Source organism: Phasianus colchicus, chromosome 5 (genome assembly GCF_987193195.1).
Source record: "Phasianus colchicus chromosome 5, bPhaCol1.hap1.1, whole genome shotgun sequence".
In the NCBI taxonomy this organism is placed as follows: domain Eukaryota; kingdom Metazoa; phylum Chordata; class Aves; order Galliformes; family Phasianidae; genus Phasianus; species Phasianus colchicus.
The window spans coordinates 26601860-27721884 of record NC_143440.1 but is presented as its reverse complement, the minus strand read 5'-3'; the positions used below and the strand labels follow the sequence as shown (position 1 = coordinate 27721884).

Sequence of the window (1120025 nt, the reverse complement as noted above, 5' to 3'; positions counted from 1 at the left end):
ATTCCTGGGCAAAGATGTCTTTGACAAATTCCATCTCTTCTTATGTTAACAAGTTGCCTGCAAGTAGATTGCAGTATCTCCAAGATTTATTCACTATTTGAGTATGACTTGCCAAATATTTACTTGCCAGAGAGTTATTCCTGGAGAAATTCTCTGTCTGGCTCATTTGCAAAGCTGTTGATACTGGCATTGGACAGCTGAAATTCAAGGAGCTTTGCTTAGTGGTGCTTGGACGTGCAGGTCAGCTGCTAGAGTCCTGCCACCCAAAAACATGAGTACCACTGTTACTGTCAGGTTTGCTCAGCCTTTCTCCAATATTTGTTTTAATTTGACTGTTTCTATAAACATTCCTCTAAGTAAGTAAAATTCTAACTAACCCACACTATTCCTGAAAAGAAAAGGGGTGTGAACACGGTCTAATTGCTGAAAATGCTGTGGTGCCATTCACCATCCTGTGGACACAAGATGTGTGTGGGGTGGTATCCAGCAGCAGGCGGATGCTTGCAGCGTTTGTGCAGCCGAAGTACGCATGAAAGCCGCTAGAGTTCCCTTGTTTGGGCAAAACCAGGCAGCCTGCATTCTAACTTAGCCACCCAGGTGGTTTTCCATTCAGACAGATAATAATTGTATCTTAAGGCAACTGGAAATAAACAATCCATAATTAAAAAGCTACTGTTTTTAACGTCCATATAAAAGGTGTACCACTCACCTTAAAAGCGTGCAATAAATCCAACTGCATTTCCTTGCCCTTGGCCAGTATTTTATTTCTTTGGGAGCTGGCAACACTCCAGGACTCAATTTTTAGGAGGCAAAGAGCAATTGTTGGTCCTCCGGACTCTGGGGGAAGTGTGGTTGATTATTTCTGAAAAACAGCTCTTTCAGTCAAAAGAAAAAGAAAAAAAAAAAAAAAAAAAAGCAACCTGCCAGTGATTCCAATCATTTCTTTTGTCTTATTCCATCCTCTGCTCTCAAACTTGATACAGGCACTTGGGGAAAAAAAGGACCACTTTTCAGAATGTCTTGACCAAAAGCATGTTTTTTTCTTTATGTTTCTTTAGCATTATTAACCCATGTTTGTGCCTTAATGCACACATGGCTCAAGCTGTGTATCAGCGTGAACCTCCGTGCGAGTACTGCTCGTGTTTTACCAGAGCAAACCAACTTCTGATATGCAATAAATGTCTGGCCCCATTTGTTACACTGTTAATTAAAAAGATACAGTTTTAATTAGGGTTGTGCTGAATCAGCACTTGAGCTCTTGGTGTTGCGATGAGGTTAAGTTTCAAATGCCAAGGCTGAGATCCATAGCCCTGCCTTGGCAGGTCTTCTGCTGGCTGACCTCCTGCCTGGTTTCCAGAAGGACATGGGAAAGCATTCAGTTATTCAGCCCTACAACCCCGTTCCACTCCACTCACCTGCAGTCCTTTCTCCTCCCCATTATTAGGAACGGATGTGTCCTTTGTGTTAAAAGGCACATGTGGGCTGTGAACTGGGAGGACTTCTGCAGAGAGCTCACCAGAAGGCCACCAGGCTTCACGGCAGTCCTGTGGTGGGGCTGTAAATGGGAAGAGGTGGGGGATACAGCCCTTCATACAGCCTCACTGGTTGGGAAAACAGTAGCTGCAGAGCCAGTGAACCTAGAGTGACGAGTTCCCTCAAATGGAAGATAGGCAGACCCCTCTCATTTTCCTGCTTGGAGTCTGAGGGACTCAGATTTAGAGAGCTCCTTTCAATAAATGATGCAAATTTTTGAAGAGGCTCAGAGCTCAATTAAATCCTAAAGAAAAGTCCTGTCAGCGGCACTGCTTATGCAGTAACAAATTGTGCCAAATCTCACCACCTTTCGCAGCCCCTCTCCAAATCACAGACACAAGCTGGCAAACCCTGGGAGAGGCTGTGCAGGGAAAAGTGACACTTGGAGGGTGGGCCAGATGGTGCCTGTTCGGAGGGGACACACGGATGTGCACAGAGCCCAGTGTGCCCTGAGGCATGAAGGGCAGCCATGCAACTCGTGTCACGCAGCTCAGTGGGCTGCAGGCTGAGATCTACTTAAATGAGGAGCCAGCGTGATCCCAAACCGAGATCTATCATTTCTGTACAAGCCCAGTGCATTATTTAGGGATGAGTTTCCTGCGAGAAGATCCAGGTCACCCCGGGGAAACTGGAGAACTCTCTTCAGTCCAGGAGCCCACCCCAATGGGCCTCTGCTCACCTAACTGCTCTGCCAATATGTCATACGCCCATGAGCGACAAAATAGGGATGCTAGCATTTCTGTAAGAGGAAAGGTAAGAATCTGCTCCCTATTTTTCCTTAGTTTTATGCATGCTTTTCATTGGAACAGTTACAAGTGGCTTTTTATTGAGTAAAATAATAATAATGAAGTCTCTGTTTCTACACTGTGTTTTTCCAGCACCAAACCTCAGCAGATTTCCTGCACCTTCTGCTGTAGCACCACAAATCTATCAAATGCCAATGGGGCGTCTGCAGGGATGTGGCAGATCACATACTTCTACAAGGAATTTTTTAGAGGCTCCCAAGAACCACGCAGCAAATGATTTTTTCCACGTGAGGGTGGGAATATTTTCTTCTGGGGGAGATTTCACAGGATACTAGAAAATATATCCAATTATCTGATCTGCTCACTGAAAAATTTATCTTTATTTACTCTATTGGCAAAGATCTGGACTGCTTTTCTTCTTTTAAGAAAGCATTTTTATAAAAGATGTTACATCTTTGCATGTGTATAGATTATCTGTAGCAATAGTTTCTTGGTATGAGGGGAAGGGGGGAAAAAAAGAAATATTGCTTCCAGAAAATACAATAGATCATTGAAAAACTACATAAACCCCTGAACCAGCTTCACTGTAATGCTGGTGGTGTTCTTCCTGACAGGAAAAAAAATTGTGAAGCTGGTCTTGACTACAATACCAATAATATACATATTAAGCCTCATTTTACTGGGTCAAGCAAAGGGGATTTTTGGTATATAAGACATGTAAGGGTTGATTTCTGCCTTTGCTTCTCAGTTGCAGCCTTTCCACTGCCCAGCCATGATCCAATGCTGGAAAATGGTGAGTGTGGTTGGAGGGTGCCAATGCTCAGAGACTCAGCCTCCCGAATAACTGTCCTCCACCAGCAGAAAGTCGCTTCTGCTCTGAGTTACCCTCCTTGTGCTTCCTCACATGGCCCATCATGTCTGAGCATCTAACTCAGGATCTAGGAGGAAAAGGCATTCAAGTTGGGACAGTTGGGATTTTCTAAGTGCCATTTTTCTCTCACCCATCAGGCTCCATTGGAACAAGGGAGATCTTCCAGTGGGTTGGAAAAAGCACCACCCTCCACCTCAGCAGGAGAAAGAAGTTCAGTCAGGGAAGGCATGGCTCATTATCTGTTGAAGAAATATTCATTTAGCTGAGGAGTTGAAGGGTCTCAGTAAATTACCAAATAGAAAAATCATCCACTCCTATTCCAGTCCCCACTATGGCTCACCCAATCCTTCCTCTCTGCTGAGACTGGTTAATTCAGTTCATAGTCACTCATGACTGAGCAATGATAGAAAAATGTAGTATGTAATGGGAATGGTGAACTGTCACCTCACATGGGCTGGTACCAAGGAGGCTCCTAATTATAGCCTGACATGTACATCCTCCTTGAGGGTGACTGTACTTATTTGAACAAGTACAATATTAATTAAATACTTTGATTATTTCTGAAACAGGCTTTGGGATGGAGGGGGAGAGAGGTTCAAGGGAACTAATCTTTCCATTGCTGAGAGTAAAGACTTTTTCCTAGAAATTGCAGCAGAAGGCTAAATACAAGATTTCCTCTTCATTTCCCCTTTCCTCCTGTCTCTGACATGCTCCCATGCAGTCTCCCATCATGGTCTGCTGGCCCTTAGATTCCCCTGGTTCTGCGGCCATGCCAAGTCCCCAGGATCACACCATCTGCCTCCCCAGGCAGGCAGAAGCCCAGCAGGGAGGCAAGAAGGCTCTAGTCTAAGAGCAGGATCTGTGGCTGTGTGACCTTCTGTGCTTGCAGTATTCCCAGTGGTACCTGCCTGCAGAAAACCCGGGAACAGCCAGTTTCCAGCTCTTGCACTGGGTTTCCAGCAGCTTCTTCCAAGACCCAACACAAAGCAGCAACACTGCACACGAGAGGCACAAAGATCAGGAGGTGCAGAGAAAACAAGGGAAATGTCACATGATTAATTCTTCAAACCACGACAGATCTTCAGTTCACACAAGGCACAAAGCTTTGCTCAGGCTCTGCTGCAGGCTCTCCAGGAGTGATGAATGTTTCACGGAGGTCCTGGGTTTGCAGGGAGCCTGGGGCTGCCATACAAGCAAGGCAGCTCGGTGGAGGCAGGCTGCAGAAGGCCCTGGGCTGAGTGCTAGGGGCAAAGCTGGTTTCTCAGCCTGGAGCAACCTTCCAAGGAAGCCTCAGGCCCCGCTTCAGGTGAGCTCCTTGTTACTTCTTGAACGAACCTAAACCAGGTGCTGAGCTGTGAAGTCCTGCAGTATTTCTTAGCAACTCTGGGAACAGTGTTTCCCAGCAAGACTTCATTTAAAAGGAGCCAAAGCTTTGTTTGAAGGAATCCTCTACCACAGTGTATGGCTGTAGAACAGTCACTTTTGTGCCATTTTGGTGGAAACTAAACCTGCTGTTCTTGCACCATGCCTCATAGCCATCCTGTGCCTCAGTTTCTCTTTGTCCCAGCACCTTCTGAGCAGTATTCTCTGCCTGGCACCACACAAGAAGGCAGCATGGAGCAGCTGACTCTTGTACTTACTGGGGATTTTCTGTCCTTGTGGAAGTCCTGTACATCTGCAGGGGTCCAAACAGGCAACCAGCACTCTTCTGGCAGTACCAAAACCAGTTGTCCTGATTGCTATCAGCATACCTGAAGTGCTGCTGCATCAGCGCCTCTGCAGGGGACATTACGACTGTGCATTCCCCAGGTCACGGGAGAATACAAGCCTGTTCTCTCCCACATCTTTTCATTATGATCTGTAGGGCTAGAATGTTTGGTGTCTCATCTTGAATAGATTAGTAAGGGATGGCTGTGGGTCAGGACTGCCACTGATGCACTCTGAAGGACTCAGTGCAGCTGCACAGCTCTGTCTTGAGGATGCAAGGGAAGTACAATAGGTATTTCTACTCCCAGTAATGCAGAAGATGTTAAATCAACATAATGAGAGCTGATGAGAAACAATAGAGGCATCAGGACAGTACAGAGAAAGGAAGAGGTATGAGACCTGGATGCTGTGGGCTTAAGAGACATGGAGACGTGCATGCTAATTTATCCTTGTACCAACACCTCTACAGGCCACTGAGTGCTGCTGGGCAATAAAATTGGTGCTGTGCTAATAATCCCAATCTCCCCCTGCTGGGAACCAGAGGCCCAAAGGCAAACCCTGGGTGACAAGGGTCCAGAAGGCTCCAGAAGCTCTCAATGGGGATGGCAGCTCTGCAAAGAGCCAGGTAAAGAGCACGAAAGCACTCACAGCACTGCGTGGAAGGGCTCTGCTCCTGCTCCAGCCACTTTCCCCAGGGCATATTTCCTATTTGCACTCTCACCAGCCCCTCTGAGGTGCTGAGGACATGCAGATTCCTCATGCTCTGCATATGAGCAAAAATGGGATAAAGGACAGGAAAGCAACAGAGGCCAAAGACAAAAGCCTGGGCTCAGAAGGAGGTGAAGAAACAATGAGATCACCAGGCATAAGCTCAGGGACGCTGGGAATGCAGGAATCTGAAATGCAGGAGACCAGGAGGTGGAGGGGAGGAGAGGTTGCTCCGTGCAGCCCTTTTTCAAGAACCATCAGACAAGATTTGAAAGGCCCAACCTGAAGTATTGGGCCACAGCTTCACAAGGAGGCAATTGAAAACACAAATTGATCAAAGCTGCCATTCAGGGACACTTACTGCTCCTCATTCCAATTGGCTTGCTGTGTAACCACCATCGGCAGCTTCCCTCACTGAAAGATCCACTGCATGGATTTTTCCTTTCCGATTGCATTTCCAGGGACGATAGGAAAGTTGCAGCATAAATTAAACAAGGTGCCTGGGGACTCCGATTCAAAAATAATGTAGATGAATTCCTGAGTGAGAGGGGAAGAAAGAGCGGAGCTAAATGCATTGCCTGCCTGATGGCTTCTCCCTGGCCATGTTCACACCAATTAGCTGTAGCTGCACGGATAGGGCGGCCAGGAAAGCACCTTTGTGCACAGATGCTAATTTACTCGCTGGCTGCAGCGCACAATTAATAAAAGCACTGCTCCACACATTCCTGAAAACAAAGAGCTAATGCCACAACATCTAGAGGCACAGAACCCGAAAGGAGTGCACACACAAAAGCAAGCTTGAGCTTTGGGGAACTCTGCAGTGCTCAGCCAGCTCCAGGCAGTTAGAATCACCAGGCAAGCATAGGGCCCTGCTCTGCCATCCGAAACTTTGTGCTGCCAGTGCCACGCAAACTGAGGGGAGAATGAACTCCTAAAGGCAGGAGGGAAAAGTGCCTCTCCCCCCTCCTTGCTCTTTCCTTGTTATTAGCTTAAATGTTGGGTTTTTGAAGGGACAGAGGAAGCAGAAATTAAATGCTCACTCTCCAAATGAAGCTGACATGAGCCTCTGGCTTTGAGGATGGATTAGTTTTGAAGGCATACTACGCACAAAATGAGGCCGGGGAGGGCTGGCAGTGGAATTCCCAATAGGGACAGGTTCCTTTAAAACACAGATTAAACAGGGAGGAAATGCACAGCATATGAATATGAATTGATGCTGGGCTTAGCCTGGTCTCACTTCATTTGATAAAGCACATTTCCTCATTGCATGTCAATTATTTACAGTATTTAAATATGTATCATCAGATGCACATGCCAGCCTCAAAACAGATACACAGATGCACAGAGAAACTCACACGCGCACCGCAGCATCGGGATAGGATGCACACACAAGTCCATTGGGCAGATAGCTGGAGGACAGGGCCACAGCCAGCAAGCAGTGAGCCACAAAACCTCCTTTGACGAGGTCCCAGTGCATCCATGGCGCTGCCCCTGCAAAAGGGCCACTTCTCTTCAGGATACTTTGGATGTGGGCTCTGCTCAGCACTGCAGGAACATCAGCACCCGACAGGATCTGCACGCCTTCTTGGTGCCACTGCTGATCTCCAGTACGTGGAATTGCTCATCTGTTGGAGAGTTACTATTCTGCTTCTCTTCTGCACAAGTTCACAGCAAAGAAACACAGGAGTGCTAGTTACATTGGATAAAAGCCCTGTGCCCAGCAATTCTCCAAAGTTAGTGTTATTAGTAAAGATGTTAATATTGCAATGTTCTGGCCTCTACCATCATATAAAAACCCTACTCTGATTTCTCCTGAAACCAAATTATTTTCCTTATGTGATTCGCACTCTTATTTCTGTCCTTGGTTTCTACTGCAGGTATACAGAGGTTCTGGCATGGCACAGACCACCTCTGGAAACACTGAAGGCTCAGGAATGGACAAGCTGTGGATATTTGCAGAGGCCCAAGAGAAAACAGGACCTACCTGAGCTCCCTCTGCCCCAGACTCTTCCCATCTCCAAGAAAGTCCAGGATGACAGAAATGATCCTTGGTTTTAGCTGCAGTAAAAAGTTCCAGAAAGCACAAGGGATGGCCTGGTGCTACAGGTAACACTACCAATGCCTTACACTTTTATTAGCAGCACTTCAGTAGGAAAATAATTCTCTGGTCAGCTTCCTGCCCTCTCTGGGGACTGAAAAATAAAATTGAAAGAAGAGATAAACATTTTTCTGAGCACAAATGTGATGGCTCAGATTCTTGGCAGGTGTAAAACTGCAGATTTAATGGAGGTACTCCAATCTGAATCAGCTGAGTGCTTACCAGAGGAGCTGACCAAGGTAATTACACTTACCCTCCTGTGCTCTTGGCCTCATGCTGTCCTCCGTGAAATTTCCAGAAGACATTTTTATCCTTCAACCATAGCATGAGAGTTGATGTGCCATGAACAGCAGATGAAATGGAGCATTTTTTCTATGGCTTTCTATCGCTTACTGGGATTCTCCAGTGCCTTTAAGTCGCAGACTCTGATTGCAAATTTCCATTCAGCTGGGGCAATCATAATCTTTCTCTCTCATTCCCTAGTGTTTAATATGTTGTAATGTCATGCTGTGTCCTTTCATTCAGAAGGGACTAACAAGACATTTCTTATTCCATCTCCCCACTCTGCTCATCATGTGTTTTCATAAAATTATAAGAACTTAACAACCACATGGTTTCATTGTACTTGGCCAAAAGGACCAAGGAGTTTAGAAAACATTAGTAGGAAGCAGATGATTTCATGGTTGCACTTGCTCTTCTTCCCTTAGGAAGCTGGGCTAAAAACAGACAGAAAGTGGAAGAGAAGTTATTAAATAACACTGTTAAGACAGACAGATGGCCCCTAACTACCACTATATTTGATTCCAGAGATAGGGACCTCCATTTTAGCCTGCTACAGCAGCCTGAAAATGACATGTTAGAAGGCCAGTCTTTTGACTCCAGTTCTTCACCAGACAAAGCCTACTTTCCTCCTCTTAATTTTCTTTTTTAATTCCACAGACACAGCAAGGTGGTTCTGTTTGCATCTGAGTTTGGGTGCGGACAGCCGATACTGTCAGCACAGCTCTGGGAAGGACACTGTTTTCTTCAGCACTGGCAGTAGCAGCAGCATGGGGGGCAGCCAACCCCCCTCTATCACCACAACAAAACCAAGAAAACATTGCACAGTGGGTGCGTGTTATTTGCATAATACAAATCAGCATCCCACTATACAAAGCATTTCCCTGCAGTCAGGTAATCTTCCATCCCCATCCTGCACTCTTTTCTCTCCCACTTTCAACTGTGTATGGCTTCCTCCCACTCAGCCATTACCACCCTCATTCCCAGCCATGCCCTCAGCTTCACACCAGGAACCCAGTACCTCCATGGAGTCTCTCCATCCCTCTGCTCTTTCAGCCACCTACCTACTGCTCCCACCAGCAAAAAGATCTGTGGAAAGGGAGGACATTTAACTAGCTAACATGAAAAGGAAGGAAAAAATGTCAGCCATCTGAGCAGCCTACCAGGACACCCCAAAAAATAGCAGAAAAATAACAGCTGCTGGAAAAACTTACCCAGAAGCTGAAGCCATTGGTTTCAGAGATGGCAAGATGACAATCACACGTGTGTCTGTATCTGTTAACATACATCTCTGTTGGAGCTCAGAGCCTGCAAGCAGCTGGGATGTGCCCATGTGTTGCATTGGCATCTGCCCACAGCAACCACCTTCAGCTGGAAAAGCTCTGCTCTCGTTCATAAATAATTGCCGGACCAGCTGCTGCCAGCCTGAGGAAAAGGACTCGGAAAGGTCACAAAAAGAGCAAACGCAGAGCCCGTCCTTGAAGCTCTCACTGCTTGAGTTATGCGGAATCCTCTGGGCTTCTCGCTGGGGGCACTGCCTGGATGGTAACGGCTGCCATTGGCTCACCTCTCCCATTCCTTGCATAGAGAATGGAGGTAGGGTGGGACCATCAGCTTTGTTCGTGGCAGTGTTGCAGGAAGGTGACCCAGAAGCCTCCTGTCCTGTGTTTGAACAAACAACGCTCCCAAATAGCAGGCGGGCTTTTCCACACAAAACATGGCTGACACCTGACTCTGCCTGGCTTCTCCCAAGAGGACATTTTAATGAGGCCCACAGCTGTAATATCACACAGAGAACATTAACAATGCTAATTATCTAAAGTTTAGCCCATGAATACTCAACCAACTGTACCTCAGAGACGAATTGTTTGGACCCAAATGAAGCACCCAGGATGGCTCGCACAGGGCTGTGGGAGAGCAGGCACCGGGCACTGAGCAGGCACAGGAGGGCTGTTAAACAGGAGAGGACCTGGGCACAGAGCAGAGCTGAGATTGCTAAGAGAAACTGTCTTTAGGTGGCTGGATCTCTCTTGATAAAATATGGAAGGTGTTGATAGGTCTTTCAGCATCACCTCATACGGGGTTCTGTGCGGAGCACAAGGCTGGGGGCGAGGGAGGGGGTCTGTAGAGGCTCTGTGCCAGGCGGCCGCAGCTGGCGCTGGCTGAGCGTGCACTGTGCCGGGAGCAGCCAGCAGCCGCACAGACGTGCTGTGCGCAAGTGAGCGCTCGCCTGGAAGAGGTCCAGGGCCTCTGCTTCACGCCATATGCACAGTCATTCTGCAGCCCAAGGTCACCGCGGCGGTGCCGAGGGCACACCAGGATGGCTGCTCTGAGCTGAACGCTCAAGCTGCCCGTGCTAGAGCTCACGTTGCCGAGCAGCAAAGAAAGCAGCATGTACTTCGCCACACGAAGCTTCTCTGTCGCTTCTTCCTTCAGCTCCTTATCGTGAATGCCGCGGGGCAGTGATGTGCGAGGAGGGCCACTGTGCATCCAAAGAGGAGATTTGGTCCACCCAGGTGTCTCTCAGAGGGAGACGTGAATTTTTAGCAGTCTGTGTTGCTCGGCTCTAATTGAGCACAAAAACATCACATGGCAGGCAATAGCCCATTAGCAACACTATGTGCTGAGGGGCCTTTTAATTATTTTTGTGTTCCCAGAGGACTTGAGAATGCTCTCCACAAGCATGGCGCAGGAATGCCAATTAGGTGGCCTCCAGCCCCGCTAGACAAGGTCTGGTCACATCACCTTGCGTCACTGGCTGAACCCTGCCCTCCATTTTCTCCCCAAGTCTGCGGCTCTCTGCCGTGAAATATTTATTAAAGGGAGCTGCTGCCTGTCGCGAATGTCGAGTCCCCGGTCTCCTTGCCAAGGTCAGGCTGCCGGGGAGGTACTTCTGCTCTCTGTAGCTCCTCGTTGAGACTGACAGGGCTTTCTGCTACTCAGCGCCAGGCAGGCAGCCCCAGGGAGGAGGCTGCTTCCCTTCCTGAGGATTCTTTTTTCCCAGGAATAAGGTGAGCACACAAAGAAATTACTGATGCAGAGATGGCAAGGCTGTGAGCTATTGCACTATCAACACACATAGTCACGCTAGGGCCTTTTGGGAACACAAAATATAAAGCCATTAAATAAATTTTTACTGTTGTGAAAGGTCTGCTTCAGTCTTTGCCATCACCCTCATAACTTCCTGGGAAACTCCCACACGTAGTGATAAACCCAGTCCTACACAAGGGGATGTGAGTTTCACCCTTGGCTTATGAGTTTTCCACCCCCTGAACTTAGCTGTGGTTTGCTGAGTTTGACCCTATCGTTTCCTACAGTTTTGGTGCCAGACTAGTGCTGAAAGCTTCAACTTCGAACCATTTGATAACACTTGATCAGCTTTGCCGTATTAAATATGCTGTCATAGCATCACTTGATCAAGTACAGTGAAAGTCTTGCAAAGATCTTCCTCTGTATGGGCACAAAATAAAGAGGTAGGAAAGATATCCAGGGATGGAAACAGCTCTGTCAATATAAGTGGTGAGAATCAGAGTAATGCTGCATTTCACTGGGATTCACTTTCCCTAACCATAACCTCTAAAAGGGTCTTGGAGGCAAAAAAAACATGTGAAGGAAGGTGATTGAGAGCACATACCTCATTGCTGGGTTGTGTGCATTCAGCCTGGTGCTCCTGGGCCCAGCCGTGCAGCTGGTTGTGGTGGTTGGCTCCTGGCAAACCTGCAGACCTGGCTCTCCTGCTTTGTCATCTCACAGCCTGCCAGGAGTCCCGCTGCATATTCTCTCCTCATATGGAAGCTGTCCCACAGCTCCAAGGCTTCCTGCTGGTCCCCTCTTAGCTCTCCTAAAGGCTTTTTGGATTTGTATGTGCTGGGCTGTGTGGATGGGAGGGTAGGGCCATGGAGGAGGAACCAGTGCTGCAGGCAACTTCCTAGAGCAGGACCGCACCCTAGATTTATGCAGGGCTATAACATTTTCTGTTTCCTCCTTTTCCTTCTCCCCTCCCAGTAATTCCTAATATTTTACTTGCTTTTTTGACACCTGCTCAGACTTGACCTGTCATTTTCTCAGAATTAGCGATGCTGCTGAGATCATTTTCCTGTGCAGTGATGGCTGATCTAGAGCCCCTCATTATGCATGTATAATTAGGGTAGGTTTTTTTCCCCCAGAAGCATTACTGTGCATTTATCAACAGTGGATTTCATCTGCCATTTTACAACCCATTCATTCATTAGCATGAAAAACTTCTTCAACCCTTCATAGCCAATTCCTGTTTTGACTGCCCAGAACAGTTTTTCATTCTCAGTAAACTTCTCACCTCGCTCTTCATCCTCTTGTTCCAAACCATTTCTAAATAGCTTTAAAAGAAAACCTATCTGGGACACTTTCCTCATTTGTGAAAACATATTGTTTATTTACACCTTTATACTTCACTGCTGCAACTACTCCATGCCTTTTATTGGAAATATCATTATAGTGCCCATTAATTACACTGCTATTCAAAATAGCTGCACTGGAAAAAGTTTTAAGTGTAGACAGACAGCACAGAAATACAGACAGCACGAATCCCATTTTTAGGACTTAGCAGACAAGACACATTTGCTTCGATCAGTTTTTCTACACTATCTTTGAAATTCCACTAAATTCAGTTTCTCATATGCAAAACATCTTTTTTTCTATATGTATCACTGCTTCAGAGTTCATTAAGCCATTCCAGAGCCAATTGCTGATAAAATCCTCATCTGGATTCAAGATATTAACGAAGTCTAACTCCTCAAGTCTCTGGCACCAAGGCAATGTGTTGTCATAAATCCATAGGAAACCAGCTTTCATTAGTGCCCTTGGCCATGGAACTAATTGTTTGCTCTGCACTGGGCACCTGCTCATGGCTGTGGGCAGCAGGAAAGTCATCAGCATTTTAACGTTCGTCCTTTGCTGTTCTTGGTTTTTGTCTCAGGATTATGAGATGCCAGGGAGGTAAAACAGCGACTCGGGAGAAAACAGCTGCCAGAAGCACGGGCTCCTGTTTCTTTCTTTGAGCCGTGTGTACCACGTAGAGTTAAAAAATAGTGCTTATAATAATGTAAAGCAGAAATCTGTTGCGTTCCTTTAGAATTACCCGAGCTTGCTTTAATAGATGCTGGATTAATTGTGTGCTGTCTGAGAGCTTTTGTTCCCCTCCAGAGTGGCTGTGGTCTGTGCCACAGAGGTGAATGCTACTCTACTGTATAGCAAATTTGACATTGAAGGGCTCTTTGTAGAAATAGGACTGCCATTCTCCCCCATTGTTCCTTTGATTAAACAGTGCCAGCAAAAGAGACAGTTTTGATGGTTGTTTTCGTATTATGGGCATCTGGCTACTAAGAACTGGGCTGAGATCACCACATCACAAGCCGCTGTAGAGATCTGTTTGTGCACTCTGATCCCAGAGTGATGTGATCCAGATGACTATTTGGATACACACGTTTCATAAGGGAGAAAGACAAACAGTTTCTGGGATGCAGTGAGTTGTGCACAGCCATTTGCTGACACCACTCTTCCAATGCTCTGACCCACAGCTCCCCAGTACTTCTGAAACAACTCAGGAAAGAACACTTTTCCTCCTTTTACATCACCATACTTCACAGTGGACTCATTCATTAACTCTCCCCAGTCACCAGCTTTTTTGTAGCTCCTCACTCGATGAATCACCACTTAGCAATGGCTCGGCATTCCCTCTGACACCTGGGGCTTGCCCAGCCTGGCCCTCACCCTCAGGCACCGCATTAGTCCATAACAGATACCAAACTAGGTGACAGACGTCTGCTTTGCTGAATAAACTTCAACATGCAGTGCCCCTCTACAGAGTTTGACCACCTCATTTGCACCAAAGCAAGAGGGGAGGATCTCAGAAAGAGCGCTCTCCCTTCTCTTTCACACATCTGTTTGAGCACACAGCAAAGGATACAGGAACGTTTTTCCTTGAACTTTTAATTGAAGTGCTTTAATATAAAAAAAAAAAAAAAAAAAAAAAGAAAGAAAGAAAAAAAGAAAAAAAAAGTACATACAAGTTCTAAACTCCTGTTTTCTGCAATCGTTTACACTTTTTCTAAATTTCAACAGAATATTAGTTAGGTAGGTAGTCAACACAGCTAACAAACTACAGTACAAGTTACTAATAACAGTACAAGATGCTTGGAATACATTCTTGCAAATGTGTGTGAATACCAAAGAAATCCTGCAGAGCTGAGAGGTTCCTGCAGATGTTGCCCTCTCCTCTCCAACACCCATAGAATTTCCCTCATGGGTTTCCTAACAGCCAAAACACAAAAGGGCTGATCCTTGGCAGGTGCAACGTCATTAGCCACAGAGCATCATCAGTTGTATGTGTGAAGGGTGGGACTCACTCTGTGCTCAAATAGACACCTTCAGACTGGGGAGAAACACCATGCACATCTCTGTGCATGACAAAGTGATGGACCTCCTTGGTTACAGCATTGAGCAACATATTTTTCTGAGGGTTTCAAAACCGATCTGTTTCTGCTGGAAGAAATCAGATCAGGACAGCTTAAGAACAATCGAGAGCACTCTGCATTCTCAGCCGTTCTGTGCAAAGCTGTGCAAATCTTCCTCAAAAAGCATCAATTCTGAAGAGTAAGAGCCCACCCACCACCTCTCCTCCCCCACAAAAGGCTTGCAAAGCTATCAAGCACTTAAGAAAACGGAGTGTGAGATAAAAGGAGCAAAGGTCCTCCACACAAGCCATATCAAAACAAATCTCTACATACACACATTGTAACAATACAGTCACTTCAGATTTCAAAAGAAAGGTTCACACTTTACAAAGGAGGGAAAGAGAAAAATAACACAAGAAGCTGTCCTTATGATTATGTACTGGTTCCTAAACCTGTAACCTTAGCCTGTGGCCACCAAAAATGAATACCAAGTAGCATAGCATAAACCCCAATGAGGCCTCAGTGGGGTAGCAGCAGGTGACCTGGAGGTAGTGTACTTAGCTGAAAAGCAAGCTGAACAAAATGACAAGCATTTTTATCCTATTCTTGTACATTTACATGATTGAAGACGCATCGTGACAAATGTGCTATGGTGACATGCCTCTCTAGCCCTACGAGCCCACCTCCTTGCCACCCCAGCATCAGTCACAGAAGGCTTTTTTTTCCTCAAAAGCAAGAGTGATATTTGGAGCATTTGTCAGACAGAAAGCCTTATTTTCTCACTCGTTCTTTCTGGCTTGCATCTGTGCTTACTGTGTGACAAACAGGACAACCAGCTTCATCTGAGACTGCCAGATTTTTCTCACAAGCATTGATATAAAATCTCCTTGTCACTATTGCCCTGAAGACTGATACTTCAGTGGCATGCTTCGGTCAGCAGCATCCCAGAACCCCTCCCATCTATTTGCTGACTGGTATTAGATTATTCTGGTGGGAAGCTATGGAAATTGGCAAGCCCTTGTCAAGACTGGCTTCTCAATTCATCAGCACATTACAAAAAGACTGAACACCAGTGACTCCAGCTTGGAGCAAAGACACCGAAGTCAATTTCTTTTATGCAGCAAAAAGGACAAAGATCTATTCAGGGGACACAGAGATGGCATATCGAGAAGACATGATCGTGGCTCAGAGTTAGAAAACTTCCTCGGCTGTACTGCCTTTTCACTAACTGATTTTCTATTCATATCAAGTGAAGTATTCCTAGTTTTCTCCAGCCATGTCATCTTGACACCACAGTCAATGCGTTACAAAAGTCACTATGATGTAGTCATTCAACGTACATGTGTGTCATACATGTCATTTATGGGTAGGGGTATGTACAGCCAGGAGGCAGAGCAGGTTCCAGCCCCCACCTTGTTCTTTCCATAATATTTAAAAGAAGGCTTTGAATATACTAACAGATAAAAACCTCAAAAACTAAACAGCAGGAATGAACGTTAATAGAACAGCTCCTGCTTTGCAGCCAACTAACTCAGGTGCTCTAAAATGTGTCTCAGCTTAAATCATTTTATCTCGCAGACTGTGCAGAAGAAAGAGGTGCTGTGTCTGCAGGGAATCATTGTGCACTCTCAAAATTGCCTAGAAGTTACCTGGTCTGCCTGCTCTTCCCTCGCCCACTCTCTTTATAACAACAGCTCTTTTGCTTCAATGGCTAGCTGGTTAGACAAGACTATTTAATTACGAACAAACTCCAAGGTCAAGGTATTAGAAGACTGAAAATAGATACCCTGCTACTTCTCAAACAAACAATGCATTGTACACTTAGTGCTTCTCTGAATCGTCCCTCCACAGAGCATAGCATCACGAGGGCAAGATTTCCATCAATCCTGAGCTGGCACCACCAGCTCTAAGAATTAAAATGTAAATCAGGCCTCCTTCCACAGCCTTTCACTCCCCTGCTAAAATCGCTCCCTGCTGCCCAGAGAAGCCAGTTCTTTCTGAACATTTGTGTGAGACATTTCTGTGCAAGAACCCCCAGAGTATTCAATCGCTCTCACACTGGTAACACACCAGCCATCAGGAATATTTTTTGACTACTTTGTGTATTTATTTCTTAAATTACACGTAAACTAAAATAGATTGTATCCCATAGCCAAACTTAACTATTAGACTAAGGACAATAGGAATGTTGTACTTACTTCCTCAGGAACTCTTCAGAAATCAATTTGGGATCTTCTCATGTTGCAGGATGATTTTTTAACTTCATTCTGCATTAAGCTTTAGACCACAGCTGTTGTGCATGTCACTGAACCTTTGCTGAAAGGGATTCGTACAGGAAACAAACCTTGATGATTTCATCACCACAGTACTGAGAATGGATAGGAGTCACTTCCACTTGGTAAATCTATGGCATACCCCACAAATGGGGTACCATTTGTGACCAATGACCATACCCATGGTCATGGGTAAGAGGATCCCTGAAGACTGGAAGAGCCTCTCAGGAACATTTTTCGGACAACCCGATCTTCAGGTCACTTTGGACCTCCAGTGACCTTCCTAAAACACCTTCAGGTTTTGCAGAGGGCTTTGAGGAACACAGATAAAAATGGGTCATACAGTGTCCTAATACAGATCATGACTCCACTCACTATGACAAGAAGCAGGATGGGAAGAGCCCAGCTGGACACCAGAGCTCAAAGCTAGACATTCTATAGATACCTTTTTCCTGAGGAGATTTGATAGCAAAAATCAATAAAATATCACACACAAAAAAAACAAAACAAAGCAAAACAAAAAAAAAAACCTCCAGTTATTTCTTGAAGCCATTTTTAAGGATAAACCAGAACCAGATAGAGGAGCAAGTCTTTCAAGTCAGAACACAGTTCTTGGATGTTTTGCCCCCAAATTGAATTAATCTTAAAAGAAGGGAAGTAACGTAAAAGCCCTTAACAGTTTATTTTTAAATGAGAGGATGTTATTCATTTAATTCTTGATAACACAATAATTTGAAAATAACTGAGGAAAGCATGTAATCCCAGATGGTCTGTGCTCTGTGTGCTCTTGTGAAGCTGCTATGACTCCACTGCATTAAAAAAAGACATACATTATTCTGTAGCAATTGTCCGTGACACTGAGGCTTACAACATAAATACTGCAATACCTCACCCAATTTCTGTATGACACACCATGTTTTATTGCAGTAATGTCTCATAACAGATGAAGGTGCTGCAGGATCCTGTTTGGCCAATTGCTATAGGACCCCGGAGTGCACTTCCATAAAGAGGGAATATCTCCCATAGGAAGGGAGTTAAGATAAGGTCTGGATGTCAGGAGAACAGACTAAAGGCTTCACACGCAATGCTGGGCAAATCCTTCCTGTGGCTTTTTCCTCCCAGCCCCTCCAAGAAAGGGAGGTTCATTCCCTCTTTGCAGATAGCACTGGATGCAAGGTAATGGAGCACAGCCCTGCTACACACAGCAGAATGCCTCTAAATCAAGAAGCCAGTGTTTTTCACCGACGTGACAGATTGAAAAATGCTTCTGGTACTTCCATGAGTAGGTTACTAAGCAACACTTTGGCTTCCAGGGAGTAGCCGTGCTGGATGTGATCTCATGTGCCGACAGCCTGACCGCATCCCCAGCTGGAGCAGTGGGGAAAGCGGGCACGTGTGCTGGCAGTGAGGCAGTGTGGCTCCCACAGCTGCCAAATAAGCTCCCTCCAGACCTGCAGTGGCCACAAAGGTGCTACAGACCGCTCATGGAGTGGCTAAAAACAAGGACCATGCCACGATGTACAGCCAGGAGGGAAGTCATGTTTAGGAGGTTATGTCCCACTTGGTAAATCTATGGCATGTCCTAGTCATGCCAACTCCCCTGCAGCCTCAGGGCAAACAGCTGAAGAGGACAGGCTCCAGGGACAGATGCTAACAACATGGGCTGGACAAGACTTCCACGTGAGGAGAGAGAGAGAACAAAAAGACTGGAACAGATTAGAAATGGGGCAGGGAGGTGAGCTCAGAGCTAAGTAAAGTGAGGTTTGATGATAGAAAAACACGTACTGCAGGAAGAAGTTGTTTACAGAAAATCAAAACATAGTACACTGGAAACTGAACACCGAAGTCCAAACTCCATCAAGTCAGGGAGAAATTCAGGCTGGTTGCTGACTGCTCTGTAATGTCAGCTGAGATGTCTCACTTAACTTTGACATCTATGACACGGCATCACCAGAACCAGACCAGACTCAACTGGGGCTGAAACACCTATTTTCTTGCATGTGTTGGGTGTACTCAACTAGTAAGAACTGCACATTTTTAAGCAAAAACTAAGGACTCATACTACTTAGGCTGAGCCTTCTGAAGACACCTGGCCAGCTTCTAGGCTTGAAGTTAATCAAAGAATTGACTGAGAGCAGCTGAGAAATTGGTCTATCTTTTAGTGAATTTATACCTTTCCTTGCGTCAATAAATCATGGTCCATATATGACAGTGATTATACTGTAAGGGCTAATTTTTGCCTTATTTTGTTAGAATGCTGACACACCTTCGGCATTTCTCCCTCCTCCTTCTATTTCAAGGTCAGTAACACCTATTATAGGACCTTGGATCAATTCCTGGTAGGTGAGCCATATTTACAGTAAATAACATAAGTATGATGCACAAATACGATTCCAATATATACAAGTTAAAATCTCCTTATAATTAAAATTAAATAACATAGCATCATACAGCAAGGCTCTATCAATGTATTCATGTAGTTGCCACTATTTTGAGATAATTTCTTGAGTATTTCAAAGGTGCATTAAAAAGCTGATAATATCATTTTATCTGAGAGACACATTATGATGTCACAGATTTATCCTCCTCCCTTCCCCTCTTATGATTAATGGGGACAATGTTGTCCCACTGTCAAATAGAAGTTCAACAGCAAAGATCCTAATTCATCCACTTCTCACTGACGTTTCTCTTTGCAACCACTTCTAGTGGAAAAAAAAAACAATAATACAGTGCCTGAAATGGCAGATAAGGAACAGGTATTACTTTAACTTGTACAGAAACTTCTGATTCATAGGTGATCTGACTATCAGCGCAGATGACAACTTACCTGAATGCTTTTGAGTCTCCCCTACATCCGCAATTCAATGAGACAGATTATTCCTGGACCTGTCCCCATTTACTGCTGACCCAGGCTGTGGTGCTGGAAGAAAGTCAGAGTAAACTGGAGGGAGGGCTGTTGATCTCTGCTGCAGCACAAAAAGGCGATGCCATCAAGGTAAAGATGGAACATTTCTTCCTGCATTTTTAAAGAACATTCTATGACTACAAAAGAGTCTAACAGAATGATTGTGTGACCTTAATGCAGAATTGAGATTCAGTCAGCATGTGAGTTTGATTCCCTGCAATGATCAAGGGTTTGCTGAACACTTCTAAAGGGAGAGGTGAAAGTTGGTGGTTCAGCCTGAACCTCTCTCTATTTCTGAGTCGTTCTAGACCCTTCAGATCAGCTTTGGTACACACTTTCTCTGAAATCCAGGGATAAATTTAGGAGAAGAAAAACACAAAGATGAACAATGAAGGATATTCCATAATGAAGGCCAAAGGAGAGAACATGGAAATTCCTCATGCACTTATAACCTCCCCAGAAGGATGCAAGGGCACATCCCTTGTGTTATATTCCTAAGAAGTCTAGGAAATAAGGATATATTGGGCACAACATCCACATCTTTTCCCTTGATTTTGAGTAGCTACTTCCCAATTAAGGTTGCTGGCAAAATCTGCACTGCCAGCACGTAGTGGATATCAAAATGCAGCCATTTCCTGACACCTGGGTTGTGACTCGATACATGTGCTCCAGCACAATTCTTGAGGTGGTGGTGATGCTCTGCCTTTCTGACATGCATCCCTTTAAAATCGTGAGGAATTTAAGGAATTCCTTATCCTGATTTTAAACATTTTAAGCATATAGTTCTCTGATGAGAATTAGCACTTTGAAAGATTGATAGAGCAACAGCTGGAAGAGTCCTTTCCAAGAAGACAAAACCCCAGACTAAGATATCTCATGCACAGATGAGACAGATGCTAGCAAAGACCCTTCTAGGCTGCCAAAGGAGGAGCTCTCTCCCAGCCAACCAGGCCATTTCTTCAAGATGTGAAGAGGACATGACCATGAAATTGACTTGTTGTACTTTATAACTCAGAATATGAAGATTCAAAGCTGCTCTTCCTTGCCTTGGCTCCTGAGAAATGGGGAGAGGGGGAATGTTTCCTGATGCACTGTGGAAGTTAAATTTATGGTCTGAAAAGAAAATATCAGTACCTGAAAAATCAGCATGAAGGGCTTCATTGTTAACTTTATGCATGCACAAAGGGTAAGATGATCTGGAAACTGTAGTTTCCTCATTTCAAAATAACAGTAACAATGTTTGTTCTAAATGCACAGGTGAATGCTGTAATAGTACTTGGCATTTTCACTCTCTGTGGCAGAAATGTATTGCAAACATTAACAAGCTATTGGCTTGAGTCCCCATCAGCAAAACACCTGATGTTCTTGCTAACATTTATGAAAGAAAGGAGTAAAGCCCACCAAGTCCCTCCTCTCCCTCTCCCCACAGTGTAGCTGCTGTTTGCCATTCCTGCGGACACTCTGCTGAGTGCTTTGATGCGGGTGAAGGTAGGACTCCCCAATCTCTCCAGCAGTGCAGATGGAAGGCAGGACTTTCAGCCCCACTCCTCCACTCAGAGGAGTGCTGCAAACCCTTTTCTATATGGAAACAAGCCCCACACTTCCCAACTCCACCTAGAGACGCCAGGTCCACACTAATGACAGCCCTGCCTGCTGGTCACATTCATTCTGAAAGATTCAAATTTTCTGATATTCCTGCCCTCCCTCTCCCCCTCCGCATCCCCTCCCCCCTTTTTTTTGTATGAAATTATATGCCAGATTACCTATGAATATATGAACAATTCTGTTTCCCCCAAAAGAAATCTTTTTTTTTTTTTTTTTTTAATAAATTTATACTACACAGAAAAAGCACACCCAGCTCTACCTGGAATTTTCTTGTGCACAATGCATATGACCCCTCCAGCCATGACAAGTTTAATTAATATTCCTTTCTGCCCCTACGCTCTCCCTTCCCCCCAGCAACCCCTGACAGACCACGTGTGTAGGTGTGCGAAACACGCAACAGCCCCACAATGCAGAATGGTATAGGAGGTTCTTCCTTTGAGGCAGAATTTACTGAGCCTCTTTTAAAGAAAGGTGAGGAATACAATTTCAAAGTTATTTAAAGTAACGTCAGCTTCAGAACACACTTAACAGTGGCTTTCCTAGCTCAAGGACTGGCCTAAGGTGTGCTTTTACTCAGATGCTGCAGATTCAATCCAAAGATGGTGACCATTTCTCTGTCTGCTGGCTTCAGAGCCACCACTGCAGCCTCAAAGCAGCTCCACTCCCCAGCCACCATGAGCACACATGGGGCAGTCCTGCACAAATAGCTATGGGGGAAAGCCAGAACCAAGTGGCAGTTTCACACAATGCAGTCTGAATTGTTCATTCCCTGGAAAAGCCTGTCATAGCTGGCACCAACACAGCTGCCACTGTGGCCATGACAGATGTACTGCACCCATAAAGTTGATTTTCTGTAAGTGACTTTTTTTTGTCACCCAAAATGGGTTAAAATGAGAAGCATTCCATGAATATGCTAAACTAACATATTTTAAGTCAGTTATCCAGAGACAACTTTATTTAAATACATCCCCTTGACCAGTAAACATCTGTTTTCATAATAAGGACAGGAAGAACAATTACATCATCTAGTCTAGCTTCCTCTACAGCACAAACCTTCTTCAGTCTGACATTCCTGTGTTTAACTAAAATTGTGTTTAATTAAAATAAGTCTCGTGGGAACAGTCCCAGTCTTGATTTGAAGACGTTGAGGGATGCAGAATCTAACACCGTCTGTCCTACTTTGAGCTAATATACAGCTTGCCTTGCCTACACAGAGAGCTTCAAAACATGTCAGAGTTTGATCACCTGAAGGGCTGGCAACAAATTCTCACCCGGAATGTGAATCCCACCATGCAGGAGAGCAGGTACATGGACAAATTACCAAATCCATCACTGGTTAAAAACCAAACAAGCAAAAAAGAAAAATTCCTGTTGTCTCCAGAGTGCATAAGGGGCACAGTACCTTGAATTTTGTCTCAATTCAGATTGTCTGTTTAAATGGAAACCCAACATGCTTTTGTCTAGCAGCTCTCCCTGCCCACTTGGCTTTGTTAGCTCTCAGGTGACATGTCCCCTTGCTGCCCTGCCCACCGCACCACAAACATTTACCTAATGAACTGGTTCATTTTATAAAGCTGAAAGGAACCATTTGCCTATGAATAACCCACCACACTCTGCCACTGTCAGCAACAGGCATTTGCTCTGTGGGCAGCATTGCACATCCTGCCTCAAGAAGAAAGAGAAGCTCAGACTGCTTGCTGCCTACATCACATCAGTCACATGCTAGTTCAAGATATGTCTGGTTTTGCCAAAGCAGTTCACCCCAATGACGATATAGAAATGGTACTCTGATGGCAGGGAAGTGATTCTCTGAGGTTCTGAACTTCTTGACTGTGCTATCACCTCCCCACATCTTGGTAAAGCAGGTACAGCATCAAACACTTGGGAGCTTGATTAGTATTTCAGAAGTGCAGCAAGATGTACAGTTCTGAATGCAAGCTAACAATGTCCCTGGGAGGAATGTACCAGCCTCTTTCCTAGGAGGGAGCTCAAGAAGTAGGGAGTGTGCAGCTGTAGGATGCCCTCAGCATGGGACAGCTGGCATTTCATTTGCTCCTGAGAGTTACCTGATGCTTCCTGGCTATGTTACAGCATGGAGCTGAAGAGATTACCATGAATAAGTTCCCTCTTTCGCTGAGCTCTGACAATATTTTACTGCAGAAGATCTAGCAATCCATCCTTCCATCATACCTTGTTAGTGGTGAAACTTCAGCAATGTCACTGAGAAATATTTACAAACATGAAAGATAGTATTCACTGTGGTGTGGGAGAAAAAAATGGTCCATGGTATGGATCAAAATGGTACAACAGGAGAGCAGGTGTGCATGAAAAGCACAGCTCGTCCGTCAGTGTCTCCATTTCAGGGACAGAATGCTGACTTTCTGTACCAGTCACTCCCACCAACATCATACAAAGGACTACCAGGTGCTTAGATACAAAGCCACTGCTGTCTGCCTAAATGTAGGCTAAAGCAATAAGTATTTTTCTACTTCAGTCCCAAGGTCGACACAAATACTAGCAAATGTGAAGGCAACAACTCACTATAATGGAGCTCACTAAGCCCAGCATCCCAGGCAGCTGAGCACCAACTTGAACACCAGAAGCTACCTCTGCTGCTCTCATCATCAGCTCCATCACAGACTTTCCATCCAGCACTCACACTCCCAGTTCCTGTCTCTCTTGCCACTACTCTTTCATATGACGAAGTCAAACAGCGTCTCTGCCAAGCATATACTTGCCCTCCTAGTCAGAGCAGCAGCACAAACTGTGCAGTGGTCCCAAAGTGTCAGATCAGCAGATCAGATAGGTGCCAAAGCTCCTGCAGAGCAGCTGTGGCCCTCAGCTGCTCCCAGGCTTGGGGCAGATCCCCCAGTACATGGCTCACTCCATGCTGCCCTGCATTCAGGATCACGCACTACCACCAAGACATGTCCTCGGGGCCAGCCATCAGACTGGGTGACAGCAGCTCAGCAGTGAGAACGGGACCACAGGAGTTGGCAGTTCCTTGGACAGGGAGAAAGAAGCTTCATTTGACATGTGCTTTACAGCTTTGTCCAGAGAGGCACCAGACACCTCATGCAGAGAGATCCTACATCTGATGCTCAAATATCTTTATACTCTTGGCTCACCCAAAACTGTCAGACAGAAAGATAATGTATTAAATGAATGTCGTGGGTGGCCACTCCTGGAGGAATTTGGTCCAATACAACTAGGATAAACACTTCCTAAACCCCTTTTCTAACAGGTTAAAGTACTCCCACTGCAGTCTGAGACGATGTTGTGAGAGCACATGGGAGAATCCAACAGCTGGCACGACTACTGTAAGCTGAACAAAACACTAAAGGTGAACAAACTATCTAAATAATGAGGAAAAGTGCGTTAGGTCAGTATAGTTCATTCTAACTAAGTGTAATTAGCAGGAGAAAAAAAGAAAAATTAGTTCACTGCTACTCTTTCACAGTGTCCTTTCAGGGACATTTCATTTTGCAGAAAAGTTTCAACCAGAATAAATATCCCAAATATAACTTTCAGTGCTCTTACCTACTTGTACAGGCAACTCAAATCACGTGTTGCTTGGGACTCTCATAAACGTGTATCTTAAGTCCACTTTAATCTATGCATAGAAAGAAATGTAAATCACACCCACAAAATTGGTCATTCTGGGCTACTTGGCCATTTGGGGAGTTGCATGTTTTTAACCTTAAAAGATGCATCGGATAAAAATGTTTTAATGTACTCACTTGTCCTCCTGATGATGTCTTAAGTCAATCACAGGGACTCAACTGTGAAAATACTTTTTCAATTGATGCTCTCGCTTAATGCTTCTTCATTTCACATGCAGAGGTTTGTTTGCACAAAATACAAGTATTCCTATTTAAATTTTAAAATAACTATGAAAATCTTTCTTTTGATATTAGGTTCAAGTAAATGATTCCTTTGACCGGAGCTTGATAAGGCTTCTGCCAAAAATGTGGTTATAGAGAATTTGGGGGCAAAATGATTTGAAAATTCACAAATCTTGATAATCATTTTGATAAAAAACCAGTATAACTCTGGAAATGTGGGAAGTTCTGATTAGGCAATTCCTAAACTAAAATTTCAGCTTTCAATTGCAGAATATTCTAGTTTAGAAATCAGAAAAAAAAAAAAAAAATCAAAAGTGCTTCATGTGACCCTATGCCAATGTCGTTCCTATTTTCAGCTTACTTTAGATTGCTCAGAAAACTGGAACCTCTATTTTCTATGATCAAGTTAAAACGACAGTTTTCTTTCATTCAGTTTTCTGAGCTGGACAGCAAATCAGTTACATGCAGAACCACTCACAATTTTTTTTTCAGTAAAAATAAAATGATGCATCTGAACTGCATGATAGCACCGGAGTGGGATGGTGTGCCTGAATATCCAAAAATACCAAACGCAGCATTTAAGCATCTGTGTATGTTCATACTGGCAGTGCTCTTCCTTCAGAAACACTGAAACCAGATGTCTGAAGATCTGCCAAATCAAAGCATTTGATCCAAGAGAGAAAGTGTCACTCCCCCAGTTCTGATCAGTGCTTCTCTCGGTGACAACACATCATTCACAACATGGGAAGTATTGAACTAACGCAACGCAAAGCCACCCTAAGAATACAGAGCAGTTGCAGTAAAAGGGACTTCCAGGCAAGCTTTTGTGCAGTAACAACTGGTTCTGCTTCCCACCAAAGCACTTACCAACAAATCCTTGGGAGATTCCTTACTATGTCTCCTTCAGAAGAAAACTAAATAGAAAGCACAAGGCCACACAAAATTGACTTCTTCATATCGATATAACAACCCTCCCCCTCCTATAATCCATGTGAGCCCATAACGGTAAGCAGCAACCATGCATAGCAGGGAAGAGATTTCATCCGGAGCATCAGGAAAGTACGTGATTCTTCTAGTAGAGCCCAGGAGGTTCTGCATCAGTGACAGTGAATACCACAGATACCTCTTCCTGTACTTGAGTGTCCATTCATTTTGATGTGGGTTGTGTCTTTGTGTTCTGGATGGGAATTGTGTGCTGGTATGACAACAACAGGAGCAAAGTGTTTCTTGATTGCTGGAGCTCCTCAGGCCTGGAAGCCAAAAGCTGATGCTCTCTCTCTGAGCAGCTCCCGGCACAAATGACAACTCCAACTCCCTGCAAATGAAGAAATCCTTCTTATGACAGCAAATCCAGATACTCAGACTTTATGCCAAGATGGCCTTGAATAGGATATCAGCTATTTCTGACATTGGAATTGCCTCTATGTGTCTGGAGCCGGCTCTGTTGTCCTTGATGGCATGCACGTAGGCTCTCTACACAAGTTACAACACAGCTGGGATGTGCATTTCTGATTATACGTATTTCATATTTTGGCACATCCAATACACTACCTCCCAGTCAAACAGCAGCCTTTACCTAATTATTACCATCATTTCAAAATTCTCCTCTCCTTAGCCTCCTATTTGTCAAAGTTACAAATATTTAGATGCTGCAGGTAGGATTGATTGTAATTATTCTTGTCTCATCCCTCATGTAAACTACAGCCATTGTGCTCAGATGTCTCCTTCTCCGTTTCTACTGCTCTCTGCAGATTTAAGTTAGAGAATCAGTAATGTTAAGGGACTAATCCTTCTGCTCCAAAACCAAGTAGCAAACTATAACCAGTAGTTGTAAATTCAGACTGAATCCTCATCAGAGGACAAAACTGCACACTGAATGCGGTATAGACCTTAAAACCCTCACCCTTCTAAGACAGAGATGGGTCAGAGAACGAAGGCTTTTTCTCCTAATCCAGTCTCCTGACAACACTCAGCTATTCCAGAGAGGACTTCTCATCTGGAGCTTTCTCTCTGGGATCTTGACTTCTTTGGAAGTCTGAAGTGACTGTTCACAGGAGCTTAACCTAGCTGCCTGAACTGAGGTGTCCAGTGCCATCTGGGGCATCCAAAGGTACCCAAGACCTGCAGAAGAGCCGTGTTTGGGAAGAGGAAGGAGAGATCAGACAAGATCGCAGAGGACATCTCAGATCACACCAGCCCACAAAGTCTACTCATTTGCTTTCTTCCCAGTACTGCTTGCTTTTCCTTTGCTACTTCTTCCTTAACCCTGCACGATCCTGGCCAACTTTCTGAATCTCTTTTCCACAAGGACTTCATTGTGATTTTCAAAGCAGACTTCTGACATATGTTACCTTCGGGGGGCTCAAAGACTGGTGGATTCAAGCAATACATGTGATAGCCACGGTCACAGTCATCACAGAAGAGCAGCTGGTCCTGAGGCAGGGTTGTTGGAGAGACAGAGGGGAAAAGGGAGAGAAGGAGAGGAGAAGAGAGAGAGAAAATGGTGTAAATTAGTCTCTTGCCAAGCTGAAGACATAAGCATGGTAACCAGCAGTGCTCAACTAGGAACACAGAGCTGCAACACAGAGACTAAGAGACCGTGGGGTAGGTAAAAGCCACCACGTTTGTGGGCCCAAGATCAAACATCATATTCCTGAGAGGCCACAAAGAGCCCTAACTCATCACAATGGCAGATCCACTTTTAATTGGAAAATCCTCCTGAGGGCCAGAGGGCTTCCTCTCCAAGGCAGCCTCACAATGTAGGACCAAAGGCTATTAGGTCAGTGATATGCTGCACTGAGAGGACTGGCATCCCCAGTCAGTGGGGTTAGTATGGCCAAGCTGGAGAAAGCTTTCTCATCAAAAGCTTGGACTTAGCCAGTTATCCAAAACTCAGCTGAGTACCAAATGGTTTGTGAAGTAGATGGGAATAATACAATCCTATCTCATGGCCTGCAGCTCTTTCACTCATATGGGGAGAAAAATGCTTCTCAGAAGTATCCTCTGACTCCTAACACAGAGTCCCTATTCTGAGATTTCCTCATTTACCACTAAAGCAAAATGAACTCTCAGGCTTCACATTCGTTTTGCTATATGGAATGTAGACTGAACTATTGCTTCTAAAATTCTTCAGCCACAGTCAATTCTCCAAGTTTCTCACAGACTACCAAGGATTCTTAGCATCGGGATAAAACAAAGAAAGAAAGAAAGAAAGAAAAAAAAAAACCACAGAAAGGATACTGTTCAGCTGCAGACCCCAGATCATTTGGAAATCCCTGGAATCAGTAGTTAGGTGTATAGACCCAAATGTTTCCATTCCCAAGTATTATAATTAAAATCTTAAAATTGAACGAAGAAAGTAAAATCAGAGACAGAAGAAAAATGCCCGCCATCTCTGGGGTTATCATCCATTTAGATCTACTCCTGATTACAGTATTGGGGATACTACTTTTTGGCAGCTCCCTGCCACAATGCTAATTTCTATTGAATAAGCATATCGGCATCTCAGGTGGCCCTATGTAATACCCATGATAAGTTCATCAGAGATGAGCAGCTGAACAGGTCACTGGGAAGAGCCCAGCTCTGCTCCCAGGGGTGGGCCATCCTAGGATATGTATGGAAGCAGCAGAAAAGCCAGGACCCACACTACTGCCACATGCTTCTCAAGGCGGACATGACAGCAGCTTGCAGTGACACTTATTGGCGTGAAAAGGTAAATCAACTCACATCATTCTCAGAGGTGCCACAAAGGCTGCAGGATTTGCACTCAATGCACTGCCACTGATAGGTTTTAACAGCCTCAGTCATGTTTGTGGTGAACTGCAGGCAGGTCGGGTGTCCTGAGGAAGATTGGAAACAACGGTCATGGTTAAGGCTTGCTTATGTATTCTCAATTAACCGTCATTAATTTGGGAACAAAACGCACATGGACGTGGACTGATCACAACATGGGCTGCAACTAACAGATACCAAAGAGAAAAGCAGGCATTAACCCTTTCGCTGCCGGGCACAAGAGAAAATCAGAGTCATTCCCACCCAATCCCCATTGGCAAAGCAGTTTTATTCAGAGCTCTTAAAAATAGTTTGGCTTTGTCTTCTTTTTTTTTTTTTGTTTTGGTGTTTTGTGTTTTTTTGTTTGGTTTTTTTGAAAGAAAAGAAGAGAAAGGATGAAATCAGAAACAAACCCAATTTCAGAAAGAGCCCATCCATCTCAAAAGAAATTGGACTACGGTTTCAATTACCTTTGTTTCAACTGGACTGAAGGACCTAGTGGAAATGAGGTTATTCTCCATTTCAGAGCTTCCCTTCCTGGTGTCCAAATGGGTGGAGCAGTTCTGTAAACGTGGCTTAATTGGAAGCAGTAGCATATAGAGAAGAAGTAAGACAAGATGGAGGGATACAGCTTTCAAGTTTTTTAAGAGCTCTGCCACTAAAGTTGATTGACACAGAAGAAACCAAATTGCACAGCTAACCTTCCAGGATCAAAACAAGAAACCAAAAGGAAAACACCCCAAGCCAACTCCCGCAATGAACTAAACCAAAGGAATAAAGAAGGGAAAGCTAGCAGAACAGTCACATCTAGAGGGGAAGGACAAACTGCCAGAGTCACAACCCCCGCCCCTACATGCGTGTGGACTCCAGCTTTGCAAAACAGCGGTATCACAGTAGCAGGGTCAGCAATGGGCTGTCTGGAGGGGAAAATACAAACAAACAAACAAACCAAAGGTAGGATCAGTGTTCCTTCTGCAAAACAAAACAAGAAAAATATGCCACTGAAATAAAGCACTGCACTCCCAAACCATCCCTATCCAGGTGAAGCAGTCTCTAATTCACCTGCAATACACTATTGCTTGTTTGGAAAGCCCTGCATTTAGTATCTCTCTCTGGCACATATAAGCACAAGGCAGTGTGCAGAATCAGTGGCAGGGAAAATGGGACAGGGTTCTCCAATTGCTCATCTATAGGCAGAGAAAGCCTAGAAATACAGCTACCACATCCGGCACTACCGCATGCTTCTTGTAGAAACTTACACCATTGAGTGTGCAGGCGGTTTTCACTACTAGCAGATCCATTGTTCTTAGACAACAGCCAATAGGTAGAAAAAATCTTTTCCACCTCCATGAGCTTGAGTGTCTCTTTTTAAGAGTGGAGAAAAAAAAAGAGCTGTTTCTCTGATAAGAAGAAAAGGAAGGCATGGGTAGTGGAGATGTGCACACTGATGCGCTGTCTTCATTACCAGATCCATCACTGGTATTTTGTCGTGCCGTCACATCACTCACAAGAATAAACACCATCTATATTTTCTAGTTAGCAAAGCAAACACTTGCTGGTTAACTGTAATGCGTGAGAAATATATTTCTTTTATGTGGCCAAGCTGTCATAAAATGGTGGAATAAGGATTTTGGTTCCCCAGCTTCATTCACATGGCAGAGATATGACCACTAAGCTCATTCAGCAATGAAATGTGTGTACATAAGTTATGAGGGGAGTTGAACATAAAGCAAAGAGGATATGTTCATATCATTCTTCTAAGCCTTTGAACAAAGAAGTGTGTACTGACGAATTAAGAAGATTGCTACCTCTTGGTTCCCTTGAAATGTCAGCAAAAAAATGAGTCACATTTTGCTGAGATTGACATAGGACCAAGTCCAAACTGAAATTCTGGGGACCCTGCAGTCACAACTGTCCAGAAAGAGATCCTGTGACATGACTCTTTTTCTTGTTGAGGGGACCTTGTATAATAGTAACAAAACCCAACATAACACTGAAATAATCCTCCAGATCTGATTTACAGCAAATGCAGAACCTCATTTCAGTGCCACTGAAGAGAACAAATGGGTCACACTACACAGCAGGGAGGAATTCATCCCAATGGCAGCAAGTCTGCATCAAGAAAGGTTGTGCAGTGCTGGAGTATATCAAAGAAAACAACTCATACGAGGCATGAATTAATCACAGAGTTAAATAGCTTCAGTCACATTTGAAAAGAAACAGAAAGAATGGAATCAAACTTACAGAAATAAATCAAAGTTAATTGCATACATGCATTTATGTGCTCACTTGCCTGCGTGCACACATTGCTCATTGCAGACTATAGCCAGAGACTCCCTTTCCCAAATGAAGGTCAGGTTCTGTTCACTGCTTTATTTCTGTCCCTTCACACTCATTCCTGTTCTCTTCTAGCTATCCATCTTGCCTGTCTAGTTCCTCACTCTCCTCAGAAATACCTCCGCAGGTTTCCTGCGCTGTGTCTGGTATCAATGGTGCTTCGTCCTTGAAGTGATCCATCCTATTTTGTAGAGCCTTTCTTAAGCACTGCACTCATCACAAGACTAAAAGAATGGGACTTCTGTGGGCTGAAGATCTCTTAGAAAACATTAAAGTAGAGTGAGGGCTGCTGTGACAACTTTTTAATAGCAAAGAAAGAATCTTTTGCAAAAAAACATCGACTTACTTACACCTTTGGCCTCTCTCTCCAAATGTTGTGATGATGAAGGAGTCCAACAAATGCCCACAGTGACATCTGCACAGCCATAGTCTACTCTCAAGATATGCCTGAGGCAGAAAGAAAGCCTCATGGACATCTCTTTCTGTCTCCAAGTCATATTCTCTTTCACATTAAACAACATGCCTTGTAGTTCCATGACCCAAACCTAATGTTGTTGGAATGATTATTTTGAATTATGCCAGTAGCTCAGTGAGGCACTGTAGCATATGGTAAGCATGCGAGTGGACACTCAAAACATGGAAATACTTTTCCCTGCTCTCTCTTCATCTCAATCTCTCTGTTTTCCACTTACTTTGGTTCAAAACTCAGTGTTTTTCATAACTCAAGAGGAAATTCATACACTCAAGACTTCTTGGCATTGCATTAGTAAACACCATCCATGTTTCACACCTTGGCATTTCTTCCACAGAAAATATATGAGGAGGAAGCCCTGAAGCTGCATTACAGCAGGTTACTGTCGATAGATCCGAATCCATTTGAAAAATACAAAGGTTAATTCAGCTCATGAACAATTTTCCTTTACACAAAGAGCATTTAAAACTGCAGTTCCAGTAACAGATACTATGGGAGTGCATGAGCCAGAGAGTAGGAAAGATTTTCTTGCTTAATTTCATCAGTTATGTGGTCAAGATGAAGAAATACTTCTATTTCGCTAATCTTGTGATAAACTGCATTTCCTATGGTTAAGGTGTGCAGCATCTGCAGCGGGAACTCGGTTATAATTCAGGCAGTGTCTCAGCCCGGCAGAAGTCCCGATCACTCTCACATGTCTGTATCAGCTCCGCGCATCTAACAGAAGAAGTAACACATATTTATTGTGCCACTGAAGTCAATAGACAGACCTCTAAAATATACCCAGGGAGCAGTTCTCTTGAAGGAGAAGGCAATATGTTAACATCGACAGTTTCTAATCTACCATAACTATTCTCTACCTAAACTTTTGCTATGCCGCAATAGCTATAAACAACAGAGACAATAAAATTTGCAGTGAGCGGGTCTCCAACAGCTCATCCCTTTGTCTTAGAGCAATATTTTAAAGTATAGATCAGCCCTGAATGCTCTCCCATCTATGTCAAAACTCTCATCTGGATCTGAACTCTGCGACCAAGATCATATTTTACAGTGACATCCGCGTTTCACATGCCGCTGGCTTTAATTGTACACTATGTCCGTTGAACACCTGAACTGAGGAATGGGGGGTGAAAGCATTTCAGCAACCATTTCATGACTCCCGCACTCAGTACAATTGCAGGCTGGTGGTAAGGAGAATTTAAATGGAAACACCCTTAAAAAAATCTAATATTCTCTTCTGCTTACACTGCCTGTGCAACACTAAAGACCAAAACTGACATTAAAGGGCAGCAGCAATCTGCTGCTCCCAGGCGCTCTGTGACCAGCCAAGGCCTGCAAACGGCTCATTAGTGCTTCTTCAATAATGGATTTTGCATCACAAGATTAATTGCAGCCATGTGCTCTGTCACACCCGCCACAGACTATTTAAGTTAACAATCCAATCAATAACCTTTTTCAAACAAAGGCAGAGATTATCTTGAGGAAAAAAATAAGCCAAGACTCCTATAAAAAATGTGAAATTATTTGTATGGAGTAAAAGGTATTTCTGCCCAGTTCCCAATTCTGTCCTTTATCTTTGCTGCGTAGTAGTGGGCTTTTTAATCAATAGTATAATGAAAACCCACAGGGCTCCTGGCTATAGCATGTCAGAATTTATTCCATGAACTATTCGAGTCTTTAAACAACCATAAATACATATTATAGATATAGTGACACAGAAAGCCCATCCAAACATGTACAAAAGCTGCAAGAATTCCTCTTACTAAGACTGAATAAGCATTGCTATGACCTCTACCTTCATTAGAGAGAATTATTACTGTTATTCGTAAAAAAAAGAAGGGAAAAGAAACTTGTAATTCTAATAAGGGATATGTTTTTATGGTTCTGATATAAAACGGTAGCCTTCCTTTGTCCATCTACAAGTGCAGTTTAGCATGCTTACAAAGAGCTGCTGTCAGCAGCTCCCACATTCAAAAGCTGCCAGCCAAGTTTACCTATCAGTGAATTATTAAAAGTATTTTTTGTTTACCTTTTAACTTCTGAGCCATTTTAGGGTTCCATCTTGAAAGGTCCCCAGGCAAACAGAGGGATTAGAAGTCCTTAAAAAAGCAGAGCCTCCAACCAAACCAAAAGGCTGCCAGAATCCCTGGGCTCCAGGAGCTGCAGTGCTAAGGAATAAACCTTACATTTCTAAGGAAGGAGGACATGGAGGTCGTGGGGTTTTCCTGGCCTTTTCCATCTAGCAACACCAAGGAGCTGTGGTGCAGGGACATACGCTGGCCTGCACAGAACAGCTCTCCCTGAGGCCACGGCAGGGGTGGGTGCTGGAGGCTGCAGATGAGGAGCTCCAGCTTCACCCTCTTCACAGCAGAGCCCTGGTGAACTCAGCTTTTTAAGAAAAACAAGCAAACAAACAAAAAAATGAAGCCCCATTTGAAGGCACCCCTGGGTTTTACTACTATCAGGAGAGAAACAGAGGAAATATCGCCAGTGTCAGTTTCTGCATCCCAATGGAAATGAGCAAACATGACTGCTTCTCCCAGTGCTGAAGGTTTTGTGTTTGCATGCTGCCACAACGGAAACAAGGCCTTGGTTCATAGACGCGTCAGCCTGATTTGATCTGAGACCAACTTTCCTCTAATCACAGAGTCAGAGAATAGAATCGTGAATTGTTTGGGTTGGAAGGGATCCATAAAGGCCATCTAGCCCAACTTGCCTGCAATGAAGAGGGACACCTACAGCGAGATCAGGATGCTAAGAGCCCTTCCAGCCTGACCTTGAGTGTCTCCAGGGACGGGGCATCCACCACCTCTCTGGATGCTGCAATATGCCAGTAACTGTGCAAGAATTAACCTCTCTAATAAGCTCTGAAACAATGCAGCTGTAGCAGAGCTATCATTTCACGTCATTTCATTTCCTGGCCCTGCAGTCTTCCTGCCCAGCATGGCCAGGGCTGGAAAGGAGCAGAACAAAGCACGGGGCTCCTCAGGGTAAAAACTACTGCAACAAAAACAGGCACACACATTACAGCCTGGCACTCAAGTATTCGGTAATGGTAGAAGAGAACTCACTTTAATCACTCACACAAGGGACAAATAAAAAACATGCTGGGCGGGGCCCAACCCCAGTTAGAGAGGTATAACTGGAGTCAATAGGAACACACATTAGAAGCCTTGAAAACCCATCAGCAAGGCAGTTTTTTGGCATGGTGCTGAGAGAGCCTTCTGTCTTGGGCTGGAAGGGGAGAAAAGCCATCTTGGCATTCTCCTGGCACACCAGAAGGCCAACCCCTCTGAGCACCCAGAACCTGTATCCACACCTCAAGTTCCAGCCGTGGGGACTAGAGATCCTGATGCAGGAGAAGGGCACAAAAATAGGGGCAGACCACAGGACCAGACCATGAGACCAGCACGGCTGCTTGCCAGACTCAGCTGAGGTGAGAACAGAAACAGACCCCAACCAAACATCGATAGAAATGCCACATGCCCGCAGTGTCCCATCCCACAGCTCAGCAGCACTCCACTCCCTCCTTCTCCAGGCTTGCCCCTATTAGGCATTGTTGGCTGCCAGACAAAATGGCTATTTCTTCCCTAAGAAACATAATGTGGAAGCACTCAAATAACCTCATAGCAAAGCATCAGCTTGTTAATGCACTGGTAAGTCATGCCAGCACTGAACGATTCCTGGGGGTGAATTAGGTCAGAGTGACCTCCAGAAAACCAGGCTGCATCACCGCACGGCTTTATGGGTAATGATCTGCTAATTACCAGGAGGCATTTGGGCTGCTTACCAACACCAACAGGAAGGAAATCTGCCTGCAGGCACTGCACGGACTCCATATGCCAGGGACACAGTTCCTAATAACAAGAATAAAGCCATTTATAAAGAGCGAATCAGTGGCAGACTGGCAGAGAATGCTAATGCCGCCCAGCAGGTACACCTTGTGGTGTGTGAGGCCTTCCCAGCGCAGAGCAGGTCCTGCGTTTGGTCTTAAAGAGAAGTACGGGTGGGGTGGACTGAGATGAAAACATGGGAGAGGGAGGATGGCTGCTTATCCATAGAAGATGAATCACCACAACCTGGAAAGCCAACATCCCCTTTGCCTGGGGGACGTTTTCGTTACCCTTCAACAAACTGCAGTGGAAAAAAACTCGGAGGCAGCGCCGACCTCGTCACTATGCGCTGCAGGCTCCCCAGCCCGGCCAGCTCACACACCACAGAGCTTTCAATCAACTGGCAGGCTCACTAAACCCTTTCAAAATGAGCAACCAAGCAAAAATACTTGGTCATAAACACTAAAAATAGGAGTGGAGGATTGGGTTTTGTTTTGCTTTTTAACTTGGTGAAGCCAGTTCTTCCTAGTGCATTAAATCCACCTCCCTGGCAGCCCATTTAGAACATCTCCTCCCCTCTGGGAGAGCCAAAATCTCCCACTATAATGAGAGCAGTGGGGTGATATTTAAAATGCTAGGGAAAGAGCAGTCTGAATAGCCTTCCACTCAAGCACTTCATGAAAACCACCATCAAACCCGCCATAAACCAAGATGGAAGCTCTGCTCCTCCTCCCCTTCACTACCCTGCTACTTGCACGAACCTTCAGTCCCAGCTGCTGCCTGGACATCTGGCCCTTACTCGCTGTTCCTGTTGGTCCAGCCTGAGAGCAGCATGTCCGCAGGGACAGCCAGTGCAGATGAGCACACCTCTAACCCAAGGCAGTGCCCAAATAGCAGCTCTCAACACAAACTGGTTAGATAATACAGAGGAGGGTCCCACAAATGCCAGTGGCTTGCTAGAATTTGGAAATAAACCACAAAGATGACTAAATTGTCTTAGAAGTTTCAGGCAATGAAACCAGCTCTCACCCTCACAGACGTCCAGCACGCCCACAGCTGTCCTGACCCCACTGCATTGCAGCCCATTGCACTGACAAGGACAGAACCGCAAAGCCCACAGAACAAACAGAACAAGCCCAAGCACTGACACTGTGAGGTTTTCCATGCTGACCTGATGCAGCATGCCTAACCCAAACTGGCAGAGGCTGTGGCTTTTCCCGAGGGCTTTCCCTCCTCAGGTTCTCCCTCCGCTTAGATTATGTCTAAGAGTGCAACAGAGGCAACGCATGGGGACGCGAGCATCTCTGTGCTGAAATCAGGCCTGTGTTCATCCAGCTCACCTGGAGAGCATTCGCACAACTGCTTCGTGCCACCGCAGACCTCCTCAAGCACCGAGGGTTCCGGGAGAACTTTGCTCAAGGACTGGTGGGACTGACCACCCAGGGAAATAGGGCAGGCTGGGTTAATGCAGGTGAACTGGAGAGGCTGGGAGAGGGGGAAAGTAGAGGATCACTGATATCTGGACAAAATTTCTAGAATGACTGAAAAATGACTCTGGATTAGTTCACTGACAGAACGGTTCCAGGATATTCAAATCCAATGGCAAACTCCAGAGAAATTATTTAAATGTCATCAATTTAATGTTAAATAACTTAACTATGAGAAAACACCATGCCATTGCATAGACAGTGACCTCATCATTGTTATGAGGGAATTATATACCACTCAAGTAAAGAAATTCAGCCCCATTGTTAGGTGGTTGATAACCTTTACAAACACACCATAAACACAAGCAGTCTGGCTTTCCCACACAAACATCACTTACTTTGCTGCTAATGTGTTGTATATTCAGACATAACCAGAACTGCCTCGCTCAGCTAAACACAATTCTGAGCAAGCTACTGCAGACACCCATTGATTTAAAGAAGCTCTTTCAGCTATGGAACAGGCACCACTCTTAACAAACTCTCCATTGTTTGTAATGCAGGATAGAAGCTGGAAAAATCCCATTGTCTTCTGATCTTTCCCTTCTCCATTAATTAGAACTAGGTTAGTTGGGAATTTTTAAGTGTCAATGGAGATTTTATCCACATGGCAAAGAGTCTACATTTCTCCATCAAAATCCCAGCAATGTCAACAGTCAAAGGGAAGCAGCAGCTCAGCGCACACTGCAGAGTATCAGTACACACTCAGAATAGGGCACTAAAAAGTACAAGTTTACTTTCTAAAAAATGCAATTTCACAGAGATTTAAGTATCAGAGTAAGTGGTGAATTTGAACAAAGTGCATTTTGCCAAAAGAAAGTGAGGGGAGCAGATAGGGTTAACAAACAGCAGAGGCAGAAACAGATTTTTCAGAAAGGGTGAGACGTTTTGTGCAGTATTTTACAAATAAAAGGGTTTACTTTCATTTTGCTTTAAATTGAGCTCCACTTAATTGTTTTTAAGAGAAGAAAAAAAACCTCACTAATGAAATGTTTCATTCAAGTCAGAGCCCACTTGACAGAGGGAAAGGGAAGGAAAGGGTCATTCCATTGAGAAAAATAGGACACGTTTCATTCTGAAGCAAATGAAATCATTTCTCCTCACCACGGTATCTTTCAGTTCCATCACATGAACAGCCCTTCTGAGTAACTCTGTAACAAAATGATGCCAGAGACACCAAAACAGCAGGATTTTTTGTTTTTGTTTGTTTTTCACTGGAAAAACGCCAGATTAAAATCCAGACCTTCCACACCAGATTAACCAAGTCTGGGTGTAGGACATTCTTTAACCTGTAACAAGTGAGCATCAATAATTTAACCTACACAGCCCATATTTCATAGCAGCTAGATATCATCACTTCAGATGAAACAAAAAATTAGCTAGTTCCACTGCAGTGGACACAAGTGTCCCTCATTAAACAGTTCACTAGCCCTGCTTCTTCTCAGCACCAGAGGAATTGCTTAACAGAGGCCATATGAAAGTAGAACATTATTCTATTTAATGCCAGTGAATGATCTTCACAGTACTACTGGGATCTGTTAAGCATTCTGACCCTGCTCTTAGTGGGACTGCTGCTCAGTGGCTCTGGCAATGACAAGGAGTCTGGGAAGTCCTCTCTTACACTGATGGTCTGACATGGTTCTGGGCACCTTATGAACCCTTTCAGAGACACAAACATAATCCTTGGTGTAGAAAGGCTCAAGAATAGCTGTGAACCTGTTCTTTAGGAATCCCAGGTACAGAGATCCCAGCAATAGATGAGATTTCTGAATCAAGGCCCTGTTGTAGAAGCCACTGCATGCTAAAATGAGTTGTTGAGCCTGAGGAAAGGGCTGGAAAGACTTTAGCGCTGTTTAACAGATTTAAGCCACTCCCAGCGGAGCACTGATGCAAAGCAGCTATGATTTGTGCTGACAATGGAAAGTAAATTTCTCAAACAAAACCACTCTATATAGTATAAACTCCACCGTGCAAAGTGCTACCTGAACAGGCAGGCTATGGCTTACACTGAAATAAAAGTACTCCTTCAGTAACAGTATAGCATTCAATTATTTCTCATACAAAGACTTCTCACCCCAGAAGCTGGCCTCAGTACTGACTCCTGAAATCAACATACGAGGAACGTAACGGTAGTTGGTACATAAAAGAAATCTAAATGAGTAAGCAACACCTTCAGCAATGCTTGACAAAACTCACTCCAGCATTACGTAAAATCTTGTCTGTTTCAAGAAAGGTGACTGTATCTAACAGGTTTGGTCATGTTCTTTCTCCTGCAATCCGCAACAAAGACACCAACATGAGGACACTAACAGCAAAGACTGAAGCTGCGTAGTAAGAAGGGGCTTCAGTTCAAGCAAAAAATGACACCTAACAACCATGCAACGCTGGAGATAAACAAGCTATCAGTGTTCAGTGTTTTCTCCATAGCAGTGTGATAGTTTGTAGCATTCAGAGCCACTACAGATATCTTAGGCTATGTCAAAACTGCTTCTAGTTATATCCTGGGTAGCAGTATTAGCAACAACACTGTACTTCAGAAATCTGTGCTTTTTAAAGGTAAATGCCATGCTTCTCCCATCCTGGCGCACACACTGTGGAAACACAAAGAACTAATGGCTACTGGAAAAAAAAAGTTCATCAGGTAACAGATAGAAGTCTCTAGATACACAAAAGAAACATTTGATGAAACAACAACAAAAAAAAATGCAGTCAGGTTTTAAAAAATAGACTTTGAAAATAAGATGCCACAGATGAGTGGCTCTCAGTTTAATCGTTAAAATGAAATGTAGGACTAAACTGTTGCAAGTGCCCTGCTTTAGTGTAGCAGACAAAATATAATTTTACAATAATTTCCAGGGAACAATGGAGATTATAACACATCAGGTCACAATCTAGACAAGCTCAACCAAACTTAAGGGGAATAATCAATGCTTATGTGCTCTCCTGTGTATATATTACATAGTGGAAGTCCTAAAGATCCATCTTCAACATTAGGAATAGGAGGGGTACAGAGAAGGCTCTACTACTGCTAATGAGTATTATGTATAAAAGCTTGGATCTACAGAGAAAAGTTTTGTCGGCTTTTTTCATGATTTAGAGGCTGAATGACTCCAAGTAGAAGGATTCTTTTCCCTGATACCAGGCAAAAGTTTGGAATAAATTTTAAGCAGGTGCAGCATACCAGCTTAAGACAAAGCAAAGAAGCTAATGGCTCTGTCACTGCACTCATAATCCAGGATTGCAGCTCACAACTTTGTTAACCTTCAACCACATCTCAGCCCAGGGAACAACAGCCATAGAGACCCCCAACAGCTGTAGCAATGCTGTCAAACACATTTACATGCAACTTCTATCACATCTGATTCTCACCAGCAAGGACTCTTCCCCACCTAGCCAGCATAACAAAGAAAATCTCCTCTGGGAGCTGAGTGAACTGTGGTATTTTCTCCAGACCAGATAATTTCTGCACAATTAAAAATTTCCTTTATAGCATTTATATTTCCAGGTCTGTGGCTTGAGGGAGGGGGGGGGGGAGGGAAAAAAAAAAAAAAAAAAGGAATAAAACAAAAAGCACAAAAACATTCAAGGTAAGACCTATGCAGAATTGTCCTCTGGAGACTTTACAGCCTGTAGCGATAGCTTTGTTGTGGTGGGAAGCATCCCATTCATCTAAACAGAGTGGAGACAGCCATCCATAAAGGTAAATTTCAACATACCTTTTCACTCCTGGTTAGCTTAACAGAAATATCTGTCTTTACTCTGTGTATCTGTCATAATGGGGACAATGACAGTGACAACTGAGTTCAGACCTATTGAACAAGAAAAGTGTACTGATGCCACAAGTAGATTCCTTCCTTCCTTCTTCCCTTCCACTTTCCTTTCTTTGATTTGTCACCACTCAGTTTTGCCCTTAGTCCAACCTCCATCTGGGTCTCTCTGTCCTACACAGCACACCAGGAAGCTCAAGAGGAGCTAGGAGAAGAGCAAAAGCAGCAATGACCAGGGGCTCAGGATCTGTCATCAAACATCTTCCATTCCAGCTCTGCTTTGGGGAAGGAAAAGATTACTTGCATCCCATGAAATCCTTCAGAAAAGTAGTATTATAGGCTTGAAATTCAGACTATGGTAAAATATCTGAGAGAAAATCACAGAGAGGGAATTGGAAAAGGAAAAGGCTTTAAAACCAACAACATCAGTAAGCGCTCTCAGGAAGGGATTGTAGTTGCCTTCTCAACACAGCTCAGTAATACAGCTAGCACCTCATCCCACCTCCACAGCTGTCTCTGGCCCCCAATATCCAAAACTTGCAAAGGAGGAAAAGATCTTTCCAGCTGCAGAACAGTTGAGGACAGGCCAGCCAGTAACCCACAGGCTGCTCAACCAGATCCTAAATAAGTTCCCAAGAACCACACTTACTGGGGACAGTAAGTGTAGCTGAAACCCTTTGGTTTCCTCCTTCCTCCAGTGAATCTGTCACAGGCCTCTTCAACGTAAGGTCTGAAGGTAAAAAGTGAAGCTTTCAAGTCATGCTTTGCCCAGCTGAATGGAGAAACAAAACACTGAAGGAAATTGAAATTATACATCTAAAAAATAAAACTTTACAGGAAATAGCTAATTCTCACATGCTCTGTCACATAGAAATGCTGAAAATCATGCAGGTAGGAGTTCACGTTGTACAATTATAATGGTTTTCTACAGACATATATTTTCTTTCTGGATTCATTTCTGATGTGCTCCTTAGGACATTTTATCCTAAGGATTTGTCATTTAATCTGCTGGGTTTTTTTCTCACTACTCTACAGACCTTGTATCCACATCAGAAGATTGCTTAAAAATTACGTCCCCTCCGCTATTCTTGTAAGCAACTGCCAAAATAAGAAGGTCCATGTATAGCCTCTGCTGGTAGTGGAGCAATTGATGACAAGGCAGAGAAAACACAGCAGAGCTTTGTAAAAACAAAAGCAGACCTATTAGGGAAGAGAAAACACAGCTTTTTGTTAAAAAATGACATCTAATCTGAAACAGCATTTTCTCTTTCCATTCTATACAACTGCAGTATTAATCTAACATGTAAAAAGGAAGGGGAGGTTTCATGTCTGCACTGTGAAATGCAGCAAAGGAAACCACAGATTTGGATGCGGCAGACAAGCACTCCAGAGGCAGGATTAGAAATGTTATAGGTAGGATCAGGTCTCCATAACACAAAAAATATCAAATAATTTAAACTCCACCTTTCAATCTAGAATACCTTACTGCAACTCTAATAATCTCATAGAAAAGGTTATTAAAACACAAACATACTTAGGAAGATCATCTACCACCACTACGTCACAGGAAATACTCTTAAAATGAGTCCTTCACATAAGCTGTGTTGTATTTCCTGCCTACCTTTACTAGAGCAAGCAACAGGACCAGTTTCTGCAGTCCGGCGAATGGGGTCAAAAGAAAGTAAAAGAGGAAAAGGAAGAAAAGTTTTTTGGTTATCTTCAAGCTTCATTAAGAGATACAAAACAAAATCCAGGAGCAAAAATCATAATTTACAAAACGGAAAAGAAAAACAAAATCAATAGAGGAGGAAGTTTTATTTTAAGCTTCAAAGAGAGTATTATAAACAATGGAGAGCTTAGAAAATTATATGTACAAGTATGTTATTCAACAATGTCTTTTTAAAAGATTACTTGCAGTAAAAAAGACCCTGCAGAATCGGTTTGATAATGTGATATTTACAGAGGAATATACAGTAGGGGCATTGGAAGCAGAACTTTTATTTGAGAGGAATATTACACAAACTGAATACAGACCCTACAGTTTGCAAATCTTCATTACGGTTGTGCGTTTCATTATATTTTGATTAAATAAAATCTGATTTCTTCTTTTTCTCTAGCGGCAGCTCACCAACGCAAGCGTACAAACAACAAAATTATCAAAGCAAACCCATCCTGGTAAAGAGCCTGATTATGACATAAATTTTGTCATTCAACTTAGTGAGAGCAGAACTCAGGTCTACCAGAGATTTAATATGGCTACTTTTGGCCCTATGTGTTAATCCAAAGGGAGAGGAAGAAGGGGGAGGGAGCACTGCGACGGACACAAGAAAACCTCTCAAAGAGGTGAGTTTAAGTTTTAGGTGTGCAAGAAATACAATGCAGGATGAGGCCTTCTGTCAGCTTCACCTATAGAGGATGCATTTTCGTAGACAATTTTTTCACTCAAAAAAACCAACATAAGTCACATTAACAAAACACTTTATTATCTATACACTGGGTCTATACCAATAGATACATCTGACTACAGAGGACAGCTAATCTCAGAGCCAAGTCCAATGCCCTTCTAACACACAAGGCTCGCATCCTTGCTAGCCTGCATCACACATGACAACAAACTATCCACTGTGAGCAGATTTGGCAGCCAACAAAATTTTCCAATGCTTTCATGAAGCAGAACTTATTTCATTGAGAAGATGGCTAACAACCCAGAATGAAGGCTGTGAATGTCCCTCACCGGACAATTTAGGATTGCAGCTGTGGGAACTCAAATTCTTCTCCTGCTGAGTATCCCCTGTTGCTTACTGCTGACATGGGGGTATACCTCTATACTTTTCAAAGTCCACTATTTCATAAAAAAGGGCAAATACAGAGGTTTCTACACAGGGCATCATCCTTGACTCCAGCAGGAAGCTCCATGCCAAGAGCATCCAAACAGAATAGATACTTTCCTTACAACCAACTCACAATCAGCTGAGGAATTATCAAAGGAAAAACAAAAAACAAAAAAAAAAGAAAAAGAAAAAAGAATAATACTAATGAGAAGAAACAAAACAAAACAAAAAACAACCTAATAGTTGCTTTCCTTTCTGTAAATCTCTCTTTTAGCAGAAGTATTTCACAGAGTTGCTCAAACGAAAACCTGTTTTACTGTGCAGAAGAGACACATCAATCCTACGGGGAGAAGACAGTCCTTTGAATTGGACACAACATCTGGTAACAAAAAAAATCCAGGCACTGAGCCTGGTCTTTGCTCTTTCAGCAGTTTTTGTTCAGATTTGTGCCTAACACAAGTAAAGCAAAGTAAGATTTAAGCATCTAACAGGATAATATTATTCAGGAGAAAGAAAACCAGAACAGTCTGCACTTACCACATCCAATTTGCAAAAAACAAAGATACCCAGCACATGTATGAATGGCTTCTTTAAAGTAAGAGAGAGAGCAGAGTTGATCTTTATTTTCATTATTTAAAAAAGTTTTTTTTTCTTAAAGTAAATATTCAGTCTTTATTTTACATTAAGTGCTTTTTTAAAATTCCACGTCTTCACAAAATTGCATTTAAAATTTGAAGTAAAACGTATTTCAAACAAAAATACTGTGCAACTTCAGCACTCCTTTTCTCTCTTAAATATTGAAATAAATAAAATAATTAAGTCTTTTTTTCAGTTTGTTTGTTTTTCAGTCAGTTCTACTGTAGATCAATTCCAGTTTGACCTGGGTTTATACACATGCTTAAAAGAAAGTGAAATCAAGGCTTTAAAAAAATTCTTTGTATTGCACCGGCTTAGGGCATCCCCAGAATTTCTCTGAACAGTTGGCAGCCAGCTTCCTACAGTCCAGGCTCCTGTGCCAGATGAAACACAGGGACAGAAGGGTCAGGGCAAGGAGAAGTTATCAGAAGTATCAAAGCATCCTGGCTTCTCTCGACCTTCTTCTGAAATGTCTTGCTTGAAGGATGCCGGAGTCCACGAGGGCAGGGCTGACTGCAGAGGGAAAGGCAATAAAAAGTAAAACTAAACAAACTCAAACAGACAACAAAAGCAAGTGTTCAGAATAAAGCAAAAAAAGCAGAAGTCAACCTTTCAACACTGTTTGCATTCTAGTTCTTTGAAAACATAGCTCGACAGATTCAGTTTCAACTGATGGTGGGAGCCATAAGTAAATACAAAGCAAACAAAAGAGATATGATGGAGCATATCCAAAAGAAAGGCACCAAAGGCTGTCAATTTTTCTTACTGTGAACATAATTAAATCACCTTCTTCATTCAGGTTATATAGCTCTCTTTTCTCTAGAGGTTAAGATTTTGTTTATGAAATCCTGCTCTGATTACATAGCTATATTACTAATTAGTTGTACAGAGCCACAAGCGTATGCAATACAGCACAAAAGATGTTTTCTGAAGTCTGAACCATGCAGATAGGAGCAGCAACAATATGATAACTTCAGAAAATAAGTGAAAAATTGCATTTTGCATTTTCATTTAATCTATGAATGGACTAAGTTGTATACTTCCAGGCTCCTGAGCTTAAAATGTTCATCTGTTTATTTCCACAAAAAAGGAATGCCTTCCCCTCACATCTTTCTCACACCTCATACCAGTTCTGGATGACATGATTCTGTGATTCCATGACATGAATATCCAAAATCTTAGGAGCTGACAGTGACAGAACAATTCAAAGATACAAACTGCCTGCATCCTCTTAACAGGGGTATCAGAACTTGTAACTGCAACATTAGCTTTTTTTTTCTCCCTTACATGTTATTATAACTTGCATTCTCTGAAGTTGGCAACTTTACACTTGTGGAATTACAACAGGAACACTAAAATGGTTTGACCCTAGTTTCATTACCCTATGGTATTTATACAGGTTGGGCTTTTTCAGCCCTGGTAAATATCTGGCAAACAGAACAAAGGTTGGTAGAGTTTATTGCAATGGCTCAATCAGCAAAAATTCATCCTGGCTTCATTCCTACACTGCAAGGGTTTGTCAAAACAACCCCATGCCAGCATGAACACATGTATATCCCTCATTCTTTACATATACTCACAGAGACCCATTTTAAATAAAAAGAAAAAAAATGGAGAAAAAGAAATGAGTGTTTATTGGAAACATCTACATATGCTGCAGCACAAAACACTGGGAAGATTCTGCAGATTATATAATAAGACAACTCCCAGTAGGGTCAGTACAGTGTTTGCTTGAGTAAAACTGCTTGCCATGTAAAAGAGGGAAATTGCATGAGGATCCCGGTTTTGAAAGCTCCACGGTTTGATGGCATTTGAATCATAATTTTAGGACCTGTCTCAAAACATCACTAAAAGAATTAACCAAAGAAAGGCAAAGCAGCCAGGAGAGAATGCAGCCTGGACTCAACCATTCTCTGGGAGCATTTCTGGTTGATCCATGCAAACCAATGTTCTGTCTTTAATCAAGAGCCTGAGCTGAGGACTGTAAAATGGCAAACTGGAACTCCAAATGAATAACTAATGTAAAAGCTTAAAGGCAAAACAATGTGGGGATGGGATTCTAACAACATATTCTTTTGAAACAAATGGCCATCTCAGGGCTTGTCTACACCACACCACAGTTAAGTGTATTAGCAAGGAGGTTTCATTCAATAAAAGCAATAGCTAAGAAAGCTCAGTGCTAATTCTTCTGAAGCCAGTGGCAAATTTCTCTTTGGATCCTGTTTCAGCAGCCCAGGCTCGTCATTCATGACCTTATCACATATGTGCATTGCTATTTCAAGCATACTACATATACAAGAAATACACATTCAACCCACAGGCCCACAAACCTGGAGGAAAGAGGTGCAAAGTGAAGTAAAACATATTTCAGCCTCCATCCTACTTTGCTACATGCCTCACAATCTCCCTTTATTTTACGTCATTTTCATAAAATTTATGTCATATTTTCTTAAAATTTTCCCACTAAATACTACCATGTTTAAATTTTAAAGCGTTTTCATGCAAGAGATGAGGTCTGCCCCTTCTTACACATCCTCTAAGTGCCACAGAAGGAAATATGTTAGAGATCAATGCACACTCCATATAGCCTTTGTTCTCACTACTCAGCTGCTCAAGCAGCACGTCACTTCCTTATTTCCACACTCTCCCATTTGTGAATCAGTTTGCAGAGAATGGCTCAGGAAATTCTGTGACTTTTCTAAGATCCTTTAGTAGTAGAAAGAGGCCTGAGAAGATAGCTAACATGATTAAATAAACAGAAAAGTCTGAATTTAGGATCTGAGATGAAACATTCCTTTATTCACATTTCTTATTGGAACAGTTTTATTTTGGTACATGATTTCTGTGGGAGCATATATGTTTCAGGAGAATCTCTGGATAGACTTGCGCTAACCTTTCTCTAATAAGGATGTCTTTGGAGGAGGACTGGAAGAGCAAGGCTTGTGATTAGTTGAAGGACTATGCCTTCAAAGATCTTCTTATAAAGCTCAGAACGGCAGGTTTCATTGAACTACTGAAATCACTGGGGAATACAGAGCATCACTGTTCTTCCTGATTTCAAAGATGACTTTACTTTTCAGGTACAACCCAGAATTCACACTGAAAACTCTTTTTATGCCTTCCTAGTTTGGTTTGGGACTTATGTGTCTTTGAGGATACATACAATTGGCACTGTGCAGTTCTCTAATTTCTGACCTGGCTATGCTGGTGTCAGGTTCCACTGCTCTGCCTGCTCAACTAAACAGTGAGATGTAGATTTTTCCTCAGGTTGATTATCTCCATCTAATAAAGACATTCTGAGCAATTCAAAGACTTCTCCACTCTCCATAACACAGAACCTATTTTCCCTTCTTTCCTTCCTCAGGACTAGTTGGAACAAGTGACCATCCATATACATAATGGTACAAATAATAGTGATGGGTGTTTTTTATATGCAGTCATCTGTAATAAATGTCAGCTGGCAGTCTCTGTGCACTGTGTGAGTTGTGGCTTTTTTCTGAGGGCACTGCACTACCCAGTTGTCACAAAAATGGGTGGTTAGGTTGCGAAAGGATTAAGACTGTATGCATTGTTATAGTAACTGCATTTGTGAAACTAAACCAAGATTTAATAAATTATGGGCATCTGATTATTGTTTGTATTCCAGAAAAGCCCAGAATGTGTTAGGCATGGTTCACAAAAGACAATGGTAAGGACTCCACTAGGAAAAATATGTAGTTAGAGTACGCTTATTTTGCAGTTAGTAAAGTGACTGGAGTTTTCAGAATGACATACCTGGATAGCTTTCAGCTAGCTAGCTGAGGTGCTACTAGGACACTGGTCAGTACAGAGCTCAGCAAGGGCTGCAAGAACATGCACCAAACTGGGTGACTAGAGCTAACTGCTGTAAACTTAAACTACTGTCATCACTGCACCAGCAGCCACATACAGCTGGTTGGTTCCAGCTATGTAAAGCATCCACCTCTCAGACAGCCAAAGGCAGCTAGAATGAACAAAACTCTTTTCCTGTCCTTCTCCATGACTGACATGGACACAAGAAGATAAAAAATGGATGCAAGAAATCATGCTGCTCTTTGGCTCTGAATATGGCACATTTCTGCTCCCTGTTGTTCACATGGCCATATCACAGAGCAGCAGAAGAAAAAGTTGTATTTTAAAATGAGAGAACGTAACCCTAATACCATAAATTGTAAGTGCAGGGATTGAAGGGCTGGAGAAACAGAAGCATCAATTTGAAGTTCATTTTTTTAATCTAAAAGATTTTTCACATTTATGGTATTTCCTTACAAACTGGGAACAACTGTACCTGCAGGCCAGATTCTGCTATGAGTTTTACGAACGTGCATTTAGTGGAAATGCACTGGACTTCACTGGTATGACTTTATAGTAAAGTCAGTATGGAACAAGTGAGCCTATGCCAGACTCATGGACTCATAATTAGGGAGTGTCTTCTATCTTTACTGTCATTGCTCTTCATTTTATTGTCTGTATTGTCTATGTCTATGCACATACATTTCTGGTCTATATTTACCTACACAAACACATAGGATGATACAGTAGTGCAAGCTAAATCCTATTGCTTTCTGGGATTTTGGAAGAGCAGATGCCTATATGCCTGTGCCTCATGTCTGGAAAAAAACTGAAGTTTGGGCTTTCAGTGAATGCAGAAGAGTGGCAAAATATTATAAATTTATCTGACATGTTCTCCCAGAGAGGAAAACAAACAAACAAACAAAAAAAAGACTAGTTTTGGAATGAATTAAATCAATTAAAGTATACTTCTCAATGCCAGTGTTAAGTCAAAATATCATTGTTTTGACACTTGGATGATTATAACACACCAGCAGGAACAGAATAGCAACAGGAAAAGATCATAAATATGGGAAAAGCTCAAACAAGGTTCCTTCCTTACAAGAGTGCATGGCTCTTGCATTCCGTGTTTCTACACTAGAAACACATGGAGCTATTTTGTAACATTTAGTAACATATCTAATTCTGGGGGCAGTTTATTAATGTAATCTAAACACCATGCTGGATTTACATTCAGGTATACATCCACGTATCCCTAACAGAAGAATCCGGCCACTGCTTATTTCATGCCAAAAATCAACAATAAAAACAACAAAAACAAAGACCTCTGTAAGCAGCATGAGTGGATTCTTTATGGAAAGGAAAAAAAAAAGGCTGAAAGAGCTCTCACAGACAGTACTGTGATAACCCATCAAAAGAAGCAAGAGAAATGGAATCCATCTGGACAGGCTTCATTCACGTACTAGAACAATATATATCCAAAGTCTTTATTACAAGGCTGAGATTTTTTATTCTGGCATCACATGCACACAGTTGAAGGACTAGGCACTGCCCAAATAAATTTCTATTTTATCTCTGATTTATTCTTAAAACAAAGATCAGTCAAGGGTCTCTTGAAAATCCAGAGAACAGTGATTTCACAATCAGTGAAAGATATTTCAGCCAGGACATACCTTTCAAATCCTGCTGCACGTTTCCTCCTTTCTGGGATAGTCGCTGGGAAGGGAGTCACTTTCTTCTCCATTGCCCTTGGAACTTTAATGAGTATTGCTTTGGTTTATTTCAAGAGAAGCAATTGCAAAGCAAACAAAGTGTCTCACAAGACACTACAGAGAGAAAAATCTGGGCAACACAGAAAAAATGCTGTGAAGTAAAATTTAAAAATGGAAAGAAAAGTATAGGTGAGGTATATTTCCATATAATTTCTTCCATGATTCTGCTGCTCCATCTGTTTCATCTTTGACATCTATGACTCGCAATTTATATTCCATCCCTATGCTTGGAAATTGCTATCCATGAAGTGAAGGTTAAAAAAAAAAAAAAAAGTAGAACTGAGCGAGGAAGAGATGAAGGGGTGCAGGTAGGAAGAGATCTATTGTAAAGGTGTCCAAAGGAGAGATGGAAATGTGTTCCCCAAGGTCATGGTCTTCCATGGAGCTGCTTGTGTCTTCAAGCTGTTAAATACAAGTGCAGCAGGTGTACAAGAAGAGCCAAATTCCACAATAAGTGCAAAATCTCAAATGCAGAAGCCATCACACCAAGGGTTTCCTTGTCCTCCAAGGAAGTTCATCCACAGTGGTTCTCTAGAAACAGTTCTATCATCAAGTAGACATCCATTGCTTTTTTTTTTTTTTGCTTTTTTTTTTTTTTTTGTATTTTTATTTAAAAAGTAACTTTTTCTAATAATATATAGATTATATAAATAATAATAATTAAAAAAAACTATTTGGGTTTGCTTTCATGTTCTCCAACCCATCTCTATTTTACGTGGTTTGCCAATATATATATTAAAAGAGAAGAAAATCAACTCTGCTCACTATTTAAAAAAATATTAAATCCACCTTTTATGTTTCCAGAGAGAAAGAGAAGGGGGGGAGGTGGGAGAAGAACAAATTAAAATGAAAAAAAAAAAAAAACAAGAAAAAAAAAAAACAGGAAAATCAAAACCTTCTGTCTCTTCAAAATGGTTGTCAAGAACTTTAAATGCTTGTGCTTTCAGTGTACACCCCACAGGAAAAACAACAAAAACAACATCAACAATAACAAAAAAAAAACAAAAACAAAAAACAAAAAAACCACCCAAGGACCTAAAATTAAAAAAAAAGATAATAATTCTAGTAGTAAAATGGACAGCAAATTGCTCAGAGTTTGTGTCTTTTTAGTTAATTTAGCAGCCGCCCTTTTTGTCTGCAGAGGGAGAGCTGCTACCACAGCCACCTCCTCGGCTCGAGAGAGGCTCTTCTGCATCATCCTCGTCAAAGCCATGAAAGGTCGAGGTGTCGCTTTCTGACGTGGAACCGAACAAGTCCTCCGTAGTGCGTGTTGGCGCTGCTTCGTCCCTCCTGCCTTCTCTTCCCAAATGAGCTGACATGTATGATGAATATATCAGCACATGGGTTAAGCAACAGGCATCATCATCATCATTTTTTAAGTATCATTACTATTAAACAATACAGACTATCAAGCTTATAGGTGTGTGTTTGCACGTGCCCGTGTACCTCAACAACATGCCTTGGTAGAACCGCAGCAAGAAAAATAAACAAGGATCAGTTTCTCTTTCAAAGAAAAAAAATCTACCAATAACACAGGTGCCCATAGCCATGGCAGCGAAAGGGTTAATCGTATTTTCCTCTCTTCAAAAACATTAACATATTTTCTCGTGATTACTTAGATCAGTTTTAAGAGATATTTATCACATATAAGTAATTAGACACCATTAGCTCTAAGCACAATGACTGTCCTTCAGACTGGCATCACCTTTTACAATTTTACTGCTATTGAAATGTGACCCATTAGACATCTCATCAGCCTCAAGACTTTTATCCCTGTCCTTCACCTGATCCCGAAGAGCCTCCTCTATAGACAAAATGACATACATTTTGAAGACTAAGCAAAAGTAAGCTAAACAAATACTTCTATTCTGATTTCATGGTATCTCCTTCAAAAATACCACCACCACCCCCAACAAACAACAATTCAACAACTAAATCAACTGAGAAGAGATCTATCATGGGAAATACTGAAAAGTGCAAGAGTATGTTAATCCAACTTTCAATATGGAACAGGTAATTCTCCACACAGAACATCAACAGCAATAACAACAATAGCAACAAAATGATTAATAGTAATAACGTTCAGAATCTCTCTCTAAGAAAGACAGAAAAAAAAAAGATGTCTCTTGTGCCCCAGCAAATGAGTGTCGGTTTGTAGGGGACAGCTGTTTTTTAACTCAGAAACACTAACATGACATTAAGTAACCGTTTGGTCTTCACTCCAGCTACAGGAATCAGCCATATAACTGCATGGTTAAGTAAACCGCTTTGCTTGAGAAACAAAGAATTAAATCCTGTTCACAAAACGAAAGTGGATGTAACAAAATAATTGGTAGATGAACCACCTTATAGAGATGTGATTTTAGTGGCTTTGAGAAGGGAAGAAACAAGATGATTTCCACAACCTCTCTTTCAGTATAATGAAAATGTTCCCCATTATCAAGAAAGAGGAAGATGGACACCAAAGACTTTTCATTGTTTTAGTTTACAGATTAGTGTGTGGTTGTACCTTAATCACTTCCATCACACATCAGTCACATCATTGCAGACCCTTATGAATGACCCAGGGTGGGTCAGAATTTGTACAAGGATAGCATTTAATGGAACTGATTTTGCACAATTTAGGTTACATGCGGATCTACTTGTTCCACCACACTAAGCCATCAAGGAAATTAATGTATTTGTATTTCATTCTGATATAATCACCATAGCAATGTTTAAATAGCAAAAAGTATGGATCTGTCTCACTGTGCAGTCTCAGGACAATGCAGAAATAAGTTATATTGAACTACAGCAATCAAGGGGAATGGAAATGATCTTCCAAGTTGGCACCACAGACCGCATGAGACTTTCCCTTTAAGTATTAAGAAGCAAACACGTATCACTAAAAGGTCCATGTTACTGTCTGTGCAGCATTCTTTGGGATGCCTCTGGAGAAAACCAAAAGGTTCGCCACTGGTCCCCTGGTGACCAGTCAGTATCACTTCAGAACATCTTCAAAGGTCACAACAACTGCAGAAGGCAATTTGCCAGTGAGAGTCTAATCCTGCTCCCACTGAATTTGACTAGAGGTTTACTATGAATTTCAGTGGGAGTATGAGCAGGCCATTCATTCAGTACAAGAACACTTCACTTTGCACTTCAGCCATCACAAAACAAACATCTTTCAGTGACCATAGTACAGAAATAGCAGCAATACTGAATTTCAAGATCTCTTTTGTTTCCACATTTACATTTGAAATTCTTATCACCATTAGTATCACCACTGCCCACAAATGACACAACTGGAAACTTGGGCCTAAGTTGGAATATGCAGTTATTAAAGGTCTTCCATTTCCTCTACCATTGCCACCACCTCTCACATGAGCTATAAATAACTGTTCAGCTGGGATAAAGTTTTTTTTAAAAAAAAGAAGAAAAAGAAAAAGAAAAAAAGAAAGGAAGGAAGAAAACAACAGTCCAGAAATAAAGACAATCCAGAATGGAAAAGACACAACTGCCTACATTTAAAAAGAGTGAAGGGAAGAAAATGGAGAAATAAAAATGTCTTTAAACAAAACTGATGATAGTCATCTTGTAAGAGGATAATTCTTGACAGCTACCCCCATTCCTACCCTGTAATTTCCTCCCTCTTTCTTTTTTGGATGAAAAAAATGCATGAAATGTGTAATCAATGGAAATGCTTGTCATGCAACTTTCATAAATCTTGTAAGTAATTTATAGTTGTAATTGCAGCATTTAAGACAGAGCCCATTCTTTAACATTGTTTTAGGGTCTTCTCCTTCTGTTAAAGGAAGAACTAGTACATGTACCAAAGTTTGTAGAAGTCAATAAATACATTAAAATTTTATTACTTCATAAGATCTCATTAGCTTAAAATTGTGAATCCAAAAATGTTTTTATGACAGAAAATTTCCCAACCATCCTTTGCCATAAACACAGACAAGAGGTAAGACCTTGTTTTCTATTCCCTCCCAAATGTGCTGGCTTTCTTCAAAATCTTCAGGAGCAAAAAAAACAGAATACAAACACACATTTATATAAGAAAGCTGCAAGAAGAAGTCACCTACCAGAGCGCCCACAGTCTGAGCACGACACAAGTTCCTCAGGCCGGCCACTTTTTTTGTTCATATTGGAGCCTCCAAGGCAGAAGTCACAGTAGTTATTGGGAATGATGACCCCATCTGGTCCTTTCTGGGCTGCAGTCAGGTTAGAAATCAGATTTACTTAAAGAGCATTCAGTTTGGATATTTCCCCCTTTTCTTTGATATGATGTTAAATTGGTGAGTTTGCAGGCCACACAAAACACTGTCAGTTAGAACAGAAAGTGAATTCTGTGAATCACCTCCATCTCAGGTACACCAACCGTATGCTTTAGCTATTTTGTCTGCACTTCACCATTTCCTTTACAATGCAGCTGGTCTGGTCCCTCACCAAGACCTGCTGCCAGAGATCCCTGAACAGTTCAGGGAATTCATAATACACACAAGTATATAAACAATCCCTAATGCAGAATCAGACCTGAGCTGTCAGTAAGCCAAGCCTGGCTTTTCAGACAGCAGCCATAAACGTAAACACACAAAGTACAATTTCAGAAAGGAAAAGCACATTCCCCAAAACTCCAAAACCCACAGCACAGAAACCTAACCGGGTTTATTTCTAAAGCTTTCTTTTTGAAGAGATTACATCTCAAAGCTGTGGAGTCTCCTCATTCAAAAAGTTCATAGTCGCAGTCACTTCTGGGTGATGGACCCAGGCTCACACTACCTGCAGTAGACTGTGCATGCCCAGGAGATGAGGGCAAGGCAGCAAGTCTGGCCCAAGTGAGCATCCAGCACAGGTGCAAAGAGTTGGCCAAGGGTGGAAGTCTAAGCTGCTGAGATAAAAACTTCAGCCAAGAAAAAAAGGAGGGAATCTGAGTTATTTTCCAGCTAGGGATAGCTATAAAGGAGAAAACATACAGTGGATCTTAAGTAGAGGGGAAGTCTGTTCCCCTAGAAAAAAGAGATAGGCAGACATATTTTGTATTCTCAGGTTGAACAAAACATCAGTGCTTTATTTCCTTCTTCACAGCTGCCATTTTCCTCCTTTACTCTCCAGAGAGAGAGAACTTATTGTTTCTGCCTAACCAGGAGCTTGGAAAGGTTTAGAGTGGAAGGAATGGTCAGCATGGTCTATGTTTTTCCTTTTTTTAACTTAAAAATTCTAGCAGTATATCTGACCTAACCCTACTCCATGTAGATTGCTACAAACCAGAAAAAATGAAGACCTTTAAACTGTGCCATCTATATTTAATTATCTTTTTAATGCATATTTTGTAACTTGCAGATTTTTAACAGATGTTCTGACAGCCTTTATTGATGGTCTTTTTGTCCACATTCAAATTTCCCCTGAAGAACAATGACATTTTAAAGGGCTTCTGGTAGCACTCCAAGACACACACTTAAAATTAAATTTTTCTCAGAGTTCAATCGGTTGTTGGATTGGGTGCATCTATTTATTCATTCACTTCCAGCTGTTGATTATCTGAGCTTTTTTGGAAATTGGTAGCTGAAAGACTGCAAGTAAGGTGAAAATAAGAAAAAAAATTTAAAAACATAACACTGCAAATACACCATTATCTTCCCACACAATCACCAAGTCCCTGATGTATTTACAAAACAATGGGTTTTACTCTGATATGGTGCTGTTAAGATCTTCAGTTCTCCCAAGAACAGACATAAGCTCCCACTCTTTGGTTAGCATTTTGCCATTTCGCAGAGAGGCATTTAAGACACGTGTGCAAGATAAGCAAAAAAGAACAGCAACCAGGTGGAAGCCTGGCACATCGATTCATTTTAAGAGCTGTAACAAAATGGTCATAAAGTTGCTGCTTGTACTCTTTTTTTTCTTTCTTTTTTTTTCCTTTTTTTTTTTTTTTGTTTAAATAGCAGATCTCCCTAACATTTATTTTTCCCACAGCAGCCCCGTCCTGTGAAAGTTAAGTAATTATTTCTTTATATTTTGTTCCATCTACAGTGGTTGTACACAACACAAACTCAGCAAGCCCAGCAGTCAGTGATTTTTTTGCTCCTTATTACCTCACTTCTCATGTGAATTCCTTAAAATTCCTTACAGATACTTAGAACCCAATATTAACCCTCAGTGAAGACAGAAGTTTTCTTTTTGCTGGGCCCTAATTAAACTTCATGTTGAAGAGGCACTGCTGGATTTTACAGCTGAAAAGCCTAGTAGAAACCAGCTTCCTCAAAAACACACAAGAATTCTGTGGTGAGGCCACAAATAAAAATAGTCATCAAAGGTGTCTGCCAGCACCATAATAAGAAAAGAGCTCTACTATCATGGTGCAGAATCATATAATTGATTTAACACTCAACATATGCTGACTTAAATTTTTCCAGTGCAGCTCATGAGCTTAAGATCTACCAACAGTCAATCTGGAAATAGGACAGGGGATCTCATGAAAATACGTGCACTGATCAATTTGTCTATGGTGCATTGCACAGGCGGAGGGTTTTCACTGCCTGTGATGCTATTGAGGAGGTTCTCCTAGACTACAGACAAGTGAATAAGTATGCTTTTTAATAACTTCTTTTTCCTTTTTTTTTCCTTTCCACTTTAATTTTTTATGTCTGTGTTTATGTGCTCATCTGTTGCTTGTCACTCACAAATATGGACACCATATATGAAAAGCTGTACACAGATTAGAAGTTCTGAAGTTACATCAATGTTGTCTTAAACATTGCATGCATCTTCATAGCCAAATAATTCAGTACGGGCAATGTTAGCCTCTCCAAAGCTTTTTCATCCTAACAGGTGCAACAACTGGAATGAAACTTACGTCAAGCTTGATCAGTACTGTTCAGTGAATTAAGCCCCAGGCTAAATCACAGAAGGTTTGAGAATGAAGAGACTTGCAGATGACAGTAAGCAACCTGAATTCTTACTTTCAAATGTTAGCTTTTTTTTTCCTTGGTTTTGTGTGTGTGTGTGTGTGTGTGTATGTATGTGTTCATGTCCTTGCAGTTTTAAGTTCTATTTTACTGCAATTCACAAATGAGGAAATTAAGAAACAAAGCGAAGATAGAAAGATATAATGTGCAATATTCATGAGAAGCATATCATACACCAAAAGTGCAGCCCTAATTCCACCTCTTAATCAATAAAACTACTCACAAAATAAGTAAGGGAATGGATGCATAAGTGAAAGCAATTAAATTACTGGAGACTAATGTGTTGCTACTTTTCATTTGAGACATTGTAATTAACTAGGAATACACTTTTCTCACACATAAATCACAAAGTAGAAGGTGTTAGCTTAAGCCACATGATGGCTCAGCTAATGAGAAGTAACTCACCTAGGTGTGCTAGCTCAATCATTTTGATTGTGCCACTATAACCAAGGATTTTGTCTAAAAATGCTCACACAGATTCAGAAACTGTTTTAAAGTAAAGCTTTGAAAAACAGCCATGGTTTTGTCCTAACTTACGCAAAACTCTTCTGATTTTCTTTTACATTACAAACTGCAAAAACAGATCAAAAGCTTTGTGGAGCTTTGAGGAGTACTGCCTGAGCTAAGGTGTTCTCATAGGGGGGTGTACTTAAATCAGTACCTCTTGCCATTTCAACTTGGTCTCACTTTCTTGTTTCATCAAAGGCCCTGTCTTTATCTACATCTGCTCTCAAATAAGGAGTATACTGCTTTTTAAAATACTTTTTAAAAATGCATTAGGGAAGATCTGCACAGGTCAGATGATGGTTTCACTGTACCTGAAAGCTGATTCAAGTGAAGATAGGAGTCTGAAAATGAAGCCACTATTTCCAAATAACTTTGGAATGCTTTTATGCTGAAATACATTCCTTCATCCTGGCCTAATCAAGTGAATTTCAAAGTATATCATGCAAAGCTGAATAAATTTCTTATTAAAATATAGTAACATTATTCACAGGAGTCCTCCTATAAAACAGGTACTGTAAATTAATTCTATAGGATATTACACAGTAACTTTGCTCTGTAGACAAAACCTAAAGAGCTAAACAAATTGACTGAATTTAAATGTTTAAGATAATCACATAATCATAGAATGGCTTAGGTTGGAGAGGACCTTAAAGATCATTCAGTTCCAACCCCCTACCGTGGGCTTCTATCCACCAGATAAGAGTACCTGGCTCTGAATGCCTCCAGAGACGAGGCATCTACAACATCTCTGGGCAGCCTGTGCCAGTGCCTCACCACCCTAAGTAAAAAATTTCTTCCTAACATCTAACCTAAATCTCCCCTCTTTTAGGTTAAAAAATCATTCTCGCTTGTCCTATCGCTATTCAGACCATGTGAAAAGTCGGTACCCCCTCCTGCTTGTAATCTTCTTTCAAGTACTGGGAGACTGCAGTGAGGTCTCCCTGAAGCCTTCTCTTCCCACAAGCTAAACAAATTCAGCTCCTCAACCTTTCATCATACGAGAGGTGCTCCAGCCCTCTGACCATCCTTATGGCCCTCCTCTGGACTTGCTCCAACTGCTCCACATCCTTCCTGTACTGGAGATTTCAGGCTTGGACACAGTACTCCAGATGGGGTCTCATAAGGGCAGAGTAGAAGAGGACAATCCCTTCCCTCTCCCTGCTGGCCACCCCTTTACTGATGCAGCCCAGGATATAGTTGGCCTTCTGGGCTGCAAGCTCATGTCAGCTTTTTGTCCATCAGGACCCTGAAGTCCTTCTCTGCAGAACCAGTTCCTCTCCCAGTCTACATTCATATCTGAGATTGTCTCAACCCAAGTGCAGCACCTTGAACTTGGCATTATTGAACTTCAATAAGTTCTCGTGGGCCCACTTTTCAAGTGTGTCCAGTTCCCTCTGGACAGCATCCCTCCCTTCTACTGTGTCAACAATAATTTCAAATAATATAACTTCCGTGCTTTCTTGATTTTGAAGGTAGGGGTTCTGAACAGAATTCTAGCTTCCCTTCTTCTCTCCCAAAGTAATCAAAGAAACTAGAAATTACATTCCCTCTTTAATAATTAAAAAGCTGCCTGTAGTGAAATAACGTCAAGAAATTAGGATTTTTCTTTTCAACATCATCTTCTGGAGCCTCAAAACACAGTAAGTGTCTCAGTTTCTACCTCTCATGGCTGAAGAGAATACTTAGAATGAAAGGCAAGTTCAAAAGAAACAATTATTGCCCCTGTTTTTTAACCCGAAAACTCAGAATACAAATATTTTATGTGACTTTCCTTTAAAATGTGACCCTTTCATACAAACAAACAAAAAAGTAAATGACTAGAACCCCGCATTTTCTCAAATTTCTGATTTCTAAGTGAAGTTATCTTAATGATCTGGATTACAATCCCTAAAACACTTAGAGGTGGAAATCACAGTCACAGATATTTCTTCAACCTACAGGTACTACAGCGTAATACTCAGCCATGATGTAAGCTGTGCATCTAGGTCTGCCAGCATTTTATCTGTTTTTTACCTTGTTCACAAGTCTGGAAAGGCAGCGGAGGAAGAGGACCAGAGCACGTCTCAGGGTTGGGGTGGGGGGGCTTGTGCATTGCTTATTTAAATGGTTATAGTGAGTTGGCTACAATCAGACATAAATGCACTCCCAAAAGGAATTTTCCTAACACATTTTGTCCAGCTCTTACTTTTTTCTTCTGGGCCTGATCCAAAACCAATAAGGTCCGTTAAAGGATTCAATTCAATTCGAAAGGCCATTTACTCTGTTTGCAACAGAAATTTCCAGAGCACAACAGAGACCATGGGAACCTGCGTGCAGGACTGAACCAAGTCAATGCACTTTGCAACAGAGAAAAAGGGGCGGGGATTTGCCTTTTTTTTTTTTTAAATGAATTCTACTAGACTCTTTGTCTGACGCTGGGTAGGGCCCAGTTCTCGTTTCCGACACCTCCCTTCATCTCAGTGCCAAGGTACAAGTCCACCATTTGGCCACCTGTGCAGCAAAATGCTGGCCAAGAGCCTGCACCTGCCTTCGCAGAGTCCCTTGGAGGACCTGGTGACAGAAAGTCCCAACCTATGGCATAAGTGGCCTCATGTGTTCAGCCTGCCTTCTTCCCACCGCTGACAGCACTCATTCCTCGCAGGTCTGGCCCGTTTCCATGGCGACTGCAGTGCCAGGCTGGGCCTGCCTGTGGTCTTGCCACCTGTTATTACTTCATCTCTCAAGTGTAAGGAATTTAGGCACAGTCCCTTAATTTGCTGCTCACAACGCATCTGCAGAGGATAGGCAGGTTCAAGCAAGGTATTACAACAAAGAAAAAAACAAAAACAAAAAAACAGGTATTTAGGAGAGAGGGAAGAAAAGCAGCACTCAGACCATGGCTTTTTTTAAGTATAGCTTCTGAGAGAAGAGCAGAACAACACCTGGCTAGAGCCGCAGCCACATGCTGGTGACACTGCTGTGCTGATGTAGCACAGTATTAAACTGCATAATTTCTGCTTGGAGTGAGCATGAACCTGGGTGTGTAGCATTGGGAACTGCTGCTGCTCTGTTCCCAGCACCAAGCTCACTCCTGCACAGCCCCACACTTTGCTACCCTGGGTTCTCCACACTGCCCTCCACTGCACAGCATGAACACAGCTTTTGCTGGCAGCCAGAGAAGCAGGCTGTGCTGCTGCAAGAGATGCTGCCAACCACTCACAGGAAATACGGCCAGTTCACCCTGGCAACTGCATTTGGTCTCCTTTTTTGGGTTAGTTGGTGCTGTGAAGAGAGAGAAACCTATCGCCTTCACACAGTTTTCAGCAACTCCAACGGGCTGCCTTTGCTACACCCTCTGTGCACGGAGAGAGACAGCCAAAGAGCACTACAAGCTGCAAGAAAGGAGCGCTACCAGAAGCAGGCATTCTGGAGGAGTCACAGAAAGCCTCTAAGTGCAGGGGAAGGAAGAGCCAATTGATCACATCTTTTACAGGAATTGATATGGCCTTACCTTGAACAATGAAGGAATGGGCTGGAAGGTGGGCAGCGGGGAGCAGAGCAAGGACATACGACATGAGTTATTGAGATCTTGTAGATCTGAGAGCTCAGTGCTCCTGCATCGTAAGGCATACTTCATACAAATGTCAGTGCAATGATCTCAGATAGTCTTATGCAGGAGCACCTAAAACAAGGGCCAAAATCCCATTGCTCACAGTGAATCATTGAGAATGGACCATGATCTAACTCTCCAGTGCCTCATGAGAACAAACAGTAGGAAATAAGAACAGTAATGCAGCCAAAAGAATCTGACATGTTAAAATATAGATCTTCTGATTTTGTGAGGTTCCTCTCCTGACATTGGCCTCTGGACATTGAAATATAGCATTCCTGTCAGCACAGGGAATACAAGGAGGGATCACAGTGACCAATATGGAGCCAAGACTAGCAGCAGCCCTCAGCATTCATACAACTGGAATATGTTGTAAGCTTTGGCTCTAGAAACTGCTAATTGGAGGAATATGAGAAGGCAGAGCACCTAAGCTCAAATTGTATAAAATCTTTTGGGTCTTTGTAGTAGGCGTGGCGAGGAGACGGTGTGTGACGGGGTCAGGTTCCCTATGCTCAGGGCTTGCCAGGTGCTGTCCCACGATAGGACAGCGTGAATGCAAGGGGTGTAGACAAAGCGGGACGAGAATATTTAAGTGCCTGCTACATTTTAATAAACGCCATTTTGCTTCACCTATACTTGGGGTCTGTGTGAGCATTTGGCCCCAACCTGGTATGGGGTCGGTTTCGCTGGCAAAGCAGCACCTTATGGGGTGGAAAACGAGTGTTGCAGAGAGAACGGCAACAGGTCTTACTTGCTTGGTTTGAAATCTATGCTGAGGACAAAAAAGCATGGAGATGGCAAGAAAAAAAGTGAATATATATATGTATAAACACATAAATAATATCATTCTGCCACAAGAACAGACAGTATTGGAGCAACACATGGTGTTCAATTAGTCAAATTGGAACTATTTTCCTACGAATTACTGACAGGTGATTCTCTGAGAGTTGGACATCTAAAACATTGCATGTTCTGTCCAAGGAGTACATGAAAATACAACACATACACACAAACAAAATAAGCACACACACACACACAAAAAAAAAAAGCCCTCCAGACAAGTCAACCAAAGACTCCCTATGGGTCCCTGTAGATAATCTGAGATTTTCCAGTATTCCAAAACTCTAAATATCTTAACATCTCATACATAGGCACTAAAAGTCTGAGAAATTTACAACTGCAAACAGAGTTTGAGTGGAAATCATTATTCATTTCCAGCTTCTTTTAGTATTCTTTTTTTCTTCATTAAAACTAGCCCTAGGAAAAAAAAAAAAAAAAGAGAGAGAGAGATTAAACTAATGAGAAGTCAAATCAAGGCAATGTACATGTTCTCACTGAAAAGGTACCTCCTGCTGCAGGGTATCTTGTCACAAGGTGGGCATTGATGCACCCTTGCATTCAGATGTGGTTCCTACCATGGCCCCAGCGAGAATAAGCACCGAGGCAGGGAAAAAGTAGGCCTGATGTAGCTTTTCAAATTGATGCTGCTTGTGGAGAGGAACAAACAGCTCATCTCCAACCGAGGGGCTGACTCTCGTCATTTATTCATGGCCAGCCCCCTGCCTGGATGGAAATAAAAATGTTTCAAAGATGACTGCGTGGGGGAGCTGGAGGACAGCTTGAAGGCAAACTGAGGTTAGCACATTAATTTTTTATCTCTGGAGACTGGGTATCCAATTATGCTTAGAGTACACAAACAACTTTAGCTGGTCTCTCCAGTAGCGATTTATCCACATCATAAAATCTGCAATGCAACTGGGCACAACAGGCCAATACCACAAAATAATATAAACAGGTGGTTTTACAGGTTAGATGCTCAAGTTTGCAGAGTGACAGGAGTGCACAGAACTGCATTCTTGTTAATTAAGCTTACTGCAGGTAAGACCCAACTTGCACGTGACAGCTAGGCCAGCAACAGTCAGCACAATGTGCTTTATTTAGAATCATCATTGGCCAAAGTGCTTGTGGGCATAAGTTCAGTTGCTGTTTACTATGCAGCTGCCTTTAACCAATGCTTCACACAGCAAAACACCACTGAAGATTCTTCTTCTTTAACTGGGAGGCAGTTTTTCTCCATGTAGACAGACCATCCTATTCTCTTGGGAATTAAGGAAGTGCATTTATACTAGCACACTCATTCACACATACATTTCAATAGATAGAAGTCTAATGTAATTCCTATATCAGAAGTGTCTCCAAATTTGTGAACACCAGCTGCCCCCAGAGCTGGCCTGTACCCATAGAGTGAGATGGATTAAAACAGCAGGTGTTTTGTGGCAGTCTTGGATGCACCCTGAGCTCACAAATCTCACGCTGTCAGTGCCAACATGTGGAGGAAAAGGCAGCAGAAAAAATGCTGAAAATGGTGTGGGGTTATTTCTTTTTATTGGTAGACTTGAAGAAAAGGGGAGTTGACTTTTTCAAAGGTTTTCTATAATCTCTTTTTCACAAGTCCATACTCATGCCAAAAATCAGAAAGCGTGTCAATGATAAATGGGTGTGTAGGTGAAGGCAAGACTAAGCACTGAGAAAAGACTATATATCTGTGTCAAAGGGCTAGATAAGACATACAAACAAAGCAGCCAAAGCTCAAACAAAGCTCAGGCCAAGGTGTTTCAGGAAAGGCAAAAGCAAGAGAGTACTACTGAACTGTCTTTCCCGATGCAAAGAATAATCTACAGAAAGGAGAACAGCTGAGTTGTAAATAAACATTCTGCACCTCCCAAGAACAGTGAGACATTCCAGAGAAGCGAGACTTGGGGTTTGGGTCAGTCCTCTTCTTTAATACACATCTCTTCAGTGGCTTTCATTTCCAGATAGGTTGTTCCTATCTAAATCTCCTTTCCAGTCCCTGGCTAATTTACTTAACTATCCAAATTGGTCTGTGCAGGAGGAGAAGAGTAAAGATGAACGGGTTCGGGTGTGCAAGAAGCCATTAGGTCTTGAGCTGGCTCCAGCCAAGGCATCAGTAACTGAATCTTGTAGGAGCTGAGCTCCAGAAACATCATTCCTGCATAAGCAAAGCTGCCATTACTGCAGGTACTGCAAGGAGCAGAGACTGCAGAAGCTACTGCAGACACTTAGGTACAAAGGAAGTTCACGCTGCAAATGCCTGCCTGCCTGAACTTCACTGACCCAATGCTCACCTCCTACAGCGTGACAAATTCCAAATGGCTGGTTTGAATTTGCCTTGCCATTGCTAAATCAGGCTGCTCATATCTCTCTGACACACTGCTAAGCAAATAACCAGATCCTGCTCTATACCATATCTCTGGTCCTCCCGTTCAGTAGGTTGCGGATTAACTGTTTGGATTAAAATCCCCCCTCCTCCCTCCCTTTTCCCCCAAGCCCATGCAGAGAGGATTCTTGAAGCCCAAGCCCTGCAATACTGCAAACCTGTCAAATCTAATTCATAACACATGCCTAGCAGTTCTTAGGGGAGAGGAAAGATCTGATGCTCTGGCTCCTCACCATCCTCCTGTACAAAGGGACCATTTAATGACTGCACATTAGCAATGTGGACAATTAGCATTCACATGGAAGATAAATGGCAGCATAAATTAAATATCACCAAGTGAAAGAGCAAAGATGCAAGATCTGAGCTCAAGGCTGTAAACAAATAAACAGGCAAAAAGGAACAAACAGCGACTGCGACAGCTAAACCATTTGGGAGAGTTACCTTCCAGCGTCTGGGACTTTCCCCAGGGGTGATCTTTACATTCGCATAGCTGTTGCCTGTACCTCACTGGCTCCTGTCTGGTTGTTAAGCAGATTCTTTCTGTTTGGGAATCTGGATGTCAGAGGATTTTACCCCATTGGTTTTGTACTTCTGCCTGTTTTGGGATTTGTGCTTTAGCAGATTTCCTCTGCTGCACATGCATTACACAGACGCTCTGGGGGAACACAAGCCTGAGTAGCTCCTGTTCTACCCCTTCCTATACGGCAGAACAAACCTTTCTTTCCATGGGCTAAGTCCTACTGCTGCTAACCTTCCCACAGCTTTTCTAGCTCCTCTTCCCGCTAACTGTAATAAATTCTTAAGTACCAGAAGGATAAGGACTGCGACTGTCCTTGACCTCTGTGATAAGCTGAAGGGTAAAATACACTACCCTTCTTTGTCTGAGCATCTGTGCAAAGCCATTATGAATATTAATTCAATAGAGACTTGTGACACACCTCTCAGGTACATAGCTATAACTAAATATTGCAGGCATTAAAAAAAAAAAAAGCCAACAATTACAAAACTCAGAGATAATGTAAATACTAAGTAAACAAAAGCTACTGGCTGAACACTGACCGTCTCCAGCCTGCCTAAGCTGCTCTTAGTGCACAGACAGCTCAAGTTTATCAACAGCTAGAGGAGTCAAAATTACCTTTACTGTGAACCTACCAAACACATGAATAACTGAAAAGCATAAAAGTGACAGAAATACTGAGATTGTCAAATGGGAGTGGCCCTTCAAGCTCACACAGCGGCTAGCAGCAGATGCTTTGGAGGACGAAAACCCCCTCCCTTCATCCCTGGGGACAATTATCAATTATCTGATTTGAAAGAAAATGTTTTCCTACTTCCATAAGTCTTCCACTTCTTCATAACACATTATAACATGTTTGTCTGGATATTTCTTCCCTTAAGCATTTTATAGCTTTATTTGCATTGTTCATTACTCTGAACTAAGATGACACAGTTCACACTGTGATTTAAAAGGATGTCTCAAAAGTGAACAAAGGTATCTTCACAAATCCTAAGGTAAAAGTAACTATCCCATAGTATTGCACACTGGCAAATTGAGAAACAGCAGCTTAGAGACTTGCCAGTTTTATGAAAAATTAGTTCATAGTACAGTCTCCTTAATCTCCTGTTCTGTGCCTAAGAAACAGAGGAAGGATAGACAAATATGTTCATTCAGGCATTACTTTTCTTTCAGCCTTGCAGTGGTGTCAGAAATCTAAGCATGTGACTCATCTCACGTTCCAGCACTCCTTGCAGAAGAGAACTGGTATTTTTTCATAGATTTTCCAAAACCATAACTAAGAAGCATCTTTTGGTAAAGTTGAGTGTGAGGCTTCTGAGGAAGAAATGCAAGCATAAGGAGGACAGAAGCTGTGAATTTCATATCAAAAAATCTGAGGAAGGGATAAAGGTATCTTACTCAAAGGCAAAACAAAGACAGCCCCCTGAAACAGAAAGTGCATTTCCTTGACATCCTCCTAACAGCCACTGGGAGGTTGCTTGACAATGGGTGGGTTGGGCAGCTCTTCTTTTCCCCCCTCTCCCTGACACCTCCTCCCCACAGGAGCAGTAATGGAAAAGTGACTTGCTGCAGAGATAATGCTGGGTTTGAAATGAATTCCTGACTAGCTGAGCCAGCACTGGTGTGAGCTGCGGCTGATTAGCTCCAAGCATGCAGGTACCAATCACTCACAACGGAGCCAGGCAATCAAGCCAGCCTCCACAAAGCAAAGAACAGATGAAGGCAACATCCCCAAAAAGGATCTCAAAGGCAAAGGGAAAATACTACTCACGTTTGTGGTTTTCATTTCTGTGGACAGGAGAAGAGCGGGTCTCCTGCTCCCGGGCCTCATCACCCTCTTCACTGGCAAGATGAGTGTGAGCATAGTGGTAGCTCAGCCCAGGCCTGTTCTTGTAACGCTTGCCGCAGACTGGGAGAAAAGGAAACAGGAGGGAGGAGAAGAGAGAATGGAAACATCAGGACAACCTGAAACAATGACAGCATTCTTCAAACAGCACCCCCACCTCTCCTGGCAGTAGCACCACACATTCCATGTTCCTGCCTGAAATACTCCCAGTGGGTGTCAGTAAAAGGTAACAGACACCAGCCCTGCTGCCCCACATCCCCAGATAAGCACTCTTCCCATGCTGCCAGCAGCCCTTCCTGCTTGCCCAGACAAATGAGCATCCAGTCTCTGCAGCTCATACAGCCCTAATCCTCTCCACTGAGATAACTAACAAGATTGCACATAAAATTAAATGAAATGCCCCAGCTCTGATGTTGATGCTAAACAATGCACAGCAAGGGGAACTGGACCAAGAAGAAAGGACATTATTTTCTTGATTATTGATCTCTGGTAAAAGAAAACAAAATTACAAAAGGCTTTATTTTAAAAAGCAATAAATAGCTTTGTTCATAATTCCCAGTCAAGACAAGAAGATGGAAGTCATCCACAGTTTCTTCCTTGAAGAATAGTAGTGATTCTTCCCCATCTAGGTTAACTTCACATTCAGAATCCTAATGAATAGAATAAAATGTGACATGGAATCCTCCTTCTGAATTTTTGTTTGTTTTAAGACTAAGTCAACAGGCATTAAGAGAACAAGAATAAACAATTCAGGCTGATGAAAGGTCTACAAAGTGTATAAGCTCAATGCAAGGGCAAACTTCATCATAAAATTCATTATATACAAATAGAGCTTCTATAAAGATTTTAATTTGCGTTATTGTTCCTAAATTTCTCTCTTTTTATCTTCAAAGCATTCTCTGAATGTCCATTTTCTTTTATGTAGATACTTCATCTATCAAATCGTATTTGATACTGCCACTTTAGAAGACTAGTAAACAAAGACAGAAGCTTAGTGGCCTTCCTGCAGACTTTTCCTCCTAGTTACGTATTCAGTCACTGTACAGCTTCATCAGTCTGAAGGATTTCACTCAGGAATAAGTGTTATGTCCAGTACTCTGCCCACATTGCATGCTAGGAAGGTGTACCAGAAGATAAAACAGAACTCAGTCTCTAATTCTCTATCTTTATGTTACGCCTCTTCAAAAGATCTCCAAGAGGGAAGTCTCCATCCAGTCCTAAAATCTTCACTCGATACCTGAAATAAATCCTGCAGTGCATACAGGTACTTCCCATTCCACAGACAACTAAGTAATTATATCAATGTCATTAAACTCTAAAAAGAAGCAAACAAACAAGAAAAAATCATAAAAAGACTCACTGCAATAATTCACATCTAAGTTAAAAACTCCATTATTTTACTTTTCTGCTGCTGCTCACAAAAAGCCAGTTGATGTTCCACAGTGTAGACCAAAGGATAGAAATTTGTAAATCAAAGCCTAGTATAACGGATTTAATTCTCTGTCTCTTCTAACATATTGTTATTATTGTTTCCTTAAGGAAAATACTTTCTTTATTATAAACGTGTGATACAACCCCACGATATGAATAAAATGACTGTATTGGAGGATTAGATACTTCTATCCCAGTTTTCTCCATTCTGCAAGATGGCGATCATGTGGTTACTCTAACAGAACAGTTTTTTTTCCAAATGCAATGCATCCTGAGCAGAGGGGTTTTAAGTCTTTGAATTCCCTTGATTTAGAAATAAAAATTCCTGCAGAAGAGAAGCTGAGAAGGATTAAAATGCCCAGATGCATATGTTCATCCATTCTTTCAAGCATCTGCCCTCATCTGTGCTGTAAACCTAACTGTACTGACAGATTTTTTGAACAATTAGATTGGTATTCAGTGCATGCTGTCGTCAAAACACAAGTTTGGTCTCCCTTCTTCTTCTAGTAGCAGTCACAGAATCATAGAATTACCAAAGTTGGAAAAGATTTCTAACAACATCCACGTCCAACCGTCTACCTATCACTAAAATTTCCCACTAAACCATGTCCCTCAGTATTTTTCTACTCCATTCTGGAGAGTAGAATTACCTACTGCTCATCTGAAGTCTTACAGAATAAAGGACAAGCAGTGAAACAGCTGCTGACAAGGAGTAAAACAATAAGAAGCCAACAGTTCTGTATAACTTAGCCTCCACTTTTTGAATATTTGGAAAAGTGAAACTCAGAAGTCATCATCAAACCAAAGACAACTACAAAATTCTCACTGTTTAAATTATTACAGAAGGATAACTCTCTCTAATTAAGCAACTGTAATAGCATTTATTAGAATGGAGAGAGAGAGATTAACATTCCTAGCAGATTATTGAAGCATTTCAGTAAGTATCCTGCTCTAACCACCTTATTTGTGTGTTTGAAGATGGAAGTTAAAAATCATATTTTTGCTAGGAATTACTAATACTGCTCAAAAACTTCCCTGTGTAACTTACATTCAGAGCACAGACAGATGATCAGTACTGTACTAACAAAGGAGAGGCACCTGGAATCAACTATGTGATATATACTATCCAGTTATATCTTGTTCTTAGTCTGCTTGATCCTGCATTACTACTAATCTAGCTGTAAGAACAGATAATATCTAAAACCCAGTCCAGTTTCCCATTTTCAATGTTGGTGTTTGTTTGTTTGTTTTAATTTTGAATAAAAAATATTAAATGTTTCTAAAAATTATACCAAACTTCATTCCATTTAGGCCTACATGAAGACTTACCTATGATTCTAACCCCAATGATTCTAGCAAGATAAGCTGTTATCTTGCAAAAGCAAAGCATCCTTTAATAAAAGTCTCATACAGCTTTCTCCCTCAATGCACAGAAGGAAACTTGCATTCCCTGAAGAAACTCCCAAGGCTGTGGCCTTATCTCCACTCCCAACAAGATCCAATAGGGATTTCAGTCACAGAGCTTAAGATGGTATAGGAAATCAGACGGGTTTTCAGATTTTCCCTTCTCAAGCAAAAAAAAAAAAAAATTATTTATTTATTTATTTATTTATATAAACCCAACAGGAAAAATCAGCAAGTATCAATATAAGGCTGTAATAATAGGCTGTAGTAATTCTGCAGTTGGGCCTTTCTCACTGGCAAAATTGTTTGAGATAGCTTTCAAGGGTGATAGCAAGCTGAGACGTTCCTAGCTAAAAAGGAATTTGGAGGAATTTATAACCAGTGCTGAGGTAAAGGAGTTCTGTTTACACAGTTTCAGCAGATCCTATGGAGGACCAAATATTTGCAGCTTCCAGCAGCCTTTTTTTCTGAATGTCTAGACTTTTTCTCCTTTCAAATTCATGTTCTGTCATGGAAAGATTCTAAAACATGAGTCAAAACTACAGGGATTTCCTTTTTCCCAAGCAAATTAGACTTCTGTAGGGGAAAAGTTATCATGATATTAGTTAGGTAAAGGAATCATTGGCTTTGGTGATAGTTTGAAACCTAAAATAAAAGCTAAGTCTGAGCTTCATGGTTTCTCCAACAGATTGGAATCTTCCCAAATTCTTTACCTTTTATTTTTCAGATAGAGCACATTTTATTAATCTACCGTATCACCACGCTAAGAAGCAGTTTCTATAAAAGGGTGATCATTAATGAACACTTAGCTCTTATATAACTCTTCCCACTACAAGACTGGCTTTTCAAACATTAATTAATCTTCTTCCACATTCCTGAGTGGGAAATACTCATTTCACTTCTAAAACAAGAGAACCAAAGGGGGGTTAAGTGGCTTGCCCACACAGTGATCTTTCGTCATTACCAGGATTAGAATTCATGAGTTCCACCACCCAGACCAATGCTCACATCACATCTTTCTCATTCTCTGAGCTGACAAAAGCATAATGGGAACTGGTTCCTCCAGTCAGAAATGTATGCTAGTGATTATGTTCTAACACTACACAGCTCATACATAGTAACTGAGAGTGTGCCTTTCATAAGCATTGCTGGGTGGCCTTGCCTTTCTTTCAGTGGCTCTGAATGTTTTGTCTTTAATTTTCCATGCTGCGTAGGCTCATCATCCTTGCATGTGGTGGATTTCATCCTGAATCTCAACACTGGGAAGTTGACTTCAGCTTTAATTAGGTAGCCAAGCCCAATGAAAACAGCAGGAGTGTGTAGAACATAACCCTCTCCAGTTCCTCTTGCATTCAGAGGATATATTTTCTACAACCTGATGTGAATGCCATCTTAGAAACAAGCTGAATAAGTAAGCACTAACATGGCAGTACAGATCAAACAGCACTGATGAGGAAGATTTTATTAGGTTACCAGACACTCTCCTATGAAAGACTTTACGTTCCTTCCAAGTCTGAAATGAAGAAATCACACAACTGTGTTATGAGGAAAAAAACATAATCTGCAGACAGCTTAATCACAAGCATTGAGTACTTTATAAAAGAGAGTTCTGTTCTAAGTTTTGGCCTGTAACAGCCTGTAACTCTCTGGATAAGCAAATTTTCTATCTGTTTATGCTTCTCTATGAGTAAAATTAATATAAAATATTTCCCCTGCTTTAAAAGGAGGTTTAAAATCTATGACTTAAAAGATTTCCTCATCAAATATTTAATAGCTGTGTTGCTGTCATTTTGAAATTGTTACACATTTGGTCCTTGGCAGGCTGTGAGCTATGTTCCAGCCAGCTCTCCACATACATTTTGCACAATCTGTCACCAGTATGACACAGAAGGAAACAATTCATGTTTTTAGTGGAAACAGGAAATTGAGGGAGTATGAGCGGGTTTTTTTCGTTTTTCTTTCTCTTTCTTTTTTTATTGAATCTAGCTCCTTCACTGTCTTTGCTTTTCTCCTTTGCCTCCTGTTCTTTATTCTCAACTGAGTTGTGTCAAATACTAAACTTAAGTCAACTGCTAGCAGGTAGCCATTCGTCAAAATTAGCTTCCTGTCCCACCATTCTCTCTGCTCCAAACAAAACCCATTCCTTCTTTTGCACTGGATTGGTGATATAATTTTCACTGTTACAGCTATGTCCGCTGTCTGCACATCTAGGGATCTCAGATGTTAACACAAGGTATCTTGATCTCCACCGACAGAAAGGCATTAGGTTTGTACCTCTTTGATCAGCACTGTCGTGCTACACACCTCTTCTACCAGAGCAGTTATTCAGGGGACTTTCTGAGGGTGTAAATAATCTTTGTTTCTGTGTCCCCAGAGGGACAAGTCCCAGAAACTATCTTCTGTATTAAGATCACAGATATGCTGAGCTCCAAAGCAATGAACATACAGGTCAACAACGCCTATATCAAGCACTATATATTTCCATGTTTCATAAATAAATTGCTAGCAGAAACAAAGCAAAAAGCAGATACACTATAGGAGCAGAATCAATTGTTACAGTCAATTCTATTCCCCTCTTCCCATATGTCCCACTCAAGACTTCTTTCCTGTCTGATGTTGGATTTTTTAGTGTTAATTTTGTCAATGAATGCTAAGTACAGCAGCTATGTTGGCAGAATTGCTTGCTGGGTTCATCTGAATAGCCATCTTATTCTAGATCTTACTGCTTATTAACTACTTAGAGATTCACTAGAAAGGATAATACCAAGAGATGATTTGGGGCTTACACTACTAAAGTTTAAAAGGGAGCTGAAGTCATGATGGAGATTTATAAGAAGCATGTAAAAGCATAATGCTAAAATCAAAGCATTTTCAAATAAGCTTGTCATCATGGTATTTAACTGAAGCTCTGTTCTAAGAACCAGCAGTAGTAGTGCTTGACTCATTCATAATATCAGTGAGAATTAAGACAACAGATTAAGTCTCAGAAAATATAAAATCAGCCTACATCATGATTTACCTTGCAAGTCTTTGGTATTCCCAGAGAATCAATGAGTTAATTTTTAAAAAGAGTACAGTAGAATCCAGTCCACTTCAAGGAGAGAAGAAAGAAGGCAAGTGAAGTTATTAAAGTAATTACTAGAGGAGTCACTTCGTGATCATATACAGGAAAATAGTTCCTAAAGAGTAGGCCTCAAAGAAATACATTTGGCAAGTACTGCTAGAACAACATAACAATTAACTTTTTAAAAGAACCTTAAAGAGAAAGATTCTTAATTCCCATTGAAACTCAGTAGAATTCCAGCATTTGTTGGCAGAATCTGTGATACGTTTAATGGAGAAAGGAAATGGAGAAGAAAAAAATAACCTTAAAGCTTGGAATTTCAATACCCTGCCAGCTGACGAACTTGCAGAAAAATCAGGGGACTGTTTCAAATTCTAATGATTTGAATGTACAGTCAAACATTTTCATAAACAAAAACATGTTCTGAATAATTATTATTAGCTCATCATCAAGTTCAAAGTGTTCACCAAGAGACCAAGCTTTATATGATCTACAGGCACAATACAAGCAGATAGGCACTTAGTGGTACATTTACAGAAAACATTTTAAGAGCCTACCTCTGGTGGAAATCAGCGAGAACTAGGAGCCTAATCTTTTGAAAACTTCACAAGCCATTTTCTGCATCTTCAAGTACCTGAAAGAGTCCATTTTGGGCCCAATGCTTGCCTCTATTTTTACAATTAATTTGCAGGGTGGAATAGAGAGTGAAAGAATCAAACATGCAGAGAACTGATTCTTGGAGAAAATCTTGGAATAGTAATTAAAAATATATCACTCAAGCTTTATCAATCAAAAATTCTTTCAAACAGTAAAATAATTAGTAAATATTAATATGACATCTAGTAAAACATCAGTAAAACATGGTATAAACAGGAGAGGGCAGTATAATGAGAAAACTAAAGATAACAGATATTCAGCCTCAGTTGGAATAGGTGGGTCAGCAAAGGAACAAGAAATTATAGCAACTGGTCTATTAAATACAAACTCATACAGTGGACATAAGTGAAAGCTCTGCCACTGAAACATGAAAGCATAGCACTGGAGATGAGTGTCCTGCACTGCAAATGGGTTTACTAAATAACCTAAAAGATCAGCCATCTCTGTACCTCTCATAGGTATCTAACAGAGCAACTGGCACAAATCCAAGTTCTATAGGTAAATATAAGTGACATATAAATGTATCAGTCATTTATCTTTCTTCTGAGCTGCCTCATACTCAGAACAGCACCTTCTACTTAGTTTTGGCCACTGCTATTTAAATAAGATCCTTTGAAGATATTTCAGAGAAAAGAAACAAGCTTATTAAAAGATCTGAAGAAAACACAGCTGAAAGAAGCCACAGTAACTGTTTTCAGACATAGAAAGGAGATAGCAGAGAAAATTCACTTTAAGTATCTAGAGAAACCTGAAACAAAAATGTTTTTGACAAAAGAACCAGCTTCGACAAAAGACTGTAGGGATCTGTGTTTCTAGATATGTCTAAGGTTGCATTAGTCACTGATCCAGCAGAGATCATAAGAAGATTTCGGTCAATTCTCATTTTTGGACAAGGAATGGACGTGAATACATATTGCAGCCTCAGAGGAACTATAAATAAAGATTATCACACAAACGTAAGTTGTTACTCTACAATTACAGTATGTACAGAAATAAAACTAAAAGGAGACAAGGATATATAGGTAAAAGGAACCAAAGAGAAAGAAGCAACGTCTTTTAGAGATGGACAGGGAAATTTTCCACAGAGTGAGAGAAAACAAAGGTGGAAGTAATTATGTGTGTCGGTAAGTCACAGTAGGGAAATGAGATGAAAACAGGAAAGGGAGAAAATGAGAAGAATGAAAGCAGGCAAATGAGGATGGGCAGCAGGAAAGTTGGTAACTTCTGGAGATTCAGCACAAAGAAAGTAGCATAGCTGAAGGAAGTAGACATCCAGAGTCCTGAAGTTCTAGTGCTACAACTGACTGCACCTTTTAAACCAGAAAACAAATTTCTAGATAGAACTTCAGATATGCTCGCTCCCCTCCCCCCCCCCAGAAAAAGAAAATACATAACACGCAATATGAAAATAGTAAAATGACTTTCTAAAACTAAAAGACTTGGCGAGATGATGGTTCCCCAGTATATCATTTGGCAACTACGCAAAATCAATTCTTGTTGCACATGTAGGTATGTAACATTCATTCAAGCTCTTCCTCCTTTAAAATCCTCTGCCCAGTTTATCTTGAACAGCTGTGATAGAGTATCTTCAGCATCTCTGAATTGACACCACAGATCTTGCTTTGTTCCTCAAGCCTGCTTTTCACTGTCCATTCAGGCATCTGCTCTGTCTTTTACCCAAGTATTCAGGCTACATTTGGGTCTGCTATGATACAACAGCTGATCATTCTGCAGTGGTACCATTTCCTGCCTATACCCATCTCACACCAGGTTTTCCTGCCACTTCTGTTATCCAAGCTTTTTTTCTTAAGATTGGTCAAGGCACAATGCTGACCAGTGCAGCTGGTGAAAATCTGGCTAACTAGTTTTCCACTTGCCATTTTAATAAGATAAAGAATTTCATGATTATGTTAGCAGCTTTGAATGACCAGATATTTCATTCTGAACTTCTGATACAGTAAATATTCAGTAAAATTAACTGAAGTTTAATTCCACAAAGCAAGCAAACAATTAAACAGAGGTTCCACCTTTTCTTAAGAACATCAGATGACATAAAATTTGAGAGCTTTGAAAAGATCACTCAGTATAGAGATTCCAAATTTCCAGTCAGCTTTAATACTGGGATATGTATTTATTTTTGTGTATTGCTGAATGCTTCTTCCAACAACAGTAGGCCACTTCAGAAATACTACTGCTGTCTTACACACAAAGGGCACTGTTAGCTGGATGCAGTTCTTGATGGCACTGCAATTGCAACAGTTCTGCTGGACAATCAGGTAAGGGTTCTGCTAATACATAACCCTATTCTCAGCTATCTACAGTGGAAAATGAAGTATTTACTGTGTAAAATCTGGATTCTGGAATTCCTTATGACTCACCCTCTGACTACATGTTTCTTAAAAATGAAAAGTATCAGCCAAACGAAATAGGAAAGTTTAAACTTCCAAAACCAAAGAGGAAATTTACGCTTCAAAATGTAAGCCAAGGCAAAATTCCGTCAGTACAATGATGTACCAAAACAGAGACTTCAGCTCAGATTTCAGCCACTTTTGGAATCTTAGATTTTTATCTACTTAGTGCAAATCACTACTACGCACGTCATGAGTTCTCTCCAAAAGCAGAACAAGATCAGACAGTAAAGAGACATTACGCTTGGAACAACTGCACTATTGACAAGTGTCCTTGGATTTAGAGGGATTTTCCAGAAAGGTGGTGAAAATGGTTCTGTGTATACCAGGAGAAGAAAGCTGTGGAAATCAACGAGATACAGAGTGGCCTCCTAGACAATCCTTTGGAGACAGACTGTAGTTCATCCAACAAACAAGAGCAGCTATTTAACTACAGTAGAAATCTCCCATTCCTTCAAACTGTAAAGAGCTCTTCCTCTTCAGTTCAGAAACTTCCATTTATGTGAAAGTCTCTCCACTTCTACTCATTCCCAGTAGCGCTAAGAATATTCACCTTGCTGAAGCAATATACCCAACATGTTCATCACTGCACTATGCAGTCACTCAGTCTCACTATGAAAGATTATTTGACCATATGGAATATAGGTTTCATTTACAATGCCTGTTCATGTTTCTTCATGTTTTTAAAATAAGCAGAAAATACTCAGAGACTGACATAGTAGTGGTTAGTCTTTTAAGGTCAGTATCACTGCAAGGTAGTTAAACAGCGGAGATAGGGGTGTTCTAATTTTTCTCAAAACCTTCAATCACTTTTAGGTCAAAAAAGTTAAGACTTCCTGTTATTCTCCTACTTCTATTAATTTTTGTTATGTTGCTGTTGCTTTGTATGATAGAACACACTAGTACAAATTTTTTACTGCACGTACACTCTTAGCAGGTCTTAAGATGAGAAATCTTGAAAGCACATGGTTAAGGCAAGTGCCCCTCCCAGACATGACATAGTGAAGCAAAAAAGAATGTAACAAAAAGAAAGGCATTGAGGACCAGATAATAATAAAAAAATATTGTGTACCAAATATTGGGCTCCTTCTTCATATATAGGACTCCAGTATATTTTTAAGTTTGGGCAATGCCTTAATTCACCTACAGTCCCACTGAAAGATGTCAAACAGCATGGTTACATTCAAAGGGAATATGTATCAAAACAGAGCATTCTAATTGTGTTTCTTTCTTAGGAGGGCTCAACTCCTGATGATGCCACTGGAGTCCTTTCTAAATAAGGGATGAAAATAAGACCTTCAAAATGTAGCCCAGTGAGATTTCCAAAGGACTGAAGGGAATCACCAAGTATGTAAAGTGATATAAGGGTGAGATACCTTTGTCAGAGATTTTTGAGTTATGCTTTTGTTTGTAACTACCTGGAACAGAGAAAGAAATAGAGGGTGAATCTTACACAGGGGGAAGGAAAAAAGCCTAGAAGTCAGAAAAAGAGAAGGAGAAAGAGAAAGAAAATAGAAGAGATGATTTATTACAGCACAAAGGGAAGTGGATTCTTGCTGAGGACTTTATTTCCTTTGTGCAAAAAAACAAAAAAACCCACACTAAGAGCAGCAGCAGTAGCTGGTGGCAAACATGCAAGTCAGAGAGCAGCAGAATACTTTGATAGAAAAGAAAAGATGAACCCAGAGTGCACCGAGCTGGCAGGACCAGGCTGGAAGCGGAGTCACTGTCTAGGTGCTACTTACTGTCACAAACATAGGGTTTGTCATGATCATCCTGGGAGGCAGCATCATTTCGTCTCCTGCCACCTCCAGATCCCCGAGCCTGCAAGAAGAAGAGGAATGTTAACATTATTCTCCTGCCCCTCAATTCTCCTGGTGCCCCTCACCCTCCTATGAAAAATGTGCAGCAAAAACTAAACAAACCCTCAGCTTCCGTAAAGGTTTATCAACGGTGGGTTTGACCCTTCAACTCCTAAGATATGCACTATGTTAATAGACCTTGTAATGCAGCAGAGATCATCTCCACAGATAACCCCAACTGTTCATCCTTAGCAGTAGGTCACTGTCAGAACATATTCAGATAAGCATCATTACGTTTCTATTTTTTAAAAAGTTCAAATAGCTTTCTTACTGAATATGAATTTATGAATAAATGAACTGGTGGTAAAGGATAAACATAACTTTCAAACTAACCAGAAAACAGGCCTCAAATAAAGCAGAGGTAAAATTACCTCCTTTAATATTTTCAGAGGTGGTGAGGAGTTGCTTTGTTTGGTTTCCTAGCTAAAAAGCACTGTTTCAAAAGGGCCTTCTAACTGGGACAAAGATACTGTGGCTAACTATAAAATTGAGTCAGTTAGTGGGAAAGATTAGGTAATATGGCTACCTGCAAGAGCAAAGAACTGGAATTACCCAGAAAGGTCTCTTTGCAGTTCTGTGTTCCTAAAACACAGCCAGTTGACAGCCTTGGAAACTGAAAACCTCTGTTTCTCCACAGCACACACTGCTCTGTCCTGAGCTCTAGGGTTAAGAATGGAATCCAGCATCAAAGCCACTTGTTCCTAACCCTTCTCAGCTGAGATGCCAACAAGGGGACAGTTCATATCTGTTCAATGGGAATAGTTTTGATGTGCAACTGGAAACTGAGACAAGCCCTTAATCGTTTAATGTTAATGTACTGTCTGCGGATAACAATAATTTAAGACTTGATCTTTGTGTGAAGAAGTGATCTGCAGGTGGATGGCTAGGTAGCCCTTTGGAAATACTGTCAGCCATTCTGTTCCTGGTTAAAAGCAACAAAATGGTTTTTGCTGCTCCTCTTATTAAATTGTTGATGTGTCTCATCCTAGACAAGGCCAGCTGATTCAAATCCTTCAAGCTTTTGCATGTGAAAACAAGAAAGCTTCATCAAGTAAAGCCAGAGAAGACGTAGAAATCCTGAGAATATTAGTTCCCTAGATACTAAGCAGTCATGTCCCTCTTCTATGGATTTGGGACTGACCTTGCACTATTTGAGAAGCACAAAGGAAGTTTTACAGTAGCCTTACCACAGTCTATCGAAACAGGGATTTAGAAAAACTTCACGTTATTTCCTTGGGATTTCTCAGGTCTCTTTACACAGTCCTGAAGGAAAAACACGGATTCGCAGGTCTCTGGATAGGGTATGTACTATTAGACATGACAAGTATAGCTCTGCCTTCTGCAAGGAACTGTGTGCAGATCAACACACGTGCAAAGTGAGATTTGAAAAGGTGAACTGAAAAGCAGTTTTGCCCTGGAAAAGGACTCAAACAACAATTGTTTGGTGGAAGCTACTTCATTGACCATATCACATTAAAAATCAGTTTACTAGCCTACAGTATTTTTCTCTTTGACTGTCAGCTCTGTAAATCCCCCCTGGGCTACGAAATCAATCCAAGGCAAGTTTCTTTCTTCAATCACTACTGCAAAACGTGCTGCAAGCTGAATTTAGGTGTCTGACAGCTCCTGTACAACCCTCAGCTCATCAGAGAGTCTTCACAGACACAACTGATTGTCTCTTAATAAATATTTCTTTTGGCACCTGGATTAGGATCCAATTTCCCTATCCTACCAGGCTGCACTGGCTTTTCAGAGCTGTGAATAAACTGTAAAGTCTTTTCTGTTGTTGTTATTAGTCAGTAGTTTTGATTCTATACGCTGAGAATAGGTCTGTTGAGTAAAGACATTTCATTTTTACATTGACACCTTTCAGAACAGGATGACAATTTAAGGTTTGTTGCTCAGAGTTTCACTAGTCCTGCAGCCAGCCATTCCCCTTCAAACAGTTCTCCACAGAAATGTATGGGTACAGCATTCATGTCATGACCGCACATCAGGTGTACTTTTTCATGCACTGAACACATTGGGAGATTTTTCAAGTCAATGACTTTCACTGGGAACTTGGTTCCTAAACACATTCAGTGTCTTTGAAAAAGTCTAGGGGATATTAAGCTGAGGAGCTTGCAGTCTCTAAAGGTGCAGTTGCATTCCTCTCCTGTCTCCTAGCAAAATGTCCTTCCTAGCTCCTACAACATTTTGCTTGTCTATCATAAAAAGCTCCTTCTCTAAATCCATTCCTTCAGCCTTTAGCGTCCTTCCTAACAGTCCTATGATGTCAGGGCCAGTTTTGAGGGGGTAGCAAACTTAACAGCTGCACCAGAGGCTCTCAACGGAGTGCCACGTGCTTGCTGTCAGCATTCTGGTCTGTTGAATTCAGTCACCCATGATTGCCTTCATTTTTCTGACAGGACAGAGCACAAGCAATGACACATGTGAGGCCTGGGAGCCATGGCACAGCAGCCTTGAAGCAGTCCTCAAACAGCCAGAGAGGGTAGCCAGAGGGACAGAGGGAGGAATAAAGGATTAAAAATAAAATCATGCTGTAGGAAAAGGAAGGGCCAATGGAATGTCCAAAGCAGCAGATCTGCCACATTAACCCTTTATCAATGCTGCAGCCCTCACTCCTCTGAATTCCCAAAGGCCACAATCTGCAGGATCTAGTTTCCTACAGACATCCTTCCCCTCTTCTATTCTCTAAAAATGCCCTGACCTCCTCCCTTCCCAGAAACAAAAGTGCTGCCCAAGTTTCATATCCCCTAATTTCAAATCCTCAGTCCCGATTCCCTACACTGGGTCAGGCTAACATTTGAAAAGGGTTGCTTGAAGAGCAACAAAATAGTCGTGAACAGATGTAATTCAGGCTTCAGTTCAGGCTTACCAGTTTTCAGCAGCTAGGAATCTGGTCCTAATTTTAAAATCCTAATTCATACCACATTTTACTTTGGCTATTGATGCCATCAAATAAAAACAAAAATTGCTCAAAGTATTTGGCACTCTTCAAACTTCTCTTTTTTGCACCAAGTGAAGCCAGGGCACTAGCAGAGCAGGAGTTAGCTAGCAACAGAAAAGAAAGGAGATTCTGCTGTTCCTGTTCTTAATAGGGGGCCAGTTCCAGGGCAGAAATAAGTTGTAAATATATGCTTTAAAATGAATAGGACACCTACTCTCCAACTCCTTTCTCTACTGCAGGAGAAAGAAAGGAACAGATATCCTCAATCAGTTTCCTGAACAGGGGAGTAGAACTTTGCACATAACAACTTCAGGACTGTGTTTGTGTAGGCCTGAAATATATGCATACAGTTAACTCCCTTCTCTTGAATAGGCTTTTATAGCTGTTTGCTCCCCTTCACTTACCCTAATCCGCATGCACAATTTATGTGAGAGCAGCTTATTAGAAAATACTTGTTAGCCTCGAATACTTGTTGATAGCTACAGTCAAGCTTGTGTGCGTGTATCAATTCTAACTCCTCATTTTGGTTACTGGTTCATACAAATTTTCTGAAACTTACATTTTTCTGGAAAATTTTTTTCCAGGTGGGGGTCTTTGGCTAAGAAAGAAAGAAAGAAAGAAACTGGTTCAGGTGATTTTGAGAATAAGGAAGGTGAAATATATACTTATCCAGTTAATAAAGTGCTTTGATCTTATATTAAAGAATTTAAGCTCCAAAATAAAGAGGAGCAGAAAACTGAAACAATACAACAACAGAAGAAACCAAAAGAGAGGGTTGATGCATAAGCACATTGTAAGCATTCAGTGTGGTTTCATGTCCCTCTCTTACTCAAAAGCTATTATATCCTGCTTATTTGGCCTAAAATGTGGCCCTTCTTGCTTGACTTCTGCAAACACATCAAAGGTACTTCTAGAGCTCCTGTGCCCCTGCAGCATCCACTGGAACCAAGGAGAGATGAAAATGCTTGAAACTTCTGAGAATTATGTTCATTTTTATTCAGATGCCTAGCTTCAGGGGCCACAATTAAAAATGCTGATTCCAAGTTTTAAAACATTAGCTTTATTACTTAACTGGCGCCCTGCTGAAATTGTGAAAAGATGTCTTAGGTAAGAGAAGGGACGCAGACTCCCCTAAGGATAATATTGCCCATTTTAAGCAAATGGAAGATTTGCCAAAGGGTTCAAGAGGGCCAAAATGTCAACCACAAAGCGCTACCTTGGAGAAAGCTTCAAAACATATGAATGCAGTTCAAGTTACTTTTATTAATAGTTTTTTGGTTGGTTTTTTTTTGCTGTCATGATTGAATGTATTATTTTTTTTGTAATTAGTAAGCGCTGTTTTAGAATAAGAGCATTGTAATAGCAGGATGTCACCATAATTATTATACATAAAAACTATAAATATGTTACCATAAATAATTCATCCCAAGTTTTTACTCTTAGTGTAGTCTCTTCACATTATAATTTGCAAAAAATAAAGTAAAAAAAAATATATCTGACTGTATCACTGAAAATTACCTACATGGATATACACTTTGCATATACAACACATGTTAAAAATATACACCAGAAAGCAGAAGCTTGCTTCCTTCCTTTCTATTTGATTGCACCTACCCGTCCTCTTGGCCTGTTCTTTCGTTTTGGAATATCTTCTTCCAAATCCTCTTCTTCATTCACTTCATCTGCGTTTTCATCATTTTCTAAAACCCTCTGTGGTTGAACAATAAATAGGAACAGTTAGAAGAAAAGATGACACGCACAAACAACTACTGCTCTTTACCTGTGAGACTGCAGGTTATTAAATTACACTTGATTAATGATATAATGCTAAATAAGATTCCAGAATCTCTATTTCTTTCTGCTAAAGCAAAATCTGCTTTTCCTTTCACCCTTAGATCTTCAAGGAGTTCTTATTAAAAACCGCCACTGGTATCAGTCAAGGAAGGAAAAAAGATCTCTAAAAAACAACACTGGCATCACTGAGCACTGATATCCCAAGACTACACGAGAAGAAGAGTGCTCAAATGCAGGCCCTCTCTGGGAAATTGTTTGCATGACTTTTCGAATTTGGTTTCTTGTGCCTTTGTTTTTCTCTAATGCTGAGAATGCACTTTAATGATATAAATCAGTTGTTGGGGATTTTTTTTCTTCTTAGAAGCAAAAACAGAGAAAATTCCTACATATATCCCGGCATCTTCAGTCAATCTAGAAAGCAACATCTTTCAGTTCTTACATTGTTGGCACAACTCTGAAATTTGGAGAAAGGGTTTTGCAACATGTGAATACTGAGGACGTGCAGACCTCACTGAAGCTGATGAGAACAATAGTTACTTCAATTAATTATTTAATAGGAATAATAATGAAAATTACAATAACAATTAATCATCTCACATAACAGTGTCAGGGAATTTCAACTTGACCTTTGGAAACATAAGCTCTACAGAATGAAAGCCAGGCCAAAACATGTATAAACTGGACACGGCACAGATGATGGCAAGATGAACCATCACAACACTAACGTGGAAAGCTGCTGCCTCTTCAACCTCTGAAATTCCAGTTGCAAATAAAGATAGGAGCTGGAGCTACTCTTGCCATTCATTATGTGGGTACTATGACACCATTCACCTAAACTACAATGTTTCCAGATTCAAATACGTGACTTTAAACTGATGGGATGGCTTTTATTTAACCTTTTACCATTTTTGTCACTTCCACATAATTTCTAGTTAACAGCTACTTGAGAGCCAACATACGGAGAACACGGAAGCACGTCACAGTGGCTTTGTTTTCTTCCTACACATCTCAAGCACTGAATTGTGAATTTGTGGGAAAGACTGTAAGAGAAACTTAAAGAAAAAGCCTGTGCGTGGAAGACCAGCTTTACAACTTCATACTTATTTTATCAGCTAAGTTATTATAGGACAGTGCCTTTTTTTAAATGACAAATAATTCTTTGAACACAGTAGAGGATTAACTCTTCATCTGGTTTCTTCTTTTACTTCTAAATCCCAGGAAGCTATTAATAAGATTAGACCATCATGAAATCTAACTTCCCATAATACTTGACTGCTAAACATTAGAAAGTGGAAGGGCTGAACAAGTTCCAGTTCTATATATATAAAATATTTCTTTAAAATTCATGCAATTACATATAACTTGGTCTTAGATAACTACAGCACTTGGAAAATGTTGTGCATGAAGAGACTAGTGCTATGTAAGAAAATATGCAAACTTACTGATACGAATCTGTATTTTCACTGTGCTTCATGTCTTAAATTATTTCAAAAATAAAAAAGACAAAACTGACTCTATATTGTATATAGGGCAAGAAGGAGCTAGCTTATACTAATAATACTATGCAGGCAAAGTTAAGAGGAATGCTACAAACCACTTTCTTCATTTTAAATTCCAGCATCAATTTAAGACATAGAGAGTAAGTAACCATGTGCAAATTTGACGACACTGCCAGGATAATCACTTGAATTCCCAGCAGAAAGAATTTAGCCTTTCTGATACATGGTCAGAAGGTTATTCTAAGTCTTCTCCAGCAAATGATAGAGACTCACATTCAATACTAATTTATGGCAAGACAAAATCCTCTACTCTGTTATGCACCAGCTGCACATAGGACGCTTCCTCTTTGATGGTGCTCCTTTATCTGTGTTACTGGGAGACCTAATTTTGCTGCCGTTACATGTTCAGTTGAACACTGGCAAATAGATCCATAGGACTGATCTCTACACAATATATATTTGAAGTCTGCACATTTCTGTTTTATTTGGCATGGGTCTGCCCACTCAAATTTTTACTAGTTTTAGGCATAGATGCAACATCTTGTATCTCAGCCAAAATGATAAAGATAGACATATTGCTAATGATTCTCCCTAAACATCACTAGAAGAGATTCAGAGCGCAATGGTGTTTTATCATCACCAAATATTTGCTGCTGTTCCCAAGGGAGAAGCCTGCTTTCCTAGCAATTTAAGATGTCTATGTGAAGGAAGAGATCCTTAAGAATCCTTTACATTAGCTGAATTCCTTCTGTGACAGACCAACAAATGTGTTTCTACTTTTTATACAGTTAAAGGATGAAATGGAATCTTGACAAATACTCCCACAAGTTTCCAATCATAATGCATGTAAAGAGGCAATATTTTTCATCACTAATAATAACTGAGATGATTAACATTAGATGTATTTAATTATTTATTTTGCTTAAATATTTCCAGAAGGATTCTCAGTACAACTGAAAACAGACAAAAGAACAGTATTTGTTTGTTTGTTTGTTTTTTAACAGTCAACTGCTGCAAATACAGCTTCAAACCCATGTTCAAACTCATTCTAAATCTGAGACACTAAAATTTGATTTATGGTTCGGACCCATCTCTACTTGTTCGTTCTGTATACAATTGTCTCCTACTGTTGTAAATTGCAACACATAAGCTGAGCAGAACACAGCCAAGTGACTGAGATATCTATAACAGAAGAAGAGAGTGAGATCCTCAGTTCATTTTGAGCATCACAGTGTAGCACAATGGTTTGATAACATTTTGACAGTAGAATGACACAACTATCAACAGATGAACTATTCTGCAACAGGACAAAATCTGCTATGCTTAGAGACAAATCATAAAAATTAGTACTACTGTCAGAGCACAAGCATCTCCTTTACCTGGATTTCTTGTATAGGGTCCTCCTCTTTAGTGTCCATCTTTTTCTCTATTCCCTCTCCACGCAGCAATGCTTCCAGTGTTGTACTTTCTGATGTGAAGCCATCTTTTTTGAGAGGCAGATCAACTTCTGAAAAACAAAAAACACCAGCTTCATGCATCTCCCCAGGCAGCTCACAAGTAGAGCCAACAAGAAGAAGACAAACAAACAAACCAGCTTGCTTCTATCTTGAAGGAGAGTCCTCCAGATCTCTAAGGATTCTCTTAAAGGATTTGTTTCTATCTTGCTGAAAATCTGCTATTTTTTTGAAATGCTGTGTTTGCTTACAGGACAAGAGGGCCAGACATAATACATCAAGAGGAAATAAAAGGAGGAAAAAAATTCTCTTCCCTAATGTAAACTCCCTATGTTTCAACTGAAGAACAAAACCAAGTCTTTCCAAGACACTGAAATAACAAATATGAAGATCTGATCTTTTGAAGTGGAGAAGTAGTTCCGTGCCATTTAGCATCTGGCAGAATTGAAATGGAACAGCTACAAGCAGCATTTTCTTACAGAAGGGTTTGTTCCCCACATGGGGAAGTGGAATATGTGGGGCTAATTCAAAAACAAACAAAACAACCAAATGGAATTTTTGCCTTGAATTTTCATTGAATATTGACTCCCATTTTTTACTAGATAGAATCTTCAGTTTGTTCTAAATGGGACTGTACAAAGAAGAACCACCAGCAAACAGTTACAAGCACAGAATCTAGCTCATGTAGCTGGATGATCCTCAGCCACGGCATTAAGAACTAACGGGTGGCTCAGGGGCAGGCCTGAGGCATGGGACTTCAAATGATAAAGATGGTTCATGAGGAAGCTTGATGCAACTTGCCATGCAAGTGAAGGTATAGAGCATGAATCCCCTTCGGAATTCTGTCACTAGATTATGAGACGGTGCAGCAGACAGGCAAATATAGCATGTTAATTTTAGCAAGATGTTAAAATACACCCAGGAAAGAATTACATTTTCCTTGCAGATCTTGGCCTCTACCCTACTTGCGTAGGTGTTCATTCAGAGCAGTCCTATGGCAGGAAGACATCCTGAATGTCTCTTTACCTGACAATGCCAAAGCATGGATTTCTCAAGTTCTCCCTCCCTTCTAAAATTAACTCCTTCCTCTTAGCCACTATATTTACCAAGCAATAATGTATAGAATTGATGCTTACAAAACAGCATCTGGTGTCCTGATTTCACAGTTCTGTTCACTTTTCATCTTATAGGACTGTATTGTGTTTCCTGATCTGCTTGAGGCTGGCCTGCCTTTCTATCACCACGAGTTGTAAACTCTGTAGGACATAAATTTATGTGTTTATAAAACTCCAAATCACTCCTGCAATCCAAATAATGAATGAACACTTCCACCTGAGACACTAAATTATAATCTGTTTCCTGGGGGCAATTGTGTCCCAGGAATATGCCTGCTCATTACGTAAAAACCTCTAATCCAGTAAACTACTCAGGGTCCCTCATCAGTGCTTCCAGAACATGCTTGCTCAAGTTTTCTGAAGTGAGAGAACACTGTTCAGCCAATAACCACAGAAAATCCAGCAAAAATTCCAGCAAAAGCTATTCTATTCATGGAGGGAGCGACTGAGTACAAACCATGCAGAAAATTCAAACCACTGGGATTTTCAGAGGAAACTCCCAGGACAGCCCACACAATGGGAGGGGATCAATAGAAATGACCCCCTCTCATCACGAGGAGGCCTATTTAATCAAGCCTCTGTTTTTAGCATGAAGCTCTGAACACCCTCCCTACTATGCCACCTTCTCCAACTTTTCCCTTATTTGGACTAGAGAAAAGACAAGTCAGTGGAGAATCATGAAGATCAAAATTCTCCTGCTACTTCCCTCTGGATGCTAAATCCAAACATTTCAATAGAAAGAAAGGACTTCAGGCTTGATTTACTTTGAACCTCAAGTCACTAAGGAACCTCCACAATCATCTCTGGCCATAGGCTAGGCTGGTTTCAAAGTTCTGCACTTAGGTGCAAAAAGGCACTTGTTTTGTATTGTGAACCTTCCAGGACTGCAAAATCCAATTGATAATCATATTTTCATCAAGTAAAGAAGCTTCAAGCAAGCTCAAGGGCAGCAGTAACAAACGTGTCTTCACTGTGACAAGCTATGCCTGTCTCTGATAAACCCAGAAAATAAACGCATTAGTAAAGGGAATGAGCAATAAAGAGAGGGGAGAAGTAAAACATTTATGAAAGTAAAATTACTTCCTATTAGTTCCAGAAATACTGAACATTCATGGGAAAAAAGTAGGCTTCAGGGTCAAAAAAGGGCAACTGCTTTTAAAAATGCATGTTTATTTAGTGTGGCTCTGCTACTTTCCAGCATTGTCACTCCAGGAAGATTTTCATCCAAAAGTCTCAGAGCATTTTCCAATTATTAAATTTAACATCCCATTGACAAGGTAGTGTAAGGTAATATTTTTATACCCAGTTTATTGATGAAGAGACTTGGTATCCAAGAACCAAGTAGCAAGGAGGAAATCTTGGGAAAAGAAACTCAGGACAGTTGCTTCCTACGTACCCATTGAGCTAACAGCTATTCAATTTCTTTTTATCTCCTTCTCTGCCAGTAGCTTCTACAGGCCATTTTCATTCCTAAGCAGCTCTAGAAAGTGGGAAATGGCAGACTGCCTTACCTGAAGTGTAAAGTTTACAGCTTAAGAACCTATGAAGGTCCACAGACATCTTTGTAATGAATTCTGTTTCTGTAATGAATTCAGTCTTTCCTGGAAGATGGCTAGTCTCTAAAGGGAGACAGTAATGAAGTCAGGAAAATATATTTCCAAAACATTTATTGAATCCTCAGAGATAAAAGTGTCCAAAAATCTAAAAGATGGTTCAGTTAACCTAGACAAATAGTTCAACACTATCTAATAGGTCTGACCTGAGGGATAAATGCAGTATCACTTCCAGTTATCCTACATCTAGCTCCTTTGGAAATACACAGAATAGCCCATCCTTTTCTGAATTTTGATGCACTTTTGTCTTCAATGCCTTCCTATGAGAGTGAGTTCAGCAACTGAACTACAGTTTGAAAGAAGGAGTATTTCACTTTATTTATTGTCTGTCCCTTTGTTCTTGCTATAAGATAGGGAAAAATAGAAGTTCCTGGCCAAACTTTTTTGCCATTTCTGTCCACTTCGCAGAATCACAGAAACATCAAGGTTGGAAAAGACCTACGAGATCATCCAGTCCAACCATCCACCTATCACCAATAGTTCTCACTAAATCATGTCCCTCAACATGTCCAAAGCATCCACTTCTTTCCTTTCAAAGACAGTCACAATCTTTTCTATTACCCTGTTGTGAGACTTTTTCTGTGCCTTTGTCATGTCAGAGCTTTCTGAACTTTCTCTCATTCTTCAAAAATCTCATCAAGATGGACCAATACCACATCTAACATATTCAGATGAAGCCACATCCTCTACTTAAACAAATGCATTGAACTGTTCTTTACAGTGTCCACAGCATTCTCTCCAAGGCAGTGTCCACTGCCTCAACAGTGTCCAGAGCTTCACAATAGGTAGAATTAGCAATCTTGTAACAGGGACAAGAACTTCCAGCAGGTGATACTTCGAATGCAAATTAAAATGTCCATCCCACTGCCCATTCACAAAGGACATTCTGATCCCCACTAAGAGGCCCTCACACACAATGCCTCCCCTGCCCACAATTGCTCCAGATAACTTTGTACTATGTGCAAATTTTTGTACCTAACTGCTCAATCTCTCTCTCCAAGTGTTTCATTTCTACATTACACAACACTGGAACAAAGACTAAACCTTGATGCACTGGTTGTTAGCTTTTTTCTTTTTCTTTTTTTTTTTGGTAAAATTCTTTGTTTCATATTTTATTCTAAAAGTTTTGATCCGAGACGATGCATTGTTTATTTTTGGAGAAGACCAAGGGTCTTCAGAAAGTCTAAGTAAATTGTCAACCTCCTTATCTCATAATCCTTTACATATCATGTGGAGAATTTTAAGAGTGGTGAGATATGATTTTCCTTTGGGAGGAAAAAAGTCAGTCAGAACCTCCTATATCATCATTTCCCAGGTGCTTCACTGCTTACACCTAATTACTGTTTCAATCAATTTCTCCAGTGTTCATGTAGAATTTATGGCTCTTTAAATTCTTGAATCACATCCAAATCCTGTTTAAATATAGGTAATAACATTTGCTGCTCACTAATTGTTCTAAATTCATTCTATTGTAACTCCTAGTTTTTATCACAAACTCTTTTTTCAGACATAGCACTTTCATAGAACATAATCTTTATAACAAGTAATAACTACTAGTAAAAGCCATATACCTAAAAGCTTACTCTTTTTTAATATAACAGTTTTAAGACAGTTTGTAGTTAAGTTCCCTTTTGATTAGTATTGCAAATGCAATAGCATCTGCTTAGTGTAGGAGATGCAGGGAATAGCATACATTGAAAGCCAGAACTAAGCAAAATAGAAGAGTAAATCAACAAAATTCATCAATGAAAACAAAAATGTCATTTAAAACTTCTCCTTGTTTAAATAAACCAAGGTATTATTGGTGTCACAGCTATATGTGCATATAGTACAATGCAAATATGCATGTCTACCGATAATTAAAATTTATGTTTCTTTTAACTTGGCAGAGTCCTTTCCACGGTGATTAAATTAACATAGTTATTTTTGCTTACCAGCCCAGTGCAACAACCTCTCTATTTATCAAGATCAATAGGCTGCAGTGGTAGAATCTGAGCAAGCACCCATGCCAGCATCATTCCAATATCTGTTTTCTATGGAGATGCCATGTCTAAAAGAATCACATTTCCACAAATCCTACGAAATGGTGGGCTTTTTCAAGTTTTGATTCACCAAAACAGCAGTACATGACTGTCTTTAAATGTGTTACATTTGGTTTAAGATGCATTAGAGCTAAGCAACTTTTCAGTGTCTCTTTGAAAAATAAATTAAAAACAATCATCCCTTTTTCTATACAGCATGTATTTGTTTTACAAAGGATCATTTCCATCTCCACAGTAGCAGCTGCCACCCAAGCCATCATCTCTGTGCACTCCTAAGCAGCTCCATTTCCAGTTCTAATTGGGAACAGAGATACTTATTGGGTGAGTTCCAGCATGATCTATCATGCCAGAGACAGCTACTATGCAAACCAAAGCAATCCGGCTTCCAAAAACCCTCTTAGACAAACACTGACTTTGCACATAGATTTTTCATATGTTTGTTTCTTGGTGCTGTTTTTTTGGAACACAAAATGTGCCAGAGGAAACAATATATTAGGAGTCCATGAAATGTTGTTTAAGATGGATAAATCCAAAGATATTACCTTAAGAACCACTGGCTCTTTAAAATCACATAGGTGGTCTAAAAAAACAGCTAATTCACAGCAAACAGAACTACTGCTGAGCAAATGCAGCCACTAAGCTCATTAAGAGGATGTGGCAGGATGTGTTTGAAAGTGCAGCGCAGTGGCTCAGCAAGCAATTAAATCCCATGACAGTTTAAAATGAGAATCTATCAGTGTCATAAGAGTGTGAAGCCTCAGCATCTCTGCTGTTCCCACCCCCAGCATTTTATTTATGATGGTGTAGTGGGAACATGGGAAGTCAAAAAGATTATAATGAAATATGCCATATAAAAACCAGATTAAGCCTGCTCTTCTTTTGGGAAATATGCAGAGAGAGAAGCTGTCTGTTAGCTGTCGAGTTTGCAAAAGATACCATCTTTTGGGATGGTGCTCTCTGCCAGCAGACAGAGTGCCCCAGGGGAAATGGTGGTGAAAAACCCAGACTAGCAGCATCCATCCATCCATCATATGTTCATCTCCACATCTCCAAGGCACAAATATAGCGTTAGAGTGCAAAGGGTGGGGGCAGGGAGGACAGAATCCCTTAAGAGAGAATGTGGAGACAATGCTTTACATTGAATAGCTGGATTTTGCAGCTTTTCTGTATGGGCACTACCAGACTGTCCTCAGCGTGTTTGCTTGCTTGCTTGTTACATTCATGGCCAGTACAGTGATTTGTTACTGTCCTTGGAATGGATGCTTTGAAAGCAGTGACCAGAACCAGGTACACATTAAAGATAGAGCTCTGCAAGCTTTGCCCTTAAGCATGCCTCTGCCAGCACAGCACAGTACTGATCTCCATTCCTCCTACAGATCTCCAAAACTCTACTTTCACTGCACCATTACCTGCTAGCAGATGCTCAATGCCAGTGCCTTTATGCCCTAATCCTGGTGTTTCACAATCCTTGCCATCTCAGCCTGTTCTCCCAGCATCACTGCACCCATCTGTAGCAAACTTTCCAGCGTCAGCTCTACACTTCCAGTTCTCTCCAACCACGACCCACAGGACCCCGAGCCACTCCAGCCTTTACTAAAACCAGACTGCTGCTGACACAGCTTCTCATGATGGGTCTCTAAAGCCAAACAAATGCCCATAGACACTTGCAAACATCAAATTTGCTTTATTTTTAATCCAAGACAGTTACAATACAGCCATGACTGGTCTAGAGATTTTAAGTCTGCTCCTTAAAATCCTTGGTCCTTTCAACTCTCCCTCCAACTCCACCTTCAAATCTCATGTGCGTTGTTGCAATCACAAGATAAACAGTGCCAGGGTGAGAATGAGAATCAGGTCAAGTAGAAAAATAAACATGTTTTAGAAGCAAGACCACTTCAAAACAAGTATCTGTTTTCTCATATATCAGTCATTTGGAGTGGAAACAATAGTTTGGAGGACTATCCTCCATTAAGTGAAAAATTCTCTTTAGGGGCAGAGCTCAGTACATCTCTGTACCCACATGGTGAAACATACTGAAACCATAGGATTCTATACTGCTTCAAAATGAATATTAACACTTGTTGTGAATTTTAGAGATTACTGTGATGTAACCTAGGGAACACTGGGAAAATGAAAAATCCACAGCACCTCTTATTTCAAAGCTGCTGCTCACAGGGTAAGGTTGGGGGACCGGGGCAGGGACAGAAAGAAAAGAGGTGGAAGAAGACAGAGGAAAATACGATATAGGGAGACCATACACTTTCTTCAGCCTCACCATAAATTGCAGAAAAATCAGAGGATAGCTTTGAATTTTAAAATCAGGATCCAATGGAAAAACTGTATCAATCCCCAGCTAAAATATGCCTCAGGGCACTTCAACACAACAGGAGGGAGAAATAAAACTGCAAAAAAGAGCAGAGGCCCTCAAACATAAGGTTAAATATTGTTTAGTTTAACCCATCATCAAAATGTGGACTTTACAAGCAGCTGTATTTCCTTGGCAGACTAGAATGCCTCTATAAAGTCTCACAATAAAATAAAAAACAGCCCTCTTGTTGGTTGTCTCTTAGAAGTTCTTTACAGATTTATTTCTCAGAAAACATATAAATCATTGTCACATTTAATATACTGTACCTGCTTTTCAAAGACTGCCAAATTATAATATCAGACTAAATGCTGGATCAAATAACTACCCTCAAGGTTCAACCCGTAAAAGAGTATCTCCTTTCGGTAACATTATTATAGCACTCACTTGTGTTCACAGTTGTTCTTGTGTTTGTGCTCTAGATAGGCTCAGACAAAGCCAGGACTTCAGCAGAATGAGAACAAGCAAACACTGTAGATAGTATCAAGTGACAGAGGCTGGATAACTGCTGCAATTTAGAGAAAGTTCCTGAGCATATAACCCATCCTACCAGGCTTTGCACCACCCTTACACAGCTTCTGGCCTCTTATGGAGTAACTGAACAACTTGGTCAACCTATCTGCAAGTAGCTGTATAGGTAGACTCAGAGGTAGATGGGTCTTTGGCCTTTTGACCTATCAGAAGAATCAGAACCTGTTCATTGTTCACTACCAAGAGAGCTACCAGTGACTCCCACAGCGTGTGCAGCCTGCAGGTACTAACAGCGAGTGGGCCTCTGCTGCAACCAACAGTACTATTTTGGTACGTGGCAGCACTGAATCTAGCCTCATACATAAACCATACATAAAAAAGCTATACCTTAACCTTGCTACAAATTCTGTGACATTTTGCATAGCGTCTCCTCTTCCTTATCAAGGATGGTGGAGAGGATACCTTTAGTAGCAGATAAATCTCTGTAATGCAGTTATCTCTCAACTGCAGTGCACATGCATCCCAATTAATTCAGACTGGGCCTAGCAGAGCCGGCATTAAGCCAGAGCTGATAAACCTGCCAAAGCCAATCTGAGTCCTGCAATATTCCTGGGAGCCTGCACTGCGATTTCTCCTACTTGGGATTGCAGGAGGTTATTTGCCTGAGTGCAGAGCTCAGCTCTACCTGAGTCCATATGCTCATGGGATGCTGCAGCTCAGTTAATGAGGCCCTTCTAAAGCCCAAAGTGCTAGGGAGCCGGCAGAGACACTCAAGAAGCTTGAAGGCATCAGCGTGGATGCAGCAGGGTTTATTAGTGCTGCTCAGCTAGACTACAAGTATCCTGGCCCTCGTACTGCATTTGTGCCAGCAGAGCTCGTTCAGCACCCACAGTTCACTAAGTGCCAAAACTGCATAAACACCACTGAAGAACAGAAAGGCTACAGCAAAGTGACCAATTATTTTAGCGAGGAATAGGAAACAACGATCTTAGACGATGCCCTTATGACAGCTGCTGTCCTCCTATGTGATCTCTAACAAACGTACCCTCTGTGTTACCATTATCTGTCAGGAGGAGACAGTTTTCATCTACCCTCTAGGATTTGGTAGACTTGTTTAATATTCACAGGCATTCAGACATTCAAATAAAATGCATCAAAAAGGCAAGGTGTTCTCCCAGGTTCTCACAAAACCAGGCTTAAACACATTTTTTCTAACCAAGAAAAACACTGAACTACTTCCACTCAGCGGCCAATTCATAGTTTCCAAAGAATGAGAACAGTATTTACTCATATGGTTAGATGCATCTGACAGATCAAGATATATAACTGAAAAATGTTACTATAAGAAGGAAGGCTTGCAATAGAAAAATAGCATGAGATTCTAGTAGGGATCCCTTCAGAAATGAAAAAGAACAAAGCAAATCATCTTCTGTGATGCTCAGATCTGTTGCCACAAAAAAGGCAAGGAATTCCAAGAGGCCTATAAAACGTTTAGACAAAAAGGTGAACTCTAGAATTAATAACAGAATGGTAAACAGGAAGATTAATGGCACCAGAGAAAATGCAGATGGTGAAGCCCAGCCTGCAGGCTCAGCAAGACTCTGAATAGGGAGGGGGAAAAGGCAAGGTGTAAACAAGGTGACCTTCAGAGCCACTGGAATGCCTGCCAAAAGGCCAGCCAGAGGGCATCCCGAGACACAAATGTGCCATCTGGGGTAGGCTGTCTCATGACAGCATGAACAAGATTTGTCTTTTTCAAAAATTGCAGGCAGGCAAAATGAGTAGCAGCAGAAAATCTGACCATTCGTTTGAAAGGAGTACAATTAAATTCACAAGTTAGAAAACGATGCCATTTGATTTGCAAAGAAAATAAGAAAGGCTGTGGGATTTCTCCGAATATCCCCACTCACAAAGGTCTTGTGCCCACTTATAAAGCCTACACAAGCAAGGACTGGGGGAGAGAAACTGGTTTTCACTAAATAAATGTCTTTCTTGAGAGTTCATGCTTCTCATTTAGAATTAAAAAAAAAAAAAAAAGGAAAAAAAGGAAAAAAACAACAAACTGCAAAGCAGTCCTTAAAACCCAGGATGGTATAAATTTTCCCCATCTTGGCATAAGCCTGTTCACTCCAGATGGCATATTTGGGTCAGAAGCAGGTAAAGACTCCTCAGACACATCTTTGTGTCCAATATCTGCTTTTACAGAGTTCCCTTGCTTGCTCTTAGTGCTTCATTGGGCCTTGAATCTCCTAATAAGCTTTGAGCACGCCTGGAAGATCTCAATTCTTTGCCTACAATAAAAGTAGGAGAGAGAAATCTACAACAACAGTTCTGCAGGGGAGCTGGGCTCTTTCAGACCTGATGCTTAAATCATTGAGATTAGTGAGGAAAATTAGAAGTAAATGTAATCACACATTTATTAAATACGTCAATCATACACCACACTGGATAGTGCTAACAGGAGTGATGCTATCTCCAAATCAGTTCTATAAAGCAAGCTAAATACATTCTGTTATGATATCCAGAGGCAGGAATTTTAGGGGAAAACAGAGTATGCAACCATGTTACAGCCCACCATAGGAAAAAACAAACAAACAAACAGACCTTAGCTCTGGGAATCCAGCACAGGCAGTGAATTCAAGGACCTCTTTCTTTTCAGACTGGTTCAAAGTAGATCACAGCTAAGCATTTCAGGAAAAAGTGGCCCATCTGAGTTCAGTACTAGAGTCAGTTGATTCAATGCTAAGTTTATAAGCAGACATATCTGAATGTTTTTGATTATGACAGGTCGCCTATCAACTGCAATGAAGATATTGTCATGACCTCTAGTTTCACAGCATGAACTACAGGTGCTGGATGAGCTTAGGCAGCTTGTGCAAAACTTACGCAGCCCCAGCACTGCTGTATCAGGCAGACTAGGCTCAAGTGAACTAGCGTTTGCTGACATAAGCTGCCAGCACGGCTGTTGGGCATATACTATGGTACATACTGTTTTCCAAATAGCCCCATAATGCGGCTCTTCCAATTGCTTTTTGAACAGAACAGGAGCGAAGAGATGAAACACACATCTGAAAACGCTAAAGGGCATTGAAGGAAGGAATCAGGAAGGGCAAGGGAAGAAAATAAGATGGAGGAAAGCTATTGTGTTCCTTGTCCTTGCCTACTGCAACTAAGCTATGGCAGACTTGTTCTGAAAACCATCACAGAAAACTCTGAAAAATGAAGGCTCTGGGCCTTGAATTATCCTTTTTCAAATATCTCTCTCCTTTCTCCATTCTGCTAACAAAAAAAATGCTGTAAGCTCCTAGATCCTAAAAACATACATTCTTGGCCATTTTCCACAGCTTACAAAATACAGCAAGAATAGATGATAATGGGGGAGAAGGAGAGAGAGCCATATCAAGGGAAAATAAAGTGAAATAGAGAATAGTTGCTCTCCTCTCCTTTCCCCTGCTCAGCTTTCATTTCCCTTTGTTCATCTAACATTGAGCCAAACTAAGCCAAAGGAGCTGCCGTGCTGGGCTACAAGATTGATGGCTGCAGGCAGACTCCACAGCGAAGAGACGGATGACTGGTCATTTCCCCGATGCTCTGAGAAACATCCATCCTTGCAGCCATGCTGAGCCCATTCGTGCTCCTTTTGAAAAGAGAGATAAACACAGGCAGCCAGAGGCATCTGAGTGTCCTTCTTCCTCAGAAGGACACAGTTATACTCCTTTGGGTTTCTGGAGAAGGTCGCTCTGTCCATCCCTGAACATCTGGCTGTGGGATTTGCTAACTCTCTCCCCCCCAGCAATCATCCATCTATTAGAGAACAGTGCAGGGTGGAAGAAAATGGTGAAGAGAATGGTGTGACAACCTCATCAATCTACAGCTACACACTTGGCTATTTAGTTTTCTTTACACTATTCCTAAAATGGGGGGTGAAGGGGGGGAGGACGGACTACTGGTATGAAAGAGTGAATTGTGGAAATGGCAACGTGGATTGGAGTAGGTCCTTATGACTATTAGAATGTTGTGCATGTACTAAAGCAGTAGGGAACTAATTAAGATTCAGGATTGAAAGGCAAAACAAAAAAGTTGGATGCACTCTGGTTCCATCTGTAGCACTTGCTGAGAGTTCAGATGTACTTGAGGCTTTATCTTCAGCAGAGGGCTTTTTTTTTTCCTCCCATTCAGACATTAAAAGAAAGCTCCCCAGAAGAATATACTGTAAGTATATTTATAATGCCATCCCTAGTATAGCAGCTTCAGAGGCACAAAGCGCTTAATCCTGACTCTATTTAGTTAATATCTTTGTTTGCTGATACCGTATTGGTCTATCGGATTGCTCACAGATACAGCCTCTGTGTTTCCAGTTCTCCTGCCATGCTGCTATCTCACTTAGGCATTGAGCATTACATGGCAGATGTACCCACAGCATCATTTACAAATGCAACATCACTGCAGAAATTCCTACAGCTAGGAACTTCACTCTGTCAGAGTAGCATATATCTGTAACCATCATTCACAGGCATTTCATAAAGCAAATCACAACAATATAAAGGCATTCAGCATCTCTTAAAAATACAAAGAAATGAGCCACTTGCTTAGTGCTTAAATGTAGTTTTAGTACTAACTGTATGCTACAGTTTTGAAAATTTGTTTTTTATTCCTTCATGCAACGCTTCTTTACTTTAGGCCAACAATAAAAGAATTTTCTCTACAGCTTTGTAGGACATGCATAGGTTCTTAATCATGGCCATATGTGTTCCTAAGAAATCCATCCCATACTTCCCGAGGGTAATTACACACATTCAGAAGTCCATCGTAAGTGAAGTTTTCATCTTTTCTCCTACATCAAGAACCACAGCTCTAGCTGATGTAATTGCCACTCGCTATAGACTTTAATGGAACTGTATTCACCTACAGCAGCTAAGGTCCTGGCCCTAAATCATCTTGTTAGTTTAAGGGGAAATCATGCTCCAAGTGCAACCTAAATGAGATCTCTGGTCTGGAAGATGTCACATAGAAAAGCCATATGCATCTGTTCTGCACTTTATTCCCCTCCAAACATGCACTGCATCAACTCTCTCTCTCCACCAAGGAGCTTATTGTTGGGAAAGGACTTCCTGGCAAATGCCAGTGGTGTCTGAATTCAAAAGCATAAAATATCTGTAGTTTATTAAGGCAATCAAATACAAAACAGAGGGAATACAGAAATGATTTGAAATCCACTAAAAACATGCTTAATACCTTGACAACTGCAAGGGTGCGAGATGTTTACCCCAGAGAATGGGAATGGCAGACAAAACATCCATCAGGGAAGGTGGTGGAAGGTGCAGGGATGAGGGAGGACACCACCACACTCTTTGTTCTACTCTCAGCGAATCTGTAAACGTTGGGTTGTAAGATCTAACACTGGACTTTATATTAACACTTACTGCTCTTCACCTTATGTATGCACCAGAAAGACATCACCTGCAAGATCTTTTATAATATTTCAGAGTACAAAACAATTTAATTTGCTATGTGCCAGGAGAACAACAAAATTGAAGAAACCTTTTTTAAAAGTCATATTTTGAATGCATTGACATTCTATGGTGTTTATTTTTAAGTATTTTTCCCACATTAAACAGTGCACACATTCTCTTAAGAGGTAAATCTGGTACTCCAGTGATCTTATGCGGCTCTATCTTGCAAGATGCTCAGTACCAAAGCTGCAACTCTGATCCAAACAATTCTTCTACACATAGATTTGATTTTAAGCATGTGACAAGTCCCATTAATTACAAAAAGATCACTCATTCTTAAAGATTCAGGTGCTTTCCTAAGATGCCAAGCTGTCTAACCCCAGATGAGAAGACTAAGCCGTGGGGACGTGATCCTATAAAGCACTGTTCACGTGATTACCAAAGAACTCCAAGGATTAGTCAAACAAACGCACAAAATAGATGCTATACATTCAATAGAGAATACACATTTCATAGGATCTCGTGTCCAGTACACATATCTGAACTATTCTTGTGTTTTGCAGAAGTCCTTTTGCCAACACAGCTTGTTGTTTTTAAGGAATTTGTACTGGCAAGAAAAGTGCCAGGAGGTTTGCTGGCAAAGCTGATCAGGTTCAGCTCTAGCTGCAAGCTTGCCACAGGACAGCTTCCCACTGCCCCTCCACTTTGATGGAGAGCAGCTGATTTGTGCCACGAGTGAAACAAAACCACTGGTACAGTAGTTCCCCACGTTCCTCCACCAGGGTCCTCACAGCCCTTTCTTCTGCAGGCTCAGAGGGGACCTGTTTTGGCAACCCATGTCTTGCCCCCAGCACCTGCTCTAAGAGTGCTGACACACTTTTTCAAAGCCACCTTTTCTCGCAGAAATAATATAATCTTATCCTAAGCTCACCTACAATTCCTCCTTATGAAGGTTAAAAGGTATTTATTTCAGAAATAAATAATTCTAATGGTTACTTAGAGACATCAGTGTTAAATTCATAGTAAGGGGATAAACCCCACAGCATTTTCCTCTCTCCAGTAGGAATAACATCTCCTAGAGACACTGCATTCACAGTCAGGCTTTGGCAGCTTAGAAAGCACACGCTGAAAAACCTCTTCACAAAGATGCTTCCTAGCAGCCCAATGTGGGTCAAACACAGAGTAGCCAAGAACAGTGGAAGAACAAAACAATGGACTGGATAATACAGAAAGGGGAATAGGACCACACGTAAGCACCTGCATAAGCAGTCTCAGGTATCTCAAGCCAATACCATCTCAGCTGCCTCCAAGCTTTCCACACACCAGTCACACTGCAGAGGCTCTGAGTTCATCACACAACTCGCTCCTTCAATTTAATGGCCTGCTACAGTAATCTAGTTGCCCCAAATCATTTTCAAAACAGCCTGACTCCAAAGTCACCTAACTCCATTTTCACAAATACATTAAACACGGCTGAGACTACACACCAGTGGAACAATCACCTTCAAGTGGCTGCCAGGCTTCTGAACTCACAACAGCCTTGTGTGGGGTCACCATGTGCAGTCTACATTCTCATTCTCAGGGACAAGACTCAGAAAGACAATGATTTAACAGTTTCCAAAATTCCTTTATCTCATTTAGTTGCTACTTCTGCCTTAGCCTAACCACTAACTGCTAGAGCCAGAGGGGTCTGGCTTCAATAGGCTTTTGATCAAAATCCAGAGAGGTTCCAAAGCCCAGTGGCTTTTGCAAGCAGCTTTCTCCTAATTATGCAAACTAGCTGAGCCACACCAGAACGAAGAGTAAACCCAGGTGATTCATGTGAGCAATCTTAGCTAATCAACACAGTTCTCACAATAAAACTGTGCATATAAAATACTTGTAGTGACCTGTTCCAGATCCTGGAACTGAAAGAGAAACTATTTACACAAAGTTAATCCTGTTAACTGTAGTAGTGTAACAGCAGAGCAGCAGCAATGTTTTTGTTTTCTTAACCGGACTATTTATAGAATATTACTTGGTTTTCTAGAAACGAGTCTGTTTTATACCTGCAAAATCATGAAATCCCATTTGAGGGGAATATACATTCAATTTCATCCTTAAACCTACTGAGCTAAATTAGACTAAGAGCTTGTACCTTAGTACAACATGACAATGTTCAGCAAGGACAATACATGAACTAAAGGAGAAGCTGGACATTACCTCAACCATGGTAGTCACACAAGGAGTACAGAAGGCCAAGTTGCCAGTGGCCAAAGGGAAGCAACAAGAGTCACCCGGCACAGAAATTGAGATAACTTTCTAAGGTTTAAGCTGCTCAGTTAGCCTTATGAAAACTGACTCAACAACTCGCCTACACTGAGTCTCTTTATTTGTATAAATGGGCGTATAACAAATTACTTGTCTTGGCCATCATAGTACACATATGCCCAGGTTTTGCACTGGCATTGGTACACTTTCATCACCAGCTTTGCAAGGCTACATGCTGATGGCCAAAACGCTTATTAATGGCACTTTAAAGGCCTGGCAAGTGGTAGACTTCATTCAGACATTCCTTTTTATTTAAAGATCTCCCCTACTCCTCCCAAACTCTCTAAAAAGATTTATCAGCTAACTGTTAGGCACTTCTCTAAAATAGACAAATCAGACAGATGTTTTTAGGACCTTGGTTTTAAACACTGAAAAACAGAGAGAAAATGAGATATGAAAGAGATATTCCACTGCCCTTTGCACAGTACGGAGTAGTGGCAATATAAGTATGGGGTCATGTGGCAGAACTTTAAATGAGGAGGTTGGCACCTCCAATGCAGACTGGCAATAGGACAAAGATATTTCATTGCAGGACTTCCTCATTGTGACTCCATGTCAGTGAATACATGCAAGAAGGGATAGGTTCTCTGGTTTTCTTAGTGCTACATCAGAAGAGGAAAGCAAACTTTATCTGGCCAGAGATTCAGACTGCCAAAAGTCCAAAATGTTGGAAGCATTAAAGGGTGGTTGATGAGATGGAATAGAGTCTGGTTATGTGTGTCCCACATTGATGTGTTTTGTCTTGGTGACAGAAAGTTATTTTTTCTAACCTTAATCATAGCTCAGTGTGTAAAGGTCACAGAGCAGCAGCTCTTTCCTGTGGTGCCATGTCCTGCTGTGAACAATCTGAAGGCAAGATTAGTGGAGAATTGGAGCCTACTGTTTTTATCTGTGGCATTGATGGACTCATCTGTAAGCTGCAGGCTTATCTGATGAATAAACACCTACTTAAATTGAGGACAATGCACAGGTACTTCGCTGGATAAGAAGCCAAAAAAAAAAAAAAAAAGGCCCGGCAGAAATCAATATTTACCTTGGTATAAGTAAAAACTAGAGGTGGTAAACAATGAATTTCCCCCACCATGTTTTCATGACAGGTTCCCAATTTGCTAAAGAAATGATCAGAAGAAAAGCTGGATTGTTAAGGAGGGATTCCTACAGTGCTGATATATGTTCCTTCTCACACGCTGAAGTTTATTATTTTAGCCCTAATTTAAAAATATACATATCATAATATAAATCTTCAGTTTGTCCTGAAGAGATAAGAACATAGGTATATTAATCCAACCTGAGGATTCAGCACAGCTACTGTGCAGATGTGCACTGTAACACCATGTGAGAACTGATGCTTATCCACTATCTCTGCCACAAAATATGTTTTGTTTTGGTTTATTTTACTTCTACATGGGGTACAAAAAACATTGATCGGAGTAGGTGAAAATGAGATCCACTCTATTTCTACCAAAAACTACAGGATAGCTGTGAGAATTGCACAGTAAAATTATTTGACATGAGTTATGCAGCATCTTCAAACATGAACCTTACCACTGTCCACAATCTGTGAGGTCCACCTATTTAACATCTCACTTAATTTTTGCCAAACACTTGACATAAACACACCACAGAACTGTTATTTTGGCACCCCCTACCAAAATCAAATCCCATTTCGAAAAAAAAAATAATGAGTTAAAAATAACCTATTCCTGCCAGAGAAGAAATGTGTTAAACGTTGACTCATGCAGTAGGCTCAGCCACTCTCCTACCCCAGTTTTACAAGCAGTGAGTTCCATTCATTTCTGCAGAGGTGACTCCTGACCTACTTCAGTGTTCGTGGACCAGAGTCAGGCCTTGTCCTTACAAAAAGCACACTATTCACTGCTCCCTCTGCTGGCCCTGCAGCACCACCTGCTTCTGCAGAAGCCTGAATAGAGAAGCAGATACATGCAGAGCCCATTTCCAATCCTATCACAATGAAATATCTAGCAGGTGTAATCAGGAATTACTAAGTGAAAAGAAAAAAAGAAAAATCCTAAACTCACAATATCTTAAAGTATTAAAGAGTACACTGTAAAAGATATGCAGGGTAACATTGAAAGCCAAAGTATATACTTGAATATAAAGCAAATTTCCAAATACAACTGAATCCCAAGAGTTTGAAGCAAAGACAGTAAAGGACACAGCATCTGGTAACAGGCAATGAAACTCTTCTTACATGAGGAAACTAGACCAAGTCACCAGAGAATAAAAGTTGCACCTATCTGCTGGCTGTTCATGTCACATCTGCCCTAAATTTTGATTTTATCACAGAAAATGTTTACAAATACTACAGAAAATAAATAATAGTAATATTTTAAAACAAAATAGAACTAAAACAGTTATCCACAGAAGTATCTTTGGTAAATTCAGATCTGCAGAAAGCTGTCCAAAGTCAGAGCAATTGTTCCTCTGATATTACGGCCCTTTCAGGAATATCTTCTCTAAATTTCACAGAAGTACTCTACTTTGGCACCGGAGTTATCCTGCCAGTTTTGATCCTAAGTTAATCTTCATGGATTTTAAAGAGGGCCCCATAAGTAGGGTTTAAAACACAAACAAATTTTATCTTTTAATCACAGAGAAGTTTCCATACATGTTACACAACAGCAAAACTTTTCAATAAAAAAGTGTGTTTCCATACAGAGCTGATAGGGAAACAATACTGCTGTCTGGCAATACTAAACAAGAACTAGCAAGTAATTGTGTAGAAAAGCACTGAAATTGAAAGTGAAACTGGTCAATATTAATTGGCCCATCTGAAAAAAAAATGCAAAAAGGAAATTCTCATTAGTGTTTCCAATTATTTTTAGGCTCTACTGTTTTTGAGGGGCACCGGACATATCAATAAGGGAAAGAGTATGGAACTGAAGAGAACTGAGTTATTTCCGTGTTCTTGGTTTTTATTAGAAACAGCTGTTCCACAAACCTCTGTTTAGATCTTCATACAAGTGATTTATTTTCTTTGTAGTTTATTTCTCCATTTTAGAATAGAAGGACTTTCTTTGTATATTTTATATTTGGACTGTATTAACTGCTACAGTGTGCAGATAGCATAAGACAACTTCAAAATGATTCCCAGGATAGTGGTCTAACAAGTTGCTTGAGTCTCTAGATGCTATCGTATAAATGATAGGAATGCTAATTCTGCCCTGTGCTTTTTAATTTCAGCTTAACATTATCTTAGTGAGTGCTCCACCTTAAAGAGCACTGATCTCCACGGATATGCTGAGCATCATTTGCAAGAGCTGAGGGCGCTTGGCACTTCCCAGGATAAACACAGTACCTTCTACTGTCAAGCACAGTCTCTACAAGGTAAGTTGAGATGTGTGGAAGAGATAGAAGCTTATCTGTAAGGAATCCATTCATTTGTTCACAATCACAGAGGTGTTTCCCAGACTACAACAGATGAGGCATTGTTTAAGGGCCATCTAAAATCTGGTCTTGATTGAACATGGTCCATCATAGCAAAAGAAAAATAATTTTGCTTATTTCTACTAGTTCAGAGCTGTTAATAGAAAAAAAATTGGCTACTTCTGCAGTTCAGCTGAATACTACACTACCCAGACGTAAGTAAGAGGATGAACCCTAACACAACTCAGTCTCATCAGAGCAGCAGCACACACAAACTATACTCCACAGTCACCAAATGGATGGGAATGCTGCCAGCTCTAAGATTTCTCTGTCACCTTTTGGAGTTAAAAATCAAAGCGCAGGAATAAACTGAGACAGGAACTTTCCAGCCATGTTCTCTATACTTGCATAGCATGTGAAACACTTAAAAAGTTCTGTGTGCGTGCATGTACGTACATATCTATATTTAGCCATCTTGTAAAACTGAAGTGGGACACTACCAATTTAAATTCCAGAGTTTGCGGCCATAGGCATCCTGTCTGTTCTCCTTTACATAGCTGCAAATCTTGTGTAATACTCAACTGTCAGCAGGGTTTACTGTGGGTAATACCGGTTTCACAATGTTGATACCTGACCCAACACAGAATCATGCTATCACCCAGTACCACAAAACCACTAAGCATGTTGGACAGAGAGCAATTAAGATTTCAAAGGTGCTTGGGTGTAATCAGGGCATAACCTTTCTACTATTTCAAAATCTCATCTTTCTAGCTGCTCTGATACTACTAAAGGCCAGAACTCTACTGCTTGCCTTTGTGGCACTTGCAATTCAAGGTGATGGTAGTAAAGTTGGAAATTCTCATCCCTTTCCTCTAAGATAACAGGCTGTGCAGCTCAGTCCAACTCTCTCTCTCCCATTCCCACACTTGCACACCAACCATACAGAGGATCTCTGCTCTGCTCCTCCTCTCTTACTAGGCAGGATAACAACCAGATAAGGAGCGTGTGGGGCAGCTTCCAGCCCTCTCACTGTTCCAATGCCATCCAAATACCACTGCCCAGTTTTGCAGGCAGCTAGGCTTGCCCATACTTGGTTGAACAGAATGAGGCAGAGACCTAGTTTCACGAACATCATGAACATATCAACACCTAATAACTTTAGCACTCTGTAACACCTCACATCCATTACAATGATGAAAACTTGGCTGCTCTTGAGGCATAATGTTTGGTTCCAATTATATCAATTGCTACTGAAATACAAAGACTAGTTCATGTGAAATTAAATGCCAGGAATACTTTGAGTTATTCATAAAGGTCTGATAATAATATTGACTGTATTGTCATTGAAGCAGTTATCATAAGTAAGCTTTGGCAATACTTTATTTCTACCACATATCTATTGGCTATTGGAGTAGGATGGAGGATGCTTAGAGTGTTAACTGCTACTTTACTAGGGCTATCCATGCACTTAATATAGAATACAGTGGCAGAGGAAAATGGACATATAAAGGCTGCATCAGCAACCTCTATTCCAGTGTTCTGATCTATACAGCTTTAGCTGTAACTATTCCTAAAATGGAACACTTCACAAATAAGAGCAGCAAATACAGACAGTAAAAGTACCATGTTCTATTAGGACGAAAGCAGGAACTGACCCCAAGAAAAATATTATAGTGCACCTGCATTTTACAAAAAAGAAAACAAAACAACGCAGAAAAAAACAGGATACTGTGTTGGAATACAATCTACGGGAAACAGCAAACACTGCAACATTTTCTTCATTAAATTTTGGTAATTCCAAATATGAAATTCTCACTCACTGAGCTGGACTGTGAACTACCATAGCTGCAAGGTACCAACACTGCAGAAGTGCATTGCAACTATAAAAACTGAATTAGTACTACATGACTTATTATACTCATAAGTTACTAACAAGACAATACTTCAAGCTATCTATTGACCAGCTGCTGACAAGTTATGACTTACCAAACAAAAATTCTAGGTCTTTCACCTCCCAGATTTTCTAGAACTCTTAAACTTCTGCACACAACTTATCTCTGTGATGAACCTCTCCAAAAGCCCGAACAAGCATTCATATCCTCTTCTGGTTCCTCTGACTGCTGGATTAGAAACTTTTGGAGCTAAGATTCTCTTCTGTAACTTTGTAGTGGCATTTTTTACTAAAAGTGCATCTGAAAAATAAATCTTAAATGTAAAAATGTTTTACAAACGTCAAACTTAAGAAAAATAAGGCCTAGCCCTAATCTGATGTTGTAGAATTGCATTGCTTGCATGTATTATAAAACACATAACCAACTCAACAGTCTCCTATCCTAAAAACTAGCTACTTCACATTAACCAAGCACAAGCAAGGCAAATAGTGATCTACTACTGAGAACAGCTCTAAGTCAAGATGAGGATGTCCAAGTCCAAGGTATGGTGAAACTGAAATATTTATATGAGATTCCTTCCAGATTCATTTTACATGTCCTATATCATCTCTATGCTTCTAAGGGATTATAAATCACCATATCTGCACCCCACACGGTCACCAAATGTTTAACTGAGAAATAAAGAGGTCAGCAGGAGGTAGATTCTTAGGTTCAGTGCTAGACTTTATCTCAGTGATCCCCTTCAAAAATGTACAGCATTTCTACAATTCATGTTGTAAATAAATTAAACAACCTTTTTTTCTAAAGTTGTCAAAAGTTACCTTTAAATGGAGTTCCAATGTTTTCTGTAGGTCACATACTTTCAAATTCAAGAAAGGAAAAATCCCATTTTGCCTAGTAAGACTACTCCAGATATGCACAGATGGATTGAAATTATTTCATGGTGTAACTGATAAAGAAAGTTAATCACTAGATAGAAATTGGTTGGAAAATAGATTTAAATGGCAGAGCAATATAACTTGCCTTATTTGGCTGCCACTGGCAATGCAACAACAGTAGCACTCTTGAGATGCAGAAGAAATGTTTATAGCAGGGAAAACAACACAGAAGCAGACATGCTGAGGTCTCTTTATCTGATAACTTTGTGGTAATTGCCTTTCATGCCCTGTGGCAAGTAGGATGCACTAATTTGGCATTCAGTGAGTACAGCACAGAAGCATAATGCAAACAAAGAAGCATCTAACTCCACACTATTGCTTTGCCTTACTAAATTACCAAGGCACAACAGCATTTGCAACATCAAAAAAAGAGTGAAGTAGAGATTTCTATGGGCCAACATCATCCTCTTCCTCAAGTTCAGTTTCACTGACATCTGAGTAACCTGACTAGAGTTAGTTCTTTTTGGCTGGCTTTGCCATGAGGTCTGGTGCTATCTACTGGCTGAGCTTTCATCCTTAGTCTGCATCCCAACAGAGCAGTTATAGACATTCCTTCCTTTTGTCCAACTGCCTGCTCGCATCAGCCAGCTTGAAGGTAGGAAGTCTTCAAACATCTGTTTCTACCAACGTCAACAAGAATTTTGCCTCTGATTTTACTGAGTTTATAACTTGTCCATTTACTGCTTCTTTCTTCCTTTTCATTCACCACTGCACAGAAGCAAAGTTACCAGTATTGCTGTGTACAGCTCAGTTCCCAGACACCTTTTTCTGTCAAATAGGTTTATTTTTAAACATTCTTAATTTACATTTTAGAGATTTCTTCTGTATTTTTTTAAACTGGCAGTGTCTCACCTCTTAAAAACCACATACAGCTGTGCACTCCCTCTTTCTCATAACAGCTGACCCAAAGACAGCAAACCTTTATTACTAACTGCAGGGAAGAATGCACAACACTACTTTCTTCCTGACAGCTGCAGCTCCTCCACATCTGCTTTACAGTCACTCGCTCAGCATCCAGATTCATCACTTCACACAGCTTAATTGTGTGGGAAGAGTACCAAGGACAATAACAATGAAAGAAGAATAGACTAAGGTACACATATAGGTATACACACATATACAAAAGTGGCATAATTTTCACCACATAATAATCTTTGCTAATTCTTATTTCCTGTTTCAGGAAATAGATTTCAGGTCACACCCCTGGTCCCTTTATGATAAATCTTTTCAGTGTAACATTTTTCACACACAGTGGTCTCCACAAAAACTAGCTGGCAGATGCCAGAGGAAGATTATGTATTAACAACACATTGAGGCAGTAAATAGCAAAAAATTGATCCTTCACATCGTTATACATTTATTTGTGGATACCCGGGATTCACTCCTGTGGAAGGTAAATTCAGCTCTCACTTCCTTCAGCACAAGCCGTCCACATTTCTGCTAGGCATGAGTTAAGTACAGACTTTAGTGGTTACTGTTACAGCAAACTGAGTTAAGGTGCAATAAATGCAAAGAGAAATGGATGGAGGGGGACAAAGATGGAGTCCAAGGTCTAAATGCCAGGTTTGCATGTATGCCAGCTGCTCTGCAGCACAGGAGAGAGAGGCAAACAAATACGTACCAGGTTTAATTTCCAGCAGCTTCAGCCTGGAATCCTCGGGAGGATGCAAACGCCTCTTTTTGCGCCAGCAACGTGCCGGGTATGTGTACAGCTGACCTGGGGCCAGGCCTGAAAATTAAAGGCAAGAAATAAAACAATCATATTTCGGTCTGTATACCACAAAGCACTGTCTCTAGCATCTTTTCCCTTGTCCTTTCAGCATCTCTTGTCAGAGGATTCAATCTTGCAAACTGTGAGGCAGAACTATGCACGCAAGGCATCCAGCACTCCGGAGGCTCTTTGGCACCTCTGGGGATCAGGCCTACAGAGAATCTAGGTCTCACTCATACACTTCACTCAGCTCACTGAAACCAGAGCTGCACATAAATAATTTGTGACTCCTTCAGGGTAAATAGAATTTCAGCCTCTCTTGGGTCACAGGGCGATGTCTCCTCCACAGGCAGAGAAAGTGCCTTGGGAGAGAAGAGATGAAGTTCCAACACACAAATCGTAAGGCCCCGATATGCAGACCAGCTCCGAAAACATGTCTTCTAAATGGAAGCAAACAAAAAATCCATGAGGTCTGGCTATTGGGACTTTATATTTTTGCTTGAATTCTGGACTTTTGTTTAAAAAGAGATCCTTTATTCTGGTTATTACCTTCCTCATGCCCACATCCTGAATGAGGGAGGAAATACAGCAGTAATGTTTATATTACTGCATGCTCCATTGATTCACATTTGGTGTTGCTGGCCTCTGAGCTGCCCTGGCTCTCATGATAGGCATCCCTTAGCCAATGCTCAAGCTATGCTTTGTTCTCTTGTATTCAGGACACAGCAGGGCCCTCTGAATGCACTGCTACTAAGAACACAGAAGCACACTGCCAAGTTACTGCCCCAGTTACTCTCGATACCCAAGAAGATCCAGAAATGCTGGAAGAATGTTGTTCTCACCCCTGCTTCCCTTGACCTCTCTGCCTGCCACTTCTGCTTTTATTCTTCTGCCTTCTGCTGTTAGTCTTGAAGGGGCTACAGAGCACAACTGAAGTTCCAACCCCACTGCCCTCAGAAAACAAATAAGACCACATAAGGGAGAGGACAGCAGTAATGTTACCATATCTGAAATAGTACCACCAGTAAACAGCTGGACATCATTAAGGCAGCATGAGTAAAGCAAAACAGCTCAAGAACAGCAGGATGGCTTGCTCTCTGCCATTCTCTCTGAAACAGCCCAGAGAGCATATCAGCTCAGGAACAAAGCTGATTCATTAAGCCAGATGCAGATAACACAAAAAAAAGACAATATACTGTCACTAGGAAAAAAAAAAAAAAAATAAGAGACACACACACACCAAATTTATTCACCTATACACCTTAAGGGAATGGGCTAATCATGTTCTGCAAGCTCTTGGCTTGAAATAGTTGAGCCGTTGGAGATGCCAGTTCAGACTTCAGTGATTTCCACCTGCTTCCTGGCCTTGGTGCATAAATGAAGCATCTACACCATACTGCCTAGGCTTGGCCAAATGATAGAATGTTCACATAGGTCCTGGCTGCCCAAGGTCACAGTGCAGGTGTAGGGCTTTGCACACCCTCTTTTGTCACTGCACAGATTCCTAGGCATTATGCCCAACACAAGAAGGCTGCATTTTGGTGAGCAGCATGTGTGACTGTTTTGAGAATAAAATGTGAATAACCAGTACTTCTGCAGTGCTTGACACGCTTCTACATGGCATTTTGCAAACATTAACCACTGCAAACAATTGCTATTATGGTGGGGTGGATTGTGCCTGCTCTGATGTGAGTCATTAAAGAGGTGGAGGCAAGATGCCTCACCCTTTCACAGTAGGTTTTGTTCAAAAAATTCACTCACAGCATTGAAAAGCGGGGTTGTTAGGCTAAGGAAATAGGACAGAGAATCAGCCTTCCATTGCACAGACCACCAGAGAGGAGTGATTTCAATGAAGTGGGCACCACTACTTTGAACATTTATCCCAGACAGAGGAAAGCAAGGATCCACTGTAGTTTTGAGGTAATATCCGTTAACGTGGGTTCAAGTATTGTGAACTCACATATGAATTGGCAATTCTGGATTCAGCCAAGACAGTGAATGCCAACTGCAAATGCTGAAAGGCCAATGAGAAACACAGCAGGTATCGTTGAATAGATGAAAGTGGAGAATTCTCTTCCCCCAGGGAAATGCAGCCCACTCCAGGTGGCAGATAGGCTCCTAAGTTCCTCCAACACCAATATCCACAGTTGTGGAGCTTTTTTTCCCCCCATTTGCCTTTAGACAGTATTTCAGGTCAGGGATACTAAATGAGAGGGAATCCAGCACACAAGACAGATACCAAGAAGGCTGGCAGAGAATTTCTGGAGATATCCAGGTCTCTCTATTCCTATTTGCAATATCCTTGCTCATTAACGCACAGCCATCCAGTAAAATAAGACAGATATCAAGCTTTATCTTAATTCAAACTGATCAGATATTATCTTCAGTCCTCTGCCCTGCAACCTATCTGTCTCCATACTGCCTCATGTGAAGCATGGGCCATCGACTGTTTACACAGAGGAGAAGCAATAAAAAAAAAGGGTCTGTTCTGAACAGAATCCAGCCCCTGCACAGCTGATCTTGCAGGGCATATAGAAATAACACTTATGCGTGTCTTACTGTCTTGTCTTCAGTCCTGGCTGAGCTGTCTCTCCCTCTGGGGCCTTATAGGGCAGCCAGAGAAGGTTCCAACCATTTGCTTATAGAGGAAATAGCAGAACCTGCAGTGAGTTATGTTGTTTATCTCATTAGTGTAGGAGAGCCATAACTCAAAGCTCCTGTGAAAGGCTGGGGGAGGAGGAGAGAAGAGGGAGGGAGTTATGTGCAGTATTGTGTGAAATTAACCCTGAACTGTTTATCATGAAATGCAGTTCTCTGACTCCCTTAACAAAGAGGACGGTGAGAAATCAGGTTAATACACTGAGATCCCCACTGTCCTCTGTTTTTCAAACTCTCTGTAAAAGAAAACAGTTCCTGGAGCTTTGCCATTTGTCTTTATACAGTTTTTCAGGTTACAGATAGTAAATGGCAGTGAACATAGCACACAGGATGGATACTATGGTGGCTGGCAAAGAATTTTTGGATATGTTCAGTATGAGCATAAGTACAATGTGTATAGCCTGAAAACAGGGACACTAAAACTAAACAAGGATGCTTTGACCCACCATAACGACACTACAAGAAATAGATGATGCAAAGAGACCCAAGGGAGCACTAAATGGGCTAATAAAAATCAAGAAAGAGTAGAGCAAATATGGGGGAGGAGGGCTGCTTCATTTTACACTCATTATTCTAATTTAAAATAACAAAAGCATCAGATTTGGTGGCTGAAACAAATGCAGAAAGCCTGATTCACTTAAGACTCTCTATGAGGAATGTTCCACCATTAGTTCCCACTGGAGCCACTGACTCTTTTGCAGGGGAAGCCACAGGAAAGTTCGGTATCAGAAGTGAGCAAAAAGATTTGCACAGTGAATTTACCAAAGGTCGTCCAGAGGGCTAGTGACAGAGCTCTTGGCTCCTCGTGTGATGCTGTAACTCTTCTAGGATGATTTCCTCTGTAAGTGCAGAGACACCAATGAGACCTATACAATACTATGTTTGCTTATCTTTGTAGCAAGTGCTCTTGCCAAAACATCAATTGTGTATATAGTGGATGTATATGTGTTTATTACTGAGTTCACAAGGATTAAAAAGCAGCACCTTACTCATAACCTGATGTTACAAGAGCAGAAATTGCATAGGCAAAGTGATTAACCAAAAAGAAAAAAAAGAAAGGAGGAAAAAAAAAAAAAAAGCTATCTTTGCAAAAGCATAATCTCTTAGGAATTAGGAGATTTTAGATTAAAAAAAAATTTAAATGTGGTCATAAACCACATTTAGCAGTGTCAGATTACTGGAGTAGTTTTGGCAGCTGAAATATTCTTAGGATATATTTAAAGCTGGTAAAACACCTGCTGTCTCCTGCAACAGAAGTGGCTGCATTTTGCTACTGTTTTCTGTTGGTACTGCAAGACTGTAGTACACCTACTTTGAGTATTTTAGGAATAGGAGCAGAGCAAAGATCTGTCCCTCTGTCCTACATATGTCCCTTCCTTCCTAGGGAGCATTTCACATAAGCACCCTTCAGAGGCATCAGTTGCTTTCCTAGTCTGCTCACAGGAGGGGAGGCAAATATCCTTTGTGTTCTTCCTGCTACAGCTGCTGCAAGTTAGCCAGTGGAGGAGGCAACAGCAGCCTGCATCTACCCACAGTTTCAGGTCTGGATTTTTTGTTTTCTTTTTTTTCCAGTATGGTTTACAGGAATTGACAAGGATATGTGCACATGGTCAGTGTCTTGTCTGTGCACACTTGTCCCCTTCCTACCTGGATTCCAGTATGCACTGGGGAAAAAAACCAAAAAAACCCACAAATCCACTCCTGTATTGTCAGAAAATCCATGCCTGTACTAACTGTGGCTCAGATACTCAGCCATACTCTAGCAAAATTTTCACTGGGTTTCAGGAGGTCTGTTTAAGTAACATCAAGCCTTTGAACCAGTGACTGTCCTCTGCTTTCAAAACAAGGATTTCAGATGGATTTACTCTAACAAAGGAAACACTGACCAAAGCCTGCTAAAATAATGGTGGCCTTCCCTCCTTTGGAAAGAAACTTAGCCAAAGGTCTTTGAGGATGTAAATTTTTTTTCTGAGCTGAAAAAACTGAGACTCCAGAGCTGATATCCAAACTTGTCCAAAACAGAACTAGAAGTTTACCTACATCTCTAATCATCAGAACAAAGTTCATTCCACTTGCTGGACTCTCCTGTATTTCACTTCCACTATACGTACTTCCTAATACATCCCCTTATTTTCAGCATTCACCTGAGACTTCCACCTCTGCTTCTCCACTCTGAACATAATTTCAATCCTGCTTAGAGCAGGGCATTGTGCCTTCTACAGGCTGGGATCAATAGCATTAGAAGAGCTACAATGATACAGTCTTAGAAACTACCATGTCAGGCACTTCTTCGGGTAGAGAGAGAATAATTAGGATCAGCTCTCTGCAGTTACCAAAGGAAATCCCCTGCAGGCACAGAGGTTTAGGCAGCTTCTCTTCTGTGTGGCCCGTAGCAGGTTTGAGTTTCTATTAATTAAATCCCATGGGGGCTCAGTGGCCAGACCTCCAGACATGCGCACGCACACACACTGCTACCAACCTGGTCCCCTGTGCCGCTTCTCCATCCAGATGTAGCAGTTGTTCTGAGCAACTCCAGTCTGCGAGTCCAGGAAGGGAAGGCGAACGCTCCGTTCAGCACACAGCCGAGAGTTGTAGCTGCGACAGTGCTCAATTGCTTCTTTGTAGAACTGGTCCCCAAGTCTGCCAAAAGAGACAGGGCGGAGATTAGAAAAGGTGGCTCTTCCCCTCAAACAAGACTAGGGAAAAGGGGGCGTGTGGTTGGTTTGTTCAAATAGACAACAAGAAAAACTTCCCCCGAACATGTGAAAAGCTGGCTGACACCATACACTACCAAAGCGGATCATGCAGAAACTGTCATCAAAGGATGATACCCTTAGAAAACAGACGCAGATCTTTTCAGCAGGCACAGCTACTGAACGAGCAAATGGTGCAACCACACTGGCCCCCGACCCAGGGCCAGGCACCATGTACACAGCAGTGACCTCATTCTATTGTCTCTCTTCCCCTGCAGTTTGTCCAGCCAAGTTAGCACACCAGACATGTCAATTCTGTCCTATAGCAACTCCTGCAGTATTGTGAACAACCAAAAAGCCAGACAGGTTTAGAAGAACTTAAATCCATCATTTCTTACTTCAAAGAACCTGGAAGAGCAGAAGACACAGTCCTCTTATTGTGTGTTTCTGAAGCATGAAAACACACCCGTTAACAGCTAGAGCCATGTCTGCAATGCTTACACTAGATGTTTTTTCTCCATCATTCCAGAATTTTCCACAGTCGGGTTTAAGGCACCAACAGCAATAGGCTACAATAGCAGCTGGTAAGATCCCACATGGCAAATCCTTTGTTCTGAAGCCCAGTGGGAAGAACCAAGCTAAAGACAATGTCACTTGTTTCATAAATATTGGTTCAAAAATTCTGTAGAATCTTCATATTCCCTTGAGTAAGGTTTAAAAACTCTGCCTGCTGGAGATTACCAAAATCCTCCCTCCAAATTGTTCTAAACAGGGAAAAGCATCAAAGTAGAGCTACCCTAAGGACACAAAGCAGCTGTCATGCTGGAGCACTGCAAAGTAGGTGGGCCATGCTGCTGAACCTCATTCTTGATCTATTGTCAAGGTGAAATTCAGTCGTGACGTGAATAGCTAGGAAAGCTACCCATCAGGGGTAAGTTCATTAGAAAATAGGAGCAGAATGAGATATAGCTTAACTTGCTCTGACTCCAATATTAATTAGTGTGCAAAAAGAGTATAACACACACAGCAAGGGAGCTGGAGGGATGCACACACAAAGATAAAAGAGGCTCCCTTTGCTGTTCTGTTGTTTATCCACTACTCCCCTTCCATAGGCCATTTTAAAAGTATACTCCTGCACACCTCTAAATGCCAAACTTGTGCAAATCACTATTTTGCTGTGTTTGACAGTCTGATACGCATTTTTTGTCGCTTGTCATTTTCACCTCATGACTTTCATGGGAGCAATACTCTTTCCCCATGGGCTGTACCAGTGTAGTATCTTCTTGTTGACAGGGGCTGATATCAGAGACTTACTGAAGAACAAAAAGACAGAGGCAGGCATCTCTGGCTCCTCCTTCTCATTTCTGATAACCAGTTCCCAAGTGTCAAGTTACCCAGTCGTGAATAACGTTAAAAGATTTGATGAATCTTTCTTCTGTGAATGTATTCAATTGATTTCAACCCACCTTTATTTGTCACACCTAAACCATGGTGGGGCAATGAGTTCCAAAGCCGAAATACTACTTGTGGGAAAAAGAGCATTTTCTTGTGTTTTAAGCCATATCTCAATTATTCACAATTACAAGTCCAAAAGTCCTCCACAAAGCTTCCACCAGGTCACTTCTCTAATGGACGCAGGCAGACCAGCATGCCAAAGCTCTAGGTGTGGAACAAGCACCACGGACTGGCACGGAGCCCATCTTGCTGATGTCTGCCATGTCCATTCATGATGCAATGATTTCAGCTGCTGTATTTCAGAATATCCAGAAGGGAGAAAATAGGACAGTCCCCAACAAGCAAGAATCACACCCAAGAGCCAGTGCACCTTTTGGCTGCATAGATTTTCCGAAGGCTGTTAAGCTGTTCCATACAGCATGTCTGTTTGAATTTAGCATCTTGCAGCCCTGTCCCTGACCAGTGACCACCAGTCCCAGGCAGCAACTGGTGTACAGGGGCTGGAAAAGAGAGCTCTGAGCTGTACAAGAGGACTGAGCTGTGGGAAGGGGCAGTACAAAGGGATGCCTCTGTGTGGTGAGGTTACAAGAACTGTGGCCCTCAGCTTTCGTCATAGGGCCACAGCTCTCATAACTTCACCACACCTCTGGCTGCAGAATCACCCACAATGACCTCAACCTCATTTTTCCATTAAGGACGGCAGAGGAAGGAAGGGGGGCAGAGGAAAGAAGAAAAGATAAGCTGCACTACTATACAAAGAATATGGCTAGGAAGAAATGAAACCTTATTAAAAGCTGTAATTAAAGTTGTACACTTGTGTAATCAAAATCAGTAACAAGGAGACTCCAGCTGATCAAAGATTAACAGCTCTTTCCACAAATGCTTCAGCTTCCATAGAGCTAAGTCAGATTCCCCTACATTAAGCCAGGGATGCTCACAAACTCCAAGGAGAAAGGAAGAGCACAGCTGCGTGACAACAAACTGTCACTGCTGCACAGGTTTCTTTATGCTAAAAATTACTCCATTCATTAGAATATAAACCTCACAAAGCACGCTTATTAAAAAAAACAATACATGTCAGCAACCCAGATTCAACATCTGGCCAGAGATGACCGCAGTTTCCACCTTCTAAAGCTGAAAGTAACTATAAATCTTTGAGTGATAAATATTTGGCTTTCAGTGACACCATCAAGTAGGGTGTAAGATTACATTTCAGATTTTTTAAGTGGGAGAAAAGGGGTTTTGAGAACCCAATGTGTTTAACGACCAGAGAAGCTGCCAAGTTAATGTGTCAAATTCATTCTTCACACAATTATGTACTCTTAACTGTTTCATCACATTTATTTTAAGGATTACAAATACACACCTTTTGCCTTAGAGAAAGATAACGATCTAGGAGAAGCATTTAGTCACCGCTGTACTTCAGGAAAGCTTGCCTTAGATCCACTACAATGAACACAATCAAGAACTTACTCCCTAACTATTCACTGGGAAAGCCAGTACTCAAGTACTGCACCACTGAGGGTTTGTCTTGAATTTAATTCTGAATGGAATTAAAATAGAAAGAACAAACAATCAAATACTGGAAAGCAAGGAAACTGTATTTCCCTATGACAGTCATATCCCTGTGGAAAACAGCTTCCCTGCAACTACTTCTGGATGTTTGGTTGTTTTGTTTTTTTTTTTCCCCACCATTAGTCGTCACTACAGTAAATCTCACTTATTCTAAACTTTAGTTTCCATTTTGAAGGAACTTTTAATTACTTTTTTCCTTGTTTTCAACCTGGTGTTACATATTCAAACAGAGTATATTCTATGCTATGCAGGAATAGTAGAAAGTGTTATTAGGAATGGGGCAGAAAAGGTCCTATTGCACTGGTCACTGTACAGTCACAGAAGTGGGATAAGACTCAGCTTCCTCCCAGATGATTTACAGTGGAAGTGGAGAACAGTCAAGGGTGGGGATAAGACTGGTGAGCACAAGAGTTCAAGTGGAACCCAAAAAGATCAGCTGAGTTTGAGTGAAACACATGAAGAGGAAAAAAAAAAAAAAAACACAACAGACATTAATAGGGAAAAGTGTATCATATGTCAGAAAGATTAATGATCTGATGTTACAATCTTCTTAGTTTTCCCAAGTTGTGTTGCCAAGGAAGATTTACATTTCATCTCCTGAAAAAAGTATCTGTAAAAACTATGGGGAATTTCTGCATTATTTTTATGAAAAGTATGTATGACTCAGTGCTGTGCTGTGACTGCCTGCAAGGGTCAATTCTTCCCTTTGGACATGGGAGAGACAGGTCACATTGACTTGTCTCGATTTATATTCACAATACAAAATCATCATCATACACATAGATTTCAACAATGTTGGGAGAAAATCAAGGAGCAGACAAATTACTGCTAGTCAAGGGATGCAAATCACACTGAATATAGCACAACTGGAAATACAAAATGAAGTTTTCAGCACACTGCAAAAAAGAACACAAGCGAAACCCTCCAGGTTTCTGCCAAGTGAAACCCTACATGGACCAATGGGACAGGTGACACTGCTGGGACACATGCAAGTTTTGCTTTTACAGTCCAGCCACAGGACACTGAAATAACCCAGTTCTCACTGACTAATAAAGCTGTCCCAAGTTGGAAAAGAACAGCCTATGCTGTTAAAATCTGCAAAACTGCATAAAAGTAGTCAATTTTCAAGAGGAGTCTTTCTCCAGTAGGAGACAGGGACTCTATTCTGGTGGAAAAGGGTGGTACCAGAATGAAACAGCTGGCTTGGAGCAGTAGAAGTGCAGTTGGAGAGAAGCAAACACTCAAAGAACTTGAAGCACCAGCAGCACTTGGGTGCTGGCACAGGAATGTGAGGTTGGTGCAGACCTGTGCAGCTTAGCAGGTAGTCTCCAGCAGAAGAGATATATTAGGATGGAGAAGCAGCCCCTGAGATTTTCATTAGGTCACTGTCCTTTTAAATGTTAAGAAACAGAGGTTTTCTAACAAGGAGTCAAGGCCACCTTACAACAAAGTCAGTGAAGAACCTTTTTCTCTCAACCTTTGTCTCTGCCTAGACTGTAGAATTTCTGAGCAGACTCTGACTTACTGCTTCTTTTTGTACAGTACCTAGTGACATCCTTCTGCATGCCTTAAACCATAACCAACAAGTACTGGCCTGGTCTATATGCCCATTCTATAACAATATGGACCAAGAACTACACTTTGGGACAACAGTTTCTCTCGAAGTTCCTTCTGCCTACGAGGGCCCTAAAAGAAGCAAAGCAGCTCTCCATCATCCTAGTCTGCAAAGCCCAGGCTACTTGAGCACATCACACCTTTTCAAAAAGCTGCAAAACAGGCAGCATCTAGTGCATCCTTCCTCCACTGCCTATCGCACTTTAGATTAGAATCTAGAAAAGAAGAGGATTCAGTAAAGACATGTAACCATACTTTTAGCCTCCAGTCTTACATTTAAAATCATTTAATATTGTGAGTGTAACTGTAAAAGACATTTTAAATCAGAAATTGTTCTTCAGGAACACAGCCACTCAGTTTCAAACTGGGCAAGATCCGGGAAGTATGGTGGGAAACAAGCAACGCAATGCTGAGTCAGAAGATAACCCAGACTCTCCTTCCACAGACGTTCATGAATTAGCCTGGAAACAAAGCACGGGTGCAGACTTGGCCTCCTCACAAGGATAAGCAGGGATAAGGGAGCCATGTAGACAGTACCCAAGCTATCAGCTGCCACTGACACAGCAGACCATGAGATACCACTGACCAACCACATGCCCTGGCAAGTGCTGCTGAGGCCCACACCATGCTGGCTGTATGCAAACCCTTCCAGCAGATCCCACAAGGCTGCTGTCAGGTCACTGCTGCTCTCCATAAGCCCTGAGATGAAGAATGCCACAGAATTAAATTATTCCAACACTTCTATTTAATACCTATGCAAAACCTCCAGAGAATAGGATGAAGTGATATGGACAGCAATGTAAGCCATATTATGTTGATGACACACAGCTTCATGCATCCTTTTTCCCTTATTCACTTAGCGCTCTTCCAAAACCTTTCAGCATTGAGAGCAAGGATATTGTGGTTGGCGCAGGTAGAAGCCATATGAGAGAGCAGCGAGGATGGCTGGAAGTGGTAAATGTTGCAAACTGTGAGCTAATAACACTTACTATTCAAAGACAGACTAACGTGGACAATCTAATAGACTCAATCATCAAAAGGGCCTCCCTTGCTCTCCCTCTCCAGTCAGCATAATTCTGTTTCCAGGTGGTGGTCTGGCTATGCTCACGTTTTCACATCCAGGCTGGGCTACTATTATTTTCTGCCTTAAGCCAGATGAGCAACAGACACAGCTAGTTGCAAAAGCATGGCCCTACCTCATCACAAAGCAAATCTAACAGATCAGTACTCCCCAGCCTGCACTCATCCATTTTCCTCACGCACTCAAGCACCGATGTTTTTTTTGTTTGTTTGTTTGTTTTGTGCAGTGGGCTAAACTCAAGCCATTTGAAAAATTGCTTCTTCTTTCTGGAGCAGGAACAGCATATACAACTGGAATTCTGTGCTTAGCAGGGCACAGCATCCACCAGTCTCCTGCAGTGCCTTCAGACAGCACAAGCTCACGGCCTGGAGCATCTTCCCAGAGGAAAGAACTGTGCTCACTGCTCATGCTCACATTACATTGCAAGATGGTAACACAGCCATCCAAAGAGAGAAGAGAAAATATGGCATATACAAAAAGTATCAGATCATTATTAAATATTAAACAGCACTGGCTGGGCCCAACCTCTGTGTGTATTCTGCATTTTCTAGTATATAAGCAGCACCTAAACTCTACAATCATATATTCTTCGCAATTTCAGAGAGGTAGGATAACAAGATACAACTGAAGAACAGAATGGCTTGAATAATGTTAGGTGAAGCATAAGAGATTGTTCAAAATCCTACCACAAACTCCAAGAGCAAGGCAGAAAGCACAGGACTGTGTGGATTCCATTTTCTCATAGTGGTCAGTCAACACATCTTCTAATGATGTAAAGGGTGTGAACGTGAGCAAAGGCAAAATAGGATTTCCAGATGAGACAGAGAATGACTCAGACTTTCCAGGCCTTCATATTTTAATGTGAACTTGACTGTTTTATGAAGACCCACGTACATGTACACCTGCCTGTCCTAAACTCTCCACAAGCCAGAGCTCATACATCTGTTTCATTCCTATACATATCAGACAATTGCACCTGATGCACATAAAGAGGTCTGTACAACCTTCCCAAGCATGGGAGTCAGAGAAAAAAAGCAGAATTGTTTAAGTAGCAGATAAAAAACACAAAATGGACCAAAAAGCAGGATACAGACTCAAGCATAAACAACGCTGCTCTACAGACAAACACACAGTAAGGTTTGTAAGAACAAGTAATGGCTTTCTATGGAAGAACTGATAAAGCCAGGTGAAAACAGAAAAGCTGTTGAGCAATTGTTCAAAAAGACTGTGCCAGGTGCACAGACTGTATATGGTGCAAGAGATCAGGAGCCATTAGACAGTCAACAACATGCTGTGAGCACTGGCACAGCCCAGTTGTTACATGAGTCAAAGAGATGCCCTGAGCCACAAGTCTAGGTTCAATCCTCGATCAGTGAAAAAACAAAGTGAGATTTTGCAGCATTCTTCCAAGCACCTTGCAGCAGTCCATTGCTGAGATGTAGAAGGAAAAGGAATCCTTTTTGTCTGGCATTTATCTGCAGACTTCCTCTTGATGGGGCAGAAATCCCTGGTGGCAAACTAGGGCCAGAATCTACATACTTCTCACTTATTGAATCATGGTGTGAAGCTGAATCATAACAGAGAGCCTGGCTTCACTGTGTGAGCTGAATTCACTGTAACTTATTCCAGTGTGAAACTATAGATATCACATGCAAAAATGAAAAAATCTGTCTCTGAATTAAGATGACAAAAGGTAGGCAGAGCTTACAGTTTAGGCGAAATTGATCTGCTTAAGTATTATGGAAGTACAACAGCTCTGGCAGCATTTCCATTTAAAGAAAAAGAAATATCAGTATAAGCTAACTCTGTCAAGAAGAGCATGGTACATCAGAAGGCTTCGCTCACAACAGCCTGCAGGCCACATCTGGCTTTAGAGTCATGGGCTTCTGCAATCTCTATTCAGGGAGGAGAATCAGAGCTGGAGCTGTTCATTTTTTCCTGCAGCTGCACACAGCCCCACACAAGACCTAAGGCAACGTTCTGCTCTCAGGGCCGAAAAGACTCAATCACTATGCCCAGCATTTAACGTGCACCGTTGTTGACTAGATATAACAGGTATGGTACAAGGCAAAGTGTGCTCAGATTACTTATTTCAGATGATAAATTCCTCAGCCCTATTCAAATATACAGGGCTCTGACTGACTGCAGTACGTTGCTTGTTGTAATTTGTCCACTTCTCTTAGTTTTCTTCCTTTTCCATAGAGAGATAATAGCAGCAGCTTCCATGTCATACAGCAAACCATCTAAGGTATTTCCAGAGTCAGACATTGCATACAACCTCTATTAGACTCAGCAGAGTGACCAATTAGGTTAATCTCAGAGGCAGACTCCTTGGGGATATCTCAGAGCAACTATTCTTTCTCAGGCCAAGGTTTCTGTTTTAAAGAGATGCGGCATCATCCAATTAAAAGAACAGCAGGTGAGAAAGGTAATAACCTAGACCTCTTTCTGTATCTGAGAACAGTAGTCAGAATTCAGCTTGGTCCCAACCTTCCCCAAAAGGTCACAAATTCTCTCCAATTACTAAAAGAATGAACTAATAAAAACTTCAGCAGTTATATTGGATTGGACATGACAACATCCAAGGGATTTTAAAAATATATTGTAAAGATCTCATGCTGCCGGCACTTGGGGCCACCAGACATCTGCTTAGCTTTGTGCATTCATGGTTTTAGAATCCAACATAGTCCAAGACAAAATCCATTCATTCAGATCTCCATTCCGATATCCCACACTTAGCCTGCCTTTTGCATTCGTACATCTAGTAGAAAGACAAATTAGCAAAGCCCACTATCTATTGCTTGGCCTGGCTCCTGAGAGCCAGGAAGTGAGCGTTCTGCAAATGACTATGCTTTGGCTCCCTTGGTAGCTTCAGTAGCTCACCTGCAAAACCGGGTAACGCCCAACACTTACCTCGCTAATAAATCCTTCAGATTGCTTTAGGTGATATCTGTACTAAAGGATTCTCAGACCACGAAGAGGCATCCTCTTCTGGTTCTAGCTGTGCTGGATAATTAAATATTGCCCCTTCCCACCTGCCCTGTTGCTTTTTCACTGCACATCTCCTACAGTTTACTAATGCTGCACCTTCTGCCAGTAGCAATAACTGTGCAAGTGCTCCCTGATCCGTTTCAGCATGGCCACTCCATCTCCGAGTAAACCCAGCTGGCATTGCCTGGGGAGGCCAAGAGCAAGCTCCCACAGCCCCAGTTGCCACCAGAGGAGGTCTCCAACAGTAAAGCCAGCTGAGTAAGGTTTCGAGCAGCACACTTGTTTGTAGTGGGAAGAAGCCCATCCACAGCAGCAGCAGCTGCTAGAGTTATGACACCCAGGCAGCACAGCCCTCCAGGGAGACACAGATATATAAAATGGAAGTTTTTCCCTACCACCACAATTACATCATCTGCCCAAATGTCACCAGCTAAGCTGACAAAATAGCATTCCTCTTCATGCATCTCCATGTAGATCATCTTTCATGAAATCATGTGTCTTCATCAGGCCTCCACAGGCAGAGATGCCAGGAAAGAGCAGGAGGGTCTGCATTTCTAGCTGCATCACACTTGTAACTGTCAAATCTCTAACATAAGGTGCTGCTCTGAAGGACCTTCATTAGCCCTCCTGGAAGTTTCCTGGCTGGGATTTCCGTCACATCTTGCACAGCAATTTAGAATATAAACACAGGTGCCATATTTAGGAAAATGACAGGCACAAGCAAGCTTCTCTACCACAGAAAACACTGAAATTACATTAACTTTCTAGCTGCTTTTTGCCTCTTGACTAGAAACAGCTACTGAGCTAATTCTTCTGTGGGAATCTTCTATCTCCTAATGCAAAGAAAACCCTGATACAGGAAACAAGCCATATTATTCAGGTGAAAACGATCACTTAAGTAGAAAGGAGACAGAGACTTATACAGATCAGGAATAAAACCACGTAATTACTAGAATCTACTTTGCTTGGGAAAAAAAATCTCAACAATAGTCAAGATTTAAATAGATTATGTTACTAAACTGGAATGGGTAGCACTTCCCATTCCTCAATCACAGTACGTACAACAAATAGAACACAAACATAACAAAATACAAAAATCTACTCTATCCAGTTAATAATCATTCATCACCTTTAAAATGCTTACAATAGAAAATCATATTTTCTGTCTCTAGATAATTAAGGTTATGTTTCTTTGAGTTATTATTTCTCTTGAAATCACAGGAACAATCATTCTCTTAGTTGTATAAACGTACAGCAGGGATGCACTTAACTCAGGTAATATAGTGTAATTCACAAGAGAACTGTAAATTGTATTTCCTTTTCTCACTTTCTTCCCCAATTCTACCTGCAAATGGAAGCAGGGCAGATTATGGGCATTCCACTGCTAAGGTATCATCCTTACTGCTCAGAAAGGAACAGAGAAAGTTAGAAGAGATGGAACAGATATGTTGAGTCCTCCAGCACATCCTCTCACAATTCCCTCAGCAAAAAGAAACATAGAATCACAGTACTGCTCAAGTTGGAAAAGACCTTAAAGATCATCACGTCCAACCATAACCTATTAAGAGCATACTTCAACTAACTGAATGGTTAAGTCACAACATCTTCTGCACTTGGAGCAGATTCCCATGGAAGCAGAAAAAAATCATTACAAAAGGCACACTGCTTTAACTTTGGAATAACATATTTCACACACTCGTGTCCTCATTTGTGTGGATACTTATGCAGCACCTAAGAGGAACAGCCCAATGTCAAAAAACAAAACAAACAAACAAAAAGGACTCACCACAAGAAACTTTCAAAGATTCAAGTATGTGATAGATGTTCTCCTATACACTGACTTTCCTTGTCTTCTTAAGACACCATTTGCTTATTGCATATCCCAGTCATGCTGGGACAGGAGATCTCCACGTGTGTTCTGAGACTCACCCTGCACATGACCAAGCATTGGATCCCAATTCAGCAAAGTGCTTCATTGAATGTGTAGGTCCACTTCAATTCAAAATCCTACAGATACTTGAATGCTTTGCTGAATAGAGTTGACAGCTGAGCAGACAGCACACGTATCATCGCACTCTTAGGATGAGGTTCTACAAGCATATGGGCAAGTTCAGGTCAGTTTGTAATGTCTTCCTATCTGGAACTAGCCAGAGCCACTGCTTTACTTTCATTTTCCTACTGGGATGTAATGCACTGGCATAGTTAAAGCTGTAGGTCACAGAAGTGTAATTGAGGCATCATGGGATAGTCATTAATCAACCGGTAGAAATACAAACTGGGTAGATATCAGTATCTCTGCATTACAGATGAGATACAGCCAGTTTACAAAATAAAGCCATAGGAAAACAGGTCCTTTTCTTATTTCCCAGTGTTGTTCCATCTTTTCTCCTGAAATTTGTTTTCTCACACTAAAAGATTTCCTTCTCCAACTGCAATCCGACAATCTTCTTCATTCAGAAGCAAAGCTGATTCTACAGCTATCATTCAGGGCTGATGAAGCTCTTCTACACCAAAATCTGGAAAAGACGGCTCACAAGAGCAAACTTTCTTTTTTCCAGACTTAGTATAAAACTTACTTGAACACAGCAGTAGCAATGACGAGCAAAGACAATGACTGAACAAGAATTTGGACATGGAAATAAACTGGACCAGGATGAGACTGGCAAGTAGCTGAAGGAAAAGAATTGAGGGAGTCAACTGTCAGAGCAAGGAGAGGTTACAGAAAAAGAGAAGACACAGAGGTTAGCCCGTTGCCCTGGAGTAATGGCTAGCCTTTAACACATGGCCTCTGCTCCTGTCAGTATTTCTTCTTAGACAGGTTATCTCAGGAATTTATGCTCTCCAATAATTACCTTTCAGAGGGCTCTCACTTATCTTATAAGAGGAATCCACCAGCAACCTGACCTGCATTGCTCATGCAATCATCATCCACCTCTTCTAGCCTTTCATCCCATCTCTCAAAGATGAAGAAAGTGGTTTTTCCTATACTTCTAGTGCCACATTAGCAAGAGGTGGTGAAGTTGATAAAAATAAACAAGTCTTAATGCTTAACGCTCCACAAACACTATGAGCTTGTGAGCAAAAGCAGTAAGATATTAGAGAAAGATACTTCCTGTAGGAGTGTTACGTTATCCAGAGCTGAAGGATGAACGTATGTCCTGCACCATCATGAGAAGTATTATTGTCTGCAAGTCAGTATTTGTTTTAATAAACTTTTGGAATTTGCAGGGCTAAGTCCTTTTCCTGTTACTCTCCCAAACTTTCTTCCATTATGTGATTTGCTTTTCTTCCCAAAGTACCAGTGCCAAAGAGAAGCTTTTACTTCCTGCACTCACTCCAGAGCCATTTCAGATGAACTAAAGTATGGGTTATTACACTCGGTAGGTTATCACACTCCCATTCATGCTCAGATCACAGCCCTCTTATGTTAGATTTTTCCTGTAAGGGACTCCATTACATCCTGTACAAGCTGACTGGCACTTAGTTATTCCTAGCTAGAACAGGGAGAAGAACTCTTATTTTCTCTGCCCTGGATGTAATGAGACATCTCTTCAGCCAGTCAGTAATCATAAAGAAACACTTCATCACAAAGATCTGACAGAACATCAGGCCTGATACGAGGCAAAAAAAAAGCCATATCTCTTCCTACGTAGGACCCTGTCACCAACCCAGAAACAGACAGTCACAGCATATGGACAATCAAATTTCTGTTGCAGCATGAATTTGCCTCAAAAGGGCTTTCAGCCACTTCTGACAGGTACCCAGAGGAATTCTTTTTCCTATACTGGCAGTACAACTAACTTTGCCCTGGGAGAATGTCTGTGCCTCACTCTTGCTGCACTAGTTTAAAGGAGCCGCAGCTTTGAGAGCTTTGGGCCAACGCACACACCCTAACTGACATTCCCACATCCTCATCAGAAACAGGACTCTACCACAAGAAAGAGTCTGATACAGAGAGAGCATAACATGGAAGGGCAAGAGAAAGCTGTTCTTCCTTCATTCAACTTCAATAGGACCTAGGCCCAGCAATGTTGCATTGTAGGTTTGGATTTATGTTCTCCAATTAACACATTGCACAGTATAAAGTATTCTTTCTGTTTTGAAGGGGGAAGAAGAGGAGAAAAAAATACATTCCAGGCATTTGGCACAGCAAACTTCCCCAGCTATCCTCTGGGAAGAAAAAGGAAAGAAAAAAAGACTTGTCACCACACAATTTAAAAAGACCCATTTTCGCTGGCTCCACGCTGTCTCAGGGGTAGATCCAAGATATGGTTCCCAGCCCTCAGGGCTGTTGCCTAAAGCACTTGGCATTCACTTCGAGAAGAAAAACAGCTCTACAGCAATGGAAGAGGAGAAGAGCCCATCCATTGAGAAGGGAAGAAAGAGGAATGATCCGCCAGGTCAAAATATATGGATGGTATGAAAGTCTCCCACTTCTGAGACATCAGGTACACCCTCTTGTTGCATACAGCAGTCAAGTGTTCTGATTCCTCTCCTCTACCCTTGTATGGGGGTTCTCAGTTATAGCTAGCTGAAGAACTGCTTACTTACAGTCATATTGTTGGCTCTAGCACACGTATAACAGAATAACCATCTCCTTTTTCTCCAAATGCACGCTCCCTGAGAGAACCAGAAGCCATATGCATTGAATACTAAAAAATCTCATCTTCCTTGAGAGTTATGAGAGAAAAGCCCTTCAGAGATTCTTTGTTCAGAGAAGTTTTTGTGTAACATACACAAGACCGTTACATGCCGAATTGTTCTCTGCATAAAGAGAATTATGAGAAAGCATTGTGTGATCCACTGAAATACAGGACATTTTCCCAGAAGTCAGAAAAAAAAATCTCATGTATTGCATAGCTCAGCAATGCTCTACTTGAGTTCCTTAAAACATCACATGTGGATTCTGGAAGAATCTCAGCCTCGTTTCTCAACTTACAAGAAGGCTTAGCCATTATTTCAGAGCACTTGGGGCAGTTCTTTACTCTTTGATGCAGCCAAAGAGAGAGAGGCAGAAAGGGAGGAAGATGAGAAACAACTTATTTTACCAGTAGTCAGAGTGGGTTAGGAAGAAAATACAATTGCAGAGTTCTACACACTAATCATCCTCATGCTACAACAACGATGAAACAACAAAGCACATCACAGCATAGCAGCAGGTTACCACACCTGAGTGATTATGTCACTTCTTCTGAGTCCATTCCAGAACCAAACTCTTCAGGTTTGACTGTCACTAATCTATAGTGATGTCTGTACATAGATTGATTGTACATATTTACAAGTGAATCACTGCTACATGGAAATTTTTGTTTATAAAGCTGCAGTGCAAGACTTGAAATTGAGCATTTTACTGTGGAGGAGCTATAGAAGTTTTTTGAATGCAAAGCATGCCTGCTTTATTTGTTTGACGTTTTTGTGACTAGATACAATCACTTACAGGACATTTTTGTTGTAGGGGCAATGAAGAGCTGGAGAATCCCTTGCCTTGCTTTTCATGTGACTTCTTGCCAAAAAGTAGTTCAAGTGAAAACATATGATATACTTACACGTATAGGAAGGCTACTTCAAAAGTAATGCCTCCTATCTTATTATGTTGGCCCACGATATGAGATGCAGATGGTGGTGACATGACAGTAGAGGCTGAACCTTCCCACCAATATCCCATTACATTTTGTTGCCATGCAACAGACAGCAGTAGAGGGGCAGACTGACCAAACGGCATCTGACATGGAAGTACATATGAAGCAAAGGTGTGCCAATTAACTCCTTCATGCAGAAAAAATGGCACCCACTGACACATTCACTGACATCTGCTGAACTTTTATGGAGATCAAACAGTGGATGCGAGCAGTGTGAGGTAGTGTGTGGTGCATTTTAGCAGTGGCAGCAGCAACGTGAAAGACAAGCCACATTCCAGTTGGCCATGCACACCTGTCACAACATGAAATGAAGAACATCTTGATCAGTTCATCTGTGCAAATTTGCTAATGATGGTAACTGTTGAAAAACAGTGTTTTGTAGCTCTATCAATCAGTGTTATCGCGCTCTTTGTATCTTTCGTTTTCATTTTATGGAAAAATAGCTGGAATTACTTTTGGAATGACCTACGCATGGCACTCACTTGTACTCCTTCTTCTGGTCTAAGAAGACAAAAGATTGAAGGAAGGAGGAGAAATGGAAGTACTAAGTATGCTAGAGGAAAAAGAACCTTTAGTCTGAAGCCAGCTGATAAACAGCTGGCATCTATGTCTTCAATCAGCATCATCTTGGATAAAATTCTGCCTGCTGCCACTTCAGTTGAGCAGCTTCTACTCCATTTTAACCTTCAAGCATTTATACGTCAGCTGATGAAGTTTCTCAGTTCTGCCTGGTGCATCCAAAGCTGGAAAAAGAGCTGGAAAGCGCTGCAGCACATGGTAAGAATCTGTGGCAAAAATTCCATGAGGATTTGAATGTTAAGATGTTGTTTTTAATATCCAAAATCTGACACTGTTCAGAATATTTGTGGTGCATGCATAAAAGAGAAAACTCTGATAAAATACTGGAGAACAGTCCTAGAACTTGCGGTCCTGCAGAAGGAAGATGACTCAGTTCTACCAATATCCACTTTTTAAGAGAGCGGTTTGTGTTCTGAAAACAGCAGAAACTACAGAGCTTTGTTTCCACACGGTTTCTTTCGGGATTACGTGTAACAGACACACCTGAAATACATGTTTACATTAAGTTCTCAAGGATCAAACTGGCTACCATAGTAATCTTTCCATGTGGTTACAACTGTCAATATGCCTGAGAACAACAACAACAACACAAAAAAAAAAGTGTAAGCAGAAAAAGTAAAACCTGACTTCTTAAACACTACAGCGTTTTTGATACTGCAGTTCAATAGTGAAGTGATAGGTAAATTAAGCCAAATTATGTTTTAACTGTAGGTTGGATTTAAGGCCTGAACATGAACGTCAGAAACATGAAGATCATGCATTTTCTTGGCATTCAAGTTTGCATGCACTGAGCACTCCATCCTAATTTCCACTAGTATTTTGCACTCTGTTCAGGACAAAGACTGCTTGAGGTGTAAGAAGCAGGAGGCCATAGCTTCAGTGTAAGAATTTGCCTACACATTGAGGGATTTGTATAAAACCTGATGGCTTGAAAAGACAGGTGCCAATCCAAATCAGTCCACTGTTGCTGTTAATAGCAGCACCCACTGAACAAAACAGCAGTACCACTGGGAATGAGGAATTTGAATATAGGAGGAAAGATGAAAACAAAGAATAAAAAGGGAGTGGTAAATGGAACAGCACACAGCAGGGACTATGAGACTTTGAACACTGTAGAACTGGAAATGACAAACTAAAAGACCCAGCAGCTCCAGAAAACAACATAAAAAACATTTATCACACAGAGATCCACAAAAAAAAATGAGCACAAATTTTCAGTATTCTAAAATTCAATAAGTAAATAAGTAAGAGCTATAAAAGATCAGGAATCTCAGGTACTGTAATCTGCTCCAGAAAGATAAAAAAGAAGGACAAGGATCTTACCCAGTGTTCTAGAGCATGCACAGTTCCAAAGGATTTGTGAGATAGATGTCCCAGGTAGTGATTCATCCCATGCTACAGGGAAATCCAAAAGAAGAGTCCAGGAAGGAAGCTGACCAGTATCCCTAGGGTTGTGAACTCCTCTTATATATATATATTTTTTTTTTCCCAGATCACTGTATACATGGGATGATTAGGCCTCAATACTGTATAAAAAAGGCACACTTAAATGCTACAGCTGAAACACCATTGTAGAGGAAGGCAGAATATTCAGGTCAGGCATGATTCCACATCTTCCTAGATCCTGGAGTTTCACAACTTAGCAACTGACTTAATCCTTTACAAATAGGTTCCAACTTAGAATTGAGATTCAGGCATATCTCATGTTTTAACTAGGAAAACAAGCAAGGGGATGAAGTTCAAGTTCAGGAAGCTTAATGCTGGATTTATTGTGGAGAAGTCTTTTATCCTAATATTCCCATCTTTCTTCCTGTATTCCACCTGCACTTGGCACTGCAGGTTTACAAATACCTATTACATTTCCTAACCAAACCACGTAAACAATTTTGAGTTAAGTCATGTTTCTGAACGGATAGATTATATCAGATCCTTAATTCTACAACCAGTAAAGACAAAAATTACTGCTAACAGAATGAAGTTTTCACGTAATTCCTGGCTTCTGTGAGCTGGACTTGGTAAGAAAGCAATATATTTTGAAAGCATTAACAAAAACCACTATCAAATTCTTAGAGAATTAATTTGGAACGATACTAGTGTACTAGTCCATAACACAGATCTCATAAAACCTGGCAATTTCAGCTCAGAGCACCCTTCCCCACCAGCCAGGTCTCCTTTAATCAAACAAATTCTAAAATACAGCCTGTTTTTCTTTTGCAAAAAAAAGTGATGTTCTAGAATAGGGCTGACTTTGTTCCCGCATTCTTCAAAGTACTTTTGTCCTCCATCAGTGCAAGAGGGAGAACAATACAAAGTGTCCTGATTCTCCTACAGCTTTGTAACAGCAGAAGGCATTTTAGAGGGACTGACAGGACTTAAAAGGAACATACTGAAGGAGACAGTTTAGACTACTAAAATTAAAGTAATTAATCAATCCAAAGGTGATTCTCATCATTTAGCCTGTGTTGAGTGTTTTTCCTTTTTGGATTTCACTATGAAATTTAACAGTTTGCAATCCGCTGCAGTCTCTGGAGCTTGGTTCTGCTTTCAATAAACCAAACCATCATCAGAGACTGACACAGCATTAGGAATCCCTCCTGACCCCACTTTCATACAGGCAGTAGGCTCCAAAACTGGCTGATTAAATGGAAGTGTCAGGACACAACAGAAGTCGCATCCCAGCATACCATCAATTATTTCTTCCATAGCTAGAATGAAGATTGAAAACAAAAATGGCTGCCCTATTTGAACAAAAACAGCTACTAAACTTAAAAGAAAACCACGCTTGATTTGTTTTCTCCCTTTCTTGAAATCAGTAAGGAAGAGGGTCTGAAAATATGAGTTGCTCTTCACTGTAAATCTAGATTTTCCCAGTTCCACCCCAATGAAAACCACAGGACTAAAACAAGGATGGACCTTGTCCTACCTTTCTGCTACAGACAGCATTTTACTGTCACTAAGGGAATAAAATAATCATAAGAGCATAATGATAGCATGTGTTTTGTTAGCCACTGTTCTTCATGTGGGGCAATCAGTGGCAATTCTCAGATTTAATCTCTCTCCTTCCCCAACCATGCAGTTGATTACCTCTCTCATTCCCAGTTAAAAATCTTTGATCAGAGTAAGGCGCATAAAGGAGCCTCTGACCCCAGCTAAGGGAACAACAAGAGATGACATTTGGCTCTTTGAGAGAGCAGTAGATAAAAAGCAAAAACGACAGCTGGAGTCAGGAGGAGCTAGTTAGTGGATTGCAGACCCAGGAGGGTGCGGGGTGGGGGCCTATAGAAGAGAAACAACAAGAGGCTACAGCCAGTCTGCTCCCTCTTCTTCTCTTGGTGTCCTTTTTGAGCCAGCAAGAATGACTGCAGCAGATGTCAGGACCCATGGGGATCACTTTTTTTTTAAATAGGTTACCTAGAAAATAGAAATATTAAAAGAGAAAAATGAACCAAAATCCATGCTTTCGTATGTGGGAACAAATACAAAGGTAAGCACCAACTTGTAATGACCTGTGGTATGTAAATATGCTTAAGCCAGAGGGTTGGATTTTTCTGAGTCCTGTCCAACAGTGCCAATCATTTACAGAATTTGACTGGGATTAACCTGTGATTTCCACTTCAAGATGCAAAGGAGAAATACAACAGGCAAGCAGAAAGCAAATTACAAGGAGCATCCTTACACTTCTCCAGCACACACACATCACATTCAGAGCTGGCTTGCAAATACACCAGTGCTGGGAATGTCCCCATAAAACAATCCAGGCACGTGCACGCATACTCACACATGTACATGCGTCTCAGCAGGTTGTACTGATGCACAAGATCTCACCCACTTCTAAAACATCAAGTCTCATTTGACATTACTCAAGACACTAGATACAAAACATTTTTTGTCAAAGGAATCTCAGGCAAAACTCACTGCCACTACTGTAATTCCCTTGAAGTCCATGGAGTTACACCAGGGAGAAAGGTTGGCTGCTTAATATTTGTGGCTTGCCAAATCATGCATCTGTGTTAGTTCTTTTGTTTTGGAGACACAGTTCTACAAGTTATCACTACGAAATAGATTAATTTTTGTTTTAAAAAAGCTCACATGCTATAGAGACACAGCAAAAAGTCCACTTTCATCCCCCAGTCCCTTTTTCTCCATACACATGGATAGACACTATGCTTTTTTCAGATTTGCAAATCCACAGAGATGTGTAAAGACATTGCAGATTTTAATACCTTCACAGAACAATCTAGCAAGGAGAATGTTGGATGAACCTGCCAGACTGTTTTGCAGAACTCATGCAAAGAATTTTAGAAGAAACATTCAAATTAAAGCTGTGTTTTGGCTTTGTGCATCGGGATAAAGAGGAAGCCCAAATTTTGCAGAAGAGAAGGGAAAGCTCTGACCTCTGAGCATGCTTTTGTCCTGTTTTCTAGGAGGAAAGTTGCACATATTTGAATCACACAGAATCCCAGAATCATAGAGGTTGGAAGGAACCTCTGGAGGTCATCTAGTCCAACCCCTCTGCTAAAGCAGGTTCCCTAGGGTAGGTTGCACACATACGCATCCAGGCAGGTCTTGAATATCTCGAGAGAAGGAGACTCTACAGACCCTCTAGGTATTTGTTCCACTGCTCTGTCACCCTCAAAGGAAAGAAGTTTTGTGTTTGTATGGAACCTCCTGGGCTCCAGTTTGTGCCTGTTGTCCCTTAGGCACCACTGAAAAGAGATTGGCCCCATCCATGTAACTCCTGCTCATCAGATATTTATAAGCATTGATAAGATCTCCTCTCAGTCTTCTCTTCTCTGGGCTGAACATCCCCAGATCTCTCAGCCTTTCCCCATAAGGGAGATGCTCCAGGTCCCTCATCGTGAAGGGATGTGAAGGGCTGTGAAGAAGTTCCATCTTTCTTGAACAAGCCCAGAACTGGACACAGTACTCCAGATATGTCCTCAGCAGGGCAGAGTAGAGCGGAAGGATCACCATACTCCACCTGGTGACTACACCCTTTTCAATATATTCCAAGATACCATGGGCCTTTTCTGCCACAAGGGCACTCTGCTTGTGGCTTGTGATCAACCTGATGTCTACCAGGATACCCAGGTCCTTCTCTGCAGCACTCATTCCAGCAGGTGCTTTGAGGAGGACTTAGGTACTCAAGGTACACTCACTGATAGCAGAGGCTTTGTAGTCCAAGTTTCTGAAGTCTGTAATTTCCTTTCTTATAACAAAATGCTTTTAGAATACTATAGTTTGGAGGTTTCCCATTTCATCATACTGGTAAAGCCACATTCAAAGAGGAGGAAGTTTTGTGAAGTCCTGAAAAGAAATGCCTCACTGCCGTTCTCTTTTGATGGACTAGTCAGGAACCGTCTCTCTAGACCACTCATTTGACTCAAAGGCAAAAAGCAGTTTTCAGTAAAATAAACAGCAGCTAATCAAGATGAACCTATTTGCTTATACAGTCTTGTTGGCTAAAACACAGCCCCAGCCCTGAGTATTATTTATCTTGGAGGCGGCAACAATAGAAACTGAGCAACTGATTACACAGCTTCTCAACCAATTATGATCCAACATTTATCTCCTGGGTACAACAGTGAAGATTTAACTAGCTCTCTTCAGTCTTTCCTTTATATTTTTCAAGCACCCAGTGATACACTCTGCATCCTGCCTAGCAAAAAAAAAAAAAAAAAAAAGCCCAGCATCAAGAACACTTTACAATACTCAACACCAGTCTCCCACACCTGCACCTGGAGGGCAAAGACAAATGCTGTTAAAGAGAAATGTGTGAGCACTCAGAGGCAGGGACTTTGTTGGTACTTGTTTGTGCACTGCCTTGTGCAGCAGGGCCTAAATGCAGAATGGAGGCTCTGGACTCAGCAAGAGTTTTTTCCTTTTTCTGAATCTAGGAAAAATCCTGCAAGATAATATAAGACACTCAACTGATAAGGTTTTGGAAAGAATAATCTGCCTGCTTTCTCTGCAAATACTGATAGCTCTTTACTTGAGCCTTCATGCTGTTTTCATCTAAAAGGCAAACCTGCCATCATATGAACAAACTCAGCTAAAACTGAAAAATAGCACTAATGTAACTGGAAAAAGAGACCAAGAGCAACTATTTGAGAAGGGAAAGTGCTCAGCATTCACTATAGGACAGAAAAAAAAAAGTAAAAACAAAAAAGGAAAGACAAGGAAGAACACAAATTAAAAGACAGTGTGGATGTAGGAGAACACACAAAGATCCCCCCCCACTCACCCCTGCCATCCATATGACAGTGCTGCTTTGTGGAACAGAACAATAGGTACATTATGCTAACCTATAATTACCCCGAGAAGAATGATAGCAAAGTCAAGGCATTACATGAACATTGGAATATTGGATACAATCCCATAAGAAGCAAGAGGTGGAGGAGGAGCTTTAAAAAGAGATTGAAACATTCCCAGCACAAAACATCAAAGAGGAAATTTCATGTTCTCTTCATGTCTGCATGGATTTTCCTTATCCTTGATTTGATGATTTAAACACAATTCCCCTTTTCATGCATTTCTTGGCTTTATGCTGTAATTAGTTCCAGCACTGAAACATCCTCTTTTGACAGCATGGTGGATGTGGTGCAAAGGAGCTCAGCCCAGAGCATACTGCACCACGTGTATAAGCAGAGAAACAGGAAAGGTAGATGGAGACATAGCCCCCATGCTGGACAAAGGACAGCAAAGGGCTGGCAACCCAGTGAATGTATAATCAAGTGTTCCCAAGCACACACAGGCACTCAATACCTGCAGCCTCATTCCAATCAGATAGCAGGTAGTGAAACACAGGAAGCAGTGAGGCACAACTCTACACCTGCTTAAAACATGCTGCTCTCATTTGTAGCATTGTGCAGTGTTGGGGGAATGCTGGAAGGAAGACTCAGAACTGGGGGTCTTGCTTTTTCTGTTTGTTTTTAAAAGATTCTGTGTTGCATTAGACACTTTGCTCTCATCCTAAAAGCAACAAAAAGGAGCGGAGCAGCCTATAAATCTGCAAAATCTGAAGGTTCCTTCTTGATTCTTTCTGTAAGCATAGGTAACTATGACAACCTAGTGTAAGCAACTGTGTCTCATCATCCACAGACTGCCCAGTAGGAGGCATGCAGACAGGCAGATGAACAGAGAAGCACCTTTTCATGTGTTCATCTAGGTGGACTCTGCTCCTACCTGTAAAAAAGAATGAGCCAGATTCCCTGCAGAGAATATGCCCACCCACTCCAGCACATTGTGTCTCCAAGTGATCGGCAAAGATTAAAACAACTAGCAAAATAACGATCAGCCACTGCAGGATCTTGCCATATCACCTGTGTACAGCTGTGCTCAATGCTGTGTTCCTCACAAAGCTTCTATGCCTGTAGCTTGGTCAGACACACGTCTTCTGAGCTGCAAGCTGGCTGTGCCCTACAGATAAGAAATGCCAATTTGAACAGTTATTCAAGTTACTCATGGCCCAGTAGTGTCAGACTACTGCAGGCCACTTGCTCCCTAATGGCTTCAGATCTCAACAAGCGTTGAAAGTCAGAAAGGGACTCAAGATGCCCCACTTTATACTGGTCAGGGTACCTCAGATCACGCAGCAGGCAGCATCTTACCCTTGTGAGGGAGCCCAAAGTGGTTGCTGAGCCCATGTGGGCCCAGAACACTCTACTATAGACAGAGGCAGAATGTTTCCTGATGAGTTCTCAGGTGGCACTGCTGAATGCAGGACAATTGGCAATGCCTTGCCTTTGTGAAGAAGGAAGCTAGGCTCCTGTTGAGCTCAAAAACCATGGGGAGCTAGAAGGGACTGCTTTGCACCTAGGAAAAAGTACAGTTTGCTCTGCTTGAGGGAGAAAAATCACAGGCTGGAAATAGATTGGAACTAGGCTGCTGGTTCTGAAGGAGAATACTGCCCACCAGCTGTGTGACCGCCAGCTCTGCCTTTGCAATGGTGCAGAAGCCTGAGCCAGCCCACTGTGAAGTCGTGCAAGGCAGGGGGTGAGGGGCTCTGCCCAAGTCCAGCTGGTGCTCAGAGAAGTTCTTACACAGCAAAAGCTGTCAGCATGGTAATTTAGGGGGGGGAAGGCAGAGGTACATGTTATTTCTGTGTTTATCAGCTCTGTCTGCAGCCACAGCCAAGAAGTCAGATCCCATGCTCAACCCGTGCTCAAGGAAAAAAAGGAGATTATTAAACAGTCCCCCACTCACTAGGCTAATGGGTCCCTAGTTCCCTCTCATTTTTGGCTGCCCCAAACCAGAAGGGAGAGAAACAGAAAGGATATGGCACATTCCTATGCTCCATTATGCCTTCTCACATCGAGGAGGAAAGAGAGGAACATCTGCAGGAGAGATAAGCAGCTGTCTGGCTCTGTTTAGCAGCATGGGGGCCTCTCTTCTTGTGCAAAGGTGTTAATTCAGATAGCAACCAAATCCTGCTTTAGTTGCACCAGGTTGCAGCCGAACACTATTAACTTGGGAAAAATTATTTCTGGTGTTGGACTCCTGCAGCTGAAAGCAGAATCTGGCATGCAGGCAATTACAGAAATAAGTTACAGGAGACAGAAATTATCCAAGACAGCCAAAACAACAGGCCATAAATAATGCTTGTTTACAGAATGCTGGATAGGGCAGTGCTGATCCTTTTTGTGCTCTAGAACAGATAAACCTAAATAATAAAAAAAAACATTTTTATTTGGACACTATGTAATAGAAAACCTACCCTTGCCATTTCACACTTCTCTCACCACAGACAGAGCTGATCTCATAACCCTCCTCCCTCTGCCACATCCATACACACACACACAGAGCTATCCTGTCCATGCAGCACAGCAACTCATATTTCATCCGTTCCATGGGCTTCATGAGTTTGTACTGCTGCCCACCGAGCACTGTCAAAAAGCCACCATCTGGAAAGGATGCTGGAATGAAATCTATGCAGCTCTGCGGCCTTCTGAGCGATCACAGCTATGACACTTAAACCCGCTAATGTGCTAAGCATTTTCTGGCAAAGCTGGTGAGTTACTATGGTATTTTGGGAGGGGGTGGGAGCTTTAGAAGATGTCTTCTCTGAGGAGGAGCAGAAGGAAGGAGACAAAATGTAACAAAGCAAATTCCTAAGCAGCCTGATACTCCACAAACTCCTCAAACTTGCCATAACAAGGGGTCATGTTTCAAAGATCCAAAAACAGCTTCTGAGGACAAAAATAAACTTGTATGTTCCTGCCAGGTGGATGCACAGGACCGCCTTTTGATGAATGTTTTTCTGATTTCCTAGAAATAAGAGCTTCCCTTCCTCTTGTCCCCATTCTGGCTTTGGCCAAAAGCAGTCTGGTAGTTTTATTCTTAGGCTTCCCAGTCTTTCAGAAGAAGTAATTCTGCCTCTATACATATACCATATATTATATATTTTATTTAGATGAGAATCAGAGGGAAAGCTGACCCAGGAGCACCACAGGCTTTGTATGGAAAGCTGTGTGTCTGCTGGTCAAAGTTCTGACCAAATCCTCAGCATTCCTACTAAGACAGGGGCCAGGCAGTTTTAGCTGAGAGCAGAGGAAGGCTTAGAGATTCCAGCAGCACTCAGGCTGACACCTGGTGCAAGATGTCCTGCATTTCTGCTTCCAGCTTCCTTTTCAGGGACTTCACTGTGTTTGCTTCCCAACTATCATTCCTGCACCAATGCAAAACTTGCTCATACAATGCCATTAGAGTAAGTGCTGTCAAGTGCTGTCAGGTTAACGAATTAGGGGTGAAAATACTAACATAAGTTTTTTCTCAGCTAAGGCCATCTTAAGAACTATTGTGAAATAGTGGTAACAAGTATACTAAGTGAGAACTATGACTTAAGGTTCATTTAAGAATCAGAACATTAAAGCACTAAAAATATAGTCAAAGAAAAAAAAAACAGAAGTAAAATACATATATGTGGTGTATTTTTACATCTCTTCTACTCACTATGGGTAATGCTGGAAGATGGAAACACCTCCAGAATGAAGGAGAGACAGATACAAAGGCACAGCTCTCTCAAGTTACACCAATGTGCAGGATATTTTTGTTCAGTGATACAACTTTGTGCTTAACACTATTGTTATTGTCACCTTGACCACAGAAAGGTAAATGCATTTGTTTTATGACTAGTAAAGAGGCATAGATGAAATCTTCCATGAGAAAGCTAGTTTATGACACTTAACATTATGCTCAAGAGCAGTTTTTGAAGTAATAGCATGTTAAAATAGTAAATAACACAGATCAGGAGCTTTGGAAATACCAGGAAGCAAAGTGAAGAATCAGCCTTCTTTTAAAAGATAGGCTTCTGCTTTTGTCTTAACTTGGCAAGTTCCAAGGGATGTAAAGGGGGCAATGAAAAAGAGCATTAACAGAAACAGATGTAAACAGAATTATTGCATGTGTGAACTTCTGACGGGTAAAACCTAGAGTAACCAGAAAGATGCTTCCCTGTAGCTCTGCTCAGCTGACAAATGAGAGGTAGGCCTCCTCCAGACTTCTGTGCACTTTCTTAATGTCATGGTAGCCCCCATTTAATACAAAATCAAACACCACACAACCACACACAACCCTCAATACCACAGAGGAATTTTCCTGCTATCACTGTGGTTTGTTCTTCCTCTTCTGGATGATAGATATGGCCTGAATATTCCAAAAGGATGTAATCGGGAACAATGAGGTAAGTAGAAGATTTCATTCCTAAAGACCTGTCACACTACACCCCGCTCTTGTTCTCCTAGCTGAGAGGCTGCTAGATCAATTGCTTCGTACAATCTCTCCTACGCATGTGCAGATGCTACCTGATATAATCTACTTATGTTAGAGTCAAACTGAAAGTCAGCACTCAGCAACATACACAGGTGCACATTTGCAACCAGCTGACATCACTGAGGACAAAATGCCACTTCTTTCCCTGCACACTCTGTATCCCTGAATGCATGCAGCCCTTGCCCTGGGATCCATCAGTAAGAACATGCAGCACGAGCCCCACATGACAAAGCCAGGATCCCTACTCCTGAAGGAAAAGGCCTGCACCGGGAAACTTGTGCAGCCCCAGACACGAGTAAATGCTGCCAGCTTTCTAGGTCAGCACAACCACCTGGTTACTATCTACAAACACTGCCTATCTCTATAAACCTCCTGAGGACTTCACTGAATCCAACCCTACAGGAGCCCCTTGAGGGAGTTATCTACACTTCTCCTGATTGAGAAGCTAAAAGCACAGGGAGGACACAAACCCTCTCCAAACAGGACCTGCTACATTTGCTCTAACACCTGCACTATTTTAAGCAGCCAGGCATGCTTTATCTTCTTCCCTGCCCACTACATGTCCACTCTGTGTCACAGTTCCACAGGCATTTTAAGCTAGCAGTAGTTAGCACTGGCCTTAAAATAAATGTCCTCTATCCTTCTCTTGCTACTGATCCCACTCTCGCACTGCTCTCCCCTTATGACAGTACAAGCTCTTGCATCATCACTAAATGTAAAGCAGTGATGTTAAAGGAAATGTTTAAGAATCATATTGGTTCTCTGGTCTGAACTATTCCATGGCTTGTACAAGGAAAGGCAGTGTCAGGACTGGGACACAAGGTCAGGGACAGCTGGAAGTCTAGACTGCAAGACTGCAGCACTGGCTTAAACCCATTACGGAACTATGCCATCAGCCAGCAAGTCCTGTACTTCTTTCACTGATTCAGTCATTTTTTCCCATATTTTGAAAGATACCAAAGCAAGGACATTGTAAGAATTGGCTGTTGTTTCAGCATATCTTAAGGGTGTACACCCTGACACTCAGAAGTCATTATCATGTCATTTCAGTCTCATTTTACTCTTAGCACTTTCAAAGTCACAACCATCCATGCTGCAAATTGTGATCACATGGACTCTGAAGAGGACCAGAAAGTTCTACCAGGAACAGACCACTCAATATCTTTATATCCATCATTCTAGGCTTTCCATGAGGCCACAAAGTGCAACTTTCCTGCTATTTCTTCTCGCAGCAGTGTTCATTTGCTCATCCTGCATTGCCAGCCATACATCCTTTAGTCCACACTATGTAGTTTCTGTGCTTGGAATGCAAACAAGTAGTTAATGTACTCATCGTACTGTGATGCTAAATATGATGGGAAGTACAGCAACAACAGCAGAGTAACACAATGCTAGGCTGAAGCAAATGAGAGCAAGCCCAAATGCAGCAGCCATGGATGCAGAAAAAAAGAAGAAAAAATGCTTACTTTTGGAAGGCCTCCAGTAGGCAGGGATCACCAGGAAGGTATCCTTGCTTCCACTATACTAACTCTTAAATGAGGTGTAGGAAGGGGAGGATCCTAGCTCTACCTCTTCTGGTCACTCAGGCACACTGCATGCAGCTGAGCTCCCCTGGGTTGGCCCTGCCTTCCCACCAGGTGCTCAATCACTGTTTCAAGCCGTGACTTTGCATTTCTGCTATAGTACTTTCACACATAAAGATAATAAAAAAGCAAGGATAGGTCTCATCATGAGACTATACTTGATGCAAGTCCAAATGTAGCTCCCTCTTCACGTAAATGATATTATAAAGGTGTCCCAACAGAAGAGCCTTCAAACAGGAAAAGGGATGGTGTTCAGTAAAACAGCACAGAAATTCCTTCCCAACGGATATTCTACTGCTCATTAGCCACTCTGTCAACAGGGACCAGTAACTCTTGTGCATCTGTCAACAAAACCTATCAGCCAAAAGGGCCTGTCTTTCAAAAAGGACAGTTCATAAACAGCAAGCATATCTCTGGTGGTATTATTCACATCAGATACACCATTGCAGAAAATAATGAACCTTCACTCTTCTTAGAAGCAGAAATGCATCCTCTTTGACTTTTTATCCCCTTTCTTCCCCTTTGATTTTATGGAATCCCACTATACTTTTTCACAGCGGTGATTCAGAAAGAAACTTGTATGAACACTGTATTCCATTGATGTAAAAGTCAGTGGAGACTACTTAAACAAAACAGGACTCAAGTAGAGAAATGTAAGGGAAATGCCTTTGTTACATGTCTTGACTGCCATCACAGCACAGGAGGGTCTGCTGACTCCTCTCCTGATTTCCAGTCTCCCAGCCAGAAGTCAACACATTGCAACCATTCCCTCACTTTTATCAATTGAAATAAACTCTAACAAAGAGAGCTGCTGGTTTGTTTTTTTTTTTTGGTTTGGTTTTTTAGCTAATTTTATTTATTTTTAAGGAGAGATCTAAAAAGAAGAGCTTAGCTAGCACACCAAAGGGACATTAACTTTCAGAAGAGAGGCAAAGACAAGCTGAGAGACACTGCACAACTGTAGCTCCAAGTATGTCCACATACTGCCTTGGCCTACAGCCACTCAGCATGAGGCAGATAACTATAGTCACATGTTAGGTTCAAGTGTAATGAGTCTGGCCTTTCATCAAGCTATGATATGTAAACAGTATGTCTATAAATAAATAAATATTCCTCTCCAATGCTCTTGGTAGCCTCAACAATCTTCTGTGATACATTAAAACAAACAGACAGGACCTTTGCTCCTTCTGGATCAGCTCATGCTGCATGGGATACAATCACTAACTGCCATTGGTGCTATCTCATGAATGGCACTGGTAGAAAGGGGTCTCAGAACAAGACCCTCACTACCAAAGCCCTACATCAGAATCTTCAGAAATGTACTGCAATTGTAAAAGATTTTTCATCAGTATGGTTATGGGTCCTCGGTATTTGCCCTCCTTACACCACTGACTGCGCATTCGTTGAACACATATTTCAAAGGAGAGCTGCGTTTCTCTGACTTAGTTTGAAACCTCAGGCAGTACAGAGTGCATAGCTGGTAGTTCCTGAAGCAATGCTTTGCCCTCAATGAGTCACTATTGAATTGAAGCCCAAACTTGATGTTAATGGAACAGTGCACGAGTGCCCAAATCAGCTCTGATGTGGAATCCCGACACAGAACGATTGCTGGAGATCCTATAGAATTTAACATTTGGGCAAAATATACATCAGGGACAGATCATACTCCACTACAACTCCGCAGAGAATTTGACCTCATGAAAACAGCAGAGCAACTTATTCCTGTAGGGAGTAGGAAGAGAATCGTGTGCTGATTTTGTAACACTTGTGCTTAGGCTGCAAGCTCTCCTGGGAAAGCATTCACTTTCTGTTCCGTCCACAAGGAAAACCTCACAGCACTGCCAGGTCTTTCTGTGGTGGGATGAGAAAGTTGAGGGTCTCTTATAGTAACTCTTTCTGTAAAAGGAATGTGATCAACTCCAGAGTCAGAGTCTTATCAGAAGGTTTTTTAACCTCCTGTTAACACAAGTAATACTGAAGTCACTTTAAAGAAGACATTAAGAGAAAAAAGAGCCAATGCTTCTGTTTGCTTACACTCCAATTTTGACTGTTCATTATCTTTGGACATACCTGTTTTTCACATCCCTCACACAGAACAGATGAGAAAAGCGTTTTTAATTTTTCCTGTTTTTCAAATACAAGTATAAGTCAAGTGTAATGTCAGTCTTCCACTGAATTCAAGTTTTGTGCTGGTAGTCCCTTTAATTCCTCCAACTCACAGTATTTTTCCATCTTCTTCCTCCAAAATTTGTGCAGCCAGAAAGAGACAGCATGTTTCCATGTTAAAATCATATAAATATTTCATAATGTACATATACTCTTGCTTGAATAAGCCCTATATAGGAAATCTATACTGAAATTTTACTCTATAGATAGTTCCATGAGTTAAGATAAACAGCTTCATTTCAAACATCTACATTTGGGGCAATTACACAAAGCTAGCTAATTGTTTCAGAACTCAGTTCTTTAGGAAACATCATTACAATTTTCTAGCCAACCACCTTGGAAATTCACTAGCAAATCAGTTTAGACACAAGCTGCCTGGTTTGGCACAGCCAAGCTAAGATTCTACTTGCACACAGTTCTCCTCTGGGACAGCAAGAAAGCCCCAGTAGACTCACTATTCCACCAGAGCTCTTTCACTATATTTTGGCTTTTCTGCTCCTTTTTGCAGGCTGGAATATGAAAGTGATAAAAAAGTGATAGAAATTTTTAGAAATCTATCATCCAGGTTGCTTCAATACTAGTAAAGGCTCAAGTTGCTTATTAATTCGGAGCTTGCTTATGTTATTCTTTCAAAGACTTTTTTTCTGATGTAGAGTGCATTAAGAATTTGTAACTGCTTCAGAATTTAACTTTTATTCTTTATACCAGTGGGATAAGTAAGGAGTGAAGATGGAGTCATACTTCGCCTGTTCAATGCTGGAGTACCATCAGCTGGTGCATGTTTATATGTTGATGGTTATATTTTCTCTACAAGATTCGTAGACAGCTACAATGATCCTCCCACAAAAAAAGAAGTCATGTCCTTGTGGACTATAAAAAGCCTCAATTCTGTGGCATTAAGATCTGTAGTGTGGTTTTCCGTCATACTTTGATATAAAGAGATGTGGAAGGAAGAACCAAAAGGAAATATTTTGAGAGAATTTCACTAAACTGGCATCTTAATATAGTGGCTTGGGAATCTAAATCCAGTCAACAGTGGTGAGACATTGATGCCATGAGCACCTGTGCCACAGTGAGCATATTTCAGGGCAAATGTGATCCTGAACTCTCCCGAAGAGCAGATCACAGAGGGAAATTAATACAATTATTGCTATGCACAGAAGTCCCCCTCTAGCTTCAGCTGGAATGGTTGCAGTACCACTGTAGCTGAGTTTACTTTCCAAGTCTTGTTGAAGAAGATTCCTAATTTGCATCAAGCAAGACAAGCTGTGTTAGCTTTAGTAGTCGAAATAGATGGTCAGAACTAAACCAACTGATTTCGCCTGAAATTAAAGCAGTTGCACACAAACTGCTCTGCCTGGGGTCTGAGGCAGCAGTAGTTTCTGGAAGTGGGGAAGGCATAAGCAGCTTATAATTGCAATGTCACTCAAAGGATACCCATTTCCAAACTCATTGCTTAAAACATGAACCTGTTTAATTCAGTCTCTTCCTGTATGGCTTTATTTTGCTTTAGATGAGTAATATGTTGATTTATCTTAAATCAGCTTCTTAACAATTTACTTCCTAACTGAAAGAATAAGGAGGATCCAGCTATCTCACACAATCAAGGACTGGTATTAGAGTAGATGGGTATTGCTTACATTCCTGCTGGCAGTGTCGGACAGGCATCAGACAGGAGATTTAAGTCAACATATCTGGAAATCCAGCACTATGAACTAAATTCAGAGAGAAGAAAACCTCCATGGCTACTATAAGCTTAATGTAAAGTGTGGTATCTCATTTATCCTAATGAAGACCTTGCTTTTGATGTGGAAAACATCTACAGAACTACAGGACATGGAAGATTCTAATTATAAATCTTTGATCTGTTATTTGGTTTTCAGTGACAAATTTGTTTCTGGCATAACTCCAGTGAAGTCAGAGTTATGCCAAAGATGAATTCTGTAGGAAAATATTGTTAGAAGACAAAATCACATTGAAGTAATAAAACAAGATTTCACACAACATAATTGTTAGGTATAATTTCTAAGAGGAAAAAAAGGGTTGTAGAGAAATTGAAGTGGCAGCTGACCTCACGAAGAAAATCATGTTACATGTTAAGACCTCAGCACTTGTTTTGCAGATTATCAAAGGTATTGTGCTTGTTATATTGGCCAGAAATAAGAAAGCACTGTAGCAGAGTTATGTATTTGACAACACGATTTCGTGGCTGTTGCAAAACAAAACACAACCAGAAAACAGTTAAAAGAATGACTACTCATTGTTCAAAAGTGACAGGAGGAAAAAAAAAAAAAAAAAAAAAAAAAATCAAGCCCATATTTCGCATCTGAGATCATTTCTGCAATAGCCATTCTCTTACCCCAGGCTCAAGCAAGTCCTGGAGTTTGTGACTTGCACCCACTAAAACTTCCACATAGCAGCACACCCTTGTTTGATTTAACTTTCTACTCCTGTGATACATTCTGTTCAGTGGAAGTCCTAAGACAGCAAGGGAAGCTGTTTCTCAGGTACAGGTGATCCTATAGCACAGAGGCTCATGAATTCCCTATCAACCATACAACGCTTTCACTAGTATCCTTAGAGGACAGTGCATGGTGGAGGGACTCACAGCTGTAGGTTTCTGCCTGCAGTCTCCCTTCCCCACTATTCTCATGAGCACTTGCTTCTGAGAGATCTGAGATTACTGCATGAATTGGTTTCCACCATCACTTCTCAGACTACAGCACAGTAAAAACTGAAGAACTGGTTTCTACTCCAAGGAACTTCTCTAGGAGTGGTACAAAGGAGGATTTCTAACACAGAAAATGCAGGACAGGAGGATAGCTGGAGAAATTAAGGACTGATTGGACTTCTCTGATATGCACCTTCATTGGCCTTAGCAAAAAATTGGAAAGCAGATTCTTTAAGGAATGCAAGACACTCACTGAGTGTTACTGTGTAAACACGAAACATTCTGCTTAAATACTTATTTTCTTGGTCAGCCTTGTCATCCAGGAAAACCATTCCTGGATGATATTCCTGTCCCAGTTTTTTTGGCTGTGGGTGGTTTTTGTTGTTGTTGTGGGTTTTTTTTGCTTGCTTTTTTTGCCTGGAGTGACAGGCTAATTAAGGAGCGGCAGAGACTAGTGCAGAAGTGCCCTGTTCAAATACCAAAGAAATAGACACAGTAAGACAGATAGACCTTCAGTGCTAGCTGATCTCAGAGTAGCTCTCTCCCACACCACACCACTGTTGGCTTTCCACATGACATGAAAGGGGCTGTTTTTCTTTTATCACCTCTCTAAACTAAGAGAACTGTGCAAGTTGTGAAGACTGAACCAGCAAAATTCAGGAGCAAGAGGAGAATCACATCTTAAAGAGAACATTAAGCAAAGAAAGAAAAAGGAAGGAGAAGAAAAAAGTAATCTCATACATAAAAAAGAATATTGACTTTGTTTAGCCAGTGACTTCAGTAATAATGAAATTAGTTTGTGATACCTGCAAAATAAAATTGAATCCATTATATCGTTGTTCATCAGGCACTATCAGAGTCTGATGCAACCTGAATGCACTGCTCCATATCTAACCAAGGACACGGGCACTTACTAGCTAGCAAGTGGTAGGCCCAGGATCACGGAGCTCCTCACAAAATGCAGCCAGCTTTGCTCCCCACCTCCAGCTCCAGCTGCACAGAGTGCATCTTGCCTATTTTATTTCGGACATAATCACCACTCAGCACATCATTAGAGCTGCCTGGACCAAGCCCAATGCTCTCTACAAAACAACAGCTGGGATAGTCTAGGCCTTAAGGGTTCACCTGAGAGGCTGATGGAATACAGGAGACTGTACATTGGACTATAAGGAAAAAAAAACACATGGAATCACTGTTCATTTTGCTTCATAATGCTCAGCTAGGGCAAGTATTTGCTGAAGACCCTGTGTAGGTCACCTCTATAGGTGTGCCTATTTTCAAAAGAAAACATCTGCCAATACAAAGGGTTTTAAGGATTTCCACCCCTCATCCTGGCAAAGATATAAAGTTGATGAATAAAACATTCTGCAGGGTTCTGTTCTGCTCCTTGCTGCAGCCACTGCATATCTGTTGTGTAGTGAAGCTATGACTTTCCACTCAGATTCTGACCATTGCTCGGGGGATTCCTGTTTGTTTCGACAAGAAAAGGGTGATTTTTTTTTAAGGCTTTCTTTTTATCACTTAAACTGGGCAAGGCTTTCAGAAGACTGCATCTTCTCCTAGAGTTACTACATACACACAACGCCATAGGTGGGCATGCCACACTAAGGAGAAATGAAACAGAAGAAGAACGCCTATGATATGAGGCGTTTACAATCTAAATTAGGCACAGCACAGTGAAGCTGACAAAAACAGTGGCACAGGAGGACACATACCACAATAGTGAGAGCTCACAGGATGTGTTCAGCGGGTGTAATGAGCTTAATGACTCTTTTTCTTGTGTCACTTCATTCCCCACTCCCCCCCCCCCCCCCCCCCCCCATTCATAATACTTAAGTCTTTAGACAGTGAATGCAGTCTTCATCTCACTGAGGCAAAATGGCAACATTTCAAATGACTTCAGTGGCGTCAGGATTTGGCTTCATATCTGGCATAAAAGACAAGGGTGGAGAACAGCAAAGGATGGCTAGCATAAAAGGAGTGGGATTTTTTGAGTGGCTTGGAAGAAGGTTGACTAGCACAGTGCAGGGCATCAGGGGAAACATCTTTATCTGATATAAGAAAATGCACAGAGACATCTATGGCAGGAGAATGATGGAGAAAAACAGTAAGCTGAATTAGGAGAGAAGCTGGCACAACTAATAAAGCAAAGGTAATCAAATACTGGAGGTGACATTCTTTTCCAGATTTCACCAATATAAAACCATTGACATTGTTTGCATAAAGAGCAAACAATATGGTCAGAAAAAAAAAAATCAAAAAAAAATCAAAAGGGTCAGAAATGACCAATTCAGTGCATTACAGACAGGGATGTGGTGTTTGAATCAGATAAGGAACCAAAAGCCAGCACAGGGAGAGGTGTGAGCAGCATACCCTGGTAGCCCAGTGGAAAGGAAGATAATTTTTAAACAAACATCCTGTTGTATAATAAAAGAGAGGGGGAGGCCTAAAGGCTAAGAAAAAGGGCACTAAAGAAGGTGCTAATAAGAAATCACAAATGGTGGTCTTTCAGCTCCTAAACTAAGAGGGAAAGCAAGAGTGATGCTTGTTATATGTGAACAGTCAGCATTTCTGCTTGAAAAAAAAAATCTAAATAAAATAAATATCTGTTTACAAAGGTAAACATATGGTGGGTGGGTATCTGTAGGAATTCAAAATAATACAATTAAGAGTAATGAAAGCAATTTTCCTGAAGTGGCAGGGAATTTCAGACTGAAGATCTCTGGGACAGATTAGAAGAGGTAGAAGAGAACAGCAAAAAAAAAAAAAAAAAAAAATCCTAATAGGATCTTAGAAGTCATAAACAAAAGATAACAATCAGCTGTGTGTTCTCTTCTCCAAAAAGACCATGGGGACTTTCCACAGCAGAGGCACCAGGAAAGAGACCTCAGCTGCACCAAGAGTCTCCACGGAAATCAGCACCATCTGCTCCACTCGGCAGGGAGAGAGGGGGAAGGGCACAAGGTGGGCAGTGCAACGAGACATGGTAACCCCACATCACTGCCATGCAAACTGCTCAAAGAAGGTCAGAAGCACCAGTAAGAAAACAGGCAAGCAAAGAATTTCCTCGAAGAAAGACCATCAGCTGCATATAAATACTAAAGAAAATATACACAATGGTGATAGGGAATAATGAAGGAGAATAATCCAAATTATTTCCTGGTGTATGCTGGCATGCCTCCAGCAAAGTCCATAAGGTGACCGAGATTTACAACAGTTCGAGGATCTGGTCCAATGAGCTAATTTTCTCATATTGCTGCATTGTAAGTTTGGCAAAATAAGTTCCCATTAAGGGTCCTGTCACCATGACTTTATTTGGAATCAGCAGCACTAAGGCAGAGATTCCCCAAACAGTGTAGATATCGTGTTTACACCAGAAAAGGAGAACCTGTAGAGGTCACGTTTTGTTTAATAGACTGAGGACAACTCTCCACACACAGAGCCAAATGTTAGTCTTGCTTAGTTGAATAGTTCCAGGATTTCTGATGAGAGCAAGGCACTCCAAAACCCTGGCATTGCTCACCTGAGCAGTCTCATTGGCTTTAATAGTATTAGTCACATAAGTAAAACGTGCAGTATTTGTTCCTTAAAGCTGATCAAGTTAGATGAACACACATTCAGCTTGATGAAGGTGTGTTCAGCCTTAAGTTAGTTACTCTGGATACTACTTATATACAAATAGCAAGTAAGTAATGATAATGGTTATTTATCCAATACAGAGTCCCAGCTACCACATGAGAGTTTTAAATGTTCTTCCCTATTGAAAACCCAGCAGCCAAATATTTTTGTCTGCAATTTTGAAGGGCTGCACTGGATTAGGAGCGTTCACATCTTGAACGAGACCAAGGAAAAGAAACTTGAAGTTATAAACCTGCAGAAGGATCTGAACATCTTTCTGCAATATCCAGTTAAGATGTACATCTTCCCCACCTATCTCAGGAGGCACAGTAGCCTGCACAGAACAGTCTGATTATGCTTAATGCAAGTTATGGTGAAGGTCCAGAAAAATCTAAGAAGTCAGGAAGAATTTTTTTTTTCCCCTCAAAGTTTGGTGGAACTGCACAAAATATCAGCCTGCTCATTCTTTGAATCTGAGACTAATCAAATACTAATTTTAACTAGATCTCAGTGTCAGAGAAGGCCTATATCCACAAAGACCAGATCCAAACAATACACATAAGCACCTAAGCATGCACATAAGCTGCACAGCATATGGAATCCAGAGTGGAATTTTCCAGCAGAGGAGCACCTTTAAGTCACCAACTTCCTATTCTAATTCCTGCCAATTATTCAGCTGGATTTGTAATCTTCCACCTCTTTTCTTCATTGGGAAAACACTTTTCCAAGGCACAGTTCTATACAAAAAATTCACAGCATTAACACGTTATCAGATCAAGGTAAATTCTAAGTACAACTCACCACCTTGCTCAAATAGCTAACATTGTAGAAAATCACATTTTCATGAAGATTTCCCCTCGTATTTGATCATTGCATGGGTTTATTACATAAAGGTAAAATCATGATTCTCTCCAATGCAGATAGCACCATATAATGCTGTAAAGTGTAATATGATGGAAAGTACAGCAATAGTAGCAGAGTAGCACAGTGCTAGGCTACAGCAAATACAGCAACCACAGATGCAGAAACAAAAGAAAAAAATTGCTTACCTTTGGAAGGCCTCAGGTAGGTAGGGATCTCCAGCAAGATACCCTTGCCTCCACTGCCAACCCTTAAATGAGGTCTGAGAAGGGGTGGATTAGGTCACTAGGTGTACTGCATGCAGCTGAGCTCCTCTGGGTTAACCCTACCTTCCCACCAGGTGCTCAATCATTTTTTCAGGCTGTGACTCAGCATTTCTGCTATATGTCATTACACAAAGGAGCAGAGTATGAAATATACTTAGACCAAACAATTTTATAAATCAAATAAATAAAAGTATATGTAAGCAATGGGCTTCAATGCATCTTCTTGTCATGTCTCTTCTCCATTATGAATTTGAAAAACATAATGCTGAGTGATTCTATCAAATTCTACAATTCTATCCAATTCTACAAGCCAGATTTTTGAATTCTAAATCCAACTACCACAGGAATGTGCAGAAGGATTGAAGAAAACATCATGGCCATAGGTCAAAGGAGTACTCTGAAACACCGTGGATTGCTGCGGGGAGAGCAGCAGAAGTCAAGGGTAGCAACAAGAAGTGTAATGAAGGTGGAGTGCTTGCTATGCCAGTCAGCGTGTCTACACAGAGATTGCTCCCATAGCCACAGACAGTGCTCTTAAGATTGAGTTTTCTCTCTGGCATTGAAACACGTATTCTCTGAGAGAAATACAACAGGATATAAATGTAAGATGTGCCGAAATCAGCCAAGGGATCTACAGAATGGTTCACATGCCAAAAAAACCTAATGCTAGAAACCAAGTTAACAAGGGAAGGCCCTGGGGCAGAGTCAGGAAATTGAAGCATACCAACTGTTTTTCTCTCTGCTACTTCATATCTTATACAAAACAAAGATCATCAACTTAAATGAAAAGAGAGGTGACACCAGTCATTTGACTAACCAGAGAACAAAACTGTGCCAGTAGTCAAGTTTGGGTTACTCCAAAACACTTCAAAAGCAGTTATGAAATCATGCTAAACTTAAAAAAATGCTAAAAGGAAACTTGGGGAAGGCCCCAGTTTTCAAGGCTGGCCCCAGTCTCTGCAGGAGGGAGAACCCAAGCACTTCTAAAGGAGCAAGATAGCAGTGCTACAATTCAAGGCTATCTTTAGCTCCAGCAAGCTGAGAACTATTTGCTGGTTATCAAAATAGTGCATGCATAAATGAGAGAAACAGGATGTGGCAAAACGACCAGAATCATTTAAATTTTATTCTGAATCAAGACTCTGCCAGACTCCGTACCGTATATGGAACATTTCCCCTGCAGGTGCAAGAAGTTTCTGTAGGATTTGCTCTTGCATGTAGCATCCCACAGACTAATATTTTAATAGATGCAACGGTTGATTAGTTGATTTTTTTCCGGTGTGGGGGGTAGGGAAGAGAGAAGGAAGAAGAAGTGGAGAAAAGATATGTGAACTGCAGGTTGGGGGGAAGGGATGTTCTTTCCCTCTCAGAGGCCCAGCTGTACAAACCATATGTGGTAATATAACAAACCACCTGGTCAAAACATAAGCAAGTTAAAGAATGTAAGGGAGAAAGGCATGAGTTATTTCACTGGGGAATAGTCTATTCTCAAAGAGAGAAGGGAGAATTGATTTTCATGACAGGAGATAAAACTCAGCAGATAAAACTGGATACTGCTTGATCTGCCAACAAAAAAACAAAAACAGCAACCAAGCTGAAGGATCAAGGGAGCAGGCCCTGACAGCCGCCAGGCAGGTGCCATTCCAACAGCAGTATGAAGAAGTCCAAATGGCCGCTGAGGTACACAGAAGTATTACTTGCTTGATATGAATAGTTACTTTTGCAGTCTCCACAGTGGGCCTCATCTTCAACAGCCGCTCTGAACTAAGTTGCATATAATGGAGCGTGTATGTTTCTAAGAGAACTTCTTCACTGGAAAAGGAGGTTAACAGTTTGTGTTCAAATAAGAAAGAGCTGCCTTGAAAACATTTATTGGTCCTTCCTCTGTCATTGAGGCACACCTACTTCTGAAAAGCTACCATGAGCCCAGACCACCTGATGAAGATTTAACTGATTCATTGATTCATAAATGATTTAGCTGAAGGCAGAACTCTGCCAACTAGAGCTTCTCTACAAAACCCTCATATATTCAGTTCTCAATCTAGTTTGGAAGTAGGCCTATCACAAATGTTATGAAATGTCCCATGGATTAATGCACCCATTCTGATGGCTTCTGAACAAAACATCAGAATCTAAGCAAGAGATCCCTAACTATAGAGAGGACTGGTTTGAATGGAATGAATGGGGAGAAGGAAGAAGAAGAGGATAAAAGCTGCTGTTCCTCATTTGCCTGACCATGAGTCAGAACAGTTTATAGTGTCAGACTCAGGCAAGCTGTCAATTCAGTGGATGACTGGATGACCTTTTGTTAGCCACTCATCCTCCTTGCATTTTTATTTACCCATCATAAAGTTGGGCAAAAGCAGGCACCTTTCCTGAAAAAAAAAACAAATAATAAACTAGCCTCCAAGCCAGGTGAATAAGTTATGGAAAGATAAAAACATTCTATCAAACAAAAAAATGCCTCACTTTGTTCCAGTTTGAGATAGCTTGTCATCATCACAGGAAATAAAAAAAAGTCCAGCTAATAAAGTCTGCATGAATCACATTCTCTTTGGAACTTAATGGAACTCTGTAAGCAAGAGTTCATTTCCATGCGCCTGCTGCATAGACAGCCAGTTGCACTGGGTCTGGTCCACAAGCAGGGACCTGAGACCATCATGGTTGTGTTGAGATTTTTAGAAGCTGCCACTGGTTCTCAACTCATTTGCAGTATCTTACCAGTTCTTTATGATTTGATTTTACATTTAGTGCAATGTGATGTTCTTCATCAAAGTTCCAATCCAGAGCCACATGATTTATACAGCTGTAGCCTTCATAGGTATGAAAGTGTTTCTAACTCTTGAATTTGCAGAGAATACTTTGGATTTGTACTGTATGGGCTATAAACCTAAAAGACAAACAGACATTCAAAAGGGAGCTATTAAAAAAAATTATATCACAATTTTTGACCTTCCTCTGAAGATGAAAAGCATCTGCCTATGACACAGTTTTCAAAATTAGCAATACTACAGCTAGAGTTAAAAGTTCCCCTATACGTGGGGCTAAGCAGCAGTAGTCATAGCCATGTAGTATAGGCTTCTGTTTTGTTCAGCCCAACAAACTAAATAAGAACTTCTTGGATTCCCATCTCTTATTAAATATTACTGGGAAATGATTTTCTCATTTATGGTGTTCTGGAAGAGAGTTGTTGTTATCTTCCACAACAGCACAAAAAACTTAAAATTTCAAAAATGTGCATAAGCTGACAATACATTAAAAAAAAATTGTCTTTAAAAGAGTACAGTGCTTCACTTTGATTTTAACCTTTGGGGTTTTTTGAATTAAGTCATTTTCATGTAAAAGGAAATAAACTAAAAACTACTGAAATTGAATAAAGCTACTTGTTCCATTGTTTTTCTGGAAAACACTATCAATTCTTTCATTGAGAAAATTAATCAAAAATCAACTGAGTTCTATGAACTGGATTGATCTTCATGATTTGGTATAGTTCACCCCAAAACAACTGGTAAAAAAATTCCCTGGTCTTCTCTAGTTTCCAAATCACTGCCTCAGAAACTCCATGCTGCCTCTACTCAACTCACAAGTTGTTCTCATAGCATTCTGCTTTTAAGCAACAACTTAAGCAAGGTTCAAAATAACTCTTCAATTAGGAGGGACTGCATTTATATGGATCTCAGACATTCTGATTACAGACACATGACTATCTAAAAATTACAGTTCAAAAATGTTCCATTGAGAGCTTGCATTTTCCCTTCAAGGTGTTAGAGTCAAGAAAATAAAGAACACACGGGAAATCCAGGGAAGGAAAAAGCTGCGCAACTAAAAGACTCCACCTTTAACCACACTTTTCAGTTCTTTTTACTTCTCATCTTTCTCTCCAGTAATACCAATGAACTGAAGCAAAGTCTATGCATCTTTGTTAAACATCTATCAAAAAGCTAGAGTCAAAATCCACCTTCACCTTTCTCCACACAGCTCTCCTTGACAGTCGTTTGCTCCTACATGTATGGTGTGGATGGCATTTGTGAAGTACTGGGGGGAAGCATTTCAAATCAGTTTCCTGTGAGCAAGCAGCTATGATGTTTGCAGAAAAGCCATAGGCTTAAAGGTGTTGTGGAGCACAAAGAAGCTTCTCACTCCTTTGAATGAATGATGGTTCTTTGATCTTTTTAGACAAGATGAGGGAGTCTTGTAAGATCTTGCCTGTAAACACACTGTAGAAAAAGGAAAACCTTGTAGCCACCAAAACAGAAGAAAGTGTGATTATTTTCTTCCTTCATCACCCACTCCTTGCCTAAATTTAATAGGTCAGTAAACAGCAAATCCCACTGATGCAAGTCATTTACCACTAGCAGAAGACTTCTCCTCCACCTCCTAAATCTAAAAACTAATTTTTAAATCCACTATAGGTGAGGTGCCCTCAGCAGACTGTACCTGAGTCAACTGCGTGCATACATGCTCATGCATAGAAGCAATCTCTAGTAATCATGATGCATACATGATAATTACAGTTTGTCCCAGTAAGTCCTTTTAAGGCTTTTTACAAGCACTCATCATGTAACCCTTAAAATGCTTCTTTAGTGCACGTAAGATTTATTGGTCTCCTTATATAGGAAATGACAAAGAGTTGCTGAGCAGTTAAACAACCTGTCCAAGGACGCTAAGGATACAACAAATAAATGTAGGGTGCTTTGACTCATTGTGCCTGAAATCTAACTGCCAGGCATGATTCTCATGCTTGTTTCTCCAGGCAGCTTGCAGAATTCATTAACGTTTTCAGGAAACACATGATCTGAGTTGTCAAAAGGATTTTCCTGCCCAACTTGACTAGACAGACAAGAGGAAGGAGGTTCTTCTTTTATGTGCTGATATCTCAGCCTCAATTTTCCTGTCCTAATGGTATTCTCAGAGTTCAAGAAGAAAGAAAGACAGGTTGCTAAGCTTTCTGGAGCCTCAGCCTAGCAAAGAAGTATCTTCTTACAGCTTCAGGTGTTCAGTGATAAGTGGAAAGTTTCACATTATCTACCTTTACCAAGTGTCAGGTGAGAGGGTCAGAGGTTATGTTTCAGTTTAAAAGCCTTGTCTTCACAGAAAATGAGAACAGTTAGGCAACATGTTCAACAAGTGACTTAGAGAAGGGTGAAGGGAGGTGTGGTAAAGGCTTCATTAAGCTCTTTTCAAATTAAGAGTTCCTGACAGAAATGCAACCATTATCGTTGCATTGCTACCTGCAGTGTGTCCAGCTCAACCACTATTGCTCTGTAGCTGTACCTTTCTTTCTGGTATTATGTTTTTCTTAGATTATTACTTTTTATTTCTCCATACAGTACAGTTTTTCCAAGAAAAAATGTTTCAGACTCAAGTCTCAGCACTTTGGAATAAATGATCAAAAATGAGAAATACAGCATTCTATCCCACACAAAACCTACCGCTTCCAGCATGCACTTAGAGTAGCTCTATTGACACAGCTTACTGCCAATAAATCCACAAAAGTGAAGTCTACAGTTCTGAGCAAAGAAAATCTAACGAAGTTAAACATACTGCATGCGTTCCTTATTCTAAGGAAAAGGGTGTTACATGATTAATACTAGTCTGTTCTGAAAACGTAAGACTTGCAAGAACTCCATTATTTTCTACTTAGCGTTCCCATTAAATCTCTCTCAAGAGTCTATTACAAATTCCCCAAACTAAACACATGTGGCATAGACAGCTTTCACTTACCATACTCAAAAGAACAGCTTAGGAAAGAAATTACCTCTTGAGAATGTGTGTTTCATACACCATAAGCCATGGTCACTGGAGGCAACTTGGGTTATAATAAACGCTGGTGTCCTCTAGAAAGGAATTATGAGGACTTTCCCTGACCTATGTCCACCACATCCATGAACTATAAGAGTCACACTTAGGCAACTCTTTCAATGGGAAGGAGAGAGAAGTGGCAAAGACTGAGCTAACTTCCTTTAATATTAGTAGGAATTACTCATGCCATGTGAAAGAGTTTCCTTATTTACAGCCATGGAGAGCTGAAGGAAGCCCTTCACATTGCTATTTCCAGGACATGTATGTCAGCAAGCCTTGCCATCAAGCTCTTGTGTTATTTAAATGTGTGCTGCAAAGAACCTGGCTCCATCCCCCTGATGATTTCTTCACAAGTATCAGAAGGCTTCTCTTCATTTTCCCCCAAAGCTGTCTCTCACCCAGGCTGAACATGTCCAGTTTTTTTCTCATCTAATGAGAATTAGAACATTAAAAACTGTTTTGAGAAACCAGTTTGAAGTTATTTTTATTTCTTCCATTCAGTATTATGTAAAAGAAACTGAAGAGATAAACCATCAGTGGTACCACTTTCAAACTACCGTAAGCTTCAGTATATCCCAGGTTACACGTGACAGGGGAGCAGCTGCCTGCAACAGAGAGCTGGAAGAAATTATGCAGGTAGATGTCGTGTACTGGGAACACATGAGCTCTTACAGGCCTGTATCTCCAAGAAGACTGACAGTTGTGAGGAACCGTAATAAACACACACAATATATATATATATATATTTATATATTAAAAAATAATAATATTATATAAATAATATCCAGACAGGTATGTTTTGTCATGCTTAACACAAGCACAAAAGCCAGCAACTCCTAAATGTTATTTAAATCTTTCTAAAATCCCAAGCTTGTGACTTCATCCTTCTCTCCCTTTCAGTTCTCTAATTTTAAAAATGGGAATAACATCACTTGGACCCATCACAGGAATTTCCTGTATTAGAACTGGTGGACTGCTTTGAAGATGTGAGCTGCTATTCTGTGTACCTTAATTCAAGGCACGGAGAGTGGACAGTGAGGTGTATCGTAATTGCACACCTTCCTGAGTATTTCTGCACTACACACACAGCCACACAGTAATGATTAAGCATGCAAAATCCTGACCAGCGTGCACTGGATTCAGTATAAAGCCTGGTAAGTCTCTTCACTGGCTCCAGAAAGTTCCTCAGCACAGTTATTTCAAATAGAATTCCTTTCATGAAACTTCTCTCCCACTCACAGCTTCAGTGCATGTCCTGAAACTCCCAGCAGTATTTAAGCTGAGGCTGTAAGACAGACAAGTCTGTAATGACCAGAAGCACATATAGAGCATGCTGTGGTTCCTTTCTTAAGGAGGTACGTTAGGCCAGGGACAGCAGAGGCAGGAATCTGCAGCAAAATGTCCAGTGCCAGTTTTGGAGCCCTCTCTAGAGCAAAGGACAGAACAAAACAGGGTGGTAAAATGAGCTGCAAGATTTCTGCAAGAAACTGTGTAGCGTTCTCTTGTATGCTTTTGGGGCAGAATAGACAAGCACCACTACAGTCTGTAACTGGATAGGTATGCCCTTATGACAGTGCAACACCTACAGCAAATGCTGACCTTCTATAAAAGTTTTCCTGCCAATGAACTACTTTTATTCTCCACCCTTGAAGGCGAACAGTGTGAGGCCCATGTTCTGCTTCTCTGCACTTGTGAATTCTGGGCTGGGCTTTTGTATTCCTTTGTCTCATATCTATGATGTGTAAGAAAAGAGTATGTTTGCTACTCACTGTTGCAAAAATGAGAAAGCAAGAATGAAACAGTCATTCAGGACAACACGAAGGGTTGATTCTTAAGCCTATATTTTATGTGCCAGTAGAGCCTGAGGCTAGTCTAAGCCCTCAGCACACCTTGTGGTGTTGTTAACACCTGATCAAAACATTTCAGGTTTCAAGCTGAAAGATTTTACATGCTTTCTTTGCGAGCAAACCACCACATAGCAAAAAACAACAGAGGTTGAGGCTCACTTAACAAGTCCTCATTTATACTGTTCAATTCAGAAAAGAAAAAAAAAAAAAAGAAAGAAAGAAAGAAAAGAAAAGAAAAAAAAGAAGAAACTACTCAAATTACTGTAGCACAGACGGACAGTAAAGGTGGGAAACTGCTGCATTTGGTGATGTTATACGTTGAGAGCTGTTGTGGAACAGTTATGACTAAGTCCTTTCAGGTCACGCAAAAGCTGCAAGAACTTCTCCTATAGTCTATCAGAGGAGAGCAAGGAGGGAGAAGAGGTGCTCAGGTCAGTTTAACCACTTGCACGTACACAGGCTCAGTGGGGTTTACTCTCACAGGCTTCTCCTGGGGGCCACATTGCCAAATACAGTGGGAGCAGAATCCATTCCGTACCCACAGGCAATGTATTCGCAAGTAATGGGATTACGTTTCTCAGACCCTACAGATTCCAAGAGAAGGCAGTAGGGGGGGAACAACATTGGAGAGGGAATCTCTTGGAAGCAAACAGCGCCTCTGATGGCAGTACTGGGTCTCTTCAGGCTGTGTGGTTGGGTTGTCCTGATAAAGTTTCCACTGTAGACTCTTAGAAGATGCAGAAAATCCATCTTTGAAAGATGTTGCCAGAATAGGATTCTGAATAAGGCAGATAAGAGGTCTGATCTGGCATGACAAATCCTGCTTAGCAAGCCAAGGGTTAAGTCTATGAGGCAGAGGAAAAGGATCCTTGCTTCTGCTTCCTCCCAGAACAGTAACCCACAAACTTCGAAGTGACAGTTGTGCAATTCTTTTTGCACTGCAACGCGCTGGTGTAGAGGCATCACTGACACTGCCTCCTGCCCTTTCCAGCAAGGCCACTGCCACCTCATTTCCCACCTGCATGCTGCAGTGGAAGGAGACTGGAGAGAAAGGGATTTCCATTAGCAGAGGGAGGAAGAGTTATTAAATCCCCAAAGTGGTGTAGCTTCTAAAAACCCAAACACAGCAAGGGGTCATAGTCTCACACCCCTCCTCCAGAACAGAAACACAACTGTCACCAGTTTTGGCATTTACAGCTGAGGCTGTATTTGCCTTCTCCTTGCCATGAGTGCCCTCTCTCTACAATTCTTCCCAAACTCCCCCATATCACTTTTTCACCTAGGGCTGGAAAGTAGGCCTTGCTGATTTCTTGCAGGCTTGAGTCCTCTCCTCAAGCAAACTCCCACCATGATGCCCAAGGATGTCACGTCAGGCCTCACAAGCTCCTCTCTCCTCCAAGGAGCTCCACAGGTAACCAGCTGCTCTCATAGGTTTCATTTGCCTTCAGGTGCCCGTCCTGCTGTTTAGCAGTGACAAGGACCAGCTGTAATTGACAGCTGCAAGCTCTTTGGGTCAGAGACTGCACAGTTAGTGCAATGAGTTGACAGTCTACTGGAAGCTACTTAGAATACTGATTTCCAGTTAATCCTAATTTTTACAAATACTCTAAGAAATGTCTTTCATTTCTGTTACAGTCTCTCTTTCCCTTTCTTCATTTCCCTTCTGCTCCATAAAAATCTCTCTTCCTACTTTACTACGCCTCTACCATGTTTCCTATTGATTCCCTATCATAATTACAGGGAAACTACAATTATAGCAAAGAAAGAAACTGCATACATCCTCTTCTGTCCCACAGGAATACAAGTTTCTTCAAAGTAAAATGCTACAAACCTTTAGGACCAGACACCTTTGTATCTGCATTCCTTTCCTCTGACTTGCTTTCAAAGTGAAACAACTTATACACACATATGCACACATTTACACATTTTCTTTACAATTCTCTCTAAATTCTGACCTCTTAATGTGGTCAGTGGTAACTCATCACTTCACTTTGTTAGGTGGCTTGCTTAGCATCCCCCATCTCACTTTGGCCTTTCCAGAAGTTAAAGAAATAGAATATCCTAACTATTTCTATTTTCTTCCACTAAAAATATGATCAATTCAGCAAAAATTGACATTGAGTTTGGATGACTGGCAAATCACTCTGGTAGAATGTCTCTGGGCCCCTTAAAAATAAGGATTAAACTGCAGTTAACACTTTGACAGTGTTATCAACTACCTCAAAACTGCCAGAAAACAGTTTAAAGATTTTCTAAACCTTTCAGGTGTACGTAGCTAAAACCAGAACCAAGATTACATACAGAGCATGGCACAAAATGAAACTGAAGTACAATACTCCCATATGCTGAAATACTGAACTGGAAATTTTCTATTTTAGTATAATATATTTACTACATTTTCACAGACACTCCAAGTTTTCAATACACCTCTCAGTACTTAGCTCAAAAAGTGTCATATTTTAAACTAGACTGGGTGCTTTCTTGTCCACATGGTAGTGTTTTTTAAATCAGTTACAGTACCTCAAAACTTGATACCTTTGGCTACTGGGCAGACAGAGAAGCAGTGCAGTGTACGCAGGTGACCAAAAGTAGCCAGGTTAAGAAGGAAAGCCTGTGACAGGACCACTGCTGAGCATCATCACTACAGCCCAAGCTGGGGTGAGTGCCCTTTGCCCAGAGTACCTGTTTGCACTGTATAGAATAACTGTTTGCTAAGCTGTGTTTAGGTATCACTTTACACTTATGCAAAGAACAAAAGGGCATGGTGGCCTTCACATGGAGCTTCAAGGTAAACTACGTATATAGAATCAAGACAGACAGCTGTTGTTCAAATAATTGTTTTTACCCAAATCAGAAAGTATCTATAACTAGCACACAAGAAGCTTAGAGTATCAGTGGAAACAAATTTCAAGATGAACTGCATGAATGAAATAAAACCTGTGGGAGAAGGCGTTGCACTAAATCTGGGAAGATTCCTGTTGCAGTTTTAGATGCGGAGCACTGGCAGAATTCACTTCAGCTTTATCTCCAGGCAGGCAGGGTTTACTGGGGGAAGAGAATGGCATTTAGGGGCTTCCAGTTAATACTGCTCCCTGTGGCATCAGCTCCATGCCACATGTCTTGGTGTGGCTCTGCAGATCACCCCTGCAGACAGTCCTGTCTGGTAGATGCCATTTCTCCTTCTATTACAAGCCTCTCCTCTCAGTCCACACATTTATTCCTAGCAGACACCTGCAGTTGTTCTGCAGACCTACCAAGAAGTATAGGAAAAACACAATAATATAATGAAGCAATCACATTGTTTTTGCCTTCACATTTAGGATGGAGACTTGCTTTCATATTGTGACTATTCTGATGCCCTACAGAATTATTCCACGTGTGAACACTGACCAGACATATTAACAGGAGCTGCTAATTTCTTTTACTGCAGTAAGGTTTTCCATAGGAAACACATAATACTAGCTATTTCATTTACTAGGAAATTTGTTAGTGAAACTCAGAGACAGCTTGCACAAAATTGTGTCCTCTTCCACACTTCCAGACTGATAACAGCTTTGAAGCGGGGAACTGATAAAATCCCAGCACCCAAATCCACATAGCAAAAGCAAACACGTAGGTCTTCTTGGTTGTGCTGCCAGACTTTGTGTTTTACCTCCAAAGAGTCCTCAAAAATGTGATTGATGTTCAGAGACTCAAATTATGATATACAAAAGCAGCACCCTGGAGCTTCCTGCTGACTATTGAGAGGTGTTTTAATACCTTGCTAAGGGACTAAGAAAGATGGATGTTTTCATTCCTTCTATTAAATGTATACTAGAAACACCTAGAGGTGCCTGATCAAGGGCCTAATATACAATTGTTCATCATTCTGTCAACCTAGAGCAGCAGTCACTTTTGCATAGACAGCTCTCCTGTGCAGAAACCCCAGTGGGAAGGAGAGGAGAAGGCTTTCTGCCCTAGAAGCGGGAAAGGCATAGGCCTAAGAGTTGGGAAAAGAAGGCAGAGATGGAATATCTACATGCCCCAGCTGTACGGGGCATAAGGACCATAGCAATCAGATCTAATAGCAGATAGAGCTGGGAACCAAAACATTTCCCAGAAATTCAGAAATCAAGTAGATTCCAGTCAGCTCCTTGCCAGAGTTTAGTCTGTTCAAAGGAGGAAAAAGCCTCACAGAATCCATTGCAGTTTTATAGTATGTGCAGAGAAGGTTAGGAAGAGTAATAGGGAGCACAGGCTACACACCTCCTCACTGAAACTCGGTTTAAGCAAGAAGCAGTTACCCAGGACACAAAAGCTGGATGCCAAGAATTTTTTCCATGTCTCTATGAAATCTGGTGCCACCTAGCTCAGCAGCAAGTGCCAAAGTGGGTATTAGGGCCTTTGATATATTTAAATTTGAACAGGAGCATCTCTTCATCATCTCATCAGGATTCAGGTATGCTACTGCAGAGCACGAGAAGAGGACAACAACCTTGTGTGAAAGTGCCATCAGCTGCCTTTCATTACAAATAATAACTTACATGACATGTCTGCAAATGGTCACAGGAGCAGAAAAAGCCACATGGAAGAGCAAAGGTCACCTATGACTGCAAATCTGAGACATGACTAGAAATTCATCCCATAAACAATGATGTAGTGGGAGCACCAAAACAAGAAAAAAGTGCAACAAGACAGGCAGGACAAAAAAGAATGCTTCTTCTCGACAAATTAGACTACTGAAGATTTCCCAGGTGTTAACCCTGACAATACGTATTCTTAAGGAAGTGAATAAATTGTAAATGTAGAATCAATTCAGAATTTTTCCTGTAGAACATAGTTTTCACTCCTTATCTGGTCTGAATTAGAGGCCTGTGAACAGCCAGGGAAGACAGTAAGTTCCTTAACTGCAGTGCCATTATGCAAATCAGCATCAAACAAACTTTGCATGCACACACAACTTTTAGCACTTACTTAGCACTTTACAACCATTAATCTCAAGCTGCTCTTCAATAAGAGATACAGAAGGTTTTATCTTTTTGCACAGGGACAAAAACGTACAGGACTTGGCTAGAATTATACAGAAAGTCAACGGTGTAGGCAGAAACCAAATGCAAGTCTCTGCATTACCAGTCAGGATCGTGCCATTTCCTCTGTATAGCAGCCAAAGTGTATGTTTAATAAACAGGTTGTCTCAGGTTGTTGCAAGACCTGGGTGAACTGGCACACAAATTTCCCCCTAGGGTTGACATGAAGGAGCAAATGTTGCAAAGAACAAAATAAAGCTCGTGTTATTTAACCAGTAATCATAATTCTGCCTTGCATTTATGGGTCTCTTATTTTGAAATTTCTCAAGGCCTTTCTTGCAACACTGCTAAGTACTATATGACTGCCAGAGCCCTTGAAACATAAGAATGGCCACACCAGGTCAGACCAAAAGTCCACCTAACCCAAGATCCTGTCTCAAACTTCAGCCAATAAGGAGTCCCTAAGGAAGTACACAAAATATGGACAGGATAGAGTAATATTCTGCAGAAAATATAGTGACACAGTCTCTCAACCTCCAGCAAAATGTGATTCAGACATCTGGTATTCAATAGCTCTTGAAGGCTTTTCCCTCTGTGAAACTGACACTTTTTGGACCTACGTTAACTGTAACACCCCATACATCCCATCGCAAAGAGTTCCACAGCTTTATTTAATATTTTGTGAAAAAGCAAACCTTTTAGTGCATCTTTTACCAGCCTCTTGTGACCTCATTTGATGTCCTAACTTCCAACTTCAAGAAAAATTGAACATTCATCCCATTTGCCTCTTCGATGATGCTTCTTTCATATAATCCTCAGAAATCTTTGAACAGACTGAAAAACCCAAATTAATTTAATAGCTCCTCATAGAGAAGTTGTTCCTTTTCATCGTCCTTGTTTTCTTCTAAGCACATCTTTGAGGTTTAGTATCCTTTTCAGTGCGAGGAGACCAAACTGCTCACACTATTTAACACCCAGCAAAACTTGGATTCATACAATATCATAATAATGATATTTTCGTTCTTGTAAATAATAACTCCTAACACTCAGACCGTCTTCCCTTATTTCTTCCTTTTTTTTCTTATTACCTTGTTATTTTCCCCAGCCATTGAGCACAAAGCTCATACACTGATGAAACTATCTATTGTAACTCCAAAACCTTTCATTTCAGTGTCAGTAACTAGTTCTGTCTCCACTGCTATGTATGTTAATTTGAGATTGTTTTTCCCCGCTTGCATTAATTTACATTTATCTAAACTGAACATGATCAGCCATTTTAATTAGTCCAATTTTTCAGGTTCTCGTGGTCCTTCCTCAGTACTTTGTAGAGACCTTATGTTTTTCCAACCTGGAATATAATTACTATAATTAGTATATATCATATATTACTATATATATAATATAATTAGCAATTAGCTGCTAAGTTTTCTGCCTCTCTGTCCACCCAGACCATTTGCAAATACCAGGCAGCACAGGCCCACTTGCTGACGCAGCTGGGCATCCACAGGTGACCTGAGAGAAATGACCAGTTGTTCCTAGCCTGCGTTTCCAGGTTTTTAACCAACTACTGTAGTACCAGAGGAATCTCCAGGGCAGTTTAGTTTCTTTAGAAGCTTCAAGAAAAGAACGTTATCAAAGGCATTTGGAAACCAGGCTGAGCATTAAGTTGGCTGCAGAGTACAAGCAGCTACTGTTGGAAGGGAGCTATGGTCCCCAAATGCAGGCACCATTTCCCCACTTCCTAACCCTCCCAGTAAAAAAAGGAGAAGCATACCTCATTCTCCCCCAGTTCTCCTTTCCTGCTCTTACTACTTCTCCCTTCCCCATAACCAGACTAGAACTGGTGTTGGCCTCTTACCCTTGGAGAGAGAGAGGCAAACGAAGAGTTACCCATACCACCAGGCAGCACCAAGTCTCTGCAGAGTGCAGGCACCGCTGCAACCAGAGCAGTGATACCCTTATTGCTATCTGAATGTGCTGCCAGCTTAAATCAGAAAAACAAATGTCTCACACAAGCACTGTAGAACTACAATTTTATTATGGAGTAACTTTCATCACTCTTCAAACAATCTCCAGCTAAACAAAGGTCTAACAACCCTAATAGTGTCTTGGAACAAATAAGGATTTTCATGCAATTTTATAAGCATGGGTCTGGTATCAGTCATGACAATCAAGTTCACTGTAGTATTATGTTCATAAATATGTAATAGGAAACACTGAGCAAAATTCCAAAAAGGCCTGTCAGAAAACAAAACCATTTCGTAGCTTATAGGTAAATGGCACTTCTTAGCTGCACTTTTGGCTTCTCTCTGTGTCTCCAAGCTTATCCCCCAGGATGTCCTCTCGAGTGTGACATTCCATCAATTGCCCACTCTGGGATCAGGTTCTAGTCTACATACAAACTCTTGCATATTGATTCACTCTTACCAACTTGATGCTTCTCCCCTATCCTTGAGAAACCATGACAGAAGTAAATACAGAGAACAATGACAACCTTCCTAAAATAAAATGTGATTTTATCTTAACAGTAGGAATGAGGCAGACTTCTAAAGGCTTTGAAATAAGATCTATATGTACCTACTCAAGCTGAATTCCAGCACTATGAGATGGTGCAGTAGCAAGTATATCCGTGTATCAGCCAGCTCTCTGCTAGTAAGTACCTCAGGGAGCACCATTTGATCTGGGGCAAGTTCTACCTTTTGTTAAACCAGAACCTGTTCAGCCTGATCCAAGTGAAGACTTCCACCTGTTGCCACATAGCACACCACTTACAGTGTTCATTTACAGATGGATGCTCTCATCCTTGGTTTGCCCCTGTGATTTTGTTTCTTTTTGAAAATCAAAAGCCCGCTATTAAACTGAAGTGAGAATTACACAATCAGCATTCATCACTGGCAGCAAATAACTAGAGAGAACACACAGCATCCAAAACATTGCAGAATAGCTCCAAGTCTCCCACTAGGAAGATGAAATTTTCTGAATAGCACCATCCTGAAATGGCTCAGTGAAGCTAAGTGGCTATAACAAACTTCTGCACAGGCAGCAGGGATCTTTCTTCAGCTGCTATCTTAAAACTGCTCTTTACCAACTCGAAGCACGGAGCTACCCGGGGTGAGCACAGCTTATCTGGCAGATACGGTCTCGCAGGTATCCCAGACTGGGAAGTAAATACCGTGTGTGGTTGTAGGGCATAGAGCATCATTTGAAAGCAGAGAGAATTAATGGTGCAGTTGGTATTAACATATGGACGAAACATTGCTTTAAAAGTTCAAACAGCAACTGTCAGCTGAACAAAGTTGGCACAGGGGTGGCAAATGGGTTTTGCAATTGTGCTATTTTTACTATGTAATACTGATAGTGTATAAAAGAACAAATGTTGTGTATATGTTCAATGCCAAACCTAAACCGTTGCTAACAGTGTTGTTATGATATGATTAAAATGTCACCATCATTACTTGCTGAAAAGGATTTTATTTTTCCCTCCAAGCAAGTGTTTTCATTACTGGAGTTTTACCAGACATGTTTGTGAGAAAGAAAGGTGAAGGAATAACCCAACTCAAATATTTAAAAGCATTTAACTGTTCTGGCTCATTGACAACTGTACTCTCTCCCTGTGATTTTTAAGAGCTGCTGATGCCTCATGGAAAAAACTTTGAAAAACAGTATTGAAAAACAATTTTGCCAATGTGTCATATTTTCTGTTTTATCCTTTCCCTTGCTTCTCACTAGTAAATGAATCTACGTGAAAACAGAACCTTGATTCTTTAGGTAGACAAAATTTGGATCTGAGCTCTGCCAAAGCATGTGGGTGTTTGGATCCTGTCCATTAAAGACATTTTACTTCAGATCCAGGTTCAATCTTGGAAGCTCACAAGAAGTGCTGAGCTCCAGGATTTTGTTCAGATCCATCCCCATTACTAAGAAGTCATTTGCTGCCTGTCCTGTGTGTTAAGCCATAGACTTCTGCTAAGGATCTCATAGGTGGCAGCTAATGTCAACATTTGCTCACACATTCTAAGCACAGGGTGTTGCTGAATATCCTACAGGGTGGGAAGATTCTGAGAAGTTAAAGGGAAAGGTAGCTAGGCTGTCTTGAAATAACACAAACTTGATTTATCTCTCATACTGGCACAACATTTTGGACTTCAGTGAATTCACACTGACTGAGTACAAACAAAACCCATAGTCTGTATGAAGCCAACGGGTTTTTTTCCACATTCAATGCCTTGAAACAACACATTCCACTCCAGCCAAAGAAGCTTCTGCTCTCTCATATGCACAAGAAAACAGAGGTTCACCCCAAATCTCCCACTGCAAATTACTACAAGTGGAAAGGGCAAACAAATCAACCTTCCTCAGTTCAAAAAGATGCCAAGCCAGACGTAACCACGAGGACAAAAAGAAAAAAAAAAAAAAGAATAAAAAAAGAGTCATATTTCAGCAAAGTCTTGGCTGCAGATTTAGCTTCAATGGGCAGAGCAATGGAAATATGGGGTAGGCACCTTCCTTGTGAACATGCAGGACAAACTTCTTACACGACCTTGCCCCTCTTTTATCACTGCTTCCATTACCTTCCCTGACATCTACCCCAAGGATGCTGAGGCAAAGCAAAAGACGACGACCAGCACACAGACAGCCTGTCTGTTCAAGTATAGTTTTTCATCAGCAGATTTGCCAATGGCTGGGGTAGCTGAGGAAGACTGACAGACTCATAAGAGACCAGGGTTTGTGTTTCACTGTTGCCAAGCCACAAGACAAAAACACAAATCTAACAGAGCACTGAAAAACTACAAGTTTGTGAGGGTGAGCTGACACCTACCAAATGCACTGAGAGGAAGAGGAAAACTGCAGTAGTACAAAAAGCAACCTCCAGATTTCCAAAGTGCCACCTATGTGATCCTCTCATACGGTGCAGTATCTCAGGAGAAGACAACCTGGCATACAGACTTCAGAGGCTCTTCAGTCTGAGCTGAGAGAGAGAGAACTCACTCCCAGAACACCACAGTGCTTTCTGCTGAAGAAGCGGAGACGAGCAGTAATTGCTAGATGAAATGGAAAAAAATAACCAGCAACAATTCCAGGCCCAGATCTCCTCTGTCTTGCACTTCATGTGGTCATTTACATCTGGGCAAAGTGAACATGAAACACTTCCAAACCACAGCAGCAGTAATTCACACTCGCTTCCATTGCATAAAGCATGAGATCGGAGAGTCAGGCCCTCCCTTACAAGCAAAACGTCCCAGACAATGAACGCCGAGTAAAATATAGGATGCGTAATTCCATTTGTTTTGGAAGACAGTCAATTTAGAAAGGTTACCACTCAACAGCAGCCAAAATCTGCTTCTGAACTCCCAACATTCTCAAGCCATAGCTTTGTCAATAACATACAGGGTGCACAAGATTATGACCAGCTCAGGCCGTTAGTTTCTTTTCTGGGCAGGAATCCCAGCATAACAGATACTTATGCATATTCTGTCCTCATTTTATCTAATTACAAATATCTCTCTAGGGATGGGGAGGGGAGAAGAGGTTTGATCACACGATTTTAGGTCACTTATGCAAGGGATTGCTGGGACATGCATTGATCCAAAGAGTGCTGTAATACTGTAAAAGTTCCCAAAGCCCTCCCTCATCAAATAAATAAAGATTTAAAAAATTATATTTATAAGTTTTTGAAAGTAATCAATAGAAAAGAGTTGAATCACATCCTGCTGTAAATTAGTAAATTAGTAAGAAGAATATGGAAATGCTTAAAATGCCAAGACACTGACTAACAAATAATACTGTTTTCCTAAACACCATCTGTAAACATATTCTTTCTTTTCCATACTATACACACATACAAAAATATAAATATATATTGCACAGACACCTTTTTCTCCAAATAAGATCAATAACATCAGGAAAAAAAATCGTACAAAGTAGTTTAAGATAAAATGACTTCATGTTGTTAATCCAGATTTTTACATAGTGGCTGCAACTCTGATGAAAGAAGCAGCGTGGTTTTACATTGCTGAATTCTTAAAAGCCACATCTAGGCACAAACTAATTAAGTGAAGTATCTTAATATTAAGCATAATTGCCCCTGCTTGCCCTAAATCAACACAGCTTCGACTTCTGTAGTCCAAAGCATAGGTACAAAATAGTACACTTCCCATCACCATCACAGAGTGCTCCAAACCTGTTTCTGAGTGCTTCAAACCTGCTCTTTGTGTGAGAGTAACAAAGCAGAACTTGGAGAATTTCTTTAAGACAAAAATGCAGAACTTTGTTTGGAACTGTTTTGGAAAGACTGGAGAAGTTATTGGCTGAATAATTACCTTGGAAAAGGACATGAGAATTAAGCAGACACACTTCAGGAACAGAAAACCGTAGTAATGCAAGAAAAAAGTGAATCTTAAAGGTCAGATGTAGAGTGATAAAGGGAGAAATGCCAAAGTCAAGAGCTGGAACTTGAGAAAGCTATTAAGAAACAGTAATATTCTTCAGACATCAAAACACAAGTGATTAAAGAAATTTCAGCTGTTTTGCAGTGAGAATGGTACGCAGATAAAGCATAATGTAGGAATAGGCCAAGAGCTAAAGAAACACTGTGCCTGAGGATGCCTCAGGTGGAATCCGTGGCTGTGCAGTGAAGGCACAAATACTGAATAAGTCTGGTTGAGAACTGCAATGTGAAACCACACATCTACTAGCAAGTTCTTTAAGCAGATACTGCAAATCATGGTTAGTACTATGCTGCTAAAGTATGGAAAGCAAAATAAAAGATTTTTACTCAAAACTTTGCAAATTATTGCAGTAAGGCTAACTGAGCCTGAGTTTGTTCACATCAAGTTTTTTTTTTTAATGAAAAACAAGGAACATGAAAGATTACCAAAAATAGGAAGACAAAGATTAGTACAAGAATGATGATATATGACTGAAGAACTAGAGAAAGAGGAGTGGACAGAGTTTATGTCCTACCAAAGACGGTAACTGGCTGAAGGAAAGTTACAGAGTTCCACAAAAAAAAAAAAAACTGGTCTGCAGACTGATCTTTTTCAGCGTTTCTGCTAATGACCTTGGCACAAGAAGCATGTGTGCTAATGACCCAAGCTAGAGGGCCATCGAGGAAGTTCAGAATATCAGGCAAGAATAAGGCAGAAGGAATATAGTAAAAAAAAAATTCACCAGACACCATGGAGATCATCTCCTCAACAACAACAGCTGAAAGAATACAGAAGAAACGTAAGAAAATCACAGGCTGACATTACACCTGTCACAGGATGATTATGAACAACCAGCATGAAACAATAACAAATACAGAATCAAAGTGTAGCCAGGAGAGGTAAAATTGAAGTTATTGTAGAGGGCAAAAGCTCATCTGGAAGAAACACTGACTACAGTTCTGTCTATTCATATTCAAGAAAGATAAGTGGAAGTAATCCAAGCTGAGTAGAGAAGGTAAAGGCAATAAATACTTCTGTGATTAAAGGGAAGTAAAAGATAGCATAGATAGTTTACTTCATCAGAAAAAAGATGAGAGGACTCATAACGGTGTCATACAAATTCCCGATAGTGGAGAGGAAGACGTGGATGGAGTAACACTATTTAGACTAACAACTCCATTCTGGCACCAGAACAAATGGGTATAAACTGGTCACAAGTAGGGCTAGGCTAGGGATTAAAATGCTATTTCCAGCCACCAGAGAAGTGGGTTCTGGAACCTTCCCAAGAGGAGTAATGGGAACAAACAGTCCAACTGGGGATTTAAGACAAGGATTTTTCAGTTTATGAAAGGGATTATCTGACATGGTACCAGGGGACTGGACATAAGACCTAGGAACCCTCTTTTAAACCTCCCCTTCTCTTAATTGAGCCTCTCTGGCCAATTTGGTCTTTGTCTTCTCATCTCAAAGTACCCACATAGGAACCAATTAGTGCCAAATCAGATGGCAGCTTTTATGATATATGAGGACTGTTCTGAAAGTTATGCCTCTTATTTTATTATGTTGGCTTACGACATCAGAGGTGGATGTTGGTGATGTAACAATAGATGTTGAACCTTCTCGCCAATATTCCATTACATTTTGTTGCCACATGACAGACAACAGCAGAGGGGCAGTCTGACATGGAAGTGCATATGAAGCAAGAGTGTGTCACTGAATTTATCCATGTGGAAAAAAATTGCACCCATTGACATTTGCTGAACTTTTATGGAGATCAGACAGTGGATATGAGTATAGTGAGGTGGTGGGTTTCAGCAGTGGCAACAGTGATGTGAAAGACAAGCCATGTAGAAGACAGCCATACACAGCTGTCACAGTGTGAAATAAAGAACATTTCGCCATCAGCTCATCTATGCAAATTGGCTAATGGTGTAGACTGCATTGAAAAACAGTGTTTTGCAGCTACAAATTTACTCTACCAAACAGTGTTATTGTGCTCTTTGTAGTCACTGTACTTTCCATGGAAATAAATGTGAGACATTACTTTCAGAACAACCTACATAGCTATCTATCCACTAACCAGGATCACCCATGCACTCAAGGCAGGATATTAAGCATAGAATCTTGTTTTAATAGACACTGTAGTCCAACTCAAGTTTTGATGGTAGTACAGTATGCGTGAAAATCATGTCCAAGCTACTGCTGTGGTCCCTTATGCATTTGCCAAGAGCTCACCAGTGCCAGTGCCAAGGCCACTCTTCTAGCTGCAGAGAGGAGCGCAGAATTCCCTCTGGAGGAAGCCTGCATCAGAGCTCATCAGTGAGTGCCTCCTAGACATCAGCTTGCAGAAACCTGCCACTCTCCTGTCCCATCTGCTAGCCAACTGCCCAAAGGAGAGCTCTAAACTATGGGTGATTCCTGCAGCCCAACACTGGAACTACTGGTCAACTTAATGAGTCCTTTCTGACAAGCAAAACCAAAACCCAAGGGAAACAAAATGTCAGAAAGCAAAAGAAATATCCAGGTTTACCAGAATCCCCTCAGACTAAGATGGAAATTTTCATGAACCCTTTGTATCAGTTTAAAGATGTAACATTCAGCATTTGAGCTGGCCCCTCTTGGAAAAAGTAGTATTTATAAAGACAACAGCAAAAGGTCAAAGTCCTGCAGTCCTGAAAACAGATGCATCGGCAGGAAAACCCTGACAGGTCCTAATTGATAACCACGCTTGAGGGAAGCTGCCAGAGAGGAAAACTGCTGCAGCAAAGGCTACGGGGAGCTACTGCTCCAAAACCCTGCTGCGGCAGAACAGGCACATGTGGCTGCTGGAGCAGGAGATGGACATGGTTAATTGACTGGTAAAGTTTAGCAGAGATGGAATTAATGCAAAGAGCTCAGAGCCCAGGCGTGCAATTCTGTTACCAGGGGAAGGAACCATTCGGCTGGAATTTCAATCCATTTTCAGGTCAGAGACTTTCCCAAAGGCAGAGCGCTCACTCCGCATCTGTTCCTCTTCTTCCCCTCCAAGGGGTGCAGAGAGAAGGTTGCTGGTGACAGCAGCCTGAGAAACAGGCTGCTTTGTAAGGGCCAGCGAGGCCTCGACTTCGTGGGCTGTGTGTGTTCAGCAGTGCAGAATTCAGAAGACATTCTCAGGAGAGCCAGCCTCTGATAGCCCTTGGGTTTTGTGGTTAGTTAGGGAAACAAAACTAGAAAGCTGATAATAGAGGAGAAGGGAATTTTCTTACAGTTCGGCTCAGCAAAATGAACACCTGAACCAAATACATTTGCAATCTAATCAGATAAGGAGTTAGTTACTGTGGAATCACAGCAACAGCATGGGAAAAATATACCCAAATAATTACTTGGTTAAATTAAAGTGTACTGCAGAGGAAGATAGGAAGAACATAAACACCAACCACAGACCAGATGACACATGTGATCTGATGAAGTGCTGCCCCACCAATTTTTTCATAAGCAACACCCAGCATCATATTCCTCTCAGCTAGAGTCTCAGAGACACTCTCCTCAGTAAGAGGACTAGATTTGGGAACTTCTCAACTTCTTTTACCATTTGGACAAACACTCTCTACAAACACACATACTTATAAGTAGCCTTGTAAAATAAACTGAGTCACTGTTCTCACATCAGTGTCTATGGATTCAATGCACAAATTATACTGAACAGGCTATCTGGTGGGCAGCATGGATATTTTTAAATTCAGGGAGGACATATTTTCAATCATTTACCACTTAGTGTAATTCGTTTCATTTTGGTGGTAAAATTTTTGCACCCCATCAGCTCTAAGCACCATCATTAAAGATTGTTTCATGGCATTCCTCAGTTAATTCTTCCTATCAGAAACAGGCAGACAGTCTTAGTTTACTTCCCCACTATTCCTGGTATCAACTGGACCAAGGACCTGCTAACCAGGAAGGATTTTCTTTTGCTTCATTCATATCATTCATATACTGCCTAACACTCAACGCTCAAAGCAAAGAAACAGGACTTCTAAACCTCCAAATGTCAGCAGCTGATGGTGCGACAATAACCAAGTCATTTAGTCATGTCACTCCTTCCATGAGAAGGACTGAGAAAAAAAATCCACAAAAGGGATTGTGATGTATAAGACCTTGAGTATGATTATAAAGTGTTTTCCTGCTCTAGAATGAAATTGCCACATTCTTAAGATTACAAATAACGTTTTCTCTAATTCGTAGAATCATAAAATCATTAAGGTCGGAAAAGACCACTAAGGTCATCTAGTCCAACTATTGATCAATCTCCACCATGCCTGCTAACCACATCCCTCAGTGCTACACTTACACATTTCTTGAACATCTCCAAGTAAGGTGACTCCACATCTCCCTGGACAGCCTGTGCCAGAGCGTGACCACTCTTCCTGAGAAGTTTTTCCAAATATCCAACCTGAACCCCCCCACTGCAACTTGAGGCCATTTCCTCTAGTCCTGTTGCTGTTACCTGGGAGAAGAGGCTGGCACCCACCTCACTACAACCTCCTTTCTGGTCACTGTATTCTATAGCATTAAGGTCTCCCCTGAGCCTCCTCCTCTCCATGTTAAACAATCCCTCAGTTCCCTCAGCACCTTCTCATAAGAAAATTATAGGTGGGAGAAGTTTTGTCTACCTGCTTTATGATCAGTCTGAAGAAATCTCACTTGGCAGAACTATTCATAGTCAGCAAAAAAAGTCTTTTGCTGGTAAATAAGGAATCTCCTTTTGACCTATATTCATGCACTGGAAGTTAACTATATTTTAGCAACAGGTCATTACATTAGCATGCACTTTACTCAGCCTGAGAGTCATACCTGACTGTGAGAATAAGCTCACAACTCCAACCATGAAAACCAGTGAGGAGTCAGGTTTAATTCAGCAGGCTCTCATCTGCCACACTGCCACAGAGGAACAAAGCTGCCACTCAGAGCTGTGCGGCACAGCTCTGGAGGGAGCCTTGCTCCAGGACAGCACCAAAATATATCACCTTCAACTCCCCACCCTCCTCCAAACACCACAGTTGGTCACAGAGAGCCATCCTCCCAGTTCAGAAGCCATTAAAAATACTCCGACTCACTCTATACGAGGGACCTGAAACAAACATTTCATTTTGGGAAATGGCTCAGGAAGAACACGTGAGGAAGCAGAGCAACAAACAACACCTAAGGTGGATATAAATCCAGATAAAATATTAAAATCATTAAAGGGTTGCTGCTCCCTGAAGGTTGGAAAAAACGAAGAGAGTTAATTAAAAGCAATCTCCACACAGTGCTGAGCTAGCCTGCCCTGATAAATCAACAGCTAGGACTCTGCTGTAGAGGTCAATGGGGGAAAGAGGTTGAGAGGCAGGGGAGAGGAAAGCTAAGGAAAGATAGAACATTTAGCTGAGCTTATCAACAACAATGAATCACAGCTGGTGATGTGAAATTGAGAAGGTTTTCCACATATTTCCCCATCAATATTCTTTTGTTAGATTTTGACGTCGTGAATGCCTGTTTGCTATCAGCATAAGACTGGCTAACTGCTGAAGCTCCTGTCCATTTGCATCAGTGGAGGAGAACAGAAAAAAGGGAGAAGTCTTTGGGGCCCCACTGTACCTGAAGGAGTGTTAACATCACATTCACCCACATTCACCACCAATTCAATCACTAGGGACTTCGTAACCACAGTTGACAGAGGATGTGTCCCTTTTTGGAGAAGCACTTCTGAAAGGTAATGTCTGGGCAACAGTTAGGTTTAGGAGGCAGTAAAAGTGCTGCAATTGAACCACGCCTGTGGAGAAAGAGCTGACCACAGAGTCTTCCCATCACCAGCACTCACCCAGCACGTCTCTCTTGGCTGCTAACCTGCATTAGGCCAGCTATGAAAAGTGCTGATCTCAGAGCCATGATCCCACTCTGTTCTCTATCTTACACCAACAGGTATATGTTAATGAACTGAAAGCTGCAAGCAGAAAGAGTCTGTAGAAAACAAAGAAACCTACAAGCTTCCAAATCCTTCTTTAAAAAAAAAACGTCACCAGGGTAAGCTTGTATATAGATCTAAGTGGGCTCTGATATCATTCTGATGTATATCTGATATATTTCTGATTCTGATATCACAAAACTCATAGAACAGTAACTTCAAGTATGATGCAGCTTTTATTCATGGTCAAGACCAAAGAAGATTAGCAGTAAAACAGCTTTCTGAACCTCTATTTCCATCATTCCTATCTGGAATACAGCTCCATTCATTTCAATTTTTCCCCCATCTCCGACTAATCACATGTTGAGCTGTGAAGACATGAGGCTACAAACACTACAGATTGCAAAATTACTAGAACCAGATCAAAAATTTCACAGCTGTATGACACAATGCACTGAACTGAAGCTCACTTACTCTTCCAAAACGTAAAAAATGCTCAAAATACTTTGAAGAGGTAATTTTATTCCAATAGGCATAATCTATCTTCCTGTGGCTAGCATGAAGCCAACTCCAAGCAGAAAAGCAGCATAAGCACTGTGCTTTGTGTTTTGGCAGGAGTAGCATGCCCGCATCTGATCAGATCACATCAGCGGTGCCAGCTGATGCGGTAGGGCAGGCTGGCATTAACCAGCTCGGAACACAGCCTTATTTCTCTGCTATGCACCTGATTTTCTTTGCACAGTCTGACAGATTTAGATTTTGAAACCCTACAAAGCAGAAACCATTAAGCCACATGTTTGTAGAGAATTCAGTCTTAACCAAAGAAAATTCAGGAGCCCAAATAACTTAATCATTGCCCCAACCAGAGCACTCTTTATAACACATAAGGGAGCCAAAATGATGAGGGGTCTGGCAAGAAACAAAGGGGAAGAAACTAAATTACGTGGAGATCCTTTCTTTCATGTATTTAGATTTAATATGCAAATTACATCATTACACTTGGCATTATATACTGATTTATTCGTATTAACAGAAAGCAAGGACAGTGTTATCAGATGTCAAAGCCTGATACGGTGCACTGTGTTGCATGAATGGAGAGGTGATCCTCAGCCAGGCTGGCTCCATTCTGCCTTAGGGGACTGCGACCCTAGGTGTCACTTCCAGCCTTCCTCCCCAGCAGAACAACATTGATAGAGTCAGCGTCCCCATCAGGATCTGAGCAGGGGACTCTCTCCCAGCTACAGCTCAGCAGAACGCCAAATTAATGACTCAGGGCTTGGCAAGCACACGCATGCTGATCACAGCCACCCCAGTGCACACTCATCGACACCCGTCCCTGCCCCGCTCACACTGCTCAGGTGGCTCCCAGCAGAGCCTCCCTCGAGAGCACTGAGGTGCCAGCAAAACCTTCCATGCGGCTGCAGCTCGAACCGCACCCAGCTGGGCAGGTAACTGAAAGCTGAGCCGCATGCTGACACAGCCTCACTGGTCCCATGCTGGAGGAGATGGGGGCGAGAAGGATATTGGCCAGCAGCCGCCAAGACACCGCATTATTCTTCTCTGAGACATCTGCTGGGAATCTGTGGTTAAAATGCGCTCTGCTGGGAAATAAACCATCTATAACAATGGGGGAAAGAAAGTATAGGAGGCTCGTACTTCTAATAGTTTAGGTCATTAAAGATAAATAAGAATTTTAAACATTCAGTATTGAAGCAGTTACTTAGGCTATTTGTTGCATGTAACTTGGTTTAGGCAGTAAAAATGCAGCAGAGAGTTTCCTTTCTTTTGAAAGAAAAATCACTTTCTTCATTTCACATACTGATCCAGTATATTAGGGCTTCTCCCACAAGCTGTACAGAAGTTTTTAAAGAGAAGAAAGAAGCTCTTCCCCTCAAAAAACATTAAGATGGGCATATTTATAGGTATGCTTTCTCCTAGATACAGCACTTTAAAACTGATCACCTTGAAAGAAACAAACCAAAGATAAAACCGGAACCTGCATGAAAGAAGTAATTCGTAAACCTCAGTCTCTGCCCAAGGCAAAAGCCAGCAGCGTCATGCACCCCAATGCAGCCCCAGTCTGGGCTGGAAACGGCACTGCCTCTGCCTGGGGCAATGTGCCACCTGAGCCTGGGGATCCCCAGGTCAGGGCTCTGTTCGGCCAAGGGAAAGAGCGTCAGCTCCCAGAGCGCGTTCATCCTACTCTGACAAGTCCTCAGGGATAAACAGTATAGGAATTGTTCTTACTCAAGGCAACATCACTCACAGACAGCACAAGGATGAGCCCAGAATGAATTCCTACATTGTAAAATTGAGCTACCAAGCAAAGAAACTCAGCTTCAATCTGAAAGAAAAAGCAGGGTGAGAAAACACCAGCCTCGGCACATGGTAATTCTAAGAATCTGGAATGTCTCTTTTCTAGACAGCAGAGGTACAGCCAATGAGATAGACAAAGCACCTCCAGGAAGCCATACTTCCAGTTTGAGGAAAGCAGAGGAAGAAGTGTATTTCCACAAGGCTACACATAGGGTGTGACCCATTACCTTCCCTGGAGTCCGCCAGCACTTGAAGACAGAACCCCATTTTGCCTCCTGGGCTGCCCCGCTGCACAGCCTGACACGCTGTTCCCATTCACCCCCTGGGGACTCAACCTGTTTAACACTGTGAACCCAGACCTTGGGACATATAGTTCAGTGTTACCATCAAGAAACACCTATCTTTGGAACCTTGAACTATCCCAGATAGTTCAGCATTGCTTTCACACATCACATATTTTTAAAATCTTTTTTTTCAGTGAGAGTTTTATGTCACAAGCTCCGTCCATTCTCAACAGCAGAACAAATTTACAAAAGCACTACAACAACTATTCACACACAAGTTACTCATGTGGCCAGACAAACACTGTAACTAGTAACACATTTATCTGGCTCTCCTCATTAAGAGCAGCATATCTTCAGATCTTCAGGATTTGGCTTCTCTCCTCCCCCTCTCACCCCCTACAACTTTGTTCTTATGCTCGTGTTTCCCGGCATAAATACAAAAACATTCATCCATCATTTTCCCTGAAGAGTGGTGCTGGGATACAGAAAAGAGAGTGTTCATGTGGGCAGCAGTATTGGCTTGAAATGTGTCATGCTGGGGCTCATTTATGTTTTTAAGAGACTTCAGAGCCACATTGTAGAGATTTTGGTATATGATTTAATGCATCCAACAACCCTGTTCTGTCAAGCAGAAGAACACTCCCTTCTGCAAAGCCACATTAAAATCACCTTCACATCACTTGCAAATGCTGAACTGGCAACCTAACTGTCCATCTATCTTGTTGCTTCCACCTGCTGGAAGAAGCACTGCACATCATATTTTGTTATTAAGAATTAGCAACCAGCTTCTTATGCAACAACATCCAGACAATCAATCAATCAATCAATACGTTGTTTCCATCAGCACTTAGTCACGCTGTAGGGTTGGTTCAGCAGTGGGTAAGAGGATATGGAAACTTCCAGTTCTGAGTCCCAAGCTTGAAGTTGAGTCCAAGCTAACACTTAGAAAATACTCCTGCCATACAGAGCCCAAAGACCTATGCTGGCCTGCTGCTGACATTAAGCAAGGAGGTGAGCACAGATCTTTTTGCACTGGTGCTGCATGCCATGGAGCCCATCATAACAGTGAAGGCCAGTGGTCTGCCAGAGCCGCCTGTCAGGGCAATTCTATCCAACGGGCACAGCAATTGGAAAACTGACCGCTGCCACGTGCTTGTGGCAGAGCAGCTACAGAGAAGGCCAGTAAGGTTAGCTCCAGCACTGCGCTCAGCAGGCTGCATCGAGCCAGTTCCCAACCACCTGGCTGGGAATAAACCTCCCCAAGCACATCAGAGCCGTCCACAGCACAGCCAGCCAAGGATGGGTTAGTCACTGTCCCATGGCCTGGCAGAGCCAAAGGAGGGAGGGCACCGCGCTGTGACACTGGGACACAGCCGGCAGCAGCTCCTCCTGCGCGCATTGGGGCAGAGCTGCAGCAGGGCGACCTCATGCCAAAAAGGCAGCAGCAGCTCAGCGAGTGCATTTAACTGACAGTCTGAAATAAAAGTCAGCTGAAGGAGTGCAGAAGGGGTGGGGGAAATCAGCTCCACTTCTAGATCGGGCTCTGTAAATGACAAGATCTTAATTACATTAAATACATTATGGTACCGTGTGCACATCGCTAGTAAGGCAGGGGTGGAGGAAATGTGGCTGGCTGCTAAGGCTGGAAGCTGCACTGCTGTGCTCTAGACTTGATCTTCAATTCAGAAAGTTTCTTAACAACTTTGTCCTAGTTTAGTCACCCACAAAACAAAGGCAATAATTCCTTCTTCACAGGGGTGATGAGAGGTTTAATTAATTAATGTTTACAAAGCCCACTGAGATTTCTGACTGACATTTTAAGTCATTCAGAACCACTTCATTGCACTTCTTTCTTCTGCTGCCCTGCTCAAGTGTCTCCACATTAAGATATCCAAAGAAGATGAAACAAAAAAATAGAGATATGTACACAACAATGAATCCAGCATTTCCAACCCACCGCTGCCCATCAGCACTCTGAGTGCTGCCTTTTCTGCAGGCAAAGAACTCTGTGTTTATCCAGACACCTGCTGCCCTTTCCTCACAGATCTGTTACACTCACTTCTCTGCCGTTTTTGCCCCGGAGCACCGTGTAGGTAAGCAGGGTGCTGGATGGCAGAAATAGCAGGCGGCTGCGTTGGGCTGACCAGACTGCCAGAGGCACCGAGGGGGAGAAGAGCGGAGGGATGAAAGCACCTGAGGAGAACCAGCAAGTGAGAAAAGAGGCAGAGAGAGAGGCGAGCTGAATGTGGGAGCGCCCATCACAGCCGGGGGGACTGCACGCACCGAGCTATGCCGTGCAGCGCGTTCTCAGGGACGCTCAGGTACACGGCAGCACGTTATCCCGAGAGCAGCGCAGCGTGAACGAGGCCACACGTGTGTCCAAGTGCCGGAGAGAAACAGAGCTCTGGGCACCGGCAGACGCGCGGCACAGCCCGGGCTGCCGACACCTGAGCCGGGATGTCTCCGTCCCTACATTGTCCCCGGCTCGGAGCGAAACCTTTGTGCGGGCAGTTTCTGTAGGGGGCGTTTGTGGGTTTTCAGATACAATCAAAACGCAGATAAATGCAAATGTCATTCGGCTCCCTTTCATTGTCAGGGAGGACACATGAGGATAAAACGTTGTGCGCTACGTCCTTTCCCCTATTATGCGTCCTACCGCTTTTGTCCTCATTTACCCCACGCATAATTTATTTACATGTGTATTGGTTCCCGATCAGCAACTTTAAAGAATGAGTGAAAATTATAAAATATTTTATTAAACAACTTCTCAATAAAAAATGCAGGTGGTGCCGGGCAGCCCGCGCCGGTCCCACTTCCCCCGCTCAGCACAGCACTTGGGCAGGCAGGGAGAGGAGCTGCCCATTGTTCGCGCTCTCCCACGCCGCGCGAGAGGAGCCGAGCCTGCCGCTGCCCTCCCGGCTCAGCCCGGCGGGGCCGGGGCCGGCCGCTCGCCCCCCCGAGGCTCCCGGGCAGCGCTGCCCGCGGAGAGCGGCTCCGGAAGCCGGGCGGGAGCTGCGAGCGGGACGGGAGCGCCCGGAGCGGCAGCGCGACAAGTTGCTCCTGGCGGCGCGGGTCCGGAGAGCGGCGGCGGCGAGTGCCGAGCCCCGGCCCCGGGATCCCCTTAAAGGAGCGTGGGGCACCTGCACTGCCGCTGTCCGCGGCCGTGTGGGCGCTGCGGAGCGCACGCGAAATGAAAGCGAAGGTTTTCTGCCAGGACGGTGCGGGAGAGCCGGCAAACGTGTCAGCGCGTCTCCGCTGCCCGAGCCTCTCCCTCCCTGCAGACAGCGGAGAGGCGGCGGCAGGAGCCCCCGAAACGACCTCCGAGTGGTTTTCCAACTCCAGCCGGAGGGACGCGAGTCAGAAACAAACAAACAAAAAGAAACAGAAGAAAAGAAAGCGGAGCCACTCCGCAGCCCTCACTTCGGCTCCGGACTCCGCTCCGCGCGGCCGCGGAGTGCGGGGAAGCGCCGCCGCCAGGTGCCCGCGCTGCGCTCCGTCCGCGGGAGCGCTGCCCCGGGAGGGAGAACTCTCCCGCAGGAGGTTACGCGGAGCCGGATCGCGCTCTCCCTAATGCCCCGGGATTAGCCGCGCGCGTCGCGACCGAAGGGAAACACGGGAGGAGAGCCGGGGGACGGCGAGCGGTCCCGCGTCCCTCGCAGGACCGGGACCCGGGTGGCGGCCGCAGCCGAGGCTCCCTCCCGCCCCCGGCGCCCGCTCCCGAGCTGCGAGAGGCACCAACTCTCCGGAGCTCGGAGCGACGGAGCCTTCCGCGCGCACGGCGGCCGCAGCGCCGCAGCCCCGCGCCGCACCCCGCTCCCTCGCGGCACGGAGCTCCCCGCTGCCCGCCCCGCCCCGGCCGCCGCCGGACCCCGCGGGACGCCGCCAGGTGCGCGCCGCCCGGGGCCGCAGGACGCGCCGCCCGCCCGGAGCCGCCGAGCCGGGGCCGCGCGCGGAGGCGGGGATCCGGGGCCGGGCGCGGCGGGCTGGCGCCCTTTCTCGTACCGGAACCACGCGGAGCGTGTGCGGTTCTGAGCCCTACTTACGCTTTCAGGGGGTTGTGAATGACAGTCGCCATTTTGCTACAATGTAACAGAATATTGTGTCTCGGAGTTCTAAAGGTTCGCTCAGGGGAAGCGGCCAGCCAATCGGCACGCGCCGTGCCGGCCCGCCGCCCAATCGGGCGTCGAGGGCGGAGCCAGAGCGCTGCTAGTTATTAGGGGAGCTGTCAAAGCCCAGAGGTCGCTCCCTGCCTGTGGAGCGGGCGGCGAGCGGCCCTTAAAGGGGCAGCGCCCGCGCGGGGCACGCGGCCGGGCGTCTCCTGCCAGCGGCCGCCCCCGGGGGCGCCGCCCCGCCCGGCGCCCCCCCCCCGCCGGGGCGGCACCGCCGCCCGCCCGTCCCCCGGGAGCCGCCGGCGCTCGGCAGAGCCGCTTCCCCCCCAGGAATTTCCCTCTCGCGTCGGGCGGCCGCGGCCCCGCGCCCTTACATAACGCCCGGCGGCACTGCCCGTCGCGCCCCGCCCCGTCCGCTCCCGGGACGGGCCGGCCATGGCAGCGAGGGACGGCGGCGGGGGCGAGTCCCGGGAGCCCGCGGCCACCTGCCGCTACTCCGAGCGGCTCGCGAGGAGTCGTGGAGCGCGGCCGAGCGACCGACGGAGGCTGCGGACGCGGAGGCAAATCGCCGGAGTGGATGCAGTTACACCGCGTGAAGCGGGCACGGTCCGAGCCAGGAGCTCTCGCCTCGCCCTGCGGCGGCCGTCTCTCCCGGAGGACTCCCTTCCTTTCGGGCACCTCTGTCCATCCAGAAACAACAACAACGCCTGCCTCTCTGCTCCTCGCATTCATATAACCGGAGGAAACTCAACTGCGGGCAGTTAAAGCATTCCCCCGTCACAAGAGCAAGATAGGCGCCTACAGAGCTAGCCTGACCCACAACTTAATGAAAGAACGGAAGTAAATGTTTGAGAGATGTTCAGGTGTAACAGAGAGAAAACAGCAATTGCTGGGCTCATGGGATGAGCATTGCAAGTGCGGAAAAATAAAATCTTTCCCAACTGTTTGTCAAAATAAAACTTTCTAATGTGTGGGCAGCAGAGAAAAGGATGAGAGATGGAGAACAGAGAGGTACAGAAATTATTACATACAGATAAGAAGGGGAAAGAGCAATGCATCGCTTTCCCATTCATGCAGGATTTGGCGGGTTTGCCAGAAGTTAAGCCTTCCTTAGCGTGCCTCGGGTTCTCCCTTCCCAAAGCACCACCTGCTCCAGCTCCGAGGCCAACCTGCCCTGTGTGCTCCCGGAGGAAACCATCTCCCTCCTCCGAGCCATTTGGTTACAGGAGAAATAAGCTTCCTGTCAGCTGGAGAGTTGCCAGACTGCCGAGATGCATCCTAACCACGGTTCTGGGAAGCAATCTTTAAGAACGTTTCCATCATCATATTACATTATATTATTTTGTCTGGTAGTGGTCCAGGTGACACTGACTGTAACTGCAGAAACCCCTGTTCAGTACTCACACTGTTCACAGGAAAAGCTAACCACAAACTGCCGAGTTCTCACAAGCACACATTGCTGTACATGCTGCACAGAAATGAATGGGTCTGCATGCACCTGAACTGGTGACCCTCGACCACTGACCTGAATCGCACCCCACTGCCACAAAGATTTCTGGTTTGATGCACTGTTGTGCTATTCACCCAGTGACAAAAATGATCCAAACGTTATCATTTACCCCCGGACGTCCAAATATCCAAGTGAAAGATAGCAACTCCTTTGCTTCATGTGACAAGAAAATCAGCCCAAAACCGCACAGTGCTGCAGAACTGGAGCGTTGGGCTGCTGAGGGAAGGCACCAACATCTGGCTGTGCTCTAGGAAGTCCTGAAATACCCTAATACAAAATGGTGACACTTTGAGAGAATTAAAACAAAACAAACCTGTTTGAGGTCATTTTCAGAAGTGTAACAAGCCCCTCGGACCCTTTTTGGATGGAGATAAAGGCCCATTCCTGCTCTGCAGGCATGGAGATCTTGGCACAGTCTGCGGGGAGTGCGGCTTTTTCCTCTCCTGCAACAGCTCTGCTTCCCTTGCTGCTCCTTCCATGTAGGCACTAGGCCTATATCAGCCACCAGCAGCACAGCAGGCAGCGATAACCACCACAGCTACCGGCTGGGGGAGCACGTCAGAGCCGCCCTGCTCAGAGGGGTCCCAGCAGGCCCAGTGCCGAGCGGCTGCATCAGGGCCCATTCCTGCCCCACCTCTGCAGATGGAGACATTCAATCTTGCTCACACCTAGCTTTCCTATAGCACGTTTCATGGAGAACTGAACAGCATTTACTTTACTGGTTTAGCTGTAAGGAAGACACAGAGCAGTGACTGACAGCACGCTCATAGCGACCTACGTAACTTATTCACTGATTTACTAGTTGAAAGTAAGAGAGCCGTTACAAAATGTTATTAATAAAACAAGCCATACCACAGAGAGCTCCATATTCACATACACACAGCACTCCATCATCAACTGATCATTCACAAACTAAGGTTTTAGATTCATTTGTCTTCTGGTTTTGGGCTACCGTAAGTCACTAATCAATACGGTTAATGCAGATCTAAACCACGCATGAGCATAAGTTCAAGTCCCACACATCTGAAATTCCTCACTTCCATACCCACTGAGTTCCAACTTCATGATTTTTACATTCCCATTTAACTTCTGATAGTTTGATTCAAACCTACCAAAAACGGTCCAAGGAGGCTTCAAGGAAATATATGCACTGTAAAAACATTTAGCATTAAAGGAAAATAAATAAGTTAATAAATAGGTTTATTTTTAATAAATGGTTGCCAACTGCTTAGACAGCCAACTCTCACCATTAAAAATGGAAGGTAGATTTTGACATAACACAGTAAAATCTCTGGCATTAGCATGATGCCTGAAGCATTCTGATCCCATGGGACTGGAGCAAGCAGAGCTTCAGAAGGCACAATCCACATCCTCACCTCCCGGCACACAGAACCAAGCAGGAGAAAAACAGAGTCTTTTCCACTGTGCTGGAAGTGTCACATCTTAGGGATCATATTGCGACCATCCTGAACTATCCCTATCTCAAACGTTTGGATTATGCAAATAGTAAAAACACGTTACTTTCTGCCAGGGGTCAAAAACATCCCTGCTCAGCCCACAAAGCCTTATTTTAGCTGAGGAACCTTTCACTGTGAAAATTTTACCCTCTGCTCATTGTCTCCTATTTTCCCTTTTATCTTAAGTTTTCATGTAGAGTTGTTCTTTTCTGGAGGGAGGCAAGGTTAGGCTCTTGCTTACACATTCCTCAACTCTTGTGAATTGGAAAGTGAAACAAACTAGATACTAACACTGAAAGCCACTAATCTAATTTTGCTATGCAGGGAAACAAAAGAAGCAGTTGGTAGCCTACCAGAAGCCACAGGGGTTTTTTTAGCTTTAATATTTCCAGATATGCCTAGTAATATACAACTGTGCTTTGCTCAAACTTATTCATATTCAAAGGACGGGATTCACAAAGATATAAGCATGATAGCATGCTCTGTGAGAGACTTTATTTGTTACAGCAAAACAGGGCCCCACATCCACAGATATCCTGCAACAGATTCGAAGTCTTAACTCCCTTTTATTTATTTAAAGCTTTGCAGGCATCTCATACACTGGTTCTTGTCAGCCCTCCTCCTCCTTTTCTTTGATCTTTCCCAATAGTTGAGTTAGCTGAAAGAGGAGAGGACAGTATCAGGGTGTCAATGTTACAGACTCAACAGCAGCCCTCTGCAGACACATCACCAGCAATCTGACACAGTCAGCATAACAAAGATAACTACGGAGCTACGCAGCATAAAAATCGGCGCCAATGATTCATTCTTTGCAACTTTGACAATCTCATTCTTAAAAGGTGGCCTCCACTTCTATTTTTTTTCTTGCTTTCTTAAAAGCAAAATTCCCCTCCATAGCTACAGCAACAGCTTTTTGAAACCTCAGGGCTAGAGGTTTTGCAGGCCTCATTCTGACTTCCCAAAGTTTTAATTCTGTGCTCCGTCTTCTTTCTTACAGGCACCGAGGACACACTATAATTATTATGGTTCTTAGACAGGTTTACCGTTTGGATCGAGCATAATGAATCATGGTGGGACTCTACCTGAAAAAAAAAAATTGACAACTCACAAAAAAACAAATTGCCAGATTTGTTCAAAGAGCTTTAACTTGGAATTTAGCTCTTGATTGGAAGAGCTTCACCTTTACTTCATTATTGATGGGACCACCTCAGAGAAAGGAATGAATATCTGACTGTGACTATCCGGTGACTCCACTGTGAAGGTTTTTTATATTTATTTAAACTGTAGGCAGAATTGAGCTGTGCAGACACAGCTTGAGAACAATAACCTGTTTTCTTTCAATATTTGGACTTATTTTGTTGGTTCGAAAATATATTTCAGATCTTACAGGGCTAAAGGAAGAGTTGCTATTGGAAGTCTGTTAAAACAGGTTACTTTTGCAGCACATAAAGCAGTTACATTACACTGGAAATTAAACTTAACCTGAAAATTTCTCACCTTACAACATTTTTATTAATATTTATCAGCTATTTATTGTCAGTATTTAACAAAACTTTCAGCGCTGTCAGCTCTTCTTCCATAGAAATACAAAAGAATTACTGTGTTGCAACTTCACTTTTTCTTTCCTTCCCTTCTTTTTTGTTCCCTTATTTCCAAAAGAATTTGTGTACAAAAGGAAGACTGAAATCTTGCCAACATATAACTCAAAATATCTTTCTCTGTGTAAAAGTTTAGGATAAGAAAAACAAAACTTGTTGTATTGGTGAAGGTGGAAAGGAAAACAATCCATGTAAACAGCAGTTTGGAATTAGTGAGGAGGTAAGAAGGCATTAAGCTCATTTTATTGCATTGATTGGCCAAACACCGGAGGAAAACACAAGTAAGGGGGAATAGGATGCTCATGGTTTAGTTATCTTTTAAAACCTGCTAAATAGAAGGAGCTTTAAAAGTGTCCTAAAATTGTTTCTATGCTTCCCATCCAACTTTATTCTGCTAGAGGAGGAAAAAACAGAAAAGCACTGACCAACATGTTTAAATACCAGTTTAGGTCAAGGCTGTCTTTAAAGCTGGCAGACTGTTGGAAATCTCAGTGGACACAAGGTGCTGGGATAACACAAAATAGATCCTAGAAATTTATTAAAGTAATAGCAGTTAAAGTCACAAAGCCATAGCAAAGCCAGTCCTGATTTTCCTTCCCCTAAGCCTCCTCAGCTTGTACCCATGGAGCTAATTTGATACATATTCCCCAAATCCAAACAGGCTCTCAGACCAGAAGTACCTCCTTCACAATTTTACTGATACTCCTACACAGAGGTAGCTGTTTTGGTAAAATCTCTTATTTAGAAACAGCTTCACTAAGTGTGGAGAGCTGTTTGTTGGGGGGTGCAACAGCTTCGGCGTCAAGGGCACCTGCTAATAGAGAGGCCCTCCTGCAACAGGAAGCTCTGCCTTGCAGCTCTTGCCCCATCCATTTCTGCAGCACATCTAAGCCAGTATGACATTTTTTCTACAAAAGCTCAGCTAGAGGTGACAGGCCTTTGTTGATGCTGTTATGGTGCTGCCTCAACACAGAGTAGCTAAGAATGTCAGATTATTATGAAATTCTAAGCAAAGAAAGTGGCTGATGGGATAGTACTTGGTGCAAGGCCCACATTTTTGCTACTACTGGTGCTGCTTGTTAGACTATTTCTAAGACTATCCTGTAGAGTCCTTGTGCAACTCCAACAAAGACCGTCTAGTGCAAGATTTCAACATTTACTTGTGTCTGTGTGTATGTATGGATGTATATACACTTATAATCCAGACTCTCATCCTCGTGTATACTGCATATATAGAACTACTAATTTCATCAGCATCATTGGTCCTTATTTATATCAATACCTACAAATGTAAGTTTAGACAAGCATCACCCCAAAAATCATAGTTAATAGCAGTTACCAGTGAGCTCAAGTAGGCTTTAGAGTCTCAAGCCTGTTACCTGGTATGCCTCTACATTGCTACAAGTAGTACTCACACACAATGTTATTTACTCCACCTCCAGATCTCAGGCAGGCAGGATAGAAAGGATTGCTACCCAAGTTTTGGGAGTCAAACAGAAATCTAAACAAATCATCAAACAAAGCTCACAAAGCCAGCTGTGCCACGTGCAGAAAATCCAAGTGCCATACCTTGCTATTTCTTCCACAATCTTTTTTTGTTTTAAAGGCCAACCAGCTAAGAGCATCAGCACCTAATTCTGAAAAAAACACCAGCACCTTCAACATCAGAGAGAGGGAGATAGAGAGAGAGAGAGGCCATCAGACATATCTGAAGGTATCTCAAAGATACCTCATAACATTTAACCTGTTTGGTATCTATCATTTTTGAGAGTAATTGAGCACTACCGTTTTTAAACAGAGCAGAACTTTGTAGAATTAGAAATAAGAATGGTCACCTACTAAGGTCAGTGTCTTCCATGTGCTGAATTCTGCACTTAACTGAAAAACCCAAAGGGTTTGTCCATCTCACATACAGAAAAATGTTCCTTCTCATTTGGTGTCTACAGCTAAAGCCCTCATGAAATACGATCTAAAGGCATTAGAAAATTCTCTCAGAGTAAAAACATTTACAAGGAACAATATTACAGCTGCTGCTGCAATGCTCCAGCTTGCACAAAGTAGAATACTTTACTAAATTATTTTCTTAGGGGAGATTCTCCCTGTCTGGCTCCTGCAAGCATCAGCATCTTGCTACCAAACACAAGCAGTGGGAATTCAGCTTCCAGGAACTAAGTGAAGCCAATGGCCACATAATAGAGCCCCAGGACTGATTCTTACCCTATGTACAATCCTTCAGAAATGGTACCAGCAAATACAACTATCCTCCATTCTTTGCCACTCCCCTTTGGCCCTGCAATAGCTTCTTACTCTCTTCTAGCCACTGGCTTGTTCTTCTCTGAGCTCTGTTTATTAAAGCATTTTCTCTCCCCACATAGCAATAATTCTTTTTTTAGCAATCACAATCATCCACTCTAGTCATCCTTCTAGACAGAGCCACTGGCAAAATCCCGTTAGGGAGAAGGAGAAAGACAGCACAGAATGGTCTGAAATACACTTGCATTCATTGTGGGTGAGAGGTGCTTATTGCTTAAGATCACTCTCGTATCAGACAAGCGATGGATTTCCTTACTCTATTTATACACTTGGAATAATTCACTAGCTAACGCTTTTCCCAGCTAAATAAATGCCCACCTCCTGAAATGGATTCAAACTTCTGGAGCACTGAGGTTACACAACAAGGGTCAGCGTGCAAAGCGCAGTGCCAGAGACATGCAGCTGTTTCCCTCACTCACACTCCCTCCTTCTGATTATTGAACATGAGAATCCCACTTGTATTCCAGATACAAACGTAAGCAAGCATGTTATATTCCAAAGCTGGGTGCTATCCCAGGCTGGAGAGCTGTGGACATTCAAGCCTGCCCCACTTGTTAGCATAGCACCAAGAATTCTGGGAAAATAGGCATTCATTTTGCAATTATTGCATATTTAAATTCCACCGCAGCCCATTCCCAAATATATAGATTCTCTAGCCCGCTGCAAAAGTTTAGTTGCCAGGCTGTGTCTTTATACAGGTACACTAACTCCTCTGCTTAAAGGTTTATGGAATATCTATGTGGTTTTCAGAAAAGTCATAACAAGAAAACCAGGCCCTGTTTCAGCAAGGAACTGCCACATCTGTCTGCACAGTCACTGAGATCTTTCATTTGCTAAAGGGGAGCTATTCTATTAAGTATCTTCCAGGAAAAAAAAAAAAAAACAACCAGGATGAGAAGCAACACAAACAGCATCCTGATAAAGCCATAGATGTCCCTGTTCACTGCAGAGGATGACATCTGATGTCCTTTCCAATTCAAAACAATTATATGATTCTAAGTATCAGATAATGTTGGGATGAAACAGGAATAGAGATTTAGGAAGCAATGGCTGATAAGATTTATTCAGCAGAAAGGATCTAGAATCAGAGTAAGAGCATATAGTCAGTGTGGAGTCACTAGAACTAAGAGCACATAACCATAGGACACCTCTAAAAACCAGAGTGAAGTATTTGTATGTGCTGCAATACAGCTGCACAAGCCAAAATGAACACAGCGTAAATGCTACCCAGGTCCCTATACCTGGTGCTTTGTATCAGGTAGCCTGGGGAGTCATTGCTTTGAGGGACCTAGTTTTAGTCTCCTGAATGTTGAGTGTTTAGGCTACAGACTTTAAAAACAAACAAAAGCTCTGCCACTCAGATTCTGTTTCCATTTGAAATACGCAATTCTAACCTTAAGTTTGTCACATTCAAAGCAGCTCATACTGCCACTCAGATTTGTTCTGCGTATGCAGCAGTGTGAAGTAAAGCAGAATCTCATCCACATGGAAGTTTCTGAAACGTATACATATCACGCTTGAAGTCTTCTGTGCAAAGACAGCCCAGAGAGAAACTGGTGCTGTCCAAAGCCAAGGCACAGATCTAGAAGTCCTGATCCCAAAAAGAATTGGCATTTATGCTCAAAAGCACAAGATCTGGCATTTATAATTATGAAAGCACGGCCTGAATGAAAAAAAATATTGAAAGAAACCAGCTAATAGCAACGTGCACGTACTTCTGTTACTATCACGTAACAGTCGCTCTACCTGCCTGCCGCCTCCCAGCCGCGCCCCAAGCGGGCGAGCAGCACCAAAGCCGGAGGAGAACGAGATCCCCGGGGGAAGCCCCGGCCCGCCCCGCGGCCGCGCTCACCTGGGCGGGCAGCGGCCAGCGCTGGCACTGTGGCGCCCCCTTGCGGCGGTCCGCGGCACCAGCAGAGGCAGCGCGACTAGGGGAGCCTTTCGCTGCGAGACTTCCAGCGAGGGACGCTTCAAAGGAAGCCCTCGCACAATAAAGCGCCCTTTCAACTGCTGCAGGTTCACCGTGCTTCGGCGTACGCAGGCAAAGCGATTACTTCGAGCTCGTCTGTTTATAAACAGATTTATTTATGCAATAATGCACACACACTCTCAGGAAACGTTCCCCCACGGTTGAACGTTACCTTCCCTAAGCTACGTGACACAGGCACACCAGGATCCTAAACAGCATCATCAGCACTGCCAGCTCTTCAGCTGCATAAGCTTCCTACTATTCAGTTCCTGAATTAGAAGGTTTCTTCCTTAGAAGAAACTTAGACAAGTTTGTGGCATTCAGGTTTGCTTTGGATTTGTTTTGTTTTTAAAAGGGGCAGGAGAGTGGAAGCAAAGCATAAAGTGCTTTTGAAGGTTCTGGAAACAGGCACTCTAAGCATTTTCAACAGCAAGGGCAATCAAGATGTCTTAGAAGAAAATTTAACAGCAAGTTTGAGTGGCTGTATGCCTGCACGGCTTTGAAATTCAGCACTCGGTGAATGCGGTAATACATGTGTGCCTTTACAAAGTTTGTGGAAAAAGCTCACCCCAACATACTAACATACTGCATACTAAGTTACTGAAAAGCACCAGCAGAAACCTGTCAGGATGTAGCAACCAGATTCCTCAGGAGTCCAGCTGATTTTGCAGTAATGGTTGCAGAAATCATTTCACCAGGTGGCAGGAAGGGCCAGCACTGTTTGGCTCTTCCCTCTCCTACTGTGCCATGGAACCAGGGTAGAGAGAGGGGGAGAAAGCACCCAGCTCTGCAACTGAAAGTTACATTATAATGCAAGCCCCATAAAGGAGCTGAATTACAACTCTGAAGAAAACTTTTAGTCTGGCTTCTTCTAATTTTTGAGGGCTTGAACTTGCAACCCATACTATTTGTATTTTTAAATATCATACACATACATGCATACAGTATATTGTACCTACAGCCAGCTGTGATGGACTGCTGTGTGCCATCCTGCTTTTCCAAGAACACTGGATATGTGGCTCTGTGCAAGGACAGAGAGGTTACATCCCAGGACTTTTATTTTGACCATTCTTTGTACACATGCAAACACACACAAACATGCAAACAGGCACAGTCCCTCTGCAGCACTTGGGCATGCACATGCAGGCATGAACACAGACCTACCGAGACTCATTTCACCTTTGAAGTCAGATTGGAAGCCTTGGGACAATGTCAAAATTACATCCAAAAACAACTTTAAAATAATGCTATATACACAGCATTCTTTGTCTGTCTTCTCAGTTTGCCTTATTAGTATAGAGATGCTTCTTGAAAGCCAATTTTTGAAGCGTTTTATCTGCTTTTGCTCTGCTCACTTGAAATCATAGTTCTGTTTGCAGGATTTTAATTATTCATGCAGCAGCCAACTTGGAATTTATAGGGATGATGATGATGCTTCAGGTGAAGAACAAAACAGAAGGATCAGAGGAACACCTACATAGAGGAATGCTTTCATGCCAAAATTTTTAGTCAGGAAAAAAAAAAAAATCAGGTGAAAGATGAGAAAACGCTCAAGAAGTTTAGTATTTCTTTGCCATACAATGATTCTTTAAGGAAGTACCTGAGGCCAGATTTACTGTGTGTGTCTGTCAAATAATATGAGACTTGTTAATCACAGCCTATAGAGCCAAAGAAGTAAATGAGACATTTACCTAAAGTCTTACATCACAAAGAAGCCACTTATAGTATTTAAATGTTTGTTTCATAATAATGAGAAAGAGTCACTAATCAGTTTGTTATACTCAAAAGAAGCCAAAAATCAACAATACCAGCCAATGGAAACAAACCTAAACTTTGGATTTCAGTATCAGACATTTCCTGCTCCAAGAGCACATGGCATCATTTCCATCTGTCAAAATTAAGTTTCAAGCTTATTATGGATAGGTCTTTCCTTAGAGCTAGAAAAAAAAAAATCAGACTACAAAAATATTTTCCTCTGAGGACAAAAGATAAACACAACTCTGTCTCCAGAAGAAAGTAGTTAGCAGCTCAGCATCTCAAAGCCTTCCACTTAGCCCAACTCTTGCTGAAATGGAAAGAGCTCAAAGGATTGCCCTGCGAAAAGGATGCAGTAGTGAAAAGATTTGTCGCCAGCATTTTGTGAATGCACCTGGCGTTACTCTCAAACATTTTGGAATTTGGGCAGGCCAGTAATGCTGTCACACACATACAGAGCTGATTCCCATTTTTCCACTCAACCCACCCAACCCATCACACCACAGATGAGTGACAGAATACAATTAAATAGCTTGAAAAAAAAAAATAGTGGCAGTAACTAATCTAGACTGTTGTTCACAGACTGTACACAAAGAGCTTCCTACAGGAAAGAAGGTACTGTGGCAGGCTGAAACAAAATGCAATGGAAAAGCCAAATAAGCAGTCTTATAATTTGTCCATTAACATCAGGAACATTAAAGGGCACAGCCAAGTTACTACACCCCAAATAACAAGACTGCACTTGAGTCATTCTTCAGATTAACTCAAGTAGTCACATCACACATCTGACCCATAATACTTCTAAATAACAAAAAACTGTAACATACATATTGTTGTGATATCTGAAGTCAATAGCTTTGTATTGACTCAGCAAGATGATCCAGAAGAGGTGCACTATGCATCCCTCTCAGGAAATTCCAAAGTTCTTGGGTAAAGAACTTTTAAATGCCTTTCCAGGGTTTAGCACCTAATCTAAATTCCATAAAAATAACTCTACAGACTTAAATAGGCTTTGCATCAGATCTGCCAGGGTGTGTCTTTATACTCCGCAGCCAGTCTTGCCTACCTGCTAGCTGTACCATGACGCAGTAAATCTGGAGCTGACCACAGCTCGTTTGAGTGAGTTGCACCAAATTGCCACAGCAAACGATACTGGCCAAGCGCCATGCTTAAAGTAAGCTTTACAGGTGAACAGGACTACACACAGACGGTACAAGAAAGGAGCTGCTGGGCCATCAAACAGGATTTATTGCCTCAGGCACTGCTCCATGCCAGTACAGCAGTATTGCTGCTTGTTCTGGAGCCAGAGCAGTTGGTGCTGACTTGCAGCCCCTCAACTGGCGCCATCATGCCAAAGCTTTCACACAAGCCCAGCATAAATGCTGGTCACAAATTTGAACATAGGAAATGAAGGAGGAAACAGATGGTTTTGTAAACCAATAATGTCAATAATGTTTTACAAAGTACTAAGGAGGCAACTTTATATTGGAACATTTATGAGTTCATTCACCCTAATGAGTAAGATAGATCTAATATGTTAAAGCTAGAACAGCTTAGATAAGAATCTCTTTATGGCCTTGCTTATATCCTCAGATTATATCTACTATAACACAACTAATAGGACCTATCTGTGGCACACATTCACCAAGCATTTGGAGATCAGTGTTTCTTCTATGCTACACCTTTTTACATTGCAGCTCAACACAGGCCAGCAGCACAGACCCCAGATTCCACAGCAATAGCTAAGCCTGAATAAATTATTTTTAACTGCAAGTCCCAAGCTCTTGCCCTCATTAGGCACAGCCACATCCTTTGTGGCTGTGCTGCATACAAAACTTTTAATAACATCATTTCCAGTTCCTGTAGCACTGCTTGTAACAACCAGCAACAGTGAGAAAGAAATCAGGGCCACTTAATAACCTCTTTCCCGTGAAACTCTTTCATTGCATCAAACCATCTTGCACTAATTCAGAAAGGCTGTACCCATTTAATATCAGACATCACATTTCTAGTGTATTCCACATCATTTCATCAGCACTAGAATTGGGAATTTAGAAGCACTGGATTTTTTCCCATGCTCTGCCCTAAAGCAAGGCCCCGCCAAATGAAAGGACATCGTAAGTTAAGTTTTTCAAGAAGGTCTCTGTGAGTGTTTCCACTTAACTCACAGAGAAGCTTGTTGAGAACTGAATGTTATTACTCCCACACAACTCAACTCAGCAGGAGCCATCTTTGCCCTTTTTAGTTTTGGAGGTTTTCAGCAATTTTTAGAAGACGATCTCTACAGGTCAGCAGCACTTCTCCGTTGGACACAGCATATAAGCAGACCTACACTGCATGAGGACATCCATTTGCTATTTTAATTTTATCCAGAGCCAACTGGAGCAGTTTTACTTAGCTGAATTACCATCATACAATACTTCCTCTCCTATAAGTTACTTTTTTTCCTCAGGAGTTCTCCTAGACCTTGACCTTACATACACACATAGTCTGTATTTTTCTTTTCTTTCAGACCTGGTATTCTGAACTGAAGTGACAAAATATGTTCAGTATTCAAGGTGAGGATGCTCTACCAGATGATATAACAGTACTGCCTGTTAGTTTTACAAAAGTGGGCACATTTTTTTTTTTAAGAAAGCAAGTAAGTGCTGAGTCAACCTACACCCAGTTACTATCCAGGCAGGGAAGGAAAAAAAACCAAACAATTACATCTTGCTGGATAATTAATACAGCTTAAAACACATGGTCTGGTAGCCTCTTAAAGCCCATGGAAGCTCTCCACCATTTTATACAAAGTGCTCTGTCATCCTTCTTATTTCCCACAAGGTTATAGTAGACAACTTGTACTGCTCTACAGCCAGTTACTTTGGCTATTCCTTCCTTGCGTCCCGCAGAGCTTTCCAGCTCCCAATTAGAAAATGCTTTGCTCAGGGAAATGATAGCTCAACCAAGCCTATAAAACATCTTCTATATCCTACCTCCTCTTTCAGTTTCTATCCAATTAAGCTGAGAGCTAAAGTTCCTTGATTGTTTTGTTGGCTTGTTTTGGGTTGGTCTTTTTTGTGGCTTCTTTGGAGTTTAAAGTGATAAATTACATCTTGTATGTGAAACAATTACTGCTTCAGTTCCATAAAGCAGACGTGTAGTTTCAGTTGCCTTTAGATTTTTGAAGACCTTCTTACAAAATACTGCTAAGAATAAGAGACTATCCCAATATGTAGTTTAATTCACTGATTTATCAAATATTCCTCCCTAGAAATAATTTGTTGTTATATGTCTTGGTCTACAATGCCTTTTTATTACAGGTTTTTCCACAGGCACAGTAGAGGTGATAGAGGCACAGAGAGTTGTGTTTTTTTAGTTTATAGATATGGGACAGATCCCACGCTGCCATTCCCAGGGGCAGTCTTCTGCAGTAGGCATATTCATCAAGGTCTACAGGCTGATGCCCACAGCACTAATTAGGACTGACTACAGCTCATTGTTCCTAGCTCCTATGCAGTGTTCAGAAGAAACACAGTCTACAGATCAGGAAAGGTATACTCTCCACAAAGCAGAGTGCTTATGGAGATGTATGAGACATGAAGCAAACTGAAGGCAACATGGAAGTCAGACACCAACGTATATGTGCAGTTAGGATGACCAAAGGCATAGCAATCTAAGAATAAAAGTAGAAGTACCCAGAATATTTAAAAGTATATAAATAGTAAACAAGACATGAGTAGAAGTTTTATACTACCATTATGAGACTAGGATTTGCAGATCAATCTTTTACTTCTCTCCAAACCCTTCTCCTTGCCACCAAACAAATCAAAGAACCCACAGATACCCTCTACAAAATGTTCTGACGTACAGATACAGAAATTGCTTACCTGTGGTAATCTTCCCTCCTCCCACCTTTCATCCTTCAGGATGTACTCCTGAATGACCTCAAAAGAAACTTACTCTTGATACTTTACACATGAGAAACAGGAAACCTCCCACACTAATCTGCATACACTGCACTGAGCTTCCTCCTCCTGCCCTGTTCCCCTTGAGGACTGCACGCAGGAATTCTTACCTAATAAAACTCTCATTACCCATTATTAGCTTTTCTTTAAAAAAAGGCAACTTGAAGCAAGAAATTCCACTACGTGTCTTCAAAAATAAGATAAGTGAGGTGGAGTGAGAGACAGAGCAAGTAGATCTTGCATCATTCAAACAGTACTTTTACAAGACGGTACATCTACAGTGTGGAATGTATTGAAGATAATTGAGCTAGCTCATGTTCCAAGACAGCACTGTTCATTTACTGCGCATTTCTAAGAACCACACTCATATGATTATAATGCTTCCTGTACACAAGTCTTACGAATTACCTTCCTTTGGATGCAAGCAGGATATAGACTCTGAGAAATGAAGTGTTAGCACCTTTGTGACACCACATTTTTAGTTAAGTTGCTATCAACTTCAAAGATTAAGCATTGCTTTCTGAATGTGAAGCAGGTTTCCACATCAACATTTTTGCAGAAGGTTTCTTTTTCTGCATTATCGGGGTCTCTACATCTGTCCAAAGCCTGTGTATTTAATATTTTTAAAAATTCCACTAAAAAGACTGTTCCTGTGGTTTGTGTCACCAATTTTTCCTTCAGTGGGAAATCAGCTGTCAGAGACCTGACATCCACTATCGATGCGTAAAGCAAAACAGTTCCCATCTCTTTGTGCAGTGTTACAATCTCATGTCCAAAGCAGACAAGGGAGAAAATGGAGCATCACACAAGATTTTGACACTCCCCTCCCCCTCCAAAAAAAGACAATACTTCCTTGCAGATTCTGACCAGTTCTTTTCAATGACATTTTTTAAATACAAAGCTAAAAATCAATCTTGTAATTGCAAGCACTTTGCATATTAGATACCAATGAACTGAACAAATGAGCCTGAAAGAAAAAATGAAAAAGCTGTTTGCTGCTACTACTCTAAAAATGGTATTATTTATACCATGAACATAACCTTCCAACACTGATTCCTAACTTGTCCCCTACAGATATGCAGGACAGCAGTATTCAAGATAAGTTTCTTCAAAGACCAGACTGTCAGGATACAATACTCTACAATATCTCCACAAGGAATAAAAGGTGCAGTGCCAGTTCTGTGTTCTGGCAGCATAAAGTTTTGTTACCATTTTTACTTGCTTGACAAACAATTTTACCATCTGCAAATGTGATCTTTCACCAAAACCACATTTTCAAAAAAAACGCCCACAAATTATTAACAAAGAGGCCAGTTATTGTTTTGAAGTAACAAACAGAAGACCTACATCACCGGAGGAAACAAGGCAGAGCAGGCACTTCTGCCCTGAAACCCAGTTCCTAGGTCTTCAAAGTAGTATTCTCTCTATGCATAGAAAAAAAGGGTGGTATAGAATTCTTGATTTTGTAGATTGAGATACATTCACATGTGCATACGCATATAATTTACACATACCTCCATCTCCTGCAGAAGAGGTGAACACTGCTACATCATTTAATAATTCTTGAATTGGACCCACAAAGAACAATGACAGACACAAAAACCAGCAAGGGACATTTTAAGATATTAGGTAACTGATCAAAATGCAGATAAACTATATTTAAGATATTTAGCTAAAACATCAGAAGTGGTGAAAAGGACTTTACAGATATCTAACACACTGCCATCTGATAGACAGCATACTATTCTGAAGAAAAAAAAACAGCACTAAGGCATAGCTATTTCTGCAACAGAGACTGACAAAAACTGGCTGATGCACAGAAGCCTGTGTTACATCACAGGAACAGTAAGTCTGAACCAAAACAACAAAGTAAACCCTTCTTTTGTCCAGAGAGAAAGAGTTTTTTTAACATCACTTTAGAATCAGAGTCAACAGGAGCAACTTGAAGATATACACAGTAATATAGACATATTTAGATACACACGTGTGATATTTAACGCCAGAGTCTTAATTACAGCTTAGCTTCCTAGGGAGATTTCAAACAAATCTATATATGCATAACAAAATGAGCAACTGTAATGGTAGAGACACTTATCTTTTGAATTCCTAAACTTAGATTTATTTTCACCCTAAAAATGAATTTGGTAGAAATATCACTCCGATCACTTGACTTTGACTAAGCAAAACAGTACCAATTTGTTTTAGTGGTGTAACAGCAAAGGGACCAGCACAGTAGGAGGATGTTACAAAAGAAAAAGTTCTCACCATCTCTGAAGATCTAGGCTCACAATAGAGACTCCATAAGAGAGGGATCTCCAGCCCGAGATCCTTCCCCAGTGGCAGTCAGCCCTTAAATGAGGTCTAAGACAGGTGCAGCCAGGCTCCTCCCCTTCTGGTCACACACCTGAACTGCCTTCACCTGTGCTCCCAGGGCTGACTGGGTCCTTTCCCCAGGTGCTCAATCAGTGGCTCAGGCCATGACTCAGCAGTTCCCATACAAGTGGCTTTCCGTAAAACTTTTTCCATAATATTATAGACCATGCTCATCCTGCAAAAACAGCTTTCATACGTAAGTACAGCATACCATACCATTTACCTTGCATTCTTGAGTTCTAATACCCATAGAAGCTACAGCAGTAAATTCTTGCACATGACAAAGTCTCCCTGAAACCATTCCTTTACAGGTCAAATAGAATTGGGGCAGGTATTAGGCTGTTGGGTATTTTTCCTCCCACCTTCTCTGAGCAGCAGCACAGCTCTGGGCTGAGCAGACACGCAAGTGATCTGCAGCTGCTGATGTAGCAAACAGCCCATTCGCTTGCGCTTCTCACAGGAGAAAGATGACAAGTGAAGATGACATCTCAGAGATGGGCTTTTACCAGAGAACATCTCCTGGAACATAGTTCCCATGATGTAGGCCAGCATAATACCACAGTTCAATTTCTGCCAACATAAATTGTTGGTAACTACTTATGCTTGCATAACTATAATAAATCACCTTGTTAAGCCAAATTCATGAAGTCCCTCCACAAAATTAATCAAAAGTATGAATAGAACCTAAGTGTCTTTCAATTAAACACTCCCAAGCACCTAGGTAATTCAAAAGTAGAACTTGATTATAAGTTTTACATAAAGTAACATTACAACTTTTTATTTCCTTTAACCCTGCAGGTGAAAAAAAAAAAAACACAAAGCTAAATTAATTAATCAACAGAATTCTCTACTCAGTAAAACATATCTGAACATTTCCAACAGCACCAAAGAGAAGGCAAGGTCTGATCAAAGTCTGCTAAGAATACCTGAAAGAAGAACACTGCAGATAGTCTCCGAGCGTAGTCTGAATTTGTATCACCTGGTAACTTAAAAAATAATCATATATACAGGTATGAAATACTAAGAGCTGATAGGCAGTTACCAGGAATCACTCATAGGCACAGAAGTACTCCTAGCCATACTAGCAGCCAAAGTATTGTATTTAAAAAAAAAAAACAGAAATAAACACTTAGCTAATTCAATGACAGACTGTGAAAGTCCACTTTCATTTGCCAATTTTTCAAGTTTTTTCACAACCTTTAGAGGCGACAAAGCTGATACCTCAGGAGAAAATTTCACTTTCTTACACGGAGAGAATTCAATCAAATAAGTAGTATCAGTACCTTGGACCTTAAGAATTATAAATGCAAATAAATACACCCTAAGCAGCATTGCGAAGGGACTTCCTGGTGTACTTTTGCTTCTTAAATTGATTATTATAGAAATTCGATACTTGCTACAAAAGAGATCTTAACGAAATCCCTTCAGAGCTGAGCGACAACAGTTTTGCCTAAGTGCACTGCTGCTCTCTGGTGGGCCTCATCAGATCTCCTTCCTTATTCATATGCCACCAAGCAGACCCTGGTGGAGCTGCACCTCAAAGATCATCAAGACTGCTTTGGGAGCCTGAAATCTAAAAATAAATGCAGCAAGCTATTGGTACTTATAAAAACTATAATAATTCATTACCTTAAAATCCTTGAATGGTGCAGCAGTTTGTTCCTTCCTCCACGACCCGATGCAGGAGATCCCAAAAATGATTTTCAGCACCAACAGCAGAGCGTCCCTGTGGGACAACAGAACATTCTGAGAACCAAAAAAAAAGTCAAGCAGTAACTTTTATAAGCAAAAACATCTAAAGCTCTGCATGGTGTCACTGCAGGGCTATTGCAGTTCCTAAGGTATGAAGCATATATATGAAGTTATATAGGATCTTAATATAACTGCTCTTATTTCACTGGAATTAAATTAAGGCTAAGTTGTACTGTTAGACACACTCCTGCTTTTGATTTCACTTTACAACCAGTTCATGGGGCCCTGTGCATATTCCAGTTACTGAAGCTTACTGAGTTGCTTTGTGTAAATTAAGTTCTAACTGGCAGAAAGCGCAGGATTTAGTGCACAAGAAGTACAAGATAAAACATACAGCTTAATCCTCAGCACGAAGTTTGCATAAAGTAATTACAGTTTTCACGTGTACCAAAATGGACACAAGTGCAGGTATTGCAGCTCAGCTGAGTGGCAGCACACTGACCTGCAGTAACCCTAACCCGGCGTCTGAAGCACAAATCCCTGCATTAACAAAGTGTGCTTGTTTTCTTTTGGCTGTTGCTGTGTTTTGTTGTTGTTGTTGTTGTTTTTTTTAATAATATTCTAATGGAATTTACAATTATATTTCAAATTTTACTAGCAAATAAACTAAGTATAGCCCTACATGCATGTGTTTAATAGACTACCCAGAAAATACAGCCACAGCAAATGAGGGACATAACTTGAGGGCAGACTGCATTCTGCAGTCCAGTCCAAGATCTGGCCTAAGAAGAGCAGCACTCAATGGCAACCAGCCCAAGCTCAGCCAATTATATCCATCCAAAATGGATACAACTGAACGTGCAGCAGTTCTCAAACTGAAATTCTCCCCATCCTTTTCAGTTACTAAGCTTCATGGAAGTTAACACTGTTGGACCACCATAAATGCAATTCATATACCTGAGTACAGCCTACAACACCCTCAGAACTAGGAAATCCTTAATAGTATGCCCAGGTTTTAGGAACACAGTTCAAGGGAACTTGTGTTCCCCACCATAAGGGTACAAAAGAGTAAGCAAGAATGATTGGACCTAGAAGTTGTCATCTGTAATACCTGAAAGAATTGGCATTTTTCAGCCACTGTTTAATCTAGAGACTTTAGTGAGACACCATCAACAATTTCCAAATATGTAATACGGTTGCAGAGATAAAGGAAATAAATTGTTGTCTATATCCCTGAAAGTCAGAGGAAAAAGCAGCAGCGATTCAAATTGCAGCAATAAGCATTCAGGTAACAGATCAGAAGAACGTTTTAGGCAATGATGTAATGAAAAAGAGGTCTTAATAACACAGACCAGACAAATGATTACTAAGGATCAATGGAAGTGTGGTATGTATACGTATCGAGGGAGTATTTTACTTTATATATTTTATTTACACACACATAGACACAGAGAGCAACCCAGTGACCTATGAAATCTCTTCCAGTCTATTCATGTGTACAAGCATCCATAAAAAGCTTGCAGTACAAGTGAAAAAACAGATCATTTAATGTATTTCTCCCCTGATGGAAATCTAACTTCAGTGGAGTCCAACTCACAGCTTACAAACAGCACATTGGTCACAGAACCTTCAGCATTGCTCACAGGCATCAGAAATTAAAGAGCTGAAACCAGGCCAACAGAACAAGCAGGTATAACAAACACTATTTGTAAAATGTTTGACATTCTGAATTACTACCTACCAGCCAGGAAACAATGGGGAGAATGGTATTCCCTAGCCTCTTGTTTACTGGTGTATCAAGCACCAAATTTACATCAAATATGAACACCACGTAAACCATACTGGATCCAGTCTTCACCAGCAACAGTATTAGTAACAGATTGGCTCACAGAGAGGGTTGCTCATGCAAATATCTATACATTCTTCTATTCTACTCCTGCTACTGCATGAAGTTCAGAATTATCTGAACTATTCAGAATTATCTTGTGAAAGCTGAAAATCAATATCACCACTATGAAAAACAGACATAACCAATGAAAAGATTGGTCTCAGAACCAGACTATGCTGGTCACCTGCCTTTTAAGGGCAAAGAAATAGTGCTCACAAACTATACAAGCTGCACATAAGCTTTCCACTTGCTCCCACCCTTAAAAGCATGCTTTCTTTGGCCACTTAAATCCATGCATTTTGGGAACTTAAACTTCAATTAACTTAGAACAGAGACCAGGTGAGTAAGGGACAGATTGAAAGAGCATCTCAAAATTACCCTCAGGACAAGTACACGCAGTAAGCTCGCACAAGGCCTAAACATTCAGAGGAAGAAATAAAACTGTCTCTCTCATTTACCCGGAATTGGATTTTACATATTTAAAATTTCAAAGTGACAAAAATAGAACACCGGGGGGTTGGAAAGGACCTCTGGAGATCCATCGCTCCAACTTCTGCTACAGCAGGTCGCACAGGAAAGCATCCAGGAGGGTGAGAGACTCCAGAGGAGACACCACAGCACGGCCTCTCAGGGCAGCCCATTCCCATGCTCAGCCACTCTCACGACAAATTAGTTTTTTTCTCACGTTCAGACGGAACGTTGCAGTTTGTGCCCATTGCTCCTTGTCCTGTTGCTGGGCACCACCAAAAAGAGCCCGGCCCCAATCTCCCTGCACCTGCCCATGAGGCATCTGTAAGCGTTGAGAAGCTCCCCTTTCAGTCTTGCCTTCTTCCCTGTACGAACAGCTCCAGAGCTCTCAGCCTTTAAAATCTACATATTTTTGTTCGGGAGAAGAACAGCCAGCACACTGTTTTTCCAGTTGTTCGGGGTATTTTTAGTTCGGTCGGTTTTTCACGTGAGGCGCGTTCTGCAGCACCAGCGGCCCTCCACTAGAGGGAGAACACTCGCACCACACGCTTTTTAGCGTTTCGCCGTACAGCGGCAGGGGGAAGAGGGTGGCCGCTACGCAAATCCAGCATTAAGAAAAGCTTTAGCAGAGATGTTTCCTTACAGCGAACGCGAAGCAACGGCAGCCACAACCGCAAGCCCCGCGGCCCTGAGCGGCGGAGGTGCTCAGAGCCCACCCTGCTGCTCTCTGCCCCTCACACTCGCTGCGTGCTTTCCTAGCTCTGATAACGCTGCTCAGATAAGCGCTTTCCGACTAGGAGAAAAGGGCTCAAAACCATATTTAAGAATTAAGAGGTCCCTAGAGAGCCATTTCGGGACCGGAGGCAGCACAAAACAAGCCGCTCCGCCACCTAAGAGCGACCCCTGCCCGCCCAGCAGCTTTTATCCGCTTTTCCCGCCCAACAGCCCTCGTCCCCGCCCCTCCGCGCGAGAGGCGCGTGCCACGCGGCGGCCTGAGCTTCTGCTATTCGGTGATGGAGCTGTCCATCAAACGACAGGTAACGCGGGAGGGCCAATCAGGCCCGCCTGTGGGCCGAGCTCTAGCGCTCGGGTGGGAGCGGTGAGGAGCGGTGTCGGTGAGGGGCGGGGGGGGGCGGTTGGCCGCGGTCCCGCTTCACAGCACGGCTCGCGGGACCCGGCCCTCGCGGCTCCGCGGGCGGATGCCTCGGCCCGCCGGCCGCCAGGAGATCCCACCGGCCGCGGCCCGGCGGAGCGGCGCGGGGCCCGGGCGAGAAGCGGCGGGCCGCCGGCGGCCCCCGCGTTCCGTCCCGTTCTCCCGAGCGCGTCGTGCGGGAGGGCTCGGAGCCGCGGCCGCGCAAGGCTAGCGGCGGTGGCCGTGCGGGGACGCAGCGGGAGGTGCGTCGCTGCTCGCAGGAGCGGTGCCGGCCGCAGCGCGCTCCCGTCTGGGCCCGCGGCGCTGCCCTGCCCGCTCGGAGGCGCGCCGCCGCCTGGGCCGCGTCAGCGCTTCTGTCCTCTGGCAGGAAGCGAGCGGGCTGCGGCCCGGCCCTGCCGAGCACGCGGCTCTGAAGTACGGACCGGCGTTTGGCTTACGGACAGAAATGGGGAGAAGCAAAGAGAAGCGAGGGTGGGGCTACCGCAGGCGCTGCCACCGCCCCCCTCGGCGCCGGAGAGCCAACGGCAGTCATTGCAGCCACAGGCGAGTGCGGGCCGGGCTGTCCTCATTTCTTTCTCGTTTACTTTAAGCTGTAAAGAGTTACCGTGCTTTCGAGATGGGCTTTTCCTTAAGCAAGGGTCATGGTAACACGTCCAGAATTCATCTTTTTCTGAAAAGAGGCGTGCAGGATCAGTAACTGTCTCTAATGTTTTAGCTATAGTTAAGTCTTATAAGATACTATTATCTCTAGTGTTTGTGAGAAGTTTTTAAGCTGAATACTTTTGCTGTTCCTTTTCCATTGGTTAGTGTATGGTGTTATGGTGTATGGTGTGCTTATCACAGACCTGAAAAATAGTGCTGTGTTAATATGGCTAACAAACTATTTTAAAGAGGCTTCGTGCAAGAGATGTGTAGGACAACTGTGAGCCTGTCTTGAAGGCAGTACTATTTTTTTAGGCCCGAAGAGGAGGAAGCACAAAGCCCGGTGAATCCAGGCCCCAGCTGTGGTGGAAATCCTTCTTCTTCCAGTTCAACACAGAACTCTGCAGTACCAGGTAAGAGATGCCATTTACAGGTCAAAAATCGGCATCTGTATGTTGACTGTATGAAAAACAGAGTAGTGCTAATAGTATGGTGTTAGAGGATGAATATAAGCAGGAAAGTTTGCAGAGAAGAATAATATCTGAAAAGGTGATTGAAAAAGATGTAATAAGTGAAAATCTGGAAAGCAGAACAAAATACATTTTTGGGCCCACAAATCCATCTTTTACATGAAAACTTGTGTGTTTAGCCAAGCTGATATAAACTGAAAAGAAATATTTCTTTCTCTTAAAATCAATGTTTGGGGAAGAATATACGTTTCTTTTGTATATACGTTGAAGATGTTATAAAATACATCTTCAATAGAAATACTTAATAAGCAAAGAAAATAAGACAGTATGTAACAAATATATAACGTAAATTGAATTATCCAGCCTTTTAAAAGACGTATTTATCTTCCACTTTGGGGGAAAAAAAACAAATGCATTTCTGTGCCTTCAGTATATTTGTCATCTGTAAGATGTAAGATCTGGTTAAACGACCTGTTCATTTACTATTAGGGAGTCAGCTGTCAGAATGAGATTTGATACAGTAGCAGTGCTCTGAAGATGATGCTCCATTTGCATTCTGGCTTTCTAACTCATTAAACATCCCCAGGAAAAGCTGAGCCTGTGGGAACTTGAGTATCTCCACAATAGAAGAGTCCTGAAACGCTGCTGGCTCTTAGCAACAGCCAAAGCCAGAGTGTAAGGCTATCTTTTTTGTATATCACCCTCTTCTGATCAAGAGTTTGTGAGCCTGTTAGGAAGTAGTACATATAATCTAAAACATGTATTGCTATGTGAGCTGATTCCGTGTACTAAAGCAGTGTGCTTTTGCCCACCTCACTGATAACAGTCACTATATATTTTTTTTTTTGAGGTAAATACAGCTTGGTTGTTTGTTGCTAAGCTGTAAGGGATGATGACAATGAGCTGAATTGCAAGTAACCTCAAACACAGTTTGTAGTAGTAGATAAAGGTTTAAATAAAAATTCATGAAGACATTAATGTTTACCTTTTCTGAAGTAAAATTCTTTGTGTTGAGAGAGCATACTGTTATTTTGCCTCTCTCCTCAGTTCCTCTTTGGGAGGAGCCCCTGTGTATTGTCTAATTGTACTCTTGCTTATATCAAGGTCTCTCCTTGGTGGTGAAGAAAAAATGGTTGGTTCTGGGCAGGGAATTGCTTTGTATTTGTTTGGGTGATACTTAGTTGCCTTGCTTGTTTGAGACTGCTTTAAGCAGCCATAACCTAGAGCATCCCCTTGTGATTGATTCATAAAGAAAGGTCATTTTTGTTACACAGCAAAACCTTTCTGCTTCTCTGAAGCGTGAAATCTGTGTGAAATTCACTTTGGTCAGTGGTAGCATCCCTTCTGTATCTGTGTAGCAGCGCTGCAGTTGCAAACTAGAAACTTTTTTCCTTTAAGGAGATGCCATCTGTTCCCAGTGGGCGTAGCAACCATGGCACCAACAGGGGGTGAGAACTCTGAGCTGTGTGACTGACATTTCCATGAAGATGTAGGATGTCAAAGAGTAATAAATACACTTGGTTGTCTGTCTGATTTTTCTTTTCTATTTTTTTATTTCTTTTTTCTTTTTTTTGCCACTTTCTTAAGAACTGCCAGGATTTTACTATGACCCAGAAAAAAACCGCTATTTTCGCCTACTGTCTGGACATAATAACTACAACCCACTCACCAAAGAGAGCATTCAGTACAAGGCTATGGAGAGTAAAAGACTGAAACTCCTAGAAGAGGAAGAACAACAAAAGAGGGTATGTTCTGAAAAAGACTGTAATTAGCTTTCAGCGTGCTCTATCTTGGGACAGATGACGAGCTGAAGTACTTCAGTTTTTTCCTATGGTACAATCCCTTAAGCTATGTGAAGAAACAAAAATTTCTTTTTGCTGAGAATTTATAGCTCTTGAATTCTCTTGCTTTGTTGTTCCACCAAGAAAGGAAAGCAAGTCACTAAGCAAACAAACAAAAAAGCTTGTAAAGAGATGAACTCTCAGAATAGCAGAATAGCAAGTTGTCTAACAGTTGCACTTGAGTCATGACATTGGGTTCAAATCCTTGCTTTGAATTGGCAAAGTGGGATTTCAGTTGTAGGTTTTCTGTACATTTGTATGCTTAAACCCTGAGGAAAAGATTTGTTCTTCTATAGCTCTACACAGCTCTCTGTCCTTTGCTTTCACTAGTATTTATGAGGTGTTCACATGAAATCTTAGAAAGGGATGAATGGAAAAGTTGTTTCACACTGCTGTAAGACATGCAGTTAATAGTAGCCCTGCAGTAATAGAGTTTTGCTGTGTAATCAAACTTAGTGTGTTAAAGTGATTTCACACCTCAAGGTGATACTGTTGATGGTATCAAGTAAAAACAAGAGCTATCTGTACTTCAGCAGACCAGGGAGATGGTGCTGGAATGTGCTTTGTAGACATGAAACATAATTATACATAGGCTAGAGGAAAAAGTTACCCAAATGTTCCAAACATCAAAGACCCATGGCCATGTTTGAATCATAAACAAGCCAAAAACTGAGTACATTTTCATCCTATTCTATTCCAGAAAACAACAAGGGCTGGACTGAACTCGTCTGTACTGTTACAGAAAAGGCAGCTAGGTTTGCTCAGCTCCACAAGTTATTGCAGGTACAATGATTTTATTTGAATTGTCTTCTGTTTGCTGTATCAAGTACTGCTGGCAGTAGAACCATTGCTGTCAGTTTTGTTTGTTTGCAATTCTCACTCTTCCACTAAGGACAGAGTAACATTATTTATACTGACAAAAAGGCAGTATTTTTTAATAATCAAATTTCTAAAGTGATGAGAATTCAAATGTGAAAGATGCTTCCCAGTCTCAGATGCCAGGGGTTTAAAACTTCCAATTTTTTTTTTAGTATTTGCTCTTTTGCTACATTGTTCTGTTTGAAGACAGTGTAGCATTTATTTGGATCAATGCCCTGGGCTGACATGGACATTTTCCTCTGGGTTAGAATCTGTGTTCAGATTCAATAACCATGCAGAAAGCAAGTTAGGGGCTTGATATATTCCTGCTACTGAAGGTGTGCGGAAGTTCGCAATGATGGGATGAAATACCATGAATGTGGAATGTGCTGTACAGTTTCGTGGGATATATAAATGAAATTGCAGCATGCTAGTTTTCAGGCATTTTATCTTCTGTGACTAAGAAGCAGTTCTGGCTATCTTATCCAGAATTCTTTTCATTGGCATTTAACTTAGGCTTACCCAAGTTCTTTTTCTCCTCCCTCGCCAACTGCTTCTACAGGCTGGTCCATGAACTAAAAGTGAACTGCATGCAGAGGAGGAAGATAGAAATTCACAGTCCAGATTCCTCAGTTGCTGGAACCAACAATTTTAAAATAATTGTGGTATGTTACAAGAACTGATACATCTTTAGGTTAAAAAGAGCTTGTCTTCAGTGAAAATTGAAAATCTTTTAATCAAACCTCATAAGTGAAATTTGCTTTCAAATCTGCATTGCCCCCATTGTGTCAGTTCTCAAAATATGAGCTAAGTAGTTTTCAACAGGTAGGAGGAGATTGTTCCTTTCCACAGTTGTGCAGTGTAGAAGAATTGCATATTCACTTTTTATAAGATTTCTTTCTTTCTTTAAGTTCTCTACTGATACCAGTCTGTGCTTAATAATTAACCAGAGCGAGTGTCTGGTATAATCGGAAAGACTGTGTATTGTTGGCTAAGGATGAAATATTTTCTTACTGTTATTTTTTCTATGCATTCATAAAAAGAGGTGTGACTGCTTTCTTCCTTTTAGACATAATGCAGCCACCTCGAGCCATCATTTTCAATCAGTTTCCAGTAAGTGCAATAATTCTTCTGTTTTACAGGCAGATGTTGCTTGTGAGCGGATATTTACTGTGAACGACGTAGAGCATGGAGGATGTAAATACGGTATCATCAACCTCAGTGGTTTGGGGAAGGAGTCTCTCACTGTGGAGATGTATGACAACCTCTACTTCACAAACCGCAAAGTACTGTGTTCTGTTCCTGCTTCCTTCAGTTGTCACATTCACAAACACTTATTGCTTGGGAGGCACAGGTGAAAAGCATGAGGGCTGGGAAAGGGTTTAGTAGGAGAGAATGGAAAAATCTAGCAGTGTGATATTTGGATAAACACAAAATTGCAGTAAACTTGTCTCTGATAGTCTGAGTACCAGCAGCAGTTCTCCAGAATGCTGTGCTACTATTGGAACACAAGACCACACTGAAGTACCACCTTCCAAAGATAGTGCTTGCTTCAGAGTTGTGTGTAGCCATAGCTGACAAAACTTGTTGAGAAAAACACAAATTTATATGCTTCTTTTTTAAAAATAATTTTGGAAAAATGTATTTATCCCTGAACATGAAGAATATTTAGAACAGGCTTTGGTAATCTCTTCATGCTCAGATCTTTTAAGGATGATCCTTTAAATAATAGGATGTGCTTGATGCCTCAGTCTGTATCTGGACGGACATCTCAATACTGCCGTCTCTCCTGTGCATCTAAGAGGAGTATAAGGCTAAAATGAAATAGCTGTATGTCACTGCTGTGCTTATTTCGTGGGCTATGGAAGTGTGCCCACTGCAGTTTCATGTCATCTTTGCATGGAAATACCCATTCATGAATTGAGTATGAGGTCTACAAAAATAGCATGTCTTCTTGTGTCTGAAGGTGAATTCTGTGTGCTGGGCATCATTGACTCATCCAGACTCTCATGTTTTATATCCTTTTAAAAAAGCAAAATTTCTGTTCTGTTTTGACTATTCTGCACAAAGCAGTTGGCTTTCAGGAAGACCTCTTATGTAGCAACTGTAAAACTATTGCTTTCTGGAAAACAGGGAAATTTTAAAGATTAGAAGTTGCTAGATGTTGTGAGACAGATGCATGGTGCTGTTACAGATGTATGTAGTATTGTTCCCATGCAGTAAAAGGTGAAAGACTACTTTGCCTGCCCTGGAGACTTGCCAGTCCATTAATAGTGCAAGTGCCAAATCAAAAATGGTCTAATGGTTAAAAATTGATTGGGCAACAACAAAAGAGATTTATGGCAACTAACTTTCTTTTCTAAGAAGTGAAACACTCTGAAGCAGGTTTGGTTGGTTTCTGTTGTAAATCATCCTTGTATTGATTGGGGGAAGATGAAAATGGCAGGACTTCATTGGCATTGTGCTCTGCAACTTTGAGAACATGTTCTGCAGATTTGTCTCAAAATAAAAAGAAGGGTGATGGTATAGTAGAGGAAGTGGCAATGGACAATGCAGAGTCACAGAAGAGAGGAACGAAAAGGGATTTAAAAGTGGGAGATGGCAGGCAACAGAAATGCTATTAAAGTGCCATGAAAAGTGGGCAGTAAAAGAGAAAATGAAAAAAAAAGCTTACACCTATGTCATGGCTTATGGGAAAAGCCACACAATTCAGAACTGGTCCAGAAGGTGGCAGGAATTCATCAGCTTGCTTAGAGATGGTTAGGAGTTGCAGACAGTTAGCTTATTCAGTGCTTTCCCCCAGTCACGTCACAGATTTAACCAACCATTTGAAAATCAACTTTCAAAATCATTTTATGCCTGCTATAAATTTTATGAAGTATTTAATGAAATCTAAATTGACTCTTGAATCCTTAATATGTGTACCATTTTCTCAAGCCCGTCTCATGCAGAACAGTTCTGTATCAGTGCAGTATTATAGCATGTAAAGATGAGAAGAATGATCCATGTAGGTCCTGCAGGTTTTTTCTATCTGTAGAAAGATGCCTTAGTATCTCTCTCAGCTTATCTTTCTGGTAGTGAAGGTACAAAATCTAAAATTGGAGATCTTTCTAGCTCATTCCTATGAAAGAAAGGAAGTGTCAAGACCTAATTGTAAAGTGTAAGGCACAATAATGTTCTTGGAAGATGTTACTAAAGGGAAAGTATTGAGAGTTACAGCTGTGTCAGAGCATCTTACCCTTCCCAGCTATAAATACTATGCAGCCTTTTCCATTTTAGGAAGAAATCTTTGTTTTCCTTAACTCACTCCAGCAAGCTGTGTCTCATGGGAATTGCAGAAACTCCAGGCTGTGCCAGTCTGCTTCCAGCGTCATTGTTCAGCAGCACTAATCCAGGTGGGGTGTTGGTTGTTTTTTTTCCCAATTTTGGATAACAGGATATGCAAAGAGTACAAATCACGTCCACACTTCAGTAGTTGATGGGACCGTTGTATTATCCTAAAAATGTAGCAAGTTTGGAGCAGAATAAGAAACAAACAGATTAAATAACTTACCTTGATAATTAATTAACAAGCAGTATTCAAAGCTCTAGTTTATTTTTAACTGCTGCTGATGTAGTACTTGACTTTGGCAAGAGAACACCTTACTTGAAAGTAAACATTTGAGATTATTCATTTGAGTAGTTTGGCCTTTAACTAACACACAGAACCTGCACACAAGAAATACTCAGATTTCCTTATAGACTATCCAGTGTCATTGCAGGATACTTTATCATAGTAGCTACTCAAATGTGCTCGGTAGATTTATCATAGATGGAAAGCTGGTAATAGTCTCACCCCATGGCTCCTTGTACAGTACTAAATATCATTCTTAGTTGTGTGTAAGCATGACTCATTTAGAGAACCCTATGTTTATTGAACATAATTATTATATGTTCTTCGGGGCAGCAGCTGTGCTGATACCTTCAGAACATACTGTACAGTTGTCTAACCTGGTGTCCTATTCAGACATGATCAGTTAAGTTTATACAGATTAGATCTGTGTCTGTGCTAGAAGAGTATGGACCCATTTTAAATGTTTAATGTTATGCTATTTATGGAGCCTCGGGGAAAAAAAAAAAAGAGGGATGGGGGAAATGATGCATAGAGTTAGTGTGAACTTGAAAAGTCACTAAAGGTGGATGGCTACTAGGCCAGTGTGCTCTGCAAAATATTTTAAAGCCTGCACCAGTCAGGTGCCCCTAGCTGTGCTGAAGTCCTTCTGTCTAGTATTTTCTGTTGACTGCTTTAGGTATTTCTAAGGGTCCTGCCTTACCGCAATCTCCTGAATTCTTGTTTTGAGGGAACATTTCTAAATAGATAGTGTGAGCAAAGTAGAACTTAACCCATCTGAAACATGGTTTTAGACGTGTCTCCTGTTCTGCCAGATATCTGTAAAATCGTGGTAGACATGCAATAAAGTAATAGAAAACTGAGCTCTTTGAGCATGTAAGTTAATAGACCTTGTGCAGGAACTACACAAAGCAACAATCAAATCTAAGTATCGTTACTTACTTAAACCTGCTTTAAAAACAGAGACAGCCCAGGATAATCAGTTGTAGAATCAATCAAAGAAAAAATTATACGAGTCTGTCTTTTTTTTTTTTTCTTTCCTGCATGGGTTTGGTTGGTTTTTCTTGTGGTTGGTTATTTTTCAATACTTCTGTCTTCAGTGTTTATAGAACTTATTATAGAACTTAAAAGTTAGGCTTTAGCTAGACTATAGCTTCTAAAATCTTCAAAAAATGGCTTACTTTGTGAAAGAGTTATTTTTCTCCTCTCTGTTTTTTTCCTGCTATGAAGACTTTAACAGTCTCTCAGATGTGTATATAGACAAATAGAGTGTAAGTCCTAAGCTTGCAATCATGAAATTCCACTTTTGTTTGCTACATCTTGAGTAGCGTAGGGATATTAACATTGTTTCTGCTTCTAATTATAATGTTCAAAGTAATGTCCACAGAGACTTTCTGTGTTATCCTGTCCTTACATTTTATGGATGTTCCATATGTTGTTAATTTCTTCTAGGAGATCGACCTGGAATGCTGTGCAGCTTCAAGATATCTACGGCATGGTCCTGTGCTTGGTGCCTGAATCCACAAGCGGACAACTGCTTCAGCACAGGTGATCTGCAAGGCTAGCAACCACTTTTATCTCTGGCAAAGACTTCTTGCATAAATCTCCCACCTGCTACTCAAATCATAACTAAACACATATAACATCTCCCTTAGGCCTGACACGACGAGTTCTTGTGACCAACGTAGTGACAGGGCATCGACAGACATTTGGAACCAGCAGCGATGTCTTGGCACAACAGTTTGCCACCCAGGTACAAAGAAACATACACCTTTTTTTTTTTTTTTCTTTTTCAGAGCACTGATATTAGTGGTCTTTCTGTACTGTCTGTGATAGGACTCGTCATGTTGTAGAGAAGGTTATGACTACAATTATTGTTCCTTAACAGAGGTGATATAGTCCTATGTTGGCACACAGTGTAATAGCGATGAAAAAAAATATCTGATTTCAGTCTGTGGCAGCAGGATAATTTTTGTTAAATATTCAGAGATAAAAAGGAAACGATGGAAGTAGAAAGTGCACAGCAATCACACACTTAGGATTGTTTTGTTTTTGCCAAATGACCTGATTTCATTAACACTCAGTTTATTGTCTTCATCAAGGAGAAGAAAACGGCTATAAAACTGACTGACTTGTAAACAAAGACTTAGGGGGAGGGGACAAATTAGAACACGAGAATTCCAGTTCCTATTCTGCTGTTATGTTAGACTAAGTTCCTGCTAACATTGCTGAACTTTTCCAAGAGGTAAATGACTGAGGTTTGAATGGAGCTAATGAGTTAGCTGAAAAATGCTGTACTAAAAATTCTAGTTCTTAATGCCTGCATTAATGACTTCACAAATGCACCAGAAAACTCAGAATCTTGACATAAGTGCTTTCTGCAGAACTTGTACATCCTTTCATGTGTTACATACACCTCTTTCTTTTGGATTCTTCCAGACCCCGATGCTGTACAATGGCTGCCGTTCAGGTGAAATTTTCAGCATTGATGTTCGTCAACGCAACCGAAAGGGCCAGAACTGGAAAGCAATTCGTCTCTTCCATGACTCAGCAGTTACATCTATTCGCCTTCTCAAGGCAGAACACTACCTTATGGCATCAGATATGGCTGGAAAGGTATGGTTTTATTATCTTTAGGGTATACTGTTCTTTTTAGTATCTGGGCAATAACTGAGTGCTTACCTCAGTCCTGAATATGAATGCTGGTTCTTTGCAGAGTAACGTGAAACTGGGTGGTAGTTCCCCGCTTGGGTCATCACTCCTCACCACTAAGATCCAGTTATTTGCCAACAGTTGAGTGATCTCTATTCTGTTAGCATGCTCTTTGGAACAATTTCTTTAACTTGCAGATAAAACTGTGGGATCTGAGAACAGCAAAGTGTGTGAAACAGTATGAAGGTCATCACAATGAATATGCTATTCTTCCATTGCATGTAAATGAGGAGGAAGGACTTCTTACAGCAGGTGCGTTGACTTTTTCTCCTCTACTTGTAAGTGCATGGCAGTGATTTTATTTTTTTTAATCCCAGAGAAGTGATTCTTATGTACAGATGTTGAAAGTTGTAAAGCTGGTAATTCTTTGAAATTCCGTAGAAATTTACCTTTAGATGTACTATAATCAAGTATGAAATCTAAAATAAGATGTTACAGATGCACACCTACTGTAATCATTCCTGTGGTGCTCTCAACTGCTTTATCCCTAACGTCCCTTTATCCTTTTCCCAGCGTGGTTTAAGAGTAGAGAAGAAAATACTTCAAAATGAAGGTCAAAGAAGCAATGCATTAACATAATACTTGAAGCAGTATTTTTATACAGAGACTAAAGACCATATATAGGTTTCTTTGACACTGAAGCGTGTCAATGGACAAAAGCTTGTAAGGAGAATTCCCTGTAAATTGTCTCTCACTTGGGCTTGTTATGAATATATGCAGCTGCAGTTCTAGACTTTTTTTTTTTTTTTCAAAAAAAGGAAGCATAACAATAAAAGAAACAAAATCCCTAAATACTTTTTTTCTTTCATACTTTGGCTAGATTTCTTAAGGTAACTTTAAACATGATCTATTCTTGATTTTTCAGTGAATGATGGAATAAAAAGAATAATTCAATAATTTTAACAAGTTGACTTTTTCTCCAGTTTGTTTTGCTCAGGAGCTTAATAGTAAGGAAAGCGCTCTTACCTTACCTTTTATTGCCTAATAGGAAATACATATTTTTTTCCTCTTTGCCTGTAAGATGTGTTGAAACAGTCAAGTTTTTTCTCCCCATACACTACATTCATCCACTGTGGTGAAAATCTTGCAGAGCCACAGAAATTATTTCTGGTGTGATGCTGACCACTGATATCCTTCCTTTCCAGTTGGTCAGGATTGCTACACCAGAATTTGGAGTCTTCAAGATGCCTCTCTGCTTAGAACCATTCCTTCTCCCCACCCATCCTCCAAAGATGCTATTCCCAGTGTGGTGTTTTCTTCAAGACTTGGAGGTAGACGAGGAGTTCCTGGCTTGCTCATGGCTGTCAAACAGGATCTTTACCACTTCTCCTATAACTGACACCACTGATACTCTCTTCTGAACCCGTATACAATGCTGCTAGCCTATACCTGACTTGGGAATGTTTACACACATCACCATGTTGTTGCATAACTACATGCCACGTTTGCATCTGCTTTACCTGAGAAATTCCAAATTTCTGTCAGCAGGTTTGTCAAATCTTGCTGTACACATCTCAGGCATTTAGTTAATAAAAGCTGAATGCTGATTAACATCTTGTTGGCTTTCTCTAGTGCTCTCTCAAATCCTTGCAAGCATATGGTCTAGCTGCATGCTAGAAGGAGGCCAGGAAAGCATCAAGTAGCAGAAACAGTTTTGAACAGAAGCAAGAAAGGGAGGACCTGCACCCTATGCACGTGCAGAGGTTAGGGATAGTGATAACTGTCATTACCCTAAAGAGCTACTGTTCTGCCACAGCAAGCTAAGCAGTCCTATTCCTGCACTCAAGGAAGATCTTTACCACTATCCTAAGTATGGTGTAATGGTATCTGGCTTTTGTGTTTCTTCACCTAAAGCTTTTAGCCAGAGGAACCTATTTAAGAAGGAACTGCACCCTACAACCTTCATCGTGATGGGCCATCACTTCCACTCCCCCTCACATTGGTGCATATACAGGGAAAGCTCTAACTGAGGAGAAAGAATACTTGCAGTTGAGCAAACTGTTCAGTCAAAAAAAAGATTTTTTCCCCAGTGGCTGCCTGTGTAAGCTGCAGTGTGAGCACAAGTATTCCTGACAGTTGTCAGGAATGAGGCACTGGCTTGTGGCATGAGCCTTCTAAGCATGCAGTGTAGTTGTAGCATTGCAGCCTAGTCCTCTTTATGCAATCCTGCTAGTGGCCTGAGCTCACTAAGCACACTTAACGAGCATCTCTGGCGTGGCTTTCTCCACAAAGGAACTGAGTTCAAGTGGCTCTGCAGTGCAAGCCCAACAGAAGAAGATTCCCTTCACAAGTGCTATGCAAACTTGAGCCTAGACTGAAGTTTTTAGGTTTTTTTGTTTGCTCACTGTTTTTCAGTGCACTTTCCCTTTCAAGTGGACTTGGATAAGGGAATTACACAGAGGTGCCACTAAGGGTTCTGCAGGGCTCCACATTCAATTCTCCCATCTTCACACGACTTCAGGCCTAAGCAATACACTATTCTGAGAAACTGTCTCTCAGCAGCTGCTGTTGCTCAATACACTTAATTTTTCTGCGGTTATCTCCTTCCCTTTATACTTCCTTACCCATTAGTCAATACAGAAGACAAAATGTTATAGCAGGAAAACTGGCCTCATGGGAGCAGCATGAATATATTCTACGAGAAATATGTGTTGCTAGGGTACTTAAGATGCAAGATAAATCCCAGCAAATGCTCAACACAGTTTCTTCCCTGAGTAAATGTTCAAAATCCTCTAAATTTTCCTTGTATTCCATTAACAGCCAGCTTCCCTTCTCTTGACAGCTCCCCTGATACACCTGGCTTTAGCATTTCTCTACAGAGCATTTTATTCTTTCCTCACAAAGTGGAGCAGATAATGCTTGCAGCCCACTGTGCTTCCACTTCTTTCTACAGAACACGTTTATAAAGCTAAGGGTCTCCTGCTCTCCTCAGATGATGAGTCTAACCTCACGCTGACTTGTGGGCTTTTCTCAGTTGTTCTGTTTTCAATAAGCAAGAGACCAGCTTGGCTAGTGTGGTCATCAATTCCTGGCTTGCCTTTCTTTTCAGTTTGAGAGCATATTCTGCAGCTTATCTTGTTATCTTGGGACATTTTCTGTTGCATGCACAGCAATCACTACATGCAGCACAAGTTCCAGAAGTATTTGCATTGGCTCTGTTAATAACATGCTGCAACTGAGCACCTGTTGAAAGAAGAAAACAGAACCGTAACTAATCCTGTCCCACTGCAAACTCCAGATGTTTGCATCTGACAGTCAAATCAGGGTTGGGCAGGAACATGCTCTATATTGATACTCTTGCTAGCAAATATATGGGGTTCAAACACTTGCAAGTGGCAAACCACAATAATCATGAACTCCCTTCAGAAAACTAATTCTAGAATGTCTAAATAGCATTTAAACCTTCAGTATGCTTAACACCAGAAGGGTCTGCTCTGCAAGAACAACATCCTGCAGTAATCATGTCCAGTTGCTGTGGGAAACACAAGCTAAGAACTGTGTCAGAGTTATGTAACTGAAGAGTTTATTTTCTTTGCTCCTTTTTCGCCAAAGCCAGCAAAACAAAAAGATACTCATTTGCTTTCTGTTGTTTCCAGGAACCAAATGTGAACATGTCCCTACAAACCCTTTTTTTTTTTTTTTTAACCCAACTAGTGCTTTTGCAGCCAGTGCTCCTAATGAAGCCTGCAAGAACAGCATGAAATGAAAGGGAAAGCAGAGTAAAAAGAGGGGAAGCAGAGTAAAAAGAGAGCTAATTTGGCTTCAGTAACGAACTGCAAGCAGCATGCAGGCACTGGTTGATGTATTAAAATCAACCATTTGTTATGCAGGGGTAGCTAGGCCCCTAAGGTACCTTAACAAAAATAAACCTGTGCCACCCTGTCTCCAGCTTCAGTATCAAAATATCCTATTTCTTTGCTTCAGGTTCTCTGCAAGCACTAGATCTAGTAAAAAGCTTTAGAGAGGCCAACCCTGCACTCCAAGCTAAGCTGTAGTATGTCTCATCCATCAAGCACAATTTGTTTGGTCCTTTTTGCTCACTGTAGCAAAGCTCAGAGCAGACAATCAGGCTCTCCTCATCTCTCCTCATAGACCACACTTAACTGACAGGTAATAGAGAAATACCTTCAGGGCCGACAAAGAACTGTACTGACATCCCTGAACACTGAGCATCTTTGTGCTTCTCCCACTGAAGCCCACAGCCACCAGGAGCTCTCAATGCAAATATGCTACATCTTAGAAAGAAGAAAAACTCTTCCTCTAGAAAACTTACCAAGAACAGCTATTGAAGAATGTTCATGTCCTGAACTAGCTACTGTTGCTTCATACATCCTAGTTACCTGTGTTCAGCCAAACACCAGATTGTTTATGCAGTTCAAGGGCTTAACACCATGCACGGTGAGGCTCCAGCAGGCTCCTACAGAAAATGCAAGGCCTTGTCACCTCCCTCAAGCCAAAGTACAGGGCATTATTGACTCTTTCCACAGCTGAGCTAACCTTTTACTTTCCATCTGTTGTGTTCAGCCCTTTACTGCAGTTCCTCTCTGGTGGGAACTCCCTCTCCAGTTTAAAGCAAGATGGGACACGGCTGCCTTGTCCCTCCTTTGTAAAAGAGCAGCAGGATTTTCCTTGTTTCCTCCTTCCAGAGAAAGAACAGCATTTTTTTCTGCTATTGGAAGACTCCCAGAATGTGAGAGATGAAGAGGAACTGGGCCACCTTTTTACATTAAGAGCAGAAGTATGACATGGACAACAGCTTTGCCGTGCCATTCCTTCCTGTTCCACTGCAGTAAAGTACTTTAATGATAAAAACTTGCAGATTGCCAGCCCCTCATCACCATGATTGTTTTGGAAGCCACAGACTTGTTATTCCATATAGCATGCTCCCATTGTCATGTATCTCCACCCTTTAAAAACCCTCTAGGTCATGTACAGTGAGCTTAGATCTAACAGGTAGAAACTTCCACTACCCTAAGTTCCCTAAGCGCCTAAAGGAGGGAGGGCATTCATTCACTTTTAGGTCTTCTGGGCAGAAGTAAGGGATTATCTTCCTGTTGTCCCCAGTTTACTGAAATACGTGGCTTCATGGCCATCCCTCCTCTACTACCCTGAAGAATGTTAAAATTAAGAGACTAAGCTAAGCCATTTATCAAAATTCCGCTCTGGCATTTTTACATTTTGAGCTCAACCATGACTTATTCTAATAGCACCAAAAAATAAAGCATTTCTTGAAAAGAGATGGGAATTTACACCACAACGTGTGCACAGTCTTTAGATGTCCTTCTATAGCTCCTTCCAGAAAAGTTATAATATGGTAGCAGACAAATCAGGTTGTGTCCCCAAACCTTGAATTGTTGGTAACTGATTCAGCTCAGAGAGAGTGCGTGCAGGCAAACAGTCAACATCAACCCAAAAGAACTTTCAAGACAGAGGATTCTGGAGAGAGCAGCTAGGAGTTGAAAGATGGTGGAGCAGATAGTTTAAAGCATTTTACAACTAGCTTCATGTTTCAAAAACGGAAGGCATGGCACAAAGCAGAGAAACCATCATAGGTGAAGTATGAAAATATAATCAAGATCACTTGGCCTTTTCTTGTCCAAGCAGCTTTCTTCCTATCTGCAGTTCTATCATTCTGATACCACATTAGCTTTCCGATTATCACAGCATACTGCTGATTTTGAAAGCCCTCATAGTAAGTTCTATTTATTTTGGCATTGCCACTGTTGATCTGCTTGCACTGTGAACAAAAATCTTCTATGACATACGCAGCTATGTGCTGTGCTGACAGAATATACGTGTTGACACTGCTTTACCGAGAAAAAGTGCTCAGCTAAAGCAATAGGGAACAAAAAAACAGACGGCTCGATCACTTGTCCAAATCACACTCTGTTCTCAAATTACTGGCAAAGGCATATCCGTTAGTGCCAAATTCTATTACAGCCATCAGTGATAAATTAAATGCAAGGATAAAGCCACAATATGTGACACTGTATCGACTGAAAACATCAGTTGACAACAAAATACAAAAGCAAGAGGCTGCAAAATCTAAGTAAGACAGTAGTACTTAAATCTGCTTATGGACGGTTATACTGGAAGCAAAAGGAGAAAAAGTTTATATCAGCAGGTGGGAAGCCAGAGTCCTGCAACATTCAAGCTCAGACTCCCCAGATCAACGAGGGGAACGTCTCAGCACAGCCACAGCAGATGGGCAGCCACAGCATAAATGCCAGGCAGACCTAATATCATGAGCGTTCATTTCAACAAAAACTATTGCTGACATCAAAAGGCAGTGATATCACCACATTTACCAGAACACAACCAAAAGTCCAGTTCCCAAGTGACACAACGGGGAGTGTGCTTGATACATTGGCAAACTTCAGCAAGTGCTACCTCACCTGCAAGGAACTGGGCAGGAAGATGAACGAGCAGGAAATACAACAGAAAATAATTATAAAAGGGTGAAAGACAAAGGTAATTCTTCTTGTGCAAGACCCCAATAGCAGCTACATATCACAGCTCTGTTATTCGGCCAGCTTCTTCCCTTGCTGCAAGTCTCAGGTATGCATGTACACCTGGTATGCATGAAGCCAGGTTTGCATCAAAGGTTTCAGGTAGATACTCTAACTGAAAACGTGCACATCTGTATGAAGCTTACATATCTGAGTCCCAAGAGACAGAAACACACCATTTGTTTGAAGGTGAATCTTTGAGCTGAATTGGAGTAGATAACTATAATAGAAACAAATCCATCAGAGCAATCGCATTAGACATTTCTCCCTCTAGAAACACTGTTTTTAGATCACCTGTTTTGTGGTATTTCATTAGTTTTTCACCTGCGTGTGCTTTCAAGAGTGTTTTGCACATCAGTTAATTCACATGATTCTTATTTTAATGTTTTTTCAGAGCATTTCCTAATCAGAGGAGGTGCAGATGATGTTTGATCTACCATAACCAATCTGACATCATTTTTCTGGCAAAAGATTTACAGACTGTCTAATAATTCTGTAACTCAGAACATGCTTTTATCATACCACATCCCAGACCAATTGAATTCATTATCTCCCCAGGACAGCATATTCATTTTAACTACTGACATAAGAACATTGCAGTGAACTCCATTTGATCCAAATGACACATTACCATCTTCTCTGATGGGTATTTAATGGTAAGTCATTAATTCATCTTTGGTGAGATACACAATGATCTTGTGGAAATTTCCTGGAAAACAACCCCTTCCTATCCCTGCTCTTGTAACTAAACAAGATCTTATCTTCCAGCATTAGAATTTCATTCCTCAGTTACATCTTGCTAAACCTAACCAGTAGTCTTTACGTCTCACACAGGAGTTACACTGAAGTATCAGACGTGTATCAGTAATGGCGTTATGAAACACTTTTTGTTTGGGCTTCTGCAGTGCCCCAGAAAGGCTGCTGTCAAGTGCAGACGTTTTGCAAAGACTCACTCTGGTTAGGTGCTCCCATACTTCCGCAAGCAAAGCCTCTCTCCCAGTAGTTCATGAATACAACTGTCACACGTTTCTACTGCTAGCATTAACTTTTGTCTTCAGGTAGCCCCACTCCAAAAAATGCTTCCCTGTTAAATACTTCAGTGGTCCCCACATCACCCCCAGATTTGTTGACTTTAAGTTTCCTGTGGAGCTTGCTGTCCAAAGACACCATTTAGAGCCCTTTTGCTTATAGAATCCTGATAATCCTAACGTGTTAATACCACATAGGGTTGGGCTCTACTAAAACATGCATCTATCCCCTTTAAATAGTTAATCCATTTGTTACCCATATTCTATGCTCTGTTTACTCATAGCACACAATAAAAGCAGAGCAGGAAAACTCTTATCCACAGAAATCTACAATTAGCTTAAATCTCACAGATATTTTTCTCCTCATTTTGAGAAACAAAGACCCAAAACAGTATTATCAATATTTCAGCCTGCTGCAAGTTAGCCACAGCAACAACAAAAAAAAATTGATTCAATGAGCAACGGTATAAAAGATTCAGCTTCAGGATAATTGATCAAAAATGTACTCTTCAGATTGCTAAATTGCTAAGGTAGCATATATACTAAAAACGTTTAGACAATATTTCCTCTTAGACTGAGCAGTAAATCTGTTTGTGACATGGAAAGACAAAATCAGACAGTGTTGAAACAGATGCCAACAATTTTATACAAGGAATGTCGTGGCTGCTTTCTTTGTGCATTAACATGATAGTAAAGGCTCATGCATAAACAGCACACAGGGCACAGCCTACAAACCAAGAACACATTGCTCGCCCATTAAAATAGTAAGACAACTTTGAAGCACACAATTATGCTGGATGTGCAGAATGTGTTTTAAAGAGAGGATTTCTACCTACTCATGCCCTCCGTTGGGCAACTGTCAGTTTATGGCAGACTTTGCTCATTAAAATGTTAGATAGTCCCCAGAAAACTTGGTCAGTACAGAACATGTCCTGGAAGTCTTCAAATCTACTTCCATGCGCAGGCTGGATGTAGTTGCGAAGGGGCAATCACTCTGTACATTCTTTCAGAGACAAGTGAGAACTACTCCTTACAAGGAAAAAGTCAGGATGCTTATTCAGAAGATAAAGTCTTTTATAGCAGTTAATTTAATAATACAGGCCTAAAACAGGGTGTTGGGCACTCATCTACACAAGAGCACATTTAATAAGCTGGGGAAAGAAATACCACAGTTTCAGGACATTGCATCAAACTCCAGCCACTCCAAGAAGAGACAAGTTTCCTGTGGTAGAAGTATTCTTGACTATATAAGCCAACAAAAAATAATTTTAGGCAGTTCAATCCACAATGGTCTCTTACTTCTTATAACTGGAACCACAAATCCACAGTGCAAGACAGTATTAATTAGGTTAAGTCGTGGTTTTGATAATAAAAATCAGTGAATTCAATGTGGTCCTTTAATAAAAGGATGAAGTCCAGTGAGTGCCAGTTGCTAGGAGCAAAGAAGAAAGGTTCCTGTTTTCCAGGTGGATTCGTAAGCTCATATTATTAGGAAAAAAAAAGTATGTCAAATCTGTGCATTTTCTATACAACCATATCTGAGAACCCAGAGGTTCCATAAAATCAGAGATCTTTTTCAAAAGTAGGAAAAAAAGAAAAATCACAACCCAAGCAAATCAAACTTCTTATCTCAGAATTGCCTACACAACTTGTTCTCTTGTTCTGCTCTGTACAAAACTTAATTGTGATAAGCTGGCAAACCTGAAAAAAAAAACCTGAGTATATGAGAACATTGCCAGGGAGAGCAAGACCCTGCTACCTTTTGATCTGGTATTGAAGTCAAAATGGCAAATTCAGAATGCTTTGCCTTGTGCCATATGATTTGCTTTACCCTTAAAAGCTCTACTGGTCTCTACCAGAGGGTCATTTCAACTTAATATCTCTTGCACTGCAAGACCACTGTTCATATCATAGTTCAAACAAACTTTCTAATGAACAGCCAGAAGCATCCAGATGTAGGGTTGCTTGAATTACCAGGTGTAATTCATACAATCAGCACTGGAGATGCCTGTGATTTCCTGGCAGCATGGAGTCCAGACCTTCCTCACATGGCATCCTGATCAGTAAGACATTCCAGAAGCAGAATCAGAAGGCTGTACTTCTGATTCAACATAGCAAGGAACACCGTCATCCATCATTTGAACTAGGAATACTCAAAGCTTCATTAGCCAACTGCATTCTTAATATGCTAAATTATACATATATATAGATGTATATTTATATATAGTTAAATTGGAATAAAATATACTGGAATTTTGGTTTGCTCATTTACAAGGGAGTTCCTTCCCTTCCCCAGTTAGTCTGAAATTAAAACCTAACAGCTGAACTGAAGTTCATTCCCAGCATTCCAAGATGGATATAATACATGAGAGGAGGCCAGAGACTGGAAACATGCACTCTGGCTGCAAAAAGAAGTGAAAGGGAGACCAAATATTTTCATTTGTAACCCTGAGAACATAAGGAATTGCAAAGATCTGGAGATGAGCCTGGGGTTAAAGGTCACCAGGCTTTTTATTGCAGTTAAAGCAGACTCGGACTGGGTGATCCCATCCACGAGAAGGAACCGCTCTGCGGTCATGTGAGCACTCATCACAGAATCCCTGGCCACAGGCCCGACAGTGGTGTTTGGAGAGCTTGATGCTGAATTCCTTCCGGCAGTTGTGGCAGTGCAGGATTTCATGGTCTGGTACCCAGTACGCAGGTCGGGCAGCATCTTTTACCAGACCTATGGAGAGGGAGTGGCAGGGGGAGAAAAATTGTGAAAATACGCATGTGAAGACCACCTCCAAACCTTCTCTGCCAAAGGTGGAAATCTTCACACACTGCACGTCATAATACTGCCATTACAGCGAATAAGATCTACTGACACTACTTCAGTGTAACAGATGGACAGAATAGCCTAAATGGGTAATTCCACCCCTCCTCAAAGGAACAGACTGTTTTTCCTTAAGCTCTGGCATCTTCCCTTACTCACAGTCTTTCAGAAGTTGAGACAGTTGCTTTTTCCTAACTTCAGTTTTGACTGTGGCCAAGAAAACAGTCATCCAGCCAAACATTCAGAAACACGTGTACTATCTAAACTGAGGAAGATATTTACTCTTCCTTTCATTGAGTTAGCCAACGAACAGCCCACACAGCTGATGGTGGGACACACTGTAGGCAAAATAACAAAGTGACAATACGGGCAGTGAGTAGGAGGAAATTCCAACGACAGAAGATTCAGATGAAAGGTGTTTGATGACATACCTGAACTGCTACCCAGCACATGAAAGAGCAGCAAACTCTCACTGTACTAAGGTAGTCACTAAAGATCACATTACTGATCACATTTCTATCATTACAAGCTTGCACAGCTCAATTCTCAACTCCGCCAGCCGAAGTACCAAATGACAACAGTTTCCATGAACACACTTGAAGGCACTCTGCATCTCTGGAATAAAACCAAGCCTGATAAAATGCTTCCTAATTGGCCATTCCTTAGGAAATTGACTGGTAGGTCACTGCAGAGATGCATCAGGGCAGCATGAATTATTTGCAGTTCACACACACAGGATGGAACTACAGGAAGAAAAGAGAAGGTACAGACCGCAGAAACAGCATGCTGAAAATCAAGGAGAAACATCAGCTCTCAACCAACTGTGGTATCATAGTGGAGGTGCAAGTGTGTCATACAGCATCTTAAAGTTTAGTCTGAGTTTTACCTTGTGAAATCAATTTGACATAAGATTTATCGAAAGAGAGCAGAGCTCACCTAAGGGAATGTCCATGGCTGTCACCACTGCTCCAAGAGTGTTCTGCACAGCTTCCCCCACCTTCCTGGCAATAAGCGTGCCCCCTTCTTCATCTGAAGGCAGCTCAGCCACATCTGCATGGCACAAGAATAAAGGGCTCAGTGTCTATTTCTAGCACAATTTCTGCCAAATTTTAGTTCATTTGCATTGCAAAAACCCAAAAGCAGCAAACCCAAGAGAGAGCTTGGGATCTCTCCTCAGTCTTTATCACCTAAATCCCCAATTTTTGAATGCAGTTTTCACTTTTATTTCAGAAAAAAGTACAAAACACAGACTACTGAACCAGCAGCATCCCTTCTCTGATGGTCAACTCTGCACCATCAACAGGCGTTAGAAAAAGGAAGCAAAGATCCAATTAGAAAGTAACTCTATCAGCGAGTAAAATATCTGGTAACTTGTTGCAAGGGTCCTCTTCCTGCCAAAAGTCAGCAAGCTCTTGGGCTTCGATACTAAAAACTCTAAGCCAAATCCAACTTGAACTATGCTGTTCACACCCAGTGAGAACTGTGATCCGATCCAGGAGCCAAAGATAAAGACTTCAGACCATTTCCCAGGGATAATTCTGTCACAGTCAACTCAAAATTACCTAACTGGATGCCCCTGTTTTCATAGCAGTTGTCACACACGCGCACTGGTGCTGGTCCCCAGCCTCGCTCAGGCACAGGACGGGTCTTGGAAGAACAGCCATCACAGAAGCCCTCTCCACAGGCCCGGCAGTGATGTTTAGTGTCATTATCTTTAAAAGGCGTGTTGCACTTATTACAACTCTGATCAGGATAATGTAGAAAGAAAAACTGTTAGCTTGATCTTCCATAAGGGTCTCATAGCAGAAAAATAAAGAGCAGAATCCCAGGATGGCATTACTCAGATTGAAATTGTGATAAATATAATTACACATAAGACTTGTGTAATATAAGCCCCATATCAAGGAAGTGACTCAGATAGGTGTATATACAGCAGATAAGCCAATAGGTTGCTATGATCCCTTCAGTCAGAACCACAAATAATTCCAGCCACATCATGTGGGGCTGAATGGTGGGTACTAGGTCTCAGTGGGTTGTAAGAATTCAGAAGGCTTTTATCACTGAGGTAGTTAACAGTTTCCTTTAAGACATAGAGAATCCCTTTCTAGTTCAATTGTTGGGTCCAGAACTGTGCAACTGGTATGAAACCAGAGTTAAATCTCTGCACTTATAAAAATAGCACTTTCAACCACAAAAGCAAGATTTAAGATATTGGTTCTTTGCTTCTAAGAGCAGGTTCATGCTAGCTAGAATATTTAATGGTGATTCTGCTGAGAGAAGAGGTAACAAGAAGAGAGAAAACTGTTTATATGGCAGGGCTGGGCAGAATCTCCGTTCGTTCTTCCTCTGGCTAAGACAAGAATGGGAAAAGTTGAAAGCAATTCAGTTTTTCCAAAACTGTAGGACAAGGGCTTGGTGCAGTAAAACAAGAAGTATTTGGAATATACAAAATGCAAAAAGATAAGGAAAAAACTTTAGCTATGCAAAGCTTTTCTCTACTGTATGGAAGTCAGCAGCTGCTCCTTACCAGGATCTGAGAGTTGGGTCTCCAGTAAGCTGGGGCAATCTGGTCTGTCAACCAAGAAGTCACAGCTTTTGTGGGTCCCAGGCTAAGTTCAGATACTGATTGTGCCATGAAATTCATCCCATCCAGTAAACGCTGGGCTGCATTGTTGTTGTCTTTCAGAAAGCCATCCGTCTGGAATAAAGCAGGCATTAATTTGAGAATAAAATTAGGGAAAGCTGATTTTTTCAAAGGCAGATGGCTCCACAACCCACTGCTGCCATTACAATGGGCAGCAGGCATGATAAAAATTTCACCAGCTCCACTCACACAGTTGTAATGGTGCAATATTCATACAAAGTACTCATGAAACGGTTGACGTGCCAGTTTTAGACAGCCAAAAAATGAGAGAAGTCCCTTGCAAAGATTCTTCTAAACAACAGAGACAAGAGACCTGCTCTAATGAGCTTTGAGCCATTTTTTCCAAAGTACAGAATAACCACCACATACGCTAGATACAGAATACCCAGCAACCGGACTTACCCCTGGCCAGACATGTTCAATTTCTGTCCTCACCACAGTATTGACAGGATCTTGGTTGCCAAACCAGTACTGTCGGCTGCGGTACACCACTCCACAGTTGGGGCACTCAATCACATATCTGCAGGAGAGTATTTAAAGGAAGACAGGTGATCTCAGTGAGATACTGAAAGTCCAGAGCACTAGGCAGAGTAGAAGCAACAGGCAGCACAGAGATCTTAGTACTCACCCTGACCAAGCATATTTAGCAAGGCCTAGCCACGGTGAGTCAGTGGAAGCAGAGGTTTTTGGCACCACACTAACCTCCATTCCTCGTTCATAGCAGGCCTATAACACAAAGGATCAGTTAAAACTGCATTATTTGGAATCCCAGACACTAGGTATTGCAGCTGTTTGGTTGCAAAAAGCATACAATTGGCTTACAGTGGTCTCCACAACAAAGAGGCCACTCATTAAAACCTATGAAAGAAACCACTATCAGTTATTACATCTGGTAAACATCTCTGCTTACTGAAAACCACGATGATGGCCAGAAATCTTTTTTATCCTGTGCACATCCCATAGAAAAGTTTCCTAATACCAAGCAATGGGCATAAGCAAGTAAAGACAATAACTGCATCCAGTGCATAGAAGGTTAATATCACCCACGTTTAGAGCAGGTGGGCTCTCAATTTAGCTAGTAAGGTGACAGTTACTTGTCATGGTGATAATCTTTAAGCAAAAAATACAAGTTCAACAGGAATTAATTTTCCTTGTCAAAGCCAGGGCAACTCTCCCATTTGAAGTAATGCAAGAAAACAGGCCCATGCCTGTGATGTTCCTCATTCATTGAGGCATCCTTTCCTTCTTTATTCTTCAGACTCTGTTGTTGTCTCTACTCACCTTGCAAGTATAGACTCTGTTGTCATACTGGTGAGAGTATCTGCATCGACTTTTGGATTCATGAGGGACTCCTTCCTTTGTGTGGTTCATGCTCTTCTTACAGCCACACCTGAGTATACAAGAGTAAGCCATGAGCTGATATTGTTAGATACTGAACAGATGTCACTAAGAGTTCCTTTATGTTACTATCTTACATTTGTATAGGTGTTCTAACCCCAACAACAGTACATAAAGCAACATTTTTACATACCTATCACTGAAAGGCAGGCTGTTTGGAAGGAGCTGTAGCAGCTGTTTTGCAGTACAAAGCAATATCACACAACAATTTAGTGCAGAAAATGATCACTGTAGCCAATTTAAATTTCACGGATAATTTTAAGTAGGACAAATCAAGCTTGGAAATTGGCCAGAACAGTGTTAATACTGCTGCCTTTCCACAGAGCTGCTAGGAATTCTCAAACAAACATAAAAGAGTACGAACATAGCACTACAGCATATTTGAGAGAGAACGCTTCTTCAGCCATAGTAGCATTGTACTGCTATAGTACTTTACAGACTCAAAAATACTTGCTGGCTCAGTCTCCAGGCTTTTTCCACAGGGCTACAAGCCAAGCTCTATTCAAACCTGGGGCTCCTCTTGGAAATAGTCGCAGTGTAGTCCTGTAATGATGTGTACTTTAATACTGTTTATTTAATAAAAAAAGAAATCATTGTAGAAGGTGTAAGGTCAGATTTTCTTAGGCATTCTTTCCTTCTAAGCCCCGTGTGCAGTTCTCAGTCAAGTTACTCATGAACCAGTTGTGGAAAGGATATGGGCAGAAGAGGTCTGTGCAGTTCACAAAAATAGAGTAGGCAAAGGCCACATATCATATGCAGCTGGGACACAGCAATAGCAGCCATCCAATTAACATGTGTCCAATCTCAGAAGAATTCTGTCTGGAAGTACTATCTGTTATCAGATATGTCAGTTGTCAAAACATCTACAGCAGAAGAATATAAAGTTCCTGTGACCAGAGCAGCATTATCTTCTAGAAGAACGAGGGTGCCTTTGTCATCCACTTACCCACAGCTGAGACACACAGAGGAACATGTGAAATATTCATCTGGAAAGAAAGAGCTATGAGCCATCTGGTCATCAGGGATTTCCCCACTAAACCGGTCACTTAGAGCCTGTGAAACAGAAGAATGGATGAAACTGGAATGGACTAAGAGCAATACAAACATTTTACAAAAATTTTTCCCCACAAAAGAATGGGTGATTCTTCTGGAAGTATAGGTAGAGAGAGGGCACACAGCTAACAAATTCTGTCTTGCTAACCTGGAAACTAAGACAAAAATTAGAAACCAAGCAAGAGAGACAATTTTGTGCTTGTATTGAAATAAGCTGAATGCTTCTAAAACACTCACTGGTTAAAACTGGGAGACACCTCCAGAGGCCATCCTATTAAACCCCTGATCAGGCAGGGCCATTCAGGACCGAGCCCAGGCAGCTTTTGAACATCTCCAAGTGGGAGACTCCACAGTCTCTGGGCAACCTGTACCACTACTCAGTAAACCTCACAGCAAAAAAGTGTTTCCTGATGTTCAGATGAAACCCTGCATTTCAGCTGTAGTCCACTCACTAAAAGGGGCCTGTATTGTGGAAACTTACAGGAGACTTTGAAGATCCATGTACACGTTAGAAAACAGAACATAAGGAAATGTTCTCTGTCCCTCAGCTCAAACTGCTCCCTTGAGTTTTCCTCTGGCTGTTTGAATAATTGTTCTTCTCTAGGCTCGTAAAACTACAAAAGCAAGACAAAGGGATTTGTCCCATTTCTTGGGAGCACCTTAACCTTGGCAGACAAAACTTTGTCAAGTTTTTTGGGTGTTATGACAAGAACAAGTACATATGTAGGCATTGACAAAGCAATTATTTTCTGATTTCACAAAACTTCAAGGAAATTATCATTAAGATCTCTTTCAAGGTTGACTAATACTGGCCAAAGGATTCAAAAGTTACAGGGGATGGACAAAGATGTCTAGCAAATCTTATGCCCTCAAGAAACAAAGCAAAAATGTTAATTTGTGTTCAGTAGCGATGTGAACACAGCAACCATCTTAACAAACATCAACTGAGGTATACTAGCAGCTGTATCTGATACTTCCTTCCTTGATTATTACAATTAGTTCTTAGAAATTCCAGTTTTATTAACCAGTCCAGCTGCTTTTCCCCTGTAGACTGTCTGCTCCCACACAAGGAACGGTATATATGCTACCCCAATACTTCCTTCTGCATTTCAGCTAACTCAAGCACCACACAGTTGGAATCATCTGTTTCAGTGGCCGGAAGGCCACCAACACTGTCACCTTCTGCAGATATGCTCCCAGTGACCCCATCCTTGGCTAACAGGGATGCTTTTCCAGGCCAATAAGAATACACTGCCAATCAGGCAGCCGTAGCAATACGGGGAAACCTGTAGGCCAAACTGCAAATTTTTAAGACCTGAAAATCCCTCCTTCACTCTGGCAAGGTGAGCCTTCGAAGAAAATTACCAGCTCCTCTCTCCACCAATTCCTTTTCACCAGCTTTCTGATCTGATGCTGCATTCTGAAACAGTACAACATTTGGCTTAATCCTGTCTGGTTTCCTAGCTACTAACACATCTCCTTCCTCCTTTTTGCCTTCTTGCCCTTGTGTTACACTATGCTCAATGTTATGTTTTGCAAACCATTAACTCCCTCTAAGTTATTTGCATTCTCTCCCCTTGTGCTGAAGAATTTCACCAAAAATTCCTTCTGGGCCTCCTGTTTGTAAATCACTGTCATTATATGCTCACCACTCACAGCATACGTTTGTTTTTTCTTCTCCAGTAAGTTTCTTCCCAGCTCACCTTTTTGCTTTTGCTTTGGTTTGCTCTTCAACTTTTCATGACACCACAGGGCCTCAGTTATGGTGGGTGGGTCTTGGTTTTTGATGGCTGTTTTTATTATTGTTGTTTGCTCTTGTGAAGTAAAAGCTACCTAACTTACATGGTTGTTACACAAAATCATTACCTTCAAAGACTTGCTTTATCTGCCATTCTATGGCACTGGTTCACTTACTCTAGCATTATTAGCTGCAACTAATAGTTACCAGCAATAGTGACAGGAATAAAGATCATAATGAACTGATCTCCAAACTAGATGACTTACCTTTAATGCTTTGTAGATAACACCAGGCTGTCTAGGTGACCGAGTTGTATTGTTCTCCAGCTGCTGCTCCACAGCTCGCCTAAGTCCAGAGAAATCTGTTGGAGGATTGTATGTCCTTGTTCCCTTGTAATGAATTGAACTGAAAGCTTCAGGAAAACAGCTTAGCTTCCGAAACCGATCTTGAATGAGCTTCTCAGGAACTTCCGAAGGATGATCTGTATTTAAAAGCATCAGAAAGTATATAAACAACCGATGGTTTAAAATACACATATTTAAATTGCACAGTATTTTCATATGCAACACTGCGCTAGCTCTCCTAATTAATTTTTCTAACACATCCGGAATGTAACTAGCATTACATTTTACAAGTAGAGAAAGAAAAACAAAAACTGTTTCCAAAAGCAGACTCTTTTCTGATATGCAGTTTTAGATTCCAAGACCAGGTTTCATAGAGACTGCAAATCCACAGGTAAAACTGGAACATCTAGATTTGGAAACACAGAATCAACTTATAACATGATATAACACAAGTCCATGTCAGCACACTTGCTATACTAAGTTACAGTCTGGTGAAAAGAGCTAGGAAGCCCTAGCACCTGATAAGTGGAGGACATTAACCTTATATGAGCAAGGAAGACTGAGTCTCCACCAACCCTTAGTACAAGGTGAAGCTCTTTATAACCTGCCACAACAGTTCGGATCTCATAGAACTGACCACTGTCTTCTGCTTGCTGTCAAGCACCTGCTGTATGTATCAGAATAACACAGATTTCTTCTCTGTCCTGAAACCATAAACACACTCATCTCGCAATTATCTGTCAGGATGGATGGTTGCAGCTTGTTGCAAACCCACATGTTACAAGTTTTCTTTCCTATTCCTACCATGATCAGAGTGATCATGAAAACTTTTTTTTTCCCACTCCTCTGACTTTTCACACAGGAGCAACGATCATTGTGAGTCACTGAATCTGACCTGATGAAATGTCCAACTTCAACAACTATATAAAATTCTCCATTGCTAATAAGCAAATTGCTACATAACAAAAGGAACTTCCATGGCAGATAAGTTAAAGATAATTAAAAAGGCACTCAGATAATCATCATATAGAATTTCAAGTTCTAATAGCTCAATATCTCACCAGTTAAAAAAGCCAAAATGAGAGTGTGGGCCAGCAGGGAGCTACTGTGGCATTACATAATAGAAGACTCCCAGATGTTCACAGGTGGCAGAACTGAGTCTTACTGTAAGCCAATTCATAAGGGCTTTTGCTCAAAGAATCAGAAATGGACAGAAGGAATGAAGAAAGGTTTCATCATATCTTTTGAAATATGGAAGAAATGAGCCCAGGAGAAGAAGCTTACATCCCTGCATAGTCAAAAAAAAAAAAATCTGCCTTCACACGTCTGAGTATATTTCACTCAGACACGCAAAGAAAACAAATAATTGAAATACACATATCCAGTAAAAAACAAGTTAAGTTGAAAGCATTGGTAAAGAACACTGAAAGTGATGGGAATAATACTGTGCCAGGCCCTGCTGCTTTGCCCATACCAAATATGCACGCAGAGAAAATGGTGTCAAACCATCAACTCTGCACTACCACAATCTCAGTCCCAACCTCATACTGGCCTCGTAATCACTCTGACTCACGGAATTTGAAAGAGTAGGTTGAAGGTACTGTATTGACACTCATCAGTTTTACTATTCTTTCTCTTCCTAGTATCTACATATATTCTGGCTTTTGCTTTTTGTATTGCCCCCCCTCCTTTTTTTTTTTTTTTTTTTTTTGCAACAGGATCCTCTATATCCCTGCCAAAATCCCAGGGTGTCAATTTTCACCTTTGCCTGACATATCACCCACACTCAGGATCGCGCATTATGACCCCTCCCCAAGGCTGGCAGAACTCCCATCATGACCAGCCAGTGCCAACGCCCAGCTGGCTAAGAGGATTATTCTAGCTGATCTAGGATAGTCCACCATTATGGAACGCCCTGCTGTTGCCACAGCCTGGCTTACAGACTGGAACTACTGAGAGCAAAACTCAAACCACATCTTCTACGTGGTAGTAAAGAGCACTGAATATTCAATGCAACCTGGTAATCTATAGCATCTCGCACATCAGTTAGTCACTTTTACTGCCTACTTACCAGAGCCCAGTAGCTTGGTGTACACAGTCTCATGGAAGATGATGACACCTGGACCCAAAGTTGACAGAGGAACATCTAGGCCACACCGGGCTGTGGTAGCTTTTAGCTCCTTGGTGAAATGTTTTAAATAAGCCTCTGAGGCATCACCAAGGAATTTGAAGAGATCATTGTGGAGCCTGTCAGCACGAGTACGGTAGATGATAAGGTCAGAGATGGCCAGGACCTTCAGCAGCAGCCGTGTTCTCTGGCTGAGGTTCACGGTGGCCCCCAGGAGGCCCTCTGTATCAATTACCACCACTTTGCGGACAGGGTCATAGGCTGCCCAGACTCCGACCGTGCAGGACTCTTGGGCTGGAGATGTCTTGAAGACTTCCCGGCCATAGAAGAAAGCGTGGTTAAGGGTGTGAGACTTGCCATCCCCTGTGTTCCCAAAGATGGACACTACCTTTAGATGCTGGTCAGGACTACAGTCCAGTTTCTTAATAAAGTCTTCCTCATTCCTTACCTTCAAAAGAAAACAAGAACATCAACAAAAAAGAAATACAGCTATGAAATTGGAGCAGACAACTCAGACAGCATAGCTGTTTCCAGGATTCCTAAGACTAACAAGTGATTACTTTGCGTTCAGATTGTCTGAAGTTTTTGAAGCACTGAGAATTCAAAAGCAAAATACTAGAAAGCAGTTTTGTAACATATACACATCAATGGGACGTAGGCCATTTCATCACATTGCTGCTTTGAAGGTGATGCCTCACTGTAACTATCTGCCTCTACTATAATGTCACCTAGCTCCCTGAGGTAGTCTCTTTTTAGAGATAAGAGCAAAAAACCTTCTGCCAAGCCTGCCACACCATCTACATGAAGCGTGACAGATGCCCCCAGTAGCACTAGTCTCCTGGCAAGCCTCTGAACTCAAATGTAGAGCAGGTAAATGCTTTTGTCACCTTATCTTGCACCATTCAGAGTCTGAGCACCCGTTCAAGGAAAAGAAGTTCTTTCCTTTGTTCAGCCATGCTGCATCCATCCCACAGCAGAAGGCTGTCAGACACTGCCTCCCCTGGCTTGCCAAGCACAGCCTCTTAGAGGCTCTCCAGCTGGCAAAGTCTTGTGGGACAAAAAGGAAAATGAAAGAAGCAGCAAAGCTGTGCCCTGAAGCCAGGTGACTGAAAAAGGTCAAACTGGCTTTTACAAGTGTGCCACAACAACTGCAATAATCCATTTCATAATTTACTGTATTGTTTTTTCACACAAAAAAAATAAAAAACATACAACAACAAAAACAACTCTCCCATGACAAGCACCATGGTATTTACAATAGAGAGTAGAACATTTTCTGTTCAGATACTAGAGCACCAGGAAACAGACAAACTCAGCAGTGAAACAACTTAGGGCTCTATATAGGAAACTCATGGTTTTCCTCACAGAGTCCTGCCTTGACTATCAAAGATTTCATGTTTCTAGTTATAGTTGCTTAGCAGTTGATTTTCCACCTTCCAACAAGTTTTTACTCCACATACTACGTGACGGGAAAAAATATGACAATCATTTTTTGAGAAGGATTTGAATGCATCTCCACCATCACAATCTTCATCTCAAGGAATCTGAGGCAGCCAGAAGGCACAGACTTCAGATTGCTTCAGTGGCTGGAGGCTCCGTGGCTACTTGTCCTCCACCCCCTCAGCAAGCGGTCTTGGCAAGTCTCATGATAGCAGAACCACACAGACCAAGAGGTAATGAATGGTTTCTTCCTATAAGTTTATTCTTGGATCACTAAATGAGTTTTAGGCTCATCCAGCCTCTGGTCAACTCCAGAGTCCAGACTTTGAAGGAAAACCACAAAACAGCCAGTACACCAGGCTGTGTTTGGGAATTGTGTTCAGAAAGAAAAACAGCAGATTGTGGGGACACAGTAGCTACTCACTGGCTCAAAGCATTCAAGGCGGTCTCACAGTGTAGAGAAGACAAGGAAATAAAGAAATGAAAATGCTTTCATTATAATCTTCTCTCGTATCTGTGGGAGGCCATGAGACACTCAAAATTTTCACACATAAGAGAGGGTCTGCTTTTTTGGTAGCTGTGATTATTGGCTTGTTATTACTGTGGTAGCTGAGATGACAGGTTCAGTTTCAATCAGCACCTCTGGAGATGCTTCTGTGGATAAAAGCAAGTTCTTGATTCATGAGATGGCTCCAAAAAACAATCACTGATGTGGCTATATAAAAATATCAATGTACATAAGCAAAGAAGAATATGATCAAAAGCAACATAATCTGGATCTCCTGCCTCCCAAACTTCTCAATAAAAGGGTGGCACGCTTTTTGCCAGAGTCAGTGTCTGATCAAACCTAATCACTCTGGTAATTCACTAAGCAGCACAAGGAAATGTCAGTCTTCTCCAAGCAGTTTAAACACAGGCAGAGCAACAGGTAAGGTAGTCCAGGCAGTACTGGTCATCACACAGGTACCAGCTTGAGAGAACATCTGCAAAAGGCTAAAACAGCAATTTCAAAAGATAGAATAATCATAGGGACCAGACCACAGGGATAAGGGTAATCTGCAAAGCATTCCCACCAGTAAGAAATGTGAGTCAGCTCGCACAAACTCCACCATATCTGAGACTGTCCCAGGCCAAGCCAATGCAAATCTTTACAACACCCATTGTTCAGTCTGCTTTAACAATGGACCCTGCCAGGGCAACTTAATGCAGGAAGAAGAGTTGGATTGCTGAGCCAGAGGGAGAGTTGATTCCAGGTCAATAATCAGCTGACTTCATCTCAGGACAGAACTCAGGAGCAGTTCAGACATCACCTAGAAGCACACGAATACACTGAAGTGCAGCTCGTACAATATTCTCATAGGTCTCTAATAGCCAAGAAAGAACTCAGATAAGAAAAGGGTGCTTTCCTGCACACTTTATCAGCTCTCAGGCCTTCCTGAGTAGTGGTTGCATCCGGATGCTCACATCTGACACAGAACCAGTAAGCCTATCCTATAGGGGCTGTCAAACCCCTTCGGAACCTCGGTGCAGTTTCATTAAGACCATTAAAGACAGGATGGATGCAATGTGTGTTGAAGCATTTGGGGCTCCAGTCCTATTTCTTCAGTTTTTTCCCCTCATCTCTAAAGAACTTTGTTTGATACCACCTTCTGCTGCATGTGCAAAGGACTCATGCTTCCACCGCTTGTATGCTCCCCTGCTGCTCAAGAGCTCCACATCTGACATGAACAGCAGTGTGTAAATATGAGAGCTTCCTTAAATTCCATAGCAATGACAAACCAGAGTGAAAACTTTGTACATCTACCTAAAATGAGTCATCTCTCTTCAATTCCTTTTCTACTTCCCTGAAGTATTTTGTCATTTCCAGTATCAGAGACTCATTTACACTTTTGTTATGGATCTCAGAAATAGATTAATTTTTAGAAAGAAAAGTTTCTACACCATCACAGGTTAGAATCTTGGTCAGCCTTATTTTCCAGCTTGGACCACATTTCTTTGACGATTGTCATTTGGCCAGAGTTGAGTCAAATTGAAAGTGAAGGCTTTCAGCAGGAAGAAATGAAAGCTTTAGAATCCTCTCTAAAGAGGATACAAAAACCTCACACCACATTGCTGTGGAATGCATTTAGATCTCAAGCCTCCTTGTCATCATACTCTAAGATGCATTATACCTAACAAAACACATTTCCTAGCTCCAAGCCATAATAAAATTAGAATTGTTTAAGAAAAGTCTAGAAACAAAAACTGATAAAATTACATTCCTGACCAGGAATTTCTTGGAAACAACACTATTCAAACAACAACAAATTAAAGCTTAGGAACAAAATGCATAAAGTAGATCAGAGTTTCCAAAGACCTGTACTCATACAACTTTAGCTCTGCCTCTGGGCAAAACACATTAGGTGAATCTGACATTTTTAACCAGTTTTCTCCACTTAAAACTATTTATGAAGCCTTAAGGTTGGCTGATATTCATGAAAGTGATGCACAAAACTACAGCTGTGCCACGATGACTTAGTAGTTGAAAACAAAAATCTAGGTGCATGCTTAGAGGTTGAGGTCTTGCATATTAATTATAATACAATATTATTTCACCCAGCAGACTCTTAAATATTGTTATCATTTTTACTTTCAGTAATCTCATTGATTGTCAAGAGAAGAGTGGGTATTAGCATTTTCAAGATCATAATCCTACAAAGCTTCAGGACCAAACCCTGGGTGACCCAACACTGGATGCAAAGAAGGAAAATCAAAGGTGGGGACTGACAAACCCTGAGGTTTTAAGGATTTAAGGTGAGGATTCCAACACTCCTCAGCTGCATACAGTTTTGGATCTCATTCTCTACACTGGTGCAGGTCCAGCTCCAATGTAAAAAGCACTTATGTCTGAATTCTAAGAAGAAATTTCTTTGGACCCACTGATTTTGCCTTGACTGCAGTACCAGCCATGAGTTCTTTTGAGATTTGTTCTGTTAGGCTCTGTACTCATCCATGAAAACACTGTCACCCAACTGAAAATCCTTTTCAGACAAAAACTATCCTGTTCCTTCCCTCTGGCACAAGAATAGGCAGTGACACGCATGGGTTTATTCAAAGACAAACAGAACAAGTTTCAACATGACCTACAAGGTCCCTGCAAAGGGCAGAGGTAGTCCCTTGGTGAAGCCCTCCTCTATCAGTTACAGGACTCTTATTTCTCTTTCAGGAAAGAGTTAAATCCTGCATATCAAACTTAACTGAGGAAATAGGCTATTTCAAGGGCTTTAAGGCAGGATACATTCTGGGAGGGGGGGGAGGGTGCAGGGAAGTGGGGAGGGAATAAAATAAAAACAACTACTATGAGTGGATGGGAAGTAATTTAATTTTATTGGGGCCCTCTCTAACCCAAGAGGGAATATTGACTGAAATATTGTTTTTAGCAGATAATCTACCCTTGTAAATAACAAATGAGTTGAAAAAACATCTGAAAGCAGATGACTATACAAAAGCCTGTAATCTGTTTGCTAGCTGAAAACCTACATTTTCCCCTCTTCCTTTTGGAAGATCTCAAAATTAATAGACTTCAAGCTAAATGCAACTGCAAAATAATGTTATTTCAAGAGTGTCATTGAACTTTTACAGAGAACTGTAAACAAAGCAGTAGAGATCATTATCCTGTTCTCTAAGTACTCTTTCAGTTCTGTCCAGATGTTCATTTGGTCACACAGTTACCAACCTCATGTGGTAGCTGTAGGAGCAGAGGCACATCCAGTTGGAGAGACATGCCCAAAAGACAGCAAGTCAGTGAGTTGCAGCCATAACAATTAGCTTTGCTAAATACTAAGCATAATTACCTGCATAGACACTGTGATACCACTGTCTCTGTTACAAGGGGAATTCAGAAACAAACTTACATTACAATTGCACTTTCCAGAAAATAATTTAGTTATTTTCCCAGCTGCAGGGTGTTTTGATAGACAGGTCAAGGGAACATGAACACCTGCCTTTATTTGAGCCCAAAGCAAGGCAATAATAACCCCAAAGAAAAGTAAAAGGTGCACTATAGTAATACCTGTGTCCCAGTGACTTGTACAAAGCAAGATGGTGCAGGAAATGGAAGTGGTTGAGAGGCTGGAGGAGAATACACTGCCAGATCCTTTGTCTTAAAGGAACTGCACATTTGTTGAACGAATGACTTTTCCTTTCTTCTAAAATAACTCTTCAAAATACTGGTGTATGTCTGGGGAAGAAAGGGCACTCCCAACCTCCTATTGCAAAGTAGTCATCCTACTGCTTTATTTTGGGGACAGAAAGCTAGTGCACTGAATTGTAGAAGATGGAACTGCAAAACTGGTAACACAGCAGGATGGGAGAAATCCCAAAAGCACTTTTGCAAGAAAAGCTCTCTGAAGTGCAAACAGGAGGAATTCATCAATAGTACAACAGGGCTCAGGAGCAGAAATTACAAGTTCTGATTCAAATAGATCACACTGACATAAAAAAAATACAGATCCTTCATCATTTCCTCTTCCTCCTTTGTATTCATGGTAAATACACCAGCTGTGACCAGCCATGTCCTGGCTACTGGACATGGACTAAAATCCCAAGAAACTCACAGGAGACAGTATTAAACAAAAAAAACCCACCAAGAACATTTTCCCAACAAAAACTAGCAGTATGTGTTAGACAAATGTTTGGGGGTTTTTTGTTCTGTTTGTTTTACAACAAAGGCAAGCAACAAAACTTAAATTTTGATCTTTTAGCAGAGAAGACATAAACCAGCTTGTACTAACCCACAACAAAACACTTATTAGAAAGCGTAGTTCCTAGTGACTCTCCATTGTCTCATCTCTAGGGGATGGCCAAACTCAAGTCAGGAGGTAATAAGGTAAAAAACAACAGTGCTTTCATCAAGTTTACAGCAGGTGCAACAGCAGCAAAGCAGGCAACGCCATGAGGAGCTATCATTCGCTACAGGCAACTTTCTAACAAGAGGTGACACAAAGAGTATGGGCTATCACACTGTTACAAGTCAGTTATTGTACAAAATGCTCCGTGTTTAAATAAAGGCTGTGGTTCATTTTGTCATCTAAACTATCTGCAGAGCAATAGATAGATCCTGCTCGGTATTTGCTGAGGGAAAGAGCCTAACCCTTCAAGTGTCTAACCCTGCTAGCCAGAATAAAAAGAACTCTGGAATGGGGCTGCATCTAGGAAATGCAGTTACCTATGCCCTGCTAACTAAAGAAACACAGATCAGTGGGGATATCACAATGCAGATCCAGAAATAAATGTATGGTCCTTTCTCCCATACAATTTATATTACTGGGGATGTTATAAAGACTTTCTTTACTCCCTGTCTCTTTGATAACAGGTTACAAAGTCAATTCATTTTGTTTTCTTTGAAACTCAGAGAACTGATAATTTCTTGTAGTAGAGAGTTTCTAGTCAAATATCAGTAACTCCAAGATAGACTAGTAACAACCAAGCATTTTCCCTGTCTGCTCTAGCCGACAAAAGACTTTTTGCCATTTGCATAAATGACACATCCTCAATTACAGATTTGGACACAGTGTTATAGCAGAAGCCACTGATGGCACAACAACAAAGTTCTGATCTTGTGGTAGCTCTTGACATCTGTCCCCCAAGATAAAGCTATCAAGTTGTTGCTATGCGTTGTTAAGGCATTTCTTCTGTCTTGCCTCAGAAGTAGCAAGAAAGAGCTCACAGTACAACCAACACACAACTCTCCACTCTATTGCAAACATGTTGTAAAAGACCAAGCAGAAATGGCTGCTGCTCCAGAAACGACATAAACATTAAGTACAAGGAAGAAACAAAGACCAGTGTAAAAGCTTGAGAGGCAGTGAGAAAGTATCATATCTCAAACTGAAGATTCCAACCTCAATCATGAATTCATTGTTGCATTTTGTTGTGTTGTTCCTTACCAATATAAGTGTAAATAACATTTTAAAGTGTGATCAAATAATTGATTCTCTAAGTTGTCTAAAGAAGTGCCTCCCACGTGCGGCTGCCCTAGCGATCATACAATGGAGCTTGTTTGAAAATTCAGCAAGTTTGAGGCAAGAGATGAAAGTGGACACCTCACCAGAACAGAAGATTCAGTTGGGAGATTTACACTTACTAGAAAAGTAGGCACAGATTTGGTATTTGTTCTAACATAACAAAAAAGGAGAGTGCTGACAAGATCAAAGCAATTGACTACGGAAACAGTTGCCACAATATCACTCTGAGTAGAGATAAACATGGAAAATAGAACGTGTCCAAAACAATTAACACATGGATGCTGCAGTTATCAAGAACAATTAGACTGAAGTGTCAGCTTCAGGTATATGACAGACAAGGTCAGAAAATGTAATATTGTGCAAAACAAAAAGGCAAAACTAATATAGCCTGAGGAAAAAGACCAAGAATGGGGTCCAAGCAGCAAAAGATGCCAGTTTGTAAAATATGGACAAGAGGGTTTGTTTTTTTTCTAGTTCTAGAAGAAGGAAAGGAAATACCAGTAGTATAAGCCAAGATGGCTGGGGACTCAGTCACAAGACACAGTGCTGTGTGGTGTGTAAGACAACAGCAGCTGGACTCCAGGAGGAACAGCCTCTCTCTGGTTCTTTCACAGACTTGCAGAATGAGCTTGGATTTAACCTTCAGAAGCACTTTCTTAACATGAGATAATAAATCTCTTTTTGAGGCGCTCAGATACAGTGCTGTGATATGAACATCACAAAGAAGCCTGCACTTCACAGGGATGAACTTAAGCTAATCAGTTCTCTCCAAACTTCTGCTGCACAATGGTTTAAAATGGGACCTTTCCCACCTTGAAGTGGATTTGAAACAAGCCCAAGAACTCCTCAGCTTTTTGAGCTTACAGTTATGTCTGCAAAGTGCAAAAAGCTCAAAGCTATCCTGAACAGGCTAGCACATCTATGCAACATGGCACAAAGACAATTATGCAGAACGATGATAGCTGAATCAGTTCTGTGCTGACATAAGGCTAAGAATCTCTACCTCTCAGCTAAACTAATTTACTCCTTATGGATGAAGTTACACCGCTTCTGGAATTGAAACTGTTGTTGCTGACACACTGTAAACATCGTCCAGTTTCAGAACCACCAGCTCCCAGAAGCCAAGAGGAACTATGAGATGGGACACAACTTCTTGAGCTGAAGAACTCCAAGTTTCACAAGGCAATAAAGAAATCTCTTTCTCCTATGTTTCCACATAACTATACTACTTTCAAGTAGTGTACACCAGCAAGTATCTTGATCTGTTGCACTTGCTCAGAAGCAGAACCTGTTCTGCCTAATTTTGTAGGACTGCTCACGAGCATTTGCACGTCCAATGTGCCATGAACAACAAATAAGCCGTTTCCTCTCCAATTTCCTAACAAACTTCAAGTTCCAAAGGTCAGAGAACAGACAGTTGAAGATAACTGGACTCCATAATTCTGATAAAGCCTTCTCCTGTCTGCCCAAGCTTATAAAGCTGCACACCCTCAAACTCTGAATCTCCACATTTCAGGTTATGTGGCTTTGGGTGGTTTTTTTTTTAGTTTTTGTTTGTTTGTTTGTTTTCTTTGGACAAAAAGTAGTTTTAAGAACTAAAGACTTCCTCCAAAGTAATCAGGAACCATCCTGCTAGCACAAAAAAAAAAAAACAAAAACACAAAAAAAACTGAAGATGACTTATCTATAGCTACATTGTCTGTTCAGTATTAAGAGCAAAAGATGCTACAGAACATGTCTTCAGAGCTAATCATTTGATAACTATCTCTGAATAAAGGTTCTCATGCTCACTAGCAGAAACACCACCATAATAGCAAGAACTCTAAGTTCCAGCTGCTAGAAAATATTTTAATTGAAAACTTACAAACTGCTTGGAGACTTGGCTGTGAGCTGTCACATAAGCAGTAAGCTGTGAGAAAGAGAACATCATTCAGGATGGAAGAATTGACTCAAGACCTCAATAAGAAGCAAGATCATTTTCAGAGAGCTTTTTCAACCCTGTTCTGATCAAGTTGTTAACATCTTATAAAGAACCACTACAGTTCCAATAAGGAAGTTGGCTTTATTGCCCATGACATTTAAATAGTAAAGCACTTGCTTGCAAGAGGCAGCCAAAGGTCTGCCCCAATAAGGCTTACAGATTCATGAGTATAAAAATAACTTAAAACAGTACAACCAGAAGCAACCACAGCTTGTGAGGAGTCTTCCAGAACAGCCCCGTTCTAAGGCATTTCAGAGCTTGCTCTAGAAGCTAGATGAAGACTAATGAAAAACCTGCATCTTGAAGAGATAATTGCATCTGCCACAAATTATATGAAAATTTATGTGTGCTTAGAGGAAGCACACATGTTTAGGATTGCTTCTACACCTGAAACTCAATCATCCAGTCCACAGTCACCATCATTCTTTCTCCCCTTAAGCCTCAGTACCCATTTTTTATGACTGGCAGCATTAACATGTTAAATTAAGGCACAGATACAGCCATCAGGTGAGTACACACTTCATTTCAGTGTCTCCTAAATGACATTTAACATGAAAGTTGCAAATCAAGCCAGAACACAAAACCAAATTTTTAGTTGGGTAATTAACCTGTTCACATGCTGCTGTTTTTACAGAGTGTTTTTACATTTGTAAAGTGCTTTTGCTTACCAAAAATAAAGACCAACAGAAAAATGAAGTAAATGCATGCACTGTCTGCTAGACCTTAAAATAAAGTCTCCTGAGAAGCTGTTCCTAGTTCTATTTCTATCATTACAAACCAGACCCATACCAAATGGATGGCCAAAGTCTAACATGGAACAACATCTATGACCAGCAACATTACTTAACCATGGCATCTGTAGGACTCGTCTGGTCCACAGTCATGATTCCTTACAGGACCCTTACTTCTACTTGATCCTGTTCCTAACAATCAGACGGATTTACTGGTGGTGAAAGAGGTAGTGGGGTGCTTTCATCTTCCCTCTAATGCTGCTTGGTACAGTGCCCACTCCTCATCATATGTCACATCTGCTGCCAGCACTCCCATTTGCACTCCCCATTTACAATCCTCTCCACACAATTTTGTTCAGGAATGATCAACACCTTGCACGTAGACTTCTTATTTTAGTTGTGTATGGCCCAGTACAGTCAATTCTCTCACCAGCTTCATTTGCCTAGTCTCAGAGGAGGCTCTTGCCACACAAAAGATCTTCATGAACTTGCCTTTCAAGAAACCAGTGAGCAAGGTCTTCTGCACTGGGTCTCTTTGGCCCAAGACACTCATCCCGAAACCAGCCACTCACAATTTGTTACTGTTGCTGCCAGTAACACTTCAAGCATTAATCACTCATCTCCCATACACATCAGAGGAAACTACAAACAAAGAAGGATCTCACCTGTCCAACAGGCTACAGTAACTCTTACCTGAATCTCCTCAGTTTCATCCACCAAGAGGAAACTCACAACTTTCTCAGCCATCTTCCTTCTCCTGGTCTCCTCATCCATCTCCTCCTCTTCCTGCTCCTGGGCTTTGCCAGCGTGGTACACGGTGACTGGGTGCTTCCTCCTGTTCCCCCCACTATGCGTTCTCTTCTGACATTCTAAGCAGAGGTTGATTTTGCACACCTGGCACCTCACCGCTGCTATCTGTCTTGATCCCGTCATACTGGCATGCATGATGTTCCCATTGGCACCTTTGCAGGAGTCACAGTAAGGGACATGGCCAGGCCTTATGCGGGTCCGTTCATGGTTCCGCAGCCTTTCTGGCTGGTGCAGCTCCTCTTCGCAGCGCTGGCACTGCAGGCTCCTGCACTCATCACACTCAAAGACTGCTTCATCTGTCCCACTGCAAACATAGCTCTCCTGGCAGAGCAGGGCCGTGTTCTGGCCCTTCTCTGCAGTCTGCGTGTGGGCGCTCATCTTCAGATTTCCTTGAAGCAGCAATCTTCCCTCCCGGTTGCGCTTTAAGTAACGATATGGGGGAAAGTCAGTTCCAAATTCACTATTTTTCACAGGGGAAACACAACAGGAATTCTGTCTGTACTTAATTCTAAGTTACTAAGAGACGTTTCTGTGAGATTCACACATCAACTTGCCTTCCTGGGAGCCCTCTTAGGCACAGGTGAAGTTCTTCTCCCACCTAAGCTGAAAGCATGCAGTTGGTTTAATTTGTTGTTATACCCAAATGCTGGCACCTGTTCTTTCACTCCATTATGTGCTTTCAGTGGTAGGACAAAACCAGCCAGGTGCCCCTGGCAGATAAGGGCAAGGATTTCCCTAAAGCAAAGAGCAGACAGAGACATTTGTAAGAAGAAGTAAAGGCATTAGAAATGCACAAGTACATATATATGTACACACGGGGTTGTGTCAGTACTAGAAAATTCTTTCACCCCGAACTAAGCTCCTCCTTCAGAGTTCACAGTATTTATTTATTCGCCGGGAATTTCCCGACGCGCTCCGCCAGCCCCAGCTCTCCGCGCACCCCGGCGGTGCCGAGCAGCCCCGGTCACAGGAGGCTACAGGAGGCTTCTCTCCCCCTCCCATCCCATCCCCCCCGCTGCCGCACGGCCCCCGGGGACGCGCCCGCCGCCTTTGTCTGTGCGCGCCGCGCTCCGTGGCCCGGTCTCTCCCTCTGCCCGCGGCTCCGGGGCGGCGCCGGCCGGGCGGTGCGGAGCCGGCGGCCCCGTTGCGTAACGGCGGTGCGCCCAGCACCTACCTCGGGCCGCTGCCGGGAGCCGCGCCGCCGAACAAAGGCGACCCCGAGCGGGGCGCCGCGGGCCGGGCTATTGTTTACAGTCCCGCGGCCGCCCGCCTTCCCCTTCCTCCCCCGGCACCCGGCGACCGAGGAGTCGGCTCCCGGCCGCCGCTTCCTCCGCCCCGCCTCGGCGGCCGCGGGGCGCCCGCTTCTCCTCCCCCGGCGGCAGGGGCGGGCCCCGAGCATGCAGGCGAGGCGCCCGGCGGGGCAGGGAGGGCAGGACCGGGGCGCCCGCCGCCACCGCCCAGTGCCCGCTCCGCTGTTGTCAGCGGGATCAGCTGATCGCGGGGATCCTCGGGCTTGTTGCTCACCGCGGAGACGGGAAGCGGCGGCGGGCACGCCGGGAGCTGTAGTCCGGCCTCACGGGGCGCGCCTCGGCGCGGCGCCTGCTGGGAGTCGTAGTGCCGGGCGGCCCGGCCCGCCATCTTGTCCGCGACGGGACGGCGACGCTGCCCTCGCGTTGTGTTTTGCGTTGTGTGCGTGGCCGAGGAAGGCTGAGTAGGAGCAGCGCTTGCTCTTCCTCCTCTCGGATAGATTTTGGCGGGCTGGCTGGCTGAAATGCCAATGGGTGCTCAATGGAGGTGGATCTGTGGCTTCACTTCAGCAAGCTGACACATCAGTATCCATAGAAAGGCAGCTAGAAATTGCTCTGCTACTTGATCCAGTGGTTTGGTTGGACACAAATTATTTATAGAAGGAGTTAATTACATTACTGGATATCTATGTTAATAGCAATGACAGCGACTGCACCTTTTGTAAGGTGAAGTACTGCCATTTCACAAAACTCACAGCACATCACCAGTGGTAGCCAAGAGCTTCCTCTGCCCTTCTGCATATAGAGTGGATCTATATGTCACTAGGCACTTAGACAGTGGATCTACTGCTCTTCTGTGCAGTTCAGTGATGATGAAGGCAGGAATGGGCTGCCTAGAGAGGTGATGCAGTCACTCTCTTTAGAGGAATTCAAGAAACACGTAGTGTGGCACTGAGGGACACGGTTGGTGGGGATGGAGATTGGTGGCCCTACTGTGGCGGGGGGGTTGGAGTTTCATGATCCTTGAGGTCCCTTCCAACCCTGGCCATTCTGTGATTCTGTGATGGATCGTGGTTGGACTTGGTATCTTTGGAGTTCTCTTCCAACCTGGATGATTCTATCATTCTAAGATTGACACAATGTTCATTTTCGCTAATCTCCCTCCTACTGTTACGGTGATACATTTATGATCAGTATTTTGCATAAAAGATTAATCAGAAAAATTAACTGAATAGTCTGATGTCTGTAGGAATAAACTGTCGTGTGCCAAACAACTTCAGAGTGAAAAATCTAAAGATTGTGTATATATTCAATACAAAGGAAATAGAAACTTAAATGTTGCAGCACTATGGAAAGCAGGGAGCCAAAACAGTGAGTTTGACATCTAAAGGATCTTCCTCAAAGTGTCTATGTTCAGACTGCATAGTCAGAGATTTAATGGTATGAGGAAGAGAAAAAAAAAAACCTTAATAATTAGCTTTGTGGTATTACTGAAAGTACAATTAGAGGCTACATTTATTTACAATACTAAAAAAAAAAAAAAAAGAAAGTTGCACAGAAAAACTTTCTGTATTTTTAACAGTATTTTAACACCTAGGCCGGTTTCTACATGGCACACTTGCTGGATAGAGCCTAAACTTTCTGTCCCCATTTTTTTTTTTTTTTCCTAATTCTCCCTTAGAAAAACTGCAGCACTACTCTCTGCCTGGAATAGGAAGCGTATGCAGTATTTCTGTACGTGGCCCAAGCTATATTCCTCTGCCACAGTCAGGTTGTTGGCTGTGCCTTAAACAGGCAGTAAGGATCCCAGATCCCAAAGCCTGTGCTCCTACAGTGCAATGGATCTTTTTTACCTGGTGATTTTGGAGTGGTGCACCCATAAAATATTTAAAACGTTGCACAGATGAAAAACGATCTTTTTACTCTGAGAAACCGCCTGGTATGTTTGGAGTGATTTCTCACACCTGAAATACAAAACAATCTGCAGACATAAATAGTTCCTATTTATTTTCAGTCTAAATCTTTGAAGGTCCGTACTGGACCTTTTTTGAATGACTTAAGTATAAAATTCTGAAGTCAGAATTGACTTAGGGAACCAATTGAACTGGGATCAGTAACTGGAGTATGGCATCTCGATTTCACAACTGAAAGGTAAAAAGATAGCACAGATAGACTTAAGTGGGAAATTCTGAAATTCGGGAGTAGAATGAATAGAGATCTGGAAGTAATTATTTTTATTGGATACTTTCTTGATTATGAAGGGTATTGGAGGCAAAAGTTGATGATTTGTATAAGTAAATGCACATTGGTGACTTTCTCCAGCTAAACAACAATGGATGATTATCTACATGATGAAAGCTATTGTCTCAGACTGAAAGTGTCTGAAATCTACTTGAATTTGGATTTCACATTTTTCATGTGGATAACAATTTCAATCTGAGACAACTGCATAGAAACTGGAAACGCAGAACGTTTTTTTTTCCCTCATTCTCCTCTAAGCTGCAAAATGAGTGTTTTTACCTACATTCCTATAAATATTTTTAAATTATTCAAAAGATTAATAGCAGTCAGTATTGACTAAATTCTATTAGTTGAATGAACACACGTAGGACATACATATGAGCTATACTTAATAGAGCAAAGACGCTATTCTCAAAGAGGAAGGAATTTCATTGAATCTTGAAGTACTTTGTAAAGCTGAAATCTCTACCCTTGCACATGAACGCCTCTAAAGCAAGGTAATGAGATGTACCTGTTTCAGCTCAGTTGTTGGCTGTTCAGTAGCAGGTATGAAATCAGTTGGGTCGATTTCATCTACTTGGTATTGAAGAAATCAGTAGTTTCTGTATTGTTTCCAGGTGGAGGGGATGGTTTGTTATTACATATTCCTTTGAGCATTTTTCTTTATATAGTATGTGTGAACAGTGGGAATGCATGGTATGGAGGGAACAGGACTTTCTCCTTAGCCAATCCAAATGTTCACACGGGCTTATGTTGTGGCCCACACTGTAATCACCTTCCAGACTGCCTTTCTTCCATTCACAGCTACTTGCTCTTTCCATGTGCAACCACCTGCTGTCGGCAGCTGTACGATCTGGAGGGGAGGTGTACAATTTTAAGTTTTCTAATGCAGTTTGGATGTTAGTTGTAGGTCGGGAAAATCCACCAGCAGTCCCCAGACAGGCCAAGTTGCCATACAGCACAGAGACTTTTTTTTTTCTTTTTATCGAGGATAAAGCATCCTAGAGCACCTGCTCTTTGTGCTCGTTATAAATCTTTTCAGGTGAAGTACAGACTTCCATGTATCTTTACGGCTACGGACGACGTAAGGCTGCTTTTCTTTGCAAGCCTCTAGCATTGGCTACACCATACGCACCAAAACGCACGTTCCCTCCCAGCCACGCCCACGGGGCCAGCCGGCACGACCGCCGGCACGCCTCGCTCACAGCCGACCGCGGCAGCTCGCAAATGGCGGCTCCCGCCGGCGGAAGCTCTCACGGCCTCGAAGCGCCGCTGCCTGACCTCAAGATGGCGGAGCTCCACGCTAGGTCAGGCCGCCGCGGTGCCGGCCCCGGCAAAGATGGCGACTGCACAGGCGCCGTTCCACTCACGCCGACCTTCTAGCCACTGCCTCTCTGTGGTTGGGCGCCTTGCTATCTAGGCGCGGATGGAGGGGGCGCTCTGGCGAGCCCGTCTCTATGGTGGGGAGGCGCGGTGCAGGTCGGGCCGCTGCCGGAAGGGGCGGGTCACATGACCCCGCGCAGCGCGGCGGAGGCGGCTCGGCGCGGTGTGTTCGCGGCCTAGCGGCGCCTCGGGCCCTCCAGCCCGGCCTCCGGCGGCCTAGCGGCTTCTCCCCGCGCCATCCCAGGCCCGCGCCTCTCGGAGGGGCCGCGGCGGCGCTCCGGACGCGGCTCCTGCCCCGCAGCGAGGGAGGGTGAGCGACACGGGGCCGCGGCGGCCGGAAGGGGGTGGGAAGGTGGCGGCGGCGCCTCGGCCGCCCGCTGAGAGGAGGCGCCTCTGGGGCCGGGCCGGGCTCGCGCCGCCGCGCTGCCCTACTGCTCTTCGGACCGCGGCCGCTCCTCGGCGGGAAGGTGGCGCGGGTCTGGCGCCGAGGTGGGGAACGAGAGCGGCCTCGGGGAGGCGCTCGCGGGGCGGCGGCGGCGGCGGCGGGGCCCTTCGTTTCCTCTCCCGCCCAGGAGGCGTGCGGGCCCTTTCGTCCCCCGCCGGCCCGGCACGGCGGAAGGCGAGCGGAGGCGAGGCCGAGAGGAGCGAGCCCTCGGCGGCGCCCGAAGCTGCCCCCGGCCTGCTCCTGGCCGCGCCGGCCCACTGCGGCTTCGTTCGTCGGTGCCGCTTCGTGCGAGGAAGCGCTTTTCGGCGGTGTCGCGGCACGGAGGGTAACGTCCCGAGCGCGGCCCGTGGCGGTCATCTCACCGCACGTGTCAGCCTGTGCTCGAGACAAGCGGGCTGAGTCCAGTGAGTACCGCCTGTGTTGTGCGGATAGGCACGTTCTTTCTCATGTCTTTTTTTTTTTCCTTAGTGGGGAAAGACCTTTTTCTGCCTCAAGTTTGACTGTTTTGTTCCTGTTCGTTTCTCTTTTTGGTTTATTAAAATACCGACTAGCGACATCCTGAACAGAACTAGGTTTTTTTTGTTCTGTTTTTTTGTTTTTGTTTTTATAATGACAACAGATCTGACGTGGCCTTTCAGGAAATGGAATCTTAAACTTGTGTCGCCCTTGGTCTGTTCTACTTAAAATGACCGCACACAGATCTTTATTTATTTATCTGTAAAATAGCAAGGCATTGCTACTGGTATTGCATCAGCATTTACCAAAGGTGGCCCAGAACAGCTTGAATAGGGAAGCACTGGCTGTTTTCTTCGTTCTCTTGAGGAGGAGCTGCTTTGCACAGTTTCACATTTCTCACTTCTGTCGCTTGACGTTCCCTTACATTTAGCAGTGTCCCAGCCTTGTTTGTCTTTTGGGAAGAGTCAATAGCAAAGTGAAGATAGATGGAAGGCCATGTATTTTACTGACAAGAGCTTAATACGAGCTTAGAATTAAAAATGAAATCCAAGGTGTTAAAAATTCTGGTGATGTGAATTCTGGTGATGTAGAGCTCTGGGTAAGGAGCTTTCAGACTGAGGCTTTGTTTCAGGTAAGTAAGTTGCTTTTTCAGTTTGTATTTTACAGTAATTTAGATTCCAACTTATGACAGTGATCTTTTTATATCATCTCCTGTGCACAGGCTTAAGCAAGTACTAGGTTTGTTTGGAAACAAATATTGAGAGAAAACAAATATAGTGATTTTCTAACTTGACATGTCTGTTATGTTTTCCACTGATGCATCACTTAGCTTCAAGGTAATTTTGGAGAAAACTGTAAAGCTTTATAAGAAAGTGCTGGGCATCATCACTTAAAGAATCTGATAGCTTGAAGGAAGAGAGCCTTCATTTTTAGGGACCTATGTACCTTTCTGAGATACAATAATATAGGCAGTATTTCCAATGATTGGCGAACTGTTAAAGTTCATTTTTATTTTGGAATTATTTTTATAATGGAGCGGCTTAAAAGGCCACGCACCGTGTGAAGACTGATGTTAGAAGCCTGTGTGGAAGTAGTGACTTCAGTAGGCTGGTTTGCTGAGTATGTTTTCTCTGGTTGTTTTTGAAAGTGTTTGTGCTGCTCAGCTCTACCTGTCCTGCCATAAAATGTGTAAAATACTTTGTTGTAAAATTACATGCAGGCAGCAGCACAGAGTAGACAATAGAAAAAAAAAAAAATTGTATAGGAATGTTACAGTGAAACATTGGGATCAAATCCCTTAGTGACTCAGGGTGTTACTACATAGCATGATGTTATGCAATAAGCATGGATTTTATCACTGCTCTCTTAATCATCTGAAAGTTAAGATTTTAATCAAAGCTGGATTTTGTTTAAATTTCTTTACACATGGTTTTTGTTTAGTACCCCCCCTATTTGAGGGATTAGGCTGTGCAACATCTTGGTAGGACTTGGTGTAAAGTCTTGAAGTGCATTCATTTTGTTTTTGCTTTACGACATCAGGATTTCTGTGGTTGATTTTAGCTTTGTTTAGTTGGTAGTTGAACAGTAAATGTTATAACTGTCTGTTTCATGAGGAGCAACTTCTCCTCATGAAACAATGAAAGCAATGAAAGCAATGAAAATATCTTACAGGTTTTTCAATGAAAGTGATGATGTGTTAACACAGTTATAAACACTAGGGAGATGAATTGTGTGCTGGGTGGAATTAAGATGCTGCTGAGCAGGTGGTACAGCTGCCACTTCTAAATACAGTGGTTGCCAGTGTCTTTCAATAAACTTGTGTTCAGCATATGACATATCTCCTCACCCCCTTACCAGAAGAAATAGAAGAAACCAAAAATATGTTAAAACAATGCTATATTTAAAAAAAAAAAAAAAAAAAGTTTGCAATGCTATCTACTTGTGGTTACTCTCCTCTTATCGGGAAATTTAGGAGTTACAGATAATGCGTAGGGCAGCAGTACCTGAATGATAGTGACTCTCATTTTATGGTACCTCTGAGCTCGGTGTGGCCCCGCACAGGAGCCCAGCATAACCCCAGTCCCCTGCCCTGGACATTCATTTCATTGCATGCCTCAGAGCAGGCATGTGGCTGCCTAGCAGAGCTCAGGCCTCATGGGCAGAACACTCAGAATTAATAACTCTCAGGGAGTTTTACCAAACCTTTGGGGGCCACGAGGGTATTTCTGCACTCCCTGTGTTTTAGAAGGTTGGTGCAGTGGACTGCAGTCAACATGTGGTTCCATCAGGACTTAGTAACTGGAAGAGCACTGAATGAAAGCAGCTGAACTCCTTTTGGAGCATTGTAGCTGTGTTTGTGCAGCGCCTGCCTTAGTTAAGGAACAAGGCAGGACTTTATCTGGGTCTGCTTAGAGTAAGCTCAGATGTTTTGCTGTCCACAGCATTGTTAATTTACAGCTTATAAAAATTGTCTAAGTGTAACACTATGCTGCTACATTACTTTGTTAACTGAGATCAGTAGTGTGCTGTTTGAATAAGACTCATAGTCATCCTCCCTTGGGAAGCCTTTTGTCGTATCACCTTATACCGTAGTAGTGAATGAACTGGATTCTTTCCATATGAAAACATATTGAAAACTTAAGTTTCACCTGCAGTTTCTTGGACCTCCTCAAAGTGTAGTGGGAGCTTTGAGGTCTCAGCTCCATCTAACCTAGCGGATCCCATGTTGTAGTGCCCTTCTTGCTGATGCAAGAGCATAACCTAAATTGGCTACATTTAGAGTCTGACATAGGTTCATCTTTCTGGATGATGATTTCAGAATTTTTAATACTATCGGGCCAGATACTTGCTCTTCTTACAGCTGCATCTTTTTGGCCACTGCTAAATTCATACAAATTGATGTCTCCCGTAAAGTGCTGCTGCTTCTTCCTAGTTGTTTTATACACCTTTACATGAGGTCATACTTCTGTAAGTCAGATAAGATTTTAAGGATTCCAAGACTTCAATTCCTTACTTGAGCATTTTAATATTTTAGAGGAAATACGAAGATCACCACAGAAAGTACACCAGACAGTGGTGTGCCTGTGGGGTTTAGGACAGTCTCTAAGAGAAATTAAAGGTATTGAGATTTCTACCAGTGCTCTCCCTGGATCTAGCGTGGAGTCTCATTCCATGCTCAAGCCATGGCTTGCAGTTCCTTATGCATGCAAGTCTCTTCTACGTGCTGGAGGAGAATATACAGCTCTTGTGCTCCAGCCATTTACAGCAGAAATATGCTTCTTGATTCCCTTCATTACAGCTTTTTGTCTGCTACAAGAATTAGGATACATCTTATTCTCACATCTGGATCTCTCGCGTCTTCAGTGAGTAGTTTAAGTCTTGGTTCCCATTGAGTCACAAAGTTTTTGTAATGGAATCTGAACTGAGCTGTTTTATCTGCTGATTTCACGTTAATAGTTACATACGGTAGCAGGAAAGGGACCAAGGTTTTCTCTGCTTCAGTGTCCGAGGCAGCAGAGGTGCTAGCAGTGGATCATGCAAGATTTAAGGCAGCAGCAGAGTGTCTTGCTAGCTGTTGTCAAAATAGCCATGCAGATATTGGGGGAAAAAGAGTGCTTCAAGTAAAATGAAACCCTGCAGACAACTGTATGTTTCGCATCCGTCTGACTAGACGCTGAAAGACTACGTTTGCTGCTGTTATTTTTGTGTAGTAATAATTATTTGTCTGATTTTTTGCTTTTTGATTTCAGTAGAAACTTGAAGAAAAAGTCCTCTGCCCGTGCACATGTGAGATGTCCATTAAGCTCAGTGTATTTCAGCACTTTTTAATTCAAAGAACTTTTTCACTTCTTATTCCCTAGGCTTTTTTTGTGCTTTCCTAAAATGGTGTCTTAAATAAAGTGCTTATTAGAGCAAGAAGAGGGACTGCACCTACTGGCAGCTTGGAAAATTCCTTTCCCAGTTATTTTTGTTTGTTTAACAGACCTCTCATTTATGTCCTGTGGACCTCAAATTGCATAACTCTACTGCAGCCACTCTGGAACGTCAGATCCGCAAGATAATTACTCTGGCATCCTGTCCCAAAGTCGCTTTGAGTTTTTGCCTAGTTCCCTATCAGCTGAAATATAGATAAGGACTAAGAGCCTTGAAGATCCTAATTTCATAGACTCTTGACAGATTTTGTTGTTTTATTTGCTGTTCTTGTTGAAACAGCATGGAGTAGTGATACAAAGATGAATAATATGGGAGTTCTAGACCGTTCCATATCATCCAAGCTTCACATTGTAGTGGAGAGTCCACTGGTGTGTAGACTCTTCAGTCTATAAACAACATTTTTACATTGTATGAAATAATCATTATAGAACCGGTGGAGGAAAGATTTGCTATCTTGTTTGTTACCTTCTTATACCATCTTAGAGACCTCGTGTGTAAAAGGAGTGTGTCTTTTCTCTTGGTGGATGAATGCTCTTTGGGGCCAATTAATGAATGCAGTCATCACAAACCTCTTGTGACTGATGCAATACGTCTTCAGGTAAATTATGCTATGGGGTCACACGTGTGCTCTTGTACTTGAATAAATTCTGCAGTTCCAAAGATATTAGCAACTACATCTGGGTTTCTCTCAAATCTTCTCCAGTAGGCTGTATGCACTTGTCCCTCACAGCTGTTTGTCAGCTCTTCAGGAATGTGGTTTTGCTACAGGGTGATCTTCTTTTTGAGCTCTTTTAATCGCATCTGCTATTATGGTAAAGTACTGATACTAGCTCTTACTTCTACTATTTAAGATTGTCATTAGGTATTTGCTCTTACACACCTGTGGAAGTCACATTTGTATCTAGCAAACTCATCTCCTGTTTTGTGTTCAGTGATAGGAAACTAGATATGCATCATCACATCTACAGATCAGTTTTAGTTATCAGCATTTTATTCATTGTAATGCTTGTTCTCAAGGCCTTCTGTCATGGTTTTGACTTGCATTTGCCTGTTTGGAAAACAAACTGCACTGCAGCCTACAGTACTGCTCAGTTTTTTAGGAGGCATAGATGTGTTCATGGGAGGCTCGCTGGGCTCTTGTTATCTCCTACTCTTCATGACTTCTATCTATATAATCCAGGGCGTTTGAAGTTTCAGTGCTTCCTCAGCATGGTATGGATGTACCTATGTGCTCGTGAGAAAATACAGGCATGGCAAGTTACTGCTGAGTAATCTAGTGTGTTTTAACAAGGGTAGCGACAAAGATTTAAACTGTATGACCAGCTGTGGGTGTCAGCAACCAGTGGTCCTTTTGGTCTTTAAGGAGTGAAAGCCAAGACTTAACTATGTAAGGTTGCTGGTTAGATACTGGAAGCAAGAACATTAGTTTTACTAAGAGTGATCTTGAGTCCTATTGGATGGTGTCTGGTGTAGAGTCAGTAATATCTGCATAACAATAACTGTCTGAGTAGAAAAATGATGTTAAATGTTCTATTCTGTGATAGCACGTTGACCCTCAGCTCCCAGGCTATCCTCCATGATGAACTCTAAAGGTCTGTGAGCTGGGAAGTTAAAAATAGATCAGAGGACCTTCTTCCAAGTGTTTAACTGTCTCCATTCTGGAGCCTGGGGTTTTCTCCAGTGTCTGTGTTGTTATCTTCAATTCCTGTCTTCAGTGCTGTACCTGAGGATTCCCCGGTTCTTTCTCTGAAGTTGTGCTATGTTTGTATTGTTGTATTGATCATTTCTTGTTCTGGAAAATTACTTGCCTTATTGAAGAGGGCATTCCAAGCTTGCTTCTACTTTCAGATACTGCAAAGAAAAAAAGCTTCATTTTGAAGAAACAGCATGCATGCCATTAAATGCTGTTTAGTTCACATTCTTTGTAAAACATTGGTATGAAGAGGCACATCATGGTTCTGGTGGTTTTTTTTCAGTGCTGTTTTTCGTTGGTTAGGAATGCTTGTATTACAGGAAACTTTTCCTCAGCTTATTGTTAAAAATTGTTTTAATTTGTAGGTGAATGTCCATATAAAGCTTGAAAGTCATTAGATATGTATCATTTGTACTGCTTTTGTGATTTATCTTTGGGAACTGACTAATCCAGTTTTCCTTTTCTATCTTTTTGACAGATTGCTTCTGTAAGAATGTCTTTCCCACCTCATTTGAATCGCCCTCCAATGGGAATCCCAACTCTTCCCCCCGGGATTCCACCTCCACAGTTTCCTGGCTTTCCTCCACCTGTGCCTCCTGGTAAGTTGGTAGTGTATGAAGCTGTTACAGAAAGAAATTCCTTTGTGTTACAAGCTGCTATTTTCCAGAAGTTACTGTGTTTAAGTGTATTTCAGTAACACTGATTTGTGTGCATTGCAATAGAGTCTCTAGTTTAGCTACACAACGTGACAGGTGCACAAACTCTGTTTGGTATGCCATTGTCTGCTTACTTTTGACCAGAAATTAATCTGTTAGACACAATACCAGTTTTACTGTCCCTTTGTTTAAACCTGAAGCTAGATTGTCATTTTCGTTAGTTATTTTAAGAGTCACTTCTTTGGCAGGGTGCAGGTTTTGATTACTTTCAAATAAGCCATTGTAATAGCTTTTGGAAACACTTGTCTACACCAAATATGCACAGTGTGAAAATATAGGAATAACTTTCAGAGAAGCTTCACATTCTTATGTTGTTTTCTGTATTTTTTTCTTAGAAATCCCTCTCAGAAATATTTCTCTGTATTTTCTTCTTACATACTTTCTTCCACACATCTTGCTATCTTAGTTCTGTTGCTCATTCCTTAGAATCTTCCTACAACTAATTCTATTTTTTCTTCTTCATCTTCACAGTCAGTTTTTCCTTTTTGTGAGTGTGTTTGTTGAAACTTCAATTTATGATCTGCGACCACCTTTTTTTTTCTTTTCCCCTGTATGTTGCCAGTATAAATAACAGTGCCTGGAGTCTGGACAGGGAGATGTAGGGAGGAATACTTCAGAGAATTATTCCTTTAAAATTCATGATGGAAGGGCTGCAGAAAATAATTTCTGTCTGTATAGTCTTGCTGTGTTGTGCACAAGTGTTTTCTAGACAATAAAGGCTTTCAAAAACTGGATGGCTGGATGCAGAAATGGTTTGTGCACACTCATTCATTGTGCTAGGCCGTACTAATGGGTTGGTTCTATTTTTTTGTTCTTCCTCCTATATCCATGAGATTCTGTTTTTTGCTAAAAGTAGAATTGTTGATTAGTCAACATTTTGCCATCAAAGACTTCAGGCTGAATTTTAAACCTGTACTTCTTATCTTTATTAGTTTTGATTTATGTAGTGTTGTATGGAAAAACAGATGCTTTTAAAAATAGCTTTCTGAAAAATATTTTACACTTCTGTTCTAAACACTTGCTTCTTAACATACACAATTTATGCTCAATTTTTGTGTGTTTGCTATTTGAATTTTTATAAAAATTATCTTGTTTTCAGTACTAATAATCCAAATAGTCTGTGAATTGGAGGAGCCTGGTTTTAGGAGGGAGCTTAATTTTTCTCTTTTCAGTAGAAGTATGACTTGCTTACCTTTTGAGTTAGCATCATAGAATCACAGAATGGCCTGGATTGAAAAGGACCACAATGATCATCAAGTTTCAACCCCCTGCTATATGCAGGGTTGCCAACCACCAGACCAGTCTGCTCAGAGCCACATCCAGCCTGGCCTTGAATGCCTCCAGGGATGGGGCATCCACAACCTCCTTGGGCAACCTGTTCCAGTGTGTCTGTGTGAAAAACTTTCGCCTAAACCTCTTCTGCCCCTTAAAAGATATGGGCTTAATTTCTCAGCCTAAGTGTATGAATAGAGTTGAAAATGCCACGGTGATCTTTTGGAAGTCTACTCTAAAGTTATTCCATGTGTAAAATTACAATTAAAATAGGTTTAACTAGGTGTTCAGCAAAAAAAAAAACAACAAAACTAATTATCCAACCTGTAAAAATAAGTCTGCTAGAACAGTGTGCTTGTGCAAAAATGAAGGCGGGAAGAGTGTTTGCTTTGCTTAAAAAGAAGACAGTTAGAAATAAGAACTCGCATTTCCATCCTGAAATGTGAAAGACTCAAAAGGGAGGTGATGTAGTATCTTTCATCTTCTGTGAAAATCAGATACAATTAAGTTACAAAGCTTAAATGTCGTTCCGTAGATAAGAAATGTTCTGTGGGGTCACATCAGCAGTCCACGTGGCCTGATATTTTGTCTGAGCTGTGGGAATGGATGATGATATTTAGGTGTATGCGTGCACCTGTCTGCTTTTCATGTCTGAAACTGAAGTTTCCACAACTGATAAATTGAGGATGTTAGAGTGTCATCTTTTTGCACTTCCTTTCTCTGCTTCTGGTCTCAACCATTCATGAGCATTTTTATGCTTTTTGAAAATGTTAATACTGTCTCAACTGTCACCTCTTGTTCCAAATTCCAACAGTTCATTACCAGCTATGTAAAAGTGCTACTTCCTTATTATGTCTGTTGTTAAACCCCCTATCCTTCTGAATTGCGATGTGAGCATTTGGCAAATGGCATTTTTTGGTCTTTTTCATCATGTTCCATGCAAGCATTTACATTTGGAGTATCTCAGAGTGTAAATTCTTTCCTTGCCAAGAAGCTGCTTCAGAACTCAAGTCAGGTATTTGCTCTTCCCCGAGCACTTGGTATGTAAAGATAAACAGCCTTTATTATGACTAGGTATTAGCTAACATGGTAGTGCTTAAAGTCATCAGTGAGTATTGTAGTGGGTAGAAGGATATTACATATAATTTCACCCTATTAAATAGTGGTGTTAATTAGAATTTAAGGACTTAAGCTCAACAATTAATAAGATAGTGTGCTTCTGAATTGTTTTTTTTTTTAAAACGCAACCTTTATTAAGCTATGTCATAAACAATAAAGAATGCCAGCAGGCTTCATGCTATTGAACCTCAGCCCTAAACAGTATGAAGATTATGTTGTTGGAACTGAGCAAGTAAGAAATGAAATTACCATCTTTTGGACTTAGGATGCTTTTTTGTCTGTAGAATTCTCACCTCGTTCATCTTCTAGAGCAATATGTGTTTTGAGTATGCTTTTAAAATATGTTTGTTTGTGAAGAACAAAGCCAAAATGAGAATGTGGTAAAAGTGGTCAGGACATTCATGTTCTGCAGGCATGCACAGGCTGTGCTTGAGTGCTTAAGGAATTACTGGTAATCGATACTCTAAAACTCTCATATCACCAAAATTGCTGTCTGGTTTAGTAATCATGACTGCAAGCAATTCATCTGTGTTTATCAGTAATCTTAACTGGACAGATTAATATTATGTCTTGTCTTTCTCAGGGACCCCCATGATTCCTGTGCCAATGGGCATTATGGCTCCTGCTCCAACTGTAAGTGTTACGTTAGGATGAGTTTTCATGTATAGATTGCAATGGTATTTTTGTCTTCTGAACTATTCCATTAAAAAGACATACTGCAGAAGGAGGTGTTTAATCTTTATTTCAATTATTATGCTAATTAAAGTATAAAAGCTATTTATTAATGTGTAGGTGAATTAGCATTTTAGTGGTTTTGCATAAGAAATCTCCCCAAAATACTGATCTATTTTTTTGATAGTTTGCATTATCTGTTAGAGAAAGATATGTTTGTGATAACCAGTGATGCTCAACAGAAAAATGCTGGAACAAATACATTGTTCACTTTCCTGGGACACATTTAGAAGGACTTTTGAGAGGAGAGGCTCAGTGCATATCTAGTCTTACTTTAGTGGAAGGAGATGTGCATGTGCAGCAGATAGAGACAGACACAAATGTCTGTTCCAGTACAGTTTATTCAGCAAGTAGTTGCTCCTTAACTGAAAGGGAACGGCTATGAGCTGTGAACTGATCAACTAAACAAGTAGTGTTTATTTGCTCTGAAAGCTTTTAAGACCTGTCATATGTCCACTGAAGCCTTTTGAGACTTTAATCAGAGTTACTGTTATGCTTGCAGCTTTTTTTTTTTTAAGCATCCAGCACACTGCTAGGTGCAGTGCTTTGACTTTCAATGACTCATATGTCACAAATGAGTAATTCGTAAAACAAATGATGTTTAATATTACTGTATGCTCACCGTGCATACAGTAACTTCCAGTAGCCATGTTCAGGTATAGCTTTTTTCTGTCTATCTTTATCAAAAAATGACATTCTCTTGATGCTGTATGAATATTGAAACATTAAATGTTTATTGTTTACTCAGTAAATTTAACCAAGTGCCATATAAAGAAAAAATATTCAAATTCGTGTCTATCCTATTTTGTTTTTAAAAATTTAAATAGGGGTTGGAGTTTGGGGAAACAATAGTAGTGCTTTATTTTATGTTCTCTCCTCCTCTTTCTAGGTATTAGTTCCTACCACAGTGTCTATGGTTGGAAAACACTTAGGAGTGAGGAAAGATCACCCTGGCTTAAAGAACAAAGAAAATGATGAAAACAGCGGTCCCACAACCACCGTTTTTGTAGGCAACATTTCTGAGAAGGCCTCGGACATGCTCATACGGCAGCTTCTGGCAGTAAGTGTAGTGGGCTGCCTGTTAACTTTAATCCCTGGCTAATAAATAAAGTAATGAAATTGAAACTAAATGCAGGGTTGGTGATACTCACTGGATTAGCAGTCCAGTGGGTTTGACCATATAGCTGGTAAATAAGGGAAGAATAATTTTTTTAGCTGTGTATGTCTGCAAATATAGACGTGGCTTGTTTTTAGTAGAGCTTATTCTTTTCACTTATCTTTGTGTTCACCAAGTGTTAACTTTTTTTAATGTTTCAAACAAAATACTCAAATGTTATTTATCTTTAATGCAGAAATGTGGCTTGGTTTTGAGTTGGAAGAGAGTGCAAGGGGCATCTGGAAAACTTCAAGGTAATGTTCACTCTTTTCAAAATCTCTGATCGAAGTAATTTTTTATTACTTGGCAGATTCTGAAATGTTTGACATGCTGTTATCTTAAAACATTAACTATTAAAATATTAAATACAATACTTAACTGTTACATGCTTCCTGATACAGAGTTAGTATTTTCTGTCCTTGAAATCAATGCAGAGAAAAAACCAAAATTGTGAAAGATGAAATGTAAAACTGCATTTGAGGGGACAAATGTTCACTTTTCTGAGACAAATCAGGTGTTTATAGACCATCTCTGAGAGAGAGTTATCAGGCTGCACTTAAATTCCAGGGGAGTGGATTTGCAGGTGCTATTAGTAGTCATTTCCATTACTGTGCATCATCCTTAACCTCCTTAACAGAAGGCCTTCCTTATTAGTAGTTTTTCATCCCTATCCCCAGATTGTACTGATTTTTTTTTCCTGTTATTTTTGTCCATTGGATGTATGAAACAATTAATGGCTATTCTTTGCTGTTAATGTTTTCCTATATTATTCTAATATTTCTTATAATTTAATATTCTGATAATATATAATAATTGTTTTTCATCTCTCATATATAATTATTTAATTTTTACAATGTTTTTTTCCCTCACAACTTTCTGTAACTGTTGTGAAATGCTCTAGATTAATGCTGTACTGTTGCATGATGTCCTTGATCTTCAGAGAGTTGCAAATTTGAGATGTCTCTTTGTATGGGCTCCATTTATTAGCTAAGATCATTTTAAATGCTTTACAGACTATAGTGTTGTGCATTGCTTTGACTTCATTCATGAGGCTATTCCTTATATCAAAAGTTAATGCAATTAATTATCTTTCTGTATCTTTGTTTTGTTTTAAATAGAGGAGTATCTACGTTCAAAGTTTGATTCAAAACATAATGTCTGTTTAAACAAAGCTAATCACCTATAGAGCTTTAACACATTTGCTTCTCATTTTAAACATCCATTTCAGCCTTTGGATTTTGTGAATACAAAGAACCAGAATCCACACTACGGGCCCTGAGACTACTCCATGACCTCCAGATAGGAGAGAAGAAACTACTAGTAAAAGTTGATGCAAAGACAAAGGCTCAGCTAGATGAATGGAAAGCAAAGAAAAAGGCCTCTAATGGGGTACGTATATCATATATGACTTGTATTATTTTGATAGGAGGGCAATGTAATGTGCTTTTTAGATCAGACTGTGAGCTGGCCTGCTAGTTTCTTTTCTTCTCTCTGCCACTGATTCACTTTAGGTTTTTGCCAGAATCGAATTAATGAGTCTGAAGATGAAATGAAAGGAAACGAAGTGGAAGTTCTTAATTCACAAGTACTCTTGAAAACTTATACTGTGTTTACAACAAATGATTGAATTAACCCACTTAGAGCTGTTTAAGATTTATTACCTCTTTTAGGTTAACTTACACAACATTGTAGATTAACACAGTCACAGTTATGTACAAGTTACCTTTGTTTCACTTTTACAGCCTAGAATCATAAAATAACCTGAGATAGAAGGGACCCATGAGGATTGAGTCCAACTCCTGACTCTGCACAGGGCAATCTAATAATTAAATTATATATCTACAAGCACTGCCCAAATGCTTCTTTGAGGCTGACAACTTTGGAGTCATGAATGCTTGCCCTGGGAGGTTGTTCCAGTGCCTTTTTCATCCTCTCAATATAAAAAAAATTCTTCCTTTCTTAAGATCCAGTCTAAATTTTCCCTCATGCTGCTTTAAACGATTCTCTTTGGTCCTGTCACCAATGCACAAATGAGCACCTCCCTCTATGTTCCCTCTCATGAGGAAAATACAGACAGCAATGAGGTCATCTGTTAGGCCTACTGTAAGTTGAAAAAAACAAATATCTTCAGTTGAGTCTCTTGGATGATGACCTGTAATTGTTTCATGACATTTGTTACCATCCTTTGGACGCACTATACTGTCTTTTAAACATCTTATGTGCAGTAGCTCAAAAGTACACACAGTACTCAAGGGAAGACTGCACCAATGCAGATTAAACTGGGACAGTCCCTACCTTTGAGCAGCTAGCTGTGCTGTCCCTGGTGCACCTCAGGATATGGTTGGTCCCTTTGGCTGCTAGGGCATACTGTTCATCACAGCTGAAGTCTAATCTGCTCATACTTATTTAAAAAATACAACTGAATCTATGGAATGAATTAAAAATTAATTCTCAAGTTCAGCTGTACCATATGATTCTGTTGCTTCAGTTTTATTTAGAAATTCTTAAGTTTATAAACTTGTTACTTTGCCAGAGTTTGCAAACTAACTGTCTGTTCTTTCCTTTTTATTGACCAATCTTGTGAAAGAAATTAATGAAAAGGAAAGAAATTCATAATTCAGTAGATGATGCAGGTATTAGACAGTGGGCAGTCATCTGTCAAGTTTGTGTGTTAAAATTAATCTTATCTATTTCTTAGCTAAAGTAATGCATCCTGTGTCACAGGTTGTTGAGCTTGCTCTGTAACTGTCTTAAAGTACCATAGATGCCTTAAGATATTCAGTATTTAAAATAATTACTTTCTGTAAAATGAAATTGAATAGGCTCTTGTTCAGGAAACTCAATCACATTAGAAAATCAATTTTTAGAAGGTTTAGGTTTGCTAATAAAGGTCTGTAAAGTGAATTGCAAACACAAATACTTTTAGTTCCTTTTAATGAGACTGTTCTTTTTTTATGAGAAGTAGATGCATAGTCATCACTTGAAACAGTTGATGTTTTTGACTACGTACCTAGCGTATAGTAATAAATGCAGTAAATGCTCAATAAAGCAGACTGCTAGCATAATGAGTTTTGAATGAAGTAATACATCAATGGTGAACCTAGATACAGATTTGTTTGCCCTTTTCCATTTAGACTTCCTTCTTTCCTCTTACCATCACTTGTAGTACTACTGGGTTTAAAACATCAGTGAAGCTTTTGTACAATTAATGAATTTTATTTTCCATGAGCTCTTGTGGGTTTGGGGACAGTTGATTTAATTAAGTAGAGAGTACTATTTGTGGCTTTGAAATTGTACTTTTATGATGAGTGGGTGCCAGTTTTTTGGGAATGTAGAATTAGTGATACTATCTCCAAACATCTTTTTCATGGTAGTGCTGCGAAGAAAGGCTGAGAATTGCCAAGGAATAAAGTGATAAAGTGTACTTTAATCATACTGCTTGAGGTTCTTTTCATACCATCACTGATGTGCAGGTGCTGCATCTTTTCTTCAAAATTTTAAAGATCAAGCATATACACTAACACAGAATTTCTTGAGGGCACATCAAACAAATCTTTATCTAGTTATCTTCTCTACTTGATCATTTCTGCTTTGACCTTTTTAATTCTACTCTTTGTTATTGCCTTCTGGCTCTTTTCAGTTTGCTCCTCCTTGGCCTGGCACTCTTAAATCCAAATGAATCCTCCCTTCCCCCCCTCCTCCTTAGCTGCTGCTCTGACCATTCTTTTCTCATTCCATTTACCCCCTATTGCTTATTGACACCCAATTGGATTCTTGCGTGAGATTCCTTGTTTTGAAAAAAAGACTGAAGGGATTGAGAGGTGAGCTGTCTTGCTCAGTGTCCAGATTGCTGTTTTACCTCATCGTATGGAATTTAGTTAAATGAACGTTGTGTTTGTTCCCTTTAGTCACTAAGGTGGAAAGGGGAAAATGCATGAGAGGAACTGTGTCAGTTCTTTGGAACTAGTTACCAGTGCTAAGAAAATGTTTGCTGTGCAAGAAATACTTTATATAACAATGTTTTTTCAGTATAATTCTCTGTTAAAAAGTTGCAACTTTAAAGTTACAGGGATTTATATTGCATGGCACCTCAGTAGGCATTGAGGAACTAATTGTGAAACAGCTTAAATGTTGTGAAGGAAACAGGGCAGAAGCTTTTAACCATGAGGGGAGCTATAATGATTGCCTTTCTATGTGTGTTCTTTTTCCTTAGTCACCCACTATCTGTTCTACTTTATTTTGCATTCCTACATCTGCTCTCAACTGTCATTCCACAAGTAAAACTGTGATCCCTTTATTACTGCTAGTGTGAGAAGATCTGAGTAAAAATAAAGCAGTTGGTTACTACTTGGAGCTTGCTTTAGTAAAAACTGTGTAAATTAATGTGATGACAAAAGGTGAACTTCTAAAGTAAAACTAATATTATTCTCAATTTGTTGATTCCTGTTACTTTGCCATTTTTCCTTAGAATTCCAGACCAGAGACTACAAATGATGATGATGAAGCACTGGATGAGGAAACGAAGAGAAGAGATCAGATAATTAAAGGGGCCATTGATGTCTTAATACGAGAATATTCCAGCGAGCTCAATGCCCCCTCCCAGGAATCTGACTCTCACCCCAGGAAGAAGAAAAAGGAAAAGAAGGAGGACGTATGTGTTTTGATTTTGGACAAAGCAGATTTTTCTTCAACTCACCTTTATATAATGGCCAAACCTTGTGCAAACGCTTTTAACCTAAGCTCATGATGAGAAACCAGATCAACAAGCATTGATGTCAGCAGCAGTTTCATGTTTTATGCTGAAAACTAGTCAGTTATAGAAACTATCCTTTCAGGATAGTTAAGGAATCTAAGCACCTAAGCTTCTTGGAACAACAGTTTTGAATCTGGGCAGGTTTGAATTGACCTTTCATCCCTCTGAAGGTGGAAATACTGAATTGAGTGCAGTTTAAACTGCATGTGTATGTAGGTTTTTCAGATGAGAACTTCAAAAACAACTGTAAAAACTTTCTGCATACTTTGCATTTCCATTGAATAATGCCAGGGCACTTTCATAATGTGCAGGGATTTGCTCTGGTAGTTTCTGACAAATTTCTCTCTTTCCTTGTAGTATGCATTCTTTCAGTGTACCTTGATCCAACCTGGTTGCAGCTGTTTCTCCACATGTGGATGAATTTCATTAGCTATATATATGTAATATCTGTGTGCCTCACAAATCTTGGAAGGATCCTTCAGGGATGAAAGGCATATTATAATCTTCCTACTTTACAAAATCACTTTTACACGCATGTGTCAATTTGGCTGGAATTTTTCAGCTGGTTTTACTATATTGTGTAATGCAAAGAAATTGTTAAGCAGGAATGAATGTTCTGGTTTAGACCTGCTTCTGTGAATGACCTTTTTGTGGTTTAAAACAAACTCTGGAGAAGAGGGATTAAGAATGAACAAACTCAGACTTAGCTTTCCCAGCCAAATTTCTAACCATGGGAAAATGGAGTCTTACACTTGCCATTCTGCACCTAATATGAAAGATTGGAGAATTGTTTGACCAAGATTTTTATGCATTTAAGTCTTTCGTAAAGTACCTATTCCAAAGTCAATAATGCAGTTTCAGATATTTATGGGGTTTAAGTGTGGTGCAAGAAGTAACATCTCCCTCAGGGAGTAAATGTATTTTCCCCATAACACTATTAGCCATGGCTAACCCAAGGCATAAGAGTGCTGAGCTGAGAATTTGTCTTTCTTTTCTCTCCCTTCCTTTGGGAGAAGATGCTTTCTTGGATGAGAATTAACAAATAAGTCACTGTCTAATGCTATCAGCTATGTTTTTTGTTAGATGCATTGTTAAAATGTAAATTGTCCTATGAGTACATTTATATGGCGATGAATAAGGACAGGTAGTTACATGCTGTAAGAAGGCATCAGTCTTGAAGAGATGAGTGCTGAGTATGTCACTGGGACAGAAAGACACTCTGCTAGTTTTCTGTGAAGTAAAATTTAACCAATCTGAGCTAGTCAAGTGGATAAAATATGCTCTTAGCATTTGTGGATTGAAATTTCACCCCATCATTCTTCCCGTATTGGGAAGAAGGAAAAGAAATTTAAAGTTGCCATCATTGGCCTGTGTGGATAGAGGTGGGAGTGAAGAGATGGTCCTAGCTCATTGTTCTCTTGGCCGTAAAAGAGAAGAGAGAGGAGAACTGTGGTCTGGTGGGAAAGGAAAGATTGATGTAGATATGTATGTGTGGGGAGTGGGGAAGTTTGCTAGCTTTGGGGCTTTTGTGCCCTGAAGGGCAGGGGGGCGAAGAAAACTCCCACTGATGTTAGAAACTGAGTCTGGTGTTAGTTCTTATGGATGAAGGCATGTTTGATATGGGGGAGTTGAAAATGTGTGTGGGGAACTGAGAGTGAGTGGAATCTGTTTTTCAATTTTGAGCACGGGGGAACCTCGCTAATTCGCACTACTAGTTAGTAGGTGCAACTTACCAAATTTTGCGAATTAGCGAGTAAATCAAGACTCGTGCACCACAAATATACTGACTGTATTGGCAAGTGTAGCTTAGTCTTGTTTATGATGTTTTCATAGCATACTAATATCCTGTAGTATACTTGATGATTCAGTGAAGTCTTAATAATATTAGACCTCACTGTCTATTGAAGTAGTTCAGAGAAGGGAGAATTAGCGAGGTTCTTCTGTAATTTTGTTGAATCAAGAAATAAGATCACAGCAATACAATATTGCTTTGTAGTACAAACATACAAAACATTGTTTTTCAGAGTAGTATGCAATCTATTTTTAAAAAAAAAAATCTCCGTGGATTTTTCCGCAGATTTTCCGCAGATTTCCAGTGGCCCCACTGATACCTTATCCACTCATCACCAAGGTTCGTTTACATTGTAGGCTTTGACAATGACTGTGTTTACTGCTAGTTGCCAGATTTGTGACTCTTGTCCATCTGATTTTTTTATTTTTATTTTTTTTCACTCATTAACATCAGACTGTCAGGTTTGGTACTGCAGAAGGACTTTATTTATCTCTTACAAGACTGGTTGAAAAATTCTAACCTTCAGCTTTTCTCTTGTTCTCCTATGTCTGTACAAACAGCTCTTAATGCTTCTCCTCCTGTCCCCCTTGTTTTTTAGGAGGATATAAATGCTATAGAAATGGAGGAAGACAAAAGAGACCTGATATCAAGAGAGATCAGTAAATTCAGAGACACACACAAGGTAGTATTCTTGTTTTTGCGCTTAATACAAATTAGAATTTTTCAAAATCCAAAAAGACACTATTATAAAATTTAGCAGTACATTGCAATATCACTTAAAATGATGCTTATATTAGGTTTAATATACATGTAACTCTTTACCAGTCAAAAAAAGACAATTACCACGTTAAAGTGGCCCTTGACATCTTAATGCTAAGGCTTTTGATTGCTACTGATTATTTTTCAGTCTTCTCACTTTAACATGAATAAAGGCAACTTAAGTTTCTTCACATACATTAAGTCAAGATATTTATAGCTAAAGGCTAAATGGGGCTGCAGTATAAGGCATACACTTGAGTGTGTTTCTGTAGGTAGATTTATAACATAATCCAAGATTTTATGAAGAGTTGAAAATTGAATTAAATTTAAGTCTTTTATTTTAATAGTTCTAAGTTAAGAGTGGGGGAAAGATTAAAAATAGGTCAGTGGTTACCAGACTTACCAAACTTTAGATGCATGGAAGAACTGTAAATTCCCATAAAGCTAATCTATTCATTGACCCCCACCATTATGATAGAGATCATATGGTGACTAATGCAAGATGAAACTCACAGCTTGGAAAGTAACATGGAATAGGATGTAAGTATGAGCTTCTGTTTTTTATTATACTTATGGATGCCCCCTCAGAAAAATATGCAAAGGGGTAACTGGCTTGGCAATGTTTGTGTACATTAAATCCCACCTTAGTTCTCACTTAAGGAAGTTTCCATTAATACTATCGCATCTGTGAATGTTTCTGCTTTGTAAAATGAAACTTGATATATCATAAAGCACAGCTATGCACATAATGTTCTTGTTTTAATGTTTAGCTTAAAGTTGATATTATGGAATGGCCCTTGGTGTAGGGAGATAGCAGTACACTCCTCTTTTGAGCCCATGCTCGTGTCTCAAAATATCCTCTAATCAACATTAATGAAAATGTTGAAGCTACATCAAGGTGGAGTACACCCACGTTACTCAGCTTTACCATGTGTAGTTTCTGAAGCTGGTACCATGTTTTCATGCAACTCAATCTATGTGAACGCAAGTGACTGCACACTGTTAGATGTATATGTTTTTCACTTGATCACAGTTGTTTGAGGTGAACATGTGGGGAACAATTTTAGAAGAAATCACCTGGAGAAGCTCAGCAATTCAGCATGAAACTGATTCACAGTGGAACTTCAGTAGAACTGTATTCAATTCCAAGCCCCAGCAAGCCACTGTTATTAAGATACAAACAAGTAATACGCTTCACAAAAACAAGAGCAAACAAACAAACAAACAAAAGTGTTTCGTTGTTCCAGATGCTTTTGGGCATATTCTGCCTTTAATCTTTATTACTGGGGGGCTATTCTTGTTACTTAACATCAAAGTCAAAATGAAAATAGTTGCTGTATATATTGGATACCTTTAAAAGGGGCTGTTGAATCTTTAGCAGCTGCTTAGTGAGCACAGTGAACCTTTGCATGTTTTTGGTATGAGTTTATAAAACAATAACCATAGACTGTCAGGGTATCAGGATTGCAGGGGGCGTCCATTTACAGCACGGACGAGTCTGAAGAGAGCTCAAGGTAAGATTTATAATTTTTCTACCTGTTCATTTCTGTTCATTACTTCAATATATCAGATACCGTTCCCATCCCATTACCCTTGAGATTCTCTTGTTTAGGCTGATAGAAGTTGAGGTCAGATTTAGATTGTGAAGTAGGCTGATTTATTTTTTTTCAATTGGATTTTAAGGAAGCGGACCTACATAATGGGTTTTCGTATGCAAAGCTGTGTGTTTGCACACATGTAAACATTATTTTTAAGTTTAAAAAAAAAAAGATAATTTTTTTCACCACAAAGTTTGAGTGGCAAAAAAGCAGTTCTACAAAAGAAATTTCTATTGGAACTTCTAAGATAACCTGTAAGTATCAACCACTTCAGTATATAAACTTTTTTAAAAGTATATGAAATTTGAGGTAAGTTGGATTTTTAGAAGTTGGCAGCCTAGTTTAGCATCTGACTAGACTGAGGTTTAATACTGTAAAGCTCCTGTAAAGTATGGTCCTTTGAAATTGATTTTCAGCCCCATGTATCTCGTAGAATCCAAGTTTTGTTTTTCATACCAGTTTTCTACCTATTTCCTACCATTTTTAGTCCCTTTTTCCTTTTGTGATTTTAATGTATCCAATATTGGTTTGCCTGTATTGTGCTATCGATGCAGAGTAGTTTCACTGGATACATTAATCACTAGTGAATTAGCTTTATTTCTGTAATCCTTTGTTGGTTCTCTGGTCCCCGTGCCTATGGCAGAAGAACATTTATCAGGTAAGATTGCTTTTTAAAGTTGTTTTACATGCTTTGTTTAAAAGAAAAGAAAAAAAAAACAGAATGCTGTTTGATTGTTCCAGTTTTTAATTTCATTTCAGTGATGGTAAACGTGGAGCCAAAGGGGATAAACATGTTTATTCTGCTCAATATTTTTCAAAAAAAATAAAAGAAAAAAGTGGTATTCTGGCATCTGTCAGGTTGAAATTTGGTATACTTGGTTGTTATTTGGTATATTTGTGAACCGTGTACTTGCTCTTCCTCCCAGAAACATAGCTTGTAGGCAAGGTTAATCCAGTGTTGGCGGTCCATGTCCTAGCACAGCATCTGTAAGTTAACACATAACAATTGCTTCCAAGGATGGATTTATCTATCATTCTGTTGATGTATTTTCTATTGTCTTATAGGAATTCTGGTCATAGGAACTGTTTCTAATTGAAATTTTAAAAATGGCAATTTTGCACAATTTTTAGTAAAACTGTAGCAGGTAACCCTTTAGTTTCTGTGTTTCAAAAGAGCTATTTCCAACCTTTTTTTTTTAACTCTCTCCATATTGCAGTGGTGGAAGTTAAAGATTCCATTCTGCAGAGTCCAATTTTTACCAATGAACTGTTAGATCTTTTTTTAGGGAGGTGAAAGGTTGCAGCTCTCTTCACTGTTAAACCACATGCACCATGTGTAAGTGGAAAAATTTCTTTACCCAACTTTTCATATAGGTTTGTTTCGGTCTGCCAAGACTTCTTGCAAAACAGTGTCCCAGTAAGCATTCCACTGAAATATATTCTTGTTGAACAGGATTAAATTTTGTCAGCTAGAAGTTCACTCTGCTTGTACCCAAGTGGCTTATAGGACCAATGGAATCTGTGGCCCGTTTGAATCATGACTGGCAATGCACTGTGTACGTGCAGTTTAGTCAGCTTATTGAGGCCAGCCCGGCTCTGCTAAGGTTGGAGATTGCTGGTCTGTGTAGATCTATGCTTTTGCACGAAATCTAGTCTTGTGATTGCTGCATTTTGATTTCATACTTATGAGTTCCAAAAAATACCCACCAAACCCTCTTTAATATTTTAAAATCAATGGCGGTTTTGGTATTTCCATTACCAGCCTTGTGTGTTGCGTCGGGAATATCCGGTTCCTATAACTACAAAATTAACTATGTAAGTTCTCTTGTTGGTTTTTAGAAACTGGAGGAGGAAAAAGGCAAAAAGGAGAAAGAAAGACAGGAAATTGAAAAAGAACGCAGAGAAAGAGAAAGGGAACGGGAGCGTGAACGAGAAAGGAGAGAGCGTGAAAGAGAAAGGGAACGGGAGCGTGAACGAGAGAAGGAAAAGGAACGGGAGCGTGAACGGGAGCGAGATAGGGATCGTGACCGAACTAAAGACCGAGACAGAGACCGAGAACGGGACAGAGATCGGGACAGAGATCGTGAAAGAAGTTCGGATCGCAACAAGGATCGGAGCAGATCAAGGTAGTACACTTAAGGTTGCTATCTGTTTCAGTTATTTCTGGTGTTGTTTGCTGAGTCTCTACTTCAGTCCAGAAGATGCTGTTCAAAATAAGAATGGCCCTTTTGGATGAATGAATGAAAAAAAGGAAATTGAAATTTTAGAGAAGATTCTATTTACACTAATCAGGAGTACTTGATTTCCTGCACAACGTGGGAACAAAAGGACTGTAGTAAGCAGCCGTCATCCAACCATGACTTAACTATACAGGTTTTTTCGAGAGTCTTCATTTTCTTCATGAGTAATTTTGTTTGTCCTTGAAGTGTTCTGATGTCTTCACCTTTCTTTGCCTTAAATATTTTCATCTTCCTTGCATATGTGGATGTTTGTTTTTTTTTCTTTAAGTAAGAGAATGACTTTTCCAGTCTTAAACTATGACTCATAATGTCAGCCTCTAGGTGCTACCATTTTCATCTTCACCATAGGGAAATAGCAGTTACACTTTATATTTTCTTGTAAGAGAGGCTTATATTATCTGTAAGCCGTGGAAATGTGAAGGACTTATTAAACATACCTTTTTGTGGCATTTTTAGCTGTCACTTGTTTATAGAGAACTACAAACGTAACCTAATAAATGAGTTGCTATGTGCTTACGCTTAATTTCTGTAGATATTCCTATTAAATAGTTGCAGTGCTCAAACAACTACTTACATATATTCAAGAACTATTTATCTCAAAGTCCTGATTTATGCCCACTGCTGTATTGGCTAATCATCCTGTATAATTGCACAAGAAAGACAACTTGCAAGATGGTGTAAGTAGTGCATTATACACTTAAAAGTACATCATTTCATTGAATGGACGAGAAGGGCTCTGTACCTAAAGTTGGATTTCTTGCTTCCTTCAGAGAAAAAAGCAGAGACAGGGAAAGAGAACGAGAGAGAGAACGAGAGCGGGAAAGGGAACGGGAAAGAGAACGGGAACGAGAACGGGAACGAGAACGAGAAAAGGATAAAAAGAGAGATAGAGAAGAAGATGAAGAAGATGCCTATGAACGCCGAAAGCTAGAGAGGAAACTGCGGGAAAAGGAAGCTGCGTATCAAGAGGTAAGTTGGAGTTTCTTAGATTCCTTAATTACTTCTGGGTCCTAGTAACTGTTTTTCTGCGAAATACAGTCTCTCCTTTTCTAAATATACTTTTAATCTTTTGATAGTGTGAATTGGGGCAGGGTATTTCAGTCAGTCAGAAGAATGTTGAATTCTTTGTTCTAGAGTCTTTAACTGATTTTGCTTAATTTTAATGTGTTTCTAAATAATAATATAGTTATTTTAAAAGTAGTTCTGCTTTTAATTTGCTTGAGTCTGGATTGTATGCTTTTCTTCTGTTGTAGCGTCTTAAAAACTGGGAAATCAGAGAGAGGAAGAAAAGTCGAGAATATGAAAAAGAGGCTGAAAGAGAAGAAGAAAGAAGGAGGGAAATGGTAAGGCTTAGTCTTACCTGTAATTTTTTTCCCCTTGTTCTTTGTGTCCTACTTAAAAAGGAATATTCTCTTGTGATCTTTATGCAGTGTTAGTGCTTTCATTTTGTATATGCATGTATACAAAAATTTGAGTTAATAGACTTGAGAAAGGTGTCGAATAGAAGCAGGATTACTATTGAGATCAAGTCACTGAGCAGTTCATCTTGCGAAGATAAGACAATGAGAAATAGGCAGCTGTAAAAGCACTGTGGTTTGACCATCATGCACAACTCTCTCTGTAACCTGTATTTTTCATCAGTTTTTTTTTTTTCAAAATCTATCTCCTCTATGTTACACCAGTGGAACTAGAGCAGCATTTTTGCTTCCAGCACTCTCACATGCCTGAACCTTATGTAATATCTAAATGCTGTTATATTTCTGTGGTTATTTCATAACTGATGAACTAAAACCAGTTACCAGTATAACACCTGGAACTGTAGTCAGAAATCATAGCTGTCTACAGTTTAATAGTTTCCTTGTTTAAAAAAAATATTTAAAATAATGATGTTCCTATTTCATAATTATCATAATTTTCCCAGAGAAGGAAAAAATACAAGAGTAGAAGTAGGTAGGAGATGGAGTGGGATTTGCTACAAAACAAACAGAAAATGAAAAGTGAGGAAAAATAAAAAAAAGTGAAAGACATTGTTCTACATGAAATTAAATCTCTCCCTTCTCCCCCCCCACTCTCCAAATAAGAAGTGGTTGAGAATTGTTGTTTTAACTCCAGTAGGCAGGTAAGTCCCACACAGCTTCTTCCTCCCTCCCAGTGGGATGGGGAGGAGAACTGGAAAAGTTAAGGTGAGAAAACTTTTGGGTTGAGGTTAAAACAGTTTAATAGGTAAAACAAAAGCTGCATGAAAGTTGCACAAGGAAGCAAAATAAGAAATTAATTTACAGGCTAATGTTTAGCATTTCCCAGGGAAACTGGGCCTCATCATGTGTAGCAGTTACTAGAGAAGACAAATGCTGTAACTCTGAAGGTTTCCTCTTTTTCCTTCTTTCCCCTGGCTTTTATTATGAACACAGTGTCATATGGTATTTCCATTTTCTGTGGAAAACTCTTTATTTGAAGCACTGACTTGCTAAAAATATTACTAGATTTTAAAGCAGAAATAATATTGTTTATGCTTTGATGTCTTGCAGGCAAAAGAAGCTAAACGGTTAAAAGAATTCTTAGAAGATTATGATGATGACAGAGATGATCCAAAATATTACAGGTATGTCTTTATGTTGATTCCAGGCAAGAAAATATTCACCAACCGTTTTAACGAAATTGTGGAGTCTGTTGGCAGAGATTTATGGAGTTTCACATTTGAATGATTAAGTGGTGATCTAAGGCTCATATAAGTATCCAAATTATTTCAGCATTACTTAAGTGCCGAAGGGAAAAGGCAAAGTCCTTAAGTGCTACTTACTGGTGACTGGGAGTAGCTATTCCTTCCTACTACTTAACTTTCAAGTCAGGCACAGCAGAGGTCAATGTAACTTCAAAATAAGGTTAGGGAAGGCAGGGAGACAGGATGAAGTTTATTTCTAAATAATTCACTACAAGGAAGCTGTAAATTGTATCAAGAACAAGCATATTAGGGATGAGATTCAGCTTGGGACTAACTGAAACTTGCATCAGACTAAGATATCAGAACTGATTCTTGTCGCGTACAGCTTTATAAAATTTGGTTATTTTTCTGGAGAGATCAGCAGTCTCATTCTCTGCTTAATGTGATGGGAGGCAAATTTTATACTGGAATGTAGGGATTTTTTTTTTCCTGTTTAAAAAAAAAAGTAGGGGATACAAGTTAAAGCATAAAAGGACGTTATTAAGTGCAGCACATCAATATCAGGTACTTCTTGAATTGTCATACAGGGTTATAATTGGAATGTTCTTTTAAAGTACAAATTTTGTGCCTTTTGTAGGGGTAGTGCTCTTCAGAAGAGACTCCGAGACCGAGAGAAAGAGATGGAAGCAGATGAACGGGATAGGAAGAGAGAAAAGGAAGAATTAGAAGAAATCAGGCAGCGCCTTCTGGCAGAAGGACACCCAGATCCAGATGCAGAACTTCAGAGGGTAAGTAGTTGTTAGTGTAGCTGTTAGTCCAACAGGAAGAAAAAAATCCATGATATTCTGCTCATCTTAAGTGATATTAAAATGTGTTTAGTAAGCTAAAGATTCACTTTTTCTTAAAAGTAAATAAATTCAAGCAAGCAGTAAAAGACTAGAAATGAAAAATTGCTTCAGATGCGTCTCTAGATGGAGTTCGAAAACTAGATTAGCCAGTAATTCTCAATAAAATGACAGTAGTTATATATATTCTTAACTAACATTTCTGGTTTTGAGCAATGCTGTTTTTAGAGAGCTTATTTGCTAATTCTCTTTCATTGTAGATGGAGCAGGAGGCTGAGCGCCGTAGGCAGCCACAAATCAAACAAGAGCCAGAATCTGAAGAAGAAGAGGAGGAAAAAGCAGAAAAAGAAGAAAAAAGAGAAGAACCAGAGGAAGAAGAGGAAGAGCCTGAACAGAAGCCCTGCCTTAAACCAACATTACGACCAATTAGTTCTGCCCCGTCTGTTTCTTCTGCTAGTGGAAATGCAACCCCTAACACACCTGGTGACGAATCTCCCTGTGGCATTATTATCCCACATGAAAATTCACCTGATCAGCAACAGCCGGAGGAGCATCGGCCCAAAATAGGACTTAGCCTCAAACTGGGTGAGTTTACAGTTTTCTGTTAATGTTCAAATGGGTTTGCAATGAAAAAAAAAAAAAGCAAGATGACAACATAGTTTTCCAAATGCATTGTACATGTTGATGTTTTTGTCAAATGTTATTATCCATATGCAGAGCATATGGAGTATATAGATTTTTCTTCTGAAATGTAGAGACATCTAGTTATCCTAAATGATTAGCTCTAAAATGAGATTAGTACTTTACTTTGAAGGTTTCTAAGCGTCTCTTGTAAAGATCTTTGTTAGTTTTCATTAATGTAAGTATATGTTAATTAAGTTTTAGATGCTTCCCATATTTATTTGCAGAGTCCCTTTCAAAACAAGGAAACTGGAAATGAGATTTTTTTTTCCCCTCTTCAAGTAGTACAATGAATTGATGACAGTTGCAGTTGGAGCATGATCATAGAGTTCCTTAGCTCTTTAGCAATTTCCTAGTGTTTAAAAAAAACAAAACATTTTTGTTCAGAGCAACAGAACTAATGATACTTGTTTTCAAGGTTTGTTCATCTATTATTTTGAACTATGCTAAGGCTGTAGTTTGAGCTCATACTAATGTTATAACATGAATGAAGGACAACTGAGTGCTATTAGTCTAACAGTTTTAATGTTTTTCCTACAATTGAATTCATAGTTAACTTCCACCTTCTTGCTTTGCCTCTGCCAAGGTTTGAACTCGTGTTACGGTCTCCCTCTCTCAGTAAGGGATGCTGATTGGTTTTAGGGTAATAAGGGAGGGAGAGCTGCCTGTTTTTCTGGAATCTTGAAGATGCTCAGTTTGAGCTAGACATTTAAATAACAGATTTTGAGATTTGACATTTATATAACACAAACTGATATTCATCAAAAAATGCGTGAAGAGCAAATTAGGTTTAGTTACTGTTCGTGAATATGTAATTCTGTCTTATGGGTTGTAGGTGCCTGCAATAGTCCTAATCAGCCCAATGCTGTAAAAAGGAAGAAGCTTGCTGTGGATAGTGTTTTCAATAAATTTGATGATGAAGACAGTGATGATGTGCCCCGGAAAAGGAAACTTGTCCCCCTGGATTATGGAGATGAAGATAAAAGCAACATCAAAGGCAGTGTCAATACAGAGGAAAAACGCAAACATATTAAGAGTCTCATTGAGAAGATTCCCACAGCAAAACCAGAGCTCTTTGCATATCCTCTTGACTGGTCAATTGTGGATTCGGTAAGTTAATTTCTTAACCATACTCAAAAAGCCTGATTTTTTCCAAACAACTTTGGAATTTGAATTGAGGTGTAGCATTCCTAGTACATCAGTGGATTGAAGCAGCACTATTAAATGGAATTGAACTTAAATATTATATTTCTTTTCCATGTTTAGTTCTTATTCTGAAGTATGACTGCTTATTTTTGTTTGGTCTCTTGAGTTGATAACACTCCTGAGTTGTCTAGTAAATATTATGAATGAGGAGAAAAAAGTCTTATTTAAAAAAAAAAAAAAGTTTCTGAATGGGTGTCAAATACTGATGCCCAAATCACTGTGTTCTCAGTTGATACCTAAATATTTGTAGGTTGCTCTGAGAGTAATGCCTCCTATTTATTTCTGTAGAAACTACAACAGATACAAAGAGCATAAAACACTATTTGATGTAACAAATTCTCAGCTACAAAACACTGTTCTTCAACATAGTCTTCACTATTGGATTTGCATTTTCACCAGTGATGAACAAGAGCCTGCATGATGCACTTAAAAATAAATAAATAAATAAATAAAATCTATACTAGCTGAGATAGTCTACATAAATGTTCAGCAAGTATCACTGGGTGCAATTTTTTCCTCATCAAGGGATTCAGTTCCACATCTTTGCATCGTATGTACTTCCATGTCCTATGCTATTTTGCCAGATTGCCCCTCTGCTGTCATCTGTTGCATGTCAGCAATATATAATGGAACACTGGTGGGAAGGTTAGACCTTTACTGCCATGCCACCAACATCCACCTCTGACACTGTGCACCAATAAAATACGAGACATTTATTTTTGGAACAGTCATCTTTCACTGAGCTGTTGTTTTGGGTCTTCTGGCTGCCTTTCTGGCAGTAATTTTTCAGGATAATAAAATTTATGGAAATAATGGTGTGATTTTTCTTTCAGACACTAATGGAACGTCGAATTAGACCATGGATCAACAAGAAAATAATAGAATATATTGGTGAAGAAGAAGCTACATTAGTTGACTTTGTTTGTTCTAAGGTTAGTATCTTCTAGTTCTTTTCAAAGTCTGGATTTTATCGCCAATTAAAGCTGCAGGAATAGTAGCAGTATCTGTTGTTTGAAGGCAGTCTGTTCTTACCTTCTCTATAATTTATAATATTGGTGAGCAGAGGTGATTGATGTACTTCAGGTTAGTATGCACACTGTTTTACAAGTTACCTCCTTGAATGCTTAAGTTCAATTTGTACATGCCAGATGCTGTTTACATTTGGCACTCTACTCCATAAGGGCATCTGAAGTGACCAGGTGACAAAAGCAGTCGTTGTACCTGATAATTGTACCATTTAATTTCAGATAAATATTTAATTTGCCATGAACATTTTTAAGTTTACAGAACAGGATGTGTGTGAATTCAGGGAAAGACAGTAGGCTGACATCATGTGAGTTCTAAATTTACTTTAAAAAAATCTTTATAGTTACAGGTTTTTTTAGTTACAGTTATTTCTTTGGTAGTAGACAAATATTAAGGTATTAGACCTAGCACTAGAAGACATTCTCCCATTCCTCTCAGTCATATGTGTCACTTGTTTAAACTAAACTCTGCTTAGATTATTCCATCAAATTAAATACTGCTTTCATGATATATTCATAAGGGCTTGCCTTAGTTTATGTTTTGCTGGCTGTGGGATCGAGTCCAGAGAGTGGTGGTCAATGTTTCAATGTCTGGATGGAGATTGGTGATGACTGGTGGGGCCGATACTCTTTAATAACTTCATTGGTGACATTGACTGGGGGGTTGAGTGCACCCTCAGCAAGTTTGCTGATTGCACCAAGCTGTGTGGTATAGTGGACACACTAGAGGGACCTAGATAGGCTTTTGAGCTTTTTGAATTGGGCCCAGGTGAACCTCATGAGATTCAACAGATCCAAATCCAAGATCTTGTTCTTGGGTCAAGGCAACCCCCATTACCAGTACAAGGTGGGGAGATGAAAGGATCGAGCGCAGCCCTGCTGAAAAAGATCTGGGGATACTGGTGGATGGGAAGCTGGACACGAGTCAGCAGTGTGCTCTCACAGCCCGGAAAGCCAACCATATCCTGGACTGTATCAAAAGTAGTATAGCCAGTAGGTCAAGGGAGGTGATCCTGCCCTTTACTCTGTGCTGGTGAGGCCTTGCCTGGAGTACTGCATCCAGATCTGGAGTCCTCATAGAGGAGAGATGTGGACCTGTTGGAGTGCATCCAGAAAAGGACCACAAAAATGATCTGTGGAATGGAACACATCTCCTGTAAGGACAGACTGAGAGAACTGGAGCTCTTTAGCCTGAAGAAGAGAGTGCTTGTGAGATGACCTCATAGCGGTCTTTCAGTATCTAAAGGGAAGCTACGGGAACAGAGGGATTGGACTCTTTAGCAGGGTCTGTGGTGACAGGACAAAGGGAAATTGTTTCAAATTCAAAGAGGGTAGATTAGATTTACATTAGATAGAAGAAAAAAGCCTTTTACAGTGAGGGTGGTAAGGCAGTGGAACAGACCGCCCAGTGATGTGGTTGATGCCCCCCACCCCTGGATATTTTAAAGATGAGGCTAGATAAGATCCTGTGCAGCCTGATCTAGCTGTGCATGTCCCTGTTCATTGCAGGGGGGGGGTGGTTGGATGAGGTGGCCTTCAGTGGTCCCTTCCAACTCTAAGGATTTTATGCTTAAGAGCTGCTGCATGAAGCAAATCGAGTGATTGTTTTGTGGCATGAGTGGTTAATATAAAGTGAAAAATAGAAAATATTTGTCAAGTTTAAATTATATTTAAAAGAATGTCATTTCCTAGTTTTGAAGAACAGCTTTATAATTCTAGAAAATTGAAATCCTTAAAATACTTCCAGACAGATGAAAAACTGCACTAGAGTGATGGAGCAAATTTTGCTTCGCTCTTCCTGCAGGAATTCACTGCTGAAGGAAGAGGAGTTTACCAAAGGTGCCAAATAACCAGCAAATAGAGACTGTGTTGAATCTATGGAGCTTTCTAGAACTTGTTCCTCAGTAACAAGCCATAAACTTGCACTCACTGTAATTAAATCTAATGAACTTTTAAATTTTGCCCTGGCTAATGCTAGAAACTAATGAATTGGAAACACTGTTGTCTGTGCAAAGTATTACAAATTCTTAGAAAGTAGCAGTCCCCTCCCATTCCTCCCCCTAAAGACATTCATATAGTTTGAGTTTTCAGACCAAAAATATTTCTTTCAGGTTATGGCTCACAGTTCACCACAGAGCATACTGGATGATGTTGCCATGGTAAGTAGAAATTGTCTAACCGATGTACCTTCTGTACTGCACAGAAGCTAGTAGACAATTGTGTGAATTAGTAGGAGTCTGTAACAGAAATATTTGGTGTTCATAGAATGTGCATAATGTAGTACATATGAAAGCTGTTTTGACTAAATAGCTTATGCTAACACAGACACGATATTCTAGTTACAGCCTCTAGGTAGAAAATAGTGATCTCTGCTGGGAAACTCTTTGTATTTGGAATTGTAGAACAAAGATTCTGTCCCTAGCAGTAGAGGTAAGACTTGACAATAGTAGAACTGTACCAGAAATGTGAATTTCTGTTTACTCTCTTGTAATTACATTTCCTGATTTGTTTTATGGAGAGTCTGTTCCTAATTAATGAGTATATACAAGAATGTAACAAAGGTCAAGTCAGATGATAAGTGCAGGACAGGCAAAACCCCTGGAAGTTTATCCAATCCTTCACTCAGAGTGTTAACTTTGATTATATTACCTCCACTGCATTGGAATTGGGTATTAAGTGATCTTTCTTCTGGCTGCAGATTGTGATATGTCTACTAGAATTGATCATCATTACTAGAATCCCTAACCTAAAAAATAATGTATAAAATGTGTGTTTCTTACAGGTACTAGATGAAGAAGCTGAAGTTTTCATAGTCAAAATGTGGAGGTTGTTGATATACGAGACAGAAGCCAAGAAGATTGGTCTAGTGAAATAAAGCACTCTCCTTGCTTCTAGGGTTCCATTTCAATTTTTGCTTTTTTTTCCGTATCATCCAAGGACTTCAGATCTTCTCTGTTCTCAGAGACTTGAGACCTGTATTTTTTTATGTAGAAAATGTGAATTTTTTTTGTCCTCTGCTCTGAGGCCCCTTTTACCCTTCTCAGTTATCTGAAATCCTGCATTTGGTTCTCTTTATAATTCACCAGGTACAATTACCGGTATGTTTTATAAGCTGCAGCTACTGTACACGCTCTCTGGTAATCTTATGTTACTTTGATTCTTGTAAATATTTAAAAAAAAAAAAAGCCCCTCTTTTGCAAAATATTTGCACTTAATATGGAACTATTCTCAGTTACAGATTTAAATTTAATTTAAACTAAGTGGTTAGAGGTGCTTTCACAGAACAGTTTTGTGTGTTTTCTGGTCTCCTTACATAATTCTGGAAAAGGAGTTTCCTCAGACTTCTGGTTCTGACATGAACCATTACTGGTCTTGGTATATCATTGCCCGTTTAGCTACCAATAAAGTTGGAAGTTGATTTTTTGCAGATTACTCTGCTTCTTTCCTAGGAAGTGCAAATTGCAGGAGGCTTTTAATTTGTTCTCTTAAAACAAGAAGAGGACCACAGTAAGTGCTATTTCTTTTTTAAACCTTGCATATCTTTTGCTCAATTTCATTTTTATCACTTCCCTATAGTCCCTTGTCTCCAAAATAAAGTAATTGATTTTTTTTTGTTGTTTTTAAGAAGTAATTTTTAAATCCTTTTTTTAGAATGTAAGGAGGAAAGAAAACACACGTGCTTGGGAAGCTTCAGAGTTGTAACTGAGTGTAGTAGTTGACAAAAACTAAACCGTAAGTTTTCAAACAAATCTGAAGTCTTGTTTTTATCCATCCTGTTAAAACTAGCCCTGACTTTGTTTTCTACTGTAAGCAGTCTATTGTCCACAAAAAGAGGGTTGTATTTTACTGCCTTGTTTGTATGGATTTTTATAAATAGGCTGATGTGATATAAATGATGAGATGTACTGTAAACTGCATTTTTTATCTCATACCCAGGTAAGAAGACAAATCAATAATGTGCTACGAACTGTTTTGATTGCAGGAGGACTGTGTTCCAGGGAGCAAACTATCTCAAAAACACTTAATTTTTAAATGAAATTCTTAATAGCAAACAAATTAAGTAAAGGTGTTCCAGCATCTCTATATTGTATTTAACTGAAGGATACAGGTTGACCTGTTCAGAAAACATAACTGTGACCTTGAGTTACTAGTTCTTTGTATCTGGAGAGGAGACTTGAAAACACTGTTCTTAACAAATGGGATCGTGTAAAGGTTCCACCATGTAAATATTTCAAATATTAAAAATGTATATATTTGATTTGAGGACTGACATTCTGAGTCTTGTGCAGCATGCAGTTTTTTTTAACTGTGCTTTCTGAATCGGTGAATCAGCATGTGTTCACAAATTAGGGAGTTGGGGTTTTCTAAACTTCCACCTCATTTCTGTGAGGTCCCTAGAATCCTGCAAATGCAGATGTGATCCCTATGACAGGGATGTGAAAGAACACACATTATACATTATGTGCTTTTCTTAACTTGAAGTATAATGCTCAGGTGTTACCATTATGTTGTGCTTAAATTTGTGTTACGTGCTCAATCTACTCCTTTCTCCCCTAGTTCTCCAAATTCTCAAGAAGTTCAAAATTTGCCCTGTTCCTAGTAAGTTTAGAGAAGAGGTGAACTTCATGGGCTCTTTTTGTTCTGCTAAGACAGCATTCTATCAGTAGTATTTAAACAAGCAAAGTATAACAAATTCCCCTTAATGCTACCATGAGACAGATCGCCTCATGTCCTTGTTGAGATTCTTAAATGAGACTTCTAGTTGTGAAATGTCAGCATATTTTCTTTTGGCCTACATTAAAGTTGAATATTCGTCTATTACATTATTTATGGAATGGATGTAAGCTTGTATACTCCCTAAAGAGACTGAAGGCAGCATCTGGGTGAGGAGGATCTAGAATTTAAACTGGAATGTTAACTATCCCGGTAATTGAGATTTACATCTGTAGTGGGAGGAAGTAGGAATGATTACTGTAATGGGTGCAATGTCATAGAATCATAGGAGGGTTTAGGTTGGCAGGGACCTTAAAGCCCACCCAGTCCCAACCTGGTGCTGTGAGCAGGGTTGCCACCCCTCACATCAGTGCCCAACCAACCTGGCCTTGATCCCCTACAGGGTTGGGGCATATATGGCTGCATATGCCATAATACATTACATGATCTAAATAAAGTATTTCAGCTTGTGTGTAGAGGAGGAGTAGCAGTGTATGCCTACCAGAGCTGGATGTACATGGCACTGATTTGGACTTCGCTGTGCAGCTGGGCTTTTCCACTTAACGTGCCTGCATCTTGTGAGAACCCCTTTAACTATTTGGAACATGTGAGTATATCATGTAATTGAGGTACTGTTTCCACTACAGTGCTTACTGTACTCTTAGAAAAGCATTGGATTTTATGCTTTTATTAAGGGAGGTGCTAGGTAGGTGGTATGCCAGGAGTTGGTTACGCTTAAAACTGGAATCTGTGCCACCAGCGTCACTTCAATATTCTGCACGTTTTCTTTGGCAGGAGCACAGGATGTCAAACTTGCACCCTGTGCAGCGCGGGTAAAATGTGGTTACGGGGCACTTCAGCACAGATCCAGGCAAACGGTGTCAGTATCGACAGGGAAGAGCCGCGTGCGGCTGAACGCAGCTCATCTGTGCTGCTGGAGGAAACCAAGCTCGCGCGCAGCAGCACGACTCCGGCCTCCGCGCCTCGCGCATCCGCGCCTCGCGCCCCCGCGCGCGGACGTTCCCGCCTCCTCCCGCCTCGCGCAGCGCTGAGGAGAGGCGGCCGGTCCCCTCCGGTCCCGAGCCGCCGGGACGCGAAGGCCGTGTTGCGGCCCCGCCGCCACCGTCGGAAGTGAGGTCGCGGCCCAGGCGGGGCCTGAGCCGGAAGCGAGCGAGGCCGTGTTGCGGGTGTTGAGCCGGTGGCCGAGCCCGCGGAGCGAGTCCGGGCAGGTCGGTGCGGGGGGCCGCGTGTGGGGCCGGGCTGGGGCAGCGCCAGGTGCGCCGCGCTCTGAGGGCGAGCCGGGGGGGGGGGTGGGGGCGGGTCCCATCGCCCCGCGGGCCGCTCCAGCCGGCGTGCGGGAAGCGGAGCGCTGCGGGCGCGCCGCGCGCACGGGGCCGAGCTGGGGTCGCCCCGCGGGGCCCCCAGGAGGTCGGCGTGGGGCCGCCGCGGACCGGACGGGGCGCCGGCGTTCGTGAGCGCCCTGCGCCATACAGCTGGGGCGGGGTCCCGGGCCGCTCCCCGGGCGGGGCGGGCGTGGGTGGGCTGCGCCCGCTGGGGCGCGACCGGGCTCCGGGAGCGCCGCTTTCTCGGCTCGGCTGCGCGGTGGGGCCGGGCCGGCGGCGCTCGGCCGGAGCGCTGCGGCGTCGGTCCGGGAGGGCTGCGGCCACCTGTTGCTGTGCGAGGCGCCGTGCGGGTTAACGGCCCCACCGCGCCGTGTTGGCTCCCCGTTCGCTTCGGGCTCGAGAAGAGGCTCTGAAGCCTCCCTGCACGTTGCGGCCCATTATTAGATGGCTGCAGATAATACGCAGAAGCTACGTTGTAGGAGAGGCAAAAGGAACGAGCAAGATTTGTTTTTAAGACAGGTGTTTATTAACAGTTTATTTAGAAAACTAAGTTTTGCTAAGTCCTTTTCAGGTTAAACAGGTAAAAGTGAAATTTGCTTCTGCTTGCACCCAATTTATTTCTAGATTTCATTCATTTGCAGTTAAGTTTCAAACTTTGGAGTGTTCATTTAGAAGAATAAAATTGTCTCTATGTCCTGAAGATGTTTTCAGGGTTCCTGAATTTTAAAAAGGAATTTCTCTAACAAAGCATGGCTTCTGGGGCTTCTTAGTGCCATTCGCTCTCTGCTATCACTTCTGACACCACCCCCTCCTGCCCTCGCTTTTTCTCTGCCCCTTAGTAGTTGGATCCATGTTTGGTGGATTTGAGGTGGTTTCTGTCTGTACTGGCCTTTATGTAGGACTCTGTGAGGGTGGTGGGCTGTTTTTTTCCCTATTTTTTTTTTTTAATTATTTCACCTAGTTTAGGAGTTTGACATGATGCTGTGTAAAAGCCTCGCTCCGATAATCCACGTTTGGAGATGAAAGCACGAGCATTTGTAGTGGCACTGAGGGTTTACAACAGCATTGTGTGTATTCTGTAGTCTCACTGAAGAATTAGAGCAAAGACTTTAAAAGTAAAAGCGATGCAACTATTTATTTTCATCTTACATTCATGCTTTTTAAGCAAGCCATGCTTTACCTTTAATTACAAGCACAGAATAGAAACCATTCTCCTGGTGGATGTTGTATTGGCTTTTCAAATGGCTTGATGTTCTCACTAGACTGCCAATTTGATGTTGCATTCTAATGGTCCTTCCATGTAAGCTGCATCCTTGCAGAAATCAGTAACCATTGTGAACTGGTCTTATGAGGTGCTGATTTATTTTGTATGTGGAGAAACACCTTCTGCATCTTTGCAGATATGAAACTAAACTGAATGTACATTTAAGTAAAGAGCTGTCTTGTGGCTTGCTGCTGCCAAAAGTGAGAGGCCTTGCTTTGTGCAGCTCCCAGATGTCATCTGTCTATAAATTTTTCTAAATTCCTCCAAACGCTGGCTGTAAATGTACTGTAATGGCAGAAAAATACTGTAGTTTTCTTTCCTTTTTTTTTTCCCGCAGTGAGTTAAACATACTGGAAAAAGACTGGAGAGCAAGAGTTGCTTGCAGTGAAAGCAGGAACTGGCATTTCACTGTTAGCAACAGTGGCTGTTAATTCTGTCCGCTGTTTTTTGCAACCAAACCTGTGGCTTATCCAAACCTACCTGCTGTATCTTAAAATTGTGTTTCTTCTGAAATCATTCTTCTACCATTTTCGTTACTATATTTGCTTATTTTCTTTTGTTATGGAGCTAATTTTAGTTTATTCATGTTTTCTTATTATAATATTAGCATGCAGTTGTTTTTTTTTTTAATGTAAGGATATACTAAGTTTTAAAAGCATAGGAAACTTTCAGGTACACTTAGCTCATACTTCAAACCTACCACTAGGGTTATGCAAGCGAGTTCTTGAGGCTCAGCTGAAATACTGTTTTGTGTGGCTCTTGGTTGCTTTTTAAATATTACAGTAGGAAATATGTCACATCCAGATTTTAAATGATTGATTTAAATTGGATCATCCTTGCTTGAAGTTTACTGATGATTGAGCTTAGTAGTAATCCAAAAATGAAGAAATGGGATCAGTTGTAGTCTGAGATGAAAACATGCAAATAACTCTTTGAGCAAGTATACAGTATTTCTCATTTATTGCACAAGACAGAATGGAGAACTGTTTGAATATTTAGTTTGTGGCTGACTTACTTCCGTGGTTGATGAACTAATTTGATAACACCCAGATACTCTTATTTTTGTTCTGGAAAATCCCTGTTATGACCAGTGTGAAAAGATGTGCTACAGTTTGGTATTGCTGTGAAGAGAGAAAATGGTTATCTGCGGTCTGTGTGTGAGAGTGTGAGCTCTAAGAATTGGGCTGGGGAGAGGATGGTGAATTTGGTGATAAAAGAAAGAAGGTTTCTCACACATCTTTTTCCTTTCAGCATCAAGATCCATTTTGCGTGGAAATAAGTGGTTCCCAGAGAACAGCCTCAATGACAGAACTGTCTGCGCATTTACCCCAGTTCCAGCATGGGCAGCTGACAGAAAACTTCCCTGACAACCACCTCAGCAACACCGTATGTAACAAACAATTTTATCACCTGGTAGCAATTACATTAGGAAGATTAATCAGTGTGGATGAACACACGATTCAGAACTGTGGAAATCTATTCATTGGGAGTTATTTTCTCCATCTGACTGTTGTGATCAGCAGTGCTGAAAGAAACATTCTGTGAAGTTTCTGACGTCCTGAACTCATTTTTATACACATATAGTCTTCTCCAAGTTTAAGTGATTCTGGAGTGACCAGACCCTCTAGAAAAATTAAAAAAAAAAAAAAATGAGATGGGATGTTTTCATAGCAAACTTTGACTTCCAGGTGGTGAGATGACTTGAACTCTGGATCTGATCTGCTCAATTCTGAGGTGTCAGTCATAATAGTTAATAGTTATAATAGTTAATTTTTTCAGACCTGGATTTTTTCCTACTACTCAGAACTGCTCACTACGCAGTACTCCTGTGCAGAAGGAACAGCGCTGTATTGGTTTAATTTTGAATAACTGTCAGGGCATTTTAGGAGTTCTTGAGGGTTGGGTAAAACCTCAAACCTTTAACTTTTAAATCATTTCTTTGAAAGATGTAATTGTGCAATAATTACCAAAACTATTGTATGGTAAAACCAAATCTTGATGATCTACTTGGGTGTGGTTTTCAGGCTCTGGGATTTGTCACACTCAGTTCTTTGTTCCTGCTGAGTATCTGTTTTCCTCATGATAAAGAAATGCTCTGCAATTAAGTCACTCCTACCCATGCTTATGGCAGTGATTTGAGACGACTGTATTTTGATCCTTGTTCTTATTTCTCTGTGCAATCCAACACATTAAGTAGAAATATCAAAAATGGTTGTATTTATTTCTCAGAGCAACACTGTGCTATGAACATGTAGAACCTTTGAAAATTCGTGTTGAAATTAAGAAATTAAGAAGTCACAATGACTTAAGACGTTGCTGATTGTAGAAACTGTTACTAAAAATAGGGAAGTGGAAACTGTCCTGTTGCATAGGTTGTGCTTGTACTTCAGAGAGAAGGAAAAAAATTATTTTCATCTTTGACAGGTGGGAGATTAACCTTTCTTGAGCATTTCTGGCACAGTGAAAAGGCAGAGCTCTGTCATTAGCTCTGGGCTTGCTGTCCTTGTAGAATGCTTCTTGGTCCTTCCCAGCAATGGGGACAGATATTTTTATTTACTTCTCACTGCCAGACTATACCAATCAATAGGTATTGCTTTTGCTTTTTTTTTTAAACAATATTTATTAAGTGTAACTGAAGGTGTAGCTTCAATACTTAGGTGTAGTGATTTTTTTCCCCTACATCAATCTGCACTGTTTTTGTATATGAGTGCAGAAATTATTTCTTCCCTAAGTATCCATACCTTCTATTGGCTAACAGTCAGTATGAAAAGCCTCCAAGTTAGCTTCTGCCATCCCCTTTTAGTTACACACTAGGAGTTCAGTCCAGGCTTCAGCATCTGTCGCTGTGTAACACCTTTAAACATAAACAGTGAATGTGAGAACTAACGAAGAAGTCTCTGCCTACTGGCAGACAAGAGGACCTGCTACCAACCTATAAATTTAGATTCAAGAAATAAAAATATTTTATCAAATATGCTAGCTTTCTACCTGTTGGTTCAGGGGCATTGATCTGGGTTTGCTATTAACTATTTTCCTGATAGGAAAGAAAGCCGATCATTTGCTTTTGATGTTGTTTATTCGCCTGAAAGCGCGTAGTTCATAACTTACGTTTGCTTACGGTATTACAACAGGTGTTACTGACTTTTTAGCTTCAGAATTTTCACTTTTAACTATGTCTGAGGAAAGTGAAGAGTCTGTTCCTTTGCTCGCACTTCAGCAGGAGTCCATGGCCTCTGCTCTGTTTAATACCGATCAGGTAGGATATGAGTGCACTTTGTTCTTTTAAGCAGAGGGGCACATGCATGTCACGTTTAGTAGCTTTTAGTTCAGTAGACAGAAAGTACAACTTTTCTCTAGTTTGAGTGAGACATTAGTTCAAATAATAACTTACAGTATCTGTTCTAATGCTGTTCAGATTTTTATGAACTATATTTTAATGTGTAAAGACATTTTGTGATTGCGTATTTGTTCCTTACTAGTAAAGGGAAGGGAATTTCTTCAGTTTTCCTTTGAGTTAAATTCTGATGTAGTGGTGTAGTAATGTGTAATTGATCAGGTTTTCCTTTTGGCGGTTTTTGAGTTTGCATTGCAAATTGTAGATTTTTATTTTAGTTTCTGTGTTTGCCTAAGACAGCACTAGGTACTGCCTCATGCAGAGCTGCTGTTACCACAGAGAAAGAGCAACATATTCTACAGGTATGCAGAAACCTAAATACTAATTCTGCTTTACTTGTGAAGTGTTCAAAATCTCTGATCCTCTCCAGTATAGAGTTACATCTTAGGCAGTTTATTTAGATTGGTAAACTTATTGTTTTCATGTTGTAGACTGAGGGAAATGAAGCATTTTCACAATGAAAGTGAAAAATGTTACATTCGAGCTATGATCAGTAGAGAAGGAGGCTCAGATGCAGGCAGTCTGCTGAACAGTAGAAGCTTCAGAATGGTTAAACATTACATTTCCTTGCGTTCTCAACTATTCCTGTTTCTAGCTGTACTAACTGTACATAAGGACCTCACAAAAAATATCAAGTTCTTTATAATGAATCTTTCAATTTAGTAAGAAATAATCTTGAATCTGCAATCTTTTTTAAGGTATGCATTAAGTTAATGATATGAAATTCAATTTAAGGCTAAAATCTGAGTTTAAAAAAATCTGGTTGCCCACTAATTTTACTTGCTTAATTCAGACAATTTTAGTTGTTTTGTTTTCTTATACTCAGTTTCCTCAAAAAAAAAAAAAAAAAAGAAAGAAAGAAAAGAAAAGAAAAGAAAAAGGCAGGCATTTGGTATGTACTCCTACTGTGTAAAGTTTTGTGAAAGTAACTTTTTCTTGAGTTAAGGAAGCTGTAAAGCTTCAACCAGGACTTTTGCTTTGTCAGTGTTTGCAATTCAAAGTCCAGGGACTTGTACTCCTTAATCACTGAAGTGGTTTTGAAAACCACACTATCAGTTCCTGACCACATGTTTAACATCATTTACAAGAGTGAAACTGAGACAGTTCTGTATAAAGAATCTCCAGGATAGCTGTTACTTTATCAAAAAGGCTTCAGTGAATGCTGTTAAGAAGTAGTAATGAAATTTAAACATTGTGTGTTTGAGGAAAAAAATTCCTTGTATTTCTATTTAAGAACTGTTATACATTAGGTTATATTCAGTGCCCTATCCTATGTCTAGACCAGTTTTACTTAGTTCTATTTTTAAGGCATTGCAAAATGTATCTCTCTTTAGTTTGTTGTACTTTTTTGATACTAAGTATCTCTAGTGCACTTGCTGACACTGAATTGTTTGTAAAGGAAGTAATTCTGAAGTTTTAAGATTTGTTTTTTGAGGAACCAAGTCTTCATATTACATCTTATTTATGAGAAGCCTCTTAAGAGGCAGAAATTGGAACAATACAGCATCAACTACAGATGATAACAGATGAGGTGGAAAAAAAGGCTAACATGTACAAACTGTTGCATTTTAGGGCTTTGTTTAGGTTGACTGGTAAACATTAAAAGATTCTCTGTAGTCCGGAACAGGTGAAATGTAGCTCTCTCTTCTACTGTGTTCTCTGTGTGCACGCAACATAAAATTCTAAATGTGTCCTTGTTAAAGGATACAGGCTTGATCATTTACTCATAGACAGTATTTTAACTCAAAATTCTTTACAAGTTGAGTTCCTGAATTTTTGCTTTTAGTTGATCTTAATTCCTCCAAGGGTGATGTGGAAAGTCTCTCTCCTTGCGTGTGAATCATAGCATAATCAGGAAGGCTTGGAGGCTCTTTTGTATTTGTTGACACAAGGGTGGTGGAATTTCTTCAATGCAAGCAAAGGGATTTGTGAGTAGTATCCTTGGGAAAGGAGAAGAATCTGCTCACTTAACTCATTGCGCTAAAACTTTCTGATCAAATCTCAGTATAAAGAGTAAGAATTATCTGAGTTCAATCACTGTTTCTGTGTTGTTCTTGCTAAGAATGCATGAACACAATACCTTGCAAAACTCGTTTGAATACGTTGTAGTTGGTGTACGGTAGTGAGAGCTACGTGACAAGGAAAGTAGAAATTTTCTTGGGAGTTTCATGGAATAATAAATGTCTCTGGCATTGTTGCTGAAAGCAGATATAATGAATTGTTGTCAGCTATAATCTGCAGTCACGCAACTTTGTATCAGCTGTAGTTTGGTCAAAAGGAAAAAGCTCTATTTTGTTTAGCGTTTCCTTCAATTTGAAGAAAAGACGTTATAGGCTATTAGATGCAGCCTGAATTACTATCAGCTGCTGTTGTTTTTTAGTATAAATGTGAAACAGTTAATTACTCTGGTTTACGCCTTGTTTTTGACAGCAAATGTCACCTTAGGCATTCTTCATCTTTAGCTTAACATATGGAAATGTGATTATGGATGGTTTCTGATAAAACTGTGCTTTATATGTTGTAGAATGATAACAGTGAAAGACGACGCCATGATAATAGTGAGCGCCGAAGAAATGACAATCCTGGGTCTGAGACCAATGGGCAGCCACAGAACAACATTCAGCAAGTGGTGGATCAGGATGAAGAAGAAGATGAGGAGCTGACACTGAAATATGGGGCAAAACATGTGATTATGTTGTTTGTACCTGTCACACTTTGCATGGTGGTCGTTGTTGCAACCATCAAGTCTGTCAGCTTTTATACACGCAAGGATGGACAGCTGTATGTATCAGTTTATTCTGTCTTTTCAGTGGGCCCTCTCAGATAACTTTCTTTAATTTCCATTTCTTCAGGACTGTAATTGCAACAGTGTGCTTCCTCTTGTCTCCATTTTCCTGTTCACCAGCCCAAAGATATTTTTACTTTATTTCTTCTAGAAACCAAACTCTCCATCATAGATTAACATTTGTTGGCTGGTGATCACTCAGGATGATATCTTGCTTCTTACTATTTGATTCAAATCTTGGTCCCTATTTTAAAACTGTGCTCTATTCATAAAATAAACTCAATCCCTAGCCAAAGCCATTTCAGCCATACTCTGCTAGAATACAAAGCATTTGGGAAGGAGGAAAACCAGTACTCAGTTAAGTGAAGTGTCTTATATGCCAAATACTGGTATGTCTGTAATGTTTGAGAAAGAAATTCAAATGTAAGAGGAAGATAAATTCTGAGGTTCACTTCTGTTGCAGTTCTGGAAACTTTCATGGAAGGTTTCCTGTGTATAATAATATTTTTGTCAAAATACTAATATTACCAAAAAAATAATACTTTCACTGAAAGATGGTTTAAGAGAAAGGAGGCAAAAGAAGAGCACTGAGCCTGTCAGAACCTGCAGCAAATCAATCTTAATGTTTCTCTGTAAAAATATTTAGACAAAATTATTCAGAGTTCATTTGGCTTTGAAATGTTTATACAAGAATGTCATAAAATGGTAGTGAAAAAGAATTTTGTCTTTTGTTGAGAGAAAGTTGTTGATCAAAATTGTTTTTCTTGTGATTTTAGTTATGGTAAGTATTTATTTATTTTTTCCTGTCAAGTAATTAAGTGTTTTTTTCTCCCCAGCTCGTTTCTGTAAGAGCTGAGTGCTCACGCACTTTTGTTGGAGTCATTGGGAGATACTTCATTGTAAATCCACTAGATGGTGTGCTTATAAAGGTCTAGCTGCACTAATAGTAATGATTCATAGCCTGTGAGTAATTTCATTAAGCAACATGGATTTCCGCTTTTTTTGTTGTTTGTTTTTACAAAGTTGAAAAGCTTTGTAGTAGTAGTCTAAGAAAATAAGAAAGGCAAGTCTTCTAAGGAAGAGTATACTACATTGCCTTTCAAATTTTGGCTGAGTAGAAAGTATTTGTACAGCTTTGAATTGAAAGATTACTGCAATTTCATTTCACATTGGCGTTGTGTATCAGAATCATCTGTGGACTATACAGTGGTATTTCAGTTGACTCTTTGTTGTTGTAGTATCTACACTCCCTTCACAGAAGAGACAGATACCATTGGACAGAGGGCCCTGAATTCAATTCTCAACGCTGCAATCATGATCAGTGTCATCATTGTCATGACCATACTCCTGGTTGTGCTTTACAAATATAGGTGCTACAAGGTGAGCATAACTGACTTGAGTAAATGTGTTGCTTTTATTAGTGCAGATTATCAAGGATGAAAAAAAATGAAAGGTTATCAAGGGTGAGTGAGGATAAGTAGAAGCAGTGAATTTCAGTGTTTCAAAATTTTGTGGCTTCTTTTTCTTTTACAGAATGAGGAGACAGCCACCCAATATTAGCACTGCTGGGTTGTTTTATCAGCTAGAATTAGGTTGGGAATTGTTTCTTATTCCCATTAAATGTACTGAAATCTTCCTGTGCTTAAGAACTACAAAGTACAGACCTGGTCCTGCAGCTTGGAAGCTGTTGAAGAATTCTGGGACTCTTTAAGGGATCTCCTCCATCCCACCTTGCCCTCGGTATTTAAGCCTCGCAAGAGGCTCTCAAGTGTGCATGGCTGTACATGTCAGGTGATATATCCTTATAGCAAATGCAAAGACTCAGAGGCTCTTCTGTGAAACACTTCAATCAAATAATGATGTGATTTGGCAAGTACAGGCTTAGCATAAATGGCTGCAATGTCACCTGCCTGAGAGGTGTTCATGAAAATTTGTGATTGTCTTTTGGTCTAATGACCCATTTGGGAAAACTTGACATCATAGAATTTCCCAGTATGCAATTAGTCTGTTTAAGAATTGTAAAACCGGCTATGGGATGTTTGCACTGGCGCACAACTTTGCTTCTATTTATTTTGCTTTCAAGGGGGAAAGGTTTGTGATCTTCATGGCTATAGGTGAAACCCCTTTACAAAGCGTGTAAGGAATGCCTCTGGCAGTGATTTGGGGTAGTCTTTTTTAAGGTATGGACTACCTCTCTTATCACAGTGTGGTGTTAACTCTGAATTGACCAAGTTTTCTTTATGAAAGGTCACTTTTGATTATTCTGAGGGAGTGCAATAACTAATGTGCTTCAGGTAGGTTCCTTAACTGCCCCTCATTTCTCTGCTGCTGATTTGTCCAGTTTGTTTTTACTAAGCTTTTCACACTTCACTTCCTTCTTGACCTTACAAAGCACTGGACATTCTCATTACAAAGTGTACTATTGTACTTAAAAATTAGACAGATTAGACAACAGAAGTTTTGTGTGTTTGTATTTTATACTAATTAAAATAGTCCGTTACATTTGTTTAAGTCGTTATATTTTTATTGTTAACAGTATTTCTGTGCTGCTATATGAGAAGGCTGTAAAATTGAGTTATCTGTGCAATTAATTTACCTGCAGTTCTGTATATAGAATGTATTGTATATTATAAGGAATTTAACTTGTAATGAAAGAATGTTAGGCCTCCAGCTGGTAGTGATAATTTGCTTATCTTCAAGACTTCATCTGAAAACTCCTTTGAAGAAAGGAGCTTTATTGCTGTTTGCATCCCTGTGTTTCTCTTCTACATGAAAAGTTAAGCATGATCCCAGTTAGAGTTCCTAAATCTAACAAGCAAACAATACCTTCTTCAGTGTTTGTATTTGATTAGCTTTAATTTTTAGCCCATTTTTATTATCTACATTCTACGCTGGTCTGCCTAACTATTATCTGGCTGTTGGAATTCTCCACATTTATCAATCCTTAATTTTCTTCAATTTTTAGCAGGCAGTTGGCTCTGTACCAACAACCACCAGTGTTGGAGCCATCGTCAAATGAAGAATGAAAATTCTTTAAAATACATAAAACTGTTGTGATATGCTGTTAGCAAAGCGGTAGCTGAAACATGTCTTAGGAAATACTTCATCCTCTTTTCATACAAGTGAATTTTCTTATGATTTAGAAAATGTGTGTGCACAAATGTGGTGCAAACTAAGAATGAAACAAACACCTGTACTTAAAATGCTGACCTAAATCAACTGTGATGGCTGTCTTCCTTAGTACCATTGATGGTAGTTATACAAAAGTGTATAAATGTTTGCTGAACTGTGGCCTTGGGGTTTGATATTTTTAGCATTTTACACTACTGGAATGAAATGTTCCTATTACAGTGTTTTCTTAGGTGGTGAGATAATTTAAGAGCTTGTATTGAAGAACTTCAGATAGAGATCAAATTAATAAAAGAAATGTCTCAGCTAGTTTTACTCTTTTTTCCCCAAATGTTTTCAACTAATTTTATGGAGATGTAAAGTTGCTGTCAGATGACTAGTTATATACATAGGTAACCTTACAAATAGTTAGAAAGCTGGATTCTGTTTCAGGTATCTGTCAGTCTTCAGCTTTCGTGTTCTGTGTCCCTTTGGGCTCATTGATCTTCATTTTTAAGTCGCACAATAATATACAAGACTGTTGCACTCTTTTTTCAGTGCAGAAGTCTGAGCTGATATTATTTGCAAGTTCAACTCTGTGTGCTTTTCCTCCAGTACAAAACAGAACTGTTATTGGTTTTTTTAATTGTTGGTTTTGTGTATCTGCTGCCATATCTTATTGAGAGGTTATGTGTACGGATAAGTGGTATAGAATATAAAAATCCTAATATAGTCATCATCAATGAAATTACAATTCTGGCAGATAAACACTGAAGGTTTTCCGTGTTTTAGCATTTAATTCTGTAGCTGAATTCTGAAAATGTCTCAGAGTGAGGGCAAGGTTTTTAATAGTGCAAAAATTAATCATTTTTTCCTATCTTTGTTAGTGTTGGACGTTTCTGCTCCGTTACAATGCTGTTGTTATCGAAGTAACCTTAACATATACAGGAAGTAGTTTGCATTGTATAGAACCTCTGCTAAAACATCACAAAATGCTTAAAATTAACAAATGTAAATTGAGACTCAGTTTTGTATATGGGATAAATGTAAAATCAAAGAGAGAGATGAATATTATTTTCCTGCTTTAATCAAATGGGAAAGTAGCATTAAAAGAATTTTTAAGTAGTCATTAATTTAAAAATACCCAACCTAAAAAAAAATTATTTTTCCAGGTGATCCACGGTTGGCTTATCATTTCTTCTCTTTTGCTGCTTTTCTTTTTTTCATTCATCTATCTGGGGTAAGTGAACAAAAGCATTGTGATGTATTATTTTTCATGTAGTATTTTCAAACTAGCCCCTGAATCTTGACAAGAATGACACCAAATTAGCTATTGCTAGTGAAGTAAAATTTTCAGTTTTAATATACAGCTTCATTGAGAGATTTATGGATTTTACTGCATCTTAAAATATACTGCTGTTGTCATACTGATTACCTAAGTAAGGTATATTCCTCAGATTAGCTTATACTGTTATAATTTATGGTTATTTGATTTCTCATAAGCATATGACTGAAGAGTAGCTCTTTGTGTAATGGCTTTGTAAGTAGGAGACAGGTAAGTAAGGACAGATTTGTTTTGTGTGCCTTTAGAGATTGATTATAACCTCACAAATCCCTATTTTTAGAAAATCACGAGCATGACTGTTTATTTAGTAATGTCCTCTCCTGTCCATTTCTGGTTTGACTGAAAAGTGTATGCAGATGAAAATTTGTGGAAGGGTGAAAAAAATTAAATTGAGTAAACACCGGTAAAACTGTCCCCTTTGTGAAGAGTAGTTTCTAATTAAGTACTAATTGGAGATACTATTTGACATTTGTGTTATTACATTGAGTAGGAAGGTGTTTAAAAAAAAAAAAAAAAAGGAAAAAAAAACCCAAAAAAAACGAAGACTTATTTCCATTGTTTTAAGCAAATGCAGTCTATAGGTTTTTTCCTTCCTTTTCTTTATCTTTTTAGTGAGGTTTTTAAGACGTATAACGTTGCCATGGACTACATTACGGTGGCACTCATAATCTGGAACTTTGGTGTTGTGGGAATGATTTGTATTCACTGGAAGGGCCCACTTCGGCTTCAGCAGGCATATCTCATTATGATAAGCGCTCTCATGGCACTGGTGTTCATTAAGTATCTTCCCGAATGGACTGCATGGCTTATCTTGGCTGTCATTTCAGTGTACGGTAAGAACTGGGGCAAGCCATTGTAACAGAAGCTATGGCGGGAATTTCTTCTATTTCCTAATTTATCATTTTCCACTTGTCTGACTAGGCCTTAAAAAAAGAACTGGGGGGAGGGGGATCATCCAGACTAATAGGTAAGGTGATTACAGACTACAGAAATAAAGTCATTATCTAAACCAAGATAAGTCCCCTGCAGCTAATGGCTTTGTGGCACTGTGATGCCATCTTCCTTCATGTCTTCTGAACTTCATACATTCTTTGGAGAGGAAGAAAGTTTAGAATGTAAGTAATTCAAGAAAGGAGTAGATAAGAGAACTGTATTGTCACATTGTTCTTTTCTATGAAAGTGGAGAGGTTTTCTGTTTCCCATTTTACACAGAATCCTTGGAAATGATTGTATATTCAAAGTTAAGGAGTTTCTAGTTTGGGAATAGTCCTACGTGGGTGTAGATCTGCCCAGCCTACAAATTATTCATGTTTACAGACGTAGGAACCATACTGTGATCCATATCTAATAAAATAATGAAAGAAGGATTCAAGCATTGCTCAAAGTCCTTTTACTTAGAGAAGAGTGTATTTTACAGTTTTCTAGATTTAAAAGTAAAAAGAAAATTAATTAGAATTATTGAACATTAAGCTTTTTCAGAATGGAGACTGGAAATAGTGATACTTTAATGTAGTTTTTTCACAAATCTTTAGAGGGCACTGGACACTGGAAAAAAGTTGTATTTTTTCCTCACAACATGTCCTTTGAATACCTCACAGCTTTTTCTTTCTGCAGAGCTTTGTAATCCTGTTTTTTCTTTTTCACGCTTGCACTTCTTTTCTTCTTTAAGTGAAAATAAATGAGCTATCACTTCTAATCCATAAAAAATATATATTTATCTGTTGTCTTAAAATTTCTTTTAGCGTTAAACTGGGGTTAAGAAAGAACTTCAGTAATAGAAAGCAAATCTGGGTATTTCAGAGGTGTTAACTTGAACCACAGTTTTTGAGAATTATTTGCTTTCAACTTGCAAAGCAGCGTAGATACACAGTAGCGTTTGCAGTTGCATGACATGTTAAATGAGAAATGTATTTTATAATTAATTCACATATTCCAATCATATGTAAAATAGGTTTTACAACTGAGAATATTAATAAACTGGTTTGATACCCTTAGTGTCAGTTTTTTCTAAACCTCTGATTAAAGTGATGAAATTGTGGGAATGGCTGTTGTATGCTTTCTTAAAGCTGGTAAACTATCTTAACTTTTGCAGAGAAAGTTCTTGTTAATCAAAAAATAAGCAGCATAAAAGTAATAGTTTTGAGTGTTACTTAAGATTTCTGAAGCCAATATTGTAAAATGTTATGTTCTTAGAAACTAAAATACTTGCTATTTTCTTTCAATGACTTTTCATCTGTAAACTTCCTGGAGGAGCAGTGAAGTTCCACCGTAAGGTGTTTTTAAATTTGTCCTAAGAACATTAGTTCACTGTTTTGTGGTCTGCTAAAGTTACAGCTTTGGGGAAAAAAAAAAAAAAAAAGAAAAAAAAATCCTCAGGCTTGTTTAATCTATCCAAGCTCATGGGGAATTGCAGGTGATGGAACATCAAACTAAATGTCTAGTACTGCTTCTAGGTTTCAGTTAGCCACAAAACTACTTACTACTTAGGGGAAAGATCAGCTACTTAAGAAATAGTCAACATGCCTAGAGGACATGAACAGGATCAATTAAATTTATTTACCACTCTAAATTTTATATGATGATTGTCTGACTGGTCTCCATGCATTACACGTGTGCGAGACGAGACGAGGAGCACGTTCTTACATTTGTAACACATTGCCATGCAGCTAGGAAGGGAGAAGCAGATGAAAAGAAAAATGAAATAGGGGTCTGAAAAATAACTGGAGGGCTGCAGTGACATATGTCTTTCTAAGTTACAGTTCAAGGCAAAACATTAACTTTTGGTGAGGTGCTGACCTGTGACTGGTTGCTACTTCTCTCAGAAGCCTGTGTTCATGGTGGCATTTTACCTTCTTACCAGTCTCTGTAATTGTTACAGTTAAAATAAAAATACTTCCTAAAAGTATGTCTGTGTTGATGTTAGATGTGTTTACTCTTCCTTCCAGATTTGGTTGCTGTCTTATGTCCTAAAGGTCCTCTTCGTATGCTAGTTGAAACAGCCCAGGAGAGAAATGAAACTCTCTTCCCAGCACTTATTTATTCCTGTAAGTATATGTAGGTCATTCCAAAAGTAATACCTCATTTTAATTTCCACAGGGACTACAACAGATACAAAAAGCACAATAACACTATTTGATAGAGCTAATTCTCAGCTACAGAATACTATTTTTCAGTATAGTCACCACTATTAGCTATGTATTTTCAATAGCAGTGAGCAAGAGTCTGTATGCCATGCTTGTTTAAAAAAAATAATAATAAAATTGCACCGGATGGAATGACCTGCTATTGCTATCACTACTGCTGAAATGCACCACCCTCTGCCTCGTTGTGCTCATATCCACTGTTTGGTTTCCATGCACATTCAACAAGTATCAGCGAATGTCAGTGAGCGCAGTTATTTCCGTATGGAGGAGTTCACTGATACACCTTTGCTTCATATGCACTTCCATGTCAGATGCCATGTGGTCAGACTGCCCCTCTGCTGCCTTCTGTAACACCAACAAAATGTATTGAAATATTGTTGGGAATGTTTAACCTCTATCGCCATGTCACCATCTGCTTCTGATGTTATAGGCCAACATAATAAAAATAGTAGGTATTACTTTCAGAGCAGCCCTTATATTTTATTAAATACTTCAAACTTAAAATCACGCACTGAAATAATTTTCTCTTTTTAATTTGTTTTAACAAATTGTTTACCAGCTGGAATTTCTAGTTAGTTCATCTGGGTCTCAGTTTTCCTTTTGCTTTTTACTCAAAAATATGAAACATCTTCTGGCTAAGATTTTCAGAATAAAAAACAGCATGCTTTATTCTTACAAAGCAGGAACAGGAAAAAAACAACAAAAAAAACAGTAATACACCAAAGTAGTATGTCATTGGGCTGTGAATCAAGCAATTAAAAAGGAGCACTTCTTCAGAAAGTATTTATCAACTTCATGTGCTTAAATATCCTATGTGTTGCTAAAAGAAAAGAGAAATTGACACAGAAATTCATTGACAAAAGTATTTTTTGCAAGGCTTGACTTTTTATTTATTGTTTCTACTATCAGTTGTGAAAAAACAATATGTGGGACACAAGTTGCTGTTATGACCTGAGTATCAGTCAGCAGATAATTTTGCTATCCACAAGAATAAAACTTGTATCTGGTACCAGTTGTGTTCCAGGTATTACTGTAACTTAATGAGAGTAAAACTGTCTCATATAATTAGTTATGTTGCATGTTTCTAGTTAGAATCATGTGGATAATAATGAAATGGGTTAATCATAAATCATTGGTGCTGAAAAAAGGTGCAGGAAGTCTGTTGTGTGGTAACCTTCACAGTGGATAATTAGGGAACGAGCATACAGTGGACAAAGGGGGAGGGACTTCTTTATCTCTTACTCTTGCTATGTTTTAATGGTAGTAATCATAGTTACATGTCTGTCTTTTTTGTGCGAGTGAAGGTTAATGATGAGAAACGGCATATAAAATATGCTTGGTATATAAAATGTACCATTAAAGTGTAACAGCATTTATTTCTCTCAAGACTAAAAAATTCTTTGTGGTGGAGGGGAACGCAGAATGATCAACTTTGTAGAGGCAGTTTCTGATTTCAAGTTACCTTTATACCAGTCCTTATAGAACTTTTCACTTGCAGTTGGAAGAACTGATTAATGGAAAAAAGTAAAGCAGTCATTGATTCAGACTTTCAGAGTGGACCTCATCTATAGAAGTAATTTTTTTCAACGTTTAGTAAGAATAAAACTTGTGTTCATCAAATTCTGTAAATGAATATTGTAGTTGGTACTGGCTGCATTCCAGATATTACTGTGATTTAATGAGAGTAAAATTGCCTGATGAAAAAGACAGCTATACCAAAATAATAGAAAAAATAATGGGTTGATGCCAACACCAGCTCAGAATTGGATGCATTACGAGATATCATTAGCTGTACTGTTTGCTTTTAACAGCAACAATGGTGTGGCTAGTGAACATGGCTGAGGAAGATCCAGAAGGGCAACGAAAAACTTCTAAAAACTCCACTTACGATAAACAAGGTGAGTTTTTCTTTGACAAGCCTTTATAGTTGTCATTGTATATGTGTTTATTGATACATGGTTTTTAGATTTTTAAGTATTTTGACTATTGTAGAAGAGTGGAAAAGCAGAAGTCTTATGAAGAATAATTAAGACTGAAGAAATTCCTCGCTTATTGTGCAATGAATGCTCTTGCAGTCATTATTCTGGAACACAGGATATTGGTGATGATATGACTCTCAGTAGACAACTATTTACTAAGCTCAATTGGTTGTCAAATTGGTTAATCTAGTATACGCTAATTCATGTTTATATTGGTATGAAAAAGAAATGCCATGCAACTAGTGTTTAAAAACAGACCTTGTTTACTCAAATATCTCAGAAGAATTTCTGAGTTTGATATATAGTATGTAATTTTCAGTTCTGTTTTCTATTTTACTGGAAAATTAAACTCTCAATTCTTTACTAACTAGAGGAGCTAGTATTAGATTGGAGTTAATTCTTTAAATTATGATTGTTGAATTAGGTCACCGCAGGACTTCCAGTCTGTTACATCAGAGTACTCTTGAATACTAGAACTTGGATGCAACTTGTAGATGCAGTATCTGCAGAGTGCATGTTGACTCCAAAGTGTTTAAAGTATTAAAATCACGAGAGTCTCTTGTAATGGTGTGTGTGAATATTAGATGTTGTTAAATCGTATGGAATATCTCTTTTTTCCCATCGCTCTTCTATGATGTTTTATGTGAAGAGAGCATTATGAGTTATAAGATGCATTAAAAAAAAAAAAAAAAAAAGAGAGATTTTAAATGTCTTTCTTCCTTTGAGCTCCGGCAAACCAGTCTCAGAATGGAGATGCTGAAGCAGATGATGGTGGCTTTAGTCAGGAGTGGCAGCAACAAAGAGACAATAGAATAGGACCCATTGAATCAACACCTGAATCACGAGCTGCTGTTCAGGCTCTACCTAGTAACTCTCAAACCAGTGAAGACCCTGAAGAACGTGAGTATGGAATACGGTCTCTGGAAGACTTAGTCAGTCTGAAGCTAGTTAATTTTAGTCATTGTGACTGCGCAGATACGGTATGCTGTGAGCTAATAGCAGGCTGAAGAGCTCTTCTTGCTTGTGATCAGTATTGTTGTGCTTTGTAGAAATAACGCTTTTGCTGCAGACGTGAGGTATATTGGCCAAACTGCTCTTCCATACGAGACACAGATTTAAAACTTCAACAGCATAATCTATGAAGTTGCTTTTAGACCACTGCACACTCCACTGCATTAGCTTCTGTCTTTCATGCAGTGTTCTGCCATGTATCACCTCTTTTGGATTTTAGGCCCTGTAAATACTGTCCTTTACTTTTTTTAAACCTTAAGATTAAATAACTATAATCTGCTCTGGACAAAGCAGTGTTTAAAAACCTAATTGCGGACTGGAATGAATTCAGATTGCAATGGGCTTGATCATTTCCTCTACCACTCTGATGAAGTGCAGTATCTTTGGAGAACTCAAATATCTGTTTTAACAGACTCGTGATTTTCAGTTGTAATTTAAGCTAGTATTAGAATTCCAAATATCTGAATAAATATAAGGGCCCATGTGCCTTCTCAGGTGATGGTGCTGTATTTAGCAGGTGCACCTGCTTTCTGTGATTCCCAGGTGCTCCTTTGTTTAAAAATACAGGCTTCTGTTTAAGAATGCTTCAGTACTTTATTCTAAAACTTCCAAACTCAAGTTCCAAAATCTTAAGAGTTGTGTTGTTTTAGTTAGTTACCTGAATATCTAAAATTCTTGTCTGGACATTCTTAATTTTCTTCTTCCTGTATTTCTACAGGGAATAATAATAACATGCAGTAATCCAATTAGACATATTAGTCAGCGTGAGTGTAATAGAAATTTGGAGAATTTGCTTGTGTGGAAGAACCTTTTCTAGCCGTTTCCTTTTTATATGCTGAAAGCAAGCATCCAAGTTTTGTCTCAGCAGTTACACGATGTTTTAATTTTTAACAGCTTTTTTTGTGAATGCACTGTTGTATTGTTTGCTTTCAGTGACTTTCAGTGCCTGCTGAAAGTAGCTTTTTTTTCCCCCCACCACTAAATGATCAAACAGACATAAACCTCTGTTTTGGTGCTCTGAGTTCTTTGCACAACTCTGAGGAGTAAGTTTAGTGCTGGACTGTAATCAGTGACAAAGCAACTCATAGGCCAAGCAAAAACAGCTGGTGAATGTTTGGCCTCACTGGCTTAATAACTTGGACTAAAAGCTCAGAAACTGAAGTGATGCTCAGAAAATTATCATTCTTTTATTTACAGATGTAATTGAATATTGTGCTTCCAGAGTTGTTGCTATGGTGGCAATTACAATTTAAAAATAAAACACATTAAGTCATCTTGGATTAAATATGTCCAGTTTTTGACTTTGATATGCTCTGCAATTATACACAAGTGCTTTGTAGAACCACCTTAGTAAGAAGTCTGTAGAAAAACTGACAAGGCAGCAGAATATTGTGCTGTACATAGATTTCTAACTGGCAACTAAAACAATCTGCAGGTTACTCAGTTGCTTTCCCCCTCTCGTGACCAGTTTTATTTTATTTAATTATGCTAACACATTCTGCTGAAAAACCATGACACAACAACCAAAAATGGGAAAAAGAATCCCAAAAACTATAATAAGATAATCTGAGTTTGTATATACTGCAATTGTATTTAGAGCAGACTAGGAATACAGAAAAAATATCATTACAAGATGAATTGACTAAGTATGATGTTCCTCAGCCACCTTGTTTCACTGGAGTTTTTCTTTATCACTTGATTCGAGTAGTACTGTTTTGGGGGAAAAAACAAACAAACAAACTCTTTTTAGTAAATCTTATTGATACTTAATGTAAATGTCTTATTCCCTGACAATTACAGATACTTGATACTAATAGACTGTCTCGTGCTCAATTCTGCCATATATTCACTTATATATTCACTTTTGCAGGAGGAGTAAAGCTAGGTCTAGGAGACTTCATTTTCTACAGTGTCCTGGTTGGCAAAGCCTCTGCAACGGCAAGCGGGGATTGGAATACAACGTTAGCATGTTTTGTAGCCATATTAATTGTAAGTATGATGTAGCAAGATGATAGTGATAGTTTCTTATTCTCATCAGGGACAAAGTCATAACTGTTGGTTGTTTTTTTTTTTTCAGTTGAAATTTATTTGATGACTTGACTGCTAACTAATGAGGAGTTTAGCTGTGATTTGCATTGATTGTACATCTGTCACTTAGACTTCTTAGTTTAGGAAGTTATGAAATTTGATTGTACTTCTGTGAGATTTTGTGTGTCAGAGTTCCCTAATCTCTCCCTGTCTTTTTTTTTCTTCTCCTCAGGGTCTGTGCCTTACACTTCTGCTTCTTGCCATCTTTAAGAAGGCCTTACCAGCTCTTCCAATCTCCATTACTTTTGGGCTAGTTTTTTACTTTGCTACAGATAACTTGGTGCAGCCCTTTATGGACCAGCTAGCATTCCATCAGTTTTATATCTAGCACACTTGTTGCTGATACTTTATGTATGTTTGTATTTGTAGCAAATCTGGGAGGAGAAGAAACATCTTTCCCTCAGTTCTCAAGTGAAACTGAAGTTTAATACTCAAGATTCTAAGCCTGAATCATTACAACTTCTTCCAGTTTTTTGTTGTTGTTTTTTTTTTTTTTCTGAGACAAGTGCTGCACTGGGCACCACATGAATTTTCCTGTGCAAAAGTGGTTTCTTCCTGATGGCTGGTCTATACCAGGTGTTATTTTATCAGAGGTTATCTGATAAACATATCTCTGGCAAGGACCACCTGTGTGTAAATGGCTAATGCTTCCACCAGCAATGTGATCTCTACCACAGGTTGATTATTTTCAAAGCATTAAGGGTGCTCAGGACTTCCTTCCTTTTGACAGAGGAAGCTGACAAATCACATGGAACTTGTCCCATAAGCCAACTCAAACTTCTTCGGCAGTGGTTCTTTGACAGCTGATTCTGACTCTGCTTTGTGTAAGGAGAGAATTTATTAGCAATTTAACAAAGGGAGAAAATACTGTTGCTTTCTAAGAGTGCTCCACCACTTCATAGCCTTTGTGCCCAGGTGTGCTTGGTTTAGTACATTTAAACTTTTTCCCCCCACACTGGAACTGGAGCCTATTCAAAGTTTTCTTTGTATTCTCAAGCATGGAGTGCACTTTCTGTGCCCTTCTTCAGTTTATGTAGCTATTTGGACTTGAATGGAATTATATGGCAGAAGGGTTCACAAAGTCCTAATTTGGATCTAAGATTCTAAAAGGTTGGTAAACTACACTGAAAGGCAATTTTAGGACTTAATGTTTGTGCTCTTCCAAATCATTTTGCTAGATCACTTCAAACTCTGTTGTTGAAAATAGCTACTAACAGCATAGACTGCGTTGTTGTTATATGTTCGTTCTATTGAGATTTTCATGAAATAAGTAGACATTCACAACAGTTCCAGATGGAGTTGAGCTTACCAGATCTAGAGGCCAAAGTGCTATCAGTAGCACTTGTAATGTTTCACTGAAACTTTTCTCTTAAAAAAAAATATATATATATATATGGCTTACAGTTCTGTTGACCTGAATGTTGGTCATTCAAAGATCTAAGACCAACGTTGAGTAAGGAATTTATTTTTTTCCTGAGGATACTTAAGTTATTTGAAACACTATTTAATGTTATGAAGGAACAAAATCTGTGGCACTCTTCAATTTAATTACCTCTCCTGTATGGAAAAGAAGATTGGACAAATGAAAGATGACTCAAAATCACTGAAAAGAAGATAGAAGATTTTGAACATCTTACAAAAGAAAGAATTGAACCTAACCTTCAAACTTCTAAACTCTATTTTGTTCATCATTTGAAACATCTCATGCATAATTGCTTGGAGATGAGATCTGTATGAGATTTTTTTTATTTTATTTTTTTTCTTTCTTTTTTTTTTCCCCTGTAGGCTCTAACTCTCTGACAGTCTTTTTTTTTTTTTTCCCCTGAGGGAAGCACAGGGAGTTGAATACTCTTGATGGTCATTCTGTTTAACTTGCATCTTGATACTGGAGTCCTTGCCAGGTAGTACAACTGTTAAAATCCCGACACAAACTCCTTTGCCCCTTTTTCTTGGGGCTTTGTGTCAGTGCCTATAGATTCAAAGGACTGAAACACCACAGATGCTCACCATTGCCCAAGTAAGGGAAGAAGGACTATGACACATAAGTCTACTTTAAAACCAAGAAAGATGTACTTTCTTTGATCATCTTTGGAAACATTTGTCTTTTCCAGTATGAGTTGCTAACTGCATTGTTAGCGTAAAACGTATTGTCTAAAGTACTTTTATTCATCTCATTTGTGTGCTGATTCATCTTGGATAGCATTAATAAAGTAACAATATGAAAATTCCTTACATTGACTTTTCAAGGCAAACTTGCTTGTGTTTTCTAGCTTAAGTCACTGTTCCATATTTTGCTGAAATTAAGCCTATCTTAAAACAGGCTTTTTTTCACTTGGAAGAATCGGAAAGGCTTTTTATATGATTGTAACTTGTTCTTTTCCTGAGCATTATATCTAAGAAAATTTCCCTTGTGTATTTTATTGGGGATCCTAACTATTGCTTTATTGTACAGAACAGGTTTGCTAAGAGTTGGCACCATTAGCATCTGTTTGCATATCTGAGCTGAGTCTCAGTTAAGAGCTGTTACTGAAAATCAGCAGTCATCCTTATTATTTGTTTTTACTATTTTAAATATATACTATTGGAGTACTGACTCCATTAAGAGATGCTTTAGAATCCATAGAAATACACAGAAGCCTTCCCATATACTGAATGGATTTTAGATGTACAGCCTGAGGAAGAGTGATAGATGTTCAATGCAAGGAATCTCTGAACACTAAATTCCAGTCTTACTCTTCCTAGAGCTGTTTCTGCTATTCTGAATTCTTAATTTCTGAGCTGGTCTGATGTTATAGTGCTGGAGACTGTAAAACATGTAATAACAGAAACTGTTGTTCAAGTTTATGCATTTGAATCTCAAATTCAGAAGGGAAATCTGATTTTCAAGCCTATTCCAATATATGTGTTACAGTACACTGCTTATTACTGAGCCTTACATACATTTTCATAAAAGAAATGTCAGAAACTATTTGAAATTTTCTGGATTGGTCCCCTTATGCTGAGGCATGGTACTTTGTGTTCCAAATGAGATTTGAAACTAAAGATCATCTCAGAACTTGCATCCATAGGGTGCAGTTAAGAAAAGTGTTTGTTCAAATTTGAGTTGTTTGAGTTGTTAGTGTGAAAGTTGTATCACTTTTCTCTCTTTTGTCTTAATGCATCTATCTAATTTGAAATTGGTTTAACTGAAAGAATTCTGATATTTAGTCTGCATTTTTGAAAGAGTTGTTTGCTACTATTAAATTAGTTGGGTAATTACAGCACATTAGACTGTAGTTCTGAAAGAACTATTGTTTAACCCCAGTAGCTAGATTCATCTGTTTTGTGCTTCAAGCAGACTAACTGGTAACTGCTGTGACTTTGAGTGTCTTGATAGTTTTCTCTTCCCTTTCAGCTTAAATTAATGATTAATCTCCTTCTTCAGCAAAGCTACTGCAAATAAATACATGAAAAAACATAGCACTGGCAAGTTACAGATTTGCCTAAAAAACAGCCACTTTCGTTTCTCTTTTTAGCACTGAGGATTTAATCTGGAGCAAAAAGATGAGAGATCCCCAAGAACTGTTATAGCAAAGGTATATGATGCTGTCGTGTCTATGGATGGCTATTAATATGACACTCAAATTCCCATGATGTATGTTAGGTGAGTCTGGAAGGTACACACTTGTATATATTGCAACACATTCAGAACAGTTCTTGACGGAGCAGATAATTATTATGATTTTAAGCCAGGTATTCAAGGGCTGTGCTCTACTAAAAATGGCACATCTCCTGAATGTGCAGTGTAGATTCTGGCTTTTTCAGGCATAGGAGAATGGTGCTTCTTGGGTATGTAAATATGTATCTGTACTTGTATGTACTCTGGACCTGTAGGTAACAACTGTTCTGCCATTACTGCAGTGAAGAATTAAATATGCTGGACAGTAAACATTGGGTGGATGGTACTGTATGAAGAAAATTCTCAAAATGCTTTATTTAAAAAAAAAAAGTATTACTTTTGGCAATTGTGCTATTCAGATGAATATAATGGACTGTGGAACATGTCTGCACTGTGATTGCATCTTGGTGGTAATTTGGTCATTGGAAACACTGAAACGAACTAGAATGGAGTTCTTTTACACTCAAAGCATTTGCTGTTTTCGTTTTTACAAACACTGGTTTATACATAATCTGAATTGAATGTGAATGTTTTTTAAACACCTTTCTGGTTCTTAATAAGATACATTTTTGATAGATTACTGCAAAATTTCCTGTATTTGTTTAATTATTAAAATAAAAATTGCATGGACCCTGACTTACCTTGTATTTTAAAGCCATCATTTAATGCTGTTAGAGGCCTAAACATGGTAGCTATTTAATGTAAGCAAGATTCTTTAGTACACATAAGTAGCTTATTTATTTCCCAAGCACAGTAACTTCTTAAAACTGATTTCCATAAAAATACTCCGTTCTAAATGCTATCTTTCAAATTAAGCAGTTGGTCAAAACCTGTTGCAAAAGCAACTCAAATTATATCGAAGGTTATAAAAGCTACATGAGGTTATATCCAAACACTACCTTTCACAATGAAGTTCAGTGTTACCTAGGAAAGAATATGTGGGTTATTCAGATAAAAAGCTTAGTGAACTGTATTGTTACTTTGGTTCTGAGTTCATGTAGATGTGATAGGACAAGGTCCTTTACCTTAGCAGTGTTTTTTGTTTTGTTTTGGAGAAGTTGTCACTACAAAGTTGTATTTGTCCTAGTGGATTGACTACTGTTGAAGATGTTTCTTTAGGGGAATACCTTGTTTCTGCATGGAAGGTTGGTATGGAAGACCACAAGACAGATCCACTCTGACATACAGAAAAATCAAGCACAGGCAGTAAGAGGCCTGCATGGAAGAGCAACTCATAACTGAACTCAGGCATCAAAAGGATGAGTATAGGAGGTGAAAGCAGAGGCAGATGACCCAGGAGGAGAACAGAATTACTGTCTGATCTTGCAGAAATAGGATTAAGAAAATCAAGGCAAATTGAGCTGAATATGGGAAGAAGTGGAAAGGGCAACAAGAAATGATTCTCCAACTATTTAACAGCAAAGGAAAGACTTGAAAAAGAGAGATACACACCAGGATGAAGGGGGCTGGAGAATTTGTGACAAATGATGTGGAGATAGCCATGTTGGTGCCCTATTTCCCTCAGTATTTATTGTTAAGGCTTGTCTTAAAGAATTTCATGCTAGTGAGACTAGAGGGATTACCTGGAGCAACATGGTGGAGGAGGACCAGATTACTGAAGACTGGACAGGTTGCACACGTGAATGCTAGCTGATGTCACCGCAAGATCATTCTCAGTTGTCTTTCAATTGTCTTGACAGCTGGAGACGGTTCCTGAAGACTGAAAGACAGCAGATATCTCTCATATCTTCAACAAGAGTGAGAAAGAATACTTTGGGAGCTACAGACCAGTCAGCCTCCCCTCAGTCCCTGGAAAGGTGATTGAGAAATCATTCTGGAAAGTGTTTCCAAACACATAAAGGGCAAGAAGTTGATAGGGATTAGTTAGCTTGGACTTCAAAGGGCAAATAATTGCCTTCTGCAATGAGGTAACTAGCTTGCTGGATGATTGGTTTGTGTAATTAACTTTGACTTTTTTGACAACTTTTGATGCTGTTTCCCAGAGCAGCAGCATCAGACAAACAGACAAAGTATGTTCTAGAGAAGTGGATAGTGAGATGGACTGAAAGTTGGCAGAAAATCCAGCTCCAGGAGGTTGTGATCAGCAGTACAAAGTCCAGTTGGAGACTAGTTGTGTACCTCAGAGCTCAATATCAGGATCAGTACTGGTAGATACCCTTTTTGTTGGTCTGGATGCTGGAGTGTACCCTCAGCACATGTGCAGATGATGCAAAACTGGGAGGAATGACTGGTTGAAGAGATGACTGCCATTTAGGGAGCTCTCAACTACCTGAAGAGATGGTCAGAAAGGGGTGTCACAGAGTTCATGGGGAAGTGGAAGGACCTGTATCTGAGAAGGAGTAACCTCAGACACGGGCACCTGCTAGGGCGTGACCAGCTGGAAAACAGCTTGAAGAGAGGGACCTTATGAGCCAACAGTGCACCTTTACAGCAAAGGATGCTAATGGTATTCTGGGGGTGGCACTGTGAGGACGTGTCAACAGGTCAATGGAGTTGATTTTTCCTGTCTGCCCAGCACTGGTTAGGTCAAATCTAGTGTAGCGTGTCCAGTCCTGAGCTCTTAAGTTACAAGGAAGACTTAATGGAGGAAATCCAACGTAGGGCCACAAAAGTGGTTAAGAGAGACTGAGTGCTGGAACCATTTAGTCTGGAGAAGAGAAGGCTCAGGGAAGATCTTACTGGTATATATAAGCTCCTGATGGGTGGGAGTGAAGACAAGAGAGCCAGACTTTTCTCACTAGCACTCACAGACAAGATGCAATAGTTACCAGGAAATTCAATCACAGGATACGAAAATACTTTTTTACTGGGAGTGTGAACAAATGCTGAAACACGTAACATATTGCTGTTGTGGGATCTCTGGAGGTGCTCACAACCTAAACAATTCTATGATTCTGCATGAACGTAAAATTTCCATTGTATGATAACAAGAACAAAACAAATAACTGTGATTAATCTATCATTAATGCAACTGTTACATCACAAATATGAAAAGGAAGCTTGAGATTTTTTCAAACAAAAATGAAGAAAAGTATTTAGTAAAAATCTGCACTTTGTAGATTGTTTCCTTAAGAAACAGAGTGAGCACTCAAAATGGAACAATTTGCTGCAGTAGCTGTCTTTGCTGAGTGCATTGCTTTAGCAAACAGATAAACCCTAAATTGAAGTTTTAAAAAAATTCATTGTTTTTAAGAGGCTTCTTTAGTTACTGTAAATTCTAAAAGTATAGGACTTGAAGGGTGCAGCTGCAGTTGATAGCAGTGCCAAAACATGTGGATTTATCTTAATAAAGTTCAATGCTGATGTTTGAGGTATGATTCCAGTTTTCTAATTTAATTACCGATTTGTTTTTTTACTCCATTATATTTTTAATGTAATCTTTTAGGCATAGGTAGATAAGTTTATGTGACTGATAGCATTAGCTTGCACAGAGAGTTAAGTTTGGTCTGAGTAGTCACTACCAAGTATTTTTTAATTACCTAGAAATTGCATTTGAAATATGCTTAAGGGCAAATTCTGGCCTGTAAAAGTCAGAAATTCATGAACTGCAGAGAGAAAAGAATCACCTTTTAGTGATTGGAGCTAACAACTCTTTTTTTACAATTAGGAAACAATCTATTGCTTCCTGAGTCTGAATTTGGTCCTCCTAAAAAAAAAAAAAAAAAAATTACTGCAGGAAGATGATTTCAGCTTGGCACCAGTGTAATTGGATTAGACTTTTTCTTTGTTTTAAAGTATGCTTTAATCTACACTGACTAGAGTAGTGAATCGGCTTGTGTGTTCATATTAATTTTCTGATTTCAGTAATTTCAGATAAGGGTTACGTGCTTTGATCTGTGTGCTGCTGTAATTGGAATTAAGCATTGTACTACTTACTATTTTTATTGTACAAGTCAGCATGAATGTGCTTGGAGAATGCCTCAGAGCTCAACTAAACATTCATAATATGCAGTTGCTGCATATCTGATTGAATCAATTGTTTATTTAGCCATACTCAACAATAAAATGCTAATTACTGATTGAATAGCATACTCAAATGGAGGCCATCCTGTTACCCTCAGGTTATCAGCAGAATTATGCCCTAGGCACAAACTGCAAATGATCAGATACTGTGTTCATTTGTTACCTCTGAGGAAGGAGCTAATTCCAAGTGAGATGCAGTGGAATACCTGTGGATGTCAAGGGGGTGATTTCTTAGATCAGAAACGGCTGGTGTCTGGCAGTACTGAGCATGTGGAATGGCTGGTCCCTGGTGCATTCTTTTTAGTAAGGGACTTGGTTACTGTCAGGATGAGAAAAACACAAAATACATGCTATGTTGGAGCAGAGGTGAGAGAGCAATGTCTGTCCTGGTATCTATAGCAATAATCGCTTCTAACACTGTAATCACAGCCATGTGGCAGCACAGTGCCTTTTGTACCGCTATTTTTAGTGCTCGTAACAAGAGATTAAAGAGCACGATAAAAGCACATGTTTAAAAATAGTAGGCTGTTATAAAATATGATTTCCTTTTGGAAGACTGCATTTAGTACACGATGAATCCTGAAGGGAGACATACACACTCCCAGACACTGCTAAGGTTTCAAAACTATTTTAAGAACCTGGTTGTTGTCATAGTAGCAGTAAACCTCTTAGTCCCACTTCCTCTGGAGATGAAGCTGTTTTGAACTTAATCTACTTAAAGACTGTCAAGGCTGTTTCTGTGACAGGGAACTAGGAATACAGCACTGACAGAGATGCTACTTGTTGTCACCAGAAAGTTTAATGTTTTTGTCCACTTTGATAGCATTCAATTATGATTTGCTGAGGGACAGATCTCATTACAAGTTAGTAGGAGTACCATCACCTGGAAAGCTCACCTCCATTTTTAGCAGTGTATTGACACTGTCAATTTGTTGGCGTGGTAAAATGAAACTGTTCCTAGGTCATCTGGGGCAAGAGCATGCCAATGTCATTGATCTCTCATAGTTTAAAAACATCCTTTTTGAAGAAGTCCTTTCATCCTGAATGCTTCCATTCCTTAGTGTTCCTGAGGCTTCATAAACAGTGCTGAGTCTTTTTTGAATACTGCTGTAAAGTCTGTAGTCCTTGAAAAGTTAGTGCAGTTAAAAATTCCTTGAAGTATTTGGGTAATATAAACTGACTTATTCTTAAATGTACAACTAGTAGTGATGTGAAGAGAAATGTATGGAAAACAGACAAATTCTTCAACTTTATCAGTTTAACTAGGTAGTGAGAATTTTAAATGTCAGATGAAAATAATCATTATAACAGAATTTTGCATTTGAAAGAAAGATGATGTAAGAGATTTTTTATATGTATCTAGAACATAGAGACCTTCCTTCTCACCAGATCAAATTTCTCAATAATTACTGAAAAATGCTCCGTTGCTAATTAAGTGTAGTCTGGCTACAGTACTGGATTACATAACCTCACCTCCTAAAATTAGAAGCACTACACTTGTTCTGTTTGTGCCAGTGTTTTGTTTCATACGTACCAAATAATGGCAGCAGTTTGAGGACTTTTGTTTGTTTCCCTGAAATCTACATGTTCTGACTAGGTGGACCATCAGTCTTTAGGACAAATTACATGGCTGAATAAATAAAAGAATATTTGCAAGTTTAGTTATTATTTGCCAATATAAGATAATACATATTTTCCCCTCTACAAAGTTTTGTTTGTGTGTAATAGATTTTTGCTCCTTCCCCTCCTTTTCAGCAGCCCCTAGTTCATCGTAACATGAAGAGATGTAATAGACAAACTATTGACTGCTACTCAGGTCTTTCTGTCAGTGGATGAATTGCTGGCATTAGAATGAGGCCAACCAGTTACTATGGACACTCTGCAATACTTGACTGAAATGCCACTGTAGTTACATCACTTTGGCATAAGCACATAACCATTTTGTGAGGTTTTTTGATGCCTGGTGCTGCCACTGAACCATTTGTTCAGGGTGCCTCACTCACTGAGGTACCTGAACCATAATTTGATTCCTTTGCAATCTGATCTCCCCTTGCAGGTTTTGCCTGGCCACCATCCACACTGAGGGATGAGGGAAGATGGTTCCTTCTTCTTTACCCTTCTTTTCACAGCATTGGCATCAGACACTATGGGGAGGGAGCAGTGACCACTTCCCAACTATGGCACAAGCTAAGGAGCATGGCAGGGAGTGAAATCCTCTCAGCTGGTCCTGAGTCGTCTCTTGCCCAAATCACCACTTGCAGACTCTGCAAAGCCCCATGAGCTCCTCAGTCTCTTCTTCCATGCCTGCTTCCCTGGCCTCCTCAGAGCTGGCTGAGCACAGTCACTGACAGTGTATTCTTTGGTTTGGTCTGTGGACTAGGGTAGTCAAAAGAGTGACTTGAGATAAGTTTTTGAGAGGTGCTGCGTATGCTTTCATCGTGAAGGTCTGAGGCATAGAGAGATCAGCACTGGCCTCCACAGAGATGATGCATGCTGAAGATTACAACTGGGTTTCATTTTCTTCATGAATAGGGCTTCTCCAAGGTGTTTGTAAGGCACCATATCCATATACCCCTCTCCAGTGGCTTTGCAGAGTCCGAGCAAGAAGGCTGGCTAGTGACCTCATTAGAAGATTCATGAGGTGGAATGGAGGATGTCTTCCCAGCAGAACTCTGTAGAGTGGCTTTGGAACCTTTCCAATTTGATGCTCTGAATAAGGTATTTATATTAAACAAGCTTTTATTTTAAGTCATTCTTAACATTTTTAAAACTAATAATTCAGATTTTATTTGACCTGAAGATTTCAACATTCTCACCCAATTGGAACTTTTTTACCCCCAAAAACTTAAGTAGTTTTTAGGCATGAGACAACATTTTCTTCCTCCTCTTAGGGTGATAAAAAGGCTAGTAGAGTAAGGTTCCCTTCAGTTTATAAAAACAATCTGTCACTGTTACGCTACCCAGCTGATTTCTCAGATGTGACAATTTGGGGATAACTCTGCTAAAGGTATCAGTTTTTCATTACTAAGCCATATGGAGCTAAATTAAACCTTAAATGCTTTGATCTGAGTGGTGATTGAATTGAAGAAGTATCTCTATATTCAGAAAGTCTTTTCCATATACACCTGTAATATTGAGGCATCCTATTTTTAATTTTTGTCAAGCATTTTGGTCAGAATTTTGTATGACTATCATTTTAGTGCAGTATTTTAAACTTAAACTTATAAATCATGTAATTTTACACCAAGTTAAACTCAACCTCTGCCAAGTAGTGTGAGATATGATAGTTGCTAAAGTTAATTTAATGCATTAATATGAGCAGATTTTATCAACAGTTTGTAAGCTCCATGGTGTGAGATCATTGTTATGTCAGTCTCACGCAGTGGAGTATTTTGACACTCATAGTGTTTTTCTTTTCTTGGAAACAAATTGAACAGCTAGATACAAATGTCTCCCATTCTCTCAGAGGAATGGTCAGTGCCTCTGGGTGCTATTTGGTCTTTAGTGTTGGTGGGTTTTTTTTTTCTTCAAATGGTTTTACTATAATTATAGAGATGAGAGCTCTTTATGCTTAATCTTGTAATGAGTTTGTTTGCGTAATGCATTTACCCAAATGGACTTCCTAGCTGGAAAAGCACAGAGCTTATGCATACTGCACTGGCTGTGAGAGACATTGCTGGGGATAAGCCAGGGATAAATGGAAAAGCTGCATGAGAAAACAGCACTGAGAGCTCTAACAACACTATCGCTAGAGCTAGATACACTGAATGTATTAATACAAACTGTTAAAATACTGATTATTACTAGCTGGGGATGATGAGCTTAAAACAGCTGCTATGAGACAGTACATTGTTGTCTCCTGCTGCAGTTCTCTGATGAAACTAGAAGCAGATAGCATATGCCTGAGAAGATGAGGCGTTGGTTTGTAGCTATACTTCTTATTCCTTGGGATTTATACTGGGTGGTTGTCTGTGTCAGCCCAAGCAGTAATTTAGAAGCCTTTACTGTTGGAGTTAGCAGTTTTTTAATTCCCATGTAAAAATCTAGGGTAGTGAATTGTCCTCCTTGTGTTGCTGAGAAAACCCTAGAGAGAGTGAGATAGGTAACTGATTTATTCCACAAATGTTCCCAGAACCTCTCTGAAATAATCTGGAAACTGGAATGTCTGCAGTCTGCTTTCAAACTGATATTTAAAGGATATGCTTTTTTTTGTGTCTTCTCCTGAGAGTCTCTCAGAGGTAGGCTCATGATAGAAAGCTGCATTTCTGGCTTGTGTGCGCCTCTGGGTAACAGGAATGATTGATTCTCTTTGGCCCAGAGACCTGTGAGGAAGACCTGTGTCACATGAACCATGTTCAGTTTGGCAACCTCCTACTCTCTGACATGCTTCTAGTGCTAAAATCAGCATAGTTGGGTATGGTATTGCAGTCAGATGTGATAGCTCCCAGTCCTTGTGGGAAAGCACCAGAAGTTTCATTTCCACCAGTGCTTTCTACAATTTTCCTACCATTCACAGTAGTAGGAGTGGGTATTCCCAATAGCTGATCCCTTGTTTTGTTCTTGATCATCTCTGCCTTTCCATCTTATTTATACCTCAAATCCATGTGCATGTGGGAATGATGGGAATAGGGAAAAAACATGCAAGGGAAGACAAACAGTTTTTAGGAATGTTGTTTCTAAGTTTAGTAGACTATGCTACAGTGAGAATTTGAGCAAGTTTTCCTGATTTCACATAACTCTGAAATAACTAGACTGGCACAATTTGCCTGAGTGCATAGAAATCATTGGTGTTTTGAGAGTGCTGAATACAGAGTCAGGCCCTTAATAATTATAGAAGCATCCTTCCAGCTGAGGTGTCTTCCCTAGAATATGAAAGGACCAGGGCATAACTGTCCTTGAAATATCTTGCCATTAGGTTTTTAGATCCTTTTCGCTAAACCTGCTTCCTAGATTCTACTAATTTCAACATCTTCTCTGGTCACTTGTCTCAATTTCAAACTTATTTTTAAACCCTAATACTAAGATGTCCAGATTGAAAACTTATTTTTGTTCTCCTGCAGGTACCTCAGACCTCTGTGGAGCAATTTTTCAATGTAGTAGAGCCTAACAGTGCTTAATTTTCCCCTGCTATGTTATATCATAAATTCCCATCTGCCAGTCTGGTTATTTTCCCTCTGCCCCTAGCTCTGCTGTTTGCTATGTGTCATTGTGCACTGAATTCTTGTGGTTTGAATTGTTTTTCCCAGGTATGCTGCTCTGCATTTCTGCATTCTTCCCAAATGAGTCCACTCTTGGTGATTATCTCTGCCTTCAGTTCTTCTACAAGACTAGAAGAGTGGAGTCCAGCATTGACAGAAGGTAAACAAACAAACAAACAAACAAAAAAAAAAACACCAACAAAAAAACCCCTACAGCTTGTGTTAGATTTTCATTATTGTTTTTTTCTAGCTTGATTTTTGCATCATTCTGCAATTACAATTTAAACAAGTACGTTTTTAGTTCCTACATTTTACTTCATCGAAGAAGATTTTGAATCAAACTAACCCTAATAATTCCCAGCTTTCTTTGTCAGAAACTTATGTCATGTTACTCCTTGTTTTGATGTTACATTGCTATTTTAGTAGCGTCTCTTACCCAATGCTCTTGCCAAGATTCTGTCTGTATCCAAGGCAACTTAAATAATTTTGAGAGCAATATAGTGAAAGGTGGCATATCAATTACTAATATCCAAGTGAGTTACCTCTGGCACTCCCTTTATGCATCATTGAAATTCTGCTTGATTTAAAATGCTTAGGTGCCTTGTGCACAGTTGTTTAGACAGGGAAGATTCCTCACTAATGAAGACCTGCTGTTTTGTAACGCTGCAACGTGTTCCAGCCTATTCCAGTGCCATGTGCATCACGTGGGATCTGGGCTGACAGCCAGTGCAAATGTTTCTTCAAGGACTTTAGGACATATTCTAATTATGTTTAGATTCTCCCACTCTTTTCATCTGAAGGATGTCACTCTTTCTACTCATTTCAAAGTGCAGTGCAAAATGCTCCATCTGCCAGCAGGAGAGGGGCCCACTGGTGCACTTGTGTGAGAGGCAGTATGATGGCTGGCTTTGTGAGTGACTCTTTAACCTCCAGCTGTGAGAAGTCCTAGGCCTTTGAACACTGTCAGAGCTGGCCACTGTCCAGCAGTGCTTTCATCCAGTGCTGAAGGAGATGTAAAATTCCCGGAAGAAAAAGCTTCATTTCTTTGAGCCTAGAAAGGGGAGAAGGGGGGAATGAATTGTGAGATGAAGTATCTAAAGCTCTTCGTAGTTGAAAAAATGAAATCTTTTGGTTAAAGGTCAAAAACTGGAGGAAAAAGATATTTCTAGGAGCTATGCATGTAAAATGTGTATTATCTCTCAATCCAGTATTGGATGTATGTGGTGGAGATACAGAATCTTACCTAGTGATCTTTTTTAAGGGAACTGGCTGCAGAACAGAGGCAGGAATAAAGGTCCTCATGCAATACTGTGCATTTAACTGTAACTCCTTTGAGGTAAGGGCAGATCCATGTCTATGTGTAATGTATGGCAAACAAGACCGCATTTCTATGGGTATGCAGGTTCAGCCTGGAGTTCCTGATGTGGGGAGGAAGGAGAGAGATACCCTTGTTTTTGGCCTTACTTTGCGAGTTATCCAAGGGCAAGCCACTTTTCTTGTCTTTGCTGTGATCTATGCCCTCTGACCATGCAATCAGTGTTTAATTGCATGGGTTTTTTTCTTGGAAAGCCACACACAATAACACCTTTTCAACTGTATTAATTTCTGCAAGAAAATATTGTCACATCAGATCTCTGAATGCATAAAAAAGCCTGCGTCAAACTTCAGAAAATCAGCCAGACTCTCTCAATCCTTTGTGACTGCTGGAATCATTCTGCTGCCTGGTGTGACCTGAGTAATCAGTGTATTGTCAGACTCATGCCTCAGTCCTGAGTCTCACAGGTTCCCAGTAGTGTTTAACAACAGTTTGAGACCTCTGAGGGTAGCATGTATGTTCAGGAAGAAATTTTTATGTTTTCAGGCAGCACCTGGCTATGATTTGGAAGCATCTTGGGAAGCCCTTTGGTGTAGGTCATGTGGTATGTCACCTCTGAGCCAGTGTCACAGGTAAAGTTTAAGTAATTTCGAGAGGAGTAGAGCCAGATTATAATCTCTAGCCTTTATGTTATTATCAGAACACAAGCCACTTTCAAGTAGTACATAGTCCAGCTCTTGATGATGATGATGGCAACTGTGGTAGCCACTGATTGTGATAACCAGGTGAATAAAGTTTGTGAACTCCTTCAATAAAAGATGGTGCACAGGCTGTTGTCAGGTTAGTTGCTGGATAGAGCTGCTTCTGGAGGAGAAAAAAAAAAAGATAAAGGATGATTGTTTTGTACCTTTCATCTGACCCAAACATTAGGATTAGGAGAGAGGCAAAGAAACTGACGTTAATTCTCTTCTTTGCCTACACTTGGCTTCTATTGCTGTAAGATTGCTTACCTCAATATATCTAAGATGAAAGACTGGCTCTACTCTTGGGACTGGATTTGCAGGACAGGAGTAGGTGTCTGACTTGAAGACTTTTCTTTGTACTTTAATGGGCTTCCCAAGAGAATTCTTCAGATGAAAGCTGATTTTCTATGGCAGACTGCATAGAGTCTCATTATTGCTCTGGCTTTTGCTGCACAGCACATGTTACTGTGAGATTGTCAGCCCTTCTACAGTGCAATAAAAATAAGTAGATTAACCAAGCAAAGAAGATTAAAGATACTTTAGGGAAGGAAAGAGAAGGGAGGAGGATGAGCAGGAGAGAGTATAAAAAGACCACAAGACTGTGAGTGCTAGGCTTCCTGGTGCATGTTACACAGGGTTGCTCTCTTTATCCCTTTCGGGTTTGGGTTAGGACAACTGAATAGAACGGATCCTGACACCATGTCAAAAGAGAAACTGGAGTCACTGGTCAAGAATATGGAGATCATGCTCTCTGAAGTAGAGCAGTTGAAGATCCACTGCACCAAGCAGACAGAGGAGGTAAACCAGGTGGTACAGGAGCTGCGCCGGGAGAACAAGGAGCTCACAGAAAAGTATGAGCACATCTGTCAGGACCTGAAGGAAGCCAAGGAGGCTATTGCCCAGTTGCAGGACACCAAGTTTGCATTTGAGGCAAAGGAGCGGCAAGCACAGAAGCTCAACCGGCAGCTGTGAAGCAGTAGGAAAAAGAAGGAACCTGCTCTAAGAATAGAGAGAAATCTTCAACTGCTGCAACCAAATATCCCTGGATCAGTATTTTAAAGCAACTCTTTCCCTTTCTCCTCAGACTAAACCTGTGTGCTGGAAAAAAAATTTCTTTGTGGAGGCAAGATCTCAGATGCAGCTGGAGTTCTGCCCCAGAAGGCTCTTTTGTTAACGACTAAATGCCTCGTTATGCTGGGAGGGAAATCTTATTCCAGAATCCCTTGTCAGAAATCTGAGCCACAGGCATACAGCAACGGCTGCCAGGATCTGGGCACCTTCTCATGCCCTGTGGGGATTGCACAAGGACAGAATCCAGGAAAAGAACTGTCTCTGCCTTGAGCCGCTGGAGAGAGTTGTGCTGTGAGACTTCATCGAGACAGAGGGGAAGGATCATCGTCTTGACAGCCCCTGTTGCTCTGTTTCATTGCTAGCTTTTTTCTGTGCGCAGCCAGGCTGTGATGCTGTCTTTAGATGAGTGTCAGCTTCCTTGCTGCCTGTCACTGAAGGGCGCCAATGAGAGCCAACATTGTGCCTCAAGCTTCCAAGTACTTACTATCAAGGGCATGTTGATCCAGAGGATCTTTTAATGCTGTTGCAGTCGATCTTGTCGTCTTATAATTCCAAAGTGAAGTAAAGAACTAGAAGGGTTTCTGTCTCAATTTCCATTTCAATAGAGAGCTAAATCTTAATGACTCCATGTTCACCATGCTAGAGTTAAATCTCTGCTGAATATAACACATTTTAACCTAAGGGCATGTTTTGGCACTGAAGTTACTTTTCTTAAGCAGAAGTAATGTGTATAAGTGGTCTGGAGGTTAGAAGGATAAATGTGTGTGCGGAATGGGGGTGGGAATTGCTTGTCAGAAGTTTTGCTTTCAACTTTTCTTTCTTCTGTCTCTCCTAAATGGCATTTGGTGTAGTTGGTGCCAAGTCCAGCTAAGAGCAGGTGACTTCTGACTGCACAGTGAATAGCAGGAGATCTCTGAGGGGAGTCTGGAGAGATTACTGAGAGAAAAAGCTTGGATGTGTAAACAGAGAAGAGCTGGAATAGTTCCAGGAGAATCTTTGTTCATATTGGCCCTGTTGTTGTCAGCTTCCTTCTTCCCTTCAGAGCTTTGCTATATTGTTATCACTGCCAGGCAAGCTCTCTCTTCTAACAACAGCTGAAATTTGTGAGAAACAGGGATGCTATTATCTGTTTCTGAGGGACTCAGGGTCTGTGTTTTGTCAGGAACATAGGCACGGTGTGCTGGGGTGGGGGAGACTAACCATACTGAGAGCAGGCAGTCATCACCAAGGAGAAAGTGAAGCCTGTCTGCTTTGGTTTTTCCAGAGAACTTCAGGCAAGAGCAAAACAGTTTAGCAAGACTTTTTAGGACTCAGTCCAGCACTAGTGAAAATAATTGTCATTTTGTTACTGAATATAAAACACAAAGATCAGGCCTATAATTAGCTAGTTATTGTTCTTTCTCTGCTCTGTCCTCTGCCACTTCAGTCTGGGCCTGATCCAAAGCCTTTGAAAATTAAAATCTTCAGATTAATTTGATGGAGCTGTGGTCCAGGCCTTCCAAGTAGAGGGCTGTTGTTTGTTTGGCAGTCAAAGTACAGGGACATCAATGGGAACAACTTTGTGAATCACTGTGAATCACTGTAAATAGGAACTGTGACAACATGCTTTATTACATTTGTGTGCTCTAAACTTTTATTTTTGCTTTTTTGGGTGGAGCAGATTGGAATATCTAGAAAACATTTGGGAGATTGGAGTCTGTCCTTTTTGTTTTCAAATCTAATCTGAATATAAATGACCAGCCTTTACTCTTTGCTACTTGTTTACCAGTAACAGCTTGGGAAGTAAAAAAATAATTAATCACTGTATTTGTTTGTATAAGAACTAAAAGTGTTTTCTCTGGGAATTAATTTTCTAGCCCAAATCTGCTTACCACCTGTGCTTTCTTCTACTTTTTATATATAATTAAAATGTAAAACCAACAATAAAAAGAAAACAAACAGCTGAGAGATCATCTGTTCTGGATAAGAAGTTGCCTCATTTAATGCATATATATGTTATTTCTGAGTGTGTGCACATGCTTGCTAAAAATAATTATTCTACTGTAAATCCTCTGCAGCAAGGAGTGGACTAATGGGGACCCTCCAGATCTCTCTGTGTTCTGAGGTTAATCTTTCTAAATGAGATTCTGTGTGTGGCTGCCAAATTCACTCTACGTAATATTTAAATCCATGATGCAGAAAAAGAAAATGGGATTGGAGGAGACTTATCTTAAGTTTCTTAATAATTACTATTCTAAGTGTCTAATTTTAAGGAAGGCTGTGATTCTATGTAAATATTCTAGGATTTGAGATAAGACTTTGGAAAAACTGGAAAAATAGATAAAAACATTATCCATTGCTAGAAAAAATAATACAGCTTCCTCTACCTTTCCAATAGATTCAGTTACGTCCTGATTTAGCTTACACTGGTTAAACTTGGGAATAGTTGGGCTGGTTTGAAATCAACCTAAGTCCTACTATACACCAGCTCTCTGTTTTCATATGCAAATATCTGTGTATCCAAGTAAGGTCTTAGCAGTGGATCAGTGCCTTTGCTTGGATCCTGAGATGCAGTATTTTGGAGTGCCTTTCAAAACAATGTTTTTCTGGAGTTAGTCACAGCACTTGGAAGTTGTTATTGCTTTTTGAACACCAGTACTATCAGTGCTTGCTATTATTCTTTAAATGGCCTAAGGATGAGGAGCTGAAGTGTGTGTGTGTGTGTGTGTAGCATCATCAATTTGTTCAGAAAGTTGGCGTGAATAGAAGTTTTGCCTGATTTGGATGACAATCAAGATAAATACAAAGTGACAGGCTTACCATTTCCTTCATCTTGGAAAGGGATGATGAGAGGTATCTAATTCTTTGAATACAAAAAGCCAAGTTATTTGAAGTCTGTCTTGGAGAGCACAGCACAGTAATTGGCTTGGTTGCCAAGAAGAGTCTAAGAGAAAGAGACCCAATTAGACTGTGTGTCTGTGAGTTGTTCTGTTCTTGAAACAGACTATAGCAAAATATTGATGACTTTTCACTCTTTTGGGCTGTATGAAATGGAAGTGCCCAAGAAGGGAGGCTCAATAGGAATGAAGCCTGTACTTTAATTACAGAAAGCCTCTTCTGACACTTAGCATGAGTGCACTTGGGTGAGTGGGAGGGAATTAAATGGTGCCCATGAGCACACAGGCTTATGGATAGGAATCCCTGGCTGTTAGCTCACACTCAACAAGAAACCATGTTGCTGAATTGCAAGCAATAGCTAGATGATTCCTGGGATTTTTAGGTGCATAAACAAAGAGGAGCACAAACTCACTGGGGAGTACTTGCTTACCTACCGAACCTTAGAGCAAGCAAAAGTGGACTGCTTCTGTCCACTGCAGCCAGGAAAACAGAAGGAAAACCTAGGAGTCACCTACAAGACTCCAAAATTTCATAAATCACAGCTGTAACACTCCATGAAAAAAGTGAAAGAACCCTATGTAATACTTATTTCCTTACATATCAGTGCTTCATGAAATTCTGCCTTAGGAAAGATCTCCAGATTTCAGAAATACAGTATCTCCTGAAGAACTTGTTGAGGTCAGCAGCTGCAGTTTAATTCTGCATTAAAAATCACAGGGAAATTTGAAGACAGTATAGAAGGTGACTCTCTCAGAAGTTTAGGTCTGTTTGTGTCCAGTTACCTGTTTGCAGTTCTCAAAGCCCTGGATTAGGGCATTCAGAGTTGGGAACCAATAACCCAATGAACACTGGAGCCTATTCTCCATATGTCTTATTACAATTTACTCTCATGTATTCTACTGGAACCCAACACTGGCAAACTACAAAAAAATAATCTCTACTAGTAACAGTGCCTATACAGAATATGTACTAGATCAGCTATTCTACAAAGTCTTGAAAGAGTTCCTGGATGGAGAAGGGAGAGAGGAGTGTGTGAGTTATTACAAGAGCACAGAAGACTTTTATGCAGTTATATTGTAAAGAGCTGATTGTTGTGCAGCCTTGCAACAGGCCTTCCAGCACAGGAAATCGAACCTCTTTTCCTGAGGGATTAAGAAAGGTTTTAATTCTATATACTGACAGGCTGTATTTCAGTGGGTTAAATGACATGCCTAACCTGTGATATTGAGTAGGAGTCTGAGAAGAGCTGAGTTATCAGTACTCTATTCAAATTTGAAGAAAAGTTCAGATTTAATCAAATTTTATTGTTCTGCCTTATCTTTAAAAAGAAAAAAAAAAAGTATGTCAAAAAATGTGCAGTTTTCAGACTGCTGCGCATCTGATAGAAGGAATGATGGGCTGTAGCATCCCTGATAGCAATGGACTTAGTTTGATATCCCAGAGGCCCTTATTTCTTTCCTATGTCATTCAGTCATCAGCATGCTTACCTGGAATGTCTGATTACAGTTCAGTGTTAACATGTGCTCAGAAGGATTTGAAGATGTGCCTGAATAATATGCCCTCAAGTACTAGGCTAAAGTATAGAAATGGCTGTTGATTTCCTTTACAAAGGCTACTGCAGTTATCTAAGAAATTGGGCATTAATGTAACTGGAAAAATGTTTTGCCCAGCAAGTCATGAAATACCTGAGAATGGAACCTAAATCTCTTGACTTGAAACCAAGTTGGTTTCTAGTTGGAGAAATTATGCTGCTTTCAAATGAAATTAAAAAAAAAAATCCAACGGCTGATACTATGGAAGTGTTAGACATCCTTAACTAGTTAGACTGGAGCTAGATCTGTAAAGTATGCAAATCTTTAGATATTTGAAAACATCCTCTGGCAGTAAGGAAACCTGTTGGCTTGTTTCTGTGAAAGGCACTTCCTGGAGCATAATAAAAGAGAAAGCTGAAGTCTTGCTGCAGACCTCTCTCCATATAACTGTTGAAATCCCAGCATTGCAGCCCCTGTAGAGAATGTCTACTTCTTAGCAAAAGCACTTAATTGATAACTTTAAAAGTGATATCTTGTTCAGCAGTATGCATTTAATATGTGCTCACCTCAGTTGTTGATGATCTCATATGTGACACCTAGATGCCATTGCCTCCAGGCCAGTCACTGTATAGAGCTGATGGCAAGAGTGAAATGCCTCAGGTTCTGAATGTATTCACTCTATAGTGAATTGTAGTTGTCTTATCAGGAGACAAGAATAGTCTTGAATAAGTGGATTATCATACTTTCACTAAATGGTAGGTGATGAAAATAATTGCAGCATAAAGATAATGTTATTTCTCACAGAGAAAAGCCACAAACACAAAACATTCTTTAGAACTGCAGGGCAAAGATTAGTTTACTCCATACTGCATTGTCCCTTTTCTGGCAAGGGCTGGCCTTCATTTTGAATCTCATGTTAATAGCTTCTGATTTTTGTCATGTCCCTACTGGAACTAGGCTTAATTTCTTTTGTTAATAAAAGGAGCTTCATCTGTGTTTCATGCTGCTTAGTTGTGGTAAAAGTCTAGTCACTTCTTGGTTTATTTTAACATATTAGCAGGTTATCTATTAAGGCTTTATGGGGTTAAAATAAATCTAGATGTGTTTACACAGCATCTGCTTTAATGCAGTAGGCACAGCTGTTTTTGGATGTACTCTGGTTAGATTCCAACACGGGCAGTCACATTTTCCCTGTTTCTGTACTCTTTTGTAGCTTAAAGTGTCAGCCAAGAACATGAGAACTGCAAATAGGCTTAGGATATAATCGTGACAGCTGGCAGGATGGCAATAGCCAGTGGCCAGTTGAAAGTATGAGGTAGGTAAAGAAAAAGGACAGGTTGAGGTAACATCCTTCTGAAAGAAAGACCTGCAGGTTGGCCCCAGAAGAATTTGATTCTAAAAGGGAACAGCAATTATCTCTGTATTTTTAATTAGACATTAACAGTATTCCATTATTGCTTCTTCTGACAAGGGGAATATAGATAGTCATGCATCAGCAGTGGGGTGTGTTGTATCTTTAAAACTTTGAGGTTCTCCTGCTTGTTGGTGGAGGTGATGACATTTTGTGTTGGTTTTCCTGTTCGTTTATCCTGTAGACTTTGTTTATTATGTTAGAATAGCTTGGACAGCAAAGTACAGGATTGTTTTTGCATGTGGAAAAGTTGTGACTTTTATTTGAACTGTCCCACATGGGATAACTGTAGAATTTGAGTACTATGTACCTTTTGTAGCTAGTTGCCAGACAGGAATTGACCAACAGGGATTAAAGCAGCCATAGCCTTTGAATAAAATTGCTTGCAGCAGTATTTGTGGTTCTGTGTCACCTGAAGCATTTATGACATTGTTAGAAGCTTGTGTTTGGAGCTATGTGCTGTCTAGGCTTGTCAACAATTGTCAAGATTGTCTCATTTTCTCAGGTAAGGCAGTAATGTGGCCAACAAGAGACCAGCAATGCCAGCTCTGGATATTTCATTGCATATCTTGATGTCTTCCTTGTAGATCCAGTATATGGAGTTACCTGAAGGCAGAAGTTTCAGCTTTCCTTTTGAAAGTAGGGTTCTGTTCCTCACAGTTTCAAATGAACAACTGATGAAAAACAACTCTCAAAATGGAAGGCAAACAAAAAGAAGAACCCAAACTTGTTTTAAAACTATTGTCATAATCTTGGAGATGTCTGTCATACTATTTTTTAAGTAGGGTGAAAATGCTGACAGCTGTTATAGTTGCTTATCCAGAATCTATTTTTATAGATCAGTGATCTTTGTATTTCAATATTTTATGCTTAGCAGGGGATAGAATCAATAGAAGGAAAAACAATGTGTTTTCTAGATAAAACAACAGCATCATTTAAGTTGTTATGCAATGACTTCTCCAGTATCCACATGATTAACAACACAAGTTTTCCTTGTAATGCATCCAACTATATTTGTGTTCCCTCAACAGCTTTTCTATTGCTTAACTGTTCCTTCTTGGGAATTTTAAGAGGGTACCTAAATTGCATGACATTTGTTCGAGGCAAAAATAGTGGAACCTGAGCTGCCATTGTATTTGGTTAAATTCATATCTGTATCCTAAGCATTTTCAAATCTTAGGGATCTGATTAACTCTGCTTATAGCCAGAACTAGCTGATAATTGTATGTAAGTTCAAACTTTCTTTGGTCAAAAAAATATCTCTGAACTGTGTTTCAAGCTTTAGTCCTAAAGGAAATAATTTTGGTTTAGAGTTAGGAGCTTACTAAAAGGGATACCAAAGTGATCTGTCTCACTTTTGATATGCTGCCTACAGCTAAAATACAACTACTTATAAAAGGCTCCACCCCTTCAGTAACTTAAGGCACAATTTAGAGCCAATGTGTGTGCTCGCACACAGACTACAGGAGCTAGAAACAATTCCAAGTTATGCATGTGCATGTGCATGCTTAGAACTCTGGCTTTCCTAAGCAAAAGAAAACTCTTGTGAAGAAACTTGGATGCTGAGGGGGTTAAATGAAACCCAACTCCTTTTCCTGTGTTGTAAGGCTTAGTAACCAAACAGAAGCTGGAGGGAAGAGCGGGTTAGGAGCCACTGTTTGAACCTGAACGATAGTAAAGTGATTTTTGCTGCTTGGCTACAGAGTGGCATCAGTGCCTCCAGCTTTTACGCTCACCTTTCACAGGTACACACAGAAGGTAAGAGTTGTTTTTGTGTCCTGGGCTGTCTCCTTATGCTTCCATCCGGACATCTAATTTCTTTCAGTGCTTATTTGTTTGTTTGTATTAAGTTACCTTTGATTTTCCACTATTGTTTTTCTTAAGTTCAACGAACACAGGAGAGAGGAGTTGCTGCATTGCATGCACTGCAAAATTGGATTTCCTGGTAGGAAGGGAAGAAAATATTTAATGTGGTTGGTGGACATTAATCCCTTTCCCTCACAGTTAATTACACTATAACTTAATGTAATCAAAACTGTTTCTGACACTGTGAGTGAGGAAAAACAAAAGGGTGGAAGAGTCAGACGCACGTACATCACCATGAAAAAAACACAGAAACCAAGATACATGTACCAAGGGTACTGACTGGAGAAACATGCTTTTTGCTGGTAGAAATAAAAAAAACCCTGCCCAGGTGTTAGGACTCTTAAATTTGCTAACCACTATCCCTGGAGTGCTCAGCTGCTTCTGTTAATGTTCTAGCGGGGGAGGGAGTGTCTCCTGATCAGTCTGCATTGCTTTCAGCTGTGTGAGGCAGGATCCATTTTGGAGTCTGATTCCAACTTGAACAATGGTGCTTGAATCAGCAAACCTGCTTCTGAAAGGGGTGGTTTGCAGGATGGGATCTCAATCTAGAGGAGGTCTGATATGTGAGAGAGGTCAAGAAGCTGCTTAAGGGAACTGCTGGTGAGGAGATGGTAACAGAATGGTGGCAACATGGTAGGGTAGTCTGATGTCTTGATGTTCCTTGTGGGTGGTTGGATGGAGGAATGTTTACTTAATAACTAAGTTTCAAATTTTTGATGAAGTTAACCACCTTGAATGGAGTTCCTATTGCTAGGAATAACTAAGCGTAGTACAAGAGATCAAGGAGATTTTAAGTTTCGTTAAGTCTGTCTGCAGGGACCCTAAAGAACACCTTATTTATTACTTTTGGAGGGGTCTTCACAAGGCTTAAGAGTTTCTCTTATGCCTTCTTTCTTGCACTTAAAATGGCCCTTTGCCGGCTTTTCTGCAAGCTTGCTTGTGACTTATACATTTTTTTCCTGGTCTCTTAAAGAAACACTATTATCTTCTGTAATGTCAGAGCCAGGGTCTGTAAATGGAGCAGCTGTGAAAAATCATTCTTTCTCAGGTGCACTTTGTTGATGAGCTGGTGTGCTGCACAGCCATGTCTGTTGGACAGCCTCACCCTTGGGCTTTTAGGATTAATGCTCTGCTGTTAAAAGGAGTGAAGAGAAGTGTGTGATGTGCAACAGAAGTAGGTAGGACTATATATCTTTGGCATGTCACTAGCTTGAACTAGTGTTTTTTGAGGTTAGTGAACAGAATGATTAATAAAATGTAAAAATTAAAATATAAAGTAAACTTGAGGTCTCCAGAAGTTTTTTGCTTTTAGTGTATTTTCTTTATCCTGTGTGAGATAATTTAGACTTCAAGTGTACTTCTGGGTTCTCACACACCAGAGAGCATCCTGGCACCTCAGAGGTGTTTTTGAAATATTTTTGTTTCATGAATGCAAACACTTGATGGTTTAGGGAAATGCTGCTCTGTAGTATGTGCATGTTCCAAATCTCTAGTGAAATGTCCGCTCTGAATGTAGCTTTGGAGAAAAGGATTTTGACGAATGACTTGAAGGGATGTTTGAGAAAAGTATAGGTTTTTCTTTGCTGTCCTCTCTCTCTTTATGATATTAAGAATAAAAATTAATTTGCTTTAATTTTAAGGGAAAGAAGCAATCATGGTTGTAGAATGAAATATCTTAAATGCTGATCTTTAATACGTGATGATCTTCTTCTGATGCAAATCCTGTATCTCTGTTTTGGGGATGGAGTTCTTCCTTGGTGAAATATCTTGTTACTTAAGGAATTACTTGCCTTACGAAGTTGGCACCAAGATTTGGTTGGCCTCAATGTGAAAGACTGTGCTGAAAGGATTTAGGAAATGGGAAAAGAGCTGTTCTGTTGGTACTACCAAGAAAAATGGTTGCAAGCTTAGTTATGAGCAAATCTTTTTTGAAAGAACACTTATGGTGTTTTGTTTTGTTTTTAGAAAATAGGGAAAAAAAAAAAAAAATATATATATATATATATATATGTCCAGTCTTGATTGAGATATCTATTGCAGTCAGAAGGACATATAAGACAAAAAAATGTTCTGAAACAGGTAGGGCTTAGGCTGCCAAAAGGCTTTCTCATTGTTCAGAGGAAGGTCTCAAATGCTAATAAAATGTTAATCATTTTATGATATCATATATGCACTTTATGACTAACCAGTACACAGGAAAAAAAAAAAAAGCTTTTTTTTTTTTCTTGTAAGAGGATGAGATATGCTATTTTTGTGTAAGAACAGCACCTAGAACACACTGGATGTAATTACAGGTGTTCTCATGATTGGTATTAGAGCTTTGTCCTTAGCTGATACAAGGAGGAATTGTTCTTCTGGTATACTGATGCTGAGTGAAGTACTGAAGAAATAAGCTGGTTGCCATTTAGATCTCTGAAGAGCATTAAAATTGATGATAAACTCCTTGGAGTACCCACCGTAGCTACAAAGACTGGACGTTTGGGTGGCTGACAGATGATTGCTCTGCTCTAGTACAGTCATTTGCAGTTATGCTCATGGTATGATGGACTTGTCAAAATAACTTATCTCACTGGAAATTATACTCTGCTGAATGCAGTTTCACTGTCTTATTTTTTAACCTTACTATTGGGTTTGAAATAGGATTTGTTGTGCTCCAATATCTTTTCTTGGATGATGACTAACAAAAGTTACTAGATGTGTGAGGAGAGACCTTAACATTAAAGATTTGATTGGTTAAGTAGTCGTATGCATAGTATCCATACAAAACTCTTGTTCATGCTTCCCTACACACTAACAAGCTCAAGTTTTGCTGACATACAGACACGATGTATGGAAATAAGTACTGTCAAAAGATTGTTTATTTCTCTGCTTAACTCTTAAAGAAGTAACTAAAGGTTTTGCTTTTGGCATCTGTGGGAGAAAACAGTTTTAGAGCAAGGAGCCAATCTATATTTAAATCCCACTGTTGTAAGTTTGCTGTGATCACACAGTTGAGCACGTGCTTCCTTTTAGATCTCTCCAGGCACTGCCATGCAATCACATTCTCCTAAGATCTTTTTTATGAAGTTAATTTTTGGTGACAGATGAAAGATGCTTGGCTGGTGTCCTTAGAGACTCTGGCCCTATTTCCACTAGATGAGGTTCTGCCTCCTAAGTTAGCTGAAAGTTGTGGTGTTTGATTTTTTATTCTTATTTTTTTAATTCTTATTTTTCCCTATCTTTTGTTTCTACTTAATTAGTTTGTGTTACATAGCAATGGAAATAAGCCCACTGATTTCTGTGAAAAATTTCCTGCTTCATGTCACCAAAGGTCTGTCAGCATCATAGTCTGCAAGGGTAGCTGCTTAAGGAATAGATGTACCCACACTAGTTGGTTGTGCTTGGCATGTTTGCACCTATATGTAGGTAAAACTTTTTTTTTTAAGTAATTATTTTAGATGTGGAGGTGCGGCAGTTGAAACCTGAGTGAGAGTCAAGGTAAATATTTTTGGTTTTCTACCAACGTTGTTGTTTGTCACCAAACAATTTAGATGTGATGTTAGCGTTTAGCAAGTACACTGTTGAATGTAGTGTTAATATCCTTTCAGAGATCTAGATCTTGCAAAGACACAGAACAATTTGTTTTTAAGTTTCCTTTTAAGATAGCACTCACTTTTGTATTTTTTTTAACCTTTTGCACAGATCAGAATTACCACATTTATGTTTAGGATGAAATGAAGTTAAATAAAATTGGAAGTTGTTCTCCAGCATCCCTTTTCTTACTAAAGGATTCTTCAAATTTTGAATCGGAAAGAGTTGATCTGAGCCAGCTGGCATGCTAGCAGTAGAGCTCAGTGTCAGGTAATATTTCAAATCAGGCTAAATAATTCATTTCAGTGAAGTCTGTGCTACTGAGGGCAGTAGTTGGCCTATAGAAGGTTGTTAGCCATTCCTCTATGATTGTTGATGTTTGGGACATTATATCCTTGTGCATTTTCCATATGCAGTGTGTGACTGCTTGTTGCAATATTTATCGTCTAAACTAGTCTGCATGCTCTTGTCTTTATCCCTACATGATCTCACACTTAATTAACAACTAAGGACAGTGAGACTACCAAGTAGAAAGCAGAATCCTATATTCTCATAATGAATTTCTAGCTGCAAACCCAATAGTGGAAGGCTGGACGCAGAAAATTGAATCTCATCTCATATTAATATGTTGAAAGAAAGCTGTCCTCTTGAAGCACTGTATAATCTTCTGCAATATGGAGATTGGGAAGGAAGCAAATCAACTTCTTCCCCAATAGGGTATGGTGTGATGTCTCCCTAGGCTTCCTGTGTGTTACACAGTCTAATCTTGCTCTTCCACCCAATGGTTTTTCAGCTTCTGTTTTGTGTGATTGCTGTATTGCGTATAGAACTGTATGAGATGGGCTGCTATAGCTTCCGCAGGTGGTGCTGAATTTGATGTTGCTATATGCTGGCAGTGTTTTTACAGAGGACTTCGGAGTCAGCAACGTTAAGCAGTGCCCCAGTTCAGGTTTTGTGTGTGCTATGAGTCAGGCAGAAGGCTGAGTTGAAAGACTGTTGATACAGCATTCTAGAAGAAGCTCATATGTTGCTATTAATCAGCTGGTGCTCTCTTGCTGTGTTTATTAGCATGTTTTTCTTTTTAACTTAACAACGTAAATTTTTAGAGTTATTCAGCTGAAAAATTAAAATGCATAATATTGCTGAAAGTACATCTCTGCAGGATTGCTTTTTTGATAAGGTTTCGTTACTCCTAGCATGCATGTAGAATGAATTAATAAATCTGTATCAGTGATAAAAGTACATCTGTAAAACATTTACTCAATTTGTGTTTTTTTTACCTTCTTCTCCCTCCCTTCTTTTCTCACTAAATGCTTTCAACGAGTCTTGTATTTAAATACACATTTATTAAATGTTTATCCACTGCTTTGTATACAAACGGTTCTTTATTAATGTGTCTTGTTGTGTGGTCAAGACAAAGGAAATTCAGCATCCTCTCACTTCAACAAGCATATGCACATGAATAGTCTCATCCACCCAAACCAAAGGGCATCTGGCCCCAATTTTTTTTGAAAAAAGAATAAAGTAAAAATAATTTGCTGTAGGCAGGGAAGAGAACATGTAGGCATGATATTAAGATGTATCTTGGATGTGACATTCTGTGTCCAAAGGAATATGATTATTGGTTGCTCTGGGCTTTGTGATGTGATCCTCATGCTTTTCCAATGCTGCACTCAGCATAAGTAAGAGGAGTTTTTTTCCCTGTAATTGATCCCTGTTCCATTACCTCCTGTCTTTCACCCTGCCCTTCTTACCACATCTGTATATTTTCCATTTTTAACTCACTGAAAACTTGAAAGATACTTGTCAGTAGACAAGGGTAACAAAACAAAGAAAGATGGAACATGAGAAAGGAAAGCAAAAATTCGTGGTGTCTTCAGAAAGATGCAATGACGTGAAAACATAGAGACTTCAATGAATGGCTAAGAAAACTGATGCCACTGGAAAACTGGACAATGTGGTAGTCTTTCTGACTCCCTACCTCCTTTATTGGGCTTTATATTTTATTTATTTATATTTATTTAATAATTGAGGAAGATATGATGTATAAAGATGTGGGAGTGGGGAATGGTAGTGGTACAAGTGGGGAGGAAAAGCTGAAAATGTGCAAGCAGTAAAATCACACTGACAACTTCTGCTTTTGTCAGATATGCTAAACTTTACGTTAAGCAATTTTGATCGGTATCGCACAGAGCAAATATGTATTGCAGTTGCTAACCTGTGGCTCAAGCTATGCAAAGGCAGCTTCTCTCAAGATGAAAACAATAGATCCACACTGAAAATTCAAATCACTGACAGGGATGTGAAATTAGCTGTAAGAGGCTGGTCAAGCTAGTACTGCTAGGTAGCTTTGGAACTTAACTGCAAGCCCAGCCTGGCTGTATCTTGTCTGGCAACAGAGAGGAGCCCACCCTGAAGGAGACATTTATCTCCTGCCTTTCAGAACAGTCTCTGACCAGCAAATGTGGTATATGCCTTTGCCCAAGGGGTGATTTAGAAATGTGATTTGCAGGCAAAAGAAGATTAGTCTGTCTTATTTGCTAAACAGAGAAGAGCCACGTACCACTAGAAGCACTGGAAGTAACAAAACTCATTTTCTTCTGATTTCTTGACTTGATTTTGTAGCATCTAAACAGTTTAAGCTATTGTTTAAACAAGGCTGAGTTACTCGTGACATCTCTTTCAAGTTTGGATTCCCTCCTGTTGAAGTCATTTTCTCTCCAACAGAAGTTAACTTAATGTTTTTGAAACCTTGAAATCAGTTTCAAAGTTACTTTTACACACACAAAGATGTATATCTGCAGTGTACGTCTTGTTTTCCTAGGAGTATGGATATTGAGAGGTGATTTGGAAAAGAGGTCAAGTTTATGTGGGTGACCATCACCAGTTTTTGTGCATTAGGAGGATTTATACACACAAAGAAAACACAGAAGTCATTACACTTATCCTTGATTCTCTTCAGTTTGTGTCCAAGAGTATTCCTGGTTCTAAGGCATAATTCACTGATCTTGTTAAGCCTTCATGGCCCTTGTAACTAAATAAAATATTTTAAAACCAGTTTACTGTTGGCTTCGCTATAAAGAAATTTCTGAGACTGCCTGCCTGACCTTTTATTTGTTAAAGCAAAAGCTTATTTGAGTAGATTCAGTGTTGAGCCCTGAAATAAGGATGCTTATCCAAAGTTACAGATGAGTTACATCTAGATGAGTTTAAAATATAGTATCTCTTCATCTCTGCCCTGTGTACTTTTTCCCTTCAAAGAAAGTTAGCTTTTCTACTTTTGAAACCTTGAAATCAACTGGCAGTTTCAAAGTAATTTTTATGTATATACACAGGCAATGTAGTTCTTGCTTCCTTGGGAGCATAAATGTTGAAAGATGAGTTATGTCCAGGCTTAGAAATGACAGCCACCACCTCTGTGACACTGTGCCTCCTGTCCACAGTGCCAGACAGAAGTCAGGACTGTGAATGCAGTTCAAAAAGGGGACCAGAATATGCTTTATGGGTATTGTCAAAAAGAAGTTTCTCAAGTTTCCACAAAATATTATTTGATTTTTACTGTTTTGGAATACAAGTAAATATTCTTAGTTGCTAAATTTAATTCCAAGGTTAAACTTCTCCAGTGTTAATCAGGCTTGGGTTGGCTCCTGTTGGAGAAAAGAGCTTCATAGTTCAGCTATGCCTTTTACTTATATAATCTGAGCAGTTAGTAGCAGATGCAGTTGGCTAGAAAACTTGAATCTCTTCTGCTATATTGAACGGAGGTTTCAGTTGGGCCTGTCTCTAGTTGTGGTTGTAGATCCTGCTTGCTCCTCACTTATTGTGAGTTGATTCTCATACTCCCTCTTTCTGATGTAACTTCAGATTTCAGCACTATGGCAGGAATTCTTACTTGTTAGTTTTCCAGCAGATGTTCCATATCTGGGGTGTATAGACACGATTTCCCCTCAGGCCTTGCTACTATTTCTGAATGAAAGGTGGGTGGAGATGCTGTTCTAACAGTGGGAAAATGTAGATGGGGAGAGTTGAAAAGAATTAAAGAAGGGCAGGAGGCACAGAGCGCAGCAGCTGCTGTTGTCACAAGTGAAAGCACTGCGAAACACTGTCCTTTTCTTTCCTTCCCCCGCACACTCAGGCTTTGGTGAGAATGGCAGAACAAACAGAATAACATATGTTGCCATATCCCAGGTCCTGTAAGGAGTGAAAGAGGCGTTAAATCCAGAAGCATAACTGCATAACTTGACCATTTTTTCTTGAAGGTTTCAGACAGATTCATGGGTCCCATCTGTGTAGTTTCCAGTTGGAATTAAGGCTAAAAGGATCAATGGTGAATACAACATCTTAGGAAGCTTTCAAAATAACAAGTTTGTTGAAGCTCAGAGAATTGGCCACAAGATTTGTTTTGGAGTGGAGCATTTAATGGTCTAAAAAAGTCCCTGCTCCTCCTTCTGACCATTTTTTCTGGAATCTTTTGACTAGTTTAATAGGGCTGCATGGCCTGAACATTTTAATGCTAAATTTGGGCCAGATGTTAGACATATGAAAGCAGTTTCCATGCTCATGCAATTGCACAAAGGCACAAGTGAGCATGAGAGCTATAACCTGTTGCTTTTTGCTAGGGATTGTCCCGTATATTTGATGCTGTTTCTGGTTGTCTCCTCATAGAATGTTTTTACCCTATCTGACTAAAACCCTCCAAGATGCTCTAACTACTAGAGGACTGGTAGCACTGCCAGCTGTGCTGAGCTGCTTCTTTAGCCTCCTCTCCAGGAGCATTGTGGTTTTGGCCCAGTTTCTTATCTACCTCTAGGTGCAGATTCGGGAGTGGGCAGTACATTAGCAGCAGTGCTAGGCTGCTGTAGCAATGGATGTGATTCCCACAGCTGCCCATGAGAACCTGAGAAGTGCCTGTAATGGAAGTTATGAAAGAGGAATGCTGGGGAAGAGATTTTTCTCTGGACAGTAAGAAAAGAAGCTGAGCAGTCTCAAATATCTATCTTTGTTTGACATCAATATCATTTAAAAAAAAAATGCTGTTCTTACAACGACCTTTGCTAGTGGTGTAAGGACATTGTAAACTGCTTCAAAAGAGTTTTGCTGTTTTCTGTGCATAACTTGTAGCAAAAGTATTGTTTTACCCCATCCCTAGCAAATGTTTAAGACTGAGTTAGATGGGGCCCTGGGCAACCTGAACCTAGTAGTTGACAATCCTGCCCAAAGCAGGGGATTGGAACTAGGTGATCTTTAAGGTCCTTTCCACCCAAAGCTATTTTATGATTCTATGATTTTTAAGTCTCTCACGGCTGTCCTACCTATCTGAAAATGTCACTGTTAGATAGGGCTATGACACAGATTTAGCTGTTGGCCTCAGCTGCACTGAGAGTGTATTTAACCTGTTATGGAGGGCAACTCTAGATGGTTTTTTCCTTTGATTTTAATTGAAAGAGAATTAATAACACATGTGTGCCGTAGAAGCTATGTAGTCTTTTCTCAGTTTCTTAAGAAGGCTAATCCAAAGTGAATGAAAGTCTATTCATATATAAAGCTCCAAAACCTTCATTTTCTTAGGAATCATATGATTGGCACTCAGAATATAGTGGCAGAAGCTTATTTTCTCATTACGTTTCCTTTGCATTTCCCTGTTATTTTGCACAAAGAATTTGGTCCAGCTGGGTTTTCAGCACTTAATTTCTGTACTCCAAAGGAAAAATACTAGAGAACAAGTTTTTCATCCTCACCGCTCTGATCGTTGGGAATGTAAAAATCCATGTTATGTATGGATTTATGGAGCTATAATGAGCAGAGTGGATTCAGTGAGGCATAGCACTACAAGAAAAATAGTTGGCCATCATAAAGTTACTTGAAAGACCCTTGAAATGCTCTATCAAGCATGTTTCATTTTATTTTTGATACGATGTTATGATTTTATGACAACACTAGAATTGTGATATCTGTTTACATTTTATCTGGATTTAATAGGTCAGGTTAAAGGAACAATACATGACTTTTTAATATTAGAAGGGGTGTCATTTTTGCTTTTTTTTTTTTAATGCGTTGTGAAAAGAAGGCTTTTTCTTTTCCCAAATTTGATAGAATCTAGATAAAAACGATGCTAGGAGTATCCAGTGTATCTCTTCTTTCTGGGCTTAGTCAACAGGTCATGAGAAAGGGGCCATAAGGAATAAGAAGTATCTAGTGACCAAAGTACCATTTTTCACAGCTGTAAACTGTGGTGGATGGTGGTTGGTGTGGGTTTGGTTTCTGCAACTTACAGGAGGAAGTATAAAGTAGCAAGAGGCCTCAGTATAATGCTGAGGTTCCAAATTAGCATAATACCTTGATTTATTGATTTATTTATTTATTTTTAAATTTGAAACAGTTGTATCCTGCCTTCATAGTTTCTGTGGCCCTTCTAGCTCTGCAGAGGGGCTGCAACTACAGTTGGTTAAATCAAGTTATAGCTGTCTATGACAAACTGTAGGATTTTAAACATGCAAGATCACATGAGATGTGAAGCTTCACCAAGCCACACAGGATGACTATAGGGCGCAGAAATGTTAACTGTGGAATTTCTTACCTTGGGTTGGTTGAAGTCGTTACAATCTTAGTGTTTTATCATGTGTATATGTAAAAGGGTGGGAGGGCAGGCAAGCAGCGGCATGCATCTTCCATTGTGCCTGGGGATGGTGTTCTCATAATACCAGAGGAAAGTTCAGGGAAATATTTGTGCTCAGTAATTACATTCTGCCTTTCTGTGCAAGGTAATTTCAGTCTTTGCAGTTGCCTTCATCTATCGAGGGAGCATAATGATAAAACTGCTTTTCTTCTATAATCTTGATTTTAGTTTCATATCATTTTTTTTCTGTATGTTATCTGAGCTTTGTCACCATACAAGCAGCAAAGAAGCAAGCAATTCTGATCAATAATTCTTGTGTTCCCACAGACACAGATGAAGAACTTGCTCCTTCTGTTCCTGCTAGCAGTGATGCTGCCTTTTGCATTTTCAGTAAGTAAAAGCTCTTCTGAATACCTTTGCAAGAAATTAAAGATACTTGTAGGAAGTATACCCAAAAGAACTAATGGGTTGAAGTCATCAGGCCTACTGTAGTACTTTAAGAAAAGTCTAATGTGGCAATTAAACAAGAAAATTCTGGTAGTGCCTTTGGCTTGAAAATTATCTGCAAAACAGTAATTGCTATAGTCTGCTTCAAAGCTTTAGAGAACTGACACTGGAAGTAAGACAAATGAATCTTTGGTTAGCTGATTTAAACCACTAAGGCTACACGAAAGAGAGAAGTTGTAGGGAGGTTTTAAGGGGGGATGTAATAATTATACTAAAGCAATTCAGTATTGTCAGAAACGGAGCATAGTTGTTAGAAACTCAGGTTCCTCTTCTTTTCTGGGGAAAAGTGGGACCTTTCTGAAGTAAATGAAGTTTGAGAGCAGTGCTTCTGAATTTGTCTTCAACTGTATTAATGAGTTGGACAGTCTGAGGTAAAGAGTGACCTGCTGAGTAGATGGGAAATCTTAGCAAAGGAAGAAGTGTTATGTTTATTAGATGTAAAGGAACAGAAGAGGGGGATGGGAAGAAGTAATTATCACCTGGAGTTGAGTCTTTAGTTGGAGTTGTGAGGAATTATATGCCGCTAAAATTAATGAGTCCATAACTTTTAATCTCTCAAGCAATTATGAAATTCTATTCCTATATTCAGTGTTTGCAAGTGCTTTGTAGGCCTCCTTTGAAGATAAGGGACAAGATGCCAGAAACCAAGCAGTTTTTTAGCTGTCATAGACTTCTTATCTTGAGTTGGAAATATGCTTAAATAAGATCTTTCTATCTCAGATCCTGAAGAAGATTATGCTTTATAGCAAAAGAACCACAAGCAGAATATACATTATTCAGTTCATCTGCACACCTGCCTATCTGCAGCCTGGTAATGTTTTGGAAGGGAAATGTCTGAAACACCCTATATGCAAATACAAATGCTGACATTTCTTTTTAGCATTAGACTGTCCCCTGTATGCAGTCAGTAGGTCCTCTTGAAGGCATGCTGAATGAAGGAAAAAGGTTTTGCTTGACCACCACTTTATTTCAGCTTCCCTAATGTGCTGGATCTGTCCAAGCTATGGGAAGATCCAACAGCACTGAGGCATTCTGCTGCGGTGATTCTCCATAGCGTACTGTGTAGAACCAAAGGTTTGTTTTGCCATATATTCTGATTCCAGCTGCATCATAAGCAGATGTCTAGAGAAATCTAATATGCATAATTTTCCTCAGTGTGCTTCCACTATCCAGTCACATGTGGTTCATGAACCCTTCAGGCTGGAGTCATCTCTGATTCTCTTCCCCAGACTTGTTCATTGCTTCCTTGAAGCAATCTAAACCTCTAATGGCACAACATTTCTGTCAAAACCAAGATTCTGCTCTTTAGTGATTAAATCATATGTCATCATTGTATTTGTTAGAATAGGATTTATCTTTTTTCCCTTTGCATCGCTTAATTTATGTACATGAAATCCCAATTTTCATTTTAGTGACCCGTCACTCATCCTATAGTGTCTTTCTGTAGTTCTTTGCAGTCTATCTCTAGTTCTCTGTCTTTAATTATTATGCTTATCATTCATCTTTGTTATTTCCTTGTTTATGGTGTAATTTGTGAATGTGTTGAGCGGTTCAGGTTCCTACAGAATTCTGCTGCTAATGTTAGTTTTTGCAGTGAATGGAGATTTCACTTCTACATTTGTTTTTGACTTCTGGCCACTTGTTTATTATCCATACAAGGATTTTCCTTCTGGCTTCTTAGCTTCCTTCAAAGCTTTAGGTGAAGGATTTTGTACAAATTTTGGAAATCTGAATGTATCAGACAGATTACCTTTGTTGGTATGTTTGCAAATATCTCAAAGAACTGCAACAGCCTTAGGAGGACTTGTCTTTAAAAAAGCCTAGTTGACTCTTCCCCAAATATATTTATGCAGGTATCTGCTAATTCTGTTCTCTGTTAGAGTTTCTATTAATTTATTTAGTAGATGCCAGTTTTGTAGTGTGTGGGTGTGTAATTCTTTGGGTTCTCCTGGGACCCATTTGTAAATTGGTGTCAGATTTTCCACTTCTCAATAATCACATACTGAAGCAGTTTTAGCTGAAAGTTGTCTGCCAGTATGTAATCATTTGTTTGTTTCAACCTTGAGTTCCTGTTAGGTCACTTGGATAAACAATTTCTAGTGACTTCATTCTGTTTGTTTTGACCACTTTTCCAAAATAAGTCTGTGGTCATAAAATGTTCTCACAATCCTCTTCTTTGTGGAACTTTCTTGAATGTCTCTTGTTTCTTCCTCAGGGATTTCAATAATTAATTTAACTTCTCTGCAGTGGCTGTGTCTTTTTAGCTTCTCTTATACTCTAGTCAGCTCCAGGCCACCCTGAGCCTCAGGAAGGCTTTCCATTTCTGAAAAGTAGCTATTACCTGCTCTGCCCACTAGCCAGTAAATTAGTCCTGAGGCAGCACCTACCTGGTTCTGCGGTAGGTGAGGCAGGTGCTACGCTCTGTCTAGCTGACAGAAAAGCAGGGGCTGCGGAAAGAGACAGCTATATTGTGCTAGAGCCCATAATGGGGTAGAAAGAGTGAGGTGTGCCAAGGGTGGTAAACATAGGGAATATAGGAATGGGTTGGGAACTATAAGGGAGTGGGTTAAGTACTCTAGGAGGAACCTAAAGTATCTGGGCTGAAGGGGGCTGAAGTTGTAGGGGAACAGATGGATTTTAGTGGGTTTGTTGGAGAGGATATGCTAACAAGCCAGGGTAGAGGGCAATGGAAGATGGACGCAGTGAGTTCAAACCTCAAGCCATTCAAACTGTTAAAACCTTGCTTTTTTCTTCTCTTTGAGAAACAGTTTATCTTAATAAGCTGCTCTCTTCTTCTGTATCATTTTGTGTTTCACTTCCTGCTGCCACCATCTTGTTCTCTCTTGTTCTTTTTTTTTTGCCCTAGGTTTGTTCAAATGCAATTCTTTGATTGCTTATTCATTATTCATAAAAATGGTACTTGGCATTCTTCACCTTCAGAGCTCTTTGCAAGCCTGCTGTGTCTGAGGCAAGATCAATGGTTAAGAGGGAATTATAAAAAATGCTTTGTTCATGTAGTTCTGATTCATTCGCCTATTTTTTGTTGCATTTTAGGCTAATAGCATAGCTGGTTACAGATGGATTTATCTTGAAAATGCATCTATTGGAATAATAGCATATAACTGCATTATAAATATCTGAGATATACTGAATGTTCTCAGCCTCCTGACAGTTAGGTGTGAACATTGAATGCCACATCTTGCTGTGTGGAAGTATTTTAAGTGGTCATCATTGCAGTACAAGACAGGTCTTCTGAACATAGAAAGGAGAAGGAAGTAGCTCACATCCTGAAGAGCATGTGGTTTTAGCATACATACCAGGTGTGTGTTTTTCAGTGCCTTGATGGCATTGCTAGGCTTTACTGGCCCTGACCAGCCTCCTTCCACCTTGTCCAGAGCCTGGGACACCATTTGAGCCCTCAGACCTGTCAGACCCACAGCAACAACACCATAATAGGGTCTGTTCCCAGCCCCATGGAGGTGCTTGATGCCATGAGACAGGCCTGGCTGTAAAGACAGCTAGGCTGTAAAGCCTAGCCTTGCTCTGCTGCCCCTGGGAGATCCTGCCACTGAACCCCAGCTCCCATGTCCTCCTGGCACCTTAACTGCTCTTTTTTTTTTTTTTTCAGTCTACCTCATTAATCTTTCTGTAAGAAGCTAACTCTTTCTAAGCAATTATTATTCAAACCAAGTAAAGCTCCACAAAGACTTCTATTAGCCCAATCTTTGGCAATTAAACCATTATGGAATAAATGGCTGTGGTGATAACTTTCTTCTGTAAAACATTTCGTTTTTACCTTTCTTTCATAGATGTTTCAACAGCAAGGCTAGAATTCAAGTTGTGTTAAGATAAGCCTTATTTCAGAAAACATAAACCCCAGAAAGTTGGTGTTTATCAAACAAGAGTAGTGCAATGTCATTTATTTGAGAAATACTGTGAAAGATTAAAGAGAAACACTCTGGTTTTAATTGTAGTTTTACACCAGAGAAGTGCCATATAAAATGAAAGTTACATCTGGGGAATCAACTTTGCGTTACTCAAGTTATCATTGGCAGCTGTATCTATATTCACTGGGTAACAATTGTACACAGACTTGTACTTCCAATGTAAAGAATTTCAAATGTAAACTTACAGTGTAAATTTCCCACCAGTCTCGGTGTTGGCACTGAGATGTTCCTGGGTCTGAATGGAATCTTTTAACTGCATGATGCAGTTTCAGAAGTCAAAATAACAACTTTTCAGCATCCAGAAGGATCCTCTAATTGCAGCTCAGTGGAATAAAGATATTGTGACCTGCTGAGCTAAAATTAAACAGTAGTCTTGTCCAAAACTGATCATGATTGTTGGAGCTGTATAATGCGGTATCTTATTGCTGCTTGTCTATTTGGAAAGGCAGCACAAAGTGTCATGGAACAATTAAGGTTGAGTAGGCCATCAAAGGTGCCCAATGAGTAGGGAAACACTAAATGTGGAAGATTGTGACTGGAATTTAGTTTGTTTGAGCCTGTGTTTGCAAATCTTCACTGCTCTCTCTGGACTGTGTAGTAAATGTATGTTTGCTTTCATAGCTTATTAGTAATTAGTGTCAAGGCTCTAGGGGAAAATACTTACATTGACTCATAATCCATATTAAGTTATATGAGCTTTGTAGATCATTGCATCTCTACAGTGCACATCTGGGATGCGCTCTCTGCCTGTGCATAGTTTCCTATCCATGTCATTGAACTGATTGAGAAGTGTTTCAGGGGCCCTCTTTAAGTTGTTCCTACATATTGCCTGCATTTTCAGGCTTTCTGAGTCAAGTACCACTCATAGCTTCTTTTCCAGTACATTTCCTATGTAAAAATATATATTTTATGATACATATTATACTATCTAGTGCCATTTTCCAGAGTTATCTTATTGCGTATGCCTGATACATACTGAAATTCTCTTTAAAGACAAAGACTCCAGCTGTAGTAATTCAGAGACATAGGTCCTCTATTTGCTTGCTTTGTCAGAATCAGTTGGCTTGATAAAGCAGGTGCTCCAACTACATCACTAACACATCTGTCAAGGAACTGATGAAAGGAATGCACTGTCCATAAAAATGAAATCACTGACCTTCTAAACTTTTGAACCACTGCAGCTTGCTTACCAATGAGCACTGAGAGCCTGTGGTTCCAGGGTCATGTTTTCTTCATCAATGTTGCTTGAAGATAAACATTTCCATTGCTTTAACAGGCAATAGAATGTGACAGAGCAGCTAGGCATTAACTGGCCATCCTTTCTGGAGTTTTCAGAAGTGAGATAGTTGTATACTTTCTCTGGCTTTTTCTGAAACATTAAAATATATACTTATTGCAGATAGAGGATCTACATTCTTGAATGCATGCTAAACTCAAGCAGGGGGAGAACATAGCCAATTGAATTAATAGCATTGATTAAGTTTTCAGGCCGTTAGTTCCAGCGTCCGGCAGGGCCTGGCATTTAGCAATTCTGGCTGACAATAGATAAAAGTATTCTGGAGTCAGAGCAGAGTATAAAGAGGCTTTGGGGACAGAAATTAGCTGATAGCATCTTAAAACATCTTGTTATCAGAATATGTGATAATAATTTCCTTATTTATTTTGTTGCTTTATATTTGTGCACGCATGCATACAGTCATGTCACTGACATATTGGGAGTTGTGTTCCTATTAAAATATTTCTAACACCATACAGTTTTGGAAGGATTCTTCTGTCCAATACTCCTTTTGGGTTGTACATAAATGGAGTAATACTGAGAAAATGATTGTTTCTGCACTCTGCAGATATATAAGGATTACAACAAAGAGTCCCTGCAGATTTTGCTCTCTGTAGAAGGAATAAAGAATGCTACTTCTGTAGGAGGGATATTGCAATATTTATCATGTTGGTGTGTGTGTCAGGGAAGGGTTTTTTGTCCTAATTGCCTTCCAGTAATCTGACTTTCAAATGCTCCTCCCTTGGACTTTTATGTACATGTTTTCTTCACCCTTATGTCGACTGAAAGATTCCTTGTTTCCAGGGTGAGCTAATACTGCTCCTAAATCAGTCAGCTGATATAGAGGAATAAGACTGCAGAGAATTAGAGCGGTAGCATGTTTCATTCTTTTGGGAGTAAGGGAGGAGGGATTACAGGGGGCAGAATTAGGTGCCTGAAAGAAACACTTGGGAAAATAAGACGCTTTTCTGAAAGCTAAAACTCTATTGATGGGATTACTCCCAGAAAGGCAAATGAGAATGCCAAAAGCAAACACTGAGCTGAATATTTGGAACAGAACAATGGTAGCTAGGTTTGGCAAGAGGTCAGAGAGACATTGACTTGGCAGACAGAAAATATGTGGAAGTGGCTGTAACCTGGGTAGTGCCATTGAGTGTGCAGAGTAAAGGTAAACAGAGTTAGTCTGAACTAGAAAACTTGTCCTGAAGCATTTTGCTTGCTGAGGTGTTAGAAAGAAATGCACAAAAACTTACATGAAGAAAATCAAATAGCATAGGCCAAGAAAAATGAGCTTCACACTAAAGCAGTGGAGGCAGGATGAAAATGGAGTGACTCTGGAGAATGATAGTTGTGGGTATGGTTGTAGCAACTGCATAAATATGGTAAGATATCTCTCTGTGTTGCCCCATCTGTAGCAGGGAATTACTTCTTAAAAGTGGCCGAGAGGAAGAAAAACAAGACTGTAACTCAAGAACTTGCAGTCAGGCAGGGAGTATGTGCAGAAAATTACAAAAACTGTTTATATGACAAGGAAGGATTAACTCATGCATCTTGCCCAAACTGAATTCATTGGATAATTTATAATTATAGGATAGTTCCTATTTCTAGAAGAGATTTGTATGTCTTATGTAAAAATGATTAACTGAAGTGAAAAATACGTTCAGAAAGCAAGGAGCTCCTGCCTTCTCTGTAGGCCCTGGAAAGCAACCGTGGTGGGTGCGAAGTGTGAATTGGGTGGGGTAATATCCCTGCAATAGTGAAATTCTACATCTCTAGCACGTTCCTCCACTCCAGTAGAAAACTCTTACAACGACACCAGCTGCCTGATCATCAGGGAGTAATTTACATGAGAATGCAGGAGGGATAACAGGAAGGGATGGTAACAGAACACAAGCAGGGAGATGTGGAGGGTGAAGCTGTGGGGTGAAGTAATCTAGTCACAAAAGGGGCTCTGTGAATCTAGAGGATAGGCTGGGAGCCAGACCCAGAGGTTATGTAGATTTGGAATACAGTATGGATGAAAGAAAATTGGACTATGTCCCTTTTTTTTTTTTTTTTTTTTTTTTACCTTTCATTTTCAATAATGGATTGTAATTACACACCAAAATAACAGCCTTACAGCCTTAATCTGAATTAGCAAGTTAGCCTTGGCCTGCATGAACCAGCAAGCATGAAACTGCACTGCAAATAGATAATGACATTATGAAATGATGCCTGCTTGCAATACTCAGCTCTCAGAAGGAGCTGCTTTTCATCGTGCAAGAGCAGCCTGGACCAACCGAAGATTGCTTGTCTCACTGCACGCAATTTAGATAGTCTCCTGATGTCTTTACAGCATGAATGATCTGCCACTAGATTATCACATGGGCTCTTGCTTGAAGTAATAGATGTAGATAGAAAATGTATTTTATTCACCTGTCTTCATAGTCCTTCTACCACAGCAGACATACAGCTTGTTGGAGTCTGTCTTGTGTTCCAGAATAATGGACTGCAGGCAGGAGTTGCTGTGGATCCTTGCATATTGCTGAATGAAATTGCAGATTATTAAGATGAGAGGGAAAAGGAAATGGAAATTGCAAAGATACAATTTCTGACTCCTTTTTGAGTCTTCCTCTGCCTTTTTTCTCCTCGTTAACTCAAATACCTAAATGCCCAAATGGTATGTATTATCTTACCATCTGTGTAATATGGATGTAAACTGCCTAAAAGGTGCAGTTGGTCAGCAAATCCTATCTTTACAGTCTCACTCCCTGAGCAATCTTTCATTTACTGTTTTTTTTTGCAGACGTTGCATTCTGCAATTATTTTTATTTTCAGGATGTTGATATTCTTCCCACTAAATCATAGTATCCTTGGAGTTAGAAGGGACCTCCAAAGGCCATCTAGTCCAACACCCCTGCAGTGAATAGCAACACCGTTTTCTGCTATATGCAGACCCTGTCAGCTGCAGCAGGCCTGCTTCCTGAAAATTTATTCTGTATGCTTCTACAACAATGTATTTTGTGTAATTCTATTGCAATTATAACATCTTATCCACGTTATCATGCTGATTTCTCTTAATGTAAGTATTCAGAATGACTTTCTAAAACAGAATGAGTTAAGGCTACTGCTAGTGATGGCCCATGCCTTAACATGTAAAATGTTGTGCAGGTGAAAAACATCCAAATACAGATATTCTTTTTTTTTTCTGCCATAAGATCTGTGTTCTAGGGGTTTACTTACTGCTTCCTTCATTTCTTCTAAGTATCTGGCTTGGAGCCAAAGATTTGGAGTTAAGGGGTTGTGTTTATCTGGTCTGGAGTGACAGTGCTCACAGCTCCTGAATTAATGGTTTGTGTCTACTGCCTTGCTGAGAAGGAGTTGTTAACTTTCAAATGATTATTCCAAAGTACTGAGATTATGAAGTTGGAGCTGCTGTATGTCTTCAAGAATATACTACTTCTTGTTACTAGAAGCTTGGCTTTTCTCATGTATTGCTCTCTGCCATGTTTCATACTAGGAATGCAAGGCAGCAACACAGTCTGTTTTGCAAGAGAACAAATAGGTGTTCTGCTTCATTTTCATTGTGTATGTTTGTTTGTCGTTTTCCTTATGTCTGTTTGATATGTTTGTGTTTTGTTTTATTTGCAGGGCCATAGGATGAGGCGGCAGGCTGGTCTTTGGGGAAGCTGGGGTGAATGGGGCAAGTGCAGTCGGAGCTGTGGTGGTGGAGTCAGTGTTCGGCAGCGGCGCTGCTATTTCCAAAGGTAAGGTCTGACCTCATTTTTCTTTCTTTAAATGTAGGAAAAAGTTATCTAAGTCCACTTTGACATAATCCTTTGCTTTAATCTCATCACTGCTCTTTTGAAGAAGACTGTCTTTAACATGTCTTTGCTTTGACTCCTTTGCTTGAATACAGTGATCTCTCTTTGAGATCTGAGGCTGTACAATGAGGTAACTGGTATGGCAGCACCTATTCAATCAGGTCTAGTGTGGGAGACCTGGGGGAGTTGGAGGAGAGGTCAGACCATTTGGTTGCTCTCTCAGGAGCCAGTGGCTATGCCAAGATTTTCTCAGACTTATGATTTCCAGGAAGATAAATTGCCCCAGTGAGTGGTGCAGGAGTGGAGTACGCTTAAGCAATGTTAATGCAGTGCCATATCATTTGTAGCTGATTAGTGATGACAATGACTAGAAGTGTACTTATTGGGAATTATGAACTTGAGAGATCCTGTTGTATAAAAAGCAAGAAAAGGAGGAAAAAAAAATAACCTTCAGCCTCAATAACATCAGAGGGGGAAAGAAACCACCTCACCCCGATATAAAGAAGGATTGTCTTTGAAGGCTGCCTGTCATGGTATACACTCATGTCTTGTTGCCTGATTGGAATTCCTGGGGACTTGTCTCTCCATTTTAGAAGTGCTGAGATGTTAGATTTTTGTTGACTTTTCAGATCAATATACTTCATGGCTGTTATTCCCCATAATTCTCAGCTGAAAACATTTGACTGGAACCAGTGTTGCACACTCTTCATGGGCATCTTTAGCTCTCCCTAGGAATGAGCTTAGAGTGCATATAAATAGCACAGTAAGTGATATGCATACCTATTCTGAATTAGCCACTGATGTCTTTCTTGGAATATGTGTCTGGATCTGGTAAGGATATGTCAGCTATATGCTAGCGGACAAAGGACAAAAAGTTCTGCTTCCATTACTTAGTGAAAATAGTGCTGAAGAGCTATCCTGTAATTGTTCTTGTTTTATGTTTCATTCATGACAGATCACAGTCTGTAGCAGAAAATAGCAATAGAAAATGCAGACTTGCATTAGTAAGAAAAAAGAAGTGCTTTTTCATTATTTTGCTGCTTCAGGAGACTGTGTAAATATTGTATGCTGTATGTGAAGGTTATTTGGGATATCTACCGTGAGATGATTTTTTTTCCTGGGTTCAGAGAGCTTAATGGGGTTTTTTTGGTGTTTCAGGACAGAAAGTGCTTCCAGTTGCATTGGACCAACTCAAAGCTATCGCTCATGCAATATTCAGGTAGAGTACAGTGTTTGTACTCTGTTGGGTTTTTTTGCTTTCTTGTTGCTCCTTTTCCCATTCATGTTTAGAAGTGATACGCTATTGTTAGATTCTCTTTCTCCGGCATTACTGATGAATGCTGTTCATCAATGGTATCTCTTCAAAAGAATATTGATCCCAAACAAGAATTTATCCTAAGATTTTACGTGTGAGAGAGAAGGGACAGTTTTTAGCTGCACACTTAGTTCTCCTCCTTTTCCTGATGGCCTGTTGAAAATGTTTTCTCCTCCAAACAGAGCTGTCCGGAAAGCTCCAGAGATTTCCGTGCGGAGCAGTGTGCAGAGTTTGATGGGACAGAATTTCAAGGAAAGAAATACAAGTGGCTTCCGTATTATGGAGGTAATAATAAGTCCTGCAAAGTAGAGTTGCTCTTCATCTCTGACTATCAACAGTATGTTTTAAAGTGACTATAATGTTACAGACTGTATTCTTACAGTAGATATTTCCCCAGCTGGAGTAGCAAGGAGGTTTGGGGCATGGAAATAATCTTTTTGTCAGCAGGAAAGCATTGCTGACATGAAGATGCTGGATACATGCGCAAAGAGACACCTACCACAGCAGCAGTTCAAAATTGTCTCTTGTAACAGCTGTTCTTTCAGGAACGTTGCTCAAGAAAGCTGGAACTCGCTGCAGCTGATCATAAAGTATTAAAGAAGCCACAGCTCTGCTGTATTTTACTGTATTTATGAAAGAATACTAGCAAGATGCATGAGAAATAAATGCATGTAACTAATAAGTCCTTTAGAAAACATGAGATATTTGCAATTGGCCCACACTTTCTTGAGAAACTGCTTCAGAAGGCAGATTTAGGAATGAGAGTTCCTCGTTCTGATCATTCCCCGTGGCTTGCTGTCTGTTAAAATAACAGCTTTCTTGTGTTCTATACCAACACTTACTCTCTTTCCAAAAAGCTTTGTACTCACTCCATGGAGCATAAGAAGAGTTCTATTAAGGAACAACCTAATATCCCCATGGGCCAACATGACCTCTCTAGCACCTGCCAATCAGGGTGCCTGAGGAAAAGGATGCATACAGTGAGGCTTTCCCAGTGTACTTTTCCATCATCCAGCAGTTTGTGACCCAGAAATCTGCTCGATACTTGCCACTTAATATTAGTTCACTCCTCTTTCTGCTTTTGTGATCTAAAACCAAGACTCTGATGCATTAGCAATCTATTAGCCATGGTACACACTATTTTTTTTCTCTCCTACCAGCACCTAATAAGTGTGAGTTAAACTGTATTCCAAAGGGAGAAAACTTCTACTACAGACACAAGGAAACTGTGATAGATGGAACTACTTGTGAACCTGGCAAGCGGGATATCTGTGTAGAGGGAGTTTGTCAAGTGAGTCATCCTGTTGCTTCCTTCCTCTGCCATTGCGTCTATTCGTCTTTCAGGTTCTTCTCTTTCTTCTACTTGGCCCTTTGTAATGATATCTAAAAAGTGGATTCATTCAGTTTCTGAGATGCTGAGGAGGATATCAACAGCATTTATCTACCTTTCTCTGGAAGTGAAAGGGAAGAGGTCAGCTCTGTCCTTCACTTGTCAACAGCTTTCCTACCTTCTGATTTCCCACGTTCCTTAGGTTCAGACTTTCCCATAAGAACAGTCCATCATTTAGCCATTTTGTCTTTCTTTCCCTTGTCATTATGGTTTATTCATATTGATGCGCCTGTGCCCTGACAGGCTGTTGGCTGTGATAACATACTAGAATCTACCAAGAAGGAGGACAAGTGCCTGCAGTGCGGAGGAGATAACAGCACCTGCTATGATGTGAAGGGCACTTTTGATGTGCGCAACCTCCCCAAAGGTACAGATGATCTGTATAGTTCAGGCAGGTGATAAGGGAAAGGTTAAAAGTAAACTAATGTGGCACTTTAGCGTCAGAAAAAGTATTGATTGCCTTACTCAGGGAATCATTTTCTCAGTCTCATAAGAGTCAAATGTACTTGAAATGCTCCTGGTGTCTCTCCCTGTTCAGTCTCTAACAGATGCTATAAATGTACCATGTGAATATAGCTCTATACCATTTTCATAAGAATATCCCTATACACAGTGTCTCAAAAACCCTACTAGAATTTCTGCAAGGCTATAAATGGAACTGAATCTTCTGCATTTGGCCAACTTTGAGTCATTTCAAGACAACTGTGCTGTGATCAAATCTCAGTCAAGACCTGATATGCCAGTTACTGAAATCCTAGATTTTAGAATATAAAAAAAATGACTTTGCACTAATACACATGCTTACTTTTCTGAGGTGTAGTTGAAACTGTATGCCCATGGATTGACATCTTGAGAGTTTTTGGTGAAGCTATTCAGAATACAGATAAAGTGACAACTGAAATGCGTTGAACCACCATCATAAAGCTCATCCAGTTGTTCAGATACAAATGAAATTGGAAGAGTCATTGATGCACAAATGTGACTGTACTATCAACAAATAGATATTGAATAATCCCCTTAATTTTTCTTCAGGGTACAATCAAATGTTCATCATCCCTGTGGGAGCCACCAGCATCCAAATCAAGGAGGTTATGCCAAGCAGGAACTTTATGGGTAAGACTGATATTGGAACATATATTTCAGTCTGTTTGGACTCCAGCCATTGCATTAAAATTTGGTTTTTAGGTACACTAGGATTTGTGAGGTTGGCCTTGATAGTTAGATCTGGCAGAGGGGAAAACTCTAAAAATCAGGTCTGAATACTGAGTATCTTTGAAGTATTAGTGATGCTCAACTCTGGGCTTCAGATTTACCTCATTTTCACTGAAGAAGGTAAAGTCAGGACAGGAATAAGCTGGAGGAATTTGGCTGTGCAGCATATAAGTGCTTTCTCTGCAGCAAAGCTGGCAAAAACTGAATGTACAGCAGCTTCTGGCAAGTAAGTGCTAGGCTAGTCCAGCATTTTTGGTGGATAATGTTCACCTTTATTTGCCCCACCTGTGATGCAGAATTTAGTGAAAATGGGAGCATGCCTGTTGAATTCTTATTGTTCATTTTTATATGTGAATTTTTGCAATGGTGATAGGTGCTGCCATATTAGATTGTCACTCCACTTAAGAGGATTGCAGTATTAATGCAAAGAGGTGGTGCTCAAATGATGACGCTGAGAGCTCTGTGAGCTGCCAGTACCTTGAAAGTCCAGAACAGGCACTGTCTTGCAGTAGTTAGAACCAGCTTTCAAGTCATAAATGTTAATTTATTGCCTTTTCTTCTCTGGCATGTGGGTTTATCCAGCTGTCAAGAATGTGCAAGGGGATTACTATCTGAATGGGCATTGGACAATTGACTTCAGCCGAACGCTACATATAGCTAGCACAGTTATGCACTATGATCGTGGCTCAGAAGGTGATCTTGCTCCAGAGCTCCTCCATGCCAGGGGTCCCACCACAGAGCCCTTAGTCATTGAGGTAAGTGGCTGTGCTTGCCCTCACCGATACAGTCTTGTTTTGCATAGCAGTCCTCACTTAGTGCAGTGGAAGTGCATTGGTGGAGATGAGATGGGAAATACTCTTGAAGGATAACTGGGCCTCCAGAAATCTTACAAAACTGTAGGCCCTTAATCTAGACCCTGCTGCTTTTCTTGCAGAAAACACACTGTTATGCTCTGGTTCTGAGGCCCTAAAAGGAGCAAAGCATGGCTTGATGTATTCCTCTGAGCTCTAACTTTGAGATGAGTCTGCACAGAATGGATTTGGTGCAGGGACAGGCTCTAGGGTACTGCATATTTTAATGTACCATAGGCCGTGTCAGGGTATTACTGTAACAGACCCAGTAGATCTTCTGCCTGTGAGAGAGATGGATACACCCTTTTCTGAAAAATGATACTCCCTAGATAATCAGAGAAAGCAAGGAGAAAATACAGCCTAGAGAAAAAGACCTCTTTGAACTGGAGGGACCAAGTCAGCTCAAACCCTCAGGCACAGTGGGGAAATGCTGTGAAGAGAAGTGCTGCTGCTATTTTCATGACTTTATCCCATGCTTTCATAGCTCATCAGTCAGGAACCAAACCCAGGAGTACAGTACGAATACTACCTGCCTACACACAGACATTCCACAGGTTACAGCTGGAGCTACAGTTCCTGGAGTGAGTGCAGCTCAGAGTGTGGAGGAGGTAAGGGGGCAAGACCTGGTCTCTGGCTACGTGGTTCAAGGTTTATATCCACACCATGAAGACGCTGTGTGCTGCCCTCTGCAGCTGCTTCTCAGCAGTCTCCTACTGGAAGACAACACAGATATCTGCTGGTGGCAGTTAAGGTTTTCTCAAGGGAGAGTCACATATGGAATCACAAGAGGATTGTGCTCCTTGCATTGTCCTGTCTAATTTTACATGTCTTAGACTTGTTAATTGGATCATGGATCATAGGGATGTGTTTGTTTTATTTTGTCCTGCCTCAGTTCTTAATGTCCTCTGCAGGCCTTTTCAAACACTTGAAACCACTTTCCAAGCTGAGCTGATCTACAAAACTGGGTTGTATCACACTGTTATACCTCTGCTATCACCTGTAAGATTCAATTTCTCTGAACAGGAAGATTGTCAGATTTCATGGGGTGTCACCACATGTTCAGTTTGCATCAGCAAAACTATTGATTTTAAACTAAAAAACAACAACCAAAAAATGCCCCAACAATCAAACCAAAAACCTCCATCTGACTGTGGAGTTTCTGTCTGCCTCTTCTTGTCTTGCTGATGGCCTTTTCAGTAGCTCTTGCCATACTGTGGTTGTGGGAGCTGATATTCTATACCTGTAAGAAACATGAAGAGTTACAACATCTAGTCTTCACAAGACTGACCTACTAGGTCTAACAGCACACACCAAGCGGGGTTCCTTGGTGAGCAATATATGCATATGACATCTCCCTTGTGACTCTTAACCCACTCAAACAAAAGGAAAAGTTCCCTCACCTATACAGAATTATTCTGTCTTTTTTATTTCCTGTGAACTTGTATACTGTAAGTAGGCATCATTCATAGATGTGGTGACAGACCAAGAGCTGCACCTGACTCTTCCAGGTTGGTGAGTTGCAGGTGTGGATTCAGTGCTGCTTTAGAATCTTGTCTTAGCAATGCTACTGCATTTCAAACACCAGTGCATTGTCCTGGGTGCCCTACATTGATCAGTATACTTTCTTGTTTGACCTTCAGGCTTCCAGTCCCGTTTGGTGTTTTGTACCATAGACAATGAAATTTATCCAGACTATATGTGCAGTAACAAACCACGACCAGACAATAACCGGACATGTGGCCATCAGACTTGTCCCCAAACAAAACGGTAAGATTTCCTTTCCACTTCTGAGCTCTGTCTTCCTCCTGAGGTGCTTTTGGAGCCAGGAGTGCTTGGCACTTTCCAAGGAAATGTTTCACTTCTTAGAGAAAGCCCAAGACAAAGCTGGGGATGATAACTATGTGACAAGTGTTTTTATGTGCACAAGAAATGGTCTTGATATGTCCTATGTTCATTTCATAGATCAGTTACATTTTCTTTCTAGCATAATTGTGGAAGTCTTCTAGCCCACAGGTGGGAAAGGTAGAATCTGTGGAAGAAGGTAGGGAATAGAATCTGTGGTTTTTTTTCTCTTCAAATGGAGCCTGCCAAAAAAGAGAAGTAGGTCTGAGCTGATCTAATTTTGTCATTTCTGCATTCTCAGTGTCCTTGCTCTTTGAAATAGATGAATCCTGGAATCTTCTCCTTTTCTATTATTTTCAGACCCACTTAATCAACCATTTCCCCCTTGTCCCTTGATTACACAGCCTTGATTACAATTTAAGCAATCGGCTTAAATTGGCTCTTAAAAGCATCCAGAACTGTAACCAGAGCGCGTTAACTGCACATCGCATTGTGTATCTGGTTGTTATAGTGGAGACCTGTTGTGGGCCAGGGAGCACATGGAAAACTGGGAACATTTCTGAATTCGTGTTAGCCCATAGCTACTTGCTTTAAGTTGTTTAAATTCTTTGTTCTGTGTGTAAAGGACTTCTTACATCTCTCCGCCACGAGCCTGGAGCCACAGTGGAGCATGGAGCTCTCAGATGAAGAGGTAACAATGAGGAGACAACGGGAAGGCAGCTGCTATCTTCTGCTCTCCACCTAGTTGCCCACTAGAGTCTATGGGGACTTTCCTTTGGCACTGATGGTAGCAGTGGGCCATGCTTTGCTTTTGATTCTTGCTGATGAAAATGATGGTGGAGGGTGCTGGCTGGCAGCTTTGCTTAGGTGGTTCTGAGTGCTGCTGGTAACTTGGTATGGAGTTAAGGAGGAGACAGATTCTTCATAGCTTTTGGCTTGATAATTGCTTGTTTTAGGCTAGCGTGGTGGAGGCATGTTTGTAAGATTTTTTGTTTGGTTGATCAAGATAAAAAACAGGAAAAGAGAACATGATGGACTAGGTCTATTGAGTCATTGACCAGGACTCCAGAGTGCCATAGCAAAAACCTCAAAGTTCCTCAAAAGCTCTTTCTTTGGCCTTGGTCCTTTATCAGGCAGAAAATTGCTTACGTACTGTGGTGAGTGCAAGGCAGTCACAGATACAATACTTAGAATGTCCACTGAGGTGTTAGAAGTAAAATAGAATAAAAGCAAAACAACTGTTCCCAGCAAACTGCTAATAGCATAGGACTTGCCTCTTAATGGTCCCATCGTTATAATTGGTCTTTCCATACAAAGGACATGAAACAAGTGTCAGAGATGTCTTGACTGCAGTTGAAGGAATCTGTATTTGAGTCCATCCAGTTGATACAACCTTTCTAAAACTGCACACTTTCTTCACAGGAGGCAAAATACTCCTGTTTTTATACCCTCTGGAACTTTTGTAAAAGCTCGATCAATTAATTTGTTTTGAGATCAGTAGCCACACTGCTCTAAGTGGCTTCTGTTTGCTGTAATTGTTCACTTTCCAAAGGAAATATCTTATTCTGTGGTAAATGGTATTCAGTTCTAGGCTATCTGCTTCTTTAATAGCAGAAAAAAAGTATCTTACGGAGATGAACATGTCTTCTCTTGGCTGAGTCTGCTGTGGAGTTTCTGATGGGATATGAATGTGAATTGAAAGTCACTGATGAGGGCAGACCAGGGGAAGCAACTGAAAAGGTTGGGGAGAAAATGTGAACTGTCTTTACTCCCTGGCTGGGGCTTATATGTCTGAAAGAGGGAGGTAGTAGATCACCATGATGCACCCCCTGCATCACCAGTGCCTTTTAACTGCTTCTACCCCATGCTGGAGTCTGAAATCCCTGGTCAGGCCATGCAAGCTGTGCTCCCAATTGTGTGGGCAGCACCGAGACACAGAAATGGACAGGGGAGGGATTCTACCATCCACTGTGACTGTTTTCTGCACGTTTGCACTTCTGCTAGCAAGGATGTAACATTTCCGTGACAGCTTCAGCAACCAAATGCAAAATCCGTTTGAAGTTTTTTTTTACTTTTGTTGTGTGCTTCTGTTAGATAATCTAGCCAATGAGAGGAATAAACCATCTTTCTATTGGTTTGTCAATTAAAAGTTTCTAAGTGCTTCTGGAAAGTTGAGCATAGTTTGCAGGCAGATTGAGATCCCAGTTTGGTGATGTCTTCTGCTTTGGATGGTGGCTGGAGCATGATGCATTGTTAAGCTTATGTGAGCTACTTTTCTTTCAGCTGATCTGGATTGTTGTTTTTTTTTGTTTATTTGTTTTTTCTTCCTCTTTGGTGTTGCATTCCAGGCATGGTATTTTTGCAAATGTTAGGAAACCAAAAGCCATGGAAATAATACTTCCCCTCAGGGAAAGCTCTGAATTTCCAGATTAACAAGTGTTTTGTAGCTGGGCAATTGCCTTTGGAGTGGGACTCATGCTTTGCATTGCCAATCAAGCTGGGCAGCACTTGGTGAAATAGGAACTTGTCTCTGACTCTGTTCTGCAAAGAAGACTTTTTCCTCGTCTGACTGCAACACAGACACGGCACTGACCTCTGTGCCATTTAGTTGGGCCATTATTTGTTTGCTTGATTCTGTGACCTGCAGGTGGAAAACAGGGGAGTGGGGACCCTGCTCAGCTACCTGTGGTGGAGGCACCCAGACTCGCTCTGTTTACTGTGTAGCATTTGATGGTCAGAACTCCCAAGGTGTTGTGGACAACGCTGAGTGTATGGCCTTTGCACAGCAGCCTCACAGCAGTCAGCCCTGCAACAGGAGACAGTGTGCAACCTGGAGCACAGGGCCCTGGTCAGAGGTGAGTTTGTGTGAGAAGCAACTGCCACGTGGCATCCAGGGTGAAAAGCCAGGCACCTTCTCTGAGGCTGTATAAGGTGGGTGTCCATGGCAGGGTGCAGACTGTCCCTGCAGTCTTCCAAAGAAGTTCTCCAAATGGCATCTATGCCTTTTGATAAACTTTTTTCTGTTCCTTTCACGACATGCTCTCTCCCCTGTATTTTTATCAGATCTACCAGACCTTGCCACTGTCAGTTTCTGATCCAGGCTTGGTGAAGGTTGGGGGGGCAGGCTGAGAGCTGCTGTCCTGCAGCTGATCTTGTGCAGTAACATTCCCCTCTGTAAAACAGGAGCTCATGGTTCTCACTTATGCTGCTTATTTCCATGCTTATTGCTGGCCCAGCATTACTAGCTCCTGAATGGCAGTATTAAATCACAGCAGTCAGTAAGGAAGATGCTATTGAACTACTGGTGACCTGCTGTTTACTGTAGGCTGTGTATCAGTGCAAGGCTTCTCTGGACAGCTGCAGTATGCATTTATCCTCCAAACTACATGTACTCAGCACTACCAGCCAGGCATTTAGAAGGCATCTTATGTTCAAAAGTCATAGAAAGCAAAGGTAGTAAATATCATTGAATTACATCTACTCAGTCCCTAAAACACAAGTGAATTTTCTTTTGAAAGAAGTGTGTTGCACGCTTGCAACATTTGATTTACAGTCTTGTGGTATTTTTTTGTTTAGTGATACAGCAGCATCATGAAATGCGACTTCGAGGCATGATAAGCAGGACTGTAAGGTTTTTTTTGTTGTTGTTGTTTTTGTACTCTCGTGAGATGTAGGGTGTGAATACTGAGTTGAATTCAGAGTTGTGGAATGAGAGCACTGTTTAGGAAAGGCACAAAGCACTAAGTGACCTGTTCTTGCAAATTGATTCCTAAGTGATTCATTCTGGGGTTACAGAAAAATGGCTGTTCTTCACCTATGTGTTTTTGGAGATAAAAGGTCTCTCTAGTAAATAAATAGCAGAAACTCTACTGGGAAACTCAAAGTAGTTTAGACAGCTCTCAGGTAATTTCCTATGTAGTAGACTTTGGCAATTCCTGGAGAACTGAGCTGGATTCCAGACAAAACCACTGTGAATTTAACAGAGAATTGCAAAAGGCCATTTACATGCATAGGAAGATGATGTCTCACAGCTTGACACCATAAAATGGAGCATGAGGTCTTCAGGAAAAAGACATGAAAAATGCAAGAAAAGAAATGTCTTTTTATCTTCCCCTGAATTCTTTACCTTGAGCTGGTTTTAATCAGGAGTAACATTAGTTTGCAGGTATCTCCTGCCATCTACAAACATCCTGTTCTGAATGTATTCTGTTGTACTGGTATTTTTTTCCAAAGTCATTCATTCTCTTTGTCTTTTTTGATAGAGAGCAAGAGAAGTTATGTAACTAAGCCAAAATCATCCAATGAGGTCCCAGATCCTATTCAACGTGCCATATTGTCTCTTCTACCGCACAGACAACTACTCTGCTCATTCCCATCCAAGAATATGGTTTTTAATGCTGGTTGCTTGTTTGAGACATTCTTAAAGTGGTACTCTGCCCTGATGTTGGGGACCACAGCCTGGAAATGCAAGTGTAAAGTAGGTGCTTCCTTTTCACTGTTGTGCTCTGTTCCACAGTGCTCAGCCAGCTGTGGGGAAGGTGTCCAGACCCGGAGCGTCACCTGCAGAACGCAGCAGGGCTCTCAGGCTCAGGACTTTGCTTGTTTAATGGAACCAAAGCCACCAGCTACCCAGCCCTGCCTTAAGGAGAAGTGCATCCAAGAAGTCGGCTGGCACGTTGGAGACTGGGGCCTGGTAAGCATCATGCTTTCATGCATCGGAAATAATTGATTATATTGCTGTGTTCCTTGCAAACAAGCTTTAATCAGTGCAGCCTGCAATTGGCTGAATTGGAAAGCATGTACTGCTTCATTACCAGTCCCTTGGCTCACAGTTGCATTGTAACTGGCGCTAGTAATGCTCCAGTTAATCTGTTGCCTGCTTTGTTTGCAGCTGCTATAAAAATAAATCCTTCTTGGAGAGGGAGACTATAGTTTCAGTGACAGTGGCAAAATGCAGCCAATAAACTGAAACTATCCACTCCTGCTGCGTATTCTCATTTATTTGCTCCATTACTGTGAATAGCAAAACAGCTCATGGGCTCAATATGGCTTAGAGCTTCAGGTTTCAGGACTGGTCATCATGTTTGGTGAAATGATTTAAACTATGTTTTTGTAATTGTTCAGATAAACTGTTCTTTAGCTGGATTAATCTTGTCTCCCTTGTGGAGGGAGACAGGCTGTTTTCAGCCTGGGAAACATACCAGGGGGAGGAGATGGGGGAGATTCAATCTACCACGTGACTTCCAAGCACACTTGTTTCACTTCCATGCTCGTGAAACCAGCTTGTTCTGAGTTTAAACATGTTACTTCTGGTTATTTGTGTGGTATAGCTGAGTTTTAATAACAGCTAAGAAAGCTGCATACCTTAATCTGATCTTTCCTGGCCTCAGACTTTCCAGTATCAGAGCTCCTACTTGTATCTGACTAAAAGAAAAGAATACTCTCCCAGTGTCTTAAAACTTTCTGTGAACAGGTTGGTTCTCATATTCTCCACTGTCCTCACTGCCCGGAGTTGCTGCTCGTTGCTTCCTTTTCACTCACAGCTTCCAGTGAAAGGAAATCCAGTTAGCTGCTTACAAGAAAGCTATCCATTTGCTTTCCTGTTGTAAAGTGCTGCCTGTTGTTTTTTGAATTCAGAGTTCAAAACTGACCCTTTAACAAGTGGTGGATCCTTGTAGTGCTGAGGTGCCTTCAGGTCAGGCTGGAACAGTTCACTCCTGCTGATTATTCCAGCTTCTTGTCACACCACTGTCCTTGGCAGAGCAGCAAATCTAGATGTTAGAGAGTAAGCATAGCTTGGAGCCTAGTGCTTCAGGGCTGGATGCAACATTTGGCAAAATGATTAAGAGTACCTCTGTTCAGATGAATCCAGCTGGGCTGTTGTTTGCCTTATCTTGGTGGAGGAAGCTGTGCTCAGCCTGCAGCTAATCACAACTGTTCCACACTCCTGGTCTGTGGTGTTTCTGCATTCTGACTCTGGTTCCTGCTCACTTGCCTTGTTCTCTGTACTCAAGTGTTCAAAGAGCTGCAGTTCAGGCATCCGGACACGCCAAGTTATCTGCGCTGATGGTGACTCCAAATTCTACAGTGCTGATAAATGCAAAGCCATCCAACCACAGAAGCCAGCCACCCTGGGTAGCTGCAACGTGCAGCCTTGCTACCTGCCACAGCGTGAGTTGATTTGATAGACACCCAACTTTTTTTAAGTTGCTTCTGCTTAGGAGTAGAAATTACCAAGTCTCTGCAAAAGCTCGTGCGCTCAGCTCCCTGCTTACCTGTCTCCATCCTGTGCTTTTGCAGCTACAACCATAGCATCTTCAGAGTCCCAGTGCCTGTGCTGTCTGAAACACATGTAATGGATTTGGGAGCAATATTGTTGTTTCTATTCTAAATTCAGTGTTTTGCTTTGTCTCTGTCCCAGTCTGTATTGCAGACTGACCATGACTCACAGAGCTAAGGACTAACACCCTGGACAGACTTAGTAGTTAGAAACTATAGCCAGCTCTCATCCCCTTGTGGATCAGCTGTAAACTGTTTGGAGATTTCACTTGCTGTCCATATTTAGTCTTTGTCATAGCTGAAATGGTGAATTCTGGCTGACTACCTGTTGCAAGTAGCTATCCTGACAATCCAATTGAGTCCAATTGCTGATCACCAGCTGTTCTAGGAGAAGAAACACATTTTTGTCAACCTTAGTCTACTGCTACTTTTCTGATGCATTTGCAATTATTTGAATATAGTTGGATTAGCTGCACTTATTTTGTATATGTCTCTTTTTGCAGAGGTCCCCAGTATGCAGGACACTACAGGATATGATATCAGTCGACAGTCTTTGCTGATGCGTTACAACCCAAATAGCCCTCCCACAGGTTCAGAATTTTGTTTGTTTGGGTTTTTGGTGATGGTGGGTTTGAAACAGGGTATGGTAGGGAGAAGGATCCTTCTTTTCTCCCTTTCTCTTGTTCTTTTCCTGGACTTCCAGAATTCTTGGAGTCAGGGATAAATTATAGATTCTTTACACCAATAGAGAACTACATGTGAGTTCATGCATGTAGCAGGCTGTAAAGACATCCCAGGTTCTGGCAGTATAACACAAGTGCTGGCTGAGAAAAATGCTGCCTAAAGGAGATTATAGATAGGAAAAAAGGTTCATGTGTCCTACTAGAAGGGGACAAAAGCAATGTGACAGGTGATTTCTTATGGGTTAGCAGTGTGAATGCTTAGGGCAATGAGCGGAAGAGGCTCAGAGCAACCAAATTCAGAAGGAAGAGCCAGAAGACACATATTCAGGTGAAACCTTGATACACAAAAGCTTGCCTTATAGCTCTGAGCAGGTAAAAGATAGCAGATGCTCACCTGCATGCTGTAAGGTGTTATTTCCACAGATTCTGGTGATGGAAGGTTGCTCCCTGGGAGTTCCACAGTTCACAGCAGCTCTGGGAATCACCAGATCAATTCCACTGAGGACCATGGCATCAACTTGTTGCCTGTTCGCTGGGAATCCCAGTCACAATCATCAAATTATCAGCTCAGCATCACTCAGTACCCCACTGCAAGAACTGGATCTCAGAACTGTTATCAGACCCCACATGGCTGCTGTCCAGATGGGCACACTCCAGCTTCAGGCCCTTCAGGGAGAGGTTGTTCCTTCAACACCTGTCACCAAAACAGGTAGCTGTGAGTAAATGGGCCTGAGCAGGGAGGCACTGCATTTCCTGGAGGCTTACTGGAATTTACAGTCTGTGTCTGTTGAACCAAGCAGGTCAGATATTGCTGCAGCCTTTCTGCCTTCTGCCTGTAGGTATGGATGCTGTCCTGATGGAGTATCAGCTGCCCAAGGTCCAAACAACATGGGATGCTCACAGCATGACAGTGATTTTCATATGAGAAGAAATCAGCCTGCTACAGCTGTTCCAACAGTAAGTACAAAAACCCTTTGGGTTTTAGCTGCCCATTACATGTGAAGATTCAATTTTGACCCTGATGACTCAGATTGTGTGTTTCTTTTGTACTTCATCTGTGCCAGTAATGTTGGATGACCAATATTCCATGTATGGCATGAAGCCCTTTGGCGTACTTCATTCCTGTTCAGTCTGGAGCATCTGCTTGTAATCCTCTGTAAGCAGGGCACAGAGAGAGTGGTTGGGAATTGTCTGAGAAGGAGAGAAGCATCCTGTGTAGAACTGGCTGAATAATCCTGAGTAATGAAATTTCTGTCAGTTGGAAACTTGCCATCCAATCTCTGGGAGAAAAAGAATACAGAAAAATATTGCCACTAACAATTGTCCTTGTTTGTCATCTCTGCAGGTTAATTGAGGATAAAATATTTAGGGAGGAAATTCCTCTCAAATAGCTTGGGGTGTCTGGTGGGGCCATTTGAAAAATCTGATCTCCTGCTAGGCTGGCTAGGTGTGTTTTGCAGAGAAGTGCAGCACTGGCTTCATGGCTAACAGCCAAGTTTCCCAGCCCTTGCCAGCATGAAAGCCTCTAGGAGGCAAACAAATGAGCAGTGATTCTTCTAGCAGCTGGCATTCTGCAGCCAACAGCTTGGACATGGTGCTTTGCATGTGCTACTGCCCTCATGTATGCATGATAACTTTTGGCTTTCAATTCCTGTCTCTAAGGCAAGCCAAGCCTTATCCCAGCAGCACCCTTCTGGCGAGTGCCGCAGTTCAGTGTACGGCTGCTGTTTTGACAGTGTCGCTTCGGCTTCAGGTCCTGAAGGGGAAGGATGTCTCAATAGGCCCAACTACCGTAAGTGATGTTTTGACTTGTTTGGTTAGAAACACAGGAACAATCACACTGAAATCAGTACCATCTGGAAACTTCCTGTGTAGAAGTTCTGACCTCTGGAAATTGTAGTGAATGGTCTCCTTGAAAACGAATTCTGCCTCATGGCTGGAATAGGGAAGGTTAAAGGGAATCATAGAATGGCCTGGGTTGAAAATGACCACAGTGATCATCTAGTTTCAGCCCCCCCCTGCTATGTGCAGGGTTGCCAACCATTAGACCAGGCTGCCCTGGTCCACATCCAGCCTGGCCTTGAATACCTCCAGGGATGGAGCATCCACAACCTCCTTGGGCAACCTGTTCCAGTGCATCACCACCCTCTGTGTGGAAAAACTTCCTCCTAATATCTAACCTAAACCTCCCCTGTCTTAGATTGTAACCATTCCCCTTGTCCTATCACTATCCACCCCTGTAAACAGTCATACCCCCTTCTGTTTATATGCTCCCTTCAAATACTGGAAGGCCACAATGAAATCTCCCCAGAGCCTTCTCTTTTCCAAGCTAAACAAGCCCAGTTTTCTTATCCTTTCCTCATAGGAGAGGTGCTCCAGCCTCTTATCATTGTAGTGGTCCTTCTCTGGACCTGTTCCAAGACCTCCATGTCTTTCTTGTGCTGAGAGCCCCAGGCCTGGATGCAGTACTCTGGATGGGGCCTCACAAGAGCTGAGTAGAGGAGGACAATCACCTCCCTCTCCCTGCTGGCCACCCCTTTTTTAATGCAGCCCAGAACACAGTTGGCCTTCCAGGCTGTAGGCACGCACTGCTGGCTTATGTCCAGCTTCTTGTCTACCAGGTTAGCTACCACAGAAGTTCTTATCTTCCTCTTTTGTTGTTTGAACAGAATTCTGTGTAATCTCTGTCAGTGTGTAGGGGCTGTTTCACCCTGGGAAGACAACCTGGTATAGCCTTGTTCTCCAAATTCATTACCTGAGTTTAGGTGAAGTAGGCCCTTCTCTGAGGAACTGGGGCCATGCTCTGCTTTCAGACAACCCCATTTGGGCAGGGTTGGAATAAGAACTACAGCTAAGGATGGAGCTGCTGTGTAGGGCTCTGTGGAGACATTTAACCAGCAGAGATCAGTGGGGGACAGTGCTTACTATACTACAAGGATGCTAGAGGTGCTAAGCAAAAGCATCTCCGCTCCTGTGGTTCCCAGCTGTATCCTCTGCAGGCAGGTTGCTGCTGCATTGCTTTCCCCTTTTGCTGCAGCATAGGGATTGCGTGGTCACCAGCCCTGTGAGACTGCCCTGGGGAAAGGGAAAGGTCTGCCTGTCCTCTCTGCTCTGCCACAGCTCAGCAAAGGGCCTCTCAGTCAGAGCCCTGCATCAGCATTTGTCAGATGTGACTCTGATATTTGTGACTCAGAGCACAGAAGAATGTTCGCAGACACCTTTTGGTCCTCTTTATTTGCAGGAGTATTCTGCAATGCATGGATCTTCACAACTGGGTCTAATCCACCTGCTCTGTGGGCTGAAAATGTGCATATGACGGCCATGTGCCCCTCATGGAAGAAGCCCCAAGACCAACCTTATAGCTGCAGGATTCCCTGGAAAGGCCATAACTATTTAGGCTCAGAAATGTCTCTGAGCTGAGTTCTCTTTCTGCTAGTGGGAAAACTAAGATGGAGGGAAACATCAGAGCAGCTGTCCTATTTCAGAACAGCTGGGTGCAAAACTCAGGCGTCCCACCTTTCTACCAACACTGCCTGCAAGGCCCATCATTTAGGCAGGTGGCTTGAAGCACTCAGACCTTTGTGTTTCATGACCCTCACATGCCCTTCTGTTCTGTTCTTTCTGGCAGCATATCCTGTCATGTGCCTGCTGCCCAGTGCTCACGGCCCCTGTGCGAACTGGACCACTCGCTGGTACTTTGTGACTGTTGTTGGCAAGTGCAACCGGTTTTGGTATGGCGGCTGCCACGGCAATAAAAACAGCTTTGCCTCAGAGGAGGAATGCATGAGAGTGTGTCATAGCTCTGTGGGGATTAGTCCCTTGGAGCACCAGCCCTCTTCTGGCACAGGCGCCCTGCGACAGCAGGATACTGGCTCTCGTTTTCATATGGGCACTGCTCAGGGTAAGCAGCAGCCCCTGCCAAGAGAGTCTTCAAGTCATGGCCAAGAAGGAAGATCCTACGGGGCTTCACACCCCACACAGGGCAGACATGGAGAGAACTACTGGAGAAGGCAGGTGCTGCCAGAAGCTTCACGAAGGTCTGGTGTGATGGAGAGCCAGCAATGGGGCGCCCAGCAAAGTAGATTGAAAAGCCTGAGCCAGCTGCACTTGACAAGGGAAACAGCAGTGCCTGGGCCCTCCCAAAAGCAGAGTAGCAGTGGCCAACAGGTGCTGCCACATGAAGGCAAGCAGTGGCATAAGGAGTCTGGAACAGATGCTTCTGTGATCGAAAGCTTTGGGCACCAGGTGTCTGCAGATTCCTTCCCAGCACAGAATCTGCACAGGTGATTTTATTTTATTTTTTGGTCATTTCAGTCTGCTCATTGTGAAGCATCAGTGCAGCTTCCTCTGCAGTGGAAACATAGGCCCAGCCCAGCTGACCCTGTGACAGATTGGCTATATATTGGCTTTGGTAGATCATATTATCCAGGCCTTGGAGTTAACTGGTTTCTCATTCCTTGCACTTTCATTATGCTGACAGCACTGGAAGAAGCATGAAAAGAATGCAGGATGCTGAGGCCCTCTTTTGAGAGGCATACTGTAAATGAAAATCCGTAGGTGGTTTGCTCATTCTGACCAGTAAATTTACCTGACTCTGGCTTCGCAGCATTTATCTCAGTGCTGCACAGAGAAGGAGTGAGTTGTTCTGGGAAAGTCTTTAAAATGCAGTTTGGGTCAGGATCTAGAGAGTGTCACAGTGAAAATCGAGGTTGTGTAGAGCTAGATATGTCTGGGTCTGTGTCTCTGTCAATCTGCTGAGCTGAGCCTAGTTCTCAGAAGAGAGAGTTACATAGCTATGGCTGTCTCCTTGACACCTGGTGGATTGCTTGTAGTGCTCAGTCTATCCAGACCAGCCTTTGCTGTGCAGGAGAAGACTTGCTGTATTGCATGCTGCCTCTGCTCAGAGCTAAATGGGCAGCTAGTCCTGCTTTACACTGTGGTTGTCTATAGTCACATTGGAAGATCCTAAGGAGAGAAGAGCAGCTGAGGGGTCTCTGGAATCCCTTTCTCTTTCAGAGCCATTCTGGAGGAAGCCAAGCCCTCTCTTGTGACAGCAGACAAGGGACAAAACATTCAACTGGTCTGCAAGGCAAGCATGTCCCCCTTCTCCAGGGTGGAGTGGCTGAAGGATGGCCGGCCAGTTTCCTCTGACAGGTAAGCTCGACTCCCTTCATTACAAAGCAGTTCATGGTCCTTGCTGAGCAGAGTGCCAATTATGCTTGTCCACTTTCTTTCTAATCTCATTGGTAACATTCTTTGGAGGGGATAAAAAGGATTAATAAATAAACAAGCCCATGTATTAAACTAGGAACACCCCTGAAAATGAGCTATCCACCTGATCTATAGACAGCAGAAACAGGTATACCCTACAACTGTATTGAGGCACCAGATAGTCTTACGGGTCAGAATGAGTGCTGCCCCAAATCGGTGGGAAAGAATGTTGGCTGTGTAGGATTTTGCCTGAAACACTACTTAACTAGTCCAGGATGAAGCCCGTGGCCAAGTATGTCAGGAGTTCCCCTGGCTAGAAGTTTCTGGCACTGCCATCTAAGATGTAATGCTTTTAAAATTATTTTTAAAGCCTATTTTTTCATGGGAAGTCTGTTTCCTGCAACAGTTTGGATCCAGAGAGTCAGTTTTTGTTACAAAAATTGCAGTTGTTGAGAAAAGCTCAGTTCTGCTTTTCTGTTTGCGAATGACTGCTGGGGCTCAGGCTCCTGCCTGGAAGGGCAGTTTGCCTTCTCATGGGAGAGGGTTGTTGAAAGCAGTTCCCTGTTTTCCCATTCCTCTCTGTTCCTGACCTCCTTTCTTTGTTGCGGTTATTTCCGCTGCCTGTGACCCTGCTGTGGTCAACAGGGTTTTGTTTTTTTCTAAGCTGGGGAGGGCACTTCATGGTGGTGGTTTACGTAACATCAGCAGGAAGGGCCACTCTGCCCCGGCCAGTTGCTGTCCTTGGCCAGGCAGAGGCAGTTGATTCCTACTCCTGTTGTAGGCACACCTACCAGTCTGACAGCTCTTTAGTTATCAGCCACGTCAAGCTGGAGGATGCTGGGACTTACACATGCTTCATTTCTGATGGGAGGACAGAGAGACGGCGGCAGATTCAGTTACAGATCATAGGTAATTCATCTTCCACTTACATCATATATCTTCTACTACCTCTTTTACAAAAGAGGTAGCTCAGCGCTGCTCATTAACTGATACTGACAACAGGGGCAAAATTCCTCTGCTGCCACACTGTGCAAGCAGCATTGCCTTTACCCCATGGCAGTGCTGTTCCTAGGGCAAGTTATAGCAGCAGATCTCCTCTGCAGTGCAGGAACCAAGAGAGTGTGGAGGTAATAGGGCTTCTTCTGGTGTTACATTATGATAAAGCCCTTACCCTAAAGCACTTCCCACCCGCAGTGCCACCTCGTACCTGGAATTATTGCCCATCTGTAACCTGTACCATTTCCAGCATAGCAAGCATGTTGTCCTCTCTGAGAGCCGTCAGCTGCCTTCTGGTCCCAGGCAGAAGGCTCCAGAGAAGGGGTTTCCTGTACCCTCAATCTCATAGTATGGTGTGACTGGATTACATAGCTGTTCATGTTTGTGTTTTGGCCAAATAAGACCACCTAGGTAACAAATTATTCCCTGTTTCAAAAAACATGCCATATTTAAGACGCAAATCCAGAAAAAATACAAAAGATCAGTCTAAAAAGATGGGCCAGCAAACCACTCTTGGTGGCCTCAAGTCTGTGAGATGTACCTTGTCACAGCAATGGCATGGGGGGCAGAAGGCAGCGTGGCCTAAGGAATACTGCAACATATTCAATAACGGAGGAGAGAAAAGAGTCTAAAATTGCTTGCCTGCAGGTCTGTGACTCTCATTAGTCGGCAGCACAGGCTTACTGCATCAGTCAGAAAACAGATGGCTGAAGGGTTCTTTGGCTCCAGTTCAGCGAGCTCTCCCAAGCTCACAGAAAGCCCTATGCAAGAGGTCACAGTAAGAACGGTCTTTTTATTCACATATGGCATTTTATTTTGAATAGAGTACCAGAGTGCTGTTCTGGCAGAGGGTGAGAGAGGTCAGGTCCTTCACAAGGAAAATCAGCAGCACCGAGAGCTACCCAGAGGCGGAAAGGTTGTACAGGCAGCCGGTTCCTCTGTGCATCAGCAATTCACATATAGGTAAGTTCATACAGCAACAGTTTGTCCACTATGCCCAGCTGATGAACCATATGGCATCTCTTCATGTAGAAAAACTGAAGATTGGAAAGGTCCTGGATCAGCTGTTCTGGGCATGGTTGGGAGGCGAGGAATACTGAACTGCTGACAATAGGAGCCGGCAAAAATCCCAGTTGCAAGCTGTCTGCTGTTCTCCCAAGGGTCCCTTGAAAGAGGCATATCCTTAGCAAATATGTCCAGGGAGGCTGACAACAAAGCATCCAGGTTCAGACAAATACAAAAATGCTGGGGGGACTGTCCTTAGCTGTTCAAGTTAGTGTAGTCAGAAAGAGAAACCCATTCTGGAAAAAAGCAAAGCAAGAGGGAACTGCTTAATTACTACAAAACAGACGTACGTATATATATTAAAAATAAATAAATAACAAAACAACCTGTAGGATATTTTAGCCTCTGACAGTGTATTTTAAGTATTTTGTGAACAAAACAGTTCGACTCCAAGCTATCTTTTCATGTACTGCTTGGCATACTCTGTAGTTTCTTGCATATTTCTCTGGTGCTTCTAGGCCTTGCAGAAATAAAAGGTTAAAAGTTATTTTCATTTTAAATGCAGAACACTGGGGCTCTAGACTAAACGGGATATGATCTGATCTCTCTTCTTTTGAGTTTGCAGCCTAAAATCCAGCCAATATGCTGAATCCCCGGCAACCCCCTTAGCTGCTTTTGCCTAAAAGCAGAAAGAAGTGTTTCATTGAATTATAAAAGCACTGAATTAAGGCTCTTTGGTTTTGTTTTTTGAGATCAAGAATTCAGGTCAGAGAATGGGGGTGGGGGAGATGATGTTTTCTTTGCCTCTGGGAACATCATGGTTTAGTTCCCTTCTGAAATGGTGTTTATCAGTAGTCAGAAGAAAGCAAAGAGCACAAGAGGATGGATGATGTGAGAGCCCATGCCCAGCCTTTCTGCAGTGTGCAGTGGATACCCTTGCATGCAGTCAGGCTGGTGATTCCAGTGGACTCTTCACACCCCAAAAAAGTATTTGCTATCTGCACCTTGAGAGAAGCTTACTTGGTGCCCCGTTCTCCAGGCCGTTTGCTGTGTATTTATGTTGCTGACACTTCCTTAGGGTTTTAGCCAGAGGGGTGTTATAAGTAACAGAGATGCTCTGAATTGCTGTCTCTGAAGGGTTAAGTTGTCTGGCAGGAGTGCAGCACCACGCTGTGCTGATCTGTAGCAGGATTTGATAAAGGCTGCTTTTTTTTCTGAGGAGAGTGAATGTTGTTAATGGCAAATTCTGATGGGAGCACGGAGACCGCCCTTTCCCATTGGAGGCAAAAAAGAAGGCTTGTGATTAAGAAGGCCTTGTGCTGAAGGTCAGATACTGAACAAGGAGGTTGCTGCATTGTTGTGCTTGTGGACTTTGCAGGTTGAGAATGGACAAGAGCGAGCCCTCAGTAGTGGAGGCCAAAGTTGGGGAGAGAGTCAGACTGCCCTGCACAGTGGAAGCATCTCCAACTCTCACCATTGAGTGGCAGAAAGATGGGCGGCCCATCTCCCCTCCCAGGTGAGCTCCCAGCTGGCTTTACTATTCCTGCAGCAGGCTGTGGGGAGGAGAGCCCCATTCTGAGGGAACATCGTTGCTGGCCAGTGCAGAGAGGGACTGTTGTGCTTTGTGCTCGGCGGTTTCATTTGTCAGGGCCAGACAATGCCGTCCTACTGCCCTAGTCACAGGTCAGAGCCTGGACTTCAAGCTCTCAGATAAAGAGCTGTGATCCAGAGTCTACAGACCAGAGGCTGTGTTGTGAATTGAACTGAGCTGCTGCCATACCTTTGCTTAGTGTTACTGCAAAGTTGTGTGTAAGACAGATTCATTTCTGGTGATTGGAATTGTATCATGGCTCAAACACAAGCTGAGGGGATTTGTGGTTTTGTCCATCAGACACAGACAGCAGTCAGACGGGGCCCTGGTGATCAGCCGGGTTAGCTCTGAGGACGCCGGCTTCTTTACCTGCATCGCCTCGAATGGACGTGACCAGGACCAGCGCCAGGTCCTGCTCCGACCTCTAGGTACCAGGCGGGTGGCCGTGTTGCATGTCTGTGCACACAAGTGTGAAACAGGAAGGGCTGGACGGAGTGGGTTTCTCCTCTGGCCATGCCTCTTAACTTCATACCTAACGTTTAACAGGCAGCTTGTGAGTAAGGGGAGACTGAGTCAGTTTTCCCAATGGTATTCTCATGTATCAGTAGGTCATGGTGCTCTAGACAGCTGAGGTGGGACTGCTAGTATGAGAGTGGCTCTTGGGCTTCATTTCTGGCATGGAACACGTATGGTAGTAGCAGGAGGCAATAAAGAGGCAGTTCTTCTTTGCCTATGATGTACTGTGTTTGTCTAATTGGAGGAAAAAATCTCTTTGAAATCTCCATTTCTTGCCCTGGCTTGGGCTAAAGCCCTTAGCTACTGCTACAGGGAATGTCATATATCCTACAGTAGTTCCAAACATGCTGGTTCAAGGCCTAGAAGCTTTTCCTTCCTGGGGCAGCATAGCACTGTATTCTTGCTGGTAACTGTTTACCTTCTGGTTTAGGAGGGTTGAGGATTACTGGTCTTCTGCCAAGCATCAAGGTATCTGAAGGAGAAACTGCTCAACTTCATTGTACAGTGACTGGCAACAATGTGAATATAAGGTGGTCAAGGTGAGCAAAAGCAAGATGAAACTTTTCTCTCGTCTCTTCTTGAACCTCATCACTTATCCTCCAAATCGTAATGCAGGATGCCTACTAGGCAAGGGAGAGAGCTGTGGTTCGCAGCTCCAGATGGCATCATCTAACCTTTCCTAATCCACCTAATGTCAACCAGAAATCTTCAGCAAAATCTCGATGGGCAGTGGTCACCGAGTTTGCATTTCAGTCAAATGAGTAGAGAGGCAAACTTTAAGGTAAGATTTCATAGAGCTCAGAGGAGCTCCATGCTAGCAAGCAAATGACAATAAAATACCAAAAATCAAAGTGAGTAACTGGAAGATGACTTATAATTGGTCTTTAGAAAACTCTCTGTGACTAACCCTAGCAAACATTTTAGCCTCTACAATAACAGCATCTATTCTCTCAGATTCGTGCTATGACAATTCTCTCCCTTTATTGCCAGATGGGAGTGAATGGCAATTCACACTGTTTTGGTAACAGTAAGAGAAGACTTGTCTTCTTCTCGTGATATTTTAATAGTTAAACCAAATTTGTCCAAGTATGTAGTGGATTTGGTGTGTTTTTGTTTTTTTTTCCCCCATTTGAAAATAATCAGTTCAATTTTGGAGCTTTCTTGCAAAAGATCCGTAAACATGGTTTGGCAATTGTTTCAATCCCTGTGATCCAAGGGGTTGGACTGAAGCGGGCCATCTCACAAAGAGAGCTATTCTTCCATATGAAAGTTTGGTATTTGAGTCAACAAAATGGTTGAAGTATCAGGCTATGAATGAAACTCTTTTCAGTGAACAAAGTTTACTTTCCTTGGTAACTAGAAGTTCATAATTCAGGCAGTTTTCTGGCCGTGCACAGAGTATTCCAGGAAGAACAGAATGGTTGCATTCTTGCTGATATTTTAACATTTTTTTAAACAGGCTTTTAAGGGAAAAAGGTTACATTGCTCACTACCCCATATGTTCATCAGGCAATGTGCGTAAGCTACTAATGCCAGCCAAACAAGGCTGCCAGACCACAACCTGGAGAGAGGAAAAGTCACTGTGGCTTTTCTTTTAGTTCCTCAAACCTCAAAAATGTGTCATACTGGAAAGGACAAAGACCATACACAGAGCACACAGCTAGCTACCTCCCACAGTGGCAGTAGACTAATGGATGTAGAATTGCTCAGGTTCATATTCCTACATAATTGTAGAGCCAGGCAAAATAAGACTTCTTGCTTTGTGCTGAGTTTGTACTAATTGACCCTTTTCACAGAGCATCGGTTTCCAAAGAGCACAAAGAGCTCCTTTAGTGACCAGGAGTGGGAGCAGTGATACAAAACACTTCTCGTTACAGAAATGGAGTCCCGGTGAGGGCAGATGGCCACCGTATCCACCTGTCCCAGGATGGAAGCCTGACTATAAGCAACGTCCAGTTGGCTGACGAGGGATCTTACACGTGCAGCGCCTACAGCAGCAGCAACTCTGTCAGTGCCAGCACAGAGGTGAAAGTGTTGAGGAGCAGGCCCAGCAGTGAGTACAACTTGTCCTCCCCACTTCTCCTGGCACAGAGCTGCCTCTTGGCCGTTACTGGAAGGCTGCCCATCGTGCGCCCATCCACCACCAGTCTTGGGCTTTGGGGAGCAGCAGGAGCCTCTGGGTGGGTGTGAGAGCAGGGTGGTGGAAACGGCCCCCCACCAAGGCACTGGGAATCAGTCCCAGAAACTGCCTTCTCTTTCTTTATCTAACCAGAGTTGTCAGTTTCTCTCTCTGGTCCTTGATTTGCCTGTAATAAAACAATCCTCCTTAGAATTGGAAGGATGGAGAAAACGGGAACCTGCTGTGGTTCTAGGGAGGGGAAGATAAACCTGGGAGCAAGCCCTGGCCGTGTTTTCAGCTGGCTTTACCTTTTACTTGGCTGCAGCAAGTGTGAATCACGTTGTGGACCTGAGCAGAGAATGCGTGGACCAGCCGCACCTCGCCAACTGTGGCCTGATCGTGCAGGCCCAGCTCTGCAGTAACGAGTACTATGCCAGCTTCTGCTGTGCCAGCTGCTCTCGCTACCAACCGCTCGCCAGCCCTCCTCATCGCAGTGGGTGACAGACACCACCAAGGCCGTGTGGAACAGCAGGTGACAAGACAAGAATTTTGAACTCTGTCCTTCTACTGCATGAAACTGTTCTGGGAGCTCAAGAGGGCGGATTTAATGGTGTAGGGTGTAATTGCCAGAAGGTGGGAGAACCACCATCCTCAGGTTTATTGCAAACTTCTTTCCTCTGACTCCTGTATGCCTTGCAATAGCTCATCCATCTCTCCATGTAATGGTAGTTGCTGCTTTTCGCAGAAGGAGGTAGCACTGGGAATACTCTCTCTAAATGATTTTAGAGAGGGCAGATAACCAGTATGAAAGATTCTTCATATAAGAAAAAGACAGTAGCTCAAAAAAGCACCATAGGCTGAAGTGTCTTAAGATGGGCCTGAACTATCTTAACAAAAGGACTAATGACTGAGGAACATTTATAATGCTGAGGAGCACGCTGCCTCTAAATGCAAAGGAATCTGACCATGACAAACAGCTTGGTGCGTTTAAAATCAGCATTCAGGTGCTGTAGGATTGCATCTAGAGATGCAGCTGTGATGTCACCTACTGCAGCTACGTACTGTAGCTGTTTTATTACAGTGCTCCTAAACAGAATTTATTTTTGGGTCAGTTTGGTTTCCACTTGAATGTATTCAGCTCTGGATTGAAATGCAGAAGCAACACTCCACAGAAAGCTTTGGACAAAATGGAAGAATATGTTTAGCCTTTTCTGAATGGTAGGGATCATTAACATAATAACACTATAGTATGTTCTGAGATGATGCAGATTAAATATCAATATCTCTGGCAAGTATTATGAAGTTAGTTTGGTTTTTTCCAGAGCCAGAATCGTGCTGTTGAATTTAATGCAAATATGGGCTTTTGGTAGCACTGTGCCGGGTATGAACTTGGAGAGGAGAGTAATATACATAAGTAAATAGGTGTAGGGATACTTGTCCTGCTAGAATAAATTTCCCAATGATCTGCTGTGTTGTCAGTAAGCTCCAGAAACACTCGGGTCTGCATGTGGCCTAGGCTGATTCTTGCTGTTATGTGCTAACAAATAGGGATTTCCAGATACAGAGGCAAAGCAGTTACAGTTGAAAAGCATCCCTCCTGTCTGAACTAAGACTGAACACAGAGTGGCAAATAGCATGCATGAGGCACTGGAAGAGAAATCCCCAGGAATTAAGATATGTGTGTGTGGAAGATGGTAAGTATAGGATGGTTTGTTGTCCCAGCAAAGGCACATGGCATCTTCAGTAACTCAAAACAGAATTAGACCTTCCAAGTAAAACCATTTTTTTTCTACAGCCTCAATATTCTTTCTCCATAGCACTCGCCCTAGAAGAAGCCTCATTCTGCACTACCTTCTGAGTCTTGGGTGGGTTGCTGGTATTAATTAGCACCATTTACTGGATGTATAGATGTAGCTATACTTCTTTGCTGGTACACTGATATGTAGTGCTGATGTTGATGTTTGCAGGTGGGTAGTAAGGGCTATTTTTTGCAACAGATTTTTTTTTTTTAGTGTGTTGTTTTTAGGTTGTGTTGTGTTTTTGTGTTTTTTTTTTTTTCCTACTTCTGCTTCTCTAATTTAAGGCTTCTATGGAAGGAAGCTAATTCTGGACTGTGATCACACCACTTTCCTCTCCTTCAGTCCAGAACCAGCACTCAGGGCAGCAGTAAAATGTGGGTGTAAATCCCCAGGCTTGGCAGCCTAAAGCTGGTCTGAACTCTAAATCCAGTAAATCAGTTCAGCTGCATCTAAAAATAAGAATTACCAACCTAATGATTGCCCTCTCTTAGCACAGGTGTGGCTTCAGTACTGCACTCAGTGCTTTAAGATCTGAACAAACTGAATAGTCTAAAAGCAGTCCAGTAAAGGAGCAAGAGGTTACAGACAGTTAAAAAGCTTTTTTTTTGTTTGTTTTTGTTTTTTGAGGTCAGTGATGGATTCTGCTTGCTAGGAAAGACAGCCTCATTTTGCAGCAAAAGACTCTTTAATTTGGTATTTAGGAAAAGCTTCCTCTGCTATAAGTCACAGAATGTTACAGTTAGAGATTATGAAGTTGCACTCATTGACTACATAAGGACCGAATGCCTGAGATAATCTAATTGTGTTTGTACATAAATTTGCAGAATGGCACATTTTTGTTTTTTGGTACAGGATATTTTACAATATGGTATGACTGCCTTTTGAGACCATGGACTGATGAGAGGCTGTGTAAATTCCAGTCCTGTGTGGCAGGCACAGAGGGCAGCAAGGGGCTCTGAGCCCCCTCAGGAAGGCGGTTCCAAGTGGATGGTGCCTGACGATGCCTTTCTCCCAGAATGAGCTGTTACTTCTGTAATATCCTCCCTTTCTTTGTTGCAGGGGCCTTGTTTTCTAATAATGCAGTCAGCTTTCATTTAGGCCATATGATTAGACACAGCACGGTCAGGGAGCTCTGTCTCCAACCTGGTGAGAGCTGTAGTGGGCACCTGTGTTCTGACTGACTGGACTTTAACACTGAAGGAACTTTCTTATTTTTTTTTCTCTCATTTATTACCTGACCTCCTTTCAGATGTGTTACCATGGTAATAAGGACGGGATCTGAAGACAGTTTGTTGCTTTAAATATGTGCCATGGCTCTAACAGTTAGTTAACTAAAGCAGTGCATTTGTATTTTCCTATTCAGCAAGGAGAGAATTTTTTTCTGTGTAGTATCACTTAACGTCCTAATCAAATGTTTATATTATTTGATTTGAGAATCAAGATAGTGGTTTTCTTCTCTAAACAAAGGTCATCTCTATCCCCTTTACCCTTATCTTCCAGTCAGAGGAAGGGTGTAGCTATTTCCATCTGATCTCTGGGTGCAGCTCTGACAGACTGAGGAACTAGTGGGAGAAACGAAAAAAAACCCACAAAAACCACAAACCAACCAATGTTAGATCTCTCAGCTTGTGCGACTAACTATTTGCTAGCTTTCTGAAAGTCAAATAAGCACAGATACCAACTCCAATACCATAGAGTATGCTGGGGATTACTGTTGGTGCTGTACTCCACAGGTATGCTTAAGGTAAGAAAGAACCAGTAAAGAAAAAAGCCCCCATTTTTTAGCCCACCTCTGTACTTGCCTGGAAATGGAAACTGCTGGCAAGCTCAAATGCTAGGGCCAATGCAAGGCAGCATTTCTCTCCTTTCAGGTTACAAAGTCTGACTTCTTGGTATTTTTCAATATGTCTAACACTACTTCATGTAAGTAAGCATGCAGTAAAAACCAACCACACTTGATAGGATGGGTATCAGCTTCCTAGGAGAACAGAAAGGAGTGAAAATATGGTGTCATCCTGGGCAGCTCTTAGGATCCTCACTCCTTTTTAATAGCAAAGGAAAAGAAAACCCAAGTGAGTATTCCTTTCACCTGTTTTTGAATGTTTGTGTTTTCATCTTTGTAAATGTTCAATGTTAGAAAATTCAGTGTTGCCAACCCAGAAACCAGTATTTTCCATAAAACTCCCCTTTGCAGAGCTTTAAATAGCTATGGGTCAAATGGATATTTGCAAGTTCAGTCTTAAAGTTCAAGGTAACATAATGTGGGGTACAAAATGAGAAGCATTAAAATACCTTGAGCCAGAAGGGCAAATTCTGAAAATCAAATGGGGAGAGGGGAAATAAAGCCTTTCACAGACAGTGCTTCTACCACCAACATTTATTTCTGTTAAAGCAGATTATAAATCATCAGTACAAATATATATAACTTACATTTGCTTGTAAGGCCAAAGTTTAAAAGTAAAGTTAAAATGAGATGGATTTCACAAGTCACCAGAGGCAGAACCTGGACCAGCTGCAGCCTTACCACAAGGTTTCACAAATCCATGGAAAAAATAAAAACAAAAGTTAAAAAAACCTCTAAGATCTATTGACAGACAAACAAAAAATGGGTTCCTAGGCAGCCCCAGGATGTTAGATATGGTTACAGTAAGTTTGTCACAGTAGTGTTAGAACCAATAGATTAAGACAAGAAAACTGCAGCAATACATGGAAGAAAAAAAAATGTACTATATATAATATGTAGCTTGATTCCAATAAAAAAACAGTTAATTTTCCCCATGGTTTTCAGACCATGACAATACTGTTCTTAAATTTTCATTATTTAAAACTACAATATAATGACTTATTGGTTGTGATTGTTGTTGCAATATGCTACTTACAATGAACAGATACAAGAACAAGCTAGGGCCCCTTTTTCCACCCCCCAACGTTACTTACAATAAGAATTGGAGATAAATCAATCTTATGTACAATTTCTTACATTCACCCCCCCCTTTTTTTTTTAAACCTTTGGCAAGATTACTTACAACTCATACATCTTTTAATATCCACTATTTAAAATATTCTAAATGCATAAAAATAAAGATTTTGGCTTTACTTTAGTCTTTACATATAATATTCACTTTTTTACTCAAAATGGAAGCCCAACTTTTTTCACAGACCTGGCTTCTGCTAAGCAGGTGACAACCTCCCTCCTTACTTCCCCCACCCCAACCCTGCTTCTTCCCTGGGGGGGAATGTCCAGGACTCACGGGGCCTTGGAAGGTCGCAGGTCTGAGGTCTCCCATCCTTTCTGAGATACATGATGCTTCTGCAGGACCGGGCGCCCAGCTCTGCTGTGTGACTTCCAGCTTTCCAAGTGAAGAGGGAATGCAGACCGAGGTGGCTCCAGGGTTCATTTTGAGAACTGCACGTGAAATTCTGTATACATTTATATCCTCCCCATCATTGCTCCCTCTTTCTAACCCATTTTCATTTGAAGGGACCTTTGGGATTATCAAAGCAAATGGATGAGAAACAGTCCCCTCTGCTCCCTTTATCCCTCTAGCCTAATGTACAAGTTATTCACCGCCTACGGGGCCGCTTAAAGTTCAATCTCAAATGTCTTCTGTAAATCACTCGAGAAGGGGTTGGTCGGGGAGGGATTCGTGCGCTGCTTTGCCTTGCTCTCCAGTGCTGCCCACTGTGCTTCAAACGGGTCTACCTGCGGGGCGGCCGCGGGAGGTTGGGGGTGCTTGTCCTCTGCAGCCCATTTGCCACCGTCAACGCCATTGAAAGCCGCAGAGCCGTTGTGCTGCGCAGGCGGGTTGAAGAAAGGGCTGGCCGTAGCGCTGCCGGCCTCGTACTGAGGGAACGTCTGCTGTTTGACGAGGCTGGGCGACTGGTGCGGATGGGCAGCCGGAGCGTGGCTCGCCGTGCCGAAGACGTTGGCTACCATCTGGGAAGGCGTGATTCCCACCACAGGTACGCTTGGGGCCGCCGCGTAGGTCATCCCATTTGCTACGGCGTAGGGCTGAGCTGGAATAAAGGGTGGCTGCATGGGCGGCACCACGCCAACCGGCACAGGCTGAGGCGCAATGAAGGTGCTCACGGGGTAGGCGGCTGCTGCCTGGGAAGCGGCCGGAGGGGGCTGCAGCGGCGGCTGTGCGGCTGGGGCTGGCTGCTGCTGGGCACGGACAGTCTTTGAGACCTCTTCCAACCAGCGGTCTGCCTCTGAGGGAGTACGTCTGTGATTTCCCTGGAAGAGACTTGGTGAGGCTGTGCCTGGGGTGCTGCTGTTCCATTCGGTGCCTGGGGAGGAAAGCACAGGGAAGTCATCAGTGGTTCCGCTCCTCACCCTTTTATCAGTGAGACAGACCGGAGGATGCACAACAGCAGCCAGGCCTCTTCCCTCCACAGCTGAGACACTACTAATAGCAGAAGCACCTTTTTGCATCCAGTGTACTGCTCTGTTTAAGGGAAGATAGATGTTGGTCAAGAAGGGATGGAAAAGTTTCATCGCTAAAGAGCAGATTTTTGTTTTGTGGGCATTTGATTTGTTTTCTTGTTTGTTTTTCAATGGCAGGCATTTGAGATATTAGGGCAGGCCGTTATTGCTCAGTGGCAATAATCTAGTCTCTAACTCTTCTAACATGGGAGTATCAGTTTCTGAACACACAGCTCAGGAATGGTGGATTGTTAGAACATTAATCTTTAAAAAACTGTTTTTAAGGTTTGTTTTCCTTATTTATTTCCTAAATTAAGGCTTTACCCTTTTATAGTACTGCCATGTAATGGTACAAGAAGTTCAAGGCAACATTCATTTTTCTGTCTCAAACTATAACTCAGGCTGATAACCCTTTCGAATTCTTGCAATCCTCAACTTCTAACAATTTAGAGTTTGCTGTTACAAATACAGCTCTATTTAAACTCATTTATCTTCAGTGAAAAAAAAAAAAGGCATAGTTTCCATTCCTCTCCCCCTTTCAAAGCCATCATCCATTAGCTGAATTAGTCTTCTTTCTCCCTGTGGTTTTAAACTCTCTTTCCCTCCTATAGGACCTCACCAACTCTTCAATGTAATGAGAAAAGCAGTTATTCAGTGTTTTGAGGAAGTGAACAACTGCTCAGTACTCTTCCTTTGGCCTGTCTCAACTAGTTAAAACTGTCAGTTCTCCGTTATTTTTACAGTGGTAAATTACTACCTCGCATTGGATATGAATGAAAGACAACTGGAGCGACAAACTAAAACTTATTAGACACAAGAAATCAATTTCTAAAGCTTTTAAGTACCAAACATAATCTCTGACTGGAAACAATGCACAAAAATCATTTGGCGGTCCATGTACAGATCCCTTCACCCTCAAGCACGTGCTATTTTAGTGAAAATAAGATAGCTTCCTTTTAAAGCATCAGCTTTTCTAAAGCCCTGCCAAAATAAGAAACCGTCTACCTGATAGACCCAGAACCTACGAGTTCATAGCTTCCCTCCATCCACTTGTGCAAAAGGCTACTACTTCCAGCTTTTGTTCCTGTTCCTTCCCCTTTTCATCAAGCGGCACACACAGGCGTCTCAGGAGCTCAATTATGCTTTTGATCCAAGCTCTCAAAGCAACAGGATCTACTTCCAGTCTTACCAGAGACCATGGCTGCAGCTCCAGTATTAGCAGCAGGAGCATGAGCCCAGGGATTGGTTTCACGAACTGGCATAGCTGTGGACACTACAGCAGCTTGGGATGGTTTAGCAGCAAGCACACAGAAGGCTGAGGCAGTGCCATTAACTAAAATGGGAGCAGACAACATCAGTGCAATTAATTCATGCAAGGCATGCACATGACTGGAGTATTAGTGGGCCATGTCATAACCATTAACATACAACAATTTTAAACACTTCCACATGACAGCAGTTTGCGTAAATTAGCCAAATTGGACTGACAGTTGATGAGGCACATAAATTCCATTTCACCAAGCCAACTCTTGTTAACATTTGTGGGATGGTGGATTTTTATTTAGTTGATGAGATCGTCAGCGCTGATAACTAAAGTTAAATTTGTTGGGTTTTTATAGCCAAGAGATATGGCTCACCAGAAGGAAGTTACAGAGTGATTAAATTTAGATTCCAAAGAACACCAGATTTTGGATGCAAAATAATCACTACATTTAACAAGGAGAGGTTCTTTTTCCACACTACTTGCATAAAACTGCATCGGTGGAATGAAGATTAGAGGCTACCAAGAGTGCTACAGTTTGCATCTCCACATCTTATTCAGGAGTTTGTGTGAAAAATGGTGATCAGGTGGCACAAAATCTCCCTTGCAGGATTTGGTTCCTGTGACACACCACTGTTCAGATTTTTGCAGCGGAGGTGGCAGACTGGCTAAAATAGCCATGACCTCAAAGCCAGTCCCATTTACAGGTAACTATCGTGTGGTAGGTGCGTGAACTTCTTGTTAAAAACAAAACCACATAAAAACTAAACAGACGGGATGAATAAAACAAGATGCATTACTCCAAAATACTGATACAAGACTTACACAAGAAATTAAGGCCATGTGTTACTGGAAAGCAACATTATGTGCACTCAAGCCTCATCCAGCACAACCACAGCAAGCAAAGAAATCACAGACCTTGAAAGGCAGGAGACTGTGGGGCAACCACTGTCACAGGTTTTGTCATGGGTGCTGAAGAGAAAGGGTCCTCCGACGGCGTGCTGAACGCACTGGTGATCTGTGAGCACAGGGCACTAATGCTGTCCACTTCCCCTTCCACCTCTGGGACTGCAATGCCAACAAAATTGGTTAAATGAAGCTTAAGGCATGGAGAAATTGAAATATAATTTATCTATCTCTTAGGTGTTCCTACTGCTGATGTGCATGACAGCTTTTATGGTTTGGTCTTTAAGTTGGGTGCTTAAGACCTGACAGTAAAAACAAATATAAAGCCATTAGTGCATTTTGTGACTTAGTCAAGAGTGTAAGAGATCAGTGTTCCAAATTTCAAGTTGGTTTTTGCTGCTTCTCTGTGTTAATGCAAGAGAACGTTTAGTTCAGAAAATAAAAGGTTTTTCTATAGCTTTAACAGAGTTCTAAATCTTTCTGTATTAAGTGCTAAAAATATGAAGGATTTGGCACTAATATTTGGCATTTTGAGAAATGAAAATACTTAGGCTGGGTTAAACTCTTCCAACAACATACTTTCACAGGAACCAGATGAAGGATAAACACGTTGCCAGCTCTACAGAGCAGCAAGTTAAGCCCGGAGTCAGAACGTTGCTAGCTGCAGGTCAGTGGCAGCTGAAAGCCCTAACTCCCGTGTTAAAATTATGAAAAACAGAGTGAAATGGACACCAGGCTGTAAGCCAAGTATCAGCACAGTGCACAGAAAGTACCGTCTGGAGTACGACTACTGACCGACCAGATGTTCTCGTTATTTCTAATAGCACTGCTCTTCAAAAACACTGATCATCAGTTCCTCTTTGCAGTGAACTGGCTTGGGCAGACATAATTAAGCAGTATACAGTATTAAAACCATAGGATGGCTGGATACAGCAAGGACAATATGGAAAATTTAAGGAGGGGACATTCCCAAAAATTGATTATTTGAGGAATATTCCAATACAGCACCTGCAGCATGACAGCAGGCTACACACCAACATGCAGCAAATGCTCTGAGTCAGGAAGAATTCAGACTGTTTGTGCTCAGCCAGCCGAACTCCAGTGAGCAGTGCACTGTTACTGTTAAACTGATAAACTCAGTGCTGGTCTTAACGCACCGGTCACTAAACAAGTATTCTAAGATCAATCAGATCAGGTATTTTTGTTGTTTTCTTCTTTGCCACAGAGATCTGAATTTTGAAACTCAGAATCCTAAAACTTGCTCTGCTGCCACGTGAGAGTACATCTGTCCTGCAGGATAACCTAGCTAAAGGGATTCTAGAATGATACTCAAGGTACTGATCATCCCAGATGTTTATTTTGGGATGACTACAAAACCACAACTCTGTCATCTGAAAACCATACCACTCATTACTGATACAGACAGTTGTACTGCCCAAACAGTAACGTTTCCTTTAACGAAAGGTGAAAAGTAGTTTCATTCCTCTCAAAGAGAAGAATTCAGAAGGGCAGAAGCGCAGACTGCAGAAAAATGTCAAGTGATCCCACAGCCTGCTGGTAACGCCTTGACTCTCTAGATGCCCTGGCATTAAGCAGAGAAATTGGATCAGTGACTCAGAAGGAAAAGCAGTACCCACTGTTACATGACCACTTGTTCCTGCACACTTCAAGCTCTGTTCCAGTATTTCAGAAAATTATTATAGCTGATTATCCTCTGCTTATGAATAGTGCATTTGAAATTCTTGCATATTCCAGAAGTAGAATTTACTATAAAATACTGTGTTATTGGAAGCCACAGACAAGAAAAGGAGAAAGATACAACTTAAGATAATGTTTCACCATTTGGTTTTACCTGAGTTTTTCATGGGGAAATCCGTCTTCCTTTGCACTGTTGAAGGCAGTTCATTTATTCGCAAGGACAGCTGGCGCTTAAAAGGAGACATCTTTTGACTAAGGGCGGGGAAGCCCCTGAAAGAGCCTTGCCTGGCAAGCTGTTCTATAGGGGCGTGCCTCCGTGGGATAGCGTGGGGGTTGCTCATTTCCTTCTCCACAGAGGCAGTGACTTCAGCAGTAGGAGAAGCTGGTGAGCCAGGAGAGGGGGCAGTAGTAGTTGGGGCAGCACCTGCTGCTGCTGTCTTCACTTCTGTTTCAGCTGTTGGAGAAAACAGGGTGAGGTTAGAAGACTAAAGCAACGTATTTTCAACTGCCTGCCCCTTACTCCTGTTTGTTCTGTAAAGAGAAGCTGCATAACCAGTACTATTCTGGCAAAAAGGTTTCTAATGCCATTTCAGAAAAATCTTCTCCTTTCATAGTCTTCACCACACACACCACTTTACATACACCCAACCCCCAAAGCACAGCTTGCGAAGGCCAGCTGCTTCCTAGAAATGATGGCCTTATGTATGTAGCTTTTCTCACAGTTTCTGAGAACACTGCTCTGGAAACACCCGCAATTCATTTATGATTAAGACTGAAAAGTGTACTGTGTGCGACCTTTATTTTCCTCCCATATAACTATAAAAACAGATCAAGGCCAAAATACTACTACTGACTGTTCTCAGTTAATGAGTGCAGTACAGTTGAGCAGCTGCAGGGAATAGAGCAGCTTTAGGACATTCTTTAAAAGTCCTTGTCCCCCCCCATCCCTGCAGAAGCAGCAGTGGCAGCCAAACAGCCCACACAAGCTCCAGCAGGCCAGAGTGAGAGCTTAATAGGTTAGGCAGCATTCAGCACTCAAACAGCAGCTCCCCAGCAACTCCAGGGAAAGCACTGCAGAGATGGAAGCGTGCTGCAAGGCAGAGCCAGACACTGAGCTGACAGGCCTTGCTGGGCACCAGCCGCATTCTGAAGACTTTCCAAACTTCATACAAAAAACAGTGACTATTTTTTGGTTGATGCATCAACAGAATAAGTAGAAGTCTGGAAAACGAAGAGTCACAGTAGGCATTTTGAAGGAGCTGGAACCGTCAGAGGAACTAATCATGTTATCTTGCAAGCTTCAGTACCCATGAGCTGCAGCTGCTCGTTCAAGTGAAACTTTTCTAATCAGTCTTCCTTGGAAAGGATTTCACACACCTTCATTGAGTCAAGACTTTGACTCATGCCCTCAAGTAACAAAGGCGTTGTGTTTAAGCTTCATTTAACACATTCTAAAACTAACGTATGGGAACAAGCAGATGGATGATGAAAACGAAGATTAAAGTTTTGCAAGAGTGGCAGAACAAAACTTGCTTTGGAACCCTCTGAAAGAAAAGTCCAACTGCACTGTAAAGAGAGCTATGGGTAATATTTATAACACTTATCTTTTTGCTAGTTGTACAATGCTATCTCTATCACTTAACAAAATCTGGGTAAGAAGTTCTACTTTCAACTGAATTTGAGAACACTTCCAAGTTTTAAACGACTAAGTAGTAAAACCCATTCCTCTCCAATCACCCAGTTACCATTTTTGAATGTAAGGTGGCTTCTGGTGGTTTGTGTTGTTTTTTCCATTTTTAGAAAGCACAGATTGCCCTCTTCTTCCCTCCTGCAACGTAACTAATGTAAACTCTGTAACCTGCCTTAAAAACCAAAATAAGATTACATTGCTTTTTAAAAAAATCACACAATTTTCTTTTTATTTACAATAATCTTAGACTACAGAAAGGACTGCTTAAAGTTTGGCAATCTGCTTACATTTTTAGTAACGTGTTTCTAATAAGGCCTTTCCTTTTAGTACAGTGCCCATGATGTTCTCTGCCATCAAGCAGACTGACACAACAGAGCAGGAGCAGCTCTGTCCAGCTGCTTTCACACATAAAGCCCCTTGCACCTTTTCTTATGGGAAGATTACCCTACAAGTGAATCTGGGAGCATTTTTCATCTTGTGAAATAACAGGCGTCTGGAAATATGATTTGTACATAACAAGGTTAAAGAGAGGGAATTTTGGATGGATGTTAAGCTGCAATCCCTGCTGGGGCTCCACGTCAATCCCAGTGCTGGTTCTGCTCACTGGGGACGACTGTGTAAGTTGCACCCCTTACCTTTAGCATCCGGCATCTGTCTCATAACTTCCTCTCTTTCTGCTTGTTCAGTAGCTGTAGTGACCCTGAATGACCCCTCTCTAGTGAATGTGGTTCTGCTGGCATCAAAGGTGGCAGTGACTCCACACTCCTTCTCTCGCTTCTGCTTTCGCTCCAGGCACGCTGCGAACGCACAGCCCACGGCATGACTCAACCTTTCCCCCTGCACAAGACAACACTGCATCATGTGGTGACTGGAACAGATGTACTTCAACACTGCAAACTGATCACACCTTTACAAGAGGACTCTAATTAAGACATTAAAAAGAACTACTGTAATTGGCCACCTTGTGTAGCTCTAAAACTACACCTGACGTATAAAGGGTCACAACTACCAGTGCACAAGCATGAAGGCTTCCCAGAAATGAAAGACTGTTTAGCTTAGCTGCTACTATGATAGCAGTGTGATAACGTACCTGCACTGATCCCTCCTCGCCTCTAGATGCGTTCTGCAGAAAAATAGTACTTGTGGAGCCATCTTAGCAGGTTTAAGTCCTGAGGGACAGATCAGTGCTATTCTCAAATGGAAGAGAACGTGCAGGAAGACAACACTGTTGTGTGCAAATGTGAAATTTAAAAGCAGAGCTGACCACTAATACCTCTTAATGGCTCTGACCAAACGCAAAAAATCAGTATTGAGTGCTTTCCAGAAGGCACTTCCACTATTAATGAGTGAGGTCAAAAGGATCCACTGCCCAATGACTGCAGTAAGGAAGTGAAATTCAAGTTGGAGGAAGTCTGGCACTCCAGCTGATCTGGAGGCTGCAGCTGAGTCACAAGTGCTATTACTACAGCAGCTCAACTCATCTGTTATAACTGGTAAATGAACTGACCTGCATACACAGCAGAACATAACTCTGACATTAGTGAGTTTAAATGGGAATGTTTAACTTCACTGTTTCTCTTTAAAGAAATGTGATAAATTAACAAACATAACTGCTTTCAACACATGGCTATGTGGAGTTATCTCAATGGATTTGCATGGGGTTTCAAGCCCTTGTGTAATACATGAGCAGGATTCAACAAAAAGCCACAAGAGGAGAAGGCTGGATCAGGGAGTTAGATAACTTAGGTCTACAAAGCAAAAGACTGATATTACAAACCTTCCACTGCAAAAATATCTTAACGTTTAGAAGCAAACAGGACCCTAATGTAATTCATTCTAGCTCCAGCCCTTAGCACTCAGATGACTTTCCATTCAAGACAGCATTTGCATACAAGAGACTACATTCATACCCAGCCTGCTATTCATACCCTATTCACTATGATCTTATCCTGGAAAAACTGTCACTGCTGTTCCAGTTTTTGGCTGTATACATTTTCAGATGAGAATATCTTCTGTCTATTTTTAGAAGAGCGGCTCCCTTCTGCTACCCATATCTGAGGCTGACTGCATTCCACTTACACACCATGCTGGGCACTGCTTCTCTGCACAAGCAGACAACACAGAGGGACGGCAAATAATTCAGATATAAAGAATTAGAGCTAAGATAATTTTTAAGGAAAAAGTAGTATTTTAGCTGAAGTTAAAATGCATTGCAGTGTTCCGTGTTCGTTTTGTCAGAGTAACTCCCAGCTGGAAGCAGAAGGAGCTGGGCACGCCTCGCAGTACACTCACCGTGTCCTTCACAGCCATGAAGCAGTGGCATATCCAGCGCCTGGTGGTGCCATCTCGGCAGATGTATGAGAACGCCCGGTCAAAGTTCCTGTCTGGCGCGCAGAAAGAAACCTTCTCTATTGTCTGATCAACTATCAGATCCTAAAGGGGAAAGAATCCATTCCAGCCCCACAAAAAAAGAAAAAGAAAAAAAAAAGATGTGAGGATACGTGGAGAAACAATTGCACCAATCATTTCCAGTGGTAACTGCAGGATGTATTTATATTACAAAGAAGATAAGCTGATTTGGTTGCAATTCTCTATCAAGTCAATTTGCTATTCAGAAACCATTCCCAGTGTGAAACGAAAAGGATGGCTGCCACCTTCCACCAGCCATCCCTGGTAGAAGCCAGACAAGGTGGCCAGTTGAGAATTCAGGGACATGAACGATTCCTAACATCTCTGCTCCAGACTATGGATCTAGCATGGTGAAAAAGGGAACATTGGTTTTATTTTTAATGCAGTCTAGCAATCAAAAGATCTTTCCTGTGAAGAAGTCTGCTTGTGTGAGAAGACTTAGCAGCTGCTGCACAAAAAGCAACAGCTCGTGTGGCACCAAGCGATGCAAGGATGGAATAGAAAAGCACCAGCAGAGCTGGCACTATCATACATCCCAATTTGTTTCCACAAACAGATGGGAGAGGTGTTTCTAAAAAGAAGGCAGTATAGTTTAATAACGATGCTGTCCTCATTCCTTTCTTTCCCCTGATGTTTTTCAGTGTATTTTTTGGTTGGTGTCTGTTCTTTGGCACCTGTGCTACTGTGTGCAACCACCAGGAGGCAATATCATATTCCCTTTTTAAGCACTATTCCTTTCATTACCTCTATGGTCTGCAAAAGTTATTAAAATTCATTTTTATGAATTCAATATATGTATGTATAATTTAATAATGCACACTGAATACATTTCTACATATGCACACATATACTTATTAGCCTTTTTAAGGCAATCAGCAGACTGAACTCACCTGCAGCTGTATGTTCATATTAAATACTGAATTCTTACAGACAGTAACTTCAGTGCTGCCAAAGCACACCCCAGCAACAGCCCTGGAGATGTTGATCCCCACAGCAGCTATTCATAACACTACCACACTGCAGAGGGACATTTTCTCTACCTGCTCCTCAGTGCTGGCATGCAGAAATCATTTTTTAGGTCATTAAGCTAAGCATTAAGTGACATGAATATAAAACAAATTCATTTTATACTAATTACAGTAAAAACTGTTACGCTAGCTGTGGCATCTTCTAAATGCTAGTAACACTATGGAGATAAGCATTAAGCTCTCCTTTCTAATTACCTGCATGAACACACAAATTGTTTGCTTTTACCTACACACTATGCTATCTCACAATAAAACATTGTAAAACAACCCAGAAGGAAGCCATGGATACACCTGCCTTCCATTTAAAACCAACAGCTTCCACTTAAAAATTAGAGAATTTGATATCCATTGAAGAAAATTTAAGATGTTTAAGGGAAATGACTTTATTTCATTTATTCCCTTCACCATGTTTTTGGAAGCCAGATTTTGTTCATTCAGACCTGTTGTGGGATTTGGATGCACTGGAAATTATACTGATCAACATCAGTTTTCTCATGTATTACACTCGCATCCCTCTGCAGTCATACAGGACAAAAGTCAAGGGACACTGCGAGTTCAACGTCAACAGAACTTGTTGGGAAAAGATGGCTCTTCTGGCAAATGCAACAAAGACAGCTCCTAATCTGTGCTACCTGCCTCATTTTATCAAGTACTGCGGCATTAATAAAGAAAAATAATAATAAGCATACATACATTTTCCAAGGAATAAATGATTAAACCAACTAGATGCTTAAATCTTTCTTTCAAACACCAACATTTACATAAAGATAGAGATTCGGGTCTAATTAAAGTTATGGCATGCGTGTTATTATAGAGAAACTCTGAACTTTTGTCAAGAGAAATCTAACCTTCGTTTTCTCATCTACAACTCGGAGTCCATCCGCCGATACCCACAGGACCGCTTTAACTGCCTTCTTCCCAGTCTTCAGAAAAGAAAAAAATAGGGAAAAAAAACAGCTTTCTGTTAACTACGTCAGACTGCACCCATTCCCCCTTTCCAAGAATCACAACAATAAGTGTAGATGAAGTCCACGTTCAGTAAGGTGCCCAAAGCCAGATAAATCAATCCAAGTTGCAAAACACTCAGAGAACCAAGCCAAAGCCAAAGTATTTCAGAGGGAGCATATCATGGGCATGGGGAGCGGGCATGGAACAGGTGGAGTCATAAATAGGGTGTACATCCATGTACAGTAAAGAATTCCAGACTGACCAAGTGGGTGAAGAATTCCACCAAAGAGTCAGATAACACTAATTCATAAGGAGTTACACCCCAGGTAGCTTCTCGAGCACAAGTTTAAATGCAGGAAAATTCTTACCTGGTATTTCCACCACCCCCACCCTCAGCCCCAATAGTTTCATGGCAGAATTGTGGCATCACCTTAAACCAGTGTTAAAAGTACCCAGAAGACATTGGTTGCAGTGTTACGGGCTTAATGCTGAGATCGACCATCTAAGCATGTTCTACAGATTTGCTAAGAGCAGAATGTCACATGCTGGAAGAGAGGTAGAAGAATGTGACATATTAACCATTTGATTGTAGCTTGACAAGCACTGTGCAGCAGAGTGCAGCAGCAGGGGAGTGCCGTGGCTTTCCTCCAAGATGTGACTGTGGGACCTTTCAGCTGCCACGAGCTGAGGGTGAGCAGAAGTGGGAAACATGGGAAGGCTTTGGGAGCCACGTCAACTGCAGGTTCTTTCTAAACTGTTTACTTTTTAAAGGAGGGTTGCAGAGAACAGCATAAACAGCACACATACAAGATGATATTCTTCTGAAATCAAACCAATCAAACAGAAAATAGGTGCAATGTCACCATAATTTTACGAGTACTACCACAAAACAACCCCTAACACTATTTTTAATGCGTTACTTAGATTCACAAGTCCTGTACTCTATTCTTTTGCCTTTGAGCCACCTCAGAAACTGTTCTCCCTACACCTTTCCAGAAGCACAGGGTTTACATACATACTTTGTGGCTGCTGTAGACAGCTGCCACAGACCACTGCAGGAAGAGAAGAGAACGACAAAACCAACAAAAGATGGGAGGGGAGTGGGGTGTATCAACTCATGGCTTTGTGCAAGGATTGCATTTCATTTTTAATAACTCAGTACAGATGTATATAATTTGTATTCCTATGGCAAGTATCTGAGCAAGGACACGTTCTGGCATAAGCTAATGCGTGTTCCAAATTAGCAACTCTGATTTTAACGTTGTAAGGATGAAGTGCATTTTTTATCTCGGACTGATAAGCCACCTGCTGTATCACATTGGTTTCACTCTCAGAGAAGACAGAAAGTGTGAAGAAAATCAGCCTGGCAGGACTTGTGCTGGTTTTGGGGGGAGGAACTATCTGTCCCAATTTCTGAAGCAGCGATGACAACCAAAGCGCTCTCAGAACACTTGGTGAGACCAGAGAACAGCACTGACTTGTACAGAACAGAGAGTAAAGGAGAGAAGAACAAAAATAAGCACAGTATGAAAACAAGCTACTGAAGTGCTGGCGGAAACAAGTTTGTAGGAGCCCATCCAGCCGGTTCAATATCCCAGAAGGACTGAAATAAAACCTTCAGATTCTGGAACGCCTAATGGAAAAGGTTCTTCACAAAGGAAGATAGACTCAAAGTTATTGTCATATGCATTAAAAAAATACTGCAGCATTTAAAAGCTGCCTCTAGTTCTCGGTCTTAAAAGGAAGTAAATATAAATGCACACGTATATGTATATATTCTCAATGTCCACTTAGCTTTCATAGCCTAAAAATCCCTATCAATCCCAAGAGATGGCATGTAGAGATTTGTCTCAAACATTTTGAAGGAGTGCCAATTTCTTAAAAGCCACTAGCAGTCTTAAAACCTTCAAGCAAATAAGGAAAATCAAGAGAAGACAATGCCTGTGGGTAACTGCTTGCTTTAGACTATCATTATAGAATCTAGGATGTTTCTTTTTCCAGCAAACCACAATATTGTTTCTGTAGAGTCAAATGCTGAGCAGTTCTTGAAGTTTGTATTAATCAACTTGGGTTTCACTCAGCAATCTCCAATGCAGGATCACAGTGTCTGACAGACAGATGTGACTTCAAACAAAAAAACGTTTAAATCAAATTGATGGCATCCATTGCAATAGCATGGTCTTAAATTCTACTACTTAGGCACTCCTCCAGACTTCTGCATCAGTAGCTTGTCTTCACATTCAAGAGTTCTAGGATGACGATACCGCTGGAGGGGAGCCACTCATGGCACCGACACCCGATTTGTCAGTGTGAATCAGCTGTGACAGAAAGCTCACTTCTTAGCATTTTCTAGGAGACTGGTAATCTGCTCTAGCACAAGACTTGTTCTCTCGACTCATTTCAGGGTCCTCAGAAGCCTCCTGGCGGGCAGGTGAGGCACCCCGCTGAACGGAAGGCAAGGCTGAAAACAAAGCACATGGGAAACCTCTCAGATGAGCAGGTACCCTCAACACAGGCATCACAGAAAAGAAAATGAAATTGATTAAAGCTGAAATGCATCTCTCCTGAGCAACAGCGCTGGGCCTGCTGACTGGGCCATTAGAAGCGATGGCAAGATGGAAATAGGTAGCACCTGTACTGTAAGGTGGAAAATAAAGGCTTAATGATAACCAAACAGAATGAACGTTGCATAATAATGCATTTTTAAATACTTCTGAATTGTTTCTAGTCTTTCAGTTGCTTACAGATTTCTCAGTATCTGCCTATTTTATTCTTTCCAAGGCCTTCAAAACAACTGTAAGATGCATCTGGAGCCTGAGATGTACAACAACAAAAATTTCTTCTCAGTTTCTGAACAAAACACTGCACACTGAGAAATACACATATTTGATAGAAGCAAAAGATGAGAAAGATCTGTACTACTATTCATTAACACACAGAAGGCTTACTTTTAAAATATGAAGACCTGCCCAAAAAGGCAGTTGATTCAGTTACATCTTGTAAACAAAATAAAACAGCAAAAGCCTAACCCAGAGCTAGCAACAGACATCTCATTTTTACTTGAAGTTGAAAATGAAGTATTTTCAATGTCAGGCTGTGACTAAGCACTAGAACGTTTCCTGACACAAATAAGTCAGATTTACCTTTCCAGGGGAATAAAAAACGGACAGGGAAAGAAGCAAATCTGCCTAGACAGACTTACTGAATACAAGTAGCAAGTTAAAACAGCTCTGGCTTGAAATATTACATTAATCCCAAAACAAGATATCCAGGGAGAAATTATAGACATTGCAGGGACATCTAAACACTATGGATTTCAGTACTCTCAGTGCTGGCTAATCTAACTTTGCTGGCTGAAGCAGAAGCAACTCTTTTTTCAGCAAAACATTATAATAAAAAAAAGCAAACGTACAAGGCTGAAACAAAGTATTGGAGTTCATTAAAAAGCAATGCAAATGTAATGAGGTAGCTGGTACATCATGGAATCTCAGAACGTCTTGAGTTGGAAGGAAACCACAAGGGTCACTGAATCCAACTCCCGGCTCCACACAGGACCGACCAAAATTCGAAGCATGTTTCTGAGAGTGCTGTCCAAACACTCCTTGAACTGCAGCAGCTCAGGGCCATGCCCACTGCCCTCAGGATCCTGTTCTATGCCTGACTACCCTCTGGTGCAGAACCTTTCCATAACCCCCAGCTGCCCCTCCCAACACAGCTCCATGCCATTCCCTCAGGCCCTGTAACTCCTCACCAGACCGCAGAGCTCAGCTCTGCAAGGAGCTGTAGGCTGCCATGAGGTCTCCCCTCAGCTTCTCTGTTCCGGGCAGAGCAAACCAAAGGACATCAACTACCTCTCACACAGCTTTCCCTCTAGACCCTTCACCATCTTTGGCTGCCAGGGCACACTACTGACTCATATTCTGGCCATCAGCCAGAACCCTCAGAATCCTTAGCGAAGGACCACTCTTCAGCCTCCAGTCTGCTGTCTTCTACACACAGCCAGGGTTGCACCTCATCCCAGGTGCAGAATCCAGCACTTGCTCTTGTTGTACTTCGTAAGGCTGGCGATTGCTCAGTACTCTAATTTGTCAAGATCTCTCTGCCCTTGAAGGAGCCACCAGCTCCCCTCAATTTAGCGCTATCTGCAAGCGCTAAATAGTATACCTTCAAACTCTATATCCAAAATCATTGATAAGAACATTAAAGAGAATTAGCCCTAAAATGGAGCCCTGAGGAACTCCACAACTGACTGGCTGACAGTCTGATGCAACAATAACCCTCTGAATCCAACTTGTCAGCCAATATTTCATCCACCGCATTATGTTTTGTCTAGCTGTCTAGCTGTATGCTGGACATTTTGTCCAGAATGATACTGTGAGAAACAAGAAGCTTTGCTGAAATCCAGAAAAATTACATCAACTAGCTTCCTTTAGTCAAGCGAGTGGGCACTGTTGTCATAAAAAGGAGATCAGAGTTCATTAAACAGAACTTTCCCTTCATGAATTCATGTCAGCTGTAACCAATGACTGCACTGTCCTCCAGGTGTGTTTCAGTAACTCCCCAAAGAATTATCTCCAACATTTTGCCAGGCACTCGAGTGAGACTGACAGGTCTCTAATTTCCAGGGTCTTTTCTTGCACTTTTTGAAACATGGGACAACTGTTTGTCAGTCTCCAGTTGACTTGGACCTCTCCAGATTCCCAAGACCATTGAAAAATAATTGAGACATCTCACAATGGCATCAGTCAGCTCTTTCAGTACTGGGGGATGTACCCCACCAGGCCCCACGGACTTATCTCCATCCAGTTAGAGCAGCAAATTCTACACAAGTATGGCATTCAGCCAGGAGTTTGTTGTTACCAGTCATAGTTCTCCAACTCAAGGCTCCAGGTGTCCCAGAGTCCATCATGGGTGTTGAAGACAAAAGCATTAAACATCCCTGCTTTGTCTGTATGGTGACAATCCTCATCAAGTAACAGACCAATGTTATCTCTGATCCTCCTTTTGCTGTTAACATATTTTAAAAATCCCTTTTTATTGTCCCCCACAGTACTGTCCACCTTCAGCTGTAATTCAGCTTTGACCACATAAATTTTCTCCCTACAACAGTGAACAGCATCTCTGTAGTCCTCCCATGTCACCAGACCTTGCTTCTAGTAGCCACATGCTTTTTTCCCCACCTAAGCTTTAGAAGATCTCTATTGATTGAGGCTGACCTTCTGCTTCATCTGCACGTCTTCTGACATTTTTTAACTACCTGATCCTGTGTTCTTAAAGAGGCTGTGTTTAAAAAGTGACCAGCTATGATGGACCATAATGCCTTCAAAAGCAGACCCCATGGAAACTAACAACCTAGCTCTCAGAACAGCCTGAAGTTTTACCCTTACCACTAAGTATTTCTGACTCAAGCACTTCATGGTCACTATGGCCAAGATAGCCACCAATCAGCATTTCACCAATGAGAACATCTCTGTTTACAAGCAACAACTATTCCATTTCTGAAATTGCCTGGCCTGTTTGTACCTGCTGTGTGATATATTTAGTTAATATCTGGCAAGTTGAAGTCATCCATAAGGAGAAGGGTGGCATATCTAGAGGTATCTCATAGCTTCTCAAACGATAAATCAGCGGTGTCATCATCTTGGCTGGATGGCCTACAGTAACTCTCACTGCAACACTAGCTTTATTTGCTTGCCTCTTCTCATCCTTACCCAGGGGCTCCCAACTGTGTCACTAGCAGCTGTGAGCTCTGCACAGGCCAGCCCCTCTCTCACTCACAGCACTCCACTCCACCTGTCCTGCCTATTCCTGCTGAGCCACCTAGAATTCTTCATTGTGATACATTATCTCAGGACCCTTCCCAACAGATTTTGCTTATGCCAATGATTGTGTAGTTCTGGGAATGACCGAAGGCTTCTAGCTTCTCTTGATTGTTCTTCATGCTGCATGCACTAGTGTAGAGATACTCCAAATGTGCCTCATTCTACCTGAGTGCACCTACTACAGGCACAGATGAATGCCAATAAGGAAAAAGAAAACTAACATTCATTTTGATCAGGTTGAGGTGCGTCTTTCGTGCTGGTTTTATATTCCAACAAATACTTAGCATATTATACAGTGAATAGCATGTTTTACTCCAACCTTTGTAGATTCCAGCCTTTAATTCATTTACAGATAGGAATGATTTGATTAATCTGGCAGATCCCCTACATACAGCATTTTGACTCTAAAAAAAAAAAAAAAGCTTCTTCACTATTACTACACTCACTTCACTGGTGAGCTTTCCCACATCTTCGGAAGAAAGGTGAACTGGAGAAATAGCAGCTCCTCTATGACATGCACTACCATGTGAGTGTGAAGTGACACAGGTGCAGCTGAAAAAGCTTTATTTACTCCTTAAGTAAAGCCAAGACAAACGTGTGATCAGAAAATCATCTGCTCTGAAAGATTCTGCGATGCAAGTTACAAACTTGTTAGTTTCTATTTAAACCAAGATTTAGCATGTAATAAGATCCCTGAAAAGCAACATTTAAATTTATTCCACAGGAAGTGTTTTACAAGAATTCTAAATGTAGAAGCAGTCAACAGATGGGAAGCAAAAGAGGTTTTTTTAGAGGTTGACCAACACTGTCTTACAGAGATGTAGACAGAATTTAAAAAAATAAAAATAACAAACCACCCCAATCCAGTCTGCAGCACATTCTTAGTAAGGACAAACAATTGCTTCCTTTTACAACACCGTCCTCAGGAAAACCAGAGCAACTGCAGGCAGCAAAGCTTTTTCCTATACAACAGAATTGCAATTAGGAAAACAAATAGCAGGTAAAGCCTGGTCTCCTCTTCATGTACCTCTGAATTTAGACCGTGCTCAAAAGAGAAAGGTTTAGGAGATGGTACATGTAGACTTGCTGCTTTCTCCCCACACTAACAGGTGGGCAAGCTCGTGGTGCTAGGCAGCCAATCCAGCAGTGTTTACAAGCACAGACTCCAACAGTTCCATAGGTGTTTGCCTAGGTGATATAGGCTGGCACAAGTTTAAGGGATTTCAAGGAAAAAAAAAGTCACATTTTTATTTCAGGAAGACCAAATCATTTCAGAACGCTGGATTTCTGATACAGTCCATATGGAGTTCAGTTTCTATTTCAAGTCACTTTTTTAACCATATTCTTTATTTGATCAATTTGATCAAGTCTGGGAAGGAATGGATTTTAGAAGTAAATCTTCTGAAATAGATTAAGGGATTCTCAACACCCTGATTTTACAGCAGTGCTATACCAGGGATGTAACTCCTTATAGTGCAAGCACAAATGAGGCATTAAACTTACTTTTCCAAAGAAGCCTTTGAAGAACTTCCTTTCCTGGAGGAACAGGGGGGACAAGTCGAGCGCTATTACTGAAGGTAGCTAAAATGTCCCAGGGTTTCAAACCAACAAGCACACACAAGAATAGGGTTTGGAGGGAAAGGAAGGGGTTTTTAGAGTTATCCACAAGAAGGTGCGACAGGCAAATGTGAAAATAATCCCATGAAAATGCAGATCAAAGGGCACACACAATTCTAATAAGCTACTGCCCTGAAATTGGTGGAAAGAAGAGAACCTTGGCCCCAATTTCATGCAAAGTGGTTACTTCATTGTCACTCTCCCTTGTTTAGTTCCCTTTAGTTAGGTTATAAACCAAACTTGGCAGCAGACGTGGTGGTCGAACAATTAAAATACCGTATGGGCATGAAATGCAAAGTTCTAACTTCAGAGTTATAGTCAAATTTTCTCTGTATTGACCGTTTTTTTCTGAAGCAAGTGCTCCATATGCTGGAGAACATACAGTGGCTGGCATAATGCAGGATTAAAAGCTGAAAAACATTTTTTGTGCTTCATTTTATTCTATTTATTTACTGTTTTGGTTTATGCGCTACTCTTACTCTGCATTTTATACAACCTTTTTTGGCCAGTAAGGAATTTTCTCTGACCTAAACTGAACCACAACTGAGACCTCTTCCTCCTCTTCCTCAGTCCACAACTGCTAAATATTCATTCTACAACTTCTGATTAATAGACTGAACAAGATCTGCTTTAAAGCCACCTCTGAGAGGGAGAAGTTAGACCAAGGCAGAGGCACAAAAAGCCGAACTACAAGTTCCTGAATGTCTTCAGTTTGGAAGTGATTATATTGATTGCTCAATTCACAATGACACTAAAGCAGAACACAATTTAAAGCAAAATGGCATGCCATTTTTACTGGCTTTGTTTTGTTACCAGATTGTTAAAAGAAAACTGCAAGATCTGCCTGATCTGATATGAGGATATTCCCCAGGCCCTGATGTCCTGCATGCACAGCTACACCTACTCAATACCTGAAGGAAGCTGGCACTGCAGCATATCCCTGCTTTCGCTATCTTTCCAAATGATTTAACTTGCAAGTAAACTGGTACAGCAGTAACAGGGAGATCATGGAGAATCCACATGAGACTAAGGAAGGGTTTCTGACAGCCGCTGACCCCAAATTACCATCACGTTGATAACAATGCTATATCAAAATATTATTACAAATATCCTGAGGCAGTGCCTTCAGAATTGACTGATATACAAGGTTATATTTAAAACAAAGCTTTGTTCTGACGCAAGCCAACAAAAGCCAGGAAACAAAGCTAAGAAGGGAGTGTCAATCTCAACTCTGCATTTCCTGACTTTTGCTACTGAGTGCTTCTCTCTGCCCGATGTCCTTCCACAGAGCTTTTCAACAAGTATCTGTAAGATATTTATGTCAACCCAGGCACTATACAAGAACATCTCTACGTGCAGACAGCTGAAAGGCTTAATAGCTTTTAGCAGCAAGAACGGTCATGTATTTGGACAAGATATGCTGAACACTGGGAGGGGAACTAATGGATTAATCACAGCGTTGTGCACATAATGAGAAGGGGCTGGATGCTGCTGCCAAGTTGAGCAATGACTTGCATTACACTAAATAACAGCCTTTTAAAGATAGCAAAAGCTAAAAGAGATTCACCAGAAGCTACCTCATTTTTAGGTGATGGTTAATTTTGCTCACAGCAAAATGCTTGTTAAACAAGATCTATGGTTTTTAATAAGCTAGAAATGTTAATGGAAAGGCATCATGCAAAATGGATTTTAAACAACACTAAGTTAATGTAGTTTAGAGATAACTAATGCATGTTTTAAAATATTAAATTATGTCTCTTTACCTGCTAAAACAAGAACATATATTAAAACAAATGCATCATTTAAAACAAGTAGTGGCAAGTTAGAAACCAATACTACACACTGAAGCTGATTTAAAAAATCAAAACATGATATGAGAGTGTAATTTTGTCTTTATACCATATCCCCATACCTGAGTTAAATAAGGTTACAAAGATACCTCATAGGGTCCTCAGAAAGCTGTTTTTCAGTCTGCACTAAATAATGCTAAATCATGGAAATGGCTTTGGAGAAGTCTTTCAATGCTTTGTATCCAAATCTGAGGATCCACAGTTAGTAATATATCCCTGCTAAGGGAAAAATGTATGCCCCTTTGGTAACACCTGAATAACAGATAGCGAGACTTGAACACACAGGTTTTATATCCATCAATGAAACTGCTGTGCCATATCATCAGACAGAAAATAGGGACATCAGTTTCTCTTCATTCATCACAAGAAAAATCGTAACCTGCACATTATAGTGTTGTTTGGGTTGGTATGCAGTCCCAGAGCTTGAAAACGGCTCTCTGCTAAAAATGGCTTCTTTTACTCAGCTGTCAATTGAACAGTCCCTGAACAAAAGATTTACCATCATCTGGTTTAAGTTCTGCAAGATGTGCTCAAAAATGATTGTGGCATATTCAACCAGAAGATAATAAAGGACCTGCAAAAATATTTCTCCACAATAAAAGGGAAAAGAATTTGACTGCATCTTTTCTTTCTAAAACAGAAATTAAGATATTCCTAAAATGAAGATCAAGTTTTGTATTTTTCTTGACAAATCTTAAAAGGTTTTAAAGTCCAATAGTCAACCCTAAAAAAAAAAAAGAACATATTTCAGTTCCCCAAATAAATAGCCAACTGTTGGAGAATAAGAATTAAGAACAAAACATGTCTATTGAAATAAGTAAAGACAGAGAGAACTCAGTTTTAGAAGTTACAAGTATGTCGACAATTCTGTCTCTAAGAGAACTGAACTGTTTCTCATAAACTGGATTCATAAGAACTATACAATGCCTGCAAAGAAAACAAAGATTAAAATGGTCATATACACTCGTATTTAGTTTAACTATATGAAAAATGAAGTTCAATTTTTGTAAGGCTGGTCTTTCCGTTTGAGCACCACACCTCAGACTTGAAGTTCTTTCAAGACCAAGAGAAAGCCCACTGAAATAACGAAGAACTGTAAAAGGAAAAGACTACCAAAGGAGCAAATTGCTTTCTTATCACATTCCCTGCATGCTGAAACAACACAGAGAGGTATGGCTTTTCCTTGTTAAGAGAATACACTGTACAGAAAAGAGCTCTCAAGCAATGGAAGAATCCTAAAGGAATGCTCCCAGTTTAAAACCGACACACGCAGGGTGGGGGTCTGAGAACGGGGGCACGGTTTGAATTGCAGTGAGCAGCTTCAGATGAAGCTTGGGTCTGATGAAGTCTAACAGCTCGAGTGCACAAAGCAGTTTCAGTAATCTGAATATTCCTCTTGGGGCCCAATGAGAATTCCACATCCGTTTCTCTACTTCCAGCACTGACAAACAAGACAATGCAAGCAGAAATCCTAAGACACACACCTGTGTCCTATTTGCACATAAACATTAAAAACTTCAAACAGCAAAAGAAATAAAAATCATCTGAATAAAAACACTGCATTTATGAGAATGGGCAATAAGTTGGTGCCATTCAGAATAATCATAAAGCACAGAACAGAGAAATCAAGATAGTTACTTCTAGGGAATGTGCTGTAAAAGTTAGATGTCTTACATCTGAATCAATAATTCAATGATGATGATCAAGAATCACAACCCTAACATTATCTGAATTCCAGAAGAAACTGGGTGCTATGTTTTTACCATGTCTTATTATTTATAAGCTTAGCTACACTTAATTGGTTTGTGGACTGAAAGTTTATAAAAAGACCTAGAAAGCAAATACTTCACAGCACAGCTCCCCGGAGAAGGAGATGAGAAAAGCTGCAAAAAGGAGATACTGGAATGTTATTCAGTGTACTAACAGAAAGTATCCTGATACAGTGAAAACCAGAAGAGGACAAAAATGGATGCAACTCATTATGTGGTCAGTACTTGCATTTTTAGCTACATAAACTAAATCCACAGAACAAAAACTAATTTACATTCTGTGTGGTCCTTTTTAATAAAAATCAGTCACCAATCACTGCTGGACTGAATGGGAACAGATGGGATGCGGCTTGAACAGGTTGCTAGACACTGGCTGAGAGAGAAAAGAATGAAAAGACTTGATTTTAATCAGAGCAGTAAAGCAATTCAGAAACTTTAAAACACAACAGAAGGAAGATAACCTATAGTCTTCTGTTTTGTGCTAAGAAGAACAGGTTTATTCAGAAGACATTTGAATTCTCACATTTGGCAAGGAGAAAAAAAGATATCTTTGCCTGGATATGATTTAAGTTAGCAAAGATGCAATACAAGTGTTTGATTTATTTCCAGTAATTTTGGCTGAGCTAGAAGGATACAAGAATTTCTTCTGGTAAAGGCATTACTGAAGACTCTATCTAGCTAGGACACAAGAGAAGCGATGAAAAGGACAGCAGTTCTCCATCTTCAATCAGACTTCAAATTCTAACATCCTCTCTTTCTCCTCTTCAGTGTTGTTCTAGCCTCAGATTCTTAATAAACTGACCACTGACTTCACTGACTTTCTACAGGGAAGAGATGACAAGACCTTGAAATGAGCTGTAGGAATACCAAGAGCTTTGAACGATTGCCATTTACGGGAGCAAACGTTCACAGAAGCCAAACTAAGAGCAGCCCACTTCATGACATACCAGAATTAGGCAGCCTTCAGGCAGGCCACTTCGAGCAGATGCAAGCCAGATTATTTCATGCATGACTACAATGTTGCAGTGCATTAGAAAAAAAAGCAGCCTAAATCAAATAATATTTTGTATAATAGAGGTGAATTAAGTCACTTTTGAAGTGGCAGGCAACAAAGGGAGAGGGAGAGAGAGAGAGGGAGAGAGAGAAAGAGAGAGAGGGAGAAAGACCTGTTAAAAAACAACGTTGAATCCCATATGGGTACCAACTTAGTCTGAAAGGTCACAGAGGATTTTTACACATTTGTTTTGCAAATAGTTTCTGCCAGTAGAAAGAACAGTTGTAACTCTCTCCCTCTCATCATCAGATTAGCACGTCCCCCTAACCACAGCAGTGCTCTCACACCAGCCAACTGTTCTCCTAAAGTGGGTCAAAAGTTCAGGCTTCAGCTGGAGCACTGCTGCCGAACGGACCTTTTAGACACTCACAACCCCAAAGCCAGCTTTTTCATGAAACAAGTATACATACAGATTTCAGTCTCTTCACAGCATCTTCGCAGATATGCATTCCTCTGGATTCATCCACTTCCACGTGTCCCAAGTACTGTAGGAACAAGAATAGGAATGTAAGAAGTGTAACAGCTTTAAAAACTACACATTTTCTGCATATTTATCATCACAGACTGCTTAAAACCACACCAAACAGAAACTGCAAGTTGCAAAGTTTTTTTAATTAACAAGATGACCCAGAATAACATTAGGCCACAGAGGAAGCAATCCAAAAAATACATCACTGTAGTGTGTCAGGAAACTGGATACTTGCATTTTATATAATGGAAAAATAGAAGTTCCTTGTGCTTTCCATTTCCACCCCTACCTTTCCCAGTCATGGTTCTTTTTGATAGAGGAAGGAAACGTTCTCTCAGAAACATTCATATCCTTACTCAAAGTACTTAATTCTTGAAGAAAGCCATAGAAACTATTAGATAAAAGCTCTCTGACTTCTACTTCTTACTACAAAACTTAAAAGAAATTTAGCCTGATTTGCATGACATTATAAGACTGCATGCAAGTTGCTATTCATATTGGAGTAATTAGAGAGGAAAGAAAGGGTCATAAAATATCAGAATCAATATTTGTGGCATAATGAAACAGTAAAGATTTAATTATCTCTGGAGATGTCTCATACTATCACAGAACATCCTCCTAGAATGTTTCAATAATTAGGATACCAAGCTTGATTAGCTCAACAAAGAAAGATTTAGTTCCGTACTGAAGTGCTCTACCGGAATAACAGCTTAATGGACACACTCAGATGGTTTCAAGATTTAATAGCAAATTGAAAGGCTTGTTATTATTTTGGTTTAAGGTGAGGGTTTTCAATGCAAGGCAAGATCTTGGAAAAGTCTGTCAACATACCAACATTCTTACTACAAACAGCTGAGACTTAAAAGACCTTAAATGATAGAGGGCTTTAACATTAAGTCTCACTATGGGACATTTTTAAAATTGAGTAACTCTGGATGGAACAATTCTTTAAAAATTTCACTTAACCCAGCCCGAACAGCCACAGAAGAGTTTGAAAAATACACTACATAGAAACTAGATGGTAAATAACGAAGATCCAACATCTTTCAGCTTTTCCAAAGTGAGCTCTGTGTGGCTGAACACCTAAGACTGAATACCAGAGTTGCCAAAACAATGACTGCATTCCATCAGCCAAACTTTCTGAACACTTGTACAAGATGTTCATTTCTCCATAACACAAAGGGGTGAATTAATCCTAATTTAATCCTGAAACTACACAAACAGTAACAATTGAGGATGCATTTACTATGAGTCCAGAAGCACACATTTGTATCCACACCCATCAGGGATTCATCTGCAGTTCTGCCATGTCTACACTGGAAGTTCCAGAGATGCATGCAGAAATATTATGAATCTAACATAAAATTTTGGTTTTAGGAGCCCAAGAAAGTTTGTCAACTGAAGGAAAAGGGTAATATAAACAGGAACAAGGCTGAGGTCTGGAGAAGATGGGTAAACAAAGATATACGTGTGAACGAGCCACCTAGCTTGCATTACTACTAAGTACAACTTCTCAATTTGCAAAGCTATCAGCACATCTCTTTTACCCAAGTGTAGGTAAAACACCCCCAACTGAAGATCCAAACCATTCAGCCCCTGTACTTGGCAACCTGCCTTTTGCTTGGAAAAGGGAGAAACAGAGCAGGGTAAATGTTGCCTCGTCACACTCCACACCAGACAACCGTTTCCCCGTGTGTTGGCAAACCTCTATTCAAGTCACATGCTCCAACTTTCAGCAATCAGTCATGCCACTGCTGCTAGAGACAGCAAGTTTAGCTGCAGTTTTCAATACTGCTTCCACTCCAATGAATGGGGACATTATTGTACGTATCAAGTGCATCTACCCACAGCAAAAGGGTACAATCCCCAGACCTCACTGAGCATCAATCAATTCTGAATTATAAAAGAAATTATGCTGCCACACAATACTACTTTATGATGAGTACAAAAGGTGCTTTGTTTGCATTTACACTTTACACTTAAAGCCCTTCATCAAAAAACTTATTCTTCCCAGTGCACCACTACTGCAGAAGCTAGCTACTCACAGCTATCAAGAACTGTGGCCTTGTACATTATACGGGCAGTTTCAGAAGTCTTCCTGAACATTGTTTGGACAGCTTTTTTATTTATTTTTTTTTTTTTTAGGTTCAAGTTCCCTCTATGTCCAAACATATTTAAGTTTCTTTCTATTAAAAATAACTGTCAGCTGCACAATGAGAACACTCCTCTCCTCTCTTTTTGCTACATCAACTTCAATCTCCCTTAAGCAGCAAGTCCTTTTCCAGGTCTTAGGTTTATTTCTGAAGTCCTTTCTCCCCCATCAGGCTCAGTGTAGATATACCTGCCTCTGTATTGAAGCAGTGCTACATAACTTCTACTTATCCATCCTTTAGCCGGTAGTAAACAAAGGCCCAAATATTTCTTCAAGATACTTGGCAACCAGCTCTGCTATAGACTGAAGCCTTCCCAGCTGCCTTACATTTTTAATGGGAAGCATTACATTGGAATTATATCACTGCCTAACCTTAAATTTGAAGCATCAGCTCTACTTGCTATTATCACAGCATATTATGAATGGCATTTCAACATTTAGTAGAATAAGAAAAATACAGCTGCTAGCTAGATTAAGAATTCTGGTGTTTAGCTTCTCTTCAACCAAAAACAAACCAAATTCTGCTGTTCTGCCATGTCAAAGAGATTGCATGGAAACCACCTTAAAAAGCAGATACATACACAACCCATGCTTCTACACACAATTTTTCAACATCTCAAAAGAAATTTCCCACTCAAACTAAAGGAGAAGAAACATAATGCAAAGCGCCTGGGCAGAGACAGGCCACATATAACATAAAACCTCTTACAAATCCATCAAGGCATAGCACCACAAAGAAATGCAGTGACTGGGACACAGAATAACAGTGACACAAAACTGCATAAGGCATACCGTGATGGCTGGAGACTTAGCAGAACACTCAGACTACCTGCAGAGAGAGATCCTCATCACAAGAGTCACACAACCTAACAGCCTGGAGAAAGCAAGCACATTTCCACCATGGAAGTGCAAATAATGGGAATGCAGTATTAATAATGAATGCCTTCCTACTTAATTTCCATAGCAACCATTTAGTGATAGCCACGACATCAGCAGTTCTCAACCATAAGATGTTCTGTGAAAGATTTAATCGCTATACCAGAAATCAGCCAACACTGCTTCTACAGAAAGTGAAAGATCCTTTAGGGCAGAGTCCACATAAAGACCATCACAAAATAAAAGTTGCAAATAGAATAAAATACCTTCAAGAGTTGTTGGGGAGCCCCTTAGCAAACATTTTCCAAGAAAGGTATTGCTTATTTTAGCATTTTCAGAAAAAAGATTATATGATGGTACAGCAGGTAATAAAAAAAACTTCTACCTCAAGGCAATGAACTTTTTTTTTTTCACAGGCAAAACACCTCCTCCTGAGGCATTCAGTATCACTCTTCAGTCACACACTACAAAGCAATCAACACAAGAAGAAGTCAAACTGGCACACAGCAAAATGCACATGGAACCTGAAGACCTTCATTCTTTTTCAGGATTTTATGCCTTTTCTAATTTCATCTAAAATCAGGCAATTTATCACCTAGTATGTTTGGTGAAGCTGTCCCACTGCCTTCCCAAGCATACACCTCTGAAAGTGTTCCTAGTAAAATACCATGAGCTGATGTTTTATGGCAGTAATATTGCTGAGCAGCAATGAAATTAGTCTACCATTTGTGTCCTAGTACAAGAAATACTACCTTGATCATCTTTGCTTTCTTTCGCAAATACTTGGCTATCTCTGTTTTTGAAGAAGCAGAGTTCAACAGCTTTGACTCAACAACCGCTGGCTCAAAGGAAGGACCTTACCCAGAACTCCTTCCATTATTTTCAGTTACTGGAACACAGTAATACGCTGTTACAGTCTCTCTTCCAAACAGAGGCAGATAAACAAATTACTGAAATTTTTTCTGTATCAGCAGATGTTCACTTGGACTGTTCTATTTGCAGTAACAGATCAGGCTTTGCAGATTACATTTTAAACTAGACAGACACAAGAAAAGAGCTTACCAGAAGTCTTGGCCAAGGTGCCCTGTGCTAGCAAGCTAACTGCCAGAGAGCAGGAAACCACCATTTCCTTGGATACTTTTCCTCGATGCAGTGACGTTCCCATTTTTCTGTGTGTAAATACTACTCTACTGCTATAAATAATACCCTGATTTGTAAGACTAGATACTCGGAATCTACATGTGTAGGTAGGCTTCTAGAAAAGGAACTGCTCAAGAATTAAAGCCTTAACTCCACAGCTTCAGGGTGAAACTGTCTTGTAACTAGACACAAGCTTAAATCCAAGAAGCCTGGATGTGCCTAAAAGCTAAGCCACATTTCCACTGACCTCTAAGATTTACATATTCAAATTTATGCTGCTGCTTTTTAATTTATTAGTTTGAAACAGATGTTTGCTTACAGCTGTATAAGCACAATGACAAAAACTCTATAATTAATCATCAGTAGACAAACTTAGTAAATTGTCCTTAATCAAAACTAGCGGTTAATTACGATGCTAGATATTTCTTTAGTGTCCAACTTCTTCCACTGCCCTAAATCACCAGAATAGAAAGATGTCTCATTGATTTGTTACCCTCTCCCCAAACACATGCTGTTACAGCATCCTGGTGTGACCACACATCACACCCATCTGTGAGCCACGCTCTGCATTTCACTTACTGATTCTCATATTGTATTTACTGGTGTGAAGAAAAACAACGCTGACGGAATAAAAAATCACTTTGGACTACTGAAGATAAAGAAAGAAAGTTCGGTGTGGATGTGGATACTTTACTCTTCGTAGTCTCACAAATCCTTAAAATGTGGTTGAGGAAGAACTCAGGTTACATAGGACACCACTTGCTTCAAGGCAGGATCTACTTCCACATCTACACCAGAGAAGTCAGCCCAGTACTACTACGCCATTTCTGCAACTGGAATTCAATAGGGTAACACTACCTATACTATAGCTTCTAACTGCCACACAGTTAGAAAGGGGGGGGGTTGATTTGCTGAGTTACTGTGAATGTCTATCCTAACTTTCCCTTGGTGACCCTACACTCCTTACTCTTGCTACTCCATCCAACCCCTTTACACCTTCATGCATGCTCTGTCAGACTTCAGTTTTCAGCTGTTTGCTCTGATGTGCGATTCCTTTGTGTGTGTGGAAAAAGAAAAAAAAGAATATCAAGTGTTGATAATAGTTTTATAAACACAGTGCACAGGAACACATTCTAACTTTTGTTCCAGTTCTGCAAAAAATTGTTTCCATTTATGACACTGGAAACCTTCTAGTTTAGGAAAAAAGTAAAGAGCGCAGAGCCAATTCATTTATTTATTTATTTTACTTCCAATACCTAAATTACATTTAAAAGATAAATTCCTACAAGGGCATCTAAATCATATTTATGGCTCTAGACATGAATGCTCGTATCCTTGCAACAACTTGAAGTTTATTAAACAATTTAACAATTTGACCTTCATCAAAGACAAGAGGGTTTTCAAACTAAGAAACTTAATTTAAAACTTCCTGTTTGCAAGCTATTCAGACAAAACTAGAAGGATCTTCAAAATGTAAAAATTTAAAGATTAGGGAATAAATTACACTCCTTTAGTCATGACAAAATAACATAGGACTTTATTTAAAGTAACCTTCTGCTATCCACACACCTTCTGTTATAATCACCGTCTGTCCTAATTGTTTTCTTCCTGTGATCTTAAATGCTGCAGGAGTTTCAAACTTTACATTTGCTTGATGCTGGGTTAGCATTCCATAGGAATGCTTACTGTGCATTGCTAACATTGATTTGTTCCTTAAGAGGTAGAGATTTGCAGTGTTTCATGTCTAAGGCTCTGCAACGTTTCAGAAAGCAGCAGATTTGCTACTTTAACATCTCAAAAATGCTTAACATAGTTCCCAAGGACTGTTCAAGCACCTCAAAATTTCACAGTCAAAAATATCACATGCCTAACTTAAGGGCCCTTCATCAACATGCTGCTAAAATCCTTCACAGCTATCATGATTTCAAACTAGAAGAACACTTAGTAACACAAAATAACAGCCATCACTTATGCTGACTACCAGTCTTTCTGATCTGGAAGAACAGAATGGCATGCAAATTACGTTTATAAACCAACTAAGAACAACCAGCACCACCACAAAAAGCAATTTATATATCGGACATTAAGTAATAAGGTGCATTATGTAAACTGCAAAACAAAAGAGGACAAGTGGGCTACTACAAATGGTGTGAGAACAGGCAGCAAAGGGATAGGCAGTGGCCTATTCTCTGGTGGGCCATGTATGTTACACGTGCCACTGCTTGGTCCCAGAGACATGAGCGACACTCACAGGTCCCAGTGGTGATATCCTACAAAGTTCAGAGGTAGTTACTCTCTTTTCTGCACTTTTTTTTTTAATTATAATTAATATATTAATTCACTCGCACAAAGCAATACATGGCCTTCCAAACACCTCCCATCAAAGCAAGGGAAAGAAATGAACCAGCTGAAGAGTGTTGATCTGAAATGTCAGTTCTTGTACATGACTGTACAACTGTATCCATATGGCTTTTATTTGTCAACACTACCAGAGAAAAATCAAGACTCAGTGGAAAAGCTAATTCACATATCATACATTCAGCAGCAAACCCTGGATCACAAATGTGGTATGTTACTCCTCCCCAAGGACTTCTTTCATTGATAACCTTGGTCTTCCATTTGGAATAAATGGCCTGAAATACACACACAAGTAGACTTGCCAGTGACAGGCAACATTTAAGACACAAAGTCAAAAGAGACAGACCGCCCCAAAAACTCAAGAGTGACAGAACAGAATTAATTCAATCACCCACATCTGTATCTAGTTGTTGCATCCTTCAGAAGCACGGGTAGGAGGAATCAGTTGTAGATGTTCTAACACGTCTGGTTGGTTAGAACAACCAAGAACTTGGAAAATGTTTTGTTTAATTCTGTTAAGTAGAGCGAAGTGACCTATTTTTTCTGATACAAATTTAACAGGCCAGTTACTCTACAGATTATCTGTGTGGACAAAAACTACTTACCCAGAGGACATCTGAAAAGGCATTTCAGACAAAAGAAGCCCTAGTGTCAAATATTTTAGTCATTAAAACATAGAACAGCTGCATGCTCTCTGTGAGGTAGTGTCTGCAGCAAGAACCCAAGTTTCAAAATGGGTGTGTCAGTGCACTTCATTTTTGACAATTATGATTTACAAAGACCGTATAAAAATAAATCATAGTACCAACAAGAGCAGCATTAATGTCTATGAGAATAATCTTCAGAATTGTTGTAAATACCTAAACCTAAATCCCTTATACATTGTATCTATCTCCCCCCCTTCAGAAGCTTCACTACTGAAACAAAGAAGTTACTTTTCCAGTTGCTAGGACAGGGGAAGATTATTGTCACCTCTGAAAATACATTTCTGTACAGATTTCTAAACAGTTTTTTAACAGTTCCACACTTAGTAAAGAGATGGCTCTGAGTACACCTATAAAAGATGCAGCGTATCATGTCTCCCCACAAGAGTCAGCACAGCCTTAAAATTACTGCCTAATGGGGTAGTAGAAGTCTGCAAGCTACCCCTGCAGCTAAATACAACTAAAACCGAAATACAACTCTAATACCCTTTTGTACCTTTGTTGATAGACATGCACCTGTCTCTCTGCTGATGTAGTGGAGTGCAGAAAGCCATTCATTTCACATTCTAGTACAAAGGCTCTTTTCTCAGTGCAACTTCAGCTGATTGAAAAGAGGACAGATGAAAGAGCAGAGCAGGCAGTTCACTAACTGCTCCAAGGCCCTGTTTTCAGTGTGTCAGATTACCTCCTCAGGTGTGGTTAGGTTCCAAATACAGACAAGGGCTAGCTGTAAGATCCTACACACACTTGGAAAACAGAAAATATATCAGCAGCTTGTTGCATGCAACACAGACATTTTGAAAACAGTGGATAAATACAGATTGTGAAAATGAGGTGTCAGTACCTAAAAACACCAGTACGACCCCAGGATTATCATAAACTCTAAACTTAAGAGCACAGCACTGAAGAAAATAAACTGTGCATCAAATCTACTTCCCTGAGTTTTAAGGCAACAACGGCACAGGAATTTTACCAACACTTTCCATGGAGCACCTTCTCTAACCAAAACACAGTTGTACAATAGGTGCATCAGAGTTGCTCAAAACCCACTGCCACACTTGCAGACTATAATTAACAGCCAGGATCAGCCATGAATGCAGCACAGGAAGAACTTCAAGAGCAGTACCAATGCAAAACAGCATAGTAACACTGAACTTGTTTGCAATACAGCATCCTTAAAGCACAATGAATGAACAGCTACTGGAGTCCTGTCCAACACTAACAGAACAGAGCCTGGAGGCAAGAAGAAATCCTATTTGCAATGTGACTTTCAAAGTGGTTCCACATACTCTCTAAAATCTAAAAAAGGATAAATCTGTGCTAGCACTCTACAAACACCCCAGGTCTGGGCCAAAAAAGTGCCTGAAGACAAGAAGTTAAACACACCAACTTAATGCTATTTTAAGAGAGTGATACATCTTTCTCACATCAAGCTTTCATGACCCCTTTTACAAGAGAAACTAAGAGCAAGCATTCCCCAGTTTGTTTGCACTAGTCTTCTCTCTCTCTCTCTCAAAAAAAAAAAAAAAAACCACACCAACAAACCTACCTAAATAAGTTAGCAAGCATCATAAGAAACAAAGCCCTGATCATGGCTTCTATTCCAAACTTTTCTGTACTTTTCTTTCATAGAGAAAACCTTAAAGACAACTACAGAATATCTGTTAACACTTCTTGGGTCTTCACCAGCTAAGATCTTAGACACTGCTTCAAAAGTCAGACTTTGATCTTGCTACTCAGCTACATTCCGAGTTTTTAGGAACTAGGGCAGATGATTTTTAGGGAGTGCAGGCAAGGCAGAACATAAAGAATAAGGATGGACTAATCCCCACAGACACACATTAAACTGTGGTTGAGAAGCTACAGGCAAATACAGCACCATTCTGGAATGCTAAATAGGGATTTACAAAAAAAAAAAAGGCAGCTTTCACTATATTTCAGAATGCACTCCTATTAGTTGACTATTCTTAGTAAGATATCTCATTTTACTTTGCTCCATTGAGGAACATCAGGAAGAAAAGACACTCCATCAGATATTTAAAGACATGGGCAACAGCCCACTTTTCCAGGAATACATATACTTCTGAATAATAACCAAGAACTGTGTAACAGGATACTCTCCTTCAATAGCACAAAGTTCCATTCTATTTGTGAGCAAAATGCAGTACCACCCACTAAACCTCTGACTCTACATCTGGTTTATCTTGTTCACTCACAATGCCATACTTCCTGTCTGTATCTACAAAACACCAGCTAACACCCACTTTGCATCTCAAACCCCATAAACACTTTCCACGACTGCCCTTCTCAAGTCTCTGAAGTTTGGAAGATACATTCAAACTGAATAAACAAAAGCACCTCAATGTCCACTGGTTCTGATTTTAAGCTTTCATCTAAATCAAAAATTGTCATATGTAAGTGGCAAATATTCTTACGGAATCAAGAAATACAAATAAAGATGTATTTACTTCAGAGTTGTTTTCCAACGACCTAATTAACTCAGTGAATTCTAATACAAAGCAGGCAAATGGGGCTAAACAAGTTCCAGCCTGAGGACAGGATGCAACAACTCATCCATCTCTATGCCTTTTCACCACTGAACGGTCCAAAACCTTTTTCAACTTTGGGTGCATGTGCCCAGAATAGATGAATGCTTCATTTAAATACAGGAAGCATTTGTCATTGTAAGTGCAATTCTTGACCAGGAGTTTAAAGAAGAAAACCAACACAAAAGTCAGTCTTTAAAGTGGTTTTCATCTTTTATCTTCAGTTAACGACTGAAAATACTTAGAGTTAAACTAACTGCCTAAATATTCAGAGTGTAATATTTTAGCTTTAGCACTTATGTCCAAGACTATAGTCTACTGTAAGACTATTAAAGTGATGATCTTCAAGCTCACAATTCTATTCCCTCCTATACAGCACTAACATTTTGAAAAGCCTAATCTAAGTTCAAGCTTTCACAAAGCAGTTACTCAATTTCAAAGCTCTGGCAAAATACCATCTCTCTTTAGTATTAGATTACAATTCCTTCATTCTAGCAGAAAACTAACGTAAGACAGAGATAAATGGGCAGGCAGGCAACCATAGCAAACTAGAAAGTTAGCTTGCGCATTGTCTATCCCAGAGAATACATTAAAAGCACACACAAGTAATTGTAACAAGATAAAATAGGACATGAACATGGTATCAAAATTATTCCACCTTTATGGAGCACCTGCACATACCCATAACTACAAAAATATTTAACAGCCAACTTCAGGAGTTCCATCTAGCAACATCACCTGTTTAATAATTGCACATAATTATTATACAGGTAATAAAAGGTTCTCAAGTGTCAGAACCACACATGGCATTTTCCTCAAGCATAGATATGGAAAACTAACAATTAACAGCTTAAATAAACGTTATCTGTTTACAATCTACTGTAGAAATAGCATTAGTATGTCTTCAGGAAGAGTTTTTGATTACAAGCTGAGCAGATGCAGCAAGACACCTTAAATTTCTTCCTTCTTCTTATTAACAATATTATAAAATAAACATTAAAAATGTGTTATTTCTTGGAAAAGGTGGGAGAATAAATGAAAAAACCTACTTATAGTACTGCGAATTTGGAATTGTTCAAGGAATTGATAAAGGCAATTTCAATTTCACACACATGAATAATCCGTAACACACACAAAAAAATAACAGAAGGCATTCAAAATTCATAATTGCTTATACCTCAAGCACTGGAAGAAAACCAGGGCATTTCTTTACAACATTTCCAATTATCCAAAGGGAGAGGTTATACTTTTCAAGTATAAGCCACCACTTATCTTATGAATAAAACCGTAACTATAACTTCATTTTAACTGATGGAATCTAGTACTTCTTCCATGCAATCCATGAGGTGTATCATTTCTGCTCTTCCAGAGAAATGAATTCTATTACTCTGCCTAGCTACGTGATTTATTTCAACTAAAAAATCATGTAGGATACATCAGACAATGACTTTCCAAGGCATTTGTTAAGATGATTCATCTGGCTTTAAAAAAAAAAAAAAGCCACATCCTTTGCAATGAAGGCTGACCATAAAATAGGTCAATGTGTAATGAAGCATACTTCTGGTTCCCGCTTGCCAAAAAACGCCAAATAATAATTCATGGCAAAAGTACCTCACGGATACCCAAAAGAAAGGCAGAAATTCCTACCTTAACAGGGAAGCTGCACTTGCCAGTACGAACACCTTCTTCATCGGTCTGCCACTGATGAGGCCTACTGGCCTCCGGCACATAAACATCTTTCTTTCTCCTAAAGCTTTGCCGTAATTTATTCATTTCTCAGATGTTGATGTCCTAGAAGAAGAAGAGAATTATTGCAAATGGGCACCAAACACATTTAGCTGCTTCCAGTTAACTAGCATCACTACAAACATCTGTGTGAAACTCCTGAGCTTCTACAATACGAACAGAGGTCCCTGTGTAAGGGAAATGCTTTGGACAAAGGTTCAGAGAAAGGGGGATAAATATTCAGTTCAAAGCAGAAGACAAATCCACATTACTTAACATCTTTCCACAGCAACTGAAGCATCAGACCCGGAAATAACTGTTACTCTGAGCATAAAATTACCTAAAATAGCTGACAGAGAAGTTCTGAAGAGCGATGGACTCAAAATCCTGCCTCCTTGAATTTATACACCTAGAGCAACCACACAAGAAACGAGCAGCATAAGTTTCTAAGGCACTCATACAAGACAAGTATTTGTACCCTTAAAACATCCAATACAATTAACTGCTTGTACTGTTCTTTAAGTATGAATGATAGGCTCACTGAGGGAGATGATGCCAGCTTTTATGCAGTAACCAAGCTAGCACTTCTGTTCCGACGAGAACTGGAATTCACTGCCCTTAGACTACACAAGACAAAGTGCCAGTTTCTACCAGGAGTGGACTGCTCAACAATCAAGGTACAGAGCTGGGAGCATCAATACCTCTGTCTACAAGCACCATGTGTCTGTGTGTATGTGCTAGGGAAGCCACCAACTCAAGAAACAATGACCCAGAAGCATAACAGTGACAAGTAGGGAGTGGTAGATTGGAGCCCAGGTCTTGAGGGGCATGTTCCAGGCCCAACTTAAGTGGAAGTTCTCATTAAAATAGAAGATACATTTGAGGAAAGCATTGAAAATCTCAAAACAATTACCCCTTCCAAAGGAGGAAGGTAGTTCTATAGTTACACTCCCAAAGACGCTCTAAAGATGTTTTTTCTATACACTATACACTTCTGTGTCAGTTTTTGTATACACTAAACTTTATAGACATGCTCACTTACCACATTGAAACTACAATTAGCAGGAAAGCTATCCAAGTAACAGCTAATAAATAATAACTAATAAAAAGATTCAATACTCAGCTACAGAAATAAAATGATATGACATACAATGTCAAAAATAAAGAAAATGTGCCAAGAGGCTTTTTGTGATATTACTCTTCTTTGCTGGAGAAAAAAAACTTTCTTACAAATACCATATCTCATTTTGGTACAACAAAGATGCTGCAGAATGCAAGGCAGCAAAAGCTAATTTGATTATATATGCTCATTTCCCATTACATTAACTAAGCTGCAGAATACAGAAGTTTATGGGTGACAATGGGTAGACTTGAAATGAAGGCAGCTTTAAAATCACTTTGAACACTAATTTTAAACCCTAAAAAGAACTGCAACACTTTCCAGTTAAAACTGCTTGATACAGGTGAGAAAAATCTGCATTCACATTCACAGTATCTGACATTTAAGAAGCTTAAACTCAAGATGAAACAACTTCAAAACTGAACACAAGCCAGAAATGAAAACCATTATAGAAAACCAATGCCTGCTGATCAGCTCAATTAAAGGCAGTCAGTTGTTTACACATCTCATTAAGCACTTAACTATTTCAAGTAACAAAAAGATAGGGGCACGGGTAAAGAACAGCACCGTATCGTTAAAATCAGGACATTTAACTGTGGCAAAATTTATATCTGAAGTTGTGATTAAGTGTGCTGCTTATGTTCAAGAGTTCAGTGACCAATGCTGCCTGGTCCTGCTGCGTTGTGGGACATCGTCCAGCACATGGAAAATTCACCACATATTTCTACATCAGTAAAAAGGCAAAGCAAACTTCAACTTTTGCAGCAACAACGTGTTTAGAGCTGCTTCTCCCACGTAGCCCATGAGACTGGGACACTATCATCCACTTATTCCTACCAGGAACCTCACTCCACAGTGAAGCCTGAGAATAAGAGCTCCTGAACTATATATACTTCCTATGATAAGCTGAAGTGGCATTCTGCCCAAAGTACTTCCTTTTTACTAAAAAACCAAACCCATTTTCCTGCTTGTTCTAATTTTGCAGCCACGCTGGCAACAAGCACTTCAAAAATAGCTTTCCTATTTAATAGAAGTGCTGACAAACGGCAAGATTAACTTCTGGTCAGGTGACCAGTGAGCTTTCTCCAGCCACCACACTCCTATTTCCTGAGACCTCAGAATGTTGAGAGTGGGTTGTGAAATACTTTGCCCCAAAACCAATTCTTTTGCTGGCAGCATGGACGTCATCCCAGTACAGCTGAATTTGTCACTTGATGCAAAAGCATTAAGTCACACAATTCACACAGGATGCACATTTAAGGATCCAGGAGAGAAGCACATGAATTGTTGCATTTGGATGCTGAAATCCTCACTAAATATTTCTGGAGCTCAAAGTCATTGCCCAGGATTTGCAGAAAACACCCAAATGAGCATTGTTTACTTCAGTTCTCTGCAGTGCACTCCATATTTTCAGAGAAATACAGCATGTCTGTGGGGGCAACGACAGATGCCAACGAAGCTGCAGTAAGCTAGCGGGGTATTTTCTGCTGAAGTGACAGCACTACTGACACTAAGTAGTATAGTATTCTGTCTCTGGATTACAAAGGCTGGAAAAAATCAGTGACAGAATTTGCAGGTTCAGAAATTCATTTTTGTCCTATTATTAAAAATACTTTAAAAATCCACAAGATACAATAAACAAAAACACTATGTTAAAAAACAACTTATTTCCTTTCCCTGTGTACAACCCAACATCCAGTTGGATCAAGAGAAAGGACAATGGATAAATAGAAACCGAAGACAAATCTGGCCAAAAAACAAGATGAGAAACTCAAAATCTATTTAAAATAAGAAGTAGTGCCTTACAGGAGTCTAACAAATCATGGCTGAAGACAGTGAAGTTCTGGAGAGACGAAGACACAGACCCACTTTGGTTTGAAGGCTGCCTTTACCAGAGGACTCGCTGTAGGCTGCCCAGCATTTGAATGGGCACAACCCTTATAAAACAACTTCCACCACTTATGCTATATAAGAGATTACAATGTGGGGCTAAACATTAGACCAATTCCCAAAGCACCATACAAGTATCTATACAGGCATGGAAAAATATATACATTCACACCCTTAGTTTTACATTTGTTGACAATTACTTCTAATTCAAATTGCTATATACTTAACATTCTGAAAACGCAGCTAAAAAGCTATTTTCTGTAGTAATAACATTTTGAGGAGAGCTTTGGCACTGCTGTACTTTCCACCAGCACCTGCAAAGGTCTAATTCCAGCCCATCTCAGTTCACTGACAACTAAGGCAGCACAGAGACAGAAACAGTGAGAAAAGTGCATGATGAAGCTTTCTTGGCTTCATGGCCTTGCGTACCACCAGGTAATGGCTACAGAACAAATTACTGCACGACAGACATGTTTATTCATGCCTTATTAGCTACTCCGCTTTACCAATGCATTTACTTTTATCCTTCAAGAACTGCAAGCCAATAATTTACTCTTCAGTGCAAGACGAGTACACTTGCACATTAACTGAAGCTGGATCACATGCAAGTTGCTGATGATGCAAATTGGAGCTTGGCTGGTGGTGTACAAGTTAACTCATGGAGCCATGCCTTCCGATAAGCACTTCATTTACATTCTGCATAAATGTTTCCCTGAGAGCAGTTACTGCTACAAGCTAATTCAAAGTACAGCATCCGCAGGCAAAACAACAATTCAGTACTGGTACCTGAGCTGCATTCACAAGATTAAATGGTTAGATTTTAGGGTAGTGACACTACCTAGTAAGATTTTCACACTTGAAGCAACCACTCAGTTTCAACACTGAGGAAAACAAAACCAATAGAAATCCATTTAATGTTCTTCTTAGCTCCAGCCTTAAGATTTTTTTAATCTGCACTTGTTAGATTGTGACTTTTGTTTGTGGTGGAATGGGATAAAAAACTGAGTTTAAGCAATTCCTCAGTTGAGCCAGGTGTGTTTGAAACCAGGCGGTTTGGGACCACTTGCTGTGTGCTCTGAGAATCAAGTACTGTTCTCTCTTTACTTTATCAAATAAAAAAAAGTCACAGGTCAAATAAGGGCAAAGCATTCCTGACAGTTTGCAACAAACAGAGTAGTCAAGGTTTGGGAGATATCAGCCCTGCAGTCTTCCTGCAAGCACAAAGCATGACAAGCAGACTGCATCTGCACATTTATAGAATTCCTGGATGTATACATTCCAAATAACAGAGAAAACTGGGCTTAAGAGCAATGCATTTAGCTATCATCCTAATGTTAAAAATAACTCATCGAGCTTCCTTATAAAATGAACTCAATAAATATGTTATAATCAGACTATTAAGAAAAATGCCATGCAGCTGAGCAAGGAGGAGCTGCACAACTATCAGCCCCTATGGGCTTTTTCCCAGTGAAACACATCCACCATTGCTAATACACAGGACCAAAACAAACAGAGCTCCAAATCCAGATCAACAGGTTCACTGTCTTTAATACATTTTTTGTCTTCATATCAAAGTTTGTGAATAAGAATGTTCCAGATTTACTTGATATTTTAGACCTAAGAGAACATGTACATTACCTTGATATCATAAAAGAAAATATGCTCGCTCAATTTATTTATTAGAGCAACACATCAGAAACACTCCTCAACATGGCTGTAAAAATTTGGATACTTAGAAAACTGTGGTTTTGTGCTTTCATGAAAGTGCATCCTAGTCACACCTGTCCTAAAACTCATATCTAACAGCTACCTTTTAGCATTACGTAATCATGAATTTTATTATATGAAATTCATAGGAGTCCACCCACACAAGAAGTACAAATAGCCCTAACTTTCGCATTTCAAAATAACATCCTGCACTGCTTCTTCCTGCAAAGTTCAGTAAGTTGTTGATACTTTAACCTTATTGGAAACCTTGGTTAGAACCAGGACGTGATGACATCAATGAGGAAATGTACTTATTTCAAGTCTTGTGACAAGACTTAGTTTTGGCAGGCGTATCTGTCTGTAGGAGTGCAAATACAGTAATATAAAAAGAGCTATTCTGCTTTCTAATGCACAGTCAAGATGATTGCACAAGAATGTTTCAGTTATAAGAGGCGAGGTAGACAAGTAAACATACTGCAGCCAAGGTAAATAGTGTGTTCCTGACTGTTATAAAGCTGCAAGAATGAACTTTTATTCCTCTGAAAAATCCTTAGTAAGCACTGATGCTGAACAAACGTTTTCCCTCCTCTCCCACTTGCACCACATAAGAACGTGTAATGCCCTATCTCTTCAAACCCTACCATAAAGGTTAGCCAAAACTTACTGCAGCAACTTCACTGCAATTATTCACCAGCATGAGAACACGGAGTACCTTTATCTTTTAAGGAAGAAAAGGTCATTCCATGTGTCAAGTTTTGAATACAGAATGTTGAGCCTTTTTGTAAGTTTAGATCCCATAAAATCTAATTAAATCCAGCACTGTCGCACTGAAGCAAATGAAGGCATGTAACCATATGAGCATTCTCAGTAAAACCTTAACAGTCCAGCTTACGCAATTCAGTATGACTAAACAACATTATTCACCACATGGCTTTCCAACCCATTTACCCTTTCATTACCCAATTAAGATCAAATAATGTAATACAAGTAAGTATTCTAAGACACAAAAATGCACAAAGATTAAGTATGAGCCCATAATAGATGTCTCATTATTGCTATTAATTAGAGCTTGAGTTTGGGATATTTTCCTTGTTGCAGAAAAATAGAAGTGTTTGGTAATTTAAGAAAAACACAAAAATAAGCATATTAGCTGCAGATTATTGCACATCTCACAGTCTGGGAAGCTTCAGACTGTTTCTGGTGACACACCTTCCAGCTGTGGAAGCGATGTTTAGACAATATTTGAAAATACAACAGAAACTGCAGCCTTCAGCTACTTAGACAAGTCCAAAGGGATCTATAATCATAACATCCATTTATCTGATTTATCTGACATCATGTAAGTTGAGGTACCGGCTATCTGCTGAAAGCTGACATTTGTCCTCAGTGTGCAGAAGTTGGCACATTTAAAACAGTCAATCTGATCACTTCAGAAACAGCTGTAGTCCATAAAGATGCCAGTATCTACCAGACTGTGCTCTCACACCTGAGCTTAGGTAACTCATCATGTGAACACTCTACAGCTGCTTCCAAGCACTCCATTTTTTTTTTTCTGCATTACAGCTGAGGGTGAATAAAAGAAAATGTTAAAACTACATGGTCTTACTGGCAAAAAGCAGAGTTAAAAATTGCACACAACTTATGAAATACCAGGAAATGAAATCATGAATTGTACTCCAACGCACTATTAACAGTTGGTGGCTGAAGCATCCAGCTACTGCACGTCCTGACCTAGAGCTCAGAATTAATATTTTAAGATCATACACCAGTCTGTTCAAACAGCTATCTGCATGCTGCAGCAACAAAACGCCAAGTTCAGTGCTCCACAACAGTATGCAATAGAAGTACCAGCACAGCAGCCCCCCTTTTCCCGACTCTTAAAAGTTGAACTGACAGAGAAATTCAAGTTTGATCATTGTAAGACCGAAGGTATTCCTAAGACGTTGTGCTCCTTCTATCAGCCAAACAAATCACCTGCCCCTCCTTGTGCAAAATCTAACAAAAAAAAAAAAAAACAATCCTCATTTTCTCCAGTAGTGACTATTCCAAAGCAAATGCCCCAATTCAGACTCGGCAGCCAATGCAAGCTCTGACTACAGCTCCATACAATTTGCTTCTAGGTTTTGGTGCAGAGGTACAAGGCAGCAATCCTTTTGTTACAGCTGATCACATTGCAAACGACTGCCAAGCAACAGCAAAAAGCACATCTCCTCAACATGCTACACGAAGCTAATGGAATTATACCACCTAAAACAAGTGAAAATAAGCACAAGTTTTCTAAAACACCAGCTGTGCATTGTGGAAAGCAGTTCAGGCAATTCTGCTCTGCAGCTCATCTGGATGCATGTGACGAATGCTAACTAACCAAGCCATTCCTTTTCCAAGTGAATCATTTACATTTAGGGTAGCTAATTCTTGGATTTCAAAACAGTTTTGAACAAAGAACATTGCAGGTTTAAAAAACATCTTTCCAAGTACATGTCAAACTCAGAAGATATACTAGATTTTTCTTTGTTGTTGTTTGGTCTTGGGTTTGTTTTTTTTTGTTTGTTTGTTTGTTTTTAAGAAAAAGAACTTAAAGGTCTGAAACAATGGGACAAAATTCTTTTAATCGTGCAAGTCCAGGATCCAAAGTCTGCAATTGTCAGCACCAACAAATATAAATGCATTTTCACTGCTGAAAGAAAAGATTAAATTAAAATAAGCCTACTTTGTCAGTAAATAGGTTGCATAAATCCAAAGTTTTTACACTGGAGTTACTTCAGTAGTACCAGTGAGTATTTCACAACCATGCGAACAACATTTGAACAGACAGAGCTGTAACCAGTATGGCAAACATCCCCTACTTATAAGTAGGAAAGGTCAAATAACAACAGGTTATACTTCTGGACTACTGGTCTGATCCTTGCCTACTTACTGTTAGGTCAGCAACACAGGAAGGCACATTCCTTTGGTTCTGGATGTAAAGTGACAGCAGAAATTGGGGAAAAAAACACTAAATCAGATTACCAGTAGCAGCTATTTAATCAAGGTAAAAATAGGTATACCTATATTGAGGCTTTACGTTCTACAGAATGGATGTACTCAGCATGAATGCGAAAGCCACAGCATTTTGGAGAACTGATCCAGCAATAGTGCTCTGCACTGCCTGAAGTCCAGTCCATCAGTCTGCACAGCCCACATTCTGAATGTATTTAGAACAGTAAGCTAAACATTTTTACTGACTTTATGAGACATCTATAGAGGGAATGAATCACGCTGTTGACAAGTCAGCAAGAATGGCATGTATAGAAAGCTAGGTAAATCAAACCAGGTAAATCTACAAGGATAGCAGCATGCTGGAATGCAGAACAGGAAGCCAAACAGGGATCTCAGCTGTGAACAGTGATTTTTGTTTTATTTATGCATGCTCTCAAAAGCAAATAGTTATGTGACTTTTCAGCTGATGCAAAATGTTCAGGAGTATATTAATTTAAACTGATTGTAGAGATGACAAGAGGATCTCATAAAAAGGAACAACCATGATAAGGATAGGCGGTGTAAACCATATGGAAAAAAAAGAGAACACCACTTAACTGTAAATAACAGTAAATACGAATTCAGCAATAACTTTTGTTTACAGAAGATCGCGAGGCACATGTTTAGTCTCTAAAAATAAATCATGTCACTGTCAAATAAGTGGATGGTATTACAGGTTATTATAACAGGAATAGAATAAAACCAGAAAGGTGCCACCACAAAAAAAAAAAAGGCTGCACTCATCTTTAATACTGCATAGATCTTGTAGTTACTTCATCCTTCCTGAAATCAAACAAAAAGGTTCAAAAGGGTAACAAGAATTAAAAGTACATAACTGCTTCTGGACAAGGAGAGGTTAGGTACAAAGGTCTTTCCCGTTCATTTTCTGGCACTACCCTTTCTGTAACTCCCCCCACCAGCAAGCTGCTTTTCTAAGGTAACAATGCTTTTTCCACTTCTTACTTTCTAGAAACTGGGGACAAACAACTGAACTTTACAGCAGTTCAGATTTCAAAATAAAAGAGGAATACTCTTATGAGATGCAACTAACTTGCACTGCCCTGAGATACTTTGCAAACAAAAAACGTAACAGATTTTAAAAGAATAATTGTTTGAACAGAAATTCCAAAGGCTATCAGCAGTGACATCCGAAATGCTCATTCAGGAAAGTACCCAGTCTACACACCAGGAAGGCTTATTTCACATATGCCTTACCTTTAACCCTCCCTGGGAATACTCCCTGAGTATTCTCTCTAAGAATACTGGAACACTGAGCCACCCAGCACTTATTCCAAGCCAGCCCAATTCACGAGCCCATGTCCATTCACCACAAACTCAGCTAGCCACTCCTGTGCTCCATCTTTCACAGCATCATACCAGAGTTGTTGGCACTTGGTCACAGCAAGACCAAGAGGGGCAGGCTCACTGTATGCAATAAGAAATTCTCTTTCCCAAGCCCACAGAAGTGTCCACAGCTAAAAAACATTTAAACAAAAACAAGCACAGGAATTTGTGTATTAAAATTGTGTATCACCGAATCTGAATTAGTACGGCAGCAAACCATGTGTGCACTAGTCAGTCTCAATTAGAAAAATCTTAAGTTTGCTTAAACTACCATGAAGTACGTATGAGGAAAAAACTGAGCTCTAAGAATGTTCACAAGACAACAGAGGCCTCCATTTTATCCTGTCACTGCAACAGGCAGAAGCATTCAAACCCAACACTACTTGGCAGTTCTTGTACAGCAATTCAAGTCACTTTTCTTGCTCCCATTCTCCAAATGTAACTAAGATCCTTTCATCTCTACATTTTCTTCAGCTTGTTCACACTAGATCAGCCACGCTTTTGTCTGCAGCCAATGCAACATGAAGATTAACTGTTACCAAAGGCGTTTTTAATATTAATTTAAAACTCAAAGTAAAATTGTGAAGGTCTTTGTCAAGCTTTTGTGGAAAATGGTGGCTTTTAATAATGAAAAATGACCCCAGAGAAATGATACAGTCACTGAGTCTGGCAGTCAGAACTTTTGGTCACCCCTTATTAAGGCTCCTAAGAACAAATTTTTCTTCACCAGAAATGCAGTTCTTATTTACTATGTCAGGAATTCGTGTCAACATTTGTACACCTGTCCACTGCAAGTCTGAGTTGTTTCATAACTGTTTTCTCATAAAAGCTCTTTGCAAAACATCGTCTGGAACTAATAGCATTATTTCTCAAATCTGTTTGCTTTACACAAATGTAATCAAATCAGAAGCTAGCTTAATTAAATCAGATATGAACTAAATCCATGTTCTTTTAAGCACACAGGATGCAGTGTTTTCTGAATTCTTTTCCTAGTATTAATGACAGAACCAGTGAAATCACAACCAGTTAAATATGTTTAAAAATATTCTGCATCTTCTCTAGATTCTAATGCAACCCATATGCTCCTTCGCCAAGAACTCACAAGCTGTCTGAGCAACCTGTCACCACAGTCCCTATTCCAACATTCTAATCAGGATTCTTCAACACAATACCAGCTTTTCAGTACCATTTTGTCCATACACAATTTGTATTCCTTATGATTACACAGCACATAAAACTTCATTTCATGCCTCATGTTTCTCACATCTGCCTACTGTGAGAACTGTAAGAAGATCTAAGCACAACTTCAATGGCTTGCTTACACAGTGATTTTGGAAAATCAGATGTAACACCAGAACCAAGGAAAGATGGTGTATTTCAAAGGATTTATCTTCAAAAAAAATCTGGTTTACATAATTTGTGACACAAACAATTCCTCAACTCCAAGTACCAGAGAGTCAAAGTTACCAGAATATAACCCTCATATTGTAGCAAGAATACGTTGACTGGGTGACTTACCTTTTTTTCTCAGGTCCACCAATAGTACTTCTCTAAAAACTCCTCTTGCAAAGTTCTTCACTTGGAGCTATAACCTTGACTCCATGGATCCAGGAAAAGATGTGAACCTACGGGCTGAGGAATAAAAAAAAACAGGAACGATCAAGTCAGGCTCAATTTGGGCTAAAAACACTAATGGGGCAAACAAAGAGTAAGGTGTTGGCCAGAAGGTATTAAGGGATAGAAAGACTGCATTTAAGGGGGGTTTTTTTGTTTGTTTTTTTGGGGTTTTCTTTGTTTGTTTGTTTTGTTTTTTAAATATTAAAAAACCCTCCACATCAAGGTTTTCAGATTGGCTTTTATAAACAGATGCATTCCCTCCCTATTTCTAGCTGTTTACGGCCTTTTACTGGTGAAGATACTAATGTCCGTGCTTATGGATGTCTAGGATAGAGATTTAACTGAAATTACTACCAAAATCTCACCATTGCTACTGATTGAACTACTGATAGCTCACTCAGACATTTCCTTTCACAGAAGTTACCAGTTTCACTACAGTCGCTTACATCAGTATCGCATCATTGCTAATATGCACTTGATACTGTGATCTGTAATTAAATCATCACTGAAAATCATCAAGACAGCTTGAGACATCATTAAATCCAGGGGTACACATCCAAGCAGTTATTTAGAGCCCCTTTAATCTCAGTGGAAAGAAAAAAAACAGTTCAAAGTCATACATACCTACTTTGAGCATACTTAAAAATGAAAACATTTTCATCCAAGTAGACAAACGCTAACAGATAATTTCCAATTTTTATGCACAACATCAAATGCACAATATCAAATTAATAATTATAAAATTCTTCCACAATAGTGAAGTGGGTTTGTTCAGCATTGTTTTTTTTTTTTAAAGAAAAAATTAATCATGAAATAGGAGCAACATGAGTAACAATTTAGTCAAAATACTTGTCCTTCCCAGCATCACAAGAGCTTAATTTCAGCCTGCAGACCACATTTAAACCAGTTAGTCCACTATGACAACCTCTAGCAGAGAAAAGGGGAGAATAAAATCCCCTTTCATTACCTAAGACAACTGCTTCAAAGTAATAAATCTGCCTTGCTTACCAAGTGCACTGCAACAGCATGCATCAGCATTTCAACTTCCACTCAGAATTAAATCTGGGGTAAATTAGCATAGAAATCAAGTCTTCGGTTTAGCCTGAGAGAGTGAAGTATTCAGCCCTTCTGCACTACCTTCCTGATCACAAGACACTGGAAATTTCAGCTTTTTTCTGTTACCTTTCTGTTCCCCCTATTAAATCCATTTATTAACATTCAAGCTTTATTATCTCCCAAAATCAGCACAGACTTTGTGCTACAATACAGACAATTACTACAAACAAACATGTACTAAAAGCCAGAGCAAGTCTTTGCACGTTTGTTTTCCTTGCATGTAGTTCTTGCATTCAAATCAATTTTAAGAAAAGGCCATAATATGATTCCTGACGCCAACAGTTTAAATTAACTCACATAATAAACAACTTGCGCTGAAACTGTCTGCCAGATCCAGAGATTAACAAAAATGTTACTGCATTCTTAGTTCAGTGAGACACTGAGCAGTCAGTAGCAACATGACATTTAACCAACAGCAATTAACAGCTGGTCAATCACATGTTCAATGGAAAGTAAAGACATGCAGCTCAAAATGCTGCTGTCCCCTTCCAGTTTCCTGGTGCATCCATGTAAGCAGCTGAGATCCATCCATCAACGCCACAACGCCCAAGCCATGGATGTTCACAAAGCTCCTGTGACATTACAACACATCAGATGCTCTCCCATTTACAATATTCTAAATCACCATGTTTATTTTGGCACTGCTCTACCAATAGATGGCAAACTTAAAAACAACAGCAGAAGAGAATAAGGTGCTATTTCTTCAGAAAAATCATCAAATGAAAAGACAATTACAAGCAATACCCGTTGAAGTAAGTTAGACGTATCTCAAGCCATCACTAAAGCAGATTCTGTCAGCTAGGATCAAGTGAGATCTACAGAAATAGCGCCTACTGAACTGCAACTGAGCACCTACCAATTTTATTTAAAATCCCATGCTTCTTTAAGATACAGTGCCGGCTGAGAGAGGGACAAAGAAAAAGCCTTTGGTGAAGTGAGATGAACTTCTGTAGATTTGTTGTTCTTTTCCTCTCTTACTTGATGTTATTAAGTAAAGATATATGGCCTGGCCTGTTACCTGGGAGATGTAGTAAACCAAGGGCAGCTATCAGCATTATAATTGTCTGATGTTTCAGGCCTCAGCAATTACTGACAAACTTAAAGGACCTGAATAAAAGCTGACTGAAAATTAGACATCTAATTACTCATAAAGCAGTTAAAGTGATCTACTGCAACACACGCAGCTCCTATCCTGCACTGCACAGGACCTGCTGGCACAGCGTGCCACACAGGGCACAGCCCAGAAGTAATGCACGCTGGTCGTCATGTGGCTGCTGCAGCTTCCTGAATCATAGAGATAGCTGTCATCCTCCCAGCTCTAAATTGCTTGGCATAGGAGCATGGAAAGCAAACAGGAAACACCCAGGAAAACTGCCTTCCTTCTCACTCTGCCTCACGCTCATTAGAGCGATCAATGAAGCTTCAGGCTCAGCACAGACAGAAATACCACCTGGCCAGCACCCAGCAGCTGCCTCCCCACACCCACAGCACAGCTCCTTGCTACCAGACTTCCCTGAGGCCCAGCAGAGTACTGAGCAAGCAGTCAATTCACTACTCTCAAAGTTTCCTCTGAGTACCCGAGCATTTGGATTCCACCACCACCATATCACATACTGCCTGAGGATGAATAAGTGCAGTGGCAAGCAACAGATTCCATTCCTGGTACTAAAATGCTTGAAAAAGAAAAAGCATAGGCTTTGCTCTGCTGTGAGGTGGGATGCAGTGTCAGTGCCTGCTCTCAACACCCTGCCAGCCACACCATGACTGACTTCCACGGCAGACAGCTGCTTCCTGGGGTGGCAGCTGAGCTGCGGGACAAACCAGAATGAGCAAGAAAGCAGGCTAAAAATGCCTGTGATGTGACAGCCAGCACCCAGCAGCAGGCAGGCACAGTGGGAACTAAGTGCATGCTGCCAGATTCAAACCAGCAGAGAAGTCAAAACTGCATTACCTCCACCAGTCACAGAGTCCACTGATTTCTACAATGCATTGAATAAACTCAATTATTCTGACAGATGACCCTAGTATAACTACTCTATTCACAGATCACTATTCTCAACAGTGCCTTCTGTTCTCCTTTTCTAAGTCTGGAAACCATATAAAACAGTCTGTTCCTTACAGAACATGCAATTGTCCTTCACATGTTAGGCAGTGTGTAGGGTACCAGTAACAAGGACAGCACCAATTAGAACGGTTTTACTGTTACATGGGAGACAACACCACCTCCCTTCATAGGGAATCACAATTATTCATTCCTTAATTGTTCTATAATTCCTCTACGTACATTACATTTTACTAGACTCAAGGAGGGAACTTTGGAGCAGGGAATGCACACAGACAGCAACACAGGTATGGAATCACAAGTCAGCTTCTTCCACTCTGGCAAAAAAAAAAAAAAAAAAATCAGATCTTCAAGTGCTAGCACAATCCATTCTCAAAAGCAAGTTTGACACAAGTTGATCTTGACCACAGACCCAGTGAAACAAATTTCACCTTACCTCCCTTGATGTTACGTACCACATGGTCTAAAAACATAAGCATACGTGGCAAAAGGTCCACCCAAACCACACTGCTGTTGGCCCTCCTGGTATGGCCCCAAATCATAGCAACTACTGACTTGTAAAGCATACATGGCCAAAGCACCAAGTGAAAACAAAGGCTGACTACATCACATGTGGTACACTCTCCAACAGCACTTCCTAACGCAGACAGATGCATATATGTCATACTACTAAAAGAGTAACTTCCATTGCAAAGGTTGACTGTCTAGCAGGCACCAGTTAGCTGTATTACAGTGCCATCCTACTCTGCACCGTGTTCGTTCTGTTTCTTCTCAGCTCGAACACACACTTGCTTTGGCAGCAGCATACCATCCAAGCTGACTGCTGGAGCACAGCTCCAAACCTGAAGACACAGCTGCGTGTCTGAATTTTGTGTCCAACCTGTGTATTCAACCACTGACTTTGGGTACTTCACCTCCTGAGTTATCTGCAGAACAGTACCTTCCCTGCAGCCTTCCAGAGCAAGGCACATCACACCAGACAGCTACCATTGCTTAAGGCAGCACTCCCCTCCAGCACTGCTTGTTGCTGGAGAGGACAGCAATGCTCAGATGTGAAGTACAGAGCTTCTCGTCTCATAAAATAGGTTTCTTTTAACATCTGTATCAGCCTACATCTCTGCTACAGACAGAGATGCTGAAAGCATTTATATAAAGCCTTCCCTTGTAAATATAAGTGTTTTATCACACTAATTTCCCAGCATCAAGATTGAGAGTTTGGAAACCTATTCAGAAAAAAAGGAGCATCAGAGAGCTAGCAAAAATTAGGAGAAGATCTAAACAGCTTCTGTATGTTTCTTTGGCCAATTTAGCCTCATGACAGTAAAATTATGCAAGTGACCACAGGCATTCGAATTGCATGCCTCAAAAAAGATTGCTGGAAGCCACAAACTACCTTTACTCAGATTTCACACCAAGGACATTTCGGAGTTACGTCAAACTGTTTTTTTTCCAGCGGTTAGGCAAAGTGTGCAAACTTATAAATATTGCACAGAAAGATCATTCATCCATGCAATAATGCGCTTTTCAGTTATTTACACTCAACTTTTTACCACAAATAAATAAATATCATGAAAGAAGACTTACATGAAAAACAAGTAAGTTTAGAACTTGCAAGGCAGTCTAGTTTAGTCACTCAATTTTTTTTTGCTGTTAAACAGTTTACATATTTGAGTGAGTTTTCTATTTTGTTGTTCCCTCACTGTCTATGACAAAAAAAGCTCTATAAAGGAAAAAGCCACATGGGAAAATATCTTATTCTCTTCTTCCATCTTCCTCTGTCTGTCTCTGTCTCTCATGAAATAAGACCACAGGAAGCTGACCTACAGCTTTGTCCATACAAGGATTATGTAGAAACAGTTCTATGAAGTACTCAGTGTATGACAACACAAACTTTCTTAGATTTTGCAAGTCTTGAGTGATGCCAGCACTAAGTGACAAGTTTCCAGCACAGTCACACTCATGCTGCCTGCTGGGAATTCCTTCTTGTTACAAGAAGGGGCTGCAGTCCATGCGTCATTTTGACAATTACTGTGGATTTCCTTTTCCCGTGCTCACTCCTCATTTTCTCTCTCATATCTAGTTCTGCGTTCAGTCTTAACTCACAGCTCAATTCTATGCCGGCCAGTAAATCTACAGTTCAGAAGTTTCTCAAGGTTCAACATTCACAATGACTGAAAGTAGACTACACATTCTAATACTATAAAATGAAGCCTCCTTAATCCTGACTCCATACCAGAGAAAACAGCATGACTAGGATTCTAAACCTTGAAGCTGAAAAACAACCACAACTATGTCCGAGACCATTTTTTCCTTACCCACAATGATATTTAAAACAAACCACTGTGAGGTGTTTCTTACTACTCATGTAACTTCTCTCTCTCAAATCTTACAAAAAAAAAAAAACAGAACTAAAGATGAAGGTCATCAAAATTTCAGTCGGGAATGAAAGGCTTTTCATAGTTTTCCAGTGCTTATAAAATGTGGACCTCTAAGCTTTGATGAGCTGCTGTAACAAAGCCAAGATAACCAAGACTACCCTGCACTGTGCTACAACCACACCCAGGAATGCAACACATGCCAAAACTCAACAGTTGCTCGCTGACGTAGACACAAGAGGAATCACAGCATGCACTCAGTGAGTTTCTCACCACTGCAGTCATCTACTTCAGCCAACTCGCTATAAACACCTAGTTCTGTAGATACAGGACGTTGGAGTCATACGCAAGAGACCCAGCTGATAATTGTACATAAAGTTAGAGCAATATAAAACCAAGGAAGAGGAGGAGAAATGAGAAGCAGCCTACTTTTAGGTCTGCATGCTCAGAACCCAAAACAGAGCCACCCATTAGCTAGATAAGGCTGTGACAGAAATCTGTGGTTTGGACTGCAGGCATATTTCCCCATGTATCACATATTGATGTACGCTGCCCTGTTGCCGAATTCATCTTTGCCAGACATAAATAGTATTTGTGGAAAGGAAAAAAACCAAACCAGAAAACCACATGAACTGGTAGCAGGCTGCCTCGTAAGACAAGGCACAAGGATGTGCTTGACAACGCTGCTGAAGCTACGGAGCACCAGCAGCCTGCCCTCAGCTCTGTCTTTGTGCTACAAACCTGCATCTGTTGCAAACAGCAATTTCATGCTTTCTGTGCCAGAGGGCGGCTGTAAATGCAGCAGCTGCCCCACCACATTCTCATCCTGCTTCTGCAGTAAAAATAATCCCAATATAGATTACTAACTTGATAAAGCACTCAATCCGAGTCCACACATTTTATTAAAATGAACATCTACAAGTCAATTTCCAAAACAACTGAGCTTAATCTTCAAAAGTTTTCAAACAGCATGAGTTAAAACTTGATTTGAACACCACTGTTGAGCAGATAAAGCAATTCCACACTATTTGTCTAATAAAGCAAAACATCCAAAAAGATCTGAGCAACCTTATTATCCAGGATCAGGTCTTTTGGCTCCAGTTCTCATTCATATAATTATTTTGGGAACAGGGAAGAAAGGAAACAATCCTTTTTAATTCCTAGAATATAGATTAACCATGGATTATGGGAACAGCCAACGTGTGTATTAGTGACTTCACTTATCTCCTAGGCCTGAGAAATCTATAGAAATGCAGACAAAACAAAACTACTTCACAGACAGCACATCTGTTGCAAAGTGGCACCTTAAACAGGTTTAAAGAGGTTAATTATTGACAGACATCACAAAGAAATGGATTTGGAATATGAAGAGAATCATGGAGTGTAGCAAATATAGTCTGTGATGGTCAAAATCCAAGTCCAAAGTCTTTGACTGGACAAACATTCAATTGCCCTACTAAATATAACATTCAAAGACAAAGAATTCATTTAATACGTTTCAAAGATTCAAACCGCTTCAGTGTATCAGTTCTTAGAAACTGATTTTCTGACTACACTGCAAGTGGTTAAAGATTCCCACTATGAATACAATTATAAATATTATTTGACTATCTCACTGAATTTAGTTTTCAGTAGAGATATCTTCAGATGAAAAGCCAAGCCCCTCAGCTACTCTAGGATGCCCATTTAAAATAAAGAATAAACTTCTCCAGAGTGCCTAGAAATTCACATACAATCAATCTTCCACAGAATCTAACTTTAGAACTCCCACAAAATAGGTCATTCAGTTTTTCAGGAATGAAGGAGACATTCACAAACTCAGTTCAGAGAATCAGCAGTGCTCAACTGGTCAAAGACAGCTGAACAGAGTACATAGTTAGAAGTAGTTCAGTCAGAAGGGCTAACAAGTATCTTCGTGATTTGAATCCAGAACACCAGGATTTGAGAAGAAAAACCTCCTATGAATTCTCACTTTTATCTATGAAATTCAGTCACTGGTTTCTGTAGTACTTAACTTACCATGTGAAAAGTGTCTGCTGTTTTAAGAACTCCAATGATTATTCCCCACACAGACTTGCCTGGTTGCACTACACACAAATAAAATCAGGTAATATAATCCTCAACACTCATAGCAAAAAACAGCATGAGCAAAATGCGAGAACACAGCCATGACACACTGTGCCGGACAGCCTGAGACACTCCCTCTGCATTCCCTACACCACCCACATCCCCTCATGCTAGGTGCACAGAAGCAGCACACAACAGGAAGGGCCTTCCCAGTCCTCTTTCTGGGTCAGGTTCCCTGAAATAGTTCTGGGAAGCCTAAACAAGCTGGACGTGACCTCAGGTCAAAATAATAGCTACACTGACTGTGCTGCCAGCTATGACTAGCTGCAGCCTATCTCACATCTCCAAGATACCACGATACACACAAACCAAAGCAGTCATCAGCTGTTTGCTTTACCTAGCTTTTGGTAGCATTTACATCAGTTCTAAGACCCGACTCACAAGCAAACATTTTCTAAGACACCGTTACAATCGCAATCCATGAGGATGTCCACCAGAAGCAGTAGCCATCCCGTGCCAAGAAAACTAGCACAGCTTACAGCAGCAGCCATTCACAACATACCGCCAAAAGCAGCATTTATATTGTCTGTACAACATAAGCAATATATTACATTATATCCATGCTTTTGTTTTGCAGTACACATGCTCATAAACTCCATTCGCCTGTGATGGAGAATGGAAACCAGTGGATTTTAGCAGGCAACAACAGTCCTCTTCTTGAGCACTACAACCTACACAAAGCCTTCGGTGCCACCACGCCTTTTCTGCAATGCAACAGTCATGACATCAGCAGAAGAGGCCACTGGAAGCTACCTGCTTCTCTACACCACAGCACCTCATTTCCCACTGTCTTTGAGTCATGAGCAAGATTTAGTAAGCTCCAGCTGCATTTGCTGATAACCTAAAAAAATCCCTGAAAACAACTGGCAAGAAGCAGAGCAACATACAGAGCAAAACACTTCAAATAAGCTCTCACAAAACAATATGCTTACTTCTATAAATCAAGTGTTACTCAAAAATCCTTTCATCTGCAATATCCAGCTTTGTTGTATTGATAAAACTACCTTATTGTTCAGCATACACCTACAAAAACAACTCTACAGAAGAAAGGATATGTGAGCATACTAATAAGGCCTATAAGCCCAAACAGCAAGATGCTTCAGCCTACTCCAGCAGAGCATAATACTTAATAGAAGCACAGAAGCATACAACTACCCAGTTAGGTCCCAGTGTACATTCATCTTCATAAGATTATAGCTGGAAAAAAAAAAAAAAAAAAAAAAGCACCAGTACTGAAAAGGAAAGAAATCAAAAGACAGAAAAGAGATCAAAACTGCAGAAGTCAGGAGCAGTCCCAAAATTTCTCACAACAATCCTGAACTACAAAAGTCGATTGTGTTTTTTGTCATATACCCACATGTCCCAACCTCCAACAAATATTTCCTAAACAGCAAAGACTGGAACAAGTTGGAGCAAGTACCTGGACTAAATGATCTCTGGGAAAGAATCTGCAATGTCCACAGAATTTACAAAGACTTGTTATATTACCAGATATAAGTTCTAAAAGTAACTCATAAGATTGTTCAATATAAGTCAACCTTTGCATTTTCATTCAGTTTTCTTGAACTTATCTCATTATGCCAGATGCATGCTAAGGCCTGTACAATGGATTGCAAGCACAGAGTAGTTCCTTGTATGAACACACAAGACTTCCATGAGCTGTTCGATTATAAGCAGAGTAGATTCCTAACAAAAACCCAAAACACTGTCGGTTTTAGAGACAAGTAATAACAGACCCTGGACGAGCTGGAACACTGTTGGCATAGCTATCTGAAGATTAGAGCACCCACCCTGCTGTAAAGAGCCCATTTCATCAAAAGGAGCAGATGAGCTAGGACAGCCATGCAGCAGCTCATGCTAATGCAGGAAGCAACACACTGCTGCTGTCCCCCGAAAATATGCTTCACCCTTACTGACAAACACACTGCAAACACAGAAAAAGGACACATCACATAGCTCCCTTCTTCTATGCATGTTTTTAGCAAAATATCCCATTCCTTTTCAATTGCATATGCAATTTTTTTGACAAGAGCGCTTCCCTGGATTACCTCTCACATAAAGGTATTATGTAGGACCCCCATCAGCAGAACAGTATAGGTATAAATGAACAACTGATTTTGACTGGTAATTGTATCAAAGCTAATCTTTTGTAAGGATCTTTAAAAACAAGATGAGGTATTGAGGTCTTGCACTGAACAATGAGGGTTTTTTGCCACCATTTTTTTTTTTTTTAAACAAAAAACATTTTATAGGTCCTAAATTCTGAACGCTTATCTGCAGAAGAATAAATAATGAATTCATACTCATACATAAAAATTTGGAAGTGCTTTTAAACAGCATTACATGATAAACAGCATCTGAAATTTCAGGCCCTTTGAGAGTGTTCTCAATATCAAAAAACTAGCACAGAAAAATGCTGTAAAGCTATACAGTAACAAGACATCATTCATAGTAGATCACCAACAGTTTGGGTTGAGGGTACATTGGGGGGTTGGCTTTGATTTTATATCCACAGCTATTAAGTTCGTAGCCACAGTAGAGGTGGCTAATTTCACATCTGATTCATTTGACCAGTTCATTTTACTGGCTGGTACAGAAGGCTTTATCATCTCTGCACCCTTTCCTGCAAGGAGGAGGCACATCTTTATCTAAACAGAGCTAAGCAGGATGAATGAGATTAAAAAGGAAACATTACTCAGCCTTCCTGGTATTTTATCTTTCAAGATCTCTTAAATAGACATCTGAAGTTTATCATGGCATCTGCTTAACCATATCAAAAGACTGGTAATCCACCTTAAAAAAAAATTGACAAGCTTCTGTGAAAACCCAATGCAAGTCTAAAACGCATTCTAGCTACATTAGAGTATAAAAAGCAAAACATGTACCTCCCAAGTATTCTTTAATTTGAGAATACAAAATCAACTCTTCCAGTTACAGAAGTCAAGTCAGGTTTTAGGCAACACGGTGGGACTGCTTCCCAAGAGGTGGGGAGGTGGAGGCAATGATACCAAGACAACAAACATGTAGCACACAACGCACACTCCGGTACCTATTCTATAATGACACACCAAAACAAGATGCCTTTATGCTCATAACATCCCTGTCAACATACCACATTTAGATGGACACTGAAATACCTTTAAAACATTTTTAAGATAAGTGAACTCAGTCTAATCTGGAGTTGGTATTTCCTGACCACTGCTGACTAACTCTTCTAAACCACTATTAGATATCAGGAAATACCCACCCCCACCATCAATTAGTATTTAAACATATATTGAAGCATTATGCTCAGAATACATTCACTTGTAGTGAAGTATTTGTATATCCTACAGGCAAACGTTGGATAAAAGAATTTCATGCCAGACTTGAGGTAAACAAAGTATAAAATCAAGTCCTCGTACTAACAGTGAAAGGTACAGTGGGGCCAGTACCTCAATTCACTTGTAACCTCCAGTTGCACTGCAGAATAATGCTGAGCTCTCACAACGTTATCTCACTTCCTTCACCCACACGTTACAAAGCTGCCTGAACTAAATCAACCCACACTGCTATCATACTTAGGATTATGGCTTAAAGAGGAATTTGGACTGGGACTGTATGTTCATCACAATGACAAAGGTCTTCAGAGCCCCAGGGCTGGCAGCGGAGGCTGCACCAAGCCCTCACACCTCAGCACAGCACACCCTGCCCTGCCGCTGCCAATCACCTCAGCGACCACGCAATCAGGTGCAGAGCAGAGGGCCTCCACACACTCAGAGCACAAGAAAATTTACTACTTCTTAGCTCCACTTTCCATTAAAAATAGTAGAGAATAGAAAGCAATACTTATCTAAAATTAAAAAAAAAAAAATTGAAATGGTATCAATCCAGCAGGTGAAGGACAACATCACAGTTATATTCAGAAAGGCTCAGTTGTGAACAATTATCCTCTTCATTTCTATACAAACCAAAACTAAAAACTCAGCTGGAAAGTCACAGTTATAGCTCCTCCCCTACCTCCCTAGAAGTATTCATAGAAAGCTTCTATGCCATCAGCCAACACACCACTATGCTGCAAATATTAAAAGCAATTCTGATCACTACATGCCCCACCACCCGGGGCTCCCTCTGCTGCCCTACTCCCACATCCCTTGAAAGGCTAAAGATTTCCTTTACAGCAGCCATGAGAGCACCAAAAGTGTTTCCAACTTACTAGAATTACTTCCAAATTCATAACAATCCTGCCATTATCAGATTTCCCATCATTTTTCTATTACAATTTTATAAATTCAGCTTAGGCTGCACATGGCTTTCTAAAAGTCAGCAATTCAATTAAATCCTAAATTCCTGGTAAGCATCAATACTTAAAAGTTCCACTTTGAAGGAAGTTGATAGCTTTAGATCAATGATTTTATGCTTCAAAGGACACAACTGTCTTTCTGAGTACAGCAGGTTCCCTCCCCCCCAAGAAAAACTCTTATGAAAACTGATATTCAACATCACACCCAAAAGAGCTCACCACTTATGAAAATACAATTGGATATTCTTACAGCTCTTTGAATTGTAATCAGCTCTCAGATTTACATACAGATCTTGAGGGGGAAAAAACCATAGCACAACAATTCTCACAAAGCTTTGCTATTTCATTTTAATTCAAAAAGACGACTCCTCATTATCTAAAAGACTACTGTATGCCACAGTCAAAATGGGATCCAGCCCTTTTGAAAAACAGTTTCAACAGACAGATTTTCAAATCTAACATCCCCAAAGCAGAATGCTACACACAGGAAAAGCCATTCAACTGCTGGTTCAGAAAGCAGCATGCAGATGTATGAACAAATACATCTGACATTCATCAGCTGGCACAATACTTACTGCCTGCATTCCCCATGTCCAGTAGTTCTTGAAATGCTACATCCATGTTGCTGAAATTAAACTAGCAACACTCCTTCAAATTGAGAAACTGATGCAATAAACAGCAGTAATCCACGTAACCCAGCAGCAGTGCCTGCCTAGCACAAATGCACACCCCCACAAAGATAAAAGACAGGAAGCGCTCAGCAGCAGTAAATTCATAATAAGAGTTTCAGCAGAAAACATTATCTTTAAAAGCAAAATACACAAAACCTCTAATTCCACTATGAGGTTGTTTACTAGTAATCTATGTAGACGTGAGATGCTAGCTGTAATTGGAAAAAAAAATCAACATTAATCTTGCTACTTCTAAAACACCTGTGTAAATCAACCTGCTACACTATAGCAGTAAAGCAAGGGTAGAGTTTGAAACTGACTTGTACAAAGGTCTGCAAGAAATCAAGCTTTCACAAATTACAGCTCTGCACGCGTACCAGATTGCAACATGGACTTTGTAAAGATTTGAGGCCTTCAGAGTGACGTGTTTCTGAGTAAACAACTATATGAGGAAGTGTCCTAGCTGATACCGCTCTCCTCTTCAGGCAAGCACATATCAAAGGTGCATCGTTTAAAATGACTCCAGTTCTTAAGGATGAAGATCCGTTGCCTGTCCTGCCTTGACCTAAAGGGAGGTACACACTGTCCTTCAAAACATCCTGTCAGGAAAGCAGTAACAAGCACTTAAATTTGGAGATCAGCATAATAAATGCAGTTTTACTAGTTACTTATTTAGCTTTCAAAATATGTATCTATAAAAATTATTGCCGAAGAAGCTTTTCCAACCAAGTACAGCCCATTTCAGAAATCCCAGTGAATACATGAGCTCCAAGAAGCAGTGAATTTGTTAAGCTCTGTAGGAGATGTTCTTGTGTGAAAGCTTTCATTTGCTATATCCATTCTGTTTTGAAGTAACATGTTTCCTGAAAGTGGCCTACCAGAATAAAATATTTGCTGTTTCTTCCAATATAGAAAGTTAGAATTTATCAGAATATAACCCAGGTCTGTTCTCTAAGAAAACTGCATTCTTTTGCCTAGGAAAGATGTGATGTCTTACCTTTAGGGTTTTGTTTGTTTTTAGGACCAGGTCCCCAAACCTGTCTGGAGTTGACAACAACATAAGGACCAAGTAAGCTCATTTCTCTGTTCCTGAGGACTGGCAACAAGTCCAGAGAGAACAAGCTGCTCAGCAAAATAACAAAGTGCAGAGCTCCTAAGTGAGCTTTACCAGTTCCTAACCCTAAATAAAGTTATTGTTTTACTGGTCAAAATTTTATTTTCTCAAGTATACACTTGACAAAAAGACTTGCCCCAACTACTTGATTGCCTATGTTACACAGAGTTTTACTGTGTTTTTAATTTTTTATTTTTCTTTTAATTTTTAACCTTGATATTTAGTTAACATTTCTCCCCAAGATGGAGCACTAACCTCCATGTTTTCCCTCAAAGTTTATTCAAATGGACAGCACTGAGCAAACATGCAACATAACAATTATCTCTTAAGAAAACTTCTACTGAAAACCACATAAAAGCCTCATTCAGTGGGATTTGTTTTAGTGCTTAGCCCTTGAAAATGTTTACTTGAATGAGACGGTTGGATGAGCCTGCTCTTGTATTTAGTTCAATCATCAAGTGTCAGCAATCCATTTGCATTTCTAGATAGCTGCATTTGAAACTGAGATGGGGAAGGAAAAAAGCTGGTAGATGAGACCGCAAATGGCCTGTATTTTTTCCTGTTCAAACTTCTTAATGAATTTAATAGAACTCATTTTCTCTGTTCTCAACTCAGATTAAAATAACAGCTATGAATTTTTGAGAGACAGATAATCATTTTATCAGATAACAAAGAACACTGTGGAAATGACAGCAAAACACAGAGACAACTTAGCAAGTCAAACTTGAGCTTGCTTATATTAAAGCTTAATTCAAATTGTGAAGTGCACCTATATACTGTACTTTTCAGACAATGACAAAACAAATCACATAAACTAGACTGAATAAATCAGATGCCAATATTTACAGATTCCAGTTAAATTTCTCAAAAATATACACTCTTTACTATAAAGAAAAGCAGGATTAAAGATCTGTTTTTCAGAAACAATTGCTACATTCACAAATGTTTCAGTCAATAGTAATAAAAGGTTAATATATGGAAAAGATTGATACATGAAGTGTTCAGAAAATGCAGTTAAAAAGTATAAGCCACTACATTAGCTACCAGCTAGCAATCTGGTAGCAACAAAAAAGTCACCTCTTCTTGTTAGAAAACTGTTTTGCTCTCACTGTTCAGTTTAAACTGTACTCAGGAAGATCAGGGCAAAATTTAGGACCTATTTCAGGTTGAACGAAGTTTATCAAAAACCTTCCATTCAATTTTTATACCTCCTGGACTGCTGACCCACTTGTGATGTGATGCTATGGGGTTCACATAGCAGTGCCGTAATTATTCCTATTTTAAATGAAAAAAGTCTCTTAAGATTTAGTTAACTATACTATAAGTCCAGAATGTTCAGCAAAGAACCCTGTAGCCACTCTGCTGCATGTACTGGGGAGCTGACTGACTGCAATGCCCTTAATAATAAAATCAACCCTACTTCATTCCTGCTTGGATCTGGACCATCTGGAATCAAGTACCTTTGTGAGTAAGAACCATACAGCTGCAACTGTATAAATATTTTTCTTATCAATTCCTTGCCAAAAGCATCTCAAAATTCAAAGATCAATTTCACATAAAAAAAAAAAAACAACACAAAATGAAGGTCAAGTAGTCAGACTGCCTTCTGACATCCACATACCCAAACCCTGGTTAAGTGAGAGGTGTTCCAGGACCAACACACAGCCTCATCTTGGATCAAGCTCTCCAGATTGTTTCCTACAAACTTTTCGGGTGGAACTGACATCTCCTTAAATTGGCAGAACAATTATCGCCGATTTTATCATAAGAATTTCTGGCATCCACTTCAAATAACAATCCAGCAGACAGCACACATTCCAGCTTGCATTACTAGGATTAAAACAGGAACCTCTTTCCATTCACACATTCCTCCAAACAAGGATTATCTAAGAAATTGCCAAACCGATTGCAACTGACTGCAGTATGATTCGTATCGACACTTAAGTGCATTTGTCAACAGAGAATGCTGCAGTATATTTAAGTCTTCAGAAGTTCAGGTTTTAAATTAGCTTGAGAAGTGCCTTTAAACGTGGCTGTAAAACAGTGCCTTAGAATCTACGCAGTCCATGGAACATTATTGTAACATCCAACATGCTAATGGAGATATAATTGTTTAGTTAAATCTCCAGCAGGCCTTGCTTCTGCCTTCTCATATAAACCCACCACACTGCACAACTTCATTACCTAATTGAATACAAGCGGATGTTTAACACTGATGCACCATTAAAATCCACTCTCACCTGTAATAAATCTGCCAGGCAACCATAAGTAAAAAGATATTCACAAAGGTGTTCTGGGTATAGAAGAATACTTTCAAGTACTAGCGGCAGCGAGTTCACATTTCTTTTGTCTCCAAACACGTAAGGCAAGCTGTATGTCTGGTACTGCTGTTTTGACTTAACTATGTTGATGAGTCTCCATACCTAGAATTAGAGGTTTGTGATGTTTTTCCAGACACATTAAAGAACAAAACAATGGAAAGATGTCACCCTCTCAGACTGCGTTGAAGGTACACAACAAACCAGCAGAGACACAATACATTGGACTTCTTGAGCATCCTTCATTGCTATTCCATTTTTTTCTCTGGAAGCTTGTGAACTACTAGCTGCTTCCCAGATCTGGTTCAGCACTGATGCAAGAGAACTTCTTCCTTCAAGTGTGGTCACAACCAAATCTTACAGTTTATGAAAACCTCCAAGAACTAACACAATCTTTCGTTATTATGCAAGTTCAGTGTGACAATCAATCCAGCTCACCTTCTTCAAATTCTTCCACTGGCTTGCAATTTCTTTTATCAAATGCTTAATACAGTCACTTATAAGATGCTTTACATATATATCAATAGTTCTGTTACAGCTATTTTCTTATTTACAAATGATTTAGCCTTCTCTTAGTCTTCACACTTGGTGAACATCTGAATTCAAAAAGATGAGCTTAAACAAAAATACAGAGTGGTAGCACTAGTTCTGAAGACTTAAACACATTTGAAGAAGTATTTCATTTTCACAAAAGAGTAACTTAAAAACTACACAAAGCTTGTGGCAGCAGGGCTGATTGTACCAAGAAAGCAAAATATACTGTGGGTTCAGGAACACAGGGCCAGACAGCAGCACCTGTGTAACATTTTCAGCTTGCAAATCTTTACATAGGATGGGGACTGGGTACTTTCACATTCCTTCATTTATTGAACCTAAGCATCAAGTTTCATTTTAAAAATTATTTAGAGCTGAGAAAATTATTTCTTCAACACTTCAAAATACCCTTAAATAAATGCTTTGTTATCACATTCTTCCTTCGGACTTTGATAGCTCTCTACAAACAACTTTGCATATTTTTAGTCACTGTGTTTAAATGGCTCTATGTTGTCCAAGTCTGAGTACAAGCAGTCTGCCAACAGCAGGCAACGGTAAGAACAGTGAAATACAGGGACAACAGTGCTGGTATGCAGGCACCTGCTAATAGATTTGCTTGTTGAGGCTTGATGAACATAAGCTTCCTGTCAACCCATTCCTTCAGCTTGTCAAGGTCCTTCTGAATGGCAAGACAACCATCTGTTGTGTCATCCATTCCTCCGAATTTTGTATTATCTGCAAACTTGCTGAGGGTGCATTCTGTCCCACTGCTTAGACCATTACTAAGGATGTTCAACAGCCCATGCTCTACTAGCAACCCCTAGAGTAACACCAGTAGTCCTGGGCCTCAACACCAACTGTTGTAACTCCCTGAGCACAGCAGCTCAGTTTGCTTGCAATCTACCTCACCACTTACCTAGCCTCTACTTCAGCAGTTTATTAACAAGGGCATTATGACAGAAAATATCACAAGTCAACGTTAAAATCAGAGTATTAGCTGTTCTCTCCACATGCACAACCTAGTCATCACAAGGCTCGCCAAGCACAATTCCGCCTTCATAAACCCATGCCGACTACTCTTAATCACTTTCTAGACCTTAATACATTGGAAACTGTTTCCAGAGGACCTCCTTCCATCACTTTCCCACAGATCACAGAATGGTTTACATTGGAAGGGATGTCTGGAGATTGTCAGGTCCTACTACTCCTGCTCAAGCAAAGGGAGGCCAATCAATTAGTAAGCCTCCAAACTCTCTCTTGAAAATAAATTAAAAAAAAAAAACAAAAAAACACCTCTCTCTTTCTTGAAAAGAAGACTAACATTTGCTTTTTTCCAGACCTCAGAAATCTTATCCGATTGCAATGATGTTACAGAGATAGTCAAGAATAGGTTTGCAATGACACCAGACAACTATCTCAGCACTCTAGGTCCAGGTTCCACGGACTTGCATTATTTGCTCAAAACCCCCCTTATCTGATCCTTCTTTACCAAGGCTGTCTTCACTGCTCTAGGCTTTCCCATTAGCAGAGGCGTGAGATTCCTGAAGGCAAATCTTACCAGTAAAGACAAGGCAAAAAGGTATTAAGTACACATCCTACATTTCCCATAGTCTTCCTCTGACTGCTGATACACTTCTATCAGCCCTTCTTGGTGTAATCTGTGTCCCTTTCCAGACTCAGCTTAGTGGGTTCTGACTTTCCTAGCCCTGTCTCTGCATACCTAGACAGCATCCTGATACCTCCCCTACGTCAGTCAGCAGGCTGCAGAACAACAGTGTTTTATAGCACTGATTCAGAAATGAATAAATGTAATTAATGACCCAGTATAATTTTAAATTCTGCTCCAGGAGTCCGGTAAAAATGACAATTCTGATGTTACTTCAACAAGAAAAATAGCAAGCAAGGAGTTTGCATTCTACATGAGCCTTTTAAATACTGAAACAAATGAACTGCTAGCATAAGATTATGAATAATAAAGAACTTTGCAATCCGATCAAGGAGGCAAAGACATGATTGCTGGCACTCTGCTCTTCTCCCTTGGTTATCAAACATTCAGTGGAACAAAGTTGGGACATAAAATGTTTGCCCAACTCTGTTCTCCAAAAGTGACTGCAGTATAACATACCTTTAAATTAAGCTTTTGCAAAAACAGTACTCATTTTTCATTCCTGCTGTTAATTTCTACTTGTACCAATTCTTCTGTGTAGCAGCAGCTGTGCCATTTGTGTAGCTACACAGTAGAAATGAAAAGGAACACCGTCCAGCTAAAAATTAGCTCTGTGCTGGCATAGTACAAGGGTGCTGAACAGAGAACTGCTTTTATCAGCAGCACTTTTAGCTCAAATACATTTCAAAATTACTACCTAAGGCTCTTCCTTGTGTGATCTTAGAACATTTCGGGAAATAAACAAAGTTAGACTGCCATGCATGTTTTAGAATACTTTTGCATTAAGTAAATCTAACCTTAAGTGCCAGTGTCCTCTGGATATACAAATATTTTCACTCTACTTCAGTGACCTCCTCTGATCTGTAACTGACTGACTGCTTGGTTTGAAGAGGATTATTTCGCCTCACATTTCATCTAAATGAATGCCTCCAGGCACTAACATAATATAGTCTTACTATCTTGTGCACTGGTTTCTATTTTAAGTTAACCATTGCTTAGGGTTGCCTTCCTTATGTAGGTCACTCCAAAAGTAATGCCCCCTATTTGTTTCCATGGAAACTACAACAGATACAAAGAGCACAATATCTTTATTTGATACTGCACCAGTGGAGGTGCCATCTGTCACACAGCAACAAAATGTAATGGAATATTTGTGGGAGGGTTCAACCACACCACCCACATCTGCTTCCAACATACTGGGCCAATGTAACAAAATGTGAGATATTTCTGGAGTAGTCCTTGTATGCCAAAGTGTCAATGTATTTGGCTCTTCCAACCAAACTATACACATCCTTCACAAGAGGACAGGAAAAGAGCTGCAAAAGTACTTGTTTTTTCTGAGGACGTAATGCAGTATTAAGTTATTCCAACAAAAGTGCACAAACATGCAACTGATGATCTGCAAGAATCTGAAGTCAGATGTGTAATTAGGACAGTGTGATGGAAGCACAAAAGCAAGTCTTGCTCTAGCATCCCCACCCCCAGAAAGCGTCCCTTATCATCTGCCCACAGATCTCCTGGCAGGGGGTGGCAGCATGACATTACTCAATGTGAGTCAGACTTCTTTCCATTCAATAACCTGCAACAACACAACAGTTACCTGAACATGGATGTCCGAAGTTATTGCCAACCACACTTTTCCACATCACTACCATTCCTCCCACATGCACAAGCAGGAAGGGCAGCTAAGTTCGGATTCAAAAAGAACAAAATCGAGGAAATGATATTTCTTCTGAAAACCTCTTTAATTGGTGCATTTGACCTTTTAAATGCAGTACAAAGCAAGGAAGCCCTAACCAACTGTTTAGAATTAGGTGCAAATTGTCTCTCTCTCCTGCTTAACCTTACAACACAAGACTCATGCTAATGATGGCTAAGTTTGCTCCTGCAGTCAAAAATAGAGAGCCTGATTGACAGCTGTGATACACACTGGAATGAATGTGATCAGACAGGGAGACAGCTGTCTCCTCAACAGCAGCACAACTTCCCTATTGATAACTGTGATGAAAGTGAATTCTTACTTTCCGGAAACTGAAATGATGCATGCCCATAGTCACATATGTTGATATTTCAGAACACACATTTCTTTCATCTTAGCTACTGTCATCCAACCTATATCACTATCAGCTCACCCCTTACAGCCTGCCCCATGTTTCTAGGGCACAGCATCATCGCACATGTCAGGAGGCATAACGTTGGAGCATATAACACAAGCAGCTCACTAGGCCTGGACAGTTTGCTTTAAAGAGCTCTGACTGTAAAGAACAAATGACCAAACTACTAATACGCATATGCAGAAGCCAGCTTCTATGCCACAGGGCAATAAATGCTGCACTTGCATTTAAAGGGTGCTAGGAGCAGCTCTAAGAACAGCTTGTGACCCCTGATTTAGGATAAGGTCATTCAGCCAAGGAGTTGTGAGCAAACAACAGCAGTGAGAGCTTCAGCAACGCACAGGATAGCTGATATTAATTGGTTGATATCCATCAAGACAGTTAAAAATGAGAACATCTTTACAATTATAGAAAATAACCTATTCCCGAATTTTAGTCTCTTGAAATAAATTTTGAACCTCATAAATAGGCCAAAAAATACCCGGATATATTTTAGCCATCCATCAGCATTTGCAAACTACATTTAGCCGTGTTGTTTAAAGATGATAAAAGTAGTTGGATTTTCAGCAAGCCTCTGACAAAGGCTAATAGGAAGTGCCATGTATCAGAAGCTAATTCTCAGGGTAGCAATGAGTAGCTATAGTACCCCACACCAAAAGCTTTCCTCTCTCAAGCTCACAAGTAACCCATCTACACACGCGCACATGACTTTCAGTAATGAACACAACATGCATGTTCCTCTGCTACAGCTCAACTTCTTCCTATGAGCAGGTACATACTGTGCCAAACAGCCTCTGCTCTCTTGGACATTCCTTTAACTGTGAGTCTTGTGGTCATTGTTAAAGGCACAAGGAATTTAAAGGCCAACAGAAACAGCAACAAAAAATGCAAAGAAAAGAAATAGAGAAAGAAGAGTGCATCTTTAACTGGTTTCCTACAAATAAGCATCTCCCAGGCAGATTTAACAAGTTAACCAAAAAAGCCTTTGAATAGAACTTTAATTAACTCTGTTCCAAAACAAGCAACCATCTTGGCTCAATGCTCTAGGTAAAACTTGAATGTATTTACAATTATAATCAGTTCAGTGCAGTCCTCCCTATTTCCAACTTAAGTATTGCTATTTGTGTTTGACCCTAAACCACACAAAAACTGAAACAGCCAGCACGCAGCTGTTCCATCTTCAACTAATTTCCACAACCAGATGAGCAAAAGTAGCATGCCAGATGAAGAACGGTTGGAGTGGTGCCCTCAGAAACAATTTAGTGATTTTCTGTGCCTGAGTGTGCTAGTGAATACATTAAGTTACAATTGAGCAAATATTTTTACCAGTGAAAATGCATAACATCTACACAGTTTTTTTCAGCTCATATTCAACTTAGATACCAAAAATAAACAAGTAAAGAAGAAAAATGAGGTCCTACATAAATTAATATCACTTAAAGTGAACAAAGAGATTTGCATCAATCCCATTCGTTATCATGCATTCAAAAAGCATAAACATTACCTGAAACAAGAAGTGACAATCCAGTTACTAACACGAAACCAAGAACACCTCAAGCCTACTTAATGATAAGTACACTCAAAACTGTGTTCATATCAACACCGTTCTGATGAAGCATTTGAAAATCTGACTTGAAATGTGGCTGTGGATCCCAACACCCAATACTTCTATGGCTAAAGCAGGCATTTGAGCACAGAAAGCAGATTCATTTGTACCACTAAAAGCTCGATCCACACACATCCAAGGAAAAAGTGCTATTCACTAACAAGAAGCACTTTATTTAAAAGATTTTTAGACAAAATCTCCTTTCCTCCAGAAGCTAGCAGCACTCAGCAGTTAAGCAGACACACAGCTCTACTAGAGTTGCAGTATTTCCTTAGCGGAATGTTCATTTAGAAAAGGCTTCAGCACAGTGAAGCAGAACACTTTATTTATTTTTACCAGAGCTCCACAGGACAGGCACTGCTCATGAGACAACTCCACCCAGTCCTGCTTGGACATCTAAAGAAACAGCACTTAGCTTACAAAACTGCAAAGGCTGGACTAACATAAATGATCTTTTAAGTGCTGTAATTCTATGAAATGGTTCAGATCTCTTTCCCAAAGAAAATCTCCACATCAGTTATTAAATCTCACCCTACTTAATGGCCACTGCTGACAATCATCAACAAAAACAATCAAATGTGCTGTACAGTTTCTTTATGCTGCATGGGTCTGAAGAAAAAACCAAGGACCTTCAGTTTGGGGAATCCTTCTCTTGCTATTTGTTTTTCAGAATTTCCAAAAACCAGAACTGAGCTCAATGACTGGTGGCTCTACCAATAGTTTCTTATTCTGTCTTGAAAGTATCTGTCAACATAAGGAAAAGAAATACACCCTTAATAAGGAATCTCCCTCCAGGGCTAGAAATACCATAGGTCAGCCTTCAATGTGAAAGTCAGCAACAAGCTCAACTCAGCTCTCCTGAGCACTGACAGGAAGCCATGTCAGCCCAACTTCTCAGAGGGCTTATAGACATCGGGATTTCAGAAATAATTGGTACAACCAGAACAACGCTCCTAAATGTTACAGTTCAAGTCCCCGTAAGGTCACCTGTCTATGTTACATTAAATACGAGTGTACTACAACCGGTATGCACAACAGGTCTTTGTCTGCTGGATACTAGAATTTTTTGCTAGCTTTCCTTGAGCATACACTGGCTTCATTAGTTTAACTGTTCAAACTGTCAAGACTGATATAAGCTTGGAAAGGATAACATTGGAACAATCCCCCCAAGATACTGATTGCAAATAAAAAGAAGGAGCTACAACGCAAATACGTGCATTTCACATTATGCTGGTTACCACTGAACAAGAAAAACTGGTTTGCCCACATGGACAAAAGAAAGCAAGACATGCCCAAGGAAAGCTTCCCTTACCCAGCTTTACTGAAGTGAATAAAACATTTAGTCTATTCTGTAAGAAAACCCAATGACTTCAAATTCACTACAGCTACTCCCAAGCATGGAAAAGGCAGAAAGTGCAAACAGTGGTTAGCTAGCATAGACTTAGATGATGGATTAAATGGAAAAGCCATAATGCTAGTGTATCATTAAACATGTGAACTTAATGCAGCTAAAAGGGTTATGTGATAGCTGACTATTTGAAACCCTCTGGCTACACCAATAGCTCTGGCAAGTAGCAAGAGCCAGCACGATGCAACACTTCTCCACTGGGGCTGAACTCCATTTAAGCACCGCTGAACTTCCAAGTCAGTTTCAGAAAACATTTACCAACTCCAACTCTCCCCTCCTTTTTTTTTTTTTTTTTTTTTTTTAATACCTGCCATCACTTAAAAAGATACATCTGAAGGCTGTCAGATGCCTTTATCAACTTACTGTTTTGTGTTTCAGAAGTTTTGTAATTAGGGATAATAGCTACAATTATAAAGACATTCATGGACAAGAACTTCCAATGACTAAGAGAACAGTGATAGCCAGAAACCTTGCTCCATGGGGATGCACACAATCTTTCTCCCCCCTTTTTCCTAAGAAGTATCTGGTTTACTCATTTTGAAAGTAACTGCTTGTGACTCAGTGCTGCTGTGTGCACACAGGTTCAAGAACTGCAGGATGTGTTACACAATTATTTTCTGTCCTGTAAAACCATAGACACAAAACCTGACAAACAGCAACATGTGTAAGGGAACAAGAACACCTCTCCTTGTTTCAGAGGGGACGTTTTCCGTTTTCTTCTAATGAGAATTAGACCCACCTTCTATTGTTAGCACTACATAAAATTTCCAGAGAATAAGAAAGTTAATATTACTGATAGTGTCCCATTTTTAGACTATTAGGCAATGGAAATTCAGCTGATTTCTTTTGATTTGGGGGGTTTTTGTTTTCTCCCTCAATTTCTCAGTTCTCACCCCAGAGATGCAACTTTTCAGCCTTGTGTTAAACTCCATAGGGAAATGCCTTTAAAAACAAATTCATTCTTGCTTTATCAAAATGCCTGCTTAAATATTAATCCTAAACCACTTTAATATCTATTTAAAGGAGAACTTTATTTTTCACATACCTTTCAAAAAATAAATAAAAAGCAGCCCAAGATGAATCAAGCTTTTTAATTACTCTGTATGTTTACATACAAACAGAGGGAGAGGGGAAGAACTACTATCTGTTTTAAAAACAACCACACAAAAAATTCCAAAGCTGTTCACACAAGACCTCTTGTGTCTGCAGCATGCAGAGCATCCTTGTTCCTCATTACTGGGGTTCTTAATACAACAACGCTAACAACAATCTTCCAAAGTGGCACATAAGCTCATGGCACACAACCACAGACAATGTACATTAACAAACTGATGACTCCACTGTTCTTCCACAAAAACCTCATGCAACGGACTAACATATTTTATTAATAACATAGACTAAGTTCTTATTTGCTAAAAACAGAGCCTCATAGTGGTTTGCATCACCATCACACACCTGTTTTGATATAAGTGGTTTATACACACATCTTTTTTTAACATTTATTTTATATATATATATATATATAACATATATATATATATTTATATAAAATATATTTATTTATTTATTTAATATATATATAACCATCTTTCCTATCACCCTCTCTGGACGGAGAAAAGCAGTACACACACACCAGGCAGAACACTCAACTGGCACAGCAAATGTTTCTCAGCTCTGCTGGGTAATGGTTACAAAGGTTTGGGCAGTTCACTTCCTAGAGGCTGATCTCACAACTCAACTATATTTATTTTCATTTAAATACGAAAACAGAGCTCTTTAATTCTGCCTATTTCTGTAGTCTGAATTTATGGTAACAATTTAGCTTTACGTCAAACCCAAACTCAAGTTACAGTTTCAGAGGTCGGTGTGTGTACAGCATTTCTGTCTCCAAAAAGCAGATGGAGAGAGACAAAAGCTCGGGAGTGGGAGGAAGCTACAGAGAAAGAGAGGAATGTACCAGCTTGCCAAAAATGTGCCACGGCCTCTACAATACAATGTTAATAATTCTGGCTAATGCAAACGCAATAAAGGTCAGCACTTGATATCCAGAATCAATCCCTTTTCCTATTCTGAGACAAAAAGCACTACAGATTACTTTTTTTTTTTTTAAAGTGTGAGTCACTTTACTATCCCTTTAAACTGGGTGCCACTGAGGTTTCTAACAACATTTTTCATAAACTGCTTTCAGATGTATGGAATGGAATATTCTTTAAAAGATTTGCTGTTTCTGGCTTCCTTTCCAAAAGTTTGGACAGCACTTTGCACTAAACAGCAGTTAAGTGCAATAGGTTTTTCAGCTTCTTTGGAAAAAATGAGCATGTTTAAACATTGCAACGCAGTACTAAATTCCATCTTCCTAAGAACTACTTTAAGGGAAGTTCATCCAAACAACTTAAAATAGACTAACGTGAAACATAACCTATGCATTATTTCAAATAAATATACATCAGCTCACGTTTGGTAGAGAGGAAAGAACAAGTCTCAACTCGCACTGTTCTGCAGGATCCACAGTACAGAAATACTTGATTTTATATCCTGTTTTCTCTCCTGTACATTACATTACATTCAGAAAATACAAAATTCTTAGTAGGCACACTCCACAGATTTTCAATTTTGCTTCACATTTTGGAAGCTCCTGCAATAGCCACAGAAGCTAATCAGAAAATCAAAGGAAGTACTCTGGAGCTCATTTAATAAGGTTTCTTACATTACTCATTTGAAAATGAAGCAGATCATACAGTAATCAATTCTTTCTTTTCTCTGTATTCAGAAGTCCTCTAACTGCCATGATACAAATATTTAACAAATAAACAATGAAGCACAGTCTCACTATTTCTGTCACAAGCATCACCATAATCACAAGTTTCACAGAGTTACATAAAGGTATCTACCACTCATAACATTTAGCTGCATCATCTGAAATTCTAGTGGTTACACGTTTACTTGTGCACCCAACTAATTGGATTGGAAGGTAAACAGGAGGGAAAGAGAAAGAAGGTACTTCTATTTGCATGCAGCCCAGATTAGCTTTACGCTTAACATTGCTTCTGCCATACTTATTGCCTGGACCAAGCAATTAATGGCAAAGATCTGCAAATATTAGCAACTGAGAAGCTCAGAGGTCACAGAGGTCTAGTTACAGTGACAGATTCCTCCTAACAGTGATTTGATTTCAATATGCAATATGGCAAACCAAAAGTAAGATCACATACACACATGAAGAAATATCACAGCCTATTTCCATCACTGGGACCACTCTGGCTACTAGAGAGAAGAGAGCTGAGCGGTAGGTGAGCACAGGATGCTGCAAAAGACAGAAGAGATGTGTGACAGAAGAAGGGGCAGAGCTACCAGCAGCACACTCACTTCCACACTTATCACTGAAGCTTTGCCCAGAGTTCCAGCACCCACATTTTAAAACAAGCTCTGTAATGTCACAACACCATCCTGCCCAACCTTGCCCTTCGATATAAACATACAGTTAAGTTGAGTTCTTATACTCAAGACTTCTGAAATACATAACAAAAAATTCAGCAACAACTTGCTCATAATCTAAATTACAAACACTTCAAACAACTTTTCATCTTTTGGTTTTTTTTCCTGCTAGATCAAATAGCTGTTATTTGATACTAGACTTAAGATTTGCATCCTCCTAGCCACCGGAGTAATTTACCAAGGCACACAAGGAAAATTTAACTTTTGAAGTTTGGAAAAAAGTAAGGAAAACTCAATTAACAACATAAGGTACAGTTCAGATATAAGACGGCTTTGTTGCTTTAGGTCTACTTTGTGTAAGCTTTTGTCACAGTCACTGAAAGAAACTATGGTATCTGATGTCTAATTACAACGTCCTAGTAAAGGGTACATAATTAGACTTACCTGGTTTAGTTTCAAATGCTGCCATAAGGAAAGAAAACAAGGAAAACAGATGCAGGCATTATCTAAACACTGAGCAGGTAAATGCAGAAGCAGGAAAAGATGTCTGCACCCTGGAGATTAGACTGGATGCATCTCAGAGCTGCCACCCTTCTCCTTCCTTGTGGGCTGGGGGGCAGACCCAGACTGAGATAACACACCCCCAGTGCCTAAATTTCCACCAAATCAGGTCACCATTCAGTGCAGTAAGCCCTTCTATAAGCTAACACACCTCGTTTAATTTTTTTCTCTCTAAGCAATTCTCAAGCCTTTATCCTCAAAACTCTCAGTCCTATCACTTGCCAGGCTCTTTAAGGACATCTACCCAAACACACAGACCTTTCAGATAAGCACACTTACCCTACAAGTGTCAGAGTCCTTATTCCAGGCAATGAGACAACTTGGAACCTAACCATCTTGATAAGAAATTTCATGAAGGCGAGCAGGTGAGGTGTACTTCATGCAGGCAAAGGGCACTTGCACTCCAGCCTCAATCACAAACATCTGAGACTACAAGGGAGGCACCAGCTGCCTTTAATTTTAACAAATCAGTACTCCAGGTCCCACAGATCTTTTATTTAAACAGTTTTACCCGTGACTGAACTCTGGACTAGGAGACACTTCACTGAAAGTCAGAGGATTTGCTGGTTTTGTTTTGGTGTTTTTTTGTTTGTTTTAATAAAAAAAAAGCTTTTGAGTATACTGGAAGCAGATTAATTTAATCAGAGATGTGCTAAAGTACATATTTTGCACCAGATAGTTTAACAGAGCTATGGGAATGAATGCTATGCTCCACCGTTAAGAAGATATTAATTCTTTCTAACTCTGTTTATCGGGATGGAGAAGAGACACCGCAATGCAAAGTTTGTTTTGCTTTCTCCAAACATAGAAGAGAAAGAGTTACAGCAGCTGCAGTAGCTAAGAGTGGATAACTCAGTCAACTCGGGACCCACTTTTACACAGCCCGCTGTTTGCAGACTGAATCAATACAAAGAAACAGACTCCCATTACCTAGGACAAAGGCAGGCTGAGCTATAGCAGCATTATCCCTTTCAACAAAGCCTGGGACCCACCCAAGCAGAGTCAGCTCAGAGCCACTGCCCTTAACACCAGGGAGCCTCAGAACCAGAACCTCCTCAACCAACCTTCCTCCTGCCTCAGGCACAGCATAGCCCAGAGCTCAGCAGTGAGGCAGAGCTAACCTGGGCCCAGTGCCTGTGCCTGTGCCTCCTCTTGCTTCCCCCACCTCCTGCAAGAAGCCCGGTGAAAAGACGGTGTGAGCAGCTCACAAAAAGCAGCATCTCCGTGGCACACCCAGAGCTGCACGGCAGAGCAGTACCACGACACACACATCTGCTCTGTGCAGAAGCAGCTCTGGGTGGAAACTAATTCTGCATGGAGCTTGAGAGCAGCTGAGCTGCCTCCCTAGCCCAGCTGGGACCTGCAAGCATCACTGGTTTGGAGGCACAGTAATAAGCACCAGCTAATAGACCTTGCAGGGTGAGAATTGACTTTGCATCTATGCATCTATTGCTCAGCAACCCAGACAAAACCCCCAAAGAAAAGTATTGACTTTTAGGCATTACAAAGGTTCAGAAGAAAAAAAAGAAGAAAAAAAACACTGCACAAAACAATAAAGAGAGGAATCTGTTTTAAAAGCAAATTTGGACCCTATGCTAACAGCTGGCCATCTTTGATACAGCCAGCAGGCTTCCGAGTACAGCAGCTTAACAAACTAAGACTGAAATAACTCAACTGAAGTTTATTTATTTTTCCCCCAAAAAGCACAGTGAACAACCTACAGCCTGCAAGCTCAAACTTCCACTCCACTGCACCAAGAATACGTTAGTACTACTGATAGAGTGAACAAAACCTTGATTTTTATGGCTTGCCAGTGCAGACAAAAATCTACTCCACTTGGAACTTCATGTTTCACCACAGTTCAGGAGCGCTAACGCAAAGCATTCACAAGGGTTAACTGCAATATTGCCAGTGCTAAGAATTGTTTCTGCATGCCTATATAAGTTCTCAGAGGACAAATGTTAAGTGATCAAAGTCTGTCTTCATTTGTCCATTTTGTGACTGTAAGAGCACCAATTTTTCTAATTTTTCTAATATCAGTAGTTTTTCTACTGGATAGACTTTACTAATGAAATTTAACATTACATCAATAACCATAAACCACATCTCACAATTTCCTTTTACTTCAGCAGTGTTCTCCCGTTATTATTTGTTATTAGAAATTATCCTTGAAAGACCTGAACCACTATGCAGAGTTTCAAAGCAACTGATGTCTGCCTTCCTTAAAACAATTAAGACAAAAAAAACAGTAGATTGCTTTAATACAGCTTTAAGTGAACACCTATACATAACTGGCCTTTGGTACTTGTTGTGTTATTAGTAATTAGTAGACCTTGTCTCAGTTCTTCATTTGAATACACACTTTAAAAAACATCTAGTTTAAGAAAGAAAAGGAAACCTATGAGAAATTTAGCCTTTTCTGTTCTTGACACCCAAATTACCTTCATGTTTAGAAGTGCAATAGAAGAGAAAATGAATAAATACAGTCAGTTTTTCACTTTACTGGTGAAATACACCTGAACTACTTTACAAATTGTGAATTTGTGAAGAACACTGCCTCCACAATCAGTTACTCTAAAAGCAAGGAGACCCTCCTTTGCAATTCGACAGGACTTCTAGACTCAAATTTTACTGGTAAACCCATTTTGTGAGCAATTGCTTATTCCAAAAGTGCTACATGCAAAGACAGCAAATACCAAACAGTTTCAGTATTTGCATATTATCCAATTACCAGACATACCTATTCTTTCCACTATTGCTAGTATTTTTATTTCAAGTTCTGTTTTGTCACTAAAAGCCATACAAGGAATAACAGAGATGTTGACTACAAAGCACACCTAGAGAAACAGACTTCATGTTTGTGTGTTAGTACTATTAAGACAAATTCTGATCTCTAAAATCATCTCACTCAAAAAGAGAGTAAAAAAGCCCTTTTCCTGAAAGCTCTTGATGTCATTTACTAGTAGGCTAGCTCTCGAGGCTGCCAATAAATACATTCCCTTGAGAGGACCAGCTTGCATTCATTCTCTCAGTCAGAATTGAAAAGTAATCACCACATACCTTTTAAGCATTTTAGATTGGCACTTGTGGTTAACGCTGCCACAGTCCCAGAAGAGCTGAGGCTCGGGAGAGAAACTGGAAATGGCCAATTTTCCATCTCTGCCACTACCAGCTGACCCGAGGTTCTCCTAGCAACTGCACGGAAATTGCCTTTGGAGGAAGCGTTGCCACAGACAAGGCTTCACAATTTAAGTTCTGTGAGCTGAAAAGCACTACCCGTTTTCAGTCATTGTTATTAGCCAGCTCTCCCAGCATCCAACAATCACACTGTCTGGTTCATCTTTACTCTCAGCAAAGCTGCAATGACAGGGGATTTCTGGGTGTTAAAGTCTATGTGTTTTAAAACAACTTCTAATTGTTAGATTAACTGTGAACGCTGCTAAGTTTTCAAGTCTAAGAAGCTTCAGTCAGTGTGACAGAACTAACTGCTGATGAAGTTACAGACTTGCGACTTACCCTGACTGTGAGATCCTTCCCTAGCATCCAGAACTGACTTCAAAAGCATCAAGGTAGACCTTATGACTCCAGCATTCATCAAGAAAAAAAACACACAGGCTATGCAAGTTACTTCTATTTAAACAGACAGTCCTCAGTACCTACTTGTAACATCTAATTACTTAATTTCTTGTATTTTTTTCCACCATGAAGTGTCTTATAGACACACCTTTCAACTTGAAGAAAGAACATGCTTTTTAACACCTGAATAAAGATCAAACTTAAAGTAAGATCATGCAAGGAAGAAAAAGGTTGCCTTACATATGCCTGCTCCAAGATCATTGTTTAAGTAAGCTTAAGCCCTAAGAGCCACAAGGTAAAACATACCTTGAAAAGCAGTGTGTTTCAAGTAACAGATGCCTTCACTCCTACTGCTAATACTTCTTCAGTGCAGACATCATTTCTGTGCTAATAAAATAAACCACTTCAACATAAAGCAACAGTGCACTGAGACAACACAATCCTCCAGTGCTTTTGGAGGAAGATCTTTACCTGCACAATCTAATCTGAGGCACTCACAGCCTCTGGGTTACCAATCACCCTGAAACCAGCACCTGAGCCTCGGATCTACAACAGCAGCAAAGCCCTTCCAAATGCACCTGTGGGATGAGAATAGAAAGCCATTTCCAGGTAGAAGCTTTCTCTTAAGGTTTATTTGTTTTTAGCAAACTTTTCCAATGAAAAAACAAGGACGAAATGTTGTTTCATCTACTCAGTATTAAAGCCTGGCTTTCCAGGATAAGAACTTCCCTTTCAAGTTTTTCAGAAGTTCCTAACTCTTAAGCTTTCCCGTTTGAAGAGTAATGGAAAATTGGGTTTGACAAGGAGAAAATGAATTTTATTCATGCTCAAGTTTTATGAAACAAGTAGAAAAAAACATCTTTCAAAGTCAACTTCAAGAAGGCAGACTTCATCCAAACTATTTCAGAATCAATCAAAAATGTCCCTCCAAAAGCCTTCAGTGTTTCTGCTAATATTCATTCTCACTTTGAAGACTCTCAGTCTTTTCCCTAGCTTAATTTCTACTAGAAACTTCACTTTGAAACAAACCTGTCCACATTCCTAGCGAACAGCTTGTTCTGAGAGAAGGAGCGTCAAAACAAAAAGTCAGAATCTGAAGTAACTGCTATCAGAGCTAAACAAATTGGAAAACTAGCTGGACTGAAGGCAGCTCACAGAAGGCAATTTGTTCTCACTACAATTTAAGAAAATTAGAGGAGTTACACAAGTAATCATTGCAGGGAGAGGATGTCACAGCAAATAACCCGATTACCAATCGCTTTCACTACCATAACACCTCCTTTGTATCAAAGAGCGCTCAGAGACATCCATTATTTATCGTCCTCCTCCGGCTCAGACTTCTCTGCAGCTATCCCAAGGTCCATCTGCAAGACTATCTGAACAGCAATCTCACACCTCACTGCAAGGCAGCTTGTCCCAGCACCTATCAGGAGTGCCCCAGGGCCCGTGCCCAATCTATTTTGCAAAGATGAGGGCCTCAAGGCACATTAAAAATAAAATTAAAAAAAAAAAAAATCAGTTTCACAAAACAATGCAAGAGCTACTTGCCAAATTCACAAAGAGCTTTGATCTTTGTTTCCAGCAAAATGGGGATAGGGTAAGGGACTCTGCTTTGTTTGGGACTGATACAGCCTCTGATATATACCGACTCATAAGCTATCAGAAAAACAGGTAGAGCTTTTGTAGTAACACCAGAACATCCACTTTTGAAGACATCATTGTACAGAAATAACCCTCATTACTTCTGGCACAAGGTGGTATTTATCCAACACGTAGAATGTAGCAGATCTCCTTTATGGTATTAACACACAGAAAAACTGTCAACTCCACCAGGCAAAGAAGAGCCAATTCACGGCCGCGCCACAGCACATCAACTGCTCCCTTGGTGCCACGCACCAGACCAAAGAGGCAGGGAGAAAAGTATAAGCTCCCTTCTCAAAAATCAATAATTGCTACTGCAACTCAAGCTCAAATAACGTCCTATCAGTAAGTTATGAGTACTAACAAATTTAGAAGCTTTTAAAGCACAGAGCAAGAATAAATGGCAGTGTTTAAAAAGCAAGAGCACATGGACTTTGTAATGGCATATATAGTTGTCTCCTAATGGCATGCACAAGGAAACTGAGCCTACAACAGTTATGCTGAGAGGTTTGGGCAAAACCCAAAAATAAAAACAAAATGTATATTAACCAATTAATATTTTTCCACATCAGCCATCCTCATTAAGCTTAACAAACCAGGAAACCACATATTTTCAGCTCTGCTGTTTGCTGCCTATTTGGAAAGTCAGACTTGCACTCAGTGATGTTCAATCAACACTTTAAAAAAAAAAAAAAAAGAGTGCCAACTAACAGCAGGAAAATTCCATGCAAATGCTAAGGATCGAGCCCTGAAGTACAGTTGAGTAAACACAGTAGCCATCTTCACTGGGAAAACAGTCAAAGCACACTTAATATTCAGCTTCTTCTGCTAAGTCACAGGTATAATGCAGGTTTACTTGGAAATAACTTTTAAAAGCAATGATTCAACTTGGCATTTGGCAGCATGGAGCACTACAGAAAGTTGGCGGGAGCAGACTGAAATTAAACACTTCCTCCTTCCCAAATAAGTGTTTCTGAGTCTATAATCATACTACATTGCTTTCGTGACTAAAATTCTTCAGCTATTCCACAAATGCAAAGGTGTTTACCTCATAATGACTGGTCTATGCAATGTATTTTTAAACTGAATTGAGTTCAGTTGTACTTTAGGTCTCCTTGCACAGGTTGGTTCAAGTTCATTTTGTCAGGAATTCTGTACTCAGAGAGCTGCCCTGGGGACTCAGGCCTGACAACACTCCCTGTCCCAGCATAGCACCTGGCACTGCTACAGCCTTTTACCAGAAAAGGCTCACCACGAAAAGGTACTGACTTGACGCCTTAGGAGCACAGAAAACACCAAGTTGCTTGAATACCACAGACAGGCAACCTGAGCAGTTTCCCACCTTTAAGAAGTAAAATGCAGGATTCTACAGATTGAACTGAGTAGTTACCAAGCAAGTGGCTGCACCTGCATGCACAGTATCTCAGGATTTGAAGCACAGAAATACAAAACCTATCAGATCTGATTCAATCTTTCTGAAAACGGAGCTGATTAAATTAAAAAAAAAAAATTCAAACACTCATACATATAAAGCACTTGTTTCCATTACAACGTCTCAAAAATCAGTGCTCATTGAGCTCAGTATTTTAAGAACCAGTTCCTGAAATAAATGAGGTTTCCCAGGCACACAGACAAAAGGCTCTTCCATCTCTTCAGAAGCACAGGGAATGACATGCAGCAATGAGAGGAGATGAGAACAGACATAAAGGACCTGCAAGCAGTAACTTCCTTCCTCTCACAGCCTAGGTTTGCCACTGCTAGAGGTTTTGCGTAACACAAGTTCTCTAAGCTGCTTGTTTCCATGCAAGCCCCAAACTTGCTGGCTTTAGCCATGGCTGAACAGCTGTGGCACCTGGCCAATCTCCTCAATGCTGGTAGCTGCCCACCCACCCTCCTGACATCCCTATGATTAAGGAAACCACATTGAAAACCAAAAACCTATATGCCAAGAAACAGTTATAACCATACATAAAAGACACCCAAAAAACCCTTACCCAGGCCTCAAGGCAGTCCTCAGGATCACCCCTGCTAAACAGTTCGAAGGCCACACTCGCCCCTTCCTACCTCTGAAGTCCAGCAAATCCTGTACTATTTTCTGCAATGAGGAACATCCTCAAGATGATGACATAAAACACTTCCTCCTTGTGAAAAACTGAAATACAGACTTTCCACAGGCAATTCCTTTGTTTGCTGCTTTGCACAACTTCCCTCCCAGAACACAACCCTCTCACTCTCCTACCATGCCCAAAACCAGCAGCATGCTCGCTCTACATAGGAACGAGAGCCAGCTTTAACCACCAGCTGTGAGCAACCTTCTTGATTCAGCTCACCACACCAGCAAATCACAAAGATTTGCTCTTTTCCTGGTTTAGTTTCCTGATGGTTGAATGAATGGTTATGATTTACCAAGGAGTCAAACACAAAGATGCTGCAGAAGCGCATCATCAGCAGAGATCTCCTCCTTCGGTGGTGACAAATAGGCTGCAAATAATATGAGCTAACCAGGGCCACCCTTGGACATCACCAGTAGCATCATTGCCAGGATAAGATGTTTTTGTTCGCCAACTGCCTTTGCTGGGGAAATTCAATTCTGAGCTTAGAGCTCACATCCTGGGCTGTTCCTGTGAATGTCATACTACTGCCTTGTGCAGAGGCTCCCACGCCACCTCCTTTAGTGGTATTTTAGAAAGAACAACCTGTGAACCACAGAAAGGTTATAAACTTCAAATGAGTTTGCAATCCTAAATCCCAAGGATTATAAGTATCTTGCAGCTTAGCATGGCACCTTAAACATAGAAAGTAAGATTTGGGAAATTGCCTCTATTTTTTTTTTGCTACACCGAGCAGTAAATATGATTTTCAATGACGTTCTTGCATGCATAACTTTCCATTATGTATCAAATCAAAAAAACAAAACACAAAGCATGACTCTCAACTCTGAGTCCGGCATGCCAGGAGCGTAACAGTTAATGTTGGAAGCATGTATGATTTTCTCCAAGATTTTTCACAACATTTACATTCTTCTCGAACATTTTTCACAAAAACTCAATTTTGAATCAGAGCTACACACTGGATTTATTTAACTGATCAAACGAAATTATTCAGTCTGCTGCTGTTCTGCCTCTCCTGCTGCTTAACTTGAATTTTAGATATCAAGATATTCTATTAGTCACAGCTGAAGAAAAGTTCTGCTACCTGCTTAACGGCCATAAAGACTGACTACAAAATAAAGGAGAATTGCAAGCACATTAAAAGGAAATATTGTGACACCTTTCAAATAAACAGTAAATGATATTTTGGTTCCAAGAAAGATGAGTCATAAGAAAATTTACATGTATGCAAGGAGCTTCCTTCACTTTGCTCTGGACAAGACTGAGCATAAAGAACCATGATATAGTCTCATCAGCAACTGAACACATTTTCCAAGTATCTGACCTTAAATGATCCCAACTCCATCAGAGAATAGTAACTGTAAGAAAGCAACATACATTAGTGACACTTCTCTTGGTTAAGCCTTTTGCAAATGTTATTGGGTCTCGTTACGGTGGTGAGGGGATATGAGCTCCTATCTTTAGAAAGGAGTAAGAATTTACAAATTGTATAGGAAAAGAAAAAAATTGGGATTAAAATCCAGGAACACCTGTATCCTATTTCCAAACTTAAAGCAGCAGATAATTAGATGCTCGACCGTAGAACCACAAAATACCTAATTTAACAAAATAAGGCCGTTTGCTTTAGCACCTAAGTGCAAATGAGATTAATGCCAGTACACTCCATACCAGAATTACTAGGAGAACATTACATCCGTAAAGAATTAAAAACAGAAGCATACACAACCAACTCTGTTAAACAGTACTCCTTAGCAGCACCTGATAGTGACTATTACACTTTTGCAAAGGAAGAAAACCCCTAACGTGGTACTCTGTGGGGAAAAAAACAAACATGCCAAAAAAAACCAACCGCCATCCTTGCTACTGTCCTACACGAATAATTGTTTTCAGTTATTCTGATGCGCCTATAAGGAGTTGAGATCTAAGACCCGGATTCAACAAACTGCTTTGCTTATGCTTTAGAAAGCTATTAAGTGCTGAGTGGAAGAACTAGTCACAGTTCCATGAAACAGCTGCCTGGAGAAGTAATTCCCAGCATACTTCATACTGGCACCATTCCCCATTTTCTGTAAACAGTATGTCCCAAGAATTATGCCTGTAGCTTTAGGAAAGTATTGTTGCATATCCTGCCAGACATACCTGCCTTGCAAACACTGCACCACATGGTAAACCAAGGAATATCCAGTGCCAAAAAACAAACAAACAAAAAAAGAACCTATAGTTTTATGATATTCCAAAACGTAACCAAATGTATCTGAAAACAAGCCTTGGAAGATGGAAGTAATGTCAATCAGAATTTCCAAGCACAGCAGCTGCAGCTATTTTACACCTAACATAAAACAGCAGTCCTCAGGATGTGGGGGTGATATGACGTAAGGCTGGCAGATGCCAGTCCCTTCCCACTGAAGAAACTGGGACAGCAATTCACAGCAGATTGATCTAGTATCTCTTTGCACAGAACTAGACCGGATGTAGTGCCCTCTCAGATAGATGAGTAAACAAATCATTAGTTATTTCACAAAGCTAAAAGGCACACAGTTGCAACTAATCAGTTTTTATCCATATGATAAGTCTTACAGTGAATGATGTGCATTAGGAAAGCTGAAGGACCATCTTTTAGAGGAGAAAGGAAGCTTATGTAGAATTTACCCAAACCAAACGCCAAAGCAGTAAACTGAGTAACAAGCAATCATTTATGTAAAAGCCACAGTAAGGAGATTGGAATAAGCATGTTTGTACATTTCCAGATATAACTGGAGCCAGAGGCAATCATGTTTATGTGAGGGAAACAAAAAAACCAGCAACCCTATTGCCTAGCTCCTTTAAGAAATGTGCTTTTTATTCATTGTTGGACATCTAAAGGTATGAAGATCTCAAGACCAGATTTTTCTTTCCCCGCTGTAGTAACATTGTCATTAGCAAGGTATAACTGTATCATCACAATCACCAATTATCTTATCATTTGCCTATACTCTGTCTACTCCAACCAGTTCCATTTCCCATGTGATCTAATGCTGTTAAAAAAAAAAAAAAGAGACATTCATGTAATTACTACTATTCACTTGTGGGTAGAGGGCTGTGCAACCTTTACTTGCAGAAATCCCTACTTCAAGGTATTATGCAAGTCGATGAATTGTTACACACTGCAGTGGGAACCAAGAGTAAAGCTATGAACAGAACCCTCCTAGTTCAGATAACATCTTGCTATTTACTAGTAACAGGTACGATAATGGTATAGTCATGTACACTACAGCAATTTTATGAGATGTGCTCTCATCAATGAAAACTATGTCCTACGGCAAGACAACTAGCAGTTGGTTGCCCACAAGAATAGAGCTACAGACTCCTCTCTACTGTAGAGGCACACCAGCTTTCATTACCTGTACCAAGTTATCAGTGGCCTCTCTCCTATGCAGGCATCACTTATGCATTTGGAAGAAACGCCAAAGGAAGAGCTCCTGAATGCACAATCTTCACCTCAGGTGGACCCTGGTGAGGGTGAGGCAGGCAGGACCACTTCCAGAAGGAGCCAGCTCACAGCCCCACGGGTACACGGGCACTGGATCCGTGTCACTTCCTTTAGCAACAGCACAGCCCCTCCGTGCTGTCTCCCCCACCCACAGCTCCAGTACTAGTGCTTGCAGAAGTGGAAACAGGGAACTGATCCTGTTGAAAACAAACCTGGAAAGAAACAAAAAAGAAACCATTTTTTATTAGGCTGAGTTCCTACAAATTAGCATGCATAAAGGAACAGCCTTAATGCGGGCCCTTACTAATCACTCGGGGCCTTACCTGAAAAGCAGAGTGAGAAGTAACCACCAAAACAAACATGATGTGGAAAGCAAACCAGGCCAAAGCAACACAGACACATTCTGCACAGGAACTGTTTCAAGAAAGGATCCCAGGACTGGTTTGACTTATGCTCTAAAGTGGAAATCCAGCTGGGCAAGCAGCTTAGCCATCAGCAAGCGAGACCAGAGATCAGCCACAGTCCAGCATCTTGGACAATTCCACCATACATCACAATTCCTAAGTTTCCTAACTGCAGCTAAGTTCTGGGTTTTTTTTTCTGTGAAACATAAGAGATGAAAGGGTGATAAACTGTCCAATCAGCCAAGTTCCTGCAGATCAGACACAACATTCAATAGGAGAAGGCAAGCTGTTTTGTGGAAAATCTTTCTCCTACTAAGCGAACACACTGGTTCCTAGCAAAGAACTGCAGTTCATTATTAGGAAATTAAGACAGGAAATTGAGGAATAAGGGAATTAAGACTGACTCAGATTTTTTGCCCTGAATTTCATTTAAAAAAAACCCACATTGTTTTGATCAACTTATTTATCATCCTTAGCAGTAGCATGACAAGAGTAACACTTCCCAGGACCTCACGGCATTCAGTGCATCTGTACGCTCAGCACTGCCTGCCTCAAACAGAAGAAGGGAAAAAGTGTATCTACAGCATTAAAACACCAATTTCACAACCACTAAATTGCAATGTGCTGGCGCCAAATTGTTTTTCACTTGAATGACAAATAATGTTTACTCTATAAGATGTGTGGAAACGGGTCCTCAGCTAAAAGTCAACAAATAGTGTAGGCAAGATAGTTTGCGCCCAGGCAAAATACTATAGGCTGTCTGGGTGCTCAAACCATATTGGGAACAACCTCCTGTATGCAAAGCAAATGAAGACCAAAGCAAGGATGAAACAGAGAAAAACTGATCTCATCCCAAAATAAAATTGAAGAATTATGTCAGAAATGTGAGGTAACCAACATGAAATCGTATCACACACATGCCAACAGCTAATGGAGAGCTCGTGTTCAAGCAAGAATTACCATTTCTGAGGCACAGACTCTGTACTTGAAAGGAGGAAGAAATTCATCAGGCAATGTTACGCACACACATCTTTAAAGAGGCATGTCCTACCGCACTGCGCAACAGATAAATACCTATTTTGGCAGTTCAAGTTTGTGCTAAAACAATCTCACAAGCCCTTCTTTTATGCCTTTGAGCAGCCACAAGTCCTCAACATGCCGCTGCTCCTGGGGATGGCACAGCAATGACCAAACATAGGGACATTCCTGCTCCTCCCAAACTGGTAGAGAAGCCCTCAGGCCATCTCAGAATTTACTCAAATCAAAGCCTAAAGAGAAAATTGATCCTGCATAACCCTATTACAGACATGTAAACACAATGATAAGCAGTCCAGATTTTACAGTAACGTGAGGCCTTTATCTGAAGAGCATCCAGAGAATTTTACAGACTGCATATATTAAATCCAAAACAGAGCTTAAATGTAGAACACATAACCAAACATGAAAAGGCTGTTACAACGACAAGTACCTTAAAGAAGGATATGGATTAATACCTGGACAAAAAGACAGAGGCTGATTAAGTTGCAGCCCTTAACCTGCCTGCACGAGGCTGACTTCCACTGGGCTGCCCAGCTGCACAGACCTAGCAGCTTTTTTACAGGTTCTCTTTACATAGGAAAATCCATGCATGGTACACAGTTGAAAGGCATGTGGAACAAACTGCCCCTCCATCCCCCCAGCCCAACACAAGATCACATTAAGCAGCCTTTGACAACAAAATAACCAGAAAAAAAAAAACATACTTAGAAGCATATTAGTGAAGCTCTCCACATATCCACACCGGGGGAAATGGCTGCACATTAATCTCTCTCATTGCTGAGATGGCTCAGCAGCAGTTACAGTGATCAGCACCAACCAAGGGGGCATCACCCAGTGTCTGATGAGCAGGAGCACCCCATGACCGTTATCCACAGAACTCAGGTTGACAGCCTGAGCAAGAGACAAATATTAGAGCAAAAAGCAAAGGAAGCAGTGAAATTTCTACAAAACAAACTGCCCGAGCTCCAGAGAAAAACATTCAAGAACAAGATTGGAAGATTTCCATTAAGCACATTAGAAGGAAAGTACATACTTTCTTTCCTCTCATATCATGCAAAGCAAAGCACGAGCCCAACACTTTCACCATTAGTTACTAGAAGTTTAGAACTGGAATTGTCAACCCAGCTTCTATCTGTGCCATCCCTCTGTACCAAGGAACCAACTCCCATGCCCCTCCAGATTCCCACTTCAACAGTTGATGACTTAATGTCTTTGAAAGCAGACTGCCCTCACTCAGAACCTAAAACCAACACAGAGCCATTAGCTAACCCGAGACCCAGGAGTTTAACAGGCACAAAGCGCTTGTGCGCAAGGCAAAGCCAGAAACTCCGAGCTCAGCAGCTATGCACACAGTGCCCATCATCCAACTGCAAGCCTTGGGAACGTCAGAGTATCACTGAGACAGGCTTTTTTAACACACTAAAATCAGTTCAACATTCAGAGTAAAACCCAGACCGGAAAGACGGAATTAATCATGCCTGAACAACATTAAAAGTAGAAGAGAGACCCTTCAAATGTGCTGTGCTTTTTCCCCTCATAGGAAAAAAATAATCTGAATATGACAGCTTCTATTCCATTTAAGAACAATCAGCATACAGCAGAAATGTTTCTGGCCAGGTATATCAGTTTAAAGAGCCCTGGTATCTCCTAGACCCTGCACGCAGCAAAGAAGCAAAAGCCACTGACCGAGTGCCAACAAAAAGCCACTCTGCTTCATCTTGGTGTGTGCCCAGGGGTTTTATTAAAGAGTCCAGCTCTCACAATCGAATTTATCAAGAATTTCCAGATGGATATTTCCTAAAGATGGAGAAGCAACAAGAAAAGAATCCAAACACTAGGGTCCAAGCTTTACAACACTTGAAAATAGTGTTTTACTTAGAAGGCTAAGAATTTTGGGTCTGGCTTCAACATCATAACCCAAGAATCCTACAGCTGTGGCACCCAAGGAAGCCAAGAACTTGCCCTGACCTTCAAATTCTGCTGTGTGGCTCCACTTTTTCTTCAAGGGAACCTTCACGGTTCCGCATCCCCAATCCTCTGTCAGCCAACGTCTCATATACAAATCATCTGTCCTGACAGCCCCTCAGTCACAACACTGCACAAACAGAAGACGTATGTGCATAAATCACTAATAGAAACACCAGGTTTGGTAACTATGAAACATCACAACTGTGCGAATGGCTCAGCAAAGACAAGTGCTGAGTGGAGCAAATGCAGCTCTCGCAGATCTGCCTCCTTCAACACAGTTAAAAGTCTGGATGGATGCGTAACAGCGGTTAACATGACGTGATGCCATTTGTACTTCCAGATTGATAGCAGTCTATTAATGCTCGTGAGTTTATCAGTACAAGTCTTAGTCAATGAAAAAAGGAGGAGCGCTGCCTTCTGCACAGTTGAATAATCCTCCTGATCTTGTTAGGAAAGTTCTCGTTCCTGATGCAACATCTGCCTTGACTACACGTTGTAAAGAACATCAAAATGATGCAGCTGAGATGAGCACATCCTCTCCCAGACACAGCTGTGTCACTCTGAGGCTGCTGCCCTTCCCCTCGCTGCTGCTGCCGCCACCGCCCACACCAATGCATCACTGGGAAAAATGGAAGAACTTTTTCCAGTTTGAATTTCCATCAGCCAAGCCAACGTAAAATAATTTGCCATAGGTGATTTGATAGAAGGGCACAGATCCAAAAAAACCTCAAGCTAATTCAAGTCAATCCACGGCCCCACCTCCCACTGCCACCCTCACCGAGCCAATGGTCAGAAACACGATCCAGCCAAAACCTAACAAAGCAAGAAGCAATTCATTACACCAGCTTGACTTCACTCCCGGACTTGAACTCCCAGACACAAAGACTCCCGTGCCAGCATGGAAAGACGCACGGACAGGAAGGAGGATGAACGACCGCAGCCCCAGTTTAAACTGCCAAGTTTCTAGATGAGCTTAGGCAAACCTAGGAGAGTTGCTTCAGAGAAGAGGTCACAACCTCCTCCCCCATACAGGCAGTAACATTCACACAGCCACACAGACAGCCTGTTCAGGCAGCCGATCCAAATGAAGTCAAATATTTTTCGGTACCACCATTTTCAGCTGGATCAGCAAAGAGAGAGTGACAAAAGAATAACTCCTTTGGTGAAAGTACCACCAGAGACATCTGCTCTGGTGGCAATGCCCTAGAGGACACGTTAGAAGATTTAGCATGAGCAAGTCCATGCTCAGTCTTCTACAGAAAGAGTAAGACAACAGGCTCTGATGTCGCTCAGCAAAATCGAGATCCCTGGATTAAACAAGTATCTATAATTTTAATGTGTTCACTGCTGAAGGAACCTCAAAAGCAAAATTAAAGCCCCAGTTTCACATAAGTTTAAACCTAGCTTGCTTAGTAAACTGCTACAATAACATCTAATCTACTCTAAAAAAGAAAAAAAAACCAGGTCAGAGGGTCAGATGAGTACAATTGCATGAGCTCAGACTGCCACAAGAATCCCTCACCATCAAGGTTCTGCAGAACATCTTTTCCAGAGGCAGAAGACTTATTTTTCTATAACATTAGGACAACTTGGTGCTTTGGTTTTGTTTGTTTGTTTTTGTTTTTATATTAAGCAGCTTCACCAGTATTAGTAGCAGAATAAAGCCAGCTACAGGCGGAATTCGAGAGCCCTGCGGAGTGCTGAAGCAAGTGTTAAGAACACTATTAAAGCTGCGTGTATTCCTTCAAGCCCCTATCACTGGGGAGGTAAGTACTTTTCCACGCATTTTTACTGTTATTTCAGTAAGCTTTTCACCCACCACTCCCATTACCGGAGAAAGAAAAGCACTTAAAGATCATTCCAACACCAAGCAGCTAAACCATGCTACAAAACATAATGCTGGGGGGGTCTTGTGAGTTCTGAGAGCCCAGTGTGGCTTGTTGGTTTGTTTTTCTTCTTCTTAAACGTAATGCTGTCGACTACTAGTGCAATGCCAGAGGGCTTTACAACACCAAAATAAGGAGATAAATGTGTCTACTCTGCCTAGTTTACATGTGCCTTCATCTTCCACGAACTTGAGAGCAGTAATAAGTGCAGGGAAGTCATTCCAAGGCTGAAAAATAAGTTCTCAGCTAATAAGGATTTAAATGTTTTATTTGAATTGCATTTCTTCTTTAGGCTTTAGAAAGAAAGAAAAGTTCTTTGATGTGTTATGTTTGGAGCTGTACAAATCAGAGTTTTCACTGAGCCTTAAAACCAACACCTTACTCAGCTACAGATGAAACAGTTTACCGTCGCATAACCCAGGCTATCAAAACAACTTAAGAATCATGGGCAAGGATGAACACATCTCACATTTGTTCTTTTGGACTTTGCTCACGTTATTTTTTGTATTCCTTCCATGAGATTTTTGCTAGGGAGAGAAAAAAAAAAAAGCAACATTTCCACAGAGAATTGCCAAGAGATGAAGAAATGGAAAACACACTAATGAGCAGAAAAACAATACTGCTGCTCTATGGTAACTATTAACTTCTGCATAATTGTAGAGAGCGTGTTAGCAGTAACCATAGATCAATAAGTCAAATAGAAGTGATGAGTCAGAAATCCATTTCAATATTTACACTATTTCTACAAGGCATAGCTAGGGTAGTACTCCAGCCAAACGGAATGACTGTGCCTTCCATCTCAGCCCCCCATGCCGGACCTCAGCTGGAGAGGCCAGAAAGCCAAAAATGAAAACCACAAAACCAACTCCACCGACATCACAGCCAGACGCTGTGGTGGTTAGAAGCATCTCCCAGTCCAGACGACTGGATCGAGAAGCATTGACAAGACCCTCGATAACGAAGTAACACACGCACTGAATAGGAATCAGAGCAAGAGCTCCCTAATCATTTCACAGAGCACTAATGAGCAGGTTACATAAACCCACCGGGCTTCAGGCAGGGCTGCTGCGAGACAGGGGCTCTCCTCTCAGGGATGCACCACGAAGCCGGGCAGCGGCTGCCCGCTGCTCCCTCCGGCCCCAGCCGCACGCTGTTGCTCGCCCATCCCCGCCGCCTTCTGCCCGATAACAGCTCCCATTGTGCAGCTGCTCCACGCAGGAAGGCGAAGCCGAGAGCCGCGCTCCCAGGTGGGAAGACACGATCCTCACCTCAAGGGCCGCTCCAACAGCTCCGCCGAGCATCGAACCGAGCGGCGGGCGCCTCGGCCCCACAGGATCCCCCCACGGTGAGGGCACCCCGCCGGGCCGGGATTGAAGGGCTGAGGGCTGCCACTCCGCACCGGGGCCGCTACAAAGCGGCGAGGGCCGGGCGGCACCGCGGGACCCCCGTCCGGGCGCCGGGCCTGGACGAGGGCTCGGTCAGCCGGCGGCGGAGGAGCAGGAAGCGCCGCGGGCCGCTCCGCGGGGCCGGGGGGCTCCGGGGTCTCTCCGCCCGCCGCCGGGCCCTCGCGGCCGCTCCCGCCGGCTCCACCTGCGCCGCGCTCGGCGCCCCACCCCGCGCCCGGCCCGCCGCCCCCTGCCCCAGGGCGGGCGCCGCAGGGCGTCGCCGCCTCCCCCGGCCCCTCACGTACTTCCCCGGGGCGCCGCCGCCCGCGCCCCCCCTCCCCCGGTCCCCTCAGGCTCCGCTGCCCCCCGCCCGCAATCCCCCCCCCGCGGCCCCTCGCCCGCCGCGGCTCCGGCCCGGCCTCACCCCGCCCCGCGGCCCGGAGGCGCTCACCTGCCGGCCGCAGCCGCCTCCCTCCGGCGCCTCCTCAGCCGCCCGTCGCCACTGAGCAGCGCCGCCGCTCCCCCCTCCCCGCGGCGGCTCCCGTCCCCGCCGCCCGCCACGCCCATCCCGGCCGCCCATTGGCCGCCCTCCCCGTCGCTCTGCCCTGGGATGGCCGCGCGGCGCTTCCCGTCACAGCTCCGGCCCCGCCCCTCTCCGCCCACGGGCCCCCGAGTGTTTTATTCACTCAGGGGCTTTGGCGCCCCCACTCCATTCTGCCGTTCCTGATTGGATGAGGCGGTCGAAAGGGAGAGCCGCGATAGGCTGCCGGAGGTGCCAGCTGCGGCTGTGGGCCCGCCTCCGCGCTCGGCGTTAGGCCGCGTTGGGGCGGGGGGCAGCCGGGGTGCGCGGAGGTCGGGCGGGCGTCGTCCGGGCCGCGGCGGGGGCTTCGCTGCAGCGGCCCGCGCACAAATCTGCCTCCTGCCTCCGAGCCCAGGCCTGGAGACACTCGGGGCGGTGCGGCCGCCCCGCAAGCAGGGCCCAGCTTTCCACAGAGCGGCTCCCGGGTTTCGCTGTGCCGTCGGCTTCCTTCCCTCCCTACAAAAGCAGTCACCCCTGCGGGCAGATGTCAGCTGCGGCAGCGTGCGGGAGGGGGGCGAAGGAGCGTCGCGTTGCCAGAAGCATCCCTCGCTATCGCTGTCAAGGCTTTTCCGCAGGTCGGCCGCCTTCCCCGTGTGAGGGCTGTGAGAGGCCCACGCACGGGAGGCCCCAGGCCGGCGGCAGCACGGCGGGGAGGCTGGTGGGGCCGGGTGGAAGAGCAGTGCTGCCGCGGGGCCTGGTGCCACCCCAGGGCACGGTGGTGCCTCGGTTACCCGGTCAGCCGCCCCTAAGAACCGCTTCCTTCCACACGGGCTGCGATAAAATGTGCCATTTTCTCCACAGACGTCTTCCATCACCTGGGTTACGGGGAAAATGTGAGCGGTTCACTCTTAAAGCCCAAAATGTTGTTCCCCGGCCTCCTTCCCCAGTGCCAAAAAGCACAGGCGTGCCACTGTTCTCAAAGCAGGGAGGCAGTGCCTCGCATGGCAGACACCCCGAGGCTGGCTGCTCTTAGCCGGCCGGGCTGAAGCATTTTACCGGGGCTGACTGTTCCCAGCCGCTGCCTCCTCTCACCGGGCATTCGAATGGCTACTTAATCCAAAATGCAAGCTGAAATAATTCCTGGAGCAATCAGCTGGAAAATAAATAAGCAAATAAATAAATAAATAAACGGACAAACACAACACCTCAGGAAATTGAAACGCAAAGATTACCTAAGGTTTCTATGGATCATTATCTCGTTATCTCCGCTATCTCCTCCCTGCATGCACCAGTACCCCATGCTCCTCTTTGTTCCTGAATCCAGCAAAGAAAGAGTGACAAAGAACATGGGCTATAATGTGATCTGGTGCACGCCCGGAATAGAACACAAGGGAACTGGAATCAGTGCTCATTTCAAAATACGGTGTGCAAAAATCATTTACGTTGGAGGGACAGAAGTAGGAGGATGACCCAAACTCAGTTTCAGACTGATGCTCTGTCCCCTCAAGTCACCATGTTTGAGAATTAAACTAAGAAGAAAATATATAAATATTCTTACATCTCACGTCATTCTGCTCAGAAAGCAAAACCAAAGCAGATAGCTGCTCTCCTTCTCACAGCTGCCTCTGATACTTTCAGAGCGCTGCTCTCAGACAGCAGCACAATGCAGCAACGTTTCAGCCAGTGTCCCCAAATGGCTAGGCAGACATTTCTACCAGCCCGAAGATCTTGTGTAGTTACAGAAACTGGAATCATTTCTGACCTGGCATAGCTCTTAATATGTTGCATTCCCCATGACTTTGGTTTAACTCTTAATAATATTCACTACCTCAGGGCCTGTGACAATGCTTCTGATAAAGCATGGTGCATCACACTTCAATTTCTAAGCAATTTCTAAGCATCTCTGTATTATAAAAACTCTGCTCTTCAATGAGAATGATCTGAGGACAAGTAAAGAAAAGGATAGGACATCCTATTGTAACTAAAGGTCCTGTGTATGCTTCAGCTATATGTAGCTTTTACAAATATTTATTAAAGATTTAATTTGATTTGTTGCTATACTACTTATCTGCTCAGCTATTTGTATCTCCCCAGCTCTCCATATAGTCATTGGTGACTAAAGGGGAAGGGGTTGTTTTGGTGGGAAAGAAAAGGAAGATGACCCTAGAGGTCACCTTAATAGAACCAGCTGAGCATCCAACACAGCAAATGGCACACTTGCTACACTGACCTGTGTGTCTCTCTCTGTACAGTCAGTCTTCATGCACAAAGCTGCGATGAAAATTAGTTCTCCAAGGTCCTATATTGGAAGCAGGGCTTCAGGGTGCTTTAATTTTTTTTAGTAACGAAGAAACAGAAGAGACATGATAGCACATCAAAGATATCCAGCCCTACTGCTCCTTTCCCACCTTTTAAGAGAAGAGCATTCTGTGGAGCTGGCTGTGTATGTTGTGCCCACATGCTCCCGATAGCGGTACCATTTTAGAGAAGATCCTTTCTGGTCTCACTGGGACAGCAGGATAGTATGCTATCCCCTAAGGAGCTGAGAGTATACTACACACGCGCTCATGATAATACAAACTCCATGTCCTCAGCACAGATACCCAGAGGCTTAACATCATCCCTTCCTATTGGCTACCTAAAACAATGTTGGCGATTAAATCTCCCTTCTCTAATCGCACTGTAATACTACCCCTTCTAGGAACAAGCCATACCAGTATAAATACTACAACATAAGCATTTTTATGTTGCTATAACTGCACTCAGCCCGGAGGAATTCCACCTTTTTGACATCAGAGGTAAAATGTGAGAGCTTTTTTATGTGACTGAGCACTGAAAATGTTCAAAACCATTTCAAAAAGAGTGCCTCTAGTAGCAATACAAATCTACTATGGGAAGCAAAAACCGAAGTGTTACACGCAGGCTTTCTCCTGTTGTTCAGTGAGCAGACCTGAACAATATGGTTGCTAAACCAAAACATCCTGTTTGTATGAACATTGCCATCTTGGTTGTGCTGCGTCAGAGGTGAGGGAATGATTTCAGAATGCCTCAGAAAAAAATCAGTACAGCTTTTTTTTGCCCACATATCAGGAAAGATGAGATGAAGATTTTTGCATCATTTCTGAGAATGAGAAATGTACCAAAGAACCAACTGCTGAATGGTACTACTATACGTCAGAACTGCTACATGTTCCTTTTGAAACAGTGGGCATATATACTGGTAATGTAAAACGCTTTGCAGTTACCATAATTAATATGGCAAGGATCTGAATAGTAAGAATTCTTTATATTCTTTCTTCCACAGAGAAGCCTCACCCAAACAGCTCGCCAAGAGCCAGCTCTGTACAGTGCAAAGCATATTCTCTACCACCAGACACACGATGCGTGCAGAACAGTCTGACTATCCCTTTTATCTCAATTATCTGTGTGTGAGTAATCTTACAGGGCAAATACTTCATTCAGATTCTCTTTGCTTCCATTTTATGACATGGATTTTCATGGCCGTTTACTTTTCTCCTCCTGCTGAAAAGCAAGAAGATTGGAGTCTCAGAGTCTGCAGCTTTATGTTTAGTCACTGCCCACGGAGTCACTGCAGATGGTATCTGCTCAGCGCTACCACATGCTGGATAACATATATTAAGAGCAAAAAACCCTCATGAAATTGCTTTCAAAATGCTTACAAAGTAAGCCCCGTGATCCCAGTAGGAATGAGGTGACAGCTCAGTAGAAGGTCCTACTCAAATATTTTATGTAATTTCAGCTTCAAGTTACAAAGAGTGTATTTTAGCATCACATAGGACAAGAGGATGTATCTGTGCTTCCAGTTCCCTCCAAAAAGATAATTTCATAGGGCAGCCTGGACCTTGTAATTATTATTTTTATAAACTTGTTTTAATTGGACTATTGCATGGCAGGGAAGGCTTATTTTCTCAGTGGGACTCTGTGTGCCAGAGAACCAGGATTAAAGACCGCAACCAGTCACCGAATAAGAAAATCACTGAGAAAAGAGAAACAGCTGGAGATAGGCCAAAGTCTCTGCCAAGAGATGCTTCAGTGAGTGAGTGCATTCACTCTGATGAGCAGCCCAGAGGATAGCTCTTGAGAAACAGTTCCTGAATTAGCTTTTAGTCTTGTTATCTGGCAGTGAACTTTATAGCTTTCACAAAGAGGAGCAGGCTTCACAATCCTGCCCAGTGTCCTTCCAGTGATGACATACTGGATGTCATTGGGCTGTATGAGAAAGACTGTCAGGACTCTAGTTGAAGAAACCTGTTAGTGAAGGCTTGAAATGTTCTTTTTCCTTACTGGGTATTGCTTTTGGCACAAGAACAAAACCGACAGCGCAAGAGGAAGGCTGCCAGCAAAATGATCATGAGAAAAAGGATTAAACCTAGTTTAACTTTCTAAAAGTGACCGATTTACATTAGCAGTTTGCCAGGGACAAAATGAATGTGCCGGGCAGCGTGCATTGTGGTGAACAGAGAAGTGAAAATTGTGGAATAAGCCTCATCGTGCAAAGAATTTTGCCTTTTCCACTCACCAGTGAAGACTGATCGTAGCTCTGCAGGATCAGGCTTTATATGATCTGCTCTTCAAATTTAAGATTTCAATTCTTTGAATCATGAGTGGTAAAAGGGTAATACATCAAATAAGCCCTGCATCTCTTTGAGGTGCCATTTCCTTACTTCTTCTGAACTCATTTGTGGCTCTTTAATGAGTTGTACTCCACACATTTTTTATGTCCTCTTAAATAAAATGTGTGTGGCTCTTGGCAATGCAGCCTATATACTGATAACATCTGAGTGACTTTGTGCTAAATTCTAATTAAGACACTTAATTGAGCCTCCAGTTGCTACTATGTCTACATGAGCAGCAGCTGGGGACCACCTAATCATGCAAAGATCTGTGCTACTTTCCCTATGTTTATTTAAAGAGCTTTACGTGACACTCTACTTTCTTTATGACAAATTCCCTTGAAATATTGGACAATGAATGGAAGCAGCATGGAGACCTTTTGGCTATTCCTAGACAACCATCTGAGTATTCTGTAAGCAATATTAAAGCTCCCTCTTTGAGCCTTAGGTCAAAATCCTTTCTTATGTGGCACAGAAAAATAGCAACACGCTTCTTTCTTGAAAGCCTCTACTATTAGAAAGGCTCAACTGTCAGAAGAAATGTGTTACACAGATCTCACTACCCTTATTTGCTACCACATCCTTCACTTTGGGACTTCGTTACACATCAGGAACTCCAATGGCAGTCATCTATCTGTCAGCATCAGAAGGAGACATTTGTGCCAAGATCTGAGCCCCAGAGTGAGACTTTGAACCCAGCGGGCTGGTAAACACCCAGGACAGCACGGCTGGACTCAGTGCCGCTCTCAGAGCAGCTCGGGTCAGGCTCCGCACAAGCACTCAGCTTCTGAGAAACGTTTACACTTGAGTAAATTAAACAGAAACACAAACAACACCTCACAAGCCCGGACCTTTCAAAGTCTTTTTGCCCCCAAAGCCTACTTAGCCATGCTTACATACAATTCAAGCATACAGTAGCCAAACTTCTACTGTATTTCAAAGCTGCTGCATCTTGGTTTTGTGCAGGGCCCAGCTCCGCTGATACGGTTTCAGCTGATAAGATTATTCTGGTAAGCGGGGCTTAACCTTGGAAAACAAAGAGCGGTTTGAAACGCAGCGCTCACCCTCCCTTCCCTCACAGCACACGGACGCGCAGCCCGCTTTCCCTTCCCTCCCATTTGGAGCCCCACCCGCGGCAGTAACCCCGCCGAGGCCATTCCCCACGCGCACCGCGGCGCTCCCACGCGGCGGCGGGCGGAGCGGCATCGCGGAGCGCCGAGCTGCCCCGCCACCTGCCGGCACGGCACGGAGCTCCGGGAATCGCCGCGCAGCTCTAACAGAGCTCCGCGAGCCCAGGCCGCTGCAGGGCTGCGCTCTGCTGGCGCTCGCGCGTCGGCCCGGCGGAGACCCTGGCAATGCCGAGGGAGGTCAGGGGAGCGTCAGGTCCGAATTCTCCTTCCAGCCCAGGCCTGTTACGCTGCGTGGCGCACGCCCCGTGAGCATTAGCTGCTTATTTACGTTCAGTAGACGCCGATATTCAGGTCTACGTGAGGGTAGTGCCGCCTTTATGAACCAGCAGCACGCGTGGGTAATCGCTCCTTAAACCCCCGGGGCTAACGGAGTCTCCGGAGATACATCTCCCGTGCAAAATCCATTGCCACAAATTATCCGAGTCCGCCAGAGATTCCTCTCACGGAAGCACCGTACGGCGAGCCTCTGCTACCGCAGTCTGCTCGCGATCAGAAGCGCACCCACGTACGAACGCGGCGCCATTTTCCACGCGCCCTGAGCAGCGCCTGGCGGCAAGGCGCCTCTCCTTTCCCCCTTCGGCAGCCGCTGAGCTGCAGAGGGCCGGCACCGCCATTCTGTTCCCGGCTCCGAGCACAGCGGCGGAACGGAGAGAGCGCAGACTGACAAACGTGCCGGTCATGCCGGGAGCGAACGTGGCAAAAGGGAAGGCGGCGCGGCGGGGCAGCCCTTTGTTCGGGGGGACCGAGGCCAACCCGCGCTGCCCGCAGTCCCGCGAGGCCCGGCGCTCGCCCCGCAATCCCCGCCGGAAGCAGCCCCGCCGGGAGGGGCGGGGCTGTGTGGCGGCCATGGCGGCGTGCGGCGCGGAGGAGCGGCAGCGGGCGGGACGGCTCTCGGCGCTGTCGGTGTACCGCCGGGCGGCGGGGCCCGGGCGGCTGGAGCGGCGCCGCCGCGGGACGCCGCTGCCCGCGGGCGGTAAGCGGAACAAAGCGCGGCTGAGGCGCGGCGCGGCGGGAGGAGGCGGCCCGGAGCGAGCTGCGCCGCCGCAGAGCGCCGCCGTCCCCAACCGCGTGGAGCGGGCCGGGAGCCCCGAAGCCAAGCGGGGAGACCTTAAGACGAAAGCGAGCGGCCCGCCGGCCGACGCTCCGGCCGGAAACCTCGAAACCAAGTCGCCAGGAGGCCCTTTGACGACCTCGGGCGGCCCGCGGGCCGAGACTCCGGCCGGGAACCCCGAAGCAAAGCCGCCCGGAGACCCCGCAACGAGCCCGGGCGGCGGAGGCGTGCCGGGGCTGCTCCGGCGGCTGGGGCGGCTGGAAGACAGCCGGCGGCGGGCGGCAGAGCTGTTCCGGTGGCTGGTGGCGCCGGTGGCACCGGAGGAGTTCGCGAGGCGGCACTGGGAGCGGGCGCCGCTGCTCGTGCAGCGGGGTGACCCCGGCTACTACGCGGGGCTGTTCTCCACGGCTGACTTCGACGCCATTCTGCGCAGCGGTGACGTGCGCTTCGGGACCCACCTGGACGTGACCAGCTATGCTGAGGGGGTGCGGGAGACGCACAACCCCGTGGGCCGGGCGCTGCCCGCCGTCGTCTGGGACTTCTACCAGAACGGGTGCTCCCTGCGGCTCCTCAGCCCCCAGGCCTTCTCCACCACTGTCTGGCACTTCCTCTCCATCCTGCAGGAACACTTTGGGAGCATGGCCGGGGCCAACACCTACCTCACGCCGCCAGGCACGCAGGGCTTCGCCCCTCACTACGATGACATCGAGGCCTTCGTGCTGCAGCTGGAGGGCAAGAAGCACTGGCGCGTTTACAGCCCCCGGACGAGCTCAGAGGCACTGCCCCAGTTCTCCAGTGCAAACCTCACGCAGGCAGAGCTCGGTGAGCCCCTGCTGGAAGTGGTGCTGGAGGCTGGAGACCTGCTATACTTTCCCCGGGGCTTTATCCACCAGGCCGACTGTCTGCCGGACGCACACTCGCTCCACATTACAGTCTCCTCCTACCAGAGGAACTCCTGGGGAGACTTCTTGGAGAAGCTCCTTCCTGCTGCCCTGCAGATGGCCCTGGAGGAGGATCTTGAGTACCGGCAAGGGCTTCCCATGGACTGCCTGGGGTACATGGGGGTTGCCAACTCAGATGCAGTCGATGCTCGCCGAACAGCATTTGTGGAGAAAGTGCAGCACCTGATAAAGAAACTTGTTGACTATGCACCCATTGATGCTGCCATGGATCAGAGGGCTAAGTCGTTTCTTCACGACTGTCTCCCCCCAGTGCTTACACAAAGTGAGAAACAGCTGAGCGTGTATGGCTTTCCAGCCCGGTGGCATGATGGAGGGCCTCGCAATGTTGATATACTAATAACAAAAGACACAGAAGTACGTCTTCTCCATCATGGCATTGTTAGATTGTGCAACGAAGAAGCAGGCGTGATGCTATATTACACAACAGAGAACTCAAGAGTGTATCATAAGGAAGACCCCAAGTACCTTGAGATAGATCCTGAGTACACAGACAGTATTGAATTTCTCCTGTCCTCCTATCCAAACCACGTCACCGTGGATACCCTCCCATGTGATGCCTTGGAGGACAAGATTTCTCTAGCCACGCTCCTGTTTGAGAAGGGCATTCTGACTACTAAGAAGCCACTGGTGCAAGTGTAACTCTTATTTTTTAACAAAATAAAAATACATTTGTTTAGAAAATACTGTCTCTTGTTTTCACATTACAGCTGCTGGGTGTTAATGCGCAGTCTGATCTCAGCATCTGACCTGGAAGCAGAAGGGCTTTTTGACCTGAGTAGAGAAACAATGTGATCTGATTAAAATAAGCATCTGCTTTAAGAGCAGCTCTGTACATTGCTTTGCCAGCCGTATTACTACACGTTAAGTAACTTGAGAAAGCAATGAACTTTTTTTACAGTCTGTTAGTGTTTTTCATTTATTTTTTTTTAATTTTTTTACAAACTGTTAGTGTTTTTCAAGTATTGTAAAGCAGCCTGAATGACGGTGGGAAGTACTCTTACTACTTACTTACATTCAGATCTGGTGATGGTCACTGTATTTGCAGTGGGAGGTGCTATTTGGGTATGATCCCATAAGAAAGACTAAGACTTGGCGAGGTAACAATTTAAAAATGCTATTAGAGCTAACATTAAGAGCACTGATAGTCTCAGGTCCCTTTAGATACTGAGCATCAGACAGGACTCCGACCCACGTACACAATGCCATGCAGATAGCACATAGCAGAGATCCTTCTCTGTTGGTCACTGAACCTATTACTGGATTTTCTTAAGGGAAACAGCTCTATTTATCATGTTTATAATCAGGCAGAAATGATATGTGCAAGAAAACTTGCTGCACTGTTAATATCTAACAAGATATTTGCTGTTGATAGTAAACTGGGAGGAGCTGTTGACTCTCCTGAGGGTGGAGAGGCCTTGCAAAGGGATCTTGACAAATTAGAGGGCTGGGCAATCACCAGGCACATTAAATTTAACGAGCAAGTGCTGAATTCTGCACCTCAGATGGGGCAACCCTGGCTGTACATACAGGCTGGGGAACAAGAAGCTGGAGAACAGTCATGTGGAAAGGGATCTAGGTGTTCTGGCTGATGGCAAGTTGAACATGAGTCAGCAGCATGCCCTGGTAGCTAAAAGGGTGAACTGTACCTTCGTGTACACCAGGCTCAGCACTGCAAGCCACATAAGGGGAAGGATTGTCTTGCTCTGCTCTGTTCTGGTATGGCCCCACCTTGACCTCTTTGTACAGGTTTGGGCACCACAATATAGGCTGTAAAACTGTTAGTGAGTGTCCAAAAGAAGGGTACACAGATGGTGAAGAGTCTAGAAGGGAAAATGTGAGGAGTGGCTGAGGTCCCATGGTTTGTTCAGCCCAGAGCAGAGAGGTCTGAGGGGAGGCCTTGTGGTGGCCTATAGATCCACACAAGGGGAGTGGATGGGCAGCACTGGTCTCTGCTCTCTGGTGACAGTGACAGAACCTGAGGGAATGACATGGATCTGTGTCGGGGAGAGTCAGGTTGGGTTTTAGGAAAAAGTTCTTCACCAGAGGGTGGTCGGACCCTGGCACAGGCTCCCCAAAGCAGTGATCAGCACTAGGCCTGCAAGGTTCAGCACTAGGCCTTCAATAAATGTCTGGACAGTGCTCTCAGAAATATGGTTTGAACTTTGCATGGTCCTGTGTGGAGCCGGAGATGGAATCCATGCTCCTTGTGGGTCCCTTCCAACTCAAAGTGCTCTACAGTTCTACTGTACAGGAAAGGCCATGCAGGCAGCATACTCAACAGCACTGAATGGGAGTTACTCACAGGCTTCTCGAGTCAAAAACAGCTGACCAAGTGAGTCCTGCAGTTAGAGGGCCTGGAGGCCATGCTGTATGTGGAATGTGGCACATGCCTGGTCGTGCTCAGGTTAGTTGTACTGTGGATCACTGATTTCTTGATGTACAATGGTCTTCTGGTCATGATAACCACACTGATTTCCACTGAGAAAAATGAGATGCCTAAATCACAGAATCACAGAATTGTACGGGCTGGAAGAGACCTCTAGAGATCATCTAGTCCAAGCCCCAGCAAAGCAGGCTCCGTAGAGCAGGTTGCACAGGTAGGCATCCACACAGGTCTTGAATAGCTCCAGAGGAGACTCCACAGTTCCCCCAGGCAGCCCATTCCAGTGTTCCATCACCCTTACCATGAAGAAGTTCTTACATACATTTGTGCAGAACTTCCTATGCTTCGGTTTCTGGCTCTTTCCCCTTGTCCTGTCTCTACACACTGCTGAAAAGAGTCTGGCCTCATCCCTTTGCCTCCCACACCTTAGATATTTGTAGACATGTTATTGAGGCCTAGTGACAAACTGAATTCTGTCTTGCAACAGTGAAGTGGCTGTGCCATTTAACACTTCCCTGAGCTGTTCCATTAATTTCTTTTGCAAGACACATGCCCCCAAGTGCAGGCTATCTGACTGATGTACTCTTATATTTGAGTCCTTCCACATGAGCTAGGAAATGGCTGCATATGACCCGACTTCATAGGTTGTTTCTCATATTTCTCTAGTAAACCCCTGTTCACAGATGTGCCAATACAATACCAGTAACATTGAAAAGAGGGGGACTGCAGCTGTGCCTTTCCCTGAATCTGTTGCTCCAAGGATAAAAACTAGTAAGCCTGAAGGCAGATTGCTTGTGCCTTGTGTTTGGACTTACCATTTGGAAACAGTGCCTGTGGCAGTTGACCTGACAGGATTTGCAGCTACGGCCTGTTTCGCAGCAAGACACCAGGCCCGAGCAGAGCTGCCAGCCTTTGGAGATGCTCCCACAGTGCCAAAGGACCAGCTGTCATGAGCTTGCCCTGCTGCAGTCACTAGCAGAGCTGCAGCTGTGGCTCCAAGCAGCCTTGATGTCTATCAGCACTCGGGTGTCCCTCACTTGCAGTAACTCTGCCTGCACGTAGGATGGTATGGACAAGGACCATTTCAGTGGGGACCACAGATCTCCCCAATGTGGAGCACTAGGATTCACCAAGCAGCCAGAACTTCCCTGCCTCATCAGGCAGTAGGGTTGACTGTCACCCCTGCTGCTTGATGCAAGCCCTCTGAAAACAATAGTCTGAGGGATCTGGGAAAGTGTTTAATCAGGCCAAATTATGGCTAATAGCAGGAAAAGCTCAGCATGCCATAAGGCAAGGCAAGGCTTGCTTGGACTGTATCCCTGGGATATACCCAACAGATGCCTGCTATATGTGCCTGTTCCTCCAGAAGCACTGGTGTCTGAAGTGCTGGAGTGCAGCAATACAGAGCAGGGATGTGTACTGAGGTAAATGAAGCAAACACAGCAGAAGACCTGGTGGGCGCCAACACCCCTATATATTCTGTGCAACTCCTCAGCATATCTCAGTATCCCCACCAGTTACCTTCAAGTGCAGTCCAGCTACAAAGTCGTGCTGACATTTGGCTCGGGTTGTATTCAGTCCAGCATTAGTTGACTGAATCTTGAAGGCAGCCTTTGAAGTACTGAGAAAACCGCTCTTCTCAACAAGCTCTAAAGGTACAAGTCCATTTGCAACTCCTCCTCCTCACTGCACAGGCAAGTTATTTCTCCAAAAGGAATTATTCTGTTAAACAAATAAACACAAACCTTGTAACTTCAAAGAAAGAAAATCCCCAGTGCTGAATCTCCTTTCTCACCATTGTACCAAGTGATAAGGGGTCAATTTTGAAACAAATGACCTTCTGAGGTGGGGGACAGGGCCACTGGAAGTTCACTTAAGACCAGGAAGATGCTTGCAAGAGATTTAGGCTTTGTTCTACCCTGAGCATGCCTAGGTCTGAAGGACCTAAGCTAACAGATGCCCTTTCATTTATGGAATTACTGTTGTTCACTCCTGTACCAATTTAAACCCAATAACATGACTTCACATAGAGCTGCCACTAGAATTGCATTTACATTTCCTGTGATTTCCCTGATCTTTCTCAATCAGACATTAAGAAAAGGAATAGTATTTGAATTGATCTTAACTGCATAGATTATATGCAATATGCTGTTATCTCCCTGGTGGTTTGTGAACTTCAGATAAATGTCTGTACTTTCCAATGAACTATGGTCTCCTCATCTATATACCATCTTCAGCTCTTTGGTACAGAGATTTCACCACGTATACAGTGAATGCCTCATCTCAAATGGAAACATCTCCAACTGCTAAATTGCAAAAAGTATACAATGGGGGGGTGTTAGAAGAAACGTGCTGGTGTCCTCAGTTAAGAGCTTTGAGGCTGTTGGGCATAACATCTTCCCTCGGGAAAAGCTGTGTCTTCTGTACCTTGGGTTCACCTGCCCTCTGGAAGGACATGCTCTGCCTGGTAATTTCTACTTCTGGTGCCAGTGTGCTCTGACCATCCAAGAAACTCTGCTGCTTTCTATAATCTCCTCCCAAAAGATTTCTATCTTCAGCTTGGTACTTGGATTGAAAAATCTTTCTTATGTAAGAGATCAGAACTGGCAAAAGAGAATTAGAAATGAAACTCCCTTCCCTACCCAGCCTATTTTGTAACTGATTCTCTTGACAGACCCAGCCAACGCCCTCACGCTAACAATGCGCTCTCTCATAAATGTTGCCATCATCTGGTGAGAGGTGCAAGACTGTCCCACGCCTACAGTTGGCTGAAGACAACCATGCTACCTTAGGATTGTTTCTCAGGGGTGGGCTTGCCCTGGGCAGCAGTTTATGGAGGAGCAGGCAGAAGCAAGCTGCCAAAATGCTCCCAATCTGTGGTGTCCATTGTCTGCAGTTCTGTAGGCAGCAAAACAGAAACCTGTCTTGTAGGGAGCCTGCTGCTTGGCCAAGTTTGGGAGATGGCAGGGAAAGCTTGTGGGAGAAACTGGGTCCAGTCCTGCAAGGAGCAATTATCAGCAGGCTGATTTGGCCTGAGGATCACCGCCACAGAGTATTTGCACACTGTAAATCAACTGCCAGCACTGGGCAGAGCTGACAGCCTTTGGAAATGCTCCAATGGTGTCAGAGCACTGACTGCACCGAGCACGCCCTACTACAGATAGTAACAGGGCCGCAGCCACAGTTCCAGGCAACCCTGAAAACTTCGCAGCCAGAATGGGCCCACACAGTCCCTGCCCAGGATTCTCCTCCCTGTGTGTGGGAAGCGGCACTTGTACAAAAAGCTCCAGCCCACATGCAAACAGTGTGAAGCAACCTGGGGCCACGGGGCAGATGATTGCCCTCACGGCGTGCAGACAGGTCTCCCGCTGTTGGCAGGGCTGGCTCTCCCGCGTCGGCCTCGCTTGGCAGCCCCTGCAGATCCCTGGGGTGCCCACATCTCGCAGCCTCGCTTCCACAGCAACCTCCATCCGCTTTTCCCCAGCCACCCGCAGCCTCTTCGATGAGCCGCTGGGCATCGCCGTGCAGGGCCTCAGCCCGCGGCAGCAGGTCACCCTGCGGGCGTCCCTGCGGGACGAGGCGGGCGAGCTCTTCGAGGCCCACGCCCGGTACCAGGCGGCGGAGGACGGGGAGCTGGACGTGGCCCGCTGCCCCGCGCTGCCGGGAGGCAGCTTCAGCGGCCTGGAGCCCATGGGGCTGCTGTGGGCGCTGCAGCCCCGCAAGGCCTTCTGGCGGCTGGTGAAGAAGGACGTGCAGACCCCTTTCCTGCTGCGGCTGGAGGTGCTGGAGGGCCACGGGGATGACTCCGGGCGGCTCCTGGCCCAGGCCCAGCACGAGCGGGCGTTCCTGCGCGACGGGGTGCGCAGGGTGCCGGTGCGGGACGGGAGGATCCGGGCAACGCTCTTCCTGCCCCCCGGTGAGTACCAGCTGTAGCCATCCTTTTTTTGCTAAAAGTATTGTGCTTGTCAGGGCAAGCTATTTCATGACCTACATAAAGAGGAGCCCATGAAAGCTCCATCCGTCTTTTCCTCCCTACCATCCCACTGACCCATTTGACTATCATTTACATTCACCCAGCCTGAATGCTTGAATGCTAGAACAAGGTTACAGAAACAGGCAAAGAAATTATTCTTTCTGAGAGCCAGAGGGTATAAATGTGGAGGAACACACAACAAGCAATGAGTGTGCCAGTAGTCCTCTGGAGCTGAGAGGCTGAGATAAAGAGCTGTGCAGAGAGACTATATGCCAGTCCTGTCTTGTTGCCCAGAGCTGGCTCCACATGAAAAGCCAGGGAGTCCTCCTCCTGGAGGGCTTGGAGTATGCACCCTCTTCCCATGGCACTATATGATGATCATGGTTCACTGTGTTTTAAAAGTTCCTTTGTTGGGACCCATGGCCTATGGACAACTCAATTATGTGAAAGGTGAAAGATGAGGGACTCCAGAACTTTCATGGAGAAGAAATCTTTCCAGCAGAAAAAGACCAACACTGAACAGCTTTAGTAAAGGATTTCCTTTTGGAGATGTATGACTTGCTCAAGACACCACCAAGTTTCAATATGTGCTTGGCTGCTAAACAGAGATCTCCTTGCCAGAGTCCAGGGTGTGCTGACTTCTCATCCTCAGCATCCCCCTTGGCAGTGAGGCCAGGGCTCCTTCCCCTGCCTGCTGACCAGGAGATGAAGAAAGCTGCTTGCATACATTTGGTTTCCAAACTTTCCTGCTTCCCTTCACTCATGCTGCTTTACAGTAAGCTGGCTCATTTTCTCAGTGTCCCCAGGCTCCTTTAAACAGCGTGTGTTTTAAAATTATAAATCTTTGCCAGTTCCTGTCTCTTTTTTGCATAGAAGGATTTTCCTAGGCATAGAATAGAAGGATTTTATTTTCATCCTGCAGCCATTTAGGAGTTGGATACCACTTAGCAAACAACCTAAAGCCTGAAAGTGGAGAGTCCAAATGGCTTTTGCTACAGTGCTGTCCCACCTCCCTTGAGAATCCCCACAGACTTACCCAGTATTAGGACGTTTTCTGTGTATGTTTAGTGTAAGCCCACAGTGTTGTGCTACACTCAGCTGAGCCTTGGGTCACAGGCAACTGCAGTCCTGCTGTCTGCGGTACCCGGCCACTGCTTTGAATGCTCACAGTCTATGTAAAGCCAGTAGATGTGCTGTCACCTGCATGCAAACAGCAGAGAAAGAGCAATGGGAGAGGTCTTTTTAGCAGCCAACATCAAATTGCTGAGTGACTTGTCATGTCCTTTCCCCCAAAAATAGTCTTCTGCAGTTCCTGTTGTGCATCTGGTTTTATGTGTTCTAAATCAGAGAAACATTAAAAGGACTAATATCATGTGATACTGCTCTTGTCTGCTGCAGGACAAGCCCCCTTTCCAGGAGTCATAACCATAGATGGACTTGGAGGAGGCCTTTGTGAGCACAGAGCCAGCCTGCTGGCCAATCATGGCTTTGCCACACTGGCCCTGGCTTATTATCAATATGAGGATCTGGTTCAGAAGCCAACCAAACTCCATCTGGAATATTTTGAAGAGGCATTGAACTACATGCTGCAGCACACACAGGTAGTAGCATACTCCCTGCCCTCTGGGATTCAGAGAATGCTTCTTCTCTGGAGTGCCTATCCCTTCGTCAGAGTTATCACTGGGGGAAGCTGCTGGATGCTTGCGCAACCCCATGGCTGGCATCTGCAGGGTATCTAAGCTCTAGAAAAGAGGAAGGACTAAACAGATATGAACTGGAAGGTGGTGGAAAGAGATAAATCACGCTCAAAAGAGACAGCTGAGACATAACAAAGTAGAAAGGTTCAAGTAGGAGAGCCTTCATGAATCACCACCATTCTTCCCTTCTCCTTTGGGGCAGGTGTTTAGCACTTGTCCAGCAGAAAAACTAATCATTGCCATTCCCTGTGCTGTTGTGTAAACTCTCAACATTACACAACATCCCCTTCCAGTAATTAGCTGTTGTGTTTTTCAGCTCATACTGATGGGGCTTTCCTCCTATCCACCAGGTAAAGGGACCAGGGATCGGCCTGCTCGGTTACTCCAAAGGAGGTGATCTGTCTCTCGCCATGGCTGCCTTCCTGAAGAATATCACAGCAGTAGCTTCCATTAATGGCCCTGTGGCCATTACAGCTTTTCCTCTCTGCTACAAAGATAAAACTATTCCTGCTTTGATTTATAAGGAAAACCTTACCAAGGTTTATGATAACAATATCCTTGATTATTCTGATGTTCTTGATGACCCCTTTAAAGCCCCTGGCAACCAAAGCCTGATCCCAATAGAGAATGCTGAGGCACATTTACTATTAATTGCTGGACAAGATGATCATATTATCCACAGTAAGTATTATGTCACTGAAGCCTCCAAATATTTGCAGGCTCAGGGGAAGGAAAATGTTCAGACACTCATTTATCCTGGAGTAGGGCACTGCATTGACCCTCCCTTTTCCCCTTTTTACCCAATAGGAAAACATCCAGTTTTTCACAAACGAGCTGTCCTGGGTGGAGAGCTCACAGCTTACTCTAAGGCACAGGTTCATGCTTGGCTACAGATACGGGCTTTTTTCCACAAACATTTAAATGACAAGTGATGCATGTACAAGAAACGCACAACTTTGAACAAACATCTGATGAATTATTTTACAGTTATCAGGTCAACTCCCTTTCCCAGCTGTACCAATACAGCTACAGTGTCTTCAGTGACTTTGCACAACCATAACTCAGAAAAAAATTGGTTTTCATTTTGTATTACATTTTTGGTCAAGTGTCAAGAAAAGGAAGGGAGAATAGGTGATAGGAAAAATATTCAGTTATTTTTCTCATCTGTTTTCTATTTTTATATTTGACTGTGCTTTTCACATTACTGTGGCCTCCACATGCATATGCTATCCACGACTCATACTTCAAAGCCAGACCTTTCAAACACTAATTTTGGTGCATGGACTTCACTATTGTTATGGTAAAAAATCATAAATGAAAATGTTTCTGAACTCCAAGATGCTGGAAGTGTGCAATAATGGATGTTATGGTGAGGATGTCATGGTCTCTCTGGTTAGCCTTCTGGAAGGGTTATTTGTCTTCTATTTCCATCTCCCCTTCAGTAGAAAGTGCTCTGCTTCATGTATACTTCCAGCTCTAACATGTCATGCAAAAAGCCAAATTTACAATCATTGTGATCGTCTCCCATAAAATGTGGAAACTTTGCAGCTTTGTTATTAGAGCTGGTTGAGGTCAGACTAATGAGGGAACGGAACTAGAGCAGCTCATACAGGAACCAAAGGCATGAAGGGACCCTTCCGCCGAGTCATGAGACTCAGAGTGCATTCTATACTCCTTTTGGTGGCCTACGTGCAGCTAGATCCAGTCTTAGTCTCAGTCTTGGTCAGTGGTTCACATCTTAACAGAGTTTCTCCCATCCACAACTAACAAGATAGTCACAAACAATTACAGACAAATTAAAATTAACTCTCCAAACAATTAAGACTTTACATTTACCCCAATAAACAAGATCTTCCTACAAATTTATCAGTTTCAATTAAATTTACTTTATCGTTTTTTCAGGTTCTGGACTGACTTGTATTTAAAGTCAAAGTGGTAATGTCAGAGTACAGCAAAGAGCCTGCAAACAATCCTCACTGATATCCCAATAGGGAGTGCTTTTTCAAGTGCTTTACCATTTTTTAGGGCTGCACTTGGGATCCTCAGGAGCCAGGCTGTAATTCTTTCAAGCTATAGCACAAAATGAGCCATTTGAGTCATGGCACCGTGACTGCCAGAAGATGTGGAGACTCCAAGTGTGTAATAGCCCAAATACAAATTAAGATGGATCAGAAGAAGCCTTATTGACTACAGTCACATAAGAAAACACTGGGGCAGCATCAGCTCCTCTGCTCCCCTCTTCTGTCAGATGTCTGCAGAGACCTCTCTTAAGTACTGTTTCCAATAAAGGAAAGAGGTGAGGAAAATCCTTCTAATGTTAGCGAAGTTAGTTGTCTATATTCTTGGGAAAAACAAATTCTATACAACTATGAATACGTCTGAAAGGCCAAATCCCTCCATGCCTAGCAGGGATGCAGTCCTTTAGGAGCTTGTTAGCTGACAAAACAGAGAGGGCTCTTTGATAGTCCTGTAGGAGAGGCACACTGGTATTAGCTTAGTTCACAACTGGAGGTAGCAGTGGGCGTTGGAAATGATCACAGACTGCTAGCTTTTGTTTGGATAAAATTCTCAGCCATTCCTTTCAAATGTTACGTATCAGTAACTTTATCACTGTACTCAACTGCTCTAGATCTGTTGCCAAATTAGTCTGACCTCAACTAGAACCTCAACTAGATCAAGAAGAGTGTGACTTTAGCAGACCCCTACTGTGTGTGTCTCCTTCCTTGGCTCATAGCCACTGTACAAGCCATATCATTGTGAATAAAATGAGAGCAGACACTCAAGCCTCAGGTGGGAGATTAAATGCATTGGTCTTAGTGGGACTGAAATGCAGGCTGAGACCCTGGGAGGGCTGTCATCTCAATTAGTGTGATTAAAATTTGGGCTGAGATTTGAACAGCAAATCAACATCTTTATACAAAAATAAGTCTTACAAGTAAATAGAAGGTACATTTAAAATTACAGGCTGACAAAAGTCATTTTGGTGAGGATAATACACAGGCTGGGATACCCTGAAATTTGACCTTATGGGATGTGTGTGTGTGAAACTGAGTACAGGTGGGCACTGGACTGTCCAAAATGAGGGAGGTTGCCCTTAATGGTGGCCCAGCCCAATACAAAGATTACTCTCAAAGTTACTCAAAGTAAATTGGCAATGTTGTTGGTCTTTTTGTTTGTTTTGTTTTCATAATGAAACAGCTATATCTGGGATGATCTTCCTCAACAGTTTCCCTTTGAGACTTTCAAATTTGATAAAATATGGGAGGAAAAAAAAAACAGGAAAAAAAAAAGAAAGCAAGGTAGCACACACTTATTGTGATGCTTTTTTTAGTTGATAAGGTGATGCAGCTGAACAGTGCACTAAATCACTCAGAGTCTAGAAAACTCCCAGGAAAAGCTAAGACAATAAAAATTTAAAAGCAAAATTGCTTGATCAACTAACAAAACCATCTCAACATCAATATATTTCTGTCACACATACTGCTGCTCCTGTACAGCTAGATGTTGTGGATGGCCTTATCATCCACTTATTATGTTGTGGATGACCTTTAATACCCTAAATCTTTAGGTTATTTTTCTCATCTAGCCCTCCTCATACCTTCCAGATAACCTGGATGAACAGGGGAGGAAATCAAGTCCACTACTAGCTCCACAAACGAACCCTATTTAAATTTCCCTGTTGCAGAGGAAATTGTAACTTGTCTCCTTGGTACCAGGACTTCTTGCTCCACTTCACATGCCTCTGACTTTCTGCACATTGTCTTGTCTTCTGAAGGTGTGGGTATTGCAGGATAATCCATCCCACCTCCTGTTACAACTTCCCTATGTTTCTCTTGGACCTATTTCTGCTTTTCTGTTTTTCTTTTAAGCCCTACTGCTCCAATTCACTCGTCAAGCAAAGATTTATCATTCAAACTAGGATGTGCCATTATCATTACCCCAACTGAACATTTATTGATGTTCCACCAGTGCATCAGGAAGAATTCATCTCTCTACTCTATGTCTGGAAGTATGAACCTGCATAGACACCTATCTCTCCAGACCCCTCTTCTCTTCAGGACATCTTAGTGCAAGTATCTTCCCAGATTTGTCTTCTCACACTAACGAAGCACATCGCATGCTAAGTGATGAACCTCATACTCAAATTGGGAAATGCCTCTCCCGTGTGTTCCTCATCATCCTATCTCAAAGAAAGCTGAGGAAGGTATCTACTGGTAACTGATTCCCTATTGCAGCCCCTATGGATGGTAAATATTGTGACCATCTTTTATTGAACAGCTCCTTTATCCAATGGCCTGATGTCCAGAATGTACCCTTGCTCAATCCAGATCTTATCCTTTCTGTAGATGGCTCTTGCCTCCGTGACTCAACTGGAAAACTTGCTTCCAGCTATGCTGTCTGTGATGCATGATATATTGCAGGATATTTCCTCTGTTCCTTCTTACAAACTGCTAAACTTGCTGTTCTTATCTGTGCCTGTGTTATGGCACAGAGCCAATCTGCAGCTATGTACACCAACTCTTGCCTTGTTTGATTGCATATGATTTTGGTCAGCTTTGAAAACAACATGGTTTTCTTACATCAGCAGGTTCCCATGTGAAGGGTAGTTGTTATGTGGATGTTCTTTTACAAGCCTTTCTACTATCTTCTTTAGCTATTGTTAAATGTCAGTCTGCCATAACTCTATTCCAGCCATTCCATTTGGCTGGAATAGAGTTAATTTTCTTTATAGTAGCTGGTACCATGCTGTGTGTCTGTCATGGTTTTGCGATTTTTGGTTATCGGTATTCCACATCATAACATCATGTAGTACACTGGGAGTTGGGAGGGAAGATTCAGGTTAGATGTCAGGGGGAAGTTCTTTGCAGAGAGAGTGGTGAGGTGCTGCATCAGGCTGCCCAGAGAGGTTGTGGATGCCCTGTCCCTGGAGGTGTTCAAGGCCAGGTTGGATGGGGCCCTGGGTAGCCTGGTCTAGTATTAAATGGGGAGGTTGTAATGCTCAAGTTCCGGGCACCTGGCCGGAAGAGAAGAGCTACATACCCAGGGGGCTTTGTGGTCAGAGAAGAGATATAACTCCTGGCAAGGGGTGCTCTTCTTCATCTTCCTGCTGCTGAACCAGACTGCACATCTCACCTCAGCGTTATGGTGAGGCCTATCCACCTTTCGGACACTCTCATATTTGATTTATTGGCTTCAATTCTAATTATATTGTATTATAGTGTGTTATCTTGCATTCTGATACTATATTTAGTAAATTAGTTTGTTTCTCCTCAGATCATTGCCACTCTTTTAATTGCTTTGGGGTCTCCTGTTTCCCTTTTCCGGAGGTGCAGATTTTGTGAAATCCCTTCACCCCGCTAGTCACAGAACTGGGCCTGGATTTAGGAGGAAAATAGTGTTGACAGCACACTTATGTTTTAATTGTTGCTGAGCACTGCTTCCTCTAAATCAAAGATGTTTTGGCTTCTCAAGCTACCTTGCCAGTGTAGAGCATGGATGTGCACAGTTGTTGTTTTCTTTCCCTCTTTTTTTTTCTTTGTTATTAAACTATCCTTATCTCAGCCCATGAGATTTCACAATTCTCTTTAAGCTATGGGGGAAGGGAGAAAGCAAATGGCTGTGTTGTGCTGAGCTGCCTGCCAGATTAAACCATATCAGCTTTTTCAAGAAAGGACCCAAAATAAGGACTTTCTGTTGCACACATTGCGTCAGAACCAGAGACACTGTCTACTCCTTGAGGCAGCTGAATAATGTGATGATTATTTGACAGGTATAGGCCAGACGCCAGCACTGTGTGGTGAGCTGTAACTCTGACACTGCCACAGTCAGGATGTACCCTTTTCAAACATTTTTGTCAGCTTTCTTGGATTCCATAGTTCTTTGGAGATGAATTCTAAAACCATCAGAGGTGGCAACTGCGACAGGTAGCTACATCCCATACACCTATATCCTCCCATACACCTTGCTACCTGTAACCATCCTGCATCGTCGCAGATTTCTGGGTAGTATTTTTAAATAGTTATTTAACCTTAGACAAAACCAAAAACATATGCAAGAGACAATGTAATAGGATCAGTCTGCTGTGGTTTAACCCAGCAGGCAGCTAAGCAACACACAGCTGGTCACTCACTCTCTCCATGCACAGTAGGATGGAGAAAGAACTTGTGGGTTGAGATAAGGACAGCTTAATAATAAAGAAAGAAAAATGGAAAATAAGAAATATTGACATGAAAAATACCACAAAAGATGTGACATACAATGCAATTGCTTACCACCCACCAACGGAAGGCCAGCTAGTACCCGAGCAATGGCAACTAACTCACCCAGTTTTATTGTTGAGCACAATGTCATACAGTATGGGACATCCCTCTGCCCAATTTCGGTGTCCTAGCCGTGACCCCTGCCAGCTCCAAACTTTTCTGTAAAGCACAGCAGTACTGCTGTCCATACTATACCTGTCCATAACAGTTGCCTAGTCCATAACACAGGCCAGTACACAAAACCAACACTTGCAGCACATCCCAAACATCAGACAGAAGTATATTTTGAACACAGCAGATACACATCCTACAGATGGTTAAACACTGTAATTCAGAGTACGTGTTTGCAGTCCTTTATGAGTACTCAGGGTTGCAAACATACTGATGCCGCTACTACGGCCAAGAAACTTTTAAGAGACTTGATACTTTGATTTGACATTTCTTTGCTATAGATAGTAATCAAGGTGCTATTTTGACAAACCAAATGATTAAAAATATTTGCACAGCTTTAAACATTAAGCAACACCTGTGTTATGCCTCAGCCCAGCAGTGCAGAAGGAAGAATTTCTGACCTGAGAAGTGAATTGGCCAAGGTATGAAACAGGACTGAAGCAGCCAGAAGCACTGCTGCTCACATGTATGCAAAGCACGGTAAACAGGACGCACAGCCCGTCACCTCAGGAGATTCTTAAAGGATGGCCGACGTGCCTTCCTCATTCACCACCTGAAGAACAGCATGAACTTGGCCTGTGATTACCAGGCGTTTTAACATTAAATTATTGCAGATCCCTAAAAAACGTGGGATATCTGTCTATCCTCAGGTGAAGGAAGAAGCTCTCTTAGTGCCCTCCTTCGGACCGTGCCACGCTCTGCAGCTGGAAGACGGGCTTTAAACGAGGCGCGCCATCGACAAGTACCTCGGGTCCGAGGGGAGGGGAGGAACACACGCATCCTGGGCGGTTCCCATCCAACCGCCCCTTCCAACGCCCCGGCAAGGAGGCGGGGGCAGGCAGTGGAACAGCGCGGCCCGCTGGAGCGGCCGTCAACAGGAAGCGCCGTGAGCCAGACGTGAGAGCCCTGCACTTTGTGCCGAGCGTTTGAGAGGCTTTAAAGCCACAAGGGGCGGAGCGCGGCAGTATAATTATAAGTATTTAATATTGCGGACCCACCCACCGCTCCGGTGCGGGCCGCCCTCCGGATCCCGCCCGCGGAAGCGGACGCGCCGCGGGGCCGTGGGGCAAATGAGCGCCTTCGGTGCGTGCCGAACGGGCTCCCGCTGCTGGCAGGGCTGGCCCTCCCGCGTCGGCCCCGCTTCGCCGCACCGCAGCCTCCTGCGAGTACCAGGGGCGTCCCCGGCCCGCCGGATCTCCTCCATGGCCGCCACCATCCGCTTCTCCCCAGCCACCCGCAGCCTCTTCGATGAGCCGCTGGGCATCGCCGTGCAGGGCCTCAGCCCGCGGCAGCAGGTCACCCTGCGGGCGTCCCTGCGGGACGAGGCGGGCGAGCTCTTCGAGGCCCACGCCCGGTACCAGGCGGCGGAGGACGGGGAGCTGGACGTGGCCCGCTGCCCCGCGCTGCCGGGAGGCAGCTTCAGCGGCCTGGAGCCCATGGGGCTGCTGTGGGCGCTGCAGCCCCGCAAGGCCTTCTGGCGGCTGGTGAAGAAGGACGTGCAGACCCCTTTCCTGCTGCGGCTGGAGGTGCTGGAGGGCCACGGGGATGACTCCGGGCGGCTCCTGGCCCAGGCCCAGCACGAGCGGGCGTTCCTGCGCGACGGGGTGCGCAGGGTGCCGGTGCGGGACGGGAGGATCCGGGCAACGCTCTTCCTGCCCCCCGGTGAGTACCGGCACGGCCCCGTCCGTCCTCCGCGGTGCCGCCTCATCTGGCGGTGTCTCCCCGAGAGGCCCCTGGGCGCGGTGCCGGGCGCAGCGCAGATTTAGGCCTCCCTGGCCAACGCAACGGATCGGCACAACCAACTTTCACCTGCTTGCCACGCTCCTCCTCGTGTACCTTAGCTACGAGGTTCCTCTCCAAAAGTCCTAAGTCCTGACTGTGTTGGTTCCTTTCCTGGCCTTTCTCCAGATCCCCAGCTTGGTCATTTCAGAGTTGCTGCAGCCCAAGCTTCTTTTGGTGACAAATTTGCCCTGTTTCTCTCCGTTTGTGAGTAGAAAGTCAAGCAGACCATTAGACACATTCACGATTATGGCATTTCTGTCGTAGTTCTGATTGCCTTACAAATCCTGTGTTGTCCTCCCGGCAGCTGCCCAGGCTTATGCTATGCAGTTCTCTGTAGGAAGCCTCTTCCCATTTCTCATCTTTATCTGGTGCTCATTTACAGCTGTCACCAACACCACCACATTCACAGCTTTAATTCTCCCTGTGACCCAGAGGCTCACCAGGCATGTTTCTGTTTTTGTGCTGGAACCCTATGTGGTCAAGGAGCATCTCTACATAGTATATGCCTTGCTTTCCCCTCCCGTGCCTTTTTCCCTTGCCTGTCCCTGGTATCTTCTCAACTGTAGCACTGCAGTCGTACATGTCCTAGCCAGCACCTTCTTTCATACTCCCCGTGGCTGGTGGTGAGTTTCCAGTTGTTGTCCAAGTTCTGCACACTCACGTGTGGAAGCAGAGATGGAAGTCTTCCTTGTATCCTCCCTTCCATAGTCTTCATCAGTTTCCTGCAATCCCTCTCAGCCTCTCTCATGAGAGTGGCAAGGCTGGTTGCAAATATTTTCTTCCCTTAGTGCCAGAATAAACAGGCTGTAGTGCATTTACACTGAAACTAAGAAGCTGGAACCATGGCATATGGGATTTTGGGGTCAGTTTTTTGAGAAATGCAGTGGGGAAAAGACTCCTGGGTATTTTTGGAGCAGAATTTATGTTTGCAGTGAGTTTACATGATACAGACAGCTAGCTGTGACTTATCATCCCTTCCCTGTCAGTCATGTGTTTCCTGATGTTCACTAAAACATTGGCAAGGCAACTGTTTTGTACCTTTGTTTAATGTTTAATCTTGAAGCAGTGCAGCCCTTTACTGAAACGTGGCACAGAATTTGAGATGCTTACTACCATTGTGTGCTTTTGTGTGTGTGTTTTTTGTTTTTGGTTGGTTGGTTTTTTTTGAAGGCACATTTCCAGGCCTATGAATTTGGGATATAAATGAGAAATGATGGGTCAAGGTGTCCCATTTTGTTATCTCTTTCAGGAAACGGTCCCTTTCCAGGAATTATTGACTTGTATGGCACTGGAGGAGGACTCCCTGAATACAGGGCATGCCTGCTGGCCAACTATGGCTTTGCTGTGCTGGCACTGGCTTTCTATGGCTATGAAGATCTCCCCAAAGAGATGAAGGAGATCAACCTGGAATATTTTGAAGAAGCTGTTAACTATATGTTACAACACAACCAGGTTGGTATAGACACTGACACAGCCTCACTACAGGGAACTGTCATTAGTCAGCTCCTATCAGCCTGCAAGTGGGGCAAAGCTGTTGTATTTAGAATAGCATCTCTGTTCAAGTCAACTAAAAATAATTCCTTTCATATCTAACTCCTATTACAGTGGCTCTCTACCAGATAATTCCAGTTCTTCCTTTTGTACTGGCCAGGTGACATGGTGACATGGAGTCACATACTAGTTATTTCTGCTTTGTTCAACCCAGTGTCCTAACAAGGGAACTAGTTGCCTTGAGGCACATCAGACTTCCATTGGGACTTTTAAGTTTACATTCCATAGAATGTTCTTGAGGACTAAATGTCTTTTTTAACCTTGGAGCACGTGATATGCTTCTGTGATCTGGGGCTCAAGGAAGTCTATAAATACACATTTGTTGCAGCATATTGTAGTAAGCTGTTACAGTCACTCCAAACATTGGTATGTGGTGCATGTGGTTTTTGGTAGCTGGCTGCAAACTCAGCTGAATTCCTAAGCTGGCACCTCCTGGAAGAGAGCCCTGCTTAGCTCTGCATCTTCTTCCAAGTAGCTGCACATGACAATAGCTAGAATTCCACATGGCAATGTCTGGCCTCTCTGAAGAGCTCAAAATAAATACCTTCCTCAGAAAGGTGAGTAAAGGCCTTGGTGGCTGTTCTGTTGCAATAACCCTAACTGCTTATGCCAGCCCTATGCCCCAAAACTTGCACTTTTTTCTTTTTCTTCTCTCCCCTGAGAAAAGTATTGTAGACTCTTGTTAATGCCTTCACTGATGCCTCTCCCATGACATATTTTTAACACTTGGCAAAATTTTAGCCATGTTTACAAATTTCCCCCTTCAAGCAAGTCTGTGCTTCAGACTTGGTAGGTGCAGAGCTTCTCATGCTGGTGACAAGGTACAAAAGATACTAAATTTCAGCATTTTCTCAGAGCCTTTTTAGCCCTGGGGGTCTTGGAATGTAGGAGCTATTGTGACATTGACACCCTGAATTTCAGCACCCTGTAAGATCACTTAGCTTTCCTATTATAGTTTGTTTGTATAAAAGAAAATGAAGTTAACCTGTACGAGGCCTTGTAGTTCTGTTAGGATGCTGCTGCAGTCTCAGCAGGGCTTCTGGTCATAAACCAAGCACAGAACAGTGCTGCAGGGTTCCTTGTACGCAGGACCTTAGATGCCTGTACCTGCAGTGCAGATCAGGACAGGCTGTGCTGACACGGCAGCACTTTCAAGAAATGGTTTGCATATTTCATTGATGATGATTTCTGTTTCTTTACCCTTCAGGTTAAAGGTCCCGGGATTGGGTTGCTCGGTTTCTCCAAGGGGGGTGACTTATGCATTTCAATGGCCTCCTTCCTGAAGGGCATCACGGCCACCGCTGTGATCAATGGCTCTGTGGCGAACGTGGGCGCAGTGGTCCGCTACAAGGACGTCACCATTCCGCCCCTCGGTGTCAACCCAAAACGTATCAAGGTCAGCAAGTCTGGGATCGGTGATATCATCGATGCCCTTAACAATCCGTTAGAAGGGGCTGACCGCCAAAGCTTTATCCCTTTGGAGAAAGCCGAGTGTCGCTTCTTGTTCATTGTTGGCCAGGATGATCACAACTGGAAAAGCGAATTCTTTGCAACTGAGGGGAGCAAACGTTTGCAGGCTCATGGGAAGGAAAAGCCTGAGATAATCTGTTATCCTGGGGCAGGGCATTATATTGAACCCCCTTTTTTCCCAATGTGTGCTGCCTCAATGCACCTGCTGGTTGGCATGCCTGTAATATGGGGTGGGGAGCCCAAGGCGCACTGTGAGGCACAGATAGATGCCTGGCAGCAGATCCAGGCCTTCTTCCACAGACACCTTAAGGGTGAGCGTTCCAGGACAGCCAATAAGCTATGACGTGATTTGGGTTACTATACAGAGGAAGATGCTAGTGTTCCACGTTTTTTCACATTCTGCGTTTCACAGTTGTTTTGTTAAATGGTTCTGAATGAGAGCAAAGAACATCAGAGAATAAACAGTTGATTTTTTTTTTTTTTCCTGAGCAGATGATGGCTGAGAGCTGCATCCTTTTCACACCTTCCTCTAACACCCAGTGATATCTTGGCTTCCTGTTGTGTAGTATGGGAAGGATGTGGAAATGTGATGATGGCAAGGCTGGGTCTGTTTTGAATGCAAGTTTAAGTGGAAAGTAAATCAGCTGAGAAGTGGGATGAAAATTTACTTACCTTGTAATATGTCTTCCATAGAGGAAGTGTGTTGGATGCTGCTGTCCCTACTGGAGACGGAGCACTTTTTTTTTTTTTTTTTGTCTGAAAGCAGCTGTTCTCTCTATCTACATCCAGTAATCCTATGTCACTGAGTTGTACGTCTGCCTTAACTCTGTCCATTTTTGAGATCTAGCGTAGAGCGTGCCTCCAGGGAGAGATGACAACAGCCCACAGCCCCAAAGTGCATTTTGGACACACACGGTAGAACTGAGAAGGTAGGCTTCCCCTCTGGCTCTCTCGGAGGAGTGGGGAGCAGTGGGGTTCTGTTTGGAGATGCTGAGCGGTTTTTGGCTCCCAAGCACGCACTTGAAAGAGAAAACAACGTTCGGTGCTAGGGAGGTGCTGGTGACTCTTCGCGGTTACCTGAAAACCCCTTCAGTGCCTTACAAGGGCAGGCTGAGCGCACGCGGCTAGCTGGCTGTATCCAGCGTTCCACTTGCGCGTCCGTTCCACGGGTTATTATCGGTGCACCTTGCACTCCGCGCTTTTCTACTTCATTAAAGTGAAACGTTAACTGGAGCAGAGGTTGGTTTGTGCACCCGGACGGGACGCAGCGGGCGGGCAGCGCTCCGGAGCCGCTCCGCCGCCCACCCGCAACCCGGCTCCCAGCGGAGCGGGGCCGGACGGGCGGGACGCTGCGTGGGGGCGGGCGGTGAGCGGGGCCTCCCCGGGCCGCCGGCGCCGCAGGAACGCCCGCCGGGCGGGAGGGCTCCGCTCTCGATTGAGGCTGCCTGGCGGGGGCGGCCGCTATCGCCGTCGTCGCCGTCCGCTCTGCGGCTCTCGGCCCCGCGCCGCCGTCATGTGGAGAGCGGCGGTCGCCGCCAAGGCCCCCGCGCGGGCGCTGTGCCGCGCCCCGGCGCGCGGGGCGGTCAGCGTGGCCGTGACCCCCCCAGCCGGGCTGGCGGACGAGCGGGTGGACACGCGGGTGGCGGGGCTGGGCCCGGGGCAGCCGGTGACGCTGCGGGCGGTGGTGTCCGACGAGCGGGGCTGCCTCTTCCAGTCGTGCGCGCACTACCGGGCGGACGGCCGCGGCGAGCTGCACCTGGGCACGGACGCCTCGCACGGCGGGGACTACACCGGCGTGGAGCCCATGGGGCTCTTCTGGAGCCTGGCGCCCGCGGGCATGGAGAGGCCGTACCAGCGGCTCGTTCCCCGCAGCACCGGCACCCCGATGAAGGTGGAGATGTTGGTTCACCGGGGTCACAGCCGGCCCGGCGCCATCCACGGGCCGGTGATGGCCAAGGCCGAGGTGGAGAGGTGGTTCACGGCCCCCGGCGTCAGGAGGATCCGGCTGAAGGAGGGCGGCGTGAGGGGCTCCCTCTTCCTGCCGCCGGGTGAGTGGGGCCCGGCCTCTGCCCGGAGCGGGGGTCAGCCGGGGCGGCCGTGTTCCGAAGCAAGAACCGAAGGCCGCCCGAGGACGGTCGCCTCTCGGGGCGTCTTTGGTCTCCTGGGGACGCTGCTCCGTGCTGGTCAGCGGCACAGGCGCGGGCAGGTGCCTCTGGCCTGGGAGGAAGCTAAGCGAGACAAAGGCTTGTAGTTTTCCACGCCGCTGCTCTCGGGTTGGGAGTTTCTGTAGGTTGTGTTTTTTTTCCCTGAACTAGCAGAACCCGTAACGCTCAGGAAAGGTGATGGGCTTTGACCGTGTGAGTCTCCGGGCAGGATTTTATCCTGAGGATTAAGTTTAAAAGGCATTTTTTCTCCCCGCAAAGCATATGCTGATAAGCAGAGCCACAGAGGAGACTCTGTAATAAAGTATTACAGTTCTGTTATGCCAGAGCTAACTAAGCTACTACTTCTTGCTAGGCTGCTAGTTTAGCAAGTTCTGTTGTACTGTGTATGAATACAAATAGTTATCTGAAGAAGCTCTGCCTGTTCTCCCCGTGCGATGGCTGTGTTCTATGAGGTGTGACATTCCGATGGGCTGCTGCTGTTGCTGGAAGTTGAAACCTTACACTGCTGGCGGTGTTGGAATGCCTCAGGCATGATTTAAACTTCTGTGTTCCACTGGCTGTTGTACTGCGAGAACTGCCATCTGCATTGCCTCTGTAATTGCTTGGTTCTGCAAATCCTATAAGCGCTGCTACAATTATCAGGGATTAAAATCTTGGTGAATGATTTCCAAACCAATTATCTTTATTAACCATTTAGGTACGGATCCAAAGTCTGCTAAAGAAGGAAAAAAAAAAACCAACATAGATTGGACTTTGAATTTTGGATCAAATGTTTAGTCAGCATTCTGAAATATCTAACACTGAGATGTGGCTGATACATCCTGCCTTAGAGAATGAGCCAAATTTCTGCTGAGCTCAGTGGAAATCCAGAGATCTGCAATCTGGAACTGTATTTTTCCCTTCAGAAAGCCTGGTGTTGTAATATTACAGAAAAGTATGAGATCATTGCTTAAATGATGCTGGCACCCTTTTAAATAAAGGATCCAGTTACAACATTACCACCATATCTTTCTTTGCTTCAGGGATTGTTGAGAAAGGAACCTTAAAGGTCAACCATCCTTGGTAAAAGTGAGATTACGTAAACGGGTTTATGCTGCAATTATGATATGAAAGATATTTCTAATTTCAGTTATAAAGTTACAGGCTGTAATCTTTTTAAGTAGTAATAAAGTTGTCTAGAAAGTTATCCTGCTTTTTTGTGAACTGTGGAGAAACTACACTTGGGCTTTGCAGGCATTCAGGAAGGCAGTTGGGTGTCCTTGGCTAAGTTGAAGGTTATCTTCATGAAAGAGAGAAACGCAGTCCCTCTTGACTGTGTCCTGGTCATACATTCTCACTAGAATGTGTAGGGGTGAGAAATAAAAGAATGCTACTGTTTTTCCTCTCATACAGAATATTGAACTTTAATGAGAAGTTTTAGAACTGACAAAGAACCCAAAAGCATGTTTAAGCACTTTTCTAACTTCTTTTGGGTTTTGTTAGGAGGTTTCTACCATCTAACATGTCTTGCCCAAAACTTCTTTTTTCAAGCACCTTGAAATATCGGAGGTCTTTGTAGCATATAAATAATGACAGAGGCTTAATGCACTCTTGCACAAACGGGTACTTTTTCTACTGAGAGCTGTGATCTGGGTCTGAATCTGTCAGTGGTGACATCTGGTGGCAAGGCACCACACCTCCCCAGATTAAACAAACAAACAAAATACCTGGGCTCTTTATGGTTGCAAGAGCCTTTAACACAAAATCTGCTAGCATAACAGACTGAAATATAACAACACAACCTTCACTGCAAAATCATGGTTGCTTGAAGTTGTGGTTCTGAAAATCCCTGTAGTTTTACAGGACAAGCACATATATGCATGTTTATCTGTACATCAATCACACACACCTAACTACACCTACCCGGCTCTCAGTTTTAATCTGTCATTTCACACTTGCAATAGCAATTTGGCTGCTGACTGTGACAGTGCTGATGCCGAGATAGAGGGAGTGAGTTGAGCTGATTTCATCCTGCAGTGGGTCTCTGCTGTGCCTTATTTCGGGGTTTGTATATCCTTGGCCTTAATGCTATTGCCTCATTACGCGTCATCACGTGTTTTCACTTTGCTAATTAAGGAATGGCTTCTTTGTGGGTAAAAGAGCTGATTTGAAGTATGATTGTTCTGAGGGTGGGAGGTTAAGATCGTTGAAAAATACACTGAGAAAACAGTTTTTTTAACAAAACGTTTAGCTGTTCACTTACTTTCACAGGAAGCTCAGAACCTGAAATAGCTGATGTCAGACACAGCACCAATCTCAGCTGAGCAAATGGAAAATTTATGAGTAGTTATAGAAAACATCTAATGCTTCCTATATTTTGATTTTCAAACTTAACTAGATACTTCCTAGAGTCCTGTTTGATAACTTGTGCTCTATACCTCTTCTCAATCCAGGGGATGGCCCCTTTCCAGGAGTGATTGACATGTATGGTGATGAAGGAGGTTTGATTGAATTTAGATCCAGTCTCCTGGCTACCCGTGGTTTTGCTGCTCTTTCTCTGCCATATTTTGACTTTGAAGATCTGCCTAAGGTCATGAAAGAATTTAAACTTGAGTACTTTGAGGAGGCAGCTAGATTTCTACAGCGTCACCCAAAGGTGAGTGTAAGGAGAGATCTCTCCAGACAAGGAACTAGGGAAGATTTGGTAGTCATGCCCATGTGATGGCAGTGATTTTCTTGGAATGTCTTTGGGCAAATTTAGGCCCCATAATGGAAAAAGTGTAGGTCCTATGTAGGCAGCTATGCGTATCACTGCAGAGTGTATTTCTTCCACCACAAGCAGGCTAATAAATAAATGCACACTGGAAAATTGACAAATCCTGATCACGAAGACAATGAAGTGCTGGAACAACCTTCAACAGGAGCAGTGGTGATGTATGTATGTGGTGTTGTTTGTGGGGTTTTGTTTGTTTTAATGAAAGCAATTAGCTTACGAGAGAATGGCACAGCACTATACAGTGCTACAGATGAATTGATTTGGTAACTTGAGATGTTCCTTTGTTTTAATTTCCAGGCTAGAAAAGGAAAAGGCTGAATACATATCTAATTCTCAAATGTCATTTGTGAGATGACTTTATGTGCCAGGGGCATATTTTGCAATTGACTGTATTTGAATTTCCCGCTACCTGTTTGGGAGAAAATATTTGCAAAAAAATATACAGTGGTTGAGTTCCAAGTGATTGTAGTTGTTGTTCCTAGCACAAATGTGATACCAGTGTTATTTTATGGTGTTTGACATTTATTATTGGCTCTGAAGAATAAGACACCTGGGAGAAGTCTGGATCCAGGCTATAGCTTTCCAACAGGTCACATCAATAATTAACTTTTTTTTTTTAATAACAACTTCAAAGACATTTAATGGTTAACCCTATTATAACATATATTTATTCTTTTCTTCCTCTCTTCCCCGCAACCCCATCTTAATCTGAAGGTGAAGGGGCCAGGAGTTGGAGTGATTGGGACTGGGAAAGGTGCAGAATTAGCACTCTCCATGATCACCTTCCTACCAGAAGTAGTGGCTGCTGTCTGTATCTCCGGCTGCAGTTCGAACACAGTTGCAGACCTCCATTATGGTGAGATAACTCTGCCTGGGCTGCGTTTTGATATGAATAAGGTCAGCGTTTCTGACACTGGTGTATTTGACACTTTTGAAGCTCTGGATGACCCAGCAAATCCTGCCAATTCCTCTTGCACAATCCCCATAGAAAAAGCAGAAGGTCACTTTCTCTTAGTAGTAGGGGAAGCTGATCGTATGTGGAAGAGTTCCTTATACGCTGAGCTAGCAATTGGGCGCCTACGCCAGCATGGGAAAGAAAACTTTGAACTACTGAGTTATCCAGGAGCAGGCCACCGAATCGATCCTCCTTCTACTCCGTTTTGTCAGGTAGCTCTGGATCGTGTTCTGGGGGTGCCTGTTTTGGGGGGTGGAGAGAGCAAAGCGCACGCCTATGCCCAGGAACACTCCTGGGGAAAGATTCGGGAGTTTCTGCACTTGCATCTGGGATGAACACTTCAGCACCTGTAAGTTGTTGCTGCTGAGCTTGAGCTGCCAAAATGATTGGAGAATTGGAGGTGTTGACTGAGAAAAGGTCTGAAATATGAAATAGCCAAATGACAGTTACACATATAAATCAAGACAGAAAGGGATTGATTTGCACTAGCCCAAGTTATTTTAAGTAGGTATGCAGAAGAGAAATGAAGCGATAATAAGTAGTCTGCACTGTAGTACAAATTTGAGTCTGAACTGGTCATGCTATCAAGAAACAAGTGTCTGAAGAAAGCACTTTCTGATAGGTGCTTTCTTGCAATTTATGAATCAAAGAACTTCACTGCCAGCCCGTACCCTTAGAAATGAGAGATTGTTTTTCACCTGGGAGAACATTGGCAACCTGTGGGCCATGAACTTTGATATCAAAATGATGAATGATTCTGGCTTTGAGTCTTAGGTTGTCTTAGCCTAGAACTTTCTGATTTATAGCCATACACTTTGGTACTTTGGATGTGTTTTCTACTTGCACAAAGCTGGGGATCTTTATTTGTAATAAGTTTCTTATACATTGGCCTGAAACGGAAGTGGTCTTCTGTTGGAAACAATCTTGCCTCTTTCCAACAACAGCTATGCTTAAACTGAGAAAGTGAAGAGTACTTCCATCTATGGAGGAAGGCAGCACCAGTGGTGTCCTGTATTGGGGATGTAACCATCTGTTCCTATAATGCCTTGGGTGGGCAGCTGACTCTTGGGAGCATCGAAATTCTGTAGCGTAGGACAGTTAAATGCAGTTATACCATCTGCAAATCTTACTTCTCTCATTACTTGTTTTAAATTATTAACACTTGCTGTTAAGCTAGAGTTTAATTACGTGTGGAACTCTCTGTTAATGATGTCAAGAGATGCTGACAGCTGTTACTAGGAAGGAAGGTGAGAGACAGAAGAGCTGGCAAGTAGAAGACTGTAAGACAGGTTGTAAAAAGCTGTCCTCTTGCAGTAATGATCATAATATAAAATAATACTAAAGAAAAGGGTAATCTAGGATTTTATGACCCAGGCTGCCTGAGATTGTTTTTCATCCTAATTAATCCTAGTACCTAATTGTTCTCCACCATTTAGGTAAAAAGAAACAATTTCTTCCCAAATGACTCTTGTCTGTTACGAGGATCTTGCCAATGCTGAAGGCCTATTTAATAAGGGCTTCTACTGATACAATTCTCCTTCCAAGTCAGACCTGTTTCAGAGCTGCCCAAAAGGAAACAAAACCGTCATAAACGATAGTGAATTTTGCTCTGCTCTCAGGGATCTTTTCTCTCCAGTTGACTATTATTATGGTCAGGCCTGATTAGCTTTCTGCAACTCATATTACTCCTTATCATTTGAGTGAAGTCACTTGTTCTCCACACACCATCACTGCCAGTTATTTATCCATACACTCCTTACAAGATAAACTTCATCCACTTAACTCCAGGGAAGATGTCCTCGCACCCCACCTTCCTCAACTCTCTGGCTGAAGAGCCTTTGCAGAGTCTTATCTGATGCTCGGACCTCCACTCATCCTGGCTGCCCCAGGAGTCCCACAGCACACCCTGATGTGCACCCTGAGGCGCTGCTCATCCTTACTGCCCTTCCTTTCTTCCAAGTTGCAGCTATTGAGAAAAGGGTTGCGGATAGGTTTCTTGTTCTGTCTGTCCTTGCCACATGTATCTTCAGCAGCTGGAGCTCCCGGTATAAATGCCCTCCCTTAACACTTGTGACCCGCTCAGGATTGATACCTGTCTCCATACTGCAGTCTGACCACAGTACAGCAGTTGCTGTGCGGCACTGCAAGCTGGAGACTCAGAAACGAAATGGACAAAAATAAACCCAAACCATAACAGGTAGCTTAAAAGCCTCCAAACTTTGTTTCAAAAGATCAAACCCTTAAAGTAATTCAATATTAGATATCATCAGATACCTGCGATTTAAAGACAAGTAAAGTACTTATTTAAAAGCAAGGCAGCGTGAGAATTAGACACTGTGTTTTGAGTAGCTCGTGTGTTTGGCAATGAGGTTCTTTATTTCTCCTCCCTCGTTTAAATGAAATGGCTTATTTTACTGCAGAGATGCTTTGATGGACAGATCAGGATACTCCTGAACATAACCATTCACTAGACGGCTCGTAGGAAACCGACCAGTTTTTGTACTAGTGTTTTGTATTTCACACTGCTGCTGCGAGACCAAAACTACCTTACAGACACAGCAAAGACAGGCGCAGCTACTGCCCGAAGCGTGCGTTAAGCTGGGTGCCCGGCTCACGTATTACTTACATCGTTTCGCACGCCTTCCGCGGCAGACGTCCCGTAGCGTTCCTCCGATGGCTGGATCCACCTGATGAGCTGGGCGTGGAGGTGCCGCAGGAAGGAGGCCAAGGCAAGGCGGGGATCCGGGCCCGCTTTAGGAGCCGCGGCTGAAGGAGCGCGGGCAACAGCCGGGGGGCGCCGGCCCGGCACGGGTTGTCATCTGCCAGTCGCTGTAACCGTCACCGCGTGGTTTTAATTCAATAAAAAGCGCACGGGGGCGGGGCGCGGCCTTTCTGTTGTCCGTACCGGGGCCGGGACGGGGAGAACGCAGCCCTCGGGCCGGGGCCGGTCGAGAGGAGCGCGGCAGCCCCTGCGCCGCGTCCCACAATGCGTCGCGGAGCGCCCCCTACGCGACTTCCGGGCCGGGCCCGTGCGCGGCGGCGGAGCTCCGCGGTCGCCAGGTGTGGCCGCCTCCGCGCTCGGCCCCCCGGCCCCGACGTGTCCGCGGCGCCGCGCATGCGCGGGAGGCGGCCGTGCCATAGCAACCGGAGCGTCGACGGTAGCAACGGCGATGGTGGGTGCCGTCGGCGTCGGGCGGGGGGGGGGAGGCCGGGCGCGTGGGGAGGGCGGCCCGCGGCGCCGGTCCGCGGGGAAGGCCGGCGGCTCGGGGAGACCGTGCTGGGGCGTCCCCGAGATGCGGCGGCGGGGGGCCGCGCTCCGGGCCGAGAGCGAGCGAGGCGGGGCGGCGGCGGTCCCTCAGCGCCGTTCCCGAGCGGTGCTCGCGCGGGGCGGGCCGTGCGGCCTCACCGTGCCCGGGGAAGCGGGGCTCCGGGCGGCTCGCAGCGGCGGGAGCGGCGGAATCCCGCCCGCGGCCGCCGCGGTGCCGCCGCGTGAGAGGCGCTCCCGCCGCTCGTCTGTGGGGCGGCGGCGTCTGCAGCGCCGCACGGACGGGCCCGCTTTCTCCTGCCGGGCGGCTCCGACCCGCTCCTGGATGCCGATAAATGGGTGCAAGCGAAGGCAGCGCCTCGCTGGTGTCTTGGCGGGACCCAAGCTTGTACATGCTCGGTGTCAGCACGCCCCGTGCCGAAGGACCTCTTTCTGAGAAGAGAAATATTTCAACTGTTATAGTTTAAATACATTTGTCTTCTGCTAAGATGCTGTATTCCTTGTTCCTGGAGCCCTGATGGCGGTGTCTCAGGTGGCCGCTTCGGCCTCCGGTGGCTCTTGAAGCTTGTGACTTCCTTTCATCTCCATCCCTGCGGGAGGCTGTTCAGCATCCATCTGGGGATCCCGAAAGCAGCCTTCTGAGGGAGGCTTCCCCGTCAGCCATAGCGCCTTCTGCCGCAGGAGGCTGCTTATCTAGGGAAATTTCCAGTGCACTTCAAAGAGCAAAACAAAGTCATTGGCGCACGTTCTCTTGATAAGCCCCGTGCTGATTGTTTCCGTGCACACCTGGTTCTCAGCTTTAAATCTGGCCTGGTTTTATGCATGGGTTTGGGACAGCAGGAGGCTCTGTGAGGGACTGAGGTCATGCCCCCAAATAGTACAACAGTTGGCTAGCAGAATTGTGGAAAAGTGCTGGAAACTTCCCGTCTGAAAAAAGAAACAACTGGAAGCCACTTGGCTTAGCTGTCACACTGCTATGGCTGCTAATTGGAGTCTCAGGAAGACTGCTGGAGCTGGGGTTGTGTTCTGAGCAGGAGGTGATCACTTGGGTTGGCCTGCAGGCACCAAGGAGGCTGTGCCGTGGCAGAAGTTCACCCCCTGTCTGCAGCTGGGCCTGGAGCTGGCTGTTGTGTGGGACAGACAAGATGAACTCAAAGTCCTCGGTCTGGATGGATCTAAGCTGTTGCTGGGCATTCTGTGCCTGCAGCTGTTCTCTTGGCAGCTGTCATGGGTCTTGTCTTTTACCACTGAGTCCAGAACTTTCAGTGGTCTAAAGTATCTGGCATTAAAGCTTTGTGACCTGAGGTGAATTCCCCTAAGATTTTTGGCAGTAGTTTCTTAGTTTTCTTTCTTTTTTTTTTTTTTTTCTCCTTTTTTCTTCCCCCCTCCCATTTTTTGGGGGGATCTGATTACTAGAAAAGCAGCCATGTGTGGTTGTGCTACACTGGATTTTTTGGAAGGAGACTGTTGGTCAGTACTGGTGGGATGTCAGTCTCTGGAGCCCTTTTAACTTGAAAAATGTCATTGAATGTGTTTAGGATACATCAGTTTCTCTTCACACTACTGTTATGGATATTGCCATTTGGTTGTAATGGGACTGATGTGAGGCAGAAAAGTTGGAAGTTGTGGCACTGTTGCTCAGTGAGTCGATGAGCCTCCTATACGAGCACTCAGATTGTTTTTAACTGAAAATGTATGTGTTCATGTTACGTGATTTGATGACAAAATTGTTAGAAAAAAAGAAATAGACACATTTCAGGTTGCTCTTGATTTTGGGGAAAAGAAGAGGTATCTTCTTTTCCCCAGTGAATTCTAACAGGCTTTACCATTCTGTCTGTTCGCACACTGGCAGATTACTAATGCACAGTAATAGTGTGTTTTCATAAGAGTGTCAGACCACATTTTTCAGTGCAATAATTTCTAATGCCCTTGAATTCAGTTGAATTTCACTGTCAGAGGTGACAGTGCCCAGATTATGCTCCAAGCTGGGCAAGCGAATAAAGTCAGTAGAATAATGTACTCTCATAAATCCAGCTTATTACTTCTGAAAATGCTTCCGAGTTCCCCAGAAAATAAAATGAAGAGCCACTCCAGGAGTTGTAGCTTCTTAGTGTCAGCTAGAGGAAGATCCTGCAGGGAAGTGGTGGAAGAGGGGAGAGCAGCAGGACAGGAAAAGAAAAAGGGGAGAAGTGAAGAAGCCAGCTGAAAATTTGCAATGAACATTCATTTTAATTTGTTTGTTTTAGGCAAAAGCAACAACTATCAAAGAAGCTCTAGCCAAATGGGTAAGTAATAAAAGAGTATCTAGCTGCTTTGCAGTACTCAGTGGTATGGATTTGTGCTATATTTAATAATATTTTTTCAGGCTTACAGTAACAAATGTTTGCTAGAAGTTTCACAGAGTAAACATTCTGTTCCTATTATCGAATAATAATCAGTTCTGTTGGATTTTCTGTGTGGTCTTGCTAAATTGATATGTCTGGAAAAGATGAACCTCTTTTGCTCTCTCACCTTATTCTGCTGAATACGCATTGATAGAAGGCCTGAGGCTACAAAGAAATTTAAAGTTGGAGATGCCATATGTTGCATTATGCCCTGTTCATTTTACCCGAGTACGGTTCTTCCCACAGGGTGAACAAGTATGAAACACTGACTGTACTGAAGTCAGTGAACCTTCTGTATTGGCAGGTAGTGCTGTCCCTCACATTGTCCACTGTGCAAAGCTGAGTTTCTTACTTGTTTTTAAAGTACTGTTTTAATGTAGACATCATTCAGTACCTTCAGTATTTCACATTTTATTTTCACCTATGTTGGTGTACCCCACAAACTTCACTCTTGCTCTCTTAGTTAGATTGCAACAGCTTACAGACGTTTCTATTACTAGAGATATGAGCTGAGGGTTTTTTTTTTTTTTAAGTGCTTTCCTTCTCCTCTCTCACTCTTTCTGCCCTCCGAAACCTGAACTTCATGTTTTCTGTTAAAGATTTATTTTACATTTGCTCCTTTCTCACGTCTCTCAGAAGTAGTAGATCCATGTCAGCAAGTTTCCAATAATGTTAACTACAAAGTGCTGAGCGCGCTGTTCTGTTCATGTTGTTTTGGAGGAGGAAAATTTTCCCTGTACTGCTACTATTCTGTGTCTGTGTGACTTATAACATTGGATCTGCTGTTGTGTTGCATTCCAGATGTATTTCTTCCCTTTGGCATAAGGGTTTACCTGCTCTCTACAGTCAGAACAAAATGAATTAAATCAAAGCAACTTTAACTTGGCAATCAGGTAGCCTGTTCTTAAAAAAAGTGCTGTTCTACCTGTGGTTTCTCTGTGCTTACGGTGGTATTCCATCTGAGGTTTGTTCCAGAGGTGGGTGGCAGCCTGGAAGAATCTTCTTTCTTGAACTGCTCGCTCCCCACCACAGGCCATGTTAGGAGCTCCCTCTCTGTTCTGTTTTACGAGATAATGTAATTTTGTCTGTTGGTTTAAGGCGACTGTAACATTATAAGCCAAGGCTAAATGCAGATAGGGACAGGGTCATCCTTGTTGTTAGAAAATTGAAGTTTCAAGTTTGTGTAGTGACTCAGTTTGAGCAGTTCACCATATTCTAGCAAAACGTGTGGCACACTTGTTTACTAAATTGCTAATTATGAATAAAAATACTATCATACTGAATTTGGGCAGAGGTTGGAATATTTAGTGAAACATGGCAACATAATGCTCTGTTAAATTAAGTTGCCTGAAGTATTTTGGGCACGTAGGACAAAATGATGTCTGATCTTGTGCTGTACTATTCTTACATGTTTCTGGGAAGCAATTAATTTTCTTCTCAAGTAAAGATATAAAAGTGACCTCAACTCTCACTTTTCATTAGCTGCATAAAAATGGGGGAGAAAACAAGACTCCTTGTTTTGAAAACAGAACAGATTTCTCCTTTGTTAACAGACCTCCAGTCCTCCCACTGAACGCCGAGTGAATCGACAGAACGTTCCTTTTGTGCTGTCAGGGAAGCAGCTGTCACAACTGGTGTTACTGCTGAAAAAGATACTCGGTCCAAGTGTTGAGTGGATAATTACCATCACTCCAGAATTTTAAAAGATTTCACAGAGTATATTTTTTTAATAAACACACCCAAATGCTGCAGTTACGACAATTCTTCTAAATCTCTGAACTTTACAAAGTATTTAATCTAGAAAATCGTCAACTTTGGTTGTAAATAGAAAATCTATCTTCTAATGTACTCTCTGAAGCGTGAAATCTTCCACTCCTTTCTAATGACTAACTAAAAGTGATTTTTTTTGTTGTTGTTGTTTAGTGAATTCTGTGAAAAACAAGGATTTATTACTTTCTTTACACTACAACTTATCTGATTTCTAATTGGCCTTTGATTCAAAGGTGGAATATTGTCAGTCCAGACACTCAGAGCTCTCTCCTCTCTGTCCTACACTGTTGGTTTTTTCTTTTCCATTTTTTGTGAAGAGTGTAATCAGTTTCTCTTTTCACGTGTGTTCTATAGGACGTAGAGCTGAGTTGCAGGCTTGAGGCTGGGCGCCAGCTCCACCTCAGGGGAGCAGCAGTCACAGCTCCCATTTCAGGAGAAGGAATACATGGGAGCTATACAAAATGGTTAAAGCCGAGGAAAGATTTGAGGAAAGTGCTGTTGAGATTTCCCCCCAGAATGCACTCCCCTGCCTTCTGAGTTTGTGGTGTGAGTTGGGTGTCAGTTCTCAGTTTTCTGAGTGAAGAGGAAAGGAGATTTCAGTCAGAGATTTTAAGGATGTGCTTCTGCTACATAAGCTTCTGGCCCTAATTGAGGCTCCCACATGTCAGTCTTCACCGTGATTCAGAGTTTCAGACCTCCAGTTATTCTCAGTTTCTTTTCAGGAGAGGACACCTGAATTAATTTGATTAAATGTAACCCAAATTTAAAAAGAAAAAAAAGAGTATTTAATGTGTATGTGCTTTTAGTATCTTGGAACTAAGCTACTCTTCCACTCTTTATACTGCACTAGCAGGGCTCTTGAAGCACAGTATTCAAAATGCTTTCTCTTTTCAGCTATTTATTTTAGTAGTATATTGGAATTACCTCTGTAGTAATTACATTCATAGGAATGTTATAGTACAGCAGTTCTTAGTGATTTTTGTGCAGTGAGCATATTCTTTACCTTCTCTTTTCCTTAGGAAGAAAAAAATGGCCAGAAGGCTTCAGAGGCAAAAGAAGTGAAACTGTATGGCCAGATTCCTCCTGTTGAGAAGATGGATGAATCTCTCTCCACTCTTGTTAACTGCGAGTAAGTTAAGCTAAAGACAAGTTGGAAACCAAGCATTCTCTTCTATTTGTACTAATTTGGTTAACGCGCCCAAATGGCAACATGTAGTGGTATGCAGGTTATCTAATTAGCTCTAGGTACCAAGTCAGTTCAGCTGCTGTTTAGCTGAGAAAAATGTAGTGTCGTCTGTGTAAGTGATAAGACAGAGAAAAAAAGAGATGGAGCCAGGACTTTCCAAAAGAAATTAGAACTGCTTCAGAAATAAGTTTCCATGCACTTGTTAAGGCTATGCTTAAAAAGGTCATCCCGTATGTGAAGTTAGTAACACGTGGTACTGTCCTAGAACTAAACAAAGTCACAGAAATCATGATATTTGAGAGAAGAATGGACAGATATGTCTAGCGCAGTGGTGGTTAGGTGTGGAACTCTTCTAATATAGTGATCCCTTTTGTTCTGAGAGTTGATTGTTCTTGCTTTTAAAGGAAGCTTTCATTGTCTACAAACTGCATTGAAAGAATTGCCAACTTGAACAGCCTAAGTAAGTGACAAACCAGTGATTATAATCGTTTTCTAGTTGTGTGGATAGGAAATATACTACAATTTGTAATGTGTGTCTAGCTTTATACCTTTTCTTATCTTTTTTAACTTCTTCCTCTTAGAAGATTACAATCGACTTTAAAATTATCAGTCTTCCTGGAGAATGCATGTTTAGCAGTAAAGACGTACTAAAGCATGTGTCTCTGTGCAGTCTTGGCAGTTGTTTTGCTGTGCAAGCTTACTAAAAAAAATCCATCCAGAAGTAGCTTTGTAGTCTCCAGTGGGCTTGAGTTATGATATTCAACAGTAATTGATTCTAGAATGATTTAACAACTAATTTCCACATTGATATTGGAGACAGTCTGCAGTTCAACAGCATAATAATTGTGGCATAGTCTGTTGCTGAGGTCACAGTGTTGGGGGCCTGGCTGGAATCTGGAGGCGAGACAAAATAGAACTTCATGGTCTGTCTCTTTAAGGTACAGAATATGAGGAGCTCACAGTTACTATTGCCTTCCTTGAGAGAAATCGATGCTTACAGCAATGAAAAACCATCAAGTAATTATTACGTGTTTGCTTTTGTTCATTGCAAAAAGGATTCTGAGAAATCCTCTTAAGCGTCCAGCACTATTTTCAGATAGAAAAGATTAATATTAGTGTGCACATGTGATATTGTAATCATGCTGAGTAGGTAATTCTGTGTAAATGACCACACCTCATTATCCATGCACTTGAGGAGGATTTAGATGATAGCATGATAGCAACAAGTGTCAGATTTCTGTTTAATTGTGTGCAGATATTTCTTGAGGAACTTCTTACTGCTTCTAAAATATTTAATATCTCAGTACGAAAGAACAATAATAGCAGTTAGAAATGACTTGAAGGTGTGATGTTTTCTGCAGTCTTTCATTTTTGTGTTTGTAACTATCCTCTCATCTCTTAGGAATTTCTAAAGCTAGTGCAGACTTGTACTTTCTAAACATGTGGTAAAGAGAGAATGAGGGTAGCCGGCTAGTCTCTCTCCTATGGATGGGGAACTGTAGGGATAGTCTGGAGAATATTAGCTGTAGCTGACTTTAGACTTACTGATGATGAGTTTTCATATTTTGAGCCATGGCAATGTGCTAAGCTGTTGCATTGAAAGAGAAGAAGAATTCTGACTGTGCCTCAACTTTTTAATCCTAACTACCCTTTCTGTTTTAGAACATCTGCCAGTTATGGTTTCATCCCTGCATTCCTGGAGATAGAACATACAATTACCTATTTTAGATCAGCCTCTAATCTTTATCTGTAGCAATCTCCAGCCACTACATTGCTATCTATGCAGCTTGTTGCTACTGGACTGGGGCATTCATTAGTCTCACCATTAGTTATTGTAGTTATTACTTATTTGCTTGTTTATACCTGCAAGAAAGCTTATGTGAATAGTGAAAAGGAGTTTTCTGGAAAGACTGCTATTTTGTCATAGCTTTGAGTTACACTAATATTACACTAAACTCCAGCAAGAGTAGCTCACTTCAAAAGCTTATTTGTCTGAATTCTAAATTAAGCTGAAATATTTCTTATCAGACTTCTGTCTGACACCTTTGTATGCTACTTCTGTACAGCCTTAAAATGAGATTAGAACAATTTTATTTTTTAACCTGGAAAAGAAAGGGTAAGAACTATGTGAAATCAAAGCTAGCAAGCTAACAGTTAGAGCTCAGGTGGAAGATGAAATTCTAGGGTTTTTTTCAGTATTTATGTGGACTGAATTTCAGTAGGTAACCTACAAATGAACAACTCTGTACTTGTGAGCACATTTCTGGGTTGTCCTCTGCATCAATTTCCAATCATCGTCAGTTTTTATTTCTGTTGTGTCATTCTTTCTTAAGATAATCTTTTTGGAATGTAGGTTTTTTAGGAGTATGGAGTTTTACCTGAATTATAACATCTTCTTACACTGAAGAAATCACTTATGAATGAGAAACTTTCTGTTATCTATTTCAGAAAATTTGAGGATTTTGTCTTTGGGAAGAAATAATATTAAGAACTTGAATGGATTGGTATGTGCATCTTAATCTTAACTCCTTACTAACCAAGTGGAGCACTATCCAGGATGTGGGATAATTTCCCCATGTTTATAAGTCTTGGCTGAATTTTATTCCCTAAATTTTCATTTTATTCTACCACAATGGTATGCTTACTCTCTTTCATATTATTTCTGAATTTTCAGATAGTTTTTGTTCGTTTGTTTGCTTTCGTGGAGAAGATGGTGGCAGGTCTGAATCTACTGGGCATAGGAAGAATAGTTGTGGAAACTAGATCAGTTTTATTATATCTGTATTATATCTGTATTAAAGCAGAATATTTTTTCAATTAACTTTGTTAAAAATAAATATAGATATTATTTTCTTCCTTCTCAGATATTGCGTGTTTCTCTTGCAGAATATTCCAACTTAAAACTATTGCCACCTCCAGAGGTGCCATTATCTCTTAAGCGTAAAATGAAATCAATTTATAATGACTGGTTTATAGAAACACTTTTTTTCTGAGGGAGTTATAAAAGCAACTACAGGACCAAATATACATGCACTTGAGACAGACCATTCCCTAATACTGCATAAAAACCCCTGTGAAAGAATTGCTGAATAGCAGCCATTGTGTGCACAAACGGCCACATTTGTCTCCTCTGTCCCTATGCCTTAAGAAGAACTGCTGTTCCTTCTCTTATTCTAATACTGTGACTTTTGACCTCCTAAATACATTTCATATCCTTTGCTTTTATTCCCATGAGTATTTGTAATACTTAATTAGAAACCTGCTTAAAAGGAAACGAAGACCAACATATCTTAGTATTTTCTTACATGAGATGACCTGCAGGGGTGATGAAGGGAGAGTCTGAAGAATAAGGACTTACTTTCACTTACCTGAGTAGCTCTGTCATTTTCCAGGAAGCAGTTGGAGATACGCTAGAAGAGCTGTGGATCTCGTACAACTTCATTGAGAAACTGAGGGGTATCCGTGTAATGAAGAAGCTGAAGGTTCTTTATATGTCCAATAATTTGGTGAAAGACTGGGGTAAGCCATTCCAGTCTGTTCTGCAGCTTCCTATGGATTATGGTGAATGCATGAATAAGCAAGTTAAAAAATAGTTCTCTGTGTTCTGGGGCTTAAGTTTTACTGATAAGCCTGCAGAAGTACGCAGAATCCCTAAATGTTTCATGCAAGAAATTAAAAATAGGAAATTGAATTTAAATTCTAAGCCCAATGGAGTTTGCTCTTTGAATCACCTTGCTTGGACTTCTTTTTATACCTGTTCCTTAACCTGCTCCCAGTTCAAGTCCAAATGATCCCTATCTGTTTGTATCCCAAGCTATTTATATGTGCACAGAGTTTGAAAGGAAGGTTTGGTGCAGATGTACTTTCCTTGTTCCATAATCTGGTTGGTGTTTTCATATTTATGCTTGCAGCAGAGTTTGCGAGACTGGCAGAGCTGCCATTATTAGAGGATCTGGTGTTTGTAGGCAATCCACTGCAAGAGAAATACGCCTCTGATCAGAAGAACAATTGGATTGAAGAAGCAACCAAACGGGTGCCCAAGCTGAAAAAGCTGGATGGTGAGTTTGGGGCATGACGCAATTGATCTAAGTGACAAGAAGTGACAAGCTTAGTAGAAAGATCAGGGAAATAAATTGTAACCTCAAAAACTCATTTGTGCAATCTTGCACCAGCTGCAGGATCTTCTGAAAGGTTGTCCACGTGGTGTGTAGCCCACAGGTTGGGCTTTACTCTTGAAGTTATCCAACTAAATAGTTTTAGCACGTCACTGTATTCCCCAGAGAAGTGGCTGTGGCACTGAGCTTGGGTTGCCAGAGATCAAAGAAATGCAAAGCATCAACGCTCTCAGACATGTTCTGATTTTAGGGTGGTCCTGTTTGGAGCCAGGAGTTGGACCGCAGCAGGAAATAGAATTATTTCCTCTTTCTGACAGCCTGACTCTTTCCTAGTTTTGATAGTCCAGATTAACTTTCAAGCAGATCAGCATTAACTGTACCTTCCTCTGCATAATCTCTTCATAAATCTGTAGATTTTCTTATCTTTTCTTTTTTTTCTTTGTAGGTATCCTTGTTATTAAACAAGAAGAAGATGAAGAAGGAGGAAACTGATGAGACTTTTGTGTTGGGCATTTAATAACTTAAATATCTCCAGATTGCTCAGCACATAGAACTTTTATATAAATGTTTGTTTTGAAGAAAAGCTTTGGGCAATTTTTAAAAGACCAGCTTATCTCCACAGTCTCTTACCCAAAGAGTTATTTACCAAACTTCAGGCACACCAATTTCGTCAAGCTTTTGCCACCTTCTGCAGAGACCAGTGGAGTTGAGTTCATCTTCTGTTTGGTTAGTGAGAGATCTGAACTAATACCTAGCTATTCCTAATTCCTGATTAGTGGTGCTTATTGTTTGCTCTTGTGTTATAACAGAGCAATTTTAGCTTGTTAGATGCAGCTGGCCAACATTCAGTTGAAACACCATGGCTAAAGGAACAACGTTACATTTTAGAACAATGTTATAGACTTTGTTGTGTTTAATCCTGTTATGGGAATCCCTTAATAAGTATGTGAATTTGCCTTTTCATCCCCTTAAGTATTATGCCAAATAGGCCCAGAAGTTGTGGACATACGCACAAGAAAGGTAATGGGCTCATGATCTCTTGTTACGGACTGTAAGTTTTGAATTGGGCTTCTTGCATTGGAACTCTTAACTTCATTGCTTAGAAGGCCATGTATAACTTATATGATGTTATTTATTTCAAAGAGGCAATGGGAATTCTTTGCATGGTTTCAGTGAGACTAAAGTATCTTTTTTTCTCTTTTTTATAAATTATTTTGATTGGAATGTGTAGACTATTAGCCTACAGCTGGTTCCTGTTCCTAGTCTTGTTTTGGCTCACTGATGGACGTAATCCTTCTCAGCTCTGGAATTTTCATGTAACTATAAGTAGGCTCAGAAACAAACTCAGAAACAAACAGTGAACAAGAGACCTGGGCTTGAGATGTAAAATTTTGGGTTTGGGATACTAATTTTTTTCTAAAGCACAGCGAGTGAAATGTGTACGTGGTTACTGAGGAGGGTGAGACAAGGTGGGAAATGGGCATTGGAAAATAAGTATTGAAGATATACTAAACATGCTCTGTTGCACGTTAACCATTTTCAGTAAACCTCCCTATATGGCAGGTAACTATTTTTAGTGAAAAGCATTATGTAATGCTAAAGACAGACATAATTGCCCCGTTGGATGCAAATAATGTTCCCCCCTCTCTACTTCCTTTAGAAAATAGATCAACTCATCTAAGTGGATTTTTTGGCAGCTTGTTTTTATTGTTTTTAAGCTTTTCTTCTAATTCAGTGCATTATCTTGGTTTAAACTAGAAAAGTGTGCTTGCAGGTTTTAGAACAGACATGTAAGGGATAAAGGCAGAACACCACTTTTGTTTGTGAAAGAGTGGCAGGGGTTGATATCCTGGAAAGTTATGGGCAGGGATAAGTGGAAGTGGCCCAGGCTACAGTGATATTGATCTCAAGCTCCAGGCATAATTTGAGTAAAAGATAATTCTATTGCTCATCAATATCTAAGTAAAAGGTGTGAAGATTACAAGGAAATCAGAGCCTAGTTTCAATATATTCTTTCTTGTTATTCTGTTATTTTTAGATAAATGCTTAAGCATTCCAACTTAAACTGACAATTACAAATAAGTCTCAAGTTTGATTTAGATCCGTTTCTTAAAATAAGGTCAGAAGAACAATGGCAAAAGCTGGATTTATTTTACAGACTTTGTATTGTCATGTAATTTCTTCTAATATTATGCTTTATCATTAGGAAAGGCAGCACTAAGAAGCACAAAGGGAGAGAGAGTGAACAACCATTTCATGTTGGCCTCTTAAAACCAATTCAGTTCACTTGCAGCCAATCAGCTTTGGAAAAGTGGATGTGATTTGAAGGAGCACCTAGCTTGTGGCACGCATGGTCTTTACTGACCTCAGCTTTTGTGTTGGGGCAGCAGGGAATAGGCTTGGGCCCTTGCATAAAGTAATTAAAGTGTGCTTATCGTGAGAACTTCAAATGTTAGCAACAAATAGAAAAGCCAATTTCATGTGTGTGTGCAGCTGTTTTCAGGATAGAATATGCAGAATGTATGCATGGAGTCTGGCCAGCAGGCAATGCATTTAAATCCATGCACATTCAAAAACCAATGTGTACAGTTATGGTACATATAGCTTAATTAGCTCCTTAAAAGAAACAAGACAGATGAAAATGTTGTGCAGTGCTACATAATCCTACTGGTTAATTTTGTAATATCTAAATATGGTTTAAGTCTGTGCATTTACAAAGGCAGCATTAGATACAGCAGAGACACTACTTTAACTATTTGGGGACAATCTTAGGACAGAATCTTAGCATTCTAGGTGGAGATAGTTCTGTTGTCAAGGCTTGAGGAACGCAAAAAAGCAGTTCCTGGCTCTTGTAATTGACAAGTTGAGGCTCCACAGATTGATTACCATTAATCAGTCCAGCAGTAACTGTTGCAGTTTTTCGTTGGTAAAGCTGTGTATAGCATATGCCTATTGGCATCAGCTCTTTTCACAAATTAACAGCATAAATTCTCTTTTTTGCAACTGCATTATAAATATGAAAATAAAAACAGTCACTACTGAAGGAACAGGGCATCCAGTCTCAGCACAATTGTAGCAGCAGCAAGGTAAACTTAGAAGCTTTTCCTTTGCCTTTCACCCTCCATACTGCAGAGCCTTTACATGTAAGTTAACCCCTTTCTAAGTTTTAGCTTAATGTTATACATGATGAATTGTGGGTTACTGCCTAGCACAAATCAAAATCCCATGGACTTTACTAGCCCCGAATAAATTAAGTTTTAATCAATTTCTAAAATTTGCACTTTAAAAATTATGCACTGGATGTGGTAGACGACACAGATGATAGAATTAAAGCAGCTGATTTGCATGCAGATGGAGCTGAACTGTGTCATATATACACTATCAGAGATCAGACTGTGTGCCCAATAGAGTGGCTGAGCAGCAGAGTTAGATGCTGAAAGAATTCTTCTGTATTATTCTTTGCGCCTCCACATCTCACCACATCTAATAACGTCCTAAGCACATTATTATTCATGGATGAGAAAAGCACCCATGTAAAACTTGCAAGCCATGTGGAATTCTGCTTCTCCCACAGAAATTATGGAGGATTAGCATCCACTTAATTATATAGAGAAATATCCTACAATTAAATTAGAGATAGAAAATAGGTATTTTACTTGCTTGTTAGCACAGACCTCTCTTCAAAGAGATGATGTATGCAATGGTTATATTTCAAATGGCTGGAAAAATGTGAGAGGAGACCTGAGAACCAGCAGCTGATTCAGATTACAAGAGAAGTAGACCCACCTAGGAAAATCTTCAAGCAAGAAAGCACTTTTAACATCTACTTTTGATGACCTTTTGTATACTGTAATTTTGTAGCATGACCAAACTGTTAAAGTTGCTGTGTTTAACTTATTTAGGCTTATGTTTATAAATGAACTTCTGTGAAACTTGTTTAAAAATAACAATGCTATTTTATTAAAAAAAAAGTCTTTGACTATTGTGTAATGGAATAGGTGAGCTTTCAGAAATTAATTTTTGTTCTCATTAATTTTTCCTAGCTGCTCAGGGAGCAATGTATTTATAGTATGGAAATGCTGTCTCTTATTGCCTCTATATTTTAGAATAGGAAATAATTTAGGCTTTACAAATGTTGATCTAATTGTGATTGTTGTCATCTGATACATAAATATTTTTCAGTCTTTTAATACAGACATTGGTTGTCAGATTTGTTGTTAGGTCCTAAGAGAAAGATCTGCTATTTTTATTTGGGGTAAAAAAAAAAATGCGAGTGCATAAAATAAGCGTAAGTCTTATTTTAGTACAAAATCACTGGTTTGCTTTGAATTCAAGCTCTGGGAATAGCATTACACAATCAACTCCATTCAGCCAGCTCAGGAGAAGGTTGCTGCTTAATGAACTTCTGTAATAGGAACTTCAGCCTTCAATAAACAGTGTCACCGAAATGTAGTTTCAAAACTCAGATGTAAATGAGAAAGCTTTTTACCCCACAGTTGTCACCCTCAATAGGGATTGGAATATCATCCCGCACTGATAGCTGTAGGGCTATTGAAAAACAGAGATCCAGGGAATTACTGCATAATTCCTCAATGTTGCTCCCTCAAAATACATTTGAGCTCAGAAAGCGCTGAAGTGCTTTATAAAGTCTCTCAGAAGTTGAAATAACCTCGGATCCACCCATTTAAAAAAGATGAAAACCAAACTGCCCTGAACTTATCATTGTCAATTTTCCATCATCCAAATTTAGTTTGCCTGGTTTTAGTGCAGTGCAGTCAGCCTGTAACACTTTTGCCCATAGGCTGTGATAGTGAGGCAAGTGCATTATTTTCTTTGCCATCTAAATAAATACCACTTACTTCCTCACATGCTGTTGCTGATCAACATCCATATCTGCGGGGTTCAACTGAAGCAAGGGCTCTTACACTGCTTGACTAAATCATTCTCCTGTCATCCTTGCCAACATCCTGGAAATACAAGTTTGTCAGCTTAAAAAAAACAAGAAGAAATTACTCTGAGGTATGCCTTCCTAGCTTCTAACTGAGAGTTGAAGGAGATCAGTGAGCTATCAATACACATTGCTACAATCTCTGAAGGTAGCATCTTTTAAAAACTTTCATGCCCACACATGTTAGAAGGAGTGGATAAACAGCATAAACAGCCAGCTTGCAAAACAGAGGAAGCTTTGCTTTGAGGATGGAGGGAAGGATATTGATATTTAAAAACCCACGGCAAGAGATCCAGCTACTGCCAGAGAAATAAGCTAAATCAATGCTATGTTACCAAATCTATATTAAAAAAAAAAATAGATCTAGGTAACAGACAGATGCCCTTAAGAGAGTATTCACTAACATGTACATTTAAACATTAAGAATGAGAAATATGATACAATATGAATCAACTGTTTTTGAGTTATAACCCACCATTGTTTCTACATGTAGCCAATTTAATTCCTGAACAACAAGAAGCACCACCTCTTTTCCCAACAGTTCCAGATGCATTTCACCTGGATGTACTGCCCTCTATCCCACCTACACCTAATCAGAAGTTCAGATGTAATATACACCCTCTTCAAGCACCAACTCACTTCATGCCACCTCAGCTCTGCAGCTGTTTACGTAACATCAGAAGCAGAATTCAGCTGTCTTCATTTATTGCTTCCCTTGGGTTGGACACACCACCAGTGTTTCTGTAAAGCAAACAGAGCTGTATATACCAGATACTTTCTAGAGTCTTTCTTGTATGTAAGTCCTAAAATACATTGCAGGCTGATATCTTCATGGAGAATACTGAGAAACAGTCGTGGTAATTGCTGTGGAAAACAGAGGGAAATACAATCAGAGAGCAGAATTGCTTAGTACGACTCATAACAGGACTCAGAGCTGCCTCCTGCGTATGAACAAACCACCAGCCTAAGCCTGGCAGCCACCACTTCTTATAAAAAAAACCCGTCACCTCTGAGACTATTTTTAAACCTCATTTAATAAAAGGGTTTCTTAGATATATAGAGGATATTAAGTAAATAAGTTACATAGTACATTACAATCACATCAGCAAGATTGCCTTTAGTGTATTAATATTTTATAAAAAAAGCACACAAAAAATAAATTCAGTCCAGTCTATCACAACTGTACAGCAACAGGTAAATATATTTATATATGTACATTTTTAACATGTAACAGTCTTTTAAAAGGTGCCAATAGGCAGCAAACACACAAAAGGAAGTGTCTGCTCACTTGCTAAAATAAAAGTAATATACTTTATTATAAAGCATTTATACAGTAATTACAAAGGCTGACTGCTCCTGTACAGTACACCAAAGCTTTGACTACAAATTTAAAAACAACATAAAAAGAATGAACTCAACAAAAAAAGTTTTTATCAAATCTGAACTAGAAGGGGAAAAATACATACGGAGAAGCTGCAGGAAACAGATTTTTAAAATACACATTTCTATAAAAATATATGTTGTTTTTGAGTCTCCAGAAGTTAAGCGTTTCTTGGGCTCAGCTGCTGATGGAATCTTGCTCTCAGAAAGAGAACTCCTCAGACGAAGCTCAGAGGCTGCCCTCGCAACACCTGGCCTCACAGAGAACAAGGGCAAGAAAAGCAGCTGAACCCAAGTGAAGAGTTTACACAGAAACTCACTCCTTTGAAAATCAAACGGTTTGTAGACGCCGCTTCTTTGTCTCTTTAAAGCTTTATAAACTGTCAGACATACATTAGAAGATAAAACAGAGAATGCTTGCTGGGAAAATGTGGTTGAGAACGAAGTTTCGGGCAGAGGTAATCACTGGACTAAAAGTGCCTTTGTATGAAAGCAGATGAGACAAACGCAGCTCTAGTCCTCCCCACTCACATTTCTTTCAGAATAGGATACAAATATACAGGAACTTTCCAAGATCGCTCCTTGAGAGAGAACTAAGCAGTACGTAATAGCTAAGAGAGGGAGAGCTTGCTCTTTCTGGTTTAGGAAACACTTTTTTTTAGATGATGACTTTAAGATAAGCTTGCTGCAAATGTGAGAAACACCATGAAGTGTCAGGTTTGTGAAATGAGAAGTTTTGTTAGCTAATCCAGACTCCATGAATTCCATCGCTAGTATGGGAGTAATAGATGGGTTACTTTTAAGTTTCAGAATGTCTCTTTTCCCTACCTTCAAAGCAGCTGCCATCCTGCCTGGCCTAGCTGTCTGCACAGCTGTTCTGGGGCCTCCAGCATACACAAGTGAGTTCTCCAGGGTATTGCAGCCTATTCAGCTAAGCCACTCCAATTTTAAATGGAAAAACATCCAATACATTAAAATGCAGAGTTGCTGTTGCAGCCAGACAGCAAAACACCTGTAGCTATATAAGATATGCATTACGAATGCATGCTTTACCTAGTAATTATATATACACCATCTTATAAAATGGAGATGCTATCCCATGCAGAGCACAAATCTGAAAGGCTGAATGAATCTATCTGCAAAGGGCAGATGACACAGGCAGAAAGGCAAAAAACACACAACCAGAGCAAACCGTGACCACTTGCCCAATCTCTCACAGCATCCCTGCAGCACCCAGAGCTAGCATCAAGATTCAGCTGGACAATGGTTTGGAAATACAGCCACTGCTAGGTGTATGACCACCTGCAGCCTCACCTTGCACTGTAAGGGACAAATTATTAGCACACAGCTACAGACCTGCAGCCCATATCTTCTGTTTGTTCTCAGACAAAGGACAGCTAACACAAAGAGACACGCTCATTGTTCCAACTCCACTTGGGAGTGCACAGCACTTTCTTCTAGACTAACAGCAAGAGTAGCGAGAATGGAGATCTGTGCTTTCAAACAGGAAATAATCTGTACAGGACTTTCAAGTGGACGAGTTGTCAGAACATCAGAACGGACTGATTTTTTTTTTTTTAAATCATAATTGGAATAACACAGCCTTAAATTAACACTATGCTGCAGTGAAGAGCCACTCAAGTAATTTTCCCCTACACAGAATACCATAATTCATTCTAGATCAAATTCAGTTCAAATGCTTTGTCTATAGCAGATGGGGGATTATTTTTTTCCCAGTTATTTTCTGTATTGTTTGGTTTTGGAAACAACTCTGCCAAGCTTTGCTAGTTGGCATGATCCAATTCAGATGCCAGGTACTCTCCAAACTGCTTCTGTAAGCAGGTGGGCAGCAGGCTTAGCACTGCTTGTTTTTCACTAAGACACTTAGAGGAACATTTTCACTCATTATCATGACAGAAAAGGTTTTCTGATGGCTACCAGCAATATAGAAACACAGTTGTTGCCACTTACTTGTAATACATAACTGCTTTTAGTCAACCACACTGTTTGTAGCAGCCATCCTATCCTCAGAAAAAGCCTTGTTTAGATTTTCTTCCAACAACAGGCCACGCTGTTCTCTGCTACTGCAGTGGGGTGGGAGAGAAGTCATCAGTACTGGATTTGGTGTGTAATAAACACATAGTTTCAGTGCAATTAAAGACAATTTCTTATTTTTTCTTAATACCTCAATTGCTTATGCTTCATAAGAGGCAAAACAACTCCTTGATTTCCTGAAGCAGACAGAATCACTAGAAGATCTGCCCTTTTAGAACACAGTAATAATGCTTGCCTTAAAACATTATCACGTCTAGAAAGATTAAATTGGTACTTAAAGCAATAACACAATTTGCTCTTTAAATCTTTGTATTTAAAGAGTCATCTGCCACTGTAATTTGCTATGCAGTATCTAGAACTACAGTCACCTTGAAAATTGCTGAGGGCCACAGCTGAGTGTTGGCTCATTGTTACCCTGGCATACTCGAAGAAACTAGAAGTACTGGGAGAAATGGCAGCGTTACACAGAGTGCTATGGTAAAACAGAGGCACGTGTGAATTTCCTGCCTATATAGAGAACAGCTCACAACTACAAATCTGTCTGTGCATTTGTTTTCCGGGAGGACATGAAGTTGTTCTTCTAGTTCAGCATCCCACTTTCTAGCTGGGACCATACTGCTGTTCCACACTTTCCCTCATTTTTCCCTAAACAACTGCTCCTGATCACTGTCTGAAACAAGACATGAAGCAAGCCATTGGTTTGTCCTGATATGAACAATATGTTGTTGGTTGTTTTTTTGTTTTTGTTTTTTAAAAGGATTAAACCTTTAAAGTTTAAAGTTTAATTAAAGTTGATTTTGCGCTGTTTTACCCAGGATAGTGAAAACATTTTCCTAAAATAGTTTCATTACCCTTATTTTAGTTTTCGGGTTTAAGCAGATCTCTTCTCCAACCTTAACAATCTTCATTTTTGCCTTGTTTCTCAATGTGTACCATTTCCACCTCTATCTCCATTTCTTCATTCTGTCCTTCCAGGATTTTCCAGACTTTTAAGTAACTGTGCACCATGCTGAGCTGAGATCAGTACTCCAGGAAATGCATTCATTACAACAGCATAACAGCATCTGCATTGTTTAAATATCATCATATAAACCCATCATATATTTTTTTTTCCCCACAAGCCCTGCATGTTTCTGAGCTGATTCTCTGCCCTGCAGGTCTCAGGATCTGGAAACTACTGGCAACTTCCCAGAAACATACTTCAGAATTTTAACTGCATCATCACTTTATACTGGAATTAATCCCAGCAGTAGAAGTGAACCGTGAGTTCCAGCTGCTTCACTGGCTTTCCTGGCACAGTGTGCTAAAGCTTCTGTTCTCACTGAGGGCCCCAGGATAACGGCAGACAAGCCTTTTCTCCAATTTACAAGAGGAAAAAGATAATAACACTGAAAATCTGAATAGGAAGACCGATACACTTAAGCTTCTCTTTTAACGATGAGTAGCTTTCAGTTCTTTGCAGTTTATGAACGGATTGTAATAGTTTGTGACATGCCATCTGCTTCCATAGTCTTGTCAGCAAGACCCAGGGACATGCAGTAGTCATTCCAATACTGACAGGATCACCTGGTTTTATTAGGAATGGAAACACAGCATTGGTAGGAAATCAAATGCATATGGGAAGAATTGTCAACATTGAAAAAAGTGCAGTCCTTATGATAATGCTACTAATTTCAAGAGTAATAACTGTTTCTATTAAGTCTATAAAAAGGCATATGTATGAAAAGAAAATATGGTACAATACACAGCCTCCCAGACTTGGACAGCATGACCATGGTTGCATAAAACTACCTGGACCAGGAAAAGAGGACCAGATGGCATGCTGAGTCAGATCCGTTTTCCATTGGCAACTTGACAAGTAGACACATTACCTGAAATTCATCTAGCAGCCTGAAGAGCCAAATTTAAAAAAAAAAAATCATAAAAAAAAATAAATCAGCACACTTCATGTGCAGTAACCCACCCAGGATCCTTGCTTGGCCATGCACCACAGGAGCAGCATGCATGGGATGCAACGCACTGCTGGCACCCAGGAATTCCTGCCTCCACACGCTGCATTGAAGGAGCCAGAACTGGGAGCTGGGACAGATCTGTGAGAGCAAGGAAGTGATCTGATTCTCTACATCTTTATGAAGTAATGATGAAGTGGGCTATAAAGATGCACAGACCAATCCAGTGCAATCTGTGTCACCAGGACTCCTTTTGCATCTTCTTAACTTTCATTTACCAGCAGGCTTTTGGTGGCTAGACCTTTTTTTTGGCCAATAGCATGCGTCAGTTCTGAAGGAAAAGTCAGCATTTCAGCCAGCTAAGGGGGCGACAGAGGACAACCCAGCAGGCATGGCTTCCAGTCACTTGCATGGAAGTGAAAAGCCTCCTGCATATGCGGTCACATACTGTCTGACAGGAAGTATTTGGAAAACAAGGGCCCCACAAATATAAGCTCTCAATGGCAAAAAAGATAAATGAGGGCTGCCGCAGAAAATAAACAGATGTGCTGAGAGGTAAGAGCCATTCACAGGGAGATTTAAGGAGCTTGATAGAGATGAGAGTTCATTCCTCCCATCTCTGGGAGGCACAGTCTAACACGCAGACAAGGTCCATGTTCACTTTCACAAAACAAACTTGCTCCCCTTTAACCAAAGTCAAAACCAACAGTTTTCATTTCAAATTGCACTTGTGAAACCCAGACTACCTTCCAAGAAGTTAATCAAAGGCTAACTATTTTGTTTTCCATTAGGAGACAAAGCCACAAGGCCTGTGACAACTTAAATCCCTCAGGATACCTTACACCCATTGCTGAGTTCTTGACAGCATGAAAGAAAACCACCTCAGGGTTCTTTGAAAAATAAAACTTCCTCTCAGAATGAGGAAGCATATCTTGCTCATCCCACTTTTCATTTTTGTGAAACAGAGGCCAAACCACACACCATCTTTCCACAAAACTTGCTGGCAGCCAGAATAAATGCCTAGAAAGGCAGGAAAGTGTAACAGGAAGAATAACTTGCTAAGAAAGAAAGCATCTAGAAATCACCAGTATCACAGTAATTGGATACAGTCACCTCAGAGCAGAGCACCATTTTCTAACTCTGGTCTGGAAACCGTTATATCCAAGAATCTTGTTATCATGATTTCTGACAAGCACAAGAAGAGAGGTCATACTGACCCAAGAGAACTTACTTCCACTGCAGGTGACGTTGTTTAATTGTGTACCTCAGATATGATTATAAATAGAATAGAAATCTTATTTGGTTTTTTTTAAAAAAAAATCCAAGCTGAAACAAATCTTCTTGTCTGCAACTCTGGTTTGGTCAGTACTGGCAAGGTGAAGTGGAACATGTGGCATGAGGAGGCTGCAGCACTGAAACTGAGACCTGATGGTTCAGGTCAGAAAAGTGCAAACAAAAAACGTGAAACCACAGAGAGGGTGATAGGTCCAGCCTTGCTACTCCCTCCATTTCTAGCTTGCTGCTATATTTCTCCATCCTCATCCGAGCTCCCACTGCTGCTTCCACTGCTGCTCCCCCCACTCTCACTGCTCTCTTCCTGCTGGGCCTGGCTGTGGGCCGCTGCTGCTGCCGCCTCTGCTGCTGCTGCTGCCGCCTCTCTCTCTTGCTGCTTCAGTGCAGCTGCCTTCTTCTCCTGCTCCGCATGGCTCTTCATGTGAGCACTACGGCTCTTCACCTTGTAGAACACCCTGAGGAAATATAGGTGCATTAGCATAGGTCTCACTTATAGCTTTCTCCCCCATTAATTCACTGAAAGAGCTTTCCATAGCTATATCCTCTATAGCTATATAAGTTTGTGAGCTTCAGCGTGTTGGCACTGCACAAAACATCTACAGCAAACACCACTTCTGCCTCAGCATGTGCCAATGCACTGGTTGAAGTATTAGCAGAAGATCCTGAGCATCCTTGAGTTACTTGCTTTGTTTCTTAATATATTTTCTAAATTCAGAGAGGCAACACCGGCATCTGAAATGTGTGGCTGCTTAACAACAGGGCCCCACTTTTTAGCCATTCCCCTACACCACAAAAATAAAATAAACATGGAAGTGAATGGTCAGTTGCCATTCCAGACACTTATCCACACAGTTGGAAACATTTGAGCTTTTTCCTCCCAGTTCTGCGCTACCATGATCTATCCCTCTATTGCTCACCATTAACTATTTTGAATTGGCATCAAATGTCACAAGACAGGTTTATGAATCCTTGCCTGCTCCTTCTCTGTCAGCAGCCAGGGTCAAGTCTTACCCATCTGCCTTCTAACAGCTCTAACCTTTCCAGTACAACGTGCTCTCTGAGGACACAGGGACAATATACCTTTGCAGGATCAGCTAAGTCCCAGACATAGCAACAATTTGTTAACAGCCCTTGTGATACAACTAGATGAAGATCTCATTTTCTTGCCATCCAAATACTACACACCACTGAAATGCAGGCAGTGTCTCATGCCCTTTGAAGAACAGTCAGAAGGTAATTAGCCAAGTAGAAGCATCTTAATATCAATATACCTCTGATATGAAAGACATCTCAAAGCCATAAGTTGTTAAAAACAAACAAACAAAAAAACACTGCAAAAACCCCTAATCTGCAAGATTAAGTAGGGTAATACTTCATTAAAATTATTGCCAGTTTCTCCAGCTTGCCCTACTGTAATTTCATGACTACTGCTGGAAGTTAAGTTGCTCTTACCTGCCACACTTTTTACATGGAAATGTGTTTTCTGTGTTCTGGATTTTACTGGCAACATCTGATTTTATCTTCTGTTTTCGCCGCCTCCTCTGCACTGGAGCAGGAATAAGCTTTCGAGGTTTCATGGTCGTCTCCCTCGGCCTTCTTCCAATTCTGCCTGTAACAGTTGCCTCTCGACTTCTTATATTAGCATCATTGGCCTTTGGAGAGAGAGAAACGTAAGGCAAACAAACTGAAGCCCGCTTCTCACTGTGATCCTATGTATACATCAACTACAAATAAGTTGGGTTTCCTTGCCTTACTCATCTCAGTTCTTCCAGAACAGCACACAGTCTTGTTACCAGCAACACTCTAAGCTACCTCAGCCCAGCCCTTGTTCTGGAAGAAGGCAGAGACTTTTAAATCTTGAACTGTCGACCTCGTATTTTCTAAACTACTTGCAGAGTGAAGGTAGTATAAAAAGCACAGCATGCACAATGCAGCACTTACTATTAAATCATCTTGTAGTGTCTGTTCATCTTTGAGAAGGAGTGTACTCTTCTTTCTGTTATCCAACCCTTCCTCTGCCTCCTCTTCCTCCTCCTCCTCATCTTCCAAGTGCCCCTGTTCTTCACTGAAAAAGTCCCTTCTGAGAGGAAGAACACGTGCAAACCTGTGGGAACTCTTCACCAGAAGACAAAGGAACTGTTACCCTCGGTGTCTGCAAGTAAATGTCATTATGTGACACAGGACACAAGCTTGTAAGTCTGAACTCCGCACTGGCCAAACTGTTTTTGGATCTGATTCTACTACCAAACAAAACAGCACACAAAAACTAACTTAGCACCATAGCCCAAGAGAGATGAGAGAAATTTAAGAACTTACCTTGATGTCAACTTCAGCTTCATCTCGCACAGACTTCTCATTAGCAACATCTATGTCCCCAAAAATTAAGGTCCCATTCCGACCAATTTTCACTTGTTTCTTATATGTGTAGTAGAATTCCACACACTGAGCCACTGTCTTGGTTTTTATCTGGTGTTTGGAAAACATAAAAGTACAATAGATTACATGATTTTAAGAAGGCTTATAAACAATCACTAAGGGTGCAATAAATACACTTTGTGCTTTTCTTTCCCTAGCACTCTTAATCCCATTACAACTGCTGTTAAACCCTTATTTCCCATGTTCTCTTCTTCTATCCTAAAGCCCATTCCCTACCACCAATGTTATTCATTTTGAGGAATGCAAGACCAGCTTTCCAAAGAAAAGCTGGCCAATGTAAAGGTGACAGAACCTGGTGCTTTGTCTGCTTATTGCACTTCTTAGCCTCTGAAACATTCCAATTGAGCTGTCAGGCTTGAGCGCAGCTTTTCAGTTTTATGGGAGTTTTATTCTATGGCAGCACTTCGGAGAAGACCAGAGCAGAATACCGTTCCAAAAATGGAAAGGAAAGTTTGCAGCACTTTCCCATTTTGGCCATATGCATTTCATACACGTACAGCGATAGACAATTATCCGTACGGACCTATGACTATCTATATATTCTCTATCAGGGATTATTTTGAAAGTTTGAAAGTATATTCTTAATTTCTGGGCTTTTACAACTTAAATGCATTTTGGATGTTTTATTCAGAGAAAACAAACGCAGCTCCTGATTCTATGCTTTAAGTCCTTCAAGTGCTTTCCTTCCACTGATGTGTCACACCTCATGGAAAACACACACGAGCGATCATTTTAAATATCAATGTAACAGCAAACAGCACAAAAGGATGCATCATTCACCTATCCTTCTTTGGTCCTTTTCATCATCAACAAGGATGTGTTTCTATTTAGTTTTATAAGCAAGCCCTTTAAGCTGTACTGGAACATTACCAGCACTCTATAAATATGCCCTGTGGAAGCGATATCTGCACTATGTGGACTAATGGAAGCAATGCAGAAAGTACAAGGATTGAGTAAACAACAACAGAAAAAAAACCAAAAACCTAACAAACCCAACACAACCGCTATTGTCCTAGCCATCTCTGATGAGATTGTGCTGTGCTGGATTATAACATTTCTACAAAATCTCCTGAGTGCTTAATACTGAGGTTTCAGAAAAATCAGGATTTAATCTCCTGTATTAAATGTTCAAACGTTAGAAGATATCATTGCCATAAAAAACAGCAACAGTAAAACACTCACCAGCTTTTGGACTAAGAAAAAGTCCTTCTTGTAGATTGCAATGCCTTTGTTGAAAAGCTTCTTTTCAGCAACTTTCCAACTGTCTGATCCTGTAGATAAAAAGTTGCAACTAAGTCCTTGCAACATCAAATGTTAACTCTATGTACTCTTTCTTAAATTTCCCTTTAAATAAACGGAATGTACACATAGTATGGTACAGTCTCACTTTGCACCTAATCCTACATAACTGCAGGCTGCTGTTAACCCTTCTCTTACAGTTTCACTTCGGCCCTGCTCTCATCACTTCATTCTAGATCTTGTTCTCATCCCTCCAGGTTAACTCAGTTCAGCTTGCTAAAACCAGCTAGTTAGAAGAAGTTACAATATTTTCCAACAAAACAGCAAGCTTAACAGACACACGCTGTGGTGGTCCAGTCATTACATTTGATAAAAGGAAAATGGTAGGGGCAGGAAAACAGGAACTTCTCTTTCAGTGGAAATCCACAATACAAGATGAGATGTAACAGCAAACTGTACTCAAAAATTTATAACATCCCAAATACGTTAGTATTCTAGCGTACTTGCCTCCAATAATAAACATCCCAGAATCTCCTCCTCCCTTATAGATATACCAAAGCAACAGCATTACAGTAGCGGTGTGTAATAACGAATAAATGCAATTTCTGTACTTTGTGGCAGCAGGTATAAAAGTCTCTCTCTCACACTTTGCATCAGGCCTCTCAAGCAGCTAGGGTCCCCCTAGATCACTGAACTTAACAAGCGTCACACAACCTAACAATTCCTAATTAGGTGTGACACTAAAAAGACAGTTTATGGCATGTACATTTCACAGAAACAGTGACAAGCATCGACAGTTGGCTGAGCTCTTCACCTCCTAGGTTTCTTCAGCAAGATTGAGATCTCTTCCCTCACACTCCCTCTTAACTCCACCGTATGGAAATCCACACCAAAGAGGCTGTGACCCCAAGGTTGCCACAGTCTGTCCTTTATGAATTAATCATTTTTCTGCATTCTCCGTGGTTCAGTATAAGGGATCAGATTCCTTTTTCCTCAGTAAAGGAAACCAAAATACACACATATGCAAATTCACAGATGCACATATTCTGAGAGATGGAGTGTTTCTTACATTGTGTCATGATTTGCACATGTGCAATTCCTGGCAAGCCATCATCCAACTTACTAGGGAGAAGCATTGCCTTTAATTCTTATCATAATGTTACAGATTGTCCCAGAAAAATAGGAAAGTATAGAAGAATTCCCTTAAGACATACAGGCAGCACGGAGTTATTCTGGTTAGCAAACCTGTGTAGTGATAATCTGCCAGAGGATGAGTAGGTGATCGTACTGGCCCCTTCAATAGCAGCTTGGTCAGAGCTCCCTAAAATAAACAACACAAAAATTTAAAACAAAGATCAGGTAATTGTCAATCCACTCTGTTCTGGTATGCTAATTGAAAAGAAGTTCTTCTCTTTTTCCTACATCACAGCTAATACCTGTGACATGAAATGGAACAACTTTAAAATCAATTCTTGACTGCCACAACAATCAGAAAGATCAGTGCAATGGAATGGTGATACAAAAGATGCAATGACAAAAGGACAAGCACGATAGAAAGGTGTTATGAAAGAAAAGGTGCTCACCCATCTCTGAAGATCTAGGCTCACCATAGAAACTCCATAAGAGGGATCTCCAACCAGGGATCCTTCCCCAGGGGCAGTCAGCCCTTAAATGGGGTCTATGAGAGGTGCAGCCAGGCTCCTCCCCTTCTGGTCACACACCTGAATTGCCTTCACCTGTGCTCCCAGGGCTGACCCATCCTTTCCCCAGGTGCTCAATCAGTGGTTCAGGCCATGACTCAACAGTTCCCATATAACTGTCCACTAAATTCTGGCTACCACTGACAAGTGGTAAGCCTCTCCACTTTCATTTAAGACAATGTTTAAAATTCATTAGGCAGTCTCATCTTACTCAGTCTACTAGATGACAGTCTGTTAAAAAGCCAAAAGTTTGAAGCTCAAAATATGAACAATAGGGAATGAACATGGTAGTGTACATCAGGAAGAACACTTTAGGGACAGCAGCATCTCCAAGAGACACGAAGCAATGTGAACTAGAAGCAAAGTACAGAGTATTCAAGAGGTTTCCATTTGTCAAATAACAGGTCACCTGGCCTTAGTTAAAATCTTTCACCACATCAAGGCAAAAAGGTGGGAAGACTCACCAGAATGCTTCCCTTTTCTTCATGTAAGAAATGCAGTGCCAGTTCCTGGTTGGTTCCACCTCCAGGAAAAATGCTTGAGCAGGCAGCAGCTAGCAGGCTTTCCACTATTCACAAAGATATACCAAACAAATTCAGATTAGAAGATTAAAATTGAGTTTCCTAAAGAATTCACACGAATTAGATCTTTTGAAGCATAATTAGACATAACAGAAGATAAAACCAAGATGATGAATGAGCTTGGAAATTTATTTGGGTCAGATTTGCACAAAGGAATTAATTAGACTGCAAGGTCACAGAGCAGAGTCCCACAAGCAGCACTATTTACACATGGAGGTTTTTTTGCAACTCATGTCTCCTGTAACGTCTTCCAATTTCCCTTCACCTCAGATTTTTTTAATCCCCCCTCTATTCTATGATCTATACAAAATTTTGATTTCATAATACCCTTTTTTCTCTTTATTAAGAAAAAAATTCTTCTAAGACCACCCACAATCCCTCTTCAGCATCTGTACATGCCACAACCTGTGTGCACCAAAAGCAGACAGCTACTCAGTCTGCTATCTAGCTGACACAGCTCCTGCTTCTTCCTGTCTAATGTCTACAACTTGATTTTCCCAAATACTATAATGTCTAGAGCATCTGTTTAAAAGTTGACTACACTTAACAAGGAAGTTTCATTCATTCTCTTTGACAGGTAATAATGGTCTCATTTTATCTCATTAAATAAATAAATAAATAAATAAAATTCCTATCAACCTCCCAGCCCCTACATACAATCCAGAAAAATAAGTTTTACTCCTAAGATTGCTTTCAAGACCATTTAAGTATGTCATGATAACTGACAGCTCTATTTGAAGTTATGCCTACAGTAGACGTGGTTAACTCTAACACGGCTATGGCACTCAGCCCTATTACCAGCCTTCCACATTCTTACCATTCTGTTGGGTGACTCTGTTGGTTTCCAGGTCACCCCATGGCTGCCACACCAGCTCTGCTTTATGTTCATCAGCTGCTGCCAGAGATCTGTCTTGGAGTGAAGGGATTTCTGCTTGAAAGCGAGTTCCTACATTTATACGCCTGCAGAAAAGATAAGTCATGGTCAGGTAATTTCTACAATATCCAAACAGTCTCATCTCTTGTAAAAATGCCAGTTATGGGGAAACCAAAATGCAGCAGGTCCTGTCATATAGCAAGAACAGCCTTCAGGTATCGTACATTACAACTGAAAAGATCACTATCAGTTTCCATTGTCTTATCTATCAGCAGTAGTTGGAATTGTACTTAAAGTAGGATCTCCAAATAACTGCTCAGAAAACTTCCTTGGCAGTAGGTGATGGTGAGATAACATTCGGGTACAACTAATGTAATAAAGAAGCTTTATACAGAACATCATATACTGCCTGTCATTTTCCCCAAAACACAATCTCTAGTTCCAGTCAAAAGTAAAGTGCTAGGGATGTTGTCTAGTGGCAAGGCATGGGCTGGGGATAATAAAGGCAGCTGAAAATATCCCACCTGTAATGCCAGCAGTTTTAAGTATTTCAGGGTGCCTAAAAAACAGATTCAACAGAATAGATACTGCTTCTGAAAAGTAATTCAATTTCATATATACTGAGGGTGGAAGCTGCATGGAGAATGAAGAACCCTAGGAAGAACTCAGTTTGGTTTTGAGTGTTTTACAGGTACAGAAACCTATTAAAACTATAGTTCTCCACTTATTCACCTTTCTTGAATATCTACCTTCACCTTTTTTGATTATTTTGTTGAAAAACATGATATTGACTGATTATAGTATTGGTCAGATGCAGCACGAGAGCAAAACAAAAAGCAAGAGATTTCATGCAAGATTGAGAAAACCTTGCTAAAGGAAAAAAAAGCAAAACAAAAAAACATTGATACATCCTGATTGCAGCACACTGTGATGGACTGCAAAATGATATTCGTGTGGAATATTCTGCTCACTGCAATTAGTCTCACCTATTGGTATAGCATGCAGTTTTACAGTGCAAGAAAGGGTATGGTTACTGACCCACCCTAGAAGGGATAACTACAAGCAACTGACTTTGCTGTCAAGTGGAAACACACGAAGTCTGTTAACACTTAGGGAAATTTGGGAGATTGTGTGTCCCCAGGCACAAATGAGGCTCTTCTGGCCTCATTTGTGAGAGGGAGAGTAGTGGCTGGAAGAACTGGAGGAAAAGAATGTGAGTTAGGAGGGGTATCTCAGAAATGACCTTTTATCCTAAAACCAAACATAGATTATTGTAGACTCTTACTGCATAGGGACACAAGTATTGCAAGTCCTGCAATATCCAAATAAAACCAGATTTCCACCACAAAAGCTGATCAGTTACTTAAATAATCTGATCCAGCGTGGCCTGTTCCAAGTAAGGGCTTGGACAAAGTGACCTCCCAAGATCCACTGCAGCTAAGTTACTCCATGACTCCTTTAACATGAAAGCCTAGATTTCAGTACAGCAAAAGCTACTGCCTGTAATCAATGCTGCTGGGACATCCTGTGGTACAATTACATGTGGCATCATTCAGAATTGAGGCTAGCTGAGGAGTGACTACAAGGAAGACTTGAAAGGAACTGAACTGCAAGACTCTTAAGACATTCAGATCCGTGACACCAACTGCCTATTAATCTACTTCCCAAATAGAAGAATTAAGCTTCATTAGTACATTTCCTATTCCAAATCTCTGCAATCAAATAACCTTTTAAGAAGCATTAGCAGAAGGTCTGACAAAGCAAGCAATTAAGAACACAATATGTGGCAATCATAAGTTACAATCAGCTTTTAACAGAATCAAGAATGCAAACCAATGGATCAAATTGCACTTTTTTTCCTTTTTCTTAAAAGCAAAAAATAATTTTTAAAAAGTTTTCTGACATCCTTCCTTTATGGAAGATACATCAACATAACAGACCACAACACTACTGCACAAATTAGCACTGAAGTAGTAGTAAACTAATTACTTTGACAACACAAAGTGACACTACTTTGTGATTTTAAAATCTGAAAAGTTTTCTAATTTGCCTAAACATCTATTCAAACTAAGTCTTAGGATAACAAGATAGCTCTTTGCACACTAATGCAAGTTCATTTTCTTTTGTCAAAAGGAAGTTAAAAGTCACCATGACTTGAATTTTATAGTAACAAATTTGAAAAATTTCATCCACAACTTAATCCGCAGCCAATATTATGTCATTAACTTCAGCAATTTAAACCATTGGAGGCAACAGCAAAACTGAGTAACCTCATGCAAAGATGATCAAGATCTGCTGAGAAAACAAAAATATCTGTTCAAGAGAGGTTCACTTCAACCAACGACAAAACAATGAATTAAGCTACTGTCAAAACAGATTAAAAACAAACCAAAACTAAAGTTGTGCTTGTTTATTTCTATGAATTTGAACTGCTGTTGGTGCAATACAAGATACAGGAGCAAAGAAATAGTGATTAGCTGCTAGAGTTGTCCTGGAGCCAGAGTATGGGCCCAGAAGGAATTTGTGAAAGTGACAAGAATAACCTGAGTTTATTTGCAATTGCAATAGGTTTCAATCAGCTCAGGACAGCCAGCTGCCAAAAATGTACAAAACCTGAACTTCCAACAGACAGGAGAGAGAAAGGGGAAGAAGTCCTATAAGTCAACAGCAAATCTTTAAAACGTGGAGAATTTTGGAAGTAGAAGACAACATATTTATTTGGAGATGGTCTAAATTAAATTTCAAACATTAACAATATATGCTACAGTTAGAGCAGAGATTCCTGAGTGCAAGGAATCAGGACTGTAGAGCCACATGAATGATACATCACACGGCTATCACCATGCCATACATCTTTATGCTTAGATTTTGCAAAATTGGAACTACCTTGCTGCAGTTCTACAGGAATTTATAACATTCCTGGAATTTACAAGAGCTGTACAGAGACACTTGCAGCTTTGCTTTTCCTGACAGGTTTAGCAGGACTGGCACCAAGCCTAAAATCGTAACTCCAGTTTCTCTATTTCCAAATTGTGTTCCCTAGTGCCACTGGGTTTTAATGTCTGAGCCTTCCCAGCATACAAACAGCTAAAAAGATTAATTAAACTTATTAGTTCAGGTCACACTGCATGCAAATGGCTACCATGCTTTCAGACTGAGCTGGTCTAGAAGGAAAAAAAACATGTTCACATTTGTGCTGAAGCTAATACGTGCCACATGGATAACCTGAAATCTGAGCAGCCCATCTGAAAGCTAACTACATTTGTCCATATTCTTCTTTGTTCTTTCACTAAAAGAGTGTTATTTTCCCACTCTCAAACAATTATAGATCTTCCAAATACGTGTATATAATAAAACAAGAGAGACTCACCTAATTCATTCTGCTGACCAATACTAGAAAGTAGGTAAAATCACCAGAAATAAAAGGGCATTTGCCCAAATGTTATTTATTGCACAGAGTTGTTTTTTTAAAAGACGTTTATATTTTGAGCCACTAATAGGAATAGCTTTAATGTTTCTAAGAGGATATATCAACTATACGTGGAGCAGGTCAAAGGTTTAGGAGCGGGAAGAGAAGCAGGTTTACTACCAGACTAAGACTTTGCTGGGTACTTACGGTTCAATGCTGACTGGAGTGGCTTCTCCCACCACAGAAAGAACAGGAGGGGTAACCTCTGAACTGTCTGCAAGGCAAAGAAAGAGCTGCTCAGATTCATCACCTTCTCACAAGATATTTTCTTCACACAGACGATAAATCTGTCAGAACCATATTTCAAAACAGGTACCCATATGCTAAACAAGTTTAAGATGTCCAAGTAGAACTCAGCTTTTACATCTTACTAATAACTACTTACTGCCTACTCAGCCCTCGATAATGACAGGCTATTACAGAAAATAAACTGACTTTTCCATTCCTGAGAATGTCAGTAGGGGGTGTTGGAGATTACTTGTGAATGCATCTTTACATTTATGGACTGATGGAAGGAGCACTGCAATCCCTTCATCCTAGCAACCCAAGAAATTTCATTTTCACATACTCCAGAAGTCATGATTATCCTTCTATTGCTCCACAGTTCCTAAGCACAAATTAGCCAAAAAGGAAAGAGGGGAAAGAAAAAGTGGAACTTACTTGATCTAAGCAGAGTTCTGTGAGCACTTTTAGGAGTCATTGGAGGTGGAACCGGATGACCACTTGAAGAGAGGATAGCATTAAAATATAGCCCAGATCCTTCTCTCACTGGACTAAGAATTGGTGGAGGAGTGTAAGGAGGTAGTTCAAAGTTCCTATCAGAAGGATGGTCTGCCAGACGGACAGGTGACCGTAAGTGGCTCTGATACGGTGTAATATTAGAATAAACAGGTGGTGCAATAAAGGTGCCAGCTTTTGGTGGTATGAAGAGTGGCTCAGGTCTTGGGCGCTGCTTTGGTTTCCGGGCAAAGCCCTCTGCTTCATCCTTTGGAACAGCATGTTCATGCTATTTGAAAAAGGTTATATATTTAATTTCATTATAAGGCCTTAAATCACATGAAGAATTTCAGCAATATGACAACATTCTTCCATGGTAGCTCAAAATCTGATAGGGCACCTGTGGAGGGTGGGTCTATTAGGTAGCAACACTATCTCCAAGCATTTATGAAGCTATATTTTACAACAATCACAAATATGTCTGATTCAACCTTTGGAAAGATGATGACAATCTGATGGCAGCTAGTAAAGAGTGCATATAAGTGCAGCAGAACTGTGACACACATACAAAGTGATATTAGATAGAGATAAGAGAATAGCAGAAAATATCACAGTATTGTCTTAAACGGCTGTGTGTTTAACTGCACAGAAATCTCCTTAGATGCCTGCCATTTATCTTTGGTATCAGAATACTCTGTTATACTTCTCAAGAGGACAGATAAAAAAGTTTAAAAAACAAAAACCCACTGAATAGGAATATTAAAGTACTGATCTCCAAAACCTCAGAAAGAGATTTAAATTTCATAAGAATAAATCTTCAGTTTCCATTTTATTCACTCTTGGAGATATATACACACTACTCATTCATTACTATCTATGTACATATGGAGAAATAATTATTTTCTCAAGGAGATAAAATATTTCTTTTCAGTGTTATTGTCTATCTGGCTTTATTTACTCTACTGTTTAGTAGTGGAGCATTGGTTGACTGTACTCGTAGTAGCAATAGGTCATGAAAAGCCAGTGATACCTCAAATATATGGCATATATTATGAAATAAAAAACAACTACCACAAAACATTGCCCCATCCCAAGTTCAAAGGATGAGATTAAACAACTTTAATAGAAAAGTTTATGTGTAAAAAATACATAATTAGAAGTAACAGCTATGGTTCTCTTTGGTTTCTTCACCTGCCCATACCTGATTTGAGGTTTCCATGTTAGTATTACGATTGGATCGCCTCCGAGTGACTATCACAGAAGGCTTGCGTTCACAAGGAGTTCGATCATTTGTTTGGCCTCTCTGGAATTTCCCATCCTCAGACTTCTCTTTTTCAAGGTTTTGCAAGTCAATTTTTCTCACTGGCACAGATACAGGAATGATAAGAGGCACAAGGCTGCTATCCTCCCGGGCTTTTTTGGGAGCTGGTGAAGAACTGGCAAATTCCACAACACTTTTAGCAGCTGTAGGTCCTGGAGCTGCTATCAGCACGCTTTTCTTCTCTTCCGAAGTATCCGACTCCTGAGAAGATAGATAGGTAACTTAAAAGTTCTGTAGCGCTTGCATAATGAATCAGATGCCCTCTCACTTGCACAGTATATCAACTTTCTCAGTGCTATTTGCAAGCTGAAATGGATTTGAAAAGCATTATTGGAGGAAAAAGAATACTTGACAAAATCATGATCAACATTTGTTAGAATTAGTTGAGGATTCCTTCAAGTCTCAAATGCTTTACCCTATAACTTCCTCAAAGGTTCTTCAGTTTTAGTAATTACTATAAGCTGCAAATTATTAATTTCGAATGTTAGACTTCTATACCAGAAAAGACTCAAACTTGGTAACTTTAAATCTCTCATAAAGAACAAAAGAAAATAAGCTAGGTTTCTACTGTACTTTTCCAATTTACTCAACAGCAGCTTTCCTTATTTGTAAGTGCAGCCTAAGATTTGCCTTCCAAACCTCCCGAAGAAGTTTTGTTCAGTCGAATCAACAAAGCGTAAGTAAAAGCCAGCATGTTTTGCATCGGTTTTATAGCTTCCATATCTCTGCTTTCTTTTACTCATGGAAATTCTAAAAAACTGAGCTTCAAGGACATAAGAATGGATGATGAATTACTGAACAGACATACAGGTACTGGAGCACCAAATAACTTAAGAAAAGTGATTTCTACTCCTTCAAATGACTATCTGTGTGTTCATTCCATTCTAGGACCACTCCTTCAAAGTAATAGCCAGTTCACTTGGAAGCCAGATGTCAAAGGACAACTTTCAATGATACCTCCCTTCAGGGATGCAAAAGTCCTTCTCAAACTCCAGACAAGCATAATATGGAAGTTGTAGAAAATGCTTCTTTAGACACTTCAGAACTTCACTCAAACTTCATGCTGTGTTTGGAAAGTGATTAGAATGCAAATTCATTCTCTGTCAGAGTCATAATCTAATGAGGAATTCATCTGAACAGCTTTGTGAAGTGGAAACTAAGGCACATTATCTCTCAGGTACAATGAGAGATCATATGCCACTAAGAATACCTAATCCTAATAAAAATCTTAGCTAAGAAGATTCTGCTGTAAGGTTTCAAAACTCCCCTGTCATTTCAGTATTGTTACAGATCAAGAGAGCTGGCTTCACTGGAGAGTGAATGAACTAGCTTTAGCTGGTGCACAAATAATCAATCTAATAGCTAAAAGGACTAGAATGAAGTCCCACTTCAATACTAGATTTATATTCAGAGAAGTGCAACCTCACTGTCACAAGATGCCAGATCAGTCAGAGCTTGAAGCTGGAGCTCTGAACTCTCCAAGACGCCTAAATCTAGGTGCTAAGCCTGAGTAAGTAAAATTAATCAGAACAAAAAGATTTAGGACTTCCTACCTATAAGATATTTTATTAGAGTAGCACAGTATGCTTTATCCCATAAACGGCCCTGCAGTTTCAAAATCTGGCTGCTTCTTCACAGACTGGAGGTATCATCCCCCATTGCGTGACAATGAAACATAGAACTGATGAGTCACATTTGGCATCAACTGGCACAGACTGTGCTGTAGAAGGAATCCAAGAGCTTTGAGAATCTCCCTTCATTCCACAATGGTGACTGGCACCCATACTGTCCCAAGAGGTTACCAATCTTGAATTTGAAGGACATTCATCATGCTGACAGATATGACACTCAAGACCTCTACTTATAGATATTAAGAGGCTCTTGCAAATGTTTGTAGTCTCTCACCTTCAGGAAAGAGAAACCAACGGAAACATCTTTTTAAAGAGATAAAAAAGTCACCTACTGGAAAAAGATGCCCAAAGAAGCAACTCACGGGTTCATACTGCTATATATGGGTCTCCATTCATCAAGGAGATCCATGCTGATTATCACCTTATTATTGAGGACTAGTTAACTAACTGGGTATACCTCCAAAATATTCTTTCAGCAGTGAAATCAATAGTAGATATCTGTGCATCAGCATTAAGAGTGGTCTCTGGCTACTTGCACTGTTTAACACTATAGTGTGATGGAAAACACAGGTTTTTTGACACTGCTGCAGACAAAGATCTCATTCTTACCAGATGACTGTGTTTTTTTTTCTCCTTGCATAGCTATCACTATTACAAACACTCTGGTAAGTACTTCATAGGTACCTGACAGACTAATGACTGAAACAAAGAAGTAATGGTGATACTGATATGTGAATAAGCACCAATTCTGACCAGTCTACAAACCTCAGATACTTCCTGTGTGATATACACGGATCTCCATAGGTCAAGAGACACAAACTTATTTTCTGACTCCAAGGAGGAAACGATGGCAGCTAATTACACACAAGCTGTCACATTGCTTTGGCTCTATGATGGGTCAACTGTGCTCCCTTTATTTTCATGTCTGGGAGATAACCAGCAAAACACTCTCTTCTCTGAAGATGGGAGAGATGACTACTTCTAAGGAAAAGGGATGGGAGGAGACTTGAACAGTAGAAGAGATGAAGAAAAGGCACCACTGAGAAATAAATATAAATAGCTCAGACAGCCTCCAACAAGATGCTTTGCACCACAGCAGTGAGATTTCTTACATACTTACGGTTTATTAGGAGAGGATACAATTGATTTTGGAGTCAAGCTATTTGTTTGAATAAAACTAAATAATTTTGTAAACAGTTTGATTATGTTTAGAGGTAGGCAAAAAGGAATCATCAGACAAGGGACAGGACCATCATTTGTCAAATTGCTAGTGGTTTTCAGCCAGTTCAGTATCCCTATTACAGAAAAGTAATAGGACTTTTGGACAATTCCAACAAGTGCAACTTGTTGCATTTTCATTTAGACTCTTGCATAAATACTGACAGATGCACTACTGGCCTAGAGTCTTTCAGCAGATCCACAGAAACCCATTAGTCATTTTGGTATTGACCTTGCATACTCCTCAAGTCATCTCTAGAAGATGTCAAATACAGCATATATATTCAAAATGAAACACTAATACTAAGAGTTGAGCTTTCACTGCAATCTGTAAGCAGCAAGAAAACACCTTAAAAAGGCAGACAGAGTAGATGGGCAGATCTGGTGCAAACCATCATTTATGACACCGCACGTATATTTCAATACTGCTGTCTAAAATAATGTTTTCACATATACTTATGCCTACTGCACTGGAATGTTCAAACAACTAATTGAAATTATGAATATATTTTCTTTTATCAATAATTTAATCCTATAGCCTAATCATATGCTCTTTGCATAATCTGTACTACAGAAGGCTTTTTGGTTGTTTCTATCAGAAAGACACTGGTAAGAGGAGACAACTCTCTTGAAAATGTTTTCTTTTTCCTCTCATGTGATATCCAATCTCCTTAGAGACAAAGTTTATCAGACACGGGGTAAGAATTTTAACCTTCTTCCAAACCTCATCCTGGAAGCCTGAAGAGATCCAAACACAAAAAGCTCTTCAGCTAGTGCCTCCATGGAAGCAAACAAGCTGCTTGTTTGCTACAAAGAGCGAATGGGCATTTGTCAAAATGTTTCTCTGGTCTTTGCATTATAAATCAAAACACAAGCAGACAAGCCTTCAAGTGAGTAACTTCTTGTTTCACTTGTCAGGCCATTTTCCCAGCTGCTTAGTGAATTTACTCTTGCCACTGTGTTGATCAGACTGCAGTTTGTATCACACCTGCTGGTAAACAGCTAGTTCAACCCATGTGAGAGAAAAAGGATTCATGACAGTGACAGTCACTAGTTGCTGTACAAGAGACGGACTAGGTTATGGATACTCATCTCACTGTTTCTTACCCCAGTTCTTTTATTTAAGAAGCATATCCCTCTAAGGAAAAGACTGGAAAAAAACAGCCATAGGCAGACTAGGAAAAAAAAATACCAACAGAAGGGGAAAAAAATTTCCTTCCCTTTGTTATCTGATTGGTCAGCAACTTGAGAGGCAAACCTGTAGGTAAAAGTAGTTCATGCTCTAACAGTTGTACTTCATCACTCCCTAGCAACAAAGCTTCCAAAGAAAAAAGTGTATCTTAATTTCTCATAAGAGGTACTCATTGAAAGATTAGTCTAACCACACCCAAAAGAAAACTGCAAAGCACACCTCATAAACAAACAACAAAAATGCCACCATTTGTCTCTCCTGCTAATTTTGAGCCTTGCCATCTTGCCAAACTGTATACATACTGGACAGTTAGACTGAAGGGACACTAAAAGGATAGTAGTAGAGAATTACCTTGTCACTCAATACAATGTCTTCCCTGTTCAAGTCCTACAGAAAGTCTACATGCAGACTTTGTCCTCAGATTATCAATCTGAGCAGCTGCTGCTGGACATTCTCAGAAAAAAAAAAAAAAAAGATTTTATAACCAGCACAACTTCTTTAAGTAAATTAGGCTTCTTTAGACTTGTAATATATGGGAAATATTGAACAAGCAAGTAGCATTATGTAATTTTAGCACAATTTAGAAACACCTCAACCTCTACAACTGAAAAATAGCAGGTAAGCAGCAGTCTTAACATAAGAGGAGGAGAATGGTCAAAAGATGTGTGAATTGTTTATGTTTGTCACCCTAAATTCCTGATCAGCTTGAAGCCTAAGCAGAAAACATTTGTTTATTGAAGTACTGAACTAAAATCTCATCAGTATTAGTGAAGTAAAACTGCCCTTATGACTACAGAGCTGCCCCTACTGCACTACAGTGCTTCTTGCATCAAGAGACAAGCCAACCCTGCTCAGTACATAAGTTCCTTTGCATTTCAGCCCTATTTTGTTGTCTGAAACAGTCCTCATACTACACTGGCTAGGATGTATGCCTTACCTTGACATTCTGAAGAGAAGCCAGCTCAACAGCTTTTTGGGCCAAAGTTAGCAAATTGGCTTCTTGAGAAACACGCCGTCTCCTTCGTGTACTCTGGATTACACCACCTCTAACACCCTGAAAGTCATTAGTTCTTGAAGTGTTTTCTTCTGCTGCTAATGTCTGTTTCTCTGCATCTCTGCCATTCTGAGCGATGGTGTGCCTGCCTGTTTCCACCTGGCATGGTTCACTGTTGGCCAGGACATCCTTCTGCCCCTGATCCATTCTCTTGGGATGTGAATAGCTACTTTTGTTATGGGTCAGTGATTCAAGTGGCTGCTGTAATGGGACCTCTTGCTGATGCGCTTGCCAGTGATGGAGAAATAAATTGCCAGATTGTTCTTCTGCCTGCTTGGAAGCCAACACTTCTCCAGTAGATGTCATCAGGACGCCTTCTTTGGAGAGTCTCCGTGATCTTCTTGGAAAAGGAATCTGGGTCTGAGGTAGAACAGTCTGTTGGTTCTGCTCTGTTAGAGCCTTGAATAGTTCCTGGTTTCTCTCTGTTTGCTGAAACTGGTGTGCCATCATGTGATGCTGAGGTGCTGCAGCTGCAACATGAGGCTGTGCTATGGAAGTAGTTTGCTGTAGACCAAAAGCTTGTGTGGCAGCCTGTTGCTGCTGCTGAGGATAGAAATTTTCAAACAGTTGTAGCTGGGGAAGAGCTTGCTGTTTTTGTTGAGCAGTAAATGCTGGAGTGGAAGAAGCTGGGGCTTCTTGAAAGACATGCAATAATTCAGGAAGTCCTTGCTTCTGGCCTTGGTGACCAAATGCAAGCTGAAAAGGCTGTAATGGCAGACTTTGATTCTGCTGCTGCTGTTTCTGCATCTGATGAAAGGAATTCATTTGTGCTTGCTGTCTAACCAGAGCCTGCTGCTCCAGCTGAGCCTTCTGGGACATCATTTGTTGGACTGCATCTTCATACAAATCCATCTGAGACACAAATACTCCTTTCTCTTGATTTCTTTTAAGAGCTTCTGGGTGACCATAGAAGCCTGGGGCACCTGCATTGGCGTGGGGTCCTTTTGGATTGCTTCCAAAAACCATACTGTGGTTCCACATTGCAGATGGAGATTGCCAGTGGGCATCACCTCTCTCTGGCAACCTGTTTCCCATTAGAGAATTCTGCCATTTGACAGCTGTTACTGGCTGGGACATCATCACTGATTCTCCCCTGTCTTGACTGTAAACCGAGTTCATCAAAGCAACATTGCTGGGGGCACTTGTTAATCCTGCCGTGTGAGGAATTTCCATAGTTTGGGAGGCTGGAATATTTCCTCCATGACCATAATACTGTCCTTCTTTAAGCTGCTGCTGTGGCTCTTTGGATGACACAGTTACATCTTGCTCATTAAAATAAGTCATTCGTTTCCCAGTCCTTTTGGTTGAAGACTTTTGCTGAGCCTGAAGATTCATGATTCAGTCTATTCTTCCAACTGCACACACCGTATTTATAATACACCCATCCCTGAGACTGGGGGAGAAAAGGCACATAAATCTCTCTTTTCCATTCAGTATTAGTAATAAAGGGCAGGAAAGAAGTCCCGATGAAAGTGCCTCCACTTCCTTTTTCTTTGTGTGCTTCTCACACTTCTTTTCACTGTTATTCTTCGTTGTTCACAGATCAGTAGGGTCCATTTAATTGTAGGTCCTGAAATAGAGAAGCAATTACAATGAATCATCAACAGACAACTAGAATATAAACACTCATACAGTAAGCAGTTATGTACATATCTGTCCTATTTCTGATGGAAACAAAGATCAGGACAGTGTGTGTAAGAAATAATAGATATGACTTGCTAAGAGAATGTAAAACAACTTAATTTTACAAAATAGATATCATATATTTGCATGATGCAATACCTAATTGCACACAGACTCTGACTAATCAAGCTCTAAATGCTTTTCTCTTAAACTCTCATCTGGACAATTAGCCAGGATAATCTGAACTCAAAAACACAAAGCAAAACAAAACAAAAACCTCATGACTCACCAAAGAGAAAACTAATGTGTCAGGCCACATTTCTCAAAGACATTCAAACACACATGCACACTAAGGCTGCAGCCAAACACACAGCAAGATGCTCCAGTGAATATTTTGAAGAAAAGAATCAGGCAGCAGCCCATCATCCCCAACATTATAGTTGCTTTCTGTCATGGTTTTGGCTGGGATAAAGTTAATTGTTTGTATGATGCTGTGTTTTGGTTTTTGGTGAAAACAGTGGTGATAGCACACTGATGTTTTAGTTGTTGCAGAGTAGTGCTTACACAGAAAGCCAAGGACTTCCCTACTTCTCATGCTGATCTACCACAGAGAGCTGGAGGAAACGGGAAGCTGGGATGGGGCACAGCCTCAAACTGAACTAGAGGGATTTTTCATACAACATGGCACTGTGCTCAACAATAACTACTGGGGAAAAGAAGGAGGAAGGGGGAAACATTCACAGTGATGTTTTCTTCCCAATAAAGTAACACGTGTGATGAGCCCTTGTTTCCTGGGAGTGGCTGAACATTTGTCTGCAGATGGGAAGTAGTGAATGGATTCCTTGCTTAGTTTTGCTTCTGCACCTGGTTTTTACTTTACCTAGCAGACTGTCTATCTCAGCCCAGAAATTCTTCCACTTTCACCTTTCTGATTCTTTCCCATCCCACCTGGGGAGAGTGAGTAAATAGCTGTGTGGTGCTGAGCTGCCTGTCTGACAAGACAAACCACAACACTTTCCAACATAGAACTGCCTATCAGGCATCTACATGCTGCAGAAAAGGGCCTGCTCAACCTTTCAGATTGTCTTTTCAACAGCTAAAAACAACTGCTCTTGCTCAGGTCACACTCAGGGCAAAGCAGTTCACAGATCATTACAGGGGCAGATCATTACAATTGGTCCTCAACACCAGCAAACATTTTGATGTAAAGCTAAAACTTAACAGAGAAAAGTCTTTCTGGATCATGGAGCCTAGGACAATTCCAGTCGTCTTTTTCCTGAGGAAAAAAAAAAAAAAAAAGGTAGCCACAAATTTAGGCCTTAAAAGCCTAAGGATTTATGCCTAAAATATGTATATAGTACATATACAAGTATTTCTATTAGGACACCTATAGCCTTTTAAGATAATTAGTTTTACATTTAGTGAAATTGTTAAACCAATAACAAACAAATAATGATAGGCAAGTCTCTATTACTATCTCATTTTGATTTACGCTTCAAGTCAGATTGTGCCAATATAATTCTGGTAGACTGTAAGATATTTTAAGATGGATTTCAGATATTAAGATATTTATTGCATTCTTTTTGCCATAAAATCAAGTTTCCTTTGATGAATGGACTTAATTCTCAGGCATCAGGCATGAGCAACAATTATAGCTCTGTACTTCTTCAGGGATTCTGCAAAACATTTGGGACTTTCCCACTTGAGCTGAGATGGTCATCAAGAATTATGGGGAAAACCTTCAGTAAAGCACCATTCGTAGGTATCAGCTAAATGGCCTTAAATCTCAGAGACCTGAAAGCATCAAAGAGAAACATTTTTCTTGACTGATGAAAACAGGTTTGCAAATTCACTAATACTTATTACTGAAATAGTATGCTTCATTGCAGTGTGACAGTATTTTAGAACGAAATATGCAATTTGGGGATCGACTTTAGGAGAAATTTCTTCTTTCTTTATATGATAAGGCAGTTTTCCTATTTGTACTGTATGTACTCGAAGGAATTTTCAAGAAAGAACAAAGCCACTTCTCATAAAAACTGCTCTTGAATTTCACAAATGCGCACAAAGCTGGTAAGATTAATACACACATTCCACCAAAACCTGAAATAAATCCTATAGCCTTTCTCTATAAAACGAAAAATAATAAACCAGAAGTATACAGCACATTAAAGTTTGGTGACTTGAGTTTCCTCTAACCAGATATGGCTACAGTGCAGGTTTTAGTACTGTGGCAGAGTTGGTAGTGTGACGAGGAGGAAAAGACAAAGGGTTTAAATTAACTTATGCAACTTCCACCTTGGAGGCCAGGCTTGGCTCCAGTTCTAGTGGAACCATAGGCCTGTGTTTCACAGAGAAGTGACTCACTTCCTCAGTCAGTTACATAGCTGTTCCCTCCACTCCCTCCCCATTCGCCCTGGCTACAAACCATGGACCTCTGCCACCGCATATCACACAGCCAGGGCGTTCCTTCCTTTTCTGAGCGCAACTTCTCAGCTCATTTTCCAGTCCTCTTTCAACAAGACTAAAATAACTCTAGGAGAAATTATGGACGTGTGAGAAGGGAAAAAAAAAAACAACTTTAAATTGTAACTAAATCCCACTTCAGAATGTCAGTATGAGAAGAAAAAAATATTCCACAATAGGAAACTGGTTGCATGATAGCAAAAATGTAGAGGTGAAAATATTGGTATATGCCTCCCAGGAGTGTTAATGTTATTCTCTCTGCTTTTTGGAGCACTGCTAGAAATTTATCAGAGCTAACAATTTAATCCCAGTACCTGATTAATATCTGTAACACTAGTTGATATTATCTTACTTTCTGAGATTATTACAAAGTATTTTCCCTTCAAACCAATCTTGTACCAGTTTTCCATCCACTGATGTTTGTGTGCTTTTGATCAATCACATAATTATGATAGAAACATCTTTTTTTTTGTGTATACCAGAACAATACCAGTAGCTCAAATTTAAATCTGTAATACAACATTTAGAAGATCTGCTGAAACACATTTTCTACTCTTTGAAGAAGAATACAAAGATAACTACCCAAAAGCTGGCATACAACTTCAACACTTATTTTTAACTCTTAAAAAAGAAACAAAACAAAGCAACCAGCCAACCGAACTATACACCACACCTCTGATGCTCATCTTAATAGAGATGGCTGAAGTTTGCAACCATCACCTTCAAAACTATCCAGAAGACCTTTAGTAACAGAGTTCTCCATTATTAGAAGATGTTGCATTTATGGGGCTCCATTTGCTGTGGATACTCCACTACTATATCGGAAACCATGGGTATTATAGAGCTTAGCTCAGGCTGGTTTAGAATTACTCTTACTTAGGAAAGAGATGTAGAAAAAGTATCAGGATACACAGTTCTCAAAAAAAAAAAAAAAAAAAAAAGTACAGAAATAACTTAAAGTAGAGGAGGGAATTTGCATCTCTGTGTTGCACAAGAGGTTTCTAAAAATACGGTGTGCCTCTTACAAAAGTTACCTTGTCACACTAGAAGATTGTAATGACTGAAGAACTGTAGTTACAGCAATACAAAAACCAAGATAATGAAAATTACACTCCTAGAGAGGAGAAGTGTTGCAGGCACTTTAGCCAAAAGACAGTGAAAATTCCAACTCTCCCAACTGTGTGCAAAAATGAAGAAATTGTAACTGACAGGTCTCCAAGAGGGAGGGACTTAGTGCATTTAGTGTTTGGTGATAAAATATTACAACATTAACTTTTATGATTTCTTGTAGGTCATCTTAATAATAATAGTCCATAGTTTAAGCTGAAGAGATGTTCAAGCTGCAGCATGACTATCCTGCAGGAAAGCTCACACTTGGCAGCTTCATTGGCTGAGCACAGCTAGCTCTATGACTAAGCAGGCTTCCCTCCCTGAGTTCAAGGGATGAGCTCACATTATCATCATCCCAACCAATTACCTGCTCTGAGGTTTCATTTTACTCTAATTTCAGCACGAGTCATACTGAAGTAGCAAAGTGACAACACACTTCCAGGCTTAAGTGTGCTTTGGAGCAGTGAATCTCTGATGAGTTCTTACCTTCAAACAAAGCACAGTGCCAGTTCTGATACCATAATTCCCAGAAGATAATGTGTCTTTTCTCCAGATATACTGAGGTGTTATGATACTCTGCATTGCTTTTACACTGCACAGAGAAAAAAGCAAAACCTAACATCAGTACTCTTAGTTTTAATAACTCTAAAATTTAGAACACACTGTCGTCAGTCACTTTCACTTCCAGGAACTCCTAGCACGTAAGAACAACTTCCAACTTCTTTTCAGAAAAATGCCAACTGGAGGATGTCACCTCCTTTAGTACTGTAGATATTTTTAGATTTCTAAGGTTGGTTGGTTGGTTGGTGTGTGTGTGTGTGTGTGTGTGTGTGTTGGTAAGCTTTTTTTTTTTCTAGATTAACAAGAATTAGATAAACATATTCAATGGATGCTGATGAAGTATTTCATGGAATAAAAGAACATACAATAAGTTACCTGTGGCACATTACTGAGAGATGTTAGAGTTAGCAATTTTAGCTAAAATTTCTCTGCACTAGAGCCCTATTAAAGAAAACATAAAGCATATAAAAATCTGTCTCCAGTTTAGGAAAGTAACCTGGAAGATTTAAATATATAACAGGATTGAAGAGGTTCCTGCCAACATGCAAGATGCTGCTCTCAATTAAATAATTTCAAGACATGCAGATCTGAGGTGTGCAGGAGCCAGGCATTCAGAGCCACACTAGGCAAGCAACGGCCCTGAGGTTCCATTAATAGATTTCACTTAACAGAAAGTGGCTTCTGAAGGATTGTTTAGACATCCTACCCACTGCAACCATGCAATCACTATTTATCCTTAGCCCGCAGAGCTCTTTAGAAAAACTTTTTAATTTCACGTATTTTTCTTAAATTAACATTAAGAGGTTATTTGATTTGATGGACATGCTGAAAATGTCCCATTGTCATCACTTCTTATAACAAGCCTTCCTTTACATTTCCATTTATCACTTTTTGCCTGTTTATGCAATGAACTCCCACCATTACTTCCTCTCTTTCTTTACAAGCTGTCTTCCATTAAGTACAAACGTGCTTCACGATTTCACATACCAAGTTTGTGACCTCACACACTGAAGTAACATTAAACACTACTCTTCAATCCATCTGTTGAGGGCTGTGCAGTCCTGTGCTTTGCTCAGTTATCTGCCACACCCCCTACATTTAGCATGATAAGCAAGCTCATATCGTGCAGATTCCTAATGTCTTTTGGCATTGTTTGCAGGCAATATTTTCTGACAGAGAATGGTAGAAATGACTTTGGAAAGACTGATATCACCTCAAACCTTGAAAAAGTTAGGGAAGCAGAAAATTATAATGCATTGTAGTAAGCATGTTCTGTTTCACCACTACAATTCTAGCTTTTAAGTATTTCAATTACATATTTTTTTTAATGTGATAAACAAAAAATGTTCACAAGTGTTAGCTAATGTACATTTTCAGCCTTACTCAAACAATGCTGTCAGATCCTTGCAGGGAATCTGTTGAATTAGAGCAATGAGATCATTTCCCCTAAACAAAACCCTCCTGCTGCCAGCAACTCAAATCACTTACTGATCTCCCCTTAGAAAGCTCAATTACTTAATGTTAATTAACAGATTCCAAGAATAACTGTTGCATTTAAGTCGAATGTAGCAAGCTAGCCAGTGTCCTGAGAGAGCAGCCCCCCTTGAACTTGCTCATCATATAATCAAATCCAGTATTTATTAAACAGGTACAAATCATAACACACATTTTACCATTGAGGAACAAAGGGGAAGGAACTTACTTCTAAGATCATGCAACAAATCAGGACAAAAAACGATCACGAACAAAATATAGAATACTAGTTATCAGTTCCCCTCCGTACCAAGAAGGGTAAGAAAGGTAAGAATAGGATGAGCTACTTACATTCACCCAGTAAAGGCAAAGAAAGTTGAATTCCTCCAGTGCAATATCAGGCCAGAGATAATTCAGTGAGTAGGTTTTGTTTGTTTGTTTTTTTGGTTTGTTTGATTGGTTCATTTTTAATGTTTTTAAATGACTGGAGATTTATGGCATATCACAAAAAAGAAGTTTTTCCAGCGAACACAAATTGGCCTCTATCAAACTGCCACAAATTGCAACAGTCTTGGGTAAGAACCAAGAAAGTGATGAAAATATGGGACAGTTTTTGTGTTTGGTAGAGGATTTGCAAAGCTTTTGCACAGCTTGTCCATGTCCTATGCATATGAAAACAGTTTCGATCTCTCTCTCAGAAGCCTCTCCCACACATGTACTTTGTCACATTTTCTTTCAGACAGCAGCATCAGAATTCCTACAGATTGTTTGCAGCCTCCCACTCACCACCTTCAGACACCTTCAGCTGGAAGGGTAACAGCACAGCTTTCCTACAGATTGCCCTAGGAGGGAGCAAGGGAAAGTAGAAAATAGACCTTGCTTGTAAACTCAGTACAGCAAAGCATAACAATCTACCTGATAGATACAGGGAGGAGAAGGCTGAAAGCAATGGAGTAATAAGAAAGCTAGTTCAAGAAAGCCAAAAAGGTAAATGGAGAAAGATGGTTTAATGTCCCCTTCAATGTGCTTTATACAGTAGGGCATTTTCCACAGATGACTAGAAAGCCAGTCTCTATAGTGAAAGGCATGTTTTCCAGGAATCTAGCACCACAGAAGAGCAGCAACTGAAGCTCAAAGTGAACAAGCAAAACCCAACCAATTGAACAGTCTCCAGTTTAAAAGATGACATCAATAAGCCAAGTATCAATTACTCCATCCTTCCTGATAAGAGACTAATCTAGAGAACTGTAATAGATGGAAGTCCTAAAAATCAATAATACCCTGGGAAATGGGAAGGCTTACTTGTTCAAACAGCACAGTATAGCAAAAAAATGAACGCTTCACAGCTTGCCCTGTATCAAAGGAAAATGGCTTCACAGACAGACAATAACAAAAAGGAAAAAAATAATCCAAGGAGCTTGACAACTTTCACCGTTGCTTAAAGGTGTCTGCCTGGGACTAGCACAAACACGCCCAAATGAATAGGCATGCTGAAGCCTTCTATGGACAATGCAAGTTTTCATGTAATTGGTCCATTTCTATTGCAAAGGTGGAAGCTGTGACTGACTTCCTCTGGCACAGCACAGTTAAGATGACTTTGCTAGTATTTCCACTTTCCCATTATCAGAGGCTGGGAACTGATAAATATGCATGAAATCAGTCAGCAGGAATTCAGAAGTGAAATCCATTAGCTTTGTGACGTGAAGCAGAGCAGAGAATGGCTGTGCTGAAGGAAGATCAGGTAGCCGGTGTTACACCACCTTATGTGACGAACTGCTGATGCTACTTACACCATCCCAGACACACAGCATCATAAGCTAATTACCTACAGCGAGCAAAACAATGCAAAATGTATAATTGCCACATTATTTGGAAAAGTACATTTAAGAAGAAGGTACTAACTATACCAAACCAAGGAAATACAAATCCTACTGAAGTAAAATATTCTAGTCTACTGCACTAAAACATGGCAGAGATTTGGAGAGGCAGTGAAAACAAGTTCTCAGGAACGTTATTTAATTGAGCAGCCTTTCCTTTATGTTTGAATGGTTCTAAAATTCACATTCTGATTATACTTTGGCCTACCACTTATACATAAGGACATAATTTTCCACTCTCCATCTAAGCATATTGATGTGTTCGACTACAGTATGCTACAGAGAAGAATGTAATTGATTTTAATTATGAGGTTTCAAAGCACCATGGATGTGTCTCAAAACGAAATTTTCAGATAACAGTTATATTAGGAGGGAGTTCCGCATCTTTAAGGAACCTGACAAAAATAACCCATGGTTTGGGTTGCCCTCCTCAGTGCAAGCTATAAGCTCAGCACAAGTCTTGGAGGATTGTTTTTCAATCTCTGTGATTTTCCACTTAGTTTTGCTTAAGAAGATGAAAAAGATACAAAAATCATTACAAAGAAAATATCTACTAAAAGCTGGTTATTATTTTGTCCTTACTGGCATACGCAAACAGCTCCACCAGAACAAAATCACACGGATGAGGAAAGACGGCTACTAAAGAAACAGAGCAGAGTTCTAAAACTTAATAGACGTAAAACTTAAACTATGAAGGGGAAAAAAAAATCTGATCTATTTTTAAAGGAATTGACAACGTTGTTTCTAGCAGCTCTTGAAAAGGAATTACACTGAATACAAATTAGTTTCTCAGTTTAATTTATCCAAGCAGAAGTTTGACTGGTATTTCCAAAATAACTGAAATTTTGCCCAATGCTCACCTTGAGAAAACTAACTGCTATGATTTGCAGCAGACTCTTAGCTATCATCTTGCATTGTAATGACATGCAGTTCTCGGAGAGAACTATCAGAAAGAGACAGCTATATAAACCAGACTTCTGTAAACAAAAATGCAGGAAAGCCCTTCTTTACAAATGGCTTTAAAACACAGTGCAGAATTACACTTTAACAAAATATATATAGAGCACATTCTAAAATTAGTTAATGTTTATAAACATTATTCCAAACATGAAGTTTGGAATATTAATTATAATCCATCATCATGACAAATACAATGATCTAAAATACTTCAAGCAGCCTTGGAAAGCAGAGAGAGCAATTAAGGAATATGAACCACTGCTTCCAGTCTTTGTAAAGTTACACGAATGTCCTATGCTTTCCCACTGGAAACGGGTTAAATGTTCTTCTAATTGTAAGCTCCTAGATAGCTATTTTAAGCTTTTTTTGTTTGGAACTGTCAGGGAAGGCAGTTGCTAGCAACAGAGAGAGCAATACTCACTCCAACGTACAGGAATTACAGAAGGCTCCAAAGTCAGAATGGCAAGAGCCAAAAACCGCTTGCTCTCACACAGCTGACATAGCCACAGTGCATCCTTCACTCTACATGCCTCTCGCCACAAACATACCAGCTGCAGAACTGGATGGATACACCTCAGAGACAGACCAAACCTCTCTGCACTTGTGCCCTGAGTAGAAAACGCATGTGACTGCATTAGGCCTGAACAAGATAGACTGGTACAGGTTCAGTTATTTCCATCTTGATCTCTCCAGCACTCCAACACAAAGCCAGACAGACATCTACGTGGCCCAGTATACAGAGTTTGGGTGCTTCACCAATTCCTTCAGGACTTTTAATGAGAATAATACCCAATACCTTGATATTCATTAAGTATTTTGAGGTCATAAAAGTGATATTATCTTTAACAGTACCTGCTAATATACCAGACAATGATTCTTCCATGAAAAACTTAAGCGTAATTTGTGACATGATGCAACAGCACAGCGATAACCAAAGAGAGAGGAAGCCAAAAATATGAAGACAAAAAGGTCACACAAATATTAACACACAGTTGTTCTTTTGTTATATGCCTCTCTCTGCCTTACTCTGCCCAGAAATAAACTTACCTAAGCTGGAGTAGTGCTGCTCACAGTTTGTCTGCACCCACTTTTGCAGCCAAACAGATGCCAGAACAGACTGAGCTAATCTTTTACAAAACTACTAGTAGCAGAGATAGGACTTCAGATTTCTAAAATAATGTGTTTTAAGAAGTCTTGTCACTGCTGAGTATAAGAGAATCTTCTTATTGCGCTGATCTGTTACACTAAGTTCTTGATCAACTATGCAGCTAAGCAAATGAACATTAGTTAGTAGTAGAGGTAGGAACAATGAAAGCCATGAGTAAATATAACACAGAACTTTAAAGAATGAGGGGCCTGGAAAACACTCTGATTTTGTCTTCCTTAACTGAAGAATCAGAGCATCCTTCAGGCCCCTGGATTCAGAGCTTCCTGCCAGTCACCTGCCCAGACTCTCCTCCATTTACAGTAAGGGATTTCAGTGGAGGAAAGAAGAACAGATGGTTGGCACCAATACTGGATTAAATCCAAAGTAAGCTTCATCCATTCCTATCGTGTACTTCTGACCAAACCTGTGCTGTGAAGCACTTTGACAACCGGACACAAGTGACACCAGCCTCAAACTTATTCAGAGCAAAGTCAGAAACTTCCTGAAAGTAGCAGCTCTACAACCTTAGTTGAAACAAAATGACCTGCCCTGTACTTTATAACCAACATAGAAAAAAAACTGTTCAATAACAGCACAAGAAAAAGTGTCCTTTACCAAGAATCATAGCCAAGCTATTTTAAATTGAGCAAAGAACTCAATTATTAGTAAAAGACAAAATTAAAGTCACAATGATTAAGTTAAATATGAAATAAAAAACAAAAGCTTTTAAGTTTACCCACCTGCACATGGAATTTTGTGAGAGTTAAGCAGATTAAAAGTATAATGTGCATTTACATTTCCTTCTCCATGTATATAGTACACTCTACAAATACATTCTAACTCACTCAATATTATGCTTTACAAACTATATTTGCTGAGGATATGACTGCCAATAAAACCAACAGTTGAGTCCTTTATACTTGTGGAAAAAACAGGCCATAAATTACACACACCATCTTAGTGCAAAAGCAGGTAAGAGTTATAAGCAGTTGTCCATTCCAAAATAAGTATTGCTAAGTATTTAAAATTAATAATATTAAATTTTAGAACAGCAACAAAAGGCTAACTAACTGATTCTTAAAGCATATGGATTCAATCAACCTGATCCTCCTACAACGAAGAAAAAAGAAACTGTGAGATCAATGCTCCTTTATGATCACAATGCATTTGGCTTTTTTTCACCAGCAGGATAATACTCATCTCAAACAGATCACTAGTGCAACTTCCATCCCATAGCTTCTGATGACTTTACTATTTTGAACAGGTCTCCAAACAACAAGAAAGAATGTCCAGCCTTCTGCCAGCAGGCTGGCGTTTGTTACACAGAAACAAACTGTTTGTTTTCCCTGTTGGAAAAGCATTTGGGATCCATGGACCAACTGAGGCAGAAAAACATTCTACCAGATTTTACACTGAATAAAACTTTAGTTTGTGGAAACTATTAAGAGGAACTTACACACAAACAAACTTGCTGTTATTGGACTACTTAATGTTTACATAACACTTTGCAACCACTAAAGCAATAGATTAACACCAATCATGCAACCTCATCCCATACCTAATGCGCAACATTCTGTATGTTTAGTAGGTAAACACAGAGTTGTATCTCAGTGTGACTAGCTTTGGGCTAAAGAGTACAAATGTAGCCAGTAAGACCCCTCCCCAGAGGCATTCAAGGCCAGGCTGGATGGGGCTTTGTGCAACCTGGTCTAGAGGGAGGTGTCCTTCCGTCCTTCCCTATAGCAGGGGGTTGGAACTACATGCTCCTTTGGGTGCCTTCCAACCCAAACCATTCTATGATTTGAAGAGATTATTCTTCTGGAATTCCCTGATTTTCATTCCATCCTCTGTTTAATCCTTCACACAGTGCAACTAAAGACTGCATACACAAGATGTCAAATAAAGTGTCTTCATTTTGAACACATGCATTAAAATCTAGGAAAAAAAGTATAGAATACTACCAATTAATACATCCTCTAGAACTTTCCCCGTCTCCATGTCTATATTAAAGCTATTTTGATATAAAATTACAGTATTTTCTAAAGTACATAAAGGTTCACCCACCCTTATCTGTGGAAAACTCAAACAGCATTTATGGCAGCATCATACCAGAGATCTCTAACCAAGCCCAAGCGCAGATGCAGTGCTCTGCAGTGCCTTTGTGCAGTTCACAAGCTCTGCAGGGGAAGGATACTGCCATTTCTGTGAACCTAATTGGATTGGTGGGATTGTAGCTTTTTTTTTTTTTAATTATTATTATTATTTTTTTTTAATGACAACAGAACCAAGTATACTCCCTCTTATTATTCGTGGCTTCATTTTTTGCACTGTAGTACAGAAATTGGATTACAGTATTTTCTATTTTTGCAGGTGCGTGGCCCCATAATCACAGAATAATAGCATCATATACTCTTTAACACACTTACTCTGGCAACGCCGCAGTAAGGGAAGGAACTGCAATTATTCCCTTTTTATAGAAGAGGACAAAATCAGAGAGGGGCTAAGAAATGGTTTGCCTGAAAAGGTCTAAGACAGAATAGGGACCGCAGCTCAGGATGCCTTTTCATGACCTCTAGTTTCTTATTCAGTTTGAAATCCCATTCTTAGGTTGGCTAGAAGGTAAAGGAAACTTACCTGAAACTTCTGTTTCCATTTCAGTCTGCCCATAAGATATTACAAAACGCCATGCTTAACAGTACATTCAAGAACAGAGCAGTCAATGCAGGTTTATCGTGGATCTGAGAATATTTTTCTGGCTTTTAATAGAGTTGCTACCTATAAGCCATATATGCACAGTGATACACCAGTCTTGGCCATATTAGTGCCTAGGATTCACATGCAGCAATGAAGAAATACTGGGCAGACTATAAAGGTGCAAGCATGACATTAAGAATTATTTTGTCTAGGGATTAGGTAACAATGCTGAATAACCACATCACATCTCTTCCCTGCATGCAGCAAAAAGTTAAAATGAAGAAAGAAGGGAATAAACTGATTTATGCCATGAATAGTTTATCTTTGATACATCTTTTAGTCTATTTTTACTACTATGATCATTACAGGCACAAAAACACATTTTGAACTCAGATAATGAAAAATTGAAGGGGAGCCCTCAAACCCTATAAGGCCACAGTTTTAGTAATTAAATGACACATATAATCCTGTCTTCACAACCTCATTCCCAATAACCACTCCAAGGGAATAGAAGTTTCTTCTTTTCCCAAAGCCACCACATCCGAGACAAGCAGCAGCTTTCAGGCACACAGGAAGCTCACACATATGGATTGCCCCTGCCCAGAGGGCACCCTCGAGGAGGTGAGCACCCACCCCCCTGCATTCTCCAAATGTTTTGGTTAATCCCATCTCCGGGGAAGCTGAGACCACAACTGATGGTGTTTTTTTAGAATGAGCGTGGCTGAGATGGTAGCAGCCTGCCCAGAACTCACAAGAAGCTGAGGGGCTCCAAGGCAAAACAGCAGCCTTCTGGCAAATGGAAGGAAGAAAGCTCAACCAGTGCTTTCATAAGCAGTCAGTTGTGAAATATAATGAAGCGTCATGGAGGAAAAAAAATAGGGGCAACGTTTTAAACAGAACACACAAGAGATGAAAGTATGTCTTGTTTTTCCCCTTTCCATAAAAAGCTAAGTATTTATAGCAGCTGCTCACTAAAATAAAAAGCCTTGAGAGTTATGCATGAGGAATGTTAAGTCGCAGCATTACATAGAAAGAAAGAACAAGTAATAATTTGGACACAAGTGTGATGAAATTCACCTATTACAGTAGATTAAGTTATGTCAACTCTGTTCCTAAATCTCTCACTACTCATATTCTTGGCTTTGTAACTCTTTGTTACGTATCTTGAATAATTAGCATGGAATTTTCCCTTGCAGATGAAACATGCTGTATCAGACTAACCAAAGTCTAACTGTCAGCCAGAAAACTGAATAACAAAAATAAAAAAAAATAAAATAAAAAATCACACTCGTAGCCACCTGCATATTTTAAGATCATCCAGATGACAGAACGACTTCTAAATTTACACCATTTCTGTGTGTAGCAGGCTAAGACCATGCAAACTTACAGCTTTGCTTAAGCCAACAAAGTTTCTACTCTTCAGGTATCTTGAGCTCACCTTCTCCAAGATGTACAACCCCAGAGTTGGCACAAAGCTTCCCGCCTGCACCTGTGCAGAAAATCCCCCTCACTGTGAAGCAGCTTCAGAAGTCCAGGGTTTCTGGCTTTTTTCAAAGCTGAAGAATTTACTACTTCCAATTTTAAACAGAGACCAAGTACAGTGCTTTGTTTCCACTCTTACTGTATCACAGAGGAAGCTAGTAGGAGGGAGAGGTGAGAAGATGATGAAGAGGAAGAATAAAACACCTCTTTTCTGAAGCCATAAACATATTAGTTCCTGCAGATGCACTGCTTCTTGCACTTACATTCCCAGCACATTCTGTCCATTTTCTGGAAGATGCTATCCAGTTAAATATTCCTACCTAGTTCCATAAAGATATCATGGTATGACAAATGTTTCAAAAGACATGAATCATCCAATTAAGCACTATTGCAAGAACTATTTACTGTGATTTTTAATTAAATTCTCAAATGAGAGGAATTTAAACTTTATTTATTTAATTCTATCTTACCTAAATGCAATACAACAAATTTGGACAGCTACAATCCCTAAAAAAAAAATAATAATAATAATATTATTCAGCACTGTAATTATGCTCCTCATCTAACTTTTAGAGAAATAAAGAGTTTTCCCATACCTTCCACTTCTGTTAATACATATACTTTATTTTTACATGTAATACTTGCACTTTGAAGAGGAGCAAACATTTATTTTCTCGTTATGGAAAGAATACTGTGTGCCAAATTTCTCCACTGCCATTGTAGGAACTGCTTATAGCTTCAAAGATTTATTATGAATTCTTGAAAATCTACTTTAATTTTTCATACACATACCTCCCCATAACATTCATTAGACATTGGATTTAGATATGTGGGTTTTTAACAGCAGCAGCAGGGAGAAAAAAAAAAAAGCACAAAACATTTGTCAGTTGCTCAACTTCCAGTATCACTTCACTAGCATCCTAGTTCTAAAGTAAGCAAATCTTCAAGCCTAATGTTAAAAAAGGAAATTGGTTACCACATTCCAGCTTTTGAAGCTTTTTATACCTTAAGCAAGTAAAGTAACACTTCTGGTGGATGTTGAATAAATAGTTTAAAATAAAATCCATAGCAATAAAGATATTTTGCTTGCCCAGCTGCAGTAGTAAAACTTCCATCAGCAGAATACAAAAGCATTCTTTTCCTGTTCATTGCAAATAAGTAACTCTTTCATAATAATACTCACCCACCCTTTTTCTTACTATTTAGTATATTTAGAATAAGAATATTTATTTAAAATATTCATTAATGGAAAAAAAAAAAAAAAAAACTTGCCTAGGAATAATTTCCACAATCATTCTGGGGAGGAGTGAGAGGAGATGTATATTTGTAAATAATACTAACACCCTCCCTTCCTACTCCAAACAACAAACCCAGACAAATTGTATACACCCTCAGAAATGATTAACTATCCAATTCCAGAATTTTGGCTTCAATTCCCTGAAGTAGTTTTGTGTGTTAAATCGACATAGTGTACGAATAATCACTGGAGACCAACTTGCTAAGGGCTGTGGAAGGCTGACCTGTGGAGTGCAGAGAGCTCGTGCCAGAGATCTGGCACAGTCTCTTCTGTTGCACAGATCTCAGTGAGCGTGCACAGCAAAAGCAGCGCTATGTCCTTTTGAGGCCCTGTGGAAAAAGCTCCATGATTAAAAGCAAACACTGATTACCACTTCCTTTCCATGCAATACCATAAAGCCTTCAAAAAAAATAAAAAAATATAAAAATAAAAAAATAAAAAAATAAAAAAATAAAAAAATAAAAAACCACCAAAGAATGGAAGGCATAAAATTGCATATATATGCGTCAACTCAGTCATGTTAGTCTTTAAGGCATGCAACTCCATCACATGGCCTCTTCTGGACACTGGTACCATTTCTACCAGGAGATACAACTCATTTATTGTAAAGATCAGAAGGGTATTGTTTTAATTCACGTTTGCTTCCAGTTTGACATTATTTTTTCAAAATAGAATCCCACTAGCAGTGAGAATTCCCTTTTCACTTAAGTGTCTTACTATTTGAAATAATTAAGAATATTTATTTAAAGTATTCATTAATGGAGGAAAAAAAAAAAAAAAAAAAAAAAAACAACAAACTAGCATTATCTTATACCAGATCCACTACCACAAAATTGTAATTCCTTTCCAAAAAATCCAGTCTGCAACAATGGCTCAGATAAGCACAGCCTGTTGTAATTTTAGCTTTGTACTTTCTCTATTTAATGCCAAATATGTTAGGAAGTATATCTGTAATGACTAAATCTCTTCCAAATCTTCATCTTCTGAAAGATCTTATTTTTATATTCAAAATTACTCCAGTATTTTGGGGGTGATAAAATGTTCTTTCCCTATGCACATCCTGACAGATAAGGGCTATTCTCCCCTGCGTTCTCTGAGATGCTAACATCTTGCTTTGTTTGCACTTCTGGTACATATACCTCTGCTCCAGATTCACTCACACTGCTGTAAAATAATTGTTCCCGTACATTTCTGTGCATCTGTGGATTGATTAATTGTAATGCACAGTCCTCCCTTACTTCATGGCTTGTCTCTCTCTAGATCCTTCAGTCTTTCAGACTCCCTAAGATATCTATCCTATTATCTATTAGGCATCTTACGGAGTAGTGTTCTCAAATTGCTGATGCAAAACACTAGGGTAAGATTGAACTTTCATTTATAGCTCTCCACAGACAAGTTTCTTCCCTTGTTGAGGCAAACGCTGGCCTCAGTATGATTACAACCCATCTGTGCACATATCTGGTAGAAAAGTTATTTCCTTGTACAGCGGGTTATATTTATTTAGCTGTAGTACAGCTGCTCCAAAGCCACTTGGAGTCTAAAAGCATGCTTTTTCGATGTTGTGTTTCCCCATGAAATGCATCAGCTGCTGAACAAGAACCCAAGCCCTAGCCTAAAGAAACAGTATCCCTGAAAGGAGTTGTGTTCACCCCGCAGCTGAACCCACCAGCCCCAGGGGTCAGGAAGCACAGGCTGCCCTCAGAACCAGGCACCTGGCAGTTCCCCAGCCCTCGCAGGCTGCTGGCGTGCCACGACCTGCGGCTGCTGTGACTTGCATGGCCCTTTCCACCCATTTAGGGGCCCCCAGCTGCCCCTGCCAGACACTAAACACCCTGCAAAGACAAGCGAGGCGACAGACGCAAATCAGCAGCAAGAGCACGGAGTCCTGCGTCTAGAGGCATCCTGGGATACCATCATTTCATTTTGGTTTTAATTATGACTACTTGTTTTGCATTTCCATGACTAATGAATTGTTTTTTCAACTTCTGCATCAGAAAGGAAGTAAGCTTGCTAGAACAATAAATTAGACAGAAGAGCCTCATTACAACACACAGTTCAGACTTTGCAGAAACTGAATGATTTTGTTTTGTTCCTCACAGATTAACTACTCACACACTACTACTCACAACCTTCAAGAAAAAACAACAATAAAAAGTATCTCTCTACTGCTTCAGTCCTCAACTTCCAAGGCATGCAACATTTTTAAAGAAATTGAGACCTTAACATAATCGCAGCCTGATCAAAAGTGCTCTCCCTAACACTATCAGGACATTGCTATGGTTTTCTCCTTTTGTCTGGCAAGAAAGCAAGAATGCTACTTGCAAAGCACTTTCTATTTAAAGTCACAACAATAAGGATCTGTGATCATTAACTAGCTTTAGTTTACTTTGGGTATATATTTTACCTACACTGAACATATACACCCATACATTTATTTCATGACTACATATAATACAGGTAAGAACCAGTTTAAATTGAAGTAATTCTTCATAAACAGTTTACGTACATGTATTTTTTCTCATGATGATGTATTGTCCCCCTAAATAAACAGGCACTACACAAGCAATCCGATCAAGTTATGCAGGCTTCAGCTTATTCACAGAATCTTTGCAGTAAATAGCAATTGTAGCATTCATTTACATTTGGGAATGAAGCTCACCTAAGAGAACCATCCAGGTCTTCATAGATTTTCTCACTTCCAGAAATTTAAGCTATCAAAAAAGCTATTAAGCAACATGAAAGTGCAACTACATACATACTTATACATATATATATATAGACAGACACACACAATATATATAAATGTACATATGTTTAACTAACAAGCTATTTGTAATAATTCAAATTTTCATGTAAAGTGATCTGCAAGGGGGAAAAACATAGATCAAAATATTTTTCAGCATAATTTTAAAAATTATTTTTAAAAGTAAGTGTGACAAAGAAAGCTTTTATTCCTAAATCTAGGAACAACTGAAGTGCTGTGCAAATGACTAAGTTATAGGTTTATTAAAATTAAATTTAAAAATAGCACTGAGGATATGGAGAAGAAAAATTAACTCAAATATAACAAACACTTTAGAAAAAAAAAAAAAAAAAACTCATACCAAAACAATATCATCACTGCCTTTAATTAAGATGTGAGAGTGAAGACATTTTTTCCAGCAACTCTATTTAACAATAGTAAAGAACTGTTGCTGAACAGATAAGCTGACAGCTGACATCATTCTGTACATTGTGCTGAACTTTTCAGATCTTTCTTATTAAAAGAAATTGTTCGTATAATTGCTTTAAAGCAAAATAGACTACAGAAGTCCACAGAGCAGGCCAACTATTAACTTTTGCTTTATTTCTTCAGCAGCTGCCATTTCTAAAAATTTTCTGCAGTGGTTCTTCCCCATCAAAGTGATTGCTAAGTCATCTGCTCTCAAAATTCAGCATTTGCAAGAAAATCTAAAATGCTGCTGTGAGACCACAGAGAGTTGTATGAGCAAAGGGAGATGGAGTGATTAAGAGTAACGAAAAGTTAAAGCTGCATTCATTAAGACACCTGCAAGTAACGCTATCTGCAATGCACTTTCAAGTAACTTACTTCAAATAATAAAGAAATTTTCATTTAGACTGATGGCACAGTTGAGAATGTCTGACAGCATAAGAGCACAGAATACTAAAGGCCAGAAGAAATCCAATTTTTGTCCAAAATAAACTCCATGTGGCCTTGTATCAGTCCTCCATGCAAGGACTGCAGCAGTAGCACAGCTAGGAGGAACACACCACAAGGAAGCTTTCTTGTTCGTTGTCTTTCTTATGTTTTATGCTAAGAGGTAATAGCTCTGTGCAAGTCAGTCATGGGATGAGAACTTATAATAGGAAGGGCAACGTTTCTGCAACACTTCACAGTTGTTACTGTCAGTTTTTGATCCTGTCTGCAGTGGTCTGTATAGCCGCTGTGAAAATGCTGTACCAATGTCATACAAAATACAACCCTGCTTTTCTGCATAACAAGTACTTCTCTTATTGTTTGCAATCCAATAACGCCTGTGTGCAAGATAGCTCTGTCTTTTCCACTTCACAGTAGTTTGTACCCGGGACCAATTTCAAACTACAGCTACTCCCTAAGAAGGATTTAACAGTAGTAAGGGGTTACAAAATAGCAGTCTACCACCTAAACTCCTAAAAGGGGAGGTTTTTTCCTCCTCTTTTTCAAACAGGATAGCCTACCAGTCTTCAAATATGCTTCAAATATGATGTTGTGCGTTACACAGTTTCTTGTTTGCAGAGTGGCATCACATTTCCATGAAAATTTATCAACACCACACAAAAATACCCAGTGGGAAAGCAAAGAGTTAAATTCTCCGTTAAAGTTGCCACAGAGATGTAGTAGCAAGGAACTTGATAAAATATTCACCAAGTTTCCTGCAGTCAAAGTCACTTCTCCCCTTCACACAGGGTCACTATATCCTGCCAATTCATCAGCTCCCAAAAATAAACTAGTTGGGTAACTGAAGATGGCAATAGGTTTTCACATTTCCTCCATGCCTCTAAACTGTACGGTGCAGGCGACTATTTGAAAACAGTCAGGCATTCCACACTTCAACTAGAGCAATTTTCCAAAGCAAATTCTGTCACTTACTGTAACTCAGTTATAGCTGTCACTAAACACAGAATACCATTCCACCTCCAAACGGTGCTTTTCTCTCATAAATCAAGTCACGTAGAAAAAACAGCTTTCTTAAGAATACTTTTTAAACACACAGCAAAACTGAGTTCTGTTGATTGCCGCAATGAAAACCCAACACAGCAGCTGATAGGTTTAAAATAATCTTTGAAAAACATCCCAGAACAAAGCACCAAAAGACAAAGTTGATCAACCTCTTCCGTTTCTTTAGCATTTTTGATGACACTGCCAAAGTTACACAACTGAGAAACAAGAAAAAACCTCAGCATAGGAGCCACACAAATCACCTAAGTGCACAGAACCATGGACGTAACAGCTCTGTTTGCTGACAGCCTGATTTAAAGCTGTGTGAGTAATCTGGCTAGGGAAACTCTACTCAGTCTGCTCCATACAGAAATTGGTGCCTCACTTTCAGAGAGGAATCCAGAAGTATCAGTTCTACATTGCAGATTTCTGTAACACGTGTAAAGGGACTAAGAGTCTTTCAGGGAACAGAAAACCAGCCTTTTAACCAGGGTGTACTGAGAAAGTTCAGTCAAGAGGGCCCATGTGCAAACACTCACGTGAATGAAAACAAGCTGCTATACTATCTAAGGCTAGGTGCCACTGTCTGCTGGCAGCACACAGCACAGACTCTTGGATTTAAAAGAGAGTGCCTATAGCCTTTGCTGAGCAACACAACCTCTTCTCAAACAGGGGGCTTCAGGGGGTGTGACTCCCTGCACAAAAGTAGCTGACAACATGAACAGCCATAGCAGCTGTGAATTCAGATTCCTACATCATGCTTTTCCTTCAAAAGAACCCCAGCAATTAGCTCCTCTGGGTGCAGCAGAGCTTCTATCCCTACTGGTGATGTTATGCCGTTATTTGCAAGGTCGGAGCATGGCTCTGTAGCCCCTTTGTTAGCATATAAAGAGGACAATTACGTGCCTTGAAAGAAGGATGATAACAAGACACAAATAACGTAAACTACTGTCAGCAGTGAGAGAGCAGCAAGAAAGGGAGAAAGCTAGGAGCAGTTTAAATGCATGTTCTATAATATCAGACATGTCCTCACTGCACACAGCTTTGCTTTTTGCTTGTTTGTTGTTTTTCCGGGTTTTTTTTTTTTTTTTGTGGGTTTTTGTGTTTTGTTTTCTTTTTTCCTTCTCTTTCAACTCTGTCTTTGCTCATATTTGCCTAACAGCTTGTAAATGTGTAGACTCATGTATTAGAAACAGCAAATTCTATGACTGGAAGACCTAATGGCACTCTAGGTCAGGACAAAGAGCATGCTCGTCTAGGTTCCAAGTACATGTTCCTCACTGCTGACTGTTTCAGTTTCAGTATAGGCTCCTTGGTGCATCTACAGACAGATAAAAGTCTCAATGGAATGACGAATGCAAACACTTCCCCCTCCCTCCAGCCACCTGTTGTTAATACTATTTAAACTAGGAGATAAAGCACTAAAAGCACTTCGGGCTGATAAGAGACCAAGATTTTAGTCAAGATTTTTAAAGGCTAAATAATAGCCATATTATAATATAATATAGCCATAATTAATAATATAGCCATATTAATAATAGCCAAGAAGTATGGCTTCTACCAAGAGTATGGCTGTTGTTTCTTAACATTTTAACCCAATTAATACATTAGAAAGCACTCTCTAACCTCAATTTCCAGGCTCTGTTCCTGCAAATAGGCCTCCATAAGAAGTACTTGTGCAGAGTCACAGATTGCAACCTTCACCAGCAGCTCAGATCCTCAAATTTGCTTTCAATAAAAGGGTTATCTATAGCTCACCTAAAAGTCTAAGTGTAGTCCACACCTTTGTTACATATTACTCAAATTAAAACTCCACAAAGCTGCAGTAAAACCATATTGGCACAGAACCTGAAAGAAAAATAGCATAACTGTGAATTTATCTATGTCACAAAGCCTGAGAATTAGGAGCACTCATCTTAATTAGCTGTCACGATGTAAAGAACAGGAGAAGCAGCCTATCTTAGAAAGATGTGAATTATTCTTGCAAACATTCATCAGCAGATTTCTGCTCAAATTTTCAGCAGGAGACTAGAGAAAACCTGAACATTTTGTTCCTTAGCAAATCATTTTTCTGCATTAGACAACAAAGAGCTGCTGAAAACATCTATGGCGTCTCTGCCTTTTGGCCAACTCACGTGTGAACTGGTTTGAATACTGGAGTTTTCTTGTTTGCTCTTACACATCATCCAACCCAGTGACAGTCAGCACAAAAGCAGCACCTTGCCAACACAGGTGTTTTATTACCAACTCCAAATATCAGACAAGCTGTCTGTCTCTTTAAGCAACTATTCCCATCTATGTGGCCAAGGAACTGTTGATGTTGGCAAGTATTTGGGCCACTGCCTTCGCTCTCATACTTAGCTAATGACATCTCTGACAGAGATGCCTTGTGGAGATATCCACAGACGTGTTAAAAATCATCAGTACAGCCCGCAGGCCAATGAAAGGTCTCTGAACCATGCTCTTTTCTCTTTTTGGAGGATACTTTGTTCCTTCCTTCATGACAAGCATGCCTGAGTTTTTTCATTTGTTTGCTTCCTATGCTGCACAATTTCATACATGTATGCTTACATCACTCTTAGGCAAACAAACAAAAAAGCATGCATCCTTGAATACACATGCAAGCAGGCAGGCTAGCCTGTCTTAAAATGCCAGGACAGGCTACCTGAATAAGGAAAATAAATCTTTCAACGTGCAACTTATTTTCAGTAGCAGCCATTACTTAAGTGTTCATACAGCTGTAGAAGAAAACTTTACTGCACAAGGATTCAAATCTACATTTTATTTATTTTCTGAACAAAGCTCTCTATAACTTAATTTCCTGTTTGTAATGGTAAGCTAGCTATGTTAATTTATGCAAATGGAATACTTAAAATCTTATTCAGATAAGATTTGTTCATTTTTTAAAGGAAAAAATTATGAAGCACTGACTTCAATTAAGTTGATTGTGAGGCAGCCCATTATTCACTTAAATGTACAATCTAAGAGCAAGTATCATGTGTTCCAATCTTCCTAGGTTCTTATTACCTTAATATGTCAAACGTTCACTCTTTTTGCAACACAAATTCAGATTTAAAATGAATCGCTCATAAAGAGCTCCATATTCTTCAGCAGTAAAAGAGTATTTTACTACAGAACAACATTTTCTAAAGAAAAAAAAACTGCAGCAATAGCCAAAAAGGCAGCTAGTGTCAAAGCTGAAATATTTCACCAAAGAATGATTAGCGCTAAAGCAAAAAAGATAGAGTCAAAACAGCTCTCATGCTTTAGTAGGAAAGAAGTTTCAAGATGTGTTTTGTATACCCACATATGTTTTAAAAAATCATAGCCATAAGGATCACTTAAATACTGAAACTGAATTAGAAAAATGAAGCCCATAAGCAAATGAAACACTTTGCACTTCTTACTGCAATAACACCATTTACATGCAAAAAATTTTCCAAATGCCCAAGGAGGACAATTAAAACTCTGATAGTAAGAAGAATGCAGTAATGCATTTTGATTCCTGGCTTCCATTCACAGCATATTCATATATTCCTCCCCCAGCATCTCAACATCCATTAAAACATATTGAACAAATTTTGATGGAGAAAGCCTACGTGATTTATCCATGTATGTACTTGAAATACATATATTTTTAAAAATTGGGGAAAAAAAAAATCAATAGCTTTCCAATAAACAAATATTCCAAATAAATGAATAATTTTAATTCAATGTAATGAAGATTATGTTACGAACATTCCTAACATTTAGCATGTCACCTGCAGGATAACATCCAGCGCTTGACAAAAAGAAGTTCAACAATAATAGCTCAACCTGGAATTTTCTAAGCCATGAAATGAAACTAAACTATAAGGACAGTCAGTTTTCAGTGCCAGTTTCACATACATATAAACATCTTTGGCATTTTAAATTGTCATCATAGCAATCAGAATGCCTTAGGGCTGTGGCTCTCTTTCTTCTCACCAGGTTTTTGGTAGTGCTAGGATTTTGTTCTGGAATGAAAACCAATTGAAAAATAGAAAAATGCTTCATAAATTCTTCTCCACCTAAGCATAGTAATTTCCCACAAACATAGCAAATTTTGCTTTCAGGAAGTGCTTGAAAGAATGAAGAATACATTACCTAGGAAAAAATAAAGCCTGAAAATAAGACATTCTTAATTGAAAACAAACAAACAACAACAAAAAACCCTCAAGTAAAATCTTAAGGATATTTTTAACATATGGCTCTTTGTTTTACTTTTCAGTATCTGAAGTTATCTATTCAGGATCAAGAACCAAAAAGGTTAAGGATACTATGAAACTGCAAGGACATTTGATTCACATTATTATAAAAACTCTAAATAATATAATTTATGACAGAATGCTAAGAGGTAGATGTAGCAGTCCAAAAGGATATGCTCAAGGAATCCTAAGTACGCATAGAAATAACAGACTGAGATTGCACACCTAAGCACATACAAGTATATAGAGCTTGAAATCACACAACATCACAATTCTATAACAAAGCAATTTGGAGATTATTTAGAATTCAGAAACTATCACAGTGCACACCAGTGACAAGACGACAAGCATTCAGGCAGGTCTAGTCCCACGCAGCACAGCTTCAGAGAACAGATTCCAGTTTACCCACAATGAAGTGATGCAGCTGACCTGGTAGCTGGGAATTAACCATACAACTCTGCACCACATCCAAACTGCAAAGCCAAACCAGTATTTTAAGTCTTTTCAGTTAAATGCTCTCGATAAAAAGACAAGAACAATCCTTGCAGTCAAAACTAATGCCTGTCTTGGTCACTATAGCAGTAACAATACCAAACACAATTAAACAATAAATTAAGATTAACAAGAAAGATAGTCAAGCTTGAAAGAACAGCTTTTCTTCACAAACTGTTCTCTCCAACACCACAGAGAAAAGAAATATCTGTTCTCAGGAAAACTGAATTATAAGATGATGAGAGATTTAAGAGTGTATATCAACAGTTTGTGTGCATACGTGAATACACAAACAAATAATTTATCTTCCCAAAACAAATATGACAAAGAGGATATAGTTTTATATATATATTATCTATCTATCTATATATATATTATGCAACTATAGCCTCTCCTAATAATGCAGGGGAAGGCCAAGGAATTGAGAACCAATTTTCATGTGCGAAGATAATATATAGCAAAGAAGTAAGGTCTGAATACTGACTTGATTCCAATTGCTTTCTCTTTGCATGTTAATGCTGAACATGTAACCAATCAGTAAGATAAAGTGAGAAAATGTATCAGAACTGTTTCTCAGTTCACTGCTTCATTAATGGCATTTCACTTGTTTCAATCTTCAGCAATACTTAAATCAAACAGTATAGAAAATTACAGTTTCTCAAATGCTAAAGACTACAAGGAAAAGTGTTATTCCATGTTTTGCTGCAGACCTTTCAAGATGCTGTTAAATAAATAAATAAAAATAACCACTTTCCTACCCCCTTCAAATTTTGCTTTTTCCCAGTTTTTAACTTCTTGATTAATAGCAGCTATCAATGCAACAAGATGCATTCATGTAATTTGTGCTTAAAATGAACAACCATTTTTTAAAGATGTAAATTTCAAGGAATATCTATCTGTACATGTTCCATATCATAATATAGTGGATCATATTAATTTGGGCCTGGAAATGAAGTGGTTGTAAGTTGCACCAAACTTGATAAAAAGCATCAATTCAGAAAAGCAAATAATTAAATTGCAACATTTATTCCTGCATCCCCATTTGCTCATTTATACTTGAATGTTGGCTCCAGGCCAAAAGAACGAACTTGCATTTTTTTTCAGTGAGAAGTACATAGCTTTTTCTCGTAATGGTTTGTGTATTTTTCAGCTGCCTGAGCTGATCAGCAGGGCTAGTTGGAGATCATTTGAAACAGAAGTTATGCAAAATGTTGCAGAGCACCTATTGAGCGGCCTCGCGCTGGAAACACATGTCATTTGTGCACTGGGAGCTGCTGTAGCTGCCAAGGATCTTTCACACAGCATGCAAGCTGCTGGCATGCAATGCAAAGACTTAAATTATTGCTTGAGCAATCACCTCTTTCATGGGTCTACACATCACACAACATGGGTTTGTTGGTCTGAACGCTGAAATCGCACCAGAGAGAACACATGATTCAAGCACGAACAACTCCCCTCTGACAGATAGCTCTGTGCCACTCTATTCCAATTATTAGGGGAGGTGCTAAGGATGATATTTCCTTGAATTAGCAGCACGTCCTTCTCATTTACAAATTGCTCAATGACAAGTCTTCCATTTGGAAGCTGACTCATTAGCCTCGGCTTGCCCGTGCCAGAATTTGCCAGCTTTCTGGACATGTCTTACAAAACTTGAATGCTTGCCTTCTGCCCCCACCAACGTTTTGTATGATGAACACTGAGTAGTTTCTCTCTCCTTTTATGTCACTTGGCAAACAACTAACTGCACTGGAAACAATATGCACACTTACAGCACTTGGTTTTAGCATAAGCTGTAATTTAATGTAACCAATACTAAGACGTCACACAATGCCTTATTTTTTTCTTCCCTCAACAAAAAACAGTAATGTCTTATCCCTAATATGAGTCCTCTCAATGTCCTAAATCCATGATTTGATCAGTAGGTTACTAGAGCAGCTGCTAAATATTTATCTAATTTTAAAAGAATACCAGACAAGTTTCCTGAGAAGAAATTCCCCAAGAATTGCTGAAATACATAGTACCCCCTCTTACCTTTGGAGACAGGAGCACAGGCTAGACAGATCGCCATTCTGATTCACAGTAGCCATTTGCCTCCCTGCATTCTGAGCCCCTTCCCTTTCACCACACCCGCTACTCCCACCCCCAAGACGGCTGCTTCCAATGAGTGGTAGAGGACCCCTGCTGAGGCGCCTTGAAGGACTGCCTGGTAGCTTGACAGAATAACATTATAGGCTCGAAAGTATCTGCAGTTCTGCTGCTACCACATATGGGTGACAACAAGAATGAAAATGCAGAAGCATAAATTCACCTCTGGAATGAGCATGTAGGCTCTTGGAAGGCTCTTACTGTGCTGCAGACCTCATCATTTCACATCTCCACTATTCTCATGCACCTTGGTGGGGTAAAGGCTAGCATGGCTAAGCTTCTTTTTGCAAATAGGCAATAAACATATGTCTATGACTAATTCCCCAGAGTACCACAGAACAACTCACAGATGTAAAAGTTATCTCCTCATTTGTATACAAGGCCAATGAATCCTGGCCGGAAATATTTTCTCAAACCACTTAACTGTGGAAAGCAAAAGCTAACATAAGGAATGACTGAATTGCACCACTACCACAAATAATTTAAGGAATACTTATGCACAATTTTGGGTTTTCCCCAGAAGCCATTGATATTAGAACACCGGGGATTACATATATATAAAGCCAGTCAGGACATGAAGAACAAAACAAAGAAAAATCTACAAACAGAACGCCATAGTAATGGAAAGGTTAAAAAATATTTGTTATTTGCTTGCTGTGTATTAAAATAAAACATCCCGTTAAAGTTACAGAAAAATCACTATGAAACTAAATTTGTCAAGTGATCAGTCCAGTGTTGTGGTTAATTAGCCACATGCTAGAGAGAAGAAAAAAACCAGCAAAGCAAAACAAACAGCTTCAGCACATCATTATATTCTTCATTAGCAAACTTAAATATATTTTACACAAAGCATTTAGTTGGCAGTCTGAGGAAAATAACAACAGTAAGACAATCTGTGTGTTTAACTGAAATAGCATGTTCTAATGGAACACCAAGGAATTTTAAAGCAACTTTACCTTTTTTTATAGCACTTTCTATCGTAGTGCTCAAAACAAGCCTTCCCAATATTCATTACCTCCTCAGCAATGACTGTTAGAGACAACATTTTCAGAAAATCTTCAGAAATCTAATCCTGGAGAGGCAAATTTCTGAATACCAGATCTGAAATCTTTTGGATCAGATGTTACACAATTCCAAAACAAAATTAAACTGATGGAAATTACAGGTAAGCATTACCTCTGAAAAACCAATCTTAGGTACTCTTATTTGTATCCACAATGACTTTGCCCATCATTTTGACGATCTTTCAAAGCCTCGGTCAAAACCTTGCTTCTGCAGAGTTTGTGGTACAATCCCAACATCTTGTCCTACCTATCAGCTTTCAGTGCTAGCAGGATCACTAAGCAATATGCAACTCTTCTTTAAAAACCGCTTAAGTTGAAACAGCATGTTCAGAACTTATGTTCAGTCTAGCTTTGCTTTCAACCTCGTGATTTTTTGTGGTCTGACACAGAAACTCTCCTCAATGCTCTTCTCTCCATTTCCACACAAGACAGCTGAACTCAGCACAGAGGTTTTGTTTTTTTTCCCCCCCCACACCAGCAAACAAGAAAAAAGATGACATCAGGAATTACACAAAACCTGCAGGACTACTGGCAAACCTGACTGATTTTCACTTTCTGCATAATCACTTCAGAAAAGCGAACCCACAGATTCAACCAGCTTGCTGTGTCCCCTGAGACTGCAGGCACTACAGGTGGCAATTCTGCTGAGTGTTTCAGAGCTGCGACTTCTACGATCGGCCTCACTCCACTTCTCCTTTTTCCCCCTTCTAATTCTTCAGCGAAGTCTAAGAGGAACATGGCAGTTCAATACAATATAAATTCTCATTTTAGCATTTGCAATGCAAATCTACGTTTTGTTCAGTACAGAAATCTGGCACAATGGCCTATGCATACGTATTCGTTCCAACAATTCTGTCCTATGCAATCACTCTGTAATTACACACAGTCATAAAGCTGCTGCTGTTGCTGCCTGGAACTGCAGTCTCGCCCTCCAAACAACCTAATGCCAATCTCTGCATTAGGACATTTCGTTTCGCTCTTTCCCTCCCTTGACTGCCTGTGCTCGCTCCAGACAGCCCTTCCACCGCACTCAAACTCAGGATGAAAACAGCTTTCTGGTAACAGCCATGATGATTTATTTGTTTTAAAGAGGCTGCCAAGTTGAATCTCTGTCAAGCAGAGAGAATATTTCTTGAATTCTGAAGGCTGCAATCACACAAGACTTTAGAAACCAAAAATAAACCTCGCTTATGCCTGGCAAAAAATCCGTAAGTATTATATAAGACACTCACATACGTGCGTGGGTGTATTGTCAGCTCTGACTGGTAAACTGCAAAGAATCAGTCCTTTTCAGTTGCTGCCAGAGAAAAAGCTGTACGTTTAGGGGCACGGGATTTTCAGAAATTATCTAATAAATTCCTCCCCACCCCCTCGGTCGCACAAATCCCGGCAGAGAAACACAATCCGCGCAAGCGGCGAGCCACCGCGCCTTACCGAGCGCCCCGAGTCGCGGCGCCGTACCCGCAGCCCCCGGAGCCGCCCCAGCTCCGACACGAAGCCAGAAAGGGAAGCCCGAAGCCGCCCGCCCGAGCAACCCCACGCGCGCGGACGGGCTCACCCAGCCGCAGACGCATCCTCTGCACGCCGCTGCAGCCGGGCGGCGGAGCGGCCCCCCGAGAGCCCGCAAGGGAAAGACGAGCGGCTCAGCGCCCGAGCGCGGAGCCCCGCAGCGGGCGGCCCGGCAGAGCCGGCTGGGCCGTCCCGGCCTCGGCCCCGCGGAGCTGCGCGGCCCCGGCGGCGCCACAGGTACTCGTGCAGCTCAGCCTGCAGCCAGAGCTCGGCACCCCAAGATTAAAGCCCCGGGAGAAGCACCCCTCTCCAAAATGGCAGGAGAACGGAAGCAACTCGTGCGAAGAAAATAAACCCGCGGAAAGCAGGACAGGGAACAAAACGTGCTTCCTCACCTGCGCTGCGAGGTACGGCGGGCGCCTCCGAGGCTGCAGATTGCAAAGGGTAAACACGGAAGGAAAGACCACCGAGAAGGAGAAAAAGCGGAAAAAAAAAAAAAAAAAAAACACCAAAAAACTTTGTTTCTTTCTCTCCGGGACTCAGGGAAAGCGTCACTTCCTAGTGCGGTAAGCGGGGAGGCTCCCGGGCCCGGGCTCCTCAACTCCTCCTCCTCCTCCCTCGCAGCCGCAGCGCGGCTCCCGCCGGCATTTCGCTCGGTCCTGGCAGCGGCCGGGCCCTGCCCCTCCTCCGAGTCGGGAAGGAGGGGAATCCCCGAGTGCGAGGAGCGAGCACGCAGCGCTGATTCGGAAGCTCGGCGTGCACGGCGCTGCCGTGCTCACACCTGGCAGAGCGTGCAGGCTCCGTGCCCTGAGTTCAGCGCCAGCCTGCCCCGGTGGAAAGTACAAGCAAGCGTGCAAAGATCCCTAAAAGGGCTTTGTTTTTTTTTCAGAAACCATTCGTAGCAGAAATAATGTGTTCTTCCATTTCCCCTTTTTTGGTCATTTTTCTTCAGAAGGAGCTGTAAAAGGGGAGAAACAAGAAAGGGAGAAAGGACTTGTAACTAATGCAAATCCTTAGGTCACATCTATGCTGTTCGCTGTTTTAGCACATTCCTGAAATTTAGTTTTACTAAAAATAAAAAATTAAAATTATTTCCAAGTCGAACATTTACTGCAATTCTGCTGAGGTTTCTAAAAATGTTCAGCTCGTCTGCTGGAATATGGCTTCCTCTGATGCGTTGGTCTGAAAATAAACAGCGAGCTGGCAAATGCAGACACACTGCTCCTCTTAAGGCAGGAAATAAAGCAGCTGCTTCGTCATTGCTCCCCCTGTAGACTGCCACGGATACTTGAGTTCATTAGCAATCAGGAAAACTTGCAGAATATAAAATAACATTTAGGTCAGCATTCGAAGATTAGACTCTTATTCAGTGAAATGTGCCAAGCAGCATGAAAATGGCAAACCTTTCCCTCCCAGCGTGCACGTAGCCGTGTTTACCTTCTTCCAGGCTGGGACCATTCAGCACCTGCAGGCTGGCATAGTGTTTTTTCAGAGCAGCAGGGAAATCTCACTCCTACCACCCGTTACTTTATAGAGTGAAATACACGAACAGTTTTTGTAGAGGACACTAGCTGGCATTTCTTTCACAATAGTTTCTGGCTGCTGTGCAGAACTTTTCACCAGGGAAGCTCAAGATGCATGGAAAAAGGTGCCCAGAGAAGCAACTTACCCATGACTACGAAGCGTATCTGATGCATAGCTGGGTTAGTCCGATGAGTCCCAGGTCAGTAGTTTAATTACCACACCCAATCTTTTCCTGCCACAGAATAGAGAACAACAGTGGGACGTGGAAGTGAGAAGCAAAACAGCAGCCAGAGGTACTTTTGGTAAAGCATTTTTCTTTCTTTCACAACTGAAGATGTCATTTGATGTAACCCTGGCTTAATAAAACATTCAAGGAAAAATCTGCTCCTGTTAAAACATTTACTCTTCAAAAACCATCAACAAATTGGAGCTGTAGATTAATAACTCAATGAATCAATATAGAATTGATTGAAAGAATGTTCAAAACTGCTCACAAATTGTCTAATACATAAAGCAAACTTAAATACATGAACACATAATGAAGTCAAAGGCATATAACCAACTAGTTTAATTTGCCCTAATGCAGATTAAAAAGACAAATTCCATAATCTGGAGTTACCTCTTCCTCCTCTGTTACGAAATATTGGGCAATCAGTGTTCTCCATGAAGCACATCATATATTGATAACATTAAAACCGCTTATGTCAGCTTCTACTGCATGTGTGTGGAGGGGGAAAGTCTGCTGTGACTGTAAATCATAGTGTTGTAATAGAGAAGTGTAGCCCTTCCTTCCAGCCAGAACAAATGCGTATCATACTTCACCTGCTTGGAGTTTGGGAAGTGAAATGATGAGCAGTGTCTCATGTTTCACAACACATAATCACATAAAAGCAGCAGACAATGGCAGAAACGTCACCATCTGGCTACAGATGCTAAGGTTGCACAGAGTAGGGAGTATGCTTTCTATCCTTGTCTAGGAGGCATCTTGACATTATTGTCCTTTGTCTCCTGAATTATATATAAGGTGATAGCAATCTATTCTTTACTCCAAAGGCAACAAAGTAACAGTCAGACCAAAGCTGAAAGACACAGTAGGTGTGAAATCTACAGGAAGGGATTGTGCTTCTTCTTAAACATTCCGAGAAGGTTAAGACTAGACAGGCCTGTAAGGACATCAGCCAGCTTATATGTCTGAAGTAGAAGAATCATATTTCAAAGACAGTGTGGAACAAAGAGTATTTTGTGAGCAATAAACAGTTTTATGAAGTGTTCTGTAAAACAGAACAGTTCTACTATTACACACTCTTCATTATTTTCCTCTGCACTGTGTAGTCTTCACATCTCCAAAACCTGCCACTGTTTCTTCCTTGCACTAGCAGCTTTTGCTATGTGCCTTTTTTCTCCTTATCTCTTTTATCTGCATATGCCAAGACTGTGTGCAGGCTGCACTTCTATCAATTTTACAGCAACAAAATTTAATGCATACTTATTTCCTGGTATGACATTATTTTATTACTACATTAAATCAGGAGATTAGATGGCTTCTTTGTCTTGTACAGACGCATCTTGTGCTGTAACAACATCGACTCATATCATTAAAAAACTACATTGCACTGAGTCAGAATTTGGATTAAAGACTGCTTTACATACTTGTTTGCAAAACTGGCTCATCCGCTCAGCAGGTGGCACTCTTTTCTCCAAGTCAGAGCAGAGATGGAGTCCGGTCCTCTTGTTCCAGTTTAGACGCGCTGCAGCACTAAGGGACACCATATAGAGCTATCAGTTCTCCCTGAAAACAGTTATTAAATGAAAGCCCTGAACATTAATAAGCTAATTAGAAAATAATTACACTCTTTGTAAATGAAGTTTTATATACCAATAAAACCTTACACCTCAGTCATTTTGAAAATTCCTCTGAAATTTACATTGGATGCAATATTTTTCTTTAAACAAACAAGCAAACAAGGCATAAACCAGTAAAAAATAGCTGCAGTGATTATCTTACAAGTATATTCAATTAGAGGGCAGGGCTGCCTCTTGGCAAACTAGAGAAATGGACTAATTGGAAGCACACAAAGCTCAACGCAGTGCAAAACCCTGCACTTTGGCCAGACCAACCTTTGCTGTTGCACAGGCTGGGACAGACAGGTCACTCAGCTCCTCTAAAGAGGATCTGGGGCTCCTGGTGGGCAGTGGAATAAAAACGAGTTTGCAGTGAAGACTAACAGCAACCTAGGCTGAAAAAAAAAAAAAACAGCTCAGAGCAGAGGTAGAACAAGGGAAATGATCATTCCCTTTAATTGACATGTGCATCTGGAATTCTGATTCCAGTTTTGAGCACCCTGTTTAAGAAATATGTTTCTCAAGTTTATCAACAGTAAAGATTCAGGACAAACAGGTGCTGCAGCAGAAATCCCACGTGGATGAGAGAACTGAGACAGCCAGGTGTGGAAAGGAAGCAGGTAGATAAAAGTTAATAGCAGCCTTCCAATATCTCCAAGACTAGATCTTTTTGTATGCAGTGTAGAGGAAGAGGTAAAGTCAGGCTCTTTATTGCATGGGAGAAAGACAATAGTTGTATTTTGAAACAGTGGCAGCTCCAAACAGCTAGTGAAGATAATGAAGCAGTGCAGCAGGTTACCACAAGAGGTTGTGGAAGGTGAGTAACTTCCTTTCTTTCAAGTTTCCAGCACCTGACTGGACACATAAAAGCTCTGCACAATCTGGTCTGAATTCAGTGCTGACCATGCTCTGAGCATGTGGTTTAAGTGGAGACATCCCCAAATGCCCTCCAAAAGTAGTTCTATCACTGGAGAGACAAATCCCTTTATCTCACATAAGAGAAATACTACCTTTGAAATATTCTAGGGAACAACTTCTCATGAGAAATTTGATACAATAATATAGAAAGTTTGTAGAGAAAGTTTTTTTTTTTTTGAGTTTGCAATAAGAAAAAAAATACTCTTGCGTATTTATTTTAAACTCCACATCTGAGTTTAAAATTAAAACACTGGGTTTGCTTTACTAGAGCAAAAATCAGCTGCTTTGATTTGCTTAGTGAAAAATGTGCATGTTTACAGAGCATGTGTGTAAATACAAAGTGTCACAAGCTGTCTCCCTGAGAACCAGAATGAGACTTTGCTACATGAGGGAAAAGGAGGGACACTGTGGTTAAGAAAACACATGTAAAGAAGTTATTCACATTGCTTGAACACTCCTAAATGAAGCTCAGACACCAGACTTAGAAATATAGTTTAAGAACTCATGAAGTATGAACTTGTATGGCATGCTGAAAATCAGAACCAACAAAAGTTTCTTCCTATTTTTTCTAGGTTATGTAGCTTTAAACATTTTGCAGTCCTGTCTACATTTATTGTCATTTTTTCCAGAATCTCACATTCTTTCTCTTAAAAACAATATGTGGTAACATTAGTCACTGCTTACAACTGAGAAAAAAAAAAAAACATTTTGAGAATATCTATGTGCTTCCGAGTCAGGTTTAAGGGCCAGACATGGCTGCGACGCAGCTGCAATGTCACTCAGGCAGGGCCACATGCAGGAATGTAAAGGAGCTCTCGAGCAAATATGACAGAAGCCAACCTCAAGGCTTAATTTTGTGGGTAACTTCCACTAAGGCTTCTTCTACCCTTTTCCTCTCAAGACAATTAGATGAGCTGTATTAAAATTGGCTTGGAGTACAGGCAAACTCCTAGAAGCACTCAGGGCCCAAGGAGATGTGTTTAGGGACCCAACAACAACAAAGCAAGGAGAAAATAAATGCTGAGAACTAACATTCACAGCTTGACTGAGTTCAGGGTAATAACAGAAATAAAGATGGAATTAGTAATTATGAGGTAGACTTTCCTTTACAGAAGTAAAATTCTATGCCCACAAGAGCAAGTATTATCAGCACTTTTGACATTATTAAAAACAAAAGTCATTGTTAAATTTACTTAGCACATAGAAATCTTCCTGCTGTGCATACTTTTAATGTACAATACAGAAACACATATGTAGGTGTAAATATATGTACATATATTGATATGCATCCTTATAGTCAGCTCTTATGGAGAACATCAGTAGGGAACTTCTGAGCTCCAGCAGCTGATATACGATATACCAGTCTCAAAGCTCACTTCAAATAATTTGACACTGACAACCATTCAAGAAGCTTTCAGCCCAAACCAACTGTAGTGTCACTGTAGCCACAGTGACTCAGTGCCATTGCAATTAAACTGAAACATATGCAGTATAAATACAGGAGCAAGGGGGAAATCAGAAAGCAATCATCCCATACATAGCATATAGTACTTTGTTCAATGGAGATTCCATTCCTATTCCATTCCATAAGTAAATTATATAAGGGGAAGAGGATGTAAATCCATCACAGTGGCAGATATCAACATGTATAAGTAAGACTTACACAACAGATATGTTCCAAATATTGAGGAACCATGTGATTATGCACCTTGGTGACCCAATCTATCCCTCTGCTTCTTAATCCCTCTTTCTTGACTCTGTATGCTTGCTTGTGCTGGCAGCTGACATCTGTGCAAATCAGATGTGCAGGTTTTCTGCCACCACAGTTATACTGCAATGTAGTTGGCATATTGCTGCAGAGTTTTTATTCTTTTAAAATTCACAAGCAAGTCGTATCATTGATTGTCATGGCTGTATACCAGATAAATTTAGTCACTCCTCCAAGCCGCATTCCAATGTCAATTTGTGCCCTCCTGTACTTTTAACTCTGTTATCAAGTACAGAGTGTTTGATAATACAGATAATTGGTTTAGTTCCTCTTTATGATCTGTATAAAACTTAGTATGATTTTTTCCCACCTTTTACTCCTTTTCCCTGCCCTCCTCCTTTTCTCTCTTTTTTTCCTCATGAGTGGAAACCTTAAGACAACTCACACGCAAAGTACAAAGTACAACAAGAACTGTTGTGCAATATCTACAAAGCAAAAGCCCTAGCTAGGACATGGTATTTCTGAGCCAGAATACTTCCCTAGCATATATGTGGATATATTACCCACTATGCATTTAAGGTACAAGAAACACACTAATAAAGTATCAACAAACATCTTCACGTCTGTTGCAAAATTGCTAGTCTGAATTTAAAAACAGAGAGCAGAAATTCCAACAGGTAGTAATGATGTATTTTATCAATACATCTCAGGCATTTTGCTTTTACTAGGCATTTTCTACACACTTTTCAAACTGTTCCCTACTCACAAACTTAGCAGTACCTTTCCCTCTTTGCAAATGCATACTTCTCTCTTGTATTACCCCTACTCTTGCAAGTCCTTCTCCAGCTCCTTAAAGCCACAGAGAACTGAGAGAGTAAAGGCAACTGCAAGGAGCTAATGTAAGAGATTGCAGAAGAACAGAGAGGAATACACGTGACCTGCGAAGGCAAGGACTGGAAAAAAGTATTGAAATACCGAGCAAGACCACTCACTCGAGCTAAATGTACCTGCTGGTTTAGAGCAGAATTAGCTTCTTTGCTCTTTCTTCATATACAGAGACATCTTCCAATACCACAAAAAGTAATGGTGGTACTCAGATAGCAAGTTTGTTTGGTTTTATTAAGATTAGCAAAAGCTTGACTTGAAAAACGTAGGGTGGCTGAGCAGTCGGTTATCTGACACAGAGCTCAGCTTCTCACAGACAGCATCTTCACTATTGCCAACAGGCTGCACCAAATAAAGCATGGTATACAGCTATCACACAAAGCAAGTATTTCTTAATTGACTCAGACCTGTGAGTTACGAATTGTCAATCAGCCTCTAAAAGAAAAAAAAAACATTGTTATCCTGCAGTTGCTTAACTGAGAGTCAAACAGTTGTCATCTGAGTGTCACACATCCAACAAAATATTTTACCACCCATAATAACAAGGGGCAAGCAGTGCTTCATAGAATACAGTCATTGACACCATTAGTTCCTTCCTGGCCAGTTGTGCTTACTGATCAGTCTTCTTTTCTCAGAGGAAACAGGTGAAAATCTTTGCAAATTCTTATTTCCAGGCCAATGGAATACAACAGCTGATTTGCTGATATCCAAGTTGTTAATAATTGAGTGATAACAACCAAATGCATTCCAAAAAGGAACATTCTTTCACTGAATGAATGGATGAGAAGCATTCTACAAATATTCAGCAGCCCTGAAGGAAGCTTTGCACAGAGATTTGGTTATCTTAAGAATGTGTCTTTGGTTACCTCAAGGCTACAAAAATCTTTGTAGTCCTCTTTCACAGAACAATATTGTTCAGCAACAGCATTGAATAAATTTGATGCTAGCACAAGTTTCTCCAAAGCAGCTTGCTCCTCATGATTCTCCTCCTTGTTCATACTTGTCTTACTCTCCTTTTGTCAGCTTACTCCCCCCTACTTGCAACTGTAGTTACTGACATTCACACTAATACTACAGCCAAAATTCAAGAGCACAGCCGTTGATTTAGAGAGCTCTACCCAGCCACAAAGTAATATGACAAACTAAAAAGTGTCTCTATGTTCAGATGAGTGGCAATGCTGTATTTTGAATTTGGAGAAATCAAGATAATTTTGTTGTGATGCAAAAGTATGTGATTGAATCTTAGTCTATGAAATATTCCCACATAAATACGTATTTATTAGTACCTCACTGGTTGCAGATTTCTAAAGGAATACCATATAACTTTTTGTTGTATAACTAATAGATACAATTAATAAAATTTTCTATTACTCTATTGCAGAGTAATAGAAAAAAATCTACTCAGAGGCTTATGCTTGTGTAGCAGTGTGGTTGTAAAATAAAAGTTCCTAATTTTCTAACTGTTCTGCATTAAAAAAAAAAAACAAAAACAACATAATACTGATAAGATTCCACACAACAATAAGATAGTTTTAATCTACAATAGTGTCAGGCCTTATAATAAATATTAAGTAGCTTTACAAAGCTAAAACTTCACCACATTTAATAATATACAAATTCATAATTGTATGACACTTATGGATTGGATTTAAAAAATGATCATAAACACATTAAAGACAATAGGAAAACGATTTTGTCTAGCAAGCACCTCAGTATTTTCTTTCATATTAAGGATGAAATAAGACTTCTGCAGAAAAGGAAGCAAATCTATGAGTAAAACTTTGAAGATTGCAAAGTAATCACACTATTACAAAATTACACAAAGAACAAAAGCATATTCTTATTTTTACGGATTAAAGATCCACAGTGAAAGATCAGACCTAACAACTTTAATGTAAAATCCTTGCAACCCTGTATTTTCCTTACAAAAGACAAATGTGAAGGAGTTACTGATTTATTTCACTAATAAAAGAACTTATTTGCCTTAAAATGAATGCCATTCTTCAAGATATTCTGCAGATGGCCTCCTGCATGAACACAAATAAAAACCAGTAGTTTTGAATAAAAAAGTCTGTGTATATAGCAAAGCTTCCCTAGCATCATAAAAGCGGTAAGCAACAGGGCAAATCCAGGTCCTACCTATGCCCGCTTGGCCTGTCAGAACCCAGGTGAAAAATCTGATATGAAGATAAGAAAGATGAGTTGTGGCATTCCTAGGCATAATACAAGTGAAAAAAAAAAATCAGTTCTGGTAACACTGGCAATTGCTTATCTGTATATTTCCCTGAAGCCCACTTAGCAAATAGAAGACACTTCTCTCATAAGGCAGCTGAGTAACCACCTGTCAAACATTCCCACAAATGTCTCTGCCTTCAGCTAATGCTCAGTTCACCTGAGAATCATTGTGAATTTTGTTTCTTACCACAAAACAGAACTTATATAATAAAAACTACAAAATCAGAGACAATTGATAAGCAGATAACATAACCCGAGTTGGATGATAGCTTGCTTTCCCCAGCTGTCTACCCTTTCTGACATTTTTTTGGCCAACAGTGAGCAGAGCTGCTCACAAATCACCTCAAACAACATTATCTGACTTTACATCAGTGACATATCAAGAGCTCAGTTCGACCTCAGCTTGAATTGTTTCTTTTTAGCTCACAAATGAGATTACTACACAGACTCAAATAATCACTACAAATGGCTGTAATGGCCTAAGATGTTTTTGTTCTCTTCTGAAGTTGTTGCACCCACAGCTTAGCTGGCAGATTGAATCATCTGAGATCTCCTAATGCATTTCATGCAAAGATATGCGAGTTAGCTGAAATGACACTCAGAAGCACTTTGGGCTGTTGGTTGGCATTGCATCAAATGAACAAGGAACATTCTCATTGTCTTTGGGATTGGTAACAAGGGCAAGAACTTTAACTGAAGGCTCGTAAAAACAAGCAGTTCAGAAATTCTCAAACATCAAGCCTACCACAGATATATACTTTTTTTTTTTTTACAATAATTCTTTCTTATTGCAGCCTGAAATACTGCTTTAGAATCAGTATGACAAGCAAAGTGTTTTTATTACAGTAGAACACATATATATCACTCAATAAGTTATCTTCCATAAAAGGCTGGAGTTTTTTTTGTTTGTTTGTTTTTTTAATGGACAAGGCTCACCTTCCCTCCAGATACCTTCAGCAAATTTTCATCAATGTTTCTGAAAAAAGCATTTGAAAACATTTCTCTAACTTTCTCTACTCTTGGAAAAATGCTTCCACATAGCAGATGACATTTTCACATTGTGTAAGAAACTCATTAAAGTGAAAAAATAAATATTTAAATTTTGTCAGATTTGAATGAAAATTCAATCAATTGCTCTTAATCACAAAATCCATCAAAGAGACGTTCCTTGTTCAGCCCTTGCTCTCTCTTTTGTCTTCCCAGGCCTGTTTACCTGCTAGATGTTCTAGCAAGAATACGTGTCCATGTGCTCTGGAGAGTCTACTCTGGTGATGCAACTCCTATTCACCATCACATCACAGTCTTGACTCACCATCTGCACCACTGTGTCGGTACTGCTGTAATACTCTTCTTTTTGGGCAGAAATGTTACAATTTAATCATTAACGGTTATTAAAACAAACAAAACCAATTCCAACAGCTAAGGAGCCGCCCTCTAAAAAAGTCAGGAAATGGAATGCTGTAGCAACATGGTATCAAAGATGGTAAGAAGAAATCAAGGACTTCATGGACACCTTTGCTGCCTGCACATACAGGCTGAGGAGTCTGGCATTACTCAGAGCTTGCACATATCCCAGGGGATTCTGATGGCCAAAACTTCAATTACATAAGCAACAGCTGTATTATTCATCTACTACCTAGTTTAGTGACACTAATTAACAGGAACATTATAAATTACCTGTGAACAATGAAATGTGTAAAAGCAAATTATTTTTACATACTCTTACCAGTATGATCCAAGAGCCCAGCAAATCTTGGGAAATTAACAGGATTACCTGGTGCTTAAAAAGCAATTAAGTTCACAGTTTGGGTGGAATATATAAGGTTTTTTTTTTTTTTTTTCCATGCTAAGGGCAGATTAAACAGACAAAAAGAGGATTCACAAGCAGATTGTTTTGAAGAAAAAAAAACTCTATAGTTTGATTTTTGAATTCTACTTGATACTGTTGATACTGACCTCACTAAAACTGTTAGGAATATTATCTTAACCACTCTGAAACAGGTAAGAGCTGGGATTTTGGGAGCTAATTAGTCTTCTTTCCCTTTTTTTTCCAGAGAAAGTCTGGAATCTGAGAGAACATCTGTGTGATGAAACAAGGGCCAAACTCAGATGAATGACATTCCTGATCTGGGTGCTCAGCAATAGCTTGTCAGCAAGGACCACAGCCATCTTCCAGCATAACCACATCCCCAGTTTCACCTCTGCCCCATCTCTGATTAAATTTAAAACAATGACACCTAGGTTGACTTAGCCTTGTTTGTATGTGGTAACACTCCCTAATATGTGTTATGTAATAGCTATTCCACAATGGCCTGCCATCACTGACAGTTTTATTTGACACTAAAGGTGACTTTCTGAGGTTTAGCTTAGTCTGAGGTAGGTGAAGCCAAACCACAAAAAGGCATTCCTAGCATAGAACATGTATCCACAAGGCAAGTCAGTGCAGAATGGCTACTGCGTTTTAAATTCACACCTAAGATTATTTCACAACAGCTTCCCTTCCAAGTAAGCAGTAGTCAATGAGAGACAGACAGTAGTGGGAGAAAAGGGAGTAAAAGGGTTCAGTTGAAATTGCAGGTGACTGCTGTAACACCTTTCACAATAACTTTGTTTTATAAAGCCACCACAGGCTAGGCAAGACAAAGTGGGCTCATCCAGAGATTCTCATTGCTCTCTTAAATACTTCATATAAATACAAAACTCATTAAAGTAGTATTGCCTCTGTATAGTATCTAGAAACAAAATTATGCACATATGACCATATGCAGCAAAGTTTTCATCAGTATTCTTCCAACTATCAATAGTCATCAAGATATACTACATTAACACATAACATGTAATCTTCTCCTCCTGTTTGTTCCTTTAATGACACACAACATTACAGAAGTAATTATTTCAGAAGCTAATGTTATTTTCTTGCATGTATGAGGCAAGTGAGCATTCATCATTAGAGAAGGCCATCTCTGTACAGGATACATCCACTCAAAACTACAGAAGCAACTTCAGACTTAAAATCTTACTTTGAGAGTTAGTCCTGGTGAAGGTGTTCTCTCTCATTAGTCCAGCTGATGTAGTTGAGAAAAGAATATGGAGGTGTAAGTCTTCTTGTTACTCCTCTTTTCTAGACCAGTACCAAATATGTTACTTCAAATCCCGTGGAACATGATGTCACGTTGGCACAGATGCAGATGATTCTTGGATATACTAAAATGCCATGGCTAAAGCTATAGCAGAAAGATCTTGCTTTTATGCAAGAGGCAGGGCAGAGTCACTGGGACAATTAACCTGGAAGAGTTTTGCAGTCCTTGAAGTGGTCGGTTTGCACAGCACAGCAGTTTCCAGGGACACAGTGCCCACTTCACAGACCGGTTTGCCTTTCCCAGTCAGCCCCACAGCTGGTGGGTGTGTGGGGCAGCCTGGGGACTCGTGCAGGGAGAGCCTAGCTTTTTCATGGCTCATCCTCTTACTACCACTTCTTCAAATGAAGATGCCTCTTCATCCCTCCACACTCATACTGCAAGTGCATGTATAGCCTGTGCAAGTATTCTTGTAATTCTCTCTCTATATATAGAATTACATTGTATACAAGAGCAACTTTGCTGGAAATTTAGGAGCGGCCACAAAGCTATACGTAATACAGCCCTGTATTACATCAGTGAACAGAAATCTCATCCACTGACACAGAAGAAGCACGTATCGCTCAGTGTTACCCTTAAAAGTGAAAAACAAACCCCCTTCACAAGCAGCAAGTGTCCGCACAGCTCAGTCTCCCTGGGATGAAGGAACGTAAGACACAGCGCTCGGCCGCCAACAAGAGACGACCCTCCCACCTCAGCCCTTCCCGCCTCTCTCACAGCGCTCGCGCCCGGGACTCGGCCACTTTAAGCGGAGGCACGCGGCGCGCAGGCTTTGTGCGCATGCGCAGGGGGCGGGGCGCCGGGTCGCCCGTTCGCGCTGTGGGGGCCTTGCTGGGGCGCCGCAGGAGGGGTTTGAGGTGAGCGGGGTTGCGTGGCTGCCGGTGCGAATTTTCACCAACCGTCGCTCCCGCGCGCCGGGCTCTGAGTGAGTAGGCGGCGCGGCTCTGAGGCACCGTCTGGGTCCCTCTCCGTCAGCTGGGGCAGTGCCCGGCCCGCCCTCGGGGCCGCTGTTGCTTCTGAGCTCTCTTCGTTTCTCTCTCCTATGCTGTTCTGCCCGTAGCTTCGGAAACTGTGGTGTTGAACCATCCACAGACGGTCTCCAGTGTCCCTCCCGCCTTGGGCAGCGGTGATTCCTCGCAGTCTTTGTTCACACCCTGGCAGGTGTTCAGTCAGTGCGCTCTGGGGCTGCCCGTGTGTGGGGGTCCCCGTGCTGCGTCAGAGCATTCACAGCAGTGTCAGGTGTTTCTCAGGTGTTTCTCGCAGAATGACGCTCCGGCCTTTCTGGGAGCCATCTGCATCTGTGACTTCATCTGTGACTTGAAATTCTAAGGGAAAATAAGCCTGAGGAGTTGGTAATTCTAAACAATTTTCATCAACTCTAACACAAGGCAGCTATTAAAAAAAAAAAAAAAAAAAAAAAAAAACAACACACCCAAACCTGCCCAAGAGGTGGTACTTGGGAGTTTCCATTCTTTATGACACCTAAATCTGAGAAAAATTGAAGTTTATACAGTCCAACTGTATGTAGATATAGATATGAGTCTGTGTACCTACCGGAATTTTGATTTGTATGTCAGTCCAGTTTGACTGTAGGACAAACTGTGGGAATTCATCTTGAGAATTAAATGAAGCATGAGACATTGGGAAAGCTGAAATTATTAGTTCAGCTCAGAAAAGTACTTTTTTTTTAATGGTATGCACTTTCTTTTCATCATAGTCTGTACCAATTGTGGCTTCTACTTTTTGAAAACTTGACTTTGCAATGTAATTAATGTTGTGTTCTAATGTACTGCATCTTAGGGGAGTGGTGAACTTTGATGCCTAATACATTACATTCACTTTTTTGTTCTTTTCAGTTACTTACATTTTCTCTCCCCTTCTTCCCCCATAGTCCTAAACTCCTTGCCCATCTTTCCTCATCTCTGTTTTCTTGGTCTCACCTCCTCATTTGTTGTTCCCAGTTCTTCCATTTCTTCCATTATATTTCTGAGTTTTGCTGGCCTTTATGTTGCTATTCCTTGCACATTTATTTGCTCTCACTGATTCATAATACCAGTCCTTCCTGCATGTTCCTCATTCAAAATCATTCTTCCTTGAGAGCTCTTTCTTAGGAAACACGGATCCTAAGACATTTTGATACAGTTTTAGAAGACTTCAAGTCTTGTCTTCTGCTTATATTGGCTGCCTGGGCCTGATACAGGAGGAATAAACTACCCACTCTTCCTTTTTTTTTTTTTAAACCAGAACACACCTGATGTGGGCTTTGACAACTTGGAAGCAGATGAATTATTTTGTCAGAAGTACATGCAACTGAAAACTGTCTTATAAACAGTGTCAGAAACAAGTAGATCTCTGCACCAAGCCCAAGACAAACAAACTGGAGTTTTAGTGCTGATGAATGTACACTTTGTAAAAGGAGTAGTCATGTGTCAGTTTGCAAAAATGTGAGAAGAAAGACAAGAGAAGGAAATAAGAGCAAAAATGGGCTAGAATGTATTTGAGAGTGCCCTGGAAGTGCTGCTGTTGTGCATCCTAATGCTGCTTACTCAAAATGTGGGTCAGACGATCTTGGCCTAGAATGATGTCAAAACTCACAATTTTTACTCCATTTGTTTTAATTGTTAATTTAATTTGTTTGGTCTTTTCAAAATTTAAACAAAACAAAACAAACAAACAAAAAAATCCAAGTATCCTTAATACTTGCATGAAATGTATGTTGAAAAGCCTTATGTATATGGGACAAAACCACTTTATTTCACTTAAAAAAATCTGTTCTCTTCCTCCCAAAGCTTTCTTCAGTTAATAGCACTAAACAATGGCACTTCTACTTTCTTTTTTTATTCAATTACTTATTGCTTATGAAATGAGGAAAGACAGATTCTTTTGTATTATGTTTTGATATTAGTGTGAACGTTTGCTTGTGTGCTTACTGGCTTGCATTGTAGGACAAGTGCAATCATATCTATAAGTAAACGTCCATCTCCAATGGTATATATTACTGTCATGGGTGGCATTTCATTTGCCAGCCTCTTTTTCTTCCTGTCCTCCCGCTTGCTGTATCTGGAAGATCTTCAGACTGAATTAGTACACAGGCTTCTCAGCCTAAAGCTGTGAAAATGGCCTGGGAAACCAATAGCATTTTTGTTCCCTCAGAACTTCTGTTGTTCAGAGAAGCAATCCAAACTTATGTTGTATATTTTTTCCACTTGCATTTTCCTGTGCCATTCTGTACTGCCTTTCCTTTGTTTTAGTATGTTGATATCTTTATTCAACACTTCTTTAAGAACTGCATTTTTTTCCTCTGTACCGTAGTAGAAAGCAGATATTTCAAATATGTGTTGGGCACAGTAAAAATGCTTTTTATGACCTCATGTTCAGATTGGGGTTTTGTGCTTGCATAATAAGGGTATTTGATTTCAGGATAACAAAAATAGAATCAGTTTTGAGCACGGATACTTCTGTAAAGCATGAGCTGTACAGTGATTCTGCCTACTTTGTGTAGTTTATAAACAGTGGATCAAACACTTAATACCATGGATAGGTTTGAATTGAATATGAATAGTACTTAGAGGAATTATTTGTCCAGATTTCTTGTGAACTGTCATGCTGATGTCAGTTGATATTCACTACATTCTTAACTCATTGTTTCTGCACAGAGCAGTGTCATTAGTGGCTATAAACTTAAGCCAAGCTCTGTATGCGTGCAAATCATTTACCGGAAGATTTTTAATTGTATTCCCTGCATCTGGCCATTTGTAAAATGCTCATGGAATTAACACAGATTCTCAGATGCTAAGACAATTGCTATGTGGACCACTTGAATGTACTTGAATTACTTGAATGTAATTTTGTTATGCACATACTATCAGCCAAGGTAGCGTAAGAGGATTCAGATACTCAAGAATGCAAAATTAGATCATTTATGCTTGAGTTGGCTCAGGAATGACACAAAATATAAAGTAAAAATATGTAATTTCATGTTTATAAAGTCTGAGTCCATTGTGAGAACAGACTTGCTCACTTCAAAGTTTAGAAGAATATGGATTTTTGTTCTGAAAATATTTTATGAAATGGCTAGAAAACAAGATCACACAGGACATCTGTAGTGGAGTATGATGCTGAACCCATGATTTGCCAAAATTTGCCTTAGACTGTCCTTAGGATTTTACGTGAGGGTAAACAGACATTGTTTTAACTGCACGGGTATAAAGTTCATGAGTCTGTTTATTTTTCATTTGAGATTGTTTTATATGACTATTGGGCATGAATATCAAAAGTGGAGAGGCTCGTATTTCACTCTTCTCAAATTTGTAATGAAGCCACTATGTGGCCTCCTCTTGGCAATTGCTTTGACGGGATATCAGGCCATTGCAGATGGATGCAACTGCATCAGAGCAAAAGCAGAGCACTGCATTTTGGCAGTGTTATCTGAGAAGTACAAGCTTTGGCAGAACAGGTGAAATTCTGGCAGTCTGGAAATGTGTCTGCAGGATTTCACTTGCACCACACCTCTAAATCTAGTTTGTTTTGGATGAGCTGTTTGTATTTGCATCCATTTGTTAGTTCTTCCTCTCTTCCGCAGCTCTCGATGGTTGCTCATCAGGTTGCCCTCACTACAAATGCCAGTAGAGCAGTAGGAGAGCAGAGCAGTGCATGGTGGGATGCTCCTTGCTCAGCGGAGGTTGCAGCTCTCCCTTACTGCTGTGTAGGGGACAGAGTGGATGTTAGGTTTCCCATGGGATTTGTAAGTGGTTTCAAAATGTGTGTTACGTAACTCCTGTACCCCCATTTCCAAATTGCTGAGTACTTTGCCCCATTTTCTTTTTCAAGGGATTTTATGTTTCAGCCCTTCAAGGAGTGTTTTCCTTTGTAGGAGTCCAGTGTGAAATTGCTGCAAGAGCAGGGATGATTATCCAAAGAGTAGTGCTGAATTCACGCCCTGGTATGTATTTTATTGCAATAAGGGAGCAGTGTGTTTGTCATGGTTGCCTAATAGTCTGAAGTGGTGAGAGTAGAAGCAGAAACTAACTTCAGATTTGCATATCTTAATACCGCATGCAACAGTAAACAAAGTTTATTATGAAGTGTATTTATTTAATCTCTACACGCAGACTTCTAAACTTGTGGTTGAGAAAAATAATGCATAATTATGAGAAAACTCTAGGAGTAGAGACTCAGTGTGAAGAAAGATTATCAAGCATTGCTTTTTAGTTCTGACATTTTTTATTTGTAAGATTATTAGAATATTTTTATAAAGTTTGCTGCAACAAGCAGCATGGAAACTATCAGTAAGTGATAAATGATCTGTCTTTTTGTACCAAGTCAGCAGGGAAAGAAAGATCTAAGAGAAGATTATGAATATTTGGGGCTTATTGAGAGATTTTTGAATACAAGTACCTTGTACTGGCCAGTGAAGCATAATGCCATCAGATCCACTAACATGAAAGTCTACATTGTTTGTTTAGATTTACACAAAATGTAGATCAAAAGGTTGCTTGCAAATCAGAATAGACTTGGCAAGGATAATTGGAATAGTGGTTAGTGTACAACACTGTGTGCTGCATACCCAGAATGGTTTGAAACAAGTTATTTAATACTTCACAAGCCTTTGGAGATCATTCTTGCAGAAATTAGTCCTCAGTAGTCAGGAGGGGTTAGCTGAGCATTTCGGAATGTCTGTTATGGCTGTGTCTTCAGTTTGGGTGCTGGGAATACACCTGTTTAAATCTCAGTCTGCTGAGTTAGCTGATAGTTGTATAGCTGTGAATAGAGACAAGCTAACATATTTTAAAAGGGATTACCATAATTAAAAAATGCCTTCCCTATTGATTAAAGGAAGCTCCACATTGATTCACTTATTTGTTTCATTTCAAAATAATTCTAGGTAAGAATGGAGTGCCAGTGGCTGAAAACTTCAGACTGGAGCAAAGTACAATACCAGACACAGTGCAAGAGGGACAAGTACGTGTTAGAACCCTGTATCTCTCTGTGGATCCATACATGGTAGGTGGTAAGCTTACAACTAAGTGAGAACTTCTTTAAAAATTATCTTAAACTCTGTACCTCTCATGATGTTTAACACAGAAGTTAACAATCATAAAATGTCTAGTATAACATGGGGAAATACAAAGAAAATATTTAAATGCCAAGTTGTTTTGTTAAATATTTCTTTCTGAGGGATGATCTAAACGTATTTTGCTGTTCTCCAGTGCATGGGGATGGACTAAACGACTTCTGGCTGTTTTTTGCAATCCTACATTTCTGTGATTCGTGCAGTTAAGGAATGGCATATGAGGAAATCTTGTCAGGTCCAAGCCAGCTGCCTTTGGATATGAGGCTGACTTTGAGGCAGTGTTTGTAGAACATGTTGACTTTGGTAGCGCTGGTGAAGGAGATTAAAATGATCTGTCTTTTTGTACCAAGTCAGCAGGGAAAGAAAGATCTAAGAGAAGATTATGAATATTTGGGGCTTATTGAGAGATTTTTGAATAGCCCATTGTGTCTCACGTTTTAAACACATCTCATCCCCAGCTTCATTTGAACTTCTTAAAACCAAACGATGTGTTCCACCAGAGCTTCTCATTAAAGTCTTGTCTTTCAGCGCTGCCGGATGAATGAGGATACGGGTTCAGATTACCTCCTGCCTTGGCAGCTATCTGAAGTTGCCGATGGTGGGGGCATTGGGGTTGTGGAGGAAAGCAAGCATAACAACTTCGCTAAAGGAGACTTTGTCACTTCCTTCAATTGGCCCTGGCAGACAGTGGCCATTCTGGATGGAAGCTTGCTACAAAAGGTATACAAAACCCAGATTGTCACTATTTTATCTCTTGTCACAGTATTATCTATTTTGTTTTTTAAAGAGTAATTAATGATACTATTTCTTAATCAAAATCAAGTTGGTATTACTGAAGAAACCCATTCTCAAAAGGCAGACAAACTCACAGTTGGCAAAATATGTAACAGTTTTTCCACTTTTAACAAAGAAAAAGATGAATGCTTTTGCTGGCTATCAGGCATGCCAATATTATTTCACTTGCTGTGTTTTTAATAAACTTCTGTTAATTAATTCTGTTAGTTATCCTAATTCTAGATAGATCTACTCCTGATCCCTGGAGGTGTAGTCATGAAAGGTTTTAGGCACATTTAATTCAATTTATTTACCAACACGTTAGTGAAAGCTTGTACTTCTTCCATAGAAGAAGTGCCACTGATCTGCAATCCTAATGTTTGATAACACTGCTATTTTGTCCTTTATGCTAACATAGGGATAGTTTGCCATTGCCTGAGACTTCTAATCTGCTGGACACTTTTTGATATTTCCATCATTTAAGCTCTCGTGAATGATTTTACTCACAACCTTTTTCTAAAACTGTGGACATATAATCTTTGTTTCATTTTACATAAACTTCTTGTTAAGGTAGAACCAGTTTATAGCTAGCTTACTGCTGTCTGTTGTACCTTGCCTTGTAAATACCTTGAATTAGTTTTGTATCATCAGTCAAATAACAAACAGCAAAACCTCACCTTAGAAGAAATGAACACCATGTGATTTTGTTTTGTAGGTTGTTCCACAACTTGTGAATGGACACCTTTCCTACTTTCTTGGTGCAGCTGGATTGACAGGACTGACAGCCTTGCTAGGTATAAGAGAGAAAGGCCATGTGACTGTGGGTGCCAATCAGACCATGGTGGTGAGTGGAGCAGCTGGTGCCTGCGGTTCTTTGGCTGGCCAGGTAGGTTGTCTGAAGACACAAAGGGTATAGAATTACTAAATTTATAATATATAATAAATGATTAGTAAACACAGACAAAACCATTACAAATATAAACAAGTATAACTTCATGGGAAGGTTCACAGATTTGGCTCACACTCACTGAGAGATTTTAGGTACGAAACTCAAGTTTCCTGAAACTGGGATAGCAGAAAAGGTCTGAGGTGAATGAAGTGGATACTCTAAAAACATACTCAGTGTGTTTTTTATAGTAGTCTGCCATTTGAATACAGTCTTTGAGTTGACTGGCAACTTCCGTTTTTCCTATATTATCAAATGCAGTAAACCTTTCCTCGCATTGGCTCTCCAGTACTGCTAAGTGTTGGTAATTCCACAGTCAGTGATTTGGAAAGCCAGTGTAATTCTGCTGGCAACTGCCCCTTCTCTACATGTGACGAAGGAACAACAAGAGGCTCTTTTGCTGCAGTTACGTCACATGAGATGGGAATTTACACTAAAATTTGCTGTCTTGGGTTTAGTGGGATAAGACATCCCTAATTTTTATGCGTGGGGAAAATGATCAACTTCTCTGTATTGTTTTGTTTTAACAATAGATTGCCCATCTGGACGGATGCTCTAGAGTTGTGGGTATTGCTGGCACAGATGAAAAGTGCTCCATTTTGGTTTCAGAAATGGGGTTTGATGCTGCTATCAATTACAAGAAAGGGAATGTGGCACAGCAGCTCCGTGAACTCTGCCCAGGTGGTGTGGATGTTTACTTTGACAATGTTGGTGGAGACATCAGTGATACAGTTATAAGCCAGGTGGTTATGCCAACTATCATGTTTATTCTCATCATTCTCCAAAGTCTGTGTACCCAGATTTGAATTAAGTCTTCAATACAGTAGAATAGGCTTTCCACTTTGTTGATCTAATTTTGGTGCTAATCCTGATAAGGAATCAAACATTTGACATCAGTGCCTGTTACTTGGGCTAGCCTTACAGTACATTAGTGAAAACATAGTTTCTACTTCTGATCTCTTGTTTCATTGGCCAGGAGACAGTAACGTTCTTAAAACATTCTTTGTCAGTGCAGTAATCTTGTGTTTTAGTACTGGTTTACTGACAGCTCTGCTGGACCTCCATAAATGCTCTTGACCATCCTTCTTTCATGTTAACCTGAAACCAGTCTGTCCCATGGCAGAGAGGCCTTACTAGCAATGCTGTCTTTGGGATCTCTAAATCACAGCCTGTATCTAACAGCTGTATCCTATTACTCCCTCTCCTCACAAAAAAGGCACACAGTAAAAAAACCTACTTATTATTTTCCTCATATTTAATGCTACATATACTGCATTGCATGTTTTTCTTTGTCTGCATTGTCTATGTGGTCGTCAGAGGTTCACTGGGGCTGAAATTCTGCTTTTCTAGGAGAGGTGACTCTAAATAAGGACACTTGCGTGAAAATTTTGTGATATATTCTAGTGCATCTCTAGAAAATGTGGTTTATGAGACCAAAGAATGTAATTTGTCTCATTTTGTGCTGTCCCAAATAGATGAATCAGAACAGCCATATCATCCTGTGTGGACAAATTTCTCAGTATAACAAAGATGTGCCTTATCCTCCTCCATTGCCTCCTGACACAGAAAAAATACAGAAAGAAAGAAACATCACAAGGTACATTTCTCCTTTCTCCTACATTTCTCTGGCCAGATTTTAGGTCACAAGAGTTTTTGAGTCTGATGCTCAGAAGATATTTTGTAGATCCACACCAGGCATGTGTAATTGCAGCAGAATGTTGCAACAGCAGAAAAATTAAAACCACAGCATCATTAAATTCTCTCTCTTACATTTGTCTGTAATGGCATAAAAATGGGAAAGGATAATGTTACATGTTAACATAGATTTGTGATTGCTTAACTTAGTCTTGAAGTCTGAGATTCTTCAAAATAAGGGAACGTGTTGCCATGGTTCTGTTCTCAGATGTTTTGCAACATGCTGTATCTCCAAGTGGTTCAGGAGAAAATCAGATATTTTTTTAATGAAAGAATGCAGCTGAAGCTGTGGTTGTGTTTAAATTTCAGTTTTAGTATATGGGTTTTCATTAGATAACAGGAACTTTTGGGAACTTGATTGCTTTATGCAGCTGTGACAGCACCATATGCAAAATTTTGGGGAGCTAAAAAGTTAATTTATACTTACCATCTATTTCAGGTCCATTTTTTTTTTCTGTAATGGAGTGAACAAGTCTGCACTTTAGGGACATTTGCTTGTTCTTGTGGCAGTAGTTCTTGATTTTTGTCATGCTTCTCTCTGATGCTTGAAACAGAAATTTTTTTGTCCAAGATCAATGTTATTTTTAAGTTCCTGCTCCTGTCTTAACAAGCTTGCAAAGCTCTGCAAGCATAGTTGTAATCAGTACTGACATTCCTTCAGTTTCAATAATATTGTTGTGTTTCTTTAAAAATTTGCAGATTTCAGAACATGCTTATCAGCCTTTCCTAGCTCAAGGCTCACTCTTTTCTTTCACAGAGAAAGATTCTTGGTGTTGAACTATATGGACAAACAAGAAGCTAGTGTACTACAACTCTGTCAGTGGATCCAAGAAGGTAAACTGAAGGTAGGAATTTTTACATTTAATCTGTGGCCTTTGATATTATCTCTTCAGATTAGACTTCTTGTACTCATACCACTGTTGTTTTTGTCTCTGACTGTTTTACCGTGCTCCAGGATCAAAGAGAGATTTTCTTAAGAATGCTTGAGTACGCTTGACAGCTTATCAGGTAGTACCTATAGTGAATACTTACCACGAATGGTGTGGCTGCAGTATATCAGCATCATGTCTGTTATCTGTACTCTTCCTTTCAGCATAGGATAGAAGTACTTTTTGACTTAAGGGATCAGGCCTTCAAAAATTTTTACTTTTGAATACCTGATTAGTTCATGTTCTGAATGCTTTTGGGGATCTTGTCAGAAATTTAGTTTCAAGCTTTATAATCACTATTTGTTATTTTGAGATTAGTAGATTGTTGGTATCTTTCTTTTTCCCCGTAAAGTCTTTCTAAATTAGTTTTTGATTCTTCAGATGATCAGTATGTTTACCTGGAAGAATCCCAAAATAATAGGATTTTGGCATGTGCACAAATCTTCCAATTCTGATTGAAGAACTAAATTAGCGATAGGTTTATCAAAGTATTGGCTTCTATCTTGATGTTGGAACATAGGTAGCTGAAACAGAGCACCGTCCATTGTAGCCAGAGAATCCTTAGCATTTCTGTGGCAATTCCTAAGAGATGTTAATCTTGTTTGACAAAAGCTAAAAGGACATTTTTGTATTGACAGGTCAGAGAGACAGTGGTAGAAGGCTTAGCGAATATTGGTGGTAAGCTTTTATAACATTTTCTAAAAACATCAAGTGCAACAATAGTAGAAGCCATTTGCCAATTCAGACTCTTGTTCTTTATTATAACACTAAAAATCATGTTCTAGATAATAAAAGTCACAAGGTATTAAAGTATTCTGTAAGAAACTCACATACGTTTAAAAATTTATTGGATATAAAGTTTGCAGGTTTTCTCTCCCCAGATTTACAATGTGGGGAGGTGGGAGTTGGTTTAAACTGTTACCTTAGCATTCACAATCATCCTGGTCTTACTGATGTAAGGTACTGCCCATTTGCTGGAACTTGTATACAGAAGGGTCTTTTGGAAACTTTGAACTTAGGCTTCAAAACCAAAAGAGTCTGTCTCTAACAGTACTTGTTGCTGGATCTGCTAACAAAAAATAAATAGAAAGCTATGTACAAGGAAAGGGAAAACATACTAATCATGACAAAACAATCTAAGTATTTTTGGAGAAACAAGATAGCCTGCAGCCTCATCCAAAAATCTGTAATGAATATAAAAACCATGAGGGTCGTGACTCCAATGAGACAAAGCTAAAAAGCCAGGTGACTCAAGATACTCGGTAGGGATGCATTCTTACAGAACAACAGGAAAGAATAGGATGTAGCCCATTTATTTCTGTAAGACTGAAAATCAGTAGAAATAAGCATTGGCTCAAACATATAGGTATACATTTATTTCTACATTTTCACTTATTGTTGATACTTACTGGTAAAAATATGTATTTTGAGGGAATCAGAACAAATTTTGCAGGCATATTTCACACCTTATTTACTCATTCTTTTGGAATCAGTTTGTCACATTCCTTGCACTATGTTGCCTATAAGCACAGTACTTATAAGTCTGTCTGTTTCACAAAGGTTTGTGAAACTGATGGTGTTTGTGGGCTCTCCAGTCATGCTTCATCTTCATGTTTGGCATTTGTGTGCTCATAACAAAAGCAAAAAATATGAACTTATATTGGGTGAAACAGGTACTTAAAAATTGATTTAAAAAAAAAAAAAATCACACAAAGCTGCCCATGGCAGTTTTAGTTGTTTTGTTTTTTTTTTCCCCCCTCCATTAATTTGGCATATCATTAAGAATAAATATATAGTTGCTCCTGTTTGGGGAACTACTTCATATGTTTGCTTCTATCATTTTCTTTAAAAGAAGTTAATTGGCACATTTGATTGGGAACTAACTTATGTCATTATTTCTCTTGAAGCTGCTTTCCAGTCCATGATGAATGGAGGCAATATTGGAAAACAGATCGTCCTAGTTTCTAAGTAAAAGTCATTGCTTGGGAAAAAGTAATTGATTCTATCCATAGTAATAAGCAAGTTTTACTTATACTAATTACCACCTTAAATAAACAGTTGTTCTTTATATACTAAGAGCAGATATTTTAGGATGCTAAGACAAAAACCATGCTAATAAATTGAACAGAATTGGAAATAGGAATGCAATAGTTTAAACTAAAAATGGTTATATGACATGATTTGAGAGCTGTCAATTAGCACATTTGCAAATAATTCATGGGTATGGTTTGGAAGTTAGATCACCTCAGGAACTATCTCCAATAAGTAATTTGTATACAACCACCTGGTTTTAGATGTTGGAAGAATTTACTTGTGTACATGCGTGTTGTTCTTATGCTAATTTGTCTCACTGCCCAAGAACTTGATAATTTTTCATTTACTAGTATAAGCTTAGCTTGTCAGTCCAATCGATCTGGCTATCATCTTAAATTTTAAGTGTTCTCACTTCTTTTTTCCAGATAAGAGCAATCAGAAATTCCATTTCTACAACTCAAGTTCTATAATATCAAAGATATTTCTATTTGGCACATGGAACAAGTTTCCACTGATTGCATTTCTCATTTCTCTGTACTGTATCATTATATAGCCTATTTTCAGAGTACCTTAAACCTAGTTCATTTAGAATTCCATCTGCATGCTGCCTGAGACTTTCATCAGAGGAAGGTCCAGCTATAAGGGCTAGCTTGTTTTGGTATAACAATGCTCTTTTACCAATTTAGAAGCTTGAAAAGTGAGCCACCGTTTCCAAGTCTGACTAACATAACTTCAAACCAAGTGAGACTGATGCAATTTAAACATGTCTTCAAAATAAAGCCATTAGAATTCCACCATTATGTACATTTAGAAACATTGACACATTGATTTAGTGATTAGGATAATTTATGTGTAACTTATAAGCTATTGGTTTTGTTTTAAATATTTGCCTTTAAAAGGAGTGCTTCCAAGCAGTAGGGTAGGCTGAGAATGGATCTTCTAGATCTTGAGTCACTACCTATACTCAAACTAAATGGAAGCCAAGAATTAGGAGGGAAACTGTTCTAGAAATTGGCATTTAAATCTTTTTGGACACTGTAGAAAGCACAGTTACCAGAACTACCTCATATCATTGCTAGCAATGTGAAAAACAGTCCCTGGATTTGCTAGTGCTGAAGCTGACCCTGAAAGAAAGCATACAGTGACTAATGCTTTAGGCTTTGAAGAGAAAGACACCTGCATAATAGGATTACATTCACTTCCAGCTAGATTCTTAATCCAGTATCACACTAATTCGAGCACTAGCAACAACATCATGCTGGGACAGAAGCCAAAATTGTTGTGGAATAAAACCAGCATCATTGTAGTTGGCAAATGAAGATAACAAGCATCAGATGAAAGAAATTCTGTGAATTCCTGCTTATTGACTGTTCATAGATGACACTCATTCCTAAAATTTGGGCATTTCAAGCTTAAAGACTTGATAATTTGTATACAGATGAGAGAGAGAGGAGGGACTAAGGGGAATACAGCCTTTTCAAACAGAACCAGATGTTCTATTGAGTGTTCTGGTACATCAGATCATGTGGCTTAATTGTCACCTTTCCTTTTCTTCTCTCCCACGTACACGCACTGTAGATTGAAACAGCATCAGCCTGGAGGCTGTTGTGCAATGCATGCCCTTTTCTTCAGCAGGCTGGCCTTAATGCACTGTAGCAATCTTTCTGAATAGACTTTCTCCTCCTAAAGTCCAGTTCATTCCTAAAGTTCATCTCCAAATATAAAAAACAAAACAGCCCACTTCACACAAATTTAAACATCCTCTTGCTTACATTTCCCTATATTTGGCTTCCTCTAATCTACAATTTTATCTCAGTTTTATCTCATGATCTAAAAAATGAAGACGTTTTGTTTTAATTCAAAGCACTCTAGTTACTTACATTACTTACATCTATTTCGGAAGAGATTTCATCCACGACCTGTGGTCAGTTTGTACTGCAAGAACGTAAGGAAGGTAGCATAACAGTAACCACTGCTGAAAAGGTGTTAAAATATTTTCACACATTATGGGTGAAGGCAACTTACTTATACTTCCAGAGTTGCATTTGCTTGTCCAAAGTACAGATGTTGGACTTCTGAACATCATTTGCTAGAGAGCTATTCCAGAGTGAGCTCATATGAGTGAGGACCATGAGCTGACACACCTTCCAAGAAAGACAGCCTCTAGGATCTGAATTTTCATAACTGAAAATATGATTAAATTTTAAAATTCCCAGCACTATGATTTTTACAGCAATTGCTTAGTAATCCATGCACACTGAAAGCCCATTGTAGTCTGATGATGTGCAGTCTGATGATGTGAAGCATGACCTAGAGTGAGGTCATGCTGAGATATTAATTCTTTACTATAATAAAAGCTGCTTGATTGCTGCAGCATTCCAGTAGATTAGGTAACTCACAAGGAGGAATATTCTGTCAGCGTAAGTCAGATGACTACAGGAAAAAAAAAAAGAGATACGGACAGTTAAAGTAGATTTCATCATGGTACTCCCAACACCTAGGAAACTTTTCTGCATTTGTGAACCCTAGATTAATGTTAACTCTCCAGAATAAATAAAAATCAAAGGAAGAAAATCTTTTAAATGAAGTGCCTATATTTGTTAATAAAAAAATATTAATTTTTTTTTTGCAACCTTGTCTTAATTTCTTATTGTAATAGTGTTACTCTTAGGCAATCATACATTTTGTACTGTTGGGGAGGTCTCATTTAACAGAAGGTAACATAACTGCTAAGGAAAATCCAGGCCATTCTGGATGTAGCACCACCACTGACTGCAGAGGACCCGTGCACGAAGCCTTACCATACAGAGGCAGTGCCTGGTAGTTCAGATGATCTTAAGCAAGGGCAGACATCAATGCAGAGTAGCGTATAGTCTGTGACCATAAGAAGGTACTGGAAGTTTGGATATGCAGTCTTTATCAGTAAGCATTTCATGTTGCAACTAGTAACGTGTAAACAGCATCAGACAGATAGCACTGAAAAAAGTTTGAGCCCATTTTAAACTTTTTATGTTTTACCTGTTTTATGCACTCCCATTTTCACCTCTTTTCCTTATGCACTGTGAAAAGTTACTGTTGGCTATAGATTAGTGCTAGGTCATGTGGTTTAGTGCAAGGATTTAATGGAAAATATCAAATACCCAGAAAAAGAGCTTACCAGCCCCCATATAGGGTGGTTCCTGTTGCAGTTCATAGCAGCAACTTCAGCCAAAGCAGAGAGAGAAGGCAGACATCTTTCAAGTAGCTTCATAGCTTTTTTCTTTTTAATGCATTGACAGTAGCAGCAGATGCAGGACTTTTTTTTGTCTTATACTGCTTTCCTGTATTGCAGCAAGAAAGTGGGAAATGTTTATGCAGTCCATAAACAGACTGCCAGGGATAAAAGTTCATAGGCAGAAGGATTATCCTGCAAGGGTAACAAGAGCTGGAATAAACTCCAGACGTAGAGAATAACTTGTGACACACAACTGAAAATTTCAGGAAAAAGCACAAAGGAAAATGAGTCAACTATTTAGTCACTCTTAGTTGCACAATTTTGCAACTAGAAAGATATGTTAGATAGTTACACTGAGTTAGGTACAGCACTCACTGTAGGTGAGATGGTGGTAAGAGTTTTTTTCTCCCCTTGTCTTTTTCAGTATGCCACAGAAAGTGTGAGAAAAGCACAAAGAAAAATTCTCTTTAGTTAGCCAACGATCTCACAAAGAGAAAGTTACAGATGCTTTTTTAAAGCTTAACAAAAACTTAAGCTTTAATAACAAAAAAGTATTTGAAAGCATCATCAGAACTTTTCTTTGCAAAAGAAAATTCATTTCCAGTTTCAAATAAGAATCAAGTATTTTAAGTCATTCTCACTATGCAGACTAAAAAGGAAAACCAGAAACACAACAGAACCATCCAAACATGCAAAGTACTTTAAAAGAAGCATTTATATAATGAAAGGCTGATTTTTCACAGATGTTACTGATGTCTGCTGGCAATATGCAGTGTATTTCAGCAGTCTGATTCCATGATCAGCTACTTGCTTTGCTTACTTCATGTCATGTCCTCTTACTGAACAGCTTAGAAAGGATACTCTTGGCTTCAGAAGATGTTTAGGTTCCTATGGTTACCCCCAACAGCCACATAACATTATTTTAAGAACCACATGCTAGAATTAATAAATGCCAAAGTTGTTTTATTTATAAACTTTAAGAAAGATAAACAAAATCTTTCCAGGCTTAACTCATCCCTGAACTGGAAAAACCATGCAACACTATGATATCTTTCTTAAAATAATGCAAATTGATCTAAGAGGAACGCATCCTGTTAGTGAGTAGAAGAGCTTAATTTTGAAAGAGGACCCAAACTAGGCAATTAATTAGGTCAACACAGATCCTGCTATCACTGGAACATTTTACTTTAGTCCATTATGTTGATTTGCATCTTTTGGGCATCACAGAGCAACAGAGGAGAAAAGGCATATTTCTACAGGGTGGCTTCCAGATTTATTGTAATAGCACCTGCATATTTGTCTGAGCTTCATCCAGTTATTATCAGTTCCCTTAAGCAACTGGTGCTATCTTCCCAGAGACTGGCTATATTTCATGCAACCTATATACACACATTTCATTGCAAAGGAAAACTCACATACGTGGTGATTTTTGTTATCTGCACTTAAATTGGGCAACCTGTGCTTATACATGTAAGGACAGCTAAATTAGAAGCTATCTCCCTATGTGCTTTTGAGAACTTCCATTCTGCTGAGATAAACAATATAAAAAGATTTTCAAGCAAATATTGGTATAATAGAGTTTTCCCACGTTAAGTTGTATAGCTGAACTAGCAAAGTTAACATTTTACTGCTGAAGTTCCAGAATATTAGAAAGGAGATTAAGGAAAGAAATCTGAATTAATGTGAGACAAGGTCAGTTTTGCTTTTCTATGAAGCAACAAAGAACTGCAACAGATATACCCTAGAACAGGTCTTTCCTACATAGGGTAGAATTCTCAGTTTCTATACCACGCTTTTCATTGAGATCAGGACAGAAGGGTAGCCCCGCTCATCTCACACTTAAGATGTATATGCAAGTTCCACATACATATGTAATACACACATCAACCATGTGTCAAAAGCATGTCCCTCTTAGGGAGGTCCTCAGGGCCAGGGACAACACATCTGAAAATAAAACACCTTTCTTTGCCACACTAAGACTAGTATGAACAAGTTCTTAAAATAATTCCATCTATCTACCAAACATCCAACAGAACCAAGAAGTATAGTTGATTATCGTGTAAGACAATGGGGTGGCAGATGACAGACATGAAAGGTCCATCTTCTTTCAGGAAAAAGTTCTTCCCACAGGCTATAGGTATGAAGCATTTTATTGCCATATATTATTCATATACTCTCTGATAAAAAGTACTTGCATTCCTAGCAACATTATAAAATGCCATATTTGTCACTACATTTCCACTACTGTTTCTCACTAGTAAATGTTGAGCCCTGCCTTTCTGATTTTTTTTTTTTAAACAGTTTTGCAAAACACATAGCAGCTAATGACATTGTGATAAGAAAAGTATTCTCTTAACAGGGTATTTAATTTACTAAAATGAGGGCTGTTGATATCTTTTTCCTGCTATATTGTCAGTCACAGTGGAATGGGAATTAAGGACTAGAAAGGCTCTCATTTTAGAGATAACAAGTCTTAGTTTTAAGTAGCATTTTCTTCTAATTTATTGTATTCTCATATTTCTACAGTACAGTTGCTGTCTTTTCTAAAGTGACATAAATAAGTTATCCCTCCTTTATCTTGACAAACCATAAATAAGTCACTGTAAAATTACATAAACTACTTCAAACGTTCCACTCACAACAGTGTTATGAAGTAGGCCAGTGTTCTCCTTATTTTAAAGATAGGGAAGCTGAGGCAGGAAGCTTGGCAATCACTTTAAGGTATGACAAAGAACCATTATTAGAATTAAGGACTTCAGGTTTTGCCTTTTTGTAAAAGAATGCTCCCAGAGGGGTTAAGAGGAAGGGCAGAATAGATTCATAATTAGTAAAGACAACTCAGCTCTTTTTGTTCTCGTTTCTTAAATTCTTCATAAATACAACTGTTCCATCATTTTTAGACAAGGAAGAACAAAAAAAAAAAAGAAATGAGTTTCCCAGGCACTGAGACCAGAAACACAGCCCTGACTCCTCTCAATTAGCGAGGATGCAGCCACTAAACCACAGGATTCCTTTTGGATCTTCCAACCCGAGACAGTTGTATCCATTCCTTGCTTTAAAGCTGAACTTTTGACTATAACTGTGAATTCCAATGGCAACTATTTACTGTCCTTTCAGTAGTCAACTGTGGGGAAAATCAGCAACCACAACAGTGGAAAACAACAATTTCCTTCCAGAGAAAGAGCACATTAATTAACTAGTGCTCCCAGGATAAGATTAGGACCATGGCTCAGGTGAACATATGCACAAGTACATATTTAAATAGCCAGCAGCCTATAAAGAACTCCTGCAGACTGTTATGAACTGAAAAGTGTGTGTAAGCATTAGACTCTTACACTGAAGGCCATACAGAACCTTTGTAATAAATATTAATTTATAAGAACATCTGGTCTAATCCTCTAGAAATATATGCAAATCTTGAAATAAGCAGCAGTTACACACAAATCCTGGAGCTTGTTATCCAGATCTATTCACATTTTTCCCAGCATTATAAAAATCAAGAATTTAAGAATTAAAAATATTTTCCATTCAAAATAGTAACAAGTAAACATTTCTACTGGTGATCCATACAGACATATCTGCTTTGTGTCATAAAAACATGCTAGAGATTACACAATTTACTGCACACTGTATTAATGTATAATTGTATTATATAACATGTATTATACAGTATGCTGCATATGTATAATACAACACATGTATATAATACATACTGTCATACATTTACTACAGCTATGCAGCAATGGAGGTGCAGCATCTGATCTTACCACTTCATGGCTGGTCTGTACAGAATTCCAGCAACACAAAACAGTAGGTTGCATCTTAAGTTGAAGAACTTTGACTGCTGTGTTGCATTTCAGAAGCTCTGACAGTTTTTCATTTCTACTATGTAAGTTCTGAGCTCAGATGACTGAAACGTCCAGGTTTTATAAATCAGAAATGAGGTCAGGGCCACCAGCCATGTTCTCATGGGAGAGAGGACAAAAGCTAAGGTCCCATAGGTTCGCTGCAAGAAATAGCAAGAATAGACCTGCCAAGCCAGCAGGAGTGCCATCGCCAGATGAATAAGCACAACCAAGAGGCGTCGGACGTGATGGATATGAGAACAGAAACTGTGACCTTTGCACCGCAGGAAAAGGCACCAGCACAGATAGGCCATTAATGGCACATTGAAAAACAACATCTGAAAAAAAAGAGTAGAAAAAAAGACAATGATCAAGCCAAATACTCTGGGCAAGATGCAAAGCATGAAAAGATAAGAGCACACAAAACTGTCCCATTTCAAATGTTGAGTGCAATTCCCAAAGCTAGAAGCTCAGGCTGCACTTCCAAGACACTGCATCTAAGAGAAGTGAGCTTGCCTGAGCCTCAATCCCAGGCCAACTATTCCTGCCTGCTCTCTTGCAAGGCATGGCACTAATATTCACCTGATTCTTCCTGGATCTAGTTGAGGGAGCTAGACTTGGCAAAATACTAGTGTAACAAAAAAGTGAAAGCCTTTGCCCCAATTTAGCTCTGTGACCCAGCCCAGTGTGGTGTAAAACAAGTGTTAGCACTGACATAAGGGAGGGACCCTGATGAAGGCAACAACGAAGTGTTCAGACTTTGATGCTGAGGAATTACACCCTGCCTTTCAGACTAAGGCAGCTGGGAAATGCAGAGGGCAGCCAGATCAAACTAGTGAGAAAACCAGACTCAGGTCTACTTGGAGAGTGACACCTGCTGATCTGAAGAATATTCAGTGTGCAACAACTGTCCTGGACATTTCTTATGCTTAATTACTGCAACTTCTTTATAAGGACAAACAAAAAAAAATTCAGAGAGAAGGATAAATTTGTAGAGATTGGATGTCAGGATTAGAGGCAGAGTCTGAAACAACATAAAATAGGAGAAAAGAGAAGTGTGAGGCATATGCACAACTTCCTTCTGTCCTATCTTTTAAGTCTGAAGAAAGGTTAGAAAGCTTGCCATAGTCAGGTCTGGTTACTAATTTTCTTTATCCTTCCAAAACTCCTTTCTTTATAAAATTATATTAAAAAACCAACAAAATACTCTCAGAAGAGAGTAGTTTGTCAATATTCATCTCTATACACATACCTGTAAAATTCCAACCACGTATGTGAGACCACCCCGTAAGAAGGAACCACCAACAAACACCCCAAAGGAAAAACAGGCTCCCACTTGGCCATCTATCAGTTCGCCTACAAACCATGGCCCTGAAAGAAAATAAACATACTTCTATATTATATTTTCTGGTGGTGCTGTAACTCTTTCACTAATTCTTAAATCAAAAATGCTTGACTGGGTACACTGACTATTGTTTGTCTGTAGTATTAAACATGTTTCATGTTTAACAAACAGCAATCTGATGAACACTCCTGATGTGAATGAATCCTGACCTTTTGCTACGGTCCATCAATGAGCTGCAGTATGCAATACTTCTAAGTTGTTTTAATCTCAGTGAGAATTTATGACAACATAGGCAACATTTCTCTAACGAGAGAAATGAAAAAATGGATCCTTTCAAGTGCTGACCCTACCACAGAATTACTAAACTAGTAAAATTTACAGACAGTCATAAACTGAGCCAAGCTGGAATTGTTTACAAGTCAAAATGCATATCATCCTGCACCATGTTACTTCCACAACAGTAGCTATTTTAGAAACATTTTAGAGAAAAGCTAAAATTCTTAATATCAGAGCTGACACATCTTAGCAATTTGTCATGTGAGATGCACACTCCATGTGCTTGTTTTATGCATGAGCTCTTACTCAAAGAATAAGTGAAACCCAAATTAAACATGAAAATACTCATTTTGCTTTCAAAATGTAATAATTTGCTAAATCTGAGGATGTTTTAAGTCCAGCTCTTCATCATAAACCTTTATTCTCCTTAGACTTTTAAAGTTCCACATTAATTTTACAACATCTTTTCTCCATTATCCAAGATCTCTAAAATCCTATTTTTCAACAGAATCTGATATGTAATTTCAAAAAGTAACTTATGTCCTCCAGTACTCCAGGTTACTTACCCAGAACAGTGTATAAATTCAGAACCAGAACTGAATAATAGAAGGCATTTATTTTGCTGAAGACATGAAGGGAAAATGAGGTCAGACCCAGTAGTCCTGGCTTTCCTAAACAGAGGCAACATTTCAGAAAAACAAACTTGATTCAGGCTATAACATGCATACGCACATCTTTCTGAAAGAAGTTTGTACATTACTCATTCAGTTAATTAAGAAATATAAAAATATTTGGTATGTCTACAGAACAAATGAAAGGTAATGCATTTCTAAAACGTGACAAATAAAAAATAAGAAACTAATAAATATTACAGTGCTAATAACAGCAGAAAAAGACTACCATTCTAAGCAAATGCACTTACTGTGTGCAAATAAAACTGAGTGACCATTCTATACCCAGAAAATGAAGTTAGCTAGAATGAAAAACATGGAGAAAGTTCATATTAAATGAAAAGTAAGAATTTGAAACAGTAACTGTGCAGGTCACAAAGAACTAGGCTTACAGGATACTCTTTGATCAGCTCTTCTTGATGAAGTTTACTAGTAACTCAGATAAAATTAATTTAAATGTTAAAACAACAGCATTCTGACAAGCATGTCACGCTAGCAAGAAAAAGCAACTACTATTCATTTCTTCTTTTAATTGCAGCAGTTAATTCATAGACTGAGATACAAAGAGCCTTCCAAATGAAGTTAGCTTCTAGAAATTGGGCTTGTACATGGCTGCCCTTCCCACAAAGCACTAACTCCCAGAGGGCAAGCTTGAACTTCAGAAATCGAGAGCTCTAAAATTTGTTCACTGATCTGTGAAACACTTGCTGTCTACAGGGACCTAGCTGATTGTGAAACACTAGCTCTTTCTACTTCTGAAACTGATGGAACTGCTGAATTCCATCAAATTAACTGAAAATCTTTTCTCTTTCTATGTAATAAGTTGCTGTAGCTGCCTCACAGTGCTACGTGATTATGGGTGTAAGGGAAGGAACATAAACTGACATGAATAGGAAAGGAGGTGGCTTCTAAAATAATCTCATTAGTAAGGTGTGGTTCAAACAATTGTTTAAAGGATAAACACCTCTAAGTTGAAAGTATTAATTCAATTACCAGATTTATCATGAACAAAATAAAGTTACAAGAACTGATATTATCTTGATAAAGACAGAAGCCTGTACATATTGTTTGCAAAGATCAAAAATTATTGTAGCAGGAAATCTTTCTCCACTCTGGTGACAGCAGTAAAGACAGAATTGTGCACTAGCTGTAGTGAAACAAATACACTTACACAGGACTGATGCAAAATATCCCTTTCCCTATGCATCAGATTTTCTCAGTGAAAAAATTAAGCTGAAACCTTTAGACTTCAATTAATTAATTCTTTTTTTTTTTTTTTTCTTAAATGGAGATACCTGATTGAGTTTTTAAGCTCTCCAGTGACTTTTGATATACTGGAGATTTTCCAGGCCCTCTTAAAAACAAAGCAGGAGCTTTTGAGAACCCAATCAAAATGCACAGTGCTAAATGCAAAACATAATGGTGACTAACAATTATTTATGTATTGTTAACGTGCAGATAAACAGTAAGTTTAGGCAAAATAAGATCCGCTTAAAAAAAAGCAAAAACCCAGAAACTTGGTTCATACCTTTGAGTGCTGGTTTTTGGAGGTATCTGAAAACAACCAGCAAGGCGATCTGAGTCAGCACAATCAGTCCAAAGAGCGTACGAGCCTGAAAATAAACAGTTTTAAAGTCTACGCCAGCTCTGAAATATTAACAGCCTTTGAGCATCCCTTTTAGACACTGACAGAATTATACAAGTTTCTGATTGAAACAGATATGCAATGCTTTTTGGCATTATGGCATCAATGAATTAAGAAACTTAGATTTACATCCACTTGCATCTTACTGGCTTCAATTCAGTTGGATATATGACAACAGTATACTTGAATCTTTTAAAAGTGGTGTTTGTAAAACACATGTATTTATAGTCCATCGATACACTTCCTATGTAAAAAAATGTTTTTCAGTATTGTATAGAACTGCAGTTCAAGATACTGTGAAGAATACTGTTATTAATTAAAATTAATGTAATTGTTTTGAGCCAATTATTTATACTGTTTGCAGCCATGTGGACATTAATGCGCTCTTCCAAAATACACCTTAACTACTATTACATGCCTTCTTTCTATGTACCAAGTTGTAATGTCTGGATAATAATCTGAAACCTACTGAAATCAATGGGAATTTGGCCTTCCTTGCTACAGCTCCCATCAGCAGCTGATGGGAGACTGTTTTGTCCAGTACACACATTACAAAAGATCAGAGTGAAGTTTTATCTGATTTAATGTTTCCTTTTTCTAATATTTCCAGTAGCTTGTTTTCAATTTCTTGGTTACACAAAACAAGCGCATATTTTATATATATATATAAACAGATAATTTTGACTAAACCATGGAAGGCAACTTGTGCAGCAATAGCTCACGCAAACTTCATGTTGGAAGTATGCACCTGGAGAAATGAAAATTGAAATACCTCTGAAGTTCCAATGAAATTATATTTGAAAAAAAAAATCAAAGTGCATTCAAGTCTACAGGGAATTAGGAAAATGCATCCTGCAGTCCCTGGGGAGGCCAGCACAGAATGACAGCTGTTTCACTGAGAGCACTTACTAGAACATAGTGGTCAGTAAGAAGAATAACAGATGGCCAAAAGCCAAATCTAAGAGGATGGTTTTCTTCCATAGAAAATATATGACCCTGTGAGATAATTCTTCCAGAAGCATCCTAGATTGAAATAAAATAAGAAACGAATTATATACTAATAGTGCCAATGTAACATATTACACATAAATGACGAAAAAAAAATCAGGTTAAAGTAGCAAGTTGATCCCTTCAGCATTTCTGGAAAGCTGAAGGATAGATACATGCTACTGTATCAAAACACTTCTACCTACTGAATATTTCTTATTGACAATTTTACACCTCCATTAAGTTTGAGATTTCAATTTTAAAAATCAGAAAGTCCTGTACATAGAGGGGATTCTTTCAGATATTCAGCAGTTTTATGACAGCAACTATTTACTGGCTACCACTAACACTTGTTTTTTGAAAGCTCAATTCTAGATAATAGCCTGTCTTAAAAAAAAAAAAGGATAAAACTTTGTTGCACTTTGTTCCTGGCATATTTGCTGGTTACATTATAAGTAATGCAGGTATCCTGATGATCCAGTAGCGCATTCTCATTCCCAATTCTGCCGTACTTTTTCAACAAAATTCTGTGATATTTGTAGAGATGCAATATTGATATCTTATCTACCAGGACATAATGAACTGGCTATTTATATTAAAGAACTCAGTATATTTACTGTGACACTTGAGACCATAAAATTTGGACAACCCCAGAAACAATGTACAGCAATCAAGTATTTGTGTTTTCTCTAGACACCTAGTAAAAGTTAAGGCTTCCATCTTTCTCTTTGCTCAAACTATTCAGTGACTAGATGTTATAAATCACTATTATTGGAAAGGGATTCAGATTATTTAACATTCTGTATTTGCAAAAACACGCAGAATTCAACAACAAACACCACTATTGCTATACAGGTCTATATAACCATCTTCATATGTTTTTCAGTTTTGTGCATAAGTTTGCAGTAGTCAAAATAAAAAAGTTACAAAACCCTAGAAAAAAAAATCACAGAAATCAGTAACAAGCTAAGAGGTAGAACACTGACAGTACAGGAAAGCCATTGGAAGGGATGGGTGGGCAGGGAGGAATTATGGAGCCTTATAGTCTTGTCCTGTGAGGAAGAATGCCCAGCTGGGTTCTACTGGGCAGGACAAAGCTGAATTCCCTAGTCTGATTAGGTTCTTTGAAAGCCACTTGAAGGGTCAGAAATAAAATATGTTTGCAAAGCAGAAGCACTGAATAAGAAATATTTCCCCCCCCCAGCAATCCAGTGTGACTTAAGTCTGATGTTCCAGGAAAGAGAAATCATATTCCCTGTCAGCCTGCAAGAGGTTGTAAAAAGTACTTCAAGTAAATAATGAAAGACAGCATTTACCATCTCCCATCTTCCAGACCCAGTTCCCTTGCATTCTGAACTAACATAATGCTTCTTTGTATTTTCTCTAATCAATCCCGATCATCTTTATATGGATAAAGTTCAAGATAGTTTCTTTTGAGTAACAGGCAAATTTTTTTTCCAAACAGTGACTTGCTCTTCTGTCCTTTCTAAATATTTCTCATGAAAAATAAGAAACCTCACACTTAACCAGATGCTTTACTTATCTTCTAATGCTCAGTAGTCTATGCTTTTCTATTTAGCAAACATAACCCAGACAAATATTGAAAGTCAGTTGTTATGTATTTTCCTTCTAATTATGTGATGCAGAAGGCTGATGGCACACTACATAAAGATTCAGCACAAAGAATGCCAAAAGGTATCTTACCTGGACAGTCACATCTATTTGATGGGTCCCTTCACTATAGTTCTGTGGGCTCCACTTCAGCACATAGAGAGGGCCAGATGCCTGATGAGCATTCCCTAGGTGAACTCCATCTATATAGACTCTGACAGAAGTAATGGCAGCAGGGGAGAAGGCCAGAATTCTAAGGATTGAGTCAACAGCAAAATAAAACAGATCTAATTAGAGGAGCTGCAGATTTGTCATCTCTTTTAAGAGACTTCCCTTTGTCACATAAGTTGTAAGAATTCAAAGGAGTTAGAAACAAAAACGATAAAATATCTGTAGGCAGATGATAATACAGAGCTCTCTCTTACAACTAACAAAGGAAGTCCCATACAGTATTGTGCAGTGATAGAACAGGAAATTGGGCTGTGGAGCTGACAAAAAAAAAAAAGTAGATCTTCAGAGTCCAGGCAGAAATAATATTAGAACTTAGAATCTTGCTGTCAAAGCATTCATTAACATGAGCTGAATGCATCATTCTGCAAACACAGAGGTGCATAATACACAAACATTTTCATTAAAAATGGCTGCTCTCTTTGAACTCCTTTGCTGCTTGTTTTTTTTTCCCCCGTTTTTGACTTCTTGCCACTAGGAACATAACCTCCTCATGTTTGTAATTGAATTTATGAGAAATGAAGTGAAACACAAGAATGGTACTACAGAGCTGATGTACCAAGAAGGATTATAAGCACTGTTAAGTGGTCCAGAGAAACAACGATACTAAGATCGACTCAGTATATTGCATGTCCGATTTCATGTCCAGTAATAGAGGAGGCATTGTGGAACATGTGTCAATCAAATGAAATAGTTATAGTGATTACTCCACCAGTTCATATGTTTAATATGATCATAAAAATGTTTAGATAAGATTCTAAACAGGAAACTGGAAAGTAGCTTCCTAAACTGAGAAGTACAAACTTTTTTTGATTGTGACTCCGCATATTTAATATACTTGTATTTATTGATCTAAAAACAAATCTAAGATGATAGAAAGTGTAGAAAAATTTGAAACAAAATAAAAATAAAAAAGGCAGAAGTAAAAAGATGGAGGGATTTAAAACATGAAAAATCAGCCGAAGCACATATTAAATGTGTAATATTAAACATTTAATATCTGTAATATAGCTGTATAACTGAAAACAGAAGAAAAGGCTAAGATGTTTAAAGTAAACAGAGAAAAGAGACAAAATCCTGAAGTCAGTGAAGGTGATGTGAACATGCAGGATTAACAACATAGTTTAAGGGTTAAACTCTACCAGCTTTGGTCACACAAAAAAAGGCGGACTTGGCTTTGGCAGAAATAACTGCATATGCAAAACAAGTAAGAACTAGTATATAGGATAGAATAGTGCTATAAACTCTGCTTTCACTTTATAAATTACACAAAGTGAGCACTCAGCAACAATCTCGCAGAGAAGAGTGACTTTAAGGTGTATGTTTTATAAATAAATACAGATATACACCCTGAAATACCTCACCTATTAAAACATTGTGAAATACTTAAAATCAAGAGATTATTATAGGGTACCTGATATGAGTGGAGTAAAGAATTTTCACTAGTGGTTCATGAAAAGAACTGCTGTAAAGGGTGGATTTGGGATTTGTGATGAGAACTGCTGGCCATTCTTCAAAGGTGAGATCCACGAAACTAAGGAGGTCATGATCAAATGCAAGGATCCGGTACCTAAAATGAAAGAAAGATAACTGTTGACACAACTATTGCACGCCCAGCTGACACACATGCTTCCCAAGTTCCTACACAGAACTTGTTTGACTTAGTTTCTATTTCTTCTCTTTTGTATGCAGTCATATGTTAACTGACTGCTGTATTAACTGTACAGCTGGTTACCTCTCATCAGTTTGTAATCAGTTGATTACAAACCACTGAAGCAGTGCTCAAAAATTGAAATGTCAAGGTCTGTTGAAACTCACATATGGATGACGGAGATGTACATTATATTTGGATTCTTTGACGTTCATTTCTATAGTGTCTAAGATCAACACAGAGAAAGATCAGCTTTTGCCAGTACAACAACATACACGCACACACACTTCTCTTGGCATTACAGCAGAATAAAAGCTAATATACTACCATTCATTCCATATAGCATCACATTTTTTGACATGCTGCTAAGGTAACAGCACAGATAGATGTTTTATAATTACTATAATTACTATATATATATATCCATGCTCCGGCCCAGAGCATGGATCTTAAACTACTGATGCTGAATTTCATTACAATGTTTTCTTACTTAGAATATTAAACACACATTACATAGACATTTACATGCCATCTTTTTAGTTTTTAAATATCAAGAATGAATCAAAAAGTTAGTCTACATGATTTATTAGCACACCGTTGATATGGGGAGGAAAATCAAATTACACAGACATTTTTCAAAAACACTGATAGTAATAACCAGTCAGACAGATCTAATGCTTCTCTCAAATTCTTTAAATAGCATAAAAAGGTATTAAAGTAGAACTACTTAGGGCCCATATAATAATTTGCTCGCACAGTGTTTACTTACTTCCTATTATCCTTCCAGTCTCCTAATTCCAGTTCCAGAGTGCCACCACGATGTTGGCTATACAAGGCTGGCATCAGTCCACCCATTGTATGGAGATGTCCACATAAATAAGCTGTGGCAGAACTAATAAAAAACATGATTGTTTGGATAGGAAGGAAATGCCATTGCAGAAAACTGTGAAGTGATAGACAAGTATGTGAAGACAAACTAGAAGTGTACTTCAGATCAAAGACGCACGTGCAAAAAAGACAAATAGGTCTTACCTCATTAATGCTCGTATCCCTGGGGCAGGGGATATGATTGTTGAGGTGGGATAATGGCCAAACCAGACAGTATGATTGCTGCGGAGACTTTCTGTGGCCATCACAGAGAGCTCTTGCATTTGATTCTGAAATAGACAGGTGTTTGGAGAAAAACAAACAAGCAAACCATTAAACAAACAAAACCAATAAAACAACTATTTAACTATTTACTATTTCGGTTCCACTCTTTCACCATTTTGCAAATCCTCTTTTAGACTAAAAGAAAGAAGAATCAGTATATTGTTTTCCTTCCTACCTAAAAATGAATATTGTAATGCATACACACAGGAAACAGAAATAAATCCTGTACTAGAAACAAATGGATTCAGTATACCTTTCTGAGTTAGCGTAACTAGTTTAAGTGAAATTAAGATTTCATTTGTCTTATGAGTTTGGTCTCTAAGAAAACTTCTACATAAGATAGCTTTTAGAAACCCAGCTATGCACTGATACAAATGCAATTTATTCTTTAAATTCTTGGCAGAGGATTAATTCTTAACACAGTTACAAGTGCCTACCAACCCACGGCTACCTTTTTCCTTTACCTTAAGATTTATGCAAAAACCTGCAAGTGAGGCTCTTCATACTCATGATGTTGGGTAATTACCAAGAAAGTTCTCTCCTTATTGCAGCCTGGACAGGAGCTGCATTACTTTACTTCCTAAGAATTTATATGCAAAGCTACCTATGGATCTACATACCTATGGATTACAGTAAACAATGAGAAGGGTACTACACCTTGCACTCCTACATCATCTTTCATCTAAGTATCATCAAGTGATTTAAAAACATTTAATGAAATGGTGAGTTCCTTTGGATAAGATTAGAAGAACATGTTACTTGTCATTGAGGCTGTTACCACAGACAGACTGTGATGTTTGCCAAAATATAGCAACTCTATGCAATAAGTCAGAAGAGTATCTCAAAAACAGCAAACATACATATAAACTACATACATATTAACTTAGAAATGTAGAGACTCTTTTTGATGAACATAAATCTTTTTATAATCAAGAATCACCTGAAAAAGGAAAACACCCCCCAGATAAATATACCTTAAAATAGACAGCAAAATGAAACACTAAGACTTCTTAAATACCTTATTTAAAATCCCAAAGAAATTATAGGGTCTCTTGGGGCCTGGGCTGAGTGTAGCATCCACGCAGATGAATGAATAGCTCCCAAATGAGGTGGTGTGGACATAATGGAAAGAGCCATCTTTCTGCCAGGCAGAGTACTTCCTGTCATAATAAAATTGAAATATTGTTAATAGGAAAGCCTGCAGCAATGACAAAAATGACATGCATAGGATAAATGCAAAAGTTTGTGCATTAGATCTAGCTCCATATTGTTACTACAATAAAATCTTAAAAAAAAAAAATCAATGGCATTGCAAAGCCTGTACTTAAAAGAATATATACTATACTTCCAGTGCCTTAAGGACTCTCTCAAAATCTTTGTATTTTGAAATTAATCTTGTGAATTATCTTTATGAACATCATGAACTTTTAAGAAAACTGGAAGCTCAGTACTACAATCCTTAGATTTCTGCCTCCAGTCTCACCTAAATTATGTGCAACAGTTGAATTATCCCCTGCTTACACTGTGGATGTAAAATAAGAACTCATGCATTTGTATAAAAGTAGTATATTTCAATACAACTGCTGCCTTCTTTAACTTTAATACATATTTAACATCAAATCTTACTCTGTTAACTGTTTTCCTTGGCCTATACTTTTGTACCTGCAGCCTACAGTGCCTTAGAGGTGTGCAGCAAAGAATTATTTGACCAGATATCATGCAAGGGATTCACTGTGTCTCAGACAAAAAAAAAGATGCTGTCCTTTAGACTGTTTACTGTTTACTTGATTACAAATTAAAAAAACTTCCACAAGACTCTGTTTACTCTGCCATCATCTTTCTATCTGATTTGAGTGTGGCACATTTCATAAAGATGTTCTTTATGTTTTATTAATCCTTTTGAATCCCTTTTGCGAGGACCGTCTCTTCAGCAGGTGATCCATACATCTTCCCAAACAGCAATCTTTCCAGCCCAAATTTCAGCACCAAGAATTCAGGGGTGTTCCTACAAATTTACTAGTGCTACATCTTCCCACACAATTCACTAGGATTTCTGATAGCAACCATTAAATAAATAGAGTGGAAGATATACTACACTGCTGTGTTGCCACAGCTGTGGAAAAAGATACAGGGACATGCACTGAACTAGCCCAAGTAAAAGCCTCATTAGTGCCATACATGCACCCCTGCACTGTAAATCCACATTTGAATTCCAGTCTCCTGCAAACAAAGCTGCTGTTGGATACCATCTGTGAATTCATGGGAAAAAATTATCTGCTCTTGCCTGACTGCAGGAACTGAAGCAAATTGGTGAACTATCAGAAATTTTCTGTTCTTACTCTGAAAGAGCTTGAATTAAAGTAGAAAGTAGATTTCTAAGTCCTCCCCCAGTTCTAAAGAGTCAGAGCTGAGAGCATCACTGAAGTTATGAGACAATATTTTGTGTTCAAATGTGAAGGGCAGGGGAAAAAAAAAGAGGTACTGAGCATCAGTAACAGCTGTGGCTACCTTTACAATGTAAAAACCAAAGAGTCAATGGAAAAAGTGAAAGCTTCCTGACTAATCTTTCCATTTAGATCTCCAGTGTGTTCCTTAAGACTTGTCCACATTTCTATTACTACTTCTATTCTTTAAAGGAAAAAAAAAAAATCACTCAAGTGTGAAGAAATAGTTCAAATAAAATTCAGACCCATATGACATGAAAATGAGCATGCAAAAAGAACAAGTAGTGTTGTGTTGCTTTTTCTTTTCCCCCATCTATTTCAAATAGAAAAGATTCTTCAAAAACACTTGTTTCACAGAAACATGCCACAAAATTGCTAAAGAAATATAATGCACAGTATGTTTCCTAGACACAGTAGATTTACTAGGTGTGCAATAACAAAATATACAGGGCTAAGAGATCAGAAGTCTAAGCAAATAATTCTCCATACTCCAAGTCCATTCTACACAACTACCCAGGAGTAGGAATGGCAAATGTGATCCTGGGCTATAGAACAGTCAGTGAGAAAGCATAACTGACAACTGAAAACAATATTGCTCAACAATTTCTATATTGAATAAAATGGTGTCTGTGTAGAAAATAAAAATACCTGTAGTAGTTCTGAATGCTGTCCAGGCGTGGAATGTTGAATGAATCTGTAAGAGAGAGGAAAGAAAGGAAATGAATACATTTTCACATTAAATTGATTATTTGTCTATATTTCTTAATTCTTGATGTTGAAATAAAGCGGTCTCAGCAAGTACTGGCAAGCTATATTTAAAAAAAATAATGAATGCACAATTGATAAGCAGATTGTCCAATTGTACATAGAAAACATCATATACTTCATGCAGTTGACCCAGTAGTAGAATGCTTTTCTCATTTAAGTTTCAATTCAAAGGCAAAATTTTTGTAGACATGCAAGTTGTAATTTAGTGGCTAAAAGCTAACCACACAGTTTCAGTTTCACCACTAAGCTTTACAGAAGCTTTTGAGATTGAGCGTGTTATACAAAGACCTAACTAATCTAGGGAAAATAAAGTAGCAATAGCATCAGAGACCAGCATGTGTAAAACAGAAGCAACCTGGGAACATTTGTACTGCACTGTACTACTACTGTCCTACTGCAAACTGAGTGTTTGTACTGGGGCCCACACCTCTCCATTATAGCTGCTAACAGTCCCATTTTCCTGGAAGGCTTCTGTTATGGGCCTAACACAGGATGTACTTCTTCTCCACCTCAGTACTAAGCTTTCTAGCTGTGCCCTTTCAGTAGGCTATACAAGCCAGCTGTTACAAGATTATTGATGAACACATGCTACTTTTAGAATATAAACCTGTTAGAAGACACCTGCAAAATGCAAATTAGAACCATTTCTTCAGTACAATAAGGTTACAGCTTGCTCTTCTATTAAAAGATAGGATATATAAAACAACAACCTGGAAACTAACATCTGAAGATAATTCTACCACTTGACATGCAAAGCAATAAATGAAGACCCTTACTTCCTTGTTACTAAAATTCCAGTAAGTGCCTGTAAACAAAATATGCCCTTAGTGGAGCAGATACTTGGATGACAAGCCTTTCTACTGACTTATAGCCACCATTAATATGCTTGTAACTACTAACACTTTATATTTTAACTTACTTAAATCTTCTCTGTAATCACAGGGAACAAAATGATGTTTCAGTTCCTTCTTACCATGGTTTCCTTTGATGTCTATCCACTTAGTTTTTTCCCTGACTCTTGATCGCTTCAGGACTGATTGGTAAATTTTCCACTCTTCTTCTACCTGCTCAGATCCCAATTTATCTCGTGTCTTCGCATCTGTCAAATCACCTGCAAATGTACAAAGGTGAGATCTAACTAGATATCTAACAGTTCATGCAAATACTTCATACAAATACAAAGTATTTGCAAGCATGCAATCCAAGCTTCCTAGTGTAAGTGGCAGCAGACCTCCTGGGTACAATCTGGACATTCCTGACTTCTGGTCCAAGAGGTAAATGCCTTCTAATGCAGATCAGAAAGTTAATCAAACATCACCGTGACACTTTTACTAATGCCAGGCTAAAATTAAGTGCTATGCATTCTTTATCCTTGATAATTTCAGTCACGGAGACTTTGTTTGACTTCACACCTTCAGTATTTCCTTAAACTCTAATTGAAATCATTCTCATTTTTGTTTGTATGCTAACGCTTTCCTGCAGCATTAGTAAAAAGATTAATGCTAACTATTTCTGGAGTTAAACTTAAAAAGCAAATAGCAGATAAGCAACTGTTGTCAAGACAGAAACGGAGAATTAGCATGAAACCACATCTACAGTAAGGGCTCAAAATCCTTTCCATTTGCTTGCTAAAACTTACTCCATTCCAACAGTAGAATTAAGGTATCAAATAAAATGGCAAGACTTATTTTACCTGTCCTGGCATATAAGAAGTTCAAACAGAAACCAGCAAAAAAAAAAAAAAAATCTTACATTAGGTCACAGCAGAATTTCATAGAAATAAGCAGGGACTGTTCTAGGGCACAATAATTGAAAGAGGAATTAACTCCTAGTTTCTTTCAGAAACAATGCTCTCTCTTACAATTTCACACACAAAGAATGAAACATAACCTCTACAAGAAAAGAAGGTGACTACTAATTAGAACTAATGCGTAGTGAAATAAGGGAAAAAAATAATAGCTACATTACAACATTATATCTTAGTTACACATAATATGCTGAATTCCCATCAAATTCAAGATATTAAGCAAAAACTAGTTCTCAAGTTCAGAAGTTGGCCTCTCCTGCTTCTAGCAATCTATTTTCACCTGCAATTCTACTTCCACAGCTTTAAGTTTTAAGGCCCTCTTCTGAAATTCTAGAATTTTGCTTACTTGCTCTTTATTTGACAGCACATTCAACAGGAGGTTCACATTTTTGAATTGCTTACCTGTTGCGAGAACAAATGCTGGTTGAATGATATTGATTGTTTCAGAACAGAATTTTTCCAAGTCAGAAACTCGTGAGGGATCCTGAAATCTACTTATATGTATATCTGATACCTGCAAAAGAGAAAAATGAAACGCTGTCCCAAACAAGTTGTTCTGCAAAGCCAAATATGCTGGAGTGCAGCATAGGGGCAGTCACATTGATTCATACCAGTACCAAAGATGCAAGTAAATACAGAAACAGATGACTAGGGAAAAACAAGAGCAGACCAAGCATACCATACAGTGTTACCTCTGGGGATCCACGCTCCACCCCTTCCAATTACTAGCTGCATTGCTCACACCTGAGCTCCCTGGGTTAGCCACACCTTCTCACCTGGTGCTCAGCCATTGGTTCAGGCTGTGACCTGCCAATTCCACTGCGCTACCTCAATGCACCAAACCTACTTTAATCACTGACAATGCTACAGCATCTTATAACTTCTCCTAAGTCTGTGGATTTGCAACTTATTTATCTCAGCATTCTAATGGAGAATATGCAAACTTCTATCAGTTCTGTCTCCAGATTCTTGAGCAAAAGGTCTTATAAGAAACCTTTCTCTTGTTCTACAAATAACAACAGAGAATGTAAATCTCAATGTGATAAGTAGACAGTTGTCAAGAGGCCTGATTTTCAAGAAGAGTCTTCCCATTCTTCTTCCCTACTACAATACTAGCTTAAGATTTACAAAAGGCTTTTCTGTTAAGTTCCAAGAGCTGCAGCATCCCAACACTTCTGCAGAACTGAAATGAACTTATTAAAAACCATGAAGTATGAAGGTGACAGGAGTTACAAAGAAGTGGAAATGAGTAGACAAGGGGAAAAGTTTGTAATGCTCTTAGCAAACCGGGAAATCAATTTCACAAAAAGAAATACAAGTCCAGCTGCCGCATTACTTTTCTCTTCTGCCTCCACCTGATGAATCCAGAAAGAAGCCTCTCCCACTGAGACACAGGAAGTGGCTTTTATCAAAATGGGTTGGAAGAGCCTTAGGGGTGAGGAGAAACCACTGTTCACATCCTTAATCTAGAGAAGCGGTTGTTTATGAAGGATGGGCTTTAAGAAGGGAGTATTACGAGGCTTATAGAAACAGGATATACAAGCTGAGAGAAACAGGAAAAACAGTCCTAATGGTAAGCTTGTTGAATCATAGAACAGCCTGGTTTGAAAAGGACCTCAAAGATCATCTAGTTTCAGCCCCCCTGCCATGGGCAGGGTCACCAACCACTAAACCAGGCTGCCCAGAGCCACATCAGCTTGGCCTTGAATGCATCCAGGAACAGGGCATCCACAACCTCCTTGGGCAAATATTGAATTTGAAAGCCTACTGGGTACTAAGTAAATAAGTTTTACTATAAGAACATTGAAAAAATACATGACTGTAGTAGAGAGATCAGAATTTAGTTCGGTTTCACAGGAGATGGTCCTGTGGGTGAGAGGAAAAACATTGCAAAAGCTGCTGTGAGAGAAGCAGAACCTCTCAAGCTCGATCCAGTGACCCAGGTTAAACATGGGGAGTCACCAGGGAGCTCGCAGCCCGTTTCCCATAACATCATCTGGCACAACGCTGGATTTAGCGCTTGATTCATTTCCAAGTTAGGTCAATGATAAAGTTGCTGTTAAAGGGCACATCTGAAAGAGAACATAACCCCGTGAAAGTAAAGCCAAGCCTCAAATTAGCCGTGCTGTGACCTATCCTTGGGAGAACTCCACTGGAAGTAACACAACCAAAGAGAAGTACGGAGCTGTGTGTGCTGCTCGCCAGCACAGCTTTGGAGCTACATACTATTGTAGATGGCTCTGAGATTAAAACCTCCAGATAAGGATGTTATCTACAGTAATTCAAACAAATATCGCATTTTGAAAACTGTTCTGCAGTGACAGTGTATTAAGTATCAGAAGGAAAAAAAAACACTGGAAAAACTGGCTTAGAAAATACAGAGCAATTGGAGAGAACAATAGGACTCATAGTAAGCTGGACTGCACGCTAAGAGCATTGCCTGCAGCTAATATAGAAAGCGTTTCGGAACAAGAGAATAGCAGAAGGAGCCCATTTGTCAGCAGGAACGGTGCAGCCACCCGGGTGCTGCCTCAGCCGCCGGCGCCCACCCGGCACGTAGGCGAGCAGAGCGCGGGGAGCGAGCAGGGAGCGCTGCGGCGTCAGGAGGCGCCCGGCCGGGCCGGCGCACGGCCAGCACCGCGCAGAGCTGCTCCGGGTTCAGCCTGGAGACAAGGCCGCGGGCACGAAACCCGAGCTGTGCCGGCCCAGTGCTTCTGACGCTAAAAAACAGCGTAGGGATTTTCTCCGTCACCTGTTTGCTGATCTACGGAGGAGGAGAGGGGCGGCCGAGCCCGGTATCACACAGGACGGGGTACTGATGCAACACAGGTTAAAGCAATAATTAGGCGAGCTTTCATTACCCCTCCCTTCTCGCACCTCGTCTCCCGGGCACAGCGGCCGGACACCTGTCGCTCCTCACGGACAGCGCAGGGAGCGCTTACAAGAAAGCAGAGCTTACACAGGCGCGGAGCCTCCCTCAACCGCACGACCCCCGCCACCGCGGCGGACCCCGTCAGCGGGGCCCCGCTCACCTGCACCGCCCACAGCAGGTTGGCGGCTTCCGCCCCGGGGGCAGGCCCGGGAGCCCGCTGGCGGCGCAGACCCGCCGGCGCCGAAGAGGCTGCCGGGGCGTACCAGTCCAGCAGCAGCGCCACGGCGGCCGCCAGCAGCAGGCCCGCGGCCAGCTTCAGCATCCTGCGCCTCGCCGCCAGCCCGCGCCCGCCCCGGGCGGCCCCCGCCGCCCTCCGCCGGCTTCGGCACTTCCGCCCGGCGGCCCGCCCCCTCGGGCCGCGCCTCTGCGGGGGGCTGGGAAGAACGAAGGCACGAGCTCGGCGCCTCGTGCCGCCGCTGCCCCGCGCGGCACGCGGGAACCGGGCCGCCTGTCGGCGCGGGCCGCCGCCATCGTGTCGGGAGTCGCGGTCGCTCGTGTCGATGCTGACGCGCGAGGAGAGCCCGTCAAAACTCACTGCGTTTGCGGCCCGGGCTTGGCCGTTGTACGCCAGCACTGCACCAGCGGTCGGCCAAAAGGGGCGACTGCAAACCTGCGGTGCGTTCAATGAAGACCTGCGCTGACGAACAGCTCTGAGCGCGCCCCCAGCCAGACACGCTGAGGGAAACTTACTGACGATGCCTGAAGGCGCACCTGCAGGTTTTCTCTGCAGGTCAGGGACAGGTGGCGCGCGAGCCCCTCACAGCGCTCCTCGGCCAGGCCGAGGCAGCAGCATCTCCTCGCCCCAGGCTCCCACCTGCCTCCATAGAGCGGGACGCTCGCACCGCCGCCCTAGGGCGGGACACAAATACAGACACACACACGGACGCACGCCTCCGCCTACAGCGGCTGAGAGCCACCGCGCATGCGCAGGGAGAGGGCGACGCCTGCGCGCTTCAGCCGTGCCGCCGCTGGGGCGGGCCGTGGAGGCGGCGCAGCGCGGCGGCCCGGTGGCCGTGGGAGCTTCTTCCGGGCGGTGGCGGCGGCGGCCGCCTCTCTCTCGCTCTCAAAATGGCGGACGGAGGCAGCAGAGGGTCCGGAGCGGCGGCAACGAGAGCGGCGGGGGGCCGGGTCCCCGCGCAGCCTCAGGAGCGGGCTATGGTGAGGCTGCCGCGCGACGCGACGGCGCGGTTCCCTCTGGCCCCGCTCGGCGGCAGCCCGTGCCGTGCCGTGCCGTGCCGTGCCTCTGCCGCTCGTCTGGGCGTCCCTGGCGCCTTCTCGCTCCCTGGGGCACGGACGCGCGGCAGCAGGCCGGGCCGCGCTGCGCCTTTGTGTGCCCGCCGGTCTCCGCGGCACCTGCCGAGGCAGCGTCGAGCAGCGGGGCTGGAGGCCGGGCAGGGAGCTGGAGGCACGGCCTGGGCGGGCCGCGGCATCGGCGGCGGGGAGCCGGCTCTGCCCCGCTCCGGCCCCGCGGGGAAGGCGGGCCTGCCTGGGGCGGCCCCGGGGAAGGGGTTTGTCGGCTGCCGCCTGCAGCGGCGCCTCATCTGCGGCGTCTCCGCCCAAGTCCCGTGTCGTAACCGGGCCTGGAGGTAATGATCCGAGGTCAGACTTCTAGGAAGCCTTGGGCTTTCCTGCATCCTTCAGTCGTTTAATGCGTGTGCGCATCTTGCTCTGACTTTGTTCCTTAATTAAAGGTCACTGTTTCACTGTGAAAAAAAGGATAGTGCGATCGTTGTTGTGGTGTGTGTGAATAAGGCAACAAGAAGTGAAGGGTTGGGGTTGGAGACAGCTGCGTTTCTCACCTGAACAAAACTATCCTCTTCTTGAATTAAATTTGATAGCAGGCTTAATATTCATTCTGAGCACTTCTTAGGGCTGATTTGTCCAGAGGCAGCAGGTAAAGGACCTTGAAGGTTTCCTTCACAACCTCACAGTGTCTGTAACCATGCCGTACGCTCTTTTGCTAAAGTAGATTAAAGTCCACAGCTTGTCTGTTAGCTAAAAGCGTGTCTGAATGCCTTTTGGAAATCTTCCATTTCGTGTTCCTTTTTCCTGCTCTAATAAGAGCAACCTGGGTATGTGATGTGACGTGGAACCTCTGACTATGAATATTTAGAAGTAGGGCATAGGTAGGCCTGTAGAGGAACTGCTCTTTGCGTGGTGCTACCTTTTGTGAGTAAAAACAGGATGTAGCTACTCAGGGGACCATTCATGCAGGTAGCAGGTCTGAGCCAGTGACCGCTGTCTGTTATACTTTTCCTCAAAACAGTGAGGATCAAATCAGAGGGGTGTGTAGTCTGATGCCAGAACCATTTCTCAGGACTGTATTTTTTTTCTGGCTGTAACAGACCTATGCATGGATTTCTTTTTTCTATATTAGAAACAACTTGATTTTAAACTAATAAAAATGTGATTTGGTTGAGTTGCAATGTCAAAAAAAAACAAAAACAAACCCCACAACAACCAGAGTTAAGAGACTTGGTGAGTTTGAATGCAGCATACAGTCAGAGGGGTACTAACGGCAGTTGTTACAATCAGCTAGCAAGGCAATGATATCCGCTATTCATTACTTGGGGATATTGGAGGCTGACTTAGCTCCAGCAGTATGGGATATATATATGTGATAATACTGTAAACAACACACAGAATGATGCTGAGGAGCATCATTCCATTTAGTTGTCTTAGTTTTTTTGTGGTTTCAGCCAGAGTTACCATGATTTCAAGTTTCTAGAGAGTCTGTTGTCATGGCAGGTGGCCATCTAGGTTGCATTGTCTGGCACGTGTACAAGCAAACTGCAAAGGAATTTTTAGAGTTGAGTGTGGGGTAAAAGCGTTATCCTTAAGGGTGACTGAAAGAGATGGGCTTGAACTTAGACTGAGCCTGACAGAGTTCACAGAATCACAGAGTGGCCCGGGTTGGAAGGGACCTCAAGGATCATGAATCTCCAACCCCACTGCCACAGTCAGGGCCAAGTTTTTTATGTTAAATTGCGATATCAGACACAGCTGCAATCTGAAAGCAGTACATGCAGTGTGCTACTATATTAAATATGGTGCTGGTTAGGAGGAATTAACTTATCCTGTCTGAGTTGTGTCTTTGTAGTGACAAGCTGGTCTGTGCCCTTTTGCTGTGGTGGCTTGTGGAGTGTGGAACAGACTAGCAGCTGAATGGAATGGATTTAAGCCAGGCTATACTTGTTAAGTTTGCGTCAGGGTCAGCCCAGTCAGACTCACCGCTGCTCTTGTTTTTCATCTCTGACTTCAAGGGTGTGTTGCTTACAGTGCTTGGTTGTGTTTGGCTGCATTACACTTGGACTGGTAAACCTTTGCAGAGTGTTGAGTGCTTGGTGCTGAATTACCGAATGACTGCAGGAGCCAGGCTCATTCCAGTTTGGATGGGGATGACTCAGGTAACCAGCACTTCTGCATCCAGCCCAGCTCTGTGGTTTTATCTGTGCTCTTAACTCCAACTCTTCAGGTTGGACAACTATAGTTGGGAATACCTGTGCTTCCTTTTCACTGCAGTATTTAAAAGTCTGTGCTTTTTCTTTCTTCTCTGTAGTGTCTGTATTGCTTCCTGTCCTTGAAAAAGGTACAGCTGCTCTTGTCAAATTGACACTGACCTACTCATAAACTCTGTTATCCAGACTCCTGTTTCCTCTGTTTGCTTTCCCTAGTAGCACCTCCAGTTTGCTTGGCTGACTGTTGGGCTGGACTTGGCTCATCTGGTTGTTGGCTAACAAGCACTGCCAGTGGCCAAATAAAAGCCTGCTTAGCAGGCTGGGTCCAGCCCATTGGTGGTTTGTCCATCTGTATTCCTAACAAGTTCCAGTTTGAATCCTACTTGCTTTGGTGGCTGCTATCTGCAATATACCAGCAGGATTTAGATATTAAAATACTTCAGAGACTTTCATTGATGCTAAATCTTCAGTTTTTGATGCAATTGTACCTTTTCAACAGTACTCATGAACAGATCTCTTTTCAGAATTCAAACCTTTTGTCATCTGTCAATACCTACATATAATAAATATAGTTTTGAATGGAATAGTTGTGCAAAGGAAGAGAAAAGCTTTAATGGTAGGATCAATTTATGTAAGCTGAGTTAGTTTAAATTCTTAGCATTAGATAAAGTAGCTTATCCCTATATTGTGCATAGTCCAAGCCGGATGCAGTGTGTTAGCATGTCCGTGGAATATGAAGTTGCTACAAGTAACTGGAGTGTTGCCAAGGTCTTGCTTGTGTCCTTATGTATTTAGCATTCTGTTGAAGTGCTTTCATTTTGTTGTGGCATTGAGCAATGCTGTAGTTTTTTCTTCCTTGTTTTCTTTCATGTTTACTGATGTTTCTCGGTCATTTTTGTGGCTTTTGTTAGTGCAGGAGTAAACTATGATTGTGAAGGTATGTCAGCTTCATTCAAGTTGTGGTTGCTGAAATACTATTTTGGTGTTGCAAGGAGTATGTGACTAGGGGAGGATGTAGCTGCAAGTGGATACTACCCTTTGAGGGCAGCTGCTTAAGTGGCTTCTGGATCCCAGAGCTCTGGAGAATCTAGGGGTGAGCAGGTTGGTTTTGGAAAGTGTAGAGTTATTAGTACTGAACACTGATGGATTAGTCTGATTTCTATTGCACGGTTATTCTCTGTAGAATTATGTATATAGGGGATTTGAAAATTCATTTTATTGTGTGGGTACACGAGTTTGAGTACATGTGAATCAATATGAAAACTTAGTATAGACAAATGTGATTTCCCTCCCAGCAGTACCAAATCAGTTGTTTATAAATGTCCACCGTGTCTATAATTTTTGATGAATGGTGTGGTGCTAGGAAATTAATTAGATATCTTGTTCCCTAGGATGCAGGAGACCATGCATGGATGTTAGGAGAGGAATGGAGAGAAACAAAGACTTTTCTTTGTTTCCCTAGAAACAAAGGGATCTTCAATCTGTCAAATGAATATTCAGAACTTAAAGAAAAGGTTCTATTTTAAAGTCTCTTATGGAATACAAATAAATCTGCAAATATTATTTTGCTATTTTTTCCAGGGGGAATGGCTTTTTTTGAAGTATTTATTTTTCATGTTGGTTTAACACCCGATTTTGAATTCCTGTTTCTCAGTGTTGCCACATCAGTTACACATTGCTCTCTGCCTAACTCTGATTTGACCCGAAAGTTTGAAACGTGAAACATGTTCAGGTTGCATCTCCTCGGGCACCTATCTGCATCTAAGCAGTTATCTCTGTGTACTGAAATTGCACTTGTGATTTTGGCAGTGAGTGTGATTGAAAACTGACAGCTGAGCATCATTGTGATCGAGCAACCTGCAGCCAGGCCTTGCTTGCCCTGAAGGTAGCCCTGGCTTTATCCATCCAGCATCTGAAACAGTAACTCATTGTCCTGCTGACTACTTTTGTTTCTCTGGTGGCACTGGTTGGCTGTGGTTGACGGGACTGGTAGCTATTGGAGACCACTGGGATCGCAGTAGGTTGTGCTGTAGACCGCTCTTTAGTAGTTGGCACTGATATTAAGAGCCTTGTTCCCAGGGGGCAAACACCTGCATCATTACAGCATCTTTTAACATTAATTGGCACCTTGCTTTGGCTTAGGGGTCAAAGTTTAAATGAATGTAGACATCAAACAGATCTTTCGTGTCTTCAGGTCAGAGTTGATGTTTTGTTAGGACAATTTAGACAGTACTGAATGTTGTCCATGTTGTGCCAGTACAAAATAACTTCAGAAGCCAAACTTGCTGCTTTCAGTGTAATTGCTGATATCCAAGGCAGACCAAAGTTCGGTACATGATTGGTTTCCAGCTGTATCGTGTAAAGGAGTTGTGCTATTGACAGGTCAGAAAGCAGATGTTTTGTAACTGAATTGTAAGCAGTCTTTTTTTAAGCCTAGATTCCCCTCTAATCCGTGGCTATACTTTGTCAGAGAATGTGAAACATGAACATGATGTGGTTGTGGCAAAAGTTGTCCTCTTCCAGTTTCAATCCCTGGACAGTGTTGTCCCCCGTCCCCTGATGTTTTCAGGAAATTCTTTCCATTTGAACAGCATGCTGTACTGAATTGTCTATGTATGATGTACTTGAGAAACAGGGCATTAGTTTGTTTCCAGCAATTAAATATAAAGATTAAGTGCAAATTATTGAAAACTGACGTGTATGATCAGTTGAACAGTTTTGCATTAGACAAATGTCACACTTATGTGAGATGATTTGGATGAGTTTGTGCAGAAGTTACTTCTTGGAATTGTCTTGTTTATCCTACTCTCTTTGTAGACCTACTGAAATGAAGTCAGGAATAAATCTTTCATATGTTTATTTATTGTATTCTGAGTTAATAGAACTTCTACTCCTAATGACATTTAATTTGATTTAGGGTAGGGTAGGACAAATGTGATAATGAGTTTCTGCTTTTTATTTGATGCCTCTTTTTTGGAGAAAAAATGTCTTTGATTCTCCTCATTATGTTAACTAAACTAATGCCTGATGCCCCCATACTGCAGTTGGCTATTTTCAGTGCATTGGGAAACTGATCATTTTTAACTTAAAAAAAAAAAAAAGAAAAGAAAAAGAAAAATAGAAAAGTTGAACTAAAAATATAGATCAGAACCTTACATGAAAACATTATTTGAAGAACCTGTTAGTTTTCTTTCAAAGGTAATTTGAAGTGATCTGTATGCTCATGGAAGAACTTCTGTGTTTGTCCTTATTTTTAAATGCCTTCCATGGTTGCTTAATTGGAGAGACTTTACCAGAATCTCCCAGTTTTCTGGGATCTGTTGTTTTGCTAATCTGTTTGCTACCAACTGTTCTGTGCGTTGAAGAAGAGCAGCCTTTTACATTTAGTATTTCTCTTGAATGTCACTGGCTCAAAATCAGTGTGTTGACAACATTTTATACATTTATTCTTAAGATTTTGCTTATCCTTCCTGCCTTGGCAGCCAGCTGATATTGCCATCTCATGCTTGGCAGATTTAAACCATGCACAAACTAAACTTTTTTTGTCTACTTTAAACTGGAATATTGGGCCAGACATGGTTTTTAGTTCATGCTGTTTGCATTGTCTGCTCTCTCATAATCTGCTTTTCAATATTTATAAGTATTAATATTCCTTCTTTTCACTTGTTGCATTAATATATATTTCTAAAAATAGTCTTGAAATTTATGCAGTCAGTTAAGCACCAAAGGACCAATGTGTCAATCAGTTTAAGTGTCAAGCAGTTTAAGAAGAGCTGCTTTTTTATTAGTATTGCCAAATGCAAATGATTTGTCTGAAAAGACTTGAGAATTCAAGGAGTGCTTAGAATTCAAATGTGCTTTGAATGGAAAACTGCGTGGAGGCGATGGCTACTGATCGTAGATAATAAACCTGTTGCAGTGATTAAGTTCTGTCATAGTACTGAGAAATCACATTTGACCACTTACTCTGTAGGTGAAAAGTGACTTGAAAAAGTTTTTTGCCTTTTTTCCTCATATATAAATATACTTAGAGAGAGATGTGGCCAAAATGATGGATATTCTTCTCTTTTTACAGGAGTATTTGTAGGCAAATGTAATTCTTCCTCTTGTGACCTTTTCTAATGTCACCCTTCCTTTTGGAAAAAGCTGACGTGCTGCCTTTTTACATGTAGGACAAAACCAGATGTTTAGCTGGAATTCATTTTGGAAAGTTCTCTGTATGTTTATACATGTGGAAGAAGTATTAGTATTTTGTTCTCATGGGAGAGGATGTGTTTTAATACAAGATAAGAGATGATCTGGTAAAGCCTTTATACGGTATTGTGAGGAGCTGCTTCTGCAGTGATATTCTCCTGAAAGGTCGCATACGGCTATAGGTTGCTGCTTGTGTTGCATGGAGCACTTGCATTGCTTGGACTAAATGGATGTGATCTCTGCTCTTTTGACAAAACTGCTGTGCCTTGAGAAACATAGCTTGTCATCTCCTGGTGCCCAGCATCTCCCTTTTTCCTGCAGTTTGGGAAGTGCCTTCCTGAAAAAGAATGTGACAGTAGCAATTGGTTAGAGAAGGGAAAGAGATGGGGCTGCAGAAGGTTAGAGCTGGAAAGGAGGAGGAGATGATGCGTGTCTGACACTCTCCTTGCTGCTGTCAGGTTCCCAGTGTCACATTTGCCTGCAGTTAGCAGTGTGTGGGGAAGCCCACCAGTGTGCTGTGCACATTGCTGTCCCCATGAGGCATGTGATATTGCTGCTGATTCTGCTGATTGTGGTGGTTTATTTTTGGCTCACCTGAGTGTCTCTGTGGTTCTATATGATGACTTATCTGTTTCTACAGGCAGTATTTTCTAGAAATGAGAAAATGAGACTCCACAGCCTCTCAGGACAGCCTGTGCCAGTTTTGGGCAAAGAGCTTCAGGGAATGCCTGATTTCTGCTTGCAGTTGGCTTGTACCTTCTTTGGACTTTAAAGGACACCCTGCCCATTCAGTGTACATGATGATACTTAATTGAAGATAATGCAATATTTTATTTCCTCTTTATTTGCCAGTATGTGCTCAGTAAGGAAATAATAATTTACTTTTGGGGGATAGGAAAGAAATGGGTAGATTTGAAGTGGAGGTGCAACTTCAGAAAATAAGAAAAAGAAAATTCTTATTTCCCTTGTGAATATACTGACTATTTCCTGGGCGATGCACGAGTTGAAGATAAATGAAATGTTTACCAGAAGGCAGCCGGCCTGCTGGGGAGAGTTCTGTCTTCCCTTCTTTCCTCTCTTTCAGTACTTCCTGCCCTCCATTCTCTGAATAACATTTAATTAGAATTAAAAGCTTTCTGTAGGAATACTTGAAGTGTTTCTGAGTTAGACTGTGAGAACCCACTCTGTTTCTGGCAGCTTTTCAGGAAAGCTTAGTCCTGCGTTTCTTGGAGCTATTATGTGTTCTGTTCCAGCAATACAGAAGCTAAACTTACAGCATCTCTTGGGAATGCCACTAACAGAGAGAGAGGAGCTACAGACTGGGATTCTCTTTTGCTCTGGAAAAAGTGTGTGTCAAGAGTCCCCATCCCTACCTCCAGTTTATACAGTTACAGAGCAATACCATCATCCATGCATTCTCTCTTCCATCAGTGTCTGCTCTGCATTCTCTTCCCTAACTTTGCAGTTCAGGTATCACCATGCAAATCAAATAAGGAACTACCCCCAGAGTAAGCTAAGGTAGATACACAGCCAAAATGTCAGTAGAAGCCTCAGGCTAACTCTAAACATATTGGAAGTACAGTGTTTATTATTCAAGATGTTAAACAAATGTTTTATGTGACTAGAGCACAGAACAAATATCTTAGGACAGATTAGCTTTGGGTACTGGATATTATTGTAAATCTGGACAGACTTAACCTGCTATTTTGTTCCTATTTCTTCTGTTTGGATCTTGTGTAGATAATTTTTTGTACTTGCCTATAGTGAGTAGATGTATAATTCCTCAGATAACAAGTATGTGTTTTTTTTTTTCTATATGATATCTTGGAGTTTTGACTTCAATTGTGCTGGAGCTGCAGCACTTTGTACTCCATCTATTATAGTTTCATTTCTTTTTCTAGAGTTAAAGAACTCTTCTAATGTAGGTAGCAGACTAGAGAGATGTAGCATTAGGTCTATTACTTAATCTTTTGTCTCTGATTTTAGGAGGAAGACCACTGATTCAAACCATAAATCAGGATTTTTTGTTTTGTCATTTACATCTAAAGTCGAGCATTTTTTGTCCTTCAAACAGTCTTAATTCCTTGAGGCTTTCCTCCAGTCCAAAGTTTTCAGTGGTTGCTTTGCTCATTCTCTGCTTTTTGGCCTACAGAAAATTCTCTTTAGAGCTGTTTGTGATGTTTCATTTTATATTTTTACTGTGAAAATAAGTTTTTGGGGGATAAATCAAAGTCATGTATGAAAGCAAGTTCTCTTAGGAATTCTGGATAGGTAAATTTGTTATCTGATGCATAATGGAGAAAAATAGAAGGTGTTGTTATGTGAATAATATGAAATAATATTCAAACTTGGAGGACCAATAGAATATATGAAGAGAACCACTCAGAATGAGAGAAGTCAAAAGTGAAATTAGGGTTTTATATTAAGAAAATTAGGAAACTTGGGCCAAATCATGACCACTTTTCTCATAGAAATGTGAAATTGTATTTTGGTCTGGTTTCCCAAGGGCATTGTATTTATATAATTAGTTGGCCTTCTTTCTCCCTCAGTAGTTATTGAACACATATGAACAGTTTGAAGAAAATTCTACTGAAGGGTTGTGATTTCAAAGACATTTGAGTTGCTGCATGTTTTGTGACTATCAGCAGGCTAAGGAATAAATCTCAAATCTGTCTTCCAGCGAAGGCAAGGAGACCTCTGCTGCTGTTCCTGCCATTTGTTGGCAGCTGAACAGGTATTAGGATTTGTGTATTGGCTGGCTGCTGGCATTCACGTGGTTGAAAATTAGTACATGTGTAGCTCCACAGTAGCATAGCACTTGCCAGCTCTGCCTCGTAGTGTTTTAATAGAAGACTTTAAGGGAACAGAGGTTGCTGTGGTGGGTATATACAATCATTAGGGAAGTTTTAGAGAAATGATGCTTTCTGGGGTTTTATTGTGCACAGAACTGACTTCTGATGTAAGAAAGAATTCTGGATTTACAATAAAAGTACTTAATCCTGCTTACTGTGAGTTCATCAATGTTTATGTCTGGGTTTACTTCTCTTGCAGTGGTGTGATGAAAGATTCGACTTCCAAGCTACGTTTTTACAGTGCTTGGCAAAACATGTGCCAAATATTTACTCAGCTGAGATGGACCCCTTGCTGGAGAAACAAGAAGAAATGGTCCAGGCAGCAATATTTTACCCCCTGGAATGTTATTTATTTGGGGAAGACCCAGATACATTTCTAGAGAAGCTACAGCAGAGTGGAATCTCCCAGCTCTGTGGAAAGGTGTTCAAAGGAGGGGAGACAACGTATTCTTGCAGGTAAGGATGAAGCTGTGTTACCATGTTTCCTTGCAAGGTAGTGCACCAAAGTGGATTTTATGAAAGTAGTTGCTGTGCTGACAATTCATACCTTGTGTCGTGATAGATCTTTCCTTAACTTAGAGTAGCATTTACTTCAGATTCCAAACCACCTTAAAATGAGCAAAATAACCTATGAAAAGCAGACTCTGGTAGAGTAATGAGAAAGGAAATGAAGAGGATGCTAAAGGTACCATTGATTAAAAATAATGGATGAGAGCCATTGATTAAAAATAACGGGATGGTAGGATATGATAGAGGTCTTTGCATGGTGTTGGGAGATAACACGCGTACAAATGTGTGCACTCTACAGTACTCAGCCTTTCAGAGTCTGAATCAGAATCCAGCATTTCTGATCATCCTCAATCCTCTGCTCAGGCAATATCTATGTAATCAATTGTTATTTTCCACCTCGCTTCTCATTCTGGAGCATGTTAAAGATGACAGTGTATTCATTAGGTATTTAATTAATTCATATGTTAAAGGTATTTGCAGTGAGTTTGAAGATTCCTACTGTGCTGGCAATTCATTAGCCCTAATATGATACAATTGGCATAGTTTATATTTGTTCTCAGTTTATTTTAAAAGCCTAGAAAATTGTACCGGAAGTGTCAGAAAAATATTAATAAGGAAGAATGTTTTGGATTGAAAAATAAATAATGTTGACTTCAGAACTCGGGAAATGTCAAAAATGAAAGCCTCTTTTTAAAAAAAAATAAAATAAAAATTGTGAAATGGAATGTAAGATTTTAATTAGTCACGTAGGATGTATGATGTATGTTCTGGAGCTAATTTTGTGGAGGAGTTCTGCTGAGATCTTGACTTGAGACTGCTGAAAAATTTTAAATGTAACTTGACAGAAGTGTGGCTTAGTAAAGTGGCTACATTGTTGCTGGAAACCATAATAAAGTGAACTCCACAGTCGGTCTCTTCTAGTAACTGTTCATTCTTGGCAAAAATAAAAATGTTAGTAACAACTTTTGATAGTGGATATCAAAGATGTTTCTAAGGAATTTGAAACTCAGGTTCCAGTATTTGATTCAAGCCTAAAAAGTCTATCTTTCATCCTTCCCTGATGCGGAATTGTCAGTATATTTATAATTTGTATCTGTTGTTAATCTGGGTTTTCAGAAAAGTATTTTCTTCTGTGCATGAAAATTCCTTTTGTTTGTTTTGGAAAATTCTCCATTTACCATTTTTCTTGCAGAGACTGTGCAGTTGATCCAACCTGTGTACTCTGTATGGACTGCTTCCAGAATAGCATCCATAGGAATCACCGGTACAAGGTAGAGACATCTTCTGTTAATAAATGGTACATGTAGGTTTAGAGAACTTTTGCTTGAAGAATCAGTCTGCAATTTCCTAATTAGTAAAGTCATTCTCACATTTTTAGCTATACAGAGCCTTTGATAAGAGAAGTACATTTCTAAGATAAGAACCAAAGAGTAGAATTGTTTGGCTGCATGCGTTATTCTCTCTGGCAGTTTCACCTAAGTACCTGCCATAGCAAAATGCTGTGATGGAAAATGGCAATTGTATCCTCCATCCCTTTCAGTACTTTATGCAAGAGTACATTCTGTTTGGAGATGTAGGAGTGTTTATAAACAAAGACCCCTGTTTCACCACTGCTGTCACTGATGCAGTCTCCACATTTTCACTGTCTTTCCAATTAGATTTCCATAAACTACTTTGGACTATAAGAGTTAAAATAAATGTTAAGCAACACATTTCTAGGGAGATAATTGTAGAACTGGATAATCGCTTCTTGGTATCCTCTTGATTCTCTTTGAGCCAAATCTGTGTTATTTTCAAAAGATTACCATAATTTAACTTCAGAAAGAATTTTTAAAATAGTTCTTAGCTAACTCTCCCACCTAGGCTGTTGTCTGCTCTTTACTTCCTAGGCCTCTTTTTTGTTTGCTCTTTGCACTTATTCCTCTGTCATTTCAGCAGTGTTGGAAGCAGGAATGGAAGGTGCAGTGTAATTTTTAAGCTGGTCTAACTCTGCTGCAAGGAACAAGAAGATGTGCAGAAACGTTATGTATTCAGTTTCATTATCCTTCACCACTGAAAAATGGGCTGATTTTTTTTTGTCATTGAAGTTGCATCCATTTCAGGGATCTGTCCTATTTGTATTATCAGCTGATCATAAATCACCTTTAAACAGGGATGGTTCAATGAGATAGTTGGGGAGAAGGTCTTAACAATCTCAAAAATAATGAAGAAATATAAAGATTTATATGTAAGAGCAGAATATTGTATATTGATCTGAAAATGTAAGTATTGATTCAAAGTTGCATGAGGCTACCCTGGGTAATGGAAATATAAATTCTATATGCACAAATGTGCACACTCACAATTTATGGAGGGGCAAGGTGAAACCAAGGGAGAAGAGACAGCAATGGCTGTAGAGCAATTTGGATTTGCAGCAGAGCTGAGATGCTGTTTTGGTAACCTGCTGTCCTTCCTGATTTTTTCAGTAACTCAAGTTTGTGTCAGCAAAAACTAGTTTGGAAATAATAGCGGCTGTGCTGCATTCCCATTTTAAAGATGCAGTCTAAGGAATGCAGACTGTTCTTTACAGGTTTATAGAATAATTTAGGTTGGAAGAGACCTAAAGAGGTCACCTAAATAATGAATTTTTCATTTTTTTTTTAGTGAGTGACTTAGTATTTTCATAATTAATTTACAGTTGGGGGGTTTAGAGTAAGCTGTTGATAATTTTTTTGGCCTAAGTTTCATCTGAACTTTCTGTCAAAGTGAATGGTTGTTATTTCTGAAAGTGCAGTGCAAAGTTAAAGTTACAAATATGTATTTAGATACTGATTGTCTTACTTTCTTTGGTTAGGAATAAAGGCATGTGTTAATACATTTTTAATACATGCATTTGTTGTATAGATTACATTAAAACTTTTCTGAGTGAGATGTAAAGAAGGAATTGATCACCTTTCCTATAATTTTCTAATACAATCAGAAATATTATTTTCTATATATGAAGTGTTTTTTTATCAGTCATAGTTCTCATTTATTTCGTGTTAGATTTGTTGAATGCGCTTTTTTTTTTTAGCAGCAAAAATACAACTGTGTTTCTCATTTACTTTCTGTTCAAAATATTTTTTGCTCATTAAGTACCCGTGACTTCTTTTTGCATTCCTCTGACTACTTTCCTTTTATCTCAGAGAAGTAAAAGAAATTTTGTGATAGGTCTGGATTACACTGGAACCCTTGTATTTTGTAAATAGGCATTTATACTTGTGTTTTACTTAAAGCATGTTTCTGTTTTCTTTACTGTTTATGTGCATACCTTGTGACTGAGCTACATGCCCTTTACAGATGCATAGCTCCACTGGAGGTGGATTTTGTGACTGTGGGGATACAGAGGCATGGAAGGCTGGACCAGTGTGTACTAAACATGAGCCTGGAGCATCAGGTTCTCCAAAAGAAGTAAGGATGTTGCTTAAATAATAAGTATTGACTTAAAAAATATATATATATATATATATGTATAAAAAAAAAAAAAAATGCTGATTCCGTTGTATGAAAGTAAATATTTTGTATAATTGATGTGGAATGTCCAGGAAGGTCAAATCCTCGGTGAAGTTCTTCACTGGAGTAAAACACATTGATTGGACATTTGTTGTCTCCAAGCAGAAAGCAAAAACAAAAGTGCAGTCCTGTCTGCCTTTCTTGTCTTTTTCTGTCTTTGATTCTGAATCCTAATGGCAGTGTCTCACTCCTCTTTGCTACTCGTATCATTTGGTTCCTATTTACAAATAGTTTCCTAGTGTATGGTATGTTTTTAGATGTAGTATATATTATGGATTTCACCTGTGTCTCACAAAAAAAAAAACATTGAACTTGTTATATATGGGTGTAAGAGGTATATAATGTTCTTTGAAGAGCTGCTCCCTTTTTCAGCACAGGAATGGGTTGCTAATAATTTTTATTAGTATTTGGATCATTTTTTAGTATTTTCTATTCATGTTACAGTTGATTACAAAACTGGCTGTTTTTTTTAATAGCGGTCTAGGTCAACATATGAGGTGTTAAATATGCTATTTTTGGACGCACATTATTCAGTGTCGAGCCTCTAAACAAAGGTTGCCAATTGTTAAAGCTTTGGTTGTACATGATTTTTGTTAACTGTATGCACTTAAGAATTGCAGATAGCTTCTGCAGGACAAGAGGGGAAAAATGCAAGTTATTTGTTCCAGCAATTCTACTTATAGCCTGTGCATTCTGTGAGTGTGAGACTTGAAGGTTGGTGGTAGCATCAGTTACTCAGAAATAGATTTCTAAGCTCTTTCCTTAAAGGATATGTAAGAAAACTGTGTAACACTGGTGTTTCACACTCTAGTGTTATGTGCTTTACGTTGTTAAGTCATACCCTGGCAGATTTGTATCACTCTGCATTCACATTTTAAATTGCAAATATTCAAGTAATTGATTTTTGGTAATCTCACCCCAAATGAGCTGAACTTGTTAAAAACAGATTTTTGCGTGGAAAGAAAGAGGCTGCCTAGAGCCACTTCCATTTCTGTTTGCCTGCTTATATTAACATCTAGGTGGAGTCCTGTAATATCCAAGGTTTGGGGAGTGCTATCATTACAAAATGTCATGGAAACAACATAATAAACTTTTAAATCTCATTAAGCTGCTCCACCTGCATTCCAAACTCAATGTGTTGTTTCTGTGTAAGAACACAGAAGGCCAATTTAAAGTAAAAAAAAAAAAAAAAAAAGCTGATTCTTTAATTTCAAAACATGAAGTAAGATGAATAGGAGCTGATTGAGACCCATATTAGTGCTTATGTGCAATCAGAGTAGCTTCCAGCTCTTGCTGTTCTTACCAGTCTATGTGAGAATTTTTTCTCAAGCTAAGAGCCCCATGTCTATCTGCTTCCAACTGACAGGATTCTTGGTATCTTTACAGTAGGTGAACAAACAGTAGTTGGTTATGAATGCTGCTATAAGTTTCATCATCATTAGAATGGAAGAAAAGCCTGATTTAAAAAAAAAAAATAAAATTACAGAACTGGGAAAATTGAAATCTTTTGTCAGATATTGGTGGCTGGTTTGATAAATGCTAACATAACAGTATTCCTTGTAAACACAAAGCTGTTGTTATTCTGTTTTAGCTATATTTTGTGCCCTATAACTCAGCGTTTGTGGGTTAAGTTCCTACCTGTGTATGATGACCATATGTTGCTACCTGCCGTATGCTAGAAACATTCCTGGACACTTTTGAGGACTAGATCTTAGCGTGTAGTAAGTTAGAAGCAGTAGTGCTGTGAGATGTGAACTCCAGTAAGGGGCTGATGCAACTCTGTACACTGTCATCTCCTCACCATGTTATTCTAAATCTATTCATGTTGACATCAGATCTGAAGGGAACTTAGTGGATTTCAAAGTGAAATAGCGAGGAAGAGGAGCTTCGTGCAATCAGCATGGGATTATGCTAGTAATAAGGCATTCTACCAACCCTTTTTAAAAATTTTTTTCACAGAGTTCTGAATGTCAGTTAAATGAAGAAGTTATGGAGCACTCTAGGAGGGTATTTCCCTCCGTGGTAAAATACATTGTAGATATGCTTATATGGGAAGAAGAGAAGGAGCTGCCTCCGGAGCTCACAATTAGGTAGGGAGCATTCCCAGCTTTTTCTATGTGGTGTTAAACTTTTATATAACTATTTTGCGTGCTGGTATTACTGCAGTTATGATAACTTAGTGTCAAAATCTCTGTAACTAACTCTATAGAATCTTTGATCTGCAATTATACTGAGAAAAACTACTATTTTTTTCTGAAAAAAATAGTGTGTGATGGTACTCTAATCAAAACAGAAAAAAACCTTTCTTTGTTAATTTAAGTCAAATGGGATTGTAAAATGGCAGATAGAGGAAATAAAAATAGAATATTCAAGAAACTTAAAGATCTCTTCTTTGTACTTTCTTTGTGGTTTCTGTGGCTTATTTTGGTATAGACGGTGTGGTTTTGGTTGTTTTTTTTTAACATGAAAAAAAGCTTAATTTTGTTATGTAATTTGTATTTGCTATTTATCTGAAGCTTTCAAGTAAGCTGTTGTTTATGTTGGATAGAACATAACTTACATTTTAATCTTGAATTGTATGTTGAAATGTTGGCTTTTTCCCAGTAGGGAGAAGGTTGACAGCTACTACTGCGTCCTTTTCAATGATGAACATCATTCTTATGATCACGTCATCTATAGCCTGCAAAGGGCGCTTGGCTGTGAACTTGGTGAAGCCCAGTTGCACACTACTGCTATAGATAAAGAGGTTAGTGCATTCTGGATGTGAAAAAAAGTCATTTTTAAACATTAAGAAGGGCTACTGTAATCTCCTGATGGTTTGTGAAGGAAGTTTCGAAATTGTTTTTTTTCTTTGTGACAGAACTCATTTTGTTGAGGTGAAGAGTTGATTTGACTGAAGTTGCTCTTGTGCTGATGTATCTTGTTTACTTTTACTAATTTCTCAGAATAGATATCTGTGTTTCAGACAAAAATATTAAAAAAATAAACAACAGTTTACAACAGTAATATGCTTATTCAGTTACATTTAATGAGAATTACAGTTTATATTTTGCAAGCCTTAGTCTGAACCAGAACAAACACCTCTTTTGAAAATTGTAAAGCTTCAAATTAAGCAAATAAAATCAGAGGCTCCAGGAATGAGCATCAGTGAACCTGACAATTTTAGTACTTTTTCTCAAACCACAGTTCCAACCAGTGTCTCAAAACAAGAGACCTTAATGTAATTTTTTTTCTGTTTGGGAGGGGGCACATAGCGGGAGAAAAACAGTGTAGGAAAGAATGTTGAGTGTGTGACTTTTCTTAAATGCTGCTGTAATTTTTTTTATTTCATCTCACAAAAATATAAAACTGAAGCATTTACACACAAGCAGATGAGCTTCCTCTCATGAAATTCTCCTGTTGAAAACTTGTTTTGGAAGTCTGATATCCTTTGAGTGAAATTTGAGGACTAAGCTGATGCTATTCTTGGCTTTGTTGAAAGAACTATCAATCCTACACTTTTAATGCATCCTACTATTTCACATACAAGAGTAAGAAATAATAGGAATGGTTGTAGAAAAGCAATCCAAGATGAGTATTTTTGTGTTAGGAAGAAAGTTGATCTGGTTTCTACTTATAGCATTCTGGGGAAACTGATTTCTTCTAATTTACTCTGAGCATGAATTTTCATTATCTACCAACACTGATGTTACTGGAACTTTAAGCTATGCCATTTTAGTTTAATCAAATAGCTTTTTCCTAAAGATAATTACATTGATTTTTATTTGCTTCAAGATGTCTAAAGGCACCATAAGTGATGTTGGTCTTAGTGGACACAAGTAATAAAATAAAGCCGCAGTCAAGCTTCTGTGACGCTTAGATTTTATTTCAGGTTGTTCTCATTCAACATTTCTTTCAACAGGGTCGGAGAGCTGTTAAGGCAGGACATTATGCTTCTTGTCAGGAAGCAAAGGAAGAAATCAAGGTAACTTCCTAAAATGTTTTTCTTAAGGTTAAAAAAAAAGAACAAAACAAATCAACCTCATTATTAATGCTGAAAATTTGTGTATTGTACAGTAAGTTAAGTGCTTATGTTCTTGTAAAGCCTGTCTGAACTTCTTGACACAGAATTTATCCCGCTACGTTTGGTATGAGTAGATGTCTCCAGAAAAAGAAACATCTTGTGAATTTTTCATTAGGTTTGCTATTAACATGTACTTTGGAGAGGTAATAGGTGGTGAAAATCCATGTTATCATTATTCTATATCTACTAATACTCACCTGACTCCTAGAGGCATTCTGAAAATGTTTCACAACGACCACTTCACGTGGAAGTTCTGCATGCTGATGTCATGGCTCACCAGAAGTTTGCCTTGCGCCTTGGTTCTTGGCTGAACAAACTCATGAGCTATTCAAGTAAGTGTAACTAACTTTGTTACAGTAATGCCTGTCAGAATTTTAGTGAGTAATTCTCTCAAAATGTTTTCAGCACTTATATACGATACCTCCTTATTAAAATACAGTTATGTTCCTCCTAATTAGTAAATAAATCATATATGAATATGGGTGCTGATATTCACTGATATGGTATGAGTAGTAGTACTTCATTGTTCTTTCTTGCTAAAGTGCTTTTCCCCTGCTTGAGCTTCTGTTTTTCTAGAAGCTTTTATCCTCAGTTTCAGCATTACGTGCCTTATTTCAGTGATAGGTGTTTACTTAAAAGCTGCGATCCCAAGTGCTGGTGGAAAGCTGCAGTGAAAGCTGCATCAGTGAAAAGCATATATCTGCTTGAATTAATTCCTGTTTTAGGTTTGATATCTGTTAATTAAACAGGGTCAGAAAAGAAAAAAAGCAAACAGTCTTAATTTAAAAATGGGTCCAGTAGTAAGAAGTCTGCTTTAAGCTTTCATATGCTGTTCTAGTGCTCGATGACATTTCTGCTTTTAAAGAATAAAGTGTGTTATTTCTTGTCTGAATCTTGCCGGATCTTTGATACATGTTGGACTGTGGCAAAACACAAGTGTGACAACTAAACCATTATCAAATTCATTTTAAGATGAATTTTAAAATATCCTTCTGCTTCAGTGGATTGATTAAATACGCTTAGTAAAATTAATAGGAGAAAATGTTAGGATAGCATATGGGAGTACGTCTACTGGGAAAGATAGTTAAGAACTGATTGATAATTAAATACCTTCTTGTTTTTTTCCTTTTATTATTTGAAGAACAGAATTCCATAATTTTCATCTTATTCGTTCATAGCGTTTAATTATCAGGGTATTCTTGTACAAATTACTAGTTTTATATCCCTATAGGTGACTTTCGCAAGATCTTCTGTCAAATATGTCTAAAAGATGATACTGGATCTGAAAAGCCATGCTTCATAAGCCAGTTAATGCTTTGGGATGCAAAACTTCATAAAGGTTTGTGTTGCAATGTTCTTCTGAACTGAAGAACATTTTTTTTTAAAATATATTGAACAAATATTTTAAAGTAATTGTTATGTATGTTTTCATTGTCTGTATATTATGCTTATTTTGATACAGTTTTTGTCTTAGGGCTGAGATTATTGGTATTTGCCTTCTTAATTTTTCCTGCTTTATGTATTTTTAAGAAACTTTTCACAAAATATAGCTTAAATGTGAGTGACTTTGTATTTAAAACACAGCAAGTATATATTGTGAAATGTCAAAAGTAAAAGAAATGATGTGAATAACATTGTCCACATACTTTGTGACAATATCAAGGCTTGTAATTATTGTTAAGTATTATTTTTAAGAATCTGTTCTTTTTCACAAAATGCTGCATCTTATTAAAATAAAGTGAATTATTGGTTTCTCACAGGAGCAAGGAAGGTTCTTCATGAGCTTATCTTCAGTAGTTTTTTCATGGAAATGGATTACAAAAAACATTTTGCTGTGGAATTTGTAAAGGTAAATATTTGCTTCTCATGTTATTAATGTTTAGTAGATTTGTAAAATTTCCCCTAAACCTAGAAATTGTTTCAATAGAAATAAATTGTGATCAACGAGAGTTTTAACAATTTACTCAGTCTTTGTAGAGTGTATTAATCCCTTTTGTCTTTACTTTCTTCTTTATGATCATGAAGGTATACATACAGATTATGAATATAGTACTGTATTTTCTGTGTAATTTGAAACAGCTGTTGAAGTGCAACTGAAACTGGTCAGCTTTAAAAAAAAAAAAAAGTGTAATAGTTGGCTCTACAATATAAGGCTGTTTTATTGAGACTTTAATTTTGATAAGAATGACTGACACTGACCTGAGAGTAAAGAGAATAGGTGAAGGGTCATTTATGTACATCTTTCTAAACAGCTCTTAAGCAACTGCCAAAGCTTGTTTATTGGAGAAGGAGGAAAACTTGGTTTATAATATTTTACTATCTTATTCTTTTTACGTGGAGAAGTTTGGCTGTAGGAGATTAAAAATAAATAAATAAAATAAAAAGGGAGAGCAGTTTGTGCTCATCTTCACTACTAGGGGCACACTTTAAGTACTGAGGTATATTGAGAACATTGTGGCATTTTTATTTGAGCTACTTCTGTTAGGAAGAAGGGCATCTGAAATATAATTCTTGCTAATAAATGAAACATTTAATTCAAGCTCGTTTTATTTAATTTTGAAATATTCTCTTTTCCCAGTATTACAAGACATTGCAAAAAGAATACATCAGTGATGATCATGACAGAGTTCTTTCTGTGACAGCGCTCTCAGTTCAGATATTCACTGTACCTACTCTGGTACGTACTGCCTGTCTACATAGGAATGTAAAACAAACATGAAAATTCCTAGCAGTACTACAGTACTTTTCTGTTTGGCAGTCTATGTATTGCTGAGTTGAAAATGAATCATTTTGCCTTTTAAAGTCAATATGCAAGTACAGGCATTGAGTATACGTGCAATTTTATTACAGAAGATAATGGGAGTGTAAGTAAGTGGATGTTTTGGGCAGAGTCATTCTCTGCATTAGCTTGTGTTTAATTTATTGTTCATGTTAAAAATGATGTAAAAAACATGGTTAAAAGCATTTTTGTGTGAGTGAGATGTTAGTGTGTGTGGGGAAACTAGTATACTTGTGTTTTATTATTGTTTTTTCCTTGATTTTTTTTTTTTTTTACGTTGGTACTCCAGGCCTTTTCTGTGATCCTCCTAGGTCCATTGGATAATGTCTGTTACATTGATGCTGTCAGAAAAAAACAAAGGTGCCAAGTTGTTACAAATTGTTTTCATACATAGTAAATATTATCAGAGCATGAATGGCTTTTTTAAGTGCTTGAATAATTTGTAGTTAAGATATATTTGAAGGAAAAACTTTGACAGTTCTCTCAAACAGAAATAGGGGAAATAAAGGGCTTTAATTTTTTTCAGGCTCGCCACCTTATCGAAGAGCAAAATGTAATCACTACCATTACAGAGACACTCCTGGAAGTCCTTCCAGAGTATCTAGACAAAAATGACAAGTTCAACTTCCAAGGTTACAGCCAGGATAAACTGAATAGGGTATATGCAGTAATATATGACCTCAGGTAAGTATGAAGTTGACAAGCTTAAGCAATTCATAAAAATTTGTAAGTAGGATGAGGTCTTGGGTTACTGTAATGAATTAAGTAAGGTAAAAGCAAAACAACCAAGTATCTTGGAATTAATTTCATTTAGAGTTGCACCAAGCACCTCTAATGTTTGGTGAAAATTTTAGAGTTTGAGTTCAGTTGTAATGTAATGTGATGATGATGTTGAGCATTTTAATACAATGAATACTTTAAATACAAGCATAAGCAAAAGAGAATTCTGAACAAAAGAAGATAATGTTTTCTTTGGGGACAGGTATGTTTTAATCAGCAAGCCTACAGTATGGACAAACCGTCTGAGGGAGCGCTTTTTAGAAGGATTTGTTTCTTTCCTAAGGATTTTAACTTGCATGCAGGTATGATACATTCACATAATCTCTTCCATATAACCATATGCTTATATAAAGACAATATAATGCTTTTGTTTGATATAAATATGCAATTAAAATAAATACTTACGTTTTGGATAGGTGATGAAGTAATGCTTAATTATAGAAGTACTATTCAGCAATTGTAGCTACAGCCAGACCACCTGGATTTTACCATTTGCTTATGAGATTTTCTATTACTTTAAGCCCTATGGCCATTGATTTTAGTGTTTTTATTTTGTGTCATCTCTATTTCAGGGAATGGAAGAGATAAAAAGACAGATTGGTCAGCACATTGAGGTGGATCCTGACTGGGAAGCAGCCATTGCTATACAGATGCAGCTAAAGAACATACTCTTGATGTTCCAAGAGTGGTGTGCCTGTGACGTAAGAAAACTTGTTGTCTGGAATTCATGTATGCGTGGCATCTTGAATATTTCTGAGTACTTCTAAAATGGTAACTTTTTAAAAAAGCTGACTGTTGTATAATACAGATCCCCACAAAAAGGAGTATGAAAGAATTGACATGTGGTATGATGTGGAGGGAATCCCAGAATATTATCGTCTAGCTGACAGAATTGCATAGAATATCTGACAAATTGTGAAGAAGTGTTTCTCAGCATTCATAGTGATCTGTCAAGTTTTAAAAGTTTTGAAGTATATGGTGTTCATTTTGAACACCAAATTTCTGCAAAAGTGAACTGCAGAAACTTCATACTAATTGTGTAATTAGCCTGTAAGTAATCTTATTTGGTTCTGGAGTTCATCCCTCTGCTGGCGGAAGAGAGGAAATTGTCTAAAGAACAAAGAAGTTCTTTTGAAATGGATTTCTTTTTCTTTTTAACGAGAGAAAGCAAGAATTACAACAAATGAAAATGTGATGTAATTTGGGATGCAAACTTTGCAAACCTATAAAACAGTGCAGCTTAAGTAAGCCCATTGATTTCAGAGCGTTTGAGAGAGCTGCTCTTGGAATACTCTTAGCTAGCTTCAGCTGGTGCTCCTTTGCTCCAGTCCAACATTTTTCACTGTTAAGTGACAATAGTAATTATGGCGTGGATTTTAAGCAACTATTTGCAACACTGGAAAGAAACAGATGATGAAGTTTCGTGCGTATGTATCAATTTAAAATGCAAATCTCTGCATTTGTTTGAAATTTCAGGAGGAGCTGTTGCTGAGGGCCTACAAAGAATGTCATAAAGCTGTGATGAGGTGCAGCACAAACGGCCGCTCACGGGAAAAGACAGTGTTTCACTTATGTGGCCATACTTTGGAGAGTAGACCTTACAGAGTGTCTTCAGATCCTGTCAGCATACATTTACCACTTTCTAGGACTCTGGCAGGTAGGTGTTTTGTTTTTGCTAGTTATTTGAATTAAGTTTCTCACCCATCCGTTTCTTTATTTTAGGAAACATTTAGATAAAATGCTTCACAGATCACTTGCTTTGTGACATTCTCATGAGGTGACCGTTTTCCTCAGGTGCTCCACTATTGGCATTTTTTCTTAAAGGAGCATTTGTTGTGTTGGAGGACATTTTTAAAGCAGGAGGGAGAGAAGAAAGCAGAAAGCCAAGGAGGAAATATTTCGTGTTTTAACAAGCAGAGATCTTCAGTTCTGTCTGATCTGTTTTTGAATTTCTGTCCTGTTCCTTTTTCTAACTTTTATACCAAAATGAATGTTCATTATTTCTAGATGCTGGTTTTATTTTCCAGCCACTTATATCTTAGGACTGTTAAAATGTTCCTCCTAAAAGACAAATGTTTGCAGCATGCCAGGACAGATTTCCAGTCAGAATCCATGGGGACCACAGTGCGTGATCACCGCTTTCTCTAAAATACAAGTGAAATCATATGTCTACAGCTTAATAACGACATTTTATCACATCATTTGATAACAAGATACCATCTGTTTGAAATTCTGTTATTAGTGACAGTATGTTATGATATTAAATATGATATTAAAAACTTGATGATATTTATTATCTCTATTTAAATGGTTTTAACATATTCTTCAAATGAATAGACTTATTCATAAAATAACGGATTGTAAAACTGGTTAAAACTGTTGTGACAATGTAACAGTTTATCAGACTTAAAGAGAAAAAAGTAGTGCTAAGTTTTTTTCTGAGTAAGCCTTTTGTAATTCTGAATTGTAGGTAATTTCACTAAAATTTTGAAGTGGTTGAAGTAGGAACTTGACTGATTGGATTTATATTATTTTTTTTTTCCTGTTTGTTGTGCAGGTCTTCATGTACAGTTAAGCAAGACTGGAACCATCTCAAGATTGCATGAGTTTGTTTCTCCTGTAAGATTTTTGTTTTTCAAATGCTTCGTATGATCTATTCTTGAGAGGGGAAAAAACGTGTGTTATTGAAGTTACAGAATTTTGGGCTATTTTGCTATTTTGGACGTGTCTCTGTTCATTAACACTTTCTATAAGATCATTGACAAACACAACTCTTCTTTAATTCTAGGAAGAATTTCAAGTGGAACTGCTAGTAGAATATCCTTTGCGGTGTCTTGTTTTGGTTGCTCAGGTTGCTGCGGAGATGTGGAGAAGGAATGGTCTCTCCTTGATAAGTCAGGTACTGCACCTTAGGTTGAACAGTGGTGATCTTAATGATCTTGATCTTAATGGCGTATGCAAGTGTTTCTCAATAGTGTTCTTGATGGTAGTTTAATCCAGGGCAGAGGTAGGTTATGGATGTTACTTTTACAGAAATTCACAAAATTTCTAGATGGGAATTTAGATGACTTATTTTACCATTGTTCATTATGAAAGAAACATAGAACTTGCCTTTAATAAAAATGCTTTACAATTTGAAGTCTCAGATGTTGACTGGTGCAGATTTGATAGTGTGTTACTTCATTATATCTCTGCTTAAATTTTGTTTTCGTATTTCTCAGGTATTCTATTATCAAGATGTTAAGTGCAGAGAAGAGATGTATGATAAAGACATCATCATGCTCCAGGTATAATGTTCTGAATCATTGCTTGCTTAACATGACATTTTAATGGATTTGTTTTTTATCTTAAATATGTATCTTTTCAAAATATTTTCTTGGTAAAAGGGTATTTTTCATAATGCAGAATTGTAATATCTGATATTCATACTGTTATTATTTGCAGATTGGTGCATCTCTTATGGATCCGAACCAATTCCTATTGCTCTTACTCCAGAGATATGAGCTTGCTGATGCTTTCAAAAAGATCAAGCTCACCAAAGATCAGGTAAGTGTCAAGTATTTCTGCTGCTTAGTTTATTTACTTTGAATGGAAGGGCACAATAGAAAAACTAGCTACTGTTGCTTACTGTATTTCTTTTTTTAACTACACTAAGTGAGTCAACAGAGGATGTAGCGGTTAGATAAAATACAACATCACAAAATGGTTTAGGTCAGAAGGGACTTCTGGAGGCCATCTAGTCCAACACCTGTTCTCAAGCAGGTCTACTTACAGTGGGTTGCCCAGCACCATGTCCAGGTGGCTTTTGAAAAATCTCAAAGGAGGGAGAATATCTTGGAGTATTTTGAAGGGTGGTTACCCCACAACCTCTCTGAATAACCTGTTCTAGTGCTTGGTCGCCGACATGATTAAGAAATGTTTCCTGATGATCAGAAGGAAATGATTTTGTGTTCCAGAACAGACTTTCATAATTTGAAATGAGCAGACAGATTTTGCTCTCTGGAACATGTAGTTCAAAGTGCAATGAACTAGGCAGTTCAGGAAATAGCAGTACTGGCATGGCATAAGATTGAATGAACAGATCAGAACAGTGACCATCCTGTCTAGTATGTGTCTTCTCTACATATGTTTCTTCAGCTTTTTGTTACTTTTTGTTCTGCATTCAGAAGGTAGAATGATTGCTTGTGCAAACTGATTTCCTTGTTACTAACTTCACTTCAGAGGTTGTCCACTAAAATACAGGAAGATTACTTATATACAGTATGTAGTGTCTGTCCTTCTATTCTTGATGAAATTTCCCTGGATTATTGTGCCACTTCTTGAGCCTTGAAACTTTTATGTAACTCTTCATTTGGAACTCATTTATATGTTGTTTTTTTTTTTTCCTGAACGTGGGACTTGCTCTTCAGTTGCAGAATAGATGCACTGGAAGTGCAGGCTTTTGTTCAACTCATTACAATGGAGAAATCTTTTCACAGTACAGTGCTTCAGTGATGTAGTACATCTGAGGTCAATCTTACTTGATGGATTTCCATATAAAAAAAACCCTAATTTCTCTCATTCTTGTAGGATTTGATCAAACAATGTAACGTACTAATAGAAGAAATGTTACAGATTATCATCTATGTCGTGGGTAAGTTATTTTTTTCCTCTCTGGTATTATGATAATGATGAATAACTACAGTTGAAAAGAACAGACTTGATTTACTTTTTTAAAAATACAGATTATTTGGGAAGGATAGTAGAAAATGCTTTTTTTTTTATGTAAATGGTTCAGTAATTTGAGCATTTGTCAACTGAAAGCAATAGCTTTATATAATAAAAAAGTTAATAAGTTTACTCCATAACTAGCTACAAGATATATCCTAAGAAATTCAGCCCATTTTGTTAGGAAATTAGGCCAAAAAATCCTGACATCTTCTCTCACACTGGATATAGTAGAAGTTTATGTTCCCCAAATGCTATAAATCTCAGCAATAGCTTTACTTCCTTGCAAAAGTCAGAATTGCTTTGTAACTATCGTGTTTGCCATTGTCTTCCTTTTGATCAAATCTGATAGGAGAAAGATATGTGCCTGGTGTGAGTAATGTGACAAAGGAGGATGTTATCATGAGAGAAATCATCCATCTACTGTGTATTGAGCCAATGGCTCACAGTGCAATTACCAAATCCTTGCCTGAAAATGTGAGTCCTTGTTTGTTACTTTTTTTTAACTTAATTAAACTTCTCTATTTTTATGTCATTCTCCTGTTAATATTCTGTAACTTTGTGTGAAACTACTCTATTTCTTAGTATAAAAGTCAAAGTTTGCTTGAGAAATAAAATACAACATTGCAAGTGATGTTCTGCACCTTACTGATGTGAAGGTAGACATAATGAATTCAAGAGTGGTGTAATCTGGAAAGGTTTGGGGGGAAGACGATTCATTTTGAAGAAGGGGTGGTTTTTTTCTTTTTTAACTGTATTTAGGCACAGCTCTCTTCATTTCAAGAGCAGAAATTTTTGAAGTCATTTTTTGGCTGGTGGAACCATGCAGTTGAATTCTGTTCTGCCTATTTTACTATCAATAAATGTGATTCTATACTTGCGATCTCTTTAACTGGTGCAATGAAAAGTTGGATTTGTCTGAAAGCATACATTTCTCTAGTAGTATTCTATCTAAATGCTAAAAATTCACTCAAAGAGGAGTGGAGTGGATTAGATGTTGGAGCTTGTGCAAGTTTGCAGGGCTGAAGATCAATGTAAAAAATAAAATAAAAAAAAAATAAAGAATTATTTGCAAATGTAATACCCTGGAACCAGTAACAGGTGATTCACAGTCACTATTTTTAGTGAGTAAAATTCTTTTTTTCCACTCTGAGCTTAGTAAAGTCAGTGCTCTGTTTAGGAATCAAATGAAATTTTATATAATGGGTGAAAGTATTTAACTGTCTTCAATAATTTTTTGCAGCTTGTTAGTTATGGGTATCTGCTTTCTGAGTAACAATGGGCAAAATCTATTAATGAATTATAGAATTGCTCTGAATTTTTATGTCTATTTTTGTTATAATATTGAAGTGATTTGAATCATGATATGCTTATGCCAAAATAATTTTTTTTTTTACCAGGAGAACAATGAAACTGGCTTGGAGAATGTAATTGATAAAGTAGCAACATTTAAGTAAGTTCTTAACGCTTTTTTTCATAACTAGCTTGAAAATGAAATACTATATCTTTGTCTTATATGGGGTAAACAAGTTGCACTACACTCTCTATTCAGCTAATACTGTACTGTCTTGAACTACATACATTGTCATATGTGCTGAGGAAAGAAAAGCATATTGAATATCTGTAGCTGCTGTTTCTTTCCTTCAGACCCAGTTTGAGGGGCCTTGCAACTTTAGTGATGTTAAGTGGGAAGATGTTCAAAAACTAATTTAATTTCAGAAGTAGTTGGGAACCATAACAACTTGTTATATCTTTGATCACCCAGTCATTGATTCAGATGTTATTTGTTTGCTAACTTTCTCTAGCTTTCAGATGAAGGATACAGAGTCTTTGTGGAAAAACTAGTTCAAATGTCTGCTATATTTTTGTCACAGAAATGTCTTTTTATTTTAATTGGTGTAGTGTACCTTTTTTCAGTTTCATGTAGCTTGCTTATATTTAATCAGTGGCAACTATAAGTTTATATATATGTGTGTATATATATTCCTATAATATGTAGGAATTTTGCTGTGTGAATTGTATTTAAGAAATTGCTGTTTTGGCTCTTATAGATGGGAGGTAGCTCTCTGTATTGCTTGTTTTATACCTTGGTTAAAGAAGTAGTGGATTTTTATACAAGAACATCCAACGTCTAAAATTGTAAGCCACACAGTTAAATGAATTTACCTGTCTTCATGGTGTGGTGCAGATCATGGAGACATAAATATTCTAGAACTAGGTTGGATTTAAGGTAGTCAACAATCTTGAAAGATTTAAAAGCTGTATGCAGTCTGTTCTTTGTAAGTTAACAAAGTAACCATCACCATTTCTTTTCTTAATAGTTTTTTCTTGGAAAACAAATCCTGTGTCTGGTTTATTTACTTCCAGAGATACACCAAACTTTAATTACTAATCTCTATCATGAAATATTTCTTTTTAAGGAAGCCAGGTGTGTCTGGACATGGAGTTTATGAACTGAAAGATGAATGCTTGAAAGAATTCAATATGTTCTTTTATCATTATACTAAGACCCAGCATAGCAAGGTAGGCTAATGTAAGATTCATTCTCAAAGGTAAAAATTGTATGTGCTTATCAGTGGCTGAAGGATCTTGCTGAATCAGAGGAGTTAATGGAGTTTGAAGTAGATGATTCAGGAAAGAATGTATGCGGAACTTCAGTTCTGAACTTCTAAAGCAGCTTACACTGTTGATACAAATTGTTGCAGTGTGGCTTGTGTTTGTATTTTTCCCGTGTCGACTTATGTATTAACTCTGCTAACTGTTAAAGCTAAGAACAGAATGTACCGAGAATTATCTTTGAACTGGAAGAAAGCAAACATTGCTTTTTTTTAAATCTTACTGAGGAAAAAATGTATGTTCCTCAAATTTCTTACAAGAAAATGAAGTGCAAAATTAAGAATCAATAAGCAGATTTCATACAAGATTTTAGTTACATGACCAAATATTAACTGTATATCTTGCCTTTTCTGTAGGCGGAACACACACAGAAGAAAAGAAGAAAACAGGAAAACAGAGATGAAGGTAAAAATTTAGAACTAATGTCTCAACAAATGGGATAATACAGTGGTACATGTAGTTGTGTGTAAAATGAGCGTTGATAGATAGCTTGTGACTTGCAATGGATAGCTGAGTTCACATTAAATGTATTTTTACATTAGTAATTGTAATTGATTAATGCTTGCTGATTTTTGTTTTTGTAATTTAGGAATTTTGGAAATTTTAGTTGAACTTGCATGTAGACAAATCAACATGGCATAGTACTTAACTGTTCAGTTTATCAGTGGGTCTTTTATGGTGAAGTAAATAGAAGTCAAGAGTTATTTTTGTGAGTGATTTCTCTGACAGACTTGAGAGGTAGTAGTGCTGTCTGGAGAAGTATGATGCAGGAACCAGTGCCTGTTATCTATTGTATAAGTAGCTAATCTTATATTCTGTAAATAAAAAAATTCTTAAGTCTGCAGAATCATCCAAGCTACATGTTTCTATTGTAACACAAGCATTATTTTACCTTTGAATTTACTTTTACCCATTCAAGTCATGAGCATTAATTGAGTAAATTTGAGGAAGACTTTGTAAACTATTAAGTAAACAATTTAATGAAATAAACTGTTTCCTACTTCTACTAGATGCAATGGATAATTATTTTTTCTCTTCCCATGTTACTGTTCCACTTAATTCCATAATCTTTGTAACATCCTCTTACTTAACTGACAGCTGGTTTAAAAAGAAAATTGTATCAGATGGAAAACATACTTTGTATATGTTTGTGATACATAAATGACACCAGGCAGTGCTAAATATTGAAGACTTGCATTTTTAGACACAACTAAATATTGTGATAGATTGCTTGTTTAACTTAGTTTGCATATGTTTTATGTAAGGACTTCTTGAAAGTGCTTAGTTTATCTAAAGACAAAAGCTGATTTAAACATTTGCATTTGAGCATGTTTTTATTAATTGTCTTAAGTCTGGATGTTCTTTTGCTGATAGTATTGTGCTTGCCTCCTCTCCTTTTTGCTGCAATTGTTGAGATGGCAGTATGTGTATGAATGTATTTGCATACCTCAATTTCCTAGCATTGCCACCACCGCCTCCTCCAGACTTCTGTCCTGCATTCAGTAATGTGGTGAGGATTTTGAACTGTGATGTAATGATGCACATACTGCGAACCATCCTTCAGAGAGCAGTAGAACTGGAAACACACTTGTGGACTGAAGCTATGATTCAAATGGTATGGTTAGTTTTGGTCATCTTCCCTCCATGGTTGCTGTGTTGTCTTGTAACAGCTTCTGATAAGGTCAAAATGTGCAAAGGTAAACTTTGAATGATAAGAAGTGACTTCATGGTCTCCAGACCTGTTTTTATAAATCATAAATGAAGAAAATATTTATCTCTACCATAAAATAGAAATGCAGAACAAAAATGTTATTTGCAAATGTTCTGTACTGCTTCCCCACCTTGGTAGCTTCTTCACTGTGTTTTAGTATGTAGTTCTCCTTACCTCATCCTTGTCGTGAAATAACCAACACACTTGATCACATTAGGAAGACATTAATATATTATGTCATCCTGTAAACTGTAGAATGCAAAGATAGAAATATCTCTGGGACATCAGTCACAAAATAATTTTGTGAGCATTTATGTATTTTATTTTACCACAGTTGACTTAATGCTTTTAAAAAAATTGCTGACTCTCTTGATGCTTTTCTGTATTTATAAGTTCAGGACCTGAATTTATAGACCTACTGAGTTAATTTTGTCAATTAGAATACAGTTTTTTTTTTTAAAAAACAAATGGCCTTGCCTGCTAAGCTTTGGATTTGGGAAGTAATAACATACTAAATGTTTCTGTTTATAAGTAAAATTATGTGGTTCATATTTTACTAATGTAGAGTGTGCAAAATTTATTAATTTTAGTGTAAGAGATATGCAGGAAACTTAATTATATTGTACATCACTATTTGTTCTTTCATGTACGATCTTTGCACCTTTTCTTATTTCTGTGTTTTATTATGGGTAAAACAAATCTATCATAGTACGCTATATTAAACATTCTTATTTGATATACTAGTTCTGCAGACCTCTAGAATAAGAAATGCCATTTTTATCTTTTTAGGTGCTCCATCTCCTTTCTTTAGGGTTATTAGAAGAGAAGCAGCAGTTACAGAAGTCTCCAGAAGAAGAAGTAACATTTGATTTTTATCACAAAGCAACAAGTATGTTTAATTTTCTTGAAAAGAGTAGAACAAATTAGTGTAACTTGATTTAGTGAGAACAGGAACACCATCAGAAAAACCCTAACCTCATTTATACATTTCTATGAGAGATGTAAAAGTAATCATTTTTTCGTAATAAAACTGTACTAACAAATAACTTATGAAAAACTTCCTCTCTTCTTTTTGATGTTTTTGTCTTTCTTCTAAAAATGTGAAATAATTCTAAATGAAAAGTGTTGCGAAAGAAATCTAATTGAGGAGAGTGTTCCCATTTCTAAACTATATTTGGTTTTTTTAAAGCCAAAAAAGTTCTTAGGAGCCCAACTTCAAAGAAGAACATTAGTAGAACTCTATTTTAATGGCAAAATTATCTCATATACAGCACATACCAAGCTGGTATGAAATTCAAGGGATCCATTTATTCTCTTTGTAGCTGAAGGCAGCTCTGTTTCTGTTTTTGTCTCTAATTCTCTGCCCTTAGAAGTAGAACTACTTATCCACAATTGGGAAAGATTATACTACATTTAGATGATTAAGTAGAGTTGAGACAGAAGTGTAGCTATACAGATTGTGTTTTCATAAATGTGTGCTATATAATTAGCAATATTTTAAGGTATATACATGGCTATAAGTACAGGCTTTTTTCTCCCCTCTGAATGCATTTGCTTTCTTTGTTAAAGGAATGGGAAGCTCAGCCCTGAATGCTGTAAATGTATTAATGCTTCTGGAAAAATTAAAAAGAGTTCCTCAGTTGGAGGCACAGAAGGACACAGTCATTTGGATACTGCAGGTACACAGTGGGGAGATAAGTATGATTGGATTGTAGTAATTTGGAAAAAGCTTTTTCCAATTTAAAAATATAATAAAATTTATTTAAATTATTTATATTTTAAAGATATATTTATGTATCTACGTATATAAATATATAAAACCCACTAGGGTACCGTTTGCAGTTGCATTAATTTCTTTAGAAGCTGAGACATGCTGGAATGTTTCTTGCCCATACATGTATTTTATGCATAAATTTTGTTCCTTGTGTTTCTGTTGCAAAATACACAGGTCACTCTGAAAGTAATGCTTCCTGTTTATTTCCATGGAAACTACATCAGATGCAAAGAGCTGCCCTTGTAAAAATCTACACCAGTGGAGGTGATCCTCTGTCACCACTGCTGAAATGTGCCACTCACCACCTCACTGTACTCATAGCTGCTGTTTTGCCGTTATAAATGTTCATCAAGCATCAGTGAATGATGTTTGATGAGTGATGAGTGCAATTTTTTCTGCATGAGGGAATTAAATCACGAATACATGCACTTCTATGTCAGATGCCATTTTGTCAGGCTGCCCCTCTGCTGTCATCTGTTGCACAGTAATAAATATAACTCGATATTGGCAGGAAGATTAAGCCTCTACAGCCATACCACCAACATCCAGCTCTGTTGTGGGCCAATGCTATAAAAGAGGAGGCATTACTTTTGGAGCAGCCCTCTTTAGTTGTAATTGAACAAAGGTTTATAAATTGGGAGTGCATTTCAGAGACTGCTTGTATGAAGACTTCAGTCAGATTTATGTAATGTCTGTGTTGTACGTTTGATTTGGGGTATTTTTCCATCTATCTCATTGTCTTTTCCCAGCCAAAGAGATGGGAAAAACCTCTAGAGCTGTGGTGCCTTGCCCAGTGTAGAAAAATTGGGTGCAGCTTCTGCTTAGCAGGAGTTCAAATTTTGGGCCTTGGCCTTTGGTTTAGGTGGCAAACAGAATTCAAGTGCTCCCGGAAAGGAGTAGAAATGAGGACAAGAATCCATAGTAAGGTTCCAAAGCTATCCTTAGCTACTGAAATTTGACTACCCTGGTTTATACTGCAGCAGCAAGTTTGAAAGGTTTTTGAAGAAGTTGCTCTTGTAAAATTATAAGAGCAAAGGTAAAAAGATACTTAACACGTAATTTGCTTTTTTAACAATACGTAAATGTATTTAAAAGTATCTGAATTGGAATTTTCTTAGAATAGACAGCTGGAGGAAGTAATTTAAAAAAAAAAAAAAAAAAAAAAAGTAAATCTATGTCTTATTTTTAACTCATCAGACATAAGCTGCAAAACTTTCTCTTCCACACACTGGTGTTAGTGTCTATAGACTTTCCATTATTCACTCTCTCTCCTCCTGGAGGTAAGCTAGCATCTGGTGTTCAGATGTCATTCTGACGAAAGAGCTTTAGCTCTTTAGAAATATTAGTGTTGGTATAATTCTACTTTCCCTTATACTCAGTAGTATTCTTCAACTGCTGGGTTGTTTTTGTAACAGAAGAGTAGGGCAGTTGATTTCATACATTTGAAAATCTGAAAACAATGAAACTAAATATCAAGAAGTTTGATCTTATATTGTTGCAACAGCCAATTTGCATTTGGTTTTTAACATGCAACTCTTTTGTAGATGTTTGACACAGTGAAAAGAATGAGAGAAAAATCTAGTTTGACAGCAGTAGTGGCTCCGTCAGGCTCAGAAACTGCAAAAGGTGATGAGGTAATAATACTAATAAAGTTCAATAGAAGCTTTAATGTTTTTAATTGCATTCTGAAGGAGGTGCATGATTTTATTATGCAAAAATAGTCATTTCAGGTATTAATTCCTAATATTGCTTACAGATGGCATTTAGATTTCAATTCTTCTGTTCATTAAAAAGAAATATGCTAAGCATGTCTCACTGAGTTAACAGTGGCTATGTGTTTTTTGTTGTGCTTGCAGTTTACTTAAGTGAGAATATTCAGGGAAAGTAAAAGGAAAAGGGAATTTGCTTGTGTCTGTTTTTGCTTTTAGCTTTGTGATTTGATCACCTTTTATTTTATTTGCGGTAGTGTCTTCTCTGTCCAACTTAGGTGATTGCTCTTTCTGTGCATCAGTGTTTACCCACTTCTCTCAGAGTAACTCCTGAATCCAGTGATGAAGTGACACAGTAGAGTGGAGTTATTACAGATTACTGCAGTCCTAAAGTTTCTTTTGACAGTAGGCAGCTGAATGAGAGAATCTAATGACTCTTAGTGTACCAAGGTTGGCCGGTTTAATCTGACACATTCTATTTGGCGATAACTTGCTGCTGAACAACTCCTGGGCAGTCATTTGTGCATAACTCCAAACTTAGCATATGCTGTGTTTCTTTTTTGAGAAAGGTGTAACGTGATAGCTAGTAAGGGAAGTGAACAAAATACAAGAAGCCATAAGAAACCAGTTGATTAGTTCTCCTGCTTAGACAGAATTTTTTTTCCTGATTTTCTTGAAAAGTAATGGCATCCTGAATGAAAACTGTGCGTATGACGTAAAATTTGAGCATAAAGTTGTTGAATCAAAATTTAGTTTCATGTATCTTATCTATGTTTTTGAATTCTACATTTTCAAGTTATGTAAATCCTTTCCTTTATAGTTCTTGAGAACATAGTAGATGAGGAAATACTGAAAGAGGAATAGTTCTCCAGTCTACAGTAAAGAAGAATGGGGGGAATGTACAATCCTCAGATGCATAAAATTCTGCCACAAAACTAGAATAACAGTCTGACAGTGTCTTTCGCAGACAGTTCACGACAAAATCATCTTAAATTTCTTAAAGGGATATGTAGGATTCACAGTAGGAATGATGCTTAAAGTTTCACTTATGGTGGGAATAACAACACTAGAAAGAGAGCTTTTCCTGTTTGCTAAAGTTTCTGAAGAATAGACAGTGTTGGCACTTAAATAAAAATCAAGAGATGTCAGTTAAGTAATTTGATGCCAATGCATGAATGCATAGAATTGTGAAATGAATCTACTCATTTTGTTCTCTGTTACTTGTGATTTCTTTTACTCTAAGACACAGAGCACTCAAGATAAAGAGAAAGCTGAGCGAAAGAGAAAGGCAGAAGCAGCTAGGTTGCATCGTCAGAAGATCATGGCTCAGATGTCTGCTTTGCAGAGGAATTTCATTGAAACCCACAAACTCCTTTATGAAAACACGTTGGAGGCACAGGGGAAAGAAGATGCTATTATGGAAGAAGAAAGGTAAGAAAAAGCAGATGTAGAGTTCTGGTGGGGAAATGTTAATTACTGAATGGGATTCTGCCATGAAAAAATCCCGAGAGTCATCAAATTAGTTTCTCAAATTTCCCACCTGCAATGCTTACTCTGTTAAATAATTACACATAAACTAGGTTACTTGATGCTAGAACATCCTATGAGGAGCATAAATTAAACTGTAAGTAAATTATTTTTTCAAATGATAAGTAATTATCTGGAGAATATAATTAGAAAGCTACTTAGTTAACATCACTGTACTTCAAGAAATGACTCTCTACCTTCTATGAGAAATTAAATATCTGGAAAGATTTTGGAAGCCACTATGTGTTACATTTAAGTTGCAGTGAAAAAACTATACTTCTTGTAGCTCTAGTTGCTGTTACTTCTTTTCATTAGTTTTTAAAATCTAATATTATATTGGAGATGTTCAGTTTAAATTGATAGAAAGGAAAAAGGTACTTCAAGAGAATGAATTGCTAACTTGCAGACTAGATAACTCAATTCTGTGTTACTCTGTAATTATATATACTGGAATAAACACAGTAGAATTTATTTGCTTTCACTGAGGTCATACACAACTCAAATTTTTTTTTCCTCTTGTACTGCTTGAGATGAGTAGGTGCATTTTAAGCTTTTCTTTTTTCCTCTGTTGAGGCTTCAGATATATAAACAGTGTTGTTTGTATTGGACAAACCTCTTAACTGTTACGGTAAATCCTGATTTGAGTGTGTATTAACATCATGTGACTTTTTTTTTACCATCTTTATAAAATCACAGGTTTACTATTACCCACTCTTTTTAGTTCTTGTGCTGAATTTCTTTGATTTTTCTTTATTAGATAATTATTCTTACAATATTATATTTTTAAATGAGTCAGTTGCAGAGAAAATACTGCATTAGCAGACAAATAATAGGAATTGAAAGACACTTTTGCATTTGCAATCAAAGGGGTCCTTGTTATTCATGAGTGGTGGATAATGAGAGTAGTGCTGCTGCATGTATGCGGAAATAGCCAGATGAGAAATGCCTTAGCTTTATGTCATAAACTTTCTGCTATGTGATTATACTTTGATAGGCAGTGTGATGCAGTGCAGCTAATAACAGACAGACTCTTTTAATATGGATGGGTATTGGTTTAAAAAAAAAAAAAAAGCAGAGCTTTGTGAGTTTGAGTATGGCTTATCATTTATGAGTAGAATAGTTTAAAGAGTAGCTATCTTTAACTGTTTTAGCAGCAACATAGTTCTGGATGTATGTATTGCTCCTGTTCTAGAGATGCTTCAACAATACACTGCACTTACACCAAGAATTATGACTTATCTTAAACGCATTTGGGAAAGTAGAGAGATCTGCTGTATGGTGATAATTGTTTTTTTTTTTCCCAGGAATGGGTGATACACACTGTATCTGTAAGATTACAATAGATTTAATTCAGTCTGTATTGCATGTAATTGCCTGAATGACCTGCTGTCTGATTTCTTTCTGTTATTCAGTGTTAATTGGCTTCCATTTTTTGTTTTAAAAAAGTACTAGATTTTAACGAGGATTCATGTTTCTTCATTGTTTTGTCATTGCTTTTTTTTGTAAAGCACTATTGTATAAAATGCGTGATGTTGGCCGTATGCCTTGAAGTCTGTTTCTTCAGGGAAAAAAATTCTTATCTTCTACGTGTGTTGTTTCAGCATGTCTTCAGGAATTGATTACTCCAGAATTGCTTTGGGTCCCAAACGAGGTCCATCCATTGCTGAGAAAGAAGTTCTGACCTGTATTCTTTGTCAGGAGGAGCAAGAAGTAAAGCTGGAAAGTGCTGCTATGGTATTATCTGCTTGTGTCCAGAAATCAACTGCCTTAACTCAGAATAGGAGCAGAATTCTTGAACTCTCAGGGGGTATGCAGTTTTCTTCTTTCAGAGTGCAAACAATTCTGTTCCTAGTGTTATGTCCTTTGAACCGAATTAAACTCTGCATTCAAATAGCTAAATGACACACTTCTGTTTAAAAAAAAAAAAGGGAAAAATGTTAAACTGCTCTAAAATCTGTGCTTTAACATTTGAAAATGAGAAGTATATGAAGGTACAGACTTTTTCCTAGCAAATAAGAAAATGCTTTTGTTATTCTCACAAGGGGTTCAAATGAACTTAAAGATTTGGTGGGAGTGGTTACCTCGGAGGAGAAAGCAAGCAAGTGTTAACTTCTTTTTTTGTTCAAGTACACCAGCAAACTTTCACAACGTAGGAAAAATACATTTTCAGAGTGCCAATATGGTAATCATGAGGGTTCTTTCTTTCATGTTCAGGAAGTATGCTTTTCATGTTCAGTTGTGGTTTTTTAGGTTTGTCAAATTCAGGTGTATTGTTTCAAAATCATAAAAGTACACCAAATTAGATATAGAGATCTGCTGTTGTTGAGCTCAGCGTTATTTAGCTATGTTTAAGTAGAAGATCTGTATCTCAGTTTGAGTTCATACGCAGCGCAAAGGCATCAGTATGTATCAAGATACTGCTATAAAGATTTAGGCAGATTCAGTTAAAAGATAGCCTTCCCTTTGTTATTCATTCATGCTGTTTAGTGGCTTGTGAAAGTACAGTGGGTTGAAGAAATGCATTGTCTAAGGACTAGGAAAGTGCTTTGTTCATTTAGAACTAAATGAACACCATTTTTAACCAGTTTACTGTTGCGTTTGGATTTTCTTGCTAGCTTGTGGAAAGCCTTCAGTAGTTTGTGAACTCTGACTTGTGATTTTGTTAAAATATTGGCCTGGAAATGCTCGTGAAATCCATTTTAATTTGACTATGCAAACTGTGGAAAAAAAAAATCTAATGTCTTATATATGCAGATGTTCTTTTCTGTTCATATTGATTAAAAATTGTTGCTGTTTTTAAATCTTTTTGTTTCTGCTCTGTTTTTTTATAGATACAGTAGATCCTCTGTTCATGCATCCTGACTTACCATGTGGAACCCACACAGGAAGCTGTGGCCATGTGATGCATGCAGCCTGCTGGCAGAAGTAAGGATATATCATGGCAGTTTTTTCATGTTAATTTACCTATTTTCTGAAAAGAAATCTAAATACATATTGAAAACACAGTATAGTAAGAGGATATTGAATTGAAAACTATCTACTCATCTAAAAATGAAATATGGCACAAAAGAATTTATCAACTGATGAGAAAATCCATCATCAAAAGGTTTTTGTTGCCTTTTATGACCCAGAGAAGAATCTGAGGAGGTTAAAGAAAACCAATGGGGTAAAAATAATCAAGAATAAGGAACTTTATCTAGTAGATTTTATTTTTCCTCAGTTCAGTGAGAACTGGTATGAGTCTTCTAGATGGGTGTTCTACAATAGTCCTTTAAGATGTGAAGTCTGTTATCTCCTCAGTGCTTAAAAGAAGCTGCTTAATCCCAGTGAACCCAGGAGAAAACCTGGCATTTAGTCTAGAATACAAACAGTTTAATCTACGAATGCAGTTTACCCCCTGCCATGTTGAACAAACTTAATAAAAAGTAAGACAGAAGAATTGGTACATTGATTAAAAAGTATAATAGGTGTTTATTGTTTGAGGGAGCCAGGGGTTTATACCAAACATGTTGGATTAGAACACAGTCTGAAATAATAATAGACCAGGTTGCTCATTTTCCAGTTTGTGGTAATCGTGTTTGCCTGTAGTTTCATGTGTAGATCACAGGGATTGGAGCTGACATTCTCTGCATTTTGAGTCCATATGGGGTCAGTAACTCTAAACAAGATAGATACTGTGAAATAATACTAGAACTTCAGTCCCACCAAGATGTTATCAACAAGGAGAGTTGGGTCATGCAAATACAAGTTATTTTATGTTGTTAAATAATATAAATATTTTCTTGATGGTTGTTTTTTGTACTTGTGCCATTTTACTTTAAGAAGCCTGACTAAACTTCTGGTATTTATCACTTATTTTTCTATATTTATATTTTTATTAAAAAAAAAGAAATGCTACAAGAAAGATAGGTGCACACACTTAAAATGATACAGAAATATGTTCCTTGAGTATAATACATCTGCTCTTGGCAGATCGATCCACATCTACGTAGATCTAAGTAGTACAACACTGGAGCTCAATTCCCTTGCTCTTTTTAAGAAAAGATGACTTGCTGTGTGGGTAAATGGGATTAAAATGGACAACAGGCTCTTCTCATACAGGATGGCACAGAAGGTTTGAGTATAGTCTTTTACTTATTATGTAACAGACATTCTAACTTACTAATATTCCTCCAAATTTTCCCTGCCAACTTTCTAGAGTATCTGTGCAGCCTAACAATACTGCACAGTACTCTAAAACAGTACAGGTTCAAAAGAACCTTTGTAGTTGATACATGGGAAGAGAAGACGTTTACTGCAGTAACAGTTGTTTAAATTTGGGAGAGCAGGTGTATTTTTTCGTTGATTGTAACAGATTGCTTTCATAAATACTCTGTAATATAAGGACCTGTCAATCACCCCTGCATACAACCTTCTTCTTATTAGATAAATTATATTTTTTTCTTAAGATATTGTACTTCAAAGCAAAATAATAACTAGCTATTACCTTAGTGTGGAAATTAGATAATTTCATATGTTTTAAAGATCCTACATGTCCACCCTGAGTGTTAGTAATGAAATTACTTGCCTGTATTCAGACAAGCAGATTTGAGTGTTGGGTTGTTTTGTTCCTAGTAATGTCAATGCCACTGTGACATTAATGAAATCTGAAGACTTACTGCATTCACTAAGGGATCAAATTTATGTAAGAAAACCTGTAAAAATGTTTATAGTTACTTCTAATTTTGCTTTTGAGTTAAAAATGTCATATGATGTTGTAGTACAAATTACTTTCGTTTTTTTCTTTTAAGAAAAGACTATAGATTTTTTAAAATTAAATCTTAAATAGGTTTTCCTAAAACTAAATACAACTACGTACAAATCCTATTTCAGTACTTTAATGAGTTTCTTATGCAAGATATTAGATATACTGTGTTTAAATGTTTAGAAGATGGGAGAGAAGAACAGAGAATATAAGGACTGTTTGTGTATGAAAATGTCATTAAAGTAAATCTAAAAGGATCTTAAAAGCAAGGAAGAGCTGCCATTATTTTGACTGAGTGGCATACAATGCATTTTTGCCTGAGTTCATATAAGAGTTCATGTAAGTGATCAAAGGTTCAATTTTATTTTCATGTCCAAGCACAAGAAATAGTTATCAAATGAAAGGTATTAGGAAAAAAATTAATAGATAATAAGACTTAATTATGTGAAATTTTGTTTTCAGGTCACATTTGAGCCAATTCTGCTTTCTAGTAATTCTCTTTTCAATGTTCTAGGTACTTTGAAGCCATGCAGCTGAACTTCCGACAACGCCTGCACGTTGAACAGATATTTGACTTAGAGAATGGAGAGTATCTTTGTCCACTTTGCAAATCTTTGTGCAATACTGTGATTCCCATTGTTCCATTGCAGGCTCAAAAAATAAACAGGTGAATTAATAGACTGTACAGCCTTTTTTAAGTATGACTTTTGGGGTGAGTTGACTTTTCGTATTTTGGGAGGGTGGTCTTGGGTTGAGCATCTGTGTAAATGGTTGTTTATCTCCTTACTGACCACTCACTCAAATACGCTGCTTCTGGTAGCAGAAATCATTTTTTAAAGCATTTCTAGGCTATTCTTGGAGTATGTGTCATACATGGAAATCTTCAAGTGTTGTACTTGGGCAAATGCTGCTTTTTTTAGTGTTTGCTCACTACTTTGCCTGCAAAACTATGCAACTACTGAGTTAATTTTTATTTTTTTATTTGTGTGTCCTTTATTTTTTAAAGACTTTATTAAGATTATTTCAGAGTTAAAATAACAACTCCTTTCCATTTCTTTTCTCAGTGAGGATGCAGAGGCAGTAGCTCAAATTCTCTCCCTGGCTAGGTGGCTGGAAACCATCATAGTCAGGATATCAGGCTACAGTGTGAAAAATGCGAAAGGTTTGTTATCTTCATTTTGGAGCTTGTTTGTGAGATATCTAATACACCAGTTTTAATTATGATACACGTGTTTTATGTAATGTCAAAAGAAAATTTAAAATTTAGGGCAATTTTGCTCTCAGTCAAGACAGGGTAAAATAAAGCTGGGGTTGAAGTCATAGGTCTTTCAGAGCTTGATAGCTTTATTTTGGGGTGTTCTCACCAGTTTTCTGGTTTGTTAACATTTCTGCCTTCCCTACGCAAGAAAATTCCATAACTTGGGGAGGATAGATGCTTGTTAATGCTCAAAGTTAAGTTTTTGCTTGAAGGGTTTCTAATGAAGTGAAGAAAAATTTTAATTCAGGGGGTTGGAATGAAATGTTTAGGAAACATAAGTTACAGAGAATCAATATATTCCTTGCACTTCTATGATGCAGGAAAGTTTTCATCTGCTTTGCTGCATTTTTTTCTTCTTCTTTGTTGAAACAAAGAAAAAATAGTAACAAAGCACTACTTTAATCCTCACATATTTTTAAATAGAGAGAAATGTTAGTATTTGTAGAGTATCTTGGCGAGGTTTACAATTATTTTCAAACCAGTTAAAAAGGAGGTCTTCTGTTAGAGAGCTGTAAAAATAATAACTTATTTGTGTTTTAATTTGGATCTGATTTCTTCTTGAAGGAGATCAACAAAATGCTCCAGCTTTTGTCAGCAAGGGATTGGGGAACTCTGCTTTGGAATTCCATTCTATCCTTAGTTTTGGAGTTCAATCCTCGTAAGTGATTTTTTGGCTATATTAATTATCCATGAAATAATCTAAAAAACTTCAGGATTTATATTGAAGGAAGACATTCACTTTTTCAGTCTCAATACAGGCTTACTGGTATGTTTCTCTAAATATTCATTGAATATCAGCTCTATACAGACCTAGATGGGCCTCTTGATCAAGGCAACGTTTACTTTATTAGTACAAAACTGAGTTTTCTATTTCAGAATTCCAGTTATTTGGGCCACTTCCTGTGCGTCTAGGCAAGTCACTTAATGTCTGTTTGCCTTAATTTTCCTGCTATATGTGTGTTTCAGGGTTAGCTTTCAGTTGTTTTAGATAAAATAATTTAATACAGATTACTCAGAGCTGTCTTGTCTACTTTTGTTGCAGTGGACAAAAGCTCTCTCCCATCAAAACAAAGCAAATAGGTAGGGGCTTCTGAAGTGTACTTAGCTATCTTCTTTTAAAACAACACTATTCTTAAATCAAGTAATATACTACTGTTACTTCTGCCTGACATCATTGTAATGCAGAATACTTATACATCTGCTATTGTAAAAATGTCATCAGAAGGTTAAATCAAGATCATAAACAGGAGGAAGACTGAGTTTTACACAGTCTGATAATGATAGGACAAGAGGGAAAAGTTTTGAACTGTAAGTGGGGAGATTTAGATTAACGTTAGAATTTTTTTACTCAGAGGGCATTAAAGTGCTTGAACAGGTTGCCCAGAGAAGCTGTGAATGGCCCATCCCTGGATATGCTCAAGGCCAGGTTGGATGGAGTTGGATTTCTTCTTTCTCTCAGGTTGGCTCCAGCCTAGTAGCTCTTATTCTTTCTATTTTACCCTATCTGTTTTTCCATTTTATTGCTATTTTATCATGGCTCTTATTATTTGCAGTAAGAGAAAAAGTAAGAGGTCCAAAATGAAATTAGAGTACTTGAAAAACAGAAGTTAGTGAGCATCAAATGCATTCCTTGCACTGCTATAGTGCAGGACAGTTCTTTTTTGCTGCTTTTGCTATTTTTTCCTTGCCAAGGCATGAAGAAAATAGTACTGAAAACTAGTCATTTTTTTCCTCCTCTTTAGAAAGGGTCTTTGTATTTAAGAATTCTTTCATAAATAACAAGCACTATTAATAGTGCAGGCTGAAGTTATCTTGGTTGACTCTTGCAGGGCCAAATACTCAAGCAGCATCAAGGAGATGCTTATTCTGTTTGCAACCACCATTTATAGAGTTGGACTAAAAGTTGCTCCAAATGAAGCTGATTATCGGATTCCTATGATGACCTGGAGCACATGTGCTTTTACCATCCAATGTATAGGTAAAGCATAATTTGGGTTTACTTCTTTTTATGGCTCAAAACTCCTAAGGCTGTTCGATTTGTAAAAATGTGTACAATCTGGATATGTATACAATAATGAGAGTCCCACATAAGAAGAATATAGGTTAATAATTCTTATTACGTGTAACACATGATCTTTAATCTGATATAAAGAGTAGAATGTTTTTGTTAGATGGTACCGTATAAATAAACTATTTACATATGTAATGCTAACACTGGGGAGTTTAATCTTTAAGAGCTGTATTATGAACTGTAACATTAAGCATCTGCTGATGATGATGATTGAAATGCCATGCATCTTCTATGTAGCCAAATATCTAATTATTATGAAACAGAAGATCCTTTCTCAGATTTTATTCAAAAACACTTTTCAAATACTTCGGAATCTTTAATCATTCTTGAATGATCTACTAATTATTTCTGTTTGTCTTTATTCTTGAAAAATTCTCGCACAATTTGTAGAACAAATGTGGTTTTCTGTAATCTGAAATTGCTAAAAACATGTCAGAGCTTTTTTAATACCATGTGAATCTTTTTTTTTTTTTTTTTTAAGACAAAATAACTTATTAGCCTAAAAATACTTGCTTTTTCTGGCTAATATATGGGCTTAGTGGTCAGTGTTGCTTCATTTGTCTTCTGCATGCACAAAGACAATGGCACTATAGACATAGAGCTTTTACTAAATCAGTCGTGGCTTTCAGGCAGGGGGAGAGTCAAGAGATAAGTCTTTAACTGTGTGTTCCAGGAATTGAAAATGTAACTCTACATATCCATAGGAATGATTTGCCAAGCATGCCACTTTTCTTTCTGACAAAGCTTTTGAAGTACAAGTGTAGTCTACTGTAACTTTATAGCGCACTTGATCCAACTAGCGTGTCAGGAGTTCAGAAGGTTTGTAGGAGCAATAAGAACAAGGCAGGAATAGCCAGAAAAGCTAATGACAGCTATTTTGAAATTTTATCAAGTGTTCAAATGGCTAGGAGAGGACTGGAAGCCACCCAGCTGTATTTATATGCACTTAATGCTGCATAGATTGTTTTTTATTTTATCTCAAAAAAAAAAATCCAAAAAGCCACCAACTTTGGTGGCTGTCAAGAGTCAATTTTTGTCAACAAGGGTATATATGTAATAGCTTCTATTGCATGTGATATCAAAGACATGTGACAGAAGTATAAGATTTAGATGCATTACCAGACAAGGATTGTAGCGTAATGAGAGGTTTATATGACAGTCTGACATATGCTGGGCCATGTGACTTCAAAATACAAATGATTTTTTCCATGTTTTGTTTGCAGCTCTACATGTTGCATGTTAAGCATAGAAGTGCTAAGTTAAAACACTTCTTTATTATATATATATTATATAATATAATATTATATATATATATAATATATATTTATATTTAGTAAGATCCTGAAATTTACCAGTTCATTTCTGAGGTGACTAAAACATAGTAGCATTCGTTTAGATGCCTTTTTACTCAGTTAAGTTCATGTAGCTGCTTGTTTTTATTGGTTTATTTTCTGTTTATTATCTCTCCAGAACCAGTGTGCTTGGGGAGGGAAGGTGAATTGTGTTCTAATTTGGGAAATCTGTTTTTACAAGATTTTTATTTAACTACAATCAAATGAAGTACTGTGAATCTGAGAAGATAGCTGTACAGCATCCCTGTAAACATACCTTGATGTTTGTGAGCAGTGTAAAAGAGTAACTGAAAGTACAACTAAATCCATAGAATCTCCTATTATCATTCAAATGAAGCAGTGTTCCTTTAAATCTTAGAAAGATCTGAAGACTTGGGAAAAAAAAAAAAGCCTGTTACAGCTTTTTATGTAGGAATCCTTTGGTGCCAGTTATGCTGGATTTTTCAAGAGAATTCTAAGCAAGTTTCTCATCAAATTATGCTGTGCTTTAAGAAGGATATATGCTAAGAAATGTTTTTACACTTGACTGTATTTATATGTGTAACTCAAACAGAAATATTATGTTCCTGTAGAACAAAGTAACGTAATTTATTCTGTGTTTAATTTTAAGAAAACCTCTTGGAAACAGAGGGGAAGCCTTTATTTGGATCTCTACAAAATAGACAGGTATGGGCAAGTAGATATGTGGTACATTTCTCTGTTGAGGATTATTTCTGAAGATATGGTTCAGACTGATAACATAAAAATATTCTGGAAAATGTTTCTGCATGGAAGTTCGTATTTAATTCACTTGTCAATACATTTTCTGTTTGTAGGTTCTCACTGATTAATTTTGCTAGTATCATTTTCTTGTCCAACCATTTTCTCTTGTGCTCTAGCACAGTGGCCTTAAAGCATTAGTGCAGTTTGCAGCTGCTCAGAGAACAACATCACCACAGGTCCTGATTCAGAAACATCTGGTTCGTCTTCTAGGAGGTATTGTATTCCTTTTGTGTTGCAGAAGTTAAAACAACATAGAAGGAAAAGATAGATACTGAAAACACCGTTAACTTCAGTTTCTCTGTTTCCTTACATCACAAAGTTTTGCTTGACCTGAACTAATCAGTAGTTCTGTTGAGCCAGCCCTTTATCATTTGAAGTTCCTGAAAATCGAAAATCCTCAAATGCAATTTACCAAGGCCTTGGAGCTACTCAGATCATTAATGTTTACAGATGGCAGTGCTCAGAATTACTCAAATTCTAAAGACTAAACAGGTAGATAAAGCCACAAATCAAGTATTTCTCAATTGTTAGACTTGATCTGTTTACTATTTTTGAAAGGCTACTTGCATCCTAGTTTAAGATACCTGAGTCTCAGAATTGTTTTTCATATTTCTTGCCAATATGTTGAAAGTGGTGACCTTTGTGAATACTGTTTTTTTAACTAGCCTTCCATTGAGCAGGATGTTTATGTATACAGGCTTTTGGATTCTGCTAGATTGCAAGGCATCTAGTGTTGATGGTGAGATGCATAATTAATATCTTTATTTTGCAGTTCTTCTACCAAACTTTAAAACAGAAGACACTCCATCCCTCTTAGAAGTAGATATGTTCCACGTTTTGGTAAGGAGGTTCATTTTATTCTTCAGAAATAATGGTTTTTTAGAATCTAGATTTTTGTGATTTTACCCTGCATAAACTCTTCACTTGCATGAATTAAATGATTATGTCTGACAGCTGCATACAAGCAAATTATTGTATACTTCTGTGATGTAGAAGTGTTTACTCTTAGTTCTGCTGTTTCTAATTTCTGTGTCTTTGCAATCTCACTCTTTTTGAAGTTCATATTTGTAATTGCAACCATCTTTTTACTACCTGTTTTGCTATCAAAACCTGAAAAAAAGCATGAGTAACACCCTTTCTCAGATTGTGGTCCCTTCATTTTCCTTTTTCCAAACAGGCCTCGTACCTTCTCATTGTTCACGTTCATTCTCATTATCTTCTTTATACTATTTGTCAACATCTTCTTTCTATCTTAATGAAAATATTATACGAGGAACACTCTGAAAGTAGTGCCTCCTATTTTATTATGATGACCAGTGACATCAGAGGCAGATGGTGGTATGACAGTAGAGACTGAACCATTTTGCCAGCGTTCTGCTGCATTTTGTTGCCATGCAGCAGATGACAGCAGAGGAGCAATGTGACAATTTGACATGGAATTGTGTATGAAGCAAAGGTGTGGAATTTAACTCACACAGAAAAAAATGTACCTGCTGACCTTCATTGATGCTTAGTGAATGTTTATGGAGACAAACCAGTGGATGTGGGCGCACTCTGGTTCATAACTGGTGAAAATGCATAGCTGATGGTGGTGACTGTATTGAAAAAGTGTTTTGTAGCTGAGGATTTGTTCTATCAAGTAGTGTTATTGTGCTTTTTTTCTCTGTTGTAGTTTCCATGGAAATAAATAAGGCATTACATTCAGAGCAACTTATGTAGTTTTTTCTAGCATAAAACATGAACTACTTTGCCCTCATTATCTTTCTAACTAATACTTGGTTTCCTTTCTCACACTTTTTCAATGTTCTGTTTTTTTACATGGATCAGAAACTAAGCTTTCTAGGAAGCAGACAAGCTTTCTTGGCAAGTACAGTGAAACTGTATTTGTTTCCTATGTGCTAGCGGGACAACTTGTTTTCAATGAGTTTTTTTGCTTTATACAGTGTGAATTAAAATCAGCAAGATAAATGATGTCAAATTGACAACAGGAATGATGTATAACTATATAATGATAATATAAGTATTTTACATTACCCATTTAATTAATAAATTTTTGTTACTTTAATATTTACTGTTTCCTTTCCACTGCAGGTGGGAGTTGTGTTATCATTTCCATCTTTATATTGGGAGGATGCTGTAGACTTGCAACCTTCATCAATTAGTTCGGCCTATAACCACCTCTACCTCTTCCATCTGACAACACTAGCACACATGACACAAATTGTTATCTCTTCAGCAACAGGTAGGGATGTATTTAGGTTATATCATTGTAGCATTTCATAGAATTTCTTAACAATAGTGGTTGAATGTTTTGCTAGTAATGATTAAAATCTTCCAGATGGGAACTTTCTTTTAATAAATGGCTTTTAGTGCTAGGTAGAAATAAACGTTGTTTGGTTTGAAACAAGCAGAAAGGTAGCACTATATCATTTTCAGATCATTTATTTTATCATTTGTGTGTTTTGCATAAGAAAATGAGGTAGTTACTGATCAAGTCCATCATTCCAGTGTTGGATCATCATACGTTCTTCACTCCTTGTAGGAAAAGCAAAGCACTGCCCAACAGCAGCACTCTGAGCAGTACAGTGAGAATTAGTATGGACTTTGGAAATATACTTTCCTTTACCCATCAAACTATTAAATAACCAAGATATGGAATCCTATAAACTGCTTAGGAGCATTTTTGCTTTTCCCAGTGTATGGGAACTGCTGAATCACGGCCTGAACCTCTGACTAACTACCTGAGGTGAGCAGTGAATCAGCCATGGGAGCACAGGTGAAGGCAAGGCTCCACCATTTTTTTTTTTCAAAATGGATTAGGATAGTTTAAAATAAGAATGGTGTTGTAGTTTTTATAAGGTGAAGGCCTGGCTCCACCTCTTCTAGACCCATTTAAGAGCTGATTACCAATGGGGAACGATCTCTTCTGGAGATCCCCTCCTCAGGAGTTTCATAGCGAGCCCAGGATATGGGTAAGCATTCTATCTATTCTGTTTTGGTTTGGCGTAGCCAAACTCTTTGGTATATTTCGTAACTATAACATCTGTACACTCATTGATTGTACATCCAGTATTTCACACTACTGCTCAAAAACATCAGTAACCTACAGGCGTTCTGGCTTCTACTTCCTGTTTTCTTGAGCATGACAGAAGAAGGAAAACAAGAAGTAAAAAATCCTGTAACTTAGTCCATACAGAACAATAACTTGTAAATTAACATGAAGAGGGCAGTTTTTACGTGAGTGAGCAGTGAGACAGTAATGATTACCTATTGTTTTAGGAAGGCATTCTTAGATTAAAAATAAGAAATAAAAAAGAAGCAAAATAAAGTGGGAGAAAAAAGCTCAATGTACTTAAAAAGTCACAGATGAATCCTAATGTAAATGCACTTCATGTTTGTGTGTCCAGAATCCCCTACTGCTCGATCATATGACAACAGTGAGGAGGCATGCTCTGCGCAGGCTTTCTGTAGAGAAGTTTGTCAGTACACCAGTGGGTAAGTAACAGTTCAGTTACAGTACTTTGTCTTCCTAGAAACATAGTAATCCTCAGAGAGTGACATGAACAACAAAGGAAATGAGGAAGGGAACAACACTTCATATGGGGAGTTTAGCCTTGTGCTTTGCTTCCAATACTCCTGAAACTTAGAAAGAAGAGGGAACTAGAGAAAGGAGCAGGTGTCATTAAAACACCTACTGCTTGTAGGCAACAGGGCAAATTCTTACACTGAGTAAGTTACCTACATTTATCCTGGAGGGAAATGTAAATGCAAACTGCAAGGTAAAGAAATGTAAGACTATTTTGAATTTTTTTTAGTTACACTTTTCTCCTTCTCTCTTACATATATTTCTAGTACAAAAGAAGAGGTGAAAACTATAAAGCTAATTACAGCTATTTGTTTGAGCATTAGTACTGTCTTGGACTTTTTCATTGGCTGTTATCTGCTGTAGAGTGAAGCTCTTAAATGCTTCAGTATCTATATGAAAAAGAAAATAGAAAATGTGGATGCAGCCTCCACAAATCCTGCTGTGATTTATCTTCACCAAAGCTAGTTGCAAATATGTTTTTTTTTTCAAGGATTGAAAATTCTGCCATGTGTGAAAGTCTTAAGTCTAAATTTCTAAACATTAAAAATTTAGTGTTTAAATAATAGGAGTAATTTTTTTTTCATGCATGTGTTAGAATCATAGTTGCTGTGTATTTTGGAATGTTGAAATGCAGAATTAAATGCCAGAATCTAGGCTGAAACTGTTAGCGTTTTTATTCCTGTATATGCAGTACCTTCTGATCCCACCATGCTTTAACACTTAAAATAATAATTCTGAAATGGCCTATGATGTAGCTTTACTTTTGTTTCTCAGCAGATCCTAGGCAATGCTTGTTATCCTGCTCACATAAATGTGTAGTTAGCTGTGGTTAATTTTTTTCTGAGAAAATTATCACTCCAGTATTTTTTTTTTCAGAAATAGGATTAGGATAGTTTAAAATAACAAGAATGGTGTTGTAGGTTTTATAATATAATGAAATGTGAGGCATATTATTTTTAACTGTTATTTTTGCTGCGTGTGACGATTACTTAATTTTTTTTTTTCCTTATCCCTTTTGGATTGCATTTGGAGCTCTGAATGCATGGAAAAATGCTGTTATTAATGCCAACAATTGCTGGTTTTCTGTAATAAGAAAACCACGGATATACATTAGTTACTTGATGTGTGTTATGTAATGCTGTATTGTGCAGTTTGAATCAGAGTTGTCTGAAGTTATGCAGCTTTTAATTTTGAAAAATGTTAATTGAAATAATCTGAATGCTTAATGTGTTCTTCATAAGCTCAATGTTCATTCTTTAGGTAAAAGGGAAGTTTGAAATTAGATTGTGGTGACTGTTTCACAGAATTTGGGGTACAGCAGTGTTGATTTGTACATAGTTAACACTGTACCAGTTCTAGCCAAAATGTGAAAGTACTCTAAAGATGTGCACTGTGAACTATTGCAGGTATTTCTCATTTGTGTATTACAGTTGCTTTAGTCAGGATATTCCAGGCTGGCTTGTGTGGGATTGTGTTAAGAGAGGCATCATGCCTTATCTTCGTTGTGCTGCTTTATTTTTTCATTATTTGCTGGGAGTTTCTCCACCCGAGGAGCTACTACAAGGTAAACATGAGAAAGCAAATTTATCTTTGTTGAAATTGTTTATTCTGTTCTTGGAGTGAAGGAATTTTTAATGATCACAAGAACTCAACAGTAGATAATGTTAATAAGACTAAGAAGGGAAAGGTCAATTTGTGTAGGAAGGGAAGATACAGGAAGTTGGGTGGTCTAGGATTTCCGTGGAAGAATTTCTTCTGAACGTGTGCAAATATTGAACTATGAATGGTGTTTTGGTATTGCGCATCCATGGCTACAAAGATTTTGTAATTTGCGGCATTTTAGAAGCGTAGATTATAAGATCTGAGAAATAGCCTGGAATGTATTAAAAATGAGAAAACACACCGTAAAATTCAAAGAGCGCATCAACTTTCTTGTGCGATTGCTGATATTGGCAAATGCTAGCAAAATAGAACTTACTAGAAATAAAGCATGTTGTAAAACTTGAAACCTATTTCTTAAAGAATTCTAATGCATTGCAGTACTTAAACCAAAGTAAGTGCTTTGTTTTGTGTCAAAATGCAGGGAAAAGTTGAATTATCAACTATTTGAAAAGGAGAACCAAAGCTTCAATACACAACAGAAACATAGTCTTACATTTATTTATGTAGATTATGAACTAAGATTGAGTATCATGAATTTGATTGCAAGTCCAAATCTTTGCACTGTGCTGTTGTTGCCATCAGTAGAAAAGTACTGTCAGTACCATCTGTAGAAAGGAGTCTCCTGGTGAAGCAGTGGTGCCGTTTTCTTCAGGTCCTGTGAGCCAGTACTTGACCACTTAGCAAACTAGTAAACTGGCACTGTTGCATGTTAGCACTGACTTGATCATAGAAGAATTAAATATCATTGCATGCTCAAAGAGTAGCTGAAATAGGATAGGTAAGGAAATTGGCTGCACCGATGTGTTAGGTACTGTGCAGTGAAATTAAGTTTAAGCAATAAACCACATTTTTATAACGACTTATACATGACTTAAATCTGATGTTATTACATTATTATAAAACCAAAAGCAGATCTTGAGCTAATTGTCATAGCCCCAGTTACATCAATGAAGCTATAGTCAGTTGTACAATCTTAAGAAGCTGTGCTCTAGCTGGAAAACCTGAATTATTAAATGGAAGAAGAATGAAGAGAATTCTAGTTTTGAGCGAATTATTCAGCAACACTGAAACGTTTCAATAGTCATTCTTTTCTTTTTCTTACGCAGTTTCTGAAGAAGGGCAGTTCAAGGCACTTTGTAGTTACCTCTCTCTACCCACCAATTTATTCCTGCTCTTCCAGGAGTACTGGGACACTGTAAATCCACTCCTTCAAAGGTACTAATGGAACATGGACAGGACATGTTTTTGTGTTGTGATGACCCTGTGGGAATTGCATCAAATTTCTAAATAAGATTGAGCTCATGCTAGAGTTGTGAGTGTTCACTTGATGTGCGTAAATATAGTGAACCTTTTTAAGAACTTAAAAAAAAAAAAACAAAAACCAACAACAACTTAGAGTACAACAATTATAGCATAAGGAACTAATGTTTGCAGACATACAGGAGTTTGGTTCCTATACGCTAAAGGTATCATGAATCGTTGCATGCATGGTGTAGCATCTGCTGTTCATTGGTCTGTTTTTAACGTCAGTAGCAAAAGTGTGAAATGAGAGCACAGAAAAATTTATAACCTGCCAGATGAGGCTTTGTACTCTATCTCCTCTGGATTTCCAAAACAGACTGTTGAATGTAGAAGATAGCTGAATTGTGTAATATAAATATTATGTACACTGTAATCTGACAGTAAGGAAATAATTGGTAAAAATTCTTCTTTAAAAAAGGAAAGTTAAAGGAAACAAGTCCTCACTACAGCCAATTGTCATCTATGAGAGTAGATGAATAATTCTGCTTATTGTGTTGAAAATGTATTCATCTCTTCATGTATTTACTGTGGCTGTTTCAGCCCATGGTTATGTTAATTACTATTGTTGATTCTTGGCAGAATTCTCTTGATCTCACTAGGTTTTTCAGGTTTTTTTCTGTCTCTGTTTTGTTATCTCGCTTCCTTCAATTAGTTGACATTCTGAGCTGCTGACTCCAGCCTACAGTGTATAGAGCAGACTTAACAGTCTGTTACACGGAAGTTTGCTATAGATACATCTGTAGTATTTACCATTACTTGCAAATCAATAGCATTCTCACAAGTATATTTATAAACAAGTTTGTGTTTAGAGTTTCTCTGTGTGTGCTCGAAGAACTTATAAGAGAGGCCAACTCTCTTACATGTGCTTGTGAACTTCAGAAAGTAATTGGTAAAGTCTTCCTAGCAGAAACAGAAGTTTTGAGTGAGATACAGCCTATTTTAGGCAATAGTAACAGTTGACAAGTCATCATATGAGCTCAGCATTTTACCTGTGTATCTGCTTATTTCTTATTAGTTGAGTTTAGCAACAAATGCTGTCTTCTGCAAATCTTTGTTTAAATAGGTGGTGCACTGATCCAGTGGTGCTAAGTTGCTTGAAGGGCAAGAGCACTGCAATAAGGTAGGTTGAGTTTTGTTGGTTTTCGATTGTTGTTTTTTTGTCCTTTTGTACCTTAAAACTGTCCAAGGAATGAAGTGGTTGCTAGGTGTAAATTAGCAGTGCTTGTATTTTTTTTTCCTGTTGATGCACTACCATGAATTCATTTCTCTTTGGCTCAGTGATTCTTCGTTGCGAAGGCACAGCATTCTGTTAAGCAATTTATGTGCTTTGTCTAGGGAAAAACAAAAGCTAACTGCAACATAAGACACCTTTTGTGCAAATACATTAGATACGCAATTGAATTTCATCAACTTTGTTGGAATGTAGAAATACTGAAACTTCCATCTAGGCTTCTAGGACTAAAGAGCTGGTCAGGAATTGCAGAAGTTTACAGAAGGAACCAGAAACGTAGCAGGATAATGATCTTTATCTACCTATTATGGTTTTTGCTATGGTATTTATTTTTTTTCCTTGTAATATTTCTTTCACTTATGCAGGTATCCTCGGAAAAGAAATAGTTTAATAGAGCTTCCTGAAGATTATAGCTGCCTTCTGAACCAAGCATCGCAGTTTAGGTAATGTATTTAGTTGTCCTGCTAGGTGTTTTGTCATTTTGATACTCTTTCAGTTATTGTAGCTATTGTTAGAACTGTGAACAGAAATGGTTTTGCAGAAGCAAAAGCACTTCTGTAGTTACACAAGTCAATACTAGCAGTTGTTCATTTTAAGGCTGCAGTGCAGCAGCTTGCTCAGTGTATTCACTTTTGTTTGATAGTATTGCACTTTAATCTGGTCATTTTTCACCACTGTAATGTGGATTTGATGTGGCATTCAGCCTGAGTATTTTTGCACAGGATACAAGAAGCCTGTCAGGTTGGCACTGTTTTATGCCAGGGAATATGAATCATAGGATAATTTGGATAAGTGACTTCAGCACATCATCTACTCCAACCTCCTGGTTGAAAGGGGGGTATCTTGCAGCTGAAATCTTTGAAGCAATGTAAAAACCGAATCCAAGGAAGCAAGTATGTGATACAAGGTTATGACAACAGTATATATCTTAGGTGTGACTTTCCTTTTAGGAACATCATTGGTAGTTAGCTTTCTTCTGAAATTTCATGCTAAACAATCTGATTACACTTCTTCTAGATGCCCACGGTCTTCTGATGATGAACAGAAACATCCAGTATTATGTTTATTTTGTGGGGCTATGTTGTGTTCCCAGAATACTTGCTGTCAGGAACTTGTGAATGGAGAGGAGTTGGGAGCCTGTACTTCTCATGCTCTCCAGTGTGGAGCTGGAGTCTGTATGTTTCTCAAGTAAGTAGCTAGGCAGAATTTAACATATTAATGAATAAAGGGAAACATTTGAAGGTCAAAAAGCAGAACATTGTCAAAGCACTTAATTCTTTTTAGGCAAAAAACAACAGCCAATAATGACAAAAAATAAAGCCTCAAAAGCATTACTTTAACCAAGTAATGGTTAAATGTTAGTAGCATTACTTTAATACAGAATATTAAGAAGTCATATTGCTGCAGTTAGTTGTTTTGCATTGTTCAGGTTCTGAGTCAGATCATATGCTTTACAGAATGGATATAGAGTATGAACCTGTTTGAAGGTGATATAACTACTCTGTACTGAGCAGTTTCATTTAGATATGTTGGAATTACACGTACTATACCGTTAAGCTGTGATTTTCAAGTGAACTTTACCATGGCTTTAGCATCTAGGGGACTATCTGCTATGATTAAAACTTCCCTGTATTTTTGCTGTACTGCTTAGAAATGTGAAGGAAAGAACTTATCTTTATTGTATATTTATCTTTTCTGTTCCTAGTTCACAAAATGTTTGTATTTCTACTTCAACATAGGATTCTAGTGGAAGCTGTGTGGGTCTTCTGTGTATTTAGAAGATCATGTATTGTAGCATTTCTAATGATGAGGTTAAATGGAAACCTGGAGGCTTAGATTTAGAACATTTTATTTCTTGTGGAAAGATAATATCAGGCATAACTGTAGTCCATGTCTGTTCTTTAAGTTGTGTAAGTTTAAATGACACTGTAAACACAGGCTCAGTTCTGGGTTTAATATTTTTTTAGCAGTCATATCTGTCTAGACTACTCAGTTCTTCTCTTTATTAAGGTGTCAGTGGCAAAACAGCTGTGACTCATACTAGTCTTTCTTCACACTTAAAGAGCCTCAATAGGAATAGCAATCCAGAGGCCTGTGAGTTGGCAGAAGCAGAATACCTTTTTAGCTCCAGAGAGTACTGTCCTGTATAGTGTACTCAGAGATATAGGTACTGTAAACTAACTTTTTTCTCCTTCCATTACTTAAACACGTAGACTTGTGCATACATACAGCTATAAATGGAGGGGGGTATGTTTTTAAGACTGGCTGGTTAATTGCTAGCAGAGGCAAATCATATCAATGGTATGTTTTGTTTGGATTGGAGTTGTTTAATATAATAGAGGGTGGATGGATAAGGTGTGGATCAGAACAACATGGTTTTCAAAATGAATACATGCCTTCGGGGATAACATTTGGTTACCTGAACAGATTGTAATATGGAAAGGAACCCAGCTGCAATAACTTCAGGCATTTTATACAGGGTAGTTCACTGTTTTCCTTACCTCAAGCAGGACTTCTACTGTCTAAAGACTGCTCCTGGTAGTTACGCTAATTCTCATCTCACTACCCTACAATGTAGAACAGAGTAGAGATATCTAGGAAGGGCCTCAATTCAATAATGATCTATGGAAATAAGATCCCATTATGGCTAACCTAATGTTACACAATGTTACAAAATAAGTTTCATATTTCCTCCTGTTTCTGAACTCTTAAATGCTATCGAGGATTATACTTAAAACAATCTTTGAAGTTGACTTATGGTGGCACGTAAGTTTCCTTGCTGCTGATACGGAGACACCAGTTTAGATCTGGTGTATCTCTTTTTAAGCTAAATTCAATCCATGCTTTTGAATCTATCATAATTCATGCTATGTAACTATTAGTTAAATCTGTTTAAAATAGCCCCCCTGGGGATTGTATGCAAAAGCATGTTTGCTGCAAAGCGATTGTAGTACTGACTCCACGCTTATGTCTATAAATTGGAATGTTAATATGCAGCACATATTCGACCAGAAGCTGATGCAAAGTAACCTGTATAACTTCTGGTTAATTGAATCTGCTATTGATGTAGCTCATATTTAAGTTATCAAAAGGTGTAGCTTATAAAAAATAATTTTGTGGTGATAATATTGAAGATAGATACGTTTAAAATAAATACCACTATTTTTCCTTAAGAATCAGGGAATGCAAAGTTGTCCTCATAGAAGGTAAAACCAGGGGCTGCTTATATCCTGCTCCATACTTGGATGAATATGGAGAAACAGATCCAGGTCTGAAGTAAGTAAATGTTTGACTTGTGTGCTTTCTACATTTCTGTTTTGGTGCTTTTGTTTCTTAAACACATTAGCCATGACCTTCCTGCTAGTGCGTACAGCAATGTAATATGCATCTTTGCTTGGTGAACTTGTTTAACTGATGGCAATTTCCAGTTTTGCATGAGTCATTAGTAGTGGGAAAATCCGCTTTTTTGGTTCTGTTATACTTTCTTAATTTTCTGATGAAAAGCATAAAGCAACTGCCATTACTGAAGAATCATCTTGGAAACAACATTCATTGATCGTTATATTTGGAATTCTTTCATTTCCCGTATACTTGTTGGAGTTGCTGTTCATACAACTGTTCAGTATTAATTGGCTATTGTTAAGACTTCTTTTAATGCTAGATTATTAATGAAATAACTTCTCATTTGATATTCTGATATGCTTATTTGAGTATTCTCCTTTTTCCTTCTATGAAGAAGAGGCAATCCTCTGCACTTATGTCGGGAGCGTTACCGGAAGCTGCATCTGCTATGGCAGCAACACTGCATCATAGAGGAAATTGCCAGGAGTCAAGAAACCAATCAGATCTTCTTTGGGTTCAATTGGCAGCTGCTCTGAGTCTCTTTGTTTTAGTGAAATCTTTTACATTTGGCAGTGCTTTGGAAATGGAAAGGGGAGTGGCAGCAAATGTTCTAAAGTGGGTTCTGTAGTTCAGATGCAATTGATGGATTCTCGAGGTTGGATGTAGTGCTAATACAGTGAAACAGAATTTCATGTCGATTGTCTTGCTTTGTTTTATTTCTCAAAAGGAAAACTACCTTGTATAATTATTACTGAACCTTCACATCCAGAAATATTTCCACTTTTTTTTTTTTAAAGCTGCCGTCGTCTCACATGTTTGACAAGGACAGCTTTCCAAATCCTGTGCTTTAGGGCACATATATTTGTCTCTTCCTTGCCTTGAGAATATACTTAACTGGTGTTGCTAAGTAAAAAATAACTTTATTTTCTTTCTTTTCCCAGGTTTAGTGTGACTTTTAAATCTGTTGAGATCTGTGGATTGGTAGTGGTACCAAGCCGGTAGTAATCTGTAGTAACAGAAACAGCAAACATTAAGTTGTATGAAAAAAGCCTGCATTCTGCTATATCCTGGAATTTAATGAAGAGTTTTTATCAATAAACTCTTTAAAGGAGAAATATGCATAGAAAGTGGAATTACCATCTTGTTTGTTGCATTAAAAAAAATAGTCTGTGCTTTTCGCACTGCCAGAACCGCACTTTATCTAATGAATTTGTCCTCTATTAATGCTGTATATCCTGAGAGGTCTAGGACTACAGCATTTGGTTAGGTTTTGGTTAGTTTTACTTCTTTCAGTTTTTTTACATGAATTTTTTCTTGAAAGCCAAACAGGAAGATAACTGCTGTAGTATATCTCTGCAAGTTACATAGGAGCCTGAGACTTCAAAGTAGACTACCTTCAACACTATCACTGGACTGAAATCAAGGCCCTAAATTCCAGTCAGCCTTGGAATTAGAAATAAATTTCTTTGCCCGTGTTTGGGAAACTTTCCACTCTTCATCCTCTGTCACAATTGTTTGGAGCCCTGCCTGCAAAAATGAAAGCGTGTTTTGGGGGTTGCGTTCAGCACTAGGAGCAGAAAAGTGAAAGAAGATAAGTATGTCTCTCTGCCCTTCAGTAGTTAATGGTACATTGTGATTGAGCTCTCTCTTAAGGCTATAAGATTGTGCTTCAGTTCTAAATGTCTTTTTTGTTTTGTTTTCCGAATTACAACTATAACATACATGAGAGAATTTGTTATGTAATGGGTAAAAATGCTTTCCAAGGAAATCACATTGGTGTCAAAGCTGGAAGTTTTCAGTATTCTTAATTTCCCCTCCCTTTGCTATTTGGATTTTTTAATGTCATTTTAATAAGGCTCACAAGGGAAAGTTTTCAAAATAATGTCTGAGAATGTTTTTTTCTATTGTTTCCTTTGTTTAACTTTTTTTACTGCTTTTATGACATGTAGTAGAATCTCAGATAATGATTTAGATATAAATAGAGCTGTTCTCCTAGTTTCTTAAAGCTTTTAGAGTACATGAGTCCACTGAACAGCGCCATAATTCATCTAAAAATGGAGTACAGGTAGACTTGAGTATTATGATTTGCAATTCTTTTTTTCTCTTCAAGAACTTTTGCAATAATCCTTCCCTGGTGATATAAACAGCTGGCTTTGGAATGTTTTCTAGGCCTTTTTTTCTTGCAGTTATGACTATTGTCCTTATCTTGATTCTTGCAGATTTTAAACCTGAATATACAACCCTTGAAAGCCAACCATAATTCTATTAGTCTTATCTAAAATGTATTTGAAACGTGTAAAGAATTTAGAAGAGGAGTTGTGATGAAAGCTTGCATTCACTGGAGCTATCTAAGGACATTGAAACACTTCTTACCAAGAAAAACATGAATTCAGACTAGGAAATTGTGGCTTATTGATACCAAAACTGTATTATTTTTTTTTTTTGCTCAGAGTTTTACCTTTTCATTTATCAGAAACTTTCAGTTACCTTGCACTTCAGTGATAACTTCTGTTATCAACGATGAGGTGAAAACACTTATATTTTCTGTCTGAACTGTAATATATTTATAAGGACAGCAGCTGGTTTGAATAGGTGAGCTCTTGTTTGAAGTTCTAGAAATACGTTTGTAGCTGGAAAAATGAGAGAGAAAGAGAAGGGGCAAAGTTGAATCTCCATGTATGTTTGCACATACTACTTAGCAAATGGGCTCCCATATCATTCACTGACTGGTGTGTCATCTTTCATTTCATAAATTACTATGCAGTTTTGTTCACTGTGAGTATGATCTGTATTTAGTGATCACAAAATGCTTATGCCACCAATTTTCATTCCATCCAGGCTGACAGAAGAAATTTGATAATGCACATATTGGTTTCTTTAATTGCAAAAATGTAAATTTGAAACTTGTATAATGTTCTTGTGCTTTTGAAATAAAATATCTTGTATATGTATATTTAAAAAAGGAAATAAAGTAACTTCTCATAGTTTATTCCACTTTTATTTGAAGGCACTTTCACACTTCGCAGCTGATTTTTTGCAAGAGTATTACAGAAGGTCTGACAACATGGAAAAAAGGGAAGAATTATTAAACAGTGGTAAACTGTGATCCACATAATCATTGTTCCAGTGAGTGAGTACTGGTGGCACAGTTTTCCTTATTTAAATAAACATTCCACTTGAAACTTATCCTAATATTTTAAAGATGCAGACTTCTGCAGTGTTTATCTCAATTTTTAAAAGAAGTTGTAAGCATATAGGGTAATAATCAAAGGTCTTTTAACTGATTGGTTGAGTGATTCTGGTTTTATAGCTCTCAAAGTAGAACTTGTCACGTTGCCTGTCAGATACTGAACCTCTTGAATGTAGAAGCTTGTGTTTTGTCTGATGTTCTGTGTGATACATATGGAAAACAAATTTGTTCCAGAGTTGAGCAAACAGACAAGAAATATCTTATGTACGAAGAAGCAAGAAGTACTGACTAATTGTCTATCCCACAAGCTCATGGCTGTCACCACTTTCTCACTGCTTTGTTGTAACTTCAGATGCCATTAAGCTTATTGAGTTTGAGTTAATGGCATTACTCTCTGCGTATATTCTTAATACATCAATTTTTTTTAAGAAATAATTCCTGAAAAGCTCAAAGGTGGGTTGATTTAACATCTAGAAAAAGTGTTCTGTAAAACAGTAAGTCCCCTTTTTTTTTTTTTTTAAGAAAAAAAGGAAAAAAAAGAAGCCACAGCACTGTGTCTAAGAGATTCTAAGAATCTCAAGGTGCAGTGTAGAAAATAATACGGGGGGATGATTATGGCCATGATATGTTTTCTTCAAAGATGAAAATTGTTTCATTTCTGTGACACAGTCTTGTATTTTTTTTATCTATGTTTTGCAGATGGAGGCTAAGTTTATTTGATATAGAAAACAAATGAAAAACGAATACTGACTGCTCTGCAAGTCTCTAAAATCCAATTAGTCCTTGTCGTAGCTCCGTTTCTGCAAGCTTACGTTGTGCGGTTGAAAGTGTAGATTAAAGAGGAGCTGTTGAAGAAATGCACTTGAGAGAGAGACCTGAAATTACATGCATTGCTTCTTGCAATGATGATTGAGGTGTGAGACCAGGTATGAAGTTAAACATGAAACACTGAAAGTTGAGCCTGAGCTTTCTTATTTTTGTGTTGCTTGTTCATGAGGTCACTGTCAAGAAACAGGACTGTAGTTTAAGCAATTTAACTGTAGGCTGTCCTAGACTGACCTAGGAAATTTCTAGGCTTCATGCTTGAATGAATGGACCTGCACACCATGCAAAGCAGGGACTGGCACTGTGGGTTTAATGGCCATCTTAAGCCCTTTGTTTATCTGGGGAACTGTGGCAGGGATTTTTCTGCAAACTGCAGAATGTCTCCTCGCAGTACCTGGATTGTAATACTAGCTTCTTTAGGTAAAGGTAGTTAAGTGCAGTCTAGGACTTGGAGAGAGGCCATTCTGATGCACCTTGGAGTTTCTGCTTGAAGGTTTTGCAAAACATAACCGTGGCAGCTTGAGAAATAATCTACCTAAGATGATAAAAATGTTCCAGGTTTCTTTTGTCTGTTTTTTTATTCTATGAATTATGCTGCAATTAAAAATGGCAAAACCAATGTGCTTTAGGATTGTGATACTGAAAAATGGTCTAAGAATATTTATTTTCCCAGTTCAGACATGCACAGATTAAACTATGGAGTAGGAGTATTGTGTGGAGACTAAACTGTTACCACAATGGGAAACTGGTAAAATGTGTACCAAATGATTTGTCAAGTTTCAATGTCATTTGTTGTGTTGGAGGGAACTGTATGATCACACACCAGTTAAATCAGTTTGCGTAGGGGAGGCTTCCAGCTTCTAAGGGAATACAAATGAAATTCTTAATGTGCAATGTTCATATGTGATTCATTATATTCTTTATGAACAGTGTAAAGCAAGTGTCTTCTGTGGTAGTCAGAGTGCTTTAAAGGAAGAGCATCATAACTGTAGTTCCTGCAGGAGCCATTGCAGTCCTTCAGCAGGAACCAAATATTAAAATGTTTCAGTTTTATGAAGAGCTCCATAAAAAGATTTTACAGTTTTAGATAGAGGTGAATTCCTTGCTCTGGAAGTTGCTGGAGTTTCTTACACAAATGTATTGTTGTTAATTCAGACTGGATTAGGCATTAATAACAAATAGGATAAGAAGTGTCCCACAAATCGTATTTATTTCTGTATCTGAGCAGATGCTACGGATTATAGGCTTGGCTTGCTAATGCCATCTTTGTCTTTATAAGTTGCAGAGAATTAAAGAAAGTCTACAGTGCTACCTGAGTTTGTTTTTTTGATATAGTGGCAGTAATTAGTTTAGTTAATTACACAAGTTAATTTCACAAGTTTTCACACAGCTGTTTCTGCGTCTTTTCAGCAGTTGTCTGAGAGAAAGATTGACAAACCAAATATTACTTTTTTATGGTAAAATGCGTCCTCTTCATGTGAAAATGATCTGTGTGAACTATAGGAAAAGTGTAGCCAGATATTGATAGCACTGCTCTTCGTGCTGATGTGGTATAGCGCTACTTACTGCTTTAAATTGGTGTCATTTTACAGAGACACTCGGTCTGGGTGGCCATTTTAGTTCACTCTTCTGCTGAACCTGTTTTTCAAAGCAAGTTCCATGACCAACAGGGACCTCTGCTAGAAAACTGGAAAAAGCTGTTGTAATTCTGTAAGCTAAATGAATGGTCTAGAGAGATTGTATGTGGTGCATGATGCCAGGTTTCATCTGCTTCTAAAGTTAAAAAATTTCCTGATGGTAAAACACATTTGTATAATACAGAGCAAAAATCCCCTTCAAAAATATAAATGAGCTTGTGCTCTTATTCCATGTCTTATAACAGTTTTCATCAAGCTGAACCATTCCTTGCTTTTATTTTTCAAGTATTTTATTTTAAAAATTATTTTTATCAAGTTCTCTTGGTTCATTTTTCCTAACAAAACAAAAGTTCTGTTTGTCACTGTTTTTCTTCCCTAATTGTGATTGTTTAATTAAGGAACCTAGAACTGTTTTTCCAAATATAGATGGATTAAAATTTTACTGAAAAAATGACTGTTTACTTACTGAAGCATGCGATGCTCTGCATGCTGGTCTGAAAATAAATATAGATAAAAATTGCATTTTTATCATATTATTTTGAAAAGTGTTTAATTTGCAGCACTTGACTGCCTTTCTCCTTAATATGTCAAAGTGCCAAAATTTTCAATGTTCATTCTTTTCCAGTATTACATCATCTAATCTTAACGTTTCTAGTAAGGCTCAGGAAACTGTTGTGCTGCAAACAATGAGCTGCTTCCTTCGGGATTGTATTTCCCAGGTTCACTGAAGTTTGTTTTGTCTCATAGTCTAAAAGGTGGGCGTACTTTTCTTAGTTCAGTGAGACATAAAAGCTGGGCATTTTTCAGTCTAATAATAAAGCTTTTTGGAACTTTGTCATTACCACACTGAAAGATAGAAAAGAGAGTGAGTCAGGATTGTGCCCAAGGGCATTAGGTAGAATTAGAAACAGCATAACAAGCTGTAATACAGGAATGATATTTTTGGCTCTCAGAAATGTTTGAAGGAATGATGCACCAGTTCATGCCTTGAATATTTTTATGGATAGCTTTGTGAAAATGTTACCCAAATGCTCAAACTGTCAAAAAAGCAAGCAATGACAGGAAATCTTAGGAAAAAGACAGAAAGCCAGTTTAATTCATAACATCCTCAGTGTTACCTTAAGGTGTTCTTCATTTAAAAATCATGAATAGAGTTACAAAAACTGTCAAAGGGGAGCAATAATTTCCATAGGCAAAAAGATTAAATAGTAGCTTCTTCAACTTGGGAAGATGGGACAAAGATTTTCAACAGAGGACAATCAGAGTAAAATCAGGGACAGCATGAGGAGAATAAATAAGAGATGACTATCAGCTGCATCTTACAGCAAAGATTAAGGGATACGTATTGAGATTAGGGAGTCAAAAAGCAAAGCACTTTTTCAAGAAATGCAAAACTGAATTGTGAGAAATTAAAATTTGAAGCTCGTTAATGTAAGCATTTTGGATATGAAAACTGTGAGTGGGTTAAAAAAAAAACAAAACTATACAAATTCATAGAAAAAAAAGTCCATGGAGAGTTATTAAAACATTGTTTCATATACAATCATACCAAGTTAACAATATGCTGTTTCCTGGAAGTTAGGAAGCTTTGTCAGGAAAAAAGTATTTCCTAATGGTCTTGCTGCTTGTGTGCCTTTTGTAAAACCTCAGCTATGGTTACTACTACAGACAGACCACATCTGTCCATTTTTATTTTTAACAAGTATAGACCTAAAATTTTATGTAGTAATGCAATTGCATTTGCAGTTACAATCGTGCGTATAGCCTGCTTGACTTACAATATAGATTTTTCCATCACACAAAGTATAATTCTTGCTTATTGTAGTGTCATAGAAAACAACATTGGACAGGTAAAGTAATTTTTACTCTTAACTTTGTACAATTTCAAGAGCAGAATAGTTCTGCTTTGAGTATCACAGTGATGGGATTATTCCTTTTTGTTGATTATATACAAAGAGTCCACAAACTGACCAAAGTTATATTCACATAATGTATTATTCACAAGTTAACAAGTAATATATTTTGTTTTTTTATCCTCTATTCTGTATCTGTATGTTTTACTACTTAAAACCATATTATTACTGATGAATTAAGCATAGGCATCCTGTTACTGCAAGTACGGAAAGGCTTTTGTGCCGTATGCTGACATACAAACTTCATAAGAACTGTACTAGGAATGTGATAGGAGAGATGACAATCTATCTTGGTCTTTGTTGGTTGCAAATAATCTCTTGTTTTCCAGCCTGTGGAAATTAGGAGCATTTTTAACATCTGTGACCATCAGTATTTGTTTTATGGGAAGTATTTGCTTATTTTTACTCTTGTGCTGCCATATGCTACTTGGAGTTTTAATGTCCTGTATGAGCTATCAATTAGTGTTTTTGAGCAGAGAACTCCTTTTAATAGCACTCTTGAACTTTCAGGCCAGCTGGCTTTCTCTAAGCTTGTCTTCAGATTGTTAAAAAAACAAAACAAGTCAAATACACTATACAAACCAACTTTTGTTGCCTTTAGCTTGATTTCAGTTTTACTTAGCTAATAAGTTCTTTTTGAGGAGTGCTAATATACTTCAATTTGGCTTAAAATTTACCTGTCCTAACTTAGACTTTAACGCAATTTTCATTTCTGTTTTTGTGATCATTCTCTTTTTTAATAACCTTTTTATCCAGAGAAGTTATTTCTGTTGAAATTTCTCTGGAGTTGCGATTTCTGAAGATGTGACAGTAATCACAAACTAGACCAATCCTATCTAGAACATATGGATATCCAAGCTGTTAGCCCTGTTATGTATAATCATTATTCTGATCTATTCAGACCAGGACAGGAATGTGCAAGTAGGGGAGACAAAGTGGGAAAAATTTGAAAGACTGTTTTGTACACATACAAAAGTCGAGAATTTCATTAGAGCAGGTAAAGAAAATACATCCTGCCAAAGAAGCATCAACATCCTGTTGCTGTAACCAGTCTATTTCTTGTTCAGTTATCATATTGCTTTTTTCCCATTAGTGAAAATCCAGTATCTCAGATTGTAGTATGTCAAAACTGCACTTGAGCCATCATTTTGCTGAAGACTTGTCTAGCTAGCTGCAGGGATAGATTTTGCTGTAATGTTGCTTTTGCCGCAGTTTGTGTTTTGAACATTAATGTTGGGGTCATTCATGCCTGAGACAGTGGAGATCTGGTTGGCTTTGCCAAGGTTCTTGATAATATTGATGTTGTATTTGGCAGTTTCCATAAAACTGTTTTCTAGTAACCAACCATCTGATTCACCCTGCAGATCTCCTCTCAGCAGAACGTTCTTCATTGCTGTTTGTAGGTACCGGACACCAATAAGTACAGAGAGCTGTAAGGAAAGGTTAGTGCTTAAACAGAGCTTAAATTACAGTCTGGATCCTACCCCTAAGTCAGCTTTTGAACTTCATTATGTACAGACCTAATATTCAATAAAATAAATAGTTTTTTATCCCAGTGATGTATCTAAAAAATTAATTACATGTTTTTGAATAAAAAATACAAAGCAGAAATATTTTTGCTATTTCTTTCTCCCATTCTTCAGATAGCATTCCCACATAATGTGATTAGTGCTCAAATACCTGCAATTAACGTTGCAATTAAACGTTGTAGCCTCAGACTGTGGCTAATCAGTGCAAAATAGATGATCAATTAATGGAGATATCAGTGACTGGAAAAAGAATCCTAGTCTGTTAATCTTTGTGGAAGTCTTTCCTTGCTGACATTCATTAAATTGGTGTTTCATCAAAGGTGTTTCGTTCATTATGTAAGCCATATGCATCCTACATGCCAGCTCACTAAAAATGAAGAAGGATGGTCTACAGAGGCTCAAGTGTGAGTTTAGGAAAAAACGCTGCTTCCATAGTCGTGTTGGAATTGGGATCAGTGTGTCTAGCTTGTTTGTCACGTTGAAGTGAGCAACTTTTCCAGGAGTTGCCAAAGGTCTCCTGTTTCTGGCTTTACCACCCAATCTAGCACTGTCTGATGACTGTTGTATTGAATTACTTTAATAGTGTTCATATTTATGCGAAGACTGCATCTTTGCAGATCTATATACTTGCCATTGAAGTTCTTATTTTGACTGCATAGTAAGTAGTCTAGTCTATACCTAAAATGTATTTCATGTTTTTGTGGTAAAACTATGCTATCTAGAAGGGAAGTTTTGAGTTATTAATATTTACACTCAATTTTGGCTGTAGAAGGCATTCATACATTCACCATAGGTCTGCCTCACATTTTTAATACTCTTTCTTAAAACTGCCTTGTAACAGCCTCGTGCCTTCCACCTACTAATTGTGTTAGTGCATGTGTTATCCTGCACTGTCCTCTAAATGTCCCAGGGAAGTGAATATGCCACAATCTGTTGAAAAAGCTCTATAAATATCCAGAATTATGTACATCATTTCTAGTAGTTCTCATCTTCAATGAGATTTGCTTCTGTACTAGGTGCTTTGTGGAAAGTATTAGAGAAAAGTCCCACAGCATTACTGAAGTCCTCATGGACTTCTTTTAGATGTTGAAGTGCTTCTTACGCTCCTCGTATGTTACAGCATATTTATTCCCCATCCTGGAGAGCAGGAAGTCTCTGATATACCAGACACAGAGCATTTTTATGAGGCTTACCTCAAACAGCCAGATAAGCAATGTTGCAATACCAATAGATCTCATTATAGCTGTGTAGTAGTCCAGCAAGGCCTCTCTGCACCCCTTCATCCAGATATTGAGCTCCTCTGTCAGGAAATCATAATTGTAGTGGGCACTGTTGTTTGTCAGTTGGTACTGGATGCAGGGCCGTGGGGAACTTGGATTGCAACAGCTGAAGGGTACTCCATCCACTAAGAACTTCCCATCAACATTACTCTTGAAACGGCTGCAAAAGGACAGAAAGTTTGCATTACAAATCTGGTAGCAGCAGCAGGACGCATCCACAATTTTTCTAAGAGGACGTAATTTGTCTGCTGCAAGGTAGGCCTCTCCAGTGTAACAAAAGGGAAATACATTCTCATTTCCAATTAGAAATGTTGCCCACTGCAAGAAAACCAAATTTTTCATTTGCAATACGTTTCGGGATGGTATCTGCACAGTTGCCAATATGGCCCTTGGTATTATGTGTGTAAAATGTACATGGATATGATACCTTTCTAGATTTGTTTGCACCGAGACTATTAAAGATTATTTTAGAGCTTATCCTCATTTATTTATAAAACTTATTTTTCCGTTTCCGCTACAGATTTTCTAAATGAAAGAGAAGGAAGGCATCACAAGAAGCTGACCAGGTGAACATAAGCAGCAGAACTCTATGGTCCAGCATTTAGAAACTAAGTGTATCTTTCAAAAGAAACATAAGCTGGAAGGAGCCTCAGCATTTGTGGCTGTGCTGGCATGGCAGAATAATTGCCTTCATTTTATTGTTTTGTGCCTCCTTTCTCTCTCATTTTGTTTTTATTTTCTTTGAGGAAAATATTTTTAACAGATATTTCCAATTACATAAGGAAGATCATTTGCTCTTCACTTTGTGGCCAACTTGCTCCAGATAACAGTAGCAGGGAAACAAATGTGAAAGAACACAATCAACTGAAAACAGAATTAAGTGTTCAAACAGTGTAACTGACATAGGCAAAATGACGTAGAAAAACAAGGAGGGGAGCCACAGTGGTACAGAAAAGAGAGCCAAAACGTGGGAGAAAAGAAACTGTACAGAGGATGAATAGGAAGGCAGGTTGATTGTGAAATGGAGGCTTTTACCTGGACGAGCCTAATGCTCTGTATATTTCAGTGATATAAACCAAAACAACAGGACAGCATCTGAAATGGTTGAAATACAATCACTGAAGCTAGCTCTTAAGCTTCTCTTTTAATCTGAAGCATGTGATAAGGTAGAAACTTCTTTCTGCTGCAAACAGTAACAGTTCCAGACTTTGGTTATGTTCCCCTTGCCATTATATTTCCTTGTAGCAAACTGAAGGGAGTTCTATCTGGATATTGCTAGAAGGGGAGAGCTCAGTAATAAAAATTGAGGAAGAAAGATGTTAACTATTGTTGTATTTCAAAATTGTAATGAAACTATGAAGCAAAAGTTGCTTGTGAAACTATAAAAAGATTATTTTTGCCTAACCAAAGCAATGATAGGATTGTACTGCTGTAAACTGCTTCATCCTTGTACTGTTCCCATAGATTGACTCTGTTTTTTGTGGTGTTGTGGCATTGGTAATGAAGTGATGGAGGGAAGAGGATTATGAAGGAAGGTGAAAAGTTCAGTTCCGTAGAGATTCTTATTAAGTCAAGTATGTCAGTTCTCAACTGCTTTGCCTCTTAATCTACCAAGTACTAACTGACATACACTACCAGATAAAACCAAGATGATTTGATTCCTTCCCCACCCTTTTTAAACATTACAAGCTGGACTTTGGTCATAGTGATTTCTTGCCAAATGTTTCACTACAAGGTTTTGAAAATCGCTCTATAATTTGCTTATACAGTACCAACTTGGATTCTAGCAATTGAGATGAGATTATCTAGTTTATATGCAGTAGAAGTTCTGTGCTGTATTTATCTTTATGCATTGTCTTCTTTCTACATGGGGATAGAAAAATTAACTGTATTTCCAGAATGTTGACAGAGCACAGATGACTTTGTAGATGAAAACTGAGTTCAGTAGGACAAAACATTACTCGTAGTACATGGCTCACAGAAATAGAATGTATGTTTTACCTTTATCCGTACAATAGGATACAACTGTAAGTTCCTGCAGACTATATTTGTTGTCTTATGACTTTTCAGAGTAGAACAAAGATTTAAAACACCCGGTGAGTCAGATTGCTTTGTGTCACTATTGCTCTCTAACATCTTCCTTTTGTTCTAAAGCTTATGTTATTTCCTTAGCCAACTGTCCAATGCATGCTGATGTCCTCATTTCAGAGGTCCTGTCCTTTGGTATATTTGCTTTGCTATAAGGCCATCTTCAAGTCACAAATTCTGTTAAAATAAGATCACTGGCCTTCTTTCATCTGGCTTTGTTGCCCCTGAGTTTTGAGTTCAACAAAGCAGAATATTCCTTAAATGCCATTTAAAATTTTTGTATTTATTTTTCCTAAGAATATATAGCTACCTGGCTCTCAACGGTGAAGACTTTGTTCAGCTTTTGAAGATGTATATTGCTACTTTTTTTCTTGTATTTTTGACTGCTACCTTCTAAAATACTGTAATCGATAGAAATTATCACTCCTTGTTTTGAGAATATCATTTCACAATTGCTGTATTCTGTGAGGCACCAACATAAGAACAAATATCAAGGGTTTTTCTCCTCTTTTACTGCAAGGTACATGGTGTTGACAGTTTCTCACAAGTGAACATGTAAATTTCAACCTGAATTCAAGTCTAGTATGTGAAGGGAAAAGATTTTTCAATGTTTAGGATTGAATGCATGATTTATTGGTAGGAAATTCTTTTTTTCTTTTAACAACTCTTTATGACTGAAATTTTGAGGTAGATAATTTGCTACATTAAAAAAGGAAGGTGTATCATTGCATTGCTTAGTATCCCTAAAAAGTTAACAAAAGATGACTTTTCATTATGCATGTGGTTAGCATATTTAAGGAATAACATTGTCAGTCTACAGTTTTGTGATTGAGACAGTGATCCAGCAGAAATTATCTACTTGGCTCTGTGAAGTGTATGCTAGAAACTCAGAATGATTAAATATAAGCAGAAGGATCTTTTTGGCCTGATCATTTCCGTATTTGTGTTTTTAGAGGAAACAAGTAGTCTTGAAAAAGTGTTATTACTGCTATTATTTACTAGAAATTTACATTAAAGTAAGAGTGTTTGTAAATATGCATATGAGGTAGACTTGTTAGCAATTATTCAGATGGATCTTTGAGAGAAACCTAGCCACAAGTTGTCATGTAAGGGGAAATACTGCTAGCATTTTGGGCAGAAAAAATCAGTCTTACTGCATTCTTTTTAATGTCAATATGTCTCAAGATCTTCTGACACTACTGTTCCTGATCAATTCTAGTTCTTGTTGAAGGAGTTTTTTTCCTAGATTTTTCCATTAGAACTAGTAAATACTTACTCCATAACTTCTTTAGAAGCCATGTTCAGGTAACGAGCAGATACCCACTGAACTTCAAACCAGTCTCTAAAGCCATTGTTTCCACAGCACTGGAATCCAATTTGTAACATATCCACTGTTTTTTTTAAGAAACATCTTCCAGGTATGTCTGTGTCCTTATAGAACTTAATAGCATCCCTCAGTCCCAGATAGAGAGATTCTTCCAGCTCATTCCTCATGGTATAGCACATGAGAGCACCCAACAGGATGCAGAAAGTAAAACAGAAGGTACATACGATGTATGGGAGCATAATTAGCTTCCATCGGGAGAACTTGTTGGCATCTGAGCAGTCGTAGCAGATTTTGCCCCCCAGAAAGTTGACGACACATGCTATGACTCCTACAGAGATCAGCATGTTGGGAACAGAGTTAACGTCCCCTTTTGCCATCACTTCGTTGCGCTTCTTGATCTCTATTTTCAGAAAGAGGCCAAGACTGAAGAGAATGATCCCGCTCACTACAGAAACCCAGTTGAGGATCCATAGGATCTGAGCCAGTTTGTCCCTCTTAGTTTTGGTGAATTTTACTTTGAGGACAGCCATAGTCAGATCAGCATTAGGAAAAGAAGCGTAGGTCAAGGAAAGCCCGTAATCTGCTTAGAAGCATGTATCCAAGGCATGCAGTAGAAATCTGAAGAAGAGAGAGAGAGATTAATGTCTGTTTGACTGGCTATTTATAGAGCCTCACGCATCTGAGACTTGCCAAGGGGCTGCCCCAGGACTTGCTTAAGTTTCAATACAATATGAATCTCTATCTCTTACGAAATTAGACTAGATCAGTTAAAAACAAGCGACCATTAGAAACAATGAATGGTGGATTTCTCTGGATTTCCATCTCGAGAGCAATCTTCTGTGTGGATTTTCTGACATCTGGAAGTGAGCTGATCTGCTCACTGATCTTTCCCTTCAGAAGCCTAATGATGCTTTCTTGTTCTACAAATTTCTATCATTTTCTTGGTGATTCTAGGAATTTATAATTCTTAGATTACTGTGTCATGGCCATATGTAGATTTAAAAGCTGGATAAACAGGCAGATAAATATAGCATAACCATATAAACCTTTTTCCATGAAAAATTCTTTTCGGGAACAGAATTGCTGCTGAAGTCTCTTAATGGCTGCACCTTCTGCAGCAGCCTTGACTTCTTCACAGTCCACTGGAACAATTTCCATTCTCTTGTCTAAAGATTCCAGAGTCCAGGGTTGCTGAAGGGAGTTCATGGCTTGTTTTTGATGCACTTGCTGTATTACATACTGATAAGTAAGAACAGTACAGTCCTTTCCTAATTTTCCCAGATAATCTATGGCCACTTATATTTTTCTCTCAAAAGACCACGGTGATGGGCACAAGGTAAGTTCAATTTCTCACGACCACCCATACACATCTAGTTTCAAATTTAATATTCACAGCTAAAGAATGACTTCTGTGTTTCAAGATCTGTCATCTTTTCCCCAGCAATTAGCCAATCTAAGAAACTATCTTTCCCATCACATTTTACCTTGCTTCTCTGTATCATTATGGTTTCTATAAAACTACTACTAACTTCTTTCTACCTCTGCAGTTACATCAAATTCACAGGCAGGAAGCAGTCCAAGACACAAACCTGTTAGAGCTGGAGACAATATGTCTTCAGTGAACATGACGTGAATGCAGAACTGTGCTGCAGTACCTCAGGATTAAATAGTGATCTTTTGCCGTCCTTTACAGCTTCTGATGCTTTCTTTGTGATTGCCTTTCCTTAACACATGCAAGAACTTCTTTCCTCCTCACAAAACCTGCTCTCAGTATGGTTATGTTCTAATTCAGTAATTTTCATTAGTGAGTTTATATTATACAAATATGTATTTTTATGATTATACATCCTTATGGATTCTGCTACTACAATGGCATTTATAAACAGTAAAACATAATCCTATAGTTTGAGGAGAGAAGGAAGTATAAGCAGCTTTATTCATGCATATTTACTTTTAAGCTTACTACTTAAGTTTAAAACAGCATGAAAACCACCAGCAGACAAACCTTCCAGAAGTAGGGGCTACACACTGCCCATCTAAGGATCCACAGCTGCAGTGAAGCTTAACATTAGGCAAGTATACTGCAGCAGAGTGCAATTAAAAGAGGTAATGATAGCTCGGTATTTTCATGTGTGTGTTGGAATGAATCAGTTCTGTTTGTACAGGTTCTTCCTTTCGTATTAGGATGTGATTTGAAAATTAAAACATTTGAATGGCTATGAGATCTAAATTATTCATATTTATTTTTGCTGCATTTAGAGAGGAAATTGATTTCCTTTAAAACTATTCATCTCTGTGTATCTCTTGCACAATACACAGAATACTGTGCAAAATGGAAATGAAGCCAATAAGGAAAAATACTGAAGAGATTGAGCTATTGTCGCTTCTTGATTTAAAAAACAGGTGCCTAGTTTAGTGATTGTTAAGACTGATTATCAATTATTGAGTATTGATTATGGTAATATTGTTATAATTATTTTGATTATCATGGTGAAATACTACTACTTATAAATATCTCTGTACAAAGAAGCCCGGAGAATATTCATAAAGTAACTATACCTTTTTCACACTATTCTTCCATGAAATACTTCAGCCCTCTTTCAAAAGGATCATACTTTGCTGGAACAGAATTAAGTCACCATAGGAATTCAGGTGACAGCCTGTCTGCTAAGCCTGCAGACAGTAGCCTTAACTGCTTCACCAGTTAAGCAGTTCATGACTTGAACTGAAATAGCTGTAAATGGCTGCTGCAAATAGTCTTTGCTTTGGGTGCTCAAGTCTCTGAGCATGCAATAGAGGGAATCTGTTGTTATGAAATTGCTGATACGGGGTTCACATTCAGTGCCTAGGGTTTGTGAATACATCGCTCTTCATTTCTGTGAAATTTATCTATTTGCAAAATGCTTCTAAATTGTTAGACACGCATTCAGTTAACAGTGTCACACCAAAAGGTAGTGACTTGGTGAACATCTTTTGCTTTAACATTTGAACAAAGTTTGTAAGCAGTTCTGTTTTCACTTAATCTGCTATTTTTTATTTTGGAAGATGTAAATTTTAGGCTTCCTATTATAATATTCTAGCCACAAAGAAATCTGAAGCTGACTTTCATAAGGAGACACAGTCAGTCTTGTGTAGTTATTGTCCTACAGCTCCCTCCCCATCCTCAGATGTCCGAAGCTAAAAACCTGGAACTTCCATGTGCAAAAACAAGTAATTCCGTGCCTTCAGTAATTCTCAAATGCTATTTCAATCTTCCTTGATGAAATTTTAATTACAAGACCGGAATGCATAGAGTATTCACATTCATTTAACAGAGGTACGTGCACCATAGTTCTCCAGCAGTAGAAAATCTGCCTAACGCAAGCTATTTCATATCAGCCAATACTGTAAGAGGGAATCAAAGAAATAACTGGTAGGTGTAGTGCAGCAACCACTTACTGTCTGACCCTGGCTGTCACTGGTAGAGCTGGGATTGCACGAAGTATCTGGGACAGAGGAACAACTTACCTCATTTATTCCCGATAAATTAGTCTTCAGGAACACCAGGTTTAGAAGATCAAATGTACCCAGCTTCTCAAGCTTTTTTTTTTTTTAATACCAATATTTACTGCATTTATTTCAGGTAATATGAAGACTTTCTTCTCTTTATAACAAATTCTGTAAATATACCATAATGTTTTTATATCCCTAACTATTCAGCGAAGTGTTGAATATATTTATTCAGCACTGCCACATATTGGTTGTTTTGAGTGCTGTGAAGAAACGTTTTCCAGCTGGAAGAACAGAAGCGCAATTTTAAACTCAAGAGTCTTTGTCTTATTCTGCAGTGCATATATACTCTCCTCCAAGTTTTATCTGTGAGTGAAACTACTGCAAAGTCACATGTGCAGGAACTAACCTTCCTATTGAAGTTTTTGGAAGCACACCTCAGTACTTCATATTTATAGCGTGTACATACAGTTTTATTTTCCCACCTTGCAGTGGGAAAGAAGGCTGGACTTTATTCTGTAAAGGGAGGAACATTTCTTTCAACAGAACAACACCAATAAATGTGGAGATCTTTCCCATATCACCAATTATATTCTTGAGCTTTTCTTATCTAAGTTTGAACATAGAGGTTCCTTCAGCACAGTGTAGCTGCTTACTTTCCAGGTGCCACTTACCTGTTCCTTTGATGTCAAATTCCTCCAGCTACATACAACACGTACCACAGCTTTTTATTTGCTTATAAAATGTACTTATTAGATGTAAACTGTCTCTAAAAATTTAGCTTGCAATTTTGTCATAAAAAAACTACATCTTATCTCACTAATTTTGCTAAAACGGTCCTTTTAGCTAGGCACACATTTAATATCTGTAACTTACTGCAAAAGAAACAACTAACCTGCTTCACAGGACTGTGTGAGGTCACACAACTGGCACCTTGCTGAGTTCAAGGGAGAAAATATCTGGATCTGGCATCCTGAGAAAGGGTGAAGTACTGATTTCCTGATGTCTGTGTAGTTCTGTCTTTATGCTGACACACCAATGGCGATGGTGAAAGACTTCAACTCTCTTGCCCATGCTAATCTCCCTTGCATCTCTAATCGTATTTCAAGGTTCTTACGCCACTGGGTTCAATCCTGCAAAACAGGCTGATTAACTGAGTGTGAATGGAGACCTCAGTGACCAGTTGAGTTTATGATAACGTTTTTATCATGGGTTTGGGCTAGTAAGAAGCAGAGATTTCATCAGTACCTGCTAACGTCTTCATTAGTTCTTAATTTCAACAAATTAATAAATTATCAATAAATTATCAACAAATATGAGTCTGGGAGAGAGAATAATGAAACTGTGGTTCTGTGAAAGAGAAAATCTTAGGCATTAATTATAATATACCTTATCCACGATTCTATATGTTGTTGCTTTGTATGGAATTTGTCACCTCTCACTGTGTATTGGCTGAATGTGAAACAAATTCAAGTAACCAGAGACAATTAGTTCATCGTATGTGACTCACGGTAGATTCTGGCTTTGGAAACTTTACAGATTCAAGAGCAATCCAACAGAAACCTCTCTCCTAGATTCTTAGAAGCTTTAGCCAAGCCAGAAGCAAATGCATGTTATCCTCCTCTGGCATTTCTGAGCTCTGCTCAGAGCTGTCCATCTGTTGGCTGAGTTGAACTGGCTGCAGAAGTAGCAGCAAGTTGAGTTTGCAGCAGTGCTTGATCACAATAGTTGTGATGTTAGTACCAGGATGGGGTCACTAAGCAGGTCCTGTTTTGTTCTGTAGGGTTTATAATATCTTTAGTGCAATGGTTCAGGGAGCACAAGTGACTGCAAGGGCTGTGCACCACAGATTGTAAGGAATGTGGATAGTCGCAGAAGAATAAACTGTCTTCTCCCAGCTGATGATAAGCAATAAAATGTGATTGTAACAGTATCCTTGGAATAAGCATGGGAATTCTGGGAATATACCTTGCTTATGATCTCTTGTTTTTCTAAGGATAAACACCCCTTTGCCTGCATGAATATTTTGCTTATTATCAGGGAAAGATGGAAGATGCATTGATAACTCAACTTGGTTTTTCAAAGTCTTGACTAAAGCAGAGATTACTGTACCTAGCCAGGGTGCTATAAGAAAAAAACTTTTAGCTTACTTGCTAGAAGTCATAATCTTATATATGACAGTGAAGAGGAAGGCTCGCTGCCAGTATCACTGTGCCTCTATGAGGTGAAAAAAACAAGGACATGTCTCAATAGGATAAAGATGTACAGCGAGACTGTCTTTTTGATTTATTTTTCTGATGTGATCAAACTCATAACTAAGGTTTATGCTGAAAGCTTCACCCAACAATGCAGTGTCTAAAACAGCACGGCAGACTCAAACAGCAGCTTCCTTAATTGTATGGGAGTGCATGGAGCCATACAGGCTCAACATGCATTTTGCTGGCATCTTCCTTTCACAAACATAGAGTTTTCCATAGCTTTACATTTTTAAGGAGAATATCTGAAGAAGGGCTTCTAGTTTTGTCTTGCCTATGTGCTAATGTGCTGCATACTCAGGAAACTTCAGATCTGGAGTATCTGTGCTACGTGTGGGACCATTACTGCATGTGAATCAGTGCTTGCAGGTGATTAAATACACCTAGCCAAACTAAGTTTGTCCTATGCGTGTGGACAAACTTAATTTTTCTGTACTTCTGCAGGCTGCGAGGAATATCACATCTATTCAGTTGTGTACATATGTGGATCGTATTCAGCATATATTCCCTGTGGAACGTACAATTGTACAAATGTGCATATGTACAAAATGTACAGATGTACATATTTACTTGGGATTTTTGAGCTACTGCTCTGACTGGGATGTGGTGTATTAGCAATCCTGGACAAATGTCTGAAACCAATTTTTTTTTCTGCCCAGACAATGCTTAATGGTTTTTTAAAAAGTCACATCTATGGAACTGCAGACTTGTGTTATCCCTGAGTATTAGAAATGACATTATTGCCTAAGACACCTCCTAGAAGAAAAATGAATCTGACCTGTTGCTTTGCAATATCAGCCCAGTTCTCACATGCATGAAAAAAAGCAAACAGAAGGTGGCAGTGCTGCTGTATGTAGTTTTTTTTTTTTTTTTTTTTTTTCTCTGCAATACAAAGCAAGTAACTTAATTTGAGCTAGAGAGATGAGATTAGAGGTCACTCAGTCAGCTAATGGAAGCTCAGGAATGCATCATTTTAAAAAATAACTTAAATCTTCATGGAATTAGACATCAGTGCTACCTGCGCTTTTTGTTCTGTGTCACTGGAAAATTGTTTCAGCTGCCAAATTAATATTCAGAATTAAATTATTCAGAAATTAGTTGTCCTACACTCATTTATAACTAGCCATGATGTGCTGCTTTATTACAGACCTTCTGGAAAACCTGAACACTAAGACTATAATGATTGAGCAGCGTTTTCTAACCCAGCAGAAGTAGTTGTAGCTGTGGGTCTGTCAACTGTCAGTCAGTGGTGCAGAAAGAAAACATGCATCCTACTAACAGGGAAGACTTCTGTGCTCTGGCTTCAGATCTGAAAGAGGTATAAATGTACTACTTGTTTGTCCAGTCTGTTTAGTACTATTCATACGTAAGTCTGTAAGGGCAGCTACGTTATGAGTTACACCAATTAAATATCTACTAGTGGTGCTGCATGCATTTTGTATCTTGTTTTCAAAAATTAATGTTTATATTTTGTATTTGGGTGACTTTCAATTTTGTTTTTCTACTTAATGCAAATGGTATTTCATGAGAAAGAGATTGTGGAATAATGGACTAAAACTAAGTTTGACACAAGTAAGTATTACACAACTTTTCCTCAACATGTCAGCACTTCAGAGGGAGAATTCGTGTTCAGGAAGAGATTCTCACCAACCTGTGTAAACATGGAGGGGGCTTGAAAAAAGAAATTTAGACCATCTGCTTTTTTGTTTTGTTTTTGTAAAGTGTGAATGACCTGGTAGATGCTCATAGGTGTAAGTTCTTGGGCAAATAAAAGCAACTGAATATTCATGTCTCAGTTATGTTTCTGAACATTTAGGAAGTATAGCGGTATTTAGATGTGCCTATGATTATTGCAGTTAGACAATGGGATCTAAATTACATAACATTGGAAAATCTTACAGAATTGCAGAGATGGCTGAGATAATGTCAAAACTCATGGCAAGAGGCAATGAGGATAGATGGCGGTTTGAAATAACCCACTTTGTACACTAGAATGCCACAAAGCTTACTGTGAACACAGTCAAATTTATCATATTTTTAACTTATTTCACTGCCTGAAAAGCTTCACAGATGAAATGAACCAGGAAAGAAATACTGTAATTTTAACTTTAAGATGTTTAAAGTTCACAGCTATGTGGATGCAGAAGCCATTTTCAGACAAATGGGAAATCATAGCAGTCTTGCGTGGACTGCATTGCTCTTTAATTGGTAATCTTTGAGGCTCATGCATGTTCCAGGAAATGCCAAATAGGTATCTATGAAGCTGGCTCTGATTTCAGTCCATTGTAGCTGCACTGTCCATAACCTCTGAATCATCCACTTCAGACTCACAGTGAGTCATTACAAATGGAAAACTAAGGTACAGAAGTGGTGTGTTCACCTTGGAAACAGGCTGGCAGTCTATGGTAAAGCCAGAAAGTGAACCTGTATTTTAGGTTGGTTATCTAAAACTCCTTCCATCTTGGCTATAATTATTTTTTGAAGACCAGAATTTTTACAGCTTTATTCGTAATGAGACCATATAGCAATTTTTGTTTTTTACCTTCACTCCTAGATAATGCAGCAAGCCAGCCCTCAGGAAGCTTTCTGCAAAATGGAATTATACGTGTGTTATGAGGGCTTAAAACAAAATTCCCTTTACATAATGAGGTAAAATTTCCTTTTTCAATTCTGTAACTCATAGCATCTTTTGGTGCACTACAGTGCCAATAAACCCTTTGTTTTCTAGCAAAATATTCAGACATACAGTTTTACATTTCTCTTCAAAAATACTGGGCCTCCTGTACTAACCATGAATCCTCCCTGTTCTCGCTTTATAAAATTGATGCTGATGTCATTTCTCACTCTCTAGATAATACTGGAATTAAACAACATTACTCAGGACATCTTGTTGGATAGTTGGTATTCTTTTAAAAAGGTTCAGTGAAGAGATGTTTACAAAAAAAGGAATGATTCTGAAGCTGCTGAGTAGGAAAAAAACAGGAACTGGACACTGCTCTTCTGTGTTCTTATGAAAAAGATCCAAGATCCCTCTGTTCCTTCAGTGGTGACTTAATGTTTTACTGACAGTCTGTGTCTAGAAATCACACTCTATGAAAAAAAAACACACAGTAGGAGCTCAGTTTTCCTACCAGCACAACAAAAATGCTATATTTGTTTGCTTTGCATAGTGACTAATCAGTTATAATAAAGTTTTGTCAGGTGTGCCTTTGGAATTAGGAATAATTTGACAGTAATCCTCCTACTTTCTAGCTTTGGAGTTCTGGTCTGCAGCACTTGGCTATAGATCGCAAGGAGACAAAAAGATATTTTGGATTGATCTGTGACAAAACACAGTATGTTTTACTGACTGACTTTGCTCTTCTGACCATCTGAGACATTTAAAAATCTTCAAAACAATGCAGTGGTGTCCATTCACAGTGTTTTACAACAATTAAATAGGAAAGACTTCCTAAGTAATTTTTCCCTGTTTTGTAATCAACAGACTGTCTGCTGATATAATTGTCTGGACATCTAAACCAGCAGACAGTTCTTTCTAGAACTTGTTCTTCTCCAACCCAAAGTGAAATTCTCTCAGAAGTATCTGAAACTCAGGAGTTTCAGAAACTGCAAATCATGAGCTGCCCCTTCCTCTGTTTTTGACCATTTATCTATAAAAGTGATATTTTTAGCATGATTTATGATACAAACCTTAACTTAATTTCAGTGTGTTTCTTGGAAATAATGGAAGTGATGTAATAGTTTTAAAGATAAATATGTAGGTATACTTTTTACAGGCACAGACAGAGATAAATTGTACATGTGAGAATTTACCTTCCAAAGAGTATTCATAGTAGAAATAGACTCTAAGATCTGCAACAACTTGAAGCTTTTACTTCCTCTTTTCCTTCTACATAAGTACCAGTATACAAAAATGACCAGATGAATTCACAGCTACATCAGAGCTAAATGTTTATCTCTGTTAAGTTACTGCGCTTGAGTGTGTTTTTAAGAGCTTTCTTTTATATGAGGGTCTAGGACACGCATTATTATTCTGTGCAGGTACAGAGGTGGCTCTCTGCTCATATATATTGATTCAAAGACTGCACGACAAACTCCCATACAAAAGTACAGTTGCATCAGAACAGATGAGGTACCCTGTGGGGTCAGACTGGTTATGCACATACCTCATCCTCTAGTCTGTCTCTTAGAGGAGCAATAACAGATCCTATTTGGATACACTCTTTACTGTCAGTTCCTCTTTTAGTCCCCCAGCTTCCAAAATTATTGTTAAAGGGATGTTGCAGAATATCAGATACCATTCAAAGCCTGGTACAACATAATACAAGGGTGGGTTGGAAAGAACAAGGTTGGAGTTAAACTGCAAAAAGTTGCATACCTTTACACTGAAATAGCCAATTAGAACTGACAATGTAACAGTAGAACTTCAAGAACCCCTTTAGTACATATTATGGAACAGTAAATTCAAGATTGTGTTCCTTTTGTAAAGGCCTCCTGCACTTAAGTGGAAATAGATTTTCCTGTTGAGAAGACTCAGTTTTAGTTCATTTTTCCCTGCTTGATTTTTATCTGAACTGCAGGTTTTGTCTACTTAAGAAGATTTTACAGGAAATTGAAAACAGGTGACACAACACATTGCTAGAACTTGAAAGCTAACTGATGACAAAGTTTGGTCTACAGCTTGCAGTGCACATGCTGACTAATGGTATGCGAAGAAGACGTGTGCTGATGGTGGGATATTTGTGATATTGTGCATGACAATGTGGTTATATTAGAACTGTGAATTAACTTGTGAAGTTACAAACTGATGAGGAAAACTATGCCCCTTGGATTAGCAGTGATAAACAGATAAACAGACAAACCAGATAGACAAGTTTGTTAAGGCCTTTCCCTTCTGTTTAACTGAACTTAAAATGTTTTCCTGAAGAACTGTACGCTGTAGGCATCTGAGTTAATTAGGGAACAGTAAGGCATGGGGAATGAGCTCCCTATGTGATAATGTTTAGCTGCTGAGCAATGGATAAGAACATTAGTACCTTCTAACTTTACTATTTCAACAGTTAAAAGAGAGAATGTACACATTGAACATGAACTCGGTATCCAGAAAATCTAGAAACTTTTTTCATTGAAAATTTAGACCCAGAACACTGTACGCAAAGAGCTGGGGCCTAGCCAAAGGGTTAGGTCTATTAAGTCTTCAAGAACTGTAGCTCAGAACCAGCATGAGCTGCAGCTGTGATCTCAAGTGCCAGTAACATTTGCAAGGACACACATTATGTGCATATACATATATATATGTATGTATATATATGAATAAATCCTCATCACCTCTACGCACGTGGCTACTGCTGGTGTACCACTGCTCAAGCTGGTTCTCTCTGAACGAAGAAACACCTGCCTGAAGCTGACTCTGAGCAACGGTAAGGGCAGTTCGGCTTTGCTGTCAGGTTGGGGCCACAGCTCCCCTGCTAGGGGCTCACGGGTGCGCAGTGGGAGCGCTAAGATCCTGCTTACACTTAAAGCAGCAGTAGGAGACGCTGCTTTCTAATCCTACTCCCTGGCTAAGCTCTCCTTGCAGTGAATGAAGGGAGCCTCAATTATGCTCTCTGTCATCATCTTCATGGCCCGGTGCAAGGGAAACATAAACCCTTTTTTTCCTCTCTTCGAAGAAAACTTCACGTGAAGGTAAGACTGCAGCGTGTCACCCGCTTCACGCAGCCTGCTGGGTGCAGGCCAGCTCTGTCCTCCCACGGCACGGGTCTTCGGCTGCGGCCTACGGACGCGTGCAGCCAGCCGTTAGGTGGTGCACACGCGTACCGACGGCGTTCAGAGGTCTGGAGCTTCTCGCCTCCGAGGAAGAGTCATGCTCTGGAGCCGAACCGTTCACCGAGCACGCCGGCCGGTGGCCGAGCTGCCAGTGCCTTACCGCCGCCTCAGCGCGTAGCCGGGGGTGCGAGCCCGGCTGCTCGAGGCGAGCGGCTCCTGCTTTTGGCGGGGACGGATCCCCTCCCGCCTCAGCCTCGGGCACCCCCGGCAACACCCGGGTCCGGCCGGCCCCGCGCCGCCGCGAGGCGGAGCTCGGTACTGCAGCGGGGAAACGCGGCCCCCGCACAGCTGCGGCGCGGAGCGGCGCAGATCTCCGTCGCGCCGCTGCCCGTCGCTCCCTCAGAACGGCGGCGAGTAACGGCTTCGGCGGCTGCCCCGCCCGGGGACCGCGTTGCCCAGAGGGCCCCGAGGTTGCGCGCGGGCGGCTAGCGGGGCTCCGGCCATCTCAACCAACCCGGGGCTCAGCGCCGCCTCAGGTGTGCCCGCCTCCGCTGCCGTGACTGACCCGGCCGAGAGCCAATCGGCTGGCAGAAAGCTCCGCGGCCGCCCAATCGGCGCTCCGGAAGCATGGCGGCGGGCGGGTGCCGGAGCGCGGCGGACTCGGTGGCGCCGCGGCAGGGGAAGGGCGACCGCGGCGGCGGCAGCGGCGTGGCGGCGCTCGGAGCGGGGCTGCCGCAGGGATGGCGGCGGCGGCTCGCGGGTTAACGCCTGCGGGGGGAGCCGCGGGCCGCCCGTAACCCTCCGAGCGGCCATCGGCGCCGCGCGCGGCAGTTACCCCTCCCCGCGGGCGGGCCGGCTCCCGCCCGGCTCCGCAGTCGCTATAGAGACCGCGCCGCACGCCACGGGGCGGAGGCCGGGCCGGGGGCCTCCTCTCTAGCCTCCCCCCGCCCCGCTCGGCTCCGCTGCCCGCAGGCCGTCACCGCGGCGGGGGCGGCGCCGCGCTCCGCAGGGACCCGCGGGGTACGCGGCGCCCCGAGGAACCGCCGCCGCCTCGGCTCCGTTCCAGGTGAGGAGACGCGGCGCCGCCTCGCGCCCGGCTCGGGGCTGAGGGCCGCGCGGGGGTCGCGGCTCGGGGGGCGAGCTGGAGGTCGGGGAGCGGACCCGGCGGTTCCCGGCCTGCCTCCGGGGCTGGGATTTACGGGCGCTCCGTCCCTCCCTCTCGCTTGCCGCAAGGAGAGCGGCGCCGCGGGGCGGGCTCACGGCCCCGTGAAGCCGCACCGCCGTTCCCGCGTTGTGGCGGGCGGCAGGGCGCGGTGCGGTCCGGCCGGCCGGCAGTCTGCCGCCCCGAGTCTCGCAGCCATTAGCGGCGGCATCGGTACGTGAACGCGGCTCCGCCTGGCTAGGCCGCGGGCGTGCTCGCTACGGGGAATAGTAAACATACGGGCTGCGTAGGGACGGCGTTTAGGAGAGCGTCGGTGTGTGTTCTTCTCCTGGAGGAAGGGAGAGGGGAATGCCTCGCTCCCAAGGCTGCCGGGATCCCCGGGCCTGTGGCCGCATCCCTGGGTAGGGCGCCGGAGCAGGGGCGGAGGGGACAAAGATCGGAGCGGGGCCGGTAAGCGGGTAATGTCAGTGCGGGATGGGGGAGGGGGGGGCGAAGCAGAGCCCCGTGCTGCTTCTGAGCGCGGCCTTTTGGGGAGCACCGACACTAGTCTTTATTAATACGGAAAGGACTGTGGAAAATGGATATAAAATAGCTTGTAATAGCTCTTTTTGGCTGGGTGTGCAGAACCAGTTGAATTTCGGGTGAACTGTTCAGAACAGTTCTGTGTATTGATGGGAAGGTTGAGAACCCCCAGACAAAACGTACTCTTAGTTTGGAATCGTGTTGGCCTTAAAGTGTAGAATTAGTTTCCATGCTGTGGTTCTGGAGGAACAAAACCACCACCACCGAGAGTTCTTATATATTTTCCATAGTTAATGCCATGCCTCTGTGCATGTCAGATGGTTTCAGCTGCTGTATCTGAGCAAACAAAAGATGAAAGCCTGCTTCACTGCTTGTTTAGTTTTGTAAATGTTTGGGGTGCCTCTTAATGGTATGGCGCAAATGTATCTACCGCTTCTCTTCTGTGTTAATGTCACGGAATACTTCTTCGTGATGATCCCTCTGCTTTACAGCGTGAACTATGTTTACAAAGTATTAAAACTTTCCTGAATGTATAAATGAGAAGTGTGCTCATTGACTTTCATTTTGTCTGTAGGAAAATCTGACTGCAGTAATGCATTTCCTCATCTGTGAAAAGTTGTTTTGAAAATGAAGATACTGCAGTTATAAGAATGCAAAGATGGATTTGATTCTCTCTGTCAAATACTTTGTTCTTCTTCGCTGTATTTTGATGTACTGTTATGCTCTTGAAATCCAGCATCGTTTTAGATGTGTTACTTTGGAAGTGTGAGGGGTTAGAATGAGAAGAGCTGTGTGTGAGGATGGAGCATCGAGATGCTGATCGGGCTTGGTGTGGTCATGGCACTACTTCTGCATGCGGCAGTTTCTCTTATCTCTGACATCACAAATTCCAGAGAGGTTTTTCCAGAGTAACTGATTAAATCAAGAAAGATTTTAGAGTGTAATTAAAAGAGAAGGATGTGTGATGTTTTCCCAGTTAGAAACTGATTTCTAACTGACAAGCTTCTGCTGATTCTCTGTGTATGCATACCTAAGGTTAAACACTTGCTTAGCTTGTGACTTTGTGCTATATAGTGTGTTAATATACTCCTGTGTTTTCCATTTCGGCTGAAACTCGTTTATCTAGTGGGAATGAATTGATGCTCAGTAACAGGAAACGTGCAGTTTCTGTGTTTCTCAGTGTTTTGTGTTGTGCCACTCCTGCTCTGTTAAACCCTGACACAAAGCCTTTGTGTTTGGCTGGAGGGGAGGAGAAACAGCTGCCTCCTCTGCGTAAGACACTGACTGGGGTCCTTCCCAGTCTCTTAGGGATGCATCAAATGCCATCCAGCTGCTGTTCTTCCTCCCTCTGCCTACCTCGTAAGGCACTCTGCTCTTGGCAGGGAAACCTGAGCTTCGTTGCATTGATCTCCCAGATCGATGTGTTGTGCCATGCATCTAGGAGAAAGGTCTGACAGGCTAATTGCTCAGGTAGAGATGTGCATGAGTTTAAGCATGCAAAATTGACTAAATGTGAGCTGTATGTTAAGGGGTCCAATAGATTGTGTTTTGTTTAAAAATGACTTACTGTCAGCTTGGTTTCTTGTCAGTGATGGGGATGAAAGAAGCTTTTTTAAATGTGTAATCTGTTACATTTTTCTTTAACAAGCTAGAGTTTAGGCTGCCTGAATGGGAATTAGTACAGTAATACATAACTCGAAATTATTTTGGGCAGTTGTGAGAGTACAAGTAAGTGGGGCAGTTTAACTTTCTGCTTTTTCATGCCAACAGAGTGCTCTGGTGGCTGTGCTGTATTCCAAGTCAAGTATGCTGGAATAAAAGTGGATTTCCCTGCCTTTGTTGGAAACACCAAATACTGTGTAACACTGCTGTTAGCAGCCATATCCATCACAGTTGCTTCTTTGAAAATATTCATCCAATCTTTTACTTATCATTACTATTACAACTCTAGTGTAGTATTGGTATCTTCCCTTTTTTCTTCCTACAGTGATAACTGTTATTTCTTATATTACTGTTACACATCGCTTATTTTGAAGCATAAGTAGTAGAAAATCAGAGGAATGTAATGTGACCTTGTGATTCTTTGTCTCTTGATTTGGTTGAATATCTTTTCCTTGGTTTTGAGAAGTCCTGCAAGCCATGTCTTGAATAACTTACTCTTCAAATCTGTTTCTCAGTTAATAGAGAGAAATCTTGGAAAACTTGAAGGAGCTTTTTGGGGAGAAGGGAAGGATTGAATTCGGGAGGAGAGAGGGAAAGGAGGGCAGACTGTGAGACTTAAGATGTCTGTAGCATTTTTATAAATCTCTTGTGAAGACTTCAAAAATTGGTTCACTGCTATGTTCAGGCATATTTTCTTTTTCCTGTGAGTCTTGTACTTTGTGGTTGATTCTGTGATGAAAAGTGTTGCTCAAATGCTTTTCAAAATGCTATTTTATGCTGTTGCTTTGTCTCCAAAGAGAGTAATCAACTATTGAGAATTAAGTTGTTTGCACTGATGAGGAATTCCATGTGATAATTCTTCCTTTCATAGAGGAGGGCTCCTCTCCTCCAGAGAGGAGGGCTGCCTGTTCTTCTGTGGGTGAAGTTGACGAGCTCGCTCATGCTATCAGGGATGAAAGTCAGATTTTGCAACGCGCAACCATCTGATGTATAAAGAAAGGGTAAAGTATGCTGAACTTGCTTTGAGAGCTTTTAAAAGATGTGAACTTGTTTTAATGTGAAGCCCCTTTCTTATTCCTGAATGTTGCAAAGGGATTCGTTAGGTGATGCAGAGATGAGTTAGTATCTGGAGCTAAAACGGGGAGAAATTGAAGTGATGAAGGTGGCCATCATCCTGACTTGCCTAAATGTAAATAATATTATTAAGTTTTCGATGCATTGCGCTCTCAGCTGGAGTTGCCAAATACTGTTCCTGTGTTAACAGGCTGGTTTCAGTGGACTTGTCTACAGTTAGAGAAGATTGCCTTGTGTAGTTGGTGTGTTCTGAGTACTTGGGAACTGTCACTAGTCAGCAGCTGCCTATTGACTCTGCACTCTATCACATCGCAAAGAATTCTCAGGTATTTGTTGCTTTTTTCATGCCGCCTCTGGTATGTTCAGATTTTGCAACATTTCTAGCAAAAGTTATTTGATACAATGTTCTGCAGAAGAGTAGTAGAATTAGGTTGCTTTGTGTACCAGCAGGTTCTGTTTTGTTGCAGCTGTTTATTGCTCCGGGAACGCTACAAATGCTACTCTTGTCCAGCAGTATGGCTTCTGAGCAAATTAAGCACATCTGTTTAGCTTCTATGTTGACTATTTGAAAAAAGAAATAAAAAAAAATGAGGTGACGAGGTAATCTGTAGATCTGTAAATAAAGTGTGCTTCTCTTCAGCATACAGTGTTCTTAGAAGATTGGTGTCATTATTTTGTTGTAAACAACATTATGTCCAGTTATTTACAATCTCAAAATGGTTTGTTATTTCCCTGTCTTTCTACTTGTCAGCATCCTGCGCTACATAGGTCCAGAAGGTGCATTATCTGATGATTGAAGCTGTATTAAAAGAGGAAAGTCTGTGCTATTCCTTGAATTTCACTGGGTATTCTGCCTTTGCATGTGACGCTCTGACTTTCTGTTTCCAGTAAAATCAAGGGATTATTCCTGAAGAAGAGTCAGGCTCAAGCATACTGGCCTGTTGTACCCCCCAGAGCCAAAGGGGTGGAATTGATATTAGATCAGGATGCTATTTCAGTATAACATTTATCTACTGTTGTGTAAGGCTCTAGGGATTATTGTGATGATCATGATAATTTGGGTGAAATGATATTTCTACAGTTTTGAGTGAGACAGTATTTCCACTGGGGAAAACATTGGAACATTTCATCTGGATGGAGCAAACTCATGAAAGAATCATAAGACAGATCAGTAAGAAGAAAGTGTTTATTGGTCTTGTGGGAGAAACGTGCTAGCTAACCCAGGCAGTTTTTGTCTTGACTAGGCAAGAACTAAGAAATGCTGAAACTGAGGAGCAAATTTGAGTCTCTCACAGTAAAGCAGATGCATAGAGGAAAGAAACTCCATCACGTACTGTTTCGTTCTTGACGTTTACTTACAGACATGCATACACAGAAACATAATTTTCATATGATAGCTTCTGCAGATGAAATTGCAGATTATTGTTGAACTGAACAACCGGTTTCTGTTTAAAAGGAGAAGAATGTGTCTTCTGCCTGTGCCTTTTCTAGCACCCATTGATCTCTGAGTTGTGCCTGTACAAACCCATAGGCTTGGTAGTGGATGATTCTAAGAAGGGAGTTGTTTATATTGCTTTTTTTCTGAGGTAGGTTTATAATTCTTATTAGGTCCTGCTGTTCGGTGCGTCTTCACTCTGAATGGCTAGCTGAGGGAAGCAGTCATAACCACATCCTTTCTGGTGCTGCAGGCTTGGTGCTTGGTTGGTGGTTTCTGCCTACTGTCAACTCAGAGAGGAGGCAAGAATAGGAGGAGTATTTTATCTGGAATTCTTTTGTTAGGTCATGTTCTGCTTCCTTTCCTATTGATTAGGAGTGGGGAAACTTGGACTAGTTATTGCATTTGGTCTTGACGCTTCTTAGTGTTGATACTGTTCTTACATATTTAATTAAAATTATGATCCTAGGATACCTTGTTTATTTGGCTTTTCTTCTGCAATAATCTCCAATGACTGGACTCTTTTTTCCTTGATGAGTCAATTTTCCCTTGTCTGCAAGACAATTGCATCAGGACACTTCTGCATGTTTGGCAGCTAATTAAAATCTGAGCTTTCACTTCAGCTATTCTGATGCGTAAGAAATTGGTATCGTTTTTTAAATTCTCTTGGTCCACATGTTCATAATACATACATTTACTATTTCTTGTGCTTTTTCATTCTGTGATACTTTATTTTATATCCAATCCCTTGACTGATAAAATATATTTTCCAGACTTAGGGCATACTCAACATACTAAATTTACATAGGATAATTATAGTTCCCTAATGAAATATACTTTTATAGTTAAGTATTAAGGAGTTATCAGTCTGTCTGCTTTGAGGGCAGGGGAGCCCTTGTGGTTACTGAGGCTAACTTTGTGTGCAAGACCAGCTTCCCTAGGACTTCTCTGAATAGTGTTTGTTAACAGTAGTTGAATAGAAGCATATAATTAAAAATAAATAATTTGGTTGTCTTTTAAGAATCTTCAATAATGAGGAATCCATTGAAATCATTCACAAAGCCTTACAATAGTAGAATATCCTTACTGACTAAGACCTCAGGTCTTTTTGTTTGTAAGTGATCTAAATGTTCAACCTCCAACTATCAGGATTTTCTGTGTCAGAATGGATCTCTTGTGATTCCTTAAGCTGCTTTTATTTGGTAACCTAAAGGCATTGAGCTTTGTGATTTTTCCCACTCAGTGCATGTTGTCCAATGCTTTGATAGCTGTTTTCTGCCCCTTTTCTTGACATGCGAATGCAGAAACTGTGTATAGTACTCCAGCAGCAATTCTAACACTAGCAGAGAGGTGTTATGATCTCCCAAAGTATTTATTTGCCTACTCATCTGTGTTGTCAGAGCCTTACTGCTGCAGTGGATGGATCTAATTAGAGGTGACTGATTATCTGTATCATGTCAGATGATGTTTCCGTGTGTTCTTTGCTCCCTGATGTATAATGTCCTCTTTTATCTGAGTTGGAACACATGCAGTTTGATTGCAGTACATTAAATGGCTGACACTGTTTGTTCTATGCCACTTCTTTATCTCTGGATCAGCTACAGACCTTGTATATTGTTTTTCCTAAACTTTTAATGACGAAGATGTGAATAAAGTGATAACCTGATTCCTGTTGGGACTAATTAGAGCAGCATTAATTCAGTTAACTTAGTTATATTTTGAGACCTATTCATTATTGTGATCTACTCATTTTTCTGGCGTTTTAGTTTCTTAAAAACAGGCTTCTGTGTGGTGCGTATCTCACGGAGAATCTCATGGAGGTGTCGTTGCCGTACGGTCTTTATGATCAAAGTTGTAATGTTATCGTTAAAAAGGTACTTTGACAAGAACATCAGTTGAAGGCAGCTCTTACATTATGTTTCGCTTACTCTCGATGCTTCGTTTCCGCGCGGTGTGGCGCTGATACCCGCGGCTGGCTGCGGCTCCCAGCCCCGGCAGGCCGTGCTGCTCCGAGCAGCGCTCCCTCCTGGCCGTTCCCGCGCGGAGCTGGCCATGGTGCTGAGCGCCGCCCTCGGGATGCGAGGCCGCTCTGACCAGCTCCGGGATCCGCGCAGCGTTCTGCCCTTGGACCTCCGCAGCAAACCTTTCTGCCTACTCTCTGCTGTGGAAGAGGTTTCCCCAGAAGCACCTGTTGTGGATTTCTCACGGCCCCGCTCACGTTACATTCATCATTAGTAGCAGATTCCTTGTGGTCCAAATTACATCATAGGTGTTTATACCAGCCATGAGCGAGAGAAATAAACTCGTGCAGTTCTATTAGCGCCACTATAATGTGAAACTTGAGCATTCGCAGTCCATCAGAATGAACTTTTAGATGGTGTATAATGTGCAAAATCATGGCTTTCACTGTTTTGTGATCTCGCAGCCTTGGTCCTCATCAGAGTCCAACAGAACGGCATCCAAAGATGAGACTGAAAAATAATACATCTATAATCAGGTTTCAGCTTATTACAAACATTTAAAAATGTATTTTCATCTGCTTTCCATTAATCACTGTATTCACCCTTCCTCCCCACACCATTCTTTTCTTTTTCATGTACTTCAAACATGATTACTAACGGCGCCATTTCCAATACTTAATAAATATGCTACACATAACCCTCTCCTTCCTCCCCCAGCACTCAAATAAAACCTAGAAAAATGCACCTGAGACTTTCCTTCCTTGTGTTGCTCCCATCACGAGCTTTCTCAGCTTGACAAAGTTTCAGTAGACAAATTGTCCTTTGATCAGACTTGTCAGCTGATAATGACTGACAGATGGATTAAAGAAATGTACTTCTGCCCTGATCCCCTTGCATATTAGCTTTGCAGGGTTTTTAATATTTAATGATGTGGTAAAAGCCTAGTCCTCCTAGGGCAAGAAATTCTATGTCAGCAGAAGCATCTGATTACTTACCTAGCAAATACTGTAGAAATCTCTTCATCATTCTTCCTTGTTAATAGGTAGTTGCAGACCAAAATTAGATGTATGCGTACTGAATATAATCAGGGCAAAAATATTTTAATCCAGTGATAAGAATTGAATTCTAAAAAAACCCTCTGTCTTTATACAGGATTCAGATTTGATTAAATGGGAATGTTTTCTGTGGAAAGGTAGTAAAATTAAGATGACAATTTAGCTAAAATTCAGAGATTTGTTATGAAATTATATTGAGGAATAACCCACTGAATTTATTTAGAGAAGTGAAAATAATGTCAAGAGATTTGACTATTAGATCAATTCTGGCAATGGAATTATGGGTTTTACATTGTACCTTTTCTAGATGGCATCATATGTCTTCTGTGTTTTATGGCAGTTGTTTCTGGCTGTTCGTGAGAGGTATTTTTTTGTTGTTGCTATGTGATGTTTTATTTTTTTCTTTTTCCCCCTGAATTAAACACATCATTGGAAATGCCTTGAGTCAGCCTCAGGTAGATATAGAAGTCACAGTTTTGGGGAGCTTTTTATGCTCTTGCTTCTCTTGATGCTCAGGTCTTCAGCAGCCTAGAATTTTCTAGTTACGTCACTTGTATAAAAATGGTTGTTTATGTGGCTGCTACCTGAGGTAACAAACTTTCATTCAGAAGTTGATTTCTTTGAACTTCAAGTGTTGCTTAGCTGTCCTCAGGCTTCATTGTGAGCAAATATATTGCATGAATTTTCATTGCTAAAAATCTGACCTAGAATCCCTCAACCAGCTATGTTAAATAAACTTGAGATTAAGAGACATGTATTAATGTGTTGGTTTTCTGCATCCAATCAGTAGAATTAATCAAATGTAATGATGAGAGGCATTTCCTTATCTGAAGCCAGATACTGGGATGAAAAAACATCCCTTGCCTAATCAATATGTTCCTGCAACCATCTATAGTTTGTTTTTGTTTTTTGTTTTTTTCATATTGATCTTTGTGTGCAACAAGTCACGTGCTAAAATGATAAGCAGAGATGATTGCCTTCTTAGGGTTGGCATAAGATCCACTTGGCTTGAACCCTTTGGCATCCAATGAAAGATAAAGTAATGGAAAAATTGCAAGTAATAATGAACTCATGGATAAGACATATTTGCTGTTTTCGAGTAGCTGATGTGTGGAAGTCATCCACGATCCTCACAGCTATGGAAAAGTTCACGCATCCACAATAACCAATAATCACGCTATTCTTAAAAACTCTATTGGCTCAATTCTGTGCATGCATAATTTTCCCAACTGAGGAGTGTTTAGTTTCATTGGGAACAACTATTGGGTATGTGAAAAGTAGGCAGGGCATTAAAAATGAAGAAATAACACAATTGTGATATGATTGTTATTTAAAAGATTACTGTGCTCGTGTGTTTTTAGCATGCTTTTTGTTTAAAACTAAATCCAAATGCAGATTCCATAAAGCAAAAAAAAATTAAAGATGATTTTGGATATTCATTCATATATCAAATTAATATTTTGGCAAGAATATTAGAGTGGAGGAGAAATAAATGCACTCCCTAAAGCAAGGCTCTTATGGGGGGTAGAGAGAAGAAAAATAAATTTCTGGCAGTAGCGATGTCTAGCTAATTTTAACACCAACATTGCTTTTCTTTACTTGTAAACCTCTGTCATTTAAACTAGCATTTCCAGCTTGAAAGCACTTCCACCCAATCCCTGCCTTTAGGAGGATTTGTATTGCCACATGGTAATTCAAATTAGGGAACTATTCTATCTTAAGACTAAACTTTTTTGTGAATCTCTGGTTGTAAGAAAGTTTTAGAAGAGTACTGCTGCCAAAATTTGTGATTACAACCTCTCTGTCATGTGGTATAACTTGCAAGAACAGCATACATAGGAAAAAGTAGTGCTTCCTAGGCTGGTTCTGTCTTTTTATTAATCTAAAGAGCTGTTGTAATTCAAGTAGCAGTCCTTATCATTAGAGGATGATATCATACTCATATGATTATGTGATGTTAAGTGGTTTTGATAATGATGCAGGTTTTTAACATTTGAGAATCTTTTACTGTAACTGCTTATTCTGTGACTAGCCTAACTTTATAGCAGTAAGTATAATTTAAAATTTTACTTCAAAGGATTTTAGCAAAAGCAGCATTGTAAAAGAATATCTGATATTTTTTAAAGAATATAAATGTTGTTATAACCACATATCCTAAGGAACAGTAATGAATGAATGTAACCAAAAGTGAAATGCGTTTAATAGCCTATGGATGGTTTGATCTCTGCTATGTTTAAAAATGCTCCAAGCTATATTTCCTTTGATCTCTCTTTGTTTGTTTTTTTTTTTGTTGAAAGTTAATATTTAGTAAAAGACACATGGAAATTCACTTTCAGGAGTCATTAGTCATTATTTTCTTAAATACATATTGTAATAGGTAGTGATACTTCAGCTGGGGTGTGCATTTCTGATTTTAATGAATCACAAAATTGCTCTTTGTTAAGGGTAACAAATCTTTAAAGGAATATTGCTCTTCAGACATACGTGAAAAAAACATGAGCAAATATGGAAATTGTTGAAAGTCACAGGGATGTGCTGTAGGTGCAAGTTATTAAGTCAACATAATTTCAGTGCTGAAATGGTCTGCAGCATGATGTGATGCACCTTGATTAGAGGTAGAATTCAAGCTTATAATATTAGTGATTAGTATTAGTTTTTAATGTGTATATGAAAAATCTGAATCTGAATGAGAAGTATGACGATGGAGGGCATGGGAAGTGTGTCAACTGATGGGAAGAGTACTATAAATAGATAGATTGAGATTATTATAGACGAAACTCAGTATAAAAGGAGAAGGTGAAATGCTGGAACAAATTGTACTTGGAGGTCCTGAATGTTTCTTGCATACAAGATTTTTTCTTTTCCTCCAAGTAATTGCCTGATGGAAGAGCTAGAGAAAAAGTTTACTTGAGTTGAAGTTGCCTGCTTTCTGTCATTGTTCCAATAACAGCTAGCTAGCCAATAGGTTTAGGGTTGGATCTTCTTTGAAGCAAATGACAAAATGTTACAGGCGAGTATTTAATTCAAATTGCAATTCCTCAGTTCAGATAATTTGAAATTATGGTATTATAGGGAACAGAATTTCTCCTCACTACGTCTTCCCAGACATAATGTATGAATGTATAGTTGTTTGGTTTTTCGATAGGAACTACTTGAATGGTATGCAGTACTCAAGGAACCAGTGAACCAGGGATATATGAAAAGCAGAGATTATCTTTGTGTTGTCCTCTGTTTCATCTGAATTGCTAATGTTTGATTTTATTGCTTTTTGACTGCTATTTATCATTAAGTTGCCATTACTTTTAACTGTGTGTCATGAAAAACAATATCTTATTTTTGGTTGCTAGTAGTCTGTTGCATTTTTAATGAGAAGTTATGATTAGTTTTTCTGATGTACATAATTTTACTTTTATCTACGCAGAACCTCCACTGATATTTCATTCCCAAATTATTTGTTACTGTAAGGTCACTCAGCAGTTCCTCATAGTTGTCTCTTGTCTTTTCTTTCTCCCTTTTTTAAAAACACAAACAAACAAAACAAACAAAAAACACTAAATGACATATTGTCAACCAACTTCTGTTATTTTAATTCTAGTTCTGCTTTCTGTGTTATCTGTGAAAATGTTGATTTGTGCTGACTGTATCTTGCTCCTTGCAGAACTACTGACTTCTTTCCTTTGTCTGAAGTGACTACTTAGTCCTGTTTTGTTCCTTTTAATCAATTGTTGTGTAAAGCACTTGTCCTTTTATGCCATATCTGTTTAGTTTCTTTAAAAAGACTTGGTCAGATACTTTTTAGGAATACTGGATTGTGCTTACCAATGTGGCTGTTTAAAAACTCCGAGATTTGGAATATAGCTCTTTATTTCAAGAAGGCATGTTGTCTTCCCAACTATATCCCTTTTATTCCAATGTTCAGTAGTTCCGTTCATCATTACAACATCTACTACATCTACTAGTTGTTTGCTAGGTGCAAATATCGGATTCCCAGACCTGAAGTTTATTGGATGTCACATGTAACCCTTCTTAAAAAATTGGCAATATATTTGCCACGCTCTAATCCTTATGTACCACTGCATTTACAAGTGAGACCTTTTGTGCCATCATTTATAGATCAGTTATTTCACTCTCAAGCTTCTTTCAAGCTTTGGTGAATACCGTCTGATACTGGTGACAATTTTTGTTTTATGTATTCCTATTCCTTTCAATTTAAGGCAAATTTGCCGATGAGTTTCCTAAAGGAGCATTTGTCCTGGGTACTTTCTCATTTTCTTTCTCTGTCAACACAGATACAGATGCAATAAGTCACTGAGTTTCTCTATTGCAGTCTTACTTTCTTTGAATGTAGTTCTTATACCCTGATGATTTATTCTTCCTACATACTCTCTGGTAAGCTTTACCATCTTGGGATTTTTTAAAATTAGTTTTAATTTTATTTATTCCTCAGTCTATTTTGCTTTGTCACAGTTGTTCTTTTGCACCTTCAGTAACTGACCATTTTTTAAAACTACATACTTTTTTGTTGCTTAGGAGTTTTCCTAATCTACTGTTCATCTATGTGGGATTTTTTTTTTTTTAAACTTCCTTCAGCTCTGTCTTAATTGCTATTTTATGCTCTGTTCTGTGCTTCCTACTTGGTCTGTGTTAGAGAGACTGCTTGGTTTGCAAGACCAAAATGAAGCTAAACTGGGAGTTAAAAGTTCAGGCAGTCTTTAAAGAATGTGACCATGAATTATGTCACATGCTAAATAATGATCTTCTTGAAGAAAAATTGTGTTCAAATATCCAAGAAATCCATTTCAAAATTTGAAAGCATTGCTATTAGTGATCCAGATGGAAGATCGTGAGTCAGGTTTTCTATATATGAATAATTTGTGCAATAATATATTTTACAGTGGAACTTGAATAAAAAATGTAAATATTGATCTTGGTAAGTGATGACTCATCAGCCTAAAAATAATAGCTCTCTGTACTGTGTATTCACAGATGATCTAGAAAAGGTGCGAATAGTGAAGTGACAGTGATGATAAAAGGGCATTGAGAATAGTAAAGCTGTAGACAGGCATGGAAGAACTGCAGAAAGACATTGCAACTCTGAGGTAATTATAGATGAAAATTATTGTAAAGAAGTGCATAGAGAGAAATCATTTTGAAATGTACACAGTGATAGGCCAACCTCTCTGCAGTGAAGTCTTGCAGACTTTCTGAAAATAGCAGGCCAGTACCTAGGAGCATCTCATAGGGGTTGTGGTAGATCAGGGAAAAGTACACAGAAAGGGGAAAAACAAATCAGTGGGTAAAAGAATAAATAGATGAAGAGAGACGTGGGGGAATCTGACAGCAAACTATTCCCTGCATGGATCTAAAAAGTGAACAGGGAACAATTGCAAACTTTACCTTCCAGTACAAAGGTTAGTGAGCCTCAGATGTAAGTAACAGAAGATAAATTGAAAACAAATACGTTCTTCCCACAGCGTGGAAATAAATTATAGTTTATTTGCAGTGATGTTATGGATGCAAAAAGCTTTCATGGGTTCAGAAAATATGTGATGAATTCAGAGCTGGAAAGTCTTAAATATCATCTTTGGCTCAAAAGGAGTTTTTTGTCCCAGCTTTTTATATCCTCAGAGAGTATCCCGGAAAAGTATGACAATATGCTTTCTGCATCCTTTTTTTTCTTCCCTCTGCGTATGCTGTTGGCAGCAGTCACAGACAGGAGATTGAGCTGGATAGAACTTTGATCTAACTCATCTGTCTGCTCTCATGATTAGCTGTCCATGCTATCTACTTTTCTACTGTCTAAATTAATTTTAGGTTAAGTGTCTACTACAAACTAAATTCATACTTTTTTTTGGATTTGTCCCAACTTGTAAGTACTGTTGCCAAAGTTCTATTTGAGTTTCCTAATACCTGTCTCCCATTTCAAACCAGTCATTATTGCTTGGAGACATGATGAAATCCTCCTTCAGGCCAAGTCATGTTGTTGACTCTAACACTTTTTCCTTGGAAGATCTTGGCCTGAATGGTTTTCACGATCAGTTTCATGATTCTGTCATTGCTGAGCTACTCATCTCCTTTGTTTTTCTGGACTGTGCTTTCTGATGTAGATATTACCTGAGCCCATGTGATCATTGTGGACTATACTTTGAATGAGCCGCTCCCTGGCACTATAGAAAGTCTCCAAGGCCTCTTCAAACTGAGGATAAAGTGATACCTTTTGCTGTTCTGCTGGCAGTATGCCATTGTGTGTGTATTTCAATGACCTTAGTTCCACCTTCCTCCAGCATAGCCAAGCACCAAACCATTTCCAACTTCTCATGTCCTTCAGCAATGCATTCCTTTGTTGAGCAGGTCAAAGCCCTAAGGTTTTGGTACACCTCCTGCATTGCATGGGTGCACTCAGATGCCATTTTCCTGAGCTAGGCTCTGTTGGAGTAGTTCTGCATGATTTAGCTGTTACTGACCTGATTTCACACATTTTTTAAAAGGAGAGCTACACTCTTCAGGTATTTAAAGAAATGACACTCCTGTGTGTGTGCAGTCAATACTCTCTTTTTATTACAGTAGAACTGCAGATGCAGAATTAAGCACCCCTAAAGTAAGGATGCTAAGGAATTAGACGTGACAGATAAAAAGATAGAGATTCCTCTTTCTTTTCTCCTGTTCTTCTTAGCAAGTTATCAGATCTTATTCACCATCTATGATATTGCAGCGTAGTTTTTCAGCTGACTCAGAGGGAATTCTTGGCTGTTGTTAGTGATCACATCATGCATTGTGCTGTGGACTGGACTCAGCACTCTGAACATAGTCTTGTGGTTTGCCAGCTAGGCAGAGCTTGTTCTTCGGAGCTTTGTCAGTGCAAACAGCTGTTTGCTATTCATGTATCACCTATGTGATCATCTCACCAGAGTTTCTCTGTCAGCTTTTCTTTTTTTCAAAAAAAATGGAAGCATTCCCATTTATATGTAGGGTATACCCTAACCTTTACTTGATTGGATTTAAATATTGAGAAATTAATGGCTTTTTGTTGTATATATCCCCTTGCACCTTTCTTGAACAGTCTTTAGCAGCAGCTTTTTTTTCCTCTGTAAATTGTTATGTATCTATGCCTGGAGTTGGTAGAAGTTCTTCAGGCCAGTGTGTTGTATGCCTTCCTGCCTTCTGTAGTTGTGCTTTGTTTGCCTGCCCTGGGTGTTGGGTTTTCCAATTGAAGAAGTTGAATTAGCAAATAATAGAGGTAGATTGTGAAAGTGGAAAGGGCAATACTTTGGAGCATCTGAACAGATCTCTTTATGTAATTCCTTGGTTAGTTAGGGACATTGATGGTGATGATCCCAAGAAGCTAACCAACTATTCCAACATTTCAGAATGCTGGAAGCAAGAATTTTTATTTTGCTGATAAATTCAGACTGTATATAGGTTGATATACTATTGCTACTTTTCTATTTAAAATAAGTGCTTGATTTTGAGCAGTTGCTTTATTGGTGTTCAAAACTACATTGCTCTATCACTTTACTCTTCGGCACTAACATTTTTAAAAGGGTTTTAAAAGTAATTATTATAATACTGTATAATTTAAGAAATTGCAGAATTTGTGTGTTTAAAAATATTTTTACATCGTGTAAGAGTTCAAAGAAATGGTTTCATTGAAGAAAGCTTTTTTGACAGTAAAATAAATTCTTGTAATAGAAAAAAATACTGTTCTAATTCCATTTTGCTTTGTTGTAATTACTGTAACACAGTGGATCTGAGACACAGGAGTACAGCTTTATTTTTAACAAATGGTGCTTTTAATGTTTTCAAATGAGTTTTGTGGAAATTAATAATTCACATCTTTTTTGTTTTTTTGTTTTTTTTAGTCTGGAACTCACTCTGATTTGCAAGAATATTTATAATATTGTGTCATTTGCTATGAAGTTAACTTCTCCAAAGGATTAGGTTCCCACTTCTTCAGTGTTAAAGGCCCACTGCTGTAGGCTGTAGTTTAGTCCAGCCCTTCCCTGACCCCCAACATCTGTCTCCCACTCTTTCTCTTGGTCTGACTTAAGTCTTTGTGCTATTTTGTGGCAAGTCAACTTAGGAAATCCAGCTGAGAAATACTGTGGCAAAAATAAATGGCTACCTGACCAAAACTTTCTGTTTTTCTGTGTGTGGGAAATTGCATCCTTTATTTATTAGAGGAGACAGAGCTCTATAGGCTTTCCCCGTCACACAAATATCTGGTACTTCCTTTCTCTTATGGTAAGGTCTCAAATGCCTTTTATTTCTGTTGGTCTAATCAAGCAACATAATGAAGTTTATTTTGGTGCAATTGCTTTCAAGTAAAATTTAATTTTGATGTTGCTGCACTTATTTTGGACTTAAAAATGGTTTGTGTGCCTGAAACTTATACATTTTTTTCTGTCTATATCATCTAGTTTAGTTAAAGATAATATACTTGCTCCTTCTGTAAACTTTGCCTTCTTTTTCTTTTTATTTTTTTGTAACATGTTTCGTGCTGGATTCTGTTGCGTACTGAAAAATAGTATGGGAACTTGAAATACTTGTTTTTAAATAAGGCTGTTATCTTGAAACGAAATGCTATGTATTTAATTTGTCTTCAAACTGAAGAAAATATTGCCACTTTTGTAATAACAACATAGCTGAATGTGCTGAAGTTGCCAGAAGGGAATCTAGGCTATTTGGCAGCAGATCACAAGACAGTTGGGAGCTTTTCACACCTGGAATCTGCAAATGGTAATGAGAATTTTGGTACCCAAAAGCTTGAGATAGGAAAACATAAAATAGCATTGGTTAAGTATAGTTTTGTGGTTTGTTCTTTTTTTTTTTTGAAGGATTTCTTCATAACCAATACAGTTAGAAATTTAGGTTGAGGTCTTAATTTTAGTTTTTTTGTTGACCTGCTGGATAATGATTATCAGTTATGTTAAAGACCCCAACAATTAATGAAGATATTTAGAAAATACTTAGTTTGTAAGGGTAGAATAGTTTTCAGATACACACTTAAAGCGTTTAGATTTTGCATTTTGAACATGGACTTTACCATAAATGTATGGAATTAAGACCTTTGAAAATGTCCTGTATTGTTTCTCTGTTTATTCAGACTTGCTGAATGTTCCCTATCTTTAAGTTTTCTTCAGCTCCAAGGTAGAAAGTACAGAAGTGGCAAGCAACTTTGGAAGGCAGCCATACAGCACTAATTACATAGGAGTTCTTAATAGCAAAATGCTGATATTAGTCCACAGAAGTGGCCATAGGAGATATATACATACATATATGTATGTACATATATACAAACACATGTACATATGTCTATACATATATTCTGTGGAACAGAAGTAATCTTCCGTCCTTACTTGTTTTGTCCTGTGACTACATTCAGCCAACACTGTACTACTTTCTCACCCTTATGTTTAGATTTTAACATCTACAAAGGCTGATTAGCAGATATTGGCTTCCATTTAGGCTGTTTCTGAAGAAATTCTAATATACACAAGTATACACGTGTACAAATTTCATGACAGTCTTTCCATTCTGAATTAGAGTCAGCTCTTAGATATATGACAGTTTTTAGGGAAAGTTTTGCTTTGTCTAACTGTGTGTAATGTTTTAATATACTTGGTTGGTTAAATTAAAGAGTTCTTTTGGGTAGATGATAAGTAGTTATAAGCGGTTTAAGTGGGTAGAAGAGTATTGAATATTGAATGCTGTTTGTACAATATTAAATTTGGTTATAAGCACCACTTGTCCTTTAATTGTATTATACTGTGGTCAGTTCCCAGACAAAGGAAGACTTTTGTTGCAGAACAAAATCTGCACTTATTATTTTGTCCTAATTACTCCATGAACTGTCACCTGGAAATTAAATTGCCAAAGGGATAATTGCCTTTAATTGTGGTAATTCTGTTGTCCTGTTCATTTACTCTCTTGACATAAACTGATCTGATAGTGAAACTGATGGATATATAATTTCATGAAATGTGTTGCCATTAAAGTTGTGGTTGTTGTTTAGGAGAGCAGTGAAGAAAAGTTCATTTTGCAGAAAATGGCCTAACTGCCACTTGTAGAACTGCATTGTTAAAAGACTCCTCCGTCGATTGAGTAAGGGAAAGCTTGCACCTTAACTGTATGTCATTAACCACTCATTTGCTTCAGTAGGGTATGGAACATGCTGGAATGCTCTTGTTGTTTACCACCACTGTAAAGTTCTCAGCTGCTTTGCTGAAAGCAATAGCTGGCTGTATTTCAGTAATATGAATGGAACTGTCTGTGTTTTTATGCACTTCCTAGTCATCTGTGGCATTTAGAATGTATCTGAATTTGAGTCCGCTAAAATTCAGAAACTTTTCAGTTTTGTCCTGAACACCACCTCCAAAAAAAAGTCCCTAAAAGGCAGCCCTCTCCAAAAATGTCTTTCCATATGAATTTTAAGTGTGTGTGTTTTCTGTCAAGATATTTACACAGTGCAGTGCAATAATAATTCTTAACTCACTGAAACTGAAAATTTGTTAAGGTCATCAGAGCACACAGCAGAGCAGTGAAAATCAGTCTATGTCAGAGTGTGAATAAAAGCTTTAAAGGAATCCTGTTCTCTCAGCAGTGTAGGCATGTAAGCATCTGATACAGCTGTGATTTTGCAGAAATGTAAATCAGCTTTGGACTTAAATTAGGGGAAAAAGACTTAGCATAAACAAACAACATTCATCTTTTCTCCATCTTAAGCATTGGTATAATTGAGTGTAATTCAGTGTGAGTGTCTAACTGGGAGTTGCTGCCCATACCACAGGAAGAATGTGGAGCAAGGAGAGGCTTCTCAAAGGAGGACCACAGAGAAGACCCATGGGATAGGAAGGAAGGCTTAATTTAGAGGAGGTTAAAAATGATTTGATCTCTGTGTTTAGATGCTTAAATGAGGTAAAATTAGCAGGACTGGAACTCGGTTTCCAAAAGTGTGGCAAAGTCCTGTGGTAAGAAACTAAAATTAGACAGTTAAACCTTGAAAGAAAACCATCTGCTCACTGCGAGGGAAGGGACTTGACAGAATGCTTTATGGAGGAGAGCGGGGAACTTGCTGCTTCTGATGACCAAGTATATGTGCATGTACACTGCAGAGGGTGAAGAGCTGCCTGAACGGGTGGAGGTTCTGACTAATTGTAAGCTCTTGTGGTCTTGAAATCTACGTACTTAAAGACTCCTACATTTGGGGAACACAAAGTTGTCCAAATTAACTGCAACATGTTTGCAACATTTGTCTTTCTTAGATGAAACACTGCTTGGCTATTTTATGTGCACCAAAGTATGCTAGGTTCTTAAGCTTCAGGAGGTAATTAGCACTTTAGGGGTGCTATTTAGCATCAGGGGTCAGGAGAGAACCACATCCTGTCCACAATTCTTTAATGGATCCTCAGTTTTTGGTGTTTTAAATACTAGTCAGTGATAATGTAGAATAAATTTTCTTGCCTTGTAATGATATAGGATGGCAAGAGATTTAACAAGGAGTCAATATAGTGGAATAGAGAAGAAAAGACTGAGGGGAGGCCTCATGGTGGCCTAGAGCTCCTCATGAGGGTAGTGCATGGGCAGGGCTGATCTCTGCTCTCTGGTGACGGTGACAGGACCCAAGGGAACAGCATGGAGTGGACTGGGTATTAGGAAAAGTTTCTTCTCTGTCTCCCCAGGGCAGTGATCACAGTCCCAAGTGCCGGAGTTCAAGGAGTGTTTGCACAGCACTCTCAGATATAGAGGTTGGATTTTGGGAGCCAGGAGCTGGGCTCAGTGATCCTCGTGGATGAGTTTCAACTTGGGATGTTCTGATTCTTTATGAGTAAGATTGAGGAATTGTACATAAATGAAGAAGATTTTTATCCCAGCCAGGCAGATGTTATCTATAGCATTATGGTACTTTTAAGGTAATTCTTAAAAATGTGGTATGTTTCTGTTGGTGTACGTCTGTATGGTAACACTGCACTCTGGGCTACTTACTGATGCTCTCATAGTGTGCTCAAGACTTTGGAAATTGAGAGATCTCAGAAATATTATCAGAGCTGTGACTATAAGTTATGATTTGAAATGTATATTAAAAAGTTATTTAATTGATACTAGATCAAGGCTGAATACCAGTACAAAATTCTAAAACCATTGTTGTCATGTATTTAACAGAGTATTTATTATTTCTACAGAAGATGAATTTCTCTTGTGAGAAAGCTTTAGCAAAATTCAAACTTGTCAATTTTTGATCTCATTCCAAGCAGATGAATACTTTCTGCACTGCTTTTTTTTTTTTTTTTTAATAAATAAACAAAACATGTGCCAGGGGAATAAAAGAAGTAGGAAAATAAAGAAAGACATAGGAGTAAACACGGTACTTAGTGAAAAACACCACATAATTGGAAAAGGGTGGAAGGGTAAACAAAGAATGGAACAAATGGAAAAATCATGGAGCATGCTGTAAACATGTAATTTTAGAGGTGTTTAATAGACCTCTATCAACTTGTTACTGTTGTTTAATTTTCTCTTTAGCTTACTTAGTTCTTGTCTGTGTTACGATAACTCCAATCAAAAAGGACAGTAATTATAGTCAGCAGTTCAGTAATGCTAAGAGTGTTAACTTAAATTACTACAGCTTGCTGTATAATTTTGACCTTATCTATGGGAAGAATTTACCAGCACCAGTAGAATGGAAATTGGTTTAGTTCAACTTGATTAAATTCCAGGGTGGACACTCAGAATATACAATCTTAATTTGGTTTCCTTTCATTTGTTTGAATTAAACTGATTCAAGCTGCGTATTCTTAATAAGTGTACTTTCACAGGTATCTAATCCACTCTAATTAATTAGGTATAAATTTAAGTCTTCAACTAATTCAGATAAATTTTTCTCCAGAGGTTTCTGTTTTGTTTGGCTCAAATGTAAGAATTTACAATTGAAGTGAAAAAGGCATAAATGAATTAGGAAAAATGAGTATGAAAGAGTATGAATATAGAACAAAAACGCAACGAAATTTAATTACTGTTGTGTTAAACCTCTGTCTTCGATTCATTAAGCAGTAGAGTTTTGTTAGTTTTATTTCTTGTGGTTTTTAGGTATTACTTAAGCATGGTATTAAACTGAGCATTTCTACATATGAAAAGAGATCCTATGAATTTACATCAGAATGGTTGTGGCAGTGTTTATCATTAGGGTGTTGATTCTAGGGTGAGAGGATTTTTCAATTTTAGCTTATGCTCTTTGGAAGTGATTGAAATAAAACTGTATCAAAAAGACTTCTGAAGAGTCTTATTGAATAAGAGAGCTTCTATCACGGTATCAGTGTAACAAGCACAATTCTAGAAAAGCTGGTAGCAAAGAATTGAAGTAAGCTCTTAAGTGGTTAGAGTAGGTGCTGATGAGAACCATTATATGTGGATAATCTTCCTTCCCTTCCCCTCAAAATATAGTATATAAATTGCTGTATTCTTTTATTTCCTGGATTTTGGTAATCAACTCTAAACTTTATAGTTAGATATAGTTATAAACTATAAAGTTTAGAGTTGATTACCAAAATCCAGGAAATAAAAGAATTAAACTGAAATGCTCAACACAAGTTGTTTTAGGTCTTTGGTTTTTTTTTGTTTTCAGGTGTTTTTATTCTATTTAGTTGTTTGTACCTTGACATAAACCAGTGAAACTGTACTTGCAGACATAGTAATACTAAGTATGTGAACTACATTGTAAAACATGAAGTAGTTGGTAGGCGTTACAATAAATTAAAAATAAATTGCAATTCCAGTGTAAGTATCTATTTTTAATTGTGTAATTTTTAGGCTAATATCTTTTTCTAAGTTGATATTATATATTACTATTACTTAATTGATTATCTACCAAAATGTTAATTATTTAGTTGATTAAAACTTATTGTTATTAAAATAAAAGAAAAAGTGTTTATAATTTACAGCAGTTTGAAACTGCCTACATATTCTTATTAATAGATTTAAAAATATATATAAAGAACAGCATACTTGGATTTCTTTCTCTACTGGAAGTTGCTTGGCTGTAATTCTAGCGTGAGTCACTATAGGATACAAAAATCCTAGTTAACAGGCTATGTGAGAAATGTAACTTTCTGTATTTCTTGCCAGTGTTACCTTATGTTCTGCTCTTATTCTGCAGCCAGTGGTTAAATGGAAGCCGCTCCTGGGATCTGGATGGTTTTTACTGACACAAACTTGGCATAGCAGCTCCATCACATCAGGAGGTTGCAATGAGTGGAGGTGGGGAACAGCCTGACATCCTCACTGTGGGAATCTTGGTCAAAGAAAGATGGAAGGTGGTAAGTATGTCTTCCTGCAATTCTTTTTCATTTTTAAAAGTACTCCTTGTTAGGATATTCAATCCAATTAGCTAGTGATTATGTCAACCATTTTGGTAATCAATCAAGCATCCTATTTCAAGTCTGCCAGCGAAAATGAGTATCATGCAGATTTCAGCAATTCTACCGAGCTCAATAAGTGTATTTAAACGTATTTCATAATCTAGCATAAAATAATTATTGATTATTTTTGCTGGGATTCTTGAAGTAATAGCAAAATTTCCTTGAGGAGGAAGATGAGGTGGTATAAGGCAGTGGACTTCAAGATTTTGTATGAAGGATCGCTGACCCCTATTAGTGCTCTCTCTGTTCCTTGTGGAGTTCTCTGATATCCTGCTTTCTCTCTCCCCATTGAAGATTGACAACCCTGCAGTTTGATTGCATGAGAGTATTCTATTGCAACCAATTAAAATACATATATGCGCATTCTGGAAATTACATGTAGATTTGCAGCCAGTGTAGAACTGAGAATTTTTGCTGCTCAGGATTTTGGTTTTGTAATAATAAAATCACAGCTGGAGTTTTTGGATATGACCATTTTTTAAACCTATGCTCAAATAAATTTTATTTTATGTAGGTATTTTTCATGATAATTCTAGTTTGGGAAATAAACATAGGAAAGATCTTATAAAAGTGCTTGTTCTTCTCAGTTTCACTCTCTATACTAGTTTCAGTTAGCACTGGCTCCCTGTATCAATGCCTTTCTAGTCCCTTTTCTTTGCCTTTGGAGCTGGAGAAATTTGAATGTAATTATAGTTGTTTATATGTAGATTTAAGACCGTAATTTGGTGTGCAGTATAACAAAAAGCCCAAAGAAAAAAAAGTTGGAAAAGATATACTTCAGGCTTGAAGCGTAGGAAGAGAGCAGTGGAGAAGAGGATGCAGAGAATGAGACGAGATGCTGAATGCAAAGATGGGATGTGTGAAACTCATGTGCAGAGTGGAAGACTGTGGTGTAGGTGTGAAAAAGCACAACAGCATCCTTGTCGAGGTAGAAGACATTGAGTAGATGTAGCAGGATACCAGTATGAGCGAAAACTTCTGTCTTAACTCAAAAGCAAGATGTTTTTGAACAGAAGGTGGAAAAGGGGCTGGGCTGCCTGAGAGGAAAATGGAATTTAAGAAAACCAGAGCTCAGCCTGCAGTTGAAACTTGGGAGATATATGAAAAGTAACCAAAAGACTTCTATAGGAATGTTGGCAACAAAAGGAAGACCAAAGAAAGTGTGAGCTCATTGCTGAATTTCATGTGTGACCTAGTGAAAAGGAGGTGAAAAATGATTTTTCTGTCATCAAAGAGAAGTTAATTTGTGCCTGGAATTATCGTGTGCCATGATTATTGGATGCATGTTAATGATTCTGGTGTACTTCATCTGATGACAGAAATTGATCTGTTTATTAATATGGTTGCTTGTTTGTTTCTTTTAGCCCACAAGCAGGAAAAAAAGCCTTTCAGAGGCAGTCTTGCCCAGTCTGGCCATATCTCAAAGCTGATAAATTGAAATTACGTGATTAACTGCTCTAAGTCTAGAAGTGACGAAAGTGACTCTCTCTATCCTTTTTCACCTTTCTAATGTGCATTTTCACTGTCCTCACTGTACTTAGATTAGTGCTTATGCTGAAAACTACTGTCAAATAGACATCTATGTTCAGCTGTTTGAGCGGGATAGGTAGGTGGGTTAGTTATGAAGTCTTAATGTAATGTGCTATCTACACAGTGCATGTTTTTAAAGGTAACAATGAGAGACTAGAAGTGAAAATTGCTAGGTAGTATTTAATATACCGTAGTCAGATAACCTTAGCAAATCTACATTTTCAAATGATGTTTAGAAAATCATGTCATTCTTTTAAAATATATTTTAAAAAACTGAAATGAAAAGTAAGCATGTTCCTTAGGGTAAGTTTGTTTTGTCTCCTTTTCTCCTGTATCAGTTGAAGAATGGTAGCTACAGGAGAGTTCACAATATGAGAACATTCAGTGGAATAGCATTGACATTTTGATACTAGAAGAGACAGGTTCTTGTCTCCTATGAGCAGAGTGAAAACACAACTATCAGTATTTGCTCTGAAAGTAGTGTATGTCAGGGGCATTTTTTTTACCTCCTCCTCAACCAGATGAATTTTCTATTGGTGCCTGTTCCTTTAATATGTCTGATAATAAAAATGGTGTTAGTGAACTATAAGTAAATAAGTAACATTTAATATACATATTCAAAGATAATCTTAGCCATTTTTAGTCATGTGTAAGTCATTGCACAGAATAGAGAATTCTGTCTTTTTGTAGTAACTCCCAAGAAGCTTTGTACCTTTAGTATTTGGTGCTTATATTTCTGAAGGGAAGATAGCTTATTTTAAAATGTCACCGTACATTTGTTTTTTGAAGGTCTCTGGGTAGCATATGGCTATTTGAGGAAAGCATATATTCAGCATGCTGACTTTGGCCAGATTCGTGCTGGGAGTTGTACTATTATATTGTGTGAAATTGAGGAAGTTTAGTGCAGATAGGTATTGTGTGTATTAACTTGTTTGCCTAGAATTCTCTTCCAAATTTGATGCAGTTAACCATATATTTGTAGATTTTTCAATAGCTCTTTACTTCGTAAAGAGTACAATTATATTAATCTAAAATCTAGTATGACAGTGTTTGCAGTTTGGAAGACAGTTTGAAGAACTGTTTTGTTTCCTTTCTTCTCCTCCTTTTCTAATCTGTTTTTTTTTTCTCTTTGTGTTTTTTTTTCGATGTAGCTAAGGAAAATAGGAGGTGGAGGATTTGGAGAAATTTACGATGCGTTGGACTTGCTTACTCGGGAGAATGTGGCGCTGAAGGTCGAATCAGCTCAGCAGCCAAAGCAAGTGCTGAAAATGGAAGTAGCTGTGTTGAAGAAATTGCAAGGTAGGATTATATCCCGGATATACAGGAAGTAGCATGTCAGTGTATCTGTTAAAAAATAATTAGAATCACAACGTAGTCATAGTTCGAGTAAGTACTCCCCATTTTCTCTAAATTTTTAATTATTTGGCCTCTAGAAGTTTTGCTACAATGAACCTTTTCTTTGAAACAGGATGAAATGAGAAAAAAAGATGAAAAATTAAATTGCTTTCAGAACCTGTGTTCAGCTGTACTTTATTCTGGATCTGTTTGCTCTAGATTTTTTTTTTTTTGGTACAGAAAAAGGGGACGTTTAAAAAGAGGAAACAAAAAAACCAATTTAGCATTGAATTGCTGATCCTTCATATAGCACCAGTGATAAGAATACTTCTTTTTCTTTTGTCAGTACTTGCAAAGAGTTTTCTAAGCTTGAAATTGGAAGCATAATTAAAAAAAAACAACAACAGCGTACAGGAGACAGAACAAACAACAACAACAGTAACAAAAAACCACCCCCAAACCACAAATTTTAAATCCTGTAACTCGTAGAAAAAGTAATTGTTAGTATCTAGAATACTTCTAGAGTTCAGTTCCTTGACTATTCAGAATTGTGGCTTTGGATACTCACTTTCAGTTCACCTTTTAATACTCTGAGGTCTGAAGCTAATAACACAGGCAGGTGTGCAGAGGTCTCTCTTCACTGCTTTTCACAATATTTGAATAAAAGGAGTGTTTAAAAATATTTTGAAAATATGTGTTTGAAAAATGTTTGAATAAAAGGACTTTTTTCTTTATCTGGAAGACTGTGACTAATCTATTGGTCTCTGTCAGCAGCCAGATTTTTTCTGAACTCTGAGTTTGAATAAAACAAAATCTGCATGACATATGGTGCTGCCTAATCAGCTGTAAAGGTCACATTGCTACAGAAATTGACAGCCTCTATAGATTTAAGAGGGCAAGTATGTCACATGTGATAGTGTTAACAAACTGTTCCTATGTTCATAACTTTTTAAAGAATTTCACAAAAACCTCTATTAATACGCAGCTGAGAAAGAAGATTCAGGGAGTCTGTATTAGTTTTCTTTGAACATTAGCATTAGTCTAGAGGTGTAACTTTAATACTAATTGAACAACTTGAATTTTAATTCAAAATACTGTATTAGAAGCTTCTACTTTGAATTTAAGTACAGTGAAGTTTGAGTTCAATGGTTACAAAGGTTCTTTTTTTTCCTTAAAAACTTTTAACTTCTTTACCTCTTTTGGCTGAAATGGTCATTTCCAAATATTGCTGTAGGACCTTACAGAAGTTGTAATTTTTTTTATCAATCTTACTTTGGGAATTTAACTCTCTAATTCTACTGAATCTTGGGGAATGCTGTCTGGATGCAAAGAACTGAGTAATGACACACCTGAACAACAGATCCACAGAGGCAAATAATTCACATATGTTATGCAAATAATGACCTCTAGGGTTTTGTTGATTATTTTCTCAATAATTGTTGGAATAATTGGAAGTTTTTACATAACTGAAAAACTGATTTCATAAAACCACTTTAGAAGATACTTTTTTGACAAACCTTTCTTATATGAAAACAATCTAAATAATATTATTTTTTTATCTCTAATTGTTCTGCTGCACAGTTTCAAAATACAAAAAAAGAAAAAAAAGCCAACAAACAAAAAGAAGAGAAGCCTGTGCTTTTATGATAGTAACGCAGGAAGTGACCACTGGTTATTGCTGTTCAGACTGCACAATACAGTGCAACTGCTCTGACTTTAGATGACAAATGTTGTGGATAATCAGGAAAAGTGACTTTGGTAACTGACGAGACAAGGAGGAACTTTATGGTAATGTTGAGATCTATAGTTCACACAGATATGTAGCTTGATTTCTATGTGAGTGTATTTTTATCTGTATTTGACGGATTTTATTTTAAATAGGATGTTGGATTATGGTAGAGCAAACTAGTTCACATAAAATCTAGACACTTAGGAGCCATTTCCATTAACTTTTCTGCCTTCATAAGTTTTCAAAGTGCTACAAATCTGTTGGAGAAAGAAAACCAAGAAAAATGGATTATGTGGGGAGAAAAACTTCTTGTTGTTGCTTCCCAAAGAATATATTTTTATTAAATGCTTTGTTTCTTGTATAGTATTTTTTTCTTATTTTTGACTTTTTTTTCTTCCATAGGCTTACAGATTTAGAAAATGTGAAATTGTAGACAATTACTTTAGGATACTTTTGTAACTACCTTCTAATAGCAAATGTCCAGTGATAAAGCAGCTTTTATCTTGTTCTATCCCTTTTTGGCACATATCAATATAAGTATGTATGTGTATAATTCTTATTCTGTTCTCAAAGAGCCAATGTTGTCTTCCAAGGTGTTGTAGATACTTTGAATGTAAATCAGATGGAATGTAATTGTCATGAAAATCCTTTTCTTGCACATATTTGGAAGGTTTCCTCTGTGACTAGTGGGTAATGAAAGGCATGGTGTTGCCCCACTGTTAGCGTAAGGTGACATTGTTCAGAATTCTCATGATGTATGGGGCTGATCTATTTAAAAATATGTATAATCTCATATATTTTCTGGAAAAATTAGGAAGAAACAGGCTTAAGGAAGCAAGTAGGTGTAATGTGTCCCAACCCAGCCAAACAAATCTTTCAGTCTTTGCTAGAACTGTACACGTTCTTATGGTTATGATGACGCTTTAGAGCATTTCTGTACGAGAATATTATTTCACAGCAACTGTGAAACTGAAATGAGCATAGCTGTTGGCAGAACTGCAGGGCTGTAGTATTTTTTATTATTTTTGCTTTGAGATATTTTGAAAATTAAAGCAGTGTGGTCATTCATTGCAGGAGTGAAATGAGTCATAACTTTGTAGATATGCAGTGAAGTGAATAATAAAAAACTTCAAAGAAGCTCTTATAAGACCCTGGTCTATCAAAACATGCTTGAATATATGAGTAGCTATATGATTTATCTCATAATTATGTGGGAGGAGTATGTTGACTGATACGGCCATCTATTATAGTTCAGTTCCCAATAGTTTCCTTCATTTATTTGGTTATTTACTTTTTCATGCTTATGATGCTGTCACCTAATTCTTGTTGGCAGAATACTGTTTAACTCTTTAAGAACGGTTTTTTTAAAAGAAATCTGCTGCAACAGATGGTTGTTCTATTTAATCATGTTGCTAGGCCATCTGTTCACACAGTCAGATCGGAGAAGACAGATTTGTCGTATCTCACTCAGCGAGAGTGAGACTCCCTCAGTTGGTTTCTGTCTCACAACCTCACCAACTCTTATCTCACTCATTTACATCTCTGCAGCATAATTTGATGATGGGTTCCCTCTGGTGTGGTCCACAAAACTAGCTGTAGTGATACAGTGCAGCTTAAGGAATGGTTGTTGGTCCTCTCTGGCTAGAAATCTTTCCAAGGCCGTAGCCATTTGCTGCAGCCTACTCATGTTTTGTTTCTCCTCACTACTCTCCAGTCACAGGCTTACAGATGTTTTACACTTAGAGAAAAGGATCTCAAGGTGTCTGCAAAGGTGTAATAGGTACACAGTGTTACACTGAAGTGTAAGAGAATTAGGTTATTTGAATAATGTGTTTAGGCCCTACTTCTGCCCTTTGTCACTTCTTCAGTTTTTTAATGAAAGTTAGTTTCCAAAGAATTTACCACACAGTTGGAATTGAGGCTTCAGATAAAAGGGATTTACTTGGACAAACCAAGTTTTGGACGCTTACTGGAGTTCTTAGATAAGTCTCAACATGAAAAAGTGGACTGATGTGGTTCTACTTCAGCATACCCACAGTGACTGTAAAGTGAGTCATAAATGTTTGAGATGTGAATTCATTAACTGGAAATGAAGCAATGAATATACAAAACTTAATCTTGAGAAATTTGCTGTAAATCTTTTATAAAACTGTATTGTCCATACTGCTTTCCATCTCACTTAAATGAGTGGAAGGAAGACATAGAAAAAGCAATGTTAGTTATTGTTTGGCAGTTATGTATTTGCAGGAATTGTAGAGATTTCTTTCAAAATCAGTTCAGAAATTATTTTGATGAACTGTGAGGTTTTTTTTCTTTGTTTCTTTGCTTGTTTTTAAATAAATATGTTCAAAGGGTGTTTGGCAGGGAGCTTCCTAAGGAGCTATTAAGTAGGAAACTGTTCTGTCAAATGAAGTGGAAGTTGTAACATTAAGTTCTAGGGTTTTGTCTGAGCTTTTCTTGTTACTTACTAGGAATATAAAAGAGAAAAAACACATATTTTCATTATTATTGCCTAATTTGTTTCTTCTTATTCTTCCTTCAGGAAAGGATCATGTCTGTAGATTCATTGGATGTGGAAGGAATGACAGATTTAACTATGTGGTCATGCAGTTGCAGGTAAGTGTACCAAACAAAGCTCAGATGTTTGCTTGTGTGTTTAGTTTTATTACCCAAACATGAAAATAGTATGAGGAAAGTATAATTTTAGAGAATGGCAAATGGAAAAAAAAAAATTCAAATTTAATAAGTAGTATGGAGCTAATTTGAATTGACCCTCTCCTTGTATCATTATCTTTCATATACTCTCAAAGAGGAGAAAGTTTCCATCATTAAAAAGCTTTGACTATTGAAAGGAAGAGGTTTTCTGTGATAATGCACATTCGTTTAAAGACTTCACTTGGAGGTAGTCTAAAATATAGTGTGCTTGTCTTTTCATCTTGTTGTTTTTTTTGTTTTTTAAACTTTCATCCAAAAATGCTAACAACTCTTTGCAAGTTTATAAAAAAACAAAAAAGGATAAAATATGTGATTAATACTTAAAATTATGGTATTATTGTTCTGCATCACCTTGATGAATATGAATGCTGGATGAAGAAGTGGCTGGTCCTAGTGGATGTGATGCTGGAGAGAGAGTTGAGCTGTTAGTCATATTGTTGATTGTTGGTTATTTTGATAGATCAATGGTTCAGCAATGTCATAGGAGTGTATTTACTGCATCATATGAATATTTTTCATTTGTTTCGTTAAAACATCTAAGATATATTCACTAATTAAACAAATTACATACTTTTCCATAAACAAATGAATGTAACGTTGTCTTTGTGGATATTTTCTCTCTGACTTTTTTTCAAACATCCTTGAAGGAGAAATATGTGTGTTGTTTTCTAGAGATTATTTTGGTCCATGTTATTTAGCTATAGATAGTAAAGATACTAAAATTAATATTTTTAAAAATAGTTTGTAAACTTAATATTGTAGATGTTTGGGAACATCTGCTCGCTAGCTATGTTATTCTTGAATATGAAAACAAGTAATAAGAATATTCTGTGGTAAACCACTATAGCTAAAGATGTGAGAGGACGACTTTATCAGTGAATGTTGATATTAGGTGTTTTTTTTTTTTTTTTTTAAATGTCCTTTTAATTTGACAGGGTCGAAATCTGGCAGACCTGCGTCGGAGCCAGTCTCGGGGAACATTCACTATTAGTACCACTCTGCGGCTTGGGAGGCAGATTTTGGAATCTATTGAAAGTATTCACTCTGTAGGATTCCTGCACAGGGACATAAAACCGGTAAGTCTGACTGTTAAAACAAAGCAGGCAAGTATTATGTGGGCATTGGATGGCTGCAGAAATAAGAATGTGCTCTATTCTACAAGGGTTGCTGCAAAGGTAATGCCTCCCATTTTGTAATATTGGCCCATGACATCAGAGGTGAACATCATTGATGTGGCAGTAGAAGTTGAACCTTCCCACCAGTACTCCATTATGTTTTATTGCCATGCTACAGATGGCAGTAGAGGGGCAGTTTGACAAAATGGTGGCTGACATGAAAGTGTGTGTGAAGCAAAGTGTGTAATTGAATTCTTCCATGCAGAAGAAATTATACCCATTGACATTCATTGATGTTTGCTGAATGTTTATGGAGACCAAGCAGTGGATGTTATCACAGTGGTGCATTTCAGCAGTGGTGACAGTGACATGAAGGACAAGTCATGTTTCGGATGGCTATGTATGGCTGTCACACCATGAAATGAAGAAAGTCTCAAACAGCTCACCCACGCAAATCACCAGATTATGACAAGGGAACTGTACAGAGCTGAACTTCAGCTTCAGTGTATTGGAAATGATGTTGGCAACACTGGAATATTGCAGAGTTTATACTGTGTGAGTCCCACGAATGCTCATACAGGAACAGAAAGTACGCTGTATGCAATTTTGTCATGACCTACTCAACCAGTAAGAAGCTGAAGGTGACAGTTTCTTGGATTACATCATTACTGATGATGAGGCACAGCATCACCACTATGAGCTGGAATTAAAACACCAGTCCATGGAGTGGCAACATGAATTTCCTGTTGAAGAAAAAGTTCAATATACAGCCCTCAGCAGGTAGAATGATATGTATTGTATTAGGATAGGAAAGGGGTGATCCTTCTGCATTTCCTGGAACCCAGACAAATAATTGATTCTGAACACAACGTCATGATGCTGACTAAGCTGAAGGCTTGAACTTCCCGAGTCTGGCAAGAGAAGAAGACCATATTTCTCTTGAAGCATGATAATACCAGGCTCCATACCAGAATGAAAACTCTGGAGCACATTGCCATTCTTGGCTGGACTGTCCTACCCCACCCACTGCATAGTGAGGATTTGGCACCTTCTGACTCAAATCTGTTCAGGCAGATGAACAATGGACTCCATGGGCAACCTTTTTGTAGCAACAATGATGTCATAGCAGCTGTGAAATAGTGGTTCATCTCCATTGGGACAGATCTTTACAAGCACGGGATGCAGGCTCTAGTATCTGTTGTCATTTCCACTGAAATAAATGAGGCATTACTTTTAGAATGATCTGTGTGCATGATAAAAGGGAAAAATGAGAAAGAATAGAAAACCGGATGTTTATCCATCAGAGTAGAAGTTTCCTATTAATTAACGTTGGTTTGCAACGACAGTAACCTTGTTCTTTTTCACCATTGCCTTGAGTACTCAGCCCTCCTTGCAGTTTCCCGCAGTTAACACTTCCAGCTCTTATCTGTAGAGTGTTCATGTGTTGATCACGCATATGTCAGTACATGGTTTCAATTGATTTTTACCCTCCATCTCTGAAATGAAGCAATGCTTATATGTAAATATAAATATGTTATTAGGTAGATTTTTGGGGGAAAACCCAAACAGTTGAATTTACCATTGTAGCTCTGTGTTTTTCACTGGAGAGATTTTCTGTTCTTGAAACTTTGCTTCAAAATTTGTATCTTGCAGTTTACTAAAACAATCAAACTTTAGGAGATAGCATACTGTATAATTGCATACTTCTAATGAGAAGCAAGGAACAAGCGTTTCACTTTTTTGAAATGTTGCAATGATGAGTCTTCCAGTGTAGATCTTATCTACTATAACCTTTCAAGTTCATCAAACTGAAGCTTAAGCAATTCTGTACATTCAAACTAAAAACAATTGAGCAACCCTCCCTCCTAAGATATACTAGTTGGATTGTTCAAAGGGATTCCTAAATATTCATTTTATCTTGTTACAGTTCTGTGCATTTTTTGACTTCTCATATGTATTAGTGGCTGGTACTGTTAAGGTGGAATCAATGCGTTCTTCTCCAACAAGATTTTCCATCAATCAATAATATTACTTGATGTGCATTCCTCCCTGCAATTTCTCATTGCAATAAGGGTTATTTAGCATGTCTAGCTTGTCTCTGGCTTCCCTGCCTGTTCCATGATTTTCTATCTAGGTAAAAATTAGGAAGTGTTTTGAAAAGAGCTCCCTTGTCCAAAGGTATATTTTTATTCCAATTTTTCAGCTCTGAATGGTTATCCCGATAAGCAAATAATCACTTTCCTATTTAGTTTGTTTTCTTTCCCTTGTAATAGTTACTTGTTACTGACAAAAAGTGTTCAGGAAAGTAGTACATGTATCATTAATAATCAACTAGGAAGTTGTGCTCTATGCTGTAGCAATGGAATCTGATACAAAAGATTCCTGTAGAAGTGCATATTGTTTATTTGCTATTTTCTGGAATCTCTGCTTTTTCTTTCACAAAAATGACAGATTAAGGTTTGAGTATTTGCTACTGCCTTGTGATATTTTGCAGCATGTTGTGAAAACTCAAGAATGCAATGTAACTACTCAACCTTTTTTGTTCTTCTGATCCAAACATAGATTTGTGACCTCTTTCAGGTATTATTCTTTTCAGATTTGCATGAGATACATTGTTCCCCAAGGCTCTGATTTTTCCCAAAGATAAGCGAAATCCAGTCTTGAGTTCTAAAGGACTTTGAGTACTGCGAACTCCCTTAACACAAAAACAAAAGTAGTTTTTCTGGAGTTAATTTGATGTAACTTCCATCTTGCTCAGATCTGTAGTTTCATGTGCAGAATCATTTCATGTTCTATCTTTTATGTTATATAACTTGAGGGGATTTGGTGGAAGATAGATTTGAAACAATTCAGCCTATGTGTTGGGTTTTTTTTTTTTACAGGTTTAATGTGGAATGCTAATCCACAGAGACAAATAAAAAATTACTTCAGAATGAATTATCTCCCTAATTCCTCACTGGCTTTCCAGCTCTTACTGATTTTAAGTTCCCTTCTCTCATGTAAAAGAAAAAAAAGCTTGCACTCTTTATTCTGTATTCCTTGTATATGTTATTAATGCATTTATTTAGGTGACCTTGTTAACTCATAGATCAGTAGTTTGTGGGTTTTTTTTTTTTTTTTTAAATGCCCAAATAAAAAAATACAATCTAGTGAAGTCGATGGAAAATTCTTGCTAAGAATGTGTGGTCTCTAAGTAATAAGGTCAGGTAACAATCTATTTGGGCCATCTAATTTGTGGTTCAAATATGGCAAGCTGAGTGTCTGATGTTCCTAATGTTTTCTTCAAATTCAGTGGGAGTTTAAAAGAACTGAAAATATGGAAGGAAAGGTAGAGAAGTAGAACATGGGTTTTCTGTGACAGTGTAACTGTGTTAGTATGTACACGTATTAAAGTATATATACGTGTATATATATTATATATTGTGTATATACATATCGTATATAAAATGTATATCTGTATTTGTTTTTCTTCCTAGTCTAACTTTGCAATGGGACGTTTTCCTAGCACCTGTAGGAAGTGTTATATGCTGGATTTTGGCTTGGCACGGCAATTTACCAACTCATGTGGGGATGTCCGACCAGTAAGATTCTTTTCAAAATTATCAATTGTCAATGTGATTAATTAAATGATTAAATGTGGTAATACACCATTTCTTTTTTTCCTGGAGAAGTGTATGAATGACATTGAACTGGTTACTTACATGAACTTGACAAGCATGATCCCAGATCAGAAATGCCAGCTGATGTTTTGGTTATATTAAAAGATTGGCGGCTATAGATGAATCTTCTTTCTGGTTTCTGGCTTGAAGCGCAGGTCTACTCCATGATTCTTATGGGTAGTGAATCATTTGATTTGTGAAAACAAATCTTTATCAGAGTACTGTATCAGCACTGAATTTCACTTGGTAATGCGTATTCTGTATTACAGGAAAAAAATGTGAGCAGAAAAAAAACCAGTGAACTGAATAGTCTTGTGAAAGGAAATGTCTAAATAATTAAAACAGTGATAGGACACTGATTATAATATTAGCAGGACATAGTTAAGCGTTTTTGGTATTTGTCCATGTGATGCAGTTGGGAGAAAATTGTTGAAAAAGGAGTATAAATGAGGACATTACAATGTAAGTACAGTAGAGCCTCCCTAATTCATTGGTGGCAGTCCTTTCAAAATTTCCAAGTTTCAAATCAGTACGATGGTACATGGCGATGTTTAAATGAACAGTATTGTCTTTACTGATTTAATTTGTTTTTATAGTAACGAATACTGTACTGTTGAATGATTCACTGACTAATGAATAGTCAATATTGTGTATTGTATTTATTAATGTGAAACAATGTGAGTGATAGAATCTACCTGTACAGGATTTTCAATTTGATTTTTCCTAAGGAGTTGAGAAAGTGGCAAATTTTTGTGTACAAATTACGAGGTGTGTGAATTAAGGAGGTAAATTAGCGAGGTTCTGCTGTACTCTATTCCTTCAGCCATAATGCTGGACACTGCAATGAAAGCAAAGAGCAGGGGAGACCAACAGAGTGGCTGCTGCTGTTGGAAAGGTGAGCTAAACAATTTAAGTAGCTTTAAATTTTTTTTCTATTTATCAGTGTTCTTGTCTTTCGTATGTTTGTCTGCTTATAATGGTTTTTTTTAAACAGACCTTAATTTTGAAAAGAAAGCAATTCCCAAGATTCTGTAATTTGTATGTACACATGAACACACACAGTGGTACTGTTTTCAGAAAACGAGTAATAACAGATATTATTATAATATTTCTGCTTTTTTTTTGGTAACAACACAACTCTTGCTTTTTGTTTTTCATTGCAGTGCCCTACAATGTAACTGAAGTAATTATCCAGCTTAATCTATCTATAATTTTCCAACATTGTAGTCTATTATAACTTTCAAGGGTACGGTTCAAAGCAGTCAAGTTTGTTAGGACTGCATTTCCCTCCAGAAATCACTGACCATCTGTGCTGGCTAATGTTAGCATTTTGACTGTTCAGTGTTTTTGGTACTCACTGTATTTTTCATTACACTGAGGTGTCATATGTAGACAATCTTTTTAAAGTCCAAAGGAGCAAACAGTTTACAGCCTATTTCACTATTCTGTTCCATAGAGGTATTTGCAGTAGCATGATTTTCATCTTTGTTATAGATTACAAAAAACTACCTTCATTTGTTTTGCAGTGGGCTGTATGACTGGTTTTTGAAGGTTAAAAGAAAAAAAAAAGAAAGTCTTGGAGGAGGTGTATTGTGCTGTTTGTCCACTAAGGATATGATGGAATCTATGTTTGCCTGGATCTTATGTTGACTGCAAATACTTTTGAGGTACAGGTGTAGGTGGGATTAGGGTGAAGAGTATGGAAATTCTGGGAGTAGTCTGTGACTGTATAGGCTTCTGAAACACATTTTTCTTGTTAAGACAGTACTGGGATGCAAGTATTTTGTGTAGATGTAGAATGAAATTCTAGAATGTAGGTTAATAAGGCAACATGGGATTGGTGGCAGGAACCTTTTTTGGTAACTGAAAAGATTCAAAGAGTGAAAACCGCATCTGGGAAGTAGAATAAGAATTGCTGGAGATGATATAGGCTGTTATGGAAGGAGCAAATGGTGTGGAGAATAAATTGCTAGAGAAAGAGAGGAAATGAAAATTTGAATCAATAGTATAGATAAGAAATGACTATTGCAAAGTGGGGTAATTAGAATTTAATTGTAGGGAGCCAGTCTCTAACCATCAGGCAAATAAATTTAACACAATGTAAATTCAGTATGTCTATGAGGGTTCATAGTCTACTTCTGTTCTAACGTGAAGGCTAACTGCAAATGTTCTTTGAGGTACTATTAAAATTACTACAAAGGAAACAAAACAGGAAAAAAGAAACAGCTATTCTTCACTCTCAAAAAGATTAATCTTTCTCTTACTGAGAAATGAATTTGAGTTCTTAATTTTAAATCTATATATATTCAACTATCAGGTACTGTCACAGATCTGATTTTTTTTTTTTTTTGTCATCCCATTTATGTAGACTGTAAGTTTCAAATAACAGAATTGTCTTTTACAAAGAAGAGAGTGTAACATGAAAAGCTAAGATAAAACAATTTGAAAAATATCCATGAGAAGTAGGTATCTAGGATAAAATCTTTTCATCCCAAATATCTCTGTTTTTTGCTTCAGCATACACATCTTACTGACTGGCAGCATAAAGAATTACTCAAATTAATATGCAGTCCCTTGAGTCTGGTGATTTAGACTCTGCAAATGTGAATGAAGAAGGAAACTTTTTTTTTGCCCTCTGAGAGAGTGGTCTCATATTGGAATGGGCTGCTCAGGGAAGTGTTGAAGTTGCCATCCCTGGAAGTGTACCTGTGCACCTGTGGTACTGAGGGAGATGGTTTAGTGGGCATTATTGCTGGTAGATGGGCAGTTGGACTAGGTGATCTTAGAGGTTTTTTCCTACCGTAATGGTTATATGGTTCTATTACTGTTTGGTCTGTATGCTCCCTCTGAGAGTATCCGAACTAGCAAGTTAAAGGGTAGTCTAAGGAACTCTCTTTTGCCCACTTTCTGGGTCAAAGGAAGAGTTACTCTATGACTGTTTTCCCCAGCTTCCTCCTGTTCTCCCAGTGAATAGATTTTTGGTTGTTATTCAGTTGTTTAAACCAAAGAAAAAGCTTCAAAAGCGTGCTCTTCCTCATAGGTTAGTCAGCATGACTTTAATATCAAGTGTGTAAACTTTCCAGTAATTATTTAAAATATAGATTAAAAAAACACATTAGCATATATTCAGGATATATTTTAGATCTGAATTGCTATGTTTTATTTGGAAGTTTGAAATCTTAAACCATACCAAGCTGGAAGTTGTGACTTTTTGAACAACTAGGAAATGTGCAGTTTCTCTGATAGGCTTTGCATTAAAGGAGTCACAAGATTCTTACTTTGAACATTAGCAGAAGTACTAATGTACTTAATGTTCCTTAAATCCAAAGGAAATGAGTGTCCACCAGTATTTTCTGACGAGTTATCCATGCTCTTTACTGCTACTGTCAACCACTGAGTAAACAGACAGTAGCAGAATTCTGAGACCTGCTAAAGCAGAAGACACAGCAGTGGCCTGTGGACTGACCCACAGACAAAAGCACAGAAGGCAGAATGTGAATGCTTAGATCTTTTTATTCTCTAGGCAAATGGTTACAAAACTGTTCACATCAAACCACAAGCTCAGCCGCTTTCAGATGTTTATGTACAAAACCAGTTAAAGGCTGATTGCCTGTCCTTAGCAGTCTCAGTTTCTGAGGATTTTCCAGCAAGTGAATTTTTATCTTAAAATTTCACTTTTGGACAACGACAGATGGTGTCCTGGAAATTACTTTAAGAAACTGAATTCCACATAAAACAAAACAAACAAAAAAACAAACAACAACAAAAATATACACAAACCCTTCTCAGAATGCTGTGCAGGAATGTGTTGGTAAATGTCAAAGCCAAGTATTAAATACATTTTGAAAGCTTTCAAAGTCTATCATAATTCAGTTAAATACAGAGAATACAGAGAGAAAATATACATTGTATATGCATGGTCTTATTTTGTATGGTTTTTTTGTTTGCTTTTCCTACTTTATGAAGATTTTGAAATGTTATGTATTTGAATTACATGATATTTCTTGTAATATTCTGGATGATTTTGATTGCTGAGGAGGACTAGAGAATGCTTCCATCTTACTCTGCTTAAGACTTAACTTGTCTTCTTGGTATAAGAAGATAGAGTTGTGGATTGTTTATTTCTGTGGTGAGAATGGAATGTAGTGCTTGTGGTACTGAAGGATTAAACACTGCATTAATTAAATGCTTTTTAAGAGGGGCAAGAAAGTGGGGTAATTTTGGGAGTTAAAGAAGCAGCAATGAAGCTACAGTGCTGTAAGAAAAAGGATCACTGTAAATGTTTTGTTCTCTCTGAAGGCCATTTGGACCTACAGACATTAAAGGTAGATGCTCATACATGGTTCTCAATATTCTTTTCAAGTAAATGCTATTAGAATCTGACCTGCAAACAGTGTCATTACTTTAAAAAAATAAAAAATAAAAAGCCAGAGAGGCTGTCCACAGACAGTACCAACTAAAACTGATGCTCTTCTCTATATTTGCCCCAGTGTCTGTTTAGAGTTTATGTCAATAACTTCTCCCTGGTAGTACTTTGACTGCATGCTTTTATAATAAATAAGAGACTACACATGTGAAGTTTTCAAGAATAGCTACTGAACTTTGCTTAGGGTGAAAGTGCAGATTAAACTAAGACACTCTCACCCACCTGCCATTAAGTTTAAAGAGTAGGCAGCACTACAGTCAGCTGCAAGAGTTGTAAAATTTATCAGGTTTCCATTTCATGTAAAGAGCAGGAAGGTATGTTATATCTTCAGCAGTCCTTGATAAATTCTCTGTTTTCAGTGACACCAATTGAAGCAAGATTCCAGAACAACTGGGACATCTTTTAGAAGTACAGTATTAAATGTCAATGGATTACATGAAAAGTACACCAAAAAAAACCCAAAAATGTTACTGAGACTTGTGTCATATGAAGCCTATAGCAAGTAATTGGCTGAAGTATGTTAACTGGTTGAAAAGACCATTCTTCCAAACCTGTCCAAATCTACTGAATGCCAGATGCAGCAGGGTAATGGTCTATATCATTCTGTTAAATATGCTGTTCAGTGGTTGTTTCATCCCCTTGTTGCTGGCACATACCTTATGCTATCTCTTCCCACTGATGTTCTTTCAGTCTTTAACAGTGCATTACACAGTGATGTGATTAGTTGAAGTCTGAATGTTTTCACTGAAACAAGAAAAAAAATATTTATTTTTCTTGTTAAAATCTTTTCATACTCCTCAGATCATTTTCTTGTCTTTGACATCTATTGTGACTTGCATTTGCAATAAACCTTTGAATTCCCCTTCTTCATTTCATTTTACCTTCAAGTTGTCAATAAAGCATACTATTTGCTCAATGAAACTTGTGTAAACTTCTCTAAAACTCATCCACATGCCTTCTCTGTTATGATAAAATTTTCAGCAATCCTTTGGTTATTTCTTTATCATTTACTACAGTTTCTTCTATTTTAACCTTCTATTTTGGCTGTCGTCATCGTGTGAGTAGATGTAATTGGAGTCGTGTTTCACTAGAGATTGCACTGCTGTGTCTTTAGGCTGCAAGTGAGGAAGGTGACAAAGAAGTGTTGTGGTAGGTAGTTGTAGGTGCTAAGTACCTGCTGAGCTTAGCTGGAGGCATCCCTTGGCATGGAGTGGGAGCTGTGCAGCTCCTCAGGGCAAGGCACCCCAGGGCTTTGCAACACTCCTGCAGGGTTCATTTGCTTAGGCTCAGCAAAGGTTCTGTTTATTACTTTTGTACCTAACTGCTGACTCTGTTGCACAATCCTCCTTACTGTCATAGAAATGTTCAGGTTGCAGGAAGGCTGATGAAAGAAATAAATCGTGTTAATAAGTTCTTATCTATATAATATTCCTTTCCAGCTTTTGTACATCGTTATACTCTAGAGTGCTCCCTTCATAAGTTGTCTGAGTTATCAACCATTATCTTATAATTTCATAAATTATATTATAACTTACTTAAATATTTACTTTGAATAGTCTCTCCTAGGATTTTAAATATGTTATGTCTGAAGATGGGCTGTTTTATTTAGCTCCAATAACACAGAACAAATTTGCTTTGTAAAATGTATTTAGAAAGGATTTCAACCTTAATTCATATTTAGGCTGTTGGTGGAAAAATAATTTTGGGAAAAAATGCATGGCAAAAAGATGTAGAGTGAACAAGACGTAATAAAGAAAATAAAGGAAAATTTAATATCTGTATGCTGTAAATCTTAGTTTATTGGAATAATGTTCTGATTGTGTGTTTCTGCAACAATTAGCAAAAATCAGTTCAGCTCTTGTGGTTCAAATAAAAACAAAAGAAGGAACAGTAGAGATGTATGTGATGTAATTCAGCTGCCAAACAGAACTCCGGTAAGAGTGAAAAACTTTTTACTGTATGTTCTTTGTTTCTAAAATAAATATTTTTATTAATAAGTAATGATTCAGAGGCAGTATTGGAAGAGAGCACCACAGTTATTTTCTGGAAACCTGACAATCTCTTCCTGTTACAGTCCACTTCTCCTTTTTCATGTCTATAATACTATATTTTCTACCTCTTGCTACTGTAGAACAAAGAAAATGTTTAAAGAATAAATAATTTAAAACTACACTTTTAGTTTTTTCTTCACTAAATGTACATCACTTAGACTACATTACATGAATTTTTGGAAATAGATAAAGTTTGCAAGATTTCCTTATAAGTTTTGATCTAAGTATTTAAGAGTTAAGAACTTGTAAAAAAAAAAAAAGTAGTACTTTAAAGAAAACAACTTTGTTTCAGTAAATGGAATCTAAGTCTAAACTGAGTTATTACAGCTTTGTATAGTCTTTATAATTTTAGTCATATAGTAAAGGAATTACTATTTAAAATCAGAAACATTGTATGGAAAGGAATAAACATGTAGCCTCATTCTTAATCTCCTATATACTCCTTAATTCTGGAAGGTAGTTAATTTATAATTTTTTTCTTGAATCTCAGGAGAAACTGAAAAAGTCTTAGAATTTTATGTCAAAATGTTCTAAGGAGAAATACTGTCTAGTGATTATTTTCTGGAGAGTCTAAGCAAAGAGCCATTTTTTTTTTTGTCATTGTTTTCTATGAGCAGGAATCTGCATGAGTTGGAAGAGTTGTGACACTAGTCATTTGTGGCTGCATGTCTGAATTAGTGCTAGTTTATAGGAAAGATGAGATTTGGTTTGTAGAGTTTTGTGCAGGCATTATTTTCTTCCAGACTATTAGGTTTCAAAAGTTTTTGAAGTCACACATCACGTATAGTGGTGTATCTACCACTGGTATCTACCAGTGTCATGCTATTTACTGTATTTCTCTGCCATAACTTCCTTCAGAAAGAAAGACGATTCTTTAAGATACAGTCTTAAAATGTGTATGTTGAATTTTTAGTAACCGCTAAACTTGATTTGTTTGAATTAGTGTCAAAGAAAAAATGAAGGAAATCATCCAGCTGGTGTTGTGCATGATAGTATGCAGTGAAAAAGGCAGGCAGTGAGTTAATGTAAAAGTTGAAAAACAGCACTGTGAATCAAGCTAAAGGGTGACACGAGTAGAGTGAATAGATTAATTTCATGCAGTGTGAAATTATTTTGTAACATCTCTATGGAGTATTCTTGTAGTGATGAAATGAGAAATTTAGGAAAAGAAAAACAAAAACGCACACAAAAAAACCCCAACAACAACAAAAAAAACCCCAAAAACCTAAAGATGGGGATTTCCTTGAAAGGAAGAGTCTTTGTGGTTTGGTGATAAATAGAGTTTATAGTCTAGTAATATTCTGCCTGAAGGAAAAGGCTGATGAATTGTTGAGATATGAAAAGGATGTAATTCTTATAGTACAATACTTTGTTATTTTAGGGGTATATTGTTTTTTTTTTCCTTTTCAGTGGTGCATGGAACATGGATATCATATCCTAGTGATCGGAACAATTTAATTTAGAAATTCGGATGTGTGGTATAGCTGTTCAGTATTCTAATATAGCAGTTCCTTTATTTTCCTTAGAAGGGTTAAATACTTTACAGAAGAATAGGCTACAACTGTCCATTTCCTGCTAAGATTTAGTATTATATTTGAAAAAAATCTAAGTTATTCCTTAAATGGTGAAATTGACTATTTTCCTGTGGTTTTATGTACTACTTCTTTTGTGCCTTCAAATGTCACTATTTTCAGCTCTGTACTACACTCAGTCTTTCTGTCCAGGATCCTAATATTTGATGCTAGCAATTCTAGGGATAGGCATGTGCTTACTTGCTGCCTAAAATGCTGATTGACCAACTGATGGTTGTCTGTTGAGATGGATGTGAGCCATTTCTATTGAATTTTAATTGACTGTCTCTGTGTCATAGTACTAATTTAGGTTCTCTAATCACCAATTTTCATTAAACTTGCAGGAACTGAAAATCTTTGAGAGCTGTCCTATTTGCCTGAAATTAAAAGCTATTATAGTGGAAAGACAGATGGCTTGATCCAGTAGAATTCCTTTCTTGGTGAAAGTAGAAGCAAACCAAAATGAAAACAACATCTCTAGTCTTTAATTCTTTGTGAGCTGTGAACTTCTCTGATTTATGAAAAAATATTATGAATAGTTTAAAAAGAAAACAGATTTTTTTAATATACATGAACTTGTCAGCCTTAATTTTGCAGTCTTGAAATAAGTCTACTACTGAATTAACTTTGTAATGTATGATAGTATCATAGTAAGTACTATATATGATACACACAAACAAGTAAAAATTAGGATCTGAGTTCTCTCGTCTGCTAAGAACATAGGAATTCTGATAATGCAGTAAAAGCTTTTTTTCTTCTGGAGATGAGAAAAACATTATTTTTTCTGTCTGGAGAAATCCCCTGCTAGTGCATTAGCTTGCTAAATAAAGTAACTGGTCTTTTTCTTATGGTAATCTCTCCTCCATCACACACAGCAAAGTAAACATGCACATGGAAGATGTGAGATGTATCCTGTGTGTTTTTTTCACAGGAACAAGTTTAGATTTGTGATAGACATACGGTAGGTTGTTACCACTTCCAGCCTCCAATTTGTCTGCTTATGAATCAGTTTTGAAAACTCTGCTGTTTTCAGCTAGTGCATATCAATGCCGAAGTGAATACTCCAGATTGAAAATGCTCAGGAGCTGGTTTAAGCACCAAGTGTTGCTGTGATGCTTTTTATACCACAGACAGTTGGTCCTAAATTTTGATTTGTTACCACATGCCTGTTAGAATCCACAATAACAAAATTAAATTGTACTGCTAGATGTTAACTCGGTTCGTTACTCAGCATCTGCTGGAACTGTGTAGCAGTATGGAAATCACAGCTTTTGTTTAGATAGAATGGAGATCAAGCTGTATGTCCTACTGATAGTTGGTAGGAGATGGTTTAATAAGGAATTTTCAGTGTGAGTATTCTGTTGTTAGTGGCTTGAATGGTTTTTATAGAGTGTTAGAAGCATGGCTTTGAAAAGCTGTGCATTAGAGTGATAACTAATCATGATGTATTACTTATTCTAAAGGCAATTGTGTTTCAGCTATCTGACCTTTGCTTACCCAGATGATCCCTGAATGTTTCATTTTCTTTAAACTGATGCTAATGCATGCTAAGCAGTAAATTAAATTCCGAAGCTTATACCCACAAAGAAAAGGGAGTGACGGAACGTGCCATTTGATATAAAGAAAGGTAAATCCTAAAATTGTATTCCCAATAGATGAATAGAAAAGAGAATTCTTTACAAAGGGAAATAGATTGGCTGCTTCTCTACCCATCCTCGTATTCAGCTTTAGAGGCAGTATTGAGAAGGCAGTGTTCGCTGCCTGAGCTGGTTTCTCAATGTGAAGACCTAAAGGCACTTAAGAATTAACAGTCATTGAGTGGTAGAGAGATACTTGTAGTATGTCAGATAAAATAAGAAGGAAGTCTTTTATTGTTTTTATTTTTTTCATGTTTATTATATAGTTTCTGTGACTGTAGTATAAAGGTAACTTTTACTCCATGTAAAATTTTCAACAATGCCCAGAGCATTTCTGGAGTTACTGAACTGCATTAAAGGAGTATGATTTGCTTCCTCTATTGACCCATCAAAGAACCAGTGGATGTGGACAGGTTTGTAAGCTTAGTGTCCCTCAAGAATCTGCAAACAATTCTGCTTAGAGGCAGTAGCTCCCTTTTCTAGTAAGTCCTGATTTCTTTTATGTAGTTTTATCTAAAAAATTTTCTAATGTTTCCAGGACAGAGCCATGTCCAGGAAATGATGTTGCATGAAAAAGTTGACTTAAAAAAAAAAAAAAAAAAGCACTAAAACCCACTAAATTTCAAGAGGGGGAAGAGGGAGGGAGGGAATGAGCAGGGGGGGAAAAATAATAATTTAAAAAAAAAAACACGCACACAAAAAAGAGTTAATTATTTTATTTGTCCTGGGAAGGAACATAATGTGGTTCATTTAATCAAGGATGTTAGTGGAATTCACGAATGCACTGAAACATGAAATTCACCATATCTTTACTGCAAATACATTCTGCAGCTACATGCTCCAAATATTCAATGATAAAAACACCACCAACCTCTTTTTTTGTTACTGTTTTCCCCTCAACAAGGAAATTTTCCTTTGCTTTGGTAGCACATTTCTTAGATATGGGATCTGAAAGAAATTACTATAAAGGTAGATCTACAAGAATGTTATTTCTCAGTTTTTGTCAGATTAACTCGGGGGAAAAAACAAATTAACATGAGTAGTAGCAGAGAGGCCACTATGTTTGAAAAATGTAGTGAATCATTCAGGAAGTTCCTATTATTGCCTCTAATGCTTCTCTTTTTCTACATGAAATGTAAGGTGCATGAGGAGCTCTGAAGCAGTTTGAGAAGTTTTGCAGATGCTTAGAAGTCTATAAATTCTCTTGTGAATTGAGCAAACATGCTTTGGGCTACCAGACCCATAATTCGAGTAAATGACACGGTATAATTAATTTATTGTTGAGTGGGATTGTAATACCACTTCTGAATAGTGGTCAACTGCATTACTGAAAAGTAATTAAATGTTTCTTAAAAACTGTAACACAGTTACAAATCCTTTAAAATCAGATCTATGGGTATACTTCAGGACAGAAGCTCTTTAGGTTGGGTAAGGATTTAGATATCCTTGTGAAGAAAAGAATTCAGAATTCATTTCACAAATTAACATATAGAGAGTTATCATGCATTCTTTTCTCTGACAGGAGATCCTGAGATAATAGAAAGCACTGGAACTCTCCCTCTTCCGAGGGCAAATAATTTCATAGGTATATTTAAGGATGGCTGTGAGTTCAATATTCAAAAGTAATAGACTTAATGCACGATGAAATACTTCCATTGGACTTTTCTCCCGAGGATAGTGCTGGAATAGGTCAGACCGTTAATTTCTGCAAACTGAATGGAGTCATTTAGATTCTGTATGCCTTTTCTTACTTTTTTTTTTCCCCTTATCAAGCAACTGTTTTTTTTCTACTCATTAACTTTTTTGTCTACTTAATATTCTAAGAATAAAAACCTCACTCCATTCTTGTTTTCATATTTTTCACTATTCTTAGAAGAATGATAGAATTAGTTTGGTAAAAATGAATACAGTCCTTTCTTTTTAACATTCATGCCATAGGTTGAAAACAGTATGTGTACGGTTTAATCTTCTGAAATTTTAATTCTCTTGTTTACTGAATTTATGGTGTTCTAAAGTTGTATTCTCAGAGCCCTTCTGAAGATTGCTGTTGATCAAACATTTTGGAAATGTATTCTGATTGACTTGGCAATGATGCTGTATTGTTCTCATTTGGATAATTTCTGGTCCTCAGCATTATTGGGAAGGAGAAATATTTATTTTTTTTAATAAAGGACTTTATTTTCTTCTGAAATTTGGCAGTACTACAAAACACTTAGAGCTATTCTGTTTATTACTATGTGATGTTATGAAGTTCCTGCAGCTAGTGTTGTGCTTTGTTTCTGGGTAATGTTCAGAGTGAATGTGATGATTGAAGACAGTAACTCAATTGACTGCCCTCCTGACAGAAAATGTGTTCTGAGCATTATTCAACCTTTATTAGAATGTGAGAAATCTAAGATGATCTGAATGTAGAGTATTGTCTGAGATCCTGGTCGTATTAGAAATGTCCTAAAAAATACTTTCCACTTTAACGCTAATTCATTTCTCATTGCATCTCTTTAACAGTCATTCATTACTTGAGCTATTAAATCACTTTAAAATACCTTGCTGCAGGATTATGCGGAGTATAATTGATAGGGTTACTGACAATAATGGCAGCTCCTGGTATACTTAAAAGACAGTTCTCAGTATTACTGGTATTTTATTAATAGAGCAATGATTTTGCATTGTGATTATCTTTGTGTTTATATCAAGATTTTTCAATGTATTGTGCAGAATTTTTTATTATCTTAGGAATTGTCATAGATCTCAAGTTTCTCACATTCAGTGTTGTAAGAGACAAAAAGAATTATTGATTGGGAAGTAAGTAGTACAAAGGAAAGCAAACTCTGCAGTTGCAGCAGTTCTCTTTAGTGTATACAAAATGATTGATCAAGAGGGGTAGAATGGGTTGCATATCTGGCTTAGACAAGGTAATAACACTACTTTGTAATTTTTAAATTGTTAAATATACATTATTATCATTTACATAGTTCTTTTTTGTAACATTTTACATGAAGGAGGGAAGGCTGGCAAAATAGATTCTGTAGTTATAAAACAGCAGTTGACTTAAGTGTGTCCATGCAGTACCTACAGTGTGAGGGAAGAAAAGCTGATATTTGGAAAATAGGGAAGAAATAAGTATTTTTAATTAGTGCCAGTTGTGAAACCCTTGTTGTTTATTGTTCAGCCTCAGCTTTCCATGCTATGGCTGGGAGATGCCTGTGGCTGTACTTTCTTTTGGAATTTCTCAACATTTAATGGTTTGCTGATTCAGCAAATGATTTGGGAAAATGTTGCACGTACGTTTTGTTAAGTACCTACTTGTGCCATGCATATATTGGTGCATTTGAGCAAACTGGAAGTAATTGCTATGTTTTAGATTCTGTCAAAATTTTGAGACTCAGACTTCTACTAGTTAATACCAGGAGATATTTCATTATTGGAGAAGAAAAAGAAATATTTCTATCATACAGATTTATTTTTTTGATGCATGAGTTAAAGAGGATATGATGATTCTGGAGAACAAAAACTGACACAAATGTATGATTTAAGAAACTATGATGTGTTGCTTTCTGATGCCTGTGTAGGTTTCCACTGATAACATGCAGATAACACAGCAAATTGAAATAAATCAATGATATTTGATATTTGTTGTGGCTCCACACCCACTTGATAGATACATATTTAACTGTTCAGAGGGCTTCTTTCTGATGGAATCTTTTTTTATTGTTATTCTTTAATAGCCACGAGCTGTTGCTGGTTTTCGGGGAACAGTACGATACGCATCAATCAATGCTCATAGAAACAGAGTGAGTATCTGAAACTGTATTATATCCATCTGACATAGCTGAAAGCAGAAATGCATTTGCTATTGATTTTCTTTTGTATCCTGATATAGATACATTTGTCTTGTAGAACTATATATATCTAAATTTGGGGAAAAGATGATGTAATTTACAGTAATTGAGAGTTAAAAAGGTTTCTGTAAAAATAGTTGTGATATTAATGATTATTTTGCTCAGTTGTATTGCGAATTTTATAGAACTGAGTAATCTCTAGCATGTTTTCTTACAATTAAACAGCTCTTCTAGTGTAAAAGCACTTCTAGTGTAGATACTACATAATGTTAACACACTTGAACTTTTATCTTTATCTTTAATGGAAATACAATTGTCTGTTCCTAATTATAATTAAACCATCTATTTTAACAACTTATCTGCAGTGTTTGTTATATGATTTTGTTATGCATAGTAATGTAAATTTAACAGTGAAGAGTCTATCTTCTCTTTTGTCTTACATGTTTTTGTAAGATGCATTAGAGTAATTCTTTCTCATAGGAAATGGGTCGACATGATGATCTCTGGTCCCTGTTTTACATGTTGGTGGAGTTTGTGGTTGGGCAACTACCTTGGAGAAAAATAAAAGATAAGGTAAGCCTGGAAGTGAAACCAAAGAGCATGAGTAAAATTAGTTCTGAATTGCAAGCAGATGCCATGATAAAGATTCCACAAAGAATCACTGCTTTGTTGTTTTATACATTATTCCTTCGAGTGTTTTCTAGTATTCTTTTTCCTAATATCATGATATAAAATACAACCAAGCCTTATGAACTGATTTAGTGGGAAAGCGTATTGTTACTTCTAGCTTGAAAATATTTCAGAAAACAAAAGTAAGTGTATACATACCACTGAATTTGTGCTCTTGTTCTCACTTGGATATTTTTTTTTATTTCACCTTTTGGATGCTGAGCATTATTTATCTATTTTGATTATTTGTGAAGTGAGCATTTCTTATGTGCTGATGAACAAAAATTAATTAATTAATATGTAGTACTCTTTTGGCACATATCTTAGGTAAAATATTTCAGAAAAATGGTATTTAATTAGCTTATTACTATTACTTCTTCCAATTTCTCCTGAATTTATATTGAAACTAGGTTACTCCTGTAGTTCATGTGTTAGTAGATGATAGTGTGCTGTGTAGGTAGCTTCTTTTGGTTTTGATTTGCTCATCTTACACTAAGCAAGATTTTCTATGATGTATTGCAGTGACCAAATAATCACCAGAAATTGATTGGACTTCAGATGATACAAGATATTTTAATCTTTAAAGCAGGCTCTTTAGAAGGGTTGAAATTTCTAATGATATCAGGCAGCATTCAAGCGCAGAAGTGAAGTGCTTTTCAAATTCAATTTGAAGTTGGTATGTTGTTTTTGTGTATGTACTGATGGCAATCTCTTGCCTTACTATCTGATTAAGAACTGCCTTCCTCAGTACTAATTGGTGTAACACACCTGTCTTTCTGGTTAGTATTGTTTTGAATGGCTGTAAGATGGCATTGTGGGTATGTAGCAGAGAACAAAGGTATGCTAACGTTTTTTGTATTATTTGCTCCTAGGAGCAAGTGGGATCCATTAAAGAGAGGTATGAGCACAGACTTATGTTGAAACACCTTCCTCAAGAATTCAACATCTTTCTGGATCACATTTCTAATTTAGATTACTTTACAAAACCTGATTACCAGGTAAACATTTTTACTTTTTTGAATCTCTGGTTTTAAATTGCAGAATCTTATGCAGTTGCATCTTTGATTTCCTTTGATTTCATTGTCTGGTCTTGAGTGTGGCAGTCTCACTTCGGTGTCTGGCAAAATTATGGAGAAGATTATTCTGGGAGTTATTGGAAAAACATCTGAAAGGCAATGCAGTCGTTGACTACATGAGTTCATGAGGGAAAAGTCCTGCTTAACCAACTTAATCTTTAATGACAAGGTTACCAATATTTATGAGAACATTACCAACATAGTTGTAGGAAGCCAGTTGTGGATTTCAACTAAGCTTTCTGTTTCTCACAGTATCCTTCTGGACAAAATGTCCAGCATTATCTAGACAAGGGATAATGTGGTGGGTGAAGAATTGGCTGATTGGTCAAGTTGAAATGATTGGAGTAAATTGATTACATCAGACTGTTGGTCACGCACTAGTGGACTGTGGACGGGCTTCATTTTAGGACCTGTTCCCTTTAATGTTTTCATTTGTGACTTGGATATAGGTCTTGAAAGTCAACACTAAATTGAGAAGAGCTGTTGACTTCCTCAAGGGCAGAGAGGCCCTGCAGAGAAATCTTGATTAATTTAGAGGGCTGGGCAATAACGAGCCATATTAACTTCAAGAACAAGTGCTGGATTCTGCTCTCCACCCTGGATCAGGGCAACCCTGGCTTATGTACAAACTTGTAGAGGAGAGACTGGAGAGCAGCCCCTTGGAAAGGGATCTGGGTGTTCTGGTTGATAGCAATTTGGACAGGAGTCAGCAGTGTGCCCTGGCAACCAAAAGGGCCAACTGTACCCTGGGGTGCATCAGACCCACCGCTGTTCTGTTCTGCACTCGTGTGGCCTCACTTTGAGCACTGTGCAGTTTTGGGTGCAACAATGCAAGAAGAGCATGAAATTATTAGAGAGCATCCAAAGGAGGGTTACAGAGATGGTAAGAGTTGAGAAGGTAAGATATAAGAGGAATGGCTGATATCCCTTGGTTAGTGCAGCTCAGAGCAGAGGAGGGTGAAGGAGGCCTCGTGGTGGTTTATAGCTTCTCACAGGGAACAGACGAGCAGTGCCAAGCTCTGTTCACTGGTAATAGCAGCAGAACCTGAGGGAACGACGTGGAGCTGTGTCAGAGCAGTGTCAGGCTGGGTGCTAGGAGAAAGTTCTTCACTGGAGCGTGGTCGGGCCCTGGGGCAGTGCTGGGGCAGTGGTCACAGCACCAGGCTTGCCAGAATTCAAGAAGCATTTGGAAAATACTCTGAGAAACATGGTTTATATTCTGGGGGTCCTGTGTGGAGCCAAGAGTTGGAATTGGTCCCCTCCACCTCAGGCTTTTCTGTGCTTATAGTGACTATGGATACAGTTCAAAGATGTTATTTTTTTCCCCCTATTTTGGAAGTGTAAGGCTGTTAGGTTTCTAAAAATGATAGTCAGTTGCTTTGCAGTCAGTAATCTGTTAAGTTCGGATGCTATGCTCATATTCCACTGAGTGCTCTTTAAGTTAAATTGATGAGATTGTTTTATAGTAATAATCACTCAGGCAATTTTCAGAAATCTTGAGCTCAGCACCCTTGATACTTACAGCTGGATCATGACATGATGCTTTTTTTTCCCCCCACTCTGAAGTGTTGCCTATGGAGATCACTAGAAAACTAAATAATCATTTTTCTTTGTTGAAGAGAGTATTGCTTGCTGAGATAGACAACTTCAGATTGGTGATAAAGTGGTGTACTTTTAGTCACTCACTGTTGACCCATATTTTAACAAAAAATAAAATTAAAAAAATTTAACTGTTTTATGCTAGTATGTTGAAAATGACATTTGTTTTTGCATTATAACATAAATTATAGTAAAGATTTAAAGGAGAATGATGTCTAAAATAATTTGAGAGAAGGTACAGGAAGAATAGAATAAAGGAGAGTGTGAATGGGACAGAATGAATTATGGCCTTGTACAGTTCAGTAGGGTTTTGGATTGACAGAGATAGATAGCATTTTTGAGAGCTCTTAAGAGTAAAGATAAAATGAATGCATTTTGTGCAAGAAAAATGATCCAAACTTACCATCCATTTTAAGTTAGAAAAAGCAGGTGTTTTTAAAAGAGGCAGAGAAATTTCCAGCAACCTTGATCAGAAGAAAAAATGAAAACCAGAGATTTAGCTTTTAAGAGAAAAGTATAATTTGTCAAAATGTTTTGAAGCAAGTGATGATGTGATGCAGACGCAGCCTTTCCACCAGTTACTGGAATGAGACAAAAGTTTTCCAAAGCAAGAGGAAAGCAGATGTAATTTCTTTCTCTCCCATGGACGCAAATTGGCCTAGATGAATTTTCATAGCATAAAATCAGAGAGGAAAGCTTCCTCATGTGGCTTTTCTGTGGTATGGATGTCAGCACTGGATAATATAAATGATGAATGGTATTAAATAAAAGAAGTATTAAATAAAAGAAGTGAATTGGTATTCTTCCTATGCACTTCTGATTAATTCCCTAGCATTTAATGATTTAATGATTAATGATTGCTGAATATATTCTTTCATCCTTCTCTCTTGGAAAGCTGTGGCTCCTATTCTGCAGCAACTTAGTCATGCTTGTATGCACATTTCTACCTTTTTTGCCTCTCTTTTCTGCTAGAAACACAGGGAAGATTTGGTTGTCTTTTCTTGCTTATTTGTTTTTAATGTAAAACAGAAGTTTGCAAATCTTACATTTGAAACATTGCAAAAATTATAAAAGATAAATATGTATTCCTGGAAAATTGTCACTCAGGATCATGAAGGAGTATGTTGAATTATTATTGGACGATATTTCTAAATTGCTTGATCTCTGTGACAAAAATGAAGCTAATGAACTTTTTTTCTTCATTTTTAGCTTCTCATGTCTGTGTTTGATAACAGCATGAAAACCTTTGGGGTTATTGAAAGTGATCCTTTTGACTGGGAGAAAAGTGGAACTGATGGCTCTCTGACAACGACAACAACTTCAACCACACCTCAGTTACACACTCGTCTTACTCCAGCTGCAATTGGGTATGTATGCACATTGTGTATGGTCACTGAAATTAATTCTGATGGAATGGAAACAATTACTGAATCTGAGAAGAGACAAAAGTTGCATCGATAGCTTTTTTAGTAAAAAGCTGACATTGTCTTATCTTTATGCTGTGTTAAATAAAGTTATTCTAGCTAAATAAACAAACACATGGATTGCAGCAGGTGTGGTTTTTTAAACACACACTTAAAAAAAAATCCACAAAAAACTACAGCATTTGAATAAAATCGTTAGAACTTACAGAGTAACTATTGACTGGGCTATGGTTAAAATGATACTAGTTTGAAAGGAAGTTTTTTAATTTCATACACATGAATTATGTGATATGTAAGATATTTTCAAACTTCACTGTTATCTTCGTTATTCTTTGAACAGTCAAATTTGTTGAACTGTTTTCCCAGAAGTCAGGTACTGTACTTTCTGAGGTGATAATTCTGGTTTACCATATTTTACATGCTACCATTTGTTCAGTATATTTCTGTACAGTATAGAAAGTAAGACATTACTATTCTGTCAGAACATCCTGGTTTATTTATCAATCGATGGTCCTTGGTACAACCAATATGAAGGACTTTGTAGTCCATTTCTATTCCAGGAAGTACTAAGAGGAGAATGTTATTCCAGTTACTATGAATTGTTATATGCAGATACTAAGCAACTGTTGAATTCCATTTGGAAAAACAAACAAACAAACATTTTTCAACTGAAGAGCATTTATAGAGGATTTTCATCCAGTGATGGAAGAAAATAGTATTTATCCAGTGCTCTGATCTCTAACAATTTTTCTTCAGAAATTAATTTGAAAATGTTCAAGCAGCAGCTTTTAAGTGTTTTTCACATAATTAAGTTTTTTGACTTTTCCAGTATTTTTTTTACTTTTGTAGAATTGCCAATGCCACTCCTATCCCAGGAGATTTGCTGCGGGAAAACACAGATGAAGTATTTCCTGATGAACAGCTCAGTGATGGAGAGAATGGTATTCCAGTTGGTGTCTCACCAGAGAAGCTGCCTGGGTCTCCTGGGCATCAGCGTTCTCAGGAAAAAGACGTTTGGGAAGAAATGGATGCAAACAGAAACAAAATAAAACTAGGGATTTGTAAGGTATTTACAAATTTGTATTGTGAAGATTTACAAACAACTTCCCGTCCTCATGGTACACAGTAGAATATCATTAATAATACAGTCATGCTAGTATGAATTACTCAGAGTGATTTAGGGGGAAATTCTTTACGGAGAGAGTGGTGAGGTACTGGAACAGGCTGCCCAGGGAGGTTGTGGATGCCCCGTCCCTGGAGGTGTTCAAAGCCAGATTGGATGGGGCCCTGGGCAGTCTGGTCTAGCATTAGGTGGAATGGTGGTGGCCCTGCATGTGGCAGGGGGGTTGGAGATTCATGATCCTTGAGGTCCCTTCCAACCCTGGCAATTCTGTGATTCTGTGATTTAAGTAAACAAGATTTCATGGTAGGGTTTACACTTTTTAGTAGACCAATCTGTATACTAGAAAAAGTAGACAAGTTTTTGAGCTTTTCTGGTCTTTATGATGAATAATTTGCTGATAATTTTAAACTTGAGACTCTTTCAAGCTTATTCTGAGAATGTAGTTTGCTATGAGAGTGGCATAGTTTGTAATGTTATTGGTATCATTTCTTAAAGTGATCATCATATTCATGTTCTTCAGACATCATTTCAATTCTTGCTCAGTGTGTGAAACCAAAGCAGATTTTCTGTATTTTGCATGAGTAGAGTTTAGATACAGAAAATACAAAAAATATTTTAGTATTATTTATTATTTTTCAGGTGACAAATTAACATTAAGCATGATTGGTAGTATCCTTTTAGTTCATGTGGTGTTTTTTGTTTCTGTAAGATATGGTACCTTTCTACCAATGCAGAGAGATTAATGGGTTAATCTTTTGTAGAGAAGGTTTCTTAAGATTGACATATATTCTCTCAGAAGTAGTTCCTATTTCCTTTGTTTGCAATCACAGTATTTCATATTTTCAGACACAATCCCTAGACTTCATATTCAGAAAATGTAGCTCTTTTTCTTGATATAAAAATATTTTAAACTGCTCAATAGGCATGTCATTGAAATGTTCTTTAGATAGAGAGATGCCTAGTTTTCAGGCTGTTGAGGGTTGTTTTTAGAAAAAAATGTGTTGCGGTAGGCCATAAGACATGGTGCCTTTTTTCAGAGTTGCTGAGTTTATTGGGTTTTTTGTTTGTTTTTATTATTCTTTATTTTTTCCGAAAAGGGAGAAAGCCAATTTCTTTGATTTAAACAAATGCAGGTTTTGTTAGTTGCACCTGTTGAAATTAAGGATAATCATGATTCAAGTTGTGTCCAGCTCGTATACCAGATGGAATGCAGTTGAGCTAAGATATAGTTCTAGGTTGAGGATCATAAAGACAGCTTGGAAGCTAACTTTTCTGTAATAAGAACTGTTTGCTCTGAAGCAGTCTGAAGATGTTTCTAAGTGACTGGTCTCAAACTACTTTTGAGGTAAATTTTAGTGATGGGTATGAAAAATCAATATAAATTTAAGTATATTACTGTTTTTTGTTTTGTTTTGTTTAGACTCTTGTTTTTAGACCTCCCTAGAGCTATTGCATTACTACAGGTACATTACTAGACCTTTTTTGGCTCTTGTGGGTACACGCTGAAGAGCATGTCTAAACTGTCTTAAGTGTGGTGTGAGCTTAAGGAGCGTTCCAAATACAAATTGGCTTATCAATTGATAAAATGCTGGATGGTATTCACTATACAATTCTGTGTCTTCTTCTATTTTGCCATTCCTAGTGTGTTATGTTTTTACTTTTTGTGTAGGCTGCCACAGAAGAGGAAAACAGCCAGGGACCTGTGAATGGAATGCTTAATGCTCCAAGTCTAGGTTCTCCAGTTCGTGTGCGCTCAGAGACCACCCAGCTGGACAGAGATGTCCCACTGGTTCGAAAGCTGCGTTCAATTCACAGCTTTGAACTTGAGAAGCGTCTGACATTGGAGTCAAAGCCAGACACCGATAAGTTTCTTGAGAACTGGTAAATAAATTATTTCTACTTTATTTTTATGCTTAGATTTGTTACAGAATAAGTTGTTGAGACAGTATAATCTCTCTGCTGTTACTCTGTCAATTTACAGCACTTTGTGAAAATCCTAAACATATTTGCTGAGCTGTGCTTATGCAAGCTACAGCAAACAATATTAAATATGTTCATAACATTGCTCAACTTACTGATGTTGTGGCTTTACCTGGTCTTTACTTAAAAAAAAAAAAAAAAAAAAAAAAGGAAAAGGAAAAGAAGGAAAAGACTAACGCTAGTATAGAGCTAAGGTCATTTTTTATAAAAAAATCTTTTATTACAGGGTGATGTTTATTAACTTTTCTTCACTGGAATGGTCTTGACATTTGACAGTCATTACAACTCATCCAAAATAAGAATGATGACGTCAAGTGCTCAGTAGAGCTAATGTGGGACTGGTTGCTAGGAGATGAGAAAGACAGCTTACAAGAAGCTGAGTGTGTTTTTGTGTTTTTTTTTTTTAACAAAGTCAAGTTAGAAGTCTACTTGCATGTGGCAGATCTGGTTATACTAAAAAATGTTGAACCAACATTAAAAAAAAACAACAAAAAACCAACACAAAAAAACTGTTAGAAAACTAAGGTCTTAAAATGGAATTTGAAGACAGAGAAAGGAAAGCTATATCAGAGCTGGTTAAATCAAATTTGCCCTTATACAGAAAAAAATAAAGAAAAATGAAGATGCATTGTAATCTGTCTGAGAGGCAGTGGCTGAAGTGGGACACAGGAGAAGATAGATGAGATGTTGACAGTGGCAAAATCCTTCTAATACACCGTTGAGGATTAGTAATTTGAATTTGTTTGAAACAAATTAAGCAAAGTATAAATTGGGAATCCAAAAAACAGAAACACTGATTTTGAAAGCATCTTCTAACTGTTGTTGGAGAATTCTGTTTATACTGTTCCACTTGGATTCTTTGTAGCATAGCGTAAATGCAGATGGAAACCAGAACACCAAGCTGTCAATCGCTCATGATTTTCTCTGCCATTCTCTCAGGATAATTGCCTTGATATGTGTGCAAACTTCTAAGACCAACCAACTGTTTTTAATTGCCATTAGAGTTAATTTTTAAAGAAGTGGATAATAAACATCACAGTGAAATAATTGTTTTCTTCTCTATATTTGTTTCTCTTTTCTTTGGCTTAAGTTATGGAATTGCCTCAAGTTGTAGCTCTTTCACTATAGGTTTTTCTAAAATCTGGCAACAATTTTTTAGGTAAATCTGGTTTTCATCAACTGAAAAACTATCAAATGTAGCTTACATCATTAGTAACTAATTCAAATATTTCTTTTCTTAAGTTTGGAGAAGAGACAGAAAGACTTGAATGCTGCAGCAGAGACTGCAGTTGCTGCTGTTCCTCTTCCTCAGAAATCACTCATTCCTGCTCCTGTGGCTGCCCGCATGGACCATGTTTGGCACTATGATGAAGAATATCTTCCAGATGCTTCAAAACCTGTGTCAGCTGGTTCTCCAGAACAAGTTGATGGTGTTGTTGGCAATGGATTTGTAGCTGTCAACTTAAGCTCCTGCAGGCAGGAGATTGATTCTAAGGAATGGGTGATAATAGATAAGGAACGGGACTTGCAGGATTTCAGGACAAATGAAGTTTTAGGGCACAAAACGACTGGAAGTCCCTCAGATGAAGAGCCGGAGGTACTACAAGTTCTAGAGGAGTCCCCTCCAGAAGAGCAGCCCAGACAAGGAGGCTGGGCAGGAAACAGTGTCCATGCCAAGAATCAAACGTCAGGGGTGGAGTTTCTTCTAGCCATGGAAAGTCATCCTGCTTCTTCTGAACAGCTTACAGACAAATTGGAACTCCTGACAGGAGCTGCTGGACAGCTCCTTGCAGCCACCCCTACAAGCCCTATGGAAGCTCAAGCAGAAGGAGCACTCACTCCGGTAAGAAAAACACTCGCTGTTTTATTAAGTCTCTCTTTGCTCAGAATTATGTGAGGAGGTAATAAGTGAAAAAGCAGTAGATCAATTGCAGTAGTGTAGCAGAAATAGTTTTATTAGAAATGGGACTTGATTCTTGAGGGGTAATCTTCCATGCTTTGTTATGAGTATTTACTTTCTCCCATGGACTTGGATAATTGTTCTGCAGGTATGATCCACGGAATTTGCCTCAGTTAAAACATATTACGAATCTATTTATGCAGAGCTTTCTAATCAATGAGAGTAACACATATAAGCTGGTATTAATTATATTTGTCATACATAAACATAAAATCGCAATGAACGTGTAAAATACTGTGCTACAATCTTTGTTGCAAAGGTAAGTTGGAAATGGTACCTGAAATCTCTGTTCTAGAAGTGAGCCAAGTTATGTAAAAGACTATACTTTCCTCAAGGACCTGTACTTATGTACATTTGTGTGGAGGCAGCATGACATGCTATTTGAAACAGGTAGGACAGACCACCCTAATCTTCAAAATATTTGTTATGCGATGTTTGAAAGGTGCTATGGGTTATTTTTTTTAAAGCAGTTTTGTGGTTGAACTAATCTTACCTTTCATAAATAATCTCCTTAATCTGACATCCCCTATGGTAGTAAATTAAAGTTGACTAAAAATGATAGCTCAAGGTAAATGTCATGCTGTATTTTTTTCTGTAATGCCATCAATTTTTTTTTCTTTACCACAAACTTATCTGTTCACTATTTATCTCTTAGGGCTATACTTGCTACTGCCAGTGCAATTCAAAACAAGAGACACAATTATGGGAGAAGGCTGAGTAGGCTATACTCTGCCTGCTGGTTGGATTTTTTTTTTTTACCTCTCAATGTGTACAACTGCTGCCAAAGCCATAGTATTGAGATAAGAGAGTCTCCTTTGAATTGATATAAAGGTGACAAATACCACAACCTTAGTAAAGCCTGTTATGGCTCAAAAAAACGTATGTATCTCACACTGTATGTTTTGGCTTAGCACATGCTTCCTATTGGGCCACAGAACCAAACTGAGGAGCAGAGTACAGTTACATGACAGCAATGTGAAATGCTCAAGATAATATGATTCCAATAATAAAAATGCTTTGAAAGATTTTGCATAATTTAATAGTGAAGTTGGTGCTGTGTTTATGAAATGATAACAACCTTAATTAGATTCAAATGTTCTTGTTTATAGTTTTATCTAGATAGTTCCTTCCTGACAACAAGTACAAATGGGCAAAGGGTCATATTTTACTCTTCTGCTAATTTCAGATATGTTGAATCTGTTACTAAGAGATTAGATTCATGAATGTAAGTTTGGGACCATATACCAAATGATTTAAAAGAAGTGTTACTAAAAGGGGTTAAAGATAGATGCTGAAATTTCAGAGTATAGTATCTTACCATAATTTCTGAACAGATTACTCATTTGAAATTTGTAACTTGTGGCTTATAACCATTCTTATCTTCATAATCATCGTGCTTATTAATATACCTCCCATATGGATTCCCAGTGACCTTATCACGTTATCACTTAGGAGAAGGTATGATGAATTATGGTCTTTGAGTTTATTCTGAGAGTTTGAGAATTCAGGTAGCTTTTTTTTTTTTTTTAAATATGCAAGCACTTACTTTAATGTTAGTGAATAGTAAGTGAATAGATGAAATATTTTTTAGTAGCAAGGATGTTTCTGTATAGGAAATTGAAGGTTTCTTCTCCCTTCCCTCCCCCTCCCCCCCCCAATTTTATTTTCTCCTGAGGGTAAGAAATGGCTGATCCGTAGTCCTTCAATTTGCAGGTAATTGCTTTTCAGGATATCATGTGTATACGTGGTTTTTCTGTAATTGGTGACAATATCATTTCTTACCAGTTACACACAACATCAGTGCTCCTATTAAGAATGTGAGATTGTAGCAGTTCAAGAGGGAAATCTGAGCTCAAAGAATAAGAGAAAAAATATGTAAGTTATTGGTTTGGGATTAGCAAGTTTTAGGCTTAAAAAAAACTACAAAATTATGCTATCATTTGTGGAAATGCATGTATGTAAAGAGATAATTTTCTTGTTATCAGACATGGTTTTGCAGTCACACAGAACAGATTACCCAATAAATACCAGTTTGATGTGGCTTGGTCATGGGCATGCAGTCAATTTCTGTTGAATTACTCTTAGCATGCTGGTATGTATGTGCTGACTGTATGATTTCATGTTGGCTTTATGTAGAGTTTGGCTTCAACAGGACAGGCAGTATCTGATTTACAGTAACATCTGCTGGTGTTAATTTGTCAAAAGAATTGGAAGTGATATAAACTCTATTCAGAAATTTACATTGGAGCAGCACTTTGCATCCTCTTGCTTTTTTCTTTTTCTTCTTTATCTGGTTCTAAGAGTTTAATGCTGAACTTGCTGTGTTGCTGAACTATGGCCTCATTAATTTACCGTCTTTGTATTGAATTGCAGTGACCTCCATATAGTGGATGCACAAGACTGTTTGCAACATAGTATATTTGCCAAGCAGTTATTTCAGCATAAAAAACAACAATGGTGTTAAAGTAATCCAATATTTATCAGCTAATGCCTGTTTCAACTTCAATTTAAATTAGACAACAGTTTACTCTGGTCACATTTTCTTGGCAACCTAATACCAAATATGTATGTGCATGGTTATAGAAGTTATTTAACTCTGTGAATGCACTTATTTTTATTACTTAGAAATATTGCTGAAATTAGCATTTTATACATTGAGTTATGTTGTATCAATAAAGCTGCTCTTAAATTTTCATTTATTGGAGGGTTCTTAGTGCTGTAGTGTTCATGTGCTTTATATTTTCAGTTTCTGTTTTTATGAGACACTGGAAATAATTTTTTTTCCTTTAGTTGAAAGATAGATATGTAGTAAGGGAACTGAAGTGTTAGGATTGACGCAAGTGGGAATACCTTTTCCTTGGAAACTGCAGTGCTGACAGGTGTGCTCTGTTTCCAAGGAATACAGGTTAGAATTGCAAATACCACAACAGGAAATGGAAAATCATGTATATGTAGCTTGCAAAAAAAAGTTTCCATACCTCTGCTGTTCATGGATTTACATTTTTTGTCCAAATATAATTGGAACAAAACCATGTAAGCCATAAGCAGTAATCTCACTAACAGATATTTAGATGTGTCGCCACTTATTCAGCACAGGTAAAAGCCTTGGAAGGCATCGGTTGGCTTCAGAATTGTGCATCAAATCTATAGGTTTATTAGAATTATTGATAACCAATTAGAAAATGTACTTTCTTTAAAATTATTACTTTGGAACACTTTGACTTTACCATTCCTGTTGTTTTTGCTCTTTTCTAAATGCTTGCTTGATATGATACAAAATGAAGCAGATGTTGATGGATTCTCCAGGCCAGTGTATCCTGCAAATTCAATTCCATGTTTGGGAAATTTCATTGTCTAATGCTAATCTTACTGATTAATCCCGTCAGCTATGGTTCTTAATATACACTGCTATAGCCATAGTTATACAGTCACGTATGTAAAGCATGCAATGGGTGCATACGCTAAAATCATAATTATCATAGAAAACAACGCTGTTGAATGGATATGCTGAGCATTTGTGAGGACCAGCCAACAATCAACTAGCCTCTCTACGTGGCATCCCTGGAATGGACTATGTTAGTTCATTAAATGTGCCCTAGGTTCTGACTGACTGAATGACAGGAGCCAGCAGGAGAAAGGATGCTTGCTTTTGACTTGGATGTTAGATTTTTTTTTTAATTGATGGAAAATATGGTAATTAGACTTTAAAAGAAACAACAACAATCAAAAAGAAACCTCTTAAATTATTAGCTTTTACCATGTGAGGGAGATTGCAATGCAGTCTTCTAAGAGAATGCATATATGCAGGACAGAAACAAGAATTACTACAGAATTATTTCTGAACCTTATTTTTTCCCTGCCATGTTCTCACAGCTCAACTCATCTCATATGCTGCATTTCTCCACTCCAAGAATTTCAAGTCCCATCCTCCGCACCATGAGCCCTATAGCCTATCTGTCCATCCACCCGGACCCTCTGAAAGAGGCTGGTTTACCAAGGAGTCAATCAGCTGAGAGCCACTCCTCTTCTTCCCGCTCAACTGGTCGTAGGCAGCTTCCTGTCATTCCCTGTGGCAACAAGTTTCCCCCTGTCATTCGCATCTCAAAAGCACAACTTCAGCAGGTGAATAAGTCTTGTCTTCATGGGAATGACTGCGTTATAGCAGTCATCTGTGAAGTTTTTTAGTTGCTCTGCAGAGTTTGGTACTAGGTGCATATGCTAGTCATACTGCTACACACAGTGTCTTACAAAATACTTTGGAAGATAAGATGAAATAAGAGAATGAGAATCAATCTTATCTTAAGGAATTGAGGCAGAAGTTCTCTTACGAAGATATATGTAATCCCATTTGGAAGTGGTTATTGTGGATCACAGGTTACTGTGATCTGGAGCATCAAATATTTCTGGAAGATAGATTCTCATTCACAGAGGGATTTTGTCTTGGAAAAGGTAGGATTAATAAATCTGGGAAATATATATTTTTTTCTTTCAAAATGGAAATTAAAATCTTTTTAAATTAAAAAATAAAAAAGTTCCTATCATCTATCATCAGTAGCAGGTAGATTTTGAATTGGGAATGTTATTAAAATTTGGATTACTGTAAATTATTCCCTCACTATTGTGAGGGAATAGGATATAAATTCTACTTATAGCATCAGGAATTCAAGAATTGTTCTACTGCTTACACTACATAAAGCAAAGATTAGAACTGCTGAGTTAATATCTAATGGAAACGTTGCTGGAGAAAGAGAATTTTCATAATTTTGTATTCCCAATTTATTTACATTATGAAAATGAAGACGTCTTGAAAGCAAATTAAAGTTTAGTGTAATTTGTATATTATTAACAAAATTGTTAAAATTTGCTAATCAGCATCAGCTTGCATTGACTGGTAAAGCAGTATGACATGGCATTAATGCATAAGGCTGTAACATATCATCATCATTTTACCATTAATATTTCATTTGGATTATATTTTATGTTGTCATTTTTTTCCAACTTATTTTTCAATATAACTTTATCTATGTGAAAAGTTTATTTTTCTCCATGAAGCGCACACAGAAGTATTGATTTTAAAAGTTAACCATCATCATTAGGTTCTTAAAAACTTCAGTAGGATCAGTGGTGAGTGATAACAGAGGTGAGTGAGTATTGACTAGGGAAAAGGACTTTGGAGAAATTAATCATTAAAAATCAAGCTTTGGTGTTAGTTTGTATCCCAGGATACAAAATGGATGGGTGTTTTTTGGCCTGTACATCTGCAATTTAAATTTTTCAATTAGAATGTATCACAGTTGTAATTACCAAGCTCCTCACAATACTCAAAGTAGGTTTTCATACAGAATTTTCTCTGGCTTCCTTAGTACCCAACAGCTGCAATCTTAAAAGTGGCTCTGAAGTGGTATACTCTTGTAATGTTAAAAAGAATAGGTATTGTGCTGCTACTGAGCAGTGTGAGAAAGGGAAGAGACGAAGATTATAGGCAGGATTCTCAGCCTTCTCTTTCTTTTTACCTGGTAAGTCCATTACTGCTTTGTTTCCTTTCCTTGATTTTTGACATTCCTGGCTTTACTGAGAGTATCATTTCCAGAGTTTCATTTGCTGTGGAAGCCACAAGCATGTGAATCTTCAGTTTATTTCCACGATGAAAGCCTTATGTACATTATGGCTCACTGAAGAACTGAAATAATTTTACACATCATCCTCTTTTTTACCGTTCAGTGATGTTAGGTACTTAGCAAGTTGGAAACTCCAGCAGCATAAAAGATGAATATGCACATTAGTAACCTGAAGCTTTTATCCAATTAAATGCTAAAAAATATTTTAATACTATTATGTATAATTCTGTATAAATATTTGGTACTGAATATATTTTCCTGTATTTACTGCTGCTTGCCATTTAGTTCAGCATTCATACTTAATGAATTGCAGAGCTCAGAGATCTTCACTGTTGAATTTTGTTTCATGTACTAAAAAGTAAATAGTGATACATTTGTTCCTGAAATCAGGCAAACAAGTTTTCTTTCCTGATTGTTGATGAGTGAGGATTCAGGAACTGTATTGCAGTCTCCTTTGGTTTGACATCAGATAGATGGGCGTAATGAGATTTGTTTACTAGAGCAGTGAGGGTTATAGGATGTAAGTCTACCTTTATTAAAAAAGAAAGAAAGAAAGAAAGAAAACAAAAAAAGAAACATTTCTTGAATAAAGAAAAACTCTTCTCTTGCCCTACATATATGATGGAGGAGAATTGGAGTATTTTTCTTCTCACCTGCTCAACTTGCAGCGTTAGAGCTGACAAAAGGCAGAATGAATTCTTTGATGGTGCTTGAATCTGAAAAGTGAGATCACAGTGCTGCTAAGCATCCTTTTCTTGAATAGAGTATAAACTGGTATAGCAAAACTCCATGAAATGTAACATTAATTTCTGTGATTTTTTTAAAGTCGGGTAACTTATCCGAACATTGTTCATTAGAGAAATGCATAGGATGATGAGTGAAGACCATGGAAAAGGAGATGGAAGCGTAATAATGACTGGCCAGAGCTGTGTATGAAAAGATAGCTTAGGTAGACATCCAGCTAAAAGTGAAACTATGTCTTGATAAACAATCAAAATCAGTGACTTTTTTTTTATTTCTGTGGTTTCTCAGTTCTAGTTCTTCAGTAAGAACATGAAAGTGTTTTCTAGCTGTGGCAGTCTTCTATTGTACAACAGCCAATTTATAATTATTTTAGAATTCAGCCTTTAATGAACGTAAATTCTATATTTCTATGGCATTTTGATGTTTCTTCATTTTAAGTACTTAATGAGACATGTACAAACAGGGCTAATTTTAAATTCATGATTTTATGGCTGTTCGTTCTGTTAGGGAATGGTAATCTGTGTCTCTTGTGTAAAGCAGTTGAAATTGGTTAGCACTTTCACATTTATTTTCTCATAGGTCTTATTTTTCCCAGTAAGCTATTTTGCTGCAGTGTTTTAAAAAGTATGTCATAGACATAGAGTTGTAGTATTAGCTACAAAGTACTTTGAAATCTTCCCACACAAAATACTGTGGAAATACAAGCCATCATATCCAAGAGGAGAAATAATGCACTGATCTGAGTTGGAAAATTTACTTTTCTGAGCTTCTGACTGGAATTCAAGTGCCTATGGAATAATAAGGTAAGACTTGTTGACACGTCCAGGGGATATTTAGAGAAAGTATGTATGTCCCTTACATAGTTGTCATGTTATTTTGGATGTTGTAACGGTATCAGCCAGGGGTGCACATAAATGTAAAATTTTACTGGTTTTCATGAACTAATATTGTCAAGTTTCAAAAGTCTGCAATAACAAGAGATGAATGTTTACGCTCATGTCCACATTTAATAATACCTTTCATACTCACAAATAAACAAAAAAGCGAACTGCTCCTCTCTTGTTACCTCGTTCTTGAAAATGATTTTTAATTTGTTAGTTGCCATGCACTTTAGGACTGAATTAGAGCTCAGCTAGTTAAAGCATTAGTTAGGCATTTTACCTGTTTATTAGAAATATCAGAAATAGATATATTTGTCAAAAAGTCCACTTTAGAATTTGTTTCAAGATATACTACATTATCATATAGATATGTACTGGAATGAAAAGGAGGGAAAGGCTATTTTTGCTCAGTGAGTCTTTTCAGTGTTGCCACCATTAAAGTTGTATGTAGCAAAGAGAGTTCTGCTTCCAGAATCTACAAAACAGTCATACCCTACCCTATCCTGATGTAAACTATATTGAGTCTGCATGAAGTTTTAAATATTTTCCCAAAAGTTTACCATTTGCTGTGATGTTACAACTGTCACGGATCCTCAGTGAAAGTAGTCATTTGATAATGCTTATGGTCAGGTTCAAAGACAAGCTCAGATCCAGAATTCTGTTTTCAGTTTTTACTGTTAAGTACTTTGAAGGGCAGTCAACATATGATTACTGACTATCGTGTCATTGTTTACTTTGTTAGTCAGTTTCTCTGTAGTATGTGATTTTTTTTCAAACAAAAGCACATATTCAAAATATGAGGGAATATTAGGAAACATTTCAGAAGGAAAAAATGATGTCCTGAAGATGCATTCAAAACCCACAAATTACTGCTGTTCTTTTAACTAGTTGGATTTCAAATGTAGAATGATTTTCTTTGAACAGTTTGCATCTACAGTCTTTCCTCCTAATGCAAATATTTAGAAGTTTTGTATTTGTTTCTGGTGTCCATGTGGCAGAGACAATTGCTTGACATCTGGAAATCTAAATGTTGCCTACTGAGCTTAGCAGGACCTTCTGTCTGAAGGAGGGAAATTCTTTAGGCATCGTTTTTTTTCCCATCAACTTTTGGTGTAAGGAATAATTAAGAAGTGTGTGTATGGGTAGCTTTTCTTTCAAATGAGGCTTTCCAAGCTGCAAATTAATAAATAATCAGTAGAAGAAAACAAGCAGTCAGAATGAACCTGTTATTTTTTTTTCCAATGGTGTGCCACCTGCAGAAAGCAAATCAATTTTTATTGACAGGATCCTCTTGGCCATTTCCCTTCTGCAAGTTTCTCTATCAGCAGTGGCAGAAAAGTGAAGGAGAGGGAAATAAATTAGCCTTAATAAAAGCATCCACATACACTGATTGTTAGCATGAGCATTGAAGTATGGACAAAAAATAAAAGGAGAAGAAGAAAACGGATTTTAAAAAATATTAAAAGCAACTATTTTTTTAACACTTATGTTTTGTGGAATCCACAATACTTCTCAAAATTCACAACCACATGGTTAATAAATTCTTGTCTGTGATCCTTGAAATGATCACTTGGTTATATTTTTTATAAATGCCAAGCTAATCTTATTCCAAACATATGCTCTTTAGTAAATTTTTTCCAGCATTAAAATTTCATTAACACATGATAATAAAAGATAGTAAAAGGTGATTCATTAAGGCTCAATGGCCTGTGCAATTTCCCAGAGTGAGCTGATCAATTCTGGTGTAAAAAAAAAAATTGTTATAATAAAATATAGTCCAAATAGATTGACAGAGGAAAAAAAAATCCTTACTTGAAATTTGTAAATTTACTAGTATCTTAGTGTTTTCTTCTCATTAGATAGGTTTTTCATATGAAAAAAAAAGAAAGAACTTTTTAGAAAAGGATAATGTATAAATTACTAAAATTAGGACAGAGGTCTTTAGAAAATTTAGAAAGAGGTCTTTAGTGTTTCTAAATTGCCACTGTATAATTTTTGAGAAGTGGTTGCTATAAGCAGTTTATAAACACAGGATATGATATACATAAAGAGTTATCAGCTTGGTTAAAGTGATGCTGCCTTATTGCCATATCTCATCTTGCTGTTACTGTGCTTGAAACCAAAACAGAATCAAATATATTGACTTCAGATTTTTAAGTAACTTTTAAATTTCTCACAGGCAATATGTAGCCTGTAGATCATCTGAGTGATCTGAGTGAAATCAGCTATGTTGTGACTGCTATATGGACCTGTGCTTTATATTTATCATCACACCTGTGCACAGAGGCAAAGCTAGGTAATGTAACAGACTGACAAATGTTTAAGGGATTTTGTTTTTAGAAGACTAGCTGGGTTCTGATTACATCTTTATCTGTACACTGTGCAACTGTAACAACGTGTGTATAGAGAAGAGTATATATTAAAACATTGAAAGAAAAGAGAACAAACCTTAAGACTGCTGTCTTTGGGTCTGCTTCCTATACAGAATATTTATAAAGCGTGCTTTATAAAGCAAACTGAAAGCAGCTAGTTCTTTCTATGAATTATAACTACTATTGGTGATGAAGCACTATGGACGTGAGAAACCCATAATGCTTTCAAACAGATCTTAGCTACTATGAGGAGAGATTTTTAAAAATATTTATCTAAGTTTCAAATTTTAAAATGAAATTTCATGTGTACAGTACTTTTATGACTGCATGCATTACAGTTTGTATTAAAATCATATTTGCGCAGTTTGGGTTTCATAAATTCTTCTGACATTTTTTATTTCCCAATGGAAAGTATAATATTCATGGATTGTTTCCCTTGCAAGCATAACACAAACTTCGAGCAATGTGTGCAAATACAGTGCCAATTTTATAATTGGATAGAACTGGATGTAATTTATTACAACACACATGAGTGGATTCACTGTCTCACTGAAAAATCTGAAGAGAGACTCTGAATTTTATTTCTTGTTGTTGGTTGTGTGGTAGTTTATTTTTGTGTTTTTTTTTTAATGTTGCAGTTTGAATCTCAATAACATTTTTGCCTTTACAATAATAAAAAATCTAATGCAAACAGCAAAACTAAAGCACAAATATAGCATAGCAGTAATCTAAAATTATATATTGGTTCATAGGAATCAGGTATAAAAATCAGAAGTACAGACCCTTGAAATCTGTACACTGAAATAAAGGTAGATCTTATGTATGAATTCTGTGATATTTCATGATGACTGTTTATTTAAGTGATATGTGGGGAAGAATATTCAGAATTCATCTGAACAGTAGTGGCTGGACTCCATTGCTGTTATGCAGAAAAATATTTTTATGCAATTGATAGTCTCTGTATATGTCTCATTTTCATGACAAAGAAAGACTGCTGTGTTTAAAAAAAAAAAAAAAGAGAGAGAGAGAAAAAAACCAGCACTGAATCTTAATAACAATGTATAATGTCACTTTGAAAAGGAGATCTCATTTTTTTGGTTTTTGTTCTTTTTTTTTTCCTGAGGAAGTATTAGTCCATGGTTTTATTGTTTCTTAAAGTTGCAGGTATTTTCTCTATAGGGACAGTCGTTAATACAGAACTTAGCTTCAGAAAGATCATTCAAAAGTAGAAAAAAAATATTCTAAAGTTAGAAAAAATACATTCTAATGTATTTCTGATAGCTTGATGCTGAAATTAAGCTAGATTTGATTAAAGATTCTTGTATCATTATCGATTTGTGCCTAGTAGCTCCAAAAATATTTTAAGTGCATTTTATATATCAAATATCTGCACCAGTAATTGAAAATAAATATAACATTGTATTTACAATCCTCTATTATCAGGAGGAACATCTCTAATTTGCAGTGTTTTGCTTTGTTTCTTAACCAAAAAAGCAGGACATCTAAGTATGCTTGAGCATGACCTCTCATGGCAATCTAATTACCATCCAATGAAGGTGGTTAGATACGTAGTAAAATCTCAATTTAGAAATGCTGATGCTCCTTAGAGCAATATGTATTCTCTAGCTTTGATATGTAAGTCACTGTCCTCATGAAATCTGTAGTATCCAACTTTCTACAGGAAAATATCATGAATTGGCCATGCTTCTTCAGGCTTTTAATCTCTACATGATTTACACCATGAGAAAATAACCATGATAAAGTAGGAATTTGGTTTCTGTGAAGACAGAAATGAAAGCTAGAGATAAGTGTGATATCAGTTGCTGTATTTTTACATCACTGAACCGTATGTTAAGGCAAACTGATGCTTTGTTAGAGAAAGACTTTCTCTGTGAAACTGAAGAACAGTGTTATGATACTAGCCCATTTTTAATTGCAGTATATATGACAGGAGTATTGTATGAGAGCTATAAAATAATTATCTGGAACTGCAGCTGCTTATCAGTTGTCCAACAATTCCAGCAGTTCTATACAACGTAAGTAAGATTAAAGAATATTCTTTAATTGATGTACATGTTGTATGGAAGTTTGACATTAAGTGAGTACTTGTTTTGGTCACATAATTACCAAACTAATTAATCCCATATTACAAAGACAATCATTGTCTGAAAGCAATTAAAGATACTTCTTTTAGAGCAGTCAGTATTAGCACTGTGGATATGTGAGTATAGGGGTTTTTGTTAGAATAAAGAACACTATCCTTTACCTGTTAAGTGGTATATAAATAACTGAAAAAGGGGGATATTTAAACAGTATTGGAATTAGGCCATGAATAATAGGTGCACTTAAATAAAGACTGTACACACTGTGTGTTCTCATCACATCATCTATCCTCAAAAGATACCCATCACCTCAGAGGATATGAAAACACTGTTGTCTTGTGCCTTTCTAATTCTGCATCTGTGTTTCTTTCTCTTCCAATTTCTTGCATCCTCCATGAAAGGTTGATGCAAAAGATAGCATTATAGAACAGTAGAAAGAATATAATTTAAGAGCTGTGGAGAGTATGCTCTTTTTCTCCAGTTTAAGACTAGAGTGTGTTGTGTGTGAATTTTACCAATGTTGAAATTAGGGACTGCCAGTTTGTTCAAATGAATGCAATGCTTGCAGTACTGTATATGTCACAAGGGATTCAGTATCAAGACTTAGAGTCATCTTTGGGCTTATGCTCCATAACACATGAACTACAGTCATGTTATCAGCATGTTAGCCTATAATATAAACAGACAATGTATTCTAGGAAATCTTGAGCTAATTTTGTTCAGCTTCTTCCTTGCTGCGACATTAATCTGGGAAGAGAATGTAAGGAATACAAAAGATTAGACTCTGAAAGTTCAGAAGGAATGATAACAATAGATACAGAGAATTTTGAGGAAGGCTATTCTGAACAGTCAGCTGGTAAGTTACCTACAGAATACATAAGCATCGCAGTGTTTCAATCACGTGAGAGTAACAGTAGCTGTAAATTGCAGGATATTAGCATTTCCTTTATCCTTTCATACAAATTGCAGTTGAATTTTCTTTGCAGAGGTTTATAGCTGTGGAAGAGAAATTAAGAAACAGGGAAAGAATTATGAAGTAAGAGGAAGCTGGCAAATTGGAAAGATTCAAGGAGACTGTTTGGTATTGCAGAAGCTACAGGCTTGTACTAACGTTGATCATATTGCTTCCAGGCTATAGAGCCAAAAATGGATGAAAAGGAGAAGGGAAAAGAGAAAAGACATATGAAGTTTGATCTCATAGATACATGAACTTATCTAAGGTAGGAAAGAAATTCTGAATATTACACTGATGAGTGGAGGGAAGAAGCTGTTGCTGCAAAGTCAGGTTCCTAACTGCTAGTATTTTACAGTAATCCATATTTACACCTTTAGATCTTTCAGATTTACCAGCTTTATCAACGAAAGACCATTATTTCATTCCTCTGCAATTTGCTGTATACATTCACAGATGGTTTGATCCAAGCATATCACTTGCTGTTGCAGCCTGTCAGAAGTTTAAAGGGAGGAAAACCTGACGGATGTCATAAAGGATGTCTAAGAAATATTTGTTGTTTTATTCATTTTCCTCCTGAACATTGCACTCAGTATATTGTAAAGCTTCTTGAAGAAAATGCAATCTAATGTACTGCCTCAGTAAACAGAATGAAATTAAGAAACCATTTAGGGAAGACTGAAGGATTCAAGACAGTGGCGGTGATAACTTCATTTAAATATTCCAGAATAAAAGGAGAATTTTTTTCAGAATAAAAGGAATATTGCCTCTAAGAAGAGAACTGTGCAGAACAGATTTTAAATGCTGACTTCCAGCATGGTGGTTGTAATCAGTTTATAACATTATCTACCTGATTGTCACAATACCAGGGCTTTAAAAGAAGGCATATGATACAGCAGTTTACTGAAAAGGACTGAGACAATATACAGAACATTTTTGTCTTAGATGCAGTGCTCACACCGCATTATAATCTTTGTTCCTCAAGTTCAATGTTGTGCAAAATTGATGTAATTAGCCACAGAAATCTTAAAGGATATGATTGTAGTTTGTGGCAGAAGAAAAAATAGAGTACAAAACTTACTTATGATGATGTCAGAATTTTAGTTTTGCGTACTTGGCCATATATTATTTGTTTTGTAACTAGATATATATCAAACAATCTTCAGATTCTGTGTCCCTGAATTAGACTAAACCCCTATTTAAAGTGGTGCGCATTGCACATCTGAGGATCAGCCCTTCTCAGGCTACTTGATTTTCACTTCTGTCGTGCAAGGTTTCACAAGGAAGATGACTATGGGATAATTAGGGTTACAGAACTATATGTTGTTGTTGTTGTTTTTTTTTAAGTTGCTTTGAGAGTTTTTTTATACAATTATTTAGAGTTTGAGGAGAGTTGAGGCATGAAGGACATCTCTCATGGCTCATAATTAAATTCAGAAGTTAGGATGGAATTTTCTTATCCTCTCACAGTTGCCAAACTTTCTGCTGCTGTTGTTTACATCTCATCCTTCTGGCCCCATCTCAGGGAACAAGCATTCACCCTCACAGAACAGAGTCTCTATCCTTTCTAGGGATGTTCTTACAACCCTACAGTGTAAAAATTAGCATTCAGTAAATGCATAATGTGTATCCCTTCATATTTTCATCCTGTGAGACCTCAAATTAAATATCAGACTTGTATAATGATCAGCGCTTTTTAAAATCCTTTGTGTTTCTTTTTGGCTTTGTTCTTTTGTTCCTGTCTCGAAGCTGCACCTGAAGTTGTAAGAATGCTTGTGTGAGAGGCACTTCTGCATGATTTGTATTTCTTGCACGTATAAATGAAATGTCAAGCCTAATAGGAATATAACTTAATCCTTGTGCTTTGAGAAGAATAACAAAAAGATTATTGACTATCTGAGAAAACAAGCTTCTTTTTGTTAGTGAGCACAATTCAAGAAAGTGATACGTGCATTCAGTAGGCCATTTCTGAAACTGAGCTACTCAGCAGTACAGAGTCTTTGATGATACTTAGTCAGACAGTGTGCTTTTCTTTCCTTCTCTTATTTCAGTGGTTTTCTTTCAGGAAAAGCTCCTGCTTGTTCTATTGTAGATTCTTCATCAAATCTACTCTTGCATTTCTTGGATATAAGGGTTAAATCTGGATTGATCAAGAGCAGTCTAAAAGGCTAGAAAATGTTCTCTCTCATTGTGGCAGAGGAGATGAAGACTGAAAACTGTAAACAGATTTCACATCAGAATTGGTTTCACCTAAAAAAAAAAAAAAAGGATTGACATATAAGACATATAAGCAAAAAAGTTTCTGTGTAAATGTATTTAAGCAAAGGATAATTTAAATGCAATTGCAGCTCTTCTGGAAAAATACCAGGGAGAGAAATAACCTTGAAAAGCAGATAACTGTTTTACTTCCCAAAACAGAGTCTACCAGAAATCATTCTGTTCTAAGGGAAGCCATCCTTTTTCAGAAACGTGGAATACAACCCTGGTTTTTATTAATTCCCAAGTGATATGAATTAACTACCAGTGTAGCTCATCAGGTAAAAACTTTTGAAAAGGAAGCATTTTACAGGATTTCCTTATTTTGGAAATTCCACCTGCAGCCCTGTGGAATGGTTTGTTGAAACAAGATAGAGATAGAACTGATTGTAACTCCCCTGTCTCCTAGACCAGACCTATTCTCTATTTTATCTCTTTTTGTTTCTAAGCAGAGTTCCTACTAGACCATTCCTATGGTATTAAAATTCAAATTAAAATTTAGGTATTAGTTGACTTAATCATGAAAAGGTGCTTTTTTAAAATATCTGCTTCTTCTGTTCTTTCAGTGGCCAAACTGATTTGCATGGGTTCTCTCACAGGAAAGCTTCTGCAGTAAGAATTTGCTAACTCAAGAGAAATAATATGTCTTTTGGAAGAAAGAGCTGGACTTGGGAATAAGAGTAGGTGAAGAGGACTGTTTTGCTGAATGAAACTAAACAATTTTAATTTGGTTGTCAAGATAGAACTTCAATTCAGCAAACATAGAGGGACTGTATTAGATCAAACTAAAAAATGAATGAACTGGGAGACAAAAACTAGTCTCTTGCTGCAGGTCTGTGTTTTTTTTTCATTTTGTTTTTAGTATATAACTTTTTTCCCCCCAATTTCAGTAAATTTCAGTTCAGTGAACATGCTAGAGACTGATACATTCAGAAAACAAGAGTTCAGTTAATTCGTATTTCTGCTCCTCTTCTCCATGTTTCCTTTAAAAGAAAAAAAATAATACTAAAGCCATGCTTTTTAGGTTAAGTTCCAAAACTGTATTAGGTAAAATAAAGTATGTTCAGAAAACATTTTACAATATAGAAATATTTTCTTTAACATAAGAACATCATCTCTATTCCAAACTGTGATACATTTTTTTTGTGTTCTGTTCTAGTGAGTTGTTTATAGTATAAGCTCTTGTTTCATGTAGGTGAATGTGTGTGCATACTGGTAGAAATGATGTATACAGGATTATCAAGAAAATGCAAAAAAAAAAAAAAAAATCCAGCAAGAATTTTAGAAAAGACGTCATCTTCAGATTACCATGAGGGTGTATGTCCTTCACTGTTTGTTGGCATTTCTTATTTTGGAGAGTTCTGCATTTTTGAAGTTGGAGTACAAGGTATGAATTGTTGTTGGTCCAGAAGTACCAATGCACTAGCTCTTACATGGTAAGCTCAGCAGCATGTCTAGATAATTTCAGTAAGAACTTCAAGTAAAATCTGTCTTCTGTACCACAGCCTATTTGGAAATAGGCTATCAGTAGTTGTCTCTTCTGCTGTCACTGAATCAACAGTTTCAGGAGCTCCTGTCACTTCTGTGTGACCTCACCCCTTACCTCATGACTCCTGCACTTCTTATTGTGCAGTGACCTGTCTTCAGTGGGAAAGCCGAGGAGCAGATCCATTATAGTTCTGCCTATACTTAATGGGAAAGAGGGTTTGTGTCCCTCAGGGAAGAGACATGAAGGCAGGTTTCCTATTTCCCGGCTGTGTGCTCCAACAGTTGAGCTATATACTCAGTCGTTTTTCACACTGACTCAGATTCAGTACTGTATATAGGTTTTGGGTGCACTTAGGATTAGATTAGACCCACCAGGAGATTTAGTTGTGTGAATATTTAGTTTGTGAATCTCTTAATGACCTTAAGTAAGAAGTCCTGACCTGCTTGCTCAGTTTAAACTAATAATTAAAAAAGACGTAAGCTTATATAGGGAAGGAAATAGCTAAAATTTGTGCACTCAGGAATATTTATGAGCTGTAGGTATTAGAGGTACTGATGTAATCAATTAGGTAGATAAGTTGTTTTTTTTATTAGTTCTTTTGAGAACAGTGTCTAAATTCTGCTTAAACTGAAGTTTAAGTCAATTCCTGAAACTGGACCTCAATGTGTTCTATGTCTTCTGTATTTGTCTAGAAAGTATTGTGGTGTACTTGTTAAAGTTCTATGTTTACATAAAAGTTACACTGAAAGTATTCGAATTAATGTAAAATGGTAAAGTGCTTACCTCTTATTCTGGGTCTTTTTTCCAGGATGTTCCTTGGTAACTGCAACAATTTCCATTGAGATTGTTTTTGTTATGCATTTCTGTCTTGGGGTAATAGAGTATTTAATTTTCCTAATTACCTATATGTAATTTATGAAGTTCAGGGATTATTTGATCATTGCGATTCATAGGAATCATTATTTAATCTATTTTGAAGATATGAAATCACAAATGTGATATAAAGAATGCTTTCTATGATATTCCTGAATTTTTCACCTTCTCCTTCTGAAATTTTTTAAGGTAACGATACCCAGGCCTTCTGTAGCATCCACACAGTCTGCTTCAGAGAGCTTTCATTATGGCCACCAGCTAGAGAAAAGAGAGCGGGATGCACAGTCTATGGAACAAACAGTGGAACTTTTATCTCCAAGGGAAACTTTGCCATGTTTGGTTGTGACAGGAGATACCACAGTTAGTGGCAGCAGACCAGATATGGTACTTCATATCAGCCAAGAAGTGCTTGAAAGGGAAGAACATGTCAAAGAACGTGCCAGTGTCCTGAGCAGTGGCCAAAAGGACCTACTTGAAAACCGCAATGGGAGACAGGAAGAGAAGGATCTTGAAAAGCTTCCTGTAGAGACTGAGGAAGAACTACTTCCAGTGGTTTCTGAGGATGCTATTGTAATGCTGAGCAAAGAACAGAATTCTTTGCCAGGAAGTTCGAAATCTGCAGATGAGGAACCTCTAACTAACACTGATGCTGCTGAAGAATCAAAGCCAAGGCCTGTCTGCTTGGTGCCAAATCAAGATGAGCTGCTGAAGTCAACAGCACCTGAAACACCAGAATTTTCTCCATCAAGGCGTATCAACTCACATGTTAATAGACAAGCAAGCAAAATAGCACCAGTTCAGGAAAATGGTTTTCATTCTAATAAGGAAGAAGTCCATGTCCAGGACTTGCAGTGCCACCAAGTGGCTCTTACTACTTTTTTGCATCAGGAGGACAAAAAGGAGAAAAATGCTCCCAGAAATGGAGAGTTATTCCACTGCATTTCAGCAAATGAGAATTCTCATCGATCTAAGAAGGACTTAGTTAAATCTCCTTTTGTATTCAGGCAGAGCCGAATCCCGGTTTTAGCACAAGAGATAGACTCAACATCAGAATCCTCTTCTCCTGTTTCAGCAAAGGAAAAGCTTCTTTTAAAAAAGGCCCATCAGACAGACTTGGTCAGACTACTTGTGGAAAAGAGACAGCTCAAATCTTTTCTTGGTGACCTCTCAAGTGCCTCTGATAAGTCACTGGAGGAAAAAATGGCTGCTGCTCCAGTACCATTTTCTGAGGATGATGTATTATCCTCATTTTCTAAACTGACTCTGGACTCTCATTTCAGCAAGCAGATGGAAGATAGTTCTTTATCTCCAAGCAGCCCTCAGTCCAGAAAAAGCAAGATACCCAGACCAGTGTCCTGGGCCACCACTGATCAAGTCAATGGTTCAAGTTCAACTCGTTTCCTTCCTCGGCCACCACCCGGAAGACCACCTACTAGGCCTGGGGTAGAAGCAAGGTAATACAGTGGAAATAGAGATTGGTTTTCAGGTTGAAAATGGATTTGAGTTAGGCTGTAGTTACTATCCAGCATGTGATTACGTAGAAGTCCCATCCTTATTGTTTTTTAATTGCTGGCCTTCAATTCTCTGAAAAATCTTGCGTTATGGGAAAATGAATGAGGAAAGACTGTTAGTCTGCTTCACCAGTAAATTTTATACATCAATACATGTGTAGTCAAAATTTTTAAATGTCAATCTGTAACTAAATCCTTGCACTTTTTTTCTTCTTCAAATGCAACCACATATTCAGAACTGCCAGTTGTTCACAAACCTACAGAAATCAGTAGGATTTATCATACGCAGCACGTTGAACTTATTGTAGAAGCTTCAATTATTCTTGTTTGAAGAGTCTACCCATCAGTATGAAGTTAATTAACTATGCTCTGATCATGGCTAAGTAAAAACAACCACTTAATGGATGACAGAGTGAACTGTAGAAATGCTCCTTTGTAGGTTCTGGATATAGACAACCATGATCTAGTTTATTGAGTGCCTAAATTACCAGGATAAGGAGAATTATGATATAATCAGTAGTGTGAAATCCTCTGACGGAGGTTGTGGTTTGCTGTCATTCTTTGTGTATAGGAGTGTACTGATGATGGACAGGAATGGATACATCCCATCAAAACAGATATTGTAAGCACTGCTTTTCTGGGCACTTCAACTTCACTAGGAAATTTCAATTTTCTTGTGGATGCTTAAACTGCTTATGTAGGTGAATTTATACAACTGTAATTATTGGGTTGATTAGAACAACATGGAAGCCAAAACCTAGATGTGAACCTTTCTGCCTTACAAGAAAGTTCACATTCAGATGTCTGTTCTGCCATGCAAACTCCAATTAGTTTCCAATCATACTGTATGTCTATTTGAATTTTGGTGAATAGATTGAAACAGAAATATTTTTTCTTCATTTCTTCCTAAGGTTACGCAGATACAGAGTCCTGGGGAGTAGCAGCTCGGACTCAGATCTTATCTCTCGTCTGGCTCAAATTCTACAGAACGGATCTCAAAGACCAAGGAGTTCTACACAGTGTAAGAGTCCAGGATCTCATAGTCCAAAAACACCACCCAAAAGCCCTGTCAACCCCCGACGCAGTCCCAGTGCCTCCCCTAGGAGCTCTTCCTTACCCCGTACTGCTAGTTCTTCCCCATCGCGGGCGGGAAGAACCCACCATGATCAGAGGAGTTCCTCCCCACATCTTGGGAGGAGTAAATCACCTCCTAGCCATTCAGGCTCCTCATCTTCTAGGAGATCCTGCCAGCAAGAGCACTGCTTCAACAAACCAAGCAAGAATGGTCTGAAAGGATCTGGCAGTTCCTTATACCATTCCCCAAACACTAAGACTCCCACAGGGAAGAGCAAATCAGCTACTAAGCTTAGCAGATAGGAACTGGGCCTTGACAGGTATAAATCCTCCTCTTAAGTCTGATGCATGTTGTGTCTGTGTACTGTGTATTTAAAAAATTAATCAAAAAAGTATATTTAAAAAAAAAGTGTTGAATCTGCGCTTTTTAAGAACGTAAGCTTCATAAACTATTCATGAGAAAGCATACTTTGTAAATGAGTGGCCAGGCATTGCCTAAGAGCAAGCAGCAAGCAGATCTGGGGGGAGGAGGGGTAGAGGACAGGAAAAGAATGACTAAGGTAGTCAAAGAGGTGCAATGTGTTTAAAGTAAAAAAAAAAAAAATCTCTAAGGTGAGTGTTTTAAAAGGGTATTTATTTCTATGTTTTCAGTTTACTTAGCTAAAAGATTTGGCCTAATTATTTAAGGCTTGTCTCAAGAATTATTTAAGGAATCCAAAACTATTATTTCCAAAACAACATCACCACCTGGGAGATAAGTGCTGTTCAAGCACGTCTCTACAGTTTTAAAAAAGCACAGTTTATAAGACAATGGTATTTCTACCTTATGAGTCTCTTTCATTTTGAGTTTCACACATCCAAGTCACCTAGTGCTCATCTTGTCCCCTGTCTACTGTAGCACAGATTTGCTTACGTGAAGTATTGTGCATCTTGCCCCTTCTTTACTCTGGTGACATTTTAAATGTGAATATTAACAGTTTCTAAGATGTTTTGTAGTGATATTCTGTAGAAATTTGTTTAGTACTAATTATGATCCAATAAGCTAATTCTTGGTTCCATGTCATAGACTTCTTTGGGAATCATAAGGGGTTCTACCTCATTAGGTAGAATTTGGAAGAGCATCCTCATCTAGGAGATGAGAGAAAGAAGTCTGCAGTTCACTGAACGTTGCAGATTTGCAATGGATTGCAATGAATGTTTGAAAAGGAGTGCCTGATCTTTCCCTAACCAAAATGCAAAAAGAATCCCTGTTACTGCTGGCTTTTGTTTTTTTTCTGTTAGTTATGGATCACTGAAATCACTGATCTTACAGTAAAGAATCGATTATAACCAAGATTATTTTATTTTAATAAAAACATGAAAGATAAACTCCTCGGGAGGATTCAGGTGACAGAAATATAGCCAATACCTTACAAAATCTGAGTAAGAATCATTAGAGCAAAATACATAGAAAACAATCTGAGATATTTTTGTTATTGGGTTTTTGTTATTCTTCCCAAATCATTCTTTGATAGCCAAGCTTTATTATCTGCCAGTGAAGTCTACAGTGTCTAATTCTTCTGATTTTTTTTTTTTTTAGTAGTTACTTAATAATCTCTCGTGCTCTATAGAATCTCAGTAGAGAACATTGTGATACAGCACTTTTTGCTACATTCAGAAGAGAATACTGGCTAAGAATAGTAACAAGCAATGAATGCAATCCTAAAAAAGATGCGGCCAGCTCTCCTTGGTTATAACTGTTGTGGAGATACTGGATGTGTAGGAGACTTGTCAGTTGCTGATCTGCTTGCTGTAATCATATGCCTCTCCAGCCAGCATCTGTGCTTTTTTCTATTTAACCTCTGCCAAATGAATACCTTTGGATTAAAAGGGAATATTTTGTCTCTGAGCTAACACATTCTAATGCTGCATTAAAGCTGCCCTGGACCTGCACTGAATTTCACTTGCTCTGTCAGACTATGTTGATTTTTCTTTTTCTTAATGTTAATATGTATATTGTTTCTCATACGTAATGTAGCACAGTGTAGAATCTTAATTTCATTCAGGTTTCAGTCACTACAGATGAATGCAATAGGTAGGGTATACCTGCTTTTTCTGAAAAAACTGTACCGTTGGAAAGTCTTATTCCTTTGTATTATATTGTATTATAGGTGCTATATCAATAATTGCATGTCCTCATGGTAAATTATATAATATAAATATTTATATATACATATATGTACATGCTTATATAAATTCACTTTCTCATTTTTCACTTGTAATTTATGGACCACACATAACGCAGTTCCCTCTGTTAGTTCCTGAATATTCCTGGCATTGCATCTCCTATTTCCTGGAGAAAAAAAAAAATCTGGAATGCACAAAGTCTAACAACCTTTATACCTTGGGACAAGATTGAAGGACTACTGATTTCTCGACCAGCCAACGTTTTGTCTTGCAGCTCTCTGTCTTTTTTTAGAATTGTGTGCATTTGCACATAAACAGGAACAGAAACTGAAAGGCATTTTCATTTCTTATCACAAATAGGGCTTATTGATTATTCATTTTTATTTTATAATGTATGTTCTTAATTGTTGTGAATACTCATGATATAGGTACAGTGGTAGTCAATGAATATTTGATAGATGAATGTGACAACAACAATTCTATCTTTCCTTCCTGCTTTTCTCATGGCATAAAAAAAAAAAAAAAAGAGAAAGAACATTGGTTCCCATTTGTGATATTTCTGCTCTGGGCACTGCTGGAATTATTTGTTAAGGTGGTATGGCAGCCTAAGGTTATTTCCCCTCTACTTTCCCTTATTTTCCATTTTGTTAAGGTCCTTTGAGCTAATTCCTGCATTAATAGGGTCATTTTTAATAGGTACCAATTTATGCATGCTCTCCTGAAATGCTGAAGTTGAGGCGTTTGTATTTTCTCTCTAGCACAACAGAATCTAGAAACAGGTAATTTCTTTACAGATGAGAAAGAATATTAACACCTAAGGATTTTTTGTGCTCTTTCCAAAAATACAGACTTGTTCATTGTTGCACTTTACTATATATGTCAGGGGAGTTAGACTACTTGATCTTTAAAGGTTCCTTCCAACCCAAACCATTCTATGATTCTATATAAAATAAGCCAATGTTGTAGACATTCACCTGAACTTGAACTAGTTGCCAATGTAACAGTAGTAAACTATGCCAAAATAGGATAAGAGATGAATCATGATTGATAATCCAGGCTTCTTTCAATGCAATACAAGGTAAAAGGCCTCTATATCACCGAATGCTTCTTGCTGTGGATTCCACAGAGACTAGTGAGAAAATCATGAAAATACAAACAGGGAAGTGGTTACGAACAATAGGACTTGAATTACCTGTTCTTCTAGAAATTTTTATTGCTTGTTGCCTTCTGCCAAAAACATACAGAATTGCATACTATAGACTAATGTAGCAAATGTTTAATGTAGTTAGGTAGCAATCAGTTGATCACCTCATCTATATATTTATTACTGTAATATTTCTAGGGGGTCTGTTTAATCATCGTGAGCTCTGTAAGCTCCAAACTTGCACATGCAGCTGACTACATAAAATCATCAATGTATGTGTGTGACCCTTGTGCAGAAGGGGAATGAAGGATCCACAGAGGGTATCTGCAACAAATTTTCAGGAATGGGAAGACTTCTCTCCATCGTATACAACAGCTATAGTCATTTTACTTAAGCATCCAGCATCTTGTATAGTAATTTTTAGCTGAAAAACAATGTAATTCAAGGAACTGTTGCTTTGTGCTCTTCAAGTGTCCATTTCTTTGGAGTGCAGTGCAATGGAGCCGTGGCATGTTCTGGATGAAAATGCTGCATGTGTATTTCCTTTTCATGGTGTTACCTGTGCTGTTTCTTTCAATACTTCAAAGCATTTTTAGAGAAACTGGGGCAGGAAGCCTGTAAAATAAAATAGAACTTGAAAAGATAGAACACGTCACAAAAAATTTTGTCCTGAAATTTTACATGATATACTGAATTTGAGTGATGGCATTGAAAATCAATATTAATATCAACAAAATTCGTTATTAATTGCAAATTCTAATTGCTAAGTAACACTGTTAAAAATAACAGGAGATGTCATACAGTATAACGACATTGGCAAGTCATATGATGGTAGGCACCTATCTATTTGAGTAGGATCAGTAAGCACGAACAATTTCAGTGTTCAAAGGCACTATGAGGTTTTAATTGCTAGTATGTACAGTTATTCAGGAGGCACAGACCTCTGGGGAGTTACAGCCACTGGCTGTAATTTGGAAAATCTGGACGTATTCTTGCCTTGAAGACTCCATGCTTGAGATCAAGCTTTCTATCATACCTCACTAAACAGTCTTGGTGTAGAAGGAATGGTCTGGTGCTGTATGGTTCAGAGATTTTTCATCTGAAATAGGCTTGCAAGACTTCTACCAGTTAGAATTCATAATTGTTATGGCATTGATTATTGCTGGCAAAACACAGAATTTTGATTTTATTTTTAATATATATAAATATACCTTTGTACATGTGTGAATATACACATTTACCTAGATACTGTATACTATATAGAAACATATGTTATTTATATACATATATACACATGCTTATGTGTGTATATAGATAGAAACAGTCTCAGCTATTGCATCCTGCTTACTTAAACTCATTTACCAGAGTGAGCTGAGGTCTGTGGTGCTTTGACTTGGTCTGATCTCTGCTTTATCTGCCATAATTTTGCCATGCCCTAATGTTGATTCTCTTCAATTTTACAAAGCCTGATCCTGTAGTTCTCTTTTGGCAAAAGTGCTGTAAGTCTTTCTTATCCCAGTAACATTTATGCAATGGTTGATCACAGTGCTCCTAAAAATGTGTTACTTTTCTCTTTGATACGAATGTAGACAATGCCAGTTAAATGGTGGGGACTTTCCTGTAAACAGATTTTTTCCAGAATGAAATAGAGGTTTCTGTAGAACACTAAGAAGCAGAAATTCTGCTAACAAGGTGATTAATTCAATGTTTTAAAAAGGTTTAGTTGCAAACCAGGAATATTTCCCTACAATTTTTGCATGAATGTTAAAAATGAGAGAGAAATTGAATTTTCCAGATAGAAACAAGAGAACAAAAGGGAGCTCAAACTCACTAATGAGCTCAATAACTAACTCATGGAACATACTGATAGAAGTTTTGTTGTTTTTTTTTAATGCAGGAATGATCCTGCAGGGTGGTGAGAGCAATGCCTGTCTGTTCAATGCCAGTGTGCAGAAGGGTTCTCAGGTGTCTAGGTTAATACCATGATCCCATATAGCGCATTCTCTATATGCTTGCCTACCCTAAAGTGTTGTTAGGGAACCATCAACTGTATAAATAAAAGCCTAGGCAATTATCCATGATTCCCATCTTTAACTGTTGAAAGCTTTGGATACTCATTCGTTTCTGCTACTGGCAGAATAACACAGAATATTCTTATTCAACTTTTTTAGCAAACCAAGTAGGCAGTGAACTGAAGGATTTTGTTTGCTGTTTTGATTTGGCTGAAAAGTCTCGTTCACAATTTGCAGTAACTGGTAACTTTGATAAAAGGAAGCAAGGTTCAGTGTTTCGGCTCTGTGCGGTCCGTAGGTGTGGATCATGCTGTTCTTAGCCGATGTGTGCAACCATGTAAACATACTCACCTCACACAAGGATACCTCAGCTATCCACGTGAAGCCAGTCTTCCTCTCCCCTATGTGTAACACTTGTAAAAGAGAAATGTTATGAAATTCAGCCTAGATTCTATGAAAACTACCTGGAATTATCTTAAGATATTGCAAAATGCTGAGAGTTTATTTAATCACAGTAGCAACAAGCCTCGTTTGGTGGTTTAAGTAACCAGATTTTTAATATTAACCTCTGAGCATTTGTTTGTTTGTTTTTAAGGAAGAATTGAAGAGGAATGTATTATTTTAATGTCTAATGTATTAACTTGGCAATTTTTCCAGCCTTTCAGGATTGAGCTTATAGGCTGATTTTACTCTCTGTTGCTGGTAACACATCCTCTCTTAACAGGAGCAGTGACAACACCTCAAGAACTTTATACTTTTGTGGGATTAATAAACATTGCTTTTCTAACTTTCTACAATGGCTGGCAATTATGTGGGCTGTCTACAGGAGTTATTTTCCTTTTGGGAGTCTTCTTCAATAGAAACAACCATGTGGTTGACACAACAAATTTAGCACAGAGCAAATTGCAACCTGCAGAGCCCAGCAGGGAAGCTGAACCTGGGCTGCAGGGGGTACCCTTAGCTTCCAGGGACTGGCTGGTTTTCCTCTACTGCTGCAATAGAGAAATTGTCTTTCAGAGAACAGGAATTTAGTTGCAGTGCTCTGCAACAAGACCTGTGTATCCTGCTCCTTCCTTACCATAAAAGAGTTCCAGCTGACTGGTTAATTTTGGTGCCAAAGTCCTGGGTGAAATTCTCTCTAGTTTTGTTTCAAGTATGTCAGGATTCCCACTAATGCAATGCAAAATTTAAACGCACAAAATTTTACGTACAAATAATGAATGTGGATTTGAAGTTTCTGCTCTAGCTGTTGAGCAATGCCTTTTTTTGTAGTGTGGATGTTAGCTTGTGTTTTTGCTCCTGTTTCTCCCCAGTCCACATAAACAGCTTGGAACCTTTCTGTTCTTGTGCAAGTGAAACTTTCATTAAAATAGACCCTAGTTTTGTTTAGCTTCTTTTTTTTCCTGTGTAGGGACTGAAGGAATAAATTCACTCTATAAATCTTGCATTTGCAGTTACTGTATTTTAAATTGGAAAATGCATATTTTTAGTAAAGGCTGTGACATGACTTGCTTTTTGATCCTTATTTTCTGTAAGAATTACTGCTGTTAGTCAGCTTAGGCTGAGAGTACTGACTCCACTGTTTCTTTTGAAAACAATACTGCAGGTGGGCTACTCATACAGGGTTCTGATGGTCCCCAATTGGCTGTGGGAATTCAGCTAGTACTAATTGGTTACAGGTGTTTGTTTCATTTTGAGATCACTTGATCTTTGACCTAACTTTTACGTAAGGGGCCTCTAGTAGCAGCAGACCAGCTTGATCCTGAAGGTACATAATGTTGACCAGCTTGGTCTGCATGGCTTCAGATTCTTTTAAGTCCTTATCTGGATTGTGGCAGATGAGGTCATAAAGGTTTGGCACAAAGTGCAGTAAGGGATTTTGGGCCATTTCACATCTTTTCTTTCTCTCTGACTGGACATCTGGAATGATTGCCCAGCAGCCTTCTCTGCATCTTCTGCTTTCTTAGGTTGGAATGCAACACTTGAAATTATTCTTGAACTTCTAACTGATTTTCTGTAGAATCAACCCAGAGATGAGTTGCAGTGTGTATTAGAGAGAGAGAGAGAGAGAGAGAGAAAGAGAGAGAGAGAGAGAGAGAGAGAGAGAGAGAAACAGATGTCAATTTTCAAATACTTTCCTATGAATATCCAAAATGCTAAATTAAGGAAATCACCAGCAATGCCTTCAGACAAGTACTGACTTTTTGAAGCTGCAAACCAATGGCTGCTAATTGAAAACCTTTGGGCAATACCACAAAGAATGAAAGTGGTGTATTAGCTAAAAATACAATGTTGTTGCTCCATAAGGAATTAAGTACTTGATCTGCATCATGATTAAATTAAATGCAAAGCTGTTCTGAGGTTGTTTGTTACCATTTGAATAAGACAAATGTTGAGTCCTTCAAAATTATTTTGCTCAATAATTGCTGTTCTCTTTCCCCTCCTAGGAAATCTTCTAAGCCATTCTTTTTCTTTTAAGTTTGCTCAGGCAACCAAGAACATAAGAGAGTAATGCGCTTGTAATGGTCATTTGTACATAAAGGTGTAATTATTTATTTTCTCATTTGTACCATATCAAGGCTTTGTACAATGTTTTAAGTTTTGTTTTCAAATTATTTTGTATTTTATTTTTATAAACTGGTTATAAATAAAATATTCATTCAGCATGCAAAACTTCAGTCCTTGATTGTGTTTGTATGGTGATTTTACTGCTTAAAATATATTGTATAAAGTTGATTTTTTTTTCAAAAAAATTTTTTTGTTGTTAATGTACGTTAGATGGAGAAAAACTTTTTCTGTTATGAGAAAGCAAAAAGCAAGTGTCAGTTGGTACTACTCCAAAAGAAGTTGATGCTCATACTGCAAGAGTGATTGGGTCAATGAAAGTTCTACTGTTTAGTATATTGATGTATTGTGTAATAAGTAACATTAGGAACAACTCAACCTCCCTCCTTAAAGGCCTCCTTCCTTCTCTATTTGCTCTTGTTCTTTATCCATCCTCTCTGCATTCACCCAAACAGCACGTGACTGCCATGGCAGATCAGATCAATTTAGTGATGGTATTGTGGATCCCAGCCCTGGTCATGTAGCAAGCCAGCTACACTTTTTAATTCTTAAATGGGTTTAAATTATAATTTCTTATTTAGCCACAGGCCACTGTAATAAATTTATTTTGTCCAGCTGTCTGGACATTCATGCCAAGCTTTTACAGCCTCTTGTAAAGTCTCATTCTCTGTGCAATACAATTTAGCTGCAGATAGCAAAAACATTACTGAAGTTGTTGTTGAATCTGGGCATTTTGTCCCACATGGAGATGCAGTGTTAACCAGTTGCTCTAGTTCCATCAAGATCCTTTCATTTCTCTTTATAGAAAAACTAGATAAAAGCACAGTGTCATCACAGTATTTGTGGTCTACGTGCACACTTATCTAAGTCCTTGTGTGCTGTGGAAAATACTGCTTGCTCTTTGCACAGCGGAACAAGGTTGCTAGGGAAGTCTAGAAGAATTGGAGAAAACTTCTGGATCTCTTTCTTGATTTTGCCACTGTTATGCACTGTACGTGAAGCAAATTAAAGGCCAGCTCTGCCCTTAAGAGCAGCCAGAAATGTACTGTTGTGCTGCTGGAGGGTGTGTGTTCTTGCTGTTCCCAGTAAAGCCACCATTTGATAACAGAAAAGACACACAAAGAAACAGAAAGTCAGCTTTATTAATTGGAATTTGAAAATAAAAAATGTACATGCTCTGTACTGGAGGTGAGATAGATATCTCAGTATCTTAAAGTTACTCAGAATATTACATAAATAGTGATCAGAACTAAAATGAGAGTGGTCTCAACTTGGCTCTGTACCTAGACTGTACAGTTGAGAGACTGAAGAAGATCCAAGGCTGGAACAGGAGCACCACTGGAAATTGGTGCCGAGATCTGCTCATCTGATTTCTGAAGTTTTTTTTTTTTTTCTTTAACCATCTTCACAACTACAGGAGACCCAGTCCACTAGCTCTGCTCTTGAAATCTTGCTGCACTTCTTTGCACCTGGACTATAGCTTTCTTTCATGGAAACATAAACGTGAGACAGCTGTGCAGCACACACAAGCTAGCTTTCCCTAAAAAGGCTGGAGTAAATGAAATTCAAGAATCAATAACTGAAGAAAGAATTGAAATATGGAAAGGACTGGCTACTGCACTCTGGACAAGCTCAAATAACTGCCCCAAAAGACCAGGTAAACTTCTGATTCACTAACATTTTTCTAACCCAACCTGGGATATCACAGCAGTATTAAGAGGCTGCTTTTTGTATGCGAACAAAACGCAAATGAAGGCTTGACAGATCCCATCTGTATTGAGGAGGAGAAATATAAATGCTTCTAAGAGGTTAATTCTATCCTGGTTTTGGTGTCAGCATTTTATGAGTAAGGTAGTGGTAGCTGTCACCCACACCATCTCCTTTTATAAGGGAAATCAGGAGCTAAGAATCTCCTCCAGGGCATAGACCTTGTGTTAATCCCATGTGGTGGCTGCAATTGAACTGCACCTGGCTGAGCTTCAGGATTTGTCATCCTCTTCTACCGTTTCTTTTTTAGATAGTTCTTTTGGGCCTCTTGAAGAATTTTGTTTCCATTCTTTGCTCAGCAGTGCCTCAGAAGAAACCTGTTAAAATCCAGCTGTCCTGAGCTCCATCAGACTCCTGCACAGGCATAAGATGAAATCCCTTGCTTTGAGGTAATTATTCTAATAGTGTGTAACTGGTGATGGGGGCATTCCTTGCATTATTTGCAGCTACTGTTAGCTCCCGTATTTATCACATTTCAATGCAAATGATCTACTTCCCCCCCCCCCCCCCAGATGAAATAAATTAGTCCTGTATTTTTGTGTAGTATAGTGCACTGTCCAAGTTGACATAAAAATGAGATACCTTGCCTGATGTTTACTTGTTCTTATGCTGCTAAAAGGAGTAGTTGGGCTGCCACTCTGTATGCAACAGAAACATATGTTCAGAATCACTGGAAAACCAGTGACCATTACCACAGGCCAATTTATCTTTAGAATTTTATACTGGTGATAAAAGCTTATGAGGAAGACTTGAATGATTTTTTAGGTGACAGGATAAAAATGCAGGTGAGAGGGTTGCTGTATTTCCTTCAGTGAGTACACTGGACAAACGGAGTTCTCTCTGTTAATTTAGAATTTTGCAAAGTAAAGTGATTCTAATATACAAGCTCTAAACACCAGTCTTCCACGTATCTTAACAATAGCATCAGTACTAATATTTTCCTCCTGTTCAGAGTAGGCACTTAACAGGTTACTTTTTGCTCAGATTCATCTTTTCTTTCTTCTTCCTCGGATGTACAGTTACAAGAATGGCAGATTTTATTAATCTCTCTGATAGGTAAAGATAAAAGCATCTCTTCATGAGCTATGCAGTTTTCTATCCAGAATCAGCCTCTGCCTCCTGTAATTTATTTAACAGCGAGTCTAAATGTAAAACAATGCAGAAACATTTTTTGTTCTTTGTATTTCAAGTGATGTGATACCAATTCCAGAAAGCTTGCAAAATCAGAAGAGCCTGCTTATAAGCCATAATAAGAAATGTTACTCCATGTCAAAGCCAGGCATCACTCATCAGTTACTGTTTTTGCTTTATGTCTCTATTTTAATAATATCACAAGAAATAGCCTGCTCTGCTAGTGAAGTAAAACACAAATGCCTCTGAGAAGGTGCATTTGGCAAGCTGGGAATGAACAGCAACCAAATGAAGCAATGCTGTATGAACTTGGAGAAGCACATTCATCATCAACAGCTCAATCCTAGAACCATTCATCAAGGAAGCAGGTGTATCCAACCCTTCCTGCCATAGCTTCCTTGCACAGCTGAGACTTAGAAAAACAAAACCTCAAACCAAAAGCAAACAAGCAAACAGTTATAAGTATTAGAAAAAGCAACTACTTAAAAACACCATCTCATTTTGCCATTTGTTTAATTAAAAAAAACCAAAAACTAAGCAACTCATGTAAGACAGCTCCTGCTACTCAGTAACCATAACGTTACTTTTTCACCCAAATCTCATGCCTTTTATTTTCCAAAAGGTCACATTAAACAAAGGATAATACAGACAAGAGTTTTAGTCAAAATAAATCTGTTTGTTTTTAAGAGAGTAAGAGGATAAAGAGAACAGCAGAAAAACATTAGCCAACTGAAACTGAGTTAACAAACAGAACTGGTATTTAGTGTTTAATGCCACCTCCTATAGAGAAACATTTCCCACTGGGAAAAAATGCGGGGGGCAAGTCCACTTTGCTCCTTCAAGTTACAGGCCGGAGCAGAACAAACAACAGCACCTAACACCACAGTCACTGTACATATATTCAAGTTTTACATGTCTGCAAAGCAGAAGTAGTAGCAGCCATTTGGATGTTCTTTCTTAATGGTTCTCAGGGGGGGTCTGGGGAACTCTGAAGGACCTGGTTCCTGTGATGTAGAGCTGGAACTGCAGCTGCTGCTCCTGCTGCTGCTCCCAGCCATCTGCACCCGGCCTCTGTCCTCGGCAGGGGAAACCTGGGGAGAGCCTGGGCTCAGGTACCCAGCTGTGGTCTGAGTAGAGGTGGTGGTGTACGTAGTTGGGCCAATGTTGTTTTTCACGTAGACATTTTTGATAGCAACAAGCGTATGTGCCATGATGCTGAGGCTGTTACTCAGATCCTGCATGCCTTGCTGCAGCAGCCGAAGATTGTGGTTGACGCTGTCAAAGCCAGATTGGATCACCTGCATCTGGGTCTGCTGAATCTGCACTAGGTCCGCTTCAGTTATTCCGATTTGGTCTGCCTGGGATCTGCCTTTTGATTTGGCTTTTACCTTCCCTGAGGAAGCACCACCCGATGTCCCCAGATAAGGCAGCTGCTCCTGGCTAGGTGGGACCACTGCCATGTCCTCAGAGCTTTCCTCTGGTTCTACCACTTTTACCACTATCTCTTCTTTTAGGTTCATCTTCTCAAGACCGGGTTGATGAGATGGGCCGGGATCATCATTAAATCCTAGAGATGAGAGGAAAAGCAGAGCAAAGTCAGTGAGGAACTTCACAGTCAGTCAGGTGCGTTTTTACCCTTCAGCACACCCATCAGCCCTTGAACCGAGACCCAACTGCAGCAACTTGCGCTGCGCTGACGCTTTTAGAACACATGGCACCTCAAAACGTGGGGAAGAAAACCCTAAAGATCCATTCACCGAATAGCCGTGAACTGTAATTCCCTTACTGCCCCCACCGCGGGGGCTAAGTTGCAGGTTCCAAAAGACACATTTTGTTCTGCGCTGTGTGTGTGCACGGCGACGCCGATTGCGGGGAATCCCTGGGTACTGCAGCTGCTGTTTCAGCGCGTTAACGCCCCCTCTCTCTGGGACACAAAACCATACGTAGTCACAGCACTTCGGGCAGCCTAGGATTGCACGCTGGCATTCTATTTCTGCAATTTCAAGAACGGGATCTACAAACGTGGACAGAAGGGGCTGGCTTAGCGCCGCCGGGACGGGAGATCCGCTCCCACGTGCCGTTGCCGTAGTGTCACGGGCCGCCGGCTACACGCAGCGCTGCGCGTCGAGGCGCGAAGGCGGCGCCCCGCACTCACCCATCTCCCCCACGGAGGCGCCGGGCAGCTCCAGCGTGTCGATGCCGCCCACGATGGGCACGGCCTCGGCGTGCAGCAGGGAGCCGTAGGCGCGGGGGTGCAGGTGGTGGTGGTGGTGGTGGTGGCGGCGGGCGGGCGCGGCGCTGGACGGCAGCTCCTCGGGAGCCAGCAAGAGGCCGAGGGCTGCGGCGGGGCCCGGCGGCGCGCCGCCCTGAGACAGGCGGCACAGCTTGCTGCGGTCGCGGCGCTTCAGGTCCCGCCAGCGCTTCTTCAGGTCCTCCACGTCGCGGGGACAGGCGGCCACCGGGTTCACCTTGTGCCGGATCAGCTCCCACACCTTCCGCTTCTGGCCCGGGGAGGCGCGGCCCGGCCCCGCCGCGAACAGCAGCCGCTCGTGCTTCAGCACCTGCTCGATCAGCACCTCCGTCTCCGCCTCGTTGAAATTGGCCTTGCGCCGCTTGGGCGAGTCCTCGGCCATCCTCCGCCGCCGGGGGCCGGGGCGGCCCGACGACGGGGGGCCCGCGGGGGGCGCCGCTGCCCCTTCCCCCGGCCCGGCCCGCGGGCGCCGCCGCCGCCGCTAGGCCGGGCCCCGCGCCCCGCCGGGGAAGGGAACACCGCGCATGAGAGGAAAGGACGCGCGCGGCCGGCGCAGGCGCCCCGTGCCCCGCGTGTTGACATGGGGAGGGGGCCCGGCCCCGGGCCCGGCCCGCGCCCGCTCCGCCTCCGCCCCCGCCCGCCTCCCCCCCGCCGGGATTCCCCGCCGCCGGCCCGCCCCGCCCGGCCCCGCCGCGGGTTGTGCGCCTGCTCGGCGGCGGCCGCGGCGCCCGGGAATGGCGGCGGTTTTGGAGCTGCTGCTGAGCGAGGAGGTGGCGGTCGGCGCCGTGGTGCGGTGGCTGCGGCGCGCGCCGGGACAGCGCCCGGCTGAGGTAACGCGCGGCGGCGCCGCCCCGCTCTTTGCGGCCCGGGCGGGTATCGCGTCCCGCCGCGGGCCGAGCGGGAAACTTCGCGCACGGGGGAGGCCCGCCTGAGGCCCGGGGGCGGCCGCCGGGGGGCCCGAGCTCCGCCGAGCGGGCGGCGGGAAGGCGGGACAGGGGCCGCGGGACCGCTACCGCCCGCCGGGCCCCGGGGCGAGGCGGAGGCGGAATGGCGGCGAACGTGGCCCGGAGCGCCGTGCCCCGTGGCCGCGTGCCGGCTGGGGAGGCGCGGTGACGCGGGGGGCTGCGCTTCCCGCCGCCTCGCTGGTGGGAGCGGGGCTGGTGCCGCGTCCCGCTGCGCGTCGGGAGCTGCTCGTGGCCCTGCGGTGTCTCCCGACCTGTTGCTGGTCTGAGCGTGGGGATCCGCTACATCCGAGCACACGGAGCTTTGTAACGCGCTGTGTGCCGAGAGTTGGTGTTCCCGTGGTTGTAGAAGCCTTTGTAACCGCAGGTTGACCAGGAGCGCTTACGCTGCAGTGGTAACGTGGAGAACAAGGTCTGTGCGTGAAGCATTTTCAGCTCGAGCTCCTCGGAACGCCTTTAATTAAGATCAGAGCTTACTGCTGTCACCCCAAACTTCTGTGGGAAGGAGGGAGCAGCGTTCCACGTGTCCTTAACCTGTGGGCTGCAGATGTGGGTCTGCGGGCGCCGTGCAATTCGAGGTGCTGACCGCTCAGAACTGGAGGCTGTGGGCTGGCTAGCGGGGGGGGTCCGCCTTGCCGAGGGCTGTGGGTGGTGTGTGGGCTGAGGAGGCCAGTGGGAGGCAGGGAGCTGGCGGCACGCCCTCATCCTACAGCACGGCCGTGAACCTCTGTTAACTTGCACAGTGAGAGAGGAGTAAAGGCATGCTGTGCTCAGAAAGGTTTGAGGAGCTGACTGGCCATGTGTGCAGACTGTAAGCTGTCTCTAAACGTGGATGGGCAACCGAGGAATGGTAGAGTACGTCTTGCTCTGGCTTTCGTGGGGCAGTTCTGCACTGCTGGCACTGGTGGGTTTTGTGTGCTGGCCCTGGTCTGCCCAAGGCGTCAGCATGCTAAGTCCGCCCTGTACCAAGGCTGTGCCAGACTCAGGCTTCACTAGGGAGCTGCTGTGCTGTCATGCTTTTGAGGAAGAGTTTCAGCACTGGTATCGAGGATGGCAGGGCTGAGATCATGGCCCTGCTCTCACTGCCTTCTTTTGTGAAAAGTATTTCCAGAACAGTGTTTGCTCTTCTTTCTTAGAGTGGAGATGTGAATAGAAATGAAACAGAATGTGCATGCAGTTATTTTCATGTCACTAAGGAGGAAGTTGCTGCCTGTGAGCGCTGCTTCTACTGTTGTTGAGATGGCACAGAGTACCATGGAGAGGAAACAGGAATGTGTGTGTTGTTCGGAACAAAAGACACTTTTCCTAGCGTACAAGGCTTTGAGCTGTGCATGGGATATGAGTTCTTTTTGTCTAGTGTTACCCTGAGAAGATCGCCACCTGTTTAAGTTTATAACATGTTGATTCTATGAGTAATTTTGTGTGTGTGTGTGTGTGTTTTTGGTTTTTTTTTTTAAGGTTTGTTACTTACAAATGTCATGCATGTTGAAGTTGTGCAGTCTCTGTTAGCTCTCTGGGGGGTCTCAAGCAAGAGGAAATATGTAATTGAAGCATCTGATATTTGGCACCAAGGGACTCAAAATACTTAAACACTTGTTCTCACAGCACCCCTCTGTGGATGTAGGTGGCATTTGTGGATAAGTAGGGAACGGAGAAGTTGTAGGCTTTTGCTTTTCATGTTAGAATTAGCTGCTTCAGTATCCATGCCCCACTTTGAAACATTGGACGCAGAGATGCCAGTTGCTCCAGGCTCTTGCTGACCGCAGCTCCAGTAAGTGTCACTGCTGTTTCCAGGGGACAGCTCTGCTAGTTCCCAGCTGGAGGCCAAAGTGAGTGACTCCATTGGGAATCTCCTGCCAAAATGACTGTGTGGAGGCTGGCTTTCAGGCTTATGACTTGTGCTAAGGTCATTTGAATTGTATTGGCCTACTTTGGCATATCATGTTGTTTTTTATTGTGTATTGAAGTACTAAATGAGTCTAGACAAGTGAAAAGAAAGATTGAGGAAGCAACTTTATATTAATGCTTTGTCCTCTTTTGTAGGAGAATCACATCCATGACAAGCTGGTATCGTTCAGTTTGCTTCAGAAAGACTTTGTGCCTTTTCTGCTGAATTTTTTAAGGGAGCAGACCAGCCAGATACTGACTAATGGACCCTCCACTCCTGCTAAAACTCCCAATTCCAAGGCCCACAGGAGCCAAAGGACAGGACCAGAAAGGAGAGCAGGCCACGCGACTAGCAGCCGAGTGCAGCTCTTTTCCCAAAGGACTTCGGTGTCGGTGACCTCCTGCACCACAGACACCAGCTTTTCTCCCGCTGCTGCATCCAGCGGTTCCTCTTCCTGTTCTGGGTCGAACCTGTCGAGCCCTTGCAGTGACTTCCCCAGCGTGGTGTCCAGTAGCAGCCCGAGCTTTGGGTACAGCCCTGTGCTCACCCACAGTGAGAAGCGCTCAGCTCAGAAGGCCAGTCTGGGGAGCTTCCTCGCTGCTGCACCAGAGGCCTTGCCGGCAAGGCGGGGCAGGAGGAAGGGCAGCAGCTCTGTCAGTGCCTCTGGCCGACAGGTTGTTCGGGACCTGGGGCGGTCCTTGGCCGAAGAGGAAGATGGAAAGAATGAAAGTGCATCATGGAGTGGAGGGAGAAGGAAGCGGAGTGAAGTGCCTCTTGTTGCTGCTAGATCCCCTCCTAGCCAGCTGAATCTTAACAACCTAGAGGAGTTCCCACCCATGGGTACTGCCTCTGGCTGGACAAAGTAAGAGTGTGCCTGCCTTGCTTTCTCATTTGGATTGTCCTGCAGGTTGCTGTTCCATTCTGTTGTGCACCTCTGAATGCTGTCACAAACAATACCCTGAGGCTGACTTCTTGTTTTCCTTGGCCAGAACAGCCTTGTAACTGCTGCTGCAGAGGGGAGTATTGCTGTCACAGGCAGTCAACTTCTGGCCCTGTGTGCTCACCTTGGTGCCCCTTCAGCCTCTCACTTGTGTTGTGCCTGCAGCTTGCTGGTGCACAGGCCAGCTGCCGTAAAGCTGAACACAACTTTGTCCTTCTGTGTTCTAACAAGTCAGCATTATCTTAGCTCTTCGTGTTTCTTATTTAACACAATAGCAATTGCTGATCAAGTGCAGCCCTGGAAGGCTCTTCAGCTTTACTGATGCAAGAAGAAAAGCTTTTGGGTTGATGTTTTGTGAATTCTGTTAATGAACATCGGTGTGCAGCTTCATTTGTCTCATGTGGTTATGTACAAATAGCTGGCTAATTCTCATATTCACTTTCGTCTTCACCAGGCCCTTCTCTCCCTGCTGACACTACCTTTGCTTTGGGGTAACTGTTTGTCTTGTGATTGCCTCACTACTTTGATTTTTTCACTCTTTAAAACTTTTATTAGGAAGTGTAATGATTTCATGTCAGGCTGTTTACTCTGTAAGCCCGACACTGGCCTCTGAAGGGGTCACTTTCTAGTTGGACGATTACATTTCCAGCAGAAAATTGATAGTCTCTGTGTCTGCCTGGGAAATGCCTCTTAATGCATTACAGAGCCTCTTCCTGAAGGTCCAGTCTAGGTAGCTTATGTGGGAAGAATGGGTTCCCCTAAACTTTAAAGATAACACATTACTGGGATATAGTGGTAGCTTCTTTATTTCTGGTTGTGTTAGAAACTACTGGTGAATTGGTTTCATGCAAAAATAATTCATCTGTTGTCCTTCTAAACCAGAGTTGTTTGGAGGAGCTGCTTGGCAGTCTTTGTCACTGTTCTGTGCACTGTTATTAATTACATGTGTCGGCAGCAGGCTGCTTTTTGCCATCCATAGATCCTTGAGTACTGACAGTATCTACAGAGAAAGTTTAGAAGTTCACAATGCTGGCTTGATATCTGTTTTATTTTAGCATTAGGTTCTTTTGGAAGAGTTTAATGCGTGTCAGTCTTGAGATTTAATTTCTTTTCTTGTTTTGGTGATTTCAACGAAATCCCTTCTCACTCTTTCAGCAAAAGCAAGCCCTCAAGGCGAATCAACCCAACTCCTGTGAGTGCTGAACGCCCTCTTTCAAAGCCAAAGATGTGCTTCACTTCAACGCCTGTCAGCCAGTCTCCAGCTGCTCGATTTTCAGCTGGGTCAAGCTCTGAGGCCTTTACCACTGTACAAGAGGGAAGCCCAACTTCTGTGATAAGCAGCAGCCTTCAAGAGGAGAGGGAGATGCTGAAGAAAGAACGGTACAGTCTGAACAGGGTGTTGAAGGGCTTGTATTGATTCTTAGTTCTCTTTACTGAAGATGGTATTGATAGGAGAGCGGAAACGACCAGAAGAGTATCTAAAACAGATGCTGATAAACTTTAATTTGTCTAAAGCCAAGTGTGACTGCTGTCAGATCAGTACATTAATGCACTTAGCTCATGCTTGTCATTTTAAAGGTGTACTAGCTCTGGATAGGCAACCCTCATTTTATCTTCAGGAATCTTTATTGCTTTCTTACCATTGCCTTTTCATGGGTTTGCATGTGTGGTTGTCTCCTGTCCAGCTTTTTGTAGGTTGTAGAGGTGAAATGTGTTGGTTTGAGTGCATGTAATTAGGCTGTATCTGAAGACTTCATCTGTCACAGAAGGTATTGTTGAGTTTGAAGAAAATGAATTAACAGTGCAGATGTGGGGAATATATTAATGGAATTTAGGCAGACTAACACAGGCTTGTGGTCAGAGAAATGGGATATGGGTAGCAGGAAATTCAGTTTTAAGAAGTTTTAAAGTTGCTACCACAAATATCTGACTAAAATTGTGTGTGCTGGGAGATGAGGTGAATTCCAGCTCTAATTTTGTCCGCTGCTCAGATAATGAGTAACTTTCCTCCATCTGTAAAGTGATATCACTGTTAGTCTGTGATGGTTGGTGCTCTGGAAGTAAAAAGCAAAGCATGGTAATATATAATTGCTGACACAACTGCTAGTGTTCTTTATAGCTTTTGTTCTTGGGGAAACTCCTTGGGACACGAGTAGAGTTCTTTGCTTGGCAGACTTGCAGTTGACTCCGGTGGGACCAGAATAGGCTGGAACAGACCCGCTAGGTTCTCACAAATTGCCTTTTGTACAGGGCCTGTACCAGAGCTGGTCAGGATTCAGACTTACCTTTGTGCTCTTTAGTGGAGCACATATTCCAGTCTGAATTCCACCTGCAGTGTTCCAGTAATTCGTATAAACTAAAGTAGGTGAAATAGCAGTACGTGGGCTGGATTGGACCCATGAGGTGATCTCATCTAAGCCATCGTGCTTTCAACAGAACGGTTAGTGCCTGGGGCTAGGAGCTGCTTCTGTGTCCTCGGTAGTGTGGGAAGTGAGCAGCAAAGGTAAGACAGTCTCCAGCCAACTGGGTTTCTTTTTTGAGCAGTGGCTCAAAGGGAGAAATTCATGCTGAGGTAGATGACAACACTGAGGTGGAAATGAAGCTGAGCGTAACTGTGTTTTTGGAGGCTTACTGTGGTAGGTTTAAGAAGTGCTTAGCATGAAATAGTTTTCTTTAGTTCTAATTTATCAAGTGCTTATGTTCATTGCAAGACAGATGTTAGAAAATAACCTTTCCGCTTCCATTTTGGGACTGATTTGTTTTTCATTGCTGCAGTTTGAGGTTAGGCCAGCAAAAAAGTTCTTGGCTGTGATGAAAAATGTTTGTGTCTTCCCCATAGCCTTTCAAGTTACTTTTAAAGATTTTACTCTTGAGACAATTTGGACATAAGTGGATGTAATGTTCATAGTGTGGATGTTTCATTGGGATGTTAAATGGTCATTTCATATTGCTGTTAGTGGCTTTTCTCTTGCTTCTTATGTGTCTTATGTATGCTCCTGCATTTTGGGTGACCTCAGGCTTTTTTTTTAAGCAATACCTTTGTATTTAACTGAGTAATTGTTATTGATTCAGAATCCAGCAATTTAAGTAAGTAGTTTGTCTCTTCTGTTGCTCAACTTGTCGATATAGAATTTCATCAGTTGTTGCATTGCCTTTGCACGTACTCATATTGATTCTTCTCAGGGCATTATTTACTTGTAAATATAGCTGGGAGTCTGGAGATGAAACTTATTTGCACAGATTTTGCAGTGTCTAGTTGTCAGAAATTACATGGACAATATTATTTTTTTGAGGGCAGGTTCAATATTTTTAACAAATACCAATTTAGATGAAAAGAGACAACGTAAGCAGCCAGGCAGCATCATCAGAGTAGGAATTTGAATGTGTTTCTTTAGCAGTGCCATGCTAAAAGCTGGATTAGACAGTATAAATGATGTGGTTAGTTACTGCAGGACTTCCTTCATGCTGTGCTGAAATGGAGAGGTCTCTCTTCTGGTCACATGGTTGCCGTGTGTCATTTAAGCCACACAGTATGTTGCTGCTCTTGAATTTCAGATGCAAGTTGCTGCACCAGACATCTTCTCCTGCAGGGATATCTCCTGATCCTGGGACTCCTACTAAGCCCACTTACACTCGCAGTGCTAGTCTTCCTTCTGAAAGCCATCTGGTGACCTGTGCAGATCCTGCAAAGGTTTCCTGCAAGAAACAGTTGGAGTGTCTGGCACAGCTCTACTCATCGTGTATAGCAGGTGAAGACTGGGATGTGAGACTGACCCTTCTGTGAGCTTTGAGCTCGTATGCGCACTGTGAAGGGAAGGCAGATAACAAGTAGAAATTCTGGTGTGGTTGCTGTGTATAAATAACTCCTAAAAGAATAAGCAATGCCAACTCAGTTATTAAAATAAATAGATTTTACATAAAAATTTAGGGAAGTAGATGAACGTGATGCAGTACTCTGACCTGTAGGAGGCTGCAGTTGCGTGGTCCTATTTGATGAGGTACACTTGAGCAACCAGACCCTTCCCTCACACATCTTTCTTCGTTGATATATGCTGTGGCTGTGTGTGGGGAGGGAGTTCTTTACAGACTTTGCCTTAGAACAGTTGTCTGTCTTTTTACCTTCGTTCATTAAAATGGATTGAAACACAATATTCATCTCTAGTATCACATTTCTTCTCTTCCAGAAAACCTGGTACCAAATATTTTCCTGGAGATTTTTTTTGTTCTGCAACTGTTAACATCTAAAGGAACTTCTGCTTCAGAGGAAGAAGAGAGTGACCTTGAAGTCAGTGAAGGAAGTAAAGGTAAGCAGTAGAATTGAGTGGAAAGAATGTCTTTCCTGTGAATGATGATAATGTGATATAGGTAAGTTGCCTGTAGCCTGAACAGTTAGTATCTAATGCCATAAAAAACACAGTGGAACTCATCTGAATGCTGACAAAAATCATGTGTGTGGGAGGTACTACTTCAACATGATAGATCAGGGTTGCTAGATCGTGTTTGAATCTACTTTTCTGCTGTTGTGTGTGAGTACCTACAGCATCTTGCTAAAACAAACTTTCAGAGAGTACAGATATGTTAGTCTCTCCTCTGTTGGTTCTTACAACTCGCAAGTGTTGTTGTTTGCCATGTGTTTCTTAAATTAAATGTTGGGTCACAGATGTGGGCACACAGGGGCTGTTAATGTAGATAAATAATTGTTACATCTGATTTTTTGGCAAATTCATTCTTACTCTTGATACAGTCAGTAGTTTGATATAAGTATGAAACAAAGAGTGGCTTTAAGATGAAAACTTCAGAAAATTTTATTTGTTTAACCTTTGTTTTACTTCTCAGTGTTTCTTAGGGCTGAGCTTCGGAACACAACATGATCATCAGCAGCAGCTGATCAGTGCTTGCAGTTGGTCTGCTTGTTGTTTGGCTCTGCATACTGCTGGCCAAAAAGCTGAGGAGGAATATTTTCTTTCCCATACAGCATCAAACAATTTAGTTGCCGTTAGTATCAGAAAGATGGGGATTTATCAGGTGCCAGGGAATAGGAACTTCTGGAAATTGGTACCAATCTGGAAGATATTTAATTCTTTGGATATGGCAGTTCCTTCTTTCCTCCGGAGCGTATTTTTGATTGCTTAGCTTATAAATGTGATTGTTGTCACATGTTTCTTTTTTTCCCATTAGATGTATCAAGGAGACAGCACTTCCGAAGTGTGCACAATTGCGTTTATTTCGCTGTTCAGGTCTTGGATTATCAATATGAGTGAGTTGAGATGATTTTTTTTTTAATTTCCTCTGCTTATGTGTGAGATGAAGCAAGTGTGACTGGATCTTAGAGCTTTACTAATTCCAGATATAGAGATTAAATTTCGCTCAAAATACCCTTAAATTTGGATGGCTGTGAATTTTTCTTGCGCTGGCCTCTGTGTGCAAGAAACGGGAAGTCATGAGATGAATGCAGTAAGAAAAAATGTCCCTGCAGATGTCAGTGAGATTTGATCCAGGGTGACTCGGGCTTGGAACTCTTTACTTGGTAGCTTCTTAAGAATGACGTAAACATTTCTTTGGGTCTGATCATGTTGTTGTTTGTGTCTGTATGTCTGTGGGTTTTATGGATGTTGTCTTGGCAGAATTATTTCCCATTTAGAAAAGGGGACACTGAAGTTCTTGGCTGAAAATGAACGGATTGCAACTTTTTCTCCCACCCTGCATGAGAGGCTCAAGCAGGCATATGAAAGCAGCACTGCCAAGGTAAATATTGGCAGACCTCAACTGAATGCTCTCTTATACCTCTGTGGTGATGAAGTTTTATTTATGTTGGCCTTAGTGATAACTCTCGTTCCTTCTACTGTGAGTCTCTTTGTCATGTCTTCTTTGGGAAGTGTTTGAAAGTTGTTTTCTGTGTGTTTTTTTTTTTTTTTCATTGAGTGAGTGAATTGCATAATCTCATGACTGTTAGTTCTGAATCACTGCTGGCTGCCTGATGTTGTGGACCTTAGCTAGTGGCTAAACAGAGCCAGGTTTTGCTTTTGAGATTTGTATCTAATCAACATTAAGCCCAGACAAATGGGATGCCAGCTAGTTGCAATATCATAATGTAGTTGGGGATAAGTGCTTCTTTGAGGCAAACGAAGCTTGCAGTCTGGAAACAATGAGTTTCCTGATCAGATCATCTGAGTCAGATGCTTGAAGCTTGATGCTAGGAATGCATTTATTTTCTATTTAGTTTCATGCATCCCATTGCATTTGCTAAAGAAAGTACAGCACACTTCCTGACACTAGAGCACATCAATAACTGATCAGTTTAACTAAAGTTATAGGTAAGGTTTTTTGTTACTTGAAGGCATAGACTTTTAAAATAGGAGACAGAATGCAGAAATTGTACAGAGGCTTCTGTCCTTCTGCACTCTCAGAAGCCTTGTGTTGAAGATACGCTTTGGCGGTTTGCAGGTCATTCTTTCCACACTGTATGAATACTAATTGCAATCTGTTGATTGCAGTAAAAAAAAGTTGCTTTCCTATAGAGATAAGAAGCTTGCATTCATAATGAGTGATTCTGCCTGTGGTGTAATGTAGATTTTTGCAGGCGTTGGTGTTTACCAGCAGTTAGCAACTGGGAAATGACTAGAGTCCGAACAACTCAATTAGCGATTCCTGTTTTCACTATCACCTCTCTCCACTCTTATTCTGGGTGTCAGGATTGTTGGATAAATTACACTTGCGTTTGCCTAATTGTTGCTTTTATGTTTTCAACAGGTGTCTCTGCTGCTGCCATGCTCTGTGCAATCTGTTTCTTTCCAGCCAGAAACTGACAATCGTTCTAACTTTCCCAGTGACAGAGCATTTCACATATTTAAGAAACAAAGGTAAGATTCTTTTACTGTTACTGTATGGCTCACAAGATATTATCTGCCCATAGTTGTGAACAAAAGATGTCAAGAATGTCCCCTTTATGCTACATACTGTAGATTTTCACTCTAATTAGGAAAAGGAAAGCCTTTGTCCATCTTGACTGCAGGAGCTAAATGTTTAATGTCTTTAGAGAAGAATAGCCTAATTCTTCAGGAGTTTTTGAGGCTTCTGGTAAATGCCAGTACATTGTGGCACCGTATATATAGATTGCTTCTGAATATATATCTGGTATGCTTTGTATTCTTCCTGCCACCTCCCTCCATGCTTGCAGCAACAGTGAGGGGAGAATGGCGAGTTGTCTTGGTCCTTTTTTTCTCCTCATAGGTATTATTTTGTGTGGCTTATTTTTTCCCACTTCTCAGTCTTCAGTATGTCTGATAAATGGGTGCTTTGGTCATTCTGTCTGAGTTTGGGCAGAAGTATCAAAATGGGTAGATGCTTGAATTACTTAATTTAAGGTAGAGTCTCACTGGGTAGTTTAGAAGCAATTGAATGCTCAGTTGTTGCTACTTCAAATTTAGAAGAGTAGGAATTCCTTAAATATCTTGGTTCACAGGGATATCTTTTATGAACTGCTGCGTGAATGGGAGGATAACCATGAAAAACCTGGTTGGGACTTTGAAAGAGTTCTGGGCAGCAAGATCAGGTAGGAGTCTTCTGTAACCCCATCTAGAACTGAAATTTAGCTTTAGTGTAGCTAAATTACTGCCGCAATACCAGACTCAGCTCCTAATTTCTGTGTTCTTCCTAATGGTCTGAGCTGTAATGGGCTGTGCATCTTGGCAGGGAGCATCTGTGCAAAGTTGCTTCTATATTCCATATAAAATTTTCAACTATCCCCTTAAAGAAACAAGGTATAAGTGGTGGTGGCCTAATGTGATGAGTCTTGGTGTAACTCTTACCCTGTTCCCAGTCACAGAAAGAGTTACACTCACAGCCAGTACGTTGTGGTCTGAATGCATTTTTGTGCATAGTTCTTGTTTCTAGTGCCCCACTCCTTTTAAGCATGTATGTGTTATATGTACAGAAACTTTTCTCTCTTGTAAATGTTTCAGCAGGTTCTGGTGTCTTGGCTCTGAAAACAAGACTAGTTTGTCTCTTCATATGGAAAGCAAATGGTTTTATTTATTTACTGTGTATATATAAAGAAACCATTGTGTTTTTGAAAGCAGTTGCCTTGTGGGTTTCTGTGTTAATCTTAACCACCAGCCTACTGAAGTTATATGGAGCAAAACAAGGCTGAGGTTTAAACGAGGAATGTTCATTCCCTTTGGGCATCAGAACTACTGCTGTTTTCTTATTTGCATCTATGTGAGCTCTCAGCTCACTGCACAGGAAGAAATGGGAGATGAATGTATACTTTTTCTTCCTAAATAAAGGTATTATTGCAGGAAAAGAAGAGAGTCTTTTTGTCTCTAAAGCTGTTTGCTCTGCAGACACTAAGGAGGAATCCAGGGAGAATTTTTGTTTCCGTGATCAGCAAAGAGGCTCCTTTTTTCAGTGGCCTTTGAAAACTGAAGATCGCTTTCTTAAAAGCTGTTAGTTTGATTTTGGTGTAATTTGAAGTTAAAATACTGTTTTTGTACCATGAAGATCTAGTCAGCATTTTGTGAGGTTTTCCTTCACAGGGCCATGATGGCTCACCTGTCTGCAACCTGCAACCACAGCCATTTTGCCAGGCTCTTTCAGAAGCAGCTCACCCAGGTAAGTTCCTCAGTTCTTTTTTTTTTTTTTTCATGAAGATATGTGTCAGAAGTGATTTGATCCTTCCTCAGCCTGAGAAAACAAGCTGTCTTGCAAATTTGAGAGTTTTCTTTTGAAACTTTTTGTTTTTTGCGAGAACCCACTCTTCAGGAAGAGAATTTCCTGCATTTTCTGGAAATACAAATCAGTGATGAGTTACTGATCCTTATCCAATTGTAAGGCACAGTGAGCATGTCATGAGTTGTAAGAACTTATTCTTCATGTTATTTACCCTTGACATTCTAGTTTTAGAACAATTTATTTTTAGAAATAATTCATTTTGATGTGTATGAAATGAAGAGGTTCCCAGTTCCATTCCTTTGCAACATTATTATGCTATCTCTAGAGAGTCTCACATTCTTCTGTGTAGCAGCCAAATGGGCTCTTTTTGGTATAGTATTGCTGTTGTATTTGCAGGAGTTTTTTTTTGACCAGTAGCTGAAGGAATGAAAAAAGAAAGGATGCTCCTGACTAGAGTATTTATTCTTGTTGTATTCTCTCTCTAAGTGGCTGGCTTATTGGTAGGTTCTTTTTGGATAGCAGAGTAGGCACAAAAAAACCCCACTCACATTACATGAAAGATGTGAACTATTGAATTCCTCATGTCCAATCTGAGTTTGCATCAGTGATCTGTCAGCTGAAGACTGTGCAAGTGATGGAGGTTCCTCCACATGCAGATGTTGGCTGCTAGATGTGCCTGAGTTAGCTGTGTGTTTTCCATCTCTCAGAATCTCTAGGCTATTTATGGCCAAGGTGGGTAGTGTGTCTTGACATGAGGTAAAGAGATTTTTCTGTGTGCACTGGCTGAAAAGACCATGCTTGAATTCCTCCTAAAACAAAATCTCATGGAAAATGAGGAATGCACAGGGGAAGAGGTAAAATGAAACGATGTTTGATGAGTTTTCTGCTTTCTTGTTTTTTCTCTCTTATAAAGATGTGTAAAGATCCTATTGGTGGTGGTGCGAGCTGGGGAGACGCCCCAGACCAGGATGTCCTTAATATGCTGGGTCCTGATAATCTGAGCCGTCTGAAGAGGTTGCAGGAAAGATTTGTTGTTCCTCAGAGCATCAGGGGACCTTGCCCACCCCCTTCATTCCCAGGGTGCCAGCAGTTCTTCAGGGACTTCATCCTCAGCGCAGGAAGGTCAGCTGGTTACTATTTCCACGGCAAAGCATGGGGTGTGTGGGGAAAATTGTGTTGCTGTTGCAGCAGGGGTGTTCAGAGGCCTTTTGGCATAGTGTAACCTAGGTTAAGTAGAGCATATCAGGATATTCTACAGCTGTGTATCACCACACTTAATGTCCTTGGCCAGTGAGCACATTAACAGACAGGTTCTGTTTGAGGCATGGAGTGCATTTCTGCACTATTTTAGGCTGGATGGTAATCACTGAACCATAACATCTTGTCACAGGCTACCTGCATTTCCCAGTGCTGAGAAGTGCAGACATGTATAGCAAAGGCACCAGCCTGTCCAAACATTTCTTGTGCAGTAGTGTGTGGAGCAAAGGACTTAGAGGATGGAAGCCAGTTTCTTGGTTTTCTTGAATAAGTTTTTCCCAGTCCAGAGCATAGATGAGTTGCCATATATGGCAGAGTTGAATGTAAGTTCATTTACTTCTTTACTTCCTGCGTAGACAGATCCATATTATTATCCTTTTGCTGGGACTTACTAAACAATATCTGCTTTGAAGAGCTTAAGAGTGGAAAAGGCAGTCAGCCAGCGCTAATTTTATCACTTGGTTCATTTTCTATCCATTGCTTTGTTTGTAATTTAATGCTTGATATAACTGGGAGATCGGCTTTAAATTTTGTGGTGTGTTAGTTGAGATTGTACTGCTATTTGCAGCCCAATCTGACTCATCATCATCTTTTGCTGAAGTTACCAGTTCAATCAGCACCTGGTGGATAGCCTGTGCTTGAAGATACTTGAGCTAGATGGCCTTACTCTGGTGGAGCATGAGCACAGTGATGGGGAAACAGATATGGATGAACAGGTAAGGCTGTATTCTGCACATGCATCTGGCTGGAGTTTTCCTGAACTGAACCTATACTGAAACTGTTAAGGTTTCACGTTGTTTTAAGTTTCTACCAGTGAATTTACGGGACAAGGGTTTCTTTCTTTTGTTATGTCATAACTCTGTAATTTGTACAGTGTCCAAGCCCTGCACATTTACTTATGTGCTTCAGAATGTCTCATAGAACTGTCTTAAGAGATGAGATGTGCTAGTTTGAAAAGTAATCTCCTGTGGCGGAGCCTCTTTTTATATTGTTAGCACCTTGTGTTAGATCTATTTCATTATTGAGACAACTGAGTTTGGTTGTTGCATTCAGTTCCCATAGCTCCTTTATTGTTGCTGTTCCATGCAGAAAGCCTCAATGAATTTGTGGTCAAGCCTGTTCAGGTGTCCCTTTACTTACCTATACTTATCACAAGTATCATAGCTTTTAGACTTTTAGCAAAGTAGCAGCCAAAGATACATGAAATCTTGCAGAAGAGTAGTGGTGCAAAAGAGGCAACAAAGGGTCAGTTCTCATTGTCTCCAAAGTTGTTAATATGAATATATGACTGAGCAGCTTGTTCTAGAAACCTCTCAATATCTTCTCATGGTAAGTGACGCAGTAGAGGCAGAACCAATTTAAAATGTGTGACAAATATGCATTTTGGAAACATTTATGGAAAGCATTGATGAAGCTATGTGGCCCTTTTTATATGAAGGGAATAGAAGTTTATTGTGGGTAGTGGCTTTGCCAGCTCAGGGTAATATTGCCCAGCTTGTTTTTATTCATTGCAGGATGAAAAGAAGCGTTTCACTGTGGTACTGTTAAGCTTGAGACTCCTTGCCAAGTTCCTGGGCTTTCTTGTATTCTTGCCATATCGCACTGTGGAACAACCAACTAGAGACCTGCAAGACACTGCAGTAGCATTGAGGAACCAAGTAAGAAACCAAGCACTTCAATCCAATGTGGATATTGCTTGATAGACAGACTTCCTAATCCAGTAAGGGTATTATGAATAGTTATGCCTGTTCAAAGCAAGGGAGTGATTGCTGTGAAGGTGTTACGCTATTCTGTGCTCCATCACACGTTCTGATGCTGGAAACAGAAGAAAAATTTATGTAACAGAAAAAGGGAGCAATGCACTGATGGTGAGGTACGAGGTGCTGTGTTATTTTTGCTAATCTGGGGCTGATAGATTCTGAGGAGTCTAGGTAAAACTTGCCTTTATAGTGTAAAATCCAGCTACCAGGAATGATTTGGTAGTTTTTCACTCACCTCCTAGCAGTGTAATGAATGCAAGAAAGCAGGGGTTAAACCTTGACTCCACCTGTACCCAGTCATGCTTTTAGTGTTACAGCCTTGTATTTGAAAGTCCCAGCGGGACCTGTTTTTGCTGTCATAGCATAGCATAGACAAACCTCTTCTGGTGTGCAGAGAAATGTTTTCATTAGCCAAAAAAGTCACCTTTTATTTGTACAGAGGAAATCTTAGAAAGAATAGTAATGATATAGAAAAATATTTTTCTTTAATTATCAAAGATAAAGCAGCGGCTTGAAGTTAACTTTTTTTGTTCATTAAGACTTTGCCTGTACTGGACATACTGAAGCTTCTGAGACGATCCATTCGGAATCAGCGTTCTGTCCTCACTATTCCTTGGATCGTGGAGTTTCTTTCCCTTGTGGATCATATTGCTCCTTTCCTTGATTACTATAGGAAGGTATTTTGTCTGTTGCTGCAGGTATACAGGTAAGAGCCTGGGAAAATATATCAGTTTAGAAAGCTGTTCTGTGCATGGTTTTGTTTGAGAATACATGCTGGTGCTAATTTGAATTTCTTATAAAGGTACTTTTTTGTGTGCAAATCATGAGCATTCATATCTTAGCACTACTAAGGGAGGATATCTTAAACAAAGAGATAGAGGTGCAATAAGTTCATGTTCATTGAGTAAACAGCATTCTTTAAATTTTAACTCACCCATTCTACATCTGTAGCTGCAAATTTTAAACCTGGAATTTAAGCCTCAGACCTGCAGGGTGAGCAGTGCCTAATTAATAGTTTTCTTTGTGTTGTACATGAGGAAAATTTGAAACACATTCTAGAGAGTTGCTTAACACTGGTTTCTCCAGTGTTAAAACAGCACGTTATTCAAATGTGTATGTGCAAAAGAGTAGAATTTGCCCTGCGTTCTGTAGGCAAACAAGTGTGGAATGTGTACATGATTACAAATAGTATGATCAGAAACTGAGTGGTTTGGAATGTTTTTCCTGAAAGTAAATTGCAGTAATGAAATCTAATGCTGCCTCTTGTTGCTTTTTATGCATGGCAGGCTAATGGTCCTTTCTGAAGACAAAGAGATGAGTTTCCTGAACAAACTGCTGATCCTTGCAGTTCTGGGTTGGCTTTTTCAGGTAGTCAATTACGTGCACACAGTTTTTCCCCAAAGAAAAGGCAGACCACAGGACCCAATAAATACTCAATACTGAAATGAATTAAAACACTTGAAATTACTAGGTTCTTTTTGTGCTACTTTGGGGTTCAAACAATCCTCTGTATTCTAATAGAGAGCTGTTGTCCTGTAGTCAAACTGTGTGAAGTAACTTTTTTTCCCAATATGAATTCTAATTGCTGCTGAAGCACACTTGTCCTTAAATCCACATCCTTGTAAGAACATTGGCAAATTCGTGTTAGAACTTGGAGCACAAAGGAGGGGTGCTGACTGGCATCCTCGAATGAATGGGGATGTTTTGTTGGATCAAAGGATGGTATGTGATAAACTTTTAAAATTCTTTTGTGTCTTCAGATGGAAGTAAGGTGATTTGGTAGCAGAAATTTGCAGGCAAGGTTAAAGATACCATAGGGGAGGGTAAGGAAGGTGGCATGCATAATAGTGATTAAATTAAATCTTTAATTTTATGGGGAAAAGTCTCCTTATGGCAGAGAGGATCCTTGTTATCTTTTTTTTTTTTTTAATGGTTAAAAAACTACTGTCTTCTTTCAGAAATGGTATAAGTTGACTGCTATTTTGGCTGTTCTGACTGGGGTTTCTGTTTCAGGTTCCATCAGTCCCTGAAGAATTGTTTTTTGCCATGGATGTCAGGCAGGAGGGATTGGTGATGGATACTGTGACATCTGCTCAGGCTTTGGTGAGTTAGTGCAGTAGCAGGCCCTCTGAATCTGTGGATGAGGGTGGACCTACTATGGCCTCAGGAGTTTAAGATTTTGTCAGGATCTTGGCTTCCGTGCAGCTGTATTGAGTGAGACTATCTAGACCAGTGTCATTCTCTGGTTTGTCCAAGTTGCTAGTCTGCATTGCATTCTGGATTGTCAAATGTATGTGTTCAGAACACAGGGTTTTGTCAGGCAATGGGCATCTCAGCTGTGATAATGGCTCACAGAATAGATGCCAAGTTATGTGGGAGGATCATATACTGTTCTCTGATTATCTCAGTACAAGGTGAGCTGATTAAATTGCAGCTCTTCCTTCAGGTAATTAATAGTAATTGTGAACTCAACGAAAATAGTACAATAGGTCTGTCAAAGCAAGATTACTATTTTTGGTGTCACCTGTTGACCAGCTGCATGATAAAGGGTGAGTAAACTAAAAATAATTTGAGCAAGCAAAGAGGCATGTGTGATGTTTTAGGTAACTCCCAGACATGCAGGAGAATAGATGGTATTCTGTGAAAAATCAGCAATATGTTTTTGAAAACATATGTAAGCCTTGTCCAAATTAGAAACCTCTGTTTTGCATCATCTCTTTAGTGGCAGAGATGAGATGAAGAGGTAACTGAATATTTTGCAAATGAGTACACTACATGGCTCCCTATGCCCATGGAATCAGAATTGCTTTTCCTCCAGTGCCTTTGCCTGTAACTGTCATACTGGGGGGGTGTTATCCATAATGGAGTGTTCTAGCAAGTCTGGGTGAAAACACCTGTGGAGACTTAATGTGCAGCAGGTGTTCCTCGTTTATTCTCCTCTATGGTTAGGCTCCTGTTTTACAAATAGCAGCTGTGGCAACAGTCCTGGTTTTCTAACAATCAAAATTCAGTTGGGCTTTGACAGTGATCAGAAGAAAAGGTTGAGATACACTTGGACTGCAAAGTCCATAATTTGACAGTGAATGTGGAGTCTAGTTGTTTCTGTTGTTTTCACAGAATGGCAGTTTTGAAACCTGCACGTGACCACGTGTATAAGATTTCTTTCTTGCTGTGTTGCTTCAGCTTTTCTTTTCTTCTCTCACCAGGACTCTGTGCCCTTGGTGGATCAGCAGTTACTTTATACCTGCTGCCCCTATCTTGGTCAGTACTTTTTTTTTTTTTTTTGTCCTCTTTCTTTAGTCCTGTGAGTCCTTGGATTGTCTTTTTACCTCTCCTCACAGCTTTGGGTCTCAGCTGTGTGTAAGTGAACCTTGATTAAAAATCTGTATTGGAAACACCTGCAACTGAGCATAGTTATTTGATGACTATAGGGGAGGGAGGCTATACAGTTAGGGCAGTTGTACAGAGCTTGAAAGCAGAGGAAAAGGAGAGCTCGTCCTTTACAAACTGAAAAGAAACACAGTAATGAGTAAGTATACAACTTTTGCATCCTAGGTATAGGCATTTGTACTGTGAGAAGTATCTTGAACTGTGGGCGTGTTTCTGTTATTAGGCAGGGGGGAAGAATCCTTTTAAGCCCTGCTGGTTTATCGGGTTGTTGTCTCAGACATCTTTTTCTTGAAATGATTGATGAAGCCTTTATGTGTAGAGAACAGAATGCCAGATGGTGGGATGGTTCTCTGCTTATTGGGTCTTGGCTGCTAGAAAAACTGTGCGATAACCCTGGTGTTCCTGCATCGTGAAAGCTAGAGGTTGAAGAGCTCTTTGAGCTTTTCCCCTGTGGTTTTCTTCTGATTCTGTTGAATTTTTTTTTGTACTCTTTCTTGTCTTGTTGTCCTTGTAGATTTTGTTATGGTTTATGCTTACTGTGCTAAAAAGGGTTTCATAGAAGTGGCTTCTTCTGATCCTTCTGAACAAGTCTGTACATGCCAGGGAACTTTCTGGGATCCTGTTTTAGCTTTAGAGCCTGCTTTATTCTGCCCTGCTAGTTAGATAGGTGGAATGCTTCTGTTTCTGCTCTTCTGAAACTTCAGCTTTCACAGAAGCTGGAAGAATTTGCTCTGGAAACAGGACTGACAGTGTGAATTTCTCTCTCTGAGTTTTTGGTTTGTTCCTTTGCTTATGGGATGATGACCACTTTTGCATGTCTCTCTGTACAGGAGAGCTGCGGAAACTACTTGCCTCTTTTGTGGCTGGTAGTGGAGTAAAAAATGGTGGCTTTATAAGGAAAATCACTCCAACAGCTGCAGAGTCCTTGGCACCAAAGACTTCCATTACACAACGGAAACTGCAGGTAATTTGGAAGTCACAAGTGAAAGCAGAGTAGGAGGAATTCCCTGCATGGTAATAGGATACACAGCGGTATCCCAATGGTAGGGAAAGAAAAGTATGGACCTAGATAGCAAGGGATGTTGTTTTTGAGAGTCAGGTATCTTTAGTCTTTGTTATTCTGGTTAAATCACATGGCTGGGAAACCATGTGGATGTTGAAATCTAGAGAAGTTTAGTAAGCATTCTTAGAACAACTCTCTCTTCTTTAGCATAAAATGTCAGCACATCTTTCATCAACTGCTTTTAGTTAGGTTGTAGCCATGCTTTCTGTAGAGTGTAGGAGCATGCAGAATTAATTACCAGGCATTTAGGAGAGGATTCTTTGTTTCCAAAAACAAGCCCTTTGCAGTGACTTACCATTAGCAGCTGCTGTCAGAGCTTTCCCATTCTTCTCTTTACTGATCATTTGCTTTTGTAGCTTCATAAACACTGATCATGAACTTTGAGTTAAGTGCTTAGGAGGAAATGAGGAATGGATAGTTTACAGAGGCACCAGATATTGCTGGAGCAGAATACTCAAGTGTAGGCAAATTACATGCTTTGTAGCACAATTATGCATGGCAGTTCTGTCTGCTCCTGTGATGAGGAGAGGAGGAATGTGGGTGGAGTGCTCTAATCAATTGTAGTGCTTTTCTTTTGAACAGGTAGAGCTGGAACAGGCCTTCTTCCACAACCAGCCTCCCTCTCTGCGGAGAACAGTTGAGTTTGTGGCAGAGAGAGTGGGATCAAACTGTGTTAAGCACATCAAGTAAGTGCTGGTAATCTGTTCTGCGATATAAGAAGTAACATAGTACTAATGAGGCAAAGAGATGATCCTTTAAAGTTGTGTGTGCAGAGGAGAAGGAATGGGGGAAAGAAAACTTCTCTCAGAGCGTGCCATACAGCTGAACACCAAGGCTGTATTGGGTTATGATGTTATGTCCAGTGACATCAGATTTCCTTCACGGAGGAGGGGGAAGGGGATTTGTGATGGGGTGTAAAGAGGAGGATTGCATGACATTCCAAGTGGAGCATGGAGTAGCATTTTGAGATTTAATATCTGTTTCATAGTATTCTTGCTAATTATAGAAACACGTAGGTTGGAAGGAACTGGAAGTTGGGTGTCATCTTGTCCAAATTCACACTCAAAGCAGGGCCACTTACAGTGTTAGGACAGGTTGCTTGTCCAATTGAGGTGTGAAAGCCTCCAGGGCGGAGATTCTGTAGCCTCTTTGCATTTTGTTTTTTTTTGCATGATTTTACCAGTATTTGTGAAAAATGTTTTCTTATTTTGTATCAGAATTTCCCTTGTTGCAACTTGTGTATCTTGTCTTTAATACTTTTGCTGTACGTTTCCTGGAAGCCTCATTCTGTGTTCTCTATGACCCTTTCCTCCCATTTCACCTTCTCTAAGCTAAATGAGTCAGGCTCCCCCAGTCTTTTCTTGTAGGTCGTGTGCTCCAGCATCCCAGCTGTGTTAGTGCAGCATTACAGAGGTGAGGGGAACAGTAGCTTCCTCTTGACTTGTTTGACTGCACTCTTGGTAACCTGAGGCCAGTGTGGTACAGCCTGTCTGCTGGGAACGCTAGATCCTTTTCTGGAGCGTTGTCCCTAACTGATAGACCTTGGACCTTACACGTAGTACAGAATCACTACCCCACTGTCAAACTACTACTTCACCTTGTTGGGGTCCTTCTGAGAGGCAGCCCTGGCTCTTCATAAACTTGCTGACCATTTACTCTATCCACTTGTCCAACTTAAAGACATTAAGCAGTATCAATCTGTGAGGAGCACTGGTTGTACTGTGCTGCTGGTGACATCTCTGCATTTCTCACCACAACTCACTGAGATTGTAAAAGTATTGATGCAGGAAAGTTAGCTTGTAACCATTCATTTCTGTTAAAACTCGAACTTTTGACTCTGGAGTGCTAATACTATTCTGATATCTCTACTTGTTACTTTTTTCCTTACCTTCTTGGTATTAAAAAAAAATAAAACCAACCAAACAAAAACAAACAAAAAAAACCAACAAAGAGATGGTGTGATTAATACTGTTTTATTAGAGTAGCTAGTTGCATTTCTGCCTGAGAGAAGTATCCTGAAATGAGGGAAATAGCTGATTACAGTTAGCATGCATTGTTCCTTTTATTGATTTCAGTATGTCTGAATTTTTATATTATGTTTTCACAGGGCAACGCTGGTAGCAGAGCTGGTTCAAAGGGCTGAAGTCATGTTGCAGGATAAAGTGAAGGAGGAGGATGCTAATCATGATAAGCTGCTTGAAGAGGTGTGCGCTCATCTGTATGATGAAGGAGCCCAGGCACTTATCAAAGGCAGAGAGTAAGGAGGAGAAGTTATTTAAACCCATGCCTTCCCTTCTCTTCTTATTGTGAAATCTGTAATTCTAATCTGGCTCGGCCTGTCTTGCTCAGGTTCTGGTAATTATAGACCCTGACCTCTGCTCTTCTTAGGCTGACTGTCTGCTGTGCTCCAGCCAGTTAATGCCATATTTGTAGGAAGGAATAAAGGTGCTGTTTGTCCCTCTGCATCCAGCTCCGAACTGGCTTTTACTGCAGTTGTTGTACTTCCCTTCTTTGGAAAACTTAGTATTGCAGCTTGGGGGCTTGTAATTCTTTCCTTTCTGGTTCTGTTGGCTTGGCTTATTTCTCTGCAGTTTTCCAGCTAATTTTGCCCCTGAAGGAGGGCATGTGAAAATTCCTGCAGTAATGAACATCTGACTGTTGTCCAAGAACTTTCTGTAATACAGAGACATGTTATTTTCTTGCAGATTTTGCAAAAAGAAAGGTCCTGAGGCGGTAAGGGTCTTATTGCCAGAAGAAACATCTGCAGCAGTACGTATTTTCACAAAGACTCCTTATAGGCCTTGTCTCTGAGTCTGTATTATCTTTTTTTTCCTTGCTGCCTCGCTTACCCCTTAATAGCTTAGGACAGTGGAATTTACTGATGTGCTGATGTAGAACCTGATAGCTAAAGAGAGTCACCTCTGTCAGGCTGTGCCTGGATATCACACCAAAGTGATACTCTAGCCAATAGCTAACTGCTGTGATTAGAGTGGTAGGTAAATTACATATATCTTGCAAGGATAGAACTTCTGATTTTAAAATCAACTTCACGAATAATTGATAATTTTTGTATGGGGTCAGTGGGGTTTGTTCTGTTGTTCAGAGTTAATGGTTTGTCTAGAAATGGTGATGTTCTATTTAAATGTTGCTTGTCCATATTAAGCTGTATCTCTCTGGAGTTTTTTTTTTTATTTTTCACTGACTGTTAGTGTTGTGGTAGTAAGCCTCCTATCACCTCCTCCCTGCGAAGGTTTTGAGTAGTGCAGAAGACATTGCAGTGGAGCTGGCTACTGAGAAGGCCTGTGGCTGGCTTTCTGCTAACATTGCAGGTGAGCTTCCTCACTCTGAACTTCTAACATGTATGTTATACTCTTTTTCTGAGATCAAGGGGTTGAAGTTTATTCTGGTGCTATGAAGTACTTAGGTGTAAAAGCGGAGGCAGGCAGGAAGTGTGCTCTCTTTTCCTTTAGTGGGAAGCATGCAGTTGCTCTGTCTCTCCTTTAGTAATAAAGGGAGTGATTTCTAGTTCCACAAATCTTCTTCAGAGACTTCTCAGTCTTGGCCCTTGTGAGTGATTTGTAGTTATGGAAGCTGTTAGGATGGTAAGAATGAATGCTTCTGAAAATGTCATTCAGGCTGAGTTTGTCATAGCATTTCAAATGTAGGATACAGACAGCTGTCAAGCCACCTTATGGTCCGTATGTGTAGAGAACTTCTGTACAACAAACACATCTTCAACTGTGTATGTTTTCAGCATGCTGAAGGCAGCTATAGTCCTTTTAATCTGTAATAGTGCTCTGGCAGCTCTTCAGAGTCTCTCAAAATCTACTTTCAGGAGATGCTGCCAAGAATTTGGGGAAGACTATCCAGCACCATTTGCAGCAGCAGGAGATTAGTGTTTTGGATGCTGGTCAAAATTTATTTTGGTTCAAAACATACATCTTTTGTGGGCACAGTGGTTGAACTGGTATGGTCATGCTGATTCAGCTTTCTTCTTTGGTAATGTTTCCTGGCTCAGCTACTTTGTTATTACAGCTACTGAAACACTTTTGATGGAAAATGAAATGGGTCCCCAGTGGTATCTGGTAGTAGTGAGCAGCTCCTCACTGGCCATTAATATAGTGGGAGCTCAGAGTCAGGAGGGTATGAAAGTGTGAAGTCCTTTCCTCAGTCGCAGCGGCTCTCAGAATGGGAGGCAGATATGGGTAGCATTTGGAAACAGGTTGTTTGCCTCCCTGGAGAGAAAAGTGGAAGTAGATGGATTATATTTCTTTTTTTTTTTCTTTTTTTCCTTTGTAGCATTGATTAAAAGAGAAGTGAAGGCAACATTCAACAGAATGCTGAAAGTCCCAGGACTTCCCTTGCCCAGTGAGGATGCTGTGGAGTTGAGAAGGGACTGCTCTCCGGGCTGTCTGCACCGGGCACCGTTTCCCTCTCAAATAATCAATGAGATTAAGGTACACGCTTCCTGGCTTGCTGTCTTTCCCTTATTCCCTTTTTATTTTTCACCTCTGTTTGAAAAGCACTCCTCTGTCATAGGGCCAAAGATCTGTTCATGGGAAGTGCGGAATATTAGCAGCTCAATCACTGTTGTCTTTTTCATCAAGGATGTGCTCTGCATTGCTGTGGGCCCACGGGACGAAGGGGAAGTGATTGATCCTGGCTGGCTGGAGTGCTTGCTGGGTAGACTGAGTCAGACGCTTCGGTGCAGAAAGGTAAAAGTTAAAAAGCAGCAAAAGTGGTAACAATGAAAACATTGGGCTACTTTTGAGCCATCTTCGTGCCTGTTTGCCTTGTCTCACAGTTGAGTTCAGGCAGAGAACATTAAACTCAATTCAAGTTTGCAAAGTTGAAACAGCTGCATTGCATTTGTTAGTCTCCGGATGTACTTGTTAGTTATAACTTGCCTTTGTGGACTTCTTTGTCCTTCGGGATCTTGTCTTTCAGTCTTTGGTCTCCTGATTGCAGCTCTGTGCTTCCTGCTGTAAACTGCCTGCTATTCTCTGATGCTTTTATCCCCTGATATTTTTATCCCTTGTGAAGTCCTGTTTTGTCCAGTTTGCAGTGTGGGGACAAAGATGGAACTCTTTCTGTGTTTTCCAGTTCATGTGTCCCACATCAGAACAACAGCTGGCCAAGTGCACGGTTGAGTTGGCTTCTTTGCTGGGTAAGTCAGTCATGAAAAGCTGTTTAAGGTTAAAATGTGTTGTTAACGTTCTCTTGAATCCTTGGTTTCAGAGACTTTCCTATTTAGAGCTTGTGATCTTTGGTTGTCTTGGTGCCACTGAGTCTGTTGGCTTTTTTTTTTTTGGTCAAATTTGGATGGTTGTTCTTATTTCCTTACACCTTCTGTAGAGGTTACTAACTGTCCTTCATATCTGGTGTTCTTATTCACATCTTCATTGGTTTTCCTTTATTGAGATCTTTATTTAAATGTGCTATATTTTTCAGTTTTTCTTCTCCTAAAAATGTTGTTCTTTTTTTTTTCCCACCTAAAAGTGAAAGCCTTATTTCCTTCAATAATGTTTTTGTGGCTCTTTTTTTTTTTTTTTAAATTTTTCCCCCTGTTGCTCTAATCTGTTAAGCACAGTGCTTTTCTCAGTGTGAGCTTGCTGTCTGTATGCAGATGTTTTCTTCTTGGGCACCCCGTTTTTAGAAACTTCTTAAGGAGTTTTTACACAGTTCACTTCTCAGTCCATGTCTGAATATATCGAAATGTCATTTTGGGGGATAGCAATGCAAATCTGCCCACTTCCATTGGACTGTACCTAGGAAGACCTGATACTGTTCTCTCTGTGTATGTTTAGCTGCAGTTAAATACTGTAGGACTTTACTTTCACTTGTGTAAACTCTGCCTATAGTCAAAGCTATGTACAACTGTTTAATCTTTCCTAGATTTAAATGGTGTTTTCCTCTGTTACTCATTTCTTTTGGAATAGCGCCTAGTTCCTATTTTATTAAATATGAGGCTGACTGAACGGATACTGAAACGATCACCTTTCAAGATTTGGTACTATATGCCAAAACTTCTTTATCTCAGAGAAATATAAATATATTCCCATATAATGTCTCTTAGTATAATTTCAGAGCACACTTTCGCATGTTTCAGACTCTACTCCCTTATGTTCAGTGGTTTACGCTCAAGAGGTGTTTTTACTTTAGTGATTGCTTAGTTATCAGCTATGCAAAATCTGCTATTGGACTGGGCTGATGGTTGTAGAAAGAAAACATGCAGGTGCAGAAGTTCATCTTCCTTCTGTTTCTTACAGTTTCAGGTCGTGTTCCTCTTAGTCTTGGGATCAAGCCTCCAGAGGAGAGCTCCGAGAGGCTCCGAATGAAGAATAATCCCATATATGACCTTCTGAAACTGCTGCTTTCTGTCTGGAAGGAGGACTTTGGGACACCTGTTCCTGTGCAGCTGATGTTCAGCAGGAAGAACATTGGCTATCTTGCAGAAGTGAAGCAGCAAGAGGTAGGGTTTTATTCATCTCTGAGGAGCTGCAAGTTACCTGCTCTAGTCTGACACACACGTATAGAAGTTATCTCACTTGCAGTGTGAACTGATTGCTCGTGGGAGCAAGGCTGGCAGCATCAGGCTTCATTCACAGGGGTAGAGAAAAAGAGGGCTGCACAGTTGTCAGTCTCCAGTATTTGCCTTGGGGACTGTTGGGAAGGCACAGCTTAATTTGGGAGCAAGTGATGAAATGGCCACTTGGATCTAAGTGATTATTAGGACTGAACACACATGACTGTGCGATTGGTCACCTCTGTGTCTTCTTTCACCTTTCATTTTTGTATACACGTGGTGTTACCTTACAAGATCCCCAATTAGCAAGCTGAAAATTGCCTTGCCTAGTTGCAGGCTGAGACCAGCTTGATTGGGAAGGATATGAATGTTTTTCAAGCTGTTTAGAACGCACAGGAATTAAATACTCAATGTGTTTTGGAACTGAGAACTAGAGATTTGTAGTTTAGTTTTGAAAATGTTATGGTAGAATACAATGTATGAACTAAAGAAATTTTGCTTATTCATTTTGGATGTTGCTCTTTGTTTTATCCTTTTGCTCGTTTTCTCCATGTTCTGATCCAGGAAGGCAACTCATGAACTGTATTGAGATAAGAAAGCAAACACATTTTTGAGATGTTGATATCTTCTTTTTTTTTTCTCTGCAGTGGGATTTGTTCCATTTCATCCTTCATGGTCTTGTAGAATGTGATCTAATGAGAACCAGTGAAATAGAGAGTTGCTTGCGTAGCCTTGAAGAGCTCCCTTGGCCCTCAGTAAGTAATTAAGTGTTTGTGTGAGTAAGAAGCAAAGCAAAAAGTAAAGCTACAGAGTGGTAAATCCTTGTAGTTCAATTTCCTGTAGAGGCAGTTGTTAACAGTGTCCTGTCTGAATTTCCTGCTTAATACAGCGAGGGGATTGTTTAACAATAACTTGTTACTGTAACTAGTGCTTTGGTTGAAATCTGCACCTGACTGAATCCAGAATATACCATGCAGTGGAATCATTGCTGAGAAAGCTGTAACCCAAGTTGGAGATCAGCTCAGTTACCATCTTTTACTTCATCCTGTATACATTTGCAGCACCCTGGCTGAGAGTGACCTATGGGAAGGGGCCTAGCTGACCGCTCACCTTCAGGCCTCTTTGCCTCCCACATCCGGAATGGGAGAGAAGCCAGAGTATTCTAGAGAGGGGGTACAAAATACAGGGAAGGGCCTGAGACCTGTGCTGCAAAGTAGCTCTTATTTCATATGTGGTGATGCTTGCATGTTGGAGATTGATACTTGTTAATAAAGGTTCTCAGGTTTGTATCTGTCTGTTGTAGGATTTCTTAAAAGCTCTGGACAGCATTTCCAGTTTATTTCTGTCGGAACATCTCATAGAAGAGCCCAGGAGTAACCCCTGTGACCTGACCAGACAATCTCTAGGTACTGTGACAGCACAAAGTTAGTGGAGATGGACTCTTTGAGGATAGAAATTACTAATGAAGATGCAGATGGAATTTTTAGTGTTTCTGAATGCACTGTGAGGTCCTTGCTGGGAAAATACTGCATATAGGAGGTCTCTGTGTGCAAAACCAGCACTGGTCTTTCTGTTTATGGATGTGTTGCACTGGTGACTGCTGAAGGATTCATATCAGCAAATAGATCGCCAAGTCAGAAGTTCTTTAAGCACCTTGATCATTGCTCAGAGCAGCTGTTTTTTAGACTCATTGACACTTTTGTATTTGTACAATAACAGACTGTGGTCAAACCAGGAATCGAGTGGACAAGTCCCTCTGTGAAGCAGGGGTATTGCTTCCTGGTGACTGGCTCATCTCTGAACTTAATGTGGTTTCTTGCCAGGGGAGGGAAAAGGTAACCTGTTCTACAAGAAGATGAGCCTGTATTTATTTTTCACTGTGAGCTCAATTTCAAAGATTTGATTTTAATGTTTTTAGGGCTCATTTTAGAAGTTAAAACATATTAAATATATATGCACCAGAACATGTGTAACATTATTCTTAAAGGATCTAGATGATTAAGTTAAGTTTTCTTCCACCTCTTGATGGAAACGGAACTTGTTATTTCTTGGAATTTTTAATTGAAATAAGGGAGAAAATACTTGATTATATTTTTCACTGAAGGCAGTTGGCAGTATTTTTATGACTCTTTTTATAGTATGTGAACATAAATGGTATGTAGCTGCTATTTCTTGTTTTTTATAATCCTCCTTGCCTTGAGTTTGAATTTTATCAGACAGGAAATACTCCAGCGAGTGAACTACAGACTGGATAAACAGACAAGAAATTTAGTGGGGAAAAAAGCAGTGTCACCTTCTGGAGAGCTGGTATGAAAGGAATCCTTTTTGTGTGGGGCAGTGGGCACTTCTTGCTCTGGTGGATAGATCATTAAGCCAGGGTGCAAGTTCCCTTTCACCCACCAGGCATCTCCTTCAGCAGGAGTTTGTGTTCGGGAATGCTGGGAGTTAGCAGAAAATTACCTGCTTGTTAGATGTCTCAGGACAGTTTTTCAGAGGATTTTTTTTCCTTTTGTCTAGGAGTCTGCCATTAGTACCGGTTTGTCAGAAAGCAAATATTGTGTTAAGACCAATGTTTGGACAAAATGAAGCTGGTTATCTTGCTGATTAAGTGACCTCTTCCTTGTATAAGGTGGAAAAAAGTAGCATTCTCGGCTGGGCTGGAGGGGAAAAACACAACCAGGACTAACTAGGTAGAACTGTGGCATCTGTTGAAATGTGTGATACAGAGAGGAATGTCAGCATCTGAACTCCTTTGAGGTTGATCGGGCATACACCATCTGCGTGCCTTTTTTTTTTTTATTTATTTTCTTTCTGGGATTTTAAGACATGACTGAGTCAGAGGTTCCCTAAAAAGTAGGTGTGCTGTGTGTCTGGTAAAAGCAGGGTAATGCGAATTGAGATAGCGAGTACAGTCTATTGTTTCATACCTACTCCCTGAGGCTGAGCATTATGTGATGTTTTGCTGCAGAGCTCACTTGAAGTTGTTGTTTGTAATAATAAATATGATTAAATGTCCTGTTTTGCGTCCAAGCTGGTGATATATAGCCTCTTTGTACTGGGACAAAGTACAAAAAGGCGCCTTGCCCACAAAGCATGGTGCAGAAAACATGTGGTAATGTCTGTCCTGCGTGCTGCTGATTTGCTTGTACTGCAGAACCTCTTCTATTTTATTACTTGACTGTGAGAGATGGAGGGAGAAGCTAGAGTGATAAAAAAAAAAAAAAGGGGCTCAGTCTCTGGAACTGAATTTATTTGGATATCTAAAACTGTTTGCATAGATACTGCAGCCACAGGTGTTTTCATGAACTCAACCTATCTCAGTTATCCTTCTGTAATATGATATGCTTGGAGGTGTTTATTTAAAAGGTGATCAAACCTGAAGATCAGTTTACTACTGCCGGAGAATGTAATTGTGTCCCATTGGGCAGAAGTCAGTCTGTTCTTCAGTGTTGTCCAGCAGGTAAGAAACACCTCTGTTTCTGTTTTCTTACATTGTCATGTCATTAATCTACATAGTTAATGGGTATCTCACATTACTTATGCTTGGTGGCTTTGGGGAAGCTAGGCACCTGACTCTGCAGCCAATCTTTGCAAAGAAGCATACAGCACTCTGGGCAGGTAGGAGACCTATGAGACCTACGTCTTCTATCACAAGCTAACCTCTTTGGCTTCATCCAGGTAAGTGTTCGCTGAGTAGAACAATACCTCCTCCTGTGTAAGTACAGTTCCAGACAGCTATATTAACAGCAAATACCACAGGGCATTTTTTTTTCTTGTGTAGAAAATACATTTTATTGTGGATATGAAAATAGCAATCTTGATTAAGAGCAGAGATGCAACAGCAGGTGGTACAGATGCTCAGTCTGATCATCTACTGCTCAGCAGTAATTGCAGTAATTGACAGGAAGCTGGGTTTTTCCCATTGTAGTTTAACAAAGTAGATGATGTCTGCTAGGTTTTATTTCTTCCTTCCCAACAAACCATTGCCATACATTAACAGGTACTAAAAATGTTATATTTGCAAAAGAAAACATCCATATAAATAGGCTTTTTAGTATCAATTGACAGTCGTATTAAAAAAAAAAGTTACATTAATACCGATAAAAATAAAAATTAGCTTTGATAGCATATAAAAATGCTTCAAAACAAGCATATATAAATAACTTAATTTGTAAACATAGAAAAACCAATCTTATGTATATATAAAAATAAACATCTGATGCACTGTACAATAAGACATTATCCTTCATAGGCACTGGTTTCATTGACACAGGAGTCCCCCTAGATGTTTTTCCTACAAAAACTGCTTTAACTCTAGTGCCGTCTCCAAAATAAAAGGGAAAAAAAGCGAAGCACTGAGCAAATCTTCTGTGGACTGTCTGAAGGCCACTCTTCTCCTCCTGCAATCCCTTCTGGAAGCAGCACCGGTGACAGCCAATAAATACACCTTGCTGCAGTTTCGGCTCACTTTTTCTAGGGCTTTAATGTATTACCTTGTTCAAGCTTCTTTGCTTTGCCGCCCCCAGAAAGGTACGACAGGCTGCAAATCTGGACATCTGCCTTTTGGTGCAGTTGCTGAGGCTGTGGAAGTTGTGCAGTGCTGCAGGTGAAGCATCCCCTGACGCAGCTTGGCAGGCTGCTAAGAAAGGCTGAGCCTCACCCCAGGAGAACGGTAATACACTGAGGGTAACCTACAGTGGCCACCTTGAGTAAACACAAAGCAAATTTATAAGAAATGATGTGTTTTATTACTCTTCCTGCTGTAGCTGGGCAGGGAGGAGCCTTGGGCTGATATGCCTCAAAACTGCTATTTTCTTAAATATCAATTTAAAATAGCCACTGTCATTTCATTTAAAACTTCTTAAAATATTAATGATAGGAAGTAACATTGAAGCTGAGAGCCAAAATTACATCTGTGCAAAGATAGAGTTAAAAATAGATTTTGGCTCTTGAAGCTATGGTGGGAGGTACAGTGAGCTTGTGGTATGCTGGGAACACATCTCTGACCCAAAGTACCTATCCGTGTTCCAGTAGCAGAGATGACTCTGGTAAGGCGGGTGCTTGAATAAATGTTTCTCAGTTGGCAAATGTAAAGTGCAACAGCCATATGAAACAACGTGGGCTTCTGTGAGCTAAGGAAACAATATTATAGCAGCCTTTATTGCTTAGAGAAGCTAGTTTAGGTAATTTCTGTACTATTGTGCTGAAGACCTACATGAAGTTACTCAGATACTTGAGTTGGTTGTGGTTTTGTTCAATTTTAGGAACCTGTAACCAAACACTTGAAGCCTGACAACACAAGCATTGGACAGAGCTCAACAGCTGCAAGGTAACTGAGTGGGGAGACACTGTGCTTACTGCTGTGGAGGCAGCTGTTTGTGTTGTGAACAAAGAAATGATGATGAGAACAGGGACCAGGCTGGATTTTTCTTAATGCTTCTAGGTAAAAGTAGAGACAGGCTGATGAAAAAAGCCATTGTGGAAAAGCGCTGGAGCTACTCTTAAGAGCGGGATTCACATTCTAGGAACATGCTGACTACTCTGTACTACTTCCTATTAATGAGTTATTGTTTAGAACTGTCAGTTTGGTTTCTCTATTTCAAAGCACCTAATTTTGTAGTGCAGTAAAACTGTGTCCTGAGGTGTGGTTTCCACTGTTGCTGCATAGTGTAGTGGTAATCGGAAATCCCTTGTACTGTACTGGCTGTAAGCAGTCAGCCAACTATGAGAAAAGTCTAGCAGCTGAGATGACTTATGGATGTCATGCTGCTCTAGCTTCTCTCCAAGGGGAAGTAAATGATTTACCATGGCAAGCTGACTCTAGCTGCTGCTAGAGGGATTCTGTATTTGATATTTATCTCAACACAAGGAAGTGGTTTTGCATTTCTGCTCAAAAGTTTGTAAAAGTTCTCAAGCCATGTGAATACTATTTCCAGGTTTTAGTGCGTTTCATTGCTTCCATTGCCTTTTTTCTCACCACTGCTCAAACTTTCCTGAAAAGAGGTCAACCTTTATAGTTCCTTGGAAATTGAAACAAAATGTTTCAATTCTGGCTACTGTAAAGAGAATTTTCTTCCTCTGCTATTGATAGAGACAGCACTCCTTCCTCCTGCTCATAGAGGTTTTTCACAGCTGTTTCCAGAAGATAGGCTACTCATAAAACTTGCCAGGTTTCTTCTAAGCAGCATTAGCTAAAATTGTTTGTTACTTTTTCCAAGCTATACATTTTAGTAGTCCAGAGTTAGCAATTAGGCTCCTCAAGTGCGGTTTGATTGTTCCTGATGTAAGAGCAGACGTTTTACATTACCCTTATGGATGCTTGTGTCTCCTTGCAACCTTTCAGATGCTGTTGAATATTCCAGTTTCTTGATCAATGCTAACTGGCAAGGAAGTGTGCTAATCGAGCAATGACCAAAGGCTGCTGCTTAGCAACGGAGCTCAGGAGCTGTGCTGGGATAGCTGGGGCACCCAGATCCACCTGTACAAGGTAGAAGAAAGGCATGTGTTGCACGACCCATTTTTGAACAAACACTTTCCCCAGGCTCAACTAGCTCTGGTGCTGCACATAAAATATTAAGCACAAAAGTAGTTTACAGCCAAATACTGTAACTTCTGTGGTGGATTGGATCTTTTTCTTCCCAATACTCCATAGACTTTGAAGGCTTTGCATATTTGATAGTAGTTTCAGCAAGCACAAACCACACTGGTTTTGGGTTTGAGCTTAAATATTGCTAGTTCAAAATACAGGTGTGTAGTGTTACATGCATAAAATGTGTAGAAAATTTTAATATGCGTTATAAAGGTATATGCTAATCATTACTATTTAAGGTTAGGTTTTTTTTTTAAATTACCTACATAAAATGTTTTTTTAGTGTAAGTTTAAAGGAGTAATTCTAATTGTCACTAGCTGCCTTCTAAAATAAATTACACAGCATGGTATTCTTTTCTAGATGTATTTAGGTGCTCAGCACCACTGTCTTAAAGGAGCTTGCTCTTTCAGATGACTCTGAGAAAGTCTTGCCCTCCATTGACTGCATTCTTAACTAGAATCCTCATCTTCTCTTTTGTATTTATTTAAATACAAAAACTTAATGACTTTTCTTGAAGAAAGTTAACAACATGCATTTCCATATGTGTCAAAAATAGCGTTAGCAGAGGTAGAAGTCTATGTCCCCAACAAGATAGAAATGAAAGTGAGATTCTCCAGTCCGTAAACACTGAACATAGCATGTACTGGTTCACTGTGCAAAAGCAGAATGTACAAAAGTTGTGAATAAACATTTAGAAAAGAGACTTGGTGTCCAAGGCAGCAAATTCATATAGCATAAAAAACTGGGGATCATGTACATAAAAGCAGAATCCTAATTAGACTGTTATTGAATATGATGTACAGTAATGAAAGGTCTTACCTGAGCCATATAAATAACTCTGGTGATATCTCTTCCATTCACCACATCAGGTTCCAGGATCCATGCACTGGGCAAAATTTCCCCTCTCACCACATCTTTACAAGGGTGAGGCATGGATGCATCGTACACAGACTGAATAGCCAAGACAGACAAGTTCTTCTGCATGAAAGAAAGTGTAAAGAAGAGAATTTTAATTTTTTTATGCATGCAGTATTGTTTTGTTTACCATGAGGCATATTTCTCACTGAATAAGCTCCTGTTTTATTTTTTTTTTTGTCAGAATCCTGCTTGTTTGTAACCAGAATATGCTGAACAGTTGTGAACCAAGTACTATTAGGCAGTAACAACTGTCAGATGACAGTAGATTTAATACATAATTCATTTCTGTCAAATGAGCATAGCTTTTCTTCCTATTACAGCTTTCTCTGGAACTATGAGCATAACCTTCCCTTCCTTCTGCTCTTGAACAGTGAGTTCAGACAAGTTAGTCAGTCCCCTCTGTCTTACAGAAAATACTCACTTACCTCTTTGGCTTCTACAGTAATGCAGCAGAAATCCCGTGGCTGCTGTAGGTAACACAGGGAGGTATCAGTCACTAAATACACTGCAGAAAAAGTATCCAAAACCAACAACAAACAAAGGGGAAATTAATTAGGCTTTGACAACTGTAACTTGTCACAATTCCCCCCATCCTTCAAAATGTATAAACAAATCTTATTTGAACTTGTTGCAGCTAAGAGCAAAGTTTTAGCTAACATGAAGATGCTAATATTAATATTATGTAATTTAAATGATACTTTTTTGAAGCACCTGTATGTTATACTTCTGCAGCATATGATTTGTAATAGCTGTACTTTGAAAAAGTCTTGCAAAATGGAAGTTCCTAGATTAAGTAATGAAACTGGTTCTTCAAGTCTGAAGAAACAAGATGAGATGACTGTACATTTCTTTCTGGCTGATCTGAGCTGGAGAGTCCATAATAATAGTTCTGATCAGTCACTGAAGCTGGTACTCACCCAGCTGAATGTGGCTCGTTATCTTCTTGTGTATTCGAGCTGTGTTGATGGATGTGTCATACAGATGCCTTTTGCCCGGATCTCTCACTAATCCCCACACATATGCAAGAGGTCTTTCTATCACTCCTGCTCCCAAAAATCCATGCTTTGTTGCTGAAGGGAAAACTTTGTAGTAAACCAGCACCTCTTTTTCTGTACATTGGTATCTGTCAAAGACAAATGAAAGGTATTGGCACAAAAGATGGTCAACTGCATTAAAGATCTTCCATTATAAACACCTGCCATAAACTTACTTCCAGCCAGCAGCTGCTTGGCAGGTGTAGAGATTCCTCAGGTTATGAGAGCATGCTGCCATTACCTTAGAAAACAATGACAAATGTACATGTAAGTGGAAGTTATCCACATTTTAAATTGTGTTCAGCTTCTGTGTGCTGCTACACTATCTTCTACTCAAGCTATTCAGTGGGCTTTACAACAAATAGTTTTCTTGTTCTAGTATTACTCTGGGAGTATTAACAGTCAGACTGATAAGTCCAGCCTGCACAATAGTGTAGACATCTGTGAGAAGCCTGCACTGGGGGAAGCGTGCATCTCCAAGTCAAGCGATTCCATCTGATGTGAAGTTTGCATGCTTTGCTTCTGGCTACATAGGCATACAGATATTTAAGACCTGCACTGTACAAACCTTTTGGAGCTAGAAGCATTCAGCATTAGCACCAGCTTCACTTGAATATTTCAGCTCACATGCAGCGGTCATTCCTGTGCTCCACTGTTACAGCCTGTTTCCTCCCACTATTTAAAATTGCTGAGCATATCCTGCTATACCCAGCACTAATTACCTACTAGGAGTGCAGAAGAATAAGGTTTGTCTCACAAACTTTTAGTACAACATCCAGTAGAAGGAATAAGCAAAAACTGTGCTTGTTTACTCACCTCGGTGGTAGCATTAGCCAAGATATGTTTGGATAAATCCTGGTATCCTTGGGTTGACGAGGAGCTTACTGAAATAGTTAATCCATGAGTGAACCTACAGCTGATGCTGTCTGAAGGAAGTGGTGGCTCAATTCTGCTGTCTTCTGCAGGACACAGAATTGTCATAGGAAAGTAATAAAAAGGAAAATGATCACTGAAGTGGTGCAGAAGATGTAGCATTGAGCAGTTAGAGGGACTGCTCTCCTAAAGAAGGACTGTTAGCATCCTTTGTCTGGACAGCCCACATACTGGTAATTACACTGCAGTTACATTTTGCGTTACTCAAGTATAAACATTATTAATCACATTAAGCTAATAACCTAAAGAATAATATGAAACACGACTCTAGGAATACAAATAACAACTTGCATGTACAATCCTATACTCTTTGCAGCCTTAGACCCATGCTTCTTTGGTTCATTCAAGACATCATCCTCTTCACAGCTTCTCCAAAGACTGTACAGCAATGCTACAACATCAGAAGACTAGCTTTCTTAAGAGGAACTAAATCTCCAGTTACTTTTCTATGCTTTAGATACTGGTTGACAATATTTTTTCTTTGAATTCATGTATTGGTAAGACAGCTTCAAAACACTTAGAATCAAATTACATTGGTATTTGCATAAATAAGAAACCTAATCAAGTTTTGGGATACAACACAAAAATAAGCAGGTGGACATACGCTTTACTTACCCAGTGTTGAATCCTTCTGTAGTTGCTCTATCATAAAAAGCTGACTGTTTCTAACAGCTGAACGACCTCGTGCGTCTCTTGAAAGCAATGCACTTCCAGAAGAAACCTAGTTTAGCAAAGAGCAGAAGCGTAGGAGACTTTTGGTTTGAACCAAGAAAAATAAATTGTTACTTTATCAAGAGGAATATCTGTAACCAGCCTGCCTTTACGAAACTGGAAGCTTGACATTATGATGGATTAATTTCTTTGCCTCTCTCTTCTTGCTGGTTATGAAATGATAGCTCAGCTGAGGAAGTTCAGCAGACCAAGTATGACAAGCTAGCATAGGTGCACACTCCAAAAAGCAATTTGAAGTAAGTTTAAACACACAAACTTTCAACTCCCTGCACGCATCTTTCTTCAATGAGGAAGGCACACTGAAAATACTAGATTCTGGCTCATCACAAAAAAAAGTTCTTTATTGCTAAAATGTGACAAACAGTGGCATTGATGTCAGTAATAACACACTGGCTTTTAATTACAAGTTAAAAAAAAAAAAGTGAAAGATGAAATTGTTGTTGTCCTTTGCAGGACATGTTAATGCTCCCTCCTCCCCCACGTAGCCCATCTATGTGTTAGTGACACAAACTTGTCCTGCTCGATAGCTGTGACAGAATATAAACCATCTAGAATGAGGTTTCTGTCCCTGTTATCTCTCTCTTACTGTTAAAACATTAGGGGACATTGGACTTGCAGACCAGTTGTTTCTCACCTGTCCTTCCCAGCTGCTGAGTTTACTTGCAGTGTATGTAGCAGTATTGCTGCTGTTGTAACCTGATGTTGGGCCAGAGGATAGGCTGAGGCTGGATTCTGTACATAAGGTGCTTGTACTTGCAAGAGTCTTCAGCCTTGCTTCCTCCTGTAATAGAGATCAGAGCATCACAAACTCGTGTAGCACTTAGTCAAATCAGTAACAGCACTGAAAAATGACAGAGGAATAACGTGAAGCCCATTTTCTTTCAGGGAGTATTGACAAAAGCTGTTACTTTTTGCTTCAAAAGAAGGTATTTAATAAGCAGACTCATTTGAAACTGTAAGATTGTATGAGGAAATCAATGCATCAATCTAGGAAAATCTGGGTAACTGAAGCTTCTCACATTGTTCCTTTGCTAAAAGAATCTAGGCTTTCTTTCAAACCAATGCCAGACATCTTAAGGGGGAAAAGAAGTTTTTAAAAAAGATCTTTTCTCAGTCCCATTTGTTACTTTTTTGCCTAATTCTTGTGCTTAAATTATTGGTCACATTTAGTTGTTAAACACTGAAGATATTACTGCAGCTCAGTGCCAGCCCAAAAGATGAAGAAAAAATTACATAAGAAAATACTGAGAACTTCAAGATGATTTATTCTTCCAAGGGTACTTTTAAGTATTTGGTTTTCAATTCAGCTGAAGTTTCACGAGACAAATATGGAAGCAGATGTGGTAAGAACCAGTCACCCATTGGAGATGCCTGAATTCTAGGTGCCTTGCAGGGCAGAGAGCAATGAAATGACAGTTCACCACCTGTGAGGGAAAGGCTGCAGTTCTAACTAAAACTGCACTGTCAGGCTGTAACAAAGATTAGTGCATAAAGGTGTAGTCAGAGACTGGGCAGAACACGTACTTTCCAACAAGGTATTGTCCTCAAATACCAGACAAGTCACACTCATTGTGCAAAACAGGTAACAAAGTGCAGAAGTTAAAACAAAACATGCACACATGGGACAGCATAACAAGAGAAAAAATAAAGAAATAGATGAAGGTCTTTCTGCTTAAGTACATACTGAAACACTGAAATAAACTTATTCTCTTTAACAAAACTTTTCTGAAGATTGGGTATGTTCCCAGCAGGATGACTCCAAAAGCTTGATCCAAAGTGAAAACAGAATTTTCTTGTACAAAAAACGTGCTCAAGAATTAGCTCCAGGAAGATGTAGTTCAGAAGCACAAATAAAATAACAGTTATCAATCTCAGTAATACTGATTACTGAGAATGTTTTTAAGCCCAAATTTGCATTTCATTATTTGTTTTTCTATGCATTATGTCAGGAAAATTATTGAGCTGTAGAAGCTTATTTAAAAAATGCATCCATGTGAATAATGGGGAACAGTTTCCTCTGTAATGCTTACCTTCTGCAACTGAGCAAATATTTGCTCCCTTATACGTCTTTTCTCTTGCTCGGCTCTCTCCCGAAGTTTGTCCCTTGCTCGCGCAATTTCGGTTTTGGTTTCCTCTCGTGCCCTCTGATAGTCTCTGAGCATCAGTTCAATCTCTGAAGGGTGCTGAATGCTTCTTCTTTTTGGTTCTTGAACTCTGTAAGGATAAGTAAGGGGGAAAACATGCATACTTACTTGATATTAGGTCACCTCATGGAATGTCATGAGAAAGTCCTCTGTCAACATGGAACAGGACAATTTGCAAGAACAGCAATAAAAGAAAACCAAGAAGTCTCCCTTTGCTCACTAAAGGCTGTAGGAGAATTAATCTTGGAAAACAATTCGCACTGAGAGTGCAGTTGATCAGTGAGATTACTCTAACAATCGCTTTTGTTTCTAAGCTTTGTAAGACCTAGGGTTATGGCTTTGGCATAACACCCACAAAGTAACTGTGTGTTGGGAAAATGCTGCCTCCTGCCCAGCTGCAAAGGAAGCAGAAATCATTTAGGGGATATGGTGGGGGATGAGAAAACACTATTTAAAATGGTAGAGGGTTCTGCAGAACTTCACTGATATTTAATATAAAAAACTACTTGCCATGACTTACAAGTTAGAGATGGAGCAAGAAGACAGATTAGTCAAAAGTGAATCTTTGGCATACATACATAAAGTAGGTGCTGGTTATGAACTGAAATTCAATGGAAGATTTTAATGAACGTTTCCTGTAATCAGGCACATATTTATCCTGAGACAATTAAGAATTCTGCCACAAGTTTCAGATCTCAACAGGAACCATGAATGCACATCTATTGTGAACACTTAATGATCAGAGGGTCAAGAGTGAATCCCTACCTGGTATTCTCCACCACATCTCTTCTCAGCTGTTGCAGATATTCTCGGCGCCTGCTAGGAAGATCCAGATCCCTGTGACTTGCATCCAGGGTCTGCAACAGACTCAGATGCTTCTGAGGACTCAGACTTCGGCTCCTTTGGTATCTTTGCAGCCTTTTTTCTCTCTCCCTCCTCAGGGTCTCAATAGTCCTCATGTGTCTGTCAGGGAAGCACAAGAAGAGTGACAAAATGCACTCTGTAAAGTTACAATTTCTGTTACCAAAGTTACCATTTCAGTTACAACAACTTCCCAGACAGTTCCATATTCCAATCTCTAGAATTTAGAGTATAGATTTTTTTCAGAATTCATTTGGCATCATTACAGGTTTGTTTCTGTTTTGTTTTGTTTTTTTTGTTTTTTTTTTTTTTCCCCAATATTCCTATGGCAGTATTTATTCAGAGAAGCATGAGATGCATAACCAAGATGCATGGATTATTTTTACATCATAACAAATCTATGTAATACACCATCATGGTCACATGGCAACACATGATCTCTCTCATAGTGACTAAAAGTTGTAAGAATGAGGTGACACTAGATTTGAATTATGGTGAATCTTACACTTACCTCAGTTTCCTTAAATAACTCCAAAATTTTTATCTTAAATCATTATTTAACTATGTAACTGTAATACTGTACCTCTTCACACATTACTCATTCAGTGTGATTAAGTGCTCTTTATTTACGTTGTATGAAGCTGTACATGAAATCTATTCAAAATAATTAATACGGAACAACTTCAAGCAATTTACCTTTCATAGAGCTGCTGCTTTACTGGAACCGCCATCAGGTCATCTGCAGTTCCGCTCTGCAGAACCCTCAGCAATGCATCAGTTTCACCAATGCCGTAGTTCAGCTTTGCCTCAGTCAGTTCCACAGTAAGGGGATGCTGGTGCAGATCCAGGTGTATGCCAGACATGATCTGAGCGCGCTCTCTCTGAAGTCTCTCAATCTCTCTGCTTCTGCTGCCCAAAAGCTGGGATTTCCCTTCGATTTCCACTGCTTGTTGGCTTCCAGGCTTACTTTCTGCCTGGCTGTGCAGGTCAGTTGCACTGCCACTCAAGCTGAGTGATGAAGGTGGAGGACTGCCCTTAACACCACACCAGTTGCTAAACTTGTTGTGTATGGGTAAGTCACGAAGACTGTAGCTCCGAGGCCTGTAAGGCTTGGCTAAAGTAGTACTTTTCTTCAGAGGAATTTCAGTATCACATTCGATTTCGGTGACAGAATTTGGGTTGTCATTTTGTAAGAAAATTTGCGCATCACTCACATCAGAGAGAAGAGAACAACTGTTTTCATTTTTCCAGAAATCGTGTAATCGTAGAGAAGCTGCTCCTACCAGAGGTTCTGAGGACTCGTTAACATTTGCCTGACTTGAACAAGCAGCACTATGCTTTGGATTAAAAAGTAAGTCAGAATCTGGAGGTGAGTGGTTGTGAATCAGAGCAGTATCAGAATTCCCAACATAATTCTCATGTCTGATTCCCCCGAGCACAGATCTTCCTCCCCCTGTGACATACATACAACGGAGTGAACGCGCCAGCGGACTGGGGTCTCTAACATCATCTGTTAAAAGCTCTGTATGGCCAGAGACCTCTAATGTGCTGCTGGAGTGGTACAGTCGTTTTGCACAAATTGTAGTGTGTGTGCCAACAGTGAGTCTGTGCTGTTCCACAGCTTTTGAATCATCCTTTCCTAAAATCTTTTTGGCTGCTTTTTTATCTAAGCAACTTCCGGATATATTTCCTATGCCATTGCTGTCTCTAGAAATGCTGCATTCGCTGTCTGTTTCAGTCTGTGAAAAATTGTCCACGTGAGGTTCCATGCCGGAGTGCGGACCTGATCTTTTCTTTCTCTGCCTGTGAAGGGGGCTTGAAGCATCACTGGAAGATCCAAAGGGTTCCTTAATAGGGCAGAAAGGCTTACTAAAAGCGTTCTGGCTTTTGGGACTAGCACTAAGAGTAAGAATAGGGGAAGAGGCCCTGTCCACCAACAGAGTATTTTTGCAACGAAGTTTTCTTTCTGCTGGAACCTCTAGCTCATTGACACTTCTTTTACCCTGAGCATAAGATGATGGAGATTGAAAGGTGCTACTAGTAGGGCTGCTAACTACAGTGCATGAAGAATCATCTTGCCCTGAACTCACTGAAGAGGATGGCATAGATGAAACTCTGGCACTAGCAGGAGCAAAATTCTGCTGTGCATTTAATGATGGTTTTTGAAAATCTAAGGCGGAGGTGGAGGTTCTGTGTAAGAGAGGCAGGCACATAAAGGAATCTTCCAAAATGCTGTCAAGGCTGTCATGGAAGTCAGCATTGCCCAGATTTCTCATCTCTGTTCCTTCTTGCGGTCTTTCTTCCAGAGAGAACGTTTTCTCCTTTCTTTTGGGAACCTTATCTATTGCATCTGCACTGATTCCATTGAAATTGCAGTTTACTGCTTTAGCTGCCCTTAATTCATTTTCTAATTTTGTCTGCACTTGTTTTTCTTCATGTTTGCTCTGAGATTCTTCCAAAATCTCGGTCTGAGTGCCTATATCTGCTGTAGTCTGAGTGCAGCTGTCTGATCTAGTACTAGTAGCTTTTGCACCCTTTTCAATTCTTCTTTGGTAGATTTTGATATTCTGTTCGTTATCTGTAATATTTTGTTGGGAGAGGTTTCCCAGCAGCTCAGAAGTGTTCTGAATAAGCTGTGACAGATGCATGGATAGATTCTGCATACTTGTCCAAGAAGAATGTTGCTGAAATAGGTCCCTGTTTGTTTCCTGCCTTCTTGCAGAAACATCTGTGTAGCTTCTCTGGTGTCTTCTCTGCCTTTTATACCTTGCTGTAGCCACTGTTTGTGTTCCCTGCTCACAGGTAACTCCTGGTAATTTTTTGGAAGACCTTTCTGACTCAGATGGATATAACAATACAATTTCATCAACTTGGACTGAAGAGTTACCAGGTTGTGCAGAAGGATTCTTAAATTCAGCAGTGTCATTTTCTGCATTAGTTTCCAGTGTTTCAACGGACACATTGCTGTACTGCTTGTTACTGTCACTTGAGTATGTGGATTCAAAGCCTGGTCTGGCATTGTCCCATCCTTGAAGACCTTCAATACTGCTTAAAGTGCTTGATAAAACCTTTGCTGTAGCATATGAACTGAGATGAGAATGAAAAGGAGAATTTTGAGAATTCAATCCATTGTCCATGCTAGAGCATCTTGTAACTTTACGATTATCCAGGTTTAAAGGCATTTGATGGTAAGAGACATCACTTGCACTTCCAAAAACATACTGCTTCCAGCCAATCTTGCCCGATTCTTCTTGTTGCCATGGATGAATATATGGGTTGATATCACTTGAACTAAAATGCATTGCATCTTTACTGTCTTGCAAAAATAAATCTGTTCCTGGTTGGTACCCAGCTTCTTCACTACACTGAGCTACAGAACTGCTCTTTGAATGGATGTTTTCTTTCGCATCCACAGAACTGTGAGCTGTGGGCAGTAAAGATGATGGAGAATGTACAGTACTGTCTTTTAAGGACTGGCTGCTTTGGGTCCTTGCTGCATAATTTTGTAAATTTTTTGGATCACAGTTGGCAATCTTCTTAGTGTGTGTCATTCTTTGCTGAAATCTGGGTTTAGATTTAACCTGCAGAATGTTCTTCGATTCCTGCTTTGAAAATCTTTCAATTAGATGAAGATCATCTTCAGTTGGCGATGGAGGCTCCACGCTCATATTTAAATCTTGTAGTGATCTAGATGCAGAATATAACAAGGAATCTGCCAGAGATGAAGCCTTGAAAGTATCATCTAAATCAGAGAATACAGCTAAGGCTGGAGCTGATAGTCTGTGACTTTGTAGATAAGGTCTCTGTTCAGTTTTGCAGTTCTTTATATTATATGTCGTAGAACATGGCCTTCTGCTTCTGAATTGCACCTGTTGGGGTTCTTGGGAAGGCAAACCATGGTTTGTTGGTAAAAATTTTAAGGGGATACTTTCATTATTCATTGAAGAAAATTTCAGTCTTTCTGATTTCATTATATCATCTCCTGCTATTGAAAAACTGTCAGCATGAACATTGGAACCTGCATTATTTTTGCAAAGTAAAATCTCTTTTCTATCATCTGTATTTGTTCTGCCTGGGTTATTATTACTCATAGGCATGCATTGACAATTGTCTTGCAGATCCGCAGGACTTTTTTCAAAACCTAAAACATGGTGATACGGTTGTCTGGGATCAGTACTTCTGCTGTTTGTGGGATATGCTGGACCAAATGAATCATAGGTGTGTTCAGGATCCACATTAACATCTCCTGAATACAGATGTTCCAGCACCTCTGGGACTGTTAATTCATCTGTCGAATTTGAAGATACCTTAGTTTGCATTTCAAGATGTTCTTTATCTATTGTTTTTTCTTGCTTTTTCTTTACTGCAAAATGTTCGACCTCAGTACTTGAATGCAGTTCTTCCTCATTTCTGTTAAGTATTTTTCTCATCTGTCCCTCTTTAACCAGAGCTGACTTTCCAGTATCCCAAAGAGGTACTGATGACAATACCAGAGATTCACTATCATCTGGCATTTTCTCCGCATGTTCTGTGCAAGCTTTCTGTGCTGGAACTTTACTCCAGTGATGTTGACCAACTTCAGTATTATTGTCAAGTTGCTGACAATTATTTCCATAAACAGGTTCCACATCTACAGCAGAATTCTCACATGAAGCAGAGTTTGTGTCTGATACTGGGTAATGCTTGTTTGCTTTTGCAAGAGAAAGTAAAATAATTCCTGAAGCATGTATTGGCTCATCAAATACCACAGACTTATCAGACTGAGTGTCTTGCATTTGTAAAACAGCAAGTGGAGAATGTTTTAATATACTCGTGTGTGATCTATCACACGTGCCAGTTTCACCATGGTCTATATCTGAAATTGGAGAAGATTCTGAAAACGTTCTCATGGATGGGTGATTAACTTCCGCATATGCATGGGGAAAGCCTTCTTTCACTGAGTGCAGATCAGCACAACTAGACGATACCTGCTCAGTCAAAAAGGTGTCTTGAAGTGAGACTTCAAGCTGACTAACTGTTAGAGATTTTGAGTCATCAAGTAAACAAGTGTTGAAGACGCTTACGTTTTTGGAGTTCCGAAGCAGTATATCAGTTGGGGTATTTTCTGCAAAGTAGGATGGAGCACACTTTGATTCTTTACTGCCAGTCTTTCCTAGGCTTTGAAAAACGGGCACTCCTGATTCTGGTATAGTCACACTAGAAGAGTTACAGTAGTGTTCTAAGTATTCAGGCATTTTATTCTCTTTAGTATCATTGCAGTTCTGAAAAGAATCTTGAATTATTTTCCCCACTTGATCAGTTCCCACAGTTTCTTCAGGGATTTTATTACCTTGAGCATCTGTAGCCTCTGTAACTGCAGAACTATCATCCTTTTCATCTCCTTTTTGTGGAACATCAGGAAAAGTTATACATGCACTTAAAACAGTTGATTCACTTTCAAAGTATTTTGTTTCTTCAGAAAGAACAGCATCATTTTTACATTTCTCTCCATTGCTGTCAATCAAATCATTTGCAAATGATCTTGGGCTATTCAGGAGACCAGCAGAATGTTCAGAAGTACAAGAGTTCCTCTTGTAATTTGGAAACCTTACTGAAAGGGTCGAAGTGTTCTCAGAAACAGTGATCTCTGGATAGTCTACACAGCAATCCTCAGAAGTCCCATGTCCCTGATAATGTCTTGGCTCACTCTGGCATATCTTGATATCAGGAATCCTTGCATTATCATTATTACTGCTTGTTATAGTATAATTTGTGTTTAAGCATTTCTCTTCGTTATCACATTGTGTTGAACTTCCTGAGTGAAGTTCTCTCTCAGCTGTACTAATGTTGTGAAATGTATTTTGAGAAGAGATTTCCAGTAAAGAATGCTTTGTTTTTTCCCCCATATCTTCCCTTGGATCTTTCTCCGAAGGAGAAAGCAGGCTTGAATTATTGAAGAGCAGCTCATCAGGCATTATGGTATCCTTTTCCTCTTGATCTTTTCTTTCTGTGGAATTAAAGCAGTCTTTTGATATCTTCTTAATCATTAAATCTACACCGTGTTCTTCATGTGAGTTAACACTCTCGATTATATCTTCAGAAGAGTCTAATTCTTCTGAGGAAAATGAATTTCCTTCAGCCCCTTGCTTAAGCTCAACCATTTCAGGTTCATGACTGTCTGCTCCACAGGGCATAAAAAAGGTGTTCTCATTGACAGGCTGCCCACATGAAGAATGATCATTTCTAAATACAAAGAGGTCTTCTTCATGTCTGTCCTTTGTGGTCATGTTTTGCAGGAAAGCTTCATTTTTACTTTGAATTTTGTCAGAATGAGCTTTGTCGTTTCCCTCTTTTTTGACTGTTTTAACAGGTGTACCAACAGAGGCCTCATTCTCCATTAATGTTTCATAGTACAGAAGAACAGCTTCAGTTCCAACATTGCCATTAGACGGTTTTGTGTGACCTTTCAGTGCAGTGGAAACATCTTGAACAAGATGGGAATTATCACTTACTTCAAGACATAAAAGGTGACTTACAGATGAGTCTTTAACTGGACTTTCTTGGATGTTTTTGGTAGACTTCAGTGTTGCTGCTGAATTTTGCTGTTTGCTGTTATCTCTATTATTTGTAGAAAAGCTAGTAGACACCCATTGGCTTTCTCTTAAGATTTCATTTAGTCTGTTGTCCTCTTGACAGCTGTCTTTGCTTTCAGGGAATAATTCATTCAGGTTTTGTAGAACAATCAGTTCTACCTCCTCTCTGTTTTCTAGAAACATCCGTTTCTCTGTTTCATCCACTGCTTTCAAATGCGCTTTCTCATCAACAATTCCTGAGCCTATAGCATCCAGTCCACAAATTTCAGGTCTACTAACAACACTTATATTTAAGGTTTCTGAAGCACCATGCTCAGGATATTGTGTTGAACAACTCATATACACGTGGCTGTTCTCTTTCATATGAAGACTTTTAGATTCTTCTTCAAGTCTATATTGGTCATTACTAATATTATCATCAACTGAATATTCATATACATCAATATCTTCCATAGATGTATTTATTGTATCTGTAGCAGAGTCCTCTGAGCCACCATCTTCATTCATTTCAAGAGGACTGTGGTATTGTGAATCATCTATTGACAGTATATTCTCTCCTAGTCCTGAAGGTGTAAGGTATCTTTCAGGGATCTTGAACTGATTTAAAATTTCCTCTTGGTCATCTCTGTTACAGTACATCTGATCCAGAGCTGGAGATTCTTCAGTAAATAGAACATTTTCATCTGTGTGTACGTCGTCTTGATTCCTAATAACCATTCCCTCCGTGTTTGTCATGATGATTTGTTCTTCACTGCCAGTCACTTCACACCCATCAATCTCGTTTTTCTCGTCGAAGTCTTCATGGGGCAAACAATGTGGCATGTAATGTTCAGTTAAATTGCTAGGATCTATTTTTTCTTCAGTTTCATTTTTTTCTAAAATATTTCCTTGCCTATCTGTGATTAGTTCCGTAGTGTCTATATTCTCTGTATTAAACACGTTTTCTCTTGTTCTGTTCATCTGCAAAAGCCCTTCACAAGCATCAGGTAAACCTTGAGCGTTCTGAGTAAAATCTATTCTGTGGGAATGCATAGCTGAAGGCGAGCTTTGGGGAGAAACAGAAAGCTCCGATGAATAAATACTGATTGTTTTCTCACTTTCCTCTTTTTGAAAAAAGCTATCAGAGTGCATGAGTACTTTCGACTCCTGAGTGTGTTCTATACCGGTGCTAACTACCTCTAATTCATCTTTCTCTGCCTCTTCAAGCGTCTGGTGCAGATTTGTATAAAACTCGCACTGAACCTCAGAATCTATGATATCAGTGGGTTTCTTCAGATTCTGAGATAGATCGATGCCTTTAAAGTTCTCTCCACTCCTATCTGCAGTTACACTTTCGACTTTGGCTACTGAGTAGTCAGGTACATTTTCTATCTCTCTTGATTTCATTTTCACTCCATTTTCTTCTACGTTGTTTGCACTGTTATTTAACTTTGTCATTTCTTCAGTGTTTGCTTTTGTATTCTGATAAGGAACCATAGTTTCTTCTGGATCAGCTTCTGGGTTTCTTAAAAACTTGGATTCTTTACCTGTACACAGACTCTCCTCTTGAGAAACAGTACCTAGTGTATCTGTGTTGTATTCAAATACTCTTCCCAATTCTGATTTAAAATGGTCTTCAACAAGCAAAATGTCCTCTGGGCAATCACTTTCAAAAAAGGGTTCTTTCTCTTTTCTTGATTCAATTAAGAACTTTGTTTCTGTTTCCCAGGGAATGGTTGCGTCAGATTCCACAGAACTGTCAGTCACCTTACACATACTGTTCTTCTCTCCTGTTGATGTTGTAGAGCATGTTGTACAAAGACAGTTGGAATGTATGACAGGACGTTTTGTGGCCCTGGCTTCCACAGTATGATTAGATGTAGCATCACAGTCTCCTTTCACTATTGTAACATGCTCTAATAGCGTATCATAATTTTCAGTCTCAGATGCACTTTGAAAAAACTTAGCTTTTGGTGAAGCTTTGTAAAACATGCTTGAATTGGATTCTGGGAGCAAATCACCTGTTTTCTCACAAACAGCAGCAGGAAACGACTCGGTGTCCTGCCCATTTACATTCACTGTGAGATAACTAGCTTCATTTACCAGTAGGTTCTTATATTTGGATGAAAACTCTTTCTGATGTACAACCTGAGAATTCAACATACCGGGTTCTTTGCTTTCACTGCTTTCTTCTCTTATATTGTCAGCACACAAAGTAGAATTTTCTGAAATGTGCTGGGACAGGCAACTTACAGGACTGTCTGCTAGAGAGCGCCCATAGGAGTAATTTTTTGAAACAGGTTTGCTTTTAAATTCATAATCATTTAATGAAGACAAGTCTTCATCCTTTGATTCATGCTCTTCTTTCTCTCTGAGCGAAGGCTCCTCTGATACAATCTCTGATAGGCTGTCTATGCTTGTTTCCATACAGATTTTCTCTTTTTCACACATCTCTATTGGTGTTGCACTGTAAGCAATAACTAAAGGGTTACATTTATATGTTACCTTCTGCGAGGAAAAATCTGTGTTTACAGTTGCTGCTTCTGCAGGTATTTGTTCATAATCCGTATCTTGCAATGCTTCCAATTTACTCTCCCTAGACCTGAGGAGACCTTGTGCAACAGCTGATTCTGCTCCATGTCCAGCCAATACCTCATGCTCCCGAGTGCTTCCTGGGGAGCACTTCTTATTTGTTAAGTTACTGAGAAAAAAACTTTCATCACAACATGTTGGTATTTCCCTTTTTGGAAAAAGCTGCACACAGTTTCCAAAATGTACTTGTTTTACCGCTGAAGCCTGTGTTGAGACTACATTATAGGCAAGTTCTGTAGAAAATCCAGCAGCAGATGCACCGACAGATGTACTGCCAGTGTTTGAATCTGTTATCTTTGATTCTATCATTGAGTTATTGCAGTCATCATCAAGGTCATCTTTTTCAATAGTTCTGAGGAAATTGCCTTCTAAATCTGCTTCTACACAGCTGTTTCTCTTCTCCAAAACGTGCACAGGCAACACAGAAACAAAAGGTGGCTTTTTCAGCTTGTGATCTTTCAGCAGTTCTGGATGAGTTGTAGGGAAAGAATCCTCCTCTTTTCTGGGTATTGGTGACAAGCAGTCTGCAGTGGAGAAGCTTTCCAAACAGCTGAACGCTTGTGTGCATTCAGTGGTAGACCTGTAAGTGGATAATTCATTTATTTGCTCTTGTTCAGGATGATTTGCCCTTGAATGTTCATAATAATCAGGTTCTACTGAAATATGAACAAAAGAAGAGCTTGGTCCTACTGAACTTACAAATGTGGATGTTATGTCTTGAGATTCCAAGGAAGAATTTTCATCTCCATTTATACATTCCTCACTCTCAAAGCCTCTGCTTGCAGCTGTTGTTTCAGGTAAAGGTACTTCTGATGTGTCAGAGGAGAAACTTGTGTTTATTTCTTTTATACCATGTGATAAATGAGTAATACTGTGTATCTGCTTAGAGCCAGAAACAAAAGAAACTTCAGCAGCTGACTGTTTCAGATCATCTTTCTTCAGCCAACCTTTTGGTTGAATAGAATAGAAACGAGCATCTTGAAATTCTAGATGCTCATGGGTAGAAGGCGCTGTTATTCTTGGGCTGCTGATTTCAACCTTTGAGTCATAGGATGACCAAGCATCAGTTGTAAGCAAAGGATTTCCACTTGCATAATAAAGTCTTCTATCAAGTGACCTTTCTTGCTCTGCAGAAGAGACCTTTGCATCCTTCAGAAACTGCTTGCTAGCATTACTGAAAGCAGGCTGTTGCTTAGTGTCCAAATAGAAGGAACTACTCAGCTTCAGATTGTAATTTGTTCCTTCTGTATCTTTGCTGCAGATCTTGGACACATGGCCTTCTTCAGTCTGTACAGTTGGTGGTCCCGGAGTTTGTAACTTCCAAAAAATCTCTGCTGGGACTTCATCAGATGAATCAGATTTGGATTCTTCTACTGGATCTTCTGTTGGCACCTCTTCTCCATCACCCAAGCTGTCCAGAGAAAAGCTTCTTTCAGCCTCTCCCAGTCTCCTACGTGATACATATGATGTCACTAAAGATGAAACACGGTGTTCAGATCTGCTTTTGTAAAGCTTAGCTGGCTGGTGGCGGGCCTTTAATTTCTGAAATTGGCTTTTATTTTGCTTTTTGGCTTTATTTTCCTTTTCTACCAGAGAGTCTTGTGACATTTGACTGTCATCACTCTCAGAATCTTCTGGGTTGGCAAGACATTTATTTCTGTGGAAATCATCTTGCTTCAGCTTCTCTGTGAAAGCTTTTGCATAAGCGCAGGAGAGCGAATCTACAGAGTAGGTACTGTCAGTATCAGAAATCTCATTTTCCTCATCTTCTTGCCAGTTCCCGAGCACATCTGTGGCAGTTTTAGACATTCCAGCACTTAACAGCTCTGCACTATGCCATTTTTTTTCAACATAAGAGAGCGGTGCTTGTGTGTTCATCTTAGTGAGATTTCCAACTGATGTTGCCACCATCAGAAATTCTTGATGTTCCACTGATGAGTTCTCATGACTTTGTAAGTCTGAGGGTGGCACTCTCTCCAAATTCCTGGCTGCTTGGTTTGGATGTGTAGATGGTAGGTTTCCATACACTACTGCTTTCTTCATTTTGTTAACGAAATTGTCTGGGGAAGAATTATGGCCTTTTGCATTGATATCCAATCCAGTCTTTTTATTGGACACCTGAGCTCTGTTTTGTTCTAGACAGCTATTTGCAGGCTGACTTAAATCTCCTAGCACCTTTGTTTTTGTCATTCTTGTCCCTGTAATAAAGGTTTCAGGCTCATTTTTCTCCTTATAATGATCAGGAGAGGAGTCTTTAGAGGTCTGTTTTTGACATCCAGCCCGCCCTGGGCTGTCATTCAACTTTTCCATTTTTTTATCATTTTTATTGATATCAGCCATGACAGCTGAGTCATCAGAGTCCCTTTCTGCTCCTTTTTTATTTTCAAATGAAGGTACTTTTTGTTTTTCAGATAGCTGCATCTGAACTAAAAAGGAGATACCTTTTTCATCATTAAGGTCATCACTCCTGGAAAAGTTTTTAAGTTTTCTATAACAGTGTTCCACAGATGAAAACTTCCCTGGTGTATTGCCTTCAGAGCATTGATCAGTATTTGGCGAGGTAGATAACTTTGAGATTGTTTCCCCATTCAACAAACGGCTGTGGAAATAAAGAAGAAATAAAGCCCAATACTTGCTTAAATAACGTGCTTAATGTTTCCATATTAGTAACATCCTGTAGTTAAGAGTAATGACATGTGAAGCAATAACGTTAACAACAAATTAATACCTTGATACTAAGTTATACAGCTTGATATTTAATTTCCACAGTTTCAAGTAGCTGCAAGTTTTAGTTAAAAATAGAAGATGGTTCAAAGTCACAGAAATTCACTTTGCGGACTTAAGCCACTTCCTGCCTCTGGAGCCATGCTGTGTCAGACATGCTATCGCCCTGACATTTTAGTACTGTGTAGTGCTGTATTTGGCTTGAGGAGGTTAGTCAACTTCAAAGTCCAAGGCAGAATCATCCTAGTAAGAAGTATTCTGAAGGAATGTTTTGATCCTAATCACAGTAAAATAATGCAGAAACAAATATTTACCAGCAACACGAAGGCAGAAAGAACAAAGATGAGCAAGCTCTGGTAAGCAATCACAATGATCTGCACAAAAAGTGCAGAAAGGATTGATGGAGGAAAGAAATAAACAGCAAGACCACGTCAGAGACCTAAGTAGGGAATGCACTGTATAAATCCAAGGAAAGCAGCAAACAGCTCCAGTATGACGTGCAATACACTAAGTGATATCACAAGTTTTAAGGACTGTTTCAGTAAGCTAAAAGGCATTCTGGATTATAGGTAGCCAGTGAAAATACCATGAATTTAAATAATATTTGACAGTTCAGAGGAATTGGTAGATGCTTACTCACCTGGGTACCTGGGGCAGATGGATGTTACAGAATGAATGCTGACTGTGCAGTGAGTAACTCGAACCCAATGACCTCCTCCTCTTCTGTAAATGGTGATCCACAGAGGCCTGTCCTGCAATATTTTCATTTGGGATGTGGGATTGTTTCACATGAACTTCACTGAGCCAGCAGTTAGCTTCCAGCTGCTCTAGGTTTTGCTTAGCTTCCAATAATTTCTGCTTCTTGACTATCCTTTCCAGCTGGAATTTGACCTTTTTACGTCTTATGTTTCTTTCTGCCTTTTTTAAGGAGCACCTTCGCAAGAGCTCCAGCTGCACCAGTCTCTTCTTGTTCTGCTGTAGCAGTGAAGGGGAGATCTCCAGACCAAGGCTACTCTGCACCTCAGCCTCTGCGTACAACGTAGATTCTGTTTGAACCGCAAATTCCCTCTGCTGTTGCTGAAGGGCAGCTAGTCGGTTACTCTCATTTATAAGCCACTGTTGGTCTGTAAACAATGATTGAAAGAAAGTAAAAATCGTAGAAAAAACATTGTTCATTAATTTAATTAGCCTGAGAACCTATTTAAAAACAGAATTCCTATGCAGATAGAGCAAAGTCTTTAACCTCTATGTTAATGAAGAAAATAAAATTTAACGCACATATTAATGAGGCTTTGGTAAATAAATTCCTGCTGTTTAGTGAAGAAAATGTAATATTAAAATGTAACTGACTCCTCATCAAAAAGTTGGAGTGTTTTACAGCTGCTGTAAGACAAACACTGCTTTATACACATTTTTGCTCATGTCCTTTCCTTTAAAATTAACTTGAATGGACCAAAAAAAAAAATCCACCTGCTATTTCCTCTCATTTCTCTATACATGCTGAAAATGAAGGAAATTAAACTCATGCTGAGGGACTTTGTGTTCAGCACAGAAGAAACTGGTGGCATGTTCAGTAAACTTGAAAGCTCGATCTCCCTGCACTGCAGTCATGATGTGCATCATATCTGGGGCCTGCTGCCAGCCACCAGGCACACGGATGGGCATGCAACCTACTAAGTGGGTTGGAGAAAAGGCTACTAGAAAGCTTCCAAGTGGCTGCCTGCTGGGCAGTTCTGCCAGCCTCTCTAAACCCACCAGATGGAAATTTCTCAAGCGACACAAACATTGTGTGGTACCTGGGCTGAGGTGAAGCAACAACCATAAAAATTTCTACCTGTCGTGATTACGGCTCCAGAACACTTCATAAATGCCTGGTGGGAATCCATGTACCTTGAATATCAGCACGTTAGCATGTAACACGCTTGACATTATTCAAAAACACTCATATCAAGGATACAAGTGAAATCAACACAACCATTAGTTGTCAGGATGAACACATACAAACTCACATCACCCATCAATGCATATTTTCTCATAAAATCAGGAGTCTACTCCCAAAGAGAATTGGATTCTCCCTTTTTATGAACGTTCCCCATATTTCACAAATGCTGAATATTCTTTTCTAACAAACCAGTTGATTAGCCTTATTTGATAAGAGTATATTACATCTGTTTACATTCTTAATCTTCTCTAAATATTTGGAGAATCTGGTCTTTGCAGTCAATAGAGAAGCAGTGGAGGAGAAAGAAGAGGACCTGCTCTATTAAAAACTTTGTTCACATTTATGCTGTTATGAAAATATACATATTCAGCTGCACAGAGGAAAAAAATAGATCATTAGCTGAAAAAACAATATAAAAACCACACTCAAAGTTCCTTCATACATGGAGCATTTCTCGACGGACAGATGCTTTTCAAAGCACTTTAATCTTCCTAGCAACACTATTTTGGCTGGGCTTAGCTTCAATCTGCTTAGTTGCAGTCCCTCACTGAGGAACTACCTTTAGTCACTTATTAATGGAGTTAGGAAATAAGAGTTTGACATGGTCATGAGCCCTGTGCATGACAGCTGAACTGTGTGAAAGGATTTGGGGACTGTGGATGCTTCCCTAATGGAAGAAATATAACCATCTTTAGTGGATAAGCATTGCCAGCATCAGTTGTTTGGTAACTACACATCTCATTAAACATTCTTCATTAGTGATTCCCACCTGAGGGAGTCTCCAGTTTATGTCCACAGCTATACACACAGGGGTAGTGATACTTTCTAGATAAGTATGTTTACCCTATGGATAAAATGAAAGCATTTTAGTTCTTGTTGTTATTACTTCTTGATAACATCTTAACCTTCACATATAGAAGAGTTTTCTCAACTCTTTATTCCCAGATCTGCCCTCTTCAGCATGTTTCTAGCAAGCAGAATATTTGGCAGATGAGTGTGTCCTTTGTAATAGACCTGAAAGTTCTAAGACACTAATTAATGTCTACTCACAAACTTGCCTCTGTCAGAAGCTGAGAAAAAGAGGGTGCAAATAAGGCAAAAGCAAACCACTCTGGTGGGCTGCCAAGCAAAGAATTATATTTGGCTGCAAAAACTGCTTATCTGGCTAAGCTTCATATGAGCACAGCTGAACAGTGGAACCAGACAGGAGCAGAGAACTTGTCCTGTTTTAAGAAGAATGTTTTGGAGAAGCTCTGTACTGCCTACACACACCAGGTCTCCTTCTGATACTCCCCATTTCCACAGTTTTCCTTTTAATTTCTTCCTTGCATTTGGCATAATGTAAAGATGGTAAACTGTATAAGTTTGGCTCTGGGAAGCCTCTAAACATTTGGAAATTATTCCAGGAACCAGTAGCAGGCTTTGTGAAATGGAAATGGTGCCTTTGCAATAGACATACTCTTCTTATCAAGAAACTTGGACCAGACCATTCATTAGAAGACAACTAGAAGAACACTCTATCTACCCTATTTCAATGCTCAAAAACATCTTAAGATTTAAAATGTACCCAAATCTGCCAACAAAATCTTTAAGAGGCTGTTCAACCGCACAAGGACAAGTCTTGCTAAATATGTCTTCATGCAAAGCAGCATCACTCAGGGCCAGAAGCCACTGATGCTAACAGACACGTCTCCAAATATGCTGTGGCTCCACCTTTTGCCATAGCTGTTTACTATTCAGAATCTGATCACTGATCTAGTCTTCAGCACTCTTCAATAACACCATGAGAACTTGCTAGAAATAACTCCTGTTTGAACCAAAGCATGCCTCTTTTTTTTTTTTTAAATACAGTTTTGTTAAAAAAAAATAAAATCAGCAATGGAAAATGCAATATCATTTATCAATTATCTTTCGGGTAAATAAAACTTGCATCTTAGTTTTAATCTTAATTTGTCTCATTTCCGTTTCTACCACAGAATTTCTTCCTACATTTTTATTTCATACTACCAATGCCTTGTTCTTATAGACTTGGATGAAATCACTTCCAGCTTTATTGTGATCAAGGCAAACAGACTGAGCTCTCAGGATCATTTATTATACTATGCTATCCCATGTAAGTTTATTAGAGTGATTATAATATACCTCTAAATTTGTAGTATCCTCTGCAATTGTGAACATCAGAACTATTCTCAACATTGCAAACAGTATTCATGCCAGTGATTGGACAAGAATCATCTTAGTACCTTTTCTAATCCCAATTAGGCTGTTCATATACCTAAGAATTAGTTTCTCTTCTGTCAAATCTCCCATAAACATGTATCACAACACATCTTCATAGGTTAATCAGGTTTTTCCCTAGCTGACAGTAACTAATGAGAGGCCACAGAACAAACCGAAAGACACAGGAAAATGAAAAACTGAGAAAAAGAGGCTGACAGAGGTTTGCAGAGTGAATTAGGCTCCCACTGAGATGAACAAAAAAAACCACAACAGTATAAACAAAATCCGAATTCAAAGTGATTCTTGGAAGCTAGAGAGCTGCCTGTTCACTGAGCTTTTGAAAGATCCCTTATCTTCAGATGCTCTGGGATTTCAAAATGTTTCAAGCTTTTTGTGGTATAGTTAGTTTAGAGCTGAAGTTTGTGTCAAACCAACATCATCGATATTTTACCTAGGAGCAAATTTTTTTTACTCAGGGTGGTGAGGCACTAGAACAAGTTGCCCAGACAGCTGTGGGTGCCCCATCCTTGAGGCATTCAAGGCCAGGTTGAATGGGGCCCTGGCAGCCTGATATAGTTGGTGGATGGCAAACTGCCCATGGCAGGGGGTTGAAATGAGGTGATGTTTAAGGTCCCTTTCAACCCAAGCCATTCTATGAAGCACAGAAATATTGAAAGAAAAGTAGAAAATACAACAGCAGAATCTGTCTATATTGCTGCAAGGGAGAATTGTACTGCAGATTTAACCAGAGCAAAACTAGAGAAAAGCAGGATGGGGAGTAATTGGGGAGATGAAAGGCTCAGTGCCACAGGAGGAGCAGTGAGCCTACCCCAGTCAAGACCTGTAGAAGTAATTAAACAGTGCTGCTGGTGCTCTGCAAAGTTAATCAAAGCTTGATAACTGTTCTCAAAGGAGAGATAATTATAGGAGAAAATTAGTACTGTGCTGCAAAAAAACAATAGCAACAACAACACAACAAAATTACAATAACAACAAAAACTTTCGCCACAATACAAAGCCTAACTAGGACAAAAACATGAAGAGGATGAAAGAATGGAATTATGGAAGAAAAGTGAGAGAGAGAGGCAGGTACTTACTTTCTAGGATCTGCTGGTTGATGAGGGCTTGGTCATTTTCCAGTTCTCTCTCTGCTTTGACCTGTCCTTTGAGGATCTGCTGCTTTAAATCCTCAACATAGAGCTGCTGCTGTTGGATTTGTTTTCTGTGGAAAGCTTCTTGCTCTTTCAGTTTCTTCTTGTACTCCTCATGCACGGCATCTATGTCTCTGCAGTTCAAAATGTTGACAATTAATTTAAACAAGAAAAAAATACCAAACATTTGTAATGCAACATGTCATCTTACTTACTAAAGAAAGAAAACTTACTAAAGAAAGACAACGTTCAGGATATTGCTTTGTTCATTAAGGGTGCATTACACAAAGAACTCATGATGGTAGAGAATATATGCACATCACAGCAGGCCACAGTCCTGGAAGTATCAGAAATGCCAGCTTTCACCATGAAAACTGTTATAGTGAAACCGAAGATTCCATCACCAGAAAGAAAACAATAGAAATAATTTAAAAAAACATGTCACTTGTCATTTTGCTTCCAAAGGGAAACAGGGGATGGGAGAGTGGTGTTTATGTTTTATAGGTTAATGATCACAATATAGGATGTTTTTCACCCAAGTACTTAAAAAAATAAACCAAAATAGAAATGAAAAGCATTTTTTTTTCCTTACAGATCAAAAATCTTAAATCTGGAAAGAAATACAGGAATTGCTGAGATTACATTGAAGGTCTCCAGCAGCACCAAGGAAAGAACTCAGTCACCCAACTCTCTCTTGTATGCAACTACTACAGGTTGCTGCATCTACATCTGGAGTCGAACGGTGATCAGAAAAGTTACTATCCTGTAAACAACTCCAAGCAGTCCCTCCAAGTGGCCTGTTTCCAAATGTCATGTTGTTTGTAAAATCATTATCAATCCAAGATCAACGAGCCTCTGACCTTCGCTACATCAGGATTTGTAATCTCTATCTACAACCACAGGCACGTGTTTGAAGCAGCTATTTCTATAGCAACAACTTTATGTACCAGATTAGCAGATAAAGCAGATGTAGCAATTAAGCAGCTGAAGTCTACACATCTCATGGAGTCCCTCTAGACTGAACATCCATTTTCACTTTCCCAGGAAGCAGCAGGAAAACCTGACTACATAAACGACTTAAGATTCTCAGTAACTGAAAATATTACTGACCCTCTTTCATTCACCTGAGAAAAACAGAATTCAGTTTGTTTTTTATGTTCATGTAAATGTAATGCTGATGAGAATAACAGAAGAGGAGCATATTCTTTTCAGTTACCTTACATGGTGCAAGCAATTTGACTAAAAGTTTCGTCCTTTCCATTTTCTATTTTTTTTGAGTCTATTTGAAACTTTCAGAAACAAATGAAAATAGGGATCTTTAAGACCGATTTGTATTTGACTTGACTGCTAAGATTTCAACAATCTGTGATGTGTACTTATTTCTATTTAATAAATGGTGATTGAATTCCAGGAAATAGGACTGGATTCCCTGGTTTCTTATTCACCTGAAGTAGGTTTAAATAGACACTTCATTGCTGCACTGAAAGGCTCTTACGGCCATTTCATACCCAAGCTTTTCAGTTGTTTGTAGCGACATCAGCTACTGGGGGACAAACTCAGAGGTTAAAGGTAGGCTGGTTAACTAAGGAAGAATCATTTTTTGAGTATGAAATAAAATCCAAAGGGTCTCATTTCAGAAGAGCTCCAATGGTTTTAATTGTAACTTTGAGGGAATGTTTTCCACAAATGAGGCTTCCAGGTTACATTACATATTTTCCAAGGGAAATGTAATGGAGCAGCAATATAATCTGGAGGTTGTTATGCTGCTACTGCTCTGAGATAGGCAATCTCAATGATTTTGGAGCAGTTATATCACCTCTGTGCTTTCATGCACTTACATCGCAAGGTCTTCAGGGCAAGGACTACTTACGCACTTCTTAGCTCAAGAGAGCTTTTATGTCAGCTGAAGCCTCTCTTGCAAATGCATTAAAGTAATAAACGTTAACAGCAATTGTAAATGTAAAGTCTCTGCAAAATACTTACGGTGGAACAGACTTCAGTCTGTTGCTGACATATATAAGCTCTGATTTCTATGATGGTAACACATCTGGAATATCTGAGACTACATGTGCATGACCTTGCAAAAGTCACTTGGTTTGAGACACACGCAAAAGAAACAAAGTACATTCATCCAAGAGGAGCAAGGAGGATCCATTAACCATATCAAACATCAGAAAGCTCAGTATTAGAAGAGATTAACTCTATTTGCTTAATATTATCAACAGTATTCTGTATTCTGACTGAGGAAATAGAATAACTTATGGCAAACTTATTAGTGGAGTAGACAGAATTCCTGTTCTGCATCTACTTACTAAAACTAGATACAATTTCTTTTAGAAAAATACGTTATGTTCTAAGATTTCAAAAAATGTTTGCAGAGGTAGTTAAGTAACATCTGTTTACATCGGGGAGAGGGTAACAGGCTCATACTTTCCAACAATGCTGAAACCAACTCCCAGTCATATATTACAATGAGCTGGAGAATAAGCAGTGCAAACAGTGGACACAGAAGTGTGGAGTTTGCTGTTCTCAGCAGCACTAGCATATTCCCTCATGGAGATGTTAATAGCTTTTTGCTGATCTAACATGAAACTGTAAGATCTCTTCCAACAGGCACATGTGTATGCACATAAAGCAGAACACAATGCAGGCCAAACGAACATCACTGCTTACAGCTCCACACTATGACTACACCCCATAAGGACAAAGAGTACACAGGCATAGCCATACTTTGCTTTAAATCTAGGAAAAGGAACATCACAGCAACCATCACGGTACTATTGCTGCCTTCTTTTGGTGAGGTTGCTGATGGATACAATTCTGTACGTATGGTGAAAGTTTCTGTAATAAAAGGCAGGTTGACTGTCTCACCACTGCTGAGGGTACATACATAAATTGCAGTTCTGCTGCTATTTCAGTGCCGTTTTGCCTCATCTCCTATCTCCTAATTTTTAACAATACAAAACAAAAGCCAGTCAGGGTAGTGAGGACAGCTCCGAATACAGGAGATTGAACATCAAAGCTTTTTACAAAGTTGTGTTTTAAAAATAGCTTTCTCAAGCAAGAGAAGATGATGAAAATTCATGCACAGCCACTTACATAACACAGGTATTATGGCAGAAGAGGGAATGCTTTTCTTCTGCTTGTGAGATACTGACCACGAGAGCAAAATGACTGTCTGGTTTGGGCTGGAGATACAGATCAATCTCAGGAAGTGCTGATACCAAAACCACGAATTGAGAATGCTCCCTTTCTGCTGCTGAATACGCTATGTCATGTCAACACATCCTTGCCAGCTTATAGAAATCATACCATAAATTAAACTCAAAAATGACATGACAGGAGCCCCAAAAGAAAATAACAGATTCACGCCCACTTAGGGGCTAAATCACCCAGTGCACAATTTTAAAAAGAGCTTTTGTATCAGGTGTTTGAGTGGCTAAAATAACGACGAATACCAATTAAATTAACATAAGAATATAACATTCCTAAATAGATAAAAATCTATTAATCTTTAAAATCCTTAACTAATATATACTATATAACTATATAAATATAATATATATAATATATACATTAAATGTAGACTTGAAATACAGGAATCCTATGAAACAGGAATCAAGCACAGATACATTCCTTCCTTCCCACAGCAACCTTCCTCCAGTTTAGCTCTCGCTATACAACCCCAGGATAAACATAAGACAAACAGTTTCATTTTTGCTGATATCAAGACAAAGGTAACAAAATCCCCATTTCACAGGACTTGGCATTCAGCATTAAAAATAAACGCAACACTGCATAATATTTCACAAAAACATGCAGATTTCCAGGTATACCAAATGCATCAAGAAGTGTCAACAGTTACCCCTCCCTCCAAGTAAGCCTTTAAAAACAGGAATTAAAATTACAACAGGAAAGACAACAATCAGGATAACAAATTACTATGAAAATCTTCATATTATACCCATATTGCCGGATTGCTTTTCCGTCTCATTTTTCTCTCCACAAAGTTTGCATGACGCATGCTAAATGAACCAACTGTAAATCCACATTTTTTCCAGCCTGTTTTGTCGTCAGCACTCCGGGATCCTATTCTGCAATTCTCCTCCCCTCTTCCCCAAACACTTCCACTGCTGTTGCAGAGGCTGGCGGCTCCTACAGCATAATGCAGCTTTCAGTAACTATGGCAGCGATAGCTCTGTGCTGAGGCAGAATGCTTTCTGCAACAAAATCCTAAGGCTCAGCTAGAGAAACTCAAGTGGGGGAAAAAAAAAAAAAAAAAGAGAGAAAAAAAAAGCGAGTAATACTTGCTAAAAGCTGAGATTTGCCATTTTCCTAAAGAAATCAGTCAAGTCATCAGTCAGGTTAGCACATCCATCCTTCTCTGTCTGCCTGATGTTCAAGTCTTTTTTTCTTTTACTAATGGTTTTTTTCCAGGGAAAGAAGAGTTAATAATAAAGCAGACAAAAAAGATGTTGGCAAGGCATTCTGCACATTTGCAAATCCCAGCACTGCGAGCAATCACAAGTCAGGGTTTACAGCCTATCCTCTGATACACATTCCCCCTTGCTCTGTCCTCTCCTCCTCCCTCTACACGTGTCCAACCCAGGGCCCTTCCCGCAGGGTCTCAGCATCACACAGCAGCAAGCATCACACAGCATAGGACTGACAAAGTCTGTGTGCATTTGCTTCTGCCTATCACTGTGGCTCAGACCTTTCTCTCCTCCTCCCTAAAGCAAAGGGAAGAATGATGAAGGAGCTCTGAAGCAATGCTGCTCACACAATTCAAAGCAAAAGTTGAGGGGTGAGGGGCAGGAGATGGAAATGAGAAATCGGTAACAACTGCCAGCAGGCAGAAACCTTAGGAAATAAGCAACATTTAGAAACATGCACAAAGAAACCCCCTTTAAGGAAAGTCACCACCAGAGAAAATATCTCTCAGATTTTCAGTTAGCAGGTGTTGCTTACAGGTTTGTTTTGTTTCATTTTTTAGCTCTCTCACAAAGAAACTTCTTTTTGCTTCACTTATTCAACAGAAAGGTAATGATCTAGTTAAGGCAGTCCTTTAAATATGCTTCTAAAACAGACCTGTCTTTGGCAAGAAGTCACAGGCACAACACACAGACACACTTTATTAAAGGTCACTGCTGCATTGCTAAATTCCAATTCAGCTGTAACTACATTCTATCACAGATTTTCCCTTTATGATTTCCATTATATATAGAATCAGTGCCCCTGCTAAACCACTACTTTGCTGCAAGTTGTGGAGCTGCTGTAACTGACAGTAAATTTTTTTGTGAAATATTTGAGTAAGGGTTGCAAAAGACTTCTTTAACTTGTATTTGTAGGGCACTTGGAAATTCTCAAGTGTTAGTAAGAACACTGAGATTATTTTTACAAGTAACAAGAGGACATTTTAAGTGTACCACAGTAGCATGAAAATTCTGTTGTGTTCCCCAGTATCAAATGCATTATTTAGAGATACTCTTTCCTGTCCTGTTTAGAAACTTTTTCCACATTCTTATGTTTTGTTTTTGTCTTGCATTTTCAGGAGAAGACATTTTCCAACTTCATTATCTACTAGTATGTGGTGATGCTGTCATATAATCATTGTTGTCAGCTACAAACTTTCCATGTGTTTGCTTGCTGACAGCGAGCATCAAAAATGTGAAGTGCAGGGGCTCTTATGAGTAGGGTACCTGAGCAAGCAGACAAGTAACAAATACAGCAAATTCTATCATTTTTCAAGGAAAGTTTCATGCTTAAAGTTTAACTATTTGGGCTTAGCAGTAAAAATTTGTTCTCTATTGTTTTTGAAAATATTTTAATATACATTTAGAGCTTGAATTGGTAATTCAATCCAATGAAAGCAGATGAGCAAAATATTGTAATATTACTGGCTGCACAGGAGATGAGATTTTAAGTAATGATTATAATAAAATCTATGTCCATATATCCTGAAATAAAAACTCCAGAAGAAACCAAAATACCATCAAGTTGCTGATGAAAGATTTCTAAATGCACAGAAGCCCAACAATTTCAGAAAGATCTTTGTGCATAATTGTCATCCTGCTTTGTATAAATTGACCATGTTCTATGCTAGGACTTCTTGTTTGGACTCTCCCATAAAGCCATTTTCTTCTCACCAGCAGAGAACTCAATTAGCCTAAAGAAATTGATATATAATGAGTATTTACAGTACCTACTACTGACATCAAATTTATTGTAAATCCCACTGTAGTTGTGGTTTTAAAATACGGGCTACATGCTTATAATTCAGCTGCAAGTAAAGATTCTTGTTTCAACGTGATAAAGTCAAATTAAAGCTCAGAGCCTAGTTTGCTTCTTCTGGAGGAAATCAGTGTAGAATAAGAGAAAGGCAAAGCTAGAGGGTCCAAAATATTCAGCACGATTTACATGCATCTTACCTTATTTCTAGAGAATGCTTTTTTTCTTTACAGTTTGTACATTTTTTACTGTAAAAATAAAAGTAAGAAATTACAAAGATGTTCAAAGAGAAGGCAAGAAAACTTCACTGAATACTTTTAAACACAGAGATGATGTTATAATTTTGAGTATAAGAATATTCTAAGATGCAGACTGGTAGCAGCTGGGAAAGCATATGTGAACTATTAAGAGTGTGTGTGTTTCTGTGAAATACACATATAGCTTACCCCATTCTTTTATAATTCCTCTAAGTACCTCCCTGACTGAGACAAGACACTGGGCTAGGTGGATCTTTTTTTTTTACTGCTTCAGTAAATAAGCACACTGTGTAGTTCATTGAGTGCTTTATTAGTGTTTATAAAATACCTCACATTTTTACTACTTGACATTGACTTTGCAAAGGCTAGACATTTTGAATGACTTTTTATCTCACTTTATTCTCTTATTACAGATCCTAGGACATGTTTCTTAATCATAACTCCCTCCATGAGCACAACTACTTGTCCAAGTTATTTTGGTTATTTTAAGGGAAGACCAAGTGCATCAATTCAGCTTGCCTTTGCCAAAATAATTACTCAAAGGAAAAAAATAATCATTGGATTATGTCAAGTGAAAGAAAATTAATTTAGACATAGTCTACAGCTTAATTCTCTAATAGATGGACATTCAAGAAGGCAATACAGTAATATTTTTAGTGAAGTAATCATTTAAAACACTTGGGATAAGTCTCAGGTAAAGTTATATTATATAATATGCACAGCTCTGTCCAAACAGTTAAAAATCTGATCAACACAAAAGAAGCTGTTACTTGAACACAGTCTGAAAAAAACAATCAGAAATATTCTTTAGTTTTGTCAGGTTAAAAAGGGCAAAATAAGTGCAATGCTTTGCTAAGCTGTTTACAAGACTTTCAGACTTCTGTATGTGTATCTAGGAGCTAGTTCTATAACAAAAGCTCCAATGCTGATGATTGACGTGGTACCTATTTCTGAGATAATTAGAAAAGCTATTATTCTTACATGGTTTTCTAAAATTTAACTAAATAAAGAAATAAATATCAAATACCATTTTGTACAGAAAATACCACTGCAGCAAATTAAAAAAAATAAGTGCAGAGATTAGGTAAGTTAAAGAGAGCACATATAAACACACTACCCAAGGTGGAAAGCAAGCCACTTGAATAGAAGGATGAAGAGATGTTCAAAACAGGGAAAACATTTTATGCTCATAAAAACAAGATGAGATACTTCCCCAGAAAAAGATAAGATTCCCAGTATGTAACCACACAAAAACACACTAGTAAGAAGCAGAACTATCAACAGATATGAACGAGAAGATGGCTGTTTCTTGCCTTTGACAGGTCAATTGAATGTGCCAGGCTGAGAGAAATTAAAAAAGAAAAAAGAACCCAATTACATTTAGTTCTCCTATATTCTTAACAATATTACACACCAAAACACAGGAGGTATCTTAATTCATTTCCCTGATACACCTGAATATATTAACCACTGTCTTTATCACAGCAATAGCCTCTCTCAAGAAAAGGATACACTAGATGTTGTGGATGTGAGCAGCTCTTCAACACTTTGGTAGCAGCCTATGCCGTATTTTCAGCTTAGTTTAAAAAAACCCAAAAACTCTCAATTGCCCTCTGAGATGAAGGGATTGATATTACTTGAGCTACAGGGAATTTATAATCAAAATCTTATTTTCAAAACAAATTAGCAGGAAAAGTGAACTGATAATCACATTGGATAGATCCTGATTCACATTAAGAAAGTCCTTTCTGAGAACTGAAGAATATTGCAAAAATTATAGATTAGCTTATAAACAACAACAAAAAAAAACATAATACACATGTGCAAGTGAACTGAATTAAGACTGCCTGACAGGCTCAATCAAAGCATTTTCTTGATTGCACATTAATACTTATTGTGTATCAATAAATAATTCTTGAAGTTTACTGGCTGAATATCCTAGCATTTTTTAATTGGTAATTTAGCTAATGCATTTTCCTGGACAGTTTTATTTGGTTCTGATCAGCTGAAAACATGATTGGACTTACTCTATATACATCTCAGTTATACCTGAACAAAGTCCTTGTTTCTGAAGTTGTATCAAAGGAGAAATAGCTTTGTTTCATATTTTTAAACTTACTTTTGAAGAGAAGAAAGGATATAATGAGGAGAATGAGTGTGACTTCCATCTAAGTTGAGCCAGTCCAAAGCTCCACAGCTCAAAATAGGCGGGACATCATTAATCTAAGCATATAAGAACAGAGAGGAAAAAAAAATATCACAACAATCCAGGAAGTTCCAACATATCAGTCATACTGTTGCTGCTAAGTGGTGCATGCCATGCTGTATAATATGCAGGATATGCATAATAATATCTCCCAAGTGAGCTTACAATCACACTTACAGTTCTGCTTAGTCTTCAGTAATCTGTAAAGTTGTTAAGAATTGGTTACTGAGGACACCCATTCTTGCAACTCTACTTTAATGCAGTTCATGTTGTATTAAGCAAGAAATAAAGGATGAAGGCAAATTGAAGTTAAGCCTTTTATCTCAGCCACAGAAGGGAGTACAGAAGGACAGTAGAGAGTACAAAATGTCAGTATGTAAAATACTGTTTTAAAAGGAAGTTAATTGCCAGTATCATTCCTATGATTATGTCTTAAATCAGAAAATTTTCTTTTTCTTTCTTTAGAGGAAGAGGGAGATATTTAAATAACTGAATAAATAGTATCCTGCAGCAGTTAGTTCTCGTGATTACTGTAACAATAAATATTTTATCTATTTCCAGTGTATGTAGCAATTAAAAGTCTTCTGGCCTAACAACACTCAAGCACTTAATCCTGAAAATTTTCTATTTCTGTTAGTACATCTTATTAAGGGTGGTGAAAAGACAGCATATATGGAGTAATTCAGAGAATTATCAAAAATGGAAAGACTCTAAATTGGCCTCTTCACAGCAGTCTTCTGCCTTTAGGATTCAATCCCACTGTAGTTATGACTAGAAATAGGAAACGCTACATTATCAAGGGATCTGCATCTTCATTTGATAAGTGCATCTGAGTGAAGAAATAGTGTCCTCTAACAAAGATTATGTCACCATAGGCCATTAGGTGCAGGAAATGAAGTCAGCAAACTTGATGATGTTAAGAATTATTACCTTTCTCAGGCACCCTTTTTAGATAGAAAATAAAAAGGAAAATCAATAAGAATCAGGAAATCAGTGGAGAATTAGAAAAGAAAAATGCAGATCGCAAGAACTTACCGATCTTCTTTGCCTTAAAACAGCAGCTTCTGCAGGATGATTGAATCTAAATTTATGAGACTTGCCCAGGACAACAAGGGCCCCTGTAAACAAAAATGAATTAGAAACCAACAGACATAATACAACGTACGGTGCCCTGAATATTCAGGCTTTTAGACTGCTGTGTAAAGACTATTGCATATTTAAAGTACTGTAAAATATTTTGTTAAAAGAAAAAAAGAAAAAAATATATTCTGACCAACAACTTTCTGACATCTAAGGAACAGAGAACTATTTTAAATTTGCCACCAAGGAATGGCAGTTACCATTCTGTAGTGATGGCATCCAAACTAATCATAGGGTCCTCTGCAAATCCAATAAGCATTAAGTAGCATTAAGTTCCCCATTCCCATACTAAATACCAGCATGACTTAATACCAAAAAACAAAGAAATGCATTATCAGAAAGTTGTTTTTATACAATCCAAGTTCCCAGTAACTGGATTTTTAAAATTTTTTTATTTTTTTTAAACACAACCCTAAAACATGGTAGCCCAATACATGTCAGCTAAACTTATTCATCATAGCCTCAATGGCTGGTATCCTTTACCCAAACACACTATGAATAAACTGAAGGTCATTTCAACCATATTATCTAATCATCAGTGGTCTGCTGGCTTGAAGCCAGCCTCCACTATTTTCCACAACACTGACTCTGACTACAGGTCTTTTCTTCTCTGAAGGCTACAAACTACTGCTGCCAAAAGTTGTCTTAGTATTGTCACCTGTGTCTTTATTTTACTTCCTGTAGGTAGTCCATTTACTTGCCCCAGTCTGGAAGCTCTAGCCATCAAGCCTTGCAGTGCTAGACAGCAGTAGACTGAAAGATGGATTTCTTAGATCAGCACAAGCTAGGTAAATGCTTGTCTCTAAACTCCTGAAGTAGGCTGTTCATAATGAACAATTCACAGAAAAAGCAAGCCTTACCTTGTGACAGACGGCATGATTCAGTGACTTCACATCCATTCACAGTGCAGTATGCTCCCTGAAGTGGTCGTAATGTCACAATCCCACAGTTGTTGTCTATCATACAATGGTCCTTTTCAATCCACCGCCCCTTCAAAACTAGAATGTATACCTGATTTTATTTCATCTGTTCAAGGGGTCGGTATCCTGTATTTTCCTCAAGATTGGAGTGCCACATGGTTTTAGCCTATGACTGCATACTTCATATCTCAAAGAACTGTCTCGCTTGCAGAAAAAGGACAGCCAATTGTCATTGTTGATTGTTAGCCCAATACCAAACCATAAAAAAAAGGTGGATTGAAAACAGAATTATCTTTCAAAATATTTCCTGTTCTGGAAAACCATAAGCTGTTTTCTGATTTGTAAGCTGGTGTGCAAATTCCTCTTAATGCTATTATAGCATTTATTGGCTATAATATTACTAATCCATTAGACAAAATTTTGAAACAAACGAAGTTGGAGTTCCAGAAAGCATCCTATTTCAGTACAAAGTTTTGATCTGTATCATTATTATCTTGAGATTCTTACTGTTAAAAATAAGAAGCAAATGAAACAAAAGAAATATTTTGAGTAATTTACATTTTCTATCTAAAATACATTCAAAATGCGTTTCAACTCTCCTAGGACAGAATATCATGATCACCTGTGCTGCTAGTTTAAGAGAGGATATATCAAGACTTGGATGTTGGACAGAGATATTTCTAAACTCTAACATAAACTTTAACATGCATGAAGAAATTGTTAAAGAGACCTCCGTCACTTCCACAGACTTTTTGATTTTTCAGACAGTAACAAAACAAACAAACAAACAAAAACCCTGAAAGATCTTAGCCAACTTACATAATTATTCTTTTCTGCTTACCTTCTTCTACAAGGAGAACTGACAAATGGAAACATAAGCTAGCTATACAAGGACAAATGTAAGCCTCTTGTTTCAACCTGAACATATGATAAAGTAATTCATAATATGATTCTCTTACCAATGTCTTGATCTTGGTCTGAATCGCTCCTTCCAATTTTGGTTGTTCCTTCCTAAAATAAAAAAACAACTAATATAATAAGTCAGTTACCAAGGATGAATTCTATACAAGGATTAAAAACTCTGGTACGGAATCTTAGCAAATATTTGTAAAAAATAACCTTTCAGTTCTGGAGCAAACTTTACACGTAACACTTTGTCTGCTATAGAGATGCAACTACTTCTTATCCTGCAGATATGTCAGCTTCTATTATGACTCCAGTAGATGGAGTAAGCCTCAGTACATAATTTTTGGAACATGCTGAAAACAAATATTTTGAACATGAACACATGTTCTGGTGCTTTGAACTTTTATAGTGAGCTGCTTTTTTTTTGTTTGTTTTACAGAAATGAGATTATTTTATTACTTAATTACTCACATATGAAGAAAGAAGTCACAATATCATTATTCAGTTAATCAGATTTTTTTAAGGTTTCACAATTAAAAAAAATATATATATATATATAAAAGTAACTGAATTTAAGTTTTATAAAAGAACTATATGACAGAGACAATGAATTCATCAAAGTATCCACTACTGGAGAACTTCTTCCAAACTGTAAATGACATCTGTAAAAAAGTCTTCTTGTTGATTAAGATATGTGGATATGTTCCCAAACTTGAACATTAAATAACATCATAGGAAAGAACTGCCCAGGAACAAAAGTCTCAAGAACCAGCAGATCAAAACATATCAGCCAGTGATGAAAGAAAGACAGTATTTTTATGTTTCAGCTCAAATACCAATAAAGTCATGTCATTTAATTATTACTATGAGAATAAACTACTAGCAAAGGCAACAAATTTAACACCTGTATAGTATATTCTATTACTGATTTCTGTCTTTTTTTTAAGGAAAAAAAGCAAGATCACTTCCCAGAGCTGAATAGACACTATACTTGATAATTGTAAACTGACTATTCTACACATTCTGAAACAACTTCGTAAGTCATTTTTAAATTAATCATGGTCATTAAACAACTTGATTTCCATATTCTCAAGAGAATAAATTGAATATGGTTTCTGCTCCAAGCATACTATAGCCTAGATTAAAGCTGAAACAAGAAGTAATAACTGGAAGCCTCAAAACTGGAAAAGGGAAGTTGTGCATTACCGTAAGACAATACAGTTACAGGTAATTAGAAATAAATCATACTGATTTCTTGTATTTCAGGTCAAGAGGTCAAGAGCAGAAATACCTTTCAGTTCCTCTCTGGGTGGGGACTGGGGTGGTAAATCCCTCCCCCCACTGTGAGGTCCGAGACCACCTCATGAGACTGAATGTGTACAAGTCTATGGGGCCGGATGGCGTGCATCCCAGGGTTCTGAAAGAGTTGGCTGAGGTGGTTGCCGAGCTGCTCTCCATCATATTTGAAAAGTTGTGGCTGTCAGGTGAGGTCCCGGATGACTGGAGGAAGGGTCACGTCACTCCCATTTACAAGAAAGGAAGTAAGGAGGACCCCAGGAACTAAGGCCAGTAAGTCTCACCTCTGTGCTTGGGAAGATCATGGAGCAGATCATCCTGGATGACATGCTTGATCACATGAGGAAAGGGTGTGTGATCCGTGACAGCCAGCACGGCTTCACCAGAGGAAAGTCATGCTTGACCAATCTGGTGGCCTTTTATGATGGAGTGACGGCATCGGTGGACAAGGGAAAGGCGACCGATGTCATTTACCTGGACTTGAGCAAGGCCTTTGACATGGTCCCCCACCACATCCTTATCTCCAAACTGGAGGGATGTGGATTTGACAGGTGGACCACTTGATGGGTAAGAAACTGGTTGAAAGACCGCAGACAGAAGGTGGTCATCAATGGCTCCATGTCCAGGTGGAGGCCGGTAACGAGTGGCGTCCCCCAGGGGTCTGTCTTGGGACCGGTGCTCTTTAACATCTTTATCAATGACATCGATGACGGAATCGAGTGCACCCTCAGCAAGTTTGCGGTCGACACGGTTGAAGGAAGGGATGCCATTCAGAGGTACCTTGAGAGGCTAGAAAGGTAGCCTGGTGAACCTGATGAGGTTCAACACGGCAAAGTGCAGAGTTTTGCACTTGGGCCGGAAGAATCCCAGGCATCCATACAGACTGGAACGAGCGGTCGTTAAGAGCAGCCCTGTGGAGAAGGACCTGGAGGTCTTGATAGATGAAAAACTTAACATGAGCCAGCAGTGTGCCCTTGTGGCTCGGAAGGCAAATGGTATCCCGGGCTCCATCAGAAGAGGGGTGGCCAGCAGGGACAGGGAGGTGATTGTTCCCCTCTACTCTGCTCTTGTGAGGCCCCGTCTGGAATACTGCATCCAGGTCTGGAGCCCCCAGTACAAAAAAGACAGGGAGCTGCTGGAGAGGGTCCAGAGGAGGGCCACAAAAATGATCAGGGGACTGGAGCACCTCCCCTATGAAGACAGGCTGAGGGAGCTGGGCTTGTTCAGCCTGGAGAAAAGAAGGCTGCGGTGTGACCTCATTGCAGCATTTCAATACCTAAAGGGAGCCTACAGAGGGGAGGGGAATCAACTCTTTGAAAGGGCAGATAACAGCAGGATGAGGGGAAATGGTTTTAAGTTGAGGGAGGGGAGATTTAGGTTGGATGTTAGGGGGAAATTCTTTACAGAGAGAGTGGTGAGGTACTGGAACAGGCTGCCCAGAGAGGTTGTGGATGCCCTGTCCCTAGAAGTGTTCAAGGCCAGATTGGATGGGGCCCTGGGCAGCCTGGTCTAGCATTAGGTGGGAAGGTTGGTGACCCTGCATGTGGCAGGGGGGTTGGAGTTTCATGATCCTTGACGTCCCTTCCAACCCTGGCCATTCTGTGATTCTGCGATTTCTGAACAGTGAGGAACTGAACAAACAAATCTCTCTGCTACAAACCATGCTGAGACCTCTGTCCTTGATGGAGAGGCAGACAGCTAGATTATAAAAAATCAGTTTCTATGCTTTGGAGAGAGTGTCAGCTTAACATTCAGCAGACTCAACCACCAAATAGCCATCTGTAGAAAATCGTATAATCCATTTGGCTTCTGACTTACCTCACAAAATCAAGTGAGCTAGCACCACATGATTTATGCAAAGAGAGTAAATTAACTCCCAAATCACGTTTCATCAATTCTCTTACTGACTAAGCAAGGAGATAGTTACAATCTTACCAAATGAATCTTTTTCACAATATTCTAAAATAACTTTCTTGTAATATAATTTCATTCGGCAAATTTTACTATGGCTGTATTGGCTTGTGAAATTTACGACAGTTACATGCATCCCGATCAGTGGAGTGAATTTAGATGAGTTTAGGTACAACTGAAAACTGCAGCTGTGACCAAGGATGCACACAGCATGCAAGCCAACTAACTAAAGTTGAAGACAAAAGCAGACCAACTAGCCACAGACAAGACCTATTTCAAATTTCTTCTAACGCTACTGAGCTAATAATTTAAATATTGATACTCTTTCCTAATTTAATATCGATTAGTCTACCTTAAAAAAATAAATAAATTGAAAGACATATGATTCAGAATAAATGATTGCATAACTTCACCTCAACATACAAAGGGACATCTTCATATCAGTAAGTAATTTTATGTTGTTTTTCTCTTCTGCCAGTGTTTCCTGACTAAGGGTAGAATTCCCTCTGCATATTAGAGAAGCATAATGAGGGAGATTACTTCCCTCAGTTTTGGGAGTATTCCATCTTCAAAAGTTTGTGAAAAATCTTCTAAAACAATGAAAACAAATCCCATATTTTTAAGATAATTTAATCTATAGAAAAAATAGGTGTTTTTGTTAACGAAAGCCAGAAAAAAGGAATGGAACCTAAGAAAGAAAGGTTCATAAAGCACAGTACAGTGGATTAGTGCAATTAACACCAGAATAACAAAAAAATAGAAGAGTAACACAATGTCTGTTACACATGATCTGAAGACTGATGCCATGATTTCTCACAAGCAAAAAATAAAGTTCTGTTATACACTGAAGTCCTTATATGTAAGGAACCCACTAGTGTTTTACCTTCTTGCTGTTCAGATGAAGGTAATAGACACCAGTCTAAAAGATGCAAAGCACAAAGAAAAGAAAAGGCAGCATCTAGAAGCAAAGAAAGAGGGAACAAAGATGTTAGTCTGACAGAGACTGCCTAATGATCTCAGAAGATGACCCTTCAAACTAGGCTTATTTATTAAAATTAATACCTTTAAATTATCTCAGATGTTGTTAAAATTACTATGTTAAAATATCTACTGTTTCCAAACTGCACATAATGTAAAAACTTTTAAGTGATAGCAGTTACTTTGAATAAACATTTAATGTTAATGATGGAGTAGTAAAGCTTAAGCATGTTGATCAGCACTGGATGTTATTACTTGTTCCTTCATTATAATCTGGTACAATTCTTTTGTGCTGGCATGAGAAAAATCAATAATAGGGTTTGTTTTTCAACATAATAAAGAGTAGTATGATTTCTGTTTCAAACATTTGTTGCTGCTTTTTAAGAAGAAAAATATACAGTGTCCACAAACTATTTCAAGTGGCACAGCTCCTAGCTCTGTATTCAGTTATTTTTATTACCAGACAGATACACACCAAGATCAATTTCACAAGACAACGATATCTAATGCATTTTTTGCTAACAAGTGTGCCTCTGAATATGTTTCTCCATCATTTATTTTAATGTTAAACAGCATCAATGTTTTCATAACTTCTGTTCATTTAAACAATTTCAAAAAACTAAAGCCCAGCTTAACGTTTAGCCCTGACTAAAAAGAAAAACTCTGAAACTATTTGACCAAGTCACTCACATCTTATGCCACAACCTAGAGGAAGATAGATGTGATGTTATGAAAAATTACTGGTAAAAAAAATCTCTTAAAAGAGTAGCTATACAGAAAAGGAGATTCTGTGAAGACAGGATTTCCACCTGACCCCAGAAAATAACCAGTCAAACAGAATCATGATTAATTTGCATTCAAGCTACACGTGGAATCTATTTCATGAAAACAGCAACAGCTATAGACAACATTGTCAAATTGATCTTGTCAAAGTTTACTTTCATACTTAAACTACAGTTACACCTGTAATTCTGGTATACTTTAAGCACTATCATTTACATTTACAGAGATGCACACCTATCTTCTTGCTTTGTGGGCAAACTACTAATGCCTAATTTGGGTACTTTACTTCACTTACCACACAATATTACATACACATTATCATCTGTGCATGCATTCATAAAAGGTAAAGTTGCTATTTCATATATGAATTCTCCTCCACTTCCATTTTCATATGTTCTTTTCTGCTGCTGTTTTCATTTTATCAGAATATTTGTTCTTTTTGTGGATTGTAGCCTCTACTTTTTGCTAACTTTTGTTGTAATGCCACCTTAGCCACACATTTTGCAAATAAAATATGTTTTTAAATTCAAAGGGAAAACAAAACAACGGACAATATCTCACCCTGAGATGATACAGCACCACTCCTGTGCTGAGGATATCATCATCCATCGCCATTAGATGAGGTAAATTGGAGTCTATTGTTACTCCAGCTTTTTCTTTGTTGATGTCCACACTGTATTCTTCCATGATTGCCTTCCTGTCCATCCACTTACTTGTCCAGTCTTTGGTCAGTTGCTCAATCTTTGATGAGAATAGGAGAGGAAATAATTTACTAAGTAGTTGAATTTTTCTCATTCATAAATGTTTTAACTGAAGAATATTTCTGTGGCAACAAAATCTGTGTTGGAACTACTGTCACCTATTGAAGTAGATTAATCCAATGAAAACTCATTTCCAAAATATCAGAAAGATATATGATCATGATAGCTACTTAATTTGCCTGTCCTGACAAGCTTGAGCAAATCTTATAACCAGAGACTCCAAAATCTCTCTGCATCTCTGGTGAAGAAATCTGTGTAGAAATTTGGTGACTGCACAATAATTTCTTTTAATTAAATTGGAGGAGTTTAATCTTAATATTGGAAGACAAAAGATTTGTATAATAAATTATTGTGATACACTCAGATGGCTTTCAAATAAGTAATAGATAGTGCAGACCTAGTAATATGCAGTGAACAGCATCATCCCATGAAGGACATAAGAGGCTTTCACCACTAATTGGTAGAGAATATGCAACATACACAATAAGGATGGACTGTTTCCTGCATTTTCAGAGCAAATAAGAAAGGATTAATGCAAAAACATTTTCATCATTGCCTCAAAACAATGGCAGTGCTATCCCTCCCAGCCCTCTGGAATGGGAGAAGGTTACAGGTGGTTCATACACACCTTCATCTCATTCTGAAGAACCAGTTCAGTCAGATTTCCATCCCTGTCATCACTCCAAGGACTGGAATTCCTCTGTTCAAACAACAGTCACAGAGATCTAAGGGTTGGTTTCCTTATTCACCACTGGCAAGCATGTTCTTTCCAGATTTCAAGGTGAATTCAGGAAAAAGGACAAAATATACAGACATTCAATGATGCCTACTCCTCTGTAAATATTGCATGCAAATTCTGGGGGAGTGCAGGTGGAAGAGCATTAACAGAGGGATTTCTATGTACATAATTCCTGTGGTTCCAGTGTCTTTCAGGAAAATAGGCTCCCTGTAACATGGAAAGCCAAGATACTACTATTATTCCAAAGACAAAACCACAAAGAATGCCAGCTGCATTGTTATGACTTAGAGACTCACACCCTCTTTCAGGAGACAGAGTGCACAGACAGACTGAAGTCTCCAAACTGCTATTGAGGTTTTCTAGTTTACATTTTTGGGAAAGAGGATTGTAATTAATCTTGCAAGGAAGTTACATCAGTGATTAGTACTCTGTACTGCCTTCATGCTTTGTCCCTACAGAAAAAAATACTTCAATTTCAGGGTATTTCTGGATAACAAAGCCAGCCAACTCCACGAAAGGTTACAAGAAAATCCTTCCAAATAATCATGCAGCTGCTTATACTTAAGGATTATTAATATTAAGTCAGAAAAAAAGGAGAAATGACAAAAATGCTGTTAGTCTTGTAATCATCACAAAACGATGGAGATTAGATGAAACTAAGGTTTTGAAAGCACATTAAAGCTACAATTGGGAAGCATTCCTACGTACCAGTTCAAAGCTCATCAGCAAAGTTTTCAATCTATCAATTTCTTCTCGCAGTTCTCTTATCAGTTTTACATTTGCATCCTGAAACATCGAGACAAAGATCCTAGGAAATCCATTCTTAAAAAATTCTAGCTAAAGAAAGTGATGCAGAGCCAGAAAGAGATGAACACAGACAAACTCACAACAATATTGCTCCGCTACAGGCTCAGGGGTTGGTGGATCCCATCTTTGTAACTCCACCAATATTAAGGATAAAGACATAGAGTAAACATGCATTGTCATAGTCATTCAAAGAGAATAAAGGTGGAAATAGAAGGCACAGATATGAAGAATATATAGTAGCTGTGATATTCTAAATTATTTAAGCTGCAGGGAATCAAATAAATGATTTCTGTAATAACCAGTCACCTATTTAGCTCCAGTTAGCATGAGAAAAACAGGTATGAATTTAATTCAGAGAGTAGATATACTGAAGAAAACTTAAAGACATACACAACTAAACTGAACAAGAATGAAAAACAGAACTCAGGGCCTCACCTCATTCACTTTGGGCTTGTTAATAATATTTTTGGCATTTGAGGCATATCTTAATGTACTCATGGTTTCATTGTAGCTGGAGCTTGCAGGAGAAATAGCTAACAAGTAGAAAGCAAACAGTGGTTTATTTAAAAGTAAAAGACAATCAGCTTAACCAAACACTTTTTCAAAAAGCTTATTTTGTCGTCATTTTTGTTTTTAAATTCTGCTTCTTTAGAAAACAAATCCAATAATATCTTAAAGGATTCATCAAGCTCATAGAGAATGACTGCACAAGATTGGACTTACAAATGAGTATTTAATCAAAGCTGTGATATTCAAGAGACTCTCATTCTTTACTTCATGCACAATTCAAATAAAAATCCAACTTTCTATTTCCTTATGTATCCTATTAAGTATTTATAAAAATCTTTACAGGGTCAGATTCTAAGTGATGCAGCTGACTAACCTCATCAGAGTTATGTTTTAGGGGTGTAATGCAGTGCAGAATTGTAAAAATTAACAGAAATCAAACTCACTGGCAATCATAATGGTCTTGGAGTTGCCTCCCAGGCTGTCCTTCAGAAGCCAGGTGAGGATGGAGTCACGATATGGAATGTATGCTGGTCGTCTGCTCCCACTGACACTGCCCGTGGAGGGGTTATCCACATGGCTGCTCTCCCCTTCACTCGTTAGGGTATTTATGCTCTGGCAGCTGCTGAATATCTGTGAATTTTGTGCTGAAGGAGAAATGCAAAAGTGCTCAGGAAATGGCTCATCTTCTTCTGTCACGGCTAATTTTCTTAAATATTACAGTTTATGAAGCCCCACAGATGTTCTGTTCAGATTTTATTGTAAAGATATAACACATATATAGCTGTGTATTATACTTCTATCACTACCATTGAATATAAAGAATCGCTGTGCTTACCTAAAGTGGAGATGACAATTCCAAGAGTGACCAATGACTTGTTAATATTGGCACCTTCTGTAATTCGATCTTTGCAGTAGCTGGGATCAGCTCTTTCACTGAAACACAAAAGCATGATAAAGACAATGCAAACCAAATAAGTGCGTTTAATTATTAACATACTATCCATAATAAAGCATCGTGCATTTTCCTTACAAGAAAGCAGAAGCAGACGGGTGTGCAATTAAAAAAACCACATGCTTTGAACACTTTCCATGAAATATCACTCTGGTTCAGAAAGTCTGCACAATCAGCAGCGTACGCTGTTGCTAAAGATCTACCCAGACAGTGAGATATGACAATTCTCCCATGCTAGGTAGCAATTAAGAATATATTCCTCTCCACAACCCCTCCCTTTTCAAGCTCAGATTTCTAATTCCACTAACAGATACTGAAAAATTCACTCAGTAAGGATAAAAGCCTGAACAGAACTCAACATTAAGTGTTTACAACAGCAGAGTATTGCTCAGGCAATTCCTTCCCAATAAAGTCCAGTGTTCAGACCAGAATAGATGACAGAGATTGTTAGTGCCTTGTTACTGTACACAGACTTGGACTTACTGTCACTTTACTGAACTTTTAACATTTTTAAGGTAGTACTTTCGCTCTCTCCAGATAAAATTATTTTTTTGGCATTTGGTGTATTATTACCTGCCTGCAAGGTCCACTAAGTTGATCTTGCTTGCAATTTCAGAGGGTAGATTGTTCTCCAATATAGCCTGAAAAGGATAACGTGGATAAGGAAGATTATTCCTCCTAACTCATTAATGACAATAAAATAGATGCATTCTCTTGTCTGAAATTAATTCACACTTCTGATTCTTGCTGTTGTTCTTTGTGACCTTGACTCACTCACTGTGTTCAAACCATTAACTCAGCATCTTCCTCAGCTGACAGAGAACTGCCATCATATGTGGATTTCCTCTTGAAAAAAAACTTCACTGCCTAGCAACTGTGAAAGCGTTTCTTGTAGACCTTGCACAGTTACTTTCTACTGATGTATTCCAAAGGTCTTTTGTGAAACTAATGAAAAATATCCCCAAATGTTCTGTGATTACAGGATGTTAGACATGTGAGATAGAAAAGGTCTTTTGGATCACTGAAAGACTTCCCTGCCAGGAAAGGATATAATTCCTCCAGAGAAAGAGTGCATTGTCTTTGAGAGGAATGGATGCCAAGTGCTAAAGAGATGAGCACATCTGAAATGCTGGACAGATAGAAAATTTTGGTGTTAAATTAATGATATACTTCAATTAAGGATCTTAAATGAGTGTGACATAAGAAAACAATTTTTACAGCATCTTACATGGAATACTGCATTTCAAAGGAGTGGTTAAAGCTTTAAACTGTTCTTTTCACAGCAAGTCTACAGCAGCACTGCTAACTACAAGCTTGTATAAAAGAACAAGAATACTTCAGCAAACACTCAGCACAGTGTGTCAGGTGGTGTAGGAAGTGTAACACATCTGCAGTGTGATCCAAAGGAAATAAGTAACAGTTTCCACCGAGATCAGTAAAAACATCACAAAACAGTGGCAACTAAACAATGCACAACACATCAAACAATGCTTTTTGAGAGTGAAAAGGAAGTTGGATTATTTATAGCTAACCTGAGTGTAGTGGATGGTGAAGATTGCATGGGATCTGCTGCTGGCATTGTGAATATGTGTTGCTGCTGTAATTCTAGAAAAAAAAAAGAAGAACAAACCATTCTATTACAAAAGGCTTATTTCCCTGTATTCAGAGAAAGTACACATAAATAGAGAAAAAAATGATGCAGAAGAAGGAACATAAATGTTTGAGAATGCAGCATGCTGCATTCTTTGATCTGATCACACAAAGTTTAGCAGAGGACATAGCTGGATCTAAACCAACTGTGAAGCTAAGGGTGGTTTGCACACAACAGAACTCTGAAGAAATATCCCAAAACAGTCCTACAGTACAGGTTTAAAAGCCTGCACAAGGGTAAGACACAGCAAAGGAGTACAGCCAGTGATAGCATCATACAGCTCATTCCAGACAGCACTGAATGTACCAGTCCAGTACCTTTTATATAATGTTGTTCCCATTTTTATTTCTTGGCCCTTCATAAAGGGTCCAAAAAGATTCTAACACCACTTTCATGAACTCCTTCTGTTACAAGGCTGTTGCAAGTACCTTCACGCCATTAGAGGAGGGCGATGAGATTATCCAGCTTAGCAGTATTCAAATGAATGCTGTTAATTCACTCGAGTAGCACTTCCTTCCCTTTCCCACATGGACAGGCCACTCCCCAGCTCCAGCCTTCTGACCCATGGATTCTGACTAATGGGTACCAGCTGCAGGAGGTCACTGTAACAAACTCTTGGAAATACTCCTTTCTTTGCTATTGTTTTGTTGTGACAAATTCAAAGAAAACATATTTTTGCCTAGGACTGAAGCCAGGTGACAGGTACTTTCCTTTGTCACTCTTGTAGTCAGATGTCAAGGTTTGCATTTATCATAGACAATGAGGTTATTTGATTACTGGAGACAAGGACTTTAAGACTGTATGTTTGTTATGAGCCCAGCTACCAGAATACTGACAAAAAATGCTGTGATAGGGAGCAGAGTGGCAGCTGTATGAGAACAGCAGCTGTATGTGAGCAGCAGCTGTGAGCCCCACAAGAGGCCAAAACCAGGACTCCACTATCTATTGTTTCCTACTTTCTGCAACTCCATAGCCACGTGACCTGGCACTGCCAAAACCTACAAGCAGTCTACTGCATCATAATTTTAAATCAGCTTTAACTAAGGAAGCAGGAGAAGGTGATCTAATCTCCAGATCTTGGAGGACCAAGACAAACAATGAGATAAAGGGCGGACAACAGCAAACAACCCTACAAAGGGCAGAGAATACAGGGGAACAGTTATAGTATATAATAGTATATTATATATAATATATAGTTTATAAAGCAAAAGTGAAAGTGCCCCAGGATTTGGAGGAGAAAACATTAGTGCTAGCTTTTCACCTCCCACAATATACAGGGTAACTGGAGGGAAAGTTCTCACCTCAACTATTCACAATCATGTCAGCATTTTCATGGGAGAATGTACATATTAATTTTTTCCACATATTCTATTTCATCATGGCATTCTTAACATTTTATTCTTAAGCATTTGAAACTAAGTTTGGCAAAGTGTCAAGAGAAAAAAAAAGCTGTGAGAGTTACACAAAAATAACAATGGCATGTTGAAAAACCACATTTTGTGTATTTTTAGAATGGATTGGTGCAACCAGATTTGGGCTGGCAATGGTCTCATAAAACCAGCTGGTATAAAAAATGTCTTCCAACTTTGTTTGTTGTTAGCTCAGCTCTATCCCAGGAAAGGCACCAACCATGTTCAATGGCAGCTTCCCCTCTGATCTTTTCTTTACACATGGGCAGGCCATCATGCCCCATCTACTTCTCTCCTGCCTCTGGCCGGGAGGCAATTGTAATGTTCTCCACTCCTCTGTCTCTCTAAGGTCTTGCAGATATTGATGTGGGAGCACATCTCACACTGCAGATGTTTCAAATTATCTTGGTTGCATTTTAATGTGCTAATGAATACTCCAAAGAACATTTCATAAAAATAGAAAGTGTAGGTAAATAAAATAAATCCAAAAACATTTTTGAAAAGTTACCCCAAAACAGTAGTCGCCCAGTTTCATGCAAGGAAGTTTAAAATTCATTATCACATAGATTTATACAAAATTTTGAACTTGTGACTTTTTTTTTCCTGCAGCTCCTAATTCCTCTGCAATGAGACCACTGTAGGACAGACCCAGTTAGTACGCAGATTGGAATTTTGTTGCTATTCTGAAAAACTCTCATCTTATCACAGAGTTACAACTATTGATCACTACAACGGAATTCATACTTATATTCCATGTTTTTGTTCTAATATAAATTAGTTTTTGGATGTACCATGGCATCACTGAGACTCTAATATTTTATCTCCTCTTATGATAAGAGGTAATATTATGTTTGGAGGATATATTCAAATTATACCCTGTCGATCAATTTAACAGCAGATGTACTGATGACCAAAACTGCCTGGAGAAAAGTAAAAGGTAAAAAATAAAAAAACTGCTTGACTAGTAATGGCCAAATTCCAAATTATAATAGATAATTATAAAACAAATATAAAAATACACTATCTTTTCAGCAATTATAAATCATGAAGTTATACTGACAAGTAAGTTGAAAGCTACACAGTTTAAAGTGTCATGAGCAAATAGAGAAGAAATAAAGCCTGTTTACAACAAAACATTTTCCTGGCATACATTTTTCATTCCAGACAGCTGGTGGAATTTTGTGGGTAAGTTTTATGTTAAACAACACCTTCATGAGTCCTTGTAACTGTTACTGTGGGCATGCAGCATCAAAAAATCTGACATTACAGACAAAGCACTGGCAACACCACGTGCAAAACAAACGTCAATGAAATCAATGCACAGTGAAAGAGGCGTTAGGTAAAGATGGAACTGGTTTCTTTTAGAAAATACCTTTTAGCTATTCCCTCTTCTAGAAGATCTACAACTTGCTTGTAGTCCGTAACTAGATGTTGAGATAATCCTGTCAGAGATTTAAAAAGAGTTAAATGCATATTTTTTCTCAGGAGTTTCAGTCAGTTCATTTTATTACCTACTCAGGAGTCGTAATAACAATTTACCTAATGCCAGGATAAGGATATTCTGCTGGGATGCCAGCCAGTTCTCTATAAATAGTCTCTCAACTACAGTAACTTTTTCATTAAAAAAAAAGTTGCATCTGTCAGGCAGAACAATATCAGTATAAAAAATGCCTTGAACATTAAAAGTACAGATCTTTTCAAATGTATTTGAGAAATACTGGTATTTTAAAAAAGGCATAACTACATCTTCATAAGGAATTTTCAGCTATGTCATTGCTATTACACACACCTTGTAAAGGAGATTTTGTCCACTGCCTCTGAATAACGGCTCTGCACATACGACTTAACAGAATTGGGAACCAATCACTGTGAATATTTACCATTTATTTAACTAGGTTAGAACCTGGAATGCTGAGGAGTCTTCACACTGTTCTTTCTAGAGGGTATGCAAATACAAAACACTTGGTCTTTTTATACTTTCTACTTTCAATATCCTCTTTAATTTTATTTTTAAGGGGAAAATAACACATGGAAAACAAACAAAATACTGCATTGCAGAGCCTACTGTATCAGAGCAGTCATTGCGACTAACATAATCCCAGTGGAGGGCAGCACATTGCTATGCTGTAGTGGCATTGCCAGTACCATACAATATGCAGATGCACAAAATTAATTTCAACTGACTTGCATTTCACATAAATCCTGTTTAATATGCCTCATTTGCATTTTATGGTGATGATTAGTTATCATTTGTACTGCAGTGGCTCCTAATGAAAATCACCTAATTTTTTAAGCAAGTCATTCCTCATCATGCAGTTCAGGACAACGTTTTTTTTCCCCTTCATACTAACTACTATATGCACTGATTCAGGTTTGTTTTGCTTTATTTCAGACTACAGAAGCGTGGATTGAAGGCAAGTACTTAAAAATGTTATTTACTTGGCCCAAATAATTTATATACTGCTACACTTAAAGTCAAATGAACACAACATTCAGCAAGACTGAAATGGAACACCTCTGACATTATTAGAGAGAGCCTATCCTTATGTGGTAACAGCTTACTTAGATTTAAATGAAAGAAAAATCTAAGCCAAATACAGGATTTATTTTAATTCCTTAATGATACACAAAGAAAAAAAACCTAAGAAAAACCCCTCTCATACTTGCACACATTAGGCATAGGATAGTTTTCAAAGAAAAAGCTTTTCTTCAGCTTTCTAAAGTTGCTTTCCAATACAGTAATTCCTGAAGTCATCACATTTTCCATTTGAGAAAGAAGACTGTTATTTCTCCAAAAGCGATAGGATCATCAAAACTCAGAAGATGGAAATTAATTCAATGTTTTCCCATATCATTTTTCAGGGTACTGAATAAAATACAATATAATGGAGGTTATATAGAGGAGGCATGGAGAAAACTGTTGCCTACCTAACATTTCCATAAGCAGTGGAACAGTGAATCTAGCACAGAGTTCTAGTTTTGTTTCTGGTATGGTAAACTGAATGTTGTAAACATTGCTTGAGATGACAAAGTGTTCTTTTGGCTGGTAGAAGGAGAGATCATTTTGAAGTCCAATAGAAAGCTCAAAAACTCTTGGTCATCTCGAAATCTGCCTAAGGGTAAGACAGAATCACCCCCAGAAATCTGTCTCAGAGTAACAAAATAGATTGCATCATTTCCTGATTCAAGAGAGGCCAATTCCTTAACAGTGCAACCATCTGTGAGGGAGAAGTTTGAAACGATTCCAATCCAAAGCACTGAAACACTTTTAGCATTTTAAAGGCTACAATCTCACAGCCTTTACGTGGAAAAATGATGGGCTGGAAACTATTCAAAATACTTAGTGTTCAGAGTTGGGACTTCCTGACTGGTCTTGAAATGGAAAATTTATTGCCTGGAGCAATGCAAGTATCAAAGCAACTAGGCATCCTTAAAGAGGTTAAATTCCGATTTTATTCTCTGTCTGTTCTTCATAGAAGTGCTAGCTGTACTCTGCATATCGATATCAGCCACACAGTTGACATCCTAGCAGAATGCTGGAGAGCACCTGCAAGCCTTAAAATTGCTGTTAACTTGCAAGAAGTCTAATGCAAATACAGATGCTAGTCCTTAACACTTTGGATCTAAAGGAAATAATTGAAAGTCTGCTTATAATTCTGATCTCAGCCATCTAATTCCTGGATACAATATTTTTGCATTCTTGTTCTGCACTGAGAAACTATAAATAAAACAGCAATAGGTTTCAGCATGTAGATGTCACTCATTACAGAGAGCAGCAATTGTTGATTGCAGCAATATATTACTGCAGTTGACAAGGTCATTTTGTATTAACGTATTGAACCACTTCATTTTCTTGGTTTTGATGTTATTAAAATCATGCTGACTGTACTCTTCACCTCCATGCGAAATACTTTTGGACTTCCTCACCAATTGTTATTTGCAATGTGAGCTAATGAGTGCAGTTCCGAAAAGAGTGACATAGCCAGATCTTCCTTAGTCCCTCTCCTCAAAAGATGCAAAGGTTGTCTCAAGTAAACTAAACTCTTACAGCTATTAATTGTGTAAAATGTACATATTTATTTGTGTTAACATATATACACATACGCTCAGAAATATATGAAAAAGAAAGAACTTATGCCCTACGACTCATTCACCTGAAACTAATTCCGTTCATGTGCTCTCACAGGGGCATGTAAAAGCACCCCATGATGCTTTCAACAGAGAAATCATTTCATTTTTCATGCACATGAAAAACTAAGGTTTTTGGAGACTGTCACAGGATACAGAACACTGACAGAGAATCTCTTAAACTAAAGCATTTGTGTTGGACGTATTAGTGGCACCAAAACTTGCAAATATTACCTAAGTTAACCTTTTTCCATTACACTTCTCTTATATTACAAAATTACAAAATCTAATCAAAAGAATAGTCTTCTGGGATATCTCAGAACTGTAACAAAAACTGTCTTACTTTAAAAATTTTAGCTGTGCCTAAGTAGTAAATACTTATTCAAAAGGAGTAAATTTAAATTAAAAATCAGAACTGGAATAGAAGTGACAGACTTGGCCTGGAAAATTCCAGATGAAGACAGAATAGTGACAAAAGGCAAGCCAGCCCATTGGCAGAAGCTATAACTTCATTTACTTTTGAAACAAGGAAACTCCATTATAAGTAGCCAAGGAATCACTGGAGATATAGTCCTGAGAAAAGGGATGGAAATTGCCAAGGAAGGAAGTAGTTTAAAGACCTTTTCTCGTGTGGTGAAAGAGCAGCTGCTAAAAGAAAATAATTAGTATCTGTACTCCATCAACAATAAAGTTCTCCGATAACAAGCAGGTAGAAAAAGAACTTTGGAAAGAACTCAAAAAAGGCCAAACGTCTATGAATCTGCTTTTCAAAGAATGATAAGCTTGCCATACTAATGAGAACATCAATTCATCTACTTTCCAGCTCTCCTTAAACAGGGTGCTGATGTGCTGGGAAAGCACAGCTGAAATGACCACAATGTCAGATAGTTCCTTTTATTTAGGACCATGCAAGTTAAATGCCTCCCAAGTGCTTATTTCAAACTTTCAGAGAAAGAATAAGTAACGACTATCAGTTGTTAGATGCACTGTTACTGATACTGCAGGTGGCCAGGAAATCAGAACTGTGAAATTCAAATTCAATTCAATCAATGATTCACTTAGACAAGACACCATATCTGTTGTCACATCACATCTTAATTTCTGAATTGAAGATAAAAATCTGATACATAATCTTGTGATAAAGAAAAACAGAGGAAGAAAACTGAACCAGTAAGGATGAATTTACAAAAGAAATAGAAACAAGAACTCCGTGTTTAAAAGGCAGAACACGTAGGTAAGAGGTGATAAAGCCAATAAAGTTCTGTGTGATATACACTTTTCATATTAAAGGCACATCTCTCAGGTAACCAGTCAAGCACTTGCAGAGTCAGTAATACCATTGTAATCGTTTGGAATTCTGCACAGCTGACAGACAAGGCACTTGGAAATGGAAATATGTATGTTTACTTTCTAAACAAACTCGTCAATTTCTTAAACTTGTACCAGATCAGAAAAGGCTATTCCTTCTGATTGGTGTAGTAAATTTACTCTGTATGATTTTGCACTGGGTTTTATGGGGCAGGCTTTTTGTCAGTCATTGGTCAGATAAACTGCAGTGTAGCAGGCAAATTTTACAGCAGGTGCTAATCAATTTACAAGGAAACAATGGCCAAATTCCTACCTAAAGCTAAGCAAGACCCTGAAGTGAAGATAGTAATCAAAAGTGGAAATGAATCAAAAATACAGAAATGACGAGAGAGAAGATAAGAGAAGATAGACACTTGAAATTGAAAGAAGTAAATTATTCTTGTTTTTGTCCATCTTCTGTAACCTGATTTGAAAGCTATGACTTACAAGAAAACACAAAACGGAGGGACTTATTTATTAAAAAGTAAATTAAAAAGTGCGCAATGTTAATCGCACAACTGGATCTACGTTATCTATCCTGTGCCTTCTGAGTGTAAAAAAGGGCAATAATCAGACTGCATTCTCACTTGGGTAATACAGATTTTTAATTGCTTCTCAAGATGCAATCTGGTATTTTAAACAGCAAAGTTTATCTACTTTACAATTGTTATTATTTTCCAAATATACTGACGCCAAGCACTGAAATACAGGGGATCTTAGGCTGGTCTGTAGAATATATTTAAAGCTGATGTTGGTGGATCTCTTGATTAAATTCAATTCGAAACAAAAGAAAACAAGAAGGCACAATACTGTGGCTTATCTGCACCTGGAAAGGCAAACAGAACTGTGCAGGATGTGCAGACATTGAGATAACAGAGCCAAAGCCTCCAGTATAACACATATATGTTCATACTAGCAGCAAAATATTTGAACAGAGTAACTGCTGAAGAGCGGAAGCAATTAGGATCAGGTCAAGAACATATGCAAAGATACTTGAAGACCTGATCCACATTTACTTGAAATTTACTTGAAATTCTGATTGCTCACCTTGTACGTACGGTCCTGTTTCAGGGTGTTCTCTGACTCTGAGAGTGTAAGGCTTCTTGTGGTCTGACTGTTTTAACAAATCTCGGACACGCTCATTATAGATTTCCAGAAAACTGCAAAAAATGTAATGTTCAGTGCACACAATTGAAAAAAAAAAAAAAAACAGAAAGCATTTATTTAGACACTGTAAGTACCTGAATGTTGCACTGATCATTCAAGAGAAAGTTAATTACTTCACTATCTCTGTTACTGAGATACAAAGTACATGTAGAAAGAACTTACAGCTGCAAACTTCCAAGGAGCAAGAGGTATCCATTATTATATTTAAAAATTAATAAAATCTACATTTTTAAAACAAGTAAGTTCAGGTCCCCAGGTTGCCAAACACAGTACTTCATTAAGAGAAGGAGACCTCAGAATAAGAAAGGAATGGAGAATTATGACTCAAATTTAAGTTACACAAACAGTAAGTAAATTCTTCATGCAGTTCAACTTCAGCTGTCTATAAACTGAATGGATAGTATGCAGAGATCTATACTAAGTTGGAAAACTAACAACAATGCTTTCTCATCCATCTTCTACATTCTCCCTCTTGGCCCAAAGGATTATTATCTGAGAAAATATGTACAAAAACAACAAACCAGACTTTGATTTGTTAGACTATAACAATATATTTTTTGAAAGCATCCATAGGATCGCCAAAAAGAGTGACGCACTTACCTGACTTTTACTCTGCAAGATGCTGTCTGGTCTGAGTAATCATCTTTCCTTGAAAAGAGGCCCTGCACAAACCAGTCTATGTAAATTTTAAATACATCAAGAAAATCTAGCAGCTTAATCAAATGCAAGTGAAATTAATAAAAATAAGTACCTCACATATACGAGGTGTCAGCCCAATGGATGCCTTCAAATAATAACAAAAAAAAAAATAATTAAACAATATACTTGCTATTACTCATTCAAAACTCTTATTTAAATACGAGTTAAATTATAAGAAAAGGACAGAATTATGGCACAACACTGAAGCAATGACTGCATGACAGATTACAACACAGATCACTCTGGATTGTCATTCAGAACAACATGGCAGGGCTCTACTATTCCAGCTGAAGCACCTTGAGCACGAAACACTGCAGGAATTAGTATGCTGTACAATGTCAACTGTCTCAGCTTTGGTGAAAATCTTACTCACAACAAAAGTCATTTTAGAGCAACTTAAGCAGCATCATTGAGAAATTTAGAGAGTTCCTGGGTTAAATCCAAGAGTTGTTCAATGTGAACACACTGGGCATGCCTTTGTCAGAGGTGTTGCAGCATAAAGGCAGGATAACTTAGTCTAGTTTGACTGGGTAGTCATATTTTATTTGTCCTTATTTTATTTCTTTTTGCTACAGAATCACAGAACTTTGTGTTCTAGAGTTATAAATCTGATCTTCCAAAGAAAACAGGACATAGGCTGCTAAAATAACCCAAACTACAGAGTTTAAAATTAGCCCAAACATACTAGACAGCACCAAAATAATGCTATATTTTTGAGTAGCAAACTGGTGTTTTGACACGATTGCTCATGCTTCAACGATTACACTGCTAACACACCCAGAGAAAGACTCTCAGACTTAGGTGAATCCCTTTACTGAATAGAATCATAGAGTTGCTTGGGTTGGAAGGGACTTCAAAGATCATCTTGTTCCAGTCCCCTGAGATGGGTAGGGTTACTGGCCAGTAAATCAGGCACCAAGATGAGGCTGCCCAGAGCCTGGCCTCAAACACCTCCAGGGAGAGGGCATCCACAGCTTATCTGGGCAGTCTGTTCCAGCGCCTCACCATCCTAGCACAGAAGGCTTTTAAAAGGAACATTTGAAAAGGGTCGAGGAGAGAGAAAAAGTCCAGATTTCTCGAGTAAATGGACATAAGTTCTGGTTAGACCAAACATTTCATTCTTCCTAGTTATGATCACTGCTCCACAATGAATAGACATTACTATAGGAAAGAAAGAATTCACTGAAGAAACAAATCACCTTATAAACCGAGAATCTGTTAAAAAGATAACTACCTAGAATTTTCTTCAGAAAGAAGTGATAATTTCAAGAGTTGGCTATTCTGAATTGCTAAAATATTTTCAAAACAATAACATTTTTCAAAATAATGTAATAATGCAGATGACCTAGTTTATCTCTCAGTAACTCTAATAATTCTTTAGGCTTTCATAGTGTTAAATTTGATTAAAAAAAAAAACAAATAGAGAAGCAAGTTATGATTTGACAAAGTCCAACTGCTGATGTCTGAATTAGCATGGGGATAGTAAATAGTGTCCCCTCTCATCAATAGGCAACTCATATTTCACCAACAGCCAAGAACATTTACAGATAGGAAAAAAAAATTGCCTTGTGTTACAGCCAAACCGAGGAATTTCTCAACTGATTGCGCTGCACTGACAACGAAGACTAAAACAGAGTGGTTCCTGATATTTTAAGATATCCGGGTATCTTAAAATACAACAGTTTCTACAAACACCATTAAAATTCATTTCAAAACTTGAAACAAAGAAAATATTAGTTTCTACAGGTCAAAGTCTACAGGTCAACTTCTGCTAAATAACATATCTTAAGTAGTGAATGAAGACTGTTATAAAAGTATTCCTATAAATTTTATCTAGATTATAGACACCTTGCCTCCTATCCTGGCAACAGGTTTCACACATGGCGAGATGAGGGATATCTTAAAGAAATATTTCAACTACATCACATCTTCTAGAATTTTTTTTTTAGCTGATGCTGTTATTTACCTAATTGTAAAGACTTGCCTCTCATTTTATATATAATAATAACAAGAACAACATACATAAGCATCCTGCACAACCAGCACACATCACAGTTCAAAAATAAAGCAATATTTCTGAGGGCATCCCACCCTCAACCCCAAGCGTAAAATGAATGCTATAACTCACAGGTGTTCCCATCATTGTGTAAGTTTTTCCTGAACCTGTTTGTCCATATGCAAAAAGGCAGATGTTGTATCCTCTAAATGCACCCGACAGCACAGAAGTGCCAAGGTCCTGGAACACCTGGAAAGATCAATAGAGACAGAACAATCCATGAATAATATGTCTCCCTAGAAACATTCTGCATTTCTTGTAGATGTTCCAGTAATATTGTGTGAACAACGAGCTTCATAGTATTTGTCTTTCTAATCTATCAGACACAAGGTTAAGTGTCCAGCGTTTGCCTGTTAGCTGATCCTCCAAAAACTGATATACTGAGCACAGTGCTGACACCAAGTAGCGTTTAGTTGCACTTCCCTGCCTGTCAACTCTTATTTTGTGCTTGAAATGGAGATCCCTATTTTATCCCCAAACCTTCTGCAGTCCTCCGTATAAATCTAAAAGAATATAATGATCAAGGCTCCTTGAAGCAGTAACATCAACAGCAGCATCAGACAAGATAATTACAGGTCAAAAACAAAGCAAAGTCTAACCCAGAGACAGCGAGCCATACCTTGCCCAAGGAATACTTCTATCTGACCCATGTGGTCAGGAAGTGAGGCCACAAATTTCTAAAATGCTTTCTTTTCTGTTCATGCCACATGCACAGTGGTGAGTATCCTGCTTATAACACAGACCCTGGAGAGTTGCCACCAAATCAGCATCAGCAACTTCTAAATCTTGCACTGGTCTCCTTGGGGCTGCAGAATTTGGACCATCACAGCTAGACTGCCCATGTAGCCAGCTCTGAATAATAGTTCCCTCTGCTTTCCCTTTCCTTTTTCAGGGACACAGCTGCCCCAGATTGTGGCCATGTTCTCAGGACATCAAAGCTACCACAGACCACTTGAAAGGATACCTGGCAAGGTTTTCTAGGAAGTGCGCAGTGGATCAAAAAGAGCCTGCAGGCCGGCTGCCAATTTCTTAGCATAGCATTAGCTTTCCAAAAGAAGCACTGTGTTAATACTTTTGCCTTTCACATAGAAAACTAGCTTAGAAATTCAGAGAGATGCATAGGATTTCACTATATTCCTGTTGCGAAATCTTATCAATTGCCAGTCACTACTTTCTCTACTGGACAGCTAAACGTACCAGTTTGATAAGAAATTCAATAACAAAACATATTTCATAGATATCATTCCACCTTAACTGCCCAGAAGAGATAAAAAAATTATTTCCTGAAGCTTTCATTTTCAGATCATATTTCAACTCAAGGTGAGACAAGGTGCTAATTTCCAGCTGAAAAAACAATAACAATCCCATTGAGAGGAATTTGGCTAGCCCCACCCATATTCATAAGGATATTTAGAACATGAGAACATCTGCTTCATTAGAATTATCAGATCAAGGACCTTTTCAGTTCATGGAGAGCCACAAATAACAGTTAAAGTCATAAACAAAATAAACAGACACAGACTACTAAGCAGGAGGTCCACAGTCCAGCCAGGAATATTAAATGGGTAGAAACTCCGTGCTGGTAGTTCAGGGATTCAGCAGAGAGGCGCACATGAGTGTATGCACCCTCACTAGAGAGCACCAAGCTGGGCTACCAGATGAGCCAGAAGATCCACAGAGCAGAGCTCGGGATCTATGTAAAGATATTAGATGGGCAGAGGGCCCGTACTGGCATCTCAGGAATCTATAGCCATACACATTCTTAGACCTGGAGAGTTAGGGTACACTAAATATCACTGAAAATATCACCAGCCAACATCAGTTCTGACCAGAATAATAATAAGAAAAGCCTTAACTGCCTTTGCTTATGCTTCATGCAAGTGCTGATAGTGCGGTATGTGAGTGCTGCTGAAGGCAGAGCCCTCTGTGGCATTTGGTGCAGGAGGCTGCTTAAGCATCCTGTGTCCTGTGCCCTTGTCACTGAGCATGTTACTGGATTAGAGTGAAACTCACTACCGGTTGAAGCTGCAAAGGAGAAGTACCTCACCTTTCAGGCTGAGACGAAGAGACCTCCAGGTCTCCAGGCACACAGTGGGGCAGAAAGAATCCTGAGGTTCTGGAGTCCACATGAGGCAATGGCCTCATCAGTGGCCTACATATATTTAATCATATTATCAGAAGCAACTATTTATGGCCTTTCACTAAATAAAATTCAAGAGTCCAGAATACACTAAGATCTACTAATTTACTTGCAGCACATCTGGCTAGTAACTCCTTATGAAGGACAACATGCCATAAAAAGGTCAACTTTTATGAACAGAGAGATAAGTATGCGATACTATTAGCAAAACACATTGACTATGCACAGTTTATGAATGAGTACACAAATAACAGATACATTACTGTGATGGTTAAAAGTTATTAAAACAAATGTTGGACTGCATACATAAATATCAGTACAGAGAAAAACATGAAATCAAAATATGTGCCATCAAAAAGGTTTAGAATCTCAATAAAGAACCCAGAAATGCAAATGGTAGAGAAGAAAGCTACTGAGAAGGACTTGACAACGTCAGTTCTACTGCACTACAATGGAAAGAAAGTGCACAGTTTAAGAGAAGAACATCATCTAGCCTATGGAATCTAATAACCTGAGTGTTAGCATCAAAAGGGCTAGGCAAAAAATTGTGAGATAGCTATGACAGCTGTGCACTCAAAGCACCAGGAAAAAGAATGGTGAAAAAAAAGTAGTACAAAGTGGGTTCTGAGTCTTGTAGGTAAGGAAGAAAAGTGTATTTGATTTGATAAGGGAAAAAAGGAAGCTTCTTCCTTCCAGCAGCAGAATGGAATTACCACTAAAAATCCTCTCAGAGCTTTTACAAAAGTAGTTATTCTGTTGACCACTCCAGATGTAAATGTTTCCTTACGCCACAACCAGAACAGAGAGAAAATTGCTCCATATAAATCATGTACATACTGGAAAGCATAAAAGATCACAGGCAGCACTCTGCCCATGAGGCTTGTTGCCTTCTGAACTGTGGGAAAGTGCAAAAGCTGGGATTAGGCTGGGGGTTGGGTTTTCTCAGAGATTGCTTGTAGCACTTTTTCAACATCTGTTTTTACTTACGTCTCTTCTTCTATATGGAAGCTTCACTTAAAAATAGTAATTGAATAAATATATCAAAATGTGCAACGAGCCCTGTTGCTTTTTACTTTACTTGATCTCTGAGATTCAGAGGGACCAACTGCAGTGGGATTTCTTGCATGAATAAGGTCTGCAGAACTTGAGCCTGTATTTGTTACAGAGTTCACTTTCATGGCATATTCTGAGCACTTTGCTGCTCCTAATTTACTGTTTTTGAAGCTTTATACCTTGATTACTTTTGGCTTTATACGGACAGTATACAACGTATCCCTATTTTATCCCAGCCCAGTTTCCACTTCTCAACTGAGTGTCACTGTTCCACTGATCTTAACAATCTCCTAGCAGAAAAACAACCACAATTAACAGCTGCAGTTGAAAAGCACACAAACCTTGGCCATAATCATGCCACTGCTCTAGAGCATTGTGATAAACATCAAGTAAGCTATGTCCTAACCACTCATTATAAAGATTTTTTCAGTAAAACCAATGAAACTCTCCCATTCTCAGTTAAGCTGTACTGAAGAAAGTAATGCCGTAAGTATGGGTCTGTCATCTATAACAGATCAATCTGTTTTTCTTCAATGAAGTTATTTGGAATAGCATATGATCATTAATGGCAGCAATGCAAATCACTGTAACAGATTCTTGGCACAGCTCATCTATGTAGGCTATAAGACAAGTTCTTTTATGTTGTACAGCCTACAGAGGACCACAGAAATGATCCAAGGGATGGAACACCTCTCCTATGAGGACAGCCTGAGACTACTGGGGCTGTTCAGTCTGGAGAAAAGAAGGCTCCAGGAGACCTGATAGCAGCCTTTCAATATCTAAAGGGGGGCTATGAGAAGAAAAGGGACAGACGCTTTAGCAGGGTCTGTAGAGACAGGATAAGGGAAAATGATTTCAAACTAAATGAAGGGTGATTTAGATTGGATATAAGAAGTTTTTCACAGTCAGGGTAGTGAGGCACTGGAATGGGTTGCCCAGAGAGGTAGTGGATGCCCCATCTTGGAAAACATTCATGGTCAGGCTGGATGTTGCACTGAGAAACCTGATGTAGTCATAGGTGCCCCTGCTCACTGCAAGGGAATTGGACTAAGTGACCTTTTAGGGTCCCTTCCAACTCAAACAATGCTATGATTTTGCGAAAGTTATTTAAAACACTGAAGATAACAAAAAGTTATCTGAAGGTTATCTAAGATTCTGAACTGAACTGCCACAGGCCAGGACACCTCTGAGACAAGACGCTTAAATCTAGAGTAGAATAAAAAGTCTCTCTTGAAAAAGTGGCTCAGTGACTTTCTGTGTCTGGAAATCTGATCCAAGTACAAGACAGTGGGAGCCAGATCTGAGTATTAAGATGAGGTTGGGGAACTCCCAGGCAAAATGACAACCACTGAGGACCAGTGACAGCAAAAAGATGGAATGAAAAGAAATCGTGACTGAATAAGAAGAGGTTAAGGAAGACAAGGTGGGACTAGTGTCTACTGGGAACAAGAAATCTGTGGGAGAGACAGAAGAAAGACTGAGTTTCGGAGCTAAAGCAAAGAAAAACATTAGACTGTGTTGACAGTATCAGTTGATACAGAGGACAAAGATACCTAGGGAGTAAAGCGTAAATGGCAGAAGTTTCATAGATCTGGAGCCTAGATAGCAAGATTTTTGGACTGGAATCAAGCAGTAGAAAGGAAAGGAATAAGAAAATGCAGGAAGCATCATCTTGAAGGAGCAAGGTGAATATGTGCTCATTTCCCTTCAGGGTACCAATATGTAATACATTCAGGAATTTAGCATGTCCCACTGTACACAGAGGTGGCCTAAAAACAGTCTGTGTACTCCATTCCAGTTTAGAAACCTATTCATCAAACGGTAGAACCTCTTACAACAGAAATAAATGCAGCTCAGGAAAGCAACTTAGTTCTATAGTGCTATTTCCACAGTAGTAACTGCCTTTCTTTCTCAGATTCATAAAGGATTTTCAGGAGTTATTAATTGATCCAGTTATAACAACACAATCTTCACAAGCTTGCACGCCTTTCTGATAGCAACGTGAGCAATAACATCTGCACGGAGCTAGAATCCTGGAAGAACTGTATTTTACTTCTAGTTCTGTTGTTCAAACTCTTGTATGACATTGTGCAATCTATTTAAGAATTTTACAGTCCAATATTCCTATGGGTAAAGTGTCAGTAGAAGATTGCGGGGTGTTCTCACTAGTGCTCATAAAAGTACTTGTAATCTTGTCTTGAAATGCTATGGAAGTTCTAAGTGTTCAAATTATGGTGCTCTGCATCTCTCAATCCAGAGTGAACTTCTTGAAAGAAGAGCACAGAATTACAAAGTTTCAGTTAAGCTAAGCTCTGTTATGCTTACTCTCCATTAATTACACAGGGCTACTCATGCTGCAATTCAAATGTTTCAAATCAATTTTTGAATTAGGTCTCAAAAGAGGATATTTTACTACAATCAAACTTGGCAGCTCAGAAAACAATGAGTTTTAACCCTATTATGATAATGAATTAGAATTTCAAAAAGTATTTATTGAAATCGTATTAAAAGCTGTTTTGAACTGTTCTGTATTTGTTCTGGTAAGTTACCCTCCTCATTCTATGAAGATTACAATTCATACAATAAATTACAATTCATCTACTTGACAAGTCTCAAATCAGTCCAAAAACCCCTTAGTTTCAGTGTAGTGCTGAAAAAAAAAATGGAAAAACAAAGCAAAGCAATATATTCATAACATGTTTAAAAATAAGAGACGTAATTGAAATTAAAGCTTTTTCTGTGCTAATATCAGAGGCATTAGTCCAAGTTCCATCAGCATCAACAGCTGTATGTCATACAAAATGCATGACTATTAAGCTCTCTGGATGTGTACTAAGATATTTCATTATATAATGAACAAAATTGTGTTTTCTGTTGTTTATAAGAAAAGAAAAAAAAAAGATTCTTCTGAGATTCTCTCAATTCTTTCTTCTAAATTGAAACTTCAAGAACAGAAAGTTCGTCAAGAAACATGCGCTTAGCTTCCTGCAGACTGTATTCCATTTGGCCAAAAATTCTGAGTCTTCCATGTGTGGCTGCTCTACGTGATTGGAAGTGTTCAGTTTGTTCCACACAAGAATGTTTCTTTCAGCAAAGCCTTTACTGGCTTTGATGTGCCTCGTTTCTGCACTCACCCAGCTGTAACTGGTACATTCCCATGGTGATTTATGAAACAAACTTATTACCATCCAACTGTGCTAATAGTGGGAAAAAACTTGTCTTTCTGGAGAAGTTAAGAGAGTGTATTAAGACAACTGTTGTCATCTGAGGTATTTTGCTGGCATGCTTATTCTGAAGTGGCCAGTTTTCAGTTCCAACCTAGTAAATCCAAAATCATGTGAATTAGTCCTCACAATAGAACTTTTACTACAAATGGGAGAAAGGGGAAGGCTTGGTCTAAAACTAAGCTATGCCCTAATCACACAGCTTAGAAATACCAAAATGCTGTCCAAGTTGTTGCAATATGCACTTATTTGGGGTTGAAATTGTTTTACAACAGACATGAATCACTTCAAAATAAGAACAAACCACTGAAATAATTTGAAATCTATTTCAATACTGTTAGAAAACACAATACATTTTTCAGAGAGATGAACTATTTGCAGAGCAAGTACACTTGTGAAATGTTACATTAGCAGCTTTACTGTAAGCCAGAAGCACAGACAGATTGCAGTAGGACTCCTGCCCTAAGAAACCAGAGAGAATCATATAAAATCAAGACCAGAATAGCTATTAAAGTAAAACACTTTCAACTCTTAGGCACCAATCAAAGCTTTAAAACTTATTCCTAACTCAGATAAAGAATCACGGAACTTGATTTCTGAAAAATCACAGTGTTTGTCATAGCTCATTCATACTAGGAAAGAGACCATTTAAACTTTTTTTTTTTTTTAAAAAAGTTTATGTTTACAGGTTTATGCCAGTGAGGCAAATACTTCTATCATTCTGGTAAAAATATAACAAGCCTTTGTGCAAGGACTTTTCAACTATCTCTTTTGTTGGCTTTGGAGTCAAAATTTATAGTAGCTTTTCTACTTCTTTCTTAAATAGTTTTCAAGATATTGAAAAAAAAATACTTTTATTAGCCTGAGTATATTGAATTTTATCATGAGACTTGCACATGTATGCATAAATACGCATACCAGACACATGACGATAATTTCTGGTGGAATGGACAGACATATTTTTTGTGCTAATGCCAAGAAGAGACAAAATAAGGCAAGGAGCACCTCTAAACAGACACAGCAAGTGTAAGACATTTATAGTTAACAATCTTGATTTGGGACTTTGTTACTTTACACTGAAATCTCTGCTTGGATGTTAAAAGCATGAAGCTTTTTGGTTTTAGTGTTCACTTTTTTCAAAACAGTATGTTTAACTTCATAACAAAAGTTTTACCATATTCTATTTATCCCAATTGCTAGGGTTTGTTATGTAGCCTCTATATACTAATATTTTTCTTTGACCTCTACATTACTATCATACCAATAGTGTCACACACAAATTAACTGAGAAGCATGCTGGCTCTCAGATTTTCTTTTGATCCTGACAAACAGCTGGAGATTATTAAACTCTCCTTTAATGCACACAATTCAAAATAATCCTAGTGAATACTTAGCACGAGCCACAGTTAACAATGAGTATCTTTGACTTTTCATTGAATTAAGGACAGTTGATTAAAGCAAATACATATATTACATTGTAACTAAAATGGCACCTCTACTATGTGATAATGTCCTTTCTACAGTAATAAATGCTTTAATTTCAAAGATAATGAGTGCATTCTAACAGGAATAAAGTTTTGGTAATATATGAATTCCAGAAGTACAAAACTGTCCTTTCTTAGCTCAATCAGAAACTGAATCTCAGAAGGAAACAAAAAAGGAGTTGTTTAAAACTACAGTAAATTGTCTGTTATGCTTGAGAGTTGAATACTTTGGGAAAATGAAATGTATGCCAAGTCTCAGAGAGATGGAAAAAAATCCAGTAAACCTACAGGGATAGCACACAATGTTGACCTTGCAAATTTAAGGAAAAAAAAAAACCAAACTGATATATTACTTTTATGTACTTTTAACTCTAAGTACTTTCTGGTAAACAATGCTTGCATTTGGTTTAGACATTGGGCTGGGACAAACTCTAACCAGAGCAGAAGTGGAAGGAGGTGGAAGTGGGAGGAGTGTGAGCTGCATCATTTGGGATCAGCAGGATAACAGAATTGTTTTCATATCTGAGTGCTATAGTATCCATTCCCTGACTTGCATGCATCTGAAATGGTCAATATTTTCTATCATCGTTAGGAATCTGAACAGATCTTGGAAATTTCAGAAATTTCAAGGGAATATGGACAAGGAAAACAAACAGACAAAAAAAGGTATTTTTTATAATGGGGTTTTGAATAAATAAAATCACCACTTACTACAGTCATAGTCCACAAACGTCAATGTGAACAAAAAACTCACTAAAAGAAAACTGCTTGTAAAAAAACATTAGCCTAAATACCGAATAAACATTAGCCTAAATACCGAATAATAACACAAATTCCCATCGCTTAATAAATGAAAACCATAAAAAATTTATCTTCTTGCACAGCACAGTTTAAAAATAGCCTTTTAAAATACCACTGCTTTAATGAAAGAGGAAGAGACTGAACTTATATAGAACCAATATGGCCAACAGCTGCTTCTCACTATAGAATAAATAGTTGAGTTTATAAATACTGAAAAGACTCAACCACTTCATTCCCACTAAAGATTTGACATGCAAACCAACAGTAAAAAGATGCCTCATGAGTAGGTAGAAAGCATCAGGACATCAGCATGACAATTTCAGCTGACCCAGACACAAAATGGATTTACTTAAAATAAAGTGTGTCATTGTTTACTATATAGACAAAATTGCTCTCAGCTAGTAAGTGAGGATAGTTTAGGCAACTGCATGAACAAAATAAAACACAAGGGGCTCAGTCCTGCAGTATCCATTTGCCACCACCTCCACAATAAAGAGCAGATACGCAGTATCTCATGTAGCAGAGAATTTTGGCCCTCCTAAAGCAGTAAACGCCCAAATTATGACCAAATTCTGCTTTAATTAAATTGCTACATCTGATATGTAGCATCCAAGGCTTGTGTTTAAGATAAAAAAAAAAAAAAAAATTCACAGAATAAAATTATTCAGAAGAAAACATTTCCTGCCAAAACAATGGGAGCCTTTGTCCTAAAATTTTCCCAAAACCCCAAAGATCAATTTAAATAAAAAAGGCAGAAAGAGGATTCAAGGAAGGAATATCTGAAAACAAATCTTGGCTTTTACTCCAATAATGCAAGGCTTTTCTGCACGTGTTTTCTCTTAAAGAATATTAAACAAATGTCAACTGAGGGGCTTTCTGTACACAGACAGAAAACACAAGCAAAGGGAAGCGCATTATGCGGATCAACTGCACAGAACCCTCTACTGTGACATTAGGATTACTTCAGCAACATTATCCCATTCAAACCAAATAGAAGAGGGAAATAAAAAACAACAAAAACCAAGCACCGGTCCATTAGTTTGGGAACATTTCTTCTCTCTTCTTGTTAAGAGGCCACAGCTCCACAGCTAGGATTACTTCTCTCCCTTCCCTCTATCCAGTCTTTTCAGTTTCTTTTCCCAGTTGAACAGGAAACAGAGTGAAAGAGCAGGCTTCCCTCCAGCTCGAGCTGCTTGGCCTGTGGCAGGAGCATTTGCACCACAACTTGAGAGAGATTGGTTGTGGGCTCTGCCAACAAGCTTCCTGCGTGCTCTTAAATCCCTTTGTGCTTTAATTCCCCCTGGGAAGGACAACAATCACGTCTTTGTTCATCTATCAGCTGTCATTTTTTCCAGTGCAAAAGCTATTTATTGTGTGCATCATAATGTACATACATTCATGCTGTTAACACAGTGTAAGTCAAGCTTGGTTAAAGTATGTGGGTGGAACTGTTATCTGTGACTTTTTCCTAGCATTTTACATGGCAAATAAACATGCTATCCTTCTGGGTAGAGGGTGGAAGAATGAGATAGTTCAGCCAACTAGGCTGAACAGTCACTCTGTATTTCTGCTGTTTTATCACCAAAATACACAGTCATGAAAATATATCTCATTTGTTTATGAAAGAATGATTTTGTTTTGAGAGAGAAATACCCCTATGCTTTCCACGTTCATCTAATTTATAGATGCTGTGACAAATTTTTAGAAGTGCTCTATCAGTAAGGGCACAAGTCCATCTGCTTTTAAAAAAAATAAAAATAAAATAAAAATTGCTTGTGTTTTATTATAAAGATCAACCTGAAAGACAAGATAACCATCACAAAAACACCACCTGCTATTTTCATCTATCTGTACAGAATCACATTCAACACAGAACCCTCCTTTCCTGCCCAGTGGGGATTCTTATCATGCTATCACTGGATAAAAGAGCAGTCACAATCTGAACACAACAGCAGTACAATCCAAAAACCAGTGTGTGACACTCACCAATATCTGACTCAGCTCAGTTCAGATACAGTTGTGGTGATAAACCTCTCTACCTAGAAAACAGCTTATTTATTCATTAATGAAGCCAGAAATCAAGATTTACACATTTTATTTTATGCCATATGTGAACTGAATTCTGCTGTTACATCCGGCCTTTGAATCAGCATAGGTGAATTCTATCCATTAAGGACTGAATGAATCCCTTTCCATTTAGCTTAGTGTAATGCAAAGCAGACGCTAGGCTTGCTAACAACAGATATTCGTCAGAGAGACACATTGTATATGTCCTCCCATTTTTCCCTCTACCCCCAAAAGCTAATGGCTATGAGGTACCAAGATTTAAGAGTAACTGAAGGAAAAGCACTGCTTATCTTGTAGGGGTGCTTTCTTTTTCCGATCTATACCTAGGGATCAACTCACAGAAGCCTAGCTTGAGTTCCTTCCCTGCAGATGCTCTGTAAAACAGAATTCTTACAGGTAGTCTGTTTTTCCAAGAGCCCTGTTCCATTTATTTAATATAGTCCTTAAAGATACAGTTAACAGGGCATATTCAAGTTCTCATGCACATCAAAGAAAAAGCCTGAAAAGCTGAGTAATTCTGGATCTCCTGTCTAGACTTCAGGAATACATCCTGCCTACAAGCCAGCTACAGGAAGCTCCTTGTTTGATGACAGGATGAAGGACAAGTAATTAAATCTTCCTGGATACTGTTGCAATAAATGACAATAGTGATGTTAAAATAAATACAAATTTTTAAAAAGGTCAAACTGATGCATTAAGAACAAAATTACACAGCAACAGATGAGACATGATAAAAAGAACACACAGGATTTTTGGTTAAGCCCACCCTATGCAAGGGCTACTCCATAGCATCACTCTATTACCTAGTTCTTTAAAATTTCTGCAAGTTTTAGAGGAGGAAGCAGAAATTTACAAATAGACAGCTATGCACAAGCTGCAACAAACAGCCTAGTAAGCAGGTGGGCAACAGCTTTTGTTGCATTGTGTGAGCAGTGGGGGATGTGAAGGTCTGAGTGCTGTTGTGGGCACACGTGTGCCTTTGGCTAAGTTGAGGAGCAGGATTTGCCTCTGCTCTGTGCTTCTCCACTGAAACACAGTGAAAGATATTTCCTGAGTGAACTCTGGGCCAGAAAACCCAAGAAAAGAATCTCAGGGAAAACTTCAGCTTTTCTAAGGGATAATGTGACGCAAGAAAAGCAGAGAGCCCTTTACAATCATACTGCTTTACTCCACCGAGACCCAGTAAACATTTTATCTATTCCACTCTCCAGATGTGATTTTATGTCCTCTACTGCCTTAAAAGCAGAAAAATCACGTGAATTGACAATTTAAGTGTTGTGATTAAAAAAAAAAAAAAAAGCAGTTTTAATGATGTCATCTTTAAGTAAGCAAAACAAACAGAGAGCTGTTCAGGTTCAAAATTTAAAAAAAGCAACAAAACACAAAACCAACTCTCTTTTGTAATGGAAAGAGTAAGGAATAAGTAACAGATAATGAAGTTATAAATATCCCACATTTCTCCCACCATGGCCTGCTCTTGGCTGGGATCCCAGGTCATTAGCGGATGTCTGCAATTCCATGTGAAAGGAAAGTAAAGCAAAACAACAAAAATTACTAAGTTTTGTTGTTTAAGGCAGCAGGGACAAGTATCAATTCTCAGCTGTTTCTAACAATAACAGCCCACTAATTTTTTAAGAGAGGACAGAGGATGGAAAAAAAGATTGATCCTTGATTTTATTACAAGGAGGGGAAAGAGGAGCAGTGATCCAAATTTTTCAGTAATTCAGTAAGGGCTAACCATCTACTGAAATACTTGAATAGAGTGCAATGACGTTATCAAGATAATATTTCTGCCTCTCCCCTCCACTCCCTTCAGCTGGAAATGGGTATTCTCTTTTCGTGCATCAGCTAATTCAAGTTGCTACTTTTGCTATTTGATCATTAGCTCTTAAAATCACTGCACTGGAAAACAAATCTTAAGTCTATAAAATACACTTTCATAGAAATAAGCTAGTTTCTCCACTTCCATACAGCATCAATCAGACAGCACTACAGAAAGAAAGCACTGCATGGTGAACCTTGCAAAAATAAATGCTCATGGGGCTCACCAGTGCTTGGCCTCAACTGCATCTCAAATGCCAGTTTTCATGAGTACAACTACGATGATTGGAGGAAGGAGATAAGGAATTGTTTTAATATAGTAAGTATATCCTACGTTTTCTCCATGTAAATAACATAAGTTAATAAAACTCCAAAACTCATAAAAGTGAAAAGCCAGAATGATCGCTTTTTAAATGTTACACTGAAACTTGACTCAAAGAAGTATTCCCCAAAGACTTCTAAAAGCTCAAAAAACACAGCAATGAACGTTACTTGAACACAGTTTCATTTTTAAACTATTTTCACTCTCCAAATTCAGAACATAAAAAATATAATGAAATGCAGCTATTCCAAATTCTCTATTTTTTAGTGGACTGCATTAGTAGCAGCATAAGTATAAATGAGCTTTGGATTTCTTGCAATAGTCTTGTTTCCCTTTAAATTATTGCTCCCTTACAGTAGAGATGAGAAGTTCAAAAGACTCTGATTGTGCTACGCAGCAGTCACATCTAGTTTTGTCTTTCACATAAAGAAAAAAAAAAATTGTAGATTACTGCATTTCTGATAGTTTCAGACATTAGACTTGAGACTAAATCTGTTTTAGTCATTAGAGGTTTTTTTCTTCTCTCTTGTTGCTTGTTTCCTGGGAGTAAAGGTTTTCCAAATATATGAGATGGCAGACTTAAAATTACATGCTTTCTGATAATAAAGCTTGGCCCCTTTTCTGAATACGTGCAGGGCATACTGCCAAAAGAACAGGTTGAGGAATGCATATCCCATCATCATCCCTACTTGCAAATCTGCAGGTTTCAGATTAGAAGAGCCAGCTATCTTCATTAAACATGGTCCATTAAACAATGGAGGGATCTGCTCCACATTCTCACAGGTACTGGGACAAGCAGCTATGTTGTCTCCCTGGAGTAAAGCCCTTTACAGCAATGGAACTGCCTGTACATCCACCTGGCTGCTCAGAGGACTACACATCTTCCTACAAAAAGGACATGATCGAAAAGTATACAGACTTGTATGAAAACAGATCACTTTGATGTTTACTGAGAAGATTCAGAAGCAGTAGTCAGATCAGATCCCTAGGAAAATTTCCTGACTTTGGTTTAGCTTTTCAAAAATTGTTGCAGTGTTACGTTTTCACTTCTTTTTCCTTAAAAAACATGATCTAAAAAAATATATGTAGAAAGAAAGAAATAAAAGAATGCTGGAATGCAGTCTATAATACTCACCACAACTATTTTAAAAAGCGTTTTGAACTCATACAAGATACTTTCTAAATTCAAATGGTTTTAGTAGTTTCCGGAAGAATCCAAACAACAGGAGGCAATATAAGGTCACTTATGAGTTCAAGGAAAGGGCTCTTGGCATTTCATTCTCAGCAATATATTAACAACAAAGTTTGCAAGGACTAGTGGTTGAGGAAATTGTTAATTCCACTCTTATGCCCGGTCAGCTGTCCCTCTGCATTTCCAGCTTACAAGTACTGAGGGGCAGCACATTAATGGCCAAAGGTGCAATGAGCAATCACAGCTCACCTAATTAGAAACACCACACTCAAAAGGCTACAAGGACTATCAGTTCCTTCTATATTTGCTCCCTTGCTGACAGAAATTACTGGATGTTTGTACTATTTTTATACAGTCCTTCTCTTACCCAAACACTTCATATCCCAACCACCTCAAAAGGGGTACAACATACCACAAAGATCACAAACGCTTCCTACTACACATTGTTAAATAGACAGAAAGCAAAAAGCAGTAGGAAAATATCTACAAAATCAATCTCCCCAGTACTTTCACAAAGTAACACTGCCATATATTTTCAAATAGGAAACCGTGCAGATCTGGTAAAGATTAGAAAACAAACAGGCATCAAAACCAGCAAATTCTTAAGTCTTAATTATAGATGCATATTTCTGTGTCGTTTATCACTGTGTCAGTGATAAACCAAATTTTGGTATTGTGAAGACAAATAAGGACACTCTGGCAGAATGTAAAAAAAGAATTTTTCATATTATGTCAAGCCACTTCCTTTGAAGATAGTATTAGAGTTTCCCTGTAATACATAACACTTACTAGGAATGAAAGGAAAAAAAAAATCCATAAAACTACTCAGTGCTGCATTTGATTGTCTAAGTGAAACAGAATATTCATCTGTGATGAATGAACTACATTAAGATGGGGTTGGTTGTGATTTTTTTGTTTTTTTGTTTTTTTTAAATGAGACAGAGGGTAGAGATTTCATCAGAAATCTCATTAGAAATTTTATTAGAGATTTCCCAAGGTGAGGATGCATTAGATTTTATTTCCTTACAAATTAAAACCTTGTGTTAAGAACCACATTAAAAAGGCATGAAATAGGCAAATAATTGGATGTTCAAAAGAATGACTTAAAAAGGATTGAACAACAAGACTTTCGTGTATTCACATGAGGTTTTAAGTAACTCTCCATCATTCTGTATTTGCTTTCCAACATGTTGGTACAATATTTTTATGATGAGATATAAATATAGCAAATACAGTGATGGTGTGCTGAAGTTTATGGGTGATTTTCATACAACTGTGCCAGTTCAGATGATAATTTTATGCTTATCTTTTTTCAGTACAATGATTTACAGTAGATACATAGAGTATTTCTTGCATCCCACATTGTTTGCACTCCTCAAAAACAATCCTAGCATTTACAAATTCTGTTTTAGAAGATAGCTGCAAGGTCTGATCAAAGCTGCACAAACAGGTAGTACTCTGTACAGATCAGAGCATTTCACTTGTAACACATCATTTTTATTAGTTCCTCAACTGCCTAATCAGTAAAAGCCTGACTAGAAAAGGATTTTTAAAAGTCTACCTTTTTTTTCATACCATCCAGTGCATATTGTTGTTTCCTCCAGATTTCCTTTATCAAATAATTTCCCCCTCCAGCTCCTTTTGTACATTTTTAAAAAGTACCCTTAACAGAAGATAATTTAGTTCTCGGATATGTAACAACAGAACAGTGAAATTATGGCAGAATATTTTTAAATGTCATTCATGTGTTATTATTCTAAGTAACATTAACCAGTTCATTCTTTCCAACATGCTTAATTACTCCCAAATTGCCATCTCTGTTTCAAATATATTGCATATGCAATCCCAGCAAATTAATAATACAGGTATACATGCTATTTAAAAACCAAGAGAAAAACTGTATTGGAATATAAATGGACTACAAAGTTATTAAATTGTTATTTAGGAAGCGTAGCAAGTCTGTATCATTTTGAACTTAACAAGAACACACTTCAGCTCTTACATGGATTATTTCTCCATGCCCGTATCTCATGCTGCCTCATTAATAACATTACACAGTAGATAATCTGTAGTAGATAATGAGTTTGCTGCACTGCAAACTGATAGAAAAGCTAGTTGATACTCTACAATAAGTGAAATGAATCTGTAAAGTACAAAAAACTTCTGAGTGGACAGTAACTGCTTTTTACATCAAAAACAACTTACAACTTATGTCTGCTTCTGGGAGGAAAGGAAGGAGGAGGGGACTCAATTCTGTGCTCAACTATGTCAGCATCCTTTTTGTTCTCAGAAAAGGTTATGCACATTGCTTGCAAGCTGAGCCCATCATGGAAATAGTTGCAAGGACTTAGCACACAGTCTGAATTTAGTAATGTTTTCTTAGGGCTAGGTCTTAAAAGAATAAAAAAAAAAAAATCAGCATTCTCTTTCCTTCAAGTGACAAGTTGCCTGTGTCTTGCCTAACCTTGTAGGTCTTATTAATGTTTCTTAAATGTTTAAAAATGTATTTAAAATAGCTGCAGTTACTACCTCAAATCTGTTAATTAGGTCTTATTTTTGTTTCGTCTCTCTTTTCTGCCTTCTATCCCCCACTTCCCTCTAGGCAAGAGGAATGAGAAGTACTTCTCTATCTGTACAGCAAAAAAACCAAAAACAATCAAGCAGAAGAATAGAACAATGCAGAAGGAAGATATAAAACATTATAGAAAATTTCAGGGATCTCTGACACAATATGGATGTGGTGAAGAATATATTCCCATATTCTGCAATGTGACAGAAGATCCATCGTGAGTCAAGTGCCTGAATTGGTGAGTACATATATAAAAGAAACTACAGCATATAGCAGAAGGTGACAGAAATAGCTTCAGCACTGCGCTATTCAGAACCAGTCCTAAGCGTATAAAAACCCCGGGACAATGCCACTGTGCACACGTACACTGCCAGACACAACGGACAGCATATTAAAAAAAGGGTCTTGGTGCTTCGTTAAGCAGAGGTATTAAATAGCATATAAAAAATTTCAGCCCTCTCAAGATCTAATTCCTCTGCTGGGAGCAGAATTCTTCACTTCCCACCACAGCTGCACACGCACTGTTGACTATTTCCTACCCCAAAGGAGCGGTCAGTTGCAGTGCCAATGTAAATGGCCACAGAGTTCCGGCTGGGAATGGACAGGGCCCTGCCAGTCCCTCAGCTGTGCCCAGAAGCTATATTGAGCAGTGCTGGCTATCCCAGCACAAACAGGAGCAGGAACTGCTCCAGTGATCCATCATGTTGTGGGGCTCAGTGAATATTCCCTGACATTCATCTGAACTGGTTAGTTTACTTGTAAAGGCGCTATGAATAAAAGTGCATCAACTCTATGTTAATAAAATGAGGAGTTAAACGTGACCTTGTGATCTCTTTTGCTCTCCATTGTGACAATTACATTCAGCTGTAGAAAGCCACTTACACTGATAATAGATGGAGTAGAAAAAAGGTTACATTCTGCATACTGTAGTGAGCAATACAATTATGCAAATTACATGCAATAGAATGAGAGACAATAAAAGTGTGCTGTACCAAGTAATATCAAGTAATAGAAATGAGGCAAAGGAGAACAACATGAGGAGCTGGAAGCAAGTTTCTACAATCCTTCAAAATTTCTGAGATTTCAGACCAAAAAATGTCTTTAAGGCACTGACAGGTCTCTGCTGAATTGGAGTTTAACTTAAAAACAACAAAAGCTGCTTAAGCACAGAAAGTACTTAAGAACAGGAGCTTTGCAATATAAGCAAAACATCAATGCTTCAATGATAAATTCGTATTGACTATCTCTCTGGACTCTAAACATAATATCACTATTATTTTTTATTTTTCTATTTCAAAGCAGCTCTTAAATTGCTCTTGGCTGTAAAAACACACACGCACAAAAGCAAGTAGGTCCTACACTCTGTTTAGCTACTGAAAAAGTCAGCAAAGCCAGAAACACACATTTTGATGTGAAACTTTCATTGTTATCAGCAAAGAGGTTGTAAAATGCAAGCAATAAAGAAAAAAATATTAGCCACTCATGAACTACTCTGGCCATTATCCTCAGTCATAAAGAAAAAGGAACGCAACTACGAGCATCAAAACAAGATAGACAAGGAAAATGGCTTTACAACAGTATCACTGAGGACATCATAACTGACATGTCTGGTGCACGACAACCCCACTGCCACCTTTGGAAATGACATTACCTATATAGAGAAGGGTCCTGGAGAGGCTTCATGAGAGAGACTACAGAAGACCAAGGCCCACAGGAGGCAAGAAAAATCACATGGGGCACAACGTCCACAGCTGAAGGTATGCTTTCTAGCACTTCAGCGAGAAATTGTAGGGACGTATGTTTCCAGGGCACTATGAAAGGAATACCTCCTGATCATACTGCAAAGTGCTGAGGTCATACTTGTTGGTCACACAGCAAAGCAAGTCCAGCAGTCTAGGTCATGGGCAGTTCTGATGTAATAGGACTTGCTTCAAAAGGCTGGGAATCATTGCTCAGCTGGGTAGATAATTTTTCCTTGGTCTTCGGCTTTTCAAGTCCATTAGGAGACCTCATTCCTTTACAAAGAGATTAACGTAGTATTATCCATGACGCTTTCAACATTTTGGTTCTAGCCCTCCCTCAGAATTATCTATTTCTAAGTAGATCAGCAGTTACTTAAATCCATTTGCTGCTACCAGAACAGAACACTTAATATAAACTAACAAAAGATAAGACGTCTCTTCAAAGCAAATGCTGTTAGCGCTCAGTTTTCCTGACAGACACTAGATATACAGAACGCATCCTTTCCAACAGGCAAGCAGTATAATTCACTACACAATACTGGAAAGATCAATAAGAACACACAATCTCAGAAGAGAATAGTGAGTTCTTGGCATTGCCAGTTATCATGCATCTTGCAGTGAACCTATCAGTTTTTCTCTAATCACTGTGATTTCCAGACGTCTTGCACATGAAAGCAAAAGCCTTCTGAATTCACTTGCCAGCACATGGTTATGTGGATTTTTCTTTTCTATAAACAAACAACAACAAAAAAAACCCACCATACTGATTTTTTTTTTTTTAATTATTATTTAATCAGTCATATAGATAAGCTGTTGGTTGGTTGTTCTTCCTTACTTGGAGATGAACGTTCACAATTTCAATTCCCTTGTGTTTCAGTGCCTGCCACAGTTTTTCTTCCATGCATGAAAAAATTACATTCCTGCTGTTTCTATTCTGAAATGAAGACCAATGTTTTTTCACCAATCTGTAAGTAATGTTGTGTGAATGACTTCACAGTTAGATTAGTCCTTTGGCAACTGAAGCTACAGGAAAATTAGCAGAGCTTTAACCAAATCTTTAAGAACATACTGGTCTGAGGGTTGTATAAGCACCAGGTTGGAGGGCTGATAGACTTTTAGAGGGAGACTGGGACAGGTTGGGGGGCTTTTTGTTTTTAACAAGCAGCTGGCTTATGAAAGATTTTATTGGGCAGGCTTAAGCTAGCTCTGAATAGTGAGATACATTTATGCAGCAGCTGTGATCAAGATCAACACAGCCATTTTGTTTGCTCCTGAAAACGTGCCACGTTTCTGACATGTTCCAGCCATGAGATTGGACTTGCAAGCATAAATAGCTAACGCCTGAAAAATTAAATTATGTGGTGCCTGTAAACAGTCCTGTATGACTGTTTATTAAAGTGTTGGGTATGAATAGCAACTGTTTCATTACAATATAACAAAAACCAGCCTTTTCCTTTCTCTCTCTTTTGTTTTTTAATTTGTGTTTGCTCTATTTTTCTTTGCTAGGAGTTGACTTTTATACTTCCCGGTTAATTAAGATATGCCTCAGAGAGATAAGCGTGCCTCCTTGAAGACAAACCGAATGAATCATCCTTTTGGCTGGATCTGAGCACCTGCATGTTGACTCCCAATTCAGCTTTGTTTTTAATCAGCAGAAAGTATGCCCTTGAGAACTCACTTGTGAAAAGCAAATTAACATTGCAGTTCAGTTGTGCTTTTTCTGCTAAAACAGATTTTGTTAGCAGCTTTCCTAAATTTCATAAGAATTAAAATGAATAAAAGTAATACAGTGTAGAAACATTAACTATAGCCTTAAAACATAAAAGTCAAAATTCTGAATGCTAGTTTAGATTTCCTTCTCCCCAGATTTACATACTATTCTGGATAAATTCTCACTTATTAAAAGCATAACCTCTGTGTTCTAAAGTCAGGACATTCTTAGCTGAAGCACAGATGATGATGTTTCAGTATCTTAGGCTAAGGAATATATTTTGAAGTACATCTTGCCAGGGTATATCACTGTCATGTGAAATAGCTGCAGAATAATAAGTTTAGGAATGGACCATTTGAACTGGCCCTTGTTTAAATAGGTTGTTTTCCCATGGTGCTGAATCACAACTGAAATTACAGCTATTAACATTAACACCTGCTCTAATGTTATTCCAAGTGTTTTCCATTCTGGACTTCGAGATGCCTCTTCTTCACACACACAACACATCTTTGTATTCCTGTGCTGCATCATCAATATTGTGCGTGTTACAGTGCTCCTGGTGGATTTTCTTATGGAGAGATGAGGCAGTCTAGCCTAAGAAGGATGTGCCCCATCCTATGCAACAGATCAACATAAAAATCCTTCAGGTCTGAAAAATACATCTCAGGGACTACAAAGAGAAACATCTATATAAAAAAAAGAAAAAAATTCTTTATAATAATAATATGCTGACAAGCAACTTCCAATGTTTGCAGGTCATCAGTGCAGTTTTTACCTTCATTTGCAAGACATATAGAAATCACAATTACGGAAGAACTGCCAGCTGTGATGGTGCAGGCTCACTGCAAGATACACAGCACCTGGTAATGCTAAGAATTTACTATTCTTCTTCTAGGCTGCTGAATATAGTTACAGTTCCTTCTGATATTGTTTGGTGAATTATATAGCTTGCCTATTGCAAATGAAGTGCACTGTGTATCCCGTGCCTGTAGGGAAAAATGAGCGAGTGGGTATAAGTACTAACATCTAACATCCAGGTAAAGTTGAATTTCATTGTTTGAAACAGGTTGGTTTTGTTTGTTTGCTTTTGTGGGTGGGTTTTTTTTGTTTTTTTTTTTTTTTTTTTAGTATTGAATATTTCCCTCACCTTTCAAATACAGCTGTATTAAATTATAGTTGCATATGAATGCACATGCAACATTGTTACTTCTTGCAATTAACTGAATGCCTTATTTATTTAAATCTAAATAGCTAATGTATATGAAAGACAAAAAAAAAAAATCAATGTTATCTGTAGTAAATTGAAAATCCATTCAATTTTTGTATTCTAGTAATGCCTGCTTTGAAGTTTACAAATATTAGCTATGAATTCCACATCAGTTTTCTTCAGAGCAAAGAAATCCTGGTCATAGCAAGAATGACTTCATTTGATCGTGAACTGAACACAGCAGCTCGTGGAAGATGCATAATAAACTGCACTGACAGTGGTTTCCTTGCCTTCATCACAATCACAAAAAGCCATTTTCTTACACTTCTATCTCATTCTGGGTTGGAGGAAAAAAAAGTTGCAGATGGAATGTTTACTGCTTTTCAAATAATTCATATGAAAATTCCTTTTACACCCACTGCTGCCTCCACCTCACCCCAGCATTACAAGGAGGAAGGGGAGTGGGGGTAGGATGAAGAGAGAACAGATTGAAGGATTACAGAAATATAAAAGTCAGCACTTACTTCTAAAGAATTTTAATGTAATAAAGCAGATATATCAGGGAATAGATGTGCAACTATCAAACTCGAATATCACAAGGAACACGTGGAGGCATGGAAATGCCACAGACGCATCTGAAAATGGAAAGGCTCCTCAATCTGAGTTCTTGCATTAAGCAAACTACCAAGCTGCAAGTACAGTCAGTGTATCTCATGAAGATCCGGAAAGTATGTTGTAATGTTTTGGTTCCAAACAGTGCTCTTGTTTAACTTTTTAAAGCCTTTCAACTAACAGGGAAAAACAAACAAACACACATTCCTGCCTCCTCCCATTCTTAACAAACCAAGAAACAGAATGCTGCACTGAGGATGCTGCATATTAAAACAAACATATCAGTTTCATCTTCTGGTTGCTTTTCAGTTACACTCTGACAGAGATAGAAGAAAATCATTTGCCCTTCCACCCCTTTCCACAGCTACATTCCTTAGCTGAAACCAGAATTAAGAAAAAAGGAAAACACAACCACACAAAAATACAACGGGAAGCCAAATGTGAAAACAATTATGACACTTCAAATACAAATAAGAAATGAAAAAAATCCGTCTTCACACATCATGTGTGTTCAGTTAGAGAAGCTGCCCTTGGTAGCCTTCATTTCCGTACTTACAGCACAGATTAAAACCCAATCTTCCTAATGAAAATATAATTATAAATGAATTATAAGGAAAATATTTATAAACAGTGATAGAAATCATTGCACAGTGAGACTGAAGATATGTCTGACTGGGAGTTCTTCCTAGCATACATGTGCATTGGACAGGCAAGCAGAGGGATCCTGTATCACTTGATACATCAAGTTCAGAAATAAACAACACAAAAGTGAAGGAGTTACTCTTCCAGCTCACAACTGTATCAGTAATTCACAATTATAAGAGTAAGTCACTGCTTACGAGATGTGAGGGGGAGAAAACAGAAGTTCAAGAACTTTGGAGCAGATACTGATATTTGCAGTAGGACTTTTTTTTCTTTTAAACACCATTACTGCTTTTTCCTCTGTAACTGTATGAGGGCTGTTCCGAAAGTCATGCCTCCTATTTTATTATGTTGGCCCATGACGTCAGAGACAGATGTTGGTGATATGGCAGTAGGGGTTGAACCTTCCCACCAATATCCCATCACATTTCGTTGCCATGTAACAGATGGCAGCAGAGGGGCAGTCTCATAAAATAGCATCTGACATGAAATGTGCACGAAGCAAAGGTATGCTATTGAATTCCTTATATTATAAATCTCTGTTTAGCTGGTAACTAAGGCACACAACTTAAACTTTCAGATCTATGAAAAGTGTTCCAAAGAAACTCAGTCAGAGATTTGGATCCCACTGAAATCCAAGCAAGGCAGGCACTTAAACACTTTTCTGGATTTGACCATCACTACCAGTCACGCTCTATTAGTCATGCGATGTATTTCTCTTATCAAAAGGAACAGATTACTACATGAATTATCTATGGCAACTGCTGTGTGTAAATACCTGCCTGCTTTTACATCCTGTGGCTCGGTCTGCCCACCACAATTACTGCAGATACACAATAACCGGATGGGTAGAATGGCTGGAGGGAAGCCAAGGACTGAAGTTGTAACAACCAACTGCAAGAATACTCAATACTTGTATGGGTTTCTATAGTTGTGCACGAATATTCTCAAGATTTTGTTCAATGGTCTTTGCACTATTAAGTTTAGATAAGTATACATTTAGATGTTTGTTTGTGGGATAACTACAGAGGTTTCAAAGCACTTGCATACTGTGATATTCAGCCACCACATAGAATCAGCAAGTCTGAATCTGCCTATTAGACTGAAAGTTATAATCCTAATCAAATATCACCACAATATCAAATATAACAAATATTATTATCAAACAGTATTCCTATCTTACAGGCTTGCAGCACTTTTTATTGCTAAATAGAAGTATGTCATGAATCTCTACTAAAGGATAATCCCATAATTACACAATTGCCTGAGAAATGAATTTCCTTTGGAAAACAATCCTAAACTTCCTGAAGACATCTATGGAAGAAGTGAGAAGGAAGAAAAACTGTTACAGATATCTTCTCCATTAAAGTGGGCTTTGGACAGTGCCAAATTCACCTTCCAAAAAATCTTAGTACAGGAATGCAGTGAGACACCGTGAAACAGCACTTCATCAGATGCAAATGGAGAAGCCCAGGTACAGACGTCCAGCACTCTTCCATTGTGAAACCAAACTAGTTCTTGTGGCATAAAGGCAAAGAGAAAAAATGAACAGTTCATCTCAAAAAAGGCAGGAGAAGGAACACGGACAGCAATAATACAGTTTCTCAGCTCTTTCATATTTGCTTGCTGTTGAGGGGAGAATAAAGAAAACAATTACCAAAAAAGCCAACACCTGGACAGTGAGGGTTTGGAGTAACTATTCCATGGTTAATATCCACAGAAAATGAATGTAATACATTGCAGAAGTAAGATCAGAAAAAACCATGCATGACCTTTTGCACTCAGATGCTTAAAATCTTTCAGTTTCCTTTTGTCTCTTTCTTATTCCATTCAACATTCTATTCCTGTGCTCAGTTTATTCTTACACCTTACCTGTCCTTTCTCTGCTTTCACGCAACTTTATGACACTGTATTCCAAGCATCAGATTTACCCCCCTGTGCACTGAAGAATTTAGTACATCATTAGAAACATAGTAGACTCATATTTCTCTCCTAACTGTGGTGGAACAAGGAAAACAGACCCCTGACTCATGTCTGGTTTCTCAAACGTTTTGAATGAGAGTCCAATTTTCAAAGACATCCACTTGCACCTGAAATCTTCTTCTGAAAACAACCACTATCCAATAAGTTGTCTCTAAAACAACACTGTTGATGTTTGAGAAATAGATAGGATACCCTTTCTGTAGTCAAAAAACAGGTTTCTTTTTATTTTAAAATAAGTAAGTCTTTTCTCTTTTCAGATATGAGAAGGCTTACCATCTTTATATAATACTAATCAGGAAAACATGCGTATCATCTAAAGTAAGAATTACTTTTAAAATTCAGTCTCAAAGAAACACATAGACAATGTTTCCTAAAAATAATTTGTATTTATGACTCTGGTTTAACTTGTTGAAGGGAAAAAGACTTCCAGCTGCAGAGTCACTAAAAAAAGATTAAAAACAAAGGCATACAGCCTGTCACATGGGCATTACTAATTCATTTAGGTTCCTGTTCATCCCACTGTATTACAAGGTCTGCTCTCCCCAAACAAAAGTGGAAAATTAACCTTATTCCCCTCCTCCCAGTCAAGTAAAGAAACACTAGTATGAATGTATTAGAAGAAATAAAATGGACAACATGTATCTACATTTTGACAAACGTAAGTGGAACACAGGCAGCAGAGAAAGCTTTTTTTTTTTTTTAAATATACATTTGAACTTCTTATCACAACATTTGAAAGCACTTACAGATGCGTGACTGAAATCTGGCTCAAATGTGTAAAGTATATTATCAAAATATACAGGGAATAAAATACAGTTTGCATAGTCATATTCAGAAATGCAGGAACCAGAATCTGAAATAAATAATGTTAACACCCAGATGAAACTAGAAGCAATCAGAGAAGCAGACTTGTATCTTTAAAAATCATATTTTCAACTAAACACTATGATTTGCAGCCCATCCACTGCAGTTGTTACAGACTGTGACAATAAAACAAAAGAATTGCCACGACTTTATTTTTATATGTCAGTCCAGAGGACAAGAAAAGGACACTTCACTATCAGACAGTTCTCTACAAAAATGAACCTGAAGGCACATAATCTGTTTTTCATCCTCAACCGATCCACCAACCACATATGATAACAGTTGGCAGGGTATTTTCAAGGAAAAACCAATCCAAGGTCAGCCCGTGAAAGAAAGCTTTTATTGGATGAAAACATTACTGAATCTCCTTTGGCTGCCATTGCAGTAAGGAAGTTTAGAAACTTTGAACTCAGCATTGAAGCACTGACACAAAATATGGAATTAATACAATAAGCTTCATTCACACAGTGTTAAGATGGCAAGATAAATGCAGAAAAGCACAGTAAGATTGCAGTACTCCATCAATCCTTTTCTAAATGACATTATGGCATCCTAAATTCACCAAGACAACTTTAGATAAACAGCCAAGAAACTCACTCATGATCCAGGCCTTTCTCAAAGCAACAGTCTATCTTCAGACACTTCCTAACACACAAAACAGGTCTGTCCAAGGCTCAGTAACTCAACAGTTACATGAAGCAGCGCTGGGTATCCTTTTGGCCAGCAGCAGGTGCATTCAACAACTATGTCACAAGTAAGACAACTACTGCTCATTTGCTTAATTCTCTATGGCCGGTGAATGTGTATTTCCCCTTCAGCATTTTTATTGGATAAAACCGTGTTGTATGATAACACAAAGCTTTTTAAATGGCTGCTTATTCAATTTTACACCCTTTTTGAGTAGCACTTGTATTTTATAACAACAAAAATTCCACTTTCTATCCAATATTTGTTTCCCACTTGGCAGCTGTGATCTCTTTTCAAACTGAGTGGAGAGAAAACTGACTTGACAGATTGTATTTATCAACATCCCGTTTGCTAAATCATTCCAGCTAGAAACATAACTGTGTTGTCAAGAGCTTTAAGTAGCACACTTACATTATGAGAGAAACTTACAAAGAAGAAAACATCCAAACATGCAAGTAAGAAAACATTTGGGGAGAGTGGGGGGGGGGCAGGGAATACAGAAGCAACTACAAAAAACAGTTCAACACTTAAAGATTGGTCATTTGTAATCCCTGAAGTGGAAGTTTATCTTCCACTGTGTACTTCAGAGAGAAGATTTCCTTTTTTAAAAACTACATGCACGCTTCCTGAATTCCTAAAATCTCTTCCACACTACAGCACCAAGCAGAAAATCTGGCAAAGTTAGGAATTTGACCGATCATTCAGATAACTACCAAATGCTCTATTAAAACAGTCCTGTGTTCACTGTCACCAGAAATAAGAAATTCACAGAACCAGTTCAGTCTTTAGTGATACTTTCTGCGAAAACTAAAGGAAAAATCTCATTATAATGCTGACATATACTTCCCTGTATGTGTATACATTTATCTTTAAACAGCTTTACCATGCATGATGTTTATAGTAGATTTAATAACACAGCATATTTTTTTTTTTTAAACAAACAAGCAAATCTTAACATCTCAATACTGAAATCTTAATCTATCAGGCCCCACTCAGCTATAGAATTCCTAATGGTTGAACAAGAGATGCTCAAAACAACACACTACAAATAAAATTTACTACTACTGTTTAAATACATGATTACTAAATTCCTGATCAGAATCACTTTGAAGCTTTCTTTTAATTTTATAGCTTTCTTATACTAAAATCTGATCCCTTCATAACTGAGGTAGCATTCTTAGATCATCACAATTAATGATTTTTATCAAAGCTGGCATCTAATGAAAGTAAAAATTTGTTTACAAACAAGGGTATTGCAGATTATGTACTATCGCATTACAAACAACGTAAGAAAAAGATGGGGATAGATAGACAAAAATTTCTCATTTAGCTTCACAATCTCTTCCTGTAGGTATGAATGTGAAAGGACAAAACAGAGTGGGAAAACAAATACGAAGAACAGCATTGCTTACCATTTCCTGAGATGCATACTTCGGATCTTCGGGATCAACTGACCAGTAGCAGTAGTCAAAGCTGAAGGCCACAGTCTTTTCTCTTGAATCCCAAGTGCCATCAAGCCTACTGTCAACCTGACAACAGAAGGAAAAAAGTCAGACTTAACTCCAAAGCAGAATAAAAAGCAATCATTTTAGAACTAACGGGAATTTTATCTAGGATCTGTATTGTGGAAAAGGAACAACAAACAGTTCATTCTTTTTGTTCATTTTCCTTTGATTCACAGAGTGAGGAGGGATGTCCATGACAAACCTGCAGAGGAACTTTTGTTGAAGGGTATGTTTTCTATAAATTAGATTCTTCAGCTTAAATACATTGACAACTGCAAATCTCCACAAAATCTGCACAAAGAGAGAAGCCATAGAATCCTTTTTATACTTCTCAGTGAAACTGAGAAATAACACAGAGCTGCATCACAGAAATGAGGCACAAGAAGAGCTAAACAAAACCCATTTTCTCACTCTATTTAAAAATCAAAGTCTATTCCCCCTTTTCCCCTTTGTCATGCTAACAGATCTTTTGCTGTGACTGCATGCTACAAATGCAGCCAAAGAATGAATTAATCAATAACTTTATCATAACTTTAGCATGTGCAATAATATAAGCAGAAAATTCATTACTCCATATCTAAACGAAGTTCTTCACTAATATCACCACAAACCAGGGAGTGACTATAGTGTCTGTCAGATTACTGAATAAATGGCATTAAATGCTGAAGACTAACATCAACTGTAAATCTACAGGGAAAATGAATCTATAGGCTCAGAGAGTTTTGTTGTGTTTTTTATTGTTGTTGTTTCTTTAAGCCAAGAAACAGCAAAATAAAGTGTTAGAAGTAATGTCAGAGTATTTTTGAATTTGACAGGTTATGCGTATTTAGAATCTCACTTGGTTGTACTTGATTCAACATAATATCTTTAGAATCAAAGTTTCCTTCAGCCAGACACCTTAATGAGCCTGCTGTTCATCTTCACCATGCTTTGATTCAGAGATCTTTTTATTAAGTGATCTTTTATTTACTTAATTTTTTACAGCAATAGAGAGACAGGAAGGAAATACTGCAAGCTATCACAGCTTTTAAAAATGAAAAGCAAAAGAACCAAAAAACCCCAAATCCCTTCACCTCAAGGAGATGTGCTCCTGCCTGACAGAAGAAAACTTGTAGCTTGTAAATCTTGGCATCCTTTGTAATTTTCAAGGTTTTCTTTAGTTTTTAACTACAAAGCAAATGCACTTCACGTGCAATGCAAACATTAGTGTATAAATACTGGTTTGTGCACTGCAGTAAGCAGCCTAAATTTAGTTCATGCATTAAAAAAAACCTCACCAATTACAAAACATCAGGAGAGAAAACATTCACAAATCAGCTCTTGAACCCCCAAACAATCCAGCCTACTGAGCCTGCTTTGACTTCCCAGTGCCCCAAGGATCCCACAGGTACTCTTTAAGAACTAGAATTTAAAGTTTGTGGTGTCACACGGCTCAGCTGGACCCACTTACCCAGCTGTGGGCCTCCACCTGCCTGCACAGTCAGTCCCAGCTGGTGGGGTGGGGTTGCTGCAGCATCACCATGGCAACCGCAGCCCTCCCCAAGAAAATTAGGGACAGCTCGCAGCTGGAAAGCAACTGCCTCCTGGAGAGCTTTATTACACATGCAAAGAATTGGGAAAAATTGTTCAAGGGAATAGTGGATTTGGGGCTCTGTAAATCATAGAATCACAAGGTTGGAAACGACCTATAAGATTAACTAGTCCAACCATCTTCACACTACCACTGCTACCACAAGCTCCTAAACCATATCTTGCAGATCCTCATCCAGACACCTCTTGAACACTGCCAGGGACGGCGACTCCACCACCTCCCTTGGCAGGCCATTCCAGTGCCTGACCACTCTCTGAGAGAAAAAGTTCTTCCTTAAGTCTAACCTAAATACAGCCTCGCAAAGTCATTCACACCTGACCAGGAGGGAGATCACTGCAAGCTACTTTTAGTCCCATTTTCAGGAGAAGTGTTGTCTTACCAATGCTAACTCACAATCAGAACAATGGCACTTCTGCTGACTGAACTAAGCAAACCCTGGAAGCATCAGCACCTCAACACCAGCCTCAGTAAAGAAATGCAATACAAGTATAATTCACAACAATTTACATCCATAAGACACTCCATATAGCTAACTTTTTTTCCCTTCTGTCTTTAAAAAAAGAAGAACACCCATAGTTATTAACAAAAAGTTATAACAGAAAAAGGTAAAAAAACTCAAAGACCATCCATCCTATTTTTCCCAGTCTTTCTCTTCAAAACCTCATGAAATATTTCTCTTGAGCCAACCAGCTAGAATAACTGGGTTCCTCATAGCTATAAAGAAACACAGAACACATCCATCTCTTAGAATCCCTACCTTCACCTCAGTAAATCATTTATTTGCTTTTCAAGCAGAGAGAAGTTTGACTACACAAAATTACTTGGTTTCCATTCCATTAGTTTAGTTAAGGCACACGGCAGTTTTAAGTCATCAACAGAGGTTGATTCCTAGGTATGTAGACTCTAGAGCTCTCAGATGAAGACAGCCACATTAATTTTATTCTAACAGCTCTTGGTCTTTTACTAAGGGCGTAGCCGAACACGTTTTGCTCCATTTCATGTAAGCCAGTCACATTCTAAGTACAAATAGCAGAGAAACAGGGAAAGAAATCATCCAGATGTTGGTAACAGTAAGATAAGCACAAAATCATAAACAAATTACTAACAGCTTTGAATAATGGCCTGCAGCCAAAGCACAGTGGCTTTGATAAGAACAAAATATAGCAAACAGTCAGATGCTACGTTCCCTGACACGATGAAGAAAAAAAAAAAGGAAAAAAAAACTTTATAGAGCTATGCTAGTTTAAATGTATCCCTTAATATTCCTTTCAAAATGATTCAGTAGCCAAACACACACAGCAAAGCATCACATGAGGATCCTTAAAGGAGAAGCATAAGAAAAGAAAAGCCATACCTTTACATTTCTGACTGTTGTCACTTTGTCGTCAACTTCTACGATCACTCTTCCTCCTTCCGCGCTCTCTCTGGAATCAAAACACATTCAAAAATTCATTTGAAATACAAAGACACAAAGATGCATTTCAAATTCATGAACTCTAGAATTTTGCATTTCCATTCGAGAGTTTTAAAACAGACATAAAACACTTCATAAAACACTGTATTCCTAAAGGGAACGTAATTTCACTTTAAAAACATACACTGCATTGTTATTCTGAAGCAGAGTGGAACCCTTGTAGACTGGCAATGTTTTGTGCATAAGGATCCAAGTCACAGAGCCATGAGACAGAAGTGCTGTCAGGTATTATCATCTAGTTTTTACCACATAATCCAAAGATTTTACTGTAGTCCTCAAGAAAGTTCTTTTTAGCAAAACAAGCCTGTCCTGAAATGTAATCAGACTGCTTGCTCCACAGCTGCACAGCACTGTGCACTCCTATACATTTGCATAAAATCACTTGGTAATCACCTGCTTTGGCATCGTCAGTTTAGTTAGAAGGCAGATAAGACAAAATGAGGGTTAGAAAACTGAAATCTGATCGATCACCATTCATTTGTAACTCCAAATCTCTGTTTTAACAGATTTCTTTATGTTTGTACAGGATGTAATTTTCTACTTCTCCTTTCATTGACAGCTAACTTTCAGTCAGAACTAGCACAGTGCAGCCTGCCTTTTTGTCAGTTGAGTAGCTTTGTTCAAATCTCAACTGAAAAAAATATACACCAAATTTCCAATTCTAAATAAATGGAAAATTCAAATAAAAGGCCACCCTAGGTTACTTTTAAATATTTAATCTCATCTTCTATAGTTGCTGAACTGTTCCAGATAAAGTTTAAAAGTAATTAGAAACACCTGTCTGAAACAGGTGTTCATGCATGGTTAGTTCTAGTAACTTGCAGTAACTTTAAAAGTCAGGGTATTCTCACAGAATATATAAGAAAATTTCAAAAACAGCCAGCACCTTCAGTCCCACCAGTACTAATTACGAGAAACTCACTGTTCGGGCCACACTTGCCATACAAACTCTACAAACATGTGTTTATATGGTTCTAATCACCAATATATTCATAGACTAAAGTCATTACTGGAGATCTAAATAAAGAAATTCCAAATACAAGACATTAAAGGTATAAAAGTTATTCTCAAATATGAAGTTAAAATGCTCACATTTATATACTTACAATGACAGTACAATAGAAACAAGAGAAAATCAAATTACCACAACACACTTCAGCACAGGGTAACGATGATTCTTCACTACACAGCAGCTGAGTAGCTTTGTTCAAGACTCACACTAAAAAGGCGGCAGCAAATAGAAATAAAACTAATCTGCTGTGGATGTAGATTCACAGCCTACTTTACTTATCTCAGCTGACGGCTGTTACTGGAAGGGACAATTTGTGTTCTCCTCACCAATGCCTCACATGTGTTCTCATTTCTTTTTTTGTGTGTGCATGTGTGCCTGATCTAGCAATCACACCCCCATACAATGACTCACATCAGCTACGAGCAGAAAACAAACACACAACTGCTAAAGCCAAAGCAAGAAAAAGTTCATGGGTATGCAGTGGTGGAACAGAGCTGCTTTTGCAGCAGCTTACAGCTTATAGAAAGAGAACTGAGTTTTTTCTAAGTAGAATCATTAAGGTTGGCAAAGGTCTCTAATATCATCTAGTCCAACAGGTCATCTACCACCAATACTGCCCATCAAACCATGTTCCTAAACAATACATCTACCCATTCCTTAAAGGCCTCTGGGGATGGTGACTACACCAGCTCCTGGGTAGCCCGTTCCAGTGCCCACTGGAACTCCACTCTTTTGGAGAAGAATTTCTTCCTAATATCCAACATACAACAAAGCTGGACCTGTAGCTGCCTCCAGTCCTAAAAAACATTTGTTCAGCCTCCCTGTAAGTATGTGTTTATTTCATACTTCACTTAGGTACAAAACAGAGAACATTAGGAAAGGAAGCCCAGTTTAATATCTGAAGTCCAACAAACAAAGCACATTTGCAGATGTTGCAGATGTTCTGCCTTAATTCCAAATTCCAAACACTACAAGAAGCTCTTGCAGCAAAAATAACGTATGTTCACACAGGTTATATACATGTATCACAGTCTGTATTCAAGTAATAAAACAATATTTCATCCTCACTGAATGGGTGCTCTGCTCTACCAGTATGAAAGCTGTATTACTTGTACCAAAAAAAATCACCCCCCAAATCCATTTCTCTTGGGATACGTTTGACTCTCACTGTTCAGAAATCACAGTGATCTAAACATTCAGCTTCCCTATCATCCTTTCTCTTCCTTTTTGAATAAATCGTGCTGTGCTTGGGAAATGCTCTCTTCTAAATTACTTTGTACAAACAACTTATTCTCATGCAGAGCTGCAAAAAGATCATTTTTGTGTACCTGGGCCTTCCCACAGTTTCAGAAAAATGCAAACCCAGTGACAGACCAGTAACAAAAATACAAAATGCAGCAGCAGGGCTGCAACAAGGAGCTACAAAAGAGACCCAATGGAAGGAAAGCTACTGTGGCAGTGCAGCCAAAACCAGGGGGGAGCTCAATGGAAAATCTCCTCTAACAGTTGCTGGTCCTTTGACAAATCATTTCTGCAGCCTATCAAAGCAAACAGAATCCTAGAGAGACAGCAGATGCTGAAAGACCTGGAAGAAGGAGGCAGCAGAACAGAATCATGGGAGGATCAAGGCTCCCTTAGAGCAGCATTTCCACATCTTGCTGGATTGCATAGAAACTAGGTCAGATTGCAGAGTGCAGAAGTGCAAATCAGTACACAAAGCTGGAGGAAGCAGTGAGTGGGAAGAAGGGCAGTTGTTTATTTTAGGCTTTATAAAATTTGCACCACTTCTCCGCCACCCTCTCAAATAATAGTCATGCACTTAGAGAACAAAGGAGCTGACTCTTAAAAGTTGCACGTTTATTTTAAAAACATGTACATGCAGTAAAACAAAAATAGTGGAGTCACTAGCACTAGACATGTAATACAACAAAACAGCTTCTACAAATACTGAGCACCAAACACATGAGGTAATTAAACATAATAAAGCCAAAATACACCACTCAAGTACATGAGAAATCCTAAATAGTTCTTGAAAGAATGCAGTACACCTTCTTATACATATTTAAAAAAAAACCCTGCAATGCATTTCTTGCATGCATCCTATGCTTTTCCTGCCAGTGCCTGTGACTCAAGTCAACTCCAAAACCAATTTCAGCCTCGAGAGTTCAGCACTGAGAGTTCATAGTGCCTTCAGCCATGAGAGCTTATGCACTCTACTGACAAGTAAGGTACAACCACAACTTTCCCCAGCACAGCATCTCTCCATGACAGCAGCATCATCTGTATCCTCAGCCTTGCTGCTGTAACCTGGGAGACTCACAAGCTGCAAACAGTATGAACACATTTCCTTTGGCTAATGCAGGATTTATTTTTAAAATATCAACAATTAAAAAACAAACAAACAAACAAACAAAAACCAAAACAGCAACAACAAAAAACCACCACTTGTTTTCACCTAAAACTTGTTTTCAGTGTTTTTCATTATGCAGGACAGCCAATACTATTTGGGATATTTCTTACTAAGTATTTTACTGGGTCTTGTAAAAGAGGAACGCACACTCAGTCAGCAACTTTCCTACTAAATTCAGAACAGATGTTGATAAATAATTTAAAAACCTATATTGAAGCCAAGTACACAAAGTTCACCAAGACAACACACTGCTATACTAGACATGCAGCTCAAGTTATCTGTACAAAGCTTTCACTGGCTCTAAGAACAGTTGAGGCAATACGATTGATGGTGATTTTTGTCTGTGTGGCTTCCCCTCTAGTGTTCTTTACAAATATAATACAACAACAAAAACAGGAATATTTGGTGCAGAGAATCTTGAGCCATTGCTTGCGCTCCCTCAAGATAAAGACCTGCTCAAATGGTCAACATTTTCTTGATCACATTCAGACTTTTGATACGTGTCTTGATGGGAGGTGTTGGATGACCTCCTCCGGTGGCTCTGTCTGCGCTGTTTTTGAAGCCTTGTACTGCTGTAACAAGAGCGTCAGGCATCTTCCTGGAGCAATCCAATGCTGCTCATGATTCATCAATGCTTTGAACAGCCTTGAAACGACACTGCTTTCTCTCTTAGGTAGAGGCATTTAGAGGGGGAGGAGGGAAGCATAGAGGAAAAACTTATCTATACCACACCGCCCAAGAAGCATGAAAGGAAGAGGATTTAAAACAATATTGCACCCCAGTCAGTCCAGTTTCAATCAAAACTGATACTTTTCCTCCCTTGATTCCCCAGCTGTTTACTGAGTAACAAGACATTCATCAACTTTAACAAAAATGAATTCTGTGCCTACGCCATGTGATTTCCTTGGAAATTAGAATCTAGATACACTGGTCAGTTTTCATTCCAACAGGACAGAACCACAGTCCATGATCACAGTTAAACACATGGCTGTTTCACTGAATGCTGCAATGCACCCTCATCACTCTTGCCTAATTATTTTTCTCATTATACCACAATCAGCTCTGACTGAACAATTAAACTGTAAAAAAAACAGACATTCAAAACTTTAAAAAAAATACAAAAAAAACCTATGTCACAGATAGAAAGATGGCAGGAGAATTTTAAAAGAGTAGGATTAAAGAAAAGGAAATTGGGGAAACTACCCAAATTCTGTGTGCACAGTGTTCATATCTCGTACTGCACAAAAGTTTCACAAGAGCAGCTTCCAACCTCTGCACCATGCCCAGGGCAGATGGGCAGCAATACCTATGCATACGTCACCTTATCTTACATTAATACAGTTTTTCTCAGAGAGAAGGTGTGGTCTTAGAAATCAAAACTGCCCAGCACAGACTTGGTCCTAGCCAGGTTATTTAACTATATTATGCCTGATTTTTCTTTGCTGCGTAAAAAAAAAAAAAAAAAATCTGATCCCTGTTCCAAATCATTCTGTTGTCCATAAATACTTGTAGGACTTGGTGCTCCATGAAAATGAAAAGTTACAGTTAAAAGAGTTTCAAAAGGTTGTGGTGATGTCGTTTTAGGATATTGTTGCAGATGCTTTTGCAGACAACAAGAGAAGCAAAGAAAGATCCAGCCTCTTACTTCAGACATCAGACCCACCAGCAGCTTGCACCTTGTGCTCCTCCCAGCCTGCATCAGGGCAGGCACAGGGCTGTCACATTACATCAGCAGAAACATCACTGTCTGTGGTTGAGTAGCCTTGCAGCATTTGGACACTCAGAGCACACAGAGTCCTGGCCTTTAAAGAAGCCAGAAAGCTTGTCCTGTGGAAAAGTTAGAAAGCGTGCTGTGTGACTGCAAGAATACATCTGGGAAAGGTTGCTGATGCAGTGCCCTTACAAAAACACAGATGTTGCTTATGCAAATGACCTGTTAATGCCAAGTGTAGTTATTAAGAGAAAAGAACAGCCACCTCAGTGATAGTTTACACAAAGCTTTAAATAATAGACTAGGCAAAGGAAAATAACTAATCTGAGTGAAAGAAAGGAAAAGATGTTAAGATAACCTTAAAAATAGGTTACGTTACAAAACAGGACAAGTGAATGTTAAAATATATTTCTTTGGAATAGAGAACTCCTTTATAAACACAAAATCAGTTTTCTTAAAAAAAAAAAAATAAAAAAAATCTCAGCTCTTCTGTGGAAAAACAAAACAAAAAGCTTGAAATCATGAACAATGCAGAACCAATGCAATTTGTGCAGAATTTCAGACAGCTCCTGGAGGTCCAAAACAGCTTTCCCACCATCAGGTACCAGCCCTGAACCCACAGCTTTTGGGGGCATTCAGCTACCATCACCTGAAAACAGGCACTGTCAGATAAGAAAAGGACACAGAGGAACAGCACCCATCTAACTGCCACAGCAGACCAAAGCAGCCTGCCATTCATCTGGGCAACGGGGGTGAATCACCAAGGTTACATATCTACCATATGTAATTGAAAAAGGTAATAAAATACAGTCAGGGTAGAAGACAGACACTTCACTGGCATGACTACATTCAATGGCCTGCCTTATTCTAAACTTCGTTATAATGAGAGGTATCCTAACAATCCTAAACAAGCTAAAAGGTGTTTCCTACTCTTGCATGTCACCTATTTTTTTCCTGTATTTAGACCTTTTCCTTTCACAGGGACATTCCAGTGTCTTAGAAATCAAGAGCAATTTCACCATTAAAAAAAAAAAAAAAAAGAAAAAGAAAAAAAAAAAGAAAAAAAAGAGAAAAGAAAAAGCAGTATTTTGTCCTGTATTTGACAATTACGTCCATATGGAACATATGCCGAATAATAAAACCAAATTCTGCTTCATCCGTTCTGCAGATAAATTTTCATCTCTAACATATTTCTTGTGCTAATGTAAAATATATACATATTTCGCAGTAAGTTATTTCAATTTACTTCCAGTAAAGCACTTAATAGAGATGATGGCAATACTCCAATAACAGCTAATTTCTCCAATACACACTTGAGCTTCGGAGTCTAAGTTAGTCAGAGAAAAGTAACAAAAAGAAAAAAATGCTCATATCTACCATTATAATGGAAAACATATCTCCTCTCCTTGCAAACCCCATTATTTTAGTCCAAGAAAAATACAAATACAACCTTTTTTAAGAAAATTATCTAAAAAACAGAAAAGCTAACTTGATCAGAAACTGAAATTATAAACAGTATAACTGTATTAATGATGCCAACACCTTGTGCCACTACACTTCAGATGTATGTAATACAAGTGTATATCAAGTTGAATAAAGTACAGGAATTGTGGGATTTTTTGCTTTTTCTTTTTTTTAATGTAACCTGAAAATGCTTTTCAAATATGAACCTCAATTCATCTGGCTATATTTGCTCCAGAATACATCCTCCTTAACAACAGCATTATGAAGCTTTAGGAGTGAGATACTGTAACAACCAGAACAGGAGAGCTCATTTGTAAGTTAATAAAGATACCAAGAGTATCTTTCCATTAAGAACTCCTCGCCTGTCTCCTCTTTACCAGGTAACTGAAAAGTTTTCCAACAGCAGAACATGCTTTCTGTTTTGCTGGGTGCTACACGTGCAGCTCCTAAATCTCAGGACTCAATTCTCAATACTCTCTGTGACATTCCCCAGGAAGGTGGTTGAGTCACCATCCCTGGATGTGTTTAAAAACCCTTTGGATGTGGTGCTCAGGGACATGAATTTAGCGGGGGGCTGTTAGTTAGGGTACTATGGTTAGGTTGTGGTTGGACTCGATGATCTTTAAGGTCTTTTCCAACCTTAGTGATTCTGTGACTCTATGATTCTCAAAAAGCATCCCAGGGAAACTTGCACGCCCTAGTGTCAAGGTAATTTACCTTGTTTCTTGGCCAGCCATGAGACTTCCATGTCTGGATCAGATCCAGTATCACACCACCATGCTGCAGCATATTCCACAGCAGCACTGGAGAAATAGGAAAGAGTACCTGTATCCCTACTTCATATAGTTACATACTACCATTGCATTTTTAATCAACAGCTTTTACCCCTCAGACAAAACCAACATTAGGCTTTCATTACAAAAGTTGGATACCTAACAGACCAAGCAATAGTACATCTGGAAATAAACAATAAAGGGATTTCACCACTTCCCAGCTCTTGTTTAACACCTGAAAATTATTGCTGTAGTCAATTTACTGCACCCGTTCAAGTTTCCACGTTTCATTCTGAGGAATGAATGCGGTTATGCACAAGTATCTGTGCACCCATATGTAACAAGTTCACTTTATTTCTTGGTACTTAGAATGGTAAATGTGTAATAAAGATTTTCAGAAGCAATGCTACTCCAGGGAACACACTGGCAGGATTTTACTCTCAGGACAGTGCTTTGATGACAAAAAATAGCATAGTCTATTACTGTATGACTGATGGCATTATGAAGAACATTGGCTACAAGCTCTTAAAAGCTTAAGGAACGGAAAAACTGCATTCTGTACAACTGTATGTGCTTTTTAGCTACTGGGGATTATTTGTGCGTAGGAGTTCTCTGACGAAGAATGCATTGTGATGGGCACTGTACAGGCAAAGAACAAAAAGACCTCTCTTTACTTGGCCTTATGCTAAGTAACAAATAGCAGATGCAAATAATACAGATTATAATAAATGGATACTTTAAACAGAAAGCAGGATTTTATGATCTCCCATATAAGATAATTTAACTTCTGAATATTCTGTAAATTCAAGATGCAAAACCAAAATTCACCCGCTCACATAAATTAAACGTAGCAATGAGAAAGTCTGGATAGTCTAGAAATGACCACTAACACTTTGGTGCTAGCCTTAGATCACAGTTTTTTTGAACTCTTGAAAATGAGAACTTTAATCACTGGAACTGCAGTTGCACACACCACAGTACTTCAATCCAGCTTAACTCAAAGAGTTTTTGTAGGAAGCTTTTCCTTTCAAAGTACCTAGGAGGTCCCTGGAACTGTGGCAATCTGTTAATGGCCATCACAGCTATGTGTACAGAGTGTGAGAGGTGCATGTGACCACAACATGGGGGTGGTTTAAGAAACTAGAATGGAAAGCGTAAGCCTCTATCCCTATCAGGGTTACATTAAGTATTCAAGTATTTGCTATTTGCCTTGAATTTATCATGTTTGAACAATTTTGGTCAAGGCCAGAAAGCAAGTTCTCCCACCAGAGCCTTCACAGACAGCATTCAATCACTTCCCCTTCCCTTTTATAAAACATAAAAAGCCATCTGGAATACTTTTGCTGATCTCAGCTGGGGCAACACAGTACAGGGAACAAATAGCTTATGGCCTGTATGGTCAAATACCACAAGCCATCAGTGAGGCTGCCACAGGTGAAGCAGTAGAGCTGTTCAACATCAGCCTGTTACCCCCTGGGCTTCCCTCTCCCTTTTGTTGCATCTCCATGTCAGTGCCAGATTCACTTTGCCCTCGTGCAGGAGGCGGTCCGGGATCCCACCCACCCAAGATTCCACCCAGCCCTCCAAATTATGCTGCTGTCACACCACTGATCCTCTCAGCTATGCCAAAGGTTTCCCTGTTCGTCACACCTCACCTGGCAGAGCTATGGGCACAGTTTAATGCTGTGATGCCATATGCACAGTTACGTACTACCCGTGGGGAAGAAACATTAAGCCAAATGCTGTTGTGGGAGAACTGTCACTGGCTGCACAACAAAATACATCACCAAGTCAAACTTCAAAGCTCTTTCTACCGCTGGTTAACCCTGCAAGACTCTGCAAAAAAATGCTCCCATGGTCTGAATAGCTTGATCAGCCTTTCAGTACCTAAAGGGAGCCTACAAACAGGAGGGGAATCAACTCTTTGAAAGGGTGAGTGACAGCAGGACAAGGGGAAATGGTTTTAAGCTGAGGGAAGGGAGATTTAGGTTGGACATCAGGGGGAAATTCTTTACGGAGAGGGTGGTGAGGTACTGGAACAGCTGCCCAGAGAGGTTGTGGATGCCCCGTCCCTGGAGGTGTTCAAGACCAGATTGGATGGGGCCCTGGGCAGTCTGGTCTAGCATTAGGTGGGATGGTTGGTGGCCCTGCGTGTGGCAGGGGGGTTGGAGATTCATGATCCTTGAGGTCCCTTCCAAACCTGGCAATTCTGTGATTCTGTGATCTCATTACCAGGTTTTCATTTTAATGTCAATACTTCTATGCTAGGAATGATGAACCATATGGAAGAAAATAAAAACAAGGAATGCCTCCAGCATTAAAGCAACACTAAGCAATGAAGAGCCAAACTTAGCTTATTTCCATGCTGCAATTCATCTTAAAATACACCATCATCTGTCAAAACGTGTTCCATTCACAGCTGCGTTATAGATCAGAATTATATTTAAAAAAAAGAAAAAGAAACACGTTTGTATAAAGACAAATATGGATTTTAAATCCGCTAAGTTTGAGTTAAAAGGTAGAAAAGCACAATGAGAGCTCCGCTCCACGGGAGGGCCATCTACCGCAGGTCCACGCAGCCACAAGCCGCTGTGCGGGACTCAGGCTAACGGGGCGGGCTGCCCCACATCAGCGCTGCCTTCGGAGCTCGGACCCGTCCTCAGATCGCTTCCGCCTGAATGCTACAGCATTTCTCTAACAGCAAAAGCAAATCACCGGCCACCAAAATTTGGTTTTCTTTTCTTTTCCTCCCCAAACTTCCGAACTCCGCACGCTTTTACTGATGCGTTGCAGCGGCTCCCCGTGCTGGTGGAGCTGCCTCCGGGCCGTGCTGCCTGCCGGCCGGGACCACGGCCGAGCAGCCGGGAGGGAGCAGAGCAGGGCGGCAGAGGAAATATCCGGCCCCTGCTTGCTCGGGACAAACAGCCACAACCACAGGGGAAGAGCATGTTCCCTCGCACTGGGTGACAAACGTTCTGCCTAAAGGAGCTCAGCGATAGAAACCGAGCAACCTCCCCCTCTCCGCAGCATTCCGGAGGGACACATCCTGCCTCCTCACCCGACGCTGCCCACCACCCGCTCCCCCCCCACCCGCAGCTCTGCCCTTCCCCGGCCCCTCGCAGCCGCACGGCCACCCGCGCTCCCTTCACGATTCCCGCCGCACCTTTTGCTCAGAGGCCGGACCCGCACGGCCACCTTGACGTTTGCCATGGCTCGCCTTACGCCTCGCAGCCCCGCGCTCGCATCACGCCCCCAACGCGGCCACCCAGCGCCCGTGACGGAGCCGCCCCGTCCCGTGCAGCTTCGCCTCGCCCCGGGGCGGGAACACGGCGGGGCCCGCCCAGGCACTCCTCGCTTCGGCGGCAGGGAAAACTCCGGAGGAAGTCGGGGAAAAGCCTGCCCTAAACAGCTGTGAGGGCCGGGCTGGAAATTTTTGCAGTCCTTCCAGCAGCAAAACCGGGCATTGTTGGTGCTTATTTGAAAGCCAACCGGCGGTCGCTGTGGCTACCAAAGGTCTGGCCGGATTGGAGCCAGGAGTCGCCGCTCGCGCGTTGCTCCGCTCCTCGTGCACCGCTGCAGCGACGGCTCGCGGGGAGCACCGAGCTGCAGCAGGCTTTATTTTCAAGAATAAAACGCTCTTGGTCTACTCCTTTGTACCTTTGATACATTTCTTTTCCAAGTAAGGTGCGGGCAATCCAGAACTCCAGTGTGCCTTGAGCACAAAGCATCCCACATTGGTTAACGTGACAGGAATTTCAGGGAGATAGTAAGGAATTGGTTAAGGCTAAGCTTTTGAGCACTTGCAGCTCGCTTTAGAAACTCCAACCGTTCTGCATTTATTGTAATAAATCTGGATTTATATTACTATACTATTATTTTATTATCTAGATTCATTGTAGTGCTTTAAAATACTCCATGAACTGCAATTGAAGGCAATCTCAATCTATCAAACTGAAAAGTTTTACACTTAGAGTAATGTAAAAGCTATCAAAACTTGAGAAAAAATGATTTTAGAATATTGTCCTTGTCAGTTACCAACGTGACCATGGGGATGTCAGAGCATCAGGCACACCCACAGGCACGACACAGGGCCTGAGGTATTCTGACAGACAAAAAGAAACAATCTTCCCCCCAACCCACACCCATAAAAAAAGTAATCCAAACCCAATGTGGTCATGCACTTTTACTCATTGTTGCATTTCAAAATATTGAAGATTGTGCTGTATCTGAATAGGCAACTACAGTACCTTTACACCAGATAATCCTTGCCAGATAGGCCATTTCAGTAACCCTACACTTTGGCCTTTAAGTATAGCATGAAATCATGTTTCTTAAACTATGGAAATATTGAATCTAAATGAAAGGTGCCACAACACAGAAACCTTCCAGACTGAGGTTCTTCAGACTCAGCAGTCTTCCCAACTCACGACCCTTCAAATCCCTACAAACTGTGAATTGATGTACATTTCAGTAGGTTTAATGACCTCATATGTCCATAGCTAATGGCAGCTAAATTCTACCATCTCCACAGAAACTTTCCAATAACGGATATAGTAGAGCAAGGAAATATGTTCAACTTTTTGAATATGGGAAAATGTGCATATTTATCTTTATTTGAAGGAATTATGATGAACAAAGTAACTAGAACTGTTCTCATCCTATTTCTCAAAGTCTTAGGTTACAATAGCTTTAATTTACCTGATGCAAACTATCGCTGTAAGACAGTTTGAGACGGGTTAAACCTGTGATAATCCAGACGTTTAATCCAGTGCCTTTGTTTAGTTTCTGTTACCTCCCACCTCAGAAAAACAGAAGATACAGCTCTTCTGCAACCATGCAGAAGACCTTTTCTGAATCAGAAAGGAGAGTCATGTGGGACTTTGTGCTCAGATGTCACAATGTCATATACCACGTGTTCACATGAAGACTGTTTAAGGCTTACAGGACTCAAACTCTAGCTTTGTTCTCAGATCCTATCTCTTGGCATTCTGCTTCACTTAATCTAAGCTGTTTGTCTTTTTAACTTCAGTCAGCTGCAATAGAAAGGAAAGCTAAAGGAAATCCAGCTGCACTTGTATATTACATTAGAGAATTCTTAAGGTATACTTTGACATCATACCCTGTAGAATGATGTGGCTCTCTGAAAATTTCAAGTATTTAATATTGGGTAGACCAATTACAAGTAAATCTGATTAGAGTGTGTTCAACAAAGAGCCAAGTATTTCTTCCTTAACGCTATTTTTTTGATGCAGCTCTCAGATAAACTTGAGAGAAATTTGTGTGGTAATGAGCCACCTGGTGGCTACTTAAGAAATTAAAGGACTCCTTTTTAGAAACAAATCAACAAGTTGTGCATACAGAGAATTCAGATAACAGAGGCTGCAGCAATAGAAATAAATACATCTGCAGCACTTCCAGTTTGATCCATGTCTTCAGGATGAAACCTCAACATCCCCCAGAGACAACCAACCTTCTTGATTTATAGATGTCCTGCCAGTGTTGTTTTACCAACACATCTTTCACATAAAAGTTATTAAGGCTGTGAACTGCAACCATCAACACTCCTGAAAAAAAAAAAAAAAATCCACCACCACCAACAACAAAAAAAAACCCACACCAAAAAAAACCCAACCAACCAAAAAAAAAAACCAACCACACCCAGACATTAATACTTGTGGAAAATGAGTTGTATTCTAAGAAGATCACTGAAGACAGGGCAAGCAATAGAAGAGACTGAATAATACAGCTATCGCTATCGTAGAAATCTGGGTTACAAATTAGAAGAACTGCTACACATCACCAAGTCCATTCCTTGCTTTTCCAGTCAATGACATCATACCTCTAATAAGCTGTAACTTAAAACTAGTAAAATTTCTTGGTTGGAATCCTAAAGTACCAGTTTATGCTTCTGAACAATGAATAAACGTACAGAGATTAGGCTAAGTAGGATTATTGCAGTGGAAAAATAATAAATAGAAAAAACGCTCACCAATGTTATAGGCCTGCAATAAGCTCCAGGAGTAAACTCCAGAAAGAGATCCTTCCTCAGTGGCAGTCAGCACTTAAATGGGATCAAGGAGGGGTGGAGCTCACGGGTGAATTGCCTTCACCTGTGCTCCTGCAGCTGACTCATCACTTACCTCAGGTGGTCAATCAGAGGCTCAGGCAGTGATCAACAGTTCCCATACAGCTTCCATAGCATTTTGTATCATTTTGTTTTAAATGCAAAATTCCATAACAAAATAAAAACAATGATTTAGATCTTGAAATCTAGTACTTTTATTGAAGTTTGATAATACATTGTATTTTGTATGCCATTATAAACATACCTCTAAAAATGAATAGAGGTTCTATAGCCAACGTGAGAAATATACAAACAAATTTGCACTGAAGATAAAGACTCCAAGAGACTGTCAACTATTTCAAAGAGGAACTCTCTAACAGTCCTCTCAGCAGTCCGTCTACTTACAAGATACCACTCAGCCTTTTATCATCTGTTTTTGTTTTCAATTAGTTAAAAAACATTGAACTACAATGTCAGAACATAAATATAACTATCTACAAAATCCCTGTTAATTTAAGGCACAACTGTGTTGCAGTTTCCACAGGAGACTTGCACGGCAGTTCTTCAAGCAGTTATCTCGTATGAAGAAAAACATCATTTGTTAGGTAGATAAGCCCAAGTCCAATTCAGCAGTATTGCAAATGCTGTCAGAATATACTTCTTTTTGCACTTCTCTCCACTGCAATATTTGCTCGGTCAGCTCTTCCAAGTCTGTCACCAGCACCTCTGTTTTTGTCAAAGCAATGTCCTGAAGCAGAAGAGGATGGGATTTAATCTCCACACATCCTATCAATCTAGCAGGAAACAAGAAGATTCTAGGCAACAAAACAGCACTGAATTTTTAATGCTGGAGGAGATAAAAAGCTCAATTATTATTTTTTTTGCCACTCACCAGATTCTTCATGAAAGTTGGTACCTGAGGGATCGTTTTTACAGTCTGCAAATGGTTTTCCAACTTCTCAATGAAAGTCACAGCCTCAGTCAGCAACTCCACTACATACCTGTAGCCAAGAATGAATTCTGAAGTCGTGCAAAACAATGTAGGATTTAATATTTGCAAAGTCTTAACTATTTCCCCTGTAGGTTTTCTTAGTCTTCTTCTCCAGTTTTATTTGAGTTCCTAGTCATCTAATTAACTTCTGTGCAATTACAATTCTTCTGCGACTCTCAGCAACATGTAGGGCAGGAGTTACAGAAGTAAGTATGCATTCAGTAACTGGACTAGATTTTTAGACCATGAGAAGAAAGACTAGTTTTAAAACATGTACTATGTAAATCTGAGAATCATCCACACATTTATTCTGCGCAAGTCATAATGGAAAAACACCAAAGCTGAAATAGTATTCTTACCTATGCAGAAGCATAATGAATTGGGCATTTTACACACTCATTTGAAAATACATATTTTTCATTGTGCAATATTCAGAAGACAAATCAGTTAAGCAAACTGTCACAAAAAATAATTATCACTACTGTTCCATGAATTTAGCAGTTAATAGAATTTTAGATTTTAGCTTTGGTCCTGCTATCATTTTACCTCTTACTGATGTGAATTAAAGTATATGGTGTTTACTGCCTATGAGTTACAATTAATTTTGACTCAATCAAACAAACAAATATTATTTTTTATATGCCTACTTGTGGAAATCAGCCTTAATAGGCAGCATCTCTTGACATATGGGCTTAATCAGCCTCTGCCTAAGTCTTCTCTTCTCTTTCAGTACTGCTTCCAAATGTCTGTTCACATCTTGCAATATCTGGTATTTTTTACCTACGAAATAAAATTGCAAAGTTGAAACTACTGTCCTGCTAGAGCAATAAGAGCAAAATTTCTTCAGCAGAAAGGCAGAAAAAAAAGTCTGATCTATTGCTCAAGGCAATTTACAGTCAAGAAAACATCATTACTCCAAGTTACTTGTGCTGGATTGTATAGAATTTAACATCAACACTCACCTTGAAAAAAGTCGTACATACTTTTTAGAGACACAGCTTTACAACTACTTTACATTTTATATAGCTCTAAGTAAGCCCACTTTTTAACCTGTAACATAGGATAGCAATTTTACAATGTACTTCACTATCAAAACACATTATTAGCAAACTGGAATCTTTTTAAGCATCCATCAAGACAAAATGGAAAAAGCAAGAAAAATAAAAGAAATCCTTATGCTCCCAAGAAAAACAAACAAAAAACCCTAAATAAATAAGCAAACAAACAAGGTAATTCTAGGGGCCTACAGATGGAGCAGAAATGCATGCATCAGGTTACTGGAAAATCAGCAAAGCAGCACACAAATTAAGGGAAGGAAAACAAATTACTGATTATTTCAGAACTCCCAACGCTCCACTGAATTTGGGAAGCTGAAGACACACAGACACTTATGACTACAAAGATACATATATACACATACACACACACACACCCTTTCTACTTTAAGTCATTTTTATGAGATTCAAATATTATGCCAACATTCTTTTGGAAAAAGTTAACAGAACACCTGTCACCTGTAACAAGCTATGCAGTGAAAACAGTTGCAGTCTCTTCTAGAAGCATGATGAGCACTATGTAGTCAGATGAAACAGTCTGCTGATACGCACCTTTAACACTCCTGGCGTTTTTACAGTACAACCACACTTACTTAGATAAAAAGGATGAACTATGTCTGCTGTCTCCAGCTCCAATTGCAGAAGTTCAGTTTCCAGCTTCTTCTACAGCAACAAAAATCAAATAAAAATGCATCTTAAACACACTTATTTTTTGTCTCTCTTTAGGTGGGAAGAAGAAAGCGAGGGAGAATTAGGAAGGAGGATGGTGCAAGTGTGAGAGAGTAAGAGTTTGATCATATGCATGACAGCATGCTATCAAGCTCTCTCAAGTTTTAGATTCTACTTTTGATTAATAGGAAGACAGTTTAGAAAGAACAAATCAAACACCACCAGCACACAAAGACAAGAAAATCATTATCTGATGATGCATTGGGAACTTTTGCAAAAGACAGATTCTGCAACTCATTCCTAAAACAAAGATGCTTACAAGTCCTACAAAGCAGTTTCATAATACATATCCTATTCAAGAACCTCATAGCCCAAGATTTCTCCCTTTGGAGAAGACAGTTCTGAGGTTTTGATTGTCTTAAGCTGAGAGAGAACCTCTCAGGAGAATCTTAGCTTTAATTATTTTCAACAATAAATGAGCACAAAAGCAACAGGTATCTTCCTGTGGCAGAAAATTAAGGTCATTTTGGCTAGACAGGAAAAGACTGAAGAAAGCACAGAACAGAACAATATAGTCTTTCAGGACACAAAACTGTTCCTTTGCAAGCAAGGACAAAAATTATTGTTTCACTCACAGCAGACCGAACATTTGTCAGAGAGAGTACTTTGTAAGCATATCCTTTCAGCAACAAAAGCTACAGAGCCACTCTACTGGGAGCTGAAAGTGTCCCTTCTTTCTGCCAGTCATATGGGGTGATGCCAGTTAATTCATTCTCCAAAAAGTTAAAAGCTGAGTTTGTCACACTTTTGCAGTAGCTGCTGGAGTTTATATGACACAATTTAATAGACACAGTCTGCATACCAGCAAGCAAATCCTCAGAAAACATCACCATAAAATACAAATCAACAGTCAACTCAGGCAGTAAGAAGTGACTAAGGTTACCTCTTGCTTACCAAGAAAACGGTCCAGTTGCCTACAAAGAAACACATTTTTGGGTAATATAAGTGACCTACAGACTCTTATTTGTTCTTCAGTTCCTACAGAAAGGTAACACTTCAGTCAAAAACACAAACTGCTACATCTTTCCAGTTACACTGAAAACTTATTTCATCATTTCACTCTTAGTTTTATGACAAGCCTCCAGAACACACACACATTTGACAGTGGTGCAGTGCAGTCTGATGCCTCATTAGTGACATGTATTACGTGTACATACGAGGTGTTGAGCGCGTGTTGACAGAAGCAGAGGTATGTACCTCATTGATTTCTGCTTGAATCTTTGCCATTTTTTCCCTCTCTGAAAACCTCACAAAGCACTCGAATTCTTCACAGGCTAAATCCAATGCCTCCTGTGAAAGGAATGCAACATGAAAAGGCACAGTCAGCGGCACAAAGGCAAATATTGGCTTTTAATAGTCTAAACTCACCGTCAGCCTATCACACTCAGCGACAGAGTTAATTTCTTCTAAACAACTAATAAAACACAAGCGTTACTTTGGGAACATCAGCACGAGCTAGAAAACCCCAAATCACGAAGGACTGTTCTGAGGGCACTCCCTCAGGCACTGGTTTACTCGCCATAGGAACACACTAGAGGACGTCTCCGGAGCAACACACATTTGCGGGTACCGTTACTCCCAGGAAGGAAAGTCACCATCAGCCAAAACGTAAGAGAATCAGAGAACGGTTTGGGTTGGAGGGACCTTAAAGCCCATCCAGTCGCAGCCCGTGCTGCAGGCGGGGCTGCCCAGGGCCCCATCCAGCCCGGCTTCGAACGCCTCCGGGAATGGGGCATCACGGCCCTGCGGACAGCTGTGCCCCCCCGCCCCCTCAGCGGAAGGTCCTCCCTTTCAGCTGCACAGTCGCTGGCGGGAGCTCCGCGCGGCCCCGCGCCGTACCTGGCTCGCGAAGCCTTCCGCCACGCACTTCTCCAGCACGGCCGCGATCTCCGTGCGCTCGTCCGACTCCCAAGGGCCGGGGCCGCGGCCGGCCGGGGCGACGTCCCAGCAGTGGCTCTGCCTCAGCCCGCCGCAGGTCCGCCGTGCCTCTCGGTGGGGCCCGGGACTGGCGGGCGCCGTTGCTGCGGAAACCAAGCGGAGGCGCTCCGCCATCCTGGGCGACCCGGAAGGGCGGGCGGCGGGCTGCCGCCACGGCGGGTGTGACGGCGGGCCGACAGGGTTCCGCTTCCGGAGCAGCCGGTGAGGGTTCCCGGCGCTCCGGGTCTCGAAGGAAGGGGGAAGCGCGGCGTGAGGCGGCTCCGGCGTGAGCCACCCCCGCGGGTGCGGCGGCCGCCTGACTGCGTCGAGAGCGGTACGGAGCTGCGTCGGGGCTCCCCGCGTCGCTTTCGGGGCCCGGCCGAGATGCGGCCTGCGGCTCGGTGCGGGCTGCGAGCTGCGGGAGGTGGGTGTCAGGAAAACTTTGCTTTATGATGCAGAATTTGGGTCGTGGTCCTCCATCGCAGAACAAGAGAATCTGTCAGACAGCACCGCTCGGACTCCATACACTCGAAGAAGGAGCGTTAGGATGGGAAACAGTGCGTTGAAAGCCCATCTGGAAACAGCACAGAAGACCGGTGTGTTCCAGCTGACGGGAAAGGGACTCACAGAGGTAACGTACCTGTAAGGCCGTTTGTGGTGGGACTGACACTTCTGAAGAGGAATTCCCACTTAGGAGTGGTCATAATGCACCACATAGGCGCATTTCTCATGAGTAGGGATGAATAATGTTATCAGAAGAATGTTCTTCTCGGCAGAGCAGATTTTTGCTTGCACTGTCTTCTGGTTGAGGATTTGCCTTTCAGGACACTTGCAGGCTTCTGATCTTATGCTTAGAAGTGAACGTACCCTAAAGAACTAGTAGATATAGCATTGCACTATTAAAAAAAAAATAAGAACAAGGCTTGGAACTTCAGGAAAAAATGTAACAACTGTGTTGGTATCTAGAAAGATCCTCCACAATTTTTCATGCTTAGATATTTGTGCTGCATTTAACTGTAGCCTGTACAGGATGTTCACGTGGCTGCAAGCATCTTGGATTTCAGTATACAGAAATCATCTTGACTTTGACTTAGTGGCAGGAAAACAAAGAATATCTCGGGACTATAAATCTGCTGAGAATTCACAGGATAGCTAAAATTCAAAGCTGAAAATATATGCAGTAAAGAAACTTGTCAACTTCTTTCCACACTATGATGTCTGGACATTGTGATACATATTGCAGTATGTAATAGCAATATATGTTTTTCACTTAAAGTTTTAAAGCTTATCACTTGAACATTTGAAGCTGTATCAACTGTTTAGACAGTGTATCTTTTTTCTTTCTCCTAGTTTCCTGAAGAGCTGCAGAAGCTAACAAGCAACTTAAGGACAATAGATTTGTCAAACAACAAAATAGAGCTCTTGCCACCACTCATTGGAAAATTTTCCCTTTTGAAGAGCCTTGTTCTAAACAACAACAAACTGAGTATGCCTGCTAATTAATATCTCCACAGAGTTTTAAAGTAGACTTCTCTGATCAGAAACTAAATGTAATGATTTAACTCTCACAGGATGTAAATGGGAAGCTTAGTCACATAAACTGAAATCTTTGGAATTCATGTACAGGAAAAAATCAAACCATAAATTCTGCAGTACTAGTTGCCAACTTAGTTGTATTATCAGTTTTACAATAACATGTAAGTACAAAAACTGTATAGCTTCTGTGCTGTGACTTGTCTGATCTGAAAGTTTAACAGTGTCAGGTAGTTTAGTACTTGCTTAGAAAACAGGTGCTGAAGATGGCCTGTAGAGAATGTTGTTGGCCACTGATTAGTTGTTGCTGCTTCTTTTGAACAAACATCAGTGGAAGTTCAATAAAATTTAGGATATTTATGCTGTGAGAGATGCCGTCTTTTGGATGATAAACAAAATTTTTGCCACTTTATGGAAAAAATTAGGCTGAAGTGAAGAAGCCAGCTATTTTTTGTGTCTTCGTTGTGTGTTAACTGCCTTTTTGAAAATCAAACGTAATTTACAAACCTCGTTGTTTCTGTAGTGCAACTCAAGAGTGTTACAAGTTAGACGCGTGTAGATAGAATGAGGATGAACTTTAGCAGTGCTTACCTGTTGGGGCTTCTCTGCTGGTCTGATATAGTATGGCTTATCTGAGAATTTACTATTGAGTTGAGTGATACCTTTAAATGGCTGCAGCAGACCTGAGGCTATGAACTGTATGGTAGATGAAACGTCATAGAATATATTAGCAAATTGGCTGGTAGAAAGTATAATTTATAGCATTCAATCCTCAAAACCAGCTCATGGGTTGAAGGTCTGTCTCATCTGGAGATTATTTTTAAGATATTTGTAGAAGATGTTTAGAAAGCACATCTTGTTAGCGAGTTTAAAATCTGTGCTTTCACTGGAAAACATGGAGGAATCCTGTGGGAAACTACTGTAATAAACCACTGTTGTTCATGCAGAAGTTTGACATAAATGGTTATAGAAGTTTACTGTTCATTTTTTAGGTAATCTCTTTGTTGTGTGATTTATTTCTAGCTGCTCTACCTGAGGAGCTGTGTAGACTGAAAAAACTGGAAACACTGCATTTGAATGGCAATCACCTGAGGCAGCTGCCAGCTGCATTTGGACAACTTTCAGCTCTCAAAACCTTGAATCTTTCTGGGAACCAACTTAGGACTGTGCCTACACAACTTTGTGGTCTTCGCCATTTGGATGTGGTGGACCTCTCCAAAAACCAGATCCAAAATGTACCCGACAGTGTGGGAGAACTGCAGGCCATTGAACTCAATTTGAATCAGAACCAGGTCTGGTAACAGATATAATAGGCATGTGGATATGGGACGTAGCTGTTTATATTATACATAGTTTGTTCACAGACCATAGGCTGACATAGAAGATGCATCTCTTCTACACAGAAGAAATGAGGCATCATAACTACAATTTGTGTACTAATACATTCAACTGACTCATTTTAACAGCTAACATATCCTAGATTTAATTATATAGAAAATATTTGAACAGATATTGAGTAGGAATCTGACAAACTGATGTGGAGGTTGCCTACTATTATAGAAGAATATAAGTTCTTGGCTTTCTTTGAATGTTATTATTGCAGCTTATGTACTGCTAATTAGTCATTGTTAGTATAATCTATATTTGCAAAATGATATTTGTTCTATATTAGTCTGAAGCACAGATCATTTGAAGTAATCATGGATAGCTAACATTTTAATCCTATTTTTTAAAATTTCTACCAGATTTCCCAGATCTCAGTGCAGATCTCACACTGTCCACGTCTCAAAGTCTTGCGTTTAGAAGAAAACTGTCTAGAACTTAGCATGCTTCCTCAGAGTATCCTCAGTGATTCCCAGATCTCACTGCTTGCAGTTGAAGGCAACCTCTTCGAAATCAAGAAACTCAGAGAACTGGAGGGTTATGACAAGGTTTGTATATGGACATATACTTTTTAAGAAGCTTCTGGCGAATTCTTTACATATGACTGCAGAATGACTGAAAGCATCATTAACTGTTTAATATCAGTTCATCCTTAATCCTTCAGTTGACTTCAGCATTTGTAAGGTCTTTCATTCTAGAATATAGAATAATATATAGCAGATGATAGAAAAATGGGTAGATCTATTTACGTGTTGTTTAAATGTCTTTTTTGTTTTTCTTTGTAGTACATGGAACGGTTTACAGCTACAAAGAAGAAGTTTGCGTGATTTTGTTCTGGTTGTGTGTATCCCTGGTAAGAAGAGTTAGTGACTGAGTCACCCACTTCACTGATGTAAACCAAGACTGATAAAGGAGATTAGAGTATCACCTCTATTAGTTGTGTACAGTTGGTAAGACCACATTGAATAAACTGGAACTAGAGAGCACGGGTATTGTACTGACGAACCTGCCTAGGGGCCAGTTTTCTTTTTTGAGCCGCTATAACTTTTAACACAGTACATGCTCTGTTGTCAGGGCTCATTCTTCCATAGAGAAGGGGAAAGAGTATTCCAAATTTGCCAGTTTCCCTTTGTCAGGAAGCTGTTGATTGATTTTTAAGAGAATTATTTCTCCTGGAATCACTTTCCATGATAGTACATGGAAGTTTTGCTTTCAAAGCAGATTCAAAACATTGTATATTTTGCAGTAAGCACTCTTCTACAGTGAACTTCTACAGATGATGTTTTAGTTCTTAACTTATACAAATTTTTCTATGAAGCACAGATAGTTATAGCTAAATTAATTTTTATTAACTGCCTCTAGTAAACAAATCATGACTTGAGCATTCTTCATTCATACTTTTCTGTATGGACTTTTTTTTTCCCCATAAGCAAGAATTGCACTACAGTCCTCTACTGCTTGAACTATGTCAAATAAAAATGAAATTCACCTTCAGTGTATTCAGTAAAAATGTATACTGCTGGAAAATATAATATCCTTGCACTGAATCTTAGTGAAAGTCTTAGCTGTCTCCCTGCTGCTGCTGCCTTACTACCAAAAGCACCTAGAAAGAACTGAAGATGTATGCAATTATTTAATTTAAACTAAAGAAGAAAGTGTACTTGTTTATTTTAGTAAATTGTTTTCAAAAACTCATTTCAAGCTTATTTGGTGTTGTCACTTTAACCAGTAGTACTAAGCTGTCACTACAAGCCACCACTTCAGATACACTGTTTCATCAGTTGCTGTTAACAGTTGTACTTCAACCCTTTAAAAAAGCAGAGAAGTCAAGTCAGCACTTAGATACAATTCAGTTAACATACACAAAACAGTGAAGTAGGAATTGTACTAAGTGCATTTCTTAGCAAATGAACATGGATGCACCTCTTCTTAATGAGATTCCAGTTTCACTGCATATAGTAATTATTGTTCTATGCATAACCTTTCATACTTGTGGTAAGAAAAGCATTTAGACATTCAACTCCTTGAAGTTGCAGGTGTGAAAATTACATGTAGTCAATGTGTTATGCCATCTGCAACTAAGGAAAATGAAGTGATCTCTGCCAATGTTTTTCCTCAATATACTATTACTCTTAATTATAGTTATTGTTTATTTTATAAGATGCTTAGAAATATTGAGTTCCCTGGTTGTGTTGGAAGTCTTACTTCATTCTTACACTAATACTTTTTACAGTATTTCAGGGAACATCAATTACTGATTTAAAGGATGGGTGTGATCCATCATTAAACAGGTGTCATGACCTGCAAGTTCCCCAGACTATGAATGCATAAAGATTGCAATGGTAGATGTAGAAAATGATATGCAAGGACATGTGTTTTATTTCTTTTTAATTACTGAATACTACTATTTACCACCACTAAAGCAAGTAATTAATCATAAGTACACACTTCTAAGCACACATATGTTATTTCGAGCATTACCAGTCTGCTGTAATACTTGCACAACTGCTCTCAGGACTGAGGGTAGTTGAGAGGGACAAAGTTTCACTTCAGAGATGATCTGCATTGTAGAGTCCAGAGTCAGCCAGGTGTTCAAACTCCAAGGTCTTGTCTATCCCTTAGATCTCAAATAGAGAAGTTCTCTCAGGGGAGACATCAGAATGAAGTTCTGTTTTGAGTAGACAGCAAGTTATTTTTCGTTGATAGGGTCAAAACTACCTGCCACTGCTAGCTTTTGTTCTCCTACCCTAAGTGCCACATTTGTTTTTAATTTCTTGCTTTCCCAAAGCTTCTCCCCCACACTTTAATCAACAAGCAAAAACGATACCATTCTCTGATTAATTTCCTCTTTTTACTTGTTCTTACAGTTTGTTTTTATACTTCTCAGAGCTACTCCAGACATCTGAGGCTCTCAAGGTACTTAGAGAGATCAAGGATGGTACAGATTCTTGGGCTAGTAGTTCCTTGCCTGGCAGGCATCTTCTGTTAGTATTGCTGCCATTATAACCAACAGGTTGCCAACAGCAGGAACCAGTCTACACTTAAGGACTTCCCCATTCCAGGTGCTATCTTAAACAAGTAGCTGACAGGAAGACAGACTATACTACTTTGTTTCACATGTCAAAATAATTGCAAGGCCAGATAATCAGAAACTTGTTTCTCTATATTAACAAACTCCACAGATTGCAACTTGTGGAAGTTTAGCAGTGAATAGTTTAAGCCTCAAGTTTGTTTCAAGTTCAGCACCTTTCAGTTGATACCTGAAATCTGAAGCAGTAGTTTTCTTCCTACAGACTTGTAGTGCTTGAGACATCCACAGACCAAACCCCCCATTTTATCAGATTTCCCAATGCATGGGACAGAAGCAACTGACCTAATGGGATAATTCATCATTAATATCACGCACTTTGCAATACTATGTTGTGGGTTTGTGGGTGGTTTTTTTTTTTTAAGCTGAAAATACTCGTGCTCAGGCATGCTGCTCCTCTTAAGCTTATGTTTTGTTTATCAGCATTCTTTGTCTATTCAAATATATTCTGTTCTTACATACATACGTATTAGGAAACAGAAGAGCAGCAGAATACTTGAAAAAGTGACAGTTGGCACTGCCATAAAAAAATCTCAGTGGTTTTGGAAATATTTGAGATACTATGTCAGCATTTCTGTTGTTTATGTGATTGCCAGTACATTTAAAAACCTTCCAGTTACTCATGGCTAGGCTCATCTGCTACTTTGGAGTTACAGCAGCTACCAGAAGTTTCATCAAACAAATGGAAGACACCAGGAAAAATATTAAATGCTGCTGAGTTAGTCTTAGACTATACAAATCTGTATCAAAATAGAAGGGGATTTGTTTCAAGAAAAAAATTTCATGTTCTAGGTCACAGTAATAAATGTGTTCAAGTATGGAATGGCATTCTGTTAAGTGACATTTCATCACTACACTTAATCAGCAGTTTTACATGAGCAATTTTTGTTTTCCCTTCTCCTCACCCCTTATGCAAAAGGATTTTATTTCCATGCACAAAAGTCTCATATCATTTTACTTTGGAAATTGAGCTAGAAAAAGTTAAATGGATTGATTTTTAATTAAGGTATTGTCTTTCATATTGATTTGCTCTCCAATTTTCTTTTTTTAACTGCATCTCTTTATTCAGTTAGTACTTAGATAAAGTACTATTATTTCAAGTGCAAAGGCAAATAAGCAAATTTTTTCCACAGCAAAGCCTTTACAGAGGAGGGAGTTTTGCAAGCTACTGCACAAGCAATATGTACTGCAGCTCATACAAACCTTACTCACTTTTCACCAAGACATAGGCTAGCTCAAATCTCATAGTATACCATGAATTACTGTATAAATATGCCTAAAGGCCAACACATTCAGAATTATATACTCCATTTGTCCAATTCCTAAAAATTTATTTTTAACCTAGCTCTTAGTAAAAATATACTAAGCAGCCCCACTTTATATGAGAAGCGGTTTTTCCAAGCCATTTCTAGATACCACTATTGTTTCTTGCAGCTCAGAACTGTTTAAAGTCTGTAATCCCTCCATCCTTAAGTGCATTCTGCCAATCATGTTACAATATCAGAGAAAATACTATTTTAAATAGCTTTTCAAGTGCATTGCCAAAAAGTTAACTCTGTAATTCATCTACTGGATCCTTGCTTGATATAGTACTTTATCATCTTGAAGATGAGTTTCATTTCTTATCAGTCCTTCAAAAAGATGGACATGGACACATCTGATAGATTGACATTAGGTGATACTGTTGATTATGCAGGAATGGAAACTGTTAAAAAAAAAAACAGATCTGTCTTTTCCTCTCTTTCCAGCCACCTCCTTTCCTGTGTTAGCATTAGGGTTTCTATGAAATAAAAATAGAAGGGAAACTTCCTACTTGCATAACAGCAGCAACTAGTTCTGCCAAGGTTTCCAAGGACAGGAAACTAAACAAAGACATTTCTAACTAAGAAAAAATAGTTCTAAAACACATTCAGTTATAAAAGTATGTATTTTGTGCACAATATGCAGTTTAACAATCAAAAGCAGAAACTGTAAACCTTCATTCTTAATAGTATTCAGAAATATAAAGATGTACACATTTTTATTACATCCCACAAACATGGAAAGCAAGCATCTATTCTACAGACAACAGTAAGATGATTCAAGAAGCAGACTGCATTGTTCATTTACATTAAAGCACCAGCTCCCTGACAGGTTTGGCTCCTGCTGCATCAGAAAATATTGATACTTACATAATACTCAAGCTTAGAGTCTCTGAAATTATTTCCTTGTGTGATATTCATCGCAGTGTTAAGATTCTGTGTACCAATCACAACATTCTCTCATCCAATTTGTGGTTAGAGCTCAGGGAAGATCAAGAACATGGACTTCTAATAGCAAGGAGAAAACATTTCAAGATGCTACAGAGCAGCCTTGCACTGTTCTAAATACATTAAGGTAACTGCTTTAGATTTGTTCCAGATGGTCACAAGTAATGCATGCTTTGCTTTCATGATCAGCAGCAAATATTCCTTCAGTTAACCTGAAGTTTGTAGGAAGGAAAACAAGATGACCCCCCCAAAATGTCACAAATTCTAATCCCTGGTGCTTTCCCCACACAAAAGGGAATAAGAACATCATATAGTAAGTTTACTATAAGTACTTTTTTGCTACTTGTGTTTTTAAGCATTACTAACAGGAGCTTTTATAATTCATTATCTTTCCAAGAACTGTCAGAAGCCAATACCTACAATTTAAGTAACCAGACCCCATAAAAATGACCATCTATCACTGGCCAATTTACCACATGCAGCAGCTCCATCCTTTGGTTAGTTGTTTTCTTTGATTTTTGTTTAATATCTGGTTGTACTGGGAGCAAACTGAGAATATACTAGTTAACATACTATACAGAAATTGTATTTCTACTGGAAACCAAACATGTTACATCATTCATCTTCCATCAGCAGATTACTGTAATCTCTTTAGCCCGAGGATTTACTATTAATGGTTACAAGATACCTGTGGACTGTCAAAAGCCCTGGGAATAAATCTGGGTATATTGTGGTCAAACCAAAATGCTTTTCCTCTTCTAAAGAGGACAGCTGTACCTCCACTCAGCTGGTCTTCTATTCTGCAGCAGAAGAACTTTTTAGTTTTAAGCAACTGAGATTGAGCGTTTCCAGCTGCCAGTCCCAAAGCCTGAAATAATAAGCTAGTCAAGAATCTATTCAGAACTAGTTTACTTAGAACTAGCAAACAGATCCTACATGTGTACTGCTTCTTCCAGACCCGTGACAAAGTAGTATCATAACAAGATGATCTTTACTTTTGGTAATTTTAACAAGCTCCCCTTAAGTCACTGCTGAGGACAAACCATACTCAGTCTCAGTCATTCTATTTCAATGGAGAAAGGCCTAAACTAAACTTCAGCAACAACTAGCCAAAACAGAATATGGGATATGAGAAAGCTGCATGCTTTTTTTCTGTTCCTATTCAGATTCTTCCAGTTAACATGCATTTAACACTTCAAAGCTAACTTTCAGATGGTAGACACAGTTTTCTATCAAATAAATGCTTTGGGGATTTTTGTTTTGTGATCTACTCACATGCATATAGGTTTTAGATCAGCTATATCAACACATACCACAAACATTACTAGAAAAACAGAACATTTCCTAGTCATAACCTCCAAATGTCAATTTACAGTAAAGAAATGGAGATCTGTATACCCCTCCAGTTAGCTTTACAATAAAGTTTGTGTTTAAGAAGTGTTTTTAAAGCCCTCAACCCAGAAGTAGTAATTAGTGGGCTACTTGAATTCTGTAGTCCATAAGCCCAACCCAAAACCAGTTGTGGTTTGAACTATAAAACCATGGTTAGCCTGCTTAGAGATCCAAGTCAAACAATAGTCACCAAGTCCCTATTTCATCGAAGACGCTCAACTTATGAGGTATTTCAAACAGTGCAAAGTGCCCTCTCCAGCTTTCCACAACTGTGAATCCACATTACCCTGCTTATTCAGCTTCAGTAATGAATTGTATTTTGGATGCAAGAAAAGAGACTGGGGGGGGGAGTAAAACATGCAAGAAGGTTCTCAAAGCCATGGAACTTCCAGCCCTGAGCAGTTTAAGAAAGTGAAGACAAATGAATAGAAGTTATGTTGACTACTTTCTTGGAGTCAAAAATCACGTTTACATGAATTAAAAAAATCCCTATAGAAAAGGTATGTTTCATTTTTTCCCAGCCCCCTCTTATTTCAGAGTAGAGAAGTTTCACAGATCCATGAATATGGTGGCTTGAAAATGGAGAGACAGTGTCACTGAACAACTACAATAGGTTCTAATTGTCAATGAGTTTCTTCGCTCTGATGTTGGCTTGCTCAATGCGATCTCTATTTGTATCTGCCTGAAAAAGACAAATTTACAGATCATTTGCAAACCACACACAAAACAGTTTAAGAATTCAAACTGACACAAACTCCTGAATTACAGTATTATCATGGTAAATACAAAAGCAGCCATTTTATAAGCTAGATTTTATATAAAATATTTATTATTTGAAAAAGTAGGCCACAATATATTTTATGAAGTGTTTTTAGAAGTAACTGATTTGAATAAGTAGATATACCACACATTTTAGTAGCATATTTTTAGAAAGAGTTGTTGAATTGTTATATTATGTAATTAGTTCTTGCATGCAAAACTGTAATAGCTTTTAGATGTGAATAGTTATTTAAGTAGCACTATAGGCTAGAAAGCATGTTGTAATACTATTCTGTTTTAATAAGAGACTTTCAGCAAAAGAAACAATAATGAAACAGTGTAAGTAGGCTTATCAAACATCAAAAGCAGCCAGGGCCTCCACACAAAAAGGAACTGTCTCACTCTGGGAGTAGGTTGGGATGCAACAGGTAGATGTCAAGATACTCCCCTCTATCCTCATTGTTTTCCAACACACCAATATATATCATTAAAAGACAGGTTGCCAAACTTCTCTATCCAAGGATGAGCAGATGTCCAGAAAAAATGACCAAGTGCCAAGTGAGCAAATGTTACAATTTTGGTACTTATAAATTACTTATAATAGGCATTCTACTAAGCATGCATCAATGAAGGAAGTTCATCTAGAGGGTAAGCGAGGAAGACTACTGGATGAAGTAAAAGGCTGTAGATTGGACTGTCATAATGCTAAAAGGATGCTAGATGAGACCATGGAATAGAAGACTGGAAACCTCATAAATCACTACTTGAGATAGGTGTGTATATGTTATTTCACTGGTAATTGATGAATATGTAATATCTGTGGAAATGTAATGGGCTCTGAATGATGTCATCTTTGAAGCACTTACTGTAGAAATATCTGCAGTGCTTTCTGGCACCACTAAAGAACACCTGACTTAACAGTCATAAAATTTTGCTGTTAAGACAAAACTGAGATGCTGACATAAATGCTGCTGATATCTATTTATGTTACTCTAGCCTATCTTACTCTGTATATTTGATATCATTGATCTTATGGCGCTTTTCACCTTTTGACCTTGCAATTCCACTTCATTTTATAAGTTCACAGCAATGCATACCTACTTCTGCTTTTTAAAAATGTCTCATACACACCATTCATTAAACTGTGGTTCCCCTTCTTAAAGAGACTGCCTTTAAAAAGCTTCTATTCAGTTCAGAAGATGGGGATTTCTAAAACATGAATAAACTTCCTCACAAGTTGCCCACTGAAAGAAAGCCCCTCATAAACAGACTTACATACTATTTATCCATTTAGGGAAGTTTACCTTTAACACCGGGTTAGGATGGGATGCAGAAAGATGTTACTGTCTGGGACTGACTTAATGCACAGATAAGAATAAAACAGGTTTTGTAGATGCACAGGAACATATTTCTCATGGACATACCTCAAGACACTTTGAATTAAGGCAAAGAATCACCTTTTGATAATAAGAGAAGGACCATGGTTTGTGGGATTTTTGTTTGTTTTTAAAAGCAGTTCCAAAAGAGTCTTGCTATTATTTAAGAAATTGTAACAAAAGAAACACACACTATTCCCTCCCATGCACAGCAAGATAACCTGGAAGCAACAGACCCTCAGTTTACTTCCAATAAGTGTCAGAACATTTGATAAATACAAATTAGTTATTTTCAGAATAGACAAGTGACCTGTACCATATTAAAGACTTCATTTTTAAAAGATTCTTGAACTTGAAAATATTTGAATTTTCAGCTGCATAACCAAACACCAAGATCATTCTTGTTTCTATCACTACAACTACAGGACTGTATGGTCTTAATTGCCTATTTTACTGCAAATACTGAAAGAGTGAGCCTATTCTTTATCACTTCTTAGTAACAAGAAGTTGTCAACTTAGGCTGAAGGCAGAGAATACCTTTGACACTTACCTTTACATTTATCCGGTCTATTTGCTTATTCTGTGCATCAATCTCATTGCCCATATCCAAAGCCATATTTTTTAAATTCCCAAGAATGTTTCCTACTTGAGTAAGATTTTCATCCATTTCATCTTCTCTGGCATCATTTGTTATCCTTTTCAAACAACAAAAACAGAATTTCCATGAAGAAAGAACATGTTTTTCTTTACTCTAAACTTCAATATATTTTTTTTTTTTCCAGAGTCATCCAACAGCTAGCTCTTCAAGCCAAGGTACATTTCTAACATTTAAAAACTACACATTCTAAGCAAACAGGAAAGTATTAGATTATCCACTATTAGAAAAAAATGCCTTCATTTAAAACAGCAGCTAGTAGAGAAAATTTGACACATTAGAAGACATTAGTTTGTCTTATAATTGTATGACAGTTTTTCACTTTTTAAAAAAAACATTATTCTGTAACTTGTATTGGAGCACTACAGTTCTCACTATAGAGCAAGTGCAAGATGTATGCTTTCAGTACTGTAGTATTATATCCTTGCCACCTCCTGTCAAAGAAATAATAGTTACTCCAAATAACAGTAAAAAAAACTTGCTACTTAGCAACTTCACCTAAAATGTCTGAAAGAACCTTATGATTTCTGTATTTGGGATTGATAAATATGAGGAAACAAACCTTGTAATGTATCCACCACTTGGTCCTCTAGAATTCTGTGGCTGCTGCTGATTCATGCTTCTTGGTTGCATGGATATCACCTGATCTGCTGAGTTCTCTGTTCCATCTCCCCAGGTTGTTCTGTATGCTTTGGTAGACTCAAAGTTCTTTGTCCTACTCCATAAAAATAAGAAATCTGAACTACTTTTTCAAAAAAATGGTTTTCTGACTGAAGTTCCCCATTAATCTAGAATTGTCAGAAACACTTGTCTTGGGCCCTAAAGATAGATTTGTATGTACTACCTAGCCAAAGCTTTTTATAGTTTCTCAGAATAGTACAAGCATAACCAAGTTACTCTATGGACAGTTAGATAATCCTGTCTTGTGTTAATATACAGGCACAGTATCTTAAGTAATATCCTTTAGCAGAATAGAGGAAGCTTACAACAGTATCGGGAAAGTTTATGTTGTCAAGAAGTTGTATTTAGAACAAGAGTTAATCTTCAGTTGGGCATAAATACTTTTCAGGGAAGAAAAGGGGATAAAGAAGCTACACTATACAAGATCAACCTTACTCTCAACTGATTTGATCAGTTTCTACATCCAAGTCCTTTTTAAAGGAAATAAAAAGAGACCTGAGAAGCATTTCAAAATAATAGTAATCATTTTTATACAGCTCCTTCATTCTGAAATGTACCATTATACTTTTACTACATAGTAAATAGAGCAAAACAGCAACAAAAACAACCATAGAACACTAACATGAAGCAATCTTAAGAATCACGTAGCTACAAAAGCAACACTGGAAGAAAATATAACAAAAGTGAATTACATTGGGGTAACACCTCATGAACTCTAGAGAATGTACTTTGAGAAGAATATTCCAATGGTCAACTTGTGTGCTGTTGTTTTCATGTTCATGCTGTATAATCCAGACACTACTATTACTTCTCTGCTTCACTGGAAACATGTGAAAGCCAATGTATTGCATTTTTCATTACATCTAACTTTATAATTGCAGGTAATTGATTTCAATATTTGTAGTGCCTTCAACATCAGTAGCCCAGATGTTTCATACTTGAAGAGGTTACAGTTGCTAAAATGAAGAGATATTCCCTTCTCATTCCTTTGACATTTATATAATCAAGATAGGAAATTCTTATAGGAGCTTTAGATGCCTCATCCCTGGATGCATTCAAGGCCAGGCTGGATGTGGTTCTGGGCAGCCTGGTCTAGTGGTTGGCAGCCCTGCACATAGCAGAAGGGTTGAAAGTAGAAGATCATTGTGGTCCTTTTCAACCCAGACCATTCTATTTTCTATGAAATATAATCTAGTATGAATACATTAAGAGGAAGTAAAGAAGTCAGCTCTCAGTTCATAATAGAAATGTTGCACCCAGCAGAATCCTGAGCTAGTCAATTTTGTGCATATACAGCCTTCAAGATCTCCTTAGGTTTGCTGCAAATAGCTTGAGCATTATATTTTAATCTTATTCATGCTAATGTTGCAGCAGCAGGTGAGATTTTTACACTAGTCTTTTGAATTATCACAGTATTCAGTGAACAGGTAACAGCAAAGACCTTATTGAAAGAAAACAAGCAACCTGAAAAGTACTTTCTCATCTGAAATAACTAGAAGGGAGCTAGAAACAAATTGCTTAAATAAAGTATAGTTATTAAGAACAAAACCTCTCACTGTTTTCACTGCTTGATATTTTAAAAACTTTTTTTTTTTTTTTAAAGTTACTATGCATTCACTTTTCTCAAGTTTTGTTTCTGTAAGGGTAAGGCAATCTATATAGCTTGTCAAAACAGCAAGGGTTAGTAAGGTCAATATTGCCATAGCTAATGCAGCCCATGATAACTGTCATTTTCTATCCACACAATATTACAACACATCACAGTTACAAGGAGACCTGCATGCAGATATCATGCACATACAAGCACACATCCAACATAAGCACTGCTTTAGACAACTGGTTAAATGCACATGCTGCACTAATACCACTGACCTTGTCCTAAAATCTGCTTTTCCCAGTTAAATGAATACAGCTTCTCGTCCTAGTCTTCGTTTTTAGAAAGCAAGCATCAGTGTTAGAGAACAGAAGAAAGAACAGTAAAGACCAGCAAACAGGTAAATCAGATTAGTATACAGATTATATTAGAGTACTGCCAGTATCTCACATTATCACAAAGCCTTAATAAACAAACTGATTAAAGCTCAGTGGAAATTAGAAAAACCTATACTATTTAATTAAAAACATTCCGATTTACATTTTAAAAAAGCTTTGGAGATAGCCTGTTGGCAAGTATCTCAGATTAATAAATTAATACAGTAAATGAAGACATTCATTTTCCTCTTCATTACCCTCCACTTGCTTATCTCACAAATTTTTCTGCATAAAATTCTCTGCTCATTTTGGTACATAGCACTACTACTTTTATTATTATTTTTGTATTTGGAATGCCATAGCAGTTCACAAATTCCAAGTTCGCTCAGTGCCAGTGCCAGTAAGTAGCTTAATTAATTTCAGTGAAATAAGACTGCCAACTACAGAAAACAAAGACTGTATGTGTGAAAATGCCTGAAGTCCATCAGCTTGATAAAATTAATAGAAAATAGTAAGTACATCTACCTAGAAGACAGAACTACCTCCTTTTTCAAGATATTAAAGCGAAGATTTTCAGTCTCAAAGGCCATATCTGTATCTATCCTAAAAAAGATTTCTAAAGTATTATTTGGTGGGATAAGTAGATTCCAAGGAAGCTACTCCAAGGAATTTTTACCTAGTTTTATGCTACCTCTCAGTGGAATAATAAATTGATACTTTTTTTTCCAGTTACACTGAAGAGCTAAAAGCAAACAGAAACACAGATGACATTGAAGTACTGTGAAGCAAATCTGCAAGAATTTGCATAGTCACTAGTGAAAGTTTTAATATCTAAATTCAAGATCTGTTATCCTACTCTTTTTCTTTCCTAAAGCATTTATATATATTTTAAATATCTAGAAAATCACTATTGTGATTTGAAAAAGGAGAGTAAGTCTTCTTCCAAGACACTTAATTCTAACATTGAATTGTCCAGCATTCTAAGCTTTTATCTAAGTTAGTAGAGAAGAATTTCTGATCAGTGATTTTTGGGGTTAAATTTCTAATGTACTACAGTCTTTTCATATAGCTATTTGTAGTTCCTGGTCACATTTGTATGTGTATTTGCAACAATTCTAACAAGTGCACATTTCAGAATCACCTAGCTTTATGGAGATTAGGGTGTAATTTACAAGATGATACAAAGCAGCTACATTTACAGTGAAAGAAGAAAAATCTATGGTTAGATGAAGTATGCTTTAGCTTCACTTATAGGATTATGATAGTGCACCTCTACAAACCAGAACAAACAAGCAATTGTTTTCTTTAGCTCTTATAAAAGACCATCTCTGAATTCAGTAGCTACTAGGAATACTCTAGAACTTCAGATGCACAAACCAATTTAACTAACCTGTTGCAAGGACAGACACAGAGTCCACAACATTTGTTGAGCTCTGTCAGTGTCTTCTCTGCTTCTCTCACGTCCTTATTTATCTGGTCCATGCCTTCTTCTATGCGATTTAGCTGTTCTAGAAGAGCAACAATTAACCAGAATAAATACAAACATTCATGGGCATGTTGTATATGCATTCCTTTCAAGCAGGTATCTATAAGCTTCAGCTTGAAATAAAGATGAAACTGAAGTCTCATTTGCTTTCCTGCCTTCTGACATTTCTTTTGTAGAAAGAAATAAAGGAAGTTGGTTTTTATTTTTACTGTATTAAAAAAATTTATTTCCCTATCCTCAGAACAGCACTTCTGTTGCTGCTTTTAGAATAAATGCAGACAGTTACAGTCACATCACTGTGGAAAGAAGTTGCTTCTGTAGCAGAGGCCTCATTACATTGTAACTAATATGATTTCTTAACTACTTTATCTTGTAAATGCTACAAGCACATGAGAGTATCCAATTAATAGACCTCATTTTTTGAGTCACAGCTGACTGGAAAAGAGTTTCTAGATCATCACACCAACCATCAACCTGAGTCCCATCACTAACTCATATCCCTTAGTGTCATGGCCATGCATTTATTAAATACTTCCAGGAATGGGGACTGTACCACATCCCTTGTTAGCACATTCTAATGCTTGAACACTGTCTCTACAAATGCATTCTTCCTACTATCCAATCTTAACTTGTCCTGGTACAACTTGAGATGATTTCTTTATCCTATCACTTGCCATCTACTTTCACATAAAGGTCTTGAACAAGCCTTTAGTTTCCACAACACTTGAATGATGATTTTTTTCTTATAGTTATAGAACTGGTCATTAGCACTGGCAGGGAAGAACTTACCTCCTTGTTCATCCAGCATGGTGATAGTCTTGATGCCAACATCATGGGACTGCACAAAGAAAGTTATTTAGTGATACAAAGCCATTTCAATACACCAGTGCAAAATCAGAATGTCTCTAAAATAAGTTTGACAAGTCAAACAAGTTTGTAATGAAATACAGTGCTATGGAATAGCTTGTACAGTAAAGTTACACTAAACTTGAAATTTGATCTTGCTAGGCTGACAATGTTCTAGCTGTTATGCCATCTCACTTAGTTTTTTTTACTATTATTAAAACAAGATAAAAATTGATTACAATACTTAAGATTGAACCATGTAAAGATCAAGCTAAAAAAACAAAACCTAGGCATATCTTGTTTTAGTAAGTGGCATTTAGTTCATTCTTTATTCCTACAGCTTTCAGAAGGACTGAAAAACCTTTAGTCATGGAGGCCACAAGTGAAAGTAATTTTAAAAAACCAACAAGACAAAGCCTGGAAAACCCTTGTTGGGAATAAAGATATCAGGAAGAAACTTACCCATCACCAGGCAAAAAATTGGTAGTGAGGAACATACCAAGCTATAGCTCTTCATTGGCTCAAAGTCTTCAGTTTAGCAAACAAGTTTACATCCACATTTTACCGTAAACTTGCAGCTCAGAACTGTGGTAGGCATTACTTCAGCTTCTAAGAGTTGCCAAAATGCGATACCAGAAGATGCAACCTTGTTGCATTGTGTTTTTGACATCCATGTTTGAGAGGATGTCATTAGGCCATACTAAATCAAGCATCCTATTCATAACAGCAGCATCTTTGTTCCACAGCAGTCTGCTACCATCTGGATGTGAGTGTAGGTTCTAAAGCAGTACTGATTAAACACTAAGGTTCGCATTTGTAAGATTAATTTTTAACTAATCTCACGTAGAAAAGTCACCTCGTTCTGTGCTAGAAGTCTTGTCATTAGCTTTACCGCTCAGCCTCTGCATTCCCATTTGTCCACTGCATGCACAAGTACTAGCAAAAGTCTCAATTGAATCACATAAGCTTTGTTATGTCTACCAGAATTGACTCTGCCAGGCATCTGCTCTTCATTATGCATTTCTGAAAATAAAAAGCAAGCTTTCTACAGGTTTTTTTTGATTTTTTTTTTTCTTACAATGGGATATATAAGTCATAGAAGCATAGAGGAACTCACTGATAGTATCTAGATACCAACATAGATACAATAGATAGTATCACATAGATACACCCAAAATACAGATTTGTTTCAGGTAATGGACAAGGGTGTTGAGAGTTTCCTTATCATACTTAACTGCTTTTAAAATTATAATTAGGGAACAGATGGTAAGAAGGTATAAGCAGAACTACTTTTGTTTAGGAAGAAGCAAAAGCAGCACTGCCCTCTGCTATCCTGCCACACCCTACTAAGCACCACCATCCCTCTTGAAAACAGGACAGAAATTGAGATAGAGGGGAAAAAACATTAATTGTTTTGAAAACTAAGCAATGAAGCAGCCAAAGCCATCTGTCACAGATGAGTGTTTATAACTGATCTGAAACATCTGGAGATTTGACCACTTTGCTTAGAAGGCGAACACTTAAAAATACAATATTGATTTTGCGACTCAAGCCTAATGGTTTTCACATTATATGAAGTCATCGTAACTCAAATGTCTCAAAAAAAGTTTGGGAAAAAGAAAAAGCAATGAAATCACTCTGTGAGAGTTAGAATGTTGCTGCTTATTCAAATTTATACATACCTAAGGAATTCAAAAGCTTTTCCTTACCTCAATGGCCAAGTTAAGAATTCTCCTTGTGCTTTCCAAAGACTAGGAAGAAAAGAATGTTATGAATGTATTAACAGCATATATCAGTCCTCGAAAAAGTTATTTATCAGTTATTGCAGCATCAACTAGTTTACATACTGGCAGGGTCACAAACCCTTCCAGTATTCAGCTATAACACAGACATAGCATACTAGGTGGTTGTTTGGTTGTTTGTTTTTTTTTAATTCTCCCCAGTGACTAGTAAACTCTTGCTTTTCCAGAATTCACTAGTACTCCGCTTGTCCCAAGTGAAAGTCATAAGTAAAAATACATTTACTTCCCCTTTTATAAAACTCATTAGAAAGGAATTAGATGCATGAAATAGCAACATGATTAGGAAAGGCACTCAACCTGTATTTTCTCAGTAATCAGGACTGGGTGGTGAGTACTCAGTCAAGCAGGTGGCTTTAAAATTGAGAAGTTTAAAGTTCATTGTTATTTTCAGGAATAGCCTCAGCTCCAGTAGTTTCCAATCACTCTCTTGGTAAGATTCTGCTATATCCTTGCAGAACCATCACTCTAGATTGTCTTTAAAGGATACCATAATCTTGCCAGGTAACTGCTCTAACCCTGCTCTAAGCTTCTTAACATACTTACCTCATCAGTGACCTGGTTGGCCTTCAGCTGAATTTCTTCAGGTGATAGTTCAGCCATGATGAGGAGCTATCACTTGCAAGTAATCAAGTTAAAGAATCTTCACACTGTAAATAAGAGATACCAGTTAAACATTAGAACTATTTCAAGTATTATACCATACAAGTCAAAACAGCATTTTGCACTGCACAATACATGTTCAGAAGGCACTAAGAACTGTTCTGCTGATATGCCTGTACTTCTCTTCTGATGCTCCTATTTGGACACCTGAAGCATTTTGCCTGTTGTGAACAAAACAGTCTACAGTGGTAGTTCACATTTTCAATTCACACTTGCTATGGTAACTGACCTCTGTGGGTAGAAGCCAAACAAAACCACTCATTACACTTATAAATGTTCTGACTGTCTTGTAGCTGTACCTTTTATCTGTGCTACTTTCCAGTCATTTCTCATCAGTTCTCAAGCTCTTACATCACTGAGAATAGCACCTTTTGTTTCTCTAGACTTCACAGCAAGCTTACCCATCTTTACTTTTCATCCATTGCTATTTGAGGTATGGCAAAGATGCATCTCCCTGCTAATAAAGCATGTTCTTTACAACAATTTGATTACAAAATCTGTTCCAAGCTGAATAACCAAAACTGATTCATTAAAGGACTCAAAAGCTGTAATTACATTTGAGTTGGCCAGCTATGCTTTTTGCAGACAAGCATACAACCTGCACAGTAGCTCTGTAAAGCAAGCCAGTGCCACAATAATAAAAGGAGATTGTCTAGGCAGTAATAAGATTACTTACCACACAGTGGTTTGTAACACTCAAAAAGCTCAGAAGAATAATTTGAGGAGAAACCAAACATTTCCAAAAAAGTCAGTTTCCAAAGATGGAAAAATACTCTCAGTAGCTGTATGTATAATTGGAATAGTTGGAACAAAGCAGGTGTCTAGCAGATAGAGATGTCCCAAGGCATTCCTGGAGTTACAACACTTAATGTGAGATGATTTTTGCTGGAAGAGACCAGCTATTCCAATTGAACACAACTTGCATTAATAATGAGTACTCAAGTCTTTGCCACACAGTCACTTGATTATTTTATTTAACAAAAAGAAAAACATTCTGCAACTTTAGTTCATTACTATGGCTGAGAGAAATTTCAAAGAAGAAACAAGGCATGCCTCACAAGCATCTATATCTCCATTTGCCTAAACACAAAGTAGAATTTCTTTTTAAAAGTAGGTAGTCAGCCGTATTTACCTTGTTGTTAATAAGTGCTCTGCAATATTTACTCAGTTATCAGACTACAAGAATTACAGTTTAATGCATTCCAGTGGAACACCCCTCTTAGCCCACCATTCATATAGGAACATTGGCACCCACAAACAATGTACAACTAGGTTTGAAATGAAAAGCTAATTTTATTGAAGTAATGGGCCTTGAAGCTTTTCTACAAAAAAAGCTAGGATACAGCAAACAGCTTAACTATCACTACCTCATAAAAATGAAAGTTCAACAAAACAAAGGCAGCATGCCAACAAACACATCACAAGAATCCATTTTCTCTTCTCTGCTATACTTTATTCTGGAGAATGAGGTGTGGAAGAAAGTTCTTGGAAATTCCAGTTCTGACAAGCTTCAGATAAGACATTACCTCTTCACAAATTGATGCAAATTGCACTAGGATATCCTATAAGCTTACTACTGTAATTTGGACACTAATATTCTAGTTTTGATATAAGTTAGCTGAAGATGAACTAGAATTAAGTTACTTCTACCCTTTGGACAAGAGGAACAATGAGGAAAAGGAATGCTTGTCTACACAGACTTTCTCCACTTGCTGTGTATTCAAGTCAGTGGCTCCAGAAGCTCAGAGAAAACCTTAAATTCACTCTCCTATACAAAGTGTTCAGGTTGAAGGCTAAGAAAGAGATGGTAAAGGAGATTTTCTAGAACAGTTTAAAACCTCCAATAAAAAAATTTCTGTAAGGGAAGTAATGATAGGAGCCCTAAAGTGCCTCTCCTGTCTGCGTGGTATCAGACATCTTCAAAGCATCATTGGCTAAGAGAGCTTCATTTGGTTGGTCTACATACCCATAAAGCACCTGAAGCATTTTAGGAGTTTCTTTATCTAACTTGAGTCATACCAACTCTCAGTTCCCAGTTCTGGAGTATAGAAGTAAGCAAGTTTCAGAAGTCATCATATGTGAGATTGTATAGTCTTTTCAGTCTTTTAAATTACAAGCCTTTTTCAGAGACTTATAACTAATACATATCTAAGGTAACAAAAGCTATAGCAGACCATTTACACACTATTTAAACATACTTTTCTTCAGTACCAGCTGTAAAGAAAGTGTAAGGCTTATTGGCTCTGTGGGAAAAAAATAAGTGCTTCCTTGTAAAACAAGTCACTGTATATTCATGTCATGCTTTCTGAAGCACTCAAAACCCATAAGAATTTCCCATCCTCCAGATCTCTGACTTTAAACCAATTGCAGGTGATCAGAAGGCTACAAAAACGCTTGTTGAGTTGTAATTACAGACTGCATGTGGAAACTAGACAAAAGTTGTTTTAAAGCAGCATTCAGCATAAGACTGCATTTTAAAAACATCAATACAGTTAGTTAATAATTTCTCCCATTCCTCCAAAATAACACATTTTGAAATAAATGAAAACTTTCATATATAGAATCACTCAGCTTGGAAAGGACCTTAAAGATCATTGAGTCCAACCACAACCTAACTATACTACCCTAACTCTAACAAGTCTCCACTAAATCATGTCCCTGGGCACGACATGCAAATGGCTTTTAAACACATCCACAGATGGTGACTCAACCACCTCCTTGGGAAGCCTATTCCAGTGCTTAACAACCTTTTCTGTAAAGAAGTGTTTCCTGACATCCAACTGAAATTTACCCTGGCACAACTTAAGGCCATTTCCCCTCATCCTGTCACCAGTGAGAAGAGACCAGCCCTGCTCTCGCCGTAAGCACCTTTTAGATATTGGAAGCAAACAATAAGGTCTCCCCTCAGCCTCCTTTTCCCCAGACTGAACAGCTTCAGCTCCTTCAGTCTCTCCTCATAGGGCATATTCTCCAAGCCCTTCACAAGCCACGTTGCCCTTCTCTGGACCTGCTCAAGCACCTCAATGTCTTTCCTGTACTGAGATTTATGTTTCCATATATTTCCATGTTACTAATTTTTAGCAAGCTGTGATATAAAAAAGCCTATCCTTTCATTTCCAAATACTTGTATTTCATGACCTCTTCATTTCAGATAAATTAGAAAATAAGTCATCTACTTCCTCCTTTTAACATAAACCCCTAATAAGGATACTAGCAAATTAAACCTTAAAATCTTATAGTTCCCAGGTGACTAGTTCTTTCAATTGCTTTTTTATACAAGTATGAACACAAAAATATTAAATATGACTGAAAAATGCAGTCTCTGCCTCTCAAAATAATCTCATCACAAAGGCATGAAATACAAGATGACATAATCCTGCTGTTGCAACAGCAGGTCTGAAAGCCAGAAGCTCATGAATTGCAATTTCAGCCAGCAGTGAATTGGTACAGCACCTGCTGATCACAGATGCTCTCAGGTACTTCACTAAGTCAGCAGCTGCCTTCCCCATAAAACAGAAAGTGAATGAAGCAATATTTTTAGAAAAATCTGACCATTTTTTATGATTTTGTTTGCCTTTTTGCAAAGATTAAAAACAAGACAGTTTACAAAATAGGCATCTTTGGATTAATTTGGTTTCACTGTTTTTTTTTTTGTGCTTTTTTCCCCTACAAGTTTCATATTGCCAACATGGAAGGAATTATTTGCTGTTGTTTTTTTTCCCCCAGACATTTCCTTAGACAAACAAGAAGTTATTGTGCTTGTTAGGCAGCTGAAATTCAGCCCATCTAATACAGCATGGTACAAGGTATCAGCACCAGAATGTACTCCTCTGTGCTATTATGACTACAAGATAAATGAACAAAACGTCTGTAACACTGAGAGAGGAGGCCAAGACTAAGAACAAGACACTACTCTGCAGGCTTCCTGCTCTATCTTATCAGCTTCCTGAGCACATTGCACAGAGGCGATAGCTGAAGAATAGGCACTAGCAATACCACCTCCTCTCTGTGTTGTACCAAGCCCCACATCCTCTCAACAATCCATGTCTGTCTTTGGAAAAGCCTCGTGATACCTCTTCCAAATTAATTATTGGCCAACACAAGTTAACAACCAATCTTAGAGACACATACAGTCAGCAACACACATTGTTTCTTCCAGGGGCACACACAGCAATATACAACTAGCAATCAAAAGACATGCAGGACAGAGGAGCTCAGGCACTCAGATATGTTACTGGTCTGTCAATAACCAATTAATGGTTCAAGACAACAAATAGAGCATTTGGTACCAGAGAAGGCTGCTCCTTCACCCTGAGATCATTGGATCATTAAGGTTGGAAAAGACCACTAAGATCACCCACCCAGCCCAACCACTAGCCCATCCCTATCATGCCCTCTAAGCATGTCCCTCAGTGCCACATCATCTTTGAAGACCTCCAGATTCAATAACTCCACCATATATTCAGGCAGTCCTATGCCAATGCCCCACTACTCCTTCTGAGATTCTTCCTAACATTCAGCCTGAACGTCCTCTGGCACAACTTGAGGCCATTACCTCTCATCTTGAAAAATGCCTTCTGATGCATTGCCATTCACAGCGTAGCACCAGGTTTGATCACAAAGGAGAAGTAAAGCACCACCCAGCTGTTGAGTGCTCTCTGGCCTTTAGCAGAGTCAAAAAGGGGAAGGTCAGCGGCCAGAAAAGTTGCACAAAGTGGTTTCCCCACCCCAAGTTCCCCCACCCCAGCGGCCTAGGCTGTCAGACCAACTACTATCGCTGGACAGGAGCTGTGGTCCACTTGAAAAAAAGACCGTAAGAGACAGGGCGAGCGAACACCACAGCTCCCCACAGCGCGGGGCGCACGGCCCACAGAGGCACGGAGCCGGGGCTGCTCCAGTTGCCCACAGGATTGGCGGGGACTCCTCCCGCGCCCCGCCGGGCCTCCCGCGGAACCCGAGGGCCCCGAGCGGGGAGAGCTGCGACAAGGCCTCCTGCGGCAGCGCCTCGGGAGCCCCCGGCCGAAGGGCAAAAATGGGAACCGGAGCCTCCGGGCCGTGCCCCACCCAAGGCGGAGAAAGCCGCCGAGCCCAAGCCTGCCCCACCACGCACCTACCGCTCCCGGAGGCCACTACGCCGCCGCCCTCAGGCCGAGCCCAGCCGCCTCCAGCCTCCCCTTTAAGAGTCCATGTCCCGCCCGTCGGCAGCCCCCACCCGCAAAGCGTCACGGCTGCTCCGGAAACGGGAGGTGGAGCTTCCCATCGGACGGCGAAGCCACTCCCAACATGGCGCCGCGAAAGCGGCCACCCCACAGAGCAGTGCGCGGGAACGCGGCCTCACTTTCGCAGTACACTCAACATGGCGGCGCGCTGGAGGTTTGCGCATGCGTCAATAGCGAGCCGCTTTCCTCAACTCTGTGCGCTTTAAAAACAGCAGCATATATTGTTATGCAACGTTTATTGCATTTCGTCTGTTTATAGTAGCATCCTTACTGATAAATTTATCGTTACGGCTTTTGTATTGTTATCATCAGTTGATAAGCACCCCTACCTGACAGGGTGGTGCCGCCCTCGCAGTGCAGTTGGCCCCAGCACAGGTACTCCTCCCTACAGGCGCCGGGACTACATTTCCCAGCAGGCACCGCGGAGCCGCGGGAGCTCTTCCCGGCGCGCAGCGCGGCCGTCTGCTGCTGCCGCATTGGCTGTGGCCAGAGGCTGCCCCGCGAGTCTCTGTGGGGTCGCCCCGACACGGGCGCTGCGTGGCCGGCGGACCGCGGGCGGGCTCGGTGCCAGCGGGGATGGGAGGCCCGCCCCCTGCCCCGGCCGCGATGTGTGAGTAGCGGGCGGAGCGCTCGGCTACCTGGCGGGAGCTTGCTCGGTGGGGCTGAAGCAGCTGCGGAGGGGCGGCGGGCCCGGGGGGTGGGAGGCGTGTGCGATGAGCATCCCGCGTTGCTGCGTGCTGCTGCGCTTTGCAGCCCGGCTAACAGGGCTTTGTGAGCGCGGCTCCCTGCTAGAGGCGTGCAGCTGTGGCTGTGTCTCGGTACCTGCGGAGGCTGAATTGCAGCTCTGGGCTCGAGTCGCTCAGTTACTGTCCTTCCTGTCGTGAAGCCAAAATTCGTCCTGGTGAGTGTGAGCGGGTGTAGTGATGAATGCCCAGTAACCTGCAGTGAGACTGACCGTGGATCCTGAAGCAGCTCCTCATAGGGCAGTGGAACGGGAGATGGTTTGTGTTGGCTAGAAGTGGCTTTGGCAATTAATAACCATGCTCCCTTTCTGAAGTTGTTCTGTAAAGCTTGGTTTATTATTTCTTTTTGAGAATATGCTTTTTTTTCTTTATCATTCTATTTCTGGTGGCAGTGGCTTGATGGAATGGTCCACGGCAATGCTGTATCTTCCTCCATCCCTTCTGCCTGAAGCACGGCTCTGAAGAGGCTTGGTGCCACGGCCGGGTGCTGAGCAGCAGCCTAAGAGAACAAGATTGAGGTTTGGTGGACTTTGCTTTCATTTCCTGGGGCTTCTCCTAATCTCTGCTGGTTGTTTGTGGCCTTCTCTCACTGGCCGCTTCTTTCAATTAAGCCTCAATTAAGTTTTGCTGAGCCTAAAAAAAGCTTAAGCCTTCCAAAAACTTGGTTAAAGGTGTTCATGAACTTGAGAGTATCTCCCCATTGGGATTGCAGTGTTTGGTATGAATGTGAATGTTACACATCTTTTAGGCTGATGAAGTTTGGCTTTGTAACTTTAGAAAATAAGTTCCAATCCTGACCTGAAACAGACTACTACTTCTTTTAAATGGAAGTGTAATTTTTTTTTAACCTTTTGCTTGGCTTCAACTGAATTGTCAGTAAAAGGCAACTGCGTTTGCATCACTGTGTATGTTCCAGCACTGACTGATTTCTATATGTGAAGTTTTTTGAATAGATGCTATGTTGTTGCACTCTCAATTCGAGCAAATAGACAGTTTTAGTCAAACTATGTTAGTCACTTGAAGCACTATGATCAAAGCTATGGGAACTGTTGAGTCAGGGCCTGACACTGATTGAGCACCTGGGGAAAGGACCGGGTCAGCCCTGGCAGTACAGGTGAAGGCAATTCAGCTTTGTGACCAGAAGGGGTGGAGCCTGGCTGCACTTCTCTCAGACCTCATTTAAGGGCTGACTGCCACTAGGGAAGTATCTCTTCTTGGAGATTCCTCTCCTTAGTGAAGCTTTCCCCTGCAAACCTGGAATCTTCTGATATTGGGCGAGCAATCTTTCATCTTCCCTTCCTTTATAGCACCTTTCTGTTGTGCTGGTCCTTCTGCCGTTTTATCACTTGTGAAACACCTTTTTCCATCATATTGATTTGTCCAATTGCTATACCAAATTTCAGGTAACATCTGGCCTATATGTCTGAAAATGTTGTGTGTTTGATGAGATGTCAGTCAAATGCATCTTAATGTACATAGGGCTCTCATATCTGTACGGTGCAAAGAATTACCACGATTACTGTAATGTAAATACATACCCAGATTGTCTATAGGGGTGCTCAGAGGCTTAGATAAAACTAAGGCATTTTTTCCTATTGATTTTTCACTTTATCTTTTAAAGTTTGTAGGATATCTTGAGTCAAATTTAGGTTGATCAAATTATTTTTAACAGTTGTCTTTTGTGAACTGTGCCACCAGATGGTGTCCTAAGTTTTGAGATGTTACCTGATTCAAGCTGATGATGTGAAAACGAGAATGGAATAAGTTACCAAAATACTTTTATATTATACATATTTTTTAAAAAGTATTTCTATCTTACTGGGTAATGGATTTTTCTCATCTGGTCTTCAATGATTTTACATTTTGAATCCAGATTAATGGAGCTGTTATTACTCAGCACTGAGATGAAATGTCTGTTACGCAGGTGTGATAATTCAAGCAGAAGCCTGTTTTTTTTGTTGCTTGATCATTTGATGCCTGCCAGCCTAATCTTTGGGATCCTTGACTTGAATTTGTTTGGCACCAAAACTCTGTTTTCTGTCAAGTGACCTGATTACTGTGGTTTGAGTACCTGAAATCACTTTCTAGTGATTCTAAATACTTTGTGGTGACTGTATTCATAGAAAAAGTCCAGTGACTGACTAAATACTTTCCAGTGCGTTCTCCGTTGAACAGATATTTTTTAGGTCAGCTGCGTATGTAGTACATGGACTTTATAGAGGGTTACTTATGAAGTGTGAGTTCTTTTGCCAAGGCTGGTTATCTGATTCTGTGGAACTGTAATAGATGGATATATGAAGCAGTCCGTTTTGGTTTGGTTTCTGAGCCTCTGTTCTTAATTTACAGTCTGTGATATAAACACAGTTTGCGTACCTGTCAAGGGTACTACAAGCTCAAATACCTCTGAGGGGGGAAAAATGCACAAATTGCTGAAATACAAACCACTTTATTTTGCATCTCTTTGTGCCGTGCTTGTAACGGCCTCTTCATCAGAGATATCATACAAAGTGGTGTAAGATTATCAGGATAAGCAGACAGGACTTCTTTTGGTAGCTGCAGATAGATCTAACTGAGGCAGGCTGTTTGTGCCTGATCTTGTGGAGGGATCATTATGTTGTTTCTTAATGAAACTTTGTTTCACTCTTTAGAAAATAGTGTTTGAGGCTCCAGAGTGAAGGCTCAGTTGGAATACTCTGTCCATTTTTGGACATAATTCTTTAAGTTTTTTTAGGCAATTTGGAAAGAGAAACTGGAACTTTAATAGGCTTGGAAAATATGGTGTTTCAGGAAAACACTTAAATGGAACTTGCATAAGTCTAAAAAAGCCATCTAGGTGTGTGGATGTTAGATCTCTGAAATGACAGCGTACCACAGTGGTGCTGAACAGCTTTCCATTTACATTAGTGTAGTGTATATCCCCGTATCTGCCAGTGTGTAAAAAGTGCACGGTAAGTAAGATAGCAGTAATGTGTTCACTTTCTCTAGGAGATGTTCCATCTCAGTTTACAGCAAGGAAAGCTTAGTCTGGTTATTAGGAAACTACTAGCATTTCTTATAGGAAATTAAAAAGACATTTTAATTCTGACTTAGGGCTTATATATTATTCTGATCTGTGACCTATTTGTAGCCTGGCTTGACATAAAACTAGTCTTTAAAGGAGGTTCTTGTTCCTGTGCATGTGTTGCTGTGTTTGTGTAAGGTGTCTGTCTATAGTCTTCTTATCTCGTCTGTGTGTCTTCTCCATATATTATAAAAATCCAGTGTTACTCATGGGACAGCATACAAACTGTTCCTGCAGATGTCTTGTTAGGGTAGTTAGCAAAGTCAGCTTCATTGCCTTGAGCAGGAACTTAGCAGATGTTGACCCATGCAATAACTTTTATCTCCTCCTGTCTCAGTGGCAGAGTAGTCGATGGATCATTTGGCAGCATGTCTTTGACATTTGCTGTGTGGTTGAGCTCGAGGGCACTGGTTCTGGGAAGGAAAGGTGGTTTTTGAATGTTGGTGCTTTATTCCACATAATTTCTGTTTGAGGTGATGAAACTTGATGAAATTTGAGTGTAAACTTTTCTTTGTGGCAGTGAATTACTTAGTTTTGTTCAGCAATCTAACAGCGGTATGAGAGTTTTAGTATTTGGGGCAGCATGTAGTACAGGGGAATGGTTTTAACCGTTCATGTTTTTCCCTGAGAAAATAACTATTTAACTAGTTTTTAATAAATCCTTGTTTGGTTACATTTTTTAATTGCTTTGTAGCATTGGCTTGTTTCAGCAAGTGGCTGTAGTGTTCTCCAGGTTTTCCTGCAAGGACCGGGCCTCCCTGTGCAAATTAGGAGAACAAGTTTTCCAATAATCAAACTGTACATGGCCTAACCTAACAGTGATTATTTAGGTGCCTTCCAGGGCCTAAGATGCACTTCCATTCCTTTCTCTCCCGGGCCTAGAGGCTTCCCTCCAAGGCAGAAGGACTTTCTGCCCGCCTCTTCTTCCTATCGCCCAACAAAAGGTTTCCTGACAGGGCTTTGTGGTGAGCTGCATCTTTCTAGCCTGTCGCTCCCCTCCTTTACCTGTGTCTGTGGTAGCTCTCATGCATTCCTCTCGTGCAGCTCAACCAGGTTTGTGTGACCGGTTGCTGCAGCAGAGATGTCTCTGAGGCAGCGGGCTGACGCCCCTCTGAGGGGCTGAGGAAGGTGTTGCTGCAGAGCATTCTGCTGTGCTGAACTTCCAGACTTCCATTTTCGTTAAGTACAGAATATCCACTGCTATCTACAGTGGCTGTGAGATGGGCCCCAGTGCTGCTGCTGAGTTCTGGGCAGCTGGCATGCTGGTCTGCCTGCCCTGCTCCATGGCTTGTGGCTTTATATAGTCACTTCTCAGCCATTGATCTGCAGCAGGTTTATCCTTGACATACATTTTTAATATATGTTATCCGGTGAGGATGAATAACTGTAGACAAATGGATGTTGTAGCAGGAAGTAGCCTAATGCTCTCTTTTCTTTGTAGGCTATTTATACTTGTGAGAAGCGTTCTCCACAAGCCCTAGCAGACTTGCTGAAGTTAATTAAATCTGGGCAGGTGCAGGCTGTGGGCAAATTCCGTTTACATGACTGTTGTAAAATGTATCCCTTTGCTTTAAAATAAACAAAATCCCCTACTGATTGGTAACATTCCCTCGAAATAGGAAGTTAGCGTAACACCTCATTTGCTTTAAAGGCTTTACATTTTGCTGTTGAGATAAGGTTTTACACTATCATGTAAAAGAAGTGTATCTTTACTAGCTGCTTTATTTTCTTATACTAGTGCATTTTCCTGTTAGTGACCCATGAGAGATAATTCCTTTCTCTTTATGCAGGTGTTGTGATTGAACAGCTTGTTGGTATATGATGAGAGTAAATACCAATACTGAGTATTCTTGGCTCAAACACTGTCTGGTTGTTAGTGCTACATAGTAAAGGAGGGGAAAGCTTGGAATTTATAATTTTTTTTTTTTTTTTGAAGTACTTGAGAGAGTCTTCACAGAGAAATTGAAGTACTTCATTTAAGTGAGCCTTAGGTTTTCTAGCAGAATTTGTGAGAAAGACAAGTATGAAGGGAAGTGATTCATCTCCGTGTAGGTGCTAAGTCAAGAGGTGATCTGAAAATAGAATGTGGATTTGTGCTCTCCTGGCCATTGTATGTACATTCTATGGCATCTACAAAATCAAACTACTTTCGAGTTCTTGCCTCCAAGAGCTGCTCTCTGTGGAAGTGAATGCTTCACTTTTCATGGTGACATCCAATAGCATTTGAATTCTATTTGTATTTTTAGTACTCTACCATAAGAAATCCCCTGTTGATTGGGAGTTAGCCTAAAACTCTTCCTGTAATCGTGTATAGTTACTATATGTTTTAATTAGTCAAAACAGGTGTTATGTTAGGTCTCCTTGTGATAGATAGCTTTTTGACGTTATGTGCAAATTGGTGTCAGCAAGTTACCATGCTTCAGTGACCTTTTTGTCCTGGGTTAGATCCCATGCTGTTGTCTTTCTCTTGTGCAGAATGAATTCCATGGGTGCTCGAGTAATCTTAAGCAAGATCCTAAACATGTGTGATACTGTTCCACTAAATGACAAAGTAGTGTTAGTGAAGAATACCAGGGAAGTAGAGCATATTTTCATGCAAAAGGAAGCTATCTGAAATTGGAACAAGAATCTTCATCTTTTGCTTTCCAGGAGTAGATTAATGCTTTACATGCATGTTCTATGTGGCCTGGTCTGATGAAAAGTTCTGAATGATCTTGTACTGTTGTGGATGCTTTATGAAAATAAATATCTGTTACTAATGATTCCAGCACATCAGGTGCCCATGTGATTAAACTGGAGAATGTGTATTTAAATACCACTGAGATTTCAAGAATGGCATCCTACAAATGCTGGATAAATAACATAAGGTGATTGAATCTGTGTTGTGTTTTAAATGGGTTGTTTTAGTATGGTAGTGAACTCATTTAGGGAGGAAACTGCTTTGTTTGCCTAAAGATTATCTCAGTTGCATTCTATGCTGGACAGGTGCTGATGCATGCCTTAACTAAGTGTATGTCCACATTCAGGGGAAAGGAGTTATTTCTCCAAAACCCACATTTTGGAAGTAGATGGATGTGATTTTGCTTCTGCTGTTGCACTGAATGTCAGTGTTGCTTTAACTCTGTGCAGACTGGACTCAGTGCAAGTACAGGACCTGCTCAGCTGCGCTCACAGCTTCACTAAGTACCAGATTGTCAGGGTGCAGTGTCCCAGAAACAGAAGGTGAATGGTGAACAATTGGGGTATGATAGGGTAAGCTGTTGGAGGCTTTTGCCAATTGAATTAGATCATATTAGCTGAACTGGCTCTGAAGGTGACTGATGTAAAATAACAAAGTTTGAAATGGACTGCCTTTTTGTGTGGAGACAGAGAAATGCACAACATTATTAATTAGATTTTTGTTGATCTGATTTGAGTAGCTGAGAGCAATCCTATGTGTCTTTGCAGAATAAGTGCTGTGTCTTAGAGGACAAGGAGAAAAGAAAGGGAAAGCTATTTTTTTAACAGCTTTCTAGAGGACTATTCAAAACTGCATGAGAGAGCTCTTTAAGGAGTTCAACTCATTTTCATGAATGGTTAACTTATTTTTAATTTCCGTATTAAAATAGATTAATGACGAAAAAAATCCTGAATGTTTGTTCTTCTTGAATTATTTGCAGGTATGGGATAGGATCTGTCTGGGGTAGTAAGCATGGTGCGAGAACGAAAATGCGTATTGTGTCACATTGTATACAGCTCAAAAAAGGTAAATAATTCTTACTTAGTTTACACTTAACTTCAGTAGATACTAATATTAAATGTGTATGAGAAGTACTCCCATTTTAAAACTGCATGAACTCTGAGAATGTTTTTCTTGTATCAGGAGCATATTGATCTAGATCTGTCACAAACCAAATAGTATATTTACATGTGCTTTAGAGCATCTTTCTTTAAATGAGATCTGCAATACCCTTGATTCTAAATACAAAAAATATTGAGGGTTTCAGGGTATTTTTTTTATATTGCTTATAGAGATAATAGGATGAACTGTTCGAAACTTCACTCAATTATAACTTGTGCTGCTTTTTTTCCTTTTGGATTTCTATCTTGTTTCTATATGAATGAGAATGAGGAATCACACAGCACATATTTTCATTAATGGTGTCATTGAGTGCACGTCGTCTTTTTCATGCAAAGCCTGCACTGAAGCAGTGTTTGTTTTTTTTATTATAATATTTTTGTTTAGCCGCTTGCTGCAAGGCTATTGTGCAAATGCCAGTGTAATAATTCACACAACTCATAAGGGTTGGAGATGTTGTTTTCCCTCATTGGAGATGTGAATTCAAGGACTGGGGAGGATAATGATTAATGTCTGTTCTTTGAAGATTTCAAAATATTTCTGCTCAAAAGCCAAAAAAATGTGAAATCTTTGGAATTGCTTTCTTTCTATGACCAATTCTTCTTTTCTTTCTGTCTATTGAAGGAGATGGAAGAACACATGAGGAGCATGCTTCACCACAGAGAACTTGAAAACCTGAAAGGAAGGTATTAGAACAATAGTGTATCTTGCCTTTTTGTGCAGTTTGTTATTCTCAAGAAGGACTAATGTGCTATTTCTCAAACAAGCTGAATTGCACAATTTATTTTAGGTATGATATGTGATAAAGCTGGCAATGACCATGTTCTCTGAATGCCTAAAACTCAGGAGGCTTGTTAACTGAGACAAATGATGTGGAAAAATAAAATGAAAGATAAAAGAAAATGTGTTTTTAGTTCTTGGCAGCTTTTTGTTTGGTTTCCTGGAAGCACTGTAATTCTGCCTTTGGTAGAACTACAAACACTGTTTTTTTTTGTTTTTTTTTTTCCTTTTAAAACAAACTTTGTAAGTCTTCATTTATTAACTTCCCAACCTCTGTGGGAAATCTGGCATCTTGGATGTAGGACTGCACCTGTGCTGGAGTGTCAGCCTTGTCCTCCGCCTCTCTGGTCCGGTTGTTTGGTTGTGGGAGCTAACCAGGGTAGATGATGGTTTCCATGGCTTTAATTATAATCTAAGGAAAGCGGAAGGAGGTAGGGGGTATTCAAATACCATCCTGATAATATGGAAACCGGATGCAATCGGAGTGCACTTGCAAGTTCTTTAATCTAGTGTGGTCTTTGAGGTAGGCAGAGAGATCAGATGGTCTACACTTGAATACTTGACTAGTTTATAATCATCTTGCACCACAAAGTTCATATGAAAATTGCACATCTATGTTAAACAACTTCTAAAGGACTAAGAAGTTATTTTCTTTCAACTCCTGAGTCTGGGAGATCAATTTTACTGGGACAAATATCTTACATTCGAGGAAGATAAATGGTAGACAGCTTCTGTTTGTATTAGTTCTCAGTTAATGTAGCTTTTGTTCTCTTTTTTTATGCAGGAGAGCAGCTGTTATGGCTCCAGGCCTCTGCTTTTAAAAAAAGTTTTAAGTTTAAATATTGAATACAGGTGCAATGAAGCACGACTGATTCTAATGCCAATATAGTTTTTGCCAGTTTAGAATTCCAATCAAACTTTAAACTGCTTTGTTTTATAATACTTCAAGACTAGAGAAACTTAAAAATTTATTTCTCTGAATATTTTTATATGCAAAGCATTTATGTAACTGAAAAAAAGTGCCTGTTTTTGAGTGCAAGATTGCAATACTGACATGCTGCAGCTGAATACACTTGCTTGCACAAGTATTTTATGTTGTGTACAATTGTAAATTATTGCTGTAGTTTTGTCTAAAACAGTAATCTTATGTGCTTCTGAATGGGAACTATTGAGTCATGGCCTGAACCACTGATTGAGCACCTGGGGAAAGGACCCAGTCAGCCCTGGCAGCACAGGTGAAGGCAATTCAGCTGTGTGACTGGAAGGGGTGGAGCCTGGCTGCACCTCTCTTAGACTCCATTTAAGGGCTGACTGCCACTGGGGATGGACCTCTTCCTGGAGATCCCTCTCCTTGGTGAAGCTTTCCCCTGCAAACCTGGAATCTTCTGATACTGGGCGAGCAATCTTCTTCCCTTCCTTTATAGCACCTTTCTATTGTGCTGGTCCTTCTGTCATTTTACCTCTTGTGAAACACCTTTTTTCATCATATTGACCTGTCCAATTGCTACAGTTTCTAATGCAAGTCCTCTGGAAAATATTTGGAAAATGAGTATGCCCATTTATGTCTGCTAACAACAGTTGCAGTGAAATAAAAAATGTCCTCATAGGAAGGTGAGTGCATTGCAAGTCATCGTACTTCTAACCTGTTTTACAGTCTGCAGTGAGTTCCAGTTGTGTTGTCTTTACACCAAGACTGCAGCTAGGATTTGAGCTCTACTGTGCCTACTACTTTATAAATTTTATGCTGTATAAATGGAAAAATATTGCTTACCTTGAGCTGTATATTAACTGGCAGTAAATAACCTCTTCCCAGTTTCTACTTCCATCTGATATTTGATTAATCTGTCTCTGGCTTCAGTTCTTATGTCACTTTGAGAAAATGTATGAAAGCTTTTTTTTTTTTTTCAAGTAAAAATTGCAGACTATTTTTTTGAGTTCTGCTACTTATTTAGAAATAGTAATAAAAACCCCAGGCCATCCTGCTTTCATCTCTACTACAAGCCCCACACAACTGGCCTTGTCAGCTAAGAACATTCTGAAAACGTGCCTGCGATCAAGCACATCATAGTATTCCCTATGTCTGCTGAGAGTGAGAAGAACTTGTTCTGTTACTGAACAGCTGGGAAGTGGTTGCTCAGAAACCAGTATGCCCTCAGCACTAGAAGTTTATTTAGGGCTTCTGGTCAGCTAACTTGTAGAGCATTTCTATTCTAGACTTTCTTCTGGTAGTAATTCTGAGATTAGAGTGGCTACAAGGACAGAAAAGTGATGAGCTGAGAATTTAATGCATTTTAACATCTCATTTCTTGCCTTCTTAGTGTTTTTCTAATTCTTGACTCTTACAGGTAACAGAAATCTTTAGAAATCGCGTATTAGAGAAGTCCACAGTAGCCTGTCAGTGGTCTGATGACTCTCGGCTTCCTATTTCCTTGAGACTGAAATTAGGTTACATTTTTAATTGGTATTATTTTTTCACTGGGGAAATGTGTTAATTTAACTGTACATCACTTATTTTAGAAGAATGCTTAGAAGGTATTTGTTTTCAAAAAGATGTATGGATTTCATTTTCTACTGTGCAGTAACAGCCTTGTTTTCTTCCCTGCGCTTTTCCTCCTTCCTTCCGTTTCAGTTTAGTAGGAGTCTTTTAGGAATTTTGTAAAGCAAGATGTGCTCTAGGTTTAAAATGCAAAATGCAAGCAACAGCCCCATAAGGGTGTTTGAATTGTGTGAAACAAGATGATAACATTAAAGTTATATCAACATTTGCTACTTTCAAATTTAACATCCATCTTGAAGTTACGTTTTAGACAGATGCACGTATTTGTTTGTGCTTTTCTTCTAGATTTAATTTAGTATCTCAAGGACTAGAACAGCTTTTTCAAACTTCTTAAGGCTCTTTTTCTTGAAGCTGTATTCCCTATGATATTTTATGGGAATTGGATGTCAAGTAGAAAGATTAAACGGACTTCATTTTTTGTAATTGAAAATTAAATAATTTTTTTTGTATGAGGGACATAGTCTGCCATTTGAAATACACAGAAAATAAAGCTCTTGGATGCTGTCATTCTGAGAATATCCTTTTCGTGTTTACTTTAAACTGCTTTTGATGTCCTTGTTAAAGAACTGAGACTGTGTGGTGTTTCAGGTGACCTGTAGGGAAATGTACACGTGGTAGGAGTGTGCCCAGTTCTGGCTGATATTAGTAGGAATAGCAAAGCATAAGTGATGATAGAAATAAAATATCCCTTTAGTATAACCGTTCAAGCTCTCAGGCAGTTCTACTTTAATTCAAGTAGTTGTCCATGTGGGGAAGGAAGTTTTAGTTTGTTTTGTTTTTTTCTCTTCTAGGTTCGTGGAAATTAACTGCAGAACAGCATTATAATTGTAACCCACTTGAGTCTTTTCTTTCCAGACCATCAAGTGGTCTAAGAGCCACAGCTTAGTAACTAGTCACACACGTTACATGTGATAGAAGCAACTTTGTCTGTAGCCCAGCTGTGAACTTGTCTGAGATCAGTAGAAATAGTGCATGCATTTAGTCAGTCTGCAAGTGTGAATGATAGAAATTCTATGTGAGAATAGGAACAAAGGATTTGGAGTATTCACTAAGATGTAATATATCCCTGAGGTATGTTTCGTGTTGAAGTCTCCTTGTCATGTAAATGTGATGTTATAGAGACAGAGCACCTTTTTCTGCAAGAAGCTTCTACAGTTGTATAGTTGTGTACAGTTTGCCTTAAGACTAATAGTTGATCTATTTATGGGTGTGAAGATTGTTCTTCCAGTGCATTAGTAAAATTCACTGATTGTATATGGGGTTAATAGACTGAATATACGTATAGGATTTATGCTTTGACTGTTTATTAGTGTGAAGTCAGCAAAATGAAGTGCACCCTTCTCCAGAAAACACACTGTATTTGTAAGCTACTTCTTTCATAAATGAAATTTATCCAAATATTTCATCTGAAATGAAATACGTAGAGTGTAATTTTTATGAATTAGTGTACTTAACTGGCTGTGACTCTACCTGGATGACTTAATTGGTTAGGTTTCTTAACTAAGTTAGGAAGATGAAAAAATTTCTGGGAAAAATAAATACATTGTTTTTAGTAGTTTGGTGCTGACACTCCACTTAAGGATGCTGGCTTAGTATTTTGAGTAAGGGTGCATTTTATATCTGTTTCTCATTTTACTTTTTTCTAAAAACTGGGGATTTGTGTTTGATTTTTTCCATTATGGTTTCTTTACTACAGTTATGAACTGTGCTGGTAAAACAGTGCTACTGTTACTTCAGTCTTGAGTGTGTCATGCAGTTAGGTAGATTTGCTAGTATTAGTTAAATGTCAGAGTAGTAGGAAACATTGTGGAGGCAGGCAGTGAGTCCTGACTTGTTCCAACTGAATTGTTTGTAGTGAACTATACTTAAGGTTTTGTCCTCTTTTTTTAACTGGTGAACATACTTTCCCTGTTTAGGTTATTTTTAAATTCCTATTTTCTTAACAGTGGAGTTTCTGTAGAATTTGTTAGGAGAACAAATAAGGTATTTTTAGATTTTTTTAATAAAGGAAAAAAAATTGTAACCTTAGTCCAGTATTCCCTGAAACATGAGTGAAACCATTTGTCTGCCACAGCTGTCAACTTCCTCCAGCTGAAATAATTACTGTATTTTTTTAAGATATGTCCTCTAAAGTGGAAAGCAGATCTCATGCACATTTGAACCAAATAAAGTACAGTGAACTGAAGACACCCTCCCATCACTTGCTGTGCTGTGGAGTCTTTAGATTCCAGGCAGCAGTCTCAGCTGTCCCAGTTTAGGTTGTGCTGTAGTAGGATTGGCTGTATCCATGTACTGCCTCCTCCCTTTTCTAAATTTCACTGGGGGAAGGCTCAAGGCAGAGATTAAATGTAGAAGCTGTCACCAGGCTTCCCCAGTGCAGCTGGCACCATGGAAGGGCTTCAGAGCAGCTCCTGCTAGCTCTGTAAGCCTTCCATTCTGCCTCCTCGCTCACTGTGTTTCCTCTGAAAAGATTTTGAGTACAACAATTCAAGAAGAATTCCTCCTCCTGTTTAACGCAGCTCTACTACCAAGTCTTCTACCTCTTGATTGTTGGAAAAAAATCTTCTAAAAATCTTACCATCAAAAAAACTAGACATTGAATGAAAAAAAAAAAACCAACAGAGAATTCAAGTAACTTAAACATACCGAGCAAAACCTAGTAGCCTTGAATACAAGCTATCGGCTAAAGACAAGTACATTCAGAGGAAACAAAGTAAGACCAGAGATAATCCACCATGCCTGTTGGCAGAACCGAAAGCCCACCCTCTGCCTCTCTTCCTAGGGACAGCAACCACGAGTGCCAGGTGTGCAGGGTGACACTGGTGGGCTTGTCAGCATATGCCAAGCACATCTCCAGCCAGCTACACAAAGATAATGTTGATGCCCATGATAAAGTTGAAGAGAAGGAGGAGACAGAAGAAGAATACCTTGACAAAGAACTCATTCAACTAATCAAACAAAGGAAGGAACGGAACCGGTGAGTTTTCCTTTCTTTTCTTAGTTGTAACATCATAAGAGTGCTAATAGCACGGTTGTAATTTGCTCCTAAGGACTGGGTGCTCATGAAATGTAAACTGTGTGCAGTCAGTATGCTTGTTACAGGAATGGCCTGGGAGAACTAAGTGGAGACTTATGTTTTCAATGTGTAAGGACAATTCTGCTAAGTGTACCTGTTTTGTTGATCTACTATTTGTAGGGAATTACAGCTATTCTCCATTGTAGATTTAAAAACAACAAAGAAAAAAAACACAAAAAACTAGTTATGCTGTAGCATTCAAGTCCCTAATGTGATATCTTGTGCTTTGAGAGTCCTTATGCTATTATTTTAACATGTGGTATTAGTTTTAACAGAAGGGTTTAGTAAATATGATGGTAGTGCTGTTATTGTTTTTAATGTGATGGAAGGATGGTTCTGCAGGGACCATGTTGGTGAACATGTTTTGTTTAAAACTTTTTATCTGTCTGTTTTTTAAATAAATTGGATTGTTCTCCTAATGTCTCACTAAAATCCCATAATCCGTGAATGAAGTTACTTGCTTGTTTTATCTTGCTGCTTATCAGCAGCTAAAGATAATTCTTGTGACTCACTGTGAAATACAAGGCTGCAGAGAGTAGCAAGTGCTGCCGTTTATCTTGCATGTGACTGCAAGTGTGCATTGCTAATGTGATGTTCCAATTGGAAATTTATTTTTTCAATGTGTTTACAGCATGATGATGGTACTGAAGGGCCATGTGATTTTTTTTTTGAAAGAAGGTCTTGCTCACTACTGGAAAATTTCAATTCATGCCTTAAAGTGCATAACTGTAGCTACTGTTTGGTTTTGAGTCCGTGTACTAAAGTGTCTCTGTGTGGTGGTTGTGTTTTCATAATAGTCGATGTAGATAGTAGCAAAGTCATTTTTTCTTCATTCTTTAATGAAAGTGCTGTTAGTACAGTGCTATTCTGAGGCAGATAAAATCTTATAAAATCTCTCAGTTGGATACAGACTTGAGGAAAGAAAAAAATTAACGTGGGTAAAGTTACAGCAAAACTGTTTCCATTAGATCATAGTCCAGTTGAGTCAGCTTCTAGAACTAAAGATATCACTGAGATATTTTGATATTTTCATTGTTTATTTGATTTCTTGTCTTAAAGCTCAGTTTAGCTTGTACAGTAGCTCACTTCCCACTGGACATTATTATTTGTGCATCTTTTAGCAAAACTGGAATGTGTTGAAATCTTAAAAGGTGGTGCAGTATAAATTTCAATTTATTCATATCAATTGTTTTTTTAGCAAAGAGTGGTATGAAAGCTTCCTGTTTCGCTTGTCCAGAAACTTAGAGTGCATGTATTTCTGTGATCAGTTTTTGGAAGCAAAAACTTTTATTAAGCATTCCTCATTTGGTAGAATAGATACTTAATATATTTAGAGTGCTGACCCTGGGAATAGCTGTGAGTGTTAAGGTAGCATTTATCTTTAAATGTGCATGTGATAATTTACCATGTGTTCTTGACAGACTGCCAACCACAAGTATTATCCAAAGGGCAGTAGATAGTGCTTTTGGGAGGCCCTCACAGACACTGCATGCTGTGGACTCTTGGTTTGTTGTTTAAAACAAGACAAAATAGGTTTTTATATTTGAGGTGTGGTTTCTGTGAATGTTCTATATCTGTGTTTTAACATAAGCTTTATAAACTGAGACATGATCTCAGTTGTTTTCTCTATTAAGTAGAACAACTGCTTTTCTCGGTAGTTTCTAATTTTCCTTCTATTTTGTATCAATTCGCTCTAGTTATGCTGTCTAGTACCAACAGAGTAGTCTTCAGGAAAAAAAAAATCTGACTACTTATTAGTTTTTTTCCTACATAGATTCCTCAAATTGCAAAAAATATATAACAAAAATAAGCTCTCTGACAGCTGTCCTTGAACTATCCTTGAATCATATCAGTTGTTCTTGTAGGAGCAAATTTGAAATGCAAGGTTTAAGTAAAGGCATAACGCTAGAATTGAAAGTCAACCACTACAGAACCTTGAATGATAAAGTAGCTAAGTCAGTTGTCTCTGTTTCTTATTAAATAAAATATCTCCCTAGTGTAAGATAAATGGACGAGCCTTGTATTATGTTGGATTTCAGTGGAATAGCATCAGAATTTACTTTCTTCTAAATTGTTTTGTAGGCAAGTTGAACCATGTTGTACAAACCAAGAAACAGAATGCGATGATAGGAGATCACAGAGGAGGCGAGAAGAGAGAGCTACATACAAAGAAAGAGAAGCTTATGATCAGTCATCATGGCATCATCATAATGCATTACAAAGGGACTGGAAATGGGAAAGGGATGATTATATTAATTCTAGACAGGGCAAATTTTCACACTCCCAGAGAAACCTTAATATAAGTAGGCATTCAGGTGGCCCAAGGGGACGCTCTGGGTGGCACCAGAATGTTTCAGGAAGCTCTTCAAGTTGGCATAAGTATGGGAATTCTGGAGTTGTTTGGCATCCAAATGGGCGAGGAGGAACATCAAATTGGCATCACAGTGCCAGAGGCAGGAATTCTACTTGGCACATGGAAGGAACAGGTAACTTTTCTAGCTGGAATTGCAAGAGTTATGGAGGAAACTGGAAGTCTAGTTCTCATGGTGCAAATAGCTGGAATTTTGGAAGCTCTGGAGATACATACTTATTAGAGCCGGCTAAATATAATAAGGAAAGATATATGTGGCAGTGGCAGGAGAAAGACATGACTGTTCTTCCATACAGAGATCGAAATAATAGGAGTGACTCATTTGATTTTACTAGTGATAAACTTCCTTCTGAGGGGGCATTGGATTTTGGTACTTCAAAGCAACCAGAAAGTAAAGCTCCAAGAAACAGTGGGAAAAGTGGGAGCCCTTCGAGAGATAAAATACATCGCTGGACTCCCTACCCATCCCAAAAATCTACAGAGCAGCAAACATGGTTTGAAGATGTTTCTAAAGCTACAGAGAAAATGGATTCTATATTTTTGCCTCTTACTGAATCATCAGGAAAAGGAAAAACTTGTGAAGCCACTGCTAGCCTCCCAAAACTTAAAAAATCGGAAGCATCTCCCCACTCTAATGTAACTCTAGATTACCCTGATTCCAGTGATGAAAAGCCTGACGAAGACGATGGCAGAAGTAGTAGGATGCCATCGCTGAAATCCCCTCTTCTAAATATCACAGACATGAAGTTGTCTTCCCAAAAGCAAGACACAAAAAGTCTGTTAAAAAATGTCAAGTCTCTGTTGTCCTCACCTAATAGCAAAGAACAGAACTGTTTGAAAGCATTGAATCTGGAAGCTAACAATTTACCTTCTTATTCATCAAAGCTGCGTGGTGCACCTGCTGGTAACTTAGAAGGAAACAACAAAGACACACTTAGCAGTAATGTTGGGGAGCCTGTTATTAACTTAGGTGAAGCAGAACAAAAACCTAAAGATATTCAGTCCAACCATTCCTTACAAAATGCTCCCTTAAACTCGTGCAAGAATACAAGTGATCAGAATACGGAAGGAACTGGGAAAGCATCACCAAAGAACAAGTTCAAACTACATTCATTAGAAGATGTGAGTGATGATGAGTTAACAGGAAGGGAGAAAGTAGAAATAAGAGTTGAAAAACTGAGTCCTTCTGTTAGTTCTTGTTTACCCTGTGACACTTCAGTAGGTAAACTTGCTGCCTCTGAGAAGGATGTTAATGAAAAGCCATCTGCTTCAAGCATTGTATCTGCTGATCTGAAAGATTCTGCACTGCAGATAGAATCCACAATTTCTTCATCAAACAGTCAGGATCACTTGCACATGGATTTGAAAACTCCCTCACAGGAAAAAGAAGTGAATGAAGAGCATGTCAAGTCTGGTGGTCGCTTTGAAGTGGAGGGTTTTGAAAATCATTCAGATCATGAGCAGCAGAAAGGAGGAAGTCAATCACTAGGCCTCCTTCCTGATTTAAGTAAACTTGGCCTCCCTGCCTCTCTGCAAAGAGATCTGACACGACATATTAGTTTGAAGAGCAAAGTGGGAATACACCTTCCAGAGCCCAATCTCAATAACGCACGGCGCATTCGGAATATAAGTGGCCATCGGAGAAGCGAGACTGAGAAAGAATCGGGCCTTAAACCAACCCTCAGGCAGATTCTTAGTGCTTCCCGACGAAATGTAAACTGGGATCAAGTCATCCAGCAGGTATCAAAGAAGAAACAGGAACTTGGCAAAGGCTTACCAAGGTTGGTAGCTTTCTAGTGTAACTGTGTGTTTAAGGGAGTGGGTTGTTTTCCCCTCATCTTAAGTGAATTTCAGAGTGCTAAAAAGACTACTTTATAATCAAGCATTTTGATACAACCATCTTTTTGCACATACAAGTACTTGGAATTTTTTTGATTGCTTTTGTGGCAGTCTGTCCACAAAAAAATGGCAGGAGTTTGCTGCTCAGAACAGATTCTGATCAGCTCACAATAATTGCTTAATACCTGACTGTGACATCATGACACATATGACACTAAGAACACAATTTCAGGTTCTAGTAAATGGAAGTATATAAAACATAATGAGGATGTGAACAGCACTGTTGCAATTACTTCACGTACTCAGGACTGTAAGAAATGCTTGCGTTGTTGCGGACAGAATAAATGTTCCCTTTTCAGATGTTTATCTGTTTTAATCTGATAAGCAGTTTGTGTTTAGAGTAAAATAGTAAATAGTTCATGCTTTAAGCCTCTTAGAGGGACTGAAGGTTTTGCAGAGTCTTGAAAATGTCATCTTTGCTTGTACCAAACTGGATTACAGGTAGTTCTGAAAATGATCTGTTTTGCTTCTGTTTGAGATTTTGCTTCAGAGTTGAGCTTTATAAGACACTCATAAGCAAATGTAACAGCTTTAATGTTGCTTGAGCAATGAACAGATCATCTTCAAATTTTTAGTTTCTAAAAGCTAATGAAGATTTTTTTCATGATTTGGAAATTGTTCTGTCAGTTCTTAGCAACAAAATATCTTCTGTGTATCACAAAATCATACTGCTTTGCTGCATGAGACATAAACTGCAGAATACCAGTTTAATGAGTTGCTGATCTTTTCAAACAGTAACATGCAGCTAGGAAAAGGAGAGTCTTTTTTTTTAATTCAAATGGTTTGTTACATGTGTTTTTTTTCTTTTTGTTAAAGGTTTGGTATAGAAATGGTGCCTCTCGTTCAGAATGATCAAGAGAGTCTAGAACTTGGTGAAGAATCTGATCTGTCTACTCTGGAAGGATTCCAGTGGGAAGGGATTTCCTTAGCAGTGCCTGGGTCAGCCAGAAAACGCAGCTTTTCTGAAAGCAGTGTCATTGCAGACAGACACCCTTCTGCTTACAGCTTTTTTAGTGAACAACCCAAAGCAAAAGAGTGTGAGGAAAGGCAAATAGTTGCAGCCAGACATCTATGTGATATAACATCTGGATACGAGGCAAGTGTTGACATTGAAGCTGACTTGAAACAGGAGACCTCTTCTCTTTCTTTGTCACCATTTATATCTGAAAGAACTGAGACCACTGGAAGGAAACACAGCCCACAGGCCACTTCTGAGCTCACTGGCCTGACAAAGGCAGAGCAAGACAGCCTAGATAAGAGAGCACCTCTTCTTGAAAAACAGAATGTGTTAGATATCTCAGAAGAAAATCCCCTGGCTTCAAGTGATGTACTTCTTGCAGTGTCTAGTAACATAGATGCAGCTACGGACAGTAGCTATACTTCTGGTACTGAGCAAAATGACAGCCAAGGAATTGGAAAGAAAAGAAGAGCGACAGGAGTAAGTGTACAATTTTGTGCAGTTTTGGTGTGCTAAAAATGTTATTTCCCAGTCAGTATTTCCCAGGTTATGACCATTTTAGAATGTAAGAATGATTTTCTCTTTGTTTTATTGCCTTGTATGTTAATAGGTTTATATTGCTTATTTAACTTAATTGTATTTAAAAATATTTTCAGTTTTTGCTTTTTCAGCACAAGATTTTGGTTAGTCCTCTTCTGTTAGTAGGAACTACAGATGCTCTTCAGTTTTGATTTAGTGACAAGCTAGTCACTAGTTTACTAGCTAAGCTAGTAAATAAGCTGTTAAAATATTTCCATGAAAGTAGTTAGTGTTGCAGTGAGGATCTTTTGTGTTCTAAAACTGAAATGAAAGCTAAACTGTAGATATTTATTTTCTTAGACATTTCAGGTCTTATGGTCAAACAAGGGAAGACAATCCTTTTTACAAAACCAAAGTCTTAAAATAAGGTAGAAAAAGATTGAAGATGGTAGCCTATCTGTCTCTAAGCCAGAAATATCTCCATCTGAATTTGTGTAATTGCCTTTTCTTAATCTTACACAAAGTGAAAAAGAGGCTTCTGAACAAATTAATCAGAATGGATTTGCTAAATGCAGGAAGTGAGAACTTAAATTCCTCATGAATTTCACCCTTTAGATTGTCAACTAAATCTATGAAGCAAAAAATCTGAACCAAGTGTGGTCTTGAGCATCTAAGCATGTTGAAAGCTGCTTGCTTATTTAATATTTCATGTTAGTTGAGTTGAAAACATGGCACTCACTTTGTTTCATTCTCACTTTTAGGAAGAGAGGGAAGGACAAGTTACATAAGAATGTGCAGAATTGTACATATTCTTTCCTGTGGTTAGAAGTGATGCTTTTTGAGATAACACTGGATGTTTGCCTTCTTGGTTTAGGCAAACTCGCTATTGTCTTCTGCTAACAAGGGATCTTACTTGTAGGAAGGATCCTCTCCTGAAATCCCCAGTCTGGAAAGAAAGAATAAAAGAAGAAAAATCAAAGGTAAAAAAGGTGAGTGACTATTATGTGTGTGTGTCTAGGATAGCGATTATAAATACCTAATAGTGTTCTGACTTGGCTGTAGTGGCAGTTCCTTAGTGTTACATTGGTGTGTCTTGGCTCTTGCTCAGGGTCATAGGGTAGACTCTTGTCAGGTCTTTAAGACCTACAAAATTAGAGCTAGAACAACCGGATATGTTTGGGTCTCTTCTCTTTCCATCCTTGTTTGGAATCCTGGCTTCCAGGTGACTAGTAAAATTCAGTGCATGGAAGAATTTTTTTTATTGCTTTGTTCTATCACCATATCATTGTAGTAATTGAAAGAAATTGAGTGCACAGATTGAAACTTGATTGATTTGGAGCATCTCTGTAATGCTGGAAGGCCTCTAAAAAGGAGGATATTTATTGAAAACAGTGCTTGCAGATTGTTAGGAAATTGCAAACAAGTCTCACAGCTCAGATGCTATTTTGATTAGTAAATGATTTTATTATAGAGGTCTTTTAGTCTTAACCTGCCTTTTCTTGACCTCTGGATTAGGTGAATAATTTAGGTCATGTTTAGTTTATATTTGTTTTTGCCTTTTTTTTTAAATTACTGAAAAGTATGCGTTTGTACTTCCTGTGTATATGTACTTCAATAAAAGATCTTTGTGGAAGAAGGTGACTTTCTGTTCAGTGCTGGAAAAAACAATGATTTAAAAAAAGTTACTGCAGTCAAAGTTGAGATCATTTAAAGAGAATTATTCTTGTTCTTCTATGTAATATGTGACTGTTCCTGTGCATAGATGCTTTTCTTCAGTCTCATATACGACTATTAATACTTTACCTAATTCATGTGTTTTTATGTTTGGAAGTTATAATATTTGAGGTATCACTTGTCATGTATTTTAATGTGTTGCCAAGTACCATTATATGCTAAATTATGCGGACTTTTTTCCAGAACGTTCTCAAGTAGACCAATTGTTGGCTATTTCACTGAGGGAAGAAGAATTGAGCAAGTCCCTGCATAGCGTGGACAATAGTCTCTTGCAGGCTAGAGCCGCCCTGCAGGCTGCATATGTTGAGGTTCAACGGTTCCTTGTGTTAAAGCAACAGGTAACAGTAGGCTTTTGAGACTGGCAGAACTAGAAGTTAGCAGCTTGAGAAACTACCATTAATAGAAGTGATTAAAAACTATTATTTTGCAGATAACCATGGAAATGAGTGCACTGAGAAGTCAGAGGATCCAGATCTTGCAAGGCCTACAAGGTATGAGATACTGTGAAACAATAGCACTGAAATACTGACTCATTCTTTGAACTCAGTGTCTTGTAAAAATTGTGCTCATAAAAAGTAGAACAAACTTTTAAGCTTTTCACAGTGAAGTCTTTATTGTTCAGATGTGATATATTGCCTTTAGTAGTGTTGCATCTACTGGATTTCTTGCAAATTTTTCTCTTCCTTGTCTATCTGTCAGAAATTCTCTTGATACCACTGACTTTTCATTTTTTGTTTTGTTTTTCCTCTCCTCTTCTACCATTAGAGACATATGAACCTTCTGAACTGTCAGAGCAACTCCCCAGTAGTGTCTCAAGTGAGAGAAGAAACAGCGAATCTCAGGTGTCAGCTGATTTGCTTCCTGCAGGCTCTTTCTTGCCCCTTTTGGACACTTTGTCTGTACCTCCACTGGGAACTGCTGTTCATGTAAACACATCAACACCATTCCATTCTGGTATCACATTCACCACTCCTCCAGACTCCTCAGTACAAATTAAACAGGAACCTGTGTCTTTGGAAGCCCCAGAAGAAAATGTGAATACTGTACTCCAGAGCTCTCTTTGTGCTTCACGAACAGAAGTGGTAGCACAGAAAGATGGTATGTGTGGCTCTTTTTTAAGAAATAGCTTTATGAAAATGCAAGAAATTCTGTTGCTTTTTTCTGTAGAAATAAGCAAGTTGGGTAACAAACCTGCAGGCTGTTGTGCAGGGGTGAACTCCCATTGAGCAGCTGAGGCATATTAGGCTTGTGTTGATTAATAGTGGTCTTCCACAGTAACGACGGCTGCAGGTAAAAGAACACAGCAAAGGGTAGCAGCATCATAAGCCAATATTGTAGGATTCATTGAAGGTTTTTTTCTCAGAAGTTTGAAAGCATCCAGTCATCCAGAAACTTGAATCTTTTGCCCCCTTGCTGTGATACTCATACACAAGTAAACATTTTATTTCCCAGTGGCATTTTTTAAAGACTGACTGGAGGAGCAGATGTGCATGTGCACATATCCTTTCAACATAGAGAAGTATGTACTTGTAGTAGAAATGTTAAGTCATGGCTTGAAACAGAGATTAAGCACCTGGTGGGAAGGAAGGGCCAACCCAGTGGAGCTTAGCTGTGTGCAATGCAGCTTGCATCATGGCTTCCACCCCTTTCCAGACCTCATTTAAGGGTTGGCAGTGGTGGCAAGGGTATCTTGCTGAAGATTCCTGCATACCTAAGGCCTTCTTAAGTTAAGCAGATTCTTTCCTAAGTTTCTGTGCCCATGGCTGCCACATTTGAGCATATCCTCATTTGCTGCAGCCTAGGACTTTGCTACTACACTGTCATTGCTGTGCTTTCCATCGCATTACAGTGTTACAGTACTTTACATGCACATTTAATTATAAACAAAAAATTGCAGGGAAAGCAAGCTTTGCATCTTGTAGAGAATGAATATAACACTAGTCTCTTTTCCTCAGAAGAAATCATCCCAAAAACATCAGTGTATCCGGTTATCTCTGCAACCATATCCCTATCAGAGCTGACAGCTTGTTTCCAGCACACTAGTCAAGAAGTTCACAAGCCTGCTGTGGATAGGGGGAAGGCTGGACTTTTGGAGAATCCTTCTCCTTCACTGTCTACTTTCAGCAAAAGAGAAGCAAATGGTACAGTGACTGAAAGCTTTTTACTGGATCAGTGTAGCACCTTGCTTCCAAATCATTCAGTCCTTCTAGAAATGCCAATGGATAAAACTCCCAGATTGTCAGCAGAACCATCGGAACAACAGGCAGCAAACACTCTAGTCCCAGCAGAAAAGGGAAACAGAAGGAGAAGAAAGTTAAGGAAAAAGAAAACGCTGAGGGCAGCTCATGTGCCAGAAAACAGTGACACGGAACAAGATATAATTGACTGTAAGCCTACCCGGAAGGTCAAGAGTGGAAAAGTTCCTAAAGGAGAAAAAATTACAACATCAACTCCTCAAAAACAGGGAGATGGTGTTGCTATTCAAGCAGCTAGAAACAAGGATGAGAATGATAGTGATGCTTCTTTGGAACTAGTGGAAGTCGCAGTACCCCAGTGTGAAGTGGTTGATGTTGGTTCATCAGAGTCAGGAGATGAGAAACCAGACAGCCCATCAAAGAGAGAGTTGTGCAGCACTGTGGACCAAGCAGTCTTAGAGGCGTCTTGCTCAGGTTATGATGAAGTGAGCTCTACCAGTGAGATTGGCACAAGTTATAGGGATGATACGAAAAGAAGGTAAGACTGTTGTAGATCTCTCAAAAGTAAAAGCATTAAATGATGCTCGTAAGATGTTTTTTTCCTGTTCAGAAAGTTTTACGTCAGTAATCCTTAATTTTGTTTGGAAATTAAAATTGCATCTGTCTGTGTGCTGTAAATTAAATTTGCTTCTTTAATCCAACTAACAAATGTGCATTGTTATCTGCCAGTCTCTCTAACAATTGGAACATGGCCCTGCTGCATGGAAAATATTTTCTATCTTGGCCTGTTATAGACAGTTTTCTGCTTAGTGCTGAGTATTGTGTTCTGAAGTACTGCTTATACCAGTAACTTATTGGAAAATGAGCAAGCAGAATCCAATCTTGCTACCTTTATTTCTGTTACAGTGTGGCTGAGACACAGGCTTCTATATCATCACTAAGAGGATCAAAGAACTCATCAGGTATATTTTTAAGCTGTTTTTGTAGTTTGCATATGATATATTGCAAGAACTGAAGTCAGGTCTAGACTGATCTGCTGCCAGAGGAATTTAGCTATGAGGATAAAGTACACTCAATGCATAAAAAGTGAGGCATGCTCACCTACATTATCCCTGAGAGCTTTGTGCCTTAAGCCTTTGCTACCCCATCCCACATTAACAGTCCTTCTACACAGTCTCTGTGAGGCTGTGGGACAGACAATAATACAATCCTCTTGCTATTTTATTGATATATGAAGATCTTTCAGGTTTTTTATGTTGTATTCTGACATTTACAGACTCCAGCTGAGAACTGCAATGAAATCTATAAAGATGCTGAGCCTACATAATAGTTCTGCTGTTTGGTGGGGGAAAAAACAACAAACAGTAGTATGTTTGTGTTTCTTCACATAATCAAAGAATGTGCGTCTCTATTCTACAGAAGTGTCTTCAGAGCCAGGTGAGGATGAAGAACCTACAGAAGGGAGCTTTGAAGGACACCTGGCTGCGGTGAATGCTATTCAGATTTTTGGGAATTTGTTGTACACCTGCTCAGCAGACAAAACTGTTTGTGCCTACAATCTGGTTGTAAGTAAGGTTGCGACAATGGTGTAAGAATAATTCCAGTCACAAGGTTGCAATTGTGTTTTTGTGAAGCCTTATATAGTTAAGGAGGTAGCTGCTTTGAGTGCTTAGGTTTTTTTTTACTCTTCAAGTCTCTCTTCTCTCCCCTTCATCTTGTAAGAGGGGTAAAAGGCGTTTGTTGCAGGTCCTGATGTTTTTATTAACTGTTGCACCCTACTTTGTCAGGCACGGATCCTGAGAGGTATTGCAGACCTTTAGTGTGATGGACCATATGCTTTGCTTTCTAGAGCAGGAAGTGTGTGGCTGTCTTTGAGGGACATACTTCAAAAGTGAACTGCCTCCTGGTCACTCAGACAAATGGGAAGAATGCTGCGCTTTACACTGGCTCAAGTGATCACACTATCAACTGTTACAATATCAAGGTACTTCAACTCTGTGTTGATGAACGTGTACTGCTTTATTATGCGGTGTTTCTTTGCAAATATAAATAAGCCATTTAAAACCCAGTGAGCTATACATGAGCCTCACTTCATACCTCATGGTATGAAGTTTTTCAGGAAGGAAAAAGTGAAAAAAACAAGCTGATCTTTTGTCTTGTTTATCAGTGGAGTCCTTGTCAGAACAGCCTGATGAGACCTCTATTGGGAATGCAAATATGTGAGATGGTTGTCTGTCTGAATTTTGAATTCACTTTCTCTAACTTCATTTCTGATATAAAATGCAATTCTCCTTACAAAACAGTTTTTGAGAGAGCAGGCAGGGAAGGCTGAGGTTTTTTGAAGCTGGAATTTGAAAGATAAACAGTAGGAAGTCTTGTTCTACATGTATGCTGGTCACTCCAAAAGTAATGCCTCCCAATTATTTCAGTGGAAGTTAGATGCAAAGGGCACAATAATACTGATTGTGTTTGTTAGAGCAAATTCTCAGCTACAAAACGCTATTTGAGGATAGTCACCACCATTAGCTGTGCATTTTTGCCAGAAATGAACAAGAGCCTGCATCCTGTGCTTATAAAAACCAGCACCAGTAGAGGTGACAGCTAAGCATGGCCATCTGGAATGTGGCTTGTCTTTCACCTTCCTGTTGCCACAGCTGAAATGCAGCACTTGCAGCCTGACTGTGCTCACATCCACTGTTTGATCTCCGTAAATGTTCAGCAAGCATCAATGAATGTCTGTGGGTACCATTTTCTCCATGTGTGGGAAATCAGTGACACCTGTTTCATATGCACTTCCATGTCAGGCACCATATTGTCAGACTGCTCCTCCGCTGCCATCTGTCACAAGGCAACAAATTGTAATGGAATACTGGGTAGGTTTGCCTCTACTGCCACACCACCAATGCCTCTGATGTTGTGGGCTAACATGATAAAATAGGAGGCATTACTTTCAGAGCAGCCCTCTTAGATTTAAGGACTGGAAGGTAAATGTCTGCTTTTGAGAGTGAACTGACAGATGCTTTTGACACTTCAGATGATGATTCATGGCGTGTTCCTGTAGAGGACTTCAAGGGTATTCCTTGAACTCAAGCATGTGACAGGCTGTTTTTCATATAGCTACTCTAAGCTGGTATATATGTTAGAGGTTGTGGCTAGAAGAAAGCTTTTACTGCTATAGATACTACAGCTAGTTGTTTAAGTACCATCAAGTCCCAAAGATAGGAATGAGCAGATTAAAAAAAAAACCAACAAATACAGGATCAGACTGCTGGGTAATACCAGATATTAAGATGTCTTTTTCCAGCTCTGCTAGTTCAAAAAATGTAGTCTGTAGGTGAAAATCATCATTCACTCCAGACTTTCTTTTGTCCCTGAATTGTTTTCAGTTGATGAAAAGCTTTAAATTATTTCTATTGCCAGACCAAAGAATGCATGGAACGGTTTAAACTGGAAGATCGGGTGCTCTGTTTACACAGCAGATGGCGGATCCTTTATGCAGGCCTTGCAAATGGCAGTGTGGTTACATTCAGCATAAAGGTTAGCTTGTTTTAATGTTGGCACTTAAAAGCCTACTCCAATGTAGTTTCCACTTCATTTTTCTTTCAGTCCTTTCTCTTGAGTAATACGTGATTTATAACTTAAGTATTTTGGTATAAATAGTCACTCTTGGCCTTTCTTAATCTATCTTATCCCTTCTCCCCTATCCTCCAGTTGCTTTTCTCTTAACTGCTCTGGTGCTTTGATTTCATTTCATTAATGAGTTTTGAAAGCTGATACATGTATGTACCTGGAGGTGTTTTTCTCAATGAATGCTTTTTGCTCTCCTTTTTCTAACTCTGAAGGGGGATTTACTGGGCTTTTCCTTAATAATTACTGTTTGTCTTGCTTTAAAGCCCAATTTAAGGAGTTACTTCCTTGATTTGGAAACTTAACTCCTAGTTAGTCATAGCAAAGTTCTAGATCTTAAATACCAATTTTTCCACTCCAACAGAACAACAAGCAAGTTGATACCTTTGAATGCCACAGCCCTAGAGCAGTGAGCTGCTTGGCCACAGCTCAGGAAGGAGCACGCAAGCTGTTGGTAGTGGGCTCTTATGACTGCACCATCAGTGTACGAGATGCGCGGAATGGGTTGCTTCTCAGAACTCTTGAAGGTCACAGCAAAACTATACTCTGCATGAAGGCAAGTGTCTCCCAAAAATGTTTTTTGATAAAGGGTCCTTAGAACTGTGCAGTGGAATTGCCAGATCCCTTTTGATGGTTACTTTACTGCTTGGCCTGATGTAATGTAGTATCTGAAGTTGCGAGTTGGTGTATATGCTTGTCTGGCTGCTTTGCTCTAACCACAGTCATCTATAAATAGGGCATGACTGTTCCGTATGCAGTCCTCATTGTCTTGGACATGATTCACTGACACAGTGTTTTTTTCCCTCTGAACTCTCTGCCCTAGTCCAGCTTGCATGTCAGTGTACTGTGGTTCCTTCTTGATCCATGGTGGAACTGTTAAGCATCCTTATCAGCCCTAGACTGATACTTGTCGGTAGCACTGTCTTCTGTAACAAAAGCACACAGCAAATTCAGTAGTAACAGGAAGCATTAGGTGTGTGTGTGTGGGATCAGCATTCTGTATTTGGTTCACTTGGTCCTGGATCTGGAGCTCAGTTGGCCCTGAGAATAGTCTACAGGCTGAATTAACCTGGTGGGCTTCTAATGTCAGTTGTGAAGTATCAAATGATCATTAGGGTAGCTTAATATATTTCCTAGCTCTCAATTAACGTGCTGTGTGCTTTTTTTGTACTCGGTTGATTTTTTTATCTGTCAGATACAGGAAATATTATTGTGCAACTTCGATTATGAATCAGAATGTTCTGATCTTTGATCAGAATGTTTCATTTGGCCACTTCCATGTCGTTATATAAAAGTGAGTAGAATAACACTTTTTCTTTTTTTTTTTTTTGGAAGGTTGTGAATGATCTGGTGTTCAGTGGTTCCAGTGACCAGTCTGTCCATGCCCACAATATTCATGTAAGTCTTTCTCTCTAAAGTTGGAATGACTTCTATTAAGGCAGTGAAAACCTGTGCTACAATGTCAATATTGCAAATAATTATGACTGGTGGTAGAAAAAAATAACCTTCAGAAAAGAAAACCATATGTTTCTGTTCTTTATTTAATGTGACTATGCAGTACAGTAACTAAGGGGGGGGGATACAGAGGGGTAAAATACTTCAGGAAACATCCATTAAATATGTTGACTCTAATATAGTATATAACACCCTCTTATCAGGGGTTCTTGCTTTTGCAAATGTTTCTACAAAGCTACTGATAATGTGGGAAGGGTTTTTGTAGCCATGCAGTGAATGAGACTAAGAAACTTACCGCACTTTCAGTTAATTGACAGGGGAAAAAAGTATATTTCTGTGTATTTAGCTAAATTTGCTCAATGGTCCTTATGGCTACATAAATACTACTAGTATTGATAAGCACAGTACCAATTGCAGGATAGATGGGAATGTGTGGATAATGATGGAAAGAGGGGAAGTAGATTTCTCATAGTGATGTGCATTTTTATTGGACTGCTGTGGCTCCTTGTTAACTTAAGCAAAGAAAATGTTCTTGATCATAATCTATAAGTGCTTTTGTAGGAAATGGAAGTCTAATAAAGAATATATCTGTTCTGTGATTGGTGAGGGTTGAAGCTAGCTACTCTAAAACTAAAACAGTTTTGTTTCACTAAAAATAAGCTACTTGCCTCTCCTTGTTCTTGGCACAGACTGGAGAACTGGTACGGATCTATAAGGGTCATAACCACGCCGTAACGGTTGTGAACATTCTGGGGAAAGTGATGGTAACAGCATGCCTCGATAAATTTGTTCGTGTTTATGAACTACAGGTAAGAGTGTAGATGGTTATTAATAAAATCTACCTAATGTGTTAATAAATGATTTCAGGAAGTTATCTTTGTGCTTACTGGTCTCTGGCCCACTTGGAATTCGCAGCCAAAATAAGTGAGCTTTAGAAGAGTATAACTTCAACTATTGTTTAAAGAACTTGAGTTATCCAAGGATAATTGCAGCTCAAAGAAGTGGGAAAGCGACTTCATCTTCTTGGAAGATCAAATGCAACAGAAGGAATCACAGAAGTAATGGAAAATAGAGAGCTTTCATTGTGCCTACAAAACTTGGAATCCACTGGGTGGGGTGTTGATTGCTACCCAGGAAACTGCTTTTAGAAACATTGTCACTTGCATGTCTGTGGAAAAATACCTGTTAACTATTGTGCCAGTAAATGTCTGTTTCTCTTTCTTTCAAGTCACATGACCGCTTGCAAGTTTATGGAGGCCATTCAGATATGATCATGTGTATGACCATCCATAAGAGCATGGTAACTTCCCTCTTATCACTGATATCAAACAGGAAGCTGTATTTTCCACAAGCATTTAGATAACTTTATTTTTTCTCAGATAATGAAATGAGTTTATTCTCCAGCTAAGGCAGAGGTATTCACAAATGTCAGCCAAAAAATCAAGTTGTTACAGCAGCTTTCTGTTTATGTAATATTGTTGACTGGGTAACTTTCGAAAGAACTTACACAAAGATAAGCACTTGTGTTAAGTGCACAGACTTATTTTTTTCAGGCAAGGTAGAGTTCAGAAACACTTCTGGATAAATACTTGCATAAAATAGTCGTTAAAAGTTCTTATCTGCATGACATGTAGGAATTTGCTAACTTTCAGCTTGTAAAATATGTTGAAGGGTCATGGTAGTTATCTGTAAAAACAGAATTGATCTACTTATTGGAATACCTATGGCCCAAGCTTTACTTCTCATATGAGAGAGATGGAGAGCTAAGTGCAGCCAAGCTTTGTCCTTTCAGTCTGAAGCTTGAATAGTCCTGCTGTAATAATGCATTTCGGGCATTCTGAAATCAAAGAAGCGTCCAGATAAGTGGCTTTATTGAAGAGTAAAGGACAGTCATTTCTGTGGTAGTCAAAAAAAAAAAAAGGAAGTTGTAGTCTGTGACCCACAGCAGATCAGTTGTTATATCTCATGATGCATTTCCAATAGGCAGAAGGACTTGAAATAAATGAAACCTCCATCTTGTATGGTTTTCTATATTATTGCTTTAGATAATGTATGACTACAAGAATCTTACATCTAATGTATTCTACCCTGAAACCTTCTTCAAAATTTGATATCATTTTTTCTATTCCTGGCTTTTTTCTTTATAAATACTTCTTTTACAGATCTACACTGGATGTTATGATGGCAGTGTCAGAGCTGTGAGGCTTAATCTGATGCAGAACTATCGTTGCTGGGTAATGAGCAAAACATTTTTGGCCTTTCTTTGTTATAGTTTTTATACTGATTTCTAGAGGTGGTCACTATTCGACCTTGGTAGCTTGACCTTTAAGGTATTACAGCTCAATCTTTTAAAAATCACTTTGAGTATATACTGCTAGTTGCATTTCTCATGCTTTGGGGCAAAGTCAATGATAGTATCTTTGAACTGGTTTTCTTTTGGGTGATCCTTAGGTAGTGACATGAAATTAGCTAAAAGAACAGGAAAAAAACAAACCAACAAAACAATGGCTCTGTCTCTGGAAAGCTTAAATTCTGTAAAGGCAAGACCTTTTTTTCCTAAACCCATTCTTGCTGATGATTTAGATTGATGACTAGAAGCAGGAAAAATCTCAAACTTAAAACTGAATGAAGAGTGTCCACTGAGAAGGTATATGGAATAAGAACGTTAAAAAGTAAGAGGAGGCATATGTATGGACAGTCCCGGTTGAATATTGTTGAGTTGCAAGAATAAAGGGATTAACTACTTTTTATTTTCCCCTGGGTGATTTTGGGTATGCTTTTTTTTCTACCAGTGGCATGGATGTTCACTGATCTTTGGAGTTGTTGACCACCTGAAACAACACTTGCTAACTGACCACACCAACCCAAATTTTCAGACCTTAAAATGTCGTTGGAAGAACTGTGATGCTTTCTTTACTTCCAGGAAAGGTTCCAAGCAGGTATTTGATTCAAGTAACATGTTTCTATTTGGTAGCATAGTAGAAAGGCTTAAAAAAAAAAAAAAAGCTAATCCCCCCCACCTAAATACAAAGTATATGTTGTCAACACAGTTATGGGACTTCTCTTAAAGATTAATAAATTGTTCTATTCTTAATGAGCCTAACTGAATAGAGTTAAACCGTACAAGGCTAACAGGGTTCTGCTTGTGACAGGTAAGGAGTGCTCTGGTGTATAATTTGAGATATGCTCTGGTGTATAATTTGAGATATGATAAATTTAAAATAGTTTGGTTTAAAGTCTTATATGGAAGTAGTAAAATTCTTGAAGTGCCACAAGAAATTCTGGTAACTATACTCAAGATGTTAATTTTTTTTGTTATATGGTTTACTGCTTAAGATGAACAAATGTCAGTTTGAAATAAGTTTTTATTTAACTTTTTTCTATACATGCGATTTCTGTGGATTCTGTTGCTGTTTACTTTTTTGCCTGAGACTGGTTTTGGTAACAGTCCATGTAATTGTAACATTCTGTATTAATGCCAGCACAGATATAAAAACTGAAGAAGGCTTGAGAGTTGGAGTCTAGCTTGATCAAGTCATGAGGAAAGAGTGAGGAGGGATAGGAAGGTTGTGACACTTATGTTGATATGCAAAATCCATTCTTTACTCTATGGCAGTATACCATGCCTCCCTGTTGAATGCTTTTGATAATACACAGTAGAAAGAAGTTTCTTTTAGAACTGAAAAACAGAAGTAGAGTCCTTAATTTCAGTTTAAGCAGTTTCTTTGGATAGAGTGCATTTACTTAGTATGACTTTCCTGTCAGAAAGGAACTCTTGTTCGGTTTTCTTTGAATCATATGGTGCACAAGATTTTATGTAAATTATAATAGCTTGGTATTTTTAAGAAGGCTTATGCCAAAAATTTATTTTATCCAGTGTCACCTTTACTGAGGTTTATAGAATCTGTTAGTTTTTTGTCATTTTTTTTCACTGACTTCTTTATTTCTTTTCTAGGATGCTGTGGGACACATTGAAAGACATGCTGAGGACGACAGCAGGGTTGACTCATGAAGCTTTTCACCTCCCACATTGGGAAGTAATTCATGTCAAGATTATTCCAAATAACATCAGTTTCTTACTCCAGTCTTTTCTCTTGCTTTTACTACTTGGAATGCAAAAAGGAAGTGGGGCTGAAAACCTTTCTACAGAGCTGCAGGTTATGTTGCATGCTGTAGACATAAGGCTGGTCATTTAAGGAGTGGCCCAAATGTAAGATTCAAGTTTTCAAGTCAAGTTTTCAATTAATTGACAAATAAGAATATTTCCCCCCTCATCTGCCTTCTTTTATGTAGAAGTATGTTCTTGAGATTGTTTGAGAAGTGCAGAGGGGTGTTGAGAAGTTAGATGACAATAGGTGCTGGTGTTTACACGCTCAGCTTGAAACCTGTTAAGTGTCTAACTAAAATATGCCTGTTTTTGTTATATCTATTTTTGCTGATTTTAATAAAAATCTGCAAACCAGAACATTAAAAAAAAATCTGGCAGTGTATCCAGAATACATATTGGTATCCAGAATACATATTGGCTTTCTTCATAAAAAGAAATGGTATTTTAGGGAGAACTGGAATGAGTTTTTAATGTTAACTGTAATTTATATTTTAATCTTTGTCTAAAAATTTCTATAATTACCACAATATATACAGTGACAGACTACCCTAAATATTACACCTCCCGAGGTGTTTTGGTGTTTTCTTTGGAGGAAAGCAGTCCTTTGACAGGTATGCAAGCAGCAGCAGAGCAGCTCTGCTCTCATGCCTTTCAATCTTAGTCTCTTACAGGTCCTAACGTGCAGGAAGGGAGAAACCAGTATCAGCTTTTGTTAAACTGAGAAACCACTATTATTGTGATACATCACCAGAGTTGGATTCCTTATTTGATTTGGAATTCCACAATCCTGTATCTTTATTACAAAGCAAACAAATAGAAGTTCAAAGTCACTATAGATCTAAATTCTTCTACTTCAGTGTTCTGTTTCTGTTGTGAACTGGCTTAATTTGCTGTATTAAGTTCACAAAAAGTCAACATGATTCTATGATTTTTAAGTCTAAAATTCTCAAGCAGAAGCTGGGGATACAAAATGCATGTTTAATGGAAAAAAAAATCTTGTTTCCAGAATGTACATAATGGACACAGGGAAGCCAGTGCAAAGTGGAAGAGTGTCTCTACTTGTGCAGGTCCCTCTGCTGCTGCCTCTTTGGTTGCAGACTTGACCTCTTTTTTTTTACTGTGTTCAGTGAAATTGAACTTTTGCATTCATGATGCTTTTTAAATAACAAGATGAATCTGACAAAGAACTCTCTTAAACAGTGAAACTAATATGCCAAGGACCTTTTTGTTCATGTTTGACTAGCCTTCTGCTTAATTAAAAAAAAAAAAAGCAGGTGTTTCCTGAAACTGTAACAGAAGATAAAGATATTCCAGTGTCAAAACTGGGTCACTTATAAACATATCCAGTGCTTTTCAAACTGAATGTACTGCTTTCAGTGGACATCTCTTTAACCATTCATTCAAGACTTCATATGCTATCTATAGACCAAATGTATTTTATAGCCTCATTCTTTGACTGCAATAAAATCTACTTAGGCCAAGACTGACTGAAGGAGGCCCATGGATGTTCAGATCTGCTATCAAATCAAGAAACTTCAGGGCCTTCTCTGAAGCGCACAATTTTAATATTGTGTTGTTGCACAAGTGTAATTCCTCTGTATTTGCTTGACATTGATGTTTTTTTTTCTTGAGAAAGACAGGAATAAAATAGGAACGATATACAATAGAATCCTACTTCAAACATAGGAATTCTTGAGGTTCCAATGCTTTTGTAGTTCTTTGGGTGATTTTTTTGGAGGGTTTTTTGTTGCTGTTGTTTGTTTTTATTGTTTTCATTAAGATGTTTGTAGACAGAAGAAATAAAAACAATATGTGACTTAGACTCAAGGCAGCTTTGAGAGTTTTATGTGTTGTTTTTTTGAGGGGGAAATGCATTGTTTCCTGCTTTATTGCTCTTGAATCTCCAAGAGTGTGTTTGAGATTTTTTTGGTGGTTTTTTATAAGTAGAGGACTTCATATGACTTAAACTATTTCCACCATTATTGATATTAAAGAGGTTTTTTTGAACCACAGTGAGGGAGATGTAGAAGTGTGGAAGGAAACAATGTTGACTTTGAGCTATTCTTCATAAGTTATGATTGGAGTGATGGTGTGGAGCTCTGTGTTCTGAGGACAAGCATGTGGAGTGGTTCTATCACTAAATGTTATGTGTGAAAGTAGATTTTGATATTTGGTGATTCTTATCCTCTCAGTTGATGACTTTGTTTTCAGGAACATGCAGAGATATTTCTTACTAAATGTTGCAACAAAGACAGTTATTACACTTTATTTGCATTCCTGGTTAGTTATTGTGTTGATCTTTTCTAGATGGTATAAAAGGAGACTTCCTTTTCTTGTAGTTAGTGAAATTTCCTTTTCTTCTTAAAAACAGTCCGATCCAAAATTTTGGACTTCTGAAGTCCAGCTTTAGCAGTGGTGTCTTTTGCTACTTCTTAGGTTGTTACAGATCCATTTTCAAAATCTTTAAAATGGGTAAGAGACAGGAAAATAGCAGAACTGCATGAGTGCTTATCAATTTTGCTTTGTATGTGTAAAAAAGATGTGTATACATATTACTCAAGGGCTCAGAGGAAACATTGTGCTGCTTCGTCATGAGGTTATCTTAACAGGATTTGCTATGAAGCTGTCATGCAGATATGAAATTCCACATACTTCCTTGGACTTCTGCGGAGAATGCAGCTTCCATTAATGGCTGTTTGTTTCCTCCACATGTGGTTGCAGAAGAGCAATGGTGAATTGGTGTGTTAGATTGGCAGCCATTGATGAGATCCTCTCCAGGTTTGCAACTGGGGGGTCTGACTTGTGATATACCTCTGGTCAGAGTGAAGTAGTCTCAGGAAGGAGACTGTAAAACATGAGTGAGGTAATTTGTGTGAGAAGCAGCACTACACATCTGAAGCCTGTGTTCAAGACTGTTTTTTTTATGGGTTTGGTTTTTATGCAACTAAGGAGTTATGGGTGTGGAAGAGTGAGTGAAGTGAGGGTTGATTTTTGTGGTTAGCTGTTTTATTTCATTAGTCAAATGTTAGATATGAGCTCTGGACTTGCTGAATGCTAACTGAACGTGGCAGTCCCTTTTGGGGTGGAAGCCAGTGTTCTCTTCTTAGCAGTACTGATGCTGCTTATTCAGCTGTGAGTCCTCAATGGGCGTGAAGTGCTCAGAGCTATTGTACGTAGTCTTTTGTAATATGGAGAATGGGAGAGGCTTTACTGAAACCAGTTATATATCATTCTCTTCAAAAGTGAGGGAACGTGTTGCAGTGCGCTTATATTAAGCCCTACCCAAGCTCAAAAAGAAGAGTGCAAGTAGCATAAAATAATCACTTTAAAGTTCAAATGTGCCACAGAGCTTAACTTTGTCTTATATGTTCACATGTGTTGAACCAAAAAACAGTGCTAAGACTGGTCTGTATTATTTGCTCCATTTTCCTTCAAATCAAAGGCAAAATAACAGCTAACTGACAGTGCAGCACTGCATGGCCTAGTGCTTTTGCTTCCCTGTCTGGAAGGGGCCAGAGGGAAAACTTGCATCTGTTGGTATGAAGATGCACTACATACCCCAGCTTCTGCTTGCCTTGATTAAGGTGTGTGGGTTGTGGACCTTCCAAGCAGTTCAGCTCTGTGCTGCGCTGAAGTAGTGCAGGTCTTATTGCACGCTTACAAACCATGTACTTGTGCTAAATCATGGTAAACAATGACTGAAAGCTCACAATAAAATGTAGGTTCCCAGAAATAAAAGCGTGGTGCTGGAAAGATTTTTTTTTCCTTCTTTTTAATTAAAGTGTAGGTCCGGATAAATCTCGGTTTTCAGGCTTTTATGGTACTGTCATTCAAACATAGTCTTAAGTTGTCCAAAATTGCAGGATATATGAGGAAGGATAAGGAAACAGTATCAGCTGTTAATTGCAAAATATTTAACGGTGAAAGTAAAGAGCAAACTGTGTAGGTATATATTCTGTCATATGCACCTGCCAGCTTCTCAAATTTCATTTTGCTGCAAATATTAAAAAGTTTTTAAGGTGGAATAAAACAACATGGTTGAGTAATGACTTAAGCTATGTAGAACATTTGCACAGATCAACCTTGCTTTTCCTCTTTCATTCTGGTACGAAACTGTGAGTGTAATAATGAAACTTTACACAGCCAAAAACTGAAAACAAAATAAAAAAAGTTCTTTATATTGTTTATGGTTTGTCAGTCTGATTCTTCTTTGGAATAGAAAGATTCTGTCACAGAGTTCAGTACAACATGATGTTCCCCTTGTGGCTGGATGAAGTCAGCCAGGCTATCCTGGAGCTGTGTATTTTAAGCTGCAGTGGCCAAGCTCCTGTGCTGACAGAGAGGGCTGTTGCAATTTTCTGCTTGCAGGGTGCAGGAATCTAAGATGTTCAGCAGGGAAGATGGAAACCATCCACCCAAGGCCCACAAGACAGTGCACTGAGACAGCCTTCCTTCATGTCTTGTTGCAAAGGGAGGTTCTCTAGAACTGTATGTTTTTTTTGCTCTCTGGGAGGTTTAGGGCCTGTTTTGATTGCCAGTCAAAAAACCCAGATCTTTTGACTGATAGACTTTGTTTTTCTTTGAAGACCCCAACCAAGAGCATCTGCCTTGTTTTTGTGTGGAAAATAACAGCTTAGTGGAGATAACACATGGCTGGAACCCAGGGCTCCTAGTATTCCAGTCATCATGGAGTTTAAAAGATAACTCATTACATGAACTATGGATTACATGAACTATGGTTTTCTTACTCTTAGAGGAAGTTACAGTGCAAGACAATAATACTAAGAACTCCATAGTCAAAAGGTTTATGTATTTCTTAGTGATCCCCCAGTTAAAAGTATCAGAAATAATATTGGGTAGATGCCAAGATGTGTTTTTGTAGTTTTGCTTCACTGTAGCAGATTGCTTTCTGCTGCTGCCTTTTAGCCCTGTCATCCTCTGTTGCCTTGTGACCACATGTCTGAGAGGAAAGCCACTGTCTCATACGAAGTTCTCCTGACAGTCTGGCCTTCATGCCCTCTCTGTACACATGCTGTTTTTCTATCCATTTTTGTGCTGATCACTGATTGACCAGTTCTGAAAGCCCATCAAGCTCACATGTTTTACAGTGCATTTGAAGTAAACCAGTAAGAGTCTGAGGTCTTAAGCTGATTTCATGCTTGTGATAAAACTACACCAGCTGCTGTAGCTCCAGAAGAATGATGGGACAGTGCTCAGGGCTCTGCCTGTGTTGGGGTCTGGGCAGTTCTGAGACGAAAACAGAACCCAGAAACAGTTAGTTAAGAAAAATAGAATCTGAAGACAAACAAGTGTGTGTGTAGTTAAAATATATTTGTACATGTACAGTTAACATATACTTCATATTTTTTTTCTTTCTTGAACTGCTTCCTTGAAAGTGGAAAACCACTTTCTCAATGTTACAGAAAATGGGGTTACAATTAAAAAAAAAAAAAACACCAAAAAAATAATACTCTAAAACCATCCTACGTCTAAGTATGGTAACATGGAGATACTAAAAATGAGAGCATGTAGCTTGGTTCTGCTGCTTCTACTGAGGCATCAGAGCAGGGCATACCCAGACACTGCAGTCTGCTGTGCCTGGTGCCCACTTTTCCAACACAGAAGGGAATCAACCCACGAAGCTACAGCTGTAATGACATATGTGATCATGACTCATTAATGTAATTAGCACAATCTCAGTGAAATAGTCAACAGTATGAAAAGGCTGAAATGATAGTAGCAACATCAGAACAGAGTTAATGACTAATTACAAGGCGGTAGGAGACACCTGTGACAGACACAGTTCAGATCCAGACCCAGTTTTGCCTGATCTGTACTGACTATAGGGATGGCACTTCCAATTGTCAGTATAAGCAGAGTTATGCTCTGTGTCTTTAACGTGCAGGAAAAACCTAAATGCAGTCATCAATAAATTAATCCTCATGGTTGAATGTAAATGTCCTGGAGATACTACAGAAGTAGATACAGGAAGTAAGCACTGCTTTGCTTGCTGCAGCATGGCTCTCTTCATTCTTTCCTGCACGTTTTATCTTGGTGAACAAAGCACATATCTTGCAAAATGCTCATTTGTAATTTGGGATGGATGGAGTTCATTACTTAAAACAGCAATCTGGAGCAGGTCCTTGATGAAGGCTCTCCTTGATGTTAGGCGTACATGGTGAGCTGCAGCCACTAAGGAAGAGAAGGAATTAAAGATCAGGCCAAGTTGAATGTGTGAGACAGTGCTGGGAATTAATAATGTAGTACTGGGGTGTTGTGTTAGAAATACTGGCATAAAGCAGTTTACCTCCAGGACATTGAGTTTTATGATTCCATCTCCATCTTTATCGAAGGCATGGAATGCCCCTAAATCAATGACAGAAAAATACACGGGATAAATTATTGTGCAAGCAAAGTGTAAGGATGATCCCATGCAGCAAACCAAATCGTGTTCCCACTGTGTTATCCAAACTTGTGCACATGTTTACTTTTTTGGTCAGCAAGTATTTCTGCTATGCTTTTTCATAGCTAATACAAGGAGATACATAATGGCTTATTATTTTTTGTGTTTGTATGGGATGGCTGTCACAACTTAGCACATATCTTACATTATTAAAATTATACGTAGGCAACAGTGCTATGTATAATAAACTCTCCTTTAAATATCAGGGTGTGTTTTGGGGCAGGGGACAAGGTTGTAAAATGAAGGCAGCCACTCACTGAACATAGCATCCAGTCTCACAAAGCAGCAGATGAAGCTGTCAAAGTCGATGTTCATGTTCTTGTCAGCGTAGCGCATCGTGATGATGTCATAGAGCTGGTTGTTCAGCCGAAACCCTGCAGGGGGGCCAGAAATGGGTTTGATTGTTCCTTATACAACCATACGGAATCCTCAGCTTAAATGAGAGCAAGTAGGTAATTTTTTGCATCGTTAAAAGTTAACCTGCACACAGCTGGGCTTCCTGATGCACATCCCGTGTGCTCTTAGTGCAGTTGCACAAACGTTACACAAACTCTGCTTAAATTAAAAGGGTAAAACTAGGCAAGTGTGAGTGCTGACTTAGTACTACTTTGATTTTGATCATTTGTGGGACTGAGATATATATGAGAACCTCTGCTGGAGGAAAAAAATATATATATATATCTCTAGGGCCCCTCCTTAAAAGGCTGGGCTGTATTCCTGACCTCGCCCTGTAATGCATCAACCAAAATAAGGTTTATTTGGCTGCTGGGCATTGGACACTGGGGGAATTACCTGCATCTTTGACTGCATTGCGCATCTCATAGCTGTTAATGGTTCCTGAATGGTCAGCATCATAATGCTTGAAGATTTTCTGTGAAAAGGAAGTACACAGTAGAAATTAAAGTTTATACTTTTGTAGGACCTGCCTGCTGATGTGAGTGCTACCCTGCAGCACCTGAAGGCTTTGCCATTTGCCTTATATCACCGTGGCTGCTATGCAGCAATCTGTGTTATTCACATACAGCTCCCCTCACTTCTGACACACGAATTAGATCTGTGCTGTGAGAAGAAAAAACTTCCCCCTGGAGACCCTCCTCATTTGACTTGAATTTATGCTGTTAATCCTCTCTCTTAATTGCCCTAATTAAGCTAATTGCGGTGCCTGGCTCTATTTCCCATCCTCCTCCTCCATCTTGTGTGCCTCCCCCCTTCTCAGGGGGAATCTCCTCACATGAATGCTGTACCTCTAGATGTTTGCTTAGGCTAAGAAAATGCTGAAGGAAGATGTTTTGGTTGCAGGAGCTTTTTTGGTTGTAGGGTACATAATGAGGTCTGGTTTCCCTACACAAGCTTTTGCACTGTGGAGCTAGGAAGAGCAGCGCTACCTGCCAGCTTTTGATCTTGTCCCAGAGGTGTCGGAACTCATCAAAGTTGATCTTCCCTGAGCCATCTGTCTGCGATGCAAGCATTCAGGTAAAAAAACCATTATTTTAAATGGAAAACTAATTATTTCTATGGATGAGGGGGGGGTGAGTGTGAAACCCAGCTCAGGATTTCCTGAGCACTGAAAGAGGGCTGAATGGCACAGTGAAGTGTTTGTGAGCGCTTTGGTTGTTAAGAGTGTTATTTTGTTTCAGGATTGTGAAGCACTATTTCCTTGTGTAGTAATAAACCATTAATGCAGGCAGGAGACTTGCTCCTGGAGCTGTTATAATGTACATAAAGCAGGGTGTTTTAGGGGCTTTTTCAAAGTGCCCCCACTGGTGAAGTTCCCCCAAAACTGCTTAAGACAAACGAGTTTATCCTGAAGTGAAGCTTTTTCTGCCTTCCTGAAATGAATTGAGAATCAAGCAAAGTGCTGACTAAAATAATTTACTGAACTGTGTTCAGCCTCCTGCTGTTTGTGGTTCTAGGCTGTAATTATAAGTTTGGTCTGGTCTGGTTTGAATGTGCTTATGTTCCCTCAAAATCATATGTTATGGAAGCATATGGAAACATAGTTGTTTTCCTACTCAGGTAGGAAAACTGAGTGATGCTGTATTGGAGGTAGGAGGTAATGCCACGTGACATCTTGCAGTGTGTTTTATTGTACTTGCTCTGAGACAGTTGCTGTATACTGAGTGCTAAGCACAAGGTGGATTGTGTGATGTGTTGAAAATGTAAAGATAAGAGAGAGACACTGAATTTATTGGCAAGAATTGTAGTTCTGTTGAGATGACCTAAAGAAATGGTATCATACTCCATAGTTCTGTGTTTTGAGATATTTTCATCTGCCGGCTATGCTAACATCAAGATGACTGCAGTTAATGCATGCCACCTTGGAATGCTGAGTTATCTGACAACAGCCTGTAACACACTGGCCTGCTTTCCAGCTTATTAAAAACAATTTGTGTGTGTGTGGTCAGGGAGTAAAACTCAGGTGGAGCAGTGTGCTATCAGGCACTCCTCTTTCACTGGCAAAGGATACATCCATCAAAGCAATCATGCTGCGGCAGGATTCTAGTTCAAATCCTTCTGTCTTTAGGTCCTTATCTGAAATAAATGATACAAAAGACCACGTAAGTCAGCAATTTCTTCTTCCTCTTAGGTAGGAATCTGAATACTCAAAGTATAAGCCAAACTGACTTAATTCATCCCGTGAGGTATAAGTGAGAAAAAATATCTGTAAAGGCTCTAAGTAACAGTATTGCTTGTGTCTCATAGGTGAGTTATGACCTGCTATATACAATAAAAGTCTTTGGAAAACTCTAAATCAATTTCCAGTTAACTAAGCAAGCCTAGAGTTTGTAGGCTAAAAGAATTGCTAAATGGGAAGAAAGTTCCTCCCCTCCATTAAGACTTGTTTAAAGGGACTTTGCAGTCTGCTAGAAATGTTGTATTAACATTTGTTGGTGCTTCCAATGAACTTTTGCTCATTTCTGTATTATCCATATGTGATAACTCATAGAGACCATCTCTATGAAAAGTTCTCTAGCTAAAGCCTGCAGAAGTGAAAGTAGAAAATCTGTGAATTTGAATAAATAATTTTGAGAATGTCACTCAGGAGTGGAAGGGTATGTTATAGCATAGCTGCCTTTATCTGGGGTTACTGAAAAGCACATTCAAACTCACGTTTTTTAACAACGTTGTTGAGAACATTCCTGAGTTCTTCAGCATTGATCTCCATGTCCTGGTGGGAAACGTGGGGACGGTACAGTTAATTGCAACATTCCTTATTATGAAAATCATTATATGAATAGATATGCTAAAAGCATGAAGTCTATGGTCTCTTTTCATCATAGTGCGTGATCCAAAATAGAGAGCTTTCTATCTTTGTATAATCTTTCTTGAGGCCACAGCTACACCTTCAGTATGAAGCAAATCTAAAGTGACTGCACAGTATTTATTAAAAAACATTTGGGAGAACAGGCAGTAATTCCAAGCCAAAGTATAAGCAAAATGTGAAAAGCTCTGCAACCCTTTTAGCCTCTTGGTTGATGTAGTTTTGATCTGTTCTGATTTCTTTAGTTCAACATGCAAACATGTCTGAATACATACATGTATCTATGCATTACTTACACATACTATGCAATACTGATTAAGAAATCATTAATAGCCTCACATAGTAGTGATAGAAGTAAGAGCCCGAATTTAAATAAGGTTCCTTTGTACACAATGAAAATAAGTTGCATATGCATTTGGGCATAGCTGTCTGCTTAACTGAATTTCTATTTGATTTTGCTTATCTTCAGCTCCCAGAGGAAATTTGGTGAAGGAAAACTTAAGTTTTCTATGTTTTGAATCTGTGAAGAAGTTATATTAGGTGCTGCTGTGGCTTAGCTGCTCTGCAGAGGTAGGGATTGGTTGTGTACTCACATCCCCTGCAATCTGTCGGAAAATATTCCTGAACTGTGTTTCCTCTTCACTCTTCTCACGAGCTTTTGCTGAAGAACGCTGGAAAGATACAAGCAAAGAACACATGCAATGTTAGCTTTGCAGGAGAAAGAAGGGATCTGGGTGCTTCACCCCCTTCACACAAATAAGCCTCTTAGTCATAGTGGAACTCTTTAGAGGAACAAGTTATCCTCATGGACTTCTCCCCTTTCTTTCATTCAATGCATTCCTTAATGATCCTGCTGCATCGTTACCATCCCCTCGTTGTTCTCATAAGTCCTGAAATAAATCTGAATGATTACTTTCACCAGTAGATCTTTACATTCTGATTTTTTTTTTTTTTTTCATTTCAAAACACTGCAAAGGAGAAATTTGGACCAAAAGAGAAAAACATGCTCCATAGCTCCCCTGTAGCCTATGAACTGTTCAGATGGGCTTGGTGGCTTTAGAGCATCTTGCAGTGTGGGAGGCCCTGTTCTGGATGCTGTAATACTGCATTAGATAGCCTCACTGTTATCATTTCCATCTTTCTCAGACATGTGCAGAGAGCAAGCATCAACTCTGCAACTGTTAAGTATCATAAGGACACTCCTTTGTCCTGTTCCTGTATTCTCTCCAGCTGCCCTTATAATGTTGGCCAGACCAAGCTCTATCCCCCGCCTTGCCAGTTGCTGCAGAACCTTTTTCTCATCTACGTGGGTTTTTTCACCATCTTTGCCAGCATCTTCGTCTGTTGTCAGCTCCTTGTTGCTGTTTGCTCTGTCAGAAACAAAGATGATAGGCTAGAAGAAGAAGGAAGAGAGCAGAAGAGAAGTAGAAATTACACAAGAAATAGTGTTAGGGAAAGTATCTGGGGCTGTCCATTCTGTGGCAAAGCACACGCAGCCAGATCTGGGAATGCAAAATAAAAGAAAAGAGGAATTTCTCAGGTTACTACTATGCTCATGCTGAAAAAGAAATCTGCAGAGCTTGTGTAGGAGCTTGTTAATTACATGAGGCATGTGTTAATTTTCTATTAATTGCTGAGGCATTCAACTGTAAGGAGACGCATGCAGTTGTTCTGGTTTAGTATATTTAAAGCAAGGAAAACTGCTATCAGATGTGAATGTGTTATCCTGGAGAAATAACTACAATTGACCAGTCTTAAGGTTAAAGTGCTACATTTTCAAAATCCTTGTAAGAAACAGAGATCACTCTTTTATGTGGTGCTCTGATTTATGAAGTTTCATGGACTACTTTGGTATATATGAAAAAGGAACGCAAATTAGAGTCAACCACTCTCCTCTTCAAAATCTCTCCCTTGTGGGCTTTTTTGTACCCTTCATCTGGCTGATAATTTTCCTTGTAACCTCAGAGTATGTTTCTTTTGTTTGCTAAATGTATTGCATAGACTCAAAAGGGCGATCCTGGACTCTGGTGAGCAGAAACTGCAGGAAGGAGGAGTAGCTGCATTGGGCAATGGAGGGTGTGTGTCTGGAGGAGGGAGATTCTCACTGGGAAATGTTCAGGATACCTGTGGAGGGTCAGGCAGGCAGGATACTTAAAGGATCAAGCTCATGAAACTGAAAGGTTTATGCTTTTGCCACCCACTTAAGAGAGAGAAATATCTGATGCTATAGCTGTACTTCATTAGATTTTTATATAGGAGGACAAAATCTTTGCTGCCTGAAAATGGTCTCTTGTCTCCAGCATTCTTTATTAACTAGATCATCTTCCAGAAGCAGAGAAATCACTAATGGTAGCAAGCAACCCCTGCTGCATTCACTGCATGCATCTTGTCTTTTGATACTCAGCATGTTGCACAGGTACCCACCTTGCCTTTTTTCTTCTTCTATACAAACAGAAACAAAATAAGAATAAAGTGCTTTTTAAAAGAATTATGGATTGTACCAGATCACATTGTTAAATAGCAATGTTTCATTTTTTTTCTCATATTTGTTTTTCCCATTCCTGTAGTCATACTTTTTTTCTTCAATTTTGTATATTCACATAGATTTCAAATCTCAAAAAAAAAAAAAAAGGGGGGGGGAGGGAGGAGAAATGCAGCCATGAAGAAACTGCATGTTAAAATTGTAGAAGCCATATCAAATTGCCAGTCCATCCAATCTGGGGCTTTGTCTACTTGAATAAAATCTGTTATCCCTAAGAACTCTTTTTATTTTCCCCACCTAATCAGTGCAGTGTAGACTGGACTTCTATGCCCACATATCCATGCTTTTTGGAGTGGCAATTAAATTCCATCAAATCTAGGCAGAAATTTTGGTATCATGACAGCAAATGTAAGGGGAAGGCTTCTGAACAAGGCCTGATGGAACTCAGTTCCGTGCAAGAGCATTCTGTTTTTTTCAAGACTGAGTGTATTGTATGCTCCAGTTTATTCCCACACAGATGTGTACTATGCTCCGATTTATTTCCATACAGATGTGTAAAACCCCAGGCTAAAGTTAGTTTGTCATGGATGCTAGTTTGAGTCACAATACTACTAGAATCCTTTTTCAGAAAGTTCATACTTCAAAATAAGGCACTCTTTTTCTTAATTAGATGAGCTGCCAGGCTCACAAACAAAAAACACTCCGAAGGATGGAGCTAGGCCTCCACCAGAGCATGAATCTCTCAGCTGATGGAGGCAAAGGCAATGCTTAGCATGAGGCTTCTTTATGCAAAGAACAAGTATCAAACCTGGCAAAAGATTCTGGTCTGGCAACCAGAAACCAGAAACCTGGCAAACCAGAAAGTAGCATATATAAATTCAAGTGTAAATTCTCTTGATGAGAAAATATGGGAATTTGTTAAAGGAACTGTCATGTGCTGCAAATGGTTTCCTGCTATGGGTTTCCCTAAATGTGACACTTCTCCCCTCTGTTCCCACACAGAAGAGGACAGGATGGAACTCACCGATGGGCGATCTGCCTCAATCATGTTTTCAACCTCCCTAGAAGAAAGCAGAAAATAAATAAATCAGGAAGGAGTCTGTCTCCAACACTGTTTATTTCTGTATGTGGTCTGTAAGCAGGCAGTGGTGTGGGCTGGCTTCCCACAGCTCAGACTCTGGATGTAGTTTGTCTGAGTTTGAGCTGAGCATCCTGAGTACTGCTTCCAAGAAGACTGCTGCTGGCTTTATTCTTCTTACAGCCTCAGCATCACTAAATCTTGACGGGGGAGCAAACCAGAAGTTTTTGGGCGTTAGCAAAGGGATACTAGCTGCAGTTTGAGCTTTGGGAAGCTGCTTAAAGAGCAGGATGGAAAAGAAATAATGCCTATTTCTGGATTTTGTTTATGACCAAAATTAGATCTGTCTCAGTGGTCTATCTGGCAAAAACTTCCATATGGGATATAGCAGTGGCATATAGCATTAAATAACAAACTTGTTGGTTTTCATTATAAAAACAGCAGAAATTATGTTCACAAAAGATATCCTGCCAGTAGTCTCCAGTGTCTCCAATGGAAATTCAAAACAGATTTTTGTTAAACTACAAGGTAATATTGGGAATATGAGTTTGCATCTTGGAGTTCCTAATGGGATTAAGAAAATTAAGAGTAGAATGTTGCAAGCAGGGAACACAACTGTAACAGAGTAATGAGCTCAGTTCCCCCTTTAGAGCCAGATGAAAGATCTGCAACTTACTCTGAAAGACTTCTTTTCTCTGAGAAAACCCTCAGGATGAATTCTCCCTCCTGGTGGGGTTCGTATGTGGATGGGATGATAACATACTCGCTGGGAGGCAGCCGGAAGCGCTCAGAGATTTCTCGCATGTTTATATAGGTCTTACTTCTAGCTTTGGAAGCATTGTAGAGGAAAAAATCCTTTTGCAAGTGGTGCTTAGTACCGTGCATCTGCAGAACAATGGAGTCAATTGATCTTCAAGGAAATCTTACCTGTTCCCCAGGTGGCTTGTCATGCAGGCAGCAGTGGGACAGAAAACACAAATGAAGCAGTGGCAGCTTAGCAAGCAGGGATTTGATGGGGACTGCTAGCTTGTTACCAGTTACAGAGTCTGTCATCTTTATAAGCTGCTGCTAGCTGGATTTAGTTGACTTCTGAGAGCTGCCCAACATCCCACGTGGAGACTGCTGGCTGGCTGTTCTGCTGCATCCATGATTTTATCTGTATTGTTGGATGCTAATGGCGTGTAACCAAAGTTCAGTTACTTTCTTTGAAGGTGGCCTGCCAAGGAATAGTATATGCAGGCTCCTATGTACTGCATGGTAAAGTGAAGGTGTTTTCAGTGGGAACTTACCTGGAGAAATATGAATTCTGTATCTACCAAAGAGACACTGCATTTATTTAAATATGAAAAATAAGTCAATGACTGTGGGCTAAGAACAAGTGCTTGTAGTTGCTTTCTACAGAAATAACTGTCTGTAAAACACAATTCAGATGGTGATCTTTATATTCTCCAGTGAATGCTTTTATGTGAACTCACTTGCAAGCTTGTGGTACCACTGATTCAGTTACTGGCAAGCTCAGAAAAATTCAGTCTGTGTACTTCTAATATGTTTTCTTCAATGGCTGAAAATAGCATTTGTTAACAAACAAACAAAGAAGTCTGATGCTGTAGAGCAAACTCTAGGACTGCAGAATATAAGTTTCTGGCATTTTTTGCAGGAGGAAATAGAAGTGCTTTAGGGGTCTTGTTTGTGGGGGTGTGGTGTCTTAAGGGCTAGCTGATGCTTCTTCCTGTAGTCCAGGTTCACTAAAGGACAGTGAAAGCAGTGGCCAGCTCACACATAGAACAGCAAAGGACCGAATGCAGGTAAAAACAGAGTACAAGTGAGAAAGAATTTAAAATGACTCAGAAAATGTTATGGAACACTCAAAGCATAATAGTTAGCAGATTCACTTCTGTAACGTCCCTGAAAATAAACTTGAATGGACAGTTTCCCACTGACTTACAGACAGGAGCAACAGTGACACTAGCTGTGAGCATACACCAAGTTGTCAGTCTGTCCCCATTCAGCTCATACCTCTTTGGGTACCTTAGGGAGTAACAAAGAGAAAAAAAAAAAAGAAGTTCTAGGTGAGTCTACTCGCTTATAAATCTAACAGAAGGGATTTCTGGTGTTGCAGCTAGTCATTAAATTACCTCAATTGATATAAGTTTTCTAAGAAAATTCCCCCTTCCTTTCCAGATTTCTTGTGACCTACACAAGATCCATTGAGATCTGAACCAAATATTTTTGTGCAAAGGACTGAGTCAACTGACTTCTACCTGAAGTCACTAGAAGGTCGGAGGTTGATCACTACTTTTTGTCTTGACTGTTTCCCTTTTACGTGGTTCTGCCAATTAGATGTTTAGTTTCAGCATGGATAAAGGAAGTGTGGAGACTGAAGTAGATATGGGGAAGAATATGCTAAAATCTGACATAGAATCACCATAAAAGCCTATTAAGTGCATTACTTACAGGTATAAACTCTGAGGTTACTATGGGCTAAATGGTATTAAAGCTTTTAATTTTTTTCCTCTCTTCCACATTTCCTTGCAAAGGAGAAACTGCAATTCATGTAGTCAGGATGAACAGTTCAATGACTGCCTTGGTAAACATGTACTGTAAGGGCTGGGAACCTGGCACTAAGAACTAGGTCTAGAACTGGTACCTCATAGATGGCAAAGCCAATGGTGTAGAGGTTGGCTCCCAGCTTGCGTTCTTTCCTCCTGTTTTTCTGCATCAGTGCTACCAGGAAACTGCAGATAACCTCTTCATCTTCGGGATCATCATCTTCCTCTAGGAGCTTCAAGCGATACTGGGGATTGGTCCAAAATGTATCTGTGAAATGTCACCCAAAGCAAACACATAAATCTTCAGTTTCTAACAATGCTTTTGACCAAAGAGAACTTTTACTATTCCCTGTCTGTAGTTCCTGAGGGAAAGGATGAAGCTGGGCTTTTATTTTTATACATATAATGTGTATATTTTAATGTGTTTGAGGGGTTTATGTAGTTCTATCATCTGTGCAGAAAAGGATTTAAAGTGAAGAACTAGCTTTGGTTAAACTTTCAGAGAACCTAAACGTGCTAGAACTTATCAAAGAATTTCCAAAATTAAATCTAACTGATAGAATGAAATTGATATCTCTTACCTGCAATGCAAAATATTCAAACAAGAATTTATCTTTGTCAGGTTTGCCTTTTGGGCTCATAAAGCACTGTCACAAACATAGTGACAAGAGATAACTAGATAGAAAATCATGTGACTCATCATCAAAGCTTTCCTGTGGCTGAGCACTGATCAGGCTGTAGTGTGATTTAGCTTATGGGATGTAGTATAGCCCCCATCAGAGAGGTGGTATCTCTTAAGATTCATTGCTCACCTGGATAATTGCGGCACCCTCCAGCTGAGCAGCCTCTCACCCAGCGTCCTTCGTTGACTGACACAGTCCAGGTCTGAAGCTTATCAGCTTCCAGAGTATCAGGTGTGAGGTTACAGATCTCAAGTTTTGTGAAATGCCTCATGAAATCTTCAAATGATATCCTGGAAGAATTGAATGGAAGCTGAATTTGCATGGTAGGTAGTTGTCTGAAAGATATACTGTTACTATAGAGGTAATGGAGAGCAAATGCTTCTACTAGTACAAGTTTGCAGTGGGAGCTCCAATTTCCTAATGCGTTTGGCCTATTGGTCAATTAACACAGGTACAGCTCCAAACTAGGGAACACTGGAGTGAGGGAACAGATCATAGGAAAGGGGATGGAGGACTTTTGAAGTATGGGATAATTATATGGGCTGTGGGACTCAATATACCCTGGTGGGAGAGTGAAGGGATTGCAGAGCAAGGCTTGTTGGGGAACATGAAGGAATTAATGCCATTGTTTTAGCATGTTTAAGTTGTGCAGTGTGACCCATAGTCGCATATTTCCTACAGAAACACAATTTTTTTGACAGATCATTCACCAGAATTCCCCATCTTCCACAATCTTGTGTTGTAGGCGGATTTTCTCTTCTTCTTTAATGAAGTTCCACTCTTCTGATCTGCAAAAGTGTAAACAAGCTACATTACATTTTGCAATACCCAATTTTTATTTGTATTCCTGTTCTTTACTGTAAGCCTCATAGTGAGGAAAGTCAAGCGCTGTTCTACATTCACAAAAAACGTTCCTTTGTCATTTCTGCAACTATTTGTCCTGGATGTTTCCATCTCCATACATTCAAATGGAGAAGAAATTGCCCTGCTTCACTCTTCTTTCCCTTCAGACTTCCTATTAGAAACTCTCAGAAATAAATAAGAAATGTGTTTATTTTCTTTAACTTAAAGACAGAAGTGCTTGCAAACTCATTGATGGAGTACCTCCTGAACTATCTTTTAGCAAAACCCGATACCTCATTGTTAAATGTTAGGGCCATGCACAAGCTGCAAAAGGAAATAAAGCCACAATTTATATTTTTTCCAAATCAAATGATGCTCCTAGACTTTGTTTGAGACTTTGTACTCACTTATCACTCCAAGGTCCATTCCACTCCACCTGTCCCCACGGGTTTCTCAGCCTTATCAGACGTATTTTTTCCCCTTTAAACATTGTCTAATTGAAAGAGAAGGCAAGAAGAATCAGCTGAATAATTTTGTGAGAAATAGGCTTAGAAAGGAAACATTCTGTCAGTCACATCGTTGATACCATCTCCCCAAGTGACAGTGTTCTCCAGGGCCATCACTCAGCCTGACCTGCCCTGAGTGTAGGAAGACTGTAAGACCAAGAGGCAGCCAGCTGCGGCCACCTTTGCCCATGTAGATCACAGAGGAACATCCATTCACACAAAAAGCCAAATCTTGGACTGATTGGTTTCTCCTTGAAGCTGTACTTTATTTGAAAACAAAATTTCTTCCCTTTATTTCATAATTTGTATCTTTCCCCCCTCTTTTGTCCCCCTGTACACAGCTCTGCTGCCATGCATCATGCTGAGCCAGTCTAGACCAAAAGACCCAACAGCAGTAGGCAAAGGACTGAACTTACCTCTTCCACAGCTGTGACAGAGTATGCATGACCTTTGACCAGCCCACAGGACATCCGAGTTTCATACTGCATTGGCATTATAGTCTGTTAGACACAGGATAAAAATACAGAAAAGGCACGTGAAGGTCAATCAGCAGCTCTGAGGCAGAAGGGAGGATGACACTGTTTGGGAGACTTTTTTCTTTTTTTTTTTTTAATCTTGTTTTCATCTTCTATCAAGGTGACCAAACTTAGTATCCAGAGAATATCACTGATTAGAAAGGAGTGAAGAAGTAATTAAAGGAGCAAAATATTAATAATATTCATTGTGAAGGACATCTTGTGATATACTCTTTCCCTTTCTGTAGTTTGCTGCTGTTTGCACTCAGAACCACTGAAGAACTCAGAACGTGCTAGTATATAGCATGCTTAATCAAAATAATTAATTTTTCCATGAATAGAACTTTCAGTCATTTCTAGGACAGTATACTATTGTATGGCTCAGTAAGATTTTGTGGATAAAACTGGAAACACAAGAGCAGCTCAGCACCTATTAGAACACTTCCTTTATGTGCTGCTGCAATCTCATCACGACCCAATTTCATACGCTGTTCCTACTAGCATTATTATTAAAATGTGTTTCCTGTAGGTATGGAGGCTTTATTTCATAATCCCTGAGACGATAATGTTTTCCACCTGACACACAGGAAATACATAGCTTTCTCCAGCAGATACAAGTACACTTGCTATCTTGATAATCAGCTGCTACTATGCACTTTTATTTATCTGGAAGTTGAAGAACTGAGGACGAAGTCAGGTTTTTATAGCCTGCTGTGCTTGTAGGGAAAATCTTGGAGAATGGTGGGAAAGGAGGACTACACAAAGTGCAGGTGGACCACGTGTGAAACTTCTCCCCTTGTTATGTTTGTCACTGAGAAAAGACTGCAGGGCTCTGCTGGTAAATCTTCCATCTGTTTTTGACACATCTGAGGACGTGAGAAAGTCAGTGCTGGAAATGGAGAATTAGTAAGGTCACACAGCTACATTCTCAGCTTGCACAGGGAAGAATCTCATCCAAGTATTTCCTGGCTGTCACAATTATTTTCCATGATTTCCCTTCTGCTCTTGTTTCTTTTATCTTATTCCAGTTTCCATATTTTTTCTGTCTATTGCCTCATACCTATTTTTTTTTTTTCTTATTTTCTCCTCACATTAGCATTATTATTTAGCAGAACCTCTTTCTCTCTTTTCTACTTGAAAATATTATCTTATGCTGCGAGTGCCCTGGCCCGCTTCTCTGGAGTGCTTCTGTGGCCTGCACCATCTGCTTCTTTCCATTGAGAGTCACAGATTTTTCTGATGATGGCTCAGATGTGTAACAACCAGCAGTAAAACAGCAGCAACTATAGAAAGAGTTCTGTAATGTTCTATTAGTTATTTATCAGTAATGTCAGTAACTGAGGGAAGTTCCCCCCGTAAACACGGGTGATTTGGAAAGTCATGCTTGCAAAAGGCAGCCATACTGGGCTTTCCCAAAGAATTACACTATTTCAGTCATTCAGGAAGACTAAATAGGGATGTCTGAAGAGGAAAAATTGACTACTTCTCCTGCAGGAGAGAGTTTGCACAATGAAATGTTTTAGGTTATATAATGTTTTTTCAGTGGTGGCTTGGCATTTTGTTTTGTTTTTTTCTCCTCTGTAAAGAGAGAAAATTGCTTTCTTCCACTGAAACACAGCTCCCTAAAAAGTAAGGTATGACAACTGCCTGATAGTAAGAAAACGACAGCAATGTGTCCATATACAGATTTGGAAGATTTAAGCTTGGAAGTTTTATGTTTTTTTGTGTTTGAAAGAACTGAAGTCCTTTAACGTGAACACCAAATAGCATTCAGAAGAGCAGATCTTTAGTGTTGGGATAATTAAGTGAAGAAAAAGAGGAATTTTAAAGCATAGGTGATGTTTTCTGGCTGTAAATAAAAGTGCTGTGAAATTGCTTCTGTTGATGTACGGACCCATGCTGGCCTTTCATCTGTCCCCTGGTGGTCCACAGTGGAGTGAGTCATCTGCGCATTTTCTAGATTCTTCACCATTCGAGCAATCATTTCTCCAATGTCACTTCGAGGAGCTGCTCCATAGGAAAAGCCTAGGTTATCCTGGTAGAGAATGGAAGAAAAATTGTGTGCAGAAACAGGAGACGGGGAGAGAAAAGAAACTATACAAAAAGATAAGTGGTAAAAAATGGCCTAGATAACTTCTCTACTTTCTCGTTACTTGCTAGATTGTCCACAGTTATCTATGGTGATTGATAACACCAGTTGTTTTCCTGCTTTTACTGCAACTTCACAACTATTGAAAGTAGTGTTTTCTTACTTTCACTTTTAAATTAACCACAGTAAATTAAGATAATCTAAGGATATGCTGGGAATCAAATGGGTTAATTTCCTGAATATTTGCATACTGTCAGCATCTTTGACACGAGGATTTGTATCTCAACAGAATTGTTGCACCTCACTGAGAGAAGGGTGCTGGTTTTACTGATCAGATCCCTTCCTTTCTTCCTCCTGCCTCCCTATTCTGCTTCTGTCTCCCCTTTGGTGCTTGCTGTTCTCTAATAGAAAGTGTCTAGAGGAGAGTGCCCTACCACCTGCAAATGAATGTTTGCTTATGTGGACTCAACTAAGTTGTTGCAAAAGTTGGTACATGATATATTCTTGTGACTCATCTACAAAGTTTATATAGACTCACATCAATGGAGCTGGCCATGAGGGATCCTCTAGCAATGGCATGTTTCATGATTTTATAGATATCTTTAGGAGCATCCTTTATCTCATAGAACTCTGTCACCCCTCCAGTGAAGTCCTCCATCGCCTCCGTGGTGTTTCCTCCTTTCAAAGCTTCATAGGATCCATGGAGTCTTGGAAAGAGGGGAAAAAAAAAAAAAAAAGACTTCTGAATGAGTAACAAAAACAACCCAAAAAACACCAAAACAAAAAACAGCAATTGTAGAAAATATGCTTTACGTCATACTGAATTAGAATCTGTGGAAAAAGGTACTGATATGTGTTGAGCTAATGTGCATATGACAAGTTCAGTACAGTGCAGTTCAACTACCAACCCCCCAGCCCAAGAGAGCGTGGCATGGTGCAGCAGGCTGTGACTTACTTCGCATAGGCCTTTTCCAGGAGAGCACTCCAGAACTCATTGCGCTGGGAGGATTTGGTGAAGACCAGCTGGTTGTTGTATGTGGGTAGGCAGTCGTCAATGATGACATCCACCCAGTCTCCATAGCGCCAAAACTGAATGAAAGCAAACAAGAAAACATCTGGGCTCACAGTGTGCAGGGGAGGGGGAGTCTGGCTGGAGAGCTGAGCTGATGAAGGAGAAACACTGAACTGTTCTACAGCTGTTAAAACGTCTCCCTTTTCTGTTTCATGAGGTCAGAGCTGAGCCATGGCAACCAGACTTATGTTGGCAGAAACTGCAGGTCCTGGTTTGGTATGGTTAGATGGTTTTGAGGTCTAACACTCCCAGGAGTCATTCCTGGGAGATTTTGAGCAAGTTGACTCTTTGCATGTGACTGTTCCACCAGTTCTATTCCTTCCTCCCTTTTCTTAATTTCAGGCACTTCTAGCAAATTACAGCTAGATTACAGTTGAAGTTGTAAATAACAATTCCTGCACACGGTGTGAGATTGGTGGGATGGGATGGACACACAAATGCAGCTGGGCAATGAGCCATGCTCTGGCTTACATTGTGATCAGATGCAGAGAGTCTGTATTCCTTCAGATTTACCTGGTGTTCCTCCAGCCACCTGAATTTTGGACAACTACAGGTAGAGGGCTGTGTCCTGCTTTATAATGTGCCAAAAAGCAATGTCATGGGAAGGGAGGCAGTCATGCTGAATTTACCTTGGCAATACATCCATCTTAAAGGAGGTGTTTTTAGAGAACCATGGGGAAGATGGACAGCAGTCAGTCTCTTCTGAAAAATCAGTTCTTCAGTGACTTATTTTTGACAGAGACCAGCTGCTTGTGGCCCTAAAAATAGATGCTCTTACCACCAGTATCTCTGTGCTAGCTGTAGTACTGCAGCTGAACAGGAAGGCAAGACCAAGCACCTGTTGCTATCTGTCACACACAGGCCATGCATCTGCAAATGCTTCATGAGTGGATTAATGTTCCCTAATTACCTTCCGTGACTGCCTTGCTGGAAGAGTTTGGGGTGAAGGAATTCAATCCTTCTTCCTTTCCTGCTGCTGCTCATGCTTTCACAGGGTGGAGGAAGGAAAGGGAGCAGCGTGCCAAGTGATGAGCTTGCTGTTGGGTGAGTTAATTACATCTCCTTAATGCTAGATGAAGGGACTCACCTGGAAGTGAAAGATGCCAGCATAGTTCTGTATGAAGGACTGGTCATGAGGTATGACTCTGCAGAGCAGTTTTTTATTCAGTGTCAGGCAAGCAATGGCAGCCAGGAACCAGCAATCGCCTGTAAGCAAGCAGAAGCAGCAGGCAACATGAGTTGAGAGAGCAGCTAGAATCAAAGGGGAAAGTTAAGGTACTGGCAGGTACACTGATTTTCAATAGTGTGTGCCACAACCTTTCAGTAAAGGGCTCTTCTCATTATGTTCTGCAGTGCTTCAGCACTTCTTTCTTATTGATGCTATGGAAATGCTCATTGGTGCCACTGTCTAGGCACACACCCGTCACAGGAGAAGCAATAAAACAGTGGAAGGCATGGAAAAGCTGAGTGGGAAATGTCTTTACAAAGCAGCACAGGTGAGTGCCATGTGGCTGACAGCTGCAGAGTTGTCGCTTACACCCAGGTAGCAGCTGTCTATATCAAAGCAGCTTTGAGCATCTGAGCTTAAGTTCTTCAATGTAGAGGTTATCTTTCAGTACAAGGCACACTTGGATGAAGGTCTCCAGAAGTTTTAAAACTTCAAGACTAAATATCTGAAAAAATACAACAGTACTTGGAAGAAGGGCCAGGTCCTGCCAAATGGTGCTTTGCAACATTTGTGATATTAGTTCATGAAAAGCAAAGTGGTGTTTGCTCAAAGCTCCTCCCTACATTGGTAGCAGGCAGATGTCATCCATTTGCTATAGGGAAGGAATCAGTAGATGTGTAGTGGTATTCTGAGAGAATTAAAACATCTCCTTGGAAGCAAATGAAAATTGAGAGTTGAACTATGATGAGTTTAAAAAAAAAAAAAAAAAGTTTAAAATGTGTGGGGTGAATGTGACAATTTCATACCTAATTCTCCTTGGCAGATATCTGTTCTGTTGGCTCCGCCGATAATAAATCGTGGATTCTCACAAATTTCCTGAAAAAAAAAAACAGATAGATGAGCTCAAAAATATACATTGGGATGCCTGACTTTCATAGAAATTAAAGCTGTTTAAAGATAATGTGTTTATTATTATTATTATTTATTTTATTTTTAATTTAATGTGAGACAGTTTGTGGATATCAAAACCTACTGCTTAGTTTTCAGGTGCAGATCTCTGCTGGCAATATGTTAGTGGATGTCCCAGGCTTTGGGTAGTACAGGAGTAGCAGCAGGGAAACTATTCCTATACTGACTGCACAAATGTTAAAATGAGGAAAATAGAGGAAAATGTTTTTCTATACAATGAAAAAATATTATTGGAGGAGAGCAAGCAGATGGAAAGAGTGTCTGAGAACTAGATTCAATTTTTTAATACTGACTTCAGGTTACAGGAATCCAACTTGCAACAACGAGTATGCTGATGTATATATAAATAGAGCTGTAGAGTGCATTTAAGCAGGAATGATCTCCAGTAATACTTTCTGAAACCTGTCCAGGGTCAGATATTTGATTCTCAGGAATAATCAAATATTGACTGAGTGATTTTATTCTTTTCCTCATGTTGCAGTATTTAACTGCCAGTGCTGGACTGAGAAATGTAATAGAGATATTATCTGTTTCTGAGGACAGGAATCTCTTTTGTCCTGCATTTGGTACAATATATTAGGTTTATCAGTAAGGACAGAAGGGACATGAGATGCTATATGGGCATAAATTAAGGTATTGCTGTAGGGAGTGAAAGACTACATAGGAAGTACCAGTAAAGGGAGATAGGACTATTACAGGGTTTGCACAGAACCTTTTCCACATTCATTACATCTTTGGTTCCCAAATGGGACAAAGGGTATGTATGTTTCCTATACCACAGGGTATAGGAAAGCCGAAGGAAGAATTAGGTATAGCCTCTCATACAGGGAAAAGATTAAAACAGAAGGTCTTTGCTTTATTCTATCCTATCCCTCGCACTCAAATACTTGTGTTGGGAAGAAAAGAAGTAATTTTTGACCATCTCTTGTGTGGGTAAGAAAAGAAAGATACTACAAACTGAGAACAAATTTCCTGAGTGGTTGCAAATGGGGAAGAAGATACAGTCCAAGAACACAGCTGGCAGGAAGATCATGGGGCTGGAGTGGGAAAAAGAAACAGAAAACACCTGAAAATTCCTTGTATGAGTGGAACAATTGGCAGTACAGACAGCTGATGCTAACTCTGCAGTCTGAAGATTTTCCAGTGTAATCAGGGTAGCCCTGGATTTTCCCAGACTCAGGTTTCAGGTCTAATAGCTTTGCTTGGCTTGAACTCAGCTTTTGCTCCATTGCAGTAGTCATCAGGGTTGCTTTGATATAACTGTTTAGATTAGTCATAGAGCCAAAAAGAGACCTGCTTCTGGCTTCCCAGAGCAATTGCCATATTATCCCTGAGGAAGAGAGTGGAGGGATTGTCCCATTATTTCAGGCCTCAGTCAGCTGTCCCAAGGTCCAATTTTGTCAAGATAGCTGTTTGAGATACCTTCATTCTTTTCTCCACCACCAGCTTTTGTGAAAACATCCTTCTTCACATTGCCTTGGTGTTCTCTAGAAAACTAGGTGTGAGATACTGGGTTTTGAGATTTTGTTTCTTCTTTTGCCATTACTGTGTTTTAGCCTGACTCTGCTCTCACTTCAGTAACCAGACTGGAGTCCAGCCAGCATGCTGTCTTTTAGGTTACATTATGCTTAAGTGTTCACAAATGTTAAATGTGCATTGATGATCAATTGCTATTCAGTACGATTTATTGCATCTTGTGTTCGTCTGCTTTGGAGGATGATCTGTATACAGAGGAATATGGAGGAGGGTTTCAGTGTGTTCCAAGGTAATGAGAAACACATTGTCACCTGGTGTTTGAAATGCAGGTAACACACCTGATCTTCCAGTGCTGCTGGCTGAGCAAGAGGTTGCTCTTCATCTGTGAGGTCATTACCATACAGAATGCTGACAGGCTGCACTTCACTGATGCATGAATCACTCAGAAGGTGTCTCCTCTGACTGGAGTGCCTTAGATTGCCTTAGTACTATTCACCAGGCCTTTCCTGACCTTTGAGTTGATTCAGTTTTGGCTGCAGGTTCATTACGAAGAAGCACAGTGACTGTTACAGCAGCAGAGACAGAATCCAAGGAAAAACCATCCATAGTGTATATGCTGCTTCCTGGACAGAGGGTACTTGTGCATCAGTTGGAAAATACCAAGGCAGCACATGACTAAAAATGGCATTTGACCTTTGCTGCATTTTCATTAGCTTTTTTCTCTGTCAGGAAAAGCTCTGCAGTCAGCTTATACTGTTGCAGCAAAAAGCATTTACTCCTTTAAGAACTGCTGGCATTCTAAGTAAGTTCCCTAAACCAGTCCTATCAAGCAAAAGAAATATTGTTTTGGCCTAAAAAGATGTGTAGGTTCCTGCTTCCCCCTTGGCCCTCTGTGGTCCAGACTTTGTTTGTTACTGCATGGTGCAGGGTGTTTAGCTAATAGCTATTAGGGATCTCATCTTACAACAGAGAACCTATGCCTCCCTGTGATCTAATTAATGTAGCATTAGAAAGACTGTTTCAGGGGTCCTTGCCAGCACACTGGGCTGGTAAACCCTGCTGTGCACTTCAGCAGCCGGGCCAGGCATGGTGCTGCAGCCTGCTCTGGCCATGCTTGGCTTTAGTCCCAGCTGCATGCTATGAGGGTACATTCACATTGCAGCACAGCTGTTGCCATCTAGAATTACAGGGCCCTCCTCACCACCCCAGCAGCAGGCTTCTCAGATGCCCTGCATGGCAGCCACCTTTTTGATGATGGCACTCCCTGTGTTCTTACTGCCACCGGGACCAGATGCAGCAGAGCAAGGGGGGTAGCTCCGGGGATTTCATCCCTGCTGCAAGATCTTGCCCTAACCCCAGGAGCAACAGCAGCGTTGGTATGCCATGCTCAGATATTAGTTCATACGTGCTGTTCACATGAGGATTGTCACTGCTACTAGTGCTTGATCATGGCATTTGGGAATGGCAGACGTGTGCCCTTCAGACTGACTTTGTGATTCCTTGAAAAAGACTTCTGGAAAAACTTGCAACAATCCCATGTGAATTGGTGTCATAGCAAATAATGCTCATTCAGTACCAGTATCACTCTTTCACTCCTATTATATTCCACATCAACCTCTTGGGCTGGGAGGAAAGAGCTTAGATACAAATGTGTGGCATGGCATGGCTAAGGTGACTTATCAAGCCAAAGGTGGTCAGGAACACATGGCTTCTTCCCCAGCTCTCTATGTTAAACAAGATCCTATGGCACGTGGACCATTTGTTTATTCACTATTTCTGGGGGTAAGTGACATACACAGTACACTACAGAGAAAGGATCTAGAACAAAGCCAGTATTACGATTCTCTCTCAGAACTTCTGACCTTCTGCTATTTTGTTTTTGTTCAGAATACGTTCACAAATTTGATTCAACATGAATTTCAAACCAATTTGAAATTACCACTTTATAAGACTTTATAGTTTACAAAGTAGCTGCTTTCTTTGCCAAAAAAAGTCATTGTAATTTAATAAGAACATGGCCCATGCAGTTTATTCTTCATGTTCGGTGCTTCACTGATTGCTTTAACCTCTTAACATTGTGGTCTACTGTATTACTACCTCAAGTTCATTTAACTCTGTTTTTTTGTAATATGGTTGTCTATTCCCATGTGTAATACTATCAGACAAGTCCCGCTATCAGTGATACATATCCTACAGTTTCAAAGTCTAATGAAGCAAAGCCTTGAGCCAATCTGAGATCAGCATTAACACACACAGGTCTCTTGCATCAGGTCACAAGAGCAATCTCCTTTTGCTGTCATGATGTGGATCCATTATAAAAGAAGCAAGCACCATGTGCAACTCCCTCCCTCTTTGGGGACCTGCTGGGTTCAGCAACAACCTGAATTACAGTGTGGTTTTAAAGCAAACATTTCACAACAGAAAGCATGGGTGTTTCCACCAGCAAGGCCCGGTGCACCCCAGGCAGGGCGGCCCCTGTGTCCTTGTCCTGCAGTGCACCAGAACTCAGCAGGCTCAGCCTTGTGCTCTGCAGAGCTCCTGCATCTGCTATAACCTGTGACTGGCACCATGGACATGCCAGATGCCTGAATGCTTGTGCTGAAGAACTAAGATAGCTTTAATTTTTGGTATTTAAGTTGTATTTTGAGTCTTATGCAGCCTCAGGCATGTTGTAGTTATGTGAATAGTTGAGAGCTCCCAAACTTCATTGGGCAGCCCATATTTTCCAAAAGGAAGCTGTTCATTTACATGAGACAGAAGTGATGCTGTACCAGGTATTTTTAATGTTCTGATGCCTTTTCAGATGCACAGTTGCAGTTTGTTTGCCCCGGGATGCTGGCATGTATCCTCTATACCTCTTTACCAATTTTCTCTCTCTAGAAATACAGGAAATCCCCTCCCTTTCAGATGATCAGCTTGTTTCCACATTTAGCTCGTTCACACGCATTTCCAGGAGCTGATGCAGCTGTGATGATGACGATGAAGGAGTGGGCTGCTCTCTGTCATGTGACAGCACGTGTACACACGACACTACAGACAAAGGGTGTCCTGTTTCTCTCCCATGATGTTGCTCGTTGCTGTTCTTTTATAGCTACGCTCTAAAGCACTTGGTCTTCTGCTATTTACTTATGTTCCTCTAGCTAGTTTTGTCTACTGCCATTAACTTTGTTGCTGAAGCATGGATTTCTGCACTGAAGAGGAACTCTGAGGGAACCAGAATAGCTCCCTAGAATCACATCCCTGTTGTAGGGCAGTTGTGAGGGGATGACCCAGAGCTCACTTGCTGGAGGACAGCAGCTGCCCAGCAGGAATGATAGAGAAAAAGGAAAGATTGCCCTGTGGTAAGATGGGGAATTAGTTAGGAACTTACAAATTATTCTTTCTTTTCCACAGGAAAGGTGGTGGCTGGCTGGAGAATGGCCACAAGATACAAAAAGGAGAAAGAGGGTTGGTAGTCAGGAGTCTGTCCTCATAGCAATTGCAACACCCGTACTCTTGGTAAACGGGTAAGGAGTGTCATGAGTCAGCTAAACAATGTGAAGAACTAAGAACCAAGTAAAAGCATGTTTCAGAGCATAACCTTTTATTTTCTGAGAGTACAAAAACAGCAGAATACTAAATAAAAGCTGTAAGTGAAGTAAGGTAGTGTTGAAAACCCAGTAACATGTTGCAGAACAATGGGGAGAAGTTTTCTTGGTTTGTTTCAAGTGAGAAAATTCCTAGCAAGTCATGGAAGAATAAAATAAAATTCCATATTTCTGTTTCTATGTACTTTCTTCCATCTCTTTTTATTGTTGTCACATTTTAGTCATTATCTATACTTTCAGAGCTTCTACTGCCTAGCCAGCTATCTCCCAGGAAAGATCTAATGAAATACATTGGCAGCTTATTCCCTTCCTGCCTCCTCCTGCCCCTTTTGCAAAAAAAAACACACATTCACAGAAAGCAGAAGGCACTCAGCAAATGCGTTACTTACACGTGGTCTTTTCCATTCAAACTTGATGGGGACTTTCTGGCTGTAGAAGAGGGAAGTCTCATTAGGTGGGAAATCAGGATCCTCATAGAGAATGTTTTTCTCCAGACACTGCTTGTGAAGCTCTTCATAGCTCTTTTCCTTTACTTTGATAATGGGCTGGTTGCGACTTATAATGGCAGAATAAATCCCTCCTGTGCCTCCTCCTGTACCTTCAGTTGTAGTGCTGGTAGTGCTGGGAACTGACCCAGCAGCTGTCTGCTGAGCCACCGCTGCATTTATGGCGGAAGGCATGAGAAGTGGCCGTACAGCAAGCGTTGAAAGAAAGCAAGATCTTGCACACTGGAAGGAAATTTGAGAAAAGAGGAAGTTGCTGTTGCCCCTTTTTGTTGAAATCTCCTAGTTAAACTTGTAAGCGATACAATCCCATCTTCTCAAAAGGTGGTATTTTTGCATAAGAAAGTGTAAGGTTCTCTGTAGGCTAAGACCTGTGCCTGAGTTGCTCTATCTACAGCATCCGTGTGTGCCGACCCAGTGTGTAGAAGTGCTGAGAAGAGACAAGCTTTAACCAGTGAAATCTAAAAATATCTACCAGCAAAGAGTGAGAGAGAGGGAAAACGATAGGGAGGGGGTTAGCGTGGGTGTCAGTCTGCTGTGAAGCTTGTGCCCAGGCCAGGAGCTGTGTGTAGGCTGACTCGTGATGCACACAGCTCATCTCTTCCTTAAGCAGAGAAAAACAGTGACACTGGAAGCTGAGCTCCCCCTGATCTGGGAACGCATTTTTGAAGCACTCCTAGCCAATGTTCTAGTCCTGACACTTCTTATGAATCGTTGTACTTGTTGTTTCTGCCCTTAGTTACAGATAAAGTGTATTTTACAGAGCCAGTTATCTGAAGACACAGTCCTAATAACAAAAATGGTAATATTATTTGGTGCTATTGAGGTCAGTTCAAAGCCTCTCAAATGGGGGTTAGATTCTTCAGGCTACCTCAGAAGGAGCAGCTGGCCAGGGCTGAGATTCATTTGCCATACCTGTTTTCCATGTAAGAAAGGCACTTTTCATTTGGGCAGTGAAGTTTCTTGGGGGCCCAGTGCAGAAATTGGGACATTCTGTGTGTGTTAGGATATACCAATCTTAGACAAAATGTCTGACCTAGCACATTTATTCCCAGGGACAAATTCAGTTTCTGTGAAAGAAAGTCAAGTTGCCTTTATTTATACACATTGCTCTTCTCTCTTCTTCCAGCGTTCCTTAAAAACTGACAGTGCCTGTATGTCAAGAAAAGCCCTCTAAATCTTGATGGTCTTTGATTGGGAAGTCTGAAATCACAAGGTGACATCAGCGTTATTTTTGTCTAATGACACTGGTATCTGGACTCTGGCTGACCTTCTGCTCTAGTACTATGCTATGCTGCCAAAGCACTGATTCTTTTTTCTCAGCTATTTCCTTGGTTTACTGGCTTCAAATTGAGTACAACAGAGAAAGTCTACAGCTCACTGGTCCCCTTTCAAAACTTCACTAGGGCAACCTCTGAAGAAGGTAATACAGTTAACAAGCTTGACCAACCTCTAGGAGGACTTGAACCCTCATCCCTAAATGGTGGCCTAAATTATTTTGATCGTAAACAGAAGCTTCTTGAACCAACAGGGCATTCAGAAAGGACTGATTTGACTGTATGTGGAAATAGGAATGCAGTTGCTTCAGGATGGGCTGTCCAGCTGCAGAATTGATTGCTTCCTCATTACACACAGATGCGAGGATTGCAGGTCTTGCATTTGACGTGGCTTTGCATGACAGCTTGGCAGAGATATGCGTCACTCTTTCCAGGATATTACAAGTGCAGTGCAAATGGTGAAACACAAGGTTCTCACACTTCACAACTTCAGAAAGAAATGTTCATTATGTAGCCTGGACACATGTTTTTTCTTTCATTTTCTCCCTTCTTGCTCAATACAAACATTCATCTATACAAAGAGCTTATTATGGAAAGAAAGACAGTAGCTCACAATGTGATACTTGACAAACTCCCTGTGGGCTGCAGAGAAGGATCAAGCGAAATATTAGCAATGCTTTTATGTATTTGTTTTTCCAGGGATGGGGAAAGGGCATACCCTTACTGTGTTACACTTTTAACCTCATACTGCTCTTTATGGATGTTCAGGAGTATTTTCTGGCTATACCTGTTCAAAAAACACAGCTTTCTCTCGCTACTGTAGATTTTCTCTGTGATGAACAGAGTTGCTAGTAAAAGACAACCAGCATCTGTGAAGAAATATGTTTTACCATACACAAAAATGTCTGAAGCAAACAGCAAAAAAAAAAAACAAAACCAACCCTTTGCCACTAGAAATCAGACTAGTTTTTGTGATGGAATTTCTTGTGAGCAGAAGGGCCCCAATCCACAACTCGTGTTCAGGTGGTAAATCAAAAGTGACCTAAATGAGCGACAAACGATTCAATTGTTATGAAGTTCTATCTCTAGTTGTTTTCAATATCTGAATTCATTTACTTTTTGTAGAGAGGTAAAGTATTAATTTATTTCTTCATTTATGACAAAATATGTGGAAAAGTATGTAAGTTGATACAAATGCCAATGTAAATGATATTTTTTGAAATTTATTTAACTTTATTATATAAAGACCTAACTGTAATAGGGTTTTGTGCAACTAATTCTTCTCAAAGTCCCCAGAAGTTAGGCATGTTGTAACACTGAACATTTGACTTATGAGTACTTATATCAGTGCAGATTTGCTGCGGGTCACAGCATAAAATTTAATCATTCACTTTACTCACATACAGTTAAAAGAATACTTATAAGTAATGCTCAACAGTAAAAAAGAAGGTTAGATCACAGCACATAACTCACTTTGCTGTTACTTTATTTCACTTTCAAACTTCAGTAATATTAGTTAAAACATTTCATTAAAACGCCCCAGACAATAATTACACCCTGTCAGCACCACTATGTTTAAATAAAAGAAGCCATTATCAATCAAAGCTTTAGAAGCTGATAGAAAAATAGGGTTCCGTCTGAAAAACAGAGTTTGTCTCTCTTCTCAGAGATGTAAAAGATCTATTTGCTACTGTTCCACCTGGATTAACTTGTCTGCATTAAGCACAGCAGCTAGGCTGCTAGTTCCCAGTTCCTGGAGTGGAGGTTCAGAGTGTCTGCTACAAAGAGTTGAATCTCTGTTGAAAGCTCTGCAGAATAAAAAAAGCAGGAAGCTAAGGGTCTGATGGGAAACAAGCTGCACTTGGTACTCAACAGAGTAGTTGTCACCATTTGCTCTCATGCTGTTATTCCCAGAAATCTGTCCTGCAGAGGACAAACAGCAGCAGGTGGGAATGACTGACCAAGCACTGAGCAGGCTTAGCACGAAGAGTAGGGGACAATGTACAAATGCATTACCATGTTCCCTTTAGTGGACAAAAATTGTGTCTATCCTTCTCTTTTCCTAAGAGTTTGCTATGGAAAATATTTCCTTATTGTCTTAGAAGAAATAATTTCTGCCTTTTTCATTGCCATCTACTCAAGCTCAAATCTCAGCTAGATACCAAAAGCTGACCAGGAAATTGCTAAACTAAATATAATGAAAGCCAGGGCTTAGCAAAAGCTCAAAGATTTGGAGGAGCAGAGTTCCATGAAAGGATGTTGCTTCATCAGGCTAACTTTAACCAGTGACATTTAATCTTTCAAAAGAGGCCAATTCTTTCCTACAAATTAATTTTTAAAGTAGCGCTGGCAGAAAGAGGGAAGCAGTGCTGTGGAAAACATTTCCATGGGAACCTAGCTGCTGCCCCAAACTGCTACTATTGCCATAGACATACACCTTTTCAAAAGCCAGTTTCCAAGCCAGCTATTGGAGAGAATTCTGTTCTCCCAACTGATTGGCACCACTTCTTCAAAGCCTGGTGACCGAATTGTTCAGCTAGCCTGTTGTTTACTTTCCCATGCAGACTGATGAATTCTACAGGGTCATAAGGACTGGAAAGAGGAAGCATCCGCAACCATGGTGGGTGGCTTTCTGAGATTGTTTTTACAAGGCAGCTTTTGCAGGCAGATCTCAGCATCTGGTATATCTACTGATGCTGTTTGTCAAACTGGTGTGGTTTTGCTCTCCTCAAGTGCTCTAAGCAGCGAAAGGTGGGATTTCTAAATCCTTAGATAAAACCCCATGCAAATGAGCCACAAATTCACACAATCAATTCATGATTTTTTTTGGTGTAACTAAAGACTGACTGTACTCTTAAAGCCCAATTGAAGCTAGTCTAGAACAAATACTCCTTAGTTATCCTCCACAGACAATCATAGCACTATTATTTTGCCAGGCAGAAGAGTTATCCAAGTTTAAATCAATGTTTTAAAAGAAAAATTGTAAGAAATGTTACTTTGGGGCTGGGTGTGTGGGAAATATTCCTTGATTTGATTGGATTCAAGTGAACACTTTAAGTCTTTGAGACTGATTTCCCCTCAAGCTCTCAATGAATTATCTGAAGAAGTTGTTGTCTTTCACTTGATACAAATCTCCCAGTCACTATCAACTCTCAGGGCTAAATTTTCCAAAATCAGTACAGCAGTCTTCGTATCGTATGTGAAAACCACTTCTTTTTCTTTTCCACCTGGAAAGGAGAAGAGAATTTACTATATGATTTAGGAATAACCCTTCTGAAATACAGTTATAGGTGAATCACTACAGTTTTTAATTCAAACTGTCTCTGCCACTGTTGGAAAGGACTGAACACAAAACAAATAGTAGTCAAATGTGCCAAATATATACATAAGAATGCAGCAGAATCAGAATAACTAATGTAGTAAAATGAAAGTTGGTTCATTACCCTTGGAACAGGCTGTCACTAAAGTGGGTTGTTGTCCAAGTCCCAGAAATATCACGCGCTCGACTACACACGTGGTACGGTATTGACCGCTCTCATCTGTGCAGCTGAAAAAAAGAACAGTATTTTGCATAGTTTCTGTCCATCACTAGAAGTTCAGTCTTATACTGAGAAAGTACTACTTCAGTCTTACCCTGAAAATTCCCTAAACCAGTTTCCTTTTCCTCTATTTACCTCTCTCCTGAAAGAAGTAAAATTTTTCTGCTGTTATCTGCTAATATTTGACTGCATAGCAGATTTCATAAAGTCAGAAGGGGACAAAATAGTTTGAGAAGATATTTTGTGACACAAAGCATGGCTTTGATAACCAGAAATGTTCTGGATTTTCTGTGAAGTGGTAGTGAAAACCCCAAAATACAAATGTAAAGTCAATTCTAACATTTTTCAAGTAAGATGTTTCAGTCTTAAGCTTAATTATCTTTCATTTTGAAACTACTTTAATTTATATGTTTATAAATATAAAAACTTGGATGAAAGTCAGATTTTCATTTTTGGGGGCAAAGTGTTATATTATTCATCTAAATGACTTTTTTTTCCCCTGCAACTTCTAGATTTGCAAGTAATTTAGCAACATGCTTCAGTTCTATCCTTAAATTTGAACATGTTCAGATTTGAAGCATGCTTTTACCTACATCATTTAAGTAGTCTACAGTTTTGCTTGTGATTTGAAGACCAACTAACTACTGCATATTTTTGAAACTGAAGAGAATAATGAAATGCCTTTAAGTTCATTATCCATGCACCACATGGCCCTGGGGGCAACAGACTTCACTAGTAAAAGTCTAATATTGGCAGTTATAGGATTCCTCACCAGTAGCTATTGCTATTCTGGGAACTTCACTAAGCAACACATAAGACTAATATTTCCATATTTTACAAGACATTTCCACTGACAATATGTATGTTGGGTGGCTTCTATCTGCCTCTGCTGTTACCTGGAAGAGAGAATGTTCTTGTGAAAAGTGAATTTCCGGAACAGGAACTGCTTTTTGTGGAGATACTGAAATGAATGTCCATCATCTAGGTAGAGCTCACCTACTGCACAGGCCTGTGAAACACAACAGATGGAGTCCAAGCTAATAGCATCTTCTAGTATTAGACAAAGAAACATAGAATACTGTTTCATTATGTGTTATGCTTCATAGTGAAGGTTGTGAGGTCTTTCTGTGTGTGTGTGGCTTTTGTTTGGTTGGGTTTTTTAGCTATTTGTATCTCCAGAAGGTTCAGGGAGTCCAGCTCTGAGAGTGCTCTGAAAACTTGGACGTTCTGGTTTTGCAAGCTGATTTAGGTCCAGGTGTCACTTCATTTATTAGAAAGGACACTTGGGAACTTTTACCTACATGTCCAGGAAGTTTGTGCCCTGCCAATTCTCTGCTTCTTCTTCTTCCAAAGCACTGGTGGAGGGCCGAGAAAAGTCAGAAAAATGTTCTGCCCATGCTGTGCTCTGACAGTTTCACTCTGACAGAATACTGGGAGGAAGGAGGGAGCACCTACCAGCAGAAACTTAATAGAGGGCCATTGGAAGCACCTTTAGGCTTTAGGATAAATGTGGCAAAAGGCAACTTTGTAAGGCGAACATTATTTCAGAGTACCTCTGTGTTCAGTGCCACGCGGAGTTCATAAGAAATATTTGTCATCCATTCAGTGGATTTTCCAGCTGCAGTCTTAAGAGGTATCACAGTGCCCCCTCGCTGGAATATGGGAATCTGCCAAAACAAGGCCAGTGTAGAAACATTCATATAACTCTGATCATGTAATTTTAACCGGGAACAGGAAAATCTTCAGTTTTTCCTTTGCAAATCTCACAACGAAACTTCTACTGTAAGCACATAAAGAAAACTATTCAACTAACATACATTCTCCAGTGTTACTGGGATCTTCAGAGTGCCTTGGTCTTCCATTCGTTTAAATTTTCTGAAATCATACCAAACCTAGGAAAAATGAAAAAAGGATGAGCAGGAAGTACATGACAAGATCTGTTCCCTTTGCAGAGTTATTTTTTCCTTCATCTCTTACTTTCATTATCCCTAACAACATAATTAATGTACAAGAAATTACATCTACTTTTTAAATTCAATAACCTTGGATAGTAATGAAACCTTATTCTTTGCCTGAGGCAGAAAAATAAACCTATTTTTCTACAGTTTGCATAACATCTTGCATGTTTTAAAGCACCCTGTAGTTCAAAACGATTTTTTTCTTTTTTTTTTTTCTTTTTGGTCTAGAAATGCTCTGTTCCAGAATGAGTGTATTTATACTGAAGTGCAAAAATAACAAAAAAGAGCTACACCTGAAATTTCCCATGCATCACTCCTGCCAGCAGGTTTAACTACTTCAGGTGAGCAAGGCACTGAATTCCCACAGAGATCTTGATAAGAAAAATATGTTTCTTAGCTTGTTTGGAGAGCCTCATCTATTTTTTTTTACACAGAAGAAAAAATTGTTAAGTGTCCTAGCGTCCATTAGTGCAATAACAAAGCTCTGCAGTCTCTCACACTTCCCTTCACTGCTTTCATCTGTCTCTAGGGTTAAACCTCAAGCTTTTTTTCCCTTCTGAATTTTTTTTTGCCAGATTCCCTCCCTTCTTTCACTTAGCTGCTGCAGCCAAGTAGTCTGTGTAGGAATGGATCACAGTGCCATCCTGTGGAAAAGGAAGGCTTAGAGTGGCACAGAATGGCTGGCGTAGTGGCAATGCATAGCACTTATGAGGTGGGGAGCAGGAAGGTTGCTGTATAATATATTTGTGTGGGCTGAAAAGCTGAGCAGCTTTGTATCACCCTTACCTCCTTCGACCCTGGAAGCAGAACACTCACTGCCTTGGCCTCTTTGTCCGTGACCGGATATACCAACAAAGCATTTCCTGGAGAAAAGCATAAACATGGCAATAAGTGATTGCTGTGGTGCCTGAGGCCTCATCTCATCAGTAGCAGTCTGCTCTGGTTTTGAGTAGGGTCGTCAGCTTCCTGTATTCATTTTAAGGGATTGCTTGAGCCACATCACGCTCACTTGAGCATACCTAGTGTTCACTTTGTACTGGAGAAAAAAGGCATGTAAGGAGTTGATGACTGTTCAGGTCTCATTCTGCTACAGCACTGTTACGCAGCTGTACTGCACACCCAGCCACACGGGCTTACCTAGCATGTATTCATCTTCCACTCCAAAAGTTTCTAATTTCTCTGGGAACTCTATCCAGAGAGGCCTGAAGAAAGACAGACAGTGGAATTCAGTTAGTTTCTCCTCTCCCACCACCCTGTTCAAGGCCTGCTGGCATTTTTAGGCTTCACTTTTTCCTTCTCTTAAAAGCAATTGAGAATTGGAGATAGAACAATTTCCTATTCCGTGCCTTAAAGTACCACTTTAAGGTGCACTCCAAAGTACCTATGGTTTGGCCGCCTGCAGCCTCACTTTCTTCATTGCTGCCTTCTTCTTTGGAAACTTGCATTACAGATGCCTTCCCTCTAGCAAAGCAGAGATGGATGAGCTTTTCTACTAGCAATGCTGACACTTGATGTAATCCCTGAGCAAGTCCTTTCTGCTCTGTTTTGCAGCATGTCTCCTGGTCACACACTGGAAAACCTGCACTAGAAGTTCAACTTCAGCCTTTCTCAATAAAGAGAACTGCAATAGTCTTCTAGACACATAATAGATGTGTATAGTTCGTTTTGAGAGATTATGACAGAAAGAGCTCGTTCAAGTCAGAGACGGTCTGCAGCAGCTCTCTGGGGCTTCCCTACAAAGAAAGCTTGGCTCACGTGTTACTTATAAACCTCCACTTGTTCACTACAGCCCTGCTGGCCACTGATGAGACACATTTTCTACATTGAGAAAAATACCATACTTCCTCTCTAATTGTGTACCTTTTTCAACAAAGACAGAAGCCTGCTGTCTGCCAGTGTGTACAACAGGGGCTTCTACATCTACATATGTGCAGACAGATTCTATAATGCAAACCACTGTAAACTCAAAATACTCAATCCCCTTCAAAAATACCTTTTTAAAACAAAACAAAAAAAAGGAAAAGTATTTTATTTGCATAATAATGGGTAAAGGTAGATGTGCTGGAAAAGGATATCTCTAAGGGTAAATTCAAAGGCACAGTAATATCAGAGAAACTGATGACGTTTATCTCTTGCTGAAATTACTTCTGCATTTAGTTCTACTGTGACATTTCCTTATAAGTTAGCAGCAGAACAAAAGCTGATTTTCTAACTTCATTTCTGTTCCAAACTACTAGCTTCTTTACTACAAGAAAAATGATAAAATATACTACAGAGATAAATAAGCAAGTTATCAATGTGAAAAAAGCTTTTATAATACCAACAATACAGCAATAACAAGTACTTTCATGAGCAGCAAAATTGCCTTTATGTTTTTTGGCCAGCAACTTCAGAGCCTATTAAGCACAGTTTTAAGTGTGGTTTGGAACACCAGACAATGTTGTTTATTATGAGAATTTTGGAGTCCACAGTTCTTTAAAAACATTTTTTTGAGTATGTGAGTTAGCGTGTCCGAGGTGTCATTTAGTAAGCATGATATTTAGTTTTCTCTAGTAACCTTATCAAGGCTTGCAGAAAGCAAAATAGAATTTAGACTTCAAACTATTTAAGTAATCACAAATGTATGAGACAGTGATTTAAGTTCCCTCATCTAAGTGGCTTCCTAAGGATAATCACTAGCCTCCTGACTTACGTGCTTACCTCATAACTGGTTCAGCCTCTGTGTGTGCCCGATAGAACAGTGTGTATAAGTATGGCAGGAGGACGTAGCGCTCTCTAATGGCTTCCCTGATGATCTGGGTGTTCTTCTCCCCAAAGAGCCACGGTTCTCGCCGTTTGCTCTTCATGTTAGAATGACCTCTGAAGAAGGGCTGGTAGGCTCCAGCCTGATACCAGCGAACAAGTAATTCTGGTTCTGGATCTCCAATGAACCCTCCCACATCAGCTAGATATTGCGCAGACAAATAAAAATACACATTTTTGGAAATTATTCTGAAGAATTTGAAGTTCTCCTCTAACAAGCATTCCATGTATATAAATTCATGAATTTCACAGTGTAGTTGCGGTTCTGATGTTGGATAGCCGCTTGTCCAATTTCGAGTGGAAAACTGAGGTAACAAATTATCCTTTAATAAAAATAGCAAGAGAGTTTTAGGAGGTTTTGAACCTCCGAAGACAGCTACAGTGATGCTACAGACCAGCACCTAGAGATCACTGTTCCAGGTCACAAACACTACAGAAAGACTAAGTGGAGAAGTGATGGTGAGAGACAGGTTTTTAGTTTCTGAACCAGATTCATCTGTGAATCTACCCGGAAATGCACTGGACTGTTGAAGCCTGGTGGCACTAGTGGATGTATGGTGAGCAACTTCAGCCAAACACCTTACCTCCACAGAATGAAATCCCTGCCATGCTGATGGTGAGAAGCATTGGAATGGAGATTTTCAAGTAACCCCACTCTGCTGTGTTGTCTCCGGTCCACACTGCCCCTGAAAATACTCAGTTTCAGGATTACATAGGAAAGCTGGGTTTACAATTCAGTTTATGCTTGTAGTTTAGCAAAGAAAACAAGAATGGTCATGAACTACTGTTCATTGCAACCTTTTTTATAATACATGCATTATCTTGAATTATACAATAAGGTTCACAGTGTTTTGTCAGAGGATACAGATTGTTATTGACTTGTATGTGCTTTGCCATCTTTTCCTGAGTTTTTTCAGTTTAATAATTTGCACTCTTAAGATAGTAAGTCTAAAGAGGACAGAAACCATTACATGGCAAGCTGAAGAAAACAAACCAATAGGGAAGGCATGCAGCTAGTCTTTGCTTACCATACTTTTGTGATCCAGCAAAGAAAGATCGTGTGAGAACAAATGGTCTCTCTTTTCCGGAAGAACGTTTGATGAGTCCTTCAGCAGTTGCCATTTGCTGAAAATCATAAATATAAAAATTCAGAAGATGAGCTCTATAATTAAGATATTTGCTAAACCACATTTTTGGCTCTTCATATTTAAGAAATGTGTGCTCATAGATAATTGCTATTATTAAACTGATACTTTTCTCCTGGAATAGACTTGAACAACAAAAAAATCACTAATATTATGTAGTCACAGCCAGTGTGATGTTAGCGAGGCATGGATACTGTCATATTGTCTTGTTACCAGCCATGGAGAAGTTTATTTCAAATACAGCAATACTTAGTGCAGCAGTTTCGTTTCCTGGTGGAGGTTACAGAACACCTGCTACTGTGTAAATAACATCCTTACCACATTACACGTAGTCCATGAGGACAGATAATTGCTGGTCTATGCCTCCTGATACTCTACCTGGTAGAATCCGTAGAGGTTGTGTAATTCCCGATGCTCCCAGTTGTTGTAGTGCACAGCATCTTTCTGCATTGTTAGCTCTGCCCCTTTGAAAACTGACGGCTCGTTCATATCGTTCCACACAAAGAGGATATTAGTGGACCCCTGTAACAGAGTTGCAAGGTCAAGATGATGTGACCACGAGCTACAAGAAAGCATGCCTACATTACCCCTTTTGTATTGTCACTGTAGTAAACACTAGAATGCAAGGGCTGTGTTAGATGATGGGTTGCAAAAATGACTGCACTCTGTCCATCTACTGCTACAGCTAAATAAGCAGTTTCAGTGGTGGAATATGGGTTCCAGCTTTCTCACAGTAGATAAGTCCATGGAGAAAATCCTTGTACAGTATTTCAGCTTACCAAGATACTTTCCTGTACATAATAATATTACAACTACAGAAGCCATCTATTTGCTTAGCCAGCAGTTTTTCTTCTTTCTTTTCCCCATTTTTAGACTTTCTGGTACATGTAGGTCAGTGTAAATAGATACACACCTTGTATGTTTTGAAGGCAAACTGATCTGCATACCATTTTCGCACTTCAGGATTAGTGAAATCCAGATAGTAAGAGGAACCTGTGTATGTAGGAGATTCCAGTTATTTAACTTATTTCAAGATCATGTATTATCTTTGCACCTAAATACAGTGGCCTACAGTTAGGATGCTTTCCACAACAGGCACTGTATGGGAACTCCTGAATCATGGGCTGAACCTCTGATTGATCACCTGAGGCAAGCAATGAATCAGCCCAGGGAGCACAGGTGAAGGGGTGGAGCTTGGCTCCACCTCTCCTAGACCCCATTTAAGAGCTGACTACCAGTAGGGAAGGATCTCTTCCTGGAGATCCCTCATTTTGGAGTTTTCCAGTGGGACCAGGACAAGGGTAAGCCCTCTATTTATTCTTTTTAGTGTAATAACTGGCTTAGCCAAACTCTTTTGTATATTTCTTAATTATAACACCTGTATATTCATTGATTATACACACACCAATGATTGTTTCTAGCTCTGAGCAGTGGGAGCAAAGTCAACAGACACAGCAGAGAAAGCTGTACAGCTAAGCCAATTAGAACATGAATGTACAAAGCCAACGAAACCACAAAGAATTTGAAATAATAACCACAAAAATGGAAGTACTATGAGAAGTTAATTCTATTTCTGATTCTGTAAAATTTTTAAAATTAACAGCTCAAAACGAAGAAATGGAACAGCTTTTTTTTTTTTTTTACCTGGCCAACAGATGCCCTCAAAATCTTTTCCATTCCTGTCTTTCACAAAATATCCCTTTTCTTTTCCCTGTGAATACAGGGTATACATAGGATCAGCTTTAATATGTGGATCTACAATGACGACAAGCTGTCAGAATAAGAAAATAAAATACGTTATTAACATCAACTGTACTGAGTAAAACAGTAAAATTTTACTATTGATAAAAGGCAAGCATAGCAACTACCAGTAGTGAAAGCTCACGTTAAGTTCAGTACTGGGCAGCTTCTGCAAAATGGAGCTTCAAAAGGCTCAAACCTGGCCTCACGCTCAAGGGTAGAGGACAAACTATGAAATAATACAGTGGCATGAGGAGCAGGATTAAAAAAAAATGCCCACTGGAAGCATCACCGTAGTGCAATGTAATCTAATTTACTGTTGTAGTTTCATGGTTTCTAGTATCTGAAATACTTTAGTTAAAGCTGACTGGGTAACTTCACGCTGCAAATGAATACTTTCTTCCTTCCTGATATATTATATACCTTGCGTTTTTTCTTCCTGAGAAGTTCTTGCATTCTCTTGGGGTTCTGGAATTTTTTTTTGTCCCAGGTGAAATATCTCTTGCCATCTGTATGTTCTATGTCCAGCCATATCACATCATAAGGAATGTCATGTTCATCAAAACCCGCATCAACTGCCTTGACATCTTGTTCATCTTCATAATTCCACCGGCACTGATGGTAGCCCAGAGAAAAGAGGGGAGGTAGTGCTTGAGTGCCTAGGAAGAGTATATGAATGAAGCTAATACTGTTAATGCTTTTCAGGACTTTATCTACAGACCATGAAAGTTAACTTAAGAGCCATGATTAATATATAAGTGCCTGGATACAGGGAATTCATGCCTACATTGTGAGTGGAGCATGTTTTTCACATCCAAGTGACTGAACTCTTGAAATAACAATGGTTACAACAGGCTTAACAGCCAGAAGGCTGTAATGATAATGTATGACAGAGAAGGTATTTCTTCTTTGGTGACACTGAAATATTATTGCAGTAAACAATATAATTTTATTCTTTATTTTTTTCTAATGTAAAAATATTACAGATGAGTTTAACTGTCATTAATGCGAGTAACTAAACAATCACAGAATTACTGAACATCTGCAGTTGGATGGGAGCCACAATCATCGAGTTCAGCTTGAGAACAACAAGCCCCTCAGAGATTCTCAGAGATGTAAATTTGCTGTAATGATTTGAGTTAGTACCTGTCAGTTGTGCAAACTGCCTGAAGATATCAAATGCTGTGGGTCCCATCAGCAGAAAAACGTCAATGATTCCACTTTCTGACATCCAGCGCACATCAGTTAGAGGCACTGCCCTCTGCTTAGAAATATCTGCAGCAGATTCGGTGGGTATGTGCTTTAAAGGAAACCAAGGCAAAGCTGAATCATTTGCTATCAAATTGTTGTTCATTGAAAAACCAAAGACAGAAACCCAAAAGATCTTACCACTAACATATTATCCGGCAGATGTTAGGAGTACACGCTTCAAGTATATTATATATCATTCACAAATCTTTTATGTTGCATATCAGTTACACAAAATAAAGATGCCAGAAAACGGATAATGAGGGGCAAAAGAATTACAATTTTTCTGTAATTAAAGTATAATCTCACAGCACATTTGCTGCAGGATCTTTACAATCATTCACTAACAAAGAAAACTAATAATTTTAACTATGTAATCAAGTGTTGGAATAAAGCAAGATTTTTTTCGCTATTTCAACTTTAATAGAAATCATGTATTTGTGCTTCAAGACTTGAGCTTATCTCCTGACCTTTTTGTTTCTTGAAGGCCAACTACATTCCACAGATATATGAGCCTACTGAGCAGAGATGTATTAATTCCAATAATTTAAAAACTCCATAAAATTTATCAAATCCAAAAAGTGGTCAAGGTTTGGCCCACCCTTTCACATTTCTGCTCCAACATCACATATTTCCTCTCTCCTTTCTCTTGTATACCTATTAAGTTGCAAGTTCCATAATTTGCCTTTTGAAAAAATTATCTGTTCTTTTCAGTGGTTTAATACAACAAATTCTGTAGTAGGAAGGACAGTAGAAAGAGACAGACAATTTTTCATTAGGGAGCAATAGAAAAATCTCCAACAATGCTGTCATCTTCCTCTTGGCCCTAACTTGTGGTGTTTTTGGTGGTTATTAAATTCTGAAGAAAGTGGGCCAATCTCACCTCAGGTACTGCCTTTGTATTAATATCCACCAGTGTTTCTGAAGAATTCAGCCAGAAGATCCCCAAAGTTCTGTCAGGCTTGTGTGCTATGAGAAGTGGCACTGAACCATAAATGCCTATCTTGTCATGTATCTTGTGGCCAAAGATGTCCAAATTATAAAGCCGGTATGCATCACCATCACTAGGACAAATAGATATGTATGTTAGATACAAGCATCCTTCATTAAGCCAATTTTAGCTCTACTATACTGCCAATGAACACAGTGAGCACACTGTATTACAGTCTGATGTTTAGCGCCCAGGGCAGAAATATGGATGGCCTAGAATACAACATCTTTGGTTCTACCTATCTGAATCAAGCAACATTCCTGCTATTGAGACTACTGCTCTTTCAGTCCAAGTCCTAAAAATTGAATTCTGAATTCTGTCCCCCATGAAGTTGCTCCTTTAAGAGTTCTGCTTAAATGTGATTAACCATGCAATAAAAAAAAGGCATAAAAAATTGAGAGAGAACAGAAAAGATCATTTATTAAGTTGCAGAACAACTTACTCCCTATGGACAGTCTGTGACTAAGTTTGCTCTATCATTAAACTAAAACACATGTGATACAATATACATATTGCATAAAATATTTAATACAAAGCTGTTTGTAGTAAATTATTGAGACAGTAATTATTGAGACAATACCCCTCTACAGTAATGCAATCTGCCATATTTACCTTGTGTTTTTGAGAAGAAGTGATTCTGTATGTTGTGGTATTCCATAAAGATGGTCAAATCCGTGTAAAGAGAAGTCCATGCCTACAGAACTAGGACCTGTGGTAACAACATTAAAACAGAAGAGTACAGAGTTCCATTCTCAGACTTTGCTGAAAGCAACAAAGCAGAACAACCTAATTGTAAAAAATGAAAAAATAAGCAAGTTTTAACAATTAGCTATGTCAAACTTGCTTTCAGCCTCTTTCATTATAACTTATGTACTGCAGAGGTAATCTTTTCAACATTCTTCCAGTTTCTATGTGCTTAAGAAGATGAATTGCCTTAATAGGAAAAACAAAACAAAACAACAGAAAAACAAACATGTAACAGTGGATAACTCCTTTACTGTGTAGTAAAGCTACTTGGAATTATCTCATTTCTACCCCAGTACCTACAAGGCAAGCTTAGTGGCACAAAGGTGCAGCAAAATGAATGCTAGAGTAGCTTTTCTAATACTCTTCAGCTTCAGCCAGAAGAGTAGCATAGAGGAGAGCTGCTGCCAATGATATCATCGTGTCACATTACTCAATCCAGAGGAAATTCTGGGAGGTGACTAGAGATCGTCTAGACTGACAAGCAGTGGCTTCAGTATCAGTATTTTACCACAGGGACCTCGCTCCTCCATTACTGAAAAGGAGCACAATCATGACGCTGGCCTAATGTATAAGATACAGCATGAACAAGGGTGACAGTCTCCTGCCTTTATGTGTCTCAACTGTGAAGATGCACTTGACTCTATAAAAAAGCTTCCCTCTACATACTGCAGCTGCTGGGCAGTGCCATTTGCTATAGAAGGCTGCATGACAGAAATAACTAACACACACAGCAAACAAAATCAGTTAATGCAACAGGACAGACAGAAAAAAGGACATGGGTTTTCATAACCCATAATTTAAATGGCATCTGAGCTACTGACTGACAGATATTAATACCCTTCTTAATATCCCTTAACTCTGCTCAGTATTTTCCTCTTTAGCCCTTTTTAGAGGTTCTCTGTGAAAATTACTGCTTAGCTATCATGATTTGTGATACGTCATAAGAATAAACAAGTGAAATCAATGTTATGTGATAATACATTAAAAAAAAAGGAAACAACAACATATAGTATAGTACATACTAGTTGGCCACTGTCAGAAACAGCATAGAGTTAGCTGATGAAATGGGTCACATTTAATGTGCTTCCTCCTCAATGGGAATCTAATGAATACTTTCAGTTCTTTTGTCAAATTTGTTACCCGCTGACACAATTTAAGCAAGTTAAAAGGAGTAAGGAAGACACTGATAAATGTTAAGTAGCTAAGCAGTAATATGAATGTACAGAAGTATGCACAAAGCAGTAAAACAGTTTTCAGAACTATGCTGAGACTTACCATGAGCTTTGATGTCTAAGAAACTGCCAAATTTCTCTTGCCAGAGACCTAAATCCTCCTGATTATCCTGCATAAACAGAAATAACTAAGCTTGTAAGTTCAACTGCTCTCACCATGTATTAAGAAAAATATCTTCATTCAGATGAGGTTCACACATTATTAACTGTTGTTTTTTGTAGGTGTTTGTAGACTTTTTTTTTTTTTTTTTTCAAATGGGGCTAAAACAAGTAAATGTAAAATGCAATTTATATTGTGCTGCAGCAGTGTGTCTCCCCCAAAGCAAACACACTCTTTGGCAGATTCCAGACTTCGGAGCAAATATGCTGAAAGCAGCACAGCTTCTCCCAGTTTTAACTAGATAGTGCAGTAAGCAGCCATCTGCTCTACAGGAGGCTAAAATTACATCATAGGCATAACTCAGCCTCCGGAGAAAACTGGTATGTGCTATATGTACTGCCAGGACTTGGTCTTTTTCCACAACGAATTTTACAACAGTACTAAGCATGGATGTACGTGTAGGTATATCTTTGGAATGTTACAAAACAGGTCTTTTTCTTTTGAAATCATCTTTAAAAGGAAAGATGATCTTTCAAATGACCAAATACTACCATGAACCTCCCTGTACTTTGAATTAAATAATAAAGAACAAAAGAGCAAGAATTATCTAAATAAAAAGGCCACAGAAAGATGTTTTAAAGCCTAACTGGTGCCTCTTATTGCCCTGGTCTATCTTAAATCCTAGGTCCTTTCTGAATTTCACTAAGAAAAAGTTACATCAGATACATCTCATAAAGGAATAGTCGATGTTGGGGGCCTTTGGTCACAATCATATCTCATGTGAATGAACGGCCCAAAAAGTCCAAGCAGTGGCTGGCCCTTAGTTTGGCTGGCTGTGACTTTTTGAAAAACAATCACAAAAGTGATTCTATTTATTCAGTTACCTTTTCTACACAATACTAATGCTGGAATTGGAGTAAGTGTGGGTTACCTTAGAGGAATCACCTGCTGCCTCCTCATTTTCTGCTGCAGGGTTTCTAGTGAAAACAAATATATAATCAGTTTATTGTTAAGATATGGAAAGATTTCAAACAAAATTCATATATCGTTATGTATTGCCTTAAATATTATATAGATGTTTTACAATCATTGAATCATGTAGGTTGGAAAAGACCTTCAAGATTGTCAAGTCCAACCTGACCTACCAAGTCCTATCACTAAACAATGTCCCTTAATGCCTTATCTACACATCTCTTAAATACCTCCAGGGAGGGAGGTTCTACCACTTTCCTGGGCAGCCTGTTCCAATGCTTGATGACCCTTTCTATGAAAAAAAATCTCCCTAACGTTCAATATAAACCTCCCCTGGCTCAACTTGAGATCGTTTCCTTATGTCTTGAGGCGCTGAACTACACTGAAAATTGAGGTTATACTTGAGAACTTTAATTGGCAAATTATTTTAATATTCAGTGCCTTAAAATAACCTTAACTCCATGCCTGAATTAAGTTCATCCTTTTGGCTTTCACATTTGTTTCTACCTGTGACATTTTACTCACCCAGAAGATCCTCATCTCTTTATTCTTAATTAGGGGCTCCCTGTTAATTAAAATTTTTGAAATGATTCTTACTATGAGAAACACACTTGCTATGCTTTTTTCCTAGCCATGTAATATTCTGCACTGTAGCACTGTCTGCACTGTCTGTTCCAGAATTTTGCAGTGGGACCGACCTGAAAGCTCTTGCAGCTGCATGGAACATTTTAATTCTAACAAAACTTACTTGACACGCTTATAAGGTGAATAAAACTTATCTAAAGAATAAGTTTAGTCATAAACAGAGGTAAAACTAAAAACGTTACACTATCACTGCCCACTATCAAGAAAGGCAAAGAGAACAAGACACCAGTTTATTACAGAATTGGCAGATAAACGTGGTTAGCATGAGCATCTGGCTTCTGTGAGGGATCCACACAGTTTGCATTTAATTGATTTTTAATTCCTCTTTTAAAGCTGCACTAGCATACTGGTATTTAGTAAATGAGAATATAAATTCCAATGCATGAGAGCTTGTATTGTAGAAATTTCAATTCCCATTGGATTGTTTACCTTCAACTACAGCCAAATTAGTATATGGTGGGATAAAAAGATGCTGTACCTATCACTGGGAGGTGGTTGTAGGTGCTCAAAATATAACAACCCATTGGAATTCATGCTCAGAACAGTTTCATCCTTGAACTGTAGCTCAACCTGGAAGGGGTTTGCTGTGACTCGAAGCTTGTAATCCTCATTAACACTTGTCAACACCAAAACACCTCCCTCCTTCTGGGACAGAGAGAGTCTGGCAAATGAAAAGCAACAACAGCTTTATATGAACCAGCAGCACGTGAAATCCACTGTAGCTAAATAACAGTTTGAAATACAAAATAAGAGGAGATTATCTCTATACATTACAAAAACATCAAGGCTTGAGTTGAGGTGAAGAACCCCAGAAATAAGTGCTGTGTTCAGGCTTCACTGCACAGTGCAGCAGGTGACTAGAGAACAACCATGAAAATTGCCCATAGTTTGCATTTCTTTCACATTTGCATGTAATGCATTTGGTACAAATAATGCAACATAACAAGCAGGCTACTTTTTCACTGTGTCAAATAGTCTCAAGTTTCTCATATGTATGACAAAACTTTCTCCTTTGTATCTAGCATGTAACCACACACATTTTTATTTTCTCTTCCTGTAACAATATTATATCACAGAGAAACAGCTGTATTGTAGCACAGATAAGAGAAAAGGCAAAACAACTTTGCAAATAAAACTGTAAGTTACTAAGGTGCTAAATCACCTTCCCATCACTTACTTCTGGGTGGTAGGTTCCTTTATAAGAACATCAGGAACTTCATATCTTGCTCTGAGAGGAGCTGCCTCATTAATTTTAAGCCTAAAAATATTGCCTTCTATTTCATAGATTTCCCCTTGTAGAAGAACCTGGGAGCAAAAACATAGATAAACTGGAAGTGATAAAAAAAATCAACTTACTTTTCAACTCAACATCATCAGATACTTATTGTCTGGAAAAAAAATCTACATGCCTGCTTTCTGCTTTCTTTTCTTCAGTATTACAAAGCAACTGTTACCATCCATCTGAATTTACACCAGCTAAGTCTGCTTTACTGCTTTGAAGACATAACTTTTTTTAAGTTGAGTCTTTATTTTCAAGTCTCTCATGCCTAGCATTGTGTAGCTCTCCCCATAAGCAGCAAGGAAAACAGGAGTGGTAAATGCTGATGTTGAAGTATGCATAATTTTATTACTGTGCTATTAACGTAAGTAGTACGTTAACTACTGAGATGTGGACTTTTTGCAAAAGCATCAGTGATCTGCGTTCATTGGTTCTCACAGTGGTACTTACACTGATGAACCACATCAGAAAGACAAACGAAGAAAGTAGACGATACTGACTACTCATCAATATGTGAAACTTGCTATTTTACACTTCTGGGAACTGTAAAGTCACTTTGTTCCAGTTCATACAAAATGATTTTTTTTTTCCCCCACCTGTGGGGAATTTCTGCAGTCAGATTTTTTATTCCGTAGATTCCCACCCCTCCCCTGTTTTTTCATTTTCTGAATCTATTCTCCTCCAAGACACAAAACTGGCTTAAGAATTTTGGTCTGGTGTCTTTTCCTTTCACCTGGTAGATGATCAGCATCACTGTCTTCAAAGACAATCTTCTTGCACAGTTTCAAGTTGATAAATGAATACTGATCAACAAGGACATTTTTAGGCTGACATTTTGCATATCTTATGCAACTACCACTGAAATCTCTCAAAACCTTCTGCAAATATTATCAGACCTACTGATGATAATCACTCCTTGTTCTGTGAGCACCCTATTATACCAGGTGAGATCTCACCTTATTCTCCTCATGAGTAATTTGGAATTTGACATTCTCATCACTTAATGAGACTGTATCCAACAGCGCTCGATACAAGGATTTTCCAGGACGTAGAAGTTTCTGACGTCTGTCAAGACAGAAAATTATTTTCAGTCTCCCTAATTGTTGTGGCTTCTATCACACATAGGAATGTAATATTAAAAATGTTTAACTAATAACTATCTCAATTTTTTTTCAAACAATTATTATCAGGAATAAAAAGGAATACAATTCTAAGCACGCATTGGTGTATTTAAATGATATGTAGAATAGTGGGATTTGGTCATCCATCACTTTCCCCCTAGATTTTTTTTTTTTTTAAATAATAACAGGCTTAATTCAAGTAAACAAAATCTCAGCTGCCCAGTTGCTTTCCCCTTTCTCCAGTAACTCAGATATTTCAGCTGAATAATCCATTTTTTATTTTCTGTCATACACCGCTGCTTGGTTTCCAACAGCTTCTACATTATATAGTGATGAAACAACACTCCTGGATATACAGTGAGGAGAATACTTTTAAACGGATACTCCCGGACCTACAGACCTAAGGTTATCTTTTTCACAAGACCCTGTGCTTGAGCTGTGAAACTAAGAGCAGGAACAGAAGGAGAGGAGTGGCCAAGGGGCTGCTACTGAGTTCTGACTGCACTTTCACAGAATCACAGAATGGCCAGGGTTGGAAGGGACCTCAAGGATCATGAATCTCCAACCTCCCCTGCCATATGCAGGGCCACCAATCTCCCCATTTAATACTAGACCAGGCTGCCCAGGGCCCCATCCAATCTTTTGATCTTTATTATGTTGTTAGGACAGAGACCCTGAAATAAAGGCTCCATCAGCTGTTTGGAGGATTCTCCTTGCTGAATCAGGTCTTATGAATTATTTGAAGACAGGCATCTTTAAGAATTCTTTAAAGGGATGCTTCTTTATCAATAAATGGACTTGGTTCCCTTGCAAGCAGACATTGCACAACTGTGAGCAATCACATAAAATTTTTATTTTAAATGTAGAGCAAACACAAGATCTGAGGCTTGATAATGTGTGGCAACTTCCTGTTAAGAAATGAGGTGTCTTAAAGTCAAAAGACCAGTACAACAGAGGCTAATTGCTGTATTACTGGGCATTACTATTACTCTTTTTATGCAGGCAACACTGGGTAGAAGACAACAGAACTGAGATTCCACCTTTTAAAATATGCTGAATAGCACATGCTGACAGGTGAGTGGCACAGTAAGGTACGTCCTGAAAGTAGCACAGTTGGCTGTGATTAAAAACTGACGTGAAACTATTTTCTATAACTTTAAACACTAACAGTTTACAAAAACCTCCACTACAGTTCTCTTTACCTGTAGAAAGCAATCTGGTTGCACTTCTTAAAGTTTCTTTTGTCCACAGCTTCATCTTGAATGCTGGAAAGAGCAGATAATATTTAAATGTGACACATCAGCTGATGAGTGTCCTCAAGAGCAGTGGGGATTAAGCAGAGCTCAGACATAAAACATGCTGGACTTTGAACTGCTGTGTTTGGACATGGGAAGAATTTTTACTCGTTTAGTTCAGTACTATAGCACTTCCTTTTAAACCTGAGTAATTCTGGCAAACAATTGAATCTGTGAGTAACAGGGCTGAATTTTCACACAAGTGAATTCTTAAGGCTTTTCATTTTTTGGCAAGTTTTGTACCTACAGCCCTTACAGTTCAACAAGCTCCAGTACTAAGAATGGAGAATCAGACAGGACTGGCAGAAAAGCAGAAAACCTGCAGCCCTTTTCTCCCTGCAGAGAGTCTGATGAGGGAGGCTGCAGATGGCTCTGTATTGCTTCCAGAGAACTTCTAGGCCGGTTAGAAAACAGAAAATTGTTGGCTTGCCTGAAATAATGGACTGTCATCAGAGCATTTCCCCCGGCATATTGAGTTCAGCCTCACACGGAAGAGATAAGGCTTTAGTACCAACAGACGTAGAGCTGAAGCTCATAAAATACGTACAGATGAAATACGTACAAAAAAACCCCACAGATGACAGCCACGAGGACTCAGTCACAAGCGAACTAAGCTTCAACACACCCGGGTCGCCGCACAGTCCTCGCGGTGACCACCCACCCCAGCAACGCAGCCCTCCCTCCTGCCGTACGCGTCCGTGCGCCCGGGGGAAGCAGCGGCCCGGCGGCCGCAGGCCTGCCTCCACCCCGGCCGGCTCCGGGCCGTCCTTGGGGCCGGGCTCGCCGCCGCCATCCACCCCGGTGCGCAGCCGGCCGGCACAGCGGGGAGCGAGGGGAGGCCGGGCCGAGGAGCCGTTACCAGGCGGCGTTACCTGGCTTCCCCCTGCGCGGCCGCCTCCATCGCGGCGCCGTGCGGGGCCGGGCCTTCCCACCCGAGTCAGTCACCGAGCGAACCGCCGGGCGGCGGAGGGGGTGGACGCGGGCCCGGCCGAGCAGCGGCTCCGCCCCCGCCGCCTCACGGAGCCGCGTCGCCCGCGGGGAGCGGAAGAGGCGCGGCCACGGCCTCCGTGCGGTGGGATGGCGGCGGCGCCGCGGTGCGGGGGGTGGCGGCGGCGGCCGGGGGCCGTCCCGCTGAGGCTGTTGGCGTTGCTGGCGCTGGCGGGCGCGGCGGGAGCCGGGCAGCTCTCTAAATGGCGGGTCCCGGTGCCTATGGTGAGTGTGGGGACTGGGGGCCGCGGGCGCGCTGCTCGCGTATCGGGGAACGTGGCGCTCCCGTCCGCAGCCCCGCGGTCCCCCCGGGGTCCTTCGGCCCGGTTTCGGCCGCGGTCGGCGGTGGCCGCAGGGCGGAGGGAGGCGGCTGTGCGGGCGGCCCGGGCAGAGCGGCTCCGCGAGGCTCGAGGGGCCCGGGCCGGGGGCAGCGGCCCTGCGGCGCGGCTGGGGCCTGGCGTGGGGAGAGCCGGGGCTGAGCGGATGGCGAAGGGCTTTCTGTGTTTCTGTGCGAAAAACTGCGTGGGGAAAACTGCGTTAAACTCGATATGTCGAACCGTAGAAGGGAGGGATGTGTGTTTCACGCGAGAATGGGAGCAAAATTACAAGAGTTGGGATGAACGTCCCTGTTGATTTTAAGAGTGAAAGTTTCCGTGGTTGGATAAGGTCCAGACCTTCTTATCGAAAATCGATATAACAAACGGTGATAAAAATGATTGAGTTTTGCAGAACGACAGCAGAAAAGTCTCCTAAGCCCTTTGAGAGCAGATTGAGCGGGTGGTGAAGCATGACTGGAAAATCCAGTAAGACTGGCTCCTGGTTGTCATTCACTTCAATTTCAGAATTGATTTAAAACTTGGAGTGCAAAGCTATGTGTAAACTGGGTGATGTGAAGCCCTCTGATATTTTCTTCTCTTTTTGCCTTTCCAGGGGAAGAAGTTCTTTAACTTTGGGAAGATTCTCTTCAGCAACACCACCATCTTCCTGAGATGTAAGTGGTCCCGAGGGCTTATGCTGTGCACGCTTTCACTCTGCTGTTTCACAAAGCCTCTATTTCACATTTTGGGACCAAAAGACCATGAAGCGTTTAATGGCACTGGTTGAAATGACACCTTGTTTCCTGTCACTGGGTGAAAGCTGCAGCTTTGATCTGATTGAGTCTGAGAACAGTGTTGAAGCTGTTGAAGACATGATCTGTTTTGGCTACAGCAGAAATGGATGGTTCTGTTCAGGCAAGGCGGTGGAAAGAGTGAGATGGGCAATGAGAGTACCATTTCAGGTAGATGGTAATGAGGTGTGGGGTGTGTTAAGTTCTGCAGTGAAATGTGCTAAATGGCTCCATTTGGAGAGAGTTTGAGCCTTGACTGGGTGAGGGGCTCTTTATATTGCAGAATCACTGGTGGGTGACTGTTGACTGTGCTTGTGAGGTTTTAGGGGAGACCTAAAACTCTGGAACTGGTAAGAGGGTGAAATTAAACACTTGAGACAGAACTTTCCTGAAGGCTGTTTTATCTTCCTGATCACAGTGTATGAGTGAGCTACCGAGAAAATACCTACCTTTGCAGCCTTCATGTTTGTTCTTTCTATTGTTCTTTGCTGATTTGGCCAGGGCTTTGGACTACATAGATCAGTTATTGTTATTTTTAGTACTTGCTGTATTGATTATTCAGGTTTAAATTCAGGTGCCTGCCCATCTTGGGACAGTGCTTCAAAGGGAGCTTATTGGAGTGCCTCCATCAACCCCAGGTGAATCTGAAATAGGAGGCTAGTATAAAGGTGGTTATATGTGAATACCCATCAGGTCAGAATGGTTTTCCCATTTGTCAAGTAAGGCTTAAATGCTGGGTTTCACAGATCTCAGGAAGATAACAACAGGTCTGGGGGAAAGGGTGGTGCTTTGGAAGAGCATCTTGAAGTTTAGTAGGGTTTAGAAATAGCGTAGTCATACTGATATTGCATGTAAGGTTCCTGCAACAAAGTGTGTGGTAAGTTTAGTCATGAGGTGTATGACTGAAATAACCAGGAGTAAGAAGAAACTAAGAAACTGCGAAAAAAGAATTTGTTACAAGTCAGATTAGTGGCAGATCTGGCAGTAAGAATTTAATCTCCTGGCTCCTGATACAGACTGCAGTTATGTGGTGTCAGCCTTTGAACAGGGGTAAAGCTTTAACATACTCTGGTGAAGACATCTATTTTACATACAATTGTGTTTAAAAGATTTACATTAACTTAGATTAGCACCTGTGCTTCCTCCTGCTTTTTCTCTTTCCCCTTGTTTTTTTTTTTTTTTTTTTTGGTGATGTATTCTGTGTGGTGGTATCTAATACTTTCTGCTTTTTGCTTCTAACTGGGAAAACTACCACAGTTGTATAGCATTGTCTGTAATGAATTCATTTTATCTGTTAATTTTCTTAAGTGCTATTCTTGAAGGCATCTGGTTTCCTGTGTAGAATCATGTGGGAAATCGCGCTTCATCTATAAATAAATATAAAAAGTTCATTTGCATTTAATGTTGCTGGTTTTGCTTGAAGGCAAAGGAACTTTTATTTCCTTGTTGCTGAATTCAGTAAATGCTATGAGTGCCTTTTCTGTTCTGGAGGAGTATTTCCTTTTCAGCATTCCTGTGATGATTGGTACGTTATTCTGGTCTTGTCCTGTTTTGCTTTTAGTTGGTGTTGCTGCTGAATGCAGATCTTCAGAAATTCTATCTGTTTTTAATAGATGGAAAAGGCATTCAAAATATTTTAAAAATAATTTTCTTTGTTTGTAGCACAGCTCTGAGGTATTCCTCACTTGATCAGTTGTATCAGTAAGGTGTCTGTCTCTTGAGAACTTGTCATTTACCCACTCTGCTGTGTTTGTTGCTTTTTAGTTTCTTTGTTTTGCCATCTGCAGCAGCTAGGGCTGTGAGGAGAATGTATGCCTTGTTTTCATGCATACCAGAACGTGTCATAAGGAAACTTATTTTTCAGTGATTGCATTCCTTTTTTTTTTATTTTAATTTGTTTTTTCCCTCTGTCTTCAGCATTAGGAACTAGCTCTTTGTAACTCTATAGAGGCTTGGTTTAGTAGTCATGTGGCTTAAGGCTGTTTTAGTCAGTTAGGATTCCTTGGCAGGGTCTCTTAATATCTTTTTTTTTTTTTTATCTGCTGTGGTCAGTAGAGGAAACGTTCACTGAAAGTTCTGCGTGTGTAACGAATCTGTGGATATGTAGTCTGAGATAATGTCACTGTGAAATTGTGGTGACAGCTCTAGAAGAAACGGGCTGTTGTTTATTTTGTTTCGGTACCTGTTGACTGGCAAAACCCAATTATAGTAATTTATATGGCTTCTGAGACTGAGTAATCACTGCTGGTTTTGCTTACATATGAAATTTGCCTTCTGAATGTCAATTTTTCTTCACCAGGATTTAGTTTGGGAATGAGATTTGAGAAACAAGAATGATGATGAAATCTTTCTTGATGGAATAAAATATTACTTCTCTATTATTCTATTCTATTATTTTTAATATATTAAAATGGAAAGTTGTAATATTTTGATTAAAGGGAGCATTGCAGCTTTGACAGTGAGCTAACGTGGGGATGGTTGTTGACTTGCAAAGCTTTACCTCTTCATCTATTGTATTGGTGATAATATTAGTGTGTTTTAGTATTGGTATATTAAAAGTATCTGTGCAAATTGCCCATAGTATTAACCTGCTGTATACTGACATACAGAATCACAGATATATGTTGGAAAGGGAAATAATTTCATGTACTGTGATCATTTGGAGTCACTGCTGTCATCTTGTTTGCTTTTTGTCGTTGCTGGCACATTCCTGGTTGTCTTAAGACAAAAAAAATTCCAAATGACCTTCAGCTCTTTAATAGAATTAACGTGATGTTACAATTGAAGTCTGTTTTCTGTATGCTTTTTTTTTCTCACTGAACAGTAATGGATTATTTGAGGGTAATGTTCTTCTGTTGATTTACTTTTTGTGTTTAAACTCAATTACAGTAGTTTGGCACACAATGGAAGGAGGAGATTTACATAGAAAAGATGCCTTATGTTGTTGTCTTTTTAGTTGAAGGTGATGAGAAGTCTTGTGATCCCTCCCAAGTTTATAATGTGACGTGGTACTTAAGATATTCTGATTGCTACAATGAAGTCTTCAACTTTGGGGTAAGAACTGTATGGAAAATGTGGGCTATGATTTTTTTTGGTATAAGCAGGTGTGAGGGTGAGCGGATCAGAGACTGCTTATTTACATCCTCATTGCTCTGTTGGCCTAAAAGAGAGAACCAACTTCTGCATCATTGAGAAGATGATGGAGAGAAATGAATCTTCAGCTTTTGGGGATTAATGACCTTTTTGGGGTAAAGTGGATGTATTTGTCAGAATTCTTCGAAATCCAGAAGTTGAAATAAGTGTATCAGCTCTGAACTGAAGCGTTTGAGTTTATCTGTCAAACAAGAATATTATTTACAAAAGTGCTTAATGACAGCCAATAGGAAAAAATATTTTCATGTTTAGTCTTAGTTCTGTTCTTTTCACATGCACGTTCTAAGAAGTAGAAAGGTGTAGTGTGTGTTTCAGATGTGGTAGAATACAGCTGTGGTTTATACTGTTTGTAACGCATTTTCCTTGTTCACTTAAAATATTTCACTATGACAGTTGTAACTACTAGCTTAGCACAGTACTGAGGTATTTAATCTCTTCATAATAATGTGGAGTTCATTCACGTAGCCTCAAGTTTATGCTGGTTGCTTCACCACCACTGCAAGAGCAGACTTTTTTTTTTTCTTCAATTGAGTATTAATTCTTACTCAGATTTCATGTGTGTTTGTGTATATCAATATCTTTTGGGAGGGAAAAGAATCCTGCATGGCCTTGATGGCTTCTGGCCTATTAAACTCTGTTCAAGAGTTTATTCAGAGGGAAGTTTTGGTGCTTTCCAGGTCTTGCAGCTGCCTGCTCAGATGAAACATTTGATATAATGAATGCGAATGTAAATTCTCTTCTCTGTTTGGCAGGAAGAACAGGCAGAAAGCTATTTTGGGACTACATCTGAAGAGCATCCGGGTTGGTCAGGATACTATGCCACATCTTCTCTTCTCTTTCGAAATTGCTCCGAGCTATTCAAGCCCCAGGTATGGATAGAAATTTTAGTTTGCCTTATTCCCTCAGACAGATGGCATTAGATTCTGTTAAATGAGGATCACTCACATGAGGATTGCTGTAGGTTGGAGAGTACTTTTTTTTTTGTCTGTTTATGACAACCAAACTGCAGCAGTGAATTCTGAATTTCTGCTTTACTTTTGACTTGCTGTTCAACTTGTGGCCCACCTTGAGAAAAAATACCCACACTTTAAAGTTGAGTCCTTCTTTTTGTTTCTGGTTATGTGTTCTGAATTTCATTTAGCACTAAGAGCTGAGTTATGGAAGTGTACTGCTAGATGAGTAACAGTGTGCATCTCTGGCAATAGAATGAATCTCCTGCTGAATTTGGCCCAGTGGAGGACTGGGATAATTGGTTAAAAGAAAAAAAATAGAGTAAAATGGTGGTTGAAATGAAGGAAATGGGATAAACAAGAACCACAGTGCCGTGTAACTTTGTGAAGTAATGTTTAAACAAAAGCTCTGTGCCAGCTGTATATCACCAGAAGCTGTGCAGTCACATTAATGATGGTGTCAGCGTAACAGTTTGTTTTTTTTTATGGTGTACTTAAGGATTTGAAGCAAACTGTGCCGTGTTGTGTCTTTATTGAACCACTCCTGATTTAGACTAGAGGGTGTGAATAGAAAATACTGGGAGTAGTCTCCCAGCTATTGAATCTATTTTTTTTTCTTTTCTGAAGAAAATGACTTGCCTAAGGGTGACTTGAAAAGGTTTTTTGATGATCTGTTTTGCACACCTCTAACTCCTTTGATATGTGAAGATGACTTGAAAGGAATTTTTGAATACACATATACTGCCTACTTTTTAGGTTTATTAATATTAGAAATGTTTGTTCTATTTTTCCATGGTTTTATAGAAAAACTGTTGAGACTTTTTGAGACTTTGATTTGCTTTAGCCTGAAAAACTTATCTGTGTAATATGAACTGAGGCATCTCAACTGAATGTTGATGAAGCTGGGAATTTTAAAAACTTTAAGTGACTTTTCCTCCCATTCCTTTGCAAAGTCTACTGAAATTTTAACAGAAGTTATTCTTCTCAGGTATTCATTTTTGAACTTTGATATAAATGGCTCCTTCTTAGTTTTCAGTTTCTTGTGATATGATAGTTTCACTAGGTTTTGAGTTTGAGAGAGTTGGCAGATCCTGGATCCCTACCTTATAATAGACATACATTTGTCTGGGGGCTTTTTTTGCACATACCAAGGCAGAAATCCCAAAATCTTGTGTCTGTCCTTGCAAGTGCCATTTAGTAATGGAGGTAGCTAACAGATGCATATTTGGGAAGTAACATTAATTTCACTGCTGTCATGTCTACGGATCCAGCTCTAAAAATACAGACCTGTTGTATGAGAGGGGAGGGAGAGAAGCAATTCTCAAGTGACAAAATATTAATCTAAGTATTCAAAATTCCCTGGACAGTTGTTTGATTTAATTAAAGAAATGAAAACTCTCCAATGTTGGTGCTGTTTCAGATAATCCTTCCTTAAAACTTTTCTGGCAGTGATGTCACGTTAACACACAGTACCTATAAATGCTGTATTTTTTTTTTTTTTTACTTTTACAGATTTTCTACAAAGAATTTGTTCATCCAGAGCCTCTCTCACCTGAGAAACAAGAGGTATATTTTTTCCTTCTAATGAATGAGCATAAAAGTGAAAGAGTTTTGATATCCCAGCTTATCCATTTTCTGTTTTTCTCTAAGGGCGTGAAAGATAAGACAGAGAGTGGAGGAAATCGCACGATGGTGGCAGATAAAACTGTACGTATTTTGAATTGAAATTTGGAATCCAGTGTGTAGGATTTTTTGTAATTTTTTTATAAGAAGAGCTAGAAATTATCTAGTGGTGTTCACAGGGGTAGTACAGTTTTGTTGCGTGGTTTGTGTGATATGTTTTGTTTTGCAGGGACAGGTGGGTATGGAACTGGGGGGGATACTTCTTCAGACTTTCATTTGCTTTAGCCTGAAAATAGATGGGGGGAGTGGGGGGAGGAACTGGCCATAACTATATTTATAATGATTCTTTCATGTGAAATATGGAACTTTAATCATTCAAAATCATGGTATGAATAATTAAAAAAAATATCAGCCTTAAGGTAAAGTAATCAGTGCTGTAAGAGGTCACTAATATTTAGAGATTACATTTGTTTTTGTCCTGACCTAGTCAGTACTTTAAAACCTTGTATGTAACAAAGTGAATGATTTCTTTTGAGTTTCTGTTAGCATTTTTTATTATGTGTTATGCTCAAGTCTTAACCAGGAACAGTTATCAAAATAACTTCACACTGAATTTCCTGGATGCAAAAAAAAAAAAAGTTTCACTTCCTTATACTATTAACAAGGCCATCTGGCTAGAAGGTAAATGTGTGGTTGTGGAATAAGGAATCAGTGCACCAAAAGATGGTGGAAGGAAAATTTTAAAGGAAAAAATCAATTTTATTTTAAGCTTGGTGTGTTTTATATAAGCAGTTTAACTTCAGTTTAACTTACATTAGCATAAACATTTTTGATGCATAGAATTCTGTTTGTGAGTCTTGTAGTCAGGAGGACTCTTAGAAGAAAAGCATGGACTTAATACTGAAGTTCTCTTGGAGATGCCATTATTAAAACTCTTGTGCTACGTCTGCTTTGGTCTTGTAAACAGCATATGTGGACACAGTCCTAGCTTTTACCTCAAAGCTTCTGGTGAACAATTGCAGTTTTTGATATGGCTGGAATTGCCTAGTTGTGGAACTAAGTTTTGTGCATTAGAACTCAAAAAAAATCTCTGAATTTATGTATTTATTTCCTTATGGTTCAAATACTTAATCCAGGCAAGCTTCCTTGCTCTTAGTTTACTAGCAATATTTGGTTCTTAGAAGATGAGAGCTTTCAGAGGCAGTAGTAGTTTCCAGAGGAAATGACTAATAAGGAATTTTTAAAATTCTCTTCAGCTACCTCTTTTATCTTACACTGTAAAACAGTCTTCGCCAGAGAGCCAAGTGGTATGTAGGTGTCCTGTTGTGAAACACTTACTTTCAGGAGTCCAGAAGCTGACAGATTGCTGACAATCTGTATTCCTAGACTGACAACAAGGAATAGCAGCTTTGTTGAATTCTTTGTAATGTTTGCAATACTTTTGAGATCACACTTGCAATAAGACAGTATACAATTTTTAAGTAAGCCCTGATCACCTCTTCAGTCCTTTAATGATTCTTCTGGATATAGCAAATTTCAGACTTCTTAGATATGTCTCATAAATGAATTAGAAAAAAAAACAAAACACATCAAATATTTGTTAACAAGCTTTAGGACCACGATCAGATGAACTTTTTTTTTTAATATGGAAGATAGCACCCATGTATGGAGAGCATACTTTTGTCTATTTCATGTACTATTTCATTTTTCATGTGTTATTTACATGCAGACATTTCATTTTCAGACAATGAATGCTGTTATTAAAACTTGGAGAGATGGGCCATATATATTTATTGTGCAAATTGGAGTTACAGCTCCAAAAGATTCTGCTAACAAACTTAAAAGAGCGGAGAGAACAACACCTGCCTCAAATCCGAAAGAAAAGCTCTTTACAAGTAAGACAGCTAAAAATAGATACTGCTTTTTTATGCATACCATTCTGACTGGTTTCTAAGGTACTTCTTTATGTATACTACTTAGTTCATTTTCATTTGTTGTTGCCTTTGACTTCACACAGATATACATAGTACCTACCACAACTCATCTTAAGATAATGTGATTGCTAGTGGTTTGATAACCTTAAGGCTGTTGGTCTATCAGCTTAATGATGGAGGTAGAGAAAATTCCCAAGCAGTTCAATTTTGAGGTGTTTTTTTTTTTTGTTAATGATCAGACCAATGCAATGATTCACATTAATAAGCTCAAGTCATGTAGAACATAATTTCAAAATGACAACTATGACCTTTATATTATCCATACACTGATAGGTAAAATATAATTATCCATATTTTAGAGAAGTTTTAAAATTCACTTAAAAAGATAGTATGTGTGTTTTCAAACTTTACTGTTACACATTAATCCACAGCACAAAGTACTGTAACTTGAAGTGCTACTGCAAGTTACTTGGTCACAAAGCATATAATTTTAATTGCTTTAATATAATTTAATTAGTTGAATATGTTACAAGTCTTGCACTTGATTCCAAAGTGAAGTTAAATTTAAAGGTTTCTTCCATGTGAAGATGTGGAATTTCTTTATGATTGAGTGAAAATCAGTTAAGTACCTTATAACCTGGCTTCCCACATTTGCTTCCTGCTTAAATTGGTTATTGTATTGTTTTTTGACAGTGACAATAGAACTCAAGGGGCCATATGAATATCTATCACTTGCAGACTATCCTCTGATGATTGTAAGTAAAACAATTTTTCTATCAGGTTGTCAGTGGATGCGAATCTCTGCTAAATACTTTCTTCCATGCTTAAGGGTGACAAAGCCTATGGCTTTGAAGTACTGATTTGTGAGAAGTTTTTCTTGTAGTAAGGGATAGGGAAGACAGATGTAGATTTCAGAAGTTTACATATGCTGTTAATGTCTGCTTATGGATTGTTTGCCTTGATGACTGTCAGTTTTTTTAGTTCCAGAAGGTATCAGTATCATTAAACTGAGAAATTTTACTGACACTTTTGTTTTTTTCCTTAGTTCATATCTCAGAAAATTCACTATTCTCTTGTTTTGTTTACAGCTACTGTTTCATTTGTCATTGCTTTGTTCTCTTATAGTCTCATCTTCCTTCTTCCACCAGCTGTCCTCCACACCATGAGGAGGTCCTCAATACCGCTTAATAGCGAAAGCATAATTGAACTACAAAGAGCAAATTCCCCTTTTGTTCAAAGGGATTGCTGACTTGATCGATAGCTGCTTCTGTCAAGGAGGCTTAGAAAATAAAAGAACTTATGTAGTGTAGGCAGACTTTAGCTGGGGATCAATAAGAAGTAAGATATCTAGCCTGTCTTTATTGGCAAGAGTAACCGGTAAATAGGAGAACCTCATGGTGTTTCTGAAATGTGTTTTACTTGCTGAATAAATAAGAAGCTTCCAGCAGTTCTGATAACTTGTAATTCATAGCTGTAAATATCCGCTTATGGCAGGTCCAGAAAAAGTTCTCTGTCTACTTGTTTCTGTAATGGAACATCTGAATGTGAACTGGCATGTTTAGGTCCTTAACATTTGAACTGTGTGGATTCTTGGGCATGAAAACCTGTAAGGATCAGAAAACTGTTCTAAGAGACATTTTCAGTTTGTGAAAGTTTTAAAGGATTGTGTAGCTAACTTCCATGTTTTTCTATAATGTAATGTTTGAGTTTATATGTATGATTCTTCAATTTTTATTTTTCTTTCTGAGTGCACTACTTCTTGCTTCTCTTTGTATAATAGTTTTTCATGGTGATGTGTATTGTGTACGTATTCTTCGGAGTTCTGTGGCTTGCGTGGTCAGCCTGTTACTGGAGGGATCTCCTGAGGATCCAGTTCTGGATTGGTGCTGTTATCTTCCTGGGGATGCTTGAGAAAGCAGTTTTCTATGCAGAGTTCCAGAACATCCGCTATACAGGGGAATCTGGTAAGTGACAATTGCAACTTGCACTTTCATTGATGGGCACAGCACTAATTATGCTAACATATATTGAATTGGGGTTACAGATGAATTTTAACTATATCATTACTTGAGGATTGCCTCAAGACAAAGAACATGGAACAGAGTTTCTGTGTGTCTTTTAATATACTGTAAATTCTTTTTATGATCTCTTGAAAGCCTGTGCTCTTCTAAAACTAAAATGCTGTGTCTAAAACTTCTGATGTGGTGCTTCAGGAATATAGAATGCTAGATTCTTTAAGTATTCACTGTAACACTCATATCCATGGTACAGGAGGTTTTGTTGATAGGATTGTTTGGAAGATCATCCAGGCTAATACTGTGAATAAAAAAAGTTATGGATCTTTACTCTCCACTTTCCTTGGAATTAATTTTCACTTAAAAAAAAAAATATATATATATATATATATATATGTTTTTGACAGTAAGAGACTTAAGTATTCTGAAACCTTCCTCCAGACATAGGTAATAAAGGTATTATAAATTTTAACAGCCTACTTGGTGAAAATAGTAGTGCTTGCTCTCATACTACAATCATATGCAGTAGTCAATAAAATACAAGTTATTTTTTATAACCTAGCTTCTTCTTTGCTTTTGGTAGTTCAAGGAGCACTAATACTGGCAGAATTGCTTTCTGCTGTGAAACGTTCACTGGCTCGAACTCTGGTCATCATAGTCAGTCTGGGATATGGAATAGTCAAGTGAGTAAAAATCTGTTTTTCTAATAATTTAAGATAGTACTAATTTCCCTGTGCTTTGCAACTTAAAAGATGGATGCTTGAGTTAAGTGGTGTAAAGCTCCAGTCTTCTCTAGTCAACAGAGACATACGTTTCCATGTGGTCATTACTCCTTTTTTGCATCCCCTCGCTTTTACTACTGTTGCGTAGGGCTCTGAGGGTCACTGCTGAGCTCATAAATCTCTAGCAGAGATCTGCTTTAGGAGGCTTCTGCTGCTTATCTGTCTGCCCCCAGCTGTATTATGTGGTAAAACAGTGTCATGTGGCATTGGGATCTTCTGTCAAGTTGGGGTGCGTTGAGGGAACTGAAAAAGATGGGGCTTGGGACTTCTTCAAATGGTAATAAAATGCCAAGTGAGTTAACTGTTACTGATCTCTTCCTTAGCCACATCAGGCCAAAAGATGAAAAAAAAATATGGTAAGCTTAGAAGCACTGTAATAAAATATTCTAAAGACCTAGGGGTGGCTCATCAAAAGAAGCTTTTGTTTGCATGCCTCTTGCCTTATGCTGAACTCAAGTTGATGCGACTTCATTCTTCTCCTGCACTGAAGATTAACTTCACTTTGTTTTTTTTTTTTACAGGCCTCGTCTTGGGGTTACTCTTCACAAAGTAGTTATGGCTGGAGGCCTTTATCTATTATTTTCTGGCATGGAAGGTGTTCTTAGAGTCACAGGGGTCAGTAACCGCTGCTTGAATTTTTCTTGTATGCTACAGGTTCTACTGTCTTAAAATTAAGTGCCAAGGGAGAATCCCAGAGATTCTCCAGAAGAATCCACAAAAGAAGGGAAAAAAGACAAGTGGCTAAACTCTGGAACTGTGGTTTATTGATAACCATTTTAAACTTGTCTGCTTTATGCATCTCGATGTAATTGTGTATTTTGAAATAGTTTTCATAATTTAGCGATTAGCCAGGTTCCAGATGCTGTTGTGACTTTAGATCAGGTAGAAATTTGAGGATGGAGGGCCAGTTCCAGACCTAAAGGTGATTCATCTGGCTATGAATGTTGTTTTTTCTTAGTTTTTTTGTTTAAAAAAAAAAGAAAAAAAGTAAAAACAGCAACAAAACCAAGCAAATCCCGCAACAAACAAACCAGTGTTTTATATTTGAGGCTGTACCTGAGGAAATGCTAGTGAGTTCTGCTGGTACATGCTTCATTCGTACGTACGGGGATGTAAATTTCTGTTATTGTTCACTGTTAGTGTCTTGGACAAGATACTTAACATGTTATATATTTGGTACTTTTTCAGTTTTTCTATGACACTGTGGCACTGATAGCAAACTTGGCCCTGTCCATGATTGATGCCTGTATTATTTTGTGGATATCCTTTCGTAAACTGTAGAAAGTTACAAGCTTGTTCACAGAACTGTTCGTCTAATACTTTAGAAGCAGAAAAAAATGACTTGCTTTTATTATTTAGGACTTTCATAGTTTCTTGTATACTCAAAAGGCAACTTTCAGTCAAACCCGTGTGAGCGTTGAGCTCTTCCATGAGTAGCGTAGAGGATGTAATTACTGTATTTCTAACAAGCTGATTGCTGACTTTCTATAACAGAAGTGGCTAGACTAAATCTTTGCAGCAGTAATCTTAACAGAGGCTCTTGTTAATGCTGCTAAATTGACTTAATCTGCAAAACTACTTCTTGCACTGCTGACAGAGAGTTGGGAACTGACAGTGTGCTATAGTTTGCTTTTGTCCTTTATAAACCCCTCTGTGCATTGAGTTGAACACCTTGTTCAAACACTTGTTCCTGTAGTAAAGCTCAGAAGCATTGTGGTGAAGTGTCTGTGGTTTCTCGTAACATAGCCTGACACTCCTTGCTCCTGCACCTTGTTTCCTTTTTAGTTTGTTCTTACTGGCTCTCTCTTTGTCTCCAGGCCCAGAATGATCTTGCCTCCTTGGCTTTTATTCCCCTGGCTTTCCTAGATACTGCCCTGTGCTGGTGGATATCCTTCACTATTTTACTTGGTGGGGGGTGTGTTTTCTTTGAATTTTTTTTTTTTTTTCAGGGAGTGTTTGATACTGCTGCCATAGGATGACCTTCTGTTCTGCTGTGAGTCTCGTCTGTGTCTTAGAGGGCTGCGTTTGTGGGTGTGTGTCTGGGTGGGGGCTGTTGTTCATAAAACCTATGTCCTCTTAAGTTTGTGTCCACCTTGTCCTCTCAGAGGCTTTCCTTGACTTTTTGTACATATTCATCAGCTTGACTCAAACAATGAAACTGCTAAAACTTCGAAGGAATGTTGTGAAACTCTCTTTGTATCGGCACTTCACCAACACACTCATCTTGGCAGTAGCAGGTAAGCAGAAAATTACATGAATCAGATAAGAGTGTTAGTTGTTTCGAATGTATAACTTGTTTTGATCACTAAAGCAGATTTTGAATTTAGTAACCGTTCTGTAAATGTAATGAATTTACTTGTTATTTCTATCACTTGTTTCTAGTAGTTTGTCTCTGTCAAATGTTAAATCGATGCTTTGGAGGCAGTGGATCATTAGTCAGGAAGTTAGTAAGAGCTTCTCTAATGGAGTGTTTTTTTTTCCCTCTTAGTAATAACTGCACTTGGAAAGTTTTTTTTTTTCCTGGCTGTGCATTGCTAAGATCATTTTTTAGTGTTCCTTCTTCCTTAGCTGAAGACCAGAGTGACTCTTGAAAAAGCAGTGTTCCTAGAATTGTAACACAATGTATTCTGAAAGACTAAAAGTTGAGATTCTCTCTACAGTAGTGATAACTGAACTTCAGGAATATATCTTAGTGCTGCCAGGTGCTTGGCTTCTCATATATTTGGAAACAACATTCATACAGGGAACAAGAAAGCTTCTAACCAGTGTGTGTGTGTATTTATTTATTTTACATAAACAGCAAAACAGCACATTCATTTAATTGCCAGCTCTCATTAAGTTCCTTGCAGCATCTGGTTCTCTGTCATCATCAGTCTCCTTAGTGGAGGAAGGTGTCACCTCTAAAACTGTTGAGAGCTTAGTTTGAACACTGGGAGTCTTGTGTGTCAAGATCTGAATGTTTTTGTATTCAGGCAGATCAAATGGTTCAGTTACTGCAAGGTAGCTTGTTTATCAACCAGTAATGAAAGTGTTGTGTGGAAAGCAGATGGAAGGAACATAAGAAAGTAAATAGGGATGAGGATTTTGGTTAAATAGTAAATTCTTGACTTAATGCCTTGTGTCTTCGGCTTGCCTAAACTTCATTATAAGGTCAGTCAGTAAATCAGTCTCATGTTTTCTGAAAGTAATAGTTTACTTCCCAAGAATTTCCCTGTTTAAGTCTTCACCCTTCAGTTGGGAAACACAGTCTTGTTAGAAATATACCAACAGTAGCACATTTTGTAGTAATAAGCAGTTTGCTTGTTTGTTTTAATCTTGCAGCATCCATTGTATTTATTATCTGGACTACCATGAAGTTCAGGCTGGTCGACTGTCAGTCGGTGAGTTTATATTGAATGCTTTCTGTGGTTGGTGCCTCTTTTAAAAAGCTTAAATTTGTCAGTCTAAGAGGATTGAGGATTCTGGAACAGATTTTTTTCTGTGAATTATGTCTAAACTAGTAACCACATGGTGAAATCGTCACTGTTGTAGGAAGTGAGCCTCTTTGACGCACGTCTGTAAAGCATCTTTGGAAACAGCTGAAAACATGGGTTTCTTCCCAACAACTTCTATTTGTGCTTCTGTTTTCCTTGACAGGACTGGCAGGAGCTATGGGTGGATGATGCTATCTGGCGCTTACTGTTCTCGATGATCCTTTTTGTCATAATGATTCTGTGGAGACCTTCTGCTAACAACCAAAGGTTCAGCTTTTCTCATCTCTTTCTAAAAATAGTGTTTTGGGGAGTGCTCGTTTATCCAAAGTAGCCCTGATGGGTGATTTTAGTTGCAGTATATTGATCCATAGCATAGTAATGTAGGATACTAAGCAGCATATGAGGGAGTAGATGTGAGAAGTCACATAGTTAAAATTCAGTCTGTTCCTGGTGGTGAACTTATTTGAAAAGAAGTTGTTTGAACTCTTGTTTATATAGTTGAACACAGGTCTTCAAAACAATATGCTACACAGAATAATGAATAAACGTTAATGTTGGAGTAATAACTCTTAAGTGGCAATACATGTTCCTCTAAATTATCTTTCTTTCCCTCCTAAAGGTTTGCTTTCTCACCACTGTCTGAAGAGGAGGAGGATGATGAGCAGAAGGAGCCAATGTTAAAGGAAAGTTTTGGTAAGGGCAAAATTTCTTTCCACCTCATTTGTGTTGGAGATCTCTGGGGAGAGAAGTCTTTCTGTCAGGGGGGTAAGAAATAAAAATAGTTTGTTACTGCTGTAGAAGTGGAGGATGCAATTGCCTATTGCAGAAGAACAATGGCTTTGTATTTTGCATTTGCAATTTGGTGTTTTCAGATGACATTGAGCACACTGCTGCTGTTGTGGTTGTTTTACCATATCCACTGGACTATTTTTTTTTTTAATATGAGCAAAGTCCTGCTTGCATCCGGCTATGATGACAGAGGTCTCTTAGATATTGTTAGTCACTGGGTTAGTTTCAGTTAGGTTAGCACTTCCTCTTTTACAATCTGTTTGAATGATTCTAGTTTATTATCTGTTCTCTAAACTCTGCAGAAATCATCATAGAACCATAGAATGGCTTGAGTTGGAAGGAACCTTAAAGATCACCCAGTTCCAACATGCCTGCCATGGGCAGAGTTGATGCCTGCTAGATCAGGCTGTGCAGTGTCCTGTCCAACCTGGCCTTGAATGCCTCCGGGGATGGGAGAGCCACACATTCTCTGGAAGTGAAAGTGCCTCACCACCCTCTGAGTAAAGAATTTCTGCCTGACATCTAATTTAAGTTAACCTTCTTTTAGTCTCAAACTATTCCATGTTTGTAGCGAACAGGGGGAAATGTCCACTGCAAGCATATGGATGGGCCTTGAGTGAAGCCCAGTACTTTATAACACTAGGTGGCACCTTTCTCTCACTCCAACTACTTGAAATCTCTGTACTATGTCTGTTGTCCTTCGAGCAAAACCATTTGTAAGCACTGTAAAAAGGATAGGTGTTATACATACTGCTGCTGGGATATATCAGAGTCGTTTGAGAAAGCATGCATTATCTCCTGGGTGCATTTGCCACTGTATTGGCTGTCTGGCAGGCTGGGAGATGCATGTTGCTTCTCAGCTCTTAAACAAGGCTGGTCAGCAGTCAAGAGGTAAAATAAATTTGGTGAGTTGTAGAAATCACAGAATGGCTGAGATGGCTGAGCCTGGAAGGGACATCTGGTGATAATTCTGTCCAAACAGCCTGCCTAAGGGAGAGGGTCAAATAGAGTAGGGTGTCCAAGGCCACATACAGATAGATTTTGAAGATCTCCAAGGAGCTGCACAGCTCTGCACAGCTTCTCTGAGCAGCCATATCTTTGATCCTTGCACTGGTTTAGAGGAAAAGAATAGAAATTGATATTTCCTACATAAAATTGCAAAATTCAGGACAAATACGTATTTCACCTTTCAGGACCTTGGTTACCATAGTCTTTTTTTCCCCGTCCTTTTGTTTTCAGAGGGAATGAAAATGAGAAGTACAAAGCAAGAACCAAATGGGAATGTAAAAGCAAACAAAGCTGTAAGTATGTCCTCCTTACCTGAGAGAACCTTTTGTTTGTCTGCCTCCCAGTAGTAGTTCACAATATGCAAAGCTATCAGCCTGCAAATGTGAGTTTCCTGGTTTGGTTCAGAGTGGGAGTGTGTCAAAGCTTCATATGTATACAGTGCTCCTGAAAAGGAAGTCTGCCTGTGGAGACTTTAGAATTCAGTGTGTTCTTTAGGAATGCTTGCATGATCCAGTATAGATAGAACTGTGTAATGCTGTATTCTGATAAAGAATAATATATTAGTCAACAGCCTGACAACAAGTTTGTCAGGCCTAGAAATTTTTAATTTTTTTAATTTTGAGATTTGTGATTCATTACGGGTGTGTGTATAGTGTAAATCTGTCACGAGTGACTGACTGCTTTGCTTAGTAACCATTAAATAATTACGGAGTTATTACAGAATCTTGTTAATAATTTATAAGTTTCTTTCTCCTGTTGGAATATTTTTTCTATAATTCAGAAATCACTTTTAATGTTTTTCTCAAGTAGGTTGTGAAGAAAAATACACTGTTTTGGGAAAAGTGACTTGTTTTCCATTTAATTTCTATACTTGTAGCAGGAGGATGACCTAAAGTGGGTAGAGGAGAATGTTCCTTCTTCTGTGACTGATGTGTGAGTATTTTTTTGTAGTCGCAATAAAAGTGGGCTCCTCAGACAGTAAGCACTCTAATGTATTTTTTATTCCTACAACTTGCATGCTGCCCTTACATACTCAGATACTGAAATGAGTCTGGAATTGGCCTCCTGATTTTTTTAACAGTCTTCTACATGGTTATACAGTTTCTCAGACTTATGATTTATGCTGCTTGAACACGTGCTAACTTACAGAACGCTTTCTCTGTGAAAACATAAACTGATTTACTTGCACTTCACTGAAGTTAAAAATTAAAAAAATAAATTCAGAAAGCAAAGAACAGCCAAGCACCATCTTTTTGTCTGAGCATCTTGCTGGATATAAATCACTGAGTAATTTCATTTATTTCTGTACATTTCTGGAATATTGAGTCATTTTTATGTAATTTAGTCAGCTGTATATATATACAGTCTATATGTATTCTGCTTTTAATGCTAGTTCTTACATTCTAAGAAGATCAGTATGTGTATCTAAATTTTTCATAGCAAGTTCACGGATTCTTTGCATTCATGATTTGAATGGTAAATTTTGGCAGACTCTTTAGATTTAAGAACAAAGCTCTGCTTGGAGTAATTTAAAGACAAGAAATCAAGTGAAGCTTCAAGAGGAGAAAAAAAGTACATTTTCTCAATTGAATTCTTTTTTTTTTTTTTCTGGGTCAAGCAATGATCTATTTGAAAAACTGTAGCTTTCCTTAGTATTAGGCTGGTATAAGCTAGAAAGGGTCACTCTGAGGTGGTCCACAACAGGGCTTTCTGTCCTTGAAAGTACATTGATCAGAGCTGTGAAGAGTTGAGGTCTCAGCACAAAAATGGAAGGTCTGTTGTGGCTGAAAAAGACTATGATACCAGTGTAACTTGTGTGCTTTTATAGGAATTATTTTTCTTCTCTACAGCATGGTCCCATATCCTAAATGTCTTAAGTATGGCTTAGCACTGTTTATATATTTACAAAATACCTCTTTTGTAGTTGCAGTCGGATGGTAAGATGCTGTGAAAGCAGCTTATTTCTTTGCAGCATGAAAATTGTTCAGTTCATAATGAGAAGTCAGAAGCAGAGTACAAAACTGTGTTCAAGCTGTGAAGGTCATTGAGAGATTACTACTTTGGTTCTTCCTTGTATCTTTCTTTAATTTTTATGTATTTAACTGTAAGGTCTATCTTCATTATTGCTCTTTTTTTTGTTCTAAAAAGCTTAAAGTACAAGGTCAGACTGAAAACAGTTTTCAATATATGCTCTCAGTAGGCGCTTCAGTTTTCTTAACTATTTTTTTTTTAATCCCCTGCAGTGCTCTTCCAGCTCTTCTGGATTCAGATGAGGTCAGTGAACATATCTTTAGTACGAAACAGTCTTCTGACATACCAGAAGAGTCACGAGTCAGCTGCTAAGGACTTGGCTTATTAGAACTAGTCTCTGAACTTGCCAATGCAGTAGTAAAATACGAGGGGGACAGTAAGAAGCAGAACTATGATACAGCTTTTGAGAATACAGTTATGTCTTAAAGATTTGCTGTCTGCAATGCTCGTAATTTTAGGGATGATCAGACCTGTATTGAAGAATACAGTTCAACATAAAGCAATAGCTTTTTGGATTACAAGCTCTTCCTGCTGTAGACTGTGTGTCTATGCAATTTTTTTGAGGTTTCCTACTCAGTTTCACTTCCTCTTTGTTAAGTGATTTGGGAGAGATGTAATGCTGTGGGAAAAGCAATTTAGTTAGGTAGTTTGGAGAAAAGTATTTTTGATCAGCATTGTGAGTAATGAATACTATTGTAACATTTTGTTGCAAAGATGTTCTTAGCATTATGATACTGTTAAGTACTGTAACACTTGTAGTGAATTTGAAAAGCATTGTAATATATCGAGAAATTAACTGTTTGAGATAGGAGTGGAGCAGAAGCAGAGTATGACCCATCAGCTACTTAAGTAGAGCTGATTTCACAACAGTGAAAATTGTGGTGTGGGCCTGTGTATCAATCATGTGTGAATGACGTGATCTTTTTGTTCTAAAAGTAGTGGTATGTCTGCTGTGTGTTGAAATGCATGAATGTGTATTGTGTACATGTATAGCATATCACCTTATTTCTGAGTAATTTTCATCTATTGGGGAAAATGATAGAATTGGAATTTCTTATTTTGCAGGAAAGAATGATTACACACTTTGAAAGGTCCAAAATGGAATGAAGGAGGAGGCTTTTGCTATTGGAATTGGAGACATCTCTTTTAAAGCTGCTTGGTGGAGCAAGTACATCCTGCTGATTTGTTTCTTGATCTCAGTCGTGGAAGTTTGACACTTTATTGTCACGAGGGCGTCTTGCTGTGAAAGAACTTCACAAGGACACTGATAAATCTTTTGAAAATTTTCAAATTGCGAAGTTGCTGCAAGTTTGGATTTTTAAGCAATTTAAATGTGTACTATTCCAGCACCTTCTGTAACTTTTTTCAAATATTTAATCTGTGAAACTAAAATTCCTAATGTCTGCTTGAGGAGTTTATATTTTAATGTTACAATTGACACTTAGAGGTGAATTGCCTTTACGTTTTTTGGTGGAGGGTGGGAACAGCAGAAAATAAGCACTGAAGAAACAACAGACCCATTTTCTGGTAGATAAGGGCTTATACCGTCATGTTATGTATCCAATATCAATGAAAGGTTTTAGAGAGAAGCTCCCATTGATGAAGAAAATTAAGATATCAGAAAGGAGATATTTGGAAAAGTTACAGTGATAAGAGTTTTAAATCAAGTGCAATTTTATTCATAACACTGTGTAAGAAAGATTTTCTATTTTAAATGCCATTGACCTATAGGTAACAGTTGCGTAGAGCTAACACTTGCTGTTAGCAAGTTGGCACATCTCATTGCCGGCAATGTGGTGGTTGCCTGGAAAAAATTATTTGCCCCTACCTTCCTTGTGTTGTATAGTTTAATTCAAACGGAAACAAAATACCAAAAACCAACAACAACCAAACTCCAAACACACTCCTGCAGTGTTCCATAATTGCTTGACCAGTCATGTTAAGCAGCTATTTAAGTAAACATTTCAGAAAAAACTTTCCTCCCTGCAAATCTCTCCCCAAGAAGTCAGCACTCTTCTAAGAGAAGATGGCATTGCTTCCTAGAGGGTGTGGTGCACTGCTGCACCACGAGGCCTTGATGGTTACACAGTGCTGGGATATTTTTGTTTCCAGTGTCTGTTTAGAATTGCCTCGCATGTAAACAATTTTAAGATGGGCTTTCCTGTTCCAATTGATCCTTGTAGTCAAGATCATTGTGTTTAAGTCAAACTAGAAAATTTCTATACAACTGATATTTTTTTGTTTGTTTGTTTTGCTCCTTTTCAAATGAAAAAGAGCTTTTTGACAGTTTTCTGTTTATACTGTTTTTGGTTGTGGAGGCTTTGCATACAAAACCTTACACGGGGAAGCCCAGTACAGACTGTATGACAAAAGCTCTTAATTTGGATTCATACTCTTTACATCTGATGATTACCAGGTAAGTGTCAGCACAGCTAGACTTCTAGGGAGCTGCTAGACAAACCTCTGTGGGTACTGGCATAGGGAGTTAGCTTTTCTTGTTCTTAGCACATAGCTGTGTCAGCAGAAGTGAATGTGCGCCTGTACTTCATTCAGCTGTGAAGTCTGATAGCTTAGCTCTTGTTCATCATCAGCAGAAACTTATGCTGGCTCATGGCACTTTACAGTAGAGTAGCTGAGGTGCAAGTGCATAGTGTCTTCTGTCAGCTGTGCTATGAAGGCAGTAAACCCCTCTGATGGGCAGAGAAAAAAGGTGGGGTTACTACACTTGACTCTGCTTCTGCAAGATTTGTTGTAGCATACTTCTTCCAGCCCTTGTTGGCCACAGATAAATGCTGTAGAGTCTTTAATTAGAAAACACTTCAACTTCTAATTTGCTATGCTTAATTGATTAAAAAATGAAACAAACATGACCTCTATGCCCTTTTGGGGAGAAGAAATTTTGTGAAATAAAGCTATATGGAAATATTTAATGTTTTTTTTCCCAAGTCCTATTGTTTTGGGGTGGAATTTTTTTTTTTTTTAGACAAATTCTATTGGAAGCACAAAAGAAGTTTGTATATACAATTTAATAAAAGCTAGGCAAAGAGTAGAAAGGCTTGCATGGTTTCCTTCTACTTTTCTCTCTCACGTGAGTGAACAAGTAGTGTTAACATCTTCACAAAGCTCCCTTGCATAACTGTGGCATTAAATTTACAGTGTTGTTTTTTTTTTTTTTTCCCATTAGGCTTTTTAAAAACAATTCTCATTAAGCTTGGCTTATCAACTTGTTGAAAAGTTAATGTAGGGCAACTCACACATTTCTGAACCGAAGTGAAAGATCAGAAGTTTCCCTCATGCCAGTCCTAGATTAATAATCTAAAAAAACAAAATAAATACAGCAGTTTTCTGATACTTAAAGCCTACAATTACATTAGGTTTGGCCTGTCTTCTGCCTTCTTCCTTTCTGTCCCCCGTTGGTATCTTCCACAATACTGGGAGTTGCCCTGAACTCCACAGATGGCTTATTGCATTAAACATCCTGGTTATAGCTTATTGCTTTCCCAGGTAGCTCATCTGTTTGGCAGAACTTGCATATCCTTGGAGGTTACATCTGTGTCTGCACACACAGCAGGCTCATGCTGTGACTTGGTGGTCTTAAGGAGAACTTTTTTCAGAGATTTGTTCCCAAAGTATAAATGGATAAAACCAGAAATCCTGCAGAATTGTTAACTTTAATAACGTAGACAGGAAAAACTGAAGTAAAATATAGACATAATCTTTTGAAACATACTGTAACGTTAACTGTACAAGCTGCTCTGAAGACTTGAGCAAGTGAACACGAGGGAAAAATCACTATTCTTAGGCCTCATATCTACAGATGTTTTTATTGACTAGAATGGTATGTAGAAACTGACTTCAAATGTTATCTTCACCAAGCTGTTGGCAACTGAGAATGCAGAATGGCAGCAATTTAAACATGGAGGTGTTTTTTTAAAATGAGATTTTTGCCTTTGTGGTCTGTGTGGATTATTTTTCATTTTTGAAGACTGGCTATGATACTATTGATACAACTTACAGCATTTTCATGCCACACAGAAGACTGAAAACAGTAGTAGTAGTGAGGAAGTTGATGATGGTGACCAGCTTTTTCTTAGGGTGGTAATATGATCTTGCCAGAAACTCCAAAGGAGGAACTAAGAGATTATATGATGTGGCAAAGAAATTTAACAGCTTAACAGGCACAATGTGAATTAAGATCATCAGACCCAGGGTAAAACAGGGTATGTTTGTGTCAGACTACAGGCACAGGGGTGTGTTTATGGGCTTTTTTTTTTTATCATTCTATTTCCTCTATGGCATTGTTTACTGGAAAAAAAAAAAAAAAAGTATGCTACTCTTTAAAGTCTGATGAGGCCAGCGCCTTGCACACAGATTGTACTTTGGTAGAGATGGGTTACAGCCACTTGCATGTTGAGTTGTTATTACCTATTATTACTGAAACTCACGTTTCCTTTCACTACGTGGTGCTGCATTCCTCTTGCTGTTATAGCAATCTTAGTTAGCATAAGGAGACCTGACATACCTAAGGCACGTTTCCCTTTGCAAAGAGGATGCAATTTAACACGGTTTCATGCTTCAGGTCTCATCACTGGGTAGGAAAGCAGCTGGATGGATGTGAGAGTGCCTCGTTGTAAGGGACCTCACTTGTGTTCTTCCATTCCTGTGCTTCAGTCTCCCATCACAAAGCATCTTCATTCCCCATCTTCTCCCACAGCAGTATCAGTGAAGATGCTCAGAGAACTCGGTACCCTGTGCTTCTTTCTTGCTGGGTTTAGATAGTTTAGACATTACAGCAGAGTAAATGCAGCTCTCTCTTCTTCAGGAAGGGATGAGAAAACAAGCGAAGACTTCTTCATGAAGGCTGAATTTCGTTGACCTAGCTCATCCTGAAGGAATGTATCAGTCTTCTAGCAGGAACAAAGCATCAGTTGTGGATGTCATCGTGCTGGAGAAAAAATAAAATTTAGGACCTCTGAAAACAGTCACTCACTCGCAGGAGGTACTTTCCCGTTCTTGTCTGGTTTCCTCCGGTTCCTCGATTTTTGCCTTTCCTATGCACTCCGGTTCCGTATTAGAGAATGGCAACCAGACGCGTGTGCCATTAGCGTTTTACCGAGAAGCCACAATTACTAATCTTCGCCTCAGCGTCCTTCCCGAGCTGCACGCAGCTGCGCAGCTCAGCGCCCGACGCTCGGGATCGCCCACGGCCCCGGCGCACGGCCGCGCCGCAGCACCACCTCCGCCCGCCCCCGGACCCGCCTTGCCGCTGGGGCTGGGCCCGCCCTGGCCGGGGCGGGCAGGAGGGCGGGGCTTCGGCACGGAAGCGGCGGCGGGGGCTGCCGGGAAGGGCAGGGAGCTGCGGGCCGGTGGGGCTGCTGCTATTTTTGCGGCGCGGGGTCCCTGCCCGCTCAGCTCCCGGCCGGCGGGCGCTGCTGCCTCCGGTGCCCGACGGAACCGCCGCCATGCACGACGCCTTCGAGCACGTGCCGATCCTGGAGAAGCTGCCGCTGCAGATCGACTGCCTGGCGGCCTGGGGTGAGCCGCCGGGGCTGCGGCCGCGCATCCCCCGCCTTGCTGGGCAGCCCCCCTTCTTCCTTCGTCCTCGGCAGCAGCCCTCGGGGCCGCGGGCTGCCCGGCTGCGGGGTGCTTGCGGTGCGGGCCTGGAGCGCGGCCGCTTCAGCGCTGAGAACGGCTCCCTGAGTGCTGGCTCGCTCCTATCCTTAACGCCAGCGGGGCGTTCTAGCCTTAACGTTAGAGCCTGCTTGCTTGTGTTAGTGTTATATAAGTGTAGAGGTGGCATTTGGAGGTATGCACGGTGAGGGGCTTGCACCGCGTTGGGAAGGCTGTTGTGGCTGCTTGGGCTGTGCTGTGCTGTGCTGCTGTGGGACGAAACTGCTGTTAAAACTCCTTCAGATGCTGTGGAATTGAGACCCTTTAAATCTGCTTACCATAACCTTAGCAATAGCACTGTATTTAGGCAATGACTTGTATGTGGTAGAATTATATAGCAGCGGAGATGCAAAGATTGTTTATTTCTTTGCTGAGATTTTAATCTTTGTCACTATGAAAGTGTTTACTTTGCCAGAGGATAAGGGAGCCCAAACCCACAGGCCTCAGACAAAATGGTTGGGTAAAGTCAAGCAATGAAAGGAAGAGCTTGCAGGAGAGTGAGAACGTATATAAATACAGGCGTCTTAAGTAATGAGGAAGTACTAAGAGTAGGAAGAAACATCCATGTGCATGTTTTTCCTACATGATCCTCAGCAAAGAGGAAGATTTTCAGTCAGATTTTGTGACCTGGTAAAGATACTACACCTTTTGATTGCTTTAAGTGCTGCAGTTTGAAACAGTCTGAAACTTTGCTGCAGAGTTCATATATAAAAAGTTTCCCTTTTATAAATCTTGTCTAAGCACTTCAAATGCCATTTAAGCAAGGATGCCACATTGGTTTAGGTACATCTGACAATTTTGGGAAGTTCTTGTAAAAAGCATAATTTTATTTTAGAGCATAGAACTTCTCCTTTTCATTTTTTCCCCTGTTATGTAGCAGTGTTTCATCCCTGGGAGATAGTGATGCCTGAGTAATAGCTTATTGACACTCTTGATTGAAAAAGATGTAACTGCTTGTTTATCTACTGTTGTACCAGTAAGCAGGGTTTGATGTCTTGGCGGTAGCTTTTGTTTTACTATTTGGTTTTTGGCCATCATGTGGTAAGAAATGCTGCAGTCTAGCACTTGCACAAGAGCACTGCAGGGAGATATGCCTATGGTTGCCATATAAAGTCCTCTTTGGCTTTTGAACCAAGCTTATAGGTGTTAGGATAATGCAGCTTAGTTGGATAGGGCAGTCTTTGCCAGAACTGATTATTTTCTCCCTACTCCTTTTAGAGGAATGGCTCCTTGTTGGTACCAAACAAGGGCATCTTCTTCTTTACAGGATCAAGAAGGACATAGGTAAGTTCATTGTAAGAATGACACAAGAAGTTGATTATATTATTTTTATTTCTTTCATGTTAGATGTTGTTGTGATGTTAACACAAATATGTGTGATTGATGATTTTCCCTACTTAGAGTTTATAGAGTGTGTGAGATCTTTAATAGAAGTGTACACACTGTTTATCAGGTATTTAAGAAGGGTAGCTAGTAGCATCAGCCTGTTGTTTGTGTTAGTGTGTGCTTTATATAAGGTTGTCAGATCTTTCTTTTGCAGAAAGTGTAATTTCTCTGAATGCACTCACTGTGCATAAACTTGCACAAAAGCAGTTCAGTGTGCTTGTTGCTGCGGGTTTGCTTGTCATCTGCTAATGAAAGGTTGGATTACTAGATGAATGAAAGAGCAAGTTTATTCAGTGGGCTCATCGACATCAGGGGTTGGGAGAGAAGGGACTTCACTATTTCTGCTTTCTCATGTTTCTGCTTTTCTCTCTATCTCTTAGTTATAATTGCTCATAGGCTATTCTGGAGATGCCACAGTGAATGCTGTTCTGTTTGAAACTTAATTGATTTTCACTGGATAGATTTATATTTTGGGTTTCTATATAGTAGCTGATAATGCAAGTTATTGAATGCAGTAATGCAGTATAGCATGGGACAGCAAAGAAAAAAAAATCCAAATGTTTCTATCCAGGATCATCAACTCTTGGAAAGATACTTGTTTGTATCTGATTGAGACTGAATTCAGCTTGCTTTTTCTGAAACTTATAGGACGTCTGTTCCAATTGGAACATGCTAGTCTTGAGTTGCTAGTGTCTTATCTCACCTGGTAAATTTCTCCCCCTTTTTTGCATCAGTGCCAGGAGAGGTTATGTCATCAGAAAGTGTCTGTAAGTCTTTATCCCTAAAACTCCTTTTAAACCCTTGTGGTGTAGTGTTTATTCCTTGTCTACTTTGCAGTGATGTGTTCATTAGCAGTTTAAGTTTTTGATACTTGATTGGTGTGGATAAACTCTTTTTGGATATCTTTGTATCTCTGGGTTTCAAAATGCTTTAATCTTGTTATCTGAAATTCCAGCAAGGTAAAAATGTAACTACTGATGAAGTTTTCAGACAAGTATGAATAGTGTTATTTGAATTCTTACCTGATGATGTACAAGGCCTTCTGATGCATTTATTGTTAAGCATCTGATTTTGCTTTTGTAGTTCTTTGTGGTCTATTTAGTGTAAAATTCATTCTGCCATAAATTTAAAGGCAACTTCAGTTTATATGCTCTCTCAAATCTTTCTGATAGGTTGCAATAGATTTGAAGTGACACTAGAGAAATCCAACAAGAACTTCTCAAAAAAGATTCAGCAGGTAGGAAATAACATTTTCTTGGCATGGGGAATCATATCCCTTGTGTTCAGACAAGAAGTGCAATCTTGCATGTACTTCTTCAATCTCTGCTTAGCTTTAAAAATTTCCCTGAGTCTATTATAGATTTTTCTAGGGACAGCACAGCCAGGTGTTCTTGCCCACTATTTTCTCATAACAGCAGTGAGTTTGGTGTGTTCACTGAAGCAGAAACCTAAGCATTGGGATGTACAGGCTTATTTCTGACATTTATGGAAATGCTGTTATTTGCAGTAAATGCTCAACTGCTCTGACAAAATGTTTATAATAGCAATGGTAAGACACCAACAGACTGATATAATTTGCCTCTGGATAAAATGTAGCAACGTGAATATAATTCGTATTACCTGGAATTTAGAATTAAAGTAACTGATTATCTACTGATAATCATATGACTATGTGATTATTTATTTTTAGTAGGGGAAAAAAATTGGTTATGCTCAGGAAAGCATCTGTGTCAAAAAGATTAAGCAGCCTCTTTTGGTATCAGTTGTGCATGTTGTTTAGAGGTATGCCTGTACTAGAATCGTAGAATTGCTCAGGTTGGAAAAGATCATCAAATCCAACCACAACCTAACCATACTACCCTAACTAACAACCCTCTGCTAAATCATGTCCCTGAGCATCACATCCAAATGGTTTTTAAACGCATTCAGAGATGGTGACTCAACTACTTCCCTAGGGAGCCTATTCCAGTGCTTAACAACCCTTTCTGTAAAAAAGTTTTTCCTGATATCCAACCTAAACTTATCCAACCTAAGCTTAAGGCCATTTCCCCTTGTCCTGTCACCAGTGAGAAGAGACCAGCCCTGCTCTCTCTATAAGCACCTTTCAGATATTGGAAGCAAGCAATAAGGTCTCTCTTCAGCCTCCTTTTCCCCAGATTAAACAGCCCCAGTTCCTTCAGTCTCTTCTCATAGGGCATATTCTCCAAGCCATTCACAAGCCTTGTTGCCCTTCTTTGGACCTGCTCCAGTTCCTCAGTGTCCTTTCTATAGCATACCAATTGTTTTTTTTTTTTTATCAGCAAGCTCTATGTGATTTATGAAAAACACGGTGTAAGTGAAACCAGCTGCACTATCTGTCAGAAAGATTATGCACAGATAGCGTAGTTTTTATTATTTTGAGATTGTGTTAAATGCTTTTTCTTAGACTATCTATAATCAAGCTTCATTCAGAGGTTTTGTTCATGGATGAAATCACTGATAGACTTCTTTCTTTCAGATTCATGTTGTTTCACAGTTTAAAATTCTGGTCAGTCTGTTAGGTAAGTAAGGAAAATATTTTAATATTTAATGAGCTCTTCCTTGTGCAGTTACTTGGCTTCCACGTGTGTGTAGTACTTGAGTTGTTGAAAAGTTGTCTTCTAGGATTTAGGCTTTTTCACCTGGCAAAGGAAGCATTGTGCAGCTTAGAATGAGAAGCAGCTTTGCTTGTTGTAAGCCAACTTGAAGAACAAAAGTGTTAACACTAAGTTTCATGAGTAAACATGGAAAAAACGTGCACATATGCTAAAGTGTGTGTGTCTGCATCTAAAATTTATATACATAGAGGCCTAAGTGTATTCACATAGCTACATACATACTATATGTATGTATGCAGACTGTAGAATAGTCTAAAATTTCTGTTGTACAAACTTGTTTGATGCATGAAAAACTTACCATTGCTATGTGGCATCAAATGCAGCTAATATGCAGATGGCAGTCTTTTACCCTCTTGTGGAAGATCTGAATTTGCTTGTTTCAGGCTTCCATTTAACCTTATGATCTTCCTATGTCTGTTTTTGCTTATGTTGCTACTCCCTTTTCTATGATCTCCAAGTCCCGGCTCTCCCGACTCCAGCATGTGTAGATTTCAGCTGCCTGCGTCCTCGTGCGTACAAAAACCTGACCACAGCACCTTCTGTTTGACTGTTCACTTTTCACAAATTTCAAGGGCCAGTTCAAAATGGTCTTTGTTCATACAGTCTTCCATCACAAGCTTACCCTGGTCTAGCCTGTTTGCTGCCTCTCACTCCTACTTCCTCTGCTTGATTAGCACCTATTCTCAGTTTCTTCATGTGATTTTTACCAGAGCTGGTGTTAGTCTTCTTTTCTGCATGCGTACTCTTGTATTTCTGTGCCTCAGCACTTACTTTTCAGTTTTTGGGAGAAGATTCCTTTTCCTTTCTTACAGTCTTATTTTCTCTAACAAGTTCTTTTTATGCAACCGTGAACTGCAATAATTTGTATGAATTAATGGTGAGCTCAGTGTGTTAAACATTTGAAAAATAATTGGAATTTTGTTTAAAACAGAAAATAACATTTATGTCCATGACCTGTTGACGTTTCAACAAATCACTACAGTTTCCAAGGCAAAAGGTGCATCTCTCTTTACTTGTGACCTTCAGGTAAGTTGAGGAACCAAATGGCACAGGTGTCCTTATCCCCCCTCCTTTTTAAAAAGAGAGTTTTAATGTTGCTATGTAGATTTGGTTCATTAATTTTGTTTGTTTGTTATATATCCCCTTATGTGTGTTTTATTGTGACTTGAACTTCAGGGCACTCCTGTGGTAACTATGAGGGCGGCTTTTCTGTTTGCATTGCATCACCAAGCATTTCCATTGCTTGTTTTGTTATATTTTTGTTTCTGTTAAACTGCATTGGTTCAAGGAGTCCCATGATGGTTATGGCAGATCCAGGCCATAAAATGGTTCCCTGAGGTGTAACAATCCTCTGTTAGTATGTTGTGGTTTATTGACTCTATCTGAGGTTTCTCAGCCTACTCATATTGTACAGAAATCTGGTCTGTAACCAGAAGAGATGGCTTAATGCTCATCATCTGTACTTTTCATCCTGTGGGAAGCTTAGTATTCAGTATTTTCTAGTAAGTATTGAGTGTTTCCTATGCGTTAAAACTAGTGATGTCTTTTAAAGTGCCTCTCATCACTTCAAAGTTCCTTAATGTTTGTGTGTACAGGCAATTAGCTTTGTTAGTATTTTTTTGTCTGGAAACTTTTCCATTGAGATGGAATATGAAAGGTAGTCATTAATGTTTAACATAACACATTCTTTGCATTGTTCTATTTCTTTTCCTGTACTGCACAGAGCTTAAGCTGTTTATCATGGTCTTCAGGGTTGGGCTGACAGCTCTCTACTTATCTTCTGTTTCTGTATCTGTGTTCGGCACCCTATTTTTTCTATTTCTGTGGTGTCACAACTGCTGCCATCTAACCAAAGTTCATTTTCAGCTACCCCACTTACCCACTCTGTGTTTCTGTGCTTAGAGACTCCCATTCTGGCATGAATGAACAAAACTGCTCTTCATCTGACGACTTTGCTTCAGGCTGAAAATTCTTTTGACCTTACATTATCTTCTTGTCTGTTAGTATTGATGAGTTTAAGCCTGTCTTTTTTACAGCATTCAGATAATGGAGAAGAGGTACTGAGAATGTGTGTGGCAGTGCGGAAGAAGCTACAACTTTATTTTTGGAAGGACAGAGAGTTCCATGAACTACAAGTGAGTTGACTGTTTTGGTAGCCTATCATAGCTCCGTCGGAATTCTATTTACTGCTTTTTTCATGCAATCCCTACTAGAGGCAATGCTGACTTCTAGAGTATTTTGAATATCCAAATCCTGTTGGTTTCACAGTGATTTAACAAAGCAGCAGCACATAAAGGTGGAAATACAGGGTTTAAACTACAATTGGTGGCTTTAGTATAGTTTCATGAATTAAGTAAAAGGCTGTGTTCAATATTTTAATATTCCTGTTGTAGTCTGTTTGTAAGTAAGCAAAATGTATTAGCATGCAGCTTTTATAAAAGCTTATGTAGCAGTAATGCTGGAAATGGGTCCTGAAAAAACCTCCCTGAATCTGAAGTTTTTCAAGTATGTCATTAAGTCAGAAGGTGGTTGCTGGCAACAAGCCCAGAGAACTGCACTTGAGAATACCACATTGATAAAAGTAAGCATTGAAACTGCGTAGAAAAATTTTCAGTTATGCTCTTCTAGGACGTTGTGCAACCGACTGACAGCATGCCTGTTTCTGTGCATGAATCTGGCCTTTTAGTTGAACATTGCTTTTCTTGACCAGCTGAAGTCAGGTGTGTGTGTGCCAGGGAGCTTGATAACAACAGTGCTTCCTGTTACACTCCTATTTTGATTTTTCTCTGTAATAGTCATTGTGACTTGTTTTCCTCAGGGTGACTTCAGTGTACCTGATGTACCCAAATCTATGGCCTGGTGTGAAAACTCCATCTGTGTAGGCTTCAAGAGAGACTATTACCTGATACGGGTAAGGACAGATTTTGAAATTCAGTCTTTAAGGAGAAATGAATAGCAGTAGGGACTGTAGAATGCTCCTGTGTTCACAAGTTGAGCTGACAATGACAAACAGTATTTGGTATTCTTGTTGTATATGATTTGTGTATGTGAAAGGGCAGTCTAAACATATCCCTTTAAGCCAAAGTTTTGCCACGAAAAGATCTTCTCTTTATCACTGTTGGAACTAGTATATGAAGGTCTTGTAGGAAAAAGATAACACAAAAGCTTATGTTTTAGTTGGGCAGCAGAGTTTGTAAGGTCAGCTTGATTTTATGTAGTATTTCTAAAAAAGAACTTTGCTCCAAAATGACAGAAAGACCAAGAGTATGTTCTGATTTGCGAGAAAGAGCAACCTAGTTGTTTTTTTGTTTTGTTCTGTTTTTTTCTTTTTTGTTCTCTTGCTGAATAGTAGTAATTCCTGTTTGAAAGTCTCTAAACTTACTGCCATTCATTTACTATTGCAGTTTCTGCTTATGTTTAATTAGACAGTGATACTTGATTCTCTTTTCTGCCTTTAAAATTGGCTTCTGCTGATATTACAGAAAAATGAGATGAAGGTGAGGTGTACCTCATTTGCATATATCTATTTACTTAATGGCAACTCTTTTCTGTAGTTGGCAGGACAATTGCACAGCAATTTTATGGCCAGTTCAGATTGATATTGCTGATGGAAGCAGTCCTTTTCTGTGTCCTTCTTGCTGATTCCCACTGTTTTAGTGGTACAGATCTTTCTGTGTCTGCTCAAGGAATCAGAGTTGAGATTTGCTATCATCTTTGTGTTGGCTCTGGTACTTGTCCAGTCTGTTGCTGAGCAGCTTGATTTCACTGAATATGCATAAAATATATTCATGTTTTTAAGGAATTGTTCTCTGTTGATTAGCTGATGATTTATAGGAGTTCTTGAGCTGTGACACAAGGGAAGCAGCAGGAAAATGTAGCTGGAGCTGAGGGAATAAACTTGTCTGTTTTGGCAACAGTGTGTTGTTCAGCTCATGAAACATCACTTTCATTTTGTTTATTAAATTTATTTATTTATTTTGTTGGAGAATGCATTTGAGTTCAGATACCTGGATTATCTGTGACCACAGTAGTTAGTGGTTAAGGCAGGGAAAAAGACTGGGGAATTTGCTTTAGTTTAGTTTATTTCTTATGTTACAGTACTTACTCATGCTAGGATAAAAGCATGTTTAAGTTTTGACCTAACTGAAATCCTGCAGTTACACCAAGAGATAATTGGGCAATTTTGCTGATGTTGCTGCTGGGCTACGCATTATATGTGCCTCTATGGTATGTGTACTCAGCTACTATCATGTGTAGCAGAAATACTAAGTCATGGCTTGAGCCAGTGACTGAGGTAGGAAGGCAGGGCCAACCCAGAGGAGCTTAGCTGCATGCAATGCACGTGAGTGACCAGAAGGGTTGGAAGCAGGATCCACCCTTTCCCAGACCTCATTTAAGGGTTGGCAGTGGAGGCAAGGGTATCTTGCATACCTAAGGCCTTCTGAGGGTAAGCAACTTCTTTCCTTTATTTCTGTGCACATGGGTGTTGTATTTGAGCAAACCCTCACTTGCTGCAGCCTGGGACCTTGCTGCTCAGCTGTCATTGCTGCGCATTCCATCATGTTACATCATAGTAACAGGAAGATGTCACCTTAGACACAAGAGTATTAATTCTTTATTTCCAAATGAGTATAATCTAAATAAATGTTAATATGCAGAAAATTCTTGCTGTGATTTTAAGTTACACTTGTCCTAATTGTGAGTAATCTGAGTTGAAAATCTCTCTACTAGGTAGTGTTTAGTGTGTTTTTGCTTTCAGATACTTTCTCTTCCACATCTTTGAAGTGTTGTTTTGAACAATAGGCTTTCTATTTTCTTTATTATCCTAGGTGGATGGAAAAGGATCCATCAAAGAACTATTTCCAACAGGGAAGCAACTGGAACCATTGGTGGCACCTGTAGCAGATGGAAAAGTTGCAGTTGGTCAAGATGATCTAACTGTTGTCCTCAATGAAGAAGGGGTCTGCACCCAGAAATGTGCATTGAATTGGACAGATATTCCAATAGCCATGGGTGAGAATTAGCAGTAATTTTTTTGTTTGCCTCTTTGCTCCCTTGTAAATGATAAAATAGTTACTTTCACAGTGTTCAAAAGCTGTCTGGATTTAGGGTGTGACAGCTGGCTTCTAGAGTGTTTTTAGCTGTATTTTCCAGGTGCAGTGAGTCCAGCTTGTTTATTTTTGTATCCCCGTCATCATTACTCCTAGCCTATTTTCTTACTGGAAAACAGGCATGTTACCTGTTTCTCTAAAGGAAGAAGATTTGAAATGGAAGACAGTACTGTTTTTCTGGGCACTTAAGTAGAAATTCTGTAGATTGAAAGATGAACAAAAAGCCTTGTCTGTAAGCAAATTGCTGTCAGAATTGGGCATTGAATTCTGTTGCTGATAAGAAAACAAAGGGACACACTTCAAGGAAAATTGTTCATTCTTGATGCAAAGTCGAGAGAGAACAATTAACTTATATTTTCACCTGTTTCTCAAATAGAACATCAGCCTCCCTACATCATTGCTGTTCTGCCAAGGTACGTGGAGATCCGCACATTTGAACCCCGACTGCTGGTACAGAGTATTGAGCTGCAGAGACCACGCTTCATCACCTCTGGAGGGTACTAAGTAGAACATGATTGCTTTTGTTGAGCTGTCTGTGTGGTAGCATACTGAAAAACTGGGAGAAGAGCTCTTCATACTCTCCTGGCTTAAGTAGTAGCATTGAAACAGTTTGTTGCTGTTTATGAACAGAAAAATGGATGCAGTATCTTGAGGAGTGAATTATAAGAATAGAGTATCTTTGGGAATTCCTGATCACTGGAGATATTTCTGCTCTTTCCTCCTTTGCAATATTGCTTAATTTGCCTTTGTATCTGAGTCATAAATGCATAAATTAGCTAGGATTGTTTCTGGTAGAGTGTTACTCTTTTTCAGCATTAGAATGTAGTAACTAAACTTTTTGGCTTCTTTGCAGGACAAATATTATATATGTGGCAAGTAATCACTTTGTTTGGCGACTCATCCCTGTGTCCATAGCCACACAGATCCAGCAACTTCTGCAGGATAAGCAGTTTGAGTTGGCTTTGCAGTTGGCAGTAAGTACTCCAAATCCTTTGGGTTTGCAGTGGAATTTTCTTGTACAGAAGTACGCAAAAGGGTATTTGTCTACTGCTTGACTGCAGTTAGGTTGAAGAGCTTAACCTCCTAACTGCCTACTTCACACAAACTCTCAAATTATAGTCTTTTTTGATGTAAGTTTTAGGGTTATGCTGCCAGTTTTCTGTGTTGATGTAGTTGCTTTAGGTTTTGCGGTGTCATCTTGCATATGAGTTATCTCTCTTAGGTGTTTAATCAGTTAACCTCCTTAGAGATTTGGTCAGTTGGACTTTAAGGCCTTTGGACCAATTGTAAACAGTGTTGCTTAGCTTTGTGTGTTTTGTTTTATCAATGACCAGGAGTTTTTGTAATAGCCCTGTATGTTACATAATAATTTCTTAAAGATGCTGAAGCAGTGTATTTCATTCCATTGCTTATACAGTTTTAGGATTTTCTGATTTCTGAAAACTTCCCTAGAGTTACACTAAAATAAGTAAATTGTGTGTATGATTGTGAACTTGGGAAAAAATAAATGAAAAAGCAAATGACTATAAACATACTTTCTGTTGCCTCGTTAACCAGAGGTGGCTTTCAAACCTTCCAGGTTATCTCAGTGTCGCAGTTAACACAGCACATAAGAATTAATGTTGGAGCTGTTCACTTAGGAATATTATCCTTTTTTGAGCATAGCAGGCTTTTGGATTTTGTATTCTTTCTAAACTATATTCTGTGATATTAGTCCTGTTATTTCTCTAAAGCATTTTCTTCTCCTTTGTGCTGCCCAAAATTTTTTAATGTTTATCAATTTGTGTGTAGGAAATGAAAGATGATTCAGATAGTGAGAAGCGACAACAAATTCACCACATAAAGAACCTCTTTGCCTTCAACCTCTTCTGTCAGAAGCGTTTTGATGAGTCAATGCAAGTTTTTGCTAAGCTTGGTACAGGTAAATGTTTAAGTTGACCTTAAGATAGCTGGCTTGGGAGAGATGAAATGAAGCTTACAGATCATTGTGTATTTTGGTTTCCTTTTTAAAATAATATTGTCTTGTGCTGACCAGTCTCCTTGTGAATAGCAAATAGTCTAGGCAACTGTTTAGCCTCTTAGAGTGCTCAACTCAAACTATCTGAAGTTAATTTAAGTCATGAAGTTGCCCTTTGTGCAGTGTATTTGTATTGTAGCCAGTTCTTGCAGTGTGTATGGCATACAGGCAGATGTTGGAGGCTGGAGATTTCTGCATTTGTCAAAAGTCTACTTTTAGCTTGGAGTTGAAAATAAGGAGGTTCTGTAGATTTTTGTCCTCTGACTGAACTGAGAACCCTAAACCTTGTTTCTGCTTTAAGGGCTAAGCTGCTGAGGCCAGGAAGGTTTTTGGTGGTTTTGGAAGTTAAAATAGTTTCTGATACTCTTCAGGTTTGTTTTAAGATAATTGGAAGATTGCCTGAAGACTGGTTTGCATCATAAAATACTGCTTAAGACTGAGATTCTTTCATTGTTGACAGACAGTACATCCCTTACGCATTTGAACTTAGAAATTTCCTTGATGATGTCTAGCATCATATTTACTTTTGAAAGCTATTTGAACTTGAAATATTTTGAACTTGAATTAGAGGACGGAAACTTGGAAATTATTTAAATTCCATGAAAACAGAGGTGTGCTAGTATGAATAATACTATATTCAGTTCACGTTTCAAAAGCCTAGTAATTTTTTTTCCTGAAAACATTACTTGTTCCTAGAAATCCTGTCCTGCTGTTGAAGTTGTCAGTGTCAGGATTCTGCAAGTAGAACAGTAAAAGAATGATAGTAATGGATTGCCCTCTGCGTGTGCCAAGAGCACAGGTTGAAACTTCTTCTGCTTGGACTTTAAAACTGTGTTTTTCTTGCTGCTTTTGCCTTGTTCTAGCTTTTTTTTTCTCCTCATGGTAAAAAAATTTCTGTTACCTGAAACCTAGTGGACACACAAGTTGATGAGGCAGCTCTGTTGGAAAGCTAACTTTATGTTTAAAGCTAACTTTACATTAAAGCTACGTTACATTTAAAGAGTTGGCAACATTATATGTTATGATTACTAATACTAGTTATTTTTTGCTTAGATCCCACTCATGTGATGGGTCTGTATCCTGACCTACTGCCAACAGATTACAGGAAACAGTTACAGTATCCCAACCCCTTGCCAGGGCTCTCTGGGGCAGAGCTGGAAAAGGCACATTTAGCTCTGATAGACTACCTAACACAAGTGAGTACTCTTATATTTGTTTTTAGAGCAGGGTTATTCAAGCTGCAACATCTTTTGTTGGGCAGATTTTTGCATGAAGCAGAATGTCTACTCCAGCTCTGTTAGGCTAGCCTTACTAGACTTCATGGTCATATGACTTCTCTGAGACCTGGATAAAATTTACTCCCAAACTCAGGTCTGAATTTGAGTCTGGTTTTTTGTTTTCAGTAGCTTTCTGAAGAGGTCTTGTGCTCTTGACCTTTTGTTTTTTTGTTTTTGTTTGGTGACTATTATGGAGGGCACTCTATTCAGGAAATTGGTCTAAAGTATGCACAATAAAGTTGAACACGAGATAGTGGATAAAATAACTTTCTGATCTCTTTATTTTTGTGCAACTGGACTCTGAATTGTTCTGCTGCTATTCTTACTAGACTAACTGGGAACTTGTGTGCTCAGGAGAATGTTTTTCTGCTTTGTGGTTTAAAACGTAGGTTGTTCTCCAAATGTTTTAAATGTCTCCTGATTTCTCAAAAATGTCTTTACTCAGGTTAACTATTTATTTCAGACATCTTGTGAAACTACACTTTTGCAAAACAAATGTATATACCTTAATGTGGTTGGAAAGATGGTATCTTGAACAGTTGGAAATAGTAAAAATTCTTAAGGAACCAATTGATTAAATAGTTACTTGGTTAGTATTTTTGTTTGGTAGGATATATTTTCTGGGGGTGGGATTGAGAAATTCGTGGCTTTTCCATGTTAAATTTTCATTTGATGTCCTTCAGAAAAGGAGTCAGCTGGTGAAGAAACTAAATGATTCTGACCATCAATCCAGTACTTCACCCCTCATGGAAGGAACACCCACAATCAAATCCAAAAAGAAGCTGTTACAGATCATTGATACCACCCTGTTAAAGTGTTACCTCCATGTGAGTTTTCACCTGACTTAGAGGTTATTTCTATTAAAATGCAAATTCTGTTGCAATATCAGGATGAAAAAATTGAGCAGGATTAAGGGGTTATGTCAAATCCTCAAACAACTGTCTCACTTTTGGTCTAGAAATGATGTGGGAGGCTTTGGTCTCAGCTAGTTTTCTCATTTACCAGGAGGCAATTTCATGGAAGAAAGTACTTGTAGGTGCCTCAGGGAAATGAACATTGTCTTGCTTATTTGTTGTGATATTTTTAACCATTGCTTATTGTGTTGCCTTTACTGTTAAATGCAGCAATGTGATCTTTGTTGTCAATAATGCTTTTCAAAGCAGACCTCTATTCTGGAAGAGGAATAGCTTTGATGTACTGTTTCTCTTCTTTCCTAATGAATTACGGAATGGAACTTCTTAAGGAAGATGAGGCTTGATCTAGGATGTTAGGCTGCTGCTTCTTGGGCTATTTCTCTGTTTCAATTCACTTTGTGTACTGTAAGTTTAGGAAGAACATGTTAGAAATATGTTTGAGTGCTCCCTTTTTGCTTGCAGACAAATGTAGCGCTTGTGGCACCATTGCTACGTCTGGAGAACAATCACTGCCACATTGAGGAGAGTGAACACGTACTGAAGAAGGCTCACAAATACAGTGAGCTCATAATACTGTATGAGAAGAAAGGTCTACATGAGAAAGGTAGGTGTGAGGTTGGGATGGGGAGAAGGGAAGGGATAGGAGCATACACAGTTCATCTTGTGTCATTATTATCTGCATGTTGTTTACAGCAAAGCTTCTTTTTTTTTGTTCTCAAGAAGCTTGAATTGGAATGATAGTTATGCTTGTAAAGGAATTAACCTTTTGTTTGTCTAAAAGCATTACAGGTGCTGGTGGATCAGTCAAAGAAAGCCAACTCGCCTTTGAAGGGTCATGAGAGGACAGTACAGTATCTGCAGCATTTGGGTAAATGTCTATATTGTTTTTGTGGAAGTGTTGCTCTTTCCAGGTTTTAGTTATTCTATTGTTCAGAAATTGATTAGATACTGTCAAGCTAAAGCACAGTCTATTTGTCTAGTCTGCTTTCTTGCATGGTGCAAGAATTAAAGCTCAGGAGTATCCTGTTTAAACTTGAGAATCTTATTGGTAAGCATTCCTAATTTCTGACTTAAAAAAAAAAAAAACCATACAAAAATCCAACTGTAAGAGAATATACCATTTTATTTTGTATTTTATTCTGGTAATGGTTTGCCATCACTGATGAAAGGAAAGCCTTACTTCTGGGATAGGCTTTCCTGTGGAAAGTCTAGCTATGGTTGCTGGGCTTTGTAGTGTCTTTCCCAAAAAGAAGAGTCCTATATGAAGTTTTTGTTTTCTGTGCACAGATAAATCTAAATTATAACCTGTGTCTAGATTAATCTAGGTTATGACCTAACAGTTGTAGTTGCTGGTTATATAGCATTGTCGCAGGAAATTGCTTAGCTTGGCTATTCATCTTTACTTAAGACCTTTCTTGGTTTTGTTGTTGTTGACAATAATCCCATCCCATATGATAGATTATTTAATTCTAAATGAACAACTCTTTCATTTATCATACTTCATTTATAGTACTGGTAAATCAAACTCAACCATCCGAAGTAGTTTATGGGGGAAATAAATTTCTCACACACTACTGGCAAAGCTAGATTTTCATATATGATTTCAGATCGTGTATCCATACATATATATAAATAACCATGTTGCTAACAAGAGCCAGCAAGAGTTCTTGAAATATATATAATTATATAAATATAAATAATCAATAAATATATTAAATATATAATATAATATTTAATATATATATTTCAAGAACTCTTGCTGGCTCTTGTTAGCAACATGGTTATTCAATGATATGTTATTCCCTATAGCTTTGACACCATTCCTGTTTGTGCTGTGTCTCTTACACTTATTAATTGGTGTAATTTGATAATGTCACTCACCTATTAGAGAACTGTAGGTGTGTGACATTCAGAGTATAGCCTAAGAAAATAATCTGCTATTTTAAAAATTGTTTTTGTAAGGATTGTTATCTTGTAAGTCCATCAAGATGAATTTATCATCAGCTGCTCATTTATCACTTACTGTGAAAGGATTTGACCCTTTGCCATAGAGGACATTAGACTGAAAACCTGGAAATTGACTGAAGAAACTACACAAATTAGAGTGGATAACACTATACTTCTAACAAGAAAAATTAGTACTGTTAGTAAAGGAAAATGCTTAGGAGTTGATTAAGAGAACAGAACATGGTTTTGGTCTGACTTGTGTGAATTTTGTGGCGCTTAGTATTTGAGTGTTAATTCTTGCTCCTGTTTGAGATCATTTTTGCAAAATATTGAATTATGTCCTTAGCCTGCAATGTGTGATTTGCTTGATTGGAGTGGAGAAAACAAAAAAGAATTTTATTATCACTGAAACTTGGGTATCTCTGAAAGCATCTGCTTGTGTTGTGAGTAGGTAGATCTTTAGGAATATGGTGCTGAGCACTGCTGCCTCTTGTGTTCTAGGTGCAGAGAATTTGCACTTGGTATTTTCCTATTCTGTCTGGGTGCTAAGAGATTATCCTGAAGATGGACTGAAGGTAAGTTTGCCACAGAGATTCTTAGTGCAGCATATGGTGTAAGAATGCATGTAGTAACATTAAATCCAATTTAGTGTCTGATATTGTCTGCATTCAACATTGTAACAAAAAGCTTAGCAGTAGACAAATCAGGACAGCTTATCAGTTTCTCTTTTTTTTCCAGTCTTGGAATACCTTGTTTTATAATAAGTGGCTAAGAACCCTTGAGTTTGGTGTAACATCATTGTATGAGAGCATGATTGAATATTTAAATGTTAATTTCCTTTTCTGAATTTCTTTGACTTCTGTATTTGAGAGGTGTTGGGTACTGTAAAAGATATGTGCTGACAGAAGTGGAAATTTAGTCATCTATTCAGACGTGAGGTATCTTCTGGGTTTCTAAATAAGCTGCTTGGATTTTTTTAATACTGCTTGTGCTTAATCTTTGGGCTTACATAATAATATGCTGAACTTCATTGCTTCAGAGAAAATACATTACAGCACTTTAAAAATATCCTGTGAATAAAATTTTGTTTTACAGATATTTACAGAAGACCTCCCTGAAGTGGAAGCATTACCACGAGACAAAGTGCTCAGTTTTTTGATTGAAAATTTTAAAAGTTTGGCTATTCCTTATCTGGTAAGAACTCAATATGTGTTAGTGCATTATGTTTAGTACATTTTACACATACACCTTTAGTTCTCAAGGTGTACATGGTAGTGTCTCAGAGAATGTTAGGTTTGCTGTAACTTGTGCAAAGAAAATAAAATCCTGAGGTCAAGCTTGGTGAAAGTAACCACGAAGTATGGAGTTGTTGCTTGCTTTTAGTAAGTTACTTTCCAGAGTAAGTATCTTTAACTGAATCAGAACTTGTGTTTACAGGAACACATCATTCACGTCTGGGAAGAAACTGGCGCAGACTTTCACAACTGTCTGATCCAGCTGTACTGTGAGAAAGTGCAGGGCTTAATGAAAGAATATCTCAACTCTTTCCCTGCAGGTATGTTTTAGCCTTTTCTGGTAGGCCAGGGGGCTGGGACAGCACAGCACAGGGGAACTTTCACAGTGTACTGCTGTAAGCCTCTACTCTTCATATTGATAAGGAGAAGATACCCTAAATGATGAAAGAAAGGGAACAACAGAAATTGTTGGTTTGTAGGCAAGTCTAGTTTCTTGCTACCTTGGAAAGTTACAACTTTGCTCATGGTTAAAAGAAATGACAGCTACTGTTCACTTTATTCTGTTAAGGGCAGTGGTGGGTTTTGATTAACCATATACTGTCTAATCAGACTTGTCCGTGTGTTTTAGAAACATGAAGTTATTTGTCAGGTGCACCCAACTCTTACAAATGTAACAGTTTCATTAGAATGTAGTTTATCCTAATTTTATTTTTTTCCTCTTCTGTGTGCCAGTGTCATGAAATAGTTGTAATATGGTAACTGATATTCTTTCTTTCATACAGATAAATCTCCAGTGCCTGCTGGGGAGGAAGGAGGAGACTTAGGGGATTATCGGAAAAAACTTCTCCTTTTTTTGGAGAAGTCTAGCTGTTATGAACCTAGTCGACTAATTAGTGACTTTCCCTTTGACGGTGAGTTCATTTTCTTTAGTCTAAACTAAACCTTTCTTTTATTTACAACAGAACCTTCTCAGTTATTAAGAATCATAGCAACTAAAAGCAGAGAAGATGGCTAGATCTGTTATAAGTCACTGTGTGTGCATTCACTGTATGTATGCTGGCAGACTTGTTTTTCTCAGTCCCCACAGGACTCATTTAAATGCTGGCTTAAGACCTTGTGACATCTCCTATCACTTAAGTACTTAGCCAAACCTTTAGATGAGCCTGAATTCCTTAATACTTTGTTATATCCTAAAGTTACTTGAGAATTCAAAAATATTACCATCTCTACTTTATAGCAGACTTAGTATAACTTTGTTTAAACTGCATTTTATTCTTTTTTCTGTTAATCTGGTTAGTAATGGACCTTATGTTGTCATTTTTAAGTGTAGCTATTGACTAATTGTTTATTCTACCACTAGGTCTTCTAGAAGAACGTGCTCTGCTCTTGGGTCGTATGGGGAAGCATGAGCAAGCTCTGTTTATTTATGTTCATATTCTAAAGGACACCAACATGGCTGAAAAGTAAGAATTTTTTTAATAGATTTTTGTAGTGAATTGTTGCTGTATGTGGAGTGTGAGTGCTATATGGTTTCAGGATCTTGTGTCCATGTTTCCTTGAGTTTTGGGCTCTCCAAGTTATCTGTTGATTACAGGTAATGATGTAATCCCCTTGTGGATTGTCTTTTCACATTCTTCTGTTATTGCACTTCTTAGCAATATTACTCTCATTCAAGGAGTTCTTTGTTTCCCTCTTGTCAGATGTGGCTTTCCACTGGTTTCTTTAGTTTGTGAACTTGTGGATGTTACTTTACTTTCCTTCTGTTATCACGGAGATCCACTAGTCCAGGTGCAAGTTAAGTTCCTTCAGTAAGCACAGCCCTGTTGCAAAAATGTTTTTATTTTTTTTTTTTCTGGATCCATTGTGCCAGGAAACCATACCAGTGAATCTGAAGTACTTACGAGAAAATAGAATCAACCAGTACTGACAGGAATGTCTGAACAGGGTAGACCTGTTCAGTCCAGCTTCTTTTGAAGTTCGTTTCATGAAATGCCTAGCAGAGACATCTTTTCCTTGTGATTCAAATGCAATAACGTCTCCACTGCACCCTCTTCCATTCTTTTTTAATATAATGAAATCGAGGTATTAAATCCAGTTTCAACATGAAAGTTTTGTAAGTTGATTGGAAGTGGGAGGTTTTGTGCATGTCTTCCTTTTCTCAGCATTGTAATGCAAAGGAACCAGTGCTGCGTGTCCTGATCCAATTGATCAGAATTGGATACATGGTCACCTAGTGTGGATGGCCTCAGCAACTGAGCTTTTAGATGGTAATTTCTCTGGAATAAGTTTCTGGGTTCCAAATCTATCCATGTGTTTCACTTGATTCTTCTCTGTTCTAGCTACTGCCATAAGCATTATGACAGAAACAAAGATGGTAACAAAGATGTAAGTAGCTCCATCTTTGCATGCTTTCTTTTTCTGTAAGAATGTTTTTAGATCCTGGATACTTAACCTTTTGGCTTGCTTGGGCCACAATGAGTGAAGAGGAATTGTCTTGAGCTGTATATAAAATATATAATATTTAAAAATGAGTTTTATTACTTATATACATTAAATATATTTTTTTTCTTGAAGCATTGAAAAAAAGGGACAACAAAAACATAAAACTAACAGGTTGGATGCACATGTAGACTGCTTGTGCCATCTTGTGCCATGGTAGGGAGTGTAAACTTTTTGCTTTGTATAGACTTTGGATTTTCTGTGAGGTAGACAGGAACCTATGTATAACCTCTTGGGATTTAGGAATTACGAGCTCAAACTTACTTTATTTTTTTGTTTGTTTTTGTGAATGCTACTGCATTATTTGAGTTGAGCATATCTTCTGTAGATAAATTCCTGATGCAATTTAGTTAAAGTACTGCATTCTTATTCCACTTACGTTTACAAAAAAGTTAATAATAAAAATCAAAGTGTTGTTTTCTAAAGATGAGTTAGATAAATGAAAGAGGCATGATTAAAAGATACTACTTTTATAGAAAAACCTTAACATAAAATGTAAGTCTTAAGTCTTTGAACATCATTTATACTTTTATTTTTAACGTGGTTTTAAGAAAAAAGCTGCTTAAATGACTCTTAGGATTTTGAATGGCTAAAAAAAAAAAAAGTACTTTACTAGTTCTCTTGCTTCATGAGTTCATGAGTGTGATGATTTCAGCAGCTTTCCTTTTGTGTAACAGGTCTATCTGTCTCTGCTCCGGATGTATCTCTCCCCACCTAGTGTTCATTGCTTGGGGCCAATCAAGATGGAAGTGCTGGAGCCTCAAGCCAATCTGCAGGCTGCTCTGCAGGTGTTGGAGTTGCATCACAGCAAACTGGATACCACTAAGGTAAGAAAGACTTGTACATACTTTAAGTTTGTACTGTTGGCAGAATCTACTGGAGCAGGTGTGTGTGCAGGATGCTACAGCATGAATGTGAGTGAACTCCTATTTTGTTCTCTATTTGTTGTAATTTTTCTTAACTAGATATATTTTGCTTTAGGCAATAAACCTTCTTCCAGCAAATACACAGATTAGCGAGATTCGAATCTTCCTAGAGAAAGTCCTTGAAGAAAATGCCCAGAAGAAAAGATTCAACCAAGTACTCAAGAATCTTCTCCATGCTGAGTTTCTTAGGGTAAATACCCATAACCAAGTGGAATTGTGTTGTAAAGCTGATGTTCAGTATTTTAATCAACTGTTCCTTATATGTGATGTTACCTCTGGATGGCGCCGTAGTTCATCTGAAATCAGTAAATGTGCACCAGATAGTTTGAATGTCCCCTTTTCAGGGTATGATGGCAAGTGCAGTCATTTTAATTTGGATGGAGCTTGTGCCTTTGTGAGTCTTGGACTCACTGTGTCCTGGGGTGCATTGCAGGATGGTCTTGGAGAGCGTGGACTGGATTTCTTCCAAGTAAACTAAATCAAATGATGCACTTCAGTAGTCAGCTGAATTGCTCTTAATGGGTGGAATGCTTTAGTCTGTGGTTCAGACTAATTCAAAATAAAATCCTGGAATACGTGTAATGTCGATGTTTGGTCTTCAGTACCAGCTGCTTTACTCTACACAAGACCAAGTCCTTATTTTGTGCAATACAACTTGCTGATGTAGATACAGCCACTAAAAATTGAATGTTCTGATAGTTTTCAGTTTCATCAGTCTAGAAAGGAACTGTAGCACGGTATTGCTTTTCAAGCAAGTTTATTTACTGTCCCATAGGTTCAGGAGGAGCGGATCTTGCATCAGCAAGTAAAGTGCATTATTACAGAAGAGAAGGTGTGCACTGTATGTAAAAAGAAGATAGGGAACAGGTGAGAGATCATGTGCTTTAAAGTTTGGGAAACAAAATCAAATGTGAATCAAATCTTAAAATGTGTGTATATGTGTATGTTTGTTGTGTGTGTGTGTGTATACCTGCAGAGAGCACACAAGTATGAAGGGAAATCTGAAAAGTTGTTGAATGACATAATTTCTTTTTCAAACGAGTGGTTAAGGGAGCATCAAAGTCAATGAAGTTTATTGCAAGAGTTTTAATTTTGCTTTCAACAAAACAGAATAAAATGCCATCAGAAATTCTCAAGACATCTTACTTTACTACTCTGGAAGGCAGAAAATCGTATCTGATACTGAACTTAGAATATTTTTGTAAGAACACTACCTAATAACTGCTTCTTAGCTGCAATTTAAGGAGAACAATGTAAAGAATCTCAAACTAAGATGCATGTGGAATAGCTCTATATCTAATGGCTTTGTGATTCCCTGTCTAATTTATGTTTTGAAGTGTAGCAATCTTAAAACATTTAAAAGTAGAGCTGTTTCACTTGATGCTTAGATTCCATTAACTTTTCTTCTGCTATTCCTAATAAGTAATGATGGGATGGTACAGAATGTTATGGGCATTTTTTTTCTATTTGAAACTCCAGTGGAATGCCATACGATCATTAATTGTTTATCTTGTTGATGTGAACTGTTCCAAAATAGCATTAGCATTCACAATTACAGGAAATAGTTCTTTTCCAAAATATTTTAATGAACGTGAGTGAATATATTAATGCTTTGCATTTTCAAGTTTTTTATTAGTGTATAGCTTGTAACATCAGAATTAAAGTTTGCGTATATTATGTTGGTTTGGTTGTCTAGGGCTTTTTTAATGCTGTGAATTTCGGTAAGGATTTGAAGGACTGCCATGTCAGCAAGTCACCACACGGTCTCCCAAAAACTAGAATGAAACTTAAAACCAAAATCAGCTACAAAATGGTACTAGTGACTTCTAAGAAAAGTGTGCCTATAGAAATGAAAATAGTTTTTTTTTTTTAATGATACTCTCAAAATCCATAGAACACTTTTGTCTGATTTTATCAACAGAATATTCAGGGTGAAATCTCAATAGGAAAGAGTCAGTTCTGTGTAAACACCTTTTTCTGTTTTTAACACTTGTTTGTTCTTGTTCCAACAGAGAAAACTGCATTTGCTGTGTATCAAAAAAATTAATCTTTTTGTGTTCTATCTCTTCACAGTGCATTTGCCCGATACCCCAACGCAATAGTTGTGCATTATTTCTGCTCCAAAGAAGTCAACACATTGGACACCTGACCTGGACTTATTCAATAATCCCAACACTCCTATGAAGTTCAGAAGTGATGGCTTAAAAAGTTGATGCTTCTGAGATTACTGAGGCTTGTTTCTAGGTTCTCATTAAGTAGAAGTCATTTGTATCTAAGGACAGACTGTACCTATACGGTCATATTGATTTATTAGAAAATGACTTAATCTTGTCATTGTAGTGCTGACAACTATGTTGAACCTCTAAGTACTCAGATGAAGAATAAAAACTGATCAGCCGTAAGCTTTGTAATGCACTCCAACTTGTGCAATGAGTTGTCAGACAATTGTAAGCTGTTCACAAGACAACTTTTACAGCAGAAGTCCTCCTTGGGGTAACAATGTTGTGATTTGGCCTTGTGTGTAAATAGTCCTTCAAAAAAGAAAATGTATTTTGAGTCATTGCAACTGTATCACCATCGCATGTAAATCACTAGATGTATGGCATAAAGAAGGCTTCTATGCCTATTTCGAGATGTAGAAAATAGTTTTATTTTCATCACAGTAATGGGAATATTTAAATGTTGGCCAAAGGAATTCGTTTATTGATGTTCAGTGTTATCACCTGACTTTCAGATAAAAAGAATTTGCACGGGGGATAGTCAGGCAAACAGCAAATGTATCACTGAAGAGCTGCTGGTTTTTTTTTGTTTTTGTTTTTGAGAACTGTAAATTGAATTAATTTGTGTGCTGTTGGCTGACTTTGGTCACTCTTAGCATGACTGGAAGCTCAGAGACTGTTCTAAGAAGTTCACATCTGTATTCATATAAAAAGCAAAGAACACGCTGGAAAGCAACTTTTTGAGGGACTGACCTACAATTATTGCTTTAACTTCTTGACTACACTTAAGATGTTATGTATATAAAGCTCTTTGGTCACTGTTTCACTTCCCAGCACTGAAGTAAAATTTAGACTATTTCAACATCTCTCTTTTTCAAATGCTTTGGAACAACTGCGTTCTGTGCAGGCTGGTACTGTTCTTAAGTTACTCTTGGGCCAGAGGTCTAAATTGCAAAAACTGGGTTGTACCATACACCTTGTAGGCTGTAATCTTTTTGTCTAACTTATTTTTCTGTAAGCTGTAATCTATTGCACATCAATACTGGAAATACTGAAATGTGTGATTGGTGCAGAAAGAATGTGAGCAGCAGTATTGAAAGGGCAGAAGTAGTACATAAGTTAATTGACTTGATTTCTGTCTCCAAATTGACTCCAGCAATACTTATAAATTTGTGATGATCAGATAATATTGTTCATGATATGTAACTATCAGATGTTACATCTTAATGATTGAGTAATAAAGCCTTTCTGCCTAAGGTGTAACTAAATCTCAGCTAACTTTGTAGGTTTAGTTAAGCCATTGTTACATGGATGTGTTTTTTAGGAACAGATCTGCAGTAAGCTGTCAGGAGTCCTAATTCACTTTAATTTACCACTGTTAATGGTTTCCTTTGGTAACTGTTTTCCTTTTCCACGTGTTTCTATTTATTGTTTATATACTGTGCATTCCTATGAATTTCATGGTCCAGTGTTTTGCTACTTTTGTGCTTGGATATCTTGGGTGGTATTGCTACTAATGTCTTTCTGTAGAGTCTCGGAAGAGGGAATCTGTGGTATTAGTGTTTTTAACCTTGTATTTCTTCTATTTGAAGAAAAGAGTCTAAAGTACTTATATTCAATTTGCACATTCTGTATAGGTCTTTATATACTAGTTCAGGTACAGAGGGAAGATAGTTTGGGAGAGTTGTGTTTACAGATCATTGAGAATGAAAGAAGGGTGTTTATCAGGCCCTGTATTCTTTATATACAAATACGACAATATTGCTCTGATTTTTACCTACCTTAGATTTAATACTGATTTTTATTTACTTTCATCATCTACTACCTGGAGAGTGGTATTCGCATATGAGGAACTTCATTGTGCTCTTACTTTCATGGTTAAGGTTGTGCCTCTGTTCATCTTTGTTGCATAGCCTTTACAAATAAGTGATTTGTGCTGTATTTTTTTTTTTTTTTTGGTTGGTTGGTTCTTACAATGTGGCTTGGATTTACTTAACCATACAGCAGGTTTGTCTAAAGCAATAGATTATAATAAATATTGTGAAGCAGTGTGTGTTTCAATCATTGTGCAGTTAAGCTTTCTGGGCTATTCAGTTTATTTTAATAATCATTGCTTTCTTCTGGAAGTCAGATTTAATGCAGGGGCTCTCAGCATCACTTCTGCTTGATTGTGTAATTCAGATAAGGCCATGTCGCTTGAGAGCTGTTACTGCTTCTCAACTTCTACTTTGGATTTACAAGTTTATAGTATGTTTGTGAATGTTCTCAAAATACTACTAAAAACACTTTTGTATCCTTTGAATAATGTTTTTGAAAGTCTTATACAATTAAATACATATTTACTAGAGAATACTAAAATCATTGATGTGGTTTTTTTGAGTGGTGATGCACTGTTTCAGGGGGAAGGTGGTTGAACAACAGTGTGCTCAAGTCAGGAAATACTAAGGCTCACAGATTTGCAGTTGCTTGACTTTTTTTTAGGTCAGACCACTGTAGTGGTGGAAATAGAACATACATGCTTGTTTTCCCATTCTACAGAAATGGGAGATACTGGCTCTGAGGTAAAGTCTTTGTCTCCCTCACAGATAGTTGAACTGGGGTGGGGGAAGCAGCAATAAAGAATGAATCAACAAAAAACACTGAGAGCATTCCTTGGAGTCTTGATAAAGGGTTCATCTTCAATTTTTATGCGTATTTTAAGTATTATATAATATAGTTAGTAGTGCATGTTGTTTGTTCATAACATGACAGAAAATTAACTGAAATGTAGATACACGTGTGTCTTGACCACTGGTACTAATGGTGCTAATGATCCTACCAATACTATGCTGATACTAATCCCCCCAGAAATGAAGTTATCGTATGTGAGACCGTCTTTCTCATTTTGTGTTTTGATGTTATTTTCCTTGTTTGCTTTCTTAGTTCCATAGGAATGGACCGAAGTAAGCAGATCTTTGGAAATTAAGGTGGCTGTCAGCAGCGTCTCTATAGCTAAAACTATTCACAAACAGTTAATGCATGAACCTATGGCTATGAAACAGTTCTTATATATATGTTTTTAAAAGCTTTTAGACTTTCTTGAGAGAGAAATTCTATAAACATTAGATTCCTGTGGTGAGATTTCATTGGAAGAGAGCAGAGAACTTCAAGAAAAGGCAGGTAAGCCTGACTTAAATGCAGTTGGACACTCACAAAATAGAACATATTGCCTCAGTTTTCCTGTATTTCACAGTCATGATGCTTACGAGTCTGCTTTTTTTAATAAATAAAACAGAATAGGCCTCTTAACTTTCAGTGCAATGGTAAGGTGAAATGTAAAGAAAGCACTTTTTCAGATGTGTTTACATAGCACTTAACGCATCACGAGAGTTTAAAGCAATCACTGGCTGTTTCGCACTGGTAGCATATTTGCTTTTTTGCCTGTAAGTCTGTGAATTCACTGACTAGTACTGACTTGTACTTCAAATACCAGTGCCTGTGCTTTATTAATTTTCTTACATTCTAATCTAGTGACTGACACTAACAACAGGAAGTGATTAATTAATGGGATCTTGCTAGTAGTGTGTCACGTTCTCATGTTTATCTGCATTGGTGACATGCTGCACTGCTGGCTTTCATACGTCTGATACTACTATCTAACTACTGAAGCATGTAAGTTTCTTGTCTTGTGCTCCAGTTTAATAAAAGCATGAAGTGTAACTGTTTTAAAAACCTCATCATTTCCATTCGTTACTACTAAGATATTTCTGAAAGCACAATAGATCCACAACCTAATCCATTGTACAACATTTCAAGAAACTTTGGTGGAAGAATGAGGACAGTGCTGTGAGGAAAGGAGAATAAAGGAGGGACTTGCACAGACTGCTCACATCGTGCACGGTTAGATGTGGTGTTGGATTATTGTTCTCTGATGCATTCAAAGGCAGACCAAATCACAGTGCCTCATTCAGGGCTCTCTGAAATGTCTCTGAACAGCTACAGCCAATGATAAATTCAAGGCTTGTAAGACTGGAATTCCTATTTAAAAATATTCTTTGACCGTGGATGTTTTCAAACTCTTTCCAAATTCCAGCACAAGTCCTAAATAAGACCACTGGAACTCTGAAAGAAAACCTGGAATGGGAGTTTTGAGGTTGCAGCCTTATCACAGCAATGCTTTTGCATAGCCAGAGCTTCCATCTCCAGTGCTGCTTTGCTGCTATCTTTCACCAGTATTTGAAAAACCTGCCAGTGACGCTTAGGACTGGGCTGTTTGACAAGTGCAGGCCACACCTCTGCTTCACAGCTGGAATGAAGCCCAGTCCTGTGTGAAACATCAGACTAAGCCTGTAGCAAGCAGCTCTTCGCAGCCAGACGTCTGGGGGTTCTTCTGCTTTTTTTTTTTTTTTTTTTTTGGCCAGGTTTTCTTTTGAGACAACGGGCCATTTTTTTCCATGTTCCATGGGGTGCTGCGGGGCTCAGTTCCACCCAGAGTGCTGCCTTTTCTGGCAGCTGTACTTTTCCAAAGAAAGGAGAGAAAGGAGAGTGGATTTTATCACTGTCGGGTAAGACAAGTTGTAGCGCTGCCTTTAAGATGGTATTCCTTAGCTCATCTGTTTGGCAATGACTTACTGCATGTGTAAGAAACTACTCCTGTAGTGGTCAAACTTTATCAAATTTATAACTGAGGGAAAGTTTTGGCTAACTATAACGCTAATGTAGATTCCATATTTTTTACTAAGTCTGTGTTCTGAGTGAAACAATGCAGGCATTGATCTCTTGGTTTCTCGGGTTCTGGGGAGCACTCGGAGTTCCCCCCTGAAAAGTACCACCAGCATCTCAGACTTCTCATCAGTAGAGATAAAAGGGTTCTTAGTGTTTTCTTGTGAAATATCCTTGATTGCCTTTTCCTTCCTTTTTATTGTCTACCTTATCTCACCAGGCTTTATACTTTGAGGTAGACAAGGATTAATAATGACTTAAACCATCCATTCATAATACAGTACAACCACATTAGATAAGTGGTTACGATGTGTTTGTCCTTCAACTGATTTTTATTTATCATTCTATTATATAAGATGGAATGCCTAATAACCTCAGTTTTGAATTGCATTCAGCTGTTTGAGAAGGAGCCTTTGTCCAAACATTCTGGGCAATGAGGACATCTGTCATCATGTTATCTGTCTCTCCTACTATAAATCTGGAACTTAAAATTGAGGTGACCACTGAATGTAACAGGATGGTTTGCTATCTGTAGGGCACTGTGCCCTACCATTTGCTTTGTGATGAAAATGATTGTTGCTGACTTGAGGTGTGTTATTTATTTAGTTATAAAATAGCAAAATCGTGTTGGCTGATAGTTTTTTTAAAAAAAGTATCAACTATTTAATAATGAGCAACGAGGAGGGAAGTAGATCAGCATTTGGCTTTGGAGAATTCAGTATAATCAAATCTCTTTAAGAAATTTTACAGAGTTCAGTGTAGAATACTTGTGGGCCCTGTACCTAAGATAACCTGTTTTACAGTCCCTTGCTGCTGCATCAGCATCTTCAGTTTAGATGAAGAGTACAGACAGCGGTTAAGAGTGAGAATTCAGTCTTGTACCCTTGCATAAGGATTTCAAGTTTTTTTGCTACAGGATCAATCTCCTGAGCTCTGAAGAAGGGGTGGTTTTGAAAAATCATTAAATTGTAAATTAGAAATTGGCTGCTTGCATGTGTCACGTACATAGGAACATTGTCATCTACACTGATGTTGACAAAATTGTAGTTGTCACTGAATTTCTACATGCATTTCTTGCCTATCTTCCTAGATTTGTTTGGATTGACCTTATCTAATACTCGTGCTTCATTGCTCTGTAAGCTCATCTTACGATATGTTACAGCATTGCCTTGGGTAAAAAATAATTATAAAAGGTGAAATAGGAGGTCCTGCCATACTGATAGCAGTGCTGTGGGAGAGCAGGAAGATATCTGTTGCGTTATATGCCTTTAAGTTATGATCCGGGTGAGGGAATTGTATCCTCAGTGATGTAATTGCTGGCTACAAATAAATGGTTGTTAGAGACCTTTGGAAGGGACTTCTGAACTTGTGACTATGTTGACAGATGGTGTGCAGCAAAACAAGCCACGTTCTATCTTTGTGGAGTTCTGTGCTTCCTCTGGTAATATTTGAATTCAAGGTGATAAACTATGTTAGTGAAGATTGCTTTGGCAGCAGTGAGGATTTTTGATCGTGTAGCTTCGCTTCTCAATAACCTTGAAAAGTTTGTGGCTCCCTGTAAGGAATCAGTAAGAGTAACCTATGGAATCTTGTATTCCTTGTTGTCATCCTTTCTGTAGCTTGAGGAGTCAGAAAGGAGAGCAGACTTTGCCTGAGAAACTGCTTTGTGGTTGGGAATAAATAAATGTGATTAGGAAAGGCTTAAAAATGAAGAAAAAGCATCTGAGGAGCAGAACTTGGGATAAAATCAGAAATGAAGTCACATCTTACTGCCAGAAGGAAATGGGGGAAGGCAACATCTTGAACATATTGATGTTGCAAATGAAAGCTCTCTGATGGTAATGGTAATAGGCAAATAAGATCAAATTATGTTATTAAGTTTTATTTGGCACTTGACTGTGAAGAGTCTTAGGCTATGCGTGTAACTTTTACACTTGGTGCTCTTAGTGGATGTCATTCAGTACAAAGTAGTTCAGTGTAGTAAGCATGTCTTGGATTTTCTGTGTTGCTCAAACCCTGTTTTGCAAAAGCTAAAATATCTTAAGGTGGTATGAAATAAGGTAAAGTGCACAAGTATGCACCTGCCTAATAAGTACAGAACAATTTATTAGTTGGGGAACATTCAAGGGCAGTTTAACAGTTGAAGGTTCATTATTTATTTTTATATCCTAACAAGTGATACCAAAGGCTAATGTTTTTATATAACATTTTGCACTCTGTAGCATTTTGTTGTAAGCAAAGATGCTAGTGAATATAGTTGTCAATGAATGCTTAGTTCTACTGAAATTAAACTCTGTGGTCTCAAGTTAATCCTGTAGAAATGATAAGTGCAGACCTAGTGACCACTTGTGGAGAATGTTTTAAGAATAGAAAAGATTTCTTTAGCTGACTATTGTCACGGTTGGGTTCATATCGTAATTGAATGGCATAATTCATGTCGTTCTGTTTATGAACCTTATGCTATTGCTTTTGTCCAATCTCTGCACCATATCCTTTCAAGCCATTTTCTCTCATCTTCCTCTGCCATTCACCTGCTTCTTCATGATCTTCTAGGATTTAGTCAGGTTTATATTCTTCCTCACATCTAGTCATTTAGAAACTAATTTTACCTGCCAAAAATAGCCGTATGGATGCTTTCTTGAACAAGGATTACATTTTGATCAATGCTGGTAAAGTAACACGTGCTTTTAAAAGTGTTGATACCAGCAACAATTCCGAATGAATAGGAATTTGAGCTTTGTTCTTCCTTGCTCAAGCTGTCATGAAGTTTGTTTCTACAAAGAAGTGTCTTTTTCTCCCTTATTGTTAACATATGCTTTCTACATACTCAGGCAACGCTATTAAGATTCTTGCCATGTCTGCTATTACTCAAGCATGCGTGTATCCTTGGCAAGCCCTCTTAACAAAGTAGTCAAGTCATTATTAAAATTACTTGAGGAGCTCCAGTTTTGTTTTATCCTGCAGTAGGAATGAGCTAATGAAGTAAATAAAAATTGACCTATAATTAGAGGAAACACTAAATCAGGGACTTATTTTCTGAAATGTGTGGGGAGTTACCTCAAGATACTGCTCATTGCTGTGCTGAAAGGAAAAGTTTCCTTCTAGCCTTCTGTAGCCTTCCTCCAGGACAGTAAAAATACTTTATATATTTCCAAACTGAGTCATTGATTGCTTATTTTTGTTTGACTCTTCTGGTCCTTTTCTCTAAATTTGTCATTAGTGTGATTACAGAATAGGTATTGTAATTGAGGTACATACTGAGCTGAGTTCTTCCTGTCTTTTCAGTGGGAGAAGCACCCTTACTACAACCTAACAGTAAAAGTCCTCAGAGCAAGAAACATCAAGGGTACAGATCTGTGTGAGTATCTGGTAAAGGTATTAAGAAAACAGATTCTTTGTTCAGTAGTCACCTGTAACACAGGTATTGTTGTTACGGGTTTTCTTTACCTACACACTGTATTGCCTTGGCATCTACACAAAGGTTTCTATTGTAAAGCCATAGCTACATTTTAAAGGCTTAATCTGAGGCCAAGATACAGATTAACACCATTGCTTTGTGGAACATAATCAGGTGAGTCCTGGTAACGTTTTGCTTCCCTGCTTTTTTTTTTTTTTTTTACATGAACTGTTGTGGTCTACTCAGCGTTCTTTTACTGAGTTCAGCACTCAGGTTATGGGAAGTGTTACCCTTTCCACTGCTGAACTGTCTTCCTGCACCTGGAAGAAGCAATTTGCACTTAAAAAAAAAATAAAAATTGGAAGCTAGAATTTGTTAGTATTGTATTCTTTCATTTCTCTGTTTATTTTGTTTGCATCGTTCTGTCATTTGCCTATATGTTTTGGGAATCAACTGGCTGGAAAGCAGTTGGCAGTAAAAGATCTGGGAGTCCCTGGTGGGAGCCAAGTTGAACAGGTGTCAGCATCATGCCCTTGCCACTAGGAGGGCTAATGGTATCCTTAGCTGTGTTAGCAGGTGCCAGCAGGTCAAGAGCATGATCCTTCCACTGTACTCAGTACTGGTGAAGCCACACTGGAGCATTGGGTCCAATGCTGCACCATCTGCTATGAGAGAGATGTAAATACTGACGTCTAATGAAGGGCCACTAAAACTAATGGATTGGAGCATCTCTCTCATGAGAGTATGAGACAGCTGGCAGAGAAGGCTCAGGGTGATCTTATCATTGTGTACAAGTGTCTGAAAGGAGAGTGTTAGGAAGATGGAGCAGGATTCTTATCAGTGGTTCCCAGAGACAGGGCAAAGAGGCAGTGGTCACAAGCAAACATATGTTCCATCTGAACATAAGGAAAAACCTTTTTTTTTTTTTTTGTCACTGAGAGTGACTCAGCACTGACACAGGTTGTACAGAGAGCCTTTGAAATCTCCGTTCTTTACAGTATTCAACACTGAAATGGTCTTAGGCAATCTTCTTATCTAAGAGACTCTGCTTGAGCAGAGGATGGAAAAGATGACTTCAAAGATCCCTCTCAACCTCAATCTTTCAGTGATTCTTTGAAAGAATGCAGTTATGTGACTGAGACTAGACAAATAACATTGTCTAGTAGTAGTTGTGGAAAGTTCAGAAGATGAAATAGCTGATAAGGAGTAATATTAACTCCTTTTCTATTATAGCTGCATTGTTCCTTGATGTGGTAGTGCTACTGCATTCTTGGTGCAAAGCAAAGCTTGAAAAATTATATAATATCACGATGTAATAATACAATATATTATATAATATGTAAAGTTATATTTCATAGGGTAAATTCAGGGCAAATTAACAGAAGGAAGTTTTTAATAGGTTGTATAAAAGTAACAGGATTGCAACAGCAAGGAAATGATTTTGCTTTGGCCCGCATATCAACACTCCTTTTCCTTTTCTGAAAATAAATTAAAAGCTTTATAGTTCGGATGAACCAGGAAGAGAAATACTAACATTCAATTTACTGCTGTTTAAAGCTGTAAGCTTCAAGGCATTTGCACTACAAGTCCCATCTTGATTTTGCACTTTTTTTTTTTTCTGACGCAGTGCAATCTAGAAAGTGAAGAGCTCATGGGAAAGGGCATGTTTGAGTAATATGATTTTGTTGTGTCTCTGAACTCTCTGCTCTAGTGTCAAAGGCAGACTGCTACGTGGAACTGAAACTACCCACTGCATCTCCCCATGTCTCCCGAACTCAGGTTGTTGACAACTCTGATAACCCAGAGTGGAACGAAACATTCCAGTATCGAATCCACAGTGCTGTCAAGGTAAGGAACGTACTTGGTGGAGCTGGTTGAACCATTTGTAGTTGTGTGTTGGCTTGCTTTAATACTTCATTCAAAACAGAGGGATCTTCATTACTCTCAAAAGCACAGGGAGGTATAAAGTGATGGTCTTCTTCAGTTATACCAAAAGCTGTAATATCCACCTAGTGGTAACCACCATCTTTTGCAAATAGCAGCTAGAATTTGCCTTAAATGACTTTGTGATAAAACTCAAGAAAGGGAAGTTAGGACAGTGTCTGAGAAAGCTGATGGAAACTTCCTGATAATGCAACTCTTCAAGGGTTTTTTCTACTTTCACGTTGTAGCTGTTGCCTTCTTGTAGCTCTACTCACACTGACTATTGTTTAGGACTCCAAGTCAAATCACTCTGTCACTTATTTCATTGAGTCAAGTCTAGGAATGAATTCCTATGATCAGGAAAAGCAAAATCTTAGTATAGGCAGTACTTCTGCTGTCTGAGTCGAACAAAGCTTCCAGACTGTCAGCACTTATTTCAAAGTAGACTCTAATGACAGAGGAAAGGAAACAGTTTTTTAAAGTATTGGTTTTAGCATGACTGCCAAATAGAAGCTTAGTGCTTAGTTATTCTGTAAGTTCAAAGAAGGCAAAGGGATGGGATACTGATTAATGCATAACATGTCTATTGTTTACAGCTACTGAAGTTCATGGAAGTGGCTCTCTGTCTTCACTTGAGGCTGTTCATTTCTGTTTGGTTTTAGAACATTCTGGAATTGACCCTCTACGACAAGGATGTCCTAATCAGTGATGAACTCACTTCCATTGTCTTTGATGTAGGAGGCATGAAGCCGGGTCAGCCCCTGCTGCGCACTTTCAAGTTGAACCCAAAGGTTGGTCCTCAGCTCTTCCCCAGTCAGCTCAGAATAGCTGCTGAGAATAGCATTACTGAGGTGAGGCAGTACAAGCTTGTTTATCTGCCTGTCATAGAAGCCAGAAGGGGAAATATATTGGTAGATGATGGTATTAATTGGTCTTACTGTCATCTGATTTTTTTATTTTAAAATAAAAATAAAAAATTGGGTGTTCCTCAGTCTTTGGGGTGCCCAGCTAAACAAAACTGAAATACCTTTGTAGATTTTGGCTGTTTCTTAACATGCAAAAGGGACACAAGCTAGGCTTAAAATGAACTGAATTTTCAGCAATCCTTTTGTGAACTGCAGGCTACCTTATTTGTTTGATCATCGTCAGTTTGCAGTAAAGTTTATTGCTTCAAAGGTTACTTCTGTGTTTGGTAACTGAAAAGCTTATATACAGGATTATGTACAATTACATTTAATTTCTACTTCGTAAGGATGAGGTTGGTGCCTATCAGCTGCTCTCAGTCCCTATGGGCTTGTTTATGGCCTTGCAATAAGATAGTTTGTTTCACGTAACTAAAGTCGTGTCACCAACCTGAACTCTTTTGACACTGCTTCAAACACTTCTATAATAGGCCTAGATCACAGGTTTCCTGAAAAAATCTGGCTTCAGTGCTGTTGGTACAATCAGAAGTAGACTGATACATAGTTAGCAGGGTGGTGAGTTAGTTAGAATCATACAATGGCTTCAGTTGGAATGGACCTTACAGATTATCTAGTTCCAACCCCCTCATCATTGAGAGGTTGTTACAGGCCCTCTGAATGATTTGCGATCACTGGCATCTTACTAAAACCCTTGTTCTCACTATTTGCTGAATGATTAAAAGGTAAGCTTGATCAGTAATTGTGAAACTGGAAGCAGCAACTTCAGTGAGAGAGAATTGCTCAAGTTGGTTTCTACTTAGTTATTTTGAAAGCTGATCTTGATCAACCTTTTAGTGCATATTGCTGAGTCAAAGCCTCCTGAGGATGCTATTTTTAGAGGCAGAGCTGCAGTAGTACTTGAGCTGGATAAGTGGTTTTTGATCGGTGGAGTAATGGATCTGAGAGCCAACATTCATTTATCTCATGATCACACGTATCTATGTTTAATATAAGAAAAGCCTGGGAGGAGAGGTATGTTTAAAAGAGCAGCAAGAACAAAAAAGGCATTATCTGTAAAAGGAAAAAAAATTGAAAGCTAGTCTTAGTTGTATTCAAGTTTAAGGGTCACACTTCTATTTTTAAAGGATAATGAAGAATTGGACGTAGAATTCTACCTGGAGAAATGGTGAGTCTTACCTGAAGAGCTAAGTGAACCTGTACTCTTGAGAGGTGACTTCTGTTGCTTTTTGTGTGCAGCATTGACTTGTCCATATAAAAGCTAACGCACAGTACTTCTCTGTGGTGCTTAAGCTGATCACTAGTGGCTGACAGTAAATGTCCTAAAAGTTCAGCCACCAAAATTTGTGGAAAACAAAGAGGAAATAAAACAAAAATTGACTTTATGGGAATAGCAGCACTGCAAAGGAAGGTACTTGAATGTTTTTTTGTTTTTTTTTCCATGAGCTAAATCAGTTAGGATTGAAAAATTTGCATTCTTAAAGTATACAGGTGTTTATATTGCAAGGTTAAATGTGTGGCAGTCTATCTAATCTCAGATTATCTTTAGATTTTCAAATAATAACATGCATATAGTGGCAGAGGAATTTCTCCTTCAGTGTTTTCTCCTTTTGCTCTGTCACAGAAAATAGTGTCAATCTAGTTTGCTTAGATCTCTTGCATCCAAGAACCTTCTTTTCCTACTTTTTATCTAGACAGGTAGTTTGAAACTTAGGATAATGCAAACTAAAACCAAAACTCATTTGCATTAAATCTCTTCCTTTCACAGCTCAGATACTCCTACAGAGGTATTGACCAATGGAGTACTTGTGGTGAGTACACAGAAGTCAGTTATATATGTAGTGAGATTTATACCTGATGGTAAGTATTTAGTAGTAAAAGAATTGTTTAGAATTGAAACCCTGCATTCAAATAACTCGTATTCTCTCCAGCACTTCCCTCTGGTTTTGAGTTTCATGTTTCAGTTTTTGAAACTTTAAACCAACTCATAGGGTTTTTTTTGTTTGTTTGTTTTCCTCCCCAGTGAGGAAATAGTGAGACTATTTAAAAGACATAAAGGTGTTTTTGGAAGGCTGGTGAATCTCGGGGATGGTCCCTAAGTTTTCTAGCCTAGATGCTGGTTGGGTATAGTCTTCTTTAACATTTCTAGGATTTTTTTTCAGTGCCATTTTTAAGTAGGTGATAAGCCTTGTGATATTTTTCTGTTCTCTTGGGGAAAATAAGCTAAAAAAAATATGGTATATTATGCATTAAAAATACCTCTCTTTTCCCCAAAGGAAAGAGACTCAAATGATGATTTTTTAGCATTTTTCAGTAAAAAAAAAAAAAAGCTGGTTTGTGGTAGTACAATTCTGCAGAACAGTTCACAGTAGAGAACCCCTTATATTCATACTTACCTCAGTAAATCAGTCCTCTGTTCAAGCTGGAGGAATTTCCTATCTTTGTGGGCAGCTATGCCCAACTAAATATCTCACTGGCTGTTCTAGAAGGGAAGCTGATGACTGATTGGTGTGAGAAACTAAGTTTCTTGAGGATGTGGATCATCTAGTACAGAAAGACATGGCTGATTTTATGAAGTAATTTGTAGGACCTGGACAGATTCTGAGTATGTCCTCACATGTGCATTAAAAAAAAAAAAGAGAGGAGGAGAAAGAAAAGGTGAACTTGTACATATGAAGCACAGGTTGCAGAAAACAAAAACAAAAGTACAACATAATAATAAGAAAACAAAAACAAAAAAACTGGAAGAGGAAGAATGCTTTTGTTTCTGAAATGAACAAATAATCTGTTTCTGTTGAAACTATACCTGCTTTTTATTTGGAAAATGAGTGTAATCCCTAATGTCTTTTTTGATATATTGCATATGTAAACCAGATTCCTACTATAGTAGGTGGATTAAGCTTCAACTAGAAAGTGAACTCAGACCTTGTAACCAGAGCTGGTTTCTTCTTTTTGTAGGTTCATCCTTGTTTGTTGCTCCAAGGCACCCTCAACAAAGAACAAAAAATGAAAGAGAAACAGCAAGGTATGATTGCCTGCAGGGTTTAAGGATGTTTCTTCCATGGGAGAGAGAGAGAGAACATCCGATACTGTCTGTATAGCACATTCTTACTTACTGATCACAACATTGACTTCTTAAGTTAATTTAGTATTGAAAATAAAAGCTGAGTGATATTGTGTTGCTTCCATTAGGTGTCTTGTGAGGGAAACTTGAGTCTTTGCTTGTGTTTTCCTAGTCTCAACTACGTTTAATAGTCGTGTCTAATTTGGAACATTTAAATAAATGGATTCTGCAGTCTAAACTTCTTATTTTAACACGCAGGTAACTGTGAGGTCAAGCTGTCTGTTCCAGGGGCGTATCAGAAGCAGTTGTGTATTCCTTGGAGTCTGGACAATGAGGAGGAATGTGGAACCTCCTTTGTCTTTCATGTGGACAAAGAAATGCATACGGAACTACAAGTGGAACTGGAACAAACCATATCTTTCCTACAGGTAAGCATCTGTGCTGACTGCTACAAAGTTTATACATGCTTTTAAGTAAATTCACCCTGAAACCAGCATCTCCAGTCCATGAAAAAGCTTTAAACATAGATTCAATATCCTCAATTTCATCATAAGAAGGCCAGGGACCTTCAGATGTCAAGGGATGTCAGTTTTAGATGTATTTTTAGGGTATGTGCAGATGTCAAAAGCAGTCATACTGTTAACGATTTTTCTGGAGAGCTCAAAAGGCATTTTGTTTTTATTAGGATGGAATGAATCCTGATGTTGAAAAGCATTCTACGGTTCTAGGACAGGGGACTGTGCCACTTAATTCCCTTCCTATTGGAAAAAAAGTTGATAAAGTTGTTTCTCTGGGAGAGGAGGTAATGTGAACGATTTCTCTATTTTTTTTTAAAACATATTTCAGATGTTGCCCTTCTCCTATAGACATCTTGAAAGTTAACTGGATGTGATTCTTAGTGCTGTTTTCTTGTAGCTCAAGAATGATATAGCAAGCTCAGTGAAGCTCTTTTAAAAATATATGTTCATGATTGGTCTTGCAGAAACAAAGTCAGTGGAAATGACTAAAATATCAGAGGAGGAGAAAAGCAAGAGGCTCGTAGAAGAAATTAATGTGCTCAAAGAGCAGAGTGAAAATATCTGTTTGCTGTAGAGATTACTGAAAATGTCTGGAATAGACTGAAGATAAAAATGTTCCACAGATGTAGTTTTGTGGGTGAGAGTGTTGTTCCTGCTAGTATCTGATGGCAATGCTGATGTAATAACTTACAGTTAGTAATACCACTATGAAGTTGTTATCATTTGCAGATTTTGTTCTGTTTTTACAGGGAGAAAATTTGGATATAAGTTTGAAAGCTGTAGAGAGGTGAGTGGGAACTTCAGTGATATCTAAAATGAGGAAAGAGCTTCCTTATTCTTATGGAGAAGGATGATGCCTGCTGCTCTGGGAAGTGCCACTGTCTCAGTGCATCTCTTGAGACAGATTAAAGAAAAAATTTTAGTTGTTTTTCTTTTGGCATCTGTGATTATTCTTTTTGAAGGTACTTTCTCAGACACTGGTTTCAATCCTGCTGAAATTGGGGCGAACTTTTCTGCTTTCTAACTTTAAACTCATGAAACATGGTTAGGTGATGTTTTAAATATTATATAACTTTGATAGCTGCAGATAATTCCCAGAATGTACATGGTGCTGTACTGACAAATAGGAGAGGACAGCTCAGAGTGTGAAGAGCTTGGATGGGTGCAGATTGTCCAGACATTTGCTTTAAAATTACACTCTCTTTATGTCTTCCTTCATGTTAATGCTGTGATCTCAGTTGCTCCTTATATAATCTTCCTTTAACCACTGCAAATTTTTTTCTTCCTTTCTGTGAAATTCCTAAAGCTTAGGCTGAATGACTGCTTGACACAAATATTCTAATTGGACATTAAGGAAGAAATACAGCAGAGAGGTATTTCATTTTTAATTCCAAATTTAAAAATAGCTAGTCTTACATATTACAGACAACTTTTCGAGTGATAGTCATCTAATAGTTTAATCCAGTGATTCAGATCACCACTTAGAATATACTTTCAGAAATCACTTTTCCTTAGAAATTACAAACCTTTGAAAACATTTTTTTTTTTTTTAATTTCTATTTCAGCACTTGGGATCTAGATGTACGACTGGGTTTTGACCTCTGTAAAGAGGAGAGAGAATTTGTGGACAAAAGGAAGAAAAGAGTTTCTGAAGCACTGAAGAAGACTCTTAACTTAAAGCAGTCCCCCCAGAGAGATGAGGTATTGAGCACAGTGAGAAACTGATAAAAATCCTTTGTGTTTGGCTGGTAGTTAGTAAGGTATGTAGGATTCTTTGCCTGTAAACAACAGTGTGGCTTACGCTTAGCATGAGAGATCCCTGCAACATTTCAGTTCTGAAGTCTCAAATCTTGTATTTCTGAAATTCTGAAGGGCATGTGTGCTTTTGACAAACAAAAACTTGAAATTTCTGAATGTACGTACTTCCTTTAGCCGAGCTCTTGTGTTCTGGGCTTTGAGCTCTGGATTCTCATGGGAAAGTCAATTTCAGAGTGGCTTAATTGAATCTTGGCACAGCAGAGCTGCTTCCAAATTGCTTATTTAGCAACGGTGCTATTTCTAGATAACCTGATGCATTGTCCTGTGAACTTTAGGTGCTCCTATGAGAAACAGTGCCTTTTTTTATTCTAGTGTGTGTATTCTGTGGCATGCAAGTGAATGTGCAGTAATATACGTAACAACTTCAGTAAATCACTGTTGGCTGGAATTGCTGCTGTTTTTTATAGTAAACAATATATTTTAATTACAAAATAGAGAAAGTGCTGATTGAAATCAAACCTGAAACTAATGTAAGTAGATATTATGTTTCTTACACAGGATTAGTTTTGTTTAACTGGTGATTTGCTGGCAATTCAAAAGCCTGTGATTGACTCCTGTGTTTGCTGGCTGCAGGTTCCAGTTGTAGCAGTACTGGGGTCTGGAGGTGGGATGAGAGCACTGACATCATTCTACGGCAGCCTAGCTGGCCTTCAGCAGCTGGGCCTTCTGGATGCTGCAATGTATCTGAGCGGGATTTCTGGCTCTACTTGGTAAGTTGTGTGCAGTGCTGATTCCAGAAAGTTAGTTAAATATGTTAGTATTTATGCAATAAAGTAGTCCAGAACTGTGTCTTTGCCATCTGTAGACAATGAAGTTAAGTATTTCATCAGATCTCACCTGAGAGTTCTAATATCAATTCTAAAGACATTCTAAAATCTATTACCGCTTTAGACTCATACAGCTATTGGCTATATTTATAAATCTACTGCTTTTGCAAGCATGACAATTGAATATTTGAACTTATTACCTTGATAAAGCTGCTGTGTATTCTCTCAGAAGATTGATTTCAAAAGATTTTCCTATTTGCTTGCTGTTGCCAGGAAGATAACAAAGGTGCTTCGAGTCTGGAAACACATCTGTGCAGGCCACTGTGTCGCTACTTTCCAAAATGGTACATGCAGCTGAGTGCGGGAATAGTGCTGGATGTAGTAGTCTGGAGCAGTGTGCTGAGGTGTCAGACATGGTTAGAATGTCTCAGTAATTCAGTTCTTAGAGTACGTAATGAAATAATCCTTTGTATCAGTACACATTGTTTTCATGAAATGATTTCACTGAGGAGTTGTGCAACCTGACAATATAATCTGCCCTTCCAGCACTTTGTGCAACCTGGCAATAAAATATTCCCTTCTAGAGCTTCGTGCATTAACTCTGATTTATGTGGTATTCTTGCAATAACCTCATGATCTGGTCTGTGTCTTTTGATTCATAGCCAGACTGTGAAACAGATTTAGTTATCTGCTAATCAAGCACACAAACCGGTTTCTCATTTTAATGAGACCTGTGTTCTGATAAAGGTTATGGCCTCAATTGCTGTATGCAATAGCAGTCTTGCTGTCTGCTAGTTGTCAGGGTTTTCAGCATGTTTTAAAGCATGAAGATTCATTATTTCTGTCTCTTGGAGTAGGTTTTACTTACAGGAATAATATAATATCTAGCTAAAATTCTTTGTTTACATAAAGGCCATTTTTACCAATAATATTTAATGTAAGTATTTTCAGGTGTTTATCAACGTTATATCAAGACCCTAACTGGTCACAGAAGGACCTTCAAGGTGCAATTAGCAGAGCTCAGAGGGCTGTGTCCAGCAGCAAAGGAGGAGCATTTTCCCCAGAACGACTGAAATACTATTTCCAGGAGTTGAGTGCAATGGAGAGTAGTGGACGGAAAGTTTCCTTCACAGACTTGTGGGGCCTTATTGTGGAGTATTTCTTACAACAGAAGGTAAAAGAGTTTGTTTGGATGAGCACTACTGCTTGTCTTCTAGCTGGGACCTTTGCAGACCTGTATATTTTGTCAAAAAACTAGATACTCTCCAGCTTTGTAGGCTGATCTGCAATAGGCAGTACTGTAGAATAAACATAAGGAGTTCTTGCTTCTGTTCTGCCTCAGTTTTTCTAGCACTTTTCTTGGTAAAGAATTTTGTAGCTTTAAATATTAGAGCTATATAAAAATGGAGTGTATGTTTGGAATAACTTGTTAAATTAATAGCCTTTGTATTCAACATGTTAAGCCTGAAAGAATGTTGATGTTGGTTTTGCAAAACTGTATCACTATGCAATATTTATTATACTAACTGAAATCAGAGGAGTAATTACCTTGTTAATAACACCAGACATTCTAAATATTCTGTCAAAACCTAACCATGTGCACAGATGGAAGGAGGAAAGGGGACTTTGAATTAGCAGTATTGTTTGATGCTAAGAAACAGCTTCAAATTATTTAAGCGTGAGGACAGAATTTATCTTAGTGTGTTTCTTCTTCCTTGCTTGTAACCAGGAAGATCCATCAAAGCTGTCTGATCAGCAAGAAGCAGTGAAATGGGCCCAGAACCCTTATCCTATCTATGCAGCTGTCAATGTGAGACCCAATATTAGCAGTGGTGACTTTGCAGGTATGAACGTGGCAGCTTTATTTTGGCTTACTGAAGTCCATAAGTTCAATTCACCTGTGCAGCTCCAGTCCTAGTCACTTTTCAGTATGAGGCAGCATGCGTGTGTAGATGTAAAGAGACAGGGACACCAGTGCTTGTGTACACCTGCATACCACTATTGATCTTTTATTTTTCCATTGTTATTCTTTTGTTCTGGAGAGAAATGTATATACGTGAAGAAAAATTTTAAAGCAGAACTTGAAGGACAATGAATTTCACTTGTAAATATTTATGGGAAGGTTTCAAGTGCAAGGGTCATTTCAATGTGCAGACAACTCAGGAAGCCTAACATGGGGTCAACAGAAATGTGAAATTAGTAGTGAGCAGAACTCACTAGCAACAGCAGAGCTGAGAAAAGTGAACTAGCTTCCCTTAGATATGATAAAAATGATTTAGAGTAGAGTTGAAATAAGCAGGATATTTCTGTAGTAACAAAGTGAAGATAGAGCGCAGTGTTTTGTTTGTTTTTTTCCTGCAAGCCAGGAAGAAAGGAGGTTGTATTTAGTCAGTGAAAGCCTGGACAAGAGTTGATATTAATGATATTTATCAAAAATAGAGGCTCCCTGGAAAGAGTGACAGGGAAATCCACAGTGATAATAAAAAAAACCATGGAGGTAGATTCCCTTCTGCCCCCTCCCGCTCCTGGTGTGAACATTAATTTCAGTAGTAAAGTATTTACATGTTAGCTTACTCTGAGGTGAGCAAGTCCTCATTGATCTGTTGGCTCTTTCTTAGAATGGTGTGAGTTTACTCCCTATGAAGTTGGGTTTCGCAAATACGGGGCTTTTGTCCGAACGGAAGACTTTGACAGTGAGTTCTTCATGGGAAGGCTCATCCAGAAACATCCAGAGCCTAGAATTTGTTTTCTACAAGGTATGAACTTACAGCAGTGAATAAAACAACTTTTAGGACTCATCAACTTTTAAATTTTGATCTCTTCAGATCCCAGAATCTGAACAGGGGAAAAAAATGTCAAGTTCTTTTTCACAGGTTTAGGCATTGTTTTATAGTATTATAGTCACATATTCCTACATGTGTAAACAGATTCTTTAAAAAGCCAATGGTATCCCATCGCTTTTATAGTCATACTTGTAGGAGCTAATGCTCTCTGCTGTAATATGCAACTTTATTCCATTAACTTCATTTCTATTCCTTACCTATGAATTTTTTTAATGGGTGATACCTGTTTGACAGAAAATTGTTTGCTTTCTGTCAACTTTATATTCTGTGTTATTAAAAATGCATCTTAAGTTTGCTTGGGTAGAATACTTTCCAGAACCGGAACGGGATGAAGTATTCGCAGTGTTTTTTTTAATGTTTGGTGATAAACTGAGAGCAGACATTGCTAAACAGGATGTACGTGGTAAATGGAGATCCTTTCCCACAGATAAAATGAAATTCTTGTGGGAATAAACTATTGTAGATGAAAATCAAGGGCAGGGCATGGTGTGGTTGGTCAGGGAGGGCTACTGCTTTCCTCAAAGTTGAAGTGAATTATCCTGTGCTTCCAAGTATCTTCATTTGTCATAACGTTCTTTTCCAATGTTGCCCTTGGAAAAATACTCAAGGTTTCTTGACACTTACTGCATACTTGCCTGTAATTGTTGTGGTGCTATCTTCCTAAAACTAGTACCTGGGTGTGCCTGAGTAACAAATCAATTCAATCATGATATGCCCCTTATAAGTTCAGTGCAGGAGATGAGGCAAAATCAGAATTAGAAATGCTGCTGTTAGTGAGTTTGATTCTATAGGTCTCAGTGTTAGGCTGGGCTCTCCAACTTCCCTTTGTTGTGATCACAGATGTCCTTATAGGCTTTGCATTGAAGGACTATACCCTGTGTGAAGCATCCTCCTTGAAGATGTCTATAGGCAGGCAGTGACAATCTATACATAAAGATATTATTTTATTGGAATCAGTCAGGAATGTGAAGATTGTGAATTTTTTTATATTGTGTTTTTGTCTGAGTTGGGGGGAAAAAAAACAAACTGAAAAAAAGAAAGAAATAAAAGAAGTAAATCTAATGTGCCATAAGTATTTTCTTTCTGTAACTTTGGAACACAATACTAGTAGCTTGAAGCTGGAATTCTTCTTTTGATTCAAAAGATCTTTAGGCCCTGCAGAGCTTTTAAAGCTTTCTTAAAGCTGCTGCTTCAATCAGACATTCTCATGTTACTGATATACAGAACTTCTTTGCCAATTCAGTCTTGCTCAGAGTCTGCTCTGGATACCTTGGTGATCTCTCTCAGTAGTTTTGCAAAGGAAACTAGGCACTAAGTCTCTTACAGCTCCCCACGTTTCTCTACCCAATCTGTTGTTGGTCCTAACTGTCAAAAACTTCTTTAGAACTTTTCATTCTCTTTGCAACTTTTCTCTTATAAGAGCTTCTCTTTCATGGAAGTTTCTGTATTTACAGAATAGTGGGGGTCAAATGGCAGCCCTCTCCATGACAGATAGCAGTTGAGTTACAAGCCTTTTGCAAGCCTTTCTGGAGCAGAAAGAACTGTTTAATTATTGAAGTATTATTCATTTCTCCTGCAGGAATGTGGGGCAGTGCCTTTGCTGCAAGCTTAGATGATATCTGCTTGAAAGTGGTTGGTATAGGACTGAGCTTTCTAGATCCGTTCAAAGATGTTATCAAAGTCATAGGTAAGAACACTCTTTAAAATTGTTGGATTTTCCTGAAGATTCCTGGTTTTGGAGTGACTTTAAAAAGTAATGTGACCCAAAAATATACTACATGTTGTTTTGAAGACTTGCATTTCCTTTTGTTCTGTGTATTAATCCATACTATCGCATACGGAGATTAATAGGTTTTTTTGTTTACTTTGTATTTTTTTCTATTTTTAATTTTATTTTTGTTTAACATGACCTTGACTATAAACTTTGTCTAGTTCTGGGAGATGTACTGAGCATGTTTTGCAATTCAGGGGGTCTTAATCATGAGAAGAAAAAGACAAAAGCTATACAGCTATAACAGAGGTGAAAAGGTGGAAAATAAGTTTTCAATTCACTTGTTAGCTTGATTTATTTAAATATGTATGTATTTACTAACACTGAGTAAGCTGGTTGTACATTTGTGTTCTCCATTTGTACAATAACTTCCTAGTAGTGAAAAGAAAACTTATTAAAAGCTGAGAGATGTTCAGGTGTGTTTTTATAACTCCATACTGAACAGTGGCAGGAGAGATTTTTTTCCTCTTTGCGGTTGTTTTGCTTCTGTAACTATAAATGTGACTGAAGTGATGACTTCTGTTGTCTTATGAAACAGAAGTGGTTGTCACTTGCTAACAAGAGTTTTTGTGTAGATTTGAAATTAAAATGGACGATGATTTGTATAATTCCCTTTAAATGTGGTGAGTAAATATCCAACTATAGAAAATACAGCTGATTTAAATTTAATTACAATACTTTTTAAAAAAAGGACAAAGTCAGCCTTAAGACAACTGATTATACTTTGTAGAAAAGAGGTCTGATTAAAATGATGGAGCTGTGTGAGCATTTGCTACGTATTCTGTACCCATTGTGACTTCTGTAGATGACTGCAGAAGATTTCATTTCCGAGATCCAACACGGCTGAAGACTCGCTTGATTGTACCTGGGGGCCCCCTGCTGCAAATCTTCCAGGATTTCTTCAAGTCCCGGGTCACGTGTGGGGAGACCTTCAACTTCATGCATGGATTATATCTCCATAAAGATTATGTTAAAATCAAGGAATTTGTGGTTTGGAGAGGTAAACGAACCTGTATATGTCTGGAATGTAAAATAGTATGTTAAGTATTCTGTAACAGGCAATGTTACAGAATGAAAGAAAGATTGACTTTGTCCCACTGAAGTCAGGGAATTTACCCCTTCCTATGTCAAAGCAGAGATTTGATCCACTGTGTATATTCTGATATAGGAGGCAAGCTCATTATCAGATTTTTATGACCAATCTCAGTACATGTCATAATGTGTTTTTCTTTTTTTCTTACAGCCCTAGCATGATCTATGTTGCTTGTAGTTTGCGGTGTGTAACAAAGCATTATAGTTACTTTTGTTACTTGGAGTGTCTTCCAGGCACTCATCTGGATGCATTTCCCAACCAGCTGAGCCCCATGGAGGAGAACTTATATCTAGTGGATGGTGGCTTTTCTATCAACTCTCCCTTTCCACTGGTACTTCAACCAGAGAGGGACGTGGATGTTATTTTGTCATTCAATTTTTCCTGGGAAGCTCCATTTGAGGTAAGAGACACAGCACTGTTACAGGAAGGTAAGAGTGGAGAATCATGTTCAGGATGACAGCAGATCAGTTAATGCTGAATGCAAACACTGATGAAAGACTGTGTTAAAATGAATCCTCACCACTTTAAAATGTTGTTGTACCATGCTTCTTACTCTCAATATCATGAGCAGATTGGAAATGACAACTGTATGATTCCATTCAGAAGCTTATAATGTTACCTAGAATATTTGTTTACTTCGTAAGATCTTTGTTGCAGTTGGTGATTTTCTTCATGCAAGTGAGTCTTCCTGTATGTACAAGTGTTTAATTTCTAAGTGCAGAGAAGTTATGTATACTTAGAGTAGTAAAACATAAAAACAGTTTCAGCAAACTGTTGATGTTTGGTAACACTTTTTAGTTTTGTACTTTTTCTGTATCACCAGCCAGAGAAATTGATTTGTGCAGTCTTGAGGTGGATTTCTGTCACTGATTTTGTGAAAGAGCCCCTGACTTTGAGGATTCTAGTTACAGACAAATTTGTTTGGCTGGTATTCTATCAGAATGACACTTGTTCTTTGACAACAGGTTTTAGAGCTGACTCAGCAATATTGTGAGGAGCGGGAAATACCTTTTCCAAAAATCGAAGTGAGTGAGGAAGATGAAAAGAAGCCCAAAGAATGCTATGTGTTTGTGGATGATGATAATCCAAAGGCTCCCATTGTGCTCCACTTCCCATTGGTGAATGACACCTTCCAGAAATACAAAAGTCCAGGTAAGGAGATTTGCCTTCAGCTTCCAAGGACTTTGGATCATAAAGGAGCTGAAATCCCCCAGGAAGAAAGTGTTTCTTTCTGTAGGGAAAGAATTGTGGTTCAACTGAGCAATCAACTGTGATATCCTCCTCACATAAAAACACAAGCCTATTATGGCTGACATGTTTTTTCTTGCTGCAGGAGTTAAACGTGAGTCAGAAGATGAGAAATCCTTTGGTGACTTTGTGATTGAGACAAAAGATTCTCCTTACCGTACGCTAAATTTCACCTTTGAGCCATATGATTTCAGCAGGTTAGTGGAAGTGAATCGCTACAACGTTCTAAACAGTAGCGACACTCTCTTCAAAACCCTGAACTTGGCTCTGCAAAGGAGAAAACTGAAGAATGTCATCAATACAGCCAACACATGAGCAGCTTCCATCGCCGAGAATAAAGACAAGCTTCAGTGTTCAAACTGGAAACCGTCTTTTTGAAAAGAGAGTAGAGAATGCGACGCTGAAATTTCACTCAACGTGCTTTGCTCTTGGAAAAACCCGAGAGATAATGATGTAGTACAAAGCAACAGAGCATGTTGCTATGTTGAACAGGAAATAGAGATACATTTATGTGGTGAAGAGTAGTTACCTAGCCCAGTTTCTCATCTAACAGTGGCTGATGACTAGAGAAATCGAGGCAAATAGTGCAAGCATCTGGAGATAATCTTCAAAATTCCACTGGTTTGTGGATGAAGGATTTTTTTTTGTCAAAGGTGTATGAAGAAACACAGATTTCTTCCATACCTTTCTTGCTTTTTGAACCTCCGTAGAGCGTTCATTTACATCATCTGGCCTTGAATTCCACTTGTTGTAACCATGCGCTGAGAGAGAAAAAGTGTCCTTTTGCTTTCAACTTGCTACTGACTGATGCCTATGTATTTGAAAGCATAGAAAGGAAGGCTCCTAGGAAGAGTCTGAATTAGACTTATTTTTTTTCTTTACACTTTCATACCTGTGCTTGCAATTCAGATAGAGCTTTGCTCAGGGAATCAATTTGTGTTTTCATATTATAGAAGCGTTGTTGCCAAGGTAGGAATTGACCTCCCTTTGCAGAAAATAATATAAAGGCTTATGAACAGATATGGTTCTTGATTTCTTTTTTATGTGTTCCTCTTTTAATAAATTTCCCTTTTTATAACATGCTTTTCACGACTATTCTTATTAATACTTGATATATGTTTCATTTTTATTTTAAAGAGTAAGCAGAATGTCAACATAATAACACTGCACAGTTTCTTTTATTACTTCATTATAGTTGATGGAATCGGAAAGCAGCAGTCCATTTTTGGCTGGTGCTGCA

At 39.7% G+C, this 1120025-nt stretch overlaps 30 protein-coding genes and 2 long non-coding RNA genes across 118 annotated transcripts; 19 read left to right on the top strand and 13 right to left on the bottom strand.

Moving 5' to 3' along the window:
• Positions 1–13943: 13943 nt before the first annotated feature.
• Positions 13944–204035, bottom strand: DPF3 (double PHD fingers 3). 8 transcript variants are annotated; one of them, XM_090141082.1, is made up of 13 exons: positions 203304–204035; positions 200668–200764; positions 113322–113482; positions 108095–108202; positions 84813–84940; positions 81755–81850; positions 80700–80738; positions 77074–77152; positions 66290–66427; positions 53785–53913; positions 28728–28840; positions 27353–27434; positions 13944–26316 (listed from the first exon to the last, which is right to left on the bottom strand). In XM_090141082.1, exons 3-13 carry the CDS (start codon positions 113344–113346, stop codon positions 26246–26248), a joined length of 1008 nt encoding a protein of 335 aa, XP_089997208.1. In that variant the 5' UTR covers positions 113347–113482; positions 200668–200764; positions 203304–204035; the 3' UTR covers positions 13944–26245. The 8 variants fall into 8 exon arrangements, with proteins under 8 accessions (XP_089997208.1, XP_031449475.1, XP_089997207.1 ...); XM_031593615.2 differs by having other exon boundaries at positions 203730–204035; XM_031593611.2 differs by lacking the exons at positions 200668–200764; positions 203304–204035 and adding an exon at positions 182048–182175 and having other exon boundaries at positions 13948–26316.
• A 118-nt stretch (positions 204036–204153) lies between these two features.
• On the top strand, positions 204154–240747 carry DCAF4 (DDB1 and CUL4 associated factor 4). 7 transcript variants are annotated; one of them, XM_090141077.1, is made up of 13 exons: positions 204154–204185; positions 204607–204782; positions 205197–205294; positions 206939–207096; positions 207893–207975; positions 208613–208715; positions 209193–209404; positions 211330–211445; positions 213113–213208; positions 213316–213413; positions 214100–214276; positions 214510–214624; positions 215518–215923. In XM_090141077.1, the coding sequence occupies exons 2-13, from the start codon at positions 204685–204687 to the stop codon at positions 215709–215711; spliced, it is 1548 nt and encodes a 515-aa protein (XP_089997203.1). In that variant the 5' UTR covers positions 204154–204185; positions 204607–204684; the 3' UTR covers positions 215712–215923. The 7 variants fall into 7 exon arrangements, with proteins under 7 accessions (XP_089997203.1, XP_089997204.1, XP_089997202.1 ...); XM_090141078.1 differs by lacking the exon at positions 204154–204185 and adding an exon at positions 204357–204481; XM_090141076.1 differs by lacking the exons at positions 204154–204185; positions 215518–215923 and adding exons at positions 238105–238224; positions 240304–240747.
• ZFYVE1 (zinc finger FYVE-type containing 1) lies at positions 222963–246542 on the bottom strand. 3 transcript variants are annotated; one of them, XM_090141073.1, is made up of 13 exons: positions 246521–246542; positions 245551–245731; positions 244880–245416; positions 233973–234477; positions 231824–232038; positions 229713–229819; positions 228650–228758; positions 227997–228094; positions 227771–227888; positions 227252–227422; positions 226287–226467; positions 225661–225774; positions 222963–224634 (listed from the first exon to the last, which is right to left on the bottom strand). In XM_090141073.1, exons 3-13 carry the CDS (start codon positions 245372–245374, stop codon positions 224402–224404), a joined length of 2346 nt encoding a protein of 781 aa, XP_089997199.1. In that variant the 5' UTR covers positions 245375–245416; positions 245551–245731; positions 246521–246542; the 3' UTR covers positions 222963–224401. The 3 variants fall into 3 exon arrangements, with proteins under 3 accessions (XP_089997199.1, XP_089997198.1, XP_089997200.1); XM_090141072.1 differs by lacking the exon at positions 246521–246542 and adding an exon at positions 246171–246514; XM_090141074.1 differs by lacking the exons at positions 226287–226467; positions 246521–246542 and adding an exon at positions 246171–246514 and having other exon boundaries at positions 224498–224634; positions 244880–245731.
• Positions 246543–250028: 3486 nt separating this feature from the next.
• RBM25 (RNA binding motif protein 25) lies at positions 250029–283222 on the top strand. 3 transcript variants are annotated; one of them, XM_031593602.2, is made up of 19 exons: positions 250029–250177; positions 256873–256993; positions 260085–260134; positions 261123–261293; positions 261586–261643; positions 262618–262778; positions 265858–266040; positions 268220–268273; positions 268533–268616; positions 272131–272417; positions 273302–273500; positions 273785–273874; positions 275060–275133; positions 275831–275981; positions 276299–276623; positions 277555–277829; positions 278759–278857; positions 281062–281109; positions 281733–283222. In XM_031593602.2, exons 2-19 carry the CDS (start codon positions 256888–256890, stop codon positions 281823–281825), a joined length of 2508 nt encoding a protein of 835 aa, XP_031449462.1. In that variant the 5' UTR covers positions 250029–250177; positions 256873–256887; the 3' UTR covers positions 281826–283222. The 3 variants fall into 3 exon arrangements, with proteins under 3 accessions (XP_031449462.1, XP_031449463.1, XP_089997194.1); XM_090141068.1 differs by lacking the exon at positions 250029–250177 and adding an exon at positions 250534–250716; XM_031593603.2 differs by lacking the exon at positions 268220–268273.
• Positions 283223–284329: 1107 nt separating this feature from the next.
• On the top strand, positions 284330–311744 carry PSEN1 (presenilin 1). Of its 6 annotated transcripts, none has more exons than XM_090141070.1 (12): positions 285269–285525; positions 287522–287656; positions 289488–289526; positions 292189–292445; positions 293688–293829; positions 296730–296797; positions 297515–297735; positions 299848–299946; positions 301857–301943; positions 302751–302924; positions 304906–305024; positions 305296–311744. In XM_090141070.1, the coding sequence occupies exons 1-12, from the start codon at positions 285451–285453 to the stop codon at positions 305449–305451; spliced, it is 1572 nt and encodes a 523-aa protein (XP_089997196.1). In that variant the 5' UTR covers positions 285269–285450; the 3' UTR covers positions 305452–311744. The 6 variants fall into 6 exon arrangements, with proteins under 6 accessions (XP_031449461.1, XP_089997196.1, XP_031449458.1 ...); XM_031593599.2 differs by lacking the exon at positions 285269–285525 and adding an exon at positions 289901–289966 and having other exon boundaries at positions 287529–287656; positions 289402–289526; XM_090141069.1 differs by lacking the exon at positions 285269–285525 and adding an exon at positions 289901–289966 and having other exon boundaries at positions 287571–287656; positions 289420–289526.
• A 16758-nt stretch (positions 311745–328502) lies between these two features.
• PAPLN (papilin, proteoglycan like sulfated glycoprotein) lies at positions 328503–377575 on the top strand. 3 transcript variants are annotated; one of them, XM_090141035.1, is made up of 28 exons: positions 328503–328670; positions 339292–339354; positions 348325–348440; positions 349656–349716; positions 349995–350097; positions 350973–351103; positions 351446–351569; positions 352235–352315; positions 352997–353169; positions 353750–353873; positions 354906–355032; positions 355733–355798; positions 357755–357962; positions 359624–359800; positions 361122–361278; positions 361890–361976; positions 362493–362778; positions 362909–363026; positions 363732–363861; positions 365698–366352; positions 367086–367223; positions 368062–368189; positions 369101–369239; positions 370660–370797; positions 371173–371300; positions 371819–371927; positions 373266–373441; positions 373833–377575. In XM_090141035.1, the coding sequence occupies exons 2-28, from the start codon at positions 339298–339300 to the stop codon at positions 374006–374008; spliced, it is 4113 nt and encodes a 1370-aa protein (XP_089997161.1). In that variant the 5' UTR covers positions 328503–328670; positions 339292–339297; the 3' UTR covers positions 374009–377575. The 3 variants fall into 3 exon arrangements, with proteins under 3 accessions (XP_089997161.1, XP_089997160.1, XP_031449457.2); XM_090141034.1 differs by lacking the exon at positions 328503–328670 and adding an exon at positions 328975–329411; XM_031593597.2 differs by lacking the exons at positions 328503–328670; positions 355733–355798 and adding an exon at positions 328976–329411.
• A 93-nt stretch (positions 377576–377668) lies between these two features.
• On the bottom strand, positions 377669–469863 carry NUMB (NUMB endocytic adaptor protein). Of its 13 annotated transcripts, none has more exons than XM_090141049.1 (13): positions 469769–469856; positions 462548–462848; positions 424352–424465; positions 413677–413820; positions 402195–402269; positions 396998–397075; positions 389573–389647; positions 387580–387720; positions 385923–386124; positions 383752–384051; positions 381912–382061; positions 380922–381065; positions 377669–379596 (listed from the first exon to the last, which is right to left on the bottom strand). In XM_090141049.1, the coding sequence occupies exons 4-13, from the start codon at positions 413800–413802 to the stop codon at positions 378890–378892; spliced, it is 1998 nt and encodes a 665-aa protein (XP_089997175.1). In that variant the 5' UTR covers positions 413803–413820; positions 424352–424465; positions 462548–462848; positions 469769–469856; the 3' UTR covers positions 377669–378889. The 13 variants fall into 13 exon arrangements, with proteins under 13 accessions (XP_089997175.1, XP_031449451.1, XP_089997177.1 ...); XM_031593591.2 differs by having other exon boundaries at positions 396998–397030; XM_090141051.1 differs by lacking the exon at positions 462548–462848 and adding an exon at positions 427851–427945 and having other exon boundaries at positions 469769–469837.
• A 6625-nt stretch (positions 469864–476488) lies between these two features.
• On the top strand, positions 476489–478355 carry RIOX1 (ribosomal oxygenase 1). Its single transcript, XM_031593590.2, has one exon. The coding sequence runs from the start codon at positions 476508–476510 to the stop codon at positions 478311–478313; it is 1806 nt and encodes a 601-aa protein (XP_031449450.2). The 5' UTR covers positions 476489–476507; the 3' UTR covers positions 478314–478355.
• A 100-nt stretch (positions 478356–478455) lies between these two features.
• LOC116229242 (uncharacterized) lies at positions 478456–493089 on the bottom strand. 4 transcript variants are annotated; one of them, XR_016466884.1, is made up of 4 exons: positions 492560–492897; positions 485067–485230; positions 481579–481779; positions 478456–480170 (listed from the first exon to the last, which is right to left on the bottom strand). It is a non-coding gene; the product is annotated as an uncharacterized LOC116229242 (long non-coding RNA). The 4 variants fall into 4 exon arrangements; XR_016466883.1 differs by lacking the exon at positions 478456–480170 and adding an exon at positions 492905–493089 and having other exon boundaries at positions 480177–481779; positions 492560–492711; XR_004166973.2 differs by lacking the exons at positions 478456–480170; positions 492560–492897 and adding an exon at positions 492905–493078 and having other exon boundaries at positions 480177–481779.
• LOC116229241 (acyl-coenzyme A thioesterase 5-like) lies at positions 483391–488930 on the top strand. Its single transcript, XM_031593589.2, has 3 exons — positions 483391–483973; positions 485429–485631; positions 486078–488930. Exons 1-3 carry the CDS (start codon positions 483391–483393, stop codon positions 486657–486659), a joined length of 1368 nt encoding a protein of 455 aa, XP_031449449.2. The 3' UTR covers positions 486660–488930.
• A 2-nt stretch (positions 493090–493091) lies between the features above and the next one.
• LOC116229240 (acyl-coenzyme A thioesterase 1-like) lies at positions 493092–497447 on the top strand. The gene is made up of 3 exons (XM_031593588.2): positions 493092–493820; positions 495190–495392; positions 496699–497447. The coding sequence occupies exons 1-3, from the start codon at positions 493229–493231 to the stop codon at positions 497302–497304; spliced, it is 1401 nt and encodes a 466-aa protein (XP_031449448.2). The 5' UTR covers positions 493092–493228; the 3' UTR covers positions 497305–497447.
• Positions 497448–498438: 991 nt separating this feature from the next.
• LOC116229235 (acyl-coenzyme A thioesterase 5-like) lies at positions 498439–505718 on the top strand. The gene is made up of 3 exons (XM_031593581.2): positions 498439–499009; positions 501559–501761; positions 502596–505718. The coding sequence occupies exons 1-3, from the start codon at positions 498475–498477 to the stop codon at positions 503169–503171; spliced, it is 1314 nt and encodes a 437-aa protein (XP_031449441.2). The 5' UTR covers positions 498439–498474; the 3' UTR covers positions 503172–505718.
• A 158-nt stretch (positions 505719–505876) lies between these two features.
• DNAL1 (dynein axonemal light chain 1) lies at positions 505877–516139 on the top strand. 3 transcript variants are annotated; one of them, XM_031593584.2, is made up of 8 exons: positions 505877–506009; positions 508348–508386; positions 511275–511384; positions 511846–511901; positions 513890–513945; positions 514834–514960; positions 515353–515499; positions 516002–516139. In XM_031593584.2, the coding sequence occupies exons 1-8, from the start codon at positions 506007–506009 to the stop codon at positions 516046–516048; spliced, it is 585 nt and encodes a 194-aa protein (XP_031449444.1). In that variant the 5' UTR covers positions 505877–506006; the 3' UTR covers positions 516049–516139. The 3 variants fall into 3 exon arrangements, with proteins under 3 accessions (XP_031449444.1, XP_031449445.1, XP_089997192.1); XM_090141066.1 differs by lacking the exon at positions 508348–508386 and having other exon boundaries at positions 505898–506009; XM_031593585.2 differs by lacking the exons at positions 511846–511901; positions 513890–513945 and having other exon boundaries at positions 514818–514960.
• A 10700-nt stretch (positions 516140–526839) lies between these two features.
• MIDEAS (mitotic deacetylase associated SANT domain protein) lies at positions 526840–588382 on the bottom strand. Of its 6 annotated transcripts, none has more exons than XM_031593576.2 (17): positions 587568–588382; positions 579078–579196; positions 578610–578715; positions 577105–577191; positions 550299–550404; positions 544497–546183; positions 539399–539719; positions 538141–538486; positions 537628–537694; positions 533955–534097; positions 533021–533124; positions 532102–532177; positions 530800–530888; positions 529498–529647; positions 529123–529296; positions 528634–528833; positions 526840–527636 (listed from the first exon to the last, which is right to left on the bottom strand). In XM_031593576.2, the coding sequence occupies exons 6-17, from the start codon at positions 545946–545948 to the stop codon at positions 527411–527413; spliced, it is 3348 nt and encodes a 1115-aa protein (XP_031449436.2). In that variant the 5' UTR covers positions 545949–546183; positions 550299–550404; positions 577105–577191; positions 578610–578715; positions 579078–579196; positions 587568–588382; the 3' UTR covers positions 526840–527410. The 6 variants fall into 6 exon arrangements, with proteins under 6 accessions (XP_031449436.2, XP_089997167.1, XP_089997169.1 ...); XM_090141041.1 differs by having other exon boundaries at positions 579078–579191; XM_090141043.1 differs by lacking the exon at positions 550299–550404.
• Positions 588383–588441: 59 nt separating this feature from the next.
• PTGR2 (prostaglandin reductase 2) lies at positions 588442–602758 on the top strand. Of its 5 annotated transcripts, none has more exons than XM_031593582.2 (10): positions 588442–588541; positions 592558–592626; positions 593569–593687; positions 594286–594477; positions 595247–595417; positions 596011–596220; positions 596953–597074; positions 597930–598017; positions 598740–598779; positions 600009–602758. In XM_031593582.2, the coding sequence occupies exons 2-10, from the start codon at positions 592590–592592 to the stop codon at positions 600071–600073; spliced, it is 1044 nt and encodes a 347-aa protein (XP_031449442.1). In that variant the 5' UTR covers positions 588442–588541; positions 592558–592589; the 3' UTR covers positions 600074–602758. The 5 variants fall into 5 exon arrangements, with proteins under 5 accessions (XP_031449442.1, XP_089997190.1, XP_089997191.1 ...); XM_090141064.1 differs by lacking the exon at positions 600009–602758 and adding an exon at positions 598128–598180; XM_031593583.2 differs by having other exon boundaries at positions 588495–588609.
• A 97-nt stretch (positions 602759–602855) lies between these two features.
• On the bottom strand, positions 602856–625011 carry TMEM62 (transmembrane protein 62). 2 transcript variants are annotated; one of them, XM_031593580.2, is made up of 14 exons: positions 624812–625011; positions 622182–622293; positions 620946–621083; positions 619853–619898; positions 617779–617920; positions 616641–616765; positions 616378–616500; positions 615372–615527; positions 613823–613982; positions 612041–612154; positions 611015–611099; positions 609382–609486; positions 608447–608565; positions 602856–607532 (listed from the first exon to the last, which is right to left on the bottom strand). In XM_031593580.2, exons 1-14 carry the CDS (start codon positions 624971–624973, stop codon positions 607206–607208), a joined length of 1914 nt encoding a protein of 637 aa, XP_031449440.2. In that variant the 5' UTR covers positions 624974–625011; the 3' UTR covers positions 602856–607205. The 2 variants fall into 2 exon arrangements, with proteins under 2 accessions (XP_031449440.2, XP_089997185.1); XM_090141059.1 differs by lacking the exon at positions 624812–625011 and adding an exon at positions 622391–624647.
• Positions 625012–625417: 406 nt separating this feature from the next.
• On the top strand, positions 625418–704280 carry UBR1 (ubiquitin protein ligase E3 component n-recognin 1). 5 transcript variants are annotated; one of them, XM_090141029.1, is made up of 49 exons: positions 625765–625869; positions 635415–635671; positions 636918–636996; positions 639044–639154; positions 641216–641346; positions 641861–642002; positions 643158–643220; positions 643528–643651; positions 644551–644658; positions 645080–645168; positions 645898–645996; positions 646625–646782; positions 647081–647180; positions 647451–647579; positions 648355–648535; positions 649436–649497; positions 649667–649777; positions 650100–650165; positions 650323–650424; positions 651448–651511; positions 651938–652062; positions 652986–653038; positions 654006–654108; positions 654558–654606; positions 655662–655816; positions 656702–656801; positions 657482–657591; positions 659231–659320; positions 660639–660826; positions 662524–662729; positions 663754–663847; positions 666181–666333; positions 666731–666828; positions 667489–667582; positions 668754–668902; positions 670958–671013; positions 671226–671322; positions 671882–671949; positions 673201–673351; positions 674517–674604; positions 676126–676259; positions 677464–677572; positions 678723–678779; positions 679256–679333; positions 679908–680078; positions 682065–682166; positions 682627–685358; positions 686122–686348; positions 702913–704279. In XM_090141029.1, exons 1-47 carry the CDS (start codon positions 625780–625782, stop codon positions 682766–682768), a joined length of 5286 nt encoding a protein of 1761 aa, XP_089997155.1. In that variant the 5' UTR covers positions 625765–625779; the 3' UTR covers positions 682769–685358; positions 686122–686348; positions 702913–704279. The 5 variants fall into 5 exon arrangements, with proteins under 5 accessions (XP_089997156.1, XP_089997155.1, XP_089997154.1 ...); XM_090141028.1 differs by lacking the exon at positions 702913–704279 and adding exons at positions 691162–691239; positions 693127–693895 and having other exon boundaries at positions 682627–686348; XM_090141030.1 differs by having other exon boundaries at positions 625418–625869; positions 682627–686348; positions 702913–704280.
• Positions 689216–707343, bottom strand: LOC116229231 (photoreceptor outer segment membrane glycoprotein 2). Of its 3 annotated transcripts, XM_031593573.2 has the most exons (6): positions 707094–707343; positions 704308–704351; positions 700406–700643; positions 695971–696639; positions 692520–692766; positions 689216–691227 (listed from the first exon to the last, which is right to left on the bottom strand). In XM_031593573.2, exons 4-6 carry the CDS (start codon positions 696549–696551, stop codon positions 690961–690963), a joined length of 1095 nt encoding a protein of 364 aa, XP_031449433.1. In that variant the 5' UTR covers positions 696552–696639; positions 700406–700643; positions 704308–704351; positions 707094–707343; the 3' UTR covers positions 689216–690960. The 3 variants fall into 3 exon arrangements, with proteins under 3 accessions (XP_031449433.1, XP_089997188.1, XP_031449432.1); XM_090141062.1 differs by lacking the exon at positions 704308–704351 and having other exon boundaries at positions 700406–700655; XM_031593572.2 differs by lacking the exon at positions 704308–704351.
• Positions 707344–708464: 1121 nt separating this feature from the next.
• Positions 708465–795508, top strand: TTBK2 (tau tubulin kinase 2). 8 transcript variants are annotated; one of them, XM_090141038.1, is made up of 17 exons: positions 708465–708597; positions 730552–730711; positions 733495–733642; positions 737950–738023; positions 739058–739198; positions 742714–742818; positions 756307–756372; positions 756901–756993; positions 757962–758087; positions 760974–761131; positions 762038–762254; positions 763981–764192; positions 765534–766134; positions 770125–770373; positions 783728–784992; positions 785961–786070; positions 795428–795508. In XM_090141038.1, coding segments are annotated over exons 2-17 (3636 nt in total). In that variant the 5' UTR covers positions 708465–708597; positions 730552–730642; the 3' UTR covers positions 795430–795508. The 8 variants fall into 8 exon arrangements, with proteins under 8 accessions (XP_089997164.1, XP_089997163.1, XP_031449429.2 ...); XM_031593569.2 differs by lacking the exon at positions 795428–795508 and having other exon boundaries at positions 708466–708597; positions 785961–794108; XM_090141036.1 differs by lacking the exons at positions 708465–708597; positions 795428–795508 and adding an exon at positions 726846–728311 and having other exon boundaries at positions 785961–794108.
• Positions 795509–797404: 1896 nt separating this feature from the next.
• LOC116229228 (uncharacterized) lies at positions 797405–799636 on the bottom strand. Its single transcript, XM_031593568.2, has 2 exons — positions 799064–799636; positions 797405–798475 (listed from the first exon to the last, which is right to left on the bottom strand). The coding sequence occupies exons 1-2, from the start codon at positions 799539–799541 to the stop codon at positions 797817–797819; spliced, it is 1137 nt and encodes a 378-aa protein (XP_031449428.2). The 5' UTR covers positions 799542–799636; the 3' UTR covers positions 797405–797816.
• Positions 799637–799670: 34 nt separating this feature from the next.
• On the top strand, positions 799671–840178 carry CDAN1 (codanin 1). 3 transcript variants are annotated; one of them, XM_090141032.1, is made up of 32 exons: positions 799840–799989; positions 800489–800533; positions 802165–802871; positions 804105–804329; positions 806505–806698; positions 807134–807253; positions 808128–808206; positions 808574–808694; positions 809700–809809; positions 810412–810501; positions 811484–811559; positions 812533–812741; positions 813478–813592; positions 814391–814534; positions 815176–815342; positions 815923–816004; positions 816650–816739; positions 817843–817897; positions 818857–818990; positions 819672–819775; positions 821197–821346; positions 821795–821858; positions 822340–822418; positions 823389–823546; positions 823697–823804; positions 824193–824256; positions 825359–825561; positions 826263–826370; positions 826919–829075; positions 830142–830287; positions 830880–830944; positions 831959–832095. In XM_090141032.1, exons 1-29 carry the CDS (start codon positions 799894–799896, stop codon positions 827042–827044), a joined length of 4023 nt encoding a protein of 1340 aa, XP_089997158.1. In that variant the 5' UTR covers positions 799840–799893; the 3' UTR covers positions 827045–829075; positions 830142–830287; positions 830880–830944; positions 831959–832095. The 3 variants fall into 3 exon arrangements, with proteins under 3 accessions (XP_089997157.1, XP_031449426.2, XP_089997158.1); XM_090141031.1 differs by lacking the exons at positions 800489–800533; positions 831959–832095 and adding an exon at positions 840079–840178 and having other exon boundaries at positions 799671–799989; XM_031593566.2 differs by lacking the exon at positions 800489–800533 and having other exon boundaries at positions 799671–799989; positions 831959–832906.
• On the bottom strand, positions 831956–933106 carry STARD9 (StAR related lipid transfer domain containing 9). 3 transcript variants are annotated; one of them, XM_090141022.1, is made up of 34 exons: positions 932909–933106; positions 919430–919499; positions 916392–916508; positions 888931–889047; positions 886855–886887; positions 886704–886765; positions 885984–886096; positions 880834–880903; positions 877934–878006; positions 876975–877042; positions 876285–876382; positions 875893–876093; positions 875375–875472; positions 874841–874918; positions 874022–874093; positions 873194–873373; positions 867718–867769; positions 866699–866836; positions 865734–865816; positions 864612–864715; positions 862436–862483; positions 855954–856141; positions 851335–851818; positions 839524–850569; positions 838732–838929; positions 837853–838036; positions 836457–836603; positions 835706–835811; positions 834974–835116; positions 834334–834398; positions 834041–834246; positions 833549–833628; positions 833025–833183; positions 831956–832093 (listed from the first exon to the last, which is right to left on the bottom strand). In XM_090141022.1, exons 3-34 carry the CDS (start codon positions 916392–916394, stop codon positions 831992–831994), a joined length of 14799 nt encoding a protein of 4932 aa, XP_089997148.1. In that variant the 5' UTR covers positions 916395–916508; positions 919430–919499; positions 932909–933106; the 3' UTR covers positions 831956–831991. The 3 variants fall into 3 exon arrangements, with proteins under 3 accessions (XP_089997148.1, XP_089997147.1, XP_089997149.1); XM_090141021.1 differs by lacking the exon at positions 932909–933106 and adding an exon at positions 930083–930223; XM_090141023.1 differs by lacking the exons at positions 919430–919499; positions 932909–933106 and adding an exon at positions 917935–917988.
• Positions 933107–933174: 68 nt separating this feature from the next.
• On the bottom strand, positions 933175–937863 carry HAUS2 (HAUS augmin like complex subunit 2). The gene is made up of 6 exons (XM_031593558.2): positions 937598–937863; positions 936956–937048; positions 935623–935692; positions 934622–934754; positions 933876–933984; positions 933175–933731 (listed from the first exon to the last, which is right to left on the bottom strand). The coding sequence occupies exons 1-6, from the start codon at positions 937808–937810 to the stop codon at positions 933585–933587; spliced, it is 765 nt and encodes a 254-aa protein (XP_031449418.1). The 5' UTR covers positions 937811–937863; the 3' UTR covers positions 933175–933584.
• Positions 937862–942286, top strand: LRRC57 (leucine rich repeat containing 57). Of its 2 annotated transcripts, XM_031593559.2 has the most exons (6): positions 937862–938009; positions 938134–938306; positions 939026–939161; positions 940232–940500; positions 940954–941139; positions 941377–942286. In XM_031593559.2, the coding sequence occupies exons 2-6, from the start codon at positions 938223–938225 to the stop codon at positions 941416–941418; spliced, it is 717 nt and encodes a 238-aa protein (XP_031449419.1). In that variant the 5' UTR covers positions 937862–938009; positions 938134–938222; the 3' UTR covers positions 941419–942286. The 2 variants fall into 2 exon arrangements, with proteins under 2 accessions (XP_031449419.1, XP_031449420.1); XM_031593560.2 differs by lacking the exons at positions 937862–938009; positions 938134–938306; positions 939026–939161 and adding an exon at positions 939169–939372.
• Positions 942287–945587: 3301 nt separating this feature from the next.
• SNAP23 (synaptosome associated protein 23) lies at positions 945588–963127 on the bottom strand. 3 transcript variants are annotated; one of them, XM_031593564.2, is made up of 8 exons: positions 963105–963127; positions 957440–957543; positions 956804–956845; positions 955038–955086; positions 954153–954270; positions 950673–950825; positions 950006–950150; positions 945588–948002 (listed from the first exon to the last, which is right to left on the bottom strand). In XM_031593564.2, the coding sequence occupies exons 2-8, from the start codon at positions 957494–957496 to the stop codon at positions 947937–947939; spliced, it is 630 nt and encodes a 209-aa protein (XP_031449424.1). In that variant the 5' UTR covers positions 957497–957543; positions 963105–963127; the 3' UTR covers positions 945588–947936. The 3 variants fall into 3 exon arrangements, with proteins under 3 accessions (XP_031449424.1, XP_031449421.1, XP_031449422.1); XM_031593561.2 differs by lacking the exon at positions 963105–963127 and adding an exon at positions 962671–962811; XM_031593562.2 differs by lacking the exon at positions 963105–963127 and adding an exon at positions 962667–962809.
• Positions 963128–963228: 101 nt separating this feature from the next.
• Positions 963229–999875, top strand: ZNF106 (zinc finger protein 106). Of its 7 annotated transcripts, none has more exons than XM_031593557.2 (23): positions 963229–963385; positions 963911–964036; positions 970239–970324; positions 971042–971103; positions 976537–976731; positions 978913–980982; positions 981917–982538; positions 983497–983566; positions 984495–984649; positions 984742–984802; positions 985077–985409; positions 986270–987044; positions 987413–987468; positions 987926–988071; positions 988356–988490; positions 989927–990043; positions 990498–990689; positions 991469–991531; positions 992278–992397; positions 992817–992888; positions 993751–993822; positions 994381–994527; positions 995544–999875. In XM_031593557.2, the coding sequence occupies exons 3-23, from the start codon at positions 970271–970273 to the stop codon at positions 995598–995600; spliced, it is 5574 nt and encodes a 1857-aa protein (XP_031449417.2). In that variant the 5' UTR covers positions 963229–963385; positions 963911–964036; positions 970239–970270; the 3' UTR covers positions 995601–999875. The 7 variants fall into 7 exon arrangements, 6 of the variants coding, with proteins under 6 accessions (XP_031449417.2, XP_031449415.2, XP_089997150.1 ...); XM_031593555.2 differs by having other exon boundaries at positions 986267–987044; XM_090141024.1 differs by lacking the exon at positions 963229–963385 and adding an exon at positions 963474–963676 and having other exon boundaries at positions 986267–987044.
• Positions 999876–1000466: 591 nt separating this feature from the next.
• CAPN3 (calpain 3) lies at positions 1000467–1025502 on the bottom strand. Of its 4 annotated transcripts, XM_090141045.1 has the most exons (25): positions 1024828–1025502; positions 1019213–1019282; positions 1018326–1018444; positions 1017122–1017255; positions 1016705–1016873; positions 1015972–1016112; positions 1013979–1014062; positions 1013464–1013549; positions 1012924–1013001; positions 1012343–1012503; positions 1011629–1011798; positions 1010998–1011009; positions 1009658–1009866; positions 1008928–1008964; positions 1007846–1007863; positions 1006713–1006814; positions 1006015–1006092; positions 1005271–1005328; positions 1004627–1004691; positions 1003545–1003613; positions 1002952–1003030; positions 1002417–1002533; positions 1002004–1002062; positions 1001814–1001888; positions 1000467–1000943 (listed from the first exon to the last, which is right to left on the bottom strand). In XM_090141045.1, exons 1-24 carry the CDS (start codon positions 1025116–1025118, stop codon positions 1001862–1001864), a joined length of 2433 nt encoding a protein of 810 aa, XP_089997171.1. In that variant the 5' UTR covers positions 1025119–1025502; the 3' UTR covers positions 1000467–1000943; positions 1001814–1001861. The 4 variants fall into 4 exon arrangements, with proteins under 4 accessions (XP_089997171.1, XP_031449413.1, XP_089997172.1 ...); XM_031593553.2 differs by lacking the exon at positions 1000467–1000943 and having other exon boundaries at positions 1000995–1001888; positions 1024828–1025496; XM_090141046.1 differs by lacking the exons at positions 1000467–1000943; positions 1007846–1007863 and having other exon boundaries at positions 1000995–1001888; positions 1024828–1025496.
• Positions 1002441–1008992, top strand: LOC116229220 (uncharacterized). Of its 2 annotated transcripts, none has more exons than XR_004166969.2 (4): positions 1002441–1002607; positions 1003510–1003632; positions 1007678–1007837; positions 1008906–1008992. It is a non-coding gene; the product is annotated as an uncharacterized LOC116229220 (long non-coding RNA). The 2 variants fall into 2 exon arrangements; XR_004166968.2 differs by having other exon boundaries at positions 1003477–1003632.
• A 1961-nt stretch (positions 1025503–1027463) lies between the features above and the next one.
• GANC (glucosidase alpha, neutral C) lies at positions 1027464–1048058 on the bottom strand. Of its 3 annotated transcripts, XM_031593549.2 has the most exons (24): positions 1047905–1048058; positions 1046940–1047002; positions 1045573–1045681; positions 1044515–1044642; positions 1043816–1043998; positions 1042652–1042697; positions 1041664–1041730; positions 1040254–1040350; positions 1039534–1039714; positions 1038549–1038702; positions 1037826–1038061; positions 1037307–1037433; positions 1036576–1036655; positions 1036041–1036184; positions 1035546–1035642; positions 1035102–1035203; positions 1034416–1034659; positions 1032853–1032917; positions 1032502–1032578; positions 1031575–1031649; positions 1031311–1031424; positions 1030654–1030766; positions 1029662–1029765; positions 1027464–1029445 (listed from the first exon to the last, which is right to left on the bottom strand). In XM_031593549.2, the coding sequence occupies exons 1-24, from the start codon at positions 1047931–1047933 to the stop codon at positions 1029336–1029338; spliced, it is 2745 nt and encodes a 914-aa protein (XP_031449409.1). In that variant the 5' UTR covers positions 1047934–1048058; the 3' UTR covers positions 1027464–1029335. The 3 variants fall into 3 exon arrangements, 2 of the variants coding, with proteins under 2 accessions (XP_031449409.1, XP_089997170.1); XM_090141044.1 differs by lacking the exon at positions 1043816–1043998 and having other exon boundaries at positions 1027465–1029445; XR_016466882.1 differs by lacking the exon at positions 1030654–1030766 and having other exon boundaries at positions 1029424–1029445.
• Positions 1048057–1069865, top strand: TMEM87A (transmembrane protein 87A). Its single transcript, XM_090141060.1, has 20 exons — positions 1048057–1048244; positions 1048950–1049010; positions 1052084–1052181; positions 1053033–1053149; positions 1054743–1054796; positions 1054881–1054937; positions 1056598–1056748; positions 1057481–1057542; positions 1058568–1058751; positions 1059386–1059485; positions 1060106–1060199; positions 1061402–1061474; positions 1061717–1061821; positions 1062906–1062964; positions 1063221–1063324; positions 1063677–1063750; positions 1065086–1065147; positions 1065732–1065787; positions 1067098–1067128; positions 1067951–1069865. The coding sequence occupies exons 1-20, from the start codon at positions 1048110–1048112 to the stop codon at positions 1067990–1067992; spliced, it is 1719 nt and encodes a 572-aa protein (XP_089997186.1). The 5' UTR covers positions 1048057–1048109; the 3' UTR covers positions 1067993–1069865.
• Positions 1069866–1072197: 2332 nt separating this feature from the next.
• On the top strand, positions 1072198–1097270 carry VPS39 (VPS39 subunit of HOPS complex). Of its 4 annotated transcripts, XM_090141019.1 has the most exons (27): positions 1072198–1072420; positions 1073774–1073839; positions 1074676–1074708; positions 1075114–1075178; positions 1076439–1076481; positions 1077036–1077086; positions 1077509–1077603; positions 1078614–1078712; positions 1079396–1079488; positions 1081407–1081590; positions 1082065–1082185; positions 1082542–1082662; positions 1083480–1083609; positions 1084759–1084901; positions 1085666–1085809; positions 1086359–1086500; positions 1086678–1086764; positions 1088345–1088418; positions 1088939–1089037; positions 1089281–1089398; positions 1089861–1089989; positions 1090439–1090541; positions 1091418–1091463; positions 1092255–1092404; positions 1092559–1092693; positions 1093279–1093370; positions 1094577–1097270. In XM_090141019.1, the coding sequence occupies exons 1-27, from the start codon at positions 1072348–1072350 to the stop codon at positions 1094650–1094652; spliced, it is 2712 nt and encodes a 903-aa protein (XP_089997145.1). In that variant the 5' UTR covers positions 1072198–1072347; the 3' UTR covers positions 1094653–1097270. The 4 variants fall into 4 exon arrangements, with proteins under 4 accessions (XP_089997145.1, XP_089997146.1, XP_031449407.1 ...); XM_090141020.1 differs by lacking the exon at positions 1077036–1077086 and having other exon boundaries at positions 1094577–1097269; XM_031593547.2 differs by lacking the exon at positions 1074676–1074708 and having other exon boundaries at positions 1094577–1097268.
• Positions 1097271–1099123: 1853 nt separating this feature from the next.
• PLA2G4F (phospholipase A2 group IVF) lies at positions 1099124–1119163 on the top strand. Its single transcript, XM_031593238.2, is given in 20 exon segments — positions 1099124–1099266; positions 1102709–1102781; positions 1104532–1104668; positions 1105406–1105534; positions 1106791–1106831; positions 1107432–1107474; positions 1108622–1108688; positions 1108986–1109155; positions 1109413–1109529; positions 1109995–1110032; positions 1110811–1110946; positions 1111637–1111773; positions 1112782–1113004; positions 1113560–1113674; positions 1114449–1114586; positions 1116253–1116360; positions 1117250–1117444; positions 1117771–1117937; positions 1118503–1118689; positions 1118871–1119163. Coding segments are annotated over 20 exon segments (2625 nt in total). The 5' UTR covers positions 1099124–1099155.
• The last annotated feature ends 862 nt before the right edge of the window (positions 1119164–1120025 follow it).

Excerpts from the sequence above, each read along its gene's own strand:
- DPF3 (XM_031593611.2), bottom strand. The coding sequence starts at position 182,079 with ATGGCGACTGTCATTCACAACCCCCTGAAAGC. Across the intron at positions 66,428-77,073 it reads CAAACCCTATGTTTGTGACA|TCTGCGGCAAGCGTTACAAG; the intron begins GTAAGTAGCACC and ends CTTTTCTCCCAG. Across the intron at positions 26,317-27,352 it reads AGTCTTTGAGCCCCCCGAAG|GGAGTTGGAGTTGTCATTTG; the intron begins GTAACATATGTC and ends CTTCATTTGCAG.
- DCAF4 (XM_090141077.1), top strand. The coding sequence starts at position 204,685 with ATGGGGAGAAGCAAAGAGAAGCGAGGGTGGGGCTACCGCAGGCGCTGC. Across the intron at positions 205,295-206,938 it reads ACAGAACTCTGCAGTACCAG|AACTGCCAGGATTTTACTAT; the intron begins GTAAGAGATGCC and ends CACTTTCTTAAG. Across the intron at positions 214,625-215,517 it reads GGAAGGACTTCTTACAGCAG|TTGGTCAGGATTGCTACACC; the intron begins GTGCGTTGACTT and ends CTTCCTTTCCAG.
- ZFYVE1 (XM_090141073.1), bottom strand. The coding sequence starts at position 245,374 with ATGAGCGCCCACACGCAGACTGCAGAGAAGGGCCAGAACACGGCCCTG. Across the intron at positions 227,889-227,996 it reads GCTAAATATGCTTGGTCAGG|ATATGTGATTGAGTGCCCCA; the intron begins GTGAGTACTAAG and ends ACTCTCCTGCAG. Across the intron at positions 227,423-227,770 it reads TTGAACATGTCTGGCCAGGG|ACGGATGGCTTTCTGAAAGA; the intron begins GTAAGTCCGGTT and ends GCTTTATTCCAG.
- RBM25 (XM_031593602.2), top strand. The coding sequence starts at position 256,888 with ATGTCTTTCCCACCTCATTTGAATCGCCCTCCAATGGGAATCCCAACT. Across the intron at positions 261,644-262,617 it reads GGCATCTGGAAAACTTCAAG|CCTTTGGATTTTGTGAATAC; the intron begins GTAATGTTCACT and ends CATCCATTTCAG. Across the intron at positions 277,830-278,758 it reads ACTGGTCAATTGTGGATTCG|ACACTAATGGAACGTCGAAT; the intron begins GTAAGTTAATTT and ends TTTTTCTTTCAG.
- PSEN1 (XM_090141070.1), top strand. The coding sequence starts at position 285,451 with ATGGCTGCAGATAATACGCAGAAGCTACGTTGTAGGAGAGGCAAAAGG. Across the intron at positions 299,947-301,856 it reads CCCAGCACTTATTTATTCCT|CAACAATGGTGTGGCTAGTG; the intron begins GTAAGTATATGT and ends TGCTTTTAACAG. Across the intron at positions 301,944-302,750 it reads CTCCACTTACGATAAACAAG|CTCCGGCAAACCAGTCTCAG; the intron begins GTGAGTTTTTCT and ends TCTTCCTTTGAG.
- PAPLN (XM_090141034.1), top strand. Across the intron at positions 361,977-362,492 it reads CCCAAATAGCCCTCCCACAG|ATTCTGGTGATGGAAGGTTG; the intron begins GTTCAGAATTTT and ends TTATTTCCACAG. Across the intron at positions 369,240-370,659 it reads CATCAGCAATTCACATATAG|GTTGAGAATGGACAAGAGCG; the intron begins GTAAGTTCATAC and ends TGGACTTTGCAG.
- NUMB (XM_090141050.1), bottom strand. The coding sequence starts at position 413,802 with ATGAATAAATTACGGCAAAGCTTTAGGAGAAAGAAAGATGTTTATGTG. Across the intron at positions 386,125-387,579 it reads TCATGGCTGTGAAGGACACG|GGGGAAAGGTTGAGTCATGC; the intron begins GTGAGTGTACTG and ends TGTCTTGTGCAG. Across the intron at positions 379,597-380,921 it reads AGCTGCAGCCATGGTCTCTG|GCACCGAATGGAACAGCAGC; the intron begins GTAAGACTGGAA and ends TTTCCTCCCCAG.
- RIOX1 (XM_031593590.2), top strand. The coding sequence starts at position 476,508 with ATGGCGGCGTGCGGCGCGGAGGAGCGGCAGCGGGCGGGACGGCTCTCG.
- LOC116229241 (XM_031593589.2), top strand. The coding sequence starts at position 483,391 with ATGATTGCCCTCACGGCGTGCAGACAGGTCTCCCGCTGTTGGCAGGGC. Across the intron at positions 483,974-485,428 it reads AACGCTCTTCCTGCCCCCCG|GACAAGCCCCCTTTCCAGGA; the intron begins GTGAGTACCAGC and ends TGTCTGCTGCAG. Across the intron at positions 485,632-486,077 it reads ACATGCTGCAGCACACACAG|GTAAAGGGACCAGGGATCGG; the intron begins GTAGTAGCATAC and ends CCTATCCACCAG.
- LOC116229240 (XM_031593588.2), top strand. The coding sequence starts at position 493,229 with ATGAGCGCCTTCGGTGCGTGCCGAACGGGCTCCCGCTGCTGGCAGGGC. Across the intron at positions 493,821-495,189 it reads AACGCTCTTCCTGCCCCCCG|GAAACGGTCCCTTTCCAGGA; the intron begins GTGAGTACCGGC and ends TATCTCTTTCAG. Across the intron at positions 495,393-496,698 it reads ATATGTTACAACACAACCAG|GTTAAAGGTCCCGGGATTGG; the intron begins GTTGGTATAGAC and ends TTTACCCTTCAG.
- LOC116229235 (XM_031593581.2), top strand. The coding sequence starts at position 498,475 with ATGTGGAGAGCGGCGGTCGCCGCCAAGGCCCCCGCGCGGGCGCTGTGC. Across the intron at positions 499,010-501,558 it reads CTCCCTCTTCCTGCCGCCGG|GGGATGGCCCCTTTCCAGGA; the intron begins GTGAGTGGGGCC and ends TTCTCAATCCAG. Across the intron at positions 501,762-502,595 it reads TTCTACAGCGTCACCCAAAG|GTGAAGGGGCCAGGAGTTGG; the intron begins GTGAGTGTAAGG and ends CTTAATCTGAAG.
- DNAL1 (XM_031593584.2), top strand. Across the intron at positions 511,902-513,889 it reads TGCCAACTTGAACAGCCTAA|AAAATTTGAGGATTTTGTCT; the intron begins GTAAGTGACAAA and ends TATCTATTTCAG. Across the intron at positions 514,961-515,352 it reads TAATTTGGTGAAAGACTGGG|CAGAGTTTGCGAGACTGGCA; the intron begins GTAAGCCATTCC and ends TTATGCTTGCAG.
- MIDEAS (XM_031593576.2), bottom strand. The coding sequence starts at position 545,948 with ATGAATCTTCAGGCTCAGCAAAAGTCTTCAACCAAAAGGACTGGGAAA. Across the intron at positions 529,648-530,799 it reads TTTTCTTAGTCCAAAAGCTG|ATAAAAACCAAGACAGTGGC; the intron begins GTGAGTGTTTTA and ends TCCAAACACCAG. Across the intron at positions 529,297-529,497 it reads AAGCTGAAGTTGACATCAAG|AGTTCCCACAGGTTTGCACG; the intron begins GTAAGTTCTTAA and ends CTTCTGGTGAAG.
- PTGR2 (XM_031593582.2), top strand. The coding sequence starts at position 592,590 with ATGATTATCCAAAGAGTAGTGCTGAATTCACGCCCTG. Across the intron at positions 592,627-593,568 it reads AGTGCTGAATTCACGCCCTG|GTAAGAATGGAGTGCCAGTG; the intron begins GTATGTATTTTA and ends AAATAATTCTAG. Across the intron at positions 595,418-596,010 it reads GCGGTTCTTTGGCTGGCCAG|ATTGCCCATCTGGACGGATG; the intron begins GTAGGTTGTCTG and ends TTTTAACAATAG.
- TMEM62 (XM_031593580.2), bottom strand. The coding sequence starts at position 624,973 with ATGCTGAAGCTGGCCGCGGGCCTGCTGCTGGCGGCCGCCGTGGCGCTG. Across the intron at positions 622,294-624,811 it reads ACCTGCTGTGGGCGGTGCAG|GTATCAGATATACATATAAG; the intron begins GTGAGCGGGGCC and ends TCTCTTTTGCAG. Across the intron at positions 612,155-613,822 it reads AAATAGATGTGACTGTCCAG|GATGCTTCTGGAAGAATTAT; the intron begins GTAAGATACCTT and ends ATTTCAATCTAG.
- UBR1 (XM_090141030.1), top strand. The coding sequence starts at position 625,780 with ATGGCGGACGGAGGCAGCAGAGGGTCCGGAGCGGCGGCAACGAGAGCG. Across the intron at positions 659,321-660,638 it reads AAACTGCAAAAGGTGATGAG|ACACAGAGCACTCAAGATAA; the intron begins GTAATAATACTA and ends TTTTACTCTAAG. Across the intron at positions 666,829-667,488 it reads CAGTGTGAAAAATGCGAAAG|GAGATCAACAAAATGCTCCA; the intron begins GTTTGTTATCTT and ends TTCTTCTTGAAG.
- LOC116229231 (XM_031593573.2), bottom strand. The coding sequence starts at position 696,551 with ATGGCTGTCCTCAAAGTAAAATTCACCAAAACTAAGAGGGACAAACTG. Across the intron at positions 692,767-695,970 it reads GCTTCTAAAGAAGTTATGGA|CCGTTTCAAGAGTAATGTTG; the intron begins GTAAGTATTTAC and ends GTCCTTTTGCAG. Across the intron at positions 691,228-692,519 it reads TGCTTATCTGGCTGTTTGAG|CTCTCTGTACTTATTGGTGT; the intron begins GTAAGCCTCATA and ends CTTTCCTTACAG.
- TTBK2 (XM_031593569.2), top strand. The coding sequence starts at position 730,643 with ATGAGTGGAGGTGGGGAACAGCCTGACATCCTCACTGTGGGAATCTTG. Across the intron at positions 739,199-742,713 it reads TGCACAGGGACATAAAACCG|TCTAACTTTGCAATGGGACG; the intron begins GTAAGTCTGACT and ends TTTTCTTCCTAG. Across the intron at positions 742,819-756,306 it reads CATGTGGGGATGTCCGACCA|CCACGAGCTGTTGCTGGTTT; the intron begins GTAAGATTCTTT and ends ATTCTTTAATAG.
- LOC116229228 (XM_031593568.2), bottom strand. The coding sequence starts at position 799,541 with ATGGCCGAGGACTCGCCCAAGCGGCGCAAGGCCAATTTCAACGAGGCG. Across the intron at positions 798,476-799,063 it reads CGCCTCCGTGGGGGAGATGG|GATTTAATGATGATCCCGGC; the intron begins GTGAGTGCGGGG and ends TCTCATCTCTAG.
- CDAN1 (XM_090141031.1), top strand. The coding sequence starts at position 799,684 with ATGAGAGGAAAGGACGCGCGCGGCCGGCGCAGGCGCCCCGTGCCCCGC. Across the intron at positions 809,810-810,411 it reads CACATATTTAAGAAACAAAG|GGATATCTTTTATGAACTGC; the intron begins GTAAGATTCTTT and ends CTTGGTTCACAG. Across the intron at positions 812,742-813,477 it reads TTCATCCTCAGCGCAGGAAG|TTACCAGTTCAATCAGCACC; the intron begins GTCAGCTGGTTA and ends CTTTTGCTGAAG.
- STARD9 (XM_090141021.1), bottom strand. The coding sequence starts at position 930,129 with ATGGCAAACGTCAAGGTGGCCGTGCGGGTCCGGCCTCTGAGCAAAAG. Across the intron at positions 878,007-880,833 it reads GAAGAGGGAATAGCTAAAAG|AATTACAGCAGCAACACATA; the intron begins GTATTTTCTAAA and ends TTTTTTTTCTAG. Across the intron at positions 865,817-866,698 it reads ATCATGCCGTCTGTCACAAG|GGGCCCTTGTTGTCCTGGGC; the intron begins GTAAGGCTTGCT and ends TTTTGTTTACAG.
- HAUS2 (XM_031593558.2), bottom strand. The coding sequence starts at position 937,810 with ATGGCGGAGCGCCTCCGCTTGGTTTCCGCAGCAACGGCGCCCGCCAGT. Across the intron at positions 935,693-936,955 it reads TTCAAGCAGAAATCAATGAG|AAGAAGCTGGAAACTGAACT; the intron begins GTACATACCTCT and ends TTGTTGCTGTAG. Across the intron at positions 933,985-934,621 it reads ATTAAGGCTGATTTCCACAA|GTATGTAGTGGAGTTGCTGA; the intron begins GTAGGCATATAA and ends TCTTGGCTACAG.
- LRRC57 (XM_031593559.2), top strand. The coding sequence starts at position 938,223 with ATGGGAAACAGTGCGTTGAAAGCCCATCTGGAAACAGCACAGAAGACC. Across the intron at positions 938,307-939,025 it reads CGGGAAAGGGACTCACAGAG|TTTCCTGAAGAGCTGCAGAA; the intron begins GTAACGTACCTG and ends TCTTTCTCCTAG. Across the intron at positions 939,162-940,231 it reads TCTAAACAACAACAAACTGA|CTGCTCTACCTGAGGAGCTG; the intron begins GTATGCCTGCTA and ends ATTTATTTCTAG.
- SNAP23 (XM_031593564.2), bottom strand. The coding sequence starts at position 957,496 with ATGGCTGAACTATCACCTGAAGAAATTCAGCTGAAGGCCAACCAGGTC. Across the intron at positions 956,846-957,439 it reads CCAACCAGGTCACTGATGAG|TCTTTGGAAAGCACAAGGAG; the intron begins GTAAGTATGTTA and ends TTTTCTTCCTAG. Across the intron at positions 950,826-954,152 it reads TGTGTCTGTCCTTGCAACAG|GACAAAGAACTTTGAGTCTA; the intron begins GTTAGTTAAATT and ends TTTATGGAGTAG.
- ZNF106 (XM_031593555.2), top strand. The coding sequence starts at position 970,271 with ATGGTGCGAGAACGAAAATGCGTATTGTGTCACATTGTATACAGCTCA. Across the intron at positions 990,044-990,497 it reads TGGTTACATTCAGCATAAAG|AACAACAAGCAAGTTGATAC; the intron begins GTTAGCTTGTTT and ends CCACTCCAACAG. Across the intron at positions 994,528-995,543 it reads CCAGGAAAGGTTCCAAGCAG|GATGCTGTGGGACACATTGA; the intron begins GTATTTGATTCA and ends TTTCTTTTCTAG.
- CAPN3 (XM_090141045.1), bottom strand. The coding sequence starts at position 1,025,118 with ATGCCTTCCGCCATAAATGCAGCGGTGGCTCAGCAGACAGCTGCTGGG. Across the intron at positions 1,017,256-1,018,325 it reads CTGGCATCTTTCACTTCCAG|TTTTGGCGCTATGGAGACTG; the intron begins GTGAGTCCCTTC and ends GCTTTCATTCAG. Across the intron at positions 1,008,965-1,009,657 it reads GAGAAAAGAAGTCTTTCAGA|GGAGGTTGAAAACATGATTG; the intron begins GTAAGTTGCAGA and ends GCTTTCTTCTAG.
- GANC (XM_031593549.2), bottom strand. The coding sequence starts at position 1,047,933 with ATGGAGGCGGCCGCGCAGGGGGAAGCCAG. Across the intron at positions 1,036,185-1,036,575 it reads TTGCCTTCAAAACATACAAG|GGGTCCACTAATATCCTCTT; the intron begins GTGTGTATCTAT and ends ACTCTGTTACAG. Across the intron at positions 1,032,918-1,034,415 it reads GAGGCTGAACCAGTTATGAG|GCCTCTCTGGATAGAGTTCC; the intron begins GTAAGCACGTAA and ends GTCTTTCTTCAG.
- TMEM87A (XM_090141060.1), top strand. The coding sequence starts at position 1,048,110 with ATGGCGGCGGCGCCGCGGTGCGGGGGGTGGCGGCGGCGGCCGGGGGCC. Across the intron at positions 1,059,486-1,060,105 it reads CTGGGATATGGAATAGTCAA|GCCTCGTCTTGGGGTTACTC; the intron begins GTGAGTAAAAAT and ends TTTTTTTTACAG. Across the intron at positions 1,065,788-1,067,097 it reads CCTTCTTCTGTGACTGATGT|TGCTCTTCCAGCTCTTCTGG; the intron begins GTGAGTATTTTT and ends AATCCCCTGCAG.
- VPS39 (XM_090141019.1), top strand. The coding sequence starts at position 1,072,348 with ATGCACGACGCCTTCGAGCACGTGCCGATCCTGGAGAAGCTGCCGCTG. Across the intron at positions 1,082,663-1,083,479 it reads AGTTGGCTTTGCAGTTGGCA|GAAATGAAAGATGATTCAGA; the intron begins GTAAGTACTCCA and ends ATTTGTGTGTAG. Across the intron at positions 1,089,399-1,089,860 it reads TCTCAACTCTTTCCCTGCAG|ATAAATCTCCAGTGCCTGCT; the intron begins GTATGTTTTAGC and ends TCTTTCATACAG.